Source organism: Triturus cristatus, chromosome 3_1 (assembly GCF_964204655.1).
Source record: "Triturus cristatus chromosome 3_1, aTriCri1.1, whole genome shotgun sequence".
NCBI lineage: Eukaryota > Metazoa > Chordata > Amphibia > Caudata > Salamandridae > Triturus > Triturus cristatus.
The window spans coordinates 654872791-655789614 of NC_140583.1; the positions used below are offsets into that span (position 1 = coordinate 654872791).

The 916824-nt window shown below is 46.4% G+C and overlaps 1 protein-coding gene and 1 pseudogene across 4 annotated transcripts; both read right to left on the reverse strand.

The window, feature by feature from the left end:
• Window positions 1–120390: 120390 nt before the first annotated feature.
• On the reverse strand, window positions 120391–644145 carry GOLM2 (golgi membrane protein 2). 4 transcript variants are annotated; one of them, XM_085644686.1, is made up of 10 exons: window positions 643032–644137; window positions 536212–536266; window positions 444260–444362; window positions 426555–426651; window positions 401908–402049; window positions 388272–388355; window positions 327358–327441; window positions 270673–270831; window positions 193500–193586; window positions 120391–122237 (listed from the first exon to the last, which is right to left on the reverse strand). In XM_085644686.1, the coding sequence occupies exons 1-10, from the start codon at window positions 643335–643337 to the stop codon at window positions 122167–122169; spliced, it is 1188 nt and encodes a 395-aa protein (XP_085500812.1). In that variant the 5' UTR covers window positions 643338–644137; the 3' UTR covers window positions 120391–122166. The 4 variants fall into 4 exon arrangements, with proteins under 4 accessions (XP_085500812.1, XP_085500811.1, XP_085500814.1 ...); XM_085644685.1 differs by having other exon boundaries at window positions 193419–193586; XM_085644688.1 differs by lacking the exon at window positions 643032–644137 and adding an exon at window positions 608974–609081 and having other exon boundaries at window positions 193419–193586.
• Window positions 567263–586945, reverse strand: LOC146860750 (calcium homeostasis modulator protein 2-like; annotated as a pseudogene).
• Window positions 644146–916824: the final 272679 nt, after the last annotated feature.

Sequence of the window (916824 nt, forward strand, 5' to 3'; positions counted from 1 at the left end):
ACTTGTCCGTTGTCCCTGACTGAGCCGTAGCGCCGTTATTTGAGGTAAGCGCAGCATTGGCACTTTACGACTTTGGTGCCACTATATCTCCCCGGGAGGATGCTGTGCTCCTGACTCAGCCTGTGTTCCCCGTTCGCTCAGTGCTTTTTAATTTATAAGGCCAGAACGAGGAAGGAAACCGACTCCGAGTCAAGGACAATTTTTATTAACTGCTGGGTCTGGGACCCGGAAGGCCCCCACATCACTTAAAGTCTTGTTCTGTTCTTCTTTCATTCCTATCATCCTTCCCCTCCCTGTCCTCAGTTTCATTTCTTGCACCCCCCTCCTTGTTCTTCCCCACCTGCTCCTTCCCTTTCCACCAACTCTTCTTCGTCAATCTTCTCCATTATAGCCTTCCTCCCTCCCTCCCTCCCTTCCCTCCCTCCCTCTTCTGCCGTCTTCTTTCTTCCCTCCTTTCTATCCAGGAAGAAAGATTGCCTGGGGCTGCACCACTCTGACCTCACTGGGGGGAGTTCCAGGTACAACACTAAATTTAACACCAAGCTTTCCCAAGGGAGGGTGACACAGGGTCTTATGGCTGATGCTAACCTTAAAATAATATCCAATCAATCCGTATTTGGAAATGCTGAGCCTAACCTTTAATCAGGCAAATGGGCCCTTTACAATAAATGCTTCATGGAGAGAGGCGGGGGGGGGGGCAAGGAGGTGCAGGATGGTGCAAGACACAGGGTAGGGAGGCAGACGGTGGAAAACATGGGAGGGAACGGGGAGGGAATGACAAAAGATAAATAGAGGAGGAAGCGAGATACACCAGTAAGCTCTGTGCAAAATGAAGAGAAAGAGAGAGAGAAAGGGAGGGCTAGAGATGAAGCCATCATGAGATGGGCTGGTGTTGAAATTTTTATGCAGCGCTTACTAGTCCTTTGTGGGGCGTCCAAGTGCTGGCCTATCTAGGTAGCACGCCGTATAGGGTGTGTGTTGGGAAGCCGTTGTCTTTGCTTTAAGGTCGTAAAACAAGTAGAAATGTGGAGTGCAGTCTGAGAAAGGCATCACATAACAATGCAGATCTACAACCCACTGAGGAGATGTAAGGAGGGCAATCTGCCATTCCCATACATCCCAAAGATGTCTGCCTTTGGCTGACACAGTAATGTTTAACACGAGACTGGCTTTTAACTTTGACTTTCACTCTTCATGAAATCAGCATATCACTCCTCAAGGATTTCAATCTTGAAGGTCTGAGAGAAATATTCATTTGTCTCAATGAGCAGTCCATAGTCATAGCTCGGTAAAATTATTAGACATTCTTGTAGTGATTGGAAAATGTTTGGCCCTGATGAAGTGACTGTCGCAAAACACGTGCTGGCTGCTGTGTTCCATTCTGTCGTGTGTGATGAACATTTGGATATCATGATGCCATCGGAATAAATTCTACCGCATTATGACTATAGGCTGTTTTTTGTGACGTCTGAACATTTGTCTCAGACCTTCAAGATTAATATTCCTTTTGGACTAAATAAAACCTGGACCCAGACTCATTGTTTTTTATACCACTCCACAATTACACACATAACACCCCACCCACCACACATCAATGGTAGTCCAGCTAAAGGGATCCTGTTGGACACCATATTCTCAATAACCTCAGACATATACTTCAAGCTGGGTAATGGACATACCCATCCTTGCACACAGCACAACGCCCAAATAAGTAAAGAACTTGAACTATAACTCCACAAATATCACTAATCATTATAAGACTCCTGCAACCTAATCAAACTCACAAAAACAGCACATAAAGCATACCTTTACGGCCCGGAATCCAACTAAAATAAATAATAAATCAGATTTCAGTCAGTGACAGAATCTTCAAAACCAGGATGTCACCGTCCTGAACTCTGAATGCAGGCAGGCCATGGTAGTGGCAAAATAAATGTGTGCTATTCAAATCTCCATAACATAAAATGACATAATAGAACATAACATTACATTACAATACATCACACGACACGACCTAACATAATATATAATAACATATATTTGAACTGCATTGTTTTTTAACACGGAAAATCTCAATAAAGTATGTTTTAAAAAAAAAAAACATAACATACTATAACTATCACGCAAAAGAGAGTTTGTCAGGACAGATATTTCCAGCACTATGCTGTGCACTCACCCCTGCTGTGACCCTCAATAGCAGCTAATGAATTACATTGGCTTCAAATATTTTACTAGGGAGGCACACTTTTAGACCAATTAAATGATTACTAACTCCTTGACTGATAGCCCTTTAGTGTGTTTCGCTTTTTATCTTGTCATCCATTTTGTGAGAATTCATAAATCTATAAAGACAACACTTCATGGAAACTGAGAAATAGTGCTAGAGTGCCTGCTTTTCGGTCAAGCAGCATGACTTGCACTGTGTATGAGAAGCCAAATAAAGTGTGTCTCTCTATGTCAAACTTTGAAGCAAAAATAACACAAGATAAAGTTACAATAAGTAACATAACATGGAAAAAACGAAATATAGATGGAGGGTATTTCCCCATATTAATTTGCACTCCGTGTTTTCTACTTGTGTCTTAATTCCATCGTGTCATGATCAAATCCCTAAATAAATGCTGCTAAACAACGTTGTTGTGTTACTATTGTTGGTAAAAAAATCTTTAAAAATAGATTATGTTGTGGACAAATCATGCAAATCTAATTTTTCTGAGTTTTTCAGTGTCTGACATAAAACATCAGAGATCCTAAGAACAAAAACATCCAAATGCCTTTCTCGATTTCCTGAATTGCCAGAGTTTGAATGTTACTAAACTTCCTGTCCAAATTCTCACATCCTGACTCTCCCATATCATTAGTGGCTGAACTATGAATATATCTAAATGCAGCCGCTAGACTTCTTACAGACACCAACAGATTGGACCAGATCTCATCTGCTCTCAAGAGTCTCAATTGGCTCCCAATTGAAGAAAGATGCATCTTCAAGGCAGCCTGTATCACCCACAAAACCCTCCGCACTGCAGACCTAAATATTTAGAAAAAAAACTATTGAGAGCAGGTAGAACTCGGGTTTTAAGAAGATTATAATCACTCCTTCCCATCCTCCTAAACTGAAAAAAATCCTAGAAACATTCCTTCTCTGGTAATGCTCCATCGATTTAGGACTCACTTCCCAAAGACCTTCCCTGAAGCCCTTCCTATACCCGCTTTACAAAGAATCTCAAAACTCTACTACTGAACAAATACTTCAACCCGCCACCCTGAGCCTACTAGACCAACAGGATAGTTCGATATGGTCGCCTGACCCAATTCAGCATTCAATCTGTCACTAATGCCTCTGATGTGAGTTAAAGATCATTTTAAAAGGGAGGTTAACGGAGACGCCCATCTCATCTGACGTCACAATTTCGCAAGCTGTGAGTCACAGCTTGCGAAATTGTCAAGTACCAGGAAGAAGCTTAACACATCCATCACATATTTTAATAAATTGTTTCTATTTTCATTTTCAGCACCTTCTAAAGCTTGACAACCATTACCAAATTTTTGGTCATATTTCCGGTGAAGAAAAAGACCTCCTTTGCTGCTCTTTCACCCCGGCTACGACCCAGCAAACACCAGAGTTAAAGGTAAGGAAACTGATGCTATTTTTTTTTAGATTGGAGTTAGGGCTATGTGTGTGGTCACTGTACATGGTGGTTGGGGTAGGCACACATTCTGAACATTGTACCCTCAGTGGATGGAATTTACTAACAGCCTTAGCCCTGTGATTTGGGCAATAACGGTTGTTAACAGCACTATCTATCCCTTGCCTTGTTCAAGGCCCTCAAGCAGTGTCTGTTTCAGTGCCTTCAGCAACCACTATGGCACACAGAGGCAGCAGGCAGTAAGGCTGTATTTTTAGCAGTCATGTTGTGCAAAGGGGAGCTGTTGGAGATTTATTGCGATACTGCACAAGATATATGTATTTATACTGAAATTTGATATTATTGCACCGCACCTTATATGTTGTACTTTGATTATTGTTACAACAAACAATTGATGGACGGAATGCTGACAATGCAGACATTCTCCCCCAGTCAAGAGATCTGGGTTAAATCCATCGTTCTTTTGCCCACTACACCACCCCAGTTTAGACATGGCCATATGCAAATCAGTCTTGACCCTGTGCCTCATGGGAACAGTCCAGCCCGAACTGCCAAGCCATGTCTTCCCTGGACCGGAATCAAGAATCCTAGGACCGGTTTCTGGCTATCAGCCGTCATCAGCCAGGATAGCTTGACTCCAGTGGCGTAGTGAGCACGGGTCCCACGTCTGGGAATACCCATCCCACTTAGGGCGAAAAGCGTTACAACAAACAATTGATGGACGGAATGCTGACAATGCAGACATTCTCCCCCAGTCAAGAGATCTGGGTTAAATCCATCGTTCTTTTGCCCACTACACCACCCCAGTTTAGACATGGCCATATGCAAATCAGTCTTGACCCTGTGCCTCATGGGAACAGTCCAGCCCGAACTGCCAAGCCATGTCTTCCCTGGACCGGAATCAAGAATCCTAGGACCGGTTTCTGGCTATCAGCCGTCATCAGCCAGGATAGCTTGACTCCAGTGGCGTAGTGAGCACGGGTCCCACGTCTGGGAATACCCATCCCACTTAGGGCGAAAAGCGTTACAACAAACAATTGATGGACGGAATGCTGACAATGCAGACATTCTCCCCCAGTCAAGAGATCTGGGTTAAATCCATCGTTCTTTTGCCCACTACACCACCCCAGTTTAGACATGGCCATATGCAAATCAGTCTTGACCCTGTGCCTCATGGGAACAGTCCAGCCCGAACTGCCAAGCCATGTCTTCCCTGGACCGGAATCAAGAATCCTAGGACCGGTTTCTGGCTATCAGCCGTCATCAGCCAGGATAGCTTGACTCCAGTGGCGTAGTGAGCACGGGTCCCACGTCTGGGAATACCCATCCCACTTAGGGCGAAAAGCGTTACAACAAACAATTGATGGACGGAATGCTGACAATGCAGACATTCTCCCCCAGTCAAGAGATCTGGGTTAAATCCATCGTTCTTTTGCCCACTACACCACCCCAGTTTAGACATGGCCATATGCAAATCAGTCTTGACCCTGTGCCTCATGGGAACAGTCCAGCCCGAACTGCCAAGCCATGTCTTCCCTGGACCGGAATCAAGAATCCTAGGACCGGTTTCTGGCTATCAGCCGTCATCAGCCAGGATAGCTTGACTCCAGTGGCGTAGTGAGCACGGGTCCCACGTCCGGTCCAGGGAAGACATGGCTTGGCAGTTCGGGCTGGGCTGTTCCCATGAGGCACAGGGTCAAGACTGATTTGCGTATGGCCATGTCTAAACTGGGGTGGTGTAGTGGGCAAAAGAATGATGGATTTAACCCAGATCTCTTGACTGGGGGAGAATGTCTGCATTGTCAGCATTCCGTCCATCAATTGTTTGTTGTAGTACTTTGATTATTGGCAGGTTTCTTTAATATATATTGGTAAGGCCAGCATCGGCATCATGAATACAGTACAAGAGCTGATTACAAGGTCATTCCAGGCACGGCCACTTGAAGAGAAAATACATTTAAAGCAATTGGGACCTCATCAGCCTGACCTAAAACTACAGCAAACTTCCCAGGACAGACGAAAAATGTCCACACGTACATTCTCAAACGCCTGGTACACAAAAGCTGATTGGCTTACAGGGTGCCCTTTAAGAAATTCTCTGTTCTGCTTCCCCTGCTTGCTTTTTGGTGGTGAGTTTTCTTGGACAAATCAAGGAGTAACAGACTTGAAGCATTTGTCTGAAAAAATAAAGGAGCATTCACGCACAAGAAAGCATATGGAAAACCTGACTAGACTGGGAATGTTGGGGGAAGATGCTCCGATTGAGCAGCAGATAAGTGATGCATACCGCAAAGCAATACAGAAACACAATGAAGCAGTTGATAGGAACAGACAGATTCTATCCAAAATAATTGATTGCATTCGTTTCTGTGGTGCTTTTGAACTGGCATTGCGAGGCCATGATGAATCGGAAGGTTCCCCAAATCCTGGAATATTCAAAGGCCTTGTGGATTTAATAGCAAGCATAGACAAGGATATGGAAGCACATTTAGCAAGTGCTACAGTCTTTAAGGGCACCTCTAAAACAATACAAAATGAACTTCTTGAGTGTATGCTCGAAATTATGAGAAGCCATATTGTGCAGGAAATTGCAAAACACAGACTTTGTGGCTATTCAGGCTGATGACACCACTGATGTGGCCACTAAAACAAAGTCCGTATTAGTGTTTCGATACATTGACAATGACAGACAAGTTGTGGAGAGGTTCTATGGTTTCACACATTTAAGAGACTCTACTGCAGAAACCATTACTGCATCTATACTGCGTCAACTGAGCCTAATTTTTCCAGAGCTGCCTCAAAAAAAAAAACTTATTGCGCAAAGCTATGATGGTGCGTCAGTAATGAGTGGAAGCCTTAGTGGAGTTCAGAAGAGAATTCAAGATGTGTACCCTAATGCTCATTATGTGCACTGTTACGCTCACCAACTTAATCTTATTATGCAACAGGCAGTATCAAAGATCACCGAGACACAAATTTTCTTTCAGGATATAGGAGGCATGGCAGCATTCTTCTCGCGTTCCCCCAAAAGAACAGAAGCACTTCATGACATTGTAGACAAAAGCGTTCAAAGGGGCTCCTCAACTCGTTGGAACTTTAACATCCGTACAGTCAACCTAATCTATGAACATAGAGAGGACCTTCAGAAATGTTTTGAAGCCATAGAAGCCAATGATGAGTTTGATTACAAAAGTCAGATTGAAGCCCGTGGCTTTGCTAGAACACTACAAGACAGAGAGTTTCAGTTCTTACTGTTTTTATTTCATGATATAATGGTAGCTGTCGACCTGATATACAATCAGTTACAAGCACGAGAGATAGATACTGTCAAAGTGCAAGTATATACTACTATGTTTGTACAAAGCATAAGCAAAGTGAGAGATGGGGTTGACAATTTAGACAGCAAACTGCCAGAGCAATCTACTTTCTCAAACCGCAGGAAAAACATCACCACTATGGTCCGAATTGCAAAGGAGATCTGTGACATTGTAATTGTGCAGGCAAAAGAGCGTTTTTCTTTCACAAAATATTTGGTGAGTGCCACATTATTGCAAAGTCAACAGTTTGCCAAATATGATGAATCCTTCCCGGAGCGTGCTCTGAATGAGGCTGTGGGAGCTTATCCTATGCTCAATAAAGAAGAGCTGAGAACTGAGTTGACTGTACTGTACGCAATGCCTGTGTACCGGAAGGCCACAAGTGCCTTGTCTTTGCTGGCTTTAATACATAAACTTAATATGGAAAAGTCACTTGGAGTGACAGTGGCTTTACTTAAAATTGTCATAACCACTCCTATGACAACAGTCGAGTCAGAACGATGTTTTTCAGCCTTAAAGAGGATTAAGACATTCCTGAGAAACACCATGCTTGAGGAAATACTCCATGCTTTGGCAATGCTCTCTGTAGAGAGCAAGCTAGTTCAGAAAATCCCGGACTTTAACATTAAAGTTATTGAAAAGTTTGCTGCTCTTAAAGAGAGACGTGCTGATTTCATATACAAAAAGTAAACAATGTTGAATGCTGCTACTTTGCAACCAGTTTAGTTTGTTAAATAAAAAACATCTGTGAGTGAGGTACTCAGAAATGCATTGTATCTCAAAGTCTGTTATGAAGGTCTGTGGTTATACTGAATAAGCAGCTACCTATGTTATATGACATCTCTTTATTAATGTTATAACTGCACTTTCACAATTGCTTTATTAACCTATCTGCTGTCTCAAATTTGCTTGAAAATGCACCATTTCTCTTCTCTTTTTTCTAAAATTTCTCGGGGGGAGAACCCCCCCGAACCCTCCTTATAGGGGTTCGGGCTCGCTCGCTACGCTCGCTCGCAACGGTGAAGTATACCAATTATTTTACGCCTCACCACTTTCAAATGTCACCAGCCGCCCCTGACGCTAGGTAAGATTTGTATTAAACTATCATCAGAACCAGAACAATGGAAACTAGGGCAGCAGATCCCTAAACAGGAGCTATGGGCTATTATAACCAAACAGGCTCGAGAGGAAGATCTATTTGATCTGGGGAGCAAATCGTCCACTCTGTTCCTGGTAAAAGGGTGGAGCACTGATCATATGTTCCGCTACATTGAGTCCTTTCCAAGTCCTAAGCTTAGAAATGTGATATTGAAATTTAGAGCTGGCCTGAACCCATGTAATGTAGACAGGAAGATAAAAACTGCGATGAGAAATGAATTGGGTGGGCTTGTGTACATGTGTGCTGAATGTAAAATGCAGTGGCCCACATATCTTGCTGGACTGTTTGTAGTTCCTAGAAGAATGGAAGAAGTTTTTTAAACCTTTTTTTATTACATATACAATTATTAATAGGGATCAAGCTCTTAGTCTAATAAAGAAAATGCATCCAGGTGGAGCACCAGATCCAAATGGCATACCAATACAGATATACAAAGCATCCACTCATCAATGGGCAACATTGCTGGCTACCTTATTTGAGGCAACCAGAATGGGGGGTTCCATTCCGGACTCCTGGCGAGGATCTCTTCTCGTCCCCATCCACAAAAAAGGCTCGCGGTATAACCCCGACAATTACTGGATGATTGCCCTCCTTGATGTGGAAGGGAAGGCATATGCAAGTGTCCTACTACAAGAACTGACTACCTGGGTGGAAGATCGAAAATGAATACCCTTCACACAAACCGGATTTCAAAAGGGCTGCCACATCGAAGATAATTTGATCTGTCTAGTTCACATAATTGAGAGTACGTTGGCTACCAAAGGAAAATAGCTATATTTGGACTTCATTGATTTCCGAAAAGCCTTTGACAGCGTCGCTCACCCCATACTTTGGGAAAAACGAACAAAATGGGGCATCCCGCAGCCTCTACTGAAGGCTCTCATAGACCTATATACTGACACCTGGGTAAAAATAAGAGTTTTCTCGAGATGGTCAACCACCAACAAAATCATGACTAACAGAGTCTTAAAGCAGGGATGCATATTGGCTCCTCTACTCTTCAATCTGTATCTAGCAGACCTGCCTGAGTGGCTGGCCTTCTCCCGAGCATTTCCACCTCGAATCGAATCCACTAAAATTCTATCGATGAAATATGCTGATGACACGATCCTTCTCGATCAAACCCAGGTGGGCCTTCAAAAACTCTTTGACTCGCGGGCCCTGTACAGCAAAACAAACGCTTTGGAGATCAACATCTCCAAAACAAAGGTAATGATAGTCTCGCACTCACGAGCCAGAAAGCACTCTTGGTACATTGAAGGGAAGTCAATAGAGATAGTGACTGCATACAAGTATCTGGGAGTCTAGATGGATCACAAAGGGAGACCGGCACAGCATATCACCGCAATGCAGGGTGTGGCCCGCAGCCTGGAGGGGGCTTTCGTAAGTACCAAGAAAGCCCTTCACTCTCCAGATTGTTCACCGCTAATCAGGGAGATAGGTGCCAAATTTCTGCCGACAATAGCCTTTGGCGCCATAACCTTTAAAGACACAATGTTCACCTGGCTTGACAGAGCGCAGTCAATGTGTTTTCGCAGAGTGTTCCACCTACCCAACTCGACCGATCATGCTCAAATGCGCATGGAGTTTTTCTTGTCATCTCAACACTGGGTTATGAAAGCAAGTTTTATCGCTTACTGTTTAAAAACCAAAAAGGCTCGTGACTTTACATTAAAGAGTTGTATATGGTCTCTGTTAAATAATCCTAGCACTCCATGTAGCCAATTCTTAACAATCTGCCTGGACGCACTAGAAGCTCAAGATATATGGGCAAGCTCACTTCCCATAGGGCCGATTACAAAAATCTTGACCAAACAAGCAAAGATCCTGTCACTTGAACATGATGCGCTAAACATGAAGAATCTCTCCCATGAGAGTTGGGCGTCAAAACTCTATGCCCCTAAAACCCGCTGTACTATTTGTCATGAACCATGAAACCATGTGTGAAACACCACCTAATGATACTACGTTTCAGCCTAATCCCGTTGATGGTGTATAAGTATGGCCGGAGGTACAAGGAAGACGTGCCCTCACAGTGCCGTTTTTGTAATCACGGGGAAGAAAACCAAATCCACGTACTGTGCATCTGCAGAACTTTATTCCCATTACGAACTTTTTTGCTGCGCCCAATTTGGCGGATCCTGAATGTCCGGACATGCCAAGAAGCTCTAGAGGAGTGTATGAGGGGCGACTCAGCTCAGATGGCGGCCCGCTTTGTAAAATTCATGTTTGAGATTAATTCCCTGTTACCAGAAGACGACCACCAAGAGTCTTTGCCCTACCAGCTATGATCCCCTTGCTTTTATGAATACCTTTATCTGAATAGAATATGGTCAGTGTTTTTAACTTGTTTTTTGTATGAATTGCAATGATTTTAATTAATTGTACAAATAAAATACTCTACTTACTTACTTAGTCTGCTGATAAATATGAGATTTTTGGCTGTTGTATGTGCAATAGGAAGATTTTCAATTGCAATACAGGAGTCTATGAAAGAATTGTTAATATAATTAAAAATGCGCAACGGGGTAGGAATGGGATTCTCCGCACTCGTTTAGGACGTTCTGGAGTTCCTGTATGTATATAGAAAGATACATTTTATCTATATATAATTATTCCCATAATTGGTTATGAATTAAGAGCTGTTTGCATAGAGCGACACTACTCCCATTGTAATTTTATTTGGCTTTTACCGTGTTTTATATTGTTTTATAATTGCACTTTTTGTATTAATTGTATTTATAATTGCATGTTTTTACTGTGGCACCTCTTATGGCTATATTTGCAGAATAAAGGCTCTTTTAATCAATCCAATTTCTTTCCCTGAAAAATCCCACAACACTTCCCAGACACTGAGTCTTAAATCTTCTTTTGTCAAGGCAGAGTACATTTCAACCCTTGAGCACTCTGAACTAAGATTAAAAAGTGAATCCTCATGTTGTGTTTCTATTGCAACATCATCCAGTGTGTAATAAATAACACACTTCATCTTGCAAAAAAGATCAGTTCCAAAGAAGTTCACTGGGCTTGAATGACATAGAATGAACTGATGTTTATTCCGCATTTGTCCCATTTTGTCTGGTATGTCTGCTGAAACTTGATTAACAATTTATATGTTGCTGATGCCTACAACTTAGACATTCCTCTTGAAGAGGGGTGGTTTCGGAACTTCCGAAGAATGCACTGTAGAACGGGAAGCCTCATTATCAATCAGAAATAAAATAGGATGGCTATTGATTTCTCCATCAATGTATGGGCCACTCTGGCCTACCGCCAGGACTACTCCAAGTAAGCAATCCTCCTCCATCTTATCAGTGATAATCATTACATTATGTTGGTAACTCAAATTATATGGCACTTTGTTTCTCATGTTTTGCTTAATTATCGGAGTTTGGGGGTATTGGCTTTTGAAACATTTTCTGATTCTGCATGTTGTGCCCCATGTTCTGTATTTCTCCTGAATTGGGGAGTGATTCAGTTGTGGACTGTGGAGTCTGGAATTAGTGCATAAAGAATTAAAGTAGGGGTGGTGCCTCCCGGACCATCGATCAAATGACACTTAAATGGAAGAAACCGAAATATTGTTCCCTCTGTTGTTTTTAATTGACCTATTATTTTTTCAATCTTTCACCCAGGGTATACACTCTGACATATCAAACCTGTGTGTATGGTTTTTAGGTCTCGGCTAGCGATGGCTGCGCTTGCGCAGACTCGCTCGCGAGAGATAATGACTTGGGAGAAGAGGGGCTTGAACCCGCCCCTCTTCTCCCCTGTTCTCCATTGGCTGGCCTAGTAAATGCTGGCCAGCCATTGGAGAAGAGGTCCCGTCACTCCAATCATGCCCCGTCCTTTTCGGATCGGGGGGCGTGTTTTTTAAAGAAAGTCTCATTCTCTCTTCCAGCCAATGGCTGGAGGAGAGAAAAGACAAACACGCCCCCGAATCCGAAAATGCCGATGCCTTTCTCCGAGGCATTTCTGCTCTGCCTCGGAGAAAGGCGGTGGTGCCCTGCTTTCTCTCCCCTTTACACGTTTTCTTCCATTCCCTCCTTTCGAGAGCTAAGAATATAATACAAGTCACTTCCTATTCTACGATCCACTTATTTAAAACGTAGTAAGGTTTGCAGAGGAAATAATGTAAAAGTATACCGGGGAAGTAGTAGAATCCGGGGACGTAGAATCGATTACAAATATTAAAACGTGGCTTTTGATTGGCCAAAAGCCCAGACACATCATCAGTGACAAGCACGCTACGCTACGTTCTCATTCTGTGCGTTTTGGAACCTGAGACTCCGTTGTGTGCGACGCTCTAGCCTCCTCCCGGACTCTATTCGCTCTGGTGTCCTGAGATACAGTTGGTTGAGACGCTCTCGCCTCTTCATGGGCTCCATCCGATTGGGCACCCTCAGACTCTATGGGTGAGCCGCTCTAGCCTCTCAGGCCTATAGTTACCGGTTCCACTATTCCCAGTCGTACGGCTGCCGCAGCCGCTCCCGGGCCACCGGGGGACTGTTACAATGGAGTCGGTGGGCGGAAACTCGCTTCTCAAGGGCCTCCGAGTGTCAGATACGCTCAGGGCGCTCAGCCTCGCATTACGTCCTGGTGGCGCCTCTCCAGTGCCCGGCATGTGGTTCAAGGAGAGCAGCGCCAAGAATCTGCGGCACCGGGACTTCCTGGCACCCAGGGCTGCCCTCGGCAAGCTTTACCAGCGTGGGGAGGTACGGGGCGACTAGACATGAAGTGAACCCCACGAGCTCGTCCACTCCATCACCTTCCCCGAATCTTTGATTTAGTGTTCAGCCACCATGTATCCACCCAGTTACTCAGTCCTCCCACCAATCCTTCTATACAAGCACCCGTTTAATTTATCCACCCAGTTACTCAGTCCTCCCACCAATCCTTCTATCCAAGCACCCGTTTAATTTATCCACCCAGTTACTCAGTCCTCCCACCAATCCTTCTATCCAAGCACCCGTTTATTCACCTGTTGTGTCCACCCATTAATTTATCCTTCACTTTGCTACAACACTTATTTACTCCATTGATCCACTTGCGTATCCACCTATACGTTTATGTATCGATCTTTTCGTGCGTACACACATAAGGTTACCTTCTGCGACTGTTTGCACCGCTTGATCTTTTATTTATTCACGACTCTACCCTGTGTTCAGCTCCTCGGTTCGCCTGGTCTCCTGTCTGTTCACTCACTGAACCAATAAATCGTCTGTACCCATAGTAATTCAGCGGTCCACTTGTTAATTAAGCTGTTTGCTCTCACATTAAGCCATCCAGTTCGCGTATTCGTTCTTTTGATCAGTGTTGCACCCGTTTAATTTATCCACCCAGTTACTCAGTCCTCCCACCAATCCTTCTATCCAAGCACCCGTTTAATTTATCCACCCAGTTACTCAGTCCTCCCACCAATCCTTCTATCCAAGCACCCGTTTATTCACCTGTTGTGTCCACCCATTAATTTATCCTTCACTTTGCTACAACACTTATTTACTCCATTGATCCACTTGCGTATCCACCTATACGTTTATGTATCGATCTTTTCGTGCGTACACACATAAGGTTACCTTCTGCGACTGTTTGCACCGCTTGATCTTTTATTTATTCACGACTCTACCCTGTGTTCAGCTCCTCGGTTCGCCTGGTCTCCTGTCTGTTCACTCACTGAACCAATAAATCGTCTGTACCCATAGTAATTCAGCGGTCCACTTGTTAATTAAGCTGTTTGCTCTCACATTAAGCCATCCAGTTCGCGTATTCGTTCTTTTGATCAGTGTTGAATTCACCCAGTCGTTCATGTCTGCCTTTGTTTACATGCCTCTTTCCTTATCGATCTCTCCCCTGCCCTCTTTCGACCCACCTGTTCCCCCTTCTCCCCCTGTACCCACACCCGTGTAGCGGTACATCTCTTACGTTCCCTCATTAAATCGTCATAATCCTGCTTCAAACGTGGGTTCGAGTCCCTCATTTATCCGTCTATGTACTTCGCCAAACACTTATTCCTTCGTTTGTCCGCTATTCATTCATACCTTCAGCAGCAATATTAGGCATTCGTCCATGGCACGTTTTCAATGGCTTTCCTCGCAAGTTAAGTGTTACTGGGTCCAAAAACCACACCGAATATTACAAACTAGGCTGCTTGCATTTCCTGCAGCCCTGCAAAAGAAGAATAGTGTTTTTGAGTCCGAGACGGGTTCACACATTTTGTGAATTCGACCCTGATTATCGAACACCCCAGGCACTGCATAAAAGTTACTTCCCTTTGATTTCGGAAGGATGCTTACTTAGCATGTGCGCTGCGCGCACCTTCATTGACACTGGTTGTATGAAAGACTTCGGAAAGAGGTCCCTGTAAACTTCAGCACTTTCATATACATCTAATTCCTGTCTCCTGTGAGTCGGGAGGCATTTCCTAAGACCCAGGTGTGTTTAGAGACTCGAACAATACATGCTCGGCATGTGTGTGAAGGGGCAAGGACATCGGATTTGTTACTGAAATAATGCAGGCGGCGTGGAGTGAGCAAGTATGGGAAGGGTCTGTTCGAGTCATTTCATGAATGACAATCATGAGAGTCCAACGTTGGGAGTGCTGTTTCTGTCTAGAGTTGTGTAAAGGGATATAAACTACATTCGAAAGCTCCGTACTTTTTGCTGGGGGTGGCCTGCATCCAGAATAAGTAGCTTTAGAGGGATTCTGGGTTCTTTGTAGGGACCTAATTGACAGTGGCCATGGGAGGGGGTGAGTTGGCCACCTCAACGGATATATAGGTGACATATATGCGCATATTGCCCGTAGCTGTAAGCCCTTGACTGCGCCGCACCTACTTTGCACACCAGGTTGTATGAATGCCCAGTGCCATTTAGGGTATCGTTCTTGCACAGGAAGCCCACTATTAGTGGCTGGCTAGAGCTCTCACCACTACTCCGCTACCATTCAGCGAGGTCGGCATTGCCCACCTAGTAGAGAGTATTGTTCAATTTATTTATTTTGGGGTTTTGTAGAGTGCCCTGTATCCGCAACGGGGCCTTCTGGTGCTAGAAATGCTTTAGTAACTAAGGGTTAAAGCCAGCTGGTGGGTGAAAATCCATGTTTTCAATCTTGGTTGCAAAACCTCCCTCTTTGCGTGTCTCTGTCTTGATTGTGTATGGGAAGTAAAGGGTTCAGTGGCTTACAAACAAAACTGCTGTGCTGCACTCCCTCCTTATGGACTTGCCTCTCACCAGTGTTTTGCTAGAAGCAGCGTCAGTAGAATAATCTTTGTTTAGCATCTAAGAGTGTTCGTTCTCGGTCTTCCTTGCAACAGCCTCGACCAGCTGTTCTCAATGACAAATAGTTTTAGAAAACACCAATGTTCCATTTTCACGAATGGTTCTGTTAAGGTCAAACGTAAAAATTACTGCGTGCTTATGAAAGGGCCGGTTGGTAAACCTCAATAAAGAATTCTTACCAGTGCGCCTTACTCCTTCCAGTTGTGATTTGAAAACCTCACTGCCATATCCTCCCCGAAGGGCAGCACAAAGAACCCAGACTCTTTGAGGGTTCTGTGTCTGGCAAACAGGAATACACCCGGGCCCTCTAGCCCATAACCCTATGTACACGAGGACCCTCTGCCTTAGAACGCAATTATGTAAGTGCCCTCTCCCCAGAAACCAAACTACCCTGGTGGGGCTGGAACACTTTTCAGTTAATTCTTGATAGAAGTATAAATTCCTAAGATTGCCCTGTGACTCTCTCTCCGTTGTCAGAGTATATACAGCTCACTGTGTCTCTTTTTTTTAAATTTTTTATCAGTCATGCATACATGCTCCCCTTTGTCCTTAGCCTGGCTGGAAAATGAGCAGCTAGCGTTAGTAAACCATAAGAAAGCGACATTTCCAAAATCGGTAAACATTCACTTGTATTTATGTATTGATCATTATATTCTTTATAATACAGGTGGGTTTGTGCACAGGCCCTTTGCCCTTTAAACAAGGTCTCTGCGATGCTCTTAATTATTTGTAATTGCTTTGAGATATGTTACGATATTGCTAAAACTAACATTTTAATAGGAAGTGATGTGTTTTTTAAGGAAATAAAACAACACTTTCTTTCATTCAAATTGAATCAAGGCAAAGCGTGTTTCACTTTTGACATCCAGTGAACGTTGGATAATATGGAAATTCCAACATGGCGATTAGGTGCAAGCCAAACAATTTGAGACCGAGCAACGTCGTTAGGGCCTTAGTTGACAACCATTCATTAAGAACAAGCAGTTACAATGCAATGGTCTCGGCATTGGTAAAGTTAGAGCTATTGGCATTGCTCATGACATTATTTTTGTTTATGTTTTAGTTTTTAAAACATTTTAAGAAACGGCATTGTTATTTACAATGTCAATAGCTTAATCTGTGTGTGGGTGCAAATGCAATAGGTCTCGCATTTGAGAGTGATTAAGCTATTGACATTGTAAATAACAATGCCGTTTCTTTAAATGTTTTAAAAATAAAGACATAAACAAATGTAATGAGCAATGCCAATAGCTCTAACTTTACCAATGCCGAGACCATTGCATTGTAAATGCTTGTTAGACTTTTTTATAGAATAAATCACTGATCCTTTTTCTTGAATCATAGCATTTTTTCTTTGCTTGTTTTTATAAAACGTTTTTTTAGGCAGAACATGCTATACATTTACAGACATTATAACAAGAGACAAAACTTATATAAAAAACAATACTAACATGACAACATTTCTTGGATACATCTACAGGATTAATCCAGAAGACATTTTATATACAACAAAAATGTCATCACAACTTAAATACTGTTAAATGGTTAGTTTGTGAGCGTGCAACAAAACATGTAAAGTTGCCTATCTGGTGTCCTGTAGTGTGCTATCTTTGGGACCTTTACCACTTACATTCTCTTGTGTATAGTGCTAAACGGTATTACTACGCCCTGTTGTGATAACGGTCAGAGCATGAGTTAGTGCCAGGCTGGGAGACTGGATTTCATCTCTCGTAGTGCACTACTATTGAGCACAGAATATTTCAGTTTATGGACGCTCTTGGCCCCATTTGTATTTACGTCGACGCGTTTCGAACTTCAAAGTTGGGCCTGTGATGTGTTTCAGGGAAGGGCTTCTTCAGGGTTGTTGACTTTGTGGACATGTTATGCTAGATGCTTTGTGAACGCCTTATTTGGTGTGTCTACCTGATATCTTGTTCCATGCTCCTGATCATGCGGTCCTGCTTGATGGTCGGACCTTGAAGTTTGGACCACAATTGACGGATGGTCCAAGCACAACAAACTTCAAGGTCCAACCAACACGCAGGACCCCATGGTCAAACTGGATCTCACCAATGCCCTTTGTCGACCAACACAATTCACTTTGTTGAATGTGATTGCTAATCTCTGCTCTCAGCCCATTCACGAAAGCAAAAACGAAACCTCCAAGAGCATCTTTCTTTGGATTTTCGATTCGACTATGCTTTTTGAATATCTGCATCAACCTTCCTTTATAGCAATGCACTGACTCTTCAGGCTTCTGTTTTGTCCTCATAATCCTTCCCAATTTATATCCCTTACTGGAATTTGTTTCCTCAAATGCTCAATCACTGAGTTGTATTTCTCAGCCACATCTGTTGATGGTGCATTTTTAGGACCCTGTCTAGGTGGTTCTTTCGTCAGCCACCCTGCAGCTACCTTACACTCCTGCCACAAAACTCCTGGAACAATAATTTCAAATTATTGAAAATCTGCCCACAGCATTAGAGAAAGATATGTCAATTTATGGACCTCATCATACCACTTTGCCTGGACTCCTCTTAACTTTGGTAAATTATGCATAAAAGCAAACATTCCACCCTGATACAAGGGGAATTCACCAAATTCTCTTAAGTCACTTCTCTTAAAGAGAACTCAGCCACTGTACTTGTTCCCACTTCTAAATCACTTGCAATACTTTCCCCCACTTTCGCTTCATCTTTTCTTTATTTACCGTTCCCTTTTTATAGATATTTCTTTAAATCACTCCAATCTCATGTTTTCCCAATCAAATCTTGAATATGAGCTCTCAATGTAATAAGACTCATATCCTTGATTTCACCATGTGTGTGGTCAATTATGTCATTTTGTTTGACATTCTTCATTTTACTTATGTCAACATCTAATTCATCAGCCAATTCTTCTAATTTATCTTGCGCTTCATTGGCGCACTTAGCTACTTCTTTAATCAAGTATCTTATCTCATGTGCCTTATGTCAGTATTCTGTACAGATCCACATTACCCTGAAGCATCTCTCCAAATTCTATCTTAATGATCCCAACACAGATCTCCTTAGGAAGCGGATGTATCACCACGGTCTCTGTAGTGTGCTCTGTCTCACTTGTTATAGGCATTGCTGTTATGGTCAGAACTTATAATAGGGCATTTGGTACAACTCCAGTAAGAGCTTGCACTGCTGCCGTGTCTCCCCCTCTACCAACCCCATCAGTAGTCTGCGTCTGTTCTGCCTGTCTGTATAAGGAGGAGGGCGTGAGATCAGTAATTCACTAAAGAACAAGTTACTTACCTTTGGTTATGCCTTGTGGTAGAGACTATCTAGCCGCAGATTCTGTACCTCAGAATTATTCCCAGGGGCAGACTGGATCCAGAATGTTTTTTTAGCAGTATCCATGTGCACCCGTAGGTGGCGTCGTTCAGCTCCGTGTGTCTTCGTCGTTTGCACCATAAGTGGTGTGTGTGGTGCCAATATAGGCGCCACCTCTGCGTACGGACGTCAGTTTCTTTTTGCGACTTTCCAAGCCAGGAGCACGGAGCTATGAAGAACACTGACCATTGGTGTGGAAAACTAGGGCCCTAAAAGGGGAACAGCCTGGTCCCTATAAATCCGCGCACAGAGCGAGAAGGATGGCTGAGTCAGTAAGGAATATGCGGCTTGATAGAGTCTCTACCAGATAAGGCATTACAGAAAGTAACTTGTTCATCTGATAGAGACTTCTAGCCGTAGATTCCTTACCTTAGAATGGATAACCACGCAGTACCTCCCAGAAGTGGGTCTGTAAAACTGTTTCACACTAGAAAGTCCTGCAGGACTGAATGAGCAAAGTGCCCGTCCCGATGGACCAGACTGGCCAGGCAGTAATGCTTCATTATCGTGTGTAGAGAACCCCATATTGCTGCCTGGCAGATATCCAGGACCGGGATTCCGTGTGCTAATGCAGTGGTCGCAGCCTTAGCTCTGGTGGAACGAGCACGCAAACTCTCAGGGGGTTGTTTCTTGGCCAATGCATAGCAAGTCTTAATGCTGAGTGTGATCCATTGGTAGATTATCTGTTTCTGCATGGCCTTTCCCTTCTTCGTTCCGACTTACCTCACGAACAGTTGGTCGTCCACCCTGAACTCATTCATACGGTCAAGGTAGAACAACAATGTTCTTTTTGGGTCCAGTTAGGTAAGTTGCTCCTCTTCCTTTATAGGGATGTGGCAGAGCGTAAAAGGTAGGCAGGGTAATGGGCTGGCCTACACGAAAAGGAGTGACAACTTTCGGCAGGAAGGAAGCTCTGGTATGAAGAATTAGCTTGTCTGGGTAGATTTTCAGGTACGGAGGCTTGGGTGGCAAAGTCTAAAGTTCACTGACCCTCCGGGAAGATGTTATTGGTACCAGGAAGGCTGGTTGATGGTAAGGAGTCTGAGAGGACAGTTATGCAATGGCTCAAAGGGTTTGCACATCAGAAATGGTAAGACTATAAGACTAGATTTAGGTCCCACTGAGGCATTATGAAGGACGAAGGTAGAAATGTGTTCAAACCCTTCATGAATCTTTTTACAACTGGGATTTGAAGAGGGATGGCTGATCTGGTAACCGCATTATGGGTGAGGATGACTTTGACAGATGGGGGGTAGTCAAAGACCTCTACAACTTAATACTTTTCTTTCTCTTGTGGGATTTACCTGAAGACTACTTAGAATGTGACGAGGATCTTGGACTCCGTGACCAATCCCAGGACCTTCCCCTCAACCAGGATTGAGACTGACGCAGCATCTCACGTCGAGCGGTAAGGAGCTTGAGGGAGTACTCCCTCAAGGCCTTCGAGAGCATGGTGTGGCCGTTGATGCAGGTCTTCGTGTCGTGGTCACGCTTGATGCAGCTGAAAAGCTGTAAGAATACCTACGTGACACATAAACTGATTTTGAGACATTTCAAGCAATTCCTAAATAAATGTGCCCCATCTATACGCTAAAGAGAAATGAGAAATAAGCGTGAGAAACTACTGCATCATAAAAGCATGCAGACAACTGTAGGATAGATGAAATCATATTTCTTTGGATAATATAGCCTTAGCATAACTATTTCAATGTGTAATAGAATGGTAAAGTGATGTACTCATGTGTTATAGTGTTCTTAACCATCCTTATGGAAATAGTAAATTGCGTGTAAAGAATTAATGAAATCAAACATAATTTAGATAACTTTTGTGTGTGTTATTGAGGGTTTTCAGTTCTGAAATTCCATTGTGCACCAAATGAGAAAAGGAAAAAGTGGTGCTACACAGTCATATTGAGTGTAAATCTCCTAAAACCCTTTAACAAAAATCGTCATCTATGTGCCAATATAGAACACTTGAAACAAGATTCATATTTGAAAATCTGAACTAATTGTACACGTTGGTTACATGAAATCACTGCAACAGAATGTTACAATCTCTGAATGCTCATAAGTTGAATTGGGCTAATAGAATGTTACTTTACCTCTATGAAATGTATATTTCACTACTTGTATCCAGTATATTCTTAAATTGACTATATTCTAGGCCTGCGTTTTACTAGTCTGTATTGTCTTATACTGGTGAGAAGCTTTCTCAAACTTAGATTGTGAAGCGAAACTGTTGCTTCCTAGAAGAAGTTCCCACACACTCATTAGGAGTTTTTGCAACACAATTTGATACTTTGGGAACATTTGCTGTGGGAAATTGTCATCTTGAACTCACTCCCATGCCTGTTGCTAAAGGATCATTGTTTGGAGGTTTACGTGTACTGGATGACCTACATATTACGTGATCAGTACCACCTCTTTCAATATTATGTTTCTTCGTTTATACCACATGAAAATAATTTTATAATGAACTGACCAATAGACTGAGTGGTCCGACCCGATGAGGTGACCAAGTAGGTGTTACCCCAGAACTAGAAGACTATATTATACATTGATCTGATGAATGAATGATTCAATTTCGATTCGGATGGGATACGATACTGGTCGGTTTGATTCCGTTGGTCGTCGGACAGATTCAAGAAATACTGCTTTTGGCTTTTCTGCAACTCTTTCCGTTCATGCTCATCGCTCACTGACTCTGCTCGCTCCCTCCTTTAGGACTGGGGCATACGCTGTATGCGCCATTCATGGACTCCTTTCCAATGGGACACGGCACATAAGGGGTCATGGTTTATGTCTTTGCTGAACTCTCCTAATCTTTTTGTCACCATATGGAAATCCCATCTAACTAGACTATACTGTAGTATTTGGCAAATAACTGTTTATTAATAATGTGATGCCCTTAAATTGAAATCTTTCATAAAATACATTTTAACTAGAAACCTGAGTCTATGGTTTATCATGACTTTCCTTTTAAATTTGATTGTGCATTCTGAATTTATTTATTAATGCCAGGGAGAGATCAGCTTAGAGAAATCTCCGAATATCAAGTACTAAAGTTATTGTTTTATACAGCCCTAGCAGAATTATTGGTTTGCATTCATTTGGTCCGGCTAAACTTCTTCAGAAGGTTCGGACTTGCATAAGTGATCTTTTACTTGTATAGTCTGGTTTTGAGAGTCATATACACAAACTTAATTATTAGCCTGTGAATCGACTAGCCAATTCCTGATCCTCATTGGATATCTGGATATTGGATCCCTTATAGCCAACCCCTCAGTGGCACAATACAAGATCCATTGGAGAATCAAGTGAGTCACAATAAATAGATGAGAAAAGGAAAAATGGCCCAGTTTCCGCTGGAACAATAATCTGGTAGCAAGTCGGATGGTTTTGTCCACTGACGTTCGGATGTAGGGCAATCTCTACTGAGAACTCTGTCAAGATCCCCCTTTAGAAATTGCCCATTCCAAGTCCAATGCTCTATGTTCAGATGAAGAAGATTGAGTATCAGTGGACTGAAGCGAAGACGACTGCAGTAGTGGTGTGAGTATCAATAGGGTTGCGTGCCGCAAATGCTTAAGCTTAGATTGCGGTGTTGTGAAATGGCTGTATGATGTTATGCAAAGTGGTTAAAGTCCATGTTTGAGTGATGCACTTTATGCAGAGAAGTTGAAGTTGTTATCAGGTCTGTTGTGGCCTAAGATCCCAGGAAATACACCTACAAGTGGTCTCAGTGTGGCATACTGCAGTATTGTCTACTGTGTTTTGATGGTGCTGTTCATGACATATCGTCGACAGTAGCATTGAAAGAAGGGAACAATTTCTCTGTGAGATTGAGGGTTTTGGTTGTTACATTTGCTCTCAATGCACGGGTAGTAATTGGAGCAGCCTGGGTCAGGTCACGCTGGTTGAGGGGTTTACTTGTAGTGTATGTTTAAATAGATTAAAATATTGTGTCTGACTATATTTTCTGTGTGAAAAGATCTAGAATTCTTCAGTGGAGCCTTCAGAATTTATTGAAAATAGTCTACATTTTGTGAGGATTTTGCTTAGAGAAAATGTGCTCAAGGATTGTAAAGGAGGGGTAGCTGCTGCAAGGAGTGCGATTTACGTCACAGTGTGTCACGCTGGTATTGGTCGGTTGGGTTAACGCCACGCTGAGATCTGTTCACTACATTGGTTGTAAACGCTAAACAGGGTAGTGTAGGAGGAATCAGTTAGCAGAAAATCATTTGTGAAAGACAAAATAAATTAAACGAAAATGAAAATTGTTAAGAATTTTAAAAGCTTGATGCAGGAAGATGTGTCCGTACCTATTACAGTAGGAATGCCGATACTACCTGAGGGTACACCAGCATTGTATATGACACAAGGAAAAGGATATCATAATGAAAATTGGATGAAATACACTGAAAATGATTGTCCCCTAACTCTTCCACAGTATGGAACATTTAATGTCAGAATTCTTAAAAATTTGAGGAAACAATTGCATGAGATGAGACTGCACCAAGGCTTATGCAGTTTGAATCACTTAGTGAGTGGGAGCACATAGCCTACCAAAAAGTAAAACAGAAATATCACAGGAGGTATAAGAATACTGTAAATAAATATGCAAAAGCCAGATGGGATGCACAACAGAAAGCCTGGAGAACTGACATAGCAGATGGAACTAGAATGTATCCTGTAATAATTGCAAAGAAAGAAGGTGGAGGGAAACAATAAGAAAAGAAAAAACACATTGAGGAGACGAAGGCACAAACTCTAGTTGGAGATAATGATAGTGAATTTGATGACAAACTTCTAAATGTATTATTGTTGAATCGTCCACCACCTTATAATGAGAATCAGAATTTAACATAGTCATATATGTGAAAAATTCAAGCTGCACCTGCTATGCTTATTGATCCACTTCTACATACATCTTTCACTCCATTTGGAGGAAATACGTAAATTCCAACTACTACTAGTCAGACTGTTTAAAATGCACTAGATGCTTTAACTGTTCCGATGACTATAGGTCCTGTAGTTCCTTTATATCAGCATGGGACCAGACGAAGTCATGTGCATATGCTGTCTGTCCCTACTGGGATTGATGGTTCAACTTCTACTCTTGCAGACTTTAAATTGAGACAACTTACGCAGATGCCTTTGGTGTCAACTCCAGTCGATGTTCCTTATGGAAAGAGTGCTGGTTCAGTTGTGCATTCAACACATATTAATTCCTCAAATGGAAGGTCAAGGCAAACCTATCCTTTCCATACATCTGGGTATGATGTTGTATCATCCCCACAAGTGATTCAGAGTGCCACTGGAAACACACTTCCTCTGGGAACACCAGACTCTGATGTGTCTCTTTTACATTTACCACCCACGTTGGGAAGAGAGGACTATTATGGAGACCTACTTTTGAACACTTCAAAAGAACAAACAGGTCCTACTTCTCAGGAGTTTGATGATTGGCTCAAAGGTATAGATACAACTGTAAGTGATAAAGGTGCTGTAATTAAGGGAACAAATGGCCCAGGAGTAGAAAAAACTAGGTTGCTTGATGGAGCAAGATTTAAAGTGAAGCTGGAAGAAATGATTATTGGAAGAATAAGGCCGGTTAGGATAGTTGACAGGATAATAAATTATTGTTCATTTGCAAAAACATTACAAGACGTGCTCGAAGCACTGATGAGAAATTGTCTAAATTGGCTCAGAAATATAGAGTAGATGTACAAAAGTCAAAAACATTGCAGAAGCCGTACAGAGCAGATTTCAGTGGCAGATATATCAAAAACATGAGACCTTCAGGAATGAGATTGCAAATTAAAGAGTTACTAGCTATCCTTAGGAAATGGGGAGAGCTGAATAAATGGGAAGGCCGGTGGGCTAAGAAGGAGGAAACAAATATGCTTCCAGCCATTGAAGATGATGGATATACACGTGCCCTGAACTAGGCCAGACATATTGTCTTTTACAAATGACCTCACGAAATTGAGATACAATCCAGATGAATAGTACAAACAGGTTAATTGGTTCGTGAAAGTTTCAAAGGTTTTGCTGAAGGATTTAGATACCTTATTTGACATTGTAGGTCCAAGTGATTTGTGGACAGAATTAAAAATTGCTGTTGATTGGCCTGAAACAGAGCCAGCTAGAAATTTCCGCACAGGTGCACCATCTGCTGAGGTAATGAAGAAATATAATCAAGCCATTACCTATTTGAAAGGCAATATCTCCCCTAAGGAAATTGATTGGGTGAAAATTAACAGAACAACTTAAGAACTGAAGGAAACAGTTCATGCTTAGTATGCAAGATTGCTACAGGCATTCAAATAATATAGTGGAATTGAAAATGTGTCAGAGAAAGATTTGGGATATTTTGTTTATCGATTTGTGTACGAATTGAGGCCAGAGATTAGCGGCATGGTTCAGCAGTATTTGATTTGTTGGCAAAGCAAGCCCATCAATGAGCTTTTCCGGTATGCAAAATACTGTGGAGACAAAAATGAATTAAAGCACAAGAAACTTAAAGAGAAATTAATGGTCGCACAAATGAAAGCTGTTCAGAAAAATCTGAATGTACCTGTGATTGATAATATGCTTGTGTTACAGGGAGGTCATTAACAAACTCCTACGATACGAGCTGTAAATGGAGTTTAACAACAGGGTATGCAAACCCAAGGTAGAGGTCGAGGTATTTCAATTGATGCACTAAAAAGACTAATCCATGTTACATTTGCAGCAAGCTTGGTCATTGGAAGTGCAAATATCAATATAATCCACTAAATCAGGGAAATGGAGAACACATTCAGAATGTTAAACATACAAAATCTCAGGGAAATTGCATAATACAGACTCAACAGGTACACCAACAAAGAAATCAGATTCAAAACGTACCCTAAGCCCCAATGTCTCAAGCGCATGGCCAGGTAAAACAATGTGAGTTAAATCAAGGATTTAATGCAAATACAAAATCCTTCATAAACCTAAATCGGTCCCAACAATATTCTTTGATTTAGATAGCTGATGCAGACTCAGATCTGTCACAATGACGGCTTCTGTGAGGGGAGGAGAAATGTGTGCTTGGCGCATCTTTAGAGGTAGACCAGAGTGGTCCCTATGTAGACGGCAAGGTAAATGGGACTCCTATTTCATTTCTTGTTGACATAGGTGCTACACCCTCTAGTGTGAGAACAGTGGAGGGTCCAAACCTACCCCTCTCTGGAGAAAGAATCCAAGTTGTGGAAGTTGTTAACAGGCAAATGTCAAACCCAGTAACAGAACCCGTGTCTGTCAAAATAGGTTCTTTTGAACATTTATACAAATTTGTTGTGTGTGATACAAGTCCAGTTAATTTACTGGGACGAGATTTGTGTTGTAAACTCAATTGTTCCATCTACTGTACTCCAAAAGGAATTGAGTTTCATACAAACGATGAGGATGTCATTTTTAAATTGGCTATACAAATATCAGGAACTGAAAGGTTGTTTCTATTACTAACCAGAGATAACTTGGCTTTAGAATTGAGAAACACAGTGTCGCCAGTAGTCTGAGACTTTAAAGGAAAAGAAATTGGTCTTATTAAGGGTGTCGCTCCAGTTAAGATCACTGTCAAGCCTAATGCTGAATTTCCACAAATCCTGGAATATAATGTGAGTCCTGAATCTATTGCAGGGATTACTCCCTTGATAAATTCGATGATTGAACTAGGAATCCTGGAAAAACTAATAGGAAGTCCATGTAACTCTCCTATTATGGATTTGCAGAAACCTAACAGTAAATACCACATTGTTCAGGATTTGCGAAGGGTTAATCAAATTGTGGTTCTATGTTGTGCTGTGGTACTGAATCCAGCTGTGATATTACTTGAAATTCCAAGTGAGGCTGAGTGGATCTCTGCCATTGATTTGTGATAAGCTTTCTTTTCCATCCCCTTGCATGAAGTTAGCTAATATCTTTTTGCTTTTCGGTTTGGCAGTCGTGTCTTGGCATGGTGCCAAGTCCCACAAGGGTATACAGAAAGCCCCTCTAGTCAATCATATCCTGAAGAAAAATGTGTTGTCCCTGGTGATGCTAAATAATTCAGTCCTTGTCCAGTACATTGATGACCTGCTGTGAGCTTCAAGTACACAGGAGGCTTGCACATGTGATACCATTGCCTTGTTGAACCATTTAGCTGAGAATGGACATAAAGTGTCCTTGTCCAAGTTGCAATTTTGCAAAAGAGACGCCCTGTATTCTAGGCATCACATTGAGAAAGGAACAAGGAAAGTGTCCCAAGATCGAATCACAGTGATTCTAAACATGAGTCCAACCAGTACACAAAAGGAATTTTGTATGTTTTTGGGAATGTTTGGCCACTGGTGTCACAGGGTTCCCAACTTATGCCTGACAGCAAAGCCTCTCCAGAGGTTGACACACAAAGATGTGTCTGATTCGGTGTGATGGGATGACAATTCCATTCACTCTTTTACTGAACTGTGAAGGAGTCTTTGTAGAGCTCCAGCCTTGGGAATGCCCGATTATAACAAGAGCTTTACTCTGTTCTGCAGTGAGCGTGGAGGTTGCACATTGTCAGTGCTAGCTCAGATGCATGGTACTGCACGTAGACCAGAAGCATATTTTTCGGCTACTCTTGATCCTGTGGCTGCCTATTTCCTGGATGTTTGAAAGCTGTTGCTGCCACATATATGACCATGGAGCAGAGTGAGAGTATTGTCATGGGAAATCCATTGTAAGTTCATGTGCCTCATTTGGTCAAGGTGCTGCTTACTGTACCAGAATACAACATCTTACCAGTAGCCGCCTCGCCAAGTACGAGCAGATTATTTTGTGAGCAGAGAATGTTACTCTTATGAGATGTACGAGTCTGAATCCTGCAACCCTGAGGCCCCTTCCTGGAAATGAGATTGTGATTGTTATTTTATGTTAAAAAAGACTTGTACCCGCCATGTCAGACAATCCTGAGTCCGGCGGGAAGAAGAAAGACCCGACATTGCAGGACATCCAAGACGCCATTACCACTGTCCGCACTTCTTTGGAATCGCGGATCGACACAGTCTCCACCGAGGTCTCGCTCATGAGGGAGGATATGCGCAACATGATCTCCCGTTTGAAAGAGGTTGAAATAAAGGCGTCTTCCCTGGTCGAAGATACGTCTGAGCTTCAGCAGAAGGTGGAGGACCTGCAAGTGCACACTGCAAAACTAGAGGCTCAAATGGACGATTCCAAAGGTCGCTCCAGACGCAAAAATGTCCGTATAATTGGGGTGCCGGAGCGCGTGGAGGGGCCATCTGCGGACCTCTTCGTGGAGGACCCCCGCGACCGCTCCTCGCACGGATCTTCAACTTTCGCGACGGGGATGTCATCCTGCAGTGTGCCCGCTCCGCCCCGCCAGTGGAATTCCAGAATAGTCGCATAACCTTTTTTCCGGACTTCACCATCAAGGTGCAGTGGCAAAGGCGTAGTTTCCTCGAAATTAAGAAAGCACTCCGCGACAAGGACTTGAAGTACGCAATGATGTTCCTGGCCAAACTGAGGGTGGAGGCGGAGGGGAAATCCTGGTTCTTCACCACTCCGGAAGAGGCCTGGGACTGGCTGGAGGGATGGCGAACGGCGAACCGTCGCTCCCACCGCGCCCAGGGTGCGAGGATGAACGACGATACCCCGGCCTCCGGTGGTGGGCCACCACAGACGGACTTGTTGGAAGCTGCGGGAGGGGCAGACTAATTGGTCTGTATATGTTTTTCTTCTTGAGGGGCGCAATGACTCTAAATGAACAGTTCGCACTGGGGTCTGCTTCAATGACACATGGGATGGTACTCGTCAGCCGCAGATAGACTGCCAGGACTGTCCTAGATGGCCTGATCTCTGCGCGCCTAGACTGTTCCCCCTGCTGACCCTGCATGGGGAGGTGGGATGTGGGTCTAGCCCTTCTTATCGTTTGTATTAGAGACATGCTGGCTGCTCTGATTCGTTTTTGGGTAACAGTTCAACTTCTGGGGGTTGTGTGTTGGCTCGGCCTCACGGTCCCTGGAGTTTTTGGAAGGGTGGGCGATAGGCACTCTGCTAGTTTGGGGGGCGGGAGGTTGTGTTTCCGCCAAGCAGGGAGGCAGGGTGGGGGGCTTGGGGTGTTTAAAATGGGAATGTGGGGTGGGTGGGGGGGAGTTTTGGGGTGTTACTTTCAGTATTGTTTTTGTTTATGTATGTTTCCTCCAAGGGGTCTCGAACGCAAATAATGACCGACTGGATGCTTGAATTGACCCTGCTGGTCGCAGTATTCTTAGTATTGTTTTTTTGCATGTATGCCAGTTGTTTTTGTTTCTGTTGTGTTACATACCGGTACACATTATTGTCCACTTCGCCATTATCCTACTCCATTCACTTGCCATCGGCACAAGGGGCTCCCACCTCGACTTTACAGGCCCATGCCTCGATATCCGATACTTATTAGTTCCCACAGGTTGGACGTGATGACACGCGGTCTGACACTCAATTTGTCCACTTGGAACGTTAATGGGTTGGGCGATAAAATTAAGCGAGGCATTTTATTTCAGTACTCTAAGCGGACCAACTTGACCTGGTGCTACTGCAGGAGACACACCTGATTGGTAACTTCTGTGGTGCCCTGACTAGGAAAGGGGACAAAATGGTGGCTCACTCTGACTTCACTTCGGGCTCCAGAGGGGTGGGGATCCTACTTAGGAGGGGCTGCCCTACATCATTCATAACTCCTGGCCTGACCCCCTGGGCAGATATGCAGCGGGTTCGAGCACCTGGGAAGGGCGTGTAGTCAATGCTGTCTCGGTATACGCCCCCTCGGTCTGTAGCGTTCAAAGCTGCATGATGTAGGGACCCTGTTGCTGGACCTGCCCCTCGGGGTGTTGGTGTTGGGTGGAGACTTCAATCTCACGATGGACGGTTCTTTGGACCGCCTCCCTCCCCGAGGTGACCAGCCGAGACGTTTACAATTGTCTGAATTTGATAATGCCCTGGGGATGGTGGATATCTGGCGGTGGTTCAAACCATCGTACACTCGCTTCACGTTCCAATCCGGGGTACTCAGTCGAGGATAGACTACCTATTTACTCATGCCCAGGACATTCGGTTTTTCACGGGGTTCGGTTGCCTGGCTCTAGGTGTCTCCGACCACTCCCCTGTTCTGACGACTCTGGGATATCACACGGGGAGACGTCCCGGCTCTATTTCCATACACCCCTGGTTGCTGAAAATCCCGCACATCAGAGAAGCCCTCCGCAAAGACGCTGAATTTTAGTTCGCGGAAAATGTGGTTTCAGTTGACTCAGCAGGGACGCTGTGGGGGGCTTTCGGGCAGTCATCAAGGGATGGGCTTTGTCACTCATGGTTGGACACAGGGCGGAGCGGACCAAGAATGTATCAGAATTGGAGGACGAGGTCTTCGAGTTTGGAGCAGTCTGTCTCCTGCGACCCGGACCCCGCTCTACGCCATAGCTTAACACTCAAGAGACAAGACTACCGACAACTCCTCTTTGAGGAGGGTGCGGCGCGTTCGCTAGCCTCTCGGCACCGGATCTGTGATCAAGGGGAACAGACTGGTAAACTTCTTGCGTGGCTGGGGCGGAGGGAACAGGCCACCAGATGGGTCCGCGCGATTGCAACCCCGGAGGGTACCCTATTTACTGACCCCAACGCATAGCCGACATATTTGCTAGCCATTACAAGGAGGTATACACTAGCTCCCCCACTTCTCAGGCCTCCCTGTCTCCTGATCTTCTGGCTACACTAGATATCCCCACTATTTCATCTCTGGACAGAGAGACCTTAGAGGCAGACATTACAGTGACGGAGGTTCAGAAGGCCATACTGGACGTCCGCTCCGGGAAGGACATGGGACCCAACGGGCTCCCTATTGAGCTATTTAAGCCCCTGTCAACGCTATTGGCTCCCCATTTGCTTAATCTATACACCGAATGTTTTGAGTTACGTGTGCTGCCCGAAGAGATACGTACGGCTGCTATAGTGGTCATTCATAAGCTGAACAAACCTCTGGAGGCGTGCACATCGTATCGCCCCATATCCCTGTTGACAGTTGAAGCCAAGATTCTGGCCAAACTTCTTGCGAACCGTCTTCTCCACTTTATCGCTGACTTGGTCCATCCCGATCAGTCCGGGTTTATGCCGGGGAGGAACACCGCTCGGAATTTACGCTGGGTGCATGGGGTCCTCGGCAGGCTTCACACCATCAAGGAAGATGCGATTCTTCTATCGCTGGACGCCTCGATGGCGTTTGATACCATCGAGTGGGATTTTCTTTTTGCCGTTTTGGCCCATGTGGGGCTTGGTTCCAAATGTATTTGCTGGATTCGCCTACTATATACGTGCCCTACAGATCACTTTGTTGTCAACAATCATCGCTCCGCCACTTTCTCATTATACCGGGGCACGAGACAAGGCTGCCCCCTTTCGCCACTGCTTTTTGCCCTTGTCTAGGAGACGCTCGCAGTTTGGGTCCGAGGTGATCCTGAGATACGGGGCCTTAAGTGGACGGAATCTCCCTATACGCCAATGATATCCCCTTATACCTGGCATCCCCTGCACGGTTGCTGCGGCGGGTGCTTCACATTTTTCACATTTTCAGCACTCACTCTGGATACCAAATAAACTGGTCTAAGTCCCAGATGTATGCGCTGTGGGGTTCTCCCCCGGTGAGTCCTCAGAGATTTAACATCCCAGTGGCACTTCGGGGTTTTCGGTACCTGGGCATTTTTGTTACTCCAGACCCTGACCTTTTTTTCGAATCCAACCTACTTGGACCTCTCCAGCGCTTCAAATCTGACGTTGTGCATTGGCGCTCTCTCCCGTTAACTCTTCTTGGCTGCGCGTCCCTCTTCAAAATGTTAGCACTCCCACGCTTTCTCTTTGCCTTACAGAACACGCCTATCTCGATTCCAGATTCTCATTTCTCTCAGATCGATGGAATATTGCGGGGACTGCTTTGGGAGGTCCGCGCACCGCGCATCGCGATGACCAAGCTTACCATTGGTTGGTACGATGGGGGCATTGCTCTACCGGATCTTAGACTGTATTACCAGGCGTCCCAATTGGTGGTGATTAATCGCTGGGTGTTTGAGTCCCGTGACAAACCTAATTTCCTCACAGCTCCTGGGACGGGGCGGTTATAACAGAGCGCTATACACCAACCCCCGTAAACTTAAATTGACAGGTCCCACAGCGCGCACGGTTGAGGTTTGGCATGCAGTCATTAGAGGATTGGGATGGCGCGGGCGCCTGACGAAGGCTACTCCCCTGTGCGAGCCCGCTATTTTAGGCCACCTCAGCACCTGTCCGGGGTTCGACAAATGGGACTTGATCGGAATTCCTACGGTCAGAGATATTTGGGTTCAGGGGAGGCTAGCATCGTTCCCGGAGCTCCAAGCTAAATATCAGTTGGCTCCGTTGGAGACGTTCAGATACTTGCAGATTATTCACGCGGTGTCTTCAGCCCTGCCTCAAGATGGCCCTCTCCCCGATTTGTCCCCTGTGGAGGACCGCCTGTTACTAGACCCTATGGACTGTAAGGCCATCTCACTCACCTACAAGAAGGTGGTCAACAATCGCCCCGACCCGATGCTGAAACTCAAGTTGGGGTGGGAGAAAGATCTGGGTGAAATAGAGGATGACATGTGGCGGGATGCTCTAGCCTCACCCCGAGAAATAGCTATTACTATGCGTTTGCGCCTGCTCCAACTCAAGAGCCTTCACCGGGCATATTTCAATGCCAAACTCCTGTTCCGGCTGGGTAGACGCCCCAATCCGCTTTGTCTCCGACACTGCAATCAGGAGGGTACTTTTTTTCCATATTCTGTGGGACTGCCCATACATACATGACTACTGGGTGAAAATCGCCCGCCAACTTGGGAGAGCGGGAGGTAAATCCCTTGTATTGTCACCCCAGTGGTGCCTACTTAATATATGGGGGCGACCGACCTCACCCAGGCTGAACAGACATGAGCCTTGATGGGTTTTATTATAGCGAAGCGGAACATTGCTCAACACTGGGGGGTGGCCGCGGTTCCGCGCCTGGCCGACTGGGCAAAGGATATGGATATTGCCATGGTTCCGCGCCTGGCCGACTGGGCAAAGGATATGGATATTACCATGGTGGATGAAAAATATGTATTCAAGAATAGAGGCTGTCCCAAAAAGTGGGACCAGAAGTGGGGAAATGGAATAGATACAGAGGGGACATCTGCATTTCTCCACTGGTGGAACTCGGGAGGGACAGACAGGCACTGATGGCCCAGTTGACGGCGGAGTTGCTGGCTTCCCTTAGGGGTAATGTTCTGGGTCTCTCCATCCGCCACTCCCCGTACACTGTTGGTTTGCACCTGCTACTTAACCTGACCTTTCATTATTTCCAGGCAATGTATAAGTACTATTTATCGCTGGGACCCTCTTTCTGTTGAGGCGTGAATGGCATTATGTGACAAGCATGTCTAAATGGGGGGGGGGGTATCAATCACAGTGACTATATATTGTATGTACCGGTCTTTGGATGGTGCGAAAAAATAAAAATAAATTACACAATAAAAAAGACTTGTAGAGCGCACAGCTACTCTGCAGAGTATCCCAGCGCTGAGATAAAAAGATACAGAGGCCAAAGGGGAAACAACGATCACGGGGCGCGTGGCCATTATACTGCTTGTTGGAACAGCCAGGTTTTCAGTTGTTTTCTGAAAGCCAATATGTTCGTGACCTGCCTAAGCGGGAGTGGCAGCTTGTTCCAGAATCTAGCCACTAGCACCTGGAATGAGCGCCCGCCGCGGCGGGCTCTGAGACACTTAGGAGTGACCAAAAGATGTTGGTGTGCTGACCTAAGGGATCTACCAGGAACGTAGTATGAGACTCTTCTACGGATGTAATGCGCCCCCAAGCCATGCAGAGCTTTGAAAGCCAGGACCAGAGCTTTGAAGTGTATTCTGCATCCGACAGGCAGCCAATGCAGATTCTTCAGATGGTGGGCGATCCGGTCTCTGGGACAGAGACTCAGTACTGCCCTGGCTGCCGCGTTCTGCACTACTTGCAGTCTGTTGAATACAAACTCCGGAGGGCCCAGGCAGAGGACGTTGGCATTGACCAATCTGGAGGTGATAAGGGCCTGAACAACTGTCTTTCTGTGTGAGGTCAGTAATAGAAATAGAAACCTATGGATCATTTTCAGGAGACCGAAGCACGTGCCCGCTACAGACTGTACTTGAGGTGTCATAGACAAGGCATCATCAATTTTCACTCCTAGATTTTTTACGATCTTGACTGCTGCCTGAGGGGGCAACATATTTAAGGGCCACCATTGTTTCCAGGCGTCCAGAGGGGGGGAGTGCCAAAGAAGATAATTTCAGACTTTTCCGGGTTACATTTGAGATGATTAAGTCTGAACCAGGCGAAACTTTCTCTCAGACACTTATAAATCTCTCCGTTGAACTCCTCTCCCTTCTTACAAGTGAACAGCAGTTGAGTGTCTTTGGCATAGGATATAATCATAGCCTCACCTGCTTCAACCAGGGGAGCCAGGGGAGCCATGTACAGGTTAAAAAGTACCGGGCTCAAGATAGATCCCTGTGGCACGCCAACGCTCAAAGGTGGCATGCTGGCTGAGAACGGGAGTGACCAGACCTCTTGATGTCTGTCCTCCAAGAAGGAGGAGAACCATTTCAACACCATGCCCCCGAACCCACATTCCCGCAACCTCTGCAGGAGGTGATCGTGGGGCACGGTGTTGAAGGCCGCAGAGAGGTCTAGAAGGACCAGGACAGATTTGCCGCCTTTATCCAGGGTCTCTTTGATGGAATCGGAGATCTCCAGCAGCGCCGTCTTTGTGCTAAGGTTCTGCCTGAGACCAGACTTACTCGGGTGAAGAAGATTGTTGGTTTCAGCAAAATTGATTGATGAAGCTGATCATAATTGTATTGATGTGACTGAAATATGTACGAAGCATCATCCTGATATACTTGATACTCCCTCGCCTGAATCATATCATATGCTGTTTATTGATGGATCTTGCTTGCGAAATGCGGAAGGAAACCTGAAGGCTGCATATGCTAATTGCACAGTTGTGGGTCTGGTGGAAGCTGCAAGGAGTGTTTTCTGCACAAGTGGCTGAGTTGGTAGCCTTGACGCAAGCTTGTAGCCTCCCTGACCAATTGTGAGTCACCATCTTCACCGACAGCCAGTACGGATTTGGCTTTGTACATGTCTTTGGGCAATTGTGGTCACAGCGGGGGTTCATGACCTTGTCTGGTTCCCTTATCCGCAATGGAGAGAGTGTGAGGAATCTCTTGCTGTCACTGCAGTTGCCTGCCTAAATTGCTGGGGTGAAGTGTGCTGCCCATCGGCAGGGCATTGATTACTTTAAAGTCGGCAACCGCTATGCGGATGGCACCACGCGCTATTGCACTCAAAATCCTTACACCTTGGGAGAGAATACTGATGTTACAGATTGCAGACTGTTGTTATCCACTGTAGAGTCCTGGGAGGAAGTAAAAAGCCCTACAGGATGAAGTGCCAGAAACTGAGAAACAAGGCTGGATTAGGGCAGGTTGTACTAGGAGACAGGAAGATGAGGTGTGGGTATACACTGATGCAAGACCTCTATTACCAGATAGTTTTCTGCCTTCCATGGCACGATACTATCATGGTCCTGCACATGATGCTATGATGTGCCTCTTTCCTCAAACATGGTTTTACCCAAGGTTTAGGTGTGTCGCTGAAACCTTGTGTCACAGGTGCATGTTATGTCAACAACAGAATGTAGGAAAAAGGACTCCTGACACAATGGGAGGTCTTTTTGATTGAATGCTGCTTGACTTCATTGAAATACCTATGTGTAATGGGTTAAGATATGTTCTTGTGATTGTTTGTATCTTTTTGCACTGGGTGGAAGCCTGTCCCACAAGACAAAATGATAGCTTAACTGCAGCAAAATTGTTACTAAGGGAACCAATACCATGTTTTTGATTTCTGACTTCTTTGGAGTCAGACCGAGGGACTCATCTTACATTTTTAATAATGAGATCTTGAAGATGTTATGTGCAGAATTACAGATTGATCAAAAGCTCCATTGTGTTTATTGTCCAGAGACTTCTGGAATGGTGAAACAAATCAATGGAACATTGAAATCCAGGTTTTCAAAGGTGTGTGCTTCAACTTCTCTGAAATGGCCTGATGCATTATCCCTTGTTTTTTGAGTTTGAGGAGTACCCCAAACAGAAGAACTGGATTATCGCCACACGAAGTGATTATGGGGAGGGCCACGAGACAGCCGGCGGTCCCATCAAATGCATTAGTGAATATAACAGATGACTTGGTGCTCGATTACTGTTAAGAACTGGCTGACGTGGTGCATTCTGTGTCTCATCAGGTTGGAGAGGCTGTGACTTTGCCTCAACAGGAGCAGTGCATGACCTCAGTCCTGGAGACTGGGTCTTGGTGAAGAAACATGTACGAAAGTCATGTTTGGAACCTCGTTGGCATGGGCCATTCCAGGTGATTCTAGTAACCACAACTGCAATTAAACGTGGTGGTCTTCCTTTGCTCATACTCACAGACTCCCATGTCCTCTTGAAGACACAGCTCCTGTCTCCTATGTGCCAGTGGTTTCAGAGAGACAATCAATTCAGGTCAAACAAGCTGTGGAGGGCATGCAAGCTAATGGGATTCCATGCACTTGGCCTGAGGGTGGTCCGAGAGAGTTCGCTCTTGTAGGTACAGAAGGGTCACAAGAGAAAGGGCTGACTAAGCATGACATTGACTCCATCGAAGGGACTAGTGCAGCTGAAGTGCAAGTAATTCCCATAGACCGTTGGCCGAAAAGACAAGAAAGGTTGAGACACCTTCTGACAGAAGGAAGAGTGTCACGAACGATCATAGAGATCTCTAGTCAGTCTGAACAGAGTGTCAGAGATGGTGAAGGACTGTCAGTGAGAAGGTCCAAAAGAGCTAGAATACCCAGTCAAAGGTGCACAGCACCTGAATGGACTTATTTGGCAATAAATGATTGAGAGAAAGCACACCTTTTGTTACAACAATTCGAGCCTATATGAACCACCTCGAGAAATTGTTGTGCTCTTGTCGATTTGTGACGGAAATCTTCAACAATAAGCAAGAACTGTGGATCTGTTGAGAAATTCATTTACAAAGGTATATAAAAAGCGTGAACTGTGCTATAAAGAGACCTTGTTGAAAAACCTTGCCAGAAAGCATTTGAACTTTGCCTGCGGTGCTAAACTTTGTTAAAGATCTAATCTAAATTTTATCAGGAGTATTAACGTCTGATTCCGAAGAGATACTGGCTCCAAATGCGATTTCATTGAAAAGCAAACATGTATGTGTACTTGCTGTTTTGTTTCCATAATGCATGTAGTATTTTTTCATAGTTTTGAATGTATCACATCACATATTCCCAACAAAAACTGAGCCTACTGCTGTACCTAGAGTTCCTTTCTCTAGTTACAACAGTTAAAGTGTTTCGGACAAGAAGCTACTACATGCAGATTTTTTACTGGTGATTATTCAATGAATGTATTTACAAAACTTTTACATAAATATGTAGACTATTGATGATCTTGACTGTTACATGTGTATGCAGTTGCCTACATTGGTGTCTGTGGGGTAACGTATCACCACCTTTCTGTGATATATTGGATGTCTTGCTGTGTATTAACAAAGGACAATTTCAGTATTACTATTCTAAATATGATTTAATCTTTTCTGATGTACCTGTGAGAAAATACTTAAATACTGTGCCTGATGCAAAATCAGCAGAAATGATCGGAGAATTATTTAAACCTACACAAAGCTTAGACACAGCTTATGCACACGAACATAACTTAACTTTGTATTTTACACAAAATGTAGAAGCGGTAAAAGATAGACAATGACATATTGTGGCCAAAACTGCCAATCATTTAAAACTACCATCTTGGATGCTTAAGGAACCAGAGCTTAGGTTTGTGGGAAACCAAGCTGCGTTAGCTGAAGCTTGGCATAATAGAGGAAGGCTATGTATATAACGGCGAAAAACTGAAGTTAATACAAACTTTGCTTGTTCCAGCAAATGTGATCATACATTCCAAGTTTTGGGAAATTGGGGATTATTTTTAGGGGTTGTGGATCCTCTGTTTCCTGGAATTTATTACATCTGTGGGAAAAGTGCCTATGACAGACTGCCTAAAAAAATGGTATGGATCTTGTTACATGGGAATAGTTTTTCCAAACATTTATCATGTAGTTCAATCTGATGAAACCAATAAAGTGACACACAAAAGAATTTAAAGAGGTGCAAGTATTGGTGAGATAATGGGAGACATCTTTGGAGCTATAATGCCATCTGTTGGGGTAATACTGAATCCTCACAAATTGCGAATGCTCTCTACTGTAGTAGATAAATTATCTACTGAAACTGCTGATGGATTTTTAGCAATAGATACTAAAATGATTGCTATAAGATCTATGGTTCTTCAAACTTGCCTTGCTTTAGACGGCCTTCTCGCAAAGGAAAACAGAGTTTGTTGAATGTTAAAGGTGCAACATTGTTGTACCTACATTCCAGATAAATGTAAAGACCTGAAAGGATACATTAAGTAAAGTACCTATCTTGACAGAGAAACGAAACATTTAAAGGCTGATGGTGCCTCAGGATCAATAGGGAAAGGATTTTGCTCTCAAGGTAGATGGTGTGCAGATGTAGTAAGGGGATTGATGGGACACATCCTGAAACCCTTTTTGACAATTGCTATTTGTATAGTAATCTTGATTATCATCTTCAAGATGTATAGACGTGTGAAAACAACAAAAAACAAAATAAGAGGTATAAAAAGAAAAAGAGCTGAGATAGAATTAGAAGACATGCAAAATAAATATTAGGATGAAATAAAGGCCCTAGAAGAATCTAGGCTAAAAACCATGAAGACTACAGAGCTGTAAGATGTGACATCAGATAAGAAAATCATGTGATGGCTTAATTCGCCATCAGAGGGGGGACTGAGTCAGCTGAAAAGCTGTAGGAATCCCTACATGGCACATAACTGATTTTGAGACATTTCAAGTAATTAATGAATAAACGTGCACCATCTATACGTTGAAGAGACATGAGAAATAAACATGAGAAACGTAGTTACTGCATCGTAAAAGCATGCAAAAGATTGTAGGATAGACAAAATCATATTCATTTGCATATTATAGATTTATATTTCATTAATCAGCTTTAGCATAATTATTTCAACATGTAATAGATGTGTACTCATGTGTATAATGTTCTTAACCATCCTCATGGATAGTAAATTGTGTGAAGAATTAATTAAATCAAACGTAATTTAGATAACTGTTGTGTGGGTTATTGAGGATTTTCTGTTCTGAAATTCCATCCTCACCATATGCACCAAATGAGAAAAGCAAAAAGTGGTGCTACACAGTCAGATTGAGTGTAAACCTCCTGAAGCCCTTAGACAATAATCTTCATGTCGCCGTCCAATTGTCCTCGGAGTCGTACGATGCTGTAAGGGGTCCACTTCCCGATAACCCCTTGGTCTGATATATATTTGTAACAGACACAGAAGGGCGATCAGGCGAGGGAAGGAAAGGAGGGAGATCTGGAAGAGAAATAACAGTATGCTGTTGTTAGACCAACCCCTAGTTTCCTTAACACATTGTTCTCCTAACTCCCATATTATAACTGGAAAAGAAATAACGAACTCTTGAAATTGGAGACCTTGAGGAGCTGGTATCAGGGCAAGCGTGGATCCTACAGAAAAGACACTAATCAGCAAACGTTTTGACACCCTCTCATAAAACCCCCTCTTTATGAGCTCCTTAGGCTAACATACATACCACGAGTCCTGGACTCCACTCTGTACAGGGGGGGAAGGACGTATGCCAGCAGTCACCTTTCCTCCCCTGTAGCGAAGTACAAATGAACAAATGAAAATGCAGCAGGGCACTTGAATCAGGAATGTTCCACTAGCGCCCTTCAAGTTTTAGAACGATTCCTTTTGCACTGTCCCAATACGTCTTGGGAAGTACTACCGAAGAAGCAAGGATGAGGCCTCAAGGTCACTATGACGCGTCCATACTACACCGTATGGATAGCTACCAAAGCAGTGTGAAGACCACACACGTAAAATTATAGAACAACAATCCGCCCTATAAGAGTTGATTGGCGGGTTCGAGCTGAATTGCGTTACACCAGAAAAGCAGTCCCACTGAACATGCGACCCCGCAATGCCTCAGGGAGACCTCCAACGGAGCCACCGAGACTATCGGAATCGACCCACCAAATCACCACTACACAATGACAAGGCTTAGCGAAGATGTGTCAAGACCGGAGTATCAAAGAATACTGTGCGATTGAAGTCAGCGAGGAATACTGAGTTGGTGCAGAGCACCCCTACCAGAACGCCGCACTCCTTCCGCACATCGACCTGGAACTCAAAATAACCGGCACCCGGCCGATGCCAGATGTTCCTTTTCTTCGTCTTTGCGCAAGGCGCGCTGACGTCACGAGCGTCAGTGCGCAATGCGTCATGGGAATTGTAGTTCCCTTTACCTCCGTCTTCCGAGGGTTTGTTGCGCGCTGACAGACAGTGCTCTTCTGTGCCCTCCTCTGTGGGCCACAACACTTAATGCATGTGCTAATATACAACACTTTAATCAAGATTAATATTTTATCATTTGAAATAATTGTACACATTGGTACTTTGAAATTGCAGTAAAATTTCATAATTATATGAAATTATTGCAACAGAATTTTAACATCTCTGAATGCTTATAAGTAGAAATGGGCTAATAAAATATTGCTTCACCTCTATAAAATGTATATTCCACTACTTATATTCTGTATACTCTTAAATTGACTATATTCTAGGCCTGTGTTAGAAATGGGGGTCTCCAGTTGGCAGAGGTAGGTACCTTTGGCCAAATAGGGACCCTTGCTTCTAGCCAGGGTAAGGGGATACACACTCTAGATAAGCCCTGCTCACCCCCCTTGGTAGCTTGGCATGAGCAGACAGGCTTATCCCAAAGGCAATGTGTAAAGTATTTGTACCAACACTCACAGTAACACAGTGATAACACCATAAATGGACACCACATTGGTTTCGAAAAATAAAGTATCTTTATCTAAACTTAACAAGACCAAAACGACAAAAAATCCAACATACAAGTATTAAGAAAAATTACTTTTAAAGGGTTTTAGCAACTGAGTCCATAGAAAATTATGGATGCATGTTTTCTTGCAAAATACCTGTAGTTGCGACAAAATTCACCAAGCTAAACAGCCGCAGCGATGGGAAGCGTCGAAAAACAGAGTTGAGTCGATTCCGGAAACCTTTGTGCATGCGATGCGTCGGGTCCGGTCTGTAAGGGGAAGCGATGCGGCAATCCTGAGACGACTCCGATCCACGGGTAATGCGTCGGGGAAAACTTGCTGCCCAGGGATGATGCGTGGAATTCCGGGATGCGTCAGTGAATGATGTGGCGTCATCGAGCAGCGCTGGGTCAGTTTCTTCAGCCACGATCCCTCGATACATCGATTCTTGTTCCCAGGGGTAGTTATGTTTATAAGATGTCCTAAACAAACTCCCAATTCTATCCTATGGGAACAGGTACCCTTGCAATAGTGAAAAATGACTAGGGCCCCATCAGGAAGGAAAGGCACCCCTCCTTCCGCAGTTACACCTTCGTAGCCTCAATAAAGAATAGAGCCCCTAGCAAATTCGGGCGGGGCTGCATCAACTGGGAGTGGCGACTCTTCTGCCCGGGCCAGACCACACCACAATTTTAGCAGCCCAATACAGATTACCCAGCACGTTGCGCCCCTGCTCACTGTAGACTGGGCTTTGACTAGGCTCAATCAAACAGTCACCCACATGCCTTGCGTTTGTAACAGCGCCCTGGCACGTGAGACATTGAGAGCGGCGCACTTGGGGTACCACGGGGGGTGGGTGCTGCACGGAGGACAATCGTCCCAGAATAGGAAAGACCCAGCGTGTATCTGCAACAGACATACTTCCCCAATAGACAGTTGACCGACAGCACAAAGGATACCAGGCACAAGAGGTGCTGTGGCTGGCGAGCTCCGTGGCGCACGGATGTGGGCGCCGACGCAAATGCGACAAGTGCACGACCCAGTGACTGCATGCATCACACCTGGTCAGAAATTAGGAAAATGGACACTAATCAACAGAAACTGGTCTTCAAGCAGCGAAGACCTACTCGGGGGGCCCCAGCTGTGTAGGATGCACACCTGAAGGCAGAACCAACCGGCTCGACATCTCCTAAACTGGACATACGAGGAATGTTCAGAGACTTGAAGCAGCCCCTCACAGCCATCGACAACAAAATTGACTCTCTTTCTGATAAGTTTGACAGCCTAAAGGAAAAAGTGTCAAAACATGGGGAGCGTCTGGATCAGGTGGAACAGCGCATCTCTGCGCCAGAAGACGGAAGTGTGGATACCCGTGAAAACTCCTCAGGATGGTGAAAGTACTTGAGATGATATGTAACAAAAACGAAGACTTGGAAGCCATATCGCGCCAAAACAATCTTCACATAATAGGGGAGCCAGAGTCCACTGCCATGGCACGCACAGAAGACTACGTTGAAGAAATGCTGCGGACCCTTTTCGGAGAGTGTGAGTTCTTTATCAGCAAAAATAGCACTGTGTTGGGCACAATCAGCGTCAAACTAGATGAATTTCAGGAGGCGGCCATCAGGGAAACAAATTTTCTTAGTAAGGAGACTAGAGCCCGGCGATATGGAGAGGGAGAGCGCGCCGGGAACACACTGGTGGGGCTACTTCGGAAGCCCTGGGCCAGCGAATACATACCTGAGTTACGCACCGCTGATGATGAGCTGGCGGTAGGCCAACAGGCCGTGCAGGCTGAAATGATTTCCTTCTACCCGTTCCTTTACCGGGCCCAACTAGACACAACGCCACCTGAACTGGAGGAATTGTTTGATACACTGCAGCTGCAGTGGTTGGAGGCGGGCCATAGGGTCTACCTGGATGAACCTTTCACAGAGGAGAAGTTAACAGAACTATCAGGGCTCTCCCTGGTGAAAAGACACCTGGTCTCGACGGCTTATCAGCTGCTTGTTATAAAGAATATGCTAGCCTCCTCGCCCTGCATTTAATGAACATGTATGAGGAATCAGTAGAAAAGGGAGTGATCCCTCCATCGCTCCAGGAAGCCCATATCATTACAATTTTAAAACCAGACAAGGACCCTCTTAGATGTGACTCATGCAGGCCACTTTCGACGATCAATGTGGACAATAAGACCCTCACCAAGTTAATTGCGACATGTCTTCTCTCTCTACTGCCCATGGTGCTACGCTCGGATCATTGCGGTTTTGTCCCCGGCAGGGCCACGGCCCATAATCGCCGAATGCTTTTTGCCACGATGCAAGAGGTGGACCCACAATTCCAGGCAGCTGCAATTTTTCTTGATGCGACTAAGGCATTTGATTCACTTGAATGGCCATATTTATTTGCCCCTCTCAGGTCTTAACCCAAAGTTCATCAGATTAATAGCACTTCTTTACTCATTTCCCATGGCGCGACTAAGGGTCAATGGCATGATAACACCCTTGTTCCCTGTTTCTCGGGGTACCTGTCAGGGGTGCCCCTTGTCACCTCGGTTATTCGCTGTGGCAATGGAGCCTATGGCAGCCCGGCTGAGACAGCATCATGCTCACAGAGGACTGGTAATATTGGTCTCGTTGTATGCAGACGACGTCATGCTTTACGTTAAACACCGTGCCATCATTCTGGACCCCTTAGTTAGAGAGTTTCTCCGATTTGGCGAACTCTCAGGTATAGTAACTATTAGGCCACATCAACGATTTTCCCACTGAGGGAGGTCACCACACAGGTCCACTCGGAGTTCCCCCTGCAGTGGACGTGCGACCCTGTGAAATACTTGGGCATATGAATTAGCCGCAACCCTGAGGAACTATGGCGCTCCAACTAAGGTAGGCTGATGGACTGGTTAGAGCAACACATAATGAGCTGGGTCACACTGCCTCTGTCCCTGACTGAATGGCTGGCCATCGCCAAGATCGTTTATTTACCCAAACTCCTCTACCTCTTTACGAACATCCTGCTCTCTGTCACTAACAGTTTCAGGAAGTGGCTACGCTCAAATATGATTACTCTAGCATGGGCGGGTAAACAGCCCAGAATAGAATGGGAAATTCCTACCTTACCATTTGGGTGGTTTGGGTGCTACTGACTTCGACCCATACTACTGGTGTTCCCAAGCACAATTCACACATAATTGGATATACCCCACACAATTTATGGCGCACACAGCCCCTGAGCATGATCAGGTGTCCCCACTCCACCTCCCTGTGGCGCTATATCAGTCAAGACCCCAATCAAAATCCAAAATTGACACAGTGGAATGTATGGTGAGGGCCTGGCATGGTATACGTGGAAGGGCGCAACAAGAAGCGATGTATGCACCCATGATCCCTCTGATGAAGCACCCGGCAATGTCATTTCTGGCAGAGGCCGGCACCTGTGCAAGGCTGCGATCCATGAAGCTCACTACTATGGGAGATGTGTTTCCGGAGGGCAGCTTCATTGCACAGCACCAAATCAGGGAGAGAGGTGGACTAACCATGCTAGAACAGATGACATACTACCAGCTGCAAGCTGCACTGGGTGCATGCCTCCCCTCCTTTCCAGCTGCGCCCCCCACATTCCAAACTTTGGAGGGGTTTCTGAAAAATCCCTCCCATGCAAGCTAATTACGCACCTATATTCAGACATGCAACACACAGCACCAGTGTGAACACCACGTACCCATCAAGAATGGGAGGCAGACGACAACAACGTCAAACAACAGAAGCAACAACACATGGCCAGAGACGCATGGACAAGGAACTCGACTGCCGTCACACAGATGCAGAGGACTGACCCTCAGTGGATGTTGGTCACTAATTCGGTGAAGCTCGAACTTTCGAAATGACACCTCTGCTCGCCTCGCACTGAGAGACATGGCCTGGCGTGGATCACCCGTGGTGGTCCAGAAGTGAACCAATAATGACATAAGATACCTACTGAAACTATGTTTGCGATGCCTCGATTAACGTAATATAAAAAAAATAAACCTTTTCAATGTCCTGGAGGGAAGGGATGTCGGGTGTGCCCCGGATACTCTCTCCTCCTACACGCAAGTACTATTCATGGGATTCAAGCGCTCTGCAAAGTTGGGGTGGCGGGTAGTTGGAAATCCGTCTAGCAGGGAGGCAGGGTGGGGGGTGGAGAGGGGGGGATTTGATTTTGGTAAGGTTAGAATTTGCATTTTCTTTTTTCTAGAAATGTTCAGCTGTTATAAGCTAGTACCAGGTACATTGGGGTTGCATGCAGGGAACCCATCAACTCACATACACAAATCCAATGTCACAGAACGGCCTTAGAGTCTGATGCGCCGGGATCCCCGGCCCCTCGCAATTAAGTCTGGATAACAATCGTAAACCCGGCCCCCCCCCCCACTCTCATATCCTGGAATGTCAACGGCCTAGGCGATAAAATCAAGTGAGGGCTCGTGCTACAGCATCTTAAGAGACACACCCCGTCTGTTGTCCTTCTGCAGGAAAGCCACTTAATGGGGACTGCTACTAAAGCGCTTGACCGATGGGGTTTCAAAATGGTAATACACTCCGCGTTCACCACGGGATCCAGAGGGGTGGGAATATTAATACGTAAAAGCTGCCCATTGATAATACAAGGCACTCAGAGGGATGATCAGGGACGTTTTGCGGCACTGTGTTGTCAATGGGAGGGACAAGCATACAACTTAGTTACAGTATACCTACCGCCCGCACTCCAGGCCCTGGCCCTCTCAGCTCTTGGTGAGTTTCTGCTCACCCTACCCCCCGGGGAACTTATTATAGGAGGGGACTTCAGCGCAGTACTTGATGCCTCCCAGGATAGGTTACCAGCGCGAGATCAGGGGAAGCCCCCTACACATTTACGCGACTTTGCGGAAGCGATGTGCCTTATAGACGTCTGGCGTACACGACATCCGGTGGCGCGTCAATACACATATCACTCAGGTGTCCACAACAGTCTGTCCAGGATAGATTACATCCTCTCCTCCCCGGCAAGCCTAGCAGCAGTTTCAGAGATCACACACCTCCCTAGAGGGATATCCGATCACTCATCCTTGTTAGTGACATACACATCACAGCACATGGGACGTAAAAGTATTTATCCGCTTTACCCAGGATACCTCAAAGTCCCGACTATTAAGAAACAGCAGCGAAAAACCACAGAACAATACTTTCAAGAAGATATACACTCAGTAGACTCCCCTAGTATACTATGGGAGGCGTATAATACGGTCATACGAGGGCAAGCAATGTCTGTAATAACATCGCACAAACGTGACATGGCCCACCAAGTGCTAGAACTCGAGAGCTCGGTTAGCCTGGCAGAAGAAGAACACACCAGAACACAGACCAACGAGACTACGCATAAGCTAGATCTGGCCAAACAAGCGTATAGGGAATACGCATGGGAAGAAGCTAAGGTGAGAGTCCGGAACACACAACACATAATATATGAGACGGGGGACAAGGCCGGTAAGTTGCTGGCCTGGCTGGACAAGAAAGTGCGCGCTAGTCGTTGGGTGGCCCATCTGCATTTACCCTCCGGGGAGGACGTAACGGACCCGCAAGACATAGTGACGGCCTTTGCAAACCACTACGAGGCAGCCTACACAACATCCACAAATGCCACAGGGGCGGAGAATTTAGATTTTCTCAGAGACATTCGGTTGCCCACTTTGACACCCCAAGACGCCGACACACTAGACGAGCCATTTACGGTGGATGAAATCGTTGCTGCACTTAGGGGTCTACAATCAGGCAAAGCTCTCGGTCCCAACGGCATTCCCGTAGAATTCTATAAAATAGATGCAGAAAGACTGGGACCTCACTTACTGAAAATGTACATGGACAGTCTGGATAGGGGAATACTGCCCAGAGATCAGAGGACAGCGACCCTAGTGACGATTCCAAAACCTGGCAAGCCCCCTCAGGATTGTGCCTCGTACCGTCCTATTTCACTCCTCAATGCAGAGGCGAAAATCTTAGCAAAAGTACTAGCCACTAGGCTTCAACCACACCTCGCGTCACTTATCCACCCGGATCAGTCTGGGTTTATGCCCGGCCGCAACACGGCAATGGATGCGAGAGGACGCAGTCATTCTCTCACTGGATGCCAGCATGGCTTTTGATCGGGTGGAATGGCCCTTCATGTTCGCAGTACTACAGCACTTCGGCTTTGGGCCCAATTTTCGCGCATGGATCCGGTAACTATATACACAACCCCTGGCGCATGTTGTGGTCAAAGGGCGCATCTGAGAGGATTTCCCTCTAGGGCGCGGGACCAGACAGGGATGTCCCCTGTCTCCGCTCCTATTCGCTCTGGTGCTCGAATCCCTGGCGACCTGGATAGGAAACGACCCAGTGATACGAGGACTGCGATGGACAGAGGGGTGGGAGGACCGTATATCACTGTACGCGGATGATATATTATTATATATGTCCTCCCCCAGCCGGTCCATCAACTGTCTACTAGACATCTGTGCCGCTTATGGCAGATGTTCGGGCTACACGATTAACTGGGTGAAGTCGATTCTGTTTATCCTCCACGGTTCCCCTCCACGTCTACCCAGGGGAGTGTCGATACAGCTGGGGAAGGACAGCTTTAAATACCTGGGTATCCACATTACCCCAGATCCTGCTCAATTTTATGAGCGAAATCTCAAGCCCCCCTCCGGAGATTAAAAAACAACATAAAGCACTGGCATACACTACCCCTGACCCTCCTGGGCCGCGCAGCCTTATTTAAAATCATGGCTCTCCCGAGATTCCTGAACGCCCTGCAAAATACACCCACCCTGGTCCCTGACTCTTACTTTAAGGCAATCGAGGCTGAGGTGGGACTGCTCCTCTGGGGTGGCAAACCCCCCCGCATAGCCCGGTCCAAACTTACTAGGAGCTGGTACGATGGTGGAATAGCCTTGCCTAGCATACGGCTGTACTACTGGGCCTCACAACTTATTATAGTAAACCAATGGCTTCATGCCCCTCAGGGGGAGCCGGCTCTCCGTCTTGACTGGCACACTCTTGGGACCGAGGGACCCTTGAGGGCGCTTTATCACAAGAACAAAAAAGATGCATGGATGGGTCCCACCGCACACACAATACGCACATGGTTCATAGCGCAGCGGTCACTCAGATGGGAGTCCTGACACAACTCACACCATTGTGGGATACACCCAAACTTGGTACACTCCGCAACAGTAAGGGGTTTGTGCAGTGGGACCTGATTGGTATATCAAAAGTTGGAGACCTGTGGAAAAAGGGAGAAGTAGTGGCTTTTACTCAACTGCAGACGACATATCAAATGGCTGACACAGAACTATTTCGCTACACACAAATTAAACATGCACTTACAAGGGCAATACCTAGAGGCAGGGTTCTTCCCGAATCATCCCCACTTGAGGATCGTCTCTTTACAGACCAGCTCACTAAGAGGGCCATTTCCCTCACTTATCATAAACTTATTAACAATCAGAAAAATCCCACACTAGCTTTGTGGGACAAATGGCGGGCGGACCTTGGAGACATAGATGAACAGTACTGGCAAGAAGCACTAGCGTCCCCGAGGGAGGTGGCGATCCCGTCCCGGCTACGGTTGGTGCAACTGAAGGTCTTACATAGGAGATACTACACTAGAGCTATGCTCCACAAAATTGGACGAGCTCTAACACCTCTCTGTCTAAGGGGATGTGGGACAAGGGGCACATTCTACCACACATTCTGGGAATGCCCACACATAACACCCTACTGGGAGGAGGTGATGGACACAATTATGCGGGTGTGTGGTTTTCAGGTTCCTCCGGAACCAAAGCGATGCCTCCTCAATATATGGGAACCGACTGGCCTAAATCACGCAGCACAAGACTGGGCAACTCTGGGGATCATGTTGGCAAAACGCAGTATCGCACAACACCGTGGTGTGCCAGCAGCCCCCCAGCAGAGACGATGGTGTCAAGATATGGATAGCTCAATGGTGGCCGAAAAAGCAGTTTTTATACACAGAGGGAGTCCCAAAAAGTGGGAACGGGTATGGGGTAGGTGGAATTAATTTCGGGGTAACATCTGTGCTCCTCCGGCATCAGACTCGGATACAGACTTGAGCGACTAACCCGCCAGGTCCAGTAAGGGGGCATAATAATGGCCGGGTTTGGTGATCCAGAAGCTTGTACACATCCAAAATGTAAGTTACGATAACTTGTGACACTGCATTACCTGTGTATATGACCTGCAATAGAATAATATGGTTAAAGACACTACCCAATGTACCAAGCTAATTTCTATGTTGTCATTGTTAATGAAAATAAAAAAAATAAAAAAACGAAAAAAGAATGGGAGGCAGCGCTTGGCATCTCAATCACGCAAGACCAATGGACATTCTGCTGCATGTAGGCGCGCGCTCTCTCCCCGAACTACATACAGCGCCTCATCCACTTTCAATTTCTTCATAGACTCTACAGGACACCAGTCTGGCTCCAAAAAGTAGGCTTAATCACTGAAGCACACTGCCAGCGTTGCGGCTCGCCCGATGCAACGTTCCTACATCTGGCATAGGATTGCCCCCAAGTTCACCACCACTACTGGGGGACCGTCTTTGACGCAATAGAAGAAATGACTGGTGTACCCATGGAAAGTTCCCTACTGACAGCGCTGCTTGGCTACGTAAAGGACCTCCTGACAGATAGCAGAAAGCTTAATGCGCTGCTCCTTCTATTCCCTTAACGAAGAATTGCAATGACATTGGGTAGGACACGGGCGCCACAAAAAAGGCATGGCTGGGTGACGCAGCGTTTTGCCAGTAATTTTGCCGTAATGCCCACACAATCCCGACCGAAAGATGTATGGGGCCCGCTGCTGCTATTCCTGAGATCGCTCGCAGCAGATGAGTAAGCGTCACACCCCCAGATCCCAGTAGATCAGGAAGACCACAGGATACGCCTGCCCGTTCACCAATCGAGACTGACTCTTGGCCCCCCTGACTTTTTTTTTTTTTAAATCTCTTTATTATTTTCCCATTTAGCACATATAATACATTTTATCATCATACATTTCGTCAACTTCATAAAGTTCTAAAGCAGCAACTATATAATACAATACATAATCCTTACAGTTATAACAAATGAGAATTAATGTTTACAAATTATCAATAAATCAAATACCCACAATGCTATATTTAAGCGTGTGATATGAACAATTTAGCTACTAACGTTGAGTATAGCCTGCCTTCCACCTAGCAACAGGTTCCCATATTTTAATCCCAAGCTGTCTCTTTCTCTTTCCCTTCCTTTCATATATAGGCTTTTCTAAATTGTATACTGCCAAAAGATTAGCCAGCCATGTATGCCATCCTGGGGGATTCTTATCCAGCCAGGCCCTAGCTATCATAAGTCTATAGACTGCCATGGCAATAAACATAAATTCCCTCTGCGGTATGTCAGAATCCGGGCTGATCCCCAAGAGAATCCACAGTGGCGTAAGTGTAGTTTGTATGCCTAAAGATCTAGTTATAAACACCTCAATGTCTCTTATTAAGGTGTACAGTTGGGGGCAGGAGGCGAAAACATGTACAATGTCCGCTCCTACCAAGTTGCAGCGAGAACACTGAATCCCTGTACTGCCCCCCCCCATTTGAGAATTCTGGCAGGCGTAAAATATAAAGAGTATAAAGTCTTATAGTGTTGTGATTGCAAGGGGGCCGAGCAGAGAACTGTATAACCCAGATCCAATGAGTCCTGAAACCAGTGCTCTTCACCACTGAGAGTAACAGCCCACTTCTTACTAAATTTCTCAATGTCGTCTGTTTTCCTCTTAATAAGACTTTTATAGAAACTGCTAATTGTACAGTCCCCCAGCAGCCTAATTTTGTCTAAGATTTCGTCCGATGTAAACCCTGCTGGTCCCCCTTTTTTATTCTTCAAAAAGCTTCTTACTTGAAGATATTTAAAAAAGCCTTGCCTCTCAATACCAAATTTATTTATTAGATCTGTGAACTGCAACACGCCGTTGGAGTCGATAATATCTCCAATCTGAGTTATTCCCTTGTTAACCCAGCCCGCCATTGTCCTATCAGCAAATATTGCAGGAGGGAAGGACCTGTTCATATATAGCTTAGTATATCTGTTAAATCTTCCCAACCCAGCATTCTTTAGGAAGGCTTTCCATACTTTAATTGCCGCGCTAAGAGTCTTGAACCTCGTTCTTTTATAATACACATAGTCAATACAGTTCAAGAAACAGTTTTCCGCCTCATCCCCTAGTACAATAGCATAAATTTTGGTGGAATCTAGAATAGATCTTATGTCAGTTCCACCCCCTCCTATCAACCCCTGAATATATTGTAGTGTTGTAGCCCAATAATATAATCTAAAATCCGGTGCACCCCACCCACCCCTTTCTCTAGGAAGAGAAATAAACCTATAGGCCCTCCGTGTCTTCCCTTGGGCCCAAATGAATCTGTTTAGTATTGCCTCCAGCGAATTAAACAACTTAGTTTAAAAAAATAAGGGGATAGTCCTAAAAAAATACAAGAATCTAGGTAGAATTAGCATTTTAATAACGTTAGTGCAGCCAACCAGGGACAAATGCAAATTATTCAACCTCTCCAAATCTACTTTTACCTTACTTAGAAGTGGGGTCATATTTCCCTCTACCAACTTCTCTAAGTCTGCTGTGATTATTACCCCAAGATATACTGCTGAATTAACCACCCTAGGGTCCTGACAGTTAGAGTACCTATTCTCCACTATTTGGGTCTTCGATCTATTCAGTTTATATCCTGATAATTGACCAAACATTTGTGTCACTGCCTCCACCTCTGTTATAGCCAACGCAGGGTTAGATGTCAGTATGGCCACGTCGTCAGCGTACGCCAGGGTTTTAACCTCGACAGAATTAAACTTCAAAGGAGGGATATTATGGTTAGCTTCTATCCTTCTTAGTAGGGGGTCTATATATAAAGCAAAAAGAAGGGGGGACAGAGGGCACCCCTGCCTAGTCCCCCTAGTGATCTTAACTGGGTGCGAGGATCCCCTATTGACTCTTACTTTTGCTGTCGGATCTTTATATAAAGTTTGAATAGCCACCATATATCCCGTTCCTATACCAAACCACTTCAAGACCAGCCACAAGTAGCCCCAGGAGACCCGATCGAACGCCTTCTCTGCGTCTAAAAAAAAGGCTGCCATCGGGTCTCCTAGGGTACCCGCTGCGTCAAACGCTGTAATAACCTGTCTGACATGTAGCGTAGTTCCCTTCCCTGGGACAAAGCCGTGCTGTACCGGGCTTACCAGGGTTTCAACGATAGCGGCCAGTCTAGTTGCCAGCATTTTGGAGTACACTTTAACGTCAGAATTCATTAGTGTGATTGGCCTGTATGAGCCTGGAAGTGTCGGGGGCTTCCCTTTTTTTAAGATCACTATAATATCTGCTCCTCCCCATGACTCGGGGATAGCCTCTCCTTTCTGAGCTTGCACCATAATATCAAGCATGTCTTTTTCAAGTACCCTTTGAAAGGTTTTATAAAATTCCACCGGTATCTGATCCGGTCCGGCTGCCTTTCCTGAAGGTAACATAGAGAGGGCTGTCATAACTTCTTCCCCTTGAAATGGGGCCGCTAACATCTCTTTGTCTTCCACTGCTAGCGAGGGGGAAGGAGTGTCTTCCAGATATCTCTCTATATCCTTTGTCCAGTCTCCAGGATCAGAAGTATACAAATCTGCATAGAATTGCCTGAATACATCCCTCACTTCCTCTAATTCCGTAACGGTATTACCTTGACTGTTAGTAATCTCCTTTACATCTGCAAATGCTAACCTCTGCCTAGTTCGAACAGCTAAAATATGACCTACCCTCTCGCTCAATTCATATGCATTTTCTTTCCTAGTAAGAAAATTTTCCGCAGCCTTCCTGGAAATAGATTCTGAGACTTCAGCTCTAAGTACAGCAATTTTTAACAAATGCTGTTCTACTGAGCGGTGGTACTGTATAGCAAGGGCTAGCATTTCTTCCTCCTTCAATAGATTATTTAAGGCTTCTTCAGCCCTGAGTCTCTCCTTTTTATTCCTTGCTAAGACGAAACTCAAAGTCTCGCCCCTAACCCCGGCCTTAAAAGAATCCCAAACCACCCCTGGAGGCGCTGATCCCCTGTTAATATCCCAGTAATCTCTAATCCAAGCTTCCATAAACCCACGGTAAACTTCATCTTTTAATAATTTTCTTTCAAATGTCCATTGGGAAACACTATTCTGTTGTTTCCCTATTGTGACTGTTAAGACCAGTGGGTTATGGTCAGAAACAGCACGGGGATATCTATCTACCTGTGATCCCTGCATCAAAGACCTTGAAATTAAAAAATAATCCAACCTGACTAAGACCTTGTGAGGGGCTGAATAAAATGTACTGCCATCAATATGTGGGTGTAATGCAATCCACGGGTCATCCAGGGAGTTGTGTTGAGCCATATCTGAGAGAGCCCTATATGTCTTTTTCTTCCTCCCATTGTATTGTCCGCCTGGCTTCAAGAATGAACTGTTATAATCATGAATATTGAAGTCGCCACAGCAGATAATTGGCTCTGGCCACAATGCCAACTCAACATCTAAGTATTGGAAGACGTCAGGGTCATCCTCTGTTGAGCCGTAAATGCTAACTATCGTAAACCGTGCTCCCTTGATGGTTATCTCCATTATAACCCATCGCCCCCACTGGTCTTCCTGTTTCCTTCCCACAGTCCCAACCCCAGTTCTCCCTAATATTGCCACCCCTCTCGTTTTTATCCCTTGCTTGGATTGAGCCAAGAGTGAAAAACCAAGCTGGTTGAGTATGTACCCTCTTGAACCTTCTATGTGAGTCTCCTGGAGGCACACCAGATCTAAACGGAGTGCTTTTAGTAGAGCAGCAACTCTAAGTCTTTTATTAGGGTCATTAAGTCCGCATACATTCATTGTAGCGATTCTACAGGCCATATTTAAGAAGAGGTGTCTTGACTTTAAATACTTCCAGAGTTTGTAGCTCAAAAAAAATTATGATCATACGGTCGCAAACATGCTGCCAGTTGAACATGAAGTTAGTATTACTGTACATTTTATTGTGCTGGACTAGTTTAAATGTACCCGCTGCTTGACCATTACCACCCCCCCCACACCCTTCTAACCCACCTCCCGCTTCCCAAGCCACCCGTGCCACCCAAGCTCCCCACCCTACCCTCCCCCCCCCTTGTACAGGCAAATAGGTCAGCAATGACCTATGTGTGGCTGCCTGTGAGCTGTAGTTGTCGCCTCCCTCAGTGCTAGAGATCCAAATAGCTACCTATACTAGTATTCCTTATTGGTCCCCCTTCCTCACCCTTACGGGTCAATCGTCTCTTGCCCAGCTAACCTCCCTTTTGATCTTTTAATTCTTCTAAGAATTGATTTGCCTTGATTTCTGAAAAAAACATTCTTACGTGGCCTTTTGTAATTACTTTCAGCCTAGCCGGGAAGAGTAGGTATGCTTCTGAGCCCATCTTTTGAAAAGGAGAGATTAACTGTCTTAGCTTCCATCTCCTTTCTACCGTCACGTGGCAGAAGTCGGGTCTCGCAAAGAATGTAGAGCCATTGAAGGATTTTTTCGAGTCTGGTCTGGCCTTGTCAATTATCTCCTGTCTCAGTAGATAATTCCCTATGTACACTAGCATAGCCCTGGGCAGAGTCCCTTGTCCAGTGGGCCCTTTTTTCCTTTGTACAAGAGGGAATCTGTGAGCCCGTTGGACCTCCAGCTCCCATTGCCAGTGGGCCTCTGGAAAAGCCCCTTTAAGCAAATTAACTACAAACCCTCTTGGGTCCTGCCCCTCCACCCCTTCAGCTAAACCCAAAAGTCTAACATTGTTGCGACGTTGACGGTTTTCAAAGTCTTCCAGCTTCCACTGCATATCCTCTACTGCTTTCTCATGAGTGGATTTGGAAGACCGCCAAACAGCCATGTCATCTTCTAGCTTCCCAGTCCTTTCTTCAACCTGTGCCACTCTGTCCGCGACCTCCTCGTACATCTTATTCATTTTTTTAAGTGAAGATTGTATCTTTTTGTTATCTTGTCTGGCCCTCCGGCTGACTGCCCTTGCCTCCCCTTGCATCTGTTTCAGGGTAGTGAGTATCAAATCCACTGGCGTTTGCTGTGATGGCCCTCCGTCCTCCCCCTGGACATCTTCCTGGTACAAGCTTGAGGTAGCTGAGTAGTCCCATAGTAATTTCTTACTTGTATTCACCGGGGAGATCTGTAGTCCTAATTTAGACATTTTTTTTTTCCGAGTACTTTGCTCGTCTGAGGAGGATTCGGTATCAGAGTCCCCGTGTGAGCTAGCGTCGCTAGAGACATTTGTCTCAGAGTCTTCATTTACCGAGAAAAAACGATCTCCCTCCGGGGAGCCTGTCCCCCTTTTATCAATATTTTTAGGGCGAGCGTCTGCAGAATGACTTCTGGGTGATTTCTCCCCCCCTCTTTGTAAGGAGATGTCAGTAAAGAATTAGTGATCCCCGCTTCGACCTGCAGCAAGGCGTCCATCATCTCGGTATTTCCGCTGCTTCCTACGTTCTCTGAACCCCCTGTTGGTTCCTCAGCCTCCACTCCCCCCCCATGTTGTTTTGCCACAGCCCTAGGCCTCGCCTGGCTCGTAGAGCCGCTTACCCCATGCCTCACTGCTTCATCCGTGCTCGGCTGCGTGAGTGCTTTCACCGTCGAGCTGACAAGCGGAGTTGTATGTTGCTTAGCAACCACGCTGTCAGCGTTGCTGGCGTCCTCGCGGTGTTGGGAAGCGTCCGCTTCCCCGCTTCGCTCTGTTTTCTCCGAGGATGTACTTGCTGTCAAGCCGCAGGCGAACAGCTCAGCCAGGGTAGACTGACGAAGAACTGGATCTTTTCCGGTAAGGCCTTCTGCTCCAACATCTTTTGCCTCACCTACTATCCGCATTCCGCTTAGTCGTGGCACTCCATCCTCCGGAGTAACGGGGTCTGGGTTGCTTTGCAATTCAAGCTTCCTCTCTATCGGTTTTTTCCCCCGGGCTGACGTTGTGTTTGGATCTTTGTTGGGAGGTTTAGAAGCGCCTCCAGGAGGGGGTGCCTTGCTGCTCCCCTTTACCCCGCGATTAAAGTCCTTTACAGTGCTGCTAGCTTCCGCCTGCCGCTTCGGACGAACGGGCATCTTGAAAGATAGAGGTGCCGATAGCGATAGCGAAAGCCCAGCAGAATAGTAGCAGAGGGTTTTCGGGCCAGAACTTAAAAAGTGTTTAAGGCTAAACCGATACTCAGACAATGACCATAACCATCTCTAAGCCTCCTTAACATACACGAACCAATTTTCCAGCTTCATGGGAGACCAGCGCTTCAATCTTGGATCATTGTTCCTAATGTGAGTTCAACCGAGTGAGTGAGGGATTCGACGGCGACTGCTCTCTACAGCCCATCCGCGGCCATCTTGCCTCCTTGGCCCCCCTGACTTGATGAACTTGAGAGATCTCCTCCCCCTCACTCTTTCCCTCTGACCCTCCTCCCTCCCTCCCTGGTGAGTGTAATGGCATGTCCCCCTGCGTTCTTTCTGCTTTAATCTCGTGATCATAATAGGTATCCTGTGACTGAAAAATACTATTTGCTGTGGTACAAGGGAAGGACTAACACAGATGCGATAAATGAATGGCATTTATTTGTTGAATAAACATAAGTTTGTACATCAGGGCAATGAGATGAGGCTGCCTGCTGACAGTATAAGTGATGTTCAATGTAAAACTTTGTGTAACTGCAAATTTTTTATAAAGAGAAGTTTACATTATAAAGAAAAAAATAACTACTCTCACTCCCGGTTTTGCTGGAGCCTGTTTTGGAAGAATAAACTACTTTTCAGACTCCTAAAGTGCCACACCAGGAGAAGATCTCAAAAAAGACTTAGCTAAAAAGTCGAAAGAGGTCTGTCAAAAAATTACTGGGAGTAGATCTCTCCCAATCTGCGCTGAAAGCTGGGGAGGAGACAAAATAGCAACATGCATGTCACTTCCAGTGTGGACGACAGCACGCGGAGTCGAACGATGCCACCTACCAGTGCGCAGGGGTACTGCTCACAAAACAATTCCGGAACCAGTCTAACGCCAAGGTAAGGAATCTGCGACTTGAAGTCTCCATCAGATAAATTTGTCATCATCATCTGATTCCCCTATTCTCTCTCTTCTTATTCGATTTATCTATTTAAACCGCTCTGGTACTGCCACTGTAACAGGGAATGTTTTAACACGTTCCATTTTGTCTAATCTCCAGGCCGGCTCTACATTGTCTAGTCTGGCCTCTAACCAGATCCTGAAAGACATCTTAATAAATCTATCTTTATTTTTTTTTCTATTTGTCTGTTGCGATGCAATCCCATTTATTGAGTGCTTCGAACTGCATATTTCTAGGCATTGAACTCATATCTTACCTGGTCTGTCTCAAAAAGGCTATCAAAGTTAAAGGTGTCCTGCAAAGGAAATTATAGTTTCTCATCATGTGCTGTATATTTATTTCATTAAGGAATCCAAACATATCTACAATACCCAACCTCTTTTATCATTTCGAATGCTGGCATGCCTTCATTTGGCATCTTCTGACCCTCTATTGGCTTATCCTTTCTCTTACGTTTAGGTTTTGTAAATACTCCATCCATATTTACACATACTCAAGCTTAGAACTACCTGAAAAATCAAAACACTGACAACAAACTTAGCGCTCAGCAGCCAGTTGCAGATCTGCTCTGTCTAAGGTCAACCTATCAGGGGCGTGGCCAAGATGGCGGGTGGCTAGGACGTACATTCCCGCCAACAAAAGCATCACAATGAGCCTTCCGGCTCACTTCTGTGCCCCCCTGGGGTGAAACTAGCTGCGGAGAATGAAGGGCGTTGCTAGAGATCAGCGAGGGCGAGCGACTCCCCCAGGCACTCTGAGGTGTGACAGACTGCAACGCTCAATAAGAGGCATTCAGGCTACAGAGGGCCTCTAGGAGGTGAAGGCAGGCCTGGCCTACGCGGCTCTGGGGGGGGGGGGGGCCTGGGTGCCTGCACCAGTGCTACATCAAGCCTGATGAGGAGGGGCACCGCCATTGATGAACCGACACGCCCGTGAGACATAGAGAGCGGCATGGGCTGCGGCACCGGAGTGCCGCGGGCCGGGTTTTCTGACTCGGGGCCTGGAGCGGCTGTGCACCAGATTCGATCGCAGACCCGGTCACGGAAGTATAGCCACTGTCTCTGATAGACCTGGGTGGAGAGCAAAGAGGAAGGTAGGACCCTGGGCTCCGACAGCACACTGCACTGTACATTGGGAGTGAGTCCCCCTGTATCAGATATCGCCCGGACGGGCTGGTCTCATGGGCACCACCAGCGCGCTGTAAAGGCGAACAAAGGACACTAGGGTTGGGGTGGTGCCCCCCTCCCCTTCTGCGTCCGACTGTCCCAGCACAACAATGGGGGTGCCATGTGGAGTGGTGGCCAGGACGCGCTGAAAGCAGCAGCCAGAGCACCAGGGATAACGCAACAGGCCCCTCCCGGAGCCACAAAAGTGAAAGGGATGTTCCCCAAGAGGGTGCAGCATTTCTAAGAGACACGCCCAAGCATAGTAAGGAGGATAGGACCTTGGCAGGATTTGGATGCAATTGTGGATGTCCTTGCTCACCCGAATAGCGTGACATTCTCCCCATCAAGGCCCCTCATTGCTGGCCAGCGGCTCTGCTACGCACCACAGTCATAGTCCCAAAAGCGGATGAGAAGCTGGCGGAGAAGGTAGAGCACTCGACCTTATTGGTCCCACGGGATTGAGGGCCAGGCAGGGGTTCTCTGGCGGATCGCCTAGAGTTACACGCGTATAAAAGGGGCCCATTCTCAGGCCACACGAACTTCTGGGAGAGCGGGGGGTGTGCAGCAGGAGATCCCCCTCAGGATCGACGGGCATAATCTGAAGAAGATGAGCGTTTAGCCACAAGTGATCTGAAAGGAATATAGGGCTCTGGAGACACAGAATACCTGGGAGAGCACTGATTAGTGGCATCGTCTGTGCTTTGACACAAGTGCATAGGCGTGGCCAAGCCGTCAACCAAAATGGCCGCACGGCATTGAAGCTCCGGCGCCCAATGCCCTAATACTTGCGGGGACGGCATGATCCAGGTACTATACCACCAAGACTGCTGCAGCTACCCATAATGATGGCTGGATTGCAGAGCCAGGGGCCGGAAAAACCTTAAATGAGCACCCCCGCAGCCCGTTAATTGGAGGAGTAACAACGTGCGCAGGCATGCTGGGACCTGACTCACCTCGGAGCTGCAGTCAGGCTCCATGCCTGCCTGCTTCTGCTGGGCTGAGGCGCGGAGAACGATGTGCTGAATACGGAGGCCTGCTGACCGGGGACAACACCCGCTGGCGCTCTAGACCGGGTGAGTGACGGAGGCTGGGTTGTGGCGCATTGGGGCTAGAGGGCACAGCCGCTGCATGTGCTGAGTTGGGACATCATGGGGCCGCTACCGCTTCCGCTTCTGTCCCCCCACATCCTCTGGGCTCCCTACAGCCCTCTGCTGAACCGCAAACCATTACAAATTGGGGCCCAGCAACCTCAAGGCCCGGCCAGGTGGCCCATTTAGACTGATGACACTGCCATCTTCTACAGCACCCGGTTCATGGCCCTCTGCTGACTTGGGGCGCAAGAGACCCAGTGCCTGCTACGTATCTGCAGGGATCGGGACCAGAAGTGTATTTCCAACAACCCAGAAAGAAAACCCCCCTGTAGCAACTGGCCCAGGAGTCTGGTAACAACATTTAAAATCTGAGCGACGGCCATTGCTGCCCGGTGCGCCTACAAGGGGAAGGATAGCGGTGAAACTGGAATGATTAGCGCTATCAAATGCCCAAATGCGCAAACAAAAACACAACTGGAATATCTGGGCCTGACACTCCAGCTCACAGCGGCGGAAATGGAGGAGATACTCCTGCGCCCACCCCACTGTGATTGAGAGCGTCCACAGTGATCTGGCGCACCGTTTCTTCTGTACCGACTGTGCCGGATAGGGGGCCTAACACTGCATTGGCAAGCGCCGTGGCAGAGCATATCGTCACATATCATGAAAATAGGTCGTGGAGACCCTAAACAACACAAGTTGAATTTCAACAAGCGGGACACATCACACACCCAGAAAACAACTCTGATAGGGGGGAAGGACCGGAGCGAGGTGAGCAGCCACATGCCAGGGAAGGTGCTGCGGCCATAATGGCAGAGCTAAGCGTGGAGTTCCACGCCAAGACTCCAGATTCGATTCCCTGACTACCAGGCTTGACAGAATGGGGAAGCACCTGGAGGGCCACGGCAACAGACTTGACAAGGCCGAACAACATATCTCCACGCACGAAGATCAAGCAAAAGATACTACGTGCCGGCTGGAACGAGTGGAACGTCTACTTAAGACTGTAGCAATAAAGAATGAAGACCTAGAGGAAAGGTTGCGGAGAAATAACATTCGTTGAATGGGCCTGGCAGAGACCACAAACATTGGACGGCCTGAGACATTTGTTGAATCACTGTTGACTAAACTATTTGGGGATGAAAATTTGTCCAAAACCTTCATCGTGGAAAGGGCACACTGTTCCCTCGGCCCGCATCCCCCTCCAGGGGCCCATCCGCTGCCATTTATTGCTCGTCTGCTCAGTTGTAGAGACCGTGATGCAATCTTGCGCTTGGCTCGGGAAAATGCACCTGTGCAATATCAAGGCACCGTCCTTTCTTTTTATCCAGACCACACAATTGCAGTCCAAGAGGTCAGTACTAAATTTGTGGAAGCAAAGTGCCAGCTCCGTGCGATCGGCCGAAAGTATGCCATGCTCTATCAAGCCAAGCTACGGGTGTAGGTGGACGATAAGGCTCGTTTCTTTGAAAACGCTGCAGACGCACTGGCCTTTTGTAAACAACACCACAGCTCAACTCACAAAAGCCCAGCTTGAGCCTCTGGACATCTTGCTGCATGTGCGATCTCTTTACCACGAAATGAAGACCCCCTGCATCTGATAACTTTCATGTGTCAGTCATTGACGTTGAGGAAAAAGCTGCGAAACTTTCTAAATGTTATACAAGTTCCTATAACACTACCATGCTTAATGCTTAGTTTAAATAATGGGCATTGGACGTCCGAGGCATTGCCCGTCTCCTACCGATGAATACGATTTGTTTGCTTTGGGGTTTTTCCTTTTTCGTTCACAGGGGAGGGGGTGAATATTCACCAGACCTTTGAGCCCAGGTGTGGGAGGTGGGTGGGGGTTGGGGATTTTTCGAAGGGTATTTTTAATTGCTTTTTGTCTTCTTGGTTTTTGATGGTCCTTATGTCTCTTTCCCTATGTAACCTCCCCTCTTTACATCTCATAATTAGGCAACTGCTTGCTGGAGATTCATGCACATTCCCCATACCTTATGGATCTGGTATTGGACCCCACTGTTGAAGCTAATCTTCTCACATGGAACGTGAGAGGGTTTAACAACCCTAGGAAATGCAAATTGGTACTTGCATATTGCCGGAGACATAATATTAAAATCACATTTTTACAAGAAACCCATCTGCCAATACAGAAGGCCCCTCCATTTGCCTCCTCATGGGGGCCCCATAGGTTTTTTGCAAATTATAGTACCTGTTTCCGGGGAGTGTGCATCCTTGTTCACCATACTCTCCCCTTTACACACAGAGACACTGTACCCGATATACGAGGGAGATACCTGTTGGTGATGGGGACACTGATGGGCAGGACAGTTATATTTCTCAATATTTATACACCTAACATTGACGACCCTGCATTTTTCACTGAACTGCACAAATTACTACATCGATAGGATTATGACACAGTCTTCCTTGGTGGAGACCTAAACATATGGCTAGACCCTAAACGTGACTCCTCTAGCCCAGGACATGCTACCAAACCCCATGCTCGCAAAGAACTGTGGGATCCAATACGTTCTTGGTATCTACATGATCTTTGGCGAACGTACCACCCGGAGGCCCCAGGTTACACCTTTCACTCAACGTCGCATTCTACCCAAACATGCATAGACTACTGGTTAACTGATGTATTGGGATGTCAATGGACGAAGGGAATAGACACACTACCGCGTACGTTATCGGACCATGCGCCGGTGCTCCTCCATTTAAACATTCCAAATTCCATCGGGTGGGAACGAAAATGGTCCTTTCCAGCCACTGCCCTGCTGGATGCACTATTTAAATCTGAACTACAAGAAGCTATTATTGAATACTTCTCTTTCAACACAGGATCTGTGACTACATATACAACCCTATGGGACGCCTTTAAGGCGTATATCCGGGGTATATGTATATCTAAACAAGTGGGAGTACTGCGCTTGATACGGGGCAGTCTTACCCGGGTTGAGGCGGAGCTGTCACTGTTGGACGCATCAACGATTACCCCGAGCCTCCTTCTTAGGCATAATACCATTTTATTAGAATTTAAAGAGCATGCGGGCAGGGAAGCAAACTTGCTAGGTAAACACCAGGCAGCTCGTCAATATGGAGAGGGAGAATGCCCTGGTAGGACCCTGGCACTGTTGGTGCGCCCACCTATGGGGGCCGGGCATATAGCGACAATAAGAAGAGCAGACAATTCGGTAGCCACCGCTGACACAGACATACTATCAGAACTTGTCGCATACTATCGATCCCGGTATGCATCCAAACTTCCTAAAGATTTTACTCAGCACTTAACCTACCTACAGGAGATCGCAATGGTGTGGCTCACTACGGGTCAAGCTGAATTTCTCTGTCACTGTGGAGGAGGTCATGTTAGCAATAGAGGCTCTTAGTGGAGCAAAGGCACCGGGGCTTGACGAACTGTCAGAGATTTTTTATAAAACATTTGAAGAAACCTTGGCACTACAATTGCTTGAGGTAAATGCAGAAGCATTGGAGGATGGTGTGCCCCCCCCCCCATGAGGGAGGCAGCCATCTCCCTTTTGTTAAAACCAGGAAAAGAGCCTACTAGCTGCTTCTCCTACCGCCCCATCTCCCTGATAATAGACCCTGGCAAAAATGCTTTCCACCAGATTATTATTGTTATTAGACCAGATACTCTCATCAGTACAATCTGGTTTTATCCCGCACAGGTCTACTGCTCTAAACCTCCGAACGGTCTTCTCAGTAATCAATAGAATTGAACCGAGTGTCCTGGCAACTACTGCACTTCTAGATGCAGAGAAGGCATTCAACTCCCTGGAGTGGCCATTCCTTACTGCTACACTCCGCAAACTTGGCCTCCCAGCCAATTCTATTGCTCTTATTGCGCTGCTATACACATACCAACGGCCCGGATCAGGGTGAATGGCTCACTATCCCCTCTGATTCCTATTTCGCGGGGGACCCGACAGGGATGCCCTTTATCCCCCCTGCTGTTCACGTGACCATGGACCCTCTGGTTAGGCACTTGCAAGAAAAGCATATGTTCTGTGGCCTCCAGTTTCAATCAGGACCCCTATTGATGAATATGTATGCAGATGACATCCCGCTTTTTATTAGACACGCCAACGAGAACTTGCAACCCTTGATTGAGGAGATATGTCGTTTTGGCGACATGTCTGGACTGCGAATTAACTGGGGCGAGTCGGAGATGTTCCCGATTACTGATTCTACAACCCCGGGGGAGACGGAGCTACCCATTCGGTGGGCAAGGGACACTACCAAATACCTTGGCATCATATTACACAAGAGCAAGGAACACGTTATACACCTCAACTACTGACCAGCTATGACACAGCTTAGGTCACAAGTTGAGAGATGGATCCAGTCACCACTCTCCAATGCAGGGCGTATTGCCCTTTTTAAAATAAACGTCCTACCCCGGTTCCTGTATTTATTCGTTAATATTCCCATCCCACGCACAAATGCCTTCTTCACACAACTGCGGGGTTTGCTTATCTGACTGGTTGGGGGGGGGGGCGCAGGCCACGGATAGCATGGAACACACTTACACTCCCTTGAGATCGGGGTGGGTTTGCAGTACCTGATCTCCATCTTTACTATTTGGTTGCACAAGCTCAGTTTGTCCGCCATTGGTTCCACCTTGAAGCATGTATACCATACACAAAGCCCGAACGTGACTTAGCGCTCTCACCCCCCTTGGGGCACTGTTTCTATTAGGTATACCACTTGACCCAACTGATTTACAACCCCTTTCTACTACATGCTGGGCCTGGCGCAGACTAAGTCGACTGGTGGGTACTGGCTCCTTGTATTCCCCGGATCTCCCATTGCCACAAAACCCATTTCTGCTAATTCCATCCGAAATGGTGGTACAACATACTCTCAACAAATTACAGCTTCGTACCCTTGGTTCCCTATTCCAGAATGAGAAAGCAATAACTATGACAGATATATCCGCACACTATGAACTGACATACATGGACAAATTTGTAGCAACTAGATTGCTCGGGGCGCTCCGCTCTGCCACCCCTACATTCCTATCCCCGCCTCAGGAATTTACACCGCTCTCGCTACTCATAACCGATAAGGAAGGAGACCATTTGGTTACCAAGGGCATGTATGTCACTCAAGCGGGTTCGGGACAGAGTGGTTAGACAGTGATGGGAGGAAGACCTGGGTCAATCATTAACTGATAAGGAATGGGCCTGTTGCCATGAACAAATACAAAGGGTATCTCCCAACCACAGACATAAGCGCCTTCACTCCAAGTTCGTACATACGGTTTACATCACGCTGCTGCAACTGGTCAAATCCGATCCTAACAAGCCATCTAATTGCCCCAAATGCCAGACCTTACAAGCAGATTTTTCTCACATGACTTGGACATGCCCCCGAATAGTTACATACTGGACAGAGGTATTTCAAACTGATCTCCACACCGCTCCCCCCTCTCGAAAATTGGCCCTGTTGAGAATAGTCAGTGTTATAAAGCTGTACTACCGCAGATTTGTAAGGCTGCCCGGGGGGGGGGGGGTTGCGCAGCGGCCCGCCCCTTGAAGGGCGGCCGCCTTAGTGCCACAGGAAGGCACAGGGGTGCGAGGTCGAGTCCCTGGGCTAGTCCGGGGGAGACCCCTACAGATAGCTGTTCCCGGCGAGGGCGGGGAGGAGACAGGGGTACATATACTGTCTCCGCCCCCTCCTCGTCCTCTTGTCCGCTCGTTCGCCGAAACAGGTACCTTTGATGCGAGTATCAGTACCGGGGAACTTCTCCCGCCCTCCAGCACTGGCTGGCAGCTATGCAGGTTGTGGAAGTGGCTTATGGTCCATACGATTAAGGGAAACAACGGGGCAACACTTTGGGCTACAAATCTGCAGGAGAACAATTGGCGTTGTTCTCCTCTGTGGTCACCCTGATCTGTCTCTCCCTGGTATACTGGCAGAATTTTGGGAGGGCTAGGCTTCACATTTGGTGGTGACTGATGGAATACGATGGGCGTACTCCAACGGAGTGAAGGAGGAAGTAAGGCAGGCTTGTCAACTCTTACCTCCTCCCGCATTGGCACTGCCAGGCAGGAGTGTCTTGGCAAAGAGATTGCTATTTAGCCATGCAAAGGCAACCTTGGACATCGCCTATTTTAGGTTTAAGGTCATTTCAGTCAAATACACGGGGGAGTGAGAAAGGATGGGGGAACCTGTCCTTTTGTGGCCGCCGGCCCGGTTTGGCCGTTCGTTTGGGTTTTTCGCGGGTGTAGAGGGGCACTTGCCTGAGGGGGCATGCCGGCTCCGGACCTGCATGGGCTAAGACGGTTTTGGCTGGACCTGGGGAAGCCCGGTTATCAGCTTGTAGGTTAAAAGGCAAATTTGGTTTTGGCTTCATCAGGAAAGGTCTTTTTCACGCCAAATCCACAGGGTGCCTGGAGGGAGATGGGGTACATCTCTCTAGTTGAAGCATGGATCTTTTCCTACTGAACTTAGGGGAATCTTTGGCTGCAGCAGGTTGTTAGTAATAGGCTACCTTGGCAAGGAGCCCGCTCAGGAGAAGCCATTGAGGTGTCAAGGAGAAAAGTTGTTGGCGCCATGCGCAAGTTCACTGAGCAAAGAGGCTTTGGCTTCATCAGGCATGGCCTTTTACACGCCAAATCAACAGGGTGTCTGGAGGGTGATGGGGGTGCACCTCTCCACTCTAGGCATGGATTTAATGTTACTTGACCTTGGTGAAGCCTTGGCAGCTGCGGGTTGCAAATAGACTAGACCTACTGGACCTAGCGGAAGCTTTGGCTGCAGCAGGTTGTAAGGAAATAGGTCTACCTTGGTGGGGGGCCCTGGTAGTGACAGTGGCCACTCCCAAGGCTGTGGAGGAGTTACAGGGTGATCCAGGGTCTGCACATACCAAGGGGTACATCATGCAGCAGCACCGCGGGGTGCTAAGCCAGGATACCCAGGGATGTTTTAGCGTGTCCCCTGGAAGAACGACGGCGCCCCGTTAGCCGACAGGCGGTTGTGGGTCTGAGCAACCGGGGGCTGCCATGTATGCTCCGCCCACCCATCACGGGGGGGCGTGTGAAGCAAGTGGACTGGTGGTCCACGGATGGGAGGGGTGGACCCTCCCAATATTTGGTATACACCAGTTGGCGTTGCCATGGTGACTCTAGGCTTATCAGACGGGCAGGCGGCATAGGGCTGGCCTGCCCTGGGATCGCCCGTAAGATAACCCACCTTGTTTGCATATTGGTTATGCTAATAAACCTGCAGCAATATTTCTCCACTTACATTTCAGTGTCGTGTGTTTTATTTATGTACTTATCTACTTATGTGCTTTGTGATAACTGTTGCCGATATTGGCACTATGTAAGGCTGCCTGGGGGGGGGGTTGCGCAGCGGCCCGCCCCTTGAAGGGCGGCCGCCTTAGTGCCACAGGAAGGCACAGGGGTGGGAGGTCGAGTCCCTGGGCTAGTCCGGGGGAGACCCCTACAGATAGCTGTTCCCGGCGAGGGCGGGGAGGAGACAGGGGTACATATACTGTCTCCGCCCCCTCCTCGTCCTCTTGTCCGCTCGTTCGCCTTGCCCGCCCCTCCGCTTACCCGGCGTCCGGAGGGACAAAGGGGGGGGGGGCAGGTTTTTCTAACAATTTTACTTTGTGTTGCAGGAGGAGTTACAGGGCGATCCAGGGTCTGCACATACCAAGGGGTACATCATGCAGCAGCACCGCGGGGTGCTAAGCCAGGATACCCAGGGATGTTTTAGCGTGTCCCCTGGAAGAACGACGGCGCCCCGTTAGCTGACAGGCGGTTGTGGGTCTGAGCAACCGGGGGCTGCCATGTATGCTCCGCCCACCCATCACGGGGGGGGGGGGCGTGTGAAGCAAGTGGACTGGTGGTCCACGGATGGGAGGGGTGGACCCTCCCAATATTTGGTATACACCAGTTGGCGTTGCCATGGTGACTCTAGGCTTATCAGACGGGCAGGCGGCATAGGGCTGGCCTGCCCTGGGATCGCCCGTAAGATAACCCACCTTGTTTGCATATTGGTTATGCTAATAAACCTGCAGCAATATTTCTCCACTTACATTTCAGTGTCGTGTGTTTTATTTATGTACTTATCTACTTATGTGCTTTGTGATAACTGTTGCCGATATTGGCACTATGTAGCCATAGCATTGCTGCTGGCAAAAAGGGAAATCGCATTGCACTGGGGAACCAAACATAGCCCCACAAAAGATTCATGGCTCCGAAGCCTGTCTCACTTTGATATGCAAACCGAAATATACGCAACACTTCAACCACCGACCTCACGACCCAAACATATATGGCACATTTATCGATGCCACCTACGGCAAGCACAGCAGCCCTCCCCGGTTTCCTCTCCTGAGCACCAGCCGGCATCTTGGAGGATCTACTCCCCCTTCCTACGCAGGCCCAGGCATCACGGCTGCACAATAATGTGACAGACACCTGTCTGCAGGAATTGGTTAGGTAAACTGCCTTTTAGTTTTGCAGACCCCCAGCGGGCCAATACAGAGAAGATATGCCGCGTCTCCCCCAGCATAACAGATACTCAACACTACAGTAGACCGCACGAATGGAGATTCCACCCCCTCCCTTTCCACCCTTAATCTTGCCCCCCCCCCCTAGTGCTTATATGTTTGTAGGGTATATAATTTATATTTAATGCCTAACGTTTGAAAAACAAAATGCCCTGTAAGAAATGACTGTAGACAAGGGCAAATCTCGTTTGTATGTGTGTTTCTGACACAACAGTATGGCAGGGAAAGAACAAAGAAGGAGCGCTCCCTTAAAGACATGTTTGCGAAGGCTGGAGGCACCAGTGTGGAAGACAAGAACCTGAATGCAGGGGGAGACACCAAATCAGACACTGATTGACGGGGAGGAACCAGTGACCAAGTCATATGATGGCTTGCCACGGAAACCATCATATGCTGCATGATCTGTAGATTTTTGCAAAAAAAATATATTATTAGGTCAAACGGATCAAACGTTACTAAAAACTTGGCAACAGATGTTTACAGCAGTGGATGGACTTTAGCAAAAGTTGACTAGTCATCTTTCATGTGCTTATTTCTGTATTTGGTGGTTAAACAGGTACTAAAGAGGTGAAATATGTGCCCAGTCTGTGTTACCATCAGTAAAAATGATACAAACAATGAAGTAATACTATCACAAAAATGCCCCACATTATGCCGCATAATTTGCCTTTTGTTGCCGGATTAGTCAACCCAGCTGCAGAATTTGGTCCTCCCCTGCCGCATAATTCCAGTGGCCCTGCTTACGGTCCATTACAGGGAGGCGCACTGCCACCCTGTTTTTGGTCACTAAAATAAATAATTGTTTTCACCATGAGGATTGTCTTGGTTCCCCAGGGGCATAGTAAATGTGCCTTTTGGCCAGAGTCTGGTGCATGGCACGCTACTCTCTGTGATCAATTATGGCTCTCCCAGGTGAGCTGTCCCACACTTTGAAGACCTTCGGTGTAAGTCAATGCTAGATATATTGTTTTCACTTGGCAGGTGTACCACCAGTATGTTATGGTCTCTAATCGTTCTTTCCTTCATCACATGATGGGCTTACCAAAGACAACTCCATCCCTTCATTGTTGCACTTGTGGCCTACTGCTCTCTTGCTGGTGCACTCTTGTGGAATAATGTATTCTCATGTTAATACACTATCCATGCCCACTCTGCTTAATGAAGCACCATCATGACCTTTCTTCTTGTACAACACAACTTTTGAGATGTTCCACTTACCTTTTTCTCATTCGAACCAAGGTGAACGGCATGCACACACTCTTTTGGGTACCATACTTCTTGAAGTCATGACGATAGATTCCTTGCAGTTTGGCCATCACAGTGTCATCTGGAACTATTGACACTGTAAGTAAGTAATTTTATTATGCTTGATTATTTAAAACCATTGCATATACATAACAAAAAATTTAATAGTTTGATATAAACAGATACAAATTTGTTAAAAAGTCCTTGTTTAAAACTGTTTTAATGTAATTATACGAAACCCACGGAAAAATGTCTCTGATTTCAGGTATTCCTAACCATCAGTTGTTCCAGAGTTCTTGGTTCTTTATTCTTTTAATTTGTGCAGATTTTCAGTGTGCAAAATTAGCTGTCTTAAAGTTCCTGAGATCGGGTTTTCATCCTAGCAGTCTTACACCCTCAATCCTTATGTTTTGTCTTGTTACTCGACTGCATTTGCTCCGCCGTGTATTTCAATGCACAGCCGCTTCTCTACAATATTGAGGAATTTTGTAAATCGGCAGATCAGTTGCGCAGAATCAGATTTCAAGCAGGCCAGCACTGCCTGTCTGCAGGTGCGGATCCCTGCTCGATTGTAGAGGGGACGAAGTAGCGAACGTCTTTCTTTTCCTAAACTTGGGCAAATGCAGATTATGAGGACCAGTTCTTCTGTTCCTCGATTGCATAGACGACAGGTGTTGACTCAAGGCTTCCTCTTCCAATGTGGGAGGTAAGGCAGAATTTGCATTGAGCCCAACCAATACTTTAAGTATTTCTCTTTCATTGCGATGTTGAATCCTGCGCTTATGTATGATTATGGTTTGGCTACGATGTAGTCCTTGAGTACGAGCCAGCCGTGTGCCTTTTTTTACAAGTGCAGCCTTCTCCTCTAACGTTGATAACTCTTTGATCGATTAAGAGACCACTTTCTTAAATCTGGTGTGTGTCGCTGATGATTCCCATGCAGTTTCCAATCCTAATTGTTTTAGGGATTCTCTGAGGTATACTCCATCTGGCGAGGTCCCATTTTGTGTCAGTTCTGATGAGAGATGCCAATTTAGTGTGTTTTACTCTGCTCTTCTGATCTTGAGCCAGCATTTTAGAAAGGCCTCCCTTCTAGCCAGAGTCTGCTTCTGGAGCCCAAACTCCAGCCTTAATTGCGCCGGAGAGGTGTAATTTGGAATGTGGAAGATCATTCTATATGCCCTAGTAATTTATTTTTTCCACAGTAATTGCATCTCTTCCTCGCAGTACCTCACTCCCATATGTTATTGTCGGTATGAGTTTTGTTTGAAGGACCTCTAGTAGGGGTGTCAGTGAAGGACTGGAGAGTGCTTTTTTAGGGACTTCATGGCAGAGGTTATAGTTTTGCCTTTCTGCTGTAGTGCTTCTTTTTGAGGATTAAAAGAGCCTTTGTTATCTAACAGGACTCCTAGATATTTATATTCCTTTGCTGGTTCTTGTCGATGTGTGTCCAGGAAGCAATGGGTTGTTTTCTTCTTTGTAAGGTTTATTGCCATTGTTTTTGTCTTCCCTAAGTTTATCCTCAGTGCGTTCTTATGTGAGTATTCTTGTGTTGCATTTATTAGGTGTTGCAGCCCGACTGGTGTTCAGCTTACTAGCACTAGGTCATTGGCATATAGGAGGTTGGTGATAATCGTCTTGCCTAGCTTTCGGGCATGCGTGTTATATTTATCCAGCCTTGTGGGTAGGTCTGCCATGAAGAGGTTGAATAGCATTGGCGCAAGGACGCACCCTTGTTTTAGCCCTTTGGTGGTAGTATTACGCCTTGATAGATGTGTACCTGTCCCCAATTTTACTTTTTCCCATGAATCTGTGTGTAATAATTCAAGTTGTTTTAGGAATGCTGATGGGATGCTCCATTTTTCTAGCTTCCACCACAGTCTTGCTCGGTCGATGTGATCGAAGGCCGAGCTGTAGTCGATAGAACACAGGAATAGCGGTTGCCTGGCTTGTTTTGCAGCATCAATCAAGATGGTTAGGGCCATAATATTGGTGACTGTCTCCATATTTTTACAGAAGCCGGTCTGGCTTAATGGTATGACGGATGAGGAGGAGGCCCAGAGTTTCAGTTCTTCCAGGATTTATCCTGCATACTATTTGGCGTCATTGTCGATCAGGGCCAGAATCGGTAGATTTTCACATCGCCCTTGTCGCCCTGCTTATAAATTAGGGAAATTATTGAGCCTTTCCATGATTCTGAGAATATTCTGCTGGCCATAATCTGATTGTATACTGGTTCCAAGATTTTGGACCAATGCTGAGGGTTTTGTTTATATGGAATTGGAGGGATTCCGTTCGGTCCAGGAGCTCCATCCGGCCTTTCTTTCCCAATTTGCCTCTCTATCTGTATTGGTGCTACTTTTGGAAGTTCCTCAGTTAGGTTTTGTTTTTCTTTGTTTTGTGGTGCAACTTTTCCTAGCTCTGCATCGTTTTTACTGTTCTTTGGTTCAGATTGTGCTTCGTCACCTAAGATGGGCCAAGGTTCTATCCCTTGCTCGTTTCTCTCTTGGCCAGAGAAGTTGAAATGGTCGTAGAGGTAGGTGGTCCAGTTTTCCTCAGGGAGGTAGGAATCTATTGCTTGTTGTGATTGGCGTTGCATCGTGTTAATTGTTCGCCAGAACTTTGCACTGTTCTTACTTTTTGCATCATTGAGTAGTCTTGTCCACATAATTTTGTTGTCTAGCCTCATTGCGGCCCATTTTATCTTTTTCAGTCTGACCATGAGCTTCCTCAGTTCCGTGATTCTGTGATACAGTGAAAGTGTTGTAAATGTATAATCTATATGAGAGGTGGCGGTTGGTGAGTGAAATGTGGGGGCAGGTGGGTTGTCTTCCAGGAAACCTCCATTCAAGGCTCTTAAATTGAGGTGCTCAAGTTCCCTCAAGAGGTGTGAGCCTAGTCTGGTCTGTTTGTTTTTAGTGCATTTACCCTGGGTTGGTATTTTCCATGCCCTGTTTAGTTCTTGTAGCATATCTTCTTCGGTGGTTGTTCCCATGAGGGGCAGATTGAAGGCACTTGCGACTATTATTTTGTCAGTCTCTTCTTCTTCAACCATAATTGTAATTGATACTTATGTTGCCAAACCTCCTTTTTGATGACCATATCTAGCTTCTTGCTGTGCGAGGACATGTTGGGAAGTGAGCCCCTTAAGGTGTATGGGTTGATCTGCCCAAGTTTCTTGGAGAAGTACGAGGTCAAAGGATTGGAGGTAGAGCATTGTTTGTGGGTCTCTGTCTTTGTTGGGCAGTCCGCTGATATTCCATATGCACATGCTGATTGGCCTTGGCTCCGCCGAGTTGTAGGGATTTTTGCGCAGTGGTTATCATTGGTTGGTGGTCTTATTGTTTGTGTTATCTGGCTCCAGTTACTCAAGTTTGATTCACCCGATGGTTCATTTTTCAGGCATCGCCAGGTTTCATTCCTTTCCTTAGCGTGGTTCGAGTGAGTCACGACCAGAAATGTACTTCTTGCGCCCCTTAGTACAGAGTGAGTAGTCTGTTCTTTCTGTGACACTGTTTTTGCTCAGTTACTGTGATTATAGATCAACATATTCTGCACGTTTTTGTGGTTCCCTTAACTTGTTTAGCTGGCACCTCTCATTAACCGCCCTCGATGTTTGATGTCTAGTCAACATGGGTTCAGGTTGCTTTGTGATTTTGTTTCCCACATTAGTTCAAATGGTGAGAATCCAGTGACTTCGTTAGTGGCACTTCTGTATGCATTCAGTATCTCTTGGACTGTACTTTCCACATTGAAATGATTGCTTATTGGCATTTGATAGTATCATTCTGTTCATCCTTTCTGTCAACCCATTGTATTGGGGGTTCTGCAATAGTGTTTTTTGTTGAGTTTAAGCCTATTGTTCTCCAGACATTTCCTCTTCTGTAGAGATGTGAAATAAACACAGTTATCAGTGAAAATATCTTGTGAATATTTCTTATCCACTGAAGAAAGTTAGTAATGCTTTAGTAGATTATTTTGTTATTTCTGAAATCAGTTTCCCTTCAACCCATTTACTTAAATAGTTCACAATCATTGCTACATACCTCATTTCAAGTGGTAATGCATACATTGCGTATGAAGTTTTATCCTACATTCCTTCATGATTTCCTTCATGGTTCTTTTGGGACTCCAGCTTGTGTCAGTGGAAAGCATCATGAGACCAATCATGTGTTTTTCCCTGGACCTGCTATGGCCTTGACCTGCTATTGCTATTATCTTCTGTTGCACGCTGATGGGAGCTACCCAGTTTGTCTCTGAAAATAATTCCTTCTTGTATAGTAAGCTCCTCCTTTTTTTTTTTTTACAGAGTTTTATATAGCGCGAACTTGACCCGAATCGGATATCAGAGTGCTTTACTTAGCACCAGTTGCATTACATGAGGACACATTCATTTTTTTGTTAGGCACGGGTAGATTAAGTGATATGCCCAGAATCACAGGATGTTCAGCGTCATTGCCGAGACTCAAACCCAGTTCCCCAGATTCGAAGTCGCCCGCCCTAGCCGTTAGGCTAACTACTCTCCCTTTTTTTTCCAAAATGGGTGTAGTACGACCTCCGTATTCTTTTCAGTTTTACTTCCCTGTTTTATTCGTGATTGCAACCATGACTTTATTCTTGTGTAAATCTATCTTCCATATAGCTTTTGATATCACAGACCTACATCCCAATTCATCCAAAATTGCAACCACTGTCTAATAAGTTGTCTTTATTTTCATCTCTCTGACACTTTATTAGATAGTTCGCTAATTTGTGTCTGCAACCTAGCAGGTATTCAACCTTGTATTGATAGTCCTGTAACACTGATGCTAAACGGCAAGTCTGGGTGGGACCTTGTCTGTGGAACTCAGTGCTGATACCTTTAGTAATGGTTTGTGATCCGAACTTACACCTACATAAGTATGTTCTTCTTGCCCACACACAATGCTTCTTTTTTGATGACCACATATCTCACCTCGGTGTCACTGAGTGTTCTTGATAAAAGGGCTACTACTCCCTCTCTGTGATGTCCCCTTTGAGATAATTGAGTAAATAGTCTGTAACTGCTTGAATCTACAGTCAGTTTCTCAGTGCTTTTGCCTCTTGTATGTCCGTTTTTTCACCCAGTGAGAAGGCGCTTCACCAGTAATAGGCTCGCAAAACACACCCCTGCCTTGCAACCCCCTGGGCTTACAGGTAACCTCAGTATACAACATTCCATAGTGTCCCAGTGGGATTGGCCTGTGACCTCATCCAGTGCTTTTGTTACTCCTGTCCAGTATATCGTTAATTGTGGACAGGCCCACAGAATGTGGAGCACGTCCGCCCGCTCCATCTGGCAGAGGGGACACAGCAATGGTGCGATTGGGCATATCATTTTTAAGGGCGCAGGGTCCAACCCTGCCCCCTTAAAAATGAAAGAGTCACTGAGTAAAGAATAACACTTTTAATTGCATTCTGAATTACAATAGATAGAATAGTTCACCGTGAAGTTCAAATGGTGAAGAATTAAAGACCCTGGCTGGTGCAATGGAAAAGGATCCACCGTCATTAGTTTTTTTTAAATTTCAACGTATTTTATTACATTTTCACAGACAAGTACATTAGCTTTTCTGTTACGAGGTACCAGCCAAGCTTGGTTGGTGTAGCCCTTGCTACAGGTAATTGGTATACATGTTTGGCTGTACCCCTTTACATTGACTTGCTAGGAGATTAAGAACAGATGAAAGAAGGAGAGAGAGTAGAAAAGAAAGGGTGGAGATAGGTTACAAGAAGAGTACTATCGCGCTGAGCCTAGTCTGGGTTTGTAGAGGCATTTTTTTGTGGACAGCCGTCCCCTCCAAGTGATCTCACGGAGGTTCATAGGGGTCCAGATAAGCGTCAAGCGATTTCCACATCCCCCTAGTAGCTGGTCTCCAGGGTGAGTTTTGCAGTGCAGTGCTATCTGCGCCCCAGAGGTACATCATCCAATTGATCCAGCCTTTGTATGACATCTTAGCTGTATCTTTCCAGTTGGACAGAACCATTTTCACTGCCGCAGTCAGTAGGAGGTCCAGCAGATCCCTGTCATGCTGTGAAGCCAGTCCTGCGGTCAAAAATGAGGTGGTGAGGGCAGAGAATCCTGGGTTTAGTGTGCATCCCAGCGCCTTTTTTATGAACACAAAGATTTTTTCCCAGAACGTTTTGATTTTGGGGCAGTAGAAGATGAGATGTGCTAGGTCCCCCTTTTCGTTGCTGCAGTTCCAGCATAGGTTGTTTTCTCTGAGGCCTAGCGCGGCTAGTCGAGCCGGGGTCCAGTAAGTCTTGTGGAGTAGCCAAAATTGTGTTTGGGATAGTACTGGGGAGATTTTATTACGTGAGGGGGAGGCCTAAAGTAGAGCCAGCTCTTGCTCGCTTAGTGAGGTGTTGACTTGTTTTACCCAGTAATTAGATGTCTTATCGTTAAGTTTGGTGGCACTTGGGCGTAGAAGTTTGTAAAGGTGCGATACCTGATGGCCTATTCTGTTGAGAATCGTCATATACTGCATAATTGATGGGTTGTGTTGTGATAGTTTGGCTTTTGTTAGTGCTGTTCTGATTTTTAGGAAATTGTAGAACTCGCTGTCTGGTAGCTTATGTCTAGGCCTGTGATTAGTATGTAATCTATCCTGCTGTACGATTTATGCGGGTTGGAGTAGAAGGTGTAGTCTCTAGTGTCCGGGTGCTGGAGTCGCCATGAGTGTTTGAGGTTGAATTTGGCACAGGTGTTCTTTAGTGTGGAATGTGCACTTGTGGGTTGGGAGTGGCAGAGTGATTGTCTGTCAAGTATGGGGTCCAGAGCAATGTTAAAGTCCCCCGCCACCACTGTAAGGTCGTTCTGTGGGAGACCATTTAGTCTGTGTGATACTCCCTCTCAGAATGCAGGGTCGTCTGAGTTAGGGCCGTATATGTTGGCAACATGAATGATCTCCTCCCTCCTTCTCAAGTGTGTTACCAGGACTCTTCCTACCTCGTCGTGCTGATGCGATTCTATTGTTAGGTTGGAGTTTTTAGTTATCAGTGTAATTACCCCACGCGTCTTCCCTTCTGCCGGTGAGTGCGCCACCTGGGATATCCAGTTGGCTTTCACTAGTTTGATATCATCCAGAGATAGTTTGGTTTCTTGTAACAAGACCACGTCCCCCTTACTCTTTGCCAGGTAGTTGAGTATCTTTTTCCTCTTGACTGGGTGGTTGAGCCCCTTGACATTGAGGGAGACTATCCTTAGATCAGACACCAGGTTAAGCTTGTTAGTGGGTGTCATTAGTTATGATGGGGAAGCGCTGGTAACCCTATTCTGCGTCCCCAGCTCTCGTTTGTTGCGTTCAGCCCCCTCCCGCTAGGCCCAGTTTTCGGATGTGCTGCAGGTGTCTGACCCGTGCATGCCCCAGTGTTAGGTTTCCCGCTTCTCAGTCTTGTTCGGGTCAAAGTTTAACTTCTTGTAAGAAAATATGTAAGTAGGAAAGTAAAGATAGCATAGAAGATAGTGGCAAGAGAGAAGGAAGAAAAACCAGACAGATGTGCCCTCCCCACCCCTACAAAAAAACATCGTATGCTGAACATGCGACTACAGGATCGCCGTACCGTCTCCCCGGGAGTTGTTAGTTACTGTTCTGTGTTTTTCTCCTTCCCAAAAATTCACCTCTACCATCTTTAAGTAGTATATATATAGTCTCTTTGCCATGCAAAAGTCTGTGTTAGTCCCCTCCCTTTCCCGCTGTAACGCCCTGAACGTCTCAGGATCGTTTAACAGACACGACAATGAGGACGCAACCACTTGTGAAGGGTTAGTTCTTTTAATGAAGGCAAATAAAATACAAAGAACAAACAAAGGTTATAGTCACTGGAATCCTCCAGGCTAAGTACGTTACCAGCCCACAGCACGGATGGTCCTAACCGTCCTCTGCATATACGCCGATCCCGGCGTATGCCAACAGAGGGCAGAAATGAAATGGCCGACAATGCCAATCGGTAGGCTGTGAGGGGCACGAAGAGTGTTGGGGAGAATCGAGGAGTCAGGGAAACACCCAGCCGGGGTCTCTACCTGAAGGGAGCAGCCGCTCAACCTCTTCCTCAGACTGCACCGGGACGCGGAGTCACCTCCTGGTGATGCGTCACCGATACCCCAATCACAAGCAAGAAGACTGAACCGAGAGCAGCCGCTCGATCGATCCTGTGGACTTCCGAGTCTGTAACGCGGCAAACACCTCCTGGTGTGCGTTACAGCTGGCAGTCCCTGTGTCTCTGGTCGGGCTGGGAGTTACGACTCCAACCAGCAAAAGCGCCACTGCGCTTGGACTCAGCCGAGTCAAAAAGCGAAGCTCAATGGTTGACCGGTAGAGCTTCCGGGTCCTTCACAGGTGACGATGGGGCAAGACACGGCCCAGGGAGTAACGACTCGACCTACCTCCGTTCTTGCCTTACTGGAGCACCACTCCGGAACACTGCTCTTCACGAAGCAGGTACGTCGGTGTAAACACAATATCCGACAGCCTTGTACCTCCCGGTTCCTCCCTTTATAGGGCGTGTTTTCCTTGAGTTATGTAACAGCTCTCCTGTTTACATAAGGGCGTGTTTCCCTTGAGTTATGTAACAGCTCTCCTGTTTACATAAGGGCGTGTTTCCCTTGAGTTATGTAACAGCTCTCCTGTTTACATAAGGGCGTGTTTCCCTTGAGTTATGTAACAGCTCTCCTGTTTACATAAGGGCGTGTTTCCCTTGTATGACAGGAATTCTTGACACCCGCCCTCTTACGTCCCCCCGACAGGTTAAGCAAAAGGATATGTATTTGGTGCTTGGTTACTGCTGCTTGATACTTCGATTGTCTGTTGTTCTGGACACCTTCACGACTTGGTGTTGTGGAGAGATCTTTGTCGGGGCGATCGTTGATTTGGACCAGTGCAGCTGCGCAGGGCTAAGTCCAAGTGCGCCTACGCACTGCCTTCTATCTGGTCAGTGTTAGCTAGTTGTGGGATTTGGGTTGTGTGGCTCCTCAGCTGGCTGACGTTGGTCGCCTTGTTCTGGTCCGTTAAAGGAGGCGGACTTTATGACTGGGTCATGGTTTCCGGAGTTATGGAGTGACTTGCTGTTACTTGTGCAGTCTGTGCCCTGTGTGGTGCCTTGAGGTAGTAAGGTATGCTTGTACAAGATTACTTGATTTTAAGGTAGATGAGGTTGCTCTTACAGCTCATTATTAGGGTTTCGTTGCAGTATGTATATAAGTTCATGTTTACTTAGCTTGTGAGGTAGATAAGGTTGCTATTACAGTACGTTGCTAGTGTTTTGCTACAAGGGTTTACTGCTCGCTCACTCCACCCTCTGATCCGGTGAAGCTCTTCTCTTGCTGGTGCCTGCTTGGGAGGTCTCCCTTTCTTGTGCTACTGGACCGTCCAGGTATCTGCCTAGTTCTCTCGGGTCCTCGAAGATATGTGTTCGTCCATTGTCGCTTATCCGGAATCTTGTTGGGTCTGTGAATGAGAACAGGATGTTTTTCTTCCTCATCTTGTCACTTAGAGACAGATAGCCCTTCCTAATGTCCACTGTTGGTTTGGAGTAGTCCTGCGTGAGGATTATCTTCTGCCCATTCCACGCGATATGGTGGTTTTCCAGTGCGAAACTGAAAATGGCTTCTGTGTGTTGTGCTCTTAGCGGCTTGCATATTATTGGCCGAGCCCCCGACTTTGTTGCGGACCTGAATGTAGGAACTCTGTAAGCTCTGTCCAGCTCAAAGGGTTGGTCAAATTTGAGGTTTGTGATTTCTGGTATAATTTCCTCGATGAAGGACAGGCAAGACCCTGCTTTATCTTCTTCGCCCTCCGGTACGCCTAGGATTCTTATGTTCCCCCTTCTGTTTCGGTCTTCCAACACCGCCGTTTGTTTCTGGAGTGCTGCTGTAGCCTTGGTTAAGAACTTTAGATCTTTGTTTACTTGCCGGACCGCATCCTCAATGTCACTTATTCTCTGCTCTGCCGCTGTAAGTCTGTTGTTCGCTGCGTGCATGTCTGCCCTCACTGCTGCCAACTCTAGCTGGATTGCGTCTGTGGTCTGTTTTGTGGTCTTGGCCAGGTCGTGAACATCCGCTAGCTTTTTTAGGATCATCTCCAATGTGCTGCTCAGGTCTGGTTTCTGCTTGATTGGGGAGTCTGTTAGCGTGGGTTCACCCTTGTTTTTTTCCAATTGTTGTTGGAGTCTTGTCTCGCCCCCCGCCATGTTTGTTCATCCTCTCTTCACCTAGTGCAGTTCAAATCTTCCCCCTCTTCTTGGTGCTATGGCCAGCGCTTTATAATCCTGAGTTGTTTCCAGTTGTGTCTGGTGGATTTGTTTGGGCTCCACAGTTGGGTTTTGCTGGGCGTTTTCCCTTTCAGGGCAGGTGGGGGTCTGTTCACGTATTACTGGTCCCTCTGGTCACGTAGGGGCAATTCCGGCCTCTAGGTTTGCTGCCCTGCTTGTCTTCTTCTATACTCTTGCCACTGGCCCCTGCGGCTGTTTCCCCTAGCCGCTGTTTTCCCTAGCAGCCTTTGCAAGGGGCCTGGTGCTAGTTCTTGTAGCAGGTTCGCCTCTGTCTGCCTGACACGCTGTTTTGGTTTTTGCCGGTCGGGAGGCTCCCTGCACTCCCGGACTGGGATATGCCCACTTTTGACTTCTGTGGCACGCTTCTAACCCAATGCTCACTGTGTTGCCACGCTGCGTTGTTGTGAGGTATTCCACCCCCACCTGAGGCCAAGATGGGATTTACCCCCTGCACCGCATATTTGCTGAGAGTGTATTTGTTGCATGCGTTTGGTGCCACTCCCCCCACTCACATGTGCCCCCCTCCACCGACTTGTACAGCATGATTGGATGTTGGTTGCGCTTTGTGGTGTCCGCTTAGCGCTTCCACCCAATGTTACTGCTTGCGCACTTACTGGTGAGTCAGGTTTTGCAACTCCTTGATTTACCTTTTTGAGTCACTGTGTTGCGCTGACCCCAACGATAGTGGCCGGTCTTCTTGCAGGGCTAGGCTTCGGCGGCTTACTCTGCTCTCCACAATCTGTTCTCCTTCCGTTTTATGGCTCCAGTCCGTAAGGTGAGGGTTCTTCACCCAGCACTCTGTTGTGCACCGTTCTGCAGGTTCTCTTGCACCTGTGAACTTTGGCCCCCCTCCGTGTGGATGAGGCCCTCCTACTAGGGTGATGGGCACTCGCAAGGTTGTAGGCACGTTGGGGGCAAGTTGGGGTGGAGATCTATACCTTGAGTGCTGTGCTGCACCGCTCGCCCAGCTCTCCGCTCACACCTCGCTCTGCGTTCTCTTCCGCTCGCACCTTCAGCTGATGATGCGCCTCGGGCTGGAAGTTTGCTTACACACAGCGCTTCTCTCCCTCGGTTGTGTGGGCGCTTCTCATGGACTCGTTTCCCGGGCTGTGATGGTGCCTGGTCCCGCTGCCCTACTCCTCCCACCTAAGATGGCGGTTGTTGATCAGTACGCCCTTGTCGGGTTTCAGTTTGTATTATGCCGCCTTTAGCCACCCTGATCAGCGCGGTTTAATTAGTTGCCCATTTTCATTGTATTTGAGCTATCAGCAAATTTTGCCATCCCTCTTTCAACATTTCGTTTCGGTGACATTTCTTTGCTCATGCTACTCCTTGCTAAGCAGTTGCTGGGTCCGGGTCCATGTCTGTGTGCAGCGCTCCTCTGCTCTCTGCTGACTCAGATAAACCCCCACAGCCCCGCTTGGTCTAGCGCCACTTTTTTTTTTCACTTTGTTGCACTTGGTTTTCATACTTAGCCTTGCTGGACAGCTTCCATTTCGCATCCACATCCCCCCTCCATATGGCAGGGCTCACTATCTTGTCGCCCCCTCAGCTCTGCGCGCGATTTGCTATGCACGGTTTTGAGGCTCCATCTGCTGTGGTGGATGTGGGGTGGGGTGATGTGGCGGTACCCGGCGGGGCAAGCTTCCCTCCGTCCCTGCTCACCGTCGTTGCAGTTTCACTTTTGTGGCACCATTTTCTTTCTTTCACTCTGCTTCGGGCTCTAGGAGATATCGGCCAGTTTCACTCTTATTTTCAGTGAGGACCTCACGAAACTGATGTCATCATCTGGCACTGACTTTCCGATATACAATTAGGTCATTACGACCCAGTTCGTCCGGTGTAACCTCGCGGGAACGTTGTTTTTCCTCCCGGTACGACGGAGCGGCTGATTCAGGCAAGCATCCCCCTTGCTATCCAAGCCACGCCCCGATCCATCGTCATTAGTTACAGTCTGTGCCTTGGCTACACGAAGAAGAAATTGAACGACAGAAGAAAGAGTTCTTCCTGGCCTGCGCCAAGTGAATGTGTTGGTCATAAAATCTGTGAACAATCACCACAACCTTGAAGACCACCCTGCAAAGTATCGGAAGCCAATGCAGCTGGGTCAGCACTGGGGTGATATGGTCATACCTAGACAGGCAAGTGAACAAATGAGCAACAGCGTTGTGCACAAATGTAAGTGTACCCTTCATTATACATATGCTCAGTTCTGTCAAACGTAAGTTGAACACACCACTGTAAGTATGACTGAACATTTCCCCACAGGGCAAATCTCAGCACTATAGCTCAACCAGGGAAATCATGGTGGCACAGAAAAAAAAGAAAAAAAACACTATCTTAACAGAATTCCTTGCTCTTTCGAGGGGAGTAACCAAAGAACCCATCCAGGAAGAGAACCAGTCTCCCCAAAATACCCCAGTCCCCCACATCCAGGATACACTCATCCAGAGTTGAGACCTAGACCCTCAAGAAAAGCCCTTGCTGATTCAATTAGGGAAACATAACTTTTGTTTACTCTAGTCGTTAAAGCAGAAGAGCCCACAATATCTATAATTCCTTTTGCTACCAGTTATTGCTAAACAACTCTCTTCCTGGCAAGGGTAGCAGAATGTAGGTCCAGAAAAAATATAGAAGGAGCCAAAGGGCCAGCCAATACTTCCTCTATTTTACGAAAGAGGGTTTCGGATGCAATCTTCACAGGGAAACCTACCACCCTCAGATGGGTACATGTCCACAGATTCTATGTCAGGACCCGGAGGCGAGGATTAGGCTTTACTTTCTTCGCTTTAATCACATTTGAATACTCCAACAGCCATTTCAAGAATTTGATGAGTACATAAAAATACATTTCCCATGAACAGTAGGGAAATAGAGAAACAAAGAAAGTCCATCCAATCACAGAACAGTCTCTCATATAACATCCTGTGTAGCCCGTCTATCCTCTTTCTTCATCGCTCCCGCAGCAATACAGATAAGTTCATTAGATTACAGTATTATTAATTGTTGGTACAGTACCATTGTGTGCAGTTTCTGAAGATCTGCGATTTGTATTGATGAACGGGAGCGCTAATCGCTAGTGCCTCGGGGGCTTAACCACTCCTACGTGGCTGCTGTTATTCTTGGCTCACCTGAACGCGGTGCGGTCTTCTGGCCGCTAGAAGGGCAGCGCTGACGAAATACACGTGCAGCACGTCCTTCACCCCAGCAAGCCGTAACACGTCTATTTCACTGTCAGATTACAGTGGAGTGTTCCGGCTGTGGCAGTTTTCACGCGGGGGAAGATTTGCGCTTTGCTGCTCGTTGGAGCATTTAATTGTTATCCCCAGTCACGAGCGGCTTGTCAAGTAACCTTCCCGCTCACATGGGCTTCACCGTCTGTGAGTGAATGCTAGCCCACGCGTGAAGGGACAACACCCTACGGGGTAGGACACACAACTGCTCGGGGATACCCCAGGTGTTTTTTTTTTTTTTTTTTTTTTTTTTTTTTGAAAAACCTTTATTTCAAAAATCAGGACACAGCTATTCAGCCGACAGCCCGAAGGTTCGGCTGAATTGAGAGTTGGATACAGTGATGTGTCCCCAGTACAGTACAAAGAATAGCGCAAAGGTCCAATTTTAGGTAACCACAAAAAACCCCACAACAAACCCCAGCAAGGCAAGACATTGAAAGCCCATGGTGAAAGCCCCCAGGGGAGGCCGGACCCCACTCATCTACTAATTACAAGACAGTGTACGGAGGAAGAAGGGGGAAAGCAGAGGCCCAAAACAGTTCCGAAAACCAAACTGTGCTAGAAAGAAGGTCAGGGGGAAAGCTGTTCCTCGGGAGGTTCCAGATCCGGGGCAAGACATATTCCCCCCCTGTATTGGTTCCACCGCCCCCAGATGGCATGCCACTTCCGGGGGCGACCTCTGGAGCAATAGACCGTCTTCTCCCTAAACATGCTCCAGTCCATGTTCTCTTTCCACGCGGTCAGTGTAGGGGGTCCCGAGGAGCCCCACAATCGCGCGATATCCCTATTAGCGACCATATTACCCAGCGTCACCCATTGGGTCTGCGCCTCATCGAGGTCAGTGGGCCCCCAGACGTTCAGGAGGCAACACCGCGCCTCCGGCTGCACAGCAATGCCCGTCACCTCCCCCATAACTGCATGGACTCTCCTCCAGAACTCCACAATGACACCACATTCCCAAATGATGTGCAGGAAAGTGCCCACCATACCACATCCCCTCCTGCACAGGCCGTCCTCCGAGAATCCCATGTGGACCAGCCTTGGCCCCGTCACATACACCCGGTGCAGTATTTTAAGCTGCACCAGCCTCAGACGCGACGGGATCGCAACCTCCTTAGGAGAAGAAACCGCTGACTGCCAGTCCTCATTGTCCAACTCAAGGCCATCCCTAGTCCACTGTTCTCTCAGCCCCAAAAGCATGTCTGCCCGGACGTTAATCAATTTCTTATATATGAGCGAGATCGTGCTCTCGGGCATATGACCATCGAGGACCCGGTCCTCAAGGGGAGAGGACTCCGGCACCTTCTCACCCTCCACGAGGACTGATCGGAGGGCGTGGCGCAACTGGATATACCTGAAATACTCGGAGGGCCCCAGCTCATACTCAGTCTGCAACTCCTCGAAGGACTTCACCCTCCCCTTATGCAGCACATCTCCCACCTTGGATATACCTATCAGGTCCCACTTATCGAAACCCTTCGTATGCCAGAGCCTTCCCAATCTCTCCGATTCAAACAATGGGGTAGCGAGGGTGAGCCTATCCTTCCAGCCCAGCGAGTCAGTCGCCATCTTCCACACACGCACCGCCACACCTGTGGGCCCCGTGAGGGACGAGTCTAGGGACCGCGAATACAACGCCCTGTAGTAGTTGCCACCACGCAGCAACCACCTGTCCATGGCATACCCAGGACTGAGGGCGGGGCCATAAAACCCATGGTTGATCGCGCTCAGCTGCGTGGCCCAATAGTACCGTCGGATGTCTGGGAGCGCAATGCCCCCATCGTACCACGGGAGCGTCAGCTTTGCAATAGCTATTCGCGGTCGCCCATCCCATAGCAACGTCCGTTGGAGGCCTTCGACCTCCCGAAAGTATTTGGCCGGTACCCAGTCCAAAGTGTTCTGGAGGGCGTAGAGGAAGCGGGGAAGAGACATCATTTTGAACAGGGCCGCACGCCCAACAAGGGAGAGCGGCAACTTCCGCCAACCTTCAACATCTCGCCTCAAACGTGCCAGGGGGGGGGAGCAGATTCTTCTCGTAGCGCACAGCAGGGTCCATGGATATAAAGATCCCCAAATACACGAAGCCCTGCTGGGCGACCTGTATCGCACATGTTCTAGGGATCGGTGGGACCTCGCCACTAAGAACGTACAAGTACGATTTGCCCCAATTAATAACGAGCCCCGAGTTCCTACCGAACGATGCGAGTACGTCACAGACCACTATAAGTGACTTCGTAGGTGAGGCAAGGTACAACAGGATATCATCGGCATAAAGCGAGATACGGTCCTCGTGATCAGGCGACCACCGAAGGCCCCGTATATCCGGGTGCCAACGTATCCACGCAGCCAACGGCTCAAGGGCGAGGGCGAACAACAGAGGCGACAGGGGGCAACCCTGGCGAGTACCCCTACCAAGCCGAAACGGAGTAGATGCCCGACCATTCACCACAACATTCGCTAGCGGCCCCTCGTACAGCAACCTAACCCAACTCACGAAACCGCGACCAAAACCAAACTTGGCCAGCACGGCCCATAAGTATGCCCACTCCACCGTGTCAAAGGCCATCGTGGCATCAAGAGACGCCACAATAGCCGGTTCACGCAGCGTGCCCGCCCTGGCGATGACGCCATGAAGACGCCTAAGATTTAATGCTGTGTTTCGGTGCGGGATAAATCCGGATTGATCCGGGTGAACCAAGTCGCCAAGAACCCTAATCAGGCGGGTCGCCAGGAGTTTAGCCAGAATTTTCGGCTCAGCGTTGAGGAGTGAAATGGGCCGATAGGAGGCGCACCTATCTCGGGGTTTACCCTCTTTATGTATGACCACGATCGACGCCAGCCGCTGGTCCAACGGAAGGATCTTCCCCCCCGCGCCTCCAAAAACATGGCGCGCAGGTGAGGGGCGACCCTATCCGGGAACAGCTTGTACAGATCAATCGGCAATCCGTTCGGTCCAGAGGCCTTACCCGAGTTCAACGCGCGAATAGCCCCCGCCACCTCGTCAACCGTTATGTCACCATCCAAATCGTCCCTATCTATGTCGGATAGGCAGGGCAACTCGATATCACGGAGGAGATCCGACGAGTCCTCGGGCGGCCTGTCCGACACAGAGGAATAAACCCTACGAAAATACTCCGCGAAACACTTCACAATACCCTCAGGTTCCGCAATCACCTCTCCCCTCTCTCCCGTCAACTCTGGCACCACTCTATTGACCCGTTCTTTCCTGTCCAACCACGCCAGGAGTTTCCCTGCCTTATCTCCGACATCATACAGGCGGCCCTGTTGTTCCCTACTGAGGATCTTAGCGGCGTTCGTCACCAGGTCCCTATACTCCGTCTGCTTCAAACAAAGCTCATGCAGTGAGGACTCTGTAACCCCTTCCTCCAAAGCCCCCTCAAGGGCCGCAATCTCCTCCTCTACCTGCCGTACCTCTCCATCCCTCCGATTCTTGGCAGCCACCACCAGGGAGAGGGCTTCCCCCCGAAGCACGGTCTTAAAAGCTTCCCACAGCGACACCGCCGAGTCCACAGTTCCCAGATTGTCCTCGAAGTAATTATCTACCTTCTTTACCAGGGCGCTGCGCATCTTGGGGTCTCGAAAATACCATGGGTTGATGGGGGCCACCCTCCCTCCCGACCTAGATCCAGCCGGATCCACACTGGCGAATGGTCAGAGATACCGCGTGCCATGTGCCTCGCCTCGGATACCAACGAGGCATGTGCGGCCAGAGTGAGCAGGTAGTCAATCCTGGAGAGGCTACCATGCGCCCCGGAGTGGAACGGGTATTGACTCTGTGTGGGGTGCCGGAGTCTCCAGCAGTCTATCAGACCAAGCGTGTCTAGGAAATCTGGAAGCCATTTCTGAGCCCCCCCTGTGTCCCTGGGCGGGTATCTATCCAACAGTCCGGAGCCCACTGCGTTGAAATCCCCTCCCACTACCAGCATACCCCCCGGGAGAGTCAGCAAAGCCCTGCCCAGATCAGCAAATGTGGAGGCCTGCAGGGCCGGCGGGACATAAACCGAAACCAAAACCAGAGTCCTTCCTTCCCACCGCCCCGCCACCGCCACAAACCTCCCCCTATCGTCAACAATGGTGGAGTCCACCTCAAAAGGCAACGATGCTCTAACTAGGATGCCCACACCCCTGGACCCAGAAGAGAATCCCGAGTGTGCAATGAATTTATACCCCTTCCTATTCAGGGCATAGCACATATTACCTATGAGATGTGTCTCCTGCAGCAGGGCAACATCTGGCATTGAGCGTTTCAAACATTGTAAAACAATCCCCCTCTTGATGCGATCCCCCAAACCATTAACATTCCAGCTTATAACACTTAAGCCTCTACCCCCCATCCTCAAACGGAAAGAGGCCCACCCCACACCCGAGGAGCCACCATGGAACAGCCCTGAGGATAATCATCATGCCTTGCAGAAATAAACCCCCCAACAACAAAGCCCCAATCCCCGAAACTCCCCCCACCCTGCACCCCTGCTGCGGCTTACAAAGCCCCCCCAACTTGCAGTGTGCCTGTCGCCCTAAAAAAAAACCAAAAGTCTACAAAAAGTACCCTAAGGGAGGAAAAGAGCACCCCTCGTCCTCCCGCAACCCTCCACAGTTACTGCATTCTGTTCAGTTTCTCAAGTATAGTCAAATCAAGTCAGGCTGTCTGAGATATCAGCCCTGTCCATCCCGGCCACTGTCTCCATGCTCGGCTGTGTCGTCCCCCGTCCGTCGCCGGGGCAAAGCGTCCAGCCATTCGTCGGCCATAACAGGAGAGTCAAAAAAGAATGTTCGATCTTCGTGCACCACCCGTAGTCTGGCAGGGAAAAGCATGGCATACTTCAGATCCAGTTCCCGAAGCCTCCGCTTCACCCCCAGGAAGCTCTGTCGCTGTCTCTGCACCTGCTGGGTGAAGTCCGGATAAAAATTCACCGACGCATTCTGGAAGGGAACTGGGCCCGTCACCCTCGATGCTTGCAGGATAGCGTCCCGATCTCGAAAATGAAAGAGCCGGGCGACAATCGGCCGCGGCGGGGCACCCGCCTTGGGCCGCCCGCCCGGCACCCTATGGGCCCTTTCCACCGCAAAAAACTTTCCAAGGCCCCTAGGCTTCAGATGATTAAGGACCAATTCCTCAACAAGCAGGTCCGCCGAAGCCTCATCCGAGGACTCCGGGACCCCGATGACGTGCACGTTGTTGCGCCTGGCCCGGTTCTCGAAGTCCTCCAGCCGGCGGGCGACGAGGTCACTCTCGGCCCTCAGCTTACGGACCTCGGTCTGCAGTTCCGCAACATCATCAGTGAGGCCCGTGGTCCTGAGGTCCAGGCTCTTAACGCGTTCGTTCGTCTTGCCCAGGTCCGAGCGGATCAGATTGAGATCCACCAGGATGGCGTCCACCTTATGCGCCAGGGCCTCGAACTGTCTCCCCATCGAGGTCTGCATCCCGTCAAGCGCGCCCATGACATCCTGTAGGGAGAGCTCCGGTGTCACCGGCAAGTCCTCCTTCTGGGCATCCGGCGCCTGGCTCGATCCACTCGGTGATACTTTCTGGAGAGCGTAGCGGTCCATGCTGTTGACTTGGGTATACGTTCCCCGCCTGGTAGACTTAGTCTTCAGCCGATCCCCTTCTGCTTTGCCCGACATAATGGACTCCAAGCAGTCCAGTGCAGTTAAGACTGGTCCCTCTCAGAGAGAGGAATAAGGAGTGAGCAGTTCTGCCTTATGCTGCCAGAGGAGCCCGCCGAGCGTACTTGGGGTAATAAAGCCACCCAGAGCTCTCCAGTGTCCGGGCAGACAAAGGGAACGAAATCGAAAGTGAAAGCGCGGGGACCTCCGTCCGACAGTTCACACCTCGCCTGGCCGTTGTTGATCAACTAGGAGCCGGGCATCCTGCCAACTCTAGCCCCTGTCATCCCCGGGAGATAGGCCGCAATCTTCCGCCAGGCGTAAGTCCGGTTCCCGATGGGCGATCTGACCGCGGGTAGCATCAATCGCCTCCCTGACAACTCAGCAACACGATGCCATGCATACCATCAGGATTAGAGACAGGATAGTCGACGGAGGGCACGAGGGTCTCGGGAGCTCAAAGCTCACGCGGCCATCTTGGTCAAGCGCTAGGCTCCTCCACCCCAGGTGTTATTAACCTCTTTTGTACATACAGGGGACAGTCACGATTTTCAGATTTGGCTATTGGCATGTTAAATCCCTCAGTTTATTGTGAGATGGGTATCCCTCACGTTTTTTGCCCATAAACCTGATATGGATTATGAAGAGACTGGGGACTATATGGAAGAGGAGATCACCTACCTCCCCATAGATGACCAATTTTGCGAGGTAATGGACGCGTCAATCCTGAGTGGTTTCCCAGGTAGTAGCCCCCCTGGAGAAGAGATTACTGGCACTCCAGTTGCAGTGCCAGAAACCTCTTGCAACAAGGAAAGATGCCAACGGGCCTCCGGCCCCCCCTACCTCCAGGTCAACTGGCTACCCCAGGACCAAGCCCACCTCAGAACCTACACAAACGCAAGCGATCACATGATCCCGGGGTCGGTCTTGATGCTTTTGTGCACCTGATAAAGGTGTTTCTAGATGCTCAGCCTATTCTAGAGCCTCTGAAGTCTGATCCTTCCGCACTGGTTCCACACACCCCCCCAAAGGGGGACCAAGGGGACGGGGATTACTCTCCTAACTCATGGGATGGGGACGGTTCTAGACCGTAGCAGCCAACGTCCAGCACCCCGATCGGGACAGCCCCGCCTGGGAGCGTCGGCCACTCTTCTCAGGGGATCTGCTGAACCCCAACGATCTCCTACATCCCTGGTCCGCGGACTGGTGCTTGGCACCCAAGGTAGCGGCCTACATGGCCAGTCGCCTAAGGAAGCCTCTAAATAAGGAGGTGAAGAGATGTCTTAAGGCGGAATGCCCACGGCCTTCTTTGGAGGGGAAAGTGGCTACCACTCTGGAAATAGATCCCAAGATGGCCACTTTATTCACCAAATTTGTCCGCGACCCCAAGAAGGGCATTGACAGGTCCTGGCGGTCGTGCCAGGATAAACTCCTGGACATCGCGTGACCTTTGGCCAAAATCATGGATACGGTGGAGGACGCCAAAACCTCCGGCTCCCTCATTTCCATGGAAGTGCTATCTGGCTGGGCTCAAAAGGCCATTATTTTCCTGGGGAATGTGAACTGCGCGATCTCTCTCTTAAAATTGATTCTAAATTGGGGGAGCTTTCCACGTCGGAGGCAGGGACAGTGGCCGACAGTAACCTTTTTGGGGACCCGTTTATCAGGGAACTGGGGAAATGAGTTAATACCCTCAATTCCCTCGACAAAGTGCAGTCTTCCATCAAGAGGATTTTGACTCCTCATGTTTTTGCCGCAGCCGGTGAGGTAGGGGGCGCTCATCCGGCCATCCTTTCCAACAAGCCCTCAGAGGTGGTGACTCAAGACGGGGCCAGTGGCAGGATCCTGGCAAGTTTGGCAGTTTCTACCAAACTAAGTCCTATCCCGCCTGCACGGAGGCAGGGGCGGCCAGAGAGGAGGCAACTTCGACAACACACAAGGTGAGACTTCAAGACCTGTCAATAATTTCAGTTGGGGGTCGGGTGACCCTTTTTCAACAGAGCTGGGAAAAGTTGTCCTCGGATGCATGGGTACTCCAGACGGTGGGAGGTTTCCACATCAAATTTTACGGAACGCTACAGCAAAGATGCATTCCCACCCCACTGTCCTTTTTCCCGGAACAGAGGGAGTTGGAGGATCAGGAGATAGTCAGCCTGTTACGGAAAGGGGCGATAATGAACACTACGATTTACCCACGGGGATTCATCAGCAATGCCTTCCTTGTGGAGAAGAGGGATGGCAGGCAGCGCCCAGTCATCAACCTCAGAGAGTTCAATGCCTGGCTGCTCTACCACCACTTCAAAAGGGAGGGTATTCACCTCATGCGCGATCTTCCCCAAGCAGTAGACTAGATGGTTAGCTTGGACCTCAAAGACGCCTACTTGGTGGTACCAATCTTCCCCCCACACAGGCGATTCCTGCAGTTCATGTGGGGTTCCAAGGTGTTCAAATTCACTGCACTTCCATTTGGTCTGTCATCAGCCCCATGGTGTTTCACAAAGCTGATAAAACCAGTCATTTATGATCCAGAGGGGTAGGACTTATTATTTACCTCGATGATATCCTACTAATGGACCAATGCCCGCTCTGTTTGTCCGCGCATCTGCAGGCAGCGATAGACCTTTTAGAATCTTTAGGATTTGTAATCAAAGAAGAGAAATTGGCTCTGGTTCCATCCCAGTCAATGGAATTTTTAGGTTTTCCATAAATTCTGTCTACGCAACCCTCAGCCTTCCCTCCAAGGAGCTGACCAAGATCCGACACGAGTTCAGGAGAACCATCTCCGAATCCCATGTTTCCCCCCGGCACTTGGCACGGATTGTGGGTCTGTTCTCGTCATCCATACAGGCAATCTTCCTGGGCCCCCTCCATTACAGGGCTTTGCAACGATTGAAGATCGAACATCTCCGGAAAGGCCTCTCGTTCTCCCAAAGGATCCCTCTGTCGGTAGAGGCAAAGGAGGAGATGAACTGGTGGCTAGCCCACATGGATGCCTGGAATGGCAGAGCGATGTTTGGCTCCCAACCAGACCTCGTAATAGAGTCAGACGCCAGCGGCTTCGGCTGGGGCACACGGTGTAGGGAATTCGCCACCGGCGGAAAATGGTTGTTCATCGAATGTTCTTTGAACATCAATTGCCTGGAATTAATGGCAGGCTCCTTTGCCATCTGCTGTTGGACCAAGGAGAGAGTCAAGTGCTCAGTCCTTTTCAAAATGGACAACGTAATGGTGGTACGGTAAATCAGTCACCTGGGAGGGACGAGATCTCGCCTGTACCCTATGGGAACTTTGTCTAGCCAACCAAATCTCTCTTTCGGTGGAACATCTCCTGGGGTCATCCAACCGGATAGCCGATTGGCACTCCCGCCACTGGAGGGACACCAGTCTTTGGAAGCTGAACCCCCAGATCTTTGGTCAGATCCAAGCCAGATGGGGTCCTGTCTCGAAAGACCTATTTGCCTCCCAGCTGGACTGCCAGCTTGACAGGTACTGTAGCTGGAGACCAGATCCCCATGCAACAGCCGTGGATGCCTTTCTCCAGGATTGGAGCAGGGAACAGCCTTATGCCTTTCCCCCCTTCGCCATGATAACCAGACTGACGGCGCAAGTGCGCAGACAGGGGGCGAATGTTGTGGTGATTACCCCGATCTGGAGGTCTCAGGTCTGGTTTCTAGCGATGAAGGAATTTTTCTGGGATTTTCCAATCCCTCTACCCCTGTTTCCCGGTCTCCTCCAGGATCCCCAGCACAATCCTCACCTGCTGGTCCAAGCAGGATCTCTCTGCCTCATGGCCTGGAGGGTTACAGGCGAAGTTGGAAAGTCCCAGGCCTTTCGGCAGAGGCTTCCTCCTTACTTGCGAAAGCCTGGGCAGACAATACGAACAAATGATATCGATCTGCCTGGCAGTGGTCCTTGGGAGCCACTCAAAAAAGGGAAGGAGTCCCCTGGGGACCCCTTCCTGTTTGCGAGTGGTTTACCACCCTTCTGTTAAGGGTGGTAAACTGTGACTGTTTTGCGACCACAATGCGGTCGCAAAACAGTCATACATAGCTTCAGTAGTCGCTATTAGGAAGGGGCGCCCTTGGAACGCCACTTCCTAATAGCGAGTCGCTAACCCTAGTTTGCGAGTCACAAATTGATATGCGACTCGCATAATAGGATTAGTACGTGAGCCACACGTTTTTTGCGGTCGCAAACTGGTCTAAAACCGATTTGCGCCCGCAAAAAACGTTAGTACATCTGGCCCTAGGACTTTCCCAGACAAACCCTTCAGTTTCAGTTTCTCTCCAATACCCTTAACCATCATCACTAGTGCTCTTATTTTTTCAGGCAGTTCCGAGTATAGGGTGCTTATAGAGCAAAGTAGATATGCTTGTCACTTGTCAGCCTTGAATCTTCAAAGGACCCTGCAGATGTCACTTTTTGGTCCTCCCTCGTTCCAGCACCTCAATGCGTGAATAAGTTCTTCTTGCCTTTCAGTTCCTCACCACTGCACATTGGCAGAGTACGTGGGATATTTAACATCTGGGTCTCACTCTATTGGAGAAGTACCTACTCCAGTTCTATGGATGTGGTGGTTGCCAGAGCCTCTGGGTGCGATCAATACTGGGAATGTGAACAGAGTGGCAGCACAAGCAGGTTGTAGGTTTCAGGCTCTGTGAGTCCAATGGAGTAGGGTTGCACAGCCCGGCTGCAGGGAAAAGTCAATTCTCACCTGGTTCGGCTCTCTCTAACACGTCCCAGGATGGCGGATGTATAGGCTGTGGCACCAGTTAAGCTGCAGTGCACTGAAGTCCAGCATATCAGTCCCACCCCAGGCTCCCAATTGGATTGGAGGGGCCTCACTGACATTGTGTTACATGTCCCATCACAAAAGAAAGTAGGGGGCAAAAGGATTTCTCACCACTGCAGACAGCTCCACTACATGCACAACTGCTATGGCAATCTTCAGGAGTCAGGAGCTTCTATAGACTACAGGTGTATTGGGCCATGGGCGTCCCTGCTTCTGCTGTCTGCTCAATTTTGAAGGAAAGTCTCTGGACTGCAAACATCCAGTCTTGGCCCCAACTGAAGAAGCAAGTGACCTAGTTGTTCAGTTTTGTCACCAAAATTATTTTGAAAGGTTCTAATTAGAAAGAATGGCGTTAAAAACCATCATGGAAAACATTCAGTCACTGCTGTCCTAAAGGTAAAAGTACTACCAAACACCAATCAAGCCCCTTAATATGCTTCAGCTGTGGCAAACGTCTATGGCAATGTTGGCAGAGCTTTCAGACGTGGACCTCCAAGGAAATGGCTGGCACATTGTCCAACTTTAGCTAAATTCATATTTTTTTTCAAACAGGCGCTTGATTCTATAAGCTAAGAGCTAAAGTGCAATATTCACATTTCACGTTGCAGGAACACCTGCCCATCCAAGCTTGCATTCATCTTTAAAACTGTTAAAGAATATAGGTGGGGAATCCTTCTTTTTCTAGGAATGAGAATCACACTGTGCAGGTGAATTCACAATAACGACGGAAGGTTTTGAGGCAGCGAGGTACCTCCTAATAAACGTATTCCAAGTAAACGGTCTGTATGTTAAACTAAAAAGAGCCAACCAAACAAACAGGTTCCCTCAGGCAAAAGAAGTGACATTTGAGAGCCAAGGAAAACTGGAAAGTTTGTGGCATGGTAGGCATAGCTGACAAGAGCAAGTATTAACCAAGAGGACCAAGAAATTCGTTTTGTGAGACAAAGAAGTTGTTGACTACAAATGCCAGCCCAAGGTCACCAAAACTTTGGAATCCAGCGTGGGGTTGTGGCTCTCAGAAGACATACACTTGTGTACCTCCCCTCGGGATGGTCCAGCACTTACTCTACATATTGCCAACTTCCAGAACACTACATATTTACCAACACGGTGACTGGGAAACCATTCAGATAGAAGTGGTTCTGGATTGCCTAGGTTTGAATGCGAGGTTGACTTTCATACCCTTCACATCACCAAGTTGAAAGACAACAGAACTGCCTGTGTTAGTCGTAAGCGGAAGCTGCTCTACAGGGTGTTGGATGGGTGCCTACTCTTTAAACCTGAAAGAAAGACTGTTTGGGACCTCTTACATTGGTTGATGGTGAGTGGTTGATGGAATCGGTGGAGGAAGGAAGTGCTGGAGTCCGAATAGTCCAATGGGGAAAATCACCTTTGCAGCCACTGGTCAGAGAGACCTTGTGAAGGGTGGCTCCCCTAAAGAAATCCATGATGGCACCAACTCATACTCTGTGCTGTGGAGGAGAGAGGCCCCTTCAGGACCAGATGGCCTGAAGGAGGAGGTCCCGACTGCGAACCCTAATACCCTGGTGGGATCCTTGCATCAAATGCAGAAATGCCAACAACATAACTGCTACTGCTGAGTGCTACCCTGAGGCCGCCAAGCAGGCGAGGCAGACGGACTTCAGTGGAGTAGATGCTCGGGATGTGGGGCGTGTAGAGGACAGGAGCCGTCTGGTTACTAGGCCTTGAAGTAATAACTGCCTGCCAGTACCGAGCCACGTTCTGGTCATACTGGGTATACTGCAGTTCTGGTCGCTTCTGTGACACAATACATCCGAAAAAATAGATGGAAAAACCAGAAGCAGGTTTTTCCCGTCCTAGTGACTTCACTTAAAAAAAGAAAAGGAAATTGTTTGGGAAATATACTGCAGCAGTATGCAGAAACGGACATCTCAGGGAGATTCACTGATATGCAGCTCTTCAAGACCTATAGTGCATCACCTTTAACTCAAGAGGAAGGCCACTTCTATTGAAGCCACCACAGGCTTGCTTGACAAGCAGTTAACAAAAATTGAGAGGTACCTGCGGGGTTCAAACACAGGAATAACTGATCATTTATTAGGACGAAGTGGGATAAGAGAAATTCAGGAAAGGTGCTTTATCAGCACTGGCATAAATGGATACTATGCTGTGATTTTTGGAAGACATGCTCACAACTACAAACATGTTTTTCTGTGTGTGCCAGCTCAGGCTGCAGATGGAGAACTGCATATTGAGGTAATCAAGAGGTTTTCAGAAAAATTGATTTTCCAGACTACGACTCTTGTGTTTAAGCCGGCAAAGCATATGTGCTGGCAAGTCAGTAAATCAAGGAGAGAGCAGAGCTGGGTAATACCCTGGACCGGGATAGTCCTGGAACAGGTCAGTAACAGGCGTGGGCATCCACTGGAGAGGACGATGCAGAAAATGCAAAGTATTAAAGAGAACCAATGCAGATGAGACGGGATGCATCCTTTTGATGCCCAGCAAATGTTAGTTACAGAAGAGGACTGATAACACAGTTTTCATAGTCTGCGTCAAGGGAGTCTTTTTGGGAAGCAAACCGCAATGAACAAGTTACTTACTTCCAGTAACACCCTATCTGGTGGTTACCCTAACTGCAGATTTCTTACCTTTTGAATATTCTCCAGGCATCAGATTGGATCTTGAAACTCTTAAGCGGTACCCCTCCACGTCGGTATCTGGCATTGTGTGGCTCTGTAGGGACATCATTCTGCTCCAGATGTGACACACAGAGCCGTAGATAAGCACCACCCATGTGCGCCAACATCAGCTGCTTTCTCGGCTGTCAACACCCTCAGAAGCAGAGACCATTAGCAGATTAGCTGTGACCAACATTTTAAATGGAGAAAAAGCCACACTTCACAGAGACTGGGTGTGGGGTGTGTGGGAGAAATCTGCGGTTAGATAGGAGTATCCATCATAAAGAGTGCTACCGAAGGTAAGTAAAGTGTTCTTCTGATGGATACTTATAATCGCAGAGTCCTTGCCTTTTGAACTGATACCAAGCAGTACCATCCCAGTGATGGGTCTTTTTTAACAGTTGTTTTTATTGGAAATAAGGCAGCACCAGTCACATATACAGCAGTGATCAAGACATAGACAGACACATGTTGTCTACAAACGTTATCATTGAAAATCACGGCTTCACTCCGCCATCTGCACCCCTTCTGTCCCATCGGAGTTCCGACATTTCCATTTCTGTGGTCGGCGAGACACACAGGTCACCCCTATAAACATTCCATTTTCCCCATTTCCTATCCCACTTCTGGGGGCAACCTCTAGACTTAAAAACCTCTTTTTCTGCGACCATACGTATATCTAGGTCCCTTGCCCAGTTTCCGGAACATGGAGTGTCAGCTGCTCTCCATTTTGTAGCTATGTTCCGTTTTACCAATGTGTATCCCAGGGTGACCCACTGTTGCTCAACCTCGGTAAGATCTGTCACCCCCAAATGTTGAGGAGCCCCAACTTTGATGTCAGAGTTATGTCTTTCTGTAGTGCTCGTTGCATGAGCTGTGTAGCCTTCTCCCATACGGCTTGTATAGGTGAACAGTCCCACATGATGTGATAGAAGGTTGCCTCCCCGTTGCTGCAACAGAGACACAAAAAGTCTTTCCGCCTCCCGATCTTTGCAAAGGGTGATACCTGTGAGGTATGCTCTATCCAGGACCTTTAATTGGACAAGGCGGAGCCTGAGAGGGACAGCCGCTTCCCTGGGGGACATCAGCGCTGTTTGCCAGTCGTCATCCTCAAGCTGCCCCAGATCCGCTTGCCATTTATCTCTAAAGGATTGTAACGGGTCTGGTAAATTATTACAGAGCTTCCTGTATGTAAGCGACACTGCTTTTTTTTGTCAGTGGTTCAGAGAGGAGACGATACTCGAGGGGAGATGATTCCAGTAGTTCCTCGGCCCCATGGAGAGCTGTTGTGACAGCATGGCGAATCTGGAGATAGCGAAAGACCTCTCCCTGAGCAAGTTTATACTCCTTCCTCAGTTCTGTAAATTGCAGTATTTTACCCTTTTTCCACAGGTGACCTATCGTCGAGATGCCGATAGTATCCCATCTGTCGAAGCCGAGCTGGTTGCAGAGGGTACCCAGCTTTTGGGCTGGCCACAATGGGGTAGCCCTAATCAACACATCAAGCCAGCCAAGTCTCCAATTTGCCCGACGCCAGACATCCACCGTGAGGACAGTAGGACCCAGATAGCGGCCCCACCCAGCCTTAGAGTAGAGGGCCCCCAGATAGCCCTCACGACCCATTTGATAACTGTCTAGAAGAAAGGCGGGTCTGCTGGGGGCGGTACAACCAGTGGTTCACCACCACCAGCTGCGAAGCCCAATAGCACAGACGCCAGTGATGGGTCTTTGAACTAACTCAGACCCAAAAGACCTGCAAGACCGATTGGGCAAAGAGCCCTTCTCGATGGACCTGGCTGTCCAGGCAGTAGAACCTTGTAAACATATGAAGAGACACTCACATAGCAGCCTGGAAAATCTTCAGAACAGGCACTCCTTGTGCCAACAAAGTGGTAGCAGCCTTGGCTCTGGTGGAATGAGCCCGTAAGCTTTCTGGAGGCTGCTTCCTGGCCACTGTGTAGCAGATTTTGATACAGAGCACAATGCAATGAGAGATGGTTCTCTTCTGCACTGCCTTACCTTTTTTTGCTCCACTGAATCCAACAAAGAGCTTTTCGTTCACGCAATGGGGTTCGGTAACATCGATGTAAATGCTGAGAGTTCCTTGTGATTTTATTGATGGAGTCTTGATGGTGAGAAGCCATAATGGACAGCTGCGTAGAGCAGTGGTTCTTAACCGTTTAACTTCTGTGGACCCCCAATTAATCATTATTGGAACCCAGGGACCCCCCCACTGAATCATTATTGAAATCTGGGGAAGCAAACTGAGTCATTATTGGAAGGCCAGGACCCTTTTTGAACTGAAAAACAATGCACATAAATATACAGAAACAGGCATTTATCAAACAAATACACAAATTATGAAATATTTTAATTCACAAATATACAAAAAAAATTCTAATTATAGTGTAAAGGTTGGGGCAAGCTGTTCTAAAATCAATTGAGGCCACTCATCATCCATATTATTTTCTGTTTGATCGATCTGCACTGCTCCCACAAATCAATCTGAGGATACTAACTTAATTTAAAGCCTTCAATTCTAAATTCCTTCACACTTCTAGAACACTTAAAAATGTTCAATTTTAAGGTTTGCTTCTTTATTTATATACACTTCATTAATCTGTTATTATTTAATTTTCTAAGCAGTCGCGGAAAAGGCTTCACGGACCCCATTGGGTCCTCGGACCACAGGTTAAGAATCCCTGATGTAGAGGTTCGAAAGTGGGTTCACATGAGGACTAAATTACAGAAAGAAGTAGGCAGAAATGTAAGTTGCAAACCTTTCAAAAAATGCATCACTATAGGTGGCTTTAATTAGGAAGGCGGATATGACATCTTCAAAAAGGCTAAAAGACCAGACAAATAAACTTTAAATGTGCCCAAGGCAAGTCCTTGCTAGGCTAGGGACAACACCAAAAGAAACACTTCGGGTCAATCTACTGCCAAACCACAAATGGGTCCCAATGGCAGGTTTATACAAGTTTACTGGAGGGACACCTGGCTGCCAAGATGACATCAACTACCTTAGGGAGGAGTTCAAATGCAGTCACCTGGCACCGCTCAGTCTCCTAGCATGGAAGTGAAGACTGCGCAGGCCTGGGTGCAAGATCCTGCCCAGCTGTTGCGACAAAAGATCCTTCCGAAGAGGCAGCCTGATCGGAGGACAGATGCTTATGCCAAGGGGTCCTGGGTACCACATTCTCTTGGCCCAATCTGTGCAACTAGGATGGCTGGGGCTTGGTTGTTCCTGATCTTCAGAATCCTGGGCAGGAAAGGTAGTGACAGAAAGGCTACAGGAGCCCCAAGCTCCACTCCAGGTGGAATGTGTTGCTGAGACAGCGCCTTCCACACACACCAAAAATGACAGTGTGCATTCTCAGCGGTAACAAAAAGAAAGAGTCAAGGTTTTTCCCATTTGCTGAAGATACCTTTTGCCACCTCCGGGTGTGGCTGCCATTCATGATCTGCTAGCCTTCGGCGGCTGCATTTGTCCACCTTGGCCAAATGGTGTACCAACAGGAAAATCCCCAAAGATGTGGTACCTCTTGACCCACTGTCCATGACCCAACCCCACAGCTTGTTGCAGTACCACATGGTTGTGGTGTTGCCCATGAGCACCTACACTAGTCCCCCTTTGTTAGATGACAGGAAGGCTTTAAATGCCAAGCCGATGGGCAGCAGCTCCAGGAGATTTAAGTGAAGCCGGGCCTCCGCTGGAGACTAGATGCCTCTGATCTCCATGTCTCCCAGATGCCATCACAAACCAGAAGTGATGTATTGGCCAATACTGCTCTGGGTGAGGCACGGAGAAGGGATCTGCCATATCTTGTACTGTTTCTTGACTATTTTATATTGATATTCTCGGCCTGAGTAAAATGCTCTGATACCCCGAGGGTCTTATACGCGCTACATAAAACCTTAAAATAATAATAATTACTACCTGTGTTTACCGAGGAAGCATCCTAACTAGATGTTTTGGGAGAAAATCCATAGTGAGACAATGGTAGCATAGAATGAGTGAAGAAACCCTAATATGAAATACAGACAAGTGATCACCAACCTTGGCGATGTCTGGCAGGGTTCTAGTATAAAATTATTTCAACACTTGCAATCCCAATTTGCACTTTCTAAAACTAAATTCATAAATGCTTGCAACTTCGTCACACACTCACATGCCAAAAATCAGTGATACTGAACCCCCAGAACATACTCAAAGGTAAATTCTGATGGGAAAGTTGGGAAAAGGACAATCTCCCAAACTTATAAATTGCTGTTGATCAACACCCCCGATAGATTCATAATCCTCAAAAACAGATGGGAGTGCTGGGTAGGTCCTCTGGCTGATGCTGTTTGCAAGGGAGGCTTGGATGGCTCCTCAGACTGTAGTCATCCCCTCACATTTTAGACTGATCAAACTGAAGTACTTACATGTAACCTACTTCTCACCTATGGCATGCCTGCAGACTTTCTACGCCTGTCCGTTTCCTTTGTTCTGACCAAATACTGATTCCTTTCATATGGTTTGGTCATGTCCAATGATTACTCAATATTGACAGGTTGTGAAAAAGGCATTTAACCGGGTTTTGAAGACATGATTTTTTGATGTTATCTTCCAGAGGTGCTCTATTGGATATCCTGGAGGTCAGGGTGGTACCCGTGGAGAGCACACACTGGTGGGACTGGCACAATCCTGGCCAAGAGGGACATTGCTCGTTACTGGAAATCTTCAATTTTTCCTAAAATATGAGGAACGCCAGTCCGCAATGGATTGGAGCACATAACAGTGACAACCCATTTATTTTACCAGGGGCTGTCCCCATAAACATCTCAAAATATGGGGGTGTTGGTGGGATTATTTTTATGCTGTTTAATGACCACTGTGGTGTCTGATGAACCATTAATTAGTGATATATCTTTTTGTAGTGGTGATGCCATATGTGGATATCCTGTTGGATGTTGTTGGTAATCTGTTCTGTAAATCTCAAATCAATAAAACTGTGTTATTCAAAAACACACAGACAAGCCATTGATTGCTGGCATACAGTCCTACCTTGATAGTGCTTTCCTGACTTTAAAAAGAAATCATATGTAAGGGACAAACCAGCAAGCTCCTTGTTGGATGCAAACAAAAGGGCTAAAATGTCACTGGAGAACATCAAAAAAAGCTGCCACAAGGAGTGATGAAAGATGAGTGCTGGGCTAAATGCAAAAGCCCATAGGAAGATGTGAGAGCTTTTAGTGAGACAAGTCTTTCACTGGGTCTAGTCGGAAATTGTAAATCCTCCAAGCATCAAGAATATGTTTCAGCTATTAGCTTAAGAGAAAGGATTTGTATTAAATTTCGTACAGCAAAATATCATTAAAAAAAAAATATATATATATTAGCATTTTACATCAATAGAACAGATCACAAAGCAGTGGATGCGGTAGGCAACATGTAAAGTATAAGCAATATACAGGTTGATGAGAGGAACCAGTAGCATCCGTTCCAACATATCAATGACAAAGGGGAGGAACAGGTAGTGGGGTCCCTGTGGGCAAACTCCGCCTACAGTAGCTGGGCCAATGCTTTACATTCCATCCGATGAATCTGGGAGCCCGCTCATCCGGCACCAAGTCCATACTCATTGAAAAGCACAGGCCAATCACACGCTGAACCCAAAAAGCACCTAAGGAGGAGCCTCCAAAATAGGGTTTGTTCCCTGCTGCGTGCCAGTATGTGAGGGGGTACTCGAATGAGGCTCATTCACCATGATGGGACTGTCGTGGTCCAGTCGAGGACAGGCCAGCAATATGGCACCCCATGCAAGCAGAATCGACACACACTGAACTCGATAATGCCTCATCTCTTCAAGTCAAAGCACAACTGGGGGCTAAGCTGGAATTTCCAGTGAGTAGCCCTCTGAACCACCTGGAGGACAGTGGTCCAAAACAGTGGGCAGTCCCAAACCAAGGGGAAAAAGTCTGCACCCTCCACATAGCATCTAGGGTAGTCAGATGTCACGGCTGGGAACATAGCATGTATTTGCCAGGGAGTAAGGTGAGCCTGGCGCAGGTAGCAAAACTGGATGAGCTCGAAGCGACAATTTCTGCGCCCCCGAGGGGTGAACTCCAGCACCCTCCTCCAAGCTGAATCAGATAAGGATGTCCCAAAGTCTTCCTCCCAGCACAAGTGAAGTCACATCAGGTCTGGTGGTACCCCTTCCAGGAGAGCCCTATAAAGTAGCATGACCGCCTTAGTCCGCCCCGTAATGAGGAAAAGATGACGTAAACATTCATGTTCTGAGGTTCTGCAGCTCTGAGACCCCACCACTCACGTATCCTGGGGGCCAAGGCACTGTGGAGTAAGAAGTGCCATATGGGGAGCTCATAAGTCTCCTGGAGTTCCCCATAAAGAAATCGCCCAGTAGAGTGACCCTAGTCACCATCCACCTGTGGAGCCCCGACCATCCGTCTCTCCTAGCACCGAGCAACCAGCAATGTATGCAGTTGTGGTGTGCGTCCTGTTGAGTGCCCTAGCTCTAACGAAAACATTCATAGTCCACATCCTAGTAGCAGGTATGTGCCTCATCAAAATACTAGTAAACAATTCTTTGGATGGCGAGCCACCCTCACGTGTGCCATCCCAGAGATATGACCTCCACCGAGCCACCCACTGCAGTTGCGCTGCTAGGTAAAAAAGCTCGAGATCAGGAGCTGCTAGTCCACACTCTATCACCGGTGAGCGTAACTTCCAGAGCACCACATGGCAGCGCGAAGCGCCCCAGTACAACGTCAGTGGTATACCATCAAGTTCCCGAAAGCACTTCTGGGGCAGCTTCAATGAGATGGCTGTGAACAAGTAAAGGATGTGGGGCACAATAACCATTTTCGAGACAGCCACCTCGTCACTCACTGACAGAGGTAGTTTGGTCCAGAAGGACACCAAGCATCGCAAGCTGGCAATCACATGGCTGTAATTTTCTTTGTACAGTAAGTCTGTTGAGAGATAATGTCTACCCCCAAATATAGGATGGTGTGACATTCTTACTGCAGTGTTGAGCAGCAGGGCTATATTCGCCCTCGCAATATCACTTCGGAGGAGGTAGACATAGGGCTTGTTCCAATTGACCTCCAGGGTAGACATATAACTTGTCTCACTTGACCTCCAGACATGAATGGTGGTCGAAGTCAGTCAATTTAGGTCACAGCTCCCCTGAAATCAGTTTTTTTCTCTCTTAAGTATAGTAGCATATCATCCACATATAAGGAGCGATACGTACAATCAGAAGCAAGGAGCAGACCCAGATAGTGTAGTCCCAATTGGACAGTGCGCGCAAAGTACTTCATGGCCAAAGCAAATAACAGTGGGACAAGGGTCATTCCTGTCTGGTGCCCCATTCCACCGCAAAATCCTCCAAGATCAGTTAGCCAGTGCGGATCTTAGCCAGTGGGGTAGTGTATAGGAGCTTTGTCCATTTGACAAAGGGCAATCTGAAGCCCATGCCAAACAAGGTGCATGTAGAAACTCACAATGAGGCGATTCAAGTGCTTTCCTAATATCCACTGTGATGACCAGTGCAGTCGCCAGCAACCACTCATTGATCCAAAGCAAGGAGCAATTGATCGCTTTCAGTGGGAATGAAGCCAGTCTGGTCCCGGTGAATCAGGGTGCACATATGGGGGAGTAGATGGGTTGCCAAAGCTCTGCTCAAAATCTAGATAGCATTCTGTCTCCTGCCTATCCAACCCAGGTACCTTCCCACTCGTAATTTCCTTAATTGCTTCCGTAACATCTGCACCCAGTCCATCTGCAGCTGCAGAATCGAGGGTCACCAGGAAGGAAGTTATTATGTAATTTCATTATTACTCCCTGCCTGTGTAAAGACATCCTTTCCAGAAGCGTCCAACACGTGGCGAACGGTATGCCCACAAACTTCACCCTGTAAGAGCCACACATGCATTCTACCGGATTTATAGTGCTCAGCCTGTGCCCTGGCTACATAAACTCTGTAATCAAAGTGGTGCAAGCTTTCGACCGGGGCAAACAGTTTTGCTCTTTCCTACAGCATGCGCCCCCTACTTCTGGGGTTTCTTCCAGTTCGCGGTAAAGACCATCAATCACCACCTTCTTCTGCCGCTGGATATCAGAGAGCAAATGGGTCCACACACCCACTTTGTTAGAGATGCAATATCCCCAAATCACCACTTTCATGGCTTTTCACTTTACCCCCACCGATATGGCCAAACCTGAGTTATCAAACCAATATTGTGCAATATGTTCACCCAGCGGAGCCCAAAAAGTTAGACTCTCAAGCATCACGGGGTCCAAGCGCCAAGTAGAGATGCTGGATCAAGCTGTGGCCCACTGGAGGGAGCACAACAAAGGGGAGTGATCAGAGTATGTTTTCGCCGGATACTACACTCCTGCCAACCTTCTGCACACTGCCTTGCAGGTAATAAATTCTGTTGATTCGGACCCTGAGATCATGCAATCCAGAGCCGTATGAATACACTCAGGACATTGGGTTCCGTACCCTCCAGCAGTCAACAAGTTCCCACTTCGATACCCAGGAGCGGACCGCCTCTGCCCGCCTACCCAACGGCGCTGCACCCAGGGGGAGGTGCCACCTATCCAATCCCAGGTCTACCACACTATTAAACTCACCTTCTATTATTCTCCGATACGGAGCTATCAGCTTCTGAAGAGGGGTCAGGCTAGTCATGAACAAAAGCTGGTCCTCCAAACTGGGTTGGTGTGGTGAGCAAAAGAATGATGGATTTAACCCAGATCCATGTGACTGGAGGTGAATGTTTGCATTGTCCAGCATTCCGTCGATCAATTGTTTATTTTGCATACGTCGTCCCAAGTGGGAAGGGTATGCCCAGACCTGGGTCCCGTGCTCACCACACCACTCGATTCAATCTAGCTTGGCTGATAATGGGTAATACCCTGAAACCGGTCCCAGGATGCTTGTTTCCGGTCCAGAGAGGACCTGGCTTGGCAGTTTGCACTGGATTGTTCCCACAAGGAACAGGGTCAAGACTGATTTGCATATGGCTGGGTCCAAACTGGGGTAGTTTGGTGAGCAGAAGAATGATGGATTTAACCCAGATCCATGTGACTGGGGGTGAATGTTTGCATTGTCCAGCATTCCGTCTATCAATTGTTCGTTTTGCACAGGTCCACATTTGGGGCATAAATATTCAGGAAAGCCACATCCCTACAATCCAAGCAACCCAATACCAAGATGTAACAACCATCCGGGTCAATAGCTGCCCTGTGCAAGTGAAAGGAGACCCGGATCATACCCAGATAAGGGCGCTCCTTGAGAAAGTGTAGTAAGGGTTGGCTTGGAGTTGAACCCACCAGCGCCCCTGAAGGGCACATCCCTCAGATTCTGTGAGATGTGTTTCCCAAATAAGACAGCATGTTATATCGCTTGGAGTGTGAGGCAAGGCCCTGTACCTTCCACATGATCAATTTGACCTGAGCTGCCATTGGTAGCGGTCCAGATAAAGGAAATGCACAAGGACCCACACACATACCCCTCAATCGAACTGGCCCCACCCCTCCACACAAACATAAAAATACCACAGGCGTGCACTCATCACTGCAAATAAATAAAATTGAAGACCAGAAAACACATCTAAATAGGGAATCCCCAAAACCCACCAAGGACTGAGACATTTAATCCTTCCTGTACAGACAACACACCACACAGGGCCCACCAGGGAAGGCCAAACTAGTTCCGTAACGGAAAGGCACAATGGGGGAAGGAGCTGCCAATTAAAGAAGAAGAGAGGCACTCAGTAAGTCAATCAAATTCTATAGTACACATCCTGCGCTCCTTGCCCCCACCTGACTCCCCACGGTCCACTCAAATCAGGAAAAGGTGCCTCAACACAGGAGAGATCAACCACATAGCCACTGCCCAATCACAATGCAAACAGGACCCGAGTGAAATTATTATACATCGTCTTCCAGGCCGTGACAAGATCAACCACTGAGCCTGGGGTGACCAGCAGCAGTATGTTCTCCATCTCAACACAACCAAGTCCTCTGAGTCAAAAGCAGAGCCATGGTGTTATGGGGACGCTCGTCGAGAAGAGCATTCACTGGCTCTCAAAGAGGCAGTGATTTTTACTGCTCTCCTCTACTTCAGTGCCACCTGCAATTTAGAGGGCCGTGTAGTCCCCCTGTGCTAAGATCTCTGCTTCTGCAGGCACAGGGAATGATGCAGCTGCTTCAAATCAGGCCGTACAGCACCCTTGCCATAGAGTTCAATCCAGTCCCATGCCGCAGATGGGTCAGTGAAGAAGTAGAACTTGTCCTGAGCCTGGACTCTGTCGAGAAGGGAACAGCAAGGAGTAGAGCAGTCCCATGTCACACAACTTCTTCACCGCCAGGAACAATGCATTCTGTGTCTGAACCTCAAGGGTGTAGTCAGGGTATAAGGACACCGGGGCATTATTCACATAAAGGAGCCATGCGCTCGAGCCTGCTGCAGGAGATGGACTGTCTCTAAAGTGCAGGAGGCGGGCCACCACTGGGCAAGGCAGTTGCGCTGGGACTCTATGCGCATCATCCAGGACATATAATTTAGATAGGCCCTCCGGGGCCACTAGCTCTTTTAGCCTATCTTCCAGATAAGCCAAGAGAGTTGCCTTTAGCTCGCTCTGGCAGCCCCACGATGCGGACATTATACTGGCAAGCCCCCCCATCCTGAACATCACGGCGAGCAGCCAGGCACCACCTCTGAGCCTCCAAAGCTGTGATGTGTATATCCACAGCTTGAGCAGTGGGAGTCAGGGATTGTACAGTGCCCTTCAGAGTATTGAGCCTCTCAGAAATTTTCTTGGAGTCCTCTCGGATATGGGCAAGTTCCACTGAGATGGAGTCAAGCTTACCCTTGAAACGTTCCAAAGAAGCATCTTTCATGGTGAGGAATTTCTCAAATTTCCTGTCTATATATGACAGGTCACCACCACCAGTGCCCTGCTTGATCCCCTCTTGGGAGGCACTCGTAGTCACGTCCTCTTTGGTCTGCTGTGTGCGCCAGACGACGACCCAGGCAAGGAAGAAGGGAGCGCAGAAAAAAAGATCCACTGAGCGCTACCACCAAACCGCACTCTTGGTTCAGTGTGCCCTGCTTTAGGCCAGTAACAGTCTAATAGGGCTTCAAACAGGAGCAGAACAGACCACGAGCAAGAAACCCAAGGGACATCCCAGCAATGGCAGCTCTATCACCACCACCATCCGAGCCATGCAAGAGACAGCAGGAGAGAGGGAGGCCGACATGCAGGGGTCTACTAACTGAGTACGAGCTAGGCCAACAGGCTGCTCATCAAGTTACGCAAGCCCCCAGATGGTGCAGAAGGAAAATGTCAGTGATCCACCAGGCCGTGAAATGTACATATGTAACAGGCATCCATCAGGTATTGCAGCAGCTAGATGGGGCCACTTAGAACAGTGGTAATATCCACTCAGCTGAAAAATGGTACTCAACACCCCAGGGGGCCCCAGGGCCACACCAGAGGAAATTCACTTTCCAGGTGCAGACGGTCATGTACATTCCTCCATGGGATCTCCCAGCACCAGAGAAAAGATTAGGGAGAGGACTGTGGGCCTGCGTGGTGTAGTGGAGAAGGTCATCCCTGGGTGCCCCTGCACCGGTTCCAATGAGGCAGGGGCAGGGTCGATTTGGTAAGGCGGGCACTGGCCGAGGGGCCGGTATCGAAGTTCCAGCTGTGGGCTGCTTTTTTGGCCGCCTGGGGGGACAATTTGGGCTGTGTTTGGTGTGTTCACATGTCGCCAGCGGCCCAGCGGGGCCCTGAGTGGCCTTTCTGGAGGCAGATGGGAGTCCATTACCTCCCTTTTATCAACCGGCAGAGGTGTCACTCCATTTCGCTCGCTGAGCCGGCCAATTAAGGTGTGCATACTGAGCGGGGGCAGGGGGCCTGAGCAGAAGTGGCCTCACTTGTTTTCAGGTGTTTATAAAACTTTACTGAAGCAGTGATTTGAGGAAAGGGGACCTGGATCATACCCAGATAAGGGAACCATCCACCTCCAATCGCCGGCCCCACAAAATGTGTCGGAGGGCTGCCAAGGGCTCCCCTAGGGTCACAACTGCTGGAGGCTTCCTTTGTGGTGGCTGGGTGTGCCCAGAGGCACCCGGGCCAAAGTAGATTGCAACACAGCCACCGCTAACAAAGTGGGCTGCCATCTTACTGTGCTCCAGGCTCCAGTGCAGTCGTCCTAGTGCCAATATCGGCAACACGCCCCATCCGTAAACACAGCAATCTCATAATAAAAACACACAGGACACATTGTTGGAGAAAACATTGCTGCAGGTTTATTTGCATACAAATTATGCCAACATGGTGGGTCAATTTACGGTGCAATTCAAGGGCAGGCAGCAGTGCCACCCCTAAGCTGCCCTGCCCACCTGAAGTGCCAAATTGCACTGTGGCCTAACCAATCGGTGCTCACCATTTTAGGGGGATCGCCCCTTACATCATGTGGACCACCAGTCCACCCATTTACTCAAGCCCCTTGAGGGGGGCGCCGCGTATCCAGGCAAGCCCCCGGTTGCTCAGGTTTACAATTACCCGAAGGACTAACAGGGTGCCGCCGTTCCTCCAGGGTCCTGCTGTAAGGACTTCCTGGGGTTGTTTGGCATTTGCACCCTTGTTGTGCTCCGGAAGAGGGTACCTCTAGCTACCATGCAGACTCTGGATCACCCTGTAACTCCGCCATAGCTCTGGGTGTGGCACCCGTCACACCCAGGGCCCCCACCAAGGCAGGTATTATTAATTAACCCTGCTGGCATCAACCAGGTCCAACAGAAACAGGTCCATACCCACTCTAGACAAATCCACATCAAATCATCCCGTGGACTTGGCATGCAAGAACCCGTGTCTTATAAAGCCAAAACCCCTATTTTACGTGAATCTGTGAATGGTGCTGTTTAATCTCCTGCGAGAAATTTCCACACCTCTCCAGACCTGGCCCTATGCCAAACTAAACGTGGAGTGATCACAGACCACCATAACTCACATGCGCTTAATTGGTCAGTCAACTTACACCTAGTGGATTTTATGGCTAACAGCAGAACCTTCGTACCCATGAAAGACAAATCATTGCCTTCCAGGTATATGACCAAAATGTTGGGAGGGGATCCACCTCCCGCTAGTCTGCCCCGCAGCTTCAACAGCAAGCTGTGCTAACGCCTGCCTGGGCACCCCAACCAGACTATCCCAGTGCAGGAGAACCCATGCCTCCCATTCCAGCTTTCGGCACATCGCGCCACTCAAGCGATGTAAGAATGTCCAATCACACAATCTTTGATCCTGGCAAAATAAAGACATGCAGAGGTGCAAAACACCTTTTATTGAAAACCTGCACACAATTGTCTAAATACTACGCAAGATTGCACAGTTTGCTCAGAAGTCGCACTGCACATTTATTAACACATGGTGCTCCAAAAGCACACTCAGCCCTTGCAGGCTTCACAGCGGATGTAACACTTTGAAACACTGGGATTCCCACCGCTCCACCTGCCTGATGAAGTCCGGTGACATGCCCACCTTGAATGCTGGGGCAGATGCCCATATCCTAAAGGAATGGCTGCTTAAAACTCTTGTCAAGTCTGCCATTACCTGACAGTATTAAGGCTGACTTTATGACTTGTTCCACCTGAAACTTTGTAAGGGGCGTGCGATCCGCATGGATCAATAAATACCCTCCCCCAGGGGTGCGAAGGGTCTTGTCCCCCAGTTGATGTAACCCGATCACCTTCCCCAGCCCCTCCTAGTCCGTTTTTTGCTCTCTTACTAAGATTCGCAGGGATTCACCTGTGAGCACTGTATCCTGTCCCCCTATTGCATTCCCAGATCTATCTTTCTTGGACTTTGACACCAATCACTTTTTTTCAGGGCCCCAAAATTGCCTGTATTCTAGTAACTGTCAGCATAAGATGCACCGGATCCTTCTTTCTCCCCCTTATTGGAGTCGCAGCACGCACCTTTTTCTCTTTTTTGTGGAATGGCAAAATTATGCAACCCCTTACTAAAAACACACTCCATTTGCGGGTTCCTGGCATTGTACCCTCATGCCCATGTATGGCCAAAGTGACGCCTATAGCATCGCGCTTGCCCCCCGTATTCTGCTTCATTACGTGACCATATTGCATGCCAACCCCTCACCTTCTGACTGCGCTATTTAGCTGCTGTGACGCCATGCTGATGTCCCCTCCCAGTGTAAATCGTGCACTTCTTAACTTCTGCTCATGTGACCATGAGGCAGAATAGTGAGTGGGGACAGGGGAGGAACAATAAGTACAGATACCTGCCTTTTCTTGAATAATAAACAATGCAGAATGGTCTTAATACATTGTAGCCATTTTGTGCTTTACCATCTGGTTTCCCCCTGTTCTTTTGGACAGCAGCACACCTGTTAGCCAACAGCTTCCAAAAACAGCCTAGCTATTTTGGCTATCAGGGCGGGGAGTTTTTTGCTTAACTGAAGAAACCTGTAACATGCCCTCAGGCCTGAGTGCAGATACTTTGCCGAATGTGACTAGACATTTGCTAGGATTGAGGGAATGTTTGTATTGTGTACACTATTGCAGTCACTGAACCCTTTTTGGAGTGCCAACTTACGCAGCCCCCGAGGTTTGCTTAACTGCAGTCCAATCACAGCTGCACACTACCTGCTAACCATCTGAAGCCCTTGGTGCTTTATCCAGCTAAAGACCCAGTACACTTCATTATCCCTGGAATTAATTGCTCTACACAGACTCAATTTCGAGTTTGATTACCTTCTAGTCACTTTGCAATTAATGTTGGACCATTTTTACCCCGCTTAGCCAGTGTCTTGTGTATTATTAATCCTACAATAATGTCGGACTCTAAGGTTCCCTGTTTCATATTTTGCCGCAGCCCACCTATTGTGGGTCTGCAGGGACCCCACTGCCTCACTGCAAGTGACCTCGCTACTTAATACAGCTCCCTCAATGCACTTGCCGGTCACTCAAAGACATCTGGCAACATGAAGCACTGCAGCTTAGCGAAGCGTGTTTTTGGGCCAAATGTACCTCAGTCTGATTACAGCATTTATTATTTCATAGAGGCGCCAGTTCATATGATGAGTGTGTCAATGCCCTGGTAAAGCATTCCTGATAACCTGTTGCACGATGGTAACTACCCTACTATGGTGTGAAAACGTTCAACTCTCCGATGAGCTTAGAAATATGTGCCATTAAGCAAGTTGCCTCCTGAACTTGCCATGTATCCCTCCTTCCTTACAGGACCGTTGCCTGTTCTAGTTTAATCTGAGGTGTTTGCCCCCAGCCTTCCGAGGCTGCGTAACTGCAAGCAATGTGAGCAGTTGCTGACATTAATTAGGGAGTCTCCTGTTTGCAACTTGAAGAATTTTTTAAGTGGATCCTACTGGAACCCCTCTGCCTAATGTGTGTGGCCTATGTACACAGTAAAACTCCCTTGACACACTTGCCTGTGACTCAGTACAAACTAGCAACCTAGACGTACTGCTGCTGACCGAGTCTTGCCACTAAAGGTGGGAGAAACATGTCTCTGCCATTATTGCTTCCATTGATATGTGTACCTGCCCTGCCGAATGACCCCCCCCCCCCCCCTTCCCCCCCCCTCAATACCGTTATTTGTCCATGCCTGTCCCCGCTAATATTCATGACGGACCACTTCTGAAGGGTGGTCTCCTTAAATAATGGATGCCCGTATACCCTGCTTGACTAAATTGTGTAATCCTCTGCAATAAGACTGAATCTGAACTTGTACCTTCATCTGACATAAGGGCACCTTGAAATACTTGTGAACAGATATCCACTGTATAAATCTCTCTCTTGTGTTGAATATTGATCTCAAACATTGTTCATCCTAGTGATAAAGTGGGGTAAATTAATACAACTGCTAGGGGCGAACTGATAAGAGTGCTGTGGACCTACTGCCCAATTATCTCCCCATGTTCAATCAGGGTTTTCCTAAGCACCAGTTTCCCAGACTTCTTAGCACCCCCTAGGATTTAACAGCCTTGACACACCCACTGTTGGTTTGGCTCCTCTTTTACTATCCAACTCTGCAGTCCTTTTGCCTGTACGAGAAAAGAGATTAATAACTTTGGCACTCTTACACTGAGCATGTGTTAACTCACATATTGGCCTTTTAGGAAATTTCTACTTTAAAGGATGAACCTGTGTAGCTTCTTAAGGTAACATGGCTCGGGCATCAGATAACTGCGACGCATTGTGTGATTGTTGACCCCTGTGTCGCAACTAAATTGTACAACTAAATCTACTATTACTGAAAATTAGTTAAGTTACTACCAGTGCTGCGGTTTGAACTTTTGTAGTGCTGCAGATCTACTTACAGCTGAATTGCTCATACTCCATCAAGGCTTACATAAGGACAAGATTCACACACTAATGTACCCGTAGTTTTAACCAACTTGCCACACACTGGTTTATTCATTTCCGTGTTAGAGGGGGAATGACGGTGTACTGAGGACAACCACTCACCCATGCTTTACCTGGGTTTCCTCAGATCCAGTCTCACTCGCCTTGTGATACTCCTGTGGTTTTAAAGAAATGGCACACCAACCGATGGGTTTGGCTCCAGTTTCCCTATCCAACTCTGCAGTATAAACGTATCTTAGTCAAGGGCCTGTCAGAAATAGGCCAATCATCACTTTTCACTGAACAAAGTAGTGAATAGAACACATGTGCACCTATTGAACATGTCGTCCCCATTTCACTGCAAAACTAACAGTTGATGGACAGAATGCAGAACAATGTCATACATTCACCCCAGTACAGAGATCTGGGCCTAAATCCATCGTTTTTTTGCTCACCATGCCATTCCAGTTTGAACCCAGCCATATGTAAATCAGTCTGGACCCTGTGCCTCAAGGGATAAGTCCAGCCTGAACTGCTAGGCCAGGTCCTCCCTGGACTGGAAACAAGCATCCTAGGACCGGTTTCGGGGTTTCACCCCTCTTCAGCCAGGATGGCTTGATTCCAGTGACATGGAGAGCAAGGGACCCACGTCTGGGCATACCCATCCCACTCGGGGTGACAAATCGAGACCCACGTGAAGACATGGCTTGGCAGTTCAGGCTGGACTGTTCCCATGAGGCACAGGGTTAGACTGATTTGCATATGGCCATGTCTGAACTGGTGTGGCGGAGTGAGCTCCCCATTTCACTGGCACCAGGTGGACCTAAGGAGTAATTACCCTGCATCATTATCAAATGTACTGTCTACACACATAACTCTCTTTGTAAAACGATGTCCTAATGATCCTGGCCTGAACTGCGAGGCTCTCTTGGCATTAGATTAAAACCTTTAAACTGACATCTTTGCTTGGTATAGCGTGCTGCATAGTTCTGCCTCTTCTGTCATTGATTCCCTCTGTTTAATCAACCCGTCACATTGGACCTATAGCCTGCCAGAACTCTTGACTTTGTCGTGAATGATCGTTGCCTACGGAAAATAGGCAACAACTATGGCTTCTTTGAAGAATATAGAAAATGCTTCAGTTATGAAATGATGAAAATGCACATCTTTAATCATGTTCTTAGAAGTTAAATCAGTCACAAAACTCCAACTTTATCACAGTGTTACATGAATATGTTCAACCTATAAAGAGCCATGAAACGCAGCTCAGTAAATGGGATCTTCCCAGAAAGTAACAATCACTGGCCATGCAAACGAGGCAAACTTGCTTGAGCAACTCAGCAGCCCTAAGTCAAAACTTCAGGCACGTTCTAGCTCACGACCCGGGAAGCTATTAGCTAATAAACCCGTGCAACCCCGCTTTAATTCCTTGGCAAACCGCCTCTAATAAACTGTGGCAAGTATTAGCCAGTAGCCCCAGCTAATAGCTGTCAAGAAACTAGGCCAAAGAAATGGGAGCAAATACCAGCAACAACAAAAAAACTTCACCCAACCACAGTTAATAACGGCCAAGAAACACCGACAACATCCCGTAATTAACCCAATTAATTCCTTTCCTTGCGCAATCCATGCGCGCTAACACCCATCCCATCGATGCTGCGGACGTGCCTGGCCCTAGCTCCCTCATTAATGGTCAGTGTGGTAGCCGCCTTTCCCTGCATTAATGAGCTCCGTGGGGCTCACCTTACATGGGTCAGGCAAGGGCTTGCATGTCTTTCGCCTATCCCCCATATATGCTGGCGATTACCCGTAATGCATTCCTGACAGCAAACTGTCAAGATGCCATGTTAGCGCGTCAGATCCCCTGTGCGACCCGAAGAAGGCTGTTCATAGCCAACCGCGAGAAGGCTTAATCAATACTTGTGAGCCCAGGTGAAATCACGCAAGTCTTTGATTCCCCAGACAGCTATAAAAGATTTGCTGCCATACGGTGAGTTCTATTAAAGTCCTTCGCTGGCTCTTAAAAACAAAAGTTAGTCTTGCACTGTCCCTTCCATAATCTCATGAGGCTGCCCTTCCGTCTGCAACAATGTCGGTGAAAGATAACAGATGTGATCATTGCAAACGCTTTCAGGATTTATTAGAATATCTAAATGTGGTACTCTGAGTTGTAGCTCCCTTGCCCGTCAATGCAGCTGGGAAAAAGTGGCACAATCCGGCCACCACAGCGCCCGGCCCCAACTCCTGCCAAACAAATCGGGTCCAGGACATCCTCAACCCCCAGACTGGGGAAAGGTCTACTGAAATGAGTCTCGTTCCATTGGTGCGGTCTTGGGTGCACTACCTGTGCCCTATGTAAACGGCCGAGTGATCCCACGTGCCTCCACGCGACTTCACCCCTCCGCCCCCAGTGGGGCACTCTCTACTCATTCGCCCCAATTTTTGCCACTTTTATGCCACAGATGTTCAGGTGACGGCCGCGCCAGTTTTCCCCACAAACCAACTGGACAAAAGTTATCAGCAAGCCCCCAGTTGGGCACCGCCGTGGCGCAATGCAGGCGCGACCCTGCACCGCAAACCCCATGCTGTACGGGCAGAGTCCCGGATCTATCCGCTTGGCGTGGGAACTCTCTCTGCCCATTTGAATATTCCGATCCCGGTCAGATAGTCTGCCCACCCCAATTACAAAATGGGCGAGATCCTGTGACTCTGCAACCAGCTACATGGCAGGAAGGAAGCAGATTCTCTCACCGCAAGAACCACTACACCTAGAGATGAAGATGCAGATAGATCCCCACAGTGGAATCCCGGCTCACCGAAACAAAAACACACCAGACGCTCGCTGCCTCAGCGAGTTCCTCTGCTGCTGGCCAAGCTCTGGGCAAGCTTCGACGCACCTTCCGCCCCCCAGTGTCTGCCCCGCACATGGAGGAAACATGCTGATGCATGCCAAAAACATAGGGGGCATGAGCACACCGACGGCCGCTCCTCCTGGCTGCAAAGCGCACCGCGACCAGGCGAGGTAGCAAGGATCGACCCGTGGATCCCGATCTCCACAAAACGGGGATGCCCGACCCCCAGTAGGGAGCCCGTGCACCCGCGGGGCCACGGACCGCCTCCAAGTATTGAGGGACCTCGGTAAGGTTTGCGGTATAAGCCGCCAGGAATAGATCAGAGGGCCTGTGCAGCTGCGGCGGATACGTGCTCAGACTCCAGAGACTGTACTTCCGACACCCTCGTACACGGAATGAAACCTGAACTCGGTGTGCACCGAAAATGGCAAGGAAGGGGAACAATGAACATCTCTGCGGTCCTACACAGCAGTCAAGCAAAGTCGCAATAGCGACATTCACTAAATTGAGCCGGACACCCAAAAATATGGATCATACCTAGACTGATCCCGATTGCTATAGGTGGGCGGGAGGCATCCAGAGGCTCCCCAGAGAGCACGACCACACCGGGACTACTTTCCGGCAGGAGCTGGGCGCCTGCGGCGGCTGGAAGGGGCCGGGGGTGTTCGGGCGGTGAGGAGTCACGCCGTCCGTGTCCTTTGGTCATGGTGGATGGCACCGCCCCCAATTAAAGTATCAAAGTTTATGTAAAATTATGTAATTTTGAAAAATGATGTGAATTTTGAAAACTACATTTCACAATGTAATCTTGAGCTTAATTTACTTTGTAACTACCAACCAACCCCTCACCCAGCTCCGCTGAGGAAAATTCCTGAGAAAACTATAGCCATACAGCCATATTGGCAACTTTGACAAGCTGAATTTAATCCAAGTTAATAATCTGGTTTCAGTCCATGAGGCAACACTAAAACTGCTATGATTAATGTAGTCGAACAGTGCTCTTGGGAAAGCTGGCAATGATAATGTCGGCTTTCTGGAGCTCCTAGGTTTGTTTGGAGCATTTGACACCATTAACCATCTGCCACTATTTGTGATCTTCAAATATAGACGTTTTAGACACTTTTCCTAAGTCCCTTCCTAATTCTCTGACAGTAAGCAACTTGTTCAAATAGCTTCATTCCCCTCCTCATCACTCCAGGTTATGGGATGTCCCTACAGAGATTCTTACTGAATCCCATTCTATTTTATGTGCAGCTGGAGTCTCTGGGTGTGCATACTCTGCCATTCGGATAATGTTCATCAATACGCTTACAGCACTAAAATATACCTCAAAAATTCATTGGCTAGCAACATCCAGGGCATGCCCCAACATTGTCATATGCTAATTAACTGTGTTCTCAACCAAGACTGAGTATATCCTCATTAACAAGGGAACACTCCATCATTGAGTCTATATTTGATTTAACTGCATGAATCTGGAGAACCTCTCACCCAGCATCTTGACCTGCACAATTGTCCCGGGCATTTTGAATTCACTCTGATTTCTCCTTAAAGGATCAAGTGAAGAAATGAGCAAGCCTTGTTCCAAAGCCGCCGCCTCCTACACAGAATCAAGCCATTCTTCCCACAAAGCTGTTCAACTCCACAGTCCAGGCCTTCTTTCTGTCTCACAAAGATGGAGAGAATGTTACTAATGGGCCTCCCCAAGAAGCCTGCCTGAGTACCAAAGAACGTTTAATCACATCACACCAACTCTAAAAGACCCACTGTGACTTACTTTAAAAGTATTTTAAACCTAGTTATTTGATTCTTTTTAATTCTGATTGCAGTTAAAATGCACAGGACCTGTCTTTAATTGGCTGTTACTTTTTATTCGATTTGATGGTTTTAGTCTTTCCAATATCTGTTCCCTTGTTCTCAACCTAATCTTTATAATTAAGTTTTCTTGGTGATGTAAAAAAACTAAAGGTCATGTCAGAGCAGACGATTGTGCATTGTAGTTAGTAACATTTCATATTACAGTTGTATGCCCAACCTTTTGTGGTTTCACCTAGGCTGAGGAGTCAACTAGTCCATAAAACGTTGGCACTGGGTGAAGTGGATTAAGGTACAAAATGGTACTAGGCTTTAATTAGGATGCTTAGGAGTCTGACCCCTTACAGTTGTTTTTCTCCTCAAAGGTAAATACAAAGTAAAATAGATCTGAATGTCTCCTTCCGCATTCCTTTCAGGAATCATTAGGCCCGACACTCATGATTGTTTTTATTTATTTATTTATTTATTTCGCGATTTTTATTGCGCAAACAAATACCCGAAGGTGTCTCGGCGCATGTGACAAAAAACGAGAGACCAAGCCGCAGGATTACTGATTGAACAGCCATGTCTTTAAGAGCCTACGAAAGCTTATCAAATTGGGGGCAGTTTTTATGGTGAGTGGCAAAAGGTTCCAGAGTTTAGGTGTGGCAACCAGATAGCGCCTGTCTCCCCAGGTTGCCGTTCTGGTGCGAGGTAACAGAAGCAGGCAGGAGTTGGCGGATCTCAGCTGTCTCTTGGGGCTATACAACTGGAATGCTTCAATCAGAAACTTTGGACCGACGCCATGCACTGCCTTATAGGCAATGCAGAGGGCCTTGAATTTAATGCGGCCCTCTACTCTTAGCCAATGCAGGTGACGAATGGCTGGAGTAGTTGGCTGGCGGCGGGGGATGTCAAGAAGAATTCTTGCAGCAGCATTTTGTATGGACTGCAACTTAGATAGAACGAGTTTCTGAGTATTAAGGAAGAGGGCATTCCCATAATCGATTTTAGAAAACACTAGGGTAGAGACCAGGGTCTTCCCAGCTGAGGTGGGAAGGTAAGGCAGTATTTTCCTAATTTTCTTTAAAATAAAGAACGCAGATGACACAACCTTGTTGACATGAAGGTTGAATGACAGCTTGCTGTCAAAAATGACTCCCAGGTTTCTGGCCTTATCAACTGGGACAGGAGGAGAGCCCAGCTGGTCAGGCCACCAGGCAGAAGACCAAACCGGGGAGAGATTACCAAAGGTCATGACCTCGGTTTTGTCCGAGTTAAGCCTCAGACAGTTGGAGGACATCCAGGTACTGACAGCAAGCATGGCGCTTTGGAAATTAGCTGCCACCGCTGGGCCGTCCTTGTGTATTGCCAGAACCAGTTGGGTGTCATCTGCGTAGGATGTAAGTCGCAGCCCATGGGCCTTTATTACCCTCGCTAAGTCTGCTACATAGATATTAAATAGCGTTGGACTTAGCGAGGAGCCCTGTGGGACTCCATAGGGGAGTGCAGAGACAGGAGAATAGAAGTTACCCAACTTCACTGTCTGGGTACGGTAGGCAAGGAAAGATGAAATGAGATTTCTAGCCATACCGTTTATCCCCAGGGCTGTGACACGGTCGACCAGAATATCATGGTCGACCGTGTCAAAGGCTGCGGACAAATCCAGCAGAATCAGGACAGCCGCACCTCCCTGGTCCATAATGGCTCTAATCTCATCTGAAGCTTTTATTAAAGCGGTCTCAGTTCCATGACCTTTCCTAAAGCCAAACTGCGTTTCGTCGAGAAGTTGGTGAGTATCGATGAACTCTGAGAGTTGTTTATTCATCAGAGATTCGCATATTTTGGCAGGAAAGGGGAGACACGCTATTGGTCTATAGCTGGCCAGAGCTGTGGGGTCCAGGGAGGGTTTCTTCAGGAGAGGTTTGATCACGGCCTTCTTCCAAAGATCTGGATAGTGACCAGTTTGAAATGCGGTGTCACAGATTTTCATAAGTGGATAAGAGATCACCTCGCTAAGGTTAGCCATCACTGAAGGAGGGCAGGGGTCTAAGGGGGAGCCAGACTTGGTAGTAAGGATAAGTCTGCTGATTTGATCTTGCGTAATGGGAGCAAAGGAAGAGAAGGGATCATGATCGGTGGCAGGTTCTACACCACTGCAGACTCTGGATCTTGTCTCTGCGTTCCCTGCAAAGGATGAATATATATCTGCTACCTTAGTGGTGAAAAAGCTGGACAGAGCATTACAGAGGGACTGAGAGGGTTCGACCCCAGGTCCCGTAGAGGGGGTGGACAGAGTGGTGACCACTGAAAACAGCTCTCTAGCAGAGTTGCTGGCATTCTCGATTTGAGCCGAGAAAAAAGCACTTTTTCGGGCAATGATAGCCTTTTTGTATATTGTCAGGGCGTCTTTGTAGGAATGCTTGGCTATGGGGCAGTAAAATTTCCTCCAGCGCCTTTCTAAGTTCCTGCAATGTTGTCGGTGGAGCCTAAGCTCTTCGGTATACCAAACCGCCGAAGGGGATAATCTGTTAGGTCGCGTAAACTTCTCCGGCACCACCTGATCAGCAGCATTCCGAATCCAGTCTTGGAAGTCGGAGGCTGAGAAGACAGGATTGGCTATCCCCATAGGAAAGGATAGTGTCAGGATATCTGCCATCTGATGGATATCCGCATTTTTCCAAGCACGGGTCCCTAACCTAGTTCGTGGCCTGGAATGGGGAGAGTTAGCGTGCCGTGTATGGATCCCAAAAATAATGGCCCTGTGATCTGACCAGGTGAGAGGAAGAATATCCTGTACAAAGATGTCTGAGTTATTGGTAAACAGACCATCTAGTATGTGCCCCGCCTGGTGTGTAGTTCCCTTCACCAATTGTTGAAGTCCTAAGGTTAGGAGATCATCAGTGAGTTGAGTGGTTTCGTGGTTGCCCTGTTCTTCCAGAGGGAAGTTAAAATCTCCTAAGATCATTTTGAATCGGACCACTTGAATACAGAATACACAGACACATTCGTTAATATGTTCTTGCAGAGACCAAACTGTGATTTAAAGAGTTTCCACACACTGTCAGAATGTAACAGTAGATACCTTGTTACTTAATTATAGCAATTATTGCCCACTGTGGGCAGATTCTTTTAATTAACCAATGGACTAGAATACCACAGAGTAGCCCTTCCTGAGTAATCTGAGAAATGTTTAATGTCTAATTGCACTTATTGGATCAACATATACCCTCGGAAGTTAGGCACTGTCTGTTTACTTTTTAAAAGCTGCTCAGACTTTTGGCCTTATCATGAAGTAAGGAGGAAGGGTTGCTTGTGACTTAATAGAATATAGCCTCAGTTGAAATCCAGGACTTTCCTGCCCAGGCTCAGTAACAGAGCAGGACAAATTCCATACTCTTGCGGCTTAACTAAGCTTAAAGAGAATTTGCTGTGGCTTTAACCTACCTATAAACATTAAGTTGTGAGTAGATATGCGATTAGCAAAGCACATAAAGGAAGAATGTCTGTGTGATTAAGGATGTCATTTAAGAAGCAAATGTAGATGGTGCCTGGTATTATTAAAATAGTAAACCACATACTGAGATTATTTTATCATATTTTTCTTTATTAGAACCCAAAGTTACTATAGCTATACCCCGTCTGAAGAAATTAACCATGGAACAGATTAAGCTCAACAATGGGTTGTGGCACTTAATATAACAAATCAGACTTCCAAAATATGCTCTGTTTTTAGCATTGCACATCAATAAATAATGCTGGTGGGTAAAGAAAGATTAAGTTTGAAAGTTCGGAAATTTAAAACCCTTAACACAATTGTAGGTAAATGCATTGTGGAACATCTACCCATTCCCCCAAATTACTGACACTTTGCAACAACCCACCTCCCATCCCATAACAGATCCTTTGATACAAGACTGTCTTACCTTTTGCATGCATCATTAATCCTTAAAATTTAAAAATCTTCAATGTCACATTTGACACTACTTAAAAAAACATTAACAACCTTAAGAATAATGGGCAAAAGACATTTTAACTCCCCCACCACCATTATTTGTTTAACAGGTTATTCTTTACAAGGCGTACATACACCACCTTTTGTTTGCCTCTAAACCAGAACCATTTGATAAGAAACTAAACCATTTTGAAAAAAGGGCCCCAATAAATTGCCTATGTAAATCCACAATAAGCATATAATGGGGTGTGGACTGTTGATGACTGCATAATAAGAATTTTCAGCATTAACATTGTACACATATATACTCATTCACTAATGAACACTGTCAGCACCAGTGTCATAGCTGATGAATCTCAAGGGAATGGGACAATTTCAAGCAACACAGAATCCAAAAGTGCTTATAAATGTTTTCCATCCGCGGAAAGAATACAGAGATCCCTGCAGAGATTGTTTCTTATTTAGATGCACCACAAAATCCCATAGCCAGGAACACTGACCGTTTTCACAGTAGGTGTGGGGGTTTGGCACCAACACCCAAAGGACTCTATATGACAAGTCTGCCGCTTCCTTCATTTTCCAAAGTTTAGTGCAGGCTAGTTTGGTATTTCCGTTGGGCTTTTAGCCATATTCTCATTTGACATTGAACTACTAACTATAACAAATCCAAGAGTGAATCTTCAAAACAACAGTGCTCACACATAACCTCAAATAAGGACAATGTGGAAAGAATAGCAATTTATCTCTCCCCTGCCATTCTCCATTACTCCTGTCATATATATATAAACACACATACACAGACAAACACACACATATATTATGGGCCAAATAAAATTCAGGGAATCCAAAGTGTGTAATCCATCCCAAACATTCCCATTCCACCGTTTGGAGTATTGTCAGCCCACAGCTTCAGAGTCTAGAGTGAATGTATATCCAATGATCCTCTATCCAGAGTGACTACTGATTTTAGTCTCCAGCCTGATGTGACTGCAGATCCTTAGCGCTGCAGTCCGGAGGATCGGCATCACCACTGCTTCCCATGTTGGGCTTTTTAGATCAAAGATCTGACATGAAACCACTGATAGGATTTCAAAAGTTGATTCTGTTTTTCATAAACTTCCTTGGCTCATTTTTGTCAGGTACATTCTTCCACCACTAACGTCGACGCATGTTTAACATAAAAAAAGAAGTTTAAGTCTATTGAGCAAAACAGAGCCCAGAACATTGTTTCTTCACAGCTGCCATTTGTATCTCAAGGCAAACAGAAGTAAAACTTTTTCTGACTGGCTTCTCCCAGATGTCCCAAAATGGACTTTCTGATCAACGCCGGAATGAGACATTAACCACTTGCAGCACTTAAAGGTCTCGTCTTGCCAACTTGCAGGATTTTCATGTTACCTTCCTCACTCACAAGACATCTTTCACACTGTCCTTTCTGTAGTCTGCAGGATCTTCCTGAGCATCTCTCTCTTCATCATCTATCAATGAAAAACAAGTCATGTGTGTGATAATAGTAACAGTGACAATTTAGGCAGGGCATTCAAACACTCGATAGCAAATTTTTCAAATAGGACAGATCACTTTCAAAGCCATATCAATAAACATTTATACTTGATTTTAACTAGTGTGTGATGGCTAAGAAAAAGGTGTGGAACAGACATCAGGTGCTGTTATGTGAGTTTTTAGATTCTGAAATCTTGTCTATTGTAAATGTGGATTGAGTGTCCTACAATTCAGTCTCCTACCAAATAAAAAAGAAGGAGAAGTTAACATAAAATAAGGTAGTTCAAATGATTTCTCTAGGGACACCATGTTGTACACACCAGTGTAGTAAAACTGACAAAAACATGATCTGGACTGTGTGGAAGGTCATGATCCACAGAAAACATCAACCGGGCATATTCCTTCTGTAACCCTATAAGGGGGGGGGGGGTGAATGGATCAATGCTAATTACTTTTGTGTGGGAAAGGGCACTACTTTTCAACCCTACTGTGGGGCGTTTAATCTTTGCTAATATCTACTCCTGTATGAAAATCCAACTAGAGAATATATGTTCCTTAAAAGCCCCTAATGTGGGATGCGGTCTGCTTATAATCCCCTTCAGTGGTCCACATCGTCCTTATGAGCTCAGTCTACATAGCATATCTTTCTTCAAAGCTCGGGCCAAGTTTTTTTTTTTTTACTTTAGATGAGGGACGCTTTGTTGCTCACTCATTCTCTCCCAGCTTTGGAAGTCCTCTGCTTCTTGTCGGGGACGTAAAACAAACCCGCACAGGTGATGCAATAGTCAACAGTTTACTCTTATCTATGTCTAGAACTTGTTCTATACTTTGTTGCATTTGTATGACATTCTCCTTACGAGCCCCTACTGACAGCTTCTCATACAGGTCAAATACTCATGCTTTTTCAAAGGCGTCTCTTCCCTACACTTCAGTCTGGGATAAGATGTCTTTGATTGGGACAAAAAATACTACATCCCAAAAAGGTTCATAAGGTTTTCAGGCATTTTAATGCCAATGTAACTGTATGCATCATACACTTTAGAGCTAACACTCAACTTAACAGATTAACTAGACCCTGAACCATAAGCGTTCTATGGCAGAGTTTGCCTCAAGGGCTGTTCTGATTTTGGGAGTGGAGCAGTCTGAACATACTGTATTTGCATCATTTACACCATAAAGCAGCAGCTGGGACTGTGCGATCCCTGCCTCGCCAAGTCTGAAATCGCTGTGCTCCCATATGTAAATGACTTAATAAATGTGAAACACTGCTAAACATTTAAGAAGGGAGCAGAAAAAGGTCAACATAGTATTGGAATGAGTGCAGACAAAATGCCTTGAACAAGCCACTTATTTCTGCTGCCATGTTGGACCGGCTGCCAGGAACTCACACCAGAGAAGGCAGAACTGGTTCTGGCTGGGCACAGACACTCTCTGCCTAAGAGATCAAAGGATTTTGGGATATACATATTGGGGCTCAACCCCTGAACTTTAGAACTCTTTTGGGCCAAGAAGACTGCCAAGATGAAGAGCAGGAGAAGCTATGAGGAGGGACTACCACGTTGCTGTGTGCTTTGCTGTGTTGGCCTGCAGTGGCTGCTTCTGTCTTGGGCAGTGAAAGGACTGGACTGAACTTTCTGAAATCTACTTTGTGAGTCTCTCCAAGGGCTTGAGGTAGAGCTTGCTCCCTGTTCAAGAAGTCTCAGGAACAGCAAAGACTTCAATCTCTTCTGCCCTCAGCACTGGGGACTGTGTGTTTTGTGCTGCAACAGAAGAAAAGCAACCCGACGAGGTCTACGACGCCGACTCCGTGTCCTGAATGCACCGCAGAGGGCACAACCACAATGCCGCACCGCGACCCTGGTCTCACCGACGATGCCTGCTGACACCGCCACCGAGCCGCTGCTCGCACCGCGACCTGTGGGCATCGTACTCCGCAACGCCTCGCTTCACGACGATGCCTTGGTATTATTCCCGACGACACCTCTCCATGCCGAAATCGACGACGCTGCTTACACTGTGGTTCGAGGGCACCGCTCGTAAAGTTACACGACGCACCGCTCTCGTCCCGCACCGCAGCCTTGGCCTACCAACGCTGGCACCATCGACTCCAGTTCGTCAGCCGACGACAGCGCTTCAGCAATAACGATGCCGCTACTGCTTGCACTGTGACCTGCCAACACCGCAACAAGCACCGCCTTCACATCGCACAGCGACCCTGGTCTCACCGACGACGCCATCTGATGCTGCCACCGAGCCGCTGCTCGCACCGCGACCGGAGGGCACCGCACGCCGCACCGCTGTCCTTCACACCGCAGCACCCGACACCTGCCGACGCCAGTGCTCCTGACTCCAACAGAGAGGAGATCGATCTGCAACCCGTGTGACATCGAGGGCCCCGACGATTCCTGCATCAACCTCCGGAACCAACACCTGCGGACGTCGTACTTTCGGAAGCTCATCGAGAGGTCGCTGATGCCCTGCATTTCTACAAGGTACTGTTTGAGGGTCTTACCGACACCGTAGCTGGCCCGCAACACTGCGGTCAGCCAGAACTGTTTGGATCTGTTTGCTCATGACGCCGTGATAGCCCGGGACGGAGCTATCGACATCAAGGAACCATTTTTCAAGCATATTTTGATAACCAGAGATTTTTAAGTACTGTATTGTGGATTTTTATCGGTTTTGGTCTTTTCTTAAGTATATACAAATATTGGATATTTTCTTAAACTGGTGTGGTGTCCTTTTGTAGTGCTTACACTGTATTACTGTTAGTTATGTGCAAATGCTTTACACACTGCCTCTAAGATAAGCCTGACTGCTCATGCCAGGCTACCAAGGGGGTGAGCAGGGTTATTTTAGGAGTGTAACACTCTTATCCTGACTAGAGCGGTGGTTTCTGCCTGGCTTTGGCACATGCCCTAGCCTACCAAAAATCCCATTTCTAACATTGGTTGTCAGCGGTGAGGATAGGACTTGCGTTTGCACTTGACTTACAGTGATTGGTGCGCACTACTACCATATCGCAGACCATTATGTGCCACATACTGGTTCTTTTTCTTTTTGGCCTATTTTTGATCTTGCCAGTTTGAACTTGCTACTTCATCATGCCTGAATCAAGAGCATCATCTGTTGCATCCCTGGTAATTTACTTTGAGGAGGATAGGTTGGAATCCTAAAATGTTAGGGAATTGAAATCAATTTTCAAAAACCTTAAAGTCCAAGTCAGAGGCTTCATGAGGAAGGAGGAGCTACAAAAGGCGCTAAGGGCCTGGGTAGCAGCCAGACGTGCCAGCGAGCAGTCTGGTGAGATCAGTGGAGAGGCGGAGGAGCCTATTCCTAGGGTGGATGGGCTTTTGGGAGGGGGGGAACCCTCCAGGCCAGGCAGCAGTGGCCTGTCTCCAGGACAGCTGGAGGACAGGCGGGAAGCAAGGAGAGTTGCAGTAGAACTGGAGCTTAAGTTAGCCATGGAGGAGAAACGGAAGATGTTAGAGCATGAGTTCAGGATAAAGGAGCTGGGTAAGAGGAGTAGAGCCAGCTCAGATGGTGGCAGCAACCCGTCAAGACAGGATTGTGCACATCCCTAAGAATGTAGGCCAAGAATTCAAGAAGGGGGATGACATACAAAGGTGGTTTCAGAGTTACGAGGCAGCGATACACAAGAATGGGGACCCTGAGAAGAATTGGGGAGCAGGATTGTGGCCTCTCTTCCCAAAAGAAGCAAGGGATACTTTAATAGCTTTGGGTAAGGGGTATCACCTCATCTATACAGACATGAAGGACGCCCTTCTCACTAAGTATGGTCTCACTCCTGAAAAGTACAGGGATCAGTTCAGGTCCAGTAAGAAGTCCGATGCCAACACTTGGTTGGAATGTGTAGATATGTTTTGCAGGTCACTGGATGGCTGGGTGAAAGGCAGGAATGTGACAGATTTTCAGGGGCTCTACAATTTGATTGCATGGGAGCACTTGTCCAGTCTATGTTGTGCCGATCTGCACCAGCACCTAGTTGATAGTAAGCTGACTGACCCCAGGAAGCTTGCTATGGAGGCGGACTGCTGTGCGAGTACCAGGATCCACAGGAAAGCATATGGGAGAGACTAAGCCAAAGGTATCCCTAGTATCACTGATGAAACCACAGAATACCAAAAACCTATTCACTAGCCAACACGCGAAGAACACATCCGTGTAATATCTAGTTGTCACCCGTTTATCTGTCAATGCGCTCAATGTCACCGTTTCCTAACCAACTTTCCCATCTTGGCAGCTGTCTCATGCAGCACAACTGGTTAAAAGGTTCTATGCAGAATGGAAGGGAGGTATAGCAGAGGTTTCCAACATGATCTATTTACCTGGTAATCTGGGTCCCTGGTTTTTGTTTTTATCTGATCTGTTACATCAGTAACTACCCTTAACCACCACACTATTCTTTCTGAAAAGGACATTTCCTACAATAAAACAGCGAAGAGTCCCAGAATAATGGCCCACCTTTCACTGTATCCTTGTAATTACAATCATAACCACACATCTTCAACCGTAAGGAAACAAGTAATGCCAGTGATTCACGGAGAGCACCAAAACCACATACTAAATAGAAAGAGGAAGGGAGGGAAGGAAGCCATAAACTTCTGACAAGAAGGGGTAAGAGAGCATGAATTGCTGAGAAGGGAACACAGAGCCTTGCGGGAACTGTATATGAAGCAAACTGTATAAGAGAAACAGAACGAGAACATGCCCGTAGAGTACAGAACAAGCAACAGAAATATTCAGATAGAAATGCGAGAAAGTGGCAAAGAGGAAAGGAGAAAGCATGGAGTGAAGAGAAAAAAAATCTAGAAGGGAGATTGTGAACCACTGAAGTAAGCAGATGTATCAGCCCCTTATAAACTGGAAGTGACTTGCTCAGTGGCGAGTGGAAACAGCGCTTTTTAAAGTACACTTTCCCTCTGAGCCCAGTCTTCATCAGCATGTACCTACACCGTGCTGGCTCAAGAGTAGTAAACTGCACGTTTAAAAAAAAAAGACACATATGCATCAGCTTGTAATAACGACACCGTTAGGGCAGCATGCAGGGGTTGCAAACATAGGCACACAGCATGCAGTGCGACTAACACAGCAAGCAGGACATACATGAAGGGAGACTGCAGCATGGTACAACATGTACTGGGCCACCACCAAGTCACCTTCAACAAGAAGTCTTTGCAAAATCTGAGGAGAATCAATTCCCATGGGACAGAAAGGGGCCAACCACTTACTTGCAACAGGGAAGGATTCTTCGTGTGGGTGCGATTTTTGCAGACTACTTAAGTGTGTTTCCCTTCCTACTATTAATATTCACGAAGCATACTTGTCGAAATGGGCAAGCCTGCTCTCTCCTTAGAATACAAAACTTACTGCAATAGATTACCAGACAAATCGAAATAGAGGAACGCTGATCTCCTGTGCCTTACAAGTGCATACAGAAGCACTAGGTCACCGACACAGAAACGAGGCTGGCATATATCTTCTCCGTATTCATACATTACCTTACTTTTCACTTCAGTTAACTGCATCCTTGTGGAGCACGGAGCTTATTTGTTTCCGTCTCCGACTATCTGCAGCTGGGACTTGCATTCTGTGATAACAACTATGTGGTTACGATTACATTGTAATTACCACTGGTGTAATAATAATTTTGGCACTGTGACAAATCTGCACATGGGAGTAAGGTAAAAAAAAAAAACCTCTACTTTTTTTTCTTTTAAGTCCCTTAGGAATAACTGTTGTATGCATGCTACAGCAAAACAAAACAAGCATTTGCAATACAATAGGTCTCGCATTTACGCGAGTTTGAGCTATTGACATTGCAAATAACAATACCTTTTATTTTTGTTTTCGTTTTTAAAATATAAATAAAGGGCTTTGTCATTTACAATGCCAATAGCTTAAACTCGCATTAATGCGAGACCTATTGCATTGCAAATGCTTGTTAATTCTGAGCTGCAGAATGAAAGGACAATGGAAAGTATTTCATGACTGTATTAAGCTTCTGAAATGTAGAGCAGTATACAACTTTTGAAGGAAAATGGGAAAAAAAATGTTAAGGTTCAGTCCCTAGAAGTATATATGTATATCAATATTTAGCAAAATATAAAAATGTAGAAAAAAGATAACATAAAATAGAAATTATCCAGGGCTGGTTGCTCCGTGGACTAATACATCCATTGTAGGGACCCGTGTTTGACTTAATGGAACCTAGTGCAAATCCTGGCACATCCATCCACTCAGCCTTTCATCTTCTGAGGTTGAAAAGACGAGTGCCACAGAGTCGGGAAACAATAAATATCAGTTATTCAGCACTGTGGTGCTCTTGCTCTTCGGGGCGAAAACACACTTTCTAAATACACGTTCTGTTCTGCTCATCCAAAGTGAAACTTTGTATTATGCTTGTAGAGCGTCATTCTGGTGGTACATATGAACACTTGTAAATCATTTAGTCCGAAGCTCCCAGTGATATTGTAGGGTAAATAATGAAAAATGATCCGAACTGTGAGAAGGATCTGGCTGCCACAAATGATTCTCTGTAATTTGTACCTATATACACTGCATGGTCTGGTCATACAGTGTGGTCCTTACCATGGCTGGGGCCTGATGAAGAAAGCAAGCAATAATAAACGCAAAGCGTTCCATAAACACCGGTAAAACACTTTTTCAGTTGTTTTTTATGGCACTAAAATGAGTAACCACTGAAAACCACTGTTTTTTTGAGGTATTGAAATCACTGGAAAACACTGAAAAAACACTACCAGAATTTACCAAAAATCGAAACTGAAAACAGGAAAGGCTACATATAATAAAAGGGAAGGTTTGGGCCTGGCAAGTGGGTGCACTTGCCAGGTCGAAATGGCAGATTAAAACTGAACACACAGACACTGCAGTGGTTGGTCCAAGACATGTTTGCAGGGCTACTCAAGTGGGAGGCACAATCAGTGCTGCAGGCCCACTAGTAGCTCCTAATTTACAGGTCCTGGGCACACCTTGTGCACTTTACTAGGGACTTACTAGTAAATCAAATATGCCAATCATGGATAAAACAATCACCAGTACAATTTACAGAGGAAACACTTGCACTTTAGCACTGGTAGGAAAGTGGTAAAGTGCCCAGGGTCCTAAAACCAGCAAAAACGAAATACAGCACACAGTAAAAAAAAAAACAGATCAGAATCCAAAAGACTGGGGAAATCACGCCAAAGATGCTAGGTCTAACACCCTCTTAAAGGCGTTTCCCTCTTTCTATATGCGCTGCAAAATGAGACACACGTGGAAAGAGGAGATAACAAGGACTTCTCGTTATATCTCGATAAATCTGAAAATGTGCCAAAAAGCCATGGGGAGATGAATGGGGACGTCCATGCTCCTCTCATGGAACTCCTTCCCAAAGTAAGGCAAGTCAAGTCAGTCAATACTTTGTATTTACTAGACCACGCAAAGCCACGCAATGTGGTTTTGTATGGTTTAGTACATAAAAACGATTTTTGGTTGGGACAGCAACACAAAACTGATGCAACCCCTACTCAAAGTCTTAGTACATCTGATCCTCTGAATACAGAGTGCACGAAAGAGCGATAAGTAAAATCAAGCACTCTGTCCGGCTTACCTGCAGAGGATCAGATTTACAGGGAAAGGTCACCTCGATGTCCCTCCCACCCCATGAAAACGACCAACATCCCACATACTATACTACACCACAAAAGTACTGCTTCTCCTTGTCGGCTTTTATTTATTTGACATAGTAAGGTCAAGAAAGGGCTATTAAAAACAAGAAGGTGTGCTAAGAGTAAAATATGCGTTTCAATGCCCCGATGCAATGGATTGCTGCAACTGTTAAATTTATTGCGGGGTGGGAGTTTGTTTGAAGAAGATAATTTACAGTCGGTGCAAGAAGAATATGACATCACCGCTAGCTAGCCTTACAGTGTCAGGAATGGTCTGGTGGAAGATGCGCAGAGATACAAAGTTCCTCTTGAATCTGATTCTCCGTGTTATATGCGAATTTTAACTGATGAACAGTGATAACATTTCTACACGGCATTATATCCATATGTAAACAGTCAGGCGTCCCCACGTCACTCTCTCCAATGGAAAATACTGATGCACTCGGGCTGCAGCGGGGAATCCCTGACGCCATACTTTGACTTGCAAGTGGCGTACACTGCCATCTAGCTGTGGAAAATATAATACCACTGATGAAACCACAGGATTTAGTTGGAAAGTAAAAGATAAATCGCCTGCAACAAAATGGGAGTAGTATATTTTGGAAAAAGCTATTCTTCCCCCTATAAACTCATTTTGCCTCATGCGTAAAAAGAAAAAAACGTGTTTAACACTTTTTATAGACATTATACTGCATATAATATATGTCACTATATTTTCTTGTAATCCAAAAAGGCCCTAATGTCCCATTCAGAATTATGCTTTTCCTCTTGATGATGCTAATAACAATAACAAGTGTAATAATAATCTTCAGTATCACTTCAGGAATTCATATCGGAAATATTCTTCACTGCATACTTGCAAAGTAGTTGGCGTGACTTAACGCCGCTTCAAAGCACCGGAGAGTGTGATCATCTTATTAATGCTACTACTAATAATAATAATAACAATCATAACTTTCTGCAAGCTGCTGCCCTCTTTCCGAAGAGTGCTCCTTCCTGCTTTCTGCCGAAGGCAACAGATTGCAGGTTCCCTTAAATAATTTCGAGATACTGTTCTATTTCCATTCGGTGAACTGCGATTGCCGCAGTTGAATAAAGTGCGTGATCCGCCCCCAGCTAGCTTTCGGAATACAATCTGATTCTGGAGGAATGCGCAGTAATTGTGTTTGGAGAACACAAAGAGCTTTCCGCGAATGCGTTTGCCTCTTGCCGAGGTCCTGACAGTTTTACCGTCCGTGACCGAGTGACGTCTGCGCCTCGCGTGACTCAGGTAGCCTGCTGCTTGACCCTTGATAGCCCCTGGATTGGAGCTCCCTTCAGGCAGCGAGGTTCCGAGTCACACCTCTCCAGTCACGATGCCCCTCGGGCAATCGCCGTGCTCCCCCATCCCCCGAGGAAAGCGCAAGATTTTGGATAGAAACTTGTAGACTCCCCAGACGTGTTTGTTCTGAAACGTGTACGCGCATAATTCACAGATCTCTTGCTACTCCTGGCTAGTATCCTTACAGACGTTCGGCATACTAGGATCAAAGCTACCTCAGCGAGTGACAAAAATAGAGAGCTGACTGTCCGAGAGCATCTTAGTCAGATGAAAATTAAATATTCATAGTGTCATCTCTGTGTGAGGCTCTACGTTTCTGTGATGGCTGTAGAAATACCAAGCAAGTCTTTCTGATTGGTGTATAGAAACATACTTTGATTGGATTAACAGACTAAGGTTGCTTGGAGACAGTTACAGAAGATTCATAAATCTTATGTTGCTTTTTGAGGGCCAATCACAAAATGCCAGGGAGGGACGGATACTTTCATGTAGTTAGAAATCCCTACGTTTTCGCGTGCCCGATGCTGTGTCTGGAATATTTTATAGCTAGAAGAAAAACAGGAGACTGCTGTGCGTGCTGCTGCGAGACTGTCTGTTCTCGAACAGCTCTGCATTCATTTCAATTCGTCTCTCCTCCCTGTCAATTCTGAAGCACAAAATCAATCAAGAGGTGCGGAATAGATCATGTACCAGGATTAATAATGCGAGCAGGGTTGATTTACACACCAGAACAGGTCTGTTTTATGGGATGGGTATCCATGGAGAGCAGCGAGTATAATACTCAGCCTTTACTTCAGCAGCGCGTCCCCTCATTGAGATATGGCCAGAGCGCTGAACGGAAAGAACGTTCACGCGCGGAAGAAGGGCATGGAGGGGCGGGATTGGGAAGCACAAAGCACGTGTGTTACTAGCTATAACAAGCACTGAAAGACAAGCGCGGCCCCACGGCTGTGAAAGTTAAAGTCCATCTACAGCGTTTACCTTACGGGAGCAAGCAGCTGCGGGCGCTATAATTGCAAACAGATGGCGCCGCTGCTCGCTCCCGCAAGGTAAACGCCGTATATGCACGACGGCTCATTGGAAACTGTGCAGTACATGCACGAGTTTCCACAAAAGCCCGGAGTGATTCCAAGTTGTCACTCCAAAGCAGCGCTTGTGCGCTGCGTAGGCAAGACCTAAAAAACCGAGCAGAACCATGCAAGTGGAATAGGCCATTTTGTGCAATCAGTTCAGTAGTTTTCAAGTTGAGTTATAAAAATGTGTCAGCTTGACTTCAAAGGTTTAATTTGATGGGTATCTCAGTGGTGTATACTTGAATTATGCTCTGCTCCAGATCCAAGGAAAATTTAAGGATAAAACATTTTTTAAATATTCAAAACCCGATTGACTGAGGGAGCTTTTTCTCCCCTTGGCCACTGCAGGATCTGTGACTCATTCAGGAATCCAAGAAACCTGAATGGCTGTCACTACAGAAACATTTTTGTACCAACCAACATTATGGTCCGACTTGACAGTGCAGCTGTTGCCAAACTTTTATGTGCGAATTACTAGAGATGGGCTTTGGCTCCACCCACATTTTGGGAGCCAGGAGTATATGTTGTGATTGGGCAGAGGTTGTGTGCTTTCACAAAAATGTGCTGCCCTCTCAAAGCAGCTGTGATCATTTTGTTTATTTACCAGGTACCTGATCTTAAACATTGCAATGATATTAAAGTCTCTTAAATAACAAGATAATTTATGTTGTTTTTCTCTGGCAGCAGCACAGAAGCAAGGAGGGCAGTTATTAACCTACATGGATTTTTAGGTCTGGTTTGACACTAACTGTCACCTGGCCTTATAACCTACACCAGAATAATTCTATAGTTCTTTGCTACTATTCAAAGACATATCCATTCCAATGCTATTTACTTGTAATGCTTCATATTACAATACAACCTTCATATTACCTTCATATTGCCATACAACACTTTTTTAAAGCCAGGCCTATTGGCATTGCCAATAATTGTTTTCTAAATGCGAGCGCTTACTATTTGCAAATCTTTGTTTTGTTAAACAAATTACTGGAGCTAATTAGAGTTTCCCTGAGCACCCCTCATCCCCATAGTGGACTAGGGAAGAAGCAGCCCCCAAACTAGTGGAAAACACCCAAGAAAAAAACAAGATTCGTTTTATTCCGAGCCACATTTATGTACATTAGAATTTAGCTTTTCTCAATAAGCTGAGGGAAGTTGAGCAGTCATCACACATGAGTAAGCTGGCCCACAAACGGGGAAAAAGGGCTGAGGGGCAGAGTTAAAATAATAAGGACCCACAACTTGGCCAAAGAGACATCCAAAAATGCTTTGCAGACAACCACTTTCCAATAATGAAGAGTTTCTAAAAACAAAGTCTACCTCCATCTGCCCTGGCCAACCCAGGAACTGAGAGAGATGGGGGTTCAAATGCTCCCAGGCATGGAAAATAGCTAAAGGCAGCAGCCCCGGCTCCGGTTTAACACTACCTGAGCTGACCCAGTTGGGGAAACCTATATATTCCCCATTCCCTCCCGCCCACAAACTTGCTGCTGAATTAACACAACACATGGTGCCATTTACAAAAGTTCTCAAGACTCAGATGTCAATATCTTCAGTTGTCAACACTTTCTGAATGCTTCGATGCCTAAGGTCCTTAATATTATTATAAATGGAACTGATGATGAGGGATGCCTGTTGAACAGCACTGGTAGCTCATCAAGTATTCAGTGTTGACACTAAACAAGAAAGGAAGGCAGCCAAGGAATTCAATGCCGCACTGCCTGAAGTAGTCACTACGATAGACAAAAAACGTTGCCCACCTCAATGGTCAGCTGCACATTGTACATACATTAAGCATGTTTTTATACCAAACGTAGAGAGGCAACAGAAACAATTATGGATGACCACATTCAACACTGAACGGATGCTCTTGGGTCTTGGTTATTTATGTAGTATTTTTCTTTATTGTGTATTTCCAAGATAACTCACACAACGCGTTTCACCTTCCAGAAACTTTATCGGGGAGCGAGATCTGAACCACTGGGAAACACAAGGGTCTTCTTGACGTAGGATAAGCAGTATCAGAGCCTAAACACATGTTTCAATATTCAGTCTTGATGAAACTTTAGCTCATTCAGGGGCCAACATTTGTGTCTTCTAATTATGGCATGTGCGACGTGAGTCCAAGTAGATAAATCATACCTCAATCCCGTAGTTCACGATCACAAATCACTTCTAAATGGTACTGTCTAGGATGTGTTCCTCTAAAACCAGCACTCGTAAGAGGAACAGCTATAGCCGCCCCATTTCCAAGGCTCTTTGCGTCCTGTTAGGTCCGTGTATGGCACCAGAGGCTCACTTCCAGTCTTCCATTTGCGGAAGACAGGCAGTGGGAAGACCTCATTTAACATCACAAATGTCTTCAATTACATCACTGCTGACATCACACAGCTTGAATGCAACTCAGACGAATAAGTTAGAAAATAAAAATATAATTTCTGCAATAAGTATTTCTTTATCAGTATTGTACATTGTTGCGCCGTTTTTTGTTTTTGCCAGAGACACGCGTTATTCTAATAAGACTAGTTGTGTTTCACTGTACGCATTTTTGAAAGATCACGAGTATGAGTACAAAGACGTACCATTATTTATTTCTAGTTTGTGAATGGTGTTTGTTTTTTGAAGACAGAGTTGGTTAACAACAAAGTAGATAGTTAAGATACTGGCTGACTGGCACTGTAAAACCAGGATGATTTTGACAGCATCAGTGTGGATGATGGCATCTGGTTTGCATGGCAGGCTTTGATGATATACCCAGCCACCAAGATAAAGTTTCATCAGGACCTAATAATGAATCACATGTGTTTTTAGACTCCGAAGCTGCTTCTCCTACATCAAGAAGACCCTTGTGTTTCCCAGTGATTCAGATCTCTTGCCCTGATAAAGCCTTTGTAAGGTGAAACGCATTGGCTGCATTACCTTGGAAATACACAAGGAAAATTTCAACATCAATACCCAAGACCCACGAGCATCTGTTCGAAGTTGAAAGTATTTAGTGTCCCACCATACAAAATGGTGGAGCTTCTTATTGAGCCAGAGAGGCTAGAATAACGGTGAAGGTGTCCCACTATATTAACAGGGGGTACTCCATGCCACCAGATGTCATCTAGGATTGCCAAAAATCAAAAGTAAGGGAGACACAATCACAACATGGCCGTGAATTTTCTTCACTGTCATTATTCAGCTGCAATTCAGTGGTGAAGGAGAACGGAGCAGCTGACCGCAATTCCTGCCTTTTCCTTTCTGCTCTAAGCACGTTTGCTGTTTCCCCGCAACCTGCACAACGCTTTCGGTAACCAGGCATATGCCTTACCGACGCATATGCATGGTTAAGGCAGTCGGCATTCTGGCTGTCTGAAAGGATGGGCAGTGAGAGGAACCAGAAGGAAGGTCCGGGACACAGCTTGCTAAGTTGGGCTGGGGCCAGTGAGAGTTTGAGGTAGGTTTTAGGGCTCATGCTGGGGCTGGGGTCAGGGTAGTTTATAGGTCTGGGGCAGAGTTTTAAGGCTGGGGGTGGGGCAGTCTTCAGTGCAGGGGCAGTTTTTAGGGCTCAGGAAGGGGGGCTCGGGTCGTGGTAGTCTTTTTGGGCTAGAGGGCCAGGTTTTAGGGTGCAGGGTAGGGGGTTGGGGTAGTTAATAGGGCTGGGGGATTATAAAGCAGGAGGGCTGGGTTTTAGGACTCAGAGGCGGGGGGCTGCGGTGGTATCTTTAGCACACACATACCTTTACCAAACACGCCTTCACAACGAAAATCGTTGTAAAGGCATGTGTCGTACATTTGCGGCTTTGATAAAGACCGCATGGTTAAGGCATGTGTGGTTTAGGCATGCATGAATCTGCCATACAACCGTCTAGTTCATTACAGTCTGGCGCCTTTGACTATTTGTTTCAGTTTCTATTGATGAGCTTGACTGGAAGGGGCAATTCCTCTCCTGTTGGGAGTAAATATACTCAGAGAAGCCTAGTATCCAAGAAAAAAATGTAATAATAATGAAATAAAAACCTAAAACAATGCTTTGCGAGGGCTGGTATCTTTGCATGGCAATATGAAAAAAAAAGAGCAATGGAGAAGGCAGTGAAGATGAAACACTTTGTAATGCCTGCCATTCTCGATGAGCAAAAAATAAATAAACAACAAAATGAAACCAGCACTGGCAACGCCATCAGGTCTGGGCTGGCTGCCATTTATTGGCCTACTCACTGTTTGCAAATGCTTTTTGTAAAACTTACAAGGGGACTACTTTTGGCGTGTAAGTGCACATTGTGCAAGAACAGGATGTCATCACTCAGAGAGTTAAGCCAATGGCTGTAATGAGCAACCCATATGCTACTTGCTATGTGCTGTGCGGCACAAACCAATGGATGAAAAGAGCTGGCTGAAAGCTCCTACAAGATGTATTTTATAGATATTATTTTATTTAAACCAAAAGGTCTTGGATAATTCCAGACTTTAAAAGGTACAACACAAAAATGGGCCAGTAGCGCAGGGTACTTCTAGCTGCACCTGTGAAGCTGCAGCGGTATCTCTAGTGACAGCCAGATATACAAATGTTCTGTTGTAGACTCAACACGTGTCACTCCACTCTTGCTGCTGACTCCAGTAAAACAGGCCATTTCTACCAGTCACCGTGATGTCAGAAGAAGGTTGCAGGTTGTTAAAAGATGCCCATGTTTCCTCAACAATCTTGTGCTGACTCCATATCAAAGTCTACACATTTTCTCAATTAATACATCGATTATTTTTCAAAATGCAGGGTTTTTAAAATTATTTGACCAAGTCCATGTACAACACCCACAACCGACTGTGCACAGTCAAGACCACATCCAGACACAGAGTGGGCACTGGGACTCGGGTTAGGATGTAGCTGAAATGACACAACCTACACTCAGAGGATGTTCTGCACTGCTGAAAACTGTTCACAGTGGGGTCTGTGGACACTTGGGATAGTAGGTCTGGAGGCTGGGTACACGGCATGGCTAAAGATCACATCCTGTGCCCAGTCCCCAATATGCACAGATGAAAGCTGTGCAGTGGGTTCGTTGGACACAGCTGCGTGGTGCAGGCATCAAGTATCCAAGTCACACAGCTGAAGGTCATGCAAATTGCTGTAAAAGAGGCAAAGGGTTTGGGTGTATGCCCTGTGCACCAGAGGCGCAACTAGAGCAAAATTTCAGGGGGGTGGGGGGGGGGGGGGGGGGGTGGTCTATGAAAAAATGTCGGGGGGGCCTGAATCTTTAAGCAATAGGCAGAGTGGAGCTGCAGGGGCTCTTAGAAGGGGTGAAACAACAGAGAGGCCTCATTAACATGCAAATGGTCTTTTAAAGACCTGTGAAGTGTCTGTGTGTGCGCCCGGGAAGCTGTCTCATCCTGGGCTGCCACACACGACGGGGGGGACTGAAGCCCTTTGAGTCCAATGGGTGTTGCGCGCCTGCTGTGCGCACACATAGCCAGAGCCAAAGTGGATCTTTGGTTTGCCAAGGAGCTAAAGTATCATCATTGCAGAACTCAAACAATTCCCTGAAAATAGTTTGCTAAATGGAAGTTAGGGTTAAGTACTTGAATAAAATTATATTTTTTTAAAACAAATAATTTGGACATTTAGTAGTTAGCACATTTGGACTGATGCCCTGGGTAAACTTGACTTCATTCTTGGTGTAACCTTAAGTAGATCTCCATTACTAGCCCTTTTTCATCTAATCCCACCCTCAGAGAAGTTGCCTAAAGTCAAGAGACTTCAGTTATGCTGCGGCTGTCTAGTTGCTAAGAAGCCAACATACTTTGAAGCCAAGACTAAAGCCTTTCCTTGTAGGCTGGACAGAGGAACTCTTCCAACTTTGTAGATCTAAGATTTTGATGCTTGGTAAAACTGATAAATCCGAGTATAAAAAGGATATTTGTAGTAATTTTCTGCAAATGTAAAACAACGTTACTAAATTGTCTTTTGTCTCTCTTCCTAGTTCCTCTCATCAACGTATTTACTGTTTAAATATTTAAATGTTTGGTTTCACTATATATGTATACTATGCCTTATTTTTATCGTGTTGCCAATTTACATGTCGAATTTTTTGAGCTAGACACTTCGTTCAAGAGGTTTATGCTTTGTAATCAATCCTTTATTGAGTCATCAAATGGTATAGGCTATGTACACATAATGATCTTTTTGTCATAAAAACAAATATAAAACAGAAATTCCTCAAAAACTTAGTTGCAGGGATGACTCAACAATGCACTTCTAATGACTTCCTTTAGCATCACAAATGACTTCACTGCTGACATCACACAACTTTAATGCCACTTAGTCGAATAAGTTTAAAAATATGATTTCTGCAACAAGTATTTCTTTTTCATAATTGTACATTGTTGCGCTGTTTTATTTTTTGCCAGAGACATGCGTTATTTTACTAGGACTAGTTGTGTTTCACTGTGCACATTTTTGAAAGGTCATGTGTATGGAGTATGAATACAAAGAGGTACCATTATTTATTTCTAGTTTGTGAACAGTGTTTATTTTTTTATTTTGGAGCTGGTTAACACGAAAGCATATAGGTACGATACTGGCTGATTGGCACTCTGAAACCAGGATGATTTTGACAGCATCAGTGTGGATGATGGCATCTGGTTTGCATGGCGATCTCTGATGATATAATCAGCCACCAAGATCAAGTTCTCAACTCCAGCCTCCAATGTTGCATGGGCATTGCAAGAGATGCAAAGTGCAGATCCAACAGAATTTGCTACTCTGTCAAACAGAAGAGAATTTGGTTGTACATAAGAGAATAATTCTAATTCATGTCAAGAAGCGGGCCTGCCGTATCGACTTTATTTGTTTAGGATGGCCTGCAATTCTTCGCTATTAAGGTATACCCAATGGAGGTTTTGGTCTAGGGAAGAGTTTTTATAATTTCACTTTTTTACAGTTTTAATGCTTAAAGACGTCTTGGATTGTATTAAATAATACCATCCTTTACATATTACTCAGTATCTTTTCAACATATTTTAATTGAAGGCAGTCTTTTTTTAATTGTAAAAACGTTTGCACACGAGATAGAGGTGCTATGTTCCCAAGCGCCAGAAACACTTGTTTCACTCTAATTGGGTTGTCATGAGTAGAGTACATTGAATCTTTAACTAGTTGGCAGAGAGAGCACGAACATCAGACAAAAGATCTAGCCAAACTGTCTTCTGGATAAAGAGTAACCAAATAGTGTCTGATTGAGAGCCTGCATCCAATACATAATGCTATTTGAAACAAGTAGCCCACGAGGCAACCCTTGAGCTGAAAACAAAATGTATTTGTGGCTAATAAGATATTGACATCAACTTGAACCAGAAATCAAATATGCATTTACTTAAAGAAGTAGCTTTATAGCTAGCTGCAGCAGACTACAGCAGCCATGTAATGCCTGCTTCACCATTATTGACCCCAGCTGAGGGCTAGTAAAATACTCTGTGCCCCTCTTTTACAACTCCTGCAGTCCATGCACGGCCCCAGCAAGTGAAAACCCCGGCTGTAAAGAGCTGTGGAAAAGGAAGAATGAACGCTTTCCTGCCCTTTGCCCTTTCCTCGACTCTACTAAACTGCTTGGTTCTCATTTGGCAAGGAAGAGGCATAGGAAGGACCTGTAAAGCTTCCTTCCCTCTCTTTTGCTGACGCTCCGGCTTCACCTATGACACAGACAGTGGGAAACACGGAAGCAGAGGGAAGACTTCTTTTCCATTGCCTAGTGGACCTGTCTTTCTCATTGGATTACAGAGCACCAAATTCGCTCATCCCCTGGGAGAGGCATGGGATGTGGTGCAGGGGTTTAAAATGTTGAAGCCAGTGGGCTTCCACAGTCTTTATACTTTCTGTCACTTCACTGTCTTCAATGAACACGCAATATTCCAACGTAACAATTAATATAATAGAACTTAAGAAAGCGCTAGCGGTTAGCCCAAACTAGTTCAGAGAAAGAAGTCACATTTCTCCTTACTGAAGACTCGTGGGATAGAAACTAATTAAGCTCAAAGGTTTTAAGTGAAGATGATGAAGTGGCTTTAGCTTGTCTTCACTTTTCCTCACTCTTACACCCCCACCCCCAAAGCTCAAATAGTTGTTGCTGCACTGAGATAGGAGCCTGGCAGTGCCAGGCAAGCTGATGGCTTTAATTTTTTAAGTGTCTGTATTACTAGTGGAATGTAAACACTGGACAAGCTGAAATAACGAAGTTGGCTGTAGAATGACTTGCCTTGGATTTTTCCAAAGAGGAGTCTGCCTTCTCCCTTCAGCTTCTCGCCAACAAACGGCCTTCACATCATCCAATGGTGCTCATTCTGGCATGCTTTTTCAAGACCACACAGGAATCCATGGATCTAGCAATGGCATCAGCTGTATTCAAGCCTGTCTGCATTGCTTTGTGTTCTTTCTTCTTTTTCACACTTTATGCAACTTTAAGATATTCAGCGAGTGTCTCAGCTTGTTCTCCTGGAAACTCCATTCTGAATGTCAAGTGCAGAAGCTTATTGAACCACGGAGCCCTCAGTCTAAGTCAATGCTATCAGTGTTGACATGTGTCTATCCAGAATGTGGCCTGAAACTGGAGCAGGCCATTTCGTTGGTGTAATAAACTACTGTTCTTTTTAGTGAGAGGAGCAAATGAGCATTCCTCTACTCTACAGAATGCTACTGATGATAGGAAAACTAACTCCTATCCCTTGGCTGTGTCTCTCTCAAGGTCTATTATCTGGGTCATAATACTGAATGTTTCAATGCTGAATAAAACAACTTCCTCAATGTCGCCTTCCTTGACATCGAATGCTATGACAGTGGGCATGCAGACACCCTTGGATACTTTGATGCTGTGTGCCTTTCTTGAAATGAGTGAGCCCATAGTGGTCTGACAGCACTCTGAAGCCCAAGCATCTACACAATCTCTTGGCAGAGATCCAGTTTTTCTTACCAGCTATGGGAAGGCTCTGGAATGCTCGTTAGCTCTCTGGCAAACCCACTCAAAATCCTTATCTGTGTCACTGGAATTTAGCTCATCTGATAGGACATTCCTTGATAGTGAAACCTTAGAGAAGGGTGTGAATAAAGACGGCATAGACATCTTTTCCTGACTTTTTGCCATATTTAAAGCACTGTGGCCATCCAGAAAACGACTCAGAATCAAGCTAAACACTCAAATAATTTTGGTATGGGAAGCAAAGAGCAATATCAAATGATGCCATATCTAGCCAACTTCAAACTAGAGATTCTTAAAAATTGGAAAAAACAAGCACAGATGCCAGTGTTCACGATTCAGACTGTGGAGTGGCAAAATACTGTGTCAATAAACTGCCATGGGAATTACGTGATCAGACTAGACTTGGTGGAACAGTGCAGTATTTCTCTTTCTATTGCACGTTTACTTATTCTCATTAATATTTCAATCTCAAAACAAGCAATAAGGAGATAATGCCTGTACACCACACACCATACATTTGAGGTTAGCAAAGTATCAAAAACATAAACGACAATAGGCCTCTAAGTAGGCATATGTTAAAAATCACACAAAGAGAGAATGTTGGGATGGCAAAGTCCCTCGCATAGTGATGGGCGTGCATCCCTCCAACTGTAGTGAGGTCTGGATCCCTGATGCTGATTATTTTGGTGATGGGCGAACACAGAACAGGCGTGTGGCTGTGACATAGGCCTGTCTCATGGACTGCGGTCTTTTTGGACCAGAGATGGGCGCCCAAAATGGTATCCTCATAGTGGTGAAAGGCTACTGCCTTTGCCAGGAGTTAAGCAACACGAGGGCAGTGGTGGCTGCATACCATATAGCAATCAGTAGGAGTGAACAGGACTTTATACCTGTGTCACTGGCGTGAGGCCTACAGGATCACACAGTTAAAGTTCCACTGCTGTGTGCTTAACTCACCCGTGGCCTACATCAGTTTGGTGTCTAGTGCTGCACAATGCGTGTGTGTTATACATGTGCTGGGTGTATGTGTTCCTGTGACTGGTACAATACAGGGATAATGCAGTGCTGTGTAGTACATGTGTGTCATATACATGTTCTGGTATATGTGTGCCTGTGAATGCTACAATGCATGGAAGACTGTGGGCTTTATTTTGGGAGACCCAGGGATAACTGAAGGAACAGGAGGAGGTAGAAGATTCCACCACACAAATTTGTGGATTGCTGCATTCCTGTGAGCCGATTGGGACACACTGGAGGAAGGAAGAGCCAGACTCTTCAGTATACTTCAAATGATTCTTTGATTCAGAGAGAGGTCACTGGGAAGGGCCTGGGCACATCTCAAGAAGGAGATGAGGCTGATAAAAGAATCTTAAAGAGAGGGGCTGAAGTTCTGGAGTAACCTTTTGATACACATATCACTGTGGCTGACATCCGGGTGTGAACCTCTAGTCACTCCTTTGGCCTGTGTTGTGGGGCTATCATATCAGTCGTGCCTGCTGTGACAGACTACTTTCTGGAGGAAGGGCAGAGGATAGGGCACTTCAAAAGGAAGCAGACCCCCAATATTAACTTCAAAGAGTCAGACTCTAAATCACATTCGGTGACTAGAAATGGAATAAAAGAAAGGGAGTTTAAGGCCCCTAAATTGTCAACTGTCAAGCAGACAGTTGAGCTGTTTGAGGAGGACAAGCGCTGCAAAACTTCTGTCTGTTACCAGGACTGGTTCAGTGGGGGATCCTGACGATTGGATTCCACTAGGTTGAACCCCTCCTCGGCCCGACATCACCACAGCCATCCCTGACGGCTACAAGATCACCCGCAGAGACCGCACCAACGGAACAGGAGGAGGAATAGCCATCGTCCACAGGAACACCCTCAAAATCTCGACCAACACCGACAACACCCCCAGCACCGCCGAACACCTGCACTTCCAGATCCACACGGATCCCAACACCACCCTCAGAGGAACCCTCAGCTACAGACCCCCCGGACCACGGCCACCGTTCAGTGACGCCATCGCCGACTTCGTCAGTACACATGCCCTCGCCTCTACAGACTACATCCTCCTCTGGGACCTGAACTTCCACCTCGAGAACAACAACGACACCAACTCCACAACCCTGATTGACAACCTCGGTCTCAGACACCTCTTCACAACACCCACCCACTCTGCCGGCCACACGCTTGACACCATCTACTCCGCGAGCTCCCACGTCTCCTTCAGCCACACCACCGAACACCTCTGGACCGACCATCGCTGCATCCACTTCACCTTCCGGAAACCCACCTCGCACCACCTCACCCAACAGATCCTTCGCCGATGCTGGAGCAAAATCACCAAAGACCAGCTAAACACCGCCCTCGCCTGAAGCCCACCCGTCGACCCCACCGACCCCGCCCCCACCGCCCACAACCTTAGACAGTGGATCGACGACTGCGCCAACACCCTCGCCCCGCTCAAGAAACCCTCCAACAGACACACCAACAAGAAAGCCAGTTGGTTCACCACGGACCTCAAGGCTTCCAAGCAAACCTGCCGACAACTAGAGAAGAAATGGCACCGCGAACAGACACCGGACAGCTACGCAGCCCACAAGAGCACCATCCGCAGACACCATCACCTCATCAGATATGCCAAAAGGGTCTCCTTAAAAGACCGCCTAGACAACAATGCACACAACAGCAAAGAGCTCTTCAACATCGTGAAGGAGCTCTCCGACCCCAGCTCCAACACCAACGACATCCCACCTTCCCAAGACCTGTGCGACGTCCTCGCCACCTTCTTCCATCGCAAGATCGCAGACATCCACGACAGCTTCAACACCCTGACCGCCCCGACAATCACCGAGACCTCCGACCTCACGACCTCCATCCTCACCGACCCCCTGTCTCACCTGGACCAACATAAATGACGACGACACCATCAAAATCATGAACACCATCCACTCCTGCTCTCCATCAGACCCATGCTCACACAACATCTCCAACAAAGCCAGCTCCACCATCGCACCCCATCTCCGCAAGGCCATCAACATCGCCTTCGAGACTGCGACATTCCCGGAAAGCTGGAAGCATGCCGAAATCAACGCCTTACTCAAAAAACTCAAGGCAGACCCCAAAGACCTCAAGAACTTCCGACCCATCTCCCTTCTCCCGTTCCCGGCAAAGGTCATCGAGAAGACCGACAACAGACAACTGACCCGCTACCTCGAGGCGAACAGCATCCTGGATCCATCCCAGTCCGGGTTCCGCAGCAACCACAGCACCGAAACTGCCCTCATCGCTGCCACAGATGACATCAGGATTCTACTAGACAACGGCGAAACCGGGGCCCTCATCCTCCTGGACCTGTTAGCCGCCTTCGACACTCTCTGCCACCGCACACGCCTCCACAACGCTGGAATCCGATTAAAGTCTCTGGACTAGACCACCTCCTTCCTCTCCGGCAGAACCCAGTGCGTCCGCCTCCCCCCTTTTCGTTCCAAAGCCACCAAGATCATCTGCGGCGTACCCCAAGGTGCTTCCCTCAGCCCGACATTGTTGAACATCTACATGGCACCCCTCGCTCACGTCACCCGACTGCACAACCTCAACATCATCTCCTATGCCGACGACACCCAACTAATCCTGTCCCTCACCAAGAACCCCCTCACTGCCAAACCAACCTTCATGAAGGAATGAGAGCCGTCGCAGAGTGGATGAAGATCAGCTGCCTGAAGCTGAACTCAGACAAGACGCAAGTCCTCATCCTCGGCTCCACCCCCTCGGCACGGGACGACTCCTGGTGGCCGACCACACTGGGATAGCACCAACACCCACCGACCACGCACGCAACCTAGGTTTCATCCTCGACTCAACACTCTCCATGACCAAGCAGGTCAACGCCGTCTCGTCCTCCTGCTTCAACACCCTCCGCAAGATCTACAGGTGGATCCCCACTGAAACAAGAAGAATAGTCACCCAGGCCCTCGTCAGCAGCAGGCTAGACTACGGCAACGCCCTCTACGCAGGAGCCTCGGCAAAACTCCTGAAACGATTACAACACATACAGAACGCCTCTGCACGCTTGATCCTCAACATCCCTCGCCACAGCCACATCACATCCCACCTAAAAGACCTGCACTGGCTTCCCGTCAACAAGAGGATCACCTTCAAGCTCCTCACCCACGCATACAAAGCACTCCACAACACCGGACCGACATACCTCAACAGCGACTCACCTTCTACACCCCGAAACGCCAGCTCTGCTCCGCCGACCTTGCCACCGTACCCCGCATCCGAAGAGCGAACACCGGCGGCAGATCGTTCTCCCACCTCGCCGCCAAAACCTGGAACTCCCTCCCCATCCTCCTACGGCAGACCCAGGACCGACTCACCTTCAGGAGGCTACTCAAGACCTGGCTTTTCGAGCAGTAGCAGCACCCCTCCCCTCAGCGCCTTGAGACCCTCACGGGTGAGTAGCGCACTTTACAAATGCTATGATTGATTGATTGACCAGCGATGTGTGAGATGGCTGATGCACCGATCAGCCCGTGTGCAGGGTAAAGCCCCTTATGCCAGAGGCCTGACTAGTGTGTCAAATGAATAAAGTGTGGTGGCAACGATAGTCTGTTTGATGAGAAGGAATATAAACAAAGGCATCTTTCTGTAAATTTCCATGATCCTAGAACATAAAAGTCTTGACTCATTGCTATTGATGAAACAGATCAAAACTTTGAAAGCTTGTTCAATGGGAATCATGGCCCTACAAATTAGGTATAACAATGATTATTTCAACTGAGTAATGAGGAATTATGTGTTAAGTGGAATGAGCTGTACTATGTGGAAAATGTTTACAACAAAAGTTCCAGAAGGAGAAAAATTACTAGGAAAAGGACTGCATATAAACCTTTGTGTGAAAAGAAATAATGAAGAGCAGAAGAAGAAAGTGAAGAAACAATTAAGGTTAGAAAATGAACTAACAGATAGCGACTCTGTATCCACATCAAAACTCAAGTTTCATTTATTTTTAGATTAAATGAGCCTTTTATACCTTATACCCAAATACCTAGAATGTGAATATTGAGATGTCCTTACATATTATCATTACTACCTTGGTCAGGAAGGGCTACATCCCTTAAATATACAGAGGCAGGCTTCTTACTACATGGAAAAGGAGGTGGTAATCATCCCTTGGGATGATGATCTCACAGGGGCTGTGCATGCTTCAGTTAAAGAAGGAAGTGTTGCCTCTCGAGAAGCACATATTCCAACTGGCCGCAAGCTACCCTGAACCCCTTACCCGGTGGGAAGAACTTGGGGGACCATCCAGGTTTCGGAAACCTTGAAGGCAGCAAGACTGGACTGCTGCCAAGGATAACGTCAAACGCAAGAAGGAGCAGTCCAACTTTGGGCCTGCATTTGATGGGCTTAAAAGAACATTTCTGGCATGTGACACCAATGCCACTGATGGAAGGAACTCCTCCAACAAAGCCCTCCCCACAAATCTGCCCTCGCTTGTTGGGGACTTCTATACCTTACATGAGGGATCAGATGGTGGTGATTTACAGGGTCATTCGGATGGGACCAGAAGCCAAAGAGGCTATGGTGCCAAGCAGCCCACCCCAAGAAACCTAAAAATGAGTCAGAAGAGAAATCTGGAGATAAAACCGTTAGACATGTTGAACAAGGATATCTACCTCCCTCGATCACCCAAATGGGTCTCTGCAGACAAAGTCCAATAAGTTACTAGCGCTTGTGGAAACGCTTAGATAAAGAAGTCTATTACCACCCGAGAGTAGAGTACTCTCGGCCCACCTAGAAGGGAAAATGTCAATGACCCGAGATCAATGGCCAGTTTGCTTTCCAAGCCCTAAGAAGGGCAATGTTGGCTCCTAGCGTTCATGCCAAGATAACCTATTAGATATTGTGGCCCCATAACTAAAATGTTAGATATGGTTGAGGAAGCCAAATAATCAGGCCCCCTGATTTTGCCAGAAATTTAGTCTCCTTGAGAATTATAAGGGCAATCATTCTTCTCTGAAATGCTAACAGTGACATTTCTACAGAATGATGCAAGTCTCCCCTCATTAAGATAGATCCAACAATGGGAAACCTTACATTTTCCGAGACAGGCCCGGTTGTCCTAGGAGTTCTTTTGCCAAGCCCTTCCTCAGAGTTGAGGAAGTATGTGTGCATCTTAATATCATTAGACGAAGCCCAGGCTTTAATTAAAAAGATCTTTTTCCCTAAGGTTTTTGGAGTGGCCGACAAAAGCAGGGGGCGCTCGAAGGACACTGCACAGCACAGGGTTGGTAAAGTAAAGTATGGTAATAATCTATAACTTTAAGCTACAAAACCCTAGACACTCACTGAAAAAAACAAAGGTTACAGTGATGTTATAGTTAGATATAGAAATAATATCTTTCTTTATATTAATAAAATGTTTTTGGGGAATTCACTGAATATAAACAATGGCTACATTGAAGTTAAAATTAGGTAAAACTGCCACTTATGACATAACATTTTAAAGTACAAAAAACACTGAAATTCATCAGTTATAGTTAACTGGAGTAACCATAACTTGTGCCATAAGGTAACTAAAACTTGCACCCTCACCATGACTGCTTATACCCTTCATATATTACCTCACTCATGATATTTTCATCGACAGCATTTATGACAACACAGTGCATGACAGGGGCACGTATATTTACTTAATGGCACGAGTTTTAACAATTTGTTTAGTTTAATATTTCTGTTGTGACATTTTCACCTAACTATAACGCCACCTTAACCTTTCTTTTTGTCTGTGAATATATATCTCATAAATACAAAACATTCCTTCTGGGACCATTAGACCTAGAGGGGTGGTGCGTGTACCAGCGGAGCAAGCTGTCTGTAAATCCCAGACAGTCCAACATGTAGAAACGCACACCTGGGAAACAGTTGAAGGTGCAGTACGAAAAGTTTATTGCAGAACTCACAATGCGTTTCGACTGACTGGCAGTCTTGATCAGGTTAGGTTCGACAAAAATGTGTGCACGCATGTAAAAAAAGCAACGAATATAAACAATGGGCTAAGCATCTCAGGATTACTGGAAGCTCTTGTTGCAACGTCAGTCAAATGTGTTGTGACTTCTGTATTAAACAAATGTGTGTTTCTACATGTTGGACGGTTTGGGATGCTGATGAAGTTGAATAGATTTAATTAAAAATGGGATAATAAACAAACCCAACGTGTTTTGGCTCGACCCTGCGAGTCTTGTTCACGGATGGGAGACATCTTATAAAATGTGCATATAAAAAAGTGCAAAGACAAACATCCAGAACAGACGTTTACAGCAGAATCTAATTATGCTCAAAGCTGCACAGACTTATTCCAATTCATTCAATAACTAAATCCTGTCAAAGCAAACGCCAAGGGTCAAAAATAGAGAACAGAGACCCTTTTCAAAAGAAAATCTGTACTTTATGGGCTGTTAACGATGTGGAAGGCCTCTGACGCATATGATCTTAATATGAAAAATGACTCTGGACAACCTTGCCCTAACACAACAAAACATATGTTGGCTAGAAACCTGAAGACATCTTATGACTAAATCATGACGATTGATCTAAGACTTGAATTCTGTGTTGCTATTTTGGATTGCTCGGAAGCCATTTTTAGTACTTGGACATTGTTCCTACTAAGGCTTGTTTCAGTGGCTACTCCTGTCTATTTTAATACCCATCTTGTTTTGATTACTATTGACAATGACATTACTGTGACTGGGTTGGGTGCGTTGTGTACTGAGACCACCTTTTCCTTTCTTGACTTTTTGAAAAAGATCAAACATGTTTTCATGAAGGAAACATACACTCTGGTGACATTAGATATTCAATCCATATACACCTGCTTTAGGACTCACAATGGATTTCAGACATGTGAACACTTCCTTAGAGCAAGACCAATGACTCTCTTTGAACATAACAAACTGTTGTTGTATATGATCAAATTCTGTTTGAATACAAATGTCTTTCTTTTTGACCAACGCATATATAAAAAAATCCAGGGGACTGCTATGGGCACCTGTTTCTCCCCCAGCTTTGCCAATCTTTTGATAGGCTAGTGGAAGGAACAAGGGCGCGTGGTCTCTAGGATTGGAGAATATCTCCAGCATGTCACTATATGGCTCCACTACATTGGTGATTTATTTTTTATTTGGAGTGTGAGGAAATATGAATTTTGTGATCAGTTATGTCCCCTATCGTAGACCCCAATGGCTCCATGTGCATGCTATAAGTACATGTATGTTCCCTCCTGCTCCAGTTTTGAAGACGCAAATATATGTGCGTCCACCGTCAACATGTCCTCTTTCAGATCCGCCATGAATGGGTCAGATATTCCATTCCTAAGTATGAAAGGCCACCGACTTTATGTGGTTCACTTTCCACATTTTACAGATTCAGGCGAGTAGGCCCGAATTCTGTCATCAAGCCTTTTCCTGCCTTCTGCCTCTGAAAGCTCCAGTCTGAGCCTGCATCTGTGTCCATGAACTTTGTCCTACTCCCTGCGCGGCTAACGGTGCCTGATCCAGCATATCGTCTGCCAAAAACTGTATTTCACCTTCGAGATTATCTCCTCCGCTCCTCATCCGATGCATTCCTGTCTAGTAGTTTAGGTAAACATTCCTCCAGCTACCGTGCAAAGGGGCCAGGCCTCGCTGTCTTCATGCAAGTAATTCATAGCCCCGTTATCATGGAATATTCCTACCCCCTCGCATCTAGTGTAGACACTTAGACGCTTGTACACGCACTAACAGTCAGTATAGAATAGATTCTATCCTAGAGACCTTTCCTTTTGGATAACACAGTTCTTTAAACATAGGATATTAGATATGATTTGGGATTAGGTTGACATAACCCCCAGACTTCTGTCTCCACATGTAGAGCTAAATGTCAAGTCCCCTTCACCCTCTAGTTGCACGTCAATCACACGTCATGCGGCTGCGCGCGCATCTCTGCCAAATATTTCTGCTGACATTGCAGGATTCTTTTATGGATCCACCCACTTGTGACATCATGTTTAATGACGTATTTTAGTTACACCCATGTTTACGCCTCTATTAGTTACGTATGCACAGTTTTTCTGTATTATCAGCTGTCACGCCTCTTGCATCTGTTTCACTGTAATGTATTTTCTATAAAACTGCTTATCTGTCAATAATATATGCCCTTCCTTCCTGAACTTTCGTGGTGATGGAATAGAATGCCTACAATTCGAATTGTATTCCTTTGTATAGGAATAAAGCCTTTAAAACCTCTAATACCACGGATTCTGCCTCTTATATTTACTGAGTTATTCTTGATAGACTTTACCGCATAAAAAATAGTACCGGTAATGAAATATTTACCACATAAATTGGCGCCCGAACAGGGACACTTTCTCATCTCACGCGCCGGCGGTGCGTTGCAGGCCCGGTCTCCTGCCACAGCTGAACGGACAAAAACGCGTATCTACAGGATTTCCTGTGTCTCCTTCCGGCCAAGCGGGGACGACTGAGGCTGCGATCAACACCCAGACGAGGCGGTGAGAAGTGCGAAGTATCCCGACCAGAGCCTAGCTGAGAGAGCAAGATCCGAGGTATACAGAGACCCGCCAGGTTCCGAAGTTCCGAGTCCAGTCGAGTCGAGTCCAGTCCGGTCCAGTTTCAGTTCCGTTCCGAGGCCTTCCGTTCCGAGCTACCCGGTGAGTACCATTACCGGGGAGGCATTTAACGTGCACATAGTCTGTGCCGGTCAAGACGGGTTTGGGTACACAAATCCGGTCTGCACTGTTTTAGCAGTGTATCTGTACTGTTTAGCAGTATATATAGTATGTCTTGCATATAAATAAGTACTATCTAGTGTCAGTATTATGTCAGTAACTAGTTTTCTATTAGTTATCATTGTTCGTAAAACTGTTAAGTGTTAAATGTTTTAAAATACGTTCTATATACTGTGGTGTGAATGACTGTTCATTATTGTGTTTTTTTGTATAAAGTGTGTTCTAGTAATAAGGTCTAAAAATGCCGCTCTTTTCGAAACTAAGACAGATCAAAACTAGAAAAGGGGTACTCGAAGAAGCTGTTCCCATTCCACCTAGGGACACTCCAGGATACTTTATGTATCATAAGCATGGCCTAGATGCCGTATTATTTCTTGATTTATGGGTGGACTACACCAAAGAATTACCAGAGAGTCAGAGATGGCCCGCAGCGGGGACCTGGGATGCAGATTGCATCATGAGAGTAGAAGAAGAATTATGGAAAAGGAAAGCCAGACAGTCACAGAAAGATGCCATTGAATTATGGCGTAAAGAATCGTATAGACGTACAGAAAAAGCACTCAGACAGGAAGAGAAAGGTAGAGAGAATTTAAATAAAACCCGAGAAAATCTATTACTTGAGGAAGGTACCCGAGTGAAATCAGAACAAGTAGATAGACAAAGAAACGCTCTTATGAATGGTATGTATCCACTTCTGGCCGAAGGGTTACCTAAGTCCACTCCGGAAATACCAAAAGACTTAACTCCTCCATTGTTTCCGATAAAAGCACATCCCAAGGGGCATCCCAGAACCGCAGAAGATGTTTTCCTTTCCTGCTATTTAGATGACGCAGCTCCCGAGTATGCTAATACCGCACCACATAGACCGCTTACCGATGATGCTCATCGCCAAGATCCTCCGTCTGTACCTCCGCAACAACAAGCTCCGACACACATTCCGACAAGCACATCTGTTTCTACCGCCTTTCCCGCAACGACGGTTGCTGTCTCACCTTCAACAAATCCTTTCACGTCCAGCACCCCAGACGGTGCTACAGGAGGTACGACAGACATTTTTTTCTACGCCACCCAGAGGAAATAAATTTTCCCTTAGAGAATTAGCACACCAACGTACGCCCAAACTAGCAACTCCCGACATGCTTAAGGAACTTCTAGTAGATTGTAGATATGATCCTGTGCCCGGTAAACGGGACGAAATGCTGCTGTCATCATTACGTATTCGACGAGCTGCAATATATTTAACGAAGCTACCAGGAATGACTACACATTTAGAAAATATATATCACTTTGTCCAGTCAGGGCGAGGTCCTGAAAGTATTAGCAGAGCCATGGAATACCAGAAAGCGGAGGTACAGGGACAACTGTTACGTTTCCTCATAAACTGTGTAATCAGAAATCAAGACCGGCCTGGGGTAGATCCGGAAGAAATGCCAAAACTTGTCACTTGGGGCCAGAATATATCAGAAGGGAGACATGATAAACAGTTATGTATAGTAGCTATGTACCGAAAGATCCGCAAAGAAGTAGAACGAATACACGAAGAAAGATTAGAGGTAGACGCCACTGACCTAAACAGAGAGGAGTGAGAAGAACAAGAACACGAACAAAGACGTATGAAAGATACGAAAATGAAAATGCTTGTTGCACAGTCAGTTCCAGCCGATAGTCATCAAAAGGGTGATTCCGCAAGTCCTGCAAAAGGGACATGCAACTATTGTAAACAACAAGGTCATTATATACACGATTGTCCAGTCCTGAAACATAATATTGCTACAGGTAGAACTCAGGAGAGACCACGTCCACCTAGACAGGATCAGAATGAACAACAAATCCCTCAACATGCACAACTCAGGTTAGCTCCACAACAACTAGCTCCGCAACAGACAGCTCCACAACAGATCGTAGCACCGCCACAAGCGCAGCCTATTGCTACAACACAAGCGACAACACAACAGATGTATCAGTATGCACAAGCAGATTATCCCGATTATCAGCGATACTCATGAGATAGCCTAGAGAGGGAAGTTGGCTTACCCCTTATTGAGGTTCCTGTAGACCAAGAGGGACCTTATGTACATAGTGAACTATTAGGGGAAGACAGAAAGTTTGTACTTGATACAGGGGCAAGCAGAACAACTATAAGACGCAGTGAAGTTCCAGGGGCACCCCTCTCAGGCTCACAAAATATTTCCCTTGGATTCTCAGGAAAACCGATAATAAATGACGTAACACAACCTCTTCCACTTACAGTCGGTCCATTAACACGTACTACAGATTTATTGCTTACTAAATCATGTCCAGAAAACTTGTTCGGTATGAAAACATTGAAAGCTCTAGGAGCCATAATATGTTGCTCTCCGGAAGGAGTACGACTATTTTTACGTAACTTTAAAGGTCACTACGTATCCAGAGACATAGATTACCGACTGCAGAATTTACCTACACATTTATGGGCACAAGGCCCCACTGATGTTGGTTGCATGAACATTACACCATATCGAGTTACACTGAAAACAGGAATAGTACTACCACGAATGCGACAATACAAGCTACCACCAGATGCTGTAGTGGCTTTACTGCAAATCATTGACGAGCTCATTGCACAAGGAGTGGTTGTTGAAACCGACTCCAACGTATGTAATTCCCCGATAATTCCGATTCTTAAAAGAACGGATCCAAAAGCTCCACCAGTATATCGATTAGTTATTGATCTGCGCGAATTAAATAAATGTATTGTACCACAATACCCTGTGGTCCCAGATATCTCTTCATTACTCACAGCTATTGACTCAGAAGCAACGTTTTTCACTGTAATTGATCTCAAGAATGCTTTCTTTAGTGTCCCAATCGATCCGGAAAGTCAATATTTGTTCGGATTCAGTTTAAATGGACGAAGTTTTAAATTCACACGCGCACCTCAAGGATTTACAGAGAGCCCCAGCATCTATAGCCAAGCACTGAAACGAGAACTTGACAGTATCCACATGCCAGTTAACACTGCCTTGCTTCAATATGTCGATGATCTGCTGATCACCGCCCGAAGCGAACTTGAATGTGAAAAAGCGTCACTGACGGTTTTGAAATTTCTGGCTGACAAGGGGCACAAGGTGTCCCCTTCTAAGCTGCAATTCTGTGTCCAGCGAGTTGTCTACCTTGGGCACTCGCTGTCCAAGGAGGGAAGGCAGCTTACATCCGACCGCATCCAGTTAATTGCTAACATGCCAGCACCCAAGACACAAAAGGAGGTGCGGGCTTTTATAGGCCTCACTTCATACTGTAGGCAGTGGATCCCTCAATATGCATTTCTAGCAAAACCACTCATCCAGTTGACAACACAGGAGGCAGCCACATCGACTGTCCTCCCTTGGACTCCAGAACATACACACGCTTTTGAAAGCTTAAAGAAAGCTTTATGCCAAGCACCTGTTCTAGCAACACCATGTTACAGTAAACAGTTTACACTCTTCGTTACAGAACGCGAAGGTACTGCTTTGTCAGTACTCACTCAGGAACAAGCAGGATCACACAAACCATGTGCTTATTTCTCTAGTACATTAGATCCAGTAGCTCAGGCACTTCCAGCATGCCTGAAATCAGTGGCAGCAACAGCTTTAGCAATCAGACAAAGCGATACCATAGTGTTAGGACATCAATTGACAGTACAAGTACCACACGCAGTAGAGGTTCTCTTGAACCGCACACAGACACAACACTTGACTATAGCGAGACTCACCGGTTACGAATTGACATTGTTTCAGCCACATATAGAAATCAGACGTTGTAATACGTTAAATCCTGCCACACTGTTACCAGTAGGCGGAACAGATCCATTGGCACATGATTGTGTCGAAGTCATTACTATCACGACGAAACCCAGACAAGACTTGACAGACATCCCTTTGTCAGATCCAGACTTGACATTGTATGTAGATGGGTCATGTATGAGAACAAGTACAGGAGAGTTAGTGGCCGCTTACGCAGTCACAACAGACACTGAAGTCATTGAAACAAATTGTATTAACACTTTGTCAGCTCAAGCAGCAGAGCTCACCGCTCTGACACAAGCCTGTATTCAAGCCACAAATAAAAAAGTCAACATATACACAGATTCACGTTATGCATTCGGAGTCGTCCATGACTTCGGCGTACTGTGGCGAGAGAGAGGTTATTTAACTTCTCACGGTGCCCACATCCAACACGGACCCCTCATTCAAGCCCTATTAGACGCGATTCATCTACCTACTGCGATATCGATTATGAAATGCAAAGCCCACACAAAAGTTACCGATATCATTTCTCAGGGTAATGACCTAGCTGACAGAACAGCTAAACAGACTGCTCAGAATCAGACTCACACAACTGACACGACAAAGACAATAGTTCCGACACCAACACATTGCATGACAGTTAAGGATCCCGCCCTTGATGTAATTGACATACAGACACATGCTACACCAGAAGAAATAAAGAAATGGACTGAATTAGGAGGGATCCAAACAGATCAAGGATGGATGACGAAGGAAAAATCTATATGGTTTCTTCCCGACTCAATGGTCCAAGTCATCATTAACACAATACATAGTCCAGCGCACCTAGGAGAAAAAGCTATGCTAGACAGTATTCAACACATTTGGTTCAACAAACACTTGCAAGCCGCAGCTAAACAAAAGGTTCGTACCTGTATGATATGTTGTCAGTTTAATCCAGGTAAAAGCATCCCCGTAGAGCAGGGTGGATTTCAAACCCCCGATCATGCTTTTGAAGTCCTCCAGATGGATTATATCCAGATGGAACGATGTCGAGGATTCAAATATGTTCTCGTAGTTGTCTGTGCTCTTTCCCGTTGGACAGAAGCATACCCGGTTTCAGATTACACTGCCCCGACTACTGCCAAACAGTTAGTTCGAGAATTCTTCCCACGGTACGGTTTACCACGTGTTGTCTACTCAGATAACGGCCAGCCGTTCTCATCCGAATTAATGAAACACGTTTCCCTTCTATTAGGCTACCAATGGAAATTCCACTGTGTCCGACATCCCGAGGCGGCAGGTCTCGTGGAACGTCATAATCAAACTCTGAAAATTAGATTGTCCAAAATATGTAGAGAAAAAGGAGTTGATTGGATAGTAGCCTTACCAGTTGCGCTCTTTTACATGAGAATGGTAGCACATTCTCGAACAGGGCTATCCCCGTATGAGGTGATCTTCGGTAGACCACCAAATATGTGGGGGACGCCTATACCTCGCAAAATCACTGATGTTGACTGTAATATGCTGACAGATTACCTGGCTTCCTTGATGTCTGCACTACAATCTTGTCGTTCACAGGTATCCGCAGCTTTTCCCGACAATACTGAGGTGAAGCCCCATGACGTGGTTCCTGGTGACCTGGTGCTGGTCAGGAATTTTGACCGGAAGACCCAACTGGATCCTAGGTGGAAGTCACCGAAGTTGGTTCTACTCACCACAAGGACAGCCGTGAAAATCGAGGGAAGGAAAGGGTGGTTGCACTCGAGTCATATCAAGAAATTTTATGGACTACCATCCGGTGTAGATACTCAACCCTGTATTCCCTCACAGACAGACTCAAAGCTCCCCTTGGTTGAGCAATCGAACTCAGAAATTTATAAACTAAAATTGAGGTCTAGTAAGTCAGACAATTTGATTGTTTAAGTCCTCTCCAAGGTGAATCGGTTGAATTTGTCCCTGACATGTATCCTCTAGACCGGAATAGAGAAAGAAATCATCAGATGCAGCTCAAGAAGCATGCGTATTGTAAATCATTTCGTAGTCACTGCACAGTAACATTATTAATTTTGTTTTTTCTAAGTCTTCTGATCATCATTGTCAGTATACTATTACACATGTATTACCCTATTCCTAAGCGTGCTTACAATATAACTGCAGAACATTCTTTTAGTGAATTACCTCCACATGAGTTGTCCTATAGATTTGCGCTGCGCAACAACACATTCATTAGTATGTTACATCATTCCCATCAAACCAGCAATGCCACAAATTGTTGGATATGTGGCCGACTCCCTCCCTATCAGAACTATAAGGGAGTTTTGCCCCTCTTTCCCTATCCGTTTACACACAATGGCTCCTGTGGAGCATGGTTTAGTTTGATTAATTCCCTAGATTCAAATTCCGCGGTTTATCAAGACAACTGGGTATGGGGCAACCTGAACTTAGTTTTGCTTAAAGTCTGCTACCCTAACAAGGAGGGACTTCCCAAAAGAACAGGAACTGATCTAGAAAATGAAGTATATGGATTAGGTAATTTTACACTTAACCTCATGATCCTGAACGTTGAATCTGAAGCTACACCAATCTTGCCCGCCATGTCAGTATTCCCAGTAAAAGGGGAATTATGTGTAAGAAAGAATGGTTCCATACACATGGGCCATAGTAAATGCACCACTGTAATAAAATTCAGTGATCAAGGCAAGTCTACATTCAGAGCTTCTTGCCATTCCTACTTTATATGTGGCCAGACCGCATATATACGTCTACCTCTAGATTGGGATGGTACCTGTTACATAGCATTCCTTCTGCCACCTGTTTTCCTAGCTCCTCCTGATTATCATAGAAATACCCATTTAGTACACAATAGACAGCAGAGAGATCTCCCAATTGTCGATTACACTGAAACAGCATGGGAAAAATACACAGATTTCAATAAAGGTTTCTTTCCCTATATAGGTACAGTTACTAATAGTAAGCTGATACGTAGATTAACCAGAACTCTTGAAGCAGTAGTGAACAAAACTATTTCCGCCTTAGGCAATTTAACAGAAGAGCAGTCTGCTATGCGGATTGTTGTGCTTCAAAATCGTCTTGTCCTTGACGTCATCCTGGCCGATAGGGGCGGAGCTTGTAGGGTCATCGGATCAAGTTGTTGCATTTTCATACCAGAAAATTCGCCGTCAGTATATAAGGCCATAACTCGCCTTCATAAGATTGTAAGCCAGATACACCAGAGTCCAGGCACCTGGACTTGGTCCGGTTGGTTCTGGGGCGTGTTGTCAGCCTGGGGATGGAGAATCCTATCCTTCCTAGGTATTGGCTTTCTCATACTATTCAGTTGCTGCTTATGTCTACAATGTGGGCCAGCGATTTGTGGTCTGTGTGCCACCTCGTGTATCCCACATCCAAGTTCGAGATCCCGGAAGAAGAAAGAAGAACAAATGATGCTATATGAACAGATCGATGGATTGATGAAGATCGATATCTCCTAAGGGTCCGAAGGGGACAAGGAGGGAATGAGGAAATATGAATTTTGTGATCAGTTATGTCCCCTATCGTAGACCCCAATGGCTCCATGTGCATGCTATAAGTACATGTATGTTCCCTCCTGCTCCAGTTTTGAAGACGCAAATATATGTGCGTCCACCGTCAACATGTCCTCTTTCAGATCCGCCATGAATGGGTCAGATATTCCATTCCTAAGTATGAAAGGCCACCGACTTTATGTGGTTCACTTTCCACATTTTACAGATTCAGGCGAGTAGGCCCGAATTCTGTCATCAAGCCTTTTCCTGCCTTCTGCCTCTGAAAGCTCCAGTCTGAGCCTGCATCTGTGTCCATGAACTTTGTCCTACTCCCTGCGCGGCTAACGGTGCCTGATCCAGCATATCGTCTGCCAAAAACTGTATTTCACCTTCGAGATTATCTCCTCCGCTCCTCATCCGATGCATTCCTGTCTAGTAGTTTAGGTAAACATTCCTCCAGCTACCGTGCAAAGGGGCCAGGCCTCGCTGTCTTCATGCAAGTAATTCATAGCCCCGTTATCATGGAATATTCCTACCCCCTCGCATCTAGTGTAGACACTTAGACGCTTGTACACGCACTAACAGTCAGTATAGAATAGATTCTATCCTAGAGACCTTTCCTTTTGGATAACACAGTTCTTTAAACATAGGATATTAGATATGATTTGGGATTAGGTTGACATAACCCCCAGACTTCTGTCTCCACATGTAGAGCTAAATGTCAAGTCCCCTTCACCCTCTAGTTGCACGTCAATCACACGTCATGCGGCTGCGCGCGCATCTCTGCCAAATATTTCTGCTGACATTGCAGGATTCTTTTATGGATCCACCCACTTGTGACATCATGTTTAATGACGTATTTTAGTTACACCCATGTTTACGCCTCTATTAGTTACGTATGCACAGTTTTTCTGTATTATCAGCTGTCACGCCTCTTGCATCTGTTTCACTGTAATGTATTTTCTATAAAACTGCTTATCTGTCAATAATATATGCCCTTCCTTCCTGAACTTTCGTGGTGATGGAATAGAATGCCTACAATTCGAATTGTATTCCTTTGTATAGGAATAAAGCCTTTAAAACCTCTAATACCACGGATTCTGCCTCTTATATTTACTGAGTTATTCTTGATAGACTTTACCGCATAAAAAATAGTACCGGTAATGAAATATTTACCACAAGTGGAACAACTGAAAAGCTAATAAAATTCTCTAAATTGCTAAATGATAATAGTCTTAATATAACATTCACCATGACACAAAGCCAGGCTACAATAGATATCCTGGATCTAAGAATAGGAGCTACTAGAGGCAATTTGGAAACATCACTGTTCAGGAAAAAAACAGCGAGTAATAATAATGTACATGCCCTAAGCAGCCATTCAACACAAGTAAAATGAATGCGTGATATACAGTGTGGTGAACTAGCCAGGCTTAAATGTAATTGCAGCACAAAAGAGAAATTCATAAAAGCGCAATCAGACATGCTGAACAGTTTTACAGGCAGGGATTACACCCCTAAAGTTTTAGGCACTGCAATAGAAAAAACCAACGCAGTAGCTATGGAGGATTTACTAAATAATCAATCTATGTAGCCAAATATATTAACAGACACTGCAACAAAAGAAAGAAACAAAGTCAGAATAACCACTTTTAGTAACCATCTAAAAGAGTGAGAAATATTTTTTATTAAAAACTACTATCTCACCCTTGTAGGCAGGGCTCCTAGTATTACATATCGGAAATGGAAGAGCATGAGGGACACATTCTAGTAAGAAGTCACCTTGATACTACAAAACAGAAAGTCAACCAAGAGGAATTCCTCCATGCACCAGGTGAAAGGTATGCAAGTATAGTCATCGTAAACTGGGAGTATGAAGTGCCCTTTATCTAAAAAACATATACAATACAAAAAATATAATACAGTCAAATTTGACTTCATTGTTTAGAGCATAGATTGTGTCTGTAACCGAGATATATATATAGGTAGCACTATCTTTCAGGTAAAGAAGTGGATTTTAAGAATATATCCGTGCCATTGAAAACTATGACCTGAAATACCCAGGACCCCGCCATTTTCAGAATTTCCATCAGGCGAATAGGACCCAAATCCACTTCTTTGGACTAGAAACTAGCAAAACATCCTAGTGATGGGTATAGATGCCACTTGACATCCAAAGTCTGAAGGGCCCTTTCTGCAACAGATTGCAATTGTGGGAAGACAGGCAGCTCAATGGTCTGTTTCATGTAGAAAGGCAAACCAACCTTGGGTAGAAATTTGGCTTGGTGCGAAGAACAACTTCATCTTTGTGAACCTGTATAAATGGTTCTTCTACTGTCAGAGCCTGAAGGGTGCGAATGCGTCTCAAAGAGGTGCCTTCGATTAGGAAAGCCACATTCCAGTACAAGAAATGTTGTCAACATGAGTGTAGGGTTTCAAAGGGAGGATCCATGAGTCGTGTGAGAGCCACATTGAGGTTGGAGATAGGTGCCAGGGTTGTCCTTGGAGGAATTACCCTTCCTCTTTAGACCCCCATTAGGACCCCCATGAAGACTTGTATTTTAAAAAGGGAAGATGTTGTCTGTTCAGAAGGTAAGCACCAACTGCCTTTAAATGTAAGCGTTTAGAAGAGTAGCTAAGGCCTGCCTTGTATGAGTGCAGGAGATACATAACTATCTCCTTCACAGATACCTTAAAGGGATCTAACTGATTGGAGATGCAGTAAAAGCATAAACCTATTCCACTTTGCAGCATAATAAGCATCATAGTAGGCTTCTGCGCTTCCCTCAGGATAATCATACTTACCTCTGGGAGAAACTGAGGTAACCAAGGTCTAGAAATTCGGGTGCCAAATTGTGAGGTTAAGATTCAACAATCTGGGATCTCAGCTTATCCTGATGCTGAATGAGATGGTCTAGTGTATTCAGGAACATGTCATGAGGGAGCAGCTGTTGGAATACCATCACCCTCTGGTCATTGGGGTATGCCTTGCCTATCACTGCATTTAGACTGAACCAAGAAATTGCTGAACTTGCTGCAGCTGGAGATGTGTTTAGTTTGCACTGATGGACAAAGTTAGGTTGTGTAGTAGACATTGATTTTCCAGTGTGGCTAGGCATTGTTGTCTGCTGCCACACTTGATCCACCAGTCATCTAAGTATGCAAAGACATGTATGGCATTTCTGCACAGCTGCACTGCTAGCAATGATACAAACTTTGTAAAAAGCCTAAGAGTGGTAGTGACTCCAAATAACAATACCTTGAACTAGTAGTGCTGTCCATTTACCACAAACCGAAGGTACTGCTGATGCACTGGGTGGATCAGGATATGGGAGCCGTCCTTTTTGAGGATTCAAAAGTAGCTGCTTCAGCTTATAGGAGCTTAGGGGCTTGGAAAGACCTTGAGGTGCAGCGGACACACGTGGTGTGAACTTTGTCTTCAGCCCGAAGATTGCATGTGCTGCACAGCTCACTTGAGAAACTCAATCTCTTACTCGATGTCTGAGCTTCTGGAGAACATGGCCTCTGGATCTTCTTGGATTTGGCTACAGGGATGCCAAAAGAGCCAACCTCTTCATCATGAGCGACTGGTTTATCTTCGGCTCCGAATAGGTCAGGTTGCTGCCTCCTGTGGTATGCCCACTTTCTCTCCCTCCAATACCGGAGAGTCATTTTACAATTGAAGGCATGGCAGGCTTCACAGGATGTGCCAACGTGCTCTGGGGAGAAGCAGAGGTTGTAGACCTTGTGGTGGGTTACTTCACATTACACCTAGGACACAAGTGGAATAGGGTGCATTCCATAATGTTGTTCTATGTGCATTCTAGAGTGTGCCTCAGCAGACTCAGAAGAAGATGGTGACTTGAGGACGTTATGCTTTGACGTGTCCTTGGCATGGACCATTAGTTCTGAAGTCCATCAGTGTGAATGGAAGTTTTCCTCTATGCATAAGCTGTTTGAGATAAGGCTGCAAGAGGGAGCTGTCAGAACCCAAACAGACCTTATAATAGGAAACCTAGTGAAAGCCTGAGTCCGATGGTGGAGGAAAGCAATTGGAGGTGCAACGTGTGTACTAGTGCTTTGTCGGACAAAGGGTGGAGTCACAACAGGTCATTTGACATCATGATTTACACTTCTTCAAAGAAAAACATGTTGCAAACATCTGGGCACAACGCTAGATGGCAGGAGTATGCACAGCATGTATATCTACAGCTATAGATGCCACAAACACACACACATGCATATAGTCTTTTTTTTTTCCTTTCACACAGTGAGGATCGTCACTGTAGGTATTTTTTAGTCAAAACCTGAAAAGGCATTTTTGGATTTGCCTATAATTTAACCCAGTAGATGGATGTGTACGAAACCTGGCAGTTGGTGAGTTCGGTCAGCTATGCTTCAGCATGGCAAATTTCCTACAGATCCATCCATGGGGAAAAAGGGTAAAGGCTAGTGAATTTTATTTTGATTTACCATGGGAAATTTTGCTATCACCTACAACTGGAACGGATTTACACCAAACACGTTATGAAATTAGACTTTTACTCAGAAAGCATGCTTTTTTGTTTGGGGTGAATCAATTCGACAGGTTTTGAGTATCAGCACTAAAAAAAGTCCAGAGAGGGCTATAAAAGTTTACCACTTTTGTATATCTCTGCCGCTTAAACCTGCAAGTCTATCCTGTCAATCAGAGTTTTTGGCCAGGCTTTGCACCGGATCCTCCACTGGCAGCCAACCCCACGGTGCACGGCCTGCCCAAACCAGTTAGCTGCAGTTCCTTTTTAATAAATATGTGTTTTCTTTCTTTTTGTATCCATTGATTCAAAATGGGATTCACAGATCCAGGAAAAGCCCAGGTGCCGCGGACCTGTGCAAGGTTCCCTGGCCGAAGCCAGGTTAGCGCACCCTCCTTGGGTCCCTGAATCCACACGGGAGGATCTCATTGAGATTAAGGATCCTGCAAGATTTAATTTTTTTAAATTATAAAACACAGGAAGGGTCCCTTCCACCCTACCCCATATGGGCCCGAGGGTCAGGGTATGCTCACTCTGTCTTGTTATGTGCCATTTCAATTTTGATTTCTGGACTGAGCTCCCAACTTCTGTAACGACTGCTACAACATTTTCTTTCAATTTTGTGGCAGCCGATAAGATCGTATGGAGAATCCGCAAACCTAGATACCTCTACAAATGTTCTAAATCCCTTCATGCCCAACTTCAGCCGCTCTTAAAATGCTTATTTCTCTAAGACTACTCAACAGATTTACACCAAACCAAAAGAAGGCATTTTCACTGAGTAAAGATCTAAGCTTACACCATATTGGGTTCAATTCCATTCAGACATGTTTTAAATGTTGGAAAGCAAAACTTAATATTGGAATTAAAAAGGGCAATATCACTTTTAGGGGTTACCTTTTTCTTGGCCCCTGCTTGATGGCTCTGAACGAAACCTGCCATGAAGGACACACAGTGTATGAACTTTGCATGGGAAGTTTTGTGCCAAGTCATGGAACAGTGGCAAAGTTATTAAGAAAACTACAAATGCCTTTCTTATTGAAGCTGTGACTGAACCAGAATTACACTGTGTGTGTGTGTGTGGGTGGGTGTAATTAGGCAGCAAACATGCCAGTGTAGTTATGGTTCAGTCATGTATATGCATATACATACATACAAACAGATGCCTAATGCCAACAGGGCAAGTAGCATTTTCCATTCACAGCATGTGTGACTGTAGATACACATGCTTAGCATAGGCTAAAAAGCAGAACCCCCATAGCGGTATCTAAAGTGTGGGTGACGCAGGTGTCTAAAATAGGGTCCTTAGTACTGCATGACCAACTAGTGCCTGTTGTTCAACTAGTATGCCCACACAAAAGTGCTTGGTAAATGCTTGTGATGTTGACCATGCAGCTCATTTGCAGATGTCAGCTATGGGAAACCTGTATACGAAGAGTAGAGTGTGCCCTGCAGGAGACATACAGTACTAGTTTGGCTTTAATGTAGCAAGTTTGGATGCATTTGACAATCCAGCTGGCTATGCCAGATTTGTAAATTGGTTGTCCCCTGTGAGGTTTGGTAAAGAAAACAAACAGTTGGTTGCAGGCCTCGAAAAGCCTTCTCACCCACTCGCTATGGTGAGTAAGATTTTATCTGGGCGACCTATTTTTATGACCTACTGGCCCACCCTGGAAAGTGAACCTGAGCTGGCATAGAACAGATGTTCTGCTTATTCAGAAAGTGAAAGACCAAGAAAGATGCATTAACATCTTGTTTCTATCTTGTGACATTTGAAGACAGAGGTCAAATGTCAGCTATGTCTTTTTACAAATTGCTGCTTCTTTTATACTGGAGACTGGTCTTTACTTTTCTTTCTTTAAGTATAGAGTTAGAGGATTTTCTAAAGGGAACTGTCTGGGAATCTTTATGAAACAAAAGGCTGTAGGGTGTCAGTTTTGTTCTAGCTTGTAAATGAAAAGTACACATATTTCAAAATATTTCAGCAATTAGGAAAGCACTTTTTTTTGCAAAGGAGTGCGATGGAAACTTAATAGGATCAAAACAAATTATAACACTTTTACTTAGTGATGTGCAAATGATAAATATATGCAGAAACCCGATTTCTAAACGATATATCTATATATAACTATCCAAGCTATATAGTTGCCTCAGTCAGTAAAACTGCATGTCAGTGGGACATTTTGTTGCCATTCAATTGAAAATGTGCTCACTGTAAATGACAGTACACCATCACATCTGCTTTGGTAATATATTTATCTGATGATCTATTTATTAAAAGTGAGATTTTTAAATATGAACTAAGAAACATTCCTGCCCGCCCTGATGACAAAGCTGTTAGTGAACTAAAAGGCAAGTCAGGAGTAATGTGTACTCTATGTGGGCTTGATTGGCATTATATATGCTGCAAATCTAAGTCCATCAAATCAAACAAAATAGTTTTTTGTACAGCAGACATGCAGAAGTCACATATTTGAAAGTGCTCTTATACATGATAATGAAGAAAAAGGCAGCTCATTCACATAGAATATGTACCCAGGATTACATAATTTAAGTCGAATTTATGGGTCAAGAGCATTAGAGTTAGGTAGATGATAGTATTTTAGTCACTAGGCCTGCAGGTTTGGCAATATTTTAATGATTTTTCGAGACCTGGGTTGGATTTGCAATATAGTTGTACTGAATAATTCATAAGGGATATAAGGGACCAGCAACAGACTGTGGGTGTGGGATGATAACTGGCATCTCACTGGTTTTATTGACAAACTTGGTGAGAGGAATATCGGGTTAGTTCTGAGGACTACTCTATTCTTACGTACTCTGATAAATGGCTCCTGCACGGTAAAATGTAGCACGCTAATCTGCGGAAGTAATGGCGACAACGAAGGCTACTTTACAAGAAAGGAATTGAAGGGGGCAGGAGTGTAATGTTTCAAATGGTGGCCCTGTGTCTGGTAAAGACTATATTCAGATTCCAAACTGGGGCTGGAGGGGCATGAGGGAGTATTACTCTTTTGACAAAAGCCCCATGAAACGTCAAACAATGGTACTAAACCTATTCAAAATGAAAATGTTTATTTCTCTAGCCATCCTGCTATGGTCTGCCACTATGGTGAGCAGTATGGGCAAAAAAGGGCCATTTCATGGTTTAGTCTGTTTGTTGGGAGAAGGAAGGCCCTTAATACACGCAAATCAATTAGGAGGAAACTTGCAGTACAAAAGTGCCATAACAAAGGGAGAGCCTTAAAAGACCAGGGGGAAAAAACTATCATTAAGGGGCAACCAAATTTGGTACTTCGGGACAGAAAACAAGAAATCAGTTTCAGGCGTCCATAGCATAGTTAAGATGGAAGAAAATAAAAAGAGTTTGGGTAGGAGGGCAAAGGGAAAGTCTCGAAATAGAAAAGTTCAAATGAATGCAATACACAATTTGCTGCTCACAGATACTGGTGCAACGGTCCATTATATAAAAACTATCCACTTTAAACCAATAAAAAAGGGGAAGAGAAAAATTAAGTTATATATATTAAATCGATCAACTTCTTCCTATTTTTAAACTGTTTCCTTCCTTAAGCAAAATAATATCAGAGGATTTGAAATTAATGGGGATATGCATGTCCAACGAAGGCAAGTTAACAAAAGTAGAAATTTCATTGAAGGAAATAGCAGATAATGTAATTAAGAGAAAAAAATAATTAATGGCACATGGTATGTTGATTAGTGATAATCCAGGCTGTAGGGCTATTTCAAGTAATAAACCAAAGGGCGAAGGATAAATGTAAACAACTTTGTAGCACCATGAATTGTCACACATACTGAAGTGCTGCCCAGGCAATCCAGAACAAGCATTTGCATAGCCAATAGGTCTCGCATTTGGGACCTTATAAGTGTTTAGCCATGCAACAGTTGCATAACTAAATTCTTATAAGGTCCCAAAAGCGAGACCTATTGGCTATGCACAGCGGCCGTGTGGCCGCGAAAGTGAAAGTGATCGCGATCACGATCAAACATCAAAGCGGCCGTGCGGCCGCGAAAGTGAAAGTAATCGCGGTAAAGCGCGCGCGCCCGCGCACATGCACTGTAGCTCTAGGCTGGCCTGGTAGCACTTTTTGGAGCCGTCTCAATAAGTCTCGCCAGACCAGCGCATGCGCTGGGTCAGGCGAGACCTAAAAATGGAGATACAAAAGGAGAGATCCCTCAAATTGCATTTGAACGGCTACATTCACGAACGCTGATGTAGGGGGAGAGAAGGGACTGGTTGGAAGTAGACCATTAGTGCAAGCAAAACAACAACTAGGGCCTGGATCGGCACAGTGATTAGGCCAATGGGCATCCTGCAGCAAGTCAAATGTTAACTTGGAATGTACATGGGTATAGTGCTTTGAAGAATTCTGCTAATTATAGCTCTCTTTTAGAGGAATATTCCATAACAATACTGCAAGAAACTTGGCTGTGGGAGCAGGGCCGGCTTTAGGGCGGTGCGACCGGTGCCACCGCACCGGGTGCTGGCTTCCTTGGGGCGCCGTGCTTGAAAGTTTATTATGCTTTTGAAGCACCTGCTGCAGCGTTTCTTTCCCTCAGGCCACACATAAATGTCACAATAACTCCTGTGATTATTTATCATCCTGGAGAGAGATCAGCATTTTGCATAGTTGAGGTTTTGACTTATGTAAAGTTAGTGCAGAGGGTTAATATGCCTGCTGCAAAGAACTTGTATCAAGTAGATTACAGAGTGCGTCTGATGTAAACAGATCAGCAGGTTACTGCTTTCAAAAGAGACATCCTTTTGTTACTTGCAATTTATAACTTAAAGTCCTAATATAGAATAGGGAGCTATCAACTTTCATCCTAGAACTGCATACACACTGCAAAGTATACATTATTAGAACATTGATTAATGTTGCAAAAAGGATTAATTTGGCTAGAAATCGATTCTTATTATTAAACAGAACTCCCAACTATGCTGTTTCTTTTTCGACTCTGAGTTTGTGCTTCCCCACACCAATCACTCTTAAACTATACTGCCTACCAGTATGGATGACATGTGACTCCTACACTTTTAGTCCTTTGGCTTATGTAACATTTCCTATACACTGATTTACACACGTATGATTGATTGTCTCTGTGTAATGTGTGTGTGATGCAAAGTGCTCGGACACCCTACACTGGTATGAGTGGCGCTATATAACTAATTCAATGCATCTGAGAGAGTGTGGTTATGGAGACTTGTTCACTGTTAAAGGGTGCTAGCGAAAGAATCTGTGGTGGAGGTGGTCATTGGGGGGGGTGCCAACAAACATTGTCGCACAGGGCGCCACCAGCACTAAAGCCGGTCCTGTGTGGGAGTGCCCCTCAGTAGAAGGGTTTATTGTGATTAGTAAGAAAGCCGGCTCATTTCCTAGGACTGGAGGAGCCACTAGGGGGCAGTTGACATTAGTTTCGGTACCTGGTGTCAAAAGAGCTATCAAATTAGAAACATCTTGTTCCCGGTTGCTAGCATTTTTAATTTAAATGGTAAACCCCCAGATGATACAAGATCGTATTCTTTGCTTTAATGTGTATATGCCTTCGAGGTGTAAGAGGTTTGGTGATGAATTGTCAAAATTGTCTGAAGACTTGCAAGCACTCAGTGGATTTTACCCCTCGGTCAGTGTAGTTTTAGTAGGAGATTTTAATTAAAAAATCCCAGTAACTTTTTTTTGACTGTGTACAGGATGGTCTAAGTGGTCATGAATTACCACAAGTATTGTGTCTTGGAGTAAAATTCTAAAGCAATACACAGGAATTAGCAAAAGCTCTTGCCCAACATAGCCCAATTAATGTGAATGGACGCGTAATCAGTGATTACCCAACGGCTCCTACACTTATGGTAAGAAATAGCCCCCTATATTTTATATGTTTGTATCAATGGAATATTTTCGGACTGGTTGCTAATTTCCAGGTTATCGACCTGGGGTTAAGCGACTACTGCAGTTTGGGATTGGTGTATAAATACTCCCTTCATCACAATACAGAATGTGTATTGTCATTACTGGAAATTTATTAACACAGGATAAAGGTCTCGATTAACCAGGCCCAATTGCGGGAGTTATTTAAGATCAATTTCAGTAGTGATGTAGCAGCCTTCTCTGGTTGAGGGTTGAATGGTAAAGTCGAAGCCCTTTTGAATAACGAATGCTCACCAATTGGGAAATTAGAGAAACAGCAAGTGGGATGGTTTGACAAGGACTGCCATGCCCTCAGGAGGGAGGTAAACAGGCTAACGCATAGAACAGACTAAAAAAGAGCCCATAGTTACAGAGGCTTTTAGAAAATGTAAGAAAAACGCTTTGTTTCACACAAAAAAAGAGAATATTCTATGAACAATATTGGAGCATGATGCTATCAGTAAGGACAACAATAAGCTGGTTAATAAGATGCATGTAATATCTCCCTCAAACTTAGAGGCTGAGGTCTCAGATGGAGGCTGGGTAAAGTTTATTTTGGATCTTTATAAGAAACCTAACTGTGAGAGGAATAACGCCCTTTATAATTACCACATAGCTGACTCTCACCTATTGCAATTGCAAGAAACAGGGATAACAGCGCAGATCATTTTTGAGTTAACACCCTCACGAGCAGGTGGCCCAGATGATCTTCTAGTGGTCCTCTGTAAGCAGTGGCGTAACTGGGGGGGTGGGGGAGGGGTGGTCTGCCCCAGGCGGCACTATTTCGGGGGCGGACAAAGGCATTCAGATAAGGCTCGGCTTGCTTTCGTGGACGTTCGGGGACGAGCAGAGAAGGAATAGGACTCGGGCAATGTCCTCTTCTTTTTTGTGCTTGCAGCTGTCCCCCCCCCCCTCTCATCCTATTATTCCTTCTCTTTCTGTCTAGCTCCTCACTTACTGAAAACCGTAACTTGAAGAAACGGTTCACAAACTCTTTCCTTCTTTCATTTAGTTGCTTCCCTGTGAAATGGATCCAAAAAAGAAAAACACTCTTGCGGGAAATGCCCTTTTTCTGACATTTTTCTATTCCAAAGTGCAGCGGATGGAGAGAAATAGAAGGTTTTAAATATGAAAAATAAATACATAACTAAATAAAGCAAGACATAGTGGATGCAAAGTGGCCAGATTGGTTTTATTCACATCCAAATACATCAGCCTCAATTTACAGAGTTTGCCAGTGAAGCCCTACTTTTGTTTTCTAGTCTTTCTTTGAACAGCATTGTTGTTCCCAGGTGGGAACGTGTACCATTCCTGGAGGGACTGCAATACCTGGTTGATGGATGGATTGGAAAACAAAATGTGTACCATGGCTCTGTGTTTATGGATGTGGTCTTTTTAAACCATACTGCTTACGTTTTATAAGGATATAAGCAATGGACATTGAAACGGTTCCCTGTAGTCATGTCCTTAACTTTTCCGGTAAAACCACTCGCTGATTTCTGAATAGTGAGTGAGAGATCGTTAAGGTAACCATGTTGTTTCTGCTTACATTTCACATGCTTTACTTAATCTTGCATTCCCTATCAGTGTTTGCTTTTACTTTTTTTTTGCAGCATATTACTCTTATCAAGTGCATAATTTGAATTGAGCCACATCCAAGTGTTTATAGCGGGCACAATTAGGTTGTAGCTGAAGGCAGTGCGAGTTTCTCTCAGTGGGGCAGTATGGTGTTCAGTGGGGGAGAGGATGTGGCACTATGGCCAGAGCTGTCGAATTTGGAACTGGGGAACTGGGTTCAGCCTTCATGACCAGTCCACCAGACCTCTCTACTGAGGGAGCATCTTCCCATAATAGACCTTAGAAGGCCCCACTAGACCTTAGAAGGCTTGATGTCTTAGCACAAGCAGGTGTACCCTAGTGGTGTCAATTGTGAGTTAACCTTGAAGGCCTGTCCACCACAATCCATACTGAAGTTCATCTCCAGTCTTGCGGGCAGGCCTACGAAGCAGCACATCCTAGAGCAACAATGATCCGGACACCTACTTGGTAATCGCGCGCTCTATAAATCGTCATGATAACTTCGGTGATTAATGTTCTTCCTAGAGAGAGATTGGAGTTTTGTCTAGTGAAAGGGTTGACTCCTGGAAAGGTAGCACAGAGGGTTAATGTGCCTGCTGCAAAGAACATGTACCATGCAGATTACAAAGTGCACTGCTTTAATGGGGGGACCATGATGAATGGTCATTTAATGTCAGCTGTAGATGATGGATCCCTGAAGAGTGTCATGTATGGGCATGTTTGCATTGTGCTGAGGGGATTACCAGGTAATTGATCACGCAGCTCTCTGATGGATGTCACATGCGGTTTTCCACAGATAGATCATGTGTGTTCTCTTTTGTACTGCCAGTCACTGGTGTATTCAACTGTGTAGCCTTGGACTGTGTAATGTATGTGCATGTAACTTGCATGATTGAGGTAACTATTAGCGCCGATACTACGTGTCTCTCGGTCCTCTTTCAAGTGCTTGCCGTCCTTTTTCCCCAGCAACCCCCTCCCAGCCCCCCCCTGGGGGCAGCAATCTGAGGGATAGCCCTGAGCGCCACAAGCTATAGCTAGGCCTCTGTCTGTAAGTCGTCCTTTTTTAGGTCTCGCCTGACCCAGCGCATGCGCTGGTCTGGCGAGACATTTAGGAGTCGAGTTTTAAAAGTGCTGCCACAGGCTTTTGGTGGCCTAGCGCTTAAGTTCACGCAAGCGTGCACGCGCGCAGCCACCATCTGGCTTTTTGTAATGGCTAATTATGCCTTACAGCGCGTGAATCCCCACCCCTACCCTCTTCCTTCTCCCACTCCCTCCTCGTCAGCGCGAGCGCGTGCTTGTTGAATGAGCTTTCACTTTCGTGATTGTTAATTAGCGCGCACCAGTCGCGTGCTCACGTTATTTGGAAACAGATGGTCCCGTTCACTTTTGCGGCTGCTTGTTTGTTATGTTAGGCGCTGTCACCCATCAATAGAATCTATTACTCTCCAGCTACCCAGTGAAAAGTTACACTTTATTAGAGGAGCTAAAACTAGGCTTCATTCATTTACCCGCATCCACGTCATGCCCTGACTCGGCATTTTCGCGGTGACCGCCGCATTTAAATCGCTTCAAAGACGCCGTCAGACGGGGAGCAGAGGTGAACACTCTCACTCTCATTGTTTTGGGCTTAGTATCCGCTTCAAATAATAAAATCATGTTCCCTAATGCCGAAGTCTGTAGCTCAGGCCATGGCACCACATCCTCAGCTGCTGTGCTGCCTTTATTTTTAGAATTTTGGGCATTTATTTATAATCATTGTGCCCACTTCATGGGCTGCCGCACTATAACTTACAGTTCCTGAGATGAAAGGGCAGCCGACCTGCAGCGCTGCCATGTTGGGAGCTGGATTTGTATTAGTTGGTGCTGCAGGCTGGGGGTCAATGTGGAGTGACTTGCAGTTCCAGCAAGACACCAGAACAAGTTGTGTGGCTGGCAGACAGTAAGTATTTTATCGACCTCTATGCAGTTTTTCTTTTTTCATTTAATTGTTTTGGCCTACTGTTCTCGACAAAAATAAAACAATGTTCCCTAATGCTGAAGTCTGCAGCTCAGGCCGTGGCACCACATCCTCTGCCGCTATGCTGCCTTTATTTTAGGCGTTTATTTTATAATCTGTGCCAACTTCATGGGCTGCTGCGCTATAACTTGCAGTTCCTGCGAGGAAAGGGCAGCCGACCTGCAGCGCTGCCATGTTGGGAGCTGGATTTGTATTAGGTGGCGCTGTAGGCCGAGAGTTAGTGTGGAGTGACTTGCCGTTCCTGCGAGGAAAGGGCAGCGCTGCAGGTCGGAAGTCAGTGTGGAGTGTACAATAATATTTACTTATTGTACTTTTCTATTCTTTTTCTTCTTTTTTTCTTCCTCTATTTTCTTCTCCATATCTCTCCTTCTCAGTGGCGGACGGTGACATTTGAAAGTGGTGGGGCGTAAAATGTTTGGCATACTTCAGCATAGCGAGCAAGCGTAGCGAGCGACCCCGAACAACCTAAGGAGGGTTCGGGGGGTTCTACCCCCGAGAAAATTTTGAAAAAAGAGTGGAAAAATGGTGCATTTTCAAGCAAATTTGAGAAAGCAGAAAGGTTAATAAAGCAATGAAGAAAGTGCAGTTATTACAGTAATAAAGAGATCATGTCATATAACATAGGTAGCTGCTTATTCAGTATAACCACAGAGCTTCATAACAGACTTTGAGATATAATGCATTTCTGAGTACCTCACAGGTGTTTTCTATTTAACAAACAACTAAACAGGTGGTTGGAAACTAGCAGCATTGAAAATACATATGTTTACTTTTTGTATCTAAACTCAGCACGTCTGTCTTTAAGAGCAGCAAACTTTTCAATTACTTGAACGTTAAAATCAGAGATATTTTGAACTAACTTGCTCTCTATAGAGAGCATTGCCAAAGAATTCAGTCTTTCCTGAAGCATGGTGTTTCTTAGGAATGTCTTAATCCTCTTTAAGGCGGAAAAAGATCGTTCTGCCTTTGCTGTTGTCATAGGAGTGGTTATGACAATTTTAAGTAAAGTCACTGTCTCTGTAAATGTCTTTTCCATATTAAGTTTATGAATTAAAGTCAGCAAAGCCCTGGCATCTCTGGCATTTCGGTACACAGGCATTGAGTACAGTACAGTCAGCTCACTTTTGAGGTCCTCTTGGTTGAGCATGGGATAAGCTTCCACAGCCTCATGCAGAGCATGCTGAGGGAAGGATTCAAACAAAGACTGGGGGGGGGAAACATAACGCTACAATTTTTACCTGCTTGCAGTTTGCATGCAGCTCTTAGATGACAGTTAATAATAGCTCACTGTTGTATGTTAGGATAACAACTTACAAACTTCAAGTAACAAAATGATCTCTCTGACAAATGCAGTGACTCACTGACCTATTTACATCATGTGCATTTTGTGATCTGCATCACATACATGTTCTTTGCAGCTGCAGGCACATTAACCTTCTGAAGTTCTGCGCTACCTTTCCATGAGTCAAAACTTCCATTACACAAAACTCTGATCTCTCTCTCTAGGAAAAACATTAGCAATATCCTTGGTGCAACAACATCAGACAGTAGACTGTACTGTAGACAGAAGGGTGGCACTGCACAGGCAGCATTCATGAGGGAATCTAAGACTCTGGTGTGTGGTGTGTGCTGCAGCCTGCGTTATCTTATCAAATAAATAAGGTGGTCCACTGGGAAGAACTTCGCTGAAGCAGTGTTTTAGCATACAACACTTGAGAAGAAAAAAATTAAAACAGGTTCCCGCTTAAACATGCAAAAAATGCTGACCATAGGCTTGAAATTAAATTGTTGAGAAATTCCCTCCGTTCCATTGTATTTCCATTTTCTTGTCTCCCCTCCTTCTCTATTTCTTTTATTCCTTGCCCCTTTCCTTCCTCACTGTGAGGAAGGAAAGGGGCAAGGAATAAAAGAAATAGACCACTCGTTCACACTTCCTCTCATCTCTGCATTTACATTACATGTATCGCAACATTTCCCTTTCTTCGCCTCTCTTCTCTCTTCCTCTCGCGTGCTCCTCATTCTACTCCCTCGTAATTGCTTTCTTCCTTCCTCTTCATCTTATTGACCTTGTCCTACCCCATCTCACCCCTCTGTCTTGTAGTCTCTCACCTTTGCACTTCATACGCTCTTTTCTCTCCCCTGTCTCTTCTTTTGCCCCCCCTTCACCATTCCTTTCTACATCCTTTTTTATCTCTACTGTGAAATCATGAAATGTGCTGCAACGCACCCCCTTACATGCCAGAAACTAAGGATTTCCATCACACATGCATTGTGTGACACACATAGCCAAACGCAAGAGGCAATTCATATTTAAAATAATAACAATAACATGTAGGATGCTGTTATTTTAATTACTCTTTGAACGCGGCAAAGCGAAGGAAAGTTCATATATATTTGCAGTTTTTAAAGTCGTCTCAGTAGCTCGTGGCTTGGCCTCGCTAGTGTGCGAACCGCGGCCTTGTGCACATCATGTTCTGATTGGAAGCTGAGCTGTGGGCAGCATACGTCAAACAGACCACGAGGCCGCAGTGAGCATGTACGTCCACATCACGAGAAATAAAATACCCCTCTCGGGGCACCAGCACTAGACGGACCGGGACCAGACTATTTTAAGGGGGGAGGGACCCACTCCCTCGTGGCAATTAAAAAAAACTGATTAAAAGTGATACGTTTACGAAACAAACACGAGGAGGCAAATTCGCCGACTAAAAAAGACCCTTCTGACTTATTTATAGCTGCTTGGCACAAGAGCTGTCAAGTTTCCGGCAAAGTACGTGCATTTCTTAACGGGCGAGTTTCCATGATTTTCAAATACGGCTAATGCATTTATCGCCTGTGGCATCTATATATTTTTTAAGATCACTGCATACACCTCCCCTGCCAATTTCTTTCCATTTGTAATACTATAGAATCATGACAAGTTGCAACCCGTGATTATAGGGGCTCCCTCGGAAATGCCAAGATTGGTTTCAGCACTGATGTGTCTCAGACTGAGACACACATACTCAGTCGCTCCCAGCCCCCCCGACCCAGAGGAAGGAAAAACTGGTTGACAAATAAATACCCTTTTCAGCGCCATGGAGCTTTGGCACACTCCCGCGCGCTCCATACATCAACTTTTCAATATGAGGAAGAAAAAACCTGCACACAAAAATATCAATTTAGCGGGGCATTTGGATGCAATTTGACCGCTGTCCAGCGCTGACCATGAGTGAAGTGAGGAAACATCTGGGTTCAGCCAGCCATTTTCAAAAATTTCATTTACAATCCTTGTTTTTCAATTAATAAGAAGGCACACAATTCCAACATGAATGCCTTTGTGTAAAAGATGTTACTGCGCAATATAGTAACTGCGCAAAGCGGCAAAGGTGCTCGGGGCTGTCCGCAACTCCGCACAACAAGGCGTGACGTGAATAGTGCTGGCCTCATGGCCTGGTGGTAACTGCAAGTGAGGAGGGGTTCTTATGTAAAGGGTCAGGTCAGGGACTGAGCCTCAGTCGAAAGGGCTACACGAACACCACATTACATAAAAAATACAAAAACTTAAGCCTCCACAATCATAGTCGTCGTGATACATACTAGAGTCAAAAACTGACTGACTCGCTGCTGGTTCCGGCACTGACTGTGTGTGTCTCGTCTCTGCTCGTCGTCTGACTCTGTCTGTCTCTGATGGTGACCGTGACTCTCAGTCCTCGCCTCGCACCTCGTGGTCGTGTCGTCTCAGTCTCGTGTGGCAGGCAACAACAGGCACTGGCGCGGTGACGTGGTGCGCCGAACAGCGTAGAGACTGGAATAGCCAATCACTACTGCATGGCTTCACATTGCCGCAGTGTGATTGGCCATACCATACGCACGGCGCACCATGACTCACTCCAACTGCTGCAGGACCGCGGTGAAAAAACTCAGCCAATCCTGGCGCTGTATTACCAGCGCCACTGTGCCAGCAGCGCCAGGATTGGCTTAAGAGCAGGGTTAGTCCCTGCCCATAATGAGACCCGGGGGCCTGCGTTAGGAGAAGCACCCTCGGGTCCCAGTCACGTCGTGTAGTAGTCAAAAGTTTCAAGTGCCACACACACACATCTGCGCATGTTCGGGCCAGGATCCCAGAATAGAGCCCAAAACATGACATGCGCATTGCCCACCACTGTACTGTCTGCTGGACTGCTGCGCACCGCTATCCACGTGACGTGACGTGACGTCAGCAGCAGCCCAGCCCCGCCCCCACACCGACCCAGGCACAGACTGCGACGATGCTCGGCTGCAAATTTTTTTTATTCAACCACAGTGACAGAAGCTGCTGTGGCGGTGCATCCATTGGGGTGTGGGGCTGTTCCAGCTTAGTGGGGCAACGCCCCAACGTCCCCAATGGACGCACCGCCACTGCTCCTTCTTCTCTTAGTTTATTATTTCGTCTACTCTAGCTTTTGCATTCTTTTCCTCTCCTTTCGTTGCATCCTTCTCTTGTTCTATTTTTGCTATTGTTGTTTTTCTCTTTCTCTGTCGTGATCTTTCTCCTTCTTTGTTCCTACTTCTGCCTTTGTCATTGTTTCTTCGTCTTCTCTCATTCATCCCTTTCACAGTTTCTTTCTTTTTTATTCCTCTTTCATGTACTGTTTCTTCATTCTGACTCTTTTGTTCACTTTCTTTCCCTGTCTCTCGGATTCTTTCTTTTTTCCTTTATTTCACTCTTGCCTTTTTTGTTCCATGCTGTCATTCTTTTCTGGTTTGTGTTGTAATCAGTTTAATTGCTGATCAATCGATAGCTGACTGAGTAAGCAATTGTTGAGTGAGAGCTGTCTGAACATCTGTGTTTTGAAGAAAGCTTTTTAGGTCGAGGCTTTGCAAATGCTTGTTTACATTCCTAGCAGGCTCTCTCTGCCCCTTTATCTGCTTCTCTCCGACCACTGTAAGGGTAGTTTGAAGGGGTGTTGCTTCCTCTGCAGCTGTACTGTGTGTACAACGAATGCTATTCCTGAGTGTGACTGAAAATTGCAGTGATGTTGCTCTTTAGTACAAGTTATATGTGTAGGAGAAGCTTGCACTCTTATTGTCACTACTCTTCCGGGTGTCCGTAAAAGTAGTGTGTACACACAAACTACACAACACACAAACTGAACAATATTTGTACTCAACAATGGTTGGTATTGTACCTGGCCAATATGTGAAGAAAATGTAAGGGGGTGAGTGTGCGCATGTCCATCAGTGAGTTTGTGTTAATTATGCAGAATTGGAAGATCAGATTTTTATGAATATTTTCTGCATCATACTGTAATTAGTTGAAAGGGTAGGCGTACAAATGATAAGGGAAACAAGCATTGGCATAGCCAATAGGTCTCGCCTTTGGGACCTTATAAGTGTTTAGTTATCCATCAAAATATCCTTGGTGCAACAACATCAAGTGTTGCATGGCTAAACACTTGTAAGGTCCCAAAGGCGAGACCTATTGGCTATGCCAATGCTTGTTTAAATCGGTGGCTTGTATGAGGCGTGTCCCTGCCACATGATGTGGTTAAACCTACATACAAAAGGGGCCCCAGAAATGACACTGGTAATAATTGGTTAATTTCCTTATTGGATGCGGCATCTTTATGCTCAAGGCTCTTGAGGCATGGACTTTCAGCAATGGTAGACTCCCTAAAGGATCATGGGGATTTAGAGCGAATTACTCCACAGTAGACCATTGTTTTACACTCTGGGTTTATGCCAATATGGATATAAGCACTGCTTTAAATGGGAAAAAATAAGTGCAGGTACTCATTAAAATTAGTTAGAGGTGTGGCAAATGGGCAGGCCTAGGGGCGGGGCTTAGGGCAAGATATGATGTTACATAATGACCTCTGTACCAGTTATGACCCAGCAATGGAAATCCCCAAGAGCCCCTAGAATTGAATACTGGAGAACAGAGGTGGAGTGTTAGGGCCTGACCGAAAGTGAGGCTATCCACAGGAAAGAACTCAGGGGTTTACAAAACCAACCACCTCGATCGAATGGGATGACACGCTGGAAAGAGTTAAAGCACTAGACATAGCCCCCCGTATTGACAGTAATGTGCCGATCCCAGACAAATGGGTCCACTGGATATCTCTGTTACCCCATCCCCTCACGACACATTATACACAGATTAACTTAACAGATAGGTCAGTTACCGCCTCTACTACAAGCCTAGTAACATGTCACATACCGTTTTTTAGTGGGGGGAGGGTTCGGGTAGAACAGGGTTGTTGTTATGTAATGCATTAGAAGGTACATTATGTCAGTGTTTCCTGATACATGCATTGCCTATACTAATGCCCAATTGATGTGCATGATACAGTATGATATGGAAATACATTACAGTATTCTTGAAAATGCTATAACGTTTGTGTTAAACAAAAAATTAATTTTGAGAGTATATTTCTATAAGACGCTTTGTCTGGAGATAAATACATTTGTGCATTTCTTTTGAGGACCACCATAAAGGCTTTAACAACCGACTTTGTGGGAGGTGTGCTGTATGTAGCAACTGCCAGGAAGTGGAGGTGGATGGATGTGTAAGCTAACCACACCTTTTGCAAGTGAAGTAGGTAGGTAACTATATCTTGTACAGTGAGGTTTTTCGGGGTCAGATTTATTACTAATGCAGTAATGGAAAATTGTTTCCAATTTGCTGCACAGCAAACCCGAGTTGTAGGAAGTCTAGCTGCCTAAAGGATAGTCATACATTCTTTTTTTTTTTTTTTTTTTTTTGAAAAACCTTTATTTCAAAAATCAGGACACAGCTATTCAGCCGACAGCCCGAAGGTTCGGCAGCATTGAGAGTTAGATACAGTGATGTGTCCCCAGTACAGTACAAAGAGTAGTGCAAAGGTCCAATTTTAGGTAAACACAAAAAACCCACAACAAACCCCAGCAAGGCAAGAACATTGAAAGCCCATGGTGAAAGCCCCCAGGGGAGGCCGGACCCCACTCATCTACTAGTTACAAGACAGTGTACGGAGGAAGAAGGGGGACAGCAGAGGCCCAAAACGGTTCCTAAAGCCAAACTGTGCTGGAAAGAAGGTCAGGGGGAAAGCTGTTCCTCGAGAGGGTCCAGATCCGGGGCAAGACATATTCCCCCCCTGTATTGGTTCCACCGCCCCCAGATGGCATGCCACTTCCGGGGGCGACCTCTGGAGCAATAGACCGTCTTCTCCCTAAACATGCTCCAGTCCATGTTCTCTTTCCACGCGGTCAGTGTAGGGGGTCCCGAGGAGCCCCACAATCGCGCGATATCCCTTTTAGCGACCATGTTACCCAGAGTCACCCATTGGGTCTGCGCCTCATCGAGGTCAGTGGGCCCCCAGACGTTCAGGAGGCAGCACCGCGCCTCCGGCTGCACAGCAATGCCCGTCACCTCCCCCATAACTGCATGGACTCTCCTCCAGAACTCCACAATGACACCACATTCCCAAATGATGTGCAGGAAAGTACCCACCATACCACAACCCCTCCTGCACAGGCCGTCCTCCGAGAATCCCATGTGGACCAGCCTTGGCCCCGTCACATACACCCGGTGCAGTATTTTAAGCTGCACCAGCCTCAGACGCGACAGGATCGCAACCTCCTTAGGAGAAGAAACCGCTGACTGCCAGTCCTCATTATCCAACTCAAGGCCATCCCTAGTCCACTGTTCTCTCAGCCCCAAAAGCATGTCTGCCCGGACGTTAATCAATTTCTTATATATGAGCGAGATCGTGCTCTCGGGCATATGACCATCAAGGACCCGGTCCTCAAGGGGAGAGGACTCCGGCACCTTCTCACCCTCCACGAGGACTGATCGGAGGGCGTGGCGCAGCTGGATATACCTGAAATACTCGGAGGGCCCCAGCTCATACTCAGTCTGCAACTCCTCGAAGGACTTCACCCTCCCCTTATGCAGCACATCTCCCACCTTGGATATACCTATCAGGTCCCACTTATCAAAGCCCTTCGTATGCCAGAGCCTTCCCAATCTTTCCGATTCAAACAATGGGGTAGCGAGGGTGAGCCTATCCTTCCAGCCCAGCGAGTCAGTCGCCATCTTCCACACACGCACCGCCACACCTGTGGGCCCCGTGAGGGACGAGTCTAGGGACCGCGAATACAACGCCCTGTAGTAGTTGCCACCACGCAGCAACCACCTGTCCATGGCATACCCAGGGCTGAGGGCGGGGCCATAAAACCCATGGTTGATCGCACTCAGCTGCGTGGCCCAATAGTACCGTCGGATGTCTGGGAGCGCAATGCCCCCATCGTACCACGGGAGCGTCAACTTTGCAATAGCTATTCGCGGCCTCCCATCCCACAGCAACGTCCGTTGGAGGCCTTCGACCTCCCGAAAGTATTTGGCCGGTACCCAGTCCAAAGTGTTCTGGAGGGCGTAGAGGAAGCGGGGAAGAGACATCATTTTGAACAGGGCCGCACGCCCAACAAGGGAGAGCGGCAGCCTCCGCCAACCTTCAACATCTCGCCTCAAGCGTGCCAGGGGGGGGAGCAGATTCTTCTCGTAGCGCACAGCAGGGTCCATGGATATAAAGATCCCCAAATACACGAAACCCTGCTGGGCGACCTGTATCGAACATGTTCTAGGGATCGGTGGGACCTCGCCACTAAGAACGTACAAGTACGATTTGCCCCAATTAATAACGAGCCCAGAGTTCCTACCGAACGATGCGAGTACGTCACAGACCACTATAAGTGACTTCTTAGGTGAGGCAAGATACAACAGGATATCATCGGCATAAAGCGAGATACGGTCCTCGTGATCAGGCGACCACCGACGGCCCCGTATATCCGGGTGCCAACGTATCCACGCAGCCAACGGCTCAAGGGTGAGGGCGAACAACAGAGGCGACAGGGGGCAACCCTGCCGAGTACCCCTACCAAGCCGAAACGGAGTAGATGCCCGACCATTCACCACAACATTCGCTAGCGGCCCCTCGTACAGCAACCTAACCCAACTCACGAATCCGCGACCAAAACCAAACTTGGCCAGCACGGCCCATAAGTATGCCCACTCCACCGTGTCAAAGGCCATCGTGGCATCAAGAGACGCCACAATAGCCGGTTCACGCAGCGTGCCCGCCCTGGCGATGACGCCATGAAGACGCCTAAGGTTTAATGCTGTGTTTCGGTGCGGGATGAAGCCGGATTGATCCGGGTGGACCAAGTCGCCAAGTACCCTAATCAAACGGGTCGCCAGGAGTTTAGCCAGAATTTTCGGCTCAGCGTTGAGGAGTGAAATGGGCCGATAGGAGGCGCACCTATCTCGGGGTTTACCCTCTTTATGTATGACCACGATCGACGCTAGCCGCTGATCCAACGGAAGGATCCCATCCCCCCGCGCCTCCAAAAACATGGCGCGCAGGTGAGGGGCGACCCTATCCGGGAACAGCTTGTACAGATCGATCGGCAATCCGTTCGGTCCAGAGGCCTTACCCGAGTTTAACGCGCGAATAGCCCCCGCCACCTCGTCAACCGTTATGTCACCATCCAAATCGTCCCTATCTATGTCAGAGAGGCAGGGCAACTCGATATCACGGAGGAGATCCGATGAGTCCTCGGGCGGCCTGTCCGACACAGAGGAATAAACCCTACGAAAATACTCCGCGAAACACTTCACAATCCCCTCAGGTTCCACAATCGCCTCTCCCCTCTCTCCCGTCAACTCTGGCACCACTCTATTGACCCGTTCTTTCCTGTCCAACCACGCCAGGAGTTTCCCTGCCTTATCACCAACATCATACAGGCGGCCCTGTTGTTCCCTACTGAGGGTCTTAGCGGCGTTCGTCACCAGGTCCCTATACTCCGTCTGCTTCAAGCAAAGCTCATGCAGTGAGGACTCTGTAACCCCCTCCTCCATAACCCCCTCAAGGGCCGCGATCTCCTCCTCTACCTGCCGTACCTCGCCATCCCTCCGACTCTTGGCAGCCACCACCAGGGAGAGGGCTTCCCCCCGAAGCACGGTCTTAAAAGCTTCCCACAGCGACACCGCCGAGTCCACGGTTCCCAGATTGTCCTTGAAGTAATTATCTACCTTCTTTACCAGGGCGCTGCGCATCTTGGGGTCTCGGAAATACCATGGGTTGATGGGGGCCACCCTCCCTCCTCCCGCCCGACCTAGATCCAGCCGGATCCACACTGGCGAGTGGTCAGAGATACCGCGTGCCATGTGCCTCGCCTCGGATACCAACGAGGCATGTGCGGCAAGAGTGAGCAGGTAGTCAATCCTGGAGAGGCTACCATGCGCCCCGGAGTGGAACGTGTATTGACTCTGTGTGGGGTGCCGGAGCCTCCAGCAGTCTATCAGACCAAGCGTGTCTAGGAAATCTGGAAGCCATTTCTGAGCCCCCCCTGTGTCCCTGGGCGGGTATCTATCCAACAGTCCGGAGCCCACAGCGTTGAAATCCCCTCCCACTACCAGCATACCCCCCGGGAGAGTCAGCAAAGCCCTGCCCAGATCAGCAAATGCGGAGGCCTGCAGGGCCGGCGGGACATAAACCGAAACCAAAACCAAAGTCCTTCCTTCCCACCGCCCCGCCACCGCCACAAACCTCCCCCTATCGTCAACAATGGTGGAGTCCACCTCAAAAGGCAACGATGCTCTAACTAGGATGCCCACACCCCTGGACCCAGAAGAGAATCCCGAGTGTGCAATGAATTTATACCCCTTCCTATTCAGGGCATAGCACGTATTACCTATGAGATGCGTCTCCTGCAGCAGGGCAACATCTGGCATTGAGCGTTTCAAAAATTGCAAAACAATCCCCCTCTTGATGCGATCCCCCAAACCATTAACATTCCAGCTTATAACACTTAAGCCTCTACCCCCCATCCTCAAACGGAAAGAGGCCCACCCCACACCCGAGGAGCCACCATGGAACAGCCCTGAGGATAATCATCATGCCTTGCAGAAATAAACCCCCCAACAACAAACTCCAAATCCCCGAAACTCCCCCCACCCTGCACCCCTGCTGCAGCTTACAAAGCCCCCCCAACTTGCAGTGTGCCTGTCACCCTACAAAACCAAAAGTCTACAAAAAGTACCCTAAGGGAGGAAAAGAGCACCCCTCGTCCTCCCGCAACCCTCCACAGTTACTGCACTCTGTTCAATTTCTCAAGTATAGTCAAATCAAGTCAGGCCGGCTCTGAGATATCAGCCCTGTCCATCCCGGCCACTGTCTCCATGCTCGGCTGTGTCGTCCCCCGTCCGTCGCCGGGGAAAAGCGTCCAGCCATTCGTCGGCCATAACAGGAGAGTCAAAAAAGAATGTCCGATCTTCGTGCACCACCCGTAGTCTGGCAAGGAAAAGCATGGCATACTTCAGATCCAGTTCCCGAAGCCTCCGCTTCACCCCCAGGAAGCTCTGTCTCTGTCTCTGCACCTGCTGGGTGAAGTCCGGATAAAAATTCACCGACGCATTCTGGAAAGGAACTGGGCCCGCCACCCTCGATGCTTGCAGGATAGCGTCCCAATCTCGAAAATGAAAGAGCCGGGCGACAATCGGCCGCGGCGGGGCACCCGCCTTGGGCCGCCCGCCCGGCACCCTATGGGCCCTTTCCACCGCAAAAAACTTTCCAAGGCCCCTAGGCTTCAGATGATTAAGGACCAAATCCTCAACAAGCAGGTCCGCCGAAGCCTCATCCGAGGACTCCGGGACCCCGATGACGCGCACGTTGTTGCGCCTGGCCCGGCTCTCGAAGTCCTCCAGCCGGCGGGCGACGAGGTCACTCTCGGCCCTCAGCTTACGGACCTCGGTCTGCAGTTCCGCAACATCATCAGTGAGGCCCGTGGTCTTGAGGTCCAGGCTCTTAACGCGTTCGCTCGTCTTGCCCAGGTCCGAGCGGATCAGATTGACATCCACCAGGATGGCATCCACCTTATGCGCCAGGGCCTCGAACTGTCTCCCCATCGAGGTCTGCATCCCGTCGAGCGCGCCCATGACATCCTGTAGGGAGAGCTCCGGTGTCACAGGCGAGTCCTCCTTCTGGGCATCCGGCGCCTGGCTCGATCCACTCGGTGATGCTTTCTGGAGAGCGTAGCGGTCCATGCTGTTGACTTGGGTATACGTTCCCCGCCTGGTAGACTTAGTCTTCAGCCGATCCCCTTCTGCTTTGCCCGACATAATGGACTCCAGGCAGTCCAGTGCAGTTAAGACTGTTCCCTCTCAGGGAGAGGAATAAGGAGTGAGCAGTTCTGCCTTATGCTGCCAGAGTAGCCCGCCGAGCGTCCTTGGGGTAATAAAGCCACCCAGAGCTCTCCAGTGTCCGGGCAGACAAAGGGAACGAAATCGAAAGTGAAAGAGCGGGGACCTCCGTCCGACAGTTCACACCTCGCCTGGCCGTTGTTGATCAACTAGGAGCCGGGCATCCTGCCAACTCTAGTCCCTGGCATCCCCGGGAGATAGGCCGCAATCTTCCGCCAGGCGTAAGTCCGGTTCCCGATGGGCGATCCGACCGCGGGTAGCATCAATCGCCTCCCTGACAACTCACCAACACGATGCCATGCATACCATCAGGATTGGAGACAAGATAGTCGACGGAGGGCGCGGGGGTCTCGGGAGCTCTAAGCTCACGCGGCCATCTTGGTCAAGCGCTAGGCTCCTCCTCCCAGTCATACATTCTTGAGGTAGTTGTAGATGCAAAACTCTAGGACCTCAGGTGCCAAATCGCAAGATTGAGTTGTGCTGGGTCCGGGTGCCTGATCTGGCCATGCTTTTGGGTAAGTAGGCCTAGTCTGAGGGGAGCCTCTTGTGGGGTCTAATGGAGAGCCTCAATAATGTGGAGAACAAGAGCTGGGTGGCCTAGGTTGGAGCAACTAGAATGATAGTGAGGGATGTCTCCTTGAATTTTCTGATGACAAACTGGAAGCAATGGGAGGGGTGGAAAAGGTGGGTGTGGTTATCTGGAAACAAAGCCTGGGTGTTTTGTGTTGTTGGGTATTGCAAACCAGTCTATTTGCAGCGTGCCATACCGTTGTGGCCTTGTTGATGTGTCCTGCTGAGTAGGTGCACAAAGTTGTTGTGTAATCCTGGAAGGTGCTCTGCCATGAAGTGAATCCTGTGGCCAAAATGCTCAGTGCCAGATGATCTCTGCTAAGTAGGAAAGCTGTGGTGAGTTAGTGCTTCTCTGCTTTTGTATATAAACCCTGGACCGGAAGCTTGTTTCCGGTCCAGGGAAGACATGGCTTGGCAGTTCGGGCTGGACTGTTCCCATGAGGCACAGGGTCAGACTGATTTGCATATGGCCATGTCTGAACTGGGGTGGCAGAGTGGGCTAAAGAACGGTGATGGATTAAACCCAGATCAGTTGACTGGGGGTGAGTGCTTGCAATGTTCAACACTCCGTCCATCATTTCCTTTGCTTTTTGCTTTGTTCGCCATAAGTTGGCAGGGTATGCTCAGACGTGAGTCCCTTGCTCACTTTGCCACTGGATTTAAGCAAGCCTGGCTGAAGACGGCTGAAATGCCAGAAACCGGTCCTAGGAAGCTTGTTTCCGGTCCAGGGAAGACATGTCTTGGCAGTTCGGGCTGGACTGTTCCCATGAGGCACAGGGTCAGACGGATTTGCATATGGCTATGTCTGAACTGGGGTGGCAGAGTGGACTAAAGAACGGTGATGGATTAAACCCAGATCAGTTGACTGGGGGTGAGTGCTTGCAATGTTCAACACTCCGTCCATCATTTCCTTTGGTTTTTGCTATAATGCATCTCTGTCATGGTGTTTCTTTTGACTACGCCTATCTTGCCTTGAATGAGCTGAGGAAAGGCTTTAAGAACAAGTTGTATGGCTAGAAGCTCTAGAAAGTGGATGTGTTTGCTTGATATTGACTTTCCGACTTCTAGCCTAATGGTGTAGTGACGTAAATGAACACCCCACCCAAGAAGTGGGGCTGTGAAAGGCCTACCTTGGAGCGTGTTGGCTGGTGTCCAGCATGACTATTGCACTGCCAGGCACTCTTGCGAAGGCCTTATATGCAACCTTGCGTATGGGACTATGGCGATGCAAGGTGCCATCATGCCTAGAAGGCTCTGGTGCACTGAAACTGGATCATTTGGCTAGAAAAGAAGTAGCAGCTGCTGTAGTTTGGCTACCCTCTGTAGATTGTGGTAAGTTTTGTTGGTAAGGGTATGGAGGATGGAGCCTAGAAAAGGCTGCACTTGAGAGGGAGAAGATGGTATTATTTGAGTGTTTAAGGTGAATGTGCCTGTGTGTGTGCTAGGTATTGTATTTTTGCTGCTGCTCTTGATCAACCAAATGTCGAGGTGTTTTAATACTTGAATTCCTTTGTGTTGCAGATGTGCTAGAAAGACTGTCAATCATTTAGTGGTAGTGACCCAAACAAGTAGGGCTTTGAACTGGTAATGATGGCCACTTACCACAAACCGCAAGTACTTGAGATGAACCATGTGGATGGGAATGTGGAAATAGAAGTCTCTATGATCGAGCACTGTCATGAAGTTTACAAGCCTCAGGAGGGGGGTGACCTCTTGTAAGGTGGTCATTCTGAAGTGTTCTGACCGGATGAAACAATTGAGTGGCCAGGTATTGAGAATTGGTGTCATGGACCCCTCCTTTTTGGGATGAGGAAGTACAGTGAGTATACCGTGTTCGGTGTACAGGCTCTATGGTCCCCTTTTGAAGGACTGAACGCACCTCTCCCTGGAGGAGTCGGCTGGTATTGAACTTATTGTTGGGGCTGGTATGCTGGGAGAAGTGGTGTGTAGTTCGAGGCCGTAACAGTGTTCTGTGATGCTTAGCACCCACTTGTATGAGATTATTTGTTGCCACTGTATAGAAAATGGCTCAGTCTGCCAATGTGATGTAACATTGGTGGGTGGGGGGGGGGAGGGGGGGGAGAGGTTGTCACTGCTTAAGTGAGGTCTCGTTTGAGCCTCCCCTGCTGCGACTTCTGTGGTTGCCTCCGTATGCCCATCTATTGTAGCCTCTGCCTCCTTGATGCTGGGAGGAATGAGCCTGATGTTTTTGATATGATAGAGCTTGGCCTGGTGATGTGGGCTTAGACCTAGCCCTGAACTTTTGCTCTGTAGGTCGCCCATCGACTTTGGCATTTCTGTGTTCTTTTTAATTTTTTCCAACATCTCCTCAACCTGAGTACCTAAAAAAATGTCTTTGTCAAATGGCAGATGAGATGTTGCTGCACTTGAGGTTCAACACCTGAGATGAGGAGCCAGGCATGTCAGCATAAGATGACACTTGTGTTAATGCCACTGGAGGCTGTGTCCGTTACAACCAATGCACAGTGCATGTTTCCATTGTAGAGTACTTTACCCTCTAACACTATCTCCTCTTCCTTTTTGCGGTATTGCTCGGCTAGATGTTGGAGTAAATCTTCTATTTTTCTTCCCACTGGGCCCTGTCATAGCGGGACTGTAAGGCTACTTAATTAGCAAGGGTCAGTTCATTTTGGATTTCACAGATTATAAATCTATTACCTCCCTTGAACCATGTTTAGGAATAATTCAGAGGCCTAGCGATAGGAAACTATAAATGCAGTTCAGATTTGGCACACATCCCCTAAATGCCATCACCAGTTCTCGGACTACCACCCTAGCGTCATCTCAGTCTTATCCTCTTTGCACCGCTAGTGTAGAATCTCCATCACATGTCCTATATACCTGCCCAGCTTATTTACGCCCAAAAGCTAAGTGGCTCACACCAATATGCAGGCAGATGGGAACGCGTAATCATGCTGAGGCGTTGCAAATACTTAGATCAGACCCCAGACCAGTGGTAGCTTGTGCAGTGGCACCGTTTTTGGGTCTTTTGTGGGGCATTAGGAGTAAGCTGCTGCAAATAGATTGAGGTTGAGAAGGATGAGAAATAGCTCACGTCACCTACTTTGTAATATCCTGAAGTTTCAACTGTTCGGCATCCTATCGTTGTCACTGCAAGATCTGCGTTGGTCCCATGTTAGTTGTCTGTTGGCAACACAATGGCCCCCATTTGAAAAGGTTTTCTTCTTTGAGGTTATTGTTGTTACTGTCTCAGGCTTACCAGGCAGAGGGCCGCTCTGCATTAGCATCATATCCCTGGTTCTAGCTCTATATGGTTTGATATTTATATGTTTTAAAGTTTTTAACAATATATAATTGTTATGAATGAGCTGAACTTCATACTGCACCTAGAGGTCTGATGTCTATAATATATTGTTTTAAGTTTGTATTAATGTATAACATTTTATATATCAGCCGAATGCACTTTATACCTAGAGGTCTTTGTTATGCAATGTTTGCCTGACTAATATATCAATATTCTATGCAAAAGTCATATTGTACATTGCAGTTTTATGGTCGAATAACTGAAATAAAGTCTGATATAGAATTAGCAATGCATCAGTGAGACTACTCCCACTGCTATTCTTCTGCCTGCTGCATCTATTTTCTTACTCTCCTTAACAGGAAGAGGAAAGTCTACTGTGGCCTGTGTAGAGGCATGTTTGCAGGCTGTATGGATTACACGTGAGGCAAAAGAACCTGTGGTAAATGGTTTAAACTTTTGTTTCTACTTGCTGTGTGACTACCTTACTTTGCACAGGATATTTTAGCATTACCTTCTGAATTAGAATGAACTGCGCTGATCTCTCAGACTTTGAGAAATTATCCTCTTCCTGGACTATGTGCATACCTACCTTAAAGCTGCTCTTTGGATAACCTTGTGGAATGAAGAGGTATTGTTTATGACATAGTGGTAAAAATCCAGACCCCAATAGTGGATCTATGTTTGAATTATTCCAGGTATCGACAACTTTTAGGTTGCTGCTGTATGGAAGGTGTGGGTGCAATGTTTCTGGAAAGCTAGTTTCCTTTTTATTATAGGCTGGTGGGTGGACCCGTGTGGTGATTTTCTCAGTGAGCAGATCAATGAAAAGGCTCTGTTGCCTAGTGTTGAGTTCCCCTTTAATTGCTAGAAGATGGGAGCCTACGTATCCCCCTTCACGCCCCCTCCAAGGGAATTGCCGTAGGCTTGTTTGCCTCCTTGTGGGCCCTGACATGATGTGTTTTCGAAGGAGAGTCTGATGTCAATGCAGATTGAGACCTCAAAGTGGATAGTACTTTTGGGTCAACGGGTACCGCTCCCTCAACAGCCAAGGGAGCAGCTGTCATTCCATGGGGCTTCGGAGTCTGTGACTGTTTTTGACCTGTTGTGCAGCTAGCCACTCACATTCTGGAAGCAGATGTGGTTTTCAGTGTCTGAGCCAAAAGCAGGGTGTGGCCAGCCTTGACGGGAGGCTTTTCACCCTCATCTGGCTTGTGTCAATGTCGATCAGACCATGTGGCGGGCGGTGGCCTCTCACCAGTCTTGTTATGGCTCAGGGGTTGAAGCCCTATTTCCTTGGGATTGGTACTCTCCAATGGCATGGGGGAAGAGTCTTATGCTTTTGCATACTCACAATTCTCTGTGTTGTTTTGGCCCAAGGGAAAATAATTAGGACTCGGGCGGCCTATTAGTCTTCAGATCCATTGGTGTGTGGGCCAGAGGGTCTATGGCCGAGGACAACTCGAGAGGGACCAGCCTCTTCTTCCACTTGGATGCCAATTTCCTTCTTTCCCACCTCATACCACAAATTGCGTGGCGATCTGAATGATTGTATTGAGTTACTTACTGTGTATTGTACTTCTGTGAGTTTGGGCCTTTTCTCCATCTCAGCCTCAAAAAGTTACTTTCCCTTGGCCTGGCTGACGCTGTGGAATTCTAGACTGTTAGATTTCTGAAGGCTGTGATCTCTGAAAGGATTGGTGATGAAAGTGCGATCGCTCGACCCCTTCTGCCTAATGCTGGATCTCTTCTAAAGTAAGTTTGTTCTCTAAAGCTCCCCACTGCTTTGTCACCATCATTTACATTTTTTTCATAGTGACTCAAACATCTAACTGGAGTTCAACTGTTAATGGTGTATAAAGGCTTTATTAGTAATGTTGCCTTGTGCTTCTGGTTTGAAGCCAGATAGCCACAACCATGTGCGTCTCTTGAGCGTTGTACCTGTGCACAGTTGCTTGCTGGCCATGTCGGCAGCATCCAGAGCAGAATTTAAGCAAGTGTTGGATACGACCTAAGCCTTTTGTTCTTCAGCTTTTGCTATATTATTCTGGGAGATGTTGCATAATTTCCTCTATTTCATTCCGTTAGTTGCATCAGTAGCTACAGAACATTTGCCAGAGTTAGCAATTTTACACTGTGTGGCTGCTGATCTCTCCATCTATCCCCCCACAGTGTCTACCTTTTTGCTATCTATCAAAAGGGAGACCTGTGAATACTGGTGCATTTGCTCTTTTTCTGGCCATGAACACAGTAAGCGAGCCAGAAGGCATGTTACCTTCAATATATATAAGGTGTCATAGCATTATTCATCCCTGCTGTGTAATGCTATGTAGCATTTGAATGTACAGATTTGTTTTTGTCTCCCAGAACCGAAACAGGAATCTTCCTGTTCCCCTAAGTGGATTCAGTTTGTATCTATCGCTCTCCCTAATAATGAGTCATACATGGAAAGGTCGTCCTGAGGAGATGGATTGGATTAGTGTCTTTTTCATCATCTGGGGAAGTTGCCTGAGATTCCTGCCATGTGTCTTCTTTGGTTTAAGGATCATCGTGAATGGGTATCTGTGTTTCTTCCTCACAGAAAGTGTATTCCTCTTCCTGCTCTCCATGTTATTCTGGTGACTTAGGGTTGTATATATTCTTGTGCCTCTTGTTCCGAATCTTCTTTTGGAGTTGTATGGCCTGATTTATGAGGTATATTAAAAGAATAGAGTATTTAATCAAAATGTTCTATTGCATTAAGACTGCAAACTCGTCCTCGAGGAGCTCCTTCCCCTTTTCAATGTTGAAAGTCTTATTTTTTACTTTTATGTAGTGAGTCAAGCCAGTCTTTTTGTGCGGTGGAGGAGTAACCTTCTTCTTGACCTTCCTTAGATTATGATCCTCCTTTGGGGTCAAGACAAAGTTTTCACGTATAGTGTCAAATGAGCCTTCTTCCCCACTGAGTCCAACACTTCTACAGGTTTTCCCTCTCAGGTACTGTAGCACCATGCTTCTTCATCACTCACGCAGGGAACTGATAATCCACCAACACCAAGAGATAAACATGTGGCTCATCCCCATCTCTGTGAGCCTCTTTGGATTCTACTAGTATATCAGAATCCTCCAGAGGCACTTAAGATAACATCTTTGGCATGAGCCATGAAATAATGTACCCACCTCTGGCTGCACAGAATCTGCTCTCAAAACTATGGTCCTTGGGTAGACATAAATTACACAACTTGAATGAGTCGTTTCTGGCCAAACTGTGGTGGCATCTGGGGCAAAAACGTATCCACAATGGGGCATTTTCCATCTCCCCCATCTCCGACTTTATAAAGATACACAGAGACATCAGATGGTCTCCTAATAAACTTTTTTCTCACCCATGTGGTTGAAGTCCCCCAAGAAAAACTGTTTCTTCTGGTGCTGATCGAGGTCATGAAGAAATCTTAGAATTTCTCCCAGCAGTTCCTGTTTACTGCGCCTCATGGTCAAACCTCGGTCTTCTTTGGTATTGTCGCAAATTCTCAATAACAGTGTTACATCCCCGAAGTTCTGGATGTTGGCCTTCTAAAGATGTTTTTTTTCTCTCTCTAGATTTGGTTTAGAACATTTTTCTCCCACAGAGTCTTGTTGCTTTCCAAACTGCGCAGTGGAAAAAATAATCAGAAGATTACGACTATGTGCTGGGGCCGTGTTGACTTACCCTGGACATCAAAGGAAGGCTGCATTGACTTCGCCTATAGAAACACAGCTTCTGTATCTAGAGGAAATTCAAGCTGCAAAAAACTATTGCTCAAAACACAAACAAACCTAAAATACCCCATGTCAACGAAATACTTCAAAAAGTAAAATCCTTTGCGGGAAGGATTTTCAACATACACAGCATTTTAATAGGTGAGCATAAGGCAAAAAACTAGACATACTGCCTGATGAATCCAATTGGTGGAGTCTCTCACCATGCTTTAGAAGATGCTTACCAAGTAATCTCGGAGTCGTAGTATATATGCATATATTTTCAGCAATAATGTTCAAAACAACAGCTACAGAATCAAAAGTGTCATCATTCAGAATTTTATCAAAAATATATATTGTGGGTGACTAGCTTGAGCATTAGTGGGGGCACGTCTGAGGGTACAGATTTTTTTTGTTTTATATTTATGGACCTTTGGAATGTCTTGCAATATGATATGCATAGATATATGTATATTTATATAGATATGATTATAATAAACAAATATATATTTTTGATACAATTGTGAATGATGACACTTTTGATTCTTTATCTGTTGTTTTGAACATTATTGCTGAAAATGTATGCATATATACTACGACTCCGAGATGACTTGGTAAGCACCTTCTAAAGCATGGTGAGATTCATCAGGCAGTTTGTCAAGTTTTTTTGATTATGCATTTGATCGCCTGTTTTTTCTGCCTGTTATCTGTTTAATCATGGGCCCTCTTTTATTTTTGATTAAACAGTACAGCTCACCCAGACCCATTCTGTCAATCTCAAGCCTACCACATAACCAAATAATCCTATTCTATCAAGGGTGTTCTTATATTGGTTCAGAACAGCAGAGAGATTTGATAACGATTTTCTCGAAGTCTAATCAGGTATCTTCATCTTGAACTGGTAGTGGCACTTAGATGTTTCATGCCCTCAGTTCTCCACTAGCTAATTCACATCTATTCTTTGCAACACTTAGCTGCTTTTGTTGTAGAATACAGGCATTTTAATGAATACTTGTCGAGTCCTGGAAACTCTGTTTTACTTTGTCATCGGTTTTACTCTGTAAACATGAGTTTCAGGCTAGCATAAAAATTAACGAGTTCAAACTCACAAATTATGCACAATGTTGGCTGAAGTGATTTATGGGACCAACTTCAGTCAGATTAGCAAAGACCAGTAAAGAAGGCTCTTAAGCTCATGTGGCCAGTAACTTGGGAAGGACATGTACTGTAACAGCACAGAGACCAGGCCCAAGCTCACCTTGGACGTCTTCTTCACCCCCATCACCATCCTCTTCCTCATTGTAAGCCAGTTCGGCCTGCTTGTCTGCCTCATACTCACCGACATTACCATCATCCCCATTATAATCCGCCACCTTAGAACCATGTTGCGGATCAACTGGGGACTCATTCTCATCAAAGAAGCGGCCTGCGATGGAATCCGGCAGCATGGTGAAATATGAGCACATAAAAGAAAAAGCAGGGAAAACATGGAGTGAAGGTATGGAGGGGAGGAATAGGCATTAGGGCCAAAGAGGGAAAGAAAGCATAAAGGTAAGGTGAGAACGGAAACGCAAGAAAGTAATAGAGAAAGAGGAAGAAATGAAAGAGGAATAGTAAGAAAAAATTGGAAGACAAGAAGTGAGTGAAGGAGTAAGAGACAAAGATAATGTTTGCGAAAGGTGTAATATGGAAGAAAGGCATAGAAAACCAGAGAAGAAATTAGGCAATGTGGGAAGAGGCAGTGAGGAGAGGGGGGCATGAGTTGATAAGATAAGTGGGTCGGAGCAGGATGGGGAAAAAAGAGAATAGACAGGAGCCACAGATTAGAATCATTGAACATTGCACATGTATGGACCAAGATACAGTAGTCAGCTCATATTACAGCAGAGCATGCATGAAATAAAATTGAGAAGTTACTTGCCTTTACCATTACTTCCTTAATGTAGGTCGCATTTACTTATTTACAAGCTTAAATGTCCTGGAATACTGTGAAGGGGGAGATGCTGGAACAGGAATCAGTCTACGTCTTTTAGCCTCTAAGGACTTCATCAAGAGATAGTGTCTAAAATCCTAATAACATTACCAAGTGCTGTCAATAATGCCCTGCTCTGTGCAATCTATATCAGTGATGCAGCCATCAGAATAGGATTACACATAAGGCAATTCCATCCTGTGAAAGCTGGGCGTAGAAGATTCCAATGACACGAAAAGAAGACACTCAATTACCAATATGGTTCTCTTGTACTAATATATTTACAGATTCATATGCTTGCTTGAAAACAATTTGGTTTCTGCCAAAGAATCTCCAGTAAATGGCATAAAGTGTGTAAACGATGAAATTTCGCCTTCTTCTCCTGAGCACAGAAACCCACATATACCTACTATCAGATTCTAACACTACAATGCTTCAGAGAGTGACATGTTTTATCAGTCTAGGATACAGGTAGCAAAAACTAGATGTGACTTCTTATCCTCTAGTAATGTAAATGTTGTATAGTCACCTGCATTTTTGTATGGATTACCAACTATGATGTATTTGGACAAGCAAAATGGTGACCTTATCTGAACATATTTGTCAGACAGACCTCTCCTACATTTGTCTCGGCTCTGGCATTTACATTCAGAATGGAATGACTGTAGAATTTCTTTAATGCCCCCCATGTGGCCCCCATTCTGATCTATGAGAAGGATGTATTTCCTAACAAGGCCAAATTTGCTATAAACTGTACCTCGCTAAGCTAAGTATTATTAGCCCTTCTTGTTAGATTTATTTTAAGAAAACCTACTGCGGTGTACAAAACATCAGTATACATATCGATATGCAATTTACACCAATTGAGTGCTTTAGGAAGAGATTACCTAGCAATCCTCTCCAATTACATTGGTAAAGAATATACAATAAAACACACAAGGCGAAATTGTTCTTAAGTTCCAAGAATATATTTTATGCAATGATTAACGTCACGTAAAACAACAATACAATTCACAAAGGGTGCTCTGTGTGAAGTGGCAAAAGTATCTGTGCAGCAAGTGACTGTGTATAATATAAAATAATTATGAATAGAAAATCCAAAATAAATCAAGTAGAGGCTTGGTCACACAGCATTAAAAGAAATTCTGTTGGACAGGCAATCATGTGCTTTAGTATATATTCCAACTTTATATAGTGGTTCTAGCCCGCTCTTATAATCTGTTGATGTTTCGAACCGTTGATTGTAGTATGCTATTAAAAACATCCATTCAGGTATTCCTTAGGACTGTACATGGAAGGCACACTGAATAATGAAGGTAAGACTGTCAACCCTTGTGTTTTATTAATTTTATTTTGAAGGTTTTATATAGCGCGAACAAGACTCTTGGCGGTTCAGAACGCTTTACACACGTTAAAGAACAGAGACATATACAATCATTAGAAATATAGTCAGGAAAGGATCATTATATGACGGAATCTCTGAGAGGGCGGGATTGCCTTCATGATAGGCCAAAGTCAAAACAATAAAATAACCAGCGAGCCTTATCATGAGTGAAGAGAACGGGCTGAGTTAGACTCAGCGAGAAGAGTTCCAAGGTCCAGGGCAGAAAGAGGGGGGGGGGGTTAAATTCTCGAGGCAATGCAAGAGAAGGCTCTATCGCAGGTTTCAGCAGTTAAGTGTAGGAGCTTCTAGAGGATCTGGGACCCCCAGAGAGTACAAGCTTCTGCGCCAATTAACTTGGGATGTTGAAGTGTAGGGCTTTGGGGGTCATGCATGCAATTTTCAGCTTAATTCTTGCTTCGTAGGGCAGCCAGTTGAGGCATTTCAAATCAGGTGTAATATGGTTGTTTCTTTTCGATCCAGAGATCAGCCTTGCCTCAGAGTTGAGGGAGAGTCTTAAGAAAGCCGTTGTGGATTTAGCAGCATACCTAGGGTTGCGCTCCTGTAGTCCAGTTTAGGAATCACTAGGGCTTATATGGCAGAGTTGAAGTCCGGCTTTAGTTTTCTTAAGATTTTCATTTGGAGGTTAGCTCTTTTGGTGGCAGCACTGATGTGGTTTTGCATGTTAAGGTTCTTATCAAGAATAATTCCTAGCTATCTCGTGAAGTCAACGACTTGGGGTAGGCAGTTGAAGGATGTTAGTTTCTTCATCCAGTCATTAATGACGGGTGATTGTTAGAGAGGGGCGATTAGGAGGGGTTGATGGATGAATAAATACCTATGTTTGCACGATGAGAGAACTCGTCCAATAATTCTGGTGCTATTTACAACTGAAACAAATTCTTCTATCGTATTCTTAGAAAAAAAAAGGCTTCAATACATATCCTATAAAAGGAAAAATAAAAGTCTTGCAGACACCCCTCCATCTCGTCTTCTTCTTCCACTTCTCAGACGCTGCGGATTCCTTAATTATCTCTCCTTGACCCATTTTCCAAGTCTTTGTACTTGCCTGTAAGTTTTGGAACCTGGACTTCTAGAAAGTATATCAATGTAACTACTTGACTCACATTAGGTAACAATTGCCAAGAGTGTTCAGTGGAGCAGATTTTCAAATCCATAACTTGCAAGTCTCTTTTTATATCAGTTATAAATGCCCCCAAGCTCAAAGCGTAGTGTGAAGAGTCCTTAAGATAGTGTTTTATCAAAGCCACTTTTTAAATTTGCGAGACAGCCCATCAGATGCTCCGTAGAAAGGGGAGTCTTTGTCCCAACCGGAGGGCTTCCTCTCAAGCGACCTCCCGGAATACAAATGAGTGCAATTTAGTTTGCCCAGGCGTGTACCCCCGACTCGATATGTGTGCGATGGGGTCTCATACTCTGCGTATTTTGGGAGGGTGGCCCTCTGTGGCCTTTTATGGGGCCATACAGTTTAGCTCCTTCAGCTGGGTAATTACATGTCCCTTTATCTGTTGTTCTACTTTTCACTTCTCTACTTGTACTTTTCTGTGCGTCAGGGCTGCTAGTTTAATTTCTTCCCCCCCATTCCTGGCGTTGTTTCTTCTCAATTCAGTATATATCAGGTTCTAATTATTTGGCCCTCAGGTACCCCCCCTTATTGGTCTTGTATATTGTGTTCTCTCCCTTTTTTGGTGTTTTCTTTTCTCACTGAGTTCTGTCTAGTGCAAGTCAAGTCAGGCTATCTTTAGTTAGTGCATTTCAGGTGCATGAGCCAGGGCCTCCAGGCTAGGAGTGGAGCACTTCTGCCCACTTTTGAGTTCTACTACTATTTCGGTAATTGGTGCCCTGTGGATCGACTTTGCGGCTCACATTTTATGGTCTCTATTGAGGCCTCAATCTTCCCACCTGTCTGCGCAGTTCCCACTGTGCCTCGTCCTGCTCTCCCAGCACTCTGCTCCCACCACTTCTCACCTTCATGGTATGGTCTGCTTCAGCAACCCCAGATGGCGTACCATGTTGTTCTCTCACTGGTGTTGGAGTCTCCAGCTGGTCTCCATCTCCACCATAGTGTCTCGCCCAGCTATCGTGTTCCAAAAGAACAACTTTAACAGACCCTCTCTTTCAGTTCTGTGGCAGCCAGTGAGCCGCATCCACCACCATCTTCTTGGGTCCTTTTCCACAGTTGTCAGAATAGATTTTTCACCCCCCTCGCCTCTGGAGTCCCAGAAACCCCTTGGGCCCAGTGGTAAGGGGTTTGTAATTTAAGACATTTTTTTCCTCACGTTTCAGAGTAGTTTGATTGTCTCTTTAGATCTAGGTTCTGCTTCATTCTCACAGGGAGGGAGGCTGGAGCTGTAACTTCGCTCCCAACCTAATCATCTTTCGACATCTAGAGAGTGTAAAAATGTGTCTGCTGTTGATGTAGGATGTGGGGTAAAAAGAGTTTGATTCAAGAGGGAAGGTAAACACTGGTGCTAGTAAGACCCAAGGCAAATCCAGACCTTTAGATCTTGTCCAAATATAAAGTAGTTTACATATAATTCCAAAAGATTTGTAAGTGGGAGGTGCTCAAAGCCTCTGCCATATCAGGTGACAGTCTTCCAGAGATCTAAAGCACCAAATGCTAACTCCTAAGAAATCAACCTATGAGCTGCAGGAAGTGCGCTTCATAATGCAGAATCTGAGCACTGTGACACGGTGGTAGAAGAGGATCCACCTTGAATTATATAGAAGCTTAACAGACATTCAACACAGGTCTGGAAACCAATGCTGCCTTGGTCATGCTGTATGACATTGCAAGACTCCCTTCTAATTTTGGAGAGCACTCTGGGGATTACTGTTATCAGAGGAAAGTCATAAATATCACGCACCCTTCCAGTTGATCGAAAAAGCTTACCATTGAGATCCTGTATGAGACGACCTGCTCACAAACAATGCACATTTGAAGTTGTGGTGAGTTGTGAACATGTCCCATGTTCACCAGAAGGCAATGATGAGATTGAGCTGCCTGCTTCAGAATTCCCATTCGTGATTTTCTGATCCTATTCTCCTGAAAGCATTTGCACAGACATTTACCAGACCGTGTTCTGCATGTTACTCCACCTTGTGCTGTAGGGCCCAATTCCAGAGTTTCTGTGCCTACAGCAAGAATGAAAAATATCTTGTGCCCTCTGGCTTGCTGATGTAGTACATTGTTATTGTGTTGTCTGATCAAATTGACATTTGCGGTTCCTTCACTTAGTGTAGTAAGGCATTTGAGAGCCAAACTCACTTCCGTAAGTTATAGGAAATGTATATGTATATATTGCCCAATCCCAACTGAAAAATACCTATTGTCAAATATATCTGCAGATCCGAAGGAGCCAGTCTTTGACTTACCAAAACACTCACTTCTACCATTCACTAATTGAGTAATTATTTTATTGTGCTTGTTACCTTGACGCTGTTGTCTCAATCTACTTACTATCTCCTGACACCACTACACGTTTAGCTGTTCCTGGACAGGTTTCATTCTTAGAGAACCTTGAAAAATCAGTAGTATGCATGATGACATGTAACCCAGTAGCATCTTTCATTTCCTTTCATTCACCGTAACTTGAAACTGGATATGAGAAGCCCATTCTTGACATTGTTCTTTTGAGGCAAATGCTCTAAAATTGTTGGTGAGAATTCTTGCTCACAAGAAAACTAACTACTTGGATGGAACCAAATACTAATTTTTTAGCATTCAGAAACAAACCCAGTGTTGAAAGCAGAGATGCTGTTCTTCGAACTGCTCTCCATGGTTGGCCATCAAATGAATTTGTATCAGCCAGTAGCCCAGGTAAAGATAAATTGATAAACCTTGATGTTGTAAGTAGGTGGCTACAAGGGCCATACATTTTGGTAAATGTTCTTAGTACTAATTTTGTCCCAAGCGGTAGTACTTTGAAATTATGGCCATCTAAAATAAAATGTTGTAACTCCCTGTGACAAGGATGAATTGGTATGTTAAAATAGGAATCTCCCAAATCTATTGAGATAAGGAAACTGTTTTCTCTGAGGAATAAGAAGGACCGCTTATAAAAGGAACATCTGAAAAGCATGCCTTCTCAAATACTTGTTTATTACTCGCCAATCAAAAATTGGATGCAATTCATCAGCTTTTTTCGGAATAAGAAACAATCTGCAAAGAATACTTTCTACTTCTTATGCAAATATACAAGTCCTATTTTTTGTTTCTGAATTAGTTTGATATTCCCTTCTTTAACTATCAGATGTTTTTGCACCTCTATCTTAGGTGGAAGATCTGGCGGTATTTGTGAAAGTTATAAAATGTGTTTAATTTTGACAATGTCCAGAACCCATTTGTCAGCCTTATTCTTATATTTTGTGAAAACCTGCACCCTCTCCTGCACTAGCAGAGCTAACCTTGAAGAGAATTGCATGACCAAGTCAGGCTATTTTGTTCTGATCATAAAGGCATGATGACTGGACTCTGCTGCAACTCTGGTTTGACTTGTTGAACCAACCCATCTGATGTTGTTGTTGCTGCTATTGGATGTAATTCTGCAGCGAGCCATACTGTGAAGAGTGATGAAAATTGCCATATTGGTAGCATCTTTAATACTGCCTTCCGCAACCATAATAGGACTGTTGTTGCTGTGAAGGGCTTCAGGACCTCACTTTGTCGATGTCAGTCTTTATACTTTGCAAAGGGTCATCCAATTTAATTGTGTCAACAAGAGATGTGTAGTTCCTGCAGGACAGGAAGTCGACAGGGAATAAAGTATTCCAATTCAGACTTCAACCTAACGAAAGAAAGTGCACAAGGGAAGGGAATCCCTTCAGGGTTTTATAGACCAACACCATTACATCATGGCACCCGAGTTTGCTACCCCTACACAGCACGTGAGTGAAGAACCACTTACTAAGAATAGTAACTGTGGGATGTGTGATACGTTAGTCATCCATAGCAAACACACGTGACTAACATCTTTCAATCCCATAAAGTATTAGAGGACCACTCCTTGTCTGCCCGTAACATGGCGATCGTGAAGAGCGACGCCTCGATCCCAGTATTATGTATTTCATTTTTTGTAGAGATTATTTAGACGTATCCCCTCCATGGGGCAACATTACGTTTCAAACACATGGTACGCTCCACATTTTGCCCGTGCCAACATGGCGCCCACCACACTAAACCTCTCTATAGCCGCTATTATGTCAATGCCTCCATCTCACCATTGATTGCTTAAGACACATCAACGCCATACCAACCCACACAATTGGCCACCGAGATCTGTCACTAAGACCGTGATTGGTCCGCTTGCAGTCACGTGTCGGGCTAACATCCAATCCTGGCCTGAATAAATGTATGCGTAACCGACCCACTATCCAGCTTCCGGGTTCGGCGACGCGGGCAGGTTGAATAACCTCCAGGGGATGTCTGTGTAGTAAGTACATACCAGCGCGCGTTTTGGAGGGTGGATTCCGAATACCTAGGTAGACCATGGGCGCTTTAGACACTTGTAAAACAAACGCAGGATTCCGATTCACTGCCCACCATCGGTACACGCTTGTATAGCTTGCATGTGAGCACTTCGACACGCCCAAATTACACTGGGCTTAGCAGCGAAGAAATGCTGATTCCTAACTTAAGCTCACAATAAGTTAGAATCGGTCACTCCGATTCATTACTTTTGAACACAGACCTTTTACCATTTGGGACTTGCACATCTCAGTCCCATCCCCGGTTAACTGCACCTGGGTAACCACATTTAATATCAGAGTACCAGTGCACACGAGAGGTGCCACACGCTCTTTTTAATATGTTCTCGTGTTACTTAGTGGAGATCTCTCTCCAATGACTTCATGTTTTTGATATCTTCCTGTGCCTCTACTTTTCCCCATAACACCATTATACTTTAGGGAACGAATGTGTTTCTCCCCCTGTGGACGCGCCATGCACCTGATGAGGAGCTCTTTTTAACATAAATTGGTGAGTCCTTACATAATCATGACTTCTTTCCTTTTTTAAAGGGCTGTGCTTCCAACCAGAACCTGACTGTGCTACTTGTTTTTACCGTTTTTTACTTTGCCCTACCTTGTCTCATGTCATGTAATGATTAACTGACCAGATAACTGGTAGGCATCCAGTATTGATATTCTGGATTATATGAATTTGATCACCACTTTACTACACGAGTGGTGTTCGACTCAACTTTTGTGTTATAATGCCTATAATGCCGAGGGTGGCTTTGGGTTCTCATATATATTTTTATTGATTGTTTCCTTTCCCTAGGTGACCCCCTCTTAAATCAAATACATAAGGTAGGGGCGCCTATTAAGGGTTGACCAACATTTTTGTTCTCACCCTTGTTTTTCTCACCACACTGTAGATAGTTTTTTTCGAGCACACTTCACTTCACTATAGGTCCTGACGAAGCGCCACGAGATCCTCCTGACTCAATGCGCGCGAAACATGTTGACCATAAGAGTTGAGCGTAGCTAGCCACTCATCCGTTGTGAGCACATATAGCTTTTACGCCACTCACTCCCCTTTTTAACTAGGTGGTTGACTGAGCCAATAAACTTCAATTTCAGATTAACCAACCTTTTTAATCACCTACATCTACACTCCCGGGCCCTCACACGCATGCACCATACGGCAGGGAACAAAAGATCTCCGACAAAGAGCCCCTGTATGGGTGCCCGTCGGGTATTGCACCGCCGACCCGACGAGGAGCAGAACCCAGATGATGAAGCATGACACCTAGCTTGCTGGGTGTGTGAGGGTTTTAGTTCCACCCTGAAGGGATTCCCTTCCCTTGTGCACTTTCTTTCGTTAGGTTGAAGTCTGAATTGGAATACTTTATTCCCTGTCGACTTCCTGTCCTGCAGGAACTACACATCTCTTGTTGACACAGTTACTTAGGGCCTATGTGTAGGACCTCGTTAAAAATAGCCCACCACTTTTTACTCTCCTTCCTTTTGTTGAACGTATTTAGCGCGGGAGTCCCCCGCAGGAGATTGTTTTCAAGGTTACCTATAGTGCCATCTGGCTCTAAGAGGACCATCTGCCCCTCCAAGTAATTATGGAAGGTGAACTAGGCATCAGCTATGGTGAAGACGCCGTATCTGACATTCTAAGAGCACCATCACTTTTGGTTACGGACAGCAACATAGCCTCAGGTTCCCAGTCGGACGACTGGACGAATTTAACAGCTTTGAAAAAAGAATGGTTAAAAATAACCATACATGGGGCTATGATGACTGAGTACCTTAGGGCCAACATCGCCCCTAATGGTCTCATCGTTAATTTAGTACCCCGTCTATTTCTGGATGACCCACTATTCAAGAAAGAGTGGTCCCTGGTGTCGTGGAAATGCACCAGGGACTTACTAGTACTTATCATAGGGACAGCCAAGAGGTTGGCCGATTGCATCCTTACACGCATTCAAGATCTTGAAAGCACAATGAAACCTGTCACTCAATCTGCTGTTTTTAAAACTAAACTAGCAGAGATTAATCAGGAGATTGCTGAAAGTAGGGAGTTTTTGCTTAAACAAAAAATAACGAAACTACAGAAAGACATCACCAGATTCGACAAAGAGAGAGTATTTCCTTACCTAAAAGCAGACTACACGTCCAACAAGACAGACTATTCAAGTGATGAAGAATCTAATCACAGCAGAAGAGGGTCGTCTAGTGGATCCAGTACAGGGAGTTGGAACAATAAAAATCAGAGGAAGACCAACACACGGTCATACCAGAACCAAGGTGGTCCGATGTTTCCTGTCCCCCCTCAACCTCCTTTTTGGCAATATCCCATGTTTCCTCAGTACCCGCCACAATTCTATCCTGGTAACAACCCGAAACCTTTTTTAGGCAGAGGCTGGGGCAGAGGAAGAGGGCGAAGGCGAGGACAACAACAAACTACCACCCATGTCCAGTGGCAAGATCAACCGCAACCGCAGCCACAAATGGAAACTCGGAGCAGAAGGAGGGGCCAGAGGGATTAGTTATCAACCTTTCCCATAGACCCCTCAGCAACACAGAGGAGGATGTACTAAAGAAAGGTCTGGGCTTCGTACCTACTCCTAGAGTAGATAAATTCGAATTAATCTGCGAGGTCCAGAATTTCTTTCGGAAAATACGCCTAAAAGCATTTTTTCAGGACGAATTGACTTCTGAACCTAGTGATACAGGCCTGCATAAAGCTTCCACCTTTACTCCGACAAACAGCATGATTCCCTCGGAGGTCCTTACCTTCGAGAAGGCTGTGTTAAAAGACCTGGACAAAATACAGAGTAGAACCACTGTGTACAACAACTTTACTGCAAAAGAAAGAGATGCGGCCAGAACACTAGCAACTGATATGTCCATCACCATCAAACAGGCAGACAAGGGAGGTGCGACTGTTATCCAGTCCACTAGCGATTATGAAACGGAATGTCTTCGCCAACTTGGCGATAGGAAATATTATACACCTATTGACACCGATCCCACGCCTAGATTAAGTTCAACAATAGCTAGTAAGATCTTGGAGGCCGAAGCCAATGGCTGGATCACGAAAAAAGAAGCAGACTTCCTTAGCACCACCAAACCTGTCGTACCATATTTCTATACATTACCTAAGGTACATAAAGGCGTTACCCCTGTTCCCGGCAGACCAATTGTCTCCGGAATAGGTTCCCTCTTGGAACCTCTTTCCAAGTTCTGTGATTGCTTCCTACAACCCTTGGTAAAAGAGACACCTTCTTATGTCAGGGACACAACTGACATTTTGAATATTATTGAGGGAATAGAGAACACCGAGAATGTTGACTTCCTAGTGACCCTTGATGTAGAGGCCCTCTACACCAACATCCCGCAACAAGCTACTCTGACGGTGATAGAGGCGGCCCTACGGAAAAAGGAATGGACATCTCCCACTCCTATAACATTTATCATGGATCTGGCAACATTAGCTCTCACCGAGAACTATTTTGCATTCAAAGACAACCTTTACCATCAGTCCCAAGGTACATCGATGGGGAGTACCTTTGCCCCTAGTGTGGCCTGCCTGTATATGGCAGCATTTGAAGAGACAGTAATAATGAACGAGGACAACCCCTTTGGACCTAATCTAACCCTGTGGAAAAGATACATCGATGATGTCATGATCCTATGGAAAGGTGATTTAACAACCTGTCACGAATTCTGTGAATGGATCAACACCAAAAATCAGTTTTTAAAATTCACTAGTCATATCTCTAACTCAGATATCCCCTTCCTGGACTTGAACATCAGATTGACACCCACAGGGTTAAGCACTACTCTCTACAGGAAACCCACTGATAAGAACAGTTTACTCCTCTATAACAGCCATCACCCCAAAGCCCTGCGCGACAATTTGCCGTTCGGCCAATTCCTTCGACTTAGGAGAAATTGTAGTTCCATCACAGACTACAAAATTGAGGCCAACATCTTGTCAGGGAACTTGACTCAAAGAGGCTATCCTCCCCGAGTGGTTTACAACTCAATGAAACGAGCAAGAAATAACAACCGTGAGGCGCTTCTGGAAGTAAGACCAAAAGACACCAGAGAGATTATCACATGTGTCACATCCTTCACACCAGAGTCCAACAACCTTAAGAAAGTGATAAAGAAACACTGGGGAATACTATCTGCAGGCATACTCACGATTCCCCCTCCACGTTTCGCTTTCAAAAGGACTAACAATTTGAAGGACACCCTGATACACACGAGACCGAAAAAACAAACAAATCCAACACACAACACCCTCTGGAACCTTCCACCTGTACAGGGGCATTACACTTGTGGAGGGTGCTCCTGCTGTGGGCAAACAATTGTGGCCAAATCTATTCGCCTTACTGACTCTTTCGAATGGGCCCTCAAAAGACACACTAATTGTAATTCTACGAACTGTGTCTATCTACTAATTTGCCCTTGTGACCTCCAGTATATAGGGATGACGACACGAGCTGTGAAAACACGCATCACCGAACATAAGAGCAACATTAGATGTGGTAAAACCACCACAAAACTCTACAGCCATTGTCTTGCATGCAAACACAGCCCGACTGATCTACGTTGGATTGTCCTTGAGAGCCAACCTGTTATGTCTCAACATGCCCTACTCAGGCTCGAACAACGCTGGGTACATCGCCTTTCATTGGACAGACTTGGCCTCAACGACGATATACCCTGGTCAATGATATCTAACCGATAGGATACGGGTCTACCGATATAGCTGAGGGGGCAGGATAATACTCACACTACCCTAGGTACCGATTGATACTTGGTCTTCGACCTTAACCCACCTCTATATGACATACCAGGGGTATAATCTTCAGTGACCCCCCTTTTTTACCGTATATATTCCTTATATACATTATCATTTCAGCCCATGAGTTCTCTTATTATTAACCATCTTGGTTTTATAGACCAACACCATTACATCATGGCACCCGAGTTTGCTACCCCTACACAGCACGTGAGTGAAGAACCACTTACTAAGAATAGTAACTGTGGGATGTGTGATACGTTAGTCATCCATAGCAAACACACGTGACTAACATCTTTCAATCCCATAAAGTATTAGAGGACCACTCCTTGTCTGCCCGTAACATGGCGATCGTGAAGAGCGACGCCTCGATCCCAGTATTATGTATTTCATTTTTTGTAGAGATTATTTAGACGTATCCCCTCCATGGGGCAACATTACGTTTCAAACACATGGTACGCTCCACATTTTGCCCGTGCCAACATGGCGCCCACCACACTAAACCTCTCTATAGCCGCTATTATGTCAATGCCTCCATCTCACCATTGATTGCTTAAGACACATCAACGCCATACCAACCCACACAATTGGCCACCGAGATCTGTCACTAAGACCGTGATTGGTCCGCTTGCAGTCACGTGTCGGGCTAACATCCAATCCTGGCCTGAATAAATGTATGCGTAACCGACCCACTATCCAGCTTCCGGGTTCGGCGACGCGGGCAGGTTGAATAACCTCCAGGGGATGTCTGTGTAGTAAGTACATACCAGCGCGCGTTTTGGAGGGTGGATTCCGAATACCTAGGTAGACCATGGGCGCTTTAGACACTTGTAAAACAAACGCAGGATTCCGATTCACTGCCCACCATCGGTACACGCTTGTATAGCTTGCATGTGAGCACTTCGACACGCCCAAATTACACTGGGCTTAGCAGCGAAGAAATGCTGATTCCTAACTTAAGCTCACAATAAGTTAGAATCGGTCACTCCGATTCATTACTTTTGAACACAGACCTTTTACCATTTGGGACTTGCACATCTCAGTCCCATCCCCGGTTAACTGCACCTGGGTAACCACATTTAATATCAGAGTACCAGTGCACACGAGAGGTGCCACACGCTCTTTTTAATATGTTCTCGTGTTACTTAGTGGAGATCTCTCTCCAATGACTTCATGTTTTTGATATCTTCCTGTGCCTCTACTTTTCCCCATAACACCATTATACTTTAGGGAACGAATGTGTTTCTCCCCCTGTGGACGCGCCATGCACCTGATGAGGAGCTCTTTTTAACATAAATTGGTGAGTCCTTACATAATCATGACTTCTTTCCTTTTTTAAAGGGCTGTGCTTCCAACCAGAACCTGACTGTGCTACTTGTTTTTACCGTTTTTTACTTTGCCCTACCTTGTCTCATGTCATGTAATGATTAACTGACCAGATAACTGGTAGGCATCCAGTATTGATATTCTGGATTATATGAATTTGATCACCACTTTACTACACGAGTGGTGTTCGACTCAACTTTTGTGTTATAATGCCTATAATGCCGAGGGTGGCTTTGGGTTCTCATATATATTTTTATTGATTGTTTCCTTTCCCTAGGTGACCCCCTCTTAAATCAAATACATAAGGTAGGGGCGCCTATTAAGGGTTGACCAACATTTTTGTTCTCACCCTTGTTTTTCTCACCACACTGTAGATAGTTTTTTTCGAGCACACTTCACTTCACTATAGGTCCTGACGAAGCGCCACGAGATCCTCCTGACTCAATGCGCGCGAAACATGTTGACCATAAGAGTTGAGCGTAGCTAGCCACTCATCCGTTGTGAGCACATATAGCTTTTACGCCACTCACTCCCCTTTTTAACTAGGTGGTTGACTGAGCCAATAAACTTCAATTTCAGATTAACCAACCTTTTTAATCACCTACATCTACACTCCCGGGCCCTCACACGCATGCACCATACGGCAGGGAACAAAAGATCTCCGACAAAGAGCCCCTGTATGGGTGCCCGTCGGGTATTGCACCGCCGACCCGACGAGGAGCAGAACCCAGATGATGAAGCATGACACCTAGCTTGCTGGGTGTGTGAGGGTTTTAGTTCCACCCTGAAGGGATTCCCTTCCCTTGTGCACTTTCTTTCGTTAGGTTGAAGTCTGAATTGGAATACTTTATTCCCTGTCGACTTCCTGTCCTGCAGGAACTACACATCTCTTGTTGACACAGTTACTTAGGGCCTATGTGTAGGACCTCGTTAAAAATAGCCCACCACTTTTTACTCTCCTTCCTTTTGTTGAACATCATCCAATTTAATGACATACTGTTATCACTGAATGGCATGTTTATTTTTCTGGTATAGAGTTCCTGGTTTAAAAGAAGCACTTTTGAAATATTTATAACGTTGCTTTACAGAGATACTATTCATTTGCCTCAAATTCATACTGAAGCATCAATGAAGGTAAAATATGTTTTGTTCTCCATCCTTCATGATGGCCATAGAATGGCATTTTTCAACCTCAGTTTTTTAAAGAATCAAGCAGTGTTGCGTGAAATTTGATGGTCATATTTTGATATAATTGCTGCAGCATTAGTAATTTTTATAGGCGCTAACACATTAACTCTACTACCCATTTACTGCCTTCTTTATCAGGCAGAACTGTGAATAGTATAATCAATTTCCTAGACCTCCTTTGTGTAGCGTACGACAACAAAAATCATTTTTAACATGATTTATGAAGCAGGTACTTGCCTGGTGCCTTATTTTTGTTATCCAATCTAGAGATGCTTCCTGAGACTGTTGCTTGACTTTTCATTCTCAAAATCTTCCTCCTATAGATGGTCTAATACTGCAACTGTTCTAATGGTTTTTCATGGCTTTTCCTTAAAATCAAATAAAAAGCGAGGTTTTCCAAAACCTAAATAGGCAAGCGAAATCTATTGGAAGCTCTCTTTAGGAGGCTGTGAGTTCAGATTGTTACACCCTTTAGAGCAGAAATCATTATCTACGTCACCACTTCTTCCACAGAACGAACTGTGGTTAGGTCTTCATCCACGCACCTCCACTGTCATCCTCAGGGCATATTTTATCCTCAGGATCATGAGCCACTCGAAATGCAGCCAGCAGTGAAGGTAGTAGAGAATGAGGAGAAGCAGTCTGAGGTGGAGCCACAGGATGCACTAATCCATTAGGATGACCCTGGGAACAACACCGAACACAACTGTGGAAGTTAAAGAGTTGTAATTGGATGAGGTGGTAAATATAACAAACCTAAATGCCTTTCGATTTGCAAGCCTTGATATAATTGTCATAAATCACATTTTGTAAATATGTTAACATCTTTAGGGGAACATTCATCAATACCATCTAAGAACATTACCCACTGGCAACTGAGGTGTATCAAAATCTCTGTTATGGGGTAAAAAAAGAGGTTCTACCGAATGGCTGCTCTGTCGATATTCGTTTTCATCCTGCTCATCTTTAGAGTCTCTTGGGTCATATTTCATGCTTGAGCCAGTTTTACTTCCTACTCCTTTGTACTACTGCTTCATTCAAAAAGTAACCACATCCGATTTTGAGGCACCTCTTTCGAACTTCTCAAACCTTCATCTTTCATACTAGATGAATATTCGAATACCTTCTCTGGATGATGTGCTGCAACTTGAGAATCCAACAACGTCTGCAAAGATACAAGACTGGAGAGATACAAAGAACTGATACCACTGTTGCCAATGATGGGACAGCCATCCTCAGTGTACAAAATGAGGCTGTGGCAACCAACGCGCCTTATGTGTTGACTTCAGAACAAATATAATAACTGATGAAACAGTGGAGCCAGCCTTTGGGAGACTGTATTTGTAGTAATAGGCATTATTGTGGAGAAGGTACACACCTCAGCAACTGACATGCTGCTTGCCACAATACATTTTTGAGTCATTGATAAGAGAACTGATGGCAAGTTTCCTATTGCCATACCTGCCGTCAATGAAGAAGCAGACTGTTTCGCAATTAACTATTTTCACAATTAACCAGTTAACTGACGAAGTAGCCGTCACTGATGAAGGGCTTTTTTCTGCAGCTGAGACAACCACCTAAGTTGTTATGTTGCCCTGACTAATTAAGATAGTGATTTTTTTATTTAGCTTTATGAGTCCGCTTTAGGTGGCTACTAGCTTTCTGAAGCATGATTTTTTACAACCGCAAGGCTGGGTGGCACACAGGCTCCAGTACGCAGTCTCACCCAAGAGAGAATTCCAATTCATGTTATAGGTTTAAAAGGTGACAATTAAAGACTTAATTTTGAAAAAGGAAATGCTACTTACCCTTTGGGCATCTGTTTATAACATTAAGGGCCTCATGTAGGTAGCGAAATACCGGTCGGTAACGGCCGAATTTCGGTAAATATGCCGTTACCGACCGGTATACAGACAAGTGAGATGTAGGAGTCCAAAAACCACTTTTCGGTAAATATGAGGCGGTAAATACCGATTCATAGTTACCGAATACATAATTAACGAATCGGTAAACATGAAGTGGTAAATATGAAGTGGAAATAATTAAAATGACATGTAGGAGCACTCGGTAAATAAGAAATCCAGGAAAATCGGTAAATAAGAGTCGGTAATTAACACGGATTGAAAGCAGGTGGTAACCAACAGCAGTGCAGCTCAGCAATCCCAAAATGCAACAGCGTGGACAGCCTGGCAGCCATGCACGTCATTGCAATGCGCCTACGTCTACAGGCAGCAGGACTGAGGGTTTGGCGACGGAAGGAACGCATCCACAGACAGCGCATCACACTATTCCAGCTGACTGATGCAGAGATACATGAGAGGTACAGGCTACACCCCGAAACCATCATGGACTTAAGCAGGGACCTACACCCACTCCTGGACCAGCCAATAAGAAGGGCGCACGCCATACCCCCACATGTGCAGGTGCTCTGCAGGCCACATCTGCTGGCATCCGGCATTTCGCAGGTGGTGACAGCTGCGGTGGGTGGTGGATCCCAGAGTTGCCTGTCCCGTTCCTTCAGGAATTCATTCCCCCATTACATTGGCTGCATTGATGGGACACACATCCCACTCTGTCCACCAGCTGACACAGAGCACATCTACAGGATCAGGAAGTCCACCCACTCCATCAATGTGCATACCGAATGGAATGTTATTGTGAAAGGTCCCGTGGGTGGCAGAACCAAAAGGTGCGCGTATGCTATTTACAACGAGGTCTGCAAGTTGTCGCACAGTGAGGCGGCCTCCAGACTGAGAGCCATTGACCAAGCGAACATGGAGAAGGCCTAAGCCGTTATAGATATTAGCACTAGCACTCTCACTCCTAGGATTCATGCATGAGACAATGGGCACAGGCAAGTACACGGCGCATGCAATGTACAAGCCCCGATTTCGGCGTGCGTCCTACGAGGTATCCCAGTGCCTGTGATTACACCTCCTTTCACTGTGCTTGCAAACGGTATTCATTTAAATATGATAAATGTTGTTTGCTGCGGGATGTGAGTGGTAATCCCGTACATAACTGTCTCGCATGAAGTTGTCTGCTGCAATACTGTTCTCATTCCACCCCCGCATGGGCGGCGGGATGTTTCCATCTGACCTTCGATTCCAACCTTGAAAGCAGAGTCCAACTAGTTGAGCAGAATAGAGCGCCATTGTCCCACAAACAGGTGCCTTTGACTTCCCTCGTGAAATATTTGTCCTTCACGTTGCTACTACGCGCACTGAGGAACAGGCGCTTCTGAATACTGACCTCCCCCTGCATTTCGGCTCTTTGATCCAATGTATTATCAATGCCTCGTCCACGACCGGCCTGGCTCAATTTGTGTGAACATGTGGGGCTCGGGTCTCGTGACCTCCTTCCACACTATTATTTGTGTAATTTCGGCATTTTACATTCACTGTTCCCGAGCAGCTTTGGAGGTGTTCCGCTGCATCTGGCGCTGGTGGAAGGTGTGCTGCTTTTACTTTTCATACTACGGAATGGCTGCTCCTTCTGTGCCACACGAGCGCCTGTCCCGTCTGCATCTTCTTCGTGATAGGATGCTTGACTTCTATGGTACTTTGCCATTGGCGACTTTGAGCCTGGCTTATGGATTATCCTTCAGGTATTCCTACTTCACCTGCGTACAACCTGTATTGCACTGCCTGGATTGTCCCTTTGAATGGCCTCTGGATTTGTGCTTGACCAACATGCTGTCTCCGGTGCCGGATTTCGATCGACTGATGCGGCCCTTAGTGTCTCACGAGTTGTCCTGTTATGGTGTCCGGATCATGGAGTGTGGAGCGGCGCTTGGTATCCTGGGTAATTGGGACATCTCAGCGGCAGCCTACGACTTCTTGTCCATGAGCTATTTGGAGGAACATTCCGGGTGCCCTCAGATTGTGCTAGAGGCTCCGTTGGTTGGAGCACACGTATGTTCCTTTTCTTTACTCAATTGGATGGCTGAGACTTTTAGTGGCCCTGAAAACGATTGGCTGTTGGAAGCCGTGGCCACATATGCTGCCTATACATTCATGGATTGACTGGATAGTCGTCCATTGCGCCTGTGCTACTGGACAGCACCCTGGCGCGACATTCATTTCTTTTATTTCTCGTTTTTCTCTTCCTGATGGTCTGCTTGAGTTGTTTACTATATATGCATTGTGTTTTTTACAATTGTATGCTGCAATTAATTGGACTGTAGGACTTTGGCGCTGCATTGGTTATGCCCTGTCCTGCTCTGACCAACCTGAACTCTGCTTTCTCTCTTTTCTTGCCTATTACATATTGCTTCGCTCAAGGGGGCGTGTAGGGAGTTCTCCCTGCATACGAACATGCATTGTTCAGTTGGCATGACCGCGTTGAATGTTATGTAACCATATTTGTGTCTTTGCACACGACACTGCGTTTACATGTTCTTTCTTGAATAAACTGATGACTCGAAAATTCCTTCAGACGCGTGCATTATGTTGTTCCCATCCCAAGCACTGCGCAGCGACCTTGGTCTGTACATGCTGTGACACACAGTCTGGAATTTTACACAATGCATGTTTTCCACTCTGGGTTGTTCGACCCACGATTTAGCCATGGCACACGCGCAGCTGCACATACCTGAAAGTTGGTGCTTTTAATATCACAGACATCATGTTTATTATTCAGACCGAAGGCGAGCCTTCCTGCGAGGAGACTCCTGATGCTCCTGTGATGTGATTTCACTGAGCTGATCTTTGAGGTATGGGGTCCCCTATTCAAGCCTGAGAGACCTTCTATGATGGCATGATTGTGATATTGGCTACTTGGTTAAGGGTAGGTGGTAGTATCCTCGGTATTTTCCGAATCGCTAAATACCACCTCGGTATTTACCGAATCGGTGGATTCCACCTCGGTATTTACCGATTCGGTGTATTCCGATTCGTAATTACCGAATGTTACCGAATCGGTAACTGTTACCGAATTTTTACCTACATATAACTTACCGATTCTAATTTACCGATTCGGTACGGCTCGGTATTTACGAACCGGTAAAATTTATTTACCTACATGAGGCCCATAGAGCCTCATGTAGGAAGCCAAATACCGGTCGGTAACGGCCGATTTTCGGTAATTATACCGTTACGACCGGTATTTTGGCTTTTGAGATGTAGGGGGAGAATTTCATGATTCGGTATTTACCGAATCGGTAAAATTACCGAATCGGTAATATTACTGAATCGGTAATTTTACCGATTCGGTAAATACCGAATCATGAAATGAGATGTAGGGGGAGTGTGTGGTGGGTGTGGGGATTCGTTATTTACCACCAACTAAAGGTTGGTGGTAAATGACGAATAGGTGAAAAAAAGCATTTTTGTGCACGTTTAAGTGTGCAATGTGGCAGACATACATGCCCTTAGGGCATGTATGTGCGCCACATGTGCACACATGGCCGAATCAGGGGTGCAACAGGGTGTCAATGTGACACCCTGCCACCCTTGCATGTGCTCCCCCATTACCGAATCGGTCTTTACCGATTCGGTAATGAGGCATACCTTCCCATCAATGGGAAGGTATGCCTCATTACCGAATCGGTAAAGACCGATTCGGTAATTACCGAATTTTTCCGATTCGGTAATATTTACCGACTCATTACCTACATTGCATTTACCACTTCATAAATACCGAATCGGTATGATTCGGTATTTATGAAGTGGTAAATGCCAGCCCACCTACATAAGGCCCATAGTGATGTAGATTCACAAAGGCTTTATAATCCAGCCATCTGGTGTTGGGCTAGGATGTTTGCAAATTATTATTCTTCAAAGGCGCCTTTTGGAGTGACGAGATATGCTGTGACCACTACATTGTTTCACTATGCGATTGAACACCGACTCCTAACATTGTTTTTCACGCAGCGGGTGAGAGAGTGTATAGAGTGCAGAGTGAATGTAGATAGTGTATCATGCATATTGTGCAGTGTGAACTGGGTAATAAAGTAAGAGATCTGCGATTTTCACAATCTTTTGGTGCGGAGGAAGAACATATGTGAATCTACAGCACTACACTTCCAAATACAGCCATACAGGGTAACATTTTCTTTTCGTAGTATGTGCGCTACTAGGGACATAAAGATCCTAAGACCTGACCCCATTTTACCTAGGCAGAGGTTCCATTTTTTGTATTTTTGCAGTCATCAAGATAGCTGCCTTTGATGCAGATGTCGTCTGTCCTTATCTTTCCAAGACTTTCAAAGTCACTCAGATATAGACATCAAAAAGACACCTGATGGTGGGGGTGTGGCTTGGATAGCCAACATGGAGGACGCAGCCTAACCGGGCTACGCACGTCCACGACGATTTTCATCGCTTATCCTGCCAGAATCCTGCTCGGAGGTTCTCTAACTACGCTGAACGTGCACCGGACCGCAGGGGGAGCTGAATTCGCCGAGGAGCGGTGTCGAGCAAGCATGATAGAGAACGGTGCTGGCCCTGTCTCTTGGCCAGCGTGGCCTGCGGCCGCGACCGGGCCTGAAGTGGGTTGTGAGACCTGCCGTGGAGCGCTTTGGCACCTAGCGATCCCAAGTGCCCCCAGGAGCGGGAGCGTACGAGTGATCCGGCCGGGCTGCGGCGGGGATTGGTCCCTCCCTCCGACTTAGGCCCTACATCACCCTGCATCGGCTGCCATCCACAGCGTGATGCCGCCATTGGAGCCTCCCGTGGGGCATGAGGCCGGGGTCCTACGCCGGCGGTAGTGAAGGGCCGGGCTGACTGTGGGAGCCACATATGCATCCGGAGGCGTGTGGCCTCGGCAATGTCTGCCTGCGGCTGACGTGAAGGTACAGGGGGCGACCGGGCCGAGCTGAGCTGGGACGGGCCCCATGAAATGAGCGTTATGCAGCAGTGAGGACTGGGACCTGGTGTGGCCAACTGCTGAGGCCTGATTTCTCCTGCATTTCCCCTATGAGCTGCGCCAGGCTGGTACAGGCTCAGAAGAAGCACTCTCAGCCCAAAGTATCCCCTTAGCTGGCCATTACCCACCATATTGACACCAAGTCCTATCTGTAGCCTTTGCAATGAGACCGTCACGCTCCCTATGGAGGGGGAGTCTTACTGCTTGCTGGCCGGCGCGCATTGAAAAGGGCATAAGCGCGGAGTAGCAGCTGCTTAGTGGACCATACCCAAGCCTCCCTCCCCTTACTCATTGTTGGATTTTTTGCGCAGTGGGGCAGGTGCGCTGTGATCCCCACGATCCTCTCCCGCATTGCAACAATACCAACCCCCAACACGATGGGGAAAGGAGACAAGCCGGGCAGTGCTGTTCCTAAACAAGGCACCCTAGACCAATTTATTGCTCCCACTGGAGGATCCACAAGCAGTGAGGGGGCAGACCCAGTGCCCGACAATGCGGGCCTCTTCGCTGCCATCAACAACGCCAGGGACATGCTGGATGCCAAAATTGGCGCGGTGGGGTCGGAGGTCTTCTTTCTACGGCAAGACCTCCGTAAGGCAGTAGATCGCATCACGGAGACGGAGGCGAGGGTCTCGACCGTGGAGGACACAGTGTCCACCCGCCACAAAAAAGTCAATAAACTCTTTATGGTGTCACAGGAGCTGGCCTCCAGGGTGGAAGATGCAGAGGGCTGGGTGTGATGCAACAACCTGCGCTTCGTGGGTCTGCCGAAGGGATGCGACGGTGCCTTGTGGTATTCCCAGACTACACGCGCCTGGTACAGCAACAATGCTAGTCCTTCTTGGCCGCAAAGCGCAAACTGCGCGACTTGAACTTGCAATACATGCTTCTGTATCCAGCCACAATGAGAGTGATTTTCAACTCCAAAGCCTTCTTCTTCGACTCTCCAGAGGCCGTCTTCGCCTGGGTTGAGGAGCGTCCGCGACTCCGGCTGGGCTCACCATCACTGCAAGACTCAGACTCCTCCCGTGGACTGCGGCGAAACAGGTCCAGGCGGAATAAATCCAAGAAACGACATGGCTCCGGATCAGATAGACTATCAACAAGTCCAGAGAGGCCCCCCCTGATCTGCTCGGCGCACCACTAATGTCAACTGCAAGTTGGCAATGATCGTTGTTATTTGATGCTTTTTCTGAACACATTGCCTCCGAGAGATCGTGGATGTTAGGCCATGAGACTTCCAGGCCAAAGACTTTTGGGTCACTCTCCTTTTCTTTGTTTGGTGGGCAAGTTTGGGGTGAGGGCTCGTGGTTCCCCTGCTGGGAGCCTGCTGGAAGCCTGATGCACCTCATGCCGCGACAGATGCTCCTAGTTCATGGCAGTGTCGGGTGGGGGGTTGTTGTTTTTTTTTTTTTTTAGGTTGTTCATATGTTTTACGCCGACATATTGTCTAGATCAGGTTCCCTCGGTTGCTGTCCATTGAGCGCCGCAAGATCATGGCTCCAGATGATGTACCCCCCCTTTGGGATCTAAATATGGTCTCATGGAACGTTCGAGGCCTTCAAAATGAGATGAAAAACAGTGCGGTCCTCCGTCAGGCAAAAAGGTATGGGGCAGATGTCCTCCTATTGCAAGAAACCTACCTATTGGGCACTAGAGCCCCTTGCCTAGCCAGGTTTGGTTTCCACCACATTTATCATGCAGGGTTCACCAGAGGTTCCCGGGGGGTGGCCATTTCAATACATCACAGAGTCCAGTTCCAATACATATCACACAAAGCAGACCCCGGGGGTAGGTTCCTCTTTGTCACCTGCACACTTGTAGACAGGCTTGCGGGTGTGTTGGGGGGACATTCAAGAGGGTCTAATACTTCTAGGGGGTGACTGGAACGACACGATGGGGCCGCTGGATAAAGAACGTAACGCGAACCCTCAATTAGCACCAAATCCCACTAGGCTAAGCACCCTGGCCTCCACCTTGGGCTGGGCAGACGTTTGGCAGGAATACCATCCCTCCGTACAGAGCTATACTTACTTTTCTACGGTCCATGGGTCGTAATTCAGACTGGACTATTTTTTATTTCCTCGCTTATACATTCACCGCTTCTCACACGTAACGCACCATGCTCTGGGGCTTTCTGACCATTCTCCAGTCGCCCTACGATTTCATACGAGTTCCTGCAGACCTCCCTTTCGATGGCGCATGTCCCCCAGGCACCTCCGATGCCCAGAGTATCAAGATATGCTCCGCACAACTATCACAGAGTATTTAGATTCTAATAACCCATCCGCCCCCTCTAGATGCATATTATGGGATGCCCTAAAGCCTACTGTCCGAGGTGCCAAGATAGGTTACCGTATCAGGGAAAAACGTTTACGGGGGAGCAATTGGCGGCCCTAGAATCACGTCAGATGGCCCTAGCAGCGCAGCTCAATAGGGATCCTAGCCCTGCTATCCAGCGCAATCTACGGCTGTCACAGCAGGAATTGCAGCAATATCTAATGAGCGAGGCTAAAGAAATTTGGGAGGAATCACAACAACGGGTATACCAATGGGGAGATAAATCGAGTAAAATGCTCCACCGACTCTGTCAGACAGATATATCTCCGGCGATGGTCCCTACTATCCGCGGCACGGATGGGTCCCTCTATACATCGCCAGAGGGTGTAGCTGGAGAATTCGCGCAGCACTTTACGACTTTATATGCTCGGCAGGAGCAGATCTCGCCCGCGCTCATCGCGGAATTTCTACGCGACATCCCACCACGACTAACTTCCAGACTCCATGCGCTACCGTCTGGAGGCCCCCCATTATGTTAGACGAGCTGACGGGGGCCCTCAATGCGCTCCACCCGGGACGAGCCCCTGGCCCCAACGGATTGCCTATGGAATTCCTCCGGCCAAATATACATCTACTGGGCCCTCACCTCCTAGCCGCAATTCAAGAGGCCGTGGATGCCTCCATATTGCCTCAAGATTGGAGGCATGCCTAAATAGTCTTCTTTCTCAAGCCAGGGCGCCCTCCGGAAGACCCCTCCTCCTATCGTCCCATCTCCCTTATTAATTTTGAGCCGAAGTTGTTGGAAAAGGTCCTTGCGGATCGCCTCCAGTCCTGTGTCTTATATCTGATTCATCCCGACCAGTCGGGATTTATGCCCCAGAGAGCGACACGTCATAATATACACAGGGTTCATAACGCCATAGCAGCCGCTCCAGCACTGGGCCGACCGGTCGCATTGCTCCTGGCTGATATAGATAAGGTCTTCGACTCCCTTAGTTGGGTATACCTTTTTCAATTATTAGAAGCCATCAACTTCGGTCCGCGATTCCTCACCTATACACACTTATTATACACAGACTTAACAGCCTCAGTGCGGATAGCCGGGCACCGCTCCTCCTCCTTTCCTATTCAAAGGGGCACCTGGCAGGGCTGCCCCCTGTCTCCCTTATTATTTGCCATCGCGATCGAACCTCTGGCGGCATGGGTTAGGAACGACCCGGTCCTTCGAGTTTTGGAATGGTCGCAGTCACACTCAGACCGCATCATGCTATATGCAGACAATGTTCTTTTCTTCTTTACAGACCGCTGGTAGTCAGGGCCATGCATCCTATAGATCCTGAGGGTATTCGGAAGCAGTAAAGGCCTACACGCGAACCCAGCCAAATCTATCCTTTATCCAGTTTGCGGCCACCAAGGCTGAGACACATGGGCTCTGCAACTCTCTCCCACCACTGACGGTTTTAAATACCTCGGTTTCTTTGTGTCCTCGTGTCCCAAAATCTCCTGGGCCCATATCACTCCACTGCTGGCTAGCCTCAACAGTGAGACTGTGATATGGTCTTCCCTCCCCCTGTCTCTATATGGGCGCTCGGCCATCTTCAAGATGGTATCACTACCTCAGATCCTGTACCATCTTCAAAATTTCCCTTATTCTATCCCGCGCTCATGGTTTGCGCAGGTTAACGCCATACAAAAAAAAAAATTCTGGAACGGCGGGGCAATTAGTGTTGCTCTGCGCACTTGCGTACAATCAACATACTGCGGAGGTATCGCAGCGGTGGACACCTACGCATATTACGCAGCATCACACCTGCTCGTGGTCAACGAATGGTGGTACAACTCCCCTACTGACCCAGATTGAGCACACGGCAATGGCACAGGCCCACCTTCTACACCTCCTGTATATCTCAGCACGATTAGACTTTATGCCACCTGCGGGTAAAGTTGTGATACAACTCTGGCGGGCGCAGATCTGACAGATGGGGTGGCACGGCAAACTTACCCGGGAGACCCCATTATGGCAAGGAACATATCTGCGTCCTGTGGTCACCCTGGGAGGGTTCTGGGGCTGGGACCTGGTGGGGATATCGACCCTCGGGGATGTGATGAAGGGTACCTCCCTTAAAACCTATCAGCAACTGCAAGCGGAATATAATATCCAAAAAACGCAAGTCTTCGCCATGCACTCACCCCCCTGATACGTTCCCTAGAGACCCTTCCAGAGTTTCATCCACTGGAAGGCCGCTTGCTAATGGGAGATCTAGGCCTTTATAAGATTCAGCAGATCTATCAGACCCTAACGACCCATGCACAGACAACACTCGATAAGACGCGACAGGCGTGGCAGGCCGATATCCCTGACCTAACCGACGACAACTGGTCTGAAGCTTTTGCTAGTCCAAGGGGGGGCAGAGGTCTCCACTAGGTACCATCTGATACAGTTTAAATACTTACATAGGGCTTACTATACGCGAACTAGACTGGCTGAGGGGGCTGATCCCCTCCCCTGTATGCTTGCGCTGTGAGCGTGATGAAGGGACTTTTTTGCATACAGTCTGGAGCTGCACAGCGTTACAGCCCTTCTGGCGCAGTATTAGGTTCTGCCTCCAGGAGGTGCTCGCATGGGAACATCCACTGGACCAGAGACTCTTCCTCTTACATAGCACGGAGGATATAGGGGGAAATGTTTGTAAGCAACAGCTATTGTTTTTAGCCCTCACAATAGCCAAACGCGACATTGCACAACTGTGGAAATGGACTTCTCCCATAACATTGGGTAAATGGAAGACCGAATTGGATAGATGTATGGGGGCCAAAGTGGCAGTGTTCCTTGCTCGGGGTTGCCCTGCTAAACATAGGAAAATCTGGATCTGGACCTGCTGGGCGTCCTATCAAGGAATTGAGCTTCCTCCTCTCCCACCCACCGACCCCTAAATGGAGCTATATATATCTTATTGCCATTGTCTGTATATGTACACTGCTTTGAAAACCCCGTGTATGATGACAATGGAGATTCGTGACCAATTAATCGATATGCATATTTTGAACTGTCTGCACTATGTTTGATTTTTACCCCTTGCATGTTGGGCAGGTGTTTGATTATGGTTGAAATGTTGGACTCGCTGTGAAATTATGCTTCCTCCTCCTACAGGTCATTGTAGGCCTTTGGCCACACATCCAACGGAAAAACCAAATAAAATTTGTTGTGAAAAAAAAAAAAGACACCTGATGCGACATCAGTCTGGAACAAGTGCCTTGTTACCTCAATTGCAAGGTCAAACAAGAACACTAGCCAACACTGTGTAGTCTGAATTGTCGTATTTTTACCTTATTTACTTAAAAGAATGCGTCTTAGACTAGCATCTTGATGCTCATTGGTTATACCAGACATTCCTAAGGTGAGGTTGGAAATTCCACCTTAGATAAGACATAGTATAAAAGCACTGCCACTTGACCAATTGTTGGGTATTGTCCTTCGCCCCAGATTATCATGCAAGATACTGCCAGAGAAGATCCCGCCTACCAGAGATGCTGCCGTATTGCACTTTATACTGAAAGCTGATATCAAGCCAGAGTCTCAGAGGAGCTGATGCTGATGAGACCTTTTTGCCTTTCGCAGTGCACAAGGCCTCCCTGACTCCTGATAATTACAAAGTATTGCTGTAAACAAATATGCAGTGCATTCGTTTTCCCTCAGAAACTCTATATGCAAGTTAGGCTACTCCATGCCTTTCTAGGGTAGTGCATAGTAGGCTTTAGGTTGTTAGGTTTTTTAGATGACATTTTAACCATGGTTTTATTCTTGTTGTTCGCAACATGCATTTGTGCTGTTCTAATCATATTCTGGGCGATTATTTTACTTATGCTGAGCAACAGGGTGCACCAGTTGAAATAAGGAATATGCTACTTACCAGTATGCATCTGTTTTTGGCATGTAGAGCTGCAGAGCCACACACTGAGGATAGGATCGCCATCTGGTGTTGGGCTCGGATGATTGCAGGTTGTTGTTGTCTTCGGAAGAAGCCTTTGGTCACGAGATAGGTGACTCCTCCCCTGGACAACAGTGCGCATGGGCATCCACTCCATCGTCGGATTGTTTTTCGCCATGATGGGAAAAGATGGAGTGTATAGGAATGAAAAGAAAGGATGTCCATGTGCGATGTCTAAGTAAGACAAATGCTGGAACAGGTACAGGTCCCGGGGAGGCGGGTGGGCGTGTGTGGCTCTGCAGCTCTACATGCCAAGAACAGATGCATACTGGTAAGTAGCATATTCCGTTCGAGGCATATGAGCTGCAGATCACACACTGAGGATAGACTATATAGCAGTGTCTCCCCTTAGCGGTGGTCACCTGTATCTGTTGCAGCAGTTTGAAATAAAGTTTTTAGGACAGCCTGGCCCACTGAGGCCTGTTGTTTGGCTTGCACATCAACACAGTAGTGTTTAGTGAAGGTATGCGTGGTAGACCATGTGGCTGCCTTGCAAATGTCTTCTAAGGAAATGTTACCTAAGAAGGCCATAGAAGCCCCTATTTTACGCGTGGAGTGCGCCCTAGGGGGAACTGTAAGAGTACGTTTAGCCTTTTGGTAGCAAATTTGGATACACTTAACTATCCACCGGGCTATACCTGATTTGGAGATAGGATTGCCTTTATGTGGTGGCGCGAAAGCAACAAAGAGTTGTTTTGTCTTTCGAAAAGGTTTTGTCCTGTTGATGTAATAAAGCAAGGCTCTTTTAACATCTAAGGTATGTAGGGCCCTTTCAGCTACGGAGTCTGGGTTAGGGAAAAAGACTGGTAGCTCTACTGATTGGTTAAGGTGGAAAGGGGAAATCACTTTTGGAAGAAATTTAGGGTTTGTCCTAAGAACTACTTTGTTACGGTGTAGTTGTAAGAAAGGTTCCTCCAGAGTTAGGGCTTGTATTTCACTTACTCTTCGTAGGGAAGTGATTGCGATAAGGAAAGCTACTTTCCATGTGAGGAACTGTAATTCACATTTGTGCATTGGTTCAAATGGGGGACCTATAAGTCTTGTTAGAACAACATTGAGATTCCACACTGGGGAAGGTGGTAATCTTGGAGGAAGAATTCTTTTAAGACCTTCCATAAACGCTTTGATGGCTGGTACCTTAAAGAGGGACAGGTGTTGCCTATTTTGTAAGTAGGCTGCCAAGGCTGCTAGGTGTAAACGTATAGAGGAATACGCTAGATTGCATCTTTGCAAGTGTAGTAGATAGCAAATGATGTTTTGGATGGAAGCATCCAATGGATGTATGTCATTATTAGCGCAGTAAATGGCAAATCGTTTCCATTTTGCGGCATAACATGCTCTAGTAGTAGGTCGTCTGGCTTCCTTTATGATATTCATACAGTCTGGAGGGAGGTTGAGGTACCCGAACTCTAAGACTTCAGGAGCCAGATTGCCAGGTTCAGTGTTTGAGGATCTGGGTGTCTGATTTCTCCACGGTTCTGGGTTAATAGATCCGGGGAGAGGTGTAGTTTTTGATGTGGGACTAGAGATAGTTCCAGAAGTGTGGTGAACCATGGTTGACGTGCCCAAGTGGGAGCTACTAGAATTAGTGTTAGCGACTGTTGTTTCAGTTTGCGTACCACAAATGGAATGAGTGGGAGAGGCGGAAAAGCGTATGCAAATCTGCCGGACCAGTTCATCCATAGGGCATTGCCCTTCGACTGTGGGTGTGGAAACCTGGCGGCGAAAGTTGGGCATTTTGTGTTTTCGGGAGTGGCGAACAGGTCTATGTCTGGTTGTCCCCATTTTTGGAAGAATGGGAGTAGAACCTTGGGGTGTAATTCCCATTCGTGGGTCTGCTGTGTGTGGCGACTTAGGAGGTCGGCCACCTGGTTGTGAATTCCTGGGAGATGTTCTGCTAACAGGTAGATGTTTTGGGGAATTGCCCATCTCCAGATTTGCTGTGCCAGTTGGGACAGTTGGAGAGAATGTGTCCCCCCTTGCTTTTGTATATAATACATTGTCGTCATGTTGTCTGTGCGTATGAGGACAGTTTTGTTCTTTAGGTGTACCTGAAAGGATTTTAGTGCCAAGAACACCGCTAAAAGTTCTAGGTGATTGATGTGGAGCAGTTTTTGTTGACTGGTCCATCTGCCCTGAGTGGTATGTTGAAGGAGGTGGGCTCCCCACCCCGTGAGAGATGCGTCGGTAGTCAGCACAACTTGTGGAAGAGGCTCTAAGAACGGCCGCCCTTTGGACAGGTTGATGGTGTTCCACCATTTCAGTGAGCGAAGTGAGCGACTGTCCACCAACACCAGATCGGTAAGTTGTCCGTGAGCTTGGTTCCACTGTTGTGCTAGACATTCCTGTAAGGGACGCATTTGAAGTCGTGCGTGTGGGACTATGGAGATGCATGACGCCATCATGCCTAAGAGCTGCATGAACACTCTTGCTGGAAGAGATTGATGAGTTTGAAATTGAGAGATGAGATTTTGTATACTGGTTATCCTGGCAGTGCTGGGATAAGCTATGGCTTTGGATGTATCTATGGTTGCTCCTAGATACTGGTGTACGTGGGAGGGCTGTAGATGGGATTTGGGGTAGTTGATAGTGAATCCCAAGTTGTGGAGGGTTTGAATAGTGCGATGAGTGTGGAGAACGCATTTTTGGCGAGTATTGGCTTTTATGAGCCAATCGTCCAGATAGGGGAAGACATGGATCTGTTGTCTTCTGAGGTGCACTGCCACGACTGCTAAGCACTTGGTGAACACCCTGGGTGCTGTTGTTACTCCGAATGGGAGAACTGTAAATTGGTAGTGTTGCCCGTCTACTACAAATCGTAGATATTTTCTGTGAGCGGGATGCATAGGGATGTGAAAGTATGCGTCCTTGAGGTCCAATGTGGCGAGGAAGTCTCCCTGTTGTAATAGTGGGAGGACTTGTTGGAGGGTGGTCATATGAAAATGATCTGATTCTATATACTGGTTTAGTAGTCTGAGATCCAGTATGGGCCTTAACGTTTTGTCCTTTTTGGGAATGAGGAAGTATAGGGAATATACTCCTGTTCCCCGATGTTGAAGAGGGACTGGTTCTATTGCATGTTTTTGTAACAGGGATTGAACTTCTTGTTTGAGGAGAGAGAGAGATGATGTGAGGACATTGGACGGTGTTTGGGCGGTATGTTCGGGGGGGATTGTATCAGTTCGAGGCAGTAGCCAGACTGGATAATTTGTCTTACCCATCTGTCTGTGGTGATGGAAGTCCAGACAGGTAGGAATTGTTGGAGCCGCCCCCCCGACCGGAGTGGAATGGTCTGGGGGGAGTGGTGGCAAGTCACTGTTTAGTGGCTGGGGAGGTGCGGGTAGTGGTGTTGCCCCGCCCTCGACCTTTGGTGTTGTTCCCCCTATAATCCCCTCGAAAATATCCTCTGTTAGGGGATGTTTGTCCAGAATTTTTGAAGGTGGACGTGGTCTCTGTTCCCAGATTTTTGGAGGCTCCTCTATAAAAGGAGCGACGAAAGGAACCCCGGGTTTGAGGAGACTGCAGTGCTCCCATAGATTTGGCAGTCTCATTATCTTTCTTCATTTTTTCTAATGCAGTGTCCACTGCAGGGCCAAATAACTGCTCTTGGTTAAAAGGTTGAGCTAGAATTGTGGTTTGTACCTCCGGTTTAAAACCGGAAATACGGAGCCAGGCATGTCGTCTGAGTAAGACGCTGGTATTGACCATCCTAGAAGCAGTGTCTGCTGCATCCAAGGCGCATTTAATGGAGGCATTAGATATTAATTTGCCTTCTTGAATGAGGTCATTAGCCTGGGATTTAAATGGCTCAGGCAGATGTTGCATAAGGTCCTCAAGTTGGTCATAATGCGCTCTATCATACCGGGCTAACAGGGCTTGGGTATTGGCAATACGCCAGTGGTTTGCCGCTTGTGCGGCAACTCGTTTGCCTGAGGCCTCTAAAAGCTTAGACTCCTTGTCCGGGGGAGGCGTTTCTCCAGTTGTCTGTGAGTTAACACGCTTCCTGGCATTTGACACGACCAAGGAGTCTAAAGGGAGCTGAGCTTTGATGTATGCGGGGTCCTGCGGGGCTGGTCTGTATTTTTTTTCAATGCGGGTGTTGAGAACCCTAGCTCTAACAGGGTCCTTAAAGACTTCAGTGGCATGCTTTATAACCCCTTTAATCATGGGCAGTATGTGAACAGTTTTCTGTGACTGCTCAAAAGTATCGAGGAGAAAGTCCTCTTCAAGGGCGTCTGTGTGCATTGTGACGCCATGGAATGTTGCTGCCCTATTTATGAGTTGGCCAAACCCCAAATGGTCATCAGGAGGGGAGGGCTTGGAAGGGTAGGTAGTGGGGTCAGGCATGTCAGGTACTGGGTTAGACCAGTCATCCACTGGTGCTGTGTCTGGGAATGTAAAAGGGTCGTTTGGATCGAGAGGATCATTAAACAAATCAGGGTCCGCCCCTCCCCCTAAATCATCATCATCATCCTGTGGAGGTGGTGAATGAGAAGGAGATGGTAAAGTTAAAGGAGAAGGAGGAGGAGGAGGGGGGGATGGGTTAGGAGGTAACACAGGAGAGGAAGGACGAAGTGGTGAAGTAGCACAGTCCTTCTTCCGTATGGGAGCTGGAGGTGGTGTGATGTCCAGCTTCCGTTTTTTGTATGGGACTGCAGTCACATGTCCGGTTTTGGGATTAATGTAGATCCGCTTTTGAGTAGGATCTGGGCGAAAAAGTTCATCTGGCTCCGAAAGTGGTTGTGGCGATGGCCGTTTCGGGTCTTTATGAACTTTTTTCGGTGCCGATGGAATTTTCGGTGCCGATGGATTTTTCGGTGCCGATGAAATCTTCGGTGCCGATGGATTTTTCGGTGCCGATGGAATCTTCGGTGCCGAGGAACGTTTCGGTGCCGGTGGAGACTTCGGTGCCGAGGAACGTTTTGGTGCCGAAGGAGATTTCGGTCTTGAAGCCTGTTTCGGTGCCGACAGTGGAGTTTTCGGTGCCGAAGGTGTTATAGGTACGATAACATGAGGTTTGCTCGAGCCCGAGCCACCTACAGGCTTAGATGTCTTCGAAGCCGGGCCCGAGGATGGGGCTTCTGAAGAGGATTTTCGGTCGCGACTGGGCCCAGCTGGCGGAGTCTTGACCAATGTCTTTTTGGATGGGGTAGGGGCAGGGGGGGTGGTACTCACACGCTGCCCTGGAGTGGTGAGGTCATCGGAATCGTCGGCCTCGGACACGATCTCGAGATCTTCGGTGTCATCTTCGGGAACATCCTGAGCAAAGATGTCCTCCGGTTCTGGAGCTGGTTTGGCCATAATATGGCGTCGAGCTCTTCGGTCCCGGATGGTCTTCTTGGAACGGAAAGCGGCACAAGCTGGACAGTTCGATTCGTTGTGTTCCGGCGACAGGCAGAGGTTGCAAACCTCGTGGTGATCACTGTGGGGGAACTTCGCTCCACACTGGGGGCATTTTTTAAAAGGTGTCCTGTCCATCAGCCGCTTCCGGAACCGGTCCGAGTTGATTTTGATGTCGATGGAATGAAAAATGAAGGGTTATGTCGATTGCTGGAAGTTTTCTGCTGGAGCGGAAAAAAGTTCATCCGAACCCAATGGCGGAAAAAAACAATCTGACGATGGAGTGGATGCCCATGCGCACTGTTGTCCAGGGGAGGAGTCACCTATCTTGTGACCAAAGGCTTCTTCCGAAGACAACAACAACCTGCAATCATCCGAGCCCAACACCAGATGGCGATCTTATCCTCAGTGTGTGATCTGCAGCTCATATGCCTCGAACACACACTTTTTAGTTAAAGTGTCTTTTGCTAATGCACGGTCTGTGTGTGTGGCGTTAAAGAGAATGGAAAAGGTTTGCTTCTAATCACCACAGTGTCCCTGGATCCCTCTTTAGGGACTGTTAGTAACCCAAAAGCACTGATGCCACTTCAACTATGTATTGGGTGGGGTTCTGGGGGGCTAAAATACGTGTCTTTAACATTCAAACGTTGGTGCATTGAACTAAGTTCAGTCCTTTCAGCCGGGGGTGTGAAAATAAACCTTGTAGAGTGGAGCCAGAGACTCAGTTTATGAAACACTATATAAATAAGATCTACAACAACAGGAAAGCAATGCCCTTCATAAGCTGTGTGTGGCTAGCAAGTATATGAAGCAGATGTCCTAAAACTGTCTGGCCAACCATAGCCTGACAGCAGGCTAAGATTTCCATGATGTAGTGCCAGGTAAACATTCGTGGTGTTGACCAAGTGGCTGGTTTACAGATGTCGGTTAAGATGATGATCCCAAAGAAAGCACTGTTGTCCCTTTCTTATGGGTGAAGTGGTAGCATATGACTATCCAACTTGCTATACCTGCCTTAGAGACAGGATGATCCTTGTGAAAGTTCACAAAGACTAAAAAGAGCTGGTCAGACTTCCAGGTTATGTAATACATAAAATCTGTTAACATCCAACATGTTTAGAGCTCTTTACGCACCTTAAATTGGCTCTGAAAAAAAGACTGGGAGCTCTGTAGTCTGGCTGAGGGGAAAAATTGACAAGAACTTTGGGAGAAATTTCAGATTTGTCTTGAGATCAACCCTATCTTCATGAACCTGAATGGACAGTTCTAGCAAGGTGGGTGCTGTAGCTCGCTAATGTATCTGAGGGAAGGTATAGCCACAAGAAAGGCCTCCTTCCAGGAAAGCGACTGTAGGAGGTATGAGAGTAAAAGTTCAAACAATGGCCCTATGAGCCTTGCAAGGTCTACATCAAGGTTCCAGATAGGGGCAGCTAGCCTTTTTTAGCAAGTACGTGTCTCTGATGGCTTCGGCAATGGTAATTTCGCCAAGATGTTATTGGAGCCTGGCATCAAGCTCCTCCTGGAGTCGCTGCAAAATCTGTGCCTCCAACTCCTCGGATCCAGCGGTTGACAAAGTTTTCAGCGCCACTGGGATTTTTGGCACCAAAGGGATTTTCAGCATAGAAGGGATCTTCATCACTAACACACTCTTCATCGCTGGCTTTGATGGGGGAACTTGGCACCAGCTTCAGGTGTGAGCGGAGGTGCATGATGCTCTTGGATTTGGTGGGGTTAATGACTGCGGAGGGTTCACACCCCCGGACGGAGGCTTGGTAGACTTCAAAATCTTATCTGGGTGCAGACTAGAGCCCAGTGGTGGCAGAGACACTGCAGGGGGCAGTGTCTCATGTCCATTCTCAGGGCTCGATGCCTGACTCCAGTGGGAACAGTGCATTACCTCAGCATGGAACTTTATATGCAACCCAGGCTTGGTCGCTTGGATCTCTGACACGGAAATGGTCAGACCCTGGATGTAATCTTAATTTGAAGGCCAGTGGTCTTTGAAGGTAACTAGACATCCTTCTCCTCCTTGTCCTCTGATGCACTTGAGGGTACTGTCTCTGGACTGTATGTTGGCCGGGCTGGATGGATCTGTTTTTTTGTTTGCGTGTTTTTTTTTCTTCATTATTACGATTATTTTTTATTCATTAACAAACAAAAAATAATCTACATAACCATGCAAATCATCACCTTAACCCACCCGTATCACATTTTTCATTGCTTGGTAAAGTGTTCGCATGTACAACCATAGACAACATTCAGTGTTATAGCACAGTCTCTAGACGTTTAACCACCAGTGTCTTCTTTCTCAGCATCTCTTTCTCTTAAGTATTCAGTAAGCGGCCCCCCATATATCTTTCGGTCTGGACGTTATCGGGAGTTCTTCTGCATATAGGGCCAGCGTCTCCTTACAATATACTAAGACTTTTACGCATTGTTCTAGTGTGGGGGTTTATCTTCTTCCCCATTTGATTGCCACACGTCTCTTGGCCATTAATAACATTATTGCTGTAAATTTATATATGCCCCCCTTCATGTTTGGGAGTAATCCTAGTAAACAGGTGTGGACTGCATTGAATCATTTTTCCAATCATTTTGTTTACATTTCTAACCATATCTGTCCAGAAGTAGTTTATTCTGTCACAGTCCCATGCCAGGTGTATAAAGTCTGCATTCTCTTTCCCACATCTTTGACACGCATCACTGTCTCTGATACCACATCAGTACAGCTGTGCAAGGGTGTAATACACTTGCTGTATACATTTAAAATGTATAATGTGTAGATTGCAATTGGGCATTAACATCTCTGTCTGACTACAGCATCCTACCCATTCCTCCTCTGTAAACTTGGGGTGTAGTTGTGTAGTTGGAATGTGGGGAATAGCTGCCTTAACGGCAGTCTAAGCCTATGATATAAAAAGGTAAATAGTGGTGTCTTGTTTTGTATGTAGTGCAAGTCATCTAGGGTGATAAACTGGCCTTCTGGGAACATATCGGACATCCTCGCAATGGCCGTCTGTTTCAGTACATTGAGACCTCCCCGCTCCTGCAGTACCGAGATCGCTGGATGGTACTGGATCAGAAGCAATAGGTATAGTGGTAGTTTCCCTGTCTTCTCCCCAGCATCAGTGCAGCAGTGCAGTGTATTGTATTGTATTGATTTCTGTGTGGGTATTATCCTTTTGTGATGCAACAACACATTTAGCAGTGGTATAGGGTGCGTGTCACCTTCCTCCACCGTTAAGTGTGGCGTAAACATATGTGGGTTGCGCCAGTAGTGCCCAAAGTGCACAGGGCACACAGATAATACAGGCTGAAATCCAGAACCCCAAATCTCCCATTTTTGTATGGCATAATAAGGATTTCCAACGTAACTCTTGGCTGCTTTCCTGCCCAGATTAGTCTCAGTAGTTGGGAGCATATATTTGTGAAGAGTACGCTACGAAGGGATAAGGGAATGTTTGTAAACTGATAAAGGAAACCCGGGAGTATTATCATTTTTATCAGCGCTATCCTGTCTGCCAGCCATAGGGGCATTTTTATCTATCTGTTAACCTTGTTTTCCAACGTGGTTAGTGCTCTGCCATAGTTTTCCCATATAACTAAATCTGGGTTCCTATGTACCCATATTCCTAAATATTTCACAGGCTGTGTGGACCATTCTAGTGGGTATTAAAGTTCATATAGGGTCATGCATTCCGTGAGTGGTATTATAGTTGATTTTTCCCAGTTGATGCTTAGCCCTGAGAACTGCTCGAACCACACATATTTGCATAGTACTCTTGCCAGGTATGTTTCTAGCTCTCGCATATAGAGCACAATATCGTCCGCGTACAGACAAGTTAAGCGGTCTCTGACTAAAGCGCAACATCGAGTCTCGGTGTTGTTGCCTTATGATGCATGCCAATGGTTCTATCATTTGAGAAAACAGTAACAGGGATAGGGGATATCCCTGCCTCGTGCCTCAGTTTATCTCTATTGGTTCTGATGTGCACCGCTCTATCTGTACTCTCATGACAGGGGACCTGTATAAGAGGCCTATCCACTTCAGAAATTCCCTGGGGAGTTCCATTCTTTGAAGTATCCGGAACATATAACTTCATTCTATGGAGTCAAATGCTTTAGCGACATCCAGCATAACTGCCACTGCTTTAAGCTCTGGGTTGAGCTGGTGAAATAGCGCAAATAGTGTGCGGAGGTTATGAGTAGTGGACCTGATTGGAATGAATCCCAATTGGTTTGGGAGCACCATCAGTGTCATAAGGGGTTGTAATCTATTAGCTAAAACACAGGCCAGGATTTTGGTATCTATATAAATAAAGGAGAGCGGTCTGTATGCATTTCATCTCGTCGATGGTTTGTTTTGTTTGAGCAGTTATTATAAAGGCTTCAAGTAGTGTTGCCAGTAGAGTGCCCTTTTCATATGCTTTCCTATGCATCTCCAACATGTGTGGGGTCAGCAGGTCCGCATACGTTTTGTAAAACTCGCCACTTAGTCCATCTGGACCTGGCGATTTACCATTCGGAAGTGCATGTATCGCCTTAGTCAGCTCCGCCTCCTCTATGGGTTGGTTAAGATATTCCCTCTGACCCTCAGACAGCCATGGGAGTGCCATATCAGATAAGTAGTTTTCCAGCTCTCAAAGAAACCCTTAAATTGCAACAGTATTCCCCTTGGGCCATAGTAGCTATTCCCTTACTCATCAGTGATCTGTGAAATGGGAGTTTTATTGATTGCTATTTTGGTTACTAGATTATGGCCCGGCCTTCCTCCCTCTCCGTATGCCTTCGCTACATGCCTTTTTGTCAGGTATCGTGCTTCTCTTTGAGCTAGATCATTGTATTCTGCTATGCGCCCTTCCTATATCCACTAAGATGGCTTGACTCAGGTTTGTGCTGTATTCCTTCTCTAGTATAACCACAATGGGGTGACCCTGTGTACTCAGAACCTGGGTATGTATTAGAAGAAGCTACAGTGGTTACGTCGGGGTAAGAAAAAGGATATTTACCATGCAGACTTAATCAAAGTTGGTTGCTTAGTACATAACATGAATCTGGCAATCATTTAGATTATAAAGATCAATGAGAGAGCTAGGGAGACGTGGGGTGCGTCCGTATCCCCTGTGGTATAAATCAGTTTTATCAGAGCTGGACGAACCCGAAGGTGTTGGTACAATCACTGTGAAGCAGTGATAGGAAACCCACTAGGTTACGTAAAAGGCCCCTCACACACCAACCTGGTTGCTGTCATGCTTCATCATAGGGGCCCCAACCGGGTGGCCGAGTGCCTCCCGGTTGAGCTGCGACGCCTGACTACAGCGGAGCTGGTGTGGTGCAGAGGTGTGATGTAGTGAAGGTTTAAAAACATCTCTGAGACTACTTGCCGAGGTAAATTTATTATTGGCGGCTCAGGATATATTAAAATTAAACTATGTGGTGCAACTACGAAAGAGATTAGTTTCTAATAGTTGTATGTGTGGTAGGTCTACATGTTTCAGCCCACTTCAGGGTGTCAGGGGCTTTCGTCAGGACCAGTGAGTGAAGTGAGTGGCAAAGTGAAGGGTGCCACGTGATTGGTGAAAAAATAAAAAGGTTAAATTACCTACACACTCGCTAAGGTGTGTGGAATCGGTGTTTGCACACTGGCGGACACCGCAGCAAAAAATAACCTGTGGGAGAAAAGAACACAGCACAAAGACATGTAAAGCAGTGACATATTGTGCTGGGTATCGCAGCAACTATAAAATGCAATCTTCCGTGCTGTGAGGTAACCAACACTTGCAGACGGTCGTGCCTGTGGCCACACACATACTGTGCTTGTGTGGCATGCTGCTATAGTCTCACACTAATCACTGACAGGTGATAAGAGGACGCGATGCGCCCTGTGAACTCTATTGGTAAGAAGGTGAAAAAAAAGATAGGCAACAAGACAGGCAATTAGGAGTGTGAACTATATTCATAGAGTGCCTGGTGAGGGCAGTAGGCACCTCGGAGGGTGGTGCCGTGTGGCCACAGGGTGGTCGGGCTATGTCGTACGTACCCAGTTAGCGCTGGTAGGATTGGCTTTCCGGGTGGCAGTGCGCGTTACTTGTGAAGTGCTGGGTACAAGAAGGGGAAGTACCCCTGTGTGGCGCGCTGTGGTAACAGGAGGAGGGGGAGACAAACAAGGGAAAATAAGATGGAATAACACTATGGCTGAGTATGATCGCTGCTCAGGAAGCGGGAGGAGTGCGCTCCTCAAATCACAAATTCTGTGGGGAGGAAGGAAATGGCGGGCATGAAAAACGGGACATGGAGAGCAGATGCAGTCCGACGGAGAAAAAGCGCGCATCACCTTACTTGGTCAAGAAGCAGCACCCGTATTCCACCTACTAAGGGCTCCCGGATCCCGGATGGTGAGGTGTCCATGGCGGTGGGAGGATAAATAGTGATAAAAGCCACGGCTTACGTGCTGATTGTGTTTCACTACAGACCTAGGTCTTTAGAAGGTATACTGGTCAAACACAATATGGTTCAAAACCCTTTCAATTAGGTTATTCCATGCTCCCCATATTTTCAAATTTTGGGGTAGTAACCACAAGATTCGCCACCTTCAATTTCAATAAATAAACACTTTACTTGAAGCAGTCTCCCCAATGAGCCTCCTGGTGTACAGACTCGTGTAAAATACACCAGATGTTTCTCTAATCAGTCGATTAATAGAAAAAACGTGAAAACAAAAATGTGAAAAGAGACGTGATGGCACCTCACGTGCGCAACACCAATTGAGCCTGCTGACTGGTACTCATCAGCTATGCCCACTTTTATCATCATCGGTAACCATCACGCTCAAAAAGAAGAGTAAAGAAAGTGTCCACACTGTAAACCCAAAAGAAATTGTTGAAGGTAAGTGATGCGACTAAATAGTGAAGATTAAAAAATGAAAGGGATGCACCCTCTATAGGTTTCAACTTTATTCTTCCTTAGAAGTGCACCCAATCCAAAGCTTAAAAAGGTTGCTAAATATGCATACCATTAGCATGTGCCAACATGTTTCATCGCCAAGTTTATTTGTGGCGATTTCATCAGGGCAACTACAGTCGCTAGGCACACGTCAAGGACACTTCTTAGAGTTTCATCAGGGGACTGCCAAAAGTAAAAACAAAGATACACACAACTTAACCATTACCACAACTCGTTCTATAAGGGAACAGAAATATCTCTCATCTTAATTAAAGATATCAGTTACCCTTGTGGAGCCATGGTCTCTCGTACCGGCTCATTCATGAAGGTCACCCAAAGGCTCCTAGTGTGAGTCCTCGTGATGAGAAAGCATTCAGCCGTAATGCCAATCTATGGATAGTATGGTTTCGATACATTCAGACATCCAATATTTACAAATCTAGTATTTACAAACTCGTGACCACCGACTCACATCAAATAGTAATACTCTTTACCCCTTGTTACTGCTGTTCCCATCATTACTCTCCACCTTTATCAGCGCTATACTGACCAAAGATTTTTCAGCGCTATATAGGGCAAAAAAGTTTTCGCACTGATCTATGGTCACATATGAGCCTCAATTCCCCATTAATGTTCTCAATCAAGTGGTGACGAGCTATTTATCTTTCACCATTTCTTCGATGTACATCCCATACGTGAATCACTAAAATCTACAGGATCCATCTATGTTTTACATACCCCCTACCACCTCATTCTACTCCTCCTTACCACCCAAAGCCTCACGGAGCTCTTCCTCTCGGCCGGTCAGGTGTGTTATGCCAACGCGTCTGCTTATATTCCTTCGCCGTGGCCGCCAATCGGCTCACGGAGTGAAAATGCGCGCCATTTTGGATTGGGGAGGTATTTCATACAGGAACCAACTTATATGTAAATGCGTGCCTTTCTTAATTTTACTATTTTTTATTTATTTATTTTTGTTTATAGCTGTTGTGTGCAATAACGTAATGAGCCCACATCTTAGTGCATAACCCCTGGTGTGTTTCTATGGGGTATCACTGTCGGTTTACAGTATGTTATGAAAACGAACATCTAACATACATTAACTGTGGGCGCCATGTTGACACATAAAGTTAGAAAGTTGGCTATTAGCTTGCCGGTTGGGTTTATAGTGTCACGTCTCTATAGCATAAACTAAGTTGTTCTCAAAGCGAATCTCATGAGAAGGGGATATTACATAACCAGAGAGGGGTTCGAGCACAGCGCTCAGGATAAACCAGAGCGCATAAATTTCTATTTTAAGTTTCTGATGATTTTACTGGGCATCTGTAACCTGTACTGGGCAAACCAGTTCCCCGATAGTTGTTATCTGGTGATTCCCTCCCCACAGAATTAGTAAGGACACCACAGGGGAAACAGCAGGGGAATCAACAGGGGAATCACGGAGGAGGGTGGACCGATGTTCAAGTGGGATGATCAATTTTCCACTATGGTACTCAGTTCAATATTTTGGACACTCAATATCTTGCCCTTCCCCACTCAATTTGATCATTCAATCCCCCTTGATCAGATTTCTCCTGAAAAATCCATCTAGCTTCTTTAGAGGCCAGAAGATCTTCGACGTTTTGGGATGACCCCATTATTCTCTCCAAAACTACCCACGTGAAGGTATGCTTGTTGTTGTAACAGTGTTGTACCAATTTAGTCGTGAGCTTGCCTCCTCTGATAGTGCTCAAATGCTCCTGTATTCTGACTTTCACCTTCCTTGTTGTGAGTCCAATATACTGTAGGTTGCATTGGCACGTCAGTCTGTAAACCACATTAGCAGTATTGCAATTGCTAAAGTGCTTCAAATACCAGATTTTTCCTGAGTTAAGGGTAACACTTTGGGTTTTCTTAGTTATACTACACACGGAACATAGTCCACAAGGGTAATGACCTGAAGGAATGGACGACTCGGTCGGCCTTTGTGTCACTTCGACGCGTGTATGTACAAGTTTGTCACCCAGGTTGCTGGATCTTTTAAAAGCAAACCTAGGGGGAGGCATGTTGAACTCCTCAGTGGACAACAGTGTCCAATGTTTACGTATGGACTGACGGATCTGTGTGGCTAAGGGGTCAAACGTCATGACTACAGGTAGGCAGTCATCTTTCCTTTTTTCATTTTTCTGAAGCAAAACGCTCCGCGGAGTGTTCATTGCTCTTTTTTTGGCCTGTCTGATGATTTTTCGGGGATATTGCCTCATTTCGAGTTTGGCACTTAGTTCCTCTGACTGGTCCAAGAAAGTTGTAATGGATGAACAGTTCCTGCGGTACCGCAGGAACTGTCCCACGGGTAGGTTATCCCTAAGTGCTCTAGGGTGGTACGAATTGTACGCCAGGAGGGAGTTTTTATCAGTGGGTTTTTGATGCACTTTGGGACATAGTCTGCCCCCTTCTCTGTAGATGTCTAGATCCAGATATACTGCTGTCTGGCGACTATAGTTCCATGTAAACCTAAGGCTGGGGTCCTGATGGTTGAGCCAGTTTAAGAACTCAAGTAACCCATCCTCTAGGCCGGCCCAGACGCAGAGCACGTCGTCTATGTACCTCTTCCAGAGACGGATGTTACTCTGGAAGGGATTAGACTGGTGGTAAATGACGTGCTCCTCGAACTGGCCTACATAGATGCAGGCCAGGCTCGGCGCCATCGTCGCGCCCATAGACGTACCCATGGTCTGCAAATACATGTTGTCTTTATAGCAGAAATAGTTACGTGTCAGGGCAAGTTCTATGCATTGTAGTACGAAGGATTGTGGAGCATCATAGAACCACTCTTGCCCGTTCAAAGCATGCGCTGCTGCCACCAACGCTGCATCTTGTGGTATACAGGTATAGAGTGACTCTATATCGATGGTTACCACAAGCTCGTTACCTGAGTCAAAATGGAAATCCTCAAGAATATTGAGGATTTCTGTGGTATCTTTTACTAAAGATTTTTGATTGACAACTGATTCCCTCAGGAAAAAGTCGGCGAATTGCGAAAGGGGTTCTAACACCGACTGAAGCCACGAAACAATGGGGCGGCCGGGTGGGGGGCGTTGTGGCTTGTGGATTTTGGGTAAAATGTCGGAGTGCTGATTGACCAGTGGGCGCGGGCTGGGCAGGGAAGCCTGCGCATGTGCCAGGCAGGACTGTTAGCTGTGCGCGCATGCGTAGAATGGGGCGCGGGTGCCGCGCATGCGAGGAGGTCGCTAATCAGGCGCGCGTGCGCAGAAGAGCTGAGATGCAGCACTGGGGAGATCGCGAGCAAAAGTAAAGGAACAGGGACGGGCATGTGGGCAGTGGATGCCAAAAGGGTTGTCTCGGTGCCGATGGTGAGGCTTGAGGAGGAGGAAGGGATGAGTGCAGGCAATGGGCTGACATGAGGTGGGGAATAACATTAACAACACAGATGTCTGCAGGCGTCTGGCTGGTATGAGGTGGACAGTAAAAGTAATCACACGAATGAGAGGAGGGGGCTACTGTGTCTGCCAGGGAGGTGGAGGACGCAATGCTGGCAAAGAGGCGACTCTGGATGTTGGGTAGGTTGTGGTCTAGGGCCTCTAGAACGAACCAGCTGATAAAGGGGGAGGTACGGTAATACTCAACAAAGATGACTACTAAATGACACCAAGAATTACGAGTTGCTCACACATGACCCCACCCCCTCCCTGAAAACTCGCATACAATCCATAGTGGATGATGCGGAATACTCTGGCCAGATATCCAAGAACGAGGCCAAATTCCTAACAACCACACAAGGCAAAATACCATATTTCTACACTGTTCCGAAGATCCATAAGAACAAAACCCCTCCCCCGGGACGCCCCATTGGCTCCGGCATCGGGTCCCTATTAGAACCCCTTTCACGTTTTTGTGATCATTTCTTGCAACCATTGGTTCAATCTACCAGCACATACCTCAAAGATACTAAAGACCTTTTAGGTCTTCTAGCGGACATACACTACGACCCCAACACTTCCTTTTTGGTATCACTTGATGTAGAGAGCTTGTATACAAGCCTCCCTCAAGATGACACCCTTAAAGTATTAGAAGAGGCTCTCAATAACACCGACTGGCAATACCGCACCCCCCCTTCCTTTATACTCAAATGCGCAACACTTGCGCTCAAAGAAAACTACTTCGAATATGAAGGAAAGCTCTACCTCCAGAAGTACGGCACTTCAATGGGCAGCGTTTTCGCCCCCAGCATAGCGGGCCTGTATGTATTCCATTTTGAGACAAAACATCTCCTCAATAACAACTCACCACGCATTCCCCAAATCAAATTCTACAAACGATACATTGATGATATCCTTCTGATCTGGGAGGGATCAGAAGAATCATTGGCCTCCTTTTGTGAATGGATCAATACGTGCGACCCTAACCTGAGGTTCACACACAGCTCAGATAGGCACCAGACCACCTTCCTAGACCTGGATATAAAAGCAGCATCAGGAGGTCTTATGACCAAGACTCACTTCAAACCTACGGCTCGCAATTCCCTACTACACTTTACCAGTTTCCACCCTCGAGCCCTCCGTGAGAACCTTCCATATGGCCAATTCCTTCGCCTCCGCAGAAATTGTAGTGACACCAAGGATTACAAGGTACAGGCAACCGACCTTTGCCACAAGTTGCACCAACGAGGTTATCCTCATAAGATAACTAAGACAGCTAATAAGAGGGCCAGAAACCAAAATCGCGAGGGCTTACTGGAAAACTACATCAAGGCACCTACCAGTCCGCCACTCACATGCGTGACCACCTTCAACACGGTGACCAACAAAGTTGCCCAAATCATTAAGAAAAACTGGAGAATCTTGAATACGGGCAAACTCAACTGGGCACCTCCCCTCCTATCAAACAAAAGAGCCCGCACCATCAAAGACACCATAGTATCCACCAGACCAATCTGCCTTCCCAAACCCACCAACACGGTCCTCAACGCCTGGGGCCTCCCCAACGTCAAAGGGCATTTCCCATGCGGCAATTGCAGTGTCTGCCATATTACTGAGACGACCAAACAACTGAATCTTGAACACGGTAAAACATGGGAACTTCGCAAGCATACGAACTGCAACACAGAAAATGTTGTGTACCGGATCACTTGCCCATGCAACCTCATCTACATTGGGATGACCACTCGCAAAATAAAAACCAGGATCTGTGAACATCGCAGTACAATACGCTGCAAGAAAAACACCACAAAAATGACTAACCACTTTCTAGAAAAAGGCCACACGACCAATGACATGAGATGGGTCGTTCTAGAGGCCCTAGACCACAACCTACCCAACATCCAGAGTCGCCTCTTGGAACAAGAGCAAAGATGGATATATCGTCTGTCCAGTCACACCATTGGATTAAATGATAATATCCCATGGAATAGCCTCAGGAGATCCTAATCCCGCCCCTTCCACCCTTTGGCTTGGCCTACTGTAGCTACCTTACACTCATCCCTTTGCCAGCATTGCGTCCTCCACCTCCCTGGCAGACACAGTAGCCCCCTCCTCTCATTCGTGTGATTACTTTTACGGTCCACCTCATACCAGCCAGACGCCTGCAGACATCTGTGTTGTTAATGTTATTCCCCACCTCATGTCAGCCCATTGGCTGCACTCATCCCTTCCTCCTCCTCAAGCCTCACCATCGGCACAGAGACAACCCTTTTGGCATCCACTGCCCACATGCCCGTCCCTGTTCCTTTACTTTTGCTTGCGATCTCCCCAGTGCTGCATCTCAGCTCTTCTGCGCACGCGCGCCTGATTAGCGACCTCCTCGCATGCGCGGCACCCGCGCCCCATTCTACGCATGCGCGCACAGCTAACAGTCCTGCCTGGCACATGCGCAGGCTTCCCTGCCCAGCCCGCGCCCACTGGTCAATCAGCACGTAAGCCATGGCTTTTATCACTATTTATCCTCCCACCGCCATGGACACCTCACCATCCGGGATCCGGGAGCCCTTAGTAGGTGGAATACGGGTGCTGCTTCTTGACCAAGTAAGGTGACGCGCGCTTTTTCTCCGTCGGACTGCATCTGCTCTCCATGTCCCGTTTTTCATGCCCGCCATTTCCTTCCTCCCCACAGAATTTGTGATTTGAGGAGCGCACTCCTCCCGCTTCCTGAGCAGCGATCATACTCAGCCATAGTGTTATTCCATCTTATTTTCCCTTGTTTGTCTCCCCCTCCTCCCGTTACCACAGCGCGCCACACAGGGGTACTTCCCCTTCTTGTACCCAGCACTTCACAAGTAACGCGCACTGCCACCCGGAAAGCCAATCCTACCAGCGCTAACTGGGTACATACGACATAGCCCGACCACCCTGTGGCCACACGGCACCACCCTCCGAGGTGCCTACTGCCCTCACCAGGCACTCTATGAATATAGTTCACACTCCTAATTGCCTGTCTTGTTGCCTGTCTTACTTTTCACCTTCTTACCGATAGAGTTCACAGGGCGCATCGCGTCCTCCTATCACCTGTCAGTGATTAGTGTGAGACTATAGCAGCATGCCACACAAGCACAGTATGTGTGTGGCCACAGGCACGACCGTCTGCAAGTGTTGGTTACCTCACAGCACGGAACATTGCATTTTATAGTTGCTGCGATACCCAGCACAATATGTCACTGCTTTACATGTCTTTGTGCTGTGTTCTTTTCTCCCACAGGTTATTTTTCGCTGCGGTGTCCGCCAGTGTGCAGACACCGATTCCACACACCTTAGCGAGTGTGTAGGTAATTTAACCTTTTTATTTTTTCACCAATCACGTGGCACCCTTCACTTTGCCACTCACTTCACTCACTGGTCCTGACGAAAGCCCCTGACACCCTGAAGTGGGCTGAAACATGTAGACCTACCACACATACAACTATTAGAAACTAATCTCTTTCGTAGTTGCACCACATAGTTTAATTTTAATATATCCTGAGCCGCCAATAATAAATTTACCTCGGCAAGGATTCTCAGAGATATTCTTTAAACCTTCACTACATCGCACCTCTGCACCACACCAGCTCCGCTGTAGTCAGGCGTCGCAGCACAACCGGGAGGCACTCGGCCACCCGGTTGGGGCCCCTATGATGAAGCATGACACCAACCAGGTTGGTGTGTGAGGGGCCTTTTAACTAACCTAGTGGGTTTCCTATCACTGCTTCACAGTGATTGTACCAACACCTTCGGGTTCGTCCAGCTCTGATAAAACTGAATCATTTAGATTAACTTATTGGCATATCTCGCAGACTTATTAGTTTGTAACGGAGGTGTCCATATATCCATAGCCTCCAAGTGTTTATTATTGTACAACCCACGTGATAATTGAATGCAACCATGTGCGGTGCGACTGCATATTTCACAGACGCCACCATTTGTACACAAAGGTAAGAAGTGACGCAGAACAGCAAATATATTTCGATCTACTAAACTAATAACTTGCTAAACAAACTGCCATCAAGAACGTATCGCAGCAGGGCCTGGATATGTACATGCATATTATGGTAACTTGCCAGGGTGGCACTTGACTCGTGCATACAGTCAAGAGCCGGGCGCGTCAGGAGGACGGTTGGGGACTCAGGTAGGCTCACAGCAGCGGGTTCAGGCCATTAGCATGTTACGTTATAGGACACAGTTTACATATTAGGTGACGTGCGCCCATTGACTTGGGGCTTTGGTATTTGTGTTAGCTTCCTTCGGGAGTGGCGCTGCCGCTGTCGTGATTGTTCCCGTGTGTGAATGCTGTAAGGATGGTGTCTCAGTGTTGAGCTATCGGGTACGTGCGGAGCCCTGCAGTTTCCTCCCTGTTTAGTGTTGTACTTTCCGCCTGTGCCCATACCGTAAGTGATTTATTCTAGCTGACTATTTCCGGGGGGGGGGGGGGGGGGGCACTGTGTTTCCACCTCTTTGTAATGAGTCGCTTTGCCACTATCAGTCCCAGGTCTCTAAACTGGGAGGTGACTTTATTCTTTTTAGATCTGGCATATGGACCCAGTATACAAACCTCCCATGTGCGCGGTAGGGGCACGTCAGTGCAGTTTGCAAGTGCCGCTGTTACTGCGTGCCAGTAGATTTGAAGGAAGGGGCAGGACCAGAGCATGTGTAAAAGGTTTGCGTTTATCTGCTGACATCGTGGGCACGCTGAAGTGGCAATTTTGAAATACCTATTTATATTATCGGGCGAGAGATATGCTCTCTGTATTATGTATGTTTGTAGTCGTTTACATTTTGAACTCCTCTGTACGTTTGAGGAGCCCGCAAGGACAGCGTCCCACTCCCTCTCCGTCCTTGGTCGCCCTCTATCTGTCTCCCATCGTGTACGAAGACTCAGCATGGGCTTCAGCGTGTGTGTAAGTAGAGCTTCCACCAACCAGTGTACTATGTGTGAACCTGCACCCATTATGTGCAAGTACTGCAGCTGCAGGTGTGTTGCCGGTTCGGTCGTTAAGTCCCCCATGCTGCCGATAGAGAACTTGTAATAGAAGTGTGCAGGAGAAATTGCCCTGCCGGTAAGGCATGGTCCTCTGCTAGCGCCTCAAATGAGACCCGGCAGCCGTCCGTATAGAGGTCGCCCAGGGTGTCTATGCCTGCTGTATGCCAGTGTGTAAGAATCCCTTCGAAGGTGCCCTTCTTCTTCTTGGTGTCCCCGTGAGAGGCAGTATCAGGGCGTAGGGGGTGACTGCACGAGTGAGGTATAAGCTCCTCTTGTAGCATTTATGCGCCAGCTCCAGATGTGTCTGAGATGGACGTGGATGCTTAGCAATGGGGTGGAACAGGTGATAAATCTGAGATTGTGTCCATGGCTGTTGCATGGTTGCCTTATCTTCTAGCTCCCTGCCACTTAACCACCTCGTCACCCATTGTAACTGGGCCGCTGGATAGTATAACTCCTTGTTTGGGACTGCCAGTACTCCTTGACTGGTCGGAGCGCACAGCTTCCATAATGCAACTCGGGGTCTGCCTTTGTTCCAGATCAAGTCGCGGAACATATGTTCCAGTTCACGGAAGATTTTAGTCGGGACATAGATTGGGAGGTTCGAAAAATAGTATATAAGTTTTGGTAGTATTATCATCTTTATCAAAGTGATGCGGCTCATGACAGCGGGAGTGACTTCCAAAATTGCACTTGGGCCCTGACTGCTGAGATAGCTCTGGTTAGGTTTCCTTCCAGTATATCGGCGGGTGACCAATATATAAAGATGCCAAGGTAACGGAACGTAGTGGGGTACCACGCGAGAGTGGAGCCATTTATGAGCACACCCGCCTCCACCGTATGTTCGCTAAAGGGATAAACTCCCGATTTTGCCCAGTTCACCGGAAGCCCAGACACTTTCTCCAAGTCCCTGAGCGTGTCCGCTATAGTCATGGGAATATCATGGAGATCACGCACATACAGTAGCAGATCGTCCACATACAGTGAAACAGTATGCATCCCATCACCTAGTTGTATGCCCCACATGTCTCCATCTCTGCGAAGTAGCATCGCAAGTGGTTCCATAGCTAGGGAGAAGAGTAGCGGGGACAGGGGGCATCCCTGACGTGTGCCTCTTCTCACCTGGATGGGGTCCGAAATGAGCTGACCAGTCCTGACTCTAACAATAGGTCGTTGGTAAAGCATTTGGACCATGCTCATGTAGTGGTCCACTAGTTCGTATTTGTGTAACACTGCTACCAAATAGGGCCACTCCAGGGAATCGAAGGAATTCTCCAGATCCAGCACTAGGCAGCCTGAATGTGGCCATCTGTGGAATGCATATTTCTGTACTCTAAAGAACCTGCGTATGTTAAGTGAGGTGCTTCTGGCGGGGACGAAACCATTCTGGTCAGGGTGCACCAGTGTCTTAACCAGTGGGGCTAAGCGCTTAGCCAGAGTCAATGCGAAGATCTTGTAATCGGTGTTTAGGAGGGCTAGTGGACGATAAGAACCTAAGGCTTCTACCGGGTTTGAGGAGAGAGATCAGCAACGCCTCATTTTGTGTGAGTGTCACAAGGTCAGCGGGGAAGCCGCAGGACAATGGGGTGACTGGTGGGAAGCCTGTGAAATTATAGCGCCTATGCTTTCTTCTCGCTAGGAGGACTCGTGGCAGACATCGCAAACTGACCTATCTGATTCCGATGTAGGTCCCTTTAACTGGGACACGCTAAGGGAAGGCCCCGCCCCCTCTGAGGACGTCACTGAATGGCGCCCAATAAGGAGCCTCAGAAATCGGAACCAGGTGTTCATGGACACCGGAGAGAGGCTCGAGTGGAAGGAGAGCGAAGGATCGAGAAACCGAGACCCTGAAGTCCAACCCAGCCGCCCGGAGAAGACATCCAGCCCCGAGGGAGAGAACGAGTGCGGAGACTGGAAGGCGAATCCAGGAGGCCACCGGGAACACGGTGGAGAGTGGAGAGGTGTGGCTCACTAGTTAGAGGCGGCAGACCCGTAAGCAGAGAATCGGCCAGGGACCAGGGTTCAATCCCCGACGCGGCAGGGTCGTGGACCAGGGTCAAAACGGACTCGATAATTCTCGCCTCGGTACCTACTCTAACCAGGAACACACTCGGCAACTCTGGGCATTAAGCTTGCCTCATCTCTACAACGGCCCCCCACAGACGCCGGGGATGCCTGGTTTCACCTTGGAGATACCCAGAAAGGGACAATCTCACAGGGATAGCCAGGACGGGTTCCCCAGCGCTCTACAGCGCCGGGACGCCCCGGTGTTGGGTAGCTGTGCGCTTTACAAGTCTACAACAACAACAACAACACGCTTCGCCGAGCCACGCCCCCGGAGGAGCGTGGCTGACTCAGGTACGGGAAAGATTCTCTGGCTGGGTCGAGAGGCGGGACAAGTCTGAGGGTTAACAACGTTGCCGCTAACAGCCTCCTCGTTATAGTGTAAATACCCCTTCCCCCTCATTGCCACTCCTTTCCGCCTCCCGTTTCTTCTCGCTTCAATCACTTGTGCACTAGAGTGTTTTCCTCACCCCCGACCCTCTGAAGATTTGACCATCGGGACGTGATATTGACTCCTACCTTTCTGCTCTTGTCTTCTTTTGGGACTCCTGGGCACCTCTCTCTACCTCTGCCTGACGATTAAGGGAGGACAGTGAACCCATCCTAGAGGACAGCTTCCAGCCCGGAAGAAGAGAAGGACTCTTCATCGTTTACCTGTTTTGGTTTCTTTGTTTCTTCTCCAAGCCTCTTATTCTTTTTTTGTTGTTCAAACTGGCAACTCACAGAAGACGCGACTACCTTAAAATAAAACCTTCTTTGCCCGGACGTAGCCTTTTGCGCATTCCTTCTGACCCGGCTACAGTGTCCTTGAGTGTGGAGTCATCTACAGCAGTCTCGTACACATTTAGCAGCTGTGGGCAAGTATGTGTGCGTAGGCCTTCGAAAATTCTGTCGGCAGGCCATCAGGTCCCGGTGACTTGCCGTTAGACAACAAAAACATGCTGTCCTGGACCTCCTCTAGAAGGACAGGGTCATTCAATTCTGCTCTCTGATCGCACGTCGGATGCGGCAGGACAATTCCCTCAAGGTAAAGCTGTTGCTCTATTTGGGTAGCTTGCGCATGAGATTTGTATAATTCCCGATAATTGCGCCACAAACTCGCAATGTATGTCTCGCTGTGTGTTTACTGTAACCCCTCACGCCGTGCGTACAGATGCCACAGGAGTCGTCTCGTCACAATCCCATCAAGGTAGAGCTGTTGCTCTATTTGGGTAGCCTGCGCATGAGATTTGTATAATTCTCGATAATGCCACAAACTCACAATGTATGTCTCGCTGTGTGTATACTGTAACCCCTCGCGCTGTGCGTACAGATGCCACAGGAGTCGTCTCGTCTTGACGGATCAACCATGTTAGTAGTTTTCCTGCTTTGTCCCCCATGTGGTGGGTTTGTGCTGAATGTGCTGCATAATTGAGGCATCGGAGCTGTTCTAGTAAGCGAGCGTGTTCCTCTCTGAGGCGTGCAAGGTGTCTGGGGGAACCCTCAGCAGCCTCCCACTCACTGGGTGCCAGCTTTCTCTCTACAGTGGTGAGATCGTTCTCTAGCTGAGCGCGTATGCCTGCTTGAGCTCCCAGCCAGTGCCCCCTCACGACCTCCTTGAGGGCATCCCACTCCAGCAGCGGTGATGAGGCTGTGTCTGCATTTTCATCAAAGTATTGAGCTGAAGTAGTGGCTAACAAGTCACGAAATGGCGCGTCAAGTAAAGTGTCTGGCTGGAGGCAGGGATCGGCGGCACCTCACCCTCCCACTCTAGCTCCAGCACATGCAGGTTGTGGTCTGAGTGTGTCCGCCCCATGTAATGCGACTCAGAAACACATGGCATGAGATCCCTGGATACCATAAATCGGTCTAAGCGTACATGAAGACCATGTGCACCCAAATAATAGGAGTACATTCTGTCTTGCGGGTTCCTATGCCTCCAAGCGTCTATTAGGTGCCATTGTGTCACCCAAATATTTAACGCTTTCATTGCAGTATGTGTGGCTGTACCAGGCGGGGGGGGGGGGGGGGGGTGGGGGGAGAATGGAGCGGTCCAACAAGATGTATAAGACGCTGTTGTAGTCACCTCCTAACACCATGGGGGTATCATGACATGCGGCCAAATTATGAGATGGCACTTCAAGAAAGGCAGCCTGGAATTAGGCGCATATAATGATGCAATAACCACCGTCCTTCTGTCCAGGGCGCCCTTAACTATTACGTGTCTGCCTTCCGCATCTATTAAAGAGTCTACCACCCTGAAGGGAGTCCCTGGCCTCACCCATATCAAAACTCCCCTTGTGTATGCTGAATAGCCTGTGGCGTATAATTGCCCCCTCCCTCCATCTCCTGTGTAGTTGTGTTACCTCTGGTTTGGGCAAGTGTGTCTCTTGGAGGACAGCTATTTGCATGTGATGTCGTTTGAGATATGAATAAATGAGGTACCTGCGCGATGGGCTGTGTATACCTCTCACATTCCAGGTACCTATCCGAATGGGTGCCATGGTGTGTGATAGTCGTCACTGCACTAGGCCTCGTCAGGCCGATGGACGTGCAGAGCTGAAGCATTTAATATGAGAACGGTTGCAGTCTGTGCCCCCAGTGAGCTCATATTCTGACTACCATACCTCAGTGCGTACATGATGGCATATTAAACACAAACTGAATTGAAAGAAAAATACTAAAAGGGCGAGTGTGCAACAGGCAACCGTCCAAACAAGAAATTGAAGAACAAGTTACTTACCTTCGGTAACGATATATCTGTAAGAAACATTAGTTAGTTGGATTCCTTACCTTAGAACATCCCCAGGCGTAAGGCTGGATCCGGAAAGAATTTGTCAGCAGTACCCATTGCACGTCGGTAGGCATCGTCTGCGACTCCGCATCCGTCGTCGGCGTCCTGATTGCCGGGATGACGTCATCAGAGTACTTAGACACCGCCCTCGCGCGCTGACGTCAGTTCTGTACATAGCTTTCCATGCCAGGTACGCAGAGCCATGCAAGAAACCGACACTGGTGCCACGAATCTAGGGCCATGAAAGGGAGGACCTAAACCCTAGATATTAGTTTGCAGAACTGGGAGGACGGGTGGGGCGGTAAGGTATCCAACTAACTAATGTTTCTGCCTGTTGCTGCCTGACAAATGTCCTGCAGAGGGACTCCCCGTCCCAAAGCAGTAGTAGCCGCTGTGGCCCAAGTGGAATGGGCCCTCAGCCCCACAGGAGCATCCTTCTTAACCAAGGAATAACAGGCCTTAATGCACACAACGACCCATCGAGAGATGGCCCGCTTGTGCACTGCCCGCCCCTTCTTAGCGCCCACGTAGCCAACGTAGAGTTGGTCGTCCACCCGGAACTGTTTTGTGCGGTCCAGATAGAAGGAGAGCGCACGTTTTGGGTCCAGACGGTGGAGCCTCTCTTCCTCTTTCGAGGGATGCGGAGGCGGAAAGAAGGTGGGCAAGGTAACAGACTGGCCGATGTGAAAGGCAATAACCACCTTAGGAAGAAAAGAAGGACGAGTCCTTAGAACAACCTTGTCCGGATGGACAGAGAGGAAAGGAGGTTTAGAAGAAAGAGCCTGGAGCTCACTCTTCTGGCAGAGGTGATGGCAACCAGGAAAGCAGTCTTGAGAGTCAGAAGACGAAGAGGACAGTTATGGAGTGGCTCAAAAGGAGCGCAAATCAGATAGGTTAACATCAGATTCAAGTCCCACTGAGGCATTACGAAGGGGACAGGAGGAAACATGTGAGTAATGCCTTTTAAGAATCTAACAACAACAGGGGACTTGAAAAGAGAAGGCTGATCAGGAAGCCGTAAGAAGGCAGAAACAGCTGAAAGATATCCCATGATGGTGCCCAGAGCAGAGCCTTGCTGGGCCAGGGAAAGAAGAAAGAGGAGAACCTCAGAAAGAGGGGCGGAAAGGGGATCCACAGCCTTTGCTGTGCACCATGCCACAAATTTGTTCCACCTGCAGGCGTATACCGTTTTAGTGGAGAGACGCCTGGCTGCCAGAATGACATCACAGACTTCAGGAGGCAAGTCAAATGGCATCAACTGCCGCCGCTCAATCTCCACGCATGGAGGTGGAGACTGGACAGGTTCGGGTGGAGGACCGTCCCCTGCTGCTGCGACAGAAGGTCATCCTGAAGAGAATCGGGGGATCGATTGACAGACTGAGTAGCTCGGGATACCAGTATCTTCGTCCCCAATCCGGAGCCACAAGGATGACTTGGGCCCGGTCGCGTCTGATCTTCTTCAGCACTCTGGGCAGAAGTGGTATAGGCGGAAAAGCGTATAACAGACCGCAACTCCACTCGCGACAAAAAGCGTCTCCAAGCGAGTGCCGCCTTGGAAACTCCAACGCGCAGATCTGATGACATTGCGCGTTATCTTCGGTGGCGAATAGATCTAACCAAGGCTCTCCCCATTGCCGAAAGAGGCCTTGCGCCACGTCCAAGTTCAGACGCCATTCGTGATCCATCATGCACCGGCAGCTGAGTTCATCCGCCCTGGCGTTCAGAGAGCCCGTCAGGTTTTGACCACCAGGGTGATGCCCTGATGTTCCAGCCATGGCCAAAGGCGCAGAGCCTCCTGACAAAGGGTCCACGACCCCACCCCGCCATGTTTGTTGAAATACCAAATGGCGGTGGTGTTGTCTGTGAACACCTGCACTACACTTCCCCGGACAGAGAGAAGGAATGCCTTCAGTGCAAGCCGGATCGCCTGCAGCTCCAGAAGGTTGATATGGAGCCGGGACTCCACCGGAGACCAGAGGCCTCTGATCTCCGCCTCTCCCATGTGGCCCCCCCATCCCAGGAGGGACGCATCCGTCACCACCACTTGCTCTGGTTGGGGTAGGGAGAGGGATCCGTCACTGACCCAATCGTGGTCCGTGAGCCACCACTGCAACGGTCTTGCAGTGCCCTCCGAGATCAGAACGTGGTCGGACAGGTTGCCCTGATGGTGATCCCACTAGAACTTCAGGTCCCACTGCAGAGCCCGCATCCGCCACCGAGCGTGATGTACCAGCAGGATGCAGGAGGCCATCAGACCCAGCAGCTGTAGGACCAGCCTGACCGAAACTTAGGGTAAAGGCTGAAAGATCGGAATCAGAGCCTGAATATCCCGAACCCGCTGTTTGGGAGGATATACCCGAAACTGCGCCGAGTCCAGAACCGCTCCGATGAAAAGGAGCTTCTGGGAGGGACTCAGATGTGACTTTGGCACATTGATGGAGAACCCCAGCAAAAGCAGGAGGTCGGCTGTAGTCTGGAGGTGGGAGACGACCATCTGGGGCGAGCCTGCCTTCAACAACCAGTCGTCGAGATAGGGGAAGACTGGAACCCCTAATCTGCGCAGATGAGCTGCGACCACCGCCATCACTTTCGTGAACACCCGAGGGGCACTGGTGAGGCTGAAGGGGAGCACGGTAAACAAAGTGCTCGTGGCCAACCGTGAACCGCAGGTAACGCCGGTGGGCCGGCAGTACGGGGATGTGGAAATATGCGTCCTGCAAGTCCAGCGCTACCATCCAGTCTCCAGGGTCTAGGGCAGCCAGAACCTGAGCTAAAGTGAGCATCTTGAACTTCTCCTTCCGGAGGAAGGTGTTGACGCTCCCGACGTCCAAGATGGGGTGTAGGTCCCCTTTGCCCTTCTTGGGAACCAGGAAGTAGTGGGAGTAACAACCCCGTCCTACTTCTGGGCCAGGAACGCGCTCGATGGCCCCCTTGGCCAAGAGGGCCGTAACTTCCTCCTGCAGAAGTTTCAAGTGATCCCCCGACATGCGGTGGTACTGCGGTGGCATGGTTGGAGGGGTCGCCTCGAAGGGGAGGGAGTAGCCCCTGCGGAGGATTTGCAGCACCCACCTGTCCGACGTGATGGTACGCCAGTGGAGCAGGTGATGGTGAACTCTGCCTCCCACTGGCGTGGAATGGGCCTGAAATCTGGGACTAGGAAGGCTTTGAGGCAGATGCTGCGGGAGCAGATGTGGACTGACCGGCTCTCTGTCCCCCTGCTCCGCCATGGCGGAATCCACGTCCGCGTTGAGGCTGGTTCTGAGGCCTGTGGCTCGACGGACGTGCGGGGGCACCCCTTCCTTGGCCATGAAAGGGGCAAAAAGCGGAAGTTTGCAGGTGTGAGGCCAAGAGGCCCAAGGACTTGGCCGTAGCCCTGGAGTCCTTACAGCGCTCAAGCACACTATCCGCTTTGTCGCCAAAAAGGCGACGGCCATCGAAGGGCATGTCCATGAGGGTGCTCTGGACATCCCCTGAAAAATTTGTGGACCTCAGCCAGGCGTGACAACAAATCGCCACAGTCGTCGCAATTGCTCTACCCAGCGAGTCCGTGGTGTCAAGTCCACATCGAATGGAGTACCGTGCTGCATCCCGCCCATCAGCAAGAGCCTGGGCGAGCCTGGGCGAGCCGTGTCCTGGCCTCCTCCGGACACTGGGGCAGCACGTCTGCCACCGTATCCCACAAGGAGTGGGTATAACGGTCCAAAAGGCACGCGGTATTAATGGACTGCAACCCCAAAGTGAGGGAGGAAAACAGTTCCTTCCCAAACTGCTCCAACCTTTTGGATTCCCGATACGGAGGAGCGGACGGGAAGGCGGTCTGGGACGTAGAGGCCTGGATAACCAGACTCTCAGGGGTGGGGTGTACCGACAGAAAGCTGGGGTCGCCTGGAGCAGGGCGGTGGCGCCGGGCCACGTTCCAATCCACAGGAGTGACAGTGGAGGGCTTGGACTAAGTGCCCATCAGAACGTCAGTGAGGGCCTCATTGAACTGCAGTAGAGGCTACGAAGAGCTTACTGGTGGTTGAAGCACCTCAGTGAGGAGGTTAATCCTCACGGCCGCTGCAGGGAGCTCCAGGTGAAGGGCCTCGGCAGCCCTGTGCAGCACCACAGAATAAGTTGTACCCTCCTCCGTAGCCACGGAAGGAGGAGAGATGAAGCCAGTGTCAGGCGAAGTGTCGAGACCACTGGCATCCCCCAGCTCGTCTGCCCAGTCCTAACTTAACTGGCACTGCTGTGCCAGAGGGTCCTCAGACCCCTCCCAGTCCTCCCCTTCATACGTCTCCTGGTATACAGGTAGAAAGGACGGAGCCGGGTGATAGATGAAATGTTCATCCATCGGCGCCAGAGATGGCGCTGGGCGGCATCGTTCGGACGCCAGACCCGGACCGGGGCTGAAACTAGGGATGGCGTCGTCCGAAGCTGGCACCGGGGGCAGCATCATAGGGGTCGGCGCCGGCGGAGGGGTCGTAAGGTCAACCGGCGTCGACCCGATCCAGGCCTGGATCCCACAGGGACCTGCGGCGTCGGGACCAAAGTCGGCGATGGCGCCGAAGCCACCAGCTTGCTAGGCCCCCCCCCAGTCAGACCTGCGGGGCCCGGAGGCGCGCTGGCAGGCCTCGACGGCAGAGCGAGACTCCTCATGGCCACGAGGAAGCCCCGAATCTTGCCCGGAGTCGCATTAGGCCCAGGGACCGGAGGGCATGGGGCCAGACGCGAGTCGTGCGACCGGCGAGGGGAGTCAGAAGAGCAGTGTCGCTTCTTCGACTTCTTCTTACTGTGCCTCGACTTACCTGAATGCGAGGACTTCGAACCAGACGAGCGGTGATGACTTCGGCTCCATGACCGGTCCCTCGACCTCCTCCTCGACCGGGACATCGAGCAGCGCGGAGCCGACTGCCGGATCTCGAGGAGCTTGCGGGACCGCTCCCGCCTAGCCTTCGAGGTCAAGCCCCAGCAGTCTGGGCACGACTTGTCATCATGGTTGGCCCCAAGGCAGTAGAGACACCGATGGTGGGGGTTGGTAACCGACATCAGTCAGTGACAGGCGTCACACGGCTTGAACCCGGGCATCCCTACCGGCACCAGGAGTCTAGGTTGACTCGAAAGAATAGACCAAAAAAGTCCAAAAAGTTAGTCAAAAAGTGACTACGGGTATGCTCTTCCCGGATCTGCGCTTAATGGCGCGGAAAAAAGAAAAACTGACGTCAGCGTGCAAGGGCTAAGTACTCTGACGACGTCATCCCGGCGATCATGACGCCGACGACGGACGCAGAGTTGCAGACGACGCCTACCGACACGCAAGGGTACTGCTGACGAAAAATCTTTCCGGATCCAGCCTGACGCCTGGGGATATTCTAAGGTAAGGAATCTAACTAACGTGTTTCTTTCAGATGCAACATTCAACTAATGTCTACAGCACACAGCAATCTACTAGGTGCTAAATAAAGGGGGTCGTCTCCAGCAGTTTCCCAACCTCTGGCTAAGGTTGCGGTCGTCAGGACCGCAGCTCAAGTAACAGTCATGATGTTCCCATTGTGGGAAGGTGAAGGAGCCCCCGCCTGTTAACACCTGAATCTGTCTACAGCCATAATTCCCGCCTTCCGCTGACAGTTAGTGCCCCAGCATAAGTACACATTGCTGACACTGACAGCATACAAACGTGACATGCGATCTGAGCGCAGATCTGTGGTACTTGAGTGTATGGTGTCATAGTCTTCACTGTGTATGGCAGGAGATGTAAAAAGTAGGAGACTAGGCAATGTCATTAGAGGTCTATGGAATGACCTGAGGTAGTTCACATGAATCTTGCGAAGCCAGAAAACTGGCCGCGAGATCGTCGTCGTTTGCCGGACCTTGCTGGTCAGAGGCCGAGTTAGCCTCTTCATCCTGTGTCCCGCTAATGGGCGCAACCGCCTGGAGGGCCTGGAGCTGGCCGCTTAGTATCAGCACCAGGACTGGTCTGAGAAGCCGAGGGCTGTGTTTTTTTCTTCACTCTACGTCAACGGCATGGGGAGCCATTGGGATTCCGCTCTCTCGCTGCAGCAGGCTGGGTCCTGCCTCCCGTGGAGTCATAGGTGTCGAGCCAGTCCTCCGCCCCCTCTGAGGTGTTAAAGAAGTGAGTCTTTCCGTTCATGATCACCCTTAGCTTCGCCGGAAACAGCAAAGAGTACTTGAGATTGTTTTGCAGGAGCTGTCTTTTTACTGCCTTATAGGAGTATCGTAGTTTCTGAACGTGAAGCGTATAGTCCAGGAAAAACATGACTTTGTGGTTGTCTACCTCTACATCCTGTAGCTTCCTGGTTTCTTGAAGTACGGCATCTCTGTCTCTGTAGTTCAACAGGCGGATTAGAAGCGGTCTTGGATTAGAGCCTGGAGGCGGGGGTCTAGCTCGCACTCGGTGTGCTCTTTCGACGACAAAATGAGGAGATAGGGCAGGTAGTAGCGCGCGGAGCCAATGTTCGGTGTAGGCCACCGGGTCTTTGCCTTCTGTTCCTTCCGGCAGGCCCACAACACGAATGTTGTTACGCCGAGCCCTGCCTTCAGCATCCTCTGCCCTGACCTCCAAAAACTCCACCCGGTTGAGAAGGCCTTAGATGTGCTTCTCCGCCGTAGCCACTCATGGGGAGACGTCAGCTATTACAGTTTCCGCAGCAGTGGTTCTGTCCGTGAGCTTTCGGTGGTCTGCGTGGAGCAAAGTATGATCGATGGCCACCTTGTCTATTTTGCTTTCCAGGGAGTTGCGGATTTGGTTCATTATTTCCCCTAGCTTCTCCACCGCACTCAGCTTGTGTGACATTGGATCAGCTGTTCCCGCTTCTGCCATTTTATATGCCCGAGCTCGGGTTTGGGGGGGTGTGGCTGCTGTGGCCCCAACACTGGTCCGCCTGCGCCCCCATAAGACATGGGCTACTGGGTGTCTACGCAAAGGGTCTGACGGCAGGTAGGGCATCACCTCTGCCCCCTACGCATGGTCAGTTATGCGGGCAGCAGTGTCGGTGATAGGTGAGGCGCGTGAGCGAAAGTTGCTGCCTCCAGCACAGCCTGGTTTTCCTGGTCCCGCAATACGGTCCAGCGGGCAGGATTCCACAGGATGCAGGGCGTCACGGCACAGGGGACATCAGCACCAGGCCGGGCTCACCCCCTTGGCACTGTGTTGCCTGCCCTCACCACCGGTGCCGTCTTAGTTTGTTGCCACCGGATATCCCAATTACATTGTCTCTGGTGCTTCCACACTGCGCGGCCACATACACCCACCGCCGTCTCCCACGTCTCCTCCAGTGGCCATGCAGGACGGGTCACAGTTGGGGTGCGGTGGGGGTCTTACCAGCGCAGCGCGGCTCGGGGCTGACCAAAGCACCGTACCAGGGTTCAACAGCTCGCGTGGGTCCGCAATGGCACCTCTGTTGTGCGGGAGGGGCAGAGAGGATCGCGCCGTGACAGCACTACTTTATAGGTGGTCCTGCAGTCGGATGACACCACAGGCACTGTCTGGGCCTCCCGGACCCGTAACTCACCCCCTGCAGGCAGGAGCTCACTAGGTGTGGAGCGGGATATGAGAGGGATATGAGAGGGGTCATCTGCTTCAGGCTGGGTCCGTCTGTGTGGCGTTATGCCGTCTCTCCCCGCTGCTGGTGCTGCCGAAGGTTACTGCCACCTGGTGTCGTGCTCACAGTGTCCACCGTGGCTCCAGGCTGCGCAGCCAGATCCACTCACCATTCTCCTCCCGCGGTCACTCAAAGTGGATTACTGCGGGAGGGGAAGAGGTGCGGTCCATCAGTTTAACGATGCCTCAGGGCTGATGGAAGCAGGTGTGCTGGGCCGAGATTTGGCAGCCCAAGCAAATCAGCGAAGACGCCTCCGCAATGCGGGAAGGGAGGAGGGCTCGCACCAGAGCATACCCTTTTCGTTGAGAGCCCCCAAGGCCAGCGGTGGTTCGATATCGGCCGGTCCCAGCCGCAACAGTAGTGCACAGTGTTTGCGTTGTGTACTGCGCCACTGTTCAGGGCCTGGTGGGCGGAGCTAGTCCTCGGCTCAGAGTAAACATCTTCCCCCGGGGCAGCGGCAATCTGCCGCCAAGCCCCAGAGGTGAAGAGGCGCGCCGCGGATCCACACGTCCGCTACAGCCACTCGTCCTACCAGAGCACCAGGCCAGCCTGCGACAGAGCTCTACTCGAGCACGTTTGACTCCATTGCTGGCGTAGCCACGCCCCCCCTGTTTGCACTTTGATAATTTCCCCTTATATCGTTTTGACTGCGGGCTAGTTTACCACGTGTGCTACCGATGCAGTTCCCCAATATCAGAGTAGACCAACCTTGATGCCCATATCTCGCAATTTGACAGAATACTGTCCTCTATGCCCAATGCTTTGTAGACACTATCACGCATCTTGTCTCCACGTAGCGCTACACACTGTATCCCGGGGTGTGCCTCATCTGATTTTATCAGCCCATTAGAACCACTGCACGATTCTGTCTCCATTCAACATGGACACGCATTTATGCGCATATCATAGCATTTGACAGCATATTGTAATCTCTGTCCAATACTTTAAAGACATTATTGCGCACCTTGCCTTCGCACCCGTAATCATTGCTACCCTTGATGGCTCTTACCCACGTAGCTTGACACACCATATACCGGGACATGCATCACTTGGTTTCATCTACTGCACGATTCTGTGGCCCTTTATATATGGTGGAATTTCTCACCTATGATTTTAATGCTATATTATACTCTGTCATGCGCCTGATACACCGGGATATGTTGCAATACCCGTTGACGCGGCAAGCAGCATGCAGCTGCTGCCACCGACCGCACGCTTCGTGCCGGCGTGCCCTGACCTCAGGAATTCCTGGCTCAGTATTTCAGCGCGGCTCACCTATTTGGCTCCAAGACTGCAGAGAAGTGTGCAGATGGGAGCAGGTGAGCGACCAGTTATGTGATGAGATAGCCATAATTTCATTAATACCATGTGGGCATTAGACCAAGGTTTGTCACGTTTTCCTCTTAGGAATTACTTTGTGACTCAACCACATTTACAGTGCCCCTCCTCACCGCCCATATTGATTCACTGATGTTGGTCTTTTCTCAACTATAAAGATAAGCGTTCAAGCTGGGATAATATGAATTTAGACTACTGCCTATCTCTTTAATTTTGGCCTCATGATAGATACTCATTCATTCCAGATCACGAGACAATTGCTCACCGACTTACAGTATATAACCTGAGCTTTCCTGACCTTCTAGTTAAGACTTGCTGTCTGCATGTTGTGCACCCCTTCCCCAGTACCCCTTACATACATGAGGTACTTTCCTTCTAATCCATATTCATTGTAGGTCCTTGGCCGCCCTCATTCAGAGAGGGATGTCTCAAGGAGCCCACCCCCATGCTGGGTGAGTAATGGGTGTACCCATACCCTTCCTTCTCCCTGTTTTTCATTAGTTTGTAACACCTTTTAATGATTCCCCTCTCATTTTCAGGCTGTCACCTTTCTTTGCCCTGAAGAAGACCCTTTATGACATTATAACTAAGCGTTGTCTGGGTCGAAACATCGATGGATACTCTCGATTCAGCTTCAACAAATCTCCTGGTCTACATCACTAAGCAAATACGCTAGTTACCAGAGATATGGTGTTTCCTTTGACCAGTTTTTTTAGATATATTGTTTCACTTTGTATATATTCACTGCACCACAATTACTGAGCACCTAATGTCATTTTACCCCTTGTCACTGCAAGTTTCTTTTTTCTGGCTTGGACAGCCCTGTAAATGTTTGTAAATATCCATGGGAACTTCAATTCTTTTGAATACAATACTGCAACATGCATCCACTAATGAGTGCTGTGTATTATTATAATCTTGGTGTTCCTACATTCCTGAATTTGTATGCTCTAGTTAATCTAAATGATTGCCACATTCATGTTATGTACTAAGCAACCAACTTTGATTAATCATGCATCGTAAATAACATTTTCTTACCCCAACGGAACCACTGTAGCCTTTTCTAATATTCCTTCTCTAGGTAGGCCAGGGTCTGTTCTGTACGTTGCATCTGCATGCAAATGTCTTTCAGTATGTCCGCTTTTGTGCTGATACTTACCCCCCTGAAAGTTACCTTGAATGCCTCCCATATGCCTCCCATAGTGTAGAGGCTTCACTGACCGAGCCCTTATTGATTGTGAAATAGTCAGTGATGGCTTCACCGATTGTTGCTTTAAAGATTGGGTCCAGCAAAGCCTCTGCTCTAAATCGCCATGTGTATTGTCGTGGAATGCATTCTGGGAGCTGCAGGTCTATCCTGACCGCTTTATGATCCCACAGCGTCCTGATCAAGCGCTCTACCTTCTCCACCCATGTGTTTGTGCCAGTTGTCGCCAGCCAATAATCCAGCCTAGAAGGGGATCCATATGCCAGCGAGGCATGTGTTCCCTCCATACGGTCCGGATGGCAGATCCTCCAGGGATCCAGCAACCTCATCTCCTCCATCCCATCTCTAATGGTTCTTGTTGCCCTAAGGTTTTGCCCCCCATGGTGGGTTGATTTATCCTTACTTGGATCTAGATATGTATTCACATCCCCCCATATTATCTCAGAGTGTGGCAATAGGCGTAGAGCATTAAATATACCTACATAAAAAGCAGTGTCATCCACGTTTGGCCCATACACATTAACCAGCGTTATCAATTTTCCATGCAGACTAACCTGCAGTATAGCATACCGCCCAACTTCATCCATGATGGAGTGTGTAACTTTGAACGGTGTTCTCTTTCTCATCAACTTTAACACTCCTGCGCATAGGAGTAAGAGGATGCCAATCTTGTAACCGCCCAGGTTGTCCCACCTTAGTCTCTGTGTGTTTCGTTAAATGCGTTTCCTGAAGAAGCGCTACTTGAATATCATGCCTGGTGAGATAGGCCAGTAGTTGCCGTATTTTCTTAGGGTTATTTAACCCTCTGACGTTCCATGTCATGCATGCTAGTTTGATGTTGCCTACGTTACCAGCTAATGTCATCCAAACAGTAGGTTAGTTTCAGCTTTGTACAAGGTGCCTCGTGTCCGTACCCTGTATGTACCTTTGGTGTTCTGTGGTGATGTGAATAGAAAACTCTCCCACTTCAGCATCGCAAACATGCTAAAGACACCTTGCCCGTTATCCCCCTCACAACTATCTGTTGAATAATAAAGTATTTATGAGTCCCTTTAGGTTCTCCTGCTAGGAGGGCTGCCAGGAGCTTGTACTCCCTCCAGTCTTGGAGGGGGGCTAGGTGTTCAGATGGTCAGCTCTCATTTGACTGTGGCATGATAATAAGTCCCAGTGCTGTGTATTGACCTCCTCCAATCCGCGCCTCCGGTGGGAGTTGTTTAATAATGATTCCATTTGCTCTGCTGTTTTATTGATCTGTGTTGTCTTGAGTGTGAAGGGTGTGCTTCCTTCTTGTGATGGACCTCAAAAACTCCTACGCAGCTTTCGGGGTTGTGCATATTGTCTGCTTCCCAGCATGTTCAATGCATAGCCGGGCAGGGCGTATGGTATCCCTTCTTTCTGCAGTTGCCGTTTGATAGCCTGGAATTCCCGCCTTGCAGCCTGTACCGTCGAAGCGAAATCTGGGCATACAGCTACCAGATATCCTCGATAGTTTAGTTCTTGTTTCTGTCTTGCTAGGCGCAGTATCGTATTCTAGTCCCGATAGTTGAGTATTTTAGCAATTATGGGCTTCGGCGTTGCTCCGGGCGGAGGTTTAGCCATCAATGACCTGTGGGCCCGTTTGACCACCATTATGGGGGAGAATTCTTTCAGACCGAATAGCTCCTTAAGCATCTGCTCCACAAAGAGTTCAATCTTTCCGGTATTTGTCGATTCTGGAACGCCTATAATAAGCACATTATTGCACCTTGAGTGTGCCTCCATATCTTCGTTTTTGGCTTGAATTATGGTCCGGCGCCGATGCCCGCTACCGCGGCAGATCTAACTGTGGCCTTACCGTCCGGCCCGCCTCACGGGTGATGCCATCCTTTGCCAGCCACTTGCTGCTGCACTCTCTGCAGTGCAGGATCTGGTGTCAGTCCCAGCTCCCCTCCCTACGCAGCTGGGTTTCGTACCTGCTTACGTGCCGATCGGCTCCTTTTGATACAGTGGGTTCCATATTGTCTGCTCTCGGACTTTGATTCAGAGCAGGTTTGCCCTTGTTCACTCACAGCACGTATACCGGCCAGAGCTGCAACTGAACTTAACGGCAGAGCAGAACCAATGTGCGGCCATTTTGCCTCTGGCTCTCTAGCGCTCCCAATATGGATGGATTTGTGTTTTTGACTTCTTCGGCACTGAAGGGATCTTCTTCGCCACTGAAGGGATCTTCTTCTTCTTAGAAAATCTCCAGAGTTTCAGAGGATGCCTACTGGTACATTTTGTGTGTCCAAAGCCGCTCCCTTCAATATGTTTGGTTCTTCTTCATCCAGAAGGCAAGGCAGAATGCACAGGAGGCATCATTGTGGTCAGGGGAGAGACAGGTTGCAGACAGATGATCCGACCACAGATACTTCAAATTGCATCAGGGACAATGTTGGAAGGGTGACCACTTTCTAACCCTCTTGAGGACTGCATCCTCTGATGTCGAGGAAGGACATGCAGTCTCCGAAGGGAGTATGGAGGTCCCCAGTGCATGACAGAAAAGTCAGTGTCTAGGTTCAATTGTGTGGACCCAAAAAACGTGTAAGAAGAGCGACGAACTCTGAGACCTTTCAGTGTACATCAGAACGCGATGGCAGAAGAAAAAAATCAAATCAAAAATATAAGCGCCTATGTGCATTGTGGACCAAGGGAAGAGTTACAGTACATCTTGTCTGTACATCTTATGTGCTGAGGCCCCATCAAGAGAGAGGCCTCCGTTTTACTGAACATAATTGGTGCCTTCCCACCATTGTGAAGTGGTCAAAACCAGGGAGTCCAGTCTTCCCTCTGACTAACAAACAAGACATGTTAAAGAGGTATGAAATACCCAATAGCATAGTTTTTGGTACGCCAGGGGGCTTGCTGGACATTGTGGCTACAGTGCTTGAAAGGGTCATCTGAATCTTCATAGGAGGTGGATGGTTCATTTGTGTGTGAGCTGGGGGAGAGGAGAGCTAGATAGTCAAGGTTTGTTCTCCCAAAGATACCTCTTCTGTATTGTGGGAAGGGAGGAAGTAGCCTGTGAGATTTGCTAAGTGAGAAATCTCAGCAATGTTTGATTACTTAACTATTATAAAAGGGTCTGCAATCCGCCTTATGGACTAATATGGATTGAGGGTATCCTATTTAATAGTATGACAGCTCTATCCTTTAACCTGCCTTGCTAAACTCTCTCACATTGCCACAAGCTTTGTGAATAAGATTTCATGCCCCTGTTGAAGAAAACGAGAAGAGATGTCCTTACTCTGTGCCTGGGAGCTCAGGTATCTTAAACATGATAAATACTTGCTTAGTAGATATGGTTGGGGAGACCGAAGAAACCGCAGGTTGACATTTGAGGCCCTAACCTGTGTGGCAGCAATCTGGCAGGCGGGTCAATCCTCGAGTTTGTCTCAGATGCTACCAAATTTAAGGAGATTGGCTACAACAGGCAAAGATATTGCCATAATATAGCATAAATATATATAACTAAAAGGTATACCCCCCACTCACTGTGCCATGCAGCTACCGCTGTAGTCGGTGCAGGCCCTCAAATAAGTTAGTGAACTGAATGATTGGAGTCCATGGACAGATGTTGGGGTGCTAGATCTAGGCAACCTACTCGTCCACGGCGGACTCCTCATATTTCAGGAGTTGGCGGACAACTGCCAGGTCGGGCCGGGAAATTTCCTTCCCCATCGCCAACATAAGATGGTTCTGGCGGGCCTCTGAACTCAATATATCTGTACCCCCTGCAGCCCCTGGTATCCTACAAGGCTGGGAGAGTAGCTGTGTGATTATCGTACAATGCACTGCGCTCTCAACTCAAAGAAAAAACTGGTCCTTCAATTTGGATCTTGAACTGACAACTAAGCAGTGGGTGGCCTCCATGGACGATTCCTGTCTTCAGGCATATGCCACTCTGAACTGTATTGGGCGGAGGTTTACCAGTGCTTCTTCAGCATCTCCCAGATAGGGTCAATCAGAGGCACATTAGTATCACTTGGTATGAAAGTGTGTAGTATTGGCACAGATGTGGGCAGAAGTGGGACAGGAGGTTTCCAAAGTGATTGGGAAGCATTTGTGCATGGAATACCAGATGTGCAAGCTGGGTTTGATGTCTAGGATGAAAAACAACAAGTATGAATATTGCCTTGCTGACCTACTGATTATACTTTGTAAATGTTGTATTGTAATGGCATGGAAGTCCCCTGCTTCACTACAGATTAGTTGCTATTTGCGTGATCTACAGAAATGGGCAACTGCATAGGTGGGCACAATCAAAATGCTGTTTAGACAATAGAAAAGAGCACTGATGGGGTCATAATAGGACATATACATTGCAAAATTAGTGGCTAAATTAGATGATAGACCATCTTGAACGGATGAATCTGGTTTGAATTCTGTGTTGACATTACACTGATGGTCTGAATGACAAGGGGTGTAAAGAGGTGGGTGCATGGGTGGCAGTGGAAATATAGCAATGGAGCATAGGTCATACTGGACGTTATAAATTTGGGGATGCTGCTAGTAAATGCTGTTCCTGATGGATACAGATGGGAGTAGCATGTATTCTCCGTAGTGCATCTATCTATTGCTGATGGCTGATTTAACTGTGCCAATACTGGATCTCCTTTTGGTTACGATAAAAGTTATGTAAACAAATGTACATTTTATCTTTATAATTTGGCTTGGCTGTGGTTGGAATTGCTTCTCTTCAGTGAGCTGATGTACAGATAATGACGTAATGCGTCACTAATATCCTTTACTTTATTGTACAGTAATAAGTGTGAACTCAAAGGAAAAAACTAGAAAAAAACCTAATAAAGATACATAAAGAAGGACTTATGGACCTGTTGTATAATTAGCAGCGATTCAGCGGAAGCTGATGACAAGTGGACTGATTTTGTTAGACTCAAATTTGAAGATTCTGAGAGAAATGTCAGGATTGTCTGTGTCCACTATCCAAATGCATACTATTTGTTATTTTAAACCAGATAAATGTTTGATTTTCTGTGTGAACACCATCAAAGGAACAAGGTGACCTAGTGGAACTCATCTATTAAAAGATGACATCAGCAATGATTAGAGAAGTACCTTGCCCCGATGGGCAAAAAGTCAAGCAATTAAAATCTGTTACACATGAGGGCCTGTAAACGCAGTTCAACTGGACCTGCTCCAGCTAGACTGTATGTGCTAGTATCGTTCACTGGACCAGCTGCATTAGTAGTGCTCACATCTGTAACTAACCACCAAGCAGCAGATTTTCCCACCTGGAAATTGGCTTCAAGGTGTTGCTCTTCACAAGAGCATATCTGGAAGCTGTGTCAGAAATCATCTTCTATCTTACTCAACCAGATTGGTTTTTACTCCAAGCTAACTCTAAATGAAAAATATCTGACCAGACATATCATTGAACTCTATCCAACTACATAAGGCAATAGGTTAATCTCAACTGGACCCTATGTTTGGTTTTATTTATGTTCCTCCCATCTGTGCTGACTGCCACTGATCTCCATATGGCCTGACTGGTTATTACTTGAAAAAGTTGCTCATTATTACCACTGCTTGACCAACTAGATTCTTTTTTCGAGATTCATTGGTTACAAGCCTTTCATTTTTTTAAATCTTTTTACCATATTGTTCTATGAGCTGTTTTTATCATCCCATTTCAGAGATCACACTAAAAAGGACGACCACCCCAAACCCCTCAGATCAGCCAACGCCATGATATCATCTCCGGAAGTTAGGAGCTCAAGCCGACCTGGCCTCAGTCCCTCAGCTATTAACGCTATAGAGGAAGCCTCAAACGAGGGCTATGTGGAAAACAGCAATTTACTGTCAGAGCCCATATTGACATCAGACGAGCTAAAAAACAAGATCTCACGCTCAATAGGGAAAGCTAGGGCCGAAGGAGCCCCAGGGCCAAACGGTCTTCCCCAGGCCATGTTTAAATCAGAAGTTGAACTATGGTCCGTCTACTTGACCCCCCTGTTTCTCTATTGCAGGTTAAATAATACTATTCCAGAGTCCTGGAAGGTACTATCATTCACCCAATTTATAAAAGCGGGAAGAGAAACAATCCTAACAATTATCGAATGATAGCACTCCTCGATGTCGAGTCCAAATATTACGCCAGCATTTTATTGGAAGAGTTGCTGGCCTGGGCCGATACAACAAAGCGCCTCCCTTTTAACCAGAAGGGTTTTGTGGCCAAGTCTGGCACCACAACTAATTTACTCACGCTAATCGTCTTGATAGAGAAAGCAGCACTCCAACAAACCCAACTATGTTGCTGATTCGGTTGAGCCTGTGTAGTGTGGGTTAACCACGCCCTATGTACAACGCTAAGTTAGCATAACCTCGATGGCTGTTAGAAAGCCAGCTTGCTGCTTCTGCTGCTTTTGCACGCGACACTGTTGTTACATGGTATTCATTTGAGAACTGCTGACTCGACTTTGCTTCACATGAGAACCGTCTGTTGTTTAACATCCTTAACAGCGAGCAGTGACCTTGGTCTATACACCGTGTAAGGAACGAGTCTGGGTCACTAGACGGGGCAGGTTGTTGTGTTCAGGTTGATCGTACTACTTCTTAGCCATAACATACATACAGCTGCCAATACCTGAAAGACGAGCCCTTTAATATTACAGAGCAGCATTTTTTCTGTTACATTCGAAACGAAGAGCTGATGCAGGAGAGAGCCTAGCTGATCCTGTGATGTGATTCCACTAAGCTGATCTATAAGGTATGGGGTCCCCCATGCAAGCCTAAGAGACCTTCTATTAGTCTAATAATACCTTATTAGTTGCTAGAGAAAAGAGGGTGGTTGTGTTCCACGGTCATTATTATTATGATTGCTCCTTTTATTTTCTATGGTATTGTAACAATGCTGATGGTGCTGATCCTAACCATTTGTCTGCTTGTGTTAGCCAAAGTACTGCATCTTAGGACGCGAGGTTTATAAAATAAACTCTTTAAACTTTTACCGTGTCTTTGTTATTCTGTTGTGGACTGATATATAGCTACCAACGGGTATTTTGGGTTCCCACCACTCCTGAGAATATCTAAGTCGCTTGTTCTGGGTTGTCTATACATTGGGACCACCGAGCTAAATCTCGGATAACGAATGTGACACTAAGCTAGTCGGATAGGGGTTCTTATTTCTATGGGGAGTTTCTGGTACACCACAATTCTCTGAGGTCCTGGTTTCCTGCGCATAGTTCTGTGCATAAGCAGAATCCCTGCAACACCTGCTGTGGCAAAAACTAGAGTCCTGGGGCATACCACCGACCCTTCTACACGCTATAGTCCAAATCCACTCAAAAACATGGATTAGAATCAAGTTGGGTGAAGTCTCCCACGTCTCTAGGAAGATCGGAACCAAAAGTGGTGTCAAACAAGGCTGTGTGTTGGCCCCACTACTTTTTAACTTGTTTATATCGGATTTATCCCCAATACTTGATAGCGTTAACTGCCACCCCCCTCAACTACACGGAACCCGCATCAGTAACCTGCTGTATGCCGACGATTTGGTGTTGCTAAGCCAAACATAAGTAGGTCTACAGAGGTTACTCGTTGAATTGCTCCCCTACACAAAAAGAAACTTCCTATAGTTGAACTTGCTGAAAACAAAAACAATTTCTTTTGGGAAGCACAAGAGGTCATGCGGAAGGTGGTATTTCAATAATGCTAAGCGTGAATCAACATCCCACTACAAATACCTGGGAATTTTTCTCGATACTAGATGTTCGTTCGTCAAGCAGAAAGAAGCATTAAGGGCCAAAGCTTTGTCATTAGAGGCCGCCGCTGCGAAACTGTCAAAACAGCTACTTGGCCCAAGTCTCACCCCTATGTTGAAAGTGATGAAGGTAAAGATAACTAATTTTCTGTTGTACGGGCAAGAGATCATGAGGGGCTCAACAAACTCTTTATTGAACAAACTAACAATCAAAATTTATAAATGTGCGTTATGCCTGCCAAAATCAGCTTCGCCAGCCCAAGTTCGTCTCGAACTAGGCCTAGTATACCATCATGGCGTAGAGGCTGGCGCGTTTATAAAGGTTTGCAACAGGTTGCGCCATGCCCAGGAGGGCTCCTTGGAGGCCAGACTTTGGAAGGAAATATCAAAAAGCCTTACTAGCTAGAAATATCGACATAATTTGGATCACTGCCTTCAATTACTTGGAGTTAAGGAATTCTGGGGAACAAATCCCTCACAGCCGGCGCTAAAGGAGATATCAAGAAGAGCTTCGGGCAGTGGTCCTTTCATTCAGACAGGGCAATAATGTCAAAGAAGAAGCACGCATGGGCAGTGATTTCCTATTTTAAACCAGGCATTGAGTCACCCTACTTAGCAAGCATGTTCGCACTTTACTGCAAACAAAAGTTTTTAGCACCGAGGATGGGTGAATGGCCTTTTTTGAAGAACCTTCCTGAATGGTGTCGTTCCGACAATAGTATTAAATGTAGGATGTGCGGCTATCACTCTGAATCCATTGAACACATAGTCTGTGTATGTTCCGCAATGCTTACAGTCAGATGGTCTCTGAAGAATGGATCAGGCTAGAAGATCGATCATGCCGCCAAGCGATAATAGCTGCCTTAAACCCGGACAACACGAAGCTGAACATTGGGTTCACCAAATTTGTCAGTAAAGCGTCAAAACTGTTGCAAGATACTAGAGCTGCTGAATCTCTCTTACTTCAGCAGAGCGGCATTTTGTCTACAGGTCCCATAACAGAACCTTTGACTGTTAATTGCTTTTTAAACTGTTTACATTGTTTTAATGAATTGAAAGAAAAACACAGTTTTGCAATTTTATTGAGTTGTCTTTTTTAGGAATGAATAGAACGCGTTTATATTGTAATGGTTTTAAGAAATCAAACAAAGTATTATATATTATATGAGCTGTTGCCTCACACACTTACTTCTCTTAAAAGAGCAATCCCAGAGCTCTCCCTCAACACTATAAGGTAAGCCAAGAGATATATTTGAGGTACCCTGACCAGAATGTAAAAGCTTAGCCAAAACATGTGTCAAAGTCGCCTAAGCCTCTGGACAATCTTCCCTCTTCTGCTTCCCAGAAATATCATTTACAGATATGAAAGTTTAAATTCTTTGATTTAGAATTGACTTTCTCTTAATGGCTCAATTCCAGGAGATAATCTGATGTGTAGGCAAAGTAATTTTACTGATCTGGGAATTGAAAAAACATAAGAGATCCTGTGATAAATTAGTGGTTGAATATTCTTGAGAAGATAATTAATTAGTAAAGGATGCCTTAGTCCCTTATGCAATTTAATAATATGTACCAAGCATATTTAACACCCAAGACAATAGCAAAAATGTACCCCGGCTCGGTGGACTGCTACCTGCGCTGTTAGATCCCAAAGGCAGAATTTTGTCATATGGTGTAGGATAGTGGGGTCATTGCATACTTTTGCAAAGTAGTAGTGTCATTTCTAACTGGATTGTCGGGAAGAACAGTGATACAGGATATTTTATCCTGCATACTAGGACAAATGCATAGACCAAAAGAGGGTAGGCATATATGTAAATTTCTAGATCAGGAACTGGTGATTGCCAAATTAAATATTGCTATGACATGGAAGTCCAAGCATGCTCCGGCCATTGAAATTTGGCTAAAAGATATGAAGAAGTGGTTACAAGCTGAAATAGAGGAGACACACAAGGTAGAGACAGCAATCACATAGTGAGATACCATCTTAATGGCGAAAGGCAAAAACAAACAAGAGACTGCCATGAGACTAAACACATTACACTAAAACGCATGGAAAGAACGGACTGGTAAAAGGATGAATGCTGTAAACTGAAGTAGGACTCTTCTGGGCAGGTTCTTGCCATGGGTGGCGTGATGCAGCAGCAGATATAGTCTCCCAGAATATTTGTTAGGTGGATACAGAAACGAGCATCAGGCTCCTACTTTGTAATTTTGTCATGGGTCCTGCAACAATATATTTACAGTGACTCCTGATATATAAGCTGATATTTGTTGGGGACCCAGGTTATAGACGTTTGTGTTCTATCTCAAGTTGTTAACACAATGAGCATTGAAATATTTGGAAAAGCACTAGAAGATATTTGTTAAATGACGATTAACACTTGGGAGTAATACTTACTGTTGAAATGCCTTGCCGATTGAGAATAGTGTTTACTAATTAACTATTCAATACTGTACAATCTGAACAAATTGTTTTATGTTTTTTTTTTTAAAGGATGCCATAGTCAGAAGTTGGTAGATCAACGAAAGCAATGTCTATATACATTTAGGTATTATATTTTAAGACATGGCCTTGCCATCTGTAAATATTTTAAGAAAACTGGTGGTTCCTAGTTAAGGATTGTCAGTGCAGGAAGAGTTTGAGTAACCCCTTCGACGCCGATGACGGAACGGTTCCGTCATGCACGTCGGTTGGGCTGTGCTTATGACGGAACCGTTCCGTCATGGCCCCGCCCACGCTCAGAACCTTCAGCGTGGCGCGGAAATCCGCGCCGCGCTGAAGGGGTTAAAGGACCATGGTCTCATTCAATGAAGGAGATAAGTAAAGCACAACTGGCAATTAGAAACTTGAGGGGATGGATTTTAAACCTCCATCACAATAGCAGACTTTCAAACAGTGATCAGGTTGCACAGAGAAAATGCACCAGCATCATTAGATCTTTATTTTGAACCTGACATGCTTATGGATTCAGGAAACGCATACACCACTGGTACTGGAGAAGACAACAGGAATTACGGTTGATTGATACCAAAGTATGAATTCCTTGGTATTGATTTGCACCTTTTCTCCATTTTCTGCTTTTTTGTGAACATTCCGTGTTTGTTTACAAAAGAAAGGACTTCTGAAACAGGTTCTGGTACTTAAGTGAGTATCTGTTATATTTTTAAAAACATTGCTTCCCATTTCCTTGTGGCACACCTCCAGTTGACCAGGGTGTAGTGCCAGAGGCACTCCCATGTATTGGGACCATGTCATGACCTTTAACTACCATTCCTTTAATTGATTTAAAGTGTTTTTATTTATTCTGGCTTGAATGTACAATATCATTTTTCCTGCATGTGCATTTTTCCTTAAAGATTTAATTTAGTGTCTCTTTGTAGCTTTAATTTGGGAGTGTTTGCTTTTTACAGCCTTGCCAGGAACAGAACTTGTAGGATGTGCGTTTAAAAGCATGAGAGAGAGTGTGAGAGAGACAGAGAGAGAGAGAGAGAAAGGTGTGGAATGTACTTCTGTGTCTCGGAGTGTAGTGTTATATGAAGTGGTGCCCAAATGTGCATTATGTTGTACATTGGGAAGTTTTATTAAGTCTTCACTTTTGGCTTTGACATGCCCTCATGCCATCTTGAATTCTGCCTCTGTCTAGCTTGAGCTTTGCACACACAAGCAGGCCCCCAGATCATTCAAGTTGTTTAGGCTATCCACATTCAAGATTGTTTTCTGTACTTTTGGAGATTATTTTCTACTTTCTCAACATTTGCTGAGATAAGGGGCTGGAACATGTGGGATCGCAGAAGAAACCGCGAGAATTCCTTTGCCTTTAGAATGCTTGCATGGAGAGTGGCCAACTCCAATAAGTTCCCTTGGCGCAGAAGGGGTCCTCTCAGAAACGTCTAGTGCTTCAAGAGTCTCTTGACGCCAGCTGTGAATCCCTCGGTCAGGAGTGGGCTAAGATGCAGTGTTTGCAGCTGGTGATGTACTTTTTTGGATTATAGGCATTGTGATGTGCGAGTGTGTCTGTGTGTACATTCAAGTCTCCAGTGATTATAATCATCTGATGTATTTAGTGTAAATATCTTATCTCTTTCCTTTGACAGGGTTTATTCCTTGTGTCTGATTATTTGCATTTAACAGTGTTTATTTCTTGAAGTGGACGTCCAGTATTATTATCTGCTTTGTATTTTATTTCATGCATCTAACAGTTGCATTTGCTTCTTACAATTGTGTTATTATTGCTTGCACATATATAAATTTATATATACATTTATACGTTGTTTTCATTTGACATCAGAGAAAGCCTTTCTTATAGAGAGATTTGCACAAATAAAACCCCTCCCTTTATTCTGAAAACTGTCTTTTGATGTGCATTATTTTATGAGTGACATCCCTTTTAAGGTGTTTTTTATTGCTTCGCTGTGTGTGTGTGCCTCCGTGTGGGAGTGCAGTGTTTGCTATTATTTGGGAAGGCGAAACAATACACAGGGGCAGGAAGCTTTTTACAGGTGTACCACCTTCGGTAAAGAGAGCTAGCTCAAGTTGTGACTGAAGGGATTTGGCTAAGGACCTATCACATTTATTGGATTATTTGGAGCTTGGAACCCAATTTACTCCACATTGTTCACATCCTGCTCCGTGAAGTTCTAAAGCAGATCTAAAGCAGAACCACATCCCTGTGGGAATTTTGGCTCCTGGCCATTTTTAAACGGTTGTCTGGTAACAAATGAATTGACTCAGTGCTTTCCCAGACGTATGCATAAGTGCATGTGCCTGAGGCGGTCATCCGCCTCAATGGGTATTAAAGGGCCAGAATAAGGTAGTAGGGTTCCACTTACTGGTGCAGATCAGAAACAGCGACCTAGTGAGGGTGACTGGCATTTGAGCTCTGTCACCCAACTGTAACAGCTCACATCCAGCTACAAAATGTTGGTCTTTTTCTTTGACAGTGGGTGATTTGTCACTTACTTTTGCGGATTCCTACACAGAAAGAAGAACTGCCCACACATATACACAAGTGCTGTTTCCTGCATCCTATGCACAGCTTCAAGTCAGTCAAGAGTGGCATGTGTGCAGATGGAAACATTTTCTGTCAGCTAATAGTATAGGAAAATGGAAAACTTCAGTTCTTTTTTAGAAGGAAAGACAGTGAAAAAATGAACTGCAACACCATAAAACCAGACAAGCCAGAGAAGCAAATTCCTGAATCTTGTGCGATAGGTGGAATAAATAGGAAAAGGGTGTGGATAGTAGTGAGGCATGAAAGTGGGCAGGATCTACATGTGGAGGGACACCCTCTGAGGTGTTCACGTAAAAACAGTGCATGCAAAACACAACTACTTGGGAAGAAGAGGGAGCAGGATGCAAGAGTAGTTTCCTTACAGATGTGCATTCTGAGGCTGTTGGGAGCATGGCTTCCACAGTACAGGATAGTAACTATTAAATAAGCTAAGACTGCATTCATAGATAATATGAATTTCCTTACAAATGTGCAGTGTCCAAATGCTAAACAGTGTGGAGTTCACAGTCCAGGACGGTTGTTGCCTAACAGACGCACACAATTTGATTCTGTCAGACAATATAGATTCCTCAGTTCAGGCTGACATGGGACATAATAGCCTCATCAGACAGATACGCAGCGTGACTGAACGTGAACACTACTCATGCCAATGGCAGTAACCTCCCAGTCAGATTAACACTGTGTAATAATGCTACATAGTAAAAAATATATGTTCTTACAAACCAGAACTTAAAGCATCAAGCTATTCTTACTTTGCTTCAAGTTCTGAAAATGTGTGCTCCTCTTCTTTGGAAAGAGCTCCTTTAGACTGCTTTCCATGCGCCGCTTGTTCTGCATTTCCAACGGTTGCAACTGGGGAGTGTTTGGAGGATTTCCCACCTCAGGTTTCAGTTCAAAAGCCATGTCTGCACCTGTAGTACACCAAGAAACAAGCGTGATTGACTTATGCACCAGAACACAAACACCATCTAAGTTACATAAATTGCCTCCATATTCCGAATGAAGTTTCCAGTTTAATCAACAGTATTGCTTATATCACCACTTCATTCCCCCACACACTGGTAGTGGCATACACAAACACTACACATTTTCCAAAGTCCAATGCAAATGAATTGCAATACTGCTGATGGCATATTCTAGCAGGGGAGGTCAAAGCCAGTGCACCGGCAGCAGAGCAACTTTTTTTTTATACCTTTACCAGGAGTTACACGGCTCTCTCCTCTAAAAGTCACTGGCCATCAAAATACCATGTATAGCAACTGTGCTTGAATGTAATCAGAAAAGCCGGGCGTCCTCATCCACTCGCGAAACAGGAGTACCTAATGAGAAAGAAACTATGTTGGGGCCTATTTGCATGGCCTATTTGGAAGCATGCTTGCCATACTGCAAAAGCTTAATCAAGAATTCTGTCAAAATGGGGAATGTCACATCAGCAAGCTCTCACACGGCATGGGACTCTTTCGCAAGGAAAGAAGCAGCATTAGTAGGAGTTCATACCAAGGTAGTTGACGCAACACATTTGAAGCCAAGTGCAACAAGACACTGACACTCCCTGTCTGGACATATAGAAGGTTCTGCTTAAACCTGCAGGGAGAGGAATGAATCATCAAAATCTCCAAAGTGGTATGAACCATTAAACTGGCCATATACGCTGGTGTGAGCCTACATTTCCTGGAAGCTGCTCAGAAACTTCAGGTGCACTTAATCTCTGTAGAAAGTGTAGATTTTGGCTGGTTAGAGCACTGTGAGACTGCCACGGTTTCAACTCCATTCTTAATTATCATTTCAAAATAAGCCTGCGCAGATGAGGCTGGGTGCTCAGGAACTGGAATGCCAGTTTCCAGTAAAGCATAAAGCTTGGTGATATCATGATAATCACTAATTAAGTAATTCTCTGGAATGACGTTAGCCACTTCGCTATGTTCTTCTTTTAAGTGCCATAGAAACTGCAAACAGAATAGAACATGTAGTAGAATGTGTAATGGAGATGAAGAGATCCCGTGAAACCACCTGTTGTGAACTTAAAATTCGAAAGAATATTAGAAAAATTGATAAAATTTCAATAACTCATTACAAAAAGTAAAAAATGACATGGAATCCAATAGGGAAACATTTTGTAGGTGTGGCAATCCTAACCACATGGCAAGCTCAACTGCGTAGCAGCTTGTATTGAGGTGTGCAGAAAATGTGAAAAAAGGGGGCATTATGTCATAGGCCGAGTTTGTTTTTCATGTATTTGATCATTTAGAAAGTCTAAGTCCTCTGCCACATGAAATATATCCTGATTATCAGAAAATGAGGGTCTTAGCTGACTCCTTTTCTCCTTTACTCTCATAGACTATAATGACTTCAAAAAAGACCAAAGGACATGAACGATTAATTCCTATCAACACCTGAAATACATATCTAGAGGGATATAAAAAGGATCCTATTCCCTTAGTTGACATGACCACCATGAGATCTCCGTTAAGGGACATTCTGCAGTGTGTAAAGTGTGTATTACGATGCAAGGTTTAAACCTTTTAGGTTGGAGACAACAGAAAGACTTGGGAATTACCCTTGACCCGAATAGATCCTGATCCTGTTTTACTCATTACAACTTCACTGGCTGCACAGAGTCCACATAATGAATTTCCTGATATGTTTTCAGACAAACTGGGTCAACTGAAAGACTTCCAACATAAAATGTATTTAAAGGACAGTCAGTCAGGCATAAGGTTTCCATCCAGAATCTTATGAGAAACTTTTAGAAGATGAATTATACTGACTTCATCGATGAGGGAATAACTGAACTAACTGAGGCAGCAGAATGGCTCGCCCCTATAGTTATGGCCTAGAAAACAAGTGGGAAAGGACTAAGGTTACATATAGACTTGCTCGATTTGAACTCTGAGATTTGGGTTGACCGTCACCCCCTTCCTAATATAGGAGAAATGTTAAGTCTAATAGGAGAGGCTTCATGCTTAAGTGTGATAAATTTATCTGCAGCATAACACCATACAAACATCTCACATCTTCTGTACTCCTTTGAGTGCATTCAGGTTCTGTTGCATGCCATATGGACTGGCTTCAGCCACAGCTGCCTTGCAACTGATCCTGACAGGCATTAAAGGAGTGATGCGTTTTCAGAATGACATACTGGGATGCGGCAAAGATAATGACGAACACAATCACACATTACAAGCTATCTTGCAAAGGCTCACACAGGCTGAGCGAACTATTCACAAATAGAAGTGTCTAGATCTGTCTTGAACTATATCTGGTGAAAGCTATGAAGAAGTTCCTGGTGGCAATGAGGAACTAAAGTAATTTCTAGGGCTTCTACAAGTGTACTCTAAATTGGTGCAAAATGTTGCTGTCATAGTCCACCCGTTAAAATCTCTTCTTGAAAAACATATTCTGTTTGTATGGTTCCAAGAATTACAAGATGCATTCACCAAGGTAAAAATGAAATTGTGGGTACACCTTTCTAGGGATGTTTTGATGTGAACTAGAAGACTATTTTGACCACTAGTGCCAGTCCCAAGAGATTGTGGGCAACACTATTGCAAGTCATTGACAAAAAAGAAAGAATTGTGGCAATTTTTTCCAGATCTATGAAAGATGCAGAGAATAAATATTCTGTTGTGGAAAGGGCAGTATTTGTTTGTTAGAGGGCAATAACACACTTAAAATAGTTTTATGGGCCTACTGTTTCTTGTCCAAACAGATCATAAGCCATTAGTTCATCTATTCACTGCAAAAGCTTCAGCATACTACATCCACAATATCAAGATGGCTTCTTGGCCTGAAAGGCTACAATTTTTCTGTTGAGTACTTACCAAGCATACTAAACTTATCAGCTAACTGCCAATACAGGTTGTCTTTACCAAAGGACTGGGATCAAGAAGAACCCTTGAATGAACAAGTCCTTTCCAGAAGTCAGGAAAGCAGTGATCGTGTAGAGTGGAAGTCAGGGTAATAAAATGATGACTCAATTAAAAAAAACGTTTTTCCTTTTCTGTAAAGGAAGGAGGTGTGTTACAATCGTTCGCCTTCCTTTTTGCATTATCTCTCTGTCATCTGTTTCCCCCTATATGTGCCCCAAGTTTAGGATGTTGGTGCAGTGGACAGTTAAGAAAGAGAAGTGCTGAAGGTACAAGCTTTGGTTTTGGTTAATGTTAATAAATCTCTGGAAGAATATTTTTCTCGTGAACTTATTACAACAGTAACTTTATGCCACTCTTATGTCATGGTTTTTTCCCATTCTTATCCTGTGAGGAGAGGTCACAGCAACTGATTATAAGAAGAAATACTGCAGAAGTTCCTGGCCAAAACTGTATATGATATGAAAAGAAGATTCAAGAGTGTAGTATAAACAAAGGGTCTGTAGGATATTCACGTACCTACCATGATATGTCTAACAGGGATACGTCTGTTGTATACTATCTTGATCAGGTGTTGGCATTGCCCCCAAACACCTGACAGTGGTTGAACTAATGCAGAATGTAGCTATAGGCAATGCCTGACCTTACCCACCTGGCAATAGTTACCCAACCAGTGCTCATCTGGAATATTGCCCCGAAATGTCACAGTTGGTTCTACAAGCACAGATAAAACTGCAACACATGATTCGTTTTCATGTTGTGCCGGACCTCCACTACTCAGGTGCGATGAAGCGACAGTCGCCATAGAGGAAGCCATTTATACTATGCAATATATAGTAAATGCCCCATCTTAAAAATATCTCATCATCTACAGAGCCAGATAGTGGATTTATGTTTTTCTCTTATGTTCGGTGACCCAACAGCTCTTTATTTTGGTTCTCATTAAGGGTAGCTTTGATGACCACATCTGGCAAAGTCAGGTAGAAGTTACCAAAATTATGAAGTATCCAAGGTTTCTGAAGACCTTTGAATTAGATTGTGGACAAGGCATGCAAAAACCACTTTGCACAATCCAACATGAGACCATTCCATCAGGAACAGACCACCATTCCCCATCCAAGAAGCTAACTGTTGCACATGGAGTTGAGACTAGTTGCAAAGATGTTTTTGAGTAGGATTTCCTTGAGTACCTCCCACTTATGCGACTGTTAAAGGGAGCTCGTATTTGCTGTCTATTCTGGGTTTGAGGACCCACGCTAAGAGGAAGATTGGGAGGAACATGCCCAACTGGAATAACTACAGATATGTCAGAGCCAAGGGTGGGAAGATCTATCTTGCCTTTAGGGACCTATCCACAGCCTTTGACTGCGTGGCCCACCCTAGACTCTGGAAGATAATTGAGGAGATGGGAATAGATCAGTCATTGGTCGACTTTATCAGACAGCTGTATTCTGACACCTCCTCGTCAGTCCGTTATGGGATGAACGGGGAGTATACCCGATCATTCAAAATCTTAAGAGGGGTAAGGCAAGGCTGCGTCCTGGCACCATTTTTATTTTCCATCTATACCAACGGTGTGGGAAAAGATCTTGAGGGCGCAGCCTTGGATTTCCCTGTGCTCTCTAATCATCAGCGATTACCGATTTTGGCGTACGCTGATGACGCTGTTCTGATGGCCTGAACTGGGATGGGGCTCCAGCATCTTATATCCGCCTATGCCGTGTTTTATGAATTCATTAGATTTAAAGGTTAATCAGACCAAATCTTTTATAATCATTGCGGGGGAAAAGAAACAAGACAGACCACCTTCTTTTTTTATGGACTCCGGTAAAATCAATGTGGTCGACCCGTTTCCCTACCTATGAGTTCTCTTTGATAAAAATCAATCATGGTCTAAATTGCTAGAGGGAAGAGCAATGGGTATGCAGAGAAGCCTAATGGCATTGAAAACATTCTCCAAAAGGTTAGGAGCCAAACCTCTAATCCCAATGAAAAAAATGTAACATGCGAAAAAAAAGGCGGCAGCGGTGTACGGGGAAGGAGTATGGGGATGGCTCCCAGTGATTCCTTACAATCCATCGAGATCACATTTTTAAAGTCTTTTACGTCCCTCCCTCAGTCATACTCGAATTACATGATTCACATGGAACTGGCTCTACCATACATTATGGATTCGATCAAAATGCCACCACTCCTGTTGTGGCTTTCCATTTGGTGCAGGGAGATAGTCCCCCTTACGCAAAATTTTATAACAATTATTTTAAAATCAGACAACTACAGCAGGATCAGGTGGCTAAAGTATGTGAAGTCGGAACTAACTGCAATTGGTCTAAGTCGCCTCTTTAAAGATCCATCTACCTGCAAGTCCCTAACAAAGTGAAAATTGGGGACGCGCTTTTTCAATTCTTCAGATTCGCACCACTTACCCAGCTATCCGCCGTGAGGGGAACGGCCGCAGGGGTGTGAACCTGGGACTCTGCCCGTGATCGCTTGACCGCCGTGAGGGGAACGGCCGAAGAGGACTCAACCTCCCAGGATTCCAGTGGCCTCTCTGGGCGCCTGCCTCAGTGGTCATCAGGCGGCGCCCGTAGGACCTTAAAAGACACGCAAATCCTCCGCAGCGCGGGACGCGCTTTTTCAATTCTTCAGATTCGCACCACTTACCCAGCTATCCGCCGTGAGGGGAACGGCCGCAGGGGTGTGAACCTGGGACTCTGCCCGTGATCGCTTGACCGCCGTGAAGGGAACGGCCGAAGAGGACTCAACCTCCCAGGATTCCAGTGGCCTCTCTGGGCGCCTGCCTTAGTGGTCATCAGGTGGCGCCCGTAGGACCTTAAAAGACACGCAAATCCTCCACAGCGCGGGACGCGCTTTTTCAATTCTTCAGATTCGCACCACTTACCCAGCTATCCGCCGTGAGGGGAACGGCCGCAGGGGTGTGAACCTGGGACTCTGCCCGTGATCGCTTGACCGCCGTGAGGGGAACGGCCGAAGAGGACTCAACATCCCAGGATTCCAGTGGCCTCTCTGGGCGCCTGCCTTAGTGGTCATCAGGCGGCGCCCGTAGGACCTTAAAAGGCACGCAAATCCTCCGCAGCACGGGACGCGCGCGGGCGGCGCCCGGGCGCAGCCCGGGCCAAGGGCGGGCCCGTCCTTGCCCGTCTGTGGCCGGTTGAGGCTGGGCTGGGCCCATTCTCTTTCGCCCACTGACTTTGCCGGCTGATACAGCTATTTCAGGTTTTTATTGAATTAACTTGCATTACTAGGGGCATACATTATGTTTGTGTGTATATTGCTTTATCCTTTGGGTTGTGTGGTGTATTTTTATCTAGCATTATAAGTAAGAGAAAGGCTGAGGGCAGGTTGGCAGGGACCCCGGACGATTATTTAACAAGGGCCGAATCTGTTATCAATGATAACATTTTAGCTGTGGAACGAAGGCTTTCTTTGGATCCTGTTTCAGTATTGCCTTGTGTCGTGCCCCTAGCATTACATGATAACCCTTCAACCAGTCGATCAGGTAATTGCTCCCCGCTGGGTCTAGTAAGTGTGTCACCCAGGTCCAGGCTCTCTGTTCCCTCTTTAATTGTAAGTTCCCCTCCCAGCCCTGTTATGGTAACCACTCGGGCTAATCAACGGGTAGCGGGGACTAAAGTTAGTGAACCTCCATGCAAGAAAAGAAAAGGACGGGGTCCTAATAAGTCAAGTGCCCCGAGGGTTGCCCCTCGAACTGTGGTGGCCCAAACTCATGTGCAACCTGTTGCCCCCGAAAGTTCCAATCCTCCGCAACCTGTGGCCCAGCAGAGTTTTGAGCCCCTGTGTTCTCTATTCAGGGATCAACTAGTTTCTCTCATTCAACCAGTTTTAAACAAACTAGACTTGGTGGTAGAAAGGCTCAATCGTATTGAAGCCTCTTTGGGAAGTGCACAGTTGATGGCTGTTCCGTTACCTGTGTCGTACAATAAGGAGGGGGTTTGTCATGTTGGTGAGGGGGTCCCTACTAGTCTTTTAGATGGACGATCTCAAGCAAGAAATCCACAGGTCCCCCTAATGCCCAGTGCACATATTACCCGGCCATTGTCCCCACCTAATATTGCCAGAAGATCGTTACCTAATCAACAGATTATGGGGAATACGTCAAGACCGGTTGCCCCAAACTTAGAGGATTCTGAAGCGCCCATAAGTCTGCATCTCCCCCCAGAAGCAACACCGTATACCGTTATTCTAGCTAGAGTCCCTCCTATATCAGATAGGTCCAGAGAGCATTGGTCTAACCTTAAAAATAAAGCTCTGTACTTTCTTGGAAATAAATTTGGGGATCGTAAATCTCTTTTTTAAGAATTCAAAATGGTTAGGCGGGTTTTCTGGGTTGGCCACTCCCAGAAGACCTTGGTAGGGGACTGTGTGGTGTTGAGTTTCAGATCTCCTAGATTGGTAGAACACTTACTGGAAATGGCCTCCCACCAGGCCCCATCTCAAGATGGGATTATGATTTTGCCCCTTGGCTACTTCTATAGGCCTGGAAGGGTCTTGCCCCCAACGCAGCAACGTGCTTTGTCTGGTGCCCCAGTGCTGGGCTTTCAGTCCTTTGCGCAAGAAAACCGCTTCTCCGCCCTATCCACTCTAGAGGAAAATGACTGACTGTGGGATGGTTATAACCCCCCTTGGTCTAGGGAAAGTGGGAGTTTACTGGCCTTTTGTCGGGAGATACCTGATCAAACAAACCAGCTGGTTCAAGCTGAGGAAAATCTCCCAATCCTACAATCTGTACCCGTAAACTCTCCTAGTGTATCTCCTGTCACCCAACCTATTGTGTCCGCCCAGGTGGTGAATAATTTTTTCTCCCCATGTCACAATTTAACAATTTCCTCTTGGAACATTGCCGGCTTGCTATCTAAACAGGCTGTTCCAGATTGGGTGGACTTTGTTGATCAAACAGATATTTGGTGTTTTCAGGAGACCTGGGCGGTCGATCCCGTATTTCGATTAGGGTATGTGAATTACTCTAAACCTGCCTCTAAGGGATCTAGAGGCAGGCCGGTGGGTGGCTTGTCTATCTGGGTAAGCCAATGTGAGGGCATCACTGTCGTGGAATTCCCGATTGACAACCCTGACATTTTGGCTATCAGGGTCACTTCGACTAGGGGCCTTAATTTGCTGATATTTAATATCTATGCGAGGGGTCTCCCTGGAGGCAAATGCTCTCCGTCAGTTTATCTATTAGACCAACTACTCCACACTTTACAGAGTGTGGGTCACAGGGTTGTGGCTGGTGATCTTAATACCTGTTTTGAACCCCTGGGGGTGGATGATGGTAAACTGTCTGAGGCTGAGGACTCTGTATGGGGTATTCCCCAGCAGGAACTGGCTCCTATTGGGAAATGGACTCAGGCAGCCCTATATGTGAAGGGCCTGTGCCTTGAAATGGGGATGAGGGCCACTAATGGCAGAACGATATCGGACAGGACTGGGAAGTTAGCTTTTAATAATGGTAGAAGTGGAAGTAGAATTTACTACATCTTGGTCAATTGTGAGCTGTGGCCGGCCATCGTAGATATGGCAGTGATTGATAGGCCAGAAAGTGACCACAACCCCCTGACACTGTCCATATTGGATAGTAGTTTTACTGGCCCCAGTACTGATATTGATGTCCCTGTGCATGCTCAAGTAATCCTGTCTAATGACCTGAGAAGGGTACGCTGGCCAAAGGTTGCCTCTAATGCATCCGTTAGGGAAGCTATCAGGAACTTGGTAAATATAGCCATGTGTAAATTGACCAGCTGCGAGTCTGAGGATGGGCTCCTGACCATCATCTCGGGCATCCACAAAGAACTTTTTGAGGGGCTGAAAATCTTTTTTATTAAAAGTCTCCCTGTTATTGATAAGCCCAAATGTCAGAAGGATAACTCATGGTTTGACGTGGCCTGCAGAGAGTCCCGTATTGCCCTAATAGCAGCAATTTAATACAGGCAACGGGTACTCATTAAGTCTTGTAGAGCCGCGTACAAAGCTGCCCAAAGACTAGCAAAATCAAATTGGGATGAATCACGTTGGAGAGACTTATATGAGGCTTGTGATGGTAGGAATATGTGCCATTTTTGGCACTTGCTCAAATGGGGTAGGAACCTGCAGGACATGACCCCGGCTAATCATGTTGAACCCGATCAGTGGGTCAGATATTTTGAAAATCAGTTTAAGTCCAGGGATGCGCTAGAAGGTGGGCCACGCCTTTATATTGATGCTGAGGTTTTAGTGTTTGCCCCCAGTGAGGTTGAGGTAATTTTGAAATCTCTTCCGAGTGGCAAAGCACCGGGTCCTGACTGCATCCCTGCTGACTTATTCAAACAAGAGCAGGATCTATGGGTCCCTTATTTGACTACACTAGCTAATGCGTTGGCTAGAGGAGCTTCGGTTCCGGATTCTTTGTTCGGGGCAGAGATATTGCCAATCTATAAGAAAGGCGATCGCTCTGCCCCGGCCAACTACCGGCCGATTAGCCTCATAGATGCTGCTCAAAAAATTACAGCTCGTCTATTATTGGGTCGTATTACGAGTTGGATCTCAGAAAAAGATATATTAACACCCCTACAGGCTGGGTTCCGGTCACATGTTGGACCCATTGATCAAGCGTTTAGGTTCATGCTGTTATATTGGAAAGAGGTCTATCTCGGGGGTGGTTTGCTTTTTGCAGCCTTTGTGGATCTACGGTCTGCATTTGATACGGTGCCAAGGTCCAAGTTGTGGGAAGTTTTACAGGAGATGGCCATACCGGCTGAACTATTGCAACTGCTGGTCAAGTTTCATGAACACACATTTGCACAGGTTCGATGGGGCAAAACAGGGGAGGTGACTGCTAGATTTGAGGTGTCCAAAGGGGTGAGACAGGGGTGTGTACTGGCCCCCACCCTGTTCTCGCTGTTTATTAATGGAGTAATCAAATATTTCCTTAACTTCCCGACAGACGCACCCTCCATTGCTGGTATGAAAGTCCCCATACTCATGTTCGTGGACGACACACTTTTAATTTCGAAAACAAGACAGGGGCTCCAGCTAGCACTGTCTAGGTTCGAGTTGTTCTGCCGTGATCATGAGTTGGAGGTTAATGTTGGGAAGACCAAGTTTATGGTCTTTCGTGATACCCGTCCAGTAAAAGCTAGGGTGGAAATGGGCGGAGTAATCTTGGAGCAGACCTCCACCTTCACTTATTTGGGGGTCTTATTCAGTGATAACCTTAGGTGGAAGCCGCAGATTGATCTCTTCAGCCTTAAGCACTCACAATTAGGTGGAGCCTTACTTAAAGAACATAGGCAATCCCTTACTAAACCTATAGCTCCCCTGATTAAAATTTACGGGTCAGAAATTCTCCCAGCAGTGATGTATGGTGCCGAATTGTGGGGGTTTAGCAATTTGGATTCCTTAAGGGTGGCACAAAATAAATTTTTAAGGACAGCAGTTGGGTTACCCCAATCCTCACCGCGTATCCCTCTTTTATATGAGCTAGGCTGTCAGCCCGTTGAGGACATGATTCGGTATAGACCGCTGGCGTTTTGGCGACGCCTGTGGGCTACCCCGGAGCTGTCCCTATATGCTAAGGCTTTGTTAGAGGTAAAAGCTCTTAGGGGCTCCCTTAGAATTGGCTGGCTGTCTGAAATTAAATCTATCTGGTCGGATATGGGTATGGGTGATCTTTGGTCCAATCCAATGTCGGCTGTTTTTCCCCCCCAAATAATCTTTCGAGATGCTTACTGGCTATGGGCTTCAGGTAAGCGTCACGCCTCCCTGACTGGCAGCCCTTTGTCCGCATCTTATTTGGCTGTCAAGGACGAATCATCCCTCGAGGCATATTGGGATGTTATAACAAAACAGCAGGATCGGAAATTATACCACCAATTTAGAATTGGCACCCTCCCATTACATTGTTTTACTACAAATTGGAACATATCTGGCAATGACAAATGTCCCATATGTGTGGATCAGATTGAGTCAGTTGATCACTTTTTATTTGTATGTCCGGAGTACCACCATCCTAGAAGGCTATGGTTGCGTCCTGTTTGCCGTGCATTGGGTGTTAAAACTGCCCAGGCCGCTAGCAGAATATTAAAGTCTGACACCTCGACACTTGTGGTTATTGGTGTGGCCAAATTTATTAGCTGGGCTTGGATTTTACGCAACCGGCGAAAGAGCTATTAACTTCTGTCCTTGTATATTGAAGCCAAGTATCATTACTCCCATGTGATGTATGCCTTTTTTTATAAGATTAAGTCTTTACTGAATTATACTGTTTAATATCTTTTTATGTGTATTTATTGGCCTAACATGTTTATTATGTAAAATTTTGTAATTAATTTATTCTAAATTGAATTGATGGTTTTAATGTCTTTTATGATGAAATATTCGAATAAAGACTTTTCTGACTGACTGACTGAAAATTGGCTGAGATATTCATTTTGAGGGCCCAATATCTAAGAATGGAAAAAAACTTCCACACCCAGACAGCTCTCCTGTATGAACTAACACCAGCGCTGGAGGAGGGAAGTTATTCTTACCTGGCTGATGTCACATTGCCACACAACAAATATATTTTATTAAGATTCAGTTTAAATTTGATTTCACTGATGGTAGGATACCCAGGCAAGAAATACAAACATTCTGATCTTTCCATGTGCCCGTGCGAAAATCTATCCCCACAAAATGATCTTCATGTCTTATTCGTTTGTGGTTTTTACCGTCAGGAAAGACATAATTTTATTGTACCGATTTGTAAGCGTTACAATTTAAGATTTTGACGTGTAGCATTGTTTTTCCTCAAATCCTTGCAGAACTCTTTTGTGTGTTTTTCCCCAGCATCATTTTTATGGGCATGCTTGAAAAAAGAGGAAGCAGGCGGACACACAAGACGAATTTGGACTGCCTTTTACACTTTTACTGTATCTAGCTTATATATATATAGATTAAACAGATTTTATGATAAATTTGATGAAAGCACCTTTTTAATTATCATGATTCATTATATTTTTTATCTATGCCTCTTTATAAATTGTGATTGTAAGTACTTTTATGATCTTATGTGTAAGATCGAATAAAGGATTTGAATTGAAAAACTACTCCCACAACCTTCTTTAACGATGTGGAAGAGAGCTGTGGTTTTGTCGGTGTACACCATCGCCACCCTGGATTTCAGCATTGTGAGGAAAGCCATCAAATCCAGGAAGACTACTTTCATTTTCAGCATGCTAATGTGCAAGGATGTACCTCATTTGTCCACAAGGTTCAGAGTTCCACACGGTGTGTCCTCTCACATAACAATTTATACTCCCAACACACACTCTGAAGAGTTGGTAATGACCTCTAGCTGTGGACAGGTGAAATGGAAGGCGCTTCAGACCAAGAGGTTGTGAGTAGATCTCCCAATTTCCAAGGATGGATGGACCAGGATAAGCTTCAATTCAGCCAGATGGATTTGCAAGGAACTTCTGTGGAGCTTAATGTGAGGGTTCTACTCCTGTTAAGATGCTTGGAGTTCCAGAAGCTTCTGAAACCACAAGACTGTCGCTATCTACTTGTTCACAAAGTGGCCAATTGAATTGTTGATGGCTATTAGCCTTTACAGAGGAGGAAGGGCCATTGCCAGGCTTGCGTTCATAATCACGCCTATTAACTAAATCATTTTGACAGGAGCCAAAAAGGAGTTGGAAGTAGTTAAACAAGAAACTAGGCTTGTACAGAGTCTGTATTGTTAGGGCTAAAGTGGACTCTGGAACCTCTTAGATGCCACTTGAATTAGATAGTCATCTCGGTATGACTAATAGTGGACTTTCGAATGCACTAGAAGGCTACAACCAGGGCCATGATCTTGGTAAAAACCTAAGGTGCAGCTCTGTACCCAGTGTTCTACCAGGACTGCTTGGATGGCATTTGGCTGTGACAGTCTTACATTGGTGGATTAAATCAGCCATTGAGGGATCAAACACACTTTCATCAAAGGGGAGGTGGAAGACTTTCCTGGCCCTTCAGCTACAGGTTCAAGGACTTGAGCCACCACTGCTGGTGCATTTCCAGTTCAGAGTTCCAGATCCTGGAACACAAGGACGAGTATGAATCTTATTGGGCATAGTCTAAGGGCAAGGAGGCATAGAAAGCAAAGGTGTGCCAGAGTTAGAGACAGGAGCTGGCCATGGTAGAGTTAGCCTGCCGAAAAAAGACAACTGGAATGTTGTAGCTTTACAGACACTATGCCACCTTGTCCATATGGGAGAAAGAAACTTGGCCCAGGAGAAACCATCTTCACCAACATGGACTGAGCTTGGGGATTTAAGGACACAGACTGAACAGTTCTTCAGGCCGGGTACTTAGTGTCCAGTGACTTAAATGGTGGGCTCAGGGCAAGGCTTTCTGCAAGCCTTCTAGGCCTGCTTGAAAGCCATAGGATCTAAAGCAGGTCTTTGTGGGGAACTGTTGTGTTCACAAAGGCATGGAATCTCCTGTTCTATGATGGGTATGCTACTGTCTCAATGGATAGCACCTCCAAGGTACTGATGGTACAGTAGCATTTGATCAGATGGAGTATTTCGTAATCACTGGTACCAGGTCTTGATACAAGTGTTCAGGTCGCCCAGAACAAGTGCCTTCCTGAACGGGGTGCAGGGTGGTGATGGGGATGATTAGGGGTGAGAGGGAAAGAGGAGTTTAGCCAAAACCCAACCCGAAATGTTGCAAGGACCGAAGCTAGGGTTGGCACCTGGGCTGGAGGGGCCAGTTGGGTCAGGGTTACACTTGTCATAGGTTGCTCCTCTGGCATGGGGGCTGCACTTGGTACTACGAAGGCTGCAATGGTAGCTGTATCAGGACTGGAGGGAGAAAAGTCATGGGGTCTTTCTGGCTTTTAACCTTTTTGATCAGAGCATCTAGAAGGGAGTTTGAGGAGAATGTAGGGTACAACTTTGATGTAACACTGCAGTCAGACTAACAAGAAGTTGGAAGGTACGTCGTACCAGCTGATCTGGCTGCATCTGAGTGTGAAACCTAATTAAACCGATCTGGAAGCCATATAGTCCACAATGTCAGAGAAAGGGACAGCTAGGGGCGAATTCTGTGGAAACTGACTCAGAATACTCCATGGTATGGTACACTTCTGGAGTTTGCTTGACCTGCCAACAAGATTCGGAGAGTTACATCTCGAAGGGGGGTTCGCTAGGCAATGATCAGAACTTCCCCTTCTCTGTCATATTTCAGAGAGGACTAGGTGTGGATTCGAATACTAGGGGATTCCTGCTTCCTGTACTTTGGATGCAGATATTCTCTGCTTACTGCCTGGTTGCAACTCCCCATCTCAAATGCAACCTATGCAGCTTCTGAGCAAGGATCTACTGTGGGGAGCAGGCAGAGTCAGATGACTGACATTCTATGCAAAGCTGGGACTGCGACAGAGACCTTCCATACAAGGAACAGGGCTCTATCAAGTGAAACTTTAGGCCCTGTGCTTCAGGTTTTGGTGCAGCAAACCTGCAGCACGAGTAAAAAAGGAGAGATTGACTTGTTGCTAAGTGCAATCATGGCATATGGTCTCTGCATCTGGATGAGGGGCACATTCACGACATAATGGAGTTTCTGGAGATGGGGTTGGTCTAGACCATAAAGGATTCTCTGCTAGCAGATTCTTTAAGCCCTTTCCTGGACTGTGGCAATATGACCTACCTGGAGTTTGTCAATAGTTACTGGCAGATAGCTGGTTGTTCAAATAGATACACATTACCCAGATGATTCACACTTTGCATAGGGCCAGTGAAGCAGACAACCAAATTGGCGGGGGCGGGGTGGGCTTGGACATACTAACTCACCAGCAGAAAGAGGGCTTGGTACCAAATGTAGTTTTTTTTTCTTGTTGACAAAATCCAACTTCTCTTTAGATATTGTGCACCTTTACTCTGCATGCAAGCAAGGTGGTTGCAGACAGCACTCATTTTTAAAAATATATATCGTTATTTGCTTTTCGTAAAATAGACAGTTTACAAATGACAGTGAGACAGAATAAAAGGGGGGAGAGGAGTAGGGGATGAATTGCTGCATGTGCACTTGTGATACATGTGACAGGCACGCAGTGCCGACATTAGGATGTGCCAATTGCATTGTCCGGTACATTCGTTATCTCCATCACGTCTCATGTTCCTGCTTCCAGAGCCATACCTGCAGACAGCACTCATACTGATGGTAGCACAGAAGGCAGAGGTGTGCATGACAAAAGCATGAGAAACACAGGTTACATTGGCGAGCTTCTGCAAACAGTCATTGGCACAACACACAAAGTAGCACTATAATTTTTAATTTTTCTATTGCTTCTCTTTACATACGTACGTTCCGAGGGGGGGGGGGGGGGCGGGGGACACCCATATGGCCGAGTGCCATGTAGAAGTTGGAGAGGGTTTTCCAGGGGGTGGGGGGTTTGGGGGGAGCACAGGGTGGGGAGCAGTGGGAAAAAACAAAAAAAAATCCTCAGATGCCTCTAAACCTTTCATTTTTAGTATTGATTGGTTTCTCTTTTCTCTCCTCCCCTTTCTCTGGTCCTTGTGCGGAATTTTTTTTCTTCAAGATAGGTAGATGGATGAAAAAAGAGAAGTAATAAAAATTCTTTCATGGAACGTTAATGGTCTTAGGGTACGAGGGAGGAGAGATAAAATTCTACAATATCTAAAAGAATGTCCAGCCCAGGTCATTATATTGCAGGAGACACATTTACCAGAAAAGGAGGGCTTAGATCTTTTTAGGTGCCAAAGTTGGATCTCCCAAGTTGCATGCACATCGCATTCGGCTGTAACAAAAGGAGTTGCCATTTTAGCAAGGAGAGGCTCGCAAGTGGTTGTTGATGCCCATATCTCGGATAAAGCCGGAAGATGGTTAGTGGTCAAGGCAAAGGTTTCAGGCTATGCTTTCACTCTAGTAGGATACTACGGCCCTAATCAGGATGATGTCTCCCCTCTGGGGGAACTAGTGGACGCTTCTGATCCAATTATCATAGCTGGAGATTTTAATGCAGTTTTAGACCATAATTTAGATAGGACTTCACGTAGTAGAGCTCATGTTAACCCAAAAATGTCAATGCTTATCAAACAAATAATGACCCAGCTGGGACTCTGTGATATCTGGAGGCAGAAGGCGGGACAAAGAAAAGGTTTTACATCTTATAACCAAAAAATACAGACATCAGTCTAGGATAGACTATTTTCTCACTGATAGCAAACTGACTAAATGGATCCACAGGGTCGAACATGTGGGTGTACACCTGTCAGACCACTCGGCAGTGATTCTACACCTAAAGCTATACGAGAAAGTCTCCCAATTTAGATGGACTCTTGATCGCACTATTCTACAGGATGAGGATGTAATAGCAACACTGATCAGCGAAACAAAAGAGTTTTTTCATTTTAATCAGGGGTCAGCCTCATATGGAATAGTTTGGGGCGCTTATAAAGCTTTTCTTAGAGGCAGATTTGGGACATTAGTGGCTGGAAGAAGGCGTTGTTATCATAAGGAGGTGTCAACAGTAGAAGAACAGGTCCGGACTTTAGAGAAAGATCTGACCGACCCTATGTTAGATGAAGAAGCTCGGGAGAATCTATCCCAAAAAGTGCAGACAGTAAAATCTAAATTGGCAACAATTTTACATGAAAGGGTGAGAAAAAAGTGGGAGGCAAGCAAGCTGGCCGACTTTGAAAACAGTGAAGGCTGCAAGTTGTTGGCCTGGAAGGTTAAAAAAAGAACAGGTGAGGAATAGAATTAACCAGGTCAAATGTGACAGCACAGATGTCCTTATTAGTGATAATGAGGAGATTGAGCAGGCCTTTCATAAGTATTACAGCAGGGTGTACCAAGAAGATCTAAAATCCACTCAAGATGAGGTCGGAGCTTGGATGGGTCAGGGCTCAAGGAAGACCGTTACAGCCGAAAAAAACAGGCATTTAAACCAAGAAATTAAGGAAGGGGAAATTGAACTTGCATTAAGACAAGGAAAGAAAGGAAAAGCCCCAGGCCCCGATGGCTTGCCCCTTGAAGTTTATAAAGCTCTGGCAAATACATTAAAACCCTTTTTTCTATAAATGTTTAATGACTTTCATCAACGGGGCTGAAATGCCAGCCTCATGGAATAAGGCAAATATCTCCCTAATTTTGAAGCCTGGCAAATGTTCAACCAACTGTGATTCGTATCAGCCGACATCTTTATTAAATTGTGATTACAAGATCTTCGCAAAGATACTGGCTGATAGGTTGAACGGATGCGTAGGAGAGTTGATCCACTTAGATCAAAAAGGCTTCATACACTGAAGGTTTCTAAAGGAGTTAACTTTTTCTCTGATAGGCTCAATAGATCTGGCATCGACTTATGAGCTCCCACTTGCGGTAATAGCTTTAGATGCCACTAAAGCTTTTGACCGAGTTAATTGGGTCTTTCTGCAGTCAGTGGCAAAATCCGTGAATCTGGGACAGAATGTCTGCAGAGCATTGGAAGCCATATATAGGTCACCAAAAACTAGATTACTGATCAATGGCTCCTTGACGGACCCGGTTCTCATTAGCAGAGGCACGAGGCAGGGGTGTCCTCTATCACCACTCCTGTTTAATTTATACATTGAGCCTCTGGCCAGAAAAATCAGGGATGACCCGGAGATTATACCTTTTCAATTTGAGAGATGGAGTAGTAAATTGGGTCTTTATGCAGACTATGTTCTTATTTATACAACTAATCTTCAAAACATCTTAAGTCGTATTATGGTATTAACAGCAGATTTCGGAAAAGTATCGGGATACGACATAAATAAAAGCAAGACTGAAATTATGTCCTGGAATTTAGACGCAGGGGAAGTCGCTAAAAAGGAGGTAATGAGATATCTGGTGGTTATGATCCCACAAGATATTTCTAAACTAACCAAATTTACCTGGAAAAGGCAAAAAAAGAGATCAGTGGGCTCCTAAAAATCTGGGCACATCTTCAGCTCGCTCTGTTAGGCCGAGTTAATCTAATAAAAATGATGATTATCCCCAAACTAACTTTTTTGTTTGACACCATCCCCCTCCCCTTTGAAAGTGAAACACTTAAAAAAAACTGCAAGGCCAAGTTAGTCGTTTTATTTGGTCTAGCAGAGGTCCAAGAAAAGCCTGGAAGAAATTAAGAAGGAGGGTGGAGAAAGGGGGCCAAGCATTGCCAGACCTGCTCTTTGATTCTTGGGCTTTTTTATTAAAAAGCGGGAAAATGCTACTAAACACACTCACACCATCGGAAATTGGGAGACTGCTGGGAGTTATGTCAGGAGCCAGGAGGCAGCCATGGCTTTATGTTCAAATACGCAGACCCTAAATACTTCAAGAAAGTCAGGCTGAAGATCCTGAGAGGTCTAGCAGAGATCTGGTATAAAGCTCTAAAGATACCATATTATAGTTCTATGGCCCCCATCTGGGACTCACCAGGCTCACCAGGTTGGACAAAAGATGCCTTAGCTAGACCATTGAGAGAGGCAGGTCTAACAAGTTGGAACCACATCATTCTGGACACGCAGTTAATAAGCTGGGAAACGTGCAAACATCTGTCAAATCAACAAGTATCTAGATTTAAATATATACAAATACAGAGCTGGTTCCAAGATCCAAGCTTGGAGATAGGAAACACAAATGAACTGGAGGACAGGCTGCTGGATGAAACAACTACTAAAAAAGAGCTTGCGATGATCTACTGGCTGCTGGTCGAGCTGGAGGATGGAGTTTTTACATTATCTACGGAATTATGGGGACGATGCTTGCCGGAGTCCTCGCTGGAAAATAAGTGGCAAGTATCAATGGCTATGCTTTTTAAAATTCACCTTTTCTCCATCCACAGAGCTTATTGGTCGCCACAGAGGTTGTCAAAGTTCGGGAGAGGAGGTGATGTAGCCTGCCTTAAGTGCGGTAGCTTGAAAGAAGACGATGTGCATATGTTCGTGGACTGCCCTGAGATCCAGATATTCTGGTCTGACGTGAGTAAGGCTTTGTCCTCTATGCTGGGTTCTGACATCAAGGTAAGCGTTCTCTCTATTATTTTTGGTTGCGAAAACTTCCTTGCTGGATCCACAGAGAACAAGGCTAGGCAGTTTTTTACTCTATGCTACTAGCACGCAGAGAAATATGTGAGCAGTGGATATCTGCATCCCCTCCCAGGTTTCTTGATTGGGTGTCCTCTATTAAATATGTGGCCAGTCAAGACATGAAGGTTTTTAAAAAGCATAACTTTTGGTCTCCCGTTTTTGAGTGGTGTGAGTAACAAACGAATGTTGATATCCAATGATTATGCCCTATCTGCCTGGTACGGCTGGTCTGGTTCTCTCTCCTTTCCTGCTTCCTAATCTGTGCTTCGGCGCATGGGGGATTGCAGAGGAGTGTTAGCGAGGAAGTTGAGGTGGAAGACGGGCTTCTTTTTGAACCAGGGCGGCAAAGATCTGAAGCAGGTGTCTCCTGTCTCCTCTCCCCCTGTTTCCATCACAAATGTACAGAAGGGCATGGTATTCTCCATTTTACTGGTGTAAGTGGAATGGTGCTTTTTTTTCTTTTAAGAGGCAAATGAGGAGAATAAAAATAAAAACATAAACACACACAAACTGGCTTGAAGCAAAGGCCAGTGCATCATAGATAACCAACTAGAAGGAAAGAGGTGGAGGGAATGACTGGAAACAAGTAAATACAAAGGTAATGATATCAGGCCAAGACTCCATCTAGGTGTCTTGGCCTGGCTTAGATCTACATTGGGTTCAAAGCCCAACATATACATAGACAGGTATTTGAGGGTTATGTTTGGGGGAAATGGGTGCATTCTGGAATCCTGTGGTCTCTTTTTTTGGTGATCTCCCTATATCCCCCACCGCTCCTACTGATCCTCAACTGCTCATGTACCAAGTCCATCGGCAACCTCATACTCACAAATGTATAACTGATACCATCAACCTCCTCAGTCATCAGGAGTGGTGTACATCAGCACCAATTACTCCCCCCCCCATTCAATTACTTCAGTTGCAGAGTGGGGTTTTGTGGTAGGGCTCTGGCAATTAGTCACTTTGTGTCAAGCAGTTTGAAAGGGCCTAGAGAAAAGGTTAAAACTGATTTATTAGTCAGTAAATAAAAAATGTAGTTCTCTACCACTTCATTAATAACATTTATGCACAGTTAGTCAAACCAGTTACTGGATAAGGTCAATTTCTTGACCTCCTTCCCATACTTCGCACCAGAGAAACCCAAAAAGAGTTGGTCATCACTGAAGTAATCGCAGAGAAGAAGTCATTAGGGGTCAGAATTCTTAATGAACATCTGTCCAGAGGCTTGAAAGTCATGCACATTAAAAAGTTAAGAACCAAGTCAAGATCTCTGTAGGAGAGTAGGATCTGCTTCTTATAGATACCCCCACTTTTTGCTGATGTTTCACTGTTTTTCGACTTTAGTCTGGCTGGGGCGCTGCTAACTAGGACCCCAGCCTAGCTGCTTCCTCTCTAAATTGATTACCAGTACTTTAGGTACACTCCAGATTGGATTCTGGGGTAACCTTATAAGTCCCTAGTATATGGTATGCTATGTCCCCAGAGCATAGGTACCCCAGAGGTCTACCAGGGGCTGCAGCATGTATTATGCCACCCCTGGGAAGCCTTCCAAAATGACACCACAGGTCTGCTACTGCAGTCTGGGTAAGGTGGTGCATGCACCCCTTACTGAGATACAGATTCACTATATATAGGGCCTTAGGGGAGAGTGGTGGTGATCGTTTGCTACTAGCTTGGGCTCCCCAGTACCATATAATCTGCCGATTTTGCACATTACTCTGCATCCTTACTGCATCTGTCTGCAAGACCTTATTTTAAAAATTGCTTCTGTTTTTAGACCACATTTGTTTTAGAAGTGTGTGCTTTTTATGGGTTCCCCAGCGGTATACAGCGCCGGGACGCCTCGTTGCTGGGGCAGCTGTGCGCTTTACAAGTATACAACATTTACATTTTAGGTCTCGGCTAGCGAAGGCTGCGCTTGCGCAGTCTCGCTCGCGAGATTTAATGACTTTGAGAAGTGGGGCTTGAACCCGCCCCTCTTCTCCCTCTTCTCCATTGGCTGGCCTCTTAAATGCTGGTCAGCCATTGGAGAAGAGCTTTGTCTCTCCAAACAAGCCCTGTCTTTTTCGGATTCGGGGGCGTGTTTTTAACTTTCTTTCTCTCCTCTGGAATGTAAACATTCCAGCCAATGGCAAGAGGAGAGAAAGAAAAACACGCCCCCGAATCAGAAAATGCCGCTACGTTTCTCCAAAGCATTTCTGCTTGACCTCGGAGAAAGGCGGCAGTGTTCATGGCTGGACGCTCATTTACGGAATAGTTAACCTCTCTTCCTCAGTACCGCCGAAGAGCATAAACTCAGACACCAGTGGGTATGTGCAGCGGACACATAACTGCGTCGTGTATTGCTCGTTCGCGGGAAACGGACCCTACATCCAGAGTCACCCAGAGATTTGCAGTCATGCGCCTGTCGTTTGAGGTCCGTTGGTGGATATAGTGCAGACTGCATCTAAACTTCCCGTTTCTCTTCCCCTTCTCTCCACCTCCATGTCGGTGTTTCCTCCTCCCCCTGGCCCTCCCTCCTCCCCTTCTCATATCACGCTCCCACCCTCTCCCTCCGCCGGGAGCTGCTGGCTGGGTCGGTGGCTGGGCTCGGCTGGAGGCAGTGCGGGCGGTGAGTCCCCGGGTGCATCCTCGGCCGGATCCCTCCCTGACTGGATCCCAGCCCGAGCCCCGGGTTTGGTCGCTCTAGATCCCCTGCAGCGGCTTCTGAAAACTTTCCCTCTGCTGCGCGTGCGTCGACACTGCAGCTGCTGCTGTGGGTTCCGTCGACCCCGTCACCTCTCGGCTGCTCTGAGCGCCTCATCTGGTCTCCCAGCTCTGCTCCGCTGGCTGCGGCTCTGATCTGCGCTCCTCTGATCTCTACTCTTCTCCTCCGCTGCCTCTGTGTTCTGATCTGTGCTCCTCTCGTCTCTTCTCCTCTGTTGCCTCTGTGCTCTGATCTCTTCTCCTCCGGTGCTTCTGTGCTCTGATCTGGGCTCCTCTGATCTCCACTCTGCTCTTCTGCCTCTTTGCTCTGACCTGCGTTACTCTCATCTCTTCCCCTCTGTGCTCTGATCTGCACTCATCTGACCTCTTCTCCTCTGCTGCGTCTCTTCCTCGCTGCTCTGCTCTGCACTCCTCGGATCTCTCCTCCTCTGTTGCCTCTGTGCTCTGATCTGGGCTCCTCTGTGCTCTGATCTGGGCTCCTCTGATCTCTTCTCCTCTGCTGCCTCTGTGCTCTGATCTGGGCTCCTCTGATCTCCACTCTGCTCTTCTGCCTCTTTTCTCTGATCTGTGTTACTCTCATTTTTTCCCCTCTGTGCTCTGATCTGTACTCATCTGACCTCTTCTCCTCTGCTGCGTCTCTTCCTCGCTGCTCTGCTCTGCACTTCTCGGATCTCTCCTCCTCTGTTGCCTCTGTGCTCTGATCTGGGCTCCTCTGTGCTCTGATCTGGGCTCCTCTGATCTTTTCTTTGCTGCCTGGTCTCCTCTCTGCTATGACTTCTTCTCTGGCTTTCTGATCTCTTCTCAACTGATGTCTGATCTCTTCTCCGCTGTGACCTGCTCTGCTCTGACCTCTTCTCTCTCTGCTCGTTTGATCTCTACTCATCCTCCCCCTGGTCTCCTCTGCCAAATCTTAACAAGTGATATCTGAAATGTGGCGTCATAATGCTTGGAAGTTAGGTTAGTGGTCAAATGCACACTTAGTATATGTGTCTGCAGTGGATGAAGTGGCTGTTCGTGTGTTAATCACATTGCAGTTCACCTATGCACATCTTCCCGACTGTAGCAATGTATTAACATCAGCACCACATCCAGGCGCACAGCAGCCTCAAATGCAGCAATAATTCACCTCGTATTATTTTTTGCGGAAAATGAGAACAATTTACTGTAAAGTGTGGGTTGAAGTTGAAGGCAGTGTGAGTTTTTCTCAGTGGGACAGTATGGTGTTCAGTGGAGCAGACGATGTGGCACTATGACCAGAGCTGCTGAATTTGGAACTGGGAAACTACGTTCAGCCATAATAACCAGTCCACCAGACGACTCGCCAGTGAGAGCACAATCCCATGCTAGACCTTAGAAGGCTTTGCAAGACCTTAGAAGCGCTGGTGTCTTAGCACCAGCAGGTGGACCCTAGCACTGGCATGTCTGGGTTAACCTTCAAGGTTTGTCCACCACAATCCATACTGAAGCTCACCTCCAGTCTTGCTAGCAGGCCTATGAAGCAGCACAGCCAAGAACAACAGTGACTCTGTCACTGAGGTCACAGGATCCTTGAGAAGGGACAGCTCTAGGGCAGTGCAACCAGTGTGACCGGGCGCTGACTTTGGGTGGAGACATTATGTTTGCAAGTAAATTAAGGTTTTAAAAGTGCTTGCTGCCTCCTTCCTGGCCTCCAGCAATTTTCGGCAACAATAAAAATGTCATGATGACTCTGGGGTTTAATGTTCTTCCTAGAGAGAGATCGGAGTTTTGTCTAGTTGAAGTTTTGACTCCTGGAAAGGTAGCACATAGGGTTAATGTGCCTGCAGCAAAGAACATGTACCATGCAGATCACAAAGTGCACATAATGTAAATAGGTCAGTGGGCTTCTGCGTGTGTGTGTGTAGGTGGCTCTGTGGGTGGCTCTATTTGTGTGTGGGTTGCTCTATGTGAGTGGCTCTGTGGGTGGCTCTGTGTGTGTGGGTTGCTTTGTGTGTGTGGCTCTGTGTGTGGCTGCAAATGCAATAAATCTCGCATTTGAGAGTGATTAAGCTATTGACATTGTAAATAACAATGCCGTTTCTTTAAATGTTTTAAAAACAAAAACATAAACAAAAATAATGTCATGAGCAATGCCAATAGCTCTAACTTTAACAATGCCGAGACTGTTGCATTGTAAATGCTTGTTTAAAATGATCATTGCTTGCTGCTATACTTTTAAAAAAGGGAATTTTACCACTGACCCACACTCACGCATCACGCACTTCCGGACTCCCGGGGTGTTACTCTAGGCCGCCATCTTCTGCTCGGCGCGCTCTAGTTGTTGGGGGCAGAGGGCTTGAAAACATGTGCGGACGTGCGAGCGCGCGTGCCACTGGCGCGCCACAGGCGCGCCTAAGGCAAGCCCGTCTGCACCAGTCAGCGTCCCGGAAGCGGCCAGCGCAAGCCATGCTGTCCATTGCCAGCCTGATTCAGACATGGCCCGTTTGGTGAGGAGCCGCTCTGAAATCTTGGCGATTAGGGAACATATGGCCGGGTGTGGTCAGGATTGGAGGGTCTTAGACAGTTTGGGAAGGATATGCCAGCTTCCGCTTTAACCATTTCCTGGGCGATACTTTCCACTCTATCCATGCTCCGGGTGCCCCGCTGAACTCCCGATGCATTCAGGCGGCTTTAATTAATGCTCGGTCTCTGGTGAAACATGCGTTGGACATTTTCGAGTTGCTGGCGGATAGTCAGTTAGACCTGCTGTTCATAACAGAGACTTGGCTTAATGAGTTTGCGACCCCTGGCATTACACTGGCCATTCCAGCAGGCTATAAAATAGCCAGGATGGATCGGAAAACAGGCAGAGGCGGCGGGGTGGCGGTGGTATATAGGGAGAACTGGACTTTCACTCAGACAGAATCTCAGGATTTTAAGAATGGGGAAGTTTTGGACTTCGCCCTTACCATCTCTCCGCACTTTCTCCTAGGGGACTCACTAATTTATCATCCCCTGGCCCCGCTAGCGCCTTCCTAAAAACTTTGGATGAAGCCATTGTTTCAAGGGCCTTGCATTTCGCTAACTTTCTGTTGCTGGGTGACCTTAATATCAATGTGGATTGTAAAGAGACGGCGGACAGCTGTGCGCTGAGCGAATCCTTGGACCTTGCCCAGCTAACACAATGGGTTCACTCTCCCTCCCATAGCGGGGGTCACACCCTTGATGTGGTCTGCTCTAATTTCTCTATAGCGGTGCAGGATCCCCTTCCGGTCTCTTGGTCCGACCATTTTCTTATCCACTTCTCGTGGTCCATTAAATACTCTGAGCCATCCTCAGGGGCTCCTGGTGGCAGACCGCCCCCCCCCCCCGTTTGGAGCCGGATGTCTTTGGCAGTGTTCTGTCCAGGACACGGCCGGTTGTTGTTGGGGGGCCGTCTGAGGCTGTAGGAGGTCTGCATGGTTGGATTCAGAGTGCAGTGGAACAGTTGATTCCTCCACTGGGACACAAGAGAGCAAGATTGACACGTCTAAACCCTGGTTCTCTGCCGCATTAAAGGAACAGAAAATGGCGTGTAAAAAGCTTGAACGTAGTTGGTGCCAAACCTACTGGCCATTAGCAAAATTAGCACTTAGGAAAGGTCAGAATAGCTATTATGCTGCAGTTAAGAGTGCCATGGGTCTGTTCTATGCGGAGCGCATTGCCCAATCCAGGAATAACTCTAAGGAAATCTTTTCGATCGTCCAGAGTTTCCTGAAACCGTGTGCGGAACGCAAGGTCACTCGGGCCTCCAACTCTTGGTGCGAGCAGCTTTCGGATTTCTTTATCGACAAAATACAGGCCATTCAGGACAGCTTCGGGCTAGAAAATCCGGGGCTGGTGGAACACTCGCCCTGGTTTGCCGGTGTGCTAGACTCTGCCCACGCTTCTCTGACAGCGTTTACTCCTATCCCGCTGTTGGACACTCTGGCTATTCTTAAATCGCTTAAATCTGGGTCCCCGGCAGATCCTTGTCTGGCTAGGCAACTGGCAGCAGTGGCGGAGGTAGTTAACCCCGAAGTAAATCGTATCATCAATCTGTCTTTGCAAACCGCCACAGTGCCCAAAGTATGGAAACAGGATAAACTACTCCCCCTGCTAAAAAAACCCTCTTCTAACCCCGACATTTTGGCTAACTACTGACCTGTCTCACGCCTTCCAGCAGTGGCTAAGGTATGTGAGAAGGCAGTCTACAAACAATTGTCAGCGTTTGTGGAAACATCTGGCGCCCTGCACCCGGCTCAATCCGGTTTCAGGGCCTCGTACAGTACAGAGACTGCCTTGGTCGAGATGACAGAGGCGATTAGGGAGTGCCGTGACTCCGACGGCCGGCGGCCCTGGTTTTACTGGACCTCTCTGCCGCATTCGATACGGTTCCCCACCGTCGTCTATTTGCCCGGTTGTCCGACATTGGAATTTCAGTCCAGGTGTGGAACTGGATTGAGTCTTTCTTGGCTGACAGAACTCAGCAAGTGTGGCTGCCACCTTTTTCATCCACCCCTAGAAGTATCACTACGGGTGTTCCACAGGGCTCAACATTGAGCCCATTACTTTTCAATGTTTATGTGACACCATTGATTTATTTGGCGGAGGGGCTGGGTGCTAAAATTAAAGCTTACGCCGATGACACCCAGCTGCTCTTTACCTGGAAAAAAGATGAGGTATCTCCTGACGCCGCAAAAAACTGTATCACTGAGGTTTTTAAATGGTTAGCGCAGGGACAACTTAAATGCAATGAGGATAAGACTGAGGTCCTCTTTTATGGGTCTTTCCCGCAGAACTTTAGGGATGACCTGTGGCCAGAGGGATTCCCTATGCCAAAAACCATGGGTAGCCCAGATAAAAATCTGGGGATATGGTTTGGCGAGGACCTGCGATTCCCTACGCAGATTAACAAATTGAAACTCCTTAAGAAATTCTTGCTGCTACTCCCGAAAGCGGCTAAAGAAATGGTGACCCACACTCTTATCCTCTCGTGGCTAGATAATGCTAACTCTCTTTACATTAGCTTTCCCTGTTACCAGCTAAAAAAGCTTCAGATCATTCAGAATGCGGCCGCCAGAATGCTATTGGGCATTCCGGGCAGATCCATTTTTAAGCATTCTTTGTGGGATTTGCACCGGCTCCCAGTTGAACAACGCATTCTGTTCAAGGCACTGACTATTGCCCATTCTGCTCTTTACAAAAACGGACCCCTATATCTTAGGAAGCGCTTTGAGTTTTATATTCCACCGAGACAATTGAGGTACGTGGGACAATGCCTGGCGGCTGTTCCTCGCTACCGCCTCACCAGAATGGGAGGGTGCTCCCTCTCTGTAAAGGCAGCTCTGGCTTGGAACAGCCTGCCTGTTGAGCTCCGGAGCATCCACAATCTTAGGGCGTTCAAAAAGAAGTTAAAAACATGGCTTTTTTTAGCTCTTCTGTCGCATCTTTAATTTCTGATGTCCCCTGCATAGGCTTTCCACCGGGACACTTCCGAGTAGCCGCGCGTGCTATAAATGCTGGTTAACATAACATATATCTCAGTAAGGTTCACTATATCTCTCCATATCACTGCACATGTAAACCTATCAGTCACCCCTATGGCAGGCCTTAACAATCATGAAGGCAGGGTGCTGGGTTTCAAGTGAGAGGGTGCCCATGCAAGAGCAGAGCCCCTCTGCAGCTTTCTGAACCTTTATTCCGGGGTTGTTTGTGATGCAGCCAGACCATATACTCTTTAGTGCATTATAACCAAACGGTAAATGCTAACTTTGGAATGGCTGCATTGAAACATGTCGTGTTTGGTGTCAAACACCTTGGAATCATACCCCCACACCAGTAACTGGTGTGGGAGTATGATCCAACGCTTCTAGAGGGAGAGACATGACAGCACCGGTATACCCGGTACCAGCTAACAGAGTCCTGGCATCACAAAATGGATGCTGCCAGCCACAGACACGAGTCTGCCCTCCTGCTGCTGGACGAAACTCCGGCAGGGGAGGCCTGGACAATAGGTTTCCTGTCACAGGGAAGTGTCACCACCTCCCAGACAGGCTCTAGTGTATTGGGGCTGGGTGGGTGCACTCCAAGAGTGCTTTGAAGTCTGCACTGGGGCCACATTTGGTGTCCCTGTGCATAGTCCAGCTCAAACTGTTGCAGGGGCTACCAGCCCCTGCTCTGGTGCGAAACTGGACAAAGGAAATGGGTGTAGCCATCCCTCTTTCCTGACCCTCCCATAGGTGGGTCCCTAGAGTTTGTCCCACCCCTTCCTTGGGTATAAGATAGGAACTCCTGGCTACAGGACTTTAGATTACACCTGGATGAAACTGATACAGAATCCTAGAACTTCGACGATCTACATTGAACTAGATGACTGAAGAATCTCCCTTGGAGTAAAGGAGTTACTCCCCTGCAAGGCAGGCACCAAAGACGCATCTCACCGGTTTGCATCTCCAAAGCTCCAGACGGACTCCGAAGAATTTTGCAACACAGGAGGTGGGTTTCCGTGTTCTTAGAGGTTGATCAGTGCCCACAGCAACTCTGAGGCCCATATCCCTCACCGGCAACCGTGCAACCTGAACCCCTGGACACCACGTCACTTTGCAGAAGCATCAGCTTTCCAGCGACTCCTGCAGCTGAGCTTTGGGTTACTTGTAGCCCTGACCCCGAGCAGCAATTCCACTGAAGATTGCACGCCTACACTCCAGTGTTCCGTGAGCTGGCCCTTTGTGTTTTCTCTCGAGGTCCCTTCGCGATCCCTGGTCCGTTGACTGGTGGGTCCCTGTGAAGGCAACTCTAACTATAATTGGGCTTACCTGGTTGCCCCAGACGTGCCTTGACTCTCCATCGCTTGGGGAGTCCCCAGGACCTTGCTGGTCCGCACTGAAGCCTCTTTTCTCTTCCTGCGTGGGTTGCTGTTGCCAAGGCTTGTTGTGTTCAATCCGAGGACTGACACCACACCACTCGACGTCCTTTGTGGGACATGTCGAATCCAGCTCCAGGTCATCGTCGACACCTCCTGGTCCTCGTGGCTGCAGAGTCAAGCTTCACCTCTTCGCACCTGAAACACCAGACAACTGTGGGCATTCGTCTATTGTGCCCCTGGTCACAGGCAAGTGACCCAGACTCTGTCCCCTCTGCTTTCAGGTTCTTCTGATCTTCGATCCAGGCTTGGATCACACCGGACACTTTTCTTCTTCCCGGCAGCAGCACTTTGCAGCAGATCGTCATTGAAATCAACGACGATTCCCAACACCATTTGACACCTATCCACCCGGCTTCCCTGGGTGAGGTAAATCGAGTACTCTGGTGCTCCTGTGGGTGCTGGCCCTAGAACCCCCCCAAGTCTAAAGGGTTTGCTCAAAGTCCTCTCCTAAGTGTCCTTAACTTCTAAAATTCCAACCGCGACTTTCCCACAGAATAGTACTGGGCTTGCGCCGGTGTTCTCACACAGCACGTGTCCCCAGTGGGTCTCCTGTGTCACTACCTTGGGTGGTTCCTTGGGGTCCCAGCGATTCTACGTGCTCTAGGCACTGTGTCTAGTCAAGTAGTGGTGCTTATACCACTTTCTTAATATATGGTTTGGTCCCGCCATAGGGCCCACTGTATATTGTGCTATTTACTGTCGTTTTAGAACTGTATTATTGTGTATCTTGGACTCTAATCTCATAAAGAGATTAGTAGTGAGTGTTTAGAAATAAATACATATATTTTATATATACCTTGTGTGGGTCTCCTTTCATTTAGTGATTCAAGAGGTTATAATCTGGCAAACCAAGCTGCTTTACACTCCTTCAAGACTTAGCCTTAAGGCTGCTCTCCATAACTACCACTAGGATAGCTTTCAATAAAGGTTATCTTTAAACCTATCATCAATAAGGGTTGTTTGGACTGGTACAAGGTGCACACTATAACTAGTGGACAGCATATACCAGGCCAACTTCTCACAGTCTCATTGCTGCTTACCAAGATCTTTCAAAAAATGTATCACAACTGCTCAATGCTCAACATGCTCAAATGCTCAACGTCCAAAATAAATCTACTTTGTGGACAGAGAACAGCACGCCTCCAAGACCACATCCACCATCTGTGTAGGCAGGTAAACAACTACTCAAAAAATCTGCCCAATCTCCATGCACATAGGTGTGGGTTGTGGAGATTCGGATGAGGAACCCCATCCTGTTGCTGGAACAGCAGGTCCCTCTGCAGTGGTAGACAGAATGGAGGGGAAATGCTCAGGCTCAGCACCTAGGAATACCACACTCTCGGAGCCCAGTCCTAAACTAGCAGGATGATGTGAGCCTGGTCTCTCCTGACTTGCTTCAGAGCTCTGGGAAATAGAGGCAGTGATGGGAATGCGTAGAGAGCAGAGTTCCAAAGACAGAACACAAAGCCCAGGCAGTGTTGAGGCAGAAACTCTAGAAAGCAAGAGGCTTGACAATGGTTTTTTTCAGTGATTGGGGAAAGATGTTCCTACTGGGAGAAGACCTCTTGAACTACCTCTGGGTGCCGTCACTGCTCAAGGTTGACTACATGGTATCTGCTGAATTAATCTGCCTGGATGTTGAGGGATCCTGCCAGATGGTTGGCAGTTAGCACCACAGTCTGAGTGCTTCCTGGCACAGCACCCATGATTCCATGCGTCCCTGCTTGTTGCAGTACCACATGGCGGTCTTGTTGTCTGACAGAGGGTGCACACAGCTGCCCCTGATAGAAGGCAGAAAGGACTTGAGAACCATTCATATAATACGCAGCTAGTGGCCAATGATGCCCACCTCCTCCAGGTGGTCTCTCTAGTCCAGAAACTAAGCATCTATCACCACTGTCAGTTCTCTATAGGGTAAGAAGAAATGTCTGCAGGTTGGTGTCCCTCATCCACACTGAAGGTCCTTGCTGCCTAATCGGACATGTGGCTGTTGTCCATAGGATATCCCCCAATGGTAATCACCTTGAAGGCAGAAGTTTCACTGGAGAGCCTGCATGTGACAATGAGCATAAGCAACAGAAGGATACACAAGGAAAGACCAAGAAGCCTCAGAACCATCTGCAACAGAACCCAGGACCGAGACATATGCATTATATCCTTAATGTCCCAGTCGCTGCAGCTGGGGTGGAAAAGGTTTGAATGCCACCCTCCCCAGAACTTCCTCTGTAAAGGGAGTCCTCCACACCGGCTCAAGATTGGATTTCGGCTTGTTAATGGAGAACCCCCAGGACAAAAGTAGCAAGATGGTTATTCACCAGTGGTCCGTGAATGACTGACACGTATGCCTAAAACAGCCAGTTGTCCAGGTACAGGAAGACTTGCACTACCAACCTACAAAGATGGGCCCCAATCACTACGATCGCCTCTGTGAAGACACAAGGGGTAAGGGGTGTTGAAGTGAGCCCGAATTGCAGAACTGCTAACTGAAAGTGTTCCTTCCTCACAGGGAATTAGAGGCATGCCTATGAACTGCAGGATGGGCAATTGAAAGTATGTGTCCTTCAAGTCCAAGGACACCATACAGTCCCCTGGGTTTAGAGCAGAGAGGACCTGTGCCAAGTTTAGCATTTGAATGTGTCCTTCAGAAGGAAAATTCAGAAACAGAAGATCCAAAATAAGCCTGAACTCACCACCCTTTTTGGGCAGCTGAAAATAGCTCATGATTTTAGGAACCTCCATAACAATTTTCATAACCAATACTTTTTAAGGAGGTTCCCAAAATTTTGAGGGATGGGGGTAATATATATGTTTACATATCCCCCACTTTGCTGTGGATCGCCTTATTTATGGTTGAGATTCTTATTGAGCTTTAAAAAGAGAAAAATAAACATATATACAACGGGGACCAATTAGGAGTCCCACTTGTTGAGTCTCGTGAGGAACAGTGAAATCCCCATATCTATAGATTCAACCTATTAGAGAAGACGAGTGGGTGGAAAGTTATACTTGTAATGATGCTTGTAGGAAAGTAGGATCTGCTTTCATGGTTACCCCCAATTTTTGCTGGTGTCAGTATGTTTTTTTGACTAGTCTGGCTGGGATCCTGCTAATCAGGACCCTAGCCACTGTGCTTCCTCCCTAAATTTGACATAGTAAGTACTTTGGTACCTCCACAATTGGCGACTGGTGTACCTTTGTAAGTCCCTAGTATATGGTACTAAGGTACCCAGGGCATTGTTACACCAGGGGTCTCCCATGGGCTGCAGCATGTATTATGCCACCCATGAGAGCCCACTCAAACTGTGTCTATAGGACTGCCGTTGCAGCCGGTGTAAGCTGGAGCTAGCACCACCTAAAACAGATATAAATGTCCTTATATATGAGGTTACTGCACTTAAAACCTATAAGTCACCCCTAAGGAAGGTATTTCAATCCTGAAGGCAGGGTGCTAGATTGTAAGTGTTAGGGTGCCCCTGCATGAGTAGAACAGACCTACAAACCCCGGAGTCGATTGTCCAGGCTTTGTAAGTGCGGTCAGTCATTTTGATACAATTAGTGACCATGCGTCATTACGCGACGGTTAACTATAGATTAGCTGTGCCGGACCTGGACATGTTGGTATAAAAAAAGGAACAAAATGGGGAGTAGAGAGGTACCACTCAACATGAGTAGCGGAGGTGTATACATCCTCCCGAGGTTAAGTTTATAAACATAGTGATCCACCGACAGGTATGTATGTACGTCAGGTCCTTCCAGATTAGGTATGTATCCCCACAGTGGTGGAAGGTACACACTAGTTGTTTAAATACCCCTCACACACCAAAAGGGCCCTTGGTGTCATGCTTCATCATAGGGGTCTTCCGGCCCCTCTATGGGGCGTGCTGCGACCTACGTTTGCGTGGGAGCACTGTTGTTGTGAGACAACTATGTGTTGTGTAGGGGTGTGAGAGGAAGGGTCGGGGTGAATGGGAGAGTGAGTTAAAAAATACCTGGCTCGATGGTCTAAAAAATGTAATATACCTTTGAGCTGGTATTAATAAAAGGTGGGGGAGGAGGTGCGTATGCCTCAATGAACTATGCCTCCTATATCTGCCGACATGTTTCGAAGCTCCCCAAGTTTCTTCTTCAGGACCTTAAGGATCCCTTCCTATACTCACAGTGATGTGTTATATCATCATACATGTATGGTGTAGGAAAAATCATCATGCAGGAGAGTTTGCTGCATGAAATTATAAAGCCTCAATTGGTCTTTGTAGTCGTTAGACTTGAAGTTTGTAAGGTTAATGCATCATGAGCCTTTGAACGGGTGGAGGGAGTGCCTGATAGGCTATGACTCCTGGGACAGTGCCCTGCCTCGTGCAACCTCCCCGAACGGCTCCGCTGGAATCAAACATTTTGGAATCCTCCCCAACAACGATACCGGTATAATTCCATGCACTTGGGGGCTCCTCTGAGAAGCCCCCAATACTCCTGGTAACAGCCTTCCAGGGCCTGCCAGCAAGCTAGTGCTGCTGCTGACCCCAGACATGATTCTGTCCTCCTGCTGCTGAACTGAGCTTGAGCAGGGGAAGGTAGAACAATAGGTTTCCTGTCACAGGAAGGGGTGAGCCCCACCCAGACAGGACTTAGTGTATTGGGCTGGGGTGGGGGCCCTTGCCAGCGCCAACAGAATGCTTTGTAGGGCACATTTGGTGCCCTCCTTGTATACTCTAGTTAGAACCAGTTCTAGGAGCCCTTGGCTCCCAGTCTGGCACGAAACTGGACAAAGGGCATGGGAGTATCCTCCCCTCTGTCCAGCTTCACCTCTGGGAGGGACCCCTGAGTCGTCCGAATCCCTTTCTTAGGGTATAGTAGGGCTTACCTGTGGGTGGGTCCTCAGATTCGTCATGGGAGAAGACTCAAGCCTGAGACCACGTCACTCTTCGACCGTCTGGACACTTGGACTTCCGCTGGACTTCACCTGGGTCCGAGACTGCATTAAGGAAGACTCCTGGTGCTCCTAGTCTCGCTGTTGTTCTTTAAGTCTTCTTCCTCGCCTGTGTCTGTGCTTCTTCCAGGATCTTCAACAGACCTGTGGGCATCAAGGACACCCAAAGTAATCTCCCTTGGAGTGAATGAGTCACTCCCCTGCATCTGCAGGCACCGCAACGAAACTGACCGGTCTGCTGCTCCTGACATCCCAAGGAGTTCTTAAGACTCAGAAAACCCTGGTGGTGGTTCTGCAACTCTCTCGAGGCCTGACCTGTTCTCTCAGCAATTTTGAGGCCAGTATCCGCTGGGACCAAACCCCTGTGCACCGCACTGACTTGCCGTTGCCTAGGCTTGTTGGCTCTGCACTCCAGAGATCTTCAGGCAACAAGAAGCTACAGCATCTCTTCCTGCCAAGATCAGCGTCCTTACCACATCCTCTGCACAGTGGCCCTTATTCTTTGGTGAGCTGCTCAAGGTCCTCTTGCGACCCCTGTGCCTTTGGCCTGTGGGTCCTCTTGAGCGTCTTGTCTTGTTTCTGTAGGTTCCACTGCTTGCTTAGGGCCTGCCCTGACTCTTCTGCACTTGGTGAGTCCCTTGGACCTTTCTGGTCCCGACGTTGCTCCTTCATCGTTTTCCATGTCTGTTGCTGCTGCCAAGGCTTCTTCGTGCTCCCGCCAGACACTGACCCCCTGGTTCTCAACTTCCGACGTGGGACAGCTTGTGAACGCCTCTTCCTCAGCATCGCCTGGTCCTCACATCTGCAGCGACAAGGTCACAGTCATCGCTCCTGCATCATCATCTGTGGGCACTGCTCTTCCATGCCTCCTGGTCACCTCTGAGTGGCATAGAGACTGTCCCCTCTGCTTGCAGGTTCCTCTTGTAAAGAATCCACCTATGGATTCCACTGGACTCTTGCACAGTCTTCATCAGCTGCATCTTTTCTGAAGTCCTCAATTGTGGTCTACAGCAATTTCCAACGTCAAATCGCACCTATGCACCCAGCTTCCCTAGTTAAGGTATCTTCGTTCTTGGAGTCTCCACAGGAGGGGTGACTCTCCAACCTTCTGTCTTCCACAGGGTTTCTTCAGGGTTCACCGGGAAGGGTCCTTTATTTTCAAAACTGCAACCCTGACTTTACCATTGACTTCTATTGAGTATGCAGCAGTGTTTCCACTCTGCACACAGCCTCCGTGGTGTTCCTGGGTACTTACTTTGGGTGGTTCCTTGGGTCCCTAGGTTTTTGGAGTCTCCTGGTCCATGTCCCAACTTCGGTCGCAGTTCGCAATCAACTTTCATAGTATTTGGTTTAGATCGCCCCCAGGAGACCACTGTGTATTGTGCTTACTTACCTGTTTGCAATTGAAGTATTGTGTGTATTTGTGTTGATATCTCCGGGTAGGAGATATACCAATGTGTTAGTAAGTGTTGTGTAATAAACAGAGATTTTTATAACAACACTGTGCGGTTATCTGTTGTTTAACCTACACTACCTGATTAGATCTGGTAAATCAAGCTGCATAACCCTCCTTCTGGACTAAGCCTTAAGGCTGCTCTCCACAGCTGCCAATTAGAGAGCTTTCTAAGGTTGTCTAAGACCAGTAAAAGCCACATAAGCTTTGTGTGGATTAGTGCAAGGTGCTTCACCTAAATAACAGTGTTAAGGAGTGTAATTAGACTATGAGTGGTAGTCTAATTACACTCCTTAAGTGAGTAGTTTAATTGACGTGAGGCTTTATGATTTGAAAAGTACACATAGAACATCTGAATATAAGTTTAATGCACATAATTTGAATGCATGTGAGCTATGTAAGTAAAGCTGTGTACGGCTGCATATTGGTGAACCCCAAAACAGGAGTGATGTTAGTGCCACTTAAAGACTGTTTACATAAAGATGCAACAATGATGACTTATAAACTGTGTTATTATATTGGAAAAAACCTTTTGTTTTTAATCATTTTATTTCATATGTGTAAGTGTTGTATTGACTATATGCGTATGATCAGGCAATGAAAAGGAGTGGACCCTTGATAATTGTAGTGTTTGTATATTTATATACAGGTGCCAATGATACGTATTGACACAAGAAAGATACAGTTGTTGTCTTAAAGAAGTTGGTTTGAATCGGTTGGATACCACCGAAAAGCATCGAAGCATATATGAGGCTAAATTTGTGGAACATGCCGGCACACTAGATGACACTTCTGTATCGATCATGTGCCTGTATTGATTATTTGCACAAACTAGCAGATGAATTAATGTCAAAGTATATTGTCTTGTGTGTTCTCTCTTGTTTATTTGTGGGTTGTTTTGCGGATGTGTATTTTTAACTATGGTGAAATAGTTTAATAATGTTTTGAGGAATGTATTTTTATTTTTCCTATGAAATGTATTTTATACATATGAAAAACGAGATTATATTCGATGTGTATTGATTTTTTGTAACAATATTTTTGTATTAAATATTTGATATAGTCTGCAAATGTGTGGCACAATATTTGACTGTGGGGTTTGTTTGTAGGAGTTCTGACTAACTTTGAGACTATGTGCTATTTGACACTTTAATGAATGTGACCTGTGGTGATGATGGACCCCAAAGGGAATACTTTTTGATTTTACAGTCAAACAGCCTAGAGCAAATAAAGGGCATGTACTTAAGGGATGCCTGCATGTCCCCAAAGAAACCAGTGGCGTGTATCGAAGTGTGACAACAAGTAACCACAATAGTGCCCATGCTCAGTCCTGCAAGATATGTATTGTTACATCCTGTCTATCATGGATGTTTTAGCAAAGGTATTTAGAAACTCCTCAGGGATTGGAGATGTAGGGGTTGGGGCAAGATCTTTCTCACCATGTCCCAGAAAGCACATTCAAAGAGCATAAAGCCAAGCTGGTAGAAGAGGAAAAAAACTTCTGCTAAGCTCATCAATGTGTTTACATTCTTTATCAGGAACAGCAGTGGGAAAGTAATTTAGGTTTATTTTGCTGGCAGAGGCCTACACAAAAAACGTTTCTGGTGAAGCGTGAAGAGTCAAAAAGGCTGGGTCACCAGAGCAGGTCTGTGGCATCTAGCTATCTAACAATTTATTGGCAGCACAAAGTAGGGCTTCGCTCACCGCACAACCAGAGTGACTGTTAGGGCTTCATTGAAGGGCAATAAAAGCTCAGAAGGTGAAGGGCCAGGTTGCAAAATTGCAGACAGAACCTTAGCCTTAAATTTCAACAATAGTAAAGAGAAAAGGGGTTCTCCATAAGAATACATCTTAACATAACATCATTATCCGGCAATGAAAAGATTATTTCTCATTGGAAGGTACATTTAACGTGTCTGGGTGAAAATCGTTTAATATAAATGTCTTTAAGTTTCCAAACATAACCAGAATCGTGCTTACAAATTCACAAACTCAAAACAGACATAACATTTACACTGTAAAATATACAAGACAGAAAGAATATATACGAATTCTGATAAAAATGATATGCATTTATTCATCTCACTTTATGTCCCAGGATTAACACAAAGATGAAAACGGAAATCCTTTTCTATCCTTTGTTGGGTGTCCATGTAAATATTCAGTCCATAATCCACCCTCAGGTAGTTCAGTCCATTGTAGCAGTGTGAAGAAAGACGACAAGCTATTCTTTTATGTTTTTCGCCTTGCAGAAAAAACTTTTGAGGCAGTTACCTTTCCAGATTCTGGGAGGTTGACACATTTCAGCCACATAGATTATGGCCTCGTTAGGACATAGAAAGACAAGGAACCTACCAAAGAGCTTAGACCAAAGGACGGGGGGAGATGGGAGCTCTGTTATTAGCGAACTATCAGGCCTTTAGGAACTGAGAAAGCACGTAAATCCCCTAGCGCTATTTTAAGTGAACACTGAGAGACAGGTTGTTTCGAAGTCTTATTTTTTTCGTATTTCTTAAAAGAATGAAGTCAAACTGCTGAATTGTTTTTCTTGGTTTGTTTTAATATTTTTTTTGCTGTGTTGATCCAGAGTCCAATAGTTTGAGAAATGTAAATATTTCCAGCAGAACTAAATAGGCCAAAACGTGTTTCGCAACCTTAATTCAATCAGATTTGTCTCTTGATCAGGGCCTATAATACTAATAAATGGCAAACCAACAATGTCACAACCGTAACAAACCATAATAGAAAAGAAAATCACAGATAAGAAAATGACAAGAAATAAGCAAATGGCAAAAATATAAATATATAAAAATAATTTGAAATTCAAACTCCTTATAAATTAGGAAGGATTACAATTAAAGAAAGCTCCAAATGGTGGGAGATCAAGCCTTGAAGCAGTTCACTGAAAGGAAAATGATCCCGAGCAGATTATGCTCACATCTTTTCCCTTACAGACAGTAGAAATGGGTGAATGGTGGCACTCAAACGGACAGAATACTTCCTTTAAACTGATAAGATCAAGCAGAAGAAACAATCACTAAATTGCAAACAGAAATTTAGGATCTTAAGAAAGATTGAAAATATGAAATATGATGAACTGACCGCTAACATTTATGAAAACCTGGACAATATCTTATACAGACACAAGGATGAAAAGAGGAATAGAAAAACGAGTGAAACTAGAGCGAGACACTTGTAAATATTGAACGCATCTATCCATTTGCAAAAATATATGACTTTGTAACGAATACTGGAGTAGGGTCGATTGAATTGGGGTAAAGTGGTGTAGACCGGGGTGGAGTGGAGTAGATTGGAGTGGGGTTGATAGGGGTAGGGTAGATCGAGGTAGGGTAGATTAGGGCAGATTGTAGTGGGATATACTGGGGTAGAGTGGAGTAGGATATATTGGGGATAGACTGGCGTGGGACAGACAGGCTGGATTATAGTAGGGTAGAATGGAATGGAGTGGGGGAAGATTGGAGTAGTTTGGAGTGGGGTAGATTGGGTGGGGTAAATTGGGGTAGGGTAGCATGGGGTGTGGTAGATTAAGCAGGGTGGAGTATGTTTGATTTGACTGGAGTGGGGTAAATTGGAGTGGCTAGTGGTAGATTAGAGTGAAGTGGTAGATTGGGCAGAGTGGAATGCAGTGAGGTAAATTGGGGTAGAGTGGAGCAGGGTAGAGTAGAGTGAGATGGAATTGTATAGATTGGAGGGGAGTCGAGACTGGAGTGGGGGTAGACTGGAGTGGGTAGGTGGGGGGTGGACTGGAGCGGGTAGGTGAGGGTAGAGTGGAGTAGGGTAGATTAGAGCTGGCTAGATTGGAATGGAGTAGGGTAGATTGGAGTGGAGTAGATTGAAGAGGGATGCAGTGGGATGGGGTGGGTAGAGTGGGATAGACAAGGGTAGAGCGGCGTAGACTGGAGTGGGATAGATAGGGTGGAGTGGGGCGTGGTAGATTGGGGAGAGGTATATTGGAGTAAGGTAGATTGGAGTGGATTAGGGTGGAGTAGGCTAGATTGGAAAGGGAATGAGGTAGATTTGAGGAGTGTCGCAGATTAGAGTGGAGTGTGGTAGAGTGCCGTACAGTGGGGTAGACTGAGTGAACTGGAGTTTGGTAGATTGAAGTGGGGTAGATTGTGGTGGAGTGGGTCAGACTGCGGTGGAGTGGGGTAGATTGAAGTGGAGTGGGGTAGACTGAAGTGGAGTGGGGTAGATTAGAGTGGAGAGGAGTTGAATAGATTGCAGTGGAGGGGGGTAGGTTGGAGTGGGGTTAAGAAGATTAGAGTGGGTTGGACTGGTGTAGATTGGAGTGGGGTGGAATGGGGTACATTGGAGTGCACTGGAGTGAGGTAGACTAGGTAGATGGAGTGGAGTGGGGGCGATATGAGCATAGTGGAGTAGATGGGGGAGTGGGGTGGACTGGAATGGGGTGGGTTTGATTGGGTTAGATTGAGTGGAGACTCTAAAAAAGATCTAGCGACTATTTGGGGCTGAGACCATCTAACTGAATTGTTACTATAGATGCTTGATTGGTTTGTGTTAAATCAATCTTCGTGTACATTTATTTATCATACTTTGATTCTAAAAATAGGATACAATTTACCAGCTGTATTACCAACATGATTTGTATTACTGTGTTTTTTGAATGAGAGTTCCTAAGTCTTTTTCGCTCTTTTAGTTAAAGGTTTCAGGGTGTCTTTTAAGGGAATTTCTTGTATCATACTTTCAATGTCCTTCTCATTGTAGGAAGTGCAATTGAAAGGTGGTGATTTTAACTCTGGGACTTGCACTTAATGTTGTACTTGATAAAATAGAATCTTCAGAAATTGGATTTGCAATCCCTTATGTGTAGTTTGAATGACCTGCTCCATTGCAGATTGTTGGAACGTATCTTTTTATTATCGCTTAAAGCTTTTACCTCTTATACAAAGGAATCTAGAGTTTTGGAAATGGTGATGATTTATCGATAATTGGAGACCATGCACTACTTGATAGTTATAATTCAGCTTAGTTTTTGCCCAGTGACCAAGGTCGTTCAGATCTTCTAATTATTTGACTACTACAGACACATCTAATGCTAATGTTCATAGCAAAACGATCTCCCATTTATTGAATTGGAAATTTAGAGGTTTAGCAGTTGCATTAAGAGTGTTTTTCCCTTTTCCATTGATTTCTGGGGTGCTCAAATTGCTTACTTTAATGGAGTTGGCAGATGAACTAAGCTGGATTTGTTCTTCAACGTTATCCATGCTATATGTTGATATGTTGCATTGAGAAGATTGCTCAAAAGCTGCAATTTAGCATGGACATGTAAGCAACAAGTTCATTTTGGTGTAATATGACTTCCAGCTCAATCTCATTGGGTGCGAAGATGCAACTGTGTATATAGGGGTTTGTTTTCACTATGTGTAGATAAGGGTTTAATTTCACCCTTCTGAGGTCTACCACCCTCTTTTATAAAAAGAGATTCACTCGTTGATTCTTCATGAGGGGTTGAATTACTAATCATATTAGAGTCTATATTATTTGCATGCACCCTTTTGAAAATTTCATTAATGACAAACACGTAAATATAAAAAGCTGTGGGTGCATCTTCTAAGATCTTCCTAAATGATAGAAGAGATAACTTCTCCTGGCCATATTGTTTCCTTCTATATTTAATTAACGGATCGTCCAGGGTCCTCTGTCGTCACAACCTTATTTCAGCCTAAATTAGTGTCTGTCACTGAGTTTTTCGATAATTGATAGGAAAGAAAAGAAAATACAGTTACAACCAAAACAGGCATCTGAATGCTGCTGATCACTCTTTTAATGCCCTTTTAGCAATCTGATTTTTAGCAACAATAACAGTAACATTTGCAATTACCGGTGCTGAAAATTCTCACCCAAGTTGGAGAAAACAACGACTGAATATCTGAGACTTCTTTTCCTCTGCCTCTACAATATAGTCTGCAGTTTCATAATGAAGAGGGTGCCCGAGTGTTGTCTCTTCATGCCATAGATCTGGGTCTTTCAAATGTTTAATATTCGGATGAAACCTCAGGCATGGAATCTACGGTCCAAGGCCCCAAAAACAGCACAAGAACTGCCATCCTCCTACGATAAGAGGCAGTCAATGTCTTAACGTCCCGAGGAAGGCTCATCTAAGTGTAGGTTCACAAGGGTGGAAATCTCTTGGGGTTCCACGGGACAGGGCGCCACTAACCGCGGTGGTAGGGGAGGGGTACGAGCACATTGACCGGTTCTGCACTGGGTGGGGCAAATCAGACAATGAAAAAATCAGGCCCGAGGCTTGAACCCTCGAAGTTCTTCCGGCCCTGACGAGCTATGCATTAAGCCAAGCGGGGCGCCCAGGCCTTTGCAATCTCGCCAAGAAGGGCCTTTAAACTGAACTACACGAGGAACTCCAAACGCTTCTCCTCCTCTTGCAGCTCATTCGGGCATTATGCATTAACTAGCTGGGTTGTACCTGTCCTTTATGTGTGAGTGAATTGTGCGATGTTACTTCTGCTACTGCAACCTGACTTTTACCTGTCATTTATGTTACGGGAGCTGGGCTGCTGCTATCCTTGTTGTACCTTTATTGTGTTGTGCAGATCAGTATAAAACTTTCAAAAACACAAAAGGCAAATGATTTGCATTACCAATGCCTGTTTTAATGCACAATGTGAAAGAAAGAATTAATCCTCACACAATAGGTGAGAAACATTTACTTTTACGTAAAAAACAAGCAGGTATTGATATGGACTAGATAACTTTGTAAAGTTATACAATTTAGCCGACAAGTGGCGCCATGTCACGTAGAATACCTTCAGCCAATTCTGGCATTCTAGCCACCAGCACTTTGCATGCTGGGGATTTGAGCCCTTTATGCAATTGATATAAACAAAAACTACAAACCCCACAATGCAACATGCTGTTTGAAAAACCAGGAATGGCTGATGATAGAATATGTCGTAGTGTCAATTGGCAGAATTGTGAACTGCAAATTAAAATGTAGTCCTGACTTTCTGCGTTTATTCATACAAGTAATCATACAACAGCTCAGTTGGTGAGAAGACAGACATTCTTTCTAATGCAAACGCGAGCTTCTCACAGCTAATGCTCTAAAAGTAAAGCTCCTTGGAAACCAGCACGATAAAGACATTTTTTTAAACAATGACAGCAAGTGGCACTCCAACGTGTCGCATGAGACAAAGACAAAGGAAAAACAATCTGCTGACATTCCTCTCCCTGAGCCCATCTTCAACCCAGACTCGAGGGTAACGTGATTTAGGTTGAGCGCTTAAAGCACTACTGTGATACGCCCTGCCTGGAAAAAGTGCTGAATATGCTGCCGCGTGAGGGCCACCAGTGTCCTGCACAAACCCCCCATAGCTTCCTTTTGCCACCCCATCGCAAGCACTCGCCTGACTGGCTACCTAGCTGGCCACCATGTTCCCCCGAGCAGCCACCGTTCCCATATTTAGTAAAGAAAAATGGGTCTGGCAAGCCGTATGCACAGACCGGAATTGTAATGTGAAAAGGGTAGCAATCCTGATAAAACAACAACTCGATGCAACCATAATAAAGAGTGAAATAGATAAGTTGGGCAGTGGGCTATTGCTAACCTACAACAGTATGGTAAACGATATACTTGGGTGGGATACTACGGGCCCAACGTGAAGGATATAGACCCCCTAATGGTAGTCTCCCAGAAATGATTGTACTACTCTGACCCAATTATTATGGGCGGAGATTTTAACACCATTATGGACAGCAATCTGAATAGGTCAAATAATAGGAGGGCTAAAATGTATCCCAAATGCAGGTATATTTAAAAAGGAAAATGCTACTTACCAGTATGCATTTGTACTTGGCATGTAGAGCTGCAGATCCACACACTATGCATAGATCACCATCTGGTGTTGGGCCCGGATGTTTGCACTTGTTTTTGTATTGGAGAAGTCTTTGGAAGTCACAAGATAGGTGACTCCTCCTTTGGACAATAGTGCGCATGGGCGTCGGCTCCATCGTCAGTTTGTTTTTTCGCCAGCAGGGAAATGATGGAACTTTGTGAGAAACAGAAAAGATGCCCATGTATGCTGTATATAAATAAGATAATACTGGAACAGATAAAGGTAGCCGGGGAGGTGGGTGGGCGTGTGTGGATCTGCAGCTCTACATGCCAAGAACAGATGCATACTGGTAAGTAGCATTTTACGTTCGAGGCATATGAGCTGCAGATCACACACTATGCATAGATTGTATAACAGTACCCTTCCTTAGCCAGTATCCACCAGTATCTGTTGCAGTAGTTTGAAATAGTGTTTTGAGTACAGCCTGGCCCACACCAGCTTGTTATTTTGTTTGCACATCTACACAATAGTGTTTTTTGTGAATGTGTGCGGTGTAGCCCATGTAGCTGCTTTGCAGATGTCATCTAAGGGAATGTTCCCTAAAAATGCCATTGAAGCCCCTATCTTTCGGGTAGAGTGGGCTTTAGGGGGAATAGATAGTGTACGTTTTGCTCTGTGGTAGCAAATTTGTATGCATTTGACAATCCACCTTGCAATTCCAAACTTTGATATGGGGTTGCCTTTATGTGGTGGTGAGACGGACACAAAAAGCTGTTTTGTCTTGTTTTTGTTCTTTCAATGTAAAAAAGGAGTGCTCTTTTTACATCTAGAGTATGAAGAGCTCTTTCTGCGATTGTTTGTGGGTGCGAGAAGAATACTGGCAACTCCACAGACTGGTTGAGGTGAAAGGGAGAAATAACTTTAGGGAGGAATTTGGGATTGGTTTTGAGAACCACCTTGTTATGATGGAGTTGTAAAAATGGTTCTTGAATAGTGAGTGCTTGTAGCACACCGACTCTTCTAAGGGAAGTAATGGCCACTAGGAAAGCGACTTTCCATGTTAGAAATTGTAACTCGCATTTGTGCAGAGGTTCGAATGGAGGACCCATTAGTCTAGTGAGAACAATGTTTAAATTCCACACAGGTGAGGGTGGCACCCTGGGAGGAATTATTCTTTTGAGGCCTTCCATAAATGCTTTGATGGCCGGTACCCTGAATAGTGACAAGTGTTGACTATTTTGTAAGTAGGCTGCTACGGCAGCGAGGTGTAACCTAATAGATGTGTATGCTAGATTACATCTTTGGAGATGTAGTAAATAACCTATAATGTGTTGAATGGAGACATCTAAAGGATTGATTGTGTTATTGTGACAGTATATAACAAATGTTTTCCACTTGGCTGCATAGCAGGCTCTAGTGGTGGCGCGTCTAGCTTCTCTGATAACATTCATACAGTCAGGGGGAAGGATAAGGTAACCGAACTCTAAGACCTCAGGAGCCAGATCGCTAAGTTGAGCTGTGCTGGGTCCGGGTGTCTGATCTCTCCATGGTTCTGAGCTAAGCGGCGTGGGGAGAGGTGTAGTTTTTGATGCGGGACTACAGATAGTTCCTGTAATGTGGTGTACCACGGTTGTCTGGCCCATGTTGGAGCAAATAGGATGAGAGTCAGTGAGTGTTGTTGCAGTTTGCGCACCACCAGTGGAATGAGTGGAAGAGGCGGAAAAGCGTACGCAAATCTGCCTGACCAATTCATCCATATCGCATTGCCTTTGGACAATGGGTGTGGATACCTGGCGGCAAAGCTTGGGCATTTGGCGTTTGTGTGTGGCGAAGAGATCTATCTCTGGTTGCCCCCACATTTGGAAAAATGGTTGAAGAACTTGCGGATGAAGTGCCCACTTGTGAATCTGTTGCGTCTGACGACTTAACAGATCTGCTATGTTGTTCTGGACACCAGGAACATGATGGGCCAGGAGAAAAATTTTCTGGGGAATAGCCCATCTCCATATGCTTTGTGCTAGTTGATAGAGCTGTAGGGGGTGTGTCCCGCCTTGTTTCTGTATGTAGTACATTGCTGTCATGTTGTCGGTACGGACTAGGACAGCTTTGCCTGATATTTGTTTCTGGAATGACTTTAACGCCAGAAATATGGCTAGTAACTCCAGGTGATTAATGTGGAGTAGTTTTTGTTGAGGCGTCCACCTGCCCTGCATGGTGTGATGTAATAGATGAGCTCCCCAGCGTTGGCTGTTAACACAATCTGTGGAACTGGCTCGATGAACGGTCGCCCCTTGGAAAGGTTTTGGCTGTTCCACCACTGCAGAGAGCGATGCGTGCGGCCGTCCACCAACACCAGATCTGTCAGTTGACCTTGAGACTGGTTCCACTGACGTGCTAAACATTCCTGTAGGGGATGCATTTGGAGCCTTGCGTGAGGTACTATAAAGATGCAAGAGACCATCATTCCTATCAACTGCATGAACACTCAAGCTGGAAGAGAGTGTTGCGGCTGAAATTTTGTTATGAGGCTCTGTTTGCTTGCTATTCTGGGTGGACTGGGATATGCAAGTGTTTTTGAGGTGTTTATTGTGGCACCGAGGTACTGTTGTATGTGGGACGGTTGTAGATGAGACTTTGCATGGTTTATGGTAAACCCTAAGTTGTGGAGTAGTTGGATTGTGGTGTAAGTGTGATGTACACACTGGTTGTATGACTTGGCTTTTATGAGCCAGTCGTCTAGGTATGGGAAGACGTGAATTTGCTGCCTACTTAGGTGAGCCGCAACCACCGCTAGACATTTGGTGAAGACTCTGGGCGCTGTGGTGACTCCGAATGGGAGTACCTTGAATTGATAATGCTGACCGTCCACAACAAACCGGAGATATTTCCTGTGAGAGGTGTGAATGGGAATATGGAAGTAGGCGTCCTTGAGATCTAGAGTTGCAAGGAAATCGCCTTGTGAGAGAAGAGGAAGGACCTGTTGAAGTGTGACCATGTGCAAATGGATTGATTGTATATACAGGTTTAGGGGTCTGAGGTCCAAGATGGGTCTCAGAGAACCGTCCTTTTTCGGAATGAGGAAGTATAGGGAGTAAACCCCTGTGTTTTGCTAATGCAGGGGAACTGGTTCTATTGCATGTTTTTGTAGGAGGGAGAGTACCTCTTGTTTTAGCAGCGATAAATGTTCTGGTGACATTGGACGCTGTCTGGGTGGTATGTTTGGGGGGGGGGGTAGAGGTGAGTTCTAGACAATAACCTGATTGAACTATTTGTGTCACCCACCTGTCCGTAGTGGTGATGTTGCAGACAGGTAGGAATTGTAGCAATCTTCCCCCGACCGGAGTGGAATGGTCCGGGGGAGTGAGTAGGGGTTGAGGCGGAGCGAGTATTGTTAGTTGTGCCTCTACCTTTGTTAATATTGCCGCTGTAGCCCTCTATTTGATAACCTCTGGTGAATGAGGTCTGGGTGGGATTTTTATAGGACGTGGAGGGGTTGTCAGAGGAACAGCCTCTGGAGGTGCCCTTGTAAGAGGAGCGACGAAAAGTACGTTTGGGAGCTTGCGATTGCAAGGCTCCCATTGATTTAGCCGTGTCGGTGTCTTTTTTCATCTTTTCTAGAGATGAATCCACGGCAGGGCCAAATAGGTGTTCCTGATCAAATGGTTGGTTAAGTATTATAGTTTGTACTTCTAGTTAAAAACCAGAAATGCGTAGCCATGCATGTCTACGTAGAAGGACACTTGTGTTAATGGCTCGGGAGTCGGTGTCTGCCATGTCTAGAGCACAACAAATGGAGGTGTTTGTTATGAGTTTACCCTCCTGTATGAGGTCGTTGGCCCTGATCTTGTATTTGTCAGGAAGGTGTTGCAATAGGGTCTCTAGCTCATCATAGTGCGCCCTCTCGTATCTGGCCAATAAAGCTTGTGTGTTGGCAATTCGCCAAATGTTGGCTGCTTGTGACACTGTACGTTTACCAGAAGCATCCAAGAGTTTTGATTCCTTGTCGGGAGGCGGAGCCTTTCCTGACGTTTGTGAGTTAGCCCTCTTTCTGGCGTTGGTGACCATTAAGGAATCCAATGGTATTTGTCCCTTGATGTAAACAGGGTCTACTGGGGCAGATTTGTATTTTTTCTCTCTCCTGGGATTAATAACCCTAGCTCTAACAGGATCTTTAAACACCTCAGGTGCATGTTTGACTACCCCTTTTAACATAGGGAGAACAGAAGTGGACCTTTAGGATGTATCGAATGTGTCCATTAAGAAATCCTCCTCCACAGGGTCTGTGTGGAACTGTCCCCGTGGTATTGGGCAGCTCTATGAACTAGCTGAGTGAAACCTATGGTATCCTTTGGAGGGGAAGGTCTAGAGGGATAGATGTCATTTTGTGGTACATTAGGGACATCTGGTGTATTATAACCGTCCCATGGTTCTGGTGTGTGAGGCGGACTAGGATTCCCTAGTGGTTCATCGTCTGCACCCTGCCCCCTCGTCATGAGAGGTGTCATCATCATCCAGTGGTGGAGGAGATGGTGTAGGGGAGTGGTGTGGAGGGGGAGGTAGTGGAGGAGGTGGAGAAGGGACTCTCAGAGGAGATGTTGCAATGTCTCTTTTCTGGTAGAGATGGAGTCGGTAGAGGCATGTCCATTGGTCTTTTTTTAGAGCAGAGAGTCATTTGACCTGTTTTGGGGTCTTTTAGAAGAGTTTTCTGGTGTAAAAAGCTCTTCTGGTTGAGGCTGGTCTTTCAGCGCCGATTTATTCGGTTCTGAAGGCTTTAGTGGCACCGAATCTGGAGTGGATTTATGCACTTTTTGCTTGGAAGCGTGAGATTTCTTAGTCTCTGAAAGAGCCTGCGGAACTGGTTGTTTTTTCGGTTCCGAGGGTTTTTTCGGCTCCGAAGGTTCAGTATCCGTACTCTTTGGAAGTGGCTTTTTCGGTTCCAATGACTTTCTAGGAATCGAGGGGTCGGTACCAGTAGGTTTCGGTGCAGAGTGCGCTAATGTGGACCCAGTGGTCGGCACAGAAGAGGAGGGCGTTTTCTCTTTGGGTGCCGGGGTTTGGGCACCGACGGCAGGCTGACTCGATCTCGAGTGGCCTGAAGGCTTATTTGTAGACTTCCTTGGCGGGGGCGTGAGAAGTAGTGTCTCGGTGTGCACATAGGTCCAAAGGTGAAGGTGTTACTGAAGCTTTTTTCGGTGGCGGGGGTCGGGGTCAACGTCACTACTTACGACCCACTGCCCAGAAGTGATGTCTTTGATGTCGGAGTCATCGACTTCAGAGGCGCTGACGAGGCCTTCTTCGACCCGCTCTTGCTCTGGTACATCGACGCCCTCCTGGAAGATGTTGTCGGGAATGGATGTCGACGAGCAATCCATTCTTCTTCGAGCTCGACGATCCCGAATGGTCTTCTTGGAGCGGAAAGAGGCACAAGCTGGACAGTCTCTGGCCTCGGGCTCCGGTGAAAGGCAGAGGTTACACACCTAATGAAGATCTGTGTGTGGAAACTTTGATCCACATTGAGGACACTTCTTAAAAGGAGTCCTTTCTATGAGCCAGATGTAATGGCCTAGGTAGGCCCGAAGGCCTTCGCCGACGACCGGAACCGAGGGCCTCGACGTGAAGAGATGCGCGACAAGTAGGGTTCGCCATCAAAACAATACCGGAGAAAGGGTGAAGGATTGCGTGTCGAAAGTTGGATCGGTAACGGCACCGAACTGGAGCGCGATAAACACATCCGAGCCCGATAGCGGAAAAAAACAATCCAACGATGGAGCCAATGCCCATGCGCACTATAGTCCAAAGGAGGAGTCACCTATCTCGTGACTTCCAAAGACTTTTCCAATATAAAAACAAGTGCAAACATTCGGGCCCAACACCAGATGGTGATCTATGCATAGTGTGTGATCTGCAGCTAATATGCCTCAAACACATGATAATCACCTAGGGTTGTGTGACATATGGAGGGGGAGATCTGGGAAGGACAGAGGATACACCTTTCATAATAAAAGCTATGGCCACTCAGACTTCACACTAATAGATCAAGGCATATGTGAAGAGATGTCAAAGAGGTTAAAAATGTAACAGTGCACCTCTCTGACCATGCAGTAGTGATCTTAGAAATGGAACTGACCATCAAGTAAAAATTAAAGAGCTGGACACTGGATTGGACACTATTATTAGACCAAGAGGTTATCTAGTGCTGAAGAATGGAGACTGACGAATTCCTGAACAGAAATGTTGGCTCAGCTCCCTTTAAGGAATTTATGAGAAAGAGGCTAATTAGTATTCCAGTTCATAAAAATAGGAAACATAGGAGAGAGGCTGAGGCCTTAGAGGAGGAATTGTGTCACCTAGCGAGCCCGTCCTTAGCCCAGCAGCAGACACCAGAATACAAAATAGCATTGGAAAAAGTAATGAGACAGTAAATTTCGATAATACTGGAGGCGTGATTTAGGCAAGATGGGAGGCAAGCAAGCTCGTATATTTTGGGCACGGGGAGAGTGCAGGGAAACTGCTCGCTTGGAAAACCAGAACAGATCGGGCTAGGAATGCAGTGCATGAAGTAAAGGATGACGCAACGGGGTTAACCTCCTCAAATACTCACAACATTGAAAAGGTCTTTCTCAATTGTTTCACAGACTTTTACTCAGAGAATCTGATAGTAACAGAGGAAATGGTTGGGGATTGGGTGGCTGGTGGCACACTTAATAAACTGAGGGAAGATCAGAGAGCGCGATTAGATCAATAGATAGGGCACCAAGAGGTCAGGCAGGCTGTCAACTTAAGAAAGCGAGGGAAAGCAGCCGGTCCAGACAGTTTTCCTAATGAGTTTTATAGGGCCCTAGGAGAGACAATAATTCCATTCATGACAAGGTTGTTTTGTGAAAGATTGGAAAAGGGTGCGCCGCTTCCACCATTGTGGGGAGAGGTTGTAGTTTCCTTAATCTTTAAGCCAGGAAAAAACCCCAACCTATATCGCTATTAAATATCGACTATACATTTTTTACCAACATTCTGGCTAAGAGGCTGAGTCAGGTAGCGGGGCCTTAGTGCACAGGGATCAGAAGGGTTTTATAAGGGGAAAATTTCTCCACAAATTGACGCATGAGTTGATATGTGCAATTGATCTGGAGACCACTTATGGCCCCTCTTGTGTTTTTAGGTCAAGCCTAGCGCAGCGCGCATGCACTACCCTAGGAGATGGCCTCTTGGAATCACTCCAGACTTCCCAGAGACTTCTCCGTGTGGGTCGCACTCCACACACACATTCCATTGGCCTTTGCGTGTGGCTTTCAATAATGAACGCATGCAAATGGCCAAAGACGGGTGCATGTCCCACCTTTCCTCTAAACGTTCACTCCCATAGCCTTTGGGTCTCGGCAGCGAGCAGCGGTGCGCAGGCTGACAGCTGGTCCTGGATTAGGTTACTAATTTAACATAGCACGGTCACTTTCACTTTCGCGGCCGCGTTCATTTTGTGCTTGTTTAAATGACTTGCTGAATAAAAGTTTTGGGAAGATAAAAAAGAAAATGCTACATACCAGTATGCATCTGTTCTTGGCATGTTCTTGTCACTATTTAGAGTACCTGCAATTAAAGCCTTTATGGAGGGCCTTAAAAGGATAATTCCCCCCAGACTGCCACCCTCTCCGGTGTAGAATTTGAACATTGTTCTTACCGGGCTCATGGGTCCCCCATTTGAACCTCTACACAAATGTGAACTGCAGTTCCTCACATGGATAGTAGCTTTCCTTGTCGTGATTACCTCTCTCAGGAGGGTAAGTAAGATTCAGGCTTTAACCATACAAGAACCTTTCTTACAAATATATTGTAACAAGGTGGTTCTTAGAACTAATCCAAAATTCCTTCCCAAAATAATCTCTGCTTTTCATCTTAACCAATCAGTTGAGTTACCGGTATTTTTCCAAAACCCAGACTCCGTAGCAGAGAAAGCTCCTCACACACTGGACGTCAAAAGAGCCCTACTCTTCTACATTGACAGGACTAAGCCCTTTAGAAAGACAAAACAACTGTTTGTAGCCTTCGCACCACCTCATATAGGTAACCCCATCTCCAAAGCTGGGATCGCTAGGTGGATAGTCAAATGCATTCAAATATGCTACCATAAGGCTAAACGCACATTAACAATTCCCCCTAGGGTGCACTCAACACGCAAACTAGGGGCTTCCATGGCAGTCTTAGGGAACATTCCCTTAGATGACATCTGTAAAGCAGCAACATGGTCTACACCACACACCTTCAACAAACACTATTGTGTTGACATTTAGGCTAAGCAACAGGCTTCTGTAGGCCAAGCTGTTCTTAAAACACTTTTTCAAACCAGAGCAACAGATACAGGTGACCACCGCTAGGGGAGACACTGCTGTACAGTCTATGCACAGTGTACAATCTGCAGCTCATATGCCTCGAACGGAAAATGCTACTTACCAGTATGCGTCTGTTCTTGGCATGTAGAGCTGCAGAGTTGTACACGCCCACCCGCCTCCCCGGAACCTGTGTCTGTTCCAGTATTCTTAATTAGATACATTCACCTGCACATCTCTTTATTTCTTACTAACTCCATAATTTCCCATCATGGCGAAAAACAATCTGAGGATGGGGTCGATGCCCATGCGCACTATCGTCCAAGGGAGGAGTCACCTATCTCGTGACTACAAAATACTCTTCCAAGACAACAGCAAGATGCAAGCATCCGAGCCCAACACCAGATGGCGATCTATGCACAGTGTACAATCTGCAGCTCATATGCCTCGAACACTGCGTTTAAGCCACCACAGAGGAGTCCCTAAGTAACTGCTGGCGAGTTTGTGGATTTTCAAATTGTAAAAAAAACATTGGTTTTTTTTCCTGGATTTATTGGAAAACCTTGTTACAGACCACAACGAACTAAAGAATCCGTATCCTCACAAGGCAATAAAGTCCTGCGGGATCTGGGCATCGCCTTTAGTGTCCAAGCCTGCTGGAGTGTTTAAGTTCACAATCATTTGTGCCTGTGAAAGCGCTCTGAAGCCAGTTCATTAGGGATGCCTTACTCGTTTCATCCTTTAATTTCCGCGGGAGACAAGCTGAGGAAACCTTTCACCTCAATGAAGGAAAGAAGGACAAGCCAAAAACTCACCAGCAAAAACTCTAAATCTCTACTAAGAGGGGGAAATGCAAGGCTGGCACTGAATGGGCAGTTGCCGTTCCACACCCTGCCATGCGCAGCAATGCCCATTGATGCGGACTCTGGGGCAAGTCTGCACTGGGCCTCCATAAATAAAGATATTTGGAAAAGTAGGCAGGAAACTTTATTTTGAGGGGTGGTGTCATTTACCAAACAATTTGGCTCCCATGATGTTTCTTCTCGCTGTACTTTAACAGATATCTTGAGCGAGTCATGCCCTGGTATCTGAGGACTCAGCCCCCCTTGTTCCCTCCCCCTCCCTTCCCGGAGTACGTGTGCCTCTTGTTTCAGTTACCGTGGTTTTGTGGGAACTAGTTCAGTCGGTGATGCATTTGTAGGGACAGCCCTTGGATTTAATTGGTGCGCATGGGTTGGGTGGCCCGTAGGGTGTTGCTCTCAGGTTTCAAAGGTTCATGCCTAACTAAGTCCCGTTTATGTGATTAGATACTGCAAGTCCCTAAAAGGCAGATAAAAAAAACAGTATGCGAGCTCCCGAGTGGACCTGGAAAACTTGAGTGCGCTGAATGTTGTTGCGCAATTTAGGTAATCCCTCTATTGGGGTACAGCGGGAGCTAAATGTGAAAGGGGGGATCTCTGAGAGTCTCAGAGTATGGTCCTGTGTGGACAGTCCTTGGGATGCACTGGTTGATGTGTGGAGGAGCAGTCAGTCAACTCCGAGCTGTGGCGCCTTCATTTTGTGGGGAGCTCTCGCCATTCAGTCAGTGCTGTTGTGCGTGTGCGTGTGGGTGGCGGTGCTCACCTGGGTTGTCAGTATTTAGTGGGGGAAGATACTCCCCCTGGTTCAGTTGCCTGCGTGTGTGAGGGGGTGCCACTCTTTCAGCTTCTGTTGCCTGTGTAGTGGGAGGTGTGTGTGGGGGCTGGTGGCGGCGGATGCATGCGCTCTCCGCCTGCCTCTGACGCACCCAGCAATGCCATGAATTGACAATGGGATCCCTCTTTGCACATAAATTTAGACCCCGCCCCAAAATCAGCTTCCCAACGTTAAGCTTTCTGTAAGAGAACAAGCACTGCCAGATTGCCCTGCATGCTAACAACCTTGCTACATCATGGTGACTTTGGGGCAGTGTTTCACGTTTATTCCTTATCGCAGGGTGCAGCAAGCCCATTCTCCTTATGCGCTCTCAAAACACGGGCGGTGTTACCAACAATGAAAACACAATCAGCTGAGCGCCGTCATTTAAATGTTTCTAGGTTTCCCCACCTGCAACCTCCTGCCCCCAAGACTGTGAATTGGCCTCGCCTGCCCCTGCTCTCGGGAAGGCCTAAGGGGAGAGGATGTGGTCTGACGGCTAGGTTGCCGACTTTGGTGCTGGAAACCAAGGTTCGAGCCTCGTGGTCGCGTCCACATCCTGTGATTCTGGGCAAATCACTTAATCTCCCTGTGTCCTTGTGTAATGTAACCGGTGCTCATGTAAAGCGCTCCAATATCTTCGGGCTGAGTTTGCGCTATATAAATCTGTATGAAAAAAAAAGAAAACAAAAAAGGAAGCTTTTTTTGTTTGTGATTCGAAATCCTGTCTGAAAGCTGCCTCGGCTAGCTGTGCAATCAAAATGACTATTTGAAGTGCTCAGGGAGGCATTTGCTTTCTCTGGACTTTGTTTTGTTGCAAAGAACTTTTGCCACGTGCTCCGCACTTAACTGATGGAAATATGTACCCTCTTGCGTGTTAAATGGGTTACTGTTACCTTCGAAAAAAAGTTTTGTACAACTTTCAAAAAAGACTCACAAGTTGTGGGGCCTTTCTGCATAGAAAGATGTTATTTGACATTACCTAGATGTAAAGTACTTGACCTCTATTTACGTTATATGTGACAAGGGTGCACTGTAAAAAGCAGTGTTGCATTGGCTGCTGTTAAACACTATGAACATATCAACTGTGTTTTTTGTGGTTGTTTTTTGCGATTGTGTGAGGATGGCTGTGTAAAGCAGTGACAGGACTGCATTCATACCTTGATACTTGCAAGTTGTAAAGGGCTAAGCGTAGTTTATGTGGCTTCACGTTATACTCAATAAGTTACGTTCTAAAGCTTCCCTTATTAACCATGTGGAATACATGCTCAATGTGTGGTAAAGGATTGAAATGTCTGGCGCAGATTTACATTTAAACTACATTTTTCTTTGGTGAGGGAGGCAAAGCAACCAAGATTAGGTGCTGCATGGCTAAACACTTATAAGGTCCCAAAGGCGAGACTTATTGGCTACGCCAATGCTTGTTTACACTAGATGCCACCAAGGTATTTGACAGAGTCAACTGGTCCTATCTAAATGTAGTCCTGAAACTCAACAACTTAGGCGAGAACTTTCGGATTGTGATCCAGCAAATATAATATAACCCCTCAGTCAAATCCTTTTAAACAAGGGGAACAACAGAGTTTAAAATTATGAGGGACAAGGAGGAGTTGTCCTCTCTCCCCCTTGCTTTTCAACTTATAAAGTAAACTGCTGGCAAGGAAGCAGAGAGTAGTAGATAGCCCCTTTTAAATAGGACATATGAGAGAAAAAGATCTCCTTGTATGCGAATGATCTGATGATATACACAGTAAACTTACAATCATCATTATCGCAAGTAGAGAACCTGGTTTTGGACTTTGGAAAGGTAAAGTCCTTAAAGACAGAGACAATGGTCTGGAACATGGAGGAGGCCTATTCGGGAGCTAAGCGAGAGATGTAACACCTTGGTATTAGAATTACGCAGGATATAGATAAGATCACAGAGTCAAATTTTATTAGCGTGTTGTAGGAGGTACATTATCTCCTGTCTAGCTAGTCTCATCGACCATTAAGCATCTTTGGCGGGGATAATTTAATAAAAATGACCATCTTAACAACATTTACCTTCATCTCTAACTCCATCCCAATGTATTTAATAAAATAATGGTTAGGGGGTTGCAGGGCACCATTAGCTCATTTATCTTAGCGTCAAAAGGCCTGCGTATCTCATGGGGGAAGCTTTGAAGAAGATGGGAAAAGGGAGGAGTTGCACTGCCAGACTTTAAAGTATATGCTGGGGCTTTTCAGCTGAAGAACTGTTAATGCTTATGTATGCAAGCTGTGGCAATGAGAAAACCATTCAAAGTTACATTGAAGGATGTTAAAGGGGGAGAACCTCACTTCCTGTACAAATTTGGGGATGTAAAATTCTACAAGAAAGTAAGGCTGAAAGTGTTACAAGCAACGGCATGTCTTGGGCACAGATACAAAGGGCAACAAATCTCGCATACTACAGCAGATATGCACCAGTCTGGCAGTCCACCATTACACCTGAATGTCTGACTGGTAGACTGGCAATCCCCATCAGAGAGACAGAGATACAATTTTGGGGGCAGTTATTCCAGGATGGGTACTCAATTACAGGTGAGGATATACAAAGGGTAACCCAGAGTAAAATCAAAGCTTTCAAGCGTCAGCAGCTAAAAAGCTGGGGCTGTAACCAAAGGGCAGAGGATGGGTACACGAAAGAGCTTGGAGAGCAGCTACAGAAAGGGAAAAAGAGAAAGAGAGAAGATTCATGTAGGTATTGGACAATCCATCATAGTATGGACAGGGATTTCGCACTTCTAGAGAATCTATGGGAAAGAAGCTTGCTGAAGCTCCAGACTCAAGATTTTTGGCAAATATCTATGCGCTTACTTTACTCTACGGTAAAACCTGCATACCTGAGAAGGAATCATCTCTTTACACTTCATAGAGCTTTTTGGTCCCTAAATAAGCTTTTGAAACTGGGGAAAAGGACCCCAGTATGCTACATGAAGTGTGGCCTGGAAAATTCCAATGACATCCATTTCTTTATACAGTGCCCAGAGATTCAACAGTTCTGGGATGATGTAAGCAAGAGCATTAGTCAGACGCTCCAGGTGGAAAGTAAGGTAAGCCTTGGATTAATAATTTTTGGGAAAGTGAAAGAACCTGTGGAATTGAATAAAAGGAGTAGCAAGCCGGTGTACTAGTTGATCCCGCTGGTGAGGAGGGAGATTTGTAGGACGTAAGTATCAAAATTCTATTACCATTGCGGAGTTGTTAAATTCAGTTATATATAATTTAAAATGGATACCTTCCCAGGGTCTTTAAGAGGATCTCAAGTTTGGGGTTGGTTGGTTACATGGTTGGAGGAGATTGTGGCAGAATGGTAAAGCTCAAGGTCCCATGATTAAACCAGACCTCAAACATGTAAATACAGCCAGTCCAGTTAAGTTTTGAAAAGGTTGATAACAGCTTCCCAGGCTTGTAAGCCTAGGGCCCCAGACGGACAAACAGGGCGATATCATGGAGGCTGTAGGTTTATGGCCGAAAGTGAGGCGAATGAGGTAAAAAAATAAATAACTCATAGGTGCATCACAAATCACAGAACTCACGAATTGAAAATTGACAACAAATGGATTCAGAACCAAGGGTTAAGAACATAAACAAGTTTTAAGAATTAGAGATCTGTACCTGGGACAACTTTGGAGTCCCGTGGATGGACACTGGAAATATTCAAAACCACCTCCGGAGCTAAATGCAAAGGCTTCTTTAAGGCTTAAAAAAAAAAGGAAAACAATGATTTATGTTAATTGTGAACACATTTCTGTGACGTTGCAAAGCAATAAACACTGTGTAAGGATACTGTATTCAACTCCTAGCATCTCATTGTGGATATCCCTTCTAATGATGCCTTAATGAACTTCATCCAGTTCCATACTATCCAGCCTACTCTTCCACTGGCTGCTCACACTAGACATCACCACAACCACCCTTTGGAAGGACCATCTGCCTGCTGAAAACTCCGATTCTAAATGGCAAGACCAGCAGCATGCCTTATGTTTTCAAGTCTTTTGTACTAATAGTAGTATTCACAAGTCGAAAAAAACAGGCATGGGGTCACATTTCCCAAGAATCAAAAAAGCAGTCAACAAAAAACAAAATAAACTAATGTCACTTGACTCCTTAATATCAAATGCAAAGTCCTACCCAAGTAACAAAATCGATGGCAGAAGTGGAGTATGAAAAGGTTACTTACTTTTAGTCTTAGTTCTGCATCATAGGAATCTTTATTGATAGTCCTACACGTTTGAATGATCTCTCGCTGTCTGCGTGGGACCTGAAGCTTAGATATGTTGTTCATCTACAATAACACAGGGTTTGAGCAATCCATTTGTCCATAGAATTAATGATAGCACCCTGTAGCAGTCTATCAAGAGTGGAATTTTTTCTGAAAAACCAGCAAGTAAATCCTGATAAATGTTAAAACTAAATTTAAAACAACTTAGACAAAAAGGCAGGTTAAAATGTAACTTGATATACTTCTAATGTAAAACAGAGTAAAAGAGTCCTGTGCGTTTAAAAACCCCAGACAGATCCTCCCTATGATGGCCTTGTTCTGACAGTTTGCCTCACCCACCCAGTTCTCTTTTATGGAAATATTCAGAATATCTGACTTTCCAATGCCCAACTCTATAGAGCCAGGGAAGTGGTTGGGTGGTTTATGACCTCAATGAAGATTCCCACGATGCAGAAATAGGACTATAATTATGTTACCTTTTCTTCTGCATCATAGAGTCTTCATTGATCGTCATAAACGTCTGAATAGTGTAGAAAGTTCCCATAACTCGCTAGTGGCTGTCGAGAAAAAGGAAAGAATTAAATAATATAATAAATGACTGCTGCTTAAATGTGTCCGAACGGTTGTACTTCTGGCTCCATTGGGCTTCTAGGCATTATGCGATCTTATACGTAATAGTGTATTTGGGACAACATAAATATGACTGGTAGATCGCAAGCTGATTTTTGGTGGGTCACTAAAGACCTGGTCTATTTTTTTTTGTAAATTCTTTTTATTGGCATTTGTTATTACAGTCGTGGAGCATATGCATTCCGTAAGCATGAATATTGTACATGTGCATGCAAATCAGCTATTATCATTATAAACATTTACATTTGCGTCCATGCCGCGTAGCTGCTGTATATGTTGTAGCAGGTGTTTGCCAAAAAGAAAACCGGGGGAAGAGAGCCAAACTAAGGGCCGTCATGGGATTCTAATTGATTGGACCAGGTAGATGTCATGGTTCCTCGGGTATCTACTCGGTGCTGCAGCTGCATCTCGCTAAGGAAGATATGGGTGTGTGGGCGGCTGTGGGGGATGGATCAGTGTGTCGGTTGAGTGGGAGCGAAAAACTAGCGGCCCTAGGGAGGCGTGAGTGATCGGGAGGGGTCCCCTGCTATGTGGGTATGCACAGTAGATAGCTGTGCGGTGTCGGGGGTAGCCGCGCCAGTGCTCTGGTCCTCTTGGGGCTGGAACTGTTTGAATTGGTGTAGTAGGAGCGCCCATTCCAGGGAGATTGGGGTTTTACGTATGCCTTTAGCTTCTTCTTCACGGAGTGCGTCCTCCTCTGCTGTAGCGCATTTAAGTACCGCCCCCACCCATGCTGCGATCGGGGGGCCCGAGGGGGAGCGCCAGTGGATAGCTATACAGCGTTTGGCCAGTAAGTGGGCTAGGGAGACAAAGCGCATGGGTATTTTCTGACATTTCCTCCGTCCGATTATGCCGAACGCGCAGCCCTCCCAGGTGGTTAAATGGGTGAGTCCGGTGAGGTCTCGAAGTGTCGTGTGAATAGACGACCAGTAGGTTTGGATACCTGGGCAGGCCCAAAACATATGGTAAAAGTCTGCATCTTGCGCCAAACAACGCGGACAGAGGAAAGTCGTATCAGGGTAGAAGCGCCGTAGGCGTGCTGGTGTCAGGTAAGCCCTATGTAGGATGTAAAATTGTATATTCTTAAAACGGGCGTTCCTAGATACTTTTTTAGGGAATTCCATCGCCCTCTCCCATTCATTATCGTGAAATGACCGTCCCGCTTCCTCCTCCCAGAGATTCCGCAGAGGTTCTAGAAGGGGGGGTGTCAGTTCCCTGATCGATTTGTACAACCATGTGGTAAGGTGGCGGCCTGCTCCCATTCGTAATATTGTGTGAAGAACTGGGTGTGTGGGGGGCTCCCCTAGTGTGAGGTCGTAGTACGGTCAGTAGTGGCTGAGGAGTTGGCGGTGTAATAAGAACTGTCCTGGGGGGAGGTCGTAGTCGTCCATTAGTTGGTACGGTCCAAGTTGTCCCTCTTCGAATAGTATTTCTGCTTCGGCGATGTCCCTGGATGTCCATTCCTGGAGCATGGCAGGAGCAAAATACCCCGTGTGTTTGGGCCAGCCTACTAAAGATAATAGTGGTGTGTATGGGGGACGGTTTGATGTCATGCGGTGTATGCGCTGGACACATTTCTGGGCTATTTCCACTTGGAGGGGGTAGGTCCTTGTGGGACGGGATCCCGGTATGAGTAGGCAACGTAACTCTGGTAATGTCACCCGGCCCGCGGCAGTGTATGTTTCGGATGTGTACTTATCCACCGTCCAGTAAGAAAGCCACTGAAGCTGCACCGCCAGAAAATAGGCTTTGAATGAAGGAGCACCGAGGCCCCCCTGTGTCGTGGGTAGTTTTAGTTTTGCCAGCGCAATCCTGTGGCGCCCCTTACCCCATATGAGAGAGCTAAGGAGTGTGTCCAAATCTTTAAAAAAGGAATGGGGCGGGATTACTGGGAGGATGGCAAAATAATAAAGCAGACGTGGGACCAGTATCATTTTCGTGAGAGCTACCCGGCCAATCGGGGCCAGCGGGAGACTCCGCCAGAACCAGATTGTGGATCGTATACTGGCGAGTGCCCTACGATGATTGCCCTCGAAGATGTCGGTGGGAGAATGGTATAAACGGATCCCAAGATATTGGGGGGCCTCCGCGGTCCAATTCCGTCAGGGTGGTCTCGAGTGGGGTGAGATCCGCTGTGATATCCCGTATATATATAAGTAGGTTGTCTGCATACATAGACACACAGTGCGTGGCATCTGTAAGTGGGATGCCCCAGCCCTGTCCCTCCCGGCGGAGACGGATAGCTAAGGGTTCAACAGCGAGCGCGAATAATAGGGGTGATAGGGGGCACCCTTGTCGCATACCCCTATGTATCGCGAATTCCGGGGAGATGTAGCGTCCAAGGCGGACCCGGGAGGTAAGGTTGGTATAGAGAAGGCGAGTGTAAGCTATGAGAGTGGGGCCAAGTCCAGCTCGCCTGAGAACTGGAAAGAGGAACTGCCATGTTAGGGTGTCAAAAGCCTTTTTCAAGGTCCAAGACCAGGCACGCCGCCCGGGGAAAGCGGTCGCCAATCTGATCCTGGATGTGAAAAAGACGTCGAATATTCTGAGAAGTATTTCTGCCCGGGACGAATCCGCACTGGTCTGGATGCACTAGCGGGCGTATAATTTGGGAGTATCTATCCGCTAAGATTTTCCCTAGAATTTTACAATCGGCTGTAAGAAGCGTGATGGGCCGATAGGAGGCTAGGAGCTGGGGATCACGGTCGGGTTTCGGGAACGTTACGATCACCGATGCTCTCATGGATTTGGGTAGTTCGCCGGATTTTAGCGCTGTGTCCAGCACTGTCCATAAGCGGGGAGTCAATTGGGAGGCAAAGGTGGCGTAGTATTCGAGTGGAAACCCGTCTAGACCTGGAGCTTTGTTACGAGCTAGGGTTCGTATAGCGCGTGTAATCTCAGTGGTTTGTATCTTTGCGTCCAGATCCGTCTTATCTGCGGCAGAAATCTGGGGAAGGGGGAGAGGGTCTAGGAAGTGGTTAACAGCCTCCGGGTCCAGTGATGGGGGAATATTGTAAACTGCCGAATAATGTTGATAGAATGCCTGGAGGATCTCATCCTGAGATTGTACCAGGGTGCCGTGAGAGTTTATTATTGCGGTGATGGGTCGCACCTCCGTGTCTTGTTTAGCTAGCCATGCTAACAGTGTGCCTGTTTTGTCGCGGTCTTTATGCATCCGGGTCGCATAGGCCCGAAAGTTGGCGCGCCGTAGGTCCGCACATGCCGCCTGGTACTCTGATTTGGCGTGGGCGACTTGTGCCGCAGCTGCCGCAGACTGGTTGGCGGCCTTAGTGGCAGTAGCAAGCCGCTTTTCCGCTTTATCAAGGGCTTGCTCCAGGGTACGCTGCGCCCCGGCTCTCTGTTTGATACATTCCCCACGGGCCACCACCTTAAAACTGTCCCACTCGATTAGAATTGATGATGCGGTCCCTGTGTTGTGAGTAAAGTATTCTTGAATGCTACGATGTTGCTTGTACGTGAAGTCTTGGTCCGTCAAGCAGTCTCGTGATAAGCGCCATGTGGGGACAGGGGGGTGTGGAGGTCTCCACTGAAGGCTTAGGAGATGTGCATCATGATCTGAGACGACCCTGCCTAGATAATCCGAGTGACATATTCGCGGGAGAAGTGTTGCCGTACATAGGAAACGATCGAGCCGAACTCGTAGGTTGTGGGGGATGGAGTGGAAGGAGTAGATGCGTGAGTAGGGGAGTGTGGGAGCGGGGGGTGGGAGCGGTACAATCCCGAGTCCAGGATACAATTGTAGTCCCCCCCTAATATCCAGGGTACATGTGTGAATTGGGCGAGGGTGTTCATAAGTCGGTCCCAAAATGTGTCCTGGTCGACGTTCGGGGCATACACACTTCCCAGAAGGACAGGCTGACCATCAGTTAAGTCGAGGTGGGTTTCCTGTAAGAAAAGGATCGACGCTTTCTGCCGTTTCGTGTAGGCGTAGATCGCGTAACGCTTACGTGGCATGTGTAGGCCGCGCGTATTCAGCGTGAGTATGTTAATGTCTGCATTTTTCGTCAACGTTGCCATGAGCAATCTGTGCTGTGTGTGGGTTAGGTGAGACGCCCATGAGATAGATCAGTAAGTGGTCTCCTAGGGATGCGCTGCGCTGCGCCTGGGGAGAGTAGGTGAAGGGTGAGCCTGGTCGCTCAGATGTTCTACGGTGTGTAGTTCCATGACAGAATGGGACTTGTATGAACTGGGGTGTGAACAACGTGGAGGGGTCGGGGAACAGTCCCAATACAGAGGACTCATCGTTCGGGAAACGGTGTGTCCAAACTTCCTCCCGTAACACTGGGGGGGATCACTGCTCTATTTGATAGGGGGTGGCGACATGCAGGTGCGAGGCCGCGCGTGAAGTGGACATATAGAAGGATCAATGCGCGTCATTTACAGGGTATCAAACCCCACTCTTTTGGCAGTGGGTATAGAACGGACATTACTCATAAGGTTACAGTTTGGCAGTCTGTATTTCTGGACTGTTTCAAGGCGAGAGAGGAGAGGCTTGTCCGTCTGCCGTTTGTGGAGTGGCGTGGGGGGTTGCTATCGAGTCAACCCCCGAGGCGGTGTCATCGCTGTCATTTTCGCCTTCTGATGAGAAAAGATGTGGGGGACGATTTATAGGTTCCGAGCGTTGAGTGTAGCGTAGGTCAATTGTTGCTTGCAAAGCTTCGCGTCTCTCCCGCATGATCTGTTCTAGATCAGGCGAGTCGTGGGTGCCGATCGCAGTTTTTGTCCCGGTGTTGCGGAGTTTCATGGGGCGTGGAGCACGGAACGTTTTGAGAGGCGAGTCCCGTTGGGGGTGAGTGCTGGGTGCCCGCATACAGTGTTGGTCTGCCCAGTCATGTGCGGCCTCTGCGGTCGTAAAGAAAACGGAGGAACCTTTGTGGAGGATCTTGAGGCGGGCCGGGAAGAGCAGAGCATATTGAATGTTATTGTCACGTAGTCTTCGTTTTACGTCCAGGAAGGAGGATCTTTGCTGCTGCACTGCTCGGGCATAGTCCGGGAAGATCATTATCTGGTTGTTCTCTACCCTTAGTGGCGCCGCCAGTCGCGCTGCCCGAAGGACTGCATCGCGGTCCCGAAAGTGTAGGAATTTAGCTAGCAGCGGCCTGGCAGCTGCGCCAGGTGGGGGTTTTCAGGCGGGCACCCTGTGGGCTCGTTCAATTGAGAAGAACGCTGTGCGGTCCGATGTTGGAGTGAAGGATTTCAGCCATGTGTCCATATAGCCTATGGGGTTTGTTCCCTCGACGCCCTCCGGCAGTCCCAGCACCCGGATATTACAGCGTCGGGAGCGGCCTTCCAAATCCTGCGCGCGCTCTTCCACTGCGGTTAAGCAGGTGAGGATGCCTTGGAGCGTCGTCTGATGCTCTTTCAGTGTTGGCTGCATTTCCTCCAGCGCCCGTTCCTCCTCTCTCACCCGGTTAGCCAGTTTACGGTGGTCGTCTCGGAGGAGGTTAACGTCTGTCACCAATGTGCCGAGTCTTTCTTCCATAGACAATCGGGACAGTTCTATGGCGGCGAGGACTTTATCCAATTTATCCGAGATTGATGGGTCCGATGAAGGCGCTGTACTGGGGGACCAAGTTGAGGCTTTCGGCATGTTTTCCGGGGCGGTTTCCAGTACTGCGTTGTGTTGTGCAGGATTTGGTTTCCCCATCTTCGCCCTATGTGGTGGGGGGGCCGTTGCTGCTGGATGGGTCTTACAAGTCCTTAGAGGTGCAGGGAGTCAGCAATTAAGAGGAGCGGGGGCCCCGCGGTGTCGGCGGATGGCAGCAGCGTGTCCCCGGGAGTAGATAGTCCTCGCCGGTAGTCCGGCTCCCACACCTCGGTCTGGGCGTAGAGATCGTCTACGTCAGGTGTGGGGGGCTGTGGGCGAGTTGCTCTGAATGTGAGGCCGCCCGCGCGAAGATGTGCTCTCGGAGGGTCACCTGCGTCGCCCCAATGGAGGAAGGGCGCGTTCCGCGAAGGTTGAGGGGCTATTTCTGTAGTCGCTGCGTGATCAGGGCCCCCACTAGCGGTTAGCTAAGAAGTCAGGTATCATGCAGACGGCCATATTAAAGTCAGGCAAGGTCCGTTTTTGGGTGGTGGAGGGTCCCGGGCACGCGTCGCCCCTGTTGCAAGTCACGGTCCACTCCTGACCCCGCTACGCACCAGCTACGCTAAGTACCTGGAGTGTCCTGCGAGGGGTTCAAAGTCCGCCACCACCCCACGTCGAACGCCGGCTTCCTCCGGTGTTGTGAGCAGTCACGCTGGCCCTCACGGATCCTCAGTGTCCCTTAAGATCTTGGGGAGGGTCCCAGGTGGTCCGCTGCGGCCAGATGGTGGGCGGATCAGGCGCGGTGTAGCAGCTCCCCCGGGTACTTCCGGGGGGGCTGTCGCTGCGGTGGCTGTGGAATCAGGGCCCCCGCCGGGGGTGTACGGTAGAGTCAGGCGCTATCCGGGCGGCCATGCGAGGGTCAGGCAGGGTCCGATGCGGAGAATTGGAGGGCCCTGTGGAGCACGCCGCCCCCGACAGCAACCGTTGCTGCCCCACAGTCCGCTTATGAGCAGGCTGCGATGGGTACCTGAACTGTCCAGTGGGGGGGGGTTCGGGGCCCGCTTCTGGCTTGCTGCGGGTGTACAGTGTTCAAGATGGCGGGTGGGGCAAGGGCGCCGATGATCGCCCGTACCGTGGCGTTCCGCGCAGTACGCCTCCAACACGTCGCCGGTCCGCAGCGTCCGGGTGTCGAATCGGGCTGAGCGTGGAGTGCTAATGTCTCTGGGTCTCTCCTCACACCGTCGCTGGTTCCGCTCAGAGGGCCTCCGGCGCCATTTTGAGCTCCGGGGCGCGGGACAGGTGGCTCCGTACAAGGAAGCCCCGCTCAGGAGCTGTGGGTATCTTCAGACCTCCGCAAGCACCGCACCCTCATGCGGGCGGATTCCGACGTTTCTTAGTCCGTTGGGTCACCGTGTGGACGCTCGATATCAGCCGTGAGAGAAGCCCAAGCACGGAGCCTCAGCAATGCATGTCCGCCATCGTGGCTTGCGTAGCCACGCCCACCAAAGACCTGGTCTATTTGTAGGTAAAATTCAAAATGATTAATCCTATTCGTGCTCCAGTGCTGAACAATGTCCCTAAGTCCAAGGATGACCCTAATGATGTGATAGGGGCCACGGGGCTCCGAATTTTTCGATGCCCGATGGGGAGAAGCAGTTCCTATGGATTGCGGGTAAATTGTGCACTTGGCGGCCCATTGAGGACCGATTGTTTGTTTTTGGCTTATTCCAATTTTGGTTGAAATGCAGGCTGCAGGACATACTACAACTCCCAGCAGACACAGGGATACTCATCTGAGAGCCCATTGGAGGGCAATTATTCAAATGGACATGCCGCGCAACAACGCAAGTAATTTAAGCCACGCCTTTGAAAAAGGAAATTTCCGAAATGCGTCAGGCGGACTTACATGATTTGAAAAGTGCACTCTGTTGCCTGGTGGTTAATATAGAAGTGTTCTTCTGCTTCCGAGTGTGCCCTTAAGTTGCTGAGCGACCTGTTTTTTATGTATTTCACAGCGGCTTCAGGCCGAGGAGGGCCCACCACCCCAAGGATGTGATAGGGGCCACGGGGCTGGGAATTTTTAAATGCCCGTTGGGGAGCAGCAGTTCCTATGGATTGCGGGCACATTGTGCACTTGGCAGCCCATTGAGGACCAATTGTTTGTTTTGGACTTATTCCAATTTTGGTTGAAATACAGGCTGTGGGACATACTACAACTCCCAGCAGACACTGGGATACTCATCTGAGAGCCGATTGGAGGGCAATTATCCAAATGGACATGCCGCGCAGCATCGCAAGTAACTTAAGCCACGCCTTTGAAAAGGGAACTTACATGATCTGAAAAGTGAGCTCTGTTGCCTGGTGGTTAATAAAGAAGTGTTCTTCTGCTTCCGAGTGCGCCCCTAAGTTGCTGAGAAAAAAAAAGTATATACATCTCTCTCTCTCTCTATATATATATATATATATATATATATATATATATATATATATATATATATATATATATATATATTCACTTAAAAAACCATAGGTTTCACACATGTTATAGTTAGCTGGACATTTCCCTCGTAAAAAACCAATGAAATTCCCCCGTTATAGTTAGTGCAGGCAACTATAACTCACGCGACCGCAATCCTCTGCTGACGACGTCAGATATTACATCACTGATGAAATATGTGTCTTTCTGAAAAATAAATATTTGTAATATATGTATAGCTAAAGATTAATGGAAGAAGACATGGGTAAATAGGTGTCTAAATACAGTGATGTAATATCTGACGTCATCAGCAGAGGATTGCGTTCGCGTGAGTTATAGTTGCCTGCACTAACTATAACGGGGGAAATTCATTGTTTTTTTATGAGGAAAATGTCCAGCTAACTATAACATGTGTGAAACCTATGGTTTTTTAAGTGAATTTGCAAGGTTTTTTAAATGCTAATTCCTAACTATAACGTGTGTGAAACCTATGGTTTTTTAAGTGAATTTGTACGGATTTTTAAATGCTACGTTATGTATTTATTAATATTTTTTTTTTCAGGTTCTTCACCGTGCGCGCACCGTGCGCGCCCACGATGCGTTGTGCGTGCCGTGCGCGCACAGTGCGCGCACCCCGCGCTTGGTCGGAAAAAAGAAATACGTTTTTTTCATCCTTGGGGGTCCTTCAGTGACCCCCTGACAAAGGCTAGGGGGTCAGGTACTGTCCACCCTGCCCCTTTTTCACATTCTCCACCTTTGTTTTTCACTGCCTCAGACTGCGAGAGACAAAATGGCGGCCGACACTTCCTGATTTCGACCGACTAGAATGTTTACTGTCATGTAACCACCAATCAGAATTACGCTCGCGCACGGCAGCGTGTGCGTACGGTATGCTTACCGTACGCGCACGGTGCGCGCCTATAGATATATATGTACTTTTAACTGAAATTTTCTCAGGAACTACTGAACAGATTGACTCCAGATATTCAAAAGGCACATCCCTGACCTGAGGACTTTCTCTTTGCCAAATTTCAAATAATTCTGTTCAGCCGTTCGGGCTGTACCTTGGACTAAAGGTCCCTATGTAAAAATGCATAGGGAAAACGCGTTTTGGGACCCCCCTTTTTTCTCGGCCCTCCCTTGACTAATCACCCCGAGAATTTCAGGGTAGGAGCGGAGCGGAGCGCCCCACCCATTTTGAAAAATTCGCGAGGATTCGTCAACCGACGCCAAAGTTATTCAAAATAGAATTTTCAGATTTCCTATGGAAACACGGTCCTAACTATAACTATCTACTGGCGACCGCCAGTAGATAATATATATATATATTTTCCCTGCCAAAAAACAGAGTGATGCTATAGATAGGTGAAAATGTTCGTTACAATTTGAAACTCTAATAGCCATTGAAATCCACCAGTTACAGTTAACTGAATTAAATATAACTCATCCCAAGCCATGCACAGTGTTGTCATCAGTAAATAATTTTGGATGTTATCAATGAAGTTAAAAATAATGTCATACAACATGTCCTGTAATATGTGAGGTCATGATCAGTGCATTGCAAGGATGCATGTTATAGTTACTTCAGTTAACTATCACTGATGAATTTAAAATGTTGTTTTAGCTGAAATTTTCACATAACTGTCACGTCACTTTAAACTTTGAATTTCTGAGTTTTTGTTTAGGGTAAAAATAATATACGATTGCCACACCTAACTATAATGTAACATTAACCTTTGTTTTTTTCTATGACTTCCTAGTTTTTTAATTTTTTATGTAAAGTAATATTTTATTGCCATACCCAACTATGCCAACCCCCCACAGGCACCCACCCCCTCGTGGATGGCCACTGGAGTGTGGTGCGTGGGCTGGCCAGTGGTCAGGCCCTGTGCTTAACCCCCTGTGAGCTCCCAACCCCCAGCAAGGTTTGGGGTGGCCAGGCCCTGCACCCAACTCTCATGAGCACCCAATCCCCGCCACACACAGTCTTCGGGAGAGAAAGCAAAATACACACAATTGATGGACGGAATTTAGAACAAATCAAAACATTCACTCCCGGTCAGGAGATCTGGGTTAAATCCATCATTCTTTTGCTCACCATGCCACTCCAGTTTAGACCTGGCCATATGCAAATCAGTCTTTCACTTTTTCAATGTTTTTCTATCACTCATACGCCCCATTTCACCTCAACCATTCGTGGTTGTTTACTTTTTCCATGATGCAGAGTGAGAAATTTGTTTTTCTATCATATTCACTGCACATTTGGTACATATAACTTATTGTGATCTCTCCCACTTAGACACTGTTGTTACTTTAAACCTCTGTTTTTTTCTTTCAGTGATTGTTGGACTATATTTACATGTACAGCGCGTCTTGAACATCCCATGTTGGATTGACTTCACACCTTGTAATAAGTTTCTTATTATGCAAGTACTGTGAACATATATCCCATGGGTAATCAACATCAGACATGCATTTATTGTACCTTTACATAATTATTCCTGTATGGCATTTTCTAAATTGTATTTTCAGATGTTTTATGGAACCAAGAACTTTATTTCACATAGACAAGTTGAAAGAGAACATTATAATTTGTGCATACTGCGAATAGTGCATCGGTATGATAACAATTCATCTGTTGCTATGTTGCGTACCTCTTGGGCTATAATCGAACCATTGGCTCCTATTGTGTATATCTCATTGGGAATTGCCAGGCCTTCACTATTAATAGTTTGGCTCTCCTCTTTGGTGCATATCAGTCTATAAATATTTAACTTGAAGTTTGTGATTCACACGAAATAATCTCTCATATCTTTTCACTCTTTTTTCATACATGGGTGGATCAAATTCATATTGCGCTAAATATTCTTCACAAGGATTTTGTGTTCTCACCGTAAATTTCGTTTTAGTCCATATTGTACTTTTCTAGTTCTTTTTCTTTCTTTTTTCTCCCTTGCTTGACTCCTCGGTCTTTGTAATATGCGTCAACCCATTTATTAAATCTTTTAAGTGTAACCAGACACCAATTTCTTGCTTTATTTTTTTCTTAAATTATTTTCTGTCTTCGTTCTTTCCTGTCATTTTTCACAATTCAAGTATATTGTATTTAGTTATTGGATATTGGATCTGATGAAATGTCTTGTGTCGTGGAACATATGTTGGCCTATGGTGATCATCTCATTTTGAAAAAATAAAACTATTTTTGAAGCTTTACATTATTTACTTGTGGAAACTTTTTGAACCATCAAGAAGACCTCAAAACCCAGACTCTTTTTTGTACCTTCAATATATGCTTTGACTACTTCGTTTGAGTGGTACTTTTTCTATAACTTTTTTGGTTTTCTTTTCTTCCCCCCGACAGAAGTGATGAAGCTTCCTCCCTTAACATTTTTAGGTGGTTTTGCTTTTGGTATGTTTTGGAAGGTTGCGGAGGAATCTTCTCAAAGTTAAGGTAGTGTGCTTAAGATACAATGCTTAATGCCCACTTGGTCTTCATGATTGAGTAACATTCTTCCAGATAAAAAGACACCGCTCCCCCCACTAGAGTGGGAAACAATGAGGGGGTGGGAGGGGAGATAGGGGTGAAAAGTTGTCACTATTTCCCTAATGAGTGTCTTCCTCTTTGAGGAGAGGACGATTTAGGGGTAATGATCTTTGAGCAATTAGTCTTTTTTGATATGATATTTTTGCCCTTGTTGTTTTTGATTATAGGGTTGATAAGGCCATTGAGGCGATTGAAGCCTCCTTTGGTATTGTCTCTTGTCCCTGCACTTGAATTGTTTGAAAAATTTTCATACAATGTGCCAGGTTCATTTTTCACATCTTTGTGCGTCTCATAAGCTGGATGTTGACCGGGGTCTCCAAGATAACTGATACTCCTGGCTTAGGGTTTTCCAGTCGAATATTCAGTCTTGATGCACCTTTTGTTAGGACATCATGAAATGTGTTGATGTAATCCACTGGGGATGTCAGTTTATGTGAATGGAGAACATGATTTTGACAGAGTTCTGTGAATGTTTTTCTCAGGGGAACGTTTAGGTGACATTAGACTCTTTGGAGACATAGAGGTTGTCTTTGAAATCATTCTTAGTGGAGATCAATTTAAAGGTTGAAGCCTTTCTTGAAGAGGGTCTTCAAATGGAAAAACTGGCGCTATAGGAATAAAAGGTAAAGGACAAAGGTCCGGTGTTGTAGGAAGCCTTATACTCTCCTGTGTTTTAGCTGACATTTCAAATGGTTGTCTCCTCCCTGATCAAGCTGGAGACTGAGATGTATTTGCCAATGGAGCACCAACAAATGACTGGGTCGTAGAAAGTGAAAAACACTCCAGTGACAGTGGAAACGTTGGTGTGTGCATGGAAAAGTGATAGGAACAACTGTGATAACAGGTGATATATTTTGACGCCGTTTCCTCAATGTTCTAGGTGAATTTTCTGGCGACAGTTGACTGCTTATGTTTTTTCCCGTGAAGCAGTTCTTCACTGGTATGACAGTGCTACAGATCACCGATGATGGTTCGATGTCGGTCTGGTTTAGAACATTCATTCTTTTGACATCAACTGTGTCGCCTGAAGTGAAAAATATTACTCTCTATCTTGATGTCTATGGTGGGAGGGTGTTGATCCCACCTTTCAAGGCAATCATGTTGGAGTCAATGCCCCAGACTGCAAACCTTTTGCTGTTGATCTTCAATGATGTTAGGATTGATTAGGGCGATGCATTTTCTCCAAGGATCTCCGTCTAGAGAGGTCCTATTCAGAGTTCAATTTTTTTAGGCAGCTCTTTTGAGAGGTTGTGTCTTCCTTTCCTCTTCTCTTTTTCCCCTCTTCTTCTATTTTGAAGCATTCAAAGAATTTTGGGTGTGTTTGGACATCTTTTGGACACAGAAAAGGCATTTCTTAGACAAAGAAGGTGTAATGAGAGAAAAAATCCTTAAGCTTTCATGGTTAGCTTATGCTGCTTGATCAGAAATGTCTAATCACATGAAATGACGTGATTGGTGATTGATGGCACAGCCTCATGCCCTCTCACAGGTGGAAATTCAGGCTGGAAATAGACATGTCTGTCTATGTCATACTGGCAGTCATCAAGCTTATTTGCCTAAAGGAATGCAGACATGCAGATCTGCAAGTCTATGATGGACTTCAATGGACATATATCCCCCAGTACAATCTTATAGACTTGGGACAAACTGGATGACTGTTCGGCATCGCATTAAGCCTTACTTGGAAAGTAGGTTCCGCCTTTCACAGACCACTGAAAGTTAAAGCCTGCTTTCCATGGGCAAGACAAGTATGAGTCTTGCTGAGCCTGGCGAAGTAAAACAATTTTAGAAAGCCAGGGTATTCAAAGGAGGATAGATTAGACCATACTGGCAGAGATAAACAATACTGATGAGGATTCATGGCATGACCAGGACATGGATTTGGAGACCTCCATCTGGTAGGATCTGTTGAGTCAAGTGGAGCAGAATGAAGGAGGAGACTCCTTTCATTGACCCCATTTGCTGGTAAGATGAGCTGGATGATAAGGATCCCATGTTTGCAGCATTACTTATCCAAAAGCGGCAGAATATGTTGAAAAAAGGTTGGATGTAACTGTTTATGTATCGTAGGCTGGCAATCAATGGCAAGGACCCCAGATAAGACCAGAAAATGGTCACTTTTAAGGACAAGTATTCCAACAAACCAAATTAAAGGCTGGGATTGTCATGGAAGGCTTGCCAGGAATAAAATCTGGACTCGATTGGCCTCTAACGAAGGACAACATTAAGTGGCCAGACAGGAAGAGATCAAACCTGTTCTCTGCAAGAGGCCATGCATAAATAAGGATTATGTTACTTACCCTGAACGCATCTGTTATTGGAATGCACTGCTGTAGATTCACATGCTTTGCATACTCCTTCTAGTGTTGGGTACCCGATGTGAGTATGCTGTTTTTCTCTGAAGAAGTCTTTCGAGTCTCGAGGTAAAGTGGCTCCTCCTTTTGGTGATAATGCGCATGGGTATCTACTTCAGTTAGCTTGTTTTCCCACAGGCGAGTGAAAATGGAGAGTAAGTATCAGTAAAGAGATGTCCATACATACCAAAAGGTAAAAGGAACTGCAACGACCACAGATGTCTGAGGAGGAGGGTGGGTGCATGTGAATCTACAGGACTACATGCCAAGTACAGATACTTGCAGGGTAAGTGACAATCTATTCGAGGCATGTGTGGCTAAAGATACACTGGCTTTGCATAGACTGTAAAGCAGTGCTCTCCAAAAGTGGTGGCTTACCTGTGGGTGTTTGGAAAAGTATACGTAGCACTGCCTGACCCACATTAGCTTATTGGCGTGCTAGAACATCAGCACAATAATGCTTAGTGAAAGTGTGTGTAGACCAAGTAGCTGCTATATATATGTCAGCTATTATGATGTTGCCCAAGAAGGCCATAGAAGTCCCTATTTTACGAATAGAGTGTGCTTTGACGAACAAGTTACTCACTTTCGGTACACACAATATCTGGTAGAGACGCTATCTAGCTGCAGACTCCTTACCTTTGATTTCCCAGGCATCAGACTCGATCTGGAAACTTTTGCTGAACAATACCTCTTGCGCGCGCCGTCCTCTTTAGAGGGATGCGGGGGAGTAAAGAAGGTGGGCAACGTGATGGAATGTGGTCACAACCTTTGGTAAAAAAGAAGCCCTGGTGCAAAGCACCACTTTGTCCAGAAAATACATCAGATGCAAGATAACGCCTGCAACTCACTTACCGCCATGGCAGATGTAATCGCAACTAAAACAAGCATTTGCAATGCAATAGGTCTCGCAGTTAAACGAGTATAAGCTATTGGCATTGTAATTGACAATGCCTTTTATTTATGTTTTTAAAACGAAAAGAAAAATAAAAGGCATAGTTATTGGCAATGTCAATAGCTCAAACTCACGTAAATGCGAGACCTATTGCATTGCAAATGCTTGTTCTTTACAGTATGTATGTAAAGCGCTCTGATACCTACGGGTCAAGGTAGCGCTATATAAAACTTTTAAAATAAATTAATTAATTAATGATGACCTGTTGGTAGAGGAGGAGTCATTCACGAGTGAGTATCACGATCATTGCCCGTCCCCCGCCAAGGCTACCAGTTTCAGGCTATCCCCAGTGTCTACCACAAGATGCCACTGAAACCGGTTTAATACTACATCAGCGCAGTGCATAATTATTTACAAATTATGTAGAAATAATTATTATGATTTGTATAACGATCAAATGATAGTTTCTGCCCATGTTGACTTGCAGTCTCGCCCAAAGGATATAGAGAGCGCAGATATGGCCTGTTCGCTAAATTGTTGACCCGTGAGGCATGATGCACGGAATTTACGCCAGTTCTCCAAATTGTGCGATGCTCTATAAATCGCTCTTATACCTATTTCTCTATTCTCGTCTCTACCAAGGATGGGAGTTTTGTAAAAAGGCTGAACATCAGTATTAAGAGTAAAAGCCAGGCCTGTGGGAATTTTTTGTTCACATAAATTGAATGCGAGGGTAACTTCCATTTGGTTTCATGAAGCCGGTCCCTGAACCAAAGAAGGAATGCCTGCAATGTGTGACTCCCCCGCCCCGCCGCACAGGAAGCCCTATTATCACTTGAAAAGGGCAGCTGGCGAGCGGCCTAACCCCGGCAGGGAGTGCACTGAGATGGGAATCACAACCCTGCTGGGATGAAAGAACCGAGCTCAGTGGACGTTGACCTCCGGAGATAATCTGGATTGTATGTGGAAGGAGGAGGGACAGCCCCTCGGACCCTCCTTTACACGTAAGAGGAAAGATGTTTTTAATTGCCAAACATCTCTGAAAGGTGTCCTTTGGCCAGCACAGTAGTTTCAAAGACGCACCGCGTGAGATAATGGCGCAGTGCTAAACTGCTGCGTGGAATAGGAATCAGGTATGCACCCCCGTCCCCACCGTCCTCTTGAGGCGGAGCCGTAACAATTCAGTATCTCAGAGTGGAAAAGCATTGGCAAAGGCAAGAGGTCGTGCCTTTGTATTTGAGCCATGCAAATTACTGTCTCCGTGGTGGCATGGAGCTGGGCAAACCACGCAAAGAACAGAAATGTGCAGTCGCCGTTGTTTAAGCTGAAGCGTGGAGTGAAGCAGGGCCACCAGTCATACCAGCTTTGCCATGGCGAGTGAGCGTGGAGAGGGCCGAAAAGCCTGTGCAACGCATGCATGCTACGAGATCTGTCACTCATGAGTGATTTAGTTGTTCGTAATTGGTGAAATAAATATATTTTGCGGGTCCTCAGTATCCAGTATCTCCTATTCATACATGTTAAACGGTCTGACGGACATGAATTCATGCTTGCGTGACATTACCCTTCAACGCTTGAGAAACCCTTTTGCATTTCTGTACTAATGAACATGTACAGCCAAAATAATGACGACAATCATACTGCGGAGCATTTCTTTTTAGACAACTACATTCCTTATAGATGCTAATGCTATTTTAAACGTTGTTTCATTTGGGGCGGGTTAAAACGTTTTGTCTTTCACGAGTGCGTGTTATTGACGCCATTGTCTTATTGGAGGAACATTCAAAATTGTGAACTGTTTAAGCTACAGCAGATGTGATGATCGTGCCACTTGTTTCTCTGCTTTAATTATTTCAAGTGTGGGGTAGATATTGCGCTTCGTTTTGCAGGCTGTTTTTTTTTTCTCTTAACGTTTGCCAAGATTGTTACACACGGCCTATTCAGAGTTAGCTTTCTAAGGCCAAAAGTCTGTTTTGGAGGGAATACCCGCCTACTGCGGCTTTCTTCTACCCAATAGTGCTTCTGTTGTGGGGAGGCGAGGTGAGTGTGTGTGAGGCGAAGGGTGGAGTCAAGAGCTTCGAAGTCAAGTCAGGCCTGGGGCTGACTATCTGGTTTATTTTTAAAATGCTTCTGCAGGGTTAAAATCCCAGCGGAAACAGACCCTTCAAACTCTCAGAATGCGTGCTCAGACACATGCACTTCATGTCACTCTGTTTGCAAAAACAGCCTCCACAACGGACCAGAGGATAACATCCTGGGGATACAAGCAAGGAGAGAAAACAAGCATTGGCCGCACGTGCTTAAAGTAAAAAAAAAAAATGAAAGACAAGCCCGGCGGAGCGTGGGCGCGAGGGGGCGGGGGAGCGGACCCTTTGAAGTGCTCAAAGGAGCCAAAGCTATAGAGAAGGGAGGGGGGAGTGGGAGCAGCTGTGCACGTGCATGTGATCGTGCACTCAAGGTTTAGGCCAGCCAAAAATGTGGGTAGCACTTCGAAAATCCCACATATAAAATGTCTCTTCGAGCCTTTGGCTCACGAGACCTAAAAGGATGGCCACTAAAAAAGGGTGTTTTGAAGGTCAACAGCTGGAGGGGAAAGTTATGTAAAGGCTCGAAGGGAGCGCACAATAGGTAGCTGAGGACCAAATTAAGGTCCAACTGTGGCATAACATAGGCCGTGGGGGGATGTATGTCGTTACAACGCACACTTTTACAACGCATGCACTTACAACGCATTTTTTACAACGCATAATCCATTACAACGCATGACATTACAACGCATGACACTACAACGCATTTTTAAAAACTATCTTTACAACGCATTTCCATTACAACGCATACTACCTTTACAACGCATACCATTACAACGCATAATATTAAATTGCATTTAAGGTAAGTATTAGATAGTATAGGGGTAAAAATTACTTTTCTAACTCCAGGGGGTGCAACAGTAGGGTAAGTGTTGGATAGTATAGGGGTAAAAATTACTATTCTAACTCCAGGGGGTGCAACAGTAGGGTAAGTGTTGGATAGTATAGGGGTAAAAATTACTATTCTAACTCCAGGGGGTGCAACAGTAGGGTAAGTGTTGGATAGTATAGGGGTAAAAATTACTATTCTAACTCCAGGGGGTGCAACAGAAGGGTAAGTGTTGGATAGTATAGGGGTTAAAATTACTATTCTAACTCCAGGGGGTGCAACAGTAGGGTAAGTGTTGGATAGTATAGGGGTAAAAATTACTATTCTAACTCCAGGGGGTGCAACAGTAGGGTAAGGGTTGGATAGTATAGGGGTAAAAATTACTATTCTAACTCCAGGGGGTGCAACAGTAGTAAGTGTTGGATAGTATAGGGGTAAAAATTACTATTCTAACTCCAGGGGGTGCAACAGTAGGGTAAGTGTTGGATAGTATAGGGGTAAAAATTACTATTCTAACTCCAGGGGGTGCAACAGTAGGGTAAGTGTTGGATAGTATAGGGGTAAAAATTACTATTCTAACTCCAGGGGGTGCAACAGTAGGGTAAGTGTTGGATAGTGTAGTGTAATATTATGCGTTGTAATGGTATGCGTTGTAATGGTAGTATGCGTTGTAATGGAATGCGTTGTAAAGGTAGTTTTTAAAAATGCGTTGTAGTGTCATGCGTTGTAATGTCATGCGTTGTAATGGATTATGCATTGTAAAAAATGCGTTGTAAGTGTAGTGCGTTGTAAAATTTGCGTTGTAAAGGTTGTTCCCCGCCGTGGATGGAAACAAGTGAGACAGCCCTTTTAAAAACCTATGTACAATCGGAGAGAGGGTTGGTCTGGGAGCCTCAAAAAAGCAGACAGAACAGAAAGGTAACCCTTGAGAGTTCCCAAAGCAGAGCCCTGCAAGGCAAGGGTCAGAATGAATAAAAGAACAGTGGAATGAGAATCAGAAAGAGGGTCAATAGACCTTTCTGTACAGTGTAATACAAATTTCTGCCAACAGCAGGCTTAAAGTCTTAGTGGAGGGCCGCCGGGCCACGCCGCGCCGCTCAATCTCCACGTATGGAGGTGCAGAATTGACAGATTAGGGTGGGGAACCCTCCCCTGTTGCTAGGACAGAAGATCCTCCCGAAGGGGCAGCCTGATTGGAGGATCAATGATCATCTTCAGAAGCTCTGCATACCAGACTCTCCTCACTCAGTCTAGAGCCACAAGAATGATTTTGGACCGGTCGCTCCTGATCTTCTTCAGAACACTAGGCAGAAGTGGTATAGGTGGAAAGGCATACAACAGGCCTGCGCTCCACTCGCCATGAAAGGCATCGCCGCGCGATAGCTGCCTTGGAATCTCCAGCGCACAGTATTGCTTACACTGCACGTTCTCTTCAGAGGCGAGCAAATCTAACCGAATGATGAAAGAGAACTTGTGCCACCTCTGACTGAAGAAGCCATTTGTGATCTGCTAAGCATCAACAGCTGAGTTTGTCCACCCTGGCATTTAGAGAACCTGCCAGGTTTTGAACCACCAGGGTTATGTCCTGCTGTTCCAGCCATGACCAGAGACGAAGGGCCTCTCGACAAAGGGTCCACGACCCCACCCCACCTTGCTTGTTGCAGAACCACATGTCAGTGGTGTTTTCCGTGAACACCTGCACTAGCTTCCCCTTGACAGAGGGAAGAAAGGCTTTCAATGCCAATCTAATCACTTGGAGCTCCAACAAATTTATGTGGAGCCCCAACTGTGCCGGAGACCAGTGTCCCCTGATCTCTACCTCGCACAGATAACCGCCCCATTTCAGAAGTAACGCATCTGTCACAACTGAGATCTGGTTGGAGAAGGGAAAGGCGTCTGCCATTGACCTAATCGTGGTTCATCAACCACCACTGCAGGTCTCTCGCAGTTCCTTCCGAGATCTGGACAACGTTGTGAGATTTCCCTGATGCTGTGCCCACTGGAACTTCAAGTCCCACAGCAGAGCCCGCATAAGCCACCTGGCATGCTTTACTAACAGGATGCAGGAGGCCATGAGGTCCAACAGCCCCAGAGTCAGTCTCACTGAAATCCAGAATAAAGGCCGAAACATGGGAATTCTAACCTGAATATCCTTGACTCCCTGCTCGGAAGGATAGACCCGAAACTGCACTGTGTCTAGTACAGCTCCGATGAAAGGCAGCATCTGAGAAGGAGTCAGGTGTGACTTCAGCATGCTTATAGGGCACCGCAGCAAATGCAGGAGGTTCGCCGTAGTCTGAAGGTTTGAGCTGACAGCCTGGGGTGAGGATGCCTTCAAAAGCCAGTCATCGAGGAAGGGGAAGAATGACACGCCTAACCTGATGAGCTATGACCACCGCCATCACCTTGTTGAACACTCCAGGAGCACTGGTAAGGCCGAAGGGGAGCACGGTAAACTGGAAGGATGGGGATTTGAAAATATGCATTCTGCAGGTCCAATGGCACGATCCAGTCTTCTTGGTCTAGGGCAAATAAGACCTGAGCTAGAGTGAGCATCTTGAATTTCTCCTTCTTGAGGAAGAGATTGGCGGTCCGAAGATCGAAATGGGCCGCAACCCTTTGTTCTTCTTTGGAATCAGAAAGTAGTGGGAATAACAACCAATGCCTACTTCTGAAATCGGTACCCTTTCTATAGCTCCCTTGGCCAAGATAGCGGTTACTTCCTCCTGGAGCAATTTTATTAGATCCTCTGTTAGCTGTACCTGATTTGGCAGAATGGGAGGAGGAAAAGAAAGGAAAGTCAGAAAATAGCCCTCCTGAATGATCTTCAAGACCCACTTGTCCAATGTTATGGACCTCCAGTGGAGGAGATGATGATGATGGATTATGTCCGCCAATTGTAGTGGTGTGGTCTTGCAGACTCAGACTAGGACTACTTGGAGGCTGCAGCTGCCGAGGGCAGGGTGGCCGGCAACTTCTGGCTTCCATTCCTAGGCTGGAATGAACCTCGCCCACGTCCCCACCCAGTTTAGAAAGCCTGCACAGGACAGTGGCTGGGATAGGACTGACGCGGCTGGACACCCCCTCTGTTGCCACGAAAGGGAGACTGGCCAAGAGGAGTAGAAGAGAGGCTCAAGGATCTGGCCATAGTGCTAGAGTCCTTGAACCTCACTAGAGCTGAATCTGCCTTTTCCCCAAAAAGGCAGGTACCATCAAAGGGCACGCCCATCAGATTTGCCTGGACATTACCATAGAAGCCGGTTGTCTTAAGCTAGGCACAGCGTCTCAAGGCCACTGTCGTGGAAATCTATCTGCCCAGCGAATTCGTCGTATCAAGGCCACACCTTATGGTGAATTTTGCTGCATCTCTCCCATCCTTAATTGCCAGAGAGAGCCCATCCCGGGCCTCCTCCGGGACTTGTGGCAGGACTTGCGCAACCGTCTCCCAAAGGGAGTGGGAGAAACGGACTAATAAACCGATCGCAAAGCCAGGATGGAGGAAGAAAACATTTTCTTCCCAAATGAATCCAGCCTCTTGGGATTCCCTATCTGGAGGAGCGGAAGGGAACGGGCCCTGTGGCGTAAAAGCCTGCACCACTAAACTTTCTGGGGTGGGGCTGTTGGCTGAGAAACTTTGGGTCATCTAGAGCTGGGCACTGGTGGAGGGTGATTGTCCTATTCACCGGAGCCCCTGTGTTAGGCTTGGACCACGTGCCTAGAAGGACATCAGTAAGCGCTTCATTAAAAGGGCTGTGAGAGGGAAGGGCGAAAGGAAAAACGAGGAGGCCGAATTGGAGGATCAATTGTGACTGGGTTTCAGTCGAAGCAAAACGTTCCATAAAACAAGTCAAGAAGGGTGTGATGGACTCCTCTCTCCTGAGGTCTTCATTAGCTTCTTCCTGGCTGGTGACTCTTGACGGGGTTGGACTTCCCCCCCAGGTAGCCTCGGAAGTGAAAAGGAGAGAAGGCAATAAGTTTCTCTGTTCTAGCGTTTCTGCTAAGAACCCTTCACCAGTGTCTAGATGCACCCGTTGTGCTGTACAACAAGAAGGAAAAAGTCGATGTGGGCGTGATGTGTCGGAGGTTTAGGTTTAGAATGGGAGAAAGAACTGGGAAGCTCATAACGAAAGAAGGGGGAGGGTTCGTGAGAACACAGGGTACGTGGAAATACAGAGGGATAGAAGAGCAAGTTACTTACCTTCAGTAACGCTTTTTCTGGTGGATACAGTATCTGCCTGTGGATGCCTCATTTTGTGAATATCCCCTGCGCCAGCATTCCACAGAACTTTTTTTCCCCAGCTTTCTACGCCGACGTGGACGTCATAATACCTCGGCTCCGCGCGCGACTCCGTATGACGTCACCGGAGCCATAAGAGAGCCACGTCGGCGTGATGACGTCAGTTTCACCCATTTTTTCCGTGCCTCCGAGGCAAACAGGTGGACCAACGACAGAATCAAAGTATACACAGTATAACAAACGAACAAAAGCATTTCCTATATGTGTACCAAAAAAAACCTACATGTCAAGCAAGGCAATCTTTAAGGTATACACAGGTGGACAATGGGGAGGCGGGTGGGTCAGTGAGGAATCAACAGGCAGATACTGTATCCACCAGAAAAAGCGTTACCGAAGGTAAGTAATTTGTTCTTCTGATGGATACATCTGACAGTGGATTCCTCACCTTGTGAATAGATTCCCACAGCAGTCCCACTCCTGGAGGAGGGTGTCCACATTACTATACCAAAAAATCCTGCAAGACAGAGCGCGCAAAGTGGCCCTCCCTCCTCATCTCCGAGTCCAAGCAATAATGCTTTGCGAAAGTATGGAGGGAGGCCCAAGTCGCGGCTTTACAAATGTTTGCCACAGGAACACCCCTGGCCAAGGCAGAAGTAGACGATTTGGCCCTAGTTGAATAAGCCCTAATACCCTCCGGAGGAACCTTACCAGCAAGGGCATAGCAGATCTTGATAGCCAGGATGATCCATCTGGACAGAGTGCGCTTGTGCCCAGCTTTGCCTTTAGATTGTCCAACAAAGCCCATGAAGAGCTGATCGTCCAAACGAAAGTCCTTCGTTCTGTCCAAATAAAAGCTCACAGCTCTTTTTGGGTCCAATCGGTGAAGTCTTTCCTCCTCCTTGGAAGGATGAGGAGGTGGATAAAACACAGGGAGTGTAATGGACTGTCCCAGATGAAAGGGAGTAACTACCTTAGGTAAGAAAGAAGCCCTGGTCCTAAGAACCATCCTTTCAGCATGTAAGGATAAAAACAGGGGTTTTGAACTAAGAGCTTGAGGCTCACTCACCCTCCTTGCCGAGGTTATGGCTACAAGAAAGACCGTTTTAAAAGACAGCAGCCTCAACGGACAGCTATGAAGGGGCTCAAAAGGGGACCCCATCAAAAAAGTTAAGACAAGATTAAGGTCCCACTGTGGCATTACAAAGGGAGTAGGTGGTAACCGGTTAGAAAGACCTTTGATAAAACTTAATACAATAGGAGATTTAAATAATGACGGCTGATCCGGGAGACACAGAAAAGCCGATAAGGCTGATAAATAGCCCTTAACCGTGGCCACAGCACAACCCTGCTGAGCCAAGGAAAGAGCAAACTGAAGCACATTAGAAAGATGGGCTTTTAAAGGGTCAATGGATCTCTCTCCACACCATTTTACAAACTTAGACCACCTGTAGGAGTAGATAGACTTGGTGGAGTGTCGCCTGGCTGATAAAATAACATCCACCACATCAGGCGGGAGAGAGAAGGAACTCAGGTTACCCCGTTCAATCCCCAGGGATGAATGTGCAGGCTATGGAGGTGGGGGTGTAGAACCTGCCCCTCCAACTGTGAGAGGAGGACTGCCCTGAGAGGGAGACGGAGCGGAGGGTGCGATGAAAGGAGAACTAGATCTGTGTACCACACCCTTCTTGGCCAATCCGGAGCGATCAATGTAACTTGGGCCCGGACTTGGCGAATCTTCCTCAGAACCCGAGGAATCAAGGGTATGGGAGGAAACGCGTAAAGGAGTTGTGAGGCCCAACTCAAATGAAACGCGTCCCCTAACGTCCCCTGCAACGGAAAAAGGAGACCGCAGAAATACAGGCAGTGCGCTTTCTCGCGGGTGGCAAATAGGTCTATCCGAGGAGCCCCTCATGTTCGAAAGACATGACGAACCACCTCCGGATGAAGCCTCCACTCGTGGTCGGCAGAGAACTGCTGACTGAGACTGTCCGCACGTATGTTCAGCACCCCGGCCAGATGATCCGCCATCAAGCAAATCCGATGATCCTGAGCCCAGGACCAGAGCCGTAACGCTTCTCTGCAGAGACGATACGACCCTACTCCTCCCTGCTTGTTGACATACCACATCGCGGTAGTGTTGTCCGTCAGGACTTGAACCGACTGACCGCAAAGGGAAGGGAGAAAGGCCTTGAGTGCCAAACGTACCCCCGCAATTCCAGAAGATTGATATGAGACAATCTTTCCTCCGGAGACCAAAGACTCTTGATCTCCAGATCCCCCAGATGAGCACCCCACCCTAGGGTGAAAGCATCCGTTATCACTGTGGCCACCAATGGAGGAAGATGAAAGGGCTTTCCTTGAGACAGATTGCCCCCCACGCGTCACCAAGACAGATCCGCTGCAGCTTCTCTGGAGATCCTGATCGACTCCTTGAGATCTCCGTTGTGCTGATACCACTGCCTGCGGAGGCACCACTGGAGTGCCCTCATGTGCCAGCGTGCATGGTTGACCAACAGAATGCAGGAGGCGAACAGACCGAGCAGGCAAAGGACCTTCAGGACTGGAACAACCGCTCCATTGTGAAATAAAGGAACCATTTCCTGAATGTCGAGAATTCTTTGAGGAGGAGGAAATGCTCGACACACAGTAGTGTCTAGTACTGCCCCTATGAACAGGTTGCGCTGAGAGGGCACCAGGTGAGATTTGGGCACATTGATTTCCTTCTTTGCCTTGGCCATGAAAAGTTTTGCCTCCCTCTCCTTAAGGGCCTTGGGGTTCATCTTTCTACAAGAGAAGCAGTCATCCACATCATGGTCAGATGAAAGGCACCATAAACAGTCCTCGTGGGGGTCAGTAATGGACATGTGGCCCCCACATTCCCTACAAGGTTTAAAACCTGACTTTCTCGTCGAAGACATGGCTTGTCCAGAAACAGTAACCCACTGCAAGACAACAAAGTAGCAGGAGAGTGCTCGAAAACCGTTACGCATCGACGGCGCGGAAAAAAGGGAATGGACGTCATCACACCGACGTGGCTCACTTATGGCTCCGGTGACGTCATACGGAGTCGCGAGTGGAGCCGAGGTATTATGACGTCCACGTCGGAGTAGAAAGCTGGGGAAAAAAGTTCTGTGGAATGCTGGCGCAGGGGATATTCACAAGGTGAGGAATCCACTGGCAGATGTATCCATCCGAATTGTAAATACCCTCAGTGGGAAAAAGATATGTGCCAAGTATAGAGGAGTAAAAGAAAACAAAACCAGTGTGCTCGTGACAACACGACCTGGGTCTGTGAAGGGGTACGAGTAACGGGACAGACGATATTACGAGAAGGCTCTATGCATTTACAGTGCCCCGTAGTTGTCCACTAGACCACAGTTATTCCCTTCTCCCTCCTGTATCACGTACCGCACTAGCCGCAACTCTCCAGAGTTGCGGAGACTCGTCAGCGTCCTCCGGGGGTGTCCACCACTCTTCAGACCAGGTCTCTGCTTCTCCCGGTTCAGGTGCGACATCCGGGTCGGTGGCTGGACTTGTTCCTCGTTTTCTCCGCGGTCGGTTGGGTATTCCTCCTCTCCGCTGTTCTCTTCCTCACGTCGTTGCTGTTCTCTCCGCTTCGTCGAGTCAACAACGCCTTGCTGATCTTCTGGGTTCCCTTCATACGCCACTGGTCCCACCTCCCATTCATTCCATTGGCTCCTGTTCACTCCGGGCAGGGCTCCTCCCTGTACGTAAGAGGCAGTGGAAGAGATTAACTCTTTCTCTCCCTGCCTTCGCGTATCGTTGCTGCTCTGCTCGGTAACGGACGGCAGGAAGGGTATATCTGTTATGGAGGCAACCTCCTCACAAAGGCAAAAGAGGTTCTGAGGTTGAAGCCCCAGGCTGAAGCAGTTCAGTCAGGAGATTAGTCCTGACCTCCACTGAGGACAGCTCCAGTCTAAGGACCTCAGCTGCCCTCTTAACCACCAATGGCATAAGATGCCCCCTCCTCCATAGTCACAGTTGGCAGAGAGAGCATGCCAGTATCTAGAAAAGTATCCAGTCCACTGGCTTCCCCAAGTTCCCCATACCAGTCCGTTTGCTCTGCAGAGTCATCCTGGTGTTTCAGAGGGTCCATTGACCCCTTCTATTCCTCAACCAAGTCTAACAAGTCTATAAAGTGCTCAGGCATCAACATAGAACCCCTGGGTTCAATTGATGTCAGAATCAGCATCGAGCGACGTCGTTCCGGGGATAAGGATGGAGCTGGCAACACTGATGGACTTCGGCGGCGCCGCAGGCGCCGACTTCGGGTTGATGCCGGGGAGGTCGCGGTGGCACAACCGGTGTCGCCTCAGATCCGTTATCAGATCTCTGAGGCACCACCGACGCTGTGGTGAGAGCCGACAGCATCGAATCTGATGGAGCCCCTTCCGATCCCATGGGGCCCGAAGGCTCACCAGAGGGGTCAGCCCTCTCAGATACACGGCACATGGCCTTGTAGAACTCTTTGATCTTAGCGGGGGTCCACTCCGGGTCCTGGAAAGGAGGGAGGCACAAAGTTGACCCTGGCTCAGGCTACCTGGAACCGTACCTAGAGTTACAGGGCTCCTTACCTGCATTGTTGACAGGCGACAGCTGAGGTGAAGATGAAGTCCGCATGGACTTCTTCTTGTGCTTCTTTCCAGAGTGTCCTGATGACCTAGAGTGGGACAAAAAGGACTTTGGACTTCCAGAGCGGTCTCGCGACCTCCTTCTCCTCCTCCTCCTCCTCGCCGATCAGGAACCGAACCTCTGCGGAGTCTCGCTTGGCGGTGTTGGCTGTCAGGCCACAAGGAGCTTCAAAGCCCGCTCCCGTAGAGTCTTAGGAGCCCTGGCCCGACAGTGCGAGCACGACTTCGGATGGTGGTCACGCTGGTGACACCAGAGGCAGACGAGGTGGGGCTCAGTAACAGACATTGTGCGGGGACAGGCCCCGCACGGCCTAAATCCTGTCTTCCTCGACGACATCCTTGCACACGATGGAAAATATTCTGGAATTTGACAGTCGAGAAAAAGACTGTCAAAAAGCGATAGACGGGTAGCTCTTCCCAGATTGGCAAAAAGAACCAACGTCCGCACGCCTGGGTGGCACCTATATAGGTACCGTGATGTCATAACTGATGCTATCAATGCCGACGACGTCACATGGAGCTGAATGGAGCCACCAGACGGCGTAGGCAAGGTGTATTACTCTGCAAAGGTTTCCGGATCCAGCCTAACACCTGGGAAATTCAAAGGTAAGGAATTTGCAGCTAGACATCTCTATCAGATCTAACATGTCTAAATGAATTTAACTATCCTTCTAGAAATGCCGGATTTTGAGATGGGCTTGCGTTTGTGAGGGGGTAAAAAAGCAACAAAGAGTTTTTTAGGGAAATGTTTAGTTCTATCAATATAATACATTCAAACTCTAATAATATCTAGTGTATGAAGAGCTCTTTCCACAACTGAGTCTGGCTGAGGAAAGAAAACAGAAAACTCAACTGATTGGTTAAGGTGGAAAGGAGGAACCACCTTTGGAAGGAATTTTGGGTTGGTGCGAAGGACCACCCTTACCCAATGTGTAGTTGGAAGAAAGGATCTTCTAAGATCTGTGCCTCGATCTCACTGACACGCCTAAGTGAAGTAATGCCAATCAAAAAGGGGACATTCAAAAACAGAAATTGGAGGGAAAAATTACGTAATGGTTCAAATGGTAGACCCAGAAGTCCTGTAAGAACAATATTGAGACTCCATGTGGGTGCAGGTGGAACTGGGTGGAATTACTCTTAAGGCCTTCCATAAAGGGCTTAATAACTGCTAGTTTGAACAAAGATAAGCATTGCCTGTTTTGGTTCTACGCAGCCACTGCAGCTCGATGTAAGCATATTGTAGTGAAGGCAAGGCCAGAGAGCTGTAAATGGAGAAGCTAGCAAACAATGTTTTGCACAGTTGCATTAAATGGATCAATGTTCTTATTACAGCAGTAAAAGACAAGTCTTTTCCATTTAGCTGCATAGTAGGCCTACGAGCTTCTTTGCGAACGGGCATACATTCAGATGGGAGATACGAGTAACCAAATTCTTTGACCTCAGGAACCAAATTGCAAAGTTGAGTTCCTTTAGGTGTCTGATTTCTCCATGGTTCTGAGTAAGTTGGTCCGGGTTGAGGGGAAGCTTCTCTTAAGGAACTACTGATAGTTCGGGTATTGTGGTGAACCAGGGTTGACAAGCCCAAGTAAGAGCTACTAGAATGAGGGTGAGAGACGTTTATCTGAGCTTCTGAATCAGATACAGAAGAAGAGGGAGAGGCAGAAAAGTGTAGGCAAATATCCCGGACCAGTTCATACATAGAGCATTGCCCTTGGATAGCATGTGTGAGAACCTCGAGGCGAAGTTTGGGCATTTTGCGCTGTCTGCTGTTGGGAACAGGTTTATCTGTGGAAACCTTGTGGAAGTATGAGAGGAGGACTGGGGTGGAGTTCCCACTCGTGGACTTGTTGCTGAATTCTGCTGAGGAGGTCCGCAAAGTCTATACTGTTCCCGGAAGGTGTTCCGCTTACAGCAAGATGTAGTGCCCAACGCCAAATTGTTTGAGATAGGTGTGATAACTGTAGAGAGTGTGTGTCCCCTTGTTATTAAAGATAGTACATGGCTGTCATATTGTCCGTCTGGACCAGACAACAGCTTGAAGCTCGCAGTAGTTGATATGGAGACCCTGGTGCTTGTCGTCCCAGAGACCTAAACACAGAGCCTGTAGATGAGTTCTCCATCCTGTGAGGGATGTGCCCACTGTGCGAACGATTTGCGGAACAGGGTCGACGAACGGCCGCCCTTATAACACGTTTTGACTTTCCCACCACTGCAGTGAGCCATGCCTCTAACTGACCCTGGGACTGAGACCAGTGGGGTGCTAGACATTCCTGCAGAAGATACATGTGTAATCCTGCATGTGGCACTATGGTGATGCATAAGGCAATCATGCCCAGCAGAGGAATAACTGTTCCGATGGTCAGTTGTTGATTGACTTGAAAGTGTGGTAGCAGTGTTTGGAAATTTTGAATCTTTGCTGTATTGGGATAGGCTAATCCCATCTGTGTGTTGAGAATAGCCCCAAGATATGGCTGAACCTGTAAACGTTGAAGATTGGATTTTTTTTTACATTGATGGTAAAACCTAGCAGATGGAGCAGGTATATGGTGACCTGAGTGTGTTGGTGACACAGAGGAAGGGGTTTGATAAGCCAGCCATCTAGATACAGGAAGACGTGGATGTTTTGTCTGTGTTGCTGTGCTGCTACTACTGCTAGGTGTCTAGTGAACACCGGGGGGGGTACAGTAGTCACCCCTGAAATGGGAGGACTTTAAATTGCTAATTTTTGCCAGCTATGACAAACCTGAGGTATTTGTGGTGTGCTGTATGGATTGGAACATGAAAGTAGGTGTCCGTTAAGTCTAGTGCTTACAAAAAGTCACCTTACTGGAGAAATAGGATCAAGTCTTGGCGGGTGAGCATATGGAAATGCTCTGACAGGATGTAATGATTTAAGGGCCTTAGATCTAAAAACGGTGTAGTGACCCCTCCTTTTTGGGGATGGTAAAGTACAGGGATGGGTTCTTTAGTTCCTTTGAGCAAGAGAGCTTGAACTTCCTGTCTGAGCAGTGTTTGATGTTCCAGAGAGTTTGTGAGTGCAAGGTGAAATGTTTGGTAGTGTGGTGATGAGCTCCAGACAATAACCATGTTGGATAATGTCCAAGACCCACTGATTCGCTGTTATGGATCGACAAGTGGCGGGAAAATGTTGAAATAGACCCCAACAGGTGCTAAATGATCGGGGGAAGGAGAAGGAAGTCACTGCTTTGTAGTGAGTACAGCACCACGTGAGGAAGCACCTCTGACATGACCTTTGGAGTTGTTACCCCTGTAAAAGCCTTGTGAAGGGGAGTTGTGTCTTTGCGCTTGATATGATGAAGAGGAGGCCTTGAAAGATGCTGCTTTTGAGCCTGTCCTCTATGAGGAGTAGCGAAAGGAGCCACACGAGTGGATTTTTGGAGTGCACCGATGGACTTAGCAACCTCTGTGTCCTTCTTCCTCTTCTCTAAAACTTGGTCAATTTGTGAAACAATCTAGGGGGTTCCTTGTCAAAAGGGACATTCAAAAGTGTTTGCTGGACTGCCTGAAGCAAGATATTCGCAGCCAAGCATGTCTGTGTAACAACACACAGGTATTGATACCCCTGGCAGCTGTATTTGCGGAGTCCAGGGCACACCTAATGGAGTTATTGAAAATAAGCATACCCTCCACTATGAGTACTTGCCCTCTTTTCCTATGATCTTCTGGGAGGTATTCAAGAAGTTCCTTCGTTTTGTCCCAGTAAGTGCGATCATACCTGGCTAATAGGCCTTGTGTATTGGCAATCCACCATGGATTGGTGGATTGTGCCGCTACTCGTTTCCCTGAAGCATCAATTAGCTTAGACTCCCCTTTTACTGACATTGGACCTGACTAATAAGTCAGGGGGAAGTTGCCCTCGGATGTAAATTGGGTCAAGGGTACAGCTTTGCATTTTTTGTTGACTCTGGGAATGATAACGTGTCCTCGCGCAGGGTCCTCCTAGATGTCATTAGTGTGACGCATCAAGCCTTTTAACATAGGGAAATAATGGGTAGCCCTATATGTACTGGATAGTGTTTCAAAGAGGAAATCCTACTCTATAGGCTCTTTACGGAGCAGGACTTGATGGTATGCTGCAGCGCTGCCAGTGAGTTCCTGATATGAGGTGGTGTCATCAGGAGACGAGGGTTTGGCTGGGTACAGGTCTGGATCTGTATCTCCCCTGGGGATCAATAGCATAATCTGGCCAGGGATCTGTGGGCTGTGATGCATCATTAAAATCATCTGCCCCCACCTACCCTCAGGCCCACCTATGAAGGAATGTGTGGACCCCTGTGGAGTGATATCAGCCTGAGAATGAGGTGGAGAGGATGAAGGTGGGAGAATGAACGGTGGAGGTGGAGGTTGTGGAGGAGTAGGTGGAGGAGGGTGCAACGGACTGGTAGCCTTGTCTGTCTTCCTCCTTTTAACAGGCACCGGCAAGTCTATTTCTTCTCCAAAGGGGAGTTGGCGTTTTGATGGAGGTTGTGCAGAAACCACAGTCTTGGTTAAGATGCGGCCAGTCTGAGGCTGTATATATATCTGTTTCTGGAGTGCACCGAGCTGTTCCTGCATTTTATGGTAGTCGGAGCCAAAGATGAATATGGTCGGCTTGGTGCGGAAGCCGATAGCTTCGGCTTTGCATTCAGTGCGGAGGCTGAGCGCAGGCCATCCACAGCAGATGTTCAGTGCCGACTATGGCCTGCTGGCAGTGGTGGCCCAAGAGCCGAATGCTTTTCTGGTGGCAGGATGGGGACGTTAGTACTCATGGTACGCTGACCTGGTGAAAGGGCCTGCATCTAGAGGTCAATTTCTAAGTCGGAGCCTGAGTCCTCGACAAAAAAGGAATATTTCTTGGCCGCAGAGGCAGGTGGCGTTCGTCTTTCTCGACACCCTGTTATCTGAAGATGTTGGGCGTATCGTTGACCTCTCTCTGCTGCATCTCCCTGTGAAATGCCCTTCGGTCCTGTGCTGTTTTCTTGGACTGAAACGATTGACAGGTCTCGCAGTCTTCTTCCCTGTGATCAAGAGACAAGCACAGATTGCAGACCATGTGAAAGCTGCGCACGAGTACTTATTATGGCACATAGGGCAGAAACAGAATGGTGTCTGTTTCATTAGCAGGGGATTCTAAGACGAAGACATAGAAAAATAGGCCCAAAAGGGCGAGGCCCAAAGGGCTGCTGTTCGATCACATTGACCAGACGGACAATAGTTTTCTAGATTTCGAAACGCAAAGTGGGGAACACATTTGATAACAATACCGACCAGGGCAAGGGTTAATTATGAACCGAAAGGGTCTTGAACCAGAGCTCAGTAATACATGTCCGAACCAGACGGCGGAAAGAAAACAATCTAACAATGGAGTCGAAGGCCATGCGCATTAGCCACCAAGAGGAGCAGTCACTTTACCTTGTGACTCAAAATACTTCTATGAAGAAAAACAACTTGCACACATCTGAACCCAAAACTAGATGGCAGGAGTATGCAAAGCATGTGCATCTATAGCCACACATAACTTGAACATGATGTTTCCAACATTTACTATATCGGACCAAATTAGCTGTTCCATTATTCCTAGATTGCCCTGTTTCAACTCAATTGGTAGAGGTTAGCACCAGCAGCTTGGGTCCTTCAACACTCTAGGGGTTCCAAAAGGATATTTATGGTATTGAAATGAAACCTAAATCACAGAGGCAAAAGGGTTCTCATTTCACAGAAGATATCAAAACTGACACGCAAAGGGACCATCAGCAGAACATAGTATTCTCAATCCAATGAGATTCCTCAGCAATAGCTTTCTGGTGAAGAAACAGAAAAAGGTACTTAGTCCGTTTAGACTGCTGGGATATACCACAAAACGTTTTTTAGCGTATAGAATTTGAGACGAGTTTAGGCAGGTCTATTATATATCTTAAGCAAGAAGAGCTGCATTGTTTATCTGCTTTCAACATATAGGGTCGCCGCCAGACAGTTCCTCACAAACCTAATGGTCTGTAATAATGACAGAGATTAATCAGAGGCTAGCAAAGGAGATGTCCCTCAGGGAGCTCAGTAATGTGGTGGGTCTGTTTGCTCCGTCCATTCAATTCCTCCCTCCACAGCTGTGAGCACTGAAATAATTTTTTATCTCCAAATTTCCCCAATACTCAATTTACCTATTTCTCCAGATGACAAGGCTGTCAGTCCAGTAGTTACTGAACCACAAGGGGTCTAAAAAATGATTTTTGGGGGGAAACTGTGGAGTTTTTTATGGAGTCAGATCTTTGCAAAGCAGAATGGAGGACGAGGTGTGGAAACAGATGGCGAATGGCACTTGCAGGAAAGGCATATTATCATCAATGAGCTCTAGGTGGGTTTATCTTCAATCAGATGCCTTGTCCAGAATACTGTCAAATGTTTCTCTGCATGAACATCATATCAGGAGTGTAGTAAATCAATTCCTTATATCTGCAATGTTCCTGATTTTGTAAGTATTGGAGAAGGGATTTCGGAACTACTGTTTGAAACAGAAAACATCTCAGCCATTCTTGAACTCGCTTAAATTTAGCAGGCATAAACTCCAGCTATCTACATTTTTTTTTTCGTCAAACCATTTTTATTGCAGGACCAAATATATACCGTATTACACTCAGGACAATTGTCATTAATGCAGGTTTCCCGCCCCCCGCAACCATTTATCCGTGCAGCATACACAGCCGTTCTGCCCACATCCCGGAGGCCGGGCGGCACCACTTAACCATATGTTACATCGTTACAGTACGTACAAGTACGGTCGGCTAGTGAACTCCAGCTATCTACATGATCAACTTGTTGTAGACATGGTTTTATGATTTCAACACCTGAAGTTAAAATTGGGTCATTGATTCATCAGCAAAGCGATCTCTGATCCATCAGCCGCCGCATCTTTGTGTTGGAGGCTGGACTATCAGGCCAAAAATAAAACAAGTCACTTACCTTCACACTGTGGGTCTCCAGTATTAATATCTTTTATAGATTCACCTGCTTGAATATTCCCCGTTGTCATGGTGCGAGACCCACGGTAACAGTAAAATAGCAGTATAGAGCTAAAAGGTTAATCTCCCTTGAAAATCAATAGCATTTAGTAACCAGTTAACCTCATTAAAGAACATCCAAACTACAGCCAATCACATTACAGACACAGAGTATCCATCCCCTGCAGGGCCACCATATCTAAGATTTCGAGCACGAGTGGTGAGCAATGTTCCCTCTAATTTTTTTCCTCTGTGTGCGGCAGTGTAGGGTCTCTATGCGTTACAGCAATGGCTATGTGCGCCAGAAACCAGACCACTCTTGTGTGCAGTGCCAAATATCACTCCAAACTTTAGCTTTAAAAAACCCTGAAAAGACGGTGCATTTCCACACACACAACCCACGTTAAGGGGCTTAAGGCAGATTTGTCATTTGGATTCACACGCCATGACATGAATTGGTTAAACAAGCAGGTGCACTTCAAGTTTAGAAAAGCACAAGCCTCACTGCCTACAATGGAGCGCAAAAAGCGCGATGCCAGAATTAGTTAAGAGGGTTGTAGGAGCCCAATATGCTGCATCTGAAGGTGTCCAGGATCTCAGCAGCAGGCACTAGACATGCATATCTGGAAGATGGTAAGACAATATTTTCCTAAATTGATATTGTGCCGTGGATACTTTCAGGTAGAGTCATGGGTTATTCGCATAACGAAGGCCCAGTAAGCAAGATGGCCACTGTTTTATTGAATAGGACATCAGCACACTTTACTATGTAGCATTGCTGAGTGCAGGCACGAGACAGAGACCCTAAACGCTAAGCTATTTGCATGCTTTGCACAGTACAGACTGGTGTAAATGCGCTCCACACCGGTATTGTATGCAGTTAACACTTGGCTATTTGTAGCATTTATTCAGTCTAGGTATACTGTATACGGTATACGGTTGAAATGTCACTCATAATAACACTTAATTTATGAAAATGTCACACATAGCAATCTAAAACCTTGGCAGCTATGACTTAATTGTTGGTGGAACTGGTGGGCACTGGACAATATATATATATTTTTTTAACTTTAGCTAAGAGCAGACACTTTTTTTGTCCCAAAAAGCACACATTGCTATACTAGTACCTGGTACTGAAGGTTACTACTTTGGGTGTGAAAGTGCTCTTTTGAAAGAGTAGAATGCCGTCACTCACAGTGAAGTTGTTCAATGGCTGCAGGGGGCTGATCCATTGGCTCATGTTGTATGCTACTGTGGGCGGGAGAAAAATGCGAATGATGCAACAAGAGACCAATGGTTGAAGAAGACTGGCTGAAAGTGTCTTATAGCAAGTATTATTTTATATATAGTTTTACTCAAATTTAAAGGTCTTGTCTACTGACAGACATAAAAATTAGAATTCCTGTCACCGACAAGTAGGCCAAGACCTGGAATCTGATGAGGCTTAGCTCCATAATAAAAGCTATGCACACTATCTTTTAAGAAGATGGTAAAATGAATTAAGGAGTGGATCACATAATATATATTGTTTAACCAGAGTACACTGAAATACTGTGAATGTGTCTCTGGGCTCCAAAAATACATCACTGCCTCAACAAAATAAATCTGAAAATAACACACACTTTTAATACTCTGATGGAATTGAGAAGGCCCTCCTGGAGAAGTTTAGTGGTAGCAAACCACAGAGTTTCATTCCTCATCTCAAATTTAAGCAACTTTTTCTTAAAACAAATGGAGGAAGTGGACGATGAGAGAATGAAGGTAGGTCACCAGACACATACAGAAGAGTTTTGATTACTTACTTTTATAAATACAGAAGGGAGCTAGATGGTTGTCAGAACTGAAGGCCTGTTGGAGGGCACTTGTGAGCCATCTACAAAAATGCTGCACTTTGAAGACTTCCTTTGACCCCAGTCGGCTATGCTGAAAACTAACTGGCCCCCCCTGCGCATCGTCAATTGTCTATCAGCAGAGGGTTTGTGCGCCACTGCTGCATGTGCATAAAATATTCACTGAGGTCTGCCCTCTACTATGGGTCAACCCACCCTTACCATACCCTCCTGCAGAGGCCGACTAAAGTGGGTACGCTGGCAAGCCTGCAGGTCCTGTAGATGCTCAGAGCTACAATGTTGGAGGGACAGGCGGTAGCTGAAAGGACTGGAAACTGCCCTAGAGCCAGAAAAGATAGGAACATGGAAGTAGGCGCAACATGGAAGTAGGCTTCCTGCAAGTCTATAGCACACATCCAGGCCCCCTGATGTAGATGCTGGAAGATCTGGTGCAGAGCTAACATCCGAAATTTCTCCTTGCGGATGAATTTGTTCAAGAGTCTCAGGTCGAGTATTGGTCTGTATTCTCTTGTGGGACCTTTATTGCACCAGAAAATAACGAGAATAAACACCTTGTCCTCTTTGTTGAACCGGAACAGTTTCTCTGGCATTTTTTCGCAGAAGACTGTTCACTTTCTCCTACAACAACAGGCGATTTTGAAGGAATATGCCTCGTGGAGGTACTGATGGAGGAGGGGATTTGAATTTGAGCAAACAGTCATTCTGCACAATATTCAGAACCCACTTGTCGTTTGTGATTGTTTTCCACTCTGCAAGGTAAAACAAAATAATTCCTCCCACCGGAGTGGTTAACGGGCATGGAGGAAGCCATCGCTCATTGTTTAGCTGGTGGTTTTGAAGTGGAAGCTGGCTGCCTTGTGGATCCCCTTCCTCTACCAGGTCTTCTCTGATGGTAGTGAGACCTTGGCTGGTGTTCTTGCTGAGAGGACCACTGAGGGGTTTGAACCCTCTGCTGAAAAGACCATCGGTCGTAAGGACGGAACCTTCTTCGGAATTCCTACCGCTTCTCCAACCCTACGACCTTAACTGTGTCCAACTTTGTTTTCATTTTGGATATTTTGTTGTCCGCGTGAGATCCAAACAACTAGGAACCATTAAATGGGAGATTCACAATCCTCCATTGTGAGTCCAGTTGAAGGCCTGTGAGGCGCAACCACGCTGAATGTCCTGAGCAGATGCCATGGGAATAACCATGTGCCGCCAAATCAGACGAGTCTGCAGCCGCACTAATCACCTAGTTTTCGTCCAAACCAACTTCCTGCAGAATTTCCTGGAAGTCTTGCTGATCTTCCTTTGGAAGCTTCTCGGTGAATAGTGACAGGGAATCCCAGAGAGACCGGTCATATCTCCCTAAGAGAGCGGAAACGCTGGCTACTTTCATACCAGCCGCAGAACCCACGTGCTTAGAGACCTTCTCTGGGGGACCGAATCCGGAGGAGGATCTGTACGCAGGAAGAGCGGATCCTGGTCAGGCGCTTTGTATTTCTTAGAAATATGGGATGGTACTGAACCCACTGTTGCAGGAGTAAGAAAAGTCTGCATTGCCGGTTCAAAAAGACCTGGCACTAATGGCAACAAAGGTCTCGCTGATGACCTATGATGTAGTGTTTCGAAAATGACAGATGTTGAAAATGTCGGAGTAGACATACTAATGTTCAACTTGGTGGCACCTCTACAAAGAACCTCATTAAAAGTTCCTATGTCATCAATAGGAGAGACTCTGGATGGAGGCGTTGCAGACAGGGTCGGAGAATAGTCTCTGATAGACGACCTTGTGGAAGAGGACCAGGATGGTGACCTCAGTCTCTTCCTTTACGGTGTAGGAGAACGATGAGATCGTGAACGGTCTCAAAATCGTGAGCGCCGGGCTGAAGGTGACCTAGCCCTTTTCGGGGTCCTACTCCGAGTGGATGCAGTTGGAAAAGGACCACCAGACAGTCTGGAAGGGGCATATGTCCTGGAGAAATCCGAGCTCGGACTTCTGCGACTAGTTGTAGCCCCTGGCACGTTCTAGTGTCGAATACTTTCTAAACACTTTGGCAAAAGATTGGTATGAGGAGACTTCTCAGCTTGAACCGGAGATCCCTCCGGTGTAACCTGAATGATAGTGATACCAGGGGATGAGGAGACTTCCCTCGAGGTCGACCGCATCCTCGACGCTGATCTGGACCTTTCAGGCACATCTTCTATAGATACCGCAGGTTTTTTTTCTTTCGACGTCGAGCGATGTCTCGACAACGATTGTGCCGCCTTCGACGTCGAAAGCCTCTCCTGCGAGATGCTTGAGGACTCTCGCCGCCGCAAAGTTCTCGACGTCGGACCCTTAGACGTCGATCGTCCACGGGACAGGGAATGCGTCCTCGACGTCGATCTTCCTCGGGACCGGGAATGTGTCTTGAATGTCGATCGCCCTTGGTCTTTCTTCGCCGCCATCTTCAACGGCGATGGCGACTCTGCCACGAGCTTATAGGCTAATAGCGTCTAAGTCTTAGCTGTTGAACCTCTCGACGACGACCTTCGCGAAGGAGGCAGAGAATTAGACAATGACAGCTGTCTCGACGTCGACGGGTGTTTCACCGTCGATGGAGACTTACGTGTCTCCTGACCAGCTTACTTCGAGCCCGAAGTAGCCTGCCTCGACGTCGACTTATTTCTCGGCGACTGAAGCTTTTGTCGCCTCGATGACTATCTGTCCCTCGAAGAATGTCTTGCCTGTTTTCTCTATGTCGATCTTGACAGCGAACCGTCAGGGATCTGCTTCTTTTTTTATGCTGGAGATGTAGATATACGCCGTTTTTCGCATTCTTCATGAGAGGAGGGCTCTTTGGGAGCAGGAGTGCTTCCGAGGCCACTTCTAGAGTGACTCTTTCCTCTCTCCAGCATGGCATGAAGCTTAATTTTCTCTCTATCACGGAGAGCCCTTTTAGAGAAATGCTGGCAGTAGTAGCATATCTCAGGCTTGTGTGAAGTTGGTAAAGACACAATGCACACCGAGTGTGGATCCGATTTTGCCATCATCTTCCCACAGGAAGGACATTTATTGAATAAAGCTGGCATTTCAAAATATGTTAATTAGTCAGAAATTCACTAAGAATAGCTACCAGCAGTCAAAAATGTCGAATACAAGTAGAAAAAACAAATTCTGACTAGAAATAGTCAAAAAGGAACAAGCTCAAGCTCCAGGAACCTCATAGAAGGAGCCAGAAAAAAGAACTGACCTAACTGTCACCTGTGGTGCATGATGGGAGCAGGGGGCTCCTGGAAGCCTTAAAGGCACGGTGCCCAGGTTCTTGGAATCCTTAAAGGCAGGGTGCCAGTGTTTTTTGCTACTGTGACATTTTTCTTTTATGCAGCCTATGAGCTAATTGCCTGCTATTACTTGCCTTTTTTCTGATTCTGAAAATAAAGGGCTGTGTTGTAACACTATTACAGTGTATGTTCTCCGTTGCAGTGTTTATATTAGAGATTATTTTCTCTTTCTAGAAAATCCATGTAATTTTGGCATATTAGCCTATTTGAAGTACATTAGGCTGCATATTTGTGTATGTATACATGTATATATGTATGTTTTTAGAAGTACTCTGTACTTTTTTGTCTAAACATACACATATATATGTATTTTTATATATGCTCTGGGATCCCGCACGTGGACGGGGATTATTCTGTGCTTATGACTATTGATGAGTATCCCCTGGAAGGGAACCCTGTGTTCCCTCATGCCCCCCAGAACAACGCAGCACTTGAGTTCATCCACTCTTCCAGTTCCCCGCGAAAATTGGTCACTAGATTATATGCTCTCATGCTTGCGCCTTCTCCATTGACACTGAGAGCCCGCAATGTGTGGAGTGTGGATTTAGAAAGGGACCTCCTTCCTGAGCAGTGGCTCTACTGTTGCTATCAGATTAAGCGCCTCTCCCCAAACTATCGTCTGAGGCTCATTCATTTTAAGAATTTGCACAGACCCTACTGCACCCCTGCCTCCTTAAACAAGATGGGCTTACTCGACAACGATAGATGCATGCAATGCTCGACTCCTTGTGCGGACTTTTCCCACCTGGCCTGGCTGTGCCCCAGGGTATCATCGTTCTGGGATGGGGTATGCACAGCCATCTGCAAAATCACACTTGAATGTATCACTCCTGACCCCCTGACATGCCTCCTGGGTCACGTTAAACAGATGTCGGATGCCAACCGCAAACTAATTACAATGCTAGTAGTGCTTGCTAAGCGTAGGGTAGCCATGCACTGGGGGCGTAAACCAGCTCCCACAGTTAAGCATTGGCCAGACGATGCAGCCCATTGCCAGACACTCCTGGGTGAATTTTGGGATCTGATGCCTGTGGCCAGCAGGCCCCCAGACATATGGGCCCCTTTCATCGCTTATCTCCAGCGATTAACCGACCCTGACAGCCCGCTGAAGAACTCCCACAGTCCTGACACGCACGATGTCCGTGACGGTGTCGCTGATTTCACTCCCTCCCGGGCCAGAGTATTTGTGCCTCCTCCAATGTGCCTTAATTGCCACTCAACTACTGATGTTCCATTTCTGTGCTGCTCTTGGCCTTCATCGCCTCGCAACGTGAAATGCCATTGTAAGTATAATTTCAACTGTATTGACCGATGTGATACCTACCTGTAATGTTTTTTTAAAATATATATATATTTTTTTTTTAAAGAATGAGATTGCAGAAGTTTTACAGACTTTCTTACCCACTGTATTAATCTTGTTTGTATTATTTTTTCCTTTAAAGAACACAGCATTTTAGAATTCTAGACATGCTACAGCATTCAGTGTATGATACATACTTGCTGAGGTGTGCAAAAAACAAATCTATCAATTGTCTTTACTTCACATCGTCTTGTTTATCACAATCCCAGTTGGTGTTAAGTACGTGAATCTAGTTGATCAAAAATGACGGTGCAATGTAAAACATATTCAACTGTACCTTTGCCACGTGGACTTATTTGTGCACTGTTTTCAAACCTCTGGGATGTCAAGTGTCTGTTCCAGAACTGCCTAGATATATTTAGCACACTACGGATTATTCTTTTGCACAATATAGAAAGATGATAGCTCCATAGTGGACCTCGGGTATCTTTCGGTATGGAACTGAGTTGGACGGTAATTGCTGTGCATAGAACTCGAGACTTTATTCATTTCACATGGTAATTCACATCTGCCCCATTGACCTACAATTTGTCTATTGGCTAATTAAAGAGCCACTGTAGCTAATTTCCTATTGCTCTTAGAGATCTTCTTCATCCAACTCAACAATGGCATTTTAGGATTTGGTGGCATCTTCCCATCATCTTAGTGATGGATAATGTGCCTTACTCCTAGGATACCTGAATTCCCCCACATGACCAGGCCAGGTGTAGACAATCAGTCTCTGGCACCTCACATCGAGCTCTGCTGGAGCTCTCCCCAAGTCCACATTTTTACATACTCTTAGGGGTGTAGTAGGTCCTGAGCAGCATTTATTTTGAAATGAATAATACACAAACTACTGCCAGGGGAAAGCAGGCCTGTTTGCATACAGCACAATTCCCAGTCCTCTTCAGTGATTCCTTCCCAGAGTCCATCAGACCATGTAGCCCTGGAAGTGGGGTGGGCGACTGTGGCCGCTTCCTGCATGGATTTATAGAAGATTGATATACATCATATTGGCTTTTTGGAGGCTATCTGTTTGCCCAATGCTTAAAGTACAGGGTATTCAGACGAGAAGCCCAAAAACGTAAGGATGTGTATTCTACATTAGCAGTGCAAACAATTTTTCTATTGTCTTCAAATGCTGGAATCCCTACGTGCCGGCTTGCCTTTTCATTGGGTCTGGATTTGCATTTCCCCTTTTCACTGCTAAGGGTGGCATATATGGTGTCGGACAGAACCAGTAATATACAAAGTGATGCGAAATGAAGCGTCATTGTTCCCATAAATAACATAAATCAAAATGTGGGACTTCAAAGCTGCCCTAGTACAAAGGAAATTGTTTGTTTGTCTGCACATACCAACCTAATCATTAACGACCTTAATGGTTGAGGGAATAATTTATTTTAGGGGATGAGGATGTTCATAAAGCAATAGATACGTTTTGCCAGGGCGATTATTTTCATTAGCAAAATATGCCCAGCCAAAGAAGGTGGAACAGCAAACCGTCTTTTAAATTGCTCCTCTATTTTGGTATCTGTGACATCAAAATGTTCTCAGATTAAGTTAGAACCGCTAATAATCCACATCCTCACGCTGGTTCTGAGGGGGAACGTCTACGATTTACTCCATTTTATGTTCATCCCACAAATGACCCCAAACAATATGAATTGACACATATTTGGGTTGAGGCTCACCTGTGGATCGCTTATTTATAGGGTCAAGTAATCTGCATATAGAGAGATTTGTAATGTGAGTATGGTGTATCTGAGCACATATTCCAAGTAGTGTTGCTGTAGTTTAGCAGGCAATGGCTCTAGAACTACGGAAAATAAAACAGGAGGATGGGGAGTAATCCCAGCCTTGTGCCATGCTGTATAGCGAACTTTGGGTGGGGATGTTTGGGGCACGGGGAGAATTTACACTATTATCTCAGACACATGCTTTCAGATTAGCGTACAGTAGTCTGATCCAATCTACAATATTGAGGATTACAAACAGATAACCCCCACTCAGGTGAGTCAAATGCCTAGGTAGAATCTGAAACAGCATTAATACATCTAACTGAGTTTAAATAGTATGAAGCAGATCAAAAAGTGTTTTTAGATTTTGATCTCAGATCAGGGAGGACCATATCCGGAAGGAGGAGTATTAGACAGTTTGCTATTAGTTTCACCTGCATGCTGGTGTCGGATTTTATAAGCGACAGCAATCGGTAAGATTATTTATCCGTTGACTTTCTTAGCTTCAATAATATTATGAGGAATGCTTCTCTTAAGGCGGTTTGGAGGACAGGTCTTTCCTTTGCTTTTTCATAAAGGGACAGTAAAAATGGGCTAGTACATCCGCATGTTCCTTATAAAATGCAGACGGAATCCTGCCCATGCCAGGAATCTTACCAGTAGGCATACTCCCAATTACTTCCTTTATTTCTTCAATAGGAAATAGCTGTGCTAGTTATTTGGAAGGTATTGTCGGTGCGCTTTATGCAACCACACCAAAGCAGTGTCCTCTATTCAGCTAGTTTGGCTCTCACGACTTTATATTCAGAGGAGTACAACCAAGAATAATAGTTTGCAAATGTAGGTAATATATCATTCACCAGGTCACCATCTGTGCCTTCTATCGCTATGGTATCATTAGCAGCCCAGGGATTTTTTAACCAAATTAACCAGGGTTTTACCAGGTCGATCGCCTTCCCTATATGCAGCTGTCTGAGCATTTTCTCCTAGATGCTTACTGTCCCTATGTGCAATTCCCTTGAACTCTGAGATCTTGGCCCTTATTTTTACTAACAGAACTGGGCTAGCCTTCTTACATAAACTGCCCCATTTCACTGATCAGCTCAGTCAGATGTTCCGTAAGCAATCACAGTACTCTGGTCTGTTCGGCTACAGATCTCCCCCTAATAGCCTCCTATAAGGTACTTGTACTAGCCACTGACCCAAAATGTAATCTAAAATGCTCTTTAATGTCTGTTTTAACCTCCATTGGCCAGCCGTTTGGCCATTTCTGTGGGGGTCTGATTTTCAGTAGCACTGTGACATGATCTGTTAGCCTTCCGGCTCAGTGTTTGACAAGAGTCACAAAGGAACTTCCATCTCTTGTGCCCAACCAGTAATTTAATTTTGATCACATATTGTGTACTAAGAAGAAGTATTTGCATTTCTTGACTGTGAGATACCTATGTCTTCACACACTGACCAAGTCATGTTCTGTTAGGACTGTGTCTAGCTGGGCACTGATCTGTCAAGGCATTACTGCAGCATCCCTCCCCATTCCCCATTTTAAACAGCTCCTTGAAGGAAGGCACGCTCCCCAAGGAGTAGAAAGCTACGCAGATCCTTCCTATCAGGAAAAATCCCCAAATACCCTCAGAAGATGTCTCCAAATACCGCCCTATTTCTTTGCTCCCCCTATTTTGTAAGCTTCTTGAGAAGCACATAAGTAAGCACCTGTCGGAATTTATTGAATCCTCCTACTGCCTGGACCCCTCACAATCAGGATTCCGACCTAAACATAGCACGGAGTCGGCATTGGTGTCAATCACAGATAAAATCCGAATGCTAGCAGATAATGGTCAGGCAGTGCTTCTAATGCTGCTTGACCTGTCTGCAGCATTCAACACCATCTCCCATCAGAACCTGCTTAGGAGACTCAGAGACATAGGAATCCAGGGGAATGCGCTAAAATGGATGAATGAATTTCAAGCTGAGAGAACCCAGCCCTTTCAGTTCCCAGACCACTTGTGTAACCAAGGGCGTACCCCAGGGCTCATGTTTGAGCCCTACCCTATTCAAAGTATATGTAACCCCATTAGCTGGTTTACTAAGGACCATAGATTGTATTCCAATTTCCTACACCGACGACAACCAACTGCTTCTCTCCCTTGATAAAAATAACACTTTCATCCAGACCACCATTTCGGAGGGCATGAAAGCCATCACCGATTGGATGAGTAACAACTACCTGCAGTTGAATGCAGGCAAAACTGAAATTATGTTATTTAGAGAAGCAGAAGTGAGGTGGTCGCCCAACTGGTGGCCTGAGGAACTGGGCCCAGCCCCCACCCCAAAACGAGTGGTAAAGAATCTAGGTGTCCGAATTGACCAAAAGCTCACCCTAGAGGAGCATGCCTCTACAACAGCAGGGGCCCGCTTCCACACACTTAGCCTCCTCCGCAGAGTCTTCCCCCTCCTACCACTCTTCATGCGGAAGACCCTGATGCAAGCATTGGTCCTGAGCCGCCTGGACTACTGCAATGCTTTGTTGATTTTAGCCAAGGAATCTTCCTTGAACAAATTGCAGGTAGTCCAGAATACGGCAGCCCGGCTAGTGACCAATGCGCCCCCAGAACAGCCCCCCTCCCCATATTCAAAAAGCTACACTGGCTCCCTATCCGCAAAAGAATCAAATTCAAGTTGTGTTGCATGGTCTTTAAATCCCTAAACAACTTGGGACTACGATATCGGACAGATAAGCTGGTCAGATATATACCAATCAGGACCCTTCGTTCTGGGTCCAAGGATCTCCTCCACATGCCCCATATACAACAAACTCGGTTGGGGAAAAGCTTTCGCCTATCTGGCTCCACTCTACTGGAACCAACTGCCCACCCATCTACGGCTTTGCTCCAACTATCTGGTTTTCAGAAAGCTGCTAAAAACCACACTGTTTTAATGCTCTTTTCCCTGGTAGGCTAAGGCAGTCACAGCGTGGAGATACCCCGGTTGGGGTGATTCAGGCGCTCTATAAATGATATAAATAAATAAAATTAATTTCAATGCTTGACGTGCAGTTGATAACAGCTGGCTCTAAATGGGACTATAGAACCTCATCCATGCTGCAACCATAACTATTACTGCGATGTGATTTCCCCTTATGAGCATTAGTTTCCAAACAAGTGTCTAAAATGTGTACCCTTTTTCTGTCGAGTCTACAGACAGTGCTAGCTATCTGGTTTTAAAAGACAGATGGTCAATTTGTCAAGCTCTTATAGTGGGCTTAAAGCCCACCCACGGCGTTCAATTGGTTGGCTTTATTGTCACTCATTTGTTTGCTTCTTATTCAATGGCTTGCCTTGGCCATCTTGTATTTGTTGCTCCCTTGGAGCACACCCTCTTTACTGGTGTCTTTCCACTGTTCACTTTCAGTGAACTCATTTTTTTTTCTTAAGCATTCTACACGAGTGCATGTTTTACAGCGGTCTCCCTCTTATGCTTCTCCCCCCCTTCTGCTGTGCTGATCTCTTGTCCATTTGCTTTTCTCCCTCCCACACAGCTCTCTCGTTTCTTGTTGCTTAAGCACTCTACAAGCCCATGTGGTTTCCAGTTGTTTCCCTTGTGTGCTTCTATCTCCTTCACGCTCATTGTTGCTCTCTCTAATCAGTTTCCCTCCCTCCTGGACTGCTCTTTCTCGTCCGTTTGCTTCTCTCCCATACCCTACGGTTCACCTTGCTCTCTTGCTCGTATACTTCTGTGGTCTTCCCTCCTTTCTTGTACTTCTCTGCCCACCATCTGTGTGCTGCTTTTCTCCTTCCTCTCCCACCTGCTGCTCAATTAGCCCTAATACCTGTGCTCGTTTTTCTTCTTTTTAAATTGGCCCTTATGCGCTAAAAAGCCTTATTTTTTTTAATTTACAAATTCAAGTGGTGTCAGCTACCTTGGATCTGTAAATAAAAAAATTAAAGCTCTGCTGGCCCACCCAGCCTTTCCGACGAGGCGAGCTACAGTGTAATGGTGCAACTGCTCCTGTGTCCATTTTTAAATGCCAAAAGCAATTGGAAGAGACAACAGGCTTCAAAGGCGAGACCTTCTGTCTTTGCCAATGCTCGTTTATAACAATTGCCACGCCTCTTGCATAGGAGGAATACAAAGATGTAACAGTGTACAGCCCATTTTTTTTTTTTAGAATACAGTCTGTCTTTTTAGTTAAATGCGTCTCCTCAAAGAGAGCTATAATGATCCTACCCATGCTTGTCAAGATAGCCCAGCACCATAAACATTTTAAGTTCTTTATTTAATCCTCTGACATTCAATCTTAGCAAAGTTATAGTCCTACGTGCCTCCTAGTGCTCAATTTGTGCCGGCGTTTTCCAGTGCTCAGCACCAGCACTTATATCACAACACTGGCGTTATTTCTGACAGAACGCCACAAGGTGGCACTGTTTATGAATTTATTAAGGAGAGCACATCAACCGATTATATAAAAAATATTTAAAATTACAATACTAATACCTCGTCCAGGTCACTCTCACAGTTTGGGTGACATGGAATAAACTATATTGTCAGAAATCTGGGGAGTGTGATGGTTAGTATGTAACAGTGGCATTGGCATTAGGCAGCCATAGCAGAGACATTGGTTCGTGTGGGCTGCAGTAGCCTCCTGTGAAATACCTTGGGCCCTGGCACTTATCTTTTTTACAAATTAAGCACAGGTTTCTCCTGCATCTTCTAATGTTTTGTGACAATGCGAACGGTGTTTATATTATACCATACGTGCACTCTTTGCCCCCCAGTGGGCCCATCCTCCTTCACTATCTCGTAGTTCAGAACAATGCGCCTTCCCATCCTGTCCCCAATGTGGCAGCTCAAACCTACAAGGCCTTGCACCCGGAGACCTTTCGATACCCCCTCATTTCTCTCTACCTCGACTTCAATAACAATGCCATTCCGGCTCGAAGCTTTAAAATGGTTATTACTGCTGCATTCTTATATGACTGCTGATGCTACTGTCACCTTAAGGGAGCGCTAGTGAGCTCCGCGCGGACGGTGAATAGTAACTGAGACCGAGTTGGATGATCGCACTGTGGGTTCCAGCTTTACTAGCCTGTATCTTGCTGAAATAAATTATATTATTTACAACTACTGCTGCAGCTTCTTCAATTACCCTGGGGCGCAACCATGTGTGCCACCCTTTACCACTCCCTGGGACCGAGGGGCCATAAGGGAACACATAAAATGCAACTAAATAAAAAAAATTACACTTATCACCTCACTCTGACCCGTAATTAGTAATCCAACACCACCCAGACATTTACCATCTTCCCCACACATTAACATTATGCTTCAGTTCATGTTTCGGAGGGTCCGTTGATCAGCTTTCCCTTACAAAGTAGTGCAGCAGGTCACGACGTATCCGATTGAACCACAAGGTTACCTTTCATTTACAAACAGCTGGGTGGCATTACGTGGCTGATTAAGAGTTCGGCGGAGGAGATACTTTGCCACAAACGAGAGGGATATCCCGCCTGCCGCATTACAAAGGCCCCGGGATCCCGTCCACTGAACTCGAAGTCAGGCCGGAGTCCGGAATGTCGAGCCCAGGGAGGGGATGTATCGCGGTTTCAATCCGTCTCTCGGCCGCAGTGGTGACGGTGCTCTCCTGAGTCGCATTTCTCTGCTTCCATGCGTAATGTTTTACTTTAAAACTTGGCTAATTATTGCGGTTTCTGAAATGTACGGTTCCTGCTTTTGTACCCGATGTTTCCAGGCCGAGTACAACATTGCAAATTGAACGTCTGCTTCTTGTAGCTTTTTCTTGATGCATAGGAATTTTCTTCTAGCACCGAGCTATTGTCAAGTCGGGGAATAGTGAGAGGGTGTTATTTTCTAACTTTAACTTACTATTTCTCGAGCCATCCGCCGCGCTGTATCTCTAGCTCTAAAATGTAAAGTCCTCATACTTCTTGGGAGGGCAGTGAGCCTGGAGTGCCCCTGGTGGAGGCCTCTGCATGGAACAGTTTGGCAGACACGGCTGACATGCAGCCAGCCTCCAGGCTCTAAAATAGAAAGGCATCAATTGTTTCCTTCCTTCACAGTCTCACTGACCATGGCCTGTGGACGGATGACTGATGCTTCCATTCCTCGTTTAGCACAATTCATGATGAGAAACCACTCGAGTTGTCCAAAGGACAACAGATTCCTTCCGTCCACACAAGGCACATCCCAGACTGCTTCACGATTCGTTTTGAATTTGTATTTGCACTCATCACCACTACAGATGTATGATCAGTGAGCAGCTTTTTAAAAAAATTTCCCCAGTGTATCACAACGCCAGTAAAGCATCCAATCCCCGCGTGCACATCCTCTGTCTCATTTGTCTCCCCGCGTGCACGCCGGAATCATATCGATTCCAAAAGGCCTCTGCATGGCAGAGCAACGCATGGAGCTGCTTTCGCCAGGCCGAGACCTAAAAATACATGTATATACATGCGACTGTTCCACTGTAGTAGTTGTCAACCTTTCAACCCAAATACACAATTATTCAGAGAAGGGTCACTATCAGGGCGGAAAATATTCAGAGGAGACAAGTAGACTGTGGCATAAAAACCCACAATCAGAGACGTGTGTAGTAATCCTTTAAGGAAACGTCAACGTGGTTCGCAGTCGGTTTGGCAAGCAGTTAGGGTAAAGTTGTTGGAAGATGACTTGGGAATGTATTGGGTTTCTTAAAAGGTGATCCGACGTGGTATCACAGGGATGCTGTGCTTTGTGAATGTGTGCAGTGTAGACCATGTAGCTGCTTTGCAGATGTCATCTAAGGGAATGTTTCCTAAAAATGCCATTGAAGCCCCTATCTTTCGGGTAGAGTGGGCTTTAGGGGGAATTGATAATGTACGTTTTGCTTTGTGATAGCAAATTTGTATGCATTTGACATGGTTCGTCGAGCTCGACGGTCCCGAATAGTCTTTTTGGAGCGGAAGGAGGCACAAGCTGGACAGTCTCTGGCCTCGTGCTCTGGTGAAAGACACTGGTTACACACCTCATGTAGATCTGTGTGTGGAACCTTCGATCCACACTGAGCACACTTTTTAAATGGAGTCCTTTCCATGAGCCACGTGCTGTGGCTCATGGAAAGGCTGAAGGCCTTTGTCGACGACCGGAACCGAAGACTTCGAAGTTGAAGAAGCGTGTCGATTAGGAATCGCGATCGAAAACAATACCGGAGAAATGTGAAGGATTTCGCGTCGAAAGTTGTAATGTTCAAGGTACCGAACTGGAGCGCGAGAAACACATCCAACAATCTGAATATGGAGCTGATGCCCATGCGCACTATCGTCCAAAGGAGGAGTCACCTATCTCGTGACTTCCAAACACTTTTCCAAGAAAAAAACAAGTGCAAACATCCGGGCCCAACACCAGATGGCGATCTATGCATAGTGTGTGATCTGCAGATCATATGCCTTGAACATATATTATCTGTATTTATACTTTCCATTTTGTGTGCACCCTTCGTGTTTAAAATAATTGTTAATATTGGAAACTTTAAAGCGATCTGACCACAGAAAAACAACACTGCCAAACAAGCATTGAAAATGCAATAGGTCGTGCCTTTTAATAAGTTAAAGCCATTTGCTTTGCTAATGGTATTGTACAGCAAAGCAAATGGCTTTAACTTAATGAAAGGCGAGACGTATTGCATTTTTGATGCTTGTTGTATAGCACTTGTGCACTATTCACTTTGGCCGCACTTCCCCACCCCCATAGGGTCCACCTCTGTCTTTATTACCTGTTCAACCGAGGTCCCAGTGTTACTGGGTTGCCTCATATTTTTAGGAAACCCCTTTGGACTCGACATTCCCAGAGTCCTGATGAACATCCCTTATGCGTTATGGGATCGATACGTCATTGACTTATAACACAAACCCTATTTTTAATTGTTTAATATACATTAAAAGGGCCATGTTCTTGTTTACAATGCCTCTGTTTTGGTTCTCTCCTATTCGGTCATACAGCTTAACAGCAAGACTTAATAATTTTTTGTTATATTTGGGGGTCCTATTCCGTCCTCTTTCTGCATTTTATAAATAAGTTGTTTTGCTCTCCTGGGTTTCTTCCAGGCTCAGATTAGGTAATTTAGAATCCCCTGGAACTTTTAAGTATCAAGCTAGACTGGGGTAATGGAAAGGTCAGACAAAGATACAAGATTTTTGCAGGACAGACATTTTTGCTCCAGCCATTTGCCCGAACCACCACAGATTCTGACACCTTGACAGTCTTTCCTCAATGTCGACTGTAATTGGCTGGGATCAATTGCTCCAATGTGGGGTAATTCTGGGTCCCCATATATTTTATTGCTTCATGAACCTATTTAAAAAGGAAAGGGGCTTTCAATATCAATCAATCAATTAAACAGCATTTGTACAGTGCAACACTGTCACCGCTAGAGGTATCTCGGAGCGTTGTAAAAGAGCCAGGTCGTAAGTCTCTTTCCGAAGTCTGTCAGCAAGGAGGCTGTAAAGAGCTGGAGGGGAAGGTCGTTCCTGGTCTTGGCAGCGATGTAGGAGAACGAGCGGCCACCGCTGCGGCTGCAACGGATGCAGTGTGCGAGGGCGAGTGACGAGGAGCGCAGGTGTCTAGCGGGTTGGTGGAAGTGCAGTCGATGGTTGATGTAAGCAGGTCCTAGGTCGTGGAGGGCTTTGTAAGCGTGTGTGAGGATTGGAACTGACATTTCTTCTGGATGGGGAGCCAGTGGAGGTCTCTCAGGTGGGGGGCGATGTGGGTTCCATTGGGGAGGTCCAGGATGAGTCTGGCTGCAGCATTCTTTATAATCTGGAGTCTTCTGAGGAGCTTGGTGGAGATCCCGGCACAAAGGGTGTTGCTGTAGTCAAGGCAGCTGGTGATGAGGGCTTGAGTGATGGTCTTTCTGATGTTGGTTGGGATCAATCTGAAGATTCTGAGAAGCATGCAAAGTGTGTGGAAGCAGGAGGAGGCAACCACGTTGACATGTCGTTTTATGGTCAGTTGGCTGTTGAGGATGATGTCGAAGTTGCGTGCAAGCTCGGTCAGTGTGGGTGTAGGTCCGAGTTCTGCAGGGCCATCAGCTGTGGTTCCATACAGAGGTGTTCTTCCTGAAGATCAATACTTCAGTTTTGTCGGAGTTGAGTTGGAGGAAGTTGTCTCTCATCCATTAAAAAAAAAATCTTTATTGTTTTTTCAGTGAACATAACTCAAACACAGGTATACATTGTCAATGCGGGGGTACCGTTCAGACTGTTACTTCCAAGAGCATTCAAATTGTCGTTCATACATCATATTGACAAGGACATATCTATATATAACTCTGCTTGTGACTCCAGAAGGTTACATGCTAATGCGTGAGATGCAGTAATTACACACCCGTGTACATGCTAGGGTTACCACCCCATCTCGCTCCCTTCATGCTCCGTAGGCCCCTCCCTGTCACCCGCTCCCTCCGGCTCTCCGGATTCTTTACCCACCAAGTATTGTTGGAATACACTCCAATATGCCTTTGGCCTGGATTGCGGCGGTAATTTGTTGTAGGCCTCGGACTGAGTATTACAATAAACCATATCTCCAATCCATTCCTCGATGAGTGGTATCGGGCCCCTACCCCAAAGCATCGCGATCCGCCTTTTAGCCAGCAGCAGTCCCATCGCTACCAACTGTTGGACCTCTTTATTGATTGCCTTGGTATATCCCAAGAGTGCAAGATACGGGTCTGGAACAAGATGTAAGGCCAGTTATTTCATTTACCATGTGAAATATTTTCCCCCAGAATTCTAATATACCTGGGCGACTCCAGGCCAAATGCAGAAAGCCTGCAACTGGCTCTGTGCAGCAGTGACAGGGGGCGGATTCTCGTAAACCATATCTGAATAGATGTTCATGGGTATAATACGTTCTATTAATGTATTTAAATTGTATAAGACGATGCCTGCCATTCTGTGAGACCTGCCTAGTCATTTCGCAACAGTATTGCCATCCCCTGTACCCGATTGCTTGCCCCAAGTCCCTCTGTCTGTCCTGTCTCACTTTCGAGTGCAGTGACCTCCTACTTTTTTGTGTTATATTATAGATCCTAGAAACCAGCTTTACGGGGGAAGGGGCACGAATTATATGAGTGAGAGCGAACATCTCGGGTGGTTCCTGTAGGCTATCTCCTAAAAGTGCCTTCAGAGCGTGTTGTACTCTGTAGTGTTGGTAGTGGTCTAGGGTAGAAGGGGTATGTCCCTCGACTAATATATATCTCTCATCCATTTGGCTATGTTGGTCATGGCGTTGCAGATGTTGGTTTTGGCATTGGAGGGGTCCTCGGTGAGCGAGAGGATGAATTGGGTGTAGTTTGCATAGGAGATTATGCTGAGCCCATGGGATCTGTCAACGTCTGCGAGGGGGTGATGTAGATGTTGAACAGGATGTGGCCGAGGGATGATCCTTGAGGTAGCCACATTTGATGCCTTTGGGTGCGTATAGTGAAGGGAGGCACAAGTATGCACTGTGCGCATCCTGTAAGGAAGGAGGCAATCCACTTGAGGGCGTCTTGCTGTATGCCTATGTTTTAGAGTCTGTTGAGGAGGGTTTTGAGGGAGCCGGTGAGCCGCAAAGAGGTCGAGTAGGATCAGCGCCACAGTTTTTCCACAGACGAGGAGTGTTCTGATGTCATCTGTGGCAGCAATCAGCGCGGTCTAAGTGCTGTGGTTGGCACGGAATCCTGATTGTGAGGCATCCGGTAGGTGGTTATGTTCCAGGAAATCAGTGACTTGCTAGTGATGGCTATCTTGAGTTCTTTGGCTTGGTAGGGGAGTAGGGAGATCGGACAATAATTGTTTTTTTTATATCGCTGGGGTCGGTGGAGGCTTTCTTTAGAAGAGGTTTGGTGTCTTGGAAGGTTGCTGTCGAGATGGGTGCTGAGGATACTGGTGAGCTGCGTGCTGATTGGGTTCAATGTGAGGTTGTAGATGTGGTGGGGGCAAGGGTCAGTGGTCGTCCCGGAGTAGACGGAAGACATGATGGCTGAGTTGGTCAGGACGGTGAGCAGAGACCAGGTGGTAATAGTTTTGCTGATGTGTGCTGGTTGGTTGAGGCCACTGGGGTAGAGCATGGCGGGTTGGAGATTGAAACTGTAGATACTGGAGAGGGTGTTGCAGAGATTTTTGGGAGAGGTGGATTTTGTTCTCTATGGCTGTTGAGTTGGAGAATTCTTTGACTATTTTGAAGAGTTTCTTTGTGTGTTTGGCCACGGAGTCGATGCGGGTCAAGATAGCTGCATTCTTGGCTTCCTTGATGTGCCGGTGATAGTTGCCGAGGGCTGTTTTGTGAGCTGCTCTGTCGGCGGGGTTTAGTGGCGTGCCATCATTTCTCCAGTTGGTGGCAGTTGCTCTTGGTGTTCCTGAGTTCTGGGGTGTATCAGCTGGCATGTTTGGAGGTCTTGTTAGATCTTGTAGGTTTCAGTGGGGCGACTTCGTCTGCGCTGTTGGTGATCCAGGCGGGGAACTTCTGGACAGCCTGGTCGAGGTCTGCGGAGGTCTCGAGTTGGGAGGTAGTGAGGGACTGTGACCACTGGGTTTCCGTAACCTTGCTCCAGCTGCAGTGTGAGGGGATCTGACACTTGGTGATGGTGGGCGTCGTTGATGGTGAAGTGAACGATGATGTGGTCAGTCCAGGTGAGGTCTGTGGTGGGGCAAAAACAGCCATCAGCGCAGGGGCAGAGACAGCCATCAGCGCACGGTCAGGGACAGCAGGCAGCGCAGGGACAGCAGGCAGCGCAGGGATAGCACGGAGTGTAGGGCAGGAACAGCAGGCAGCAAAGGGACATCAGGCAGTGCAATGGAAGGGACAGCAGGCAGCGCAGAGACAACAGGCAATGCAGGGGCAGAGACAGCAGGCAGCGCAGAGTTGGAGGGGCGGGCACACTACCTTGGCTGGGGGACAGGTGAAAGAGGGGTGGCTCAACCCAGCCTCCTCTGGGCTATGACAGGCATGAATGAGCCCGCCCTTTGCCCGGGCTATGGCCAGGCGCCACCGGAGCACATCTTGCAATGCGGGAGTCAGCATCCATCCGGAGGGGCAGGATCCAAAAGTCAGGAAGATCCAGTCCCGGCTCTCCTCTGAGTGGTGGAGGCTGCTGGGAGGAGTACTGCTGGCTGCAAAATAGTGAAGCCGCCAGCAAAGTCAAGGTTGTCAAGTTGTGGAATACAGAGCTGCCTGGAGGGTCAGGAAATACAGCAAGCTTATCTTGTCGAAGCAAAACATCTTAAGTTTGCTGATCCTGAAAATTAACACTGAACTGAATACTTGAATATAACCCTCTAAGTCGTCCATTAAAGAGTTTGGAGAATTGGGGGCTAGTTGGGTCTGTCACTGTCAGAAGCATCTTATTCACAATACAGAGTGAGAGAAGCAGGTCAGTTGCAATCTCCCGAGTACAATTGCATCACATATAAGCAACTGCTGTGGACTGTATATCCCTAAGGATGTCCAGACTGCCATAAAAAGGAATAAAAAGAGTGAAAGTGGTCCCGCAGGTGTTAATTGCTTTGCCTTCAATAAATCTTCGGGTGATGGGGTATCCAAAGATATTGGAGAAGACACCTCACTCACTTATCGTGACATGCTTCATCATAACCTCTTTCCACACCCAGGTAAGATGGTACTACCTGGGCGGACTCGACCAAAGTTGTTATGGGAGTTCTTATATAAAGCATAAACTGGCCATGCAGAGAACCAGATGAGTGAATTTAAAAAATACCTACAGCTATACCCAAACAATACGTTTATTCGGTGGGTACCTGGGGTATCAGATAAAAGCGTGAAACAAACGGGGTTTTATATGAATATATTGGTTCAGGTATACCCTCTTAAAAATGCCAACATGTTTCGGCCCACACCGTCAGCCCGCACGGGTCTGGGGCCTTCTTCAGGGCTTGAATATCTACTCCTAAGTATCCCTGCTCTAGAAAAAGCAAAAGGATGGATGCATGAATGCTGCCTCCCAATCAATGTCCTCTAGCGGGCCCATAGTTTCCTCCCATTTACACCGGAGGGATAACAGTCTCTCGGGGATGTTATTTATAAGGGTTATATATGTCCAGGAAACTGCCTTTGAGGGTATCTCCTCTTGTGGCAGCCTACCTTCTAGTGGTGCATATTTGGGGATATCTGTAATGTCGAGTTTTTGTGTTTTCCAAGGATGTTGTAATTGTAAATATTTGTATTGTGGCATGGCCGACAATTGATATTGAGATCCGCAAAGGTAATTAAGTCCATACGTTTGATTATGTCACCTGTGTCCCAGCCCTTGAAGCCCTGTAGTTTTGCCAGCTCAGGCAACCGCCTACCCTCCCTTAGTGGTGTGGCTTTAGTTAGTTTTTGCCCCATTTTATCTGGCATTCCACCCCGATCCAGGACTCGATTGACCTCTGGTGGGTAGTAAGTCTCGTACTCCTGTGCCCCCATAAAGCTAGTGATGGTAAGTATGTTTCCGGAATTGGAGCTTCTCCAGGGCATATGTAGGGTGATCTCCTGTGGCAGGACACCATTCATTGATTAACATAAGATGTGCAGCCGGATAAGCTTGGATATCTGGCACAACAATTCACCCATTGTATTGGCTGCGCTGCAGCATTTGCAATGCCACTCTAGGGTGGCCCCCATCCCATAGGAAGATGCAAAGTTCGTCATTAATTGTCTTAAAAATAGTCTTTGGGATCCTATGGTACGTGTTTTGGAGTATGTATAGTAGTTTAGGGAGCATTATCAATTTATACATGGCCGCTCTCCCTAGCAGCGTCAGGGGGAGTCGTCTCCATCTAGCAACATCTTCCCGGAATTCTGCCAGAACTTGCTTAATGTTGTGGGTAAGGCAGTCAGCCTCATTCATGGAAATGTATAGCCCCAAATATTTGAAGCCCTATTCAGTAATATGTAGATGTCCTGGTATTAGGCGTGTGTCTATGGAACCTCCTACGGGGTATAGACTCGACTTTCCCCAGTTGATGTTGTATCCTGCGTATTTGCCATATACCTTAACTAGTTGTAATATCAGAGGGCGTATGGTGTCAGGGTTGGTGATGTAGAGAATATCATCTACATAGAGGGATATCCACTCATCTGTAAGATGAACTCCTGTGTCCTGGAAACCTCTAAGTTCTGGGTGGGACCTGATCAGGTAAGCCAATGGTTCTAGGACCAGTGCTAAAAGTAGGGGAGATGGGGGCAGCCCTGTCTGGTTCCTCTTTTAATGGGGAAGTCAGCCGATTTTATCCCCTTCGACCCTAAAACTAGCTCCAGGGTTGGTATACAGCAGCTCCACCCAGGTCATAAACTCTCGTCCAAAGCCCAACTTTACAAGGACTTGTCTCATGAAGGGCCAGTGGACAGTGACAAAGGCCTTCTCCGTGTCCAGTGAAAGGAGCATCTGCGGGGTAGACCTGTCCTTCAACGTGTCTAGCCAATTGGCAAGTCGACAGAGATTGAAACGCGTAGCTCAGCCAGGCCTACAGCCGGATTGATCACGGTGGATCAATGAAGTTATCACCGTTAACAGTTGTGCCGCTAGGATAGAGGCCAAGATCTTTGTTTCGATATTTAGTAATGACATTGGGTGGTAGGATCTGCAGTTCTCTAGTTTACCCGGCTTCGGTATAACCACCGCTGTGGCCTTACAAAGATCTGATTGCAGCAACCCCTCTCTCTGAGCCGCCTGAAACATGGTTGGGAGGTGAAGGGCTAACAAACTAGCATTTTGCTTGCAGAACTCCGCTGGCAGCCCCTTTGGTCCTGGAGTTTTCACTGATTTTTGTCTATTTATGATGTCTTGTACTTCAGTTAGGGTGATTTCTGTCTCCAGGATTTCCCTATCTTATCATTGCTGGGTGGGAGTATCCATACTATGAAGATATTCTATTATCTGTGTTTCATCTGCTAGTGGCCTAGCCTCATATCGTTCCGGAAAGAAGTGGCAAATGCTCCCGCTATGGTGTGTGCGGTTACATGTCAGTCTTCAGACTCCTGGATCTAGGCCACCCAGCTCCCCTCTCTTTCCCTCCTGCCCAGCCAAGCCAGGAGTCTCCCTGCTCTTGCTCCCGACTCATAGTCTCTGATGTGTGGCCTGAATTTGGGTCTGCACCTTCCGTTCTATTAGCGCACGAAGTTCCCTGCGTGTGACTGCTAATTGTCGTGTTAGGGTGGACACAGATATCTGGGGTAATGCTTCTCTCACGTTCCAGGAGTTTATTTTCTGGGGTTCCTATTTGGCGAGTTTCCCCCCCCCCTATGCTTTCGCGCTATAACATCTTGCACCCTGCCTCGAACCACAGTCTTATAGGCCTCACCGAGGGTGGTAGTCAAGGACTGAGCCCTCATTCGCTTGAAAGTATACCTCAGTCTCCTTCCTTATTGCTCGCGTTACTTTTTTGTCACAGAGCTCCCAGGCATTCAGTCTCCAGTCTGATTGTTGTCTGCTACCTCTACCTCCTACGTCAACCACAGTGGTGAGTGGTCTCAAATGCCCCTTGCAAGGTTTTCCACCTTGTCCGCTGTTCGTATCTCTATTGCTGTGGTAAAAAAGTAATAGAGTCTAGGGAAGACTATGTGCCCCAGAGAAGTAGGTATAAGCGCGGTCTAATGGATGTTGTCGCCGCCAAAGGTCAGTCAGCCCCAGCAACTTCACGAAGTCAACCAGTGGGGTGGGAACACAAGTTCCTATGGAAATGTGTGTGTGTGTGGTCAAGGCTTGGGTTGGTTACATCATTAAAGTCACCTCCAATGATGTGTGTGGAGGGGCCTTATTCTAATAGTATCTTAGCGATTGCATCTAGCGTTTGGGGTTGCAGTCGTGGCAGGGCATAGACACTAATTAGCATGAGCTCTCATTGTCTCCAGGTCCCCTGGACAGCAACAAAGATCCCACTGGGATCTGTCCCAAGTTTTAGTTGTGTGGAAGGGACGGGGGGGCTTCTAATTAGTATGGTGACTCCTCACGCACCGGGGAAAATCCTATGTGAGCGAGCGTTGTGATGGCCCCCTCCCGATAAAGGCGCAATGTGTACCCCGCAGTGGGTTTTCCTGCAAAAAGACAATGTCAGGCTTAAGTCTCTTATTATATCTTGTCACCAGTCCCCTCTTGATCTTACTACCTAGCCCATTGACATTACATGTCAGTGCTGTGTATGTCTCACCATGGTATAGGCCTGTTTGAACTACTCCATTGGTTCTTTATCTAGTTTAAATGAACACAGTTACTTGTGCTTCTCTAATAGAAGTATTAGTTAAGGACTTAGAGCAGTGTTCACAAGATTTGTCAACAGTGGAGTCAGGAGCCAGGTTTAGTGGAACAAGGATGTTATTAATGCCTGTTCAGAGTGCAAGGGTTTTAGACGTGTGATATTGAAATGCTCATTCACCATATTCAATTGAGAATCTTCTGCTTGGTAAAACAGTTTATAAGAGGAGCCAAAGTTTGCTGCTATCTCTCTATAAATATTTCTCAGTAAAACGTTAACATCTCTAACTTTAACTTATCTTTCAACACTTTTGCATAAAGGTTGCAGGGTATTTTGGTGATCCGCTTTGTTTCTCCGTTATGGGCAAGTTGTTCTGTCTTAATGAGTACGTGTTTTGCCTTTTCTATGTCCAGTGCCCTAATTGCTAACAATATGCCAGGCATTTTCACAGTACCTGCACTTTTGTATATGCCTGCCAATTCTTTTATATGAGTTTTCAATTTTTCTCTAAATTAGTCTCTCCTTTTATTTTATCCGGTTATGGTGGCCATCATGGCGCTCCTTGTGATCACCAGTAGTATCCCTTGATGAATTTCTTGTATATCATTTTCAGCTATGTAGCGGGGTCTCTACTTCTACTGACAGTTTTATCATACAGGTGGGTTTCTGTAAGGGGAAATTGACAATTAAACCGGCACGTGATCTGAAAAGGCTACATCCCAGGTCTATATGAGTTATATTATCTATCAGAGAAGAGCTCACTTAAATGTGACTTGGGGCCTGATTTAGAATTTAAAAAGGCCCTATGAGGAAGTTTTCTGTCAATTGGGCTCCCATTGACTGCATTGATGGAAACCATAAGGTCTGCCCATCTCTATACAAGATGGTCAGACCAAAGTTTTGGCAGAAAGGGTAGAGTACCTTGTCCTCCAAACAGTAAATCAGGCTCCTTAATCTTGTGTCTGTCGTATTGTATGTGGAACAGTAAGTGCAGTGAGAGTAATTTGGTTGCTCTATGTGTCTGATCCTCTTGGGAAATAAACCTGATAAACCCCCTCCCAGAGAGGACTGTTTGTAAGCCTGTCCATCACTAGATTTAGCTACCCCCAATGATGATAACACACTCAGACACCCTCATTATATCAGTCTTAAGGAATCTCTTGGTCCGAGTTAGGAACATATTTTATTGTGTATTTAGTTTAGCCATCCTTCATTAACGACAACAATGCCTTCGCAGCCATGTCCAAGATCACCTTTATGACCTCGCATTGACATCCTTGTGCTATTATGACAGCCATTCCACTTTACTTGGAGCCTGATTAAAAAAAAAAGATTGCCCTGGAATCTATTTAGATTTCAGACTAAAAAACTTTATTTAGCAGGTGTGTTTCCTGAGTAAAATATATCGCATTTTATCTAACAGGTTCAACACCACTAATATTTTGGTATGAGGCCTCTAGCTTTAAAGGACATCAGCTTCAGTGCTATCAACATCGGACCTCTCATTTCACCACACTCACATAAAACCTAAAAGGAATCCAGCACAAGAGGAAAATGGCTTCTGAAAATAGTTCAGATCAACTTTTCAGCTCACCAGTGGCAACATCTTCTAAGTTTGCAGCCCCATTCTCTTCAAGCTCTGGCATGCCAGCATCGGATTCTCCAGGATTGACTGCTTCTGTGAAAACAAATAAATGAAACCATAAAAGCTGGCACTTCTTACTATTTTGGGTTTTAGTCTTTTTGCTGTTAAAGAACAAATTTACAAGCATCAATTGCAGCATAAAACAATCCACATTCAGTACTATATCTCTAAATCGTATACCAAAGATAGGTTTTCCTGTTTTCAATGCATATTTTTTTGCAGACATCAGTGGTGTTTTCGCAGTGTTTAACGGACCTTTTTAAATCGGTTCTTATCAGTTACTAACCCACAAAAGTCCAAAAACTATTTTTCGAGTGTTTACAAATGTTTGCAGTGTTTTTTTTATAAAGCACATACTTTAATTCACGAGTGGAAGTCGCTTATGATTCCTGCCAAACAGGCGCCGTTCCTCGTTTTTTTAATAGACTCAGTGGAGAAGTCACTGAGTCTCCCTTCTCAGAAGGTGCCCAAGATCCACAGAGAGTTGCAGAGGATGTTGTCCAGATCCATGACCTCTCTCTGACAAGTGGCCTGGATTGTGGGCCTCCTCTCCTTATCTAACTAGGCGATCTTCCCGGGCACTCCTCTTTACAGGCCCTTCAGCGGCGCCTCAAGGCCTTTCATTTCTGCTAGGGTTTACAGTATTAAGAACTGATTCAACTCATGGAAGAGGTCAAGGAACAGATGAGGTGGTAGCTCGACCACGTGGAGGCGCGGATCGGCCGGGCTATTTTCAGTTACTACCGGGACTTGGTGATAGAGTCTGATGCCAGCTTGTTAGGCTGGGGAGTCCGTTGCGGTGACTCCCTCACAGCAGCAAGGTGGTCCGCAGAAGAGCGGCAACTCCATATCAACTGCTTGGAGTTGATGGCCAGGTCCTTTGCATTCAAATGTCGGAAGAAGGACCGGGTTGCCTGCAGTGTCCTTTTCAAGATGGACACTGTGTCAGCAGTGAGATACATCAACCACTTGGGGGGAGTACCAAGTCAAAAGTTCTGGCGGATCTTGCCAAGGAGTTTTGGGCCTTCTGCCTGTCCCGCAACATCTCTGTGACAGCAAAGTACCTTCCTGGAGCGTCCAACGTAGTGGCAGAGTGATGCTCCAGGGGTTGCTTGGACATGAGCCTGTGGCAGTTGAGCCCCTTATTTTTTCAGAGACTGCACTCCATGTGGGGTCCTTTCTCGGTAGACCGGTTTGCTTCTCGGCTAGACCACCAGCTTTTGCGATATTTGAGCTGGAAGCCGTATCCTCTGGCGACGGCCACAAATGCTTTTCTTCAGGACTGGTCCTTGGAGATGGGGTATGCCTTCCCCCGTCCGCCATGATCATGAGATTGTCGGCTCAGGTTCACAGACAGAGGATGAGGGTAGTGATTATCACGCAGCTCCGGAGGTCTCAAATGTGGTTTACAGTTCTTCTGGAACTTTCCTGGGATTCCCCAATCCTTCTTCCCCACTTTCCAGATCTCCTCCTGAATCCTCTGGGCAATCACTCACTACTCCTCCAAGGCTGCATGTCCCTTTTGGCGTAGCAGATTTTCATCAATGGTGGAGTGTCCATGGCCTTTCAGGAGAAACGAATACTATAGTTAGCCGGGGTGGACGGAACAAACAAACGTTCCAGGTTTGCGTGGTCCAGATGGGTCCGTTGGTGTCTTAGGAATGACCAGGATCTCATGGGGTGCGAAGTGGTCGCTGTAGTACATTTTTTGGGATCCCAGGCCTCCCATGGTTTGGCCTACCATATGATCAACTCTGATCGGTCTGCTATTTTGGAAGGTCCTTTTCCCATTCCCAGTTAGTGTGTAAGTTGATGAGAGGCATATGTCTAGCTCGCCCTCTGGAGCCTCGTTATTCAACCTTATGAGATGTGAACAAGTTTTTAAACCTTTTCAAGTATTGACAGCCAAATAAGTATTTGTCAAGTAAGCAGCTGTCAGTGAAGCTAGCCATGCTCTTATGTCTGGTATCTTGCAGGCGAGTGTCAGATGTGAAAGCCAAGGACATCTCGGAAAGGGTCTTTACCCTGCAAGAGGTCACCTTCCATATCTTCCGCAGAACGAAAATGAATTATAGACTGGTATTTTGCCCGGCTTTTGACTAAGCTCCTAAGTTGTGTGTGATGAGCTGTCTCAGGGCTAATTAAATGATGATGGAAGAACTCTGCCCACACGGTGAGTGCCAGTTGCTGATTTTCCTCAGGAAAACTTTCAAGGTGGTAACTCCCCCCACCATTGCTCGCTGGATCTGCTGGGTTATGCAAGAAGCGGGTGTTAATATCTTGCAGTTTGGAGCTCATTCTGTCAGTGAGGAAATGGCTTGAAAGGCTTTTTCTCTCGGGGCTTGCCTTGAGGACATTAAAGCAGCAGACTAGTCTTATGACTATGTTTCAGCGTTTCTATTTTAAACTTGTCATGGATATGGCGTCTTTGGTGGTGGGCAAGCTTTAAAATTGCATAATCCTTGCCTCCTGTCCTGACATAGAATGACAAATTTCCTAGTAGGCATGAAGGAAAGTTTCAATTCTATTAAAAGCATGGAGGCAAGGATTATTCCCACCCGAGAAGGAGCTTGAGGGTATAGACTTCTTTCTGGTGGCTATTGCATAACAATTGTTCGTACGGTATAAGTACCCTTTGTATGTTTCTTCCCTGTTATCTGCTTCCGCTCTTGGGTTTTCATGGTGATACTTGATTTATGCCAAAGTTCTTTTTTTTCTGATTACAGTACAGTGCCTTTGGTCAGAGATTTAAAACATGGTTTACTACATATTGTATACTATCTTTATCATCTCCTTCCTAGTCCACCTTTCCTATTTCTTCCTTTCCAGTTTTCATGAGTACCTCAACTATTGTATCTTTTGATATCTGTATTATCTTTTTTATATTTAGAAATCTGAGAAGTTAACATTTCATAGTGATTTATTGTGTGGCCATAATTTGATTTGTTTATACTCCTTTTTTAATGTATTGTTTATAAACTGACATGTACTTCTCAATAAAAATATACCCCCCAAAAAAAAAGTTCAGATTCTTGGACGGCTGTATGGATCCTTTCAGGTTCGGAAGGATCTAAAACAGAATAAGATGAGGATGGTGACAATGTTCTGTCACAATCAAAAAAGGGGAGGAAGATGTGGATACATACCTTTATGGTAATGCTGGGCTGTTGATTGGATGACCCTGTTGACCTTTCAAGTGCATGCTGGGAAAGATATGTTTTTTGTTGTTGTTGAAAGTACAGCATAACCCTCGCCTCTGTGCCCTTAATAGAACTGAAACTTTCCTACATGTCTACCAGGAATATTTTCATTTCCATGAAGACATACCAACCCAATCAATAGTGACAGGTGCTTCTCTTTCTTGTTGGGGTACTCACATGGACCATTTTTGACATGAAGGCGTGTTGTTTCCGAAACAATAGTAATACCACATCATCAGTAGTAGCAAATCAACCTACTGGAGTTGACAGCAGTACATTTAGCCCTGAAAGCTTTCCTCCTGTCATTCAAGACAAACTTCCTCCTTGTTCAATACAAACAATGCAACGACCATGCATTATCTGAACAAGCAGGGAGGACCGAGTTACAGACCTGTCTCTGGAGGCACAAACAATCTAAAAATGGTTAGTATCGAGAGATCTTAGGATTACAGCGAACCATCTTCTAGGAATCCAGAATGCTCAAGCAGACACTCTCAGCAGAACCATTCAAGAGTATCACGGATAGGTATTAAACAACTGCGTAATTCATAACATCTTTTGCAACTGGGGTTTCCCTCAAATGATCTTTTTGAAGATGAAGAAAATGCCCAAGCTTCACCTCGAGGTTTTACCAACCAAGGACGTTGGGGAATGCCCTATGGATCAACAGGTCAGACAAATTTCTTTATGGCTTTCCTCCATTTCCCCTACTGCCAACAGTGATTATCAAGTTGTCTCAGTCAATGGCAAGTATGATCCTCTTTGCTACAGAACAACACCCAGCAATTGTGGTTCACGGATCCAGGGGTGTGCAATTTTCAAAATAATCTACTTGTCCAAGGGACAAAATGCCACTGAGATCTACATGTCCTGTAAAATCCACTTGTCCCACCTACTCCCGTCCCTACATCAAACATAAGGGCTCCGGCTGACAGAGAAAAATTAATATATTTTTGTTTTATTAAAACCAGTAAACCATTAAATGATGTTCAATAATAATGCTAAAGAAAAACTTGACAATCGATATTATCCCTTTTATCAAAACATATAGAAATACAACAATAAATGATCTAGCATGGCAAGCTGCTCTAAGACTCATATTAGCAATACTTCAATAGTTATGATAAAAGTGGCCTTTTATGTCCACACACATGCTTTGTGCCTCCTGTTGTAAGCTAGAGATCAATAGCTCTGCTGGGGTCATAATCCTCAAAGTTGGGTCCTTCTACCTTAAGAAAATTAGGTCTTGGAGAACATCTTGATTTAACCGTGTTTTTAGCGGGTTCTTAATGATATTCATGGCAGAAAACGCACGTTCAGCTTCTGCTTTAGATATGCTGAATGTGAACATCATATCCACAAGCTTTAATATATTAATTAACGAGGAAGGTTTTGTTGCTAGCAGGGTGGAGTATGCAGGCAATACAGGACTGCCTTTGGTCTGAAAGCTTTTCATATGGGTTTTAAGTCCACAAAACTCCTCTACAACTGCCAACCTCTCATCTGTGGTGAAAAGTACCTCAAAATGTTGTACAATTACCTCAATGTCAGAGAGCCCATATGTATAGAGTTCCTCTCTACTTTCTGGCCCCAGTGTATAATCAAATGCCTGAAAACCTTGAACAGGCATGCAATTAAAATTTTCAAACTTCTTATCAATGTACTTAACCACTTGGTCAATGAGCTCACTGTCACTTTGTATTGTTGCTGCTGGTGGGCAGTGTCCTGATAACTTTATTTCCCAGCCATCAGTAGAAATGTGTCCAAACTTCTTTCCTTCAGGGCGGCACAGTTTTTTAAACTGATGCATATATTCATCATACTCACTTTTAGGCCTACTAGGGTCAATGCACACCTCTCTACAGCAGGTGGAAAATGCAATAAAAGCAGTTCATTAGACTGAAAGAATTCTGAAAGCTGAGACACTGGCTTCCGAACATCTCTCAGACAGTAAAACTAGTAACAACTGAGAGGTACTCTTTTTGCCTTAGCAGCAGAATCATCACTACCAGCTGCAACCTGTCCCAAATGTAGAACCACTGTCTACAGGTTTTGTTGCATAGCTGTCAAAGCCCTGGTTTTGCTGGATACCCATCTAACCTGTTTAATATCAGTGAAATGTGCAAGGTTTTCATCAATTATTCTTAACATTTCTTTGGCATCTTTTCGCTTTAGGACTATAACAATACAATTTGAAAATCCATTTCAAAGTTTGCTCAAACTGACAAATAGAGGGATGGGATTTTACAGCATCTAGAATCCCAATCTGAAGCTTGTGGGCTACACAGTGGAACGGCAGAAGAAAAGGAATGTCTTTCTTTAGAAGTGCTGCAACCCGTCCCTTAGATCCCATCATAACTGGAGCACCATCGAAATTGACAGCTATTCGTGATGGGCCTGGATGTTCTGTAGACCTCATATCTACCAAATCCAAAGATATTCTTTTGAGTCCTTTAAATATACCATCCAGAATTCCTTGAGCATGTGCATGTTCAAGAGGAACACGATCTGCAAATACAGTGTAGGGTTTCCCACCATTGACTACTTTCACTAGCACAGTGATGGCACTATCTGAGCTTCCGTCAGCAATAATGCAGATGAAGCGATAATTTGAAACTATTTTTTTGATGTCCTGTCGAAGTATATCCGCCTCACATCTAATCATCTGAGGCTTTTTCACGGTTTGCATAATTTTCTCCTATATCCACACCTGCTTTCTTCATAACCCTGCATAGGATGTCCATGACTGAGAGTGGCTTACCTTGTTTTGCAATTGGGAAGCATTGTTAAACAAGATGGTCAGTTTCTTTCTTTCGGTCTCCTTCAGTTTTTGCAGTGATGACACTGGTTTTTGAGGTACCTGCGATGGGAGTCAGAGACGGCAATGCGGTTTCTTTCATTTCCTGGCGGTGCCATGAAACACGTCATATATGCCTTACTAGTTTCATGAGCTCTGATTGGTTCAATGCGCAACTGGTCACATCCACTTAAGAATACATTTCTACCTGAACTCGAATAGCTGAATGCTATAGTAGTATATTTCTGGCAAATAGTGCAGTACATTTTTTGGTCCTTCTCCCTCCGGACTTTCCTTCAGGGCAAGCCATGGGCAGGATTCCACCCAGTGAGACTGAAAAACTTGTTTTCTTTTTTCAGCTTCATACTTTTTGTTCTTAGTTGTGTTGGGATTCTGTGCAGTGATACAAGGCTCAACCTCAGTTGTTTTTTGGGGGGTTTTCCTTCTCCTGGGTTTTCTTTATCACCATCTTTTTTTTAATCTAAAGCTGAATAGAGTTTGTTGGGACATATTTGCCTATGAACTGGACAAAGTGATCAAGTCAGAGACTATACTTAATTCAGTTTTAAACCCCCTGTCCAGAAATGTTGAGCTATTTATGGCAACAGATTTTTCACATAAGAGCTTGCACTAAATCTTGAATGATACAGGTTTCCTCCTACACTTTTCCAAACTCTTTGAGAACCAAGGGTTGAGGCTGTCTGCTGCAATATACCTCTATGCTGCTACTACGGTTTATAGTGATTCTGTTTCATGCCAAATTGTGAACGCACTGAATTCGGGTGCTACACTGGCTGCACTCTAGACCTAGAAGTCAAGAAAAGATTTACACTAAGTAAGAACAAGGATTTGAGCTTTGGAAAAGTACAAGTTTACAAAAAGGTGATTCAAATCTACCACTCATGTTACCATAATAAAAAAATGAAAACCATTAGAAATAACGTGCAATTGACAGCTTAAGAAAGATTATGGATAAAATAAAGGAAAGAATAAACAGAAAGAAAAAAGGAAAGGTAAAAGGAAAAAAAGCAAAGAGAAAGGAAAGAAAAGTTATCAAGAAGGAAGGAAGGTAATTAAGAAAGATAGGAAATAAAAGGTAAGAAAAACAGAAAAGGCCGAAAAGAAAGAAGGAAAAATGAGAGAAAGCAAAACGGAAAGAAAGAAAATGGAAGGAAAGAGAGTATAAAAACCAAATTACACCCTACCTATATTTCAATAAAACTGCTGCAAATTAAACACCATAACATGTGTTTTTTCCCTGGCAAAGTTAATCAACGAACCATTGGTGAAAGAGAGTCCAGGAATGCCATTAAATAGCAGCAGTCCACTTCAAACGGAATTTACAACAGCGCTGGAAGAAGATAGGAACTGATACAACTGAAATATGCCATGGGCTCACATCAAATGTGTCCTACGATTAGGTGGTATTCTGAACACATGCATTGGACAGTGCTTCCATTTTTGATTATGAAGAAAAAGTTAGTTTTAGTGAAATAAAATATTTGCCTAAGACCACACAATTTAAGCATGGAACTTGAAGCCATTTTTTTTTATCAAGCCAGGTTCTCTTTCACAAAGAGTATTTAAATAGTTCCGGACCGTCAAGAATTCGGCAACATCACAAATAGCAGATAACTACTGTAAATAAATTCTGCTCTCAAGAAGGATGTTGCACAATGTCACTACCAATGGACAACTATTGCAACCAGTACTTACTTAAACACACTGCTTAAAAAAAAAGAAAATTAAGGGCCAGATGTACCACCATTTTTGCAAGCGCAAACGGGTTTGCGAACCCGTCGGCGCATGCAAAAATGGCATGGGGTATGCACAAACCCTATTTTGCGAGTCGCAATTTTTTGCGACTCGCAAAATAGGGTTTTGCAACACGCTATTAGGAAGGGGCGTTCCCTTCCTAATAGCGTGCGCAACCCTATGTACAGATGTTTTGTGTCTGCAATTGCGGGCGCAAAACACTCGCAAATTACCACCCTCTTTAAGAGGGTGGCAATAGGGTCGCAAAAGGGACCTTCCCCTTTGCAAATGCAGGGAAAAATATTTTTTAAAGGGCAGGCAGTGGTTCCAGGGACCACTGCCTGCCCTTAAACAAGCATTGGCATTGCCAATAGGTCTCGCTTTTGGGACCTTATATGTATTTAGTTATGCAGCACAATATCCTTGGTGCAACAACATCAACCGTTGCATGGCTAAACGCTTATAAGGTACAAGGTTTAGCCATGCAACAGCTGATGTTGTTGCACCAAGGATATTGTGCTGCAAAACTAAATATTTATAAGGTCCCAAAAGCGAGACTTATTGGCTATGCCAATGCTTGTTCTCACATGCCAGTAGGTTGGTTTGCTTTTCGCGGCGCAAGTGGAGGTGGTTTTACAGTGTCTGTGAGAAGCACCAACAGAAGGCAAAAAAAAATCCCAAAACAAGGCCCATCCTCTCAGAGGTGTGTTAGAGTACATGTTTTATAATGTTTTACACCCAAGGACACATCTAACACGTCTACATAAATGCAAGCACATTACCCATCATATCTATTTTTTTGGACCCACGCTGTTTCTGAGGTGAAACTACACTGACCTAATTTACTCATGACTTACTTTGGTAACGGGTAATAAATGAAAATGGCAATTAAATAAGGCCACTGTTCCGATTAGCACATCACAAATATGTCTCTAATCAAATGTTATAAAATGCAAAAAGCAGCTCTGCTTAGGGCTCGGCAACAGAATTCTTTGGCAGTCTCATGGCTACTATCTGCAGGGAGGGCAGTAGGAAGGATGCTGTGCTAACGCCATGCGTCTTCCCCCAGATTAGGGCCAATGAGGGGGATGGGGGGGGGACCTTAAATTCTTAGTGAAGAGCATCAGTCGGGGATGCTAGTCTTGGTCAGAACACAATACAATGTGTCGCAGCACCTCAAACGCTGGTCAAATTGTTCTGTACAAAAAAGACGAAAAGATGGTGTTTGCACCCTTACACTCTCAAATTATGGGTCTCAGAACACTGCTTTTGTCAAGGAGGAACAAGCAAAAGACTTATAGAGACGAGTTCATGTATTAAAACTACACTTGTGCCAGGACGCAGCCATATTTTACTGAGGCCTGGACGAAATTTGTTACACCAGTGTAATTCTCGATATTATGCCAATACTCCACATGGTGCTACCAGGCCAAATTTAAGCGTGGGAGCATAAGAACAATGCGAACAACAAGAAAGCAAGCGCCTGCTGTTAGCAACACATGCTTTTACACAATTCTTTTAAGGGCAAAAAGCTTCTTCAAGTCCGAAATGGACGCAAGGACACGTTTCTTCCTAAAATATAGTAGTAATGCCGGTTTCACATTTCATTTAATTTTTGAAAACCTTTGCGTAGTTACACAAAATCAAATTACACGAATTTCGCACATTTATAACTCAAGGCGGCTGCATCTCAATGTGGATCATGACTCTCTTGCGTTGCAGAAGCTCTTACCAAAGCGAAGAGCAGGCTTTTAATCCGACCAGCTTGGTAGCACCCACGAGCCGGAGCTTGAGTTAAGGAGTGGAAGGGTGAAAAGTTTATTTCAAAGGCCTCACAAACACGAAGCACCTTATATGTTCAAAAGAAAGAAGTCCTCTCGAGTTTCAATGTGGAGGGTCTTGCCAAACTCTAGCAGAAGCCATAACACACTCAATCTGACTAACCCTTACAGATGCTGGGTGCCGCAGAAGTAGAAAGGACTGGAGCAGGTGACAGGAGGTATGTCATGAGGCTGTCGGAGACCCTCCAACGAGACAGTCAGGCCTTGCAAGCAAGGCAGGCGGTGCTTGGATTTAATGAAGACGGATAGAAGCCCTTGAGAGGGACAGTGTGCAGCAAGCAACAAAGCACGAGTCTTCGATGACAAAGATAGCCAGTCAGGGGCTAACTGCCGCCCCTACACAACTCCGAGACGGGTGTTACGTGTTCCGCACTCGGGAACACACGGATACAGACGTCCGCTGATCGGAGATTAAGAATCAAAGATATTTACAGTGAAAATGAGATTGGTGTGTTACATGCCTCGCTATTGCGTCATGGGAACCGTGAGGGTTTCGAAATTTAGTGTTGTACTCGAATGTTTGGGCGATAGCCATTACGATCAAGTTCTATGACGAGAATGTTGCATTTTGAACTAGACGAAATGAGGTAATTTGAAGTACTCATGTTTTAACTGTTTTAATGTTGGGAGCATCAATAAGGTGTAACTTACAAGCTGGTTCTAAGAATTGACCATATAGTAGGTCAAAATAACAACATAGCATATATTTTGAGTCAGGGATAGTTTGTTGATGTGGGGCACATTTACGTTTACCGTTACGTACAGGATCGGTCTTGAGTTTGGGATCTTTGAACCAGAGCAGTACTGTGATAGATTTTGAACGTTGTGATACTGAGAAGCCTTTATGATAGTTAGTCTTACCAATCTTGGTACTTAGGATGAGTTCAAAATTTCTGCTGTACAAAAAAACTTTTGAAAAATGTATTTAAAAGACTAAGAGTTTGCTTCATGTCTAATAAGAATTGAGTCCACATAACCCGCTGACTAGCACCTAAGGGCCAGATGTACGATCCTTACATTTTGTGAGTTGCAAATTGCGTCAGTTTGCGACTCGCAAAATGCAATGTACAACAGGGTCTCAGACATTGTTATTGATTCCTAAAGGAGTCGCAAATTACCTGCCTCATTAATAATCATCAGGCTGGTGCTATTTGCGATCCCAATAGGAATGGCTAGCACACACAGGGATGGTGACCTGCTAGGGTCAGCAGACCACCATGTCTGTGACTGCTTTTTTTTAAATAAAGCAGTTTTTTTTATAATGCATCCCATTTTCCTTAGACGGAAAACGGGATACATTTAACAAACAAAATTGAAACTTTTCAGTTTCATTTTTTAACGGCAGGCAGTGGTCCCTGGGACCACTGCCTGCTCTTAAAACATATTTTTGCACCCATTCACAAAGGGATAGGGGTCCCCTAGGGACCCTTCCCGATTGCGAGTGGCTTACCACCTACTTGAAGTAGGTGGTAAACTGCGAGTGTTTTGCGACTGCAAACGAGGCAAAAAAACAATGGTACATACCATTTAGACTCGCCATCAGGAAGGGATGCCCTTGGAATGCCCCTTTCTAATAGCAAGTTGCAAACCCTATTTTGCGAGTCGGTAATTGGTTGCTGACTCACAAATGAGGGTTTGTACATGGGTCAGACCAATTTTGTGGTCGCAAACGTGCCGATTTCCCTTTTACGACCGCAAAAAAAGGGCATACATCTGGCCCTTAGTTGACTATTACCATAGTCGCCAGGGCAGGGGCTGGAATATTTCTCAGTTCATGTTTAAAGGCTCACTTTTAATAAATATACTACTAAAGCACGATGTGGTAGTGCACTGTCATTTAAAGACAGCACATTTTCCATCGAAATGGCCACAAACTTTCTCACTAACATGCAGTTTAAAGGATAAAACTATAGAGCGTGCAAACAAGATTTGTAAACTGGGTTTCAGCAAAAATACTTATCACTTGCACATCACCAAGTAAAGTGTTCCGATTTGTTTCCACCCTACAAAAATCTTTTTTTACCACACAGAAATACATAAATGTGCCTTGATAACTACTGAAATATTCACTTGTTTGCTGTTTGAATATTGTGTTAGAAAATAAGCCAGACACCTTACAGCCTTTTTATTTTACACACTTTGCACAGCACGATTGTTACAAACTTCACTTTACAAAATTCTCTAACTTCACAGTCCAAGAAAGAGAAGTAAATGCAGGAAGACAAACTGACTTCTGAACTCTGTCTCTTAAAGCATAACATAAGTGACAAGATAAAAACAAGATTTAAAGGCATCTTTGTTGCTCATTCAATTTGTGAGTGAACAGAACAGCTTTTAGGGTAAGTTAGGGTAAAAGTTAGAAAGTGAGAGAGTGCACAATGTCACCTTGTGTAATATGCATGCTCTACGAGTGAGATCGCACACACACTTTTTCTAAAAGGCTGTCTCATGAGTGGCATGGCTGAGTCCTGCAAGGTTGGCAATCACGGGTAGGTCTTGTCTTTGTTTTAAATATTACATGTCATAACTACTGGTTTGTTGTACAATTTATTGTTCTGTGAAATTTAACATTGTAGTACAACTTATGTTTATATATATGTTCTCTGTATTTTTATGACCCCATCGTTGACCAGCCATTAGGAACTGGTACAGTATGTTTGTGGGTGCACTGAGAGTGTGTAATGCTTTTGGCAGGGATTTAAATAGGGACAAGCAGGATCCTACTCCTGAGAAAAGCCCAGGACCAATCTGTGGGCCTTTGATGGGCTGAAATGCGTCGACCTAGATAGGACATAAGCTGCGTAATTTTGCCTCAAGTGTCCGATACTTGTTTTTAATGACCCCTACACCACCCTTCTAATAAATAACATGACTTGAACACGGGTAGGTACACAGGGTTTTTAGTTGTTGGGATCCCCCACTCCTCGGATCAACCCTGGATAGTCTCTCTATCCACAACGAAGGCCGACCGCTACTACAGCATTCATGAAGTAAAACACCCAGGGTGTGTGCGGTCATCCCGTTCTTTTTTGGAAATTCCCCCCTACCCAGGGTCCTATTTATGATATTATAAATGAGAGTGCAACAGTTTACCTACATAATTTTCTCTCTCATTCCCCCGGCCCTCCAAATGAAAAGGGTTTTGTGTAGGACGACATCAATGGAGATTCAATAAGAGAGAAGAAATGGGTTCTTACCTATAATCCTAGTTCTCTCGCAGGGTAATCGCCATTGAAATCATAAGCAGCCCACCCTCCTCCCCAAATGAAGGTATATAATAAGGATAACTCTAGCATGCTAATTTCTATGTAAACAATACAACTGGATAAACTGTCACATGCAGGGCATGATGGGGCATTAGAAGTCAGAGTGCCCTTAAAAGTGCAGTGTCTATTCTATTGTTTCAGTGCTGCAGCCCATACAATTACATTGCCATATCATTCTATATCATTTACTTTAAAAGGAGCAAAAAGAGTTTGTGAATTATGTTTCTAAAAAGGTCTCTTCTAATCAGTCCTAGTAACATTTAAGGGCTCATTTCTTGTTTACTTCCATTCTTTAAAGTAAATTAATGTGATTGAAAATTTAGCCTGCTTCAAGGCTGGACATTTTATATTTTTTGTAACACGTACCTTTTGGCCTTTACAAAGTAAGGGAAAGATACTGTAGAAAATGTGACTTTGAAAGAACTCGTCTGAGGTCTCTGCATGTGGGCAGGATTATTCAGTGCCTATGAGTATCAGTGGATACCCCCTGAGAGAGCAACAGTGGTTTAGAAATATAATTAGAAAAAGTAACATAGTCAAGGACACCATGAAGTGAACTCAGAGTAATGGTGTAGGAAAGAACTACAAAGCAAGAAATAAACACAAGAATACAGGAAGCAGAACAATAAATATTAATGTGAAAGTAAAACGCTGCATTAAAGCAGTATGTAAAATTGATGCAGTCCTGGGTGAAAACATTTTCACTGATTGGCATCAAAGACTTACCTTTTACATTTTGCATGTGAATTTTAGAAGTGTCTTCAACCATAGTATTGAGATTCTCAATTGCATCTTTTTTGGAGTTGTTCTTAGAGATTTCTTCCAAATCCAAACCATTTTCTTTGCTGGAGTAGAGTTGATCAACAGGCTGCGCATAAAAAACACATTGTACTTGAAAACAAATGCATCCACCTCCTGGGAAAGCAGCCAATGCTGTTCAAAATTCAACAGCTCTTTAACAAATCTTTGAATGAACAGATTTAACATTCAAACCTGACTAATTATTAAGAGAGAAACTTACATATCAGCATCTACAGAAGTTGGAAGAAAAGGGAGAGGGGACAATAAAGGAAAGTCTTAGTAGACTGTCAAACATTGGATGGCACCAGGAGACAATAGATATTACAGGGATATAAGGGCAGGTAAACTGTTAAGGGAAGAAGGAGACAGAAAATATGGCAGGAACGTAGGACAGATCATTTGCATAAGACAGAAGTCTTCAAACGTTTTGATGCGGAGACCCCCTTGTCAAAATTGTTTAGGCTTAAGGACCCCCTTCTGACAAAAATTTCGAGAACCTGGAACTCCTCATCATCGACAACCATAAACGCCCCTTATTCCCACAGCAAATAACTTTTACGGTAGGGAAATAATATTAAACAGTGTGTAGTAAACCAAGGGTCAGTGAGGTTGTAGTCAAAGGTGTAGCTAAAAACAAAGGGCCTAATTTATGAGGAATTGGCATAGGGCAGCGCCGCACATCTTCTTGCTGCGCTGCCCTACCCCAATGTGAAAGGGCAGGAATGCACAATATTATTTTCCCTTGTGTTGGCACACAACTTGCTGCCTAGCACCAGCATAGGTAGGATTGTTTTTGAACAGGAAGGGGCACCTTCCTTCACAAAAGCAATCCTGAGAGGCGTTTACCTCTTTCTATGTGAGCAGCAGAATGTAGCTCACATGGAAAGAGGAAAAAATTAGGAGAACTGAAAACATTTCTCCTTGTTGCGCCTCCGCTGGGGAGGTGTCTGTTTTTGGAGCTGCCCCAGGTTTACGTGATTTTGTAAATATGGGACAGCATCGAAATCCATGGGTGTTGTGTGGGAACCCCACGCAAAGCTCATGCAACCCCTCCCAGATGCAGAGTAAGGCAGCACAGTGACTTGCGTTGCTATGTCTTATATCTATGAGGCTATGCAAAGCCATGCAAGGTGGCTTTGCACCGCCACCGCGTCATAGGTGTGGTTGAGACGCTTGCACCACAAGAGCATAAAAAAAGTGCCGCTCTGGTGATGCAAGCCTCTCATAAAGAAGCCCCAAAATATTCTGCAAATCTTTTAGGTCTTTCGCCATCAGATATCTACATATATAATACTGGGCAGCGTAAATGAAAAATTAATTTTTAAAAGTTGTAACTCAGTGGGAAATGCACTGTAGTACATTATGAAACCTCTATTCGTTAATGCCCTGCAGAGGTCTGTGTGTAACCAGAGAGCCACAGAATTAAATCTTGATTTGTGCAATGGAAAATAGTGACATGTTTTTTTAGTGCTACAAGGTTACAGTATGTGTCAGAAAGCACTGTGAATATGTAAGTAATTATTTTATACTTACATTACACACAGTGTAAGATAGCCTGCTACAAAATGCGCAAAAGGTTTTACGATAAAACGGTGCTTCCAAAAGGTAGATTTGAGTAATACCAGTGCGTATGCAATGCAATTTGTTTTTTTACATAACTGTCCCTTCAACACCTCCTTTGGGGGTACTAAAGGCTGTGTAAATGCAGTTACAATTAAAAGCATGCACATCATAGCCCTGTTGTTAATGCTTTGGATTACCACTCCAAAAACCCAAATCTCTGTCATCCCAAAGCTTGGAGTGATTGCATCAATTAAAGTCAGAACCATCTCCCAAACACCCTTTACACTTGCAGATTAACGAATAGAGCAAATTTGCACTTCATTCGGGCAAGTAAGCTTCCTGGCAGAAAGCTTTTCACACACTAGACAACTGATGAAACGTCAGCTGATAACCATCTAAATTAGCTGTCCCAGGACAGCTGCCTGTAGGAGAGTAGGGTCTGCTATCCTATGGTCACCCCAAATTTTTGCTTTTTGCTTCACTGGTTTTTGACATATTGAGGCTGTGGGCCTGCTAATCAGACCCCAGCCTGCTGTTCTCTCTACTAAATTGACACTATGCACCCTAGGTGCATAACCAATTGGAATTGGATCACCCTGTGAGCCCCTGTACCAGTGTACACTATGTACCCAGGGCATTGGTGTATCTAAGGCCTACCAGGGGCTGAAGCATGTATTATGCCACCCCTGGCCTGGCCTAGCAATTTGACACAACTGGCTGATCACTCAGCTGGGGTAAGTTGGTGTAACCACCTCTTACTTAGGTGTAGTATACCTATACCTAACCTTAAATGGGACACCTGGTAACCTATAAGTCACTCCTATGGTAGGCCTTGACAATCCTGAAGGCAGAGTGCTTGGTTCCATGTGAGATGGTGCTCTGGCATGAGCTGAGCCTGTCTGCAGTGGTCGGAACAACTTCCTTCTAACGTTTCCAGATATCGTCATACCATATACTCTTAAGTGCATTATGAACCTCGCGGTTAAATGCTATCTTTGGTTTGGCTTTATCAAAACATGTCGAGTAAGGTGTCATACGAATTGGAATACTAACCCCTCGCCAATGCTGGCGACGGGGTTAGCATTCCACCCTTCTAGAGGGACACGACATGTACAGTACCTGAAACCCGGGTAAAATCAGACATAGCCTCAGCTCCACAAACTGGATGCTGCCACCACAGACACAAGTCTGCCCTCCTGCTGCTGGGAGTCCTTCCAGCTTGGGAGACGTGGACAAAGGGTTTCCTGCCAGGGGAGGTGCGTGCACCACCCCAGACAGGATTTTGTGTATTGGTCAGGTAGGGCTTGAATAGAATCAGACATGCCTGAGGCTCAGAAGGAGCCTTGGTGCATATGCCAGTTCAAACCCGTCCTGGGGCACACCAGCCCCGGACCTGGGGCGAGCTGGACAAAGGATTGGGGGTGTAACCACCCCCCTTCCTGGTCCCACCCTTAGGGAGGGACCTAGCAGGTAGTCCGGCCCCTAGAATCCGCTTAAAGGTAGGAGCTGTGTCCTAAGACTTCAGACATCCTGGAATCAACTTAACTACAAGAAGAAGACGGGAAGTTCGACGCTCTGCTGCACAGAGGACAGAAGGAAATCTCCCCTATGGTCAGGGAGTGACCATCTTGCTAACGCAAGCACCAACCAGCTACTCGACGTCTGCTTTGCCGCCGCCTCCCGCCGGAGCCCGAACCCAGAGCCCGACAAGACCTGGACCTCCAGACCTCTCACCGCCCGATCCACAGTCCCTGCAAAGAAGGAACCAGTGGAGGCACCAAGACACGTGGAGCCAGCCATCTTGAAAGACCCACGACAAGCTGCAAGCGCGACAACAGAGGCTCCCTCCAAGTTGTGCTTTGGGTCCTGAGAAGCCCAACATCCGAGCAGCATCTGCACCAAAGGTGAGCCCTCCAGCATCTCCACGATCTGCGTGGGGCCCCTCTGCACTTTGCATCTCGACGCGCTTGCCCGGTCCCTGGCCCGTTGGCTAGTGGCCATTTTGGCGACGAACCTTGAAATCTACGACGCTGGTCTGGTTGCTCCAGACTGGCCCCAGCTGCTCTCCAAAGGAGCAGCCCCTCTGACCTTGCTGGTCAGAACAATCAGCTTTCTTTACTTTCCACGACTCCTGCCTTTGCCAAGGCTTGTTTGCTTCTTTCGAGTCGCCGACACCGCCGACAGCGAGAGCCTGCGTGGGACAGCTCGTGAACCGACTCCTGGACGCCGTCGACCTTCAGGGACCACGTGGCTGCGGAGACAAGCTACACCTCATCACCTGTTTGCACCCAACATCGCCTGGTACCTACCTGGTGCCACGCCGGTCACTGGCTAGTGACTGTGAACACTGTCCCCTCTGCTTTCAGGTCTTCTACAACTCCGATCCACTCTTGGATCCACCGCATCTCTTCTGGAACGACCGCCTGCAGCATCTTTGTCATCAGGCTCCATTGAACAGATAGACGAAACCCGACGCACTTCGAGACCTATGCACCCGCTTCCTGTGGGTGAGGTAAAGCTAAGTCAAAGTCTTAAGTTCGTAGTCCATCCAGAAGACCCTTCTAGCAGTAACTTTTGAACTTTTACGCACCCATTGAAAACCTATGGGAGCCCGCGTGTAACTTTCCTCACTGCACACGCGACCCGTGGACCTCCTGGTCACTAACTGAAGTTAGCTCCTTGTAGGCCCAGCGATTCTAGAGGCCCTAGGCCTTTTCCCTTTCCTGTTCGTGGTACTTATACCACTATTTTAGTATATGGTTTGAGTGGCCACCAGGGCCCATCCATATAAAGTGCAACTTCTGTATATTGTAATACTCTCTTGTTTAACGATTTGTGCTCCTGTGCTCATAAAGAGTCTAGGGGATACTTTGAGTAATAAATACATATACATTTTGAATATATATCTGTGTGGTGTCCTTTCATTGGTATAAAAGGGGGTTACATATGGTAAAACAGCCTGCTTAACACGCTTTAACGAGTTTAGCCTCAAAGACTGCTTAGCCTACGCTACCACTAGGGCAGCTAGTCCGAAAAGGTTGACTTACAACCACACCATAAGGGTTGCTTGGCATGGTACAACTAGTGAACATCATATACCAGGCCAACTTCTCACATTGGTGAGCAGCGGTTGGATTTGAGCTTGCTGTGTTTTACCTCTGTAATCTCTTTGTTACCAATTGAAAGATCATACAGGTACCTTTAGGTACATATAAAACAAGATTAGATATACTTAAGTTCTACTGAACTTAGTTGTTGTAGAGCAAAGGGAGTAGCACACCCTGACTACAACTACTAGATAGGTTTAGTAGGAAAACCCAAGTGTAGGTAGTTGCAACACATCCACCCACACTTAAGAGCAATGGCTGGGGCAGAGGGGTCCAATGTACCCATCTCTGTCGACAGTGACCCCCAGAGGGCACCAACCATCTTTGCTACCCTAAATCAAAATGAGCTCAGGCAGTTGGCAAATATCAGGGGCCTTAAACAACCCAGGAACCCTACCTCTGCTGAACTCAGAGAACTCTTACAGGCTGATGAAGATCAGAGAGCTCTCAAGAAAGCCTCCCAGTTAGGCCCCTTAGGGACTGGAACAGGAGGCCTCCCTTCTGAAGATGCTACTGAGGTACCCCTTTCCAATAGTCACCCCTTAGATGAGAATCATACTACAGAGGATGAAAGTGATAAGGGTACTGATACAGATGGTAGTGGGGATGAAGGGAGAACTAGCCCAGTGCCAAGTGTTATACGTGACCCAGCTAACTTAAGGCTACTGGGGACTGACAATGGGATCACCCCATTGGATCTCCCTAGTGGACTTAACCAGGGGTTTGGGAGGCAGAGGAATCACTCAGGTGACTCTAATGCTTCTCATGCCTCTAGAGGCTCTCAAGGTCGCTCCAGAAGGGGGATGACCAGCCCTCAGAGGAGGGAGCATGAGGCCAGAATGAAGGAAGCTCAGCTCAGAATCAGGAGACAGGAGCTAGAAGTAGCTCTGATGGAAGAGAAACTGAGTAAGGCTAGGCAACCTAGAGAGAGTGGGTCTATACCCACTGGTGGCAGCATTGTCCATAAGGACAAAGATAGGGTCTTTGACAATAGGAACCTGTCCAAGGTTGTGCCCCCCTACAAAAGTGGGGATGATATCCACAAGTGGATGACTGCTCTTGAGAGAGCCTGCAAAGTGCAGCAGGTTCCTGAAGACCAGTGGGCAGCAATCTTATGGCTCTCATTTGAAGGAAGAGGCAGAGACAGACTCCTCACTGTTAGAGAAGAGGATGTCAGAAACTACAGAGTCCTGAAGAGTGTCCTAGTTGATGGGTTAGGCTTAACCACTGAACAGTACAGGTTAATGTTCAGAGACACCCAGAAGACACAGACTCAGGACTGGTCTGAATACATTGAATGTGCCACTAAGGCTTTGGAGGGTTGGTTGCTGGGAAGTAAGGTATCTGATTATACAGGATTGTACAATTTGATGATGAGAGAACAGATTTTAAATAACTGTCAGAACCAGCAACTGCATCAACACTTGGTTGACTCAGATCTGACCTCTCCCCAAGAATTGGGAAAGAAGGCAGACAAATGGGTCAGAACCAGGGTTAAGCAAAAGAACCAGAACCAGGGCCAAGGGGGTGATCAGAAGAAAACAGACCAAAAGGGTGGAGATCAGAAATCCAAAGACCAGAAGTCTTCAACAGGGCCCCAAACTAGTACTAACGAGGGTGGGTCCCAACCTAAAGGGAAGAAGAAAGAAGGTCCAAAGAAACCCTGGTGCAAATCTTGCAAGAATACAACTCACTGGACTAGTGATTGTAAGAAGGGTGGAGCCCCCAACACTGTTGCCCCTAAGGCACCTGCTCCCAGTACTACTGTTAGCAGTGTTGGTCCCCAGACAAAGGGTGTAGTGGGAATCACTATGGGAACTGAAGGAGATTCTGACTTAGACAGAACCCTGACACAGGCAGTCTTGATCTGTGATGGGGACATGGATTTGTCCCTGACTGTGAGCCCCAGTAACCTGGGCAAGTACAGACAGACTCCTTTAAAAAATGAAAAAGTGGCTCAAGCCTACAGGGACACATGTGCCAGTGTCACTATGGTGACACCAGGCTTTGTGGATCCTGGACAGTACATACCAGGTGAGAATTACCTGGTGACCAATGCCAGCAATGCCACTACTTCACATAGTGTGGCAGTTGTTAACTTCTCATGGGGAGGGGTAACTGGCCTCAAAAGGGTTATGGTTAGTGCAGACCTCCCAGTAGAATGTTTGTTGGGCAATGACCTAGAGAGTTCTCTATGGTCAGAAGTGGAGTACAGGACACATGCAGAGATGTTAGGTATATCACCACATGTCCTTGCTGTGACCAGGTCACAGGCCAAAAAGTGCCTTACTGAACCACAGGTCTTGGATCCTGGAACAATGGACCAAGCACCTACCAAGAAGAAGAACAGGAGGGTTAAGGCTGTGCCTTCCCCCCTGCCTCCAAGTGATGATCAGCCTTCCCAGGAAGATGATCTAGAGAACCCTGAAGGAACTGTCCCTGAAGAGCTTGAACCTGATCAGGTTGAGTTTCTGGGGACAGGGGGACCTTCCAGGGCTGACTTGGGGCAGGCTCAGTTAACCTGTCCATCTCTTGAACCCCTCAGACAGCTGGCTGCTGCTGAGGCTGCTGGGAATGCTCAAGGTACCCATAAAGTGTATTGGGATGATGGGCTCCTTTATTCAGAGGCTAGAGACCCAAAACCTGGTGCAACCAGGAGGTTGGTTATACCTCTGCAATTTAGGGGCTTTCTTCTTACCTTGGCCCATGATATTCCTCTAGCAGGACACTTAGGCCAGAACAAGACTTGGGACAGGCTTGTCCCTCACTTTCACTGGCCTCACATGAATGAAGATACCAAGGTGTTTTGTCGCTCCTGTGTAACCTGCCAAGCCAGTGGCAAATCAGGTGGCACAACAAAGGCCCCCCTAATACCACTACCTGTGGTGGGGGTCCCCTTTGAAAGAGTGGGAATAGATATAGTGGGTCCCATGGATCCTCCCACTGCATCTGGGCACAGATTTATACTGGTGGTAGTGGATCACGCCACCAGGTATCCAGAGGCAATTCCCCTTAGGACCACTACAGCTCCTGTTGTGGCCAGGGCCCTGCTGGGAGTATTCTCCAGAGTGGGGTTTCCTAAGGAGGTGGTTTCTGACAGAGGTACCAACTTCATGTCAGGATACTTGACAGCTATGTGGAAGGAATGTGGTGTCAACTACAAGTTCACCACTCCTTATCACCCACAATGCAATGGGCTTGTTGAGAGATTCAACAAGACCCTAAAGGGTATGATCAAAGGATTACCTGAAAAGCTCAGGCGAAGATGGGACATCCTTCTACCCTGCCTTCTGTTTGCTTACAGAGAGGTCCCACAAAAAGGAGTTGGCTACAGCCCCTTTGAATTGTTGTTTGGGCACCCTGTAAGAGGCCCACTGTGTTTAGTGAAGGAAGGATGGGAGTTACCTCTCAAAAAGCCTAAACAAGACATAGTGGACTATGTACTTGGTCTCCGCTCCAGGATGGCTGAGTATATGGAGAAGGCATCCAAAAACCTTGAGGCAAGCCAGGCCTTACAGAAAGCTTGGCATGACCAAAAGGCTGTCTTTATTGAGTATCAGCCAGGACAGAAGGTATGGGTGTTGGAGCCAGTAGCCCCAGCAGCACTCCAAGACAAATGGTCTGGACCCCATACAATCCTGGAGAAGAAGGGAGAGGTTACCTACTTGGTGGACCTAGGAACTCCCAGGAGTCCCCATAGGGTACTCCATGTTAACAGGTTAAAAGCATATATTGACAGGGCAGACATGGGCTTGCTCATGGCTACAGATGAGGGACAGGAGGAAGAGAGTGACCCTCTCCCAGACCTGTTGTCTCAGAACCCTGAAGATGGTTCAGTTGAAGGAGTGACCCTTGGAGGCAACCTCACTGATCATCAGCAGATTGAATGTAGACAGGTTCTACAATCATTTCAACATATGTTCTCACTGATACCTAGTCAAACTGACTGGTGTACCCATGTGGTGGACACTGGTGACAGTCTGCCTGTGAAGAACAAACTTTACAGACAACCTGACCACGTCAGGGACTGTATAAAGGCTGAGGTACACAAAATGCTGGAACTGGGTGTCATTGAGCCCTCAGAGAGCCCCTGGGCTAGCCCAGTGGTTCTGGTCCCCAAACCTCACACCAAAGATGGCAAGAGAGAGATGAGGTTCTGTGTGGATTACAGAGGACTCAATGCTGTCACTAGGACAGATGCACATCCCATTCCAAGGGCAGATGAGCTCATAGATAAACTGGCTTCTGCTAAGTTTTTGAGCACATTTGATTTGGCGGTCCCTCCAACTTGGCTCGGGGCGGAGATTGTGCCCATTTTTAAAAGGGGTTCACCTCTGCTCCCCGCCAATTATAGACCGATCAGTCTGATTGACGTCCCACAGAAGCTTTTTGCGAGGCTTCTGTTGGACCGACTATTAGACTGGATCGAAGAAAGGGACATTTTAAGCCCCCTTCAGGCTGGCTTTCGCCAGAAGACCTCCACCATAGATCAGGTCTTTAGGCTGTCCCTTATACATTGGAAAACAATACAGCTGGAGGGTGGCAGTCTCTATACTGTATTTGTAGACCTAAGGGCAGCCTTCGACCTGGTCCCACGCGGTAAGCTCTGGGAAGTGTTGGCGAATGTTGGGGTGCCAGATGATCTCCTAACCATGATCATCCGCCTCCATACAAATACCTATGCTCGTGTGAGGTGTGGCAGACATGGAGTATTGTCAAATAAGTTTCCCGTTGACAGAGGGGTAAGACAGGGGTGCGTACTTGCACCAACCCTGTTCTGCCTCTTTGTCAACGGTGTCATTGATCACCTCAACGGGGTCCCCAATTCGGATGTCCCGAAGCTGGCGGGAAGGAGGGTTCCGGCAATTATGTTTGCGGATGATACCCTCCTTCTCTCCAAGTCACCGATGGGAATCCAGCGTGTGTTGGATGGATTTGGGGACTTTTGTAGGGAGCATGGACTCGAGATCAATACGTTAAAGACTAAATTTATGGCCTTTAATCCGCCACCCAGGCTTTGCCGCATCCCACGTATAGGGAATAACATACTTGAACGAGTAAACACCTTTGAATATCTTGGTGTTACCCTTAACGAGGAACTGGGGTGGGGTCCACACCAGGAGAAAGCCAGGATGAAACTAGTGCAACATACCAGTGGAATATTAAGGATGATAGGGAGGAACAGGTCGACCCTCAAACCTATAGGCCCACCCCTTCATATTTATAGAGTACAAGCCAGAGGAGCAGTCACATATGGCAGCGAACTATGGGGTCATAAAGTCTTGGTTAGTATGGGTAGGGAGGAGAACAGATTTCTTAGGCGTTTAACAGCTCTCCCTCCGAGTACACCCCTAGTGCCTTTAAGACTTGACTTGGGCATTAGACCCCTGGAGGAAGAGTTGGCGCTCCGTCCCGTGATCTATTGGCGTAGATTATGGACGGTGCCTGAATTGCTTCACTATAGACAGGGTCTCCAGGAAGTTCTTAGCCTCCCAAATGCGGGAAACATTCCTTGGCTTAAATTTGTAAGGAATAGTTTGGTGAGCCTGGGTCTTGACGCACATTGGAATGACCCTGGGAATGCCTGTTCCGAGCTTCCTAAAAAAGCTCTTATCAAATTGTATTATGATTCCAAGGCTCCCTTACTTCGACCCTCAAAATTGCTTGGGTCGTTAACATATCAATTCCTTGACATGAAGACCACATATAGTTTTGAACTAGTCCTTGATAATGTTTACCCTGCAATAATAAGGAAGCTCTTTTTGCAATGGAGGCATGGATCCTTACCAATTCGTGCTTTTACTAGCCGCTGGTCTGCGCTGACATCCAGTATTTGCCCGGCATGCAGTGCAAACGATGAAACAGAGCTGCATTTAATATTCTTCTGTCCGGGCTATACTGAGGCGCGCAGAAAATGGATCATTCCCATTTGCAGAAATCTGGGTTTTACCAGATGCCACGAAGCCTTTAGAGTTCTTAAATGTGAAATGACTCCACACATTGTGTTTTCTGTGGCAAAATTTCTGGGGGCTTTATGGCACAAACGGAAGTGGTACCTAAATATGGAAACATGATTTGTCTTGTTCTCTGTTATTTAAGTACATGTTTGTATGTATTTGCTGAGAATCTAGCCTTGCGGCTGTATTAATAACTTGTACCCATTCTTATTTTACTGTTCTTAAATGTTTTTTATTCATTTTATGCACTTTTATGGAGATTCTCCGAAATAAAGTTTTTCTTGACTTGACTTGACTTGATTTGACAGCTGGCTATTGGCAAATCAGATTAGCTGAGGAGTCTAAGGCCAAAACAGCATTTTCAACCCCAGGTGGGCATTATCAATTTTTGGTGATGCCCTTTGGTCTGAAGAATGCACCTGCCACCTTCCAAAGGTTGGTGAATCAAGTCCTTACTGGGTTGGATGACTTTTGTGCAGCATATCTTGATGACATTGCTGTCTTTAGCTCCACCTGGGAGGATCACCTGATCCACCTGAAGAAGGTACATGAGGCTCTGCAAAAGGCAGGCCTCACTATCAAGGCTACTAAGTGCCAGATAAGGCAGAGTAAGGTTGTGTATTTCGGCCACCTTGTAGGTGGAGGCCAAGTTCAACCACTGGAGAGCAAGATACAATCCATCAAGGACTGGTCTCCTCCAACCACCCAGACTCAAGTTCGAGCTTTCTTGGGCTTGACTGGGTACTACAGGAAGTTTGTTAAGAACTATGGGTCCATTGTGACTCCTCTTAATGATCTGACATCCAAGAAGATGCCCAAAAAGGTTCAGTGGACAGTAAGCTGTCAAAAGGCATTTGATGACCTGAAGAAGGCCATGTGCTCTGCACCTATCCTGAAAAGTCTTGACTACTCCAAAGAGTTTATTGTCCAAACAGATGCTTCTGAGTTGGGTGTGGGAGCTGTGCTGTCACAACTTAATGTAGATGGTCAAGACCAACCCATTGCTTTTATTAGCAGAAGGTTGACCCCCAAAGAGAAGAATTGGTCAGCTATTGAGAGGGAGGCCTTTGCTGTGGTGTGGGCCCTGAAGAAGCTGAGGCCATACTTGTTTGGCACTCACTTCAAGATTCAGACCGACCATAAGCCCCTCTTGTGGCTAAATCGGATGAAGGGTGAAAACCCCAAACTGCTTAGGTGGTCCATTTCCCTACAGGGGATGGACTTTACAGTGGAGCACCGGCCAGGACTTTACAGTGGAGCACCGGCCAGGTACAGACTATGGGAATGCAGATGGTCTCTCCAGGTACTTCCACTTAGGACATGAAGACGAGACTGGTCAAGGCTAGTTTAATGTCCCTGCGTTTGGGGGGGGGGGGGGGTTGTGTAGGAGAGTAGGGTCTGCTATCCTATGGTCACCCCAAATTTTTGCTTTTTGCTTCACTGGTTTTTGACATATTGAGGCTGTGGGCCTGCTAATCAGACCCCCAGCCTGCTGTTCTCTCTAACTAAATTAACACTATGCACCCTAGGTGCATAACCAATTGGAATTGGATCACCCTGTGAGCCCCTGTACCAGTGTACACTAGGTACCCAGGGCATTGGTGTATCTAAGGCCTACCAGGGGCTGAAGCATGTACTATGCCACCCCTGGCCTGGCCTAGCAATTTGACACAACTGGCTGATCACTCTGCTGGGGTAAGTTGGTGTAACCACCTCTTACTTAGGTGTAGTATACCTATACCTAACCTTAAATGGGACACCTGGTCACCTATAAGTCACTCCTATGGCAGGCCTTGACAATCCTGAAGGCAGAGTGCTTGGTTCCATGTGAGATGGTGCTCTGGCATGAGCTGAGCCTGTCTGCAGTGATCGGAACAACTTCCTTCTACCGTTTCCAGATATCGTCATACCATATACTCTTAGGTGCATTATGAACCTCGCGGTTAAATGCTATCTTTGGTTTGGCTTTATCAAAACATGTCGAGTAAGGTGTCATACGAATTGGAATACTAACCCCTCGCCAATTCTGGCGACGGGGTTAGCATTCCACCCTTCTAGAGGGACACGACATGTACAGTACCTGAAACCCGGGTAAAATCAGACATAGCCTCAGCTCCACAAAATGGATGCTGCCACCACAGACACAAGTCTGCCCTCCTGCTGCTGGGAGTCCTTCCAGCTTGGGAGACGTGGACAAAGGGTTTCCTGCCAGGGGAGGTGCGTGCACCACCCCAGACAGGATTTTGTGTATTGGTCAGGTAGGGCTTGAATAGAATCAGACATGCCTGAGGCTCACAAGAAGCCTCGGTGCATATGCCAGTTCAAACCGGTCCTGGGGCACACCAGCCCCGGACCTGGGGCGAGCTGGACAAAGGGTTGGGGGTGTAACCACCCCCCCTTCCTGGTCCCACCCTTAGGGAGGGACCTAGCAGGTAGTCCGGCCCCTAGAATCCGCTTAAAGGTAGGAGCTGTGTCCTAAGACTTCAGACATCCTGGAATCAACTTAACTACAAGAAGAAGACGGGAACTTCGACGCTCTGCTGCACAGAGGACAGAAGGAAATCTCCCCTATGGTCAGGGAGTGACCATCTTGCTAACGCAAGCACCAACCAGCTACTCGACGTCTGCTTTGCCGCCGCCTCCCGCCGGAGCCCGAGCCCAGAGCCCGACAAGACCTGGACCTCCAGACCTCTCACCGCCCGATCCACAGTCCCTGCAAAGAAGGAACCCGTGGAGGCACCGAGACACGTGGAGCCAGCCATCTTGAAAGACCCACGACAAGCTGCAAGCGCGACAACAGAGGCTCCCTCCAAGTTGTGCTTTGGGTCCTGAGAAGCCCAACATCCGAGCAGCATCTGCACCAAAGGTGAGCCCTCCAGCATCTCCACAATCTGCGTGGGGCCCCTCTGCACTTTGCATCTCGACGCGCCTGCCCGGTCCCTGGCCCGTTGGCTAGTGGCCATTTTGGCGACGAACCTTGAAATCTACGACGCTGGTCTGGTTGCTCCAGACTGGCCCCAGCTGCTCTCCAAAGGAGCAGCCCCTCTGACCTTGCTGGTCAGAACAATCAGCTTTCTTCACTTTCCACGACTCCTGCCTTTGCCAAGGCTTGTTTGCTTCTTTCGAGTCGCCGACACCGCCGACAGCGAGAGCCTGCGTGGGACAGCTCGTGAACCGACTCCTGGACGTCGTCGACCTTCAGGGACCACGTGGCTGCGGAGACAAGCTACACCTCATCACCTGTTTGCACCCGACATCGCCTGGTACCTACCTGGTGCCACGCCGGTCACTGGCTAGTGACTGTGAACACTGTCCCCTCTGCTTTCAGGTCTTCTACAACTCCGATCCACTCTTGGATCCACCGCATCTCTTCTGGACCGACCGCCTGCAGCATCTTTGTCATCAGGCTCCATTGAACAGATAGACGAAACCCGACGTACTTCGAGACCTATGCACCCGCTTCCTGTGGGTGAGGTAAAGCTGGCACTCCGGTGCCCAAGTGTAGAGAAACATCTCTAGTGTCTGTGTTTTAAGTCTTAAGTTCGTAGTCCATCCAGAAGACCCTTCTAGCAGTAACTTTTGAACTTTTACGCACCCATTGAAAACCTATGGGAGCCCGCGTGTAACTTTCCTCACTGCACACGCGACCCGTGGACCTCCTGGTCACTAACTGAAGTTAGCTCCTTGTAGGCCCAGCGATTCTAGAGGCCCTAGGCCTTTTCCCTTTCCTGTTCGTGGTACTTATACCACTATTTTAGTATATGGTTTGAGTGGCCACCAGGGCCCATCCATATAAAGTGCAACTTCTGTATATTGTAATACTTTCTTGTTTAACGATTTGTGCTCCTGTGCTCATAAAGAGTCTAGGGGATACTTTGAGTAATAAATACATATATATTTTGAATATATATCTGTGTGGTGTCCTTTCATTGGTATAAAAGGGGGTTACATATGGTAAAACAGCCTGCTTAACACGCTTTAACGAGTTTAGCCTCAAAGACTGCTTAGCCTACGCTACCACTAGGGCAGCTAGTCCGAAAAGGTTGACTTACAACCACATAAGGGTTGCTTGGCATGGTACAAGGTGGTCACTTTAACTAGTGAACATCATATACCAGGCCAACTTCTCACACTGCCATTTTCCAAATGGAAAGGAAACATTTTGAATTACAGGCACAAGTGAAGCTGGGGAATGCGGGACCCTCTTCCCAGGACACCACTGCCCCCCTGGGGGTCGCGCCCCACAGATTGAAGACCTATGGCTTAAGATAGGGCAGTGGCAGCCGCTCCATTAGAGTGGAGGAGCACCGCCTCGAGCAAATAAAACGATAATAAAACAGATTTTAAACCCATTTTAATTAATGTTTTATTTTAATCCTTTGGACCCGCCCCCAGGAATCTGATGAGTCTTAGGGGCGGGTCCAGGGGATGACACTGCTGGTGGGGAAGTGGTGGGCACTTCCTTCACTGCGCATGAGGAATTGGCCGGCCCTCTTAGGGCAGCCAAACCCACATGCACAGTGAAGCTCTCTCCATCCCCAGAGGCATTGCTGGGGCTGGAGAGAGCAGGCACAGGCTCCCAGTCTGCCTGGGGGCACAGGTTGCAGGCGCTCAGGCCAATCCAGGCGCTGCTTTCATGCAGCGTCAGGATTGCCAGTAGTCGTTCTGGGAGCCTGTGCCCAGAAGAAGGAAGAACGCTATGAGTCGGGAGACGGCAGCGGCGAGAAGATATGTTTTTTTTGTTTTGTACCCGAACCCTCCCCCCTTCCTCCTCCCGCCCGGCCCGCCACTTTGGAGGGGGACGGGCACTATTGAGATAGGGAAGAAAAACGTATAAACCAGGGGATAATAGGCAGGTAACCTATCATTAGGTAGAATGTGCCTCACAAGTATATCACTTACCTTCCAACCTCTCTTGACATACATTTAGGATTATTTTACAACCATCATTTTCAACACAGTTGGAAAGAAAAAAAACTAAATTCTGCACTAATCCTCAACTTAAACTAAAAAAAACAAAAAACTACAAGCACTACTAGGCTAGGTACCACTCTCATTATTGGATGTATCCCCCACTCATTGTTCACGTCCAGGACTAAATATTTTTTTTTAAACAACGTTTTTATTGTGTACATGGAATTCACATTGACATAACAGGGGACTGCATTATGAGCGAATTATGCCAAGGCACATAACGCTTCCCCAACACAGTTGATCTTTGAGAAAACTATATTATTACATAAAAACGCACAATAGGAAGGGACTAGAGATTGAGCATTCCCTCACTCTCCCAAATAGACACTGAACCTCACAAAAAAAGAGGAAGGATTATTGCAGCCCCCAGCGAAGGGGCAGCCCAGCAAGAAAAGGGGGAGAATAAAGGACAACCCTTAGGGTTGTTGAAATTGCCTTCACCCATTAATAGATTCATGCTTCATCATAGGGCTGCTAACACACCCTGGCGCCGACCAACGCTCAGGGTAGAGCGCATGTTTTCAGAAAAGATTTGTTTCATGAGGGATCCCTTGTTATAGAAAGTAAAATGATTAAAACAGTCCAAGTGGGTAACCCCCCATTTTTATTATGGATCCCCCTTGGGAGGATTAAAAATGATTGGGTATATTAGAGCGGCTATGTCTCTTTTAACCTGTCTGCTTGTGTCAACATGTTTCCGCCAATTCCAATCAGAATTCCAAGTATGAAAACAAATTTGACCAAATACAGGCAATAAATCGACCCTATAATTATTATTAAATAACTTGACATTGAAAACACTTATGTTTGGGTAATATTATGAAACCCGAAAATTCATTAGGAACACTACAGAGACAGTACAAGAGGACAAAGGGCAGGGGAATCACAAGGAGAATCCATCATATTAAAATTAAAGAGAACATTTCCTAAAATATAGGTTGAACTGGGGAGTGGGCAGAGTTCATGACTATTCAGTAATACAGAGTATTGAAACTGTTTTTGTGCTTTGCTGTGTGTTATTTTGTCTGACAAAAATATGAGCGAAGGATACCAACATTTTTTAAATTGTTGAGTTCAAGTTAAACTACATAATTTCTTTATATTCATTGTATCTTATGTAGCGCATTTTTCAGATAGAATATTTTTTGCATCTTTTCAGTTAAGTTATGTTGTAATAAAGGCCCCAGTGGCAGTGAAACCCAGTAAACCTCTTGTCTCTTTAGAAAACTTGGTGTTCGTAGACCATATTTCCAAGACAATTATGCTTCAGTTTAATAGGGTAGAGATTTGCAAAGTACAATAATTTGTTCCCACAACGGACCATTGGAGGATTAAAGAAATTATGCAATGGCCCAGACACATTTGTAGTGCACAGAGGGACACAAAAGGAACTTCACCCCTGATCGACTGCACCCCAAAATGTTATAACTCAGCAGCATGATTGGAATCTATTTCCAGGCAACAGTGCACAGATTAATAGCAAGCAACAGGCAGAGATATTTTGATTTGTTTCTCCAAACAGGGGTTGGCATCAGAAGGTTGCTTTAGGAAAGGCCATGCTTGAGTTAGTAGATCTAATGCCACCTAATGTGGTTAAAGTTTGTCCTGGACGTTGCTGTCAAAGTATCTCATAGTGGCAAATTATAAAGCACTTTTTATATTCTGGCCAGGATCCTAGTCAATCAGATACTCCTGATCCTGCATAACATAATACAGGATGATCAAGCAGATTTCATTCCTGGTTGCAGCACATCTCATAATCTCCGCCAACTACGGCATGTCATGAACAAAACTGCTACCCAATACCCCAGTGCAGTGTGAATTGCTCTTGTACTGGAGGAGGCCTTTAACTCTTTCCATTGGGACTACATGCATGTGGTGCTATGATAGTTTGGAATAGGCCCGATATGGCGGAGATGGATACAAATACTATACACGGCTCCATCCGCCCGTGTGAGGATAAGGAAGTACATCTCAGCTACCTTGCAGGTACACAGAGGCCCCAGTCAGGGTTGCCTCCATACTCCCTGTTTTGTTTACCATGGCAAAGGAATTGTTGGCTGCTGCCTGGGGGATGCAGATAAAAAAAAAAAAAAACATGTAATCTGGTTGTATGCGCATGATATTTTGCTTTATGTCCGAAATGTATCAATGGACCTATCTTTGTTAACCCAGATCTTATCAGATTTTGCATCTCAATAGGGTCTACACATAAATTGGGCCAAATCATTCATTTTCCCCTTGCAGCGGACTTACCTCCTACTCTGTCAAGCATGGCTCAAACCCCGGTTGCCCACAGAGGCTACCACATTTCGATACTTAGGGATCAATATATATCATTCTCCCACGCACCTTCTCGATGGTAATGCAGGCAAAGCTGTACGAGCTCTTCACTCTCAGATGACCTTTTGGGTGTCCTTGATGCTTTTGGTGATTGGGGAGGTGGCCCTTGCGACATTGAAGCTGCCAGTGGAAACAAAGGTTGTCTCTCTCATATTCTGAACGTTACTCCCCATCATCCCAGTTACAGTGGATGGCCCACTGGCTTCTCTCTTCATGAAACAGAAATCTCTAAAGCAAATTCAACGATGGTCTGCTCCATTACTCGCTGTATCCCACTATGTGTACCCCTGTTAGTCCATGAGATTGCACCAACTAGCCACATCTTTACTCGCCGGGGTGAGGGAAGTAATCATAAAGCAGGGAAGGGTATGCTCAGACATGGGTCGTGTGCCAACTCTTGCCACTGGAGTCAAGTTAGCCTGGCTGATGAGGGGTGAAACCCCGAAACCAGTCCCATGATGCTTGTTTCTGGTCCAGGGAGGACCTGGCCTGGCAGATCGAGCTGGACTATTCCCATGGGGAACAGGGTCAAGACTGATTTGCATATGGCTGGGTCTAAACTCGAATGGTGCTCCGTGCAAAAAAACTATAGATTTAACCCAAAACTGAGGCTGAATGTTTCATTGACTCAGCATTCCATCTATCATCTGTTCCTTTTGCATTTGTGATGCGCTAGGCATCGACGGCTGAGTTAGTCTGCCCTGGCATTAGGGGAACCTGCCAGGTGTTGAACCACCAGGGTTATGCCCCGCTGTTCCAGCCTTGTCCAGAGACACAAGGCCTTTTGACAGAGTCCAAGACTCCACCCGCCCTGCTTGTTGCAGTACCACATGGTGGAGGTGTTGTCTGTGAACACCTGCATTGACTTCCCCTTGACAGAGGGAAGAAATGCTTTCAATTCTAGTCAGATCACCGGGAGCTCCAACAAGTTGATGTGGAGCCCCGATTCCACCGGATACCAGAGTCCTCTAATCTCCACCTCTCCCAAATGGCCGCCCCATCCAACGAGTAACACACCTGTCACTACTGTGAGATTTGGTTAGGAAGGGAGAGGGGTCTGCCTCTGACCCAATCACAGTTCATAAACCACCACTGCAGGCCCTTTGCAGTTCCTTCTGAGATCTGGACCACATCAGAGATATTTCCCTGATGCTGCACCCACTAGAACTTCAGGTCTCACTGCAGAGCCCGCATCCGACATCTGGGATGATTTATCAACAGGATTAAGGAGGCCATGAGGCCCAGCAGCCTTAGTCATTCTCACCGAAATCAAGGATAAAGGCTAAAACATCAGTATTATAACCTGAATATTCTGGACTCGATGCTCGGGAGAATAAGCCCGATACTGACCTATGTCCAGAACAGCTATTATGAAAGGGAGTGTCTGAGAAGGAGTCAGGTGTGACTTAGGCACATTTTTAGTGAACCCCAGCAAATGCAGGCGGGTATCCATAGTCTGGAGGTGGGAATCTATAGTATGGGGCGAGGACGCCTTTAACAGCCAGTAGCCGAGGTAGGAAAAGACTGAAACCCCTAACATGTTCAGATGAGCTGCAACCACCACCATCACCTTGGTGAACGCCCAAGGGGCGCTAGTAAGGCCAAATGGTAAAACAATGAACTGAAACTGCTTGTGGCCTACCTTGAACCACAGGTAACGCCTGTGGTCCGGCAGGAGGAGGATGTGAAAATATGTATCCTGCAAGTCCAAAGCTACCAGCCAGTCTTCTTGATTTAGGGCAGACAAGACCAGAGCCAACACGAGCATCTTGAATTTCTACTTTTTGAGGAAGAGGTCGATGGTTCGGACGTCTAGATTAAGACAAAGATCTTTGTTCTTTTTGGGTATCAGAAAGTAGTTGGAATAACAACCATCGCCTACTTCTGACATCGGAACCCTTCTATTTGGCCCTTTCACCAAGAGAGCTGTAACTTCCTCTCACAGCAACATAAGATGATCCTCCGCCAGCTGTTCTTGAGATGGTGGTAACACCTCCGAATAATCTGCAAGACCCATTTGTCTCATGTTATGGACTGCCAGTGGAGGAGATAATGTTGGATCCTACCTCCAACTACACACCCATGGTCTTGCAGAAACAAACTAGGAGGATTTAGAGCCTGCAGCTGACAGGAGGTTGGTGGTGGGTGACTTCTGGCTACCATTCCCACGAGGTCGGAATGCTCCGCGTCAACATCCTTGCACAACTTGGGAAACCCGTGTAGGACGGTGGCTGGGGTATGGCTGGTGCGGTTGAAAGCCTCTTCCATTGCCACGAAAGGGGATGAGGTGCCACTGAGAGGCCCAAGGATCTGGCCGAAGCCTGCGTGTCCTTGAAGCGCTCCAGCGCTGAGTCCGCCTTCTGTCCGAAGAGACTAATACCATCGAAGGGCATGAAAATGAGGTTGGCCTGAACATCCCCCCAAAAGCCAGATGTCCTCAGCCAGGCATGGTGCCGCAAGGCCACTGTCAACGAAACAGCTCTGCCCAGCGAGTCAGTGTTATCTAGACCACACCTAAAGGTGAACTTTGCTGCATCCCTCCCATCTCTCACTACTTGTTTGAGCACAGCCTGGGCCTCCTCTGGGAACTGTGGGAACACATGCACAACCGTTTCCCATAAGGAATGTGAGAAATGACCCAAGAGGCATGCGGGGTTCACCGACTACAATGCTAGGCTGGCAGAAGAAAACATCTTTTTGACAAGTGCGTCCAGCCTCTTGGATTCCCTGTGTGGGGAAGCGGAAAGGAACGCCCCATGAGATGTTAAGGATTGAACTACCAAGCTCTCAGGGGTAGGATGTTGGCGAAGGAAACTTGGATCACCCGGGGCAGGGCAATGGTGGCGTGCTATTGTCCTGCTCACAGGAGCCCATGTGCTAGGCTTCGACAAAGTGTCTAGAAGGACATCTGTCAGTGCTTCGTTGAAGGGCAAAAAGGGGTCAGATGTGGAAGCACCAGGCTGAAGCACTTCTGTCAAGACGATAGTCTTGACCTGCACTAAGGGCAGCTCCAGGTCAAGGACCTCCACTGCCCTTTTCACTACCATAGAATAAGACACTCCCTCCTCTGTAGTCACTGTTGGTGGAGAGAGCATACCAGCATCTGGAGGTGTCCAGCTCACTGGCTTCCGCAAGCTCCTCATACCAGTCCAATTCCTCACCAGGAGTGTCTAACTGGTGTTCTATAGGGTCCAGTCACGCCTCCCCCTCTTCTGACACGCCTGTAACCTCCTCAAAACTTGCAGGCAAGAACCTAGAGCCTCTGGGTGCAGTCGACCCTGGAATCGGTGTAGATTGGCGCCGTTCCGACTATGAGTCATCGGCAATGAGAATGGGGCTGGTGCCGTTGATGGGCACCGGGAGCATCGACTTCTGGACCGGCGCCAGAGAAGGTCGCGTCAGCACAGCCTGTGCTGATCTGGATCCAAGATACCCCACCGCAGCCGAGACTGGAGCTGTTGGAGCGGAATCTGATGGGGCCTCTTCCGATCCCGCAGGGTTCGGAGGAGCCCCTGAAGGGTTAGCCCACTCAAATACTCGGCCCATGGCCTCATAAAACTATTATTTGAGCGGGGGTCACTTCAGCTCCCAAAAACAGGGGGAGGCGCAGAGTTGGATCTGGCAAAGGCTCCACAGAACCGTGCCTGGAACATCAATGTTCCTCACTCATCTCATCAATCTTCAAGAGACGAGGTGAAGTCAAATGCTGTCTAGACTTCTTTCTGAGCTTCTTTCTAGAGTGTCCCAAGGACCTCGAGTGCGATGAAGACGACTTGGGGCTCCACAAGCAGTCCCTCGACCTTCTCTTCCTCAATTGGGACCGAGAGCTCCTAGGATTCGCGCCAGATGGCGTAGACTGCTGGACTGCAAGCAGCTTTAAGAACCGCTCCCTCAAAGTCTTCGGGCCATGGCCTGGACGTCTGAGCATGATTTTGAGTCATGGTCTCACTCGCGACACCATAAGCACACAAGGTGCGGGGTCAGTAACCAACATGGTGCAGTCACAAGCACCATACAGTTTAAACCCTACCTTTCTATAGGTCATCCTCGACACAGAAGGAAATAAATCTTCCACAAAACATTGTAAACTTTCTGTCAAAGAGAGACAGAGTGGTAGTTCTTCTCTGGATCAGCTCTAACGGGCAGGGCAATGACACTAAGCGGAAACGAATGGAGCCAAACGACGGCGCGCAGGGATACTGCTCACACAAAAGTTTCTGGATCCAGTCTGACACCTGGGAAATTCAAAGATAAGGAATCTGCAGCTAGAAGTCTCTATCAGATCAACCACTTTCTAATCAGAATTAGAATTGTTCATAGTCCAATATATCATACTGAACAGACAACCTGACAACTATATTCGCACAATGTATCCCCAAAGCTGTACAGTTGACAAACCATTGCCAACCCAACCAGACTTCCCCTGCATCACTCCAGCACATGTCTTGGAATCATTCATATAAAAAGAGCTCAAACATACCACACCACAGCTACTTAGTAGATAAATGATGCCTGCCTGAAAAAAATATATCCAGTGCAAAGAAAAAACAGCAAAGCCATCTATTGCCAAACATAATGCAAAGATCTCTATCTGGGCCGAGTTAATTAACCAATTCAAACCATTAATAAACTAGGTATTTAACAAACAGCTCTACTATCCAAACACAGCCACATACAACCATAAACAGCCATAAACAATTAATCAATGGAAATCACAGAATCCTGTGGATGGGCCGAATAGAAGGATATATACTTTTGGATCTGTGATAAACTTAGGTCTACCACCAGCCAGCTCAGCACATATAATCTAAATATTGGTTGTTTGCAGTGAACATGGCAAACTTACAAATTGAGGAAACTATACACATTCTTAACAACTTTCCAAAAGGCTTATAAGGCTAGAGAAAAATGCTTTTTACTCCAGCCAAGTTTACATAGCGAGTGCCACCCACGAAAAAGCACAAGTTGTGAACCTCCAGCTCATTCAGGGTAGCACGCCCTCTGCTCTCAGAAGATATGGGTGCTTTGGCCTTGGAAGCAGAATAAGACTCCTTTTAAGAGGTTGAAAGGACATCAAGTCAAGTCTGGCAATGGGAATAATCAAGGTGCAGCAGGCAATTGGAACCAGAATGCTCTGAAACTACAGTCTATTTTAAGAAAACAGGCATCACTCTGCTTAAGGTCAGCAGCTTTCTCAAGATGAGGGAAAATCTTACTAGTCTCAGAACAGAACAGCTCCTAAAACATGATTATAGGGAAGTTTAAATTGATTTACAGACAGACAGCGACACAGTTTCAAGGAAACTGTTGAGATGGTCTATGCTATGCATGTTTTGAAAGATGAAGCCTGAAAAAGCCAATTGTGAAGGCATGGTACAGATGTGGATTCCTTCAGCCTGGTGAGGACTACTTCCTAAAGCTATCATCCAATACTTTTAAAGCTAACCAGTGGCCAAAAGCTAGCTCTAGTAATGGGCTTAACCCAAGCAAGTGTCCTAAAGATACATCACAAACAACAACATTTTTAGTAGAGTATGCTACAGTGTCAGAATTTTTCAATGTGCCCACATAAGGAACTTGCTGAGGTCAAACAGGTTCAAAGTAGTTCTGAGCATCACATGCTCTGCTTCTTTTACACTACCAAAAATCTATAAAACAAAATTATGGACCTTGTTCTTTAAAAAGAGCTCAAGTAGCTCGGATTGAGTGAACCATAATCAATCTTGGAGTTCAAGATGGAGAATGAAGAAGAGAACAGAAACTTTGTCTAGTCGAGTAGAGGGAAGGTGGGTGAAAGAGGAGGAAATATTTATGATATTGCCTGGTGCAAATCACAAAGGGAAACATTTATGATATGCAGTCAAATAGAAGCCATGCATGTTGTGCAGAAATATTCCTCAAACAGAAGTTACAAAGCATGTACAAGGTCAATTTGTGGCAGTCAAAGCAAACTTAAGTACATTCAAAAGAAAATATAGGTCTCTCCTTCTCTCTTATCAATGACTAAAACTGTCGTGCACAGCGAGGCAGATTACAGTTAAAATGGCATATAACAACACTTTCAAGCAAATTATTAGAAAAACAGGGTAGTTGGTTTCACACGATTGCAGTGGATGATAAAGAAATCTTACACTGGTATTCACGAAAACACTGATGAATCCTATCCATTTAATCACAAACGTATTAGTTATTCCTGCTGACGACATGTACAGGCTATTTTCCCTAGATTATTCCATAGCTGTCCACAAGGCTGCTGCATAATGCCATCATCTGCATCTATGCAAAACAACAACCAGCACTACAAGATCAGCTGCGCTGAGGCAATGAGGAGGAGGAATCCAAAAAAGACTTGCAACTCAATTTCAAAAGTGACTGGGTGTAAATTCATGGCAAGACAGAATCCTATTTCCCCTTGTAAACAAATCAAAATTTGAAACAACTGGATTTAGGAGAGCAGCAATCAAAGGAACAATGGCACTCTGCCTTGCTGGTCAGCATGCAACTCATTTAAACAACTGCTTGGAAAATGCAGACAGTCTAACCATCTCGGTTAATTAACTTGCAAGAGCTAGCCTTTTGCTTTGCCGAAGGTTCTATAGGCACCTGGTCATGGAGTTAAAAAGTATACCTTTTCAGGGAGCCCTTGGTCAGCCGCTTCCAGTAATTTCCCGACACTTGCTTCATAATGTGCTTTGAGTTCTTTGATTTGCTCCCCACATTGCAGACTGAAATAAAACACAATGAACAACACACATTTAATGACCACTCATGTTCCCAACGCTAATACACAAACTGGAAGAAAACGTCTCTTCAACGGCAATTCCCCATCTCAGAGTCCGTAATTAACGTTTGCAAATCAATGCAACACAGCACAAACGGTACCCACGAACTTGGTCAATCAAAACAGCATGGTGCAGCACGTAATGTATGGCCCTCTCTGCAACAGCCCCAATGCCCACTGTTGCTCTACACAACAGCCAGCACCCAGTCCCTTCTTCCCCATTACGTGAACGCACAATCTGACTCTCGATCTGACCATCAATGCAGCACACTACAGCAAGGATATCATGTCTCCAATTGCGCCCTGTAGCAGACTAAAGGCCTGATGTGCGAATATTAAGAATATCGATTCTCAAATAGCTTTTTCTTAATATATGAAACTTTTATTTTTTAACTAGCAATTCCTAGTGGGTCACAAATTCTCAAGATTAATAATGAAGTAAGTTGCAATTTGCGACCCTTTAGGAATGACAAAAGACACACAATTGATGGACGGAATGCAGAACAAATTAAAACATCCACCCCCAGTCAAGAGATCTGGGTTAAATCCATCATTCTTTTGCTCACCATGCCACCCCAAAAAAACGATGGATTTATGCCCAGATCTCTGTACTGGGGTGAATGTATGACATTGTTCTGCATTCTGTCCATCAACTGTTGTTTTTGCATTTGTCACCCTGAGTGGGACGGGTATGCCTAGACGTGGGTCCCGTGCTCTCCATGCCACTGTAATAAAGCTATCCTGGCTGAAGAGGGGTGAAACCCCGAAACCGGTCCTAGGATGCTTGTTTCCAGTCCAGGGAGGACCTGGCTTGGCAGTTCGGGCTGGACTGTTCCCATGAGGCAGAGGGTCAAGACTGATTTGCATATGGCTGGGTTCAAACTGGAATGGCATAGTGAGCAAAAAAACGATGGATTTAGGCCCAGGTCTCTGTACTGGGGTGAATGTATGACATTGTTCTGCATTCTGTCCATCAACTGTTGTTTTTGCCTTTAGGAATGACAGCCACCACAGGGATAGTAGCCTACTGAGTACAGATACCACCATGACTGTGACTGCTTTTAAATAAAGCAATCTTTTTTTTCTCTTCTTTAATGCAACCCGTTTTCCTTAAAGGAAAAGGGGATACGTTTAAAAACGTATTTTTTTTTTTTTTTGGATAAGTGTAAATTTTCTTTTAGGTTTCTTTTAAGTGTAGGCAGTCATCCATGTGAGTACATCTGGCCATTAGCATAATATCCAGTCTCTCTCTGTTCTTTCTTCTCTCATTGCAAAGACAACATAAAAAGAACCCAACATCTGCCCAAACCACTGCCAGCACCCATTTTTATTCATTTATTCTAGGTTATTTTATTATGCTACTCTGTCCCTAATGGGTATTAGAGCACTTTACAGATAAACAACTGCACAAGAAGTATTAGTGTAATTAAAAGATTAAAGCAAAGATCAATCTTTAGAATGAATTCGATAATACTAGTGCAATATGTGTCATGGAATGGGTCTGGACAGTTCAAGTGAGCTGAAGAACTGATGAGTCTGAAAAAAAGGGGACTAATAGTAACATTTATGGACTTCGGTGTCACTTAAAAAGAAATTTTTTCAGTTATTTGTCCAGCTTTCTCACGTCTGGTGTCTTCAGGGAAAGAATTTCATAGAGGTTAAGCGGCACCCACAAAAGAGTTTTGGGTGGTATTTAAATTTCTTGCTGAAACTCATAGTTCTCTTTTTCATTTTTTTTTTTAGTCTCCAGATATATGTAGTAGGGAGGGCAAGTATGATGACTGCCCTAACTTTAAAGGATTTAAAGCTTAGGCATGCAGTTTTAAATTTTATCCTAGGCTCCACGACTAGCCAGTGCAGATCACAGAGACAGGGGAGATATGGCCAAATTTTTGGAGTTTGTTGCTAGGAGGGCAGCAAAATGAGAATAGCTTGTAGAGGTGCCAAAACAATTTTAGAGGCTCCTGCGAGGAACTAATTTCTTTAGTCCATAGTGATTGTAATGTATTGCAATTGCACTTAAATAGCACCTAATACCCCCGACGAGGTGTCAAATCGTTTTTTCGGCGAGTTGCACGCTACTCCGGAACCCATAAAGGATTAGTGGTAAATTAGTAGAGTGAAATATGAAAGTAATTTGAGTGGTGGATATGTTAGTCAGTTATCTGGATAGAGAAGGATAGTGGAGGGATAGAAGCGGGAAAAGGTTTGCTTCTATTTAGCACTTGCTATCCCGGTTGAGGTGTTAAAGCGCTTTTCGGCAATTAGCTGAAATCTTGGTTTGAGAGCATGGGTTTTAAGAAGTGGGGAGCTGCCCAGGCCGATTTGGCAGCATGATGGAATTGGGGGTTAATGGACAAATATGAGTGTATCCAGAAAGCAAAGTTTTCACTTACTTTCTCGCAATCGGTGTGAAACCTTTGGAATTTAGTTCATCTGGACAGCTTGTGTCAATTTTTGTGGTCTCTCTCGAGTTGCACAAAGTGTAATTTTCTGGGTTATGGTCTCTGCCGCTCAAATCAGGTTAGCACAGAAGGTACCCAAACTCTGCCACACTAACTGCAGCCCACCAATATTAATACCGGACATCATAGCCGTATCCACAGGACACCAGTCTCCACCTTTCATTGCAACATACATTCTCTGGCCCTCACCAAAGAAAAAACTTCCAACACCACACGTCCTCTTTACTGCAGCATACCAAGACCAAACATTTTTCGTATCTCAGTATGGATTTACATAATCCTGACAAAAAACTGACCTGATGAATGCCTTCTAGAAGAAAACTAGCTAAACCATGGTACTGTCTCTCTAGAGTGACAAATGCAACCTGATGAATCTCACTATTCCCATACATTATTGTTAGTTGTGATACTAATTTGGAGCAAAAAATCTTATATAACATGTTAGCATGACCCTCTGGCTTGGTACCTAATTGGCTGGCATGAGCTATGCAGCTTTTTCAACTTCCTCCCCTGTTATCTCTCTATCACACTCTGATGTGCCCAACACTAGCATACTTAAGTCGTTATAAAGGTCTTGGTTTTCCTGTAGGTTTGCTCTACATAGTTTAACATAATGATCCATTAACACCCGTTGATTTCTATTGTCAGAATTTGTAACCTTACCCCTCAAGTTCTTTTCCTTGCGATACATAGCCTCCTCACTTGCAGTATATCTGCCTTACTGCCCTTTTTCATAGAAGTGGTACTAAATTCAAATTAATGTCCTTTCAGAGCATTCCGATGACAATTAATTAATCTGGCACCTCAGAACTATAATTTCTTTCAACACTGTTAGTATTCCTTTTTCTCTAGGTTTCTTTTCCAGGTGCTTTAATCTGGCTTCCATTTTCTCTCAGGTCATTTATCTATTATGTTACTGTTGTGGATCGAAGCAAAATACATATTTCCCTTCTGACTGCCTTGAATTCATCCGACAATGAATGTAGAGAAACCTTATTTCCATCATTCTAGTTCGCATTTCTCAATGTGATCTATTCTGAATTAGGTAGCCTACCATTTATTATACTTCAATTACATTTCTGGGATTTATTAATTCAAGGGCCTTTTCGATATTACAATCCTGAATGACTGAGTTATGGTCAAAGATGGTGATGAGATCAATCTCTATCTTGTCAGTTGCACTAGTAAGCATGTCAGTGCACCATGTTATATCTATTCTGGAGTACGATCAACAACTGTGGGAGGAAAAGGTGCAATTCTTTATCAGTGAGATCAATCAATCAATCAATCAATAAAGGATTTGTAAAGTGTGACAATCACATGTGAGGGTCTCGAGGAACTGGAGTTGCTAGCTGCTTCGTGGTGAACCGTACTTTTAAACATCCCAGTCTGGAGTCCTTCCCTGAATGGCTGGTGCGATGAGGCAGTTCGGAGGTGCAAGGGATGGGTGTGCCAAGCTTTAGCTGCTAGGTGTGGGAGGGAGCGTTCTCTGCTGTTGACTCAGCGGTTTTGGGGAGTGTTTGCAAAGAATAGGAAAGTGGATCGTAGGTGTCTGGTCGGTTGGTGGAAGGTCATGCTTTTGTTGATGTATGCTGGCCCCTTCGTTGTGCAGGTCTTTGTATGCGTGGGTCAGCATCTTTAACTGGCATCTCTTCTGGATCCGGACCCAGTGTAGCTTTAAGAAAGTGAGGTTTGTCTGGGGAGGTCAAGGGTGAGTCTGACCGCTGAGTTTTGTATTGCCTGTAGTCTCTTCAGAAGGTGTGCTGTGATACCTACAAAGAGTGGGTTACCGTAGTCCAGCCTGCAGGTGCCAAGGGCCTGCAGGACAGTCCTCCTGGTGTTTGCTGAGAGCCATCTGAAGATGTTGCAGAGCATGCATAGGGTGTGGAAGTAGGCATTTACTGGTTTCTTCAGGGATAGCTTGCTGTCCAAGATTATGCCAAGGCTGCGGGCGTGGTCTGTCGGGGCGGAGGACAGGCAGAGTTCAGTAGGCCACCATGCATTGTTCCATGGCGTGGTGTTGTTCCTAAAGATGAGGACTTCTGTCCTGTCCGTCTTGAGGTTGAGGTAGGTGCCCTTCATCTAGTCAGCGATGTTTATCATATCTCTGTAGAAGTTTGCTCTGGTGGTGGAACGTTCTTCTGACAGCGAGAGGATGAGCTGGGTGTCGTCCGCGTAGGAGATGATTTTAAGTCCATGTGATCGGACAGTGTTGACCAGGGGGGTCATTTACCTGTTAAAGAGGGTGGGGCTGAGGAACGTTCCTTGGGGAATATCTCAGTTCTATGGTGAGCGGTGGGAGATGGATTCTCTGGGTTCTTCCAGTGAGGTATGAGGCAATCCATTTGAGGACATCTCCCTGGATTTCGAAGAGGTGGAGTCCGTTAATTAGGATGGGATAGGAGATGGTGTCAAAGGTGGCTGAAGGGTCCAGCAGGATGAGGGCTGCCATTTCGCCACTGTCTAGGAGGGCTATGATGTCATCAGTGGCTGCAATCAGGGCTGTCTCTGTGCTGTGGTTGGCTCGGAATCCAGATTGAGAGGGGTCCAGGAGGTTGTTGTGTTCCAGGTGTTCTGTGAGTTGCTAATTGATTGCCTTCTCGAGATACTTTGCTGGAAAGGGGAGCAGGAAGATTGGCTGGTAGTTCTTCGGTTCAGCTGGGTTGGACGTTGGCTTCTTCAGGTAGGGCCTCACTTCAGCATGTTTCTAGTCCTCAGGGAAGGAGGCCGAGGTGATGGAGGTGTTAAGTACTTTGAGCTTGTCACCAACGGTCTTGCTCCAGAGGCTGAAGATGTGGTGGGGACAGGGGTCCGTGGGTGCAACCAAGTCCACAGAGTTCAAGATGAATATTGCGGCTGGAGTCATGAGAGGGTCTGAAGGTGTTTGTGGGTATGAGCAGGCTGAGGCTGTCAGCGGCGGAGGGCTGGGGTTCAAGGTTTTTGTAGATGATGGAGATCTTTTTGCGGAAAAAAAACAGCTAGGGTGTCACACAGGTCCTGGGAGGGGGTAATTTAATTCCTGGCGACTGCAAGGTTGGAGAACTCCTTCATGATGGCGAAGAGATCCTAGCTGCGGTTTATGCTGGTTTCTATGTGGTCTGCTAGTGTGTTGTTCTTTGTTTCTTTCAGGAAGCAGTGGTACTGGTGGAGTGCTGTCTTGAAGGTGGTGTGCTCTCCTGTCTCTTTGCTGGTGTGCCACTTGCTTTCTAGTTGCTGGCAGTTGCGTTTGGTGGATTTCAGTTTTGTGGGAACCAGCTGGCTCTTCAGGCAGATCTTTTGGATTTGGCAAGGACGATTGTGTTGGCACATTCTGTGATCTGCTGGGAGAAGTTCTTTGCAGCCTGTTCAGAGTTAGAAGTTGCGACTGGGAGTTAGGAGTTGAGTGTTGTTCCACTGGTCTTCTGATATCATTTTCCAGTTCCTACGCGTGGATCCAGGGGGGCATGGTTCCAGCGTTGGTAGGTCCTGAGGTGGTGAAGTGGACACTGTAGTGGTCGGTCAAGGTGAGCTGTGAGACCTGAGAGTACTTGACTCGGTTGCTGGTTGGAACATGGCTTTGAACGTGTGTCTTGAGATGTGGGACAAGTTGCTTGAGGTCTATTGTTGCTCATGCTTTCCAGGAGTTCATTGTGTGGTGTCACTGGGGTCAGACATGGAAGTTAAGATCCCTTAGGAAGATGTAGTGCTCAGAGTCTATGTTGATAGGGGGAATGAGGTTGAGGATGGAGTTGTAAAAGCTGGGGTGTGGTCCTGGTGGTCTGTAGGTGAGGATGCATCTGATGGTGCTTTTGTCCATCTGTTTGGAGTTGGAACTTGGGATGCTCCATTGTCGGGGATCAAGTCGACTGAGGAGGTCGTGCAGTGGATTGTGTCCTTGTACATGAAGGCGATTTCGCCTCTGTGTTTGTTGGTTCAGTCCTGGCATGTTATCTTGTAGCCTTTGGGGGTGGCGATGGAAATGTCCGGTGCGGAGGAGGGATTCAGTCAGGTCTCGGTGAAGAAGATGACGTCCGCAGTGGGGGATGCGATTGTGTCCCAGATCTCCGTGGCATGTTTGCTTAGTGATCGTGCGTTGAGTAGAATGCACTGGATTTGTGCCTTGGCGGTCTCGGTCTGAGTGGTGGATGCAGTCATGTTTGCGGAGTCTCCGGCATTGTTGCTTGCTTTGGTGTAGCAGGTGAAGCGGCAGTGCTGGCAGGAGAATGGACCTCTGGTGGTCCGTGGAGATGTGCAGCAGCAGTTGTCGCTGTGCTCGGGATCCAGGGCTCCGAGGTCTGCGATGGTCTAGCAGTGCAGGGTGGTGGAGCCATGGTTCCATTAAGTAGGTCCTGGGAGGGGTGCAAGGAGACGGGAGTGGCAGGGAAAACGTGCGGCGCAATCAGAAAAAGCACAACAGCAGCAAAATAATGATAAGGCACAAAAACAAACAAGAGTGCAGTCAAAAGTGAGCACAACACGGCGTGGCCTAGCGAGCTACTATGGCAGACGCGAGTTAGGCGAGCTCCGTCCAGCCCGCCTATACTCCTCAAATTATCCTGGTTCCCCCGACATCCTAGTCATCCTGAAGGAGCTGCCGTGGCGCTGCCTTCCCAGGCGGATACTCGCCAGCAGTCTGGGGCGCCCATGCAAGAGTTCGATGGCGCGGGACGGGGCCTAGTGGTGCAGGTGACGCCGGGGAGTCGCGTGCAGATTCCCGGAGGACGTTGGGAGCTGCGGGTCGCATTGTGCCCGCCTACAGGAGGAGACGTTCGCGCTGTGCCTGCCTGCAGAAGGAGAAGATCGATCCGTGTATCGGGTGATTGCGGGACCCGGAACCGGCGTTGTAGGGACGATTGCATCGCCGGGAGTCAGACAGTGTGTCGCCCGGGTCCGCCTGGTATCGGGAGAAGGTGGCAGCGGTGGTGTGGAGAACTGCAGAGTTGCCTGGCCCCCGGACTATGTGAGTGCTTATTGACGGCTGGCAGCAGGAGGGAGCTAGGAGGCACGGTCACTGGAAAAGGCTGCAGGGGTCCTTCCCCCCCCCCCTTGCTCCCTCTTCATCGGCTTGGAGTGTGGCAATTCCACGAGGTGGCCACCTGTGAAGGCAGTATCGGTCCCCCTGGAGTTGTGGGCATTTGCGGGGGTGACTGGCAGAGTCTCGACCCCCACCTGCGCGCAGGAAGTTGCATATTGCGGACCGGGGGCCCCCTCCTGGACTTGAGTCGCGGCCTAGGCGGGGCTGTAATCGACGACACGGCGGCCGGGCCGCGGAGGTGAGGAGAGAGGGGGTGAGATGTCTGCGGCAGTCAGGGGGGGCATGGGGGGGGCAGTCATTTGACGGAGGTGAAGAGGGGGATTGCCGCGGTGGCCCCCGACACATACGAGGCTGCATCCGGAGGTAGGCAGAGCACCCTAGCAGCAGGGATCGGCGGCACGGTCGGGCCGCGTAGGGTGCAGCTGAGAATCACATCTTTTGGCCCCGTGGATCCTGCTTTGAAGGCTGACCGGGCTGGGGCTCTCTGACAGTCAGCGTTTGCGGCACTTGGTGAGGCCACTCGGTTGTCGGCACGCTTGGATCTTATGTGCAGACATTGTCCCCACTGTGTGAGGTCCCAGGGGGTCGCACCCCTGGGGGGGGGAATTCATTGGGCCTTGCGACGCCGCTCCTGCAACTAGCTCAGCCGTCTTCAGTCCTGCGGGAGGACCCCAGAGGCAGCCATGACAAGAGACAAGGGCGGTAGGTCCACTAGACATGGCCCCATTGATAAATTCACCGGTCCAGGGGTGGCGGCTGGTGCTACAGGGGGTCCACCGGAGGCCATCCCTGACAACGCAGCCCTCATGGCAGCCATCACCCAATCCAGGGATATGCTTGATGCTAAGATCGGGGCTGTTGGGTCGGATGTCACGCTGCTGCGCCAAGATCTGAGCAACGCTGTGTCTCGCATCACAGAAGCTGAGACCCGGATTTCTGGAGTGGAAGACGATGTTACCATACTGAAGCAAAAAATGGCGAGCATGGAAACGGTCCAGAGGGGATTGGCGCTTCGGGTGGAGGATGCAGAAGGGCGGGCCCGACAAAACAACCTGAAATTCGTGGGTTGTCCGGAGGGCTGTGAGGCAGGCAACATGGAACACTTCCTCATTGTGGATTGACGGAGGCGGCCTTAGAGCTGCAGCGGCGCCACCTCCTGCTCCCTCCCGCCTGCCTCTGGTACCCTCTACTCCCACTCTCAGCGAGGCCGACACCTGAGGCCTAGCGCTACACAGATAGCACACACGCCTACTACATACTGCCGCCCCGTCTTGAAGCAGTGCAACCAGCGCGTAGCTGGGGGCTCAGGCGGAAGGACGAGGCCACTCTGCCTCGACCTGCCACCCCCCCTTCAGCGTAGCAGAGCGCCCTGCGCGCAACGACTCCCACCGTGGGCGCTGCATAGATGCTTTGGACTCTCGACAAGACCGGGGGCCCCTCCACCCCCCCCCACCCCCCTCCCGGCCGCTATCTCCCGCGCACGGCGCACGAACCCGCTATGCCTCACTGGGCGGCTGTTGACCTCCCCGCACTGGTGCAAAATGACCTCCCCCCTCACCCCCCCCCTTGACCCTGTTTGAGTTAAGACCCTTCACCCCTATTACCCCTACTGCCGTATAAGCGTCGGGAGCGGTTTGCTTATCGGCTGTGTTTCCCGACTAGATTCCTGATTTGTCACAGATAACACATGGCAGTTGCGCTGTCTAGCATCCCCGAAGCGCTGCCCTATTTTGAGTGCCCTGCTTACTGACGGTGGAGCGGCGATGACCTGTCTGCCCTGCCAGGGATGGGAGCGACCGAAGCTTGCGGCAACCTCTTGTCAAGGGCGCGTAGAGCTGAGAGCTGGGCATGCCCCGATGACCAACAGATTGAGAGACACAGCGCTCGGGGACTGGGCGCGCAACACACAGCACACACATGGGCCCGAAAACGGCAGCACAGACTAGAATTGCTTGACTTAAATGCAAGGCTACACCATTGCGAATCAGGTACACCAAGCACACGCATACAACAAAATAGACCTATCACTTGCTCAGGTGCGCGTCCAAGGGCTACAACAATGCCACCATGTACAACGCCGCCGGACCCCAGGGTTGTCGGCTGAACGGCTGTGTCATATTGTTTAACAAGCACTCATCAATTGCATAACTGATTTGATACCATGGATGGTGCACGTACACTATGTAAAGATACCGCTGTGAACAATAAAGGTTTTCCAAAAAAAAAAAAAAAAAAAAAAAAATGGAACACTTCCTCACGCAGTGGTTGGAAAGTTGCCTCCCGCCGGACGCTATGTCACGTTGCTTCGTCGTGGAGCGGGCCCACCGGGCACTGATGCAGAAGCTGCCGCTCGGGGCTCACCCGCGGCCAGTAATAGCAAAGCTCCTGAACTATCTGGACCGCGATGCCATCTTGAAACAGGCCCGGGCCAAGGAACCTCTGCTGTATGAAAATGTGCGCATCTTAATATTTCCCGATTATACACCACTAGTACAGCAACAGCGCCAATCGTTCATGGCCGCGAAGGCCAGACTAAGAGACCTTAAGCTCCCGTATGCCCTTTTGTACCCTGCTCGTCTGCGGGTGGTGTACCAAACCCGCACGCGCTTCTTCGACACCCCGGAGGAGGTCTTTAAGTGGACTGACGAAACGGTGCGGGTGAGTGTGCACACGCCGCCCGGCAGGGAGCCGGACACCTACTCCAGAGAGGTGGCCCGGAAGGGTCCCAAGGGACAGCGACAGAGGGGTGACAGGCGGTGACAGGCGCTCCGTGTCTGGTGGAGTCTCTGCTGGGGGGAGCCCGGAGCATGGATGCCGAACTTTGGAGCCTTGCCGCTTTGGGCTGGTTTAGTGCAGGGGTATTCTCCTTTGTTCATCATATTCTTTGATATATAATTGTCGGGGGAATCAAAGTGTGGGCTGGTTCTCTGCCGGGCTTGTACTGGCGGAGATTCCGCCCGAGGAACATGGGCTGTAAGTTGGGGATCCATTGGATGGGGCAGTGCCTATTCCCCCGTTGGGTTTCGGGTACTCATCCCACCGCGACAGATGCTGCAGCGTTTTTGAGGTATGGGGTGGGGGGTTTGTTGGGGGGGGGGGAGGGGGGGGGGGGGGGGAGTTGTTTTAGGTTCCGCGTCGCACCTCCATCGTGCGTTCATTGCACTCTTCATAAGCACTGCCGCGGTCCCCTGTTGGTGAGGTGGGTGGGTTCCCTCCCTTATGGCTAGCACGTCGTTAAGGGATCCGGGAGCCCCGGGTACTTTCAGTATTATAAGCTGGAATGTGCGAGGGGCCCTGGACAAAAATAAGCAGGGAGCAATATTGCATCAGGCCAAGAGGGCTAGGGCAGATATCCTTATGTTGCAGGAAACACACCTCATGGGTACGAAGACTCCATGCTTACAGAGAAATGGGTATCAACAAATCTTCCATGCAGGATTTGCGAGGGGCTCCAGAGGGGTGGCGATTTTGGTTCATCGTAGGGTCCCGTATATACATGCGCAGCAGTGGATTGACTCTCAGGGCCGGTATCTATTTATTCGGGGCACAGTAGGGGAGGTCCCCTTGATTTTGGGCTGTGTGTATGCCCCCCCCCCCCTTGCAGTGGTCTCTTGTTGAGAAGCTACTGGCCCTTTGGGCGGATATGCCTGATGTGCTCTCTGTAGTGGGTGGGGACTGGAACGACGTTATGGATTTGGCCAGAGATAGGAGTAGGGGGAGGGTGGTTTGGGGAAGGGTGGCCCCACGAAATTAAACTCACTGGTGACTAGTCTTGACTGGATCGATGTCTGGCGGCGGGTTCGAAGAGATAGGCGGGAGTATACATACCTCTCAGCGGTTCACAAAACTTTCTCAAGGTTCGATTACATCTTTATTCCCCCGGACGAGGGCTGGTAGAGTGGCGTTGACTGAGATTCTACCCCGTGGCCTTTCCGACCACTCTCCAGTGTCCCTTGAGTTGTATATGGGCCGGGAGCGACAACCCTTTCAGTGAGGCCTTTCACCGTGGCACCTGCAGAATGCTGATTACAGTACGCATATGAGGGAGGCCATTGCTCAATACTTCACCTCAAACGAGGGGTCGGTATCTAGCGTTGAGTCTTTGTGGGAGGCCTTGAAGCCTACTTTACGAGGTGTAGATATATCATGGTGCTCGGCGGCTCGTAGTAAGCGCAGGGAGGAGTTGATGCGGGCGGAGGCCTCCGTTGAGGCACTCGAACGCCGGGTTCGGGAGGAAGGGGGAGGGCAGTTGGTGAGGCAATTACTTCAGGCCCAACAGTCTTGTGCTGCCCTCCTAATGGACGAAGCCCGCCAGACTTGGCTGGCGACGCGTAGCAGAATATACCAGTGGGGGGACAAGTCCAGAAAGATGATACATCGGCTTTGCCAGGGCGCCTTTCATGCCCAGGCCCTCCCGGGCCTTTTGGATGACAAAGGGGTACCGATCACCGACCCACTCCTCATTGCGGAAAGCTTTGCTACCTTTATGCCCCCCGGGAATGCCTGCCAGCGGCCACCGTCGATAAATTCTTAGCCGATCTGCCGCCTAAAGCGGTGTCAGATGAAGTGCGGGACCGACTGGAGCTTCCATTAATGGAGGAGGAGTTGGGCACGGCCTTGGGAGAGCTCAACTCTGGGAAGGCTCCCGGTCCTTATAGGTTCCAGAGTGAATTCTTCAGTCGCTATAATACGCAATAGGCCCCATATTATCGTGCGGTTGTAGAGGAGGCCAGGGAGAAGGGAGTGCTCCCCCCAGATTGGAGGCACGCAGAGGTGGTAGTGTTTCTTAAACCAGGCCGGCCACCGGATCAACAGGCCTCGTACCGCCCCATCTCCCTCCTCAATGTGGAGGCTAAGATCCTGGACAAGGCATAGGCTAATCGCCTTCTGCCACACATATCGACTCTTATACACCCTGATCAGGCTGGGTTCATGCCCCGGAGGGCTACTAGACATAATTTACGGTGAGCACATGTGGCGATGGCGGCTGTTTGACAAACTGGGGAGCAGGCGGCGCTCCTGTTAGCGGACATGGACAGGGCGTTTGACTCCCTGAGCTGGGTATACCTGCTTGCATTACTACGCAGACTCAACCTGGGCCCGCGCTTTCTCTCCTATCTTATGCTCCTCTATACAGACTTGACGGCGAAGGTGCGGGTGGCGGGGGCGGCCTCTACTATCTTTCCGATTCAGCGGGGTACGCGGCAGGGATGTCCCCTGTCCCCATACTTATTTGCACTAGCTATGGAGCCGTTGGCGGCGTGGGTACGCATAGATGCACGGGTCCGAGGCTTTGAGTGGGCTCCAGAGGTATCTGATAGAATCGCGTTGTATGCGGACGACGTCCTATTTTTCCTTACGGCGCTGGATATGTCGGGGCCGCGACTCCTACGGATCATGCAGATGTTTGGGGAGACGTCGGGACTCTTTATGAATCCTCGCAAATCTACACTGGGAGTTCTGGGAGACCGCTCGAAGCTAGGCGCGTGGGCGAACGCCATTCAGCTGGCAGCTGGTGCGCTGAAATATTTGGGAGTGTTCCTGTCGGAGGTGCCGGCTCTTTCCTGGGAGTGCAATATGGCACCGGTGTGGGAGAGGGTCCGCACAGATCTCAAGACCTGGTCTCGTATGCCACTGAGGCTATATGGCAGGTCGGCAATATTTAAGATGGTGGCACTTCCTAGGCTGCTCTACCAGCTACAGAATCACCCGTATCCGATCCCGCCTCGATGGTTCCGGCTGGTGAATTCTGTGTTGGGGCAGTTTCTGTGGGAAGGGGTAAAGTGCACGTGGCCCTTAGAACATGTTTTCTATCCCCTTATTGCGGAGGACTTGCGTCCTCGGATGTCCTGTCTTATTATCAGGCCTCGCATCTCCTTGTCCTCAATGAGTGGTGGTATGGCGATAGGAGGGATCCGTCGTACGCATTGGAACGACTGCTTATGGGGGTCTAATACACTACACACTATCCTATATTCGGCGCCCTTGCGCGGCAGCATGCCGTCGGCCACGCAGGTGGTATTCCTGATGTGGCGGCAGGCGTTGCGTCGCATGGGTTGGTGGAACATCTTGACTGAGGAGACCCCCCCCTCTGGAACAATGGGTGCTTACCAGAACTGGTGGCCTTAAAGGGCTTCCGAGGATGCGATGATATCGGCATCTCGACCCTGGGGGATGTTATGAGTGGCACGACACTTAAGTCATTCCAGGACCTACAAAGGGAATTTTCTATGCCCCAATCACAATTTTATAGATATCTCCAGTTTCGCCACGCACTGTCCCCTAGCCAGGAGGGCCTGACATCCCTCCCCGAGTTCAGTCCATTGGAAGCGAGACTCTTCATGGGGGATTTACAGACCAAGAAGATCTCCAGGATCTATCAGGCCCTAGTTATACATTGTTCTACAAAGCTTCAGAAGCTGCGGGGAGACTTGGAGACAGATGTAGGGGATTTACAGACCAAGAAGATCTCCAGGATCTATCAGGCCCTAGTTATACATTGTTCTACAAAGCTTCAGAAGCTGCGGGGAGACTTGGAGACAGATGTAGGTGCATTAGAAGAGGAGGACTGGAGGGAGGCCCTGGCAGCTCCTAGAGAAGCGGCCATAGCGATGCGCCTGCGCCTCATACAATTTAAATATCTGCACAGGGTCTACTTTACCCGGGACAGACTGAATCGAGCGGGCATGATCGCCGCTCCGGATTGCCTCAGATGTGGCCGGGAGGAAGGTACATTTATGCACACTACCTGGCATTGCCTTTCCCTGGACCGGTTTTGGAGGGGGGTGTTTACATGTCTGTCGGAGGTTCTGGGTTGGGAGCTTCCGCGAACGCCACAGTCGGCACTGCTGCATGTCATGGAGGGCATTGGGGGTAATGTTTATAAGCGACATCTTATGCGACTTGGCTTTACACTGGCAAAGCGGGACATCGCCAGGGCATGGAAGGCACCGCGAGCCCCATCGGTGACCGCATGGAAAAACGGCCTAGATTTCTGTATGGGGCTGGAAAAGCCCATTTTTGTGGCCAGGGGATGCCCACGCAAGCACTATAAAATATGGAAAAGATGGGCGGATTACCGCGGGATGTGGCTGGAGCCGCCAATGGAGGTAGAGGTTCATTCATTGGGATAATTCTTGAGATTAGTCAGGTTGGGGGGGCGCCGGGTAGGGGGGGAATACGGGTGTGTGTTTATTATTGTGCTATGACTTTGTTGCAGGATATTAAGGCTGTAGTAGAGACCGTATGGATATGGGGCGACGCGTGGGGAGGGAGGCGTTGGGGGGGGGGGGGGGTTAGTAGTATTTGGTTGTGTATTTTTATTACATTCTCGGATGACATGCATAAAAGTAGATTGCTTTTGTAACATGATGCAATATGACTTCACTGAAGACTCTGATATACAGGGTTCTGTGATATGTATGCAATCGGCAAATAAAATACGTTTTTTTTTTAAAAAGTGAGCACAACACAAATTAAATAATAGGCACAGAAACTACTTCACAATAAAGTAACGGACGCAAAGACGACTTCACAAAATAATAACAGGCACAGGAACGACTCTACCAAGTAATACCAGGTACCGCAAAAAGACAGTCACGAGGCATGGAGGAGGAAACAATACAGCAGGACAGCAGTGAAGGGGCACAAAGGTTAATCAAGAGGGTGGAGGTTGATCAACTTAACTCAGAGAGCTTACGGTGGCAAGGGAGAGCTGGCTCAGGGACCTGCTCAATGGAGTCACACTGCGGCCTCTATATAGGTAGGTTCTGGGAGGTGTAGGGGCATTAGGAGGGAGGGACCGGAGGGAAAAATGAGCGGCACGATCAGGACAAGCATAACAGTGAAGTAATGATAAGACACAAGAACAAATAAGAATGCAGTCAAAACTGAGCACAACACAAATTAAATAATAGGCACAGAAACGACTTCACAATATAGTAACAGGCGCAGAGACGATTTCACAAAATAATAAAAGGCACAGAAACAACTTTACCAAGTAATATAGGGCACTGCAAAACAACAGTGATTGGGCACGGAGGGCAAAGCAACACATCAGGACAACAGTGAAGGTGAACGGAGGGCGAAGGGTGCTTAGCTGAACTCAGAGTTAACGGCGGCGAGGGGGAGCTGGCCCAGGGAGATGAGTATTTCTCCACTTATATTGCAACTCCAGGTCTGCGAAAATGCAAGTCATGCTATGCAACATCCCACTACTTCAGTAACTGTCTTATGTTGTCTATCTAGCTATGTGTTAGATACATTATTACAATACACTATCCACATAATCTCTCCTGACAATTTGTCCCTAAAAATAGCCATTTGTTTGGAATGTTTCTCGACTGGAGTTAGAAACGGGGGTGGCTACCAGTCTTACCCTACATCCATTTTACCCATAAGAATTGTATATCTGACTGTTTCTTTAATTGGTTATCACTGCTGCTACACTGAATGCGAGATCTCCCTGAACAGCAACCCTCTTACCTTCTGTTTGGCTGATACGAAGGATTGTACAGGGTATTATTTCTATATCAAATGGAGCATCTTTGGTGACTAAATAGGTTTCTCCTAAGCAAATGTTGCCGGGAGATTCTGATAAAAGGATTTGCCAGATTTTGCATAGTTTGACTGTGGAGTTTAATTACTTAAAATGCAAAGTGATTAGGCGTACCATCTAGTTGTAAGGTAGTAGTCGCTCATTTGAAACTCTCCCCTTCCATTCCTTAAATTCACAGCTATCCATCTTGGCTGCAACATTAGTAGTTTCCCTTGGTAATGGGATCTCCTCGAAACCAAATCCCTTCCCCACCATCGAAACTTTACATTGAGGTCTCCTAAATTAAAGCTATCAGAACTGAAATATGATGGAAAATTGATACATACCGATAGCATCAGTGACTCCACAGCCAGTCTATTCTCTCATTCCTCCTAGGCCTGGTGAACACATTTGACATGTCTGCGATTCATGGTATGGAATACATCCATTACAGAATCGTATAATGCATTTTCATCTGCATCCTGTGCGCTCAGTTCAGTCTCTCTTTTTTACTAGGCAAATGCCTGCCACCTCCTCTTCTGCTGTTACGACATTGTTCCCATCTTGCTCTCTGGGGGTTTCAGGAATGAGACTTATTTTATACAATGTCAGTAGGATCAGTCTTTGTCAGATCTAACAGTGACTCTCCCTCCTACAAAGGTCAGATTTTGTGGCTCTTGGAAGTTCAATTTCAATATCAGTGCAAAAGGAACTGCCAATCTCTACCTAATTTAGCTTTCCCAAGTCTGGTTTGTCCCCTCCTGGAGGGCTCTTCTTTTATTTAAGGTGTTCTAGAGTAGATCTTGGAAAAGGTGAATTGTGTAATCCTCACATTGTATGGTTTTGGATTGTCTAGCTTCCCATAATCTTCAGTTCTTAAATGCTTCTGAGGATATACCTGGCAAGGATGCCTCTCATTCGGGCCTCGAATGCAGTCTTCAGCACCCGCCCTGTCAGTTCTGATGATGCTAAGATTTTGTTCTCCCGCAAGACATGGTGAAATATGGTTGAAGAGTATACTTCAATGCCCTACCATCTCAGCTTACTTAACATACCTTATCCTAGTATAATCCTATCTTGACCAGTCTTCAAGACCATCACGTGTTTGTCTTGGAGCTCCTTGAAGTCCTCTGGCATCATGGTGAGTGCGAAAGTTGCATCATCCACTGCTGAGTGCATGGTCAATAAAATATCCTCATTGGTGCTCACTTGTTCTCCATTTGCTTGAATGTCCTTTTGCTTCTTACTTGCACAATGTCCAGCATGCCAGTTCTCATACATTCAGAAACCACAGAAGCACACACAATCTTTGCCCCCGTTCACAGAAGCACACTACAGCCCATCCCTAACCTCCATCCCTTACTGCAGTACACCATATGCAGCACTCAATATCTAACTCAAATTGTAACCAACAATCAACTTCAATGTGGTTCACAGGACCTAGTGCCTCACTTGTGCATCCGATTGCTCCAGCACATCACATCCAGCATCCAACTATTTCCCATATCACGGCTGGACAATATGGGGAGCATTATACCTTTCTTTTTCAAGCTTCTTCAAAAGGTAAGTATTGTTGGTCTGCAACTCATGGAGTTGATCTTCACGCTGAAGGAAAGCCTGATTCAAATCAGAGAGTTGTTCTAAGTGAAGAGAAACAAAAGGTTAAAATGAGGCAATAAAATATCAAAAACTAAGGTCAAGTTAAGTACTTTATTGCAGTTGTTAAAATATGAACAATATTGCAAAATTATTATCACGAAAATTACAAAATGCACTGATAGAATTCATATCACAAATGCAAAAATAATTAGGCCAAGTCATAGTGTGTTGTTAGAATTCAAACCTTATACCTGGCTTAATAGATATATTAAAATATGAAATGTAAACCATAATATAAAGCCTGTATTTCACATTTATAAGAATCTATTTCCCTACATTCCCTTTGGATACAAACTAACATTTATAAACAGTAAAATACAGCAGGACTCGAAACAAAAACGTTATTTATTTTCCAAATGCATTATTGTTTGATTGACAACTCGTGGGATAAAATAATAAGAACAGACTAGCATGGTGGGCCATCTGCAAAGGAAATACTTAAATTAGTTCAAACAAATGGCATGGAACCTCAAACTCAAACCAACAACCATTTAAGTATGAAGGAATTTACCTTTCTTATTTAGGCTACAATGTCAGAGTACACTGTTGTATTTGGTCGGTTATGGCAGTAATATCAGCCTTTGCGTTGTACAGTCAATAAAAAAAACTTTCATTAAAAGAATAAAACCATGATGTGCCCTCTGCAGAGAATGTAATATTAAAATAAATCATACACACATGGCATGTGTCCTAGAGGGACAGTTTTTCGGATAAATTCAAATGATTTAAATTCAGTTACCCTGGAGAAGTGTTTGTAATAATTCTAAACAAGCATTGAAAATGCAATATGTCTCGCCTTTGAGTTAAAGCCATTTGCTTTGCTAATGGTATTGTATAGCAAAGCAAATGGCTTTAACTTAATGAAAGGCGAGACCTAATGTTAGTCACTGTCAGTCAGTCCGTGTCAGTCAGTTCCGGTCAGTGTCATTCAGTCACTGTCAGTCAGTGCCAGTCAGTGCCAGTCAGTGCCAGTCAGTGCCAGTCAGTGCCAGTCAGTGCCAGTCAGTGCCAGTCAGTGCCAGTCAGTGCCTGTCAGTGTCTGTCAGTGTCAGTCAGTGTCAGTCAGTGTCAGTCAGTGTCAGTCAGTGTCAGTCAGTGTCAGTCACTGTCAGTCAGTGTCAGTCAGTGTCAGTCTGTGTCAGTCTGTGTCAGTCTGTGTCAGTCACTGTCAGTCAGTCACTGTCAGTCCCTGCCTGTCAGTCTGTGTCAGTCAGTGTCTGTCAGTCAGTGTCTGTCAGTCAGTCCCTGTCAGTCAGTCCCTGTCAGTCAGTCCCTGTCAGTCAGTCCCTGTCAGTCAGTCAGTCAGTGTCTGTCAGTCAGTGTCCGTCAGTCAGTGTCCGTCAGTCAGTCAGTGTCAGTAAGTTTCCGTCACTGTCAGTCAGAGTGTCAGTCAGTCAGTGTCAGAGTGTGTCAGTCAGTGTCAGTCAGTCTGTCACAGTCAGTCAGTCAGTCAGTCATTATGTCAGTCAGTCAGTCAGTCAGTCTCAGTCAGTCAGTCAGTCAGTCTCAGTCAGTCAGTCAGTCAGTCAGTCGGTGTCAGTGTCAGTCAGTCAGTGTCAGTCAGTCCCTGTCAGTCAGTCCCTGTCAGTCAGTCCCTGTCAGTCAGTCCCTGTCAGTCAGTCAGTGTCTGTCAGTCAGTCAGTGTCTGTCAGTCAGTCAGTGTCAGTCAGTGTCTGTCAGTCAGTCAGTGTCAGTCAGTGTCAGTCAGTGTCTGTCAGTCAGTCAGTCAGTGTCAGTAAGTTTCCGTCACTGTCAGTCAGTGTGTCAGTCAGTCAGTGTCAGAGTGTGTCAGTCAGTGTCAGTCAGTCTGTCACAGTCAGTCAGTCAGTCAGTCAGTATGTCAGTCAGTCAGTCAGTATGTCAGTCAGTCAGTGTCAGTCAGTGTCAGTCAGTGTCAGTCAGTGTCAGTCAGTGTCAGTCAGTGTCAGTCAGTGTCAGTCAGTGTCAGTCAGTGTCAGTCAGTCAGTGTCAGTCAGTGTCAGTCAGTGTCAGTCAGTGTCAGTCAGTGTCAGTCAGTGTCAGTCAGTCAGTCTCAGTCAGTCAGTCTCAGTCAGTCAGTGTCAGTCAGTCAGTGTCAGTCAGTCAGTGTCAGTCAGTCAGTGTCAGTCAGTCAGTGTCAGCAAGCGTCAGCAAGAGTCAGCAAGAGTCAGCAAGAGTCAGCAAGAGTCAGCAAGTGTGAGTCAGTGTGAGTCAGTGTCAGTCAGTCAGTGTCAGTCAGCCAGTGTCAGTCAGTCAGTCAGTGTCAGTCAGTCAGTCAGTGTCAGTCAGTCAGTCAGTCAGTGTCAGTCAGTCAGTGTCAGTGTGTGAGAAGTTGGCCTGGTATATGATGTTCACTAGTTTAAGTGGACACCTTGCACCAGTACAATTCGACTCTTATGGTAGTATGTTTAAGACAACCTTTAAAGAAAGCTATCCTAGTGGTAGCTGTGGAGAGCAGCCTTCAGGCCAAGTCTTTAGAGGAATGTAAAGCAGCTTTTTTTACCTTATTATCTCTTGAATTACCAAATGAAAGGACACCACACTGGTATATATATCAAATATACATGTATTTATTACTAAACAACTCTCTACTAATCTCTTTATGAGATTAGAAGGCAGGAACATATGCACAATCAACGTTTCACAATAAGTTAAGCACAAATATGGCTGGGGCCCTAGGGGCGTACCAGACCATATAATAAAAAAGGGACTTAAGAACAACGGGCCCCTGCTCTGGCGCGAAACTGAACAAAGGGAAGTGGGTGTAACCACCCACTCCCCTGACCCTCCCATAGGAGCAGTCATAGAGCTATTCCCTCTCTTTCCTTTAGTATAAGATAGGGAAACCTTGCAATTGCAAATCAGATATCCCTGGACGACGCTCTACAAGAAGAATCCTGGACCTTCGACGTTCCACTACCTTTGGAAGACTGAAGAATCTCCCTTGGAGTCAAGGAGTGACTCTCCTGCTTGGCAGGCACCAAAAACTTTGCATCAACGGTCGCAAACTTTCCCGCTCCTGCCGGAGTCCGAAGTCCCTGCAGCCCCGGAAGTGGATTTCCTGACTTCTCAACGGCCATTGTGATTCCCCAGCAAACCTGAGGCGAGTGGACCCCACGAGTGACGAGGAACAGCAATACCCGGGTACCGTGCACTATTGTAGAGTGCACCCCTTCACGACATTCTACGAACTTGTGCATTGGACCACGTGTGGTCCAAGCCTCCAGCAGGATTTCCCTAAAAAATCAGAGGCCTACCTCGTCCCGAGTGACCGTGGGCTCCTGTGAAGCGAATCCTCACGAGGCGTCTTCGCGATCCCTTGCTGGTTGGCTTGTGGGTCCCCTGAAGACTCTCATCGAACCAAAGGGCTCCCCTGGTTGCTCCAGGCCTGCCCTGACTTACCCTTGCTGGGCGAGTCCGTCAGACCTTGCTGGTCTGCACCACTGACTTTCTTCACATTCCACGAGACTTGCTGTTGCCAAGGCTTGTTGGCTCCAATCCGGTTGCCGACACCTCAGTAAGCTGCAGACTCCGTGGGACAATCCGAATCCAGCTCCTGGTCGTCGTCGACGCCGCCTGGACCTCGTGGCTGAAGAGTCAAGACACCCGTGATCACCTGAAAACACCCGACTTTCATGGGCATCCATCTTCCTGGCCCCGGGTCACTGGCAAGTGACTGTGAACATGGTCCCTTCTGCTTTCAGGTCTTCTTCATCCTGAATCCAGCCTTCACAAGCAGCAAAACTTCTTCGGTTTCCATTGAAAATGACAACGCGGTCCGACACCAAAAGACACCTATGCACCCGGCTTCCCTGGGTGAGGTAACTCATGCACTCCGGTGCTCCTGTGGGTGTTGGCCCTCGAACTACTTACCTTGTAAGTGGCTTGCTTGTAGACTCTCTAGAAGTACCCTAAAACTTTAAAATTTCAACCGCGACTTGCTCCATTGAAATCAATAGGGAACCCGCGGCTGTGTTCTCACACTGCACGCGTCTCCCGTGGGTACTTTACTTACCTGCCTTGGGTGGATTAGTGAGGCCCCAGCGATTCTACAGGCCCTAGGCCTTGTCCCCTTGCAAGCCGACATTCCTAAACCTCTTTTTTTAGCATATGGTCTGGTACGCCCCTAGGGCCCCAGCCATATTTGTGCTTAACTTACTGTGAAACGTTGATATTTGCATATGTTCCTGACTTCTATTCTCAAAGAGATTAGTAGAGTGTGTCTAGTAATAAATACATATATATTTGATATATATACCTGTGTGGTGTCCTTTCATTTGGTAATTCAAGAGATTATAAGGTAAAACAAGCTGCTTTACATTCCTCTGAGACTTAGCCTGAAGGCTGCTCTCCACAGCTACCACTAGGATAGCTTTCTTTAAAAGGTTGTCTTAAGCCGATCTACCACAAGAGTCGAATTGGACTGGTGCAAGGTGGCCACTATGACTAGTGACCAGCATATGCTAGGCCAACTTCTTACAGTACCACACGCAAAAATTCCCACAAACACATGCAAATCCCTGATGACAGTTCGGGCATCAGCACTCCGTTGTGGCCAGACCCATAGAAAACATGTGCACAAATCCACTGCAGCTAAGATGTACTTATACGCAGTACCAGAGGAGAAAGGACCGCAGTGATCTAAATTAACACACCCAAGTGGTTTATTAGATATGTACAACTCTGTTTGAGGTGGACGCGCAGCAGTCGAAGGTTTAATCTGCTGGCAAATGTCACAATTAAGGACATAAGCACAAGTCTGTTTATACAATCCGCGCCACCAGTAACGTTGTTGTAAGATAGTAACAGTCGCAGAAACGCCGGCATGGACAGAAGCCATACCTTCGTGAGCGGCTGTTATCAATGAAAGTCTGCAGTCCGCGTTGGGAATCAATCTGTCACCAACGTCGCTCATTCTCACATAGGGAACTTTATCAGGACTTAAATGATAAGAGTATTTAGAAGGGAATCCCCGAGGGTAATTATCACCCTTCTCCGTTTCAGTAATTGCTGCCAAGATGTCATCATCAATCTTACCGTTGGATCTTGTAACTGCTGCGACTAGATATGTTGCCACTGCTGTTTTCGCTGCCTCGTCAGCTAAACTGTTGCCAACAGCGTGGACACCGACGCGTTGGTGCCCAAGAGTATGAATTACATTCACGAGCGGCAGACGTTGTTTAAGTTCTGCGACTCAAACCCAAAGCATTTTATGCTTGATTGTGCTACCTTTGGAATCACGATACTCATTTTGAGACCAAAAGAATAAATTGTCATTGAAAGACTGAACACAGTAAAAAGAGTCACTCACTATAAGAGTAGTCACTCAAGGATCAGCAAACTCGAGTGCAAGCACCAGAGCACGAAGCTCTGCCAACTGGGCGGTACAATCACCCAATGTCTGCGTGTGCATGACATCAGACTTGAATTCACCATTCACGAAAGTACCAGCCACTATTGCGCAGGCCGCTGAATATGCATGCTTAGAGTACGTCGCCGGTTATGTCGAACTGTCAGTGTAAATGATACAATGGTATTCCTCAAGCGGGCGCGAAGACAGAGGAGCTGGAGTAACAAATTCATACTACAAATACTCCTGAGTCTGAAATGAGGCATCAAAGATGTAAGTGACATTCGGAGACGTCAAAGAAGTGGCCCATTTTATACAACGCGGATGCAAAGCTTTTGAATTTGGTACACTGGCTTTTGTCACTTCCTCTAGGGCAGGATATGGTGCAACAACCAACATGCGTTTCCCTTGCGACAGTGCTCTCTCTTTCAGAATCGCCATCTGAACTGCAGTCAAAACTTTTTCAACAGTGGAAAAGCGCATTTCGGCCGAAGTGTACAAGTGTGACTTGTAAGCAATGGGGACTGTGTCGCCCTCATTGAACGTCAAGTATGTGAAACCCACTGCGCCAGGCACAATTCTTATTACCAGGTTTGTGTGGTTATCACGCGTCAGTAAGTATTTAGAAGCAAGAAGATCAGTCTGCAAAGATTGCAGGATAGCTGTATGTTCTGGCAGCCAGCTCGATTTGGAAAAAGTAGGTTGTACCAAGGCATATAGCGGCTTGATACGCTGGGCATAATCGGGAATGTAAGTACGCCCGAAATGTAAAAAAACTCAGCATAGATTGTAGTTGTTGGAGCGCGCAAACATGTGCATTTCTCCAGGAAGTGAGGTGCTAAACCTCGACCTTCGTTGTTGAGTTCATAGCCCAAAAACAACACTGTATACACTGCAATGTGTGATTTTGCAAAGATGAATTTGTAACCGAAGTCCGCAAACATAACAATGATGCGGTCAACGCGACACAGATGCGCCCATAATTCGTCATCTGTGAGATAGATATCATCAACATACAAGTACGCATCAGGGTCAATGCTCTCCAACAGAGAAACTACACGAGCGGCAAAGACAACTGGACTGTTTTTGTAGCCCACGGCTAATCTTTTAAACTGTTTCTGTTTGCCGCCGTAAGTAAAGGCTGTCCATTGACTGCTAATAGAGGACAGGTTATGGCTTATAAAAGCCATTGGAGATGTCAAGTGTGGTTTTAAACCTTTTTCTCATGAGACTATCAACGAGGGCAGAACTGTGGGTATTCTGTACCGCACAGGTACGAAAATGAGAGTTCAAATGCCGGTAATCCAAAACTAGGCTGTACGACCCATCAGGTTTGGTTACAGTGAAAAGAGGATTATTCATGGGTGACACACGTTTCAATTACACCTTGATATTCCAATTGTTCAAGGATTTCTGCAATGTGAGATCTAGCTTTGCGGCGCATGGATATTGGGGTTGTGGCTGTGGCATAGACCGCAATGGAATCTCATGGCTCGGTGACAATTTATCCCACCCAACCGGAGTACGGTACAACGCCGGTGCAAGCACCTGTGCCCACTCTTCTGCAAAGTTCTGAGCTTGCTCCTTCGGCACAGTGTGCGCGAAAGATGGGAGGATTACCTCCTCCCCTCTGGGAGCTGCCAAAAGGAAAGCTGGGGGCCAGTCCGCCTCTGCTAACAGAATGTCATATGTAGAGGTCCGATTTTCCCAAAAACTCCCTTTTATGGTACGTTGTATGTCACCTTCTATTAAAAGCACTATGTCATATAGTCTGTCAGGGAGAGACACTCTAGTGTCAGCAGTTTCTACGGTAATAAATGTGTCAGTTGCTGTCAGCTTCAGATGTGGACACAGTGCTTGCCGCAGTATTGTAACTTCCGCCACGCTATCTAGCAGCGTTAGTGCCCATGTCAGGTTCCGAAGCTGCGTTCTCACTATCTGTGGCATACCTCGCTGTTAGTGCAGCAACCTTCTTTTTCTGAAACGGGGGTCGCTGACGTGCAAACTCTCTCTGCTTGCCTTTACTGTCAGCCAGGCGGGGTTGCTCACGTCCTTGTTGGGCACTCCGACCTTTGCCACGTTCTACTCAACCGGACTGTGAGACCGATGTTTCCTGTGAAGAACGAGGAGAACGTTGTTCAGGAACCTGAAATCTATCAAGAGACCTAATTCTAGTGCGATCGCGCAATTCATATGTGCGTTCAGTAGTCACTTGTACTGGTGACGCGGGCCGAGACCACTGTTTCTGTTGCTGCTTCCCCTGTTTCTAAGTTTTCCAATTTTGTTTAGAAAAAGCTGGACGGTCGTCTTTAGGAGGCATAACCGTCTGAGTTTGCGGTTGCGCTATTGTTTTAAAAAAAGGCTTAAGCCCTAAACTATTGTAGCCAATGGTCTTATAAGCCTCCGCAATAATTTTCGGTAACTGTCGGGGTTTATCGACGTCGAGGCGCATAGCATTCAACACCTGAAAGTTAACCGCATCCCCCTTGACGTTAGCAAGGATGAGATCAGCAACTACGTCGAACACACCGACAAGCCTCATTCCAACTCGACCGCCGCCTCTGGAGCGTGTTGATCTTGAACACGCTTAATCACGGAGGGCAGTACAGTCATAGTCGGTGTGCCGAAGCACTTCGAGTAGACTGCTGCAAACACTTTACCCCAATTCTGAGAATCATTAACCTCTGGGACTAAGTCTTTCTGCAAACTAATGGTAAGGATCCTGTGTTTTTCCACAGGAGTCGAATTTGGAAATACTGCTTCCAGCTGGTCAAATTTCTCAGCGAGCCAATAAGGCATATCGTCCTTATTCTGGGGGCGCTTGCCCATTACCGAATTAACCATGACGGGACTAATAGTAATCCCGGCCGGGCCAGCTGGTTGCGCCGCAAGTCCAGGTGCCCCCACCTGGACATTACGAGAGACGTATTGCACTAAAGCCCTATGTTCCGTAATCAAGGCGGTATGGAGTTGACGAAAGTCATCCAGTGGGGCTTGCAAATAACAAGGACCTGTCAACCGGAAACAAGAGTGAGGGTGTTGTGGACAGATATAAGCACTACTAAGGCGTCTCAATCATAAGACCAAAACGTTAGGTGCGCCATGTTGTGGGGACTCTGCTCATGCACAGAACTATGCACAGGAAACCAGGACCTCAGTGAATTGTGGTGTACCAAAAAACTCAACTCAGTACCCAGAACCCCTATCCGACTAGCATCAGTGTCTCATTCGTTCTCCGTATCATCTCAAAGCTACCAATGATTAGACAACCCAGAACAAGCGACTTAGAGTACTCTCAGGAATGGTGGGAATCAGAAACACCTTTTCGTTATTTTTCTCATATCATTCCACAACAAGAGTAATCAGAGACACGGTAAAGTACATGCTCTAAGGTGCAGTACTTTGGCTAATATAAGCAGGCAAATGATTAAAAACAAAACCATCAGCATTGTTACAACACCATAGAAAATGAAGGTAGAAATCATAATAAAAATGATGTGGAAAACAAGTCCTATAATACGATGTGAACCACCCTCCCTTGGCTAGATAACTAGTTTTATAAACTAATAGAAGGTCTCTAAGATCAGCGTAGGTGAATCACATCACAGGATCAGCTCTGCTCTCTGTGTCTGGAAAGGTTTTCTCCAAGAGTCTGAATGATGCATGCAAATGCAATATTAAAGGCACCCGAGTTTCAGATATTTGCAGCTGTGTGCGTGTTGTGTCTAGAGCGTGGGCCGATCAACCTGAATTCAACAGCATACATTGTTATTTGAACTTGACGGCTTCTGCACACAGTGTTCAGACTAAGGTCGCGGTGCACGTCTAGGGATGTGAACAATAGACTGTTCTCATGTGAAGAAAAAGCAAGCAAGCAGTTTTACTTGTAATAACAGCTACCTGTAGTGTCGTGTGCAAAAGCAGCCAAGTGGCAAGAGGGCGTTTAGTTTCTAAAACGCTTATGCTAACATAGCAATGTGTGTACATAAAACCCTGTCCTCACTACAATAGTTCTGGCATGTTAATAAGTGAGGAGGTCCCCCAATTGCATATCTTTAAGCCACAAACCCAAATTGTAAAACTGTAAATAATTTCAACGTACCATACCCTAGTTGTTAGATCCAACACATCTACTAGGGCACCCATTTTGTTCTTATCTAAGAAGTAACAGTCCATTCAAATACCGTCGTGGACTAAGAGAAAGAAAATGACTAAAGTAAATTACCGTTTATAAATTCCAATCTAGCCATGTATTCATAAAAACTAAATTGTTTTAGGTTTTCACACTCAATATTTTTAAAGAGCAGGCAAAGCACTGCTATGAACAGTCACTATTGACTGGTACCACAGATTTTACAAAGTCACCCAAAACCAGTTCAGTACCAATTAGCCATTGTAAAGATGGACTGCAGACCGGACCATAAAATGGTGGCCAAAAAACGTGAACGTGCATGTAACTACTGAAAATAGAGAGCTGTTGTCTGATCCATTAGTTCACTTGGTGCAGGTCTACTTAGTTTTACATCTATACATTCTGATAAATAAAGACAATGATGGCATTTACTAGGGGCAATAATATCTTGCAGTATAGCATAGCAGAAGATATTTTAATTGAGCACAATTAAATTGTATACAGGCAAACACTGTATTAAAACAATATAGCCATATACAGGAGCCATTAGCTTTTACTTTCAGATGTTTCTTAAAACAGGCACCTCCATAGTGAGGATCCCTTTTTAAGTCGAAGCCTACTAGACAGTACAACTGTCTGGTTGCGAAAAGACTTCTTTGGGACATTTTGAAAGCTTCCCTTGGAAAGCATCGCCCACTGCTTACCATTGGTATTGTGGTTTGTAACTCGCATTTACTTGCTTTCTACTTAATGGCTTTGTTTTGGGCTGTCCAGCATATCTTTATCCCTCCCATGGAGCATAACCAGTTTACCATTTCTCTGACTTGCTCCTTGTTTTCTTCCATGAGTGCTCCCTTTCTGTAAACAAGCCTATAAACGTTGTTCTTGTCACATTTGCTGTGCATTCAAAGACAGAGGTCATATGTCAGGCTCTGTCATCCGAGGGAAGTTGGTGTTTACTTTTCTTTCTCTGACGTCAAAGTGAGAGGATTTATGTGACAATCTTGCTGCATACTGGGGTTGGAAAAGGAACAGTTATCATCTAGCACACAACAAAATGAATGTCTGTAAATGAAATGTGCACATATTTCAGAATATATCAGATTTAGAAAAGCACAAATGAAGCCCATTTTTTGTAATTCTGAAGTGAGGTGGACAAAATATTTGAATGCAATCAAAACAAATCCATACACTAGGTGATGACATGTCCACACATTGTTTGTGTTCTGTATATATATTTATCAGTAAAACTGTATGTCTGTGCAAATGTAATTGTCACTTCAATTGAAAAAGTGTTGTCTATAATGGCAGTGTGCTATTATGCCACCCCACTCTATGCCACTTCACGCTTTACTCCACTCCACTCTACACCACTCCACACACTTCCACTCCACAAAACTTTAAGCCTGTCACAATGATGGGGATGGCTCTCTTACCAAGAAGGATGTGACTGATGATCCCTCCGCACATCCTTCCCCACTCTATGTGACCAGCATCCATGAATCCTCGGCCCAACCGCCTATTCTTTGTTTTAGGCCTCATACTCAAGGTCATGTAATAACACAAAGGACGCCTGGAAACTACTCCTCCTCACAGCTGACCCGGAACCGGGAAACGGATGATCTTCGCAGGGATTGGATATGGCAGGAAAACAAAATGGAACATGCCCCCTTTAAGAAGGAAGTCAACACCGATGGAGAGCACGATCAAGTGACATCCAGAGAAGATGCTGACACGACCCACGGAGAAGCGCCAAGACTCTGTATTGAGGACCCAAAGTGGTGGAGAATTTGGGAGCCTGGTGGGTCCCCAGAGAGTGACATAAATAAGAGAGGACCATCTTCAAAGAGGGTACAGAAAAGTCAGGAGGCCACCGTCACCACGAATCGTCCCGCCACACTCCGGAGGAGCATGACTCTCTCAGGTACGGGCTCATCTCCTGGGTGGTTACAGGAGGCGGGGAAAGGAGCAGAGGGAGACACGGCACTAAGCTCTTCATACACCGGTGAAAGTAGAGCCATGGATGAACAGACTCCTTTATTTTGTTGGTCCAAGTTGGGCCTTTGATTTTCTTTTCCATAGCTGTTGACCCCTAAAAACATAGCACCATTAAACACTAATTACCCTCCACTGGAACAGCAACGTCTGAGAAGTATGCACATGGTGAAGGAACCCTCTTTGTAGCATGAAGCTACAGGTGTTGACACCCACAACCCACTCCCCAAATTTTCAAGTACATAAAAAGGAATCGGGCCTGAGCCTTTTTTCTCAGGGCATACTTCGGAAACAGTAGTCCCAGCAAGAAACAGAAGACCTTGGATGTCAGGGACTAAGCATACCATTCTTAGATTAAGGATATTAACATAAAAGACGATAAACACTGATTCTGTTCCGGTCTGATACATCCCGCACCTTTGACACGTGGTGGAGAATGCGGGCACCCCTGCATTGAAGTCAAAATGGAGAATCTCATTCAACAACTGGTACAGGGTCACCAAAAACTTGAATAGGCCATCAAACGACAGAGGTCCGCTGCAAAAGCAGTTCAGGAAACCTTCTGGGACTCTATGAAAGCCCAGGTAGATAGCCTGCATAAGGTGGCTGAGTACCAAGTCCAGCTCACCTCCAGATTATCTGAAACACGAGGCGCATCATCCATGGGACCAAACGTTGCATTGCAAAAATATGTGGCCAGAGAGGACCCCGATGCCTTTATATTGAACTTTGAAAGGGCTGCACTGGCCTGTGTGTGGTCCCCAGCAAAATGGTCTTTCCTTCTTCCCTCCCCTTTAAACAGGGGAGGCACAAGCATCATAACAGGTTGCCAATGTGTATGGGAAAACTGTGTGACGAGATAAAGATGATAATTCTACACCATTTGGGTATGGATGCCGAGTCCTATCGAGTTCAGTTTCGAAAGGAAAAGCGAACCGCAGGGGACAATCCAAAAACCAAGTTATTAAAGCTAAAATTGGCAGCTGATAAGTTGTTGAAACTCAGCGAGAGCAGTAAGGAGGACATTGGAAATCTGGTTTTCCCTAGAGTAAGTAGGGCCAGGTAGGGTGGCTGGAGTCTCACTACAACAACAGCCAAACTGTGGAACTCTCTGCCAACCTCGCTTAAGAAAGAGACTGACCTGCTAAAAATTAGAAAGAGCTTAAAAACATGGCTCTTCAAGGCATACATTTTAATCCACCCCAGTCAGAACCGTATGCTCTGAGGGCAGCGCCTAGACACCTTAGAGTATTTGTTGCGCTTTATAAATTTATCATCATTATTAACAAGATATATTTACAGCAATACTTGGATTCTATTCCTCTTGCTACCCAAAAATGGTTACACCAACATCACAGTAGAACAAGCAGTGGAGAAAGCCACAACCTTCTCTAAAGCCCAACCCAGGTTTGCCTATGGGGAGATAGAACGAGGCCATCACCCAATACACCTGAATGGTCCAGGAGAAGACGTAAAAAGGGTGGGAAAATACTCAGTGGACACACTGATACCCAAAAACCAGAGTTCCCAAACCAAAAAGGCCCACAGTGTTTAGAATTTTGATTGTGGGGACTGGGGCCACATAGCCCGATTCTGCCCTCTCAAGAAGACAGGAGACGAGCCCATGGAAATCATCTATGCCCCTCCTTCCAACCTATATACACAGGAACTTGGTCTCTGCTTCTACACAAGTCTCCAAATAAACTACAAATGGATGGCAGCCCTCTTAGACTCGGATTGCAAACAGTCTATGGTTGATAGGGATTTAATATACCCATCACAGATTAATCCCTTACCCAAGAACACACTACTCAGTATGGAGCTGAGGGCATCGAATAAGAACTTTAGGCATATCCAGATTAATGATGCCATGTTACGGAATGCATGGAATGAGGAGCGTCATCATGAGAATCACATACAAGATAGCTAACCCCACTTTATCATAAAAAAGGGAGTATGATATCGGATCGGCGATAAGGGAGGAAGTCCCAAATTGCTAGTACCTCACGTATTCTGTGAACAGATCATGTTCTTTTCCCACTCCCATGTATTGGCCGGACACACAGGAACACATAAAACCACCCAAGCTGTTCTATGCCATTTCTACTGGAAAGGAATTTACACCACTATAAAAAATTATTGTCAGGAGTGTGAGGTATGCCAAAGAAAAAATCCCTACCCGCCCCCTCTCATCCTCTCCAACCCCTTCCCATCATAGGGAAGCCTTTCGAATGTATTGGGATGGACTTCTTGCATAGTTCAGTAAATGGTCATCAATACATATTGGTTATTGTTGACTACTCAAATCGCTATCCTGAGCCAATACCTTTATGATCTACCAAAACCAACAACATAGCCCTGCTGTTAATCGAAGTATTCAGCAGAGAGGGATTCCCAAAAGAGATCCTTACAGATCAAGGGACCCCCTTTGCATCTAGATTAATTCAGCAGGTATTTAAGCTTTTGAACCTAACCCATATCAAAACATTTGTATATCATTCCCAAACCGACAGGTTGGTGGAGAGATAAAACGACATCTTAAAGCTCACCTTGAAAAAGATGTTATCGAGTGAAGGAAAGAACTGGGACCAACTACTGCCACTGGCCCTCTTTGTTATCAGAGGGCAGGTTCAAAGAAGCCTGGGTTGTTCCTCTTTTGAGCTGCTATATGGTCGTTAACCCTGAAGCCCAATAAAAATGACAAAAGAGGTCTGGAAAAGGATACAGAGGACGTAGCTAGCTCTCTACTGGAGCATTCCAATCACCCCAATTTCCAAATGTGGCTTAACGGCTAGAGCGTCCAACTTTGAAGCTGGAGAACCAGGTTTGTGTCTTGGCAGAAGGCTCAAACATCCTGGGCAAATTACTTAATCTTCCCATGCCTAGAAATGAATGTGTCAGTCTGTAATGCAACTTGTGCTCATGTAAAGTGCTCGGATACCTTCGGGTCAAGTTTGTGCTATATAAAACTGCAAAAAACCAACAACAAAAAACTACAAGCCAGGATTGGTGAGCTCCGAGACCTCGCACACGCCAATTATGAAAGAAATCAAATAAAACAAAAGACTGTATGACAAGGGCAAAAAATGGCATTGTTACCAGGTGAATGACTGGGTGTTATTATTGTTGCCCACTTCCCAGACAAAATTAAAATAGAATGGAAGGGGCCAAATAAAATAAAATCCAAAATTGGTAAAGTCACTTATCGTCTCCAGGTGACTCCTCGGACAGAATGAAACTTCCACATAAATCAACTAAAAAGTGGTTAGTTCCCCTTTTAACCAAAAATGTCCAGGTCCTCCAATCAGAGAATACAAGACCCAGTACATTGGGACAACTCCCCATTAATAAAGCCTTATTTCAAGAGCAGAGAGAGGAGCTTCTGTCCACCCTTAAGTCCTTCGCCTTCATATTGTCTGATAGGCCTGGTCGGACAAGCTTGGCTGAACATTCCACAAACACTTCATAAGGAGTCGTGGTGAAACAAAAACCCTGCAGAATACCTGCTGCTTGTATAGGACACAATAAAAAAGTAGAAATTATGTTAAGGATGGGAGTAATACAACCATCCCGGAGCAATTGTCATCTCCCATTGTCCTAGTGCCCAAACCTGATGGCACAATTAAATTTTGTATCAATTTTAGAACGACACGGCGCACCTGCCACGTTCCAGAGGTTTATGACTAGTGTTCTATAGAACCATCAGCCCTACTCCTAAGCATACCTTGACGACATTGTTATTTTTAGCCCAAACTGGTAACAACATCTGCTTCACTGTTGTAAGTCACACAAGTATTGCAGAGGGCTAATTTGCACATCAATGCAAAGAAAACTAAGGCAGGATATAGCAAAGTCAAATACTTCGGGTATGTTTAGAGTAATCAGATCATTGAACCCCAAGAGGAGAAAATACGAGCCATTACCGACACTCCCCTTCCCAGAACCAAAAGAGAGGTCAGGGCCTTTATAGGCCTCTGGGGTTATTATAGTAGGTTCATTCCCCAATATGCAGATATTGCTGGGCCCCTGACAGACCTTCTAAAAATGGGCATTAACCCTAAGAAAATACAGAACCTTTCAGACAAGGGAATACGAGCCTTTCAAGACCTCAAGCAAGCACTCACCACTAGTTTAGAGTTAACTTCTCTGGATTTCGATAAAACCTTCATCTTACAGACTGATGTATCGGAAGTAGGACTCTGGCAATCTTATCCCAGACTATTGAAGACGGTCTTGAGGTTCCCAATTTATTCATTAGTCGGAAACTATTTCCCCACGAGAAGGAGTGCCTGGCTATAAGATGGCCAGTTGAGAAGCTGAGGTACTACCTAGAGCGTAAACCTTTCATCCGTTATACAGATCACACTCCTTTGACGTGGATGTGCAACAATAAGGGATATAACCCCAGGGTCTAAAGGTTGTTCCTATCATTTGATAGGTTCACCATCGGAAGGGTAGTGCGCAGGGTAATATAGATTTCTTGTCTTGATTTCCCCTTTTGCCCCGAGCAAGAAAACCCTGGGGTGGGGATGTGTCACAATGACTGTGATGGCGCTCTTACCGCGGATGATGTGACTGATGACTCCCCCACGGTATGTGACCTGCATTCAGGAATCCTCAGCCCAACCACCTATTCTTTGTTTTCAGACCCATACTTAAGGTCAGGCATTAATGCAAAGGATGCCTAGAAGTTACAACCCTTCACAGTTGACCCAGAACTGGGAAACAGATGATCTTCACGGGGAGTGGGAGTGGCAAGAAAAGAAAATGGGACACGTCCCCTTTAAAAAGGAAGTCGACAAAGATGGACAGCATGATCAGGTGAGAGCCAGAGAAGATGCTGACATGACCCAACGGAGAAACGCTGAGACTCCATATCCAGGTCCCAGAGTGGTAGAGAAATCAGGAGCCTGGTGGGTCCCAGAGGGAGACGTAATCAAGGGAGGACCGTCCTCGGTGAAGCCGGAGAGTACAGAAAAGCCAGGAGGACACCATCACCACAAATCGCTCCGCCATGCTCCTGGAGGAGCGTGGCTCTCTCAGATATGGGTTAGTCTCCTGGGCGGTTATGGGAGGCAGGGAAAGGAGCAGTGGGAGACAGCACACTTAGCTCTCCATACACTGGTGAAAGGTGTTGGGAGAGCCGTTGATGAATGGACTCCTTTATGTTGTTGGTCCTTTAGCTTTCTTTTCCTTAGGTGTTGACCCATAAAAACATAGCAGCATTTAAAGCGAATTCCCCTACAGTGGAACGGCTATGTCTGAGAAGGGGTATGTACATGGTAATAGGAGCACTCTATTTGTAACATGAAGTCACAAGTGTTGAACCCCCCAACCCACGACCCACATTTTTAGGGACTTTAAAAGGAATCTGAACTGAGCCTTTTCTCTTCTTTTGAGGGTCATACTTCTGAAACGGTGATCCCAGCATCTCCCCAACATACCCAGCAAGAAACAGAAGACCTTGAATGTCAGGGACTAAGTATGCCACTCTTAAATCAAGGAGATTGAAATAAAAGACATTAAACACGAATACTGTTTCCGTCTAATACATTCTGCACCTTTAACAACCACTTCATGGCAATCCACTCTACTCCACGACAAATCCACTCCACTCCACGACAAATCCACTCTACTCCACGACAAATCCACTCTACTCCACGACAAATCCACTCTACTCCACAGCATTCCAGTCTTTGCCACTCTCCTCTCACCACCATTTTTTAGCCATGCTGAACAGCAGCTACACTGGTGAACAACATGGCTAAAACATATTTGCAAAGCCAATAGCTCTTGCATAGATGAGACCTATACCATCTCCAATATAGTAGCATTCACAAATCAGGATCTTCCGTTCAAACACCATTCTAAGGCTAATACCTTGAATTTACTGATATTGATTGCGACATGGCTGTTTTGTTATATTCTGACAAAGCAATCAGTAATGTATGCAATCCAAATGGAGTTCGGTAGGTTCAGAACAATCATCAAAATAGACCAACAATGTAACGTGTAGTTCACTCAGATTTCAGTGGCAAGCAATTACCTACTTATCCATGTTCCACTGGATTCAAAACATACAGGTTGAATAAAGTGGGCTTAGAATAGAAACCGGCTTAGAACCGTTAAGAGGACAGATCTTCAAGGGCACGTCCCCATCACAGCCAGTTTGAATATGCACCTACATGTGAATGGTTTGAGCCCTCACAAAAACAAAGAGATAATAGGGCAACTCCCATTCAATGGAGCTTTCACCTTACTAAGATGTGCTCCATTTTATTAAAATCGGTGCCATATTCAACAAAACAGAACATGAATTCAAAGCCATTAAAGTAGTTTTAGCAAGGGTCCATAAACCTGATATGTTGTCCACTGTACTGGCACACGTTCTGAATTAGATTAGTCTACCACATTTAGTATTAAACCAAGCAGTGCAGCTGCTGTTCATCCCCTTGTCCTAATATGCCAGTATTGACTTTAAACTGTGTCTGCTAGGGACTCATCTCAGACCATGCTGGCGGGGGTTGGGCGGAGGACGTGCCTGACCATCCTGCACCTGGTCCACAGCTCCACCCCCTGATTTGAGTGGGGGGAGGGGGCTCTGCTATGATACCGACATGTGAATGCACAGTAAGTAGTCTCTTTCTGAGGAGTTGACACAAGACTCTGGTGCTATTCCTCCTCCATTAATATTTCAACAGAGATATTAAGGGAAACGTTGTCTGCCAGTGAAGCCTCTTTCCAGCCACACTGGCTCAAACAGACTTCTGTCCACGATTCTTGCTAGGTGAAGGGGCTTAAAACCCATCAGCAGTCCATCCACTCCTGCTAAATTGAATTTTTATGCTCAGCAATCTCTAATACTGTTTTTAGAATTGTTTTTAAAACCCATGACATTGTCTTGGGCTGCTTGATTCCTTTAATTTTTATTTGTTCCTTTGTTTGTAAATAATTTTAGAATGAAGAGACGTGGCAAACGAACGGCAACTCAACGGCCTTTGCAAAATGAATGGCATCAAGTGGAAAGCTACAACGATGCAGTTCAGTGATGACACCATGAAGACATTGATGCAGTGATTAAGGAAGTCGAAAATTCTTCTGGAAGAAGTGAAGTTAATGAGCCAAAGAATCTACAATGAAGGAATGGCAGGTGCTGTAAGACAGAGGATGGTAGTTTCACTAGTTAGTGAATTTAATACAGTCTAATACCTTGTTTCATAAGGATCATAATGACTCATGAGTGTACTAATGGAGACCAGGTTCTTCAAACCCTGGGAAAGTCACAAGAACCATCAATGCTTATTGAGACAGTCTCGAATTTAGGACAATCCAATTAACAGCGTACAGACAGTGGGAAAGAGGCTGATAAGATAAGAGCATGTGCCCATCAGTTTCCTGGTAGATACTAGGATAGTCCCGTTAATAAGTGAGTTGAAGCCAACTGTAAAGGACATGAAGGGGAACATCCAAGGCATTAAGCCTCTTTTTGATAGATGCAATAACCTACATGCCCATTGCTAAAAACAGAATCATCGGAAAATTACTAGGGAAATGCTGTGGAAAATAGACTATGCGCGCCCTGTGCGCTCTACTGGTAAAATATAGGGAAAGAGAGTCCCTTCATTTCTGTAGTCGGCCTCAGATACCACACCAAAGAAATGATAATTTCTCTACCAATACACCTTCTAGGTTACTTCTAACGATCTAAGTTCAGCTGAGAAATGAAGAAGGCAATAGTGGCCCCTCCTATAATAAGGGATACAATTGTAAGGAATTGTCTTAAAGAAACAAGCGACTCCGGTAAAACAAAGCTAAGGTACAAAATGAAAAACCTTTCCTGTGCTACAAATTACTCCGCATACTGAATGCTTAAACGCACCAGGCATATGTTATATGCTAGTTCCATCGCAGTACTCAATCTAGTTTTACATTATTCTCAGAAATGGGCTTTTCCAAGGTTATACTTACCTGAGGCTCAGCAACAAGGTGGACTGGAGGGAATAATATCGCCGACTCACGAACGCTTGAACAAAGTCTTACCTTAGACCTCAGTGTAGTGGAAATATACTATCATTTTCAGGGAACATATGCACATAAATATAATTCAACTGTAACATATAAACATAAGGAACCATTTCACTGGTGCTTACAACATTGATTTCTTCATCTACCATGACAGTGTTGACAACTCTTTCTGGTAATCTGGCCGATTTAAACACACTTTCCTCACTTTTAGAAAATCCCCAGGTGCCAGGCAGAATACAGAGATTTTCTTAGCAGTGCTCCAGTAGGTGGCGTTGTGTGGCTCTTTGGTGCACCACCCCAGACATGACGAAGCAGAGCATCATATTAACTATATCCCTTGCGCGATGACAGTTTCATTCATCTGTTTCCTTTTGCCGCTCCAGACGCACAGCCACATATAAACAAGCCCGGAGTGCTAACATCAGTTTCATTCGTCTATTTCATTCTGCACTCCAGATTAAGAGCACTGAACAATTTGTTGTCGACAGTGTGCTTATTTGGAATCATTTTAGATGTTTAAGAGGCAAATCTACAGAACAGGGCAGGCAGGAAGAAATCTGCAGTTAGATAAGTATTCACCAGAAAGAGCGTTACTAAAGCTAAGTATCTAGTCTACTGATGGACATTTCTGCCTGCAGATACCTCACCTTTAGAATAGACACCAGATCAGTACTTCACAAAGGTGGAGAGTCTGGGGAGTGGACTCAGACCACGACTTCCGGCAGAACAGAGGTAGTGAAAGCACCTTGTCGTCGAACCTGGCTGTTAAGGCAGTAGTGCTTTATGAATGTAGGTATCAATGCTTACATCGCAGCCTGGCAGATGAACAACCTCTCCCCCAATGATTCGCCACTGCTGTGGCCTTGCCCCTGGTGCTATGGACTCTCAAACTTCAGGGTGTTTTTTGTTTTGACAGCGGGTAGCAAATTTTGTTTCAAAGGACTATCCACAGAGCCCTCATGGCATCGCCTTATCTTTCTTTGCACCTGAAAACCGACAAAATAGTTGATCATCTACCCAATAGTCTTTTGTGTAGTTGATGTAACAAGTTAACATACTCTTTGGATCAAGGCAATAAAGCCTTTCCTCCTTGGAGGGGTGAGCTGTGTCCTTAGCACCAATTTGTTCAGAAAAAGTGTGGTGCCGGAGGGTTAAATGAACAATGCCTGCAGTTCCCTCACATGGCAAGCTAATGTGATATCAAGGAGAACCGTTTTCATTGTTAAGAGCGTTAAAGGAATAGCTATGCATATGTTCAAAATATGGGCATACAAGAAAAGTAAAAAAAAAACCCTACAAAATGGTTTGGGGGGGGCGTGTCTAAGGTAGCGGCGGTGTAGGACGCACATCTCGGAGCTCTTTAGTCCCAGCGACAACATAGCGAGGGGCATTGGTGCCCAGACACGACAGGAGAGACTGTCTGCCAGCGGACAACAGGCGGGAGCGGACAACAGGCGGGAGCGAACCATGGGGCTGACGGCGGCGGAGGAACTGGGATGGACGCGAACTGGGCGATCAAGGCGTGCATCAGCCCCGGGCTTGAGGCTAACCAGAGAGGGGGGTGCCGCAATGGGAGCTTGGGGGGCAGCCGAGCACAGCGAGGTCTGCCCCCCGGGCAGATTGGGAGGGGGGAGGGGGGAGAGTGGCAGTAGCGGCCATTTTCGAGGGATTTGGGCTACATTTGGGGATAGCCCAAATGTAGCCCAATTTTGTAAAAGATAGCCCAAAGGCTATATAACGTAATTTCGCGCCCACCCAGCCACCATTTTAGGTTTGGTGACCTGGTGGCTGGGAGTGCTGGTGTAGGGCAGGTTTTTTGGCAGATAGGGTCGAGTTATTTGGTGGATCAACGAAAATGGCTGGTGGTGATTATCGAGTTCTAGAAGCTCTTAGGCTTCTTAGCGAGGCCGGTCGTATGGACCTCGTTGTGGCAGATGTGGCGGCGGTGTCGCGCCCGGTGAGGCGCGCATCAGCGGGGGTGACGCCCGCCGTCGCAGCTTGTTCGCCCCCCCCCCCGGAGGGCTGGTGGCATACAGGTGAGTGGCAGGAGCCGCGCGGGTGCCAGGAGCGCGGACCCGGGGGGTAGGGGGACGGCGGGAAGCGTCGTCTCCCCGCCACGTGGTTCGTCAGTTGGGGGACGCTCGTATGTCAGAAGTGCGGGTTGCAGTGGCGTCGCGAGTGGTGGGGGCTGTGGGGAAATATCCTAAGCGGCCCCCTTGGTGGTGTCGGCGGAAACGGGACCTTGCGGTTCGGATGGGGAGGGGAGGCGGGGCGCGGTAGCCTCGCAGGGCGGGGGAGCGCGTCGGACTTGGCAGTGCGTGGAAGTGGTTCCATTGGGGGCCGCCCGTCAGCCAAGAGGGCGGCCCCGGAAAAAGTTGTTGTAGGTGCGGGGCGTGGCGGGGGACGTGGGGTTTCCCATTAGGATCCCGGTAGGCTGTCGGGCGTTATGGTGACGGGCAGCGCGGTAATGCAGAGCGCTGCCCGGAAGCCGGCGGGGGGGAGCAGGACAAGGTGAGGAGGCACTGTTGGCATGTAGCATTAGGCCTCGGAGGGGGAGCGCAGTGCGTGGCTCTCCCCGGAGGTCACAAGAGGAGAGGGGCAGATCGTCTCTTAGGAGAGCGGCCCCTGGGGGTGTGCTAGGCCTATTAGGGCGGAGGGGGGTTCCCAGTGGGCGGCAAGTTGAGGGGGAAGGGGGGGGGAGGATGTACAGGACCCCGTCTTACAGGCGGAACAGCAGTTTGGGGAGCGCAGGTTCGGGGTGAACAGCTTGATGGGGGCAGGCCCGGGGGATGCAGTGGGACGGTGTCGTGCTGGGGGGGGGGGGGGGGGGGGAGGGGGAGGGGGACTCCCCGTTGTTGATTGAGTCGGACGGGAGTGAGCGCGACTGGGATGGCCTGGACATATTTGAGTCTTGGGCAGAAGGGGTTTCTGGGGTTCCCGGGGCAGGGGTTGGGTCTGGAAGCGGCGGGGTACGGGGACTGAAGGGAGTAAGGGGTTGGGCGTCGCGAGGAGTGGGGGGATGGGGGGGAGGGGTGAGAGGTGGGGTGGGGTCGGCGGAGGACGAGGTGGCCGGGCCGAGCTTTTGGGAGGGGGCGGGGTTGTTGGAATGGAGCGACGGGGAGGAAGGGGACGGCGAGGAAGAGGAGAGGGTGGACCTGAGGGCAGTTGGGCAGGCGTGGGTAGCCAGTACGTTAGGGGCAGGTAAGCGGGGGTGGGATGGTCAGAAGAGAGGGAGGCCCAGCACACCAGACCATTCCTTTTTGTTTCAGGCGGTGGACCGACAGCATGACAGTCGCGTGGTGCCAGACTTGGTAGGGCTGGGAGCGGCTCGACGGCACCAAGGAGAAGGGAGGGTGGAGCCTCGGGCAGCGTGACCAGTACCGGCGAGGGATCCCGGCGCGGCTGGCACAAGTAGGCCCGGTAAGGGCTTGTTGGCCCCAACACCCACGGGGTTGCAGCGCCCCGGGGGACAACGACGGCGGAGCAACGCAGAGGAGGATTTTTGTTTATCGCGCAGGGTTCAGTTGGCACCACCAGCGGGGAGCGCTGGGGGTGCAAGGCAGGAGGAGCTGGATTATGAAGAGGATAGTATGGAGGAAGGAGAGTTGCGTGATGTGGAAGAGGTCAGGGCGGGAGGGCCCGAGTAATGCTGTGGCTAGTGTTTTGCAGGTGTCACGACGCCAGGCGAGGCCGACGGGTCGGACATCGAGGTGGGAGACCAGCTCGGCCCCTCGGACAGGACGAAGGGAGGAGCATCGGACGGAGTCATTGGCACCAGGTAATAGTTCTTTGCTCGGGCGTCCAGTGATGGTATCCGTTGGGGTAGGGGGGGCTGACGGAGACGGGGGGGGGTTGGGGGGAGGTTGTACAAGGGGGCGTATGTAGTGGATGTGGCGGTGGGCACAGAAGGTGCAGGTAAGGGGGGAAAAAGTAAGGACGGAGAGACCTTGACGGACACAACGGGGACTGTTGAGGCTAAGACGGGGGACGGGGAGACAAAATTGGAAAGTAAGGAGCTGAAGATAAAATGTTTACCACATATGGGGGTAACAAAGCCCTTGGGAGCACATCTGATGCTGGCAACTAAAGAGCGGCTCTGGAAAGGAGAATGTGTGGAGATGCTTAAGCTCCTGCACAGGGAGGTGCGGGAGAAGGAGGGCTCTAAGGAGGAGGAATTTGAATTGACAAAGCGGCCTAAGGTGCCGTTGACGATTGAAAATTGGACGGCGGCCTTCCTAATTTACGCTAGTGTGTATTGTGAGAAGTTCCCAGAGAGGTCTGTGGCCATGTTTAAATACATGGATGTCATACGGAAGGCTCAACTTACCGGGGGTGGTTATGCCTGGGCCCAGTATGATGAGGAGTTCCGGGCGCGCATGGCCTGGGATAAAGAGGCGAAGTGGGGTGAGCTGGATACCGATTTGTGGCAGCATACAATGGGTCTAGCGGGGTCGGGGAAGACCATTTTCACGGCCAGCGGGCTACCGCTCTTTTATCTGCCCTTTCGAGGTGGCCCCAACCGAGGGGGCGTGGGGGGAGCAGGCAGGGGAGAAAGGACCATGCTGGGACTACAATAAGGGGTTGTGCACACGGGAGTATTGCCGTTTCCGGCACGAATGCTCCGGATGCGGAAAGCGACATGCACTGGTCAACTGCTGGGGGGCCCAGGGTCAATCGCAGGGGGGTCAGCAATGGCAGGCAGGAGCCTTTAAGGCAGGGGGCCAGCAGCAGCAACAGCAGTCGGGAGGGGGTAGGGGGTCTAAGGGGCCTGGGGCAAAGGGCTCATACTCCGGTTAACGTCAGGAACTTGGTGGTGGCTTTGCAGGGGTATCCGGTGAGGGAGGCTGCAGAGCGTTTACGGCTGGGGTTTCTTGAGGGTTTCAGACTGGGGTATGACGGCCCATGGGTGCGGAGATGGGCAGACAACTTGAGATCAGCACGGGAGCACTCTGAGGTAGTGCAGGCTAAGCTTGACAAGGAGTTAAGGAGGGCCGCATGGCTGGTCCCTTTCAGGATTGGCCATTGCCTAATTGGATCGTGTCACCCATTGGTGTGGTGCCAAAAAAGGAGCAGGGGCAGTTTTGCCTTGATGGAAATGCGGCCACTGTATCTTATTCTTCTGTTGACGTGGCTATGTCACTGGTGGTGACCGCGGGCGCAACAGCGCAGATGGCAAAGTGCGACATAAAGTCAGCTTTCCGGCTGCTGCCAGTTCACCCGGATGACTGGGATCTGTTAGGTATACAATTCGGCGGTCACTGGTACGTGGACAAAGCTTTGCCGATGGGCTGCTCCATGTCTTGCGCACTTTTTGAATGTTTCAGCACGTTCCTACAATGGTTGTTTACGGAACGGACGGGTCACCAAGGAGTTACGCACTACCTGGATGACTTCTTTTTTGTGGTCACCTCAGACTCCACGGACTGCCAGAAGGCTCTGGATAGCTTCAATGAGATCATGAGGGAAATGGGTGTGCCGCTGGCCCCAGAGAAAACTAGGGGACCCGGCACGGACCTGGCCTTTTTAGGCATTGAATTGGATTTAGGCTTGATGGAGGCACGCCTTCCTGCAGATAAAAAGCAGCATATGTTGGAGCTGCTGGCGAGTGTTTTGGCACGACAAAAGGTGACGGTTAGGGACATCCAAGTACTGCTGGGCCATCTCAATTTTGCATGTAGGGTGGTCAGAGTAGGGCGGACTTTCTGTAGGCGTCTGGGGCGAGCCTTGGAGGGGCAGAGGCCCCCACATCATCATGTACGCCTGTCAGCCGGGGTGAGGGAAGACTTGAGGATGTGGCAGTTTTTTCTACATCAGTTCAACGGGGTACCTCTGATGAGGGAGGTGGACATGGTGTGGGATGTACAGATTTTCTCAGACGCAGCGGGGAGCATGGGATTTGGTCTTTATTGGCAAGGTAGGTGGTGTGCAGAACACTGGCCCGCGGACTGGTTGGAGGGGGCAGGAGTATTGCCTTTTTGGAATTCTTTCCCCTGGTGGTGGCCGTCACACTGTGGGGGGCTCTGTTGGCCCATAAGAGGGTCACATTCAGGATTGACAACATGGCAGTGGTGCATGTGGTAAATCAACAGTCGGCATGGGACGAGCAGGTTCTTAAGCTATTGAGAGTCTTCGTGTTGGGGTGCTTGAAACATGATATGTCTTTTCGCGCGGTACATGTGCCAGGTGTGGACAATGACATTGCGGATGCTTTGTCTCATTCACAGTGGGGGGGATTCCGTGGGCTCGCCAAGGACGCGGACGTGACCCCGACCAGAATGCCGCACCAGCTATGGGAAGTAGGCAACACCGGATGCTACAATTGGTTTTAAGCTCATTAGCACAGTCCACGAGGTCTACATACGGCGCGGCTTGGGAAGAGTTTGTGCGTTCAGGGGCACGGTGGCGGGCTTACTGGGAGGCCAGACAGGAGGATGTAATTCAGTTCATATTGGATTTGGTGGAGAAAGGGCTTACGAAGGTCACGATTGTGGGCAAGCTGGCGGGAATTGCTTTCGTCGGGAAATTGTTGTGGGGCTACGCGCCTTCCGCGGGGGAACTGGGGGCACGGATTTTGGAAGGCTGGGCGCGGGAGTGTGGGCGCACCGCTCGAGTGCGGCGACCTCTGTCTTGGGAACTGTTGGAAGGGGTGATCGGGGTTTTGCCTGGGGTGTGTTTTGATGAGGGGGAGGCGATCCTTTTTGCTACACTCATGTCCTGGATGTTTTTCGGGGCATTTCAGGTGTCAGAGTTGCTGGGGTCAAAAGGGGATCGGGGCTTGTCTTGGGGGGAGGTTTCTTTCGGTACTGAGGTGGTCAGTATTTGGCTCAGAAAGGCGAAAACAGATCAGAGAAGCCGAGGGAAATGGGTTTCTCTGAAAAGGGGGCGCTCGTCGCCAGTTTGTCCTTTTCATTGGGGTCTGCGTTGGAAATCATGGTCAGGGGGGTTGGGAGGCTTGGTCTTCTCCCATATGCAGGGGCGGGGTGTTAAGGCTTTGCAGCTGCTGGCAGTGCTGCGCAAAGCACTGACTAGACTGGGAATCGATGGGAAGGGGTTTGGCACGCATTCATTCCGGATTGGGGCGGCGTCAGAGGCACATGCTAGGGGTTGGGAGCGAGGGGACATTATGAAGTTGGGTAGGTGGTCATCGGACTGCTATCAGCGATATGTGCGCAGCGACGCATGGGGAGGTGTAATGTAAAAAACAAAAAAAGAGTATGTGTTTGGTGTTTTCCCTTGTGTTCATTCTCGTTTCTCTTTTCAGGTTCGGTTATGGGTCCCCTCGCCAGGGAGATGTCCATCTGGATCGTGGGGCATTCTTTTGTGAAACGGGCCCAGGTCCAGGCCCGCTCGAGTTACTTTGGGGACAGCTTGGGTTTTAATAAAGATTTATTTTCTGTGGCCTGGAGGGGTAGGGGCGGCATGCGTTGGATAGAGCTGGTGTCGGTGTTGAACGGGATTTTAAGGGCTGGTAGGTGCCCGGACGTGTTGGTTCTGCATTTGGGGGGAAATGACATGGTCAGGGAGACGGGTTTGGCGCTGATGCGGGCTATGAAGAGGGACCTGGTGTTGATCAAAGAGCGGTGGTCAGGGTGTTCCATTGTCTGGACGGAATTTGTCCCCTGGAGGGTGTGGAGAGGGGCAGTCAATCCTGGGGCAGTGGACAAGGCGAGACGGAAGTTGAATACTGAGATGGTGAGGTTCTGTCATCATTTAGGGATTGGTAGGATTGCGCATAGGGACATTCGGTACGACGCGCAGGAACTTTTCAGAGATGATGGGGTACACTTGTCTCGGATGGGGATGGATCTGTATCTGTTGGAGTTGAGGGAGGTGTTAGCGCGGTTGGTAGGGGTTTATCGGCGTTAAGGAGAATAGGGACTTTCAGTGGGGGGGGGCAGAAAAATGGGGGAGGCGGCGTATCCGCCTACACCCCCCCCCCTTTTTTCTGGGTGGCGGGGTGGTTGACAGTTGGCCGGGATTGGCTGGAGTTTGTTGTTATAGTTTTGGAAGTTTGTGAGCAGGGACAGGGAAAGGGTAACTAGGTTGGATAAGTTCAGATTGGAGGTTGGTTAGTTACAGTAGCACAAAGGCAGGTAGGGGGTACGGTCAGGGGAGTTTAGGATTTGGAAAGGCCAGATTGGGTAGGATTGGGTTATATGATGGTTATGTAATGTTATGTTGTATTTTGTGGGATGGGGGAACTGATGTGGGGATCGTAGGGGTGGGGGAAAGAACAAGGTGGCAGGAAATTCTTGTATAGTGAGGTTTTTAGTTTTGTAAGGCAGTGGCCAAGGAAGTAAATTGTGATATGCACCTGTTTCAATAAAGCGGCCTTTTTCACACACAATAAAGTGGTCTAGTGTCGGCTTGCCCCCCTCCCCCCTTAATCGCCCAACTGGCCTTGCTGAACTGAGAATCGTGCCCTCGCCGCGTGGTGGAGGAACGGCGGCCCCCTAAGCAAGTCACCAATCATGTGGAGTGGAGACGCTGGGGTGTGGGTGCGGGGGAGCGGTCCTTCGACTAGCACGGCGCAGGAGTGTCCGCGCCTACCACCGCATCCCCCCTAACGCCGGCCTACGACTTGAACCTGGATCCGTGGTTCGGAGGGGGACAGGCACACTACTGCATCATCGATCTGCAACAGCCGCTTCCCCCTATCTGCTGGCGATCACGGGGACGTGCATCATTATTTACTGGGCCTCGGGCCAGAATCTGAGTCGAGGGTTAGCTGGCGGCCTTCTGCGGCCCACTGTTGCAGCTTGCCCAGCCAAAAGTCACTACACACTGACGGCGTGAGGGACAATATTCCCAGCGGGCCTTCTGGTAATGCCTGCATGGCAGGAGTGCTGCTGACCCCCCAGGACTTGGGTCTCGACTTTACAGAGGAGGCAAACGAGGCTCATTGAGGCCTGTGTGGCGTTGGTCGGTCGGTCTGCTGAACTGGGGTGAGTGGCGGTGGGCCCTGGTGGTTCATTGGGGCTTCCCCCGCATGTTTTGAGACGAGCCCTGGGACCTGCTACGGCCCATTTCCCCCCCCCAGCCACATCATTGAAATTGGAGGCGAGGGTCCTGGAGCGCTCGGCAGCCTACTAGTGGTGTGCCGTCCCACCTCGCTCGGACTGCGTGCTAATACTGGGAGCTGCCGCTTCTTGCTGTGGAGGTCCATGGATTCAGAGGCTGCCAGATTGCCCGGCAGTGTCCACAGGAGGTGGCCCTCCTGGAGAGTGGGACAGCTGATACATAGTGGGAGAGTTACGCCCCTGCAGGAATGTCCACCTACTGCCAATCGAAAAAAGACCCCTCAGTTAAGGACATGCTTGCCCGTTCGACCACAAAAAAGGCCGACGCGGCGCTGGAGGCAGAGGACCAAGGGGGGCACTCAGATAAGGCATGTGGTGAGGATGGGGGCATGGAGGAGTCCCCGCTCACGCAGGCATTCATGGAGCACCAGTTTGGCACTCTCCAAGAGGATTTTGCAGAGCTTAAACGTGACATTGCCTCAGACATTAAAGGAATCAGGCAAGACATTGTTTCCCTCGATCAAAGACTGGACTCGGTGGAGCAGAACCACGACGCTCGGGAGGAAGAGCTAGAGGGCCACCACCGGGAACTTTTGGAGCTACGAGACCAGAACTTGGAGCTGCGCTACCAGATCTAAGATTTAGAAAACCGATCCCCACGCTTCAACATACGTATTAAGGGAGTGCCGGCCCGGCTCATCCCGAACGATTTCGAGGGATTTGTGATTCGGCTATTCAGACATGTGACACCCTCATAACAAGACCAGGAGATAGCTTTGGACTGCACACACCAGGCCGGGAGATCAGCGACTGCGCCGGGCCAACCTTAGGACATACTCATGTGCCTGCACTACTATAAAAAGAAGTAAGCAATAATGGCTGCGACCAGGGACCTGAGAACCATTGAATTAGAAGGCTTCAAGGTTGGCTTTATCAGGACTTATCCCCGACCACATTGCAGCGCCACAGGGCCTTGAAGCCGCTAACTGATTTTCTCCGAGCCCAGGAGATTCGATACAAGTGGGGACACCGTTTCCGCCTACAGTTTAAATGGAAGGAGGAGGTCCGGATGGTCTGCGCCCTAGCACCTTGGCTGAAGCATGTGGATTGCCGGAGATGCCAGATTTGCGGCAAGCTACCACCCCCCTCGGACGAGGGACGGAGAATAAGGAGTTCTTCCAGACAGGGGCTGAAAACACTGAACAAATGGACAGAAGCCCGAGAGGAACGCTCATGACTCCTCCAACACCTAAAGCATGAGATTGCCTCAGGGTCCTCTCCCGGCGATCATTGAAAGTTCAGGATACCTTGTTTCCACTGTGCGCTTAACGTTGATCTCCCGAACGAGAGCTGTTGGGCCTAGCCGAAGCCGATCCCTAACACCATAATCATAGGGACATACCAGCAGGGCTCACCAAAATAATCCCCTCAATTCCAATTCGCACACCCAGCTGCGACATGGACCTCAAACCTGTGACTTTGATGACTCCTGAGTGGGAGAAGTTGATCGACTTATTGTTCATGTTGTGTTTTTTTTGTGCTCTAATTTGTATTCTTTCCTTTCCCTCCAACTCCACGTTGCTGACATTAGTCCTTCACCTTAGGGGGGATGTGGGGCACTTGAGTGGGCGGGCAGAGTGGTGTGATGACACTGCCCATGGTGTCCATACTTAGCCTTAATGTTAGAGGCCTTAACTCCCCAGCGAAGCAGCTGGCAGTACTCTCATATCGTAAAGATACGAAATGCGACATCTGCATGTTGCAAGAAACCCACCTTGTCCAACAAGACTAGAGACGGATGCGCTCACGCTGGTTCGATCGTCAATATTTCTCCTCCGGACCTGCCAAGAAAATGAAGGTTGCCATTTTGCTCGCCACACACTTTGCAGGGAAGGTGGAGGGCGTCTTCATGGACGTCCCAGGTAGTTTGTTAGCACTGCACATACAGATACAGGGCACCAGGTACACGATGACCACAATTTATGCTCCCAATGACAAACAGGAACTATTCCTCAGGGACACCCTGGGACAACTGATCTCTACCCCGGACAGGAAGATGGTGGTGGGGGGCTACTTTATTGTCACAATGGACGGACGGACAGCAGGACAGAGGTCTTACTGTGGGCACCAAAGGCTGGCTGGCCAAAGCGGGCCTAATTGACATTTGGCGTCACACGCATCAAACGGAAGTAGACTACACAATCTTTTCAGCGGTGCACCAAACATATATGCAGATTGACTACTTCCTCAGCACACCATGTATAACGAGGGCCACAACAGCCGCAGACATAGGGGCAGACGCCCATTCCGATCATTCCCCCATTAACTTACATTTTTGCCCAACATTGCACTCAACAACCTCCCATCGCTGGGGCCTTAACACAAAACTCCTCACATATGATAAGGTGCGTACGGCCACCCTGGGAGCATTGACCTCCTTTCTGGAGCACAATGATAATGCCAAAACGACTATTGTCACATTGTGGGAGACAATAAAGGTGGTACTAAGGGGTCACTTTGTTGGCACATCAACGGGCTACAACAGGGAGCGGCGAGACAAGCGGTGTCAGCTAGAAAGCAAGATTAAGGAATTAAGGAATTGGAGACAGTGCACGCCCGATCGGGAACCGTGATGGTGCGTCGACATTGGACAGCTGCACGAAAACAGCTATGGGCCACAGATATGGGGAGTACGTCTTACTGCGACTACGCCAGAAATACTACGCAGGGGGCAACATGGCTGGGCGCATGTTAGCACACCGCCTTCGGGTACAGGTGTTAGAACGGTGGATACCCAAAATACGTGGGGCTGATGGTTATGCTTTTACCACGGATGAAGGCATTGAGAACTCCTTCAGAGCATTCTATATGGCCCTCTACACTGCCGATCCTTTACAGGAAGCGGATGTAGAGATATACCTGTCCCGGGTCTACCCACCTGACGTGGAGGTGCCTGTGTACACTGCCTTAGAGAAGGACATTACAGTACAAGAAGTCCTCGCTGCTATACATAGGTTGCAACCCCATAAAGCACACGGCCCAGACGGCTACGGTGGGGAATTCTATAAAACCTTTGCTGCCCAACTGGCTCCGATACTCACACACCTATTCAATTCCATTGGCACACAGGGATTGCTTCCAGAATCAACGCGCAATGCCACTATCCGAGTAATCCCCAAGCCAGGCAAGGAGCCTAAAAATTGTGCATCTTATCGTCCGATTTCATTACTGAATGTAGACGCAAAGATTTTTACTAGCGTGTTAGCGCTCAGATTGGCACCATACGTGCAAGGACTAGTCGACCTGGACCAGGCTGGGTTCATCCTAGAGCATGGGTGTAGTGATAACACGAAGAGGCTATGCCATCTACTGGACAAAACGCAGCTCTCCCCGACACCAACACTTGTGTTAACAATAGACGCTGAGAAAGCGTTTGACCGAGTGCACTGGCCGTACTTATACCGGGTGCTTGAGCAGGTGGGCCTCGGTCCCTGATTCCAAGGTTGGGTGCAGGCTTGCCATGCAGCTCCTAAGGCTAACATTTGTGTCCCCCACTTTCCCAACAGGGCATGGAACCAGGCAGGGTTGCCCCGTCTCCTCTCTGCGCTCTACATGGAGCCTCTAGCCGAACGAATAAGGGATAATGTAAAGGTGTTCGGGATTTAGATAGGAGGGAGGGAGCATAAGATCATGCTATATGCGAACTACGTGCTCCTGACCCTAATGAACCAGTCTGGTTCTCTGACGGCCGTCATGGCAGAGCTTTCGGATTTCGGGCGAGCATCGGGTTTCAAAATCAATTCACACAAGCCCCTAGTCCTAGACCTGACACTGCAGGAGCCTGAGCGAACGTACCTCTTCGAGCGGTTCCCATTTCAGTGGGCATAAGGTGAGATCCATACCTAGGCTTGCAAATATTTCCCACACTCAAGGCTACTGTAGAATAGAACTATGGGAATGTACTCGCCATGACTTGGTCAGACCTCACTAAATGGAAGCCCCAGAGCCTCTCATGGATGGGGTGGCTGGCAGCCGTCAAAATGATGTTACTCCTCAAACTGCTGAATGTGATGCAAACCCTACCGCTCCAGCCCCCAGCACCAATACTAGATAACTGCAAGCCCTAATCTGTGACTTCATCTGGGAGGGTAAAAGGGCGAGAATGTCTAGATCACAAGCCTTTCTTGCGGTGGCAGAGGGTGGGCTGGGGGGGTCCCAAACATATGCAAGTACTCTCAGGCAGCCCAACTGCGATATATGGTAGAATGCTCCTGCACGCTCACAGAAATACACTGATGCATTTTAGACCAATCCATAGCGGGAATACACATCTGGAAAGTGCTGTGGTTATCTAAGCCGCACAGACCGATGGGTTTATACATTTCACCGGTCACAAGATCGACATTGGGAGTCTGGGACGAGGTACAGTGGAGACACAACCTCTCTACTCCGATGTTCCTGCAGACCCCATTGATAGGTAACCTGAACTTACCCCCGGCATTGGAGGGCTCGGGTTTTAGGGTATGGCAGGATGCCAACTGCAAGCGGGTGGGGGACCTATTTGACTCCGATGGGCTCATGGATTTCGCCAGACTACGGACATGCTGTCCACTTCCCAACGTGGCAAGATGGCAATACCTGGCAGTAGCCCATTGGGTCATCCGACAGTGGATACAACCGCACGCTGGCAGACCCCTACCGCTTTTTCAGAAGTAGCTCATTACGCAGAGCTCAGACAGGAAGCATATATGCGTTCTTGATGCAGCCTGTGCATCATTTGCCTTCTCCCACCAGGGCTAGATGGGAAAGAGAATGCGGGCGCCCCTTCTCTGATAAAGAGTGGAGTGACATCCTACACCGACCACGAACATCTGCCCTCAACACCAGTAGGAAAGAAGTGCTCCTCAAAGTAGCTCACTACTGGCATCTCACACTGGCAAGAGTAACTAGGTGGGAACCCAGGGAGGGCGGGTTGTGCTGGCGACAATGCGTGCAACAGGGCACACTCCCGCATCTCCCATGGCAGTGCCCCAAGATAGAAGCGTACTAGGCAGGAATCCTAGCAGCTATCAACGCAATGTTTAACACAGACATACCCAAATTCCCCAGTTACATATTGCTGGGTCTTCCTAACCCTCTCACATACCCACTGAAATCGCCCAGAGGCAAAGCTATTAATCTTACCTTGAGGGCGACTAAGCAGCTTCTTTTAGCCAGGTGGGGGACAGACAGGATACCCTTGCATCAGGTCTGGTTGCACATAGTGTGGAAAATCTTGGGAATGGAGAAGTTGACGGCAGTGATAAGATGTGGCAACCATTTATAGTGTATTTATTTGGCAGATGAGTTTGGCAAGCTGACATGCCCCCAATACCAGCGTTTTCTACGCCTAACAGCTACTGAACCTACCGCACACACCTAGGCCGCAGCTACCTTTTAGAGACGCCAGTGCACCAGGAAAGCGATGCCCCCTCCTACCCTCTCTCCGCCGCCTTCCCCCCTTATCTTTATCTTATCCTTAACAGTATTGTTATCATGTTTTAATTTTTCTTATTTACTTACCGCCTATTGAGTATGCAACCAAACGCACAACCACCGGCCAAGGGTTGTAGGTGGTGTATGTTGTATTGTTGTTAACTTACATAAAAATCAATAAAAATGATTTAAACCGAAAATGGTAGAGGGAGGCACGACATGGTTCAAACCTATAATAAAACATATCACAAAAGGTGACCTAAACATGCCAGGCTACTGAAAAAGAAACAAAAGAATATCAGTAAGTTTGGCTTGTACTGAGTCGGTATTTCAGGAACTATCCAAAACAGTGAATTTCTCCCAGCCCCCACATAGATGGACTTTTTCCAAAGGCATCTGGCTGCAGGGATGACAACCACCTCTGACGGCATATTAAATGCATTCTATTTCCACCATTCATCTCCATGCATGGATGTGTAGATTGTAGAGACTCGGATGCAGAATACTGTCCTTTGGCTGAGACTAAAGATCCTTCTGAAAAGGTAGCCTGATCGGAGAGCAAGTCCTTTGGTGCTTTGGTTTCCACACTCTCCTTACCCCGTCCTGGACAATCAGAATCACTTGGGCCCAGTTTGTCTTGATCTCCTGAAATCAAGGCAGGATAGGTAGCTGTGGGAATGCATACAGGAGCCAGACTCTCCACTTTATCCGGAATGTGTCTGATATCTATTGCCTTAGAGGAAACCCCAGCTCATAAAATTGCTGACACTACATTCTCAATGCTGACAAACAGATCCAGCCAGGCTGTTTCCCACTGACTGTAGATGCCCTTCACCACATTGGGGTGTAGATACCACCTGTGAGTTGTCCTACAATGCCTGCTTAGTTAAATGCTGCATTCAATGACCTAGCTAGGTGGTTAGGGACCAGGAAGATATTCTGCTAGTCCAGCCACCTGCACAGACGAAATGCCTCCTGCCAGAGGATATAGAATCCCACTTTGTCCTATTTATTGCAGTGCCACGAGGTGCTAGTGTTATCTGTGAGGACCTACACCAGTCTCTCCTCGATAGATAGAAGGAAGCTTAAGGAGTTTTAAATGGAACTGGCTAGTGGCTGGAGACCAGAGTACCCTAATATCCACCAATCACAGGTAGCAGCAGCAACAAAGCAGTGACACAGCTGTCACACCTATGAATTCTGGATGGGAGAGAGTGGTCTGTCGCAGGTCAGGATAGCGTTTAGCAGCCATCATTGCAGATCCTGAATAGTGTGCTTCAAGATCAGAAGAGAATTCCTGAGGAACACAACTGATACTGTTCCTCTTACACAAAATATCCAATGTCAGGAACAAGTTCACCACATGCATGACAGAAGTAGCCAAATGGATGAAATCCAATTGTCTCAAATTGAACTTGGACAAGACTGAGGTAGTTGCCTGTGAGAAAATTGCCTTGCCAGGAGACTCCACGTGGTGCCTCCCAGACATTGGATTCACTCCGCCACCCTGCTCCCAAGTGGGAAACCTCTGAATCATCAGATAACAAACTGGACATGAGCACCCAAGTCAGAGCAGTAGTCTCAGCCTCATTTAACACACTAAGGATGCTGAAAAAAAATCTTCAAGTGGCTACAAGACAACACCAGGAGAACAATCCCCCAAGCCCTCATCACCAGCAGACTGGACTATAGAAACACCCTATTCACAGGGATAACCAACCAGCTCAGAGGAAGACTGCTGACTGTCCAAAACGCAGCAGCCAGACTAGTTCTAAACATCCCATGCTAAGCCCACATCACACCTTAGGGAACTCCATTGGCTTCCAATACACACGCGTGCACACTTTAAACTCATCTCCCACAACTACAAAGCTGTTAACAACAGAGGCCCTGCCTCCCTGAACAGCTTCATTCACTTCTACCAACCTTCCGGACACTTCGCTCTAACGCTCACACTAGCACACACCTCACACATACACAAAAGCAGATCAAAGGGCTGCGCCTTCTCGTACCTGGTCCCTAAAGCCTGGAAAGACCTTCCACAACACATCAGAGCCTCCTCCTCTCTTCTAGACGTTTGCAAGAAACTGAAGACCTAGCTTTCAAGTAATCCCCCGAGGCTGGCCTCACACACCTGCTACAGAGCGCCGGGATAGCCTCATGGGTAATTAGCATGCTATTAAGACATCAATAACATAACATCATAATAGGCAGCCCTAATGCTGAGCCCCCTGAGATCTGAAGTTCCACTGCAGGGCATGCATGTGCCAGATGGGCAGTAACCACCACAGCCACTTTTGTGAACACCAGAGGGGTCGTGGAAAGGTCAGAGGGGAATTTCCCACAGTGACTAAAGGATGGATATATGGAAATACATGTCAAAGGACACCTTCAGTTTTCTGGGTCTAGAGCCAAGAGGATCTGAGCTAGCACAAGCATTTTGAATTTGTCCTTCCACAGAAACCATTCAACGGGCAGCGGTCCAAAATAAGCCCAAAGACCCCATCCTATTCGGATCGAGGAAGTAGAGAGAATAAAAGCCTTCTCCTTTTGCGGACTCTGAGACCTGTTCAGTGACACCTTTGGAGGGTAAAAGATAGTCATTCAGCATCAGGTTTGCAGAGTGCTCTTGGAAATTCGCTGTGGTGTTGGAGGAAATAAAGGGTAGGGTATAGCCCTTTTTTTATTTTTAAACAGATTTTATTGGTCAATTTGCATATAGGTCGCAGAGCTCTGCCCTCCAGAGATCCCCGCCAAATAGGGTATAGCCCTTTTGAACGATCTCTGAGAACCAACTATCTGATGTGATGGATCTCCAGCATGGGCAGAAACTATTGGATTCTGCCTACTACCGACTGAGCAGGAGTCCCTGAGGGCAAGTTAAAGCAGCAAAAGGTGAACTGGAAGACTGTTGAGCTGGCTGGCCTGTACAAATCCTTCTGGTGCCATGTTCAGATCATCAAAAGAAATGGACTAGCTGATGTATAATCAATACGGAGGGTTGGTGCTCCCTGCAAGAGGGCCCCTTGAAATAGCCTCTTAAATTCCTTAACTGGTGAGAAAATTGCTAAACAAATAATCCTAAGGATTGTGCTGTGGCCCAACAATCTTTGAATCACTTTAGCGCCAAATCAGCCTTTTCTCTGAAGAGTCTGGACCTATCACATGGCATATCAACTACAGATACTTGCATGCCTCTAGCAAACCTGGTTGATCTCATCAAGGCATGCCTTTGGAGGAAAACACTTGTGCCAATAGCTATGCAAATGCAGTCAGTAGAGTATACACTGACCCAGAGCACATCATTTTTTGAATCCTGGCTGTCATATCACAGAGGCCCGGAGGTTCTATAGGACCACCGACAAAAAACCTTACTAGTAATGTCCCATAATGCATGTTTGTACCTAATCAATATGCAAACTGCAATTAAGGATCTAAGAGAAAGGCTAGCTGATTAAAATATTGATGCTATCTTGCCTAATAGAGCACCTACACAGGATCGAGGACAGTATTAAACTGCCAGCATGTATGAGGCAATGTGTTCCTACGCGGCACCCAAACATAATTCAATATATAGTATTTCAAGGAAAAAATCGTCTGGAGTCAAAAGCAAAATGAATTCTATAATGGTTTATTTAAATAATTCAAGTGGAGTACAAAAGCCTAGTGCCCGGCTTTGAAAAGGCCTTTGGATGGCTGCGAGGTGTGTGGCGGGGGCCAAGGGTCCCATTGACGGGTCGGAGAATTCAACCTGCACCCAGAGTGACCAATGCTGGGCCTGTGGAGGGCAGAGTGGCCTGCAAAGGAATCCCACGAGGTGAGAAGGGCTAGCAAAGCTGTGTTGCGGAGACAGAGGCTCCTGCTGAGTACTCCGCAGGGAGCAGAGCAGCCTAGCTGGTGTTTCAGGGATTCTGCTCAGGAACAGAACGATGCTTGGGACCATAGAACATCAGTAAGAAGAGACTGAAACACCATACCACCTCAGTATCTATGAGCCAGAGTCCGACTAGCTATAGTGCCTCACTTGCCCTCCTAACCTTTTCAGAGAAACAAGCGATTTGGCATCCCAGAACACAACACTCTCGACCCTCTCAGGGATCGCGGTAACAGGACACTCTCTTTTGCTCTCTCACTCGTACTTGTCCACAATAAGATAAGAAAGAGGCACGAAGGAAGTTTACTATGTTTAGTTAAACTATCATGCTCGAAGATACAATAATTGCGCCACAATTAGAAAACAAATACATATCAATAATATCATCAGCATGGTTAATAAACCATATACCATGAAATGGCTTGTTAGGTTATCTGGCAGATCTGCCTAACCCCTCCCGTACTACTGAAGCTAATTGGTTATATAGTAAGATCTTTGGTTTGGTGGCAGACCCGTACCTTAGCATACATAGGTGGATGTTCTACATCTCAGCTGACACAGCACTCTTGTCTCAGGACCTTCGCTCTGTGTGTGTTTTCCTGGAACCCCTGTCCTCAATTATATGTCAAGATATGTGTATTCAAAAACAGCAGCTACATTTCTTTATTATGGCTAGGTGCTAGTGTCTGACTAGAGAGAATAACAAGGGGCAATGTTGTTTGACCTTGCCTAGGCTGTTCAGACTAAATCCCAGGAAAAGAATAACATACAAAATGTGCTGGTTCCGTGTGAAAATAAAATGTGGCACAAAGACAAGTGTGGATAGTCACTAACGTGTGCAAAACCAAAGCGGCCTACAACGTGCACAATTACGCTAACACAGGGAAAATGACAATGGGCAATGTGAGAAACACACAACACTGCGAGCTCTGGACACGGAAGAATTGCTGATGCCAGGAAGGCAAGTGCGGTGGCCAATGCTGATAAGCCCCTGGCTGGGATGCGATTCAGATCCGACGGTGTGGCCCAAGAACATTGAGGGCCCCCTAGACGTGCCCTGTCCAATTATTCAGCAGCAACTCCTGTGTGCGAGACTCTCATCCTCCCTATTGCTGTTGAACCCCATGAACTGCACCCCAGGTTTAAGAGGGTCCCAAAGCACCAACCCAGGGCCATACAGGAAAGCCATGCAGCTGTAGCCCACCGTGCCAAAAAGGAGCTGAGATCCAGAGGGAACTAGATTGAATCTCCCTGAGCAACCACCTTCTGCAGGTGTCACGGTGGACATGATGGTAGCACCAGCCCTGAACTGATAAGGGGGAAATACTTTTTAAAACTAGGACAATGAATGTGTTATATAATAGGGATACACTGGTTGGTATGCCATCTTGAGAAGATGCGGTCCCCAGGGAATTGTGTAGACAAGTAGGCCGAGAATGGCCTTGAAGGTTTGACTGCAGGCCCCTCACCCCTGGCAAAGACCATGACGCAATAGTATAGCGTCCAAAATATACAGGAAGATTCATTAGTAATCTTATGTACATTAGGTGCATGCGCATGGCATGCCACCCGTTTATCCCTATTATAGGATTTAGTGAAGTGGTACTATTGGGACTAGCTTCCTGATAGGTCCTGATGAAGAGCCATTAGGGGAATGGCTCGAAACATGTTGACTGCATATTTCTGAAGCACACGGACTCAAAGTCCAAGACTTCAGTCATTACCCCTGATTTTAACCTTACTGGCAAGGGGCGGGAATAAAACAATTGTCCTACTAGTCAGGTAATTTTAACTTTATTTCCCACTCCCTCCCAATTCATTATCTTTATCATTTACTACACCAATAAGTGCTCCTGCATAATCGCGAAGTCGTAGCACGTCTCAATTCCTAGAGGATTGAGATGAACCCCAGTGATGAAGAATGTCACCAAGGGGCAACCCCGGTGGGTGAGGGGTCTCTAGGAAAAAAGTTTTTTTCCTACTGAGCGATTACAGTGGACTCTCACTATATTCAATACACCAACTCCCTGGGCAGGTTTTCTTCGAATCTTTCAATTTTTTGTGTTAATTGTCTTTTTTGGCACCAAGCCTGTGAGGGAGCTAGAGGTCAAGTGCTACCCTGATGCTTAAATCTTGATTTTGTGATTCCCAGTCAAAGGTAATACTTGCCCTGCAGGGACTTCCTGGTAATATTAGCAGATTTTATTGTGCTTTTTACATAGTTTTTTTTTTTTACATCATTTTATCCCTTTAAATATGGCCGGCATGGTACCAGCCTATCATGCAGCACCAAGAGGGGCAGAACAGATCCAGCATGCATTTCGATTAATTTTAAACAAGTGTTTAAAGATCACAGTATGCCGGTCGTGAGTTTGTGCTATCGGCTGCAAAACTTGCATGATTGTGATCAGGAACTAATAAGAGAACCATGTTGACCTGTCAGATAGAAACCCCCTGAGACGGGAAGCAACACTTATGAGATTAGCGCAATCCGCCTTGACCCTGGAGAGTCGATCTACAACCTGGGGCAGGGGTATAGAGGCAGAAGCCTTTCCAGGGGTACCCCATTCACAGGAAACAATATTGCGACACATGAGGAAATATTAAAACACAGACACGGCTCGCCTTAGGCCCATCGTGGCACTCTAAGACTTCCAGCGCCCCACAGGAAGCCAGTCTGGAGAGCATCATAATAGGGCTCCCCAGAGCAGTGCTGCAACGTCTGGTGCTCTAAAGTCAGCAGCGCTCTAGGGGAAGCCAATTGGAAGGGCACCATAAACGGGCACCCTAAGCAGTGTCAAAATGTCAGCCTTCATTGTTGTGGGGCTATTTTGGGTCCCATGCAAGAGGAGCGAGGTTCTCATTCGTACCCCCCATAACTCTGGACAGCTTTTTTATTTATGCATGCTATTTGCATTTGCAAGGTGAAATGTTGCATGGAGTTATATAGGAGGAGAAGAAGGTACATGACCCCCTGTGAATCTGTGTACCCATGGAAACTGTTGAGGACTGTTGAGGCCATATACGTGCAGTCCAAAGTAGCATTATGATCCACTCCAATATGCTCTTTAAGTAACCTGCGTACATAGACCCGACTTGTAACAGCATTTTCTGTTTTTTTCAGCCCTAAGGGATTCACATGGGTCCTTATGTTGATATTTAGGGCTTTTACATTTCTGTGAACACCATGCTTTCTCCATACGTGCAACGAAAGTGAGTGCTCTCTTGTTTGTGCGCCCACAGAAAGGGGGATCTGGGAACTTAGTCACATTCTGAACGTTTTCACGTAGGCGAACTCTACTTTTTGGGCTTTTTTCTGCATTGACTCGCAAATTAGATTGACATTTTTAACCAGGGGGGGGGTCGGGGAAGTTCTCTATTCTATTTTTCTATTTTTCTGTTCTTTTCTCTGGTGGTGGAACTTTTGTGGCACAGACAATAATTTGGTTGGAGGATGTGGGTTTTAATATTAGCAAATTGTCCAGCACTTCACTTGTACTGTGTATATTTGCATGTGTGGCTGAGTGATATTTTATAGGACTGCGGGCTTTGAAAGTTGATGGGGTCGTAAAATGGGGCACTCCTGAGGAAGGCATTTGGGCCGAACCACGCGTTGAGGAATTTTGTCTATGCCACATTAGAACATTAGAACATGATCAAGAAAGTGGAAAGGAACGGATAACATGATCAAATTGGAGGAATATTGTTTTTATGATCAAATTGGAGGAATATTGTTTATGCCACATTAGGAAATTATAACATGATCCAGAACGTGGAAAGGAAAAAAGATAACATGATCAAATTGATTCTATAATGTTTTAGATGTATGAGTTGTTTTATTCATAAAACGAAAGCAAAACGGAACGGCGAACAGTATTTAAATCGCGATTTAGCAAGATTATTGAAAATTAGACCCAGAAGAACTGTTGACTTATCAAAGTTTTGTAATTTCTGAAGCCTTTGGTTAGAGGAATGTATCAGATAGAGGCAAGAATGTGGAAGAGAGTGATTGAATGCATGTGTTTTAATGTTTTCTAAATCAGTTTTTCCTGCATTAAAAAAAAGTTTGTACAAAAAAAGTGAACAATAATTTACATAATGAAAATAAATGGATTGTTGTACAGTAAATAATAAGTGAATGTGAAAAGATAAGTAAACAAATAAACACTATTGATGTGAGTTAAAAATGTACTGAGCTTCCATCACATTCATGTCGAATTGAAGAATAATGGTCATTGATAAAGTAAGGTCGGACGGCAGTTTCCTATGTATGTTTTTAGCTTGTGTTTCCCTGCCCCGTCGACTCATCTTATGCAAGGGGTCCTTAGATTTTCCAGAATTAATTGTCTACCGGGAACTTTTAGGTTTGAAGACCAGTTCGTAGAAATGTCGAAGTTGGGAGGGTCAGTAAGGAATCTGCAGCTAGATAGTCTCTACCACATAAGACGTTACTGAAGGTAAGTAACTTGTTCATCTGTTAGAGACTTCTAGCCATAGATTTCTTACTTTAGAATCCATCCCAAAGCAATATCTCAGGAAGTGGGTTTGCAAACTGATTCAGACCAAAACGTCCTGGAGAACTAAACGGGCAAAGTGCTGGTCACGGTGGACCAGATGGTCAAGGCAGTAGTGTTTGGTGAACGTGTGCAAGGGATGCCCATGTATAAGCTTGACAGATGCCCATAACAGGAACTCCGGAAAGCCAAACTCCAGTGGTTGTAGCTTTGGCTCTGATGGAATGATCCCGCAAGCCCTCATGGGGTTGCTTTTTAGCCAATGCGAAGCAGATCTTAATGCAGGGTACAATCCATCTGCAGATGGTGCGTTTCTGACTGCTTTCCCCGCTCCCGTGAACCCAACATAGAGCTGATCCTTCACTCGATGCTCTTTGGAGCAATCGATGTAAAACTATAATGCTCTTTTCAGGTCCAAACAATGGAGTCTCTCCTCCACCATGGAGGGGTGAGGCAGAGCAAAGTTGGTAGGTAGCTGGATGCTTCGGCCGACGCAGAAAGGTCTCATCACCTTCGGCAAAAAGGAGGCACTGATACAGAGAACCAGTTTGGGTGGGAAAAAGTTGGTAGTGAGAAGTCTTAGGGGGCAACTATGCATGGGTTCAAAGAGTGAACACATGAAGAAAGTTAAAACCAAAGTCCCATTGGGGCAAATAATAGATTTTGGTGGAAACAAATGTTACAGACCTTTCAGAAAACGTGTCAGGTGACTTCAACAAGGACGGTTGATCTAGCAACTGCAAAAAAGCAGAGATGGCTGAAAGATATTCCTTAACTATGACCAGAGCCACGCCTTATCAGGCTAATGACTAAAACTGCAACACTTCGGACAAGGGTTCAGAAAGAGGGTCCACAGATTATTAAAAGCACCACGCCACAAGCTTTTCCTATTGGAAGGTATATACAGTGTTTGTGGAGGGACTCCTGGATGCCAAGAAGACCTTACAGACTTCAGGAAGGAGATTGAAGACTCCACTTCTGCTGCTCAATCTCCATGCATGAAAGCAAAGAATGTGCAGGTTTTGGTTGCAGATTCCTGCCTTGTGGCTACAAAGATCCTGCCTAAGGGGCAGCCTGCTCAGTGGACCAATGCTCAGGCGTTCCAGATTACAATCCGGATCACAATGATGACTTCGGCCTGGTCCGGCCTGATCTTCTTCAGAACTTGGGGCAGGAGTGGTATCGGCGTAAAGGCATAGTTCTGAGCCCCACTCGAGACAAAATGTGTCTCTAAGCGAGAGCCACTATGGAAACTCTAACGGGCAGTAGTGCTGACATTGCGAGCGCTAGTGGCAAAAAGATCTAACCAAGGTTCTCCGAGTCACTAAAGAGACCTTGCACCACCTCCAAATACAGAAGTCATTTATGATCCACAAGGCATCGCTGGCTGAGTTTGTCCACCCTGGCATTCAGAGACCCTCCCACCAGGTGTTGCACAGCCAAGAAATTGTCCTGATGTTTCAGCTATGTAAAGAGACACAAAGCCTCCTGGCAGAGGATCCATAACCCCACTCCATTTGTTGCAATTCCACATGGCGGTCGGGTTGTCCGTGAAAACCTGAACTAGCCTTACTTTGATGAAAGGGTAGGAAGGCCTTCAATGCCACGCAAGCACTCTCAAGTTGAGGAGGAGCTGAGACTCCGCCCGAGATGAGAGTCCTCTGATCTCTACCTCTGCCAGATGGCCCCCCCAACCCAGTAGGGACAACTGTCACCACTGTGAGATCTAAGCGAGGAAGAGAGAGGGGTTGACCCTAATCGTAGTTCGTTAGCCACCACTGCAGGTCATATGCATTTCCCTCCACTAGCTGGACCAGGGCAGGGAGTTTCCCCTGATGCTGAGCCCACTGAGTCCCACTGCTGAGCCCACATATACCAGTGGGAATGTTGTACCAACAGGATGCAGGAAGCCAGAAGACCCAGCAGCAGTCTCTCTCATCCCAGGATAGAGGCTAAAACAACAGAATAGCCGGGGGCGCTAGGTGGCGCTGGACCGACATGGCCGCACTTTTGTGAGGCTCCAGCCGGCCAGGCAAATCACTATCCGGTAAACCCATCCTACAGGCCAGCAAATGACCCGATGACCATACCGGCGAGAGGAGGGACACCTTAGGCCTCTTCTGGGCCAGTTTGGTGGAGAACGGCAGCCGGGAGGAGGAGAAATCGGCTCCTGCGGGCCCGCGGCGACGGGACCGTTGAGAGGGGCGGAGCGACGAGGCGGACTCTGACGCTGCTACAGGCCGGGGATCTTCGGCGACTGCTGGGCCACGGAGCTGGTGCTGTAGTCGGATGCTGTGACGGCTGTGGACGCACCGGTGAGCGAGCCGACATTACCGGACAGTCTGGTGCAAGTGCTGGCGAGCGCGGAGCCTCGGAGGCGGCGGGATCGCTCCCCGCGAGCCGCCGGGTAGAAGTCTGCTGCGAAGGCCGGAGCGGCCATTGATGACGCGGTCGCGCTGGATCCATCGAGCTCTGGTGCTGCTGGAGCGCTGCTGCCTGCGCTGGGTCCCGGCTGCGCCTCTGACAGCCCCATATCTACCCCGGTGAGGATTGTGTTGGCTGGCGCAGGGCTGGGCGAGCGCCCGGTCTGGGGAGAGGTGCCCTGAACTGGACGTGCTTGTAAGAGGCCTCCCCGGTGTGACACCACAACCCTGCCCTATGTGCGTGCTTTCCGGCCTCGGCGGCGGGCCTGACGGGGGTCGGCGCTGATCACTTGGTGGCTATCCCCCGCCTGGTTGCGCCATTTGGTCCCGGCGGACTGGCGTAGAGTGGTGGCGCAGAGGGGAGTGTGCGCGGCCTGTGTTCGGTGTCGACAGCGTGCGTCGTCCAACCCACTCCCCGCTTGAACTGACCCCAGCGGTGGCGGCTACTATGTGTAAGACGGACACGAAACAAGCAACGCTAACTTTCAGCTCCGTGAAGGGGAAAAAGACACGCGCACAGAATGCGGATGGCGGGGAGACGGACCCCGGCGTGGAGGATGATGTGGACTGGAAGTCCTTGCTCTTGGGCATGCAGCGGAGCCTAACCTCCATCGACGCAAAGATTGATACTATGAATGCCAGACTGGACACGGTGGTGCAGCGACTGGATCAGCACGGAGAGCGGCTCGAGGAGGCGGAGGGTCGGATCTCGGTGTTGGAAGATGGAGCCGGGACTAACGCCACCAAACTCTCCCAGATGGACCGCCTCCTTAAAATCATAGCGGAAAAAAACGAAGATTTGGAGGCGCGTTCCCGGAGAAATAACGTTCGCCTGGTTGGTCTGGCGGAATCCAGTGGCCGCATGGAGGAGTTCATAGAGCGCCTACTGACAGATAAATTTGGCCGGGACGCCTTTTCGCCTCAGCTGGTGGTGGACCGGGCCCACAGATCCTTGGGTCCTCGACCGGTCCCGGGAGCTCCGCCGCGCCCGGTGATTATCAAGTTCCTCAACTACAGAGACCGAGACACCCTGCTGCGCCTGGCACGCGAGCAGCAACCGATCCAGCACGAGAACACTACACTCTCTTTCTTCCCGGACTTCACCCAGATGGTACAGGAGGCCCGTCGCAAGTTTGTGGGAGTAAAGAAAAAGCTGCAGCAACGCAACATCCCATACTCAATGCTTTATCCCGCTAAGCTCAAGGTCACGCATCACGGCAAAGTCCACTTTTTCGTTAACCCACAACAAGTAGAAGACTTCCTACGGGGCCGTGGGTCCTCCGCGTCTCCGAGGCGCAGCCCTGGGGCGCGATCTGGATCCCGGTCCCCGACGTCAGCTCCGGACTGCCGGACTGATGAGTATTACACCATGTTGTCATAATGTCTACTTCTGTCTTCTCTCCTCTGTGTCCCTCTCACTCCTCCTTCTCCACTCTTGGCTGCTCCCCCCCCCTTACCTCTCCCCCAAATTTACTCACGCTCCCTTTTTGACTGTAAGAATGGACTGGCGGACTTCACAAGCTGGACTGTTTGGCTACACGGGAAAGTGTGTCCAGACCTTTGATTCCTGTCCAAATTGGGGGAGGATGGGGGGAGAATATGGAATTTGAGTGTCCCACTCATATCGCCACTTGTTATTCAGGAGGAGCTGGCGAGGCTGAGGTGGCTGCTATTTGCCTTGGCACTCCCCCTCCCACCCCACTTTCGCTCCCAGCCCTTTGGCGGCGGCGACATAGTGGGTGAAATATCGGGATAGGGGAGGGTAGGTCCAGCTCACTGGTGCTACCCACAGAGGGAATACCCCATACGAATGGCTTTGTTTGATGGGTGGGCCGGGGGGGGTATGGTTCCCGGCAGGATTGGGCTGTCGCGGTGGGAGGGGGTGGGGTGTGGGAGGGACGGGTTGTTGAGGGGGATTGTTGATTGATAATTTTTCCTCTGACGAGTTTGTTGAGTCGGTAGGAGCGGGTGAGGGGAGGGAATGTATATACAGCATTACACTGATCCATTGTACCAATCACACATATACATTGGAGTTGATGAAACGGCGATACATGTGGTGGTGCCTGAAGTCGGTAGTGTGCCGCCTCGTGGGTCTGGAGGTGGATGTGCGACTGGCAGTTCGGGCATGGCTGAGAGCCGATCCGCAAGCGGGCATCTGGCGTCAGTTGGTGTGACTGCACAGGAGGGAGATACGGCGCCGCGCGACCCGCATAGTAGAGTGAATGTTCTGGCCTGGAATGTACGGGGGTTGGGTGACCCGCGCAAGCGCCGCCAGGTTCTGGGGTATCTCGATCGCCATCAAATACATATAGCGCTGCTGCAGGAAACGCATACAGACCCCCGGGGCATACCTCCCTTTGCGTCCCGCTGGGCGTCTTATAGCCTATTCTCCTCTTATTCTACCTATTCTAGAGGAACTGCCATTCTGGTCAAGAAGCACACCCCCTTTGTGCCCCTAGGAGAAAAAACGGATGCCGAGGGACGGTTCTGTGTCGCGTGGGGCCGCATGGGCAACACCATGATCACTATCGTGTCCTCCCACGGGCCCAACCTGGATGAGCCCACCCACTTTATCTCCCTATGGGAAGTTATATTGGGGGTAGGATCCACTCACCTGCTCTGGGGGGGCGATTTCAACGTTCCCTTGAATCCGTCTCTTGACCGTTCCAATGCAGATACTCCACACCACCCCCGCTCTCAGGCATATCTCTCTGACCTGCTGACCCATCATTTGCTGATAGATGCTTGGCGCCGGATACACCCGGATACGCGGGAGGGTACGCACTGGTCGGCGCTGCACTCCACGTGGGCTCGTTTGGACTACATACTGCTTTCTAGGGGCTTGGGGTCCTCTCTGCTGGCGGCGAGGCACTTACCTCGTACCTTTTCAGATCACGCTCCGGTACTGATCACTCTGGCCAGGACGGGGTTGGTCGGGGCACCGCTCCCATGGCGCATGCAACCTAACATCCTCCGGGATGAGCTATTCCAGCACGAAATGTCCCAGGAAATCACGGACTTCATAGATCGCAACAGAGGGTCGGTGGATAGCGCAGCGACGATATGGGAGGCATTCAAGGCCACTATGCGAGGGGTGTGCATCTCGAAGGGCTCGGGGGTACTGCGCTTTCTTCGCGCCACTCTGTCTTCCCTGGAGCGGGACCTGGGGGCGTTGGAGACTGCCCCAGATTTCCTGGAGGACTCCGGAGCGCAGCTAGAATATCGCACTAAGCTCTCGGAATATAAGCGCACCGCGGAGAGGGAGGTCCATTTCAGAGGGAAACACTTCACGGCGCGGGCATATGGGGAAGGAGAGCGGCCCGGCAGATTCCTTGCGGGGGTTCTTCGCCCCCCCGCAGGGCTCTAATCACATACTGGAAGTCAGAGCCTCGGATGGTTCCATATGCCGGGATACCCCCTCTATACTCTCCTCCTTTGTCTCACACTATTCGGGCTTGTACACATCCAGACGGGAGTCGCCGTTGGAGATGTCCGACTATCTCTCGGAGCTCACTCTCTAATGGCTGTCCAATGCCCAGCGGGACCACTTGGCGGCCCCTATAGGCCTAGCTGAAATCAAGGAAGCCATAATGCAGACTTCCTCCGGGAAGGCGCCTGGCCTGGACGGATTCCCTATCGATTACTATAAAGCCTTCATTGACCCGCTTGCGGCGGCACTGCGGGAGGTGTTCGAGGAGGCGAATGAGACTGGCTCGTTGCCACCCAGTATGTCAGAGACCCTGATAGTCTCGCTCCTTAAGCCAGGGAAACCCCCGGATTCCTGCGACTCCTACAGGCCCCTTTCTCTCCTCAACAGCGACGTGAAGATACTAGCCAAGGTTCTGGCGAACCGTGTTAACCTCCTGATTGGAGACTTGATCCTGCCGGATCAGTCAGGGTTCGTCCCGGGCAGGTCTACCTCCCACAATCTGCGGACCCTGTTCTCGGTCCTGAATAATGCGGACCCCTCTCTCGCTTTGGTGGCGGTGTTCTTGGATGCCACCAAGGTGTTCGACTCGGTCGAGTGGGACTACCTCCATTTGATTCTGCGTAACATGGGCATGCCCATAGCCTTCTCCAGATGGATCCAAATCCTGTATCACCGCCCAATGGCAAGAGTACTTATTAATGGGCGGGTCTCCGAACCTTTCCTGGTCACTAGGGGCACTCGGCAGGGATGCCCACTATCGCCGCTCCTCTTTGCCTTGGCAATAGAACCCCTGGCGTCCCGGCTCCGGCAAAACTATCTCGCGGCTTCCTTGCGCTGTCAACGGAGGCAACTCTTGGTGTCGCTCTACGCGGACGACCTCACGCTGTACATCAAACACCCCCGGGAACACTTGAACCCCATTCTCAGAGAGCTTGTCCAGTTCTCGTTGTATTCGGGAATCCACATCAACTGGGGCAAATCGGCCGTCTTCCCCTTAACTGCGGGGGTTGACAAATTCCCTCTTGACTTCCCTTTGGAGTGGTGTGACACTGACGTGAAGTATTTGGGGGTGTGGGTCTCCAGGGACCGACAGGAGGTTATGCGTATGAATTATGGCAAGACTTTGGAGGACATACGTACAAGCATAGTTCGGTGGCTGACCTTACCGCTGACCATGGCGGGGCGCGTTTCACTTATCAAAATGGTTATACTTCCCAAACTACTTTATTTGTTCCTCAATATACCGTTTCATCCGGGGGGCTATTTTTTTAGGGCTCTGCGGACGGAACTCATCCGTCTGGTGTGGGGGGGTAAGAGACCGCGACTCCGATGGTCTGTGCTCACTCGCCCGTACATACAGGGGGGCCTCGATATCCCGGATTTTGAGCTCTACTACAACTGCGCTCAGGCGCACTACGCGTATTATTGGTACCACCCTACCCCTTACATGCCACAGATTGCGGTAGAACACTGGTTGGCGGACCCTATCCCGCTGGAGGGCGCGGCCCTCGCGGAGATCCCCTCGTCTCGGGCTGATCGGAATCCCGTTCAGGCCACGGCGCATGCTTGGAGTGTACTGGCTGGCCATGTTGGTGTATCGTTTCTTTATTCCCCACTGATGCCTCTGGTCTACCATCCGGCTCTTCCACTCCTTGAGGAAGGTCTGTTCCAGCGCATCAAACTAAAAATGGGGATCGCGCGGTGGGGGGACTTATTCCATGAGGGTAGGTTTCGTGACCTCCCCCTCCTATTTGGGGCGGCTGTCCCAACTCCCCTAGAGGTCTTTGCGTTTATTCGGCTGCGCAGTGACCTGCAAAAAATACTGCCGGCATACCCGGCAGAGCCTGCAATCCTGGAGCCGTTCCATTACCTTCTCGACTCCACCTCCCCGTCGCACATGGTCTCCTTGCTTTACAGGCGCATCTACTCTCACGGACGTGGGGATATTCTGAGGTCTCGGGCCGGCTGGGAGACTGAGATTGGCGCAGAGTTCACGGATAAACAGTGGGAGTACTGCTGTCTGCAAACCGAGATGATCTCCTCCAGTAGTAGGTTCCGCATTATTCACTACAAATTCCTACACCGCCTCTATTGCACCCCAGTCCAGATGCATAGGTTTCATCTCCGCGACGACGATCGATGCGATAGGTGTCACTCCCCGGGGTCTGATTTTTTACACCTGGCTTGGACCTGCCCGAGTATAGATGACTATTGGAACCAAGTCTATGCTGCCTTGGGCGAAATGCTTGGAAACCCGCTGCATCCCTCCCCACTTCAGGCTTTGCTGGGATATACCCGGGATATACCCAAGGCGGATCGGCGCTTTGTTACCTGTGCGTTGTTGCTAGCCAAGAGACGTGTGGCATGTCGATGGGGGCAGGGGAGAAGCCCTAAGTTTAAGGAGTGGCTGCGGGATATGCTCACCTGTCAGGAGAATGTTCTACTGTATGCTGAATTGTTGCCACCTGTGTCACGGCCCCCAGACATTTGGGCCCCTCTGACGAGCTACCTCTCCGCTCATGAGGACCAGGACGTGCATTCTAGTGTGGCCGAGGGATAGTGTCGGATGCTTGTGTATGGCATGGTGAATGGGCTGAGGTACCCACCTGGTGAGATTACGGACCGCAAGGGCCCTGGGAGTTCTTGTATTCTTCTCTGGCCTAAGGGACTACTACGATCTAAAGATTGCCTCCAATGTAATGTAATATGTGAAATGGTGATATTGCAGTGTCTCCTGTTTACCAATACGTGTGATGCTTGTTGGTTTCCTCTTGCTGTATAAATTTAAAAAATAAAGAGTTAAAAAAAAAAAAAAAAAAAAAACAACAGAATAGCCTGGATATCCTGGGCTCGCCGCTCAAGAGGATTGACATAGAACTGCACTTTGTCCAGAATGGCTCAGATAAAAGGGAGCATCTGAGAGGTATTCAGGTTTGTCTTCGGGCACCATCATATTGAGCCCCAGTGAATGCAGGAGGTCCACCCCAGTCTGGAGGTGGGCCAACGATCGCCTGGAACAAGTCCCCCTTCAAAAGCCAGTTGTCTCTGTAGGGGAAGACTGGAGACCCTCACCTTCACAGAGGGGCTGCAACTACCGCCATCACTTTCATGAACAGCTGAGAGGCGCCGGTAAGGTCAAAGGGAAGCGTAGCAAACTGAAGGAACTCGTAGCCCACTGTGAATTGCAAGTAACATCTGTGGGCTGGCAGGACTGGTATATGGAAATATGTCCTGCAAGTCCAACGCTAACATCCAGTTTTCAGGGTAAACAGGACCTGAAGCACTGTGAACAGTTAGTATTTCTTCTTTTTCAGCAAGTAGTTGAGAGAGTGCCAGGTCTAGTATAGGACGAAGGACACTGCCCTTCTTCTGCACCAAAAGGTAGCGAGAAGAGTAACCACAACCTACTTTTGCTGTCGACACCCTCTCTATGGTTCCTTTGGCCAAAAGAGCCTGCACTTTCTGCTATAGCAGGTAGAGGTGGCCATTCATCCGTACATCAAACCACGGTGGCATTGGTGGCGAGGTGTCCGTAAATGGAAGAGTGTAACCCGGCAGGACAATTTGGAGCACTCGCTTCTCCAAAACTTATGGACTGCCAGTGTGGCAGGTGGTGCTTGAACCTGCAGCCGACAGTTTGCCAATGATGTTGCAAGGTAATATTAAAGAGGTTTGGTGGCTGTGCTTGCTAGATGGGAGGCAGAGCGGGCAGATCTCTGGCTTTGGTTCCTATGAGGCTTGTGGGAGCTGCAGCCGTGTTCACGAAAGGACTGGGAAGTCTGCTTGTTGTGTTGGCTTGGTGAGACTGGACGAGCTGGTAGCCCCTAACGTAGCCACGGTATGAGCAGAAGGCAGAATGGGGCTTGTCTGGTGCCATGGAAAGCCCCTACAAATGTCAGTGGCGCTACTGTCCTTGAAGAGCTCAAGCGCTGAATATGCCTTGTTGCCAAACAGGTGAGTGCCATCGAAGAGCATGTCCATAAGGGACGCCTGGACATCCCCTGAAATGCCAGTAGACCTCAGCCAGGCGTGGCGAGGGAGTGTCGCCATTGAAGCAACTGCTCTACCCAGTGAGTCTTTCATGTCCAGTCTGTAGCGTATTATGAATTTTGCAGGATCCCTGCCATTGGTAATAGCCTGGGTCAGGATGGTTCGGGCATCCTCCGAGCCCATGGGGAGCACTTGCAGAACCAAGTCCAACAATGTAACAGAATACTGGCCCAAGAGGCGAACAATATTCACTGTCCACAGTGCAAGGCTGGTGTAAGAGAAAATCCTCTTGACAAAGGTGTCCAGCCTCTTGAATTCCCTATCCAGTGGTATGGTAGGGAACACACCAGGGTTAACCTTGGACATGGGGGCCTCCAAGACCAGGCTGTCAGGGGTGGGATGCTGGGTGAAAAAAGCTGGATTCCCAGTAGCGGGGTTCTGGCGGTGGTGATTGTTCTGTGCACAGGAGCAGCTGTGAAGTGCTTGGCCCAGGCCCAATGAAGGACATCAGTGAGTGCTTCATTAAGGTGGAAAAGAGGTTCTGTGGGGCCTACCTCAGGTCGAAGCACCTATGTCAAGACGTTGGGCTTGACCTCCACCAAAGCCGGCATAAGCTCCAGGACCACAGCTGACCTGCACCACCATGGCAAATGAAGCCCCTTCCTCCATATCTACACTAGGACAAGATACCAGGCCAGTGTCTGGAGAGGTATACAGTCCACTGGCATACGCTAGTCCCTCATACCAGTTATCCTCGGCCAAGGGCGCCTCAAGGGGGACAGGATAACCATAGGGATCCTCAGAAACACCCCAGACCTCTTCCCCACAGGACATGCCAAAAAACTGAGGCACTGTCTCCTTCCTGGAAGGTGTTGGTCCGGTCGGGCCGGAGTAACCGATGACTAACGCTGGTCCAGCTCTGTGTCGGAGTCAGTCAGGACAATGTGATTGGCACCACCGAGCTGTGTCTGCAGCACTAGGAATGGCACCATTGGACCAGACTCCAGTGAAGGTCATGGATTTGTGGCAGGAGTCGGACTGGATTCAGGAAAGGATCCAATGGGTTCAACTGACACTGAGGATGAACTCTCCGATGGGAATCTAGTCCGGGCATCTCCTGAACCCATGGGGCTTCAAGGTGCTCCAGAGAGGTTGGTACATCCAAATATGGGGTGAATGGACTCATAAAATTCTTCCAATTGGGTGAAGCTTGGTCCAACACTGGGAAATACTGGGAGGTGCAGAGCGGACCCAGAATCAGTCTCCATGGGTGAACTGAGTGAGCGAGGTGTGGACTTGGGGAGTCATTCCTGTGCCTTTTCAGATGACTTGGACTGCAGAGTGCTTTGACTTATTGGCCTTATACTTGTGGGACTTATTCGACAAAGATTTTGACCTCCACAATGACTGACGGGAATGACTCAGAGAGCGGGCCCGAGACCTTCCATGCGACCGGGACCTGTAGTGGTGCAGAGTCGTACGGTTCCGAGACCAGGAGGTTCAGGGCATGCTCCCGGAACGTCTTGGGGTTCATCACACGGCAGGCCTTGGAGCTGTGGTCTGGCACCAGGCTCCACAAGCAAACAAAGTGGGGGTCCGTCACAGACATCTGCCTGTGGCTGGCTCCACAGAGTTTAAAACCCATAGGTTATTTAGGGAACATCCCTAAGCTGGAAGCGTAAAACTCCAAAAGTGTTGACAAAAAGTCAAAAATATCAATCAAAAAATGGATGAGGTAGCTCTTCTGGATCCACGCTAGTGGTAGGTGCATTGGAGATGCTGAGATAGAAGTAAAGTAATAAATATAGAGAGACATAAGTATATGGAAGGTATATATGTATAAGGAAGGTAATATATGTAGATTCATGTTGCATTTAATAAACTCAGACTTTCAAGTGTTGCTGTACTTTAAGCTCATTTATTTGTTTTTATATAATTTATCATATAGTTTTAATTCAATAGTGAAGCAATTCTAGTAAGATGGTTATGATACAAATTTACTTATTCATGCAGTGACCTATATACATGTTAAAAAACAGAATAATATAACCATAAGTAATATCTACTAGGTAGAGATACCACTATTAGCTATCTTTTAACAATTAAAGTAGATGATTGCAGTCATTCGTTGTCCTTGTGCACATACACAACATAATAAGAAGTCCAAAATTCAAACGTAACTTTCTGCACATAACAGCAGCAGGGGTGTTGAATTTCTATAGCCCGACGCCCAGGACATAAGGATTACTTTCAAGGACAAGAAGGTGTGATATGTATTCGGTCCAATGGACAAGCCTAGTACAGCCGCAAAGGCAGTAAATCCAATATCAATCGGAAATCTTTGTTCATGGACCATCCTTTTCATCAGTAATTATGGTAAAGCTGATAAGCAGTGCAATAGAGGAGGCTCTCAGCCCACCAGGGAGGTAGAAACGTGTCATATAGGAGATTCGCCCAAAGGCTGAAAGTACATGTGGCATGGTCTAACAAAATTGCAGTTCTGCAACATGATAGCCAGTTGCGCCACCAAGAGGCGAGATTGAAATATCCAGGAATTTTGAGTTATGCGGACGGGATAGTCGATTTATCAATTTTGTTTTACTTTTCCAGCCTCTGCGTGCAGCATGGGGGATCGAACCAACTCACCATGCTTCTCCTTCCCTGTGGGTTCGTGGCAAGACACTGTGTATCTAAATGGGTGCATATATGACGCCTTTTACTTTCTCTTCGGGTTGCTGCCGAGCTCTGTATATCCCATCTACATCCTTCGATAGGAGTGTGGCAGTGTTGTTCCAAGCTTCTGGTTTTCTCAGTGAGAGCTCCTCCTTCCAAGAGATGCCTTCCCATGACTGGTTCAGTCTACCTCGCAACCAGTCACTTCTCATTGTCACTGCTCTTTCCTAACACCAATCACTTAAGGCAAGACCATTCGAAATTCCCTTCCTCCTCGTTCCTGTACAGAGCACACTGCTTGCACAATTTGTGACTTCGTGCTGTGTGCTTTAGAAGTTTAATTCTAACTAAGATCTAACTTGATTCTAAGGTGTGTGTTTCTGCACTAATTGTAATATTCGCCTGATTCTAGTTTCCCAGTCTGCACCTTCACCCCCTAGTACATCTGCCGACAGTTTGTCCACTTTCGTTGAACTTCAGTGCAGTACACCAGTGCCCTTTCCCAGCCGCCCCTCCCCCCCCCCACGCCAGTCTCCTTTTCTCGCTTGATGCTTTCTTTACCCATCTCTCACATATATGCAGGTTCGGCCTTGCCCAATCTCACCAGATTGGCTCCTCTTCCCACAACATCAACAGTACTGATGCATTTTTATTCTCAGAGTTCTTCGCAGTGCTGAATTTAATGACATTGCATTTATTAACCTCCGGAGAATAAAAAGAGGAGGTCTGCAGGTCACGCCAGATGTCCGTGCAAGTCTCAAGTTTCCGAGTCATCTTGCCCATGTGCCTCCTCTCTTTTTTAGCTTGCCTCTGTGTGGCACAAGCCAAGGCTGCAGTCTTCCTTCTTGTGCCCCGGTTTAGTCCGCCACTCTATCTCTGTCCTGATATTTTGACCACCGCCCACCCCTGTGAACTTCTTCTGTGGCGCTCTACTTCGTGGTCGTCTCGCCTTTTACGGTTCTTCTGCTTCAATTGTTTCCAACTCGTCCTCCAGTATTTCTGCCCTGGACACTCCCCTTCACCCATTTCAGTCACTTCCACACCTTCCTTCCCTAATGTTTCACTATACCTCTGTACCCTTGCTGTGGGGCAGACCATCGCTCTCCCACACCTCCCTCCCCTAGGGTTTCACTATACCTCTGTACCCTTGCTATGGGGCAGACCCTTGCTTTCTCACACCTTCCTCCTCTGTTTCACATTACCTCTGTACCATTGCTAAAGGGCAGACCCTCGCTCTCCCACACCTTCCTCCCCTAGTGTTTCACTTTACCTCTGTACCCTTGCGGAGGGGCAGACCCCTGCACTCCCACACCTTCCTCCTCTGTTTCACATTACCTCTGTACCCTTGCTGTAGGGCAGACCCTTTCTCTCCCACACCTTCCCCCCATAGTGTTTTACTATACCTCTGTACCCTTTCAGTGGGGCAGACCCTTGCTCTCCCTCACCTTCCTCCTCTAATGTTTCACTATACCTCTGTACCCTTGCTATGGGGCAGACCCTTGCTTTCTCACACCTTCCTCCTCTGTTTCACATTACCTCTGTACCATTGCTAAAGGGCAGACCCTCGCTCTCCCACACCTTCCTCCCCTAGTGTTTCACTTTACCTCTGTACCCTTGCGGAGGGGCAGACCCCTGCACTCCCACACCTTCCTCCTCTGTTTCACATTACCTCTGTACCCTTGCTGTAGGGCAGACCCTTTCTCTCCCACACCTTCCCCCCATAGTGTTTTACTATACCTCTGTACCCTTTCAGTGGGGCAGACCCTTGCTCTCCCTCACCTTCCTCCTCTAATGTTTCACTATACCTCTGTACCCTTGCTGTAGGACAGAGCCTTACTTTCCCACACCTTCCTTCCCTAGTGTTTGACTATACCTCTGTACCCTTGCTGTGGGGAAGACCCTTGCCCTCCCACACCTTCCTCCCCTAATGTTTCACTTTACCGCCATACCCTTGCTGTGGGACAGACCTGTGCTCTCCCACACCTTCCTCCCCTAGTGTTTCACTATACCTCTGTACCCTTGCTGTGGGTAGACCTTTGCTCTCCAACACCTTCCTCGCCTAGAGTTTCACTTTACCTCTGTACCAGACTTGTGGGGGAAGACCCTTGCTCTCCCACACCTTCCTCCTTTAATGTTTCACTATACATCTGTACCCTTGCTGTGGGGCAGACCCTTGCTCTCCCACACCTTCCTCCCCAGTGTTTCACTATACCTCTGTACCAGACTTGTGGGGAAGACCCTTGCTCTCCCACACCTTCCTCCCCTAGTGTTTCACTACACCTCTGTACCCTTGCTTTGGGGCAGACCCTTGCTCTCCCACACCCTTCTTCCCCAGTGTTTCACTATACATCTGTACCCTAGCTGTGGGTAGACCCTTGCTCTCCCACACCTTCCTCCCCTAGTGTTTGACTATACCCCTGTACCTTTGCAGTGGGGCAGACCCTTGCTCTCCCACACCTTCCTCGCCTAGAGTTTCACTTTACCTCTGTACCCTTGCTGTGAATAGACCCTTGCTCACCCACACCTTCATCCTCTAATGTTTCACTATACCTCTGTACCCTTGCTGTGGGGAAGACCCTTGCCCTCCCACACCTTCCTTCCCTAGTGTTTCACTATACCTCTGTACCAGACTTGTGGGGCAGGCCCTTGCTCTCCCACACCTTCCTCCTCTAATGTTTCACTATACATCTGTACCCTTGCTGTGGGTAGACCCTTGCTCTCCCACACTTTCCTCCTCTAATGTTTCACTATACCTCTGTACCCTTGCTGTGGGTAGACCCTTGCTCTCCCACACCTTCCTCTCCTAGTGTTTCACTTTACCGCCATACCCTTGCTGTGGGACAGACCTGTGCTCTCCCACACTTTCCTCCTCTAATGTTTCACTATACCTCTGTACCCTTGCTGTGGGTAGACCATTGCTCTCCCACACCTTCCTCCCCCAGTGTTTCACTATACCTCTGTACCCTTGCTGTGAATAGACCCTTGCTCTCCCACACCTTCCTCCCCTAGTGTTTGACTATACCTCTGTATCCTTGCAGTAGGGCAGACATTTGCTCTCCCACACCTTCTTCCCCTAATGTTTCACTTTACCTCCATACCCTTGTTGTGGGGCAGACCTTTGCTCTCCCACACCTTCCTCCCCTAATGTTTCACTTTACCTCCGTACCCTTGTTGTGGGGGAAGACCCTTGCTCTCCCACGCCTTCCTCCCCTAGTGTTTCAATATACCTCTGTACCCTTGCTGTGGGACAGACCCTAGCTCTCCCATACCTTAGCTCTCCCATACCTTCCTTCCATAGTGTTTCACTATACCTCTGTACCCTTGCTGTGGGGGAAGACCCTTGCCCTCCCACACCTTCCTCCCCTAGTGTTTCACTATACCTCTGTACCAGACTTGTGGGGCAGACCCTTACTCTCCCACACCTTCCTCCTCTAATGTTTCCCTATACCTCTGTACCCTTGCTGTGGGGCAGACCCTTGCTCTCCCACATCTTCCTTCCATAGTGTTTCACTATACCTCTGTATCAGCCTTGTGGGGCAGACCCTTGCTCTCCCACACCTTCCTCCTCTAATGTTTCACTATACTTCTGTGCCCTTGCTGTTGGGCAGACCCTTGCTCTCCCACACCTTCCTTCCATAGTGTTTCACTATACCTCTGTATCAGCCTTGTGGGGCAGACCCTCGCTCTCCCACACCTTCCTCCTCTAATGTTTCACTATACATCTGTGCCCTTGCTGTGGGGGCAGACCCTTGCTCTCCCACACCTTCCTCCTCTAATGTTTCACTATACCTCTGCACACTTGCTGTGGGGCAGACCCTCGCTCTCCCACACCTTCCTCCTCTAATGTTTCACTATACATCTGTGCTCTTGCTGTGGGGGCAGACCCTTGCTCTCCCACACCTTCCTTCCATAGTGTTTCACTATACCTCTGTACCAGCCTTGTGGGGCAGACCCTTGCTCTCCCACACCTTCCTTCCATAGTGTTTCACTATACCTCTGTACCAGCCTTGTGGGGCAGACCCTTGCTCTCCCACACCTTCCTTCCATAGTGTTTCACTATACCTCTGTATCAGCCTTGTGGGGCAGACCCTTGCTCTCCCACACCTTCCTTCCATAGTGTTTCACTATACCTCTGTATCAGCCTTGTGGGGCAGACCCTCGCTCTCCCACACCTTCCTCCTCTAATGTTTCACTATACCTCTGTACCCTTGCTGTGGGACAGACCCTTGCTCTCCCACACCTCCCTCCCCTAGTATTTCACTATACCTCTCTACCCTTACTGTGGGACAGACCCTTGCTCTCCCACACCTTCCTCCCCTAGTGTTTCACTTTACCTCTGTACCCTTGCTGTGAATAGACCCTTGCTCTCCCCCACCTTCCTCCCCTAGTGTTTCACTATACCTCTGTACCATTGCTGTGGGGAAGACCCTTGCCCTCCCACACCTTCCTCCCCTAGTGTTTCACTATACCTCTGTATCAGCCTTGTGGGGAAGACCCTCGCTCTCCCACACCTTCCTCCCCTAGTGTTTCACTTTACCTCTGTACCCTTGCTGTGAATAGACCCTTGCTCTCCCCCACCTTCCTCCCCTAGTGTTTCACTATACCTCTGTATCAGCCTTGTGGGGCAGACCCTCGCTCTCCCACACCTTCCTCCCCTAGTGTTTCAGTTTACCTCTGTACCCTTGCTGTGAATAGACCCTTGCTCTCCCCCACCTTCCTCCCCTAGTGTTTCACTACACCTCTGTACCCTTGCTTTGGGGGCAGACCCTTTCTCTCCTACACCTTCCTTCCATAGTGTTTCACTATACCTCTGTATCAGCCTTGTGGGGCAGACCCTCGCTCTCCCACACCTTCCTCCCCTAGTGTTTCACTATACCTCTGTACCATTGCTGTGGGGAAGTCCCTTGCCCTCCCACACCTTCCTCCCCTAGTGTTTCACTATACCTCTGTATCAGCCTTGTGGGGCAGACCCTCGCTCTCCCACACCTTCCTCCCCTAGTGTTTCACTTTACCTCTGTACCCTTGCTGTGAATAGGCCCTTGCTCTCCCTCACCTTCCTCCCCTAGTGTTTCACTACACCTCTGTACCCTTGCTTTGGGGGCAGACCCTTTCTCTCCCACACCTTCCTTCCATAGTGTTTCACTATACCTCTGTATCAGCCTTGTGGGGCAGACCCTCGCTCTCCCACACCTTCCTCCCCTAGTGTTTCACTTTACCTCTGTACCCTTGCTGTGAATAGACCCTTGCTCTCCCCCACCTTCCTCCCCTAGTGTTTCACTATACCTCTGTACCATTGCTGTGGGGAAGACCCTTGCCCTCCCACACCTTCCTCCCCTAGTGTTTCACTATACCTCTGTATCAGCCTTGTGGGGCAGACCCTTGCTCTCCCACACCTTCCTCCCCTAGTGTTTCACTTTACCTCTGTACCCTTGCTGTGAATAGGCCCTTGCTCTCCCCCACCTTCCTCCCCTAGTGTTTCACTACACCTCTGTACCCTTGCTTTGGGGGCAGACCCTTTCTCTCCCACACCTTCCTTCCATAGTGTTTCACTATACCTCTGTATCAGCCTTGTGGGGCAGACCCTCGCTCTCCCACACCTTCCTCCCCTAGTGTTTCACTATACCTCTGTACCCTTGCTGTGAATAGACCCTTGCTCTCCCACACCTTCCTCCCCTAGTGTTTCACTACACCTCTGTACCCTTGCTTTGGGGGCAGACCCTTTCTCTCCCACACCTTCCTTCCATAGTGTTTCACTATACCTCTGTATCAGCCTTGTGGGGCAGACCCTCGCTCTCCCACACCTTCCTCCTCTAATGTTTCACTATACCTCTGTACCCTTGCTGTGGGACAGACCCTTGCTCTCCCACACCTCCCTCCCCTAGTATTTCACTATACCTCTCTACCCTTACTGTGGGACAGACCCTCGCTCTCCCACACCTTCCTCCCCTAGTGTTTCACTTTACCTCTGTACCATTGCTGTGAATAGACCCTTGCTCTCCCCCACCTTCCTCCCCTAGTGTTTCACTATACCTCTGTACCATTGCTGTGGGGAAGTCCCTTGCCCTCCCACACCTTCCCCCCCTAGTGTTTCACTATACCACTGTATCAGCCTTGTGGGGCAGACCCTCGCTCTCCCACACCTTCCTCCCCTAGTGTTTCACTTTACCTCTGTACCCTTGATGTGGGGCAGGCCTAGGCTCTCCCACACCTTCCCCCCCTAGTGTTTCACTATACCTCTATATCAGCCTTGTGGGGCAGACCCTTGCTCTCCCACACCTTCCTCCCCTAGTGTTTCACTTTACCTCTGTACCCTTGCTGTGAATAGGCCCTTGCTCTCCCCCACCTTCCTCCCCTAGTGTTTCACTATACCTCTGTACCCTTGCTTTGGGGGCAGACCCTTTCTCTCCCACACCTTCCTTCCATAGTGTTTCACTATACCTCTGTATCAGCCTTGTGGGGCAGACCCTCGCTCTCCCCCACCTTCCTCCCCTAGTGTTTCACTATACCTCTGTACCATTGCTGTGGGGAAGACCCTTGCCCTCCCACACCTTCCTCCCCTAGTGTTTCACTATACCTCTGTATCAGCCTTGTGGGGCAGACCCTCGCTCTCCCACACCTTCCTCCCCTAGTGTTTCACTTTACCTCTGTACCCTTGCTTTGGGGGCAGACCCTTTCTCTCCCACACCTTCCTTCCATAGTGTTTCACTATACATCTGTGCCCTTGCTGTGGGGGCAGACCCTTGATCTCTTATACTACCGTTATTTCCTCAGTATTACTGCCTTGCCATCCTGGAGTGCTTCAGTATGAATACTGATTGTGTTCTTTTTATAGTGCTTCATACCACATTCACGCAATTTCCAATCACTGTAAATAATAGTTATTACTATTGCAGGATCTGGATTGTACTCAGTTCACGGACATCGGAGAGATGGAAAGAAGAGTTTCTCATGCAGGATGCTAGGTCATGAGTGCACATGACATGACATGCAGGATGCGAGCATCAACTCACTGCCCAAACCTGCCAGTTTGCTGAGCTGCCTCTCTCATGGTCTACCCTACTCCTATGTAGCACAAGCAGAGGCTCTGGCCTTCCCATTGCTCCCTCAATGAAGTCAACGGCTCTTTAGATGATCTATCCTTGCACTTCTCCTTTGCTGCGTGCGCCATAATCTGTGGCCTTTAGTTCTCTTCCTAGTTCTTAGAGCACCATTCTTTCCACGGTACAGCTCCTCGCCCATCATCCTCAAGATCTTCAGGTTCAGTAATACAAATGACATGTTCTTTTATGTAGTGCTCATTTATCACAATTGTTATGTATTGCCTATTTAATAGTACTCCATTTACTGTCCGGGAAAGGATTTGCGTTTGTGACCTGCAGATCACATTCGATGTCAGCGGTGAGCCTTAACTCACTAAGACTTCTTGGCCGTGTGTCGCTTTCCTTTTGTACCCTACCTCCATGGACAAGAAACAAACGTTCTGGTCTACCCACTGGTCTGCCTAGTCCAGTCTCCCTATGTTCCAAGATTTTGACATCCTGAAACTCTGCTTTGCCCTGCACTTCATTATCTGCATGATTTTTTATAAATAACTAAAAAAAATATCTTAAGAGCTTTGTTTTCCCCACGCCCCGAGGACTTCTGCCCCTCACGGAGACAATGCACACGCTCTGCTTCAGCCTCTCTCGTGTCGCCTTTCACTACGGTTTCCCAGTGTCTCTACCCTTGCCCTTTGCCAGGCTCTTTTTCCTTTAATGCACCCTTCCGGATCCTCCTGGGAGCTCCCTGAATGCCCCTTCGGTTGTCGCAGAGTCCTTGTCTGGCTGCATGGGTCGCTGAGCCCGTTTCTTTCCAGTCCTCATACTCTCCTATGAGTCTGCTGGATCTCCCCTTGACTAGTGTACAAGAGGATCACCTGTCGCTCTCCTTTTTCCAGCTCGACTCTCACTGGTGAACCTTAGTGCTAGATCCATGTTCATGGCTAGAGACTTACTGATTCAGCCAGAGCTGTGCTGACCTGGACACTCTCATCCCTGCCCTCCATGGTCGTGGCTCTGTCCTCCCTGACCAGCCCAAGCCTTCCACAATGCACAACTACCAGTGTTCACTGTCTCCACTAAACACACTTCTATTTCCACCTGCTCCACGGGCTGAAAGCTCACCTCCTGCCCCAGCTATACTCTACTTGCACATTATTTTTACCACTAACACCGCGGCATCCCCACATCTTATTTGCAAGTGTGTGTTCCTTATCAAAACATGTTTATCATTATCATTTTACGTATTCTGCACCTGTGGGATCGTTAAGCCTCTCCAAGTTTGACATGTGGAGCTCATCACAGCATGCGTGGAGGTACTGGTGGAGGAAAGGAATGAAAGATGGAGCCACTGATAGCCCTTCGGTTACCCAAGCACAATTAAAAAATAACAAGCATTTGCAATGCAAAAGGTCTCGCATTGTTGGAAGGTAGAGCAAATGGAGTTGCTAATCTACTTCAGAAATAGCCGCCGAAGCGTTGCTTGTGCCCCGTCAGATAAAATAAGAGTTGATCTGCCTCACCTTTACTGTGCTGTCCCTTCTTCCTGCCGGGCCAGACTTTTACTTTGTTATAGGACTGCAACCGGCAACAGTGAACCTGCCCCGGGTGTGTAATGCGCAAGAACCTACCAAGGGGACTGGTGTTTGATACGGACCAGTGTGAGTAAATATAAGAACACCAACCACCCCCCCCCCTTCATCAGTAGAAAGCAAACAAGTAAGACAACATTGTGGGTTAATGCTCCTGCTGCTGAGACTTATGAGAAACCTGCTAGTGAATGGAGTGCATTTGTGTCAGGCCCCTATATTGTTTTTATTATTTTTCTGAGATTGATAAACTGGATTTTCAGGCGGTTGAATAATACCTGCTAAATTTTGCACATATATTGCCTTTCAATTCAGTGCACCTTGACAAGGGCATCTGGGAAGCTAATATAATTGTTTAAAAATGTGATCACAACAGCCCCATCTTGTATTTAGTTAATGTAGCAAGTCATTCCAGCAATCTCCAAGGGGATTTGGGGGGCACATTTTATACGTTTGTAGCAGAAAAATTGTGTGTTCTCTAAAGTCAAAAATTAATGCGCACTTTGCATGTTCTACACCCAGGCTGCATTACAGTCTGGGTGAAGAACATGCCCAGGGTCCCATTCCCTGTCTAAGCGACGAACTACAGCGTTCTGTATTGCAGTGTTGTGGTTGGTTCAGGGGAGCCTGGTTGCTCATCAATCACAACGCTGTATTGCAGCATTGTGATTGCCTCAGGGGAGCTTGGGTGCTGCCGCCTTCCACAGAAGCCAGGAAGAGGACGAGAGGACGGAGGAAAGGCAGCGACTGGCTCCATCCAGGTAAGTGGGTTTTTAAAATTGTATTTTCAATTCCCTCCCCCCTCCGCTTCTCACTCCTGTTTGGTAGCGGCTGCTACTGCACAGAGCACTGAACTTTGTCCTCAGAGGACGTGATCCTACAAGAAAAAAGACAGAGTTTGCTGAAGTGTGATGTATTCATGTCCGCTGCACAACAACAGAAAACCCCTTCATCCGGAAGATTCCTGGCTTCTCTGCTGGAGAAGTGTGGCTCAATGGTTAGAGCGGCAGACCCTGATGCAGAGGTCTGGCCCGGACCAGGGTTCAATTCCCGCCTCGGCGGGTCTTGGGCTCAATTTCCCCGGACCCGATAATTCTCGCCTCGGTGCCTATTCTAATCATGGGTCACACTCTGCAACTCTGGGCAATAGCTTGCTTAATCTCCACAACGGCCCCAACAGCGCTAGGATGCCTGGCTTCACCTTAGGGGTGCCCAGGAGTGGGCACTTCACAGGGAAAGGCCAGGAAGGGTTCCACAGCGGTATGTGCACAGCGCCTGAGAGACCCTTTCGGGGGTGTGCGGAGCGCTATATAAATGCACTACATTTACATTTATAAGGGTCTTAAGAGAGGAAGAGCTGGCGCAGCTGGGTTTCATGGGAAGCAAGCGGCAGTAGACTAGTAATGCATCTATGTCAGTCCACTGATTTAGGCAGAGGGCGGGACAAGCAGATTTCTTTCCAGGGCAAGAAGATTTCTGTAACATTCTGTACATTGGACAAGTATACATGTTCAAGAATTCCACACCCCTAGGGGGCGTAGCTACATAGTGTAGCACGATGGCCGCAAGCTAGGGTCGCTCCATTCTATCCTTCCTTCACCCGCAGATCCGCTACACTAATCCGATCCCTGAGTCGGGAATGGGCCGGCGGAAACTCCGCTGAGCACAATGAGCCCAATCCTGAGACAGAAGTACCTCTGCAGCCGCAGAGAGAAACATTGTGGACTGAGGTCTGCGCCGAGATTGAAGCCGGGGCCTGGAGTAGTGGCCTGGCCCGGGGGGGGGGGGGCGCCGACAGACAGTGACCAGAAACTAGCGCGGGCCCAGGGATCGGGCCTACACCTCCGCGAGCGCTGCCACTAAGGGGCAAAGAAGATTGCCGGCGGCGCCACCACGGGCCGGCCATATCAAGTGGCGACCGAAACATGTTGCGGCCGCGGCACCACGACCAGGGGAGAGCTCGTACTGGTGGTGACGCAGTGGAGACGTTGGGGCCCTGTCTTGAGTTACCGCTGCGCTGAGAGAGCCCAATCCTGAGCCTGAAGCACCTCCACAGTCACGGAGAGAGATATCGTGGACTGAGGCCTGCGCCAGGACTGAAGCCGGACCCTGGAGTAGTGGCCTGACTCGAGGTGGCGCCGGCAGCCAGCGGCTATAAACTAACGCGGGCCCGGGTATCGGACCTACACCGCCGCGTGCACTGCTGCTGAGGAGCGGAGAGGATTGCCGGCGGCACCACCATGGGCCGGCCATATCAAGTGGCAGCCGAAGCCTGCCACGGCCGCAGTACCATGACCAGAGGGGATCTAAAACTGGCAGTGATAAGGCGGAGATGCTGGGGCCCTGCCTTGCGGTACCGCTGCGCTGAGAGAGTGAGTGCGGCACGTACTGGGAGCCTGAAACGGGACTAGGACCCCTGTCGAGGCTGTAGTGACCCTTGGGTCCCACCCTAGCCACAAGAGACATCCTGCGCCGTGCAGCAAGGGCAGGGATCGTGCGTCCCTGCAGGGCCCAAGCACCGGCGAATCCAGAGCCCGGAGGTCCACAGGGGTGCCACACAAAGCAGCAATAGTGGCATCGGCCCGCCTGGGGAGGACTGGGTGAGAAGCCCTGGGAGCAACGCGAGGAAGAGGGTCAGAGGCTGTGAGAGGCAACTGAAGCAGACCGGGGCTCCCCCCCTTCCCCATCCCGGACTTCCTAGATGTCGCATTGAGGGCATCCCTGCACCCCTTCTTTCCATCCCCCCACAAAAGCCAGCAACCACCGAGGGGCCAAAGCTGTGTGAGACTACACACCCTCACCTTCACTTCAGAGACAGGCTGTGATCAGCGATGCCACTTGCAACCAGGTGGACGCAGCACTGGAACGACACAGACGCGCAGCATAATGTCAAGCACGAGAGGTCCCAAAGTCACCCAGCAAAGTAAACTGGACCGCTATACTTTCCCGAAGACGACGCTATCTGACCAGCAGCAATCGAGGGATAAATTGATGGGGGGGGGGGGGAAATCACACACAAAGATGTTATGGAGGCGATCGCCGGAATCAAGACATCTTTGGAACAGAGAATGGACACAATTTCCTCAGAAGTGATGCTCATTAAAGCGGACCTCGCTAAAAATAGGGAAAAGTCAAACAGCTAGAAAAAGTCAAACAGCTAGAAATTACCACGGCAAGTCTAGTGGGAGACACCACACAGCTGAAAAATGGAAATCCAGGAGCTGCAAACATTCAGGAAATTTGTGGAAGCCAAACTGGACGACTATGAGGGGCGCACCAGACGCAACAACATACGCATTCTTGGGGTGCCAGAAAAAGCAGAGGAACAGGCTACAGATCTTTTCCTGGAGAACCTCATTACCGCCCATTTGCAACCTAAAGGGCTATCACAACTTTTCGTAATTGAGAGGGCCCATAGGGTCCCCGGAGGGCTACCAAAACCCGTGGCTCCCCCGTCCGATACTGGCCAAGCTACTAAATTACCGCAACAGGGATGTCATACTGCAAACCGCCAGAGTGGCGCCACCGCTTCGATACAACAACGCTGAAGTAACTTTCTTCCCGGATTTCACACAAGCTGTGCAGAAGCAGAGGCGGTCTTTCCTTGTCATCAAGAAGAGACTCAGAGAAAAAGGGTTGAAATACGCAATACAATTTCCGGCCCGACTCCGGGTTGAGTCTGAAGGAAAAAACAGGTTTTTTGATTTTCCTGAGGCCGCTGCTGAGTGGCTGGATGGGTGGAGAGGTACTGAGGATCACAATTCTCGTTGAGGCAGGGGCTGCTCGACTCATGCAAGCATAATTTGGTCTGACTCTGGGGGTCGCAGGATGCTCAATCCCGCCTGTACTCGACCTGCTCCGGTGGGCAATGCAGGTAGAACGCCCCTGGGGCGAACTTGGACTTGTTGGACCATGAACACTTGTTTTATAACGCCTATGCGGCCCGTCTCACTCAGGGCATCTGATAAAACGGCACATTGGGGGGAGGGGGAGGAACGGGACACCGCGTCCCCCCCAAGTTTCTACCTTTAGTTAAGTCGTTGGGCGACAGGCACTCTGCATAAGAGGTTCTATGGGCAGTTTCGAGCCCAGAGTGCAGGGGAGGAGGGAGGAGGGCAGTTGGGTTGGGATTTTTGAATTGTTATTTGTTCATGTTAAATCGACAAAGTACCGCCGCTCCGAAACAGAGGATCATCTGACACGCAGGTCTAGATGAGTACAAAATGGGACAAGAGTATTAAATTTCTGAGTTGGAACGTCAATGGCTTGGGGGACAAAGTTAAACGATGTGTGGTGTTGCAATATATTAGAAGACATGCTCCAGATGCCATCCTGCTCCAAAAAACACATCTGGTGGGTAACACCTGCGGGGCTTTAAACAGATGGGGTTACAAGCTGGTGGCCCATTCAGGTTTTACAACAGGGTCGAGGGGGTTAGGCATAATGCTGAGAAATTCCTTTCCACCGGCTGTGCAATCCACGTGGTCGGATGACTGGGGTAGATATATTGGGATCACGAGGAAATGGATGGGGAACACGCTGACGCTTATGTCTGTATATGTGCCGCCGGGCCTTCAGAGCCGCACCTTTAGAGACTTGGGATCCATACTGTTATCAATCTCGGAAGGTCTCCTAGTAGTGGGAGGGGACCTTAACTCAGTGGTTTCAGGCACTCTAGACCAACACCCACCCAGAGAGCTCGGCCCCTCGAATCGCTGGCTACCAGACTTTATAGAGATGTTAGGCTTAACTGACGCCTGGAGAGCTTATCACCCGGACAGTATCAAGCACACCTTCCACTCAGGGGCCCACCATAGCTTGTCCCGAATAGATTACCTGATCGTTCCAGCACTTCATATCACGCACGTCCAAAAGAATCGACATTTGGTGCGGGGCATCTATGATCACTCCCCTCTATGGGCGCAACTAGTTATTGGTCAGCTTAGGGTGGGTAGAGTCGCCCCAATTAACCCATGGCATCTCCGCAACCCCGAAGTCCGGAAATCACTGCTCACTGCAATGGACCTCTACTTCCAAGAAAATGAAGGTCCGGTGCAGTCCCCCCAGGTGATGTGGGAAGCATTCAAAGCAGTAATAAGGGGGCACGCACTATCCCAGATAGCAGGGGGGGCAAAAAGAGAAGCATGGCTTGACAAGAAATAACTAGCGAGCAGGCTGGTGCCAGAGCTAGTAGACAGGATGGGCCAGTCGATCACCGACCCCCAAGAAGTTGCGAATACATTCGCAGCCCACTACAGTGAGACGTACCGCTCGAATACAACTTTCACTGAAAGTGATTCTCAATTGCTACTCAGAGACATACCCCTTCCATCCCTCTCGAGTGATGACCTGAAACTGCTAGAAGAAGACTTCTCCAATGACGAAATAGCTCAAGCAATTAGAAGCCTCTGATCAGGTAAAGCCCTGGGCCCTAACGGCCTACCGATTGAACTCTACACACTCAGGCCAGACAAACTAGCCCCATACATGCATGCCATGTATGAGGAGAGCAGGAAGGTGGGGGCACTTCCACAAGACCAACGGATTGGTACACTGATTACCATACATAAAGAGGGCAAGCCAAAGACTGAGTGTGCCTCCTACAGGCCAATCTCCCTATTAAACGCAGAACCTAAGATACTAGCCAAGCTCTTGTCAAAGTAATCAGTGGGTTGGTGCACCCAGACCAATCAGGCTTCATGCCCCAGTGTAACACCGCATTAAACTTGCGTAGAGTGCATGGAGTGATGGGGAGGGTGGCCACAATCCAAGAAGCGGCTGTAATAGTTTCCTTAGACGCCACAATGACGTTCAACACTGTCGAATGGCCGTACCTTTTTGCAGTCCTTACAAAAATGGGGTTTGGACCTAACTTCATCCAATGGGTCCGACTCCTTTACTCGGAACCCCTAACCCAAGTGGTAGTCAATAACAAAGTCCAAGGTGTTCATGGTGAGCAGAGGAACTCGCCAGGGCTGCCCACTTTCCCCCCTCCTGTTAGCCTCGGCGCTGGAACCATTGGTGTCATGGATCCGCAGGGATCCAGTGATACGGGCCTGCGTTGGTCGGAGACCTGGGAAGACCGCATCTCAATGTACACGGATGACATCCTCCTGTTTTTGGCCTCCCCAAAAGCATCCCTTGGGAGTGTACTGGACATTTTTGGCAGATACTCGAGCTACTCGATTAACTGGAGTAAGTCCATATATATGTCCTTAGTGGACCCCCACCTACCCTCCCTTGGGGTTGCTCAATACAAACCACCACAGTGGGATTTAAGCATCTTCATCACAGCAGACCCTAAACGCCGGTTCGACCAGAACCTGCTCCCGCCCCTGCAGAGACTGAAGCGAGACACTCCTCCTCTTGGTGATACTCCTCTTGGTGATACTCCTGTGCTGCCGATGCTTCATCATCTTCCTCCTGTTGACGACCGAAAATATCCGGTACATCTGCCGTTTGTTTACGCTGCAACTCCTGGCATCAAGCACGTCGATCTCAAAGAGTCTTTTTTGATCGAAAAGACTTGCAGACCTCACAGCTTTCCTCTCTATGATCCAGTGAAAGGCATAGGTTGCAAACGGAGTGTTTGTCGGTATGGAGGTATTTAGAGTGACACTTCCCACAGAAGTGGAACAGAGTTTGTTCAATTAGCAGGTCACGTCATTCTGGGAAGGACCATGGAAGTGAAGAAAAGGCCCAGTTGGGCGTGGGCTGAGGAAGCGAGTCAAAGCTCCGCTCGGTCGGAACGCAACAAAACTATGTGATCGAGACAATACTGTAGAGTGGAGATCTACTAGAGAACCGAAGGGAGCCCGTAAGAGTTTCAAACCAGAGCGCGAGAAATTACATCCAAACTTGTCGGCGAAAAAAATGATCTGGAAATGGAGTCAATGGCCATGCGCTGTATCACCAAGAGGAGGAGTGTCACAGCCTAGTGACTCGAAGAAAACATCTTGGCACGATGGCGGACTTATGCAAAGCATGTGTATCTACAGCACACATGCCTCGAATATTAATTTTGCAACAGTATTCTCGCTTTTTACACAAGTTTCAAATAAAAAATGTGATCTTAGATTAATTTAGCTTTTTCCAGATGGCGCCATCTCATGTGTTCTGTTTTCATTATTTCTTTTTAGGTCTCGGCTGCGAAGGCTGCGCTTGCGCAGTCTAGCTCCGAGATTTAATGACTTGGAGAAGAGGGGCTTGAACCCGCCCCTCTTCTCCCCTGTTCTCCATTGGCTGGCCTCTTGAATCATGGCCAGCCATTGGAGAAGAGGTCCGTCATTCAGATTAGGCCCCGTCCTTTTCGGATCGGGGGGCGTGTTTTTTGCAAGAAGTCTCAAGGAGGAGATAACAGCAAAACACGCCCCCGAATCCGAAAACGACGCTGCCTTTCTCCGAGGCATTTCTGCTCTGCCTCGGAGAAAGGCGGTGGTGTGCAGTTTTTACAGCTGATTTTCCTGATATTCCCACAAATATCACCTACAGCAAGCACAAAACATGCAGTCTCCCATTACCAACACTTCAACAGCGGTCTCTACAGCTTTAAAACTGTCCCGATTTGCATACATGGGCCATTTTCTTTTTGCTTTCTGATTCGCTGATGACGGCCACTGATATTTTCGTGCTTGGGCCCATCTTCTGCCCCAGTCTGACCCTGCAAGAAGACAGACCTCTTAGCGGGTCCGTTCAGTGCACGGGGTTGGGCCCTAGGTAGGATTTGCATAGGCTTACAGGCGTTATTTAATATTAAGGAGTGTGTAAAACGCGCGTAACATGCCGTTAACGATGTCCCTGTGTCTGAAGCACAGGGGGCGGGTGGGGCTGGGGGAGGGTAAAACACCAAACTGATCTCACTTTTTGTATTAATAGTTAAGCAACCCCGGAAGGCTCACTGCAGTCCCACTTCCCATCTTCTCATAATATCCTCCTCTTCCGCGTGAGTCGTGACTCTCCACTCGCATTTTAAGTGGGCACCCCCGAATCCGAAAACGACGCTGCCTTTCTCCGAGGCATTTCTGCTCTGCCTCAGAGAAAGGCGGTGGTGTGCAGTTTTTACAGCTGATTTTCCTGATATTCCCACAAATATCACCTACAGCAAGCACAAAACATGCAGTCTCCCATTACCAACACTTCAACAGCGGTCTCTACAGCTTTAAAACTGTCCCGATTTGCATACATGGGCCATTTTCTTTTTGCTTTCTGATTCGCTGATGACGGCCACTGATATTTTCGTGCTTGGGCCCATCTTCTGTCCCAGTCTGACCCTGCAAGAAGACAGACCTCTTAGCGGGTCCGTTCAGTGCACGGGGTTGGGCCCTAGGTAGGATTTGCATAGGCTTACAGGCGTTATTTAATATTAAGGAGTGTGTAAAACGCGCGTAACATGCCGTTAACGATGTCCCTGTGTCTGAAGCACAGGGGGCGGGTGGGGCTGGGGGAGGGTAAAACACCAAACTGATCTCACTTTTTGTATTAATAGTTAAGCAACCCCGGAAGGCTCACTGCAGTCCCACTTCCCATCTTCTCATAATATCCTCCTCTTCCGCGTGAGTCGTGACTCTCCACTCGCATTTTAAGTGGGCACTGCCATTCACAACGAGTCGTCGCACTGTCGCTGAGGAGAAATGTGTGAGGGAATGCGAGCGCGCGCGATGCCCTCTGTGGCCCGTGCACGTGCAGGTCTGCAGGGAGCAGCCGGATCTCACGCGCACTGGGTGGAGCGCACATTTCGGCACCGACGGAGCATGATCTGCAGAAGGTAAGGCGCAAGGCCACTCGCGGTTGTCTACGGTCTGTTATCAAACGTTTGTGCGTGAAACCTACACTAATTCACCAATAATACTTTTTGGGTTCTGGAGCAGCGTGCTACTCACCGAAAAGCGCCTCGACTCCTCGTCAGGGGAAGCAATCGCGATATTAATGTAATTACAATTACACTCAATTATAACTGTCCTTGTTTTATACAGAGCTGCAAGCAAGCATAGATAGTGTTTTGTATATAAATATATTTTTTTTAATGGTGTGCATTAACTTTGGAATTTTTGCGTCCTTTAAACAAGCAAACAGGAATCGGCATTTGTCTGGAATGCTGAGATCTGCCTTCTTTCAAACACAAAAAAAGCATTTACAATGCAATGGTCTCGGCATTGGTAAAGTTAGAGCTATTGGCATTGCTCATGACAATGCAGTTTCTTTAAATGTTTTAAAAACAAAAACATAAACAAAAATAATGTCATGAGCAATGCCAATAGCTCTAACTTTACCAATGCCGAGACCATTGCATTGTAAATGCTTGTTTACTTTACCTTCACTTCACTCTACTTTTATGTGTCCTTTCCTAATTTTGATCGTTCTTTTTTAAATGAGGGGAGAACCCCCTATGTTTCTTATTTCAATGTACATTACATATGTTCCAGGCCTCGAAAAATCATAAAAATGTTTTCGGACCTGCAGGTCTACTGGCTTGAATATGCTAGCCGATCTAACCGTAATGCTCTTGACTCAAACTGTGATCGTAGGCAAATATATTTTATATCACCTAGCCTCGCTTTTCTTCACCATCACATTGGTGAGCACCTTTTAGTATGCGAGTTCAGCATCTGTGCTGTACAAGAAAACTTTTATTTGATTTAATAAACTAAACTTTTGCTCCATGTATAATAAGAATCTAGACCACGCATTGGATTGGGTACACATGACCCGTGACTGGCCTCTTAGTTCACTAAAAGCACGTCATCATGGCAGGAATATTTCTCAGCTCCTGTTAAAAACTTTAACTTCTAATAAATATTTTTAATGTAGTGATGTAATTTGATGTGCTAAGGTGAAACACTTCCATATGCTAAAGAAATGCACTTTTTGAATTTTAAAGACAATATATATTATTCTAACTTGACTGTTGGTTCATGATTTACATGCCAAATACTTTAAAGGCTAGACTCGTGCTCATGTCTCAATTACAGAGTTGACCCTTTGCTCTGCTATCCCTGTTACTTTGTTGGCTCGTCCACCTCAACAAAGAAGAGGTGGGTGAGATAAACACCAGCACCAGGAATGTCGGTCTGGGGAGAATAGAAAGAAAAAACTCAGTTATATAAACTCATTGGAACCAATAATGACTAACTCCAGTGTTTCAGACAAGAAAACAGTTGTTCAGAATTGTGTCACTTTAAATAACAGATCTTACGATGTCTTACCCATCGCATTGGCATTTATTGTATCCACTTCAGAAGGATGAGTGGCTGAGCAGGCCAACCATTATTTAGACTTGCGACCAGATTGCCCACTCGTCCAAAGTTTGCAACCAAGTTCTTCAGTTTGGGCTGATGTCCCTCAGCTATTTTAGTCTGGGGCATGATCTCAGTGTTTCCCTTGTCTTGAACAAGTGCTCGGTGCTGTACCCCATTTTAGTGTGGCAACTAATCTCCCACGGGTGACCACAGTGTGCAAGATTATTTTAGGACCTGGCCTGCACAACTGAACTGCTGTGCCTGCACTCTTTGCCACACTTAACCAGGTTATACTGGTCCTGTTAGTTCAGTGATGTATATGATTTCAATGCTGTACCGGGATTGGGCTTGATGATATATCTATTCTGCCCCTTTTACCATGGGACTTCTACCTATCTCTCTTGTAGCCAAGATCATGATGCGGCACCAGTTTAAGTCATTTCACTCATGGTTAATACAATACTAGTCCCAGCTGGACCTTCCTTACTCCTACACTCTTTCCCCTACTACCCCACAAAACAGTCACCAGGCATGGACTCTCCCCTGGCGTTTGCATCTCTCAGTGGGGCTGCCTGGGTCCCTCAGAGATCCGGGGCACAGGGCTGCTTCATCCTCTTGTAGGGGAGGGCATCCGCTGCCTGTGATGCAACAAGGAACATAGATGCACAAGGACACATGGAAGATTACTAGGTTTTATTATCTAGATATACAACTTAAATACCACAATTAGCAAAGTTCCTTAATTTCCAAAATAGTTTGTCTTTATCACCTCCATAGCTTTCGGATGGCTTCTCGTCTGTGTTCTTTCGAGGTAACTGAATCACATGCTCACCAAAAGCACGAATCCCACTGTCATTAAAGCTGGGATCCCAGACAAGGATATCAGGTCAGAAGCTATGCCATTAAAACTTAGGTTTCAGATACTGGCAGCAAGCTGCAACCCACCTTTGATTACAAATAAGAGCCCATGCGCAAACAATAAACACGATCTTAAAACATGTGAAAGTCTGACCGTCGGAAGGTGCTGCTAACTCGGTGTTAGTATGAAACGTCAAGCAGGACTTGGGTCCTTCCGGTCTATCCGGTGGACCCTGGCTGTAGCAGCCCCTTCTGCCATTGCCATCAGTGCAGGGAGAGGCAGGATTGTTTCTAGGTGCGTGTTTAAAAACTATAACATATAATACTGGTCAATGCAGCAATATAATCCGATGTGGGTGAAATGTCACTTTTTTTTTTTTTTAAAGACACTTAATTTTTTTTTTTACCCGGATTAAACAAGGAGCGTCACACAGAGGGGCTGCAGGTGCATCACGCTAAACCAGTCCAAGAGATTGGAGCAAAGGGGCCGTGAATCTGCCAACTTCTGAGGCAGCTGATGTATTCCGATTCTTTGAAACAGCTTAACAAGCATTTACAATGCAACGGTCTCGGCATTGTTAAAGTTAGAGCTATTGGCATTGCTCATGACATTATTTTTGTTTATGTTTTTGTTTTTAAAACGTAGAAACGGCATTGTTATTTACAATGTCAATAACTACAATGTCAAGGTCCTAGCATCCATGCCACAATTTCTCAAGGGTTTGCTTACATGCCAGACATTTTAAATCCAGATGCCATGCGGGTGCCCAAACAGATGAGTTTCCACTACTCTTCAATAAGAAAGCACATTCAAAGATAACAACGGGTAAAGTTAAACCTTTCCTAAGAGTAAAACGTTAACCTGTAGGCAGCAGTATTAGACATATGTGGCATAGGAGTACTAAATTATGAGGCAAGGTTGAAATTGTGCAAAAAGAAAAAGCAAATTATGCAGCAGTGAGGAACCAACTTTTCCCATTAAAAACACCATACAGTGTGCTTTATATTTATTATGTTTGTATCACCTTTGGGAACAATTCTTGTAGACATGACAGCCACTATCTTTGGAGCTGTATTTACGTCAAAAAGGCACTCCAACTTTAGAAGAGTTAAAAAGATGTTGTATGTCCTTATAAGGGTCTATGTCATGAATGCTAAAGTACCTCTTAGCAAGACACAAACATAATAAGTTGGCACAGTCCCACAGAAACTAGATGTATTGGCGCCCGCCCGAACTACCACACAAGTGTAGCAGGCTAGAGGGCATCGGTAAAAGGTTTGTGTGATGAAGTGTTGGTGGCATGCTGTGAATATTATGGGAGTGGTTTAGGTCGAATGTACGTAGAAGAAATAAGGAGGGGGGTGATTGTGTCTGCTGTAAATAGTAATTTGAGATTCTTTAGGAGAGTATAAAGACAATTGCGGTGAACGTGTGTTTCGGGATAAAACCTGTATGTTGAATGTGATGTGGCATGCCATGGGATTTATTACAGAAGCAGGTGGTGGTGTTGGGGTCCAGTTGAACAGACTGGCTGTAGGAAGGACAGTAATTTGTTTAGGTGTTTGCAGGAGGTCTGAAGGCAAGGGTAATTATGGCATGAGGTTATTTTTCCTATATGAAGGAAGATGTGTGTGGGGCAGAGGGATAAAAAAACGAGACACAGCCCGAAACAATACAACAGTGGCCAGATATTTGCGAGTGGAGAGGACAGACCACATAGGAGGCAGGGTGCCATCAAATGGTGGTAAAGAATTCACAGGGGCGAGGGAAAGTATTTTGTGGGTGCGAGAAAGTAGAGATGGGTGTGGGTGGTTTTGGAAGACGGGGCAGCACATTGTGCATTCATTGCCTGTTGTGGTGAGTGGGAGGACTGCCCTGAGGAAATAGGTAGGGTAGCAAGCAGTGTGAATCGTCTCTGCTGCAGCAAGAACGTGTAAGAACTGTGCAGGAGGACAGATTTCGCTGGGGAGCGGGCAAGGGAGTAGCTGAAAGCCTATCCCTGCAGAGGAGAGGAGGTGGCACGGGGAGGGCAGAAGGCACGAGTCGAGCCTCTCTGGCGCCGGGGCGGACCTCCTCACCACGCGCACACAAGCGCCGAGTTTGAGAAAGAAGCAGCGGACGCCGGAACTCCTCACTCATGGAAGGTGGTGGGGGAGGAATGGGCGAGCATACACCCCTCGGTGGACGGATTTGACTCGAGGTGTGGCGGGACTGGCCTCACCTGGTGTGGAGCGACTGGCCTCACCTGGGAGGGGAGCTGTTGCTGGGCTGGCCCGCGATGTTTCCACTGAGTGAGCTGGAGCCGTGGAAGAGGAACCACCCGGTCCATAGTCTCAGGTGTGCAGCGTGTTTCTAATGACTCTGCACGTCACGCCAATCGATCACGCACGCGCACTTTCGCACATCCTCTCTCAGGAGAACATTTCAGGGACACACATTCGCATCAAGTACAGTCTTGTATCCGTGCGATTCCGATACGGCTCCTAAGTTAACCTGTTTTAGAAAGTCAGTAACTTCAAATTTTGATGATTTTTAAGAATTAACGTGTCTTGTGGAAGGATATCACGTTGCAGGCCATAGCACCATAGAACTTTTTAAAGTTGGATACAGGTGGCAGTGAGAGTAATGCTTCTACGCGTGGATGGTCAGCTTTAGAAAACAAAACAAAAAATGGGCATTATACAAACATAGACGCAGGACTACAATTTTTTACGGACGGAGGAGCACAGAAAGACTAGCAGAAAGCTAGGGCTGCCGACTTTGGAACTCGTGAATTAGATTCCAGTATCTGCGTCGACTGAACATCCTGTAATTTGGGGTAAATTACTTGCTGCCAAAAAAACACATGCAAACTTCGTAACTGCTGCTCGTGTAAATGCCTTCAGGTCGAGTTTGCTATTCAAAACTGCAAACAGAATAAAACAAGTGAGTGCTTTTACCTGAAAGGGGCCTTGAAACACCGAGCAGCAAGGAAGAGGCGACCCCACATCCCGCTCCGATAAAATGGACGAATCTTCCGACGCTAAAAACAAAAACAAACACGCCCACCACGTGTAAAAGGGGCAGAAAGGGGCGGGGCTTCAAAAAAGCGAAAGAATCGAAAAAACACGCCCACGAATCCGAAAAAGACAGAGCTTGTTTGGAGAGACAAAGCTCTTCTCCAATGGCTGACCAGCATTTAAGAGGCCAGCCAATGGAGAAGAGGGAAAAAAAGGGGCGGGTTAAAGCCCCACTCCTAAAACGTTAAATCTCGCGAGCGAGACTGCGCAAGCGCAGCCTTCGCTAGCCGAGACCTAAAAAGGCAGTAGAGTAGGATGACCAGAATTTTAAAGCAAAAAAACTGCACATTTCACCCAAATAGAAGGACTATAATTTTACGTCAAGCAAGCGCACAGAATGACAGCGCTCATCAGCAGAGAATTACAAAACAGGCAGGGAGAACATGCATAAGATGCAAGTTTTAAACCCAGTAACTTGCCTGTGAATTAAATTGCTTTCTTGGAACAACTGCTAGCTATCCCCGCTGTGTAAAACATAAACAAGCATTTACAATGCAATTGGTCTCGAAATTACATTGTTGTGAGCTATTGGCATTGAAAAGGTTATTGTTTTTTTTCCCTTCGTTAAGCATTAATCAAATGGTGTAATTGAAAATGGCAATAGCTCACTTTGTTGTAATTGAGAAATATATTGCATTGCATTTGTACTATAGTACATTCTCTCTCGAAACTCCACATTCTTTTACAACGCATCAGCAAATATACTAATATACCTATAACTGGGGTATTAGTTACACCTGGAGACAGAATTGTCATCAGCAAATATACCAATATACCTATAACTGGGATATTAGTTACACCTGGAGACAGAATTGTCATGTCTTATTAGGTGTAGCCTTAAAAAAATATGATTTACTGGTGGAATCAGTAATTCTGTACCTAATTCCACGAGCTATTTCTCATTTTACTGGGACAAATAAGCTTTCCCCAGCGTAAATATCTAGTTAATTACATAGGATCCGCGGTGATCCCACAGAGCTTGTTATTTCAAGGGGACAGGTAACTAATGAAGTAAGAGGGCACTGGTAATAGCGAGTTACTGCATCATTTTTGGTAGTATACTTATATGTTTCTAAAGAAATGTTAAAAAGTAGCAGGGGGGTAGTAAAATAGAGAGGTGGTGGTAGGCAGGTGGAGTTGAGAGAGTGACCACGAGAGGCGAGATGGGGGGGGGGGAGGGGCTGAGGGAAGAAAGAGAGAGTTGAAAGTAAAGATGCAGGTGAGATCTGAAGCAAGAGAGAGGAGAGACTGAACTGGAGAGCGGGGGGGGCAAGGAGTGGATAGAAGAGGGAGACCGAAGGAGATGTGTAAATCAGAGTGAGGGAGGAAGTGAGGGGGAGGGAACTGGAAGGGGCTGGAGGGGGCGAGGCGCGGGAGGAAGAGGGTGGAGGAAGGGGGGAGAAATAGTGTACTTTGGGAGCTCGGAAGAGGAAGAGGGGGCACATATGAGGGACTCAAGGGTGACACAAGAGAGCGTGTGAAAGCGACGATGGACTTCGAGGCAAAGGTAGGGGTAGATGAGGCCACATGGCAGGGGTGTCAGTTTAGAGATGGGGTGAACAGAAAGGAGAGATGGCCTCTGGGAGGGGGGCAGAGAGGGAAAAGAGGAGAGAGTCAGGACGAGGTGTGAAAGGGCGAGAGACACAAGGAGGGGAAAGAGAACGAAAAGCAGGAGAGGAGTGGAGGCAAGAAGTGGAAAGAAGAAGGCAGTGATGAGACGGATGGAGAAAGACCCAAGCAGGGGAGTGAACCCGAGTGGAGAGGCACCCGGAGGTGGTGGGAGGGTGAGAAGATGCAGACATGGAAGGCAAGGCGAGAAAGACGGAAGGTGGGGGGCCGAGGGAGGGTTCTAGAAGAGTTAAAGACAGGGGGCTGGGAGGGGTCCAGTCCATCAGTAACTTTAAAAGTTGGTAGGTTGTCGTAGTTTCGAAGATGTTTAGCCAAATCTTTAGTCCCCATTCCCCTCTGTGCGCCTCTCTTCACTGGCGCTGACCCTAAATATAGGTCTTAAAAGCGGCCAGTACACCCACTAAATGTGTCTCCGCGAAATCCTTCTCACCTTTTAATCCACTGCTTGAAGAAGTGAAGTTCAGGCCTCCTTAGCATATCTGGATTTTGCTGGCAGAGGGTGACAAAGGCCAGCAGCTTCGGTCGGCATGCGCCTGGTTGGGGGGTGCAGTCTCAAGGAGCAGCACGCGCTCATGCAAGGAAGCGCTGCGAGTACAGTAAAGTTTTAGGATGAAGACTAGGGCTTGTGAGCGCAGGGGGTGGTGTAAAGAGACAGTGGGTGATGGTGGGGTTTCTGGGGGGTGGGGGGCTTATGCTCGAAACAGCCGAGCTTAGGGGGGGGTGGGGTGGGGTGGGTTGGGTCTTGGCGTGGGTCAGGAGTCATTGGCCCGTAGGGGTGGAATGGCGGCAACGGTCTGGCGGTTTAGGACGGGGGGGGGCAGTGTGCTCGGAGCGGCTGACTTTGAGCGGGGGTGGTATTGGGTTGAGATCTGGGCGCGGATCGACTTGGTGTGAACGAACCGAACCGGGCTGCTGTCATGCTCTGCCTCCCGCTGCTCTTCTGCTTGTTGGCGCTGTGGTGGGAGACCCTGGGTGAGTGTCAGAGACCGGGGGGGTTGCAGCACTCGAGGGGGGCTTCAGTGGGTGCATGAGAGGTGCCCAGCTGTGCTTCCAGCCCAGTCTGAAGGAGGGGGCGCTTCCACAGCCCGTCAATGCTAGTTTCAAATCACATGCTCAGACTTGGAGGCCGGGGGCTGTCTCTAAGAGGACTGATGGGCCTGTTACCGAGTTAATTAAGGGGTGACCTAAAATATAACTTGAGCAGAGCGCTTCAAAAACTTGCAAATCAGCCGCAGCCTCAGTGAGCCTGAGTTCACCGTGGAGAGATCACTGAGAGAGGGCAGGTTCAGATGAGGACAATACGGGTCATGACAAGCCCCCCCCCCACTGTAATAGATTTGTCTTTGCCAGTGCATGCTTCTGGTGGATACCTGGCGCGGAGGGCAGTGCAGGGTGATCTGGGGTTCCATCCGGAGTAATAAAATAAGCTCTCTAAACAGTGCTTGTTTGTAACCGACCTGTCTCCTTTTGGGACGGCCCATCCGGACTGGATCTCACGGCTTGTTTATAAAACACGCCTCCTAAAGATAAGAAATTGGTTTGCAACAGCCGCAAAGCAGACAAGCCTGTCCGGATGGGTCGTCTGAAAAGGAGAAAGGGCAGCGACTACAAAACCCCATTTCCAACGGCGGGCCACCGTTTAGCATAAACGGTGATGCCAGCCAATGAAAATGAGGGGCGGGGCTTCAAGTCCCCTTCTCAAATCTACTTTCTCACTATATGTCTCGCCGAGCGAACAGCGCGTGCGCTGCAACGCTAGGCGAGATCTAAAAAACACCTCCCCCCGTTTTTAGTTGACCCTCTCCAAAAACCGGGACATGAACTAAATTTCTTGAAATCTACCCGGACAGCTGAGGAGAAACTGGGACCGTCCTGGCAGTTCCGGGACGCCTGGTCACCCTACAGTAGAGAAACACTTGACAAAAGGGATCACATTCCAGGTGCAGTCCAACGCTGCTTCTTAATCCTGGACAGAGCACTGAGGCACCATGCAAAGGGGCTAGCAAAAGCAGCATGCACACGACTTGGGCTGGTTGTATATCCCGTCTTGTGATGAGCCAATGAGAAGCACACACTATGATCAACTGAAAACAATAGTGAGCTGCTGTCTGATTTGCTGACTACAACTCTGGCGCTGCAGTCTGAGCACGTGCTGCAATCAACCACTGAAGTCATAGGGATTATGAATAATCCATGCGTCACAAAAAGAACAAAAATAGCACATGAGCCACGCACAACGAGCAGGGAGTGGTTAAGGAGTGGCGTTTAGCCGGTTGTGCATTTTGGAGCACACTGTCACAATGATGTGGTAGTCCACTGTCGTTTACAAACAGCATATTTTTTATTGAAATAGCAACAAAATGTCCCACTGGATTGCAGCTTGTCCAATGAAACTATATAGCATATAAATGATAATGTATGAAAATCGGATTTCAGCAGATCTTTATCAATTGCGCATCTCCAAGTAAAGTGTTCAGATCTGTTTTGATCCAATTAAAATCTTTGTTCCTATCACACTTCAGACTTGCAAAAAAAAATGTGCGATTCTAACTGATGATACATTGTGAGATATTTGTACAATTCATTTACAAGGTATTTAAATATTATTTTTCCTTTCAAACTTTATGTACACCAGCAGATTGTCAGGCAGTCCGCTTTACAAACTCCTCTAACTTTGCAGTGAGAGAATGAAAAGTAAACACCAATCTCCATGATAAAATAAGAAGCAATTTGAAAGAAGGCCTAACCTCACATTTGACCTCTGTCTTTGAACATACAGCAAATGTGACAAGATAAAAACAACATTTAAAGATATCCTTATTGCTTATTCACTTTCTGAATGAACATAACATCAGTTTTTTGCCATCCCAAGCGCTCTCGCCAGAACTGGCTAGTAGGATCAAAAACAAACTCACCCAGATAAAAATTAACTCACCACAGCAGGTTGTCAAGTAGATTTTTTGAGGCCCGTGTGTATATAGGTCTATATACTTAATCACATGTTTATATATTAACTTTAGCTCTTACACTATCACCTAAATTACATACCTGTTATCTTAATTACTCATCCTTTCGTGATATTTTTATTACTTTTTAGGTCAAACCTACTAAACAGAGCATGCGCTGTCTTTTTCAAGGCATATTGTTGCTTACCAAAATCACATAGGGGCTTGGAGCCTGCCCATTGCCTATCACTGGTTGGCTGTCCTTGTCACACTAACTTGCCTGCTTCTTATTTCAGTCCCGGCTTGTCAATCTTGTGTTTGTCCCTCCTATGGAGCATTACCTCTTTACAATCTCTATGAATGACTGGCATATATGCTACTGCTGCTTGCTTTTCAAGCACTATATTTTTTATGTTGAGCTAAGCACTCTATGAAAGCTCATGTGTTTGAGTAGTCTCCCTCAAGTACATCTCTCCCCTGCTCTCATTGTTGCTCTCTTTCACCTCTTGTCCCCGTCCCCTGGTCAGTTCAGCGTGGGCTGCTGCTCCCTTGTCACATTATTCGGTTTTCATCTGGTCTTAGAAATATGTTCAGGATCACAGTCTGGTCTTAGAAATATGTTCAGGATCAGAGTCCTGCTTCCAATCACTGCTCATGAGGCCCTTCCTCTGAACATAAGAATTTTGCTGGCTAGGGATGTTGTAGCACCCTTAGCTAACATCTGGCCTGAGGTTTTGGACACCAATTTTTGCATGGTTTCTTTAATTATTAAAGCTACAACCACTGTCACATTACAAAAAACCTACTGTAGTGCTGAGAAATTCATGAGCTAGCAGCTTGGGAATTTAATTTGGAATTCTTTCCTCTTGGAGAATATTTTTCTGGTGCTGCGCCCCTCGCCTGCAGCATACTTTGTTACCTCCTACTGGGGAGGTGGCTGCATCAACCTCAAGAAGACTCTGACCACAGACTGTATTCTAGGCAGCTGGGAGTGAAGATGGATGGAGCCTGCTAAGGGTTGAGAGTCTGGGGATAGCTCAGCTGCTCCGGCCGTGGTCCTGCCATAAAGCCGGTGCTCTACCGCCACCTTTCGCCCTCCTTGGGGACCAGTTACGTATTCTGCGAGCATTCAGAACAAACTGCTGCAAAGAGGCCACACTCAGATGTACTCAGGAGCATAGGTGATGGGTGGTCATGAGTGATACACAGAACATTATACACAAAAGTAAATGATGCTCTCGGTCCATGTAACTGATCCTCAGAGGTAGCATGTAGGGTGTAGGGAGATAATCCTCACCCAGTTAAGTTGCATCCAGAGCTTTCCATATAGTGGCATGGTTGTGGAGATGCATCTACTGTTGTGGTCTTCTAGTGCCATGAAGTTCTGGGGTGCATAAGCGCTTTGTGCTACGCGCCCACACAAAATCTAAGACATATGTCTGGCCCTTTCTCTTCCCATATGACTAGATAGCAGGCGATGTAGTTCTGTGGCATGATCTCTGTCATTCGAGGCTATTGGGTTGTAGACTATGGTTCAGTCCTGGCTGTATGCACAGAATATTTTTGGGTCTGCTACTGTGTTAGTAATATTTATGTTATGTAATGTTGATTTGTACAGCGCACTAATCACCCAAGCGGATACCGAGGCGCTTGGGCAAGGTGTGTAGATGTGTGGTCCAAAGGTGCTCATATGAAGAGCCAGGCCTTAAACTTCTTGCGGAACTCAGTAAGTGAAGAGGAGGCTTTAATATGTTGATGGAGATTGTTCCATATCTTGAGTGTGATGTAAGAAAATGGGCAGCATTCAGGTTTGCTTTTGCGGATGCTGGGCGTGTGCGTGAGTTAGTGTGCAGCAGAGCGTTGGTGGGTTGGTGAAAGTGTATGCAGATGTACAGGTAATCGGGTCCTGTGTTGTGTAGGGCTTTGTATGTGTGTGTGAGAAGTTTAAATTGGCTGCGCCTCTGAATGGGTCGCTAGTAAAGCTTCCTGAGGTGCGGTGTGATGTGGGTGCGGCGTGGGAGGTCGAGTATGAGTCTTGAGGCTGCGTTTTGGATGGTCTGGAGCCTGTGTAGGCAGGGCCAGACTGGGAACCAAAACCGGCCCTGGCAAAGTGCTCGGCCACCCCCCCCTCGGGGGGTTGGGTGTGCCGCCGAGCTCTTTGCCAGGGCCGGTTTTTGGCCGATTTAGTTACAGGGCCGATTTTGCAGCTATGCTGCAAAAACCGCCCTGTAACAAAAACGGTCCCCAGGGGCCCAAAACTGGCCCCCACCCGTGCGGCGCACCGGGGGATTGCCCGGTGCTCGCTACGGCCAGTCTGGCCCCGAGTGTAGGAGTTGTTTAGAGATTCCCACGTAGGGACTGTTGCCATGGTCAAGGCGGCTGGTGATGAATGCTTGTTCGATTGTCTGTCTGGTGTTCTGAGGCACCCATCTGAAGATCTTTAGTAACATACCTAGGATGTGGATGAGTAGGTGTGCACACTGCGTTGACTTCTATGATCTGTGGGTGTTGGTCCTAGCTCCAACAGCCACCAGGTGGAATCACACGTGGAGGCCTTGTTGCAGAAGACCAGTTTCAGTCTTGTGAGATTTGAGATTCAGACAGTTGGTTGGCATCCAGTCTGCTACCATGGTCATGCAATTAGTGAAATTGGTTCTGGTGTTGTTTGTATTGTCCATCAGGAAGAGGATGAGTGGGGTGTCATCGGCTTAGGAGATGGCGGCGATGTCTTGTGATCTGATGATATTGGTGAACGGTGTCATGTATATGTTAAAAAGAGTGGGGCTGAGGGACAATCCCTGTGGGGCACTGCATGTCAGTTTCTTTGTCTCTTATGTGAAGGGTGGAATCCTGATCGTTTGGATCCTTCCCGTGAGGAAGGAACAGATCCATTTGAGAGCGGATCCTTGTATGCCAATCTCGTGGAGTCTTCTGATGAGGGTGCTGTGGGAGACTGTGTCAAAGGCAGCATAGAGGTTGAGTAGGATGAGGGCTGCTGTTACTCCTTGGTCCAGGATGTTTCGAATGTAGTCAGTGGCCGCGATGAATGCTGTTCCGGGTGCTGTTTCTTTCTGAATCCTGATTGTTTGTTGTTTAGAAGATGGTGAAGGTCAAGGTGAGTTGCTTGTTAATGGTCTTCTCAATCCCTTTGACTGAAAAGGGGAGCAGGGCGATAGGTCTGAAGTTGCTCAGTTGTTTCGGGTCGGCTGTGGGCTTCTTGAGGAGGGCATTGATTTCTGCAAGTTTCCATTTTTCCGTGAAAGTGGCAGAAGAGATGGAGGTGTTGATGATGTAGGTCAGGGTGGTGCTGATTGGGGATGTTCCCAAAGTTGTAGATGTGGTGGGGGCATGGGTCCGCTTGGGAACGAGTAGGTGGTCCGCATGACTGGCGCTGTGTTGTTACTGGGAAAGGTTGTCCACTCAGTCTGGTGGCCGTCTTGGTTGGTGGTAGGTCGGGTAGTGATGAGTTCTCTGGGGTTGGGTTGAGGTGCAAAGTTGCTATAGATATTTGTGATTTTGCTGTGGAAGAAGTTGGAGAGGTTGTTGCAGAGTTGTTGGGAGGTAGCAATGTTGTTGCCGGCAGCTGAGGGTGAGGTGAAATCCTTGACAATTGAGAAGATCTCCTAGCAGCTGTTGGAGCTTCCTTCAATGCAGTACACTAGTGCTTTTTTCTTGGTGTCACTAATTTGCTGGTGACAGTGTCTGAGTGTAGTCTTGTAGGTAGTTGTTGTTTAGTGTCTTGGAGGTGTTCAGTGTACCATCTGGGCTGCTTGTTTGATTTACTATGCTTGTTGGGTTTGAGAGAGTCCACGTATTTCTTGACCCAGTTGTTGATTTATTTTTGAAGGTCGTCTGTGGGGCCCGTCTGATCAGTGCTGAGGGTGCTGAGCCAATCTGCTTCTGTGATTTTTTCCCATCTGTTGACTTGAGGTGTGTTGATTTTTCGAAGTGGATGATGGAGTGGTCGGTCCATGTGAGCTGTGTGGTGGAGTTGTATTTGATGCTGTCGCTTGTGGAGAAGAGGAGGTCCAGGGTGTGTCCTGCAGTATGTGTTGGCTCTGTGTCAAGCTGGGTGAGTGATGTTGCTCAACCTTTTGAAGAGTGCTGTGGAGCAGAGGTCGTTTAGGACTTCCAGATGAAAGTGGAGGTCACCGAGAAGAATGCAGGCTATGGAGTCGATGGTGAGAGGAGTGTCAAAGTCTGTGATGAGGGCAGTAAAGGTAGTTCATGGTCCGGGTGATCGGTAGGTGATGATTCCGTCTGGGGGAATTTTTCAGAGATTTGCATCTTGAAGTGCAGACAGTCCCATAAATGAGGTGGCATTCTCTGTGGATGTGGTGCACTGGTTGGATTCCTTGTAGATGATAGCGAGCCCTCCTCCTGGCTTGTGAAGGCGGTCCTGTCGAGGAATCTTATAGCCCGCTGTGATTGATGTAGCAATGTCAGGAGCCGATGAGGGGTTGAGCCAGGTCTCTGTGATGAAAAGGATGCTCAGAAGGTCCCATATTTCAGTTGTGTGTTTGCTGAGTGATTGTGTGTTGAAAAGCATGCATGCAAGTGGGAGTTGACTTGCGGATTTTGCTATGGTGTGTGGTGTATTGTTGGACTGCAGGCAATGGAGGTACTTGTGTGGTGGTGTGTGTGTTGCGATGGGGTGTTGGAACGTGTTGTTGGTATATGGGTGTGGGTAGCAGTTGAGGGGTCTAGTGACCTAAAAAGTGCTGAAGAGTATCACTGGGAGGTGATCAGAACAGGGTTTCTGGGGCTGGGCGTGGTCTAGGCGTGGACAGGCATACACGGGCTTGCTCTTGGTGCGCGCCAATGTAGCAGCTGTCATTAAGCAGGACCTCAGGGTGGGCGGGGGGAGTAGAGGGTGCCATGATGTCATTTCCTGTGCTGATGGAAAATGAAATGCTCTTGCTAGACGACTTCTTTTAAATACATTTTTGTCAGGAAAACTAGTAATGTCACTTCCTGTATAGCTGGATAATGGGAAATTCAGTGATGTCCCTTCCTGTGCAGGGGGATAATGGGAGATCCAGTGATGTCACTTCCTGTGCTGATTGGGTTGGGGGGGTGGGAGGGAAGGTTGTGTCTGAAAATTACACACTCTAGCAGACAAATATTTTGTATCACATTGCGGCTTGAATTCATTTGTCTGTGCTTCCATCAGCTACATGTAAGCTTCCAGGCGCGTTTGTGTAGAGTGCACTTTGAAGCTGCCATTTAGCAACATGTAAGTGGTGTAGAAACACCCAAACGCTTTTTGGTATTATGACTGTAATAAGCAAGTGTGTGAGGCCAAATCGTACAAGTGGCATCTGAGGTAAAGCATGTGCCCTCTTCCTGTCTGCATTAACCCTTATTAGTCCAGGCAAAGAGCGAGGAAGTGAGAAGCGGACAAAGAGTGAGGGAGTGAGAAGCGGAGTGCGGAAAAGATAAGCAGCTGAAATCTGATGTCTCAAATCATCAGGAAGTGAAATGCTTTTATGCATCTCTGGAGATTTGCTATAAATGTTTTCACATTAATATTAGCGATGCCTTGCATCTACTGCTGTGGTTGCCAAGAGCATCTGTGTCATTGTGGAAATCGCGTTTCTTCAATTTGATCATGGTGAAATTCAGACTACATCTCCTAGAATTAAACTGTTTTTAAATGATAGCCCAAAGCTAGAAACATGGTTTCACTCTCACATTTATTTGGAATCAAATTTACAATTGCGGAGATATTTTTGTTATACTGTTCAAGGTATATTGACTGCTGGAATTAGTTTGAAGCCTATATGTTACAGATTTGATGCCAGGTTCGACTGATTCAACATCTAGAAGTTGATAAACGGAGCGTGATTGTCATGGATAATGTTAACACATGCTATTTCCAGTATAAGCACTATGTAAAATATTTCAATCAACATTACTATTCTTAATTTAGTTACCTTCAGAGAAGCAAAAGTCTGAGAATTCTGTACCTTTGATGTACAAGATGAACACAGATGCATACCACATTCATCCAACCTGCTGAACTATGCCATTTGCTTTATGAGCATACTCAAACCTAATTTAACTGGAGAATGTTAATGTGTACACCACACATCATGGATTGTCAACATTTTATATGCAGCATAATGTACCACCCAATTGTTTGTGTTTGTATCTCTCTCTCTCTCTCTCTCTCTCTCTCTCCCTCTCTCCCTCTCTCCCTCCCTCATGATGCTGCTCCATAATCAGTCCTAGGGAGCTGGAGTAGCTGCGTAGAAACCTCACTGATGACAAGGCACATGCCTGTTGTGAGACATTTGGATAACTTACAGTGGGCTTCGAGCCCGCCTATTTTTTTACAATTGGTTAGCCTAATTGTCACTCTCATTTGCTTGCTTCTTATTTGATATCTTGTTTGGGCTTTACTTCCCTGTCATGAGTTTGTCCCTCCCGTCAAGCATGGACGCATCACTGTATCCTTACACTGCTTATTTTTTGGTGCTAATTTTATACATCTTGCCTAAGAATGCATGTGCTGTCTTTTACATGACCTCGTGCTACCTTACAGGGGCCTTATAGGCCGCCCACACTTAACATGTCACTCATTTGCTCGCTTCTCATTTATTGGTCAGCTGCCGTAGGCTTCCTTCGTCTTCTTGTGTTTGTCTCTCTTCTGGAGCACGGATATATTAATTTATTCCTTCGACTGCTTGCTTTTTTAGGTTCTATTTTTTCCTTTTTGTTTAAGCATTCTACGAGTGTGTACTTCTCCCCCCTCCATTTTATTTCCCTAGACCCTGCCATCTGCCAACCCACTGCTTCTACCCAGCCCCTCGCTCCCGCCCAACATTGTCTGTCTGTTTGCCACTTGGCCCTCGCTCCACCCTCTGTTGTTCGCCTGCTTGCCCCAGCCCCTAACTCCTGGCCTCCGTTGTCTTTTCGACTTCGTCTTGCTCCTGTCCACCATTGTCCATCTGCTTGCCCCCAGCCACCTCTCACCCTCTGCTGTGAGTCTTCTTGCCCCAGCCTCTCCCTCCCTCTCTCTCGCTCTCTCCCTCCCACACTCTGTTGTTCGTCTGCTTGCCCTCAGTCACTTCTGACCACACTCCGTTGCCCCCACTGCCCTCCATCCTCTGTTGTCCTCGTGCTTCCCCTCCCATTCTCCCTCTTCTATGTTGCCTCCTAACCTCCATCCATCCGTGTGGCTCCTGCCCTCCCTCCCTAAGTGCTGCCTGGAGGAGCATAGCAAAAAAAAAAAAAAAAAGAGTGCTCCACTGGCTGCATCATAGCTCCCCCCCCACACTTCAGCCATGCTGCACAACAGCCGCACAGTACAACATGGCTACAAAACATTGGAAAAGAGTATGACTTTTGTAGGCACGACCTATGGCCCAATTTCCAGTGGCGGCTCCCCCACTGGGGTGTTGCCCTACTGCTTTCTCGCAGCGGGAGAAGGCAGATTCATAAATGGTAATAACTACCATTTTATGTTTCTGCCTTCTCGCACGTCGAGAAAGCAGAAGTGCCTGGTTGGGGGTGGGCAGTCCTGCTCGAGGGCGGGGGGGGGGAAAGGGGGGGGGGGGGAGTGGCTTGTCCACTGTTGTGCGTACTGACTATTTGGTTGGCCCTGGGGCTGACCAAACAGTCAGTATGCTCAACAGTGGGCAAGCCACTCCCCCCTACCCTCGAGCAGGACTGCCCACTCTCCCTTTTTCTCTATGTAGGCTGCTGCATAGAGAAAATGGCCCGGGTGGGGCACGCTCCGCTGCGCCTCACAAATCACAACTCTGCCATTGCAGCGTTGTGACTGGCAGAGGGGAGGGAGGGAGGTGGCCTTTCCTGGCTGATGACTTCGCGATGAGAGCTGCCTGCAGGAATTGGAAAAGGCAGGATGGTGGGAGACGGACCCATCCAGAAGCTGAGGTGGCAGTGGCGCAGGACGGCGAGTTAAGTTTTTTAAATTTTTTTATTAAACAAACCCCTCCCGCCTCCCCCCCATCCACGCCGGGACGACCCCATTTCCGCCCCCTCTCCCCCCCACCCGCCAGTCATGACGGCCGCGACTGGGTAAGAGGTGGGCGCATGGACACTGGGTAGTGGTAGGGTGGGAGAAAAGGCGGGCTGCGGTGTGAGAGCGTGAAAGGCAGACCGTCCTTTCAGCAACCTCACCGTTCATACAGGCTGTGTTTTCACTAATGTGTGTGGGGCCTGGGCTTTTGAATCTGGAGAATTTGTGCTTTTGTGATGCCCGGGTATTGTTTTATGAAGGACCACTGTACTGCGTCTTAATACACGCTTTAATCTACCATCTCGTAATAAACTCCGGGACGTCCGCTACAAACCTAAAAAAAAAAAAGTTGGACTTTGTCTGCAGTTTCTTTTTAAAGAGTTTCAAACGTTTTGCGAAGTGTGTACTATTCCGTCAGTGGCAGTGCTGTGAAATTTGTTGTTACCAGCGTGGCAGATTTCAACTTTAGAAAAGTATATTCTGCTCTGCTTTCTTGTGAAATGCAAAGTCTCTTAATGACCTTCATTTTAGTTACGATAATTTTAATGGCCAGCCTCTGAAACTGTTTAGGATTAAAATGTCATCTGTCATGGATTTTCTGTGACTGCTGGAAACCAAGGGCTGCAGTTAGTGAAAAAACGTGAAGATGTGCAGGGCATGCTGCATGTAATGTTTTGATAAAGGGAAGGAAAGGGTTATGACAACCTTGCCAGATTTCCAAAATAAGCACAACCACTTACTAAGGTGTAGTAAACATCCAAGCAATACAAGTTTATGTTTCACTATTACAGTCAATGAGTGATAGGAGTTGTAGCTGGTTAGTAATTTTTTTACTGCATTGTGATATACTATTCTGTAAAGAAGTGTGTGTTCAAATCTTTTCTACATTGTAGCATTGTTGGGGTTGTGTTAATGGATATGAGGATATTGTTCCAGATACTGGGTGCAGAGATGGAAAATGCCTGCTGTGCTGTCTTGTTTTTACTTTTTACACTTCTTAGTTTTCAGTCTGATAGTATCCTGTAGGACCCCCCCCCCCTTCCCTCCCCGCAAGCCCTTCTTATGTATCGGGCTTGCAGGCTTCCCTATACATCACAAACGTTAACGCCTCACCACTTTGAAATGTCACCAACCGCCACTGCCCATTTCTTTTTGTTTTTACAATTCTGAATTTTTTAGTGCCAGTTTTTTCCTCCTATGTTTCATTAACTGAAAATATCACGTCACCCCTCTGGAACAAGAACCTAACCCCAGGTCTTATCTCTATCACATGGTAAAAATGCCTTTTAACTTGAAGTTCACATTACTAATTTAAACAGGTTTATTGGTACTATATGCAGTTTATTTTCTTTTCCCTGGACTTCAATTAACATAGCATTCAGGTACTCATTCAGGGCATGGCAGACAGTACTGTAAACAAAACATGTAATTTAAAAAATACAGAAAAAAAATAAAGACGCTTATTTTGTCAAATATCTTTCTTGGGCATAGTGAGTCCCACAAACATATTTGTAAGTGAGTATGCGTGAAAGCCTACAAAATCAGCAAAGTATTACACGTGAAGCAAAGAACAAAAAGAAAGTACCAAAAAAAAGTCAGTTACTTACCCTTTAAATGAGCAATGTCAGCCATTAGACGAGACATATTTTTCTGCATGCCAATCTAAAAAAGAAAACAAATAAAATCTATGAGTAACATCTTCAACAGCCAGTCGTTTAAGCATGTCATTAAGATGCTAGAAGGGGGAGGATTAAAACTCACAAACGGATATCAATGTAGTGGGACGATCGTGTGTGTGATGGGTGGTGCGGGGCAGTTAGGAGCGCAGTGTGTGGGAGGCGACCGAGGTAAAGGTGGGAGCTGTGTCGGGAATGTCTTGTATAAATGTTTTTATTTGAGGACGGGGCTCTGGGGGGCAGTGACATGAGTGATCAATGTGAGTTTTGTGTGTGTGTCACAGGGTTGGTACAACCCGGGAGGGCAAGATGCGAACAAGGGACTGGTGGAATGTGACACCTGCCGATCTTCCTCTTGTTTCCCTACAGCAGGACGAGTGGAACTGGCCCTTTAACCCCACGCATGAGGAAGGGGGTGAAAAGAGGTACGACTCCTTTAACTGGGAGACCGATCCCGAGGATTCCACCCCCAACGATGACGTCACGGAGGTTGGGCCAACAAGAATGCCGGGAATCAGGCAGAGGGGGTGTGGCATCACCGGAGCGAGAGAGGACGAGGAGTTGGAGGAAGTCGTGCGTGGAGAGGAGTTGACCCTATCGAGTGGAGGACTGTGGGAGTGGTAAGGCGGCACAGGAAGCGTTGCACCCGATTAAAGTGTTTATTCTGGCATTAAGCGTAAAGGAATAAGCAGCCCACAACCGGTCACTCTGGCGCTCTCGTCGTAACTGCCCAAGTGAACAGTTACAGCAAGTTAAACGAGAACGCCAGAATGCAAAGAGAACATTAAATCAATACATCACCCGAAACAGGCGCACGAGAACAACAAGTTGCTCTTAAAGTGACAAGAGCAACTTGTTATCACAACATCATCCCCTTTATTTTGACAAAAAAGAAAAAGATAAAATTGAATTACAATAAATCACAAATGTAAAATGAGAAAAGAAGTAACAATGAATAAACATGGTAGAAAGCAATATACATAACTTCAAAATGACATTAAATAAAAATCTTTAAATTTTTGGGGAACAGAAACATTGCGATGTGATCTGCGAGAGGAAACAGGCGAAGAACAAATGTTAGGTGATGTTCGCAAAGTAGCTTAAGGACTTTGACTGGGAATGGTGGCTGGAGACATAACACTGGGACAATCATTGGAGACAGAATCCTCATGTGAGGGAGAGTCTCCAACTAATGAAGCAGAAGATGAATTATCCCGAAAAAGTCCATACCAAAATTTTCTCCATCCAATGCTGAAACATAAGAACCTCTATTTTTTGCAGAAATGATTTTTATGGCTTGATCATGAGTAATCTTTACAAGATTCCTTCTGTTCCACCACACCCTTCCGTTTAGCAAGATTTCACTTTAAGCCACTTGAATGACTCTGACAGGTAAAGTAAATCTGGATTCCCCCTTCTTAATCCTGTTAGGTTTTTTTATTAAAACCCACTCACCAACAAAAAATGCAATATCTTTAGTGTAGAATTTTGATGGTACAGAGAAATTGCAGTATGTTTGCATTTGACAGCATCTTTAATTTTTTGCAAATCGTCTTGAGAACTTACAGAAGTGTTGGTCATGTCTGTAACCCAATGAGGGCATAAATGTGAACTGGCAACTCTGTTACGCAGTAATTTGAAAGGAGAAATGCCAGTGGTACTAGGAGGAGTGATATGGTAAGTCCACAATTTTTGTTTTAAAAATTCTTCCACTTGAAAACCCCCAGACAAAGCAGTCTGAATTCCCTCTTTCAAAAATCTGTTAATGCGTTCAACCAGACTGTTTGGCGAAGGGGAGTAGAATGCAACAGTAAGATGTTTGATGTCAAGGTCTTGAACAAATTTCATCATCTGATGTGATCTAAATTGTATGCCATTATCTGTAACAATTTGTCTGGGTGGACCTTCAATATCAAAAATACCTTTCAAAAATTTGATGACAGCATTGGTGTCAGGAGATGGTACAAAATCAAAGTATACCCACTTGGAGAAATAATCAATTAAAACTAAAAGATGTCTTTTGCATTGTGGGAAGAAGATCAAAGGGGCCTGCAAAGTCTAATGCGTCTTTGTCCCAAGGGGATTCAGGTAAGGGAACCATGTGAATATTTGGTTCAAAAGTTCTCCAATGCTTGTCTGAGAGTAAACAGGTGCTACAGTTAGAAATCCACATTTTTACTTGAGAATCAAGACCTGGCCACCAGTAACATTGTTTTAAATTTCGAATGGTGGCTGACACACCCATGTGACCCCCATGACTCTTTTTGAATAACAAAAATCTAAGATTAGTATGAGGAACTAATGAATCATGACGAAGTACACATCCATTAACAATTGATAATTCATCAGAGACCTGTGGAAAGGGTTTGATATTAGAAGAAATGTTTCTTTCATGAGGCCAACCCACCTTAATGTAAGACATAACTGTTTGAAGAAGACTGTCCTCACTAAGTGCAGACAACCATGACTCTTTAGAAAATGAAGAATTCTCAAAAATTTCACTAATATGAACCACAACGCACTCTACCTCATCAGGTACAGGTGAAGATGTATCATGGATGGGCATTCTTGAAAGGCAATCTGCGCGTCCATTCTTGCCACCAGGTAAGTACTTAATAGAAAAATTATACTCATGTAACTTTGAAAGGATGCGCACCAACCTGGCTGAAGCTTTACCTGTACCATTACCGTTAAGCATGAAAATAAGAGGCTTATGGTCAGTAAAAATTACAAAGTGTGTTCCCCAAAGAAAGGTCTTAAATTTCTCAACTGCCCAGGTGCAAGCAAGTGCTTCTTTTTCAATAGTGCTGTAATTTGTTTCTGAGGGTAAAAGAGCGTGCAGAATAAGCAATGGTGTGTTCTTTATTGCCAACATGTTGCGACAAAACCGCACCTAAGCCGAACTGGCTGGCGTCAACCATTAAATAACAAAGTTGACCAGACATGTAAGGTTCTAAAATGGGTGCAGAAGTGATTAATGTTTTGATTTCAGAGAATGACTTCTGCACCTCATCAGACCAATCAAAAACTTATCCTTTGCGAAACAATTCCCTTAAAGGTTGAACTATTAAAGCATATCCTTGGATGAAGCGAGAGTAGTACTTGCACAGCCCTAAAAATGAGTGAAGAGTGTCCTTGTTCTTAGGAGGTGTGGTGTCACTGATGGCAGAGATAAGGGAGATCTTGGGTTTGATACCTTCTTTTGAAATACAATGACCAAGATAATCTAATTGATCAACCACGAACCTACATTTTTAGGTCTCGCTGAGCCCCAGCGCTTGCGCTGGCTCGGAGAGACATTTTGTATTTGGGATTTTTAAATTGCTGCCTGTGGCCTAAAGCTTGAGTGCACGCGCGCAGCCGCCAATCACTGCTGCGCGCGCACCACTCGCGTGCTTGCCACACAGCGCGTCCCGTCCTAGCGATCGCGATCACTTTCGCTTTGATCGCGATCGCTATTACTTTCGCTTTCACAGCCGCGCGGCCGTTACTTTCACGGCCGCGCGGCCAATGCTTGTTTTTTTCCTCTTTCCCCTCCAGACCAGCGCATGCCCCTCCCCCTCCCCCTTCCCCTCCCCCTCCCCACAGCGCGTCTCGCGCGGCCGCGCTACTTTCACGGCCAATGCTTGTTTATTTTTGGGCCTTGTATCTGCATACTTCGTCTTGATGCATTAGTGGGGAACATTTTGACACTGCCCCCTCACACACACACACACGGTACACCCAGACGCTCGCGCACACCCATTTTTCACCCTCTCCATCATGGTTTAGACCTCCCTTCTGGTGGTAAACGGGTGTCCAGTGTTCCCTCGCCAGCGGCCTTTCACTTGTTCTTCGTTTTTTCTGGCTAGACTAGTCCTTCTGATGTATTGCACTAGACAGTTTTCAACATGTAGTCAGTGCTAACCAATTATTCATTCAAGCCTAGTGACGTTGGTTCCTTATCTGCATTGGCACCTAGAGGACACCACCTGGAATGCGGTCCTGGCAGCCAGGGCGGCTCTTGGTGAGCTGGGTGAGTTATAATCCATTCTTAATGTGTCACAATTGCTGTTTTAACCCCCTATCAGCCGCCTATTGTGCCGGGCCATTTCATCTACCTCTGACCCCCCCGCCCACCCCACCACCCCCACCCCACCCCACCCTCCCTATCCCCCCACCCTCTGCGAGCAAGAGCCAGCTCTGCCGGCAGCTATTACTGACTTGAAACAGGGCCGATCTTACACTAAATCTCTCGAGTTATTTTATTTTTGGGCCTTGTATCTACATACTTCGTCTTGATGCATTAGTGGGGAACATTTTCACACTGCCCCCCCACCCCCCACACACACACGGTACACCCAGACGCTCGCGCACACCCATTTTTCACCCTCTCCATCATGGTTTAGACCTCCCCTCTGGTGGTAAACGGGTGTCCAGTGTTCCCTCGCCAGCGGCCTTTCACTTGTTCTTCGTTTTTTCTGGCTAGACTAGTCCTTCTGATGTATTGCACTAGACAGTTTTCAACATGTAGTCAGTGCTAACCAATTATTCATTCAAGCCTAGTGACGTTGGTTCCTTATCTGCATTGGCACCTAGAGGACACCAGCTGGAATGCGGTCCCGGCAGCCAGGGCGGCTCTTGGTGAGCTGGGTGAGTTATAATCCATTCTTAATGTGTCACAATTGCTGTGTTTAACCCCCTATCAGCCGCCTATTGTTCCGGGCCATTTCATCTACCTCTGACCCCCCGCCCACCCCACCACCCCCACCCCACCCCACCACCCCCACCCCACCCCACCCTCCCAATCCCCCCACCCTCTGCGAGCAAGAGCCAGCTCTGCCGGCAGCTATTACTGACTTGAAACAGGGACGATCTTACACTAAATCTCTCAAGTTATATGTTGATGCTGCGTGCTGACATCCGGCAAAATTAGGGGGTTCACACGCATTCAGTTCTGTTCACCACGCAAAGCTGTAGTCTCCAGAGGGGTGCAACCCAACAATAAATGTCTCACTCTCGTGGACATTACTGAGTTATTTTGCCTGAGTTAGGTTTCTGCTGAAAGCAGTGCACAGTCATACACAACGGCTTATCTGGAACCTTGCTTCAAAATTCATCAGAAATCAGTGGCACACCGGGGCGTAACTTCACAATTTTCTAAGAGGCAAAATGATTTTCAGACATGCTCTTGACTCAACTTCTTTGTATTAATGTGAACATTTGATTTGTATTTATGTCAGGTACGTCTATCTGAGTATGTGATTTACAAATCATGTATATAGCTCAAAATAAAAAACGTTTTCCACACTTAATAAGTGTTTTCAAAACCCTACCTTTTAGGTGACGTTCAGACATTTTCAGTGGGCTCATAACTCAATGAACATTTTCGCTTGATTAAAACTCATGCCCGGTTTGCTAAATAAGGCTGTTTGCTCCAAAATAATTAACATAAGGAGCTATCTTGTATAAACTAGAACTCTGGGTCGCACAGAGCTATGTAACTAATCAGACCTATGACCAGAGATTACACACACATTTCTCTAACAATTGTATCAACCACCTTAATTATTTTGCCCATGTCATACCGTACAACTCAGCTCTGTGCTCCAGGTACATTAATCTTCTAAGAAGTTTTTAAATGCAGTGTATTTGTGACCAATGAAATAACTAAGAATATCTTCATTGTTACGTTTGTTAATAATTTATTTGGGGTTCCAGTTTGCAAACAAGCATTGGCATAGCCAATAGGTCTCGCCTTTGGGACCTTATAAGTATTTAGTTAATATAGCAGAACATCCTTGGTGCAACAACACCAACTGTTGCATGGCTAAACAGTTATAAGGTCCCAAATGCGAGACCTATTGGCTATGCCAATGCTTGTTCTCTTCTGAGTGTAATGCCCACACCCTCAAACACGGACAACACTCTTTCCAAAATGAGGTTATGTTCTCTTGTAGATTCAGCAAAAATAAGTACATCGTCTTGGAACGCATGTACACCTGAAATGTCTTTAAGAATTGAGTCCATGAATTTCTGGAATACACTCGCCGCAGAGGCAAGACCAAATGGCATTCTCAAATACTTGAACGCACCAAAAGGTGTAATGAAGGTGGTTAGGTCTTGACTCTCTGCGGCAAGTGGAATTTGGTGGTAAGCGGATCTAAGATCCAGTAAAGAAAACACTTTAGCCTTCCCCAAATTTGCTAGCAAATCATGTATTTTAGGCAGGGGGTGACGGTCAACAATTATGTTCTTATTAAGGGTGCGCAAATCCACACGGAGGCGGATGTCATTTGTCTTTTATTTTACGATAACCACCGGATTGACCCATTCAGAGCAGTCTGTTGCTTTGATGACACCCTCTTTGCAAAGCTTGTCCAGTAGTGTTTTGAGATCTTGTCTAATACTAAAGGGAACAGACCTCACTTTATGTACAACTGGAGAGGCATTTTCCTTAAGTTTGATCAGGTGTTCAAATTTTTTGAGGTTGCCAATTTCTTCAGAAAAGACGTTACTGAACTTATTAATAACATTAATTACATTCGTTTCTACATCACTTTCAATAAAGTTAATTGTTTGTTCTGCTAAAACAATCGGATTCTCAGCACCAGGAACTAAGATGATGCCTAATCTTGCTAAATCTTTCCATCCTAATATATATTTGCCTTTAATGGCCACATACATTTTTATCGTTATTTGTCTACCCAAACATGAGAGAACATCAATGAAATATCCCACCATATTAATATCCTGATCCCCAAAAGCTTTTGGGTGAATGTCTGTTTGAGATAATTGTCTCTACTTCCATTTCTCTTCAAATAACCAATCCGCAATAATTGTGATAGGCACACCTGAATCTGCCATCATATCTATGAGAACATGAGATACCATAGCTTGACAGTATGGGCCTTTGATAGAGATTTTATCAGAATTGTCATCAGAAATTGTGAGAATCATTTTAGGTAAATCCTGTGCATGTGTCAGGTGAAACTTCTAAAGAACTAATTTTTATGGTACTGAAGAGCTGGGAGGAGAAGAATCATTTGAAATTACTTAAGAAGATATCATGGATCTTTCTATGCCTTTAACTATTTCTATAGTTTCACTTAATGTGGGGTCCCTACAACCCAACAATCTCTCTTGAATCTTTTTGGATGAGCAATGGTAAACAAACTGATCCCTTAAACATGTATCCAACACAGCCCCAAAATTGCAGGTTGATGCTAAATGTCTTAAAACAGAAATGGAATCCTCCACAGATTCATCCATTTGTTTCCTTTTCATGAAATTGAAACGTTCTAAAAGTATACTAGGTTCTTCTGCAAATTTTCTTGTAAGTCTTGCTAAACCTTCAGAGTAAATGTTCCATCCTTCTTGAGCTCCTGGTGGGGGTTGAATTTGTGGTAAGTTATTAAATACTCGTTGGCCTTCAAATCCCAAATGACCATATAATAGCGCAAATTTCCTTTTTGCATCATTGGCTACTAAGTAATTTTGAAACAAGTTGAGCCAATGCTTCCATGGAATAGTTGGTTTGCCTGGAGAAGGCAGGAAGTTGGATATAGTTAATAAGTGATTATTTGATGCCATCTTGAGGAGGATTTGAAAGATTAGGACTGAGAAATGTTCTTAAGGAGTGCCTGTCACTGTAAGTGCAGGCAAGTACTGAAATATGCTGCCTGAAATTATTTAAAAATAAATGTTGGGGCTTAAGATGTTTCTGTCACTTTAAATGCCAGCAATAATTGAAAGAAGTGCTGGCCGTGTTAAAAAAATAATGATTGCTGAGCCTATGGTAGAAATAACAGCTGAATGTGAAGATTAAAAAAAAAAAAAAAAAAAAAAAGAAATATAAATGGTGTGCCTGTCACCGAGGTGCAGGCAAGTCTTACCGGTTTAAAAGTATTTCTCGCGTTGAAAGCGGGATATTTCTTTCATGTAAATCAGGCTTGAAGTGGAGAAACGACGAAGAAAGGCTCTGGTGCTCGGCAACCAAATCAGTCTGCAGATATGGTGCGCGCACTGACCAAATTTGCTTAAAATACATTCATACACCCCTTGTTAGACCTGTCAGCCCTTTGGGTGGTCCCTCCTCATCATTATTTATTTTGTCCCACTTTTGCCTCAAACCCTGTTTGAATTTTTCCTTTTTGGGAACCACCAGACTTTTTAGTGTTGCTACAGATTCAGGGAGCCATTTTAGCTACCCCTGAAACTTCTGCCTGAGGGCCTGAAGCACAAAATGGTGGCCTCCTGTGACATCACCAGCATCCACTGGAACCTACCAGCACCTTCCAGAACCTTCCAGGAGATTCCAGAACTGTGTGACAGTTGGAAACCGTTTAGAATGTTGGGAGGATAAGAGAGGCAGTTGGCAGTTGGAGCTGGCAGTTGGCACCTGACTGGTGAAGAGAGAGGAGCACAACAGTGAAGGAGGAAGGAGTGAAGCAGCAGGGGTGGAAACTTGTGCCTGGAGTGGGGTCCATAAACCCACCCTTGATACTTGTCCCTACTGATGGATCCCAGCCTATAGCCCTGTGTGGGAAGAAGACAGAAGAAACTTATCCTAAGGACCTGGACAGCAGGAACAGGCCTTAGAACCAAGAAAGCAGCAAGATTCTGACCTGAGAACTGGTTTCCCTGGAGCCTGGCGTCGAGTAGCCGAAGACCTGGAGCCCGAGGTGGAGAAGCGGCGCTGACTGAGGTAGCAGACGTCGTACCCGGAGCCGCCTGAGGTCGTGAGAGGGCGCCGACGGAGGTCGTGAGGAATACCAGAGGTCGAGGAGGAAGTGAACCGAGGTCGAGCGAGCGGCGTCATCGGAGGAGTGAAGTCCGCCCTCCGGAGTCGTCGGAGACCGAGGTAGAGGAGCACCGGAGGTCGGGAGTGAGGATCGCACTCCGGAGTCGCCCGGAACCTGTGTGGAGGAGCACCGGAGGTCGGGGGTGAGGATCGCACCCCGGAGTCGCCGGAAGTCGACATCGAGGCCAGGCCGGCTGACGTCATCGGAGCCGAGAGCGCCATCGGACCGGAGCCGCCCGAAGTCGACATCGTGAGGAGACTGCCCGACGCCGTCGAATCGGAGGTCGAGATCGAACCGAGGCCACCGACGTCGGACCGGAGCCGCCTGCCGGCGTCGTCAAAGAACTGACATTGTGCCGAGGCCGCCGAGACCGAACCGGAACCGCCTCACGGCGTCGACACGACTCCAGCGGCGTCGGAACATCAGAAAAGGGCAGTAAGTGGAGTAGAGGGCGCCTAAGGCCCTGTGGAGACCTGAGAGACTACTCTAAGGGGCTAGGGAGGTGCTGAAACCCACCTGACTGTGCCTGGGGTGAACTGGGACTAACCTAGAGAGGTTGTGTGGAGAAGGAAAGCCAGGGCATTGGTATTCCCCCCTTTGATCTACCTCAGTTTAGGCCTCAGCCTTGCCCCAGCCAGGGAGTAGCCCCCCCCTCAAGCCTTCCACAACCCTACAAGCTGTGCCTGGGCCAAATCAGCCCTTGAGAAGTGAAGTGTCATCTGATCATATGAGTGTTGCTGTATACTGTTAAATATTTATTGGGGATACTGTATTTATTGAGTTTTTACCTATTTATTGCTGCACTAGATTTATAGGTCCACAGGACTTGATGGTGTACAATATTTATTGGTACAGTATTTATTGCCTCAAAGTATTTAATTGTCTGTATATATTGCACTTGTATTTATGCCCTGTTATTTATGATCACCCCTATTCATTTCATCAAACAGCCAGTATTTATTTGACCTGCACTATTTAAATTTGTATATTGTGATTGTCTTATTTATTTTTCCAATCAGCAACTAAGAGAAAAAGATAAAGAAAGAATATTTTCATAATTTTTACGGTGTAGAGTCGTTTTTGGAACGGATGCACGCATGGTTATTGTATGGGTATATTGTATGCTTAGCACTGCGCCTGTTTCCTGACCACTCGAGCCAAGCTACCACAGTGTGTCCGGAAGACCACCACCACCCCTTCTAGAGAGGGAGTGGTTTTCCAACATAAATTGGTGTTCAGTGGTGGGATAGAGCTGTGCCTACGTATACTCAACAATAACTGTGGGTAGTCCATAGGCCTACACCGGGAGTTTTCTCAAAGCGGCCTTCCTAATTGTGGGTTTTTGTTTTTTCCAAATTTACTCTGGTGGTGGGAGGAGGTATTATTAAAGGTACCCCCCTGCATAGTTACTGCACAAAAACCTGTCCTCTAACCTGAGTGGGCAAGATGGAGTTTGTTCTTGAAAATCTAGACACGTACACTGTGGCCCAACTCAGGGAGTTTTGCCAGCGAGAGGGGGTGTACTGTCCCCCAGGAGCAAAGAAGGGTGCACTTCAAACCAGCTTAAGGGCTTGGGGGGAGGCACGCAGGGAAAGCAAGGCTGAGGAAGAAGACAGGGATGGAGAGCCTGACCCCGAGGGGGCTGAGATGTACCAACCTGAGGTGGGGAACCTGTCCGCAGGGCCCAGGACACTTTCTAGGAAGGGCAGCACTGTCTCTAGTGGGGGCTTATCCGAAGTGGAGTTAGCAGACCGGAGAGAGAAGAGACAGCTCACATGGGACTTAGCAAGGCTGGAAAAGGAGAAAGAGGAGCAGAGGATGGCCCATGAATTGCGACTGAAAGAAATAGATCTTCAGATTTTGAGAATCGGGGCACAACCTGTTCCTAATGGTGGCAGCCAAAACCAAGAGTCCACTAGGGAATCCAAACCTTACCTGCCAAAGGACATTGTAGCGAGCTATGGGGCGGGTGACGACATCGCCAAGTGGCTAGCAGCCTATGAGGTCTCATTGAGGGCCCATGGGGTTCCAGTGAAGTATTGGGGAGGGGGATTGTATAAGTACATGCCTCCAGCTGGTAGGGATGCTTTATTGGCCCTCGAAGAGGAGGAACAAACCCACTACCCCACCATGAAACTGGCGCTCATCAGAAAGTTTGGACTAACTCCGGAAAAGTACAGACAGAAGTTCAGGGGTAGTCACAAACTGGGCACACAGAATTGGGTGGACTTTCTGGACTATGCAAAGAAGGCACTGGAAGGTTGGATTCAAGGCAGTGAAGTAAGGAACTACGAGGAGCTGTTTGACCTAGTATTGAAGGAACACCTACTCGAGAAATGTTTCCCTGAACTGCGGCAACACCTGGTGGATAGCAAGCTGACCAGTCCCCGGAAGCTTGCTGAGGAGGCGGACATTTGGGCTAGTACCCGGGTGTCCACAAGGGGGACTGGAGGGGATACTCAAAAGGCCGGACAGGGCGCCCCCCAGAAGAAGGAGGGAGGGGAAAAGAAAAAGGAGTTCTCCAAAGGCCCCCAAAATAACTTCCAAGGGAAGGGAACAGGATTCACCTCTAAGGCTAACCCACCCAGAAACCCTAATCCTGGCCAGAGTCAGCAGCCAAGGGTTGTCCATTGCTACGAGTGCGGTGGCGTTGGACACTATAAAGGAGATCCGAAGTGTCAGAAACGATCACCCCCTCCCACTGGAGGAAAGCCCCCCGGAGTAGCTAGTGTAGTGCTCGGGGAGGAGATGCCCTTAACTAAGGGAAGGGAGTGGGCGGGAGTCACTTTAGTGTCCCTGGGAGAACGGGAGATGGTTCCTAAGATCCAGGTGCCCGCAAATACTGCAAAGTATGGGCAGTGGATCACCATCAACGGCCAAAGAGGGGAGGCTCTGAGAGACACAGGAGCCAGTATGACTATGGTGCGTAGCCAACTGGTGTCTCCAGAGCAGGTAATTCCCGATGTACTCCACCCAGCCGCGATGGCTGACGGCAGAACCGGCCACTATCCCGTGGCTGAGGTTCCCTTTGAATGGGGGGGGGGTTGAAGGTTCACTTCGAGTTGCCGTAAGCCCTGCCGTGCCAGTCGATTGTCTGCTGGGCAATGACATGGAGCACAACGCTTGGAAGGAGGTGGAATACCGGACTCATACCGAGATGCTGGGTACACCTGACTGGGCCTGTGTTAGCACAAGGTCCGTGACTACCCGAAGAGGGAGTTCATTCCGGCTGGAGCCTGGAACAAAGGCCCAGCCAGCTGCCAGTCAAGGGAAGAACCGAGGACAGGAGGAGCCTGCCTCGGCGTCTCCACCCCGTAGGACGGATAGGCCACCGGAGGTGGTGGACCAGGAGTCTGCGGAGGGGGACGTTACCAACCTGGAGGACTTACCCATCCCGGCCGAGTGGCACGTGGAGGGAGGCCCGTCCAGGGAGGAATTCTGCCAGGGCCAGAGGGAGTGCCCTACCCTTGAGGGGCTGAGGCGACAGGCCGAAGCCCAGGCAGCAGGGAACGTTGAAGGGAACTACAGTGTTTACTGGGAGGATGGCCTCCTCTACAGTGAACCCAAGGCACCCCTACATGGATCGTCACGAGCCTTGGTAGTCCCTCAACGTTATCGAGCCTTCCTTTTAGAGTTGGCTCATGAGATACCCTTGGCAGGACACCTGGGGCAAGACAAGACCTTCGCCCGTCTTGTCCCACACTTTTATTGGCCTCAGATGAAAGTGTCGTCCGATACCTACTGCCGGACATGTGTGTCTTGCCAAGCCAGTGGGAAAACAGGGGTGAAGCTGAAAGCTCCCCTGGAACCACTTCCTGTCGTTAGCACCCCCTTTGAAAGGGTGGGCATCGACATTGTGGGTCCATTAGATCCACCGACTACAGCTGGTCACAGGTTTATCCTGGTTCTGGTGGATCATGCCACACGGTACCCAGAGGCAATACCTCTGAGGACCATAACAGCACCTGTTGTGGCTAGGGCCCTGATGGGAATCTTTACCCGAGTGGGTTTTCCCAAGGAAGTTGTGTCCGACAGGGGGACCAACTTCATGTCAGCATATATGCGGGCAATGTGGAAGGAGTGTGGAGTGACCTACCGGTTCACGACTCCTTACCACCCCCAGACCAATGGTCTGGTGGAGAGGTTTAATAAAACCTTGAAAGGCATGATCAGAAGTCTGCCTGAAAGCCTGCGGAGGAAATGGGACGTCCTCCTACCCTGTTTACTTTTTTCCTACAGGGAAGTGCCACAGAAGGGAGTGGGCTTCAGCCCCTTCGAGCTTCTGTATGGGCACCCTGTACGCGGACCTCTTAACCTGGTGAGAGACGGATGGGAAAGAACTCCCAGAAAGCTCCCCCAGGATGTGGTGAGCTACATGCTGGCCTTCCGGAGCCAAATGGCTAAGTTGTGGAAGCAAGCTTCTGACAACTTGGAAGCCAGCCAAGCAGTGATGAAGGCGTGGTATGACCACAACGCTCACCCGGTGGAGTTGGAGCCTGGCCAGAAGGTGTGGGTGATCGAACCAGGAGAGCTTAGTGCCCTCCAGGATCGCTGGTCAGGACCCTTTGAGGTGTTGGAAAAGAAGGGTAAGGCTACCTACTTGGTGGACCTGAAGACCCCTCGTCAGCCCCTGCAGGTGCTGCATGCCAACCGCCTCAAACCCCACCACGAGAGGCCCGAAGTCATCTTGATGATGGTGACTGACGGAGGAGAGGACGTGGAAAGCGAGCCTCTCCCTGATCTGTTTGCGTCTCAGGAAAAGGATGGGTCGGTGGAGGGAGTGATTCTCTCCCCATCTCTAACTCCTGAACAGCAGGAGGACTGTCGCCAGGTCCTGGGGCAGTACTCCTCGTTGTTCTCCCTTGTCCCGGGTAGGACTCACCTGTGCGTCCATGACGTGGACACAGGAGACAGCCCACCTGTGAAGTCCAAGATCTACCGGATGTCAGACAAGGTGAAGGCCAGCATTCATAGTGAAGTCACTAAGATGCTGGAGCTAGGAGTGATCGAACCTTCTAGCAGCCCCTGGTCTAGTCCGGTGGTGTTAGTACCAAAAGCTGCACCACCGGGTGCCCAACCAGAACTGAGGTTCTGTGTGGACTATCGGGGACTGAATTCAGTGACCAAAACTGATGCTCATCCGATCCCTAGGGCGGATGAATTGATTGACCGGCTGGGAGCTGCCCAATATCTAAGTACCTTTGACCTTACTTCTGGGTACTGGCAGATCTCTTTGACTGATGGAGCAAGGGAAAGGTCAGCCTTCTCCACGCCCAATGGCCACTACCAGTTCTGTGTGATGCCCTTTGGGCTCAAGAACGCACCTGCCACGTTTCAGCGCCTGGTAAACCAGATCCTCACCGGAATGGAGAGTTTCTCTGCTGCTTATCTGGATGACATAGCCGTCTTCAGTAACAGCTGGGAGGATCACTTGCGTCACCTGCAAGCTGTTCTCCAGGCCCTGAGACAAGCTGGATTGACGATCAAGGCCAGCAAGTGCCAGATCGGGCAGGGGTCGGTAGTGTACCTTGGACACTTGGTGGGTAGGGGAACGGTGCAGCCCCTCCAGGCGAAGATCGAGGCCATCATGGCCTGGGAACCCCCCAAGACACAGACTGAGGTCCGAGCATTTTTGGGCCTCACGGGATACTATCGCCGCTTCGTGAAGGGGTACGGTACCATCGTAGCCCCTCTCACGGAGCTCACGTCCAAGAAACAACCTCGACGGGTAGTCTGGACGGAGGCTTGTCAGCAAGCCTTTGAGAAATTGAAGAAAGCCATGTGCGAGGCCCCGGTCTTACGGGCCCCAGACTTTTCCAAGAAGTTCATTGTCCAGACAGATGCATCAGAACATGGCATTGGGGCAGTGTTATCGCAACTCAACGAAGAGGGTCTGGATCAACCCGTGGTCTTCCTATCCAGGAGACTACTTCCCAGGGAACAGAAGTGGAGTGCAATAGAGCGTGAAGCCTTTGCAGTGGTATGGGCTCTGAAGAAGTTGCGGCCATACCTGTTTGGCTCGCACTTCCTGGTTCAGACCGACCACAGACCCCTTCGTTGGCTGATGCAAATGAAGGGGGAGAATCCCAAGTTGTTGAGGTGGTCTATTTCCCTACAGGGGATGGACTTTCAGGTGGAACATCGGCCTGGAGTGGACCACGCCAATGCAGACGGTCTCTCAAGGTATTTCCGCCTTAGTGATGAGAACTCCCAAGGGGTTGGGTAGCTCTCCCCACTTTCAGCTGGGGGGGACGCGTGTTAGACCTGTCAGCCCTTTGGGTGGTCCCTCCTCATCATTATTTATTTTGTCCCACTTTTGCCTCAAACCCTGTTTGAATTTTTCCTTTTTGGGAACCACCAGACTTTTTAGTGTTGCTACAGATTCAGGGAGCCATTTTAGCTACCCCTGAAACTTCTGCCTGAGGGCCTGAAGCACAAAATGGTGGCCTCCTGTGACATCACCAGCATCCACTGGAACCTACCAGCACCTTCCAGAACCTTCCAGGAGATTCCAGAACTGTGTGACAGTTGGAAACCGTTTAGAATGTTGGGAGGATAAGAGAGGCAGTTGGCAGTTGGAGCTGGCAGTTGGCACCTGACTGGTGAAGAGAGAGGAGCACAACAGTGAAGGAGGAAGGAGTGAAGCAGCAGGGGTGGAAACTTGTGCCTGGAGTGGGGTCCATAAACCCACCCTTGATACTTGTCCCTACTGATGGATCCCAGCCTATAGCCCTGTGTGGGAAGAAGACAGAAGAAACTTATCCTAAGGACCTGGACAGCAGGAACAGGCCTTAGAACCAAGAAAGCAGCAAGATTCTGACCTGAGAACTGGTTTCCCTGGAGCCTGGCGTCGAGTAGCCGAAGACCTGGAGCCCGAGGTGGAGAAGCGGCGCTGACTGAGGTAGCAGACGTCGTACCCGGAGCCGCCTGAGGTCGTGAGAGGGCGCCGACGGAGGTCGTGAGGAATACCAGAGGTCGAGGAGGAAGTGAACCGAGGTCGAGCGAGCGGCGTCATCGGAGGAGTGAAGTCCGCCCTCCGGAGTCGTCGGAGACCGAGGTAGAGGAGCACCGGAGGTCGGGAGTGAGGATCGCACTCCGGAGTCGCCCGGAACCTGTGTGGAGGAGCACCGGAGGTCGGGGGTGAGGATCGCACCCCGGAGTCGCCGGAAGTCGACATCGAGGCCAGGCCGGCTGACGTCATCGGAGCCGAGAGCGCCATCGGACCGGAGCCGCCCGAAGTCGACATCGTGAGGAGACTGCCCGACGCCGTCGAATCGGAGGTCGAGATCAAACCGAGGCCACCGACGTCGGACCGGAGCCGCCTGCCGGCGTCGTCAAAGAACTGACATTGTGCCGAGGCCGCCGAGACCGAACCGGAACCGCCTCACGGCGTCGACACGACTCCAGCGGCGTCGGAACATCAGAAAAGGGCAGTAAGTGGAGTAGAGGGCGCCTAAGGCCCTGTGGAGACCTGAGAGACTACTCTAAGGGGCTAGGGAGGTGCTGAAACCCACCTGACTGTGCCTGGGGTGAACTGGGACTAACCTAGAGAGGTTGTGTGGAGAAGGAAAGCCAGGGCATTGGTATTCCCCCCTTTGATCTACCTCAGTTTAGGCCTCAGCCTTGCCCCAGCCAGGGAGTAGCCCCCCCTCAAGCCTTCCACAACCCTACAAGCTGTGCCTGGGCCAAATCAGCCCTTGAGAAGTGAAGTGTCATCTGATCATATGAGTGTTGCTGTATACTGTTAAATATTTATTGGGGATACTGTATTTATTGAGTTTTTACCTATTTATTGCTGCACTAGATTTATAGGTCCACAGGACTTGATGGTGTACAATATTTATTGGTACAGTATTTATTGCCTCAAAGTATTTAACTGTCTGTATATATTGCACTTGTATTTATGCCCTGTTATTTATGATCACCCCTATTCATTTCATCAAACAGCCAGTATTTATTTGACCTGCACTATTTAAATTTGTATATTGTGATTCTTATTTATTTTTCCAATCAGCAACTAAGAGAAAAAGATAAAGAAAGAATATTTTCATAATTTTTACGGTGTAGAGTCGTTTTTGGAACGGATGCACGCATGGTTATTGTATGGGTATATTGTATGCTTAGCACTGCGCCTGTTTCCTGACCACTCGAGCCAAGCTACCACAGTGTGTCCGGAAGACCACCACCACCCCTTCTAGAGAGGGAGTGGTTTTCCAACACCCCTCTAATCATGCGCGGAGCATCACGACATTGGAGAGGAAGTGGAAGTGTTTATTCTCGGTCAGCTGCGCGATCTCTTCAGTGTGCATGGAGAAGCCGTCGTCGGAGCAAATATAAGATAAGGCATTTCGGTGAATATTTCTTTAAATTTCTGTTATCCGATCGGTGGGCTGCTTCAAATACGTCTCGTCGCCAAATGTGGAAGTGGTAAGAAGGCACAGGAAGCGTTGCACTGGATTAAAGTGTTTATTCTGGCATTAAGCGTAAAGGAACAAGCAGTGCACAACCGGTCACTCTGGCGCTCTTGTCGTAACTGCCCAAGTGAACAGTTACAGCAAGTTAGACGAGAACGCCAGAATGCAAAGGGAACATTAAATCAATACATCGCCCGAGACAGGCGCACGAGAATAACAAGTTGCTCTTAAAGTGACAAGAGCAACTTGTTATCACAACAAGGACTTGCTGCAGACCCACCGAAAGAACCAGGAAAGCCAGGAGGCCAACGACATCGCGTTTCACCCAGCCACGCTCCAGGAGGAGCGTGGCTCTCTCAGGTACGAGAGCGGTTTGTGGGTTGGGTTGGGAGGAGGGAGAGACCCGACGCATAGGGTAGCCAACTCCCTACCGGTTCCCGACTGGTTACCCCTTCCTGAGCACTTCACTTTCCTATCTAGACGTGCGGCACCAACTGGTTGATCCTTCACTCCCCTCCCTTACACCGTTTCCTTATCTTCTTTCCTGCATTTGGCCGACCCTTCTTCGGAACCACTGTCCCGGCAAGACCTGACGGAGGCGGATGAGAAAGGGGTGGAGAACGCCCGAAGACACGGAGTGCTGGGATAAGACGCCATTATCTCCAACTCTTAGCAAAAGACTGGCTACACAAAGGAGACGTGTGTTACATAAAATAAAACCATCTTTAATCCGACCTGGTCTCCTGCTCCCTCATTTCGACCCGCGACAGTGTGGGACACAAACAGATGTGGACTCAAAGCTGCACCACGCCTCGTGTTTGTGTAGTATCATACATGTGAGGTGTAGGAAGTAGAGATCTTGAAATGTGCATAGAACTAAATGTATACATCTCACTAGGCCATCTTACCCGAGTTTAAGGGTCTGGTTTCACGGGTTTGTTTATCGTCACCATTAATTACGCCGGGATTAATAGGTAGGTGACAAATTATAGTCCCATTTATTTTTTATTTTTTGGGGGTAAAATTATCGGATTATGCCATCTCCATCCGATGTTAACTGCGTTTTAACAATATATGGAATTACTGAGGCTTCCTCAAGTGTTCAGTTATCTTCATTATATTATGTTTCATATGCATTGTTAGTTTCTTTTTTTTTTTTTATTAAACGGAGACCCCAGGTAACTTATTCCTTGTTTAGTAGTTTGTGTTTATTAATTTATTCAACGTACTTTATGGTTGACTGGGGGTCACACCTGTTCCTCTTTAAAGATTCCCCATACTTTTTTTTATTCCCTGCACCATTTATTATATCCCTTAACCTTATACATTTGTATTTCCTTTACGATTTTGTGTTCTTTCGATGTAATTAGCCACAGCTGTTTGTGTCCCTAGGTAACCAAACCTAAAATAAAATGTCATCCTTTTGGCCTGTTCGGCTAGTTTCCCCTGTTAACTAACACAATATCTTCAAGTTCACCGAGGGAGTTGCACTGCACGGTACTGTTTTGCTCAACTGTCAAAACAGAGGCTTCTGCTAGGCAGGGCTACTAATTCCAAAATAGCTGAATAGACTAAATTGCAGCAGTCAAGGTCTAAATGAATCTATCCCTTGGTACCAATTATATGGTATAATGAACACCTAAGTCAAGAGAAAGAGAGGTCTGAACGATTCTAAATCCTTGATATTTATCATAAGGTAGAAAAAACATACATGACAAGAGGAACATGAAAATCCAGTGGTAAATAACAATAGTCCGTAGTGTATAACCAGTTGAAACTAGCTCCCTGTGATACCAGAGGAGAAGGGATCATTAAGGATAAAAGTGAGATTAAGTACAATGTAAAATTCCGTGGCCATAATCAAGGGGCAAGGATGGTAGTAGTATATCAACAAATAAATCTCTTGTCAATCTCTAAACAGACTTTCATATTGAAAGATATCTTCCGAGTACAGAATGATTACACCTTTAGAAAATAGGTAATGTAGGGTTTCCAATATGGCTGCTAGATGTGTATTCTTAGCCCAAGAAGCACAAATTATGCGGGAATTCCAATATGGCCGCCGCAAATGACAGAAGCTTCTCACACACTAAGGGGTCTAGTTGTTCACCGGTGTAATACCCAGAACCGAACGGGGTCACGAGACCGAGGGGAAACAGGTTAAAAGGAAGTCCCAGCAAGAACGAGGCATCCGCCCGCAGCTTCGGAAAGACCTGCAGAGACTACAGAGCAGGGCCAAACGGATTGCAGCAGGTGCTCCACTCTTCACAAGAACAGCAGACCTCCACAGAGACCTAGGCGTTGAGATGTTGGACGACCATCTCCGCAAACTCAACAGGACATTCTACAAAGGACTGGATCAAAAAGACAACCCACTGATCAGGAAACTTGCAGACATTTCTATAAACCCATTTGACCGCTACCCGAGGCCCATCGAAGCGCTAAACTTGTGAAACTGAAACAGCAACACAGCATCCAAAAACCCATCACTGCCTGAGGGCAAATCGCCCCGGCAGGTACCCAAAACTCATCACTGTCAGAAGGCAACCGCCGCGGCAGCCATCAAAAGCTCATCACCGCCAGAAGACATTTGGCAGACAAATACAAGACTCTGCGACTAAACTTGCTGACACTTCCGCAAACCATATTGACCGCAACCTGCGGCCTTTCACAGCGCTGACCTTGTGATCCAACCTCAACTGTGACAAAGCGTCACACATCAATAAGACAACCGAAACAGCGACTAAAAAACTCAAAATGAATGTGGAGTAATGAGGCTATCGCCTCGGTATCCAAAAACTCACCGCTGTCAGATGGAATCTGACAGGCGAAAACAAGACACACTGACTGAACGAGGCATCGCCGGAGGACCCGAGATGGGGATAATAGACGAAAGCCGTTCGTTGATGAAGAAAGCTTGGAACAATGGGGGTGCCGCGTTACAACCTTTAGCGGTGGGGGCCAAATAGGGGAGAGGATAGGAAAACGAAGTCTCCCTTTAGTACTAATGACATTATACCACCTCCAGGCTTTAAATGAGGAGTCGTGGCAGGGCCTTTGAATTCCAAAAGTTATCGTCAATCGAGCATACGTAAATAGAACTATTAGGATGCCTAGAAAACAATTTCACGTTATTCAGGATGAAGAGGAATGGGGTCACTCTATTGAAAAGTTAAGATCCAAATTGGGAATTACTGCTAAATTACATTTGGATCGAATATAAAAGTTGAACTTGTGCTTCCTTACATAAGAGTGTGACAATAAGGCGACATTCCCACGACGGTCCAGAGTTTAGAGAATTACTTGTAAATTCGGATATGAACTTTGGCATCATACGCTCTAATGTTTTTTTTTTTTTAAAGCAGGGACACATAGCCAAATATTTTTGTAAAGGGGCTCGGGATTGTAGTGTCCGTAAACCTCAAAGGTGTCCTAGCACATGTAATGGCATGACTACTACTATGTTTTTATGGGCTAGATATGGGGTACAACACAGAGGTGTATTTAAGATGGGAAAACGGAAAACATATGATGGTGTTTTTAGGTGTTGCCTAGCGACGCAGTGTATGCGTTGTTCGCCTTGGCGAGATCTATTGTTGTCGACTTGGTTTGCTCGCACGAGTACAGGATGCACAATTCGCAGGGCAGGAGATGTGCACGAGTTCTCTGATACTTTTTTAAATACATATACGCGTGTACGGCTCACGGCGCGAAAACACGTCGTGCTCTCTCGTTCACTGGCTTCCTGACGCCCCTTGTTTTAAATACACCCGGCCTCTCGACTTTGGTTTGCAAGGCAATGGTATATACAGTTGTAGTGCCAGCCTTGCTTTAGAAAACTTAGGACCTAAGAAGAGAGGGTGGTGAAAGGGTAGAGGGAGTGGCCGAACAGCGGACAGCAGCGGGTTGGATAGAAAGAGTGGAAAGACATGGGGAACAGGGAGAGTGGGTGGATGAGGGGGGCAGAGCTAGAAGTGTGGGGAGGGTGGGGCTTCGTAGAGTTGTTTTGAGCCCCTTCGAGCTTCCCACATCTAGGCAGTGAATGGGGGAACAAAACCCCACGCAGCTTTGCAGGCATAGTCCACCACCACTGCACCGCCTCAGCCCCCGTTCACACAATGGCAAGCACGGACTGGCACTACCAGTTTCGAGTGATCCTCCTGGGGGACGCCACGGCGGGGAAGACGTCGCTGGTGCAGCGCTACACTGAGAAATCCTTCCTGGAGCAGGCAGTTTGCACCCTGGGCATGGAGTTCCATGTGAAGATGCAGACGCTCGGCGTTCGGGTCAAGCAGCAGATGTGGGACACTGCGGGCAGGAGTGCTTCAGGTGAGTGAACCTCCCAACCCCACAGCCGCAGTGGTGGTTCACTGGAGCGACCTGCAGTGCACACACTTGCTTCCTGACCCCACCACCATAGCGGCAGGGACAATTCAGTGGGGTGCCCCGCAGTGCATGCTTGCACTGCAAGTTACCGATTTCACAGATTCTGTGGGGCAGGAGCACTACAAGTGTGTGACGCTCCCGACCCCAGCACTTTAGCAAGAAGTGGCGTGACTGCAGAATACTCACGGACTGCACTTAACTGCAGAAACCTTTCAGGCGATTGGGGCTCCAGTGCACGTTTCAGAGTAGCAACATTTCAGGGGAGTGTAATCCTCCGCGCAGATGCACTGCACTCCAGGTGAGAGTGCATCTTCTATGTGGGACCTCAGCTCACACGTGCATTTCCTCCCCTGCGGGCAGGAGTGCTTTAGCTGGGCATTCATGGCAACGTTTAGATACTACAAAGAGGAAGATTTTGGAAAAAATAAATCGAAGGACTTTATTTTCCCTGTCCCTCTAGGCTGGAGACTCCTAAAACAAGCATTTGCAATGCAATAGGTCTCACATTTGTGAACGTTTGAGCTATTGGCTTTGCAAATGACAATGATTTTATTTGTGTGTTTTGAAAACCTGCGAAGGCGCTCTTTGTACATATAGTCCTTGTTTACGAGATGCAAAGCTGGCAATAACTGTGCCACTTTTACTGCCAGCCTTGCTTACGAGAAGCAAGGACTAGAAGTACAAAGTGCGTATTTAAGCACCACTTCCAGCTTTTCAAACTGCATAAATAAAAGGCATTGTCATTTACAATGCCAATAGCTCAAACTCTTGCAAATGCGAGACCTATTGCATTGCAAATGATTGCTTGGAATGGAGCGAACATGACTTTTGTGTTTTGTCTACTTTGCAGAAAACAAATTTTGGTACAGATTAAGCAGAAGGTGTATTTTACCTTTTATAAAAATTGCTTTTTATAGAAAAAAATCAAATTTTAGTCGGGACCATACTATCCATGGGATCTACACCCTGAAGAAGACCATTGACCCAAGAGGGCAAAATTAGAAGGCTGAAACTTGTTGGTACTTGCAGTGTGGATTTAGGGGCAGTTACCCCTCCATCATATCCCCAGATCACACTATTTTTAACTGTGTCAAGGGGAACCAAGAATAAAGGTATTGCAATGGTATCTCCTTAGACAGTTTTACTCTCCTGTCTTTCTGCACTAGAGATCCCTTCTTTAGGGAATACCCTTCCTTTTCACAAACTTTCCTTTCTTTTTCTCCCTCACCCTAAAAAATCAGCGCTCCATCCAGTGCGTTGGTCTGCGCCTGGACGTTTGCAGAGGCCCTATGATGAAGCATGACACTGCATAGTGGGTGGGGGCAGTACTAAAAAAATCTTTTGATTTTCCCTCTGTTTTATTTCTCCTTAGTTGACTATCTCCACACAGTGGATAGGGTAGGAACAGAACATTTTCAACATTAGTTGGGTTAACGTCGCTGGCCCTTTTATTAGTCCTTCTCTCTTTTGTGAGAGTCTACTACTACCAAGGACAGTGGAACAGCACGTGGCTTTGGGAATACCTGACAAACTGGTGGATGCAACATCAAAAGTGGCCTTTCAAACTCTCCCCCTCGTACGGCATTTACAGCCCCCCATGGAAACTTCATTCAGTACTCTTTAATTGGAGTCATTCACCTGGCCGCTGTTGGTTGGGTGTGGCGTTAGATGTGGCCTATTTGCGCTGTTTGATGCATTTTGCAGTCCATGTGATGAGTGAATGGCAAAGTCATGATGTCTGAAGCACATGATGGAGGTTGCATTTGGTGGGAGACAATCTGAATGTAACTCTACGTGGTTTACACGCCTCCTGGAACAGAGCTTTGCTGGCATACAAATGACTGACCGAAATGAGTTTGTGTCCCTCTAGCAACCCACTTGCAATATGTGCCCAACGATTTTTCCAAGTCACCCCCGTGCTGAACCTCACTGTAAAGTGCAAATAAATAGGCTTGTAAAGCGGTTCCATACTATGGCTAGCAGTTAGACATATTGATCCCAACTTTTGACAGGCACAAGTTTCCCACCAGTGCTCACTATTCCCATAAAAACTATGCTTCGGATATAATATCTGCAGCTGATGGATCCATAGACAGACTTCTGGGCAGCGTTTTATTTAACAAAGTGAATGAAGCAATGATTCGAACACACCCGTTTACCCAAAGCTGGACTGGCCTAGCAGGCATCTGACGTTTCCCCGGGAGGCTGGAAGGGTGTGGGCTGATTTTGCAGTGAGTGGTAGGGGCTGGTTTTGTAGCGGGCAGCAATATTGGCCCCCAGTAACAAAGGCAGCATGGGGGGCTGGTCCTTCAACATTGCCAGGGCTGCTTTGGGTGCTCATTCGGCCCTGGGCTAACCGCCTTACATCCTGAAAAATTGCACCTTAGTAGCTTGCTGAAATCCAATTTTTGGAAGGGTGCATGTGATAGGGTGGCGATGGAGCAGAGTGCATGTTGGGAAAAGGTGTGAGTGCACATGGGAGAGGGAGGTGAACAATAATCTGTGCGTATACTAGTTCGCCGGAACATTTAGATCAGTTTCAGAACAGAGATACAGATCACTATCCCAGCCAAACCACCAACCCTCACATGAATTACATTTCTGGATATCCATTTCATTTATTTGTCCGTTCCATCTCTTAGCCCCAAATCGAGTGTGCCCTTTCCTCTACATAAGTTTTCAAAGAACCAGATTAACATTAAGTACTGTACGCAAACAACCATTCAAAAAACCAAAAGGTCTCACCTCTTGCCTTTGCCAATATTTTTTGACAAAAAAGATTTTTAAAAAATCATAGAATGATTTGCAGAATTATTTAGATGTATGTCGTGTGTTGTGTAATTGTGTTGTTGAGTTGTATTATGTGGTTTGGTATTGAATTATGTGGTATGGATTGCAAATGTGTGGAGTTGAACTGCGTGGTGGGAAACTGTGTGGATAGTTTGACCTCTTTGGTGACAAAAAAGAAGAAATAGGTAGCACCTAAGTTTCAGATCTGAGTGTTTGGCTGTTAGAAAAAAACAGAGTTAGAGCTATTGGCGTTGTAAATGTCTCTTACCTATGTGGTAAGGATTGGAGGGGATGTATGTTGTGTGTAGTGGAATTATGTGGGTTGGATTGGAATGGTTGGTTGTGTCGTTGTGTGGAAAGTAATTGTGGGATACAGAGTGGATTTGTGAAGTGGAATTATGTGGCATGATGTGCAGTTGTATTATGTGGATAGTAATTGCGTTTTTGAGTTTATTGGAATTATGTGGAGTGGGATTGTGTGTAATGTAGTAATTATGATGAATGGTATTTTGTGTTGAGTGGTATGTAGTGGAGTTTAATTATGTGGTGTGCTGTTGAAATTTATGGTATGATGTTGAATTATATGTGTTGTAAATTGGATACATGTGGTGTGTAGTGGAATTGTGGGGTGGAATACGTTTTTTTAAAATGATGTGGTGTGGAATGGATTTATGTGGAGTTGAATGGTGTGGCATGTAACACTGTGGTATATAGTGAAATTATGTTGATTGGAATTATTTGGCATGGTGTGGGGTGTTTTATGTGGATTGTTATGTGGTATAGAGTAGATTTATGTGGCGTGTATTTTTGTGGTAATTAGGTGGAGTTGAATTATGTGATGTTGAGTGGTATTATGTGGATTGTAAATATGTTGAGGGCTGGTTGTATGGATTGGGGTTGTTTTGAGTGGTGTTGCGTAGAGTGGCATTGAGTAAAGTGGAGTGGCGTAAAGTGGAGTGCAGTTGGTTGGAGTGATGGTGCATAGTGTAGTGTGGCATTCTATGAAGAGAATGGGGTTGTGTGGAGCGGTGTTGTGTAGAGAGGAATGGCATTGCAAGTAGTGGCATTTTATGGGTGTAGGTGCACTGACTGATGCTGTGTGGAGTGGTGTGGAGCAGAGTGGAGTGCAGTTGCGTGGAGTAAGGAGGAGTTGCATTGAGCAGAGTGGAGTAAAGCAGAGTGGCTTGAAGTAAAGCAGAGGGGGTGGAGTAAAGCAGAGTGAAGTTGAGCAGTGCGGCGTGGAATAAAGCAGTGTGACGTGGAGTAAAGCAGAGTGGTGTTTAGCAGAGTTGAGTGGAGTAAAGCAGAGCAGCGTGGAGTGGAGTAAAGCAGAGTGGCGCGGAATAAAGCAGGATGGCATGGAGTGAAGTGAAGCAAAGTGGCATGGAATAAAGCAGAGTGGCGTGAAATAAAGCAGCGTGGCGTGGCGTGGAGTAAAGCAGAGTGGAGTGAAGCAGAGCAGCGTTGAGTGGAGTAAAGCAGAGTGGAGTAAAGCAGAGCAGCACTGAGTGGAGTGAAGCAGAGTGGCGTGGAGTAAAGCAGAGTGCAGGGGAGTGAAGCAGAGTGCAGGGCAGTGAAGCAGAGTGCAGTAAAGCAGAGTGGTGTGGAGTATAGCAGAATAGCGTGGAGTGGCATGGAGTAAAGCAGCGTGGCATGGAGTAAAGCGGTGTGGCATGGAGTAAAGTGGCATGGATTAAAGCAGCGTGGCGTGGAGTAAAGCAGAGTAGCATGGAGTAAAGCAGAGTGGTGTGGAGTAAAGTGGAGTAAAGCAGAGCGGAGCAAAGTAAAGTAGAGTAGAGTGGAGCAGAGTGGTGTTGAGTGGATTAATGCAGAGTGGTGTTGAGTGGATTAAGGCAGGGTGGTGTTGAGTGGAGAAAAGCAGGGTGGCGTGGAGTAAAGCAGAGTGAAGCAGAGTGCAGGGGAGTGAAGCAGAGTGCAGGGGAGTGAAGCAGAGTGCAGTAAAGCAGAGTGGTGTGGAGTATAGCAGAATAGCGTGGAGTGGCATGGAGTAAAGCAGCGTGGCATGGAGTAAAGCGGTGTGGCATGGAGTAAAGCGGCATGGATTAAAGCAGCGTGGCGTGGAGTAAAGCAGAGTAGCATGGAGTAAAGCAGAGTGGTGTGGAGTAAAGTGGAGTAAAGCAGAGCGGAGCACAGTAAAGTAGAGTAGAGTGGAGCAGAGTGGTGTTGAGTGGATTAATGCAGAGTGGTGTTGAGTGGATTAAGGCAGGGTGGTGTTGAGTAGATTAAGGCAGGGTGGTGTTGAGTGGAGAAAAGCAGGGTGGCGCGGAGTCAAGCAGAGTGGTGCGGAGTGGTGTTGAGTGCAGAAAAGCAGAGTGGCATGAAGTAAATCACAGTGGCATGGAGTAAAGCAGAATAGCGCGGAGTGGCTTGGAGTACAGCAGTGTGGAGTGGAGTACAGAAGCATGGAGTGGATTAAAGCAGCGTGGATTAAAGCAGAGTGGAGTAAAGCAGAGTGGTGTGAAGTGGTGTGGAGTAAAGCAGAGTAGAGCAGAGTAAAGCAGAGCGGAGCAGAGTGGGGTTGAGTGGAGCAGAGTGGTGTTGAATGGAGTAAAGCAGAGTGGTGTTGAGTGGAGTAAAGCAGAGTGGTGTTGAGTGGAGTAAAGCAGAGTGGTGTTGAGTGGAGTAAAGCAGTGCGGAGTAAAGCAGAGTGGCATGCAGCGGTGTGGAGTAAAGCAGAGTGGAGTAAAGCAGCGGTACGCGTCCAGAGCCACTCGAGTAATTACAGACTCCGGATCGAAGTACAGAGCACTACTTATACCAAAGGATTGCGTCCACATTATGTGACATTGTGTGGATATCTATCCCAGCCTATTCCTTAGGCCTTGCCGGTGTCTTTGACCTGGAATTGCTTTTGAGTTGTGACCTTTTTGATACAAATTGAGCATTTGACTAGACATAAGGGTCTATTTTAACAACCTACTCTTCGTCCTGAAGATGGTCTGACGGATAAATTTGCCATGAAAGACCGAAACGTCGACAAACTTCTCTAACTCCATGGCACTCTTTTACGTTTAGGAATGGTTTTCTGCTGGTTTCAGATTCATCTTCCTATGTTATATCATTTGGAATAGATGTACACACTCTTGATCTGAAGGTTTTATTCTGTATAAACATTCAATACCCTCTATCATAGTGTTTTGTTATAACATTATGTACCCCCTGTCGATTTGTTCAGATTAAAATTGTTTACAGTTTGAAAAATACATTCCCGTGTTGTGAAAATTTGTCTATCATAGATTATTTATATTTCAAATACATGTATTAATACTTAGATTGTTCAATAGTCAGTCACCACTTGGGACTTGACCAACAAGTAAAAGATGTGAATTATTCAACTGAGTGTTTCAAACAGCATCCCTTGAAGGCACAGTTACCTGTTATTTGTTCTGCCCAAGCCTCCAAGGGTATATTGGGTTCCCCACTTTTCTGATACCATATCCTGAATACAGCATGTCTCGCAGGGACAGCGCAAGCGCTGACTATGCAAGACCTAAAAACCTTTCAAGTTCAGTTGCTCGCTCAGGTATACGTACTGACAGTGTTTGCAAAGGTCCGTCAATGCAATGGCAGAAGAGATGTGATGCCCAGCAGCTGTGGGGAATAAGCAGCTCGAGTTTTGTCCACAAAGGGACGCCGTAGAGGCAGTGTCACATGGCTGCTCAGTTTTGCCTTCATTATCACGCTTTGATTACAGTTAGCACAGGATTGAAACGCTAAAGTCTTAAAACTACTTTGTAAGTACATTGTTTTTGACTCACTTTAGGGAATGTACTGGGAATATATTTTACCACAAGTGTGTGAGTTTATTTAGACAAACTTGTCAATGGCTGGTTTTATCCTGAGTGCATTATGCAGTTTGAGCCTCCAGCAAAATTTCCTCAGGGTAAAGTTGACCCCCCTGTTCCCTGAATACAATGAAAGGAGGTATGTATTACTTGTTTGAAGACCATCAATGGTGAAAGGATGGCTGCGGACAGGAAAAATAATATTTTGTTGCATTGCTTAGAATTAGAAAGCAGATGGTTTTCAGAAATTTACCCCAAGTGATGCCTCAAGATGGACGAGAAAACATTGATGTTTTCAAAAAAGCTTGTACTGACAATGGAACATCAATTCAAACCCAAGTTCAGTATTTCTTTGAATAGGTTTAACTTTTATAGGCGAGCTCAAAAGGAAGGGGAATCCTTCAATGAGTTTGACACCATTAAGCTCTCTTTCTAGGACTTTAATTGATAGATTTGTGTACTGAGTTAATATCATGCATAAAACAAAATCCTAAATAAAGGTAGAACCTATAACACATAAGTGTAGCCTTACTGCTAAATCAAAACATGAGAAATGGATATGGGAAAAAACATAAAAAGGTATTCAACATGGACAGTCCATTAATACACTGGTGCAGTGCAGGGTCCAATTAAAGTGGCAATGCAAGGAAGCATGGGAGCACATTAGATAAAATACAATAAAACAATAAATCAGCAACCGTCTTCACTAAAGAGCAATACCACTAGAAACCGTGGCTGTAAGGACCATAAGGACAATCAAGTAATAGTTCACTGCAGTACAAAATCTGTTAAAGTGCAAGGAAAAATAAAAGCATAGCAGTCAATATCATACCAAATACGTTCTTGGGGAAAATCAACAACCATGGACGTTCGAGATTAATGCCTATAAAGACAATAGCTACAAGACAACAAGATCAATTAATATATCGGTATGATGTAGGGACCTGTTGAGATGCAATTATGTGGAAGCATAAAAACATGGTACATATCATCAAATAAAATGAAATCTAGCAATAGGTCAGAAACCATCAATTCTGGAATAAGATGCCTATAGAACAATAGCTACAAATCACGTCGTATTGGAAGCATAAAAAGGATTGCTAAGACAAATGCATTAGGGATCTATTACATAACAGAACTACTGATTGAGTAAAACAGAGATAACATCGTTTTAAAGAGAAAATGTATGTACATAAGGACATAGGAGGGCTCTCGGCAGCGAATGCCCCTCCGATATAGGTCATCCAATTATCTTAATACCTAAAACAACGGGCAAATCTTTCAGCCGTGACCAAGCTGCCCATAAATATGATGCTACAGAGGTAAGAACAAACTCCAAGTCAGTCCTGAAGCACAGCGACAATGCAGATTAAAAAAATTAGCCCCATAGTGCCCAAAAGGGGGGAGAAGCCACCGCCTACGTAAGGAGACATATACTGAAGAAAATAGCAAAAATGTCATAGGTTGGCCTTCCCTCCAAATTCACATTTAAAATGGTCAGAACCAACGGCAAGCCTGATGCATCTAGTTAGATATTCCCTAATTGGCAATGTACCCAACCTGAATTTCATATAGAATGTTCATTTGAACTCAGGGTTGATCACATCCAATTAGAACATTCACGGAGGGCCATGGTTGCTGCTGAAATAATTGCCTGATAAGAACCCAAGATTCAGCGCTTTGAACTACTTCATCTGTACAGACTCATGATAGCAATCTTTAATCAAATCTGCAGTGTCCCACCTTACTCTACTTGGGTCTGACCATACAAACCCCAACTGCAGCTCATTCAAGATTTTATTTACATGGGATGACTGAGTGTTCCTACTAGAACCATCTACCGATGCTGCATCTTCTAAGGATCTTTGGTATACTATTGATCTTGGATTTCTTGCTAGTCTGATATAATACAACACTGGTTTAAGGGCTGCTATCTCTGTAATTGTAGTGAAACTAAGCTCAGCATAAAAGGCTAACAAAGGAGTGCCAGGCTCGAACCTCAGCAGAGCTCTCAAAATGTTGTTCTCGGCCACATGTAATGAGTGGAGGTTTGCATACCCCAGAGATCAGCCCCATAGAGAGCTGCTGCCTTTTGTTTATAGATATGCAGTATAATACTAATACTTCTGGCACCTGCGTTATGTCTAAAATTAAGCATCACCCCAGCCATGTATCTCAAGATCGTAGTTTCTTTCTGAATAGGACTCTTACAGTGCAATTTTGAAGCAAACCGAATCCTCAAGTAGTCCTATTCAGGCAAGATTTCAATACCATATTCTTGGTTTTGGCTCCATTAATAGTCAGGGATTTCTTTCCACAATAATCTACAAAACGCTTTATCAATTTATGGGTTGCGTTTTCTGTTTGTGCCATCAAAAATGCATCTTCCACTAATAATAATATTGGAGCCCTTCTTCCTGCTAGAATAGGCACACCTAAGGCGTCCTCCAGTAAATAATCCACTGCATCATTCAAAAGAAGCCTATATTATAAAGGTACCAGCACCCAACCTTATGCACACCCTCCTCTAATTTAAAGGGTTCAGGGCATTCACCTCTATGTGCAAACCTGATTCTATCAGTATTGTCGGAATGAAGAGCCATTATTGCCCATACCGAGTTGATGTCAACCTTTTGGTCCTCTAGAGAACTCCCCAGTTTCTCCCGGTCGACTAGGCCAAAAGCTGCCTTCAGGGCTAAAATGTTTTCAACTTTGGATCTACGGTCTGTCTATCATCATATTGAGTTAACTACAGATTCGAGACATCCGACTGCATTTCCTACAGTGCAGGGGCTCTTCCAATTTAAAAGAATGCCTTTGGGTTAGCCTCTGCAGCATGAGTTTCCCAATAAGCAACATTCAATTTGTTTAAAGATATGGAAAGTTTTGAGTAAGGCTGTAAAGACGTCTTTCTCAAATTTTCTGGAAATGAACACAAACACATAACACTTAATCAGGAACTTTGCAAAAAGTTGGAGCAGTATGGACTGACCTTAAAAGAGACCAACTATAAACTATTTTCTAACCCTGTGGAATATTTAGGCTACACCTTCTCTGGGGAGGGTGTGATACCCAAGAATTTGTTGATGCCATCATCAAAGTACCAGCACCAGACAACACAAATAAACGTTTCTTATTTGCTGGTTTGTGTATTACTGCAAATTTATCAAGGATTTTGGAACTAAAATGAAGCCTTTAAGAGAATGGACAAGAAGAAATGTTGAGTTTAAAAGACAGCAAAAGGCGTTTGAACAAGTTAAAATGGAAATTGTGAGAGCTTGCACTCTGAAACCTTTGTATATGAACAAAGAATTTATCATTACCGGGATGTGAGTCTGTATGGTATTGGGGAGTGTTATCGCCGAGATGTGGAAACCAGGTGTGGAATGGTGCATTTGCATCAAAAACACTTAGTAAGGAGAGATAACAAGCTAAAATTGAGAAGGAGTTATTGGCATGCGTGTGGGCTGTCAAACAATTTCAGAACTATGTGTGGAGAAGTTAGATGTACCTTAACGGGCCATAAACATTGTGTGAGCATTTTGTCACCTGGAGGTGGCTGGCATGTCACTGAATGCATTATGAAACTGACATCAAGGTTGAAAGAATATAGTTTTAAAGTGGAGTTTGAACCTGGTGTGAGGAAAGCGGTTTATCATAAGATGTGGTTGTGCGATCTGATCTCACTGTGTAATACACTCACAAATCAGTCTGAGGCCAGTCAGGTTTCTTTGCAAGCCCTTAGGTCAACAATGGGTAGCTGTGGCTTATAGCAGTCAGGATTTGTCCTGTGAATAAGTGCAACACATTTAGAATTACCAGAAGTTGAATGAGAAATATACATTACACGGAGGAACTCTGTTACTAATAACAATGGACCTGAGTAATTACCATTAGCGGAGATTAATTCAAGCATTCCATCCATCACTTTTTTGTATATTTTAGTGTGCTGACCTAAGTGGGGCAGGTATGTTTAGACCTGGATCCCGTGCACACTGTCACCGGAACCAAGCTGTACCTGGCTGAGGAGACCATAACTAGGCTGAAACTGGTTCTGGGTTGCTTCTTTTCCAGGTCAGGGAGGGTTTGGCTTGGCAGTTCGGGCTGGCCAGTTTCGACTGGAGCAGGATCAAGACTAATTTACACATAGCTGGGTCCAAACGGAGGTGACATGGTGTGCAAAATAACAATGGATTGGGGCGCGGCCGGAGTAATTATCAGTGACTGAGATTAATTCAAGCATTCCATTCATCACTTTTTTTGTATACTTCATCATTAAAGCACCAGACAATATGAATAAACTTTCCTAATTTGCTGGTTTGTGTATTACAGCAAATTTATCAAGGATTTTGCAACTAAAATTGAGCCTTTAAGAGAATTGACAAAAAGAAATGAGTTTAAATGGTTGGACAAACAACAAAAGGCACTATTAGATGTGGGGTTTTTTGTGAAAGCAGGAAGATTGGTGGTCAGACTCGTACGCGTTATGTATACTATGCTTGGAGTATGCACGGTGCTGCCAGGTCGGGGGAGATACCCTAAAACCCCGGTAAGTGCGTGAGTTGGCAAACCCACACTAGTTATGAGAACAAAGTCCTGGGCACACGTATTGAGGATATAACAATGGTATGAAGGTCTCGTATAGTTCAAATTGTTGTGGTCGACACCAGTATTATGTTCAACGTTATTTAATGAAGCAACAACAAAAGAAAACAACCAGCCGACACCGTTTCATCACAACAGGGAATTATCCCAACAAAAGGCAATTCAACAAGTTAAATGGAAATTGTGAGGGCTTGCACTCTCAAGCCTTTGTATATGAATTAAGAATGTATCACTACTGTGGATACAAGTCTGTATGGTATTGGTAGAGTGTTTTTGCAGAGATGTGGGAAAGAGGTGTGGGATGATGCATTTGCAAGAGATGACAAGCTGCAATTAAGGAGTTATTGGCATGCGTGTGGGCTATTAAAAACTTTCGGAACTGTGTGTGGAGAAGTGAGATCTAGCCTAAGAACAGACCATAAACCTTGCCTGAGCATTTTTTCACCTGGAGGTGGGTGGCATGCCACTGCATGCATTGCGAAACTGACATCAAGGCTGCGAAAATATAGCTTTAATGTTGAGTTTGTACCTGGTGTGAGGAAAGCTGTTAATTATATGGTTTAGTTGTGCAATCTCACTGTGTAATACACTCACAAATCAGTATTGGGTCCAGTCAGGTTAGTTTGCAAGACTTTAGCTCAACCATGGGTAGCCGTGGCTTAGAGCAGTCAGGCTGTATCATGTGAACAAGTGCAACACATTTAAAAGTACTAGAACAGTTGAATAAGAAAGACACATGACACACAGGAACTCCAGCACCAATTTACAAAAATAGCTCTCAATTTTATGAATTTTTGGACACCAGAATGAACAGAATCCACTGCAGGGTCCCAGAGATAAAACTTATTAGGCAAAAATTAAATTACTGCTCATTCAAATCGCAAAAAAGCAATGGCAACTACCACAGTTAGTGGTTACTTTGAACACTTTTGTAAAGTTGTGTTTGGTTACTACAGCCCGCTTTGGGCAACCAGCTTCAGCAGTGGAGCAAGTCACTGGGGCCAAATAAGGTTCGGCAGGACATCTACCTTGCAGTCAAAGCAGTATCCAGTTCATTCCAAGCTCCACCAGCAAAATGCCATATATAGCAATGGATTGGTCCTGATACAAGTGATACAGGATGCCAACGATGCTCAAGGATAATGTGTATGGTGAACCAGTGACAGTCTTCTGGAGGCTACTCCTCCGTCCACAAACATGGTAGGGCGACTTTGGCCATGGAGGTTGTTGTACCTTGAAGTCCTGGCAAAAACCAGTTGCTACTGGTTTCCAGTTAACAGCGAAACCAGTGGTTCCCATTAACTGAGACTAGTATCCGTCTTGGGCCACCAAACCTCTCCCGCAGACTCCAGTGCAACTTTTGAGCATTGAGACTTTGTCTCTCAGGCTGTGCTTCAGGCATCAGTGGCGATCTACAATTTTGACTACCAACTCACCAAGGCAGACAGGCTTTTTCAGCTTTTGTGACCGTAGAGCTATAACAAGAAGTCAGTTGGCTGACCCTTGGAGTTGCATCTCTATCTGGGGCTCAGGGACTACTTTTGTTTGAGGAGGGCATCACAAGCACATACCTCTCTTTCTATCCCAAAGATCAGCAGATGGAGTCTCAACTTAGTGCAGTCTCTCTTTGCCGGGTCCAAGGAACAGCAGGGCAGTCCTTTTTTGGTCCCCTCTCCAGTGCAGACGTGATCTGAGGTCTGTGTGCCACTTTTATGCGCACAACTTACCCTAGGGAATGTGGAGACCACTAGCTAATGAGCTACCCTATTACAGAGTGCAATATTCTGCCCACTCCCAAGATGGCAGAACCTCTCTCTCTCTCTCTCTGTGGAGCTTGGTTGCCCCCTTTAGAGGTGTGCCTACCTGGGGACAACACGCCCACAGGAAAACTGGTTTGCCAACTGTTTCCCCCTCTCTGTCCCCAACGCCAACCTGTCTATCAGACCAAAAGAGCAGCCCGTAACGTGTGTGTCCATCGTTTGCCCTTTAACGGCGGATTTCCCTTTAAAACTCACCTTTCGGGTTCGCACCATGTTTGGCCTTCATGCAAAGAAGGGATAACATCTTCCGATAGCAGACCCCTTTGTGTTCCTTCCTGAGAGTCATTCACACATCTCCCCAGGAGGCCAGAAGGCTGTCTCGTGACACATGTCTTGTTAACGGTCACTGGAAAACTAGGGCAACAGAGTTTAAAAGCTACAATAAATTCGACTTGGGTCTCAAGTCAGGTTTAATGTAACAATACTTTTGATTCTTTGGAGTACTAACTTCAGTAGTCCCATTCAGAAATTAGGACTGCTCAGCTGTCAGCATCTAACCCTGTACTCACTAATGGAGCTACTAGCTTTCTACAGCAAAAACGGCAATTGGTTTTTTTTACTGTTACTGTTAGGGCATATAAAACACGTCCTACTTTCGAATATGCAACACCCTACCTTAGGACTGGACAGTCCTACTTTAGGGAGAACATGTATACTAAAAGGTACGTTCTGGACTTTGCCATTAGCTTAAATGGTAACGTCGATTTAGCAATTAGAAAACTGCTCTGTCAGCCAGGAATGACAGGCTGCGAGTCTTACTTTGCTTTATCACAATAAGTGCGTCAGTCCTCGAGGGACACTAACTTACAGGTCCTGGGTATCTCTGGCAGAACATACTACGGACTTAAAAGTAAGTTAACTTATGCCAACTGTGGGTAAATCGATTATACAAACTTTTTCAGGGTCAGAGCACTGGCATGGAGGTCTGGTTAGCAGTCCTCATTGCACTTTCAGAGTCAAAAAACCATCGGCATCAGTCCACAACTTTGGGGGTAATCATGAAAAAAGAGCCATTTCCTTACACATGGGATAAACAATGTGACTGCTGATGGTTTAGCCAGACGGCTGTGTCTTCCAGACAGTGCAAAGGGTGATAGAGGAGCAGTGAATATAGTGCCCAATATAAAGGATATTGTGCCTGGTGAATTTGAAGGAATTACTGAAGAGAAGGGGTTGGAGAGTGAAGGTAAGGATGAATTGTGGCAAGTAGTGAACAAATGTGTCATGGAAGGGGGGCCTAAGAAAAAGAGTATATGTCTCCAGAAATGTTTACTGTTCTAAAACGTTTCTAGCAAATTGGAAGTTGAAAGTGGATAACTGTTCCATGAAAGTAAATCTTTTCCTCCAGTGATGATGCAGGTGGTTATTTTGCTATTGCTGGACTGTATTCACAGTAACCTAATCGCCAATATGGTCGATTATTTTTATACCACAGTGAATAACAGGACACAAACAAAAAAACAGGTCCAGTGGTTCAATAAAGCTTGTAGGGAGGCGAAATGTGCACTTGTTAGCGAGGTTAAAACCGGTTCTGTGCAGAGTATTAGAGTGGCCAGAACTGCTTATAAAAGTATAAAAGTATAATCGCGGAGGCCAAGTCGGAATGTGAGGCCCTAAGATGGGCAAGTATAAAAGAAGCCTTGGACAGGCGCGACTAAGGCGCGTTTTGGAACCTTGTGAGATCAGGCTCGTCAGAAGGGACGCCCGCTATAACACCCAATCTGAGCGAAGAGGTTTGGATAGCCCACTTTTAGCCCATGTACTCCCACACTGACATTGTTTCCTCGGTAGAACTAGGTCTCCACCCAAAGTGCACATCCCCTTTAGTATTATCGGATGTGAAGGACTCCGATTGTCAATCTTGTTCTATGCAGGAAATTAAGGCGGCCCTTAAAAGTTTGTCTTCTGGGAAGGCTCCGGGATTGGACAGAATCCCAGGAGATCTATTTCTGAGTGAGCAGAAGGTTTGGGTTCCCTACATTTGGTTATATTTTAATGCCATCTTACATGGCATGGAAATTCCCCGAACTTGGTTGGGGGCCGAGATCATTCCCATCTATAAAAAGGCATGCCCACTTGATCCGGCTAATTACCGTCCCATTAGCCTCATTGATGTCTTGCAGAAACTGTTTGCCCGCCTTTTACTAACGAGGTTGCAGTGCTGGATGGACGATCAACACATCCTGACCTCCCTCCAAGAGGGCTTTCGTGTTAAGGTCTCTACCATCGACCAACTGTTTAGACTTCAATTGGTCTATTGGAAGACGGTGACTTTGGGGGCTGGTAGCCTGTACTTGATCTTTGTACATCTTCGATCTGCATTTGATTTGGTCCAGAGGGATAAGCTCTGGGCCATACTGATAGAGATGGGTGCCCCAGCATACTTGTGCCAATTGTTCAAACGTCTACACCAAGGCACCTTTGTGAGGGTGAGGTACGGGAGAAATGGGGAGCTTTCGGCCCCCTTTTCGGTGGAAAGGGGAGTGAGGCAGGGGTGCGTGTTGGCCCCTACTCTCTTCTCTTTGTTTCTCAATGGATTAATTGACCATCTTGTGGGGGTTAGGGATTTAGATTCTCCTAGCTTAGCAGCCCGCAAGATACCAGCCCTGATGTTCGCTGATGACACCCTTTTGTTATCAAAATCCTCTTGGGTATTCAGCGAACACTGGAGGCGTTCTGCTTTTTTTGCAAGACAAGAAATCTGGAGATCAACCTCTCAAAAACCAAATTCATGGTCTTTAATCCAAAATCACCTAATTGTCCCCACCCCCATTTGGATGGCACGGTGTTGGAAAGAGTCTCCACCTTTGACTATTTATGAGTAACACTCAACGAGAAGATGGGTTGGGGGTTGCAGATGGCCAAGGCAAACATGAAGCTGGCCCAATCCTCTGGTGGTATCTTAACGGTTCATAAAGAGTGCTCACTTAAAACCCTGGGATCCCCCTTAGAAATATACAAGGCCCAGGCGAGAGGTGGGGTGCTCTATGGGGTGGAGCTATGGGGCCATCTTAGTGCCACCCCCTTGTCCATCACTGAGAATAGCTTTATTAGGCATCTATTGAGTCTCCCGCAGAGCACATCTCCGATTCCTTTACGGTTAGATCTGGGTCTGGCCCCCATACAGGAGATCACTTCGAACCGACCTGTGATGTACTGGAGGCGACTCTGGGCTACCCCAGAGCTGCTAAGCTACCGGGATGACCTAAGGGATTTAATGACCATAAGAGGGGTAGGGAAAAATCCCCTGGCTAAAATATGTCAAGTAGCTCTGCTATGCACTGGGTAGGGGAGACATTTGGCTCTCTCCGGAGCAGACATGTCCTTTGATGCCTAAAAGGGTGTTGGTCAACGTACTCAATCAATATCGAATGGATCTTGTATGTTCTAGTCCATCCCTGGGCAAGTTGACCAACAGATTTCTGGAGGTGAAGGATTCTTACCGCTTTGAGAAATTCTTGGATGACATTCAGCCCTCACTGGCGAAGAAACTTTATGTCCAATTTAGACATGGGACACTCCCACTGAGGGCAGTAACAAACAAGTGGTCAATCGCTTCACATGTTTCTAGCTCATGCCCGGGATGTGATAGTTGTGAAGAGACCGATCTGCATGTTCTGCTCTTCTGCCCTCTTTACACCAGGGCTAGAGCTAAATGGATTGTCCAGCTTTGTAAGTCACTGGGTCTCAGGGATTACAGGGAAGCATTTAGAATATTTATATACGACACTACCCCCCTGATTGTCTTTGCGACCTCTAGATACCTCTGGGCCATGTGGTGCGCCTGAGGCGCAAAAATTAAAAAACAATTATCTGTTACACCCGCGTTACCACAGACCCAGCACATCACTGGGATTCCCTGATATTAACTTGTGAAGGGATTGATTTTACTCTTCTATAGGTTATGTTTTAAATTGCATAGGATTATTTCCTGGTTTTATACTTGTATTTAAAAACTATTTTAGGAGTATTCCTCTTCATCATGAATATATTGCATTGTGGGATATTGGTATGTTTTACTTAAATATTTGTAAATATGTGCTTTTATGGTTTTTAGCCGATAATAAAGCTTTTTTGACTGACTGACTGGCTATTGCAAATGAGGGATACCCCAGAATGTCAGCCATGAAGAGACTTATTAGATCGTGTTTTTGGTGGCAAGGTAATTATAGGATGGCAGATAGGGTTGTATGAGAATATGAAGTGTATATCAACTTGAAAAAAAGCCTAAAGTCACTCCGGCCCCTGTGAAACCCATTGCATGATCAGAGTTTCTGTGGAAGGAAACAGCTTTTATAAAAAACTAAATCTAAATGGGCCACCACAAACCAGGCTAGCCTGATTGGATAGTATACTTTTTTTATTTGGATTTGAGAATTTATTACTTACATATAGACAGAATGACTATATATTAATTATTACTACAATGGTCCTGATGAATGACAAGGATCCCAATGTTGGGACCATTGAAGGCAGAAACATGTCAACATTCTGACCATTGAAAAGGGATGAATATATTTTTCTCATAGCCCTGGTCCTATTTTTCATTTCATTTCATTTAATCTTTATTCAGTTCAAAAAAGAATAAAAGATGCACATTTGTACAGTTCATCCATATGCAATACAATAATTTAAAATCAGATATTAAAATGCCCACATCTCCCCAATGACAATCATGTATAGATGGGTAGTTTTAAAATATATTACAGATATATTGATTCAGAGTAAAATACATGAATTCTGTTTTAACGGCTTGTTACATAATGCGCGGTCGTGGACAGAATGCTAATTCCAGGCAAAGGTTGATAAAGTGCAAATGCAACAAAGTGCCTGTGTATCCCGGTGCAATGCACCATATTAAAACATATAAAATCTAAGATTTAATTTGACATTTGGTAACTAAAATTTCAAGTCTTTTCCCTTACGTACACAATTAACATCTAATAGATATCTACTTATACTAAAAACAATTTTCTGAGATGCGTCTGTTTTTATAAATTATGAGCGGTCCAGAGTGTGACATAATTCCCAAAATTCAACAGATGGGTTTAATCCATTTTTTCCTTTGGATGGTGTATGCTGGACAAAAGAATAATATATGAGAGTCATTTTCTGCAGCATTAAGTGGGTATAGGGGACAATAGGCCTCTCTATCATCACTGTTGTAATGTTGCCATTTAGCGGTGTTGCAATTGACCTGTAAGACCTCAAAACAAAACTTCATATACAGTGACTTGGCCAGTTGCAGATAAACTTCATCCAAATATTGTTCAAAATGGGGAAGCGGTTTTACCAATAGAAACTAGGATGCTAGCCTACTGACTTGGGAGAAGTGATGGATACGGTTATGTATATATGCCCAGTATGTATTTTTCAAAAGCCTTTTTGAGAGTGTAGTTAATGTACTGGGAGCATCCCAAAAGTAGATAAGACCTAGCTTGAAAAACCGTGTTAGCACGTGTCTGACCCATTGAAGTGTTGTGTGGTGATCGACTTTCAGGATCTCAATTAGTCCCTCTTTGTAGTTTTTGAGTTCTTCTGTGGTCCACAAACGGATCCAGAATAGCAGGGGCCTCAATGTGGCTTGTTGATCTATACGCTTTACATTGAGGTCCTAGATGATGGGTATCATGGGTGTGCGTACAGGCAAGAGTAGTAGCCTCCTTAAGAACTTGTTTTCCTCCTCTGTGAGCATGTTATGCCTAGTGGCCCTCCCAGAGCTCTGCACCATAGAGAGTTGCGGATGTTGCCCTGTACTTGTAAACCTCCAAGGTGGGAGACAATGCCTTGGATACACTTTTCTGGAGCTTTTTCAATATTGGCATGGCATTTTGAAGCAAAGTAGCCTTGCATTTGTGTAGGATGAGGATTCCATGTAAATTTTGTATCTAGTTACCAAGGTAGTTAAAGTTGGACACATATTTTAACTTTTGTTTTTGAACTGTAATATTTTTCTTATATGCTTTGTGGAGTTTTACCGCCATGTATTTAGTTTTGTTAGAGTTTATTTCAAGACCTTTTGAGACACACTATTTGCTGAAGGAGTTCAGCAGGTTTTGTAATTCCTTTGGAGTTTGTGATAGTAAAATAGTATCATCAGCGAACAGTAGAGCCGGTACTGGCAACCCTCCTAGCTTTGGCGAGTCATGTTTACAACCTTGTAGATGTTTCACAATATCCTTTACAAATAATGAAAAAAGAGCGGATGCAGTACACATCCCTGCGTTACTCCTCTTTTTATAGGGATCGCCTCTGATAGATCCCCTTTGGGTCCCCATCTAACTTTTGCGTAGTTAACTCCATGCAGCCTGACTATCTGTACCAGAGATCTTCAAGGACTCCCTCAATTTCAAGGTAATTCCAAGTGAGTCCCTGGTGATAAGGTCGAAGGCAGCCTTCAGGTCTATGAATGCTGTGTACAGGTGTCCTCCCATTAGATTTGTGTATTTCCTGCCTATGCATAGAAGTCTAAAGACCTGATCTATTGTGCTCGTTCTCACTCTGAACCCGGCTTGATACTGTGATAGAATGTTGTTTTCGTCTATCCAGTTATTGAGCTTAAATAGCATCTGTTTTGCATATACCTTTTGTAAGGTATCTATTAGACTTATAGGCCCTATAATTGGCAGGATCTTGTTGATTACCCTTTTAAAAAATTGGTATTATTTCATCCCCTTTCGAAGACTCCGGTATATGGGCTCCTGCAGCCACAGCATTACATAAGAGATTTACATATGGTACCCAAACGGTTTTATCATGTTTTAGTAGGTCGCTGGGTATCTTATCGGGACCAGGGGCTTTTCCTATTTTAATTCTATCCCCAGTGGGCCACAGAATAAAGTTTATTAGGTACCCTGGAGGTAGTTTTAACCATCACTATGTTTTTGTGCACTCTGTCCCTTACTCACCCTAATACTAACTACTCATCAAAAACACCTCAGATCCTCTCCGCTCGGAGAGTCGTAGCCCACACCATGGACCTTGCGGTCCGGGTGAGAGGAAGGGACCCAATGATGAAGCATGTCATCTTCGGGTGAGTGAGGGCTCTCGTCCTAAAAAAGGATTTATTTTTTCCAATAGCAGTGTCACATTCACAAGTTCCGATACACACTTATTTTTTGTTGAACTTACCAGACATACTTTTTGTGAGTTTTTTCGTATAAAGGGATTAGTACGCTTCTGGTTGGGTCTATCCCTTCTGTTCCCAGTTGTGTGTGGTTGGGGGTGTCCCAGCTTAGGTCACGAGAGAGAGGGATTCCTCAAGAATTGTAATATTCAGAATATATGACCCTAAGTGGAAAGAATTAAACAGGTCTTGAGGGACAGCAATGTATGAGCATGTAAACGTGGGTGTGAGTGGAAAAATGTGTAGCGGGAGAGGTTATGAATCTACTGGCTTACACAACATACGGTTACTGAAGCAGTCTATTTAAGCTGCTCAAAGGAAGATATCCGGCTTCTAAGTTGTGCCCATGGTGGAAAAAAAGAAGCATGGAAGTGAGGTGATTGACCTTAATAAAGAATCAAGCGACCATGAGAGTGGAGTAAAAACAAGCGGAAACCCAACAGTGGTATGATCTGAGATTCAGAGTCAAAATCCCATATTTAAAGTGGGAGACTGGGTAAGAATTCTTAAACCAGGTATTGTAGCCAAAGGCACTACCAAGTTTGGCATGGCTGTCGGAGTAATCAAAGTTGCTATTAATAGTTTTGTAATGCAAGATGGTAAAGTGTGGAATGTGAGAAAAGTGGTGAAGTGCAGGGGAAAGATGATTTTTCGGTTAGAGTTGACAATTCCCTAATGCAAGGTCAGCATAATCAGATTTGTCGAGCTATTGATTTGCATGATCCGGTAGAGTCAGTATCTCTATTACCACTGCTGTAAACCTCCACTGATTCTATGGCATCCAGAGTAAAAGAGACCTGCCATGACAGAAAATCTCCTGTAAACTCGTAAGATTATCTATAGGTTTGTGGTTCTAAGGTGGACTGCAACTGCATACTTCTTAGTTGTGTTGTTCCTCTTTTTAGGGTGAAGATGTGTTATAATGTTAGTTTGCATCTCATTAGATTTATCTATGTAATGTGTTTAGGTTCAAATGACATTCCAGGCATGCGTCATGCTGACAACATTGAGAAGGTGGAATTGCTGGTAGATCTATTACCCATTATCGGCAGATCTGAATGGGTACAGACATATGGTACTCTGCTTCTTGAATAAAGTTACATGTTATCTATAATGTATCTAGATTTATTATCAATACTCTGTGAAACATGTCCTTTTCTACTATCAAGTCTCAGTGCAAACATCAAGTAAGAGCAGTAAGTCGAGAATATTTTTTGATAGTTGTCACAGCAGAAAAATAGTTGACAAGGTGAAAACCATGAAAACATCCCCGGGACTCCTAAAAAATTAATCAATTTTTTTTTTTTTAATGATTGTGAATATATACATGTTATATATTCACTGAAAAAACCATAGGTTTCACACATGTTATAGTTAGCTGGACATTTTACTGATAAAAAACCTATGAAATTCCCCCGTTATAGTTAGTGCAGGCAACTATAACTCACGCGACCGCAATCCTCTGCTGATGCTAATACTGTATTTAGACACTTATTTGCCCATGTCTTCTTCCATTAAATTTTAGCTATACATATGTTACAAATATTTTTTTTTCATAAAGACACATATATCATCAGCAGAGGATTGCGGTCGCGTGAGTTATAGTTGCCTGCACTAACTATAACGGGGGAATTTCATAGGTTTTTTATCAGTAAAATGTCCAGCTAACTATAACATGTGTGAAACCTATGGTTTTTTCAGTGAATTTGCAAGGTTCTTTAAATGCTAATTCCTAACTATAACGTGTGTGAAACCTATGGTTTTTTCAGTGAATTTGTACGGTTTTAAAAATGCTAAGTTACTTTACGCCATTCGTGGCGTGCGCGCCCACTTAACGCAGTTCGTTCCGTGCGCACACGGTGCGCTTCGTGCACCGTGCGCGCACAGTGAGCACGCGGTGCGCTTCGCGCACCTCTCGCCCACTTTACGCAGTTAGTGCCGTGCACGCACGGTGGGCACGCGGTGCGCTACGCAATAAAAATGTAAAAGTTTACCTTGCACAACGAAGCGCAATCCTCTGCTGATGACATATGTGTCTTTATGAAAAAAAAATATTTGTAATATATGTATAGCTAAAATTTAATGGAAGAAGACATGGGCAAATAAGTGTCTAAATACAGTATTAGCATCAGCAGAGGATTGCGGTCGCGTGAGTTATAGTTGCCTGCACTAACTAAAACGGGGGAATTTCATAGGTTTTTTATCAGTAAAATGTCCAGCTAACTAGAACATGTGTGAAACCTATGGTTTTTTCAGTGAATATATATATATATATATATATATATATATATATATATATATATATATATTCACAATCAGTCAAAAGGATACATAAAAAAAACCACAACACATGCAAGCAAAGGTAACAGATTAATATGGTGCATAGCAATGGAAAATGTAAACACATTAATAAGGAAACTATAATGGGCACTATTGGGATGAGCATTTGAGAAAAAGAATGGGTTAAAAGAAAAAAACACAGCCTTGGATATATTTAGCCCAGGAAAGAAAGTTATCCACTTGTGGAGCCGGATGCAAACTGAAAATCCACTAATCTCCTTGTTCGTATAGATCTCAGTAATGTTGTTCCACTCTTCACTGAGAACTCCATTACCAGCTCCTTTTCATCATTGTCCAGGGCCACCATTCCGAAGAACTGCTGCATGTTAGCAGCAGCCAGAATCAGCCAGAACCATGGATGTACAAATTGTGAACGTATCTTTAGCAGAGTGATACTGGGACCAGTAATAATCTTGTCGAAAGCTAATTTTACAATAGCAATGCTTAAAACTAGGGGTGGGCGGAATTTGCGAAATCCACTTTCGCAAATTATCGCGAAAATGTTAAAAATTATCGCAAACACGCGGAAATATCGCAAAGATGCGGAAGTTTTTTTCCCGCATGTTCGCGAGATTTTCTGCATGGTTGCGGCTCGCCAACTTACCCATGTGGTTGCTCGCGGGCACGGCCATCTTGTTTTCAGTTGTCTCGCGGTGCATGATCGCGAGAAGAAAGACGTGATCGCGCGACACATGACGTCACTGCGGGTGCGAACTGTCGCGAGACAGCGCAAATGGCTAAAAACAACACAACATCTCATGGAGAACGCGACCGGATCAAGAAAGCTTGTCGGCGAACGCAGGGATTCAGGTAAGGCGATCGCGCGCGAGAATGTTTTATGTTACAGCGCGAGCAAGAAACAAATTATCGCCAAGCCGCGGAATGCGGAAATTTTGACATTTTCGCGCTCTCCGCGGAACGCGAAAATGTCAAATTATCGCAATTTCCGCGAACGGAACGAAATTTTCGCCCAGGCCTACTTAAAACACTTCAAGAAGAAAATGCTAAATGCAACGCCTCTAATCAAAAGCCATCAAATGAACAGATATTAAAATTTTAATTTTTATTTAACTTCCTTCGGAAAATGCACGATTGCGATGGCCTTATAAGTAAACTTGACCTTTTCTCATGGCCATAAGTAGATGGAAAATTTGTCAAGGTGAAGAGACAAATTAGCTTAGAACGAACACGTAGAAAACTACCTGGAGAAAGGACATGACAGCACAGGTGATGGAGGCCACAGCAGACTGTCCTTTAATGGATCCAATCAGTAGGACATTACTGGGAGTGGTGCAGTTTTTAAATGATTGCCCCAACATTCCGACACCTGGTTAAAGGTGTGGTTCTTCAAAATCACACACCTGAGGAACAGAGCCAGTACTGAATTCCAAAAGCTTCCAGTCCAAAAAGGCAGTTAATCTCTCTTTCATCGCCCGACCCAAACTGGATTTCTGAAAGGCAGGCTAGTCACCAAGAACATCATGTCTTCTGCAATGCCCTTAAAAAAGCTTGGTCATCGTCCTCGCCCACCAAGGCAATGGCTCTAAATGTGGAAAAAGCCTTTGATAAGGTCTATTGGACCTTTCCTACACAAGGCATTCAGCAAATTCCAACTAAAGGAGAACTTCATCCATATGGTGACGCAGCTCGAGTTGAAAAACTAGGGATAAACAGCTGCCTATCCAACTCATTTTTTTAGCCCAAGGCACCAGACAAGGTTAACACCTCTCTCCCCTCCTATTCCTATTAGTTATCAAACCCCTATTATGTGCTCTAAAAGCGAATGGCAATATCAAGGGTGTCCAATTTTTATTGGGCAGGCAGCTAGTTGCAGCCGACAACGTTCTGATCTTCATTGAAGATGCAGACAAAGCTATCCTACACATTTGAAAATAAAATCAACAAATACCTTAGGGTATATGGCTACACTCTTAACCTCTACATAACAAAAATATTCCCCATGAATATCCACTGTACACTCACAATTCTTGGCGACTCTAGCCTAAAATGGCAACCTGAGGCCCTCCAATACTTGGGTATCTAGTTTGGCAAAGACATACACGCCTCCGTCTCTATCAACGAGAGTAAAACACTTTCCAAATTTCATACAGAAAGGGAAGAAGGCTAAGATCGGCAATCCCATCCTAAAACTGAACAAAACCCGAGGTGGCATGAATATGCCTGACTACCATAGATACCAACAGGCGCTTCTAGCTTCCCAGGGCAATTGGTGGCTTAACAAAACTATGGACTTGCTCCCCTCCCCACTTACCCTTGGCTCCAAATTGAATCCCAACTACTCTTCCTCATCCCACTAAAATCCACGTTAACCATTCACAGCCTCATAAAACTACCTGGGGACCACTCTTACCCCATAATAGGGGCTAGAGTAGCAGCCGATCTACGAGTTGATAAAACATTGTCCAACAGTTTTGCCGACTAATATGGCCGCTCTATGGCATAATCATAAAATCAAACTAGAAGGCAGAACCCTATTCTGGAAACAATGGGTCGAAAGAAGCTTACACTCTATTGGTGATCTAGGTACAACACTAAACTCCATTCCCTTTGCGGACTGGAGTTCGCGACATGACCCACTCCCCCTCCCCCCCCCCACTGAATTTTACAATTGCTTAAAACTTAAAAGATCCATTAGGAGGCTTCCGAAACTGCACAATCCAGACGTCCCTGAGCTTCTAAGGAAACTCAAAAGAATAGGTCATGTCACATCTCACATCTACAAACGTTTAGAGCCTCTAAGACCACATCTCCTTAAAAACCTGAAAATTAAATGGTCATCACATATTCCAGAGGGCCTAATCTCACACTTCTCGGACTCTACCTGACATAAAATCTGGCACTCTACTTTTCTAGCGAAAATCACACCGGAGACAGCACAATCCTGATTTCGGTCGATACACAAATCCTATTGGACTCCATCTTGGCTACACAAACTGGGGATCCTGCAATCTGACAGTTACTGGCGCTGTGAGGATACTCCGGTTTGATTGACCATATGTTATCCACATGCAAAATGTTCGAACTGCTAAGGTCAAAGATAAAGCAAACCATTCAACACATCTTTAAAATGAATTTCTCTCCGACCCTAATGACCTCAAAACTCAACCTAACGGCACACCACCCTAACATCTACCTATCCTCACAAGATTTGCTTCTACTTGACATCTTGCTAGCTCTAGGTACAAAAACAGTTCTACTAGAATGGGAATCCACCACAGAAGTCACTTTCAGGAGAGGGTGGAACATTCTATGTGCCAGCAAAAGCACCGACAATATAATGTATAAAAAAAGTACACATTACTTCACATGCCCTTTGGAACACACTCGACCGTTATCTCCAAAAAGTGGACCCTCCTTAGCTCCATAGCCCTCGACTATCAGGGTGAATACCACATCCACATGTCTTACGTCTTGCAGGCCTACCTCCAGCCACTCTCACCTACCTTGACCACACACCAAGGGAGACACTGGAATTTCATTCCTACAACAATTAGAGTACCTTTGCCGTACTCTCCCCTGCCATTGGTTGCCTCTGCATGGTCGACCCATACTTGATCCAACTTAACCTCTAACATTGGTAAGCCTGAAGTCATTCCTCCAGTCATTGTTAGTTCCACCCTAGATACGGCATTTTGTCTATTACAGCTTTGTTTTCCAACTGGAATGTATGTTGCTCTATACCTTACCCTGTGGTATGCATGTAATTTCTACTATGTATCATTTATTTATTTATTTTGTTATCTAGAAGTTTGAAAATAAAAAATGTTTGAAAAACAAAATCTCTCTTTCACATGGGGGAAGATGAATGCAATGAATGAGTACAGCTGATGGATGCCTAGGGTACCCAGTCACCAGGCTATGGAATATTACCACATCTTTGTTCTTAAAAATCAAGGTGATGAGTTTGAGATTTTCGAAATCACAGATGTCTCACAGCGGATTACCTGTACCAGTATCCAGTGTATGGAAAGTGAGATACTAGTTTCATATCACAGGCTTCCGTTAGCTCTAGTTAAATATGACAGCCAATGTTAATATCCTCAGATCTTGACAGACAACACAAAAGGGACAAAAATAGTCTGGGAAGAAAATGCCTTAAAAAGTTAATACAATGCTCCGTTCAGTGACTAACCAAACATTAAACCCACTATACATATTATTCCTACATTTTTAAGCTCTGTGGCCTATACAGCAGTCTTTCTAGAGGAGACTTTGAAGATGACTACCTGTTAGGCATTTTTTGTAATGTTGAAATTATATAGGTAAATGTATTTTCTGTAAAGAATTGTACTTTAATATTACATGTGTTGCAGGTGACAGTGCACATGTTCTGCACTCTAGGATTATGACAGGATATCTGAATGCTTTTGCACCTAGGGAAAGAAGATGTTGCTTACAGACATACCTTTTTTTAAATTTTTATTTTTTATTATTTAGCCACAAAGTAAAAAATATATAAATCCAGAGGGTACAAATTCATCACAATTCCATCGCAAATCATTATATACACATCATAATGTTCTTTATTTACCGGCTACAGCTTAATCTAAAGCATTCAAATTGCATTTATCCGATTTCATATACTATTGCACAAAAAAGTTAAACAGAGAGGAGAGAGAAAAAACAAACAGATATAGGGCGAAGAAAACAACCATTTAGACTCCTTCCTGGAATAGGATATACCAATCACTTATGTCCGGCCACCCTTCCTCTCACTATATTATATGCATAATAATTTTCTTTATATACTGGCTACAGCTTAATCTAAAGCATTCAAATTGCATTTATCCGATTTCATATGCTATTGCACAAAAAAGTTAAAGAGAAAAAACAAACTGATGTGGGTGAAGAAAACAAGAAAACAGCCATTTAGACTCCTTCCCAGAATAGGATATACCAATCACTTATGTCCGGCCACCCTTCCTCTCGCTATATTATAGGGGCTTAAGACTATGTCGAACGCTCCTCATGCCTCATTTTTAAGCCATTGAATCATGGGTGCCCAGATCTTATAGCCTTTTTCCCTGGTTTGCCAACCCTGATTCTTATACAGAGCCATCTACTGGGTATGTATACTCAGCAAACGATGGAGCCATGCCATATACATAGGGGGTTCAGACTCCTTCCATAATGTAATCAGCAGCCTGGCTACTGCAATGAATATGAAATCCCTTTCAAATGATGAGAGCCCAGATAGATTGTCATACCCAAGTAGAATTAACGATGGACTCAGAGTAATCATCTTTCTAATTGTTTGCTGCCAAACTTTTTCTATACTGCATCTTGAAGATGTAAAGTTGCTACATGCATAAAACATATGTATAAAATCAGCTGGGTTATCTTGGCACCTTGGACATTTATCATTTTTCCGTTTCCCCCAGTTAAATAATTTCATGAGAGTATAATACAAATTAAATATGGTCTTGTAATGTTGTGCCTTAAGTTTTGCAGCAAGAAAACCTTTCCTGCCTAATGACATATCAAGATCTATCTCAAGTCATGCAATTTTTCCACTCATTTCGTCTCTACTTTTTCCAGGTCATCGGGGAGAGTTTCCATCAATATATTATTATAGTCCCCAATCCTCACATCCCCCCGCTGTACCATATCCAATACTGGTATTGCCCCAAGATTAAAAGATCCTTTACCCAGATTTTGCAGACAGCCCTTAATTTGGATATACTTAAACTGGGATCTGGTGTCTTATCCCCATTTCTGAACTAACTCCAAAAAGGGTATGATCTCCGATTTGTTGTTGTACAGGCTAGCAATTGTTTCTATGCCCGCTCGTTCCCACCTTCTAGCCATACCATCATATATCTCTGCTGGAAGAGCTGAGGAGCCCCATAAAGGAGTATACCAAATATATTTTAGGACTTCAATGTTCTACTAATTTTAGTCCATACTTTCCAGGCTGCTTTTAGGCATTTAAATCAGTTTTGTTCTTTATAGTATAGGCTCGTTGTCGAAGGAATAGCCCTGTGGCTTCCTTGCCAACGGCTAATTGATAGGTAGAGGGTAAATCGCCCTCTCCCTTGAATCCATCTGTTGTCAACAGATCGCCCATCTGCCCTAAGGTTGCTGTCCAGTAATAGAATAGCAAATTAGGAGCAGCCCAGCCTCCCTGATCCTGCGGAAGTGTTAACAAGCTCAGGGCTCGCCTAATTTTTTGATAATGCCATATAAAATTCGAGAATATTGAATTCATTTTCTGAATAGCAGTACCGGACAGTTCCAGGTGAATTGAGCGGAATAAATATAGTTCTCTAGGAAAAACCTTCATTGTCAGTAAGTTAACCCTTCCAACTATTGTTTAGTGCATTTTGTCTAACGTTCTTAGCTCTGAGCCTATATAATCCAGCACTGGGTCAAGATTTGACCATAGCGTGTCCAGATCAGACCCTATCCTGACCCCAAAGTATGCTGCTGATTCAGTCTGACGCTGATCTTGGATGATACAATGACTTGAACAGATTATATGCGTCTTACCCTTATTAAGCAGATATGCTGACCTGCTCCCAAATTCTACCGCCATATTCTCGATTTCATTAATTGCCATCTCTGGCTCGGACATAGTGATATCGTCCTCATAGGTCAGTACCTTGGTTTCATATCCATTAGTTATAATGGGTTTAATCCTAGGGTTTAGCATCAATTGGTTAATAAAAGGATCCAGATATATGGCAAAAAGAATAGAGGAGCAAGGACATCCCTGCCTCGTTCACCTGGCTACTTCAATTGCCCCTGATGCATTCCCCATCACCTGCAATCTTGCAAAAGGTCTATAATACATTGCCTGAATAGCTGTTATTAATCGCAGCCGAACCCCCTCTCTGATAAAGAATCCCACAGATATTGCCAGGCCACACGGTCAAAAGCTTTCTTGGCGTCTAAGAGGATCACAGCCATTTTGTTCCCAGTTGCCTCTGCTTTATCCAATAGCGAAATCACCCACCTTACATGGTCGACAGTTCTCCTACCTGGGATAAAGCCATGTTGCCATGGCGCGACTAGTTTGGCTATGACCCTCTGCAACCGGTTAGCTAGAGCTTTTGAATAAATCTTAAGCATCGGAATTCATCAGAGTATGATGGTATGAACCAGGAAGCTCAGGTGGTTTCCCCTTCTTGGGAAAGATTATTATATCGGTTTCCTGCCAAGAAGTAGGTGGAATTCCTCGGTATTGGACATCTAGGAACAGATCATGCAGTAATGGGGCCAATTCATACTGAAATAGCTTATAGAGCTCACTTGGAATTTTATCCGGCCCGGAAGCCTTCCCAGAGGATAGAGAATTTACTGCGGTCATTATTTCTTCAAGCGTAAATTCTGCTTCCATTTCTTGATACATATCCTCATCAATTTTACTCAGCGTTGAATTCCCAGTCCTGATGAGCCTTAGGGAAGGATCAATAAAATCTGCTTGATATAATTTTTGATAGAACCGTTCAAACACCCTTATGATCTTTGTAGAGTTAGTTTCGTATTGCCCTTCGCTATTCTTGACTTTACTTATATTATTTCTATCTACCCTCTGTCTAGTCCGGAGAGTCAATATTCTACCCGCTATTTCCCTATATTCATACATCTCCCTTTAATGTATCTGGTAGGACTGGGCGGCTATTTATTTCGGACTTAGTGATAGCAATTTTGACCATCACCTCGCTTGCTGTCTCCTGACCTCCTAAACGAATCAATTGAGTATATTCTACCTCCAGCTGTGGCACCCGTGCCATTAAAGAATTAACTTCATTTTGACGTACCTTACGCTACTGGCCTCCATAGCTTATCACTTCCCCCCCTTAACCCAGCTTTAAAGGCGTCCCAAACTTTGGTGCGTGAGGAACTGTAGCAATTCATATCAAAGAATTCTTTTACCCATTTTTAGGTCTCGCCTGACCCAGCGCATGCGCTGGTCTGGCGAGACTTATTGAGAGGGCTCCAAAAAGTGCTACCAGGCCAGCCTAGAGCTACAGTGCATGTGCGCGGGCGCGCGCGCGCCACGCTTGACCGCGATTACTTTCACTTTTGCGGCAGCACGGCCGCTTTGATGTTTGATCGCGATCACTTTCACGGCAGCACGGCCGCTTGGCATAGCCAATAGGTCTCGCTTTTGGGACCTTATAAGTATTTAGTTATGCAACTGTTGCATGGCTAAACACTTATAAGGCCCCAAAGGCGAGACCTATTGGCTATGCCAATGCTAGTTTAATATGACAACTAAATACCTCATCTACTAATAACTTCCAGCAACTCTGTTTCCTCTCTAATCCCTGTCGTGTTATTTCCAGTAAAAGCGGATTGTGATCTGAGAAAATTTGGGACAATTTTGTTATCCCCATCTAATCAAGTATTCTAATAGGGACCAAAAAATAATCTAAGCACACATACTTCTGATGGGGATGTGAAAAATAGGTATATCCAGGGTCTTAAGAGTGCGTAGTGTCCTATAAACCTGTGGTTTCCTTCTGTTATATTGTAGACCGGCATCTCGAGAAATCCCTACATGGATATTAAAATCTCCAAATATTATTTAATGGAGTCGGCCCAGAGGCAAGCTCAACCTCAAGATCCTCCCATATTTTAGTATTGCCTAGATTCGAGCAACAGATAGTCGCAATCGTAAGCCCCGTACTTAGTGTAACAATCGCCCATCTTCCCCATTTATCCACCATTACGTCCTTCACAGTGCCAACATGATGTCTCAAAAATATAGCTACTCCTCTTATTGTTGTTAGTGAAGAGCATGCAGCCAACTCCTATTCTCTTATCATAAGGATATTTCTGTTGCTCCAAGGGAATATGGGTCTCCTGTAAGCAAATAATTTCAGGGTTCCAAAACCGCAAAATCTCATATACCTTGGTCCTTTTCATTCTATCATTCGGTCCTCCCACATTAACTGAGCAGACCCGCATTTTATCCACAACCGGCTATTAAAGGTAGCTCTCTGTATTGCATACTATAATGAGTATTTCTCCAGTTTCCATTTATTCTCTCAGTTTCAAAGTACCTTGTCTGGCTTTTTTTCCCCTGCAAACCTCCCCAAGCTCCCTCCGGAGCTGCTTCCTCCATCTACCCACCCCACCCCCCTTCCCCACCCACCCACAAGCTCACCCTAGAAGCTTCCAGCCCGATAATCTGTTGTGTGATGTGGCAGCGCTACGCCATGAATTGTGAGAACACGCCATGAATTGTGAGAACCCCCCTTAAATTGTTTCTATCCTTCAAAAAAGAAATGAATACCCCCACCCAGCACCTAAAATACCTAAAGTGAAGAAAGTGTACTCCCACTACCCTAACCTTATTGACATTTTGCACCTACTTTACCTCTATTAGAGCAGAAGAATAGACCAAGTGAGAGAATAATAGAGTGGGGAAGATAAAAGAAGTCCACTTTTCCTTATTCCTCCAAACTTCCCCCTTCTTCCCCCTCAAAAAACTCTTTCCCAAACCGCGCTCCAAACCAATAGCTCAGCGTCCAGAGCTTTCCATTTATTCCATCTAAAAATTATTTGGCTTTTATTTCGGATGTGACATACCGGGACCTATTACCAACAATAACTTTGAGTTTGTGCACCGTTTGCCTGGAAAGAGTTGATCATCTGTCGTAACCTCCAGCGTCTTTCAATGGTTACATGACAGAAATCTGGCCGGGTGAAAAACTCAATTTCGTCAAGTTGACGTTTGTTATCTGGTCTGGCTTTCTCAAATATAATCTGCCAGGGAAGATAATTCCCAAAATAGACCAGCACGGCTCTGGGCCTGGCATCCGTTCCATTAGGGTGCTTCAAAACCATAGTGACTCGGTGAGCCAGTTGAATTTCCTGGCCCCAGTTCCATCCTTCCACCTCTGGAATAGCCTTTGCTAATAAGTCAACCAAATAAAGACGGATGTCCGCCCCTCCTTTATCCTCTGGAATACCCAGGAATTGCAGATTGTTCCTACGTTGGCGATTCTCATAATCTTCCAGCGTCCACTGGATATCAGTTAATCGAGTTTCATGCGATTCGGTCTGCAGTTGGTTTGCCACTATATCAGTCTCATGATTTCCAGTTCTTGTCTCCAGCTCGGTTAATCGGTCCGAGATCTCACTGCACCCTTTAGCGATTTTCCAAACTGACCCCTGCACCTTACGGATAGCTGCCTGGAAGCGTCTATTATCTTGCCTAGTCTCTTCCCGGTGGGCCAAAACCAATTGGAGGATAGCATCCAGAGTTGTGGAAGGAGTATTTTCAGAGCCTAGTGCTTTATTCCCCAAATCCCCAATCAGCAGACTGGATGATGTATAATCCCAGTTTAGATCTTTCATCTTATTTCCCCTTGCAAGACCAGGAAGGTCAGCCACCCTGCTGGCCCTTCGCATAGTCGCAGCAGAGTCTCTTCCTCCTGTGTCTGGTAGGCTCTCACTCCCCCATCACTCAAACTTGTTAGGGAAGGAGAATCCACTAGTGACCCAGTATTATCCGATAATGAACAGAAGTAATCCGTTACTTCTACATCCGTATCTCTCACATGCTGGCCATTTTGTTTATTGGGGTTAGAGCCTTGCATAGTTGGATTTGGACTAGGAGCTTTGTTTTGTAGAGGGTCTTCAGAGACATTTGTTACGTACAAAGATTATGTTAATTGCACTTTTCTTTCTCCAGTTTTACCAGCTGCAGTGTCTGCATTACCAATTGGTAGGGCGTTCGCGCCCTCAGCTTGGACCCCATCGTTATCAAGATCGACCAGCAGGGCTCTAGTCTCGGTTTCCCCTACCAGATCTCCCCATACCGAGGGAGGGCTGGCCTCACGCTCTGTCGATTCTGCTTACCCCAGCAATATCTCTGCCCCCACTTTCTCAATTACCTGCGGGGTCGACAGGGTTGTTGAGTTCCTCCTTTCCACATCCTGCATCTCATTCTGCTCCGGCAACTCAGCCCCAGTGCGCAGGGCCGGCTCTAGGGCGGTGCGAGCGGTGCCACCGCACCGGGTGCTGGCTTTTCTTCGGGGCGCCTTGTTTGCAAGTTTAATATATTTTTCAAGCACCTGCTGCAGCGTTTCTTTCCTCTGGCAATTACCAGGCCTCACAAAAATTTCAAGAGAACACGTGTGATTAATTATCTTCCTGGAGAGAAATCAGCATTTTGTATAGTTGAGTTTTTGACTTGTGTGTAGTTAGTGCAGAGGGTTAATATGTCTGCTGCAAAGAACGTGTACCAAGTAGATTACAGAGTGCATATAATGTTAACTGATCAGCAGGTTACTGCTATTAAAAGAGACATCCTTTTGTTACTTGCAATTTATAACTTAATGTCCTAATATACAACTGAGCTATTAACGGTCATGGTAGAACTGCATACACACTGCAAAGTATACATTAGAATATTGATTAATGTTGCATAAAGGGGTAATTTGGCTAGAAATCGATTCTTATTATTAAAGAAAACTCCCATCTATGCGATTTCTTTTTCAACTCTGAACTTGTGCTTCTCCACAGCAAGCACTCTTAAATTATACTGCCCACCAGTATGGATGACATGTGTGTGACTCCTACACTTTTGGTCTTTTGGCTTATGTAACATTTCCTATACACACGTATGATTGATTGTCTCTGTATAATGTTTGTGTGATGCAAAGTGCTCTGACATCCTACACTGGTATGAGTGGCACTATATAACTAATTCAATGCATCAGAGAGTGTGGTTATGGAGACTTGGTCACTGTTAAAGGGTGCTAGTGAGAGAATCCGTAGTGGAGGTGGTCATGGGTGGGGGCAACAAACATTTTTGTACAGGGCGCCACCAGCGCTAAAGCCGGACCTGCCTGTGCGTCCTGCAATCTTCCTGGAACCGCCTAGCAGTTCCATAACCCTCGCACTGCGCCTAACCGGTGGAACTTATTCTCCCGCCCCCCGCCCCACTGGCGATCCCAAAGAACTTAGCCAACAAGGATGGTACAGTTGTGGTCGTTGTTGGCCGCAGAGCACCAGTGACCAGAACTCAGCGTCTTGTAAATCCGTTGGCAGGTTAGTGCTAATTCCTGCTGCTTCGCTGCTGCCTTGCATGCGGGAGTACACCTACGGATCCTCCTGTAGTACCTCCAGTAAGAGTCCCAAAACCATCAGATGCATCCTGATTTTACTGCCGAGAAGGACATTCTCCAGAGGGTCTCACTGGGTCATGACGATTAGCGCTGCGAGGAGCCAGCCACCCACCATCTTGCTTCCCCGCTTACAGACATACCAAGGCAGCAATTGAGCATACTTTTAGGTTTCTGAAGGCCAGATTCAGAAATCTTCAAAAAAGTGGTGGCGCTCTACAATATACGCCTGATGTTGCATGCAAAATTGATTACGTTTTTGATACCTTGATCAGCATTGCAACCAGAAAGGGTCTCCCACTACACACAGATGAAGAGAGTTCGGATGAGAAGGAAGAATTGTCACACCATAATAAAACTTCAAGGTGCTGCAGAAGGAAAGGAACTCCGTATATACATCACTTTAAACTATTTCTAAGGTAAAAATACTTATTACCAGATATATAAATAATGAAGAATGTTGATGAGTAATCATTTTTTCCATGTTTATTCACAGGGAAAAACAAGAAACATAACCAACATCAAATGAAGATGAATGTGTTAAAAATATACCTTTTATGATTAAATTGTAACTTAAGTAAAGGCATAATTTCTGTTTTCAAATATATCATTTAATGGCTTTTCCCTGACTTGCATTGAGTCGGTTTGTCAGTGTTCATCTACGACATATCACCTTCTGTTTCAGGAGCCTGACTAATAGTATGCCTACATCATATGACCGTAGACACCGACAAACTGCTGTGGCTGGAAGCTACCTCACTTCCTTGAGCATGGGTTGCCTCACCACTGGTACGTCCGTGAATAGGTTGAAGCAATTCCAGTAATGATGTAACCTGGCCCAAACCTTTTGCTACATCCTTGCTACATACAGTACCCCATTCCCTGCTGAATATTCATTGTTCTGCTAAGGGCTCCCGTAGCAGTAGCCAATTTTTCAACATTCTTCCCAGCGTAATACAAAATGCTGATATCTGATTTTGTTTGAGACTCTCCTTCCAAACTGCCCTACATAATGATTTTATGGCATAATCAACTTATCAATGCTATTTTTATGAGAGACAATCCTTCATCCACGTTTGTGCGAACCTGCTGTGTAGCATTAAAGTGTTTATTCTGCACCTCCAATACTGGTTGTTCAATGTGAATTAATTCCTCTATTGAGGGCATTGGTCCTGCAAATCCAGCAGTACAGTTGCCTGTGGTCTTATAGCTACCAATCTTTGCCTTCTACGTTTTCGGAAGTAGAGAGTTGATATACGTTGTTGAGGTGGACATACAGCTGCTGACGGTATTGATGTTAGACTTCTCTGAGGCACTCTTCTTTGACAGACGCTTACAGGACTTGCAATATGTTTTGGTGTTTAATGTTTTACGTTTAATTTCTATTTCTATAAGGTGCTCCATCATACATATCATATAGCGACTTGCAAGTTGTGATATCGTCACATTCACAAATAAGGAATCACTAAATATCACAATAGTACATCTGACCCTCAAGTGTGAAATGAAGAGAAGACAAGCGAGGAATAGAACGAATGTGCTTCACATTCACTTATTGTTGTATCTTGGTGAAAGGATGCGTCCTCTGTGGAAAATGTGTTGGAATAATGCTCAATGAATGGTGCGATGCTCTCCTCATGTCACTGCAATCTTGCAAATGCCCTTGTGTGTGGAGTGGACTAAAGCAGAGTTTGTGGACTTGCCTATCACTCTTTATCGGGCTATGAGCCTGGGTCTTGATTGCAACTGAGTGGCAAGTAAGCAATTCAAAGGCATGCAATGATTTATAGGCAGCCATGGAAATTGCTCTTTGGTGTTCATCAGAAGCAACAGAGGGCAAGCCACATGTATTCATCAATACAGGCAGCCATGGTGAATATTCTTGCGAGAGTGCCCAGGAGCGATAGAAGATCAACCAACAGGCATGTGTCGTATACAGGTATGTATGGCAAAGGCTGTATATAGTCCCGTCAGGAGTAACAATGAGGGAGGTTTTTGGTTCACTTAGCAAAAGGTTGGCGGCAAAGATCACTCCCAGATTCCTCCTGTTCAACAAAGTAGTTGATGGGGGTGCGAGTTCCTGAGGAGAATTTCTGTTTTTGCCAAGTTTGGTATGTTTGAATAATAATTTCAGGTTGAGCATGAAAATGGACTAAGAAAGACGTTGAGATTGAATGCCTGTTCCCTGGGACGACCAAGGTATAGTGCACAAACTTGTATCAGGTTATGTGAATTTTAAGAGATCTGGCTGTGTATTGAAGAGTTGTGTAGGAATAGTACATCTTTGCAGGACGCAGGTGTAGGGTGGAAAGAAACCAGTGACAAAAGCAAGACAATGTGGTATGTTTCAGAGAGGATTGGGGAATCCAGTCCAGGATGGTTACTTAAATACCCATGTCACAAAATCATAATGACAGAGTGACATAGTGAGAGGTCCAGTAAGAATACTGAGGGGACTCAGCTTTTGCTAACGGGGGTCTTGAGATCAGTCGAAATGGCAAGGAAGGTGGAATCCATCCTGTTTGATGACTGCGACAAGGTTGCTTTCGTCCAAGAAATCAGATATATTGTTAAAGCTGATCTGGTGATGAGCTTGCCTGAAAACAAGCCATTGGAGACTGGTAAGAAGCTGGAGGTTCTCTTGGATAAATGCTGTGTCACTTTGGAATAAGCTTACTATAAGTAACCTTGAGATTGTGCAAATGCTATCTGTAAACTAGGAATGTGTTGATGGTGGCACTGGCTGAGAAAGTAGCAGAGGTGGCGACTATGTTCTTGAATATCTGTGATGGGAGCATGTCTGCTGAAATGCTGCACTGTTGCTAGCTAGAGTTGATTAAGTCATAGAAATTGATGCCAGAAAATACCATACAGGAAAAAGAAAAACACTGGTTGTTTGATTGAGAGCAGCTGGGTGGTGGGGTCGGGCCTGAATTGTAAATTCCACTGCCAGCCTCCTCGTGAGTTAGTTTCCCCAGTTCTAAGATTCTGAGATGTAGTGGTATGCTAGTGCACTGCAGATGTCTTGAGATTTGGGGATGGCACAGACAGACAGTGCATTATGTATGGTGACGTTTTACAGGTGGGCATGCTGCTTAAAGATTAAACAGAGTAATGGAGTCTTTTCGCCTTCTTGAAGGCATTTTTGCAAAGTCTTTACTGTCAGAGCTGGGGTTGTTACTTTTTTTCTATTTTCTTTCAATAAATCGGTTTCTGTATTCAATGTCTATATGTCTTAACCACGCAGTCAAGCTTGCATTGGTAATGTGTGCTTGACAAGGTCTTAAGAGAGGGTAAATCAGTTGAAGACTTCGGAGAGCCAAATAAAGAACTGCTCTGCTGTACTTAGTTTATCGGATTCTTTGGTAGTGTCCCACCATGGATGACTGGAGACTGATTTAGTTAAGTTTCTTTCATGGCCTGCAATGGCCCTGGTTGGTTATTGGTAATTGTGCAAAAGGAACAATGATTCAAGTCGAAGCAGACGATGCTGTGGTAACTCCAGATGATGCATGATTTGTCACCACTGTAATTTTTCCTAGCAGCACAAAGACTGCTTTGAGGGTCGCGTCAGCAGGACTAGAGGAGCTGAAGAAGGTTGAGGACTTCTGTATTCAAATGTAGGGATCTGGTTTGAGGCATAACTGTTCTACTGAAACAACTGTTGAGAATCCCACAATGAAGAGGCTCTTGAGATTAAAGATGATGTCAGTACATCAGTGATTATGTCAGAACAGCTGTAAGGATGGCACTAAAAAATGTGGGGTAATTCAGTGGCTTTCTGTGGAAAAGTAAAAAAGGAGCATGACAGGGTGAGTTGTGGTTGACAAATGATTTGCATTCTGCATCAGAAACATCTTGAAATATGGTAGTTGGTAAGAAGTTCTTGAAATCTACTGTCTCCTCTGGTTTTCTTAAAGGTGTGATTTGTGTGAGGATTTGGGAGGCAGCTGGATGACCTCCTGAACTTTGGGGCTGCCTCATGTTCTAGCCAGGTTTTAGCGGCAAAAAGAAGGACTGTCAACATTGGAGATCAAGTCACGAATGCAGAGGTAATTTTTGTTGATTGCATTGATGAAGATGCACATGTCGTGGTGGCTAGTGACGCTGGGCAAAACTGTGGTGTAATTACAAGTATGATGGACAAAAAGAGGAAAAAAAGGTAGAAGTGGAATGGTCATTTTTGAGCAATTTGACTGATTTAAAAGTGGCAGTGGAGGCGGGTGTGGTAGTCAGTAGGTAGAATAAGCCAATAATGACAGAGACAGGTCTAAGGAGGACAAAAGATGATGGCGGGAAGAGCAGGCAGGGATTAAGCGAAGACTAACAAAAGGATATGGATGGGGGTATAGAGAAGATGAGAGCAATAAAAGATAGATGATAAATACAACTTACAGCGGTTACGCAGTCAGGGTAGGTGTTTGCATTTTCAAAATAAATATATAAATTATTCATAAAACAATTCAAGAAAGTTACTTATTCATATAACAATTCAAGAAAGTTACTTATTCATAAAAAAATTCAAGAAAGTTACAGGCGATACAGTGGTAATACCAGGCAAACAAGGAGTTTACCCATCAATGAAATGAAGGAGGGAAGAAGAAAAACAGATTTTAATCTTGAAAGCAGTAATTTGTGGACACGATTTTTCATATTTTCTGATCAAGAATAGAATAGGTTTTGTATTTTGCAACACTAGTTATTTCAAAATACAGTTGACTTATTTGAGACCAAAAGATGCCCATCATATCATGTGTTTTTCCGTTTGAAACCTCAGTGCACCAATCTGTCAATATTTTTTTTTTTTCATAGAGATTATAATGACATTGGGAAATTGTATCATACATTTACTGAGACAGTCACATTTTTGGGTCTGTAAAGCATCATAAGTTGAATTATGAGAACTACATTAGAAATTCAAATACCTTACTGGGACAGACCAGACGCATGACTGAAATGCTTAAACTGAACAAAGCCATGGCCCATTTTTGGTAGCTGTGCATTGTGGAGAGATCAGCAACACAAACCTTCTTAACTTGTACTGTACTCATTATCTTTTCTGGAAAGTGACAATGGTGTTTCACTGACTGACACCTCAACTTTAATAAACAAGGAAGGGACTAAAAATGTGTAACAGGTATATTTCTTTAAGTACTGGTTCTGACATCAAATCAAAATTTCAGTCATGTTTATATGTGCCTAAAATTGTAAAACGTGTCATGATTGCATCTGGTGTTACATCGGCAGATTCATGAATTAACGCAACTGAAAATATGATACATGAACTGACAATTGAGACTGCCATTTCCTTAGCCATGCTATTAATAAAGACTGTGGTAGGAATATTACAAACTAAGCTTATGTGAAGATCCTCTATGGTCTTTGGTTTGATGCTTTCTCAGTCTTCCCTTTTACTGGCTGCAAGTTAAAATGTGGTGAAAATGTATGGTACTCATTGAGCTGATACCACCTTTTTACTTACATGATACCACAAGTAAGAATAAAAAAACGACCTTAATAGTTTAAAAAAAAAAAAGGTATATTTTGTAATTTAAAAGATTTTCTTTGGCTGCTCTCCTGGGATTTAAAGATGATTGCTACACCAGGTCATCATTTAAGATAGAAACTGATACTTTAAACCGTCCATGCCGCTTATGGCATTCATATTAAAATGCCCCGAAACATAAATCCGTATTACATGCTTGTTAGGAAATTAACCCTCGACCCCCTCCCCAGCCCATTTAGGTCTATTAAGAAATTATTCCACAGACTGTATAGTAATTTATAGTCTAAAAAGCTGAATGAGGGCAGGATAGCATGTAATCAAGTGATTCACACTACGATCCATTATATTTAAAATATTAATTAAGGGTGAACCCTCTAAAGAATTTTTAAATTAAAACACTTTGGGAGCTGCAATTAACTGTATAAGAAATCTACTGCATCAGACCTGGCTAGAAAGATTTTGCAAATGCAATCGGTTTCGCATTTGTAAGAGTTGTTGGCGTTGAAAAAGGCAATGTTTTTTACTTTTGTTATTTTGTATGCAGTGGAGTGCTATTCGTATGACCTTGCAGCGCTGGAGAACTAGGAAATGATAACTAGGGTATGAATGAGGGGAGACAAGAGTAATATGCTGGCTGCAAAAACAAAGTAACAACATCCTGTAAAAAAAGCAAACACTGATAGAGAATGCAAGATTAAGTAAAGCATGTGAAATGTAAGCAGAAACAGTATGGTTACGATAACACTTTTACACTTATTATTCTTTGCCTGAGAAGTTAAGGACATGACTACAGGGACCGTAAAGGACCCTTTTCAGTATCCATTGTTTATATCCTTGCAAAACGTATGCAGTATGGTTTAACCCTTTCGCCGCGGCGGGAATTCCGCCACGGCGCTGGGGGGTGCGGGGGGGCAGCGCGGTGGCGCTGTGCTCATGACGGAGCCGCTCCGTCATGAGCCACGGTTGAGCTGTGCTCATGACGGAACGGTTCCGTCATGACTCCGCCCTTTTGCGTTGTCCCCCCGCACAGGCGGGGAAACAGCGCCGCGTAGGCGGAGCGGCCGCCAACGGCCGTGACATGACGGAACCGTTCCGTCATGAGCACACGGCAACCGTGGCTCATGACGGAGCGGCTCCGTCATGAGCGGGGAAGGGGTTAAAACTACCACATCCCTGAACACAGAGCCGGTGTACACATGTTCTAAACTAAAATAAGGAAAAAGCTGATAAGGATTATAATCATAGTTAAAGATAAATACATGAAAAAAGGTTTGACATCTATGCAGTACATGTCTCAAATAAAAGAAAACGCTCGAACCAAAGCTGTGCCAGGAAACTATTCCTGTGCCAAAAGCTATAAACAGTGCCTTTTTGGATTGTCTTCATAATGGCCTATCCAGCTGTCTATCCTACAAGAGACAGCTTAGTTCAAGTCAGCAATACTACTTAAACATAAAAAAAATAAGAATTTTGGAAATTGCAAAACCCAAATAGCGACCGCAGATCACCCACCAATTTATGCAGCCCTTGAGAAAGAAACACGCACAATTCTTTGCCAGTATGTTGAAGGTGGCACCCCCCCCATGTTCTGTGATATACTTCCTTACACAGACACGCCCTTTCTTGACTTTGTACTCCAATACAAACCCTTTGCTAGGAACTAAAAACAAAGAAACCGGATTCTAAACTTCCAGCACACTAAATACACTACCAACTGCTTTCAAGCTCAGCAGGAGAGGACTGTGATGCACGGACATTAAAGGCACGCTTTCACATAGTCAAGCGCTGTGACCAGCACAGAAAGGGAAAATGCTAGGTGAAATCCCAGAATATTAATGTAGGCATAAGGAATCTGAGCAGCCACTTATAAGTAGAGATCACTAAATAACCTCTGCTAAGAATGTCATGAAAAGATTGCCCGTTTATTATATGTTATCCTGTTATACCATAGGTGAAAAAACGAATCTGTTTGTAATTACCGCTGAACCCAAGTACCATTGGCCGTTACTCGGTAGAACTGTCCTATGCAGCTATAGAGGAGTCTGGCCATGGTTCACCCCCTCGACCGTCACCTACCCAGCCGGACATCGGACATTGTTTTTAACGGTGCTTCACGTTCTTGTCTATCTTTCACTTTGACGGCCTGTTTCCCTTGAAGTCCCTTCCCCCCTCTGGTTTGCCTGACGCTATCCACATTCCTTTTCCAATGTTTACCTTTCCCCCTCTACCTTCCATTCCACATAAGACGTTTCTTTCTTGCTATGTAACTCAAAAATAAACTGTTAAAATGTAATCTCAGGTTTTTCTACTGTCTGTTCTCACTGCTGAGTCCGAACAACCTTCACCGATGCCCGGTGGAGCTGTCCTATGCAGCTATAGAGGAATCTGGCTAGGTTTCACCCCCTCGGCAGTCACCTACCTAGACGGACATCGGACATTGTTTTTAACGGTGCTTCACGGTCTTGTCTATCTTTCACTTTGACTGCCAGTTTCCCCTGAAGTCCCTTCCCCCTCTGGTCTGCCTGATGCTATCTGCATTCCTTTCTCCCCTGATTACCTTTCCCCCTCTTCCTTCCATTCCACATAAGACGTTTTGTCTTTGCTACGTAACGCGAAAATAACTTATGTTATCGTGTAATAGCATGTTTTTCGACTGCCTGTTTTCACCGCGGTGTCCAAATAACCTTGGCCGTTGCCCGGTGGAGCTGTCCTATGCAGCAATAAAGGAGTTTGGCTCTGGTTCACCCCCTCGGCCGTTCACTACCCAGCCGGACATCTGACATTGTTTTTCCTCGCCTCCCAGTTATGTTTCCTTCCCTCCATCTTTCTCGGATGTCTACACCTGGAATCTGTAACTGAAGTAATTACGTAATCTTTAACTTGCTGATCCTCATGTAAAGCGCTCAGATACCTACGGGTCTAGCCAGCGCTATATAAAACTTTGCAAATATATAAAACAAATAAATGAAATAAAATGTAAGTAAATTATAAAAATCAATCCTTGTTAAAAGTTGGATATTACAATAGAAACATTCAAGGACTAGTTCTATTTCAACGGATCAAAATAAAACAGAAGATCTACTTATCCAAGTAACGGTTTCCTTACAAAAGAAGAGTCCGTCTTAGAAAGGCAAACAGGCCTAACAAGTAATTTTTTGGGAAAACATGCCCATAGTACTTGAATACCTAAAAAGGGCGTAGTGAAGTCTCATAGAAATGAGAGAGAGAAACATCTCAAAAGCCTCTTATGACTAAGGAAGTATATTTTAAATAACTAACTACTGATGTACTAATAAGCCACCACTTTCGACAGAAGACACTCCCCAAAAATTCTCCAGCCATGCCACGTCACTGTACATTTCTGATGGAAGCCAAAAGGAAAACAAGTCAAAAACCCAACACGAATCCTGAAGGAAAAAGAATAACACTTTACCAATGTTTATTTATATTGGTTCTGCCGGCATGGTGCAACACGTATGTGCACATGCGTGCACATGGTAGTTGTCTTGAGATGGCCAGATCAAACTAGTAAACTAAATATAAAAAATAAAAAGCATGGAGCACATAAAAATGAAGCTAGAAACAGGTTACCATTTTACAGCTGCAACATTTACTGTTCTAATGTGCATGCAGCAGAGCAATGGTGCAGTGCCACAGGCTATCACTAGGTGTCTATTGTGGCTTCTTTTGGCCACACAAGGTACTGCACCCTGCAATCTTGAATTCAACACATCCCCAAGCACTTTCAGGCACCGTGCCGAAAAATGAAGCGTAGAGCCTGTTTTGAGAAAAGTTTGACACTGTGCATTTAAAGCACAGATTTATTCATGACTAGGAGCGCTTCCAAGTGGCAAAATGTACAGAACGAAAAATGCCTATAAGAAAAAACATACGCACAATAGAATGGAAGTGCATTGGTATCATGGCTCAAAGATGAGCTCCCGAGTGTGTGTGAACAGGAGCACTTCCATGCCACCACGAGAAATGACCAGGCGAAACAATAACACAGCGACAATGCACCAATCTGCTGTATCAATCACGTTGGGATGGATGACCACTTGGAAGCACAAACGCGCTGGATAACCAAACAGAATGATCAATTAGTGATGTCCCCTGGTAGGAACCAAGCACCTAAATTAGGGCCAATGACAAGCAATGCACCAATCAAAAGGCAGGATTTCTGAATGACACAACAAAGAACCAATGGCAATTGATGGGTGTGCTTTAAGCCCATATTCTGGATACAGGCTCGACCTTAAAATAACTGATCAGAGCTAAATCATGTTTCTACAAAAAAGGTTCATAGATATTACAAACCAAAAAAAAAAAAAAGAAGACAAGAAGCCTTCTATCTGGAGCTCAAATTTTAAATAAATGGAATGCAGTCAATCTTGCAGATTTATCGAGAATATATCCAAAAACAAGTGATGTCAAACTGTAAAATTTGTTTACCACAAAAGAGCTGCTCCTAGTGTGATAACCCAAACGAGTTACAAGAACGTCGTGAGTGTGGGCATCTCACAAAAAGTTACGGACTGGTCTCACACACCACCTGGTGTCATGCTTCATCATTGACCAGTCCTCGCCCTCCAAAACCTTCGTTTGATGGAGGGCGGGCATACACTTGACGACAAGGATGCACTTCTAAGTGACTAAGTGGGGGCCCGTGAGTATGTGAGTGAGGTTATAAATCATTATAGTAGTCAGAGGCGTTTTTTAATGTGAAATGAAAACTGTATGATATTAAAATGTAAATGTGACGGTGATTGGGGTGGTTATTGTTCCCAACCGTCTAGTGGATGGTCGACATGTTTCTGCCCAAGCGGCCCAATTGGGTCCATGGCATTCATCAGGACCTCGAGATAAGAAAAGGGGGCTCCGTTCTTACCAATGTTGGTAAGATGTTACCACTGCGTGAGTGTGGCGTTGGTCACACTTCACCGTTTTGAACTGCTTCCAAAGGTGAAGCCCTAGTTAAATGGACAACTTGTCCCATGGGGGAAGGGGCGGAGGGAATCCACAGTTTTGTCTTCTTATAACATGTGATGGATGCGTCCCGAAACCTGTACGTCCGCTCCCGGTCCTCCCGAATGTACATTTTTAACCTCACTCACATACAAAACGGTGAACCTTTGGAAGCAGTTCAAAACGGTGAAGTGTGACCAACGCCACACTCACGCAGCGGTAACATCTTACCAACATTGGTAAGAACGGAGCCCCCTTTTCTTATCTCGAGGTCCTGATGAATGCCATGAACCCAATTGGGCCGCTTGGGCAGAAACATGTCGACCATCCACTAGACGGTTGGGGACAATAACCACCCCAATCACCGTCACATTTACATTTTAATATCATATAGTTTTCATTTCACATTAAAAAACGCCTCTGACTACTATAATGATTTTTAACCTCACTCACATACTCACGGGCCCCCACTTAGTCACTTAGAAGTGCATCCTTGTCGTCAAGTGTATGCCCGCCCTCCATCAAACGAAGGTTTTGGAGGGCGAGGACTGGTCAATGATGAAGCATGACACCAGGTGGTGTGTGAGACCAGTCCGTAACTTTTTGTGAGATGCCCACACTCACGACGTTCTTGTAACTCGTTTGGGTTATCACACTAGGAGCAGCTCTTTTGTGGGAAACATTTAGTATTGGAGGCTGCTAGCTCCTAGAACCCCACGCCTCTTGTTCCCTCCTCCACACACCCAGTGGAGTATCCTTATGATTGGAAACTGTAAAATTTAACTGAAATTAAGAATTGTAATAAAGACCAAAATGTATATATCGCATTTCAGAAACATATAGATTAACCAAACTGCAACCATGCTGCTTCTTCAGATAACGATTTCGGTTAAGGATCTTCCGAATTCAAGGGCCACAGAATGTTGCAAACCATTGAAGAATACAAGGTATGAATTAACCAAATCAAGTTTAAAAGTTTCAAAGTGGGAGAAGAGAAAACTACAGTATTACGGTGGGCGGTGCCATAAGCTGAGTAAATGGGATCACACATGGTAAGGAAATATAAATATGAATGTATACACATTAAAACAGCAATTACTACCCACTAAGATACCGATATTGCTATGACAAATGTATATTATGAATTTCTTTTTAATGTTATTGCAAAAAAGAAATATTAGCAAATGTGACATTTTGAGAGAATAAAAATGTTCAAACAAAACATATATTGGATATTTCTCATTTTTAGGGGGCATGTCACGTCTCAAGATTTTTGTGGTCCAGTAGTCACTAGAAAGGGAGGGTGGCTGAGGTTAGATCCTGCATTACCTGGTTTGCAGAAGCACCTGAAAATAGGTTACAAAGCATCTGCTCTTTTGAGTAGGAAGTAATACTTATGGTGACCTATCAATTTGTTAACAGCTTTACATCATAGAGCCCCTGCCAAGATCTCATACATAGATGTGGTTCCACCTCTAATCCAACTTACAGTCATGGTCACAAACTGATTGCTGATGGCATGACAAAAAACCATACCGGATACTTATGTACTACAGATGGTGTAAGCCAGGAAGTATTCATTTATTACTCAATTGTCATACATTTATGCATTTAAAAATTGCTTAAAAGCATGTAAAGACGCAAGGGATGGAGACTGTAAGTGATTGCCAAAAGGGATGGGCAAAACAGTGGAGAGGTAAACAGTTTAACGAAGGTGGAGAAAAGGCCAATTCATTAAAATGATAAATCTAGAGTTTATTTGTAAATCTGAGGTGTAGGCCTACCACCTGCAAGGATACAAGCCAACATGCAATTTTACAAAGCTATACAACGTCTTCCAGTAAGAAGTAGAAACACATCTCAACTTAGAATGCATCTGACTTTTCTGTGACATAATTAAACATTGGCTCTTTTTAAATATTTTACGAAAAGAGCCCTATGGGGATGCTATAAACAATAGTTTAATACTGTAATAGGTTCTACCCACAATTTCTCAATGATTATTAGTGCAAAGGCAGATAATGCAGGGTGCAATTATGCCAACTAGTTAAGCAAGGTAAAGTAGGAAAGTATAATCACTGAAGAGAGAGTTTTGACAATATGGGTTAAGAGAAGGAGGGGCGTTGCAAGATAATTTAGAACAAGCTAGGTTATCAAGAGAAGAGGGGGCTAATTAGAAAAAGCAAATGGATGGTGTCACAGAGGGAAAAGGAAAAGAAATGGGGAAGTTATCATGGTATGGTACGGCTGGAAAGTGATGAAACATGAAATCTTGCTTGAAAATTAGGCCTAAGGCATGAACAAGATCAAGTTAAGTAGAAACTACCACTACTGGCTGAATGTAAAATTGAACTGTTGTTGCTTTACTGCGTTAATGATGAACTAGAACATTTGCATCTGATAGGGCAGAGAGAATGTCTGATAAGGCACACAGTAAAGGAGACAATAAAGGCAATGAAAATGGGAAGGTACAGTAACACAGTGAAGGAGACAATGTGATTTCTGCGTGTGCTTCACTTTAGGAAAGCCATGGCTTTAAATAGAAGACCAGAGAGGTATATAAAAGGGTGACTAGGGAAAAGAGCTTAAAGACCAAAAACATTCCTGATAGCAATAATAAAAAAAGGAGCGACCAAAAGCCATAGTAAGGCATTGATCAATGTTAAAGAATTACAGTTTGTGTCTGGACATTGCGTAAATTACAACTGTAAGTGAAGGACATATATAAAGTAGAAGTAAAAATTGTGGGTGAGGGATGTAAATTACGAATTATTTTTATTTATTTTTAATATAGGGCCTGCTACTGCAGTTTGACATGTTTGTGTGCTGTAAGAACAGGTGTTATTATTTTCCAGCTCAATGTTATTTATTTTATTGACCTTGGAAGGGCAGACTACAGCATACTCTTTTACCCTAGAAAACTGTCTTCACATTTATTCACCAGAGAATCCCATATGAACAGATTTTAAAAACGGAAAAAATTGAAAGGTGACATAAATGAGTTTTGAAGGAAAATGATGGTTGTGCAGGAGCTGAAAAGAATATTCAGTATTGCAGAAGAATGTAGGAGAAAGACTGAGAAGGATCTCTGTAGTCTTTCCGTCTGGATCAGCTTAAACCACCTAGGATTTTTTTCACAGCCAGGTACATAGATTATAGATTGAACAGCTTTATAGATCGGGCACAACATTTTAAACGGTAACCTGTCCGTCGATAAAACGTATATATGTTCACCCGACTAATCATTCGTAAAACCTATTAATGCCCATGTATTGTAGAGCACTCAGACTGGCCTAGTCTGCACCCAAAAATCATTAATAAATACATCTTCAGTGAGTACTCTGTAGCTCATATAAATGAGGTTTTAGTCCAATATGCTCAGTGCAAGGAACATTTATAGCAGGAAAGGTGAAAGACCTCAAAAGGGTGCAAGCAAAGTCGGGTACATAACTCACAAAACAAAGAAGAATACCAAACACATGGTGACCCATCAATTTATCTAACTCAGGGTCAAATCTAATCTTGGGCTCTAAAATGAAAGGGCGAGGGAAAGAGGAAGACAATACTTAAAAATGCAAATGAATGGATGTGAATGATTTACATAGACAAGACTGAGGAGATTAAGTACTGTTCATAACTATGCAAATCAACGTGGACAAGAGTGTCACACTGAGCAATGCACATTTAACCAGAATTATGAGTCTTGAAGAGGACTGGCCTTGAAGGATAATTAGTTTTACTCAGCACATACAACAAACACTTGACCAAGAACCCAACAGTAAATTAAAGAACATGGGATGTGAATCTCAACTGGAAATTCTCAGAGGATTGCTAGAAAGAAGGCGGGTAGAACTGCTCTGTGATAGCAGTTAAGTGATGGATCTTTCAATGGGTGGTGAAAATAGAGGGCAGGGTAGTCAATATGCATGAAGTGACAATACAGAAGTAAAATAACACTGGAAAAAGATAACATTCAAAATTGAATTTTCAAGTACCAACAGGAGTCTCCTAATTATTCTATGAGCTGACATTCATTTTACAAAATCATTAATTGCATTTCTTGGCATTCAGGGGTATTCCTACTCCCCTCGCACACCCAATATCATCCCTCCACCACTTGCTCTCCTAGTGGTTTTATGCACGTTGGCACCTACTGCGAACACACACTTCTAAGAGCATCTTCCAGAGCTTCTGGTACGATTTACTTCATGGCACTTTCCTTCCCAAGCCGCATTCCTCCCAACCCTCAACAAACCTATGCTTTTTATTTCTTGTGCTTTATTTTGCAAATAAAAGGCCCAAGTGCTCTTGATGGCACTATGCCACTTTCTGGGCAGGTGGGAGGCACTCCTTCTGCTGGTGATGGGTCAAATTAACTACATTCACAGGAGCTGGGGGGCGGGGGGAGGTTTAAATCTTTAAATAAAACTGACAAAGCAGCATTGCACACATCAAAAGCATTTCTGACTTTGTAAAGTGAACTGCTGTGCAAAGCATTTCAAAATATATTTCAATAGTTATGAAAGCACATTTTTGTAATTCTGTGTGGTGAAAAAAAGAATTTCATAGCATAAAAACCAATCAGAACACTTTACATGGCCATGTGCAAATGTTATTTTTGCTGAAACCCAATTTCCAAACACTGTTTATGCGCTATATAGTTTGATCACGTTAGTGGGAAAGTTTGTAGCCATTTCAATGGAAAATGTGCTTTCTGTGCTATAGTAATATATTTATTAAAAGTGAGTTTTTAAACATGAACTGAGAAATATTCCTGTCACCACCGTGATGACAATGCTATTAGTGAACTAAGAGGCAAGTCAAGGGTCAGGTGTACCCTAAATGTGAGCCAGATTCTTACTGTACACGGGATACATTTATTCTATGAAAATCAAATAAAATAGGTTTTTTTGTACATCAGAAATGCTGAACTCGCATGTTTGAAGGTGCTCTCTTATAAGTGAGAATTAACAAAAAGGCAGCTCCAGAAAATAAAATATTTGCCTTTGATCACACAAGTTGAAACAAGTTTATGGGTCAGGTACATTACAGTCAGGTTGAGTAGATTATTCAAGTTACTAGATCTGCAGGTCTAGTAACATTTTAATGATTTTTTGAGGCTTCAAAATAGTGGAGTATTTATGATTGGTAAAGACTATTGGTAGGTTTATGCATATGTGAAGAGGTAAAGGGCAAAAGGAGGAGATGGCGTTAAGTTAATGGTAATTGCTAAAAGAAAGGCTGAAGAGATAATGGGCAAAAGGTAAGTGTCAGGGTAAAGGCCGAAGAGCTACTGGCAATAGAGACTGTGTTTTTCTTTATGACAACTGCAGAACCAACAGTCACAACAACTGTTACTGTTTTACTGTCAAAACTAACCTTTAGAAAATACCATTTGTACCTCAAGCCTCAAATACTAGAAGGGCAATTTTTGCCTCGCCATTTTAGCATTAATTGCCTATCATATGGTTTAGCCTTTACAATGCAATATTTGAATTTGACAGTTCCACTCTAGCTGATTCATATCCTCCTGCCCTACTAGCACATTGCTCCATTGCAAAGCTGCTTCAATGGAGGCAACTGAGCAATGGATGTTTGGGGTTTACCACTGTCAAAGAACAATCCGGTATATAGGTTAACATCCCTGCTTTTAGGTTTTCTACTACTGTGAAATCGCATGGAGAAAGGCACAATAGTACAGTTACCTGTACATTCGTAACAATGAGGACACCTTAAGGTAATTGAAGGAACGTCATAGCGCAAAACTGTTCCATTTGAACACGGCTTCTTTTGGCGTTATCTAGAAGATGCAGAAAACCATTAAGCCCCTACTTTATTTATTTACAGGTCAAAAGTTAAAAATCACAACCTATGTCTGTATGTAGATTTATACTGACTGAAATACAAAGCAACGGAACGCTATACACTGGTGTTGTTGGGGAATGTGGAGGAGGGAAGATGATGCGATAAAACAGAACAGAAAATGAATAATACTTGGAATGGAGATAACGTGGTAATACCAGGAAAACAAATTTTGCTTGGTCTTACCTGCCGAAACCTGCATGGCCAGTGCAATATTACTGTTGTAAACTCCTGTTTGCGTCCAAAATGGCATTACCAGGCACATGGGACGATGTCATTTGGGGTCTTACTTTCTCCTAATTTCTGTTTTATCGTCTTTTTTAAAAAAATTTAAATAATTTTTATTTTTACCATGACAGTAGTTATGACACATCATACATCAAACTCATTACTGGACAAACAATACTGGGGGGGGGGGGAAGAAAGTAGAAGCTATAAGCAAAGCAGGCATTTCATATTAGCTAAACATAATCAGTTAACTGGCAGCAAGTATGATGCAAGTGTGATGGGAAAAAAAAAAAAACCAGCATTATTCAGCCTATCCAATTGGTTACTGGCGCCCACAGCTTCTTCAAATACAGAAAGAAATCCGAGGTCTACATCGCAACCCTTGATACAAATTCAAGAAAGTTGCCACTTAGCAATTGCTCCAACAGTAAATTTAAGAAGTAAGCATGTAGAAAAACAGATACAAAAAAGTGAAGACAAAAAAGAGGTAAGAGAAAAAGGAACTTGATCTAAGGATAATCAGCATCCCATCATTACACTTTGAAAGTGCCCAGTGTCATCATCTGGGGTACCAAACAACTCTTCTCAACAACCTCTTATGACATAGAGGTGATATGAATGAGTTGTATCCTCTTACCAAGCATTTAGAGTGTAATGCAAAAATTTTTAGGAAAATTTTTGTGTTTTTTAAGGTGTTTTTTAAAATAGAATAAGCAATTGACGAACACCGAGTATATAATTCTAACTTGTGTCCCATCAATCGTGTTCCTATCTAAAAGCAGTGTATGAAAAAGAAAAAGAAGAAGCAGTTGAAGACGTTTACTGCTCCTATGTACTGGTCGACATGTTTCAGCCTTCGGGAAGACTATCCCTGGCTTTCTTCAGGACCTCATAATCAAAGCTTCTAGTCGTAGGCTTCGCAAAGAAAATGGGTTATTACTATACCCTGATAGCTGTTTCCAATTCCTCACTGTGATTATTGATATATTGTGACATCAATAAACATTGAGGAAAAAACCCCACCTCACTTGGCACCAGCTCAAGTCAAGAAAGAGGCCCCGCTCTGTCCGTCGGTACCTCCGGCAGGGACTCGCGCTGGGATGGAGGTCACAGCTTCTTGCCCATATCCTGTCTCCTGCGGCCTTTAAACCTATAAACTGCTACCTCCATACTATATATGGCTAGCACCCTGGCCCTCCAATTTATAAACGTGGGAGGACTAATCCATTGAGATGTAATATTGGATCTTAAAATGGCCATTGAAATGAAAACTAGACCCATTTCCGATCTGGTGCATCCCACCATGTTCTGAGTCTGATCTATCTCCAGGATCGCTAGGCCAGCGGTTAATGAGATCATCTTGCCAAGGTTCTGGCTCGAGAAAAACTCAATATCTTGAAGGTATTTAGCAATCTTGGGACACCCAAAAAACATGTGGATCGTGTCAGCGGCCAGTGTCCCACACCTGCTACACGAGTTCCCACGTGACCCAGACCACTTAGCAATTTTCCCAGAGTATAGTATAGATCAAAAACAGATATGTAATGTTGAGCTCTCAGACTCCCAGTTACTAAGATCTGATTTGCCAATTCCAAAGAAGCCTCCAGGTCCGTGCCCTCCTGTGCTAATTTCCTGTCCCATCTATCATTCTGAGTTGATAGATCATCAGGGAGAGCAGATAGTAAAGTTTGATAGATTTTCCCTATCCTAGACCTAGATGCTATGATGTCTACCAATGGTATCTTGCAGAAGTTGACACTGCCCTGTGTAACAGTTTTGAGAAAGAAGCTTCTGATCTGTAAGAACTTAAAACAAGCATTTGCAATGCAATAGGTCTCGCCTTTGTGTAAGTGTTTAGCCATGCACTGGTTGGTATTGTTGCACCAAGGATATTGTGCTGCATAACTAAATACTTATAAGGTCCCAAAAGCAAGACCTATTGGCTATGCCAATGCTTGTTTTAGGACTTGTGCCCTGACCATATGTACTCCTCCCCTAAATTGGGGGAGCCTCTACGATTTATTTCGTTAAAGAATCTTGCTTCGGTGCTGTCCACGTGGCACAATTACATAAGCTGGTCCTCCGTGCGCCCTTGTGAAGAACACTTGTACCGACTCTGTCCATTTTATATAGAGAAATAATCCACGCACTGGTGCTGCCCATGTCTGATAGTGAGAAGCTTGCACTGGTGCTGCCCATGTGCCACAGTGAAGGCGGCGTGACCAAAGGATTTGGTCTCACGGCTAGATTGCCGACTTTGGAGCTGGGAAACCACGGTGCGAGCCTCTGTGTCGCGTCCACATCCTGAGATTCTGGGCAAATCACTTAATCTCCCTGTGCCTACGAAAAAAATGAATGTGTCCTTGTGTAACGTAACTGGTGCTCAAGTAAAGCGCTCCAACTCTAGTTAGGCAATGTTGCACATCCTCTCCTAATAGGAATTCATATATAGTAGGTATGAACGGTTCAGGGACTAATGTATTTTCCCCGACCAACAGTATCCCTATTTGCTGTAATAATGTTACTCAGGGAAGAAGGTAAACCCCAACCCCCCCTTAATCTCGGAAGGATTAACCATTTGGCTGCCCTTCTAGCTTTATGGTAGCCCCATAAAAATCTGGTACAAACTCCTTCTGCTCTAGAAATACAAGAAGCTGGAAATTCTAGGGGAATTGTCCAGAACAAATATAAAAATTTAGGAAAAATACGCATTTTTATAACATTGCACCTTCCTTGCAATGAAAAATGAAAAGGATCTAATCTTGCGAGTGTCTGCTCAGTATTTTTTAATAATCGTCTGTATGTTCATCTCAGGTATCTGCTCAACCGCAGCTGTGATCTTTATACCGAAATATGTTGCTGCTAATACGATCGGTATCTCATGTAGTCTTAAAGTGTCCGAGTGTATGACCTGGGTTTTATCGGCGTTTAATTTGTAGCAAGAAACAAAGGCAAATGGTTTCACGAGGTCATACACTGCCGGCAGAGCGGATCTTATATTAGTTGTAAAAATGGCGACGTCGTCAGCATAAGCTAGCGTTTTGTACGAGACCCCATTTGCCGTCGCTGCTTCAATCCGTGGATTGGCATCCAGCTTACCGAGTAGAGGATCGATGTATATTGAAAATAATAACGGCGAGCAGGGACACCCTTGACGAGTTACTCTGCTAATAGAGAGTAAGTTGGATTCTTGTCCAGAAATCCAAACACGGGCCTCAGGTGAAATGGACAAGCCCTGTATAGCTGTAATAAATTCTTCCGGGAACCCTTTAGTCTTCAGCATCAGCCAAAGAAACCCCCAGGAGACCCTGTTGAATGCTTTCTCTGCATCCAACAGGATCATCCCCAGGGGTGACTTTGAGGCCTGGGCCCAGTCAAACAAGGCTATTGCCCGCCTAACATGGTTCGAAGTATCACGACCAGGGATAAAACCGTGCTGGCGAATAGACACTAGGGGGGCAATAACCTTACCGAGCCTCAATGCTATTATTTTAGAGTAAATCTTACTATCCGCGCATATTAAAGAGATAGGGTGATAAGATGAAGGACTAAGTTCTGGCTTGTCCTTTTTTTTTTTTTTTAAAGATTACAATGGTTATTTTGTGCCATGAGTCGGAAGTCTGGCCCTTCTGGGCTCTTAAAAATAAAGGTTTGAGCTCACAATAAAGGGTTTGTCTGAATATGCGAAACAATTCCAGAGGTAATGTGTCAGGGCCGGTAGCCTTGCCTGCCGCTAACGAAGTTAGGCAGATTTGATTTCCTCTAATGAAATTGGGGCAGAAAGCATGTCCCTCTGTTCCAAAGTAATCTGAGAGGTTACATACGTTACTGGGCCATTCTTCTCAGTGGAATAAAGCCCCTGATAAAATTCCTGAAAAACCTCCAGGACCTTAGCCGGGGCATCTTGGATCTGTCCCCGTTCATCTTTTATCCGACATATTCTATTAGAGACCGCTCTTTGCTGTATATGCTTGGCTAACAATCTGCCTGTATTCCCACCAAATTCATAGATATCAGCCCGGTGCTGCTTGAATTTAATGGCTAAATCCTCCCCATAATGTTGGTGTATCTTAGTTCTTACAACTGCAATCTTTCTTTGGCATTCCTCTCTTTTCTGGAGATCTCCAATTACCCGGATGAGCTCTTCCTCAGCCTCCCGGAACTGGCCTACCCAGTCATTAATCTTCTCTCTTATCTTCCTCTGTTGATGTAAGGAGAAACAGAGTTTCCCCCCTCACCGTAGCCTTAAAGGCGTCCCAAACTATTAACTCGGATGCAGTGCCCTTATTCCTCCCAAAAACTCAGCAATCCAACTGGACATATATGTGCAATATTCCGGATCAAATAATAACTTTGTATCAAATGTCCAAGGTGCCATTGCTTGTACCGAGTTTCCAGTTGGGAGTTGGATTACTAACGGATTGTGATCCAATATCAGTCTAGGAAAGAGCTCACAATTAATCCTACCTGCTATTAAATTGGACACAAAGAAATAATCTAAATGTACACATTTTTATGGGGGGCCAAGAAATACGAGTACCCTAACTCAACCTGTCGCTGCCTTTGCCAGATATCGACCAGCTCATGTTCCTGCCTTTGCCAGATATCGACCAGCTCATGTTCCTGACATAGCCCCTGTAAAGCCTTGAAAGTCTTAACCTTCCTACCAAAGTAAGGAGCAGTACTATTTAGATTGAAGTTGGCGTTCAAGTGTACATTAAAATCAAAGGAGGCCACAGAGCAAGTTCAATATTTAAAAAGGCGAGACTAGTGGTGTCATCTAGATTTGAACCGTAGAAAGAGCATATAGTGTATAATGTCCCCATAATGACTGCTTCTAACATTACCCATCTCCCTAGATTATCTTCCGTAAATGCGACTGCATGTTAAAATACCATGCCTTGCCATTATACCTACTCCTCGAGTATTAGTTGCTTGCTGGGTACATGCAAAGAGATCGAAACCCAAGTCTTTTAACCACCTTCAATTATTCCAGCAGATGTGAGTTTCCTGAAGGCATAATACATCAATCTGCATATATCTAATAAGTTTCTCAAATATAGCCCTCTTTTTCCTATTGTTACGGCCACAGCAATTTAATGAACAGACTCTAATGTGTTTATTCCTATCCGCCATGCCTACAGACTACTTCTAACAGCTCAAAATGACACAGGAGCTTTGCCGCCATCTTTCTCAATAGTATTGCAAAAAAGAAAAAACGTATCTAGATGTTGATTGTTGTAAAAGTTACTATATTTGTCATAACTATACAAATGAAAAAATATTTGTATGCCCCCCACCGTCGCCCCCTTCTACCCCCCCGTTGGAGCCCTTGCCCTACAGCACCCCCTCCTACCACCCACCACACGAGGCATGGGGACCAACTGTCCCTGGTGATGCTGAGCTAACTCACCCACCCCTCCATACTGCTAGACCTTCGAACTCACTCTGTGTATACTACATAAATGAAAAACAAGCGATTATGAACAACCAGAGAATAGAAAACAAGACCACCTCCAGTGGAAAAGCCCTAACATGAGAAGTCCATAAAGTCCTTAAAGTTCGAGGCTCAGAGAGGACAATTACCATCTGAGCACCAAACAGGATATTCTAACCCAAAAATTTTTAAGACTGATTCAATGTCAGTAGGAATTCTTTGGCCTGAATTTCCGATTGAAAGTACAGCGTGCGCCCTTGAAAGACCTTCAATTTCGCGGGATTGATGAGAAAGGCCTGAGCCCTTTTTGCCTGGAATTCCAGAATTAATTGCCGAAGAAGCCAGCGCTTTTCAACTGTCTTTTGACAAAAATCAGGATGGACAAAGAAATCGCATCCCTTCCCTACTCTTTTCCGGTTCGGTCTGGCCAGATCATAGAGAGATTCCCTGGCCTAAACATTGTTCAGAGAAATCAGAATAGCGCGTTAGCGATTATCAGGTTGCCTTCCTGCTCTCCGCTGATTAAAAGGAAAGCGGTGGGCACTTTGAATTTGAGTCTTCCAGTCCCATTGACGCAAGTCAGGTAAGGCTTCCTCAAAAAGGTAGATCACAAACTGACGAATATCCGACCCTTCCTTTCCCTCAGGATGCCCAAAATTCGCAAGTTGTTTCGTCTAGCGCGATTTTCCAGGTTGGTCAGTTTCAACAAAGTATCGTCTCTTAAAGATTGCATAGATTCGGTCTTCTTCTTCTGCGTGTTTAACTCATCTTCCAATTGGGACATCCTGGCTTCCGCCTCTCCGATTCTAGTTGCAAAGTCTGCACAAGTCTTAGCTTTTCTACGGATGTAATTTTGTAATTTTCTACATGCACCTTGTGTCCGAGAGCTCTCAGCCCTTGTCTCCTCCCGATGGGCCATAATCACTTGGTATATCATAGAGTGTAATTTCTTCAGCGCAATTGGGCATACTACCAGACTCTACCGATACCTCTCCCTTTCCTTCATTAGCTTTCTCTCCCAAGTTTGGCGAATAAGAATAATCCCAAATCATGCTGCCGGTGGCCGCCTCGGCCCTATCAGCTGGTATAGGGAGGGCAAGAAGTTTAACCGTTCCGGGGTTAGACAAGGATCTATCACTCTCTTCATCCCAATGTACACTACTCGTGTCACTCCCTTCACCTGCCCAGTCTTTATCCTGGCAATCTTCCTCAGAAGAATTCGAATGATCTGATAGAGAGAAAAACTTATCAGTGACATCCTCCTCTCTGCAGATGGATCCGTTTCCCTCCCTCTGGATAGCCATATTAATGTGTAGAGCTGTATCCACGCTCCCAGTTTCCAGGCCATCACATGAATGGACTCCATTTCCCAGAATACATTGGGATTGCTGTGTTAGGGTTGAGGAGTCTGTTATTGCCAAGGGGGGAGACCTCTCAATCACTCCCGTCTCACCAGAATTATCAGCAACAGTATCAGAGGTAGCAGAGATCGCAGAGGTAGCATCGGGGAGACCTGCTGACTCCAGCTCTGCCCCCGTATCAAAACCCCTCCAGCTGCAGCTCCCGCTCCAGCAACAATGGCATCCTGGATCAGAGCCACCTGCGTCACCATTTCCCCCTGTGCTGAAAGATCAAAGGTTTTAGTTTTCCATAAGGGAGATGACTCGGCACCGCCAGCGGGGCTGCCCACCGCTTTGCTTCTTACAGACTGAGCCTTGAACAACACGGGTACAGTTTGCTTACAGCGTGTAACGGCTCCATTCTTGGCCGGTTTCTGCTGCTCGCCTGAGCCCAACGTCTCCACTCCGGATCGGCGGCTTGCCACCACTGTTCCCAATAATGTGCGCGCGCGCACCTCCGTTACAAGAAGCGCGCAGTGCTGTGTGAGGAGCGCGCACACATACACAGCACATCAAAGAAGAACATTCGTGTGGCGAAAACCGGGTGTTTCTTTCATGTAGAGCTCGGCTGTGGTGCATACTGTGTGCTTTTGTTTAAGTATTTATGTTAATTGCAGCCACAAGCTGCAATTAACATGAATACTTTAACAAAAGCACACAATCGGTCCATCACCCTGCAGCTGCGCTCTATTATGAAAAGAAATTCAGCAAGTCTACAAACACGGTGTGAAAAGCACACGTCGTGTTTGTAGACTTGCTGAATTTCTCTTCTTAACAGACCTGGGCTGCGGGGTGATTGTGTGACTTTGTTAAAGTTTTCAGGTTAATTGCAGCTCCAGACGGGCACTGTGATAAACCTGAAATCTTTAACAAAGGCCCACAATCACCCCGCAGCCCAGCTCTGTTAAGAAGAGAAATGCAGTAACTCTACAAACACGGCGTGAAAAGCACACGTCGTGTTGGTAGACTTGCTGAATTTCTCTTAATCGAGCGCAGCTGTGGGGTGATTTACACTTTTCTGTGCTTGGCATAGTGTGCCACCCTACTTGTATTTTCCTGTTTCTGTCATTGCATCCAGCTATATTATACAACAAGTAACATCATGGCTGAGGGTGCACTGAAAGTAATGAAGGTGCACTTAACGCAGGGATGAGGTACTGGAGCTTTTGATGGTGCACTGGAGCTAATAATGGTGCATTACGACTAATAATGGTGCACTTAAGACAGTGAACGAGACATACTATCAGTTAGTGAGAATAACTACCAAAAAACCTCCACCTATTCTGATAGTTAACATCTATAACAACCTTACAGACATCAAATTCATGGAGATTCTAAAAGAAATACGCCACCTTTTACTTGACCATATGAACACTAAATCAGGGAAAGAACCCATAATTGTATGGGGGGCGACTTTAATCTAATATTATGCGAGAATAGATATAACAACAAATGTGGTTATGTAGACTATCAAAAAAATAACATCACGCACTTCCCGCACTCACAAAAGGGATCCCTTATGAACGAGACTATGGCCCTTCTTCAACTATCCTTTGCCAACGAACTGCTCGAGCCTGCTGTCGCTTTCTCTCCAACGTTCAATGGTAGAGGTTTGTCATCGTGCATTTGACTTCATCCTAATGGGAAATTGCCCCATAGAAAAAATCATTAAGTTCACTACCCACGATTGTGCTTTTAGCGATCACTTTCCAATATCAATAATCCTCCAAATTACAGCCCCACCAAAAAAAAGACACAAAACCCATTACATGATGACAATTTACTAATGACCAGACCGAACGGCTACACACTAAAGTGGTCTCGTATTGACCCCACTGTTATTCTAGAGAGCATATTCAGAGAGGCAAGCCCAGCTATCTCTGTGTGTCTATCAGAGACTTCATCTCCTTACGAGATTGTAATAAATTATAACAAAATAATATCTGAAGTCAAGAAGGCCCTGACGGTGAATTTTAAAGGGGAGAAAATCTCAAAGAAAAAAACAAATCTCGGATGGTTCAACACAGCATGCTCAACGGCCCATGCGACCCTTAAAAAAGCCCTAAAAAAATCCCCAAGAGACCGTGCAGAGGTTACTCAAGCAAGAAAACTATATAATAAGACCTTGACTTCCCGAAAGAAGGAACTAAAATAGGCACACTGGGCCGCTCTTCATGATAGCTGCATAAATAAGGATTCTGCGGCTTTCTGGAAGATCGTCAATTCCCCGTTTCTTACAGGCCAAAAAGACCGCGGCCTAATTGAAACAACTATTACCGAAACAGAATGGATCACTCACTTTACGGAAATATTCTCCATTCCTACAGGGACAACTGGCCAGAACTACATCCACCCAGCTGATTCAATTACCTCATTAGAACTAGATCTCAATTTCATTGAGGTCAAGTTAGCCTTAAGCGCCAGTAGATCCGGGAAGGACCTCTATAAATCTAACCTTGACCTTTGGGCCCCTTTACTATTTAACGTACTAGAAGCAATGGGCAAGGTGGGACTACCTGACTCCTGGTCAGATTCCATCCTTGTCCCGATTTTCAAAAAGGGTAACAGGAACCGTCCCACATGCTATCGACCATTATCCCTACTGGACTCCTTAGGCAAAATAGTAGGAAGAATTCTCCTGGTACGTCTTCAAGGTTGGGCAGAAACCAATAATAGAATATCTGACCTCCAGTATGGCTTCAGGGAGGGTCAGGGTACCATCGAACAGATCCTAAACCTTACACTACTGAGAGGAAACTGTGGAGCATACTGACTGACATGGGGGCAGACATCAAACTGGTCAATTACATCAGAGAAATCTATTCAAACGCAACGGCAAAAGTGAGATATGGCTTGGGAGGACAGTTAACATCAGCATTTAAGGTGGAGCAGGGAGTCAGGCAAGGATGTGTCCTCGCACCCTTCCTCTTTACCCTATATACCATCGGTCTCGAAGCAGCAATGCTGAAGGGTTGCCAGGACCTTCCTCAAATCCAAAAACGCCCGATCCCCGCTCTCCTTTATGCGGATGACGCAGTTATAATCGCTCGCACCCCTCTTGAATTACAACGCTTGTTAGATAGGTATAAAAAGTTCATGATCCAATTAGATTTAAAAATTAATGTAAAAAAGACATTTATAATGACTTCAGGGAAACAAATTCGTAAGGGAAATGGTATCTACCTAAACAAAACAAGAGTAGAAAATACAACCACCTATCCTTATTTGGGAGTCATAATAGATCACAAAGGCACCTGGAGAAGGGCTATCAAGACGAGAAAGCTCCAATTCCAAAAAACCACAATGGCACTGGTGGCCTTCACACGGAGACTAGGAAAAAGATCGCCAAAAGAACTTCGATATCTATCATTCAAGATGGCTTAGCACGGCTATTTATGGGGCAGGGATTTGGGGAAACGCCCAAGTGGACTTGATACAAAAAACAGAGAACAATTTTTTGAAATTTTTATTGGCCGTCACGCCGTCTACCTCTACGTACACTATTCACAGCGAACTGGGCCTTCCATACATCACAGACGTAATCCGGATGCAGCCAGTTCTCCTCTGGCACCGCATCTGGACCACAGCTGAACTGAAATTTACCCAGACACTTATTACCGACTGTATGAACTTAGATCATGGGCTTAAAATTACCTGGCTATCCTACGTAAAGAAATTCCTTTTTGATCTGGGATTTGAACACCTCTATTTTAGCCCACAGGAATTAAACACCATCCCCAGAAAGAAATTTCGCGACGCCTGTTCAAAACATCTGGCTGACCTACGCCTGGCCTCAGACGCAAATAAAACAACTGTTCAGCATTCTCTTTTAATTCAATCAACAGATACGATTGAGCCATATTTGACCTTAAATTTGAGCAATTACGACAAATTTTTACTGATTCCGACTTAACATCTTCCATCGGCTAATCACCTTCCCAGCGATAAATGACTGGTCAAAACAACTGGCCCACTGCCCATGCGACGATTCTTCAGGTCAGTCTACTTTGCATGCAATCATGTTTTGTAAATTTTATGCTGAACCAAGAAAAACGTACTTGATCCCCTTGCTCAAACTGTTGGGCTTAAAGCAATGCCGCCCGGCTCTTCCGGCTCTCCAAATGCTAGATACAGAACTGCTGGTGATGAATATGACCAAGTTTTTAAAATTCAGTATTCAACATAGAACTAATCTTTAGATCTTCAGACTTCTATAACTGCCTTCTGGAAAAACACCGAAACAACATTATAAAAAGCAAGATTTAAGAGCGTACTACTCAGAACGACTCCTAGGCGGACACTTAAAAAAAAAAACACACACCCTACGATGAACTGGGACTATCCCCTATAGCATCATAAACTTGCAGTTGGGGGCTTATTTTTCTCCGCCTAACAGACGCAAATTATAAAAAGTCTAACCACGTAAGAGAAAAATGACAACCACCTGATTATTCATGTACTTAAGATTGTTATTTTGCACAGACCTTCATGCCATCGGCAAAATTGGACTCTTTTAACGAACTTCCACTTTTTAAAAAATCTTTTCCCCCATCTTTTAAACAGTTGAAGTGTATAGTACTAATGTTTATTATAAAATGTACATGCTTTTATGGTCTGTGAAATTCTTACCGAATAAAGCTTTTTCTGATCTGATCTGATCAGTGAAGATTGACTGGAGCAACCAATGGTGCGCTGGATCTAATGATGGTGTAGTTAATGTAGTAATGCTGTATAGGAGCTAATGATGGCGCACTTGACATAGTGATTGTATCGGATGTTACTTGCATTTATATAGTGCTTCATAAAGCTGATGAGGCTCCAAAGCGCATTAATGGATGGGTGGCAGCCTCCACCTTATGGAACAGATTGGAAGAGTGTTGAGCTGTAGCGCGACTTACATGGAAAGGATTTTGGTGTCATCTATGACTGAGCAAAGTGAGGCTCAGATCCTAACATCGATGGCTGCACTGTACCAAGTAGCGCAGTGAATAACAGTGAGGGACAGAAGGCATGTGCTTTACAGAAATACATTGTGGTTGGAAAGGAGTGGTGTATGAGACTGGCCTCTGTGGGAAGTGTTCTGGCGTCCTGCACAATGAGTAGGGGACCGTGTACTTGTGTTTATGCCTGGAGCGGAAGGAATTAGATTGACATATAATTGTGATTGCCAAGGACGGCAGGTATGACCCAGTGAGGAGGTCCGCGTCTTGGATGGGTTGCACGGCATAGGAGAAACCCACAGGCATGCACAGATTACAGGCTACCAAAGAGAATGCTGTAGGGAGTCCATCAAACAGCAGTGGAGGAGCCACCTCTAGGAATGCACTGTTTACAGGCAGCCATGGGAAATGCTCTACAGGGTCAACCTAGGAGTGACCTTGGAGCAGCCCACATATATGTTGTGGCTGGAGGCAGTGAGAACCGTAAGGTCACAAACAGGTATGCAGGCAGCAAAGGAAAGAGAGAATTAATGCATCAAATAGCACATAGAAGAGGCTGTGGCTTAATACCCCTGTCCTGCAAGTCATATTCAGATAGTTATCCCTAAAACTAGCAGTACCAGAGAGATGTAAGTATTTTTCTCTACGGCCAATGCTTCATAGGGTCGACCAGGAAGCAGCAGGACAGCCACCCATGCCAGCACTGGTAAACGCTCTGTAGAGTTCACCCAGCAGCTCCAGAGGATTACCTCACTGGAATGCACTGGACACAGGTATCCTTTGTAAATGCTTCATGTCAAGTAATCCAGAGAGCCCACCCAGTCGCCATGGAGCGCGCACTGCATAGAGACCGTGATGTCAGAAGCTCATTGGGAAACTCTATAGAGCCCACCCATGGCAGGGGTTCGATTGTGGAAACCCATGAAACAAAGCGGATAGAGTACACCTGTGGCAGGGGTTCGATTGTGGAAACCCATGAAACAAAGCGGATAGAGTCCACCCATGGCAGGTGTTCGACTGTGGAAACCCATGAAAGAAAGCGGGTAGAGTACACCCATGGCAGGGGTTCGATTGTGGAGGGGATGGATGTGGGGGAAAAGGTCAAGGAGCAGGGGACCAGGCTCTTGGCTCTTTCTGGCCCAGACAGGGAAGATGCCACTGGAAGTTTCTATTAACCTTTCTGTCCGTTGTCTCAACACCCTAGGAGACAGGGGTAAGTGACGTTTGTTGCACTGGAGCTAACTATGCTTTACTGGATCAAACAATGCACGGATACTTGTGAAAGCACCAAGGTTTGGGTGCACTCAATGCGGTCTGTTTTGTAAATAATTGATAGAAAACTGACTAGTCTTTGACTGCAAGTTGATGAGTAAGAAACGTCTTTATTCTAAGCTCGTGATTGTTCTTAATTGACATTGATTAAAAAAGGACATAAAAGACATCAAGGACTCAACCAATGCATTGCGTAGCACGCATAGAACTTCATCAAGGCTCAAATAAAACAAGTTAAAAGAATAAGCCATATAAAACATAAAAAATTAAATACTAAGCCGATACAAAAGAGAGCACATCAATCACATACAGGAGAAACTATGCCAGTGCCTGATCTTAAATCACATAAAATCATAGATGTAGTACAAAGATACCAGAAAGTATACAACAAAAGGTATAAGGAAGGCTTATTTCTCAGTAGTCATAGGTATAAGTTTAAATTGTATAATACAACTAAGAAAAGTGTGATATAAAAGCACATAATATTTCATGTTCATATATATAATATTATCCTGGAATTATCATCTGTATATCAAGTATAGGCATATAGGAGAGTCAAAAAGAACATCAGGCCAAACAAGCAGCTCCTTCTGGGGTACAAATCATCTATCAAGTAGGAGTATATAATAGGTCACAAGAGCAAACTTCACCCCGGAGATACAGATTATTAGGTACATGAGTTGTCTTAAAAAGCAAAGTATATGTGATTAATATTTAATGAATCATTGGTACCATATGTGTATTCTGCATGCTTTAAATTTCAAATATTCACATATATTTTACAAGGAATATATACTTTTTATTGTTAAAAATTTGTTTATTGGGATTTAGTATTTCATGTTGCATGTTAACACATAATATCGGCATAGTATATTGACATGCGGTTGCAGATAGATAAAAAATGACTGTACAGGATAGAATGTGATAATGCTCGATCGCCTGCCCAGCAGCACAGTACGAAGCGCAGAGATACCCCTTTGGGAATGATTCAGGCGCTTTGTAAGTGGTTGCTAGCTGCATAAGATAAATACGAAGCAACAATGGCTGGTATAAATTAAATCCATCTAAATTTGAAAACAGCGAAACTCTCCAGCCATCTTTCTAGTTGTGATGAGGCTACCAATGACAGAGACTTGCTTGAGTGTCTGTTATGGTCACGCTGGTAGTACAGTTTTATCAACCCCTTTTGACAAAATGTGACATTTTAACAAGAAGCAGTTTGACTGTTAATGAGATTCGCTTTTTTGTACTTGCATATATTAGGGCGAAAGGGGGTGATCTTCTGTACAAAACTCAGCTCTGAAATTCATCAGGTTAAGCAGACTGTCTTGTGATAGGAGCTTGCCATACATCTAGTAGTGCAGCTTCCGTACTGTGGTTGGGACAGAAAAGTGACTAATGGGATTGCAACAGTTGGCTTGCTTCTAAATATTTTTCAAATTGTAGGGTGATTATTCTTTCCAGGTTTAATGGGGGTCAGAGGAAGGAAGAAAGGGGAAATGTTTGTGGTATCTCTCCATTTTTTTAATGTAGGTGCTCATTATGGCAAGTCTGAAGAATAGACTAGATAAACCTTGACCCAGTGAGACACTGATGATGGTAACAGTAGTCTTGGGCAGTGGAGGAGCAGAGTCTTTTTTAGGGTCTTAATTATTGTTCAATTATTGTCTTGAGAAACGGACATCTAGAAAGAGTGTGTTTTTTATGCATGATGAGCTGTGACCTGAACATTCCAAGGGACTAGGTGATGTACCAGTGCAGTGATGGTGCAGGTTTTCACAGATCTCGTCAGCGTTGTAATGTTGGTCTAAGTTTGTATTTTTTCAAGGATTTGAAAGTTGCATAACAGTTCAGTGATCATATATAAAAGCCTCTAAGCGCACTGCCCACTCCTAGTCATCCCATTCTCACTTCATCTGAAAGTTTTCCTGTTAGTTGCAGCTGCAGACGGGCGCTGCGATTAACCTGAAAACTTTAACAAAGGCACACAATCCCCCTGCAGCTGCGCTGTATTAAGAAAAGGAATGCAACAACTCTACAAACATGGCGTGTAAAGCACACACCGTGTTTGTAGACTTGCTGTATTTCTCTTCTTAATAGAGCTGGGCTGTGGGGTGATTGTGTGACTTTTTAAACTTTTCTGTGCTTGGCATAGTGTGCCCACCAACTTGTATTTTCCTGTTTCTGTCATTGCATCCAGATATACGATACAAGTAACATCATACCTACCACAAGTCGGACTATTGGCTTTGTCAGTTGCATGAGATAAATAAGCAGCAACTATGGCTTTCATATAATATTGAAAAAGCTTCCACTTAAAGCCCTGGTGACACCACGACAATGTTGCTGCCCCTGAGTTTCAAAAAGAGATGGGAAGCAAGTGTTAGTTAAGAGAGTACTCCAGACAAATAGATCTGTCATTAACACACTTGCAGCAGCCATCTGCTCAGACCTGCATCTTGGCAAGATTAAAAATCTTGGCAAGGCCTAACCAGCCTTCCACCCTTCTTAGTTTGTTCAGGTGAGCACGGTTACATAGAGCAAGCGTTTAGAAATGACAAGATGGCAAAAAAGGCTCCTTATAGAAACCCCCCAACGTCGATATGCAGAGACGCTACTTCTGAAGCATTGCCATACCACACTCGCTGTCTTCTCTGATATATCTTTTGTCCTTTTTTCTTCCACTCCCTAGCTGCTCTCGCCGTCTCCTTCTCTTCTTTTTCTTCTTCCTCATATCAGCCCCGCTCCTCGTTTACCCACTTTCCCCTTCTTCCCATCCCATTCTTGCCTCCTTTTCCCTCTCACAGCCTGTTCTTTGATTTCTCTCTTACCGGTTTTCCATTCTCCTTTCTCCCTCCCAGTTCTCCAAAGCCTCTGGCTGCCTTTCTCTTTCTGTCCCTCTCTTACCAATTTCTCCATTACCACTTCCCCATTTCTCGCCTTTGCGCCCTGACTTTTTTTCTACTTTGTTCCTCTCTCCCCCTTTCTCCGCCACTAAATCCTATTTCTCACTAGTCTCCTCTCCTTTTCCTTCAGGCTATGTTATAATTTTGAAAACACATACCACTATCCCTGAATATTACATGGAAGCACATTTAGAATTTGGACCAGTTTGCCTCTGCAGTGTGGGTGACCTGGCCAAAAAGGACATGAAAAAGCTGAACCTAACTCATAAATCCAAAGCTGTTCTAATCAGGGGCCCCGGAAATAAGTTGGCCCTGGCACTCAAAATCCTTAAGATTTTCCTGTGCATTTGCTAAAGTTTTCATGTTAATCGCAGCACCCATCATGAGCTGCAATTAACACGAAACCCTTAACAAATGCACACAATCACCCCGCAGCCCAACCGTATTAAGAAAAGAAATGCAGCATCATAGCTGCCAAGGTTTCAAATTGCAATGTAGGATGTTTTCATAATTTCACTGTAATTATTAGTGCCATTTGAACAGGGTCGGCTTTAGTGCTGGTGGCGCCAGGTGTGACAATGTTTGTTGGCACCCTAATGACCACCTCTGCCATGGATACTCTCATTACCAACCTTTAACAGTGACCCTCAAGTCTCCATAACCCCTCTCTCTTTCATATTTATTTTGTTTAATAGCGCCACTCATACCAGTGTAAGGTGTTAAGCACTTTACATTGCATACACATTACACAGAGACACTGAATCATAGTGTGTAAATCAATGTATAGGAAATGTTACATCAGACAGAGGAATAAAATGTCCCTTCTTAACAGAGCTGGGCTGCTAGGGTTTTAAGCAAACGTTTGTAGTGATATTTGGAACTGCACACACGCGTGGTGTGGTTCCTGGTGCACATAGCCATGACTGCAGCACACAGAGACCCTACACTGCTGCACACAGAGGAAAATAATTGGAACATTGCTTGCCACCACAGAGCCTCCTCCATCAGCGGGGCCGACAGGAGCTGATTTCCCAGCGTTGTCTGGGACGGACGATATGCCACACACACCGATTCCCTTGCTGCTTGTCTTCGGTGGCATCGCTAAAGCTTCCTCCGTGAATACAGACGAGAAAGGAAAAGCAGTCAGACAAAAAAAGAACTCGGGACGCCCATCGACAGGGGAGAGGAACTCCCCACAAACAAGATCGCGATCTCCAGAGCATCCGTACAATCCAAATACGGGGTTTGCGAAAGCTGCAGAGAGTAAGTAATATTGAGCACTGTCTATTCCGTGAGTCCGGTTACTTTCTCGGTTACGGTGTTCAGAATCACTGTCAGAGCAGGTCTTTGCAGGAGGGAGTGGGTGGTGAGCTCACTCGGCCAAATGAACGGCCGCCATCTGGCCCAGATGTTTTATCGTCTTAAGCATGGTGAGTTGTTGCTGTATGTTACACAGTCCACGATCTATTGCCGGTATTACTGGCTCCTTCGTCCACTCAAGTTAACTCTACTCTCGTTGAATGTCTAATATGTCACATCTACATCCATTTCCGTGATTAACAGACAGACCATTTTATGGCAATAATTATCTGTTTCAAGAACGAGGTCTACTATGCTCAATGAGAGTCTATTTAGAGATCACAACTCTTACGTTGTCCTTTTTTGTTTTTTAAAAGTGTCACTCTGAAATACTTATCCAACAGGAGGCCTCTCACTAGAGTGCATGTAACTGCTGAGATCCAGTCTGAAATGTTTTCCCTAATCTTGAAATCAGAAACCACACAATAACCAAACATGATTCTGGTGTATCGCTATGGGAAAACATAGGCAATCAACATGAAGTGTATTTAAAAAAGTTTGAAGCATTGAGACATCGTACACAAATGCTGGTGAAGTGAGGAGATTAAAAGCATCCTCTCAGCCAGTTCTGCTCATAAAATCAGGCTCTTCTGGCCTGGGAATGGGTTTTCACATCCCCTGTATCCTGGGATCCTGAAACGTTTTGCTGGGAAGTTAAAGCTAGTGACAATCATGGATCTAATTAATGCCATTACCCGCTCTACAATGAAGCGCTTGGTCAAATACCAACCCTTTTGACTCAGAATATTCTCTGACAGGGAGCAAATAAGGAATGCCACCAGATTAACTATTATGTTTTATGCACATTTACAGTTTACACCTGCATATGTTTGTTTTCGTATAAATTCCAAGAATCCCAAAGGCTGACCATCCGTTTAGTTCCCATTCTTCAATACAGTCCTTTAATTTCACGTTTGTTGAACTCTTATATCCTCCTGCCCCTCGTGGGAAAGGATAGGTAGCAAGTTAAGTGAGCCAAGAAAAAAAAATAATGCAAAAAGAAGTCTGCCGTGGCATTATCTCAAACACATAAAAAAGACTGAATGGATTCAGTTTACGTTTGGGTTGCTCCTGACTGTATCCTGAACTTCCTTTTTCTTCGTGGGGCACCCCTGTATTTCATCCAATATTCAATCCCTGCGCAATATTCAATTGCAGGCTAGAAGCCAAAGGGTTTCTCAAATGCCTCCCCATAAAAGGATATCCTATTACTGGTATTGGCAGTGTGCCTTATGTGCCACCCCTGTGCTCGAAGGGAGAGAGATCACAATACTACTGTAGTGTAGTTCCTATTTCCCTTATAGGCTCTGTGCATTGGAATAATATACACTATAGTTGTGGCATAGGACTGAGGTCAGTATGCCTTTATCAAGTACATTAAACTTAATTACTTTGTGTGCCAGCTAACTCAGAGGCCACTAGAAACTCCTTGAATAAACAAGAAGGGAGTAGTTTCTGGCAACCGCATAAACATGACAACTTTGTTTCCCTTAGAATCGGAACATTTCTCAGAATCATGGAAACAACAGATAACAGTTTCACTCAGTCAATCGTGCATGCTTAGTTTCTTCAGCGTTACACAGAAATAGATAGACAGGCGTTTCAATAAAAGGATTTATTGAACAGTCTTGTTTCTCGTGTAAGAGATATGAGCTGTTACAATCGCAAGACAGTATGCGAGATATAATATGTACAGCGTAAGCTGTAAGAAGAAATAATACTGCAACAGCATGGTCTTCTAGCTATGACATATATTCATATACACATACATAAATAACATCAGCTAAAAACTGGATACTCGTTTGATGTTTCTAAATAGTTCTACCCCATTGTACCTAACCTAAGTCTAGTACAAGGTAAGAAGTAGGTGCCGTATTCTATAGTATGGTAAGCTATAGTTTTGCAAACGCCAAGAGTCCCTCTAGGTTCTAGTCAGCTCCATACCTTAGAATGAGAGAGGTGGGAATCTCTTTCCGGGTCTCAAACTAACACCCCGCGAAGGGAGTCAGAACACTTGAAGCTGGATTCTCTGCGAGCAGGAATGACAGCGTCTGGTCAGTGCGTCAGGCGGGGACTCAAATTCTTCCGAACTTGCCGTGGCGAGCCGTATCGAGCTGTGCAGCCGAGCCGTGGTTTGCCATGGTAAGGGAAGATATATTTATACCTGGAAGGTGCTTAGGAATGTTAGCATTGACGTAAAGTCGGGCAGAGGAAGACGTCGTTGAATGAACCCCTAAGGAATAGTAGTTCATGCATAATAGATGAGTTCTTGGAGAAATCAATAATCCTAGCTAGGGAAAGTCCCAATGGCTTAAGGGTCTGGTTTCTAAGAACTCATTGTGACGTGGGGATGGACGGATGTAGGTGACCATGCCTCTATTTGGATAGCATGGCTAATGCCTAAATAAGGGCAATGCGAATTGTGCCTACATAAGGACATGATTCAGGAAAACATATGTACGGACATCCAAATCGAAACACAACACCACAAGAAGTGGGCATCCTCACAGACTGGTGTTATGTGCGGTTGTGAGGGCCGGCAGCCTGGTTACCACCATAGGTTCACCCGTGGGACATGCGGTCAGCGTTAATGAGCAGGGTCGTCTATTGGTCGCGTCTCGCCTGTGCCACTGAAGGTCGTAGCTATCCCTTGTGCTTGCAGTGGGGTGTGGAACTCCCCAACTCGCAGGTTGGCGGGGTTGTGCCAGAGGGATGGGCGCTTTGTTTTGGAATTGTTTGGTGATGGCAATGGAGTGTAACGTTTTGAGGTTGTTCACGCTGCCAGGCATGCAGCGAGATGAGCAGAGGCAGGCAGTTTCAGGGTTTTTGTTTTGCTTGACGTGAGATAACCAGTCTCGGCGTTGTTGGTTCTCAGTGTCAGTGTCTGTCAATTATTGGTGCTTATCTCCATGGGAAGGATACGGCCTAATGCCACTGCTTGGATATTAGAATGGTCAGCCTGTTTGCACATTGCCTCCATGTTTAAACTAGGAATTTTGCTCTGCTGCCTCTGCTCCTCTCCTGCTTGCAGCGCCCAGGGCACTGGTAGGAGTATTTTGAGGGTTGTATCAATCATACCCATTTGGAAATGACCAGACTGCCACACGATTAGGGTTTGCTTCCACCACTGGGGCTTAGGGGCACCCTTCATTGGCTTTTGGCCCTAGTCGGGCAGAATTAGGCCGGGCTCCGCTGCGCGAATTTTGGGGAATGTCACATCAGCGCGGGGCGTTCTGAGGAGGCTTGTCTGCCCGGCTCTGAGGCAGTTGTGCTGCTGCAAGTGACTGTCCCAGGGTTGAGAATGTGGGTAAGGCCAGAACTGCCAACTTTGGGCTGAGAGGCTTCTTCACCTTAAATTCTTTGGAGTAAGCTGTTTGGGTCCCCCGGTCTGCTTTCTACAGCATCAGGATAGTTGTGTACTTTAGTTTGGGCTTGCTCGTTCGTCCATTTGAACGACTATCATGTTTGGGAACTTTACTGGGGATAGCAGCCTTGTATCCGCCACATAGATAACTTTGGGTGCGCAATGGTGCAAGGATGAACTGGTTGACACCGTAGTGGGCGCGGCCATCTTTGTTGGCAGGGATGCAGTGTTAATGAGGACGGCTTCTGTGCGCGGGGCAATGGAGACATTTTGGAATGCATTGTTTTGCATGAGAGTTTACATTGGCTGCTGCGGCTGCATCATTAGATCCGGTTTTCTTTATTGCCCTTTTTCCCTTCCTGGGAGCCCATACTTGGTCTAGTGGGTTAATCAGGGCGTAATAATAAGTAAAAAAAAAAAAACTCTAAACTAGAGGGTGAGCTGTTGGATTGGATGCATAGCCCTTTCAATTTCACAGCTCGGTAAAGGTTTGGAACTGCGCCTGGCTTGCATAACAGACAGCTGTTCATAGAGGGGAGAAGATGTGACATTACTGGTCTCTCTCAGAAGGCATCAAGCAGGATCCTCCTGGGTAGGATAGATGAACAACACTACAGCTCATTCATTCAAACACAAGAGAAAGTTTTGTACAGTGGATATCTGAACCACGTGTATTACAAGGTGCCTTTTGTCAAATGAAGGGACAGAACAAAAATTCAGGCAATGGCCTAGGAGCACATAATTTAGTCAAGCAGGGCATAGGGGCATTAATAACTGAAGGCCACCCCATCAGAAGTTGTTCCACCATGTGCAATAGTGAGGACAGGCACCAAGAAATAACGGTTTTGGGGGGTCATGTACACACACTTTATATCAATGGGGCCCATCCATAGTATAGAGATGCTTCTTCCACCCTTAGCAGCAAGACCCGGCCAGCAGCAGCATGTCCAGCTGTTGCTAGTTTTTTACTGGTTAGATACTGGACCATGTACCTAGGTCTTGCACATTAGGAAGAGAGGTTCCAGTAGGATCCACAGAAGTGGGGACTGCGCCAAACATGAAACAGCAACTTAAGATTCCGACATAATGCATCTGCACCGCTCATATTGCCAATGGTTAAACAGCCTTTGAGGATGGTCCGCTGCACAGCACAACTACTCGTGGAAAATTCCTTTAGGGAATTAATGGTCAGACTGAATGATACAGACATGCATTCCCCAAGGCCACTCGTTTAGAAGCACCAAAAACTTGAAGTAAGGTGGGCTGGATAGAACTATTACCTATACCTTCACTGGCATAATGTCTGGAGCTGCTGTGCAAAGGTATTGCACGACAGCCAGGCAACAATGTTAACCCATCCACACGGTTGGCAACGCCCTGAATTACAATAAATACAACTGACAAGGAGAAAATTGGTTAGCACAGCTAGCAGAGGTGCCACAAAGTGGAAATATGGGCAGATGATGGGCTTCTTGGAGCTCGGCCCTCGCTGTTGACAACATGGTTTTACCACAAATGACTCCTGTGAGGGAGCAATTAGGCACCCCAGCCAGCAGATCAAGTTAGGTATGCCAGTGGTGGAGGACGACCGGGAAGACATGCTCAGACAAATACTGCTTTAAATTGCAATTAATTTTAACACTGGGAATGGTGTCACAAACTCCTTGCGTGGTGCAGGCGAGGAAGGTTAAGAAAGTAAAGAAACAGCAAGACTTTAATATGGTTAAAACCAAGCAAGGGACTGATTTAGTGATGCAAAAGACAAGTACACACTGGTACTAGACTGACACGTTTGGTTCAATAGGGTTGCATTAATAAAGGGCGAGGTGCAAACTTAGTGATCAGTTAACGGGAAAGTGCTCTCAGCAAAACCAGTGAGTACCAGAGGACACTTCACTTAGTTACAGACTTCTTGCCCCATGGCTGGAATAGCCAGACGATGTAGGGTGGTTGCCCTGGAAAGGGGCATGGGTCTTCAGGTGTGATGAACACTTACTCAGAGGACAATGGCTGACGAAGTGTTTTAAAGTAAATCACGCCGCCATAAATTACGAGAGGGCAGGCAGGATCCGAGCATTCAGATAGCCATCGTTTTCTCCAGCAAAAAGCTGCCTTGTCGTCTGCATCCAGGCAATATCTGTACCAAAATCCAGCTGCTGGGCAAACCACGCCAGGGTGGGTGCATCAGTACGGTTGCTCAGCATCCACCAAAAGTCTGCAACTAGACTGGGGCTGGATTCTGTACATATTGTTCTCTTCTTGCTCTGACTTCCCCGAAGCTTTTCCATCCCTTGTCTGCATTCTGGTATACATTAGCAGACGTGGGGCACTGGGCCACTCACACTAGGGTGGGAACATCAGCAGGGTGACCGGCATCTAAGGAACGCAGTCAGACAGTGACAGGCTGTAGGCAACAATGACATGAGATGAAGCAGAATATGTAAAGATGTGTGGGGGTAAAGGGCTCCTGCAATTAAGTGAATGCCCCCGCAGTCCTTCAGTCAGGCAGGTGCGTTAGTGTCATCCAAAAAGTGTTCGGTGGCTTCGTTAGAGTTGAGAAATATGGGTTTGGAGCACATATGCTGACAATCTCCAGAACACATTTTTCATTCTCAGTTAGGAAGGTGCAGGTAAATTTGATTGTATGTGTTACTGCAGGTTCTCACGATCCAAAAGCATTGGCATCTTTCCGACACACTGGTATAACTTTTGAAAAAGTAGAGATGGGCTAAATACGCAAAGACGCCATTCAGCCAGGGGGTTGCGTTAGTCTGTCACTCTTAAAAGGGTACTGTTACCCAATAGTGTGGAAAAAGTTGGGTTTGGAGCACAAATGCTGACAACTACCAGAATACATTTTGCGTTCATATTTAAGAAGGTGCAGGTAAAATTGCTCATAGGTCTACTCCATGTCCTCAAATCCAAAAGCATTGGCAAACCTTATTAGCACTCTGGTATACCTTTAGCAAAAGCAGTCTATGGGCTACTTATGCTGGGGTGGGGACACCAGCATGGTGACACAGCATACACAGTGGCAGTGGTGGGTTGTAATCAGGTGGGTTGCGCAAGTTTGTAAATCAAAACTAGTGTGTGCTGTGACTCCAATAGGGTGGAGAAAGAAGGGTTTGTGCACAATTTCTGACAATTACCAGAACCCAGCGTGCATTCAAATTTAGAAGGGGCAGGTATATTTGCTCATAGGTACACTCCAGGTCCTCACAAATCCTACAAAAGGGTTTAGACTAGCTCAAATGTAAAGGAACATATTGCAAGCAGTGCAGTATATCAGACAGAACTTTTATTACGTAGAGAGCAGCAGTTTTGCATTCCCTACGGGGTAAGAATTCTTGCTGGCGCTGTACTCCCATACAGGAGGATGTCAGCAGGTAGAGATAAGGGATGGTGTTGGCCAGAACAATAATTTGTTATCAAATATACAGATTGCCTTGGAGTTGAACTCCACTATGCTTACCACCAAAACCTGAAATCAGGGACGGGGGGTGAGGGGTAAATACACGACTCATGCAACCCCCAAACAGAAGGCCCCTTGGGCACAGAGGGCACCATAGGGACATAACCAAGAACTGTGGCTAAAGAAGAGAACAGAGGTTCTCAACTTCTGAAGAGGCCATCAAACAATCCCACAGATGGTTAAATAAAGCTGGGTTATAGCAAAGAACAGTAGTTCAACTTAGGTGGAGGCCATCGAAATTCCCTACAGAAGGGTAAATAAGCCATGCACATGCCCACCAAGCGGGAGGGCTTGGTTCAGCTCTATTCAAAATCAAATAATATCAGATGGGCTTGGTAAATAAGGCATGGCCTCTTTAGTGCAACACCACATGGTACCCCCGATGGGGACGGAGCACACCTCTCAGAGGTAGAGAGGAATTGTCCAGCTAGAAGGACTTGTAACCACATCTTGCAGGATGTTAGGGAGCCTGCCATGGTAGGGGACCTCGGATATGACGGCGGTCACATCCAGGGCTTTGGCAGAGTTACAGGGTGATCCAGAGGCTGATTGGTACGAAGGGTACCCTTTCAAAAGCACAATAGGGGTGCATTATGCCAAAATCCCAGGAGTCTTTACGGCAGGACCCTGGTTGAAAACGAAGTCACCCGCTAGTCCTTTGGGCGGTTGTAAGCCTGAGAAACAGGGGGCTTGTCTGGACACGCTCCACCCCTAAAAAACTGTGAGTAAAAGTTATGGACTAGGGGTCCAAGGTATGTAAGGGGGATAACCTCCACATAAATGGTAGCACCGATTGGGTTGGCCACGGTGCAGTTGTGGCTCATCAGGCAGGCAGGACAGCTTAGGTTAGTCACCGCTGCCTGCCCTTGGATCGCTCGTAAGTTAGCCCACCAAGTTGGCATACTCCTTGTATGTAATAAACCTGCAGCAAACAGTTTTTCCAACAAAACTTGTGTGGACTGTTTATTTCACGCAGCGCGACTAATTTTTGCTAAGCGGGTGTTGCCGATATCGGCACTATGTGGCTGCCCGTGGCGCACACAGTATGCCCTGTAAGAGGGTGGCCTCCTTAGTGCCGCATTGGGCACCTCCCCGCATCCTGTTTTAGGGACCCCCTCTTCTGGGAGTCCCTCCTATGTCCGGCGCCTCTGTGGCGTCATTTCTGGTGCGCAGTGGGCAGGAGACAGGTACTTAAACATGCCCCCACCTACTGGCCATCCTCTTTGTCCCCCACTGGACAGGAAGTCTTCATGGCAGGACCCTGGTTGAAAAAGATGGTGCCCTGCTAGTCCTTCAGGTGGTTGTAAGTCTGAGCAACCAGGGCCTTGCCTGGACATGCTCCGCTCCTAAGAAGGTGTGAGTAAATGTTATGGACAAGAGGTCCATGGTATGTAAGGGGGATACCCTCCACATAAATGGTAGCAATGATTGGGTTGGCCACAGTGCAGTTTTGGCTCATCAGGCGGGCAGGGCAGCTTAGGTTAGTAACCGCTGCCTGCCCTTGGATCGCCCGTAAGTCAACCCACCAAATTGGCATACTTCTTGTATGTAATAAACCTGAAGCAAACTGTTTTTCCAAAACTTGTGTGGATTGTTTATTTTATGCAGTGCAACTAATTATTGCTAAGCATGGGGTTGCCAATATCGGCACTATGATAGGCAGCCTTGCAGCTTGTCTCCAGAGGCCCTGGGGTGTGTGCCTGACCAAACGGAGCACCGGCGCGAACAACTAGATGCGCGGAAGGGACATAGCAGGCTATGCTGACACCTGCATGAGGTGGCCCGGAGGAGTAATGCCCTGAGGAATGATGGCAGATTGGGGCCTGGATCGAGCTCACTGCCCTGTGAAACTGAGGCGAGCTGTTCTGACACCAAGAGGAGGCGGTCGATGGTCCACAGTGGGGCCGAAATAGAACAGCGAGGCAGTGGACTTTGGCAAGGCCGGGTGGACTGCAGCATAGGGAAATGACCAGTGGGCGCTGGGAACAAGGTAGTCCTCAAGCTGGTTGAGAGCTGGTGGTGCGGGCAACCTGGCTTGACTTTTGGAGAGAGTTGCCAGTTGGAATAGCCGGTGAGGAGGATCTGGGCTCTGGCTGATATCTGGGGAGTGTGAGAATGCACTACTCCGCAGCTGACACGGCCTCCCCTCGGAAGAGAAACTGGACCCAATTTGACAGTGTAGCTTTCTCCTAGTTCGGCCAGGCGAGGTCGCCGTATATCTGTGGTGGGGCTGGCAAGGTGCTAAGGAGCGCTGTGATGCTAGTGTCGCTGGGGAGGGGTGGATTCTGCGTCTGGAGACCGGGGAGCCAGGTACTGGATGGGGGCAACCTGTGCTCTGACCTAAAAGAGCCTACAGTGCTGGCGCACTGGCCGCAGGGGGGCTGAGGTTGTGTGGGCGCACTACTGAATTCCAGCATCATACCCAAGTAACATTATGGTCAATCCTGAGTGAAACCTTGGAATTGTAAGTATTGGCAGTGATCAGGGGTTTTGTGTGCAAAGCTGTCTAATAATCCATTACTTGTGTGCCAAACCCAATTAATTCTGTCGCCATAATTGCTTAACCAAGCCTTTTGGTAAAACGATTCCTTGTTTTGTCTTGTCCCGTAATTTAAACATATAGATTCCTTTGGTTTCAGTGATTGATGTTACTTTATCGCACCGTACCCAAGTAACATTATGGCCAATTCTGCATGAAACCTTCGAATTGTAAAGTAATAGTAGTGATCAGTGGTTTTGCGGGTAAAGCTGGCAAGTATATTCAGTACTCATGTGCCACACTAAATTTTGCAGCACAGCAACTCAAGTTTTACCCTGGACTTCTGTGGTTATGCGCAGCTTGTGTCATTTTCTGGAATAGGAGCTTCTCAGCCCATCACCATAAGTTTTTCACCGCCTGTGTGGCAGCGTTGTATTGAGGTGAGCTGACGAGGTTGCTCCTTTTCTCTGTCTACTGAACTACTGGCCTTCCATGATTTTTTGAGGTCGAAACGTTGACTTTTCTTTCACTTTGACCTGTAATTTTAATTTATGCCCAGATGCGGATGATGAAATGCGTACTCATAGCGTCTTGCTAATTGGGATTTGATTATTCAGCAATTTAAACATTGTTGGACAGGTTTTTTTACATCATTTTAAATATTGTAATTATCAGCACTTATACCCTTCCATTCCTGCCACCTCACAAGCACTTCCTTGAGCACTTATTTCACTTCACATTCACTAGAGCAATCATTGAAAATGTGAATTATGGATGGATTTACAATATAAAATCTATTGATAAATGCTCAATAATTTGTCATTGTTCAATTAACTTATTGAATGTGGGTGTTATACAAAGATTTCATACAAATATAGGTCATTTGGACCAATTGTTTTCTACATTATGGAGACCTGGAATAGGCCAGATAAATGTGTGCACACTAACTATAGGAGGTGGCTCCACATGGAGGGGGACAAGGCAAGCTGGATGCTGGCCACCCTACTCCACAGTGAGGCCCAGAAGGCCCCGGCGGTTGGGGTGAGCGACCCACGTGGACGACAGGTACACGGGCAGCAGGACATAACAGAGGTCTTTTCGGCACACCCCAGGAGAGTCTACGGAGTGCCTGCGGATAACGTGAAGGGTGTTGGGGAGACATCTGACAATCTTGAATTGGCCCGCCTATCGGGCGAGGATAGAGATAGGTTAGAAGCACCCATAGCTAAAGAGGAGATTGTGGCAGCAATTAGGGCTTTGAAGACTGCGAAGACCCCAGGGGGACGGCCTCCCTGTTGAATTGTACCAGTGGAGGGCGGTTACCTTCGCAGACCGCCTGCTAGAGGTGTATAGTGAGGCATATGAACGAGGTCAGTTGCCTGAATCAATGAGGGAGGCTCTCATAGTAATGCAACCTAAGACAGGCAAGGACGCTGCATCTTATCATCCCCCTCTCCATGCTTAATGTCAATGTCAAAATACTTAGCAAGCTTTTGGCAGCACAGTTGCTGAAGTACATGGTTTTACTGATTCACAGGGATCAGTGCGGCTTTATCCCACGCTATAACACACAGTGCAACCTGAGACACCTTGCTCTAGTCATGTGCGCTCCAGCGCTAAAGAATGACCCTTGTACAATATAATTTCGTGACATAGTGCAGGCATTTGAATCCCTGGACTGGGGTTTCCTCTGGCAGGTGAAGTGTAAGATAGGATTCGGATTTATACGAGAGGTGCAATTGTGGTATACTGTCCCATGGCGAATTTGGAGAGCTATCCGGGCTCAAAGTGAGCCAAGACAAATTTAAACTATTACCTCTGGGTGTACAGCGGGAGGTTCCCGTACACCAACTTCCAGATGTGGGACTATCCTGGGACACCTCCAGCATGTGGTACCTCGGGTTTAAGATTGTAAAGGCTGCTGCGCTGTTAGAATCTCTGAATATTGGGAGGGAGCTTGTGGGCAACTGACCATCTGTAAAATTCTGGAACATACTCTGCTTGTATTTGATGGGCAAGCTAGCATTGGTTAAGACAATCGCCCTTCCCCGATGCCTATATGTTTTTCAGGGGGCCATGTTTGATATCCCCAGAAAGTACTTCACAGAACTGGATAAATAAGTTGATAGTGGAACTGTTCTGGGCATTGGTGATAAAGAGAGTGAGCCTGGCCACACTTAACCGGACTTGGGCAAAGGGAGGGCTGGAGCTCCTAAACTTGGAGCTCTACTTCAAGGCAACCCAGTTGCAGCATGCAATACATTTGCTTGATGTGGAAAATAACTGGGAGAAGGGTTTTCTGGTGGTCCCCCTGATGCTACGAGATGGAGTATCGAATACCGAATACTGGGTGAACCTCTCACGGCTAAAGAATGGGGAAGGCGTACATGAAGGGGGAAGGAAGGTCTCTACCAATGCAAGATTTAAATTGAGACAATAGAATGCAGTGCAGCAGGTATACCTCACCCCGAATACCTTGCATGCAATATACCCAGGTGAACGTCCTCTTGCCTGCGCTGTCATGCTGTAGGGGCAGACTTAGTGCATATGTGGTGGGGTTGCCCCAACGTAGATGCGTTCTGGGAGGTGGTGACTGACCGACTGAGTGTGGCCTTGGGGTGGACCTCCCTCAAGAATGTTGGGTAATGTCTACTGGGAATGTTCCTGGTTAAAAACAAGAAACATCTTAGCAGAAAATGTGTAATGCTGGGGATTGTGCTAACTAAGCACAGAGTGGCTATCCGTTAGATTTAAGTTAGCCCTCCACGGGTAGATGAATGGCTGAGGAACATGGCAGAATGGGTGGTTGCAGAGGAACGTCATATGCAAAAGACTCAAAGGAACAACAAATTGGCAGACGATTTGCAGGCGTGAGCAGCTATGTTAAGTGAGCTACTTGTGCCACCAGATGCTCGACCACCTTGAAGACTCTCCTGTGCTGTATGAGAGCGATACACAAAGGATAGAGATATAAGTTTTAGGAGAAGATATTGGGGAGAATTGGATGGGCCAGGTGGTGGAGGCGTGTGATGTCCCTGCCACGGGGTGTGGGTATTCCGAGGTATCTCCTTTCACGCACTTCCCTAGATTAATCTGTTATTAATCTGCACCTGGTCAACTGTGAATAGTAAGGTAGAGCAACACAGGTGGTGGGTGGGACGGGTTAACATGAGCAGCACATTGGTACACTGTTGTATTGATTGTTTATTTACACCAAATGCCAATTAGAACTGATACCAAAAAACTTTGATACATAAAATTGCAGTGGGGTGGGTTCAACAACAAAAAAAAAGCTTCTCTGGCCAGGGACCTGTGTGTGCATGTGGCAGTGAGTGGTGCCATTCAGTGGCAGGGCTCCTGGACACATAAAATGTAACAACAGCAAGAGCATGGCTTAGCCTCTTGTGGGATCAGTCACTTTCTGTGTTTCCAGGCATGCCAGTAGCTCCATACTATGTCTGCACTGTATGCTTCACTCAGTGCTGTGCAGCCAGGCAAGTGGCTCTGTCCCAGTTTGTGAGCCGAGGGTCCTTGGACTAGTGATGGTGGTAGCAGATAGCCGGTGAGCATGATTCAAGATGTTTGCAGAGGAGAGCTCATCTCCCACTCTCTCGGGTCAGCTACATTTTGTTTTTTAGCAGCAATAATAACTAGTATATAATAATAATAATTAGTCAGAGTGGTAACAGGGATCCTTGTATTTGGTCCTGAAGAAGAAGCTTAGGGGTAGGCTTTGAAACATGTCGACCAGCGAGGGGGCTGCTCATTAAAGCTTTTTTCCCTACTACTTTCCCCCTTTTTTTATCAATACCAGCTATAGGGAGCATTAAAGTTTAGTTTTTCCATAAAGCCAGGTATTTTTTAAACTTACTCATTACTGACCCTTCCATTCTCACACCAATATACATAGTTTACTTCACTCCAAAGTGCTACCATGTATTCGTCGGTCGTAGCACGCCCCGTCCCACAGCGGGGCGGGAAGAACCAGATGATGAAGCATGCCACCAAGGGACCTTTTGGTGGGTGAAGGTTATTTAAAAAAACGTTATTGCTTTCCCATGCTAGTAACCAAACGGTTCACTTGGGTTTAGTCACTTTATGGAAGGTTAGGACTTTATTTTGTAAATTCTGAGTGGACTCTTTTTGCTTAAGCAAGGCACCCATCAACAGCAAAACTTGAGGACAATCGCTTGGTTAAATGAGCCATAAACTGACTAAGTATAGGACCCTGCCAATCAGCTACCACAAAGGGTATGCTGATCTGCTCTGCCCCATACCAGTGACTGTTAACTACTTACAATGGGGAGAAACTCCCATGAGATGAGTGTGAGAGCCAGAATTCACAACAGGAGCTACATACAATTGCTCTACTCAAAATCACAATATCTGTAGCCCGTCCCAGAGCCAGTGGTATTGCCAGTACTGGGGCTTAGGTGGATAGGGTCAGGGGGGGGTGACAGCCTTCTCTGTACCTGGTGCAAATGATTTACAAGGCCTCTGTTGTGATGCTGTGTACATCAATCACAGGAGAACGGAGGAGATTTAAAGTAAGTATTTACTGAGAGCACAACCTGGCATCCGACCACATCGACGAGCCAGCAGCAACTGACACACATCGAGTGCCGTCAGCCTCACATACCAAAAGAACACCAAGAAGAGAACGTGCTGCACACAGGTAAGAATACTTCATAACACATCCTCCCCCTTAATAAAAACTAAAACCAAAGCAAAGAGAAGAACAAGAAAAACAGAAATGGAAATAATTCACATTGTAACATAATCCTGTAGATACAAGGGAGGTCTGCAAACTCTAACATTAGACCCAACCTCATTCTCAGGACTCACCCCCAAACCATTTGGAAGAGGTTCAGGAGCAGAGCTGAGATTCCTAGAACCATTATTGGAGGAACCTTATAAATCCGGCATGAACAAGGCACCAGAGCAACCCCCGTCCTTACTACCTTGCCTAACACATGTTCCACCTCTCTAATACAAGGCTACTCTGTGCAAATTCCACCTTCAACAACAACAAAAAACGTTCCAACACTAACGACATGACAAGGTCCCTTAAATTTGCTCAAACCACATTTAACTCTGCCAGATCTCAATTTGACCCAATCACCAACTTTGATCTTGGATGGAATGAAATCATGAACCTGCTCACCTCCAGAGTGTAGCCAATCTTTTATTCACGCAGGAACAAGCCTAAAACCCGGAAGACGTCCTCTCATGACTTGAAACGGACACTTGTGGGTTACACTATGAACAATGGTGCGATAGGCCCAAAACATCTCCTCAACTAACCGCCTGGGGGCTTGTCCATTGGCCAATGCAAGTTGAATGGTACCTTTGACCAACCTGTTTGCTCTCTCCACCATTCCATTACCCATGGGATTATAAAGAGAAGTGCAAGAATGTTGGACACCACATTTCTCCAAAAAACAACGCATCTCACCTGCAGTTAGCTGCATACCATTGTCAGTCAAAAGCATGTGAGGCACCCCTCTTCCAAAAATATCTTCTCCAAAACATCAATGGTAGACTTGTAGTGACATCCCTCATGAACTTAACAAACAACCACCTAGAATGAACATCAATGAGGTCAGCAGCAAAACGCATATCCAAGGATAGTTCAGAATGGGGGCCTATAAAATCCAAACAAATAGTGCCCCAAGGCTTACCCGGATCAGCAATCTGACCCATGACACTCTGACCACTCACCTTAAGCCTCTTCTCACTTTCCTTGCAAAGACTACAAGCTTCGACCCAGCTTTTAATCTGGGCGTCCATCCCAGACCACCAAAACTCTTGTTTAATTCTCCCGATGGTCACGCCCTGACCTAAATGCCCTTCATGCACCACCTTAAATATGTGAGCACTCAAACCACAAGGTGGTGCAATGCGATCACCTGTCATAATTACATCAGAACCACTTACAGATAATTCATCCATAACTTTCCAAAAAAGTCTGACTGCAACCGACACCATACTTTCTCGAGGAGCACCCTTCTTGATCATAACAACAACTTCCTTCAAAGTAGTCAGAACGCATTTCATCGATCCACTGTGATCTCGAAAATGCACCCAGACTACAATCACTAACATCACACACAAGAGCAACAACCTCCTCAGATTCAAGCTTCTTCACGACATCTTTATCTCATCCTCGTCAACAAAAATGTTGTGATGCTGTGTACATCAATCACAGGAGAACGGAGGAGATTTAAACTAAGTATTTACTGAGATCATACCCTAGCATCCGACCACCTCGACGAGCCAACAGCAACTGACACACTTTGAGTGCCGTCAGCCTCACATTCTAAAACAACACCAAGAAGAGAACGTGCTGCACACAGGTAAGAATACTTCATAACAGCCTCCATCACAGACTTTTTTTAAGGACAGAATGAAGGTGGTACACAGTCATGGGCAGCAAGAGGAAAGAAGACTTAATGGAGTGAATGCAGAGATACGAGTGGAATGGATAGATAACGGACGGGTGGAGAGATGTAGGTAGGGCATAAGGAAATACAGAGGGTGGAGAGATATGAAGAATAGAGAGATGCAGACTAGAGTAGAAGAAAGAAGCAAAAGTGGAGAAATGCAACAAAATATTGAGAGAGAATTAAAAGGGGTGGAGGGATACAGGGAGGGATTGAGTGATAACGGAGAGAGTGGACCATAGAAAGATACAGGAAAAAGCAAACGAGAGATGCGGGTAGAAAGAAAATGAGGAGGGGAGAATAAAAGGTACAATAAAGTGATGGCGAGAGAAGTGTGGCAAAGTGAGGAGATATGGGAGAAAAACAACAAGATAGAACGATAGAGGAGAGATTGAAATGCGGGAGAAAAGTGTAAAGATACAGGACAGGGGGAAAATGCAGAGAAATAAGTGAGACGATTTCAGATGTACAAGAAATGTTGCAATAAGGGGAGAAATAGGAACAAGAGCCTAGAGATACAGGGAGAGTGGGGTAGAGTGAACAGTGTAAAGTCGCTAGATACAGACGGATGCATTGCAAAGGCGGATGGGGATGTGTGAAAGCAGGATAGAGTGCAGAGAGAGGTAATAGAGTGATGCCGGAGAAATTAGAGAGGGAAAGGGCTAGATAGGGTGCGTAAGTGGAAAGGTGAACAGGGGCGAGTGAAGCAGATATATAGGAGGAAACGAGCAGAAGGAAAACAGTACAAAAAATTATACAAATGTTGGGTCATGAAAAGACCTAGGACGAACAGGGGGAAGTGAAGAGCTACGAAGAACAGATAACGAAAGAGACATGAAAGAAGTGGGGAAAATGGACAGTGGAAGGGAGAAACGGTCCATAGTCAACACATAGTGCAGTGACTTGTGGCAGGGATCTGACAGATGCGTATACAGGCCACTCACCTGTCGGTCCTGGCTCCCCCAAAGTCGCTTCTCCACGCCACCACGCTGCTCACGCTCTCTTCGTGCTTCGGCCCGGTGCTCCTCAACGAGCAAGACCAGCTCAGAGTTCCTCCGCTCCAGTCGCAGTCGTGCCACCTCTGTGCGCTCAGCCTGAGCCTGCAGCGCTCCCAGCTCAGATGCCAGCTCTGCCTGTCGTCCCCGCACAGACCAGTAATTGAAGGCCAATAGACCCAGTACTGCCAACAGCACAAGCAACACCGATTGCGGAAGGCGAGGACCACGGCGAGGAGCTCCAAAGCCTGCCATCAGGGTAGGGTGGGGCAGTGAGGAAGAGGACTGGGGCTTACTAAACAGTAGGAGGTAAAACTTGTCAGTTGGCGCTTCGAAGGAAAAGGAGTTGAGGGCAGTGACACACACTGCACATTACAGTACAGGCGACCAGAGTTGAGAGCACTTACCACCTAGTCCCAGTTGAAGAAGATATATAGTTTTGGGGGTAAAGAAAGGGCACGCTATCGCTAGCCAGAACGTTAGTTGGGATACGGAACTGACTAATCACTACTGAGAGGAAGGGGGCATGGACTAGTCAGGAAACTAGGCAGGATCTCACGGGGGGCGAAGAGAATAAAGGTAGACTGGGGCACCACGAGGCAGAACAGAAGGAGGTGGGGGATGTTGTCCACTGAGTAGCCAATGGGCAGTCAAACGTTGGGGGTCTGGATAGGCGGCGAGTGTCAGGGCATTGGTAGCCCGTGCAGAGGAGACTACACAACAAATATTTGGAGCTGATGCAAAGAGGAAGCAGTTGGAGACAGGTGAGAACAGGGTAGTCAAGTGCGGGGTCACTCATAAGGAAGATTCAGACAATGGTGGTGAGGCGGAGAGCCAGTGTTGGCCGATACGTACGTCTGGGAGATGTGACCTCCAATTGTCAGATTCCTGTGCTCTCTGTCCGCTACCCTAAGCGCTTTTCCACGGACCCGTTATCCCTTATCCAAGCACGGCTACCCCACTTTTGTTACCTATCCAGCTCCGTCTCCACAGACACCCATCAACAGCTACCCCAGAGCAGTTGTGCATGGCCTTTACATCCAGCCAATGCTATCCAGAGCCCGCAGCCTGTGTAGCCAGTGATTGGTGCATCGACTGAGAAATAGGCGGGACTTGAAAGATGCTCGCAAAGCTTCCGTGAGGCGGTCAATAAAGGGACGTGGTCGGTTAGAGTCTGCGCACTGCTGTTCCGCATACTGGGGAAAAAGCGATTGTCTCACGAAGAGGAGAGTCCAACGACACAAGCCGTTTGTAGCTGTCCTCGAGCAACTCATGGGTCCATGAATAGAAGAACAACTACGAAATAAATGCGTTTGTTTGCGGCGTTCAATGTGCTGTGTCCTTAAGAAGAGACATAGAGGACGGACATAAAACGGAAGTCACCTGTCAGTTTGTTCTTCGCCATGGAAACAGTAGCGAGAAGAGAAGCAAGCTTATGTGTCAAGACTGGAGGCTCAGAATATACTTCTTTCTTTCTCTGCTGCTGGGATTATGCTTCTCCGTTTCTTTACTGCCAAACTAAAGTACTTATTTCATTTTCCTCTTACAAGCGCCATGTGCAGGTGACACTTGGGGTAACTGTCATCAACCTCAGACATACATGCCAACATTTCAGAAGAGAGAAGTCGGAGATTTCCCAAAAATAATCGGGAGAATGTATTCCCCCCATTGACTTGTATTGAGAAATCGGGTTATTGGCATGTGTGTGACTTGCAAGTATGCTGCTGCAGGATCGGATATTAGAAATGCAAATATACTATTTTTTCTTACCTATCAGGTGCACTGAGAAAGCACTATGGCAGACAGAGAAAGTGTGATAAATATGTTGTGCATTGGCCTGCTGGAGCAGGTTACTGGCAGTGCATTCTGCGAGTCACAAGACCAGTCCCTGTCAGCTGAAGCCCTTAGATGAATCAGGTTTTTGAATGCAGAAGTCGGGAGGTGGAAGACTAGCCTTGAAATTAGTAGTCTCCAGTCTGAATCAGAAGGGTTAATATGTAGAGGCTGCTTGCAAACACAGTCACCCTGGTGTTGCTTTGCCCTATTACCAACTTATTCTTTTTTTTTCTTTTTCGCTACACCTTTGGGTAGTTATGGCAGGCAGTACGATGGTCTAGCGCAGTCTTGTCTCCGGCGTGGAACGGTAGCCTTAGAGGCTGAGCTTGGGCGCATCACACCAACAAGGGAGTTGTTTAATGAAAGACGGACAACAGTGCTAGAAAAACAAGATTTTAGCTGGAGTTTAGACATCACTGCAAACCCTGGAAAAAAGCGTGCATAGTTTTCACGTAAACCCAAAAAGGATTTAACTTGTTCTTTTTTTTTTTTACTTGGTTCAAGGGCATTCTTTATAGCACATAACCAATCTTTTTTTAAAGCCTGATACCTTCAGATGAAATGGTGAGTCCCAAATACTCTATGGTGTTATAAAAACTGCATTTATCCTTCCTGACCCCATCCCATGTTAACTGAGGGTGCTCAAAACACATTTTAGCAGCTCAAAGTCCTCTTCGGGGTTCTTAGAAAACACCAAAATGTCATATTGGTACGCTAAAACTTGTTTTCATGACAAAATAACCTATACATGAGGTTTTTGAAAGGCTGTTGCTGTTAATGCAAGCCCAGAAGGTATGCGCCCGAAACGAAAAGCCCCAAAAGGAGTGATGAAAGTTGTAAGTGCTTTTGATTCTTCATCAAGCATTATCTGGTGATAAGGTGCCAACAAATCTATTAAAGAGAGTACAGAAGCTCCAATTAGTGATGGCAAAAGATCCTGTATTTTGAGAAGTGGTTGGCAGACAATCAAAATGTTTTTATTCAATGACTGGAAGTTCACACACAGGCAAATAGCACCAGACTTGTGTTTAGCCACTACTATGGGCGAAACCCACTTTGCGGAATCTGCATTTTATATCAACCCTTCTTTCACCAACACATCCAGGTGTGCATTGAGCTCATCCCTTATGCCCAAAGGGACATTTCTTACTTTATATACAACAGGGCAAGACTTTCCTTTTAATACTCAATTCTGTGCTCATACCCCTTTACACATCCCAGTTTTTCATGGAACACCCCAGAATATTAAAAAAAAAGACTATTCATTTGCAATAATGACCAAATTGCTTGCATTTCTCACACTATACCTAACACTGGGCATGATTTTGAATTGATAATGTGCCCTTTCCTCAAAACTTGTAACTGGTAATGTCATTTTTAGGCCCACTCTTATGTTGTGCACTTTTAAGTACAACAGCCCCCACACGTTCACTGTCAATATCACTGTTCAATTCCTTGTATGCCACACTAGATCTTTCAATTCCTTTACCTCAAGTCAGAGTCTCTTCTAGTGTGGGTTTCTTGCTGCACAACAACCCCTCCTGTATTTTTTTATGATAGCAAAAATGAATCACTTGATTGCAAATTTATTGATCCGCTAACGGTCCACATTCCCATGCACTAACCAATACTCTTAGAGCAGCTACATATTAATCCAATGGCTCTTGTGGCAGTGGCTTTTGTGTAAATATTCAGTGCCTTTCCAGGACAACACTGGGTTCTTCCGAAAACTGTTTACCAAAACAATGCACAGCTTCAATGTGCTCATTCCTTCTCCCAAAATCATGAGCCTCAGGCATGATCTCGGGCAGTTGGTCAAACAACATTTGTCCCTCTTTGCCTAAACAGTTGTAAAGCAACGCAAGCTTCCTCCTGGCAGAGTGAACTTAACCATCAATGGACACAACGTAATTCTCAAAAGAATGTAGCCAGTGCTTCCAAGACATGCTGGGTTTCCAGGAGTTGGTAGAAAGTCACAAGGTAAGTTTACGTTTTGCACCTGCACCTCCTATCAGTAGCAAATTATGTCAATTCAATTTACCTTTAAACCACAGATCATGAAATAAAAGGAAGATGGGCTGCAGACAACATCCAGTAGAACAGTCAGTCAAATACAAATTTCAGGATCTTCTCTTTAACTTCCCACAGCTCTAGTTGTCTGGTTTGCAAAGCACATGGTGTGCCTGTCACTGTCTGGTAACAGGCTTTCCTGCAAACCACAGTAAAGCGGTTGAGAAGCTGTAAATTACATCATATTCTTAGTTTCCTCTGAAGTTCTTTCATCAGTGGCTCTTCACTGCCCTCTAATGGTGTTTCTCTGCTGTGCAGCCTCCAGCACGTATCTTACATTTATAACTGAGGGCCTTATTACGATGACAGTTGGAGTTACCTCACGGTCTCGGACTCGGGACCGACCGACCTGAGGACTGTGGTTCCAACCGCCTGATTACGATGCGACCGAACACTGTTTGGTACGCATACTCCATTTTCTCTATGGGAGCTTGTGTCACAGCCATTAACCGTCCGTAATAGAGACTCCTATAGAGAAATGGGTGTGTGTGTTTAAAACTCTGCACCCTATGGCAGACCCCCCTTGGTGCCTGACACACAGTGCAGGGTTTTACAGGGTATTGCCCTTGGTCCCCTCTCGACCACCAACCATAGGCTGCAGGGTGAAGGGTGTCCTACTAGGGGCCCCAAAAGTCGTTTTCCAAAAGTCTTTCCATGTTGGCAAGGCTGTGGGAAACCAACATTGTAATCCCGACGGCAGAAACACCGTCCATTGGGGATTACGGTGTGATTTCGACCGGCTGGAAGACTTCGAGAGCAGGTCAGAACCGGGCAGTTTTTTTCAACTGCCGACATCGTAATAGGGCAGTCGAACCGCAAACCGACCATATCATTCGGAATGCCTCCGACCACGGTTCGAAATCTTCCGACTAGCGGTCGGAGGCTTTCCGACAGACATCGTAATCGGTCCCTATGTTTAAACTGCTCCTTTCTTAAAACACTCTCTCTCTCTCTTTGTGTGATGCGCAGTTTGATACTTCCACACCTGGAGGCATCACACAGCAGTTCTATCGGATACCGCCATGTCCATTTTGAAACTAAATGTTTCATTTCACTGCCCTTTCTCTCCTCCAATTAGGTTCAATACAGAAGACCCCGCCTAGTTCAATAGCATAAATTGAGCCTGAGCAGCAGAAACAATACGAATAAACTTCTGCCCAATAATATTAATCTCTCAGTAGCTGTCTGGAATGCAGGCTTCTTACCAGGCTTCAGTAATTTAGTAGATCGCAGAAGCTGCTTTCACCTCGCATATTCTCTGTCACCAGTATAATGAAGAGCTTCTCTCGGCACAACTTACTTTTATAGTTCCAGATTTATTAGGTTAGTATGAAGCATAAAAGCCTGGATGTGTATTCTCGACCGAGTGCTTCCAGCAACTGCCAATGCTGCATCCGTCAGAACACAACACCCAGTTATAACATCATAATAATGGAGCACAGCACTCGAGAGCCTTCTTGCATTATTGTACCAGGAGAATGCATGCACATAACTATAAATAACTCAATACAACATAATTTTATTCCATCAACCCTTTTGTTGTAATAAAACTAAACCTCTGCTTTTTCTTACAGTTTTCAAAGGCTTGGAAAACCTCCCCCATTTCTCACTTTAAAAGCTTTTTTGTACAAAAGCCAATTACCAGGAATGAAATGTACACATTTGCTATTTTTTTCTTTGGTTCTCTTTTGCTCTATTATACACTTTAGTGACCCCATCCTTTACTGTTTCCTCCACATTGCCATTAGTCAACAAAAAATTAGGGACCAGTTTGGACTTGGAATTCCTACCTTTTGACGTTTTAAAAGAAGATACACCTGTAGTTGTATGTTGTGAAGTATGATATGTCCAAATTTCATCACTCAATTTTTTTTAAACATCATATCCTGCAGATAAAGCCAATGGTACACCTTCTTTTAGAGAACCATGATCTCTTTCTACCAAACAATTGGCAGACTGGGTCTAAAGGGCAACTTGACGGTGTTTGACATCACGCAGCTTAAGAAAACCTGTTGTCTTTCTGCAAATAAAACGAGTATTATTATCTATTACAAGTTCTTTCGGCGATCCTTCAAAAAGTTTGCGCCACCTCCTGTTCCTGTGGTAGTACTACTCTCAATGTGGAGTTCATACTGCCACGAAGAGGTAAGTCCCAAGCCACTAATTTCCTCAGCCTGTCATTCAGACCTGACACCTGGGCCTGCCGCCCCCTCACTTCCACTTCACCACCATGCTTTATTTTCAACAGTTCCGCCCAGCGGGGACTTTCAGCCACGGAGGGCCTGGCCATTAGGAGAGCACATTATCTGCTACTGCCACCTACCCTGATGCAAACCTGACTCACTTTACCTTAGGTTTTGGTGGCGAGCAGGCCAAAAGGGCAGCCGCCCACCCCTGCCGACTACCCGGGTCTGGGGACCCATGCTTGGTCGAGGACCCCAGGCTCAAATAGGTCAAGTCTCCCCATCTCCTCCAAGGCTAGGAGAGAGTCAATCACTTTTTATTTTGTCACCTTCCATATTCATTAACACTGGAACTATCCCTGAAAATCCAACCTTCCCTGTGACTGGTGTGCCAGACCATTGAAAGTCAAAGGATAGGCCAAAACCAACTATCCTCTAATTTGAATCCTCCAACCCCACCCCGCGTTGTTCCCCACCACTCACTTTCCCTTTGCAGTCCTTAGAGTGTACCTGAGGAAGCCATTTTATTTTTTCATGAAGAAACCACTTTACATTTAGCTTTACTCTTTGTGCAAGGGAATCATTTTTTCGTGTTTGTTAAAGTCTGTCTGGGTTCATGAAAAGTGTCAGTTGGAATGTGTACATTTGTAAACATTGTCCTTGCAGAATGTTCCTCTCATGGCTCAGAAATCCCTTAGGAGGTGCTTATCTGTTGCTCATTTTACACACTGTTATCCTAATCCAAAGAGGTCTATCAACAAGGTTGCTCACATTTTTTAGACGCTATTTTAGCTCCCCCTTCCTTCCTCAAGGTTAGTGATAAGATATTGCATGAAGCGTGTCCTGTAACATGAGAATTGAAGGAATGTTATCTTTTGTTGGCAACAGCTAGCAAGAACCTTGTCTGGCAACCACCTCATTACAGGCTGCACCATTTCAACGATCCTTTGATTCTTTAATGTTTTCATCCTGAGATCATTACTATTTATTGTATTCTATGTGAGTGTGAAGGTACATATACTCTAAGTAAGCATAACAGAGACATCGCTGCAGCTAATAAAATATTGCTGAAAGATCTCCCACAGTTGACTCCTCCTTTATTTAAAGAACATAATTCTGCTTTATATCACCACTTGCCCAAGAAGCCTGGGGACATAGGGGCCGATTCATAGAACTAACATAAGACAAAATCCTAAACTTACTACTTTTGGTATTCACAGAAGTTAGGATTTTGTCTTAAGTTTGTCTTAAGACAAACTTAAGACAGACTTAAGACAGTCTTAAGACAGACTTAAGACAGTCTTAAGACAGTCTTAAGACAGACTTAAGACAGACTTAAGACAGACTTAAGACAAAATCCTAACTTAAGTCTGTCTTAAGTCTGTCTTAAGACTGTCTTAAGTCTGTCTTAAGACTGTCTTAAGTCTGTCTTAAGTTTGTCTTAAGACAAACTTAAGGCAAAATCCTAACTTCTGTGAATACCAAAAGTAGTACGTTTAGGATTTTGTCTTAAGTTAGTTCTGTGAATCGGGCCCGAGGTGAGGATTCAAAAACGCCCAAACCACAATTATTACAGCACTAAGTGGCTGCTAGAGCACAGTTGTCTGAAACCTCACTATATTTTGTCAACTTTTCCTCGTACCCTCTTTGCTAGGCTGCTGTGGTTTTTTCAGGTATTTTCTGGGTCCTGTCCCTTTGAATTTTAAGCTGTGGCAGACTTTCAAGTGCAAATTCGGATTTAATGGCACTCAGTTTTCCAACTCTCTGAAGGCTGGTAGTCTGAAGTGAGGATACGTTCTGTTGTGGCAAAGTGGAGGATTCTTGAATGCTCAGCAGAGTGGCTCCATTTATTTGTACTTTTTGGACGAAGTGGAGGATTCTTGCCTGTCTGGAATATGGTGCCCCTTAATCCGTACTTTTCCGTTGTTTGCCAAGGCCTGAATTGTTGATTCAAACCAAGCTCACCAGCTGTCCAATCCATGAGGCTGTGACCTTTTTGCACCTTTTCACCTTTTAGTCTACTGTCCTACCCCCACTCCCTATTATCTGTGGGTAAGTGTCAGCAAGCTGCCCAACTCGGTGTAGAGTTGGACAGAATTCCTCGCATGAGGTGACAGGAATCAGCTGTGCTGGAATTTCGACATGGACTGACCTCTCAGTGCCAGCGAAATGCCCCTCTGAATAAACAAAGGCTTGCTGTCATATATATAATAACATCCTCCATGTTACCATGCCGAAGCCCTAGTCAGGCCACTATTGTTTATTCTATTGTGATAGCTCTGTCGCAGAAGTGGTATTATAAGCAGACTGAGTTCAAGGAATGTTATCCTGCGTGTGTACGCTAATGAATGTGTGTCAAATGTCACTGTGTTTTGGAAGAGAAGGCAACTTAAGAACGTGAGAAGGTACAAATTGAGTTTCTTAACCAAGCCTTATACCTCCATGTGACACTCACTCCATGGGCGTAAAACAACAAAAATAAAGCTATCTAAATACATTGATAAACCTACGTGAAAGCATAAAAACCCCTTAAAACTATAAAAAGGCACAAGGCTAATTTGGGGATAAAAGCTTACAGAAAGCCATATTTAAAAAGTATAAAAGCAAATTAAAAAAATGCATTAAAAGGCAGTGTATAAAAATTCAAATATAATTTTGAATGTTAAATTCAAATATAATTTAGAATGTTAAAAAACAAGTCTGAATTACAAAAAAAATTGCACAACTCGAAACTGTCAGATTGTCTATGTGTTCCAAGGAGTAGCGAAACATTGCTGTTCCCAGCAACCACATGCGATGATTCCAGAGGCACACAACGCATCAGGTCTGTAGCTCAAAGATGTTCCAGTCCATCCCCCTAAGCTTCTGCTAAGGGAGGAACAGCCGGTGCTGAAGCCGCAGATGATGAGCCAGGATCCAGATCACCAGGAGCCGTAGCATCCCAGGAGGGCTCATAATATGCATTCAGGAGCAATGGCAAACTCGAGGGACAACAGTACAAGTGAGCTGTTAACGGGCCTACCAGTAGGGCAATGTCTGAAGGTTGTACCAATTGCGATTCCAAGCATATGTCCAGGGCACCCTCGAAAGTGCATAGAAGACAGCGGAAAACTTGCTGCACTCAGTGTGGCCAGACAGGCCAAAAGGGCAAGAACTAATGGTCGTTCAGCTCCTGAAGTAAGGGTATGGCAAAGCATTGTTTCATGCGTTCACGGCACAGGAGCACATGTGGTAGTGCTTTCTCCATTTGGCCTCATAGTGGGACATCCATTGTGGAGCAGAAAAATTAAAAACATAGTCCGACACCTAGGAGCAGGACAAGCGGGAAGCCTCCAAAAATGCTTCCAAGCACAGAGTGTATGAATGATGGAATAACTCTGAAGACTGTCTGGAAGGTGTTAACCAACCCAGAGCTAATAGTCTTAAAAAAGTGCACCACTCCCGCTTTATTAGACATGTTAAAAATGCAGTGAACCAGCTCCCCAAAATGGTGTGGGAAGTAAATGCAGAGTAGAGACTGTATTCCAGAAGCGGACCTTGCAATTTAAAGATAAAAAATCTCACTTGCAGATGTTAAGGCCACATCTTTCTAAAATAATAAGGCTTTCAGTCTGCTTAAAGCATCAAGGTGCACATTTGTAAGCTTCATCGAATTCCAAAGTGTTGCATCCCTAACTGTGAGCAGGTGGAAACTATACTTGTTACAGCCGAAGAGACCATTACCAGATAGGCAATGCCAAAGCACAGCAGCCTCGATCATTCAGCATCAAGTAATTCCCATACAAGTGTAATCTGAAAGCTGGCTGGATCACAGCAGCCGGTTGAACCCTTCAAGTAGCATGACAAGTTTGCCTTAGAAAACTATGAGTCTATAAGGCTAGGTGACCTTCATACAGCTACACCATCATTACTAAACACAGAATGTGTTCCTACCAAAGTATCTCTCTGGATATGTGCATGCATTTAAGATCTATGAATGCATCAAAGGTTCCCATCACCCACATACAGTGGCTTGCTTCATCATTTGGGAGACCAGGGACTTATCTGAGAACCGGATGCCACCAAGTTGACGTGGGGCAGGGTTCAGAGTTCGTCCCAGATGCACCTGTGGCAATGTTGTTCCAATGAGAAGACCACTCTAGAGATTAGTGTGGGGTGATGTGTGCAGTGCGATTAGAGTGATTGTGATATAATAAAATTGGGAACAAGGCACAGAAAATTATTTATTAAAGTGCTGCCTTGCTACCAAATTAAAACAGTGCTTTTAACAGTTTTAACAAATAACTGTGTTGGAAGTGGTCGACATGTTTCAGCCTTGGGTGGATGTGCCCTAGCTTTCGTCAGGACCATTATAAGCTACTGCATCTTAAATGTGAAAAAAAGGTAAATCATACGACCTGCACCTGGAATAGGTGTGGGAGAAATTACCTATAAAGGTGGAAACAAACATAATGAGGATAGTGTATCAAAGGTGAAACCTTGTAAATGATGGATCACACAACGCATAAAGTTGTTATTCAATTATGCCAAATACATATTAGTAAGAACACCCTTTCAAAACGATAAAGGTGCTGCAGATTTTACACTTACCCGAATGAATCTGGGTATTCGCCTCGCCTCACCTGGCAACTGCTCAGGCGTCAGGAGGCACCGCTCTAAGAGATGAATGAATAAGAGGCATGGTCCAAGTTTAGAGTGACACAATACCTTAAAAAACGAAAGACGCTTATCCTTAAAAACAAGGGCAGAGAAACGAAGGCATAGTCCTGAAACGGGGCAAAGCCCTATCTGAGCATGATATCAGGATGTTCCTGACGGTAATCTTATAGTGAACAGAAAACTGCTGTGGTGTTATAAGATCGTGTGTAGACACGAAGAACTAATAATGTCTGCACAAGTCTTTAGTCACATATGCAGTATCGTCTATCGAGAATATTAATGTATACGAGACGACGAAGGGAAACAATGGTGTTCGCTATGTAAATAGCGGGTTGGTCTATCTCGAAGCCCCTATAGTATAACGCTAGTGACTTAACAAGCAAAAAGGTCGTATGTACGATAAGAAATAGCGTGCAGATCATAGCGTGTGTGCACAGGTCTTACCTCTCCGTCGGTACCTCGGGCGGCTGCTGAGCCAGAGGGGAGGTAAGCGGTCCTAATGGCATCGGTCTTTTATACAACACAAAACAAGGATGTCGGGACAGCGTGCAAGGAAGGCGCCCAGAGATGACGGAATTGCACGTGACCCGGGTGTCATGGGAGTTGTAGTTTAAGGTGCCAGGACTCCGGGCGATACTATTAATCAAGTCAGTAGTAGTTCCTAGGGATACAGCAATGTATTGGAACGGTGTCATGTGTCTCATTGTAACAGACAGGGTCCGTTATTGTAATGTTTGAAGTGATCAAAGTGAAGCGCGCATTCAGTATTACGAGTAATCTTAAATGAGGCGCGCATTGATAATGGAACGTGATAAGATGTTACCCAGACTGTAATGGGAATTGTAGTCATTAACAGATGGTATAACCATGTTGCTCAAAACCTAATAAAGCAACTCAGGTTATATGAGGAGTCTGACGAGAAATAACACTAGCACTCTTTGCCGCTGGTCATTACAGCGATGTCCATGGTATTTGGTCATTTAATCCCTGGATATCGCTCTTTAGTTTGAACACCCATTTCTGCTCTTTGAGAAAAAGAAATTTCTTAATATCACTGATGTGTGATGGAATAAAAGGTTGTTCCAAAATGATCCATCTCAAATCTTCAGGTTTGTGATTAAGAGCAAGGAAGTGACTGGTCAATCTGGTAGCTTGTTTGTTGCGTCTTATAGTGCTCTTGTGTTCACTGATACGGATTTTGATCTTTCGTGTCGTCATACCAATGTATCGAAGTGAGCAAGGGCATGTTATCTGGTAAATCACTTTATCAGAATTGCAATTTGTATGCTTGCGTAAAATCCAAGGTTTGGCCAACCCTAGATCGATCGATTTGGCTTGTTGTGTCTGAGGACATACAGAACAGGAGCCACAGGGATAGTGGCCCTGTACTGGTGGCAGATCCCACAGTACTGACGCTCCCAAGGCTGGTTTAGTTTTGGGTCTTGTATGAACAAGGTTATCACGCAGACTAGACCCTCGTTTAAAAGAAAACAGAGGGGGTGGAATCTTGTCATTTCCAACGTTTAGACTATGCCAATGTTTTCGTACCGACTTCTGAACACTGTTGGAAAATGTACTGAAAGTGGTAACTAACGTCATCCTGGTCAGAGGTTCCTTAGGAACTTAAGGTTCAAGTAAGGCATCCCTATTGTTATTGGACGCCCGTTTGTAGGCTTGTTTCACCAGATGAGATGGATATTGTCTGGCTTTGAGTTGTTTGGAAAGTTGATCAGCATGAGACAGAAAACTATCCTTCGTGGAACAATTCCTACGGATCCGTAGGAACTGTCCTACTGGCAAATTCTTTCGAAGTAATTTCGAATGATGACTATGAAAACTCAGGAGGGAATTCTTCGTCTGAGGTTTTTTATACAATTCACTGCCCAAAGTGCCTAGTGCAGGGTAGATCGTGATGTCCAGAAAAGGGAGTCTGGTCTTATCATATGTGACAGTGAAATTCAAAAAGTTATTCTGAGAATTCAGCCATGAATGAAAATCCAGGAGGGTAGCCACAGTGCCGTGCCAGATTACCAAGATGTCATCTATGTACCTTTTCCAACAGGCAATTTGCCCGCGGAAAGGATTCTGGTCAGTAAGCACAGTATCTTGTTCGAAACAGTGAACATAGAGATTTGCCAGACTGGGAGCAAAAATGCTCCCCATTGATGTACCGGAGACTTGGAGAAAGATGGTTTCTTCAAATCTGAAGAAGTTCTCCATCATCGCCAGTCTGGCGCATTCCATAATGAAGTGTGTTGGTGTTATGGTATCGCAATCTCTATTGTCCAAGAGACCCCTGACAGCTTCGAGGGTTTCCTCTTGAGGAATACAGGTATATAGGGATTCCACATCGAAACTGACCAGTAGGTCAGTCTCGATGTTGAAGGCAATCTGTGGCAATAGTCTTAAGACATCCTTGGTGTCTTGTAGGAAGGTGGGCATTTCCCTGACAATGGGTCTGAGAAAGAAGTCAACGAAAGTAGATAGAGGTTCCAAAAGTGATCCTATCCCGGATATGATGGGACGGATCACCTCACAAGAATCCGAGTTTCTCACCACCAAATTTCCTGTCATGCCGTATTTTTATGTATTGCCTAAAATACATAAAACCATAAGACCACCACCTGGACGTCCCATCATATCCAGGATAGGATCACTTTTGGAACCTCTATCTACTTTCGTTGACTTCTTTCTCAGACCCATTGTCAGGGAAATGCCTGAGGAAAGAGGAAACCCTCGAAGCTGTCAGGGGTCTCTTGGACAATAGAGATTGCGATACCATAACACCAACACACTTCATTATGGAATGCGCCAGACTGGCGATGATGGAGAACTTCTTCAGATTTGAAGAAACCATCTTTCTCCAAGTCTCCGGTACATCAATGGGGAGCATTTTTGCTCCCAGTCTGGCAAATCTCTATGTTCACTGTTTCGAACAAGATACTGTGCTTACTGACCAGAATCCTTTCCGCGGGCAAATTGCCTGTTGGAAAAGGTACATAGATGACATCTTGGTAATCTGGCACGGCACTGTGGCTACCCTCGTGGATTTTCATTCATGGCTGAATTCTCAGAATAACTTTTTGAATTTCACTGTCACATATGATAAGACCAGACTCCCTTTTCTGGACATCACGATCTACCCTGCACTAGGCACTTTGGGCAGTGAATTGTATAAAAAACCTCAGACGAAGAATTCCCTCCTGAGTTTTCATAGTCATCATCCGAAATCACTTCGACAGAATTTGCCAGTAGGACAGTTCCTACGGATAAGTAGGAATTGTTCCACGAAGGATAGTTTTCTGTCTCATGCTGATCAACTTTCCAAACAACTCAAAGCCAGACAATATCCATCTCATCTGGTGAAACAAGCCTACAAACGGGCGTCCAATAACAATAGGGATGCCTTACTTGAACCTTCAGTTCCTAAGGAACCTCTGACCAGGATGACGTTAGTTACCACTTTCAGTACATTTTCCAACAGTGTTCAGAAGTCGGTACGAAAACATTGGCATATTCTAAACGTTGGAAATGACAAGATTCCACCCCCTCTGTTTTCTTTTAAACGAGGGTCTAGTCTGCGTGATAACCTTGTTCATACAAGACCCAAAACTAAACCAGCCTTGGGAGCGTCAGTACTGTGGGATCTGCCACCAGTACAGGGCCACTATCCCTGTGGCTCCTGTTCTGTATGTCCTCAGACACAACAAGCCAAATCGATCGATCTAGGGTTGGCCAAACCTTGGATTTTACGCAAGCATACAAATTGCAATTCTGATAAAGTGATTTACCAGATAACATGCCCTTGCTCACTTTGATACATTGGTATGACGACACGAAAGATCAAAATCCGTATCAGTGAACACAAGAGCACTATAAGACGCAACAAACAAGCTACCAGATTGACCAGTCACTTCCTTGCTCTTAATCACAAACCTGAAGATTTGAGATGGATCATTTTGGAACAACCTTTTATTCCATCACACATCAGTGATATTAAGAAATTTCTTTTTCTCTAAGAGCAGAAATGGGTGTTCAAACTAAAGAGCGATATCCAGGGATTAAATGACCAAATACCATGGACATCGCTGTAATGACCAGCGGCAAAGAGTGCTAGTGTTATTTCTCGTCAGACTCCTCATATAACCTGAGTTGCTTTATTAGGTTTTGAGCAACATGGTTATACCATCTGTTAATGACTACAATTCCCATTACAGTCTGGGTAACATCTTATGACGTTCCGTTATCAATGCGCGCCTCATTTAAGATTACTCGTAATACTGAATGCGCGCTTCACTTTGATCACTTCAAACATTACAATAACGGACCCTGTCTGTTACAATGAGACACATGACACCGTTCCAATACATTGCTGTATCCCTAGGAACTACTACTGACTTGATTAATAGTATCGCCCGGAGTCCTGGCACCTTAAACTACAACTCCCATGACACCCAGGTCACGTGCAATTCCGTCATCTCTGGGCGCCTTCCTTGCACGCTGTCCCGACATCCTTGTTTTGTGTTGTATAAAAGACCGATGCCATTAGGACCGCTTACCTCCCCTCTGGCTCAGCAGCCGCCCGAGGTACCGACGGAGAGGTAAGACCTGTGCACACACGCTATGATCTGCACGCTATTTCTTATCGTACATACGACCTTTTTGCTTGTTAAGTCACTAGCGTTATACTATAGGGGCTTCGAGATAGACCAACCCGCTATTTACATAGCGAACACCATTGTTTCCCTTTGTCGTCTCGTATACATTAATATTCTCGATAGACGATACTGCATATGTGACTAAAGACTTGTGCAGACATTATTAGTTCTTCGTGTCTACACACGATCTTATAACACCACAGCAGTTTTCTGTTCACTATAAGATTACCGTCAGGAACATCCTGATATCATGCTCAGATAGGGCTTTGCCCCGTTTCAGGACTATGCCTTCGTTTCTCTGCCCTTGTTTTTAAGGATAAGCGTCTTTCGTTTTTTAAGGTATTGTGTCACTCTAAACTTGGACCATGCCTCTTATTCATTCATCTCTTAGAGCGGTGCCTCCTGATGCCTGAGCAGTTGCCAGGTGAGGCGAGGCGAATACCCAGATTCATTCGGGTAAGTGTAAAATCTGCAGCACCTTTATCATTTTGAAAGGGTGTTCTTACTAATATGTATTTGGCATAATTGAATAACAACTTTATGCGTTGTGTGATCCATCATTTACAAGGTTTCACCTTTGATACACTATCCTCATTATGTTTGTTTCCACCTTTATAGGTAATTTCTTCCACACCTATTCCAGGTGCAGGTCGTATGATTTACCTTTTTTTCACATTTAAGATGCAGTAGCTTATAATGGTCCTGACGAAAGCTAGGGCACATCCACCCAAGGCTGAAACATGTCGACCACTTCCAACACAGTTATTTGTTAAAACTGTTAAAAGCACTGTTTTAATTTGGTAGCAAGGCAGCACTTTAATAAATAATTTTCTGTGCCTTGTTCCCAATTTTATTATATCACAATCACTCTAATCGCACTGCACACATCACCCCACACTAATCTCTAGAGTGGTCTTCTCATTGGAACAACATTGCCACAGGTGCATCCGGGACGAACTCTGAACCCTGCCCCACGTCAACTTGGTGGCATCCGGTTCTCAGATAAGTCCCTGGTCTCCCAAATGATGAAGCAAGCCACTGTATGTGGGTGATGGGAACCTTTGATGCATTCATAGATCTTAAATGCATGCACATATCCAGAGAGATACTTTGGTAGGAACACATTCTGTGTTTAGTAATGATGGTGTAGCTGTATGAAGGTCACCTAGCCTTATAGACTCATAGTTTTCTTTGTACTTAGATTTAGGATTGGGATTTTTACTGTTTGAGTCTTTAAACTTATATCCCTTAGACCCTCCACTCTTTTTGAGATTCTTTTTATTGAAGTTTGCCTTAGATGCATAAATGCGCCATGAAGCAAAACTTCCCTGCAAACTAAGGAATGTCCAAAGGTACTCATGCAGTCATTCCCGCTAAGAAAAACCTCAGTCTCCCTGTTCCGACATCGGTATTTGAAAGGTAATATCCATGACTCATGTACATACCCCTCTCCTAACACCTCATATCTGCCCACGTGATGGTGTTGTAAGTAGTATTGGAAGTGAAATTTCGAGACTGGCAGAGAAATAAATCAGTGGATTATCCAATTCACTGAAGGTGTTTCAGCAACCGTGAATGGCAGTCTCTCTAGCTCCTCTGTGTGTAACATGATATAAGTTGCATCCTTTTTTGCCATTACTCTCTTTTCTTTTGTAAAGTTATAATATGGCAAAAACCAGCTGGTCGCATTAAGGTGTTTCCATGTAACAAGACCAGACTAAGGGTCTGCAGAGTCCAAATCAGTAACATTATAGCTCTAAGCTGCAACTACCTATGTTGTAAAGAAGAAATGTCCCTCTGAATTTTGAAAATTGCAGATGACACTATGTTACTCAGAGAGTATATTCTGATGGGTAGAGTATTCATAACATTATCTACTACTGCCAATTTCGCGCAATCTCTCAGCAGCTTCCTGCTGTGAAATTTTCCACAATTCTTCGTATATTGCATACAGAAAGCACTTTTTTATTTTTTTTTATTTTTTTATTAATAGAATACAAAGTAGCAGTTGGATATGCAGTTTTTCCACAATATAAAACAATACAGTATAGGATGTTAGAGTCAATTCCTCAAAAACCAGAAAGCACTTTTGACGTGGTCTTCAAGGACCTGGTAAAAAGTCCTGGAATCCCATGTCATCAGTAAGAAGGGACAAGTGTTGTTTCACATGAGACAATGCCACGTAGTGTGATTTGACGAGATCTACTGGCACAAATCTTTAGTTTTGTAATCTGCAATGGGCGGTAGAAGTACAGTTCTAGTATCTTGAGCAGCCAGGACAGGTACAGGTGCTCTGCAAGATGGCTCAAATTCTTTCCTGTCCACAATTTTCTCCCGGACTAGTTCACCAGTCTTGGGGATCCAGCCATGATTGCTGGTACTTCCTTCACTTCTCCAGTGGTGCAGTGTTTCTACTGGATGCTGCTCTGAGCTCATCGAAAGTTGTTCAGATACTGTAAAACATCCAAAGTTCATTGAAGTCAAATTGTGTTTCAGTTGCCACTGTACTGGAACTGTCGAGGTCTGGTACCCACATCTTAACCCCCAAACAGGACCTTAAAGGGAGTCCAAACAACTAGGGATTTTCTAGGCAAATTCTTTAGAGCTTTCTAGACCCCGTACAGGTCATGAGCCCAACCGTGACCCGAACCTAATATCCTTGCTGTTAAAGACTGCTTTATGTCTCGGTTCTACCTCTCTACTACTGCATTTCCCTCTGGATGATAAGGGGAAGAATACTGCGCACTTGCACACAATTTTCCCATGGTGTCTCTGTAAGCCATTGAGGTGAACGGCGGACCCTTGTCCAAATGAAATGTGGCTACTGCGTAGGTCCCGATAAAGACTTGCAGATCTTTAATAATAGTTCGGGTGAGCAGGAATCCACTGCAACCAAGATGTATTTATAAGCCCCATCTGATTGTAATGGGCTGCAGTGGTCCAGATAAACACAAGCAAGCGGCTTTTTTGAGATCAATAGAGGTGTCTGTTGTGGACGCGCGACGGTGGAACTCTTCATCTGCTGACAGATGTCGCATTTGACGATGAAGTCCTTGGTCTATTTTTAGAGACCTGGCCACCAGTAGTGTTGCTGCAATAGTGACATTGTAGCGCCACCCCGCGTGTGCAGATGCTAGACCCTTGTACTGCTAGGATCAATCCTAACCTGTGATCTGAGTTTGGTATCACTCGTTCCCCCACTCTGGGAACCTGTGTTAGGTTTGAAAATCTCATTCCTGCAATGCACTTGTTTCATGCTATATTAGGTGAGCAGTGTGTGGCTAAATAGACGCCATTTGTATTTGCATTATGCAACCCACTGAGTTATCCCCGTAATGTGCAGGCTTCAGTTAGCGAGTGTGACTCCATTTTGTATTTCGTAATCCCTATTAGGCTGCTTAGGCTGTTCCCGAACTAGGCCTCATTATTCACTATTGCTTGCCTCAGCAGAACACTGTACTTCGTTATTATTTCCTCTTCTGTTCAAGGCTGCTTCCCGACTTACTAATGGATAGGCCATTTTGCCCTTGCATACCTATCCGAGTGTGTAGTTCTGCTCCCACGTTAGGAGATGCTGAGACTCAACGCTGTAACCTTGAATTGCAGATAGTATGTACCCATCTGGCACGTGGTAGCTCATCCTTATGTGCCTCCTTTGTTCATGTTCGGCCCAGGCCCGTAACTTTCCACTGTGGGCGTTGTTGGAGGCTCTTGGGAAGAATCATTACGTGTTGCAGACTGCTGGGGGTCAGTCCCTTGGCAGACATCTTAGGATGCAGGTCAGATTGGACTCCTCTGCAGAGTACTGCTAATAAAACGTGTTTGTATTCTCTACTGTCTGACCGACTCTTCATTCGTGGAAGGCATCCTTCAGTTGGCACCCAAACAGGGACCCCACAAGGTGATCTGACTCACCCGCAATCGGGTTGCAGGGTCGGGGTTGCGTCCGGTCAGTTGTGCGGATCAGGGTACTCCACATGATGGAGCTTGCTTCTCCAGCTGCCCCGCCCATCTGATCAGGCGACTCCTCATCTAGTGGTCACCGGCTGGGGTCCTGAGAAGGCGAAACCTTGGAGTTGAACATTTGGCCCAAAGAGTCGGCAGTGGAGAATAACTTGACTCGACCTGTGTGCACCAGGTGAGTGATTTGATTCTTGGAAAAATTGCGCCGTTCTTGAACGGCACGGGCCTACGGACTGTGTCTTGGTACAGTCTCTGGACTGTCTTGGTGCAGTTTTCGGACTGTTTTGCTTGAACGGCACAAGCCGACCGGCTATGTCTTGGTACGGTCTTTGGGCCATCTTGGTTTGAACTTGGTGGGTTTGCGGACCCTTTTGAAAGACACAGAGTGTTTGTGAACAGTCTACCAGGCCAACTGGAAATTTGGCCCACCCTTGAAAAGGTATGGGACTGTTTGCGGCGAACCATCTGACAGGCCAATTGGTAATTTGGTCTAATCTTGAAAAAGGTCTGGGGCTAGAGCCTGTCTTCTTGAACTTGGTGCAGTCTCCGGACTGCGGGAGCGGTCTTCGGACCATTGTGGTTTGGTTCTTGAACAATTTCTTATTATCTATCTTTTATATTATTTTTTTTGCTGGTGTTATACTTGTCCGTTGGGGACAGCATATGTGTCTTATATTAAGATGCCTTGTTTAAGTAAGTTAGGATGTTTTGGATGTCGATGTTGTTCCACTGATGCTTGATTGGAAGAGAGCCAGCCTGTGCCTCCGGAGGTCTCCCCAAACTTTGATGTATACGTCAAGCATGGTATTGGCCCTATTATGTTTAGCACATTGTGGAATAAATATATGAGGGACAATGCTGAGTTACAATGGCCATTCACTGTCTCGTTTGATGAACAAAATTGAATTTCTTGAGGGACAAATTGTTCGCTAAAAAGAGCAGGCAGTCGATGTTTGATTCTCTAAGAGTTGGCAGAAGGAAGCAAAGCAACGTTGTATGAAAGCAGAGAAAGAGGCCCGAAAGAGGCAGGCACATGATAACGCAGAAAATAGTGGCCTATGAAAGGGAAAAGATAAAGAAAGGCATAGAATGTGCAGATATGAAGTTTCGATTGCAGACTGATAAATGTAATGTTACTAGAGAGGAAGGTGATGTTTTTGTTGAAGAGCTATTGGATTCTCGCCCTCCTCCACCTTATGCTTTTGAGCGAATATACCCACAGGTTCCAACATCTCAGCCCCCAGTCCCTGGTGCCGCTCTCTCTAGTATTTCTACTTCTAGCCAAACTGCTTCGGCCCCAGCCCCGCCTGCCTCCTCACTGCTCACTGCTCACGCCAGTAATGGGGGCAGGGGCCATTGGCTCTCCTGTTTTGTCTACTGACTCCGCATCTACCGCTACACCTCCTTTCACTCCTACAACACTGTCCCCTTTTATAATGATACCTGTCTCCTCGTCTGCTCTTTCTCCCTCAAGTATGACACCCCAAGCAAGTGTTGGTGTGTTCTGCTGAGGGTGATGAGGAAAAGCAAATGGTGGTGAATCAGGTGGTTCAGTGGGCTCGGAACCCGATCTATAGTGTGGAAGATGTGTGGAGTGTGATGAAAGACTATAAGCCCTTCATACAGCAGCATGCTCTTAAGCATATGTTGGCTACGCTGATAGGACTGTGGGAGCAGTGTTTTCAGGGTGTTGCACCGCAGATCATCTATGACATACGGGACAGGGTATATGCTACAGGTATGGCTCCCAGTTAGGTTTTTAGTAATGTAACGGCATTGGTGGGTTACCGGGGCAGATTGCTCCACAAGGTTCCGACGATAGGGACACTGCACCCCATGAGGGAGGTCCATCCCATTTACCATCCTGAAATACCAGAACTACGTGACTCTACGGACACTGTAATCAGGCCACGAGTCGACGCTCAGTTTCAGGAACAGTGGATCTATACTCCTTGGAAGAGGAGTGAGGTCCTTTCCCTAAAGAGCCAGCTGCCGGACCCTCGGAAAAACCTGACTGCATATTATAAAGAATTGACTGAGGCGGTATAGAGTTATTTTTCGGTCTGCTGGTACCGGTAAATATATGGAGGCAGGTTCATACGCAGGATCATGTACTGGAGTTGGGTGGCACATGGGATGAGGTCAGAGCTTGGGATAAGGAGCGTAAACCCGGCGAGAGCCGAAAGCGGAGCTCCTAGCTTTGCTGGTGTGTATTATGACTTACCTGCACTCCCTTATCCCACCAAGACGAGTGGATTGGGATAAGTTGACTGTGTGTTGTCAGAAGAAGGACGAGAGTGTGTCTGATTTCTTTACTAGGTTTGAAGGGGTGTTTTTAGACTTTAGTGGTCAGGACCTGTCACAGGAGGTTGGTGTTCATTTGTTTGTTAACAGACTTGTCAATAACTTGCTTTGTGAGATTGCAACTAGGTTGCAGGCTTCGGAAAGTACTTGGACGACCTCATCGCCATCAGTGATTTAGAGTATGGCACAGTACTACGAGCATAGAGAGAATGAGGACAAAGAAAAGGTGGAGAAAAAGTTAAAGGATTTGAAGACGAGGGTGTTGATGCAGCAAGTCGCGAGGGGAAGTGGAAGAGGAAGAGGCTCGGGTTTGGCCCAGCGGCTGCCCGGTCTAACAGGGGTGGTACTTCGAGTGCACCCATTGGGCTAAACCAATGTGCATATTGCAAGCTGGAGGGACATTGGTGGCATGAGTGCCCGGAGTTATTGCAGAAAGGGGAGGCCCCGAGAGGTCGGGGCTTTAGAGGACGTGGAAGAGGAGGAGGAGGAGGCCGTGGGGAGATACGATCAGAGAAAACATAGTCTAATAGACAGAGCGGGAACAATTTTGACGACCCCCAAGGGAGGCAGTACTACCATGATGATTATGACATGGACGAAGTGACGGGGATGTCTCACAGCTAGGATAGCCAGGGACAGGGCAAGGGACCAGTTCCGGTGCCTGTCACTGCGGATTTACAAGGTACGACTGAGAAATGTTTAGTTGATACAGGGGCTATGAATAGCTCTGTTTCCCGTTCACTGGTCCCGGGGACAGCTCTGTCTGGCCAAAACAATGTTTCAGTGGGTTTCTCAGGCGTGCCAGTTGTTAGCCCCATCTCCAAACCACTTGCTTTGACTATTGACCCCTTTACGGTTGATTCTCCATTTTTAATAACGTCAAATTGTGGGGAGAATTTGTTAGGATTGGATTTGTTAAAAGGGTCACATGCGACAATTTTTTGCTCTCCACATGGCGTTTATATGACTATTGGACACCAAGTGGCCCATGCCAAACAATGCCTCGCAAAGGATGAACCCCTCCCCGCTGATTTGAAAGATGTGTCACGTACACTGTGGGCTACAGAAGACACGGATGTGGGGTTACTCCAGATCCCACCAGTCCCTATATAGATTAAGGACAATGCTGTTTTGCCACGTATTCCCCAGTACAAGCTATCCTAGGCAGGAGAAAAGGCCTTTTTGCAAATAATACAGGGTTTGATTAAGTCTGGTGTGGTTGAAGAGACAGTGGCGAATGTGTGTAATAGCCCTATTCTTCCTATTCTTAAAAAGATACCCTTGGATTCTTCTGAGGGCCACCCTGATGTTTACCGCTTTGTCATTGACCTAAGAGAGGTGAACAAAATTGTGGTTCCCCAGTATCCTGTGGTTCCAGACATTACCACGATTTTGACAATGATTCCCCTGTCAGCAAAGTTCTTTTCCGTGATCGATTTGAATAATGCTTTCTTCAGCATTCCAATCCATACAGATAGTAGATATCTGTTTGGATTTGCAATAGCTTGGAGGAGCTTTAGATTCTGCCGTGCTCCACAAGACTATACAGATAGTCCTAGTATCTATAGCCAAGCTTTGAAAGCTCAATTAGATTCTTTGGAACTTCCCTCTGGTAATGTGCTGTTGCAGTACGTTGACGACCTCCTTGTGGCTTTGGACACTGAAGATAGTTGTAAAAAGGCCACAGTTAAATTATTGTTACATTTGGCACACCATGAACACAAGGTGTCCCTTTCAAAATGTCAATATTGTCGACAGGAGGTCACCTATTTAGGTCACCTACTGTCGAAGGAGGGACACAGACTAACACCTGAACGCATAGCTGCTATTACTAATATGCCTGTTCCTAAGACCCAACGCGAGGTGCGCGCTTTCATAGGCATATTGTTGTCATTGGATCCCTAACTGTTCCTTACTAGCAAAACCCCTTCTTTACCTGACCACCAAAGAAGTGCATGAACCTTTGCCTTGGACATCTGCATGCCAGCAAGCTTTTGAGCAATTAAAGGTTGAGCTTTGCTCTGCTCCTGTGCTTGGTACTCCTGATTAACAGAAGCCTTTTGTGCTCTACGTACATGAGGCGGATGGTTACGCACTTTCTGTTCTAACACAGGGTTTCGGTAGTAAGCAGAGACCCTGCGCTTATTTCTCTGCTATTCTTGATAACGTCCCCAGAGCTCTCTCTCGAGCTGCCTGAGAGCTGCCATGCGGTGGCCGTTTCTATCAGACAATCGGCAGCGCTCGTCCTTGATACTGATCTCACAGTAATGGTAACCCATGCTGTGGATACGCTATTGAATAAGACAAAGACGCAGCACCTTACTAGTGCGCGTCGGACTGGATATGAGTTAACCTTGTTTGCTCTGCACATTACCATCAAACGATGTGCTACTCTGAACCCAGACACGTTACTACCCCTCCCTTCGTAAGAAAAGGACAATGATGTCCATGATTGTTTATTTAGGACTGAGGAAGAAACGAAAGGACAGGTAGACCTGACTGATGTTCCCTTATCTGACCCCCAAGGGGAACTATAGGCCAGATGTTTGTAGCTCGCAGCTTGCTATTTCCTAATTGCGAATCACAAGGATTCGCAATTAAGAAATAGCAAAATGCAATGTATGAAGGTGTATAGTACACCTTTTGTGATTCCTAAGGGGTCGCAAATGACCTACCTCATGAATATTAATGAGGTAGGTCGCAATTTGTGACTCCCTAGTAATCGCAAAAATCACAGGATGGTGGCCTACTGAGATCAGCAGACCACCATGCCCATGATCGCTTTTTAATAAAACAATCTTTTTTTTTGTAAAGCTGCCTGTTTTTCTTAAAGGAAAACGAGATACTTTACAAAACGAAAAATTAAAAGTTTTATTTTTATTTTTTAAGAGCAGACAGTGGTCTGTGGTACCACTGCCTACTCTTAAAAATAGTTTTACAAACATTCACAAAGGGAAAGGGGTCCCTGGGGGACCCCTTCCCATTTGCAAATGGGTTACCACCTACTTGAAGTAGGTGGTAAAATGCAAATGTTTTGCGACCACAATTGCGGTCACAAAACATTCATACACTTCGATTCGGTATTAGGAAGGGATGCCCTAAACACGCCCCTTCCTAATACCAAATCGCAAACCCATTTTGCGATTCGGTAACAGGTTATCGAATCGCAAAATTAGGTTTGCTGCATCGGAAAAGCAATTTTTGTGTTCGCAAACGGTTGCGAACTCAAAAATGCTTGCTACATCTGCCCCTATATGTTTATGGCTCTTGTTTCAAACTACCAGATGGCACTACCCTTCAGCTTATGCAATCACAACGTTACACACTGTAGTTGAGACATCCCGTATCCCATACCAATCGGCCCAAGTTGCAGAGTTGGTTGCCCTCCGTAGGGCTTGTGAATTGAGTGAGGGACTGACTGTCAATGTCTACACCGACAGCCAGTACGCCTTTGGGGTGGTTCATAATTTTGAGTGCCTCTGGGCAGAGAGAGGGTTCCTGACCTCGCATGGGCTGCGAATACAACATCATTTATACATAGATTGTTGTCTGCATTGTCACTTCCTGATAAGTTGGCAATAATAAAATGTAGTGCTTATAAAGCAGTGACAGATGACGTTGGAAGGGGAAATGCGTTTGCAGATCAGACAGCTAAGGAGACAGCTAGATCAAAGATGAAAAAGATGTTTGTGCCAGGTCCTGCTAGGTGGGTTCCAGAAATTGGAATGTTCAAGGACATATTAGAAAATGTCAGGGAAATACAGAGTGAGGCGACTGTAGATGATCTGGCAATATAGGAGGAGAGTACAGGGCGTTTGGATGAGGATGGGTGCTGTACTGACCTGAAACAGAGATGGTTGCTGCCCAACGCATACGTGCTCCCTGTTGTGACTATGGCCCACGGTCCCGCACATATTAGTGCCAAAGGAATCTGTAAGCTACTGAACCCAGTATGGGAGAACGATAATATATCTAAGGTAGCCACACACCTAGTGAAGCACTGCATTGTTTGTCTGAAACATAATCCAGGGAAAGGCACTCCTACACCCGCAGATAACTTTGCACCGCCTACTTTTCCTTTCCAGGTTTTCCAGATGGATTTTATCAAAATGGAACAAGTTAACAATTTGAAGTATGTGCTAGTAGTGATTTGTGCATTCAGTAAATGGATTGAGGCTTAGCCCAGTAAAGAGAATTCAGCCTTGGCAACGGCGAAGGCACTCTTAAAAGAGTTCTTCCCGCGCTATGGATTGCCACATTTGTTCTGAAGTGACAACGGAAGTCACTTCAATTCAAAAGTCTTTGAATTGGTGTGCAAGGGCTTGCATATTAAGCAGAAGTTTCATGCAGCGAACCACCCCCAGTCAGCAGACCTGGTTAAGAAGTACAATGGTACTCTCAAACTGAAGTTAGCAAAGATTCAAGAAATCACAGGATTGCGATGGCCAGATGCGTTACCTTTGGCTTTGTTATCTACCAGGGTAACAGCGCATTCTAGAACAGGGTTGTCCCCATATGAGGTAGTCTTAGGGCGCCCCGCCAACGTTTGGGGCGTCCCAAGACCCATGCGTTTCTCCGAAATCGAGTACCCCGTGCTTGTAGACTATCTGTAAGAGTTAACTAAAGATCTTCGTTCTATCCACCAACAGAGTCACACCACGCTGCAACCAGTACCAGAGGGGCCCGGGCATCAGCTACAGCCCGGGGATTTCGTCTTTGTACAGAATTTTCAACGGAAGAACTGCCTGGAGCCGAGGTGGAAGAGGCCACTTCTTGTTCTGCTCACCTACTGCACCACTGTGAAGCTTGAAGGCCGGAGGCATTGGGTCCATGGGACGCACATTAAAAAGGTGCCTCTCCCGCTTCTGTATGATTGGTGGGTCCTCAACGGCTTTGCTGACCAGGAAGGAGAGCGAGTGCCCCGTTTCGTTCCCTTCTCTGATGCCCGATTTAGGTGGGCGCAGACAGACGAAGAAAGTGACGCGGCCTTGCTTAAGGCGGTCTCCCCAGAGATAAGGGCCGCCCCAGATACACCCGCTTCTGTTGCACAAGGATTTGAGTCTCAATGCCCATCTGACCCTGAGTTTCAACCCCTTTTTGTTGACGAGACAGTGCCTGGAGTCACCAGGAATAAGCTGCGGCCCCGAAAGAAGGACGGTGCATCAGTAGGACAGTCCAGGAGTTAGGGAAGGACTCGAGCTTAGGGCGTAGGTGTCATGCCTAAGGTGCCTGCATTATATTACAGTGAGCTACACTGGTGCACTGCCCTGGACACTGGACAGGATCGTTGTGGCTACTTGCCCAGGAGGGAGGGTGCCCTATCCTGAAAGAAGAGGATTTGTTTTGCAGCAAGGGCTGCGATCGTGCAGCTCCCCTGTGGGAGTGCTTCATAGCACTGTCGTTGATAAACAATAGGAGCCTCTGGTCAGTTGTATTTTTGTGGCTCCAATTCCTAAGGTTTCTTTCTATGTATCCATTTGGCCGTGCAATCATGAAGGAGGAACAGCCCCTGGTGGCCCCTCCATTACAGCGGAATGGTCCTGTGTGGTCTAGTTGGTCTACTGGGAGTAGGGTAGTAGTGGTAGTAGTCATCCTCATAGTAATATGAACACTATTTGAGGTGGTATGGTATTTAGAAGAACATCATTCTATGCACACCTTGATAGGGACTACCCCGGCTCCATCTGAGCACCTATTTGTTTCACAGGCCCGCATAAAGAGAGATATAGGCACACCTATGTCGAGAATGCTTTCTGCAGATGCTTCATCAGGTACACAGTACCACCAATGCCACGAATTGTTGGGTGTGTGGGTTACTTCCCTCAGTTATGCACAAGAACAATTTACTGGTGTCATTACCCCAATCTTATTTAGGTGATTATGAGGCCTGGGTCCAGTTGCTTTCTATGGTATACATGCACTATCATGCTGATGCTATGAAAATGGTACAGTCTGATTACGAAGCAGTGTTGGAGCATATAGTGGTACATCAGGGATATACACCTGGGGCAGATGGCAAGGAGGGTACCCTACATCCAGAAGCTTGCATGAACATTTTCAAAGCTAATGAGAATGTCACATAGTTACAAAATGAAATGCTGGATTTACAAGGATTTAATGTTACTGAATACTTTAAATGTTTCCGGGAATGAAATATCACTGAAGACAAAGCCATGCCGTCCCTGTGATCAATGCAACAGCTAGTTTCTGTGAAAGGCTCAGAGAACATTCCAGTAGGACAGAGCAGTTGTAACTACACATACCGATTGAACACTACTAGTAGCCCACCTTTGCTTACACCTCCGTATGTATACTTCATCTGTGGGGAACAGGCTTATACATGGCTTCCCAGGGGATGGTCTGGCCGGTGTTATGTCTCTTTTCTTTTACCCCCCGTTTACATTGCACTGTCTAATTATCTCAAGGATCATAGGCTACAGCGTAGGTATCTCCGTTTGCATCGAGTTAAAAGAGTTGTCAATCCAGAAGATTTAGATCAGACAGATACCTCCCCACAGCAATTTAATGACATAATGAAGGGCATTCTGCTGTTCTGGGGTCCCATGTTCAATAGTCGTAATATTCGTCACCTTGCGAGGGTAGTTGAGGGAGTTATTAATACTACTGCAGGTATACTGACTAATCTTACAGTCGAGCTTCAGGCTACGAGGCTCGTTGCTCTTCAAAACCGGATGGTTTTAGACATCATTCTTGCTGATAGGGGTGGAGCCTTCCGCGTCATCGGCAGCAGCTGTTGTGTGTAAATTCCTGATAATGCCCCTAATGTGAACTCCACAATACAAAAATTACACAGACTTGCTTCAGATATCCATCAGGATAATGGTTCATGGTCCCTCACAGGGTGGCTCTGGGGTCTGCTGACATCATGGGGTTGGAAGATACTACTTGTCCTAATAGCTATCGCAGGTGTCATCTTTACATGTTGCTTAGGTATAAATTGCCTTCCAGCCTGTTGCATCTATTGTGTGAGTAAACTCACCCTACCCCTAAATTGTCAAGATGAGATAACAAGGTCTCTACTATAATGATACAGGATGTCCAGGACATGATGCTCATTGATGAGGGCATTTTTGAATACTAAGTGGATTTGGATACTCATGTGTTGCTCTATTCTCCCTTGTAACTTGAGTGACTATGCATTTTCATTCTTCCCACTACTGGATAGCCTCAATAAAGCATTTAGCCACCCATGCTAAAAGGGGGGTCTGTTATGTTTGAAATCTCATTCCTGCAAGGCACTCGTTTCATGCTATATTAGGGTAGCAGTGTGTGGCTAAATAGACGCCATTTGTAGTTATGTTATGCAACCCACTGAGTTATCCCCTTAATGTGCAGGCTTCAGTTAGCGAGTGTGGCTCCATTTTGAAATTCTTAATCCCTATTAGGCTGCTTAGGCTGTGTCCGAACTAGGCCTCATTATTCAGTATTGCTTGCCTCAGCAGAACACTGTACTTTGTTATTATTTTCTCTTCTGTTCAAGGCTGCTTCCCGACTTACTAATGAATAGGCCATTCTGCCCTCACATAACTATCCAAGTGAGTAGTTCTGCTCCCACGTTAGGAGACACTGAAACTCAGTGCTGTAACCTTGAATTGCAGATAGCATGTACCGATCTGGCAGGTGGTAGCTCATCCTTCTGTGCCTCCTTTGTTCATGTTCGGCCCAGGCCGGTAACTTTCCACTGTGGGCGTGGTTGGAGGCTGTTGGGAAGAATCATTATGTGTTGCAGACTGTTGGGGGGCAGTCCCTCGGCAGACATCTTAGGGTGCAGGTCAGATTGGACTCCTCTGCAGAGTATTGCTAATAAAACTTGTTTTTATTATTTACTGTCTGACCGATTCTTTATTCTCGGAAGGCATAGCAGGTGGTTGTAAGTAACCCGGGTGGCCCCTAAGGGCCACTTCCTTCATCTGAGCAAACGGAATACTTTACACACTTAACTTGTAGAAGTATTTTGCGGGAAAGCCTTTCAGCAGGTGGGCGCCGTTGCACGCAGTGTTGACAGCAACTATTATGTCTCCATCTATCCTCGTGCTTGAACAAGTAATTGCAGCAACTGCAGCAGTTTGCACTGTTGCCTTTGCAACGTTGTCAGCCATGGAATTCCCTGCAATGTGTATCCCCACATGTTGATGATTTAGTGTGTGTATTACATGAGTCTGTGGCAAACACTCTTTAAGATTTGCCACCTGTCCCCAAAGGGTTTGGCTTTATAGTGTACCCTTTGGAATCTCTGAATCTATTCTGGCTCCAGTAGGATAAGTACTTGTTGTAAGACTGGACTCAATAATACAAATCACACACTATAAGTGTGAGGAATCCAAGATCCACAGTCTGAAGTGCCAGAATTAGAGCCTTGAGTTCTTCCAACGGCACTTTGCAATCACCTAGTGAGTGGGTGTAGGTCTTGTGAGGGCGGAATTCACTATCCTCAATTCTACCCTTAACAGCAGCGCATAGCTGCAGAGTATTTGTGTTTTTTTCTCAAGGGCAGGCTGTGGAGAACCATCAGTATAGATCAGGCTTCTCCAACGAGTAGCTCGTGAGCTACTGGTATATCCCCAGCTATCTGTAAGTAGCTTTCCTGTGTCACCCACCCTACTAAATTAAAAGCTTTTGCTTGATTGAAATGATACATATACCAACACCGAGTGTGCATTTGTGACAAAAATGACTTAATTTCCAAAATATATTTAACACTGATATCTGAGGGATAAATCATGCGGCAGTGTGGAGATTTATAACTAACATATTACTTTTGTGCCAGTGCTGTTACTTCTATGGCGGTTATCATCCATGTAGAGGTATTCAAAAATGCAAACGCCTTTTCACATTACTGGTAGTAACTCTGCCTGATTCACTGAGGTGATCACTGCAGGTAATCTTTCATCTGATGGCCACTTATGTATTCTTGTCTGATGTGGTCACTATTAAAAAATTAATAATGTTAGTAGCTCATGATTATTTTCATTGAACATCTGTAGCTCTATTCACAAAAAAAGTTGGAGACCCCTGGTATCGATGATGTAATCATACTGATAAAGAGGCATGACTTCATAAGGAAGAGGGTATTCCTTTTTGTGTTGCTGGTTTGCTTGTGTTTGTAGTGTAGAGTCAAATCTGTAATCTACATCTGTTGCAGTGAGAAAATTGGCCCACTGTATCCATCACAGATGTAAAGCCCTAGCATTCGGAATGCTGGCCTTCATGATAACCTAAAGGGCTGGAACTGGAGTCACTACAGCACTCTGTACCACATCAGAATATTTTCTGTCTGTGCAAAATGCATCTCAGCATTGGTGTACAAATGCGACTTATATGCAAATGGTACAGTGCTTCCCTCGTTGAATGTAACATAGGTATGCCCTAATACAAACACAATTATACAGATCACCAGGTTTGTTGTGTTTACATGTGTGTGTAACAGTGGCGGCTCCTCCGCTAAGGCAGAGAAGAGTTGCGCCCCACTGCTCATTGAGCAGTGGAAAAGAAAAAGAAAATGATAATGACAAGAAGTTATTATCATTTTATTTTTCTTTGCGAGACTTCAGCCAGGTCAGGTGGGGATGAGATGCCCTTCCGAGGGAGCAGGAGTGGTTTGCATCCCCTCCCTAAGTGCGCATTACGGCTTGGCCGGCCCTCTGGGGTTGGCCAAACAGTCTTGCATACTTGCCATGTTTTCCACTGCGCTGTGTAACACAGCCCAGTGGAAAACATGCCCAGCCTCCCAGGTACTGCCTGAGTAGCCAAACAGACCAATCGCAAATCTGCTCTTGCAGCATTGTGATTGGCTGGGAGAGTCCGGGAGCCTGGGTGCATCCGATGCTGGCGAGGACGGAGGAGGGACGTGCGCAGCGGTGGTGAAGAAGAAGTAAGTTTATTTTTAGTTTTTTTTCAACCCGACATAGGGCAATGCCTGGTCATCATATTCTTATACCCTAGAGGCAAATGACAGAACTGTGTTTGACAACCAAGTGTGCTGAATGCAGTCAAATACCTCAATCAATCAATCAGGGAGTTTAAAGCCACTACTCACCCGTGAGGTCTCAAGGTGCTGTGGGGCAGCAGTTCCGCCAGGTCGAAAAGCCAGGTCTTGAGAGCCTTCCTGAAGGTGTTCAGGGAGGGGGCGTGTCTGATGTTGATAGGGAGACGTTCTAGGTCTTGGCCGTGATGTAGGAGAAGGCTCTTCCCCCTGTTCTGGCCCTACGGATGCGCGGTGTTTCAGCAAGGGCGAGGTTTGTAGAGCGGAGATTTATTTTTGGGTACTTGGAAGGTAATTCTCTCGTTGAGGTATTGTGGTCCTGTGTTGTGGAGGCATTTGTAGGCATGGGTGAGTATCTTGAATGTGACTCTCTTCTTGACAGGGAGCCAGTGGAGGTTCCGTAGGTGTTGGCTGATGTGCTCGTGTCGGGGGATGCCTAGTCTGGTTGCGGTATTCTGTATCGTCTGGTGCTAGGGGAGGAGAGACTTGTTGATGCTGGTGTAGAGGGTGTTTCCGTAGTCCAATCTGCTGGTTATGAGTGAGTGGGTGACTGTCTTCCGTGACTCAGGGGGGGATTAATCTGAAGGTCTTTCGGAGGATGCAGAGGGTGTTGAAGCAGCTGGATGTGATGGCGTTGACCTGCTTGTTCATGGATAGGGAGGAGTCGAGTATGATGCTGAGGTTTCTGGAATGGTCCATGGGGGTCGGAGGGCTGCCAAGTGCAGTGGGCCACCAGGTGTTGTTCCATGCTGACAGGGTGGTTCTGAGTATGAGCACTTCTGCCTTCTCCGAGTTGAGCTTCAGGCAGCTGTTGCTCATCCAGGATGCAGCGTCCTGCATTCCTTCCTGGAAGTTGAGTCTGGTAGTGGTGGGGTCCTTGGTGTGGGAGAGGATGAGCTGGGTGTCATTGGAGTAGAATACTATGCAGAGGCCGGGCTGTCTGATGATGATGGCGAGGGTGACCATGTATATGTTGAAAAGGGTAGGGCTGAGTGAGGATCCCTGTGGTACTCCGCAGTTGATTTCCGTGGGTTCGAAGAGGAAGGGTGGTAGTCTGATTCTTTGGCTTCTGCCAATGAGGAACGAGCAGATCCAGTCGAGGGCAGTTCCTTGTTTGCCGGCGTCGTGTAGTCTGGTGGCAAGTGTGTGGTGGGAGACAGTGTTGAATGCTGCTGACAGGTTGAATAGTGTCAGGGCTGTGTTGTGGCCTTGGTCGAGGAGGGTGCGGATGTCATCTGTGGCGGCGAGTAGGGCGGTCTTGGTGCTGTTGTTGCTGCGGAATCCAGGTTGGGAGGGGTCGAGGATGGAGTTGCCTTCGATGAACTTCGTTAGCTGGGAGTTGACAGTCTTTTCAACATCTTTTGCCATAAAGGGGAGGAGAGAGATGGGCCGGTAGTTTCTGAGGTCCGTGGGATCTGCTGATGGTTTCTTGAGCAGGGGTCTGACTTCTGCGCATTTCCAGTCGTCAGGGAAGGTGCTGGTGATGAAGGTGGTGTTGATGGTGCGTCATCGTTCTAGTGTGATGGCGGTGGCTCTGTGGTAGATGTGCGGTGAGCAGGGGTCCATAGAGGTACCCGAGTGGATGCTCTTCATGGTCGAGGCAGTCTCTTTGGTCATAACTGTTGCCCAGGATGCGATGGTGGACTGGCTGGTGTTGCTGGGGGATGGGGGGCGGTGGTTGCGGAGTTGTGTGTTTGGTCGTTGAAGTTGTCATAGAGGTTCTTGATTTTCAGGTTGAAGTAGGTTCCAAGCTTTTTGCAGAGGTCCTGGGAGTGGGTTTATGTCCATGGTTTTGCTGGCTGGTTTGGTGAATTCCTGGATGGCGCTGAAGAGCTCCTTGGTGTTGCTGGTGTTGGTGAGGATTTTGTTGTGGATGAAAGTTCTTTTGGTGGTTCTGATGTGATGGTGGTATTCCATCATGGTGTCTTTGTAGGTGGTGCGGTTTTCTGGTATCTTGTTGTTTCGTCAGTTCTTCTCGAGGCATCTGCAGGTGCGTCTGACTTCTTGGAGGTCGGTGGTGAACCAGGTGGCTTTCCTGCAGTGCTCTCTGTCAGAGTTGCGTAGCGGGGCGAGTTTGTCTGCGCAGCTGAAGATCCAAGTGTAAAGTCCCCTGGCTGCGAAGATGGCCTCAGCTGTGGCGGTGAGGGGGTTCTCGGTTGAGGGTGGAGTTGAGCTGCTCCTCGGTGACTCTGCTCCAGTTTATTCACACAGGGAGCAGAGCAGGTCTGGGCGGCTTGGGTTTGTTGAGGAAGAAGTGAACGCAGTGGTGGCCAATACAGGGGGTTGAGTGGTGTGGCTGAAGTGGGTTCTGTTGCCTCCTGCAAAGATGGGGTCAAGGGTGTGTCCTACCTTATGGATGGGTGTGGCGACGAGTTGTTTCAGTCAGATGTTGGTGAGGTTGTGAAGAAGGGTGGTGGAGTTGTGGTCGCTGGGGTTGTCGAGATGGAAGATCAGGTCTCAGATGAGAATGTAGTCCATGGAAGCGATGGCGTGGGGTGCGATGAGGCCAGTGATGGTGGACGCGAAGGGGACAGGAGGGCCGGGGGTTCTGTAGGCCAGGGTGCCGTGGAGTGTAGAGTTGGGGTTGGTCTGGACCTGGAAGTGCAGGTGTTCGGCGGTGGAGAAGGCGTCGCTCGAGGTGGAGAGGCAGAGGGAGTATTTGTGCGCGATGGCGAGTCCTCCTCCTGGGTGGTTGGGGCAGTCCTTCCTCTGGATTTTGCATCAGTCCGAAATGGCTATGGCGATGCCAGGGGCGGAGGAGGCGTTGGTCCAGGTTTCTGTAAAGAAGGCAACATCTGGTGCGAGGGTGTCAAGGAGGTTCCAGATTTCAATGGTGTGTCTGTGCATGTACGCACGTTGAGGAGAATGCACTTCAGGGCGTCAGCAGTGTTGTCGGTAGGGATGGTGGCGAAGGTCTGGCGGCAGTGGTGGCAGGAGAAAACTGGCCGTGGGTTGTTTTCGGTGTGGCCCGCTGGGATGTGTTGTTTCTTCCAGAGTTGAGTGCGAGGAGGCCAGCTGCATCGTAGTGGTGGATGGGCACGGCCAGAGGTCAGAGGCCTTGCCCACGCTCCCCGCAGCAGCCGCCATTAAAATGGGGAGGGACAAGCAGCTGGGAGGCGGGAACCGGCAGGGGGGAGGGGCCGCAGGGGCAGCAAAACAATCTAACACAAGGCACAATAACTGGCACACATGCAGCAATCAGAACACAATGCACAATACAAATAAAATAACTGGCACAAGTACACAATTACAGCAATTACAGCAGGCAGACCCAGAAGCAGGAGAATGAGCACAATACTGACCTGAGTCAGCCTCGAACACCTGCTCCTGGAGGTCCTGGGAGTCAGCGGCGGCTGCGCAGACAGCGGAGCTGCGGGGGAGAGGGCAGATCTCAGACCAGAGGTCAGAGGTCTTGCTCTGCCCTGTTTTCAAGCACTATGTTTTGGCAGGAAAATCCATTTGAGATGACTAAAGGTGTTTTGTATTTTTCTCACACTGTGTTGTTCATTAGTGCCACGCTAAGCATGTTTTGTACAGCGAATGTACATGTAGCTGTGTTCAAGTGTCTGTAATCTAATACTAGATGATATGAATGGTCAGGTTTCATCATTGGAAACAAAGGATTATTTATAGGGGAGGTGCAACTTTCTATTACACCTTGGTATTCAAGTTGTGTGAGTATCTCCCTAACTTGTTTTTTAGCCTCATGTTTAATGAGATATTGTCTTTGAGATTGTGGGTTCGACCTCACTGGTGTACCGTGATAAGAGGAACTGTCATCCCACCTGACATGTATGCGGTATGACGCAGGAGCTAGCACGTATGCGGTATGACGCAGGAGCTGGCGCTAAAGCCCACTCCTTGGTGTATGAATGTTTCATAGTCTCTGGGACGAGGTTGGAAAAAGCAGGTAAAATGATAGTTTCTCCCTCTGGCCAATCCATCACAAATTCAGGTGATCAATCCTTTTCAGCAAAGAGAATATCATAGCCAAATGACAAGTTCTGCCAAAAAAAATACATGAACTCTTGTGTTGGTGTTTCCACCTGGATATAGTCATTCAATGCAACTTCCACCAGACAATCCATCAGGTTCCGGAAAACTATTGTGACTTCTGCCGCACCGTTCAGCATGGTCAGGGCCCACTCCTCGTTCAGAAGCAGTGTCCTCAATATACGCGGCATACTTGACTTTTATCCCAGCTGCCTTCTTCTTTTTGGATTGAGGTTTGGACTGTTAAGGGTTATCTTCCTTTTTTACTATGCAGTCAGAAGAGCACTGTAAGTCCTTCGGGTTTCAAGTACTCCTCTGATCTGCACTTTGACTGTCCTCCTCTCTGCGAGCGTTTTTCAGATGAATCCTAAAAGGAACGAGATGATTGTGTATCGGTATCCTGATACCTGTCAGGTGTCTTAATATTGTCACAGTTACACAGATTATAGTGCTTTTCGATAGACTCCTGTTGAGGAGATGCACCCCGTAACTTAGTGTCTTCTCTATGTTTATTATCCCACTTCTTCTTAAAAGTTTCAGGTTCTTGCTTTGAGCTATCCTTTTCAGACTCACTCCTAATTTGTGGTTTACTAGGTCTGCCTCCCAAATTATCTCGACCTATTGTTGCATAGGTTTCTTCAATAATTTTAGGTAACTCGCCCACTGCGGTGATTCCATCAGTTTCATCTACAAATCCAGGGCTGGGGCTGCCCTGTACTTATTTTGGATATGTTTAAGCACCTCTGGCAAAACAGCTAATGAGGGTGTACTGTGTGTTCTTGTATAGACTGCAGAAAAGACTGTACCCCAAGGGTGCAGTCTTCCACCAGGGAAGCCATCCCCATTGGCAAGCAAATTGTAAGAATGTTTTGTTTTTCCTGAGGTCTCGCATGGGGAACACTGCTCTAAACTGATATGTGTTTTGTGTAATCCAGAATGGTATTTCCTTCCGACTGACAGCAATGTTACCCATGACTGCTTTAATGGTTTGTGGACTAATTCCAGGATTAGCTAATTGTGGTTGTGCAGCTTGAGCAGCCCTCACAAGATTTATTATCATGGCTCGTATAACAAACTGTGTTAAACATCTATATGTTTTAACCAAATCTGTGTATAATGTCCATAGCTCTGGAGCTCTCAGATTATCTATACCTGGAAATGGTTTGTATCCGGCTAAGACTGGCCATGTTGCTCCCTCATTGCTAAGGTGGCCCAGTCTAACATTGTTGTATGTATGTGGTAGGGTGCCTTCAAACCAATTTTGCTGTTCTTGGTAGGTTAATAGTATTTCTTGTGCTTCATAAGCTGTGTAGTTATTAGGAACTGTATCTTGAAGTTGTATCTGCTGCTGGGAATGTAACCTATGATTATAATGCCTCTGTCCTGAATGCTTTGTATGCCTCAATAATGAAGGTAACGATTCCACCCGTCTGGGGCAGACCACGTTGCAACAGCATTTGACTAAAAGCATGTCTGCAGTTAGCTGGTATGTGAATTGTTTGGCCTTTGGTCTCAGACATCTGAATATGTGGGATCAGAGAGGGTACCTCTTTGGGGAGACCCTTTGAAAGTTTCAAGCTTGAGCAACCTACAGCCAATACATAGGGGTAGCCTACTCAGCTGAGGAGGATTTTTCCCTAACACCAAGGACGTCTCCTGTTAGTAGATGAGTAGGGGGTCTTTGGGTACACAAAAGAAAAACTACTCAGATGATCCATTAAAAAAGAACCCAACCTACAACATTGGCGGCACCATGTTGTACGATGTATACTTTCTCAAGTAAAACAGTGCGTTTGTTGGACAAAATAAATGTTGGATTAGTGCAGGATTAGTTCTGAGCATCCCTCAAAATATGTTGGCCAATAGTCCTGCTAGCTCACAGTGCACCATCTGTACCCCTAACCTTACAGGGTACGAAGTGGATCTGCAACCTCAGAACATGACAACAGAAATTTGTCCACAGTAATACCATTAACAGTCAGTAATTATGAAGTCCTTTTTTAGCCGTTTGCGATTTTATCATTTTATTGGCCTTTCCGTACAATATATTATGGTCATAATTAACTGAAATAAACGTACTTTGACTTTTGACTTTGACAACCCTGACTCCCAAAGGAATTTGTGGTAACAGATCTAGAACCCTTTAGCTTAGTTACTTATGCATACCCAAAGAGATACACACAAACTACACAGTATGTGATTTCAATATTTATTGAAGCATTGTGATTCTTGAGTAAAGTTCTTGTGCTGCAATGATTAATAGAAGTAAACAGAATTATTTGATTAACATTACGATAATGGTGAAGAAGATGAATCCAACCATTTTACTGATTACAAAAAACTATATGCTTGCATACACTGTAATATACCTAGCGCATTCTACCCTACTGTGACTAAGGTGAGTGGATCTGCCAAATCTCTGTCGGGTGGTCTAACTCCCCCATTACCTGTGGGTAAGTGTCAGCAAGTTGCCCATCTTGGTGTAGAGTTGGACAGCATCCCTCGCATGTGGTGACAGGAATCAGCTGAGCTGGATTTCCAGCATGAACCAACCTCTAAGTGCCAGTGAAATGCTCCTCTGAACAAACAAAGACTTGATGTCACATATGTCATAACATCATCCATGTTACCAAGCCCCAGTCAGGCCGCTATTGTTTATTCTATTGTGATAACTCTATCACCGAGTGGCCAAAAGTAAATAGCATCTTGCGTGCTGAACTTATACCTTGTACAAAATGTTCAAGGTGTTCTGATAGAGTGTCTACGAAGTGGTATTCTATACAAACTGAGTTTAAGGAATGTTATCCAATGTGCGCACACAAATGAATGTGTATAAAATGTCACCGTGAACTTAAGAATGTGAGCATGCAAAAACGGTGTTTCTTTACTGGGCCTAATCCCGCCAAGTAACATGTATGCATGCTTCACTCTTCGCTTCAGGCCCCTTTGTGCTCCTTTGTCCTTGAAGCAAGCAGGGGGCATTTTGTGAATTGTACTTCCGGTTAGGGTGACAAATTTTGAAAACCAACACTCAGGACTTTTAGAAAACACAGAAGAAGGAGTACACTTTTACAACAGAGGAGGGGTACGAAATGACTTAAATTAGGCACTTTGGAACTAAATTAAAAGCAACTTTTAAACCCAGTCTCACAGGTGTTAATTAAATTGTGTTCTGTAAGAGCTGTTAACTAGTCCTGCATTTGAACTTTAGAAACATGCCTCCCTCTATTTTCAGTACAACCTCTAAAAACCATGATATGAGCTAAATTTGTCAATATCTGCTGGGACAGCTGGTGAAAAACAGACACTGTCCCAGCATATCTAAGACACCTGGTCACCCCACTCCCGGGTCTCCCACTGAGTTTAACTCTGGCCCTCTAATGCTCACTTTGTGAGCTGGGCCTTCTCTCCTGTCTGTGGGCTGAGCTGGCTGGACTGGGGCTGCTGGGCTGCCAGTTTGGCTTAAAGGCTGTTCACTTTAAAGTGCTACTTTCGGCTTTCAAACACCTTTAAATTGTACCAAGCCAGGTTTGTTAGTTTCTTTGTTATTTCATAAATTGGGGTGCCCCCTAGCCACCCACACCACCCTACTTAATCAGTCACCTTTCAAAGAAGATAACGAGTTGTCAAGACAGCAGCACATATAATAGCTGCTGTTATCAGAGCCCACCCGATGCAACATGCCCAGCGCAATAAAAGGCCAGCAACGAGCCCCCATAGCAGGGCAATTTAGAGTGACATACCTGAAGGATTTTGCTTTGTAAGGAAAGTATTTATGGAAGTCGAATTATGCAGGACATGAAAACATTGCAATCGGAAGCAATTTTTTAAAATGTCCTTTTTAGTTTGAAGCTACTCACAAAGCACATCGCTGCTCCATAAATACAAAACGTAATTTAGCATCCTGACATAAGGAGTAATAAGCTCTATGTAAATGTGATTGGAAAACATGCTCAAAATAGGCCTCTGTCTATGGATAGGCATATGTGTTCTCTGCAGGGCTCTAAAGTCCCCACAAAATGAGTTTTTAGGCAGGTATATCTCAGACTTTAATCCTTCTGGTATTGATACAATGAGTAATACCGCAGATTATCTGTAGTCCGGCATAATTTATTAGAATATGAATTATATATTTGTTAAACCAAAAATATAGATTTCATGAAAAGTTAAAGTTACATTGTGTTATGTAGTACAAGACCTATAATTAAAAGTCAGCATCAGTTAAGTTACCTTTTAATACCATAGTCCCTACCTCAAAAGTACCGTAAATGTTCCTAAAAAATGCATAGAGTTATGTTGAGTGTTGTGAAGGATTAATGGTAGGCATTCAGAATATGTTTGATATATATCATTTATGAGTTGTAGTCTACACTATTGTACCCTTAGCTCCTGTTTAAAACTTTATAGTAAGGGAGTTTCAGTGACTGTGGCCCTGTTTACAATTGGCCTGGTTTATTCCAATATGCACCATCACTCCCGATACAGAACATATCAGAATTTTGAGTTTTGCACCTAGCATCACATTTCCACAAACTTACACAGATATATTTTAGCATCTTGAACCTGCTGAAATTTACAGGGAGAAAGGGTCCAGCAAATATCAGGATATAATGATTTGGTGTGTTAAGCACAAAAAGCCACCTGTTATGCCTCAGTTTTGAAGCAAAATCATAATTGGTGCTGTTCATCACACCCAATAAATGTAGATCCCGTGGTGTGGATTTTCAAGTGTGATAAATATTGCACTGTCTTCCCGGGCATTTATAATCTGAACCCAAGTACAGCAGTGTAGTGTACATTACAGAGCTGTGCAGTCTGAATAGGTATCATTTTAAATGTTTGCCCAGGGGCGAATATGTGTATGCTTAGTTTTTTCTAAACGACCATAGCTTCTTCTATGCTCTATTTACTCCCAATATATTTACTTGCCTCAAGTAATTGGGATGCACGTTTACAAATGCAAATGTTATAAAGTCTAGTCTGTGAATGTACATTCAAGGATCTAATGTATATTCTTTTATGCAATTGTACATTTATAGGTTTAGATATACCTAGTGGGTTCAAATGTTCACTGCTTAGAATGAATATACATGTGTTTCCCAATGTATATTCATTAGAGCAAATGCTCCATTGACTAAATTCAAGATGACATGTAACACATAGTTTGCACTGTAGTGTGGTTACTTGGTTATATAGCATTATACCACTGAGGCGGTCCCATAGCACTTCTTGGTGGATGGGTAGCTCACTGTGCATTGCTAGATGGGTGTTGGTTTATAATGTGATCTAGATGGAAAGAGTATTGGTGTTAGCCCTGAAGATCTGTGGAGTGCTTTTGTAGTGACATGTAGCTGCACTTCACAGAGGAGTGAAGCAAAAGTGAATGTGACATATAGTTGCTAACGCTTATACATACCATTGTTGTGTTTGGTAGCAGGGCACAAGCCGGGGGTACAGGCAGGTGGATGGTGTCCACCCACTATTTTCACAGGGTGGACACTGTCCATCCTGCCAAGAACTTGGGCCCCACTGAAAAATGTGCTGAATTTGTCCTGGCGTAATATTTAAACACCGGTACACATTCAGCAGCGCCTTCACCTTGTTGTCTGCTTTCGATCCACAACAATGTGCAGGCGGGGACATGCTCTCTTATATCAGACTCCAGCTGGGCCCATAAAAAAGGCCGAATTTTAAGAGTCATCAGGCCTCCTTTTGTTCGGGTCTCCTGGCTGGCAGCAGTCAGGAGCCTCACACCGAGATGCAAATACAGTGGAGGGGAAACAAAGGCTCACACCTTGTTGGCACTTCACACATACTTAAGAGAAACAGCTTTTTACTTACTTCAGTCCCTGTTTACGAGATATGCATGCGCTGTAAGAATATCAGATGTGTTGGTCATTCTCAGTAGTTACACAATATAAATAGCATTTATATAGTGCTTACTACCCCTGAGGAGGCGGTGAAATAATTTAAATACTGATATCTTTTTTTCTTGTATAGCGCCAATTATCCCAATGCAGGGTGTTGGAGCGCTCTACATCACATGTACATATTACAAATACAATAAATCATGTACGTTTTTAAATCAATGTACAGGATATGTTACATAAAACAGTGGGGGTTACAAGGTGCAAAAGTCACATATAATCTTTCATAGCTCACTGTTCTATATTAGAAAGATTGCAATGCAACTGCAAGTAACATAAAGATCTCTGTGTTGAAAGCAGTAACCCTCTTACCTAGCTACATAAAATAAACTCTGCAATTTTCATGTTACATGATGTGCTTTGAAGGAGACACATTAACACTTCTATGCTACTCTGAGTCAAAACTGAGGCCAGACAAAACACAGATATTTCCAGCAAGTGCATTAACCTCCAGATTGTTCTCACCATTATTATTCACTCTGATTTACTGGGAACACATCGATATCTGCAGCAGGTGCCTTAACTCCACAAGATATTTTAAAATGCAGTCTTTCAAACCGATTAAGCAGAACAGATTTACTGTCAGTTTTCTCCTTGTTGCCACTTTCTTTGTGGCATTGTTAAAAAAAAAATGTATTCGTTGAAGCCCAGATTTTGCATCAGGGTTGAGTCACTGTTCTGGCACAACCCTGACGTAAAACCTATTTGGGGATTTACAGAACCACACAAATCCCATTTGTGGGTTTGTAAAACAAACAAAAAACACTAGTGCATCGCAGCACATTTCCCTGCCTTGCTTTACCTTATGTCAGGTAGGCATTACATGGGTGATGTAGGGTGTGCCTGTGCATCCCATCAATTTATTTTGGTGCAAACCCATATTTACAAAGACTTGTAAACCTAGGTTTGCACCAAACTGGTGTGTCTACCTGGGGCTGGCGTAACAAGTAGTAATCTATCCGTTTCTCCTTGTTATTTCCGCTTTGCATGCATGCTGCATTCTGCAGCACAAGTACAAAGAGGAAATCGCCTCATAAGATTGTTTTTGCATGGTTTGTGTTAGAAATGGGAGTCTCTAATTGTCAGAAGTATGTACCTTTGATCAAGTAGGGACCTTTCCTTCTAGTCAGGGTAAGGGGATTACAAACTTTAAATAATGCCTACTCACCCCCTTGGTTGCTTGGCATGAGCAGACAGGCTTATCCCAAAGGCGATGTGTAAAGTATTTCTATCCCAGACACACAGTAACACGGGTGAAAAAACCACAAATGGACACCACACCAGTTTAGAGTGACCTACGGGGTATTATTCATTACTGTATGCAGCCTCTCCACCACCATTTCCCAATAGTAAGGCACCATGCTACAAGACCATGTCATGCATATGAAGAACACTTCATCTTCCCACATCTCAGATATGCAGAGGTTCTCTTTGGATGTATACTTCGGATGTATACTCCAAATATCTGTATATCTTATACAGGGTCATGAATGTACGATTTAGAAAATAGAAGTGTGTTAAATGCAATCTAGCTTTGCTTGATATTTTCTTAGCCTGCAGGTAGGTTGCTTCCCATTCTGTATATGTTAATGGCCATATTTGTTATGCTATATGTTCTGTTATGTTGAGTTGTATAGTGCACTAATTATCCAAGAGCGTATCCAGGCATTTGGACAGGTGTGTAGGTTTGTGGTCCCCAAGGTGCTTCTACGAACAGCCAAGTCTTCAGTTTCTTGTGGAACTCAAGAAGTGAGGAGGAGGCTCTGATGTGTTGAGGGAGGCTGTTCCATGTCTTGGGTGCGATATAGGAGAATGAGCGATCTCCAGTTTTGCTTTTGCAAGTGCGGGGAACGTGTGCGAGTGAGAGTGAGGCAGAGCGTAGGTGTCTAGTGGGTTGGTGAAAGTGTATGCGGCTGTTCAGGTATTCTGGTCCTGTTTTGTGTAGGGCTTTCTATATGTGCATGAGGAGTTTGAATTGGCTGCATTTGTCCTTTCTGTTTGCCTTCTTATATAATTGTGAGACCAATGTCGGACTCTGCCCTGAGTCTACAATTACTTCAAGTGTTGATAATGACTCCTCAGAGAATTCTGTACAACTCTCACTGCCCTACCTGGTCAACTTAGCATATTACAAGAAACTGGCCAAATCGCACCCCAAATGCTTCTTGGAGTTCCTAAAATGTAATGAAGGTTTCTCCTTGATGCAGGTTACCCAGTGAGCAACACTCCCTTTGTCAGTTCTGTCACAGTCATGTCACGACTAATATGTTGGAATTGTTGAATGGACCAAATCTCCAGGCCTCAAGTGAATGAGGGCCTTTTCCAAGACTCCCAGACTCTTCCTGTCTGCTATGCCGTATTTGGATAACCAGTCAAGTTTCCTACTTCAGATTATGTCATCATGGGGAGGAGCAAGTTCCTAAGTTCACATGCAGTTCAATGCTAATTCTTTCATTTTCTACTTCTGAGGGTCTAGGCTTTGGAGGACTTGAGTTTTATGTAGTTGGCGAGCATCCATAGTCCATCACTTAGGTGTACTGGTCTCTACTGGAGCAGTCCATGTGGTTTTCCAGCTTGGGGATGATATAGGCGTTGTGTGTAATTTTAATAAGTTAGATTGAAAGACTTGATGATGATGTTAATGGAGTAATGTAAGCATTAAGGAGAAGTGGCAAGGTGATGGAACCTTGCAGCCCCCAGAGTTAGTGCAAAAGGGAGCCAGTGACTATGGTAAATTATCTGCCGAAAAGGTAGGAGGAGATTCAGTCTAAAATGATTCCTTATATGATAAGATCTTCTAGCCTCTGTATTTGCGTCGAGCGATGGAGTGTATAGCAGACAATCCGAGAAGTAATATGTGGGAATTCCATTCCTGTCAGCTGTGGTCCTCAGGTGGAAATGAAGAAGGATATTGTTCAGATGCCAAGCTGGAAGCAAAAGACACTCAATTTATGGACGGAATGCAGAACAAATCAAAACATTCACCCCCAGTCGAGAGATCTGGGTTAAATCCATCAATCTTTTGCTCACCATGCCACCCCAGCTTAGACCTGGCCATATGCAAAACAGTTGTGTGCCTCATGGGAACAGTCCAGCCCGAACTGCCAAGCCAGGTCCTCCCTTCCAGGTATTTGAAGAAGATTTAAGTGAAAGCAGCTCTTTCAATTAGTTGCTTTGGAATTTCATATTGAAGAATGATCAATATCAAGCAGAATCAGTTGGATCATGGTCCTTCTGTATGATTGGCTTGGTGTAAAGTTACTGAGGGCATTCAGAATGATGTCTTGGTTCAGGGAGTTATTTGTGATGCTTCTGTACTAAACAGGGGTCTTAGTAGAGATTTGGATGTATTGGGAAGCTCATAATGGACACATGTTTGAAGGTGATCAAACTAGGAGACTGCTCTTGGACAGGTCCTTGAATTGGGTGGAGAAGAGTTGTTTGAAAGTTGACACAATGTGTTGTATGTCAGTGTAGATTGTCTTATATGGTCTGAAGGTAGAGGCTGCTGGGTGATTTACCTCTAAAGTAATGTTCCAATCTAGCATTTTTCATGACAGTATGTTCTGAATGGACATCATTCAGGTTTTGAAGGCAGTGAAAACCCATCTTTTTTCTTAAAGCCTGGTTATTGTTTGCCTTCTCTTGAGCCGCGCCGGGACACTCCTCGGAGTATCTGCGCGCGTAATAAGTGCACTTAACATAACATAACAGTGTGATCTTGGTAATTGTGCAGCCCATGTCATGAACTACTGAGAGGATCCTGAAGAGTTCCTTCTAAGAGCATTATGCTTTGGTGCTCCAATGGGAGTCATGGTCCTTTTGCCTTTTTTAAGACCAATAATACATCCTTGTGTGATGAAGAAAGATGATCTTGTCACTGAAATTATTTGGCTTCTTCAAGTGATGTTCCATGTGTCTGTTCTCTGTCTTCAACGTATTGCATTTGGGATACTAAAGATGTAGTGATAGCTGAATGTGATGAAGCTGAACTTGTTCTAATGTATGTAGAAGGTATATTGCTGCCTCGTAGTGCTGAGGGAGGTGGATAAGGAAAAGTGAAAGTAGAGAGGAAGGGAGAATGCATGACTGAGGTAATGAGAGGAAGGAGCCTTGTGGAGCAGAGCAGGTCTTTCCGAAGACATTGGTATCTTCCTGAGCAGAGCAGCAGTGCTTTACTTGCAGCCGGTCATACACATCAGGCCATAAAGTAGGGAGCGAAGGAAAAAAATGAAGATGGTGGGAGGGATCAGGAGACTCAATGAGGTAGGTTTCAGGGACAGTGAGAGGAATATGGATATCAGAGAGTTAATATTAGGGGCAGAGATAAAAGAACAGGTCAAAGAAAGCCCCTTAGGGGCAGGAACTACCCACCCACTTCATTGTGTCTAAAAGCAGACCTCTGATGAGCCTCCCTGTAATAGTTACATTTAGCTGAAAATTGAGTAAAAAGGAAAGTGGGAGGGGTTTAACTCAAAATTGCATGGTATTGGTGGGTTGTTACTGCAAAATACCATTCTGTTACTGGTGCAGAGTTTGCACCTCTCAAATACTGTTAAAAATGCAATGGAGTAATGGTGTGCTTATTAAAGTGCCAGGAAATAGAACAAGGATGAAAGGACAAGTTATCAGATCCCACCACATCGACAAATACACCGCAGCGGTACTTCATCACACTTTTAGCTTCAACAAAAGTCAGAGAATACAAGAATCTATCAGAATGTAATTTGTGAAGCAATTATATTATATTCTATTGTCATTTGGATAGCACTTTTCTAACCCTTGAGAGGCCCAAAAGGTCAGATATGGCAGAAACATTGCTTTGTTTTATTTTCTTAATACTTTGAACCCATTCATAACATCAAGCACTATTTAAAAAGTAACTGAAAGAAAATATTATATAATCTGTCATCAGGTTTTATCACTGTTTCTAATTAATGCCCCAGCCCTACAAAGCCTATTACTTTTCCTGATCATAGGTGTTGCCTTAAGCCAAGTGTAGTGTGGGTAGTGTAGTCGCCCTGGGCCCTGTTGTTCTGTGAAGTTTAGTTGTACTTTTCCTTCCAGAGAGGTTGTTTTGTGTTGATTGGACGCACTCTCAAGCCCAATAAATGCCTGAATCCCTGAGTTTGCACATAACAAGGGTAGTTCCCTTTATTTCTGTGCACTTCGCTGCGTATTCTATGTGGTCCGAAATGTATATATGCCGAGTGCCGACCACCAGAGAAGAGGGGGGAATGAGAGGAACTGTTGGTCCAACCCACATCGGCTATTATTTTTAATGATTGTATATGTGCCGATCGCTGCATAGAGTGTTGTAAGTGTAGCTACATACTTGTTTATGATTCAGTTTGGGCAATTTCAGCCATATCCACATACAAAGATGCTTGAAACACAGGCAGACTGCTCTCCTAAACTTCTGTCCTTCAATTAGAATCTAACGCATAAACGTGAACGGACCCGCGAAGTCGATGGCAACCTTGCTCCATGGGCCACCCGGAATGTCGACCCTCTGCAGTTCCCCTCTGCTGGTCTTCCAATGCTTGTCCGCCTTCAGACACTGCTCACACCGGTCTATGAAGTCGCAGACGTCGCTGGTCATCCCTGGCCACCAGTAGTACATTTTCAGCAGATTCTTGGTCGCGGTGCTGCCAGGGTGACCCTTGTGGGCAATCTTTATCAGTTTTCCCCTGAGGCCTTCCGGGGGAACGAACAACTCGTGCCGTTTCAAGAATCCGTTCTCAAGAGTGAGCTCCGCGCTCACCTGTTGGAAACTTTGGAGCGAACCTTGTAAGTTCCGAACAGGAGGCCAGCGGGATGTCATGTGATCCATCACGGTGCGGAGAACCATGTCCTTCTCCTGAGAAGCAAGCCACTCCTCCTCTGAGATGGAACCCTCGCACATCGTCGTTGCATCCACCAGAGCCACCACACACTCCGCATCATCGAGGGACACGTCATCTTCCACCGGCAAGCGGGACAGGCAATCCGCTCTGCAGTTGAGGCCACCATTGATGTGCCGGATCGTGAAGTGATATTCCTGCAGCTTGGATAGCAGACGCAGCAGCCGCGAGCTAGCCTTCCCATTTCCACGGCCCTCGCCGGCCATCATGTAAATCAGGGGTTTATGATCCGTGACGATTTCGAACACCTTGCCCCACAAGTAGTTCTTTAGTTTCTCCACCGCCCAAACACAAGCGAGCGTCTCACGCTCGATGGTGCTGTAGTGTTTCTCGGCGTCGCTTAAAGAGCGGGATATGAAGGCGATGGTGTTCTCTTTCTTCCCTTGAAACTGACAGAAAACCGCCCCAATGCCTTTTACACTGGCGTCGACAGGGACCACATTCCGCAAGTCCTTGTTGTAAGGTTGCAGCACCGGTGCCAACGCGATGCCCCTCTTGACGGCCTCGAACGCCGCGTCCTGCTCCGCCACCCAGACGTACTTCACATTCTTCCTCAGCAAGGCCCTCAGTGGTTCCACCGTGGCCGCGTATCCCTGCAGGAACTTCGAGTAGTACTCGCTGAGCCCCAGGAAGGACCGCAGGGCGTCCTTATCGCCAGGACATGGGGCTTCTCTGATCGCTTTCACCAAGTCATCCTTGGGAGCAATACCATCCGGGGTCAGGACATGCCCTAAGTATTCGATCTTGGTCTCCATAAATTTGCATTTGTCTTTGGAGACTGTCATCCCCTTCTCGCGCAAGATCTCCAATACCCTGCCCAACACTGCCAGGTGCTCCGCTTCATCCTTAGTGTGTATCAATATATCATCCTGGAACGCTTCGACCCCCTCCATGTCACAGAATAACAGATCCATCAACTTCTGGAACACCCCCGAAGCAGAGGCGAGTCCGAAAGGCAGCCGGACATACCTGTATGCCCCGAACGGGGTGACGAACGTGGTTAGTTTCTTGGGTCCGTCGGTGAGGCATACCTGGTGGTACGCAGATTTCAGATCTATCAGAGTAAAGAACCGGGACCCTGACGTAGACGCCAAAATGTCCTGAATGTTGGGCAGAGGGTGACAATTGACCAGGATGTTTTTATTGAGGGATCGCAGGTCCACACATAAACGGATGTCTTTTTCTTCTTTAACACGACAATCGCGGACACCCATTCTGAAGCACCGGCACCTTCTATCACACCTTCATTTTCCAACTTGTCCAGCACGGCCTTGAGTTCCGTCCTGACTGAGAGAGGCACGGTCCTGACTTTGTGTTTGATCGGCACAGCCCCTTCCTTCAGCTGTATGTCGTGTACGAAGCCTTTTACACGGCCCACTTCATTTACGAAGACTGAACTAAATTTGGCAATGACTTCGGACAACCCACCCGGCTCATCGTCTGCCTGAATAGAGTTGACCCAGTCTGCCCGCAGGACTATGGGATCTTCCGCCCCCGGGATTAACATCACTCCCAACTTCGCCAGATCCTTCCATCCCACAAGGCTCCTCCTCTTCTCGGCCACGTAAATTTTTGTAGTGATGGCCCTCCCCTTGAAAGTGAGAGTGTCAGAAAAATAACCTTACATCACTATGTCCTGCTCCCCAAATGCTTTCGGATTCACATCCGTCACACGCAACTGCACATCATGCCACTTCGCATCAAACGTTGTGTCAGAAATTAAGGTAATAGGGGAACCTGAATCGGCTGTAAACGGCAGCTCTACAGTGCCGATCATAACGGAGCCTATGGGCCCGTTCACTCGCCCATCTTCCGCATCAATAGAGAGTACAATATCCCCAATCGCCTCGAGATCACCTTCGCTTACAGAACTCACTTTCACACTGCTAGCTGACTTCCTGGTCTTGCACACGGCAGCGAAATGACCCAACCTTTTGCACCTTGTACACTTCCTACCAAGCGCAGGGCAGGCCTTGCTGTCCGCCAAGTGATCCAGCGCCCCACACCTGAAGCAAGCGAGCGGCTTCCTACCCGCCCCCTTATCACTCGCCCCTCTTTCGGGAGGCTTCTGGGCAGACCTGCTCCTGTTCTGCACATAAAACACATTGGCAGCGTGGCTAGTACTAGCAAGTTCTTTTGTGGACACCATAGATCTCTCGATGGCCTTTGCAATCGCCACCACCTCCTGCAGGGTAGGATCACGGCACGTCAGTAACCTCTCCTGCACCTTTTTAGAATGGCAGTAGAACACCACCTGGTCCCTGATGTAAGTATCAGTCATGCCCGCAAATTCACAGTCCAGGGCCAGTACGCGCAAGCAGGCAATATATTCCTCTATAGTCTCCCCCTCTTCCTGCTTCCGAAGAGCAAATTTGTGGCGCCCCACCATAATGTTAGTTTCCTCAGCATATTGCAGCTCTAGCCTCTTCACCGCCTCCTGGAACACATTGAGCTGACCGGTAGTCCCGGGCGGATTTACGTACACGGGCAAACTGTCGAAGACTTCTTGCCCAGCCTTCCCCAGCAGTCCGAACAAAAGCGCCTTTTTTCGCTCCGCCGCATACCCTGCGCCATCAATGGAAACAATATAGTTCTCGAAGGCCCTCAACCAGCTCTTCCACTTCATGCACGGCTTGCCGGGAACCTCCAGGAAGAGAGGCGGGACACAGATGTTGCTATTGTGCGCCATAGCGAATGAAGCACACTCCCCACAGTCGTAGCACGGGAAGCAGGCACCCCTATGCAGCGGCAGCACCCCAGGACTGGCAAGACCCGAACACAATGGAGAGGCACCAGACAGGGATCGAGCACCGCCAGGCGAGACCCCGCAGAAACCGAAAGTACCTTGTAATCAGGGCTGGAGGAGGCTGCAAGCAGGTCCACGAGGCCAGAGGGGGGGGGGGGAGGGGCCACCAGCACAGAAAGGCTCCGGGAACAGCACCGCCAGGCAGGGGCACGTGGCAGGAAGACGGAGCAAGCGGCCGGAACGGCCGAAGGCAGGCAACAATACAGGCACCGGAGAATGCAGGGAGGGGCTTCAGCAGCAGACGCCCGCGTGGGAAGGCTCCGCCTCACTCGGCGACCGCAGCGTGCAGCTTCAGGGATCACACGCGCCGCTCCCGCCGCCGTCACCAGGTCACGGAGAGTCACTCGTGGGCCATGACGTCAGAACCCTCGTCGCCATTTGTTGTGCCGGCAATCACGGGAGGACTCAGGCAATGGTTAGGTAAATGCGCGTTTATTAATTCCGCTTCACATCAGATCATGCGTACAATAAGAGCCCACGAGGAGCGGCGATCCTGCTCTCGCCGGCTACGCTCTCCACTCTGTCTCGCCCCCCTCCTCGTCACGGGGCCGCCTGCCCTGATAGGACAAGGCGTCAAGTGACACAGAGGGCAACGAGACAATGCGTCTCTATGGTCAAGAAACACTAGCATGTACAACAATCTCCCTCTTTTTCTCATCAAATTCATGCAGAAGCATAGCAATGAAATATAACTCTGGTCATGACATCAGAACACCCCAATGTACACCGCACAACAAACATGCACTGTTCCATTTATATGCGTGCTGCTACTCCGCAGAGTGCTTTGGTGCTTCATTAGGATTAGGAAGCCTTGTATAAATACAACTACTACACAAATTAACATACATGAACTCTACAGAATTGGTGAGGCCATAATAAATGCCATTGCAGAACTAGGCAACTCTCCATTGATATAACCTATCCCTGCCTCCTATAAACGTACAGACTTTACTTAGACCCGATTAAAAGTTCTGTTTTAAATTCTGATCCATGTACAAATAGATGCTTGCACATAGATCGGAATTTTGAACACCCGCACCAATTGCCACACTCCTCCTGACAGATTTTACTAGAAAAAAATGGGGAATCTATTAAGATAAAATGCCAAAACATAAATGCAAAACATGCAGCAATCAGAATGGCAAACACCAATTGTTGTTAGCTCAGCACCAAAATGCCTTTGGGTGTTTGTAGCACTTTATAAGTAACAATTCGACTCATATCTTTGATGTATATGAATGTAATATATGTAGTTGGTGCTTTTAGGCACTAAATGTGTGACCAGTAGTACTTTTAGACAAAAAACAGCAAAAATGATGGGTTGTAATTCTTGCCCTTTGGTGATGGAGCATTGTTACCTAAGGGATAGCACAGGCATATGGTGCATGACCTATGGCTAAACTGAGAGACAGCAAAGCTATGTAAAGCCTGGACAAAAACATATATGTCTATTCAAAGCAATATCTTTGCCGCCTTAAGCAAACACCTCTATGATCAGTTTTCCAGAGTGTATTGAAAGACATATGTACAATTTGCTTTTACTTATGCTTTGTGATTTTTCTCTGGGGTAGTGTCTTTGCAGGGGAAGTGCACCCGCACTCCCCTTGGGTAAGCATTAGATCGCTGTCCTGCCTCATCAAACTAGTGTAGTTTGGCAGCAAAATGCTTATGAAACCTTTGTCTGCTTTCAAACTAGGCCTGGATCTGTCTAAAGCAGCATAACTTTGGGAGTTGGGTATATTAGACTACCAATGTAAAAGCGATGCACACAATGAAAACACTAGTTTTTGCACTGCTTTCTCCAGTTTTACAATGACAAACTGGTACGCATGGTGTCTGCTTGGTGTCTCTCTTGTGCTCTATTCAAGGTTGTCCCTTTTCCTGACTAGGCAAATATAGAGAATATGGTAATTCTTCTCAAAATATCTTTTAAGAAATTCGTAAAAATGCTGCATTTTTAAACATATTTTATTAAGTTTTTCTTGTTTTTTGTTTCTTACCTCAACATACACGTAACACATCATAGCATAATGACTGAATTGTTTAATCAAATGTTGCATTTTATAATGCACATTGCCCCTGAAGAATTTAAAAACAACAACATTTTTTCATGAATTTGACACTGTATGGGCTGGGGGCTTTAGAACAGAATTGAAAGCACAGTTGTTATTACAACATCTGCAATTAATAGCCTCAATTTCTCTTGCTTTTGGGATGAAGTTTTAGCAGAGCATTGCCCATCAGCCACACATTCTATATGTTCTGAAGCTGCTTGAGGGCATACTTGTACCCTTTGCATGCTTGAACACATTTTGTTGCAAATTCAGTTCAAGGTAACTACATTTTTGCCAGTTCATTGGGCTTGGTGGCTTCGTGCATGGATGTAACATAGTCATCTCATATGAGAACTGCTCAATATTGTGTGCTAACAGCATTTATATTTAGGATAGCGCTGATACCCTGCAGAGAAATTAGCGGGCATTAATATTGCCGAGTGGTTTGCACTCACTAATTCAATCTCAGAAGGACAGAAAGATGCATTAAGAATGAAACCTGTGACGTGCCAACAGCAGTGGCCTGCCCAAAAGGGCAGAGAGCCCTCCCCCCTATTTTTCCTGACCTGAAGAGTGTCTGTCGGGCTGAGCAAATGTCAGCCTGTGAGACACTCTTTTTGTTCAGGTTAGGAAGCCAGGTGATATTCATGCTCTAAATGTTCAGGCATCTGGCTGCCTGAGCTGAACTTTACCAGGCTGAAGCTGTCACAGCCCAGTGGGCATGACTCCTTAGTCTGGCAAAGCGTCATTGACAGCCGCGGACCTGGGCACTTCAGTTTTAAACCCTGAAGTGCCAGGGCAGAGTGTCTATCAGTGACACATGGTCACTGAGTGGGGTGGAGTCAGCAGTCTCACTGACCCCATCCCACTCTGTGATGAGTAATGGACTGCTGTCTTCTCTTATTGGCTGAATTAAGGTCAGCCATTTAGAGGAGGCGGCATTCCCTGACCTTCTGGAACCACTGAGGCTTCCCTTCCCGAGATGCTGCATCAGGTAAGTTTTTTGTTTTTTAATGTTTGGCCCGTGTGTGTATGTATGACTGTATGTGTATTTGTGAGTGCGTGCTGTGAATGGGTGTCTTTATGTATGTGAATGCATGGGTGTGAGTGAGTGTGTGGAACTGCTCTAATTACCGTCCGCCACTGCTTGCCAGTCACACACCCCAAATTCAGTAGCATTAACCCAGTAATCTCAATATTCTGAAGCCTATTCCTTGCAACGTCCCGATGAGCCGACTGAGCACCTTTGGACAGTCAGGCAGGAGCATATTTCTAAAGATGGAATAAAAAATATCTCACAAGCTCAGTCATTTCACAGAAGGACCTGCAAGAAGGCTTGTCGTCTTGAAATGGGAGCGACTGAGAATGCCAAGCTGCCTTTTTGCGAGGACCATTTGCTTTTAATGCAGTGATATGCAGCTAGAAAGTGTTTTTTTAACATTCATCTCGGCTGCTAATAATCTGTTGTTTACAACTGAAGAACTCTAACACTGAGGAGCAACAATGTATTGCAGGGATTTTTTTTTATTATTAACCCCCAATACTTCACTAATCTTTTACATAGTTGGTTTTAGGGACTAACAAATGCTAATATTATTTTGCTGTGCCTGGCTATTATCTCCCGGATAATAGTTTTTATATCATTTATCGAGGCTGGGGATTGCTGTGAGTGTGGATTGAATCGCAAAGGGTCATTGGAATATTACTTGATGTGTAAACATTGCAATTTTTTGTATTGATCATTATGGATACCAGCAATTTAGTTAATTTTATTTCTCTGATGTTAATTTTATTTCAAGTGTATTAAGATGTTTTCTAATACCGCGTAGTTATAATAAGTAATGATTTTAACACTATTCGATAAACAATGTAGAAATCCTGAAAGGTACCAGTATGTGCAGCCTTCAGACATTGGCACATTGAACAACATATAATTGAGCAATAGTAATGCCTGTCACAGTGCTTAGCAAAAGACAGAAGTGTGGTATGAAGCACTATATCAAAAACAAGTCAGTAGAAGGGTTTAGTTCACCCTACATAGACATAGTGTAAGCTAGTTTGAAAAAATACCGATTTTACACAAATAACAAATGTAAATGCTGCATGCTAGTTTACCAAATTCCAGTAAATCACATAAACTTATGCTGAATTCTGGAGTTAATGTATATTAATCATATACATAATGATCTAGATGCAGTGGCTTACTGCTGAAGGTTATCAGAGCTAGAGTGCCTTTTAGATTCACCCGACTGCAAAAAAAAGTATTCTGATCGACAAAAACCAAATAAAGTGTGCTGAATGATGGTCAAATTTGTAATGGCACCTGAATGCATCCTTAAAGGTGCGCAAATGTACAATGAACCCGTCTACTGGCCTACTCTACTCCTCCCTGAATGTGTTATTAGATTAGAGTCACTCACATTAAGTAAACCGAGCCATATGGCACGGGAAAGAACATTATGTTCTTTGTTACAAGAAATAGACAAGAATTAAGAGCCTCCCCCACCCAATAAACAAAATAAGTCAGTTTCAACTGTAGGTTTCGGTCTGCATTATCACTCACAATAACCTATTTGCCCCCTTTGAACAACAATTAGAGGACACAGTGGGGCACATATAGAGAGACTAGCAAACATCTAGAAAGCAATTGATAAATACCCACCATGGCAAAGGTTCCCCTACCACAAGCAAGAGAAACGACTGTGACCCCGACAGGCCAGCCCCATCATTGCCTATTTCTGGTCCAGGAAGGACCTGGCTTGGCAGTTCGGGCTGGACTGTTCCAATGAGGAGCAGGGTCACGAGTGATTTGCATATGGCTGGGTCTAAACTGGGGTGGCATTGTGAGCAAAAGAACGATAGATGTAACCCAGATCTCTTGACTGGGTGTGAATATTTGATTTGTTCTGCATTCCGTCCATCATTTGTGTGTCTTTTGCCATCACGATAGTGGGCAGCTCATTGATCCAGCCAACACTACAGAATGTTCTAACGCGGCGGAGACCATGATAAAGGGATCCTATTCACCACTGCCGCTCCGGAAAAAAGGATAGTCGTCGTTGTCAGCATTAAAGAGGAAAAGGATTTGCAAAGCTAGAAGGGCTGGCTTTGGCAGTCTTGCTATTCATTGTTTTCCAAATATAATTGAAATGAAAAGTGTGAACGTAAAAAAATTAAAAACACAGTTGTTAAAAAGTGGCATTACATGTTTGCAAAAAGTAGTAAATAAAAAATGTCCCATTGCAAAACTAAATGTAAAAAAGAAAATGAAATTAGAACAGAGATTCGCCTACCAGCCCTGCACCGTGGTGGACTACCTGTTAGGAGGGTAGACTCATGTGCAAGAGCAACTTGCTGTCACAGTCAGTGAAGACGGCCAATGCAATGCAAAACATCTGAAGTACGTAAGAGTCAAGCGGCATGCTGGTTATGAGTATGTGATGATAAATCTGGGCGGGAACCCAACATCGATCAGATTATATGTCCTTAAGAGAAAGAACTCAGTGCCATGGCTTACTCACTGAATGTGGCAAAGAGTCACAGTTGCAGGCATTGAAACAATCAGAACCCCCTTGCAATCCTGGTGCTCCAACTTGACCAGAAGGTCTGATCTTGGCAAACTATGTTCTCCCTAACCATTTGTTCTCGTACAGTACACGTTCTTTTTTTTGCTATTACATTCTGATTACAATAAAGATTCATGGAGATATCATGCTTTCATCACATCCTAGAGGGGTGAAAAATAGACTCGAAAGATTCATTAGTTACAAAAGTGGCAGAATGGAACTGATCAAGCACAGTGCTCTGCTTAACAAGGAGTCTCTGGATATTTTTTTCTCCAGGGTCTGACAGACAATTAACTCAATCTACCTAATGTAACGGCTTCAAGGTGATCCCCTACTGGTTTAAGGAAGTTTCACTGCAGGTTTCACATTCCTCCTTATCAGCATCTCTAAATGTCAAATATTCCTAAAACAATGCTCCTGTTAATGCCTCCCATTAACCCTGTAAATAGACTACCTCTGCTCTATTGTTCCTAATTCTGAAGGACACAGATTGAATATTGTCCTAAATTCTAGAGGGCCTTGGAGATTTCTTTTTTCAGTTCGAAAGGACACCTATGGCTTATTGTATCTAGTTCTCGAGGCCAAATATGGCGCACTGTGTGCAGTAATGGGGGCTTCATCTGCAGAGCCGTATCCAGTGTTGTGTAAAACCTCTGAAGTGTTGTTTCCAGTGAGACATAATGTGAGACATAAGCTGCATCTCTGGTATTCATTAGTAACTAGAACAAGATGAGGGGGAGGCAAAAACCAGGTTTCCAAAGGATACAGCACATGCTATGCAGCCTCACATTGAAAGTACCAATATTCTTAGCAATTTGACCATGGATGATTGCCAAACGTTTTATTTTTTAAGGGAATATTAACAAACAAGCAAGACTGGAAGAATTATTCATTCCAGATCAGGCGACAAGCATCTTGGATCCAATATTTAACATATTATTATTTATACATCTGTTAATCAATACGTAAACTTCCAGCAATTAGTGGAAGTAAAATATCAGGCATCAGACATGTCCACGTCAAGTCATCAATTATTAGTCCCAAGTAACACACTAAATTATAATTTTCACATCAAGGGACAATCTGTCTGAATGCTAATCCCATGCATCAAATGCCAAAACTCAAATATTGGACTCCGCCACTACTGTGCCACCACGTAGTGCCCCGTCTCTAAGATCAGTCTTGGTGCACTCCCACTCCTGTGAATCATGTGTCCAGTGCCTTTTGAGTAGTCCCCCACTGGACTTCCATGCCACAGCAATGCATCTTTTAGCCAGTACCAGTTCTAGGTGAATAAATCTAGAAGTTACTGAGTTTTTCTTTTTAATCAGGACTAACCCCAATAAGCACAACCTTGGTGAAAGTTTCAATGCCGACCTGGAAAGCTCTGAGAGTACTCGGCTAAACATCATCCAGAAAGGTTGTCACTACTAGACCTCCTTATGGGCCAAAGTAGACTGCTCCAATGCAGTCTCTAAAGCAGCAGCTTAAATCAAATTGAGAATTAATTCTGTGCATACCGTATATGAATATTTGTAATATATCATCTTAAAGCGAGCCTTGCAGGAGACCAGTCAACTAGCAGCATGTGCTCGACTCCAGACTACTGCCAGTTGTCCCCCATTTGGTTCTCAGTTTCTCCATCACTGCACTCCTCCCACAAAGCTTCCCTTATAAATAGTTGACACCAATCTGACTCTCTCATTAAGTTCATGCAGCAGTGTATTGAAGGGGTGAACTTCAAGTTCCCCAGGGAAATCCAGCCATGCCATATGACTGCAGCTGTGATCCCAACTCACTTCAAAAAGTCTGTACATCTCACTTGCTGTCAGGTTCCTCCGTTCCGATATCCTCAGGGCTGTGTTGATGCTCTTAAGGGGCACACCTCCAGACGACCCCAAGTCCGGCTTGCAATATAACACGGACTGTTGAGGTAATCGAGCGGGGGAAGGAAAGGGTAGGGACCGCGGGGAGGGAGATCTGAAAAGCAAAGAGACAAACGCAATATGAGCTCCGTGCCTGTAGATACTATTGCACTAACAGTTTAAACGGAAACCAGCATTATACACATTGTCCCCCTCATCTCACCTGAAAAGCAAAGAAGGATTAGCCTAACGTATAGGGGAGAGCAAGGGGCAGTGGCAAGGTCACTTCAGGCAACTAGTATGTAAAACAAAAGAAACAGAAGAACATACAAATTGGATAGGCACTTCAGTGATCGTGATACATCGGACAATGCATGACTCAGTCTCTCTAATTGCACCTATCAAATTGTACTTGAAGCAAGACTCATATGCCCAGCCGGTATGGCACCACCCCCTCTTAGGAAGCTCTCTCCTATATATATATGGAACATAAGAAAAAAACACAATAGTGAAGACTGGCTGCTGGATCGTGAAGCAATACCCGCATTGTCTCTGCAGAGTATGCGTTTGCCAAGATTAGTCATACATCGCCAGTACCATATGTAAAACAATCCACGTAAACTTGCAGTACGTCTCTACTGCTCAGTGACGATCTTTGCAGGAAATAACAGTTGGCAATAATGGTGTTGTCAGCTTAACCTCTATTAACACACGGAATGTCAAAACTGAGAATCACTAAGTGAGAAAAGTCCCCCTGTACGAGATCACCAAAATGGATCTCTATCAAACTGAGGAGTTATGAGGCCCTTCTGGGGTGTGGGGGTGCTCCGTATCAAAGGCTCCTCTGCACGAGACCTCCCAATCTGGACTCCGCCAACAGAGGAGCGAGGTTTTTTGAGGGTTCTGAAACACGAACGCCCCTCTGCATGAGACAGACAAAACCGGGTCTCAGCCAACAGAGGAGCGAAGGGAGGTACCAGCTCAATCCGCCTATCTCAATGAACTGTGATGCCTCTAGGGGTGCATTGCCCTCTTACCATCCGGTACCTTGGGGTCGATGCAATCCTGCTGCCAGCGTATCCAGGAAGAATTATCGGCTCCGAAGAAGTCGACCTTCGCCCTTTTGCTTCCTCAACGGACGCTACGCGGGTCACGTGAGGCGTGCCTCGCAACGCCTGCCGGGACGGGTAGTTTCGGTAAGGCATTCCGAGCCGCTTTGCATATGGATGTGGCAGTCAGTGCGCTGCCGTTCACGCGATCCTGACACTTGCCCTGTATATTTATTTTTTTTAACTCTATGGTCTGACATTTTAATACATATATGTAAGTTTGATTGGCCCCTACACCACTATTCATCCAATTGGGGGTAACGATGGTTAATCAATAATGTCCTGAACAGAGACAACAATGGCTGCTTCATACAGTTGCTGTAGGAAAGAGTTTAGGCATCCCCTTCCTTTGTCATTGAACATGAGTGATATACTATACGAGGTCATAAGCATTGCATGGCAGAGGCGCAAGTTATAGTTAGCTCAGTTAACTATAAATGGTGAATTTCAGTGTTTTTTATATTTAGATTGATAGGTTTTAACTGACATTTTCACCTACCTATAACGTAACCTTAACCTTTGTTTTTTTCAGTTAAGTTTTGAGGGTTTTTTAACATAATGTAACAATATAAAGTGGTGTCATTTGAAGTAAGGCAGACCTCCTGGCTTCGCAATGATTTAGAACACCAAAATATAAAAGGAAGGCCTACTGACATTATCAGGGAGTCAGTACATCAACATACAAAGAAAACCTATTGGCTTTGTCCACAATAATTTATCATTAGCCATAATCTGAATATGTTCCTTATAAATACACACAGGATTGCTTAAAATTCATTTTTGTCAAAATATTAGATATATTGAATTTTTATTTTTAAGAACCATAACATGTCTCAGTCTTTAACACTTTTTGGTGGTGCAATGCCCTGCACTATATTTACAAAGTGGTATTAAGCCATTTTGTGTGGCTTAACGCCTCTTTGAAAATATAGTATCCTTTCACACAGTTTTCTGCATCAAAGGGGCGTACAATGGGTGTTGCTGTGGGCTTGCCACCACAACACCCATTGCTTTTAGATGCTGCTCCAGATTTACAAAGATCATTGAAAATGTAAAAGTAGGAGTTAGATTGGCGCAACACGGAGAAATACTTTTTTTCTCTTTGTTTTGGCCTTTTCTATGGCTACTTAGAAAGAGCAAAATTCCATTAATGATTGTTTTTGTGAAGGAAGGTTTCCCTTCCTGCACAAAAACAATTATTAGATAATCGCAATTTGCTGCTTCTATGTGTGATGCAGAATGCAGCGCACATAGAAGTAGCAAATCACCATTATAGATTGGGGCACCTTCTTGCACTGTGGAAATCTGAAATAATTTCCGTTAGCATAAGCTGAAGCCATCTTGGTTGTGGCATCCATTTAGTTAATTATGTAATTTTTCCGTCTTCACTGTTGCTTGCCCTTCTATTCTGCTTGTGTCATCAACTTTAGTTAACTCCTTCTGTACTGCGCCACAGCAATGTACGTGCTGAGAAAAGACCTGTAGCTGATAAAATGCACCTGGTTAAAGATGTAACTGTCAACTATTTTCTGCTGTTGTAAACAGTTCTGTTCCCCCTTCCACTTTGCTGACTAAGTGACCACCCATCTGCCCATGTTTGTCGGTAACTATTTCTGTGTAGGCCTGTACCTTATATTTGTATCTACATGCTTTCTCTGCAACAAAGTGTGTCTTAAAGCACCATGGTCTGTGTATTCAATGTACTACCTCCTGCAACACTTGAGGGTGCTGTATGGACGTGATCCCACTCATGAGCGATTAATAAACTTGTTATTTGAATTCCAGCTTCCGTGCCAATCTCTATTTTGTTGGTCTACGGACCCGAGGACAGAGAAGGGTGACCCTGCACCGGTGTGCTCATCAAAAGGCACATTTCCACAGTTGGCGCCTGACACGTGGGGCCTCATCGAGGACGCGGCTATCCGAAAGAGTGGTCTTGACGGAAGAGTGGAATATTACTGAGGAGACGTCCTGCATGAGGAGACCCTTTTCTTTGCAGCCAAAGTGAATTTTCCAGATTTTTCGATTTGACCCTCCGGGTGATGGCCGGTCATGACTGAGGTATCCTTTGGTGTAAAATTTGCAGTGACCATTAGGTCAACTAAGAGATCGGCAGGTGGAAGTTGGAGACTCTTGTTTGGTAAGGTCGCTGAACCGGCACTCTTGATTTGCTTGGCCAAGATTCTGGTTTTGTTTGATTTCTTTTTTGCAAAAGATAAAGGCAGGTAATATGGAGATTTTCACTACTTTTGAATATTTTGGAAAAGTAATATTTTACAAATATTTGGTAGCATGCCTGTTTCCAGCACACTCCGTAGGTTGTGTTGCTGTCTTGGTGGTACCAAAAAGGATTTAGAAAGAAGTCAGCCGGCTCCCCCAAAGGGGACACGTAATAGACATATGTATGTCAAATATGGTATTTCTTCCATAGTTTATAGTACACTGTGGAACAAATATACGAAAAAGGATCCTGATCTACAATGGCCAGTGAATGAGTCATTTGACTTTAGAAAGATTCAATATGTAGAACAGTGTTTGTTTAAAAGAAAAAGTCGACACGATATGTTTGATTGTGTACGAATGTGGGAGAAAAAAGTGCAAGTGAGAGTAAGGAAAGAAGAAGCTATAGCAGAAAAAAACTGCGAAAAACGATACATCAAAAAGTGCTGGAATTAAAAAATAAAGAGATGAAGGCAATAAAAGGAAAAGAGGAAAGGGAGCTTCATTTAGAGGTAACTGGCAAGTACTTTATTAGGCGCCCCATTTATCCCATACTTAATAAACTCCAGGATGATTCCATCTTGTTAGATCGACCTCCGCCCCGTATAAATTTCCCTCTGCCCCTGAGAATGATCTTTCTGAAGAAGAACATTTTTCCTCAGACGATGAAGACTTAGAAAAGCAAGATGGGCGGCAGACTCGCTTTACTTTGACAACTGACGAAAAAGCCACTATCAGATCCACTGCTCACAAAGAAGCTCGTGGGACTACTTCTGCTCCAGACCTTGTAGCAATGGTTCAGCAGTGGAAGGATTTAGAGCAGTTATATTTTGCAGAGAAGTTCACTTGTGAGGTCATACTTGGTTTTAGAAACGTTTCTAAAAACTTAGAGCCCAATGATATCAATTCTGATTATAAACAATTAAATGATGGAACTTTCCTTTTTAGGCCTCACCTGAGCCAGCGCATGCGCTGCTCTGGCAAGACATTTAGTGAGTGGGCTTTAAAAAGCCCGACCACAGCTTTTTGTCTGGCATAGAGCGTGCGGTTACGCGCACAATGAAGAGCAGCGGCGCCATCTGGCTTTCCTCTCCCGTCATGGTGCACGCACATCGCACACCACTCGCCAGATGTGCCTCCTTTTTTTTGTTTAACTTGCAGCGCGAGTCGCGCGCGCTTGCTAAACATGGCTGTTGCTTGTTTATTGTTCTTGTCTTTGAGACAAAAAGATTAAAAGTTTTCAAACCAGGTTTAGTAGGCTTTACTTTATTTAAGATTAAGATTGTTTGTAGAATCGCTGTGGTCTGATGAGGAAGACAAGCATGGTTTTTAGTTGGCTTGGTGAGTGAAGGGGGTGCAGAAAGGAGCAGAGTGATTGGACAGTATGAGGTCATTGGAGGAGTGAATTCTGCCGACGCTGTCTGACTAAATTGCTTCCGAGTGGAGACAAAGTTGCGGATTTAAATTTCCGCGCAGTGCTTTATTCCTAGAAATACCCCTGCCTGGGTTCCCGTGGGTTGCTGATGGTTCACCTCTCAGTACCGTTCTTTTAATCACTTGTTCAGTAGGCGACTCCTTGCTCACCACTCACCACCTGCTTGCTGTCTGTTTTAGATGCCGGCTTTGTGTTTTTTGGTGGCTTGTGTTGGCGCCGACCTACAGATGTCTATGATGTTAGAGGGGAGGGTTGAAATAACTTATTTTTAGACGTGCCCCCAGTTATTGCAATCAGGCTACTAAACTAAAATTCAGAATGGATGCCACCCCATCTTCCCCCACACGAACACTCACACAAGCAAGCGCTCAGCGAATACCTGTAAGACAGCGGGTGCAGTCACCTGGTCTGCTGCTGGGTCTTTGATTTTCATCACCACCACAGAGTCCAGTTACTCCACTGACCACCAGAGGCCAGCTAGCCTGGGGAGTGTCAGAGCTTGTCAGGTGACTACTTCTACCCAAAGAATACCTGGGCTAGGGAAGAGTAACTAACATGACAGGCTTGTGGCTTGTTGTTCCCACCCTCTACCAGCCTTTCAGAGGTGATCGCCTGTTCCAGATCTTCAGCCTGTGTGTTGCACAGATGTCTCTGCAGTGTGCCCGTTCATGTGCACTCCATCCTTCCATTATCAGCAGGCTGGTCGGGTTCCTGATACTGGAATAACCCAGCTCCAAGCACCCAGGCTAGGGCGGCACATTGAAGCCCTTGACAAATTTGCGACACTGGCGTAACATCCCCAAGGGAACCGTGCCAGACTTTTCTGGATGCACATACCATCCAACTCAAGGTTTGCCACACATTGTCTCAATCCTTGCTTGCACGCCTCTGGTATACCATACCTGGACATGCATGTGGCTTCCAACATCTTGCTGTACCACCCAACACCACTACTATACATAATCATTGCAATCTCTCCCGCAAACAGTCATACTCCTACAGCACACCCTAAACAGAGCCATCTCACACTCATGCGCACATGGCTCCAGAGTCAGGTGGTTACCAAAGCGCAGCTAACTCAACTGTACCATCACGCATGACACCAGCATTCACCCTAGAAACACACAGATATAGGTAACATAATGGTAATCACATCATAAGACCTAGTAACCTGGATTGCGATGCATATATAGAAATCACAAACCTCAGGCTCTGCAATGTACAATCTACCCGAGTCTAGAGAAACAAGCATTTGCATAGCCAAGAGGTCTCGCTTTTGGGTTCTTATAAGTATTTAGTTATGCAGCACAATATCCTTGGTGCAACAACATCTACTGTTGCATGGCTAAACACTTATAAGGTCCCAAAGCCAAGACCTAGTGGCTATGCCAATGCTTGTTTCAAATATACCTGATCTAATTAGGCGAGTGGTTAAATTAAGACATGATACACTACGTTTAAAAGCGGAGCAAAAATCAGCTAGTAAAGTTAAAACTGCACCAACAGTTCAGACCCCAGTGCAAAAAGAAGACGTTTTGGGGACAATGACCCTAGTGATACTGTGGTTACTGTAAAACCGATGCGTGAAGCTGCACCTTTGGATGTTCCTCCGAAGGGTGCGGGAACAAGTGCCGATAAAGATTCAGGTGATGCAAAGGGATATTTTGTCTATAATTGGGTCTATACTCCTTGGAGTAAAGCAGACGTTTTGGTTCTTAAGGCTGCTTTGCCCCATCCGCGGAAAAATCCGGCCGCTTTCTATGAAGAAGTGGAAGGAGCCATTAGCTCCTGCACTATGACCTTGCCAGATATCGGTATGTTTTTTCCCCTGATATGTGGAGAACAATTCGGAAAATAGATGATAATGTAGCATATGGGGATACTTGGGTGCAATTAGAAGAAATAGATGGGGCTAGAGAGCCTGCACAGAAACCACAACAGGAGATATTAGATCTTCCCAAAGCTATTGTGACTAAGTTGAAAACTCTCATACCCCCTAAGAAAATAGATTGGGCAAGGTTAGTGTCTTGTAAACAGAAAGCGGATGAGTCAGTTTGTGATTTCTTTACACAATTTGAAGAGACATTCCATGACTTTAGTGGGCAGTCATTGACAGATGACACGGGTAAGCAGCTGTTTGTCGACAAATTTGTTGCTAACATGTTGCCAGAAATAGCTAGTCGCCTCAAGGCCAGCGAGAATTTGTGGACTACGTCTTCCCCAGTCTCCCTTTTGACTATGGCCCAGTATTAGGTGCGCAGTCAAAATATCGAATTTTTAATATCGACCCACACTAATATCGAGTTTTTAATATCGTACGGACAGAATATCGAAATCAAGAATATCGTTGACCAGAATATCGACCTTATGGTAAGTAATATCGATTTTTTTAATATTGAAGTAATATCGAAGTAAATAATATTGTTCGCAAAAATATAGTTGTATAAATAATATCGATTTGTTTAGTGTTATGTATTTTACTATGTATTTTATATGTATGATTAACATTTTTTTAAAGTTTTTAAATTATTTTTAAATATATGTAATAAATGTTTAGAAAATAGTAATTTTTTTAAAGTACATTTTGCGTTTTAGTATCAGAGCGGGTTGTGGGTTTATAGGGGAATAGGGTGGGAAGTAATTTAATTATAATTAATGAATTAATATTTTATTGATTAATTTAATGTTAATTAATTGGTAATTAATTTATATTAATTGGTTAATTTATAATTAATTAGTTAATATGTGTTTATTCATTGTTATTGATTATTTGTTGTTAATTATTAGTTGGTAATTAATTTCTATTAATTGGGTAATTTAAAATGATATTAATTATAATTAATGTATTATTGTTTTTATTTATTGTTATTGTTAATTAATTTATTGTTAATTAATTATTAATTGGTAATGAATTTTTATTAACTGATTAATTGGTAATTACATTAATTGTGTTATTTTTTATGTGTAGCACGTTGTGTGTTTATAGGGTAATAGGGTGGGAAGTAATTTAATGTTATTTAAGTAAATATTAATTTAATTTAATAGGTATTTATTAATAATTATTTTGTTAAATAATTATTGATTTTTTTAAGTATGTTAATTTAACCCCTACACTATCCTACATTTTCCCTACTATTGAACTCACTGGAGTTGGAATAGTAATTTTTACCCCTCCGCTATCCAACACTTTCCCTACTCTTGCACTCACTGGAGTGGGAATAGTAATTTTTACCCCTCCGCTATCCAACACTTTCCCTACAGTTGCACTCACTAGAGTGGGAATTGTAATTTTTACCCCTACGCTATCCAACACTTTCCCTACTCTTGCACTCACTGGAGTGGGAATAGTAATTTTTACCCCTCCGCTATCCAAAACTTTCCCTACTCTTGCACTCACTGGAGTGGGAATAGTCATTTTTACCCCTACGCTATCCTTCACTTTCCCGACTCTTGCACTCACTGGAGTGGGAATAGTAATATTTACCCCTATGCTATCCACCACTTCCCTACTATTGCACTCACTGGAGTGGGAATAGTAATTTTTGCCCCTATGCTATCCAACACTTTCCCTACTGTTGCACTCACTGGAATGGGAATAGTAATTTTTACCCATATGCTTTCCAACACTTTCCCTACTGTTGCACTTACTGGAGTAGGAATAGTAATTTTTACCCCTACGCTCTCCAACACTTTTCCTACTGTTGCAGTAACTGGATTCAGAAAATAAATTTTATTTCCTTTGCTATCTAATATTTTTTGCATTATTGTAGCTAATGTACTGTTTAATTAATTTTAAAAAGATTAAAAATATATATTTTTTAATTTGTTACATATATTAATTTATTTTTTATTTATATTTTTGTTTTATGTGTATAGATGTATTTATAATGTATATAAAAAATAAACAATTTATAAGTTATTAAAATAAATATTAAAACATATCAATAAGTATGTATTATGGGGCCGATTCCAATCCGGTAAAAATGCCTTACAAATGGTTGTAAGGAGCCTTTAACGCGTACGACTCGTACCTGGTAAACTCTCCTTACAACCTAGGAAGTACGATTCGTACGGAAAGCCTATTTCCGTACGAATCGTACAAAAGACCATACAGGCAAAAAATACCAGCGATTCCGATCCGGAACTGCCTGTACGCGACATCTGCACGTATTTCAGCAGCGTTTTCCGGCCCAGCAAGTACGATTCGTCCCGACGTCACCACGTACCACGCTTTCACGGCACGGAGCCCCGGTACGCGACAGACAGCCATAACCCCGCCCTACATGTCATCCCGGTACTCTTGGCCTACAACCTGGTGCACCACAACCGACGCACACACCGCAGAAGGTGAGAACAACACCCAGGGGCCAGGGTGGGGGTGAGGGGCAGGAAACATACCCCATACCAAACACAAACCTATAATATGGAGGCCATACTTTACAACCTGGAACTGGTCACTTGGGGGGCGTGTCCAGCAACCCCTGCGTACCGCAACCACGGAAGTGGACGGGTACGGTGCGTACCACACACACCCCTAGCGCACCATTGCAACAGTGGTACGGACCGTACCCACGCATTCATGCGTGGGTACGGTTCATACCACTGTTGCAATGGTGCCCTAGGGGTACGTGTGGTACGCACCGAACCCATGCATGAATACGTGGGTACGGTGCATACCACACATACCCCTAGTGCACCATTGCAACAGTGGTACGGACCGTACCCACGCATGAATACGTGGGTACGGTGCGTACCACACGTACCCCTAGGGCACCATTGCAACAGTGGTACGGACCATACCCACGCATGAATGCGTGGGTACGGTCCGTACCACTGTTGCAATGGTGCCCTAGGGGTACGTGGGGTACGTGTGGTACGCACCGTACCCACGCAAGAATACGTGGGTACGGTGCATACCACACGTACCCCTAGGGCACCATTGCAACAGTGGAACGGACCGTACACACGCATGAATGCGTGAGGTACGGTGCGTACACCGGCATCGCTTCTGTGGAAGTCATTCCCCGTGTACGAGACGGACATTTTCCTTACAAATCGTAAATCAGTAACCCGGTCCGGATCGTACTTGTATGTTCGGAATCTATTTTTACAACTTGTATGTTAAAGTGTCCGGGTCCGTGTCGTACTACTTTTCCAGACTGGAATTCATAATGATGGGGCTGATTCGTATGTATTTTTACATACGAATTCTACTTCATAGGTCGGACGGGACTCGTACGATTCGTATGTAAAACTTTACAGATACGAGTCGTACGGGGGAATAAAATACAGGATCAGAATCGACCCCTATATGTATATGTTTAATGTATTTTTAAATTATATATATTACTTATAATTTTGTAAGCATTTTAACTGTTTCTTTGAATTATATGTATTTTTTACTTTATTTGACATTATTTGTTTAACTTAAATAAATAACGATATTTTTAACAACAATATTTTTGACATCAGTATTTTTTCTCCCGATATTTGTGCTTACCATAATGTAGATAGGATGTCGATTTTCTTGACTTCGATATTTTTGCCGCAATATTTTTGTAGGTCGATATTATGACCTTTGATATTTAGTCAGTGATTCCCAGTATTATGAGTTTAAGGATTTAAAGACGAAAGTTATGTTGGCTCAAGTATATGGTCCACCAGTTAGAGGTGGTGGAAGAGGTGGACGAGCAGTGTATACACCTGGTGTACCCCCTTTCTCTCTATCAACTTTGTCTTCTGATCAGTGTGCTTATTGTAAAGTGATTGGACATTGGGGTTCTGAGTGCCCCCTTTTGCGAGGTCAGCAGTCTCAACGGAGTAGAGGAAGTATGAGAGGATGCTCAGGGAATTCAGGAAATACAGGAGGAATAGGAAATCGTACCAGATTTGAGGCAGTTGAACACGGACCAAATTATTCTAATACCTTTGATAGACGAAATCAATATCAAATGTCTGATTATTCGGCTGATGGTCTTGGGGATTCTGATTATGCATAAGAATGCCTAGGATGAGGTAAGGAACCGGTTGAGGTCCCAGTAGATCAGAAAGGTGCTTATGTTGATGCAAATGTCTTGGGCTCTACTGATCATTTTCTGGTTGATACAGGAGCTACTCGTAGTGCTCTGTCTAAAAAATTGGTTCCTAGGGCTCCCCTGTCTGGCGCAATAATAAAATCGATAGGATTCGATGGGGCACCTACATCTAGCCCACTGTCACAGCCATTTGCATTTAGTCTTGATAAATTCACTGCATCATGTCCATTTTTGCTTTCCTCTAACACGCTGGATAACATTGTGGGTATCGATATGCTCAAATATTTTCGTGCTACAATACGTTGTTCCCCAGAAGGTATGCGAGTTATCTTAAATGATAATTATCCAATGGTTGAGAGGTCTTGTCTCATTAAAGAGGATATTGCTCTGGCATCTTTACCTAGCACTTTATGGGCTACATCAGATACCGATGTGGGACAAATGGTTATTCCACCAGTGCATATTCAAGTGAAGGAAGGTGCTTCATTGCCTCGATTGCCCCAATATAAAATATCTCGGGAAGGTGAAGAAACATTGACGCACATTGTTCAGGATTTGATCAAGGTGGGGGTTGTGGAAGAAGTTCCTTATAACATTTGTAATAGCACTATCCTTCCTATTTTGAAAAGAGATACTGATACTAAAATTTACAGATTCATTATTGATTTACGAGAGGTTAACAAAATTGTGGTGCCCCAATACCCGGTAGTCTCTGACATTACGACACTTCTTATTATGGTTCCTCCTACTGCCACTACATTTAGGGGCCGATTCCGATCCGGGTCGGAAAGCACTCCGACCGAGCCGGATCAGGAGTGTTTTCCGACCGAGCCGGAGTCCTGCAGTCTGACCGAGTGAGTACGATGGGGCCGTATGCTGCCAGACTCGGTTCGGTCGGACTCCCATAGAAGTCAATGGGAGCCGGTCGTATGATGCGTACATGGGCTCCCATTGACTGAACGGGTACGTCGCGGACAAGTGCCCCCCCTACAGTGAGTTTGCGTCGGTGCCATCCGCACCGTACATGCCAGTGTTGGGGAGACCCTTGGGTCTCCCCCTGTGTCCGAGTCGTAGGGCTGCTGGTGACAGGGGGTCCGACGCGGACCCCCAAAGGCAACCAACCAGACGATTTGCGAACCGGAAACTCTGGCTCGCACAGGCTTCCCGACGCGTGCATCGTACTGGCTCAGTCGTGAATCGCATCCATTGCACGCCGCGGTTAGCTTATGACCAAGATGTACGGTGCGGTTCGGACCCAGAAACGAGTCGGTCGGTGAATTTCATGTAGCTCGCATCGTACTTGCTTGCTCGTACAGCTGTACGAGTCAGGCAGAAAACAAGCATACGGCACGTAGTTTTTGCAGCCGGATCGCGTTCGGTGCCCTTCCGACCCGGATTAGAATCGGCCCCTTAGTGTAATAGATTTTAAGAATGCATTATTTTCAATACCTATTCACCCTGACAGCCGTCATTTGTTCGGCTTCACTTTGAATAATAGATCATTCAGATTCTGTAGAGCTCCACAAGGGTATACAGAGAGTCCTAGCGTTTACAGTCAGGCATTGAAAAGGCAGCTTGATTCTTTTCCTGTACCAAAAGCGGTGGCTCTTATTCAATATGTCGATGACATCTTGTTGGTTGCCGATACCCCTGAACAGTGTAAAGAAGGAACACTGTCATTATTATAATTTCTTGCCTCTCATCATCACAAAGTCTCTCGGAAGAAATTGCAATTTTGTAGACAGCAGGTTACCTATTTAGGTCACCTCCTGTCTAAGGAGGTACGTGCACTCACACCAGATCGCATTCAGACCATTTTAGATACACCTGTGCCTCATACTCAGAAGGACGTCCGTGCATTAATTGGCCTTACTTCCTTCTGTAGGCAGTGGATCCCTAGCTTTTCGTACATTATGAAACCCTTGTTCGCCCTTTTGACAAAAAATACTCCGATGCCCCTCCCATGGACTACTGAATGCCAGAATGCCTTCCAACAGCTACGTCAAGCTCTTTGTTCTGCACCAGTATTAAGAACTCCAGACTACACTAAGACTTTCACACTCTACGTACACAAGAGGGAAGGTTGTGCCCTCTCGGTTTTAACATAACACACGGTGATAAACAACGTCCTTGTGCATATTTTTCAGCTGTCCTTGATCCAGTTGCCTGCGCGCTGCCTGGTTGTTTCCGAGCGGTGGCGGCAGCGGCTGTGTCCATACGTCAGAGTTAGGGAATAGTCTTGTCACATAGATTGTTTGTGTTAGTACCTCATTCAGTCGATGCCTTGCTAAATCAAACAAAGACACAGCATCTGACTAGTGTCCGCTTGACAGGATATGAATTGACACTTTTGGCCCCTCATATCACGTTGAAAAGATGTTTGATTTTGAATCCTGCTACATTATTGCCACTTCCAGCTACTCAGTCTCAGTCACAAGAGTTACATGACTGTATATCTCTTACTGAAAAACACACAAAGGGTCGTGTTAACCTACAGGATACACCTCTTTCTAGTGTTGATGGAGAATTGTGGGTTGATGGATCTTGCCTGAAGTTGCCTGATGGCACTACATCTGCTGCTTATGCAATTACAGCACTTCAGACAGTAGTTGAGACAGCTCGTATCCCACAGAAGTCAGCTCAAGCAGCTGAGTCGATAGCACTGACAAGAGCATGTGAGCTTAGTACAGATTTGCTTGTTAACATTTACACTGATAGCCAATACGCCTTCGGCGTGGCGCATAACTTCGGGCAGCTTTGGAAAGAAAGAGGCTTTCTCACTTCACATGGGACACAAATAGTGCATGGGGAATTAGTACATTATCTCCTTACTGCCTTGACCTATGCTAAGTTAGTGGCAATTGTTAAATGTAGCGCACACAAGAAAGTGACCGATAAAATAGGAGTAGGCAATGCCTTTGCAGATTACACAGCTCGGGAGACCGCAATGCAGCGAAGTACCACATCTATGTATGTAGTTAAATCACAGGCTGCATGTTGGCATGATGCCAGGCAAGAGGTGCTGGACATGCAACAATCTGCCTCTGTTGATGAATTAGACCAATGGTCCAAGGAGGGAGCATTGGATGATGAGGGCTGTTGGAGGAATAAAGACATGACAAAATGGAAGTTACCCACAGCCTAGTTGCACCCTATGATTCACATGGCACATGGGCCGCCACATGTTGGAGCATCCTCAATAGCAAAGCAACTTATGCAAGTTTGGGATCATCCAGATATTGTTGGTACGGCTAAGAAAATAGTCCTGTCCTGTCTGATCTGTCTCGAGTATAATCCTGGAAAGGGAACACAAACTCCAAGAGGAGGATTTGCAATACCTACTGCACCTTTTAAGGTCCTGCAAATGGACTACATACAGTTTGAGAGTTGTAACAACCTAAAGTATGTCTTGGTAGTGGTTTGTGCCTTTAGTAAATGGGTGGAGGCATACGCTACAAAAGATAATACAACTCTTACTACAGCAAAAGTGCTCCTAAAGGAGTTTTTTTCCCTGATTCGGCATTTGTCGAGTTTTGTGGAGTGACAACGGACTCCATTTTATTGGGCAAGTTGTTGAGTATCTCATGTAAGGGTTGGGAATTAAGCAGAAGTTTCATGGTGCTTTTCACCCACAATCAGCAGGACTAGTGAAACGTTATAACTCTACTCTGAAATTGAAATTATCTAAGATACAGACTTCCACATCTTTAAAACGGCCTGATGCACTGCCTCTAGCATTGCTATCTATTAGATCAATATCACATACACGATCTGGCCTCACACCGTATGAGGTTGTTTTTGGAATGCCAATGAATATTTTGGGGGATTCCTAAGCCACACCCTATACATGATGTCGCCTATGTATTGAGAGTGACTATTTGTCTCAGTTGACTGACAGTTTGTCTTCTATTTATCAATAGGTTCGGGAGAATCTTCCAGATAGGTCGCAAGATGAGGGCCACTGCTTGCGCCCTGGTGATTACGTTGTGATTAAGTCCTTCCAGAGAACCATCTCCCTAGCACTGAGGTGGCGAGGCCCCGAACAAGTGTTGCTGGCTACCAGGACTGCAGTTCGAGTGACGAACCGGAAAAACTGGGTCTATGCGACACACTGTCGAAAAGTGTTGCAAGACCTAGTGAGCCCAGCTGCGTTGGCAGATCACTGCGATATCCTGGTCACAGAGAAAGGACAAGCTGTGTCACCTGAAGGACCTGAGGAAGTCTTCACGGACCACACGATTCCTGGTACATCCCGATATCAGCTGCGACCCAGGAAGAGAGACACTTCGTTGCTGAAAATGACTGTTTGAGCTACTGTCCTGGGTGGTTAAAGACTAACTTCAAAGGGGGCTAGCCTTTTAGTGACTATTTGTCTTAATGTTAGTGAAGAAATCAACGTCTGCCCAGGACCTTAGGGCACCATCTGTTTTGTTGTTTGTTGACAAAATGAATATGGCTAAGGAAAAGAAACTGACTGTTGCAAGAGTTTGTAGCAAAAGAACAATAATTGTTACTGGACTCACCTTGACTGTTGTTATTGTTGCTATAATAACATGGGTTGTAGAGGAAGTAGCTCCTGTCCGAACTCTACTGACTGCTACTACTCCTGTCCCTATTGAACACCATTACTTCACTCTTCCTTATCATGTACAGAAGCACAGAATGTCCTACCTCAATAACACTTTCATTCAGATGTTGCACCATACACACAATGCTATGAACGTTACCAACTGCTGGGTATGTGGAATGATGCCAGCTCATCAGAGAAAGGGAGGAACGCCTTTTATTCCCTTGCCATTTTCACATAATGGCTCCTGCAGAGCCTGGTTTGCATTGTTGTGGGCTTCTGAAGTTGCTAATATCACTTATGCTGATGTAGGAAGACTAAACGCTCATTTGAATAAAGTTTGTTACCCTGATGAGGAAGGAGATCCACAAGCTAAAGGAACTGTATGGGAAATGGAGGAGTATTGTCGAGGAAATTCCTCCACGCACTATGTTTTCCCTAACACTCGAACAACCAAGGGAAATGGGCCTCCTATTATTGCTGTTACTAGACCTAGAGCGGAACTATGCGTTAGGAGTATTGGCAATATCCCTGTGGGAAAAGTGACTGTACTAAAGTGTTGAATATTACTGGAATGAACAATAGCAGTTTTGTGTCCTCACATAACACCTATTTCATTTGCGTAAGTAAAGGTTATTACCACCTACCTATTGGGTGGTCTGGAAGTTGCAATGTGTCCTTTTTGCTGGCACCTGTGTTTTTGGCACCGGCATCCTACCATAAAGACTATAAACTGTAAAATGACATTTCCAAGATCAGCTCCAAAAGAACAATAAATAATTGTTAGATCTGGGGGTCTCTAGTTGGCAGGGTAGGTACCACTGTCCAAGTAGGGACCCTTGCTTCTAGTCAGGGAAAGGGGGCTACACTGTTAAGATAACCCCTGCTCACCCTCTAGGTAGCTTGGCCTGAGCAGTCTAGGCTATCAAAGGCAATGTGTAAAGTATTTGTACCAACACTCACAGTACACAGTGAAAACACCACAGATTTACTCTACAACAGTTTTAGAAAAATAAGGTATCTTTACTAAAAACTTCACAAGACCAAATACTACAGAAAAACCAACATACAATTAAAAAGGTTACTTTAAAGATAGTTCAAGAGTTTGCAGTAAGTACTCCAGGATGTAAAAATCAGTGTCCTGCACAATGCGACTCTCAATACACAAAATGCGACACTCTCGTGCCCAACAGTACCTGTAGTTGCGCTAAGGTTCCCAAAAGCTATAACAATGAAGATTGCAAAGGCGATGCGATACTCCTGAGACCTTGGGGAGGCTTTGCAGCAGCCCTGCTTCACGCAGCAGAGGTGATGCGCCGGCTCCGATCTGTAGGGGGAGGATGCGATGACTTTGGCTTTCGTTGCGTAGGTTTCTTAGGGGGAAGCTTCACGCACAGGTACGGTGCGACGCTCTTCGATCGGGCGCGATGCGCATCGCGTTGTTGACTTCTGGCGCCGCAACCATCGATGCGCCACGGGACGGGACTCTGCGTTGACGCACGCAGCGACTGGATACTTTCACGCACCGGGGCGATGCTCAACGCACTCGGGGATGCGGGGACTCCGGGTGCTGCGATGACGCCGCGATGAAATTCTTCTCGCACTCTCGATCTTGCGACTCGCAACCGGATGATGCGACCCTCAAACGTGTGATGCGATGGGTACCAGTTACTCTTGTTCACGCTTTCTGCTTTCCAGCTCCCAAACACAGCAAAACGACCTCCTGAGGCCCCAAGACTAGGCAAGCACTCCAAGGCAGGTCAGAACTCCCTCAGCAGAGTTCCAGGGGAGCTGGTGGTGAAGTCCTTTTGTTCCTGGGACTTCTTAACAGGGAGCCAGCTCTCCTCAGGCCCTTGGAGATCAGAATTTAAAGAAGGGGACACAGCAGAGTCCTTCCCCTCTCCTTGGCAGCAAAGCAAAACAGCAAGCAGGTAGTCTTCTCCTCTTCAGTTCCTTCCAGCTTTCTCCTTGGCAGAGGTTCCTTCTTAGTTCCACAGTGATCTAAAGTTTAGGTGTCTGGGGTCCTCTTCTTATACCCCTCTAAGTCTTTGTCTCTCTTTGTTCCAGAGGGGGGATTCCCCTGCTCAAACCGGTTCCTGGGTGTGCTCTGCCCTGGAGCACTTGGTTCCTTTCAGAGTGAGGGGCAGGGTCGTTAGACGCTCAGCAGGAGGTGGAGCCTTCTTTGTGCTGGCAGAGGCAGAGTCCTCAGCCTGGCCAGCAGGGGGTGGAGCCGGCATTGTGCTGGCAGAGGCAGCCCTATTCAAACCCAGGGGCTACTCCTCCCACCCATCTAGAGCACATCTCCCTAGTCACTCTGCTGCTGACTCATCCAGACTCCTGGAGCCACCTAGCCCATCACATGACACCAGTCAGCCAATCTGCACACAGGCACACAGGAAGGTTAAACAGGAGAATAGCTACTTTCTAAAAAGTGCTATTCTCACACAGGGAATTTAAAAACCATCTTTCTAAAAAGATGTATAATTAAATTCTGAACACAAAGATACCAAACTTGGATTTTCTATCTTGCCTTTAGGGGAAGATAGGCATGTAAACAGCCTCCCCCATTCTGTCCTATGGGCCAGATAGCCTCTCAGCAGTGAAAAACGACAATGGCTGTAATTCACTACCAGGGCATGTTACACACCTCAGTACATGCCCTACCTTTCAGATACACTGCACCCAGCCCAGGGTGGTACCTAGGGCCACCATAGGGATGCCTTACATGTACAGAAAGGGAAGGATAAGGTCTGGTCAGTGGTTGCACTGGCCAGGTCGACATGGCAGTCCTGGACTGCACATAGGCACTGCAAGCAGGCCTAATACATCATTTTAGCGCTACTCATGTGGGTGGCACAATCAGTGCTGCAGCCCACTAGTAGCATTTGTACTACCAGCCCTGGCACTCTCAGTGCACGTTACTAGGGCTTTGCAGGTAGAACAAATATGCCAAACATGTATAGCCAATTACATCACAATTTCCCTAGGGAGCACTTGCACTTTGACACTGATCAGCAGCGGCAAAGTGCCCAAAGCATCTATACCAGTAAAAACGACATCCAGCATAGCATCAAAAATACAGGAGGTAGAGGCAAAAAGTCTGGGGTAACCACGCCAAAAGATGCCAGGTCTAACAATAATGATGAGGTGGATCAAACTGATACTGCACTACAGCAGTATGTTGACTTGTGCTCATTAAAAGGCAAATTTTCACAGCACATAAACAATCTTCCCTACAACGAAGGCGCCCCTGCACTACGGCACAATGAAGTCTATGTTGGTGGTAGGCAGCTATTTTTAGCACAAGGGAAAACACAGACGTGTGCCATATTCTCGTAAATATGTTGCATCCCTGCATTTTAAAATGACGCTGCGCTGCTCAATTCCTTTGTAAATATGCCCCATAGTTTCAAACACATCTGAGATCAGTTACTAGTAGTTTACCAACTGCACAAGATAATCATGTAGAATCGAAACTAGGGGTCAAATGGTATTTTCCCTAGTTTGCTCCGTAAACAATGTAATAATTGTATTTATTTCCAATAGTGATAATGGTCAATTAGGAATTCCATTCCCAGTCCTGCAAAATAATTCAGAAAACCACCTACTAGGATTTGCTTGCCAGTCAGTATTCCTTTAGAAGCCCAGGTAGGCCAGTCTGATGGAGAACCCCCTGGCTTTATAAATGTCTTATACCTGTGTATTATTAATATTACTACACCTCATATCACTCTGTGCTTAATTTTCGTTTCTAGTTCATTGGGGTTTTCTTTAGCATTTTTCTCTTATCTTTCCTTTAGACTTCATTGTCCAATAGTATTTGGTTCATCGGTCCCTTTTTTTATCACTTCCCCTTTCAGTGTCAAACTTATGGTCAGGTTATCATCCTTTTCCTTAGAGTGATTTTAATAGAATTTCCCTTGCCTGTTCTCAGCTAAGAAAATGAAAAAATAATCTTAAAATAAATTCTCTTCATTTCTATTGTGTTTGCCTGACATTGGCTTTCAAACAAATGGAAACCAATTGATAGCCTTTTTATAGCCGCCTGCTCTCTCCTGTCCACGCTCTCGGGTTGTGGTCTCGAATTGCTCGCTGCCCTTTGCTCGGTTGGCTGAAACCACAACTCCTCTACTTCGTCATCTTCTCCGCCCTCAATGTCAGACCTCTTTTAGTGTTTAGGCAGTCCCAGGAAGCTGGCATTCTAACATCGTCCTGCTCCACTGTTGATTTCACTCTTCTGCAAGTCTTTTCATCTTCTCTGCAGTCAGCAAAATGTCAGCCTATCATTCACCACAACTCCACTCAAGAGTGAGTCTTCCTAGTCCAGTATCTTTCCCTTAAAGGATCTCCTTCACACAACCTTGTTTTCTTAGGAGGGCTTTTTCAGCAATGGCTGGTGACATTTGGAAGTGGTAGGGCATAAACGTTTGGTATGACTTTTATGTAGTGAGCGAAGTGGTCGAGCTTAATAGACAAAAGTGGGGTACAGGCCGGATCCTCCTCCAGAGTAAAAATTTTAAAAAAGATTGGCAAATGGTGCATTGTAAATCAAATTAATTTAGTGATAAAGCAAGGCTTCTAAATCAGTGGGAGCATATAGTTTTGAAATATTAAACACATGAAAAAACTGGCCCATATCTTACTGCATTAATATGTTCAACACTTACTGTAATGTGCAAATTGTACAACATGACAACTTTAGCCTTTTGAAGTGTGTGCTTGCACTGTATGTGGCCTCAACTTTTGAAGAAAATGCTCTAACCAGACTTCGGGAAGGACCCACAGCTTCAGATTGCAATCAGTCATATAGAAATATGAGAAGACAGGTCTTTAAGTAGGATGAAAAATATGAGGACTCTCTTAAAGGGGACACATAAAATAAATTTCTGTGATTCCCATAGTATGCTGCTACCTGACCAGTATTTTGGTTTCTCTCTCTGTAATTGCATCCATATATATAACACAACTACTGACCTACATCTAAAACGACGATTGGCGTTGTCAATGGTTGTCAGCTGTTTAACATAAATGAGTAACAACAAGGATTTGTTATAAATAATTAACCTTCAAAATGTTTCAATTCTGAAATTTCAATATTATTGAGGCCTGTGGAAGGAGTTTTGGCTTTTAGTTATGTGTGCTTTATGTTAGATTTGTATGTCCTTATTCTCTGCACATATTCAACCACCTCTCTTTCCTTTTCAGCACCCTCTTTTCACTCTTCCCCAAATGCACTTCCTTGCATCACCCTCACTTCACCACTTCCTAGCATACACTGCACACACTCACATTTAAGCAATGTATATACATTTGCTTTTGTCCTGTAAATATTTTGCCATCTGTGCACCCCCTTGACACACATTTTCACAAAATTGCAGTTACAAGTGAAATACATGACCATTGTTCTGTGTGCTCTGCATAGAGGCCAACCCACTGACAGGCACTTTGCTTTGGCTTCAGGGTCAGCATCAGAGCTCTCATTCAAAGCCCCTCAGAAACACCTGCTATGGCTCAAAGTATGCAGGAAATAAAATACTGAAAAAAACACATGATTAAATAGCTAACTCTTGAGGAAGGCAAGATTAAGTAAAACTTCAAAATAAGAGAGAAACTAAATTGCAGACATGCATTGCCTAAACGTTTTTTAACACATTGTTGTATTTCAATCCATGTTTTTGGCATTAATATTGTTAAGGGCATGAAGACTGGGCCAGTTTTAATGTCGTACAGCAGATATTTGTCTACTGTATGCACATATTTCTCGCTTTGCACTTGACTCTGCTATTTGGATCAACTTCACAAGGGAACAAGAACCCTCATTGTTGCTAACTGATTAGGCCAGTCAGTATATGACCAGTCCTTTCTGACCACAGGAGCAACTGCAGACCATTGATAAATTTCCTTCGATGTTTTAAGAAAAAGGGGAAACCCATCTGCTGCACCTTTTCCTTGCAGCTCACGCATAATCGTAATGTTCACATTGTGTGTTGCAATGAAATGCACCACTGGCGATGCTACTTTTGAGCCCTGCGTTTTGTTTTTTCATTTCTTCAGAGCCTAGAGCTTTGAGCAAAGCAGGATTTGCGAGGGTGATAAACTAAAAACATTGTCAATACATTGGGCCCTCTGTAACCTTTATGCATGCACTCGAGAAGGGACTGTATAGTGTAAATAAGGACAGTGCTGTTTACCAGTCTAGCATGGGTTGCAAGCAATCACCAACAATAGTCACTACAGAGTGTTGCTCTGTTTGATGACAGACATCTGCTGAGGTTTTGAGATGTATGGAGACATCATTCATTGGGAGGTCTCTTTAAACGTAGGTCACTTCTGCCACATGAGTAAAGAAATTATTTAGAACCAGACAGATATTTTCTGCTGGGTTTGTACTGCTCGTTTGATTTAAACAGGAGATTCTCTAGGCTAGACGCTTTCAGACTGCGGACGGAAAAGGAGATATGAAGCTCTGTGTCAAGCTGCAGACCTGTAATGTTTGCTAAACTCAGACTGGCCTGCTCATCTTTTGGATCCATGTCATGGTGGAACAAATGCTGCAGCTCCACTTTTAACGAGGCCAGCGAAGTGCAGCCATGGTCTGGGGTGTCACAGTGGGTGAGGTTAGGGTGGCAAGGATTCTCAGAACAATATTCATAACCGAAGATTAGCGTTCTAATACTTACCATTACAGAGGATAAGACAGCAAAACACACATGCTTCACAGTGCTTGCATCCACTCCTAGGTGTGACGGATGGGAAAGGGTGGGACCTATGCATGTGAAGGAGGGATAGCTGCTCTAACGCCCCAAAGCATGATGCTGACAGCATCACTGGCCTATACTAGTGGATGCTGCCATAGACTTCAATGGCAATGACTCATTATGAAGGGCTTTAGAACACTAAGCCCTGCGTCGTGCGTCACAGCTCAGAAAGTTGATTTACTGCCTGGCTTTCCTATCCTGCTTCAGAGCGAGGCAGGGCAGGAAGCCTGGGACAGACAGCCCAGACTTAAATACATTGATTTCTTTAGAGAAACAATCATGTCTCTAAATAAATCGATCTATTTTATAATTGTACAGGAATGTGAAGGAATTTCAGGGGGGCGCAGCCCCAGAACCCTAATTGAGAATTCCCCCCTGCTTCTAGAACCTATTATGTCCTGTTTTAAAATGTTGTTATCTTCTCTAACTGCCACTCATTTCTTTTGGATTACTTCTAGTATCTCTAGACATGGCCTTGGTTGACGAGACTGATGAAAGCCCACACGCAGCTTTGAGCCTGTGCGGCTCTGAAACACTTCTCCAAAATCTAACTGACACCCACGATACGCTCTAACTACCCTAGGAGGAGCGCTGGTTTCCTGACTAAACTTCTACGGTAAAACGCGCAAAGACATAATCGAATGCTTCAGGAGCAGACACTTTAGTGACGTGCACCTCTTCACGCACAGCGCGCGCACAAGGTTCTTTCCTAAGCTCCTTGAACATTCTAAAGGAGAGGGAAAGAAATAACAGCTGGAACGTTCCTGTAATACATCTGGCGACCGTCATCCTGAGGTTCCTTCTATGTAACCTTGAACCTCAACTGAATCTAGTTGAACCGACCATTTGGGGTTTGTAGATCCTGACAGCTAGAGTCAGAAAAAAAAAATCCCTACGACCGCATCTTCTCCGGATCCACCCTGAGAATTTGAATCGCTCTCCCGTTGGAGATTCAGTTTGACCCACTGACAATCGTTTTCAAGAAAGGAGATTATACCAAGCAGATTCTTAACATAATGTTCTGACCAAGCACAACTTGGAGACCCTTACATCAAGAACATGATCTCACCTAGGTTCAGATCTCTTTATGCACACCGGCACACTGCCAGGAGGATCATCTTGGGCTACTAACATTTTACTCTAGTGTTTTTATGCTTATGGGATTCTATGTTATGTACCAGGATTCGTGCGTTGCTCTGTACAGCGCTCGGATATCCTTGGGTCATGTTCTCGCTTTATAAAACTCTCTAAATACATCAATAAATAAATAAATACCATGCCATGTAAAAAAAGAATGGGACGACAAGAGTAATTCCAGATTAAATTTCATTGCAACAAAATACCGGAAAAGGTGCATTAATGATAATCCAGGTAAAGCATAATGCATGAACAAAACTGTAGAATATGCTAAATAATGAATATAATGAAAACAGAGTCAGTAAAAGTTCTGTGACACAAGCTTATAATTTGTAAAGCGCATAGCAATGTTTTCAGAATTAAAATAATAAGATTCAGCAGCAGCCAGTCCTGTTTATCAGGGATCCCACATTTTAATTTTTGATTTTCCTTTTTCAGTTTACTGTTTTCTTCTTTTATTTTAATTGATAGTTGAAGTGAACCAAGACTACAACTCCCTTCATGCCATAGGTTGTTTAAGGATGCTCAGGATTTTGAAAAGGGTGCCACTGATGACATGGAGTCATTTGGTAATGTTAGCAATTGTACATATGTAAAAACAACCGATTTACAGAGTTCCAAAGCCAAGGTACCAGTTATAATGCAAGGATTTGAAAAATGGGGTATAACTATCTATTGTTTGAGTGTGAATATAAGGGACAAACCAGCATTAAATGAAATTAATTTTTTTTGTCTGAGTTTACAAATATACTCCTTGATAAGAGAAAGCCTTCTGAAAGCTGCATTCCCCTCCCTCCTCTTCAGGATGCACAGACAGGAAGAGTGGGGTTAAAATTTAACAAAATGCGAACTACAGAATCTGTGCCATGCCAAAAACAAAACCATAAAACCAGAATATGTCTCCTTTCGCCACAATGTCTCTTTTTATCCTGAAATGTCATTGACTACTAATAATGAAAGTAGAAGCTATCTGATAGGAAATTCTAAAAAATCAAAAGGACGACTCCTTATGTAACATAGAAAGTGCAAGATCTCTGGGATCTAAGAAAAGTACAGGGCTCACCTAGATGTGTGAAGACAGAGGAGAACATGAGGCAGACTGATCCGCTCTTGTGCCATCAAGGCACTGACTGACCTACTAAGTGCTTCATCTCTCGTCCTCGCATTGCAGGGTGGAAGTCTAACTAGGATCTAAGCCACGACCTGACTATGGCTTATCCGTTTGGTGCTTGTTCACCTTTCGGAGCCTTCCGGAGCTTGACAGTGGTTTATGAGGGTAAACCACTGCTCAAAATGTTGTCTTCCTTTGGTCTATCAGGAGTAGATGGAATCTAGGACATTTAAAGATTGTGTAGTTTCTGCTTAGATTGCCATCCTAGACTGCTCTTTCGCTTCCTCCTTCGTTCATAGGGTGTATTTGTTCTGCAGTAGGCAGTATCTTTGCTTAAAAACATGCATGGGCTCTGCTCATATAACCAAGTCCTATTCTTGCCCTTTTGGCAACACTTTCTCTATCGGATACATATTGCCATATGGATTACTGGATATTCTCTGATCACCCCCCTATTTGTGGTATACACAAACACAGCATTCCGCTGTCCCTAGGGCTGGCTGGTGTTCTATAGCTGCCTATATGTTTTGGTCATTAATACATTTATAATTTGCATGTCTACCTCTCATGTAACCTCACCCAGGCACTGCATGCCAATACACAATAACCACATTTCATTGGTCATCACCCAGGAAATGAAAACACTTCCACAGACTCAAAATAAACAGCAACACCCTTTCAATTACACACACAGTGTAGATTACTAGCTGAGTAGGCAAGAGCTTCAGCCCCCACATAGGAATAGTAAGCCCTATACAAATGCAGCAATAAGTTGAAAAAAATATTGCTAACTGCCTTTCCCTCTTTCGTCCTCAGGGTGGGCCGGAGGGTATCTCTACAGAGCAAAATATCCAAGTGTGGCAACTTCTCACAGTCAAAACATTATACGTTCTGAGTCAACTCTTCCTGAAAGAACATTCTCACATCAAGCACACAATCACTCCCCTCCCAGCGCACAACCAGTCAGGCTCATTCAGGCACCATCACACATACCTGGCTTGGACCCACTACACCATAAATGCATCCTCTCCCTCTGGAACATTTCAAAGATATAGCTGTGGGGAAAAGCCATTGATTGCAGGATTCATTTCAGGGTCACACAGATATAGCATGGAATTCTTCTGTAGGTTTTAGATCTTGCTGGATCATTGGCCAGTGGATTCAGCATTCAGTATGCCACTGCGCTTGCATAATGCCATAGCAGAGTTTGTTCCGCTGCAAGGATGTTAAGGGGAAAGAGCATTCCTGGAAGGGAAACTTATTTCCCCTAGCAAAAATCCACTTTTTGCCATTTGTTTCATTTTCACCTTCTTGTGTCCATTTGTTTGGTTTTCAAACCATTTTAGATCTCGCCTAGGCAGCGCTTGCGCTGTCTCTTCAAAACATGCTGTATTCAAGATATGGGTATAAAGCTCCACTCACTTTCCGTCCATCTTTTTAATTGGCTCCTGTCCCTGGTAAATGGTTGCTTTTCATTGGTCAATATGCTTAGTGGTCCCTCCTTAGTACCGCATCGTCTCTTTTTGTAGCCTAAAGCAAATGACACACAATTGATGGACAGAATGCAGAACAAATCAAAACATTCACCCACAGTCAAGAGATCTGGGTTAAATCCATCATTCTTTTGTTCACCATGCCAACCCCGTTTAGACCTGGCCATGTGCACATCAGTCTTGACCCTGTGCCTCATGGGAACAGGTCAGCCCGAACTGCCAAGCCAGGTCATCCCTGGACCGGAAACAAGCATCCTAGGACTGGTTTTGGGGTTTCACCCCTCTTCAGCCAGGATAACTTGACTCCAGTGGCACAGTGAGCCCGGGACCCACGTCTGGGCATACCCGGCGCACTTAGTGCAAGAAAGCAAAAGACACACAATTGATGGACGGAATGCAGAACAAATCAAAACATTCACCCCCAGTCAAGAGTTCTGTGTTAAATCCATCATTCTTTTGCTCACCATGCCAACCAAGGTTAGACCTGGCCATCTGAAAATCAGTCTTGACCCTGTGCCTCATGGGAACAGGTCAGCCCGAACCTCCAAGCCAGGTCATCCCTGGACCGTAAACAAGCATCCTAGGACCGGTTTCGAGGTTTCACCCCTCTTCAGCCAGGATAGCTTGACTCCAGTGTCACAGTGAGCCCGGGACCCACGTCTGGGCATACCAGGCGCACTTAGGGCGGGAAAGCAAAAGACACACAATTGATGGATGGAATGCAGCACAAATCAAAACATTCACCCCCAGTCAAGAGATCTGGGTTAAATCCATCATTCTTTTACTCACAATGCCACCCCAGTTTAGACCTGGCCATATGCAAATCAGTCTTGACCCTGTGCCTCACGGGAACAGGCCAGCCTGAACTGCCATGCCAGGTCGTCCCTGGACCGGAAACAAGCATCCTAGGACCGGTTTCGTGGTTTCACCCCTCTTCAGCCAGGATAGCTTGACTCCAGTGGCACAGTGAGCCTGGGACCCACCTCTGGGCATACCCGGTGCACTGAGGGCGAGAAAGCAAAAGACACACAATTGATGGACGGAATGCAGAACAAATTGTAGTGAAGATCGTTATCTATATATGTATAATGCTAAGTTAGCACAACCGCGTTAGATGTTAGAAAGCCATCTTGCCGCTTTTGCTGCTTTTGCACACGACACTGTAGTCACATGTTATTAACTTGAGAAATGCTTGCTCGACTTTGCTTCACATGAGAACTGTCTGTTGTTCACATCCCAAACAGTGAGCAGCGACCTTGGTCTGTACATAGTGTAAAGAAACAGTCTGGTTCGCTAGACGGTGCATGTTGTTGGGTTCAGGTTGATCGGCCCACTATTTAGCCATAACACGCACGCAGCTGCAAATACCTGAAAGTCGGGTGCATTTAATATTGCAGTGTTACATATTTTCATTACATTCGGAAGAAGAGCTTTCCCAGGAGCAGAACCTAGCTGATCCTGTGATGTGATCTCACTGAGCTGATCTTTACGGTATGGGGTTCCCCATTCAAGCCTAGAGTCCTTTTACTAGTCTAATAATAATAATATTAGTTTGCTAGCGAAAGAAAGGTGGATGAGATCCACTGTCATTTTAGTATGATTACTCCTTTCATTTTCTATGGTATTGTAACTATGCTGATGGTTTTGATCTTATTCATTTGTCTGCTTATGTTAGCCAAAGTACTGCATCTTAGGACACGACGTTTATAAAATGAACTCTTTAAACTTTTCCGTGCCTCTGTTTATTCTGTTGTGGACTGATATTAGAATAATTACGAACAGGTATTTCCGATTCCCACCATTCCTGAGAAATACACTAAGTCGCTTGTTCTGGGTTGTCTATACATTGGGACCGCCGAGCTAAACCTCGGATAACGAATGGGACACTGATGCTGGTCGGATAAGGGGTTCTGGGTTCTGAGGTGAGTTTTTGGTACACCACAATTCACTGAGGTCCTGGTTTCCTGTGCATAGTTCTGTGCATAAGCAGAATCCCTGCAACAAAATCAAAACATTCACCCCCAGACAAGAGATCTTTTTTTTTTTTGTTTTTTATTTATTTTTCTTTATTGCCATTAATAAGTACAACAGAATTGAGCCATACATCATCATGAGTAATACCATTATTGATTGATATCACATACCACACGCTATCCATTTACATTCAAAATTATACATTGAAATATATTTAAATCAAATCTCTTACAATGCCATCTGTATATCGCCACTCATTCTTCCCTCACCAAGACCCCCCATGGGTAGCACAGCGTCAAACCCTTAGTCACTCAGGTCTGATTCTGAGTCTTCAGTTGGTGGGGCACATATGTTTCCGCGAAAGGTATTCCAGTTACCCCATGCACGCTTCCATTTGCGTGGGCATCCCCTATTGATAAAAACTGCCTTTTCCGCTACCATGGTACTATCTAGATCTAGGCACCATTGCTGATGGGTGGGGGCCACCCGCGCCCCCCAGCGCTGTGCGATGTTCCGCTTGGCTAACGCGAAGGTCAGTGTCACCCACTCCTGCGCCACGCAGCAGAGATCTGTTGGCTCCCACACATTAAGTATACATTTACGCGGTTCAGGGGAGACATCAACTCCGCAGACCTGGGTCCCGTGGTCGCCACTGCCCTCCAATAGTGTTGAATGCTGGGACAGTCCCAGATGGTGTGCTAGAATGTGCCTATAGATCCGCAGCCTCTAAGGCAAAGTGGCGTATCTGCCTTCCCTATTTTGTGAAGTGTCGATCTGGTGAAGTACATTTTGTGCAGTATTTTCAACTGCACAAGTTTTAGTGTGGAGGGGGTCGCAACCTCTTGCGGGGACGCAAGCGCCTCCTGCCAACCTTGCTTGTCCATCTCACCTATCTCCGCCTGCCATCTCTCCCTAAGGGTCTTTGTAGGGTCTTTCTGGTTATTAATCAGTTTGTGATATGTGAATGAGATCGCTTTTTTAGTTAGAGAATCAGTTAGCAAACGGTCCTCCAGAGGTGAGGACACGGGCAGATCGCTTCCCGGAGGTATGGCCCTTGTAAGGGCATGTTTTATTTGTAAGTACCTATATTGCTCTGTATCTGCCATCTGGTACGTGGATTGGAGTTGCGCAAACGTGACCACCTCCCCCTTTTTCCACTGGTCGCCCACCCTGGAGATGCCTATCAGATCCCACTGTTTAAAACCTTTGCTCTTACGTAGCTTACCAAACCGGGGGGAATCCCACAGTGGTGTGTGTTGGGTTATCACCCCCTCCCACCCCAGTGCTCGCTGTGCTCTAAACCAAACCTGCACCGTATGAGCCGTACGGCCGATCAGTTTGCTTATTTTTGATTTTTCATATAGGGCGCCCATTATCCCGTCCGTGCCCATCATGTGTCTGTCCATACGTAAATCCGGTTCGTCCTGGGGGGCGTGCAGCCATTGGTTGATCACTATCAGTTGGGAGGCTCAGTAATATAGATTGATGTTTGGCAGCGCAATGCCACCGTCATACCAGCTCTACATTAGCTTACGTACAGCTATACAATGAGGTTTCCCTGCCCATAGCAGGTAACCCACCTCCGCCGCAATGGCTTTGAAATGGGAGTCGGGTATTGGCATGAGTGTATTCTGTATTGCGTAAAGAAACCGGGGGAGGGCCATCATTTTAAACAACGCAGCTCACCCCAGCATTGTCAGCGGGAGGGAGTGCCAATTCCTCACATCACTCTTTAATCGAAACCGGTCCTAGGATGCTTGTTTCCAGTCCAGGGAGGACCTGGCTTGGCAGTTCGGGCTGGACTGTTCCCATGAGGCACAGGGTGAAGACTGATTTGCATATGGCTGGGTTCAAACTGGAACGGCATGGTGAGCAAAAAAACGATGGATTTAGGCCCAGATCTCTGTACTGGGGTGAATGTATGACATTGTTCTGCATTCTGTCCATCAATTGTTGTTTTTGCATTTGTCACCCTGAGTGGGACGGGTATGCTCAGACGTGAGTCCCGTGCTCTCCATGCCACTGGAATCAAGCTATCCTGGCTGAAGAGGGGTGAAACCCCGAAACCGGTCCTAGGATGCTTGTTTCCAGTCCAGGGAGGACCTGGCTTGGCAGTTCGGGCTGGACTGTTCCCATGAGGCACAGGGTCAAGACTGATTTGCATATGGCTGGGTTCAAACTGGAATGGCATGGTGAGCAAAAAAACGATGGATTTAGGCCCAGATCTCTGTACTAGGGTGAATGTATGACATTGTTCTGCATTCTGTCCATCAACTGTTGTTTTTCTTTTTGTAACGTCCCATGAGGACACTCCCTGTTACATTTGTTGTTACTCCCTGGGTTTTAATTACAGCCTCAAAGCACTATTTTTTTAAAAGGCTTCAGGCAGGATAAACACTTGGGTGCCGATCACGATCCGGCAAAAACCGGGTACGAACCGTCGGACGGAGCATATTCTCCGTCCGACGCGTACCCGGTCGTCAATTTCTACAAACAAGGAATTACGAATCGCACGGGTACACCATGACCGTACGATTCGTAAAAAAGTCCGACCGAACAAAAAAACACCTACCAATGCGATCCGGGAAAGTGCCGACCTGACGTCGGGACGCTCGCAGCCAGCCATTCACGACCCAGGAATCACGATTCGCACCGACGTCACCCCGCACGGTGAATATTTTGCGGCAGCCAAAAACTGCCGGGAAATCAGGACGACGCGAACAAGGACCACCAGTACGCGACGGACAGACGACGACGCGAACAAGGAGGACCAGTACGTGACGGACACACAGGACGACGCCACCAAGGAGGACCCGTATGCGACAGGACGACGCGAGGAAGGAGGACCCGTACGCGACAGGACGACGCGATTGGAGTACCAGTACGCGACGGACAGACATGGACCCGAACCTACGAGTCATCCCTGCCCTCATAGCAGTCCACCTGCTCTACAGGCACCGACGCAGACGCCGCAGAAGGTCAGAATAACTAAGGGAGGGGGGAAAGTGGGGTGGGGTGGGGGTGGCACGACCAGGGCAGGCCACAAAACAACCACATAAGTCACACATGGCCTGGACATACCTGACTCCCATGCCCTGGTCACCACGAGGGGGTGGGGGTGTGTCCTGATAAGCCAGCGACCGCCACAACGGAAGTCCGTCACCACGCGAACCGGCAACACAACCAGACAGGTACGTCCCGTACCCACGCCTGAAGAGCGTGGGTACGAGTCGTACCACGCCCACACACACGTCACCCCAACAATGGCGGGACGGATCATACCCACGTGGCAAAGGCCTGGGTACGGCCCGCACAAGCATCACATAGCGTGGGGACGGATATGTACGGACCCTACCCCCACCCGCGTATGCATGGAGCGTACCCCCACCCCAACAGTGTAAGTACGACTCGAACCCTCACCCGCGGACGTACGGACCGTACCCCCCATGCCAACAGTGTAAGTACGACCCGTACCCCCACCCGCGTATGCATGGAGCGTACCCCCCATGCCAACAGTGTAAGTACGACCCGTACCCCCACCCGCGTATGCATGGAGCGTACCCCCCATGCCAACAGTGTAAGTACGACCCGTACCCTCACCCGCGTATGCATGGAGCGTAACCCCCATGCCAACAGTGTAAGTACGACCCGTACCCCCACCCGCGTATGCATGGAGCGTACCCCCCATGCCAACAGTGTAAGTACGACCCGTACCCCCCACCCCAACAGTGTAAGTACGACTCGAACCCTCACCCGCGGACGTACGGACCATACCCCCACCCCCACCAGTGTAAGTACGAGCCGTACCCCCACCCGCGTATGCAAGGAGCGTACCCCCCACCCCAACAGTGTAAGTACGACTCGAACCCTCACCCGCGGACGTACGGACCGTACCCCCACCCCCACCAGTGTAAGTACGACCCGTACCCCCACCCGCGTATGCATGGAGCGTACCCCCCATGCCAACAGTGTAAGTACGACACGAACCCTCACCCGCGTATGCATGGAGCGTACCCCCCACCCCAACAGTGTAAGTACGACCCGTACCCTCACCCGCGTATGCATGGAGCGTAACCCCCATGCCAACAGTGTAAGTACGACCCGTACCCCCACCCGCGTATGCATGGAGCGTACCCCCCATGCCAACAGTGTAAGTACGACCCGTACCCCCACCCGCGTATGCATGGAGCGTGCCCCCCACCCCAACAGTGTAAGTACGACTCGAACCCTCACCCGCGGACGTACGGACCATACCCCCACCCCCACCAGTGTAAGTACGAGCCGTACCCCCACCCGCGTATGCAAGGAGCGTACCCCCCACCCCAACAGTGTAAGTACGACTCGAACCCTCACCCGCGGACGTACGGACCATACCCCCACCCCCACCAGTGTAAGTACGAGCCGTACCCCCACCCGCGTATGCAAGGAGCGTACCCCCCACCCCAACAGTGTAAGTACGACTCGAACCCTCACCCGCGGACGTACGGACCGTACCCCCACCCCCACCAGTGTAAGTACGACCCGTACCCCCACCCGCGTATGCATGGAGCGTACCCCCCATGCCAACAGTGTAAGTACGACACGAACCCTCACCCGCGTATGCATGGAGCGTACCCCCCACCCCAACAGTGTAAGTACGACCCGTACCCTCACCTCGAATGCATGGAGCGCACCCACACCGTGTATGTCCCAAGCGTACATATCCAGAAATTGGAGGTGTGTGTGCAGAGTCCTCCCAGCAGTGCCCAGAGACAGGAGGGTGTGTGCAGAGTCCTCCCAGCAGTGCCCTGAGACAGGAGGGGTGGGTGTGGAGTCCTCCCAGCAGTGCCCTGAGACAGGAGGGGTGGGTGTGGAGTCCTCCCAGCAGTGCCCTGAGACAGGAGGGGTGGGTGTGGAGTCCTCCCAGCAGTGCCCTGAGACAGGAGGGGTGGGTGCAGAGTCCTCCCAGCAGTGCCCTGAGACAGGAGGGGTGGGTGTGGAGTCCTCCCAGCAGTGTCCAGACCCAGGAGGGGTGTGTGCAGAGTCCTCCCAGCAGTGCCCTGAGACAGGAGGGGTGGGTGCAGAGTCCTCCCAGCAGTGTCCAGACCCAGGAGGGGTGTGTGCAGAGTCCTCCCAGCAGTGTCCAGACCCAGGAGGGGTGTGTGCAGAGTCCTCCCAGCAGTGCCCAGAGACAGGAGGTGTGTGTGCAGAGTCCTCCCAGCAGTGCCCTGAGACAGGAGGGGTGGGTGTGGAGTCCTCCCAGCAGTGCCCTGAGACAGGAGGGGTGGGTGCAGAGTCCTCCCAGCAGTGTCCAGACCCAGGAGGGGTGTGTGCAGAGTCCTCCCAGCAGTGTCCAGACCCAGGAGGTGTGTGTGCAGAGTCCTCCCAGCAGTGCCCAGAGACAGGAGGGTGTGTGCAGAGTCCTCCCAGCAGTGCCCTGAGACAGGAGGGGTGGGTGTGGAGTCCTCCCAGCAGTGCCCTGAGACAGGAGGGGTGGGTGCAGAGTCCTCCCAGCAGTGTCCAGACCCAGGAGGGGTGGGTGCAGAGTCCTCCCAGCAGTGTCCAGACCCAGGAGGGGTGTGTGCAGAGTCCTCCCAGCAGTGTCCAGACCCAGGAGGGGTGTGTGCAGAGTCCTCCCAGCAGTGCCCAGAGACAGGAGGTGTGTGTGCAGAGTCCTCCCAGCAGTGCCCTGAGACAGGAGGGGTGGGTGTGGAGTCCTCCCAGCAGTGCCCTGAGACAGGAGGGGTGTGTGCAGAGTCCTCCCAGCAGTGTCCAGACCCAGGAGGGGTGTGTGCAGAGTCCTCCCAGCAGTGTCCAGACCCAGGAGGGGTGTGTGCAGAGTCCTCCCAGCAGTGCCCAGAGACAGGAGGGTGTGTGCAGAGTCCTCCCAGCAGTGCCCAGACACAGGAGGGGTGTAACACATGTGTGTGATGCCAGAATTACCCACATCCATACTGCCTACAAGGGAACATGTCCCCATGAACTCATGTCAACTGACTCCACACACAAAAGTACAGTGATCACCAAGGATGCCACGATTGTTGCAGGTGGAGACATGCCCATGCATGCATGGCCAAAGTAGAAGGGCTCCGTCACACACACAGCTCATGTAGACACAGTTCTGCGCTAAACATTGTGAACACCCTGCAGGGAAGAAACTGGGTACACAGAGGAAGGAATACACCCTGGGACATTTGAACCATGCAGTAACTGCTGACATGACCTAAGGAAGTTAGCCAACACCTTGTGATGGCACACAGATCCCAGGGTCGCCCCAAAGAGCAGAACACTACTACAAATCCCACACACCCAAAGCGTTAAACACCACCCAAAACAATGTAGCAGCCCCACCAACACCAATACCACCATAGCAGGAGTGTGAGAATGACAACAAAAATAAGCTTTATTCAGCATGAGCACAATGTCCGTGGATCGCAGGCAGTTCAAATTCAACAAAGGCCATAGGGCAGTCAATGATTCCCAGCTGGATGGGGGACACAGTGGGATGTGTGTCCCCTACCTTGCCTGCACAGTCAAATGCCATCGTCTTCCATACTGGTGAGGGCATCAGGGGGGGGGGAAGCAACAGGCACCGCAGGGACATCAGGGCAAAGGGGCGGCGTTGTGGGTGCAGGGATGGAGGACTCAACCACAGGGGGTGTGTCATGGCCAAAGGCGGAGGCCAGGATGGCACTACACACCTTAGCAAGGTCCTCCAGGGAGTCCCCTGCACCCGAAGTGACCTCAGGCCCCAAGGAGGGGGGGGGGGTCAGAGGGATGGGTTGCAGCGCCACCGGGGGAGGGTGGAGACAGGGGGGGAGACTCAACCACCCTGACCGAGGACTTCCTTGACCGCTTGCGTGGTGGCGGAACTGTGGGGCTCAGGGACAGAGCGGCCATGAAGGAGTCCTTGGGGGAGATGTGGCCAGGAGAGCTGAGGGGAGGGGATTTGGAGGGAGTGGATTGTGTGGAATGCGGACTCCCACTCTGGCTGCGTGTCACACGTTTGCCCCCCGACCCAGTGGGTGTGCCTATCTCACCCTGTGTGTGCGTGTCAGGAGGAGTGAGGTGGACCTTCCCTGCTGGTGTGGTGCCTGTGTCTGTTGTGGTGGGTGCATGCCGACGTCTGGGTGTACGTGGGACAGGCATGGAAGTGGGAAGTGTGGATGGGGCAGGGGTAGGTGGGGGGAGGTCGCGCTGCAGGAGACCCACTGCTGCAGTCAGTGTGGAGTCTATGGACCTCAGCAAGTTGCGTTGGTCAGCCTGCGAAGAATGAATGCCCTCCAAGAATGCCTCGATGTTGGTGAGGGTTTTCCCGTGGGAATGGAGGACATTAAGGATCGCAGCCTGACCAACCTGCATTTGCCGCTGGATGTCCATAGACTCAGCATTGGCGGCAGCTGTGGAGACAGGGGCAGGGGGTGCGGTGCCTGGCAGGAAGGAGACATGCGGTGACCGGGCACGCTGGGAAGGGACACGAGCAAGTGGGAGGCGGCTGATGGGAACTGAGGGGGCGGTGCCAGGTGTTGTTCCACTGTCAGCTGCTGGTGCAGCCTCCGCCAACTCGGAGACATCCTCCTCGGACCTGTCAGCTTCGTATTCTGATGTGCCAGTCGACAGGTCCTCGGCCGCACTATCCTCCGCCTCTGTCCCACTCGATGTGCCAGCCCCGATGTCACGGCTGGCACTGGTGCTCGGTCCCTCCGCCTGGTCTGTGTCCATGTCTCCCTCTGTGTCCCCCGACGATGCTGTGGGCAGGGTGGAGAGACAGAAATTAATCAGACACCTGTACACATCTGTCACATGAGTCCAATCTACATAGTCAACATTGCATAGCCTGAAGAGGAAGATCCTTAACATCTGCTAAACAAGGTACCGATGTAGGGCATGAAACACACAGTTGGTTGAGCCACCATGCCACTGAAATACCATGGAGAGTATGAGACAATAGCTAAAGACAGGAAACGGAGTCTGACATAGCACCCAGGCCCTGGGGACAATCCTGCCCAGCATCTGCACCACACAGCGTTGGTGAAAATACCGATGACCAGGGACAATAACCATGAACTTGAGACACATGCTGCATAGGTAATGCTGCAAACATGCCCAACATTACTCGGTCACTGCACCTTGCGTGTGTGTCCAGTAACATCACACACTGGCCAGACCCAGCAAGTAGAAATCAGGATTTGACACATAGGCATTGCCCGCCCCAAACAACCCCCACACGATGCAAATTGTTGAGACACAGGTGGCACCAACATCTCATAGTCTGGGTGATAAACACAGGGGCAGGCAAAAAGCAAGATTGGACGCCAAACAGCCAAGGTGCGCCTGTACAAATAATGAGGCACCAGTGCCCATCCTCAGATGAGTATAACAAGACACACAGGCACTGGCAACTGTGAGTATGAAGAAGGACAATCAGGTCAGGCTGCACAGTGGACACCTGTACATAATAGCACGTCTATATACATGGTGACAGGGGACAATGGCACAGAGCACAACCTACGCTGTAGACAGTGAGAGTGTCCACGTTGATGATGACACATACAATACTGAGGATAAGGTGCCCCAGGGGACAGTAGTGGGCACGCAACTACATGCTACAGAATGGTCATGACTGCTACACACGTCACCATCCCTGCACTATGCGTATCGCACACTCATGCACATCATGTCACAGGCCACAACATAGGACATGCGCTATGAGGCATGACACATGAGAGACCAACTCCCATGTCTGGAGTCAGCATCAGTGCCAACTGACATGGAACCCACATGCAGTGCACTTGACAGTTCACAGGCAAGGTCCCACAACCTGTTACACACCACCACCACACATGATGCTACAGTCATTGTTCTCGTGGACAAAGCGCCAGCCTACATTACCTTGTGAAGGAGTGACTACACACAGACCAGGGAACACATTGCAAGGAGGGGAAGGGTGGCAGGGGCGCAGCGCTATACTGGGGCAAACAGGATCTGCACAGCACCTTTAAACCCTGCCAGTGAATTCATGCCACAGTGCCCTTACAAATGCCGGTGACACACAACAAACGCACATGTACCTACCCCCTTCCGCCTGCTGCATCGCCTGTAAGCGCCTCTCCAGGTCTGGAAAGACCACCGGCAGCACACGCCTGTGGAGGTGGCTCAGACGGCGGCGGCCGCGGTTCTTGTGGCTCTCAGGTGAGTCCCCCAGCAGGAGCCGTGCAATCCTCCGCGTCCAGCACCGGATATCCTGCCAGCGTTTCCTCACCTGGGACAGGCTCCGCCTCCGACCATCCACACGCCTCACGGCACTGACGGCGGTCAGCCAGATCTGCTCCTTGGCAGTGGCGCCTACCTGTGAGGAAGAACAAGTGACACCACATCAATACACCAGCCACATGTCACATAGAGACATATGAGAACAAATTGGCTGGTTACAACAAGGCATGTCATGCAGCCAACGCATTGCACCTCTGTCATAGGGACATCATCCTCTGGTGAGGGAAAAGGCAGTACGTGCCATAGTGGGTACACAGGTGGAATGATGGCAATGTCACAATCAATGATCAAGGCTCACACTGTGCATCACACCCACCCCTCCTGTCTCAGGGCACTGCTGGGAGCACTCTGTACCCACCCCTCCTGTCTCAGGGCACTGCTGGGAGCACTCTGTACCCACCCCTCCTGTCTCAGGGCACTGCTGGGAGGACTCCACACCCACCCCTCCTGTCTCAGGGCACTGCTGGGAGGACTCCACACCCACCCCTCCTGTCTCAGGGCACTGCTGGGAGGACTCCACACCCACCCCTCCTGTCTCAGGGCACTGCTGGGAGGACTTCGCACCCACCCCTCCTGTCTCAGGGCACTGCTGGGAGCACTCTGTACCCACCCCTCCTGTCTCAGGGCACTGCTGGGAGGAATCAGGCACCCCCCCCCCTGGTACCCCCCCGACAGTACATGGCATGTGTGTCACACCAGGACACAATGCCGGAAGTCACAGTCAGAACACAGGGACAGTCTGTGGCAGTGGCCTATGCACTCACCTGATACCCCGGTCGCCCATACAGCATGGGGTACTGTGGGAGGATCACATCCAGCAGAGCCATGTTCTCCTCCAGGGTGAATGGCTGTGACCTCTCCACAGCCCTTGACATGGTTCCAGGGAATCAGTAGCAGCAGCTTGGTCGACAAATGCAAATATGTGCAGGCAAGTACTCCCTCATGGGACCTGGCTGCCTTATATGTGCCCTTCTGCCCAGTCTCATGCACAGGAGTACAGAGTGATTGGTCACTCACATTTGCATCCTATGTTTCCACCAATCCCTTCAAACCTAGCAGTCTGTGGGTTCCCTATCAGTTTCATTCTCCTGCATGATGTAACCCCCACAAACACATTGCAACAAAGTAGAACAATTCCAACTGACTTCTGCTGTGCACCTTCCAGAACAATTTCGAAATTTGAACTTTGTCTCCATGACAACCAGCATGCATGTAGGCCTTAATACTTGTCCCCTATGTAATTTGGAGAATCACACACAGGTACGGTGCGTTTCGGGGCCCTAGGGCACCCCAAATGCATGGCAACGGCCCGTACATGCATCCTACGTTCACTATCACTATGGGTCTGCACGCGTATGTGTACACGTAGTGGTACGGACCGTACACACGCATGTACGCTCACTATCACTACGGGTCTGCACGCGTATGCGTACACGTAGTGGTACGGACCGTACACACGCATGTACGCTCACTATCACTACGGGTCTGCACGCGTATGCGTACACGTAGTGGTACGGACCGTACACACGCATGTACGCTCACTATCACTACGGGTCTGCACGCGTATGCGTACACGTAGTGGTACGGACCGTACACATGCATGTACGCTCAATATCACTACGTGTACGCATACGCGTGCAGACCCATAGTGATAGTGAGCGTACATGCGTGTGTACGGTCCGTACCACTACGAGTACGCATACGCGAGGAGACCCATAGTGATAGTGAGCGTACATGCGTGTGTACGGTCCGTACCACTACGAGTACGCATACGCGAGGAGACCCATAGTGATAGTGAGCGTACATGCGTGTGTACGGTCCGTACCACTACGAGTACGCATACGCGAGGAGACCCATAGTGATAGTGAGCGTACATGCGTGTGTACGGTCCGTACCACTACGTGTACGCATACGCGTGCAGACCCATAGTGATAGTGAGCGTACATGCGAGTGTACGGCCCTCTCACTATGGTTCAGCACGCGTATGCGTACTCGTAGTGGTACGGACCGTACAAATGCCTGTACGCTCGCCATCACGATGGGTACACATACGTCAGCACTCCCACAGTGATTTGGAAACATACACAGGCCCTCTTAGCAGCAGTACGGCGGTTTGTACACATCACTGTGGTGATAGGCAACACACAGGTAGGAATAGGGCGGACATACATGTCCATCGATGGACATACTTGTCCAGGAATGGACATCAATGCATCGCCTGTGCATTACTACATGTGTGGGGCACAGGTGTCACAGGCTGTGATGTGGAACATGCCTCCTGAGTGGAGGAGGCACCAGATGTATGATGAGATGTGTACAGGTGTACTGTGTGAGGGTGCAATGTGTGCCAGGCATGCCCTTGACTCCTATGACATGTGTGCATGTCGTACTGCGCACTTGGGGTGAGCGTCACTGGCATGGCACGGACACCAACACACGGAAGTGTCCCATGATGCCCGGTACAGGGGTCATGACACATGACTTGTCACTAGCCACAGTGCACAATGTGACCATGTCATTTATGTGTCCGGGATTTACATCAGGTTGATGTAGTAGCACCCTCAAAAGCTGCAGCCGTTGCAGCAACCAACATGTGTCTGTGTGTAGATTGTCATTGCACACTGTTCCGCACACCATGACACATGTGTTATCGGATGTGAGGTGCACATGTATGCATGGGACACGGAGTAGCGTGACAAGGCCATGTCAGCATCCTCACAAGGAATGTGTGGTGAGTCATGACATGTGCACCTTCATGGCAAGGTGTGTGGGCAGGCCTAGTGTAATGTCATGTGACCTGTGGCTCCGGTGTTCCGCTACCAGTCTCTGCAATCGGCATCCTACTTCTGCTGATGTGTGGGTGTATGTCACTCCTGTGTTGCGTCTGGCTGTTCACTTGCACTGGGACACAGCTATTCCCATGGCGTGGCATGGGGAGGTTCTCAATCTCCGTGTGTAGCTGGGTCTTGGAAGGAGTGTCACCTTGCATCCATACGTGTCCTGGGCATGTAGCACGTATCTGACTCCCTATGTGGCATGTGTGTATTGCCAGATTTACATGTGCTCAGTAGACATGAGTTGTTGTCGTAGTGCACTCACTCTTCCTTGTCACTTCCAAATTACTGCAGAGCGCCGCCTGTTGCCCGAATAATTCCAGACTTGGCTGCCATGCAGGAGAATGACAGGATCCGGCTCTACCGCTTCACCCAACCGTTGATTCTGGAGCTGACGGCGAGACTGGCACCACACCTGCAACCGCAGCACAGGTATCCTACGGCACTGACACCCCAGCTGAAGGTAATGGCTGCCCTACATTTTCTTGCCACGGGTACCTTCCAAAATACCATAGCTCATGTTGGTGGCATGTCCCAGAGCATGTTCAGCGGTGTGCTGCATGATTTCTTGGAGGCCATGTTGATTCACCTGGATGACTTCATCAAGTTCCCAACCCCTGAACAGATGACAGAGGTCAAGCGTGGATTCTATGCCCTGGGAGGGATGCCCCATGTCATTGGGTCCATAGATGGGACACATGTAGGTTTGGTACCACCACACGCACGGGAGGTGGCGTACCGAAATCGAAAGCACTACCACTCCATCAATGCCCTTGTGGTGTGTCTGTCCAACATGGTGATTTCACATGTCTGTGCTCGTTTTCCAGGATCAGCACACGATGCCTACATCATGAGGCGTAGCGGGATGCCTGATATGATGATGCAGCTGCGCAACGAACGGGCATGTGTTGTTGGTGGGTACAGTCTGTCTGTCCTGTATTCTGTATAGCCGAGCAGCACGACCGCTTCGCCAGTTCTAACGATATCCATGTGCTTTCCATGTAGGGGACGCTGGCTATCCCAACATGCCTTGGCTGCTGACACCTCTCCGCAACCCCATCACGCCGGCCCAGCTCCGCTACAACACCGCCCATGGCCGGACAAGGCGTGTGATAGAGAGGACGTTTGGCATGCTGAAGAGCCGATTCCGGTGCCTCCACAAGACCGGTGGCGCACTCCCATATGCCCCGGCGAAGGTTTGCAAGATCTTCATGGTCTGCTGCATGCTGCACAACATGGCAGTTGAAAGAGCTGTGCCACTCATCCTGAATCAACATGACGAGGACCATCCACCCGTGGAGGACGAAGGCCTTGGCAATGGGGCTAGTGATGTGGAGGATGTGGAGCCGCAAGAGGACATCCGGACTCGGCTCATACGCGACTTCTTTGCTTAGTGGTGAGTACCAGTGTCTGAGTGTGCACGCCTTGGTCCCCGTGTGGCATGTGTTGTGATGTGTGTGTCCACCTGCATGTATGGCACGTGAGTCAGAGGTGTGTGTGGGTGTGTCACTGGAGTGATGGTGGCAGTGATGGTAGTATTTCCCCAGTCATAATTGTGACCTAGCATGTTGTCATCCATACATGTGTCGAGTCAATGCACATGCAAGTGGCTGTGCTTTTTGTGGCTGACTTCTTGTGTGTCTCTCTTCCCCAGGTACCTGCGCATGCCATCTGCTGGTTGCATTGTTGTGGCACTGCTATTCCTCATGGACATGGCATCGCGGGCTGACTCAGCGTTACAGGCACGGACACGTTTGGAAGTCTCCATGGGGTAAGGGATGCATCTGGGGTGTATTGGGTGTGGCAGTTGTTCACGATGTGTGCACACTGCCCAGGTCGGGGTTTGGTTCCTCTGCAGTCATGTGGCATCCCCATGGGACACGACATGCAGCTGGGTACACCAGAATAGATGGGCTGCCTGGTTGTCAGTCATCAGTGATGGGATGGTGGATTGTGATGATGGCATCAATGTGTGTGACACTGCCCTCGGACACATACGGTTGACATTGGCTTGACATGGCGTGGGACTTCCACATCAGCGGATCTATGGTGTATGGCAGGCTCTCCGTGTGCAGCTGTGGGTATTTAGCTGTTAGCCGACGCTTGTGTGCCAGTACCATGGCTATCACGCATTTGTGCTGCAGAAGGGGGGTGCCAGTGTTTGAGCCACATGTTACTCCACATGATGTGTTCATGTGTACTTCAAGTTGCCTCTGCAATCCCAAAAACATGACTATTAAAGGTGTCCCTATGCCTCCAAGGTGCCTCTGCTCAGTCAATGCTGGTGTGTTGGCACGTTGCATCCTGCATGTCTGGCATGGTATTCCCAGATTGTGGCTATGTGTCAATGTGTCGAGTGGCAAGATGCAAGCTGTGTGTGTGTGCTGAGACTGTGTATTGGGCATGATGTCCATGACTGTGTGGGTAGTGTGACATGTGCCATCCCCATGCATCCAACGTTGTCCAGGCCCCCATTCTCTGCATCCACCGGACTCAAGCTTGCAGGACATGGTTCTGCCACCTGTCTACACGTACCTGGGTGCCCCCCAGGACACGGGCCAGGTTCCCTGACCTCTGCGCATGACTGTTGCTGTACTCAATGTGTCTGTCAGCACGGTTGTTCGGCCACCCCCTCAGCTGGTTCTGACCATCACGGGTGTGTATGGTGCTCCATGTCTGTCTTGCCTAATAAACTGTGACCCATGTGTCCTGTGCCAGACTCAGGCCCCAGGGTGTGGATGGTTGAAGTGAACAGATGACTCAGGCATGTTTAGACTGTACAAGACACATGTTAGGTAATAATGCTACCAGCAGGCATCTACTCTTAATAGTGTGATTTATTATGGGGGGGGGGGGGGGGGACAAAGTGAGGGGCTTTCCGGGATTAGGGAATCCAAAGTTCAGTAGGGGAGTTGGTGTCCTTGCCATTGGAAATCCTCAGAGTCCATGCCACAGTCTTTGTCAACATTGGTCAGCCAGTGACCAGCAGGGCCATGTGGCAGAGAATGTCTCTTGATGCTGTGATGCTGTTGCTCCAGTGGGCCAGGTGCCAGGCCAGGTGTCCTGGGAGATGGTGATGTAGCAGCCACCCTCACGGTCCTTTCCGTGGACGACCCGGCTTCCTGCGGGGAACCTCAGCAGCAGGCCGTGACGACGTCTGGGATGCTCCGTCGGATGTTTCCTCCTCCTCCTCATGATCCCTCCCTGTGGGTGGTGATGTTCTCCGCCTTCTGGCACAGGGAGGGTCGGCCATGGTGTCGGCCATCCGACGGAGTTCAGCGTGAATCCCCTGGGACGCCGTCACTTGCTCAGCCTGTCTGTCCTCCATCCTCCGTTGGTGTAGCTGTAGACAGGCTATTAGCTCCGCATGTTGCTGGGCCTGCTGGACCTTGATCCCCTCGAGGACGGACACAACCTGGGCCATGCCCGTGGTGTCCTGCCGGTATGAGTCCAGGATGTTACGGACATGTGAAAATACCGGATCCCCAGCCAACTGGTCAGGCTCGCGCCTCCGCCGTCCTCCACTCCCACCACCCCTGCCCACTTGCGTCTGGCCTGCACTTGTGGGCACATCGGGTCTCCGGGACCCCTGAGGGGTGGCATTGGCGTTGTCGCCTGCCTCCTCCTGGGTGCCCGGGACACCGTGTCCCTCCTGGCGAGCCTGGCTGCATTGTGGTGTTGGGGCAGGGATCCTGGGTGTCTCCTGGGATGTGGCAGGAGTGGGGGTGGTGGTTGGCACGGTTGTACCTGACGCAGGTGCTGCAGGTGGTTGGACACCAGAGGGGCCAGGTCGGTCGGGGTCGTCCGCAGAGTGGTGAGAGTGGTCGCTGCCGGTGGGATCGGTCTCCTGCAGATCCGGGTCCTGTGAGTGTTCCCCCCCAGTGTTGGGGGGTGCAGCACGACGTTGACCTGTGTGTGAGAGAGAAAATGTTAATTTTGATCCATGCAACATCCATGTTTCATCCGTTACAAAGTTGGCACATTTCCTCTTGGAATTAGGATCTGTCTTGCATTCCACTCACAGTGCACTTGTGCATGTGTGTGTCCCTTGGGCACCAATTTGGCCCCTTTAACTATGTGTGGCACAGTCTTACTTGCTGCGTCACGTGTGACTGCAGTCAGCAGTGGAGTGTGCATGTGTGCCGAGCTATGCATTTGCGCCTTCCTTGTAGCACTGTACATGTGCACATGGAGTGGATCCACACACTCATATGATGCAGGTGGCTGTCCTTGTGCTCGTGTACAGGTTGTGACATGGCCCTGCGTTTTGCCATGATGAAGAGGGGGGGTTCTGGCACTGGCCACCCTTGTCTACATGCACGCAGTCCACCTGCTGACGAGCAGACATTCCCACACACCACAGGACTGATTTGCTCTCCCTGTGTCTCCCTCCTTCTCTGTCCCCCTCTCCCTCCCTCTCTGTCCCCCTCTCCCTCCCTCTGTGTCCCCCTCTCCCTCCCTCTGTGTCCCCCTCTCCCTCCCTCTCTGTCCCCCTCTCCCTCCCTCTGTGTGTCAGCCTCCTCCCTCTGTCCATCTTCCTGTGTCTCCCTCCCTCTCTGTCCCCCTCTCCCTCCCTCTCTGTCCCCCTCTCCCTCCCTCTCTGTCCCCCTCTCCCTCCCTCTCTGTCCCCCTCTCCCTCCCTCTGTGTCCCCCTCTCCATCCCTCTCTGTCCCCCTCTCCCTCCCTCTGTGTGTCAGCCTCCTCCCTCTGTCCATCTTCCTGTGTCTCCCTCCCTCTCTGTCCCCCTCTCCCTCCCTCTCTGTCCCCCTCTCCCTCCCTCTGTGTGTCAGCCTCCTCCCTCTGTCCGTCTCCCTCCCTCTCAGTCCCCCTCTCCCTCCCTCTGTGTCCCCCTCTCCCTCCCTCCGTGTGTCACCCTCTGTCACCTTGGCCCAGCTTCCTGGGCACACACTGTTAGCAGATCTTTGAGTGGCCCTTGGCCTGTTGATGTGAGTTTGTTTCTGATCTCCAGGCACCCATTTTGTCTGCTGTGTGTCTGTGCGCTGCTGCTGTGGTGGTGTGTGCTGCCACTCTTTCACACTGTTGGCTGTTCATTAGCTGCTGGCATGTGCAAAACAGTGCCTTCACCCCCATGTGTTGATGCAAGGCATCCGCCATTTGCTGGCAAGTCATTCCTGTGTTGGGACACAGTGTTTGTCTGGCTGTGACCTAGGCCATATGGGCAGAGGGCATTGTTGTCTGCTTTGGAGTCGCACTATGTGATTCTTGGTGCCCAGCCTCCCGACATCCGGGTTACCGTGTCATGTGTTGTTGTCTTCTGTGGCCTGTGACTTGACATTGTCCAGCTGGGTGCATGGGGCATGGTGGCAGCAGTGGCATGTGCCTGCTCATGGAGTGTGGTTGAGTAATGCGATGGCTTGTGGTGGTTGCGTGCCTGTTATTAATTTTGGTTGTGGTTGCAGTTCCCCCCATGTGAGGTGCGTTGTTTGTGTACTCACCCGGGTCTCGGAGTCCTTCTACTCCACTGCCTCCACCGGCAGTATGGCCATCACCCTCTCCTCCCAGGGATGGTACTGTACGGGTCTGCGGGAGGGCCCTCCTCCGGTGGCGTTGGCCTGGTCGTGTTCCTCCTGTCTCTTGGCTCTGACCCTCCTCCGCAGATCGTACCACCTGTTCTGGCAATCCTGCTTGGTCCTCCTGGTGTCCGCAACAGCATTCACAGCATCGACGATGGTCTGCCACATGGCTGTTTTGGCTGCCTGGCTGGTGCTTCTGACCAATGTTCCAAAGATCTGTGGCTCGACTCTGAGGATTTGATCAACAAGGACCTCCAACTCTCGGTGACTGAACTTTGGATTCTTGGTAGTGGGCATGGTGAGGGGTGTGGGTGGGGATGGTGTGGGTGTGGGGGGTGTGTGGATGTTGGGGGGGGTGTGGATGGTTGTGTGTGTGTGTGAATGTGATGAGAGGGTGTTTGTGAGGGTGGTCGTGTGAAGGTGTGCAAGTGTAAGATGTGGTGTTGCTTGTAGTCTGGTTCTGTGGTGTCTGGCAGCAGTGGGTCTGTTGCAAAGGCTCATGGTTTGTGTGTGTGGGCCCTTTTTATTGGTCCATGGGTGGGTGTGGCAGTGTTTGAATTTTGGGTGGGTGTGTTATAAGGAGTGGTGGTGTATTGGGCCTCTGTTTGTTTTTGACAGTTGCAGGTCAGTGATTGTGTTATTTTAGTGGTTGTTGGCCATGTTTAGTGGCTGTGTGCCTTTCGAATGGTGTATTGTTGAGTTGTTTTGTTTTGTCCTTGTTGTGTACGTGCGTTTTGAGCGTGTGTACGGTGTGTACATGGGCCATTTGGTTGTACGATTTGGTCCTTGTGTGTGGCTTTGTACGACTCGTACATGCGGTTGTGATGTTGGGGCATGGGGTGCGCTCCGTACTTAGGAGGTTGTGTTGGGGGTGCGCCAGGAACGTACTGGGGTGGGGGTATGACTGGAACGTACTGGGGTGTGGGTAGACGGGGCTATGACACGTCCTGGGGTGGGGGTGTGGCTCGCACGTACTGGGGTGTAGGTACACGGGGGGTACGACACGTACAGGGGGGGGGTGTACATGGACGGTGGTACGACACGTACTGGGGTGGGGGTACGACTGGAACGTACTGGGGTGTACATAGACGGTGGTACGACACGTACAGGGGTGGGGGGGTGTACATTGACGGTGGTACGACACGTACTGGGGTGGGGGTACGACTGGAACGTACTGGGGTGTACATAGACGGTGGTACGACACGTACAGGGGTGGGGGGGTGTACATTGACGGTGGTACGACACGTACAGGGGTGGGGGGGGTGTACATTGACGGTGGTACGACACGTACTGGGGTGGGGGTACGACTGGAACGTACTGGGGTGTACATAGACGGTGGTACGACACGTACAGGGGTGGGGGGGTGTACATTGACGGTGGTACGACACGTACAGGGGTGGGGGGGTGTACATTGACGGTGGTACGACACGTACTGGGGTGGGGGTACGACTGGAACGTACTGGGGTGTACATAGACGGTGGTACGACACGTACAGGGGTAGGGGGGTGTACATTGACGGTGGTACGACACGTACAGGGGTGGGGGGGTGTACATTGACGGTGGTACGACACGTACAGGGGTGGGGGGGTGTACATTGACGGTGGTACGACACGTACTGGGGTGGGGGTACGACTGGAACGTACTGGGGTGTACATAGACGGTGGTACGACACGTACAGGGGTGGGGGGGTGTACATAGACGGTGGTACGACACGTACAGGGGTGGGGGGGTGTACATTGACGGTGGTACGACACGTACTGGGGTGGGGGTACGACTGGAACGTACTGGGGTGTACATAGACGGTGGTACGACACGTACAGGGGTGGGGGGGTGTACATTGACGGTGGTACGACACGTACAGGGGTGGGGGGGTGTACATTGACGGTGGTACGACACGTACAGGGGTGGGGGGGTGTACATTGACGGTGGTACGACACGTACTGGGGTGGGGGTACGACTGGAACGTACTGGGGTGTACATAGACGGTGGTACGACACGTACAGGGGTGGGGGGGTGTACATAGACGGTGGTACGACACGTACAGGGGTGGGGGGGTGTACATTGACGGTGGTACGACACGTACTGGGGTGGGGGTACGACTGGAACGTACTGGGGTGTAGGTAGACGGGGCTATGACACGTACTGGGGTGGGGGTGTGGCTCGAACGTACTGGGGTGTAGGTACACGGGGGGTACGACACGTACTGGGGTGGGGGTACGACTGGAACGTACTGGGGTGTAGGTAGACGGGGCTATGACACGTACTGGGGTGGGGGTGTGGCTCGAACGTACTGGGGTGTAGGTACACGGGGGGTACGACACGTACTGGGGTGGGGGTACGACTGGAACGTACTGGGGTGTAGGTAGACGGGGCTATGACACGTACTGGGGTGGGGGTGTGGCTCGAACGTACTGGGGTGTAGGTACACGGGGGGTACGACACGTACTGGGGTGGGGGTACGACTGGAACGTACTGGGGTGTAGGTAGACGGGGCTATGACACGTACTGGGGTGGGGGTGTGGCTCGAACGTACTGGGGTGTAGGTACACGGGGGGTACGACACGTACTGGGGTGGGGGTACGACTGGAACGTACTGGGGTGTAGGTAGACGGGGCTATGACACGTACTGGGGTGGGGGTGTGGCTCGAACGTACTGGGGTGTAGGTACACGGGGGGTACGACACGTACTGGGGTGGGGGTACGACTGGAACGTACTGGGGTGTAGGTAGACGGGGCTATGACACGTACTGGGGTGGGGGTGTGGCTCGAACGTACTGGGGTGTAGGTACACGGGGGGTACGACACGTACTGGGGTGGGGGTGCGACTGGAACGTACTGGGGTGTACATAGACGGTGGTACGACACGTACAGGGGTGGGGGGGTGTACATTGACGGTGGTACGACACGTACTGGGGTGGGGGTACGACTGGAACGTACTGGGGTGTACCTAGACGGGTGGGGGTATACATATACGGGGGGTACGTGTCGGACGTACGGGGGCTGGGGGGAGTGTTGGGCGCGTATGCGGGCACATGTCTCCATGGTTGCTATAGGTGTTCGGTGCGGACGGTGTTTTTTCGATACGGTTGTAGGCTCGGACGCACGGGATGGATCGTGATTCCTCGGTCGGACTTGGATTTTTACGTTTGTAAGGTAAATCGTCCGAGGACGTGTCGGACACATTTTCCGACCCGAGGACGTGTGGGGAATGATTCCCGGTGCGGTTCGTATGGACTTTTTACCATGCGAATCGTGATTGCCAGTTCGTACGGCACTTGTACGATTCGTACGGTAAAAAGACCCGATACGAGTCGCACGGGGGAATTTTTTACCGGATCGTGATCGGCACCTTGGTCTTAAGCCAGGCTGGCAGTGGTTACTTCACTCGCTAGAACATCTCACAATTTTATGAGACCGTCTATAAATTTGCCTTCATCAGCTCCACATAGAGTACAACCTAATCCGAAACAAACGTAATAATTATTTTGTCACATTTCAAAGCTTCCAATTGTATATATGGACATAGCTATTTGAATGTACTCGTAGTACTATCTTGCATGCAATGCATTATGGGTAGGGTGGATTTACCATATCTTCTGCAGGGTTCAGTACCATATGTGACCAAAAGAGGTCCCATTGGCCCTTTTACTTCAGGTGTTACACGTATGCTTTAATTAGAGCCTGGGATCACTATTTTCTTAATTTGCTTTCTTCTGCCTGCTATTGCAGGCAGGACATGCTTGCTCTCTCTCTCTCCCTCTCACAACACTTTTTAAAAATGTAAGTAGCACGGCCGCCTCAGATGGGATAATGGCAGACGTGCTTTTCTTTTACCTGAACATGGCTGTGCTTGTTTTGTTATAGTGGATCGCCAGCTGTTCATTGATGTCACCACGGCCATACGACTTTAAACATATAATTGCTCCTATTTCAAGCAGCTGTGTACTTTTTCGCTTAGGTAGTTTATGATTCTCACTAGGTACCTCTAGGAGCAGCTTGCGGTACTGCACCTAGACATACAGTGCTGGTGCCTTGCTCACTAGGGACCTCTAGGAGCAGCTTGCGGTACTGCACCCAGACATGCAGTGCTGGTGTCATGCTCACGAGGGACCTCTAGGAGCAGCTTGCAATACAGCACCGAGACATACAGAGCTGGTGCCTTGCTCACTAGGGACCCCTAGGAGCAGCTTGCAATACTGCACCGAGACATACAGAGCTGGTGCCTTGCTCACTAGAGACCGCTAGGAACAGCCTGCGGTACTGCACTGAGACAAACAAGGCTGGTTCCTGGCTCGCTACGCAAGCATTTGCAATACACTAGGTCTCACATTACTGGAAGTATGAGCTATTGGCGCTGCATTATTATTTGCAATGCCAATACCTCAAACTATCATTAATGCAAGACCTATTGCATTGCAAAGGCTTGTTAATATTTGCAGTAGAAAACAACGGCACATGACATCAAAAAGGTATGGAGTTACCAAAGTTTCATGGTATCTAGCTGCTAAATATAAATGTCTGGAACTGTGATTAAGATAATACTGGTAAGAGCCCATTGAGCAGTGCCAATATACAAACATAATAAAGACTAAAACCACAACAATGAAACGTGCTTGGGCTAAAACCTATCTTGCCAAGGGGATCCTGGCAAGGAACTTCAAGGGAAACGCATCCTGTGTGGTATCACAGAGTTGATGCAGTGTATACGACAACCTTTGTATATTAAGGAGGATAATGTGCTAGTAATTAGGGATCCTTGAGATAACATCAAAGACCTGACAGATTCTGAAAGATTCTCTTTAAGCCCATCAGAGCCCCATTGCATGCCAGTGGAGCTTACCAGGCAGAGAGGAGGCTTTCCAATGCATGATGAGTAAACGCCATGCAAGGAGAAAGGCAGTCTAGAAATCTGTTACCAACTTTGTTGGTTTTTGCACAGCCGTAAAAACCTAATATGGAACATTCTCGTTTGTGTAGACCTTGTCTGCCTAGGAAAGTTGTAAGAACTGTCATGATCTCACTCCAAACCGAAGCATCTACAAGGCAATCCCAGAACATGTGCTTGATACCTGCATCAGGAACATGACAGCAAGGACTGTTAGAGCTTTTGGTAGTGTGCCTGTTACTCATAAGCGCTGGAGTTGAATAAGAACGGTAAAAGATATTAAATTGGATGTATTGAAATATGGCTTTGCGCAAGATCTTGTGATTATAAGCAGGTTATCCTATTCTTTTGTGTAAATGTGCGACCTATATCTGATTCTCATTTCCCACATAGTTCTATTAGTGGTGAGTTAGTTTAGACTAGACAAGCGAGGGGATGAGTTTTCTACCAGCACCTATTGTGTAAATAGTTTTCAATAAGGGAGAAATGGGTGGCTCCACATGGGTAATGTTCCAGATATGTTTATGTTTATGGGATTTATAAAGCGCATGGCTACCTGAGGGCTTCTCAGCGCTACCAAGAGGAGTAGAAGGTTGGTGAGGCATCATGGGAATAACCAGGTTTTACGTTTATTTCTGAAACACTGTTTATTTTTGACAAGTCTCAGTTCTGTGGTCATTGAATTCTAAAGTTTTGGGACCTGGTGTGAAAAGGATCTTCCACCCCATCTTCATCTCTTTATCTTTGGAAAGTTCATCAGGAAATCAGATGAGGACCTGAGGAGCCTGTTGGGGACGTGTGGGGATATGAGGGATTGTATCATGGCCGGACCTCTCCCCTGCATGGCTTTGTGGACGAGGCAGAGGGCCTTAACCTTGGATTGAATGGGTAGCCAGGGCACCTTTTTCCGAGAGGATCTCACTGATTTATGTCTGGGGATCTTCAGGAGCATTCTGGCTGCAGCATTTTGGACCACCTGTAGCCTGTCTGTCACATATTTAGGAGAACCCAAATACAAGGAGTTGCCGTAGTGCAGACACAAGATCACCAGGGCCTGGACCACCGTCTTCCGAGCTTTTTCTGGGATTAGATCCATGATCTTACGGATAATCCGTAGTATACTGAAACAGGTAGCCGATAATGTTTTGGCTTGTGTTTCGATGGAGAGATTTTGGTGTAGCCAAATCCCCAGATTTTTTATGGATGTTTTAGGAGTGGGGGAAGAGCCCCAACTCCCAGGCCAACTGATCCCGGCCCGCGGACCCGGGCCATTTCCCAGGAACAAAAACTCTGTTTTGTCGCCAATCAATTTTATGCTACAGTTAGCCATCCATTTTCCTATTTTTTCCATGCATGGTACAAGCTGCAGATGGATCGAGTTCGCCTCTTCTGACACAGAGACCACAAGTTGAGTGTCATCAGTGTAGGAAACAATTGACAGGCCAAACTCCTGTACAATGTATGCTAGGGGACTCAGATAAATGTTGAACAGGGTCGGGCTTAGTGCCGAACCCTGAGGTACTTAGTAGGGAGCCGTGAAAATATCTGAGAGGATGGCTGCTTCCATACACTGGAATGATCTATCCCTGAGGAACGAGGCCACCCATTGATTGGCTTTATCCTTAATCCCTATCTCTTTGAGCCTATGAATTAGGATCTTGTGGTCCACGGTATCAAAAGCCGCGCTTAGATCCAAGAATAAAATTGCAATAGTTTTGTGATCTGTGTATTAGGAACTGACCCGCAAGCAGGACATATTGTTCAACCAGTAAGTTGAAAGGGAGAAGGGATCCATCTTGGAATAAATCACCTACACAATGCAATCAAGTGTTCTCCCACGCTTATGCTGAGCTGGGTGTAATACTGTCTCAAAAACTACAGAAAATATGCAAGGAGATCCCAGGAGCAAAGTGTGCAGTAAAAGTCAGAAAAGCAAGAAAGTCAGAGCCCTGTGGTAGCTTTCTTTGGCTATGTATAGTATTTTGAGGTAATTTAGCGCTCTCTCTTGTTCATTTGTGATGGTGCTGTTGCTGTCTACAATGGTCTCAATGGAGTATTGGCTTTGGGTGGAATGAGTAAATCTTTCTTGGCTAGAATCAGATTGATTATTCATCTATAAAACTCTAAATCAGGCCCAAAGTCTTTTACTAAAATACATGCCATAATACATCTTTCCAAATAGGCACTCTAATAAATAGAAATCTGCTATCTCTATTGTTGGTTTGGAAGTGTTGTTCTCCTGAGTCAAATGGCTGACCACAAGTATCTACGAGAACTAAACAAGTATAATGCTTTGTAGAAAACCAGAGAGCAAAATAGTGCCTCCACTTTTGAAAACAAACACATTGCTACCGAAACTGCCAGACATATTTCATACATTCTGATAATAATTTATTGCAAGGGTTAGTAGGCATGAACCATGTCTACTACGTTATATGGTTTCCAATGTGGGTGTATTAGTGCTAACCGGAACCCCCTGCTTTCTCCAGGTCCTGCATTTGTCGTATCTCACTAAGGAAGTATGGAAAGGGACCCCAAAAGCCTATAGGCAGTCGGTGAGGTGTAGAAAGTGTACGCAGGTAAAAGAGCAGCATCCTGTGGGTACGTAGGTGGTCTTCCTGCCTAACTCCCACGTGGAAATAAATTCAAAATAGGGTGTCATGACTTTCACCATAAGGCATCATGGTATTTAGATCACCTATTTGCAAATGGGAATAGAGCACACTTGGGGCCAAATTACGAGTCTGGCGGTCCTCGGACAGCTAGACCCATGGTGGCACAGCAGAGGCAGTCCAGCCACTGCTGCACCAATGGTCCGACCACCATATTAGGACTTGGGTGTTTGGACCGTAATTGAACCGCCCGCTCCGCCAGCGAACCGCCATTCCCTGGTGTTGAGGCGGTGGTCAGGGGCTACGTAAAATGCAGGGGGTGCCACTGCAGCACTGCCATGCATATTACAGGTTTCTGGACAGCTAGCCGTTTCATGGACGTCTTTCAGCCATGAAAAGGCTGGTGGGGCTGAAACAAAGGTGGGCCCTAGAGGACCTCCTGTGCCCCCTCAGACTAGGGATTCATGCAGGGGGGCACAACATGTGCCCCCCTGTGTGCATGCACCCAGGTTCCCGCGCTGCATGGACTTTCGAGTCCATGCCGTGCAGAAACCCCATATGGCGTTCCCATTGCAGTGCCTCTTTCAAAGGCACTGCCTAATTATGGATGTATGTTGATACCTCGCACGTGATTACAATGGTGCTTTTACGACGCGTCTAAAGCATCGCAACCACCGTTACATCGTCAATTTTCACAACGCACGGCGTTGCAACACAGAAACAGTGATTCCTATGTGCAAGTACATGACATCGCAGACTCTAAAAACGCAAGTCAATACAACGCATAATGTCTGTCTAAAGCCGTTCTTTGTGCGTCCTACCACAGTTTCTGGTTTTTGTTGCCAAAAGCGTGATCCCGCCTCTAACCACCGGCCCCCACTGCCCCCCTCCGCCCTCCCCACGATGCTACTTCTTTTCTATTTTTATTTTCCGACTTTTTTTTTTAGATTTTGGAAATAAAATGTTGGAAAACGAGGCAGCATCTGTGAGGCCTGCACAAATAACATGACTACATTTGTCCTTCACTGGGAACCAAACACCCAATTGTAGCGCCTGACTCTCAGAGGGTAGCGTTGCAGAGCAGTCTGAGGCTTACTCAAGGGAGGTGGTGTGGGCTAGTAATCGCCATTTGCAGGTGCACAAAATTAACACTCAATAATTGATTGTCCAGTCTGTACTTTGCTTTATAAAAGTAAGAGTACATTTATTAAACACACACACTACTCAATACTATGCACCAATTTACAAATATACATAAGCTGTTGGAAATACTTTGTGACATTGCATAACATCTCCACCCCTCCCGCAAAGGGGGGGTGGGGTCTAGTACCACCACTCCCATGTATGCACATCAACTTGCCCCCAATCCAGATAGTTGAACATAACCTGGAGCGAGGGCCCTGCGCACTGGCACCATCCCAGTGGCGACCCACCCCATTACCTCAACAAGCATTAAAAAGGGGTAAATCTGCCTTGGTGACACATGACCCTGACTGAGCATCTCCTACTGACCATAAAGTATGCACCTCTATATCTTAAGGGCTAGCAGTCTGGGGTCTTCACCTAAGCGCAGCAGCAAGACTTTAGAATGACAGTACTCATCACCTTGGTTGATCATTTGAATGCATTGCAATTACAGCCCCTAAAGGCATCACAGATGAAATCACAGGATTGCGCATATACAGCCAGACACACTAGCAGGACTGTCTGGCAACATAGCCCCACTTGGCTTATGACATCTCCTTACACATGTGACTTGCAGTCCCTTCAAAAGAAGTACTCCTGGCAACTACACTTCTCCTGCAGTGTGCCTCTTCACTTTAAAAGGAATCACAGGTAAAAGCATGGGATTACATAAATACAGCCAGACCCCCTAGCAGGAAGGTCCAGCAACATAACTTCATTTAGCTTAACATCACCTTACACAGGTACTTCACTTTACACATGTGTCTTTCAGTCCACCTAAAAAGAAATAACCAATAGTAAATGCATTTCGGTGCAATTACACCACTTCACCTCCAGGGGATGCCCTTCTCCAGACATCCCCAACTCAGCCCTTCTGCTGAGCCCTTGAGGGGTTATTCTTTCAGATGCCCAGTGAAACTTAGGGGTGGACTGTTCTTCTTTATGCTGGGGGAGACTGCGGTCTCCTGCAGCCCCCCCTGCCCCCCCTTTCCCAGATGAGGTTGACCCCCTCCTCTGGGGGCCACCAGGCACCAAAATGGCAGATTTCTTTGTGCTGGGGGGGGGGGGGGGGGGAAGACTGTGCTCCCCCAGCCGCTCCCCCAGCACCTTTTCACAAGTGAGGGTGACCGCCCTCCTCTGGGGGCCACAAAGCACCAAAACGGCAGATTTCCAAATGCCTGGCCAGGCATTATGGGGCGCTTCATGCTCCTCTTTACCAGCCCCCACCACTGGGAACACTCTCCTCTGCCCTCAGGGTCTCTGATTCAGCAGGGTGCTGTCTTCACTGGCTCCCTGCGCCAGCCTCTCGCCAGGCTCTCCTTCTGGGACTCTGTTCTCCCTGCGCAGAGGCCCCTGATCTGTGCACCAGTCCTGGGCTCTTCTTCTGGTGCTGATAGGGTCCTGGGGGCAGTCAGGGGGTCTCTCCTTCCAACTGCCCATTGCGCCAGGCTCCAGCACCTTCACCCTCAGCAGACCACTCCCCAGAGAGCCCTTCTCTTCCTGTGCAAGCACTTTTTAAAAGTTGAGTAGGGGGCTGGCAGGAAGTCTCTGTTGGTCCTATCAAACAGCGACACATCACGTCCCTGCCCCTGCTCCCTCCTTCTTGTCCAGCCTCTGAGCTTGTTCAAAATGGTGTCGTCCAGGGTTTCTGGCCACATGTCTGAAGCCTCACCCCCCACGTTGCCTTCCCTCCTTGGTGCAGCCTGGTACCCAGTGACAGCTGCTAAATGATGAACCTGTATCCCCTCCCATCTTCAGCCCTCAGCCCTCAGCCTGGGTCTGGTCCTGGCTGGCTCACAAAAATATGACAGTTATGGATGACCCAAAAGCAGTACAAATATGACTTTGGACTCTGCAGAATACTTCTTTTCACCTCCAATACAATGGACTTTAGTGCATGTCTGGAAACTGTAGGCCTTGTGGAAGTTAATTTAGCCATGGGCCCCACATTCCCTTAGGGAAATAATGAAGTGAAAACACAGTAAGACACACTGACTTTCCCTGGCATGTTTCCAGTGTATAAAGCCTATTCCACCCAATACTGCATAAGTCCTGCCACACCATTCACTTTGTAGCTGCTCCTGGACTGCACATGCTAGGAATCTCCCCTGAGCTGCCCGTACACGTGTGCACACGCATGTACACATGTGTCTGCATGTAACCAGCCCGGTGTCCCTTACTCCAGCTGCTGCGCAGTGGCCTGGTCAAGCCAGGGGAACACCAGTAAAATCCCCATGCAGTCTCTTACATCCTGAGTTCACTGTGGGTGAGTCCCAACTTATGAGGCTCCCCCACAGTAAAAGCTCAACAATTAGGTGCTCAAAAATCAAAAAATCCGGGCGGCCCATAGTGTCAGAACCACCTTCTAACACATGCCGCGCCAAGCTGATTCCTACAGGGAATAAGTAGCCACTCTACATGGGTACACTTCCCGTAGTCAGCGATAACTAGTTATAAGGGGTTCTGACCAGACCCCCCTTACTGACCAGTTATCCGCTTAGACCACCTACTCCTCCCATCCATGAAATCTCCACCCATGACAGGGATCCCAGACTACCCTAAGAACCCTCCGGGCTCTAGGTTAGATACCTCTAGGTCACTCATGGTCTACATGCCCTTGGGCATGCAACACTATGCCTACCACTTCTCCGGACAAGGGTCCAGTGCCTCAGCACCTATGCGGTCTTCTGGGATAGGTCTAAATCCCATCCCCTGGGTCACTAGCTTTTGGGATGACTGTCTTCCCTAAAGAAAGCACAGCCACTTGTGCTTCCCCACACAGAAAAGCACCCTTTGGCCACTGGCCTGGCTCCCTGATAGGACCTCAGACCGGCCTCACCACCACACTGGCAGTACCAGGGAGGAACACTGAGGGTGCCTCATCAGACATCCTACAGCTCATTCCCCCGTCAGTAGCTCCACTCGGAAACTACCCCGGGAACCTAGACCCCATCCTTGTTCTCCGCTGCGAGAACAGGGCCTATGTACCCTTCCCTCCGAGAGGTGCGCTCTCCTCTCGGAGTACCCTTAGAGAGCCTGTGGGTCCCGAGTTAGCTAGACCCAGGCCCACCTCTCATGGCTCTCCCCGGTCTCCCTGCAGCGCCTTGGGAGACCGCCCAGGGACCTACATGGTCCCTGGATGGCCTGCACCACCCCTTATGAAGAGCAGGGTCCCTTCACTTAAGATAGGCCCCACCTGCCTTCATGGTAGTACTACCACTCTCAGCCAGGGACCCTAAAGATCCCGGCTAGGCCTGCACCACCCCTTCACGAAACACAGGGTCCCTTCACTTAAGATAGGCCCCACCTGGCTTCAGGGCGGTACTACCTCCACCAGCCAGGGACCCTAAAGATCCTGGCTAGGCCTGTACCACCCCTTCGCGAAACACAGGGTCCCTTCACTTAAGATAGGCCCCACCTGTGTTCAGGGTGGTACTACCTGACAGAAGTCCACCTCCTACCTCCAGCTGGGGGAACACCCCCATGCTCTTGGTCCTTGGGTCCAAGTCCCACAGGACCTACCTGACTGGTTACCGGCTAGGCCTCGCCCCAGCCACCACTTCAGGTTCCCTCCACCAGCTCCTGGTCCTGGGGTTAAAGTCCCACCGGACCTACCGGACTGGTCACCGGCCACCCGACCCCAACACCTCAGGATCCACCACTAACCCTTCCCCTGGAAACTAGGGAGCACATCGCCCCCACTCAGATCTCCCCTGGGTCAGGTACCTAGCCCACCTAGGGTACCTAGAGGCTACCACTACACACCATCACTCCAGAACTACCCTCCTTGGGGGCCACCCACTACCAGGGGCCACCCCTGGGTTGCTCACCTCCCCACCAGTTAACCTGGGGGACCTGCCTGACACTCAACTCTACCACACCCTCCTCCCACGGTGGGAAAAGTTTCTTGGGGTCCCCCACCTTGGGAACCCCTGGGGCGCTACTACCCGGGGTAAAGAAACCTCCTGCCCCACCCTTCCAGTGGTTTTGGCCTGCGCCATTAGCAAGAAACTTCCAGTGGGGGAAGGATATCTGGGGCCCCTCCTGTGGAAACCCTCCCTGCCCTTAAAAAGCGCGGGAACCTCCCAGGACCCCTACTTCTCCTGTCCCCCTTGAAGGTCAATCCACCCCTACACCCCCACCTGTGATGTAGGTATCAGTTGCTGTCCCTATCTCTTGAGGAGACACCCTCCTCATGCAGGTGTAGTGTATGTAGTGTTAGGGTTCAAAGGTGTACAATATGGCTTAGAACATTTGTATGCAATCATTTCCTGGAAAGCACGATCCCGCTAGCACATTATAATCAACATAGCACGGTCATATCAATACAGCTTACATTTAAACCATAATAACTTCACATGACACATATGGGCGCTGGGCTTTCCTTTCCCATACCTTTAGTTCACAGAACCACAACTTTGAACCTTTCTCAGAGCCTTGCACTCTTCCATTTGCTCATTGCTGCATAGGTAATGTGTGGCAAAACTGGACTTATCAAATGCTATAAATGCACACCAGAATGGGATACTATGTTTCCCGCCGCTAGACACCAATGTTGGAAAACGAGGCAGCATCTGTGAGGCCTGCACAAATAACATGACTACATTTGTCCTTCACTGGGAACCAAACACCCAATTGTAGCGCCTGACTCTCAGAGGGTAGCGTTGCAGAGCAGTCTGAGGCTTACTCAAGGGAGGTGGTGTGGGCTAGTAATCGCCATTTGCAGGTGCACAAAAATAACACTCAATAATTGATTGTCCAGTCTGTACTTTGCTTTATAAAAGTAAGAGTACATTTATTAAACACACACACTACTCAATACTATGCACCAATTTACAAATATACATAAGCTGTTGGAATTACTTTGTGACATTGCATAACATCTCCACCCCTCCCGCAAAGGGGGTGTGGGGTCTAGTACCACCACTCCCATGTATGCACATCAACTTGCCCCCAATGCAGATAGTTGAACATAACCTGGAGCGAGGGCCCTGCGCACTGGCACCATCCCAGTGGCGACCCACCCCATTACCTCAACAAGCATTAAAAAGGGGTAAACCTGCCTTAGTGACACATGACCCTGACTGAGCATCTCCTACTGACCATAAAGTATGCACCTCTATATCTTAAGGGCTAGCAGTCTGGGGTCTTCACCTAAGCGCAGCAGCAAGAATACATATTTACGCACACTTTAGAATGACAGTACTCATCACCTTGGTTGATCATTTGAATGCATTGCAATTACAGCCACTAAAGGCATCACAGATGAAATCACAGGATTGCGCATATACAGCCAGACACCCTAGCAGGACTGTCTGGCAACATAGCCCCACTTGGCTTATAACATCTCCTTGCACATGTGACTTACAGTCCCTTCAAAAGAAGTACTCCTGGCAACTACACTTCTCCTGCAGTGTGCCTCTTCACTTTAAAAGGAATCACAGGTAAAAGCATGGGATTACATAAATACAGCCAGACCCCCTAGCAGGAAGGTCCAGCAACATAACTTAATTTAGCTTAACATCACCTTACACAGGTACTTCACTTTACACATGTGTCTTTCAGTCCACCTAAAAAGAAATAACCAATAGTAAATGCATTTCGGTGCAATTACACCTCTTCACCTCCAGGGGATGCCCTTCTCCAGACATCCCCAACTCAGCCCTTCTGCTGAGCCCTTGAGGGGTTATTCTTTCAGATGCCCCGTGAAACTTAGGGGTGGACTGTTCTTCTTTATGCTGGGGGAGACTACGGTCTCCTGCAGCCCCCCCCTGCACCCCTTTTCCCAGATGAGGTTGACCCCCTCCTCTGGGGGCCACCAGGCACCAAAATGGCAGATTTCTTCGTGCTGGGGGGGGTTGGGGGGGGAAAGACTGTGCTCCCCCAGCCGCTCCCCCAGCACCTTTTCACAAGTGAGGGTGACCCCCCTCCTCTGGGGGCCACAAAGCACCAAAACAGCAGATTTCCAAATGCCTGGCCAGGCATTATGGGGCGCTTCATGCTCCTCTTTACCAGCCCCCACCACTGGGAACACTCTCCTCTGCCCTCAGGGTCTCTGATTCAGCAGGGTGCTGTCTTCACTGGCTCCCTGCGCCAGGCTCTCCTTCTGGGACTCTGTTCTCCCTGCGCAGAGGCCCCAGCTTCTGTGCACCAGTCCTGGGCTCTTCTTCTGGTGCTGATAGGGTCCTGGGGGCAGTCAGGGGGTCTCTCCTTCCAGCTGCCCATTGTGCCAGGCTCCAGCACCTTCACCCTCAGCAGACCACACCCCAGTGAGCCCTTCTCTTTCTGTGCAAGCACTTTTTAAAAGTTGAGTAGGGGGCTGGCAGGAAGTCTCTGTTGGTCCTATCAAACAGCGACACATCACGTCCCTGCCCCTGCTCCCTCCTTCTTGTCCAGCCTCTGAGCTTGTTCAAAATGGTGTCGTCCAGGGTTTCTGGCCACATGTCTGAAGCCTCACCCCCCACGCTGCCTTCCCTCCTTGGTGCAGCCTGGTACCCAGTGACAGCTGCTAATTGATGAACCTGTATCCCCTCCCATCTTCTCTTGTGGAGAGGAGGCCCTAGCTTGTGGAAGAAAGGTTATCAATCCATCCAGCTGAGGTCAGCCCTCAGCCTGGGCCTGGTCCTGGCTGGCTCACAGAAATATGACAGTTCTGGATGACCCAAAAGCAGTACAAATATGACTTTGGACTCTGTAGAATACTTCTTTTCACCTCCAATACAATGGACTTTAGTGCATGTCTGGAAACTGTAGGCCTTGTGGAAGTTAATTTAGCCATGGGCCCCACATTCCCTTAGGGAAATAATGAAGTGAAAACACAGTAAGACACACTGACTTTCCCTGGCATGTTTCCAGTGTATAAAGCCTATTCCACCCAATACTGCATAAGTCCTGCCACACCATTCACTTTGTAGCTGCTCCTGGACTGCACACGCTAGGAATCTCCCCTGAGCTGCCCGTACACGTGTGCACACGTATGTACACATGTGTCTGCATGTAACCAGCCCGGTGTCCCTTACTCCAGCTGCTGCGCAGTGGCCTGGTCAAGCCAGGGGAACACCAGTAAAATCCCCATGCAGTCTCTTACATCCTGAGTTCACTGTGGGTGAGTCCCAACTTATGAGGCTCCCCCACAGTAAAAGCTCAACAATTAGGTGCTCAAAAATCAAAAAATCCGGGCGGCCCATAGTGTCAGAACCACCTTCTAACAATTGTACAATGGCAAACCCTACATTATTTAAATGTTTCCCTTTAGTATTTCGGAAAAAGTTAATGGGGGGGGGGGGGTATAAAAGGTGTGGCCCACCGTGCCTACAGCCATTTCAGACTCTATTGTCCAGCTGACCAGACGTGACTCCAACGTTCCTGTGCCCAGACATCCGCCATATTCAGTAAGTTTAACCCAGTAATGGCTGAGCGTTTAACCCGCTCTTTGCAATCGTTGTTTGTAGGCTATTGCACATAAACTAACTTTTTGTTTCTCGCCTGAAGGATGTGCCTTTCTTAGGCATACTGCCGAAAATCTGCCAACTTTCAAGATTGTGAAGTATAGACGGATTGAGTTCCCCCAACGTTTTTCTCCAAATCGGTAAGTCTTTGTAATGCAAGTGATGTAGAGAATACGAGTATTTGCTCAGTGCATTAGGTCAGCATGGACTATAGCATTTTTTTCTTTAGACCAATGGTTTGTGGTATGTGGAACAGAAACCACGGATTGCTTACTCCCCTTTGCCAGGTTCAGGAACAGGAGCTTAGAAGCTGCTGTCTGCCAGGAAAACAGGTGCATTGAGTCGGTTTGGAGGGAAGTGAGGAAGAGTACTGGGGTAGTCTTGACCAAAGGAGGACATGTCTTGAATTTTAGGACGGCAGGTAGCCGGGCTTGTCTTGTTTTATTTCTACGTGGAACAAGACAATTGTGAACTGAAAACGGCATCGATATTTATTGACAAAATTAAATTATTTCACAAGCCGTCCGTTAGATGGCAGTATTGTCCAAGGATACAATCTGGGTAGAAAACTGCTGTACCAGCACGGTCTCCTGTTGTGGTGTAAAAACGACAGAGCGCATAAAAGTGAGGAGCTTCTACATGACAGTAACGGGAGCGCGCCAGACTATTACAGCGTTTCTTCACACCGTGAATACTTGTTGGAGGAGGCTGCTTTTACCCGGCTGCTCTCTTTACTGTAGACGGGGAGGTCTCCTGCCAGGGAGTTGGTTGTCCCTCAGACTGGACTGCTGTGTCGGAATTCTTTCATGCGTCTCTTGCAGGCAGTAAACGTAGAAGGTGGTTGGTCTGAGACCCAGTGACTGCCAGTCCACATTCCTTGGACAGCACCGGAGAATTGGCACAGTTTTTTAAAGATCTGTTTTCACAGTTTGCAACCATGTGTTGCATGGCCCCCTGCACCGTAACCTGCTGCTCTCACCCAGAGTCTGGTTATAGTAGTATGGATTCTCACAGAGATAGTAGGGGCAGTAGAATGATGCGTTTGGCACAGACTATTAAGGTTTATGGTGACTCCAGTGTCTACAAGCACCAATATTGTATGATCTCAAGTTAACACCTTATCATCCGGAGAGGACCATAATAGTCTTTTAATACTCATGAATTAATAGATATTCTCATTAGAGTCTGATTAAGTGTCCTAATATTAAGTCTGCTTTAGAACTATTTAACATACAACAGAACTGTTGCTGTTCCTGTCCTAGGTAGGACTCTCTTCTAGGAGACTCTCAGTTTTATTGAGATCATTGCTTCTTTAACCTTTTGACTTTGAAACGTAATTTGCCACTTGAACACATAAAGGGCCGAGTTGCATTGCAGCTATTTGCATTGTGATGCAAGTTGCAACTATACTCATTCTCAGGTGCATGGGAATCTCCAACCTCTCCCAGCGCATAGGGGCTGTTCGAATCATCCATCTTAATAATACCAGTAGGATTAGAACTTGCTTGTCTCCACAGCGCAACTGTCCCAAGACAATTATGCGTGCATTACTACAGAAGGGCTTTGGCTCCGCCAACATGGTATTGTTTTGATTAGGGAGACGTTGGGTGCTTCCACAAAAAGTGCTTTCCCTCCACACAACTCTGATCATTTTGTTTATTTGTGAAGCTGCCAGAGCTTGAACTTTCGGCATACATGGCAACATTTAAGAACATGAAAGTGAGACTTAAAAAAAACAAGCATTGGCATAGCTAATAGGTCTCGCCTTTGGCCCTTATAAGTGTGTTGTTAACCAGCACAATATTCTTGGTGCAACAACATCAAATGCGTCAAAGTCAGTCAGCTTTTGCCTGGTGTAATCTTAGTAAGTTAAGTAATAAGTAGAAGATTGAAGTTCCTGTCAGTAGTAGGCTGACAATGGGGGTGTTAGTCCGGCCGCTCCTGATACTAGAGTAAGGGACTTACTGCCAAAGTGTTCATCATCAAAACCTTTTATTTAGCTAGGGTAATATGTTATATTAAGCCCAAATACACTAAATGCAGCAAATTTCAGTCCGTGCTCTAGGGCGGTGCAACTGGTGTGACCGCACCGGGTGCTGACTTTAGGTGGAGATATCATGTTTGCAAGTATATTATGGTTGCTGTTGCTGACTCCTTCCTGGCCTCCAGCAATTTTCTGCAACAATAGATATGTTATCATGATTCTGGTGATTAATGTTCTTCCTAGAGAGAGATGTAGTGGTAGTTTTAAAGGTAGCTCATAGGGTTAATGTACCTGCTGCAAAGAAAATATATCATGCAGATCACAAAGTGCACATAATGTAAATAGGTCAGTGTGCTACAGCTTTTGTCAGAGATATCCTTTTGTTACTTGCAGTTTATACGTTAAAATCCTAACATAGAACAGTGAGCTATTATCTGTCATCTAAGAGCTGCATACAAACAGCAATGTATAACTTACATTGTTCTTATTTATATATTAGCAACTGTAATATCACCATTTGACATTAGGTTTGTATTTTCTTCTTTTATTGCAACCTGAATCTGTCAACTTGCCTGTGTATTTATAGTACTATTTTTTTTTCCTTTTCCCCCCAGCTAATGTCTGGATCAACTATGGTGAAATACATCACCTCCAGCAGAGGAAACCGCCTACTAGAACATAGTGGTTATGTGTATTGCAAAGAGCGAAATTCTGAACCTCGGTGCCACTGGAGGTGTGTGCAATACTACTCCACTCATTGCAGAGGCAGAGCGGTTACTCTGGGTGACTCTGTTTTAAGAAGCACAGACCATAGCCACTCTGCCTCTGCAACAGCGATTCAAGTGAGAGAATCTGTCAATGGAATGAAAGAAATTGCAGTCAACTCTAATGAACCGTGCGGTGCAATTTTAAGGGAGGTAGCCCAACATATCCCTGAACATGTTGCAACGAATATGCCTAGTATCCCAACCTTACGTAGAATTATACAATGTAAAAAACAGGCATGCAACCCTAAAAGAGTTACCCCTCAAACATTTTCTGATATATGTATTCCTCCGCAACTGTCTGTCACTGTTTGTAATGAACCTTTCCAATTATATGACAACGCAAACGACCAAAAGCGCATTTTAATCTTTAGCACCCCCAGAAACCTTGTTAGGTTGGAGAACAGTGAGGTGTGGATGATGGATGGTACATTTAAAAGCACACCCCACCCTTTCACACAAATATATACAATTCATGGGTACTGTAACAACACAGTTGTCCCCTTGGTGTACAGTTTGCTCCCAGACAAACAATCCTCCACGTATACTGACCTTTTATCAGTTGAAAAATCCAAAACCTCTGGCAAAAGTCCTCGGAAAGTTATAGTGGACTTTGAATTGCCAATGATGAATACTGTAACTAAATTGTACTCTGTGACAAAACTTCAAGGTTGTTTTTTCCACTTTTCTCAGGCTGTTGGCGCAAAATCCAAAAACATCTCTAATTGCAGATTATGTGTCTGACAGCAAACTGCAGTTTGAGTTAAAAAAAATTAACAGCACTTTGCTTTGTTCCTCCTGAAAGTGTAGACGAGTACTACACCTCTATTACTGAGTCTGATTACTTTACGTCAAATGAAGAGAAATTGGCACCTATCCTCAATTATTTTGAAGACACATGGATTGGCCATCTAAGCAGGTCAGGTTGCAGGAGGAAGCCACGTTTTCTTGTGGACTGTGGAACTGCTACTCGACCTGCTTAGAGGGAGGAGCAAAGACAAATAATGCCATTGAGGGGTGGCCCAACTCCTTAAACCACTCAATAGGCAAACCGCACCCTAATTTCTAAACTTTTTGGGAGGTTTTGGTTAAGAAGCAAAGTTTTCAAGAAATGCACATGTCTCAATCTTCGACAGGTAGTCTTAACCCACGTATTTCCCATAGAACTAAAGAAATGTCGGCAAGACTATTGGCAGCATTACAACTCTTTAATGTGTCTGTGGCTTCAGACTACCTTTGTAGCCTGGCCCACATACTGAATTCCTTTGTGTAACTATAAAGAAAGTACCAAACGGTTGCACAACAATTCATTGTAATAGAAGCTTGTCATAATTTAATGCCATGTAATGACGATGATTTTTCTTTGCAAATGTGTTACCTTAATGTAAATAAATAATTTCATAATGTAATACAGTGATGACTAAATTTCAGTTAAAAAGTGTAAGCTTCATGTAAATAAAAAAAATTAATAATGTAAATGTATTTTTTGCCCACATGTAAATAAAAACTTTAAGAATCAAAAACTTGTCCTAGCAGTTCCTGTTAGGCCGTACATGAAGCAATTATTAATTATCATACGTGTGCCATGAAAATTTGTGAATCATATGTGGCGTATTCCACCCCCCTTAGTGATCACTCTGTATTGTGACCTCATCCTTAACACGTACGAGTATTTTTTTTCTTTGCCTGTATACGAGTCTTCAGGCAAAGCAGGTATTTTTGTGTGGCCACCCGTCGCCCCCGGCCCTCCCCCCACCAAGCTTTTTTTTGTGTGTCCAGCGGCCTCCCCCCCCCCCCCGGCCCACGCAACCCACCCATGAGAATGTTTTACCTCTGCGCATATGTGACAATTGCTATGTGTGCAGACAGGCCAAACATTGAATGTGCATGATATCAGAGCAGCTGTGACGACTATTAGTATGTGTGCTCCTGCCCGCTCCCACCACACACATGAGAATGTTTTACCTCTGACAGCTGTGACAATTAGTATGTGTGCTCTGCAGAGAGGCCAGACAGTGAATGGGCATGATATCTGAACAGCTGTTGTCCCAGTACTCCAACGTTAACACCACAAAATGTATCTAATAGACACCACAGCATGTATCTAATAGTGCGTGGTGTAACCAACGAATGACGCAATGCCATGCGCGCCTGTACCTATAATACCAAGACTTTTGAAATTCAACTCCAACAGCATGTCCGCCTGTACCAATAAATGTTCAAATTTTCTCTCATCGTTGATACATCGCACGCGAGGTGTGAAACCCAATTGAGTAGTGGGGTAATGTGATGTGCACTAACTAGCAACCAAAGCAGTCCATTTAATAGCGATGTAATACCAATACAATCTCACTTAAAGATCATTTACGTCATAGTGTACGTCACCATACGTCATATGCAATTGCGTTTTTAATAAATTACTAAATGTTCACTGTTTGTAATAGCATGATGTCTCCAATAAAAGTGCGATGTGGATCCATCCACTTACGTCACCAATTAATAAATGTTAACTGTGTAAAATCGCAATGTTAATCAAGTAATAAATTAATAAATGTTCACCCACTGTTGAAATGCGATGTGGAGCCATCCACTTACGTCACCATTTAATAAATGTTCAGTGTGTAAAACCGCGATGTTCAAATGGTTCCAATGCCACTTACGTCAGCATACGTCATATTCAGTTGCATTTTTAATCATGCGCTACCACTTACGTCAGCATACGTCATATCCAATTGCGTTTTTATTCATGCGTGTTTTTAATAAATTAATAAATGTCCACTGAATGTTCACTGAAATGCGATAATCATGCGCGTTTTTAATCAATTAAATGCGATAAATGTTCACTGAAATGCGTTGTGGAAAACACTGTTCATGCGTTTTTAATCAATTAATAAATGTTCAATACGTTGTGGAAAACACTGTTCACGTGTTCTGAAATGCGTTGTCAAATGCCACTTACATCACCATACGTCATATCCAATCGCGTTTTTAATCTATTAATAAACGTTCATTGAAATGCCTTCCACTGATATGGATGCACTCACTGCTGAAATGCGTTGTGGAAAACCGCTATGCGATGTGATGCGATGTAACAGCATGCGCGATGTAAAAGCATGCATTGTAACGGTTGCCGCGATACAAAATGTGCGTTGTAATGCATCTGCGATGTTCTCTCATCGTTGTTATGGGTGTTAGCCCCTAATTATGACTCTTGGTGGTGCGGGGGTGCGGCGTTGGCAGGCCGCCTGCCCCTGTAACGCCAAAAGTCCTAATTAGGCTTTTAGTATTCTACCCTTCCACAGGGTCACTACTACTATCTTGTAATAATAATAATAATAATAATACTGAATTTTATAAAGCGCGAACAGCTACCTCTCGAGGAGGTGTCCCGGCGCTAGAGGAACCACAGAAGTCCTGGGGCGGAAATAGAAGACCTAGCGTGGCTGGGAGAAGAGCCAGGTCTTTAGCATCTTCTTAAAGCAGGGTTCAGATGGAGCCTGCTGGATTGCTTGAGGTAGAGAGTTCCACAGAACGGAGACGTTTGCTGAAAAGGTACGACCGCCAAGGCGGGCCTTTTTTGCTCGAGGGACGACCAGTAGGACACGGTCATTTGACCGTAATGCGCGGCTTTGGGAATATCTTGGAAGGCGTTTTTTTAGGTAAAGTGGGCAGGAGCCATGCAAAGATCTGAACGCAAGCGTCAGAGCTTTGAATTTTATCCGGTTGACCACAGGAAGCCAGTGCAGGGTTCGAAGATGCGGAGAGACTGACTGCTTGAAAGGAATCCGCAGTAGCAACCTCGCAGCCGCGTTTTGAACTACCTGCAGTTTATGGGTTAGGAATTTTGGGAGGCCCATGTAAAGACCATTAGCATAGTCAAGCCGTGAGGTGACCGTTGCATGGACTACCATTTTTCTACAGCTCTCTGGTAGAAGTTTAAGAAATTTTCGGAGGTTTCTTAGTTTACTTAAACAGCAACCAGCCACTTGTTGGATATGGGAAGTGAAAGACATTTTATTATCCCATCTCACTCCAAGGTTTTTTGCCGAGTGACTGGGCAAAGGGGGGGGGCCCATCTCCACCGGCCACCATAGCTCTGGGGCGGGGGTGGGACCCTTACCGAAAAAGATAACTTCGGTTTTATTGGCATTTAGTTTTAGTTTGTTAGTATTCATCCAGTGAGCAATGTCCTGGAGACAGCCTTTAAAGTTTGCGAAGGATTCCTGTGTCATCTCAGAGTATGGAAATACCAACTGGGTGTCGTCGGCATAAGAAATTGCCTTAACACCCCAGTTGGCAATTAGCGTAAAAAGGGGGGCCAGATAGATATTGAACAAGAGAGGGCTGAGGGCCGAGCCCTGCGGGACTCCACAGTTGAGGGTTTTAGGTGTGGAAGAAATCCTCCCAAGTGCCACCTTCTGCGTTCTCTGAGATAGGTAGGAGTTTATCCACCACAACGCGTTGTCTTGAATGCCTATCTCTGCCAGCCGGCTGAGTAGTCTAGCGTGGTCCACCGTATCGAAGGCGGCCGACAGATCCAGGAGTACCAGCATAGCTGAACTTCCTGCATCCATTGACCACCTCACTGACTCGGCTACCTCTAGGAGCGCTGTTTCTGTGCTGAAACCGGGTCGAAAGCCAGATTGAGTTTCATGGAGAATGTTGTTGGTTTCCACAAATTTACTCAATTGGCGTTGTATCACTTTTTCCAGCATTTTTCCCGGGGCGGCTAGAAGGGATATTGGGCGGAGATTCGTGAGGTCATCTGGGTCCCCGTTTGGTTTTTTCTTTAGGGGAAGGAGAGTGGCATGCTTCCAAACGTCAGGAAAGATTCCTGACGTGATGGAAGAGTTCCAGATACTTTGAAGTGTGGGCGCTACAGAGTCCGCTATGGCACTCCATAGTTTAGCAGGACAGGGGTCATCAGGGGAGCCGGATTTACAGCGGCTGAGTTCTTGCCTCACCTCGTTCAGAGGGATATGCGCGAACTGGGTGAGGGTTACTCCTGTCTCGCCATTGTTCGCTGTGTCCTGTTTCACAGTACTTATTACTGGGCCAAAGGAGGCATATACTTTCTTAATTTTAAGATCAAAGTATTCTGAAATTTGCTCGCAAAGTAATGGTGTGGGAACAACCTCTCTTTCAATGCATTGAGGTTTGAGGAAAGACTGTACTACTTTAAAAACTTGTTTGCTGGACTGTTCTGCCTGTATAATCGAGTCCGCGTAGAAGCGCTTTTTATTATTCCTAATGGCTTTTCGGAATTTTTTTGATGCATCCTTATATCTAGTTTTTTCTTCTAAGCCGTAGTTTTCTCTCCAGAGTCTTTCCAGTTGTTTACAAGCCGCTTTCTCCTCTCTAAGTTCCTGCGTAAACCAGGGAGCTGAGGGGGATTCTCTTTTTGATAAAGCCCGAGAGGCTGGGGCAATAAAAGAAACCATCCCTCCAATCCATTCATTGAGTAGTAAAGCATCCATATTGGGATTATTTGTCAAGGGGGGAGTGGTTTGCGCCAGAACCGGGAGCATAAACTCAGGGGTCAGTTTTTTCCATTGCCTTTTCATAAAGTAGCATTTACTTGGCGCCTTGGTATCGCTTCGAATGTTCAGAGTGAATGGGACAAGTGAATGATCTGACCATATCAAGGGGAGAGGTTTTTCAGGCCGCACATCCTTGATATTAGCAAAGATGAGATCAATAGTATGGCCCCCGGTGTGTGTGGGGCCTACATTGATCAATCTGAGGCCGGCAGCGTCTAGCGTTGTTCGGAGCATCTCTGCCATGGCGCAGTCTACTTTATCCATGTGGATATTAAAATCACCTACCACTAAGAAAAGGGGGTGGAGGAGCGAGCTCTGCACTATCGTGTCTAATAGGGTAGTTAGAATGGGGTCCGCGCTGGCCGGGGGGCGATATATCACTAGTCCTGCTAGTGAGAGCTGAGGGCTCACTTGGAAGCAGAAGTGAAGACCTTCAATTCCTTGGATAGCCGTGGCAGCCGAGGATGTCAGTACTAGATGCTCTTTGAAAATAATAGCTACGCCACCGCCTCTTTTTGTCCCTGGCCGGTTGGCGAGGCATATTTTAAATCCCGGAGGGATGGCAAGAGCGATAGAGGCCAAGTTGTCCTCTTTGATCCATGTTTCAGTTAGGAACAGGATATCCCAATCCTTCTCTTGTAGTAGGAGCCAGACCTCATCTGTGTGTTTGACGAGGGATCTACAGTTTAATAGGCCCGCCCTAAGGTTAGTTTGAGGAGGGGATTTAGGGTTGGGGGGTATTGCGGGGGCAGCGCTGTCAAACGTTATCCCGCAATTGCTACAAGTTTGGGCGGGGTCAAAGGTTGCTGGGTCTATAGAGTGAGGGCAGCAATTGGATGGTGGGTTGAAAGCCTTGAGGTCCTCACCTGACCAAGATATCTGTCCACCATATGTTCCGATTTCGGCAGCATGTCTGGCCCCGGCCGCAGTCTGGTCGCGGACGGGCGCAGACGGGCTTGCCTTAGACGCTCAAACGGCGCGCCCGCTGCGCTCGTCCGCTGCGCGACCGGAAAAGGCACATGTTAAATAGGAAGTGGATGATAGGAGGGGGCGTGGCCTGATGTTGGTGGGCGTGGCCTCTGTGTCCCGGGGCTGGCGGCAACACAAACAATCAGGTAAGCCGCGGCAGCGTTGTCAGCTGCAACGCGGTAATGCCCAGGGGAGAATGGAGTAAAAAACAGTAAAAGCACAGCAAATACACTCAAGTTTTTAAAAGACAGCGATACAACTCTCCCGGCTTCCGCCTCAGGAGTTCAAATGTTGTATCCGAAGCATTTTGTCTACTAACTCTGCTTCTCCTGATTCATCTGTTCTATGTAACTGGAAAACATCCAGAGTCCTCTCTGAGCAAAAAAATGGACTGGAGCAGCCATCTATTGCGACAGACCTCCAGTGGCTCAGTGAACCAGGAGGTGCCCTGCCCAACCTCTGTCCAAGCCTTGGATGTCTTTCCCAGACACAGACCCTGAGGAAAAAACACCTTGTGTGTGCAGTCACCACGCCTGAACAAACCTGCCTCGTACAGGGGTTCACATCACTCACCCACACTATCACAGTCGCTATCAAGCATAATGAACGTCGTGTGAGCCCCAGCCCATGCAGTCTCGGCTATCCCAATGTTACCAGGACACACTTTACTGTTATTTTATCCTTATGCAGTATACTGTAGAACTGCTACTTGTGAGTCCACTGGGCGTTCACACATAGCATTCACCCACCGATAGCAGACAGCCAGTGACCTGCCACATTCTTCCTAACAGAGGAGCCTTACAGCACTACCTTCAACATCATCTCATCTACAGTCTATCCCAAAGTGTTCCACTTTAATAGAATTCTGAAAGGAAATGCATAAAGGGATCAGTACCTGCAGTTCTGAATGTGCTTCATAATGCAACTGCTGCTATGATAGTGCGCAAACGCACACAAATCCCTATTCCATTCGCGCGCTGACCTACCCGACTGGGAGTAGTGTAGTCCGAGGATAGATTTTGGGGCTTCCTGATGGACCTGTCTCTCTTGTAAAAGAAAATTCTAAAATGCCTTGTCCCCAACATACATTTAGACTTTTAAGAATGACAAAGGACTTAAGTTTAAAGATTTACTTAAAAAACATACAAAGTACAAATCACAAAATTGCAGTTAATCAATAAGTAATTTAGTCAATGAGCTAAACCCAAATACAGAAAATCTCGAACTGTGGAAAGTTCCAATACAAAATCAACATCGTCTTCTAAGAATAGGGAAAGGGACTCACTGTTTGAGGATTTTAGACAAAAGCTTTGCACATTCACTACATTAGTACAATATATATAACCAATATGATTCAAGCAAAGAGAAACATTTGCAACACAATACAGTTGAAGAATTTCTCATTGTTATACTACATGGATTTCGGTGCTCACAACATCTGGTACATAGGACAACTGTTACATAGTATGTCGTTCGGTCTGGTCGGGAAAGCTAAACTCAGACTTGAGAAAAGCACATTTCAATCAGAAATTCTTTGTCCTGCTCCGTGGAGCCTGGAAATGCTTTATTATGGTGAGGAATAAAACAGTAGATTTAATCACATGGTGTAACACAATGTCATGTCAAAAATGGACGATGGAGAGTAGACTAAGTTAACCTGATTCACTTAAAGCATACATTCAGCATTACATTATTTACAAATGGCGTTCACAGCTCTTTGTACACACTTAATTTTACTGTAAACAAGCATCTGCCATCTTGTCTCTCCTCCTAGCATCCTACGTGGACTTATGTTTATGAATCTAACTTTATTGTCTGATTAAGTAAAATCTCCACAATATATTCACATCAAATTAACATTTAAGATTAAAAAGATGGGATTTCATAGGCAGCAAGCATGCTCATTAAAGACTCACCAGACTAAAATACTGGATTGTCTTCGCCCTGATATCATACGTTCAAGTTACACATTTTTGTGATCATTAGAACCGTACAAAATACAGTGCTCTCACAGGGCTAAGAATTATTTGTGCAAACATAGAGACAGAAACTTTCCAAAGCATCATCTATTGTTCTAACCAATACTAAAAAAGATCTTGAGTGGATCACCCATTAACTAACCTCGCTATTAGTCTGAATGTAATAAAAGGTTGCATTCGAGTTGAAGTTCATTCATGGGGATTGGAGCTACGTTTGTAGTCCTGAGAGTAACAAATTTAACTGATGCCGTTCAGCAAAATTACGTCTCACTGAAATGCAAAAGAACGTTTTTAGCAGCATTGTTTTAAGCCTAATGCCACAAATGCAAGTCCACATTATTTAAGGTCATTAAGGCCATAAATGGGACTATACATTAAAAAGATAAAGCTATATATGCAATAGCGACAGTATTAGAAGCATTGTCCTAGACATGACATCATCTCACTATTAGTCCTAGTGCAATGAAAAAGGAAACATTCAAGTTAAAGAACGTCATACATCGCATTTGGCGAGGCAGCACGCGCAACGAAATTTGTCTTATTAATTTTTTTCGTAACTTACCTGAACTCGGCCGTATGCCGCATTTTGCAACCCCCCACCCTGCCCCTCCTCTGCGCCACGTCACCGCCCCGGTAAAACGCTCTAAACGGGCCGTCACTGCCTAATAGTATTGTGTTTTTATGACTATTGTTAAAAACTATGGGGCATATTATCAAGAAACGGCGTGAAAATTATCGCCGCTTTAGCGGCAGAAAACTGCAGCGAAAGCGGCAATAATGGGCTTGATAATATGCCGCAGAGAATTCCCATAGAAGCCCATGTTCTGGTGTCAACATGGGCTTCTATGGGAATTCTCCACGGCATATTATCAAGCCCATTATCGCCGCTTTAGCGGCGGTTTTCTGCCGCTAAACCGGCGATAATTTTAACGCCGTCCTTGATAATATGCCCCTACGAGATTCTTGCTAAGTCTATCGGACTCATGCATGTATAAACATGATAGACAGCCTCCTTGCGTAATCTGATTCCTTGCTGCAGAAATATTGGCCTTAGTAGGAGGCACCTTTGGGACAACAATTCAGGGCAGCAACACAGTAAATGGATCACTGACTCCTTGGCCCCAAAGCACAATGTGCACTGCTGCGGGCATAGTTGACACGTTTTCCAATGTGATCTAAACTTGAAAATTGGCAGGGTCAGGAGCCAGGTGTTTAAAAAGTTTCAAAGGGCCTGCCTCCCCAAAGTAGCTTCCAAGTATGGCTGGCAGACCGTGCCCGCATGTGAGCCATAAAGGCCCAAAGCCCCTGGAACCTGCATAGCCACTGATAGATCTTGTTCCTTTGGGAGAATTCTGTCCTGCTTTTTCTTGAGGCTCTTTAATATTGGCAGGGTTAGAACTTGCTCCGTTTTGTGTTCTGCAATAAGATTTCGAATCATTACGGCCCGAGGACTGTGTCCATCATTAAAAATTATTTTGAGTTTGTGTTTGATTGATCCAACATCCGCCCTAATTATTTGGTGGAAGTACTTCATCATGTCCTTTTTGTACTCCATATCCATATTTGCAAGTCCAAATTCTAGCTGGATCAATGTAAGTCTTTTATATTTTGGGAGCCCAAAAATGTTCCGATAGGCAGCTATGTGACAGTGTTCCAGAATTCCTGTGAGTATTCCCGGGTACGCAAGGTGGCCATAGCTTATCGTGGGCTAGAGTTTTGCTCGAATTGCTGTGCGGATCCCATCCACAGTTGGGCTTTAAAATTTAAGAAGTGGTTTGGAGAGGGAGAATGTAGTTTTAGCGGATTTCACCTCTATTGCTCTTACTTGAAGGGAGGCTTTTCCTGAATCCGACAACCAGACCCAAAGGTAGTTATCTTTGTTCGACAGGGCAATATTCAAATGGACAATGTTCCATGTCAACTGCAGTTTTTTGACCCCTTGACCAAAAATTATGAACTTTTGTTTTTGTAGCATTGACCAATAACGAGTTTGTGATATTGTAGCTGTGTAAGATTTTCAGAGCCCTCCCCATTCCGATCTGGGTGTGGTCTAGGATTAACAAATTATTGACGTACTGTATGATAAGAAACTTGAGTGATCTGAGCCTGGGGGGATAAAAGTTACCCATCATTATTGTCTGGCCCAAGTCTGCCGTGTACAGGTTAAATAATATGGGTGCAGTGATGCATCCTTGCTTCAGACCCTTGTTGGTGTAGATTTTTGGTGTGGCGTGAAATTGAGTTAATTTGACCTGTACCCATGTGTTTGAATATAGGGCAATTAATGCACCCAGTAGCTGCTTAGGAATACCCTATGTGGCAAGTTTAGCCCATAGTGTTCTACAATCAACAGCATCAAAGGCCGTGCTATAATCTATGAAGCACGCATATGTTGTGGAGGCCTTGGGGCGGCAGCCTGTTTGATAATGTTTGATAATATTGGATTATGTTGTTAGCATTAACCCAGGCTTCTGATTCATACAATAGCAGCATAGCAAATGTTATCCCATCCATGTCCAGATAGGCAATTGGTCTATAATTCTCTGGGGCCATATTGTCCCCCTTTGTATGGATGGGATCCAAAATGGCACCAATCCAAGAATCTTGAATGGTGGTGGTCATCAGATTGGACTTAAAAAGAATATGCATTTGAGGAGTCCAGTATTCTGCATCTTCCCTAAACACACTGCCAGGCAGGCCGTTTGGCCCAGGAGGCCCATCCCTACGTATGGTTTAAGGATTTTAGCAATCTTACCTCTATTTGTTCGTCTGAGAGGGCCTCACTCAGGCCATCGAAGAATGCACCGAGGAAGCCTACTGGTGTCTTGGTGTCAACATAGAGACAGTGGGCATGGGCTATCTAGTTTTCTGCAGAAACAGCATTGTCCTTTCCCATATTTTTATTTAGCAGGCCATTTAGGTGGGTCCAAAATGTACGTGATTTACTTGAGGTTAAGAGATCAAATAAGTGCAGCCACTCTTCTTCCAAGTGCCTTTGTTTTAAAGCCAATAATACTTTTTCGTGTGTATTCCTTACCTCTTTTAGTTGTCTTAGTGTCAGCACACTTTTCTGCATTTTACACTTTCGTTTAGCAAGTTGGCATAGCCTTTTACTATATTTTACTTCACTATCCTTAAGCAAAGGCTTATGGGTAGGTCTTGTTGAAGGCCGATTTTTAACCCTAGAGCTGCTGTTTCTTAATGCAGCGTGGGGGCGCTTAACCGGTTTCCCCCAGGCTTTAATTTTATGGTGCGAGGGATGCTGCTGACCCTTAGATATTAAAGCTGCTAGTAGCCACCTGATTAGGGGTTTTCTATTAAACGAAGGGCAGAAATAGTGTTGTCCAGACTATTTGTGACGTGGACTGTTATTTTTCGCTCCATGTGGGGATCAGTGGCCGTTCTGTGCCTCGCAGGATGCCATTTCTGGGACACTGGGCTCTGGCTTGGTATTTGGTGTCTGTGGCAGCACGTGAGGGCACTTTTCTGCCACCAGCACATTCATTCGTATTCCCCGTGCCTCACATTGCTTGCTCTCCTTTGGAATGTTTCTTATATCACCAATGTCCCCCAATTCTGTTTTTGTCGATTTGCTGGAACCAATCCAGGGGCATCTTTTAAATTGCACTGTTGTTAGTTTTTCTGAGGTGAGGTATACCAGCGTTGGAATGTTTTTTAATGAGGTATACCAGCGTTGGAATGTTTTTTAATGAACGTAGTATGTTAGTTCATCGCATGGTGTAGTCAGGAGTGAAGATTAAAGTTCCTGATATGGTGGGAGAGTGACAATGGCCATCCCCAGTGGAAGGTTTGGGACCGATATCTCAATGGCCAACTTCATATATAGGCTCACAGGCCATGTGTTCTTCCTCGTGTATGGCTTAGTTGTTAATAATCGCATGGCTTGCCTCCTTCTGATGATCGGAAATAATCCCCTGCGATTCAGGGGCCAATAAATTCACCTGTGCCAATTCTAATGCCGTTCTCTTAGTGGGTAGCTCTTCATGGCAATAACATCAAACATTACTCCTGTCAGACCTATATCTATTTATCTGGTGGCCTACACAGGGCTCAAATCGGGCTGTCCCACAATAATCATCTTGCCATGCACGAATATGCAAAAATATATTAGTTTTTATTCTTTTTTGTTTTTTAGGTTTTTTAATAATTATACCATCTCTGTTTATAAAAGTATATACAAACTAATGATACACAGTTGATTTTGTGTCTTATACAGTTAACATGTACAACATACATTTTTTACAGATAAAATACATAGAAAGACATGAACGTTAACCCTAATAATAGAAAAACAAGACCCCCAAGCAAATAAACCTCACTCATCCCACACTCTCACAATCAGTGCAATCTCAAACAAAAGAATATGAGGGGAACCCTCTATTCATGGATGGCATACACCGGTGACAGGTTGGGGGACTGAACAAATCACAATTTTAATCCACTTTGGTGTTGTCCTTTAGGGGTTCCCAGCAATCTGGTCAATGTACGTTTTGGTGGGTTTGATAAACTTCCACCTTTATCAGGACCACTCTTTTTGGCTACTTTCAGGTGAGTGTCTTCTCGTTGCCCCGTAATAGGCTGGGTATTACTTTGGGTGCACTACAAGGTCAATACGGGTTGTATGTCCTCACATTTAATGCTGCTGGTCCATTGTTAAAGCAAGAGCTGCTATATACCTGCTTATTGTTAATAGTGAGCGATTGTTTTTACATATATGCAAACCATCTAGGAATGATGTGCATGGGCTAATCCTCTGAGGGAGATCATAGCCTTCTACTTTAAACGGGTTTCCTCCGCAGAGTTACATATGCAAATTTTAAATAAAGTTTTTTCCTCATGCGTCTCCTTTTGACTTGAAGTGTCGTCTTGTTAGTGCACCAAAGTAGTACCCGGCCTATTACACGGCAATGAGCAGAGACCCCCCCCCCCTTACACTCACCTGAAAGTAGCCAAAAAGAGTTTCTCACCTTTGTTCTGGATCCTTGGTCCCTTTGCCTAGTACCTGGGTCCTTGTGACGTCTACCCCCTTTATGGTGTTTAAGGGGGACTTGCCGGGAGGTGGCTTCAGGATGGCAAATGGGAGCTCACCGGACTCCCGCAAGCTGCACCCAGACCTAGCAGGGCCGCTTCTGCAGGGACTGGGCTCTCACTTTGCAGGGACCTCTTGGGGTCTCCTGAGCTCGCCTAGGGATATGCCCTCAAATACCAGTTTTTCCTCTTTAGTAACTGGACTAATTTTATCACGTTACATATGCTTGATGTTTCAATGAAACACTCTCTTTACTATGTACAGCTTGGTAAGCCATGGCATCGATGGCACATGTCATGGTTAAGACTCACGAGGCAATACAATGCCTACCATTCTGTGGGGTCTTTTCTTGGGGTACCAGCACTGCTAAACAATTACAACAACCCATGCATTTAACAGTTGGTATCCTGAGCCACAATACTGTTGCACTTAACCTGGTGACCAAGTAGTTCTGTTGCAGCACTTGACTCTCAGAGGGTAGCAAGGCAGAGCATTCAAGGCTGATTCAAGAAATTCATGTAAGTTAGAAACTTAAACCTCAAATAACTGGCAATACTTTTAATGTCCAGTCAATGCTTAGCTTTAAAGTCAAATGGATTTCATTTACAGATACAGTAATTACTTAACACTAAAACTAAAGACAATTGTTGAAAATAAGAAGTGCCCACAACTTTTTGGTCAGAGATAGGGGTCCCAAAGGCTGCATGGCTCCTACTGTTAGGGGCCATTGCTTTTTTATATTGAGCCAAATGACTAACAGAATCCTATGAGGGAGCACTTGGTCTTTCCTAACGAATATCGAGGTTCACCTTTGCCCCAAACAAATGGCAGATCTTCATAGGTGTTTGTAAATGTACTTCAAACTCTTGTCAAAGGTAAAGTGGCATTCCTGTAGTTTTGATTTGTGTTATTTTGGTTTCACTTTTTCCGATGGAGGTGCTTTGGAGTGCACTTGGTACACTTGTCATGAAAACCTAAAAGATGCTCCAAGATATCCACTAAATCTGCCATCCAAAGAAAGAATAGCCCTCCTTTTCAGGTAAATAATAATTCTTAATTAGTGAGTAAGACCAGGTGTGAAAGGGGGTAACCCGGTGCCCATTCATTGGTGTATGGGGTTCTGTGAGTACACTTACTGGAGTCCAAGTCCTGTAGACACTGGCCTCCCAGGTGGGACCAGTGGTAGTATAGGGTGCCCATTCACCGCTGGTGCATTCATAGGAGGGCCCGGTATCTCAGAAGGCACCAGTCAAACTAGGGATTTTCTGGAGACTGTGGAACCCACAATGAGCACCGGAGAGTCCGGTGACCAGAAGACTACTTGACTGCGGGCACTGACCAGGGAATCAAACCTCAATATCTCTGTAACCGTAGTGCCTTGAAAGAGGATTTCAACTGTTCTGGAATCGGGGAGAACGCCTCTTGCTTATGAGGGACGGGGGGGGGGGGCAGGACTTAAATGCAAGAGTTCCAAATACTTTTCCAGGGTGGCTGGATAGATATGTGCACGCATCTCAGGGACACAGGGAGGGTCAGAGCGGAGAAGGTTTACTCTTCTCGATGATAGAGGTGGTTGGAGCTTCTTGTCAAACCAGATCTTATTCGGCTTGTATTGCCTTCTCTGGGCATCTGGTGGAAGTGACCTCTCGTCTCAGAGGAAGGCACAGCCTTTCAATGCTGCTCCACGCAGGTACATCTGGCACCTGGGCTTTTTAAGGCTGTGAAGCAGGTCATACTCTTGGGATGCCCAAGAAAGGCACTCCACTTCTTCAGCAGGCGGGTAGGTCTTCTTCCACAGCCCCCAGCCAGTTTGGCACTTGGGGGGAGGGGAGTTGTGACACTGGCAGCAATACCACTCCTGGATCCTTGCTTTCTTTGTTTCTGTTGCACAGGTCCTACTTGGTGGCCGAGATGCAATGTTGAACAAAATACCGTTTGATAAGGCCAGTACTTATCTTCCCCGAAACTCAGGCCTGGCCAATCATATGGTGTGATCTCTGAAATCTTGGGGGCGGCATATTCCTGGAATCACCAGTACATGTCCAGGAAGGCAGTACTTCTGTCCCGCTTGAGAACAGTTTGGGCAAGTAATGGCTCTGCGGCTTAGAGGGCCTGCTGTTGGAGGTGGCCTCAGAGCAGAGATTTTCATATGGGCGGGATTGCTGTGCCCCAACCCATCAGACTCAGCTAGTATAGGGGAGGGTCGGGGGGGGGATGGTTCCTGCAGGGTGTTATGTTCAACAGAATATTACCAGTGTGTGAGGGAATTATGCATCCAAGTTGTCCAAAAGCCTCCTACAGACACGCTGTTGACATACCACTCAGACACCCGTGTCCCAGTCATCTTGAAAACAAAGGATCCCATAGGAATGAACAAACTTTATTCAAGTATTGCCCTCAGACACTACTCCCAAAGGCCTACCAAAAGGCCTGACTATTGATTGCACTGCCACCGCTGGTAGTCCACACAAAACCTAGGCAGAGCCTGGATATCCTCAGGGGTGATAAGCCGCGCTATACAAGTACTGATTGATGGATTGATAGCAACAATAGTGTGGGAGCTTCAATGCGTGCAGACACGAGCGTGACATCCTTTGTCACAGCTCGTGGCTACCTCGCGTCGTCTTGGAGTTGTAATGTTTTTAATAGGTTAGAAGGTTGGGAGGTGGGATGTGAACGGTGTGGATTCATTCATTGTGCATACTCGCTACTTACAAGACATGTCTCCAAGGAATAAATCACATCAAGAGAACTACCGTCTCTGCCTCTTTATTTTCTGCCTACTGGACTTTCCCACACTGGCGAAGAGCGGGAATTATCCATCGCTTTACTGGACTTTACAATATTTTTTTCCCCAGAGATTTCATTTTTTTACCAAAAGGATCTTTGCATCTATTGTTTTGGCAACTCTACGAAGCTGTTTCTACTGAATTGAAGCAATTTCTGACGAGTCCAGTCTATCTTATCCTGCATAGCACTTTTGTTGGAGTTTTGTTTTAACTACGGATTGGTGGACGTACCGTGGATTGGATGTGGAGTCTTCTTTCGGCCGCATTATTCGAGCGGCAGTGGAGTTCCATTCTTCTTGAGCTTCTTCCATTTGTGTCATTGAACTTCCAGAGGATTCCTTGTGATGTACAACTAAGAATCAGCGCAGACGCACTGGAGCGCTGACATGCATTTTCTTCTGTCATCACGCTACACGAACCAACGTGAGCGCCATTTTTGTTTCTTTACTCGTATCTTAGCAACTGACCATGTTCATCGGCGCTCATCCGGAATCTGCAGTTTTCACGTTTCAAAATAATAGGGTGCCATCGGAAAAGAAGGGGACGCGGATTTCAAGGAATTTCTTGGGGAATCCTCATTCTTCGGTGACACGCACACAGCGTGTCATTAAAAAGTACTTTTATTGTATTTTTTGTTGTTGCTAGAATTATCTATTTATTAATACGCTTACTGTGTTTTTTTTGGTTTTTTTTACATAATCTGTATAACAGTTTAATTTTAAGTTTTACTGTTATATTTCTGTTACAATCTATTGCATGAAACATGTCAGGCATTGTTACTCCTCCATGTTTTCTGTCTTCACCTGGTGAACCTCTCATGGCCTGGAAAATATGGGAACCCGTTTTCTTAGCCTATGTAGAGGTTTTGGAGGGTGAAGAATGTGAACCTGAGAGAAAACTCTCTTTATTAAAACATTGTTTAGGAGGAATTGTGTTAAAGGAATTTAAAACCTTACCTGCATTACTTAATCCTGGGAACATCAATGTTTATGAGTATGCTTCTTCACAGCTTAATTTACGGTATGGTAAAAAGAAGAACATTGTGATGGAAAGGTTCACTTTTTATTCACGGAAACAAGGAGCAGATGAACCAATTGAAGATTTTGTATCAGCTCTTAGATCACTTGCTGTTACATGTGACTTCGAGCACATATCATACGAACAAGTCTTCAGAGACCAAATCTTAATGAGGACAAAAAACAAGAAAGTTCATGAACGTTTATGGGCTACATCTGAGATGTCTTTAAACGCTGCCATTGACATAGCCAAGTCCATAGAGCATTCTGAAAAATGTGTTAAAGAAATTAGAGGCAATGATAAAGGTGATGTTTTCAACGTTTCTAAGCAGATAGATAAACAAAAGAAATCCTTTCCACACAGAAATGAAAATTCGTCAAAATTTGATTGTAAATTTAAGGGCACAAAGTATGAAAAAAAAATACTCTGCTACTTTGCTACAGATGTGGGAGCGACGGATATTTGGCCGATTCTAAAAACTGTCCTGCTATTGGGAAAACTTGTTCAAAATGCAACAAGAAGGGTCATTTTGGAAAATTTTGTAGATCAGTTCCTAGAAAAGTGAATTATATTCAAGACATGTGTGATCATGACAGCCCATATGATGATAATGAATATAAGGTCAACACTGTCATTAATATTTGTGGGGGCGAAGAATGTACAAAATTTCCTTCACGTTTCATTGCTGTTGATGATACTGATTTGAAATTTCTTGTAGACTCATGTTCATGGTACACTATTATTTCCTTAGACATTTTTCATGACAAGTGGCCTGACAAAACACTTTCTCCATCTGATGTATCACCTGGAGGTTATACAGGACACAAAATTGACCTTGTCAGGTTTTTCTGGGCCAACTTAGTGTTTTCAGGTCGCCATATTTTTGGCAAAATATATGTAGCAAGATCAGGGCAGTCACTTTTAGGGTGGCCGCATCAGCAACAATTAGGAATCAAGCTTGACCCTAGAGCTGATCCCCCGGTTTATGCTGTTGAGTCTCCTAATATTACCCACAGAAACAATTATTGTCTTGTTGATAAATTAAAGGAACTATTTCCCAGTGTTTTCAGTGGGGATTTAAGGAGATATTAGAGTTTTGAACATGTCATTAGATTACACGACAATGTGGTGCCTGTTCGTCACAAAGTGAGGAATGTTCCTCTCACTTACAGGAACAAATTAAAGGACATGCTTAAAGACCTGTGTCAAAAAGACATTATAGAACCCATTGAGTCCTCACCGTGGGTTTCTCCCATCGTAATTTTCATTAAATCTTCAGGTGAGCTTAGGTCATGTGTGGACCTTCGCAGTGTGAATAATGCCATTTGGGTAGATGCTTACCCCTTATCCAATCCCCATGAGATGGTGTCAACTTTAGCTGGTGCACTAGTATTTTCATGCATCGATTTAGCTAGTGCCTACGATCAGGTTGTCCTTGCAGAGGAATCAAAGAACCTCACCGCTTTCATTACTCCTGAAGGGCTTTTCAGGTATCGCCGTATGCCTTTTGGTCTTGCTAATGCTGCCTCAGTCTTCCAAAGGTTGATGAGAGACACATTGGAGGGTTTAAACTGCGCCATCGCATTTCAAGATGATATGCTTGTGTACGGAAAGAACGATGAGGAACATGATTTGAATTTAGAAAATGTAATTGCTGCTTTGTCAAAAAAGGGTCTCACTGTTCGCCTTGACAAATGTAAAATCAAGGCAAAGGAAGTAGAGTACCTAGGACATACCATTAGTGGAATGGGCATCAAACCTAAACGTAACCACATTGAAAGTATTGTAAATGCACCTATTCCTAGTTCTAAAGAAGAGTTGGTGGCTTTTCTGGGCTTATTGAATTCTACGCAAAAGTTATACCCAATTTTGCCTCTAAAGTAGATCCATTTAGATGTCTTCTCAAACAAAATGCCAAATTTGTTTGGACTAATGATATGTCTAAGGTTTTTAAGAGTTTGAAAGAGTTTATTGTAAATGCTCCATGTCTTAAGCCATTTGTATGTGGTAAAATGTGTATTATCATGGTGGATGCTAGTAGCATCGGTTTGGGTTGTGTCCTTTTACAAAGGGACAATGAGAAAGAGTGGATTGTAGCGTATGCTTCCAGAGCACTTAGAGATGCAGAAAAGCACTATTCAGTTATAGAGAGAGAGGTAGTGGCTTGCGTTTGGGGGGCAGAACATTTTAGGACCTTTTTATGGGGTACCAAATTCACTATAAAAACTGACCATAAACCACTTGTGTTTTTGATGGCTCCAGGCAGAGGGTGGACAATGTCTGCACGTCTGCCTAGACTTGCTTCCATGTTACAGTCTTTCCATTTCCAGATAGAATAAGTTCAAGGTAGGGCTAACATACACACGGATTGCATGTCTAGATTAACTTCTTCTGTGGAATGTCCAGTTAAGATTCAAGACGAAGAATGTGAAGTAGTGTTTACCACGCGAGATGTTAACTTAGTGTATGGTGAACAAACTAATCTATGGGAAGATGTTTGGCTCCTGGAAATGGAGAAAGATGTCGAGTTGAGTAATGTCAAGAAGTACATCGGGCGATATGATGAGTTTTTCCAAAGTACATGACGAGTTGACTGTTGAAAATAGCTTAGTTATGAGAGGTGATAAAGTTATCCCTCCCCACTCACTTAGAAACACAATTTTTGAAAATGTTCATGAGGGGCATTTAGGGATTTCTTTTACCAGGCGACGTGTTAGAGAGCTATTTTGGTGGCAAAGCATCGACATGTGTGTTGACCATTTTGTACGTTCATGTATTCAATGTTCAAATAGTGACAAGTCAGCTGTTGCTTTACGTCCGGAGCCTCACCCTATAGATTTTCCCCTTGGTCCTTGGCGTAAACTTGGTTTGGATATTATTGGTCCATTTAGTACCTTACCCAAGCATGAAGCTTTTGGCATCGTTCTTATTGACTACTATTCCAAATGGCCCGAAGTCAAAATGGTCAAGGAGGTCCCCTCACAAAATGTTGTTGAATTTTTAGGTGAGATATTATTTGTCGTCAAGGGATCCCTCAAGAAATTGTCACTGACAATGGACCCTAATTCGTTAGTAAGGAAATGGAAAGTTTTCTGGGGAAATGTGGAATTACTCATAGGAGAATTGCTGTTTTCCATCCCGAGGCCAATGGCCAGGTTGAGCGTTTCAACCGTGTAGTGAAAGAAGCTATTCAACTTTCAATAAAGGGTGGTCTAAATTGGTGTAATGCTCTGCAGTCGATGTTACTAGCGTATAGGACTTCTCCCAATTCCGTCACCTTGGTCAGTCCATTTGAACTTTTGAGAGGGCGCAAACCTAGTACCAAATTAGCTCCTTGGTGGTTGAAGAAAAGTCTAGGTGAAAGCAATGTTTTCTTCAGGGTGGATTATGAGGCAGTCCAACGCAGAGTTGAGATGTACTAAAACAAAATGAAATATGCTATAAAAAAAATGGGTTCTGTAAGCAAACAAGAGATAATGGTTGGCGATTTAATTCGCATAACAAAAAAAAAGAGGGTGTTGCCAAGGGTTTTCCTGTTTGGTCAGTTCCGAGGAGAGTCATTGAAGTCTTCAAGAATGCTGTTAGAATCGAAGGTGGTTCTGCTTGGAACCTAAACAGAGTTCTCTGTTTAAGGGGGTAACTAATTCACAGGATGACCATAACAGTAATGTATTTCTAGATGTTGGACAACATAGTGACCAAGTAAAATAATCTCCTTCTTTCTGCAATTTTGAAAATTTTCCTGCTTTGATGGTGAGTAACTATCGCCTTCCTGCAAGGTTCAAAGATTTTGTAATGAGGTAAATTTGTATTTTTATTCAGTATTATTTTTCTTTTTCTTTGTATTTGTTTAAGGGGGAAGGTGTGTAGGAGCTTCGATGCGTGCAGACACGAGCGTGCCATCCTTTGTCACAGCTCGTGGCTACCTCGCGTCGTCTTGGAGTTGTAATGTTTTGAATAGGTTAGAAGGCTGGGAGGTGGGATGTGAACGGTGTGGATTCATTCGTTATGCATACTCGCTACTTACAAGACGTGTCTCTAAGGAATAAATCATGTCAAGAGAACTACCGTCTCTGCCTCTTTATTTTCTGCCTACTGGACTTTCCCACAAAAAGTGCCCCACAAAAGGTCTGCACTTTGAGCACCTCTTCTCCCTCCCACAACAAAGCACAGATCTGATGTTTCAGATCTGTCAAATGGAAGTTTCTATGATTGTCTTGAAAAGTTTTCGAGCAAACTGGGAACACAAGTGGAGAACAGCTCCAAAAAGGCCATGCAGGAGACTTTTGCTTCAATGCATCCCAATGGCTGTGTGTCAGGGATGGCCACCATTGGCGCCCTCACCAATGGCTTCTGTAGGGCAGTACATGCTGCCACAGTTCTGAGATGCTCCCCTAGTGTGTTGTGAAGCCCTCACCGCAAGTCCCTCTACTAAATTCCTTCTGAATTCCAGCTGTCGCAGGTCAGTGCTGCCCAACTGATTATATTTCCTTTTGGTCCAGCTGTGGGAATGCAAGAGAAAATGAAGTGTCATTTGTTTTATAAGTGGAAGCTGTTTGACCCCTTTACATGGACTTAAAAGGAGGGTGGAGCAAAGAGGTAGAAGAGGAAAGAGAAGAGGTAAGGTGTAGGGAAAAGAGAGAATCAGTGCAAAGTCAGAGAGGTATAGAGAGAGTGGGACAATTGCAAGGAATTGGAAAGGGGCAACCATTGAGAGAAGAAGTGGTGACAAAGAGTGAAAAAAGGAGGGGAGACAGACGGATAGAGCATGAGAGATTAAGTGAAGGCTAAGGAGAAGACAGGAGACTGAAGAATGAAGGGGTTGGAGATGGCAGATGAAAGGGATCAAAGGAGTGAAGGGTTTCTGCATTTGATGTGAGGAACTCTTCCACCTTTGGCTTTCCCTTTGCATTCTGGTATTTGTTGTTTAGCATTTCCATTTGTAAAGAAAGAAGAACTTCAATAGAAAATGAAGCAAGCGAACAGATGTTTATTTAACAGTTTACATAGCACAATTATCTTGGTCTAAAAGCACACAACACTTGATAAGGTACATTTAAAAGTAAGTGGTGATAACTGTTATTTAGTTCGATTAAAATAGGCCACAGTGGAGCAAAGGCAAAGAACAGTATCCGACATGTCGCTTTGTCCCCCTGTCACAGAGGGGGCTTCTGGTGTATACCAGGCAGGCAAGGACAGGGTTTTTCCAGCCGGCGAAGGACAGAAGTAGAGGGCCTCATGGACTCTGGTCCAGTGTCCCTTTTATCATTGCCAGGGTTCAGCCTGGCAGGCTCTGGGCCACTGAGAGCACTGGCTTGAAATGCTACCAGCAAAGTTCTGAAGCTGAAAAATGCTACTCATTTTGCAAGAGTTCATGAACTACCCCTTGACTAGCCATACATCTGATTTATTGTGATTACATATGTCACCGTCTTACCAGATTTACAGCAGTTCCATCTCAGTTGGAAGCAGGAGCATAAATGATATGTTTTCACTGCAGCCGGAAGACAGTATTTTATACAGAAAGCAATGCATTAAAAAATAAAGTGTGTTCATAGTTCCATGACTGCTGAATTTATTGCCGCACCCTTATAGTTACATAAAGGTTTCCACTGCTTCCTAAAGAAATGCTGTCTCTACAAAACACTGCAATAGCCCGTTTGTTAAGGAACTCCTTTGTTACGAAATGTAAAGAAAAACAAAGCTACATATAGGGAAACGAAGAGCAGAAAAGTTGGAGAGTGTTTCTAGGATAAAATCTATAAACTGATTTTCGAAACACAAGAGGGCTCCTCTTAGAAGCTTTCGCACAAAACAATCACGGTTGGGCCCTCTGAATTCATGAAAACCCCCAGCTGATTTGTAACCAAGCACACATTCTGATGCTACGTGCTTCTGTTTAGTTTTTTTTCCTTAAAGAGTACTTGCTCTAGGGGTGTCCACCCAAAACTGGTTCGGGAACATCGAGCCACACATGGTTTACTTAGTTTCAAACGTGGCGAATCAGGTTCCCCGTTATGCCCCTGGGCCATCCGACTTTAAGCCCCAAACCCCGAGCAGCAAGAGCGCTCCTTTAGCACTTGACCCTCAAGAGTGGCGGGTCGAGCAGGCCAAGTCTTACTCAGGGAGGTGTTATGGGTGTAGAGACTCTGTACCGCGCACTGTGGCCCTTCATCAATCAGTGCTTCATCTTAGATAGGAAAATGTGCTTCAATCTATACAAAACCCAATACTACAGAGGTAGGAGGCCAGCAGTATGGGGACACCTCTATTCACCATGGGGAGACAGACAGGCAGTGCTCACAGTGATTGCGTGATTTAACTTCTGTCTATAACATTGACCCTGTGAGCAGCCCAAACATCTCTAGCGCCTCTATTGTTCCTGCGGTGCTGTTGAGATCACTGTGCTGGTGTCTTTGGTCCGTGACGGGACAGCCATTGGTCAAAGCTGCATTGGCACCGTGCGTCTCTTCTTCCCAGAATGCCTCTGCTGATGGCAGAACAATCACAGTTCGGGCCTTGAAGGAAACCATGTATAAATAAAGAGAGGAACCCTTGGTAACCCAAAGGACTAGAGTTAAATCACAAAACAAAATTAAACGATGTCCTCTGGGAGAAAAAGAAGGGGGAATCCCGTGCTGTTTTAGCTATCACCTAGCATACATTCACCACTCCTATTCAATCATTCGCATTTATCCGTATTGGCACACAAAGTCCTCACGTCACAAAGAAATTTTGATCACTTCAATTTATTATACAAATCTATACATATAGTGTTTTGTCAATCAATAATGGTTAAAAATTCAAAAGGCCTTTGTTACTATATTTGGTCACAATAGGCGATACCGTGACGGACGCAGAGAGACGCCGCCGGCTATCGGAACCATAACTGAAAAAATAGGCCCCAAATACAAGAAGACGGGGAAAAGGGAGCATATCTGAGATCCCATAAGAAACACAGAGGAACACAAACAACGGCTTTCCGCCCCTCAGTCTCACTAAAATTAAGGAAACAAGTGAAAACGAGGATACTATACGGAAAGAACCAGTATGAATTCGGAATAAAAGAATCAGGAGTCATCACGGCTACCTGGGTTTACGTCTCCCAAAGCATTTAAGTGGCCAACTACCAAAAATATATGGTGGGTTCTCCACAAGAGAAATACGGGAAGAGATTTTTCAAACACGGGAGTTGAAAAATAATTTCTGGTCTTGAAAAAGAAGGCACAATTTGCTCTGTCCTTCGAAACGCGTCGACGCCCTCTAACGAAAATCCACAATCGCTTCCATCTATGAATGGACAGTAGACCTTGATGTTTCACATTCAAACACCTTACAAGTTGGTCTAATTGTCAATTGTGAATGTGGTAATCAATGACAGATAATTTTGTCTATTGGTTTTCTCCCTGTTAAGTAACGTGATAGACAGTGATAGATAGGATTATGTTTTATTGTGTTTTTTAATTTTGCATTTTTACATGTTTTAATTGTGACCAAATGTAGTAACAAAGGCCTTTTGAATTTTTAACTATTATTGATTGACAAAACACTATATGTATAGATTTGTATAATAAATTGAAGTGAACAAAATTTCTTTGTGACGTGAGGACTTTGTGTGCCAATACGGATAAATGCGAATGATTGAATAGGAGTGGTGAATGTATGCTAGGTGATAGCTAAAACAGCACGGGATTCCCCCTTCTTTTTCTCCCAGAGGACATCGTTTAATTTTGTCTTGAAGGAAACCAGCCTGCCACTGGAACGAACAAGCATTCCATCCCAAGAGCCTTCAATGCTGGTGAGGTGGGAGTCTGATGGGGAGTAGACATTACAGATGTACGTCGAGTCCGTGTTCTGGCATCCCAGTGGGTCAGTCAATAGTCACAAGTGCCTGCAGAAGAGTAGCACAGATACAAGGATATGCTTCAGTTCAAAGTAGCGCACAGCTCTAAAGGGACCAATAGGTGTCCTTCAATCAATCAATCAGGATTTATAAAGCGCAGCTAATCACCCGATACGGTATCCAGGCGCTTGCATGTCCCGGAGGTTTATTCGAACAGCCAGGTCTTGAGGGCCATTTGGAATTCCAGAAGTAAGGTGATGGTCCGGAGGTGTATGGGGAGGCTGTTCCAGGTCTTTGATGAGATGTGGAAGAAGGAGTGTCCTCCACTTCTGCTTCAGTAGATATGGGGAATATGGGCAAGTGAAAGGGAGGCGTTGCGTAGTCTTCTCGATGGTTGGTGGAAGTTCAGGCAGTGGTTAATGTAGGCGGGTTCTTGGTTGTGTAGAGCCTTGTGTGCGTGGTTCTTATTATCTTTCTGTTTTTTCTTGATTGATTCAGTTATGAGTATATAATTTTGTACTCTTTATTGAAAACGCGTTATTTTAAATAAGTTCCTTGTGGACATTGTTATTGCTTACTGCAAAATACCCAGTTCACAGGGACATATGGGTTGCTCTTGTGTTTGTTTATATTGTGTGCGTGGTTGTTTTGAATGTAGCTTCTCACCAATAAGCCACACCCAATCCCTGCACTCCCACCTGGGAGGCAAATAACAAAATGCAAAGACTCTATCACTTTTAGAATAAGGCTTGGGGTTTATTACATAATACTCTCTAAACAAAGGCTATCTCAGATACCAAATGATTCAAATATACGTAGCAAACTCATAATCTAAAGGCATGAATCAATAACTGAGCAAACTATAATACTGATTAATAAACAAGCAATAACTGATATAAGATAAGATACACTGGACGTCCTGCAAGAGATCAGAAAGATATATATATATATATACACAGTAGAGGATCACTCTGGATGTGCACCTCCCATACCACAAAGAAAACACCTCAAATGATCAAAGCCACTGGCCACACATCACAATGGCAATAACCACACAACTCAATACATCACCTGGTGCATACACTGCCCACTTCTGACTGGGGGAATTACAGCCGGGGATCAGAGCTCAGCAAGCCAGGGTTCAATCCGAGATAGACACGTCTGCCCTCGCTTGGAATCCAAACTCCCAGTTTCTCAACCTGCAACCCTCAGCTATAAACACACTAGAAGATTCGTGAAAGACCTCCTCCCACCGCCAGAGGAATTTTACCAGAACTGGCCAAGTTCCAAGCAAGCATCTCCATGGCAGTAAGGAGCTCTCAAGTCTCTTCCTCCATTCGCACTTCTTTCAGCCTCTGTCTTGACGAAGCTCTCACAAGGCCTTCCACAGAACACTAAACAAAAACAATCGCTCAGTAAAACACCAAGACCTTGAATGTGAATAACCCAAACAACTTGCAAGCACAGCTGTGCATGCAGCAGCAAGGCAGAGTCAGACATGAGGCCCTGTCAAAGGCAATAGTCCGCACCTATAATTCTCATCCACACAACTTACAAGCACCACTGTGCACACAGAAAAGTTTGGAGCAAGGTAAAGTCAGAAGGCAGAATGACATTAGACTACGTCAAAGCCAATAGGTCAAAATCATAATTCACCTAACCCAAATAACATTATACACTTAATCCCTCAGTATACATTGAGCACATGTGTGCACCACCACCCACAAGACTGCACCTCAACATCCCATACCTTCTATTCTTGGAAAGACTATTCCACTAAAAGACAGAAGAAAAGCAGGCATATGCAAACCCATCCTACATTAAGGCTAAGGTAACATAACACGCTTAAGTCAGTACAAAATGGTGGTGGTCGAGGGTCATCATAGGGTGTCAGACCACAAAAGTGGCTCATTCGCCACAGTGGTTCAGCAGCTTGAATTGGCATCTCTTCTGTACGGGGAGCCAGTGGAGTTTCCTGAGGTGGGGTGTGATGTGGGTTCGTAGGGAAAGGCCGAAGATGAGTCTGGCGGCACATTCTGTATGGTCGGAAGTCTTTGTAGAAGGTGTGCCACGATTCCTATGTAGATGGCATGGCCATAGTCCAGTCAGCCTCAGGAACACAGAAGGGCCTCTCAGCAGCAGGCCTCCTTCCAGGAGGGCCCAAAACACCCTAAATGTTAATTTGAGGGTAAGCCAGGGAAACTGCACCACCAAAAGAGTTTGAGATTCACTATAGTCTCTAGTAGTGCTAAACCTCCCCTCTGGGCATTGCGGTGCTGGTGTTGCTTGTGATTGTTTGATAAACCCCTCCACCAAGTAGCTTCAGCTGGGCTCCCGCTCTTTTCAGTCTCATCTTCCAGGGTCATCTCTAGTTCCCTCTCTCATCCAAGGCAGGATGTTGCTCTTCCCAAGTTATGTACCCGCCACTAGCCGAGAACACAGTTGTCGGTGACTCTAGTTCTGGATCTTAATTTCTTCAACACCCTCAAGGGTGACACTTAGCACCAGTTGACTTCGAGTTTCACTCTCCTTATTATACCCAATGCCAGGTGGGCTTATAGAATCTACAGGCACCGTCTATGACTTCTTGTGTCATCATGAAGGGGTGGGCAGAGATGGGAATCTCCTGCTAACAGAGACCCAAAACAAAGGCATAAAAGAGAGGAGAGCCTTCATTCTTTGGACTAATCAACCTTTGGAAGCCAGCCCCTCTGGGAGAACATGAAAACAGGACATGCAAAAATACAGCCCAGCACTTCTAAAGAGAGTAAAAGGTTCTGGGGTCTTCTCACACCACATACACATCAGATGGGGGGGTTCACATGAAAGGAACAAAAGAGCAGGACATCAAAAAAGGCTGCCCACACACTTCTAAAGAGACCACACAGTCCTCTCACACCCTAGACTCTAGCTCAACAGAAAAAACTCTGAAATACCAGCAGTAGGCGTATCTCCTCTGGCAGGATACCTCCAGCCTCCATTTTGTACTTCATCTCTACACTGGAGATCCTAAAATGGATTTCATTGTGCCAATGTATCAACATTTATCCTTGACGCACATTCTCAAAACATCCTGCCATGCACATGCTGCACCGCAAGTAGATGTAGTACCCAGGCACATTCGATGCCACCAAGGACCTCATTGCCAAAGACTTAATAGACAGTGTGCACAGGCATGAGCTACTTGCCCTCAACCACTAGCAGACAAAAGTCTTGCCCTCCAGCTAACAATTCAGCACAGCTACAATTGTTAACATAGGGACATCCAGTGAGCAGACAGTAGTCATGCTTGAAATGGAAAGTGCACATGGTGTGCTACTCCGGACACAACAGTTCTGGATTGCAATGCATCACAATAGTAGCTCTAAGCATGCTCATGATAGCCGTGCAGGTCAAAGCCAAAAACGGCTCAAAAATACCAGAGGTTCACATTTTGGGTAATTCAGAGTAGGAGGTGCACACTTGCAAAGACATGCAAGGAACCTTCCTGTCCTTCCTCTTTTGGACTGGACTTCAGGACTTTGTCCTAAAGACCAGTCCATCACTGTGTCCCATCAAGGGATTTATTTATTTAGAGTTTTAGTAGAGCTCTCAAGCCACAAGCTGACATCTCAGAGTGCTGGCAAGAAAGAGAAACATTGGAAACCAACAATGGAATATCATAGCAAGGGGTGCAAATACAACACAGCAGGAATACAAAATGAGAACTAATGAGGCTTTACAAAGATATGTAAAGCCTTTAGAATGAGGACTGGAGAAGTTAATTGATGGTGTTGTGTAGTTCCTACAAATCTATATAGGATCTGCGCATTTAGACAACATAAACTAAGGGATTGGAGTCCAGACTGATTCCAGACACCCTGAAGGATATGTTAGCCTATAGACCAGCTAGCTCACAGTGCCACTATAAGCTCCCCATCCATACCAAGGAGCGAATAGTTTGTGGCAACTACTGAAAATGACAACCCTCACCCTTCGGGGATCATGGAAACAGTACAGTACTTTTTGCTCAGTCACTTGTGCTCACTTGGTCTCAGAGAGATACACAGAATAAATGGTGGGGATGCTTTCTATTGATGCAGCGTCATTCTAGTATAAAATATGTGTGCTGCAACAACCATTAGACAAAAGCAAGTATATATGATTACAAGCACCAACAGAGTAAAAAAAGGTAGAACTTTACCATGGTGCTACAATAGTGGATGTATGCAGGCATATAAACACATGGAAGGGATGTCAGACCACTGCGTGCTGGAGTTTCTGCGTGCAGGAATCTCAGTGTCTTGTGTCAGCATGGAAGTTTCTCCTCCGGTTTGCCCAACGAAGATGTGGTACTTATATACCCAAAAGGTGCCCTCAGGGGTTCTACCTAGATGTGTCATGGTACTGTGGGCCTGTCGTCCAAGGATGATGATAGCGGTAACTTTTGCACAGAGTTATCGTGCAGAAGATGGTAATCCTGCTGTGATACTAAGAATCCTCAAGCATAATAAATTAGGCTAGTTTTAGAAGAAAACCACACGACATTTATTCGGCATCTAACTAGGTAAAAGGTCAGCACCAAAGCCGTTATGAAGAGCAGGGTAGGACAAATGTAGGTAAAAGGTCGTGCAATTACCTAGGCCTATATTGGTGTACATTGAGGCTCATAACAATGAATCAGGCTGGAAGTAGGTGGAAGTCAGCACAACCTGGGATGTAGGTGAAGTGGTACAGGAGTGTCTTTAGACTTCTACTCAACTTTAGGAAGGTTTTTCTCCTAATAGCGTTAATATTAGTGTGCAGCCATTATGCACAGTGTTGCCTTATTGGCCACATATTCTTATTGTTATTGATTAACTTATTGAAGAATGCCTGAAACTGCTGAACTGATCCATTCCTTAGCGTGGAGTTAAGAGTCTTCCTTTTTGTTGCTTCACAATATGTGGCTACTCCAGTGGTCATCCGAGTTGATGCTGCAGTGTTAGAAACCCTACATAGCCAATCTCTCCATTTCTGTGCATCAGACTGCTGCACAGTAAAGGACCCCACTGCCATCATGGGCCCCTGTACCCACACAGCCCATGAGGTACAAATCCATTAGGTGCCAAGAGGGGACAGTTGAGCAAAGAGCCACCACACAGGTCATTGAGAGACTGCGAAGGCTGTGGGAAGTGTACTCTTTTGTTAATGTGTGCGTACATGTTTGTGTGTAAATGATTTCTTTAGTATACAACACTATGGACAGGTTTTTAATTCCTTATATATGGTGGCTATCCAATCATCTGGTGGGTTTCTGCTGTCTGAACCTGTAAAGTTTATAGCACTTGAGTGAAAGCTGTGCTCTCTGAGCCTGGAAGATCTGCCTAACACAAGGGGTAGTGTTTTTTGTCTAAAGCTCAAGATTGTGAGCAATGTGTAACTTTCACTTTCCCATTCTTCCTCTTTCCAGATGTTGCTTTATCTATTTTACTATTGCTAGGGTTTCTGCTAACCTGTGCATCCATATTTTTCCCCAGCTCTAGGGGCTAGATGTACAAAAGGTTTTTTTGTTTGCAAACTGCCCGATTTGCAGAATCGGGCTGTTTGTGACCGCAAAAAGGCCTTTTTCAATGTATAAAGGCCCTATTTGCGATTCAGCAACCTATTACCGAATCGCAAATTGGGTTTGCAATTCAGTATTAGGAAGGGGCATCTTTCGGGCGTCCCTTCCTAATACCGAATCACAGTGGTATGTGTGAATGTTTTTTGATGGAAATGCGGTCACAAAACATTCGCATTTTACCACCTACTTAAAGTAGGTGGTAAATTATTTGCAAATGGGAAGGGGTCTCCAAGGAACCCCTTCCCCTTTGTGGATGATTGTAAAAAAAAAAAATCAGAGCCGGCAGTGGTCTACTGGACCACTGCCTACTTTTAAAAATGAAAAGAAAACTTTTCATTTTTCATTTTGAAACACATCCCGTTTTCCTTTAAGAAAAAACAGGCAGCATTTCAATTTTTAAAACTTGCTTTAATTTGAAAAGCTATCACAGACATGGTGGTCTGCTGACCCCAGCAGGCCACCATCCCTGTGATTTTTGCGATTCCAAATGGGTTCCAAACCGAGACCTACCGCATGAATATTAATGAGGTAGGTCTATATGCGACCCACTGGGAATCGCAAACTGTGCTAATCAAACATTTGTACATAGGTGTTTGCAGTTGCCAAATAGTGAATCGCAAACATTTGGTATAGTGAATCGCAAGTTATTTGGTATTGCAAAGACTTTCCTACTGACATCTAGCCCTAAATTTGCAATTATTACCAAAATTGCATTTTTCAAAGTGGCTGAGTTTTTTTGATCCGCTTAATAAGTCAATCACATTTGTCCAAAAATTCAAATGTGATTCAGAGAACTAAGCTTTGGAAATTGTGAATTTAACATTCAAAGCCACCTGGCCGTTTTTCAAACCCTAATATCTTAAAAACCACTGAACGGATATACACTAAAACACAAAAATCACACTTCATGAATAAAGTTCTGCTTTTTTGCCAAAGTTGGTTTAAATCTGTTGGGTGGTTTTTGCTCTAGTTGCAAGCACACTTTCCCAGGGAAGAAAAAATGGGAAAGCACGTCATTTTTTTCAAGCTTCGCCCATTATTTTTTTTTTAACTCTGTACACAACTGCACTAAAACTGGCATGCCGACCTTTAGTTACATGCGGTAAGCGAGTGTCAAATTTGGTTCAGATCCGTCCATGGGTCTAAAGTTATAGGCAAGGCACAATTGCCTTTTTAATTAACCATGCAAATAAAGATTATTCTTTCATTCATTCAATCAATTGCGTTTTTAATGGAAAGTACAACTGAGTCAAAACTATACCGTGGCGGTTGACACTCTGGGGCCTATTATCATGGCGGGCGGATCACCACCGCTCGACTGGTGATGGCGATCCGCCAGCCAAAACTCACTGCCGGACGTCCTTTTACCCCACACCACATTAGCATGGCTGGGGGTACCGCGGCGGATGGAAAGACCGTCCGGCACTTTTCTACCCGCAGGCAATCGTCACGATTGCCTGCTGGGCGGAAAAGGCGCATAATATGGTCGCTGTGCCTTGCAGGCACCGCCATCCATATTATGATGGGTGTATTAGAATGCCTTTCCATGGCGGAGACTCCGCCATCGAAAGGCATGCGGTCTTTGACCTGGGGGGCCAGTTGCGGGCCCCCGGGTGTTGGTGGGGTGGGGAGTGCACATGGGGGGTACCCATGGTACCCCCCTTCATTGGCATGCACAAGGTGGCAGGCACCCCGTGGTGCCTGTCACGTTGTGCATGCCAATGCACAACATTCCTTTTTAACATTGTGGCAGGTGCTGAATACAGCAAAACCCGCCACAATGTTAAATATGCAGGATGCAACCACCATGGTAGCAGTCGCATCCTTATAGGCACAGCGGGACCACCGCACCTCTGTCGGTCGGTCCCGTTTACCGTTACGGTGGCGGGCGGACATCGTGATGGGCCCTTCAGTGTTCAAATATAAAATACCTTGGAGTTTGCAATTCTATGTAAAAAAAAATCTCTAACTTTCCTTTTAACAAGACTTCTAGTAATAGCATTAGTCACATGTAATAAAACAATGACATCATTACTCAAATGTATCGTTTATTATAGAAGAATTGTGATGTTCCAATGCCTGCAACCAGAGTCAATAGTGCAGGTCATGGAGCAGAATTATCCCTTTTAGATAAACAATGAAAACGATAGCTAGCTTTTACCCTTTTTTTGTTAGAGGAAAGTAGAAAATGTTCTGTATGTTGCTACAATTTAACCATAGCTATTTTTGAAAGGGACTTGCATTGAACTTCACATGATAATTTTTTTCCAATGAATTATAGCTCTATACTGATGAGTTTAATGTCGCACTACAGATCCCACATGTATTATATATCTTTACACCCATTCTTATTTATAACAGGAGGTAAAGGGATCCAGGTTTGTTTTTAGGGGGGGGGGGGGGTAGGGCGCAGAATAATGGTGTGACCATGTACCAGAAGGTCCAACATCAAAATGATGTTGCAAGTCACCCGAGCCTCGCCTTTGCACTCATTCTTCTGCATGGCCATGGAGCTGTTCCGTGTACTGCAATATTGTTATAATGTTCAACACAGAGTACACCATCATCACATATAAAAAACGACATAATTATATTGGAACAAGAGGAATCTATTGGAGGTATCGAAAAAGAGACTCTGGCATCCAAAACCATGTAGTGTAATGAGAGAGTTTCAGGTGTTACTATATTTTGTCACAAGAGGGGGCTATATGCCTTAGTTAAAACTAGAAAGTTTAGCAAATTGAAATCTCCACTCCGAGGAATACAAGTTCCACTGTAAATGTTTTGCTATTCTGTACAGTGGCAGTCCGTACAGTGGCAGCCAGTAATGTTTGAAAGTGGTAAGGCGCAATCCCTTTCTTGAATTGGAGGGCGCGAGTGTCTGAATTAGTGAGCCAGAAGGTTAAAAGGGGGTTCTTTCTCCACCTGAGAAGATTGTGACTAGCAACAGGGTGCATTTTGAAGCCGGATTTTCACAGATGTTTAGTAAGCATGTCCTGGCCCGAAGGAGCACTTTATTGCTGTGCCAAGCAAGCTTTACTTTCAGAAGGGATCACAAAACTCATCCGTATGATATTTTCAAAAACTGTTTAGATTTTTTTCAAATGTAATCAATTAAAGGAATGATATGTGATCTGAGCAAATCGATTTCGATAATCTGATATAATAACCTGATCAACTGATTGAACTGGCTAATGAAAGAAATGAATTCAACAACATCTGGAAACTTGAACAGGGGAAATTTGGAAAGAAAATGTACTTTTCCCATTGTTTTACATCCAATGGATGGGGAAGTTATGCTGGAGGCGGCTACAATATAGCAGTTTTTGGCTTAAAACACCGGGAGTCTTCAGCGCCTGAGTCAGGTGCGTTGGCACGCATGCTTAACGATGATGTAAAATTTGGTTTAAATGAATGGTGACGTGCCCGATGGGTGAAAAGTAATATGGCACCGAGACAGATCCCGAGGAAAGAGTTAACGGTCTAAAATAGGGCGTGCTGGTGTACTTTAGATGCACTGTTGGAATCCATTTTATGCTGAAGAAATAAAATACATTTAGGATGACGAATAGACGAGCTGTGCGTTTGTTTACCTGCGCACTCCAAGAGGGTTTTTCTAGAAAAGATATTATATGTGGAAACTGTAGAGAGCCATCCGGGCTCTCTCTTACAATGTTGCACTACTCACGCATTCATACACCCCTCGGGGTGGGCTCGTCCCGAGGGTATAAATAAATGGGGTCGAATACATTGGCGACGAGGCCGGTCGCACCCCATGCGTGCCTTCTGGTCTCTAGAGTGTGCGGAGCCCACCCGCATTGCCTGCTCTCCCGCTACTTGCCTGCTCTTTTATCTCCGGCGCTCGCGGAGCCCACCCACACCGCTCCACCTGGCCGCCTGGACTGAGCATCGGACCCGTCTGTTACCTCCAGTGTTTCTGGCCCGATCGCGCTGCGCCCGCCCGCGCGTCTCCCCTGCCTATGGGAGAGCGTTCAGCTGGCGGCGCATCTGCGCGTGCTGGGTGAGGTAAGTGGAGTGACCTCACCAGCGCTGCAGCGGCTCTGCGAGGGAAGTCACCGCTCCTACTCTGCCTGATGCTGGCTCCCCACCTGCATCGACCGGCGTGCTGTGGGGCCTCAAACACAACGGCTGCCCCCTTTGCTGCCTGAGTGAATTAAACTCGGGAAAAAAAAGGGGAAAAGCGGAAAGAGAAGGGAAGAAGGTCACCCCAGGAAAACAAACATTGGCCCATTGTCGATAAGCATTGGCAGCATCAAACAGACACTGCATGCCAACAAGCATTGGTAGCCCCAATCCAAAGGGCAGTGGGGTTCATTCGTGGGCAGCAGGCATCACCTACAGGATTACGCCACGTGGGCGTCTCTGACTAGGCGGAAGGACAGTGCACCAACCGAAGAGGGCTGTGGCATTTAGGCTCTGCTGGCGCACACTCTCCCCCGCACGCAGGACTGCGCTGCAACGTCTGCCACGCCCCCACCTGCAGTCACACGGACCCTGGCACCGTCAGCCCAACAAGGATACAGGCGAGAGCACACACCCCAGAGCTACACGTTGACGTGCAAGCCGCGCTCCTATACCGGCACGCCCCTGCCTGGCCGCAATGAACACCGCACCTGCCGCAGGCGCGGCTGCCCAGCAAGGCGGAGGGCGAATTCCAGCCGCTGGTGCCCACCCACCACCACCGGTGGTCACCCACACTGCAGTCGCACCGCTACCCCTGTTCAGCGAGGTTTCGGATCCCGCCACTGCTGCGCCAAGAAGGAAGGCCTGGGTAGGATGGCTAAATCATTATTTCAAGGGGACACGTGAAACTGATGGAACCGTAAAACGATCACTCCTTATCTACTATGGAGGAGCAGAGATTTACGACCTGTTTGAGACGCTCCCCAACACAGGGAATGATGACGACTACGATGCGGCAGTCGCCGCGCTCAACAGACACTTCGATCCACAGCTCAACCCCGACTTCGAAAAATTCAAGTTCCGGAGGGCGTGGCAGACCGAGACCGAATCGGTCGACATGTTCTATGCGGTGCTACGCCAGCTGGCTAGCACGTGCTCCTTCACAGACCAGAGGGAGGAAATCCGGGACCAGATCATCTTAGGCTGCCACTCAAAGCTCCTGCAAAAGCTGATCCTCCGACAGCCCGGAATCTCGCAGGACTAGATCCTGGTCCTGGCTCGTTCTCATGAGCTATCGGACGCCCGGGCAGAAGAGATGGAAGCGGCCTTACACACTCCGGTTGCCACGGGGTCGGTGCCTAGGACCCCACACATCAAAGAAGAAAAGGTGGAGGCCATCCAGAGGCGTCCCGCTGTGACTCACCAGGCGTCCAAACCACCACCAGGTGGGTCGTGTGGGTAGTGTGGCGAAGATCACCCGGCAACAGCTGTCTGCGGGGTGAAAGGAAAAACGTGCTCCCGCTGTGGAAGGCTAAACCACTATGCCAGAGTGTGCCGCGGCGGGCGGTTCCGGCAGCCATCGTCAAGACCAAGGTTCGGGACACAGCAGGTTCACCAGGTCTCTCTCGTTGATGCGCCGCCAATCTCGGAAGACCAGCCACAGCCACGACACCCGGTATACGAGGACGAAGACGATGATGTGTTCTTGGTGTCGTACGTCAGCCGGACAGGCTCCTGGCGAAGACCACCTCCCATGTGCTCGGTTTCAGTCGAGGGCACGCAGGTACAGGCCCTCATAGACACCGGCACATCTGTCAATGTGATGGACTCCGATCAGTATGACCGCCTGACACCATGGCCCCCCCTTGCACCGTCCACGGCGCGAATATACACGTATGGAGGCACTGATCCTCTTCCTCTCCGTGGCGTCATTTGAGCCTCCATCGCTAGTGGGAGCTACTCTACCGAGGCACAGTTCCACATCACCGAAGGCAAGAAAGGAACTCTCCTCAGCTGCCACACAGCAGAGGATTTAGGACTTGTCTTCTTCGCCAACCAGGTCCACTCTTCACCGGCCTGGGGAAACTCAAGGGCAAGAGGTTCAAGCTCCACATAGACCCTTCGGTACGGCCGGTAGCTCTCAGACACCGGAGGGTGCCCTTCAACCTACGCCCCCAAGTGGAGGAGGAGCTGCGAAAGCTCGAGGAGCTGGACGTAATTGAGAAGGTCTGGGGCCCCACTCCCTGGGTGTCCCCGCTGGTCATGGCACCCAAGCCCAAACAACCTGGGGCCATTAGACTCTGTGTCGACATGCGACTGCCCAACACCGCGGTGAAGAGGGAACGTCACATCACCCCCACGATGGACGACATCGTGGCGTACCTTAATGGGGCAAAGTGGTTCTCTAAGCTGGACCTGAATGCCGGCTACCACCAGCTGGAACTGGACCAGGGAAGCCTGTACATCACCACTTTTTCAACCCATGTTGGCCTCCGGAGGTACAAAAGGCTCAGCTTCGGAGTATCGTCAGCCGCTGAGGTCTTCCAAAATGCTATCCGCGAAGTACTGTCAGGGCTGCAAGGGGTGATTAACCTTAGTGACGATATTCTTGTGTTCTCCACAACGTTCGAGGAACATCACTCCCACCTCCGGGCCACGCTCAAGAGGCTGGCGGATTGTGGACTGACTCTACACAAATTCAAGTGCGGCTTTTATCAAGAAAGTGTAGACTTCTTTGGGTACACATTCACTCGTGAAGGACTCATGGTAGACCCGAAGAAGGCTGAAGCGATCAGGGCGGCCAGCACACCTCAAAGTCCCACCGAAGTGAGGAGTTTCCACGGCATGGCCACTTACTGTGGACGGTTCATCCCCAACCTCGCAGCCATGTCCGAGCCGTTACGCGCCCTCACGCGCCACGACCACAAGTGGGAATGGACGCCAGCTGCCAACAAGGCGTTCCAAGACATCAAAACAGGGCTGCTAGACAAGACGGTCATGGCTTATTTCCACCCCAGACGGCGAACAGAACTAGTCGTTGATACCAGCCCGGCGGGCCTGGGAGCAGTCCTCCTGCAGGAACATGGCCCCGAAGTGTGGAAGCCCGTCGCATATGCCAGCAAAGCTCTCACGGATACCGAGACAAGGTATGCTCAAATCGAAAGGGAGGCGCTAGCCATCAAATGGGCCTGCCAACATTTACAACTGTATCTGTGCGGACAAGAGTTTCATGTCGTGACTGACCACAAACCGTCGCTCCCGCTGTTTGCTGGCTCGTCTAGGCTAGCGCCCCCGAAGATCGAAAGATGGGCGGTGCAGTTGCAGGCCTACAACTTCAAAGTAATCTACCATCCTGGGGCCCACAACCCGGCGGATTATCTGTCCCGTCACCCGGAGTTAGCGGTGCCATCTACCCCGTCGGGGGACACCTGCAGCACTGAAGCGTTCGTCAACATGGTGTCGCAAGGGGCGTGTCCCAAAGCCATGACGCTGGCAGAGATTGGTCGAGCAACTCGAGAAGACCCCACTCTCTCTCGAGCACTGGAGGATAATGGATGGGCCCATTTCATGGATGGAGCCCGCGCTCTATGGCAAGAGGTCAGCCATGCTCGCCAACAATTGTGGCACGTCCGGAGTGAACTCAGCGTGGGGGACGAAGGAGTCATCTTGAGGGGACACCTCATAGTGGTTCCGGAAAGCCTGCAGAGAAGAATCTTTGCGCTGGCACACGTGGGCCATCAAGGGATGGCCAAAACCAAGGCCAGGCTGCGTGACAAAGTCTGGTTCCCGGCGATGGACTCCAAAGTAGAGGAGATGGTCCGACAATGCCACGCCTGTACCATCACCGGAGGGGACCCTGCGCCAGCCCCAGTAATCACCGAAGAACTGAGCAGGACTCCGTGGACGCATCTCAGCGTGGACTTTGGGAGCTTTCCACTCATTCTCAAAGTTCCCTATCACCTAAGTGATAGCGTCGACAGCGTTCACTCATGTGAAAAAGGTCCTGGACCGAGTGTTCGCAATGATGGGGCTGCCTGAAGAGGTCAGGTCGGACAATGGACCCCCTTTTCAGGGGCGAGAGTTCTAGGAATACCTTGTATGACTAGCGGTACGCCACCGGAAGATTACCCCACTATGGCCCCAAGCAAACGGGGAAATGGAACGACTAATGAGAACGATTAACCGAGCCCTGCGCATCGCTGTGGAAAACGGAGAAGACCCTGAAGCCGCTCTGGACCAGTTCCTAGGTGCCTACCGCCAGACACCTCACAGCACCACCAAGTGTGCTCCGGCTCACCTTCTATTCAAGAGAGCTCCACGGGATAGCATTCCGTCAGATCTGATGTGGGTACCTGTTGAGCGGGATGACGCCGCCATCCAAGCGAGCAGGAAAACAACCAAAAGGAAGGCCAGCGAGGCCCGTAGGGCCCAAGAGCCGCAGCTGAGAGTGGGAGACCGCGTGGTGATCAAAGACCGACACCCAGGGTGGAGGTTCCGGACTCCCTATGAGCCTGAGGTGTGGGTAGTGGTCGGTGTTCAAGGGACCATGGTCACGGCTAAAAGGTGACAGCAATCCATCACGAGGAACGTATCTAGCTTCAAGAAGATCTCGGAGGCGGATACGAATCGAGATGTGTCGGGTTATCAAGAATCACCTTTGAACCTCCCTACCCCTGCGTCGCCCAGCGAGAGGATCACCTCACCGCTCACCCCTTCGCCAGTCAGTCAGGGCCATGCTGACAATGTCCGGCTAACTAGCCCGGACACCGCCACCGAGGTGGCCGGGATTGTCCCGTTGGGCACCTCCCCGGAGCCCTGTGTCCGTAGCCAGAAGTATGGTCTCCGGCTGAATCCAGTCCTGAGTCAGAGGCTGAAGGATTTTGTATATACGTCTCCAAGACCGGGGAGAACTTGATAGTCCTGAACTGAAAGAAAGGAGGGATGTAGAGAGCCATCCGGGCTCTCTCTTACAATGTTGCACTACTCACGCATTCATACACCCCTCGGGCGGGCTTGTCCCGAGGGTATAAATAAATGGGGTCGAAGACCGCTCGGGGTCTTCCGGCCACGAGGAGTGAATGGTGGTCCTGTGTCCGTTATTGTGCGCTGCTGCTGTGAACTGCGACACAGGCCCCGCCGCGCTACAGAAACCAACATCAAACCAGTGCCGGAAAAATAGACTGCTACGTTTACGGAGAGAGGCGCAACTTGTGGAAGAGATTTATATTTGCTCCACTAAATTTAAGTGTATGATAGGTTTGTGACATTACTTCACGAGGTCACGTGAGATCACTGCACATTTTCTATGCTAATTTGGTCCATGCGCAATTTCTTGAAGACGTGTTGTCCGCTTTAGGTTATGTGAGTTGCATTTGATATAGCGCAAAACAAATCATACCCATAGATATATCTCGGCGCTAGCCTAAATACAGACAACTGAGCTAGACCAATTGACTAGAATAGCCATGTTTTTAAAAGCTTTTTGAACTTTCAAAATTTCGTGCATAATCGGATATGCAGAGGTGGCTTATACCAGTGGAAGGGATAGAGATAGGAGAACGATCTCCCGCCATATCTGGCAGTGCGAATTTGTGGAATTTGCAAAAAAGCTTTGTCTTTAGATCTTAGCAGTCTGGTCAGGTTATGCTGCAGTGCTGAGCCTGTTTTGCAGGTAATATGGAACATTCCCATTTAATGTCTTATGTGTAAGGCAACATACCTTAAAGATGAGCCTTTTCCTGATGGGTAACCAGTGCAAGGAGTTCTGGATTGGAGCAGAAAAGGATCTGAATGGAAGATTGCAAACCAGTCTGGCTGCTGTTTTCTGTACCATTTGTAGTTTGGACAGCAAAGTCTTGTTTGCAGCCATCAATGAGGCATTGCCATGGTCCAAACGACTTGTGATCAAGGCTTGCACAAGAGTTTTTCCGGAAGCTGGAGGGAGCCAAGGAAAAACCTTTTTCAATAACCACATGGTGGCGAAACAGGTTCCACAAATAGTAGATAAATGCTCTTTCATAGAGAGAGTTAGATCAAACTTCAGACCCAGGTTTTTTACCACTTGCTTTGGGATCTGGTTTCAGTGGCATGTACGTCAGTTATCCAGTGCAGGTTGGTTGGTGCTATTCTAAATTAATATGGTGTCATATTGCAAGCTTTCTACGACAGGCTGGCCTGATGAAGATACTCCTATGACATGGAGTTGGAGGCCCCCACCATTATTTGTGTGAACCTGACTCCCAGGCATAAGAACGTTCCTTAGTATCGCCCAATCTCAAACATTGTTTTCCTCCTGCATGTTGTCTGATTCTTTCACTGTCTGTGCCACAAAAGTACATATATATTGTAATAAATAACATTGTATTGTTTAGCCCCTGGAGGGCGCTGAAACGCATATCAACACAGGTAGCATGCTACACTGTGTGAGTGTGTGGTGTGAAGGTTGTTGTCTTTGGTTTGAGCCAATGTGGGAAGTGTTTCCATGCCCTGAGTGATGACCACTAAGGTGCAAGTATTGCGTTAAAAGATGCAATGCTTCGGCGCACGGCAAGATGGCCGCACTGCTGTGAGGCTCTGCCTGACCGAGTCACTATCCGCCTAATAACTGCTGCATCCATTGATCCTAACACCTGCTGGCGGACGAGGTGACCTTCTACTTGATTGCGGACCTGCAGGATCCCTCCGGCTGGCCGAACGACCCGAGCACGCTTTGACGCTAGGCCACGGAAAATGGCAGCCGCCAGACTGCGGTAGGCCTCTCTGTCGTGTGAAGCCTTCACACGCCGTTTCCTGCAAAGCTCCCCTTGTCCATCTAGTGGCCGAGACCTACGGCGTCCACTGTGTGCGTGGCTGTACGGATTGACTCTGACGTTGGCGAGACTGAGAACTACTCACCGTGTCTGCTGCCTGTGGAGGGTCGGCCTGTTGGTGTGCGGTGGCAAGTGGTAGTGCCCGGGAGAAGTCCAGACGGCGGACCTTGGAGGCGTGGAGACCCTCCCGAGAGGTGTTGGAACGCCCGCCGGAATCCCGTCGGCGCTGGTGATGGTAAGTGGGGTCGGGGCCCGGCAGAGTCCTGGGCGGCGGAGGTGGGGTCAAACCTTGTGTCGGGTCGCGCCCTGCGAGCCGCGGCTGGCGTGGACCTTGCTTAGGCGTGGTGACCGGGGAGGAAACCATTGAGGTGCCTGCTGTGAGAAGGCCGATCAAAGTCCCCTGGCATCTTCTTTTGGTGGCGGGAGTGGATCGCTCGTGAGATCGCATGCGCATTGCAGCCCCCGCGCCTCCTTAGCACAACAATGGTGTTAGGCCGCGAATCCCCGGCCTAGATTAGGTGGGCATCGGCACGAGAGGCAGAGGTTGCTGCATGGGAGCTGTTTGTTGTCTGGCCTCCTGAGCGGTGGTTATTAGACTGTACCTTGATAGCCTGGGGCGTGCTGCCACTCTTCTGATCTACCACACACAATACCTGGCCTGCTTGGACAGCTTTGTCGGAAGGTATTCGTGTAACTGGGGCCTCTACTGGCGGGAAGCCTCTTCAACTGCCCACAGCTTTGCACTTATACGCCCTGAGGCCTGCTGGGTCGACTGGCACTAACAACTTAGCGCTATAGTGGGACTGTTGACTTTGACTGTACATCACACTCGCCCTTGTCTTTACCCTCATCAACTTTCATATACTACATTTGTGGTGTTACTCAAGAACTATGGGGCGGAATGATAAATCCCAGCTGCGCCTTACCTTCGAACCGCGTAGGGCCCCTAAGACCCCACAAAAAGCCGCTTCTGATTCTGAGGCTGATGCTCACGCGGCTGGCCCCCCCCACGCTAGAATCCACGTTGATGGCTATGCAACGCACTTTGCAATCTATTGAGGGTACGATGGCTGCTGTGAACCATCGACTAGACCACATGTCATCTCAACTTGAGACACAAAATGCACGCGTGGGGGAGGTGGAGCATAGGGTTTCAGCGACTGAAGATGGCATGAGCACTGTCACAGATAAAACTCTAAATATGGAGAAAGCTTTAGCTCTTATCCAAGCAAAGAATGAGGACTTAGAAGCGCGGTCCCGGCGCAATAATCTCCGTATTACTGGGTTGCCAGAGTCGACAAATGTGGGCAAGATGGAGACTTATGTTGAGCGTCTTATCTCGGACATCTTTGGCACAGAGCAATTATCCAGCATGTTCATAGTGGAGCGTGCTCGGCCGGTCCCGGGGGCCCCTCCTCGCCCTGTAAATAGCCAAAGTCTTAAACTATAGGGATATAGCTATATTGCGACTGGCTAGAGACAAAGGTACTATTGTCCATCAGGGCAACACATTGGCCTTCTTCCCTGATTTTACAGTTGCCGTCTAGGCGGCTAGGCGAGAGTTTGGCACTGTGAAACAGTTTCTGCGGAATGAGGGGGTCCCCTATGCCATGTTGTATCCGGCCCAGCTTCGTATAGGTGCTGCCATTGACGGCAAGAATTTTTCCTCCCCGAAGGCCGCAATGGAACAAGCAAAACACCTGAAACGTAAGAAACAAGACTCTACAGCTGCACCGGAGGAAGACGAGTAGAGAGGCACTATGTTAACTGCTTAGAGTTCAATTACTCTTTTGGGTCTTTTGCTCCCTGTTTGGAGATGATATATCTTTATTGTCCAACTGGTTCTGTGCTCATTGTCTACCTACACCTATGGTGATTCTCACGTGTAACGTTTATGCTCACCATAACTGCCCTCATCTACCTAGCTCTGCAGCCTCTTTGTTCTTATGTTGGATTTGCCGCTCTAATGCTAATTGTTGGCTGTGCGAGTTCTTTATACTGGTTCTACCCCTTTTGTACACCTCCCTAGGTCCTTTATACCGAAATATCTATCATTGTTTGCATTACTTGGGTCACTACAAGTTCAGCTCCAGTGTGGTGATTGAATATTGCCTATTGTATGCATTGCTCGTATATTGTTTCGGCTCGGTCGACTCCTATTCTGTAGGAGGCTCGCGTCTCTGTTCTCCCCGCAAATGGGCATACCCCAAATCTGTTTTGTTGTTTCGGGGTGGTTGGGGGGGTTGGGTAGGGTACTAGGATGGCTTTGGCATGGTTGGGTTGCTGAAGTGGGTGGGGGGTTGGGAGTGTTTGGGGCGGGGAAGGCAGAATTTTCCTGGAACTTTTCTGGACATACAGTATGTGAGACTGCTATTATTGACTTCATGCTCTTATTCAGTTCAAAATTCCTTTTCAGGTATCTATTTATTCTGCCCTTCCGCAATGAGTAATGTTATCAAATTTCTCACTTGGAATGTACGAGGCCTCAACTCGTCTAAAAAGATTAGGATGATGTTTGCATATCTGGATCGTATGGGAGTGTGAAGGCGTCGTCCTCTTATTCATCCTATGCTAGGGGTGTGTTAATCCTAGTGAAAAAGGGAGTGCCCTTCACAGCAATTAGAACTGAAGCAGATGATTGTGGCTGGATTGTGATAATTCATGGCCGTCTGGGTGGTGAGAGTGTATTGCTTGTGAATATTTACGGGCCCAATGTTGATGACCCCTCGTTTTACTCTGAAGTACGGCGCCGAATATCACTGCTTCCACCATCGGCAATCATTTGGGGGGGGAATCACCATAGATAGGCGTGGCAGTAGTAAGGTCCGGCCCAAGCGAGCCGCGGACATGTTATTAGGATTATTGGATGCGGGCCACCTACATGATGTGTGACGCCAGCGTCACCCCTCTGTTTGGGAGAGCACATTTTCCTCCTCGGTGCATGGCTCTTGGTCCCGTTTAGATTTCTGGCTTGTCTCAGAGGTGGTCTGTACCTGGACAGTGAAGGTGTCGCATGAGGCACGCACCTTGTCAGATCACTCTCCGGTGTGCCTTGCGCTACAGCTCCCAGCGTATCAATCGCCGCCTTTTGCGTGGTGGCTTCAACCCTCCGAGCTGAAAGATCCGGTATTCAAGCAATCTATAGCGGAGGCGATCAGGAATTATTTTAGAGAAAATTAAGATACGGTGGACAGTGCGGGAGTGCTCTGGGAGACCTTCAAAGTCACCGTAAGGGGTGCTTGCATCGGGGCACAGTCTGGAGTTCTGAGGGACATCCGGCGTACAATAAAGAAATTGGCGTCAGACATCTCCAAATTGGAACGCGACTTTGAGTTAGCTCCTACCACTGCCAAATTAGCTGAAATGCGAGAGCTGGTTACGGAGCACAATGAGACTGTTGACCAGGAATTGCTGCATTGCTCCCGGCATAGAATTGCTAGATATTATGGCGAGGGAGGTCGTCCTAGCCGTTCCCTTGCTCAAAAACTCGCTGAGCCACGAAGCCAGGAAGCTATCACTGAACTTCTTGATAGCAATGGCGAGCCCCGTCACTCGACCGAGGACCTTTGCGAAATTGTTTTACAGTTTTACTGTCAGGTTCCAATCTTCCTGGTGTCCTCGGAGCTGTGCTGATGCTTAATGGGTCCACCTCTTGACTGCCCCAAGTCCGGAATGCAAAGTAACGCGGACTAGTGAAATAGTCAAGCGAGGGAAGGAAAGGGTAGGGACAGCGGGGAAGGAGATCTGAGAAGAGAAAGGAACACAATCAATATTTGTTGATGAAGAACAGTCTCGAGCAGCAGACACAGTCTAACAGGTGGGTAATAGCTATGCTTCTACACACTACCTGAAAAGGAGAAGAAACGATGCTGTATTGCCTGAAGAGAGAAGCGGAGGACTACACTGGTTTTAGCCCGAAGACTTTATAACTCAGGCGTTTAGAGCAACACAGAGACCTTCTCTACTCCTTATCTCTCTCTCTTTCCTAGGCAAAAGAATAGACAATGAACAAAGGAGTTTGTTAATTAAGCAGCAGTGATTGAGCATCACAATATGGAAGTGTAAGGAAGTAATCGGGGAAGGTAACAGTTGGACCACCCGATAGGGAAATACGTCTTTCCTCTACCCGAGTGTGAAGCACTTAATGTGGGCGTTGGCAATGCTTGCACTGTAATCACGTCTATACAGGGCCCTAGTCATGCTCTATCCCACTACAGAGTACACAGTATGAATGATTGCTATGAGGCGTCTCCCGCTAGGGAGTGTCTTACTGTATCCAGGCGTGCAGGGGATCTCACGAAGAACCTTCCGTGATGCCTTTCCTGCCTGGAATGCAGAGGTCAGCGTGGAAAGCGTGGAGTCTTTGAGAGGCTCCTCTGCAAGAGAGGCGAACGCACTCTCGCCAACAGAGGAGCGGGAAAAGCCCAATGAAGCGTTCCTCTGCACAAGACTCTGAAAGGGAATCTCACCAACAGAGGAACCAGGAAATAGGCAACGAAACGCTTTAGCGTTCCTCTGCACGAGACTCGGCAGTGAGGTCTCTCCAACAGAGGAACGGGACGAAAACAATGCAACGAGCGTTCCTCTGCATGAGCCTCGGAAACGGGGTCTCTCCAACAGAGGAGCGCGAAAGGAATCCGGAGTACGCTTTAGCGCTCCTCTGCACGAGACTCTGCAAATAGGTCTCTCCAACAGAGGAACGGGACGAAAACAATGCAAGGAGCGTTCCTCTGCATGAGACTCGGAAACGGGGTCTCTCCAACAGAGGAACGCGAAAGGAAGACCTCCGGAATTAGGACCAGGAACAATGAAGTCGGGCAGTACTCACGGTGCCTAGACTGGAATCTAGACTTGCTGGCCGTCGGGTTGTCGCTTCTTCGGAACGCCGTGACTGAGGGAATAACCAGCTCTGAGTGTTCTTCCGGCATTGTAGATATCGGAAACGCGCTCAGCGTCAGAGTCACGTGATTCGTGTCTCGAGCTGAGCATCTTGGGGAATGTAGTTTTTGGCATTGTTAGAGCGGGAATATCAGGCAGTCAGTGATCACCGGGTGCTCGGCCTGACATTTACACTGACTTGTACGCTTCTAGAGAATCCCCATCCACTGAGGAGACACATGACTATCTTGATGACGTTGCTCTTGGGTGGCTATCAATCGCTCATCGGGAATATCTGGTGCAGCCATTCGATGAGGAGGATGTTAAGGAGGCTATTATGTCCCTGCCAACTTGCAAGGCTGTGGGGCCAGATGGTTTGCCAAGCAAATTCTACAAAGCATACGCAGCAGATCTGGCTCCTCGGCTATTGGCAGTCTATTCAGAGGCCTATGAAACAGGGACCCTTCCACCCTTCCCCCGGGAGGCCCTCCTTGTCACATTACTAAAACCAGATAAACCTTCCAATCAGTGCGGGTCGTATCATCCTCTCTCGATTATTAACATCGACACGAAGATCTTAGCGAAAATGATCGCCATTCGGCTGCAGCCTTTGGTACCCCTATTGGTACTGCCGGATCAATCAGGGTTTGTTACGGAACGCTCTACAACTCATAACTTATGCAGGCTGTTCTCCACGCTGCACTATTTTGAACCTGATTTCCAAGCTGTTGCCTTGCTGCTTGATGCAGAAAAAACATTTGATTCTCTGAACTGGTCTTATATGTTAGGTTCTGTGAGGGGTTTAGTTGATGAAGGAAGAATGGCGCTCAAACATAACACACCAAGGGTCAGATAGTGAACTGGTAAGTACGGTGCTGCGAGATCAAGGGAAAACAAACCCTGGCAAGAAAAAGAACCCCTGCGAGTTGGGGTGTAGGAGACACCCACTACAAATGGAAACAGGTTCTGCGCACACGTTTAGAAATAAACACAATGTGGTGAGACCGAAGGGTAAGGTCGAAAGTACGAAGGAGGTCTACACCAGAAATGTCTTTGTAGATTTAATAGTGCGTATCATCAAATGAAAAGGGAACATGAGAACAACCAGCCGACACGTGTTTCGTCAACGGGAAACAACCCGTGACTCTTCAGGGCTGGGAAGGACACAAAGAGAACAAATAAACATACAAAAAATAAATGGTAAAGCAAACAAGAACGGTCAAAGGCGGGGGAACAGGAGGTGGATGTCCCTCTGTAAAACAGTAGGGTCAGAGTAACAAGGAACACAACAAATAGAATGGCAAAGGGTGAGAGTACAAAAGGGTCCGTACAAGTGGAGCATGAAGAGCATAACGCGAGGCAACTATTGAGGAGGGGCCAAATCATAGTTGTCAGGCAACAGTCGGGTCATGTAGGGGTATCTATAGGACCACACGCATAGAAATAGAATGCATAGAGGACTGGAATGCAACTTGAAAGTAATAATGCCACAGTACGCAAAGGGTATCTAAAAAAAGGTACATATAAGTCAAAGTGCGTCACAACAGTGAGATTGCCATTCAAAAATGTGGTGAGGGATAAGCGAGACAAGTGGAGGAAAAGTGAAAATTAGAAAACACTGAAGAGAAAATTCCAGGTGGTCGGTACAATAGTAGGAAGCCTATAAGAGAGGGACAGCAGACAAGCAGAGCACTGGTACAGTGGATGACGAACATGCGGATCAAGAGCAGGCACCACACGGGTAAGAAATAACTGAAAATGGCGTGGAAAGGGTAAAACACCGTCAGTGAGCATAGTATAAAGATAGGAGGTCCGCGAGAAAAGGAAACGGGTGGGTAGCGTGACAGAAAACAGTAGAAGCATCAAAAGAGTAAGCGACACAAGAAGCGGCACATGTAACGGAACCAGGCACAGTGCAAGAGAGTCAACATGGATGAAATGTGACAGGGAGCGATATGGAAAACGATCACAAGTGACAGGGGTGAGAGTGATCTACCTGAAAGAAATAAAGCTGGCAAAAGTAACCATGTCGTAGGCTCAATAGGTGGAGAGGGGTGAGGATATCACCGTAACGACCGCGGTATGCAGGAAAGTGGGAAACTTCGGAACTGGCGCTATAAAGAAAAGTAAAGGAGTGAGAACAAAAGCCGGGCAATAAAAATAAGGAAAAGGCCAGAATAGGAGTCGCTTACCGTAGGCGCAGTAAGAACACCAAGAAGTCTCTGGCTCAAAATTACGGCAGAGACAGAAATGGCGGGTAAAATCCGTTGGGATGCGTGGATGACGGGTAAGTCACTCCACAGTGAAATCTACGGGAGGTAAAACGGTGCGTGATAGAAGGTCTGTGAAAAAGGGGGTCACAGAATAGAGGGCGAAGGTAGAGTGCTTACCATAGGGTCCGGGCAACGAGCTGGAATCGTCTCGCGCTCAGCATGGTGAAAGCAGGAAGTGAATATAAAGGAAACGAAAAAGGACTAGAACGTAAAGGGCCAACCCGGCGGACCGGAAGTGAGGATGAGAGCATCCAGTGAGATGGCGGTGGCGGGAGTGAAAAGACAAAACAAGTGAATGGTGTGTGGTGATTTAAACAAGACAGACACAAGCAGGAGACGGAGTAGAAAAAAGGCATCAGTGGCAGAATAGCACTCGTAGGCGCCAGAGGCACAGAAGTAAAGTACTGTCAGTGGTGCACAGTGAAAATCAGAACACTCGCTGGTAATGCGAGAAAGGAAGACATTACAAATCATGTGTACAAAAGGAAAGAGAATGGAGTAAAGGTAATAAATGGAAAACAGTGGCAAGACAGGAGGGGGGAGTAGAAACAGTAAAAGCAAATGTATCAAAGTGCAACATAAACAAAAAGCACAAGTCGGTGCAAATAAAAAGCATTCAATATAGCAATATTCAAATGAACATGTCAAAAATTAACCACAAGAAAGGACGTCAATTAGTAATGAGAGAGCTGCAAAGACTCAGAAATTAAGAGCCTAGAAAGTACTGTAACTCATGGTCAATGTTCAAGCCGTGTCTCACGGTATGCAAGCGCATGATCCAGGTTGCTTCCAGGCGACGTAGTTTCAGTTCTCGGTTGCCACCTCTGACATTCGGTGGTGTAGTGTCTATTCCAAAAAAGGTAAGTTTCTTCAGAGTACCCTGGGTAGGGCAAGACATCACATGTATGGCCATAGGATATCTGGCATCACCATTGCGCATTGCCCTAGCATGTTCAAAGATGCGTTCTTTCAACGGTCTGATGGTGCTCCCTACGTACTGTTTTTTACACGTGCATTCCAGGATGTAAACAACGTACTTAGTGTTGCAGTTGATGTTGCCCCTGATTTCAAATTTTTGATTCACTGCACTAGTGAACGTATTGATGCCGTGAAGTGCCCATTTACAAGCACCACAGCAGCCACATTTGAAGAAACCTTTGGTATGTTGAGTGAGCCACGTGGTGTTTATGGTGGTGCGTGGGACTGTGGGGCTGAGTCTATTTCTAAGGGTTCTCCCACGTCTGAAAGTGATTTGAGGCTTGGTGGTGATGAATTCCCTCAGTGTCCTGTCTTTGAGTAGAGTGTTCCAGTGTCTATTGAAACTGTTTCTGATGACAGTACTAATCTCATTGTAGTCAGTGATAAGTCTGACCGGTTGGGACTCCGAATCGGTTCTCTTTTTGTTGAGTAAGGTTTCGTTTCTAGGGATCTTCCCAATTCTCTGGGCTGCCTTCTGAAGGGTGCGTGGTTTGTAGCCTCTGTTGATGAATCTCCCTCTCATATCTTTGAGACAGGCCTCAAACTCATTCTCTTCACTGCAGTTTCTGCGTGCTCTAGTGAATTCTCCGTAGGGAATTGCCTGTATTTGATGTAAGGGGTGTGAGCTCTCAGCATGGAGGATGGCGTTACAGGAGGTTGCTTTACGATGAAGACGGCTGTGGATAGTGTTGTTGCTAACGTATAGTTCTACGTCTAGAAAGTTGATTCTGCTCGTGCTGGAGGTGCACGTAAAGCGCATGTCCATGTTATTGGAGTTAAGATATTGGCAGAAATCAGTGAGACTATCTTGAGTGCCAGACCATAGCAGGAGACAGTCGTCGATGTAACGACCCCAATATATGATGTTGTCAGTCCATAGTGCCCCGTTAGGGCCCCAGATCCAGTTAGCCTCTAAGGAGCCCATGTATAAATTGGCAAAAGATGGGGAAAATTTAGAGCCCATGGCCACACCTTTGATCTGTTTGTACCATTGTCTGTCGTACAGGAAATAGTTATTATTCAGGATGATTTCCATCATGGTGGTAAGCATGTTAGTGTGTTGCCACAATGTAGCCGGTCTATTTTCTAGGAAGTGAGTAACTACTTTTAGACCAAGAATGGGTTTTATAGAGGTGTACAGAGAGACCACATCCAATGTGGCCATGACCATATCAGGTTGCCACACGACGTTGTCAAGGACACCCAAAATGTATTTTGTGTCCTGAATGTAGGAGGGTAAGTTTCTGACCATAGGGCTGAGAAAAAGGTCAACATATTGAGCCAATCTCTCTGTAGGTCCCCCTATGCCTGACACGATGGGTCGACCAGGAGGAAAAGTGGCTTGTTTATGGACCTTGGGTAGAGTGTAGAGCCAGGGGAAGGTTGGTCTTACTGCTTTCATATAGAGTGCCTCGTCTTCATCAATCAGACCAAGGGTGTGCCAGTCTGACAGGTTCTTATTGATCAAGATGGTTAAGGGGCCCGTGGGATTATCATGCAGGAGTTCATAACAAGTATTGTCCTGGAGTTGAGTGAGGATCTCATGATGGTAGTCTGTACTGTTCATGACCACCACGTTGCCACCCTTATCAGCTTCTCTGATTGTGATTTCAGTATCAGCACTAAGTGTTTTGAGAGCCAGGCGTTCGCACCTTTTGAGATTATCCTTGGGTCTACGTGTGGCCCTTATTCTTTTGTTTTCATATGCGTCTAGGTCTTCTAAGACAAGGTTGTAGAATAAATCTATAGAATTACCTCCCGCTAAGGTGGGTGTCCATTTAGATTTGGTTTTGAGACCACTGCAGATGGTGGCGTCGGTGTCTATGTCCAGTTCCTGTAAGAGGTGTTCAATACTCAGGGGAGACTCCTCAGTGTCGGTGAGTGACAGTAAGAGGTGTGTGGCTCTGATGTCATTGATGCTCTGCATGCTGGAGGTTGTGGTGTCTGTGGTGTGCTTGGGTCTGTTAGTTTCAGAAGAGATAGCAGAGAAATGTTTTTTAAGTTTAAGACCCCTGATGAATTTGAAAAGGTCAATCTTAGATCTGCAAAGGTCTCCTGTCTCATGAGGGTTAAAATTAAGGCCTTTGCTGAGGAGGGAGATCATGTCGTCAGTAAGACTCTTGGAGGAGAGGTTGATTACCTGTACTTCTGAGGTGGAAGTGACTATTTGTTCCCGTTCCCGGACCTTAACTTCCTCTTGTATTCTTCCTTGCCCAGCTCTTTTCCCTCTGTGGGTTTTCTGTCCTGTGTGCCAAGTCTCTGTTGTGACCTGTTTTCCCTTCGTATGGCCTGTATCTCTCGTAAAAAACCAGATGTAGTAATTCTTTCAGCAGAGGGGCCCTGGATGTCAAGTTCACTATCACTGGTCTGGATTGAATTGAGTGAGGAAGAACTGGAGGAGATTGTGCCCGTGTTGGTTCTAGAAATTGTGTCACCCCGGGAAGTATTCTGCACTAGTAGATCATACTTGCGGGCAAAGGTGAAGACTCGTCCCTCTTTGTAGTCTGCCTCGTCTCTCTTGAGCTGTCTGGTCTTCCTATCCTTAATGTCGTTTTGGTGTTTGTTCAGAATCTCATTTAGTATGTTATAGTTCTTTTCGGTGGCTTCTTTAAGATTAAGCTCCTGAATCTCTTTCTCTAGAATAGTGATTTCTGATTGTAAAGCAGTTACTTTACGTTCAGCACTTTCAATAAGAATGTGTATGAGTGTTTTGGAGTTCACTGTTAGAGCTTCCTCCCATTTGCCAAGTAAATCGTCATCTAGGTCGTCAAAGGTAGGGAAGATCTGTGAGCGGAGTCCCCTGGGAACTCGGTTAAGTCTAAGGTATTGCTTAAGGGTGGCGCTGTCCCTTATTTTTATTGCCCGGCTTTTGTTCTCACTCCTTTACTTTTCTTTATAGCGCCAGTTCCGAAGTTTCCCACTTTCCTGCATACCGCGGTCGTTACGGTGATATCCTCACCCCTCTCCACCTATTGAGCCTACGACCTGGTTACTTTTGCCAGCTTTATTTCTTTCAGGTAGATCACTCTCACCCCTGTCACTTGTGATCGTTTTCCATATCGCTCCCTGTCACATTTCATCCATGTTGACTCTCTTGCACTGTGCCTGGTTCCGTTACATGTGCCGCTTCTTGTGTCGCTTACTCTTTTGATGCTTCTACTGTTTTCTGTCACGCTACCCACCCGTTTCCTTTTCTCGCGGACCTCCTATCTTTATACTATGCTCACTGGCGGTGTTTTACCCTTTCCACGCCATTTTCAGTTATTTCTTACCCGTGTGGTGCCTGCTCTTGATCCGCATGTTCGTCATCCACTGTACCAGTGCTCTGCTTGTCTGCTGTCCCTCTCTTATAGGCTTCCTACTATTGTACCGACCACCTGGAATTTTCTCTTCAGTGTTTTCTAATTTTCACTTTTCCTCCACTTGTCTCGCTTATCCCTCACCACATTTTTGAATGGCAATCTCACTGTTGTGACGCACTTTGACTTATATGTACCTTTTTTTAGATACCCTTTGCGTACTGTGGCATTATTTCTTTCAAGTTGCATTCCAGTCCTCTATGCATTCTATTTCTATGCGTGCGGTCCTATAGATACCCCTACATGACCCGACTGTTGCCTGACAACTATGATTTGGCCCCTCCTCAATAGTTGCCTCGCGTTATGCTCTTCATGCTCCACTTGTACGGACCCTTTTGTACTCTCACCCTTTGCCATTCTATTTGTTGTGTTCCTTGTAACTCTGACCCTACTGTTTTACAGAGGGACATCCACCTCCTGTTCCCCCGCCTTTGACCGTTCTTGTTTGCTTTACCATTTATTTTTTGTATGGTCTTATATGTTCACTGTACTAAGTAGGATGGGTTTTCCCCCCTTTTTTGTGCATGGCTTAAAGTACTCTACAGTGAGCCGGTTGCTCGTGTTCGAGTTAACGGTTGGGTGTCATCCTTGTTTCCCATCGAGAGAGGCATGTGGCAGGGTTGCCCTCTGTCGCCCATGCTTTTTTCCTTGGCCCTGGAGCCACTGGCATGTAAGCTACGCCAGAAACAATCGAATGCTGCCTTGCGGTTCCGGCAACGCCTATTGATTGTCTCCCTGTATGCGGATGACATGTTGCTCTATGTCCGTGAGCCCTCTGTGCATCTATCACCGCTACTCAGGGAGTATGTCCAGTTTGAGAGGTTTTCGGGCCTTGGGATCAATTGGTCCAAATCAGTGGTCCTTCCCTTACTGAGCTTACCAAAGAAGTGGAGCTTGACTTCCCATTGTCTTGGACCTCTGATCCTGTGGAATACCTGGGAGTGTGGATAGACCGGGATCCTGCAGTAGTGGTTTCTGAGAACTATGGTCGTACGATTATGCGCATTTCTGAGCAAGCCGCGAGGTGGTCACATCTACCCCTTTCAATGGCAGATAGGATAGCAGTTGTAAAAATGGTCTTTCTGCCTAAACTGCTATATTTCTTTGTCAACATACCTATAAAATTGAATATAGTATTGTTCCGCACCCTCCAGTCTGCCCTGTTAACCTTTGTGTGGGGAGAGAAAAAGCACCAGGAGGAGCACACATCTTGCTTACGCTGGCAGGCCGCGTTAGGCAATCCTATTGCTCCGGAGGTTTGGATGGTGTGCTGTCAACTTACGGGCCGTCTCACTGCTAATTGCAACCTCAGAATTATCCATTTTAAATACTTGCATCAGATATACTACTCCCCCTACAGTTATATAAGTATGGCCTGAGGGAGACTGCGGACTGTGTGAGATGTGGTGCTGCGAATGCAGATTTCTTCCACGTTGCCTGGCTGTGCTGGGGGTGTTGGCTTTCTGGACTGCAGTGGTTAACATTTTAACGGACATTGTGCGGGAACCGGTGGGCTGCACTCCTGAGCTGTGTTTATTGGGATATGTCAAGCGCTTGAAGCCGGCCAGCAGACGTATCGTTGCAATCTCCATCCTTTTTGCAAAGAGGGCGGTGGCGCAGCGCTGGGGTGCAAAGTCTGCACCCACTGTAAAACAATGGCTTCACGATTTGGTTTATTGTAGGGATCAACTGCAGGTGTATGAGGAGGAGTTACCAGAGTCCTCCCGCCCTAAAGACTTTTGGGCTCCCATTACAGCCTATTTGATGTCTCACCCTGACATACTGTGAATGCTCTGCCTACTATGTCTGTGCTTTTCCTTCCCCAGAGGATGTCATACCCTTGATTTGTATTTGCTCCTCATTTATACTGGTTGCTCCTTTGTTAAATGTATCTGCTCCCATACTTGAACTTCCTACAAGGCATGCAGGACACTGAGTTGTTATGTCCAGAGGGTGCAGTATTTATGATATTGCTGTTCTGCCTGGGAGGGTGTTAGCGAGGTACATATGACCAGATTGCTTTTCACAATTTTGTACTCCTGATTGTATGTTTTGCTTTGAAATCAATAAATAAAGTTTTAAAAAATGCAATGCCTAGCAGTGTGGTAGACTAAAAAGCGTGCAACAGATGCACATTTTTGGTCTTGCATGCCAAGTAGTGCTTTAGCTATCGCTACGAAGGGTACTGTTTACTATAAGGGGCTTGGAACCCACCCATTGCTCACCATTTGTGGGCACAATTGTCAATCTTCCTTGCTGCTTTTTAATTGGCTGGGCATGCCTGCTTCACTGCCTCTTTTGTCTTGTGGAGCAAGGACAAACTACTGATTGTTTTAGCTTGATTAGTGTCCTTCCACTGTCCATCCACTGCTCCCACAGTGCTTGGAGTTGATGGGTCAATGATAAGGTATCCATTTCGGACCCGACGTCTGACCACTGCTGACGTTATTGCAGTCCAAAAATACATTTTGACTTGATGAGGGCAGTTTTAAGCAGCCTTTGGAGATTTAAATTGCCCGCCTTTGCTCCCTTTGTTTATGTCCAATTTCAGTGCCTGTGTCAACCAATGGCTACCACTTTTACTTTCCAATATCATTTCCTGTGATTTCTCATGCAAGTACTTAATGGCTCCCGCTTTTTAGTCTATGGAAAACGGTTTTAGATATTTCCCTCCAGCCACCTTTACATACAATTTTATTAGCAGGTACTTTGTTTACAACATGTGCAGGCTCTGCTAAAGGTATTTTTATATACCAACTGAACCCTATTGCGTATTTTTGCACTGTCTCTGGATACCAAGGGACAGAATAGCAGTGACTCAGGCCCCAGGGAAGTAGTTAATTGGTAAGTGATTTGTGCATGTTCTGGTTGAGCATCAATTTTGACAGTCTTTAGGGGATGTGCATGGCTGCTGGCATTGTTGTTCAGTTGTTTTCTATCTCTTGCACGATCATCAAGTTTCTTTATGCCCCACCCGATTCCAGTGCAGTTTGTGTAGCAGTTAACATAACTCCTGCCCTTGTAGCCTGTTTCGAAGTGCAGTTTGCTAAGGATCACACAATTTATTTAAGTCGGAGAAACTGGACTTCTTCCCAATTCCCACTTAACTACTGTCGTCTCCCAACGTCCTGCTGCGTTGAGCCGTTCTGTGGAAGCGCAATGTGGGATTGCCCACTGCTCGCTGTATAGTCTTTTGTGGCCCATGGACACACCATTAACACATTCGTAAATATTTTCGGACTTAGGACGACCGTCTCATTATACGTGTGGCTGATTTTTCTCACATTGTGTTTTGTAATTTGTAAAATGCACAATTCTTTGTCTCTAGATGAGTATGTATCTGGTTCGTGCATTCAAGCATTATTAAATTGACCACTTTTTTCGACGGTCATGCAGAACAGCTTGTTATGCCCAAATATGCTGTGGTATAACTAGCCAGTTTGATGGCATACATTTTATACAATGATGAAAGGTGGAAAAGTTCCTGTATGGATAAACTGTGACTGAGAGACGGTCCTATCCTTCCACTCACGAGGAGGCAGACAACCACTCATAGGAGCTTTTCTACTTAATTAGGCCCTGTGAATCTCTCTTCCCAAGTGCAGAACCACTCCTTGAAATAAAGTCATTCAGTCCCCTCTTCTCCTCAGGGCTAGTAAGTGCTATATAAATACATTTTATAATTACAATTTATTTTATGTGCTTCTTCCCCTTCCACCCCAGGAGCATAGCTACCACTGTTGCAGCCGGTGCAATCCACTAGGCCTAGAGTTCAAATGGGGCCCAGTTGGCCTTGAACACAGTGGTAACACTGCACAACGCCTGCGCTGGACTTACATGTCAGGTAATCAGGCACTGCCAGAGGGGTCCTCTAACTGTGCCAGTCTGTGGGTCGTTTTTTAATTTTGCTCCCGGGGATGGCCATACAAGCCGACAAATTTGCTGAGCACTAAATGCAAATTTTACAAGCAACTGAGGTGAGGCAACGACACCCACCAAAATGCTCAGGGCCTCATTTACAAGCCCCTTGTGCTGCCACTGCGGCACTTTTTTTAATGTAGTGGTGGCGCAATTAGTGCGACACACTGCGCCATGTCTACAAACTGACGCATTGGGTCCATGCGTTAATGTTAATTGCACTTATAGAGCGCCAACTGATACCCAAAGGTGTCCTGGCACTATGAGAAGACCTACTGTAAGCTGGAGGCAGAGATATCAGATTAATTAGAGAAAAGCCATGTTTTTAACGCCTTTCTAAAAGGCAAGAGGTTCAATATATTTCTAAGGGTTAACGGTAGAGCGTTCAGTGACTTAGCCGCATTGACCGTAAAGCTCCCGCCACCCCAGTTAGCTTTTTTTGCCCGAGGGATGTTAATGAATTTTTGGTCTGCTGACCGTGATGCTCTCTTTGGCAGATACCAGTTAAAACGATCTTTTAGAAATTCTGGTCCAATACCATGAAGGGCTTTAAATACAAGACACAGGGACTTAAATTGAGTATGTTTACTGACTGTGAGCCAGTGAAGTTGTATTATTTTAGCTGAGATAGACTTGTATTTAAGTGTAGCTGTTATAAGTCTGGCTGCAGCGTTCTGCAACATTTGTAGTTTGTTCATCGACCCTTTGTAGATCGTAAGATTTAGGCTATTACATTAGTCTAGTCTAGTCTAGACATTATAAGGGCCGATACTACAGTTTGTTGTGCTTTCTTCGGCAGAAGGGGCATTATTTTTTTTGCAGGATTTAAGAATGTATGAGGTAGTGGAGGCAACATGGTTAACTTGGTCCCTAAAACTCAATTTGTCATCAATCAAGACTCCTAGATTCTTGACCTTCTTAATTGGCGTGGGTAACGAGCCCATCTCTTCTGGCCAGCAACTAGGGGTCCAGAAAGTGGGGTTGTTTCCAAAAAGTACTACCTCAGTTTTACCTTATCGCAGTTTCCTGTATGTCTGCTAGTAATGTCTGAGCTCTGAATTAGGGGAGCTAGTGATAACACGTAAACATTAAACAATGTTGGGCTCAACTATGAACCCTGCGGTACCCCACAGGGCACGGAGAAAGATTTGGCTTCAAATTCATCTAATGTCACTGTTTGACTTCTATCAGTGAGGAATGATTTAAGAAGCTTCCACACAGTGTCTTTGATCCCTAACTCGTCCAGTCGGTCCATCAACAAAGTGTGATGGATCGTGTCGAAAGTCGCAGACAGGTCCAACATAATCAGTACGGCCTTTCCCCCTTGATCCAGAATAGTCCTAATTTCTTCTGTGGGCTTTAGGAGCGCCGTTTCTGTACTATGGGCCTCTCTAAACCCATACTGAGTTGGATCAAGGGCCTGTGAAGCCTGCAGAAATTTGTTGAATTGGGTGTTCAAATTACTTTCTATGAGCGTGGCCTGCAATGGTAACCTAGAAATAGGTCTAAAGTTCTTGGTATCACTAGTATCAAGGTTAGGTTTTTTAAGAAGAGGCAAAATGGAGGCATGTTTCCATTCTTTGGGGAAGTATCCTTCTAGATACATGTTATTAATGATGTAGGTCAGTTGTTTTGCGACAGGCTCAGCTGCCAGTTTTAAAATTGAGCACGGGCAGGGGTCAGTGGGAAAGCCTGATTTAACTTTCTCCAATAGTTTGTGGGTATCTGATGCATTTAAACCGGCACAAAAATTGAAGGTCGGCATATCAGGATTAGTTACCTGCTGGCATTCAGTCGTACCGATATTATGGGGGGGAAGAGGAATCTAAAAATGTTAAAAAGATACTATTAACTTTTTCAAAGAAAAATTGAGCAATTTTATTACAAAGCTCTTGACTGGCTGCAATGGGAGGGGTGCGGGATGAGCTAAAGAGTTTACTATTTTGAAAAGCTCTTTAGGGGAGTTTTTGGCTGATTTAATTTTGTTGCTGAAAAACTCTTGTTTTGTGTTTTTAAGTAGTTGTTTATATAGTGCCAGGCCAGCTTTGTATTCCTTTTTATCATGTTCCTTGTAGCCCCCCTCCATTTTCTTTCCAGGCGTTTGCAAGCCAGCTTTTGGTCCTTCAGCTCCTTCAAATACCATGGTGAGGAGGGATGTTGTCTAGTATGGCTAATGCATTTTAAAGGGGCTAGCTTGTCCCCTGCATTTTCTAGCATTTGGTGTATGATCTGGTTGCCTCGTCCAGATTGCTAGGAGTAGGAGTGATCGTGTCAGTTAATGTTTGATATAGATCCTCTACTTTTACCTTGTTCCAGGCTCTATTTTTAGAATGACTTATTGATAGATTCTGTACTTTGCGATCCGGTGTCGAGAGCTCAAAAAAGACTGCCGAATGGTCAGACCAAACTAGTGGCAAGATTCTAGATACAGAGAGCTGCAAATTATTTGAGAAGATGCTGTCTAATGTATGGCCGGCTTGATGGGTGGCACCCCTAACCAATTGCTCCAGATTTCCGCCTTTCATCAAGTCAAGTAGATTAGAGGTGTCTGGATCAAGGGCAATTCAAGGTGATAATTAAAATCTCCTAGAATGGTATAGGAGTTAGTGCAAATCCCCCTTTCAAGTATACTGCTTAGTTGTGCTGTAAAATGGCCTCTCGGGCCTGGTGCTCTATATAGGAGGGTGCCCCTGAACGTATAATGATGAGAGAGGTTGAGACTAAACTCAAGTGCTTCGCAATGACCGATGACTAAAGAATTAAAAGATGCAATATTGGAATTATGGTAGATGACCGCCGGACCCCCTCCGTGTCTTTGTTGTCTATTGTGACAGAAATAGTGCGGGGGTGTGGCTTTAACAAGATCAGGCCTGGACGCCATATCTGTCCAAGTCTCAGTAATGAATGCCGTGTGTATTCTCTCCTCACTAATGAGGGAGGCGATTTCTAAACTATGTTTAACTAGAGACCTGGTGTTAAACAGTGCAAATTTCCAAGGGTAGGTAGAGGCGTCCCTCTTAGTAGAGGGTTGAGTAAGTCTTCTATCTGTGATGGGCTGGACGACGAATTTAGGTATGTTAGCATTACATCCCGAACAGTTGAAGTGGCCCCCAGGTCTTGGAGCCTCAGGATGAAAGATGCTACAATTATGATTAGTAGAAATTAAATTAAGCTTTTTCATATCCTCCCCTGTATATTTATTTATTTATTTTATTTATTTAACTTATATAGCGCGTTATAACCACCGGGGTCTCTAAGCGCTGTTTGTCCAGATTACGTAGTGAGGTATGGCATTCACTTGATCCCAGCAATGCGCCTAGGGTCTGCTCCATGCTTGCTTAAAAAGTGCAGTTTTTAACTTTTTCCTGAAGGATAGCAAATTGCATTCCTTCCTAAGTTCTGGGGCCAGTTTGTTCCACAAAGCTGGGAGTGTGTTGGAGAAAGCACGTCCCCCCACCGTGGCCAGTTTGAAACGGGATTGGGACAAGAGGGTAGCGTCCGACGAGCGCAAAGTCCTGCCCGGTATATATGGGAGTAGGCGGGATTTCAAATATCTTGGTGCTTTACCATACAGCGCCTTGTGTACGATGCACAATCCTTTAAATACAACCCTCTGCCGAATCGGGAGCCAATGTAGCTCCTGCATCAGGGGGGAAGAGTGGGCAGTCCTGGGTTTCTTATAGATCAACCTGGCTGCATCATTCATAACCCCCTGTAGTTTATCCAGCAACCGCTGGGGTAAACCTATATACAGGGAGTTCCCGTAGTCCAGCCTAGCCAGGATTGTGGCTGAGACCACGTGTCTCAAAGTAGAGAATGAGAATAATGCAGAGATCTTCCTTAATTGTCGTATCAGGCCTATACAAGTACCCACTACCGTAGTGACTTGTTTTTTCATGGATAGTTTGTCATCCACATATAGGCCCAGACTTTTGACTGCAGTCGCCGGTTTCGGTGGCACACCCAGCTCCACAGGCCAAAATTTCTTATTCGTGGGTTCATACCTAGAGGTTTTGGTCCAGGGGGGCTGGCCCTGACCGCGTTTTGGGCGCGGACAGGTGCAGATGGGTTTGCCTTTGGCGCGCCGGCGGCGCACCCGCTGCGCGCTTACGGCAGCATGTGCCTTAATAGTGTCAGGGGCATGAGATCTAGCCCGCTGACCTGCTACCCCTAAGATGGCTGCTTCGGTGTTGGAAGTCTCGCTAGACACCCTGCGGAGGACTTCTAACCGAAAGCAGGAAGTGTGCAAAGTAAGCAATTTTCATAAAAGATTAAAAAACAATGTACCTCTAATCATGCAAAGTAGCAGCATAAAAGTTGTGCAACATAAAGCAACGTGGGTCTCTCCCGGCTGAGCCTCAGGAGGACTTCAGACGCGTCAGTTTGTAGAGCCCTCCCACACATTATACATGCACCGGGTATAATGTATGCATGGTTGGCATTAACACGCAAAAAAGCCACATAGAACTAGTGCAGTGAAATTTACAACATTTCACTGCGTCACTCTATGACTTCACTGTGTCAAAATCCTTACACCTGATCAGACCAGGCGTAAGGATTGATGCAGGGACTTTACAATGGGACTTGCCTATGTGTTCTTTCACATTGCTGGAGTTGCTTTAGTTGTACGACCAACTCCAGCAATGCATCACTTTTGTGCCAACAGATGCGTCAGAATTTCTGACGCATCTGTTAATCCTAGCGCCATGGAACCCTGTATTGTAAACACAGCAAATACATGGTGTCGTAAGGACATTTGGCACAGGCGCAAGGAAACTGACGCATTGATGTCCATACCTCAGTATCTTGTAAATGAGGCCCTCTGTGACCCGCATGCATCACTGTAAGGATATTATTTTCCCAATGATTTGCGCTAGATGGCTTATCCAATCAGCAGCTTCTGCACCACAGAGACGTTGTGCTAGAGCTGCTGACTGGTTTAAATGTTTGCCCCATGGCTTCTGCTGGGCTGAGTGGCTACCAACCAACATGGATGTTGTCAATGCACTGCCGCTTTCCAATTCTCCCCCAGGCCTCGTAATTCCCGCGAGAGGGAGAGAGAGTGAAGAAGGTCATGCCAATTAGGAGCCTGCAGGCTGGACGGAGCTTGCATGTGGCGCGTATAATAATTAATAAAAGTAATAAAACTGTTTGTGTGCTGCACATTGTCCATTATTCAAAACGTAATCATCTTGAAGGGGGCTTGTCGCTTGCCTGATTATGCTCCTTGCTGCCTACCCTATGCTCCGTCGTAGTCAGTTGGCATGCACACAAAGCAGCGACTCACCCATGAGGTGCTCATATTAACAGCGAGAAGAGACAGCAGAGCCAAGACCCAGGCAATGGCACTAGAAGACCTTCGATGAGCTGAACATTGATAACATTTGGCAATGCATGTCAATCATGCAACGAAGATCCTGTTAGACTATGATAAGGCAGGGTCTTCAGAATTCAAAATAGCATCTCACTTAGCGCACAGAAGCGTTTCATCTTACTAGTACATCAGCTTATGTGAGACCTATGTGTATTTATTAGAGAGCTTTTAAACATGAACTGAGAAGCATTCCTGCGCCCGCCATAATGACGCTTCTATTAATGAACTAAGAGGTGTGTCACGAGTCATCTTGTACCTCCTAAATGTGGCCTAGATTCTTATATATAGATAAGCAACATTATAAGCAAGTAACTCACACATGACAGGGTTTTGTACAGCGCAGATCCTAAACTCACTATTTGAAGGTTCTTGGAGCCCTCGCAAACAACAGTAAGCATAAACAGGCTTGCTGACATAAAGTATTAATTTACCTAGCATCACAACACTTTGTCAAGCAGGGCAGCCGGGATTATTCAGTTCCCCCATGTGCACACAGTGCAAACCAGCCGGAAGATGGGTATCTTCTTCTTACATCAAACATTCATGGTTTGTCTTTAATAATTGAAGGATTTGAATTGATGTGAGTGACAGACAGGATTACCATTTTATTTTTGACAGTTTCACATAAAGTGAATCTTGCCCAAGGACATAAGTGGCTTCTCCACAGATGCAGCTTCCATTGGTCCAGCAGGTGCAGTGGCCCTGGGGCTCAGAGGCTTGAGGCAGGGTTGTAGCTTGGTCAGTAAGATTGAAGGGGGGAGAGCTTCAAATTTCCCAACAAACATGCGGGTTAAAATACATTATACAAGAAGCAAAGGAGGATGGGGCCTTAAGAAGCAGTAGGACGGAAGAAGAGTGCAGATTATGAGGGGTACTTATAACTCAATATAACCATTTTGAAGGCCTTTTTAAACAGAGACAAGGGTGTGATTGTGTTTTTGTCTGCATGTGTATGTAAAAATCCCAAATGAAATCCGACAGACACCTCATCATACCCGCCTTAAAGCACCTGAACCCAACTATTTACTAAAGAATACATTTATTAGGGGGGGTGTAACACCCCAAAGACACCCCCCACGCCCCCGAAGCTAAGCCCCTGGTTTGAGGGGCCCACCAAATTGTGATTATTGTTGTATTTCACAATTCAAACAGTTGCCAGGGGGGCCATTTCCTTCCTTGAACTAGGGCCTATGACACACTGGCAATGCCACTGTATGTGTTGCTTCTTCCCCCTCCTACAGCTGTGCTCCTGCTGCATCTTCTCTTCCCAACCCCAGTGCTACTATTGCTTCTTCTCCTCCCACTCTGTGCTCCTGCTACTTGTTCCCCGTCCACCCTGCGCACCTGATGCTTCTTCTCCTACCACCCCATGTGCCTTTTCCTTCTTCCTGTTTTTTCTTCCCCTCCGACACTCTCAGACCCCATTGTCCTTTCCCCCCCGCACCTTCTTATTGTCTGTGTTGTTTCCCCAACCCCCATTATAAAAAAGGCGCTATGACAAAGCCTGTGCTGGCCGTGTCATAGTGCTATTTTTTAACTGTCCCTTTCCCTTCCTGCCACCGTCCCTCCCATTATCCATCTTGCCCGTTCCCTCCCTCCCTGCAGTTTTCCATCATCCCTGCCCACAAGAGGGAAAAAGAAAGTGCTACGACATGCCTAACGCTAACGCTAGTACTTCTTTCCTAACTTAACTTTTAGCCATGCTGCATGGCCACGCTGTTGTACAACATGACTAAAAGACATTGGCAAAGCCAAAAGCTCTCGCATAGGCGATAACTACAATATTTGCTAATGATTGTTACAATTCTGGCATATCTGCAGGTGCTTTTGTTGTGTCAGTAGTTTATCTTTAAAGTTCTGGAACCAATTTGTCATGCTGACTTTGGCATGAGGCTGTTTACTGTGATTATATGGATTCGTAAGAGGCAACAGATGTTAATAAAGAGTGAAGAGAGATCACAGAGCTGCCCAGATAAAGAGTGTTTGGTTTGTATGATGCCCATTGTAAGATGTCAATTGGAGAGATTTGGCAACATGGACTGCTTTATTGTCTTCCTTTTTTCATTATAGGATGTCAGTGCTCAGAATGTGTGACTATCTGGGACCTGCTGGGTAAAATATGTTTGAGTCCTTTCTTGACCAGCAATTTGTGGCATATCTCTTTGGAATCGGCAAGTGTGTCTGGCTAGTGTTGGGTAGTTAATTAAGCATGCTGATATATATTTGGATATATATGGATAAAGTTCCCTCTGCCATACATTACAAGGAGTTCCTTGACCCTACAGAGGAAAAAACTTGCTTTTAATGTACAGCAAAATGTATTTTATTCCTTACAATACATGATCATACCATCACCCTTCTCATAAATGGCTTATTTTGTTGGAGTCTAGCTCTTTCATATGAAAGAGATAGTATAGTTGAAGATGTGAAGAACAAAAGTGAAAACTGCAGGGCCAAAAAGTTGTCTTTTTTTTAAGGTATTGCTCAGAATGGGCAGAAACATTTTTCCTGTAATGATCAGTGGCATTAAAAAAAAGTCAACATGTTGCCATAAATATATACTTTCTGCTAATCACTGTTCATTATAGAAAAAACAGTTCAGAAGAATGAAAAGCCAGTTCTCCTTTTCGATGTTTAAACTACAACTGCAATTATGTACTTTGACCTGCTTTTAACCTTGGCTGCTGGCAGGAGGCATTATGACATCGCAGCTGAACTTTAATAAGTTATTACAGTTGAGCAGCTATGCCTTTTCATTATTATAGGGGTAATAATATGACTTCAAACCGCGGCAGGGTTACAGTCTTGCGCACATCCAAGTAGCTACTGAGCTCTTTGTGGCGCTTCTAAGGATGCCAATATGTCATTATAGAAGAACTGAGAAGGAACAAAGAAGATTAAAGAAATAAAAGAAGAAATGTGTTTGTCTTACTGGACTCTAATTCAGTCTTTTCATAATTGACATTGAAAATTGCTGTTTAAAGGCTTAATTGCCTCTTTCTTGCTCGGGAATTTCTTTCTGTTTTTCATTATTATAGGGGAATAGACACATCACAGCTCAACTGTAATAAGGAAATTAGAGACACGCTTTTATACATGGATTTCAGGCTGGAATGCATTATAGCCTGCATCTCTGTCATCCAGTTACCATAAAGGTTCCACAGGTCCTTTCACTCATTATATGCCTGTCCCACTGACAATGAGGGATCAGGTATTGAATTGGTATAGGATATGATATGGTGACATGGATTATATCAAATTAATACATAGACTGTTACAAACCCTAGATTAACAGTACTCCATTTTGTGATTAGAGGTAAAAGGTAAAGTATACCTCATTTATTATGTAAGTAAGGGAGAGGCTACGGTTATAGTTCCCTGCGTCATTAAGCAGATTACTGTCTTCAGGTGCAGAGTCCCAGCGGGCTCTTCAATGTTTGATTTAAGAGGCGTAGTTATTAAATTCCATCTCGATTTCCAGATCATTGTGATGTTATGTTGGGTGAAGCTCCTCCCTTTGGGTCAAACGCCTGTGTCGGTCCTCTTGTGACCCAAGGTACCAAGGCTTTCGACCGAGCTTATATTGGTAAAAGGATTATCATTTTGGGCTCTCTCCTGGGGCCAGCAGTTGATACAATTATCTTGGCAGCAACCAAATTGTCACCTGTCTTCGGAAGTTGAAATGCTCCTGATTGCTTTGTCTCTAGATGGGAATCGAGTTCCAGAGCTTGGCGGCTTGAACAGAGAAAGCAATGCCTCCTAGTGTTTTCTGAATCATGATCTTTGCTACATGGAGAACAGTGTCCTATTTTGTTTGTATTGTTGAATGATATTATGTAGGTATAGTCCTCCTTTTGCTTGGGAGGCTCTGTGGACAATGCAAATTGCTTTCATCATTGAACGTCTCGCTTCAGCTAGTCAGTGAAGTGCTTGTAGGACTGGGGTTCTCAGGAGTGAAGATAGAGGATTCATTGGTTTCATTGCATTCTGCATACTATGAATTAAGTGGGTGAGTGCCAAGGTGTAGGGTGATTGTATAGTTGAGTTTGTTGATTATTCACAAGAACAATAAAGTTGTAGTTTTTGTTGGTATACAAGAATGGGAAAATGCATTGCATTGTTTTCATTGTGTAAAAGGTGCTTATTGTGACAACTCTGCCAATAGTTATTAAGGATAGATCTGAGTCCATTATTACTCCTTGCTCTCTCACTTCTCTTGACATGGCTAACAGGGCATAAAGTACTGTGGACCATACGTCTGTATTCTGGTGTGTGTGTAATTCTGCAAGTCATGAGCTCCGTATTAGTGGTGGTGAGCTAAAACTGCTTAATCATCATCTGTGCTTCTAAGGCATGAAGGCAATCGCCAAGTCTTGATCTCTAAAGGTCTGCTGGGCCACCCATTTTTAGAATTAGTAGTTTATTAGCTGCATAGTTATAATCTGTAAAGATGAATGATATAATCAGGTCTGGTAAGAGAGCTAATATCAAATTTCCTCATGAAACTGCTCTTTCAAATAAATTACCTTTGGAGATTTGCCTGGATTTTGCTGTATTGGATGGGTCTAGAGGCTTCTTCTTGAGGAGTGGTTTAAAGTAAGAGGTTTTTAGCTCATGTAAGAAAAACCGTAGTTCCATGGAATTGTTTTAGCATGCCTCTAGTTACTGTGCGAAAGATATCTCTAAAGATTTTTTGGAGGGCTAGGTTTGAAAGTGATCCTGATGGCCTGCTAGTATTAATAATATCATATAATTGCTTTTCAGAGAGGGCGTTGAAGGTAGTGAGAGATGGGAGATTGGTTTTGACCATCACTGTGGTGGTGCTATCATTTGTAGGACGAGTGTTTGCTGTTTTGTCCTAATGTTGTGTTTTTATATTTTTGATTTTTGTGATCAGTTTCATGGAGAATTTGTTTCAGAAGACTTGCAATTATAGGGTCACTGTATTTTGGCACTCTGAATTCCTAACTTCTGGTAGAATGTGATGTTTTTTTTTGATGAGCAGTCAGCTTCCATTATACATGCAGCATAGTGTTGATTCTTTGTGGTTTGATGGCTGCTTGATAGACTTCCATGTGGTCTTCTTCTTGGATTTAAACTGGTTGTGCTCTTTGGTGGTATCTGACTCTTTAGTGCAGCAGAAATTCAGGTATAGATAGATGATCAGTATGTTCTGAGCTCATAAACTGAGTTTCACTGTTGTGTTTTCGAAGTGGGACTTCAGTGTTAGGAGGCGCAATGTCTACTTGTGAATTTGTTGTTTATGATAGTATGGTACTGGGGGTGTTGTAATTGAGTGGTATGCTGATCCTGTAGATAAGCATGTTTTGGTTGCTCCTTATGACTTGAGAGTTGTGAAACGCAGAGGCATCTACTGGGGAGTCGACCGTGACATCCAATGTGTGACCAACGTGGTGGATTGCGCACAATATGATTTGCTGGAGTTGAAGTTCTCAAGATTTTTTTAAATCTCTTTATTTATCTTTTTATCAAGTATATAGCAATACATTACATCATATAAACGCTATAAAAATATTCTAATTTTTCACATATGTTTCAACAATTAACAAAACAATCACCACCAGAACCAATTTCACCAGCTGTATGACCATGGTTGCAAACTAGATGCAAACCCAACTGCCTGCAGCTCAACTCTGACAAGATGGAAGTCCTGGCCTTTGGTAACGAAACCTCCCCGTGGGACTCACCTGGTGGCCGTTGGCGCTAGCACCAACACCACTCCCACAGACCACGCAAGAAACCTAGGGGTCATCCTAGACGACAAGCTCAACATGACGGCTCAAGTCAACGCAATGTGCACATTCTACGCATGTTGCAAAAGGGCTTTTGTAAAATTGAACATTTTTCAAATGGTTACTTCAGAACACCAGATGGACTGTTGCACAAGCACTCATTACCGGCAGGTTGCACTACGGGAATACGCTCTACGGCGGAATCTCTAAAAAACTCCTATACAGACTCCAGGCTATCCAGAACACTGCTGCAAGGCTCATTCTTGACCTCCCACGCTGCACCCACCTCAGGAAGCTTTCACTAGCTTCCCATTCACAAGTACAGCCAATTCAAACTTTTCACGCACACATACAAATCCCTATACAACACTGGACCAAAATACTTAACAGCTGCATATACTTTCACCAACCTACCAGGCACCTACGCTCTGCCTCACCCTCACTCGCTGACATTCCCTGCATCTGCAAAAGCATAACTGTCGTTTTCTCATTCTTCTACATCGCACCCAAGGCATGGAATGACTTCCCTCAACAAATCAGAGCCTCCTCCTCACTTCTTAAGTTCCACAAGAAGCTGAAGACCTGGTTCATTGTATAAGCACATTGTGGACCACAAACCTACTCACCTGCCTAAGCACCTAGATACCCTCTCAGGTGATTAGTGCACTATACAAATCAATATAATCTGACATAACAACACAGTTACATTAATCATGCTAGAATAACCCCAAACATGATGTAGGACAAATAAGAAGGTGTCACGTGCCCCTGAGGTTGGTTTAACTGTGGAGGGTACTGTCTACAAAAACGAGGAGTAGGTCAGGATGGTTAAGTCTCAATGGGAATTTATTGACAAAAAAAACGAAGCAATAACTACAGCCTCCTGCTGTAGGGGAAAGTCTCTTTGGTTCTTGGGCGTTTCCGGGAAGGCCTGCTGGTGCTCGACGAGGGTTCCGTTTTCTTTGCTCCGACCGGGACTGTCCCAAAGTAATAAAAGAAAAAAAACAAAGAAACCACTGATCAGTGGAAGGCAGTCTGGGCCACTGGTTATAAGGGGAGGGGAGTGCGAGAGTTCACCGAGGACCGCCACCAAGTGTACCGAGAACAGAAAGCGGTGCCCACCCTCGAAGCTCTACCTGTTCCCTCCCCGTGACTTAGAAAACCCCTGTAGACGACGTACCTGCTCCAGCCACACTCATCCTGGAGAGTGGCGGGGCGACGCATGTGGTCGTTGGCCTCCTGGGTTTAGTCCGCTTTCCGGCTTCTCCGGTTGGGCTCCAGGACCTTCGGTTTTCCGTGGACTCTTTGCTGCTCCTCTGGTCTTCTTTCTTCGTCAGCTCCACTCCTCTCCTCTCCGGCTTGCGTGCTTCCGCATACGCGTTCCTCCTCTTTATGCTCGGCGGGAGTCCCTGATAGGAGGGCAGGTTTTGCCGTCACTCCTCCTGTCTCCTCCTCCCGCTGGTTCCAAGTGGAGTTAAAGGGGCCACCCCAGTCCTGCACACGGAGGAGTGTCAAAGCATCAGTGTTGTGACAGATCTGTGGGTCCCACTCCCCAGGGATTCCTTGACAGAAGGTATCTCGAGGAACATGTTAGAAGCCTCAAAAGGTGGCCAGGGGGCTGTGGCCATCTTTCGAGGCTTCTAACATGTTCCCCAAGATACCTTACTATTTGTCAACCATCATTTTTGTATCTACCAGGTATATCCCTCCATGTATTGCTGCCCCAATCACCATTCATTGGTGTTTTTATATTTCATTCGAGTCTATCACTGATGAGGGATTTTCCTCTTCAAGTTCACTACTTCATCCTTTCTGTCATTTCTTTTCCTTTCCATATCTGCCCATGTTCGGTTTTGCTGTGGATCCACGACTATCTACCATCTAATTGCTATGTTACTTTCTTAAGCATAACATTCACTTTTCCAAAGGCCAGATGCAGGATAATTCAATAAACAAAAAGTTGGTTGTAAAATGTACACAAACTGGAGTGAAGTCAGTGTATGGCTATCTCTACATTTATTCAGGATGATTCCCCGTGCTGCGAACCTACGTCTTATTTTACTGTCTTTAGGTATTGGAACTATAGCAGGCATTTGCTTAGCTTTTAATTCTTGGGTATTTCCGGTGATGGGATGTAGCCTAGTCATAAACTCCTTCCAGTACTCAGCTAATATCATAAAGTACCACATCATGTGAGTAAAATTTGCACCTGCTTCCCCACATCTAGGGCAGTTATTTGCTGCAGAATGTGTTGTGTAGTTCCTACAAATCTATAAAGGATCTGTACATTTAGACAACATAAACTAAAGGATTGGTGTTCAGACTGATTCCAGAGACCCCAGAGGATAGGTTCGTCTAATACCAGCTAGCTCACAGTGCCACTATACACCCCACAACTTTACCAAGAAGCGAATCGTTTCTGGCAACTATTGAACATGCCAACCCTGATCCCTCTGGGATCGTGGAAATAGTACAGTATTTTTTGCTCAGTCACACACAGAATAAACTGTGGGGACGTTTTCAATAAGTATTTATTGAACCAGCATCATTATAGTATAAAATAAGTGGGCTGCAACAACCATGAGACAGAAACATATATAGACGATTACAAGCACCAATAGAGTAAATAAAAGGTAGAATTCTATCATAGTGTTAAACAGTGAATATATGCAGGCATATAAATACATGACAGTAATAATGCATACTCGTACGATGCAAACCCTAACTAGATGTACCTAAGTGTACCTAGCATGTATGTAGGTACATAGCAAAGAATTCCCCTAGGAATTAGCCGACCCCATTACCTGATGTGAGAGAATGAAGGACCCCGTCTTGGTCTCAAGTTGGACACCCCGCGAGGGATGTCAGACCAATGTGTTCTACAGTGTCTGCGTGCAGGGACTTCAGCGCCTCGTGTCAGCATGGACGTTTTCTTCTCCTCTGGCTGCCCAGCGTAGATGTGGTGCTTATATACCCGAAAGGTACCCTCAGAAGTTCTACCTAGATTTGTCATGGTAACCCCATCCCCCTTCTGTCATGGTACTATGGGCATGTTGGCCAAAGATGACGATAGTGGTGACCCTATTACAGAGTTATTGTGCAGAAGATGGTAATCCTGCTATGATACTGAGAATCCTCATGCATAATAAATGAGGCTAGTTTTCAGAGAAAACTATACGACATTTATACAGCACCTAACTAGGTAAAAGGTCAGCGGCAGAACCGTTACGTAGAACAATGGTAGGACAAATGTAGGTAAAAGGTCGTGCAACTACCGAGGCCTATATTGGGGTACATTGGGGTTCATAACATTACATTGTCTTATCTTCAGAAGGGTCGAGTTAAGTTCTATGTAGGACATTGTGTTATGGTACTTTGGATCTGGCATTGCTTATTATTTAACACGTAAGAAAGCCTTTCCCCATTCTATGTTCTTGATTAACCATTTCCCATTGCTGCCTTACATTCAAGCCCCTCTTATCCTAGTAGCTCTCCATGCTTTATTACCACTGAACACCAATTTGAAAGTCCCAAGATTGGATATGATGGCAGTGGTGGTTAAATTCTTCTGGTAAAACAAAATGTTGAAGTCTTGTACAATATACAGGTTGGGGTGGTATAATAGAGTCTTGGGGCCCGATTCACAGAACTAACTTAAGACAAAATCCTAAACTTACTACCATTTTGGTATTCACAGAAGGCACTTACTCGTTTCGGTATTCACAGAAGTTAGGAGTCCTAACTTTAGGACTCCTAAATGCCTTCTGTGAATACCGAAAGTCTTAAAATTAGGATTTTTCTCAGTTTAGTAGTAGTATAGTTAGGACTCCTAACTTTAGGACTCCTAAATGCCTTCTGTGAATACCGAAAGTCTTAAAATTAGGATTTTTCTCAATTTAGTAGTCCTAAGTTTAGGACTCCTAACTTTAGGACTCCTAAATGCCTTCTGTGAATACCGAAAGCCTTAAAATTAGGATTTTTCTCAGTTTAGTAGTAGTATAGTTAGGACTCCTAACTTTAGGACTCCTAAATGCCTTCTGTGAATACCGAAAGTCTTAAAATTAGGATTTTTCTCAATTTAGTAGTCCTAAATTTAGGACTCCTAACTTTAGGACTCCTAAATGCCTTCTGTGAATACCGAAATTCTTAAAATTAGGATTTTTCTCAGTTTAGTAGTAGTATAGTTAGGACTCCTAACTTTAGGACTCCTAAATGCCTTCTGTGAATACCGAAAGTCTTAAAATTAGGATTTTTCTCAATTTAGTAGTCCTAAGTTTAGGACTCCTAACTTTAGGACTCCTAAATGCCTTCTGTGAATACCGAAAGCCTTAAAATTAGGATTTTTCTCAGTTTAGTAGTAGTATAGTTAGGACTCCTAACTTTAGGACTCCTAAATGCCTTCTGTAAATACCGAAAGTCTTAAAATTAGGATTTTTCTCAATTTAGTAGTCCTAAATTTAGGACTCCTAACTTTAGGACTCCTAAATGCCTTCTGTGAATACCGAAATTCTTAAAATTAGGATTTTTCTCAGTTTAGTAGTAGTATAGTTAGGACTCCTAACTTTAGGACTCCTAAATGCCTTCTGTGAATACCGAAAGTCTTAAAATTAGGATTTTTCTCAATTTAGTAGTCCTAAGTTTAGGACTCCTAACTTTAGGACTCCTAAATGCCTTCTGTGAATACCGAAAGCCTTAAAATTAGGATTTTTCTCAGTTTAGTAGTAGTATAGTTAGGACTCCTAACTTTAGGACTCCTAAATGCCTTCTGTGAATACCGAAAGTCTTAAAATTAGGATTTTTCTCAATTTAGTAGTCCTAAATTTAGATTTAGGACTACTAAATTGAGAAAAATCCTAATTTTAAGACTTTCGGTATTCGCAGAAGGCATTTAGGAGTCCTAACTATACTACTACTAAACTGAGAAAAATCCTAATTTTAAGACTTTCGGTATTCACAGAAGGCATTTAGGAGTCCTAAAGTTAGGACTCCTAACTTCTGTGAATACCGAAATGAGTAAGTGCCTTCTGTGAATACCAAAATGAGTAAGTGCCTTCTCTGAATACCAAAATGGTAGTAAGTTTAGGATTTTGTCTTAAGTTAGTTCTGTGAATCGGGCACTTGGTCACTACGTCTAGTAAGGCATCCTTAAAAATGTTTTGTGGTAAGGTGGTCTATAGATTAACAGGAAGGAACAAGTGAAGGTTGGAGTAGGGTGACATCTTACAAGCAAAGATTCAGTTGCTCATGGTGAAGTCTTCGATATAAGAAATTTCTGAAGATTCCTTGTGGATGGCTGCTAAGCCACCTCCAAACTTGTCAATATGATTTTTGTTGACAATGTTCTATTCAGATGGTTTAGCTTCATGACATGTGGGTGCGAGATTCTCTTTGAGCCACGTTTTTGTGATGATAGTGAGGTCCGGTGCTGATTCTGATAGTAGGTCTAATATGCTGTGACAGTTTCTGTTCATGGACCTCACATTGATGAGTAATCAGTTTAGCTGTTGAGCCTTAGCCTCTTTTCACAATGATGCATTGAGATTTTGGGACTTGGAGTAGGAGGAGGAGGGATGGTATGTGGTTATGGGCAGGAATGAAAGGGTGGGCTGCTCAGGATATAGCCTAAGGTGGGAATGGTGAGTTGACATATGTGATAGGATGGGATTTTAGGTTAGAGAAGCCTGGAGTTAGAGTGGTTGATAAGGATTTGGAGGCAATTTTTTGGAAGTTGTTATGGCGAAGCAGTGTCAGGGTTGCATAGTGAGCTGGGTGGGGTGGAACGTGGGAGTGAGGAAGGTGCAATCAGGGAATCTAGTGGACATGCATGTGTGCCTTTTCCCAACCTTGGTCTGTGGCTTTGGTTGAGCTCTTCCTGCAGGTGGTAAGTTTTTCCTCAGAATCCAATAATAGTTTACCTCAGCCTGTGAATGAATGTGAGGTTTGTACCCAGTAATGCCGGTCCCCTACAACCAGTAATAGCTGTCCTCTGCACTGGTAAGTCTGGAGGAGGAGTGACAGAATTTGTGTCTCACGACTTGTCCAGGTCCAAAGAGCACCCTTAAACTGTCCTTCTTCACCTAGATGCCGGGGGTCAAGGCCCTAAAGTTTCTGTTTAAGTAGGAGGGGAAGCTGTAGTGGTCAGGTGACTTAGACCAATGGGAATCCACCCCATGGGTCCAATGGAAGATCCAACCCTAGCAGTTAGGTGAGCTTGACCAAATAGAGGCCAAATCCCGGGATCCAATGTGAGTCCTAACTCTAATAGTCAGTAAATTGTGCAGAATGAGAACCCTAACTCTAGCGGTCAGGTGACCTTAACTTTAGGCTGCTTCAGATGGTTGTGGGGTCTGCCCCGTCACTTGGCCTGGATGAAGTGTGAGAGGGGATCACCTGTTCTAACTCTGAGCAGAATGATGCATTCTGATTTACTGACATAGATGAATGACTACATTCACAACACTAGAGTGGGTGGGTGAAAATGACTACAAAATTTAGAGGAAAAAGAAAAGATTATGTTGAAACAATTTCCTAATAAGAGTTCCGGTATTGGTCCTTTTTTGGATTTAACAATTACAAGTACTTTTTATCTCTCTCCTTAGACTCAGCTCTTTCATTCGTTTGGATTTAGGACTCTATCAGATGATACCCAGATTCTTAGCACTATCCTGGACAATGCCAACCAGGTTAGGTCCAACTTCTGTTCCTGCATGAAGGAGGTATTCAGCCTAATGAAGAGTAATAATCTCAAATTAAATAGGGACAAAACAGAAATTCAGTTTTTGGACATAACACACCTGCCTGGTCTCCTAGGCTAGCCGTGATCCTACCCTCGCACGGGGCCCAGAGCAGAGGTAGGATCACAGCTAGTTGCCGTCTACCCAGTCCATCAGATGAACTACTGCTCTGTGACTCCCCCGTCAAGCCACTGACCTCTATACTGAGGGTCTTTCTCTGCCGCCCAGTATAAGTTTACTAGGGTGTCACTCTATGTGGTCTGGTCACCACCCAATAATTTTGGAACCAGACTTCTAGTAGTGCACCACGTTATTCACTAAGGTCCTGATGAAATGTCACATGACTCGTTAGGAGCAATAGAGGCACGAAACATGTCGACCCATCCCACAGCGATAGTCCCTTAGGAACATTACATCCACATAGGGAATCCACATATTTTAAATCAAGCTGGAACTACCTTAACATTAAATGTTTGGCTAGGACTACTCCAGACTTATTTTTAAATATACACCACCCATGCACTACCCTTGCCCTCTTACCCGCACGCACCCCACGGCTTCTTCAAAAAGATCACCGCCAAAGAGCCCCATTTACGGTGAGCCCGTCGGGCATTGCAGCGCCGGCCCAACGAGGAGCAAAGCCCAATGATAAAGTATGACATCCTTCGGGGTGTGTGAGGGCATCACGAAGAAAGACTTGTCTTCCTTATCCCCCTAGGAACTGCATACCTCTTGTAGCACAGGTAACTAGGAGTCCTGTATGCAGGACCTATTAAAATAACGGCTACTGGTCCCAAACCCCTCATTTTTGACCTACGCACATCTACCACAGAGCAGCCGCCGCCATTGCACCAGAACTACGACGCACCATCAACACCACCTTCAAAGCCGGCACCTTCCCCGACAACTGGAAACACGCAGAAGTCAAGCCCATGCTCAAGAAGCCCTCGGCAGACCCTTCAGACCTCAAAAACTACCAACACATCTGCCTTCTTCCCTTTGCAGCCAAAGTCAACGAGAAGACCATCAACGCCCAACTTATGAAATTCATTGAAGAGAACTCCATCCTCGACCCCTCCCAATCCGGATTCCGCAGCAACCACAGCACTGAGACCGCCCTACTCACCGCCACAGATGATATCCACACCCTTCTCGAACAAGGCCACACCATGACCCTGATCCTACTCAACCTCTCCGCAGCCTTCAACACCGTCTCCCACTGCACACTCGCCGCCAGACTCCACGACGCTGTCATATAGGAACCCGCCCTTGAATGGCTCCGCTACTTCCTTACCAGCAGGACCCAAAGAATCAGACTGCCACACTTCCTCTCCAAACCCACAGAGATCAACTGCAGAGTGCCTCAAGTAACATCACTCAGCCCTACGCTCTTCAACATCTACATGGCCCCCCTCGCCGCGATCATCAGATAGCACGGACTCAACATAGTCTCATACGCTGACAACACCCAGCTCATCCTCTCCCTCACCAAGGACCCCGTCACCACCAGACTCAGCTTTCGGGAAGGAATGAAGGACATTGCATCCTGGATGAGCAGCAGCTGCCTGAAGCTCAACTCAGCACCGACCATGCCCGGAACCTCGGCATCCTATTCAACTCCTCCCTCTCCATGACCCAACAGATCAACGTAGTCACCTCCACCTGCTTCAACACCCTCCGCATCCTTCGCAAGACCTTCAGATGGATCCCCTTGAATCAAGAAAAACTGTCACCCATGCACTCATAACCAGCAGACTGGACTAAGGAAATATCCTCTACGCCGGAATCAGCAAGTCTCTGCTCCGCAAACTCCAGACCATTCAGAACACCGCCGCCTGACTCGTCCTCAGCATCCCTCGACAAGAACACATCACCCAACACCTGCAAGACCTCCACTGGCTCCTTGTTGAGAAGAGAGTAACCTTCAAGATACTCACCCACGTCTTCAAATGCCTCCACAACACCAGAGCCCAATACCTCAATGAGAGAATCTCCTTCCACGTACCCAAGAGACACCTCCGATCTGCCGACCTCGCACTCGCCGAAACCCCACGCATCCGCAGAACCAGAACGGGCAGAAGGGCCTTCTCCTACAAAGCGGCCAAGACCTGGAACGAGCTCCCGGTCGACATCAGACGCGCCCCCTCACTGAACATCTTCAGGAAGACACGCAAGACTTGGCTCTTCGACTGAACGGAGCTGCGTACACCCCCCTCTCCCCCCCGGTGCCTTGAGACCCTCACGGGTGAGTAGCGTGCTTTATAATTCCCTGATTGATTGATTAATTTGGTGGGATCCACAAGCCTATAGATAAGCAGATGAGCTACTCTTCACATTGTCACAGTATACATTTTGGTGGGATGTCTCCCCTTTGCAAAAAACAATGTTCCCTGGTGATCAAGGCTCCTATCTTATTTGTGAAACTACCTCACCTGCTAGGGTTATGTAAAAGGTTATCTCAAGAGTGTTACATTAAGTGCGAGACGTTCTGTTTATCGCACTAAAGATAGGACTACTGAGAGATATTACTATGAAGACATTGTGCTTAATGAGGTCACATATGACCTTGGAGAATAGGCAGTAACGTTCTTCAAATATAGTAAGAAAACAGGACATGGTCTGCAGATATCAAATGAATGAATGAACAGCATGTCTATATGGCTCCTACCATCTGCAAGGTGTCTTGGCACCAGTCGTCCAGATGGGTCTAGAATAAGTAGGTCTTAATTTCTTCTTCAAACCTCGAGAGCATTGCCTAAACTTGGTAGAGGAACGGGTTCCAGAGAACTGTGGCTTCCAGAGAAAATGCTATGGCACTCCTATATTTCATTCTCCACTGAGGGGCTACTAGAAGGGCTTCGTCTTGTCGTCGCAAAAACCTGAGGTGGCGAGTAATGGTGGACCTAATGTCTGAGGGAGGCAGAAACTTGATGGATATAACACTAGTGCATACAACAAGCAAATTTAAACCTGATCCTGTGTTTGACAGGCAGCTAATAGAGTAAACACCTTGCTTGTGTAATATAGTCCCGTTGTTTTAATCCCTTGATAGCCATTCCGGGAATGGCACTCCTTAGAAGACCTGTGTGAACACTGTTGCAGTAGTCTAGCCTTTAGTTAATAAAGTCTACTACTAGCCAGGCTCTTAGTTCAAGGGACACCAGTGAATGAAAGGTTTTCGAGCGGGAGGGCCTGTTTGATGGAACACTATTGCTGAGGCTATGTTGGCTGGAGTTGCAATCATGTGAATATCCCCTTCTCAAGAAAGCATTCAAGGAAAAAAGGGCATTGAGAACCTAATCCATAGTCTGAATTATGTGGATTTACCAGAAAGTCCTGGCCCGGATCTCCAGCTATATCTGCTGTGGACCAATACAGGGTCGAACACCTGAGGATTGAGCCCGAAGTCTCCATTGAGGTTAGCCAACCGACTCTTTCCACTTCCTGGTTAGGAGACCATTCCACGACCACCTGTGGGGCTGCTGAGCCTGTGGATTTTGGCTTATATTCACAGAGGTGGGAAAGTCAGATTCTGTGCCCTTTGCTTTTGTGGCCCAGCAACTCCAACTCTCATCCACAGCGGAAGTTAGGGGTGAAACACTGCTTCCTCTGACTAGGTTTACTTTCACCAGGCAGTCCTTGGCAAGGAGAGAGAAGTCGCTGAGGAGTGGATGCACGCGCCTCCCTCCAGCCTGGTTTTAGAGAGATGAACTTGAACCATAGGGCTGTCCCTCAAGGCCTTAAGGGTGGAACTGACATGGGGGTTAAGTAACAAAAGAAGTCACACCCCTACAGCCAAACTGAGCCATGCAGCCTCCCTGACGGGCCCACTCTATAGAGCTACAAAAGAACAGCTGGTTTGCTCCTGTTATGGCATTCACCATCTTGATTATACGGGTTTCTTCATTGTCTACCGAAACCCGAGTGTCGCTCCATCATGTTGAGAGTAAACACTAAAGAAGGACTTCCCTCTTTTTAGTAGAAAACCCCTCTCATTGGCTTTGAGGACAGAGAAGGGCAAATGACTGGTAGCTCAGCGTGATTAAAACAAGCATCAATGACCTGCACAGCTTTCAAATTCCGCATTAGTTGAAGCAAATGCTATTCTCACTGCCATCATTCTTATTATATTTATTAACCTGACCTCCTCAGAAGTCCAAGTATCTCTCAGTTTGAACACTATATTAAGTGACTACACTAAGGGTCACAATGAGCTATTGACGTTCCTCTCCAGTGCATGACTCCAAGGCTTTTCGTGCACACCTATATTGATGCTCCTGTTTGAACACTAGGAATCAGACTCTGCCTTCCTTCCCAGTGCCTGTAAGGGGCCAACACCCTTTGTCTAGCATGAGGCTTGTCTTCTATTTCATCGACAATGACTCACTCAACTATCCTCAATGGAGCTAGATGGATTGACCTCACACAACATTTTATACCCCTCCACCCTCCGCAAATCTCATGAAGAATGGTAAAAAAAACATATTTCCCCGGAACACTCGTCAAAGATCAATACCACTGTGTAGAAATAGGCTCCATAAAGACCTACGTCCTATAATTAATGCCACACTAAGACTAAAAGCCTTACACTTTCTAAATATATACATAAACACCAAAATTCCTTTTAGAAGGAAACACACATCTTTTGCATCACAACCAAAATCAGAAATGGTCATCTCAATTAACAATAATGGCAAGGCCATGATACAGGCCTCGGACAACAATCTGAAACTCTTTGATTCTCACTTTAACATGCTTAAAACTTAGTAGCAATGAACACAGCAGACGCAAACTCACCTCACAGGAATGGAAATTCTGTTCAATCTCATTACCACCAAATCTCACAACCTACTAGCTAGCTCCCAAACATTGAGGCCTCACAGTCCCAATCTCTTCCCACCTCTCAAGCAAACCTACTCAGGACCAATTGCCCCCCACAACAATGTCCCAATGTCCCAATGTCCCTCACCTCTTCACACACTACTGCTCCAAATCTCTCACCAACAACCAAGCACACACAAACTAGTATTCACAATTCCATTCCCAAATCTCCCAGGAAGCAAAACCACTCAAGCTCCATAGACCCTCATGGAAATCTTACGTCCACCTCTCGCACACATCTTCTGCCAAACTTGTATTATACACATCTCTGACTCTCATACCGCCAATCAAGTACACACACCAGTGTAATCTTAAGGATTTGGGGCAATAAATATTTTTGGGGGCACTTTTTGGAGCAGCTTTTAATTTTATTACACATTTTTTTCGAATTCAAGTTCTATGTTGCCTAGCAATATTGAATTATAACTTCAAGGTTTCAGATGGGGAAATACACAGATGTGAGCTAGAAAGAAAAGTCACCTTTCCAGGGAGCACCTTGAAAGCTTGGGGCAATTGCCCACTTTGTCCATGCCTTAAACCATGTCTGATACACACAAAGCACCAACAAATCCCCTCACGCCAATATTTCCTAATAATCAAAACTATCCAATACCCACTAACTCCCTGACCAATGTCCCAACTACACCCACTTCCTCACACGCAACTCCACTCATCAAGTTATGAGAGTTATCCTCTCACATTCTGAACACAATTGATTCTCAAACAGGCACCCTCACAGCATTAATTGAATCCCTGTTCAACAAACTCAAGGGCACTCTTGCTGGTCTCAATACTGCTCTGTTTCATAAATTACCGATTGCATATCATTCATCATTTTTTTTCACTTAATTGCTATTGACTTAGTGCAAACAGTGTTCAACAAATCATTAATCACTAATTATATGCATACTGACGTTGAGCAGACAATCCCAGTCAATAGGTATCAGGAATATTCTTATAACAAAATATTTTCACATCGCACCCCTCAGATTCGCTTTCAACTCAAAAAGGGCTAAACCTTTCTGAGTTTGTGCCACTTACCTGAGACTTTCTGATGGGCTTCACACTGCTGCCAGCGGCAGCCAACCAATTCAAGATGGCGAAGCATCGCAACCTCGAGGGTCGCAATATCTATATAGGCTCGGTCATCCAAAAAGCTGCCAAGACTTTGAAATCTCGCAAGAGTGCAAAGTATTGTGAGCAGTGCCTGCTTTTATACAAAGCAACCATACATGCTCTTTTTGTATCATCCCTGTGTGGTATCAGAGGTCCTCATATTCTTGTGGGGACAACCTCCACTTCGGCCTCTTAATATGCTCCAACGGTCTGGGTGTATTTGGTTAAACACCACATGTCAAAGCATCAGCATATCTTCTATTTGTTGCCATTATATATTTTGTCTTAAACATTTCTGGCACCAGAGATTACTCCAAGATAGGGGGATTACAGGAGAGAACTCTTGCATTTTTCTCTGAAGCAAGACTACCGGGGCCATGATCCTTGGATGGCAATTGTGGTTCCTGACAAATCGAGAGAATGATAGACAGCCACCCAGTCAATGTTCACCTTCTCTACCACCCCCCCCCCGGGGGAACAACTCATGTTTCACAAGAATCTACTGGAACTCTTCACTCCAACAAGGTCAGTTCCAGCAGTAACATCTTTCTATGAGACTTTAATCTATGCTGCGGTGACCAAAATGACGCCATAGTAATAATCCTGCCTGCTATTTTGGCAATAATAGTCTTCAAAACTTTTTCACAAATCCATCTCCCAACAAGGAAGTCACTCTGGATCTTATCATAGCAAAATAAGCCAAATTGAAGATTAACTCAATCTCACCAGTTGATTGTTTGGAACATGTGGTCATCATTTTCTTAATTAACCTGGTGAGAACCGTCCCCAGCAGGCAAGCCAAAAGACTAACAGTATGAGGGAGACTTTAGAAACCTATTGAAAGAACAGTAAGTCATAGAACTTGAACACAAATTACAAGTCTTCCCCACTTCTTTAAAAGTCAATGATCTTACCAATTGTTATGCCAAGTCAATAACAGTGTCTGCAGATGTTCTGTCTCCTAAAATTCTGAATAGATAAAATATCAAAACAGCAGCTAAGCGGTTCCTGAAGGATCTGAATGAAGAAAGGAGAACACTTAATACAGGTACTTTGCCCACACTGCAATCAGCAAGACAAATCTACAAAACAACCCATCTTCAAAGCTCTAGCCCCTACTTTGATCACCAATGCAGCCTAAGAAAAATGCCTGTCCAACTTTTTTTCAGGAGAAAACTGAAAAGATTCAATGCTCCCTGAGTAACTGACCAAAGTACCAAAATCACTTTAGACTAATGAGGAAATCAGAGCAAAATTGCAGCACCTTCCAAGAAATTGATCAGTAGGAACTAATCCAACACCAGAACGTCCACGCATCCTTGGAAACCCATTCCATCATCCTTTCTCAAAGAAAGGATCACTAGTACTAATCTAGCTGAGAATCATATACTCATCTTTGACTCAAGCAAGGAATTTTTTGTGACCCTCTCAAGACTAATCTAGCTGAGAATCATATACTCATCTTTGACTCAAGCAAGGAATTTTTTGTGACCCTCTCAAGACGGCCAAGTCACTCCAAAATTAAACAAACAAGGAGTAGACCCCAAAGACCCAAATGACTACCACCTGATTAAGAACATTTCCTTCCTGGCTAAAGTGTTAGAAAACAATGTCAAATCACAACTAAACTCTTCATTAAAATTTGTTACTGCTGTATTAGCTCCAGTCAGGCTTATAAGACCGGTGCAGGACAGAAATAGCGACCCTAAAGGTAACACACAATATTTTAAAGATTATGGATGAGGGAAGATCATGTCTAATTGTCCTCCCAGAAATGTCAGCGGCTTTTGACACAGTAAATCGCAACTCCCTTCTGACAATCCTTGAAGAAAGGATTGGCATTAGTGGTGCAGTACTCAAATGGGTTACATAATTCATGGAAAACCAATGCTAACAGATCAGGATCAACAACTTCTTCTCTGACACATCGACCTTGTGCCAAGGAGTCCCCCAATACACTATAGGAGCACCAAAGCTAATCAACATCTACGTGGATCCTTTAACCCATATTCTTGGTCAACTAAACAACTACACAGATGATACACTATTATATTTTAAAATGTCCTCTCCCAAAAGCAGATAGAATCTGCCTTAACTCCTCAATAAGATTCAAACATGGACCTCTCAAGAACATCTGAAACTCAGCCTAATAACACACACAATTCTTCTTGAACACACCACCCAACTACAGCACTCCAATTTAAGCCTAGCTCAAAGAATGTCTTGCTTGGAACACCATTCTAACCATTGTGGACTTGGTGACATCTCTGTGATTCTGCAGGGAGAAACATGTGAATCTGCAAGTGCACATCACCATCACTAAGGGCACAGAACTCTAACTCAGACATCTTTGAGGAATTCAGCAACTCATCCTGGAACAAGGCTGTAAACAAATCATGCAGGGTCTAGTTCTCTCAAGATTGGACTTTGGAAATTCCCTTCTAATTAGATTTCACATAGTCAACCTGTGGCTCGAATGTGAATTTACCTTGAAAAACAAAGACAAGAGGCGTTTGGCAAAACAGGAACAGTTGGTTTAAGCAAACACTAAGACCGGCAGTACAGTTGCATATTTGGGGACTGTCCCAAAGTACAAACATTTTGATTTTTTTTATACATTTCTTGAAGTATCATAAAACAATTCATGGATCCTGTTTTAGGAGTCGAATATGGACCTACTCTTGTGAAGTAAAAAATTCCTCTCACCTGATGGCAAATGCAAGTGAGTCTCGACCTTGCATGGACACAATGAGGGCCAGTGGGTAACGCGTCCAGATGTCCGGTATGGGAGCACGTGATCACTGCGTGTGGTGTGTGTGCTGTGTGCTGATTGGCTGAGTATTCCTAACTTCAAGTGGCTTCTAACATTATTGTGTTTTGGAAATGCACTACCCTCTGGCCATATGAATTTTATTGGGGCCAATCTCCCAGGACCATTGTGGTGTCACTGTCTATCTGTGGGACTAAGCTGGGTTATTCCTGCTTGCACGTTCGCCCTGCTGGTTACATGCCACCACACCTGTGATCTGTCAATCAGTAGGGCCTATCTGACAATGTAGTTCTTACTCTGGGTTGATGGAGAGGTCATATCGGGAAAGTTCGACAACAGTGATTTGATTTTGTTTTTGTAAATCCACTTGTCATGGCATACATTGATATCATAATATTAACACACTTGCCTCCATCAAAGCAGCACGTTGCTGCAATATTGGTCTCGGGAACTAGACAATTTGACCACATTGTCCCAATCCCAATCTAACTTAATTGGCTCCCTACTGAAGCAGGCTCCAGAATCAGACTTGCATGCATTACTCACAGTGTAGTGCACTAGGACACACTCGGCTACGATGAAAAAAAAAATTACTTTTCAGGTGGACAAAGCAGACCGAGTCATGTGGAAGCCCTTCCAATAAAAATTTCTAAGATGAAATCATAGACGACCAAACAATTGCTCTCAGGGTATGTCCCCAAACTATAGAACTCCATCACCCTGGAGATCAGAACAATTACCTCCTTCCATTTATTTAAAGTAAAACTTTGAAAACCTACTATTCAAATGCTACTTTCTGCTTTGAAGAAACTAACTCTCCCCTGATTGGAAAGAGGACCTACTCCTTAAAACTACCCTCAAACTGTAGTTTATCCTGATTTTAATCCATACAGACAAATGTGAGCCATATCCTTAATTCCCTACATCCTCCTTTAGTCTGTTATCTAGCATGTACAAATTGTTTCCTGTAACGTAGTTCCGTATGTGTGGTGTATTTACATGGTTTTTTTCTGCAGTCTTCATTGCATTCTTTAGTTTTATTCATTTAATGTTTACCTTCTTCTAATGAAAAGCGCTCCAATGCCCTTGGGCCTTCCTCGCACCATAGAAATCCACGTGGATAAAAAGATGTAGTTAATACATCTAGCAATATGGAAGAAACAGTTACTAGAGACTTACCCGGTTTGGGGAGACATCCTGGTTGGAATGAAGCCCAACTTCTCAACAGACAGTGAGTCAGGAAATTTGATCTAGGAGTGAAGGCAGGTCCAAGGCCTTCCTGTGCACTAGGGGCCATATTCCATATTACCCTAACGCAGGGGTCTTCAAACTGTGGGGCGCGACCCCCAGGGGGGCCGTGGAGTGATGCAAAGGGGGTCGCGCCTTCCCAGTCACACTTCTGCCCAGGCCCCCCCCCCCCCTTCCCCCGTCCTGTGTCTCAGCCCGGGCTGCTGCAGTGAAACTTGAGCTGCTGGGGGCTCAGCTGGGCAGTGTCTGGATTCCTATCTCCGGCACCCCCGTGTTTTTTCACAGGTCTTTAAAGACCATTTAACATGCCTTTGTAAACTGCTTACAGAGGCTTAGGTTTTTTTGCTGGTTCCAGTACCCCCTGGGTCCCCACTGCACCGTTTCCTTACATTTGGATTTTACATTCACTGCCGTAGTGTGAGAATGCATTTCATGGAAAGGAATACAAAGTTGGCTTCCTGGGGGCGCCGTGTGTGTGAAAGTTTATTGTGCTTTTGAAGCACCTGCTGCAGCATTTCTTTCCCCGGCAATTACCAGGCCTCACATAAATGTCAAGATAACTGGTGTGATTAATTATCTTCCTGGAGAGAGATCAGAATGTTGTATAGTTGAGGTTTTGACTTGGGTGATGTTAGTGCAGAGGGTTAATATGCCTGCTGCAAAGAACGTGTACCAAGTAGATTACAGAGTGTGTATGATGTGAAGAGATCAGCAGGTTACTGCTTTCAAAAGAGACATCCTTTTGTAACTTAAAGTCCTAATAGAGAATAGTGAGCTATTAACTTTCATCCTAGAACAGCATGCACACTACAAAGAATACATTATTAGACCATTGATTAATGTTGCAAAGAGGGTTAATTTGGCTAGAAATCAATTCTTATTATTAAAGGAAACTCCCAACTATGCTGTTTCTTTTTCGACTCTGAGTTTGTGCTTCTCCACACCAAGCACTCTTGAACTATACTGCCTACCAGTATGGATGACATGTGACTCCTATACTTTTAGTCCTTTGGCTTATGTAACATTTCCTATACACTAATTTACACACTTATGATTGATTGTCTCTGTGTAATGTGTGTGTGATGCAAAGTGCTCGGACACCCTACACTGGTATGAGTGGCACTATATAACTAATTCAATGCATCTGAGAGTGTGGGGTTATGGAGACTTGGTCACTGTTAAAGGGTGCTAGTGAGAGAATCCGTGGTGGGGGTGGTCATTGTGGAGGGCACCAACAAACATGGTCGCACAGGGCACCACCAGCACTAAAGCCGGCCCTGGGAAGTATGCACAGATAAGCGCTGAAAATACCGCTTTAGGTGACTGGTTTTTTTTGTACCGACTGGGCCACCAAAATAATCTGCTGGCAACCCTAACCATAGGACTGGAAGTTTGTTGCAGGATCAGCACATTATTTATTTCCTTCACCCTCGATCCCCGATTAATGCCGCAATCGTTTAACTTAGATCTTAAAGTCTACGCCCCGTCAATAACATGCTGAGTTACTTCATGGGTCTGGGAATGCACCCTGCATTCAGACAACTCATTCCTCATTCTCGCCCTTCATTGTCACGCTCACCCTGCACTCACAGTGATCACAATGCACTCACACTGATCACCATGCACTTGCACCATTCACCCGCTCACCTTGCACTCACAGCGATCACAATGCACTCACACTGATCACCATGCACTTGCACCATTCACCCGCTCACCCTGCACTCACAGTGATCACTCTGCTCTCAAAATGCACTTGTCCTGCTCACACTATACCTCAACCTGCAGTCACACGAGTACACTACTCATCCTGCACTCATGTGATACTTCACTCACCTGTCCCCCTCACTACTCAATATGCAACTCACTCAAACAAGCCCATCAGTAATCATACATTCATTCATCCCATTCTGAACTTGCATCCGCACCCAAAATGAGAGAGGACAGCAAGGGAGTGAGAGAATTTGATTGAAGAGGTCAGGGATGAGGAGAAATGTGAATTGCCGAAGAGAAGTGTGGACACGCAAGAAGTGAGTGTGATCCAAAGGTGAGGGCTTCTGTTAGAACAAAGGGGAGATGTGAAAGAGGAATGGGGGGACTGGAGAGGTGTAAGATACAAATAGACAAAAATTTGAATGAAGAGACGAGGTGAATGAGAAGTGCTGAGGGGCACGGGAGGTGACAGGGCCAGAGAGGCCATGAGATAAATGTGAGAGACTGTTAGAGATGAGGGCAGTGAAAGGACAGAATGGCAAGAGGTGATTAAAGGTGAAGTGAGAGGTTGAATGGGGAGAGTTCAGAAGTTGTAAAAAGGGGTGAAAGAAAATGACCTGCAAAGTGAGAGAGGGATCCGGGGTTAGGAGAGGAGAGAGGGATGGAAGGGAGGGGGTGAGAGGAAAGCTGCATGGGTAAAAGGCTTAACTCTACACAAAACCGCCAGGGTTTTAAGGGACCCCTGCTTCTTCCGGTCAGGGCCAGGTGAGCTTCTAATGTGGCAGCACGTATTGCTGCAGAGTGGAAGGCCCTTCACAAAGGTTGACTTGAAATCTTTCTGATGATAATTGCTGTATGTTGGTTATAAATGGGTACTGATTGGGTGAAATCTTTCCTCAGCGTTACTGTGTGTAAAAAATATCAAAATAATGAAGCAATGCTATCCCAAAATACGCGGCATCACATAACCTTATTTACATTTTCATCCCACGCAATTTAGTCAACAGGTTTAGACATTTTTGTCAAGAGGGGGTCCTTACGCCTCAAAATGTTGACAGGGGGGTCTCGGCATCCAAAAGTTTGAAGACCTCTGCCCTAACGGCTCGCTTACGATGTCGGTCGGAGTTGCTTCCGACCGACACGGTCTCGGGACCGACCGACCTCTACTCGGCGGTCCCGACACTGCAATCACAATGCAAGCGCACATGGTGTGGTCGCATACTCCCATTTCTCAATGGGAGCTTGTGCTGCGGTCGTAAAACTGCCGTAGCACGAGCTCCCATTGAGAAATGGGAGAGTCTGTTAATCCCTGCACCGTGTGGCAGGCACCTTGAGGACACCGACCTCAATGTGCCTGCCACATGGTACAGGGATTAACAGGGGGCACCATAGGTACCCCCTCAGCCCCCAACTGGAGGCCAGAGGGAGAAGGGGGCCCTGTTAGGGGCCCCTTAAATTCGCTTTCTGACAGGCTTTCTATGTCAGAAAGCCCAGCATGGAAAGCCTGTCGGAAACCAAGCATGTAATCCCAACAGTGGAAGTACTTTGGCATTATAGAAGGAGCTGAAATTGCTTATTCCCCCCATGTCATACAGATTGCACCAAGACTACATGTGCACTAGTGGGATCTCAAGGTGGTGTTCCCACATTTATTCAAGCACATTGCACCATGACAATGAGGAAACAGTTTGCCTCTGCACCTGAAAGGCAGAGCAGTGGCTTTAAGCAGCCAGTCAGTCTTTTCACAGTGCAGACGCGAGTTCTCGTTTGGAGTGGGAATAGTGCAGTTGTTGTGATGCAGTGCACTTCCCGACTTTACACCCAGCGCAGATTTAAGTGAGCACTGCGATGCAGGGAAATAAACTGTGCATGGCTTTCTTGGAGCTAATAAGTTGCAGTTGACTAAGATGTATCCAGGTTTGATGTGAAGAAGCAGTGAGGGTGGTATCTTTTGTATTGGAGAAACTGATGTAAATTTAGGTGTTGTCTGCATATGACTATACCCGGATAGCAATGTTGCAGAACAGGTTGAATAAGAGTACCATATTGATGCTAAATTCGACAGGTGGCACAGGTTATCCCCGAAGGACCCCACAGTCTAAGGTGCCTGGGGCTGATACAAAAGGCCCTATTTTGATTCTTGGTGATCCCGGTTTGGAAAGGAGTGAAAACATTTTAGGGTGATGGTATCAGCAGGTGTAACCGTCCTTGATCCTCCGCAGCAGCTGATGGTTGACAGTATCAAATGCAGCCAACAAGTCCAACATGACCAGAAAAGGGCCTGTACTTTCATCCAATCACCTAAGAGTCTCATTTTAGAAGCCTAAAAAAGCACTTTCAGTACCAAAAGCCTTCACCTGGATTGGAAAATTGTAGAAAATGTGTCTTTTTGTATAGGCACTCCCATTTGTTTTGAACTAATGCTGATAGTTTTTTTGACTCTACAAACTAGGGCTCTGCTAAAGAGGCCCAAGTGCATGTTCTCGGACCCCGAAAACATGTTGAAATTGGTTATACTTCTGATTAACATCTTTAACTTACCTGTAGATCCCTGGTATATAGTACAAAAGTGTACGCAAGGCCAGGAGATTAAATGTCACTACTAGACTGCAGCACATATTATACCACCATTAAAATTACAATCTAAAGCTTGCCACCAGGGCTGCCCCTGCAGACTGGGTGTGCAGTTGTAAATTTGCCAATTTGAACTGGCAAATCAAATCTTTTTAGCAGACCTAATATAGGCACTAAATGCCCATAGGGCTTGATGCATGGAATTTAACAAGTTGGACATGTGTATTTTATGTTTTAAAGGTAATGGCAGTGAAAAACTTCGAAGTTGTTTTTCACTGCGGCAAGGCTAGCTCTCCCATAGAAAAGCACTAGGTTACATAATAACATGTTATAATGCTTGACTTCAGTTTGAGAGTAGCTATAAATATGAATCAAGAACTGATTTTAATAGTAAATTAAAATGCAACTTATTGGTCAAGTCACATGTTATATTACTATTTGGAAAATGACACTTTTAGAAAGCAGTCATTTTCCTGTCTTGGCCAAAGGTTTTTTTTGCCAGTGTCACCCACGAACTGAATGACTCCTTGAGTAGGTGTGAAGTGGCTCCCAGAGCTGAGACAAAGCCGAGGTCCTCTTTTTTGGGTGCAGCTCGGACCCGGACTGGAAAGTGTGGTGGCCGGAGAACATGTTTCCACCAGCAAGTTCGTCCCAGGTAGCTAAAAACCTTGGGATTAAGATCGACAATGGCCTCACACTACGCTCGCAGGTAATCGGTCTCACAGGCACCTGCTTTGGCTTACTCCGGATGCTTCGCAAGTTCCTTCCCTTGTTATCGGAGGAACACAGGAAGATCACGGTGCAGGCGATGATAGGCTCGAGAATAGACTATTCCAACGTCCTCTATCTCGGCCTGCCAGAATACCTGCTTCAACGATTACAGGTTGTTCAGAATTCGGCAGCACGTGCTATTTTTGGACTCTCTCGCCGTGCCAGAGCCTCATGCCTTTTGGAGGCTCTGCACTGGCTTCCTGTCCGGAAGCGGATAGTTTTTAAAACTCTCACCCTGGCACACAAAGCCTTGCACACATCTGGAGCAAAATATCTTCAGAAAAGGCTGTCCTTTTACCGTCCTGCCAGATCACTCAGGTCTGAAGCCTTGTTTCTTGCTGCAGTGCCCCGCGTGAAGAGAGCTCGCATCGGTGGCCGCTTTTTTATTAGCGCCTCAGCTGTGGAACAAATTGCCTGTGTCCCTGCGCAGCACCCCTAACCTGTTGGCCTTTAGGAAGGGGCTTAAAACTTGGCTTTTCACTTCTTAGTTTCAGGTCCTATCCGGTTTCCTCTTTTTTTTTTTGTTTTTGTTCATTTTTCCTGTTGTGTTTTGAGATTAGTGTGCAATTCAAAGCGTCGGGACACTCTTTCGAGTAGCCGCACGCTATACAAAAAAACCTGTATAACATAACATATAACAAAGGGAGAGGGGTTGGCCTTCCCCTGACAGGAGCTTACACCTAGGTCTGCCCCTCTATGGTCCTGCTAGCCAGCCAGGCACCATTCTCAGTAGGAAAGGAGCTGTCCCCAGAGCTGGTTCTGAGTGACTAGAGGGGAAGGTTTGCTCAATTCCCTGGCCACACCTCTAGGGTGGGCACAGGAGCTCTGCACAGTGGAAGAAAGGTTCTGCCATCTTGGTTCTAGGTAGAGTTGGACCATTCCCAGTAAAACACACTGGAGGTGCTGCAAAAGTAGGGAGTTACCCTAGGAACGTTTACATTATTGCTTAGGTAGTAGTCAAGAGTCTCCCCCACCCACAGACTGGCATTGTGCATAAATGTGGCAACCCCGGTACCCAATTTAGAATACTTCTTGACCAGTGGAAGACAGATAAAGGACTGAAATTGCTACTGTGACCTGTGATGAGAACCCTTCCACTGGTACCCAGGCCAAAGATGTGGACTCCAAGGATCGGTGGGCTGAACTCCTATTAAGCTACAGGGATACACAAGCTACAAGAGTCCCACTTTCCTGAAGAGCCCAGTAGACCAGTATAAATGGACCTGCCCTGTGCCCTGTTGGTGGCTTCTCTTGGAGTGAGTCCTGACTCACATTTGCTATTCTTGAGGTCCTGGAACCCGTAGCTGGTGTTACTCCTCCTGCCCAAATTGCAAAAGCTGGGACTTAGAAACTTTCTGCAAAATTATTTTCTGATGGACAGGTGGGAGACCAGGACCGCCATTGAATCACCGGTTGCATCCAACATACTGGTTTGTCCAGCTGAAGGAGATCTGACTTCCAGAAAAGTTTTTAAGTCTGAACATATAGGGCTTTACTGAGAGAGAAGCAGAGCCAAAGTCTGATCAATGCTGAGACCTTCCTGGACGCAGACACCGGACTTCACCTGTTTGGAGCTTTCTCCCCTTTGAAGACGACCACACCAGGACCCAGCTCATCGTCAAACTCACACTCCAATCTAGTACGCAGCTTTCCCTGCCAGAGGACCATCGTTTCTGAGGAAAAATGTATTAGTCTTAAGGTAACTCTTTGATCGCGACCTACCTGGGCCTTGTATCCAACATGAGCTCCATTACGGTCGGCATTAAACCTTACTTTTCTCCCCGTTGCCACTTTGCAATTTTTGGTACTAAAATGTAATTTAAACTATACAAATCCATATCTCCTGTTCCCCTTGTTAGATTTTTGTTGATTAGGTGTTTTTTTGTCATTAAAATGTTCTCTGTAAAATGTCCGGACCCACCCCCTCAGCCTGGGACGACTCCTGGTGGCCGACCGCTCTGGGGACAGCACCGACACCAACCGACCACGCACGCAACCTAGGATTCATCCTCGACTCCTCCCTCTCCATGTCCAAGCAAGTCAACGCCGTCTCCTCCTCCTGCTACAACACCCTACGCATGCTCTGCCGGATCTACAAATGGATCCCGACCGAAACAAGAAGAACAGTGACACAGGCCCTCGTCAGCAGCAGACTGGACTACGGCAACGCACTCTACGCAGGAATCCCAGCCAAACATGAACGGCGACTACAACGCATCCAAAACGCCTCCGCCCGACTGATCGTCAACGCCCCCCGCCGCAGCCACATCACCCCCGTCCTGAGAGACCTGCACTGGCTCCCATCGACAAGAGGATCACCTTTAAGATCCTCACCCATGCACACATAGCACTCCACAACGCCGGACCAGCCTACCTGAACAGCAGACTCAGCTTCTACACCCCCACCCGCCAGCTCTGCTCCGCCAACCTCGCCCTCGCAGATGTCCCCCGCATCCAACGTACGACCGCCTTCAGAAGACTCCTCAAGACCTGGCTCTTCGAGCAGTAGCGACAAGTACCCTGATTGATTGATGGATTGAAATTGGGGTGGGATTTTTAGTGCTTTATGTTTTTGACTTTTTACCTGTTTTGGTACCTCTAAATGCTTTACACAGTAAAGCCTGTCTGCTCTGTGCCATATCTACCAGGTTTTGACCTCAGGTATAAAATACTGAAATCCCTCACAAGAATAATGCTATTATTATTTGTTGTAAACTACCATCCACCCCACACAATAATAATCCACTTTCTCACAAAGACGTCAAGGCTGTTGTGAATGTAATATGTTGATATAGCTATTGAGCAACCACATAGCCTTCACTTTTGACAGAACAGGAAGATTTCGTAATGGGCCTGAAATATACTTAAATAGTTGAGTCGACATTGGGTTTCTTCAACAATGGGAGTCACAAACTTATCACCTTTCTGTTGCATACTAGTTTCTTTGGATGTCAAATGAATAATAATGAGGTGAAACCTTTGCCTAGATAGAGCTAACACATGTACAAATGACAAAAAAGGGGTAATAAAAGAAGAAAATGTGCCTGGTCTTGCTGCATAATTTGGCCGTCCACTGCCGCATAATTCAAGTGGCCCTGGTTATAGTGCCAATTCAATTATTAAGGGTATAAATGGTTATAACAAAGGCATTAGTTCTGACATATTTATTGTAAAAAGTATTTGTTAAAGTTAATATGCCTTTAAAGGTGGATTAATATTACGCTATAATAAAGCCTGTAAATAGTTTTTTCCATGGAATCCTCAAAGATTACCATTGTAAGCAAATATGTTTGTGTTGGTTATCCACTCTAATGAAACCTGGGGTCCCTCTGAGGAAGGTTTTGTTTTGTATTGCTGACTCTAATATTGTATATATTGATAATTTCATGACTGCATGCTTGATGTTTGCCGTGAGGGACATCTTATGCTCAAAACATTAGGCCTGAGTTGCTTATGATAAGAAGACAATGATTATGGCTAATCTGTTTACTATAAAAAAAGAAGTATGAAAAAGTCAGTAAAACTTGTATATTTATTGGGGAAATAATTTATTAAAGCAAATAGGTCTTTAAGGGAAGAGGATTATTACACAGTGTCAAAGGCTGCATGCAGAAATTGTGTTACAGAGAATGTCCTAATTTACTTTAGTTTGCAATGGTTTATGTGTTATAAATCCTAATGACAACCCCTGGAGATGAAAGAGTTCCACTGTAATAACCCTTGTTTCTTAATATCATATTTTTATTGAGTTTTGTAACTTCATACCATTCATTTTACTGCCAGCGTGACATTTTGTGAATCTTAGTTATTACCTCTACTTACAAAGGTGTTAACTTGAATACAATCAGCATTGTGTATTGACTGGATCACACTTTTTGTTATACACAGGTTTAGGAGATTATAGAAAAGGACACTTAACCTACATTTTATTGTGACACATGCTTCATCGTTGGTGTCCTTTTCCCTTTCCGGGTCGATGAATACCACCAGGATCCTAGGTCTTAAGGAGTTCTTTAAAAAATTGACTAGATAGCTGCAGGGCTCGATCTTATTAAAATACATTAGAGTAAACATAATATATATCTCTTTAATAGGGTGGCTACCCTGAGTAATGTTAAAAAGGAAATAATGCAGGATGCCCTTGAGGTCAATGGCTCATGCATCCGTATTTCAATGGTACTTGGTGCCCATTTGGGTAAATGGCCTTCATCAGGACTGAATAGATCCCTACGTAGACAGTATGCACATTCATGCATTCAAAATCCAATATGGCACCACACTCTCATGCCTTCTTTGGTAAAAAGTAGTAATAGACATTACCTATGGTTAGGATAGATATTGGGGGTGAAGGTACATCATTTATAGCTTTGTTCTACATCAAAGTCGTGAACAAACACTGAGAAGAAAACAAGCACCCACCATGATTCCCCAAAGTGATATGTAGTGTTGTAACTACAAAGAAGTACGCATACAGCACACGTGAGGGGGTAACCATGCACACTATTTCCAGCACATCACTTACCCAAACTTGAGTTTAGATATGCTTCGCGGTCATGAAGTGGCGGCACTCTCAGTAGTCACGCTCTTGTATATGGAGACATATATTTTTAGACATATGTAGGACTTAACATTACATATATTGAAACCTGTTATGATTGTACTGGACTGGGAACACAGTGTGTACCTCATAGGCAATTGGAACTAACACAAAACATGTGGTAATGTCAAAAAACATGTTTTTTATATTTTAGTTTAATAGTCAGAATTATGAAGGAATATGTGTACATAAGGCCTGGACAGTGTGGTTATTACGCAATTTTTTAATGAACTCTTTCTTGGTGGGATGTGAGGTAAAATCGGGCTCTCGTTTTTGCATGCACCGGAAAATGTCAAATGCCATCCTGTGCACAACACTCAATTTCAAACATTCATTCCGCCTTTAACATATAGGACATATTCAGAAGATACAGGGGCTGCCCAGGTTTGCCATCCTTATCCTGCACACTGTAGTTTACTTACTTCGGCAAGAAAATGTGCCATGATATTCACCTACTGTTCCCTCCTTTCGTTGTAACTATCAAATTAACAGTGTTCAGGAAGCCTATTTATGTGATTCTTTTTTGGGGTGGGTGGGATGGGGCAGAGCAGAGAGTTACCTTGACATTGTATGCTATGTGGTGAAGCTCAACCACTTTTGACAAACCATGCAGGTATAAGATTATTTTATAAACATTTTTGGATTGGTTTTAATAACAAAAAGCCTGAAAACAACAGAAACAAAGCATTGCCCTGCGTGCCCCCCCCCACTCACACAAGCAGCCAATCACAAATATAGGACAACACTTTAAGGCCTGGCTTCCAATATGGAAGACAGTCAATATTAGTCCCACCATTTCCCCCAGATCTCAGTGAATTTTTGCCAGGCAATGTAGTCCAGTTCCTCCTGTTTGGCACTATAGTGAGGATATGAACACACCTGCGGACATTGCTAAGTTAGCATAAGTTAGTATATGCTTGGCCGCGATCTTGCCGCTTTTGCTCACGTTACTACATGCCACATTTCTCATAAACACTTTGCTAGCTCGCTTTCACATGAGAACTGTCTGCATTTCACATATTTAGTTGAACTCTCTGCTCCTCGTCTGTACAGCGTGTTCAAGGTCGAAAAACATGAGCTCTGTTGATTTGCTTTGGTCAGTCTCACGTCCTTAGCCATAACACAGCTGCAAACCTGGAAATCTGGTGCTTCTAATATTGCCTTGCATGCATGTTAAGGGACTTGGAGAAACGCTTTCCAGGATAGAAGAGCTGTGCTCGTCGGGAGATGTAAATTCCTGCATCTGAACTCGGAGTTATGGGGTCCCCCTGACAAAGCCTGGAGGTCTTCTATAATTATAATAAACTAGCTTCTAGCATGGGGAGGGTGACAAGGCGCTATAGTCCTGTTTACCCCATCATTATAATATGATTTCCCCTTTTGTTCAATATAGAATTGTAACAATGCTGATTTGTTTGATATTATGCATATTACTGCTAGTATTGGCTCGTGTACTGCATTATAGAGCTCGTTAGTTAAAATAAACATTTTAAACTATTCCTTGACTCAATTTACTCATGTTGTGGACAGGTACGAGAGTTTGAATGAAAGAGTGTTCCTTAACCCACGTATCCTGAGAGGGACGGAGTAACATGTTCTAGGATGTCTAATCATTGGTAGCCTTGCTGTAGCACAGAGAACGAATGAGACACTATAGGTAGTTGGATTGGGGTTCTGGGCACCGAGGTGGGTATTTTGGTACACCACTACACACTGAGGTCCTGGTTTCCTGCGCATATTTCTGTGTATGTGCAGATTCCCTGCAACAGCACACCAATCCATGCCTGCACGCCACATCTTTAGACTCAGGGAGCTTGGTTGGTTCCATGACAGCACAATGTCCCTCTTGGCCACCACGGCCACCAATCCCACCAGAACTCTGTCCCCTTGCATTTCCCCAACATCCTCCATTATTTCTAGCAGGGCCATCTTGGGATTCAATATAACTGGATTATCTAGAATCGCTGATAGGGCAGTACCTATACATGTCCCGTAGTGAGTAATCTCAGGACAGACCATATGGTAAAAATCAGCCACCGGAGATTGAGAACGAGGCACCTGAGTTCAGAGAATATACCAGCATCCCCCAAACATTGGGGAGTCATGCAAGTTTAGTGTAGGTAGTGTAATTGAATCTGGCGGAGTCCTGCTGATATCGCCAATTCCCTATAGACCATAAAGGCCTCCAATCCATTCCACTTCCTCCATCTGATCCACCCAACCTTCACATTTCTGTTTAAGCAGGTCTAACGTTGCTGGGGCATTACAAACAAGATCTCAGTATAGCTGAGAGATACCCCCTCACCCAATCTCCCTAACAGTTGTGCGTCAATGGCGCTAAAATCCAGCACTTACTGTCAACGTGCACCATGGTGACTCAGGGCATGACGTAGATATAAATACTGATGGGAAAGAGTAAATTTAACTTGGAGGTTTGAAAGGAGTACATGGTAGATCCCCGCCACACATCCCCCAATACTGTAATTCCTATGGAGGTTCCAACCATAGAGGAGTCTGCAGAGTCAGGCATCTGTCCCAGCCCGTGAATCGTGTTTCTCCTCTCCTAACCAAGAGAGCACTCTTGTGACCTTTAGTAGGGCAAGTGGAATTAGATGGCCGTAAAAGTGGTGCATGACCCCATCAAGACTAAGGCTAGAGAGTTCCAGCTGATATGCTGGGGCAACCCAGCCACCTGTCAGCCAGTCAAACGAATGTCCACCACCCCAATAACACCATTACACACCAAACAGTCACACTTGGCTTGGCTAATACGAGGCAGTCGGACTCTCCATAGAAAGGACCGTAGCAAAGCCACCACCTCTCTAAGCCATGCTTTGGGAATCTGGAGTGGAAAAGTTTGCAAAATAAACAGAAAAAGGGGTACTATCATCATTTTAATCAACTCAATGTTGCCATGCGGTCAGACTGGTTCTAGTCCCCATTAAGAGAGATTTAAGGTTAATCCTGTGCATGAGGTCTGGTAGTGTAGAAATGTGGACACCCAAATATTTGAAACTGAGGTGGTGGATAGGAATCCCAGACCACCCGTCAACCAACGCACTATCTCCTTGCAAAGTGATAAGTAGTGACTTCCCTTTATTTAACCGGAGGCCAGAAGCTTCCTCAAAGAGGTGGAGGAGCTTGAGGTATCCTCCAAATCTGCAAGGAACAGGAGGGCATCATCTGGATATTATGAAATCCTAACCTTGAGGGCTCCACTCCATCTACATTACTGCATCCGTGCATCTCATCGGATTAAACAGGTGAAGGGCTCAATGGCAAGGAGACATGAGATATCCCTGCCGGGTACCCCGTACCGCCACCATCTCCCGAAAACAAGAACCAAAATCCATTCAGCTCAGCACTGATCTGAGATAGTCCAAGTCGATGGTATCAAATGCTTTTTCAAAGTCGACAAGCAATAAGGCTGCTGCCTCTTTTATCTCTTCTACATGGGCTAGTGCTACCTGCAACCGCCGAATACAATGTCTGGTACTGCAGCCCAGCATGAATCCACATTGATCCAGGAGGATTGAGGATGACTGAAGCCTGGTCGCCAGGATCTTGGCATATATTTTAATATTTTATTAATTAGGGAAATGGGTCGATAGGACGGGCAGCTCATTGATAGCTCGTCTGTCTTACGGATGACAATAGTTGCGAGCTCAAGTTCCGGAGGGAAGGATCCCTGTTTTGTAGCCTCTGAATACATTTTAAGAAGGTGGGGGGAGGAGGGGGGTCACAATATTTTGAAATTTAGGGTAAAATTCGAGAGGAACGCCATCTGGTCCCATGAGTTTTTTCCAGTTTTCAAGTCTCGGGTGGCTGCTTGGACCTCATCTTCAGTGAGCAGTTCAGGGATTTCCACAGCAACCGAGTCAGACAGGGGAGAGTCAGCAGCAGGAGGCAAGTTCGGAGGGAGACCACTGTTGAGGGGCATAAAGCTGTTAATAATATTCTGCAAATATTGTTGCAATTTCTTCAGCCATGCATCCAGGACCCCTGAATCATTCTCAAGGGCCAGGACTAGTTGGGAACCAACGTTCTTGTTTGCCAGCTGATATAGGAGTACTCTATTTGTATTCCTTTGTTCGTATACATGTTGACAAGTGGTGTGTCTACACTAAAGAGCCTCTTGACAGACCAATTGGCGTAGGGAGGCTCTATCAAGGTCCAATTGTCAAATCAGCGCATCAGTTGCTTGAACCGCCGTCTCAGACTCACACTGGAGTATTCGGGCTACTAGGTCTACAATACCCTGTTGCTTGTTCTTATCTGCATGTTTGAGGTATGCCTTAGTAACTCCTTGAACCGTCATCTTGCTTGTCGTTCAAAGCATACCAGCCTTTTGAACCATTCCTTCGTTAGTCTCAAAGTAGGAGCACATCTCCTCAGACAAGTGATCTACTAGCACCTCATCCACCAAGAACCAACCATTTAGATGCCACACTGGGCGCTTATGGCAAAGTGGGGTCCCGAGCTGAAGGAACAACAGGGAGTGGTCGGAGATACCACAGGGAGCATGGTGACTCCTGCCCTGGTTGCAATGTCAACAGCCGGAAGGAAGAGATAATCAATGCACAACATATTTTTGGTAGATGCCGAGGTGTGTATGCTCTTATCTCTGGATTCCACAACCTCCAGGCATCGCAGAGTCCAAGTGAATTGACCAAGCGGAGAGATACCTAGAGAGAGCCCGGCAGTCTTGCGTGACGGGCCAGAGTCGGGTTTGGCTACAGTGTTGAAATCCCCCCTGAGAATCAGTATCCCATATGGCAAGTTGGGTATCGATTCCGTTAACTCACGAAGGCTCTGTCCCTGCAGTTGAGGAGGGATGTAGATACTTAACAGATTATATGGCTAACCTTACAGTAAACCAGCCACTCCCACATACCTACTCAAGGGATCATGAGAGACCTGGGTGATCACCAAAGGAAAATTCTTGTGAAGAAGGATTGCCACCCCTCTGGACACCCTAGTAAAGCAGAAGTGATAAATTCAGTCATAGCCAAACCTAAATATGAATGGACAAAGGGTGCCCAAGAGATGCGTCTTTTGTAGAAGACTCACGCCAGGCTGATGACTACAGAGGAACCTAAGAACCACAGTACGCTTGAGGCAATCTAATAGGCCATTTATGGTCCATGAAATAAGATTAAATTCCATACTGGAAAGGGCTTGGATGTCTATGGGCTACTGGGTGAATTGGCCCTCTGTGACTCCGCGGGGAAGACCTGCCAACAACGGGAGCAAACAAAGCAAAGAATTACAATACAATAAATACAAGGAGAGCGATTGAGAGCCTGAGAGCAGATAAAGGCAGAGTGCTAGGGACCTGGGGCCGCTGGAGCGGCATCGCCTGCGAGCTCATACCTTTGCATGGTTCTCTGTTCAGTTGCCCTCTCTCAAGCTACCTCTGGGATGTCAAAAAAGTGGGAGCGGGAGTCATGAATAACTTGTATCCGTGCAGGAAAAAGCAAGATATAATGTAAAGACATTGCCATGATTTTCATATCATCAAAGGATTTGCGTTGGAGTTGAGTCAACTTGGTATAATCAGGGAAGTTCATCTTGTTAGATGCTTTAAGTAGAGTTTACCCCGAGTACAGGCCTCCCGAAGGATAATGTCTCAGAAGTTCAGGATTTTGATGATAAGGGGCTGGGGCTGCCAAAGGAGGACGCTGCACCAGCGAACGATACGCCCGATCCAACACAAACCACGGAGAGAAAGATCCCTCCAGTAGCCAAAAATGGAGCCAGTCTTCTACAAAGGTCTCAGGGTGAGGGGTCTCAGCATCCTCAGGGAAGCCCACCTGGCATAGGTCGCTCAAGCAGGATCGATTCTCTGCGTCCTATGCTAAGGACTCAACGGTGCCGACGGTTGAGAGTAGTGTAGTTAGTTTGGTCTTCAAATCAGAGGAGTCATCTTCAAGAGTAGATACTCAACTCTCCACCTCTTTCACTTGCCCCACCACATTGCAAAGATCCTGTCGCAGCAGGACAACATTGACAACGACCTTACAGATTCTATGGTTTCCCCACAACGCCTGAACGGCTTGCAAAATCTGATGTGCATCTAGGGATGGAGGTAGCATAGGAGGGAAATCACTGCCAGTGAGCAGGTTGCGGAGCTTGATGTAGTGAATTTTTCCATTTTCGATTGAGAGCCCAGAACATGGAGTTTGTCCTTCTCCATCGCTGTGTTTATGAAAAAGTGTCGGGGTCAATAGGTTCCGCTTGTCAAAGGGAGACCTTCCTCAGAATCAGTCAAGGTTGTGGCATCAGGAGTGCCAGCATTCTCTGTCCTCAGCCCGCATAGCTCATGGGCAACAAGGCAGCATGAGCAGCCGAGGGAAGGTACCACAGGCGTGCAGAGAAGTGCATAAGGGCACAGTTTGCAGTCGAGATCGCCCACTCCTCCAAAACTCCCCCACTGTCAAGTGTCTGCAATGATAGCACAGCAGTAATGTGGATAAGAGGCCCGTGTGCGATGTAGGTGATCGGGCTGGCACCAGAGGGAATCTGGGTGATGTGTCGAGGCAGATATTGGTGCCCTGCAGTTACAAGGCCCACTGGCGGGACGTAGAGCCTACTTTGATGGATCAGGGGCTTGGGTCATGAATCAGCTTCAGGGAGGGCCACTCGTGGCTGCTACTGTCTCCAGCCAGGGGGCGCCTGGATGTTAAGAGCGGATCAAGGGCCTTCTCACCCCCAGATGCAGGGCAGGTCTGCAAGGGGGAGTGAGGAGTGGAAAAAGTGTAACTCCCCCAACAAGGGGCTGTGGGCCCCCAATAACAGTTTGGCGCACACATTCAAAAAGACCCAGAAGGTCGGGCAGATAAGGGCAGCCCACGGTAGAAGGCAGAAGCTCCTACCGGGGGCCACCCGATGTAGTCTGTGTGCAGCTGGCTGCTGCCTCAATTTCCCAGCAATGTCGCTGTGGAATGCCTCAGTCCCCCAAAAACCTGTCGGGTCCGGGTGGAGAGGAGATGTGCCGGAGCACGGAAATGCGGCCACCACACAGGGTGAGGGGGGGGGGGGGGGGGAAGTGTCACCCCCTTCTCCGAGAAGTCTGGGCTCCCCAAAATCAATTTGCTGCTGTGCAACCGAATTCAGGATGGTCCATAATGCCGATGGGCAAAGCAGGGCAGACCCGCCCAAAAGGCAGGCTACCCGGCAGGATTAAAGGGAGAAGCACCTACTGGGGTGCCTCAGGTAGCTTGTGTGCAGCCGGCCGCAGCTCCGCTGTCTCTGCGGTTTCATCGTGCAGCACCTGTGCCCTCAATATAACAACAAGGTCCAAAGGGGGAAGGGAGTGCCAGATTGTGGAAATGCAGCCTCTGCACTCTGCCCAGGCCGTTGCTAAGCTCTTCATCACTGCCAGTCACACACCACAATCCCAGAGCATGGATGAAGCACTGGACATCAGGGGTGTCTTCGTGCCAAATTAGCACTCGTCGTCTTTCAACTGAAGCCCATCACGGTCTCCTCACATTCCCCTCCAGGCACAGCACCACTTAGACCAACAGCATTGTGCCCAGTGGCCGAGGTATCAAACCGACATAATCTTAACACCAGGTGCGCAGCAAAACCCTGCCAGCAATCTCTCCTCTGGTGCCCCAACGAACGGTGTCTGGCCACAGGGCAGCTGCTCAAAGTTGAAGAGGGGGCATAGGATTTATCAAATACCAGGTAAGGGGACTCAGGGTGCAGGTTTCAGCAGGATGGAGGAGGAGGTCTCAGGCACTCCATTAGGATGAGTCCTCCATCTTGGCTGCTTTGGCTTCCCATAAACCACTCCCCACCCCCTCCGCTGCGGGTACAAGATTTACACTGTTAGAATCCATGTCTGGCCCCTGTAAGAATATTGGTTTCACAATGTAATTTTGTACATATTTATAATTTTATGACTAAATGTTTGAGGATTACCTTGCAAAAGCTTGTGCTCTATATAGTGATGGTGATAAGCCAATTTTAAAGGATTTAGGGCTGGCTAGTTTTTTGGTATATAAGTTTTTCACCATACATAGGCAGTAGCTTATAGTTATTATGAAAAGCATATGTTAAAGCCAATAGGTCTTAATGACTGTCATGACACTCTTAAAGTCTGTGGGTAGATATGTAGATACATTGAGTCTATTACCTTAGTAGGAAACAGTTTTGGTGTTGGTTGCTGACTTTAAACAAAATCCGGAGGTAGAAGATTTACTTACTTATGCCTGCTGCCCCTCCTGGGGGTACAGGCTGTCAACCAGGCCTCTCCAGCCATTTCTGTCTTGGGATTTCCTTTCAATCTAACTCCAGATGTAGCCCATCTCCTTGCAGTCAGCCTTGAGGCCTTGGTGTCAGGTCTTTCTTGGCCTGTATCTTTTTCTTTTCCCCTTGAGGGTTCCAGGTCAGGAGGCCTCAACGTCTTCCAGTACATCAACTGTAAGAGTGACTGCAGCTGTACTGGCTGTTTAGCCTCACTCTCGTTTCTCTTTCATATGCCTGTTGGGCTATTGTGTTTTTATTGTAGATGGGTAAGCGAGTGAATGTAAGGATAGAGGATAGTGTCAGAGAGCATTTATGATGACGTGTTGAGTGCCTAAACTCTCCAGTGACTAAAAAGCAAATTCAGTTATAAGCTAAACCTATTGCATGTCAATGTTGCTAATGCTTGTTTGGTTTGAAAATCTAGTCACCCTAATATGGCACCCATGCCAGTGAAATGCATCTCATTTTTTTTCTTCGTGGTATGGATCTCGAGGTCCTGCTGAGCCAAAACCTCACCATGAGATTCCATTATGTTACTTTCCAACGTAGATATTGCATTCTGTAGCCCGCTCCTAGCCAGATTACAATTTCTTCAACACGGCGTCCACGGTATATCCCAGAGACGTTTTAAGGCATGCTAAAGTGGGCTGCGGCCCAGAGCCCCAGCCTTTTAGGGAGCCTCTGATAAGCTTACCTTGATGACCTTGAATAATTAATAAACAGATTGTTTTGAATACCGTTTTCCTTTCATTTATTTTTAAAGTGGGCGATGTGTGAAGGTCAATTATAGACATTTTGCAGAGAAATGTTGCGTTTATTTTTCATGCAACATCCATAAAAAGGTTTCTTTTAGATCGCAATAGGATCAAACATATGAGAAATGGGAGTGTGTCACAGATATTATTAGTGAACTGCTCATGTGTTACAATACGATAACAACATCACTATCCCTGAACATTAGATGCAAACACATTTAGAATTTGGACAATTGTGCCTGTAAACTGTCAGTGACCTGGCCTAAGAGGGTATGAAAGAGCTGAAATTGAATAATAAATTCAAACCTGTTCTGAACAGGGGCCCCCAAAATAGGTTTGGCCCAAGGCCCCCAAAATCCTCACTATGTCCCTTGTACAGCCTCCAACATGACCTCGAGCAGGTCCAGTTCAGAGCATCTAAACTGTCTGGCACGTTCCTAAAATCGCGAGACGTCAACTAAGATAACATGCCACTAGATAGCTAGGGGTCAATAGTTAGTTAGGGTGACCAGACGCCCCGGATTTCCCAGGACAGTCCCGGTTTTCAGTGGGCTGTCCCGGTGTCCCGACACTTTTCTTAATTTTAAATACATGTCTCGGTTTTGGGGACAAAGGTCAGACCATTCTGCAAAGCAAAATTGAATGGTATGCTCCCGTTTCACAACTGTAAGTAATTTATTTGTTTCTATCTATAGGAGGAGGTCAGTTGAAGGCCCCCAGCAGAGGGGGGACAAGGTGGGGAGGAGGAGAGGAGTGCTCAGGATGGAGGTCCTGCCATAGGAAATGTTAATTAAATGTAGCTGTGTACGTGTGTGTGTGTATATATATATATATACACACACACACATTTACAACCCTAGTGTGTGTGTGTGTGTATATATATATATATATATATATATATATATATATATATATATATATATATATGATGGATAAACAAATGCCCTTGAGCTTCGAGAGGGCACTCAATGCTGTCCCCACCTTCCGGTCTGTTAGCCTCGCTATAGCTCGCAATTCTGACGTCCATTAGTTTCTGCCATGTCCGACGCGTTTCGAGGCCAATACGCCCCTTAATCATGGACTGCTATACAAAGGCATTGAAGACTCACCATTACATTTTCGTTCCTAATTTATTGAAAAGTACCGCCCACAGTGGGCGTGGCTCACATTAAATGCCCAATGGCATGATGGTAGTTGTGGTCCAAAAAGGTGAGTATTTTATAATTTCCTTGAGTAGGTTTTTCCTTGAGTAGGCTCAGTGCCCCTGTATCCATTTCATGCACAATTATGTCCTTTAGTAGGAAGGGATGTCAGAATTGCGGGCTGATTTTTCATTCGGAACAGCATGCCTTAGCGGAGAGAAGCCGTTTTCCTCCATGGCCTCTCCCGCTTCCAGGAAATGGTGCACCTCTACCACGGCCAGGACTGCCGTGCAAAATAATGAATAAACAAATGCCCTTGAGCTTCGAGAGAGCACTCAATGCTGTCCCCACCATCCGGTCTGTTAGCCTCGCTATAGCTCGCAATTCTGACGTCCATTAGTTTCTGCCATGTCCGACACGTTTCGAGGCCAATAGGCCCCTTAATCATGGACTGCTATACAAAGGCATTGAAGACTCACCATTACATTTTCGTTCCTTATTTATTGAAAAGTACCGCCCACAGTGGGCATGGCTCACATTAAATGCCCAACGGCATAATGGTAGTTGTGGTCCAAAAAGGTGAGTATTTTATAATTTCCTTGAGTATGTTTTTCCTTGAGTAGGCTCAGTGCCCCTGTATCCATTTCATGCACAATTATGTCCTTTAGTAGGAAGGGATGTCAGAATTGCGGGCTGATTTTTCATTCGGAACAGCATGCCTTAGCGGAGAGAAGCAGTTTCCGTTTTGCTAAGGCATGCTGTTCCGAATTAAAAATCAGCCCGCAATTCTGACATCCCTTCCTACTAAAGGACATAATTGTGCATGAAATGGCATACAGGGGCACTGAGCCTACTCAAGGAAAAACTTACTCAAGGAAATTATAAAATACTCACCTTTTTGGACCACAACTACCATCATGCCATTGGGCATTTAATGTGAGCCACGCCCACTGTGGGCGGTACTTTTCATACCACTTCACCCCATATCAGCCTCCAACGGTGCATGTACCAACTCCAGCCCTCATCGCAGCAGTCTCAGGGCATCTCCCTGCACTGGTTTCCCCTAGTGTTGACTCAAAGGTATCGAAGTTCCTTACATGAGCACCAGTTGCGTTACAGACACATTCATGTTTTGTAAGGCACTCGGAGATTAAGTGATTTTCCCAAAATCACAGGATGTTAAGCGTCCCAGTCGAGACTCAAATCCAGTTCCCCAGTGTCCGTTACGTAATCTCCCTATGCTGTATTCTACCACACCCTCGCCCTTCCCACAACACTACCTACCCGCCTCCACCACCCATCTGAGATCTCTGCTTTTAAATGTTCCTTTCTGCCACATAGTCTACTGCGTGTTCTAATAATCACTGAAAGTGTTCGGTCTCCCATTTCTTGTCTCCTCCACTCTCCCTGTGCTCATCCTCCCTTTCTTTTAGCCTGTACATTCATACTCCAACCCCTCTACACTATCCCTCCCCCCGTTTGAACTCTCCTCCCCCTGCATGCTGGGTTTATTCGGACACCAGGAATGCGGTGTTTAGCACTGAGGGCCCAAGGGGGTTGCACTTTGAAAGCCACATGCACAAACTGCAATAGGACTCGTACCTTTCCCCACCACGCTATCTATTAATCCTCAAGTACCAGATGCTCACTTCTACCTAAGCATAACCAAACATATGGTTCACTTACCATCTGTAAGCCGTGAGACATTACTTAAGGGTACTTAAAGGTGCTAAAAACAAACATTTTCATTGCAATGCCAGTAGCTCTAACTATAAAAAGATGTGAGACCTATTCCATTGCAAATGCTTGTTGTTAAATGGTGTTAATCCGTTCAGTAGTTCTTGAGAAATTAAAAAAATACAGGTCGGAAAATCAATTTCCCATAGGAAACTTTAGACATGGCTACAGCTCGAACTGCTGAACGGAATTACACCAAATTTGGCAAAAAGGTAGTGCTTGGTTCAGAAAGCCATCCTTTTTTAGGTCTCGCCTGGCGATAGCAGCGCATGAGCTGCTCTGGCCATGGCAAGTGCCTTTTGCGATCGATTCTCGGAAAGCTTTGCATGCACGCGTAGGGATGGACAAAGATGTCTGCTCTCGCCATTTGTCCAAACCTGACAGCATGCGCGTGCACGTACGGACAGTGGACAGTCCGACGCCATCTTGTGCTAAGCTTTCCATTGTCATGGCAACTAAGCTGGGTTTCCTGGCGATAGCAGCGCATGCGCAAATATTGCCAAGTAGCTTTGAATTGTCACGGAGGGACAAAAAAATGCACGTGCATGTAGACAGCCCGCATGGCGGCGTGCTGTCGCTTTCCCTCCCTCACCGAAAGTATCCACTGTATTTAATCACCGCGCGGCTGGCAGTGCGGCATACTTTCACTTTCACCAGTCAGGGGTGGAGACTGCCTTCCGTGGCGCGAGCGGGCAGTAGCTGAATTCAGAAATGGGCCCCTGCAGTTGATTAGCTCTACTGCCGGCACGGTAATGCATCCTACGGTCTGCAGTGACGTGAGCGACCGAACCAGCCGGGCCTACCAAAGCCCGGGCTGGACTGGAGGCGGATGAGTCACTCAGAACACCCAGACTGACTGTGGCGGCCGGAGTGGTTCGTTTGCAGGTCGGAGCACCAGGACAGGCCTGACTGTGAATTTGCGCTGCCGGCTGGCCTGGCCTGAGCCAGCCTGGCCTGAGCCAGCCTGATGTGGTCCGTCGGCCCAGGCCGGTCAACACAGAGCGAGGGGAGCAGGCAACTGACGTCACGTGAACTCACTAAATGCAGCTGCTCTCGAGCTGTCTGAAGCTAAATTTATTTCAAGTAAGAGTGTGCTTAGCTCTGGAGTTATTGAGGGGCATGGAATAGGAAGGTATTGGTAATAAACTTGCAAAACTGTGCTCAACTTGCCTTCCAACCTTCTACAAAGTTCCACGCACACAGGAGTCACAACTATACTTGCAGCCACATCCAGACTTGCACATAGCGCGGCCAGCCAGTGACACGCACACACAACATTCACGGCACAACAACACTTTTCTCAGGCCGGCGGGCTGATGTAACATAATTTTGCGATGCTGGCCTAAACGTTCACTTGACACTGTTCTACTAATGCCACTACAAATGATCTATCATTGACTTTAAGCACAGCGCCACCATTGAATAGTTTTCTCTTGAAACTGGTGAATGCACGTATTCGTAAAGGAAACTCTCAAATTTCGTTTTCCATATTAATCATAACCATTTTAAAATCTTAACATGGTTCAGTCTAGCAGTGGGGATGGATCAGATGTTGCTTTCATGACAGTGGCACAGGGATTTGAGTTTCTTTTGGTGGCGACTCTCTGAGATTACCATGCATTGTCATTGATTAACTGTTTCAACTTAACAAACCATTTGTTGTAACTGTAATGTGTACTAGACATAACATACAACTTTTTAAACTATAGTCCTGGTCGCAAAACATGTATTTTATTGGTTATTACTATTCCAAATGTACCTGTCCTTTGACCCTCTTAGCAAAAAGTAGGTCAGTGATCTTGTGTACGCCCTTTAGAAGCATTGGGCACTTTTGAGGCAGTTTTCATAAGACAACATGGGCTAATTTGTGAAAACTATCTTACTACATGGGCATAACAGTGGATTTCTTCAGTTCTTGGTTCTCTAACATGCATCACTAGAAGTGATGATTGGTGGTCCGAGGCCACGCCCCCTTTTTACACCACTCTGCAACGCAGCTCTGTGGTGCTTATTGGAGGTAGCTGGTGGGCTAATTGGCCCTTAGGGACGCTCAGGATTCAAGGGGACTTAATCACCCAACTTAAAACGCGCCACTGAGTGCGTTTGCACACTTGTCACATCAGGCCCTGCCCCCCTCCCTGCACCACAGTGCAAACGCGCCCTGTGGCGCGTTTTAAGTTGGGGGATTAATTCCCCTACAATCCTGAGGGTCCCTGGGGGGCAAGTAGTCCACCAGGTACCTCTTGTAAACGCCACAGGGCTGCGTTGGAGAGAGGTGCTCCGAGGCACGCCCCTTTTTACACCACTCTGTACATGCGGCTTCTGGTGCACTGCTGGTGGGGCGATGAGATCCTCTTGTGTCCTGAGGACCTCAAGACTCAAGTGGACTTCATCCTCTGAGCAGCAGTGCGCCAGAAGCTGTGTTTGCAGCATGGTGTAAAAAGGGGCGTGGCCTCAGAACACCTCTCTGCAACGCAGCGATGTGGCATTTACTGGATGTACCTACTTGGCCACCAGGGACCTTCAAGATTCAAGGTGACTTAATAGGGATGTCATAGTTAGAAATTAGCAATTAAAAAACCTTAGAAATTCACTGAAAAAACCATAGATTTCAGGGACGTTATAGTTAGCTGGACATTTCACTTTTACAAAAACATAGAAATTCCACCGTTATAGTTAGTTCAGCTAACTATAACTCGCGCACCCGCAAAGCACTGCTCATGACGTCACATATTACATCATTCATGACATGGTCAGTGACATCACTGATGACATCTCAAATGACATCACTGATGACATCATCCACGTGATAATCTGAAGCACCTCCTCACACCCTAATATAACCATTGATACACCTACTCTAAAATACAGACTACCATTTTTGAAACCATAGACACACCAATACCAGTTACTACATACCCACTCACTGATTCCTAGGTCTTCACACACATCCACTCATTCACCCATAGTCACTCATACATGCAGTCACTCATTAATACGGCACTATCATTTGTACTCCTACACCTATACAGACACTCACACACTGCCACTCATCCATAGCGTTACTCACACACCTAGTCAGTCATGCAAAAGATCAATCACACTTCCATTCACACACCTATACAGTTATTCAAAAACAAGCTCACTTATTCATACAGACACAAACACATACTTACACTCTTATACAATCACTGATACAACCACATTCATCCATACAGCCACTCTCACAATCACTCACTCTCACATATAGTTCATTTATATACTCCGTCACTCACATATACTGCTTTTCACATATGTAGTTACTCACACATGTACCACTGAGACATCCATTCACTCACAAACACAACCATACACACTCTCACCCATCCATTCCGCCCTTCACAGATGCACTCTTAAACCCATACACCCACTGAATCACCCACTTATATATCCATGCACGGAGTCACACACCCCCTACCCACCCATTTAGACACTCTGGCACCCATAGAGATACTCAGACAACCAATTAATAACCCAAATAGACACTCATTTAGCTACTCACCAACCCATTCAACTGCTTACACACCAACTGACAGACTGATACACATTTACATAGTTTAGTGACTAACTCATTCATTCACTAAGACACATTTAATTACTCACTTATACAGACAGTCATGCACTTACCAAATCATCCATTCAAACATGTATACACCCACTCATTCTCATTCTCCACTACACCTTGGCATATATATATATAAAACATATTTGAAACTTTACATATTTAAACTTTACAGAAACACACAGTCACTGGATGATGCCATCAGTGATGTCATTTGAGATGTCATCAGTGATGTCACTGACCATGTCATGAATGATGTCATATGTGACGTCATGAGCAGTGCATTGCGGGTGCACGAGTTATAGATAGCTGAACTAACTAGAACGGTGGAATTTCTATGGTTTTGTAAGAGTGAAATGTCCAGCTAACTATAAAGTCCCTGAAACCTATGTTTTTTCTGTGTGTATATATATATATATATATATATATATTCACTTAAAAAACCATAGGTTTCACACATGTTATAGTTAGGTGGATATTTCACTCGTAAAAAACCAATGAAATTCCCCCGTTATAGTTAGTTCAGATAACTATAACTCGTGCACCCGCAATGCACTGCTCATGACGTCACATATTACATCACTCATGACATGGTCAGTGACATCACTCATGACATCACTGATGACATCATCCTTGTGATAGAGTGGCGGTCGCGCGAGTTATAGTTATCTGAACTAACTATAACGGGGGAATTTCATTGGTTTTTTACGAGTGAAATATCCACCTAACTATAACATGTGTGAAACCTATGGTTCTTTAAGTGAATTTGCAAGGTTTTTTAAATGCTAATTCCTAACTATAACGTGTATGAAACCTATGGTTTTTTCAGTGAATTTGTAAGTTTTTTTTAAATGCTAAGTTATGTATCTATTATTATTTTTTTATATATTTATTTTACAATAAACTACGTATTACATTTTTTTTTTTTATTTTGGTTTTACACCCTGCGCGCACGGTGCGCTCACCCCCGCAATTTTTGTTTTTTAAAAACATTCTGCCTTCGGGGTCCTTCAGAGACCCCCTGACAAAGGCTAGGGGGTCAGGAACTCTCTACCCTGCCCCCTTTTCACGTTCGCCACCTTCCTTTTTCACTCTCGCACTGAAAACAAACAAAATGGCGGCGACACTTCCTGATTTCGACCGATTCGAACGTTGACTAACATGTAACCACCAATCAGAATTACGCTCGCGCACGTTAGGGTGCTCGCACGGTGTGCGCACGGTGCGAGCACGGTACGCGCTTATAGATATTTATATGCTTTTAAATGCTATTTTCTCAGGAACTACTGAACAGATTGACACCAGACCTGCAAAAGGCACTTCCCTGACCTGAGAACTACCTCTCTGCCAAATTTCAAGTAATTCTGTTCAGCCGTTCGGGCTGTACCTTCGACTAAAGGTCCTATGGGAAAATGCATGGGGAAAACGCGTTTTGGGACCGCCCTTTTTTCTCGGCCCCCACTTGACGAATCGCCCCGAGACTTTCCGGGTAGGAGCGGAGCGCCCCATTAGTTTTGAATATTTCGCGAGGATTCGTCAACCGGCGCCAAAGTTATTCAAAATAGAATTTATAGATTTCCTATGGAAACACGGTCCTAACTATAACTATCTACTGGCGACCGCCAGTAGATTATATATATATATATATATATATACTTTCCACAGCGTTTGCGAACAGCCACCGCACTCCTAATCAGCGGGTGCGTCGTCGAGCAGACCTCGCAAACTGGGTCCGTAATATGCACAGATACTCCTCTCAAGAAAAGGAATGACGACGCCACGTCTTGACAATCTGTATCAGATTTTAATCAGCGGCAATGTCGGACGCGTTTCGCCTGAACCAGCAGGCTTGTTCACCAACAAAGTTTTGTCAAAAAAACACCATTTTAAAGCTGTGCACATGATAAGTCACATGATAAACTACAAATAAAGTGCAATGAAAAACAGACTCGTAGTTCATTTAAAAATTCATCATCAAAGCAAAAGCAAGCATGACGGAATTGGTGTGAGTTAAAATCAAGATTAAACTGGTACCATGACTTAATCTGCGTAAATACGCACTCAATACTGTACTCCGTATTATTTAAACACTGTACTCCGTATTATTTAAACACACCAAAACGTAAATGTTGCCCTAGTGGGCATGCATAATGGCTTTTGCTGCCGTATTTTAGATTAAGCCCTAGTGGGCATGCACTACACATGATTCTCCGACTTATACAAGCAAATCTGGACTTATCTTATTCTATCTAATACAGTGCTACCAAGTGCGAGACTGACAAAACATATAATTACACAAACATATTTAAAAAGAGATTACAGAAAGAAAGCAGCAATGGCATGATACTGATGACTTAAATATAGACCTGTCTTTTGTCCTTATAGATGTGTATACAGGTCCTCTTCCATATTGAGGCCTGATGGGACTCTGCTATTTAGTTCTAAAATATAGCGGGATTCCAATTTTCTTAGGTCTTTTTCCCTATTGCCCCCTCTAATGTTGGATATTTCACTCGTAAAAAACCAAAGAAATTCCCCCGTTATAGTTAGTTCAGATAACTATAACTCGTGCACCCGCAATGCACTGCTCATGACGTCACATATTACATCACTCATGACATGGTCAGTGACATCACTCATGACATCACTGATGACATCATCCTTGTGATAGAGTGGCGGTCGCGCGAGTTATAGTTATCTGAACTAACTATAACGGGGGAATTTCATTGGTTTTTTACGAGTGAAATATCCACCTAACTATAACATGTGTGAAACCTATGGTTCTTTAAGTGAATTTGCAAGGTTTTTTAAATGCTAATTCCTAACTATAACGTGTATGAAACCTATGGTTTTTTCAGTGAATTTGTAAGTTTTTTTTAAATGCTAAGTTATGTATCTATTATTATTTTTTTATATATTTATTTTACAATAAACTACGTATTACATTTTTTTTTTTTATTTTGGTTTTACACCCTGCGCGCACGGTGCGCTCACCCCCGCAATTTTTGTTTTTTAAAAACATTCTGCCTTCGGGGTCCTTCAGGGACCCCCTGACAAAGGCTAGGGGGTCAGGAACTCTCTACCCTGCCCCCTTTTCACGTTCGCCACCTTCCTTTTTCACTCTCGCACTGAAAACAAACAAAATGGCGGCGACACTTCCTGATTTCGACCGATTCGAACGTTGACTAACATGTAACCACCAATCAGAATTACGCTCGCGCACGTTAGGGTGCTCGCACGGTGTGCGCACGGTGCGAGCACGGTACGCGCTTATAGATATTTATATGCTTTTAAATGCTATTTTCTCAGGAACTACTGAACAGATTGACACCAGACCTGCAAAAGGCACTTCCCTGACCTGAGAACTACCTCTCTGCCAAATTTCAAGTAATTCTGTTCAGCCGTTCGGGCTGTACCTTCGACTAAAGGTCCTATGGGAAAATGCATGGGGAAAACGCGTTTTGGGACCGCCCTTTTTTCTCGGCCCCCACTTGACGAATCGCCCCGAGACTTTCCGGGTAGGAGCGGAGCGCCCCATTAGTTTTGAATATTTCGCGAGGATTCGTCAACCGGCGCCAAAGTTATTCAAAATAGAATTTATAGATTTCCTATGGAAACACGGTCCTAACTATAACTATCTACTGGCGACCGCCAGTAGATTATATATATATATATATATATATATATATATACTTTCCACAGCGTTTGCGAACAGCCACCGCACTCCTAATCAGCGGGTGCGTCGTCGAGCAGACCTCGCAAACTGGGTCCGTAATATGCACAGATACTCCTCTCAAGAAAAGGAATGACGACGCCACGTCTTGACAATCTGTATCAGATTTTAATCAGCGGCAATGTCGGACGCGTTTCGCCTGAACCAGCAGGCTTGTTCACCAACAAAGTTTTGTCAAAAAAACACCATTTTAAAGCTGTGCACATGATAAGTCACATGATAAACTACAAATAAAGTGCAATGAAAAACAGACTCGTAGTTCATTTAAAAATTCATCATCAAAGCAAAAGCAAGCATGACGGAATTGGTGTGAGTTAAAATCAAGATTAAACTGGTACCATGACTTAATCTGCGTAAATACGCACTCAATACTGTACTCCGTATTATTTAAACACTGTACTCCGTATTATTTAAACACACCAAAACGTAAATGTTGCCCTAGTGGGCATGCATAATGGCTTTTGCTGCCGTATTTTAGATTAAGCCCTAGTGGGCATGCACTACACATGATTCTCCGACTTATACAAGCAAATCTGGACTTATCTTATTCTATCTAATACAGTGCTACCAAGTGCGAGACTGACAAAACATATAATTACACAAACATATTTAAAAAGAGATTACAGAAAGAAAGCAGCAATGGCATGATACTGATGACTTAAATATAGACCTGTCTTTTGTCCTTATAGATGTGTATACAGGTCCTCTTCCATATTGAGGCCTGATGGGACTCTGCTATTTAGTTCTAAAATATAGCGGGATTCCAATTTTCTTAGGTCTTTTTCCCTATTGCCCCCTCTAATGTTGGGAGCAATCGCATCAATGACAAAATATGTGAGGCCTAGAACATTATTCTCATGGTATTTTGCAAAGTGCCGAGCAACGGGGTACGCCTTATCCCCATTCTTAATAGCTCGAAGATGCTGCAGAATTCTTTTATGTACTGGTAAGATGGTACTGCCCACATATGATAAATTGCATGGGCAGTTAAGTACATATACAGCAGATTCAGTTTTGCAATCATATTGCCCTTTAATGTTCTTTTCAATTTTAGAGCAACCCGTTACATATTTTGAAGTATTCTTACCACGATGACACGCTTTGCACTTGGTGCATTTAATAAAACCATTTTTGCGTTGCAACCATGAAGGTTTGGAGCGTGTAACTATGGGTTTAGGTGCCATGTTACTAACCAGCATTTGTTTGAAGGATCTAGCTCTTCGGAAAGTTATTAAAGGTCTAGCTGAAACTAACTTATTGAGCACAGGGTCATTACGGATCAGGTGCCAATGTCTTGCCAGAATATTTCTTACTTGGCCATGTTGTTTATTGTAAGTTGTTATCATTCTACATTCACTTGATGCGTTTTCCCTGCTCTTGGCTTTCTTGCTGGACCCTGTTGTTTTAAAAAGAATATCTTCCCTTGTTTTGTCCTTAGCTTTATGAACAGCTGCTTCAATACATTCATCCCCATAGCCTCGGGATTTGAAGCGGGAATGTAAGTTTGTCAATTCAGTTTCCATGACTTCATGCTCACTACAGTTGCGCTTAGTTCTTAAGCATTCCCCGTAGGGGATGCTTCTAATCAGATTGTGCGGATGGAAACTAGTTGCATGAAGCAACGTGTTGCCTGCCGTCGGTTTCCGATAGATTTTAGTGTGTAGCTTAGCATCTTTTACATAAACTGTAAGATCAAGGAAATTGACTTCTGAATCTCTGATAGTACTAGTGAATTTCAGATTAAGATTGTTAATTTGCAGCTGTTTCACAAATTGTCTGGCTGATGACTCAGAACCTTTCCAGACGACAAATAAGTCGTCTATATACCGACTCCAATGTAGTATGTTGTTGTGCCATACCTCCTGGTGCTCTTGCCGGATCACCTGCTCCTCCCACCAGCCCATATGCAAATTCGCATAGCTGGGGGCGAAGCAGGTGCCCATTGCAGTCCCACATAACTGGTGGAATAGTTCCCCATTAAAAAGAAAGAAGTTATTCTTTAAACAGGTACCTATCATAGAAATCAGCATTTGTGTGTGTGCCCATAAAGAAATTTGCCGTGTGCCTGAAAAATGTTTGATGGCATTAAGGCCATCTTCATGCCTAATACTTGTATAGAGTGTTGTAACATCGATGGTTAATAAGAACATATCTTTTTCCCATGGTAGATCATAAATACTTTTCAAAAAGTCACCCGTGTCTTGTATAAAGGAGGGTAACATTTTAACCATTGGGCATAGAAAGGAGTCAATGAATTTGGAGGTATTTTCAAAGGCACTTCCAATGGCCGAAATAATAGGCCTCCCCGGCGGATTATTGAGATCTTTATGCACCTGGGGTATTAGATAAAAAACTGGTACTATTGGATTATTGATTTTTAAATACAAAAACTCTTCACGTGTTAACAAATTTTGATCAAACCATTGTTGCAATTGTGTATTGTACATCTGATGCCTCGTTAGCATGATATTGGAGGGAACTCTCACATAATTAACTTTGTTGTTCAGTTGTTTATATGCTTCGTCCAGGTATTTTTGTCTACCCCACAGTACTATATTCCCACCTTTATCAGCATTTTGCACAACACAGTTGACATTCGTGGACAGTTTTTTAATCAAATCCATACACTCTTTCTGCTGCTGTGACCATTTTTTATATCTTGCGCCAGTACATTTCTCCAAGTTTTTTAAATCATTTACTACCAATTCATTAAAGACGTCTATCGAGTCTCTTGCAGACATGGGAATACATTTTGAACGTGGCCGAAAGTGCGTGGTCTCACTTGCATCAATGTCGATCCCTTGTTCATTGGCAATTTCTTCTGTGGTTGAATGTCCCTCAACTGATGGCATGATATCATCGTTGGTATTGCTGGATCCCATTTGTTCCAGATCACACATCAAATCCATATCCTGTACTTGTAAATTGCAAAGTTCCCCTTGCATCGCCACACTTCTGTGTACACCTGTTGTTTTATATCTCCCAGGGTCTGACGCAAAATGTTTTTTTAACTTTAACATTCGTGTGTATTTAAATGTGTCGATTCTTGTTGACACATAATCAAATTCTTGTGGTGGGCAAAAGGACAGTCCCAATTGTAGAATTTTCTTTTCTTTCTCAGATAGAGAGATAGATGTTAAGTTAATCACTGCTGCTTGGTTCATACTTTGTGATTCATCAATTACTTTCTCTTGTTCTTCCCATCTGTGCTGGCGTTATTTGGCCCCTTTCCGCCTCTGTTTTCTCTGCCTCTTCCCCTTCTTGGTCCTCCGTAATTCGTCATGGTTCTTGGTCGGAGGTTGAATCTCCGTTCGTCTTGTAAAAAACCAAACTCTTGTATAACCGAAGGTATTTTATTGCCCATGCTGCTGCTTGCCCCTTCATCTGCTGATGTTTCCACCTCTGAACTTAGAAGACTGCTCAGACCTGATTGCATCTCGCCTGTCAAACCAAGCTCAGGGTTCAGTCTTTGTCTGCGGACATTTTCAAATTTCTTGGCGAACGTATAGATTTGCCCTCTCTCATAGTCGCCTTTGTCTCGCATAAACTTTTCAGCTTTTCGTTCCTTAATCGATATCTCTAATTTACGCAGCCGTTCCATCATATCTTTCTTGTATTTCGATATTAGCTCTTGATCTGCTTCCTTATCCAACATTTCAGTTATTTGACCAATTTCCTCCATTATCTTAATACAGTCTATATCCGCGTATTTTATCAATATCGCAAGCATTCTACGCGAGGATTCCTGATTGTTTTCCGCCCACTCAGCTAGCATGTTGGGGTTTGGGTCCTCGTAAGTTGGGGCCACCAAGATTCTTAACCCTCTCGGAATTCTTTAACTTCCAAATATCTTTGTAGGGATTTGGCTTCCCACCATTTCGAAAGTTCACCACGTTTGAGTTTTTCTAAGCGTTTAAGTATTGCCATCATATCAGAAATGTTGTCGTTATTGGCCAGGCCACCAGTATTCTTGCCTTTTTTCATGACTTGTTTGGTATCGTCAAAGATTGATAACGCTGCTTCTTCTCTTTCTTGCATCTCTGCAGCCGACATGATTAAATCCAAGGTTTTCACCGTCTAGAACCGCCAGCGTCCGCTTGACTCAATGAGCGCGGATATACTATATCTACGCTGGCTTTCCCGCTACCCTTCACGTCTTTTTAAATATCTCAAGGATCGCTCACCTGGGGTTACGGTGCTTCCGCGGGCCCTCCGACTCGACCGGACCGCCGTGCCGCACAGGCTGGTTTCCTCGTATGGTCAAACTCCAAATTGTTCACGTGAAGGGGGGGCGGCGGCAAACCAATACTTTCCACAGCGTTTGCGAACAGCCACCGCACTCCTAATCAGCGGGTGCGTCGTCGAGCAGACCTCGCAAACTGGGTCCGTAATATGCACAGATACTCCTCTCAAGAAAAGGAATGACGATGCCACGTCTTGACAATCTGTATCAGATTTTAATCAGCGGCAATGTCGGACGAGTTTCGCCTGAACCAGCAGGCTTGTTCACCAACAAAGTTTTGTCAAAAAAACACCATTTTAAAGCTGTGCACATGATAAGTCACATGATAAACTACAAATAAAGTGCAATGAAAAACAGACTCGTAGTTCATTTAAAAATTCATCATCAAAGCAAAAGCAGGCATGACGGAATTGGTGCGAGTTAAAATCAAGATTAAACTGGTACCATGACTTAATCTGCGTAAACGCACTCAATACTGTACTCCGTATTATTTAAACACTGTACTCCGTATTATTTAAACACACCAAAACGTAAATGTTGCCCTAGTGGGCATGCATAATGGCTTTTGCTGCCGTATATATATACACACACACACACACACACACACAGGGCACGAGTCGCATGTACACAGCATCCACCCATTATTTTTACAGGGAGGACACCGTCCACCCTGCCAAGAAGTAGGGCCCCACAGTAATATGTTGAACTTGTCCGATTGTAATTTTCAGACAACGGGACATGTTGAGCAGCACCTGTACGTTGTCTGCTTTCCATTCCCAGTACAAAAGGGGATGGTGATGGACGGAGCATCAGAACCAATCAAACACTCACACCCAGTCAACAGATCTGGGTTTGATCCATCACCGTTCTTTAGCCCACTCTGCCACCCCAGTTCAGACATGGCCATATGCAAATCAGTCTGACCCTGTGCCTCATGGGAACAGTCCAGCCCGAACTGCCAAGCCATGCGTTCCCTGGACCGGAAACAAGGTTCCTAGGACCGGTTTCTGGCATTTCAGCAGTCTTCAGCCAGGCTTGCTTGAATCCAGTGGCAAAATGAGCAAGGGACTCACGTCTGAGCATACCCTGCCAACTTATGGCGAACAAAGCAGTACAAAAGGGGGTGGTGATGGACGAGCATCAGAACCAATCAAACACTCACACCCAGTCAACAGATCTGGGTTTGATCCATCACCGTTCTTTAGCCCACTCTGCCACCCCAGTTCAGACATGGCCATATGCCAGGGAAGGCATGGCTTGGCAGTTCGGGAAGGACTGTTCCCATGAGGCACAGGGTCAGACTGATTTGCATATGGCCATGTCTGAACTGGGGTGGCAGAGTGGGCTAAAGAACGGTGATGGATCAAACCCAGATCTGTTGACTGGGTGTGAGTGTTTGATTGGTTCTGATGCTCCGTCCATCACCACCCCCTTTTGTACCGCTTTGTTCGCCATAAGTTGGCAGGGTATGCTCAGACGGGAGTCCCTTGCTCACTTTGCCACTGGATTCAAGCAGGCCTGGCTGAAGACGGCTGAAATGCCAAAAACCGGTCCTAGGAAACTTGTTTCCGGTCCAGGGAAGGCATGGCTTGGCAGTTCGGGCAGGACTGTTCCCATGAGGCACAGGGTCAGACTGATTTGCATATGGCCATGTCTGAACTGGGGTGGCAGAGTGGGCTAAAGAACGGTGATGGATCAAACCCAGATCTGTTGACTGGGTGTGAGTGTTTGATTGGTTCTGATGCTCCGTCCATCACCACCCCCTTTTGTACTGCTTTCCATTCCCAGCAGCAACATTCGGGCAGCGATGGGGCTTTTTTTTTCACCTCCAGCTGGGCCAAAGATAAAAGCAGAAGTTAAGGGGGCATACATCAGGCGTCCTGTGAATCAAGTATCCTGAATGGAGCACACAGCTTGTCTCTTCACAGGTTCTTAAGAGAGGCATGCTTTTGACTTTGTTCAGTCCATGTATATAAGTGCATGCCATGTAAGAAGGTCAGATGTGTTGGTCTATGCCAGTATTTACACAAATATCAATTTAAATAGCACTATTATATTTCTTTTGTAACATGATTTGCTTTGCAGGAGACACCGTAACCTTCTATACCACTTTGATTTGAATATGGGACTACACAAAACACAGTTCTTGCTAACAAGTGCGTTAACCTCCAGAGTTATCTCACCATTATTATTATTCCCTTGAATTTTACTAGGCACCTCTGCAGCAGATGCCTTGACCCCATAAAATATTTTAAAATCCAGACTTTGCAAACAATTAAGCAGAACAGATCTATTCCCAAGCTTCTCCTTGCTGCCAATTTCTTTGGGTTTAAAAAAACATAATGTATTAGTTGAGCCCAGAGTTTGCGTCACTTTTTGGAACTTGGTAAATTCCCTTATGCACTAACTCATAATATACCTGATAAACATGTGTGAGAGCTTAATGTCGGATTTCACTTCCAGTGAGGTCACTTCCTGTGATGCCATGTGCAATGTCAAGCGTCGTGACATCATGATGCCGGTTGCATACTGCCTAACTTGGTTAGTCCCCCACTTCTTTTTATAGGACTTGTGCCCTGGCACTGAATAACAGATGTTACCCAACCGAATGCTACTCATTTTATAGACCTCAGATGGATGGAAGGCTGACCTCAGATGGATGAAAGGCTGAGTGGACCCGCCGGGATTTGAACCTGTGACCATGAGGTCGAATACAGGTCCCCTGCAATGGACGCATTAGTCCACTGAGCCACCAGACCCTGTATACACACGTAGGTACACATATTTACAAAGGCTACTCATAAAACGGGACACGCCAGATATAGCAGTAAAACTGAAGGCGTTAGTCCTACTTTTATGTCTGGCCTGTCCCGATTTTTGCTTTTCAAAATCTGGTCACCCAACTTAAAGTACACCTTTTTCACGTCACTATGCTTTAGAGGACTTCTGAGGCACAGTCAGTCGTGGCAACTGGGGCTTCGATGCACACGGGATTGGCCGAAAGGGTAACCAGGGTCATCGGGTGCCTCTGAAGAGCAGCGATAGTGCTGGCTACTACGTTACATCCTGAGTCAGTAGATCTGAAAGACGGTATGAACGGGGTCAACCGTTCACATCTGGCTTTCCTGCGAATGGGGAAGTGACATGTCGGGCCAATACCTATGAAGGTCCGCCAGGACCGGATAGACTCTGATACGACTCACCTGTGGCACTGACAGGTAGTAAGTTACTGACTGCGCCGTGTCGCCTGTGTACTGGCGCTGTGAGCTGTGTGTGTGCACATGAACACGTGCCTGCTCACCGTGAGACCCCGACCCACCGCGCGTGTACCGAGGCCCTCTCTAGTCTCCGCTCCTCGGGATGGGCGGATATCCCAGTACACTTCCCATCCAGGCTCCACGAGCCCTCCTTCCGCAGACCCATCCTCATCCAGCTGTACACAATACCATAGATGCCAACAGTTTACAAGTGGAAAGTAGGAGAGTTTGGAAAAAAATAGATCTTTTACCCACTTCCATACATTGAATCGGAGGCAATTTCAGGCGGGAGACAGGTAGAAGAAGCAATTTTTTTAAGGGTGACCAGATGTTGAACACCAAAAAATCTGAACATTTAGCAAACAGGACTACACTTTTATGCGAAAAGAGGGGCATGGAATGAGTTAACTAATAGTGTGCATCAACAAAGATAAACACAGACAACGTGCCACTAAGGAATTACATTAAAATCAACTTTTAACCCCGCCCGCATGGGTGTTATTTAGATGGTGCTCTGAGAAGAACTGCTAACTGCCTCTCTGTGTTTTCAGTCGATGTTCTCTAAAAAACGAAAACAGGGCAAGAGCTACATTTCTAGACATCTGCGGGACAGCAGGTGAAAAACCGGGACTGACTCGGCAAATCCGGGACGCCTGGTCACCCACATTTGTGTTTTTAGTTTCAAACGCCGGGAGTCTCCCGACTGAATCGGGTATGTTGGCATGTATGCCCTGGTATTACACAGCCCCGATACAGATTCCTTTCATCTTTCTAATTCTCCGCTACTGCCTAGACTTCTCCCTCCCCCTTACCGCGCAGTCTGCAAGGCTATGTCGAACCCATTCCAGCTGTAACCCGCCCACCGTCAGACTAGCAGTGCAGACCCCCTATAGACTGTAACCCTCGCAACGGAGCGCCCCGGTGTAGCGTCCCACCACTGGCTTTACAGACTTCGCTGTGAAACCCACCCCCCTGAAGGCTCCAAAATGTAGAGATCACCCCACCCCCACCGTCTGCACATTCAACGCCCCCTTCTCAATGAGGACTCCCCTGTCAGAACAAGCATGCGCCCCCCCCCCTTTCCTGGCTTTAAAGCCACCTCCCACGTAGCCCCTGGTTCTAGCCCTCAGACGTGCTGCCTCTGTTCCCATTCTGTCGACCTGAATAAGAGGCTCGGGGGGCGGATGCACCCCCTGACAGCGGAGACGACGGGAGGCAGCCCAGGAGCCGTGCAGGCCTCCGTCAGACGCTACACGAGATGCACAGTGACAGCTCAGGGGCGACGTCCTTGCCTCGCCCCTGCAACCAGAGATCTGCAGTGACAGACCCCGGCCGACGAGAGCTCCCCAGCCGCCGCCAAGGTCCCCCTGAGGCCTGGCTGTGTTACGAGGTCTCTCCGCGAGGGGGCGGGAGAGGGGGTATGCTATACTCCTGCGTCACCGCCACGCAGTCTCACTCACCCCTAGCACAGGGACACGCCATCCACGGAAGCGCCAGGCATAATATATGCAATCAGCAATATGGACAGAATTCAGAACATCCTTCCCTCAGCAGCTGCGGACACAATGCACGCAATCAGCAATATCCCCAAACTCGGAACTCGTGTGAAGTCACGCTGCAGTAGCTGGGCGAGCTGAGAATGTCTATCATGTTCTTTAATTCTGTGAATTGTGCAAGATCGCCAAATAGGATCGTTAAAAACTCGGAAATTAGACCCTACTAAGAAATGACGCAATGCTTGTTAGGGAATAGACCAACCAAGACGTCACCAATAGTGGCTCAATATTTAAAGCAGATGGCGAGAGAGAGAAAGGGAATAATTACAAATATTATGGTGTAAGACTGCTAGGAAGGAAAAGAAACAGGGTGAGTGCAGCAAGAGCAAAGTGATCCAATTAGCTCAGCTCTCAGCTGATCAGGGGCGCTCAACCCCCTCCTGTACCCACCTCCCCACTCTAGACGCAGCCAGGGTCTAAGGAGTCGAGTTCCACTAGCTGCTAATTGAGGGGTAAAGTAAAAGCGCATTCCTCTACACTTGTCTATTAACCCCCACACAAGGCGTATTTAATTCTTCCTGGCCTAATTTAGGATAAGAGTCGAGTAGCAACCATCGCTAGGCCAGTAGCATCTACCGTGGCTATGGACAGCAGTATAGGACGGCGGTGAGAGCTCACGAGCGAAGGATGTAGACAATAGAAACAACGCCTCCTGCCCTCGGTGACTTCACGAAATACAAGCTCCATGCACACGATGTAATATCGGAAAACCAGCATCTTCTAAGAGTGCATCTCACAGGAACTGACTGGAAGCCTTATGGAAGCAAGCTGCACGTCTCGGCCTCTAATAGAGTCAATAGACCTAATAGCGTATCATGAGGCTTTACACATCCCAAAAGTAGAATGCAGATTGGAGGATTTTTTTTTAAATAGATCTCTTTCTTAGGTATTTGAATTTTCCATCGATGTGGAATTTATTCAGAAAATGTTATGCATTTTTGGATGCACAGAATCGTTTTCAATTTGTTTCTTCGCCTGTTCATGTTCTAGGGTTACTCGGCATCCTGCCTATTGGTAGCGAGGCTCTCATATATCTGGATTGGGTGGCTTATACCTTTCTTCTTTTGATAAAGTCAGTATAACTCTTCATCTACAGAAGCCATGCCCTTTTAAAATAGGTACTCCGAATTTGAAAAATCTCTTTTTAGATATACTGACTTAGTATTTCTTATGACATCTAAAATTCCATTGCTGGTGTTATGGCTTTTGATTCTCTGTTTTATTATTATTACAAAGCTTCTTTCTTACTGAGTAATACTGTAGCTCTGAAAGATCTTAAACTCTCTTTAATGAACACCCGTTGGTACTCCTAAAATCGTGGTTAACACCAGTGTTCAATGAACACATTGAGAAGCTATGGTGACTGTCAAGGGATGATGCCACAACCTTTTCTCAATTTTTTAAAGGAAGATAAGTCTCGATTTAAGGATGCAGAATAAATTTATGATCATTTCCTGTGCTCAGATTTTTAAAGGGAGACAGGCCTTGATTCAGGAAGCAAAACCAATTGATTACAATCAGATGACATAATCAGCCAGAAGTCTAGTTCAGATTGGTTGTCAACATACTAACCATATCCCACACTTTATATGTGCCCGCTGGCAAAACAAAGTACATATATAATTGGCATAATCTATGGGTGGGTGTATATGCCCCTACGACTGAGTGCAGTGATCGGGTCAGTGATCCTGTCTCATAACATATAGAGAGAAGCCACGGTAAATATAAGCTCCAGTTAAATCAGGATATCATGACGCATAGAAGGTGTATATTGCAATAAGAAATGCTAAAATTTTTGCCAGTCACAAGTTCCAACAGTGCTTTCCACCTCTGTGCTTCCTATGAACCAAGGTAAGAGGACTACGTACAACGATGATAATGGCAGACAGAAAAATGTGCGGTAGCCCAATACAGGTAATGTGGCTACCCCTAACAAATAATAATTCCAGTGCATCCATCTCTACTTTAAACGTGTAAAATTAAAAAAATAGAACATGCCTATACTTCTGAACCAAGGTAAGTGAGAGGGAACTATGTATAGCGATTTTCTTTTTTAAATATCTTTTTATGAAAGTTTTTCAGTTACATAAAATATATATGTAACTAGGCCTCCAGAAGTAATAGCCATCTAACAATAGGCATGAAGTTATGTAAGTGTTACAGAATTACCTTCAATCAGTTCAAACTACAACATTCCTGAAGATACATTTGAGGACTAATTGTACTTTCGGGGCCCAATGTCCATTGTGTAACATAAGGGAGTTTGCACCGTGTCCTTAGTACCATATTTAAATATCTTATAATTTAACATTGTAAACAACAGTTAAACGTAGAACTTTACATCAACAAGAGCACTCAGGGGTTCTAGTAAGGATTTTCAGACATCTACCCAGCTTGCCATAATGACTGGTGTTCTTTATTATAGATAAGGGACATTCTATCGCTGAAGGCGATTTGGTCTGGGCACTCTGTGTTCAGGGCGATCTTCCCTAACCCCTTGCCAAACTTGTGAGCGGGCAAACAATAGTAGCTGTATTAGTTTGGTAGTCTACGAGATGTCAGGTGAGCTATCTGTTACATTCCTGTCATTGCTGTTTTAATTATATATTGCCCTTTTAATTGGGTTGTGAATTTTCATTTATGGCACATGTCTCACAGTTACAGTGACATCACTTGGAATGTCACTACCTTGGATGTTGGTTGAACTACTGCTGTGGAAGTACTGTGCTCTGCTTACATTAAATTGGATCTATTTAATTACTCGGATCGGTCCTTGGTGGTTTAAGAAGATTGTTAAAGTTCAGTTCTCTGGATTAGACAAGGAAATATTAGCAAGTAGAATTGAGGAGAAACAGAAAAGTAAAAATCTGTATGACCTTCGCATGAGAGTTAAGATACCACAATTTGTTGTTGGGGAATTTTTAAGGATACGCAAACCTGTTATTCTTCCTAAAGGTTGTAATAAATACAGTAGACCTGTAAAAATTGTTAAAGTCAATCGCAATAGCATTGTCACTCAAGATGGTCAAGTTTGGAATGTAAGACGTGTTTCCAAATGTACCATGTTCCATTCTAAATGATTTTAAGGGGGGAGGTGTGTTACATTCCTGTCATTGCTGTTTTAATTATATATTGCCCTTTTAATTGGGTTGTGTATTTTCATTTATGGCACATGTCTCACAGTTACAGTGACATCACTTGGAATGTCACTACCTTGGATGTTGGTTGAACTACTGCTGTGGAAGTACTGTGCTCTGCTTACATTAAACTGGATCTATTTAATTACTTGGATTCTCAGCATTTGATTTGGAACATTACACTATCCCCTTCTCTTATGCCTCTGGCATCCCACTCCCTCAACACCTCCGACCACAGATCTGCTATTGGGTGGCGTCTCACACCCCTAATATCTTACTCAATCAGTGCCTGCTTTTCCACCCATGCCCAGGCCGTGACATCCTTCTCCTAATCCAACATTTTTGGACCTGCTGTGGACTGCCATCTTAGCACTATCTGTCTTTTTGCCAATATTAGGGCTAGGTCTATAAGACGAGTGCCAACTTTTTTTGGCCTTGGGAAAAGTCCTAATAAATATACCTCTATCGTGGGAGGGAGGGTGTGTGTGAGAACCCCGTGTAGTAACCCAGTGACCTGATGCCAGTAGTCAAGCAGAGCCGGGCAATCCCACATAATGTGTTTAAAGTCCATGTCCAGTGTCGCACATCTTGGGCATTGCTTGTCAGTGCTTCCTAACATTATGTTAAGTCTGTGCGGGTTCGAGGTAGGTCATATGCAGAATACTGAATTGGGTATATTTAAAGTTCGAATTTCTAGATATCTTCTTGGGCAAGCTTAGAGCTCTTTTCCATTCTGCCTCTGAAATGTCTCTATTTATGAGAGCTGCCTGTTTCGGTTGTAATGTAGGCAGTGGGTCAGCCATCTCCCCGATAGCCCCATATAACCATTTGACGAGATGTCTCGCCGATCTCAATGTTACCATGGCTTGCAACAGGGCATGTGTGGCTGGTTCTTGGTTTCCACCTCCCCACAGTGTATTAAAGACTTTCTGTAACCCATGGTAGTTCAAAATTTGCTCTGGTGGTAGGTCATACTGAGTCAATAGTGGGATCAATTCACCCTCTAGATAGCAGGCACTAATTGTCTGGATACCCGCACTAGTCCATTCACTCAGTTGGGTCTCGGTAAAGAACGAGAAAGTACCACTACATGGAAGGCGCACTAGTGGGAGGTCAGGTGTATATAATGGAATTCCTGATGCTTGCTGGATACCTCTGTGCCAGCATTTCAATGCTACTGTGAATCAGGTACCCGGGTGTTGGATCTGAATCTTGGGATGCAGCAGTTTAGCTAGTAGTCTCCCCTTCTGGTTTGCGTGTGTTGGGATATCTAGGGTCTTCAATCCTATCTCCTCTAGCCATTGTACTTTAGCCACCAGATAATACGCTTTGAAGTCCGGCACCCCCTGTTCTCCCTCCTCTCGCGGTCTCTATAGAGTGGCCAATGACACCCGGTTTCGCCCCCAATCACATATCAATTCTCTCAACAATGTGTCTAGTTCCATGAACCAGCTCTTTGAGATTATTACCAGGAGATTTACAAAATAATATAATAGACTTGGAAATACTAACTTTTGGTTAACGCCACCCCAGACAAAGTGGGAAGTTCAAGGGATCGCCAGAACAATATGTTTGATTTAAGGGAGCGTAATGCTTGCCCCAGGTTGCCCTCCAGAAGGTCTCATTGCTCGTGGTACACCTGTCGTCCCAGATATTTAAAGGAGCGAGAGGCCTAATTGGAGTCTGGTGGGAATGCTGGTGGTCAGAGGGTTGCAGGAGTGAGCAGGAAGACATGCGTTTTAGATTATTTACCCTCATACCTGTCAGGTTAGCATATTCTTTCGGTATGCCCAATGCGCTCTTGACCCCTAGGTCTCCATTTCGTAGATAAAGGAGGATATCGTTCGCATATAAGCATATCATAAATGCCCTCCTGTCGAGCATCAGACCTAGCCACCCTCCCTCTCCTCTAAACCATTCCGCCAGCGGTTCTATGGCTAGAGCATACAGGAGGGGGAACAATGGTTAGCCTGGCTGGTTCCTCTTTGCACGGATCTGAGATTATTCCTCCTGTTCTGACCCTGGCTGTGGGGCAGGTATAAAGCAACTTTACCCATTTAAGCCATCCCTCTTCCAAATCCATTTTTTAAATTACATGCATCAAGAAATCCCACCGCAGAGAGTCGAAGGCTTTTTCAAGATCTACCACCATTATCACAGCTTCGGGGTGGGTCGTGAGGTCGCGTGGAATAGTGCATAGTATAATCGCTGGAGGTTTCCAGATGTTGATCTTGTGGGAATTAACCCATTCTGGTCAGTGTGGACTAAAGCGCGTATGTGTGAAAGTATTCTTGTGGTAATATTTTGCTGAATATTAAAGAAGTCAATATTTAGCATAGACAGTGGTTTAAATTCTGTAAAAGAGGGAGTTTCTGATTTGGTTTTGGGGTGGGGGACCACCAGGGCTTCTCTGGTCAAGATTGGTAAATGGCCAGATTGTAATAAGTCGGCATACAGCTTCTCCAAATGGGAGGCCAATAGAGAGCTAAAATCTGCATAAAACTCCACCGGAAACCCATCTGGGCCTGGGGTCTTCCCTTTAGCCATATCCTTGATTGCTACTCGGATCTCATGGGCGCTTATTGGTTTCCCTAATTCTTTCTGTGAATCAGGGTCCACTTTGTTCAAGTGTAGGCTGTCGAGGTATCTATGTATTCATCCGACAGCTCCGCTGGGGGCCCATATAGTGTAGTATAGTATTCTAAGAAAGTAGTGTTGATGGCCTTGGGTGAGTAGATTGTGGTCCCATCCTTAGGCTGCAATCTGGTAATGGGTGTGCCTCTGTTTTCAGGTCGAATCAGCCAAGCCAGCAGTTTCCTGGATTTCCCACCCTCAGTGTGTTGTTTTTCTGTTATGTTTTAAGATCAAATGCTCTTAATCTATCCAGTGTCTTGTTATATTTACTCCTGGCCGTGAATAGCTGCTTTTGAGTGTCATTTTGTACCCCAAGCTTGGTTTCTAGGGTGTGGATCTCACTCTCAGATGTCCGTAGCTCGCTCTCGGTCTCCCTCCTTGCCCCTATTGTCTGCCCCATGTATTGTCCTCTAATGACCATTTTAAAAGCATCTGATTCAATCAGGGAGGAACTGGAAGTACCTTGATTATTTTAGAAATATTCTATAATGTAGAAACTTAATGTCTGCTGAAAGCAGGCGGCCTCCAACATGGCAGCAGCAAGGCGCCAAACTGGAATGGCTGCCACTTCGGGGACAGGGGAGAGGCACAAAAGCAATGGGCTATGGTCCAATAGGGTGCCTCCCAGGTATTCGGTATCTGTTACCAGCGGGCCTAAATGCGTCAAGCAGAGGAGCATGTACAGCCTAGTGTGTAAGCTGTATAGTGGGGAGTAGAACGAGTAATCTCTTGTGTGTTCGTGTTGCAGCCCCCCTATGTCGACCAGCTCCCAGTGTCCCATCCAGTCCCGGATACCTTTCGCATTTGTTTTTGATACTTCTCCGTGCAATGGTGGAGTGGATCTGTCAATGTTTACGTCTGCCATACAGGTATAGTCGCCCCCCAATAATACGTCTTGTGCCGCGACTCCCGCTAATGGACATGATAGCTTGTGGAGGAATTGTGGTTGGTCCTGGGTAGAAGCCTAGTCACTGCCCACTGTTACCTCCTTGCCCAGAAGCCTACCCTTAACTAGCACGTATCGGCCCTCGGGGTCTACTATTGTTTGTGTTGCTTCAAAGGGGGAGTCGGTCGTATCCATACCAGCACTCCTCAGGAGTAGGCATGTTGTCACAAACAGTTGTCCATCCACCTTCTATGGAGGCGTGGTCCTTCTTCTAATGTTACTCAAAAACTCTTATGTTATTCTTCGACTGCGTCCTTCCACACCTTCAGCTCTAGTTCAAGGATCGTCACTCAGAGGGAAGGTCGTCTAGTTTAGTGGAGTGTGCCTTTTGCTCTGGTTGCAACTCGGCAATGGTGGTCTCCACTTGCCTCCAGGCCTTGTTGCAGTGACAGAAACTGAGAGGGTAATCAGTTCCTCGTGGAGCGAACAGTGCCCGGGAAAGTGAACTGAGACCCAGAATGTGACACGGTGCGGCGCATCCATATCAGGACAATAGCTGGTCTCGGAGCGAGGAGGAACAGATTACCCTCTCCGTTTCTGCAACAAGGCCTGGAGGCAAGTGGTATCCGCCATTACCGAGTTGCAACCAGAGGGTAATTCGTTCCTCCTCGCTCCGAGAACAGCTATTGTCCCGCTATGGATGCGCCTCTCCGTGTCACATTCTGTGTCTCAGTTCGCTTTCCTGGGCACCGTTCTCTCCACTTGTGGAGACGCACTTGTCGCTGATGAGTTGCCGTCGGCGGCTTAAGACAATGTCGCGCCCCTGCTGCTTGGGGCTTGCTTCCACCAGGTCTCGTCTCCGCTTCCTTATGCCCCCTCCTCAGACATTGCCTCGGCGTAACCTGTCCCTCTGGGGGCTGGGTGTGAGGCCAGCTGGTAGTCTCAGAGCCCCCCTGGTGTGTCGTGCAGACGCTGCCGCACTAGCCTTCAACCGGGGCCTCTCACTCCGCCCCGTGCATTCACCATGCCATCCACATGGCAGTGCCAGGTAGGGCGTTGCTGCTACTCTGCGTTTACTGCTGTGGTCCGTTTCCCTGGTGCTGCTCTGGGTACTTCCCGTTATGGGGTCTGTTCGCTTCTTGTCCGCGCCTCGCCCTGCTGCTTTCTCAGGCCTCACCGTCTGCCCTAGGAGAACTGGGCCGGCGCCGCACGCGGTGGTCCCTGCGGTCTGCCTCTCTGTGATGCCTTCTGGTTACGCTGAGCTCCGCGGGCCCGGAGTCGATTCGCCTTACATGAGCCCCTCGTGTGAGAGCGGATGGAGCTCCGAGGCGGAGTTCGTCCTCTGTATCTTCCGTGGGCCGCAGTCTGCTCCTAGTCCGGCCGCGCCCCTCGTGCCGGCTGCCTCGCCTCAGCTCCAATTTCGCTCTTTGGAGCTTCATTTTGGCAAAAGAAAATTACCGCTGGCCCCCCATGGTTTAGAGTGGCAGGGGTCAGTCGCTGCACCTCTGAGTCAGTGGATGCCGTGGCAGGGACAGGATTTCTTGCGGACCGGGACGGAGCTCCAAGCTCATAGTGCCAATATCGGCAACAGTTATCACAAAGCACATAAGTACATAAGTACATAAATAAAACACACGACACTGTAATGTAAGTGGAGAAATATTGCTGCAGGTTTATTAGCATAACCAATATGCAAACAAGGTGGGTTATCTTACGGGCGATCCCAGGGCAGGCCAGCCCTATGCCGCCTGCCCGTCTGATAAGCCTAGAGTCACCATGGCAACGCCAACTGGTGTATACCAAATATTGGGAGGGTCCACCCCTCCCATCCGTGGACCACCAGTCCACATGCTTCACACGCCCCCCCGTGATGGGTGGGCGGAGCATACATGGCAGCCCCCGGTTGCTCAGACCCACAACCGCCTTTCGGTTAACGGGGCGCCGTCGTTCTTCCAGGGGACCCGCTAAACATCCCTGGGTATCCTGGCTTAGCACCCCGCGGTGCTGCTGCATGCTGTACCCCTTGGTATGTGCAGACCCTGGATCGCCCTGTAACTCCTCCTGCAACACAAAGTAAAATTGTTAGAGAAACCTACCCCCCCCTTTGTCCCTCCGGACGCCGGGTAAGCGGAGGGGCGGGCAAGGCGAACGAGCGGACAAGAGGAAGAGGAGGGGGTGGAGACAGTATATGTACCCTTGTCTCCCCCCCCCCCTCGCCGGAAACAGCTACCTGTTGGGGTCTCCCCCGGACTAGCCCAGGGACTCGACCTCCCACCCCTGTGCCTTCCTGTGGCACTAAGGCGGCCGCCCTCCAAGGGGCGGGCCGCTACGCAGCCCCCCCCCCGGGCAGCCTTACATAGTGCCAATATCGGCAACAGTTATCACAAAGCACATAAGTACATAAGTACATAAATAAAACACACGACACTGTAATGTAAGTGGAAAAATATTGCTGCAGGTTTATTAGCATAACCAATATGCAAACAAGGTGGGTTATCTTACGGGCGATCCCAGGGCAGGCCAGCCCTATGCCGCCTGCCCGTCTGATAAGCCTAGAGTCACCATGGCAACGCCAACTGGTGTATACCAAATATTGGGAGGGTCCACCCCTCCCATCCGTGGACCACCAGTCCACATGCTTCACACGCCCCCCCGTGATGGGTGGGCGGAGCATACATGGCAGCCCCCGGTTGCTCAGACCCACAACCGCCTTTCGGTTAACGGGGCGCCGTCGTTCTTCCAGGGGACCCGCTAAACATCCCTGGGTATCCTGGCTTAGCACCCCGCGGTGCTGCTGCATGCTGTACCCCTTGGTATGTGCAGACCCTGGATCGCCCTGTAACTCATCCACAGCCTTGGGAGTGGCCACCGTCACTACCAGGGCCCCCCACCAAGGTAGACCTGTTTACTTACAACCTGCTGCAGCCCAAGCTTCCCCTAGGTCCAGTAGGAAAAGGTCCATGCCTAAACTAGGGAGGTGCACCCCATCTCCCTCCAGGCACCCTGTGGACTCGGCGTGATAAGACCATGCCTGATGAAGCCAAGACCTCTTTGGTCTGCGCAACTGCGCATGGCTCCAGGTAGGGCTTTTTACCTACAGCATACTGATACCGGGCTTCTCCCAGGTCCAGCTAAAACAAGTCTACGCTCAACCGGACCGGCGGCCAGCATGACCATCAGGACATGTGCCCCCATCCTTCCTAAACTCCCCCGTCGATTTTTGACTGAGATGACCTTAAACCTAAAACAAGGCGTTGGTCCAATGTTGCCTTTGCATGGCTGAAGAACAATCCCTTTGACTAGACACTCCTGCCTGGCGGTGCCAATGCGGGAGGTAAGAGTAGACAAGCCCACCTTACTTCCTCTTTCACTCCGTTGGAGTACGCCCATCGTATTCCATCAGCCACCACCAAATGTAAAGCCTTGCCCTCCCAAAATTCTGCTAGTATACCAGGGAGAGACAGGACAGAGTCACCACAGAGGAGAACAACGTGTAAAAATTCTTCTCTATTTAAATACTGGGAAAGCCGATTGTTCTCCTGCTGATTTGTAGCCCAAAAAGTGTTACCCCGGTGTTTCCCTTAATCATCTGGACCATAAGCCCCCATTGGATGGCCGACTTCCACAACCTGCATAGCTGCCAGCCAGTGCTGGAGGGCGGGGAAAGTTACCCGGTACCCATACTCACATCAAAAGTACCTGTTTCGTCGAACTCAAGGGCGGGCTACTAAGTGAGCAACCAGGCTCCGCCCTAGTATCCAGAGGTCAAACCCAAGCCCCTCCAAGTTCTGCTGCTTCACCTGCCTGTTAACACGAATCCCAGGGCAGACCACCAGCCTATACCCCATGCTTGGCCATGCCTGAGCTAAAATACCTCTGAACAGCATGCCAACAGGCTAACCACCAGCATTGCGTTCTGAATGTTTCTAACACTGCCAAGAAACATGTGCATAACTAAAGCAACTGGCACCATGCCATAAAAGTATCAATTCAGCCTTCTATGAAACAAAGCGTGCCCTTGTGGCGGTCCGAGTAGTGCTCCCTCCAAGCAAGCCGCCCTACCCAGGCAACCCGCACCCTCTTGGCACTGGCACACCCCCGCCCTAGCTGCCCTAGAGTGCCTGGTCGTGTGTAGCCACAACCTATGTTTCATCACTGACGTTATATCGGGGGTATAATGACACATCTAACTCTACTGCTGAGTGCCCGTTGCACCATCGCAAGTATGCCTTTGCCTGCTCAGAGTCTGGCTGCAAAGTTGGATGATGTTGACACCCCAGCCCAGGGCGAAAATTGGCAGCTTTACAGTATCTGGTGCTCTAGACGGTCCCCGTACCCTGATGGAACAGAATGCAATTCCCTTGCTCCTGTTGAGCACGAACCCAAAACCAATTGCTCACCATGGTTCAATACCTTCCTGCTGTTAATCATTTCCTAGCCGAATGTTGACAAATCTATGTTCTGCAATGGCTCTACTTCGCAGCCTGCACCATTCTGCCAGTGCCGAAGAGACCTTTGTCATGCTATCTGGCCTAATCAATCTTGCCCTGTTCTAGAAGCGCCCGCTTCAGCCGTAGAGCAAACAATTCGCCAGTAACCCCAAACTGGCCCTGATGCGAGCCAAACCGAGCCAAGGCACAACAGTGAGTGTACTAACTAATAGCAGGTCTAACAGCGTCAAAAGGCATCTTCAGCTTACAATATGCGTGATGGAGTAAGGGTATCCAGTGAGCATCAAAATGACAGCTTCCCAACTGACCAACCGTGGTGGGAAACACTCCTGTATATTCTAGGACAATTGGTCCCAGTTCACCTGTCACTGCCTGATGTACGTGACCTAGGTACATGGTCCCCTTGCATGGCGGCATGCCATTGACACCAACCTCCAGTCCCCGATAAGTACCACTATCTGCCTACGCTACCCTCTTGCCTGGCCTTCCTTCCTGCCCAGATATACCATGCGATTATTGCTCTCCTCAGTCACTTGACCCGACCACACCTTGACGAACAAACACAGCGAGAGGAAGCGGCCTGTGACCTGCCCCAAGGCTCTATGAAATTCTCATAACGAATGGTGTGGGAGCTCGCCACCACCTCTGTCCCAGCCTACCAGCCCCAAAGTATTTGGACCCCTATTGCTCCAAGAATTGGAGGGGGGGGGGGGGGTGAGGGGCAGTCCTGGCTGGAGATGTGTGTAATGGAGGACATGCGCCCTAGAGTACCTGTTGTTTGGTGCAAATAACAGTACCACGAGTGCCTGATGTGTTTAATACTATTAACAGTAGTGACAACTCAATCAGCACAGGGCTAGGTGCCCCCCGTCTTACAACCGTGTGGACAAACAGGGAGAAAAAAAAAAAAGGAAGGCTATCCCCAGTCAGACACAGAAAGACCCACCACGTGGCTGCCCAAAAACCACCATCTGCGACGAAGTTCGCGCCGCACATGGGCTGGAGGCCCTGCCCGTTATTCGAAACTGCTCCCCCGAGTCCGTGGTCTAAAGTCTCTGCCCCAGGTGATACATAATGACGCCTTATCTTCGCAATTACCAGCACCTCCTGCTTTTCAGCTGCCCGGTCTGCTGGGCCAATCTTCCTAACCATTTCTCCTTCTCTCTGAACAACGCACGACACAGCAGACCTGCACCGGAGAACCTGCACTCAGAACAATACCCGGTGAGGCAGGCTGAGTGACCCGCGCCCGCCGGGGCAGCGCACCAGACCCCTCGATAGAGAACCATGTGTACATTGCACCTAAGGCACTGCAATGGTTGGTGATTTGCCCAAGGCATGTCCCGCGATTGCCATAGCACCGTAGTAATACTACACGCATGAGTATGCGGAGACTCCATAAAACCATACTTCCTATGCTGATGCGTTTCTGGCATTAACTTAAAACGGTTCAAATAGTCTCAATACAATAGTTTTGTACCCGCAGTTGCATCCCAATACACCTAAAGCTGAAAACGGGAATGGGGGAGAACCTCCCCTAAATTGTCGAAATTGCTTGCACCTGCACCGAACCAGGACGGAGAATGAAATTATATATTTTAAAAAAAAACGAACATGTGCAGAGGAGAAAGTTGTGGATACCCAAGAGGAGATGCATGCTTCTCTCGGCTTTGAATACACTTTCTGGATGGGGTACTAGTAGTGTCCCCTTGGCATTTCTGCGGCCTGAAAAACGGCGCAGCTGTTCCCTAACTGAAACCATCCCCTTACGGGATAACATTAAAACAAAACAATGACTGACTGCGCCATAACTCACACTCGCAGGAACCAGATCGTGCTGCAAAGAAAGTGATGCCCCTGCAAGGCTGGGGGAGGAGGATGCGGGGGGGGGGGGGGGTTGCGTTAAACAGATTTGGGCCTCCAAGGCCAAAGCCTGGTCTGCCAGCCAGCCAATCCACCCGCCCACCAACCGCGAGCCAGCACAATCCAACCCCGCTGACTCTCACCACGCTGCACCCGGCCGGTGCGACATGCGGGACAGGAGTCGGCACCATCATATCTATAGCGCGAACGCGGCCCTGAAAGTATTGAAGCGCTGCGCCGGAGCACCGATAAACATGACACATTCAGGCACGGGGAGAATACGTGATGGACCCAAACCACATGAGAACGCGACCCCCAGGCACGAACCCTGGTTTCCTGCTCCACAGTCGGCAGTTAAGCCTTCCCCAGCCCGGGGCTGTTGGGTGCCCCCCACGTGGGCGCCACGTCGACCCGAAGGTATTGGAGCGCTGTGCCGGAGTACCGACTAGCATTACACATTTGGGCAAGGGAGATTATGTGATTAGCCTAAAATCACATGATGTGGACGCAACCCCCAGGCCCGGACCCGTGGCCTGCAGTCGATACCGGACTGCGCAACTCTGCTCACTCTGCGCCCCCTCCCCCGCAACACGCATCATCAAGCCCCCGCGAGCAGGGGCCCTGAACCGGCACTCCATAGTGCATCTAAGCGGAGGGAGGAGCGTCCCGACCATGCTCCCCCCCCACACCCCAAGAGTTATTTGGGAACCCCGTGACAATCGTTGCCCCCACCATCCACAACATGACCCATCTGGCCGGGGGCTTGACGGCCCCGCCGTAGAGAGAGCAGCGGAGTGGGGCACCTCGCGACGCTCACTGCCCCCGCCCCGCACTCACATCTGGCCCAGGCCCCTGAGCCAGCTCCGCAACAAGGGGAGGGGGAGGTTGGAGAACCCACGCCAGCAACTGTTTACCCGAGCCCCGCGCACAAGGCTCAGAGCACCAACATGACCAGTAATATATGCCCCCAGAAATCGGAGCGCTGCACCAGAGCCCCGCGTTTAACCTGCGCAAATCGACTCACCGGATGGGATGCGCCCCCTAGGCTCAAACACTAGGTTTCCCGCACCGAAATCGGCAGGCCAAGCTGACGTGCCACCTCCACGAGTGCAGCCCGGCCCCACAGCACAGCGCCGGAGTCCGTCAGCCAGGCGCTCGTCGCGATACAGTTAAAACCAAACTCGCTGTCCCCAACACAGCCAGCGGCGAGAGACTCAAACGACCGGCCAAGGCGAACGAGCGGTCAAAATTAATCCGTCGCCCCAGCGTTGCCTATTTGCTGTGGGGGTGGCCGCCCAGACTGAATTCAAGGAGGAAGGTGGGGTTACCTGTGCCCCCTCGCGTCACCCGTGCGCCCCCCGTTGGGCCTCATGTGCCGGCCCAGCATATTAAAATTGACGACACAAAGCGCAACTCCAGCCGGGTGATGGGCCCTAACACTCTCTGGCTTAGCACCCGTGGCCCCTCCCTTTTCATCCGGCACTTTCGGTACAGACAGTGGCACCCGCAGCGAGCCACGCTGGCCATGGACCAGGCCCGATCCATGCACCAGCGGGAAAGGGGTCAGCGTGGCTGGGCCGTGAACCCGCAGACCGTTGCCCAATTGTAGCAAGTACCTCGGTAACCTCGGGTCCGATCCCGAAGCCTGAGGGAGGGGTTAAGTGCAGGCGCTGCACAGTGGGAGAAGAAACCAGAGCTGACTGATCCCGTGGGGTGGGGGCTGCTGGCAGGCCCCCTAGGCGATGCCTGGGGATGCCGTATGAGCCGGGGGGGTGAAGAGGCCGCAGCGCGCATGAGAGCAGGCGACCTAGGGCCATTTACCACGCCTCCGGACTCGAATCACCCCCCCCCCCCTCTCCCCCTGGAAGATGCACCCTCCCCTCAACCGAATAAAAACCAACTGGAGATGCCGGGGGTAAAGCCTGGGGCCGGCCTTAGTTGGTGGTACCCTGTGCAACAATGTTTGTTGGCACCCCCCAAATGCCACCCCCATCACGGATACTCTCACTAGCCTCCCTATACAGTGACCAAGTCTCCATAACCACACTCACAGATGCATTGAATCAGTTATATAGCGCCACTCCTACCAGTGTTGAGTGTCCGAGCACTTTGCATCTCACACAACTTACGCAGACAATCAATCATGCGCGTGTGACTCCGTGTATAGGAAATGTTACCTAAGCCCAAAGGACGCAAAGAGTAGGAGTCTCATGTCGTCCCTACTGGTAGGCAGTGTGGTTTAAGGTTGCTTGGTGCGGGAGAACTACAAGCTCAGAGTCGGTTTCTAGCCGAATTAAACCTTTTTTTTTTTTTTTTTTTTGCAACATTTATCATTGTTCTAACAATGTATGCTTTGCAGTGTGAATGCCGTTCTAGAGTTCTAGGATGAACGTTTATAACTCCTTGTTGAATATTCGGACGTTAGGTTATAAATTGCAAGTAACAAAAGGATGCCTCTTTTGAAACAGTAACCTGCAGACCTGTTTACATCCTACGCACTCAGAAATCCACTTGGCACACGTTCTTTGCAGCAGGCGCATTGACCCTCTGCACTAACTTCACCGGAGTCAATACCTCAACTGTACCACATGCTGATCTCTCTCCCAGGAAGAAAAATAATCACACGAGATATCTTGAAATTAAGTGAGGCCTGGTAATTGCCGCGGAGCGAAACGCAGCATAAGGTGCTTCAAAAGCATAATAAACTACACTACATCACACCATCAGGTACAGGGAGACAGAGCGAGATGCCAAAGGATCCCAGAATGTGGACGCGACCTCGAGGCTCGAACCTTGGTTGCTTTCACCAAGGTCAGCAGCGCGGGCCCCCTCTCCTCCCCAGGTGGCGAGTTTGACGCCTGCTACTTAGCCACCGAGCCACGACCCAAAGCTGCCGCCCAGTGCTGGGAGGTGATGGCGGGGGGGGGGTGGGGCGCGCCCAGGGGTCCCGGAGCAGGAGATAGCAGACGGGCTCGGCAGGGACAGCAACTCGACCCGAAGGTAATGGGCGCTTACCATAGCACCGCGTTTACATTACAATTCCTACACGGGGAGGTAAACGTTACATTACCAATACTTTCGCAAATTGACATACAGTAAGAGAGCTCCGTGCCCGGCAGAGACATTGCGCTGCAGCCGCAGCGACGTTTGTATCACATTACGATTCCTACACGGGGAGAAATCTGTATCAGGGCGCTCATGCGCACCATTACCAATGAAAACATTCATTTTTGTTGGGCACAGGGAGATTAAGCGATCTCCCGAACTCGCAGGATGCTAAGCGCCGTTGCCCAGGCTCGAACCTGGTTCCCCAGGTTGGAAGTCCACCGCTCTAGCCGCAACGCTAAATCCTTACACGATGGCTTGCCGATGCCCGACCGATACTAACACACGCGCGCCCCAACCCCGCAGCACCCGCAGCCTCTCTAGCCGGCGCTTGGGCCTGGCTTTGTGCCCGCAACCCCCCCGCCCGTGGTATTCCGACCACAGGGCCCCGTCACCTGGTGCTGCCCAGGGACAGGGCCGGGGCGGGGAGGGGAGACAGGCAAACTCACCGCGAGCGAGGGGCTCCGAGGCTGCTGGGCACGCGAGGACCGAGCTGCAAGGCGAACGAGCGGACAAGAGGAAGAGGAGGGGGTGGAGACAGTATATGTACCCTTGTCTCCTCCCCCCCCCCTCGCCGGAAACAGCTACCTGTTGGGGTCTCCCCAGGACTAGCCCAGGGACTCGACCTCCCACCCCTGTGCCTTCCTGTGGCACTAAGGCGGCCGCCCTCCAAGGGGCGGGCCGCTACGCAGCCCCCCCCCGGGCAGCCTTACACATGTCCCCCATGCTTGATGTCTTGGGCACGACCACTGACTACATACAGGGCTGATAGTGAAAAGTGCATCTTGTTTTGTAACCCTAAATTTTAACATTGCATGGACAAATATTAGTGGGGGTAAGTGAATAATAAATAGCAGAGCATGATAACCGTGCAATACTGAAATGGCAAACAAAAAGTGTTATGAATAACCCAATAGAGACAAAAAGCCCCAGTAGGTAACCCTCTCTGCAGCATTAGTCACCTGATAGTCCCCGACCCAGAGACCTCACGGGGAGCAGTTCTGATGTGCTACTAGGCAAATGTGGACTCAGCTTGGTCAGCAAAGAGCCCAAAATGCACCGCTCCTTCAATCAGGAAGATATCTCAATTAAGTCTATGGAAGACTACCTGTTTCGTGGCACTGTGATTTTGTTATTGGAGGTATAGCTATTTTCTTTACCCCTTGAAGTGAGCCTATCATCCCTCCTGTGTAAATCCACTGTGTGATTGACTTAGCATGCCACTGACAAAACGGAGTCTCTGCATGCTTATGATCCAGGTTCCGAGAACATGTGCAAGATGCTGTTTTCCCCAAAAGACAACCTCTGTCCCTTGTGTGTCCATGTGTGCCTGTCACAGTGCATCCTCTTCAAGGAAACGTTACTGTGTTTCATGAGCGTAGGAAAACTTACCCCACAACACCCCTTCTTACTAGGTTCTTTTACTGTCTGGCTCATGGATAGAATCGACATTCTGCTGTGGATGACACCAATTTTGGTATGTAAGGTAAGGAAAAGTCTGCATATCCAGCAAAGTCCATTACTGGTTCCTGTAAGATGCTTACACACAGGACATTTTGTGACTGGAGGTAGGTACATACACATCTCCCCCGTATTAAATACATATTGGACCCAATGGGGCAATTAATCTACAATTCTCTACTTGCTATTGTACTGGTGTGTTGGTGATCCTCAGGACATGGACCAACTCCGTGGCATATCTCCAGCTGGGACCAAGATCTGTCTGCCTCACCGGGGAGACAAATACACTCCAGCACAAGGCACTATTCTTCAACAGGAAGGAAGAGTCCTCGGCAGTCTGCTTGTTCTTCCCAAGAGAACACTGATGATACCTGAGTGAGGGACAAGTGACAAAAGCAGGAATTGATTAATTGGTCCAGATTAAATTTGCTAACTAGGGCAAAACAGAACAGGACAACCCCTAACCATCTCCTCGATTATTCCTGACTGTTCAACTACAGCTACCACTAAGACAGGGAAGTCTTAACCACTGCAAGCAAGAGTATTCAGAGCCCTAGGACAGTGAGATGGAAAAAACTCTACCAAACTAATAAAAAAGGCTTTCTGTGGCTATTCTACAGTACTCAGGCATATTCTTCCTCTGCACCGCCATATGCCCTCACACTGTTACACTTCAGAAAAACACCTGAAAACTCATATCTTTTCCATCTCCCTGACCCATTGTCTGATTCCAGCCGCCTCCCCTAAACACTGCTGAACCCCCTCCAAACCTCAAGCTGCCACCACTTTACTACAAGCTAATTAAAGGTTCCTACATGTGGCTCACATACTCCTGTTACTGAGTAAATTACTCTTTTACACCCCTCTGGGGTAAACCACCAACACATAAATAAATACCCCCAATAAAATATAGAAATAAAATACTTTCCGCATGTTACAGGACTGTAGGAAAATTCCTTATAGGCGCACTCCTTCAAGACATTGCACATCAAGGGAGGTGTAGAGGATCCAATCTGCTTTTATTTTTCTTCCCTCTGGAATTGGGATGGGAGGTACCAGGGAGACACAGCTACCTAATTGGTATGTTTCTTTGGGACAAATTTGTAATGAAAGAGTTTACATTTCACTGTAAAATACAAGCTCAATTATCCTGTTAACCCTTCCTCCTTACCAACATAATTAATGTGGTTAAAGAAATTGGGTCTTATAACTATTTTAATTATTAAACTCCTTAGGTCACATAAATGTGTTTGTCAATAATTGTAATTTTCAGCAGGTGTCAGGTATAGTGATACACATCTAATGATCATCTGCAGAGTGATTTCAGGAAGGCTTGGATAATTTAGTAGGGCCAGAACTTTAAAGTATTTCATATTACCTCGTACACTGCTTTACCCTCTTCCCAAATCTTTTTTTTTTTTCTTTTTTTCCCCTCATATACCAAGATGGGCATTCCTGATGGGAGGCCACCACCTCTCTCCAACAATCAACGTAACCAAGCCTTGATATTGGAGACCGGTGTGGAGAGAGAGGGGCTCGAACCCTCAAGCAACCACTGTTTTTAATGTCCACTCCTTTTCACGCTACCAGATAACCCAGCGCTATTTTGGAGGGATCAGACCAACAGTGCCCAGGTGAAATCATTGGAATGTTCTTTATCTATTCCGCCATGCAACAAGTGATGCCCAGATTTTTCCATAGCTATTTCCGTCGCAAGCCATATCAGATTCACTAGTGTATATTATATGTTTAAGGCATTCTGTGAAAGTTGGAGCACTTATGTTTTTCCAGGCTCTACATATCTCTCGTCTTGCCAGGATAATCACATAGAAAATAAATTTAGATGTCGGATCATTAAGATGGTAATCCGTGTGCAGACCGAACATAATCATTTCTGGAGTGACTTCAATATGTTTATGTAATACCTCAACTAAAAAATCTCGCACCGTGGCCCAGTAGCTTGCTATCTCAGGGCAATCTATAAACATATGGCAATCGTCGGCTGCAGGCATTTTACATCTTGGGCAATGATGGCAGAAGCCTGTTATCTTTGTTAGCTTTTTGGGGGATATATAAGCTCTATATGCAGTATTTAAATGGTTTCTTTTTAGTGCAGCTAATTTAACCACCGCATGTAACATGGTAAAAGAATCTCCCCATAATTCCATGAGATTCAAGGCTGAGTTTATAACATTCCCCCAAAGTTTATACAGTTCGGATTCTGTTATTGCTTCCGCCTCTAGGATGGCCCAGTACCAAAAAGATACCTCCTGCTTCCATCTACCACTCCTGGATACATAATCAAATTTAGGGTTCAGTGATTCGAATTCCCAGGATTTAGTTGCCCACCATCCTGACAGCTGATAGTATTTATACCTTGATAGCGTTCCACTTGTCAGGCAAGATAAGGAATCCCAATTCAGGAGCTGCGAGTCTTTCTGTAGATCCTGCCAAAAAAACAAGCCTGCCACTTTAAGAGGACGAGATAATTGATCATTCAGGCAGTCTGGTGTACCCGGGGAATCCCATATCGGGGCCTGAGGTGCATAGTATGGAATTTTTAGAATCTTTCTAACATACAGCCAGTTCCTAAGAGCAGTATCCAGAATTTTTAGTATGACTCTCTTAAAAAACCGTGGGTCGCCATATTTAAATAGAAAGTGTTCTTGCCCCTGAGGTATACCATGTAATAAGGCTTGAAACAATAAACTCAGAGAGGAGGCATCCGTCTTTCCGGCTAACATTCTGAAGTTCTTAAAATGGAATGAGTGACAGTAGGCAAGTAAGTCCGGTAGGGTCAGCCCACCCAAACCAAGGCTTCTCCTTAGTTTTTTCCAGGAGATCCTCGATATCTTAGCATTCCAGATAAAGGAGCCTATTTTCCCCTGTATTTTGGAAATATCTGGTGCTGAGAATGTCAATGGAATAGAGCCAAACAAGAAGGTTATCTTCGGCAGAATAATCATTTTGATTAGATTTACTCTGCCAAAAATACTCAGGGAGAGGCCAGACCATCGCTGCAGTAGACCACAAACATCCTTATAGACTCTCGTCAGATTTATTTTGGCTATTTCTGAAATATTTTGGGGCAAAATTATACCCAAATACCTCATATGTGTCTTGGCTCCAACTGCCCCTCGTACCTGGTTCCAGTGCATAGTCTCAGTTTTTTCTTTATTTACCCTATACCCCGAGATTTCTCCGAACAATTTTGCTTGCTCAAACAGTCTTGGAATTGCCTCAGCTGGATTAGAGGTAAACATAAGAAGATCATCGGCGTATAGGGCAAATTTTAGTTCTAGGTCTGCAATTCTAAAAGGATAGATCACAGGATCAGCCCTGAGCTGACAGACAAAAGGTTCAATATAAAGGTTAAATAACAGAGGTGATAAGGGACACCCCTGTCTAGTCCCTCGAGAAATTATGAACCAGTCTGAGAGCACTCCGTTTACCAAAACTTTTGCCAAATCTTGGAATATTATTTTAAAATATTAGTTTGAATTCTTCAGAGCCGCCATCACCATGCACCTTCTTACCTTGAGCCTTCAAAAACAATTAGAAGTAAAAAAGAATCCTGTGATGGTTGCAGATAAATCTCTTTCCTTCTGTCGAAGAAATGAATGACAAAACAGCTGTACAATTTGGAGCTAAAACTTCAGGAAGCATTATTCAAAATGATTACAATTGTATTGAGTGATCAGGATAATGAAAAATAAAATTGAAGCCAAAAAAGGCGTTGAGAATTTGAAATTTAAAGATGCTATGTAGTTCTAGAAGTAGTTATAGACAGGTTTCAAGAAGAAATACAAATAAAATAGTATTGAATTCCTAAGAGATGACAAAGACCATTGACTAGGAAAAATATCCTCTTAGGTAAAGAAATATGATGGACTTGCCAAAATGCTGTCTGGACACATCAGAGAGACAAGTATAACACTGTTTGAAAATAAGTCGAGTATCAGTTCATAAAAATGAACTGTAATTCAGAAGATGCTGATACAAGACAACCAAGAAAAGTTTACTTTTCTGAAGACAAGAATAGAGAGAGACCACAGCCAATGTCTGATGATATTGTTTATCCATTTACATGAACTCTTCGAGATGAAATAATATATGATTTAGTCTTATTCTTGAAATATTTTTAAAGCATTGCATCAATAATCTATTAAAGGCTTTTGGCAGCTATTGTAATAATACAAAATGATGATTTTTTTAGCTCGTTTGTAAAACTCATTGTGAAGTGCTCCAACAATTTTGATTGAGGCAGTTTGTGAACATCATCTGGGAGACAGTGACAGTTACTGTGAGGCCACCAGTGTTAGGCTAATATTCTCCAAAACAAATTCTTAGGTTTCTGCATGTGTCCCACGCTTGGCTGCCTAACCATTCAGAAGGGCAATCATGTGCTTTTGTTTCTTGCATGTGGTGTTCTATTTCGATAAAAAAACAATAAATGTTTATATAAAAGAATGCTTCCCTCTACATTTTACATACATAGCTAGGTACATATTTTGTTCAATCACATGCCACAATATCCAGATGGTCCTGTCATATAAGTCGCTGGGCAGACAATATAGCACCTCAGAATCGTAACAATTGACATGTGAACCATTTACAATACAGGTGATAGGGTGGTACTATATAAATAGCAATACAATACAATAAAAATACCTGTCAGTGCAATTTGCCCAGGTGCTGTAATTGGCTCATTCCTGATCATTTGCCATAGAAGAGACCTAAATATACTGTGTTTTAGTAGCAAGATGAAGAAAAGAAACACAATCTTTATTTCTTTTAACAGTTCATCTTGTTGGTATTGAGACACAGCATGTGTTGGACTAGTCATCTTAAACACTGCGTGCAATACTTCTAAAGTGGGGTGTTCGCAAGGAAATCCCAGGATATTGGCCCTCATTTCATGCCTCAGTCGTATGTATAAAAAGATCTCCAGTGGGGTAACTCCCTCCCCGGATAGCATCTCAGTGCGGTCCTTGAACTTGCCCTCCCGATATAGATCACCCCACGTGGTTAAACGTCTTTTACAGAGCATTTCCCGACATATAGGCTTCCTGCGTTACAGGTGCGTCTGGGAGATACGACAATGGCCCAAGTGGGGAGTAGAGTACTGGTTTGGCCATTGCTCTAGAAAGGCGCTACCATGCATTATTAGAACAGGTGACTGTGTGGTGTTTCGCTACCTCCCCAGGGACACGTGACTCCTAGAAGGAACTCAAGGGCGTGGGTGCCATGTATCCCTCTTCGATGGCCAGGTGAGGCATATAGGGCGGTGGATGTAACCAGTAAACTGTGTAATGAGCCTGGGCACTGAGATAGTATAGTTCCATATCATGAGCTTCCAACTTATCCGGCGTTGTTTCCCACCCCACGCTAGCTTGATATGTATAGATCTAAGGGTATTAAAGAAAGTGCGGCCTAGGTTATATGGAATGTTAATGAAAAGGTATAGGAGCTTGGGGAGGATATTCATCTTCATCAGGCCACCCTTCCAGCCAATGAGAGCGGCAAGGAGATCCATCGATCCACCCAAATGCTAATTGTTTTAATCGCTACCCCATAGTTCGCCCTAAGAGTGTCACACTTCAGTCTCGCACCAGCATAGTGGGAAATCGAGAGCAAATCTGGTTGTGCTAGGAGTGGGAAGATTTGCGACTTGCTCCAGTTCAGTCTAACCGAACAGATCGCCGAATTTAATAAATTCTCTTAGAATTGGATTGAGGGTAACGTTAGGTTCTCGCAAATATAAAGGGATGTCGTCGGTGTATAACGATATTAATATCTGCTGGGAGGGGTATATTATGGCTTAGTCCAAGTGATGTGGTCTTATTTTAGCTGCCAAGGGTTCTATTGCCAGGGCAAATAATAATGGGGATAATGGACACCCCTGACGAGTGCCCCTTCTGATGGGGATAGGGTTGGAGTATAAACCATGAATTTGAACCACTGCCTCAGGTTGAGTATAATCGAATCCATGCGAGGAATGGGGGAGCACCATTCTGCCCAATATGGTAAACATGTAGTCCCATTCAAGGGAATCAAAAGCCTTTGTAGCATCTAAAAATATCCCCGCAGCCGAACACTCAGGGTCTATGTCATGGAGGAGCGCAAACGTGGTTCGCAGGTTATGTTGAAGTGGATCTGCCGGGTATAAAACTCGCCTGATCTGGCAGGACCAGTCCATCCATTAGCAGGGTCAGACGATTGGCTAGTACTTTAGCAAGAATCTTCGTGTCACAGTTAAATTTGCGACAGTGGTCTGTATGCCTCACAGCTGGTAGCTTCTTTGCCTGGTTTGAGCAGAGATATAATTAAGGCTTGCCGCATGGACAGTGTGAGAGCCCCAGAATCCCTCGCCTCCTCAAAGACTTGCTTAAGGATAGGAGCTATTTGAGCAATAAACATTTTTAGAAATCATCTGGTAGGCTGTCAGGGCCTGTGGCCTTATCTGAGCGCAGCCCTGTTATTGCTACCCAAATTTCGTCTTCCTCGAAATCTGCAGCTAAAAATTCTCTACGAGAGTCATTGATCAAGCCAAGAGCTGTATCTTCAAAATAGGAGGCGATATCCGGGGGCTCTCAATTAGAGGTGAGATATAGCACAGTGTAGTATTTAGAGAAGGTATTAAATATGTGCCGGGAGTCTGTGTATCTGTTGCTTTCTTCATCTGAGATCTCAAGAATCTGTGTGTAAAATCTGGGAATTCTACTGACCTCAACTAGGGCTCTACCAGGTCGTTCACCCTCTCCATATGACCTGGTAATGTGGTATTTCGTGCGGAATTTAGCCTCTCATTCCGCCTCTTCAGCATATTCAGTTAGCAGTTCTTTAAGTCGTGCTTGTGAATGGGAATGGGGCGAGGATGCTATCTGTTCCTCAAGTTGCTTAATATTTGTTTCTAGTCTATTCAAAGTCCCCCTGATGGACCGTAAGATCCCTCCGCTTTTCCAGACACAAGCGACTGTCCTGAAGCAACTCCTCCCGAAAGGCTCTATCGAGCAAGGTCATGGGTTCAAGCCTCCAAGACCGAAACGGGGATTCAGTACTTGGCAGTAGTAGCTTCAGGACAGGGGAGTGTCCGAGAGAGTACGCGCCAAATGCGTCACCTTGCGCAGTCATGTGTTCAGCCCAGCAGATAGCAACCAATAGTCCAAGCGAGACCAGCTGGAGTGAACGCTAGAATAACAAGCATTTGCAATGCAACAGGTCTCGCATTTACACAAGTTAAAGTTATTGGCAATGTAAATGAAAATACCTTTTATTTATGTTTTAAAAACTAAAACATGAATAAAAGGCATTGTCATTTACAATGCTAATAGCTCAAACTTGTGTAAATGTGACCCTTTGCTCTACAGAACCGAAGGCATAAGGTCAGCAACGTGAAACATTAGAGCGCGGTGTCCGTGAAGCAAGCGAAGCGCTTTGTATTAAATAAAACATTTCTTTTTTAAAGTGCAGTACAGTCCAGTCCAAATTGCCAGGCCAGGTCCACACAAATCACAGGCATCATGAACCAGGTGACAACAAGGCAGGTCACCGTCTTGCTGCACAGCACAAATGACATTCGTATTTCCCACAAATGATCGATCCATTCTGTCAAATTCCCAATTGACCCTATCTCATTAAAGCTGGAATCCTGTGCTTATAGTCCGCTTTCAAGAATACTTCATTGCAACAACTCACGTGAATTTGGTAAGATCGAAAACTCATAAGACAGACTTCATTGGCATGATCAAAATTGATAACATCTGTTGCATGTAACCAGGCATAGCCATCCAATTAGACCTGTCTCTGAAAATAAGAACCCCACATTGTGAGCAACCGCAGAGGAGCAACTATATAGTAAAGGCTGCCTTCAAGCCAAGTTTAACCTCAAGCCTGTCTCATAATCACATCCTAGTCAATTTACTCCACTTTTAAACGTACAGCAGCATCCAAAGCCTATCAGGTGTGTTTCGCCATAATTCCATCCGCAGCATTACTCATGTGTACGTACTGCCCGTCCCCCCAACACCACACGCTAAGTGCAGCTGTTTTCAATCCCACATCACATCGCAACAACACCCAAGTCAGTGGCAAACCTGCGCCAGCACAGCACTATAACGAAGCGCCCACAACAGGTGAGCCAAAAACCCTGCAAACGTGAGCCGTTTCAGTCACCTTTCAGTGTATCCAAAAAGTAACCTTTCAAGCAGGATGAACGAGTTTAAGCCATGCAACTCAACCAGTCCAACTGGCAGCAACAGGGATAGCTCAGAATAGATACCGCACCATACATCTTTTGTGTGCTCTGCTCAAGTGACTCCAACCGGAGCACAGCACATCTTACCATGTAGCCTTACTGCCATATGCATTTCTGACTAATGACACCCCAGTTTTTGGTCTATGCCTGCCTCATAAGCAATAATTCTGCTGTTTGTGACTGAAAGTTGCTGCTGAGGACTCTAGTCAACCCTCCACATCGGCTTTGCACTTGTCAAGGGGAGCGCGCTTTCCCCAATCCCATTGCGCTACTTTCGCAAAGTCCTTGAATAGCAATAACAAAAAGTAAACAAAAACAATTGCAGGTGATAGACTTGTAATCCTTAGCCCCTTTTATTCGGGGGTTACTCCCCCGCGGTGTGGGGGGGGAACGGCAGCGGTGGCGCTGTGCTCGTGACGAGCCCAGCTCGTCATGAGGCACAGTGGAGCTGAGCTCGTCATGACCCCGCCCACTGATTGATTCTTCCGCACAGGCGGGGAATCAATCGCGCGCGACGGTTATGACGAGCCCAGCTCGTCATGAACACAGCTCCACTGTTCCTCATGACGAGCTGGGCTCGTCATGAGCACCGAAGCGGTTAAAGTATTGCTCCTACTGTCCGTGCACTGTACTTGCCGTGCGCACAGAGATCGTTGGTTTGCCTGGTACTACCAATAGCTGCTAAGTGGGAAAAAAAAGGCACACAATGATGGACAGAATGTGGAACAAATCAAACATTCACCCCCAGTCAAGAGATCTGGGTTAAATCTGTCGCACTAAGCGGTAAAAACCACGTAACCATGCAAGCCAGCCAGGGTTTCCACTTGGCTCTGGTGATATCAGTAAGAATGGTCAAAGTCTGGAAAGGACAGTATGCTAATAGTGGTACTGCGTTGGAATATTATGTAATGATGACAGGTGCATTTTTGTATGTGTTAATAAAGTGTTTTAAAAAAAAAAAAAATGGTCAAAGAATGACCGAACCTATTTGCTCTTGCTGGATTGCTTTTTGCACCTCGTTATACACGTTAGAAATTTTAAGCACAATCCCTTCAATGATATCCAAAGAAACGGAAATCCTCACATTCCTCCCTGAACAGTTTACAGAACACCAATCTTTAAAACCACAACGACTTTAATAATTCCAGACACAAAGTCACAGTGTGCAGCAAAGTCACTCTTAAACAGGTAAAAAACAAGGCTGCAAGCACGTAATTGGGAACCTTGCGCACTCTGATGCCCCCTGCCCCTCATATCACTGAAACATGCTAAGCCAGTCCTGGCCTTTTAGCATGTCGAGACACCTGGCCGAATTACTTTTGTTACTATCTCTGCACAGGCGCTGGTGCCAATATTGCATCAAAAATAAAAAATAGAAAAGCACTTTTTACTATTTCTTACTTTTAATGAAATCGTAGCGCCCTCACCGGTCCTGAGATAGTAACAAAAGCAATGTAAACAAAAGGAAATGGCGGGCGGCCGCGAACGAAAATAATAATGAAAATCTGCGATCTCGGAACGGGGTGGACAAACGGGGCAGAAAGCGGGCATGGCGTGCTGAACGTAGCTAAGCACGTCGTGCCTGCAAGTAAGAAATCCAATAAAGAAAAGAGTACTACGAGCAGAAGCACCAAAGACACAAGCTGGGCTTGTAGAGCAGAGAAGGGCAGAAGTATAAACAAGTTTCAGCTATTAAAATTGCAAATAACAATGCCTTTTATTTTCGTTTTTAAAACATAAATAATAAGCATTTACAATGCAATGGTCTCGGCATTGGTAAAGTTAGAGCTATTGGCATTGCTCATGACATTTTTGTTTATGTTTTTAAAACATTTAAAGAAACGGCATTGTCATGAGCAATGCCAATAGCTCTAACTTTAACAATGCCGAGACCGTTGCATTGTAAATGCTTGTTATCAATAAGCCTGGGTTACCATGCAGAAACTCTTGTAACATGTTAAGCATATCATCATTTTTGAGCAGCCTTTTTACTGCTTTTCTCATTTTGCAAACGTAGTTGCTCTGACTTTTACCCAAATCTAACAGACACTGCCTAGCTATACGTACATTCCCCTCTTTAGTTAGCAAAAATTAAATAAAGTTTAAGCCAACTTCCATTTAAAGTGCTGGGGCCTCTGAATGTTGTTTTGAGACTGACGCACTGGGCAGCCCTAAGATTTGGCAAAGTACCCTTCATCCATACCATATATTTTAAAATCGGTGGCTTTACCCAGTATTATTCCTGCATTACCGTAATTCAGAATGGGATTTATTTTAGAAGAATAGTCTTAAAAATGGAACAACCATTTGCCTGCATAGTGTTGGTTAAATCGGAAAAGACTATAACGGGATATTTTTTCTTGATTCAAAGCATACTGCATATGTTTGTCAAAATGTAACTTATTGTTAAATAGAACTCCCACATACTTATAAGGGTCCACAGTGTTGAGCTTTCTGTGCATTATTTAGTGTCCGGCTAAACGAACTATTCCTATTAATGTGCTTGACCTCGGGTTTTTAATATTAATACGTTTATTTGCCTTGCAAGACATTTCAGGGGAAATTAGCTGGCTACATCTGCAGTTCTATCAAGTTATGTAGGGTTGTCCAAATAAAATAGTGCATTCACTGGCCTGCGTTTAATGTAGGGGGGCTTGCTTGTGATTTCTTAGAAATTTCCCTTTAAGATGGGGGGGGGGAACCAAAAAATACAGAAAAGAGAAGCAGGTACACATTAGATCCAAAGCAGAATAACAGGAGCCAAGCAAATAAAACGGTGGCCAACAAACTAAGAAACCGACTGCCCTGCTGTACGTGATGGGTGGCCACTACTTAAGCACTGGCTGGCATGTATGGCAATGGTAGGTACACCTCTGACAAAGAGAATGGCTCATTGGTGCGTCTTAGAGCTGGCAGAAAAGTGTTGGTTTGGCTGTGTGTCTATGGCCCAGCAGCTCCCCCTGCAATAACCTTTTAGAAAAATTCATGATACAACAAAACACGCATTGACAAAGTCAAAAGTTTGGCAGCCAAAAGACAGTTTTATTGGCTTTAGCAGTGCTTGTTTTATAGCATGGCATCACATTTTTTAAATAACTCACTT

What these genes read in the sequence shown, in the direction of transcription:
- GOLM2 (XM_085644685.1), bottom strand. Translation starts at nt 643,337, where the DNA reads ATGGCAGGCTTTGGAGCTCCTCGCCGTGGTCCTCGCCTTCCGCAATCG. An exon ending in TGACATTGCTCATTTAAAGG is followed by an intron (nt 444,363 to 536,211) that starts GTAAGTAACTGA and finishes CTCTTCACTTAG; the next exon opens with AACAACTCTCTGATTTGAAT. An exon ending in AAGAAGCTTGAAAAAGAAAG is followed by an intron (nt 426,652 to 444,259) that starts GTATAATGCTCC and finishes GTTTTATTTCAG; the next exon opens with TCTGCAATGTGGGGAGCAAA.